General features: G+C 44.8%; 12 protein-coding genes, 1 non-coding gene and 2 pseudogenes across 25 annotated transcripts in view; 10 read left to right on the forward strand and 5 right to left on the reverse strand.

Annotated features, from left to right (window-relative positions):
* Positions 1–75,103, forward strand: part of Gas7 (growth arrest specific 7) — a 253,382-nt gene extending 178,279 nt beyond the window's left edge. For 4 of the 8 annotated variants that reach the window (XM_004663133.2, XM_045130725.1, XM_045130726.1 and 1 more), the window contains exons 3-14: positions 5,725–5,805; positions 19,597–19,682; positions 32,837–32,893; positions 43,949–44,038; positions 45,317–45,432; positions 48,010–48,084; positions 53,618–53,696; positions 60,949–61,077; positions 61,984–62,107; positions 67,132–67,211; positions 68,465–68,563; positions 69,459–75,103. In XM_004663133.2, the coding sequence (XP_004663190.1) occupies positions 5,725–5,805; positions 19,597–19,682; positions 32,837–32,893; positions 43,949–44,038; positions 45,317–45,432; positions 48,010–48,084; positions 53,618–53,696; positions 60,949–61,077; positions 61,984–62,107; positions 67,132–67,211; positions 68,465–68,563; positions 69,459–69,572 (1,130 nt within the window). In that variant the 3' untranslated portion in view covers positions 69,573–75,103. The remainder of the gene's footprint in view (positions 1–5,724; positions 5,806–19,596; positions 19,683–32,836; positions 32,894–43,948; positions 44,039–45,316; positions 45,433–48,009; positions 48,085–53,617; positions 53,697–60,948; positions 61,078–61,983; positions 62,108–67,131; positions 67,212–68,464; positions 68,564–69,458) is intronic. The other 4 variants (XM_045130728.1, XM_004663134.2, XM_045130729.1 and 1 more) reach the window with 1 other exon arrangement.
* Positions 75,104–79,286: 4,183 nt separating this feature from the next.
* Positions 79,287–93,400, forward strand: Rcvrn (recoverin). Its single transcript, XM_004663135.2, has 3 exons — positions 79,287–79,667; positions 89,434–89,545; positions 93,180–93,400. Exons 1-3 carry the CDS (start codon positions 79,287–79,289, stop codon positions 93,293–93,295), a joined length of 609 nt encoding a protein of 202 aa, XP_004663192.1. The 3' UTR covers positions 93,296–93,400.
* A 7,438-nt stretch (positions 93,401–100,838) lies between these two features.
* On the reverse strand, positions 100,839–168,609 carry Glp2r (glucagon like peptide 2 receptor). Its single transcript, XM_004663136.2, has 13 exons — positions 168,421–168,609; positions 158,304–158,391; positions 156,409–156,513; positions 153,092–153,213; positions 136,226–136,332; positions 133,830–133,983; positions 132,500–132,659; positions 130,902–130,962; positions 129,974–130,043; positions 121,425–121,513; positions 113,855–113,993; positions 101,626–101,667; positions 100,839–101,165 (listed from the first exon to the last, which is right to left on the reverse strand). The coding sequence occupies exons 1-13, from the start codon at positions 168,607–168,609 to the stop codon at positions 100,839–100,841; spliced, it is 1,653 nt and encodes a 550-aa protein (XP_004663193.1).
* Positions 168,610–172,092: 3,483 nt separating this feature from the next.
* Gsg1l2 (GSG1 like 2) lies at positions 172,093–189,454 on the forward strand. Its single transcript, XM_045130661.1, has 5 exons — positions 172,093–172,402; positions 179,708–179,755; positions 181,677–181,829; positions 183,091–183,202; positions 189,196–189,454. Exons 1-5 carry the CDS (start codon positions 172,093–172,095, stop codon positions 189,452–189,454), a joined length of 882 nt encoding a protein of 293 aa, XP_044986596.1.
* Positions 189,455–197,301: 7,847 nt separating this feature from the next.
* Positions 197,302–214,121, forward strand: Dhrs7c (dehydrogenase/reductase 7C). The gene is made up of 7 exons (XM_004663137.2): positions 197,302–197,342; positions 197,556–197,715; positions 205,147–205,259; positions 207,080–207,293; positions 210,289–210,381; positions 212,758–212,913; positions 213,913–214,121. The coding sequence occupies exons 2-7, from the start codon at positions 197,562–197,564 to the stop codon at positions 214,119–214,121; spliced, it is 939 nt and encodes a 312-aa protein (XP_004663194.1). The 5' UTR covers positions 197,302–197,342; positions 197,556–197,561.
* A 12,358-nt stretch (positions 214,122–226,479) lies between these two features.
* On the forward strand, positions 226,480–234,066 carry LOC123453575 (annotated as a pseudogene).
* Positions 234,067–250,740: 16,674 nt separating this feature from the next.
* Positions 250,741–330,596, reverse strand: Usp43 (ubiquitin specific peptidase 43). 2 transcript variants are annotated; one of them, XM_004663140.2, is made up of 15 exons: positions 330,084–330,596; positions 321,545–321,676; positions 311,487–311,590; positions 303,772–303,864; positions 300,309–300,444; positions 292,060–292,195; positions 290,007–290,142; positions 286,310–286,421; positions 279,762–279,865; positions 275,189–275,266; positions 274,324–274,450; positions 273,894–274,227; positions 267,755–267,913; positions 265,549–265,716; positions 250,741–251,984 (listed from the first exon to the last, which is right to left on the reverse strand). In XM_004663140.2, exons 1-15 carry the CDS (start codon positions 330,594–330,596, stop codon positions 250,921–250,923), a joined length of 3,396 nt encoding a protein of 1,131 aa, XP_004663197.2. In that variant the 3' UTR covers positions 250,741–250,920. The 2 variants fall into 2 exon arrangements, with proteins under 2 accessions (XP_004663197.2, XP_004663196.2); XM_004663139.2 differs by having other exon boundaries at positions 273,879–274,227.
* A 4,692-nt stretch (positions 330,597–335,288) lies between these two features.
* On the reverse strand, positions 335,289–400,453 carry Cfap52 (cilia and flagella associated protein 52). Of its 2 annotated transcripts, XM_004663141.2 has the most exons (14): positions 400,232–400,453; positions 387,037–387,236; positions 386,574–386,710; positions 383,194–383,322; positions 379,410–379,509; positions 378,123–378,239; positions 374,292–374,392; positions 369,390–369,560; positions 356,050–356,198; positions 347,326–347,471; positions 342,873–343,024; positions 339,449–339,551; positions 337,748–337,859; positions 335,289–335,524 (listed from the first exon to the last, which is right to left on the reverse strand). In XM_004663141.2, exons 1-14 carry the CDS (start codon positions 400,299–400,301, stop codon positions 335,349–335,351), a joined length of 1,863 nt encoding a protein of 620 aa, XP_004663198.2. In that variant the 5' UTR covers positions 400,302–400,453; the 3' UTR covers positions 335,289–335,348. The 2 variants fall into 2 exon arrangements, with proteins under 2 accessions (XP_004663198.2, XP_044987561.1); XM_045131626.1 differs by lacking the exon at positions 369,390–369,560.
* Positions 400,454–401,029: 576 nt separating this feature from the next.
* Positions 401,030–688,748, forward strand: Stx8 (syntaxin 8). Its single transcript, XM_004663142.2, has 8 exons — positions 401,030–401,171; positions 403,883–403,982; positions 412,011–412,105; positions 424,570–424,680; positions 444,367–444,488; positions 457,445–457,537; positions 577,023–577,124; positions 688,578–688,748. Exons 1-8 carry the CDS (start codon positions 401,155–401,157, stop codon positions 688,646–688,648), a joined length of 711 nt encoding a protein of 236 aa, XP_004663199.2. The 5' UTR covers positions 401,030–401,154; the 3' UTR covers positions 688,649–688,748.
* Positions 447,212–447,326, reverse strand: LOC123453911 (annotated as a pseudogene).
* An 8,850-nt stretch (positions 688,749–697,598) lies between the features above and the next one.
* Ntn1 (netrin 1) lies at positions 697,599–890,433 on the reverse strand. The gene is made up of 7 exons (XM_004663143.2): positions 890,297–890,433; positions 888,756–889,837; positions 766,105–766,293; positions 750,627–750,776; positions 747,054–747,107; positions 714,164–714,238; positions 697,599–698,006 (listed from the first exon to the last, which is right to left on the reverse strand). The coding sequence occupies exons 2-7, from the start codon at positions 889,771–889,773 to the stop codon at positions 697,678–697,680; spliced, it is 1,815 nt and encodes a 604-aa protein (XP_004663200.2). The 5' UTR covers positions 889,774–889,837; positions 890,297–890,433; the 3' UTR covers positions 697,599–697,677.
* LOC123453943 lies at positions 832,425–832,561 on the forward strand. Its single transcript, XR_006633108.1, has one exon. It is a non-coding gene; the product is annotated as a small nucleolar RNA SNORA76 (small nucleolar RNA).
* Positions 890,434–950,309: 59,876 nt separating the features above from the next.
* Positions 950,310–1,044,497, forward strand: Pik3r5 (phosphoinositide-3-kinase regulatory subunit 5). 4 transcript variants are annotated; one of them, XM_012949787.2, is made up of 19 exons: positions 950,310–950,440; positions 1,008,612–1,008,727; positions 1,011,062–1,011,162; positions 1,013,280–1,013,348; positions 1,014,088–1,014,226; positions 1,035,223–1,035,292; positions 1,036,566–1,036,740; positions 1,037,302–1,037,455; positions 1,038,348–1,038,431; positions 1,038,660–1,039,374; positions 1,039,502–1,039,664; positions 1,039,844–1,039,969; positions 1,040,438–1,040,566; positions 1,041,028–1,041,121; positions 1,041,316–1,041,392; positions 1,041,624–1,041,717; positions 1,041,793–1,041,875; positions 1,042,550–1,042,662; positions 1,042,797–1,044,497. In XM_012949787.2, exons 2-19 carry the CDS (start codon positions 1,008,625–1,008,627, stop codon positions 1,042,936–1,042,938), a joined length of 2,631 nt encoding a protein of 876 aa, XP_012805241.1. In that variant the 5' UTR covers positions 950,310–950,440; positions 1,008,612–1,008,624; the 3' UTR covers positions 1,042,939–1,044,497. The 4 variants fall into 4 exon arrangements, with proteins under 4 accessions (XP_012805241.1, XP_044987871.1, XP_044987872.1 ...); XM_045131936.1 differs by having other exon boundaries at positions 1,040,441–1,040,566; XM_045131937.1 differs by having other exon boundaries at positions 1,039,502–1,039,661.
* An 8,408-nt stretch (positions 1,044,498–1,052,905) lies between these two features.
* Pik3r6 (phosphoinositide-3-kinase regulatory subunit 6) lies at positions 1,052,906–1,121,238 on the forward strand. The gene is made up of 20 exons (XM_045131925.1): positions 1,052,906–1,053,044; positions 1,064,974–1,065,073; positions 1,082,199–1,082,282; positions 1,082,543–1,082,634; positions 1,083,279–1,083,347; positions 1,084,409–1,084,541; positions 1,084,709–1,084,778; positions 1,085,537–1,085,720; positions 1,087,612–1,087,774; positions 1,089,912–1,089,998; positions 1,090,803–1,091,226; positions 1,091,912–1,091,990; positions 1,095,832–1,095,954; positions 1,100,617–1,100,727; positions 1,104,198–1,104,285; positions 1,104,597–1,104,667; positions 1,105,245–1,105,335; positions 1,108,759–1,108,874; positions 1,119,729–1,119,841; positions 1,120,351–1,121,238. The coding sequence occupies exons 2-20, from the start codon at positions 1,065,061–1,065,063 to the stop codon at positions 1,120,502–1,120,504; spliced, it is 2,265 nt and encodes a 754-aa protein (XP_044987860.1). The 5' UTR covers positions 1,052,906–1,053,044; positions 1,064,974–1,065,060; the 3' UTR covers positions 1,120,505–1,121,238.
* A 216-nt stretch (positions 1,121,239–1,121,454) lies between these two features.
* Mfsd6l (major facilitator superfamily domain containing 6 like) lies at positions 1,121,455–1,123,664 on the forward strand. The gene has a single exon (XM_004663145.2). It carries the CDS (start codon positions 1,121,695–1,121,697, stop codon positions 1,123,438–1,123,440), a length of 1,746 nt encoding a protein of 581 aa, XP_004663202.2. The 5' UTR covers positions 1,121,455–1,121,694; the 3' UTR covers positions 1,123,441–1,123,664.
* The last annotated feature ends 29,769 nt before the right edge of the window (positions 1,123,665–1,153,433 follow it).

Genomic DNA, 1,153,433 nt, shown 5'->3' on the forward strand with positions numbered 1-1,153,433 from the left:
AATTCACACGTTGTGAAAGTATCAGGAGCCATGTGTGCTCTCTCTGATCCTGTCTTGTTCTTTCTTCATTACACACATGTGCGTGCACACATGCGCATGCACACACACACACACACACACACACACACACACACAGGTGTATTGTTGTTAAGTCATTGATCAGCAGTGTTATTGAGCTTAGTTCTAATAGTTGAGTAGAGCTGTGTCTTCATTCATTCAGCAGATACCTGCCTGGTGCCTGCTTTGTTCACAGGTTGCACTAATTGACAGTTTCAGCTGTCAAAGGAAAGCAGGTGCGATAGCTGAGGTAGGAAGGGATTCTTCATCTAGCTGCCCTGTCAGCTCCCTGTGCCCCTGTCCAAGGCTCAGCAAATCTGTATGACTGGCAGAGAGCACAAAAACTGGACCATCTGGTCACTTGGACTCTCCCTAGTTGGGGTGAGAATGTCCCACTGTCTCATCCATCTGCCTTATGGATCCAGCTCTGTCTGCAACATACACCTGGGAACACAACTGCTTGAAGCTCACCTGTCCCATCATCCTCTCAACCTTAAGATTTCAGGGGTGGAGAGGTGGCTTAGCGGTTAAGTGTTTGCCTGTGAAGCCTAAGAACCCCGGTTCGAGGCTCAATTCCCCAGGATCCATGTTAGCCAGATGCACAAGGGGATGCACGCATCTGGAGTTTGCAGTGGCTGGTGGCCCTGGAGAACCCATTCTCTCTCTCTCTGCCTCTTTCTGTCTGTCGCTCTCAAATAAATAATTAAAAATAAACGACAACAAAAGATTTCACTGCCAGGAGAAATAGCCCAGCTGGATCCCATGTCCCTCTCCAGTGATGTGAGCCTGCTTTCTGGAACCTCCTCTCTCCCCACAGGACTTAACACCTCTTCCACCTTCTCTCTTTATCCTCACCTATTCTAGGAAAAGTTCCTGTCAGGTGATCTGTGTGTGGGTTCTTGGCAATTTAATTCTTGTCGTGTCCTCTGGAACTAAAATAGACAACAAACCCTTATGTAGGCTTTCTGGGGACAGATGCTGTGAACCTGGTGTTTTTAGATGGTTGGAACGGAGATAATCTGCATTGGGGGGGGGAGTCTTTAAACTATATTGTTAGCATGAACTTTGTTCTAACATCAGACCCATCTTTGGGGGGCTTTCCATGGTCTAGACCCCTCCCAGCCAGTGATGGAATTCCATGCTAATTTTACTATGGACTATGTCACCTTTTCCTATACATAGCTCATTGCTGAGATTGCCTAGTGAAGAGAATCTCTGGGTTTCAGCTGAGTTCCCTAAACCCAAATCTGCAGAGCAGGTCTGCAGGTCTATGTTGCTAACAAATGGCCTCAGTGCTTCCGGTGCTGACCCAAGTTCCAGAAATGAGCCCAGAGGTTGCCGGGCTCCCGCTGTTGGGCTCTGAACCAGGACCTCCAGGCTCTGAAGTAGATCAGGTTTCCTTCTTGGCACCTACCTACAGTTTTCTCAACCATAAGACAGGGCATAATGTCTGTCAGCTGCCAGTTGGCTGTACACACTTGTTGGCGCGATGGTACTAACCATTTTTTTGTCCTACGCTGGAGTCCACCCTCATTACTGCAACATTCAAGCAGAGCAGGTGACCTTTCTTTAAATGCTCAGGGATTGTGTAGGTCTGCAGGTCCCACCCAGGCATCCCTGGTCCTGCCCATCTGCAGGGGAATGACCCACGAGCTCCTTGGGTGTCTTGGAGAGGGCCTGAACTAGGTTTGTGTCAAAGCACTAGGGCACCGAAAAAGTCAGTGGGTCATCCCCTGGGAGTCCTTAGCCTCTAGTATCTGTGAAATGAGCGCAAGCCTCCCCCACCAGGGTTAATTGCATCCCAGGATTATTTTGAGCTGTTATTGAGTGAGAAGTCGGCTACCATTAAAGGATGTTTCCTCAACCACTAAGGGGCATCTCAATCGCTCAGCCGTGCCAATGAAAGTGTCCTAACTTCCCTTCATCCCTAGCATAGTTAAGAGGAAGCCTTTCCCCACCTCTCTGGGAGATGTTCTCCATGAAAGGAGGGATGAGGGAGGAGGTGGAGGGCTTGGCACCTGGGAGAAAGTACGGAGCAGAGGAGGGGACAGTGAGCTGGGAGGATCTTGTTTTACACCTGTATTATTCCTCAGAGTCCACGAGTCTCACTGTAGGTCAGAAATTGCACAAAGCTGTGTGTGCCCCATGGGCATATTTAGAGGAAACAGAACGCTGATTGGCGGGAAATCACACATTTCTCTTGAATATCTGCCCCCCAGGCTCCTGCCAAGACTGGGACCACTGTCATCCCACTACCCAACAAAGAAAGTTAGGGGATGTGGTCACTGAGTTGTCAGAAATTTGCCTGGGATTTTAAGGGTCGGAATGCTTGTCAGTGAGAATCAGGGTCTCACTTCCTTTAATGCCAATGTCAGGTCTTCATTTCTTTCCCTCCTTAGAGCCACAAAATCAATGCCTTGTACCCAAGCTCTTTCTTGGAGCATAAGGGGTCGCGCTAATCCCCTATCCTCACCACTAATCCCACTGGGGCTCTCCTCAGTGGGGTCAGTAATCACTGTGCGGTCATGAATGCACCAGTTTTCTGAAGCTAGAGATCCCTAACTAAAGACTTGGTATGGGTACCTAGGCTGAGACTGCCCACACACAGGTGCAGGGGAGGAGGCCCTGGTTGGCTTCTGAGCTTCCTAGGGAGACGTGAGCAGGGCTGCATACCTAAAGACCACAGTTCGTATCCTGGGAGGTTGCCAGTGGCAAACCCGGCATCTGCTACCCAGGAGATGGAAGCTGACCTGGGGCAGGGCACTGTGGCTCTTGTCTTCTCCTGGGTGACTCACCTTGCTGTCTCGGGCAGGGGACACAGCCGAAGAGCTGAGCAAGGACCTGAGAAAAACCACTTCTGATAGGGAAGGGGACAGTGGAGCTGCCGGATGCCTTAAGCCTGACTGTAGTCCTGGCAGACCCTCCTTGGAAGAAAGAGTCATGATTGAGACTGAGATGAAGCAGAGGGAAAAGAAAGAATGCAAGAGGCATCAAAGGAAGAAAAGAAAGAGGCAGAGAAGAGAAGACCATAGAAATCCCAGACAGCCCACACAGCCCAGGGCAGAGCTTACTCCCTTCAGACTGGTGTCTGTTATTTCTCCTGAAGGCCACTGGGGGCAGCACAGAGCACACAGTCTCCCTCCTCCCCTCCACCCCCCCCCATAGAAGAAAGTGAGAGAGAGAGAGAGAAGGGAGGGAGGGAGGAAGGGAAGGAGGGAGGAAGGAAGGAAAGTCTGTGCCTTGGGAAGGGGAGTACACTGGAACCAAAGTTTATAGTTGGGCCCATAGTAAATTCCCATGACTGGTGACTGAGATTCAGGAGTGCTTATGGATTTTCCAGTGGAGGCTCTGACCTCTGAGCAGGCAGAATTAGTAAGGGACACTGACATTTGAAAGTTATTGCTCATATTTAGTACTTAGTGCCTTGCTCACTTCAATTTTTGGTCATCATTATTATCATTTCAAAGAGGGGGCTTCTGTGCTTTCCTTATATGTGTATGTGTGGTATGTATTTGTGTGTGTAAGCATGTTCACATAGGGTGCAAGGGTGCGTGCAGGTGTGTGTGTGTGCACATTGTGTATGTGTGTGCACATTGTGTAAGCATGTTCACATAGTGAGGGTCCAAGGGTATGTGCAGGGGTATGTGTGTGCACATTGTGTGTGTAAGCATGTTCACATAGTGAGGGTGCAGGGGTGTGTGCAGGTGCATGCACATGTGTGTGCATATTTTTGGGAGGCCAGAGGTCAAGGGTCTTGTATCACTCACCACCTTATTCTTTGAGACAGGGTCTCTCACTGAACGTAGAGCTCATCAGTTTGGCCAGACTCGCTGGTCAGTGAGCCCCAGGAATTCCTTATCTCTGCATCTCTCGGACTGAGGTTGCAGGTGCATTTTTAGTGGATGCTGCCGATCCACATTCAGATGCCTATACATGCGTGGCAGGCACTATAACCACTGAGCAATCTCCCCAGCCCCGTAATAGAATTTTTGATAATGTTATATCCATCCATATACGGGTTTAATTTTAAAAATAACATTATACCTGAAACCTGTGACATTGATACCTGCCTCAGGTATTCATACTTTTGTCAAACCCATCTTACAGAAGAGTAGTGGCACCTGGAGAAGGAGAAGAGCTTGGCCGTGTTATATTGGTCATGAGAGGCACAGCTGGGGTGCAGAGCCCCTGAACTGATTTGCAAAGATAGTCACAAAGGCTGTTTTGTGAAAAGAAAGGGCAACATGACTTGGTTTTGTTTTAAAGATACATGTTCATCTGGCTCCGTTGCTAGGGGCGGTGACACATGCCTGGAGCATTCAGAAGGTAAAGGCAGGAGAATTGCTTCAAATTTGAGACCAGTCTGAGCTACACAGTAAGACCCTATTTCAAAATAGCAAACAACAACAAAACCCACAAAACAACCAAACTCTACTCAATTAAAAAAAATGGGCATATAGGTATGGAAGTGTTGGTAGAACAGACCTACCAAGGTGGTATAATAACCGTTAAGTATTTTCTGAAGTGTGTGCAGTGAGAAAGGGGCTCTGTCTGATTGTCCGTCTGGCTATAAGGACTTTTAAAATTGCCCAGTTGGCCTTGAACTCACTCTGGAGCCCAGACTGTCCTCAGACTTTCCATCCTGTCTCTCCTCCTGATTGTTGGAATTACAGATGAGCGCCATCATGCCTGACTAGAGAAAGTTAAGAAGTCTGTCCATGGCTGTATACTGGGTGAAGTGGTTCTCAGGGACAGGAACAGAGCTGCAGTATTGCTTTATTTCTGATCAGGCTCTATAGCTGAGCCTCAGGAGAGGTCACCAGGCAGACAAAGCACTTGTAGCTCAAACAACACATAGATCAGGCTGGGCATGGTAACACACACTGGTCACCCCAACACTAAGAAAACTGAGGCAGGAGGGGTCACAAGTTTGAAGTGACCCTGGGCTACGTAGTGTGAGCATGAGTCAACAAACAGGTGAAAGACAGACAACAGTCTGAAGGTGTGTGTTGATCACCCATTAGCAGAGGACCCAATCTCTTCATAGACCCCATCCAAGGTACCTGAACCCCATCTCTTTGTAATTCCCTTGCCTGCACCCCATCTCTTCATAGACCCCCATCTCTTCATAGACCCCTTGAAAGGTGCCTGCACCCCATCTCTTCATAGATGCTATCTCTTCATAGACACCATCTCTTCATAGACATCATCTCTTCATAGATCCCATCTCTTCATAGACGCCATCTCTTCCTAGACCCCATCTCTTCCTAGACCCCTTCCAAGGTGCATTGCCATGTGCTTTGCAATTTCAGGTCACCACAGGCATTGGAGAAGAAATCCCATCTGCAACCAAGGTTTTAGGACTAGAGTTTGGAAAACTGGTTGTGTGTGGGGGCGGGGGGGGGTGGAGAGATACAGGTCCTGGGGACATTTCTGAGGATCCCAACTGGAAGCCATCTCCTCTGGTCCACAATGTGGAGAAGGGTCCCATTGAGCAGAGAATGCGTTGCTGTGGGGGTGAGTGGGCACGAGCAGAAGCAGATTCCCGTGTGGCTCTTGAGGTAAGGATGGAAGATGACATGCCACCTCTGACCATGTCACTCTGCTCTGTGGCACTTGGGTTTCATTGTGGAATTCTCAAAGTGATTTTGTTTTTCTTTTATCCAGAGACCACCTGGGAACGGCCCAGCAGTTCTCCTGGGATTTCAGCCAGCCCTGGCCCTCACAGGGGCTCTCTGCCTCCAGCAGGTACAGTCCACTCGTTAACACTAGATACCTGGGAGGGCACATACCCACTTGCCCAGCAAGTGGGCCATGCCCATGCCATGTGGGCTGTAGCTCTGGGGACCTCATGCCCTCATGCTTAACCAGCAAGGCTTGGCTGAGGGAGGCCAGGCATCACAGCTCTTCCCTGAAATGGAACAGAACTGTCTATGTGAGTCCTGTAGGCCCCAAGGTGTAGATGGTAGAAGGAGGTGGTATTTGTCGGAGAAGCATTGAAGGCTCTGGCAAGGGAAATGGGATTTTGTGTGGGTTGTGAGGTCTCTGTCTGCTTGGAGCATTTGAGTATACATTCTCATAAGTAGGTTGCATGAGTTATTCTTAGGAGATCGCTGGTTCTTAAATGCCAGGAAGAAGGTTGCAGGACCCCCCAGTGGTCCTTCTGATTTCCTCTGGTTTGGCTTTTTAAAAATGTCCCTTCCTCCAGGAAGCCTTCATGATTATTCCATGTAAGAGTCCTCACCCAGTCTAGATCAGCGTGTACTGCTGTGCTGGGCTCAGAGTCCCTCCTCCTGCTGGTCATCGTTCTATGCCCCAAGTGGGGACTGAGTCCCCCCCCCTTTCTCTCTCTCTGTCTTTTTCTTTGTTTTTTGTTTGTTTGAGGTAGGGTCTCACTCTTGCCCAAGCTGGCCTGGAATTCACTATGTAGTCTCAGTCCCCACATAGAACCGGCCTTCAGTGTTGAATGTAGAGTGTCTCTACCATCACAGAATGCATGCATCACATTTGTGGGGCTTCTCCATTAGGACTTGCTGAGGACAGGTGGCTGAGGATTTAAATGTGAATGTCTTGAGAAAATGGGGCAGAAAGTCTAGCTTGAAATAGTGATCCGCTGCCCCCCCCCACAGCAGATGGAAGGCATACCCCCCACCCCAGTATCTCAGGAGGGGAGAGCAGAGTACTGGCAAAGTTCTTGAATAAAAGGGAATCTGCGGTCCAGAGAGATGTCTTGGTGGTTGAGGACCTTGCCTGGGAAGCCGAAGAGCTCCTGTTGGATTCCTCCAGATCCCATGTATAGCCAGACCCAACAGTGATGCACGCATGCAATGCCATGCATGCCCACAAGGGGGTGCACGTGTCTGGAGTTTGTTCACAGTGGAAGAAAGGCCCTGGCACACCCAATCTCATTCGCTCTCTGTCTCCCTCCCTCCCTCCCTCCTTCCCTCCCTCCCTCCCTCCCTCTCTCTCTCTTTCTCTCTCTTTCTTTCTCTCTCCTTCCCCCTTCCAAAGGGAATGTAAGGTCTGAGTAGGTTCCTAAAGCCATGCAGGCAAACCACAGTAAGAATGAAGCAGGCTGACTGTTGATGGGCAGTCTCAGATAGTGGAGAGTCCTTGGATAGTGTCTCCCATTAATACAGGAGGAAATGAAGTTCAGACGTGTCATTCATGGACAGGAGAAATGCCAACAAAAGAGCTCAGAGCCACAAGTGGCAGGAATGCATCACTCAGGCATCCATGAGTTGTCTGAGAGGTGACTCCAAGGATGGGTGTTTCCTGTTGACGGTTCTTTGAGATTTTGAAAAAATTGTTAAAATATGCACATATATATACACTTTTTCTTGCTGAAATCAAATAATTTTTCAGAAAGGAACTCACTGAGCAGGAGGGAAATAGGTCACTTGCTTCTGGCTTCTACAGGCTAGCTCTCCAGAAACATGTCCCAGCAACGTTCACAGAGGGGACTGCAGGCTTCCTGCCATCTCTTTCGCTCTTGTTCCTGGAGCTTTTTGACACACGGAAATGTCAGCAGGGTGTTAGGAGGTGTGGCCCTACTTTCAGGCTGGCTCCAGGCCAGTGGGGCACTGAAGAGAAACCCCGGCTTGTGGCATAGGACAGAGCAGTGACATGGGCAGAGAGGGGCATGGCCTCAGGAAATGAGAGGTGCGATGTGAGGGTCACAGCCGGCCGTGGTGGTGGAGCCCGTCCAGTCTAGTTGGGGTCACATGGGCTGCCCCCCCAGGAGCTCTACACATCCATGCCACGGGTGGGGCTGTCCTCAGAAGGAATGCTGAGGGGACCCAGTTTGGACCCCTGCACAGGCCTGAGGTGTACAGGCCCTCCTGACCTCAGAGCACATCAGGAAGGCCCTGCCCTCTGGTGCCTCGTATAATGGGACTGTAAGGGCCTAAGAACAGGCAGTAGGTGGGTGACAGGCTCAGAAAACTTGTGTGGCTAGGGGCTGTCCTCTGTGCGCCCGTCCCAGGAGCCCAGGGCAGCCCTGCATCTTCACGGAGAAGCCCACAGACTCCTGCGTCATCAGTGCTCTGGAAGAGGGTTTCACTGATCAGGTTCGCTGGAGATTTGGTGACCACTCCTGTTCTGTAAGGAAGGCCTGGAGTGTGTCTCACAAAGATTGTTGCCATGTTTGTTTGTTCGTAACTTGTGCCGTGTGGTTGCCAAGCTCTCTGATCTCAGCTGGAGAGGTTCCGCCTTCCAGAAGACATTAGACAATACCTGGAGGTACTTTTGACTGCCACCATTGGGGCAAGGGCACAGGCATCTTCCGGAGAGGGACCAGGGTTCTGTTTAACATTTCATGACAAAGTCACAAGGCCTTAAAAAACAGTAGTGCGTAGGGAGGTTAAGAAACAGCTCTAGGTGACTGAGGATCTAGTCAACAATGTTCACAGCACTGCTCAAGGGTCCTGGCCCGTGGCCCATGGGAAGAGGAGACACTAGTGCCCGCAGGAAACCTTGTCTTGGAGTCGAAGACCCGCCACTTTTTGTTTGCTTGTTTGTATGTTTGTTTATTTGTTTGTTTTTCAAGGTAGGTTCTCCACTTTAACCCAGGCTGACCTGGAATTCCCTACATGGTTTCAGGCTGGCCTTGAACTCACAGCGATGTTCCTACCTTGGCCTCTCAAGTATTGGGATTAAAAACATGTGCCATCACACCTGGCAAGACCCACCTTTTGATCCTGCCTCTCAATCATGGTATCTTGAACATCAGATACCTGGCATGCTCTCTAGTTGAGTTGTGGTTCTCCCCCGCCCCATGTGTGTGGGTGCACATTTAAAATCTATGTAGTCTCTACAACGATGGCAGGTTTGACTTGTGAGATTCTAACGTGTTTACTGGGACCCTCAGGCGGGCTTCACCTCCCTTTCCTCATTCACGAGCCAAGAGACCAGAGGTGATTCCGAGCACGGGCCTGACCAGCCCTCTCACTTCATGGCACTTAGCTGTTCACTCAGGGCATGAAGCCCTCCATCCTCCCTTCAAATAGCCTTCATCTCTCATATAGCCTTAATCCACCCTCACCGTCCATCCTCCCTTTAGCCTCCCTCCACCTTCCATCCATCCAACAGCTGCCCTCTACCCCAGTATAGCCTCTGCCTTCATTGACTTCCCTATCTCCCCATTCTCCCTCCATCTGCTCTACACCTCCATCTCTCCTCCCTCTGTCCTCTCTCCATCCTGTGCCCATCCTATATCTCCATCTCTCCTCATCCACCCTCCCCATACCCATCCTCTTTCTGCCTTCTCTCGGTCCTCCGCCTGCCCTCTCCCTCTATTTGTCTTCACCCTTCTACTCTCCATTCTCCATACATCTCCTACCAACCTCCACCTCCACCCGTCTTCCCGCTGCCCTGTCTTCAGCCTCTCTGCCTATATTCATCTCCCATCCATCTGCTCTCCTCATCCCCTCATCCTCCATCTACCCTCCGCCTCTGTTCATCCTTCCTCTGCCCTACTCATCCTTCATACATCTTCCATCCTCTCTCTCACTTCCATCACCCATGCTCCTCCCATCTCCCTTCATTCCCCTCCATCCTCCCTTGACCTCCATCTCCCTTCCATCCTTCATCTCTACTCCATCCTCAACTCTCCCCTCTTTACCCTCCATCTTTCATCCTCTATCCACTCCTCATTCATTCCCCTTCACCCTCTTTCCAGCCTCCATGTTCTATCCACCATTCCCTGCCCTCTGGGGTAGAAGGGAGGAGAACCCAGCCTTTGGGCAATAAGGGGGTCCAGTGTATTTTGATATCTCTTTTGAAACCGAAATCTCATAACTAAAGGAGAAGGCAGTAGCCATAGTGTATTCCGTTCTGCACAGGAAAGCTAGTTTTTTCTTAGTATTTTTTCTCATTCAGTTTTACAAACAGCTTTCAAGAGATTATGTTTTATTTGGGGAAGAGAAACTGGCACAGCAAGGCTTTGAGTTTGTTCTAGAACTGGACTGCCACCCTCAGCTCCTGGGGCTGTGGCCTCCTGTCCCGAATCTCCGCACTTTCTGTTTTGTTTCTCTTCCTGTGAATGCCACAGTGGTGGAGTTTCAGTCCCTCTTATCTCCTAATATGCCACTGCTTCTGGCTCCCAGAGAACCAACGTCCTAGGGGAGTTGGGACACACAAGCACACACAAAATAGGTCGTGTTCCTTGTACTATCTACCACAAGCAGTGAAAGTGGGGCAGTGTGACAGGGAATTGAAAGACCTCAATGAAGAAGTGACATCTAGGACAAGATTTAAGGACAGTGCAAGAACGGGGGCAGTTGGGGGAGAGGCAACGATTGTAGGCCAGGAATAGCCAGGCCAGATGTCCAGAGAGAGACTCAGTAGGTCTGAGTGGGCCATTGTGTGCAGAGGGCAGCAGACAATCTGGGGAGTGGTAGAAGGTGAGAGGGAAGTCGGGGGGTACAGTCTACCAAGCTAGTCAACTGGAGAAGGAAGGTGCTGGGGTTTCATCCTGAATTTGGTGATTGTAGTGGGGGGGGCAACTAAGGAGTGGTTCGACCTCACAGGAAGACCCCCCCCACTTCCAGGCAGTGCTGGTCCTTGCTGGATCTGCTCTTACTGGGAGTGGTGGAGGTTTGCCTGTAAAGGGCGTCGGGAGTAGGGTAAGGGCAATGTAGAAAACCAAGTCCCATGTTCTGACCACAAACATGGAGCACAGGTCACTGGAGCATGGTCACTTACCAGTCCTGCTCGAGAGACAGGAGAAGCTCCTGGATTCAGCCTCACTTCCGGGGAAGGGGTGCCTGCATCTTCTGAGAAGGTCTTTGGGTTCCACTGACAGGGCTGGTTTGTTTTCAGTGTTTATTGGATGCTGACTAGCAAAGCCAGCCTGAGCAAGGAGGAGAAATCTTGGACGATACCCTGAGCCCCCAGAATCGCATTCCTCTCTTTGAATGATGAGTGATACGGCGGGCGGGCGGGCGGGCGAGCCAGGGCTGGGGATGGCCTACAGTCGTCTCTTAATGTCGCCTGAGTTGTGGAGCCCTGTGGAGCCAGTGGTTTCACCGGGCTGTCTGCTGCCAGACATTCTGAATGAGAAGTTGTTTCAAACCACAACAGAGCTCCTGAGAGCCTTTCAGTAACCGTGGCTAATATGAAAGCTCCTCTCTAGGCTGGTATAGCTCACAGTGTGGGAGTATTGATTTGTGGAGAGAGAAATAGTATCAAGCACAGGGGAGAAAATGGAGTGAGAAACAGTGTTCTTGAGTATCATGTGTGAGCCACGTACAGGACGGGGGGCAGCGCAGAGCGGGATTGGCTCTTAGGTCTTTCTGTGACCACTGTCCAACATGGCAGCCACTGGCCTCATGTGGTCACTGGATAATTGAAACACGGCTAGAGTGCCCAAGTAACTGAATTTTTCAAGTAAGTTAATGCCTTTAGATTTTAATAATGCTTTTCTTGCAGAAAAGTGGAAAGACAGTTGTCTTCAAATGTTTTGGGAGAGAGTTGTACTGGGAACGGAGCACGGGTCTAGACAAATCCTTACCACTGAGCGACACCCAAGACCTCACTGTGATCGCTTTCCTCTGCTTCCCCTGTGAATGTCTCACACGAGCACAGTCCCTTTTGTCAGAACTATGAATTAACATCATGTGTTACTATTATTAGCTATTTGGATTCCCTAAGTTTTTCCATTGATGTGCTTTTTCTAGTTGGTGATCCAGTCCTGGAAACTACATTGCATTTAGCTTTTATTTATTTATTATTTATTATTAGATAGTCACTTGGGGCTGGTGGAGGCTGTATCTTGCAGAGCAAACTTTTCCTGAGCTTCCAGGCCTGGGATAGTAAACTCATGCTTTTCTTAAAAATGGAAGAAATATAAAATAAATAAATAAACAAAAAAATGATAGGGCTGGAGAGATGGCTTAGCAGTTAAGTGCTTGCCTGTGAAGCCTAAGGACCCCAGTTTGAGGCTCACTACCCCAGGACCCACGTTAGCCAGATGCACAAGGGGATGCACACATCCGGAGTTCGTTTGCAGTGGCTGGAGGCCCTGGCACACCCATTCTCTCTCTATCTGCCTCTTTCCCTGTCTATCTGTCACTCTTAAATAACTAACTAACTAACTAAATAAATAAATAAACAAACAAAAAATGGAAGAAATCATCCAGGTACAGTGGCACACGCCTTTTAATCCCAGCACTTGGGAGGCAGAAGTAAGAGGATTGCTGTGAGTTTGAGGCCAGCCTGAGACTACATTCTGAATTCTAAGTCAGTCTGGGCGAGAAAAAGACCCTACCTCAAAGAAACAGAGGAAATTTGTTATCTGTTATTTGCTGAGATAGCCCTGGTGGAAGTTAGGCAAGGGTGGTTTTGGAAAGTAGGTTTAGGATTCAGATTTGTCTGCCTTGGGTATTGGGCCCAGCTGGGAGCTATTCTTGGGCCTCCAGCAGCCCCAAGGAACAATGGAAGGAGACAAGGCAAGTGCCTTTGCAGTGGCCCAGGGCTAGGGAGACCCACTGTGGAACTCAAGGGGCAAGCAGACAGCTGTGTCTCACCAGAGCAGAGGCTCCCAGAGAAGGACCTCCAAAATTGTACCCGCACCCTCACCCCTGCCTTCTCTGAGTCAGGAAGCTCTGGTTACCTCACCTCTGCCACCTGACACCAAGCAGGACCGCTCCTGCCTTGTAAATGAGCAAAGAGCCAGGCCAGACCAGCCTCCGCAGCTCTAAATGAGACCTCCCTGTGCACTTCAGGGGAGGCCCTGCTGCTTCCCAGTGGAACCTGCGATCCTGCGAGGCTCCCAGGAGCTTATAGATCCCGTGTTCTACCTTAACAGCCTGGAGAAGAGCACTAGGTCTTCAGCCATTCACGACCGTAGGTGAAAATGTCTCATGAGCTCCATCTTTGGGAACCAAGTTTGCATGTGAGACAGGGCAGACAGTGAGGACTAACTGGCCAGAAAGAAACTTTCTAGAACTGAAGGCAAATCCTATAACATGACTTCCCCGAATGGCCAAGGGTGGGTGGTGAATTCTCTGAAAAATCCAGGTGCCACTGAAGAGGCGTCTGTGAGGCCTTACCGAGTGTGGCAGACCTGGAAGGAGGCAGCATAGGGTCCTCTACACCGCCAAGGTGCTGTCCTCAGAACTGACTCTGGAGTTTTCCTGGTGTGAAAACTTGGGTCTTCTTTAATTCTAGCATTCAGAAATCAGAGGTAGGAGGAGTGCAAAGTCAGCCCGAGACGACACAGTGAATTCCAGGTCAGCTTGGGCTAGAACAAGACCATACCTCAAAATAAACAAACATACCTACCTTAGATTTCAATAGCTACAGGTGTGTTTTTAAAGTGGGGCTCAAAGGCAATCCTGGTTCATTGCCCCAGTCAAGAGTGTGCAGGGTGGGGGGGACTTACTGCCTATGAGGTTCATAGCACATATCAGCATATTTTCAAAGGCCTGCCCTAAATAATCACATGAAATTTAAATGGGAGCATCCATCGCCAGCTCTCTTGACCACATGACTAGGTTGCTGCTTCTGCTGCTTGACACTCACACAATAAAATGAACTCCCTGAAGCGGACCTGTTCTTTACATCACAGCCAGGAAACATGGTGTTCCACCATGTTGAAATGTGGGAAGGACGGCAGATAGGTGGATGGATGAATACATAGAAGGAAGGGAAGACAGAGGAGAAGGGAAAGAGGGAGAAAGGAAGGAAGAGTACATGGATGGATTTCAACAACCCTAAGTTCAGAGCTCCAAGATTCTAAACCTGAGGAAGAATTTACTGTGCCTTATGCCAGAGAGACAGAGAGAGAGAGCGCAGAAATGGGATCAGAGCCAAAGGTATATGGAGTACCAAGGCTGACTCACATGCATTCTTTTGTATTCTTCATGCAACACAAATCTGAATAGTCAGGCTTGGGGAATTGGGGATGAAGAGAAGCGGAGCTTAGAGGTGGACCCTTGTGTCTTAGTCCCCTTCCATTGTAAGCCTTGTATGGTCTTCCTTGCTTTCACCCGCAGCCCCCAGCTCCTTCTCCTTCTCCTCCTCCTTTTCTACTCAAGCATCTGGCCTCTCCTCTTGCTGATCGTCTTCCAAGCCTCTCTTCCGTCTGACTGACCATAAGCTGGAGTTCAGTGCATAAATGTCTGTGTTTGTTTATTTTTGAAGTTACCACTGTTACTGACCAGCTAGAGCTTTTTGTTATCCCCTTTCTCAGTCATAGAAACCCCTAGGATTGGCATTTTATATCCCCAACTTGAATTATGTTCCTTATGGTTGAGTGATTGTTGACCAATTTTTACTTATGCCTCAGCAACTGGAGATCACAAAAGCCCCTTTACTGGGCCTTGTTTGCTTTGTGGCCAGTGCTTAATAGGTCAGGAGCCCAGAAGACAGGGATTTTAACAAAGAATACCTGTGGTCAAGGCCCTGGGGTCTTGTGGACCATCATTGTTCCCATCTCCACTGATAAGTTTCCCGAATGTGCCTCCAAGTCATAGACAGACATGCAACACCCAAGGTGCCCGAGGAGAACTGCTGTGTGGGTAGAAATGGTTGAGTGAAAAATTAGTTTTTATTTCCCAGTAATTGTTTTGACATGAATAGTAATTAGCCCACAGCTGACAGACCAGAACTGAAATGAGAACAAGGGCCTGGATTAGAGGCAGGATACCTAGGCATTAGCTTGCTCCCAGCCGCCCTCAGCATTGGGATGAGCTGGGGAGCCAGGGCAGATGACAGGGCACAGCGTACGGAATGTGCTGGGTGCACTCCTGGGACAGAATAAGTGGAGTCAGGGCAGCCTCTGCCCTCAGGTACTTGGAGAACAGTATGGGCTTAAGGGACCTGGTGCTGTCAAAAATAGTGCCATCACTTCCTGCTCAGGTAAAATGCATGTTTTACTGTCGCCAGACTGAGCTGTGGTTCGGCTTCATGTTGTCTTTGTTTTCCATTTTTATCAGGATGAAATTGTCTAGATGCAGAGATGGGGGGGTTCTGCCTATGTGTTCCTGGACCCCAGGACATCTTGCCCCTGGGCATTTCTTTCCTGAGAATTTGTACAAATTCTACCCATACAACCACCTGGATCTGATGCCATTGGTGGAGAGAGACGTTTTCGAAGGTTGTTTTTTGTTTTGTTTTTTTTTTTTTGTTTTTACATTTTATTTCCGGTGTTCCTTGAAACAGTGTTGATCATTTGAGCTTCATAGAAGGTTTGGTTTTTGTGAGCCTAGAATAGAAGACATGGTGCTCTTGTATTTATAAGTTCTTGGGCTGGAGAGATGGCTTAGCGTTTAAGGCGTTTGCCTGTGAAGCCTAAGGACTCGTGTTCACCTCTCTGAGTTTGGGGTGGGGGTCTCAGGTACGCCAGAGTGACACAAGTATGCAAGGTCGCACATGCGCACAAGGGGCCGCACACTCTGGAGTTCGACCGCGGTGGCTTGGAGGCCCTGGCATGCCAATTGTCCCCCCCCCCCCATCCTCCCTTCCTTTCTCTCTCTCATATAAAAAAAAGGCCAATCTGTTGGGCTTGCCTCAAAAAATTTTTTTTAAATTCTTATCCATATTTGCTGTGCTTAAGTGTCCCCATTCCTAACTCTGAGCATTTGTGGTCACTCTCGAGTTAAACTGGTTCATCTCGTGTATTATCACCCTGTTTCCTACCCGCACCCCAAACTCAGAACTACCCTCTCTCCTAACCTGGGAACTTCTGTTGATGGTCCTTCCTCTTGTTTTACCTGGATGGGTTTCATAGGTCTTTAAATTTTTTTAAAAAAATGAAAATCTTGGGGCTGGAGAGATGGCTTACTGGTTAAGACACTTGCCTACGAAGCCTAAGAATTACAGATCAATTCCCCAGAACAACCACATAAGCCAGAAGCACAAGGTGGCACATGCATCTGGAGTTTGTTTGTGGTGACTGGAGGCCCTGGTGCACCCATTCTCTCTCTCTCTCTCTCTCTCTCTCTCTCTCTCTCTCTCTCTCTCTTTTGACTCCCTCTCAAATAAATAAATAAAAATAAAAATATTTAAAACTGAAAATCCTAAAAGGAATATTTAGTCCATTTGTTTTGTTCCTTTGGGCTTGATAATAAAATAATTAAAGCTATGGGTTCTTTTCCAAGTATAATTCAGGCTTTATCCAACTTATCTTTTAATATCTTCTTTCTTACTGTTTTCTAAATGTTCTTATAGTTAGAGTCATAGCTTCTCTTTGGAACAGACATTCTCTAAGAGGGCATTTTCTTAAGTTCAAAGTATTTGGAAATTGGGAAGTTAAGAGTTTGGTGTATTTACTTATTCTTTCATTATTAATATCTACTTTTATTGCTTTCTGATCAAAGAACATGACCTGTGCTTTTTATGCTTTTTGCCTTTACCTGACAGTTTATATGTGGCTTAAGTACGGTTAAATTTTAAATGTCCCACAGCTTCGGTGTCGTCTTTGTTTACAGGGTAAGATGTTTAATACATGCATTTCAATCAACCTTGTAAACCGCCTTATTTGAATTTCATTTTTCTTAAGGTCATCTGCTAGTCAGACACCGCATAAAAGCAGTACGCTAGGATATCCACCGTCTTTATACTTGACAGCATTTGCTGTGGTAAGGTCTTTCCTGTGGAGCCCTCTGCACCCAGGCTTACAGTCTTCCTGCCTCAGCTGCCAAGCTGTGGGACGACAGCCGTGCACAATCACGCTCGGTCTCCGTGCGTAACCTGTCCATTTCAGCACCGTGTCCCTGGATAAGTAAGAATTTCCAAGGGCCCTCCCCTCACTGTACGCTGTCCCATCGCAAGCCTGATGTGCCACGGCTGTACAGTGCCAGTTTGAACAGGTTGTGCCCCCCTTCCAGCTACCCTTTCTCACTGAGTTGGGGTGTGTGTGTGTGTGTGTGTGTGTGTGTGTGTGTGTGTGTGTGTTACAAAAGCCTGGCTATTGAGTGCGGTCTTGCGTGCAGACGGCCCTGGGTTGGTGCAGGCAGTGGAGGATGGGGTCCACCCCGCAGCATGAAACACCTCCACCTGAAACTGTCCTCACAGCCCCACTGCCCACTGATTGCTTCCGGTCAGCGACCCTCCACCACATGCACGGGAACGGAAGCACTTCCGATTTCGGAATATCTACATATACACAGTGAGCTATTTTGGGCTTGACACTCAAGTCTAAACAGATCTTAGTCGGCAGGTAACCTTAAACAGTATTTTAAATCTTGTTCATGGTGTGGAATTTTCCGCCCATGGTGTCAATGTCAGGATTCAAGAAAGTTTTGGATTTTTGTGTCATTTTTGTGACAAAAATGCCTGTCAGAAACAACTTGAGACTGGAAGGGTTTATTTTGGCTCACCGTTTCCAAAGAGGTGTAGTCCGTCACAGCGGGGAAGGCACGGGGAGTTCCTGGCTGAGGGAGCGGAGGTGATCAGCAACCCTGAAGCTCCGCCCCTGCAGCCCTGTGTCTACCAGGTAGGGCCCCCTGTCCGAAGGTCCCATAGGCTCCCCAGTGCCATCGGCTGGGGATCAGTGTCCCAGCGCCTCTGGGGGAAAGTGCAGGGGATTTGTAAATATTTTTCCCCGTGCTTCCTACCATGCTGCAAAGCTTTCACCAGGAGAATTGTGAGGAAGACATCAGTTCTCTGGCTTCCTCCAGTCTGACAGCCCTGTGTGTCTATCCATCCACAGCTCTGCCCAGCCGTGGGTATGAAGACGGCTTGCTCTCCTTTTTTGTAGAAACTGTGCAAACTGGTGGTTCACAGAGGCTAAATTCATAAGCAAAAGGAGCAGCCTGCCTGCTCCCCCCCTTCTTTCTGCGTGAAGTACTGTGTTCCACAGTCTGGCACTCACTGTCTCAAGGGGTTGTGGCACCTGCAGAGCGGGTGGGAACAGGCGGGACTGTACTCACTCTACAGAAGCCAAGGAGAAGCAGCTCTTCCGAGCTCACGTGTCTGGGTAAGAGCGTGAGTTCCGGTGTGAACCCATGATGTCAGGAGCGTGCAGCAGGGTTGAGGGCATGAAGCTGGCCATGGTGGGCATACTGATGCCCCGGAGAAAGTCAGAGGTTACAAATCAAGGCCCTCCCTGCCCATTGAAAGCTTCCATTAAGGACACGACTGAGTATTCCTCAAGAGGCATGTATTCTAGAGGGACAGGATTTTAGTACTTTTTAATAATTGTTTTGCAGTATTAGGGAATAAACCCAGGGGCTCATACGTGCTAGGCAGATGCTCTACTACTGAGTTCTATCTCCAGCCCTTTCTAACATTTTAAATTTTAGGACAGCATCTCATTAAGTTTCCTAAGTTGGCCCGAAGCTCACTCTGAAGCACAGGCAAGCCTTGAGCTCCTGATTCTCCTGCCTCAGGTCACCGTCCCAGCTACAGCCTCTGATTATTATTATTTTGCTAGTTTTAGGAAAACTGAAGTTCAAGAATCTTGAGTATATAACCACTGGTTATTAATTACCAGAGTAAAATTTTACAACCAATCTTCCCCGTTCTTTTCTCATCACATGGGTCGAGCATCTCAGACCCCCAAAGTCAAACTCTAAAAATTTTTGAGCAGTAAAATGAAGTCATGATATCAAAAATACTGTGGATTTTGGAGCATGTCTCAGTTACTTTTCTCGGTGTTGTGACAAAGCACCGAACAAATGCAACTTAAAAAGGCCGGGCGTGGTGGTGCCCACCTTTCATCCCAGCACTCGAGGGGCAGGGGTGGGAGGATCACAGTGAATTTGAGGCCAGCCTCAAAGTAAGACCCCCCCAAAAAAAAAAAAATAAAGGCAAGAGAAGAAAGGATGGTCTTAGAAGGTTCAGGCCATCAAGGTGCCAGGAAGGAAGTGTGAAGCCACTGGCGTCCACAGTCCGGAAGCAGAGACATGAACACTGCTGTTCATTTGGCTTTTGGGCCCCTTTTCTGCTTCTCGTCATCTTTGCACCCAACCCATGCTAGGGCAGGTCTGGCTTCAGATAAACCTCCCCGGAAGCGTCCTCGAAAGCACGCCCAGAGCTGTGACTCCACTATGATTCCTCCAGTCAAGTTGGCAGTGAAAATTATCATCACAGAAAATTTCAAATTTTGGAACTTTGAGTTAGAGATGCTCAACTGCTATTCACAAATGATATAACTTCCAAAAACTCTGAAACACTTTTGATACTAAGCACATGGAAAACGGATACTCAGCCCTCACGTACATGACACTGTTCTGAGGTTAAGGCTGGAGTTCCTCACAGTGAGAGTAAGGGGACTTACAGGGCAGTGGTGGAAGGGCCACCTGCCTCTAGAGTCAGGGACAGGGCCCTTGACTGGCACCTGCAATGACAGTTAAACAAATTCCTGAAAACAAAGTCAGACCCTCAAGAGCTCAGTACCTTAGGTGCTAGGGATAATTCAAATACTTCCAACCATTCCTAGCTGTGCAGCTGCTGGCCAGATCCTGAGAAATGGCCCCCACCACTTTAAGACCTCCCACAACCCTGGGAGGATATGGGAGAAGGGGCTTCCAGAAGTCAAGGGTACCTGTCTGTGGCCCACGCAGCATCTGAGCTGTGTCTCTGTCCCCGCAGTGAATGGATACCACGCATCAGGGACCCCAGCGCACCCGCCAGAGCCTGCCCACATGAGTCTCCGAAAGTCTACTGGTGATTCCCAGGTAAGGGGCCCCATCAAGGGAGGCAGGGGTTAGCTGCGCACATAGATTCAGGCATGCTTCACGAAGGAAGGGAGTGTCCATGGGAATCCTGATTCTGTCCCTGAGCAGAAAGTGGTTGTTATTCCCAGGGTGTCTGATATGTCCTGATGGAAGATGAGTTGCTGAACTGCAGTGTGTTGGTTTGCTAGAAGTTGAGGAAGATCTGGATCAGAAGCCAATGCACTGGTACCATCCAGGCCAAGGGTCCTCTCTGCCATGACATTCCATATAGAGTGAGGTTTCCCGCCACCTTAGGAATGTGGGCAAGCCAGGCCTTTGTTCTTTTCCTGATTTTTTTTTCCTTCATTCTATTTTTTTTTCTTTCATGTGTGTGTGTGTGTGTGTGTGTGTGTGTGTGTCATATGCATCATGTGGTGTTTGATGCATGTGTGATACATGCATGTGTACAGGCACACGTGTGTGTGTGTATGTATGTGTGTGTGTAGCATATTGTGGTGTGGTGTGTGATGTGATCTGTGTGGCATATGCATATATGCAAGCACGTGTGCCTATGTGTAGCGTATGTGTGGTACGGTGAGTGGTATACTATGTGTGTGTGACATGCATGTGTGTGGTGCTGTGTGCGGATTCCAGAGAACACTGGGCGTCCTCTATTACTTATCTAATTGTTCCTTTAGAGTCTCTCACTCAACCCAGACCTTCTCTTTTCAGTCAGTGAGCCCCAGGGATGCTCTGGAACCCACACCTAGACTGGGGTTACAAACATGAGTGAATTCCCATATTTTTACATGGGTGCTGGGGGATCAGACTTGGGCAGCCTCAGCCCTGTGCTTGTAGGCCAAGTTCTCTTACCACTGAGCCATCTCCCCAGACCCCTCACCCCATTCTCCTTTTTGATCACCTGCTCCACCCACACCCAGTCTCAAACCAGAACAGAATTGAGGAAAACATCACTATCTGACTTGCTAAGCTAACTTAAAGATAGAGCTGCAGGATGAAAAGTACTGGAAGGTTGGTTTGCTTGTTGGTGACAGATCTTAAGGAGCCCAGGTAGCACTCAAACTTCTGATCCTCCTCCTTCTACCTCCCTAGTGTTGGGAATAGGAGAGTACAGAGATATTCTACCATACCTGTATGGGAGAAGGTTTTAAGAATCCCAAACTGCTGTACCACTTACCATCTCAGTTGTCATTGGTGTGAGGTCACAATAAGAATGTCGGTATCATTTCCAGGAGAGACTTGCACAAGCTCATGTGGTGACTCAGGGTCGGTGTGGACCTGGTGCCAGACCCACGGTTTCCTACTTTACAGGAAGCTGCCTTGAAGAAGCTGAGGGTTAGTTTTATCTAGTATTCACAAACTGTCAAAAAGTAATTCTTTTTTGAAATTTATTTATTTATTTGCAAGCAGAGAGAGAGAGAGAGAGAGAGAGAGAGAGAGAGAGAGAGCATGCCAGGGCCGTCAGGCACTGTAAACAAACTTCAGATGCATAAGTCACGTTGTGCTTCTGGCTTTACCTGGGCACTGGGAAATCAAACCCCAGTTGTTAGGCTTTGCAGGGAAGTCCCTTAACCACTGGGCAATCTTTCCAGCCCCAAGAAGAGATTCTTAATGAATCCTCTAACCCCATCAGCCTTCCTCTGGAACCAACATCCCAGACCTCAGGAGTTATGGTGAGGATGATGATAATAATTGAACATCATGGTGCTATTAATGCTGATGAGAATAATAGCTGCTTATGCACTGGCTTCCATAAGCCAACTGGGAAAAAAAAAAGTCCTTGTACCCTGTTAGTACCATCAGCTAAAATGTGACACTCAGGTTCAAAGCAGGAAAGAGTTTTGAGTTTTGGAAACATACTACATTGTCTTTTTATTTAGAAGTCAAAGCCTTGACGGTGTTTAGGTCCAGGTGTCTCTGGTGAGAACTTAGACATCAATGTGGACCAGAACTCCCGGACTCTTATTAAAGTGCAGGTTCTGATTCAGTGGGTCTAGAGCAGGATGCTTATTTCCAGCCAGGTGCTGCTGAGGACCAAGCCAGAGTTGTGGGGGTCCAGGCTCAGTGAACAGTATAAAGTGATATGTCTGATTTCTTATCCCTATGGCTCACATGACCTATCCTAAATTAGCTCTGGCTTTTAGGGTTTCCTGCTAAGACCCCCAAATAGCCTTCTCCACTTAGCTTGTCAGACAGGGAAGCTTGTCATGGGGCTAGCAGGCACCCTTCCGTTCTGCTGTGCTTGAGCAGCCACAGAAAACATGCTGCTACCCCAAGCATCAAAGGAGAGAGATTGGAAACGGTTCCCCATTTTTCCTTCCCTAGTGAAACACGACTCCCTCCACCATGAGAAGTACTATGGAGTTGTTACTCCACTGTTTAAAAATGCATGCTGCTGGGCTGGAGAGATGGCTTAGCGGTTAAGCGCTTGCCTGTGAAGCCTAAGGATCCCAGTTCGAGGCTCGGTTCCCCAGGTCCCACGTTAGCCAGATGCACAAGGGGGCGCACGCATCTGGAGTTCGTTTGCAGTGGCTGGAAGCCCTGGCGCGCCCATTCTCTCTCTCTCCCTCTATCTGTCTTTCTCTCTATGTCTGTCGCTCTCAAATAAATAAATAAAAAATGAACCAAAAAAAAAGTTTAAAAAAAATGCATGCTGCTATAACTCACAACCCAGAAGTTGGTTTCATACAGTGAGTGCATCATAAGCCTTTGTCAGGAATTTCTCTTCCTGCATCTGCTCTTCAAATATGTTCAAGGATTCTTAGTTGTGTGTAAGGCTGTTCACACAAGCATTATTTATAGCTCCGTAGCATTGGACCCAACCAAAATGTCCAGAAACGGGGTGGGTAAAATGGGTTGTGACATTATACAGCCATTAAAAAACATCCTTCTGTGCTGGAGAGATGGCATAGCAGTTAAGACATTTGCCTATGAAGCCTAAGGACCCAGATTCAATTCCCCCGATCTCACATAAGCCAGAAGCACATGGTGATGCATGCAATTGGAGTTCCTTTGCAATGGCTAGAGGCCCTGGCATGCCCATTCTCCCATTCTTCCCCTGCCCCCCCCCCTCGCTCTCTCTCATAAAACTAACATTTTAAAATTTATTTTTGGAGAGAAAGAAAGAGGGAATGAATGGGCATGCCAGTGCCTTCAGCCACTTCAAACGAACTCCAGTTATGTGCACCCCTCTAACCCATGTGTGACACATTGCATGCTTGTGTCACTGTGCGTCTGGCTACTTGGCAACTGGAGGTTCGAACATGAGTGCTTAAGCTTCGCAGGCAAGCATCTTAACTGCTAAGCCATATCTCCAGCAAAAATAGAATATTTTAAAGCAGCATCCTTCTGTAGCTGGAGGGATGCTCAGCAGTTAAAGGCACTTACTTGCTTGCAGAGCCTGATGACCTGGATTCCATTCTGCAGTACCCACGTAAAGCCAGATGCACAAAGTGTTATGTGCATCTGGAGTTCATATGCAGTAGCAGGAAGCCCATATTCAATTATCTTCCCCACTTACCCTGCCTGTCTCTGTCTGTCTGTCTGTCTCTCTCTCTCTTAAATAATTAAATGATTTTTTTAAAGAAAAGTATCCTTCTGAAAAAAGTCTAATAATTTTTGAAAATGTTCCCAACTGAAAATTGAGTAGGAAAAAAAGAATACATGTCTTGAGGGGGAGAGAATGTTGTTTAGCAGACAGTAAAGGATGCTGCATTTGTGATGTCCCAGCTTGTTAGGATGGGCACAGCATCTCAGACGTCACTCTCCTCCAGAAGCACTTGATATCATCCAGAAGCATTTGATTATCACCACTAGAGAGGGAGTGTCAGTAGCATCCAGTGAGGAGATGTCAGGACGATTGCTACATGTCTTACGGTGTTCAGGGCAGCTCCCCCCATGAGGAGGTACCCGGTATTTCAGTCAGGTGTGCATGGCTGGCAGAAATCACCCAACCAAGAGTAGCCTTTCAAGGTTAAAAAAAAAAAAAAAGGTTTATTTAGGCTTACAGACTTGATGGGAAGCTCCACGATGGCAGGGGAAAGTGATGGCATGAGCAGAGGGTGGACATCACCCCCTGGCCAACGTAAGGTAGACAAGAACAACAGGAGAGTGTGACAAACACTGGCAAGGGGAAACTGGCTATAACACCCACAAGCCCACCCCCAACAATACACTGCTTCCAGGAGATGTTAATTCCCAAATTTCCATCAGCTGGGAACCTAGCATTCAGAACACCTAAGTTTATGGCGACCTGAATCAAACCACCACACCCATCTTGAATGTGTGAATCAGGGATAATTTTCATTCCCTTTACACTTTTCTCCAAACTTCCTAAAGTGAACACATTTCACTTTTATAGAAGACAAATATATATTTTTTATTTAAGAAAATAAAGTTGGAAAAGAGGTACTGATGCTGGAGATTTGGGGAAGGTCATCTCTGGGTCAGAGGCATGGACAGAGAAGCTGTCTGTAGACAGGCAGGTTCACAAAATTCAGGGGTTTAGCGGCCTCATCAGACTAACCAAAACAACCAAGGTATTACTGCAAAGGGTTAATTATGCATTCCCAAGGGTTCCAGGGCTATAAAGTAGACGCTTAAAAATTATTTCAGTGGGCTGGGGAGATGGCTCAGCAGTTAAAGGCGCTTGCTTACAAAGCCACGGGCCTGGGTTCAGTTCCCCAGTACCCATGCAAAGCCAGACGCACCAAGTAGCATGCTGGCACATATATCAAGTGTTCACAGCCAGTCAGTCAGCCTCTCTCAAATAAGTAAATAAAACTAAATATTTAGGCTGGAGTAATGGTTCAGAAGTTAAGATGCTTGCCTGCAAAGCCAAAGGACCCAAGTTCAACTCCCCAGTACCCATGTAGAGCCAGAGGCACAAAGTGGCACAAACATCTGGAGTTCATTTGCAGTGGCTAGATGCCCTGGCACTCCCATTTTCTCTCTCTCAATCTTCCCCTCGCTCATTCTCTCTCTTACAAATAAATATGAAAATAAGCAACATTTGGACCCAAAACCTGCTATGTTTTAATCACTGTCTGTGACACTATGGAACTTGTCATCGAAGGCACCACAAGCCACACGCCAGGCTCAACAAGTCTGCTATTTCCATACAGTAGGGCCCATAAAGATGACTAGGTACATCCACCATTCTTCAGCATGTCGAGAATTTACTGACCATTCCAGGCTGTCAGTCATACCTCATAATTACCGTTGATAGTAACTGAGGACTAGGAATGTGGCTCAGTGGTAGAGTGGTTGCCTAGCATCTGTAAGGCCCTTGGTTCAGTCCCCAGCAAATATGCCTGTGCACACGCACAACAGTTTGAAACATGAGTGAACCAAGAAGGGTGAGGGCTGCTGGAGATGGTGTGCTTCAAGTCACAATGACCAAGCCTAGATCTAGGAAGTACCTCCTGGCTATCCTGTCATTGAGCAAGCTAATCGGGAAGTCTTTAATTTTGATGAGGAGAAAGCCACAGCTAATTTTCATGAAAACCAGAAGAGTGTCCCAGTGGTTCTGTGTCAGGATGGGAACCAATGGCCTGGTGCTGAGAAGCTCCTGAGTGTCCTGCCTCCTCCTTAGCCCAGTCTTGAAATAATGGGAGAGATGGGTACAGGCAGTGGTAGTCTGGTGCCATCCAGTGGAGGGTTTATGTACTGCAACTCTTACTTAGGTACAGAGTAAGAAGGTGCCTTCTCCTCCTCCTCATTATTATTATTATTGTTGTTGTTGTTGTTGTTAAGAGAAAGAGAATGGGCGCTCCAGGGCCATCAGCCTCTGCGAACTAGCTCAAGACCTGTGCACCCCTTGTGGCACATGTGCGACATTGCGCCACTGTGCATCTGGCTATGTGGGACCTGGAGATTTGAATATGAGTTCTTAGGCTTCACAGGCAAGCACCTTAACAGCTAAGCCATCTCTCCAGCCCAGATGGTGCCCTCTTGATTGAGGGAAGACCAGAGGATCAAAGACTAATAGTCCCTTAGCAGAAGCAAGACCTGGCTGGTCCCTTTCTTGCTGTCCATCAGCCCCCAGGCTCCTCTTTGCGCTGTTCTGGCATCTTGTGAACTACCCTGAAGACAGGGAGAGTGGGTGTCCTGAAGAACGGAGTTCAGGGCAGAGAAAGAGCTGAGATGTCGCCTCCCTGACATCCTTCCCGCGGCCCCTTGCTTCCATAACTTGGGCTCCATTGTGCATTTTACAGCGTTGCCAGGCGCCATCCCTTGGCTTCATAGAAGGGTGTAGCTGGTGCGGGAGAAGGACTCTGGGTCAATGGTTGTGCAGTTTGGGCAGTGATAAGGGCTAGAAGTGTGTGCTATGGGACACCAACGTAGTAGTGCTGGAATTATTAGGACCGGGCTTCTTAGAAAAGATGCTTGGTTGAAGGCTGGAGGGAGGAGAAAAGACTTAGCTGGGCAAAAAGGAATAGCATTCCAGAAAGGAGGAACCTGCATGCTTAGATACAAGAAGGCGAGTGATGCTTTCAAGTGCCGGGACGGTGCTGTGGCTGCTAAGCGAGAAGGTGGAGGAGGGCGGAGATGAGGCAGAAGAGATCTCCACGGGACCCTTCCTGCCAGAGACACGGCCCCTAGCGAATTCTTTGTGAGGAGGACATGAGCTGAAAAACACCTGGAAGAGGGGATATAGAGTGAGTCACTTATGGAGTCCCGTGCTATTGAGCAAGTTCTTACATGCCACACCCTGTGCCAGTGCTGTGGTAACAACAGAACCGCCCCACTGGAGGCAGACCGCTAGGCTACAGAGGGGCTTAAAGACAGCGTGGAGGAGGGCCAGGCACGGGAGGCACTCCTCTAACCCCAGGGCTCAGCAGCTTGAGGCAGGAAAATCACAAGATCATAATTCATGGCCAGCCTGGACTTCGTGGCAAACACCTGACTCTAAAGAGAACAGGGAGGAGCCTCTGGAATCAAAGGCAAAGGCAAATAAATTGTTCATTATGGGAGGTTTCAAACTTCTACACAAGCTGAAGGAACCCTAGGATAAAGTGCCATGGGCCTGTCGTTCAACCTCAGTGACCATGGGCATTGGGCCAAATGTGCTTCCTTGTGCTCTTGGCCCTACCTTCTACTCCCTGCTAAGTTGCTCACACCCTGCTTCAATGCAAGGAATTCCCAGTATTTATCAAAGGAAGAAGACTGCAATGCTATTATCACACTTTAGGAAAACATAATTCAATGAGATCACCATATATAATGCGTTTTCAGATTCACTAATGGTTCCTAAAATGCCTTTGGTATCTGTTTCTCTCTCTTTTTTTTAAAGAATTTTATTTGTATTTATTTATTTGAGAGAGAGAGAGGGAGACAAATAGAGAGAATGAGTGTGCCACAGCCTCCAGCCACTGCAAACGAACTCCAGACACATGTGCCACCTTGTGCATCTAGCTTTATGTGGGTATTGAGGAATCGAACTAAGGTCATTAGGCATTACAGGCAAGTGCCTTAACCACTGAGCAATCTCCACAGCCCTGTTTTTCTCCTTAATCCAGGATATATTTTAGTTTTAAACATGAAAGCATTGATTACGGCATCTCTTTAGCCTCTCTCTCTCTCTCTCTGTTCTCTCACTCGAAACAATTTTGTTGAGTTGCAACTACATATATAACTCATGCATTGAGAATGAACAGTCTAAGGTCTTGGGATATAGCACAGCGGCAGAGAGTAAGGCTCCTTGGTTCTAGTCCTATTCCATCTGAATAAACTAAGGAAAGGAAGAAAGAGAAAGGAGGGAGGAAGGGAGAGGAATGAAGGAAGGAAAGGAGAGAGGGAAAAAGGCAAGGAAGGAGGGAGGAAGGGAAATTTGATGGATTTACTAAGCATACTCAAAGTTGTACAGCCATCATCACAATGAATTTAAGAACATTCCTTCACTCCTTTTAAAAGGACTTCCCTGAGCTGGAGGGATGACTTAGCTGTTAAGGCATTTGCCTGCAAAGTCAAAGGACCCAGGTTCAATTCCCCAGGACCCACGTTAGCCAGATACAAAAGGGGGCACAAGCGTCTGGAGTTCGTTTGCAGTGGCTGGAGGCCCTGGTGCACCCATTTTCTCCCTCCCCCCGCCCCCCTCCTCTTTCTCTGTCAAATAAATAAATAAAATATATTTTTCAAAGGACTCCCCCAAACTACAGTCCATCACAGGTCTACTTTCTGTCTCTAGGGGTTTTCCCATTCTGGAAATTTTATCTAAAGGAAACTGCTATACATGGGCTTTTGCAGCTGACTGCTCTAACATTGGTGGGGGAGGGGGGGTTGCTTGCTTGCTTGCTTGTTTTGGTAAGTTTTTATGAGAGAGAGAGAATTGGTGCACCAGAGCCTCCAGCCACTGCAGTCGAACTCCAGACATGTGCGCCACCCCGAGTGCACATGCAACCTTGCGCGTGTCACCTTGTATGTCTGGTTTACGTGGGACCTGGAGAGTCGAATATGGGTCCTTAGGCTTCACAGGCAAAAGCCTTAGCTGCTAAGCCATCTCTCCAGCCCTAACCCTGTTTTTTTTTTTTTTGATTGACAATTTTCATACATGTACATAATATATTTTGATCATAATTCTTCCCATTACTTTCACTGCACTGCTCCTCCTACGCTGAACCCCTTCTTCTTTTTTTTTTTTAATTTGAGAGCAACAGACACAGAGAGAAAGAGAGATAGGGGGAGAGAGAGAGAATGGGTGCGCCAGGGCTTCCAGCCTCTGCAAACGAACTCCAGACGCGTGCGCCCCCTTGTGCATCTGGCTAACGTGGGACCTGGGGAACCGAGCCTCGAACCGGGGTCCTTAGGCTTCACAGGCAAGTGCTTAACTGCTAAGCCATCTCTCCAGCCCTGAACCCCTTCTTCTTTCCAACTACTCATTCCTTTATTCTGATGTCTTTGTTTTGTTTTGTTTTGTTTTGTTTTGCTTTGCCCTCCTCCATCATCCATGACAACATGCTGATGGGCCCGTTACTATACAGTCATGAATGCAGCAGCCACTTTGTGTTCAAAAGACACCATGCCAAGCATTCCTCCCCATCTTTCAGCTCTTTATTCTTTCCACCACCTCTTCTGCAATGTTTGTTGAACCCTGGTGAGTGTGATAGAGATGTCTCCTTTGTGCTGAGCATTTAACTGTCACGTCTTGACACTGGGATGAGTCTTGTCCCTCAGACTGTTTTTGATGTCTGAGTTGAAGCATGGAAACGGCTCCCATTCCTGCGGTGGAACACTGTTCCATTATTCAGACAGACAGTTTCGTCTGCGTGATCACTTTAATTTTTCTTCACCTACGTTGAGCTCATGTAATTTTTCTTTTGCATTTCCTCACATCAGCCTTTTAAGTTGTTATTGGCAGTTTTCATATATGTACATAATGCATTTTGCCTATATTTCCGTTCCAATACCTGCTTTTGTCCCCCTGCTTTGGCCACCACAGGCTTTTCAGTACCAGGTATGGTCTTTGGTGTGGGCCTCAAGCTCAATCAGAAAAGATTGTTTACCCCCGTGACAGTCATGTCACTGTTGCACCAGTGGGCACGCCGTGCCTGGCTGGTCCTTGTGTAGCACGGAGTCCGCTGCTGGGTTAGACTGCTAATGACTTTTCTTTCCTGGCCACCTTTATGGCACTTCCAGCGCTGTGATTGCTAGCCAGCAGACCAGAGGCTTCCAGCTCAGTTCCAGCTTGATTTCATAGTCCTGCACTGACATGTGTGATGTCTTCATCAGTAGGGTCTCACCATCCAGTTCTGACGGGTAACCAAGATTACCGGCAGTAACCTGTATTGTTTTAGGGGCTTCAAGGCCTCTCTGACCAACAACTTGCTTAGAGGCATTTAAGTTTCAACGATATAGGTCAATTGTCTGTCAAGTGACCTACATTTTTAAAATATACATTTTATTTTTATTTATTTATTTGAGAAAGAAAGGAAAAGAGGCAGATAGAGAGAGAATGGGCACACCAGGGCCTCTAGCCATTGCAGACAAACTCCAGATACGTGCACTACCATGTGCATCTGGCTTTTGTGGGTACTGGGAAATCGAACCTGTGTCCTTAGGCTTCACAGGCAAACGCCTTAACCACTAAGCCATCTCTCCAGCCCCTGACCTCCACTTTTTATTTACTTGCTTTCTTGTGCTCAGACTAATGTTGAGCAGTTTGGCAAGAACCCTGCGCCGAGCACGTTGACCCTGCCTGGTCTGTCTTTCAGGGAGACGAACTCTCATAGGTCTGTGCTCTACTAGGGAAGCTGCATTTGAGCGTTGTGGTTACTGCAAAAACTGCCAGACTTCATCTTTACAGGGATTCAGCTTCCTGTTCTGATTTGTCAGGAACCTATGAGCTGTCCGTGTGGCACTCTCCCTGTTCCTGACCTTCCCTTCCCTTTGTGCTTCGAACATCCCCAGTGATCTCAGTCTGAATCCCTTTGACTCTGGGATTTCCAAGGGTGGATTTCTAACTCCCAGCATGTTTTCAGTGCGTTCTTCTGAGATAGTCATTATTCCTAGGGTTCCATGGGAGCCCCTTTGCCCTTTTGTTTTGTGTTCATCATTCTTTGGGAGGGGAGCTTCATGCCTCCTGGAACAGTAAGACGTTCTGTCTGCTGTGTGTCTGGAACTAGGCATGTTTCTAGGGCCCTGCATTCCTTTCAGTTGAGGGCGATATTTAGAATCCAGTTTGTGGCTAATAAGTGTTGTCACTGTGAGGCGGTGTTGTGCCTTCTGGGCCCTTTGATTGGAGTGCCATGAGATGGGTAGGTGTTGTGCACATACATACCTCACATATATGATGTGTTCACATGTATATGAAGTTGGGGTGTGAGGCATAGACCATCAGCAGCAAATACAGAGCCAAAGGTTACCCCTGCTTTCCCCATCACCACTATTTACATAGTGCAGAGCTAACAGGGCAGAGATGCGGGGCAGTACTGCCGCCCACACACACAGTCCCCGCCCGGGCCTGGCTTCAAACTCCCACCCCTCCATTTTCTGGCATTCTTGGCACGAAAGCCTCCTCCTGATGGCGAGCCCCCCAGGACTTCTACTGTACAGCCTCTGCCTGCCTTCTTCCCTGGGCATTCAGGCAAGTGTCCCAGAAGAGAACTGAGGGCTTGGGAGGGCATAACGCAAGCCACGTAGAGGCATCGGCGCCTTAAAAATGTGGACAGACACTGATTGGCCACTAGGTTGACGTTGCCCCCGAGCCCGTCAGAGTGACTGGAAGAGTTGTTATATACGTAGAGACCCCCGGATGAAATGATCAGAGACCCGTTAGACCAGTGTGCCTTCTGTTCTATAGATGGGGAAACTGAGGCTCCCAGAGTCAGATTTTATTTTATGGCCAGGGTCTCAGAGCTAATAAGGGGTTTCTCATCTGTGAAATGGGTACTCTTTTTTCCATTTTTAACTTTTACTAGCATATAAAGTTTTCATTACAGCTTCTTTCAAAGGAAATTTGTTCTTGTTTTCCTTCTCCCCCTCCTCTGCCTTCCCCCTCGGCGGCCTCCTTCCTGCTTTTATGTCATATGTGTCCTTTTCCCCCTCTTCCCAACACTTCTTTTCCCCGTCTGTGGATTCATAGCTGTATCCACTCTCATGTCTCTTTACTTACAGACATGCAAACATTAAATCTGCGTATTAGAACATGTGATATTTGTCTTTTTCTACCTCACTTAGTATAATATTTGCCAATTCCATCCATTTTCCTGCAAGTTTCATAATTCCATATTCTTTATAGCTGAATAAAATTCCATTTTGTGTGCATTCACCGCGCTTTCATTATCCACCCATCATGTGATGGGGTGTTTAGATTGATTCCGTTTCCTCGCATTGTGAAGAGAGCAGCGATGTCCTTGGGCTGTAGACCCAGGAGTGGCACAGCCATGTTGTGTGGTGTGGAATTAGAGTTTTGAGAACCCTCCACAATGATCTCCATGGTGGCTGCACTGGTTTCTGAAATAGAAACTCTTTAAGGTTCCTTTGCACCGAGCACTCCAGGGATGTTAGTATTCACAAGCTATCAGCCAGAGGAGGACTGTGAAGCAGTTGGGAGGGAGGATGCGGGCAGGGCCTTGGTCAAGTCCACTTGCCCTGGTTCACAGATGGGTTCTGGAGGCGAGTGCCTGCCCTGCCAGGGCGTCCAGAGTGGAGCTGAGCCTTGAGTCAGGACCGACTGGCTTTCCAGTGGCTCATTGGTACTTTTTTTGGCTTTTAGGTGCAAAGTGTTAGCTGCCTCCTTAACTCCACAAGAACAGAACAAGAGCTGTGTCCACCTCATACCTACATAGGGTGGCCACCCACCATGCCTTAAAGGCGCTACTCTCCACGTTACTGTGTGACTCAGGCCCTGCTGGGGAGCTGTGCTTGAACCCTGAGTTTACACCAAAGGCCAAGATGGAACATTCTAGGTAGAAGGCTGTCATCCCAATTGTGACTGTAATAGCTGTAGACCCTTGATTTTTCTCCACCAGCATGGTCCCAGGACTCTGCCAGCAGCTGAGGACCTGTGGACCCAGAGGTACTTGGAGCTCAAGTTCTCTTGCTGGCAACAGGGCTAACATAAAAAGGGGATCCAGACTAATGATCAATTTGGCTGAGAAATTGCAGTGGCTCCAGGGCAGAGAGTGACAGGTCACAGAGCAGCGCCCCTGTGAACATTACATATATTTACCATTTGACATTTTGGACTCGCTGGGGCAAGGGGGGCAGTTTAGAATAAGATGTCATGTACTGAGTCCTCAGTGCCAGGAGGTGGTGGCCTACACTCTGCCTTAACTCTCTGCTCCCCTGAGAGTCTGCTGCTCAGACAGCTAACAACGTGGACCAGTTACCAGCAGAGGGCAGCGGAGGGGTTAACTCCCCAAATCCCAAATGGAGCGGAGAGGAGGGGAGACCTGGTTTGAAGCAGCTTCCTCCTAGCCTGTGCTCAGCCTTCCTCGTGTGTGTGCGCTGGGCGCAGCGCGGGCTCCGAGATGCACCTGCTGGTCCTGGCCCAGAATATGGTGACTCTGGAGTTAACGGCAGGCTGACATCCCTGAACTTGCCCAGCGGAGGGCTCTTTAACCAACCCCTCCACCCTCAGGGACCCGGAATGGGGAGAAAAAATGTCCAACATGGAGAATAGCTTTGATGATGTTTCGTGTCTCTCTCCCCAGAACCTGGGATCCTCCTCGTCACCAGGCAAAAAGCAGAGCAAGGAAAACACCATCACAGTAAGTGCTTCGTGGAAGTGGGGGGGGGGTGCGGGGGAAGCTCTCGGGTTGGGTGACCAGCTGGGGCTTTTGGCCACGGCTGGGCTGTTGCCATGACAATGTGGGCTGCCAAGCAGAAGGGATGCCCAGCTTGGAAACAGAGAAGTTCCAGAGCTTGGATTTAGCTAAGTTCCCCAGCCGCACCCTCCTCCTCCCTCTGTCAGGTACCCACTTCACTTTCTCTTCCCTGGGGAAGGAGGGAAGGGCTGGCTGGTGGCTGCAAGGTGGCAGGAGCCATATTTGTGGGGCAGGCAGGGGAAGGTGCATGTGAGGCAGTGGGTTGAAGGGTGACTGTGGTGCGCAGTGAAGTGACGTGGAAATTACAGTCACAGCAGGGAGGCTTTGTGCAAGGAAACTTCTGGAAGATATCAAAGTTAAAAGCAAGTGAAAGTGCCCTAAGAATAGAGTTTCTAGGAGTTTTTGATGAGAAGCAGCCTGCTTCCCAGGGCGGTCCCCAGAGCCGGGCGAATGCTGGAGCAGGAGCTGAGGAGATGTTCCCGCTGCCTCCCAACTCTGTGCTGGGCCGGGGCCGGGACATCGGTGCCCCCCACTCCACCAGACGGAAGAAGGAGCTGCTCGAACAACAACTTGGGCACTTGAGAAGAGTGCTGTAGGCTTGCTGCTCTGGCACAAGTCTGGCAAGGTCAGGAATGACCACCTCTGCCGAGATAAAACCAAGAGTGATTGTACTGCTGTGGTCACCCAGGGCAACCATTCTATTTTGCTGGGATGAGAGAAAGAGGCACACACCCAGCAGCAGTGGCACCTGCTGCCACCTAGGCACACATTCACTGCACACCAGCAGTGCTCCGAGTGGCACATCCCCCCCTCCCTGGCTATGTGAAGTGTGAATCACTTCATAGAATCAGTACGGTAGCGTAGTGATGTGCCAGGACTCTGAAACCCGAGTGCCACTTATGTCACTTACGAGCTATGCAAAAGCCGGGACAAGTTCCTCAGCCTCTTCCTATCTCAGTGTTCCTGTCTGCAAGGCAAGGGAATGGCTTCTGTGCTGTGGGAACGGTGTCAGGACTCAACAGATCCGTATTTGTAAAGCACCAGACAGAGCCCGGCACATAGTCAGTGCTCAGTCCCCACAGCTGTGATCATCACCCTGTTGAAAGAGGAGGAAACTGAGGCACAGAGTGGTACCAATCAGGATTCAAAACCTAAGTTCTTGCCCCTGGTAGTACACTGAGATGGTTTGGACCCATCAGGTCATCAGCCTTTCTTTTTTTTTTTTAATTTTTTGTTTTTATTTTTTGAGAGCGAGAGTGAGAGAAAGAGAGAGAGAGGGGGGAGAGAGAGAGAGAGAGAATGGGCGTGCCAGGGCTTCCAGCCTCTGCAAACGAACTCCAGATGTGTGCGCCCCCTTGTGCATCTGGCTAACGTGGGTCCTGGGGAATCGAGCCTCGAACCAGGGTCCTTAGGCTTCACAGGCAAGCGCTTAACCGCTAAGCCATCTCTCCAGCCCTCATCAGCCTTTCTTGACCTCCCCATGCCACTTGAAGGCTGGGCAGGGCCACTCTCAGAGCGCAGCTGCAGCCTGCCTCATACGAGAGCAGCTGATGGAGCCAGGCAGAGCATGGCAGGCTCCAGGCGCAGGCTCCTGACAAGCATAGTCCCTAGCTTCACGTGGCCACCAAATGCCCCATGCTGAGGCAAAGAAGGGGCTCCCCCAACAACTCCTGAAATGGGGAGAAGGGAAAGAAAGCAATGGGGAGATGTGCTTACACGTTTACATTCTGGGGGGGAAAAAAAGGACAAGTGAGGGATCGACAGCAGTGTGTCATGCTGGTTGGACTTGTCTGGAGGGCCTGTAGCTGTGGCACTCATGAGGTGGGGCCCTTCCAGCATCTGTCCTTCAGGCGGCCCTTCCCAGTGTGGCCCTGGGCTTCCCTGGGATGGCCCACGTTGTCTATCCCTGCTCTCAAGGCCTTTCTAGTTCCTTTCCACTGGCCTACATCAGCACATGGTGAGAGGTGGTCTGTAACATGTCATCAGCATTTAAGGCCTGAGGTCCCTGTTTAAAATGCAGAATCCTGAAAGGTATCTACAGTTGGTTTTTCTGCTCTTTCTGGAGCCAGGGAAGAAAACTTCATTTTTGTTCACCCACTGTTCTGGAGGCTTGAAATAAAGACTGGTGCCTTGGGGGACTGTTGCTGAGGAAACAGCCAAAGGAGAAATTGTCACAGGTCACAGAGCAAGTGAGAATGAGAACCGGGGACTTGAACCCATGTCTCCCGGGCACTTCCTGTTGCACTACCTGGCCACCAAAGTCCCACGTGACTCCAGGCTAAAGACTTCTGTTCCACAATTCTCTTTGCCAGTGCTCCATCCCAGCCCCTTGCTCTGGTATCAGATCCCACAGAGCTTGGCACTTCCTCAAAGGGAAGAAGGGAGAGCCCCGTTCTCAGGAGGCCAGGATGGGGGCTTCCCATTCCCTTGGGTGTGTGGATGACGTGAGCAGCTTCCCCAGCTGTCTGGTCCAGGAAGCGCACAATTCCATATACCCAGGCAGCAAAAGGAGTGTTTCCCCTGCAAGGGAGTGGAGATGGAGCTGGTTTGGAAGGGCAGAACACACGGGCACCCTGGAAGCAATGGTAGGGCTGGCAGCCATGCCCAGCTCTCATCTCTGCTGTCAACAGTGTAGGGCTAGGTGGAGGGGCTGCATGATTCAGAGTGACAGGCACTAGTGGCCGTTTGCAGACCTTGGCACAATCATAACACGTCAACATCTAGAGGATTCTAGGAAAGATGACAAGGAAGGCACCCAGACACACTCCCCTGGAGAGAGGAATGAGGGGCCATTGTGGTCCTCAGCTCAGCTCAGCTCAGCTGCCCACTATAGCCGTCTGAAGCCATGGTGCCAAGGAGGGCTGGAGGAGCCCCTGGGGTTCTGTCTTCTCTGCTCAGCCAGCTCAGGCTTCTTTTTTCCCGCTCTTTTAGGTCAGGGGAAAGATTAGGGACTGTCTGGCTGAAGCTTAGGTTGTCAAACTATGACCCCTTGGTGCTGTAGTCTCTGAAGAAGACTGTGCCCACTTTCCTGGCATAGCCCATACTGTATTGGTACTGGGGTCGGTGCCCCAACCTCCAACATCAGCCCCTCAGGTGGATTGCCCTCAGCTCTGATGCCATAGCTAGGAGTATTACCAGCTGCTGCTGCCCCTGGGTACCCTCATGGAGTTCTGGGGACTACTCTCATGGTTGCAGTGCCCCTGTGTAGAAAGGCCCAGCCAGATGCTGGGGCATGGGTCCTTCCCCGCATGTCTGAGGGCAGGAGAGAGCAGCATGGGCCAGCTGGGTGAGGCCAAGACGCTCAGGGGAGGAGCGGGGGGGAGCGGCCACCCCGTACACGCTGCCAGGCACACCCTCCCCTGCTTTCTGCTGACCACTTGCCTTACGCAGGGGCAGAACAGAGCTACGCTTTGCCTCGGCCTCTTGGACAGATAGCATGACAGGTTGGGGGCTCAGTCTACAGCCAAGTTCAGCCAGGGTTCAGACCCCGGTTCCATTATTCCATACAGGCTGTGTGACCTGTATAAGTTTCCTAACCTCTCTATGCATTAGCTTTCTGGTCTGTAAAATGGGGATAAAACAGCACGTGCCTTCCAGGGCCATTATGAGGATTGCCTGAGGTCAGCTATTAGCTCTTGCCGAAGGGAAAGTGGCTCTCCATTCTGTCTCCTGTGAGGACAGGTGACTGAGGCTTTTCCTTCACCCCGGGGGCTGTGGGAGGAGACACACCTTTTTCTCAAAGGTGAGCTGCATTCTTGTGTCAAGTGCCTGAATTGGGAAGTGGTGGTGATAGTGGAGAGGAGGAGGGCACTAGAGCCTGGACCTGAGGTGCAGAGGTCACAGAGGGACAAGGCAGAGTGACTTGCTAGCGCTTGGGAGGCTGGCCGTGGACCCTGCTGTGTCGGCAAGCTGCATCACAGTGAGCTGGTGCACTAGCCTCTGAGCCTCCGTTTCTTCCAACCCGGTGCGTTGGCACTGCAGATGGGTATGTCAGGAGATTGCTTCCTGGGCATGACCACTGCGCAGAGCCTTCGCCATGCCCTCTGCTCCCACCACTTTCTGCTCTCCAGAACCCAGTGCCCTTCCCATTTCCTGCCTTAGTACGTGGGGGCACTTCTCCACTCAGGCCAGCCGCTGCACTGCCTCGGCCCCTGTGCCGGCTGGTGTTTGGGGGCAGTCTGTGCCTCACTGCGTCCACAGTCGTGGCTCTCCAGCCTTCACACTGTGGGTATGCAGAAGGCTCCCCTCAGAGGGCACCCTCCTGCCCACAATGCTCTGCTGCTAGACACCTCCCTGGCTCCTCCTGCCTTCGGCACAGATGCCAGGACACACCTGCCAGGCCCTCTCTTGCCTCTGAGCCAAGCTGAGCAGTGTATTCCAGGACTGAGGGCCCACACATGCATGTGTGCACACAGTATTCCTTGCCCCTTCCCAGCCCACTTGCCCAGCTCCGTCTCAACTCTCACTTCCTCTAAGATTCCTCTCCTGAATCCCTGACCCTTCCCGTAGCCTCAGCACCCTGTGCCAACCCTCGTGGGAGATTTATTGCCACAGACTGCTGCACTTTATGTATCAAACTCTTGATGACAAATGTGCTTTATACCTCCAGTTCCCAGTCATTGCAGTAAGATACCTTTACTGAGCACCCTCTGTATGCATAACAGTGTGTCAGGCGTTAGGAAAGCCCTGGGAAAAGATGGTCTCGCTTCCCAGCTCTGCTCGTGGACAGGTTGTTGTCAAAGAAGAGGATACAAACTAGCCAGCAGCAGAAGTAGCAGCCCCAGTGCGCGTGTACTGGTGCTGAGAGACCAGGTGTAACAGGCGCCACCGAGGAGCCCTTCGGCCGACGTTTAGTTGGAAAGGGGACCTATCCCTCCAGTGATACTGTGACTAAGGGATGGAGCTCTGCTCTCAGCATGGCCTGATTTGAATACTTCTTAAGTCCTCGGTTTCTTCATATGAAAAGAGCTGGCAGTTCCGTGCCCATGAGCTCCTGGCACGAGGATATGAGCATGCCCGCAGAGTCCTAGGAGATGAGGCTGAGTCAGAGCCCCCACCTTCCATCTCAGTAAGGGGCAGTTCTCCGGGTGCCCACTGGGGCACGCAGAGACGGAAGTCCCCGTGTACTACTAGAGAGAAATCCCCAAACTGAAGGTGACAGTCTGTGATAGGCACTCTGGTGCCCCTGACCAGACCACCTGAAAGTCGGAAGCCCTGATGGAGTGGCAGGCTGGCAAGAGGCAGTGGAGGATGAATGCCCCCCACCCCACCCCAGCCAGGCTGCCTTCTCCCCTGTCAAGACGGGGCTCCTTCCATGGCTCATGCAGGGTCCCTTGAGGAGCCCTGTCTGTCAAGGCCATCACCTTCTTGTCCCTGACCCAGGCATCTCTCCATGAGGTCCTTTAGGATCCAAAGAAGAGAGCCGTGGACTTGTCTTTGCGTTTTCCACTGTGGTGGATACCAGGCCTTCTCCTCCCTCCAGTGGTGCCAACGAATGCTATTGCTCATGTGATCTGGGCTCGCCACGTCACCTGGCCCCAGGTTCCTATGTAACCCAGGGTGGCCTCGAACTCACTGTGTAGCCAAGGATGACCATGAACTACAGACCCTCTCGTTTCTACCTTGTGTGCTGGGTTTAGAGACGTAGCCCATCATGCAGTGCTGGAGATTGAACCTGGGGCTCTATGATTCTAGGCAAGAAGTTTGTATGCCCCCTGCTAGGGCTGTGTCTCATCAAACCCTCCAGGTGAGTCAAGGCATGTTCTGCCTTGGTTCTAGGGCAAAAGAGGGAGTAAGTGAGACTTAGTTGGTCCCAGGTCTCCTGCATACCTCCAGTAGCCTTTCAGATGGCCTTAGACCCAGGTGGGATTTGCCATTGAATGGAATGCCCGAGAATCAACTCCCCCTCTGGCTAATGGGGTCTGTCTTCGTGAGTCCCTGGGGTGCACAGTAACACCATTTCTCTGGTCAGCTCAGAAAGAGTGCTGGAGAAGAAGGCTAGGCAAGATCTGCTTCCTCTCTTGCCTGGACCCACCAAGGGCCAAGCCACCTCCTTTCGTGTTAAGCTTCTTCCTTTGTGGCCAAGGCCAAGGGCAGTTTGGTAGAGGAAAGATGAACAGGTAAGGGAAGAGCACGCGGTGCCTTTGGAGGCATTCATGCTGCCTTTGAGTTCAGTCAGTCACTAGCTATGGGCTCTGACAGCAGATTCGGTCAGCTGAGAATTCAGCCATCCACAGATTGAAAATATTTTTAATAATTTTATCTGTTCCAAACATGTACAGCCTATTTTCTTGTGATTACTGAAACACAACAGAACAACTATTACATCTAAAAACAATGACGAGATCATGTAGGTTACATGCAAATGCTGTGCTATTTTATATACAAGCCCTAAGCATCTGAGAATTTTTCCATCCATACACAGCAGTGCTGGAAACCCTCCCCCCCCACCACCATCACCACACACACAGATATCAGAGGGCAATTGTATTTTCAGCCTGCTGGTACTATGGTCCTTGATGCCTGGCTCACTTCAGTCAGAGCTCCTATATCACTGAATTGGGTTAAAGTTCCGTGAGCTCCCTTAGAAGCAAAACACACAGGGAACTGTGGTCGCTGATGCTTCTGTAATGAGGATGACCAGACACAAAATACGTGAAGGTTCTAATCCACCTTTTGTTCTCATTATGCCTCTGAGCAACACCAGCTTAGCAGGGACTCACCTAGGGACAGACCTTGGGGATGAGGAGCTCAGCATAAAGTAAGAGTCTCCTTTCCTAAAGCTGGGCATGAGACGCTGGTTTCCTCACCTCCAGCAGGCCAGTGTCACCTTGCCCCATGAAACCCTAGACCCCACCTTGACCGAATTGGAATTCAGTACTGCGCCTGCCCCAGGAACTCTGTGACATTGACATTCCTACCCCTACCCCACGGGGCTATGTGTAGCAAAGGAACCCCAGCCCCCACCTTATCTCACTGGATGTGGGGTCTAGGAACAGGGCCTCTCTCTTAGCATTGCAGGGGCTCTTCCTGCAGGCAGCTGAGGTTGGTGAGGGGACTTCCAGCCTCCCTCCTGCCCCTAGGCCATAGGCCCGTGTCTGTACATCCCTGGACCTGGCTTGGCTGACAAAAAAAGTTTGCTGGGCTTGCATGGTATTGTTTTAATTTATTACTTCATTTATTTTTTAATTTTATTCATTTATTTTTATTTTCAAGAGAGATGATAGAGATTGAGCATGCCAGGGCCTCCAGTCACCACAAATGAACTCCAGACACATGTGCCCCTTGTGCATCTGGCTTACGTGGGTCCTGGGGAATCAAACCTGGGTCCTTTGGCTTTGCAGGCAAATGCCTTAACCACTAAGCCATCTCTGCAGCCCTACTTCATTTATTTTAAACCTTGAGTTAATTGCCATCACTGAAAAACTGAGGCAATTCACAGCCTCACCCTGATTTCCCGCTGATCTAAATCATTGCATAATCTGGTAACGGGGACTACTGGGCTGGTTAATGGACTTCAATCGGCCCTGGAGACATGTCTCCACAGCCCAGGGCAGGGGCTGCTTCCCTCCGGTTCTAGTTAGAGATTCCTTCCGTGTCACAAGGGCACCTTACTGTTTGCGTGCCCCTCCTGTGACCGGTCTCCCAAGCTCGGGCATTTTCTGCTCAGCTCTTCTGTTTAACATTAGAATCTCCCACTTCATCGGATGTGTGGCCCGTGAGGAGAGGCTGGAGGCGGATGTGAGTCGTGCAGCCACGTGAGCCTGAGCAGGGGCAACGCCGCTTCCACAGAGCAGTGACAGCCGGGGACACCTCAAGCACACATGGGCAGAAAAGTGGCCGGGACAAGCCAGAGGCGCCTGTGGCACATTTTGCATGGCGTATGGCCTTGGGTTATAATTCTAAGCTGTAGATGTTCTTATAACGTGGATTGTAAGACAACCTTTCACCTCTTACCCTACCCTTGCCTGCTTCTGAGTCATTCCTGTCCTTGGCCCTACTATAGCTTGGATTCCAGAATTGTTCTATACAGGAAGTTCCAATATATGGTATGTTCCCCTGCTTTTCCATATGTGCAGGACATACTGTAATACTTACTAGTCTACTTGCGTTCTCTGCTCCCCCCCACACTTGAGAATATGGCCTACTACATTTCCTTAACAGTGTATATGAATTTTATCACTGTATCTTTTATTATGGATACAACTTCCACTGAGCCTCTCCCTCTCTTTCACTCTCCTGTCTCTCTCTCTCTCCTCTCTCACTCTGTGTGTGGGGGAAGGGGAGGTTTTATGTAGCTAGATTAGTTACTTTTCTCGTTTCTGGAACAAATTTCCTAACAAATGCAACTTAAGGAAGGAAGGGTTTATTTTCGCTTACGGAAGAGGATACAGTTTGTCTTGGCAGAGAAGGTGTAGCAGCAGGAGCATGAGGCAGCTGGTCACATCGCATCTATAATCAGGAAGCAGAGAGAGATGAATACTGATGGTCAGTTTGCTCTTTCCTACTTGTTAAGTCTAGGACCCTCACCCATGGAATGGCGCTGGCCACAGTTAGGTGAATTTTCCCATCTCAATTAACCTACTATAGATACTGTCTCATAGACATGCTCAGAAACTGTCTCCTAGGTGGTTTTAGAGCCTGTCAAGTTAGTCATTAGTCATCACGAGTTGAACAACTTGACAGACACAGCACTTTTAAGTCAAAATCCTCCAACCCTTATTGCTGTACCCACAGGCTCAAAGCCATCTCATAATGCAAACGACATGCGATCCAATTTTAAAACCCCCCTTATCTTTAACAGTTCCAATAATGTTCAAAAGTCTAAGTTCAGAGTCTCTTCTGAGACATGGGCAATTTCTAAACTGTGAGCCCCTGTAATGCCAAAAACCAAAATAAACACTTCTAGGAGGATAAGAAGTAAACGGTTCCATTTCCAATGGGAGTAATAAGGGCATAGTGAGGAGAGATCAGACAGAACAAGACCAAATACCCTGCAGACCAAATCCTGCAGCTCTACGTCTGGCCTCTGGGGCTCCTGGTGGAATCTTCTGTGCTCCAGAGGGCTTGGGTAGGCCACCTTTCCAGCTCTGCCATCTCTGTCTTGGGCCAGCCGTGCTCCATGCCTACAGCTTTCCTTAGCACTGTCCCATGATTCTAACATCTCCAACATCCTGCACCTTCACAGCTTGACACAGTGGCCTCTCAGAGCCTCTTTGTAGAGACTTTGTCCCTGCCACTCAGTGCCGGAGTTCAGATACTTCCTGGAGCTGTGGTGAAGGCTCCATGGCCCCTTCAATCTTGCATCATTTGTGCTTATAAAAATAGTACCCTATAGATGAAGCTGCTAAGTTTATTTGGCAGCTCAAGATATAGCCTGGCCCTCTTAGACCACAGTCGCATCAGTTTGTCTGTGTACCAGGCTGACCTTGGCAGAACACTTCCCTAGAAGGTTGTGTTCGAGCAGGGAAACCCTTCACCAGCATTTTCAGTTTAGGCTCCTTTCAGATGAATTTGCGTTTTTGTAGTGAGAGGTGTCTTAACCCTCAGGGCACTTTGCCTATTGTTATAACAAAAAAGAATAAACTTTCTCTTTAATAGTGCTACACTCTTTAGCAATTTTAAATGTATTATCCCAGGCACTGTCTTCATCTGGAGCTTCAAGCATCTTCACACACCTTTTCTTACCCAGCCTCACATTTTTATATATGTTTGTTCTCTTGCTAGAGATTTAAATGTCATAGCTTGAATGCTACCTTAAAGTTTCCTCTATCAAAGAAATTAGTCCAGTTTTAAAAATTCAGCCTCATTCCAGTTCTCAGGACATGGGCAGATTGCAGTTAGATTCTTTGCTGCATTATAATTAAAATGGTCTCTAGTCCACTTGGTGATAGAATCCTTGTTTCTTCCTGAAACTCAAGAGCTGCGCTCCCACTAACCTCATTTTTGTCAACTTTGTGATCCATACTTCCTCTAGAATAGCCCATTATTCTACGGCTTCATTTGTGCCATATTCTATGGCTTTTCTAGTTCCAAACTTGTCCATATTCTCTTGCTAACCAGTTCCAAAGGTCTATGAAACTCCTTGATCATGTTTTATCACAGCAACAGCCTCACTTCTCAGGACCAATTTTCTGTATTAGTTCTTTGTTCTTTGCTGTGAAAAAAAAATGCCTGAGAAAGGCAACTTAAGGAAGGAAAGGCTTATTCTGACTTATAGTTCCAAGGGACATAGTCTGCCATGGTGGCAAAGGCAGGGTGGCAGGAAAATGAAATGGCTAGTTACACACTGCATTCAGTCAAGAAGCAAAGGGATATACATGCTGATGCTCAGCTCACTTTTTCCCTTTTTGTTCAGTTCTGGAGCCCAGCCCATGGGATGGTGCCACCCACAGTTAGGATGGGTCACACCTCGGATGACCTAATCTAGAAACCCTCTCACAAACAAACTCAGAATTCTAGGTCTAGATAATTCAAGATCCTGCCCAGTTGACAGTATTAACCATCAAGATAGCCCAGGGTGGTCTTGAATGTGTGATCCTTCTGCCTGCCGCTGGCTCCTGAGTGCTGGGATTATAAGTGCTGCCATCAATCCTGACTTGTGCATTCTTAATTTACCCATTCCCCTCCTGTTGAACCATTCTGGTCCAGCCATTTGCTACTATAAGTTGTGCTATGATGGAAACCATGCACAAACATCCCTGTACACACAGGGAAATGTATCTGTAACGTCAGCTCTTAGAAGTACAAGATCAAATGCTGGATCAAAGGATGTAGGTGTTTACAAAATGGGATACATCCCATCAAACTCCCCTCAAAGAGATTTTCACTGGGTTCCTGCTCCTGGGGTGGGTGTAAGTGCCCCTCTTTTGAAGTCCCAGCCACTGGTCATCAGAATATCACTGACCCTCTGCCATCAAGGTGGTTTTAAGGGAGACCTCCTTCATTCCCTGCCCACTTCCAGCAACCATATTTTCTTTCTCATCCTGTGCCCTACAGATAAACTGTGTGACATTCCCTCATCCGGACTCGATGCCTGAACAGCAGCTGCTGAAGCCAACAGACTGGAGCTACTGTGACTACTTCTGGGTAGGTGCTGCCTCAGTTTCCCCTCACTGGAGTTCCTCACCAGGAGTGCACACCTGGGAGGGGTGGGAGAGACCTTTCATGTTGTGGCCACTTTGACATCTGGGACAAGAATTTAGACTCCCAGAGTCTAGATCATCCCTGGTGTCTCAGGGCACCTGGGAGGTTTTCATTGACAGTAACATGGGAAGTACAGCTGGAATGTAAGCAGGCTGGAGGGCCATTTCTCCTGATGCTCGAGGAAGGCAAGAGACTAGAATTAGGTTCAGCACAGAAATCTGAGTTCTAGACCTGCTCCATCACTGGCATGAACAGCCTCAGACAAGTACTCTACCTCCTTGAGCATCACTGTTACCAATACAGTCACAAGACAGTTGGGTGCTGGGATCTGTAACGTGTCTGCTTTCAGTGTCCATGGCTCCGAAACCTTTGCGTGTTGATGATGGACACAGAATTGCTGTGTTGGGAGATGAAACGTTCCACAGGATGTAGAGGACTGGGGGAGGTCAGTGGAAGCAAGGCCCTGTTCAAGGAACTTGTGGAACTGGACAGAGCATGCCACCTTGCCCTCTGGTCAGCAGCATCCCAAGAAGTCATGCTTGGGCACCCCCATTTTTCATTTATTTGTAAGGGTTTTTTTTGTTTTTTGTTTTTTGTTTTTTTTTGTTTACCAGGCTGGCCTTGAATTCACCTTTCTCCTGCACCTATTCCTGAGTGCTGGGATTACAGGAGTAAGCTAGCTGTGCCCAGAGTTCTCATCTTAATCCCAACTCTGGGGACTGACAATTAACCTGGTGCATTTTTTAAATCTCCAGGTCACCAAAGCCTTTCCCCCTCTAATAGGGATTTCCCCCTGATGACGGTCATTGAGACCTGTTTTTATTGCTGGTTTTCCCCAAAGCAAGTGAATCATTCAGCAAGTTCATTCTAGAAGGGCTTAGTCTGTTTGAGTGACTTTGCCTTGCCTTTTCATCAAGACGTGACATTCATGTGAAGTGTGCAGTGGAGAAGTGACGCCATGACACGGCTCATCTGCATGGCAGTGATCTTCCTTTTGCTAGAGATGTCACCAGTGCTGCCAGAGGAGGGTCTTGGGGCAGTGCAGATGAGCAAAGGAAACAGCCTCGATCAGGACCGATAAGGTCCCTCATGAAATCCTTCATGTCTCTGCAAGCCTCAGCAGTGCCTCTTGTGTCCCGAGTTCTCACTGTTTGATCTGGAAGGGGTCCTGGAGAGGTCGCTTCTCCCTGAATGAATGCTGAGCTTCTCTTTCCTTCCTAGGCAGATAAGAAGGACCCGCAAGGCAATGGCACTGTGGCTGGGTTTGAGCTGCTGCTGCAGAAGCAGCTGAAAGGGAAACAGATGCAGAAGGAGATGTCAGAGTTCATCCGGGAAAGGTGAGGCAGGGCTGCCCAGCTCCCAGCTCACTGGGGCCCCGCTCCAGCCCTTGGTCCAAGGGGAGCCAACCATTGCACTCAGTGACACACTTGACCCTGGGTGCATTACACTAAGGGACTCTTAAGACCAGAGTCTCGAATGCCTGGTTTCTGAAATAGATCTGGTGAGCAGATAGATGGGTGGCATGGGACTAAGTATTTCTAAAGATTTGAGTCGACTTGTAAAAAGGTTGGTAGATTCAATGTTAAATTCCGAAAGCCAAACATCTCCTGAGGATGTCTCCATACCCCTACATAATAACTGACTGGAGCTTGATAGCTGCTACCTGTGGCAGGAGCATGTGTCATGTTTCTCTGCAGTCTCCCCTTCTCCCATCTGTCCCCAAAGACTACTTTGCTCCTTTACTTACCTCCCTGCCCTCATGTGAAGTACTGTCCCTGCCGTAAGCCACAAGGAGAATGGTACTTTCCAAGTCATTTTTGGATCACAACCAACAGATATAGAGCCATCCTCCCACTACATCCTGGTCTGCAGAGCTTGAGACAGAATGAAGAACCCAGAACTCCAGCCCCGTAGAAATAAGAAGAGCTGCAGAGAAAACTAGGGGTTCCCTCTCTGTCTCTTTCATTCTGCCTTTCCAGGTTCACACACCTGCACATCAATAGACCCACACACATGTGTACCTGCACACCTACCCACACCCGTAGTCCGACACAACACACCTGTGTATCTGCACATTCATGGATCCATACCACACACCCACGCCTCTACACGCCTCTACACATGTGTACCCATATGCACATGCTGCGGCACATTCATGCGCCTGTGCACTTGCATAGCCACATCCCCACATACCCACATCTGCAAGCCCAGGCAACTGCAATCCACACACCTGCACCCTCCACACCTATGTGCACACATGAATGCAACTTTCCACGTCAAGTTTCCAAGGCTTACTGGAAATATATAGCAACCATCTTTTAAACATATGTCTTTATTAGAACAACAATAATGAGGTAATAATGTTTTGGCATTTTTAAAGCCCCCTTGTTCTTTAGGAGGCCTATTTTCTCTTCGTATAATCAAATCTTTATTTTATGACCCATTAAACTGGTAGGAAATTTGAAGGTTTCTTGGCTAAAATGCAAGAAAACAGAAGTATAAACAGGCAAAGAAGAAGAGGGTTGTCGAGCCTGGACATGCAGATGGTTTATACTCATAGTGACATCACATTTAAAAAGAAGTAGGTTCTGCCACTTTGGGACACTATAGTCCTCCCTGAGGAAAAGTGAATCCCTGTAGTCTTTCTCAGTATACCGTGGGAACCCATACAGAGACTTCCAGAGGCAGGAAGTGTGAGAGCCTGGCTTCAGAGGTGGGTGTATGCCTAGCCAACAATCACAGCCAGTTTGCTGGGCTTGGGGGGAGTAGGCAGGGCATGTGGGTGATGTAGGCTGACTGGGGCAGCAGATGGCATCTGAACTGCCTATGTCTGACATGCAATTGGCATCGTGACTGATGAGATCTGCTTGCTGGAGATCTTGGCCACGGTGTGGAGGTGCAGGCTGGAGGGCTGCAGAGTCCTGAGCAGGGCTGGAAGCAAAGGTTGGGGTGATGGGGAAAAAGCACCAGACAGAAAATGACACCCGTGAAACTCGGGAGGATGAGAGACCACCTGGAGCTGGAGCTGGAGCTGGAGACAAGGGCAAAGCAGCGAGATCAGGAGTCTCCACAGAAGTCCTGCCGCAGCTCTCCAGATGAAGCCACTCAGCACCCGCCCCAGGCTCCTGCGTCCCGTGGGTGCTGGCACCTGAGCAGCCAGGAAGCAAAGTGCTACCTTCCCTCCTCCCCGGTCGCTGGGGCTCTCAGCCCCTGCCCTCTCACTACCTCTGCTTGTAGACGCTCATCCTCCTGCTATCCAGCTGGCCCGCTGGCCGGAAGGAGCTCTCGGGAGATGAGCAATGCCTTTTATGGCTCCCTTGACACAGATGTGCCCAGTTGTACAGCGCACACCCTGGAGAGTTGTCTCAGAAGTACCAGGGCTTTCCTACGCAGGGAAATTGAATGGAGCTGCAGCTCTGGACACTGCGTGGTTTCCATGGCAATACTCCTGCCCTTGACAATACCTGGCAATTAGAGGCACTGGGGATGGGAGAGCCCGGAGATGTTCTCTTGTGGTTTCCATGGGCCAAGGCCCTGAAGGGAGATAGGAACATGGAGGCAGGGGCTCAAAAGGAAAGGGGGAAACGTGCTGGGCATGGAGGTCCGCAGCAAGCGGCATCTGTGGGTGGAAGGGCTCTCATGTGTCCAGACTGACGACAGTTCTCATGCTCTCAGCCTGAGGACAGGCGGAAGCATCCCACTGTGCAGATGAGGAAGCAGTGTCCATACTGTTTCGTTCCGTAACTGTCAGGTACCCCCGAGTGTCAAGCAGCGATGTGAAAGCCACGCGTTCTTGTAGCGCGTGGTCTGTTAGGTCAGGTGGGTTCTTTCTACCGATGATGCCTGGCCGGGTGGCAGTTCGGATCCACAGCCTACGCTGGGGGGCTGACATGCTGGGCTTTCTCTCTTTGCAGGATAAAGATTGAAGAAGAATATGCAAAGAACCTGGCTAAGCTCTCTCAGAACTCTTTGGCTGCTCAGGAAGAAGGGTGAGTTGGGAGGAGTGTTGATGGGGGTGAGGAGGATGAGGGATCACCAAGACACGCATCATTCGTTACTGCCCAGTTGGAATGAGGAGACGGCTGTAGGCCCGGTTCACAGTGGGGTCTCTGCCCCAGTCACTCATAGCTCACAGCTCCAGGTAGGCCTCCATGATTTAACGTGGGCATCCACGTGACACACACTGGGGACATATAACTCAAAGTAGGCACCTACAGCTCAAGGTGGGTGCTCATAGCTCAAGACGACCACTCGTGGTTCTCAGAGCCAGGTCTGGTAGCCTGTCATCCCAGCACTCTGGAGGCTGAAGCAGAAGGAACTTGAGTTCAAGGCCAGCTTCAAACAAGCAAATAAAACTACAGGTGCTTACAGCTCAAGGAAGGTGGATGGTGGCCAAACCCCCAGGAGAGCCTTTCTGCATTGTTCTCTCTCTAGGACCCAGGGCTGCCTGCCCAGTGCTAGAGTATGACGGGTCCCCGTGTTGCTCTTCAGCTGAGCCTCAGCCCACTCCCCTTGCTGAGGGCAGGCAGGAAGGAACCCACATCTGAGAGCATTCCGCATCCAGCCCTGTGGCCTGAGGCACTGCCACTGTCGCTGTGGCAGATCAAGCATGGGCTAGGGACACTCAACCCAGCTCTCCCAGCCATTCAAGGATCCCTGGTCAGAGAAATCCTTCCTTTGGGGACAGAAGCCCTCTCTGCTGTCTGTTTGCAAAGGACCTCAGCCCTGTCACCACTAGCAGACATGCCAGATGTCACAGCTGCAGGAAACAGCTTGACAGCTCCTCACAGAACTCAGCATGGGGGTTGTAGATGTCCCACCACTCCTTCCTGGGGTGTCACCTGAAAGAATTGAAGCAGGGACTCAAATACGTCCTGCTCAAGTATAGAGCGGCGCTAGTCGCAATGGGTGAAAGGTGGAAATGGCTCGAGTTCCACCCAGGGATGAATGGATACGGAAACTGTGCTCTGTGTACAATGGATGCAGTGGAATAACTTCAACTGCAAGAGCGGATGGAACACGGAGACGTGCTACGATGTGGAGGCGCCCCAGGAACACTGTGCCAAGAGAAAGAAGGCAGGCACAAAAGGTCACAGAATAGCGCATCATTCAGTTCACATGGAATGCCCAGAACAAGCGAAGCCTTAGAGGCAGGAGGCAGACAAATGGTTATTAGGCACTGGGGGAAGAGGAAATGGAGAGGGGTGGTGGTTCATAGGTATGGCTTTCCCTGTGGGGTGTGTATTTGCTGTAGCTGCTGCAGTAAAATACCACAGATTAGGTGGCTTACACTATAGAAATTTGGTTGAGCATGGTGGTACACATCTGTACTTGCAGCACTGGGAAGGCAGAGGCAGGAAGATCATGAGTTCAAGGCCAGCCTAAGCTACATAGTAAGAACCTCTGCCAAGGTAAAAGAAAAGAAAAAGAAAAACCTTCATAATTTTATTTTCACACAGGACTAGAAGATAGAAGTGCAAGGTCAAGTGTCTAGTGAGCGCCGTCCTTGGGACTGTAGAGAGCTCCAACTCACTGTGTGCCCCATCCGCATCCCCTGTGTGCCAAGATGGGGGAGTAAGAGAGCTTTCTGGTACCTCTAACCTGTGTGTCCTTAGCAACGAGGTAGTCTCATCTAGCCTTAACTACTGTGGCATCTCACATCAGTGATCAGAACTTCAGCATCTGAACGGGAGGAAGGGGACAGGGTGGGGAGGGACACAGACTTTTATTTCATGACAAGACATGGAGAATGCTGGAGAACTAGGTACAGGGGTGTTGCTTTACACTGTGGGTGCTGGACTGTTACTTTAGATTGGTTAGTTTTACGTTACACAATTTTCACCTCCATAAAAAAGTAACAAGGCTCTCAGGAGGCTAGTGTGGAAAGGGTCCTCAGAGGCCCCCTCTCTCTTCCTACCTCCCTCCTGAGCAAGTTTGAAGTCCTTCTAGTCAGGTGGTGAGCCATTAGGAAGGAAGACTTCCTGTCGCTGCTTGGATGTGGTTGTCAGGGAGCTGGAAAGTTGCACAAATCAAAATCGGCCTCGTGGCTTGAAATCCTACAGGGGACAGAATTTGCCAACTACATGTGGCTTTGATTAAGGCCTCCACATGGGCTGGCTGCAGCTAAGTGGCCTCCTCCGGATGGTTTTCATTGACCCAGCCATCCACAAGCCATAGGGCAACCTAGGAGGGCCCATGTCGCCCCTCCAACCAGAAAGGATTAGCTGGTCCCTGGTCCCTTACTCTTCAGTGAGCATGTGACTGGGGCAGGAAGAACATGCAGGAATTGTTCTCTGCAACCAGGGAACAGGGCTTCCATGGGTCCCAGTGCCTGGCACTCCAGAACCTTCTTGCTTTCACCTCATCACCCTGGGCTACTGCCAGGGACATTGTGCCCTGCCAATGCTTCACAGCATATGCTCCCACACCAAGGACCCCACTCCTCATGCCAGGCCTGTGCCACTGTGCCCTACCCAGGCACAAATACAAGCCGCACACACATGCTCAGGTGTACCCATCAGTGCCCCACTTACATGTATGCACGCAGCCGCTCAGTCACACCACGCTCATGACGCCCTGCCCTGTTACAGGCGCACACACACAAACTACACACACTAGGGTACAGACATCAGCGCAGGTGACCTGTTCATGTGTGTGCCCCCTGGCACTATTGCACACACAAGCTGTGGGGGCCCCCCCATACAAAATTCAGCAGCACTATTTTGCACTTACACACAGATCTGGACATTTGGCCAGAACAACTAGAAAGCTGTCAGTGGGGTGCATAGCTCAGAAATATGGGGCTGGCTTGGCGGACAGTGATGGGAGGTGAGCTATTTGGCAATCCCCGGTGCTGTGTGCAGGCTGATTTCATGGCAAGAGTGCATGCCAGCAAATGAGCAGACTGGATGATTTATTCTGCCTTCCGTTCGCTCAGTGTGGGGAGGCAGTGCGATTTTGGACTTTCCTGGCTGGAAGTTTTGACAGGAGCCTGCATTTTTATTCCATGTGCCTCAAATTGCCTATTTGTTTTCCTTATCATATACTGTCTTTAAATGAGGCAATTTCTAAATGCCTTTTTAACATTTTTATTCATTTATTTGCAAGGAGAGGGAGAGAGAGAATGGGCATGCCAGGGCCTCCTGCCACTGCAAACCCACTCCAGATGCATGTGCCACTTTGTACATCTGACTCTATCTGGGTACTAGGAATTTGAACCTAGGCAGCCAGGCTTTGCAAGCAGTGCCTTTAATCACTGAGCCCTAAATGCCTTTTAAAACAAAAATTTTAATTATTTCATTTTTTGTTAACATATTAGTCGTGCATAGTAATGGGTTTAAGTATGGTAGTCCCACACATTTGAAGCACCTTGATATATTGAGGAGGGGGTGCACATGCATGGGGTGTGGCTCAGGTGGGCTGATCTGAATGTGTGAAAAGGTGACCCTCCTGCCAGAACCTACTCGGCCTGGAGATGGGGCTGAGGACACTGTCTGTGGTAGAAATGGTATTTCTTTCTCTCCTCCCAGAATCCCTCAGCTGACATTCCAGGTCACCATCCCTATCTCTGGCCAATATCCATGTACCCTGCTGACAGTGGGGAAACTTGCCTTCCCTGTGGCCTTTGCTTGCCTCTTATGGCTCTATTTATACCTCCCACAGCCTACTGTGTTAGCACTCAGCTATCAGGGAAGAAACCCCATCACCCACCACCGATCACATGCCTGCCCATGATAGGATGGTTTCTGTAGGCCCTGTGACCCATTGGCTTTCCCCCTTGGAGCTAGGATTCACTGGAAGATCAGTTATGTATGCAACATGGGATGAAGGTCAGGACTCCTTCCTGTGGTATGGATCTACAGTTGTCTCCATACCTTCTACTATTGTTGTTGGAGGGCTGGGAACATATCCCCATGGTGAAGCACTTGCCTGGTCTTGGGTTCTGTCCTCAGCACCTCAAGAAAGAAAAATCCCTCGGTCCATTCCCTAGCGAAAGTTCCACCTTCATCTTGACTGCCCATCATTTTGCCGTTTCTGTGTCTTAGACCGTTTTGTATCGCTATGACAGTATACCACAGACCGGGTCATTTATAAAGGAAAGAAATTTGCTATTCTGCAGGCGGGGAGGCCAAAGATCCAAGGCTATTATCTGGAGAGAAGTTCTTGCTGCCCTAGAGCATGACAGAAGGCTCACATGGAGCGAGGTCCAGCATGTAGCCCCATGCCCTTTGATCACTGTCACTGATCATGGCTCAGAGGTCCTGCCTCTCAGCACGGCTACACTGAGATGAATTCTGCAGTAAATGCTTTGAGTTGACACCCTGTCTACTCTGCTCCCCTGATCTATGTGACTGCCATGACAGCTTCCATCGGAGGAAGGAAGGGACTCCTCGGGCACTCAGGCAAAGATGAACGACCACTGCATGGGTCACCCCAAATTCTCTCACTTCTTCTCTGATTACCTCCTCAGGAGACCTTTCTCTACTGCCCAGAATCCTAGCTACACATCAGCCAGCGGGTTCCTATAAACACCCACAGGGCCAAGCCAAGCCTGCCACCAGGCAAGGACCACGATCAGAGGGGCGGTTCTGCTGTGTTGAGTAATTCTTAGCTGCAGCCTGGTTTCTGGGCTTGGAATCTGGAAGCGCCCTACCGGGCTATCTTTCAATCAGCTTTGACACATTTCATGAAGTTTCTTGGGGCAAGTGCCTTTTTTGATGAGCCAAAGTCAACAGGATTTATAGGCTGGGTGAGGAGGTGGGGAGTGCGGAGGCAATAGGAGTGTCATTCAGAAGGATCCGCAGAAATAATGACTGCCGATAGTGAAACCTGTCACCTGGGATCTGCCTTTGGAAGGAAGTCTTGGGGACTTCAAGAATTGCTTCCATTTGAGGCATCTCCTTGGAGTGGAAAGATGGCAACATGCCAAGGCAGGGCACATGATCCAGTGGGCTATAGGGAAAAGCCACAACTGCACAGTTGCAAAGGGAGATCCCACTCTTCGCGTGGCCATTTTAGGATGCCCCAAACCCAGATGGACCATTTGCACTTCTCCGTGAGCACGGTTAGGCTAGCGAGACCTTCCTGTTAATAATCTGGTTTTCTTCCTTGTGTTACCAGCTTACCCTTGTCCCCTCAGCAGCAAATCAGGGAGGGGAAGTGGAAAGGCACTGGGGACAGTGGTGACCAGGGATCAATTTGCACTATAGCTGAGGATGTTGAATGGCACCGACCTCCTAGTAATTCCCTTGTCCTTGGGAATTTCTGGGTTCTGGGTGTTTCCTTAGCCACGCAGATGTCTGTTCTCTTAGTTCCAGAGACTAGGCGAGCTTACTTGGACCATGGTGGCTCAGTAGGGCCCTGTCTCTTTCCCATCCAAGCCCACAGTCTCGGGTGGTCTGTCCCCACCCAGGACATGGAGCTGAGAGTCACTGTCTAGCTCGGGAAGGCCTGTGGCTTTGGATCTAAGCATGGCACAGCCCTCTATGAGCTCCTCAGCTGACAGCCTCCTTTTCTCTGCAGGTCGCTGGGAGAGGCATGGGCCCAGGTGAAGAAGAGTCTGGCAGATGAGGCAGAAGTCCATCTCAAGTTCTCCGCCAAGGTAAAACCCGCCGTCCAGGGCTAAACCTGGGCATGCTCCTAACCGCTTAACAGCTCTCTAGCTTATAGAGTTTGCCAATTTCTGTGGTGTAAATTTCAAGGTAAGTACTAAATCACTGAATATGGTGGGCACTTAGTCTACAGTAGATGCTTAATGAGACTCAGAGCACGTAATTATGTGATGTTTCCATTGTGCAGACAGTAGCAGAAGGGTGTGCATAACAGTACATTACTGGTGTGGAGAACGTAGTGCCTTCTTTGAGTGTGACCAAGTTCATAATAATCTAAGCTTAGTGTAGGTTTGTATAATTTAATTTTCCTAGTGGCTGTTTTCACAAGCAGCATTCCTAAAAATCAAACTCTTGGGGCCATGGGAACAGGCTTGAGTGTCCGTCTGTGTGGCAAGAATGGACATCCCTCTTTTCTCATGTGAACCCCCAAGTGATGGAACCCTAGTCTCTCTTTGCCAAGCTTTCACAGGAACAGAATTGCATGCTCTGTCTGTTCATAGTGTCTGGAAATATGCCCAAGGGAAGCTTTGTTTTTAATTTGATTTGTTCTTGCAAAATTTCACAATGTGCCCTCTTTTCATTTGGTTCTAAAGATACTAGGACCAGGACCTTTTGAGGATGGGAGTCTTTCTGTCCTGTTCATGTCACCCTTAATGACTAAGAGGGTACCTAGCTTATAGCCAGTCTTATTAAGTATTTTCTGAAGTAATGAATGGAGCCTTCTGGGTTTCTCTTCCCCATGCCCAGTCTTTTCAGATCTGTTCTTTACGCAGGGCATCTGTTTCCAAATGACCCTGTCATCTCTTCTCCCTGGTGTATCTCCACATGTCCTCTTGGGCTCTCCACTACTTTTGAAGTGAAAATAAACTAAGTGTCTCCATGAGATAATATGAGATAATCCACACTAAAGTATGTGTAACTAATGTATGCCTGCTTTTTAAAAGAAGAGAGACCCTTGAGATTGGCATCATCCTGGGGATCCTCTCTTCCCTTGCCCTCTCACCACCAACAGTTGTACACAGAAACCCTTAGGGATACCCCAGGAAATTGGTTGAACACTCTAAGTGCCCTATTTAAATTGTAACCTTATTATGTGAAGATACCATTCCTCTGAGACACTGCTCCTTTCTGGGACTTCTAAAATCAGCTCTCTCCCTCTCCCTCTCCCTCTCCCTCTCCCTCTCCCTCTCCCTCTCCCTCTCCCTCTCCCTCTCCCTCTCCCTCTCCCTCTCCCTCTCCCTCTCTCTCTCTCTCTCTCTCTCTCTCTCTCTCTCTCTCTGTCTCTTCCTGTTTTTCTCTCTTCCTGCACTCTTACCATTTGCTACTGCAATTTCCTGTTGAGGTCCCATGTAATGTGCATGACAGGCACTCTTGGAGGACAGGAGTATATCATTGTCCCCAGATCTTCTGTGACAGTGCTCTGCGCACAAAAGGGCAGAATGAGTGACTCAACCAGTTGAGACTGTGGGAGAAGTTTGTAGAGAACTATGTTGTTTCAGCCCCTGGCTCCTGAAGAGTATGAGGACCCGAGATTGAATTGGCACCCAGATGGGAGACTTCCCAGATGCCACGAGCATGCTCACCTCATGTCACCAAGCTCTTCGCTAGCAGTGTGGTACTCAAGCCCAGGGCGAGACAGGAGCTCCATGAATTGGTACCTGCCGAGCAGCATATGAATCAACAGGCTATTTTTAACCCACAGTTCATGAGTAACTTCCCTCCATCATGGCCTCTCTCCTCCCGTCTTGCCCCCCCCCACACACACACACGCACAAGCAGCATTGTTTCCTGCTGAGATAAAGGCTTTCATTGACGAGGAGGTGAGTGGGAAGCTAGCTGCCATGGTTGTAGGATGGCTCAGAAAGAGCTGGATCTGTGAGCTTCTGAAAGGTTTGCCTGATGAATCCCTAGGCATCTTAGTGGCATCTGCTCGCTTCCAGCAGGACCTCTGTTCTTAATAGTTTAGTCATTCAGCAGGTAGCAAAAGGCAGCAGGAGTGACAGAAGTGTACAGGTTGTATCCTGTACCCCATGCAAGACTGCATTTCCATCCTACAGCTAAGAGGGGACAGAGGTGCCATCACAGCCATGGTCACACAACTAAGTAGTTAACCCAGCCATGGGAGAAGCGAATGAGAAACACAATTGCTAGACCTTTGTTTGATAGCGCCTGCTCTCTAGAAGACGTAGTGATTAAAGCACAGGACACTAGAGCTGGTCAGTGGCAAACCACTTGCCTGACACGCACAAGGCCTGGCTCAGTCTCCAGCTCTACAAATGAGCAAAACCACAGGAGCCTGGTCTTGAAGAACATTCTGCCCAAGGAGGGAGTGCCAAAAGCAGGGTATAAGTTGGTCTTCCAAGTGCTGGGCCGTTTTGAGTCAGGTCCACAGGACAGGATAGATCTCAGCACTCAGGGAGGCTTAGGAAAAGGGCAAACACATTTTTGGGGCTTCTCGCCTGGCTGTATTGGTGGCCCTGGGCCATCCCATTTACCACTAGTGGTTCCTTAAGAGGAAGGAGACTTGAAGGGATGATTTGTCATCCCTCCTAAGAAACGCAATTTTGTTATGGCCAGCTCTGTTACTTTTCCAGTCTCCCTGTTCAAGCCAGTGTTGACAGCAACAGATTGCTTGGGAAAGAAGATTTCTGTATTCAAAGGAAGTTATACTTGGCTCTATTGAAATGTCTAGTAACATTCCCATTGCTGGGAGAATGTCCAGTCATGTAATAAAGGCCATGCATACAGTTACATGGGGAGGGGAAGAATAATAACTCTAAGGCCAGCACTGTCACTAAGAAGCTTTATGACTATGAGTGCGTCATGTAGCAGCCCTAGGACTCCATCTTGTCATATGTGAAAGACATAAACATTGTCCCCATATCCACTCATAGATGGGAGCACCCATACATTGCCAAAACAAGTGCTTCAGGGTATGTTACTTATTCTGCCCAAAATGCACTCATATATTTTCCATCCAGGTCTGGTCAATTATCTCTCAGCACCTGGTCCTGACCCACTAAATTGATTTCACAACTCAGAGTCACTTGCCGTTTGGAAGTCTCTGGACCACACAGTCTGTGAAATTGCTTGCAACTTGGAATTCCTCTGATCCACTTCTCACGTGTGAAGTGGAAAGAAGAGACGGGTGGAGCCGGGCTCCACAGATTCGCTCCAGTGGCCTGACCCATGTGGTTATAGGCCATGCCAGCCCAAAATCCCAAGACCACACTTTCAGAACTGTTGACACCCCATGAGGCAGAATGCTTCAGAGCTATACACAAACATTAAAAGATCCTGAGTTAGACTTTTAAAGGAAAAAAAAAAGTCTTTAAAAAGTACTGCATATAGAGATACCACATGCTGGGATCTTCATATACGCAGCTGGTAGCATCATGCTTCTTGAATTGTATTTCAAATTTGGTCAGTGCTTTTGGCGTAGTGGTGGTTTCTGGGTTCTTCCACACACCACAGAAACTGGGACTCGATCCCAGGAGTCCGGAATGGAGAGCAGTCTCTCTAAGTCATTCCAGACTCATGAAGATCTAGCAGTCATCTGCTGTCCTGTTGTCTCAGAGACCCAGAGGTTCGGAACCAAGGCTGAGCTGACACTGAGACCCCCCCCCTTAGGAGCCATTCTCATAGCAGCTGGGTTAGGCATGCACCTGATTCTGTGTTGCTGTCTCAATTCATTATTTTTGTCAATAACTGAACACCAGAGGCTGGGTGGTTTAGAAAGGAAGCAGATTTGTTTAGATCACAGTTCTGGATACTGAGCAGTCCAAAATCGAAGGACTGGCATCTGATGAGGACCCTCCTACTGTGTCATATGCCAGAGGTTGTCTCAACTTGGGTCTCTCCTTTTAAATCCACCTGTCCCATCATGAGGTCGTCAACCTCATCTAATCCCTATCACCAAACACCTTCAGTGCATGAGATCTGGGGACACATTAAATGCTAGCAACAGGACGGAGGTGTGTTTATGCTCATGAACTCTCAAGTTTGTAGCATTTATAAACTGCCACCAGATGAGGATGTTTTTCTACATTAAAACTTCTAGGGACTGAGGAAATCGTGCGGTCAGTCAGTCAAGTACTTTTCGCATAAGCATGAGGACCTGATTTCGGATCTACAGCACCTACATAAAAGTTCAATGTCGGAGGCTAGGGAGATGGCTTAGTAGCTAAAGACACTTACATGCAAAGCTTGCTGGCCCCAGGTTCAGTTCCTCTGCCACCCATGTAAAGCTGGACCCAAGGGTGGCACAAGTGTTTCATGTTCAGTGTGCAGTGGCAAGACACCCTGGCACACCCAGACACATGTATGGGTATTCACACACAAAAAAATAAATAAATACATAAACAAATAAATAAAGCCCAGTGTGGTAGTGTGTGCCTGTGCTCCCAGGGCAAGGAAGGTGAAGGCAGGAGGATCTGCAGGGTTTGCTGACCATCTCGTTTAGCTGAATTGATGAGCTGCGGGTTCAGCGAGAGAAGTGTTCTCAAAAGATAAGCTAGAGGGCTGGAGAGATGGCTTAGTAGTTAAGTACTTGCCTGTGAAGTGTAAGGACCCCGGTTCGCTCGATTCCCCAGGACCCACATTAGCCAGGAACACAGGGGGGCGCACATGTCTGGAGGTCCTGGCATGCCCATTCTCTCCCATTCTCTCTTTCTCTCTCTCTCTCAAATAAATAATTTTAGTCTGGGGCTGGAGAGATGGCTTAGCGGTTAAGCGCTTGCCTGTGAAGCCTAAGGACCCCGGTTCGAGGCTTGGTTCCCCAGGTCCCACGTTAGCCAGATGCACAAGGGGGCGCACGCGTCTGGAGTTCGTTTGCAGAGGCTGGAAGCCCTGGTGCGCCCATTCTCTCTCTCTCCCTCTGTCTTTCTCCCTGTGTCTGTCACTCTCAAATAAATAAATAAATAAAATTTAAAAAAAAATAATTTTAGTCCGTTGGGCTTACCTCAAAAGGGGGGAGGCAGCAGATTTGCATTCTGTTGATGTTTACATAAATAATGAATCTTAGCTGAATGCTACGTCCTGAAAGACATAACCTCTTTAGCATTTTGCAGAGTTGACTGATACTTTGATTTTTATAACCGCAAGGCTGACCATGCTGCTGTACATAAGTATGTGGTCCAAAATGACAGAATATGTGCAGTATGTTTCAGAAATTGTTGGAGATTCTGCCTTAATCCCAAGCCAAGATTGATTTATTGGCATACTTTTTTTAAGGAAACTCAAAACAGCAACTCACACAGCAGTTTTTAAAGTGAAGCATTCTGGATGCTAGGGAGACAACTCAGTTAGGGAAGTGCTTTCCTACACATATGAGGGTCTGAATCTGATCTCCAGGACTCGTGAGCAAGGCCCAGCATGGCGGCTGGGTGCCCATGTGCTTGGTGCTGGGAAGGCAGACTCAGCCAGGGCCCTGGAGCATGCTGGCCAGCTTGTTTAGCCTAATTAGTGAACTTCAGGCCAGTGAGAGACCTTGTCTCAAAAAGAGGCAGACAATACCCAAGGTTATCTTTTGGCCTCCACATATATATATATATACACACACACACACACACACACACTTGAAAAAATAATTAAAAATCAAACATTCGAACAAAATACAAAGATAAATTTAATACTTACATGCAATGGAATGGTGGTAGGAAAATATTAAAAGTTTTAGATTTCGTGTGTATAGTAAGAACAGTGCATGAAGTTCACACCATACAAGCTTTGAGTCTGATATGGGCTGTTTCAGGCAGCCTTTGCTGGCGTTGCATGCTGTGACAGCATACACAGTGGAAAACGTGCCTCCTCTGTCTGGGACACTGAGCAATGCTGTCTCCCTATCAGGGATGCCATTAGTCTGGGATGTTGAACAGTGCTGTCCACAGATACCCCTAGGACAAGTGAAGGCTGATCTCCAGGGTGCTGGCCCAGTGGGGTCCAAGCTGTCTTGCAGGATTGAGTGGGGGGCTCCCTCTTGAGTGCAGGCAGCAGATATTGGGCTCTGGGAGGGCTCAGAGAGAACGTGAGACTGCCCTCCTGATTCTTTTTTCTTTTTCTTTAATGTCATGTTCACAAGCCCGAACAATTTTTTAAGATAACAATATCAAAAAAGAAAAAAAAAAAACAGGTGGGAAAGAGGAGTAAGAATGGAGAGAGCTTGAGCCTGATACCATCAAGTCCTCTTGAAGTAGAAGATGACTGCTCTGGCCTGCTGAGTAGGGAAATGAGGACGATTCCCTGGGTTGAGGACCGAAAGTTTGCCTGTACCCTCCACCTTTGGGTTTTAAGAACACATCATGAAAATAAAATATTATAAAGAAAGAAAGAGAGAGAGAGAAATGGATTGAAGGGATGGCTTTAGCAGTTAAGGTGTTTGCCTGCAAAGCCAAAGGACCCACATTCGATTCCCCAGAACCCACATTAGCCAGATGGGGTGCATGCATCTGGAGTTTGTTTGCAGTGGCTGGAGGCCCTGGTGCACCTATTCTCTGTCTGTGTCTCTCTCTTTCTTTCCCTCTTTCACGGTCAAATAAATAAACAAAAATAAAAATATATTATTTTACAAAAAGAACAAACCACTGTTTCCGTGAAAGTTGGGCCAAGTCCAGGTCATCATTGGATCCCAAGGACCTGGCACGTGGCACATGGTCAATGAGTAGAAGCAATCCAAGATCACCTGAGCCATCAGAAACCTTTTCATATTTCTCTGCTGTCACTGTGCTGAGGGCTTAGAAACAGGCAGGTGATCCAGTCTGTTCCCAGTGTAGAACATCAAAGGGGACACCCAGGCAAAGCCACAGAAGCAGAGGCCAGGCACAAACAAGCAGGCAGGCAGCGGTGTGGATGGCCCTTCGCTTGATTTGGCCACTGCACAATGTGTGTATGTGCAAGCATGTTGTGTACCTTAAGTGCGTGCAGCAAAGAGTTGACAACAGAAGACTGAAAAGAGGAAGAAGCTGTCATAGAGGCTTAGAGGACAAAGGAATGGGCTGATAGAGGGATTAGAAAGTTCCAGACTAATCCTTTCACCCCATTGAGTGAGGGTAATTGTGAAAACTGAGACTTGATTGGCACCTATTTGTCTCTAGCCTTCCCCACCTGGACCGTCCAGGCCACTGTCCCAGCACCCCCTCCCACACCACCTTCTGCAGGAGGAAGGTGGGAGAGTGTCCTTCCTCCTCCCGCGCTTGGCCCCAGCTCATGCCGTGGACCCGAGCATGCTCTCTCCACCCTCCACAGCTCCATAGCGAGGTGGAGAAGCCCCTGATGAACTTCCGCGAGAACTTCAAGAAGGACATGAAGAAGTGTGACCACCACATCGCTGACCTCCGCAAGCAGCTAGCCAGCCGCTATGCCTCCGTGGAGAAGGTGAGAGACCAAGGTGCCAGGGAGGTGGGAACCAAGGGTTCTTCTGAGACAGTGTGGGTCAGAATACAGAGGCAGTTCTGGGTGTCATGGTGGAAACCATTGTCCTTGTATGGTATGCTGGGGTATTGTGTGTGTGGCAGTGGGAGAGGGGTTCCAAGGAACCCCTATCCATCCAAAGAGCAAGTGGAAACCACTTTCCTGAGGCCCTTAGATGACTCCCATGGGGCCGTGAGAGCAAAGAGAAGCTGGGGGTGCAGTGGTGGCTGTAGTGGGCACACGAAACTAGGCAGTCCCTGTTTTTGTGGACACCAAGTCTGTTGTGGCTAATACCTCTGAGCCTGCAGATCCTCCCTAGACCAGCATCCCTCCCCTGTGTGTGGCAGCCCACCTTCCTACAGGTGGTCACACTTTGGGTGGCTAGAGCTGGAGTTAGCCAGCCCTGGAGGAACAGATGATCTCACCAATGGGCTGATTTGGTGCCCTAGAGTACAGAGGGCATCATACCACCACAGATACCTAAGGCCAGCTGGCTCCACCAGCGAGTGTGAGGACCAGGAGGCAATAGGCACAGTGAGGGTCAAGGCTGTGGGATGGGGCAGTTGGTACTGACTACCTATCCTGCACTGCTGGAAGGTGGGTGAGGTGACCCCTGTGCCCTCCCCTCCAATCCTGAGAGGCAGTGGGATTTTAGGACAAATCCCCAGTACAGGCATATGCTCTGGTGGAAGCGAGGTCTGAGAGACTCACAGGACAAATGCAAGAACAAGGGATGAGAGGAGCTCTAGCGGGGTGCCATCCCTTTGGCCCCTCGGTGGCAACATCCACACCAGCTGGGAAAGTGAGAAGAGGGAGAGTCAGCTCCAGTGTGATGAGCAGCTTCCATTGTATGCCCTCCTCCATGCTCAGGCCCGCAAAGCGCTCACGGAGAGGCAGAAAGACCTGGAGATCAAGACCCAGCAGCTAGAGATCAAGCTGAGCAACAAGACAGAGGAGGACATCAAGAAGGCTCGGAGGAAGTCCACGCAGGCTGGTGAGTATGGCCGCTGCTGCCTGGGCACACAAGCCCGGGGGTGGTGGGCAGGTGGCTAGGGAGGTCACATTTCTCCTTGGCAGGTGTGCAGCAGGAATGGTGTTTCCTGTCCTACTCCTTGGTTTAAGGGAAGCAGGCCAGGCTATTTCCAGTAAAAGCTGAAGAGCTCATGCTTTTGCCACCTTGGCCTTTGGATTTTCCCAAGCCCTGGATCTTAGTGCAGGAAATAGACAGATTCCTCCCTGTACCCAGTGCTCAGTGCCCTGTCCCTGCTTAGAGCCCACAGAAGCGCATTACCCTCATCCAAAGTGTCCCGCCACCCCAAGGAGTACGAGCACCTATGGGAGTGAGAACCTGTGCCAGAACAGAGGCCAGGATTTTGTTTTAAAAATAACCAGAGTTCAGATTGCTTCACATTGCCCCAGGCAACAGGTTTCTGCTGCCACCTAGTGGTAACAAGTGGCTGATACAGAAAAGGGGGAGGAAAGGACCTTTAGAGCCCATAAAAACAGTCCGTTGACTATTTCTCAATGATGCTAACTTTAGGACATACAGGGACACCTGCCTCTGGAATTAGACCATGTGCTGTGTATCTGGAATTTGAACAGTCTTTAGGTCCCCTTCTTTTATTTTTTACATGTCTGTGGGTGTACGTGCAGGTGCACGCATGAGTGTGGGTATGCATGCTGTTGGTGTTACCTCCTCATTCCTGGCACAAAGCACCTGACAGAAAGCAGCTGATGAAAGGAGAGTTGTTCATTTTGGCTTTACAGACTCAGGGGGAAACTTGGTGATAGCAGGGGAGAATGGAGCATGAGCAGAGGCTGGACATCACCTCGGCCACAGCAGGCGGAACACCATAGCACAAGGCTGAGCCCAACCGGGGAACTGGCTATAACACCCGTAAGCCCAGCCTTAACAACACAACGCCTCCAGCAAAGCTCCAATTGCCACCAGCCACAGACCTAGCATTCAGATCACATGTTTATAGGGAACACCTAATTCAAAATGCCATACATGCATATGAGGCATGGAGACCAGAGGACAAGCTCAAGTGTCATTCTTCAGGAACAGCATCCACTTTTTTTGAGACAAGATTTTTCACTGGCCTAGAGCTTTCCAATTAGGCTACACTGACTGGCCAGGGAATCCCAGTGTTGGAATGAAGAGTGCACACCATTGAGCCTAGTATTTTTGCATGGATGCTAGGGGTCAAACTGAGGTCCTCATATGCACATGGAAAGCACTTCAGCACATGAGCTGTCTTCCCAGCCCTAGACCCCTTCTTAATGTCTGGTTCTTAATTGCATCCTAGAATAAAGCAGGACAGAAATAAATTAGCCAAAAATACTGCAATGCAAGTTAAGCATTTAATATAGAGATCTTATAATACATAATAACTAATTCCTAGATGCAGAAGAATTATTATAAATTCTCAATATATTTATTGGGAGTGGGAAGAGGGACTCTGAAAAGACTGTGTTCACATTGGTTTAATTTGTTGAGTTATGAAACTTAATTATACTACAAAAGTAATGTTAGTACATGGCAAATGGTTTAATCAGCATATGAGAATATAAAATATTACCAGAAATAATCACCAATACTTTCTGATGTTTTAATTTTTAAAGTAATTCTTAAACCTATGTAAATTAACTGTGTTATATTCTGTCTTTGGAACTGTTTTTATAAATCAGTGTATCTTAGACATCACCCTATTTACTTCAAACCTATTTATGCATCCCTTCATGCGCATGAGACACTTTTCTTTATAGCTATTGGTTTATTTCATGCAGTGGTGCTGGTGAAGAAACCCAGAGCCTTATACTCGGGAGCCAGTGCTCTTCCACTGAGCTATACCCCGACCCCCAGGGTTAACCAGTACATAAGCATATGATTATATCCAAATTTATTTCAGCATTCCCATAATAGAAATTGAGTACTTTCAGATTGCCTGGGTGTTTTCCAATGTCAGGGATACTGTGTTACCATACCAATAACTTTTGTGCATTCAGGATGCCAGATCTGCATATAAGATACTGGGTCAAAAGGTTTGATTCATCTTGATGGATATTTCCAAATTGCTTTCTGGGGAGGACACCCACCACTGGATCTATGAATATGTCTCCCTCAAAGGTTTTATAAGCATGGCCTCTTAATAAGATTTGAAGTCATTGGTGTGCTGATAGAAAAAATAATAATATTTTTCTGTTAACTTGCATTATACTACAAGTAGGATTGAACATTAAAAAAGTATACTTATCATTTTTGACTTTTTTCCCCCTGAACTCATATCCCTTCCCCATTTTCTTTTTGGGTGGTTGGTCTTGTTCTTGACTGATACAAAGATTCTGTACATGTCAGAGAGATTCTCCCTTTCATTCTGAATTGCAAATATTTTTATTTTGTTTTTTAAATATTTTTATTTATGGGCTGGAGAGGTGGCTTAGCAGTTAAGGCACTTGCCTGCAAAGCCAAAGGACCCAGGTTCAACTGCCCAGGACCCACAGAAGCCAGATGCACAAGGTGGCACATGAGTCTGGAGTTCGTTTGCAGTGGCTAGATGCCCTGGCATGCCCATTCTCACTCTCTCCTTCTCTTTTCCTCTCTCTGCCTCTCTCTCTCTAGTAAATAAATAAAAACAAAAAAGATTTTTATTTATTTACTTGCAAGTAGAGAGAATGGACGCACCAGGGCCTCTAGCAAATGAATTCTAAATGCAGGTACCACTTTGCATCTGGCTTTCTGTGGGTCTGGGGAATCAAACCCAGGTTATTAGGCTTTTGGGAGCAAGTGCCTTAATCACTGAGCCATCCCTCCAGCCCTGCACATACTCTCCAATGTAGTCATTTATCTTGTACTCTTGTTCATTATCAAAAAAAAAAATAGTTTTTGTTGCTGTTTGTTTGTTTGTTTGTTTAGAAGTATTTTCCCATGCTATTCAAATTTGTGGAATGACTTGGAAAGACCTTCCAGCTCAGGAAGTGTCCACACTTCTTCCTTTCCTTTCCCTCCCTTGTCTTTCACAAGGCTACTAGGAGGAAGGACATCGGTATCCTCCCAGGCCTTGGCTTTAAATTGCCTTCGTAGTGATCATCGTGGTTCATCTGACTATCTTGCAGCTTGAGATATTCTTCATTCCAAGTGCTCTACACATACCTACTTATTTCATCTTTACAGTAACCCAAAAAAATCTAAAGTATTATACCCATTTCAGAGATGAAGAAACTGAGGCATGGGCAGATTAGTTGATGTGTTCCAGGTCATAGAGTTAATACGTGGTGAATCTAGGGCTGATAGCCCAGGCATTCGGGTTCAAGAATCCACGCCCCCAACTGGTGTTGTGATTCCATTTCACACTCTGTGAGATGCCTTGGAGAGGAAACGTCCTCCCTCGCCTGCTCCATCTCTGGTCCCACAGGCATTCCTAAAGTATGTTCTCAACAGGTGGGGCACCGGGAGCTAGCTCCATGCTGCATATTCATAGTGTGACACACTGGCCTGGTCCTCAAGCAGAAGCGAGGTCATGCATAGTCCAAACTATCCCTGTGTCCCCTCTGGCCAGTGCCTCTTGGAAGCAAAGGTCCAGACATTGGCCTTGGACTTAGAACAAAATACAGATAATCTCCTCCACTCGGCTCAGCAATTACAGTGCAGTCATGGGTGGGAGAGCAAGGGGACTGACCTGGCCTTGGGGTTCTGTGGGTATAAGTCTCCCTGTCTCCTTCCACCTGAAGAGAAAAAGACACATGAGCAAGAGTGATGTCAGGGCAGTGGCTCTGAATCTTACTCCAGGAACTAGATTCTCCTTGATGTGTGACTTCTAGTATGCACAGAGCCTCCTCTCGAGTCACTAGAGTAAGCCAGGGGATTTCAGTTTGGGGCGTGAACAAAGACCCCAACACTTTCCTCTCCCTGGAGCCCCGAGACTTCCAAGAAGCCACAGTGCGACGGTGCTGGGTACCCTTTTGGCTGCAGGTGCCCGTGCCTCACTACAGACACTGAACACGTACGGCTTCCTGTTCCACAGGTCTGGGGCTATCCTGGGTTCCTGTATTTCTCACCAGCTTCCCCCACACACACACCCCTGGAGGGTCACTGACATTGCTGGTCAGAGGAGTTTTTGTGTATCAAGCTTACGGGGTGCTAGTATTCCTTCTAATGTTTCTGGTTACGTCGTAGTTTGTTCTCATTGTAATTACGAAACCATTTCAGACATACTTCATTATGGAAAGTAACACAGTCACCATGGAGACTTAGTAGTTAAGCTTGTTCCGATTGCTGTTATGAAATGAAATGCTACAGAAGGAGCACTTCCCTCTCCCTCAGCCTGTCTGCTCCCTGAGGAACCCACTGGGTGTACTGGCTCTGCTGCTTGGCTCGGCACCAATGCTGCACAGTGCATGAGCCCTAACCACCAGGCCTGCTGCGCGGGGAATCGGAATGCTCTCCTGTTGCATCCTGGGACATGTGCTCACATTGACTTGCATACTCCTCTCCTTTTGTCAGGGAGGTACCAGAAACTAGACCTAGCACCTTGAATATGCTAGGCAAGCATTCATACCACTGAGCTGGACATCTCTAGCCCCTTTTCATTTTTGACACAGGGTCTTGCTAAGTTATCCAGGCTAAGCTGCAAACGCTCTATATAGCCCAAGCTGGCTGGCCTCAAACTTAGTCTTCCCATGTCAGCCTCCCAAGTGCTAGGATTACAAGGGGGTGTCACCACTCCTGGGGTCACACATATTCTCTGCATGAAAACCACCGCCCCCCATCCTAAACTCTTGGTACCTGAGGTTGAGTTTGGCTGGGTTCTAGAAGCTAGTTTTCCATTGCTTGCCTCCTTCATTCACTCCCTCCTCTCTCCTCTTCTTCCCACCTCATTGCCTGACTTTGTAATGATGGCCAAGACTCAGAGAGAGGGACAGGCATGAATGACCATGGGTGCAGGTGGGGGAAAGCAGCCATAACGGGGACAGGGTAAAATGTGACAGGACTTGATGGTGGCTGTTGGCTTTTTCCAGGAGATGACCTCATGCGCTGCGTGGACCTATACAACCAGGCCCAGTCCAAGTGGTTTGAAGAGATGGTGACTACCACACTGGTATGTGAACAGAGATGGGGATTGTCGATGCAGAACTGCCATATGAGCAGGAGGCAGTGGCAGTCATTAGAACTGTCTCACCTTGGGGTCCTGACCTCTGTGTGACCTATTGGTTCACTCAAACCCCTGCCCAGGTGTTCCTGGTTGTTTGAACTTGACAAGGGTCAAGTCTTTCTCAGTCCCTTGTCTACTAAGGGGTCAGGGACTTCGTCATCCGAGTGGATGGTGTCCCTTTTAGGATAAACAGCCAAGCAGTGAAAAGAGTGACAGTGGTGTGCCCTCCCCCACAACAAGTCCACTCAGAGCAGCCGCAGGTCCCTGATAGATCCTTATGACGCATATCAACAGGGCACATGGGGAGCTATGTAAGAGATACACAGAGGCCTCTGACCAAGGTGGCTGACCCAATATTGCTATCCTGAGTGTTCCTTATAAAGGTACAGCCTCTCCTTCTTAGCTGCCCTGCCTGGGTAGGCTGGTGAAGTATGGCTGTCACTTGGGCCAGATGGGGGAGAGCAGACATTGAGCCCTTGCTTGTCCCATCATTCCACTGCCAAAAGCCATCTGTGGCCCTCCCTCACAAGTACGATGGACACCTCCCATGGGTGCCAGCTCACCTGGGCAGATTAGCAGTCTCCTAAAAGGCCAGTGGCCTGGTTTCCTCCCTGTTAATCTCCCAATTAAGCCCCTTTCTTTACTCCCCTTCTGGGTTAATCACCTGAGTCGTGACCCAGTTACTCACAGCCTAATCCCCTAAATTCCAAAGACATGGCGCCATCTAAAAACCAAAGACAAGCCCTCTCTCCCCTTTGACAGTGGCCATAACAGTCACAGCCCACTGTGCTCCCCTCCCCGGGCTGCTCTGGGCACAATCCCATTGCTCACCAGGGTGCTGGGCGGCAGCCACACTGCTGCAGAATCATGGTGGACAGCGTGACAGACCTTGTTTAAATTCAGCTCTTCCCATACAGTCCCGTGCCACTTTGGGCATTAGTATTAGTTCCCGGCAAGGAGAATAGGGATGGTTGCAGAATGTGTCTTTAAATTATCGTGAGGGCACAGCCCGTTTAACAGCCAGTTTATCTGATCCCATAAACTTCACTTTCTTCCTGTTCGTTCTTCATGAGGACCTAGAGGATCAGATAGGGCTGGGGACCCACAACCGGGGCTTTCTGTATGAAGCCCATGGTGGTCTGAGGAAGGTTCCCAAGTTTGGGGACGTGTTTAGTTTCTGGTCCTTTCTTCCATGGCAGGAGCTGGAGCGGCTGGAGGTGGAGAGGGTGGAGATGATCCGACAGCATCTGTGCCAATACACACAACTGAGGCACGAGACAGACATGTTCAACCAAAGTGTGAGTTCCCCACTCTGGTGCTAAGGCCAGCAGCACTCCTAGGAATCAAGGAGCTGAATAGAGTCACGTGGCCCTGTGCCATGGCAAGTTAAGTGGTCACTGCAGATGAATCTATTGTGAGGTGGGCAGTGGACAGTTACTCCTGCTTGAGTGACCTCTTTGGATGGGCTTGTCAAGATGGCCTCAGACATCCATGTGATCCATCTCTAGCACAGGAAATAGATGTTCCTGTGAGCCGTTACCCTGAGGAGAAAGAAGCTGTGATAGTGTTTTGTTTTTGAACATGAGCTTGCTGTGTAGCCCGGGCTGGCCTTGTACTCTTTCCTGTTACCATCAGGTACTTCCTCCAGCCTTGCAATAATTGAAATAGCTTAAGACAGTGTTACCTCCCATGTGAATTTCTTATAAAACAAAACAAAAACACAGCTTCCGAAAATATGAAGAGAATATAGAGATGGCTCAGTGATTGGATGTGCTTGCTTCCAAAACCTGCGAGGCTGGGTTCAGTTTCCCAGTACCCATGTAAAACCAGACCCAGAACATGGTGCATCTGTCTGATAACTCATTTGCAGGTACAAAAAGCCATGGAGTGCCCATATACATGCACACACATAAATAGACAAAAATATATTTTAAAAAATTAAAATATGAACCATACCTAAGGTTCGCAGGCCCGAAGCCCTTGGCACGACCTGCCCTTTTGTCCAAGGACGAGGCCTGCAGAGCAGCTCTGGCCCTTACGGTCCTCTGCACATTCTGACCCTTGGTCCTCCCATGAGGTGCTGGAACTTTCTAGAGAAGCTGTACTGAGGGGCAGCAGCAACACGGGGCACAGGAGACCTCTCCAGCTCAACTGCCACCTCTGACTGTGTTCCCTCTTCTGTGTCCCTTGCAGACAGTCGAGCCTGTGGACCAACTTCTTCGAAAAGTGGACCCAGCCAAAGACAGGGAGCTGTGGGTCAGAGAGCACAAAACGGGCAACATTCGCCCTGTGGACATGGAGATCTAGAAGCGTGCACAGCCCTGGGGGTCCCACAAAGGAGAGGGGCTGGGGGTACTCCGGAGTGGGGTTCGTAGCTCCCTCATGGTGGAGCTGCCCTGCTTCCTGTTGTCCTGTCCACTGAAGAGAGGGGAAAGAGCTGGTGACTCCAGAAGAGTGGCCTGAGCAGCCCTGCAGGGGGAGCTCCCCAATATTTCCAGACCATGAAGACGGACCCACCACGCCCTTGTCTCTGAGACTGAACTCCCCAGCCCCCCGTGCTGTATCACAACTCTGAGAACAAACTGAGCTCCATCGGGGCAGCTGTCACACACGTATGCCCTTGGTTGCCCAAGACCTGCCCTCCAGCTGGGCTCTTGTCCCCAGGGCTTTAGAAGATGAGGGGAGGGAGGTCTTTGTCTCCGACCAATGTCAGGATCAGAGTCACGGAAAGGAGGCATAGTTCAGCTCATGGCCTGTACTCGGGATCTTTTGCAACCTTCCTTGTCTGTTTTTCCCCCATTGCATTCTGGAAGCCCATTTCTGGCTTTTTTCATGGCCACTCTTCACCCCTGGGGAGTCCCGGGAAGAAAGCCTGGCTTTTGTCCTCCCAGCCCCATGCCGCCCGTAGAGGTGAGGATGGAGCTACCACAGTTGGCAAATTAGCCCCCATCTGAGCAGGAGCATCGGATCATGATATCTGACAGAGCAAGCTGCGTCTGCAAGGTCTTCCCAGAATTCCTCAGCCTCCCATCCTTTCCTTCGGCTGCTCTCTCACGGCAGTCACCCTTGTCTCCATAGATAGTCTTTCCAGAGTCCTCAGCCAACAAGAGTGTGGCCAGCTGCGTACACACCCAAAAGCTTTGGGGGCTGGGGGTGGAATCTCAGAAAGCAGTAGGCAGAGAGCCAGCTGGGGTCTCTGTCACCATGCCCTCTGTACCATGGTGGCCCTGCACCACTCTCCAAGGCTCCCCACTTGAGGGATTCATGGAAATGGGCCAATTCTGTATGGGAAAGACATCCGGGCAAGTCTTGTCATGCTCCAGGTGGTTCCTGCTGTGCATGATGGGTTTGGGACTTCTGCCCTCCAAATGAGTACCAGGCAGTGCAGGTTCTCTCTCAGCCTCGATAGGTTGCTACCACCCGGGAAAAGGGGGCTCTGTGATGAGCATGGACCAGATTCTAGCTGGAAACTCATTTCCCTACAATCCTCTCTTCATCCTTCTCACTGGTGACCTTGTATTCGACCTGTCCATCTCCCACAAGCACAGAATTCTACAAGCACAACTCTGACCTTCCAGTCTTATATGCTGATAGCAAATGACTTTCTGACCTTGCACCTTGCTACCCCTCTCTCCCTGAATCAGAATCTTCTTGTAGTTTCATTGGAAAGATGCCTGTGACACTAAAGTAAAGTATTGCATCCCAACCACAGAGGCCAACGTGAACGTGTCGCCACTACTGATAGATTCTGCCTACAGGCTACTGAGCCACTCACTCCTGGGTCTAGGGATGGGCAGGACATCAGCTACCCGTTTGAGGATATTATTTCTTGGTTTCTTTATTAAAATGGGTGCTAGTGGTAATTGCTTTGTGGTTTAAGTAAACAAACTAATTTGTGGGTGATCTTCAAACACCCAAACCAATAGCCTTGTCACCATCCTAGCAGTTACGAGAGTGCAATACGGCTCATTGGCTGTGTCTCCTCATTTGCACCTGAAGGGTCCCAAGTCCTCTGAACTGTCACTTCTTCCAAGTTGCCTGTGTGGGCCAATGCATTCATTCCAGGTCACCCCTTCCCTTTGTCTCCTCACCTGTTCCTGTTTACCCTGTTCACATGCACCTTACTTTCTATTCCTTCATCAAGCATTTAGCTAAGGCCAGTGCGTAGGCTCTGTTCTGAGGACAGGCAAGACTGTACACTCTTGTTTTATGTAGACTCGTCTCTTCCTGCAATGCCTGATGACCTTGGCTGTCACATTCAGGTACTCTTCCAGGACGCTGGCTGCTAGGGGTTAAGCTGCATTCATTCATTGTCTCGGTAAACGCTTGGAGCTGAGTGCTGAGTGCCAGAATTGTACTTTCATCTAAGACAGGCACACACCCCAACACCTCTGTTCCCCAAATAGACAAATAGATGGAGGAATGCTTGTGCATTACTGGAGGGGAGGAACACTGTACTTTTCACCCCCTGCCCACTGGAGTTCTTTACTTACAAACTACGTCCACTGTGGACAGCCGAAGGATTCGAGTCACCAGATGCTCTTGCTTACCTATCCAGCTCCAACTTCAGAGATGGCTTTGGTTGGTTTTAAATCATTTTCCTTGTTCCACAGATAGGAACAGTGAAGGCAAGGGTAGCCAAACATGGTGTGAAATGACATGGGGAATCCAGAGCAGAACTAGAGTCAAGAGTCCTGAATAACAGGGAGCCCCTGTGGGTAAAATCAAGGTTACGGTGAAGCCTTGTCTAAAAGTGCACCCTGGAGTACAAGCGGGCTGTCAGGGTTGTGTGCTTGGGATTGCGTCTGGTTGCAGTTTTGTGGGTCCAGCCAGGGTTCTAGTGCGTGCTCGGTGAGCGCTCTGCCAGTGAGGTCTTCCCCAGCCTTGTCTTCTTTGCGAAGGTACTGCCACTCCAGTTCTTAGAGGATTTGGCTGGGTTTATTCATAGTGGGCAAATGTCTTTTGTTAGGCTCTGAGAACAGCTCAGCCCCTTCTACCTGCCCCATCCGGGAGCATTAATGCACTTGTTTAGTCTGCAAAAGCTTGATTAAGAAAAAAAAAAAAAAAAACCTCAAAGATGAATGATGTTCAAAGTGGGTCAGTTGCCATGACAACCTCCAGGGAAAGATACTTGTTACCCTCATTATTTTCTAGTGCTCTTGCGCAGTACACAGTGCACAGGCCGTTTGTACTGTATGGACAGCAGCTCTAGACTCTGTTGTCGGGACCCCCATGGGCCTCCTTTCTACCTCCACACAATACCCTGGTGACCAAGGAGGATTTCTGCAATGGTTGGTTAATAGCTGGGTCAAACTGAACACATTCATAACCAAGGGTTTGTTTCTATCCCCTCTGTAAAAAAAAAAAAAAAAATCAATTAACAGATTAGTGGGTGGGTGCATAAAAATGTTGGCTGAGCCAAAGCCCCGTCTTGGAAATACAAGCCATAAAATTCAGTAGATGTCAAAGACCTTGGCTTGTTTAGATGCCTTTGTTCCCAGCTGTGAGTAGCCTTAAAGAGGAGTTTAAACAGGAGTCTGGAGAGCTGCTGGGTATTATGTAGGTAGGGAAAGCACTTTACAGATACTAACTGGGGGCAGGTGAGCTGCCGGCTTAACCTGGACACCACTCCATTCCCATAGTTCATAGAGTGGGACTCCTGCACAGCCCCCTTTCCACCTCCTCTTTCCAGTATCAGGTGTAACTGAGGTATAATAAAAATCCACCCTTTCAAAAAATACAGCTCTTTGACTTTTGACAAACTTGCGTGGCCTTGTGACCACCACTGAAGTCAGCATGGTATGCCCGTCATTCCAAGAACTCCTTTTCCCAACCCCTGCCCCAGCAACCCTGTCAATCCTTTTCAGAATGCCATATAAGTGGAGTTACTGGAGCAGCTCTCAGGCAGCCATGGTGTGTGTGAGAGAGAGAGAGAGAAAATGAGAGACGGAGGGAGGGAGCGCCTGGGTCCCTTTGCATTGAGGAGTAGCTTCCCATGCATGGGTAGACCACAACTGCCCCCTTAGTTTTAAAATGTGTCTTTCGCCCTGGAAGTGGCAGCCTCCGGCCTTCAGCTTATTCCCCTTGTTTGCATGACCGGCCCCCAGCCTACTGCTTCCCTTGTCCTGGAGTGGTTCTTGAGGTTCACACTGACCGCTGACCCTGTTGGTTCCTACTAAATTCCGGCCCCTTGCAGGCAGGGAGGGGCGAGGAGAGGCAGGAGGGTCCTGGCTGCCTTGTAGCGGTGCAGCGACCTGCAGCTCGCATTGCGGCCACCGGAGCCTCTCCCCTCCATCGGGCTGTGGTCTCGGCCCCCAGCCAGTGGTGTTTGTGCAGAGAGGCTGAGAGAAGAGTGAGAGACGCATGTGGGAGAAAGCCGGAGCCGATCCTTGCGCCCGGCGTTACCCTCCCCGGGATCTGTCACTTTACCTGCCAACTGAGGGTACCTGTTCTGGAAGGTCTCTCGGGCCTTCTGTGCCCCCCCCACCCCTCCTCATTGCACATTTATACCCTATGTATGTGGTCATAGCTAGCCTGATGTCACCTACACAGCTGTACAGAATTGGTTAAAATCATTGTAACATGAGCTTCTCCAGTTGGATCCAAATGGAGCTAAAAGGATGTCATGAGCTGAGTTGAGGATAAGGTAGTTTCTCCCAGAACCCCCAAAGAAGTGATAAGCTGGTACCTTTTTGGATCTATCTGCAGGAGGCACAACAGGTGCAAAGAAACAGCCACCTGGTCAAGTTCTTGTTGTTGGATCTTTTTAGCCGGTGGTCACATTGAGCCTGGCCTGTACCCGCCTCCCACTAGGTGGTGACAGATGGTGGCCGATATAGTGCCAAGCCCAGCCAAGGCCAGGCCAGGCTCTGGGTGTGTCTTCATGGTCCCCACTCCTCCAAGCTGTCTTGACCACGTCCTGCTGAGTGAGAGATGAGCCCTGCAAGGCTCCTGAGAAGCTGGGAACATCCGTGGACTCGGGCCAGACAAAGGTCAGGGTGGGAAAATTGCAGCCTCAGGGTCAAGGCAGGAGGCAAAGGCACGCAAGGGACCATTCTCCCAGTCTGCCCCTCAGGAGCATCATTCCCATGGGGGTCTTCCTGAGGGGAAAGAGCAGCTAGCGATGGTTAGTTAGTCTTGGAATAAGAGATAGTAGCCAAAGACCCAGGCTCTGGGCCTCTAACCCCTTAGTGGGCGTGGCTCTTGGAAGCTTTGTTGGGGAGGAGATGAGGTCCTCTGAACTCTCACTGGGTGGTGTTTGGGGTGCATCAGTCATTTGCACTTGAAGAGAATTTCCAATGGAGCTGCAGTGGTAGCATGTGAAGGGCCAGGACCCACAGGTGCTCTCGTGGGGACATTGTGACATTGGAACAGAGACAAAGAGCCATGAGTGGCCCTGCCCTGCTGCCCTATTTGTCCTATAACCCAAGGTGGGACTTCTGTGTGTTCATTTGTCTAGTCGGGGCTCCTTCCCTGAAGCTCTCTCATCACACAGGCTCTAAGACCCAGGGACAGACGTTCCGAGGGACACCAGCGATGCCCGAATCTGTGTCCCTCCCTGCCCCAGGAAGGAGAGGGCCAGGGGCGCATCCTTCACAGACACTGAGCACATCAGCAAACCCCCGAAAGTGGAATTTTCTAACAAAATAAACCTGCTTGTTTGGTCTGTTTTCTGTAACTTTTGCTAAATACTTTATACATTTTTAATGTTGAAAATCTGTGTCTCCTGCCGGCATCCCTCACCCGGTATGAATGTGTTTACTCCGCACTGTATATTTTCCCATGCTCCGGCTGCCTAGACCAGTAAATAAAATGGATGTAATATAAGTTATAAGTAACATTGTTGAAACTCTGATCCCAATGGAGGCTGAGCCCTCCCCCTCCGTAACAGCCTTTGTGTGTATTAATGCTGAAGAGTTAAATGTTTTAAGAGTTTAAATTTTGAAAGCGTTTGCTATATATGATAGTCCCACATTGTTATGGAGCATTTCAGGAAGCTTAATGCTATCATTTTTCCCTCTTCGGCTCTGTGTGTGCACTTGAGATGCTTAGATTCTCTCCATGTAAAATAAACCGTCCAGAGACGCTGCTGCCACGGTGTCTCTGCGCGACCCGCTTTCCTAGAAGGCCGCACACTGCTTTATATGGACGGTCTTGGCTTTCCTGCCGGACTCCCAGCACTGGTGAGCATTTTACTCCCGAAGACTTCGCAGGGGGACAACGGACACCTGGATATTGATGCATCAATGCCAGTCCCAGCCCTGTGACTTCCCTTCTCGGCCCTCTGCCTTCCGCCTCTGGGGCAGCTGCTCTTGCTTCTTTCTCCATTGCCCATTCATTCATTTATTCGCTCAACAAACGTTGAGCATGAGTTACACGCCAGGCGCTGCTCAGGGCGCTGGGAACACCTCCGTGAACAGGACAAAGCTCTGCCCTCGTGCCTCCTGCGTACCAGAGACGGGCAGCCAAACCCAGACGGCCAGTGAGGGCACCCTACTCAGCAGGTGCAGCATGCTGTCGCGAAAAAAGGAAGGAAAGGGCTGAAAAGGCATAGTATTAACCAGGGGGCTGGCGTGGCTTTGTGGAGACGGTGGCACTTGATTAAACAGACCCGGGAGGGAGCCTGGCCAGTCTCTGGGGGAAGAGGAGTGCAGAGTAAATGTTTGAGGTAGCCCCTGGGGGACAGAGCTGCTCCAGCAGTCACAGGCCTTTGATGTTCACTCTGGGGGCCCTGGGCATTTACATGTACAGCCCCCCATCCCTAGGTTCCAGCAGGAGCAAAGAGACCTGCTGGGAAAGTGAATCAATGCTCCTTGTAGGAGGTGTTGTCCATAGCCGTGGGCTTTGGGGGGGGTAGGGTCATAGGTATACTTCAGAAGTAGAGGTGAGAGGTCTTGTTGACAGGTGAAAGTAGGGTGTGGCAGAAAGAGCAGTTCTGAGGGTGATGCTGGGAGCTGGGCCCTGGCAGCCAAAAGGTGGGAGTCACTTCCCTCCATGGGGAGGGCTGTGGCCCACCTTCTTCCCATGTGGGGGCCCCGCTGCCTTCTCTCTCGGCAGTGCACACGTTCCGAAGGCCCAGGCTCCAGGCTAGATGGCACAAAGGTCTCCCTATCCTTATTCAGAGCAGGGGAGGTGGAGGGATTCGATGAAGCCTGGGGTCTGAAGCTAGCGAATAGGCAAGTCTGAGCTCCTGCTGGGGACCAGGCCTCTAGAGAGCATGTGCTGCTTTCAGCCCCAGCAAGGCCAGGAGGGGTGGTGACACAAATTTCCTTCTTTCCTGCGGTGACAGCCAGCAATCCTTGGGGGTACTGGGCAAGTTTATGGGTCCAGCTCAGACTTAACAAATCCGTTCCCAATACATCATCCCCAACAACTTGTTTGGCTAAAGAGCCTGAGTCCTCCTTCTGATAGAAGATGTTTACTCAGGTTTTCAAACAAACCTCCAAGTCATGACCCCCTCACTCTTAGCAGCATCAACACAGCTGCCTGTGGTCCCTTCCCGGGATCCCCTCGGGCGGGCGAGGGGTCCCTCCAGGGCATAGCCACTTGAAGACAGACTGTGCCCAGCCGCTTCCTCCCCACCTGCATCTAACTCCCACCTCCATGACTCTGGAAAGGACAGAAAAGCCCCGGATGGCTCTGGCAGACTTTCCTCACCCAGGGCCACATGCCTCCTCACTATGACCTCTTCTATTGCCCTAGCACCCCTCCTCGCCCACAGAAGTGGGGAGTCTAGTCTCTTCGATTCAACCTCTGAGAGGCAGATGTGGAGTACTGAGCCCAGAGCTGACAGGCCTGGGCTGTCTTTCCAGCCGTGCCATTCGGCAGCCATGTGACCCGTGGTCAGAGACAGGTCTTGGGAGGCTCCATCTCTCACCTGCGACATTGCCCTTGCCCACGAGCCTTAAGCACTTCCAACTGCCTGCATTTGGGCACGTTCCCCCCCATGGCCAGGGAGTGGTCAGACTACACTGATACTGCAGTAGGACACCCTGCGTGTGACTCCAGAGCTCCTGGGGTGGGTGGGTGAGGTCACTTTCAAGTGTGGCTGCCCTGTTTGGAGGACGCATGCCTCCTACAGGACAGTGAGATTCAGGAGAAAGGACTGCTGCTAAGAGATAATAATCGTTCATAAACCTATGGGAAAAGAAAATACGCACACTACCCAAGCCTAACTTTAATTTTTCCTGAGAAATCACCTGGAACCACTTGGGGTGGGGTATGCAGGAGGGACGAGTCAGTACGTTGGTACTTGACCTTCTAGCTCCTTCCTGAACAACATCAAGGTGAGTACTGTGGTTTGGATAGGTGTGTCCCAAAGGCCCATGCATAGAAGGCTTGGTCTCCAGCTCACCACTAGGAGGTGGTGAAGCCTTTATGTCTGGGGCCTAGTGGAAGGAAGCCAGGTCCTTGGGGTACACCCTCGAAGGTGAATGTTTTCCTCCACCCACACTCCCACCACAATGGACTCCTCAGCATAGACCCCAAAACAATGGGCCAATTGACCTGGAGCTAAAACCTCCCAAACTGGAAACCAAGATAAACTTACCTTTTTCACATGGACTGGTCTCAGGTATTTTGTCACAGTGAGGGAAAGCTAAGACAGTGAGCCTAGCAGGTTGATTTCTTCCAGTAGCAAAGCTCTGCTTCCCACCAATAGCCCATCAGAAAGTAGGGGTACAAATTTCACTTCCCAGCCTGGTGACTTTGGGGTTTCGTCTTCATATTCTCCACCCCTAGCCAAGAGACAACCGACCCCTCATGCTGGAGGGCAATGCCGGGGTTCCAAGTGTGAGCCTCTCCAGCACTGTGCTCTGCTAATCCAGGGACACTGCTCACCTTCCCCCTGGGGGACAGGATTCGGGTGCAGCATGTCCATGGTTGTTGGTGTTTATGCTCTGGGGGCAAAAACCGGGGTAGGGGGGTCCCAGGTCTTTCTTTGCATAGCTGCCTACTTCTAGCCAATTCTTTCTCACTCAGTAAGCAAACTGTTGCTTCCTAGTCCCCAGCACCCCACTGGGCCACAAACAAACTACAGGCTGAAACTGAGCCATGGCACATGGTATTTGGCTCAGACTGTGAGATTTCTTTTTCTTTCTTTTTTTTTTTTTAACGATAGTCCAAGTTTAAAAGTTTTACATTACATTTTAAAATCTGATTTTGGTATTTCTCTGGAGTAACTAAAACATCTTGCAACACTGGTCTGATTCTGGAGTGGGAAAAAAAATGACTCAGACTCAGTTTCTCCTCCTATGCCCTCACAGTAAAGGTCACCTCTAGAACCTCAAGGTGTCCAGGACTTCCCACTGGCAAGAAGCAGCCATTCTGCAGTGGATATTCTCTGGTGCAATTCGGTTCTGACATTGTCTACAGCACTGGATTGCACGAGGTGAAGACCCCATCTGCAAGAAGACCTCTGCTTCAGACACCAAACCCAAGTCCAGGTTTCCAGAATGGGACAGAACCCCTTCTGAAATGAGCATTTTACCCTCTCTTACCCAGGGTAGGGCAGAGATCTGTGTGTGCCAACAGAGATGGGGATAAGGGGCAATCGTAGACAAACTGATCAGTAGAGGCCTGGGTGAGTTGGTGACATTTAAGCCAAGATGTGACAAAGGACCAGAAAAGCAGCGAGAGGTTAAGAAGCATGGCTTGGGTCCCACAGTTAGTTAAGTGGCATGGTGCAGTGACACCCTGCTCCTGAGATGGGAAAGACAAAGCAAGAACTATCCTGGTGCTTAGAAGGCAAGAGCCCGCCTGGAGGTACTTGGTCCAAGGGTCCAACTCCAGTGCTTTCCTCCCAGGAGGGCAAGAAGAAGTGATCTCCTGCTCTCAGCTCTTTATTTTAATCTCAAGAGGGTTGTGCACACCCCTCCCTCCAAGGACTGGGAAGAACTGTCTGTAAATCCCCCTAATCCACCAGCACCTGGGTCTCTATCCCACAACCGAGCACAGCGCCGGCAGCCAGGCCACCACACACGTACCTCCCAGCGGCCCAGGGGCGCCCACTCTCCCTCACCCATGGGGAACAGCAAGAGCGGGGCCCTGTCCAAGGAGATCCTGGAGGAGCTGCAACTGAACACCAAGTTCACCGAGGAGGAGCTATCCGCCTGGTACCAGTCCTTCCTGAAGGAGTGCCCTAGCGGCCGCATCACAAGGCAGGAGTTCGAGAGCATCTATGCCAAGTTCTTCCCAGACGCCGACCCCAAAGCCTATGCACAGCACGTGTTCCGGAGCTTCGACGCCAACAGCGATGGCACGCTGGACTTCAAGGAGTACGTGATCGCGCTGCACATGACCACCGCGGGCAAGCCCACGCAGAAGCTCGAGTGGGCCTTCTCGCTCTACGATGTGGACGGCAATGGGGCCATCAGCAAGAACGAAGTGCTGGAGATCGTCATGGTCAGTGCGCCCCCTCCCCTGACACCTGCGCCGGATGGGCAGAGCCCATTGCTGCCGCCGAGGGCGGAGCGGGGCCCAGTGGCTGGGACGGCTGGGAAAGGAAGGGCCTTCAACTACTGACGGGAACAGAGGAGCTGGACATCCTCCCCGCAGCTCCATCTGCTTCCCGAAGCAGAGTTGCGGCTTCCTAGTGCATTTGGAAAGTGTCCCTTCTTTCCATCTGTACTCCCAAGCTCCCCGTTCTTTTCTTCCTGCCTGACCTCTCTCCTGCTTTTCTTCCCTCCTTCTTTAATTCCTTCCTTCCCTCTTCTCTTCCCTTCTTCTCCCTCCTTTCTTCCTGCAGTGTTCTTCTTCGCTTCTTTCTCCTTTCTGCCATTTCCTTCCTTCCTTCCTGCTTGTGTTTTCTTTTCCATCCTCCTCCTCCTTCCTACTCTGCTTTCCTTTCTTCATTAAAAGCCCCTTCAAATTCTTTTCAGCAATACACATTCAAATGCTATCACAGTGAAATGGAAGCACACATGATTCATATACAGCTTAGGAAGAAGTCACAGCCGGGGATGGGGATGGAGTCTGGGCTCTAGCCATGATAAGTGCTCTCCCTGACACGGGCAGTGTGCGCCCCAGGCCGGGCTCCTCATGGCACCTCCAGGGTCCTGCCTCAGCATGCTCCCCACAAGGGCTCCTTCGTCTACCACCCTATGTCCATCATTTGTTCTGAATACTTCAGTTGTCTCAAAATAATTTTTAAAATATTTTTCTTTACTTATTTATTTAAGAGAGCGAGAAGGAAGGAAGGAAGGAAGAAAGGAAGAGAGGAAAGGGGGGGGGAGAAGGAGTATGAGTGCACCAGGGTCTCTTGCCACTGCAAACAAACTCCAAGACACATGTGCCACATGGGAGAAATGAGCCCAGACCAACAGGCTTTGCAAGCAAGCACCTTTGACGGCTGAGCCATCTCCCCAGACTTCAAAATGATTTTATTTAATATGTAAGCAATCTGTGAAATTTAGAACATATGCAAAAGATTGTAGACTGAAATCTACATCCACATAAAAGCACTGTTGACATATTGCTGCATATCCTTTCAGTCTTTTGACTACATAATTTAAACAATTCTAGAATTAGCATCATTTTTAGTATAATTTTTTCAATTACTGTCTTATCATGAGTATTATTTTCCATATATCACGCATTTCTAAAAAGACATTTTGTCTTTTTTTATTATTTTATTTTTGAGAGAGAGAAATAAAGGGGTGGGGGTAGAGAATGGGCCCACCAGGACCTTCAGCCTGCTGCGAACAAACGCCAGACGCGTGCGCCCCCTTGTGGCACATGTACCACATTGCGTGCTTGCGCCACTGTGCCTCTGGCTACATGAAACCTGGAGATTTGAACATGAATTCTTAAGCTTCTCAGGCAAGCGCCTTAACTGCTAAGCCATTTCTCCAACCCTTGACTGTTTTGGCTTTTTTTTTAATGTTTATTCTATTTATTTGCTTGAGAGTGGGGCACCAGGACTTTTTGCCACTGCAAAGAAACACTGGACACTTGTACCAACTTTTTGTCCAGCTTATGTGGGTGGTTTGGGACCTGAGCCAATTGGACCCTGGGCCAATAGGCTTTGCCAACAAGTACCTTTAACAACTGATCCATCTTCCCAGGCCCTTTATTTTTTTTTTAATTTGAGAGAGAAAAGCAGATAAGGAGAGATTATAAGGGAGCGCCAGGGCTTCCTGCCACTGCAAAGAAACCCAACACACATACACCACGTCATTCATCTGGCCTTACATAGGTACTGGGGAATCAAATCTGGGCTGTCATGCTTTGCACAAGTGCCTTTAATCGCAGAGCCATCTCTCCAACCCCCTTGTTTTGTTTGTTAAGTGGTTCTCTCTATGTAGCCCAGGCTGAAAATTCTTGGTCCTCTTGCTCACAACTCCAGTAGCTAGGATTACAGGTGTACACCTCCATACTCAAGTTACAAACATTTCTAAAAGGGACACCCTTAGCCTTAGAATATCATTTTGATTTCCTGTTTCTTCTATCCACTTCATTGAAAGGTTTTGATTCATTTTCATTCTCTATGCATACACTTGTGTGTTTATTATTATTGTTTAACAGCAGGGTGTCATGTAGCCCAGACTGACCTAAGACTCAGCCAAAAAATAACCTTGAGCTTCTGATCCTCCTGCCTCTATCTCACAAGTCCTTGGTTTACAGGTTTGTGCTACCATAACCAATTTTGTTATTGCTAGATTTGGGGGTTCACAATGGAGGACTGAAATAGAATTTATTGTTACAGGGGAAAGGGCAAAGGCGGGAAGAAGAGAGAGAAAAATAAGAGAAATACTTTTTTCAGTTTTTCAAGGTAGGGTCTTGCTTGAGCCTAGGATATCTGGAATTCACTATGTAGTCTCAGGGTAGTTTCAAAGTCATAGCAATCCTCCTATCTCTGCCTCCCAAGCGCTGGGATTAAAGGTATATACCACCATGCCTGGATAAGAACCACCCTTTTGTTTTTTGTTTTGCGAGGCAGGGTCTCACTCTAGCCCAGACTGACCTAAAATAAACTATGTAAACTTCGGATGGCCTTGAACTAACAGTAATCTTCCTACCTCTGCCTCTCAAGGGCTGGGATTAAAGGCATGCAACACCATGCCCAGCATTTTAAAATTTTTTTGTTGTTTCAAATAACTTTTAATCCCAGCACTCAGGAGGCAGAGGTTGGAGGATCGCCATAAGTTTGAAGCCAACTTGAGACTACATAGTAAATTCAAGATCAGACTGGGCTAGAGGGAAACCCTACCTCAAAAAAAAAAAAAAAAAACTGGAAAAAAAGAGAAGGGAGAGAAAAGGGGGTGCATGCATAAGAGATTGGGGAGAAAGGCAACAGAAAAAAACATTTTAAAGGGATGATTAAAATTTCATCCTATGGAAATACCATAAAGCTATTTAAACATTTCTATATCTTTAGATATTAGAGGGGTTCCACTTTTCCTATTATATCACTTATAGTTCTTTCTTTTAATTCCTTCATATCCATTTTAAATTCCCCTGTCCCATACCACTTCCTTTATTTTTCTAATTCCATTCCTGTTAGAAGGAGAATATTCTTCATATTTTATGTGATTTTTGGTGCATGTGTAGTGATGCTCTTATTTCAGAATTCTTGCACCCTTATTAGGAGAAGCCACAAGTATAACAGCAAAGCACGCAATGTGTGGTCAGCCCTGGAGCTAAGGGAAGTGTGTATCACCCTCACTGTCTGAGCAGGCTCCTCTGGATTGGCTGTAGGGTCTCTGGGTGGTATGGGGTAGGGACCAAGTCTTAAGAGTCGCCTAACGGGTGCTAGCTTGGTGTTATTCTAGAGAAAAGGAAGGGAAAGGGGAGAGAGGGGAAGCTGAGACTGTATAAAGTGGCCCAAGACCCCGCCATGCACCAGGTCACAAGGTTGTTGTTGGCACATTTGTCTGAAGTCAGAAGCTATGAGCAGTACCAGCTTGGACACCAAGTCACTATGTGGCCATGGGAAAGGCATGTGACCTCCCTGGGCCCAGGGTGAGACTTTGATGGATTCTGGGACCATTTCCAGGGCCCTAAAGGCCCGCCTCCTCACCCCACCCCTGCCAGCACTTAACCCTCCAGCCAGGACATAGGGCCCAAAGCTCGGGACAGGCTGAGTTCTGAGAGTCACCTGTATTTCTGTCCACTCCAGGGGCTTTACATGCTGTCTGTCCATAAGACTGTCTGCCCATAAGGCTGCTGGGGCTGATCTCTTCCTCTCATCCTATCCCTAGTCAGGAAGCAACTTCTCATACCTGTCGATCTTCCTGGACTCCAGGCTAACTTCGCGGACATTCCTGCCCTTGTGTAATACGCTTGCATCTCCAGGGAGACAGAGGCTCTGGCAGAGACAGCAAACCTGCCCACCCTGAGCTTTCCTAACGCCAAGGGTCTGCATCCTTGAGTGTCCTTGAGTGTCCTGTGTCAGCTTGGTCAGGCCTGGGCTTACTGAGCAAGTAAAATCCTAGACATAGGGAATTGGAAGGACAGGTAGAGGTCACCTTGTCCCCTCTCTGATCTCCCAAGCCTGGGACACTTTGGGCTTTGCCCTTGATTAGGAAGGGGAGAGGAAGCTAAGAATGATCCAGAAATTGGGTGTTATTTTGTTTAAGAGTCTATCCCCTTGTGTGAGAGGGATCCAAAGAGGGCCTGCTTTTTGCTTTAAAGCATACATTCCTGACCCATTCTCAACCCGGTTGCTTTTTTTTTTTTTTTTTTTTGACACAAGCCCAACAGACTGGCCTTTTTATATGCAAGAGAGTGGGCGGGGGAGGGATAGAAATGGCACACCAGGGCCTTCAGCCACTGAAATTGAACTCCAGATGTGTGTGTCTCCTTGTGCATATGTGCAGCCTTGAATGCTTGGGTCACTGTGTGTCTGGCTTATGTGGGACCCGGAGATTAGAACCTCCTTAGGCTTCACAGGCAAGCACCTTAACCACTGAGCCATCTCTCCAGCCCCCGGCTGCTTTTACTGTGTGGTTAGAAAGTATCAATACAGACCTATGACAGCTTCATACACTTTCCATAGCTACTTCTTTTCCCCAGAAATATATCTACAAGGTAAGGGTGTGGCAATAACCCTCTCGAAATCAGCCCACATCCTCATGGCTATTTTGCAGCTGTGTTAACTAGAATTACCAAAAAATCAGTTTTGTCTTTGTGTGTCTGTGGGGAGGGGGGAGTCTTCCCTGCAAAGAAGTTTCCTCCCCCACCCGCTTTTCCTCTTTTAAGAAATACATATATTTTTGTCTAAAATGATACAGAATTAATTTTGTATATTTTTTTAAATGCTTGGAAGCAGTGTGTGTGTGTGTATATGTATATTATATATATATATATATAATTATATGTGCATATGCATGCCATGACAAAAGCATTATGAGGGCTGTGTATTCTACTGTGTTCAATATTGCATTAGGCTGCGCCGTCTATGCATTCTTAAGGCACTTGCCCTTTCTTTCTAAGTAAGGTATTTTTGTTAGTTAACATTTTCTAAAAGGTTTGTTTTCCTCCCGCCCCCCTCCTTTTCCTTCAGTCTTCCTTCTTCACCCCTCTCTTGTTTTTCCTTCTCTCTGTACTTTTGTGTTTTTCGAAACGAGATGATCTAGTTTCAGACAGTGTAACCCCATGGCTGTCCCGTCTTTTGACCCTACACTGAGTGACGAGACTCTCCCGTGCTGTTCGGTCCTGCGCCATAGAATTGATCTCACAAGAGCCTCATGTGTTTCGACGGGAACAAGCGAGGCAGGATCCGAGGACTGCCGACAAGTGCTGCCTCCTCAAGCACACTCGCCTGCAGCCTTGGTTCCCACCTCTTTCTCGTGGTCACCTTTTTCCAGAACTTGGCTCTTACCAAAGCAGCAGAAGGCCCCAGCTTTCCCTGCAGCACTGGGACAGGCAAGTAAGTCTCTCCCCAGGCAGGAGCGGGAGAGTCAGGGGCGCGCTTACAGTTAGTTGTTGAATCACCTGCAGGGGTTAAGCGAAGAGGAAGCCACCCGCCGGGCTCCGCGGGCCTGTGTTTTCCTCTTGAAAATGGAGAAGCCACAGGTGTGCCTACACATGTGTGCACAGCAATGCACACACACACACGCACGCACGCACGCACGCACGCACGCACGCACGCACGTGAGTTCGGTACTGACTTCCTCTCAGACACTTTGATGCCATCTAAAGGCTTTTAGCCAAAAACTTTAAAAATTTGCTTATTTCTTCAGAGAAAGAGAATCCTGGGGGGGGGGGGACATATTGCTCCTTATGTATATCTCAAACCATTTGAAATACAATACTCTTTCATATTGTTTTCTCTTAAATTGTATCATTTTTTTCTACAAGCATTCTGAATTTAATCAAATTAAAGACTCCTTACACTTTAACCTTAAAAAAAAAAAAAAAAAAGGATGATCCAGGAGCCCAGAGCTCAGCCTTCCTCTGGATTCCTGTGTAAGAGGGAAGATATTGAGGGCTTCCTGTGCTCTGGGAAGACCTTTGGAAAAGTCTTGCTGGTACCATCCTTTCCCTGCCCAGCTTCGTCCAGTGCTCTCCAGCAAGGACAAACAAGTCCAGGTGTGACGTAAAGATGCGACCTCTGCAATCAAGCTGCCTGGTTGGAATCTCCTCTCCGCAGGCTGACTTTAGGCAAATTAGTTGTGTCAGTTTCTTCATCTGTAAAATGGGACCAATAACCCACCACTCTGTCAAGTTGCTAAGAGCATCAGGTGTAAAAATTCTGAGAACACTGGGTCACCAGCATTCCATACACATTAGGTGTCATGAACCTATGCCATGCCTCTGCGGAACTGGGATGCCTGGGAGAAGCTACTGATGCTCTGCAACCTGTGCGGCGTGGGCCCCCAATCCCAACCTTCTGCTGTGGGATTATCATTAGGAAGTTTTGACTTTTGAACTTTGTTTTGTCAAATGGAACTACTGTATCTACTCAGGAAATGCAAACAATACATAAGAACACATGATACGTAAAACTTTTTCTACCCCTCTACCGTATTCTGTTCCTCTCATGAAGGTCTAACAGATGCAGATGTCTGGGTCCACCCTGCGTAATTTTGATTTAGCAGAGCATGTGGGTTCTGAGCATCTGTGTTGTAACCTTATTGCCCTAGAAGGTACCTGGGCCCCAAGGCTATTTGGGCAGTGAAAGAGGGAACCCATGCTGGGGTATCCCAAGTGTCACTAGGTTTCCCTTTTCTACATACCCTTACCAACACTTGTCTTTTGTCTCTGTGTATGTTTGGTTTTTGTTTGGGGAAATTATTTTTTCTTATTATTATTACTAACAACATATTTTTCATACGGATACATCATGTGTTGGTACCCTTTGTTTTTGTTTTTGTTTTTGAGGTAGGGTCTCACTCTAACCCAGGCTGACCTGGAATTCACTATGTAGTCTCAGGCTGGCCTTGAACTCACAGCTATCCACGTCCTTTGGGCCCCTGATTGCTAGGATTAAAGGCATGCCCGGCTTAGGGGGAATGTTTTATTGTTATTAGGGTAGCTGCTGTTTTGTGGTGCTATGTTCCAGGCAAGCACTCTACACTGAGCTACAAGCCCCAACCCAGTCTCTTAAAAGACACAAGAATAAAACAAGACAACTTCTTCACAGAAGCAAGTCTCACTGCTATGAGGAGTTGATTAGGTTTTTTTTTACATGTGTGTGCATGTTCATGTGTGTGCGGGCACTTGTGCACACGTGTGCATGTACATAGAGTTGACATCACGTGTCTTTCTCAGTTGCTTTCCACCTTATTCTTTGAGACAGGATCTCTCACTGAACAGAGTGCTCACAGAGTTGGCCAGACAAGCCAGCCAGCCCCAGGGAATCCGTGCCTCGAGCTCTACACACTGTGGTTACAGGAATGTTCCACCATGCTCAGCATTTTATATGGGTTCTGGGGGACCCAAACTCAGGTCCTTGTGCTTGAATACCACGTGCTTTTACCCACCAAGCCATTTCCCCAGCCTCGTTGTGGTTTTGATTTGTTTCCCTAGTGATTAGTGAATCTGAACACCTTTTCTTATACCTGTTGGCCATTCATACCTTTTCTTTGTAAAAAGATCTCTTCAAGTCCTTTGCCCATTTCTTTCATTTATTATTTTGTTAATTATTCACTTTACTATATGAACATATTGTATATTGTTCATATTCCCATTGGGTTTTACTCATCTCCCCTCTTCCCCACCCTCATTCCACTTAGAGCCCTCCTCATTGGGGTTATTTGTATTCACTCTGGGGTCATGAATGCATCAATCAGTCTCTATGTGGGGGAAGACAGTGCATCAGGGTACTCCTTCTCACCCTGTGGCTCTTAGAATCTTTCTGCCCCCTCTTCTACATTTTCCCTGAGCCTTGGTTGGTGTGTTATAAGTCTCCTTTAGTGTCTAGAGCTTTGAGGAGTTTTGAGTGTCCTCAGTGTCTGTTGCCATTTCCATTGGTGTAGGTTGTCCATCTAGCAAGGAGAGAAGCACTAATGTTTAAATTGCCATTACTCTGTAGCATCTCCTGGGCCCTAGCAAATGTTCTAGGTGGAGGTTACTAGTCTTGCGCTAGGCAGCCAGCTATCTTTTCTTGTATTGATAGATTGAGTTCTCCCCAGAAAATATTGCATCTGTTAAAAAATTAAAAAGCAGATTCTCCAGCCAAGAATGAAAGCAGCGTGAATTAAAGGAGATAAGTGTAGTTACTTGAGAGTTTTTGATGCGTATGCCCACTCTTCTTAGCCAAAGAACAGTAGGGACTTCTCTTTGGAGTCTATGACCTTCCTATCCATAGGATTCTGACTTGGTTCTTAGTACCAGGTGTGATTTCTCTCCACGGAACAGACTTCATATACAACCTGAGAGTAGTTGATTGCTTGCATAGGTGTGTACATCTGCCCAGCTGGTTGATGTCATAGCTTGCAAAGCCTCTTACTTAGTCATACTGTTGGTGGCCATTGTGCCACAGCTGCCCACATAGCACCTGCCAGCACTACGAGCTGCCCATTTTTAACTGGGTATATGTTCTTTTGCTATTAACTTGTAGGAGTTTTTTATATACTCTATATATTAATGCTTTATCAAATATATGATTTGCAAATAGTTTCTCCCATTCCATAAGTTACCTTTTTTGTAGCCATAGATTTTTTTTATTTTAACTTTCTAATGGACAATTTCCACACATGTACATAGTGTATTTTGATCATCATCCCCTCTCATTACTTTCTTCTGTCCCTCTCCCCCATACATCTTCCACTGAACCCCTTCTTATTTCTGACTGTTCCCTTTTCTATTTTGATGGAGTTTTTGTTTTGCTTTGTTTTTATTTCTCCATCATCCATGCTGACATATTTATGGTCCCACTGTTTCAGGTAATGACAGTCACTATGGGGCCATGAATGCAAAGACCACTTTGGGGCTGGAGGGATGGCTTAGTGGTTAAGGAGCTTGCCTGCAAAGCCAAAGGACCCAGGTTAGATTCCTCAGGACCCGTGTAAGCCAGATGTACAAAGTGGTGCATGCATCTGGAGTTCATTTGCAGTGGCTGAAGGCCCCAATGCACCCATTCTGTCTGTCTATCTGTCTCTCTCTCCCTCTCTCTCATAAATAAATAAATAAATAAATAAATAAATAAATAAATAAATAAATAAATAAATATTGAATACAAAAGAAAAAAATATTTTTAAAAAGACCACTTTTTATCCTGAAGCAAACATTCTAAAACATTCCTCTACATCTGCTGATTCTTATATTCTTTCGGCCACCTTTTCCACAGTGGCCCCTGAGCCTTGGTAGGTGTGATAGACTTGTCTCATTTGGTGCTGAACTCTTAACTGCCACTTTTCTCGGCACTTTGAAGAGTCTTGAATCTCCCCAGTGGTTATTCACCTCCGTCCCACTTCGGTGCCCATCACAGTGTTACATTCCGTAGGTTACCTTTTTATTTTGTTGTTTCCCTTGCTGTGTAGAAAAGAGCTTTTTAAATTTAGATATATGCCGACTTGTTCAAAAATCACGGTCGTGACCAGTGTCACAAGCCCCTTCCAGGAGTTGTACACTTTGGGTATAAGTTTAAATCCTTAATTAGAAGTTTAAGTCCTTAATTTATCCTAGGTAGGTTTTTGTGAGTGTGGAATGAGACATGGGTTTGCCAGGATTTCCAGGCCCTTGCTATTCCTTCTAACAGGTTCTTTTTCTTGGTCTGGTACAGGCTATTTTCAAAATGATCAATCCCGAGGATGTGAAGAATCTTCCAGATGATGAAAACACACCAGAGAAACGGGCTGAGAAGATCTGGACATTCTTTGGAAAGAAAGACGATGGTGAATTCCTTTTGTGTTCATTGCCATTGAATTTACAGCCTCAGGCAATTTCATAGAGAGCCCTAGGAATATTTTTTCCTTCTGAGCCACAGCACCCAGGCAACGCTGGGGACACTGTGTCTCCGTGCTTTGTCTACGCTGTCTTCGGAGGCCAGGGGTAGGCGAAGTGACAGAAGAGTCAGCAAAGGCCAGGGCTGTGCCACCCTGGAGCTGATGCTAATGATGGAAGGTATCACCACACTCCCATCACTCACATAACTCGCCTGCTGTCTGGTATTCTTTGGGGATGAAGGAAAGCCCTAAATTGAGGAGAGCTTTTGCAGACAAGCAACTTCTGCTATAGAAGAGTTGGTCTGGTTTTTGTTTTTGACACAAACTCTTGCCCAGGCTGAATTCAAACTACTGATCCTTCTGCCTCAGCTTCCTGAGTGCATGTGACACACCACACCCAGCTTTCTTTTTAATGTTTTTTTTTTCTGTTATGTGTATGCTTCTGTTCATGTGTGTGAATACAAACATACATGTGAAATGCACGTGTGGCATCAGTTGCTGCCTTCCACGTTGTTTTTTCAGGAAGGCCTTTGATTCTTTATTCCCAGGGCAGCTGGCTCCTGAGTTTAGGGATTCTCTTGTCTCCGCCTCCCTTCTCTCTGTAAGGACACTAGGATTACAGACATTTACACTATGCATCTGGCTTTATGTGAGTCCTGGAGATATGAACATGTGCTGTCAGGTTTGCATAGCAAGCACTTTACCCACTGAAACATTATCCCAGACTTATACTCAGTTTTTTGTTGTTGGTATTTTGTTTTTTTGTTTTTCAAGGTAGGGTTTCACTGTAGCTCAGGCTGACCTGGAATTGACTGTGTAGTCTCAGGGTGGCTTCAAATTCACAGCGATCCTCCTACCTGTGCCTCTTGAGTGTTGAGATTAAAGGTGGGTGCCACCGTGCCTAGTTCAGCTTTTTTCTTATTTAATTTTTTTTTTTCCAGTTCTGAAGACTAAAGCCAGGGCTTTATGTACAAGTGCTCATCCACTGAGCTAAAATTCCCCACCCCTTGGCTTTAGATTTAAGGAATATAAAAGTGCAAAATCAACAAGCTCACTTGCCATTTCTATACCATGTATTTTGCAAAAAGTTCCCCGCACAGTTAAAACAAGGGCAACTTCAGCTTACTTAGCTTTAACCTAAACACAAGTTTTAATAACCTGAAAGTTCATTTGGATGCCCCAAGGCACCAACAAAATACAATTAAATTCAAATTTGATGACTAGAGATTAATTGGGATATAGCCACTGAGATAAACAGGGTCTGGAGGAAGCTGGTAGCCTTGAACTCTTGGCAATTCTCCTACCTCTGCCTCCCAAATGCTGGGATTAAAGGTGTGAGCCACCACGTGTGGCTTATTGTTTGTTTGTTTTTAAGAGATGCCAGCAATTGGGTTGTCTAAAATCTGAAGTTCCAGGACTAGGGAGATAACTCAGTAGTTCAAAGAGCTTGTTGCACAAGCCTAATGACCAGAGCTTGGATCCCCAGGACCCACTTAGAGCTGGGAGCAATGTTCCCTGTGTCTGTAGCCTCATTCCCCTAGGTGCAAAATGGCAATGAGAGGCAGGGTCATAAGATTCTCAAAGCTCATGAGCCAGATAGTCTGATAGTCACAGAAACAAACAAGAGAAGCCCTGCCTCAAACCAGGTGGAAGGCGAGTGCCAACCTCCCAAGGTTGCCTCTGACCACCACATGTGCACCGTGGCATGTGACTACTGGTAGATCCACACCCAACCCCCAACACCACCCCCACACACTAAAATGGCAGCATAAATAAAACACAGCATGGCCCAAAGAGAGAGTGACCGCTGAAACAATCTATCGAAGATTCAAGGAAAAAAAAAAAAAAAAGCCTAACGACACAGAACAAAGGCAGCTAGAGATGATCAGCCCTCCAACTGAAATCACACAACAAAGTCAGAGGGAGTCACTGAGGTGGGAGCTACTGGGAGGCAAGCAGCTACGGGGCCATAGAGTTTAAGTGCATGCTCAGCCTCCCATGCCAGTCTGGCACCCACATTGCTTGCGTATTTCTCTTGCCTTGTCCTAATCCTACCCCTGGTGGCACCTCTCCTCCAAGCACCTGCTCCATTTCACTTGCAGGGACACTGGCTTGTGTAAGACAGCTTCATCTCTTACTGACTCTTTAAGCTATTTAATCCCTTTTTTATGCCCATCTCTGCTGGTGTTGAGCTCCCTGACCTACTGTGCACTAATCTGAAAACTTCCCATGTGAACACTGCAGGTAGATAAGGAAATTCTGTGACTCATCCCGTTGGAACCTATACAAGTGAAAAGAAAGGATAAAGGAAAAGGAACAGTGATGCCAGGGCTGGAGCTGACCGTGACTCCTGCTGGGTGACAAGCATGTGTGTGTATGTGTGTGTGTGTGTGTGCGTGTGTGTGTGTGTGTGTGTGTGTGTGTGTGTTTTCTCATAGTCCACCTGAAGACACAGCCTCAGCCTCACCAAGGCAGCAGGCTCTTTGGGTGGGAGTTTTAAGCTTCGAATGAGGAGTGAGGCTGGTGGGGGCAGCAGAAACTATAATATCTAAATTTCCCCATCCAGGCATAGACAGAGAAGTTTCCTGAATCATAATCACAACATGGATGAAGGGTATCCAAAAGGTCCTGAACGTAAGGCAATGGCACTAGAGTTGAGCTCAGCAATCCTTGGTTGGCACAGTGTGCTGGGCACTGTGAGCGCTCAGCCGCGCTCGTGAAGGAGCGGCGACCTCCCTCTAAATGTACCTTCCACATGGGGTCATCTTCGACGCCACACCCAGATTCCTGGAGAGGGCCTTTACCCTTCTCTCTTCTCTGTCGCACCCCACCCTTCACCTCCCGCAATGGCTATGAACCCCCAGCACAGTGGCAGGGGGCATACAGAGAAGGGGTGCAGTGACATGCTAAGCCCAGTACACTGGGAAGCTAGGCTGCCTTGGAGGTATGAGGCTCTCTCCATCCTCGTCCCAAATACCAAAGCTAATAAGATCAGGGAACACGGGAATGGAAGCTTAGCAGGAATACGTGGAGGTGGCGGCAGCTGGTACTCACGGTGCCGCCGTGTACAGTGGGCACACAAGAGAATTCTCTGCAGGTCAGGCTGGCCTTAGTATACCACTGCCCTCTCATCTCTCACCCCTTACTACATAGGGGACACGGCTCCTGCTTCTGCACAGAGACTCTGGGTCTGCCATCGGGGCCACTTTGCTCAGCCCCCTAGAACCACATCTATAATTGTAGGCTTGAGACTTGAGGTGATTTTGAAAGCATACAAACAGAGACAGTTACAATTATTGGGGGTGGCGCAGTGGAATAACCAGCAAAATGAGGAGCCGCCCAGTCAAGAGACACGGAGTACAGGAGCCTCAGGGCCCTGTGGTGCCAATCTTTGGTGTTTAGTGACTGATCAAAGGGGGAAGCCCAAAAGTCTTGGGTGGGGGGGAGGCTGGGTATCTTGGGAGTATCTTTCAGGGGCACTGAATAGTTAATATTTTCACAGTGGCACTGGACATACTAGTTGGGTATCAGAGTCTTTGCAGCTTGAAACAGTCCTGATCGGTGTTTTTTTCCTCAACCACAGATAAACTTACAGAGGAAGAATTTATCGAGGGGACCCTGGCCAATAAGGAAATTCTGCGACTCATCCAGTTTGAGCCTCAAAAAGTGAAAGAAAGGATAAAGGAAAAGAAACAGTGATGCCAACTGCTCTGTTCTTCCCTCCTTGCCCCGCTTTAAACACCTGCAGTGCACACGGGCACTCACACACCCAGGGCCAAGAGAGGCTCCCACCCCCAGCGCCGCTCCCTGCCAAAAGGCTTTAACGGGGCGCAGTTCCTGCTTCCTTGTGTTGTCCGCATCCCTCCCATCACACCCCAACTTAGTCCCCTCCCTTTGTTCAGCGAGCCCAGTAGCTTGTCATAATCGCAGGATTAGGTCATAAGAGTCCCAAGTTTGAGCCCTGCTTAAGCTCCTTTGGGGATTGCTGAGCAAGCAGGTTCCAATAAATGCGAAGGGAAATGGACACACGGCTGTGGTCATTCTCGGCCTGGAAAGGGAAACGATTGCTCCCAGCTTGGCCTCAAAGGCAAGGCTGTATGGTGATTCCAGCTCTAGGCCAGCTGGGGTACTGACGAAGACTGAATGGCCCTGGGTCCTGCTCTCATGAGCATTCAGAATCCAAAGGGAAAGATGGTGGATTGTCAATTGTTTGTGTGTGTGTGTGTGTGTGTGTGTGTGTGTGTGTGTGTGTGTGTGTTTGTCTGCAGTAGTCCTCACACCGCAGCCCAGGATGGCCTTGAACTCACCTGCCTCACCCTCCTCAGTGCTGAGATTACAAGTGTGAGTCTCCAAACTGAGCTGATAGATCTTAAAGATGCCAGGACCAGGGGCCAAGGTTACCATGGTGATATGCAGAGCACTAGGGGAAGATGTAGTATGAGAGAGGCTGAGTTGTCAGGAAGGATCAGAGAAGATGCTCTCAGTGAAGTGACGCTTACATTCAGAACCACTCACAATGGGCTATAGCAGGAGATGGGTGGAGGAAGGGAAGCTTGCATGTCATATAGAGTGGCTGTGCCAGCCACTGAGGCAGGAATGAGTGTCTGTGGTTCCAGGATGTGAGCTGGCTAGGGTGATGAGTAGCCTGAAAGGTAGGTGGCCAGACCTGTAAGACCTCCTTATAGTCTTTGTCATCACAGAGCTTGAAGTATGAGGAGTTTGTTTTTGTAATTGAAGTTTTAATCAGAGTGGAAATGAGCCATGGGAAAGACTGGGGACAGGAGGTGACATGGAGCTTTTATAGTTTCCTGGTGGCCAGGTCTCAGAGCAGGATGGAAAGAATAATACCTTGTAAGCACATAGGCAGGACGTAGCTTCCACCTGACTTGCCTCAGGTGAGAAGGAATGAGGAAAAAGGATGGAAGCCGCGTAGGTCTGTGACTTTGGACACTGAGTGAATGGGGATGTCATCCACCAAGATGGGAGCCCCAGGGAAAACCTTCAATTTCAGCAGATGAGGAGCCTGTTGTGATTTGGTGAGTGGTGAAGACTGAAGCCCCAGATGATGGATCCAGGGAAGGAGGCCCAGTGACAAGAGAGCAGTTTGCCCAAGCTCAGCCAGCTGACAAGCAGAAGCTGGGCCAGAACTGCTCCAGTGCACCCAGCCTGCTCAGGGTTCCAGGGCCGGAGACATCCACAGGCTCAAGCAGCTGCTCTAAGATTAGTGGATCCATTGTGTGGAAGACATGATGAGTCTCCAGCCTTAAATTCCAAGATGAGGTTTGGAAATAGACAGATAGCCTGGACTCATGACCAACCAGTACGTACCCTCCTGACTCTGAGCTGTGTCCTGTTGCAGAGGTTTGGGGATCCTCCCACCTCCTAAGATGAAGCCACAGCCATGACCCAGTCACTATCGCAGAAAGAGAGAGAACAAGAGAATAATCACTTGGATGCAGAGCATCTGCTATGGGCCAGGCATTGTGCAAGGCTCCCTGCCAGCATTATGGTGGACATGGAAACATAACCCCATCCACAATATAGATGAGGACACTGAGGCTAAGGAGTGAGAGTAGGACTTGACTCTTAAATTGGAGTCCCTTTGATAACACCTGAGTACCCCAATAGTTTGGGCTTGGGCATGAACAGGTTAATAAACTCTGGGATTGTATAGCATCCATGGTAGAAGAGAGAAGGGCAATGTGTAGCATGTGGCCAGCAGTTTGGGGAAGAGGGATTGTCTACCCAAGATACTTCTCCAGTGTAAACAGAGTGGGCTGACCAGGAACCAGAGCAGGAAGGGGAAGAGAAAATGAATTCAGCCCAGGCTGGTGTAAGAACACAGCCAGAGGCCTCAACACCTTCTTCCAGTACTCTTCCCATCCCCTCTTTGAATGAATCTGCTCATGTATTTTGAAGTTGGGGCCTCTCATAGCTCTCTGATATCATTGTCACTTGGCTCTAAAAGAACAGACTTCATGAGTATAATTAAGTCTTGATTCTGTGGTTCAGTGGAAGACATAAAGGCTCACTGGAGCCTCACTGGCCAGGGAAGAATGAAAGAATGGGCACCTAATTTGGGCCTCCTCTGTTAGCTTGGAGTAAAAGGGCCCACTTGAACCAGGGCTCTGCATGGCTCTGTGACAGTCTATGGGAAATGAGCTAGGAGAAGAGTGAGCAGTATGAAGACAAATTTGGCTAAGGGAAGTAAAGAGGTGCTGATGAACTGTATCATTAAGATTCTTCCAGATGCAAAAGACAGAAGACCCTTCACAGAATGTTGTGCCTCAAAGATGAATTTACTCATACTTGCAACTGAAACCCCATAGGTAGTATTGGGTCAGGTCTGATTTAACCCTCAGGGTTATTGTCAGGATCCGTTTTCCATCTCTTGGCTTCCTTTCTGGTGTCACCATCCTTTTCAGGCAGATTCCAGCTGTGCTGGCAGGCAGATCCAGGCTGACTTCTTCATGGTTCCCATTGTGGTGGAAATCTCTTGAAAGTGTCAGCAAAGTCTCAGGATTGCATCTCCCATCTCTGATCCATTGAGTGCCTTCTCTGACAGGTACATCTGAATGGAATGTCCTGATTTGGCCAAGGAGATTTTAATACCTGTGTCATTGAAAATGGATGGAGCCAGGAAGACTCAAAATTCATGGGCAGAGAGTAGGAAATGTAGGTTTCCAAATGGAAAAGTGTGATTCTATAAATATCAGAATGGAGGACTGTAAAAGTAGATGCTCACTTTCGAGACCTTGGAGAAGCTGTTCCATAGCTCTAATTCCCTGCTTCCTTGTGTATATGTCAAAGGGAGAAACAGACAACTTCCTGGCTAGTAACAATAATTCAGCTCTCTATGGGGCTGTATTATGTGCATTTCTTATCACCCTTAAAAGGTGACTCCATAGATTTACCAATAAGTTGATCCATGCCTAATGCCATTGCTGCACCCCATGCATCACATTTCCCACCACAGATATGACTCTGTGCCTCTGACATGCCCAAGATGTGTGCTGATGTTCTGGGGAGCCCTCTGCAATAAAGTCCATTAGATGGGGCCAGTGGGAATGACATACATCAAGAAATGGCTCCTGTCATTGTCACCTAGAAGTAGTTCTTACAGGTATGTTTGTAGTGTCTCTTTTCTCACCAAGTGCAAAAACTATCCGTGGAGCCAGGTGGTGGGGAACAGCATAATTCTGCCTACTCCATCCCCATTTCTGTCTCTGGTGGTTAAACTGTCTGTTATAGTCAGCTTTGAATTTCGGGATAAATGCCAACCAAAAGCAGCTTATAGGAGGAAAGGTTTAGTTCACGTTTATAAATTTCAAGGGAACACTATCCATGGTGAAAGAAGCTGGCTCATTTCCATAGATTTAAGCATAGAAGCATCATCTGATAACCAGTAACCACAAAAAAGCAGGAACAGCCAGAGTTTCAAATTGCTCTCCACATACCTTAGAGTTGGACTTAAGTTCTATCCCAAGTGAGATATTTTTTCCCCAGTCTGGTTCTGCCCACTACAGATTCAAGTTCCAAGTCTGAGTCTATGGGGCCATACTTTCAAACCATAACAATCCACCTTCCATAGACACATGATCATATCACACTATAAATTGTATTTAGTCCAACTTTAATATTGTTCAAAAGTCCCAAATCTCATATGAGACATACACGGTCTCTTAAGTGTGAGTCCTATAATACCAAAACAAAGTTACACTGTTTCTAACACATAATGGCACAGAGTACATATTCCATTGTAACAAGGAGATACTGGACCTAACAAACCAATAACCAGCAGGTATACACAAAACAACAACAGTTCTCAGTTCAACATCCACAACCAGTGATGAAAGTCTCTGGATTTCAATTCTGCCTCTCCTGCTAAGCAGGTCACACCCAGGGAACCATCCCGTCCTGAGCCACCATCTCTTCATGGCAATTGAATCCTAGTATATCTAAAACATCTTCAAGTCTCCATTGTAAACCACAGTCCATCTTGACAGCTCCATACAATGGTCTTGTTTGCCCTCTAAACAGGGATGTCTGCCCTGTTTCACCTACCATATTTTAGCAGCAGCTCCTAGAATTGGTTCTCTTCACATAATGGCCTTACTGGGCCTCTACAAAGAGACCTGCATCACCTTGCCACTAATGTGACTCTTGGAACCACATGTATTTCATGGCCCAGTTTGATGTACTTATGTTTCCAAAACCATTACTAGGCATGAAGAATCACAGCCAACTTTGTAAATCCAGAGGGGAATAAACCCGGATCTGAAGAGCAGCACGTGCCTTCAGAAACAAATGCCAAAGAATGAACAAAGTGTAATCAACTTAAATAAACTTGTTTTAATCATTAGCAGAGCAAGAACAAAGCAGTGTGTATTGATGACCCCATTTATGGAAGAAGGTGGGGGACGTGTGCAGATGCTTAAGGAAAAAATAAATCCTCTATTAGTGGTGAGATCTTGGATAAGATCTTACTCAGCAGCATCCAATGCTCCTGAGAGGCAATTTAACCTTCTTTCAACTTAAGGCTGCATCCTGAGCAACTGCTCCATACCAGCCCTGTCCTGAGTGTGTGCAAGGAAAACAAGGAGGCCCTCACGTTCTAGGAGCTGACTGGCTAATGAGTCAAGGCAAGGATACTTGCAGAAAAAAAAAAAAATATAAGAGGATATATATTTTAATGATTGTACTCTAGTAATCTAGATACACACACACACACACACACACACACACACACACAACACAAAACATGATGCACTTCCTTGATGCCTTTGCTTCTGTCCCCATCCTGTAAACATGGAGTAAAAGAGACATAAAATTTAAAGGATCACCCAAAAGCTCCATAGTTGAGATAAATATTTTAATAAAATCACTTAGACATCAAAGTTAGTGTTAAAAAGTCTTCAAAAGTGTTGGAGATGTAGCTCAGTTGGTAGAGTCCCTGCCTAGCATGCAGGAAGCCTTTGATTCTATCCCGGGCACCACATAAACCAGGTATGGTGGTGCATACCTGTAGCTCTAGCACTTAGTAGATGGAGGGAGAAGGATCAGACGTTTAAGGTCATCCTCAGCTACATAGTGAGCTTAAGGCCAGAGATACATGAGACCCTATTCCCCACCAATATATATATTCTAAGATGTCTCCAATGAATACACTACCAATATTTTAGACATGGTCTGGGCCATAGCCTACATGGGCATGTGCTGGATTCACTTGATATATGCTGATCCAGGTCCTGGTGCCAATAAAACTTTATCTTTATAAATGACCTATCAGAGATAGTTTGTGGGTTTATTTTTTTATATCGTTGCGTTAAAGTACAATTTATTGTGCTTGATGTGCTTTTCAGAAGCAATTGCCTCACCCTTGCTCTGGCCCTGCTACAAAACATCCTTTAAACAAAGAGAGTGGTCAGATCAAAGAGGATCTGCAATTAAACTCAATTTTCAGATCTATTTATATAAGAAGATGATTCATTTCTTTGAAATTCACATGTAATGGCAGATTGTGGGTTTTCATTTACCAAATGAAAAGTCTGGCAGCCCTCCTTGAGAAGTATCAAAATGAGACAGTATTGATTTCCATAATAGCATACCCTACCAATGTACACACACACTTTTGCACACTATAAAAGCTACACTCCTGTCCATTCATACAATGTTTCCAAAAGCTATTTCTCCCTTGGTCTTCCTGCCGCCTCTTGCCTGGTGGCCCTAGTCACTGAGCCTGACCTGAGTGGCCTGGCTTTCTCCAACCTCTGTAGGTTAGGTTCTGGCCCCACAGGCCTGGCTAATGTAGAGCCCTGGGCTTCTCATGTCACACTCAGTATGTTCACATTCAGCCAGAGTCTTTTCTATTGCCTTACCTGGGCTTTCAGCATCTATCTGAGGAACAGAATTTTTATCAGTGGGGCCTTGGGTCAGGAAAGCAGTAGATAAGTCTCCTGGAGCATGAGGTGTAGTTGTGAGAGGATCAATGCTGAGCCAAATATGGAGGGACATTCCTACCCCCCCCCCCAAAGCATGTAGAGCAAATAGGCTAGAAGAGGTCTAGTCCAGAAGGACAGATTGCTCTGGGAAGAAGAGAAAAGCATCAATGACAACATTCAGAAGGTTCTCAACTGAGGCTAAAAGGAGGACATGATAGTTAATCTTGTCAACTTGGCTGGACTGGGAATACCCTAATGGACACACTTCTGGGTGCGTCTGTGACTCTGTGTTTCAAGAGTGGTTTGAGTGAGGAGGGAAGATCCACCCCGGATGTGTGCTGCACCATCCCATGGGCTAGGGTCTTGGACTGAATGAAAAGAAGAGGAGGGAAGCTGAGCACCAGTATTCATCTTTCCCCACTTCTTGACTGTGGACACAATGTGCCTACTGTCACATCTAGACACACTCTCTCCACTCTGCCAAAAGAAATTCAGCCTCCCTTTAGCTTTAGCTCCTTGTCAGGTAATCTGACCACACAGCAACAAGAAAAAGCAGCTAATACACTTGGCATCATAACAGTTCAAACTTCTGCATTGAAACGAAGACAAGGAGGCAAGACAGTGTGGAAAGGAAGAGAAGACGAGCAAGGAAGTAGGTCTGGTGGCATTATGGGGTCCCACTTTATAAAGGAGTTCAGGGACATCAGAGATGAACTATGGATGCAGCACACCTCTCCCTTCTCCTGCCCTAAGCCAGACCTGGGGTCTTTAGCTCTCCTAGGACCTGCCCAGGGTCGTCCGAGGGTGGACTTGAATTCCCTCAGATGACTGTTAGGCAGCTCCAGTTCCTGACCATTGTCCCAGACTCGTTCTCTTAGGATCTCAGCTATGAGCCTAGGATTTGGTATATTAAAAAAAAAAGAGAGAGAGAGAGACTTCCTAAGGGTTATTGTACAGAAAGAAATCCCATACCATCAGGAGGAAGGAAGGTATACCAGCTAGACTCTATTTAACAAGAGACCTCCCTTTATGGCTTCTTTCACTTGAATTCAAGGCCAGCCCCAGGGACCGGTGTTGATTCCAGAAAATAAGCCTGGTGAAAGGCATAGTACGGTGACCCACCCAGGCACTGCCTTATTTACACAGAGCTTAGAAAGCCTGGACAAACTTCACATCGAAGCACACATGGTGAACAGGAAAAGGACAGCTCTGCACTCCGCAGTACCCATCCCGCCTGGCCTCCAGCTCTCCAGCTCTCAGGAGTCCAACAGTTGCAGAGCTGGAGCAATGGGCCCCATACCCTAGATCTCACTCTCTTCCAGAATCTCCTCCATGGTGTTGGCCAGGGTGAAGTCTCCCTCACTGCTCTCAGAGAGGCTGCTGCCCCGGGGCCACACTCCATGGCCTCGGTGAGGTCGGGCGCCAACCTGCCCCTGGGCCCCCGTGGCCAGCTGTGAGCCATCAGGCGAGGATTGCAGCTGCCGATGGGTCTCAGCACCATCTCCCTCTGTCAGCTTCTTGGGACATGTCCCCAGGAACTGGAAGGTCTTCCCCAGGACACAGGCTCGACAGCCCCAGTGGCGAGCTAGCAAGAAGCGGCCCCAGGACTTTCGCAGCTCTGCCTTTACCTAGCAAGAAGACAAGGAAGGGTGACCATCTTGGGAGTAGACTTCTCACGTGACCATTCAGCAAATGTTTATTGGGTAGCTACTTGGGGCTACCCTCAGCAAATGTACACATCAGATGACAATGATACTATACTGTGTGACTAAACTCACAGAGCACCTAACGGTCAGCCAAAGTTTGGCTACAGGTTTCTGGACTCCAAAGGCCATGCTTATCTTTTTCATCGCACCTTAATCCTAGCATGGCTTCAATAGTTCAAGGGCTATTCTGAGCTGCTCGCTCCCATCCTGACATCTTTCCCCAAGTTGCTAAGCCGCCTTCTGTTCTCTCTAATGGGTGTTAACAATAAAAATTTCTCCCAATTGGTCACAGTTGTACCATCACAAGAACAGAAACCACCAGGAGATTAGGATTCCAGCGCCAGTCCCAGCACAAGCTGGGGTGGCAGCGTAGAAAACGTACCTCTCCATTGGCAAAGCCATACTGTAAGGCCACCAGGAATCCCTAGAATGAAAGGGAGATGTGATGTGAATTTTGACTCAGCGTAGGACATGCTTGAGAGTCACCATCAATGTTCAAGGAACCTTGCATAGAGACGTTTGCTTCTAACCTTGACATCCACCACCCAAATCAGCCCTGGCTCATGATGCACATATGCCAGTGATTATTCATCCCCCAAGACCCTGTGTTATTCAGTCAAGGGTACAAATACCAGGCTAGGCCATTGTCCCATTGCTAGTTGTCCATAGTGGTCATTGACTAATATATTTTGCTCCACTCGCACTCTTTACTTTTGGAAACTGACCTTTCCTTACTCCCGGGCTTTTGGTATGGCTGTCAATCATAGGGCTCTACGTTTTAGGATGGTCATCACCATAATAATTGACCAAACCTGGTTCTATAACCCAGGCAAGGCCGATCAGAACTCTTCCTGGGAATGGAGAGAGGACTGTATTCCCTTCCATGTTTGACATAATAATTATAATTATAAATGATGTATGCTTGAAGATATGTCTGGAATCTTTGCAGTGCCTGAGAGGGACTCTTCTGGGCATGAAGCCAACACAGAGACAGAAAGATATGGTCAGAAACAGACTTCCTATGAAACTGAGGATCGGCATCCAGCTCTGCCTGGTCCTGAAATTTTCATCTCTGTGACTTAATACCCTTTTCTCCTGTCAGAATACTTCTTTTGAAATGATAGATTATTTCCCAGCAGCATTTTAATTATGCTTAGATTAAAATAAACACTCTTAACTCTAGGTTCCAGGTGATCTGAACGTTGTGTCTCCATGGTGTTGACCTCACCTCATGGGCCTCTGGGTTGCTACAGCATGTCAAGCTTGTGTGTGAGGAGACTATGGTATAGTAGATTTAGCATCTCACCTCAGGCCAAGGTGCATAACTAGATGTCCTGTCTCAGGATCAGTCTTATTTTATTTAATTTTTTAAGACAAGGTCTCACTTCCAACCCCAGCCTCCTGAGTGCTGCGATTGTACTACGAACCACCGCATTTAGCTCAGGGTTACTCTCAAGTGGCAATCAAGATGTTGATTGGAGTGTCAGTGGTCTGAGGGCTTGATTTGTTTCTCAGGTAGTTTATGAGACTGGCTGCTCTAATTGTACTGTAGTTAGAAATGCACTCAGATGAGTCTTTTAAAAATTGGGGGCTGGAGAGATGGCTTAGCGGTTAAGCGCTTGCCTGTGAAGCCTAAGGACCCCGGTTCGAGGCTCGGTTCCCCAGGTCCCACGTTAGCCAGATGCACAAGGGGGCGCACGCGTCTGGAGTTCGTTTGCAGAGGCTGGAAGCCCTGGCGCGCCCATTCTCTCTCTCTCCCTCTATCTGTCTTTCTCTCTGTGTCTGTCGCTCTCAAATAAATAAATTTAAAAAAAAATTGGCCCACATGTCTTTGAGAATTTCTGGTTGCAAATAAAATATAACCATAGTCATCAGTACAAAGAGGTAGGAAGACCCTCTCACATAATAATGGTGGTCTATCAATAGCCAACCTCACACAGGCTGCGTTATGCCCCTGGCTTCAGAATTTAAGCTAGCGCATTCAGGCTCTGTGTAATACTTAGCCAGAAGACAGTGGGCCTCAGTGTCTGTCCACAGAGCTGTTGGAGTGATTTGATTTGGCAGCTGTCTCCCCAGAGTGGATGGGTAAGGCAGAGACCGCAACCCTTTCATGACCCAGCTGCTGAGGCCACATGCCATTGTGTGTGCGCACAATGCCGTATGCTCACACAAGTCAATCCTATTCAGTGTGGCAGGAGACCAAACAAAGACGTGGACATCGTGGGCCATCTGGGAGGCCACCGACTACAGCTCACTTCTTCCTCACAGCCACTCACACGTTCTATTTTCTTATGCTTTCTTTCCTCAAATTTATGCTGCACTGGCTTCTCAAAAGTCAGATCTTAGCTCAGCCACAAAGAACTCTTTGCAGGTCATTAAACTTTTTATGGCTGTTATTGTCAGATCACAACACTACTTTGTGCTTTCAGGGCACCAGTGCTCTGTGTTGCTTATTTTTCATTTTTCTGTTGGATTATTATCTGCCCCTCTCTATGCCACCCACAGCCAGAATAACAGCCTTATCTAGTCTTCTCACTACCAGGTTTGCAGCACCTGAAATCCCTAGCACATAATAGAAGTACCCTGAACATTTGATTGAGTGAATAAATGACTTGTTTTTCTGTCACAATGAAAAGTTTTTACCTTACTGGGCATAGTAGTGCATGTCTTTAATCCCAGCAAATGGGATGCAGAGGTAGGAGGATCATCATGAGTTCAAGGCCAGTCTGAGACTACATAGTGAATTCCAGATCAGCCTGTGCTAGAGCAAGATCCTACCTAAAAAAAAAAAAATGTTTTTAAACTTTTTGCCTTGTCTGATGTCTGTCTTCTAAACTATGACAGTATGTTTATTTTCTGTTTGTTTCTTAGCTATTTATGTGAACATAAGGATTATAATAAAACAACAGGCCTCATATAATATGTTCTTTAAAAGCATTTTGTTGTAGATATATCAACAAGGAGATAATCTCAAAGTTGGAATTTTTTCTGGATTCACTATTTAACTGTCAGAGGTCTGGAATGCAAGACACTTTATGTTTATTTCCATGGCTTCTCTAAGTGTATCTGCTTCCTGACTTGTCAAAGAGACACCTGTGATAAGCTGTATGTCCTGGCTTCCTCTAATACACGTGCAATTTATGCTGTCTGACATGCAAGAATGGAGATGTGGGGGGGACCTCAATCCTTGAGTGTTTATGGGAAGAATCTCATAATGTGTCAGAACTCATTTTATAAAAGGACACAGGCTGGAGAGATGGCTAAGCAGTTAAGGTAATTGCCTGCAAAGCCAAAGGACCCAGGTTTGATGCCACAGAACGCACATAAGCCATATGCACAATGGTGCTCATGCATCTGGAGTTTGTTTGCAGTGCTGGAGGCTCTGGTATGCCCATATTCTCTCTCTCTCTCTCAAATAAATAAATATGAATAAAATATTTTTTAAAAAGGAGAAGATATTTCCAACTAAGAGTGAAAGACTCAACAACAGGCTTACTCTTTCCATAGCTTTCTTATTCATTTAGTTAATTAGTTATTCTTAAAGAAGGGTCTCATTGTGTAACTTAGGCTGGCCTCAATCTCTTAAATCCTGGAATTGCAGGCATGCACCACCATGTTCAGCTTTTCCATATCTTTTAATAATAATCAAATATGACCCTGGAAGAAAAAAATTTTTTTCTACTCTTTCTTATGTAAGCCTTTGTTACATGTTCCTTCTGAAGTCAGGCCAGGAATATCTAGGCCAGCTATGAGGACATCAATCAAATATTGGGTTCTACTGGCAAGTGTGGAATTTCCCTTTCTTATGCACCCAAATAGCCCCTGGCCAAACCTTCTGAATGGAGGCTTAGTGGTACCAATTAGTCTCTTTCATTCACGAACCTTGTTAAAGGTTCACAGCTTCCCTGTGTGGCATGGCAGGAAAGATAGTATTCCTTCTCTGGCCATGTTATATAAGAAGAGCAGGCTTTCAGTGTGCTGGAATTCTCACCAACCTGTTGGCTAAAATAGAATTCCCCATGATAAATGCATTTTCATTGTGGGGGTTCTTGCTTCACTGTTTTAGGAACATCCTGGAGTCCGGCTCCCAGTCCACATGAAGCAAGTGTGCAGGGAACAAGTCCTAAAGAACACATGTTTCGTCCTTCGCATACCACCATCATACAGAAGTCTCTCCAACCACCGGTGGGCGGAAGGGGGCTGGTGGAACCCCAAGAAACAAACGCTTGGAAGAGGGAAGGATCCTCCAAAGCAGCCAGGAAGGAAGCTGTGAAGACTCATGCCTGCTCTTACTGATTGCCAGCATGGGGTCACTCAGATATGAGGCAGCAGATGTGCCTCTGCTCATCAGACCACCCATGGGCTCACCTCTGCCTGGCGGGAGGGAGGGGAGCTGGAGGCAGGAGGCCTATGTCTATGGACAGTCTCCCTGCTGTGCTTTCTGGCTTCATCCTGGAACAGAATGTCCTGCAGGGTCACTCGGACTGGCAGCAGTGCAGGGTGGTAAGCAGGGCTTCCACTGGCTGCAGAGCTGTGAGCCACTGTGGCAGCTGCTTTGCCGAAGAGGTGCCAATGTCTCCTCTGGGCATATGCTCAGCCTGCCCCTCACGTCAAAAACTGCTCCTTGTTTTTTCTCCTCTTGAGTCTGGCATGTGATGGAAGTGACGTTCTGGGTAGGTATGGATTTGTGAGGCTCGGCCTTGACCAGTGGTTTCCATTTGCTTCTTCTTAGAACGTTTGATCTTGGGGTGCTCCAAGGGCACAGTGCCATACTGTGAGATACCCAAGACACATGAAGAAAACTGAGGGTCTCTGATCTATTGTCTTAGCTGAGCTTCTGGCCAATATTTAGCATCACTATGTCTTCGTGTGAATGAGTTATTAAGGACACTCTGGAATGGTCAAGCTTCCAGATGTTTGCAGGTCCAGCCTACAACTGTGTGTATGGAAAATACCACACCTCTGCCGGGGTGGGCCCATTGTTCCAGGATGGCTGTGAAGTGTTATATTGTCCTTTCCCACTGCCCTGAGCAAGTGTTTCCAACAACCTCAGTGTAGCTCAACTCTGTAGCCAGAAAGGGATGCTTGGTCTCAAACATTATATCCCTGGTATTGCTCTGTCAGCATGACTACTTATTTACCTCTCTCATAAGATTCTCGTGCTCCAATGACTAAGCTAGCAGGGTGTACTTTAACCCTCTTTTAATGTCAGTGTTGCTTTCTGCTGCAATGCTAATCAATATGTTGGAATTTATCAAGAAGATCATGACAGAACAATGTCAGACTGACAAAGAAGGAAAGGCCAACCCTTGAAAGAATCAATGTTTACAGTCATTTTGAAAGAAAGTAATGATTTTTCTCGTTGATGTGTGTCAAATCAATAGCCAGGGCTTTTGTTTTTTGTTGTTGTTCTCCTTCCTTTAGTTCTAGGTTCTGTTGCAGAAACTAATATCACATCTTCATACTTGCAAGAGTAGCAGAGAAAACACAAGAATAAAAACTAAACAACTGGGGCTGGAGAGATGGCTTAGCAGTTAAGGCGCTTGCCTGCAAAGTCTAAGGATCCAGGTTCTATTCTCCAGGTCCCGCATAAGCCAGAGGCACAAGGTGGTGCATGCATCTGGAGTTCAGTTGCAGTGGCTGGAGACCCTGGGCGTCCATTCTCTCTCTCCCTCCCTCTCTCTCTCCCCCACCTCTCTCTCTCATAAATAAATAAAAATAAATCTTAAAAAAAAAAACTTTAAAAAATACCATACCTGCTAAGTGTGGTGGCACATGCCTTTAATCATAGCACTTGAGAGGCAGAGGTAGGAAAATCACTATGAGTTCAATGCTAGCCTGAGACCACAAAGTGAATTCCATCCAGGTCAGCCTGGAATAGAGTGAGACCCTACCTTGAAAAAATTAAAAAAATAAAAACACCTTCTGAATCCAGATAGCCCAGTCCAAAGACCCATTAAAAATAACAAAATTATTACTGTTTTAATCCCTGGAGGTTCTGAGTGTTTATTTTTTTGTACATGGTAGACGACCAGAACATCTTACATCCATATAAACTGATGAGGTTTCTTTCTTATAAATATTCCCCTGGCCTCCACATGTATGTTTGGTCTTCACCTTGCTTTGGTGTGTGAGAGCAGATGATCCAGGACTCACATTGATCAATCATGTTCTCAGAGGAAGAAATAAATGCCACCAAATGCTACTGACAGAGCAACTGGAGGATTTTGCTTTGTTTTTCTATTTTGAGATTACCTTTTACAGATTAAAGTCAAGGAACATAGGAAATTCAAATGACTAACTCTTAGCTTTTGAAATCTCCTAAAGGATTAAAATAAACATGTTTTCATAATGGAAAATAAAGTTACCAGTGGGTCCACTGTCTCAGTTCAAAGTCGCAAAGAATGCAGATCCAATAAAAGGGAAAGGAATTTTTGATCTCCCTTATCGCACCCCAGGCTCTCCTGGGTATTTTTTTAAGTTTTCTTTTAATTACTATTTTTATTTTGAGAGAAAGATTAAAAAAAAAAAAGAGGCAGAGAGAGAGAGAATGGGCATGCCGGGACCGTCAGCTTGCTGTGAACAAGCTCCAAACACTTGTGCCCCTTTGTGGGCAAGTACAGTATCACACACTTGTGTCACTGCATCTCACTCCGTGGGACCTGGAGATTTGAACATGAGTTCTTAGGCTTTGCAAGTGAGCACCTTAACTGCTCAGCCATCTCTCCAGCCCTCTCCTTGGTTTTTGATGAGCATGAAATGGCAAGTACATCTTCTCTGCCCTCTGCACAGAATCTCACTACCTGATATTTTCTGTGGCAGAGGCCTAAAGACTGATCTAAGGAATTCTTGGTGTGCCCCACTCATAATCCTTATAGGGCACCTGAAAGGCTCTATGTGGCATGGTAGGTATAGACAGAGGTTTAACCTCCAGGCAAAAAAAATATACATTTCTCATTTAGGGGCTAAGGAGATGGCTTAGTTGGTACAGTGTTTGCTTCACAAGCATGAGTACCTGAATTCAATTCCCCAATACCCACATAAAAATGCCGAATGGATATGGTAGTACATGTGTGTAATTTTCAGCACTGAAGGCAGAGAGAGGAGAACCCCTGGAGCTTGCTGGCTGGTCAGTCTAGCCTCATTGATGAACCCCAAGTCAAAGGAAAACCCTTGTCTCCAAATAAAAGCCAGATGGCCTTCTTGAGGAATGACATTCAGGGTTGTTCTCTGGCCTCCACATGTGTGTGTACATACACACACACAGTAACAATTCTCATCTTGGGCTGGGGAGACTGTTCAGTGATTAGAGGCACTTGCTTACAAATTCTGCTGGCCCGGGCCTCGATTCCCCAGAACGTATGTAAAGCCAGATGCACAAAGTGGCACATGTGTCTGGAGTTCATTTGCAGTGGCAAGAAGGCCCTGACATGTCCATACTCTTAACTCTAGCTTGCTCTTCTTCTCTTGCTCTTTCTCATCACAAATAAATAAATAAAAATATTTTTTTTAATTCCCATCTTTGTCCTTTTTAGCATGTGAAAATTCTCTGAGTCTCAGTTCTTCTATTTCTCAAATGGGAATAATAATTTCTCCTTTGCAAGGGCATCATGAAAATTCAGTGAAATTTGATTTCATGTTAAATAACTTTTTTAGTGTACCATGTACCATTTCAATACCTTTGATGGTTTTCTTGCTATCTTTTAGTTCTTTGCTTTGTATACATTTGGAGATTATAGCATGCATCTTCACTCGTCTCAATCTGTATCACAGTAATACAACTTCATTCTGGTATAATATAGACATTTTCTCAAATATATCCCAATTTATTCCTCTTATGTTATTGTTTTATATATTAAATTTTATATAGTATAAACCCATTAGCATAGTTTGTAAGTAAATCAATCAAGAAAAAGAAAAAATAAACAAATGACATACCACATAGTCTTTAATATTTAACAGACCATGTGTATACTTTTAACTGTTTTTTTTATTTCTTCTTATGGATTTGAATTACTATATATTGTTCTTTTCTTCTAGCCTGAAGGACTTCCTATAAAACTACTTGTGACAGTTTCTGCAAATTCTCTGTGTTTGTTTATTGATGAGTATATTCTACCTTCATCCTGAAACAGTTTTGCTAGACACAGGATTCTTGATTGATACTTCTTTTATTTTCAGCACATCCAGTCTCACTTCTCTGCCTTCCTGTGTTTGTTATTCTGAGGAATAGTCAGCTATTAGGTGTCAGTTTCATTCTGTAATGAGTCATTAGTTTCTTATTACTTTTAAGATTTTTTTGTTTATTTGTTTGTTTGTTTGTTTTTCAAGGTAGGGTCTTACTCTCTTACTCTAGCCCTGGCCAACCTGAAATTCACTATGTAGTCTCAGAGTGGCCTAGAACTCACAGCAATCCTCCTACCTCTACCCCCCAAGTGCTGGGATTAAAGGCGTGCGACAGAGTCTTGCTAGGCTATTCAGGCTGGCCTTGGATTTACGATTCTCCCACTTACGCCTTCTGAGTGCTAGGAGTTCAGGCGTATGCCCACTGGCTTTGAACAGCTAGACTATCTAGATGTGAATTTCTTTGTTTGATGCTACCTGGATTCTATTAAACTTCCTGGATATGTAGATTCGGTTTTTTTTTTTTCATCAAATCTAGGGACGTTTTTAATCTTTATTTCTCTAAATGTTTTTCTATCCCTTTCTATCTCTTCTCCCCTTCTGAAACTCGCATATATAGAAATGTCTGGAGAATTCTACTAAAGCTCTGTTATTTTTATTCCTTCTGCTTTCCATCTATATATATCAAGACAAGATAATTATAGCTAACCTATCTACAAGTTCATTAATTTCTTCTACCATCAAAATTAGGAAGTACATTTTCTTAGTAAAATTTTCATTTGTTATTAACTGTTCAACCTCAGAATGTACACTTGGTTCTTATAATGGCTCTCTTTGAATTGAAATTCTCTGATAGGTTGTCATTACATTCTGCCTTCATTATTAAGTAGTTTCTTTTCATTCTTTGAATATATTTATATAACACCTATTAAGTTGTTGACTGTAACTCCAACATTTGAATCTTCAGAGAATTTCCACAGATACTTTTGCTTTGAGCATATGTTACACATTCCTGTTTCTTTGCATATCACATAACTTTTACACAAAAAATGTACACTTTTCGACCCAGATGCCCATCACTGCATGAATGAACAACAAGACTGTGGTACATTTACACAATGGAATTCAACTCAGCAGTAAGAAAAAAATAACACAGTGAAATTTGCAGAAAAATGGACAGACTTGGAACAGATCATACTCAGTGAACTCACACAATCACAGAAAGACAAACACCACATGCTGTCACTGAGCTGCAGTTCCTAACCTGGACCTGTTCAAGTTGTCATCCCTGATAGACAATCAAGGTCCAGACAATAGAGATGGAGGGCTTGAGGGGAGGGGAAGAGGCAGGGAGGAAAACAAGCATAAAACTAAATCCAAAATGAACTGATACCATAGGAACCTTTATCTTTGGAGATAGCCTTAAAGCTATAACCCTCAAAATGAGTAAGGGGGACGCACCTGAAAAGTAGAGCTCTGGTGAGAGTGGGATGAAGCCTGCACTTAAAAGAAAAAAAAAATTCTGTCTCTGGCCTATAGCTCCCAGTACCAGAAATTAGTTGCCACCCACATTAAGCTGTTGATTGGAGAGGCCTATGAGGTCCCCAAATCAAGACAGCTTTCTGTCAAAGCACTTGATCACCTGCCTGAGGCAAAAGCTAAGACCCTATTAGTGAAGACACCATATGCTCCTGACACAGAGCATGGACAGACCTGGCTAAAATTCAATAGAAATCCAGTCCCCAGACAGTTAGCCTGTCTAGTGCTGGAAAGCATTAGATGAGCTACTGGGGGAAAATGGCCAACAATGGTCTGAGCAAGCAGAGGTCTCAGCTACTCAGAAGCAAACACTCTGACAGGATGTACACACCAGTGCAATAGTGGCACACAGCCTTGGTGGCTAATCAATAACTTTCTGATTGACTAAGAGATCCACTCAGTGTAAAGGAACCCATATCTGGAATTGGGAACCAGACCAGAATCCTATGGAGACAAAGATTATGTTCTCCAGTGTCAAGATGTCACTAGTCTTTGGCTAAAAGAGAAGTTACATATATCAAATTCTCCCCAAATTAATAATGTTTATCCCATTTAAACTATGCTAACTTCACTCTCCATTGGAGAATCTGTTCTTTTTTTGTGGAAGGTAGCAAGACCAGAGGAGATAAACTACCCCTTGCACTTCAGCTGAAACCACAGAGGAATGGGGAGATGAGCAAGAGTCCTGCTTCCATTCTGAACCTGATAATCAGCACCAGGGTACAGGAGACAGACCCTAAGGACACTCAATACCTACCAAAGCAGAGATCCAGAGGCTCCTAAGAGCTCATCACTGAAGCAGACTTAAAACTCACCCACCATGGCCCAGAGAATTTTGTGGAAGAGGAGGCAGAAAAATTGTAAGAGCCATGTTGAGACAACATACCCAAAGGCATTCCCTCACCCCCAAAAAAGCAACTGACTACTGCTCCCACAATGCATAAACCACAACCCCATGGGGAATACCTGCAACCCCACTGAGAAGCGTCCCCAACAAAATGGGTACAGGGATAAGAGAAAAGAGGGTACCAACACATGACGCATCCATATGAAATATGTTGTTAATAATAATTTTAAAAAGAGCTGGGCATGATGGTGTTTGCCTTTAATCCCAGCACTTGGGAGGCAGAGGTAAGAGGATCTCCATGAGTTCAAGACCACCCTGAGACTCCATAGTGAATTCAAGGTCAGCCTGGACCAGGGTGAAACCCTACCTCAAAAAACCAAAATAATAATAATAATAATAATTAAAAAAGAAAAATATCCACTTTGGTTCTGTGTGTGTGTGTGTGTGTGTGTGTGTGTGTGTGTGTGTGTGTGTGTGTTCTTAGAGGTTGACACAGCATATAACTTTATAATCTACAGTGGTCTAGAACTCATTATGTAGATTAGACTGGCTTCAAACTCAGGGCAGTTTTAGGGTGTTGGGGTGATAGAAATGAGCCACTACCTTTGGGTATAGTTTTAGGCAATATATGATCTTACAACCCACCCCTATCCTGAGAGCTGGTGATTATTGGTTCAGTCACTTTTGTGGAATACTAGTTCCATAGTGTCTGTGTCCCTGTGGTATACAGTCACTGGCAGCTGTGTTCATCTTTAAAATTTGTGGTTTCGTCTGTAAATCTACTCTCCTACTCCTGTTTAAAACAGCTTCATGGAGCTGGTCATGGTCGCACATGCCTTTCATCCTAGCACCCGGGAGGCTGCACTTTAGAGACAGAGATAGGAGGATCACTGTGACTTCAAGGCCTGTCTTGGGCTGCAGAGTGAGTTCCAGGTCAGCCTGGCCTAGAGTGAGACCCTACTTTGAAAATCAACAGCAACAATAGCTCAACAGTCAGTCAACAACTGATCAGAAATCACTCTTAACCACATGAAGCCAGTAAGGGTCCTTTGCCAATGGATCTGTGCGCCACTTAGACAACGCATTCAAAGTTCAGACAGTATACAGGTCTTCTCTAGCTTTTACTTTTATGACTGCTGGAACGTGTATTCAACCAGGGAGATATGGATAGCCATTGTGATCTCTCTTGAGGACGTGTGCAACCTTGGGCATGCACACAACCTACAGCCCACCAGAGAGATGTGGGTGAGCTTCTGCAGGCCCACGCTGGCAGCCTTTGCCCCCACGTCTCCTCATTACCCTTCTAGGTAGTCTGCCAAGCCTATTTCTTGCCTACCTAGGATTGTCCCATTTGTGATTGCCTGTTCTTTGCCAACCTGGGCTCTGAGCTGCCAGGCAGGAGGTTTAATCACCCTGTGTAGAAACCACAGAAAAGAACGTGGGGGAAGTCAAGGCTCTTAGAGCAAATGGGAGTAAGGAACATAGATGATAGTGGAAGATGAGGCCCCAGAAATGAACCCAGCTTGTGTGTGTGTGTGTGACAGTGCTTAGCAATCCCTATGTCCTGCCTGCCAAATTAATAATAATAAAATTGATACCCATTTAAGCTATTAAGTCAGAGATCATCGAGCAGTGGATAAGCAAGATATTCAGAAACCACAACTGACCTCTTGTTTCTAGTTCCAGCCCACACATTTCCTGGCCTGGACTCCCTATTCCCTACCAAGTTGTATTGTGTTCTATGTACATGTCACCTGAAGCAAAAAAAAAGAGGTTCACTTTGCACAGTGCTCTACAGAAAACACAGCAAAAATAGGTCCTAAATAAGTGGCTTCATATTGACACTCACAGTTAATATGACCATGAGTCACCCCACCTATTACAGCCCAAAGGCAAGAGCATTTCTCTTAGTCACTGAGTCATGCTGGCAGGATCACGGCAACACTTCCCCATCTGCACACCCTTCTTATGTCAAGGAATCTCACCAATAAAAGTGGTTGAGGCTAAAATTGTATTCTTGTCCTCAGGACCTCTCAGTTCTGGGCCTGATTAGACCACATGCTTTTGTCTTCTCCAAGGCCAAAGTAAGACTTCTACTTACATGGAAGGAGCTCAGTGTCAACTGGATGAAGAGTCGAATGAGCCTCGAAAATCCTTGTACTTGGTCATCAGTGATGAACGAGAAGATGATTTCGTGAACGCCCAGTAACGGAATGAGGACCAGTGTTGATTTTGCCAATCTGCAAACAATCAAATAACAGTTATGAGGGTCATATTGGGACTGGGCATGTCTTTGTTACAGATCTTTTCATATGGATAAAGGGTTGGTTTTCCACCTGGTCTCTTTGAGTGTCCACTTTCACGCTTATGGGCCATTGTAGTCTTAGTCACCATTGTATAGCTGTACATGGAGCTCAGGACATGTGAACAAATGAATGAATGAATGAATCAAGTAATCATCCCACATATGTTATTGCTTACATATTGTTGTCATTACCGTCTAGTTGCTGGGACAAAACACCCAACCAGCAGCAGCTTACGGGAGGGAAGGGTTTATTTCAGGTCTTCAGTTTCAAGGGGAAGCTTCATGAAGGTGGAGGAAGCTGACTCACTTCAGACATCCACAGCAGCAAAGAACAGCTGGCTCTGCACACAGTGGGACTGCACTCAGCAACCCCCAGGTCCGCCCCAACAACACACCTCCTCCAGCAAGGCTGCAACCCCCAAAGACTCCACCAGCTGGACACTATGTAAGAAGCTTAGTCACAAACACTGGAGGGTGTGGGGGACGTTCACATTTGAACCACCACACAGATTCAATGTATTATCTGCTAGTTAATTCATGCAAGTGGTTGCCACCATAAGGCCCACCCTCCTCCTAGCCTTGACCAGCTTCCTGTGGTCTGGCTAGCAGGGGCCTCTATGAGTTGCTCAGGGTCACACTGATACGAAATGGCAAATCCCAGCCTTTCACTTTACACCAGGCCCTGCTGCTCAACCTTGTGACTGAGAGAGCTGCAGGAAGTGGAAAAGTGATCCCCCTCATAAAACAGGCCTCGAGGAGGTTGGTGGTTGTTTACAGTCTACACAAAAATGACAAACATTCCTTTGTACCACCCACATGAAAAGTACACAGCTGGAACCCAAGTGCTCCTAACTGGGGGATCCCAGTGTGACTATTAAAATTCTTTCAGAGCCCTCAAACCATATACTGTGTGTCCTCTGAGTTCATGGGCTCTGCCTAGGAGCATTCAACCAACTGTGGATTGACCCTACTCCTTAGCAATTGTGCCTATACTGAACACATACAGACGATCTTGTCATTGGTCTCTAAACAATACGGTATAGCAACTATATGCATAGTTTACACTGATTTACGTACTGAGGTAATCTAGAGGTTTGAAGTGTATGGAAGATGTGCATAGGCTATAAACAAATCCTGTATCATTTTATTTAAAGGACTCACGACTCACACATCTATGGATTTCAGTATCTCTAGTGGGTCAGGAACCCATCCATCCGGTCCACCAAGGACAACTCTGGAAAGCTTCTTGGGCTCTGGTGTGGATGCCCTAAACCCAAACTGCAGGACAGTGTGGAGTCTTACAGACTCCCCATGGGATTCTGATAAGCAGCCTAGTTTGGGAATTGTGGTAGTTTACTATTGAGCTGTTTCTTGATTTGAAACTACATTAGCAAAAGTGACTCATATTCAGGAACCAAACAAAGCTACTGTCTAATACACACTTAGTTGATCACAATGTATTTTTAACCCAAGTTGCTCCTTAAAGAACCAGAACAGGAGAAAGCTCCCCAACAACAGGCCATTAGGGGAGAAATGATGGGACCCAGCTGGGCCAGCATCCCACGAAAAGGAGAACTGAAGAACTACTTCAAGAAGGTCGAACTCTGCCCTGTGTAAGCGGGACCCACTCAAACACATTGTCCATCATAAAACAAGTCACCCTCCACTTTTGTGTCCCAAGCGTACACAAAGCCTAGGAGAACAGCAGAAGCCACCATGCAGGAGAGACTCCACTGGCCATGTGGGCTGTGTGTCCCAGAGCCTTGACTCTCAGGACAGCCCATAAATGGGGAAATGAAAAACAGGTCCTGGTCATGTGCCTTTCCTGAAGGAAAGCTCAAGTCTACAGCTGCCCCTGATCTACCCACAAGGTCTCTTAGGCAGGCAACAGGGACCTGCTCCCAAGGGAAGAATATCTCTAGTGAGATTTTGTTTTTCCTTTAGCTTAGGATTGAACCTAGGGATTCATGCATGCTAAATCCATGCTGTACCACCAAGCTACCCCCATGACCCCTTAGGGTTGTTTGAGTTTATAGAAGCATTTTTAAAATCCTTTGGCTGAAGGTTACAAAATGATAGCATGGATTGGGATGTGACCTGAAGACTACTTTTGCTTAGGACATAGGGTGACTATTTTTTCCCCATTACTGGAGCTATCTTTAAATTGTAGGGAGATTTTAAGCAAAGGTGCCCAGATTTGTATCTCTTGCAATCTGGTGACATGGGCCCAAACTCCTGCTTGGCAACTGGCTGTAGCCAGGTGGAAGCTTTCAATTTTGAGAGGAACTGCGATTCCAGCCTCCATCCACCCTGTACTTCTTCATCACTGTGTTACTTTCCTGGTCCTGGCAAGAGTTTGAATCCATGGCCCTTGCTCTGGGTTTTAACAGCATGCTAAGTTGCAAGTCCATATCCACTGTAATTTATTCTGAGGCCATGTTATGGCAGTATGAGATTTTTTAATAAACTTTTTTTTTTATTTTGGAATAGCTTCACATTTCTAGAAAAGTAGAATGGAAGGCACAGAGCACTCCCACAGAAACTTCTCTCAGTTTCCCCTAATGTTATCACATCATATGGCCATGGCATGTTTGTCAAAACCAGCAAGCCAACACCAGAACCAGATTAATAACTAAATTCCAGGGCTGAGAGATGGCTTAGCAGTTAACATGCTTGCCTGCGAAATCTAAGAACCCACATTCAATAGGACCCAGGTTCAATTCCCTAGAAGTCGCATAAGCCAGATGAACATGGTGGCACCTGCATCTGGAGTTCATTTGCAGTGGTAGAGGTCCTGGTGTGCCCATTCCCTCTTCCTGCCCCCTCTTTCTCTCTTTAATAGATAAATAATAAAAATAAAACTTTTTTAAAAGTATGAGCTAAATTCCAGACTTCATTTGAATTTCACCTGTTTTTCCAATAACATCCTTTTCACATTCCAGGATCTATACTGCACACGGTATGAGATACTTTTGTAAAGAATGGTCAGTTGATGGAGACTTTAGCCACTTTGGTCACTGCCACCTCTCTAGGTGGACGAAGGGCAGGATTCTCCACTGCTCGGGCTGTCCTAACTTCTCTGCAGACAAAAGTACCACGTGTGTTCCCAGCCCAGAAGAAAACCATGACTAGCTGTGGCAGTTTACCCTTATGGTGTGCATACCTCGTCTTCAGCCACAACCACCCGTTTATTTAAATGGTACAGTTTGTTTCAGTCACTTAAGTATCCAGCAAATATTTATCGAGCATCTGTTCTGGGTACATAGCTGGTACAGTGGGAGGGGAAGAGCTGAAGTCAAAGACAGTGGGCCACAAGGATAGTGCCAGAGTCTGGGTTCCAATCAGCGGTGCCACCAACTACTGACAAAGTAACCTTGGGCAAATTCATTAACAAATATTTTTATTTCTTTATTCTAGAGAGTGTGTATGGGCACTCAGGGCCTCTTGCCAATGCAAACAAACTCCAGACGTGTGCCACTTTGTGCCCTTCGAGTTTGCCTCAGTTCCCCATGTCCAAACCAGAGAGTCGGGCATTTACTCTTTCCTTTGCCTGGTGGTAGAAGCCGGGGGATGAAAGTTAAGAAAGCAGAAGGTTCTCTAGCTTTTAGCAACTTGCCTCTTTGGCAGGGTCTAAATGTGTTTTATTTAAACCTTCCCAAAAATACACTCCTGGGGGTGCAATCCTGGAGTATCACATTTTGCAGTTCTCAAAATCTCAGCGAGCTGAAGGCAGCCTGCGCCTACTGGATTTTGCATGAGATGCGCTGGGTGCCATGACCCCCTCCTTACCCAGCAGACAACAAATATGGAGGGGCATGGAAGAGGTGCCACTTCCAGTGGAGGGGAGCACTGTGAGATGAGTCTCTTGATGGCTCACTGAAGTGACAGTAGGCAGCCCTCCCAGAACCTGGTAATGTGGGAATTAGCATTACTTCCAAAGAGAAAAAAATTGGGCCAATGTATTCATAGATCCTCAGGGATCTCTATCCCAGTGAGTAGAATAAGGTGACATGACTGTGTTTCAGAGATAAGCTGTATATCATATTCTCTATGGAAAAAACAGTGGGGTGACAAACATTAAATAACCAACCCAAATTGTGTTGGAAAGTACAGAGAAAGAGAAAATTCTCCGTACTTATCCACACTACCTCCATGGCGGGCTGGCTGGCTGGGGAAACGAACCAGCTGCAGATGGTGCTATGAACCAGCGGCCGGTTCTCAGGGACGTTTCATCACCAACCACTCTGTTTTGATGGTGTGCTCACCAAGTAACATCCTGCTGACCTGTGGACTTCAGGGTCTTCCGAGGTTCTGGCTAGGAAACCTCGTGAGACATGCAAGCACTTAGGAAGGAATGTCTGCTCCTACCCCCCAACTTCCATGGCCTTTGAGAATAAACAGTCCACTGTATGTCCTTGAGCTTCTTTGTAAGTTCTCTAGACATCACTCAGCCACTCTGGAGCACAGAGGGCCTCCAGAAGCAGCAAACTCTCCGAGGTGAGGACTCTTTCCCTGGGAATGCTTTGGATAGATTTGCACCCATGTTCTCACTTTTTCCTTAACCAAGGATGAGAAGGGGGGCAAAGGTATTTCCAAGAAGAGCTTCTGTGACAAGCAGGGTTACGCTTTCTTTCTTCTACTCTGGATCATTGCTTAGACATGTGGGTCTCCCCAGTGTCTTAATTTATCCTTCTCTAAGCAATGTCACCCAAATAAGTTTGCACACTCCAAGGCTGTGCAAGTCAGTCTATTTGTTACTGGAATGCATATAATAATAGAAGCTCTGTGTATATTAATTTTTACATATTTAAATTTATGTTATATCTTATAATATAAGTTCATAAGTTCATTAGGCTATGTATATGAATGATGATGGTCATGCCCAAAATTTGTCTACTTATCAAGATGCATGATCAGATTAAGCTTAGCATTTTTTGGTAACTCTGGAGAGGACACTGGAAAAGAGGATAATGAAGTTGTATAAAACCTCATTTACTAGGATCCAATCAGAAAATTCCATGTGCTAGTTCACTAGAGCATCTATCTGGTTACTGGTCCTCCACTCTGGCTGTGTGACCTCTTGATGGACAACTCTAAGAAACCCATGTGGAGGAGCTACATTCCACACCTCCTCAGTAGAATACCTAGTAAAGGGCTCATAAGGGTGTGTTTTCTGCTCTGGAGATGCTTACAAGCATTAAGGGCAGAAAACTATTATAGGGGTCACTGAGGGTCTAAAAAAGGGGGAAGGTCCCTGGGGGGGGGCACAAAGCAGAAGGGGTTAGGCTCTGAGTTCCTTGGGATTGACTTGCTCCTTGTTTCTGTTTACAGAAGTGTTTGCCTCTGTGATGTTTGTAGAGGTACCTTTGATGTCTTGGTTCTTGTTTATCCAGGAGACTGCCCTCTCTGAATGGGCCCAGGCAACTCTGCTTGGCCTTGGAGCTCCTCTCTCAGAGAATGGTGAGAGGCCAAGCCTTGGGAAAGGGGCTAAAGAGGCTGTTTGGCCACTTGGAGATTGGACAAGAGACGCCAGAAAAGAGAGCATGATTCCCTAGGGGTCTGGACGAGGCCAGTTCCCCAGAGTAAGGGGTTCCTACAATTTTGGGGGTCAAAACCCTAACTAGTGATTAGAATATATATCTGCCTATTTCTGAACAGGGAGTATTTATTCATCTAGACCTTCTGGAGGGAGAGTCAGGAAGGTAGGATTGGGGTCTAGATATTGAGTAAATTCTGCTCTCCACATATGATTAGGCTGGCTACCCATATCTGCAGTCTCCTTCAAGCCTAATAATGTCACAATAATCAAGATATGGGAGCTAGAGAGATAGCTCAATGGTTAAGGTGCTTGCCTGTAAGCCTAAGGACCCATGTTTGACTCTCCAGATCCCATGTAAGATGCACAAAGGTGAAGCAAACACAAAATCACACATGTACACTAGATGACTCAAGCATCTGGAGTTCAATTACAGTGGATGAGGCCTTGGCATGCCAATTCTCTCTCTCTCTCTCTCTAAAATAAAAAAGAAAAGAAGATGGGTCTTCCATTACACTAGTTTCATACATCAGAAAACAGGCTAGTAGGGGCCACACCTCTTGCCTAAGAGCAGTGAGGGAGCCCGGAGTTATGGCTGGCCCCTCCAACCTGCCTTTCCTCCACCAACTCCCTGGTCCTTAGTGAAGTAGCATGAATGTTCCTTGGAGCTTTGGATGAAGTCCTCCTCACATTCACCTGTTGTCACAACACAGTGGCACACACTGAAGGCATTTACTGAGTGTCAGGTAAATGAAAAAACAGTTATCCTAGAACTGGGGAAAGCCTTAGAAACTGAGAAATGAGGCTAGAGCTGCCTTCATTTACACCCTCTGCCACGGGCTCCCTCCCCACTATTTCTAATGAAAGGCACCTGCCATACAGAAGAGGGATCTCACCTCCCATCCATCCATCCATCCATTCATCTATTCGTTTGTATACTTTTATAGCAATGCAGATCTTAGTATATGCTTATCACCTGATTTGCTGTGAACAGGGATTGCTGTCACCAAAGAAGACTAATGGTGACACATAGCAAAGACAAGATACAAAGAAGTGGTGACCATGCAGAGAATGTATTTCTCTGGAACTCTAGACATTTGTGGTCTTATTTCTGAAAGTATAAAATGTACAAAATACTCTCTTTGGACTTATGTTCTTTAATCTGTTGCCTCAAGTCCTTCTTCAAGAAAGTCGTCACTATCTTCCCTTCATACATGTCTTTTCCATGTCCCATATGCCTTTCCTTTCAGCAATCTTCTTCCAGGGTGATTAGTGTGCCCTTGACTGATCACCATTTATGTCACTGTCATGGGGTTAAAAGGTCATAATCACTGACAAAAGTCTCACATATTCCCCAACACTGTTTTCAGAAGGGATCTCTTTTACCCCCTTCCTGTAGGAGACAAATCTACCAGTGCAACGTGCTTGCTCTGCTTTGAATGTAAAATGTCTCCTGCAGGCCCATCTGTGAACACTTGGTCCCCAGCTGGCAGACATAGAGCTGTAAGAGAAGGTACTTGAGGATTACTAGCCTGCCTCGTTCTGACCCAGTATCTCTGATTCCTGGCCCACTGAGATGTGAGCAAGCCAGGCCACAGAGTCACTGCCATGGCTACAAGCTGCTCCCATCACCACATCCTCTCAGCTATGGTGGATTAGAGCCTTGCAAACCATGAGCCTAAGTAAGTCCTTCCTCCTGGAAGTAGCTTCTGATCAGATATTCGTTCACAGGAATAAGAAAAGCCATTAATACCATGCTCTTCCCTTCCCAAGACATCGACAACAGCATGTCCAAGGTAATCTGCTGAGCACTGACCTCAGGTCACTCACCTGTATTTATAGTCTCTAAAGCACATTTGATGGGCTTTGAGCTTAGAAATGAGGAGCTTGAGAATTTTCAGGAAGATGAAGAAATTCACCTTTGAAAACAAAAAACCAGATACAGCTAAGTCAAGGATGAATGTAATACTACTATAAAGATGAAAATCCCCTGGGCTTGGCTGTCAGCCTCACTAATGAAAATGAAAACCCCCTGGTGCTTAGCTGGTCACAGAGTGAATGCTTACGGCGATCCCCACAGCCCCTAGGACATTCTGAACCAAGACTCTGGAAGAGCTTGGAACATCGTTTAATTCATTCTTATGCTTTAGGAAGGATTACCACTCAGCCATCTGAGAAAGGCAGACAGACATCATTATGATGACAATTATTAAGTAACATTTATTAGTTGTCATGACAAGCTTTAGGCTAAGGACTTTATCATTTCATTTAATGTACAAAACAACCCCCTGAGGTAGCCATAGCTTCACATCAAGGAAATGCAGGCACCGAGATGAGTGTAATTCTGAAGCATACAAAGATAGGTGTTGACTGAGCTGGTGATTAAGTCCAGAGAGTTAGCAACCTTACCTTCCTTTAAAAAGAACACCACACTCCCTCTTTCTGCAGAGAACTCAGCCCCCCTTGGTGTCTACTTTGAGGTCCTGTGGCCAACACTAAATTCACTGGGCAGCATGCTCTGCACCTCCCAGAATACTTCTATAATCGCTTCAGACTGGGCAAATCCAGCCTTTCATTGCCAGCTTTCACAGAAATCATAACACATATCTACAAACTCCTTAACACTTCTTCCAAAGGCTTTCTCCCCTCCTCTCCTCACTCCACTCTAGATGTAGACTAAATTTAGTTGTTTGCATCTAATAAATAAGAATATGATGTGCTGGGCATGGTGGTGCACGCCTTTAATCTCAGCAGAGGTAGGAGGATTGCCGTGAGTTCGAGGCCACCTTGAGACTACATAGTGAGTTCCAGGTCACCCTGGGCTAGAGCAAGACCCTTTAACTTATTTTTTTTAAGATTAGTTTTGTTTATTTTTATTTATTTACTTGAGAGCGACAGAGAGAGAGAACGGGGACACCAGGGCCTCCAGCCACTGCAAAGGAACTCCAGATGCATGTACCACCTTGTGCATTTGACTTACATGGGTCCTGGAGAATCAAGCCTCGAACTGGGGTCCTTAGGCTTCACAGGCAAGTGCTTAACCACTAAGCCACCTCTCCAGCCCCAAGACCCTTTAACTTTAAGAAGGTTTAAAGGCTATGGAGAATTGTAAGCAAAATTGACTGCAGTTACCAACAAGAGGCAGCTGACAGAAGCTGCAGCATGGTGAGGGAGCCCAAGCCAGATTTCAGGGAGTTCAACGATGAAGTGTGAGGAAGAGACAGTGTAAGACACGCAGGGCCTGTCAACGAGAGGGACAAACAGGAGGCACACAGCATGCACAGGAAGAAACTGTCACTCCCCTTTTCTTCACGGGGCTGCAAGAGGGTTTTGGTAGCAAATGTTTTCTAAGATTGCAAAGATTTTAAAAATGCCTCCATAGAGCCAGGAGTGGTGGCGCACGCCTTTAATCCCAGCACTTGGGAGGCAGAGGTAGGAGGATCGCCGTGAGTTCAAGGCCACCCTGAGACTACAGAGTTAACTCCAGGTCAGCCAGGACCAGGGTGAGACCCTACCTCAAAAAAAAAAAAGCCTCCAGCCAATGGAGAAAGAGCTGATAGAAGAGCCATCGGGTGACAATTAATGGACTAACACCTCCACAGACATTGACCCAGCACAGCACCAATGTCTGTGTAGAAAGAACATCCATTAGCTGCATATCGAAACATAAGCTATGGAATGCAGTATATCCAAGGTACTACGTGCTTCATTGGTCTCAGGGACTCGGTGCCCAGTGCTAAAAGGCTGGCGTTTCAGGCAAGGATAATGGAGGTTTCCAGCCAAAGGGTATTTACTACCAGAAAAATTTAAATACACGCTAAATGTAACCAAGTAGTTTATCCCTTTTAATGGGATACCTGTTTTTCATCATAAAGAGAAAAACACTGCGTGCTTGGCTTAGTAACTTGTTGAACATACAAATTTTTCTTACGAAGTGAGCTTAACAGGCGAGGGAGGAGGAGGAATGACAAGGAGTTTCAGCCATAGCTGTCTCCTAGGAAATGAGGGGCTGGGATGAGGAGCCTGTGAATCCAGAGACCAGGCAGGAGAAAATGGGCATGCACCACTGGCCACACAGAGGAAGCACAGAGGAAGAGTTAACCAGGGAGCTGTGGCTCCTCTAAGCTTCCAGCAGGGAAAGGGATAAATGAGGGCATTTTCCGAGAACCAGTCCAACTCCTATAGGATTCTGTGTCCAGGCGAGGTACTCTCAGAACTCCAAAATACAAGGCAATCTTCCAGGTCCTAAAGGAAGTAACTGCCTTCTCAAGTGTTGCATTCTTGGTGACAGGTGTTGTAAAACCGAACTTCAATATACACCGATCTAGACCTTCAGGCTTGCAGAGGTATTGCTAGCATTGGCAGGAGCTCAGGAGCATATACCTGAACTCTTCTACCTCTCCTACACCCAGCTCCTTCGGCCTGCCATGTGAACAAAAAATTAAATAAATAAAAGCCTACCTTTAAAGTTCCTCCTTTAGGACCAAAGCACTCTTTCTCCAGAGCTCTGCTGATAAGCATGAGCTCCCTGGAAAATCAGACATGGCTAGGAGAAGACAGAGGACGGTTTCCCCCCTTTCATTCAAATTCAATCATTTTCCACAGCAATGACAACTGCAGTCTGTGATCTGATTACTATCTCCATGGAAAGCAGAAGCTAGGATGCCGCCAAGGTAAGCAGAAGATGGGGCAGGGCAGACAAAGCTTGCCCACTTTAACTCTTTACAAGCGATTGGTGTGTTAGTGAGGAGATGCCTCAGGAGACCTAGAGCTACAGGGAGACCCCTAGTTCCTGGTGGAGCAGAAGACCTAAAAAGAGATGAAGAAAATGAAAATGGATTTTACCCGTTTCTCAGTGTTCCCGTGTTCTTAGATTGCTGGAGAAAATTGAACTAGAGGGATTGAGTGTTTTTTCTTTTTTTTTTTTTTTGCATTTTTTAAAATTTAATGTATTAGTTTTCTTTTCAGCAAATACAGGCAGTTTGGTACCATTGTTTAGGCTCATCCATGATCTACCCCCTCCCATCGGACCCTCCTTGTTAATGTAAATGGGTCGTGCATTGTGGAGTTAGCCCACAGTTATTAGTATGATAAATGTCTCTTTTTACTTCATACTTTTATAAAGTTGACAGACAGTTCATTTGATTCATTGACTCAAAAAATCCACCCACATGGGCATTCATTCCAGCAAGTCTGTTAACTCCACTGAAGAGAATATGAATTGAATGGCCTGTGTAATCATCTAGTGAGGCTGCACTACGGAGGCTGGATTTCCAGGAATAAGAACAAAGGCACAGGAGGCAAAGAGGTTTTTGTAGAGGTCTGCCCAAGAGGACTAGACAGGAGCAGTAAGTGTGGCATTAAGGAGGGGACTTGAAGGCTCTTCAGAGGACATGACCGTGTGGATGTTCCAGAAAGGAAGAAGGTAGAAGCTGGAAGACACCAAGATCTGTGGCTTGGGGGGGCTGGAGAAATGGCTTAGCAGTTAAGTGCTTGCCTGTGAACCCTAAGGACCCCGGTTTGAGGCTCAGTTCCCCAGGGCCCACATTAGTCAGATGCACAAGGGAATGTACGCATCTGGAGTTCATTTGCCGTAGCTGCAGGCCCTGGCATGCCCATTTTCTCTCTCTATCTGCCTGTCAATGAAAATAAAAAATTTAGAAAAAAAAGATCTGTGGCTTGGGTGCCTACTGATAAGTGATGGCATCATTTGCTGGGTGGAACGAGCAGGAGAAAGAGAAGGATTGGATAGGATGATAAGGAGCCCCTGCCGAGCCAAGGTCAAGACAACCATACCTGATGCTGTGAAAACAGTAAATGTAAAAGTCATTCCAACATGAGAAGACAAAGGACATTCTCTGTCCTGGTAGAAGTGATTTGCACTCCAGGAACTAAGAAGAAAAGATAGAAACTAGTCTGCTGAGCAGCCAGCCATGGAGGACTGAGCAGCCATGTCTACAGCAGGGGATTCCAGCCCTGGTCATGCATAAGTCATTGGAGAGCTTTTAAAATAATAGCTGTGGGGATGGAGAGATGGCTTAGCAGTTAAGGCATTAGCCTGCAAAGCCAAATGATCCTGGTTCGATTCTCCAGGACCTACGTACGCCAGATGCACAAGGGGCACATGTGTCTGGAGTTTGTTTGCAGTGGCTGGATACCCTGGCATGCTCATTCTCTCTCTCTCTCTCTCTCTCTCTCTCTCTCTCTCTCTCTCTTTCTCTCTCTTAAATAAGTAAAATATAATTAATAAAATAACAGCTTCCTGGGTCCCAGCATTTCTGTTGTCACTAGTCTAATCCATCATGGTGCTTCTAAGGCACAGAAAGTTTTGAGAGCCACAGTAGTAGACAGAGTTTCATTTCTTTTCTTCTTTTATTAATTTTTACTCTTTTGTCAACCTCCACACTGTGTATACACACAGTGCACCCTGGTCTCTATGATTTTGAAGTCATTCTTCTCTCTGTCCATCCTCCATGACAACATGTTGAGGGGTTCAGAGTTCCACATATTTTCCTAAGCGTCCAAGCCTGGGCGTCTTATCACAATTCAGATTCTGATCCAGGTGGGGGTGGGAATGAGGAGAATCTGAATTTGATAACAAGCACATCAGATACTGATGCCAGTGCTGCTCTTTAAAGAACAAAGGCATAGCAAAATGCTTTTCAACTCCAGCAGCAAATTAGGCTCTCTAGGCCATGTCTGCAATCAATGAAACATGAGTGTGAGACTCATTACCCCCAAAATTATTAAAGACAGCCAGAGGATTCCAGGAGCAATGTGTTTGAAAATAATGACATATAGCTTCTAGAAAATTGCCCAGTAAACATTGGAGATCCAAATGGACCACGCCTAATCTCCATCTAAAAGAAAGGTTGTATCTTCTCTCCCAATTTATTCTGCCTGGTTAGCAAGAACCCCCATGGACCTTGGAATGGGTCCCAAATGTTCATTAAATACGTCTACCAAGGACCTACCTATGGCTGCCTAATTGAATAGAATGTATCACTTATAGTAGCAGCAAGAGGGTTTTGAACAAATACTTGAAGTGTGTTGGAGCTGGAGCAGAAGCCAGGAAGTATGGAATCCCGAGGAATGCAAAGGCGGGTGTGAACATTTCTACTTGCGAGGTGGGTGTCCAGGGGCAGCAAGCACAGACAAGCTGGCCTTGACCGAATGCTCAAAGGAGGAGTTCCGCGCTACCAATGGAAAAGATGGTGGACAAAAGCAGCTGAGGGTCAGGGAGAGTGTGAAGCAAGGAAATGATGCGCAAAAGAGCCTGCAGCTATCAGTACTCAGGCGCAGGACCCAGTGGCAATAAGTATATTTTGAGCAGCAGCACAGGGACATAGTTACAGGTGCCAGCTGTCACCCAGCTAGACCATTTGGGCTGAAATCCAGCTCCCACTTAACTGATTCTGCAACTGTAGGCAAATAATTTCTCATCTTTTCAGGTTCGCACAATAACATAAATATAAAATTGCACCTCAACCTCCTAGGTTGTTGGGAGAATTGAGTTCATTGACTCAAGGTACTTAGAGCTGGTGCTGGAATGTAGGCTGTGCTCAGTAACTGTTACCAGGCAATGATGGAGCTGACTGGGGAGGTAGATGCTGGCGAGGTAGTGTGGCCAGAGGGGAGAGGATTGAGGACGAGGAAGCGACGGCAGTGGTGAGGCAGGGCTCACAGACGGAGCGGGACGTGTGTGGTTGACCTCACTTGGAACATTCACTCTCAGCCAATTGTCCAGTGACCACAGGGAAAAGATTCCAGCGCACACATGCCACTTCCCATGCCAAAGGTGAAGCAGCCCTTTCAGTCAGGGCTCTTCCATACCTTCAGTGTTCTTGACATTTCTATGCACATCCTTCCTTACAGGTTATAGGCAGGTCGGAACAGAGCACTGCCTTGCATTATTGATAAATACTGACAGTCTTCCATGAAAACTAGCTGTTCTTCTGTCATGAAACCATGGTATCTACCCAAAAGAGAAAAATAGGCCACCCAGCAATCCCTTGGAGAAGGAATGGAATACAGTGCCGGGTATCCAGAAAGCATTCAGAAATTACCCTCCCCATTGTTGGCTAACTCCCTGAACCTCCCCTCAAGATTTTTTTTTTTTTTTTGACAAATTTCATTCTCATGCCCCCAGCTTTGTAAACTGTTGGTCACAACACCATAGAGGGTCATAAAACTGAATGCGGGAGTCATGAAAAATTAGGCAACAGTACAAGGTTTCTGAAATGCAGCGACCAGATCTTAGCTCAAAATCAAGCACGTGAGTAATCGGCTGGAAGCCCTGGCTCAGGTCAGTCACAACATGCAGTTCCTCTGGGGCCCTGGTTCGGAACACACAGCAGCTGCTCTCTGCACACACACACCATCAGGCCAAAATGCCAATGAAGGGCCGAAATAGCTCAGATTCAAGACTATTGTATGTTATGAACTATAGTGTTTGCACTTCACCTCACAAAACTTTTCTGCACTTACAGAAACATCATGGTTCAATACCAGAAAGCAAAGGCTTGAAACATTTTCCTACAATCATTACTCAGCATGTAAATATCAAATTAACTCATCTTAGCCACGCATGGGGGCACATGCCTTTAATCCCAGCACTCGGGAGGCAGAGGTAGGAGGATCGTCATGAGTTTGAGGCCACCCTGAGACTACATAGTGAATTCCAGGTCAGCCTGGACTAGAGTGAGACCCTACCTCGAAAAAAAAAAAATTAGCTCAACTTTGGATTGCATTGTGTTAAAATGTTTGATTTTTAAAATTGCCATTTGAGTTGCTGACTTGAGTATCATTAGAAATTCACTAAATAAATTTTGATTTAGGATTGGGATATAATTTCTGAAATAGCCCTAAATATACTCCTGGAATACAAGTTTATGGAAAGCATCATCCCAATCATTATTTTTTATAAAATCAAACTACTTATCAATTCTGAACACTGAAGAAACTTTGTACCCTATAATATCAAATATTCAGCCAAGATTTAATTCTTAACATAAAAATAAGCAGGCATGAGGCTGGAGAGATGGCTTAGCGGTCAGGGTGTTTGCGTGCAGAGCCAAAGGATCCTGGTTCGATTTTCCAGGTCCTATGTAAGCCACATGCACAAGGGGACATATGCATCTGGAGTTCGTTTGCAGGGGCTGGAGGCCCTGGAGCACCCATTCTCTCTCTCTCTTCCTTTTTCTCTCTCTCTGCCTCTTTCTCTCTTTCAAATAAATAAATAATTAAAAATTAAATTAAAAAATACAGGCTGGAGGGATGGCTAAGCGGTTAAGGCATTTGCTTGCAAAGCCAAAGGACCCAGGTTTGATTCCCCAGGACCCACATTAGCCAGATGCACAAGGGGGCACACACATCTGGAGTTCGTTTACAGTGGCTGGAGGCCCTGGCACACCCATTAATTCTCTCTCTTTCTCTGTCAAATAAATAAATAAATAAATATAAAAATAAAAATATTTTTACAAATAGGTAAGCATATCTACCTCATTAGTATGAAAATTTGCTTTTGTTTTTAATAAATAGTAAAAATATGTGCATACCAAAAATTACCTTCAAATAAATTTCATTATGACTTACTGTTAGAAGATGCTTGATTTGTATGCTTATTTTATATGCCTTTACACCCAGGATCACATAAAATTTTCTTGGGCACAAACGAAGTTGCAAATGGAAACAGTTTAAGAAGCATTGACCTGAATGGGTCTATGACTCTAGATCAGCCATCTCTTTTCATCAAAAATATCCTGGGCAAATCAAAACTCTTCCTTCTCAAGGTCGCAGAGCAGCAACCATTTTATCACCCACGACTGCTTTGTACTAATATTGATTGTAAGTTTTTCTCCTCTGAAAGTAGCTTCTTTGATTTCTTTCTCCCACCTACTAATGGCACTAAGATACAAAGTGAACCAGGCATGGTGGTTCAAATCTATAATCTCAGGAGGTGGAGGCAGAAGGATTGCCATGAGTTTGAGGTACATAGCAAGTACCAAGCCAGCAAAGGCTACATAGCAAGATCCTTTCTCAAGCAAACAAAAAATAAAAGCAGATAGTTTGCTATTGTTTGGCTTGTCCATGACCAGAGGCACCCTTGTCATCACTATAGCCATTTAGTATAAAATTCCAGGGCTGAGTTCAGGTGCCCACGTGGGTCTGAAGGCCCAGACAAAAGGAAGCTTAGAGTGCGACCCTACAGGTGGGTCTTGAACCAGAACAAGAGGGTTTTGATCTCTCCTTCAACAGAAACTGCTCATACTTTAGCTTCTCCTTCTCATGGACCAGAGAATTTGGGGGCAGGAATGGGATAAAGGGAAGGTCCCCGCAGCTGCTGAGCGCAGATCAGAGGTGGGTGTGGTGGTCCTTACTGTTACACAAAGCAGCATGGGTCCTCGGATGATCCACCAGATTTTCTTATTCCCATTCGTTGCCCAGCACCTTAAGACAAGAGCAGACGGGGGAGAGAAAAATGAGATGAGGCTGATGTCAGCCTCACTCCCTATGGAAGAAGCATGCTTGCCTTCAGGACCTCTTGTCTCCCAGTCATCCCCCTGAGAGGTGGGGACGAAAACCCTTTGCACCATGACTGGTACTATTAACACTGATCTTCAGTGTTAGCTGCTCAGTGCCTGGAGCCTTCCACACTTTTCTCCATGTAAACATGAACTTTAGTCCTTAACTACAGATTTTTATCTATTTCATCAACAAAAGCAGTTTGTTTCCTTTCTAATTTCACATATCATTTACACATAACGTGTGTGTATATGTGTGTGTGTGTGTGTGTGTGTGTGTGTGTGTGTGTGTGTGGTGTATGTAGTTTGGGTGGTGATTATTAAGATAAATAAATAAGATCACACAACACACATTATTCAGCCACAGGTTTAAAATATTTCCGGAGATTCAGTTCCTAAAAATCAAATGATAAAATTTAACTTGGGTTTGTCTATATTTGTTAATATTCACACAATGTGCCACAACTTGTTTAACGATTTTTATATTGATTAGCATTCAGACTTGCTTGTTTTTATGCTTGTTTTTCTCATGTGAACAATGCTGTGATAATTATTTCCGTGCTCTGTCCTTACATACTCAGCATCACGGCTGATCTATACAACTAATCTAAACAAATAAATTAATCAACTACTGTAAGACCTTTGCTTATTTGCCTGTATTTTTAGTTATACTCCAGAAGGACAAAGTAGGAGGAGATGGATAATCTCTTTGGGAAAATGGTGTGATGACTTATACTTGGGAATTCCCGGTTCATGGAAGACTAAAGCAAGGTGAATGACCTACCCTGTGTTCTCCAGGTGTGCACGTGCAAAACCCCAAGGGACAACAAACAGCACGGGGAATGCTGCGGAGAAAACAGAAAAGGTAACTGGTTGGCTAAAACTGTCTGCCTCCCACCCTAGCCCCATGAGCACAGCAGGTTAAATGAACGCCAGCCAAGCCCCGAATGGTGGACTGTGCTGGCCCACCCACTATCCCGCATTCAGAGAAGCCAGGCCCGAGCGAGGAGGGCTTTTCCAGCTGTCACAAAGCAGTTTAGAATAAATACGACAGCCTTGGCCAAAATTTCCTTCAGGCTCAGGCTATTTTCTCTGAATCCTGAAGCATCCAATTAACCAAGTGCTTATGGAGATAACAGGTCCAGATTGGAATACTTTCACTCATGTTTTTAAGATTCAAAAAAAAAAAAAAAAAACCCTCATCTTGGGCTGAAGAGATGGCTCAGCAGCAGTTACAAAGCTTGCTGGATCCAGATTCAGTTTTCCAGTACCCATGTAAAACTAAATGTGCAAAATGGTGCAAGCATCTGGAGGTTGTTTGTAGCGGCAAGAGGCCCTGGCACATGGCCATTCTCGTTCTCTCTCTCTCTCCTTGCAAACGTGTGTGTGTGTGTGTGTGTGTGTGTGTGTGTGTGTGTGTGTATATATATATAAAATACAATTTTAGAAAAGGCAAAAAACTCATCTTGATGACCTGGTGATATAGACTAACTGTGTCCTCCCAAAATCCCTATGTTGAAAGCATTCTCCCAATGTGGTGATATTTGGTGATGGGGATTTGGGAAGTCAGCTAGGCTTTGGTGAGGTCTTCATGAGGGATCAATGCCCTTATAAAAAGACACTAGAAGTCTTGCTTTCTGTCTTGCCCAGAAAGCAACTCTCTGAACACCATCCGAACCCAACCATGTTTGACTTCCCAGCCTTCAGAAGCATGAGAAATCAACGTCTGTTGTTTAAGACACACCGGTATTTTGTTATAAGCGCTTGAGCTGACTAATGCAATTGGAAACAGTAAAAAGTTGTTATCTGATTTCATCAAAGATCTTTCCACTTTTTAATGTGTACATTTGGCATACAAAATCTGTGTATGAGCATATATGTATGAATGTGTGCAGTACAGACATTCTCCCCTCTCCCTCCCCAACACACACTTCTATTCTGGGACTCTAGTTGCTGAGAAATTATCTGATCCAGAAATTGTTTTTCAATTTGGATTTATAGCTATAAACAAAACCAAAGGCTCTGCCAGGTCACCCACCCACACCGTGTGTGTGTGTGTGTGTGTGTGTATGTTGGCCACAGATTGATGTAAAGCATTTTCTTCAGTAGCTCTCCACTAAATTTACTGAGGCAGGCTCTATTAGTTCAACCCAGAGCACACTGATTTAACTAGTCTAGCTGGCCAACTAGCCAAGGGATTTCCTGTCTCCATCTCTCAGGATTACAGGCAGCAGCCCACTGAACATTTATACAAGGCCTGGGGATCCACACTCAGGTCCTCATGCTTCCACAGCAAGTGCTTTACTACTGAGCCATCACACCAGCCCCATCTCATGCTTTCATAGGTCCCTAGCAAAGGAGGCTGGGAATCATGTCACTCACCCCAACCCACCACCAGGTATCTGGGCCACAGCCGCCTCTCAGGAAGCACAGTGGGCTCCAGCAGTGCATGGAGGTAAAGTCCTTCAACCAGCAGCCACAGATGATTGGCACCCACGAAATAGTGCAGGAGGACTTGGACGGAGCGGCAAGAAGTGGACATCTGCAGGATGCAGAAGGCATGGTGAGTCCTGGCATTGCTAGTACTTGGATGCCAAGTGGGCCTACCAGGGCCTTCCCAGTCACCACCCTCCCCCTGTTCTACCTCTCTTGAATCCTTCTGGCCACCCAGAGAGGTTGGCAAGAAGGTTCCATGCAGCTTTAAAAGACCAGCCTAGTCCTTAACATTCTAGACATTTTAGAGAAACAAAAGCAGAGAGAATTCACCATCAGCAAAGCCCTTATGGAAACACTAAAGGATCTGTTCACTTATCTCAATTAACTAAGCTAGAAGCCGATAACTAGAAATCTCCTTTATCACTGGAAATCACACAACTGATTTATACTCACGGGCCAAAGAAGAAATTACAAGAGAAATTAGAAATTTTTCCTTTAATGAATGTAAGAAAAATGCTGTATGTTAAGACTCACATTGTGTGTCTAAGACCAAACCTGGAATAAAACTTACAGCCTTTACATGCAATTATTTAAAAATGAAAAGGCTGAAAGTCAAGTATCATAAGATAGTAGAAGAGACAAAACAATAGCAAATTCAACCCAAAGTATATGGAAGAAAATAATACCAATAAAAGTAGAAATAAGTGAAAATGAAAACACAAACTAAAAAAGACCAACATGGCCAAAGGTTTATTTCTTGAAAAGTCCAATAAAGTTGAGAAAGTTCTTGTATTGAAGACCAAGTACTGAAATACAGCACATATACAAGCAACTAAGGCCAAAAATGGATGACATTGAGTCAGAAATGTGAAGACATTGTATACTCAATTTTTTTTTTTATTTGCAAGGCGAGACAGAGAGAGAAGGAGAGGGAGAAAGAGACAGAGAGAATGAGAGTGCCAAAGCCTCTTGCACTGCATATGGACCCCAGACATGTGCACTACTTTGTGCATCTGGCTTTCTGTGGGTACTAGGGAAATGAACCCTTCTGTCAGGTTTTGCAAGCAAACACCTTGACTGCTGACCCATCTTTCCAACCCTTAAATGTCTTTTATTAGATCAAATGCCATCAACAATATTGTGCCAACAAATTTGAAAAGGTGATGAACTATATGAACAAATCCCAGGAAAGCCATTACTACTGAAGACACAAGGAAAAAAACACCCATCTGCCCTCTAACCCCCACTTCTGCCCCATCAGGTGGGAAGGGATTACCTCCGACACGTAGGACATCCACCCTCTCTCATTGTCAGGTCGCCTGGAGTAGGAGTTGTAGAAGACAACGTCCTTTACCAGGACGGCCACAGCTCGCAGGATGAAGGAGGCAAACAAGTTCATGTGGATGTAATTGCGGGTGCAGTGCAGTTTCCTGTGCACAGAACAAAACCAAGCATGAACCCTCAGGAACAAATAGCTGGGAGCCACAGGTCCGCACCTAACCACCCATGGCTCTGTCACTAGGAATGGGTGTGTGTGGCAGAGACTCCAGAGCCAGACTGCTGGATTATGTATTCTTTCTTCTCTCCTATAAAATGGGAAAATACTAATTATCCCCTAAATAACATTGTTTTCAGGTGGAGCAGAAGGAGATTGTTTTATTTTGGCCTTCTTTTTAAATACTTTTTTTGTTCATTTTTTTTTATTATTTATTTATTTGACAGCGACAGACACAGAGAGAAAGACAGATAGAGGGAGAGAGAGAATGGGCGCGCCAGGGCTTCCAGCCTCTGCAAACGAACTCCAGACGCGTGCGCCCCCTTGTGCATCTGGCTAACGTGGGACCTGGGGAACCGAGCCTTGAACCGGGGTCCTTAGGCTTCACAGGCAAGCGCTTAACCGCTAAGCCATCTCTCCAGCCCTTGGCCTTCTTTTTGAGGTAAGGTCTCAGTCTATCTCAGGCCGACCTGGCACTCATTCTGCAGTCCCAGGCTGCCCCCAAACTCATGGTGATCCTCCTACCTCTGCCTCCTGAGTGCTGGGATTAAAGGTGTGTGTCATCCTGCCAAGTCATGCCCTGTCCATTCACCTGTCGAGGGACTTGTGTCATACTCACTCTTGTCACCACTGGAAGAGTGGGCACCCTTTGTTACCTTGATTTTATAAATGGCAAAGCTGAGGATCAGACCCAGAAGCTCTAAGGCCAAGGTCTGGCTCTCCAAGGCTCTGCTACCTCTGAGAAGCAGTTATCTCTCACGGGCTTGCTGGGGAGGAGTTGTTACACCCATTATTTCATATAGAATGCACGTTATAAGTCTCCAGAAAAGCGTCAGCTCTCTTTCCTTCTCCCTGGGGTCTCCTGCTAGCTCTTTGCCACACAGGCTGATGTGACACCATCACTTTAGACAGAAGCATCTTTTCTACCGCTGTGCTCGCTCTCTGTGTGGCACCTACCACATCCTACTTGCTTTGGATCTATTATTAATTTTTTTAACTTCTGAAAAGGACTTGCAATGGTTCCTTGTTTGTGTTTTGTGATATATGACTCCTCCTTAACTATACTGGGGGATATTTGAGGGCAGAAGGCTCAGACAAAAGAGACACCTGGTCAAGCCAGGCTCTGCTGAAGCTACTTCCCACTGAGCTGGCAGTTATTTCCTCCTGGGCTGGACTTGGCACTTGGGGAAGGTGTGTGGAAGCAGGAGCTTGTGTGTAGTCAGCAGACGTGAGCAAGAACTCTGCCATGGCTTACGAATCGTTCTCCAGTGAGGCAGATGCCATGCCTCTGCTCCTGGAGCCATGGAAGAATCTTGAATCGGGTAAAGAAATGAGATCAAACCTGGGTCCAGCACAGCCCAAATGGAGATTAGTTCTGGAATGGGCACCTAGGTTCCCACATCTCCATTCAGGACCCCAGCATCAGTGCTGAGTGTCCTTTTCTCCATGTTACAGTCACAGATGTTACTGAATGAGCTGCAACTGCAGGGCAGCCTTGGAAGGATCCCCGGTGGGTCCTTAAATATCTTCCTTGATGCCTAAAAATATGATCTAGTAAAATGCACTGGTGTTTTGGTTGTGAAAGAGGGCATTGAAATGGAAATGCTCAGACCCTACACTGCTTGGTTTGGACCATGGCGCTGTGTCCCACCAGCTATGTGGTCTTAGGCAAGTTGTTTAATCATGCCATCTTTCAGCAAACTCACTTATAAAATGGCAACAAATCTATAATTAGAATTAATCTTAAGTCAAATTAAGAGAACTGAATGACTTCATGCATGTGATGTGCTAGGAGGAAGAACTTCAACGACTGACAGCTAACGACTGGTCAAAGGCACTGCACTAAAATCCTAGGTCTGCCACTCGCTTGCTGGAGAAGTTCTCTCTTCTATGAAGATAATGTATGCCTCCGGTGGAGCTGGGGTGAGACTGTGCTACTGTGCTAATGTATGTGAACTCTAGGAACACAGAGGCAGTGCCCAAAGCCCTGCATGCAAGCTCTGTCTGTACCTCAACTGGCTTTCCAATGCCCCACACAGGAAGTCACAATTCTATGAGGCGGGTATACTTGAGAATCTCAAGCTTCCAGCTCTGATTATCCAAATCTTCTACTGCCTTCTAGAAGTAGCCATTGAGAAAATTACATGGTACACACCTGATCGCGTCATTCTACTTACCGAAGAAACAAGAGGAGGGTGAGAGCCAGGAAGAGGGAGATAAGGGAGAGGGAGTATCCCACCGTGTACATCAGCTGCAAAGTGGACAGCAAGGCATAGTGATCCACCTGGACACAGAGGAAGAGCAGATGTGACTACCAACATATAGCCTGTAACCCTCAGCTCCATGCCCAGGGCCACCTGGGCTATAGGTACTGACTGAGACATTGAGACATGCCCTGAGCCTCCAGCCTGTTTGCAGACCTGTCCTTCCCTATCTTTGCTGACAACCAGGGAAGGCAGTTTAGACTACCTTGGCACACCTCAGGGGTCATAAGCCCACCTGAATCTCACCTCATGGCTGGACCCACAGCCCAGCACTCATTCACCAGTAGTTACAATATTATAAAGAACTGAGCCCTAGATAAAAGGGTGCTATGAGTCCTTCTAGTTGGAGGATGGAGAGTAGATTTCCATCTGCAAGATTCCTTCCTAAGCTAACTTTTTACAGATGACTTCTTAGAAGAAAGCTAAGTGGAACACTGCAATGTCTTCTAGTCCCAGGATTATGTGGCAGGAACAAAGGATCATTTATTAGAAATCTGTGATACTAAGCATGATTTCCCAGTGGATTCCCATCTTCTGGCTCAATCCATCACACATATCATTACTAAATTCATGATACTTGGTAGATTTTTGCATTAGAATCCATAGTAAGTACTAACCTGCTAACCTGCTCACTTGAACTTCTCTATATAACTCTTCCATCATTTTTACTGAAGTATAGTTGATGTACAATAAACTACGCATATGTAAAGTATAAAATTTATTGAATTTGGATTTTATCTCCACAATCAAAATGATGAACATGAGCTGGGTGTGGTGGCATATGTCTTTAATCCCAGCATTCAGGTGGCAGAGGTAGAAGGATCTCTGCTAGTTCAAGGCAACCCTCAGACTACATGATGAATTCCAGGTCAGCCTGGGCTAGAACGAAACCCTACCTTGAAAATAATAATAATAATAATAATAATAATAATAATAATAATAAACATTTACATCACCTGCCAAAAGTTTATGACCTTTCATAATATATACCCTTGCCCCATCACACCATGCTCACACAGGCACATGTCTGCTTTCTGTCACTAGAGATTAGTTTGCATTCTCTTAAATTTTGTATAGATGGAGTATTATGATATATACTCTTTTTTCAGGCTTGTCTCATTCATAATACTTATCTTTTATTTTTATTTATTTATGTATTTATTCAAGAGAGAGAATGTGTGCACCAGGGCCTCTAGCCACTGCAAATAAACTCCAGATACATGTGTCACCTTATGCATCTGGCTTACATGGGTACTGGGAAATTGAACTTGGGTCCATTGGCTTTGCAGGCAAGTGCCTTAACCAAAATGTCATCTCTTCAGCCTTCACTCATAATACTTGTTTTGAGATTAGTACATGTTATAACATATATAAGCAGTATATTTTTATTGCTAAGTGATATTACATTGTGGCTATCCCACAATTTCTCCACTCATCTGTGGATGGACATTTAGACTGTTTTCCAGCTTTGGGTTTTCATGACTAAAGTAACTATGAGCATTTCTGTATGAGTATCTGTATGGACACAGGTTTTCAGTTCTCTTGGATGAGTACCTAGAGATGGAAACGTGGCATGCTACCACTCTATGGTATGCTGTATCTTTTGACTTCTTAAGAATCTGCCAAACATTTCTAAGAAATTGTACCAATTTATGCATGACAGTTCAAGCTCCCCTGTCTTCTACCAACATAGCAGGCAACCAGCTTTTTATATTTAAATATATATGTAAATAGCACTTCCATAATAACTAATGGTTTTGAGAATCTTCTCATTGATGACTTCTCCATCTTGTAGATATCTCACTTGGCAATGTTTCTATTCAAATATCTAGCCATTTTAAAAAGAATCCTCCATGCTGAAGAAAAAGAAAAGCACACGTATAAAGAACCAGGAAAAAACAAACAATATTCAAATACTAGTTAACACAGCGAGCAAAGGTAAAACCGGAAGAGCTACAAAAAAATGGCAAAAATGAATATACACCTTTCAATAATATCTCTTAATATCAACGGCCTCAATGCCCCAAACAAAAGACATAGGTTTGTAGACTGGGTTATAAAGCAGGATCCTTCAATTTGTTGCCTCCAAGAAACCCACCTTTCTACAAACGATGGATACTATCTTAGGGTGAAAGGTTGGAAAATGGTGTTTCAAGCAAATGGACCTAGAAAACAAGCAAGGGTTGCTATCCTAATATCTGACAAGGTAGACTTCAATCCAACATTAGTTAAGAAAAATAAGGAAGGCCAATTTATATTGATTAAGGGCACCCTCCAACAGAAGGACATTTCAATCCTAAATATATTCACCTAACATGGGGGTCCCCAAATTCATCAAACAAACACTATTAGAACTAAGGTCACAGATAACACCAAACACAGTGGTGGTGGGTGACTTCAACACCCCACTCTCATCAATTGACAGGTCATCCCTAGAAAAAATAAACAAAGAGGCATCTGGGCTAAATGAGGTAATAGAATGAATGGACCTAACAGATATCTACAGGACATTTCATCCAAATGCTGCAGAATATACATTCTTTTCAGCAGCACATGGAACATTCTCTAAAATAGACCATATATTAGGACATAAAGCAAATCTTAACAAATACAGGAAAATTTAAATAATTCCTTGCATTCTATCTGACCACAATGGAATCAAACTGAAAATCAATAGCAAGAAAGGCCATAGAGCATACACAAAATCATGGAAATTAAACAACACATTACTAAATGATGAATGGGTCAATGAAGAAATCAAGAAGGAAATCAAAAAATTTATAGAGTCAAATGATAATGAGAATACAACATACCAAAATCTCTGGGACACAATGAAGGCAGTCCTAAGAGGTAAATTTATAGCTTTAAGTGCCTACATTAAGAAATTAGAAAGGTCACAAATAAACGACCTAATGCTTCACCTTAAAGCCTTGGTAAAAGAAGAACAAGGAAAACCCAAAATCAGCAGATGGGAAGAAATAATAAAGATTAGGGAAGAGGAGCCAGGCATGGTGGTACACGTCTTCAATCCCAGCACTTGGGAGGCAGAGGTAGGAGGATCATCATGAGTTCAAGGTCACCCTGAGACTCCATAGTGAATTCCAGGTCAGCCTGGGCTAGAGTGAGACGCTACCTCAAAAAAAAAAAAAAAGAAAAGAAAGAAAAGAAAAAGAGAGAGAGAGAGAGAGAGATTAGGGCAGAAATTAATGAAATAGAAACTAAAAAAGACAATCCAAAGAATCAATGAAACAAAGAATTGGTTCTTTGAAAAGATAAACAAGATTTATAAACCTTTAGCATATCTGACCAAAAGAAAGAGAGAAGAGACACAAATTAATAAAATTAGAGATGAAAAAGATAACATCACAACAGATGCCAGAGAAATTCAAAACAGCATAGGGACATACTATAAAAGCATATACTCCACAATCTAGAAGAGATGGATGATTTCCTTGATTGATATGACCTACCTAAATTAAATCAAGATGAGATTAATCTCTTAAATAGACCTATAACAAGCATGGAGATCCAAACAGTTATCAAAAATATCCCACCTAAACAAAGCCCAGGCCCAGTTGGATTCACTGCTGAATTTTACCAGACCTTCAAGGAAGAGCTAACACCATTGCTTCTTAAGCTTTTCCATAAAATAGAAAAAGAAGGAATTCTACCAAACTCTTTCTATGAAGCCAGCATCCCCCTGATACCAAAACCAGGCAAAGATAGAACAAAAAAAGAAAATTATAGATCAATCTCCATCATGAACATAGATGCAAAAATTCTCAACAAAATATTGGCAAACAGAATACAAGAATATATCAGAAAGATCATTCACCCTGACCAAGTAGGCTTTATCCCAGAGATGCAGGGATGGTTCAATATACACAAAATCCAACATCCCTTCATGATAAAAGTACTACAGAGACTGGGAATAGAAGGAATATATCTCAATATAATAAAGGCTATTTATGACAAGCCTACAGCCAACATATTACTAAATGGGTAAAAACTGGAAGCTTTTCCATTAAAATCAGGAACAAGATAAGGGTGTCCACTGTCCCCACTTTTATTTAATATAGTTCTGGAAGTCTTAGCCATAGCAATAAGGCAAGAGACACACATAAAAGAGATAAAAATTAGAAAAGAAGAAATCAAGTTATTATTTGCAGATGACATGATTCTATATATAAAGGACCCTAAAGACTCTACTAGCAAACTATTAGAGCTAATAAAAACCTGCAGCCATGTAGCAGGATACACAGAAATCAGTAGCCTTCCTATATGCTAACAACAAATGCACAGAGGATGAAATCAGAGAATCACTCCCATTCACAATTGCATCAAAGAAAATAAAGTACCTTGGAATAAACCTAACCAAGGAAGTAAAGGATCTCTACAATGAAAACTTTAAAACACTCAAGTGAGAAATTACAGAAGAAACTAGGAAGTGGAAAAACATCCCTTGTTCCTGGATTGGAAGAATCAATATTGTGAAAATGGCAATCTTACCAAAAGCAATCTACACATTTAATGCAATCTCCATCAAAATTCCAAAGGCATTCTTCACGGAAATGATCATAAATGCTGGCGGGGATGTGGAAAAAGAGGAACCCTTCTACACTGCTGGTGGGAATGCAATCTGGTCCAGCCATTGTAGAAAACAGTGTGGAGGTTCCTAAAACAGCTGAAGATTGATCTACCATATGACCCAGCTATAGCACTCCTAGGCATATATCCAAAGGACTCATCTTATTTCCTTAGAAGTATGTGCTCAACCATGTTTGTTGCTGCTCAATTTATAATAGCTGGAAAATGGAACCAGCCTAGATGTCCCTCAACTGATGAGTAGATAATGAAGATATGGCACATTTATACAATAGAGTTCTACTCAGCGGTAAAGAAAAATGTAGTTATGAAATTTACAGAAAAATGGATGGATCTGGAAAGGATTATACTACGTGAGGTAACCCAGGCCCAGAAATCCAAGCACCACATGTTCTCCCTCATATGTGGATCCTAGCTACAGATGATTGGGCTTCTGTGTGAGAAGGAAAAACCTCAGTTGAAGAGGCCAGTAAGCTAAAAAAGAGGGAAGAGAAGGGAAGGGAGGAGGGTACTTAATAGGTTGGTATTGTATATATGTAAGTAGAAGAACAGATTAATGGGGATGAAAAGGCCCAAAGTGATGTCAGGGGAGGAGATTGAGTAAAGGAAAGGTGGAAGGAGGGCTAATCAAAATCTGAGAAGATATAAATAAATCAAGTGGAATCCTTCCGTTTTGGACAATGGAACACTCAGGAGCCATAGATCATTGCTAGAAAATTTTCAGTGCCAGGGACGGGATACCTTCCAATGAGTTGTTGGCCAGGGAGGTCCCTGATGCCCCAAAAACATTATAGGCCATTGCCAAGGCCCTTGGTTTCCCACCAGGAATAGATGGTAAGACCCTATTGTTGAAGATTCCACATACTTGGGCTGCTAGGCCACTGAGAAATCCTGCTGGAACTGAGCTGATAACCTCCTCCATGAAGACCAGCTGACAGAAAGCTGGAAGAAGCCATTCTACATGCAGTTCAATGGGAGAAAGATTCACCACCAGGGAAGATACTCAACAGTGGACACTGCAAGCCTTATAATTGGCCAGCCAGGCCAAATGAGCCAACGGGTGCGATTAGTGGCACATCTGTCATGGTGGAAACCAACTGCCCTCCAATTGGACTGGAGGCCCATTCCAAAGGAGGGAATACATCCCTAATACTGAAAACTTAAAACAGGGGTAGTCATGAGCCCTAGGGTTGTAACATCTGCTGATGTCTGGATAAGTGAATATTCTATGCTTATCAAACTTCCCAGTAAGCACTTCTCTTAATATTCATACCCTTATATTAATGCTACTCTCACTTTGGATAGAGAATCTTCTATTTTGAGATGGAAGTGACCTTGGGACAACTCAGAAGGTATCATGGTGCTGGAAAGAAGTAACTAGAGGGCTGGAGAGATGGCTTAGCAGTTAAGCGCTTGCCTGTGAAACCTAAGGACCCCGGTTCGAGGCTCGATTCCCCAGGACCCACATTAGCCAGATGCACAAGGGGGCGCACGCATCTGGAGTTCGTTTGCAGTGGCTGGAAGCCCTGGCACGCCCATTCTCTCTCTATTCGTCTCTCTCTCTCCCTCTCTCTCTCTGTCACTCTCAAATAAATAATTAAAAATGAACAAAAGACATTAAAATAAAATAAAATAAAATCTTAAATTAAAAAAAAAAAGAAGTAACTAGAGTACCAAGTAACATCTCGATCACACCTTCCACGGCTCAGGGTCTAATGTGGAAGAAGTAGCAGAAAGAATGTAAGAGCCAAAGGAAGGGTTGGACTCCTTACAACGTGCTCCCTCAAGACAAAAAATTGGCCTCAATATCCATGACCTCATAGTGCCTGACACTACCTACACAAGACCATCATAAGAGGAGGGAAGGATCATAAATAGAGGAGAGACTTAATGAGATGGGGAGTGGATGTGATGGATAATGGAATTTCAAAGGGGAAAAGGAGGGGAGGGAAGTTATTACCATGGGATATTTTTTATAATCATGGAAATTATTTAATAAAATTGAGGAAAAAAATTCAATCATTTAACCACTTTTGGGTTGCAAATGTTCTTTATATATCCTAGATATAAATCTTTTGCCAAATATTAGTTTTTAAACATGGTCTTGCAATCTATAGATTTCCTCTTATTTTCTTTAGTTTTTTAAAAACTGCATCTCCCTATGTAACCCAGACTGATCAGGAAATCATAATTCTCCTGCCTCTACCTCCCAAGTACTGTAACCATAAAGATCATGCCTGATGCTTTTATTTATTTATTTATTTTAGTTATTTTCAAGGAGAGAGACAGTGAAAGAATATGAATGAGTACTCCAGGGCCTCTAGCCACTGTAAATGAACTCCAAATGCATGCACCACTTTGTGAATATGTCTTTATGTGAGTACTGGGGAATCAAAACTAAGTCACTAGACATTGCGGCAAATGCCTTAACTGCTGAGCCATCTCTCTAGTTCCCTAGTTCTTTTAATTTTCTTGATGACATCTTTAGAATAACAGAAACTTTTAATTATGGTGAAGGTAACTATATCAACTTACTCTTCCCCCACCCATGCTTCCACACCCCCCATTTGACTCCATAGAAACCTTTCCACTATGCTTGCCTTTTCCTCACTCACTTTACTACTGAGTGTGAGACCATGTGACCTCCAGATGGGTCAACCCCAATGTAAAACAAGTAACACATAAAACTGAGGCAGTATGACTCTTCCTAAAAGACCATTCCCCTAATAGGGGCCTCCTATAAAAACTGCTTACAGGAAACTTCCAAGTAATGCAAAAGCATGATTATGATAAATACGTTCAGAGAACTTAAACAGGACATGAATTAATGCCTGAATGAACTCCAAGACAATACAGACAGCTGATAAAGTCAAACCAGTATAAGAAAATAGAACTCAAATAAAGAGATAGAAATTCTGAAGAAAAACCAAGGTGAAATGAAAATTGCAATAAATCAAATAAAAAGCTCTGTGAAAAGCCTTGCCAATAGAAAAAAAACATGTAGAGGAATGATTATTAGGGTTAGAAGAAAAGTATAAGAAATAGACCAGGCAGATGAAAACTAGTAACAAGTTCCAAAAAACAATATGAGCAGAAGACAAGAGACATTTGAGACACCATAGAAAAATAACATCTACAAATAGTAGGCATAGAAATCTATAAATATTGAGCATAGAAGAAACACTTCAAGCCAAAGGAATAGAAAATATTTTCAATAAAATTATAGAAGAAAATTCCCAAACCTAGGAAAAGAGGTGTCCATTCAGGTATAGAAAGCATACAGAACACCAAATAGACATGATTAGAAAAAGAAAAACCATGTCATATTATAGTCAAAACATTAAATACACAAACAAATCAATATTTAAAGCCCTAAGAGAAAAATAGTAAGTAATATATAAAGACAAGTTCATCAGATAAACAGCCAATTTTTTAATGGAAATGCTAAAAAACCATACTGAATTGGGATAAAGTATTTCAAATATTGGAAAAAATCACAGCTGTCATTCCAAACTATTATACCCAGCAAAATTATCTCTCATTGTAGCAAAAGAATATTTTTTCCATTATAAAAACAGATTAAAGAAATTTCTGACCAATAAGAGAGCTCTACAGAGGATAGTAGCAGAAATACCTTGGACTGAAAAGAAGGATAAATACATGCAAGAGGTTAGAGGGAAAAATAATTAACAATGCTAGGTTAATTTATAAGCAAATGAAGACCAAGAAAACACCAAATATTACAAATTCATCAACATGACAGGAATTAACTTATTCCTTTCAATAATAATTATGTTTTTAAAAATTAGAGAGAGAAAGAGAGAGAAACAGACAGAGTGAGGGAGAGAATTGGGGTGCCAGGGCCCCAGTCATTGCAATCAAGCATGTGTGACCTTGTACTAGCCTCACCTTTGTGCATCTGGCTGTTGTGGAATCTTGAGAGTTGAACATAGGTCCCTAGGCTTCACATGTAAGCACCTTAACTGCTAAGCCAGCTCTCCAGCCCCAACAATAATTCTTTGTTTTAAAATTTTTATTAGCATTTTCCATGATTATAAAAAAAATCCCATGGTAATTCCCTCCCTCCCCCCCCCAATAATTCTTAACATTAATGGACTCAATTCCACAATAAAAAAGAATAGACTTGGTTGGAGAGATGCTTAGAAGTTAAGGCACTTGCCTGTATAACCTTGCAACCTGGGTTTGATTCCCCAGTACCCACGTAAAGCCAGATATACGTAGTGACCCATGTTTCTGGAGTTTGTTTGCAGTAGCTGGAGGCCTTGGTGTGCCTATTCTCACTGCCTGTCTCTCTTTTCTCTATCTGTCTATGCTTGCAAATAAATAAATAAAGTTGTTTTTTAAAAAAAAAAATAAGAAGAATAGACTAACAGGCTGTAGCAGAAAACAAGATCCATTCTTTTGCTATCTTCAAGAAACTCCTAACACTATCAAAGACAGATACTACCTTGGAGTGAAAGAATGAAAAGGCATTCCAAGCAAATGGAATCAGAAAACAAGCAGTTGCTACTATTCTAATATATAACAAATAGACTTCTATATATGCACAGAACACAGGGGACCCAACTTCATAAAACAACACTAAGGATTGAGTCACAAATTAACCCCAGATGACTTTTTAGCACACAATTCTCTCCAATAGACACATCATCCAGGAAAAAAAATAGAGAAACACTGGAGTTAAGTGATATTATACAGCAAATTAACCCAACAGATGTATACAGAACCTTCCACCAAAAAACTATTGAGTATACATTCTTCTCAGCAATTCACAGAGCTTACTCTAAAATATATCATACATGAGGACACAAAGTAAATATCAACAAATTTGGTAAACTTGAACAAACTCCTTGTTTTTTATCCAACCACAATGCAATAGAACTAGAAATTAACAAAAAATACTATAGAAAATATACACTCTTGAAGCTTAACTAATATACTATTTGATAATGGATGGGCAATGGAACAAATCAAGCAGGAAATAAAAAAATATCCTATAATTTAATGAAAATGAGAACGAGAACACAGTATACCAAAATCTATGGGATACAATGATGAAGGAAGTCCTAAGAAGGAAGTCTATATCTCAAAGTGACATTAAAAATACATAGAAACTCAAGTAATTTATTGATGTACTTTAAGAACTTAGAAAATCAAAAACAAAACAAACCCCAAAACTGCAGATGAGAAGGAATAATTAAGACAAGAGTAGATAAATTAATGAAAAAACAATACAAAGAGTCAATGAATCTATAGCAAGTAACAAGCTTAAAGCAATAATAATAATAACTCTGAACTGAAATAAAGAGTCAAGGTCCAGATGAATGTACAACAGAATTCTATCAGATCTTTAAAGAACTTAAACCAATGTTTTTCCAACTATTCTATGAAATACAAAAGGAGGGAGTATTTCTAAACTTTTTCTAGGAACCCAGTATTATTCTGACACTAAAATCAGATAAAGACACACACACACACACACACAAAAGATTATAGAGCTATCTCCCTGGTGAACAAACATGCAAAAATTCTAAATAAAACACATGCAACCAAATTCAAGAACACATCAAACACTAGGAAATGGAAAGACATCCCACATTCATGGATTGGAAGAAGCAATATTTTGAAAATGACTATCCTACCAAAAGAAATCTACAGATTTAATGCAATTCCCATCAAAAAAATCCAGTGATATTTTTCACTGAAATAAAAAAGCAGTCCTAAAATTCATTTGAAAGCACAAAAAAAGCACGGTTAGCCAAAGCAATCCCAAGCAACAAAAATACAGCTGGTGGCATCACCATGTTACAGAGTCATAGTAAACAAAATGGCCTGGTACTGGCACTAAAACAGATACGTGTATCAATGGAACAGAATAGAGGACCCAGATAAAAATCTAGGCAGCTACAGCCATGTATTTTTTGACAAAAAGGTCAAAGATCAGGCTGGAGAGATAGCTTAGAGGTTAAGGCACTTGCCTGAAAAGCCTAAGGACCCATGTTCGACTCTCCAGATCCCATATAAGCCACATGCACAAAGGTGAGGCCAGTGCAACGCTGCACATGCCCACTAGGTGGCTCAAAAGTCTGGAGTTCAATTGCAGTGGCTGAGGCCCTGATGTGTCAATTCTGTCTCTCTCTCTCTCACAAAAAAAAAAAAAAAATGCCAAAAATTTTACTGGAGAGAAAATAACCTCTTTAACAAATGGTGCCAAGAAACCTGGATATCTATATGTAGAAGGATGAAAACAGATCCTTATTTCTCTCCATGCCCAAGAATCAACTCCAAGTGGATCAAAGACCTTAACATCTCCTGAAACTCTAAAACTAGAGGAAAAGCTATAGGCAAAAAGCAGTAGAAACTCTTCAACATATTGGCATAGGCAAAAACTTTCTGAATAGAACTCTGGTTGCTTAGGAACTAAGACCACTAATCAACCATTGGGACCTCATATAACTAAAAAGCTTTGTAGGGTGGAGATGGCTAACTGGTTAGAGGCACTGGCTTGCAAAGCCTATTCACCCAGGTTTTATTCCTTACTACTCACATAATGCCAGATGCACCAAGTGGAACATGTATCTGAAGTTCAATGGTAGTGGCAAGAGGCCCTGGTACAGGCCCATTCATTCTCTCTCTCCTTACAAATAACTTTTTAATATTTATTTATTTATTTATTTGATAGAGAAAGAGGGAGAGAGAGAAAGAATGGGCATGGCAGGGCCTCCAGCCACTGCAAACAAACTCCAGACACATGCACCCCCATGTGCATCTGGCTAACGTGGGTCCTGGGGAATCAAACGTGGGTCCTTTGGCTTTGCAGGCAAATGCCTTACCCACTAAACCATCCCTCCAGCCCTATTTAAAAAAAATAAAGAAGAAGAAGCTTTTATATAGCACAGGAGACAGCCAAGTAAAGGGAAAAAATCTTTGCCACCTATACATTTTACAGATGATTAATATCCAGGATATAAAAAGAACTCACCTTAAACAATAAGAATCCAACAAGCTAATAAAATGGGCCATGGAACTAAATAGATAATTCTCAAAAGAAGAAATACAACATCTAATAATATTTTTCAAAGTGTTAAACATGTTTGGCTGTCAAGAAAATGCAAATTAAAGCTACTGTGAGATTTCATCTCACTCTGGTAAGAATGGCTAGCATCAAAAATAAAAATAAGAGCCGGGCATGGTGGCGAGCCGGGCATGGTGGCACATGCATTGATCCCAGCACTTGGAAGGCAGAGGTAGGAGGATCACCAAGTTCAAAGCCACCCTGAGACTCCATAATGAATTCCAGGTCAGCTTGGACTAGAGCAAGACCCTACCTTGAAAAACAAAAAGCCAAAAACAAAATAAAAAATAAAAATAAGGACAACAAATGCTGGCAAGGATGTGGGAGTAAGAAGAATCCTTATTCACTATTGGTAGGAATGGAACATGACATAGCCATTTTGGAAATTAATGTGGAGGTTTCTCAAAAAAACTAGAACTAAGAACTTCCTTATGACTATGCTAGACCACTCCTGGGCACATACCCTAAAGACTCTACACTCTATTTCAGATAGACTTTCTCACCCATATTCATTGTTGCTCTATTCACTACAGCTAGGGAAATGGAATCTACCTAGATGCCCATCTAACAATGAATGGTATATGACGATCTGATGTGCAATGGACTTTTATTCAGCTTTAAAGAAAATGAAATCATGAAAATTGCAGGAAAATGGATAGAACTGGAAAAGATCATGTTGCGGTAACTCAGGCATTAAGTTCATATTGTAAATAAAGTCTATTTTGCACACCATTTTGCTAAGTTAAGGGTTTGTGGTGGTGTTTAATATGCCTGACTTTTAGATTGTTCTTAAGCAGCTTCCTATACAAGAGGAAAGATAAGAAATAGACATGGCCTTCCTCTCCCTCTCCCTCTCTCTCTCTCTCTCTCTCTCTCTCTCTCTCTCCTTATAAATAAAAATAAAAATATTAGAGCTGGAGAGATGGCTTAATGGTTAAGCGCTTGCCTGTGGAGCCTAAGAACCCTGGTTCGAGGCTTGATTCCCCAGGACCCACGTAAGCTAGATGCACAAGGTGGTGCATGCATCTGGAGTTTGTTTGCCATTGCTAGAGACCCTGATGTGTCCATTCTCTCCCTCTCTCTCTTTCTCTCTCTCTCTCTCTCTCTCTCTCTCTCTCTCTCTCTCTCACTAATAAATAAAATAAAAACAAAAATAAAAATATTTTTTGAGGCAAGCCCAGCAGACTGGCCTTCTTATGAGAGATAGTAAGAACAAGAGAGAAAGAGAGAATTGACACACCAGGACCTCCAGCCACTGAAATCAAATGCCAGATGAATGTGCCACATTGTGCATATGTGTGACCTTGCACATGCATCACTTTGTGCATCTGGCTTATGTGGGATCTGGAGAGTCAAAAATAATATATATTTCTTTTAAAAAAAATGTTGGAGAGATTGCTCAGGGGTTAAGGCACTTGCCCGCAGAGGCTACTGACCCAGGTTCAATTCCCAGTACCCACAAAAATCTGTATGCACAAAGTGGCATGTGCAACTGGAGTTTGTTTGCAAAGGATAGAGGCCCTGGTGTGTCCATTATCTCTCTCTCTCTTTCTCATAAATAAATAAAAATAAAAATATTTTTAAATAATAAATATTTTAGAAAAAGAAATAGGCATGATTTGCTTAATTCAAGGTATACAATTAGCATGATGTTGGTGGAGATTTGGAAATTAAAGCCTCCTGGAGGGAGTGTATTGTTGGGGGCAGGCTTACGAGTGTTATAGCCAGCTTCCCCTTGCCAGTGTTTGGCACACTCTCCTGTTGTTATTGTCCACCTTATGTTGGCCAGGGGTGATCTCCACCCTCTGCTTGTGCCATTGTTTCCCCTGACATCATGGAGCTTCCCCCTCAAGCCTGTTAACCGAAATAAACCTCTTTTTTTCCCACAAGCTGCTCTTGGTTGGGTGATTTCTACCAGCAATGCAAACCTGACTGCAACACTAGGAAAGAAAAATTTCTTCTAAAGGATGTGGATTTTGAGTTCAACATAGGAGTAAGAAAGAAACAGTTGCCTTGATAGATCTCCTAGTGTGGAGGTCATACCAGCTTTTGAGAGCCTCTTGGTGAAGCTACAATGAGGCAGTTGAAAATTACAAGTATTAAAAAGTGAACTATCTGACTGGAGGGATGACTTAGCAGTTAAGGCATTTGCCTGCAAAGCCAAAGGACCCAGGTTCAATTTCCCAGGACCCACATTAGCCAAATGCACAAGGGGGTGCCCACGTCTGGAATTCGTTTGCAGTGGCCCTAGCATGCCCATGCCCATGCCCATGCTCTCTCTCTCTCCCTCTTTCTCTGTCAAATGAATAAATAAATAAAGTATTTTTTAAAAAACGTAACTATGGCTGGGTGTGGTGGCCCATGCCTTTAATCTCAGCACTCGGAAAGCAGAGATAGGAGGATCACCATGAGTTCAAGGTCAACCTTAAACTACATAGTAAATTCCAGGTCAGCCTGGGCCAGAGCAAGACCCTACCTCAAAAAAAAAACAAAATGAAAAAATAAAATTTTTTAAAGTAAACTATGAAAATCTGCAATGAAATAAAAATAAAAGCATGAAATACTGAAAACTTAACAGCTCCATTTTCTTTTACTATTTCTTTTACTAATTTTTTAAGCATATTCAATACTATTGGAATGATCTGTGCAGTTATATTTTCCAGATGGAAACTCTAGCCAGTGGCACTGAACACCCCTCCCCCCATTCTCTGCACTCCATGATGTCACATGGCAGAAGATTGGCCTTAGTGGAATGTTCACACCACAGGGATGGGCAAGTGTTACAAGCCAGAGTCTTTTTTTTTTTTTTCCAGATGTGCAAGCCACAAGCTACTTGTTAAACATTCACTATCACACCCACAGCACCAGTACTGATAACCAAACCAAGCACATCTTTGCTCTGTAGGCAGTCATGGCCTTTGAGATGGAAACTTTGAGGGCTAATTTATTTCCTTACTGTGACAGTTTGCATCTTTGTCTCAACCATGGCAAGGCTTAACTGTTAAATCTATTAATACTTTTGTACTAAATCAGGCTTTTCCTTCCTTGATATTTACTATGCAAAATTTCAAACATCCAGCAAATTTGGAATTTGGATAGAACACCTAGATTCCCAATAGTCAGCTTCTACCATTAAACTTGGCATAATCATAACATCTTCTATCTGTCACTCATATAGAGATTTCAAAATTACATAAACTGTTATTATTGCTATTACTGTTTAGAGAATGTGGGATATTAGAATATCCAATAGATTAGTAGTTGTGCTTCCAATATATCAATAAGCATTATTTTCGTCCACACTTCAACCTGAAAAGTCCTAAATCCTTTAAAGAGCCCAGGCAACCTCTAGCCTCTCACCTCTCCAATGGTGCCCAACCTGGGTCTTCCTGGGACGACTTCACTACATGGAAACACTCAATGTCACCTCTTGGAAGGAGACAAGGAGCTGGAACCTGCATGATGAGGGGCATTGAGCCACTTTGGGAGATGGGGAAAGTGACTAGGAAGAGCAGCAGGTAAGACCAGTGCTAGAAGACCGACTTCCCTTGGGATTTCACATCCCACCCTAGTAGTGGAAGAAGCCCATCTACTCTCTGACCTGGGGTGTATCTTTGACTTCTGCCAAAAACATTCTTGTTTTCATCATTCTCATGGCCAATGCCTTCCAACCTTCAGGCTCAACATGGGCAGCCTTCCCTGACCCCAATCTGTATCAGTGTCCCCTCTCCTGTGACCCTGGGAATTCAGTAGTTAACATCCTTCCTCCATGTTCCACAAGACTCGAAGCTCCTTAATATCAGTGTGTGTGTGTGTGTGTGTGTGTGTATATTTATGTATAAATATTGTGGTCACTGTTTACTCCTTGCGTTTGGTACACAACCCTAGCCTAGTAATGCTTCATTAATGTCTGTGGGCATGGCTGTTTAAAAGCAAGATGTGGCCCTTGACCACTATCTAATCTCCATCACCTCTTCCTCCTCTCTCCCTTGTTCCTTCTTTGCACTTGACCTTGAAGGAAAGTGGGCAGGATTTGAAAGAGCAAGTTGCTTAGGAAGAGAACAGGAGTCCAACAAGAAAAGCTGTGCCCAAGAGGTTGGAAGACTCGAATCCTGGAAGAAGAACGTATGGGCCAGGCATGATGGTGCATGCGCATAACCTCAGCAGTCTGGAGGCTGAGGCAAGAGGTTCACAAGTTTGAGGCCAGGCTGGACTACAAAGTGAGGTCCTGTCAAGTAGGACAAGGGAAGAGAGGACAATAAAGGACAAGATGAGAAAATGTTTAGAGAGAAGTCTGGGGGATGTGTTCATTCATACTGCATTTGCTGAGCTGCCAAGGGGTGACTGAGCAGTTGCTCCTCTGGGTCCTGGGTCCCCAGTCCTGGTGATAGCACACAGACTCCTATTTAGAGCGTGCTAACTCCATGCCAGAATTTCTTCTAAGAAATTTATGTCTCTTGACTGTTTGAAGCCACACAATGATCCCATGCAGCAAATATGATCCCCATGGGAGAGGCCAGGAAGCAGAGGCACAGAGAGGAGAAATAACTTACACCAAGTTCACAGCCAAGAAGTCTGGATACATGGCCAGACTATCTGATCCTAGAACCCATGCTGTGCTGTCTTGCCTCAGACACACACACACACACAGGTCCCCACTACCACTGGAGCTACATCTCGGAGAGCAAGGCTGGGTAATACGACAGATGCAATAAAGAAAATCAACCAGAAAATGAGCACACACCACTTTGGATTAGGTGGCCATGAAAGATTGTACCTTCAAAGAGACTGCTGAATTGAAACCTGGCTAATGTAGAACTGTTGGGAGAGATATTCCAGACACAGCACACAGCAAATAAAATGCTAGGAAAATTCTAGAAGTACTCCATTATGATTTCATATTCACCTTATAAAGCAGGCTGCTGTGAGGGCTGTTTTACATCCTGGTCCAGCCTAGGACAGATAAGCTGTGAGAGGCCTTTTGTGTGATCCCCTAAAACTGGTTTGTCTCTGGAGTGCCCTGGAGAGGAAGGGTGGCTCCTCCCTAAGTACCTTATCACCAAGCCGGGCAGACTCACGTTTTGTTTGAAGCTGTGGTTCTCGGAGCATTCAGAGTCATCTTGCCAAATATCTGTGGCGTTCTCTAGCGTCTGCCAAGTCCCCCGCGCCAAGCAGTATCTGTAGGCCCTTCCTGAGCTCTCTGCAAGTAAACAAGGCTCTGGAGGAAAGGTCAGATCACACAGCCCATTCCCTGAGCACACTGGAAGGTCCTCACCCTGGCTACAAAGCTGTGGAAAATCCCAGAGAAAAGGGGCTTTCATTTTCTCCATTTGGGGGTCTCATTAGCATTCCGGCTGTTTATTTAGAATGGAAAGGAAAACTCGGAAGCCTCGAGGTTTCATAACAAACCATGATCCGCTAATGGATGCTGTGTTTATGCTTGACTCTGGAGTTAGAACAGTCCCCAGTGACTCAGAGATGTTATAATCCTGTAAGGTACAGCCCAGCTGGACGCTGCCAACCTGTTCTCCTGCGCTGGTTCAGTGGGGCATCTCTTCCTGATGTATCAGAGTTGGTGCCATGGAGAAGAGGAAGCGATGGGCACAAGGCAGCTGTTCCCGCTGAGATGTGATGCGCCACCTACGGGTGAGCTGGTGTCCTGGGCCCACGCTCCCCACTCCCCAAGCCTCTTGCTTTCTTCCTCTGAAACTTGGGACAATGCTGGCGCCTGCCCTCTGTGACTTGAGGGAGGAGTAAATGAGGGAATGTGTACAGAGACAAAGGTATGTCACTGTCCACCCGGAGGGCTGTTGTGAGTCACCTCTGTCCCAGAAGCCCCTATTCAAATGTCCTCTGAGTAGGAAGACTTGGTAGGATATGCAGATGAGAAGTGGAAATTTACTGGAACTTCGGGTCTAGCCTTTTCTGCACTTCACAGACCAACTGTAGCCACGGGCTGCATTTACTGATGAGTACCCACTCTCTATAATAGGCACCTGCCCAGGCAACAGCTTTGCTAGAGTGTCTAAATGACTTCTAAACAAAATGGTCCAAACCAAGCTCTTCACTTTCTCCAAATGTTCTCCACCCACACATGACCCCCTCAGCGGATGACCAGACCAGCCTGCAGTCCTCTGGCCCAAACCTTACAGCCACCTGCACCTTCTCTCTGTCTCTCATAGCCCCCGTCTGTTCAGTGATGTTTACTCTCACACGCACCCCAAATCTAGACCCTGCTTTCACCTCTTGTTTCCTTCCTGATGAGAACCCACATCTCTGCCCTGGATTATGGCAAACTCCTCTGATGGTCTTGCCCTCACCCAGCTGTCAATAAGCTGAACAAAGTATTCGTTGCATTGTGTCATGCTTCTGCTCAGCGTCCTCCCAGAGCTTTCGGAGGATAAGTGAGAGTCCATCCATGGCCTCCCTCAAAGTCTTATGAGACTTGGCCCCTAAATCTCTGTGCGCAGCTCGTACCTCTTCTCTTCCCACTTAGCTCTATCCACAGTTGCCTCCTCCCCTTCTCAGGCACGCTCTCAACTGAAGGCCATGGGACTGCTCAGCGTGCGTTCTCATCTGAACAAACGTCATCTGTTGGTAGAAACCTGGGCCTCATTGACTGGGTCTTCACCGAAACATCAGCTTGTCATTGAAGCCTTCCCCAAATACCCAGTTTATAACCACCACTCACTGCCTCCACTCCAACTTCCCATCCCTCCTTTGGCTTTGTTTTGTTTAAATTATATCACATCTATACTTACAAGTGATGTTTATGATTATTGTGTCTTTCTTGCTAGAATGTGAGCCCCAGAGGGACAGGAGTTTTATTCTATTTTAGTCACTAATAGATCCCAAGCACTTAAAAATAATGCCTGGCACAGAGTTGCTGCTTAGTAAATATTAGCTGGGTGAGTGAATGACAATAAAGCCACTTGACCCTGTGTCGATCATGCTGGTTGTAATACTGTATGCAGAGGGCACAGCTCAAAGCCCAGCTGGGAGAGCGCACATAAAAATGCCATAAACTGTTACAAATGCTGAGACAGAGACTGCACAGGTATAGAGGAGGGCTCAGAAAAGCAGAGGCCCATTGTATTCTGGGGAGAAGCTGAAAGATTTTCTAGAAGACTGGAAAGTTTGGGATGAGAACTGAAGTCAGGTTTGTAGACAGAACTTTGAAGAGACATCCTGGACAGAAAAGGGAGCAGAGGCATGGCATGGGAACAGTGTAGCCAGTATTGGGTAGAGACAGTATAGCCAGATCTCATGCTGAGAGAATAAGCTGGAGTCCTCGTGGGGCAGAAAGAGAGCTGAAGTCCCTCACTTCTGTTGTCAGATTATTACCTTTTTACCACTTGCAAAATTGGTGTGTTTAACAGACATGCAAGGAGTCTAAGCTTGAAGCTGGTCTTCAAAGAAAAACACAAAAGGCTTCTGCCCTCTATCCTTCAAAGGGGTTAGATCCACAGACAAAGGACTCTGCCAGGCTGAAAGTGGAGGAATCTCATATCCATCATCCCATAAAACCCATGAGACTATTTTCTTTCAGAATATGGAGTATTTTGAGTTTTAAGACAGAATGTATACCCCACTTTCCTCAGGTCTGGGACTGAGTAAAAAAATATTTTTTCTGTAACTGAGAACAAAGACAATGGAAGGAACTCGGAGCCAAATCACCCTCCTCCTAGAAAAGGATGCTAACCTGTCTCAGCTAAATGGGCATAAAATCTGGCCTTTGTCTCATGATTGTCTATAAATTTTAAGTTGGTGTTAGATTGTATGGATGTGTTCTGTTCTCTCTGTCTCTCTCTCATCCCTTTTTCTTCTCTATGACCAAAACTGACACCCTTGGACTCATTTTCACTAGTCAGTTCGGAGGACTTAGAGAGCGACTATATACACAGAACAGCTAGGAGCCTAAGAATTACAGGAAGACGGGGCTGGAGAGATGGCTTAGAGGTTAAGGTGTTTGCCTGCAAAGCCAAAGGACCCAGGTTCAATTCCCCAGGACACACGTTAGCCAGAAGCACAAGGGGGCACATGTATCTGGAGTTCATTTGAAGTGGCTGGAGGCCCTAGTGCACTCATTCATTCTCTCTCTCTCTCTCTCTCTCTTTCTCTCTCTCTTTCTCTCCCTCTTTCTCTGTCAAATAAATAAATATAAATTAATTTTTAAAAAAGATAAAAGAATTACAGGAAGATGAGAAGAAGGGGGCTGGAGATACAGCTCAATGGTAGAACCCTTGCCTGATAGCTTAATAGATCTTTGTTGAGGAAGAGGACTTGGGAAGCACTGTTGGTTAGAGAGCCCTCCCCAACTGGAGGTCTACCAGAAGGAAAGGTCCTTGAGAGGAAGTGAGTGTTAGATATTGGAAGGATCAGACTTATTTATTACCTTCACTCCACCAAGGTAAGTATGAAGGGCAGGGAACAGAGACATTTCCAGGAGAAGAATGAGGCCAGCAGATATACTGATCGAATGTTCCATTACAAAACACACCTGTGGGTAGAAGAAGGCCCACAATAAACAGCAGTGCTGTGTACAGGGTGCTCTGATAGGAGGTTCAGGACTCGGGAACTCGGAGCCCACCTTGCTGCCACTGGAAGCTAGTATGACCTTGGCAGGAGCCAACATGGATCTCCTTCTCTCTAAATGGGACAAGGAGCATGGTGGGGGAGCACAGGAATCCTGAGACTAGTCCCAAACATGGTGACTTTGTCTCCCCAACTTGACCTCCAGTCAGCGAGCGCAATGTACATATTATGCTGATAGTGCTTTGTTTTATGTGATCTGAACACTCACAGAAGGTCAAGGTCAGGAGGAGGATGTCTGGAGATCCAGTTAGAGCCTTGAGTTCTCTAATTAACTGAATAATTGTCAACCCTCCACTAATTTGAGTCTTGAGCACATTTCTTATGAAATGTGTAAGGTGGCCAGTGGATCTAAGGGGAACTGCGTAATATCTCTCCATTCTCATTTCAAGCTAAGGGTATGGCTTATATATCCCAGGGTTTAGTAAGGGAATGCAACTCAGCCTGGTGGGCCTCCTGAAATGAAATGGAGATGCTCCTAGGAGGCAAGGTCTCAAAGTTCCAAATCACAGTTCCTGGATTCTAGAAGCCAAGCATCATTACATCTGCTCCTAATGAGGCTGTAATACGGGGTCTGCTCAAGGCGAGTAGCCAGCTTCTGGCACGGGAACCCTACAGACACACGTCTGCTGGTTACAGGTGGCTCTGGACTCCACTGACCTGGCTGCCTGGTGTCAGCATCTGGTCTGTACAAGGCTCTGCTCACCTGGCAAGATCCAAAGAAAACATGCCTGCCCTACTTTGACGTCTGAAGCAGTATTCCCCAAAGTGAGGCGAGGTCCTTGAGACCTGTGCCAAAGGGGTCTTGCAGTGGAACTGGGGATAGCTTCAAAGGCTTTGAATCAAGAAAAATACGGGGGAAAAATTGACAGCTTCTGTCACCTCCAGATAGCTGAAAGAGATGATCCAAAAGTTGTCAGGATAAGGAGGGCCCAGCCTTTGCCATCCTACCCAGAACCCAGAAGCAATGAGTCAAAGTACTTTGCTTTTTCTTCTTAGGGTAGATGTAGTGTTCACCCAACATGTCAGTAGGTGAGCAGGTGAGGTTGCAGACTGACCAAACTATTGCACATTTGCTAGAATGCTCTAAATCTAGAGGAAACACAATGAGAGAAGTGTTACTCCTCAGCTCTAGATAATGGTCTGACAGATGGAGAACCCCACTCAATAGCTTCCCAGGACTGCCTTCAAGTAGCTCTTGTCGGATAGCAAGGCATGGTGCTATGGCAGCTAGCCTTTGTCAGAGATGGCTTCGCCCATATGTCTTATCTTACATTGTCTTCCAATGAGAAGTAGAGCTCTATGTTCCCCTCCCAATTGAACATGGCAGAGGTGGCATGTGACAAGACCAGGTCACAAGAGGCAAAATGGCCTTGGTCAGGATAACCCTTAAGAAGCCAGCCACATGCTGGGAGGAAGCCAGTCCATATGGAGAGGCCAGGTAGAGGAGTGGTGGCCACCAGTGAGCCCTTCACATCAACAAGCAGACATGGCGTGCAAACGCCTTGAACAGTCTGCAACCTTTGAGTCTCCTGGCTAAGCCCCAGGCATTGTAGAATGGTAACATGCCACACCCAGAGTAGCCTGAAGTCCTAAGACAAAGGAGATGGGAGATAGGATAATAACTGTCACTCCTTCAAGCCAGTAAGCTTAGGGACAACCTTTTATACAGATACAGATCATAAGATATGTGCTTACCTGAAGGCTTATTGAGTAAGTCTCTCAGACACTTCTCCTTGTACTGAGCCCACTTCTGAGTCGTCTCTTTAAGGAGGGATCCAGTAACCTAAGCAGAAAAGAAAGAAAAAAAAAAAAAAAACATGGTCACCACCAGGTATGTCCTGAACACCTGCAATCCCAGCACTCAGGAGCATGAGGCAGGAGTTCACTAGTTCTAGACCAACCTGAGCTACATGGTAAGACTATCCCAGAAATGAAACAAATCAACAACAACCAAAAAAAAAAAAAAAAAAAAAAAAAAAACATAGTCACATCCAAGATAGCTATAAGCTCAGATGTAACTTTCTCACACTCTGATCCTCAGGATTTTCTCTAACGTGCTGACACCAAGAAATGGAATTTCTTTGGCATCTTGGGGCTGGAGAGATGGCTCAGGGCTAAAGGCACTTGTGTATAAGCCTAACATCCAGGGTTTGATTCCCCAGTACCTACATAAAGCCAGCTACACAGGGGCACATGCACCGTTTGCAGTGGCAGGAGGCGCTGGTGCGCCCGTGCTCCCCCCCCCACACTCTCTCTCCAAATTAATTACTTCATTAACAAAAATATTTCCTAAAAGGAATTTCTTTGGCACCCTAAATTTTATCTTAAAATTACATGTGAGGGCTGAGAGGACGGTTTAGCAGTTAAAGGCACTTGCTTTCAAAGCCTGCTGACCTGGGTTTGATTGCCCAGTACCCACATACAGCCAGACACACAAAGTGGCGCATGCATCTGCAATTCGTTTGCAGTGGCAAATGGTCCTGGCACACCCATACTCTCTCACTCTCTCAACAAAATTAATAAAAAGAAAAATATGTGAATTCTACTACTCCATAATCTAATCGTTTTCATTTTGATTAAGAAAAATTTCAAAATCTTTCAAGTTGACATTTCAAGGGGATACAATACATGTGTCCTGAACTTTCATACCCTCACAAAGAACGGTTGCTTGTTCCTGAGACCATGCAGATCCCAAAGAAGAAAACACCACACAAAAGAGGCCTGAGAGTATACCTGAGAGAGGTCCACACGGTCTGGGTACTTGTATAAGTCAAAAACCACTGTGTAGGGCTGGAGAGATGGCTCAGCCATTATGGGGCTTTCCTGCAAAGCCTAACGACCAGAGTTCAATTCACCAGTACCAAGACAGCCAGATTCACAAAGTGGCATCTGAGTCCATTTGTAGTGGCTGGAGAAACTGACACACTCATTCTATCATTTTACATACACACACACACACACACACACACACACACATATGACATATACATACATCTATATACCATATATATGATACATATACTTAATATAAATACAGTATATGTGTGGAGAGAGAGGAGAGAGACACATGCCACTGTACTGAGGCCTTGGAACATTTTTCTTTCTGAAATTGACTGTCCTCTTCCATAGAACCTTAGAAATACAACTCATGCTTTTGTTTTTTTGGGGTTTTTTTCCACCAGATAACTGAATTGTCTACCAACTTCTCACTGTGCTCCTGTGTTACTTCTTTTGTTTTTGGCAGGGCCTGCCTTTCCCTTCCACTGTTCGATCTTTCCAGTACAAGCATTGCATGCTTGGAGGAACTGAAGGGGAGCCACGAAAGCAGCGTGTCTCCACTGAGAGAGGACTGAGATCTGCTCCAGGTGACGCCATGACCCTGAGAGCCAGCCTGCGAGCCGAGCAGCTCCTGCGGCTCCTCTGCCGTGCCTTTGCCCTGGGCTTCGAAGGCTCATTTTTTCTGTCAGGGATCAGCAAACCCAAATGTTGTCTTGGGCCAGGTAGAAAACCCAGAAGAATGTGAAAAGGCACGTATAACAATAAGGAATGAAATAGCCTATAAAAAGCTGGTGAAATGTCCCCCTTAAAGAAATTCAATTTTACTTAAACATGCACAATCAGCCCCTGCCCCTCAAAATAGGCACAGGAAAGAGAGGTAGATTGGACTAATTACTCAGGATGCAAAATTATGCCACCCATATCTAGAGCCCCTTCCTCTGCCTAATATGCCCCTCCCCCGATTCCATACCAGTCAAGATGGCCTGTGGGTTTTCTTTGCATCTGTCTCAGAGAATCAGCGAGACTTTTTTTTTAAACTTTTTTTGTTGTTGTTGTTTATTCTTATTTATTTGAGAGTGACAGACAGAGAGAAAAACAGGCAGAGAGAAAGAGAATGGACGCGCCAGGGCTTCCAGCCACTGCAAATGAACTCCAGATGCGTGCGCCCCCTTGTGCATCTGGCTAACGTGGGTCCCGGGGAATCGAGCCTCGAACTGGGGTCCTTAGGCTTCACAGGCAAGCGCTTAACCGCTAAGCCATCTCTCCAGCCCCAGCATGACTTTTTGAAGAAGAGCTTGTGTGGTCTTTATGAGTCCAGTGGTTCCCAACATTTCTCAATTCACCATACCCTTATGATCTCAGTAGTTTTCCAAGGTACTCTTAGACCAAAGGGATATATTTGAAGTCCTATTTATTAAGTAAATAAGTCCAAACAGTTCATAAATATTTATATCTTAACAACTTAATGTCTATAGGGCATTGCACAACTTCTCAAACTTGAGCATCAGGTTGAACACCGCCGCCTTCATTTCCTCCTTCTGTTCAGCACTGGCTTTTTATTATGGTGGCTGCAGACCACCCGGCTTTATATGATCTAACATCAAAACCATGAATTCAGGGCTGCAGAGATGGCTCAGCAATGAAGGCACTTGCCTGCAAAGCCAAAGAATCCAGGTTCAGTTCTCCGGGACCCATGTAAGCCAGATGCACAAGGGGGCGCACGCATCTGGATTTTGTTTGCAATGGCTGGAGGCCCTGGCACGCCTATATTCTCTCTCTCTCTCTCTCTCTCTCTCTCTCTCTCAAATAAATAAATAAATAAAAATAAAAATCATGAATTCAGGACTGGAGAGATGGCTTAGCAGTTAAGGCGCTTGCCTGTGAAGCCTAAAGACCCAAGTTCAATTCTTCAGATCCCACATAAGCCAGATGCACAAGGGGGCACAGCACAGAAGGCCACACATGCACACAAGGTGGCAGAGGCATGTGGAGTTCAATTCCAGTGGCTGGAGGTCCTGGACACCAATTCTCTCTCTCTCTCTCTTTCTCTCTCCCTCTCTCTCTCATTAAAAAAAAAAAAAGGCAGTCTGTTGGGCTTCCCTCAAAAAAAAAAAAAGAGAGAGAGAGAGAGAGAGAGAGGGAAAAAACATGAATTCAAGCCAAATGTGACCTGGTGGCGCGTACTTACACCCTAGCACTTGGGAAGTAGGCAGAGTATCAGGAGTTCAACTACCATGACTACGTAGTGAGGTCTAGGCCAGCCTGGGCTACATGAAACCCTGTCAAAAAAAAATAAAAATGAAATGGGCTGAAGAACTAAACAAAAGGGCTGGAGAGATAACTCGATGGCTAAAGGTGCTTACTTGTAAAGCCTGAAGACCTGGGTTCGATTCCCTAGTACCTATGCAAAGCCAGATGCAGAAAGTGGCACATGTGTCTAGAGTTCGTCTGCAGTGGCAGGAGGCCCTGGCACACCCATACTTTCTCTGTGTGCCTCTCTCAAACAAATCAAAATATTAAAAAAGCCCACGAAAGGGGAAAAAATGTGGCTTCAAAGGAGAAGGGTAGGGAAGGTAGCAGATCTTAAAACTTCTGAAAGCTGAAGGAGGAATGCTGAGGATGGAAGGGTGGAAGCACAGTAGATAGAGGAGCGTTGATCAAAACAGTGCATGTTTCAATAGAGAATGTAAAACTTTTTAAATTACCTGTAGTGGTATATTATACAGTCACCAAGAAGAACAGAGTTGCCATGTGATACAACATGGATGACCTTGTAAACATCATGCTAAATGAAAAAGCAAGGGCCAGGGAGATGCATTAGCTGTTTAAGGCACTGGCTTGCAAAGCCTACAGGCCAGGGTTTGGTTCTCTCGTGCCCATGTAAAGCCAGATGTACAACGTGCCTGGCGTATGCATCTGGAGTTTGTTTGCAGCAGCAAGAGGCCCTGGCATACCCCTCTCTCCCTCTCTCAAATAAATAGATAAGAACAAAAGTAAAGGTTCTCTTAGAAAAAGAAAAGGCAACCACAAAAGACTACATTGTATGATTTCTTACCCAAAACATAAAACATTCAGTGTAGACAAAGCAAAAAAAAAAAAAAAAACATAAATTTGGGGCTGGGAATATAGCTCAGTGGTCAAGTGCTTGCCCAGCATGTGCAAGATCTTGGGTTCTATCCTTAGCACCACAAAACTGGAAATGAAAAGAACGTTTTGATCTTGAGTTAGCATTTGCATGGTATCTTGAAAACACCAAGTATAAATCACTGTGTCTTCAAGACATTAAAATAGTTCCTGCTTCCTCCTAAGTTTGCAGCAATGTCTCTGCACCTTTGCACACAGTTTGTGAGCCATGGGAAGAGAGAATGGGAAACAATGATGATATAATAATTGGCAGTTATCCCTTAGTTTCACTTTGTAATGAGCTTTAAATCTCTGAAAATAATCTCTCTCACTGAGTTAGGGCCTAAGTGGCAAGTACTAAGTTTATTAATACTGTTTAATGAAATAAACATCGTAATGGGACCATAACTGATTCGTATGAGTTATTTTTTGTAAGAATATTCAGAGGCGGGGGAAATGACTCACCAGCTAGAGACACTTGCAAGCACCCAACGCCACAAAAAACCCAGGCACAAAGTGGTGCGTGCATGTGACGGCTATGGAAGGTGAAGTCAGAAGACCCTGGAAGTTTGAGGCCAGCTAGACTGACACACATGTAGCAGCAAAAACAAGGGAAGGCTGGAGAGATGGCTTAGCGGTTAAGGCGCTTGCCTGCAAAGCCAAAGGACCTGGGTTCGATTCCCCAGGACCCACGTAAGCCAGATACACAAGGTGGTGCATGCATGTGGAGTTCATTTGCAGTGGCTGGAGGCCCTGTGGTACCCATTCTCTCTCTCAAATAAATAAATAAAAATAAAATAAAAGGGCTGGAGAGATGGCTTTAGCCATTAAGCACTTGCCTGTGAAGCCTAAGGACCCTGCTTTGAGGCTCAATTCCCCAGGACCTACGTAAGCCAGATGCACAAGGGGGCGCACACATCTGGAGTTTGTTTGCAGTGGCTAGAGGCCCTGGCGCACCCATTCTGTCTCTCTCTCTCTCCCTCCCTCGCTTCTGCTCTCTTTCTGTCACTCTCAAATAAAATAAAAATAAACAAAAAATAAATTAAAAAATAAGATACAAAAACAAGAGAGACCCCCATGTCTAGCAAGGTGGATAGGTGAGCAAACATCTTCAGTTTGTCCTCTGCTCTCCACAGTGCACCATGAAAAACATGGTCCCACACGTGCACATGTATACACACACACACACACACACACACACACTTGAACAAAACTCAGCAGATGAATTAATAACCAAACATCAAGTTTCCAGAATCCTCTGTCATTAGGGTAAGACCCTCCCTAGCATAAGGTGCTTCTTATGTCCCCAGGGACCAGCCTAAAGACAGTGAAATTGGTTTCTGAACTAGCATTCCCTGTCCCCCTTGCCCTTTGCCATGGTAAACGGTCATGGTCAAAGGCAGCAAAACAAACTAGAGCTGAAAACTCCTTCTTAACTTCGGCCAACCTTGGGAAGGTGGGCAAACTGAGGCTGTCTTCCCCAGGTGTTTGTCCAAAAGACATCCAAACTACAGAAGTTGGCACCTATATTCAGTCACAGCCAAACAAACTGTGGAACAGGGAAAGGAGAAGCTTGAATGTTTTCTTCTCAAGCTTGACCTTGATTCCTCTTTCTCCCACATAGGAACCAGAATCCATGAGCAACTGGCTGAGAAGGAAACAGGAAAGGGGGCAGAAATCTATTGACTCTGCTTACGTGGATATTGCTTTGTGAGGGAATGAGCCCATTTCACTGTAGGAAGAGACAGAGATCACAGATAGCCAAAAGCAGGATAAAGGGAATTGCAATCTTATTATTCAGAAATCACCGTTAACTTCCACATCCTTATCGCCACATATGCATCATCTTACCTCTTTTTCTTTGTGGTTTAAAGGTTTTGGGGGTGTGCACGTGCATGTTTGTGTGAGTATGGGCATACATGTTCCATGGTGTGTGCGTGGAGGTCAGAAAACACCTTTTGGGTTGGTGTTCCCTGTCCAGCCCCTCTCTGGCTTCTTTTTTTTTTTTTTTAATTTTATTTATTTATTTGAGAGCGACAGACACAGAGAGAAAGACAGAGAGAGGGAGAGAGAGAGAATGGGCACGCCAGGGCTTCCAGCCTCTGCAAACGAACTCCAGACGCGTGCGCCCCCTTGTGCATCTGGCTAACATGGGACCTGGGGAACCGAGCCTTCAACCGGGGTCCTTAGGCTTCACAGGCAAGCGCTTAACTGCTAAGCCATATCTCCAGCCCCCTCTCTGGCTTCTTACTCCCCTGTTCTTTGCTGCACTCACCACGAACTTCGTCTCTGCCTCCCATCCACAGGTCATCAGCGTGCTGGGATTCTAGAATCTGCCACAGCTTCTGGCTTTCTAGCTAGGTTCTGGGTGTTGAACTCAATTACTCTGGCTTGAGTAGTGAGTGCTTTATCCTCAGCCCCATCTTCAAAGTTTTTTGATAATGTATTGCCTAACTGTCCCCGCCAATTTTTTTTAAATTTAAAGCTATGCAGCTTTTATGATCCAACCAGCAATATATAAACTCTACTGCCAGAACCTTGAATAGTTTATGTTTGCAATGCCAAAATTCTGCTTAAATAGTGTAAATGAGGGAGTGGGTGTATGTGAGCTAGTGCTAGAAACCAAACTACTCCTGAGAATTCCTCATTAAGTGGATGTTATAAGGACTTCCCACCAGCAAACACGCCAGGGCCATTTACGCTCCCCGCAGGGTAAGTGTGTGCCCACAAACCGCGTAGACGTCTATGCTAAGCCTCGGAAATAAACATCTGGGCAAAGTCTCAGGCTGCGGAATCAGAGGACAGACATCTGACTCTGTCACACACCAGAGGACAAAGTGTCGCTGCCAAGAGCTCTGCACACATAGAGCAGGTGACTGGGACAAGAAGACCCCACCACCACCATCGCCACTGTCAGCAGCATCACCACCCCCATCATCAAGCAGGTTCATGATTCATTATGAAAACACCAAAGCATTCACTCTGAGGCCGAGGTGTGGCCTCGCCAGCATCATTAGCCTGCCTGAGGTACTGCAGATGCCGCTGTTATTACATATAAATAGTCGAATGTCAACAGCTCCCAAGAGCGCTAGAGAAGACAGAACCCAGGGCGTCAGCGCGCTGGGCAGACACGATGGCTCCCAGCTCACAGGCTACGTGATGGAAGGCAGTCGTTGCACTCCTTTAGCGCATCTATCTTCCCCTTCCTTCTATGAAATGGGTTCAGTAGAAATGCTCTTCTAACACACTGACTTTAAGCATTACTGAAGCTGATGCATGAGGAAGCATTTAATAACAAAAAGACCAGGGCTGTGGTCGTTCTTGGTGTGTGACAGGCAGCCTGGACATTTGTAAATAGAAGGTGAAAGAAAATGAGGCAATCAGTCAGACCCATTTGGTTTTCATCAATAGACACAGAGACCAAAAGAAAGCATGAGTGTCTCATCAGTTCCTAACAGTGGACATCCTTGGGCCAGAGCCAGTGCCAACCTGTCTCTGGGGTTGTTCTGGTTGCCCAGTGAGAGCCGGCCACCATGTTATGAATTCCACAAAACCACATTTGGACTCACATTTGCTATCCGTGAGGGAGGAAAGCAGACTGGGGAGAACTGGGATAAAGAGAATGGGTAGGGGGTTGTGCTTGCCTAACCTAGGCAGAAAGCCTGATAAAGAGGACATTTATGAGGTCTGGTACCTCAACCTTCCCTGGATGGGATCAGGCCTGTGTGAATTCTGAGACTCTAAATGAGGACCAAGGAGCAAAGGGGGGAGGGCCATTTCATAGGGTACATTCTATCTTCAGACAAGTGGCACCAGGGTCCCTTCGTGTCACAGACCTGTATGAAAATGGGACCTTAGATAGGAAAGGAGTGGGCAAAGGACTAATCTCCTTGGATAAGAGTCAGGCAACTGAAGACTGCGCATACTTGGGCTGCAAGATCACTGAGAAATCCGGCTGGAGCTGACCTGAAAACCTCCTCAATGTTTCTGCGTGCAGTTCAATAGCAGAGAGAAAAAAATCACCAGTGAAGATACTCCACAGTGGACACTAAAAGCCTTATATTTGGCCAAAAAGGCCAAATGAGCCAATGGGTGCAATAATGGCATGTCTGTTATGGGGGGAAAACAACTGCTCTCTAATTTGACTGGAGGTCTGCTCTATGGGAGGGAATACATCCCTGCTACTGAAAACCTACAACAGGGGTAGTCATGAGCCCTAGGGATGTAACATCTGCTGCTGTCTGGCTAAATGCGTATACTATACTCATCAAACTGCCCAGTAGGCACTTCTCTTAATGTTCATATCCATATATTAATGCTACTCTCACTTTTTCATTAGAGAACTTTCTCTTTTCAGATGGCAGTGACCTTGGAATGACTCAAAAGGCACCACAGTGCTGAGAAGAAGTGACAGAGGAGTGTTCTGCAGTGCAATATCTCTATCACACCTTCCAAGGCTCAGGGTCTATTGCAGAAGAGGTGGCAGAAAGAATGTAAGAGCCAAAGGAAGTATAGGGCTCCTTACAACATGCTCCCTCCAGACATAAAATGGCCTGGATATATATGACCTCACAGTGCCTGACACTACCTACACAAGACCACTGCAATAGGAAGAAAAGATGATGACGTCAAAATCAAACAGAGACTAATCAATAGGGGGAGGGGTCATGATGGAGAGTGGAGTTTCAAAGGGGAAAGTGGTGGAGGGAGGGAATTACCATGGGATATTGTTTACAATCATGGAAGTTGTTAATTATAAAAAAATTAAACATTAAAAAAAGAACCAGGCAAGCCACTGGGCATGATGGCACATACCTTTAATCCCAGCACTTGGGAGGCAGAGATAGGAGGATCTCTGTGAGTTCAAAGCCACCCTGAGACCCTGAGACTACATAGTGAATTCCTGGTCAGCCTGAGCTACAGTGAAACCCTACCTCAAAAAACAAACAAACAAAAAAATCAGGCAGGCCAACAGAAAGCCCAACGAAAGGGAGCAGTAACATCCATTCTGACAGATCCAGAGAGCCCTTCAGTATCTGCCAAGGGTCTATACTGATGGGTACAGGATGGTGTTGCCTGCCCTCCCCAGGCTCCATGTCCTCCCTGTAAAATGGGGTTAATGAGAGAACCTCCTCCACAGGGTTGCTGAAAGCATCAGGTGAGATCATCAAAGTAGAGGACACCTGGCGTCAAACCCAGTGCCAACTGTGATGAGTGAATTTGTGTTATCTGTGTGCCGGGTCGTTAAAATCAGATTACAAATCAATGCTGATTGTATAAAAATGTATTGTCTTAAATGAAATGTAAATGAAAGGGGGGAAATTTTTCTGAAAGCATATCCCCCAAATTGTGAATGAAGATGTGATCTCTGTCAGGTGAGAACACTGTGATTTGGAGCTTATACAAATAATTCTTTAGATTTGATGCATCTTTTTAATGTTGCAGAATACAGAATAGAACATGGAAAAAATTATCTATTTTTACTGTTGGAAGGAAGGAAGGAAGGAAGAAAGGGAGGGAGGGAAAGGGATAAAAACTTCATTTGGTGAAGCCACTCAAAGCTGAGAGAACGCTAGCAGCATACCAGATGCAAGCAGTGATTTTTAAAGGCTAAGTAGAGTTTCTACGAATATGGGAAAATGCTTATAATAAGATGTGAAAGGAAAAATCAGGATATACAATACGTTATGCTTCATCGTGTCAGCTGTGTAAAATAATGCATTTAGAAAGATTTTTTTTAAATATGCCAAAATATGAAACAGTCACCTCTGGACACCAGGGTTGTAGTTGATCACTGCGTTAAGACCATTTTTCACATTGCCCGAGAAGGGCCTACATTGCTTCTATAATCAGAAAATATGCACAACTGATATATTAACAAGAAGAATAAGGAATAGAAAGCTGCTCTTACTTGTTTGATGGAAGCCACCAGCACCAGGGCGAGGAAAGGCCTGCCAGGGGCCCAGAGCAGGCGCATCCTGTGGGAGGGGAGAGGGGTGGTCCCCAGAGCCTCAGGGGTGCCCACCAGCCGAGTCTGCACCCCGAGCAGAGGCCCCTCACTGCTCCTCCTGGGCACCGCTGGGCTCGAGGGGAGTCTCATCCTCCTGGCGCCCCTTCACAAGTGCCGGCACACCCCTCCAGCAGCCCAAGATGTACCGCAGGCGGCCTCCCGCATTCCTCCTTGTCCAGAGAGGGAGTGTTTGCACAACACCCCTGCACGCCGCGCGGAGTGTCTGGGCCACTCTAGAGCCTTCCACTGCATCTCCAAGTTTCTCTTCCCCCATCTGCCCCTCCCAAAGTCTAGGAACTTTTTCCCAGATCTTCCCCAAGCTGCCTGTGCTCCCTGGAACTTCTTTAGCAGACCCAGGAGAGGAAAGTAAGGCATGGTTTTCCACCTCGAGAATCCTGCTTGCTACAGAGTTGGCTGGAAAGGACAGGACTGAAGCTAATTGCCAGGTGGTCTTCTTGTAAGCATGTATTTCTTCCTAGAGCATTAAGCTTGTCTGGGCTGAGCTGGGCTGGACTGGAGCCAGCCACAAAGACAGGGCCATCTCTGAGCCTTGATTATGCCAATAGAACAGAAGGGACAGCTGCCCGTCTCAGAGACAGCATCTTCTGACCCAAGGCCTGCAGCGAAAACCCAATCAGTAACTGAGGTTAGATCTAGGCAACAGCAGAACAATGGCTGGAAAGCTCCAGTGTGCATTGCTCTTGAATGCCCACTTGTTCCGAGCAGGTATTGTGTTCTGAACACAATGCTGCTCAGCTCACCTGGCAGATCCATTTATGGAATTCACAACCCATGACTTACTAGCCAGCATAGCCCTGCCTCCTCACCCTAATTCACATTTGCAAAACCTCTTTATCTGCCGTCTATTTCATCTGTCCTCAGAAGAACCCCCTGAGGCTACCATTACTTTATTTGTTGGCTGAGAAATATTGAGGTTCAGAGGGGTAAGCTTTCTTTCCCAAGACCACAAAAGCAAGTAAATGGTAAAGCCAGGACAGCCAGGTTTCAAGCCCTAGCTACCCGGCTACTGTCCCCTGCCTCTCCCCTCTGGGTGCAAGCTCCTATTCTCTAACAGGCTCATTTCTTACACACACACACACACACACACACACACACATACATGCACGCACGCACGCATACACACACACACACACAAAACCTGTCCCTGGCCTGGCCGCAGGATCCTCTTCCAACTTTTCGCAGCCTCCCATACTGGAGGCCCAGATGGAAGGTGTCCTGATGAGATGAAATGTCAGGCCCAAAGAGGCAAGAAAAACGTGCTTCCATTTCATTACTTCCCTACCCTTCCTTCCTGCATCCTTCCCTCTCTCTCTCTTCTTCCCTGTTTTCACATGTAAGTCAACCCATAGCTCATCTTGGTTAACTTACAAAATGGAGTGGATTCTGAACATTTGGGGAAAGGGAGTGAACACTACTTAATAGAAAATATATATTTAAAAAAACCCACAGTTTTAAAGGTTTTAATTTTCAAACCTTAGTAGTAAAATGTTCAATCAGTCAAAGAGCTCCCAAGTACTTTTTTAGGGCGTTGCGATCTCTGGAATTGAGGTGGTCATTGCCTTGGGGTGACAAGGATGGTGAGTGGAAAGTCCCCATGGGATGGGCTGTGATCTCCTGGATATAGCTGTAAAGCTACTCTGTAACTTGCACATTAAAGATGGGTCTCCAGGTTGCATTCTTGAAAAGAAAACTGCCTGCTTTATGAAATATTATATCTTACTGCTTTGAATGCTTTTCAAAACTATTTTGTCTTTCTGAAGGGCCATGTGTTGGTCTGCACATGACTTCCCTAACCATTGGATGGATGCCATCTAGTGACAAGATAGGATAAAGCCTATTTCCCTGACAGCAGCCAATATGACAGAGAAGCATGCGATCACCAAGGCTATTGGAATACAGAACACAGGCCCTCAGTTTACCCAGCAGGAATGTGCAGATGGTGTGAAATGAACCAAAATGATGTGGCTGCCCTGTGATGTCTGGTGGGGGGGGGGGAGAGGAATCTTTGGAGCTATGCAGCATGTAATCGAGAGCCACACCTCAGTCTTCCATCCTCCGTTCTTTCCTGACCTCAGGCCTATTATGTTTCTTGTATACCTTTTTACTTTTCATGGAGTTTCCAATCACCTTTTCTTCCCCATAGTCATGGTGTTTGGGTTTTTTTTGTTGCCATTTTATTCCTGAGATCTAAGTAAAGAAGCAGCAAGTTTCTCTGTGATCCTCCATACCCTCCGAACCACATCCCAAGTCTGACCAACAAGGGACAGTGCTCAACCTTACCCTCCCACACATCCAGGGAACTCCTGGAGGACCTTCAACACACTGCTCTTTCCAGTGACCCCATCAGTGAGGTGAGGGCCTGAGTGTTGGGGTGGCGCCGAGAGCTCTGTCTGCTGTCTTGTGTGCCCCCAAGACGGTGCTGCTTTCGGTGCCTAATTGTTGCACATGTCCCAGTCCATTCTGAACAACTCACAGACCCTGAGGCACATGACCTGTGGCTTGAGGCCCTGACAGTACCAGGACCAAGCATCTCTCCTCTATAGTCTCTCTTTCCTAAGCCTGGGCAAGAAACCTACCTACACAGGGTTCATGTTTCTGGAATCCAACAGTGAGGACCCTACCTAATGCCATAGGCAAGAGTGAGTCAGGCTGAGGCAGACACACTGCTAAATAGCCCCCAGCCTTTCGTCAAAACCAATGCCCCCCACAATAGTCAAGCAGGAAATAATCCACGTGCCCAGCATGAAATAGATAAACAAAATGTGATATAATAAACGCAATGGAATATTATTCTGTCTTAAAAAGTTTTGACACATGCTATAACATGATGAAGTGTGAGGACATTATGTGTAAAAAGCCAGACATGAAAGGACAAATGCTGTATGGTTGCACTTTCTCAAGGCCTTTGGTGGAAATTCAGAGAGAAAGCCAGTCACAGTGACATGCACCTTTAATCCCAGAACTTGGGAGGCAGAGGTAGGAGGATTGCCATGAGTTCGAGGCTGCCCTGAGACTACATAGTGAATTCCAGGTCAGCCTGGGCTAGAGTGAGACCCTACCTCAAAAAGAAAAAGAAAGAAAGAAAAAGAAATTCAGAGAGAGAGAGGAGGAGAATGGTGGCTGCCAGGACCTGGAAGAAGACGGAATGGGAGTTGTTGAAGGCTGATGGAGGACCATTTCTTCAAAATGATCTCAAAAGGAAAGGAGTTGTGGAGGTGGATGGTGGAAATGGTGAATAGTAGTGTGATTGTATCCGACGCCACCAAACTGTACACTTGATGGTTAAGATGCTCAGTTTTATGTTATAGATATTTTACCAAATTTAGAAAACATACTGACGACCCCTGCACATATTCTGCGCATACATCTCCACGCCTCGTGACATGCGAACCGGGCTCACTCAGATACCAAGTGCTGGAGCTCACTCAGAGTCCCCAGGGGACATGAGAAGCTGGGTCAGGATGCCAGATGGCGAGGCTGGGAAGTGGGCACCGGGACGCAGCAGGGAAGAGAGGGCCCCTGGCTCATGCTGCCGCAGCGCCTCATTCGGCTATGGACAGGGCCAGGTGGCAGCAGGCGCTGACCCTCCTCTCCATCTGCCTGGCCCTCGCCTTCACCCTCGCCGCTGTGGGCAGCAGCCACTGGTGTGAAGGGACCCGGCGGATGACCAAACCTCTGTGCCAGGACCCCCTGGGCGGGCTGAACTGCATTCACTTCAGCCGAGCCAGCGGCAGCGGTGACAGACAGCGCGATGACAGCCAGGCTGTCCAGTACATTTGGGAGACTGGGGACGACAAGTTCATCCAGCGCAGGTTCCATGCAGGGCTCTGGCTGTCCTGTGAAGAAAACCTCAACAGCACAGGTGAGTGCAGCCAGCCACCGATCCCCAGGGGAGCAGGTACAAGATGGTGGACATGAGCAGGAGCTCTGGAACCAAACTGCCCGGGTTTGAATCCTAGCTCTGCCACAGACTGTCCACATCTTCTTGAGCAAATCCTTCTCCTCTGTTCCTCAGTTTCCTCGTCTCTAAGGTGGGAGCATAGACACGCCTATCTCCAGGAGTTAGTGTACAGATTGTTAACTAGATTCACTTAATATCTGCACCAGTGACTGACCTGTGCTTTTTGACATTTCCTCTTAATATTTGTCACTGTCACCAAATCCCTGAGGAATCAGAGGTGGCCCCACCAACTCTAAACTACATACCACTGTTTCTCTTGCACTTTTAAGGACTCATGAAATGGAAGGTTCTCTTTAAAAACACACTATACTGGGCTGGAGAGATAGCTGAGTGGTTAAGGTGCTTGCCTGCAAAGCCTAAGGACTAGGTTTGATTCTCCAGATCCTGCAAAAACCAGATGCACAAGGTGGCACATGCCTCTGGAGTTCATTTGCAGTGGCTAGAGGCCCTGGCATGTCCATTCTCTCTCTCCCTTTCTCTCTCTCTCTCTGTCTGTCTCTAATAAATAAATAATAAAATAAAATATTTTTAAAACACTATATTATCATTAGATCACCTGCCATATATGTCACAAGGATGACCCGGGACAAGTTAGCTCTTATCTGAAGCAATCCCTGAAACACCTTACAAAGTAGATAACACTTCCTTAGCCCGGAAGCATAGACACCAATGCTCAGTGAGCTTTAACTCATATGGCATCTAAGCCTGTTCCCTTTCTCACTACACCATTCATCCCCAGTTCATCAACATCTTCTCTACTTCTTTTTTTTTTAATTTTTATTTATTTATTTGAGAGCGACAGACACAGAGAGAAAGTCAGATAGAGGGACAGAGAGAATGGGTGCGCCAGGGCTTCCAGCCTCTGCAAACGAACTCCAGACGCGTGCGCCCCCTTGTGCATCTGGCTAACGTGGGACCTGGGGAACCGAGCCTCGAACCGGTGTCCTTAGGCTTCTCAGGCAAGCTCTTAACCGCTAAGCCATCTCTCCAGCCCTTCTCTACTTCTTTTGATTGACATGCAGGGAGTTGAGAAGCAAATGGCGAAGGAAGAAGACAGAAAAGACAGAAGGGGGTAATATTTGGTGCACATTTTCCAGCAGAGTCTTTTTTACCTCATAGGGAACTGAAGAGGGAGCATAAGCCCTCAATATTAGTAGACAGTCTGTAAGTCCAAGCTCAGGGTCAAGCTATGTTCTCCTTGCTTTCAAAGCAAATCCCCCAAAGGGATGGGTGATCCGAAAGATCACTCCACAGAGATGTCTTTTCAAGTGCATTCTGTAGAAAATAAGCAAAAAAAGTTTGGATACTCAGACAAATTTGAGAACTATTGCACATTACATTTTCATCTTGGAACTCACAATGCACATTAGCATATAAAAAGTCTCTAGGAAGTCCCATAATAAAAAAAAACCTGACTGATTTGATGCGTCTTAGTGCTCCCAAAATTCATTAACCGTAAAAGAGATAGATAGATGATGGGTACATAGATAATATATGGATAGATAGAAAATTTAGTTATGGTGGGTGCAGGAAACGAGTGCCTTGTTGAGGATTGCATAGATAGATACTGGTGAAGCTGAATGTGGATCTTGAATATCTGAACTGCTCACCTTGACCTTTCCTTGTCCCCACAGTGCATATAACTTGACTGGAGGGCAGCCACTCTAATAGGTGTTGATGAAATTTGTGGTTTTATGTAATTCTTCATATAAGGTGGGGGTATTTAAGTATCATCACATTGCTATCTCTTTATTAGGATGGAAGGAAGACATCTTCCCCAGCCTGCCTTCCCACCCCAAAGAGCAAGTACCACCTCCCAGGGTTGCAGAATGCACCTGAAGCAAAAACTTCAGAACTGAATTGTACTTAATAGGAATGAATTGATCCAAAACATACTAGGAGATGAATCAATGCTATGTCTCAGATGTTACAGACTTGGGCTGGAGAGATGGTTCAGCAGCTAAAGGTGCTTGCTTGCAAAGCCTGACTGCCCAGGTTTAATTTCCCAGTACTCACGTTAACCCAAGTGCACAGATAGGCACATGTGTCTACAGTTTGTTTGCAGTAATAGGAGGCCCTGGTATACCCATTTTCCCTCTCTCTCTCTCTCTCTCTCTGTGTGTGTGTGTGTGTGTGTGTGTATGTGTGTTGTTTTCTTTTTTTTTTTTCTTTTTTTTTGGGTTTTTGAGGCAGGGTCTCACTCTAGCCCAGGCTGACCTGGAATTCACTATGTAGTCTCAGGGTGGCCTCGAACTCACGGCGATCCTCCTACCTCTGCCTCCCAAGTGCTGGGATTAAAGGTGTGCCCCACCACACCTGGCTTGCTTTTTGTTTTCTGAGGTAGGGTCTCACTCTAGCTCAGGCTGACCTGGAATTCACTGAGTCTCAGGGTGGCCTCGAACTCATGGCAATCCTTCTACCTCTGCCTCCCAAGTGCTATGATTAAAGGCATGCGCCACTATGCCTGGCTCTCTGTCTCTCTCTGAAATAAATAATATTTTAAAACAACTGGGTGTAATGATGCACACCTTTAATCCCTGCACTAAGGAGGCAGAGGTAGAAAGATTGCTGAGTTGCTTTTCTCCAGCCTGGGACTACAGAGTGAATTCCAGGTCAACCTAGGCTAGAGGAAGACCCTACCTTGAAAAAAAACAAGGTGTGTGTGGTGTGTGGTGTGTGTGTGTGTGAAGTTACAAATAGAAATGGCTCATAGGAGGTGGTGGTAACAAAGGTGAGTGAAACAGCTGGGATTGGCGTGAACCTGAGCTCCGTGCTTCGGCTAGAAGCGTCATCCCTTAGCGCTCAACCCAGCTTTGTGGTCATGTTTTCTTGGAACCCAAAATGATCAGATCCTCTGCCTTTGCAAAGAAAGTAAGATGTTTGGATTTAATCTTTTAGTAAAATCTCCCAACTAAAAATCTCTTTAGAATTTTATATGCCCCCCGCAAAACATCATATTTGCAACAGAGTGGAAAATGCTCCATGCAAACTTCTGCTGTTTAGGCTAACTTATCACAAGTGCCTGGGAGGCTTGGGGCACAAGAAAGAAAGGGCTAGAAGCAGAAGTAGGGGGAAATGCGTGTCAACAAACGTAGAGAGGTCAGGAGGGACAGGGTGGGCTCGGTGGAGCTGGCAGTAAGGAGTCTGATCCGGGCAGGATGTTCCTACCCAAGTCCTGAGAAGGAGTCTGTGGATGTCCCAACTCCCACTCCATGGGACCTCACTGAGCAACCATTTCCCTTTGATTTAGCCTTATCTTCCTACAAGTTGACCCTCCCTGGAAGCCCTTACCTAGGGCTATTTCACGACACCTTCCAGCAGTGGTTCTGATCTTCCTCTCTAAACCCTAAAGTGCCTTTAAAGAGAGGCACATCTTTCCTTCCCCATTCAAAACGTAAGGTTTGACATGAAAATACCTGGTAGACGCACTGCTCAATGCTCTTTTCCTGAATGCATGATTCAATGGAAACGTGTTGATTGAAAATTTGACGCTGTCCTGCTACACTCAGTCAGTTAAGAGTGACTGGGGACAATGGTCAGGATGGCAGAGTCAAGCACCAAGGGCTTGGGTGCATTCTCTTAGGCCTGGCTTGCTGTGCCACTTGGCCTCCGAAGCCTTGCCAAGCTATGTAACACCCGCCTCTCTGGCTTCATGGGATTTGTAAAGATTTTTCCCCTTAATCCTGCTGGCTTTATTCAAAAGGAACACAATTTCTGAGGATTCACATTCATCAAGGGGTCACTATGGTCTGACTCTCTGAGCCCAAGCTAAACTTGCCTTCTAAGCTGCTGCAAATTCTCTTAACCAGCTCTGCCGGCCTCCATGCTCCACCCCTGGCTCTATTCCTGCCTTCTCCTTTATTCCTGCTGGAAAAGGCAGCTCTTCTCAGAAGCCGGAGACCCGCACTCCTTGTTGTGATTGGATGTGGTCTGAGGGTGTCCTCCAGAGCTCCACGTGCTGGAAAGCTGGGCCTAGTGTGGTGGTGTTGAGGCAGTAGAACTGTTAAGAGGTAGGGCCCAATGAAGGACGGTTTAGGGCATTGGATGCATGTCATTCTCTTGGGACCCTTGTTGGCTTCTGAGAGAGTGAGCCCCCTGTGCCCCCTGTTTCACCGTGACTGCTCTCTACCTCTTGAACCCGTTCCCACCACGATGCCATCTGTCACTTGTGACGGGGCCAAGCAAGGCAACCCCGAGACTACATAGTGAATTTCAGCCTGGGCTAGAGCAAGTCTCTACCTTGCAAAAAAGAAAAACGAAAAGCTCCAGAATTATGAAGTAAATAAACCTCTTTTCTTTATGAAGCATCCAATCTGTCGTTTTCTTATGGTAAAACAACAAAATCAGACTAATACACTCCTCCAAGCATTAGGCAGAGATAACAGGTCGTGATGTGGGAAAAGGTACTTAGTCTGAAACAGGAAACCTTCTCTTTCCTTCCCTCCTTTCTTCTTTCCTTTTATCTTCCTTTCGTTTTCAGTATTGGGGATCAAACCAAGGGCCCTGTAAATGCTAGGCAAGCATTCACAGTATCCCAACAGAGTCCAGGCAGGATGATCCTACCCAAGTATAAACAGTATCCCAGGGCTGGAGAGATGGCTTAGCAGTTAAGGCACTTGTCTGCAAAGCCTAAGGATCCATGTTCCACTCTTCAGATCCTACGTAAGCCAGACACACAAAGGTGAGGCAAGTGCAAGGTCACACATGCCCACTAGGTGGCACAAGAGTCTGGTGTTTGATTGCAGTGGCTGAGACCCTGGAGCACCAATCTCTCCCTCTCTCTGTCACTCTCTCTCTCTCACCCACACACTCTCTCTAAAATAAAAAATAAAGGGCTAGAGAGATGGCTTAGCAGTTGACCACTTGCCTGTGAAGGCTAAGGACCTCAGTTCGAGGCTCGATTCTCCAGGACTCACATTAGCCAGATGCACAAGAGGGTGCACGCATCTGGTGTGCACGCATCTGGTGTGCACGCATCTGGTGTGCACGCATCTGGTGTGCATGCATCTGGTGTTCGTTTGCAGTGGCTGGAGGTCCTGGCGTGCCCATGCTCTCTCTCTCTTTCTCTCTCTCTCTCTCTCTCTCTCTCTCTCTCTCTCTCTCTCTCTCTCTTTCTCTCTCTGTCTGTCACTCTCAAATAAATAAATAAATAATTTTTTAAAAGTATCCCAACAAAGGAGATCAACGCAGAGAAAAATCAACTCCTACCAAATCAGAGAGCCAGAGCCTCAGAGGCCCCCAACACCTCAGCACTGAAGCAGACCAAAAATGAACCCAACATACTCAGGGAAATTTTGTGGAAGAGGGGGCAGAAAGAATGTCAGAGTCACATGTTGGGTCATGATATGCAGAGACATTTATCATACCAATAACTGGGGGCTAACTCCACAATTCACGACCCATTTTCATTAACAAGGAGGGTCTAATGGGAGGGGGTAGATCACAGATGAGCCTAAATAATGGTACCAAACTGCCTGTATTTACTGAAAAGAAAACTAATAAATTAAATTTTTAAAAAAAATATCCCAACAGAGCTACCTCTTCCTATTGCTCATCAGAGGACTAATGCAGAAGTGGGAAAGAATGAGACCCAAGGGTAACTGAGGCTTTATTAGAATAACATGGCAAATCTCAAGGATTATAGCCATCAGATATGTAGCATGAAAAGTGTGTGCCAGCTCAGAAAAAGTATCTTTCCCATACATTATGGAAAAGTCATTATGTGAACTTGCCATCCTGATATGAGAGTATTGAAGGTGAAGTCTCGGATGGTAACTAAATCATGACAGCCAAGCCTTCAAGAATGGGATTGGTGGCCTTACAAAAACATGTCAAAGAGATAGCCAGTTCTTTGTGCTATGTAATGCATCAACAAGGACATATTCTGAAAGACAGCCCTCATCGGAATGTGAACATATGTAGTGACTCATACCAACAGCGTGTAAAAATGCCCTAAGGCAATTCATCCTATCCCAGCAAGGTTAGCTGAGAGGCAGTTTTGCCATGTGCTACCTCAGCAGATGCTCAGTGCAAGGTGAATGTAGGGAGCACCAACTTTGCTTAGGGATGAGAAAGCCATTCTCATGGAGAGTAAGTATTATATGTCTTGAAGTTCTATAGTTTGAGCTCTGTACTAAATCAGACCAGAGTAGTTTCCTGGGTGCCAGGCACCTTCCTTACCCCCAGTTTGAATGAGCTGGAATGTAGCGCGATAACCTTGGCCAGGCTTCTGCACATCTGGGTTTTGATATTAAAATTACCTCTACTGTGTTGTTCTGTGCAATAATTTTCAATCAGACCCTCACCCTCAATCCAGAATTTGGTTCATCTGTACACAGTGTGGACATCCATGGACTTTGGCCTTTCTAGGGAACCTGAACATCTGAGGCAGTGACTCAAGCTCTCCCATCCAAATGTGCAAGATGGCTACAGAGCCCCAACCCGGGAGCACACCGCTGAGTCTTTGGTGAACTCTGCTCACATCTTCTCGCTGTACACATCATAACTGACTTTTCTTCCATGTCTGAAAAATACAATGGACCACAAGAGACAGGGTCACTAGCATACTGAGGTTTGTAATAGCAGAGATGGTTACTGATCTGCTCAAATTTTCTGAAAATTAAAAAATAAGTCATTTCAAATCTGAAAGCTTTCTCTTTAAGTGAAGCAAACTTTGGAGACTCATATAATCACTACTATTTCACAAGCTAAAAATTCTTAGCCTAAAGCTCATAAGATAGGTCTGTAGAAGCAACATTGCCATAACAAGCAGCCCCTCAGAAGTCCAGTGATTTAAATTACATTCTTTCTAGTTCGTTCTGTACTTTTTTTCAGACAAGCCAGGGGTCTCTCTTCATTGTAACTATTCAGGGATCCAGCTTGATGGAGATACCATCTTGACAAGTTTTTCTGTGATCGCGGAGGCAAGAAAATGAGAAGTGGGTGAACACACACGAGCTGGCTCTTAAAGCTCTGTAGAGAAGTGACCCACCTCATTTCTGTTCCCAGTTCATTGCCATAGAAGCTTATATGGCCAAGCCTGGTTCAATAGGACATATGTATCGTGCTCCACGGAGAGCACTGCACATCTGTGAACAAACTCCTCACTCGTAGTGAACTATAGCACAGTTAAGGGGTGGGAAGTGCCACCTACCACCTAAGTGTCAAAGGTAACCCTACTTGGGCTGCGTTCTCTCTCTCTTTTAGGTGAACAGTGTAGGAGTTTCCTGAGTATAATACCAGCGGAAGAACAAGGTAACTATGCCCCCTACTCTTGCTCTGCCCGCCAGGGTTTCTCATAACTTGACAAATTTTATTATTTGATTAGCAGTAAGGGGGAGATACGAGATGGCTATATAACATAGAAAGCCCTGACTGGTGGATCCTGCAGTTCTCCATGCTGTAAATGAGTCACATGGCCCCATTTAAAGCTACCTCTGTAAGGTGACAGCAGAACTGGGAAGAGATGAGCTCTGGAATACCACTGGCTACAGAGCATTTCCTTCTCTGTATCACTCATTAAACTGATACTTGCTTTCTTAATATTTGTTCTCCCCACTGGGAAAAGAGAGGGTTTATGGAGGTGTAAAATCTATTAAATAGGTCACATTCATTGCTCCATCTCATTACCTAACTGGTCTGATAGTGGAACTTCAACACATTGAAGACCCCTCTTTTTTTTGTCCCCTTTGCCCATTGCATTCATTACTACAACAAAATACCTGACCAAAAGGAACTTAAGTGAGGAGAGGTTTATTTTGGCGCCCAGTATGCAGAAATGTACTCTATGTTGGTGGCAGGAGCTTGAGGCAGCCAGTCACAGGGCCTCTGCAGTCAGGAAGCAGTGATGGATGCTGCTACTCAGCTGGCCTTCTCCTTTTTGTTCAGTGGAGGGCGCCAGGCAACCGAGTGGGACCATTCACAGTAGGGTGGGTCTTCCCAGTTCAAGTAAGCTAATCTAGAAACTCCCTCAGAGACATGCCAGAGAGTTTTCACCTTGGTGATTCTATATCCTGTCAAGTTGACAATATTAGTGATCACATCCATTGTCCTGCTCTCCACATCATGAGCAGCTTGGTTTTGGTACAGCTAAGCCTGAGACAAGGCTCTTCAACACTCAAGTTCTTTTACCCTCATAGGCAGTTTGTATGTCATCTTTTTTAAAAGGCAGGCACAGTGTTTTCTGTTGAAATCAAAATGACACACTAATTTCACACTGAGAGGTGGGGTTCCCTAGGCTGTCTCACATTCTCAAACCATGGTTTTGCTCAGTTTTGCCTTCTAACCCTAAAGAATCTTCACATACATCTCCTTCGAGGCCCAAGAAGTCCCTTGATCTGCCAACTTTCCAAACCTCTGCAAGGCAACGAAGGTCTGCTCTGAAGGATGTGTGCCACTAGTCAGTATGGTTTGGATGTGGTGAGTTTGTCCATGGGGAGATCATGAGCTAGAAATTTGGTCCCCAAAGAAGAAAAGCTAAGAGATGAAAAGGAACTTTTAGTGATAGGGATTCGTAGAGGTATGAAGGTCATCAGGGTGCTGCTCTCAAAGACAGGAGTCACTTCCTGTGAGAGTGTTATAAAAGAGCAAATCCAGCCTCTCCCCATCTTCCTCTGGCTTCTTGTCTCACCATGTCATCTCTCCTCATATGTACTTCCACCATGATGCCATCACCAAGAAGTAACATAGTCAAGGAGGCTTTCATAAGAGCCAGGGCCATGGTTTTGGACTTTTCATCATTCAAAACTATGAGCTGAGTAGATATTTATTTATTTATGAGATATTCAGCTTCCAGCCAGCACATTGTGGTGCACGCCTTTAATCCCAGCACTCAGGAGGCAGAGGTAGGAGGATTGCCATAGGTTCAAGGCTATTCTGAGACTACATAGTGAATTCCAGGTCAGCCTGGCCTAGAGTGAGACCCTACATCAAAATAAACAAACAAATATATATATGTGTGTGTGTGTGTGTGTGTGTGTGTGTGTGTGTGTGTGTGTATGTATATATACATATGTGTATATATATATATATGTGTGTGTGTGTGTGTGTGTGTGTGTGTGTGTGTGTGTGTGTGTGTATTTGGCCTCCAGTATTTTATTTTAGTAATAGAGGATGGGTTCACACAGAGTGGATGAAATATTGATGTTGAACATTCCTGTTCCTCTCTCATCTGCAGGTATTTTGTGGCTCTCCATTGGGGCCGAGGTCTTGGATGTCTTTCTGATACTGGCAAGTGCCATCCTCATGGGCTCCAGAGTGACTTTCCACAGCTCTCGGTGCAACTGGCTGAAGGTGGATGCCTCAGTGGCCCTCCTTATGGTGCTTGCAGGTATTTTCCCAGCATCACCATCAGATGAGGTTCCTCGACCTGCCCCGAAGGGGACACAATCAGTAGGCCACTGGCCAGTTCAATAGGGCAGCTGGTCCTCTGGATAAGCCACTGAATTGATCCCACTGGGTGGAAGTGACGTTGCTTTGGGTGACTGGTGAAAAAAGAAGAGGACAGACATAGGTAGAGTGCAAAATTTACCAGCACATCTATGTCATAAGTCAGTAAAGTGTCACACTGGTTCTGAGAACAACAATGACCCCACTTAGTGGAGTGGTTAAGCTCAAGTCCCTGGATGAATCCTGCCAAGTTCTGATTTTTGCTGCTTAACAGCCGTATGGTCCCAGGCCAGTCAATGAACTTCTCTAAGTTTACTATCACAGCTGGGCTACGGCAATGAATAAATATGAGTGTGCCTAGTATATAATGGATGCTCAGTAAGTTTCAGTGTTTTAAAAAGCATTGCCCAAGTTTAATGTAAATATTCCATATCATATTCCAGCTTTTACTTCTGCCTCTGTTCTCTGAGCAACTTTTAAAAAATATTTTATGCATTTATTTATTTGACACATAGAAAAAGAGGCAGAGAGAGAGAGAGAGAGACAGAGACAGAATGAGCACACCAGAGCATCCAGCCACTGCAAATAAACTCCAGATGCATGTGCCATGTGCATCTGGCTTACATGAGTTCTGGGGAATTGAACTTGGATCCTTTGGCTTTGCTAAGCCATCTCTCCAGCCCTTCAAGAAACGTTTAAAGCAACTGGCCTTGTCTCCTAAGATCCTTAAGTGAGTGTTTCCTCCAAGAAAAAAAAAAAAAAAGCCTGAACACATGACTTCCTTCAATGCTCCAGCTGGGCTCACAAAGCTCTGTGCAGTTCAACATTTATCAGCTCATTTTACACAACAATGCATCCATGTTTGATAAGCATAGCACATATAACCCAAGTCAACATCAGTGAATAGGAGGAAAAAATATCCAATTTCCATATTGTCATAACCAAGAGCCAGACCATGAGAACTTCGACCCAGGTCCTGGCATCACATAATCCATTATGATTAGCCCTCTTTCTGGATACTTCCCTGGGGTTCAACTGCAGTAACAAGTTACTGGAGGAGGGGCATTTCAGTGTACATAAGTTCTGATAAGGATCCCAAGGACCCTGTGGGTGCTAGAACACTCCTAACTCCCAAGACATGAGGGGTAGAGAGGCTCATCCACTATGGTGTGTGCTTAGCTCACAAAGCTTTTCTTGTGCAGGGCTCCTAGGCATGGTGGCCCATATGATGTACACAACTATTTTTCAAATCACTGTGAACCTTGGGCCAGAGGATTGGAGACCTCAGACGTGGGACTATGGCTGGTCCTATTGGTAAGTTGCTTAGTCATCATGCTCAAGTCCTGGAGGATGAACAGAGATGGACATAGTTTCTGTAGGACGGTCGATGTTGGTCACAGTGCTGATACTTGCTACTCTTGTGACCTTAGGTTATTTTTAGAACTTTTCTATAGCCTGGTTTCCTCCCGTTTAAAGTGATGTTAACTGTCTCAATGTTTCTGCAGGGATTTAAAGAGGTTATATTTACAAAATACTTGGCAGATAGTAAACTCTTCAAGAAATGGAGACATTGTGGTCATTGTGTTCTTAAACACAGATTGGGGAAACTGTCCTGAGCTAGACTTCTTAACAAATTCTTGGAGGAGGGGAGACCCTGCCCCTATTTTTATTGGAAAAATAAAGCCATACCATACCAGTTCTGTCTCTAACAGAAAGATAGCCATGTCACACAAGACCTCAATGGTTCTCTTGGTAACTTCTTGCTTTGCTTGAGATCAAACCAAGGGCTCACTTATGCTAGGCAAGTGCCCTACCACAGAGCTATAGCTCCAGCACAGGGCTTCTCTTTGACATGGACCTCCAAAGCATACTGTACTTAAAAACAGATATACAGAGCTGAGCACGGTGGCACACGCCTTTAATCCCAGCACTCAGGAGGCAGAGGTAGGAGGATCGCCGTGAGTTCAAGGCCACCCTGAGACTACATAGTTAATTCCAAATCAGCCTGGAACAGAGTGAGACCCTACCTTGAAAAACAAAACAAACAACAACAACAACAAAAAAAAAAAAGATATACAGGACAAGGGAGATGGCTAGTGGCCAAAGGTGCTTACCTACAAAGCTTGCCAGAATGGGCTCAGTCTTCCAGCACCCATGTAAAGCTACACACACACAATGTGGCACATGTGTGTGATATTCCTTTGAAGTATTGGGAGACCCTGGCATGCCCATATGCATGTGCAAGTGCACACATGCACACACACAAAAAAATACATAAACTGAAAAACTAGATGTACATGTACACACATTTTCTCCTTCCATAATAGCTCCTTCTGCCATGTGAAGGTTGTCAGAGTCAAAATGGAGTCATTCGTGTCAAACACTGGCAAAATGGGGCCAAACACAGCCTTGAAGGGAGAGATTTCATTCATAGTTTGCCTGATGACTGGAACTATCAAAGTAAAGCGTCTGGGGCTGGGAAGATGATTAGAGACACTTGTTTGCAAGGCGAGGCGGCCTAGGATTCAATTCCTCAGTCACCCATGCATGCTAGACACAAAAAGTGGAGCAAGCATCTGGTGTTTGTTTGCAGTGGCAAGAAGCTCTAGCACACATACACGCCCATGCACGCACACACAAATAAACACATAATTAGAAAAATAAACCTGGCGTGGTGGCACATGCCTTTAATCCCTGCACTCGGGAGGCAGAAGTAGGAGGATCCCCATGAGTTTGAGGCCTCCCTGAGACTATATAGTGAATTTCAAGTAAGCCTGGCCTAGAGTGAGACCCTACCTTGAAAAAATCAAAAAAAAAGAAAGAAAGAAAAGAAAAAGAAAGAGACAGAGAGGGAAAGGAAGGAAGGAAGGAAGGAGAGAAAGAAAAAAGAAAAAGAGAGAGAGAAAGAAGGAAGGGACGAAGGAACGAAGAAAGAAGTTTCCAGACAGCAGTTTACTAAAAGCGACACCAGGACAACTAGAAACGTAAGACTAGCTAGCCATGTAAACAAGAACCCTTGCTGGACACACTGTCTCACAAGCTTGATCCAAAACCAAAGCAGTTAGACTGTAATTTCAAGATGACAAATCTTACCTAGCAACTACTGGCTGTAGCCAATCACAGCTCACCAGTTCCTGACAGACACAGCCAGAACCAATAAACTTGCTTCAGAGCAACTTACTACTTTTTTTTTTCTTTTCTTTTCTCATTAAAACCCCAACCAACCTTTTCTTTTGTTCTCCTGACACCAAAGGCCAACAGTCTGCGCACGTGTCCCACACTGCAGTCTCCTACTTTATCCCAAATAAAACCCTCTGCCTAGAGAGTTGCCTTTCTTATTTTCATTTGGCACAGTTCCTTTCCTGTTTGTAAATCCCAAGCACTGCCAGCTCTCTCCCTTATCTGCAAGTTCATCTTAGAGCTTGCAGAACATGTTCATGCCTCTGTGACCCCTATGCTGCAGGATTTACTAGATTTTAAACTCTTCTTAGTTTTGGTACCCCCATCTGAAGATGCTAAGTTTTCCAGTGGCTTCTCTGTCCACCCTCCCTCCACCTGGCAGTCACCTAGGTGGCTTCCCTCCGCCCCGTGTCCTGGTCTCTAAGGAGGCATCTCTAGTACTGTGCATGGTTGAAGACCAGCCGAGAGAGAGCAACTATTTTACTCGGTGTGTATGCGGACAGGTCCTTGTTAATTGCTCTATACTTGATCACTTGGCAGAGTGAAGAAGTCTACTGGAAATCCTTTGTCCTTGGACTTTCTGTTTTCTTCTAGCTTGTATTGTTATCAAGGGTCTAACAGCATTCTGATTCATGTGTCTTGGGGGTGGACTATTGCTATCTTTTAAAATGTCAGAATGATGTTTCTTGGTGGGGAATTTCTTTCTATCAAATTCATTCTTCTTTCATGTGCTTGCTAAACCCCTTAATCTGAATATTTGCCCTGGAATTCTGGGGATTTTCTTGTGTTGTTTCTTTGATTATTTCCTCTGCTCAGCTTTTTGTTCTCTTAGAAATCTTAGTAGCTACGTGTGAGGCCCCCTGGGTTAATTATCCAGAGGTTTCATTGCTGTCCTCATCTTTTCTTTCTGCTTGGTTTTATATATATATATATCTTCTGGAAAATTGCCCTATGTTTATGTTCCAACCTGCTTCTTTTGGATCTTGTTTTAATTCCCAAGAGCTCATCTTAGTCTGTAGTTTTTCCCTCTTCAGAGCAGCCTAGTCTTGTTTATCGGTGCAGCATCTTCTGTAGCCTCTGGGTTTCCTCATCGTGCTGTTTTCTTAGTTCTTTAGTCATCCCTTTCCTTTTTCTCTGCTTATTATTGGAACTGTCCCCTGGATTTTGGTGTGCTTGATGGTCAAGTCAGATTTAAGGATAGCTGAAAGCTCTTTGTTTTAAACCATTTCCTGACTTTTTATTCAGCAAACTTTCAATTATTCCTGTCAGGTTTCTTTTTTAAAAAATTTTTCTTCTTATTTTTATTCTTAACATGTTTTGTTCGGATACCTCATGTGTTGGTACCCTCTCTTCCCTCGCCCCTGCCCCCATTCCGCTGGGCACCATTCTCAGTGGGGTTGCAGGTATTCCTCATGGGGTTGTGGTTTATGCAGTATGGGAGCAGCAGTCAGTTATTCTGAGGGGGAGGGAATGCCTCTGAGCATGATGTCTCAACCTGTGGCTCTTACAACCTTTCTGCCCCCTTTTCCCAAAAATTCCCTGAGCTGTGGTGGGTGAGTTGTAAGTCTACTTCAGTGATGAGGTCTTAGGAGCCTCTGGATCTCTGCTTTGGTAGGTATTGAGTATCCTCAGGGTCTGTCTCCTGCACCCTGCCACTGATTATCAGGAACAGCATAGAAATAGTAAGTTTGCTCATCTCCCCACTTCCTCTGTGGTTTCAGCTGTGGCTTGGTTGAAGTGCGAGGGGTACTTTATTTCCTCCTGTCTCTCTACCTTCTGAAAAAGAAGAACAGATTCTCTAATGGAGAGTGAAGTCAGCATAGTTTAAATGGGATATACATTAGTAATTTAGGGAGAATTTGATGTATTTAACCCCTCTTTTAGCCAAAAACTAGTGACATCTTGACACTGGAGAACATAATCTTTGTCTCCATAGGATTCTGATCTGGTTCTCAATTCCAGATATTGGTTCCTTTACACTGAGCAAATCTCTTAGCCAATCTGAGAGTTATTGGTTACCCAGTGAGGCTGTGTGCCACTATTGCACTGGCATGTACTTCCTGTCAGGGTGTTTGCTTCTGAGGAGCTTAGACCTCTGGTTGCCCAGCCCAATGCTGGTCACTTTCCCACAGTAGCTCATGTAGCGCTTTCCAGCACTAGACAGGCTAACTGCCTGGGGACGGGCTCTCTTCCAGATTCCAGCCACATCTCTCCATGCTCTGGGTCAGCAGCATATGGTGTCTTCAGCAACAGGGTCTTACCTTTTGCCTCAGGCAAGTAATCAAGTTGAAAGCTCTTTTGAAAGATTAAAATTTATTTACTGGTGGGCCCTTTTACCATGTATTTTATCTTGGAATTAACCATAAACACACACACACGTAGAGCACGTAGAGGTTCTTATCCTTCAACCACTCAATGTCTTCAAGGTTGAATCACCCAATAGCTGCAGGAAGTGGAATGATTTTGTATGCTCACAGACAACTTCTTATGAGTTAGGTATGAGAAAAGGTCAGAATAGCTCCCCACTCCCTGTTTTCAGACCAGCTTTTTCCTGTGCCTTCCGCGTGTTCTTCTAAGTCTAAACATGGACCTTTGTGCCTGAGTATCCACAGAGAATAAACTTATGTTCTCCTACACTCAGGGGAGAATGTTTGTGGTGTAGAGGACATGTGAGAGCCAGTCACCCACATACAGACATGTATCCAATTTCCTAACTTTTTGGTGGTGAGTTTGTATCTTCCAAGGAGCCAGTGGGGCTAATCCAACAGACTTCTTTCTGGTCTTCTCAGGGCTCTGCTCTATGTTCCCTTTGTATGACATATCTGCACCCCAGAAATTAATTCATCCCTCTCCCAACTGCTTGCCATCCCATGTCCCCTCTCCATTTCTCTTTCTCTTGGTGTTCACATGTCTGCCCCAATACTCTCACCTCCCTGCAATGAGCTCCTGAGGTCATGCTTCCCAGAAGTCTCTGTCCTTTGCCATTTTTCATCATGTGCAGAATTATATCAGATTTGGGGGCTCAATAGAAAATTTGCTTCACGTTATCACAAAACAAAATTCTCTTCCTCTTATCCTAAATTGTACCTAACAGCGCAAAACACACTGTTCCCCATGGATAATGGGAAGTTCCTCCCCCAGTAATATAATTCCCATCAGGATTTGCCTCCAACCATGTCTTTTTCATGCCCCCATTAAATGATAATAATAATAATGTAAACCTACCAAGAAAGGTCAGTCCTTACCCAGAGCCCTGAGTGGCATCCCTGGTTAACAAGTCCTCAGCATCAGAGGGCAGTGAATGAACCAGTACAGGTGATGGGGTCAGGATGATTGTAGACAAGATGGTTCACTGTGCCTCCCCATCTGTGAGGTGGAGAGGCTACTGTGAGGCTCCACTAGGGAACCTGGCATGCATCACAGCATGTGGCAAGGAGTAAGTTATTATTGTCCACCAGAAGTAAGCCTGTGGAGCTCTGCATGTTGGTTGTCTCCTCTAAGATTCACTAAGAAACCTCTTGTCCATCACACAGCCATTCTATCTTATAATAATGTGAACATTAGACAGCCATTGGCATGAATCAGATACTAATGACCATAACCCCACACAGTGCTGAGTTCTATGAAAGATGAAAGTAGACCATCATTTTAGAAGATAACCAGCTTCCAACCTGGAAGGGAATATAAAAATAGCCAAGTTCAATGCCAGTCTCCAGGGTTAGAGCCAGTAGTGGCAATAAGGACATTTAGACCTAACAGGCACTGTGCTAATTTTCCACACACATTAGCGCATCCAATTCCTCAAATTCCTTGAAACAGCCTGGTGTGACAGAGATGATGTTATTCCAGTCTTGCAAACAAGGAAGCTGATGCAAACAGGTGAAGGAATCAGCTGCAGGAAGCAGAGACAACAAGAGGAGAGCCTTGGTGCAAACCCAGCACGATGGCTCCACACTCAGTTCTCATAAGCACTGGGCTAAATCACACTGACTGTCTCTGGGACTCGTGATGGGAAATGCAAGTCCACATTAGGGGATCAAGCAGGTGAATTTTTACAAGACTGATCCCACCAGAAAGCCCTGGAATCAGCCCCTTAGGCCTCGCCTAACTGTGACTTTCGTTAGCAGCTTTGCCTGGGGATCTTTCGCTCTCTGCATGGCTGTGTCAGTCATGACCACGAGCAGATACACAGCAGCCCACGTGAAGTGCCCAGAGAAGCAGAGAGTGCAGACAGACAGTGGCAACCCTCCGTACAATGTCTCCCGACCTGAAGCTTCCCAGTGTGCTTGGCAAGTAGGAGCTACACCCAGTACTGCTGGCCATGACCTTGTGAACATTTCTGGACACCCTCCACCAGGTGCTACAGGCAAAATGTCGGTGTGCTAGCCAGTGGCCAGTGGCTGCCAGAGCTGCATATGGAGATAAGACAGGAGCTTGGAACCACAGAGGATATTTCTGGGGTGGAATACAGACGACTACGGGGCTGGAAACCTTCCACTACCCATCTCAACCTTCACCAGACATCTTTGGCTTCAGCCTCACATTCCTCTTAAAATATTAGGGTCTGGAGCAGGAGAGATGGCTTAGCGGTTAAGGAGTTTGCCTGCAAAGCCAAAGGATCCTGGTTCAATTCTCCAGGACCCATGTAAGCCAGATGCATCTGGAGTTCGTTTGCAGTGACTAGCGGCCCTGGCATGCCCATTCTCTCCCTCCCTCCCTCCCTCCCTCTCGCTTTGCCTCTTTCTCCCTCTCAAATGAATAAATAATAAAATATATTTTTTAAATGTTAGGATTTAAGTGAGATAGCTCTACTGACAGCCTAGTATAAATGAGCTTTTTCAGCTCTTCTAATGGTGAAAGAAAGAAGGAAAGAGGAAAAGATGGTGAAATTAGTCAAGGAAAGAGAAGATGGAGAATGAGTGTAGCCAGTCTTTATAATGGGTACAAAATGTGTTGCCCACACAGATTTATGGACAGACCATCCCAGAGTGGTTTTTTCTTTAACTGACACAGAAAAGGAAGCTTTGGCAGCTCTCTCATCCTCTCTTTTTAATTTTCATTAAGAAAATACAAATTTTAAAATACATTTTATTTAAAATATTTTTCTCTGAAATTTCATATCGACTTACATTTTTTAAAAAAAGTTTCAGAGGATGGTGAAATGCTAGAACTGAAAACACAGTAAAACGGAATGACATCTTATCACAGTTAAGGGGAACAAATGTTTAGATTGCCCTGCTTAAATTTAATCACCAGGCTTTTTTTTACTTCTAAAAATAAACTGCAGAGCATGGAGGCCTATGTGAGGCAGCTGTGCTGTGGCTTCCTGCCACCAACTTCATCTCATGTTGGAAGCTCACACGTGATGTGGCATGCTTGTGGTTGCTATAGTGCATGCATCCATGTCGTGTTGTGAAGTCGTATGTGATCGAGGCCACAGCTTGTCAGACACAGAGGTTTATGTTTTTTTTGTTTTTTTTGTTTTTTTTTTAAATTTTTTATTTTATTTATTTGAGAGCGACAGACAGAGAGAAAGACAGATAGAGGGAGAGAGAGAGAATGGGCGCGCCAGGGCTTCCAGCCTCTGCAAACGAACTCCAGACGCGTGCGCCCCCTTGTGCATCTGGCTAACGTGGGACCTGGGGAACCGAGCCTCGAACCGGGGTCCTTAGGCTTCACAGGCAAGCACTTAACTGCTAAGCCATCTCTCCAGCCCGGTTTATGTTTTTTTTAATACTTTATTTATTTATTATTTATTTGAGAGAGAGGATGGGCACACCAGGGCCTCCAGCTACTGCAAACAAACTCCAGACACATGTGACACCTTGTGCATTTGGCTTATGTGGGTCCTGGGGAATTGAACCAAGGTCTTTTAGCTTTGCAGGAACTGCTAAGCCATGTCTTCAGCCCAGACACAGAGGTTTTTGGGGAAAAAAAAGTTGTCAAACACTACCATGTCCTAGGGCAGGTTCATTTTCAAAAACTGTACTGGTGTGCTTAGTTGAACATATTCCTCAGAGTGGGGGGAATCTGTATATTTCCAATAAAACAATCATTTGTGCTGAAATTAATTTCTCATTAAAGAACAAAGGGGAAATGTTCTTCATGTTTGAGACTTAAGTATCTGTCCAACAAATCATTGGTCCCATGGAAGTGTGTATTTCACCACATCACACTTGCTTGAAAAGATACAAAGTGGCTTGTACTGAAATGAGCCCCATCTCAGCAAATATGTATCGGGGTTCCCTGCTTTTGCTTTGCTCTCTCCTACAGCAGAAGGACTGATTCCCAGCAATCATTTCCCTTTGCAAAGTGTGACTCTTTCACAGTGTCCATCAATCACCCTGCCTATGTGTGTAGGTAGGTCCTATGTGACTCTCTACAGCATCAGCATGATCTCGTCCTAGAAAAAGGAAACCCCCAGAAATGTCCCCAAAGAGACACTTCTCCCTTGGGAAAATATATATATACATGGGGAGACTGAAGCTGAAGGTACCCAGGTACCCACGTCTGGAGCCACATGCTCAGACATGGCCTCATTAAATGAAGAAAGGAACCAGTGGCTGGAGTGGACATCAGGGCAGAAGGCCACCCGTCTCCAACGCTTAAGTCAAGGGTGATTCTTGAGTTCTAAAGTCATTTCGCTTTCTTTTCAAGAAAAATGTAAAATGTCGGCTGTGCATCATCGTGCATGGAGGACCTGTAATTTTAGGTAGGAGGATCACTGTGAGTTTGAGGCCAGTCTAGAACTACAAAGGGACTTCCAGGTCATCCTGGGCTATAGTGAAACCCCGCCAGGACAAAACAACAACAACAAAAGAAAGTGGGGATGGTTATAGGATGTAGCTCACAAGGAGAATGATTTTGAATGGTGTATCCTACTCCTGGCGCCTCCCTGTCTCTCAGTTTATGTTTCCTGGCTGCACGAAGCAGGCAACTTTCCCCTACCATGCCCTTCAACCACAGTGTTCCGCCTCCACACCACTCAGAAACAGTGGAACCAGCCAACCATAAAAAAGCCAAAGTATGTCCCTCACCCTTTAAGTTGTCTTGATCAGGTATTTTATCAACAACAACAACAAAACATAAATAAATAAAAAACTGGCTCCTCACTTTGACCTGGTATAAGTAACTTAATTTTTCTATGTCTCACCTTCCTTATCTAGAAAATGAAAACAATAATCCTACCTCTTGGAAAGACTGTGAGGACCAAGTGTATTAGTACACAGAGAAAGGTTTGGCACTTGTTAAATACAATAAAAGGATTAACTGTTTGTATCTGCCAAGGTAAATGCCCACTGTGGGCATACAAGGACACACTAGAGGCTGGTCCCTTGAAGATAAGTTGGTGGAAGGATAGTGAAAAGTCCGTTGACACTGCCCCAAAGAGAGCCAGCCCAAGGACGAACGATCAGCAGCAATTTAGTCCAAGGTTCTTGGTTCATCAGTGAATTTTATCAGGTGTCTATAGGGTCCTAGTCACAACACCATTTCTCCTAAATGAAAGAAGTTAGTATTAGCAAAATGCCTGTTGGGCATATCCAGTATCTACTTATTACACCAGACAAGCTGGCGCCCAGGGTGTCAACTGTTATGCACAATGAACCCATCATTCCTCCAAACCAGCTCTGGCCCACAGTGGCCTTCCTTCCCCTGGCAGGCCAAGAAATGCAGGAGAAAGAGTCCTGTGTCCCTCATGCCCAGGTGGCAAAGAATGACAGGTGTCACAACATGGTTGGGCAAGGATGAACAAGGCTCACAGATGAAAAACTGGGTGTTAGGAATCAACCATTTTTCTAGAACTGGTGAATTCATCCCTAAAGTCATTCAACCAGCTCTGATCCATGTTTCCAGAGGAACCATCCGCTATGCTGCAGGTGAGCTCCCCGGGGGAAGCACAGTGGGAAGTTCTCCTGAGAGGCCTTCAGAGCCAGCGTAAGGCTAGCAGGACCGGACGATGAGGCTGGAGCCGGGTTGCTCACGTAAGCATTCTTGCCTCACTTAACACCATATTCGAGCTAAGCCCTGGGTGGGACACAGAAGTTTCTGAGAGCTGCCTGCCTCTGGGACAACTATAGAAACATGGCAGTGTGGTGTGGAGTGTGGAGGAAAGGGAAGATTGGAAAATCACTCCGTTTTATGAAGATTAAAGGACAATTGAGTCACTTAAAGTTGACCAAAAATGGGCTGGAGAGATGGCTTAGTGGTTAAGTGCTTGCCCGTGACGCCTAAGGACCCCGGTTCGAGGCTCGGTTCCCCAGGTCCCACGTTAGCCAGATGCACAAGGGGGCGCACGCGTCTGGAGTTCGTTTGCAGTGGCTGGAAGCCCTGGCGCGCCCATTCTCTCTCTCTCTCTCTATCTGTCTTTCTCTCTATGTCTGTCGCTCTCAAATAAATAAATAAAAAATGAACAAAAAAAAATTAAAAAAAAAAAAGTTGACCAAAAATATCTTCCACTCATGGTAACACCATTGTCTCAGCGAGATAGGCTGTTTGTAAGTTGTCACACGAAGCAGAAAGAGTGACGCCTTCCACCCCATGGGAACAAGAGAATTTGAGAGGACAGATAAGGGAGTAAGAATATCAGATAGAATCCATCTGATTCTTTCTCATCAGCTGGACTGTTTTGTTTCTCTTTTCAATTAGAAACTTTTGATATAAATAAAATAAATGGGACAATCATGTGTCCACCACTCAAAATAAACAGAAGAAAAGGTTTTGTAATGGTTGCCACTGACCTCCCTTTTTGGAAAAAAATAAAAATAAGAGAAATAAAATGTAAGATGTACAATGTCCCTCTCTCTCACACCTCTTTCTTTTGCTTTCCCAGGAACTAAGAAGCCCCTCTACACATTTACCACCTGTAGATGTTTCCGTAAAATGTAGGAAATTGTCTTTCATGGTGTGGTAGTTTGAATGGACGGCCCCAAAATAGTCAGGATTTTATTAAAGTTTGTAATTTAGATCTGCAGCCACCTGGTTGGAGGAGGTGTCACTGGGTGGTTTCTTAGGGTCCAGCCCTAAGATGTGGATTTGGAACTCCGGTCTAAAGATAGGCAGAGTGGCTGAATTCTGTTTTGTATTTTGTAGTATGCTTGCTTGCTTTTTGGTGATGGCTTTTTTCTCTCTCTGCTTGGGCCAGTGAAAGCAGACCAGCTTCTTCTGCCGTTATAGAATTTTCTCTCTATCTTCACTAAATCCCTTCCTTCCTTACTGTGCCTGTTCTGGAAGTTCATCTCAGTGATCCAAAACTGTCTGCTACACATGGTTTTAAATTTCATAAGTTTACTATCACCTTATACTGGTATCATCTCTCAAAGAAGGTCAAACCATTCTCTCCACTTTTTAAATTTTATTTTTAAATATTCTCATTTATGTATTTGCAAAGAGAGAGCACACTAGAGCCTCTTTCCACTGCAAGCGAATTGCAGGCTGATCTGGAATTCACTATGTTGTAGCCTCAGGCTGTCCTGGCACTCACAGAAACCCTCTGCTTCCCAAGTTCAGGGATGGATGAAAAGCATGTACCACCGTGCTCAGCTTCTGCCATCTTTTCGAACAAGGTTTTTCTCATTGTTTTGCCCCTGTTCCTTGCAAGCTTCTGCATTCTCCTGGCTCTGCCTGCCACTGTGGCAGACACACTGGGATTACAGACCCCTATGTCTCTGTGTCCGGTGCTAAAGAGTATCCAACTTGGGCCAGTAGGCTTGCTTGCAAGCAAGGGCCTTTAACCACTGAGCGGTCTACTCAGCCCCATCTGATCATAATTTTACACAACATTTTAACTCATTATATGCATGGAACCGAGCTTCCTATTATGGACTTTTCTACTTGTGGAGTCAGGCCAACACACAAAAAAGTTTTGAGTGGCGTAAGTTTAGGTGTCAAATCTTTGGATTAGGGCTGCGCTACCCGTGTTAGCTTCTCCATTCCAGATGAAGCCCTTGAAATTCAGAAGGCTGAAGTGTGTGCCAAGGGCCCTACATTCCTGCCCTTCTTCTTACCACCAGGGCTACCTGGGAAAATTAAAGGGGCTTAGTGTCACGCAACCATTTAATAACGACTTTGCAGGCTAGTGGATCCAGCCATCTTTTAGTCTTGCAGCAGCTTCCTTCCAAATACCAAGGAAGACTGCTTTCAAAGTATAAAGCCTAGGGCATTTTGGTTCAGGGACCACCTTCCCGGGCTGATACTCGACCGAACCACTGATGGTAGGTCTACTGGAGAGCTGAAAACGCAAAGCACTCTCCATCACTTAAGACATAGCCCTTCCTCAGACTTGATCAAACAGCAACATCAAGCATATTGATGGTCAGAAAGGCAGAACTCCAGACAAATAAAGCTGAACAGAGCTTATCTGAGTGGAGAATAATTTAAGAATCAGAAATAATCAGAACTAAGCTCTTTCCAGTCATGTGAGCAACACGCTTTTATAGGTACCTGTGGTGGTTCAATTCAGATGCCCCCATAAACTTAGGTATTCTGAATATTAGTCTTCCCAGCTGATGACAGTTGGAAATTAAAGCCTCCTGGAGGCAGTGTATTGTTGGGGGCAGGCTTATGGGTGTTCTAGACAGTGTCCCCTTGCCAGTGTTTGGCACAGTCTCATGTTCCTATGGTCCACCTTGTGTTGGCCAGGGGGTGATGTCCACCCTCTGCTCATGCCATCATTTTTCCCTGCCATTGTAGAGCTTCCCCTTGAGTCTGTAAGTTAAAAATAAACCTTTTTTTTCCCACAAGCTGCTCTTGGTCGGGTGATTTCTACCAGCAATGTGAACCTGACTGCAGCTGTGCCCATGGAAGTCACAGAGGAAAATCATCTAATTAACTTCAGCTGAGAGGGCCTCCTTTAGGCATGGTCTGATCAACTGACTACCCGAAATTAGCTGAAGCTTGGTTGTGATTGCTGAAACTTGTGTGTAGAAAGCAGTAAATATATACTTATATATATACTTATACGTTACAGATCTATCTATATCATGATATAGATATGTCTGTATTCAATTCTGCTTTGTTACTTAGAAACTCGAGGTATGAAGACAGCCTCATACCACTGGCCTCCTGATTATTTAATTTAACAATCTCGCCAAGGCTCTTTTCATTTGCTGATGAGACACGGGCTCCTGGGTCTCCTTCAGCAAACACACATATCAAAAGTGCCAGCTTTGTAAATCTATTGAAATAAATACACACAAACAAAACAACAAATATATGCATTTAGAAGATGGAAGGCAGCTCCCCATCAGGCCTAGAAAAAGACATGACAAGAGTGTATATGTTGTCAGAGCTGTGCATGCCAGTCTGGGTGTTAGTCATCTAAATGTATTCACTTTTAATTTATCAAGCTCCACACTGGTAAGAGATGCAATTTTTAATGCATTAAAAGTCAATGAAAGTCAATGAGAGACAGGTTTTTAATGCTCTTGGTTATTCCTAGTTTCCGGGGAAGAAAAGTAGTTTCCTTCACCTTTACCCTCACATGCTGTTTTTTCCCCACTTCTGGTCAGCTCCATGGTCTTTACAGCCCAAAATGGGATGCTCTTGTGATGGGTCTTCTGGTTTGAGCACTTGCATTGGATGTATGCATCTCCATTTTTAACCATACACAGTTCCCTTTTATAATTAAGATAGTTAACATTTGGGATACATACTTAGTATATTTAATCATAAAGGATATTTTGACCTCCAAGAGGCCTTCAAAGTAAGGCTATTTTATTCTGACTTTACAGATGATTAATGCTCAGCACATGAAGAAAGACTCCCTGAATAGTGCTGTTTTCAGTATTTAATGTCACACCTCCAAGAAATTCATTCCATCCTGTTGACCAAGTTTGCTCTGTTTTTCATCCCCAGTCAGGGAGGGAAGGTCAGATGGCTCCCTGCCGTGTGAGTCTGCATAGCCTATAAAGTATGTGATACAGAAGAGAAGGCAAGGATGTTTCTGCTGAAAATCCCAAGGACTGATCCCTAATGCTCAGCCCAAACTGCAGAGGAAACTCTAATCATCCTGCAAGCCAGCAGAGCTTTAAAAGTGCTGGCAAGAGCTCTGAAATCAGACCCGGCCAGCATGTGTCCCCAAGTATCAGAATAGACACTATATTTACCCTGAAAAGCCCTTTAGTGCAACTGAGAGTTATAAATAACCATTAAGGTCCAAGCAAGTGGCCTTAACACACGGCATTTCATTCCAACAATGCAGACCGATTTTAATTACATTTGTAATTAACCCTAGGAGAGGGCAGGCCCCTGGACTCAATTTGCTTTCGGAGACACTGTGAGTAATTTCCTATTTGTTGAACATTTGGGGATTGCTCACTGTTCAGAGTTCAACCTCCCTGGGAGCTTGCGTAGAGCCAGGCTCCTTGGAAAAGAGGCTCTTGGCTTGGAGGGAATGTATCCTGCAGTCTAGGCATTCCCCTACCCTGGGTGCCACAATCAGAGTGCCCGAAAAGCCAATCTTTTGTCCTCCTGTTGACCCCCACCCCAGAGCAAGATGGGGATCATGGCTGTCCTGATACTGCCCCTGCTGCTGCTGGGAATCAGCGGCCTCCTTTTCATCTACCAGGAGGTGTCCAGGCTGTGGTCCAAGTCCACCGTGCAGAACAAAGTGGTGGTCATCACTGATGCCATTTCGGGACTGGGCAGGGGTAAGCTGATTTCGCCCTGATGCATGCCCCCATCTGGGTCCTGAGGGACCAGTGGAGGCAGGGTGGCCCTGAGGAGGGGTCAATCCTGTATTCCCTCCTAGCTTCAGCTCCTGCCGGATGAATGATAGCACTGAAGGTCTGGGGTTGCAAACTTGGTTATTTCTAGAAATGCAGAGCCCTTAGCTGGGGCTGCATACTGGTTGTGAGTCCCCATTAATGACACAGTTCCTGGCTCTGGCACATACTAGCTGAGAACTTTACATGCATGCCTTGGATTTCTTGTTGTAGAGAGGGGGTGAGAGCAGCCAGTTTCAGAACATAGTTATGAACAATAAATGAATTCATACATGCGTGTGTAAGGTCGGATTCAAGAGGAGGCACTGACGTGAACTGTGACTTGAGGCCATGAGATCTCTTGTCATGCCAAGCAGAGGGTGAATTTAGGATCTAAAAAGAGACTTTGGACTTCCCAGAAGGAGAAAAGATGTCCATGTGAAGGCTTCTGTGGGAGAGGAAGGTACCCTGATAATGCGTCACCTGTAGGGAGCAGGAGATGGGAGGGTCATGGGGAAGCTGAGCACAGAGAGCCCAGGCTTTCATGGGGCAGTCACCCTGTCTCTCAGTAGGGGTTATGGGCTTATTGATGTACATGCCTGTGACGGGTCACCTGTAGCCCCTAGTTTCTTAAGGTCTGGTTATTTGGGGAATCTGATAACCTCTTTTGGAGAAGCGAGAATTACAGAATCCCAGGAGGATGCTAGTCGATTTCCTGTAGCCGTGAGCATTACAGAGTAAAGGACAAAGTCGGCCTGTGGCGATAGAGAGGTGCTCGTGCGCCTTGCCTGTGATCTAACAGCAGAGCACATGGAAACGCACCTGGAAGTCTAACCGTGGGTGCCACTCAAGGGTCACTAGTGATAACGGCCTAAACGAATTCAGACAGATCATGCCAACTCCTGTGTACCCACCACCCCTGTGTGCCACATGCAGCTGCTTCTGCCAGTCTTAAAGGCACTTACACTCACAACCCTTCGGAGGCCCTTCTGAGGTGGCTTGTGTAATATGAATGCCCCTTGGTTTTGTAAGGCTTTTTGTTGGCGGTTTGTTGTTTTTTGTTTTGTTTTGTTTTTCTAGTTTCTCGAGGTAGGGTCTCACTCTGATCCAAGCTGACCTGGAATTCACTATGTAGTCTCAAGGTGGCCTCAAACTCATGGTGATCCTCCTACCTCTGCCTCCCAAGTGCAGGGATTAAAGGTGTGCGCCACCACCCCCAGCCACCATGAGAACTTTTGTAGCTTCCTCTTAGGTTTCCCTCAGAACCTGCTGTTCAATCTCTTGGCTGTGCCCGAGGGAGCCAACCTCCATGCCATGAGGATGGGTGAAATCCCAGTGGGCAGTCACCACATAAAGCAGGCCTCTGGGATACACCTTGCAACAGGGTCTATGGGAGTTCAGGAAGAGGGCTCAAACTCCAAGCCCTGAGTTCGCGTCTGCTTTACCAAATAATTTGGATAAAACATGACCAACGAGGGTAAGTTATGAACCATTACAGTTTTATTCAGGAATACATGAGGGAGCGGAAGGGTCCATGAAGCCAGGAAGGGAAATGGATACACCTACGTGCTCCGAGAGCCCACGTGGAAAGTGAGCACGGGCCTGAAACACAAAAAGGGATTTCGAGAGGAAAGAGAAGAAAGAGCAGAGATCTCTTGCCATGGGGGTAAGAAGGGGTAGAGAGCCCGTGTTGGAGTAGGGGTCCCCCCTCCTCTCAATTCAGCAGGGCTTATCAGGGGAGGCTTACCAGGACAGGAACCTAGAAGTCCGGGGGAGAGCAACAGCCACCCAAAAGAGGGCTTGCCCACCTGGTGAGGCTCTGTATATAATCTTATTGAGGTGGGCTTCACCCTCAGATGCCAGAGGGGCTGATTGGTCTGGGCTCGGGGGGGGGGGGGTGCGGTGCTAGATCAGGAGGAGATCAGCACACCTGAGCAGGAGGTGAGAGAGCTGATTGGATGAGATTGGATCAGACACTGGATTCTGGTACCACCGCAGCAGACGGCAGGCCTGTGCAACATAAGAACTCACTTGTGTACCAGGCGGTCAGCAGACATCCATTTAACATTTCTCTTATGAGCTCTTTTCTAACTATCTACCTAATAATTAACTAACTAGTTCTTCTTAACCTCAGAGGATGGCAGTCAGCCATGCCTGTGGTCGGTGTTGTTTTTTACTATGTTTCGTTTATACCCCCAGCCTCCCCTCCCAGCTAGAAATGCAAAGCTAAAAGGGATGAAGTCTCAGTATTCAGAAGTAACTTGAGAAACTGGGTGAGTGTGTGTGTGTGTGTGTGTGTGTGTGTGTGTGTGTGTGTGTGTGTGACCTTAGGAAATGCCTTTCCTGATGTGCCACTGATGATAGCGGTTCTGATTCCAACTGCTTCATTTCAAGCTCTAGGCAAGAAAAACGAAAAGGGCATGGAGTGTATGACTTGGGCTACACATGGCCCGTAGTGCACCGTAGAACAGGAATGAACTCTGTGGGTAACCCTGAGCTGTAGCAAGCAGCCAGCTCAGGTTCGGATGCTTGAGAAATCAAACGCACAGACCAAGCCAGGCCCCAAACCCTTCAAGCCGGCCAAGTCTGGCATTATGTTACCTTGTACACTCTTTGCCTATCATAAAAATTACAATCAAAATCTCTCACCACTGTACTTGATCAAGGAGAACAAAGCAAACATCAGCGCTGCCTTGTTCTGACAACTCCTAAGATGAAAAGTCCTCTCCTTTAAACGCTGCTGAAATCAGACCGCCTTTCAGTCAAGAGCCTCTTACAGTCCCTCCAGGCGATCCTGTCTCACTTGGCTATCTCTGAAATTAGGAAGCATCTTACATACTCCCTGGCAGCTTAGGTTTGATGAAATGTAAAAGGAAGGACTCAATGTATGTTTATTAGTTGAAAAAGACAAGGCCAGTGTAAAAGTGTTTGACAAGAGATAAATGTTGAGCTGAGCTCATAAACACATAGGTAAAAATAAAGCCAACACAGAGGTACCTGCCTGTAATATCCGTACCTGGGAGATGGAAGCAGGGCAGTAAGGAGTCAACCATCCTCAACTACAAAGCTAGTTTAAGGCCATCTTGGGCCTTGACTCAAAAAAAAAAAAAAAAATGGACAGAACATACTGCTTTTTTTTTTTTTTTTTTTTTTAGTTTTTGAGGGAGGGTCTCCTCACTCTAGCCTCTAGCACAGGCTGACCTGGAATTCTCTCTGGATTCTCAGGGCGGCCTCGAACTCACGGCAATCCTCCTACCTCTGTCTCCTGAGCGAGGGCTGGGATGAAAGGCGTGTGCCACCAAGCCGGGCTCAACATATTACTTTTGCTGTGACACAATTACCAGACAGGAGGAATTTAAAGGAGTGAGGATTTATTTAGGCTCATTGTTATAGCAGGTTTGGTCCATTGTGACAGGGAAGGCGTGATGAGCAGCTCAGTTCACATCCTGGCAGACAGAGCAAAGAGACAAGGGATCCTGGCACTTGGCTGGCTTTCTTCTTTTTCCCTTCTATTATGCCCGGGACCCCACCCATGGTGTAGTGCCACCTACATTCAGTATTCATGGCGGGGATTCTCCCACTGTTGATCCTCTTTAAAATGCCCTCCCAGACACACCAAGAGTTTGCCTCAGTGGCAGATCTAGTCAGACTGACGAAGAAGAGGAGATATCACCCGACAGTCCCAGCACTCAGGTAGCTGACGCAGGAAGATAACTGAGTTGAAGGCCAATCAAGGCTACATAGTGAAACCCTGTGTCAAGAATAAGAATAACAATCAAAACAACAATAAAACGAATAACACCAGGCTGAGCCTTGTCGTATAGGCCTGTAATACCTGGTACTCATGAGGCTGAGGCAGGAAGACTTCAGGTCCAAAGCCATCCTTGGGCAACTTAGTGAGACCTTGGAGATATGTGCCACCATTATGAGAGGTAGTATGTGAATGGGTCGTAGACAGTGGCCCTGCCGTGCTCCCTCTCGCCAGTATGGATTGGCCAAGAGAGCCTAGTATAGAGAGAAATTCCCCCCAAAATGGACATCAGGCTTCTTGGCTCATGTCCTGGTTTCCCCACTTACCTGCTCTGTTGTTAGTTATTTCTCATTTTGCAGAGCTGAGGGCCTCCTGCATAGTAGGCAAGTGTTCTGTCACTGAGCCACACCTCCAGGCCTGTACGCCTGTTCTAGACCCCACCAAGCTCCCCGCCGCACAGCAATCTCCTTCTCTTCCTCACAGTCCTTTGTCACTTCGCTTCTGCTCTTACAACTTACTATTATTTCAGCAGAAGGGTGTGTAGCTTTTTAAAATAATGTATTTTTAATAAAGTTTTAAGTTTTATTTATTTATTTGACAGAGAAAGGGAGAGAGAGAGAGAATGGGCACACCAGGGCCTCCAGCCACTGCAGACGAACTCCAGATGCATGTGCCCCCTTGTGCATCTGGCTAACATGGGTCCTGGGGAATTGAACCTGGGTCCTTTGGCTTTGCAACCAAGTGCCTCAACCACTATGCCATCTCTCCAGCTCTAAAATATTTTATTTTTATTTATTTATTTGAGAGAGAGAATGAGGCAGAGGAAGAGAATAAGAGAGTGTGAGAGAAAGAATGAGCACGCCAGGGCCTCCAGCCACTGCAAACCAACTCCAGATGCATGAACCACCTTGTGCATCTGGATTACGTGGGTCCTGGGTCCTTGCTTTGCAGGCAATTGCCTTAACCACTGAGCAATCTCTCCAGCCTGGGTGTGTAGCTTTTGACAAAGTTCTGGCAAGCAAGCAGAACAGCATGTGGTCTGCTGGCATTTTGATATTTCCTCGTGCAGGCAGGAACCTGGTGTTACTCGGAGTCAGAGTTTGGCCTCACAATCTCACGTGGTTGGCTAAAATATAAAAACAACAGTTTCTAGGGTAAAGGAAGGGAAGGTTTAAGACCAGTTTACCAGATGCAGAAACAGAAGCACTGCTTCCAAGGCGTGCTTGGCCTCTCTTTCTCTGCACGGTGGCTGGCTCAGGACTTCCCCCAAAATGCTGTCCTTCAAGAGCTGGGTTTCTCTATCTTGTTAACCCTTTGGCAGAAAAGTCAGCATGTCTCTCTGTTTCTAACAGTTTGAATACTGTGTACCTACCAGCTATTGCCCATTTGAGAAAGTCCTATTTTTAAGTGTTTCAGAAATTAGGTCAAAATATATTAAGTTTTAGAACCTAGCCAAGGTGCCTCAATCTCCCTCTCTGCATCTTATTGTGACTCCATCTGTAACTCTGTCATTCCCACTAGGAAACTGATTAGCATGCTACTGTGTGTCTATAATTCTCACTGACTCCAAGGCAGGCTAGCCAGACACTCAACCCTAAGCGGTCAAAGGTCACACAAGCCTGAGCCATGTGTGTGTAGCAGCTGCGCTGTTCCTCGGAGCTCCTGCATTCCCTGAGTCACACAATTAAAAGGCCTTCCTCACAGTGCAAGAATCCTCCCCTCCACAGAAGCCTTTGAAAAACATCACCCCTCTCTTTCTGGGCTGTACAAAGCTTCTTTCCTCTACCTTGAATCCCCCAATTTTTCTCTCCTGATATTAAACAAAGCTTGTGACCTTAAGGAACAAGCCACTTCAGTGTCTTCTTGTTCCTTTCTTTCTTTCTTTTTTCCTTTTCCTTTTTTTTTTTAGAGAAAGTAAAAGAGAGAGAGAGAGCTGGTGCACAAGGGCCTCAGCCACTGAAATCAAACTCCAGACACTTATACCACCTAGTGGGCATGTGCAACCTTGCAGTTGCCTCACCTAGTACATCTGGCTTATGTGGGATCTGGAGGCTTGAACATGTGTCCTTAGGCTTCACAGGCAAGCACCTTAACTGCTAAGCAATCTCTCCAGCCTTCAGTGTCCTCTTGAATCCAATCTTACAATAAATAAAAAGGAAAATCCCTTAAAAATAAAAGGACCTGGTGGAGATATCTATTCACAGAGAAAATGTAGAGGAAAGGAGGGCATTTGGTTTTGTAATTGGGTGCTCGGGGCCCAGGAAAGTCCTTGAACCCCAAACCCTAGGTTCATTTCTAATTTTAAGCAAAGAATTGGATAAGGACTGGAGAGATGGCTTAGCAGTCAAGACGCTTGCCTGCAAAGCCAACGGACCCAGGTTTGATTCCCAAGGACCCATGCAAACCAGATGCACATGGTGGCGCTTGCATCTGGAGTTCATTTGCAGCAGCTGAAGGCCCTGGCATGCTCATTTTCTCGCTCTCTCTCAAATATAATAAAATAAAGTTTTTTAAAAAGCACTGGATAAAAAAAGACCAAGAAGGATAATTATTACATTGTTATATTTATTGAGGGACATACAGAGCCATGGAAAGGCACCCACATGGCTAGAGATCCCACGTGGAGGGCCTGGGAAACCCATGGAAAGAAAAAAGAGAAAAGAAAGTTCAAGGAGTTCCTGCTATGTCGGGAGCTGGAGGAGATAAAGAACTTGTGTGGAGAGTAAGGGCTAGGGGCCTCCCCTGTGCTTAACCCGGCTGGGCGAGCCAAGGAGAAAACTTACCCACAGATGGAAGTTGCCAGGTGATCAGACAACTCAGAAAGCATGCCCTCCCCTCACAAAGGGATTTACAACCTTACAGTGGGTTGTTTAGCAGCTCTGGTGAACCCGGAGACAGCTGGTTGGTTAGGGCTAGGGACTGTCTCAGGAAGAGGCTAGCCCTGACACCAAGTTCCAGGGTCTGAACTTGACCAACCACAATGTTTAAATTCAATGAAAGCCCTCCCTCCCAGGAGGGGTCCTGGTTGTTTGTAGAGAAACAGGTCTAGGAAACTCGGCAAGAGATAAGAAGTCAGATTGTCTTGATTTCTTGCAAGTGTAGAGTTTCCTGCCTTTTTTACTTCCAGGGATCCAGTCACCTTAACTGCATTCCCTCTCAGTTTGGACAAACATGGTAGCTTTGTCATTATCTTTCTGTGGAGGTGTCTCTGGGCTGTGGTCCTAAAAGCTAAGTGGACAGGGTTGGCTGTCTTTCAACTCAATAGAAGGAAGTATTTCGGGTGATCCAGCTACCCCACTATGAGCTGTCCTTCACAAGAAGAAACCAAGCTGAGGCTGGACACAGCAATAAACTCAAACAAACAAACAGAAAACCTAGCCTGGGGGTGGGGGTTGTTCAGAGCCAGAGTACTTGCTTAACATGCACAAGGCCTCAGGTTCAATCCTTAGTACCCCAGAAAGGTCTACCTCGGGGAGTCAGGTTGAATGAAATGACCACTGGAAAGGACCTCACTGTGGTAAGACTTATGAATTCTTTGAATTCATGAGTTCCTAAGAGGGGGTCTCCCTGCCAGTGGCTCTGTCACATCGAAGACCCCCGCCCTCCTCCCCACTTCTCTTCTACAGAGTGCGCTCGGGTGTTCCATGCAGGTGGGGCGAGACTGGTGCTGTGCGGGAAGAACTGGGAGAGGCTGGAGAGCCTGTACAATGCCTTGACCAGTGTGGCTGACCCCAGCAAGGTAAGGCATTCAGGAGTTCACAGAGGTAACCCCAGCCTCCACTGGTTCCAAACGAGCAGCTCTAAGAAAATGTACTTTGGGGAAATGGGAGAATGGGAGGTGATGGTCCCACTGACCTCCACATAGACCTGCCCCCCCCCATCCTAAGGGGATGACTTATTTGATCACTCACCTTGACAAAGCTTTGTTACTGACTCCCCGACTATGTAAGTCAGACTGAGCAAGAATGCAGAGGGTAGGGGATGTCCCTGTTTTGAGTTGTTATTATAAATAGCTGATTTTAAGACAAACAACAAGACCCTCAAGCGTTATCTCCATCAAAGAAATCAGGGACATAAGTCCCCTCCCTCCTAAACAGTCATCCTGACATGAATGCTTATGTCAACGTGACTGCAGCTTTCTCAGCTCTTCGGGAAAATGGTTTAAGGAACTCTGCAGGATTTCAGTCTTCTCTTGAGCTTTGAGTTAGAGGTTGGAAACACCAAAAGGGATTCAGAGCTCAGTCTAGCATTTGAGGAGCTGAGTTAGCTAGAACAACACAGAATTCCCACAAAGTGTGTTTTGTAGGATGTTATTAGATCTGGGGTTAAAAACAGGGTTGTGTGGTCAATCGTGTGAAGAAAATATTGACTTTAGCCAAGTTTGCCTGGTTTCTTCCCATCAGGATTTTTCAGAACCTTGGTATCCTGTTGTACATCAGGTATCTCCAAAAAGAACTCGGAGAACAATATGCCCTTCCCAAACAACTTTGGCTCATAATGGGAAACTTCTTTTAAAGGACACAGATCAGAAGTAGTATTTTGCCCAAAATATAATTGTATTGACTCTGATTTGGGGGTTGGAGAGATGGTTCAGTGATTAAGGCACTGGCCTGCAAAGCATAAGGAGCTGAGTTCGATTCCACAGTACCCATGTAAAGCCACACATACAAGGTGGTGCATGTGTTTGGAGTTTGTCTTCAGTGGCTAGAGGCCCCTGGTGCACTCATTCTCTCTCTCTCTCTCTCTCCCTCTCTCTCTCTCTCTCTCTCTCTCTCTGTGTGTGTGTGTGTGTGTGTGTGTGTGTGTGTGTGTGTCTGTGTGTATCTGCCTCTCTCTCAAATACATATATTTTTAAAAATTTATAATAAAGGGCTGGAGAGATGGCTTAGCAGTTAAAGAGCTTGCCTGCAAAGCTAAAGGACCTTGGTTCAATTCCCCAGGACCCATGTAAGCCAGATGCATAAGGTGGCACACGTGTCTGGAGTTCGTTGGCAGTGGTTGGAAACCCTGGATCGCCCATTCTCTCTATCTATCTATCTATCTATCTATCTATCTATCTATCTATCTATCTATCTATCTTTCCCTCTCTCAAATAAATAAGTAAAAAAAATTTTAATTTATAATAAAAATAAATAAATACTGATTTGGTTCAGTCAAAAATGCAGTCACTGACTGCTGTACCCACTGGAGTTTTTGATAGCTAGTAAACCAATTTGGGAAGCACTTTCTACAAAGGGCTGTGGTGTCACCACCAGAACAGAACATGGCCTCCAAAGGGAACCACTGGCTGTCCAAGATGATAATTACCCATTCTGGAAGTCTGGCCTCCTCCAATTCAGATTTATTGCTGCACATTCTTGTTTCTATTTACTGTTGCCCTTGTCTTCAAGAATAGCAACCTCCCTCATCCCGGGGTCATTCCTGCATCTGCCTTTTTGTCTCATTTTGTTCTTATAGTATTTATAAGCTCTGAATGATAAACTCTGAATGTCCAGAGCAATGGCTATGAGATTGAGGCCCCCAAGGTCTACTGTGTCCTGACTCTCTTCCTTGATTCAGCAGACATTCACCCCAAAGCTGGTCCTCCTGGATCTTGCTGACATCAGCTGTGTCCAAGATGTGGCCAAAGAGGTCCTGGATTGCTATGGCTGTGTGGACATCCTCATCAACAATGCCAGTGTGAAGGTGAAGGGGCCTGCCCACAAGATTTCTCTGGAGCTCGACAAAAAGATTATGGATGCCAATTACTTCGGACCCATCACCTTGACCAAAGGTCTCATGAGTTTCATTTTCTCCTGGGTCTCTCAGTCATTAGATGCTAGGAAGGAATCTGTGGTGCAGCCAGGCAGCCATCTAATTATGGACAAGACTCTGAACCGCATCAAAAACTCTCTAGGTAGCAAAAGCTTTCAATGCTCCCACTGTAAACGCTGGTCACAGAAATGGCATTTTGGGGCTGGAGAGATGGGTTAGTGGTTAAGGCACTTGCCTGAAAAGCCTAAGGACCCATGTTCAACTCTCCAGACCCCACATAAGCCAGATGCGACACAAGCATGCAAGCATGCAAGGTCGCACATGCACACAAGATGGTGCAGCATCTGGAGATCAACTGCAGTGGCTGGAGGCCCTGGTGCACTGATTCTCTCTCATTAAAAAAAAAAAAATCTCCCAAAAATTGCATTTTAGAAGTGTTACTTGCATATTCTCACCTCTCCCTTTGAAATGCTACCCCCCCCACCCATGCTGTGCCCGATATTCCTGTCTTTAGGCCCGCATCCATCACTTCCCTCCAATTCAACCTCTTTGGAACACTCACTTCGTGTCTTTGTCCCTGTTTTGTTACCAACACTTTCTCTTTCTGGATGTTTCCAAGTTCTGGGTATCTCACTCAAATAATTGCACACACAAGCAGTTAAGAAGCAAAGAGCTTTATTAAGAACAAAGTGGGACTGGGGAAATGGCTTAGCAGTTAAGGCGTTTGCCTGCAAAGCCTAGGGACCCGATTCAATTCCCCAGGACCCACATAAACCAGATGCACAAGGGGGCATATGCATCTGGAGTTCACTTGCAATAGCTAGAGGCCCTGGCATGCCCATTCTCTCTTTCTCTCTATCTGCCTCTTTCTCTCTCTCTCAAATAAATAAATACAATATTTTAAAAAAAGAGCAGAGTGTTAGTAAAGGTTTAACATATGCCAAAGGAGTAGAAGGTCATTTTAGTGGAGACAACTCAAGGACCCTGGTTATTGTCTGGACTTCTTTTTGTGGGACTTTTGGGGGAGGATAGTTGCTAAGGGCATCATTTAAGCGGTGCTATGGTTTGACTCACAAGTTTGGCTTATGTAACTTTGTTCTACTGCACATGGTCCTCCCCATGGCACACCTGAGCTTAATCTATATATGCCCCATTATACATAAGCACATGATGGGAAACGGGGGGGGGTCCCTTAAAGTTCACTTAGAGGGCAGTTTGCTTTACTGTGCATTCACCCCAATCCAGGCTAGGTTGATGGCCCTGCTCTTCTGATCCCAGTTCTCATTAAGAACGTATCTAAATAGATACTAATTACAATTAATAGGTGCTGGGGGAGGAGAACACGAACTGATTGTTTGGAGCAGGGTGTTTGAGCAGCTCAGTACAGGTGGAGGTCCCAGTTTGCCAGCAAGTTGTTAATTACGTTGTTTAGGAGAAAGGTGCATTCGTGGCTCAAGCCAGGTGGCTGAACTCCATTCCTTACATTTGCCTGTCCAAAAGGTTCTGTCTTTATTTATTTATTTTTACTTTTTTGGTTATTCGAGGTAGGGTCTCACTCTGGTTCAGGCTGACCTGGAATTAACTCTGTAGTCTCAGGGTGGCCTTGAACTCATGGCAATCTTCCTACCTCTGCCTCCCGAGTGCTGGGATTAAAGGCGTGCGCCACCACGCCCGGCTAGGTTCTGTCTTTAGAAATGAAGAAGGGCTGAGCTCTAGCTCAGTTGGTGGAGTGCTGGCCTGGCATACATGAAGCCCTGGGCTTGAACCCTAACATTGCAGGTGTGTGCTGGTACACGGCTGTAATCCCAGTAATCAGAAGGTGGTGGTGGAAGAATAAGAAGTTCAAGGTCTTGCTTGGCTACATGTTGAGATTGAGACCTGCGTGGAATGCAAGAGAACTAGAGAGAAAGAGAGATGAAGACAAAGGGTCTATTACCAAACTGCAAGAGATCCAGTATTCTTTTCACCTATTCAAAAAAAAAAAAAAGGAAGGTAGGAATGTGTGACCCTTTAGAGAGGAACTAGTGATTCCCTAGGGGACCTTTTTGAGGGACTAGAAGACATCCAAGTAGAGATTTCTTGTGGCTGGGCTCAGATGCACGTTTTTAGTCTGAAAGATTAGAGCTAGTGAAGCTGTGGGAGAGAATCACAAATTGAAGTCCCCTCTCCTTGTCAAAACACGAATGTGCATTTCAACAAGACAGAGGGCGAATGCAATCATGGAGCATGGCCCCATGCAGGCGGCAGCATGCCCTGGCAGAGGCAGGGAGAGCTCACGCTCATCACCTGCCCAGTAGCCAGCTCCATTCTGAGGTAAGCGTGGGGAAGAGGCACCTGGGACAGAAAGATGTTTTCTGGTGTTTCTACAATGGCACTCCAGAAACAAGTTTTCAGCCAGGTACAAAGGCATAGAACTTGGGAGGCTAAAGCAAGAGGGTTGTGAGTTTGAGACCAGCCTGGGTCACATAGTGAGACCCTGTCTCAAAATGAAAGGAAGGACTGGAAGGTTTGCTTAATGATTAAGGCATTTGGCTAAAAGCCAAAGAACCTAGGTTCAATTCTCCAGGACCCACGTAAGTCTGGTGCACAAGCTAGCACATATATCTGGAGTTCGTTTGCAGTGGCTGCAGGCCCTGCACATTCTCTCTCTCTCTCTCTCTCTCTCAAATAATTAAAAAGGAAGGAAGAGAGGTAGAGAGGTAAGGAGGGATGGAGGAGGGAGAAAGGGAGGGAGGGAGGGAGGGAGAAGGGAGGGAAGAAGGCAAGCAAGGCTTACCTACCTACTGTTGAATTCTCAGTCATTTACCTAGTGTACACTGTGGGTCATTTCAAATCACCCAGCTATGCACCAGTTGGAAACAGAATCAGTGACTTCCAGGACCCCTCCACGTCTGGCCCCGCAGTCAAATTGCCTTGGAGATAGCAGAAGCGAGTGATGATAAAGGGGCTGTGGGGAAGGGTCCACATCTGCTGCCTGCCTCTCTCAGATGTCTTGGGATCCTTGTGTTTTTCAGTCCTGCTTCCCAACATGATCTCCCGGAGGACAGGCCAGATCGTGTTAGTGAACAACATCCAAGCAAAGTTTGGGATTCCGTTTCGCACAGCTTGTAAGTTGCCAAGAACAAAAAGACAAAAGAAGAACAGGAGTGTTTCCTGTTGACGTCGTATGTATGTGTTAAGATGAGCCCTGTTAGGCCTACACTGGGCACATGGCACACGGGTGGGGCATGTGGCGTGTCTCTCTCCTACAGAGATGAGGTCCATCTGATGGGTTTTCTTTCATGCCTCAGTTCCCATCTTTTGAGCACCTGCGGCCTGCTGGTACCCCAGGGAAATGCTGGGGGAGATGCTGAGATATAACAGATAAGGTTCCTCAACATGGCACTGCCAAAGGAAGGTCACATTCGTACACAAGTGCACGGCCCTGGCTGAAATGCCCCTGCCTCTGTGAAGTTGCCCCTTGGAGGACAGGAAAGGTTAGAACTGGGAACAGGAAGGATGGGGACACATCACGAAATGGAATCACAGAGATGCTCTGAGGAAGGAAGCAGGAGAAGAGCAAAGGGGGAGGATCCCAGGAGATGGGAAACTCCAGAGGTGAGATGTGTGGGAAGGAGATTCCACGTGTTTGTTCCCAGGATCTGTTGGGAAATTTCTCACCTCTCAAGAAGGCAGAAACCATACTACTTCCATTTCTTTATGTCCCTGTTGTGTTAATCTTTCCTGGGAAATATGAATACTTGTCTGTTTGCCTTAAATAGGATGCCAACAACAGACCAAAGAAATAATTCCTCTCAAATCTAGTTTGGTGAACCAATGAGTTTAATTGAAGCTACTTACAGGAAGTTGGATAAGAACTTTCTTTCAGGGCTGGAGGGATGGCTTAGCAGTTAAGGCATTTGCCTGCAAAGCCAAAGGACCCAGGACCCACGTTAGCCAGATGCACAAGGGGGTGCACGTGTCTGGAGTTTGTTTGCAGTGGCTGGAGGCCCTGGTGCACCCATTCTCTCTGTGTGTGTCTCTCTTTGTCTCTCTTTCCTTCTTTCTCTGTCAAATAAATAAATAAAAATAAAATATTTTTAAAAAGAAGTTACTTTGAGAAGTATGGGCAATGTGTGAATGGCTACACCACAAAAGGAAATCCCTGACTGCCCCCCCCCCCGCAGCAGCCATTTGTATATCCTTGGAGAGAAAGAGAGAGAGAGAGGGAGAAAATGGGCACACCAGGGCCTCTAGCTACTGCAAATGTACTCCAGATGCATGTACCACTTTGCGTATCTAGATTTACATGGGTCCTGGAGAATCAAACCTGGGTCCTTAAGCTTTGCAGGCAACTACCTTAACCACTGAGTCATCTCTCCAGCCCATGGATTTTGTTTTACTTAGCACAATGTTACACATGTGTCAGTTTTTCTCCATCATGTGGATACACCATATTATGTTTATCGATTCACCTGTTGGTGGACATCTGTATTATTTCTACTTTTTGGCTACTTTAAATAATGTTTCTGTGGTCATGCACATAGTTCCTATAAGGACAGGATATGTTGAGTCACCTGTTGGGTAATATTGACATATTTGAGACTTCCCAGCTAGTTCCAAGGCAGCCACACCATCTTACAGGCCCCCTAGCAATGCCCGGGGGTTCTAATTTCTCGGCTCCTTTCTAGCACTTGTGGTTCTCCATCTTATTTTAGTGCTCTTAGTGGTGTGAAGAAGTAGCTTGTGGTAGTACTGGTTTGCACTTCCATAATGACTATGATAACTAATTTTACTCAAGCAGGATTGAGTTCAGAGTGAGCCCAAGAGTGGTAGAAATGAGACACAGGAGACAGGAAGCCTCAGTTCTAGTCCTCATTCTTCCACCTTTGGCTGTGGAACCTGGTGCCATTCACACGATCCCTCAGCTTCTCCTTCACACTTCACAAAGTTGGCATGATGGCTCCTCTCCCTCTTCACTCAGTGTCCTTCCATCTCTCAGTACCCACAGGGAGACTGGTTCTAGAACCTCCACAGATACCAGAATCAAAGGAGACTCAAGTTCCTACATACAACATAGTATCTGCCTAGAATCGATGGGTCGCTTCTCATGGATTTTTAAACCATCTCTTAATTACTTACAGTACCTAGTGCAATGTAAATGCTAAGTAAACACAATGTAAAATCTAAGTTAAAAGGTGTCAGTATTGTACTGTTAGACAATGATGGCAAGGAAAAGGTCTGCATGTATGTCTCCTGAATACCCCATAGTTGGTAAATCCTTGGCTCTAGAGGACCATTAAGGAGACAAGTGGAACACAGGAACAGGCTCAAATGGATGGTGTGTGTCACTTAATTGTAGTTGTGTAAACCAGGGGGGTTGCGGGTCCTGTCCAGCTCTGAGCATGGACACATACGCATGTCTGCCTTCTGGTCCCGAGTGGAACCCTGAGATGCAGGGTTAGGTCCTTCCTACACCCACCTTTGGCTGGTCTTTCCTCCAGATGCGGCCTCCAAGCACGCTGCCCTGGGCTTCTTTGATTGCCTCAGAGCTGAGGTTGAGGAATACGACGTTGTGGTGAGCACAGTGAGCCCAACTTTTATCCGCTCCTATCACCTTTATCCAGAGCAAGGAAACTGGGAAGCCTCCATTTGGAAATGTAAGAGTTCAGAGGGGAGCTGAAGGCTTTGAGGGTGGGGGCAGGGAGGAGGAGACCTGTGGTTTCATTGGTCCCGAGGCTATTCCTGAAGTACCAGTCTGGGAGAAGTAAGGCCAAAGCTTTAGGCACGAGGCATAGAGGTACCCACGCTGCAGACTGCAGACACTCACCCGCTGTTAGGCTTTGCCAGCCTCTGCACCTCTGGTCCTGTTTCCCATGCAGAGTAGTCAGGACTTGGTCTTTAAAGGCCACCCACCTTCTGAGGAGGCAGGCAAGAGGAAGGGAAGCTTCTCCTGGCAGACCATCTGCATGGCAAGTTTGTCTCTGCCCAGACCAGAAGCAAATTCCTTTACTGCTCTGTGTCTGTTTCTCCTTTAGAAAATGAGGGGTAAAAGAGTTTCAGAGAGGAGTTAAAGTTCTGGCTTGGCAGCCCACAGTGAATGTACGTTATTATCCTAGAACAGACCAACTGTAGGCACTCTACACCTTGCTTCAGGCAAGGTCTACACTGAGGGGCCAACAGGAGCCAAGGTGGGGCGCAGATCAAGTGGCTCCCGGATGCTCACATGGACACAGCTTCACCACTGCCAATGACAGCTCCATTCACTCTGCCTAAGCTCCTCCCGCCCCTCCCACTGCCAATACCAAAGCAGGACCAAGGCAGATAAAGATGCAGGCCTGATGCCGGGCGTGATGGCGCACTCCTTTAATCCCAGCACTCGGGAGGCAAAGGTAGGAGGATCGCCATGAGTTCAAGGCCACCCTGAGACTACAGAGTTAATTCCAGGTCAGCCTGGACCAGAGTGAGACCCTACCTCAAACAAACAAAAAAAAAAAAAGATGCAGGTCTGGAGGGTGATGTGCCTTCCTCAGGGTCAAGGCCAGTAGATGGTTGAGTATCCCGGAAACCCTGACACCAGGGACGCTTGCGCCTGTGGGTGACCTTGCATCGGACCACCTGCTCCTTGCCCAAACCATAACCCTGTCCTGGGCTCTCAGTCCTTTTCAGGAAGCTGACCTATGGCGTACACCCAACGGAGGTGGCGGAGGAGGTGATGCGCACTGTGCGGAGGAAGAAACAAGAGGTGTTCATGGCCAACCCCATCCCCAAGGCGGCTGTGTTCATCCGTACCTTCTTCCCCGAGTTCTTTTTTGCTGTGGTGGCCTGTGGGGTGAAGGAGAAGCTTAATGTCCCAGAAGAGGGTTAACCATTCGGGGCCAAAGGGGTCAACCAATGGGAATAAAAGCTTTCCTAGAAGGTTCCTGGTTGTCTGTCCTTTCTGTCCACTGAGTTCCCTCACAAGCCAGTCCCTAACCCACCCCTCCCCCGTGCAAGGCACTCACTTGCCATCCAGCTCCGGGACCTCTCCGTGTCTCCCACACAACATCCCCAGGGCCCACTTCCAGAAGGTTCTCTATTCTGTAAGGCGACAACTGAGCAGAGACACAGGAGCTTCAGTGTATCAAAGCTAGCTACGCATTACATCCACATGCTGTGGCTGCTGGCCTGCCCAGAAAAACCTCCTTCACCTCCTCCAGTGGGGCCACGCACACCAACCTCCAACAGCCAGACAGCACCCCAAGACCCAGGGCAGAGCTGTGATAGCCATCAACAACATGTGGCCACCCAGCACTTGAGAAAACAAATTCTGTATTTTTGTTAGTATTTACTTATTTATTTATTTAAGAGAGAGAAAAAGACAGACAGAGGGAGAGAATGGGCATGCCAGGGCCTTCAACTGCTGTAAATGAACTCTAGACATATGCACCACCTTGTGCATCTGGCTTACGTGGGACCTTGGGGATAGAACCTGGGTCTTTTGGCTTTGCAGCTAAACGACTTAACTGCTAGGCCATCTCTCCTACCCCAAATTCTGCATTTTATTTGTGATTTATTAAAATTTTAATTGTTATTTAAGCATGATGTTATAGTCTTTGTCATATACTGATTATTAGTATTAACCATTAGTTTATATTAATACTTTATATGTTATGTGAATAAATATATCACACAAAATATATAAATTACATCAACATTATCATATAAACTAAATTATTCCAATAATACATCAGTGATAGATATTAATGTAACTAATGAGTATTAATGTATCATAATATTGTATCTTATGATGTGATATATAATAATTGCATGGTAAGACGGATATTACATATACTAGGAACATAAATTCTTATATACAAATATTATAAGCATATATTCCATAATACACTTACATGTATAGTACTACATAGTGATATACTTCTTACTAGTATTGTTTGGCTAAGAAATTATTAAGTAATAGCAGCCCTCATGGTAGCACATTGGGCCATTCCCCAGGGAGGCACACAGGCACAAAAAGCTGGTTTTTAGAGTTCCACTGTGCAACAGCTTCTTAGATCCTCTTCCCTAGGCCTAGGGTGTGTCCCATCATTCCAGACTTTCTCAAAACAAAACTCTTGTGGAACTGCTGCCATGATTCTTAGCTTTGCTTAGCGAAGTCGTTCTTGTACAAACAATAAATGATTTCTGGACTCTTGGGAAGTGTGGGGAATGTAGTTTCTTTGCAAGAATATTCTGACTGCTAAATCAAACTTTTCTATTGTTTATTATTTATAGAAAGAGGGCAGTACTGTATTGTCTGAACCTAAAGCTACACAGATGCATATATGTATTTAAGAAGTAAATGGGGCTGAGGAGATAGCTCAGCAGTTAAAAGATCCTTCTTGTAAAGCCTGCAGACCCAGGTTCAATTACCCCAGTACCCAGATACACAAAGTGGCACATGTGTCTGGAGTTCATTTGCAGCAAGCAGTAAGAGGCCCTGGCATGCCCAGACTGTGGTGGTTTGACTCAGGTGTTCCCCATAAACTTAGGTGGTCTGAATGCTAGAGTCCCAGCTGATGGAGATTTGGGAATTAAGGCCTCCTGGAGGGAGTGTATTGTTGGGAGCGGGCTTATGGGTGTTATAGCCAGTTTCCCCTTGCCAGTGTTTGGCACACTCTCCTGTTGCTATTGTCCACCTTATGTTGGCCAGGAGATGATATCCACCCTCTGCTCATGCCATCGTTTTCCCCTGCCATCATGGAGCTTTCCCTCAAGCTTGTAAGCCAAAATAAACCTCTTTTTCCCAGAAGCTGCTCTTGGTTGGGTGACTTCTACCTGCAATGCGAACCTGACTGCAACACATACTTTCTCTCTTTCTTTCACTCTCTTTATCTCTCACACACACCACAAGTAAATAATATTTTTAATAAATTTGAATAAAAATTTAATTTTTAATAAAAAAGATATTTTTAATGGCTAGAAAGATGGCTTAGTATTTAAGGCACATTCCTGCAAAGCCAAAGAACCCAGGTTTGATTCCCCAGGACCCACATAAGCCAAATGCACACGGTGGTGCATGAATCTGGAGTTCCTTTGTAGCAGCTGAAGGCCCTGACTCACCCATTCTTTCTATCTGCCTCTCTCTCAAATAAATAAAATTTGAAAAATTAAAATAAATTTCAAAATTTTTAAAATAATTTTTATAAAGCAAAATGCAAGATAGACATGATGGTTCAGACTCAGGAGGCTGAGGTAGGAGCATTTTCATGAGCCCAAGGCTAGCCTGGGCTACAGAGTGAGTTCTAGGTCAGCAAGGGTTAGAGTGAGACCCTGATCTAAAAGCAATGAAAGTGTCCAAGTTGCAATGATCACTCAGGAACCCAGGTCGTCTACCCACAGGAGGAAAGTGTGGGGTCAGAATGAAGGAGGGTGTCAGCAAGGTAACTTTCTTTTGAAAGAATTGATTGTTGAGGTGATGGGGTGGAGAGGGGGTATGCTGGTGTGCATACAGGCCCACAGTGGGCCACAGAGGCTCAGTCAGGAAGACCCAGGATGTCGAGTCTACCTGATTGCAGGAGTTTCTGGACCAAGAGTGTGTCATTAGGCAAAGCCCAGCCCCACAAGTCCCTCCAGACCTAGTAAGACTGATGGGTTCACACCATAAGTGACCACAAATTCCATGTCCATGTTGATTTTCCTCAGAATGCTCCCTGTTGCTTTCAGATGTCCCTGTGTCTATTGAGGCCTGCCACCCTGTCAGAGTGGGGTAACTTACCAGCCTGGTAAATGAAACCGCCCCCCCAACCTTTATATCAAAACATAAAGGAAAAACAAACTGGGCTGGAGACATAGCTTAGCGGTTAAGGCACTTGTTTGCAAAGCCTAAGGACCCAGGTTCAATTCCCCAGTACCCATGTAAGTCAGATGCACAAGGTGGTGCTTGTGTTTGGAGTTCATTTTCAGTGGCTAGAGGCCCTGGCATGCCCATTCTCTCTATTTCTCTCTCTATCAGCCTCTCTCTCTTTCACTCAAATAAATAAACTTTTATAAAAACTTTTTAAAGTGGGGCTGGAGAGATTGCTCAGCAGTTAAGGCACTTGCCTGCAAAGCCTAATGACGGGTTTTGATTCCCCAGTACCCACGTAAAGCCAGATGCACAAAGTGGCACATGTGTCTGGAGTTCGTTTACAGTGGCTGGAGGCCCTGGCGCGCCCATTCTTTCTGCCTCTTCCTCTGTATCTCTCTCAAATAACTAAATAATGAAATATTTTTAAGATGAAAAAATTCAGTCTTTTACCAAGACCTGTCGACATAGGCCATGTTCACACTAAAACCGTGAAGAAGCTTTCTGGGTGGTCACTGAGAAGTACTGTGCACACCTGGACAATGACTCCCACGCCAACAAGTTCATGCTGGAGGAGACTGCTGTTATTCCTAGCAAGAAGCTCTGTAAGCACAGAGCAGACGTTGTCTCACATGTGACGAAGCAGATGCAGAGAGGTCCTGTGAGGGGCCTCCATCAGGGTGCAGGAGGAGGAGAGAGAGGGGAGACCATTAGGTTCCTGAGGTCTCAGCCCTTTGGGAGTTTGGGTGGCCTCTCCAGCCTTGCAGCCCACTCAGCCTACAGGTGGGATGGATTTTCAAACGCCATGTGGATTATTTTGAAATTTTTTCTGTTTTTTTCTGTAATATCTTCAATAAGTCTGGGAATAACACACACACAAAAATTAAACGTGCTAGTGGGACAGAAACGGGGCAGGGCTGGGTGGACGTGTTGTGCAATATGAGTAATGACCACCAGGTGACACTGTCGCTCCAAACCAATTTTATTGGGAAGGATTCGCTCCATACAAACCTTGCAAAGGATCGCAGTCAGAACCCGGCACATGCTCGCAATCTCCCTTTGGAGATCTTATTTTCAAGGTCAAAGTGTGTATATATAAGTATGTGAAAGTCTAATAATGAAATCCATTAGGTACACTTAATATATGCTAATAAGTAATTACTAGTTGAAAAGAGATCCCATTTGATCCTCGTATCCGCCCCAATGCAGTGAAAGGCTGACAGACAGTCCACGCCACAGATGAGAAAACCGAGGGTGGCCCTTCTCTAGGTGCTACTACTGCTCTGGGCAGAACAAGGACAGCCTGGAGGTGCTTAGCCCCAGACACATAGAAGGACTGGACTCTATACGGGGACCAGAGGCCGCTGGCTATCCCAGACCATGGAGCATTGAGGCCAAGACCCTGCAGAGCTTGGAGCAACCTTCAACTCCATTCTGGAAAAGATGGAGGTGATTTTTCTTGTCATCATCCCCTCACTACCAAAAAAAAAAAAAAAAAAAAAAAGTATAAAATCTTTTAAAAGTCCATTAAGTAGGAAGGAATAAACAAATAAAAAAATCAAACACATTCCCTATCTATCCTCGGACCCTTCTCTGAGAAGGTCAGAATTTTATATATATATCTTTTAATTTATTTATTTATTACAGATAAAGAAGGAGAGAGAGAGAATGGGCACACCTGGGCCTTTAGCCACTGAAGGTGAACTCCAGACGTAGGTGCCACACATGCATCTGGCTTCCGTGGGTACTGGGAAGTCGAGCCTGGGTCCTTAGGCTTTGCAGGTCAGTGCCTGAACTACTAAGCCTTCCCTCAGCCTGAAGTGCAGGTGATTATACAGTTGCAGACAACTTGGCTGTGAGGGCAGAGCTCATGGGACAGGAGAGTTTTCTGCAGAGAAAGTCAGAAGTACTGAGAGAAAACTTTAAAGGAGGATGGTCCAAACAGACAGTGGGCCAGACCTGTGCCCAAGGATGGACTCCGCGTACTTGGCACCAACAGCAAGAAGTGCAGTGCTCCACTAAGAAAGGCTGCCCGTTGCGATCCATGCCTTGGGCTACTCTCAGCATTCCTCACAACCATGCGTCACCAGGCTGTTGGAGGCACACATGAACCAGCCTGAGTGGACCATGAGCCATCCTGGTTGTCCTCGGCCTTTCACACTCACTTGTCATTTCACAACCAGAGATGACCTTTGTCATATGTACACCTGGAGGGTTACAGGCAAGCACACATTTATTTCCCCTAAGGGGAAAGTATTATTCCAGGCAAAGTTACATCCAGCTTACCAAATGCCAAATGCTGCATCTTTCTCCCCCAGTGGCAATAATCTCTTGGTAGCATATCCCACTGTGATGACGTCCCCCATGGCAGCTCTCCCCAATGTCAGGATATCAATGGCTCTGGGGTCGTGTCCTATCTGTTTAGAAGCCAATTATAAAAGAGACTCTCTTTCTCCGCAGTTCAAGAAGCTAAAGTACCAACACCCATAGGGTAGGTGGCCAGCTTGTAACAGGCCACCTGTGTTTGGCTGTCAAAACCCGGGCCATATGCCTACTCTAGGGCAGATGATGTAGGACAGCTCTACTTGAACAAGAGCAGAGGGGAGGAAAGAAAATTTTCCCAAGAGAAAGCCACCTCCTGTCTCACCCACCATTCAGCTTCAGCTATGGTGGAAAACTGAGCATGCCAACTGTGTTCTCGCTCGCTTCTTCTGTCCAGGGTATCCTCTAAAGCATGAGTCTCTTCATCTTGCAGTTGTATCCAGAACTGCAACAGAATTTATGCCACAGGAGAGCGGGGGCTCTCCAAGACACCAGGAATTGGTGGCAGGGTCCCAACGTCTCCCATTTGGGAGATATGTTCTATATGACTTCTCACGGGGTCTGCAGCAGGATTGAGCCTGGGTCAGTAGCACACCTGGTTGGATTGTCTATGCCTGTCTCATTCTACTGCCTCCCTGGCTCCTGCTTCCTGGGGCCCACCTGTATCGCTACCTGTTCAAGTCCTTGCCTCGGAGTCTGCTTTCAAGTAAGCACCAACGAAGACTCAAGACTTTTTAGAGGTGGCATAATCTAAGGTGGACCAACAGCATGTTAAGGATTAGTAATGGAAAGTTGGTTCAGAGTCATTCATGAAAGAAGGGAGAATAAATTCAAAGCATTTAAGACTCAGAAATAAACAAATTGCATCAAAGCTCTGTTTAGGCATAAGCATGTGTGTGAGGAATGCTAAAGAGAAGTAGGGCAATCAGGAGAGTGGTTGGGAGTGGAGACATGAAGGGGAGAGGTGCTGTGGCTTCAGAGAGCTGGTAGCTTGGTTCTTCCTAAGCCTGTGATCAGTTAACAAAAGCATTTGTCATTCTCTTTAGACCATTTGCATGTGTGATTTACTGTCAGGCACAGGGAGGGCCACGGGTTAAAGCAAGCCTAAGCTATCAGACAGGGATAGGACCCCAGGCTACGAAGAGATCTCAGCAGCCTGAACCACCCGGACTGAAAGGAAGGATCCTCAACCAATTCTTGGGGGTCGCAGTGAGCTTGGACCCCCAGAAAAATCCTGGGCAGAGATCAGCAGGAAATAGGGCCACTCCCTTCCCCAAGCCATGGGTGCCTGGACGTCCTGATAAGACTTAGGCTTCTCTTGTAGCCCTGTGACCTTTGGCCAGTTGCCTAGGAAATTCCTTATGTGGTATCAGCCAGCAGCCTTCACGCAGCCCACCCCCCTGTGGCCCGTACCCCGTACCTCTTCCCGCCACTAAATACATCACCTGACTCTCTCCTCACATGTTGAAATGAACATCCCTATATGCCACCTACACAGTGGCAAGCAACCTTTGCACCCACCAATCCCCTTAGGACCCTCTTTCTGCTCTCTTTCTCAACTGCTTATAAACACTCAGTCCCCTGACAAATAAATGAGCTGTGTGATAGGTGTACTTAGAGCCCTTTGATAGGATGGAATCTAAGAGAGGTTGAAATTCAACTCAAGACTACATACAACATTATGATTCTGTTTTAAACTATAAAGGTTTGTAGGGTAGTGGCCAGAACTGCAAAGAGCTGTACCTCTACAACTGAGTGGAATATTCTTAAAATGAGGACAAAGCAGGACTTTATTTTGCAGCACTGTTTTGGGGATAAATGAAATGCATTGTTCATATAAAGATAAAGGGTACTCATGATAAGAGCTCAGCTCCTAGTCTTTGAGCACCTGCCAGTCTCTTAGCATCCTGCAAGTGGGAAGCCTCTCCTGGAGGAGGCTGTGCAGATAAGGACCAGAAAGAGCTCTGAGCAAACAGACCACTGACTGGAGGGGTGCCATCCAACACCCCACTGACCTGCAATCCCTGGCTCTGCAGTCTTGTTAAATCTGCTTCTGAGGGACATGAAGCACAATGCATTAGTGAAAAAAAAAAGAAAATCTACAGGAAAATAGAGAGCAATGAGTCAACACAACGATATCAGCTTGAAACTTTTCTAAACATAACTTTACCATTTTATTTTGAGTATCAGTGACCCAAAGATATCCCAAAGAGAACAACTGTCTTCACATTGCTCTAAATGACTATGTGAGTGTGTCCATTTATTTTACATTATAACCAACATTCCCTTTTGTGTACATGTGGTGTGAGTGCATGTGTGTATATGCACATTTGTATGTGTGAGCACACATGTGTGTACATGCACATGGAAGCCCAAGGCTGGCATCAAGTGTCTTCCTCTGTTGCTTTCTACCTTGCTCTCTTGAGACAAGGTCTCTCTCAGAACCCAACACTCACCCATTTGGCTAGACAAGCTAACCAGCAAGCCCTGGGGGATTCCTCTGTCTCTACCTTCCCAGTTCTGGGATTACAGGCAAGCACTACCCTGCCTGGCATCTCACATGGGTACTGAGGACCTGAACTTGGGTCTTCATGTTTTCACATCAAGTTATGTCCCCACTAAGCCATCTCCTCGACCTTCTATTTCGTCATTGTTCCTTATAGTTGTCAAAATCATGTTTTATTGGCTTGGGTTTGGGTTTTTGTTTTGTGGTTGTTGTTGCTGTTTTGTTATGTATTCTGTTTTGTTTCATTTGGTTTTGGACTTATTTTATGTCGCGCAGGCTAGCCTGAAACTCACAATTATCCTGCCTCAGGCTCTTGAGAGCTGAGATTACAGGGGTGGTTTATACCTGATTTATATGTATTCATCACTGAAAGGCCCATACAGGAAATAATGATTCTCTGTTGTAGTTACCTTCTCATTACCGGGACAAAACACCCAACTAGAAGCAGGTTATGGAAGGAAAGGGTTTATTTTGGGTTTACAGATTTCAGGGGAAGCTTCGTCATGGCATAAGAAGCTGGCTCACTTCATCAGACATCCATAGCAGAGAGAGAGAGAACAGCTAGAGCTTCAGCTGGCTCTAACACAGTAAGTGGGGCTGGACTAAAGATAAGAGGAAGCTTCATCAAAAACACCCAAGGTTATGGGGCTTAAAATCCAAACCATCACAATTTTGAAGACAAAATTCCAACTCCCTACCAACATTCCTTAGGGATACCACTAAGATTTTTAAAAATGTTTTCAAATCATTTGGTATGTGGCTTTCCAATCTTTTCTTTTATAAGCAGCATACTATGCCAGACTGCTTTATGACTAGTTTCTCCTCCAAGGAGTATTTTTGAGTATCTTTCTCAAGCATACACATAAAAGCCCACTTTTTGTTATACTTGATCTGCTGAAAAATCCCTTGAAATATTTTTGAAGGCAACACATCAAAACATGGAGGGAAGGAAGGGCTGGAGGGATGGCTTAGTGATTAAGGCATTTGCCTACAAAGCCAAAGGACCCAGGTTCAATTCCCCAGGACCCACATTAGCCAGATGCTGGGGGAACATACATCTGGAGTTTGTCTGCAGTAGCTGGAGGCCCTGGCATGCCCAAAAGGAAGCTCCATGATGACAGGGGGAAATGATGGCATGAGCAGAGGATAGGAATCATCTCCTGGCCAACATTAGGTGGACAACAGCAGCAGAAGAGTGTGCCAAACACTGACAAGGGGAAGCTGGATATAACACCCTTAAGTCCACCCCCAACTTTATGGAGGACATCTGAACCAAACCACCACACCCACATAAAGCCACATGCAAAAAGTGGCACATGCATCTCTCTATCTCTGTCTGTTTCTCTTCTCTCTCTCCTTGCAAATAAATACATAAAAAAATAATTAAAAAGTATCACTAACTCAAGATCTGAATAGCACCCTTGCTACTCTTCTGATTGTCATGTCACAGCTCACTCTGGACTCTTGGAAATATCATTAGAACTTTGATTTTCAGCATGCATACCCAGCCCACATCCACATTTCTCATCACATTGCATATGCCAAATGCCATTAATAGAACAATGCTGGCTTAAAGCCAAAGTGAGCCACCTATTTTCATTAAGACTGTGTTCAGTTAGTGAAAGGGAGAGACAAATGCAAGAATAGAACAGCATAGACTCCAAAAATACCTTGGGGAAAATTCATTTTTAAAGGTGTAAAAATAATTCAGTGGTGGGAAGGAGTGGTCTTTATTATAAATGTTGCTGGAATATTTGAGCTCCATATGCAAAACAGAATCTCAGCCTAAATACTGTGCTATTCAAAATTAGTTCAAAAGGGACCATCGATCTAAATGTAGATGGTAAACTTTAAAATGCTCAGTTAGAAGAGAACATAGAAGGAAGCCTGCGGGACTTCCTAGGATTAGTCAGCAAATTTTAAATATACCCAAAGAGCCATATAATGGAGGAAAATGGTAACTTAGCCTTCCAAGTTAAAAACATTTCCTCTCTGAAGAACATGTTTAAGAAGGTAAAAAAGAAACTACAGCCTGGGAAAAATTATTTGCAAATCATATGTCACACAAAGTAGTAGAGCATGGGCTGGAGAGATGGCTTAGCAGTTAATGCACTTGCCTGCAAAGCCTAAGGACCCAGGTCTGATTCCCAGTGTCCGGTTGAAAGGATAAAAGTTGCCCTGTTTTCTAGTTGCTCCGCTAACCTGCCTTTTTAAGCTTCTGTAATAAGGCTTGCTTGCTGCTGCATTGAACCGCAGAACTGCCATTTTACAACCGCCTCCATTTTGTAAAAAGCATACCATGAGGAACCTGACCTTTTGTGCGCCTTATACAATGCCTAAATTCCAGGAACTCGAGCTGAACAAACAACTCCTAGTTCCTCACTAAGATAACTCCCCACCTGGACACAACCAATCAACGGTCAACACATATCTGAAGCCCCCAGACTCGAGCCCGCCCCGTGGGCCCCACCCCATCAAAGGGACCCACGGCTGGAAAGCCCCTATGAATATGTATACCTATGGTTTTAGCCTTTATAAGCTGACCAAACCCGTTGCTAGGGGCTCTCCACCCCCTCCTGCGAGAGGAATCTGTGTTGAGCCCCGATGCATCGGATTCAATAAACCTCGTGCGGTTTGCATTGAGAGCGTCCTGCGTGAGTGTTCTTGGGGTCCCGTAGACCGCCCTGAGCGGGGATCCCTCCGGGGAACCCCACACGGTAAGCCAGATGCACAAGGTGGCACCTGTGTCTGGAATTCATTTGCAATGGCTAGAGGCCCTGGTGGGTCCACTCTCTCTATATATATATCCGCTTCTTTTTCTCTCTTTCAATTAAATAAATAAATAAAATATTTTTTAAACATAGTAGAAGATTAAAAATGTGTGGAGGTGGGCTGGAGAGATGGCTTAGCAGTTAAGCGCTTGCCTGTGAAGCCTAAGGACCCCGGTTCGAGGCTCGGTTCCCCAGGTCCCACGTTAGCCAGATGCACAAGGGGGCGCACGCGTCTGGAGTTCGTTTGCAGAGGCTGGAAGCCCTGGCGCTCCCGTTCTCTCTCTCCCTCTATCTGTCTTTCTCTCTGTGTCTGTTGCTCTCAAATAATTAAATTAAAAAAAATACTAAAAAAAAAAAAATACTAAAAAAAATGTGTGGAGGTGCATGCCTTTGAAAATGCTAAGTGCAGAGAGAATTGTATTTGGAGATTTTGCTTATGAGCTTTCTAAGGGGAAGGAAAGACCACAGAAAACTTTGTTGGAACTGGACTACTGGTGTAACGACTGTTTGTACTCAGCTCTCCATGCCCAGAGAGTTTGATCAAAGTTAAATTTGTAATGGACTAGTGTGCTTCGCTAACGATATGGGACTGAGAAAGTTAAAAGTTAAAGTTTGGAAAACTCAAGCAAATTTAAAATTACAGGCACTGAGACTGGTTGCTGAAGCTGCCATTGGCAAATACGTTAGCATTTGGGAGGAAGATGGCCCAAGTACTTTACACGGAAACAATGGAAAGGATGCCGGAGGAATGACTGAATGGTAGAAATGCAAACTCTTTTGAAAGGAGTTTAAGGAAAGGAAGAAACCTGCTCTTCAAGGTCACGGTTTCTTTTGTCTGTGAGTTAAGAACATGGCTGTGTCCTGCACACTTGGTACTAGTTTGGGAAGCATGAAAAATACCTGGGATGGGGCGTGCACTGCATTTGGTTCCAGAATCTGCTGCTAAAACACAGCAAGTGAGGTAGGGCATGATTCCCCTGACAGGCCAGTGAAGCTATTGGAAGATGGACCATGGTTTGCAGCAGAGACCCAGGGATGTTTAGATATGCTGGGAATGCGAAAGGGCTATCATGGAGCATTGTTGGGTTGGGATAGAAGTTTTCCCTGGTGATTCAGCCAAGTTTGAGGGGCAAAATTGGAAAATCCAGAAATGGTCAGTCACTGGCCATGATACTGAACATGAATTGCAGATGTTTGACGTTTGCTTGATGGTTATTGAGTTTACAATGGTCCACTCTCCTTGTTATGTCTTACAGCATTTGGAAATGTTTACTTTGTGCCTGTATTTGTTAAAAGTATATAACTTGTTTTGATTTTATGGGACTCACAGCTAAGTCACAATCTTAAATCTCAGATGAGACTTGGGACTTTGGAACTATTTTAAGTTGGTAAAGACTGCGGAGACCTTTGAAGTTGGGCTGAATACAATTTACTGTGTGAGATGGTTGTGAATCTAATGGGGGTCAGGGGTGAAATGTGGTCATTTGAATGGATTGTTCCCAATAGATTTAAAAGTTTATTAAAACATATCTCTAGCCACCTGGCTGGAGGAAGTGTCATTGTGAGCCGACCCTAGGGTCCAGCCCTAAGGTGTGTTTGGGAGTGGATACGGAATTCCATTCTAAAGGTATACAGAGTGCTTGAACTCTGCCTGGGGTTCTTGGACTGAACTTGCTTGTGGTGCTGATGGTGGTGTCTCTCTCTCTCTCTATCTCTCTCTCTATCTCTATCTCTATCTCTATCTCTATCTCTATCTCTCTCCCCATGGACCTACAAAAGGAGGCCAGCTTCTTCCATCATTATGGAATTTGCCCTGGTCCGTAAGCTTCAGTAAATTCCCTTCCTCCCATATCTGTCTGATCTGGAGGTTCATCCCAGCAACATGAAGCTGACTACTTCAGGCTTGGTGTCACACTATAAAGAGAGCAAAATGTTGTGTTTCTCTACATTTCTTTATACCTAGCCTAGAGAAAAATAGAAGTCACTTCCTTGTAGGAGCTCATAAATGAATGGAATGAAACACTTTAAGCAGATGGAGATGGTTGATAAACAGGAGGCTCTGCATTACCCCCACCCCCACCCTCACCGCCTGCATTGTTGAGCAAACTCCTTAAGGGCAGATAAGCTGCATATTGGGAGATTCCTGGTCTCAAGTCTACCTCAACCCCCCCCCCCCCCCAGGTGCTTCCTGTAAGTGACCAACAGCTCACTCCCAGTACTTTGTGAGTCAGTGGTCTTGTTTGTGCAACACCAACTATAGTGTCTTGCCATAGCAATTGGGAGAAAGAAGCAAGAATGAGCTGATCTCTGGTAAGGGGACAGCTGGGCTATAACACCCCAGAGTCCTCTCCCAGGAACTCACCATCTCCAGCAAAACTCCATCTTCCAAACTGCCACCAACTGGGGACCAGTCATTCAAAACACATGAGGCAGGTTGGAGGGATGGCTTAGTGGTTAAGGCATTTGCCTGAAAAGCCAAGGGACCTAGGTTCAATTCTCCAGGACCCACGTTGGCCAGATGCACAAGGGGGCACACGCATCTGGAGTTCATTTGCAGTCTCTCTCTGTGTCAAATAAATAAATAAATACAAAAATATATTTTAAAAAAACCACACATGAGGGAGCTCCTGAGTTCGGAGATTCCATTTGGCACTGGAAAGAAGCTCCGATGGCGACGCTGCTGCAGCGAATCCACCAGCTCCAGGCTGAGTGCGCACGGCCGGTACCTACGCAGTGGTCCGCACTATGACTTTCCCCGCTACCGGACCGCCTGCCACGAGGTGACCCAGGCCTCTGCCGCCGCCTCGTGGGAGCTGCTGGTGGTAGAAGCGGAGCTGGCCGGGCAGCGGGAGCATCCTGCAGCAGCTGGAGCCGACCTGCCTGGCCATGGTGGCGCTGCTGCAGCTAATGGTAATGCCAGAGGTGACAGACCAGGCGTGTCCCACAGAGACGCTCCAGCTGAAAACAAAGGTAAAAAAAAAAAAAAAAAAAAAAAACATGGAGGCGATCAGCGGGGTTCTCCAGGAACTCAGGTTGGATGCTGAATCTGCTGAGTGAGGGAGGCTCCCCAGAGATGCCGAGAAAGGAAGGTTGGAAAAGAGGCTGGTGGCTTCCAGCCCAGCCCTGACCGCCAGCTGGTCGAGGTCATACCCTTCTGGGCTGCCCACCTATGTACCTCCCACAATAAAGGAAACTCAGTCTGCAGCCCTTCCACCAAAAATAAATAAATAAAGAGGCTATGGGGGACAGTGTGGTGTTCAAACCACCACGGTGATAATATATGTAATATTTCCCTAAAGGGTTCCTAAAAGGAAGAAAGCTCTGTGTGACACATACCCAATGTGTATTCCCTGTGAACTTGCACAAAGGCAATGCACCAGCAAAACCGAAGGAACAGGAGTGGAAGGGGAAAGAAAGAAGGCTCAAACATCAAATCTTCACAGCTAAGAGCATCTCAAGTTCTCTAAACCCTAACCTTACATTTGGAACCCTATATGACATGCATAGTTCAAGATAGTGAAAGGCCCGAGAATTCAGAAGCCCAGAAATACTATCACGCTCCAAAGGGAGCTTAAGCGGGCCCCTGCATACCTCAAACTCCAGGCTTTACTCTCTGTTGAAAGCAAGTAAAGAATCCCTCTTCTCATTATATCAGAGCCCCCTCCTAATATAAAACTAGGTAAAAAGGGCATGAGATAGCCCTCAAGGATGGGAAATGAGTAATGAAGTAAACCACTTATTTGGTTTCTGTAAATAGCCTGCACCATAAGCCTTAATAGCCCACACTGTAAGCCTTAGAAGCCTGCACCATAAGCTGTAACAGCCTGCCTCAGACCACCAAGGTCATAGGAGACTGATACCACACTCTGCTACCCCCACCCAAGGACCTGCACAAATGCTGACCACCAAGGTCATAGGAGACTGATACCACACTCTGCTACTCCCACCCAAGGACCTGTGCAAATACTGACCACCAAGGCCATAAGAGACTGATTGGTCCACGAGGGGCTTGAACAAATTAAACTAATTGGCTTAGAAACTATGGAGTGGCACAAACTGACTGGCTTGCACCCCGCGGGCTCCTGATATTAAAAAAATGATTGGTCTAATGCACAGGCTTTGTTAGAAACCCTATAAAAACTGTCCCGTTCCTGCATTCGGGGCTCTGCAGTCCTCTACCCCTGTGCGGTGTACGACTCTGGGCCCCAGCGCGCTTGGAATAAAATCCTCTTGCAGTTTGCATCAAGACCGCTTCTCATGAGTGATTTGGGGTGTCACCATATCCGGGCAGAGCGTGGGGTCCCCATCTTGGGGTTCCTTCAGTATAATCCGAGGCAACTCAGAAGAAATGGAACCCTCTGCAGCATGGTGTCCTTTCAGCATGTGGACACTGTGATTTTCAATTCTTGTCTCTGTTTAGCAGGCTTCACTTAAAGTTCCCAATTTCTTCTTATCCTTTCCCTGTACAGCATGGCTTCTACCTCACCTTTTGGATATGGCAGGCAACTAGTTGCTAATGTCCCAACTTTGAAAATATAACCTAAATTGAAATGATCAGAAGTCAAACTATTTTGTGGATTATGCTCAAAGAGATGACCTACTGTAATGCAAGGAACATTGAGCCTGGATTAAGAGATCCTTCTGTAAGCCTACGTGGGTGTCCCGTGCACGGTAGGAAGGTTAGCAACATACTTCACCTATCTAACCGCTAGAGGCAAATACTACCATTCTCCTGGCCCTGCTCCCCCAAGTTTGGACCATCAACAATGTCTCAGGATATTGTCAAGTGTCCATGAGGGAGCAAATTCATCCCATCCCACCACTGCTGAATAACTTTTACGTGGAAGCACGCAGAACTGGGCTTTGAAGCACTGAAAGACATCTCACCCTTCGGGTGTGAGCTTCCCTAAAAACACATCTTGAGAAAAAGAAAGCATGGACATTAGAGTCATTTGCCATTTTAAGAGAATGAACAGGGAGCTGGAGTGAAACCGTGGCTGATCTGAACTCTTCCTTCCTCCCTCTAAGCCCAACCAGATGCTATCTGCCTCCTAAAGCTTCCCTTAAGCCTGCCTTCTGCTCTAGTACCCCAGAACTGAAAAGTATCACAAATGTTAGAGAGGAAGAAGCTTCCAGAAAAAACTGGAGAGCTCCACTATGAAATGCTATGGAGCAGCAGAGCAGGATGAGATAAAAGGGGAGCTGGTACACTTGGCACAAGAATCCAATGGTTGCACCACTAAGGACGTCACTGTCAGCAAGGGCAGCCCCACAGCCCAGAACAGATGGTTCACTGCCATGGGTTAAAGCAAAAGAAAGATGAGGGAAGAGGAGAGACATCCAAGAGAAATGACCAGGTCAAAATTATAGCTTTCAATGTATTCACCTCACCCCTTCTGGCACTGGTACCCACTAGGGTCCTAGGTCCAAAGCTGACCATATTGTAAGTGAGAGCTTGTCTGTCCTCCTGTCAGCAACAGCAATATGTGTGGGGTAACATGCTATTGAGCCTCAGAATGTGTCTGTACGCTCCCTCCGGAGGCAGATAAGAACCTGGAGTCTTTCCCTGTCTTAACCAAACATAGGCTTAATAAATACTCATTGATTTATGTATGGTCTCTGGAGCTCTAAAGAGCTGTAAAGTAAATTCCATCTCAGCTCTCCTCCTCTGGAATTCCACACACTTCTTTATCTGGAGGGTTTCCTTCCTGTATATTTCTCCAGGAAGACTTTGCACACAAACATCTCTGTTACTTGAATAAGCACAATAAATCCTGTTTGCCCACCACAATTTACCCAACCAAACAAAAGTCTCATAAAGAGAACCAACACAAATATTTACTACAGAAGAAATTATATGAGGAAAAAAAAATTACTGGGGAAAGGTCTATAGTAAAAGGAGCTTGATCTAGAATCCACAGAAACTGCTAAGCAACCCCCAGTTGTTTTTGAATATTCATCTGTTGGAAGGGACCAAGCTGACACCATGACAGGGTGCAGTGAGGTGCCATTCTAACTAGGCCTAAGTTTCAGTTTCCCAGAAAGGCAGGCAGGACTTCTGGACAGGGTCTGCCCTGACATGTGCCAGGGAAGATAGCGGCCCAATGGCTGAGTCAGTTTCTGGACATGCCCAGACCTGTCCCTTTCATTCCTTCTGCTCCAACCAATCAGAGATGCACAATTGTAACCACTGCTTACCTAGCCAATCATTTTAAAAATTACCTAGCCTGCAAAAACCTTAGGACAAATCCAAAAGAATACAAGGACAGTTACTGTTCAAATTAGCCAATCTTGTTAGAAAAGACTAAGCCCGCCAAAATTCCACTAGCTGTGCTTAAAAGGCACCTGCCAGCTCTTCTCATGGTCGCCATTTTGCATAAATGGTTGACCCCCACATGCTGGCTGATTCTGCAGAATAAAGGCTCTTTGCTTTTACATACTGTTTGAGTCTGAGGTCTTTCTTCAGCAATTCTCAGACCCTTACACTGTCATGGTTTCTTCCTAACATGCCACTATGAGAAGATGTTTACTTGTTTTGTTTGTTATCTGTCTCCCCAACCAGAAATGTAGGCTTCGTGAGAGAAAGCGCTGACCAGCAGAATACCCCAAACCCTCCAACAGTGTGTGGTACATGGTACGTAGTAAATGTTGATTGAGTAGTAGGTTGGTAGGTAGGATTGGGTTGGTGGATAGCTGAAAGAGTAGATGGATTGATAGTTTAGTCAATCTTTTGATACCTCTGAGTGTGCAACCTTACCCAAATAAAGGCCCAACAAGTCTCTGGTTATAATTGAATTCCATCCTATTTAAGCTGCAAATGAACTCCAAATGTACGTGCCACCTTATACATCTGGCTTTACATGGGTACTGGGAAATCAAACTCTGGTCCTTAGGCTTTGCATGCAAGCACCTTAACCGCTGAACCATCTCTCCAGCCCAAAAGTACTTTATTAATGGGCCCAATGGGACTGTGCTATAGCTTTAAGAAAGGAGTGGGGAATAGAGAGGGAGGCTGCCATGCAGGTGTGCAATGCCAGCCCAGTGGGGCCACAGGCACCTGGGGGAGTCTACATATGCAGTGAGATGTTCATGGCTGGCCCAAAAGGTGCAGTTGCAGAGCTCAGGCTGGCAGGACATAGATGGACCTCCCAGGACCCTCTCAGCAGAGCAGGAAGTGGGTGAGTCCAGGACTCTTGGATAGAGAAGAGAAAGAAAAGGGAAAGAAAAGAGACAGATGGGGAAGGGGAGGGGAGGAGAACAAGGAAAAGGGAGAGAAGAAGAGGGAGAGGGGGAGAGGGAGGGAGATGAGAATAGAGACCATCAGCCACATTGAGCTCATTGATAATTTGGACTAAATAAAATTTTTAAAAATTGAATTTTGAGTTTACCAGCGACTTTTCAGGCACCCGAGAACCACATGTAGCTAGACGATACCATGTTGAAGCATCTATAGAGACACTGCTATCATCACAGAAAGTTCTAGTTGGCAATTCTTTGCTAAGATGAAGGGAAAACAAAACTAAATAAGAATTATTGTAGCAGCCTGTGCAACAGACTAGGGTCAGTTAGCTAATTTAGTCTGCCAAAATTTAGCCCCTTTGCAATTTGCAGCAGTGACTTACTGTGAAAATATAAAATTTTTCTTAGGAAAAGACACAAACTTTTATTATGTATTATGTGGCTCTGTAGAGAAAAAATATGAGAAAATTAAAGTGCCTAAGAAAAAAATTAATTCCACTAGCCTACCTACCCATCTTTAACGTTTTATTTATTTATTTGTTTATTTGTCTTTGAGTTAGGGTCTCACTCCAGCCCCAGCTGACCTGGAATTCACGATGTAGTGTCAGGTTGGCCATGAACTCATGGTGATCCTCCTATCTCTGCCTCCCAAAGGCATGTGTCGCGAGCACTCTCAAAGATGATTGGTTGAGAGGATTCTGCCGGCGAAGGTCAATGATACTCAAGACACTGGTGTACTTGCAAAGGAGTTTACTGGGATGAAAGTCACACACAAGCAAGTCCAAACTATCACAAATAATATTATAGCTAATATAATATTCATCGCTACATTACTAACACAAGAATATTTCTAACGAGTCTAACATATATACGACCTGACAACGCGAGATTTGAGTTGCGACATTTACGACGTTTTACGACCTGACCAACGTGGGGTTCGAGCTGCGACGTTGTTTACTTTCGGTTCGCGGCGCTCTAAGCTGAGTCTTGGTCCGCTGGCGTAAGCTAGTGCTACTGGCTTACGGATGATCGTTCGGACAGCGTTCGGACAGAGTGTCAGGCTGATGAATTCGGATCGGTGATGTTTCTCACGGGGGTCTCAGTCAGGACTGCTGAGTAACCTTTCAGTCAGTCATAGTGTCGGGGAGACTGAGACAATGGTTGCTGAGCAGCTGGGGTTTTTATGCCTTCCAATGCTTATCTAATAGTTTCACACACACATCTGCTAATCTTTACTACGTCACTGCACACAGAGTTTTGCTTACAAGCTTTGACTTTGCATTTTTTACTCTCACAACAAACTTGTTTATCCTAAACTGGCCCTGGACCATATGCTGGTCCTTACATGCTCATAACAGCATGTGACACCATGCCCACCTCACCTTTACCTTTTTTAAAAACTTTTTTTTTTTTTTTGTTTGTTTTCCAAGGTAGGGTCTCATTCTAACTCAGGCTAACTTGGAATTCACTATGTAGTCTCAGGGTGGCCTAGAACTCACAGCAATCCTCCTACCTCTGACTCCCAAGTGCTGGGATTAAAGGTGTGTTTCAGCACACCCCACTCATCTTTAATTTTTTAAAAACATTTTTTACTGACAACTTCCATAATTAGAGACAATAAACCATGATAATTCCCTCCCTCACTTTTCCCTTCAAAAACCACTCTCCATCATATCCCTCCTCTCAATTATTATCTCATTTATTTTGATGTCATCATCTTTTCCTCTTATTATGAGGGTCTTGTGAAGGTAGTGCTAGGTGTGGTGAGGTCATGGTTATAGTGGATAATTTATGTCTGAATGATTATATTGTAAACAGTCCTACCCTTCCTTTGGCTCTTACATTCTTTTCACCACCTCTTCTGCAATGGACCCTGAGCTGTGATAGAGATGTTTCCATGCTGAATACTCCTCTGTCACTTCTTCTCAGCCCTATGGTGCCTTTGGGTCATCCCAGTGGTCACTGCCATCTAAAAAGAGAAGCTTCTCTAACCAAAAGTGGAAATATCATTAATATATGGGTATGAACATTAAGAAAAGTGCTTGCTTACAGGGCAGTTTGGTGAGCATAATATATGCCTCTAGCCAAACAAGAGCAGGTATTACACTCCTAAGGCCCATGACCTCCCCCTCCATAGGCTTTTGACTAGGTTTTCAGTACCAGGCCTGTATTCCTTCCCATGGGGCAGTCCTCCAGTCCAATTAGAGAGCAGTTGGTTCCCCATAATAAAATACCACTATTGCACCTGTTCAGTCATTTGGTCTGTCTGATCAAACTTAAGGCTTGCAGTGTCCACTGTTGCTTATCATCGCTGATGACTTCTTTCTCCCCATAGGGCTATATGCAGCATAGCTTTTTACAGCTTTTTGTCAGCTTGTTGCAGTCTGAGTCGCATTGCTGGTAGAAATCACCCAACCAAGAGCAGCTTCTGGGAAAAAGAGGTTTACTTGGCTTACAGGCTCAAGGGGAAGCTCCACGATGGCAGGGAAAAATGATGGCATGAGCAGAGGGTGGACATCACCCCCTGGCCAACATAAGATGGACCACAGCAACAGGAGGGTGTGCCAAACACTGGCATGGGGAAACTGGCTATAAAGCCCTTAAGCCCGCCCCCAACAATACACTCCCTCCAGGAGGCATTAATTCCCAAATATCCATCAGCTGGGAACCTAGCATTCAGAACACCTAAGTTTATGGGGGACACCTGAATCAAACCACCACATTCCGCCCCTGGCCCCCATAAACTGATATCCATACATGATGTAAAATACAATACATTCAGTCTGACTTTAAGAGTCCCCATAGTTTTTATCAATCCCAATGATGTTCATACATCCCCATAGTTCGAGATCTTTTAACTGAGCCATAATACCAAAATATAACCTCACAAAACCCAGAATGGCACAGAATAAATATTCACACTGCAAAAGATGGCATTGAGCATAGCAAAGAAACATTCAACCAATACAAGATTTAAAACAACCAGGGAAAACATCAAACTCTGTAGCTTCAAGTGCAGCAACTCTAGCCAGTGACAAATCTTCAAGTCCGATAATTCTAACCAGCAACAAGTCTCTGGCATTCCAATTCCGCCCCTCCAGCTAGGCTACTCACAGTCCTGGGAAACTTCATCGGGCCGGCAGCTCCTCGGCAGCCATCTCATGGTCCCGGCATCTCCACTGGGTCTCCACTGCAAGCCACAGTTCATCTTCATGGCCCCATGGGGTCTCTATGCAGGCAACCAGCAAACCTGCTTCACACTGCCCATGGCCATTTCCAAAACACAAGACCGTGTTGCAAACTCAATGACCCTCTTTCCAGCATTTCTTATACTCCACAATACCAGGTAGGGTGCCAATTTGTTAATCCAGGGGGGAATTAAGCAGACTTTGAAGAACAGGACTCCTTGAGCACTCAGGCCCCTTCAAGAGAGTCTACATTCTTCTTGTTGCCCCAGCACAGGTCAGCTAGCCCAGTCTCAAAGGTTGTAATCTTTCAGTTGCAGCTGAACGGGCCATAGTTCACCCAAAGATTTTTCTTTCTGTGCCATATCCCTCTGCACACACCAGTTCATTTCTACGCAAAGCAACCCTGCACAACTTCTCAGGACATGGGCATAAGAGCAAGCTTCTCACACAAACTGCTAGCCCAGTCCAGGCACAGCTCTTTCTCACCCTCATAAGCCAAACCTCACAGTCCATAGTTCTTACTGCCTTCAGGTCTTTCAGCTCTGACCAGGATAGACCATCAAGCTGTACTTACAGCACTGCAAGGCATCTCTTAGGCCAAGGTTTCAACTCCTTCCACATTCCTCTTGAAAATCAGCTTCAAAAGGCCGAAGCCACACAGTCAGGTGTCTATCAGCAACCCCACTTCTGGTACCACTTTACTGTTGCAGTCTGAGTCGCATTGCTGGTAGAAATCACCCAACCAAGAGCAGCTTCTGGGAAAAAGAGGTTTATTTGGCTTACAGGCTCGAGGGGAAGCTCCACGATGGCAGGGAAAAATGATGGCATGAGCAGAGGGTGGACATCACCACCTGGCCAACATAAGATGGACCACAGCAACAGGAGGGTGTGCCAAACACTGGCATGGGGATACTGGCTATAAAGCCCTTAAGCCCGCCCCCAACAATACACTCCCTCCAGGAGGCATTAATTCCCAAATATCCATCAGCTGGGAACCTAGCATTCAGAACACCTAAGTTTATGGGGGACACCTGAATCAAACCACCACACAGCTGGTCTACAGGGAGGAGGTTTTCAGCTCAGCCCCAGCTTGATTTCTCAGTGACCTTGTAGCCACAGCATGTGGAGTCTTCAGCAATATGGTCTTGTCAGCTCTTTCTGGTGAGAAACCAGAGCCTTGGCCATGGCCTATGATGTTTGCAGGGCATCAAGGACCTCCTTGGCCAATAACTCACTGGAAGGTATCCCATCCCTGACACTGAAATTTTTCTAGTAACAGTCTATGGCTTCTGGGTACACCATTATCCAAAAAAATGTAGGTTTCCACATGGTTTATTCAGCCCTCCCACCAGCCTTTTACTCAGTCTCTTCCTATGACCACATGTGGGGCATTGCATCCCCAATAATCTGTTCATCTACTTAAATATATGGAATACCATCTCCTTGAATCCTCTCTTTTCCTCCCTCCCTTATAGCCCCTTTCTAGATTACTGGCCTCTGCTACTGAATTTTATTACAATGCATGTAAAAGTCTAAATATTTGTAGCTAGGATCCACACATGAGAGAGAGAATATACAGCATTTGGCTTTCTCAGCCTGGGTTACCTCACTTAGTATAAACCTTTCCAGATCCATCCAGTGCCCTGAAGATTTCTTAATTTCATTTTTCTTTCTGATGATTAGAACTCAATTGCATAAATGTACCATATCTTCATTATCCACTCATCACTTAAGGGACATCTAGGCTGATTCCATTTTCTAGCTATTGTGAATAGAGCAGCAATAAACATGGTTGTGCAAGTATCTCTAAGGTAGTGAGAAGAGTCCTTAGGATAGTAAATCTATTTTTAGCTGTCACAAGAACCTCCACACTTATTTCCACAATGGCTATACCAGTTCCTCTTTTTCTACATCCTCACCAGCATTTATTGTCATTTGTTTTCTTAATGATAACCATTCTGACTGCCATGAGATGGAATCTCAAAGTAGTTTTATTTTGCGTTTCCCTAATTGCTAAGGGCATTTTTAACTTTTTAACTAAGTCTTTTCAATATGGTCTTCAAAATAATTCTATTTTAGTAATACTAGAAATCATAGTGTATATACACTATTTTATAGCCTACTTCTATTCATCAGAAAGTATGTCATAAACATTTGCATAATCATAGCTCATCTCTGTCCCACATAAATTCCTAGAAGTATAAATTGTAAGCCATGAACATTTTTAAATCTTTTGTTATGTAGGTAATGTTATTTTATAGAAAGTTTCATCAATTTTCACTCCTACCACAAATGTGTGGGAATAAAACAGTCCTAACCCACATTTTCCCATTAGATAACTTACTTTCTTTTACTTATAATGGATTTGAAGTGTATTGCTTGTTTAAAATTGTTTATAGATCAATTATATTTATTTTATGAATTTTCTGTTCATGACCTTGACTTTGTCTACTTTACTGTTTGCCTATTACCTGCATAATTCTACCTCACATGTCAACTGATTATTAGCTACATGTGTTATACATTTTTTCTTAACTTGCTTCTGATGTAGAGATCCTTTAAAATTTATATAAATCAAATATTTGTCTTTTTCTATTGTGAGCCTTCCTTTGTTTTGTTTACTTTACCAGGCATCAGTTATTATCTTTTTTCCGGTCCCTTTAGGAATTCAATTTTGAAAAGTAGTGTCTCAATGTAAGTTTCTGCTCTAATCATCTTAGCATGCTGTTATAATGAATTGATTTGTGGAAAATCACATGAAAACATTATGTGTCCAAGCCATCTTGGAATACTGATACACATGCAAATAAAGGTGCTTGGAATTTGTGGCTGTAGATTGACAATAATCTACTGACTAAGGATTCGAAGATATATAAAGAAGAAAAAAGGGGGCTGCTGATGTAGCTCAGCTATCACATCTCTATCGCACCTTACAAGGCTCAAGGAACACTGTGGAAGAGGTGGAGAGAAGAATGTACAAGAGCCAGAGGATGGGGAGGAAAGCTTTGGAATGCCATCTTCTGGATACCAACTGCAAGCAAGTGCCTATAACTGCTGAGCCATCTTTCTCCAGCCCCAATACGTTTTTAATTTTAACTAATATGTGACCATAGAAAAATTGTTAATTAGTACATAGGAGGAAAACAGATCCCTTAACTTTTTATTATTAAATATTTCAAGGGCTAGAGGGATGGTTTAGTGGTTAAGGTACTTGCCTGCAAAGCCAAAGGACCTAGGTTCGATTCCACAGGTCCCAAGTAAGCCAGATACACAAGGTGGCACATGCATCTGGAGTTCATTTGCATAGCTGGAAACCCTGGTGTGCCCATTCTCTCTGCCTTGCTCGCTCAGTCTCTCTCTCTGTTTGTGTGTGTGACTTTGCCTCTCCCAAATAAATAAAAATATTTAATTTAAAATAATATTTAATATTAATAATATTTAAAATAATAGTTACAATAATATCTTTAAAAATTCAAACATTTTGGAAAAGTTGAAAGATTAAAAGGATGCCATGAATAAGATATAACAAACACACCCATATTCATCAGCTGATAACATTATGATTATGCCTTATATCTGTCTGTCTCCAGAATGAATTAAATGAAGGGTCCTAGATGAATGAACAAAAGTAAGAGATATTTGTAAGAAAATGACAGGAGAATGGTGGACATGGAGATCACGCCAATAATACCAGCACTCTGGAGGTGAAGGCAGGAGGATTGCCATGACTTTGAGTGCAGCCTGGGTTGTGGTGAGACCCTACCTAGAAAAATAAATAAATAAATAAATAAATAAATAAATGTAGAAATATTAGCACAGGTACAAAACTAAACAGAATAAGGTTGAATAATGTCTGCTGGGCTGCAATATCAGAGCTTTCCCCATGTTCTGGGAAGAGCACCTGCCTTGAACCTGGGGAACTGACTTTCATTCTCTGGCCAAAGAGTTTAAGCTGGTTGTATCCTCTGGCTCCAAAGATAGCACCGTGGCCCAGGCAGCACTGATACTCATGCCCACGGGTTAGTCAATCCAAACAAAGCCAGTCACTGGGCACTCTGGAGCTTGGGCTAGCACTATTTGGATATGTATCTGGAACTTCTTTGCCCCTACAGAGGGAATCTGCTTTATAAACAAATCCAACAAAAGGCAAAGTAGAGGCAAGATGTAGAAGAAAATTGAATCCTGATATAATCATGTGAAGAGTCAGTCTATACTATCCCTCAGTTTTTCCATTACATAAGCCAATAAATTCACTTTGTGGTTAAAATTGATTTGCGTTTGATACATCTGTAGTAGTCAGCTTCATGTTGCTGGGATGAACATCCAAACTCGGCACAGTTTATGGGAGGAATAGGATTTAGTTGAAGTTTATAGATCAAGGAGAAGTTCCATGATGGCAGAAGAAGGGGGCCCCCTTTCATAGGTCCATGGGGAGAGAAATAACCACCAGCAGCACCATGAGCAAGCATACTCCAGGAACCCCAGGCAGAGCTCAGACTACTCTGCATACCTTAGACTGGAACATAGATCCACTGTCAAACACATCTTAGGGCTAGACCCTAGGATCCACCCACAGTGACACCTCCTTTATCCAGGTATCTAATCAATCTAATAAGTTACAAACTTTAATAAACTCTAGAAACTATTGGGAGGTCATCCATTCAAACTGCCCCAGAATCTAAGAGGAAAGTTTACATAGAGCAAAAAAGCAAGAAAGGGGGGCTGGAGAGATGGCTTAGTGGTTTAGGCACTTGCTTGCAAAGCTAAGGACCCATGTTCAATTCCCCAGGTCCCACATAAACCAGACACACAAGGTGATAGAAGTACACAAGGTCATACAAAGTGGTGCATACATCTGCAGTTCAACTGCAGTGGCTGGAGGCCCTGGCATGCCAATTCTTCCTCTCTCTCTCTTACACACACATACTCTTTCTCATAAAAAATTATATATAAAAAAAGCAAGAAAGGGGCTGAAGAAGTGGCTCAGTGGTTAAAAGTACTTGCTTGCTTGCAAAGCCTAATAGCCTGTGTTGGATTCCCCAGTACTCACATAAAACCAGATACACAAAGTGGTGTATGTGTCTGGAGTTCATTTGCAGTTGTGGGTGGCCCTGGCATACCCATAATTTCTCTCTCTCTCTCTTTGTTTTATACTGTCTCTTTCTCTCAAGATAATAAATATTTTTTAAAAATGCAAGAAAAGGAAACAAGAGGGACAAAAACAGGAAAGGAAGAAGTCAAAGCACTGCTATTTTCAGATGATATTTTTCTATACAATGAATCTTAAAGATCCCAACAACAGCAACAAAATCGAGAGCTTATAAATACTTTCAGCAAACTGGCAGGACATAAAATTAACATATATACAAAAATCAATAGCCCAGCCAGGCACAGTGGTGCACACCTTTAATCCCAGCACTCAGGAGACAGAGGAAGGAGGATCACTATAAATTGGAGGCCAGCCTGGAAGTTCAGAGTGAGTTCCAGGTCATCCTGGGCTACAGAAAGACCTTACCTCAGAAAACAAAACAAAACAACAACAACAACAAAAAACCCAATAGCCCTCCTGTATGCTAATAAAAAGCACAATGACAATGAGAAAGAAATGAGGGAATAATCACACTTAAAATACTCTAAAATAAAATGAATGAATTTGGTATAAACCTAACCAAGAAAGTTAAAAAGCTTATCAATGAAAACTTTAAAACATTGAGGAAATAAGTTGAGAAAGACACTGAAACTAGAAAAGACATCTCATACTCATAGATTGGAAAAATTAATATTGTGGAAACGACCATCCTAACAAAAGCAATCTACAGTTTTGACACAGTTTCAATCAAAATTGCCAAGCCAGTCTTCACAGACATAGAAAAAGATCTTAAAATTCCTATGGAAGCACACAAGACCTTGGAAAGCCAAAGAAATCCTTAGCAAGATAATACTGCCTCTGATTTCAAGTTGTACTATAGAGCCACAGGAATAAAAACAGCACAGCATCAGAACAAAAAGAGAAACACAGATCAATGGTATAGAAGAGAGGACCCAGACATAAACACATGCAACTGCATTCACCTGAATTTTGACCAAAATGCCAATCATACACATTGAAGAACATCTTCAACAAACAATACTGAAAAAAAAGCTAGATATCTGCATGTAGAAGGATAAAACTAGATCTGTACCTCTCACCCTGACAAAGAACGCATGCTCTCTCTTATATGCACATAGGAACGAACTACAAGGACAAACTTTGGGAATACTTCTTATGCTCCTTACAAATAACTTTTCTGAGATTATTGCTGTGAGGTGCTAAATTCCTTATTGCATAACTTTCCCTGAAGTTAATCTTACAACTATACGATCCACATGCTTAAAGGCAATGTGTGACTGGGTTTCCTCTGCCTTGGTGTACTTTTGCCCTGAAAAGCACAGATGACCAATATTGACAAGCAATGTTCAGAGGTGCTGATTTTAAGTTATGCTCTTTAAGCAATTTCCTTAGTGACCTGGTTGGACTCTTGACAGGAACAAACATGCGTTCATCAAAAGAGCTGAACATAGTGTTGAAGACAACAATGTCAGTAACTAAGTGTCTATAGAACTACCACAGATCTGTTGAGGACAACCAGTGGGCATAATGTGATCACATTTATGAATGTATGGGTGTTTTGGATCAGCAAAGCCTAACAGATCATACCCCTAAATCTCTTCATTTAAGAAATGTTTAAGGATTATCCAAAGTCAGAGGTCCTTTCCCTTTGCTCATGCAATGTTCTACTTGTTCACATATTACTGGATTTTTTTTGACTCTTCAATAAAAATACCAATGAGTGTCTATATGTTGAAAGCTATAGGGCTGGAGAGATGGCTTAGCGGTTGAGCGCTTGCCTGTGAAGCCTAAGGATCCCGGTTCGAGGCTCGGTTCCCCAGGTCCCACGTTAGCCAGATGCACAAGGGGGCGCACGCGTCTGGAGTTCGTTTGCAGAGGCTGGAAGCCCTGGCGCGCCCATTCTCTCTCTCCCTCTATCTGTCTTTCTCTCTGTGTCTCTCGCTCTCAAATAAATAAATAAATAAAAATTAAAAATATATATATATTATGAAAGCTATAGCCATAGTAACATAATCACAGTGGTGATAGCAGATGCAACAGGTTTGCTCTCCGGCTCATACTTCAAGGGCCAGTGTTTTGTTCCTCAGGCTGCTGCTAAAGGCAGTTAGCCCACTCAGGTAACTTCAAGAGCTAGTTCTCTTATTTCTCAGGCTCTGCTCCTAGAAGAATTTGCTCACTCTTAGATAAAACTCCAAGGGTTAGTTTCTATCATTTCAGAGCTGGGCTTCCCAATAGGACATGTTCAGATCCTAGCTTTGAATTTTTATTTATTTATTTATTTTTTTTAGATGTGTGTGTTTAACTTGGAGTGTCCATAGAGGCCAGGAAGCTAGAAGGGTGGGAAGAAGGCAGCTTAAAAGGGAGGGATAGTAGAACACATGGATATCACAGAAGAGGGGGAGTACCAGTGATGGAAAGGATTAAGTGGAGTTGGTGGAAAAGAGGACATGAGGGGGGTTGACTAAACTAAGATGTATGAAAAAGTCATATAAAAACCTGCCACTTTATAAGCTAATTAATATTCATATATATATATATTATATATATTTATATATATATATAAAATATATATAATATATATATATATTTTAAAAGAGTTTAAATGGAGTTACCCTGCATAGATGTATAATGCTACTCCAGAAGCCATTGGAGTTACTAGGGGAAAATCCCAGTGCCAAGGAAGTCACACGGGCCCCCAAACAATATAGGCTGTTCCCATTGCTTTTGTCTGTCCAACAGAACTCGATGGTAAGACTCTATTGCTAAAGACAATGAACATTTTGGCTACATAACATAGAAAAATCAAACTGGAACTGAGCTGGAAGTTTCCTCCCCACTTGCTAAATTTTATAGTCCAAGAAGGTATGAGGCAGGCTGGTAGAGAGAAAAGACATCAGTGGTCTTACTCAGCTGTGGACCCCTCATGCAACAATATTCATCTGCTGGGCAAGGTGTGCCCATTGGTACCATAGTGACATGTCTGCTATTGGGATAACCAACTACTTTCTGATTAGATTTGAGGCCAACTCCACAAGAGGGAATACATGCCTGGTACTATAAACCTGGCCAAAAGCCCATGGGTAGAAAGATCATAGACCCTACCTGGTGAGAACTTATTACTGTTGTTTTACTGAATGGATATGCTATCAGATGCCTTCTAAATACTTGTACATATACCCATAGATTAGAGCTGCTCTCAGCCTTGGTTGGAGAAGCTTCTTTAAGCAGAGTCTCATAACTGGTCAAAGTGCTGAGAACAAGCAACTGTTGAGTGCTCAGCCCTAAATGGGACATCTGTATCACACACTCCAATGTTCAGGGAACATCACAGAAGAGGGAGTGGAAAGTGTATAAGAACCAGAAAGTGGGGAAGGGTACTGTGAAGTACTGTTTTCTGGACTGGCATGACTGTTGCACCCATGAACACATAACAGCTACGGTTACCTGAACAAGATTGGGCCAATCAACATTCCATTACGAATGGGGGAGGAGCTCATCAGGCCCTTATCCTCTCTGAGGAGTTATTGGCAGTTAATGTTTGCTGGGGGAGATGGAGTCATGTTGCTCAGTGAAGGAGCCCCTGGGAGGTTGTCCTTGCTCCAGTAAGTAACCTCCATCCATGCTCATGCCAGCAATCCTAATTTAACTCACCAGGACTCACACATTGCACATATGTACACACACACACACACACACACACACACACACACCAAAATATGAAAATAAGAAGGGAACTTGTTAGGAATAATGGTTCAGCAAGTAGGGAGACATGCATGAGAAGGTAGTGGGAGTAGATATAATCAAAATACAAAATACATTATATGTACTTACAAAGTTGCCAAACAGTAAATACTTCTTTAACTTTTAAAATATTGAATTTGTATTTAAAAGCTTTTCTACAGGGCTGGAGAGATGGCTTAGCAGTTAAGGCACTTGCACTTGCCTGAGAAACCTAAGGACCCATGTTCAATTCCCCAGCAGCCACGTAAGCCAGGTGCACATGGTAGCACATGTGTCTGAAATTTGTTTGCAGTGGTCAGAGGCCCCAGTGTAGCCATTCTCTCTCTCACTCTCTCTCCCCTCTCCTCTCCTCTCCTTAATAAATAATAAGAAGAAGAAAAGCTTTCCTACAAAGAAAACTCCAGGCCCAGATTCTACCAAATATTCATGACATATAATCCTAATTCTATACAAATTCTTCTATAAGACTGAGTAGAATGAATATTTTACTACTCATTCCACGAAGGTACAACACCCTAATAATAAAACCAGCCAGACATTGCAAGCAAGGAAGAAGACTAATAGCTTTCATGAGTTTAGACACAAAAATAAAATATTCTAAATGAAAATTTAGAGACTCAAATCCAACAATATAAAAAGAAACAGTATACCATGGCCAAATGGAGTTTATTCCAGGAATGTGAGGCTAGTTCAATACTCAAAAATAAACCCTTATAACTCACTAGAATAACAAGCTAAAAAAGAAAAGTTATGATCATCTCAAAAGATGTAGAAAAAAATATCTGCCCAAATCCAAATCCATTACTGGTTGAAAAAAGAACAAAGCTGTTGGGGTATATAGCAGACAGCTTCAGGCTGCTGAGATGAACTTCCAAACCAGGCACACTTATGGAGGAAGGGATTTATTAAAAATTAAGTTTAAGGATATTTGACAAAATATGTGGAACATAAAGACACACACTTTGTCCAGTTTCCCCAGTGTCTTATATACTTAATGGAGTCCCAAGTAAAATCTAGGGAAGTTTTTTGTTGCTGTTGAAATTGAAGCAGATTCTACATTTTAAGTAAAAATGCAAAGAACCTAAAACAACCAAAACAACTTTGAAAAAGAACAATAAAATTGCATAACTTACACTACCTGCCTTCAATGCTTTTGTAAAGTAAAAATGAAATCAAAGATTCCAAGGGAATTCAATGAAACTAAGGACCCAGGTTCTATTCCCAAAGACCTACATAAGCCAGATACACAAAGTGGTGCATGCATCTGGAGTTCATTTGCAGTGGCTGGAGGCCCTGGCATGCCCATTCTATCTGCCTTTCTCCCTCCCCCTCTCTCTCTCCAATAAATAAATAAATAATTTAAAAATATTTTAAAAAATGAGACATGAGCCATCAGAATCAACAAATTTCTAGCTGGTCAATACAGGTTAGTATTTCTGAAAAAAAAAATGAATTAAGACCTAAGTATGAAAAAAAGAGTGAGAAAAGAAATGGATCCAAAAAGACACAAAGAAAAAAATGGGAAACAGCCAGAGACTTCAGCACTCAGGAAGGGAGACATGACCCACATAACACTTTACACATCATCCACCTTTCAGAGTTGCCATGAACGAAAGGTGAGTGAGATAAGCAACAAGGTCTTTAAAAATAAACTTTATTGACAATTTTCATATATGTACATAATGTATTGTGATCACAATCCCTTTCAAAATCTTTTGTTTCCCCTCCTCATCTCCCTTCCACTAAACCTCCTGTTCTTTCTAGCCCTTCTTCTATATTTTGACGCCTTCCTCCCCCACCCCATCATCCATGGCAGCGTGTTGATGAGCCCAGTATTGCACAGGTCATATGCAGGAAATGATAGCTGCTGTGAGCTCATGAATGCAATGGCCACCTCATGTCCAGAACACAGCACTCCAAAGCACTCCTCCCCATTCTCTGTCTTACATTCTTTTCATACCTTCTGCAACTATAGCTTGGCACTGCAAATGTGAAATTGACGGGAAAGCTATTCCACTGTGATTTACTTCAAATCCCCAAAAATTCTCAGGGAGGGAAAAATAAAAACCTGATTAGAATTGTGGAGTCTTGACTTTTTATTTATCTTAATTCCTTTAAATGACAGGATGATGTCTGGCATAGAAGCACACTCCTGTAATCCCAGCCACTGGTGGGGGGAGGGTTGTGTGGAGGCAGGAGGATCACAAGTTCATCATGTTCAAATACATAAAAAGTTCAAGGCCAGCCTGAGCTACGTGAGACCTTGTCTCAAAAGAAATTACGATGTAAATACACACGTACGCAAATGATAGAATGGCTGGGAATCATTGTATTCATTCACATTTGCTGCATAAACTCTCCCAGCCATTCCCAGAAGAAGCTGTGGCCACTTACCTGAGCTGATACTTGCAGGTATATAGAACCCACCAGGAGCTGCTGTGTGAGTGGGACTTGCAGTAACCAGGTTGTTGATGGGACATTGGGACTTCAGGAATAGGGTTCTTGAACTCCAACCCCTGAGTTTGTATTTGTATTTAACCAAAGAATTGGGCAGACCAAACTGAGAAGGATAATTATTAAATTATTATATTTATTTAGGGACGTATAAAACCAGGGGAAGGGAAAGGAACTTGATACTCCATGTGGTCCGACAGCCCAGGTGATGGGCCTGGAAGAAACGTGAAGAGAGATTTAGAGAGGAAAGTACAGAGAGCTCCTGCCACGTGGAGGGCAGAAGAGGATAGAGAGGGGTCAGGGGAGACTTACCAGAACCTGGAGGTTCGGGAGCCAGCCAAGAGAGCCCTTGCTCCTGGTAAGGGTCTGCTTATAACCTTACTGTAGTGGGCCTCACCTTTAGGCTCAGGTGAGCCTCGGAGATGGGTCTGGGCTATGAGCTGGCTCAGGAAGAGGGCAGCCGTGATGCCACTTTCTGGGGACTGGACTTGACCAACCAGTGTCAGGATTAGACTTAAATTCTAGGAAAGAGGAACTCCCTCCCATGAGGGGCTCAGGATGTTTGTGGAAAAACAGATCTAGGGAACTCCTTCCATCAAGAAGAGATAAGGGGAGGAAAGATCCGTTACCGATCTCTAATAAAGCGGAGATTGCAGGAACAGACTTAAGGACATTCCTGCCTTCACTTTTGGGGGCCCACTCACCCTAACTGCCTGAAGATGACAGGTGGAGATCTGGCCACATGTGCTTTTCAACTGCCTGGGTGGGAATTGAGTCTCTGCTGAGGATATTTCAGTATTCTGAGTGCTTTACTGGCTATCCTCAGCAAGTGCCAGAATGTTGCATTGGCTCTCCTTGTCCATGTCCTGTGGGACCCACATACTTATACTACTTGAAATTTATTTGTACTTAACTGCCTAAAATTACCTTAGTTAATATCACTACTTAACTGGTCTCCACCAGCTACAGTGTAAGTTACTTAAGCTTAGGCAAGAACTTGTCTGTTTTGTTACAGCATTATTACATTGATAGAGCCTGGAATAAAATTAAATAACTGGTGGACCCTCAAAATGTTTAGAGCCAGTTGTATGGCACTCAGGCCAAGGACCCTGAATCAATCCCTCACAAAAAAAAATACAGTGGGTCAAAACCAAAACGGGTTGATCATGGTGGTTCACGCCTTCAGCTCCAGCACTTGGGAGGCTGAGGAAGGAGGAGCCCTATGAGTTTGAGACAAGCCTGAGACTACACGGTAAATTCCAGGTTAGCCTGGGATAGAGCAAGACTCAAAAAAAGCAAAGCTGCATCTCTGAAGAACCAACCAGAAGTCAAGGCCACAGAGACACAGAGTCAACCTACTGTGTGCTAACAATTCCTGCCCCCCCCCACCCCAGTTTGGTACATAAAGTTAATGGGATTTGAAGGGAAACTTCATCAAGACTTCATGAAGTTGTAACTCAGGACAAGGACTTCCCCAGACGTAGTCTTCTTGCTGGGATAATAAGAGCTGACACATGGGAACGAGTATTGATCTAGCTCGTGCACTGGTCTCTATTTTGATGAATAGGAAATACCAGAAAACGTTTGGAACTGACAAAGTTAGTTTGGAGGGCAACACTGCTATTTCCGGTCATTGTTCATTATTTATTTATTTATTTATGGGGGAATGGAGAATGGGCATGCCAGGGCCTCTAGCCACTGCAAATGAACTCCAGACACAGCATGCGTCACCATGTGCATCTGGCTTATGTGGGCTCTGGGGAGTCAATCCTGTGTCCTTAGACTTTGCTAGCAAGCGCCTTAACCACTAAACCATCTCTCCAGCCTAGTAGTGCTATTCCTAATGACTCAGAGAAGGAGCCCCAGAGCCAGGATGACCTGGGTTCAAATCCAGACTCTGCTACTTACTGGCTGTGTTACCTTAAATGAACAACTTACCTCTATGCCTTAGCTTCTGCATCTGTAAAACAGAGATAATGGTACCTACTGCCTCAAAGGATCTTGATGAATTAAATGAGTTAGCCACTAGTGGAAGGATAAAGGAGGTACCCAAACCTAGAGACCACCTCAGGAGTAAGGGTGAGCTACCAGACAGCAAGGCTAGACCCAGGCAGAGCATGGGACTTCCACGGGGAGATGGGGCGGCCTCTCTGCAGTGAGAACTGCACTTCTACCTATGCTCCTATCTGCTTTCTAGCTTACCAACTTACAGATTCTCAGGGTACTGTGAGTATAGTGATTTTTTTTTTAAAGGCATCCAGAGTGTTTGGCTCTGTTTCCTAGTCAAGCTAAGCTTGACCAGATGCCTGTCACCCATTCGATGGCAAGGCTGGGATGGGGTCCTACTATTCCAATCTGGGCAGAAATCATACTTGGCTATTCCATGGGATGTCTGCTCATACAAACTCCACATCCCCACCCCCGCCAAGCTTCTTCTAGAAGTCTCAGGGAAGGGCATACAAAGGAACCTCGGGCATCCTTGTCAAAGCACCTGTCAGGGTCCATGATCGCTATCTTCCTAAACTTCCAAAAAGGAGCTTGGAGTAGATGGTCCAATGTGTGTGCATCAGATAGCATTACCAACAACTGGGGCCTTCTCATGATCCCGAGACCGAGTGCTTAGACGACAGAAGCCTGGAGGGCAGGCCTGAGCTATGGCCCTTAAGAGAATGAAGAAAGTAAGCCTGAGTTCAGAGGCCTGAAATGAACTGCCCTGGAACCCAACCAAGGAGAAAAGTAGGTGTGGCTGGAAAACCCCTAAACTATCACCCAGGCACAAGTGAAAAACCACACCCTCCCTGCCCATCGCCCCAGAGCAGTGTGGATGCCCTTTGGAATGTAAACACAGGGGCTGCTGGTAGGCATACCACACTCCCGGGGTCTGCTGGCTGGGTCTGCTGGCTTTCACAGTTCTTTCTGCCAACTGGCTGCTCAGATCCCAAGTAACGTGTCTTTCTCACTGGGGTAAAGAAGAGATCCTATTTTGCTTAAGGAAAAATAAAAGTTGCAAGAGACATGCAACATGTCATGCTGTGTGTCTGAGGGAAGACTTAGTTCCTGGCATCAGGTATCTCAAATCAAACAGGAAGGGAGAAAATGTTTACATGCATAGCTGTCAGTGACCGCGCCCCCATAACCCCTGGGCCCAGGCTTCCCAGCTGCTTATTGGAAATAACAGGCTATGTGGAAGAACAGACTCTGAAGCACACACCAAGCCTCAGGAAACTCACAGTCCACTGAGGCAGGCTCAGACTCTCAGCTCTGCAAAGAAGAAAAGAGGTCAGACACCTCTTTAGAACTAATAAAAAGAGCCAGGCGTGATGGCACATGCCTTTAATCCCAGGGGAGGCAGAAGTAGGAGGATTGCCATGAGTTCGAGACCATCCTGAGATTTTGTAGTGAATTCCAGGTCAGCCTGGGCTAGAGGAAGACCCTACCTTGAAAAACAAAAAAAAAAAAAAAAAAAAAAAGAAAAAAAAACTAATAAAAAGCCAGGTGAGAGGTAGGTATGGCAGCTCATACTTGTAAACCAAGCTTTTGGGAGGATGAACTGAAAGGACTGTCAAGTTTGAGGCCAGCTTGGGATAGAGTGTGAGACCCTGGGAAGGGCAAGAGGCTGTATCAAAGCACCCAACAACACAGTGGGAAAGGGGGGAGAGAGAAGGGGTAGAAGCAATTCATTTTATTTAGCAGCACTTTTAAATTTCAGAGGAAAAAAAAAATAGGCAACTACCTTCTCATAGACAACAATGAGCCACATTTATAAAACAGGAATGGAACAAGGTCAGTTATCAAACTTCAGTAATTCAGACAGCCACTTGCAAGTTATATTTACACAAGTTTCTTAAAATTGTACATAGATCTCATACTTACATTTGAAAAAAAAAAGCTTTCTTTATTCTGGTAGCAAAATAGTTATCTTTTTAAAATACCCTGAAAAACTTTAATACAATTATTTTGTTATATATTAAATACTCTCCTAAAATATCAATCATTTCTCTTCCATCTCTCATAGAATCTTACCACCACTACCACTTTTTCTTTTCTTTTAGTATGTTTGACACTCATCCCAGATATGCATGAAAAAGATGATTTTCTTATAAGTCCATTATTTTTTTAAAAAAAAAAAGGTTGAAGGGGAGAAAAGAAAGGAAGAGAAGGAAGAAGGGCGGGAGGGAGGAGCCAATGACAGTATTTGGCATGACACTGTAGATTGTTTTTAGTACAGTACACAGGCACCGCAATTACATAAACCAGTTCTGGTTTGAAATTATGTTGGCCCAGTAGCACTCTCTAGTGGCCAGACTGTATCAAAGCACCCAATAATAAATAGTGGGGCATTTGGAAAGTTAAATGCTGGAAATTCAGTTTTGTTTTTTTTTTTTTCTTTTCCCCCAGGGGTCACAAGTCAACCAGCTTCTAGAAAATCCACTTCTGGATACAGGTTGCCTGCAACTGGTCAGTTCACAGCCCCGTGAATGCCAGCTTCACATAATACTGAAATGTCCCTTCAAAAGCTAGACTCGGGTAAGGTTTTCTTCCGTCCTAGAGAAAGAGTGTGGTATTTCACTCTTTGCAAGGTGCCGTAAGAAGTCTGGTCCCCAGGAATGCTCCTTTGGGAGATGGCACTGGCCCTGGGGGGCCTGCTGGCTTTCCGGGGGAGGTGGAGAGAGCTGGGCGCAGATCGGACGTCCCTCTCCATGTGGCTGCCCAGGGCCCTGGCTGGGCTCTCTCGACCCCTGAGGGCAGGAGATGAGCCTCGGGCCTGCTTGTCCACGGTGGGGCTCAGCCTGCCACTCACAAAGGAGACTGGGGGTGTTGGTGGGGAGTCCTCAGTTCTCACAGCTCTCCTGTGTTCTTTCTTCCAAAACACTGACCTCAGAAGAGTGAATGTGCCCTGTCCCCTGTCCTTCTCAGGGGCCCTTGCCTCTGCAGCAGCCCTCATCTTAGGTAAGGTGCCTCGGCCACTGTCCTTGCTGGTTCTGAGCAAGCCCTCAGATGGAGAGGGAGGGCTGCTCTGGCTTCCCACCTGGTCACTTCCCTTCCAGGTGGCTGCCTTCTGGCCCTCAGGGCGGAGCGGTCTCTCAGCCCTCACAGAGGGCATCACAGTGAGAGGCAAGTCAAACCTTTTGGGGAGCCTGATATCCTGACTTGAGTTTCCTGTTCGTGGCCTGGCTATGTTCAGACCATCTAAGGACCCAGGAGCCAGATGGTTGTTGGGGTGGCCTGAAGGACAGGACATCCCAGCTGGTCCTTGCCTGCTGACTTGACCACTGTCTTCGCCCGTAGCAGGAAGAGTGACATCTGACCTTGGCGATGCTGACTTCTCGTCCCCACCAGCAGCACCCGTCAGCAGCGGCACGATGGACTGGCTGGTGGAGCGAGGTCTTCGCCTGGACTCCAGGTACTCCACCAACTCAACAGAGGCTTCGGGTCGTTTCTCCCTGAGTCCGAAGGACCACCGGAGGGGCATGGTCTTGAAGGGGCCATGCCCAGATCGAGAAGTGGTGGGAGCCTTCATGCTGATGCTTCGGCCACCAATGCCCCGGACCAAAGGCCTGGACTCCACCCCTCCTGAAAGAAACACCAAAGCCATGAGCATCGGACAGGGTCCATGCAATGCCAGATACTGAACAGCAATGTGCTACGTGCTGGGCTAAGCAGATTCATTCCTTTTTTAAAAAATTATTTTATTTTATTTTTACTTATTTGAAAGAGAGAGAGAGAGAGAGAGAGGGAGAGAATGGGCGTGCCAAGGCCTCCAGCTGCTGCAAATGAACTGCAGATGCACACACTACCTTTTGCATCTGGCTTAAGTGGGTCCTGGGGGATGGAACCTGGGTCTTTTGGCTTTCCAGGCCAGTGCCTTAACCCTTAAGCCATCCCTTCAGCCCAGGAGGTTCATTCTTAGAGTAAGCTGGCCCTAGCATTTAACATCATCATCACCCATCTTTCACTACATCCGTGAACAGAATGCTCAGCAAGTCTCTCCTCTTCTTTGTCAAATTGGATATTAATACCCTGTTTCAAATACAAGAATGTCAAACGCAGGCTGGGGAGATGGCTCATCTGCTAAAGTTATTGCCTTGCAAGCATGAAGACCTGAGTTAAGTGAGAAACACAATCTAAAAAGGCATCATGACACAACTTACAAAACAGACCCACATGTGCATGCATGTGAAGACCAACCAGGATGGAGAAATGGAAACCCAGAATGACAAGATATGGGGGAGGGGGCTGTGAGGTGTTATGCATGGCTGTCACTGAGAAGGAAGTCATCAACAGAGAGACACTGCCCACATGGTACAAGGATAGTCACGCGTCTTTGGAGAAAGGCTGCCAGTCAGCTACATAAGCACGGTACCGGTACCCACAGTTGGCTGTTGAGAACATGCCACTTCAATGCAGAGTATATTATGGACTGACGGTTTACACGCCCTCAGATTCGTATGTTGACTTGCCAAGGTGAAGATGCAAGAAGGAGGGGGGGCACTGAAAGAGTGCCCTTATTGTACGACAGAAGAAAGAGCGAGCTAGGGTCTTTCTGCCTCTACACCATGGAAGAGGCCTGTGGTGGCTTGATTCAGGTGTCCCCCACAAACTTAGGTGTTCTGGATGCTAGGTTCCCAGCTGATGGAGATTTGGGGATTATCGTCACTTGGAGGCAGTGTATGGTTGGGGCAGGCTTATGGGTATTATAGCCAGTGTCCCCTTGCCAGTGTTTGGCATGCTCTACTGTTGCAATTGTCCACCTTATGATGGCCAGGGGGTGATGTCCACCCTCTGCTTATGCCATCATATCCCCTGGCCATTATGGAGCTTCCCTTCAAGTCTACAAACCAAAATACCCACCCCCAAAAAAAGAGCTGCTCTTGGTCAGGTGATTTTTGCCAGCAATGAGAACCTGACAGCAACAAGGCCCTTCTAACAACCTGGCATCTGGCACCTGATTCGAAACATCTATCCTGCAGAACTGTGAGGAAGGAACTTGTGTTGCTGACTCCCCAGTCTATAGCATTCTGTTGCAGTGACCCCGATGGACCACAACAGAACTATTCAAAAGTGAGCAAGGGTCACTGCCACAAAATGCCCCATCAGCTGCCCAACCAGCTTGACGGGACAGGTAGGGAAGGACCCGAGATTTTCAAATACAAGATCAGAGAAAGCAAAAGGTTATGGGGCACACTGATGGAAGAATCCGACTGCACGTGAGCCAAGCAAGCGACAGAAAGGACCGCGGGAGAAGAGGGACAGCGCTCATGACCAGCCATGGGGGGAAGGCAGGAGCAGCTCAGGTTCTGTAGGGATTTTGCATGTCAGGTTTTTCACAGGTAATTTCTAATATCTTTTTCTTTAGCACATTTCTGTTAGACTGGCCAGAAATAGATACAATTTCACCCAAAATACTTTGTCACTTCAGCTTGTATTGACCCTACGGCTCTACCGTTCAATTCCCCACACTGGGGGAAGATAAAACGTGGCTCTGGAGTGTGTTGTGCATGTGAAGTTGCCTTTCTTCTTTTTCCACGGCCCTGGGAAGGGCAACGAGAGAGGAGCTTTGTATTAGGACAAAGCTATGACTTTGAGCCTTTCGCAGGTGGAGTGGCCTGGAGCCCTGGCAGGTGGCTAGAGGACTTGGCTGCTACCCTAAATAGTCATCACCCCCTTGTTCCTGGTAAGAATGGGTCCCAGGCCAGGGATGACGTCAACACCCGCACTACATTGTGTGGGATGCATAGGCACCCACAGGCCCCCTCAGTTCTCCTCTTTCTTGAGGAAGAAAAAAAAAAAAAACCCAAAAAACCAAAAACAGCCTTCCTTTATCTTCTTTCGCCATTTATTTTCCTCTGATAATGTGACCTGAGAGAAGGAAGGAGAACCTTAGGTAATTATGAAGTCACCAGCATCAGGAAGGAAGAAAATGAGCAGCACACATAACCTGCCCATAGCTACCGCGCATCCCACCTCTTTCAAGGCGGATGGAAATTCTAAGGTCCTGTGTGGGGGAGATGGCCCTCTGAGACACTAGAAAGAGGGTAGGATTCAGAAAGACCTGAGGATTAATTCTGACTGACCCTAGCCCCGTCCCCAGAGGGGTCTAGACCCTTCCTTATTCAGCAGGTCTGCCTAAGAACCAGCAAGGACCCAGAATCTGAAGATAAAAAGACTGAGGTGAAATCTTCCTGGAGGGTGCACAGCCCCACGACAGACATAATGAGCTTGCAGGTGCCAGCAGCACCCTCAGATGGGCACATCTTCCCACCGACATGGAAGCGCTGGAACTGGCAGAGGATGGTGAGACATCACCTCTATTCATGTGGAAGTGTGGCCACCTTGACTCCTAAGTGACTTCAGATCCTCGGCCGGTGAAGGGAGGCATCACCCTGACTCACACCGCGCTGTGAGAGATACGTTATGAACGCTTCTTCCGTCATGAGCTGTCTGCAGTAGCTCAAGACCTTCCAGCCTCTATGGACTTCCACTGAGCTTCATCATCTAGCCCGCAATTCATCCAAAAAACATTTAATGAACCTACTGGGTGCCAAGGACTACTTTCAGAGCTCAGGAAAAGGCATGTGAGACCAAAGCTACAGAAATGCACTAAGTGCTAACGTGAAGGACAAGGCAGGGTAAGGGGCCCAAGGTCAGCGAGTGAGTGATGAGAAATACTTGAAAAGAGACCGAAACGAGGGAGGTAAGATGAGGAGGGAGGCACGTGAGGCTTTGAGGAAAACAAACGCGAGGAAGTGACAGCAGCAAGTGCAAAGGCCCCAAGGAAGGACGACCTCAGCGGGGCAGGACGCAGCAGAGACACCGTGCTTGAACAGAGGCAGAGGGCGCACTGGCCGCCTCGCCGCCGGGCCCTCTATATCTGGAGACAGCTCTGCCTTTGACCTCCCACATTAAAACCATTATAGCACCTCTCTCTCTGGGCGTGCTGTTTTTTGTTTTTGTTTTGTTTTTTCATTTTGTTTTTAAGCCTCTTTGGTGTGTACAATTTCTTCCAAGCCTGGGAGCCATTCTGCATGGAAGGCAGAGGCAGCCCAGGGGCAAGCCTGACCCCAAACACCCCCACGTCCTCAGGTGAGGTGAAGCTACACAGAGAAGCCGAGGCCTCGCTTCCTCTAAGACTGGCCAGCAGGATGAGGCTGGGGACGAGAAAGGCTGTCACACCACCAGCTCCTGGGAACCCACACCACTTTCTCCCTCGCCTTCATTCCAGAGACAGTGGGGCAGAGCTCTCTAGGCAGAAGCCAAGAAAACTGCAAAACAAGAGGGTCCAGCTAGGTGTCATAGCCAACACTTGGGAGGCTAAAGCAAGAGGATTATGAATTTCAAGCCAATCAGAGCTCCACAGAAAGACCCTGTCCCCAAATACCAGTAATAGTAAAATGATGATAATAATAATGATAATGACAACATCAGCACAGACAGCCTAGCAGTAGAGTATGAAAAACCAGGATGAGAGCAACTGTGAACGAAACAAAGCACCCATAGGAAACAGAGAGCAATGTAATCAAGAAACTTGAGTCTCCAAGAGATGCAAATAGCACATCAGAGACTGAAAACTGCGATCTGTGGAAATTAAAGTTCAATAAATTAATCGGAGGCATGTAGGATCTCTCACATGACACACATGAATAAGGATAAAGAGAAAGAAATATCTCACATCCTAGAACAAAATGGCCAATGATAACCACAAGGTAGGAAAGCAAGAAGACAGATCCAGACCACTATGGGAATCTGAAAGGAAGAGAGACAATAACTCAGTGAGAAGACCATTTTCCCAAAGAAAGCTTAAATTTGCAGAAGGCAGGCACGTGGGGGCTGGGCAGGCTGGATCGCAAGTACACACACCCAGGGGCAGGCTGGTAAAATTTCTGAGCTCCAAAGTCAAAGAGAATCCTGAAAGCTTCCAGCCAGAGAGAACAAATGACACTCATGTGAAAAGGAACATTCCAGGCTTCTCACCTTCCACCCTGGGGCCAAGAAAAGCATGGGAAAATAGGAAAGAAAAAAGAAAAAAAAAGATGCCTGAAAGAAAGACTGCAGCTGAGAGCTGGGGCCAGCCAGGCTCCCCCCAGCCCTGGGTGAAAGTGAATGTGTGCTGCTAAGCAAGCGAAAGGGGTGCTGACTAGCACCAGCAAGCAGAATGGAGACCTCAAGGCAGGGGCAGTGACGAGTAGAGAACCACGCCGCGCCCTCCACGCCGCACCCGGGCCCCTGCATTCCGCGAGCTGTCCATCCCGCCTGGGGAAGACCAGAAGGTCCCCTCAAGACAAGTCAGGGTATTCAGGAAAGGAGTTCTAACCATAGAAAGGGCAAAATCTAAGAGTGGGGGTAGGGAGGTAATGCAGAGTGTCTTCCCAAAGCAGACCAGAGACAGCAAGTGAAAGCACTTCGATTCTCCCATCTGAGGGGATGGCAGGGAAAGCATGAGAACGGAGGTGAATGCCTCACTTTATTGGGAGTGAAGAGAGACGATGACACGTAGTGCCTTGCAGGAAAACATGATTCACTATAAATACTGAGAAAGAGGACACAGACAGTAATCAGATGAAAAAAGGGGGGCTAGGCTTAGTGGTTAAGGCACTTGCCTGCAAAGCCTTACGACCAGGGTTCAGTTCCCCAGTGCCTACGTAAAGCACGGATGCATAGTGGCGCATGCATCTAGAGTTCGTCTGCAGCAGCTGGAGGACCTGGTGTGCCCCATTCTCTCTCTGTCTCTCTTTTATTTCTCTATGCCTCACAGAAATAAAAAATATTTTTTAAAAAGGGTTGAAGAGATTGTTCAGTGGTTAAGGCGCTTTTCTGTAAAGCCTAACATCCCAAGTTCAATTCCCTAGTACTCATGTAAAACTGGCTGCACAGGGGCGCATGCATCTGGAGTTCGTTTGCAGTGGCTAGAGACCCTGGTGTGCCCATTGTCTCTGTCCATCTCTCTTCTCTCTATATCTCACTACTTAGAAATAAATAAATAAGTAAAAAGAAAGGCAGAGATTCCAAATTGAAGAGGGGAAATGGGAACAAACAGCAACATGAACAAGTCAACAAAAAGAAGAGAAAGGGAAAAGAAGAAACAAAACAACATGAAAAGTTTCAAATTAAATCAAATTGGGCAGTTGTTGCATTAAGTCCAAGAGAACTGAATTCTCTAACAATGCTCCAAGGCCAGGGATAAGGCTCGGTGATACAGCATATGCCTTGTTTGTAGACATGAGACCCCCAGCTTCCATCCCTAGTACTGGAAGAGTGGAGGAGTGGGAGATGGGCCCTGAATTTTTGACATTAAAAAAAAGAAAGGTCCGGAGAGATGGCTTAGTGATTAGGGCGCTTGCCTGTGAAGCCTAAGGACCTAGATTCGATTCCTCAGTACCCACGTAAACCAGATGCACAAGCTACACATGCGCCTGGAATTTGTTTGCAGTGGCTAGAGGCCATGGCATGCCCATTTTCTCTCTTTCCCTATCTTCTCACTCTCTCTCAAATAAATAAGAGTAAATTGAAAAAATTTTAAAAATCAAAACCTAGCAAGGTGTGTTAGCACACACCTTTAATCCCAGCACCCGGGAGGCAGAGGTAGGAGGATCACCATGAGTTCAAGGCCATCCTGAGACTACATGGTAAATTCTAGGTCAACCTGGACCACAGTGAAACCCTACCTCAAAAAAAAAAAAAAAAAAAAAAGTCAAAATATAGTATTTCCAGAAACCACTTAAAAAGAAAGCCAGAAAAAGGGATGAAAAAGCAAAATGACACCAGGCAAGTGCAAACAGAAAGAAGGATGAAGAAGAATTATCAATAAGAATAAAATAGAATTTAAGCTTTGTTGCAAGATCACATGACAGAAAATATCTAAGAGCAGCTTGTGGGACAAAAAAGGTTTATTTTGGCTTACAGACCCGAGGGGAAGCTCCATGATGGCTTGGAAAAACAATAGCATGAGCAGAGAGTGGACATCACCTCCTGGCCAACATCAGATGAACAACAGCAACAGGAGAGTGTTCCAAACTCTGGCAGGGGGACATGGGCTATAACACCCATAAGCCTGCCCCAACAATACACTGCCTCCGGGAGGCTTTAATTCCCAAATCGCCATCAGCTGGGAACCTAGCATTCAGAATGCCTAAGTTTATGAGGGACACCTGAATCAAACCACTACACGCTTAGAAAAATAAAGCAAGATAAAGAGAACCACTAAAGTGATAGAAGGCACAATTTACTAAAGAAAAAAGACCCAACAATCCCAAACTCTCAGACTGAACAATATAAGTGAAAATTATTAAAATACATGAAGCACCAGGGACCTTGTGGAAGAGGTGGCAGAAAGAATGTAAGAGCCAAGGGAAGTGAAGGAGTGCTTTGGAATACTCTTTTCCAGATACACAGTACCATGGCATGACCTCAGAGCAGCTGACCCACTACATATACAAGACATGAATTACAGGAGGAAAAAAATGACATCAAAATATACTAGTTGGGATGAAGGGATTCAGTGGGGGCGGGATAGAGAAGGGGGAACACAGGAGGGTGGTCTGAAGGGCTTATAATCATGGTATATTGTACATATGTATGGAAGTTGTCAAATACAACATGTTTAAAAATGCATGGAGCATATGGTTAAAATGTGGCTTCATGGGCAGGTTTCAATGTATGTTGTCAAGAAGTCAGAAAAAATCTAAGTTGGAGCCAGGCTCAAAAGTACACATCTATAATCCCAGCACTTGGGTTATAGGCAGGAGGTAGGCAGATCATCAGTTCATGGTCATTCTTGGCTACATAGCAAGTTCAAGGCCAGCTTGGGATACATGAGACCCTGTTTCAAAAAAGTAAATGACAGTGTGTGTGCCCCCCCACACACACAGAGAAATTAAGGGCACAGAACTGAATTAAAACCACTACCTAATCTACTTTTATAGCTATGATAAAAAATGCAAAGCTCACAGAAACTCAGATTCTACATTGTTTTATGTGCATATGGAACATTTATAAAATAATAATCATAGGCTTCACTTCAACAGGATAGCTTGTGAAACTCACATGCTTGGATCATAATTCACCCAGTAGAAATCAAGAATAAAAAGGCAAACAAGCTTGAATACTTGAAACTCCCAGATAACATCTAGATCAAAGAGGAAACATAAACTGAAGTGAAATACTATCTGGAAAGCACTGAAAAGGAAAAATAAAATAAAATAAAACCTTTGATGCCCAGTAGAAAAGCTACAGAGGCGATTTATCAGCAGAAGTACCTAGTCCTGGCAGGTTGAGGACACCTAAGTCCAGAGTCTTTACCAGCAGGGAATTCTGGCAGGAAAACCATGTAGGTTTCCACATGGTCAACTTTCCCTACAGTTGCAGAAATAAGGTGCTTTTATATTCTTTTCTGCCTTTATAGCATACCTATCTCCTTTGCACTGCAGACATCTGGCATACTTACCTCTGGAAAATAAAGGCTAGGACTCACCTCACTTAATTCTAACAATAAAAAAAAACACCTCTCCCATATAATTCTAACCCTACAAGGGGTTGGATCCCTCGAAAAACCTTTGTGCCAGATTTTGATCTTGTCCAGATGTAACAATACGGTGAGCTTGCAACCATCTCAGAACTTCTAACAGGAGTTAAATCTGTCTCTTTTTTTATTCAGACTCTGACAGGAAGGCTCCCTGAGAAAGCAAGGCTCTTACAACCACCAAACAGAAGAACCTGGAGGATGAACCCGGCAGCTAAGAGCCCCAGAGGACACTTAGTTGGAGGAGCCTAAAGGACAGCTGTCACTTCTGCCTCAGCCCTGTCTGTCTCTGTGGAGTCTTTCCAGGGCTGTGTCTGACACTCCTCTGAAGACCACGTTTCAAAGCTAGGCCATTCTTTGAGGCTGTCTCCTCAGGGGAGGGTGTCCTTGGGAGCAATGACAAGTGGCCTGTGGTACAATACCTGTAGACAGAGCAGGGACGAATTTATGACCTTACCACCGGCAGCACAGATAGGGATGAACAAGCCTAAAGAGGACACTCCTAGACTGTAACCACGCAAATGGAAGGGAAAAGCAGGCAGGCAGGCAGGCAGGGCAAGTCAGAGCACACCACATTTCACTCAGCTCCGCAGAGATGCGTTCTAAGAACATACTCCTGTCGACATTAGGTCTCAGTGAAATGATGGCAGCCAAAATGCTGAACACTAGGCAGCAATTAACTGAACTATGATGCATGACCCACTACCAACCAGAAAGTTGACTCACTGGTCATGTAAAACCACTGTCTCTACTATCACACACAAAGATGTATGTACCAAGATTCCGCTACATGCTAGGAATTGTGCCAGCCCTCAGACACGATGATGACAATGCAATGGGGAATGAACATATACACCATGCCCCAGCAATTCCACTCCTTGGCGCATGTCCAACAGAAGCACAGGCATATGGACACCAGAAGACATACAGAAAATATTACAACAGCAAAGGTTGGTACCCTCTAGCCAAAATTATTGAGACTAGAAATATGTAAGGCTTCAGATTTCTTCAGATTTTGGATTAGTTTTTTTTTTTCCCCCAAATTTGTTTGTTTATTTGAGAGAGAGAGTTAGTATAGGCACACCAGGGCTTCCAGCCTTATCAAACAAACTCAGGGCACATGCACCACTTTGTGCATCTATCTTTACGGGGCTACTGGGGAATGAAAACCAGACCATTAGGCTTTTCAAGCAAGCGCCTTTAAATGCCAAGCCATCTCTCCAGCCTGTTTTGTTTTGAGGCAAGGTCAACTCTAGCCCAGGCTTACTTGGAAATCATTCTGTAGCCCTAACTGGCCTCAAACTCACAGCGACCCTCCTATCTCAGTCTCCCAAGTGCTGGGACTGTGGACATGAGCCTAGCTTTTGATTTTGAAATATTTGGAATCATGTGATATCTTAGAGATGAGGTCCAAATCTAAACATGAAATTCTTTTAGGCATCATGTATACCTTAGCCTGAAGGTAATTTTATATGATGTTTGCAACTATTTTGTACATGAAATAAAATTTCATAATGAAACATTTTCTACTTTTGATAGTATCATATTGATAAGAAATTTCAGATGCGGGGGCATTTGAAATTTTTATGTTGTATGTACAACCTGTAGAACATGTAATAAACTCCAAACTGGAAACAGCCTGCAAGTCTAACCACAACCAAATAAATACAGTGTGAACTGTTCTCACAACATGAGAAATACTTAAGAGGAAAGAGGAAAATGGCATAGTCAGGCAAGCAGATACACTGTCAAAGCTGACCCATAATGGGGCTCCACGCAGAAACTGCATCCATTTTCAGAGAATCTGCCAATATTTCACAAGTCTGTACACCTGTATTAACTCAAGGCACTTCCTTTGCTGAGCAGACCTCGAGGGCAGACCACCGTGCCAGGTTCTGCTGCAATGGCTTCCAGCTCACCCTTAATGTATGGAAAGCAGAAATTCCCTCACCTTACCTTTCACACTCATTTCCAAACCCCCTGTCTTTGCTTTTATGCAAATTATCAGAAAACAACTGTTTTCTCTCCCTCCCTTCCCCTCCCTCCCTTCTTCCCTCCCTCCCTCTCTCTCTCTCTCTCTGTCTCTGTCTCATATACAAGTTCACCTCTGTGCACAGAACTATACATCCCCAGTTGGTTTGCTTACAAACAAATGCACCTCACAAGTACAATGGTAAACAGAAGAAGCTGAACATAAAAGGTTGCATGCCATATGGCTCTACAGGTAAAATCTAATCTATGTAAACATACTGGAAACATATAAACCCGATCGACTACTGCCGTGCGCTACCGTCTCAGTGCACTTGGACCAAAGTCCAAGAGGCATGTCACGATCCGCCCTGTGCGCCTTGTTTGACTTAACACAGGAGGGACTCATCGATGGTGGTGAAGTCCATGAAAGTGGGAAGCCAATGAGTGAGGCAGGATTCCAGCACTAACTAGCTTTCCTCCCCCTTCCCTCCCTTCCTTTTGCAGTGCTGGGGGTTGAACCCAGGCTCTTGTGCATGCTGGAGAAGTGCTCAACCTCTGAGCTACACCCCAGCCAAGAACTCTCTATTTCTGAGATCAGACAAGATCAGGCATGTCCAGGGTGATATGGCTGTAGACAAGAACTCTCAATTTCTTAATCTGGACATGAATATGTGCATTTTAAGATAATTCATCAGATGTATACTTGTGGTTAATACATTTCACTGAATATAAGCACAGCAGAAACACTTGTATATTTTTGCATATGATACAGCATATTCATAACTACAATCTATCTGTCTATATACAATGTGCAGTAAAGTGCATCACAAGTATACATTTTAAAAATATTTTTCTTTATTTATTTGCAAGGAGAGGGAGAGAGAAAGAGAGAAAGAATGAGTACGATTGGGCATGCCAGGGTCTCTTGCTGCTGCAAATGAACTCCAGACACAGGCTACACTTTGTGCATCTGAATTTACATGGGTACTGGGTAACTGAACCCGGGGCAATCAGGCTTTCCAAGCAAGTGCCTATAACCACTAAGCCATCTCCTCAGTCCATCAGTGCACATTGCTTTAAATTTTTTTTGTTTATTTTTATTGATTTATTTGAAAGAGATGGACAGAGAAAGAGAAAGAGGCAGATAGAGAGAGAGAATGGGCATTCCAGGGCCTCCAGCCACTGCAAACAAACTCTAGACGCATGTGCCCCCTTGTGCATCTGACTAATGTGGGTCCTGGAGAATTGAGCCTTGAACCGGGGTCCTTAGACTTCACAGGCAAGCACTTAACCGCTAAGCCATCTCCCAGCCCATCAGTATACATTTTGATTTGCACACGTGCAGACAGGATTCTTGTCTCTAAGCTCAATCCCTTGCTGCCCTATATGACCTCAATCCTTCCAGACCAGGTCTTCTGGATGCTGCCATGCCCTATCGTTTCTCTTTCAGGAAGGGAACAACAACCACCATGAGCCCGCCTTCCTGTGCCTGTGCCTCTGACCATGCTGCATGATGTCATGTGCACACACCATCACTTCTTGTACGCAAAGTTCTTCTCCACCTGTTGCAGTCAGGTTTCCACTCCCTCCAAACCACAGCAGATATTCCTGGCAAGTCACTGGTGGCCCTCCAACCTCATGTCACTTTCCCATCCTCCTGTTACTCAGCCTCCCTCAGCATGATAGACTTCTTTCTGACAGATGCTTTATGGCACCTGGAAATAACCCTTGCCTGGCTTGTTCTCGGTCTCCCCAGGTGCTTCTCTCAGCTTTTTCTTGGCCCCTCCACCTCCGCTCAATCCCTAGACATTACAGAATCCCCAGGCTTGGTCTTTGGTGTTCACCCTCCTATCTTTATGATCTTCCAGGAGGGCTCGGCCAGCCTATGGCTTTCAGTTCTATCTGTGTGCTAACAGCTCTCAAGTATCCATCTCTACTTCCTCCTCATCACACCAACATGGATATCTTACAGAAATCTCAAAATCGCCACAGCAAACTTTCTTGTCTTCCTCCCAAACCTGACCTTGTACCTACCCAGTGGTTCCCCATCTCGTGGACTGCACAACTGCCCACCTTGTTAGCTAGATCTTAAGCAGGGAGACATGGATGGTGATTTTCCTTCTTTCATATCCTCATCTAACACAGCAACACCTTCTAGATCTATCTTCAAAATACATTCACAATTGTCCATTTCCTCCCTAACACACACATCAAAGCCATCATGTTCCACATCCCTATATATCACCAAAAGAGGGCCTTTAACGACCACTTAGGACCACCTTCTCCCTCCTCATAATGAATTTGTCATGTAGCAAAGGAGATTGAAAAAATATAAACCAGGGCTGGAGAGATGGCTTAGTGGTTAAGGTGCTCGCCTGTGAAGCCTAAGGGCCCAGGTTTGATTCCCCAGTACCCACATAAGCCAGATGCACAAGGTGACATATGCATCTGGAGGTCATTTGCAGTGGCTGGAGGCTCTGGCTTGCCCATTGTCTCTCTATCTGCCTCTTCCTCCCTCTCACTCCAATAAATAAATTAATAAATAAAATATTTTATTTTATTTATTTGACAGAGAGGGAGGGAGGAAGGGAGGGAGAGAAAAGGGCACGTCAGAGCCACCAACCAGTGCAAATGAACTCCAGGCACATGCGCCACCTTGTGCATCTGGCTAACGTGGGTCCTGGGGAATCAAACCTGGGTCCTTTGGCTTTGCAGGCAAAAGCCTTAATTGCCAAGCCATCCCTCCAGCCCAAATAAAATATTTTTAAATAAACATGAAGCAAACCCTCCACTCACTATAGCCCCCATCCACCTCCTGTTACCCTAACTCCTCGCTCACTCTGCTGTCACCACACCTCTGGTTTCTTCTGCCCCTCACGCCATCATCCCCTGCTCACGTTTGAGAGCTTCTGTTCTGAACACACTCTCCAGCCTTCCAGACATGTTCCCTTCTCCCTCACTCATGTCTCTGCTCACTGTCACCTCACCCATCCTAATAAATAGCTCTCAGTAGCTCCCTCTCTCTCTCTGCATTTTCTTCCCTGATTAGTTCCCTCTTTGCCCTTTTCTTTGACTTAAACCACACGTTTGCCTCAGTTTACTTGTCTACCCCATGAGATAGGAAGCTCCAGGGAAACATAGGAAGAATGTAGGGACATCCCTGGTAAGCCACAGGGTATTGGCTCCAGGACCCCATGCACAGGCTGAGCTCCAGTGATGTTCAAGTCCCTTATATAAAATAGCACAGCATTTGTATGCAGCCCATGAACATCCTCTTACATCTTTAAATCATCTCTAGATTACCCACAATGCCTAATGCAATGGAAAAGCTGTGTAAGCAGTGGTTAGGAATGGCAAGAAAAAGCCTTCATCCACTTATACATATGTAACTTTTTCTAATATTTTTTCATCCATGGCTAGTTGAATCTACCATGCAACTCGTGGATACGGAGGGTCCGCTGTGCCTGTGGATGGAACACTGTGGGAGGGAGGCGAGGCAGGTGAGGGCAGGTCATGAAGAGAAATGAACGAACCTCTTGTCAGGAGTGGTTCTTTATATCAAGGCTGTGAACAGCCAACGCTCACCTAAAGAGGAGGAGCAGCAGTCATCATGCAAAGAGAAAAGAAAACCAGACTACTGAACCAACATACCCTTTTCCTGGTGGCAGAAGCTGTTGGCGAAGACTGGAGAGTCTGGCACCCGGGCCAGGGAAGGGCAGGGGGCGGAGCTCCAGGACAACAGGCTTCCCCTCGTGCTGTTGCCATTGTGGCTCCCAAGCCTCATGAGCCAGTGATCAGACAAGGAGGAGCTGGTGGAACCTGCAGGGGGAGCAAAGGGGAGGCCTGGACCCAACCCAGCCCTGAGGGTTCTGGAGGAGGGTCCCACGACCAGGTTCCCATGCCCATCCCAACCTCTAAGCCCCGGAGCTGTAGAATGTGAAACAAAAAAGGATGACAAGAAGAGACATCTGCAATGGTGTACCATGCTTACAAATATAGTCAGTGGCACTGGGGCACTGAAGAGACAGCACCCTAACCGGTATTAAAATGCTTTCCGTGAAATTACCTGTAACCAACTCGAGCTTCCTAAATATGGTTTTGGATTATCTTTCCAAAGGCACAGGACTTTAGTGACCATAACAAGAGCCATCGTTAGAGTAATAATTGTGGCTTATCCCCAGTGAGCAATGTGACAGGAGCACGTTCCAAGGTTAGCAAAGCGGAGTCTTTATAATGGGCATTAAGGATCTGTACCCTTTGGCAATAAGAAAATCTGTCCTCTAATATGGTAAGTGGTTTGCTACTGTCCTTTGCTTCTCTGCTCATTTGTTGTTTGAGATGGTCTTCCTGTGTAGCCTAGCCTAGGCTGACTTAGAACGCATGGTCTTCCTGCCTCAGCCTCCGCAGTGCTGAGGTTACAGGCAGGTGCTCCAGTGCCTGGTCCTAAGTATTTTATTCTTCTTCTACTGTCTACCTTCTACAAACGGAAGCCAGGCTTAAGTTAGGCATGACTTAGATCTGCTGAGGACTGTCAGTTTTATTTGGCATTTCCCAATAGTGGTCAGAAATTGTAATTAGTGTTCTTCTTGGGTTTTTGAGGTAGGGTCTCACTCTAGCTCAGGCTGACCTGGAATTCACTCAGTAGTCTCAGGGTGGCCTTGTCAAGGTGATCACCTTACCTCAGTCTCCCAAATGGTGGGATTAAAGGCGTGCGCCAACACACCTGACTTACAATTAATTTTTTTAAGTGTTCTATTTGTCCCAAAGATAAAGGATAACCGCTTTTCAATGTGGAATGAATCACATGAAAGGGTAACACTTTTTTTTTACTTTTTAGCCCTAGACTTCTAAGCAAATTGAAGTCACATAAACAAATTGCTGAGGTGCCATTTTTTTTGAAAGGCCCTGTGCCCTTCATACCTACCTCTCTCTTTTCATCATCGTGTGTGTGTGTGTGTGTGTGTGTGTGTGTGTGCGCGCGTGCGCGCCCCAGTGCACATGGGGCGGTCAGAGGAGAACGTCAGGTGTCAGTCTTTGGCTCCCACCTAATTTGTACACCTTCTGTGTGAACCAGGCTAAGTGGCCCATGAGTTTGGGGAGATTCTTCTGTCTTTCCCTCCTTTCTTGCCATAGTCACCCTGGGACTGCAGGTGAACTCACCCATTTCAGCATCCAGCTTTACGTGAGAACTGGGGATCCGAACCCAGGCAAACGAGCTTGAATGGGAAATACTTTAACCACTAAGCCACCTTCTCAGACCCTGGCTCACCCTTTCTTTTTTATAAAATTTTATTCACTTATTTGTGTGTGTACATGCACACACACACACACACACACCAGGCTCTCTTGCCACATCAAACAAATATCCATCTGGTTTTACATGGGTAGCTGGCAAATTAACCAGGCCAGCAGGCTTTGAAGCAAGTGCCTTTAACCACTGAGCCATCTCCCCAGCCCTGCCACCCCCACCCCCACCTCTCCCTTTCCAACAGTACTAACACAGGTCTACATGGTCCATGCTTAATCATATCTGACTCAATCTGAGGGATACCGGGGACAGGGAATTTCATACCACACATTAGCTGCCCCAGACACACACACACACAAATGATCCTTTTCCTATTTCTTGAAGTATTGTTTACCCATCTCCAATTCTGACAGATGGGCTGTCTGACTGGCTGCCATTCTGACAGACTGGCTGGGTGAGGGAGCGGAAGGTGGCACTTATATTTTTCCAGCAGCAGCCAGGGCTTCCTCTTTTTGATCCTTGTTCACCTTCCTGAATGTTCAACTGAGCATGGTCCCCATCCTCAACGTTACTTCCAACCCCACATTCCTCATGAGCGGTAGCACCCACCTCTCATGGAGCTGCTGGCTGACCAGGGCGGAATGCTGTTTCGCTTCTGATAGAACAGGATGTACGCCCCCCTGGTGCTGACCTCATCTTCTTGCAGAGGCTCCACAGTGCTGTCGTCGAAGCTGTACCATTGGCCATCCAGGGAGTTCCGGCAATAAGCTGGGAAGGTACAAACCCCAAGCGCAACATTTTAGAGCCCCATGGGTAAGAGGACACTTCCCTCTCGCAGAGCTCAAAAATGGACATGCTATGCACAAATGAGAAAAAAGGTCTGTTTTTAGTTAGGGCTGAATGCTGTGGAATCAGAAAGGGTCAATTGTTTAAGAATCGATAGGATGGAATGTGGTTACTCTAAACTGAATCCTTATGCTATGGTCTTTATTCAGGCAAAATCTCCTCATGTTATACATGTTATACAACCAGACAGTCATGTATTGTTCATCCATTTCTCCAAAGGTGTGTCAAACTGCACATCTAGTAAGCATGCAAAAAAATGTGACATGAGGATCACAGTTGGGACTTGGGGTTACTTCTTCCTACCTTAGAACTGGAGTTCTTGTTACCTCCCAAACACCTATGACCACATATGCTTCTCTTGGTCCCCCGATCTCAGTGAGCAATACCAAAACACAGTGAGCTGGAAGTTGGCAAATTCTGTGGTGGACCAGTCAGCAAATAACACAGGCTTTTCAGGTTACACATGGCCACATATACTTCCTACCTGCTTCTTTTTGCCATCTTCAAAATGTTGAAAAACCTCATGGGCTTCACAAACGCAAGCTCTGGACTAGACTCGATGAGGTCAACAATGGGCGCCCTAGTTGGCTGCCCATGCACTAACCCTAACCCACCACCCAGGAGTTCTGTCTTACTCTTCTCACACAATCCATCCAAAAGCTGTTTTAAGGTTAAGTCTGCTTCTAAACTGTGCTTGCAATTCTTTGTCAATACCCAGCCAGGACTGTTTCACTTGAGTCTGAAGGACTCAGGAACCAGATGGACGCCATGACAGGCCTCAGAGTCCTCAGTAGGCCTAAGTTTCTGTTTCCCGGCAAGATCTAAGTTTTTATTTTCTGGTAAGGGTGGGTTTAACACTTACTGGAAACTGATTACGCCATACATTCCTATAGTCATAGATAAGTTCAATTCCCCTAGCCCCAGCCGGCCAACTTTGTCCGCCAAAATCCCAAGCCAACCAGAAGAGTACACTGTTTAAATCAACCAATCATGTTCCCATCCCCTTCTTCTATGTTCAAATCCCTATAAAAGCCCTACCCTCCCACTACTCGGGGCTCTTGTAAGGATCCACTGTGTTGGTGAAGTCAAGAGACCAAGCTTAAGCCTGAAATAAAGCTCCTTGCCCTTGCATACATGTTTGGTTCTCCTTGGTGGTCACTGGGGATGCCGAGAACTGGCCATAACAAGTCCCAGAAACATTCTTCTGCTACTACTTATTTTCCACAAAATGCCTATTTCGAAATGTACACCAGAAGTCCGGTGTGGTGGCACATACCTTAAATCTCAGCACTCGGGAGGCAGAACTAGGAGGATCGCTATGAGTTTGAGGCCAGCTTGAAACTACATAATGAATTCCAGGTCAGTCTGGATTAGAGTGAGACCCTACTTCAAAGAACCAAAAACAAAAATAAATAAATAAATAATAAAAATGGATATCAGGTAATATCTTCACTCCTTCCCTTACAAGTGTAAATGGTTACCATGATATTGTAAAATATGTTTGCTAAAATCTTAAGATCTTCAAAGAAACAGCACCATTTTCTGTGCTCATGAGCTGGGTGGTGGCTGACAGCCTAGGAAGCTTCAGGGTGGGGCCAGTCACCAGAAAATCCAAGGCCAAATTCATAGGTTGGTACTGTTAGCCAATGAGACATAAAAAAGGAAAAAGTCCAAATACAGACTCAAACCCAAACACTGAAGTATCTGATATATACTATCACATGGAATTCTCCATTAGTGGTGGTCATCTTGGGGCAAACTGATATGTTCTGGGGGAAAAAAAATTGGACACTCTTAGGAGCATTAAGAAACTCCAAATCAGTTGGGCGTGGTGGCACACACCTTTAGTCCCAGCACTTGGGAGACAGTGGTAGGAGGATCACTGTGAGTTCAAGGCCAGCCTGAGACCACATGGTGAATTCCAGGTCAGCTTGGACTAGAGTAAAACTTTCAAAAAAAAAAAAAAAAAAGGAAGGAAGGAAGGAAGGAAGGAAAGAAGGAAGGAAGGAAAGGAAGGAAGGAAAGAAATCCAAATTACAGATTCAAATGTGAAAATCTACACATCAAAAGTGCTAGCAGAAAACATAGGAGGCCAGGCATGATGGCACATGCCTTTAATCTCACACTCAGGAGGCAGAGGTAAGAGGTTCACTGCAAGTACAAGGTTAGCTTGGGACTACAGAGTGAGTTCCAGGCCAGTCTGAGCTACAGTGAGACTCTACCTACTTTAAAACAAACAAACAAAACATAGGAAAAATACTTCTCAGTCTTACAGTGAAAAGGTTTTCTAATCATGCCTCAAAATCTAGAAGTCATAGAAGAAATGACTGACACTTTGCTACCTGAAATAAAAATGAAAGCTTTCTGTACAACCAGTGAGCTCAGGAACAGTCAGACAGATATTGCAGCAACTGTTACAACAGCCTTGCACAGAACAGTCACAGGCCATGGACAGGAAGTTCACAGGCTAGTACCACCATTCATTTAAACATGAAAAGAGGCTCAAACTGAGATGCCGTGGCCCCCTGGCAAAAATTCACACGTTTCCTGGCAGACTCTTCACTGAGCTCTGCCATAGAGAAACAGGCACCCTCTTACTCACACTAAGAATGCACACTCTACAACCCTTTTGTTCAGGGCAAGTTGATGGTTATTTGTCAAAATGCAGGTTCAGGACTGGGAATATCACTCATTGGCAAAGTGCTTGCAGACTATGCCTTGACTCCAGTAAGAAAGACACACATACACACAACCAAGCTATTCCAATTATGAGAACTCAACACACCCTACCCATAAACTTGTACATGAAGGAGATAACATAAATGGTTATGGCAGCAATGTTTTTAATAGCAGAAGAATGAAGGAGCCCAAAACCCATTTACTGGGCAGTTATTTAATAAGCTGATATATCTACTCAGTGTATTTCTAGAAGAGGGAGGTTTCTATAAGTCTATGAAGATTTCAGAGGCAGATTTTAAGACTGGCAGGGAGGCAAGGAAGCAAGGTAAAAAAAAAAAACAAAAAATCAGAAAATAGTACTTTTGCTTAAAATAGGAAAAGAAGAGGACATATACCAAACTGAATAATTATGTATGAAAATAGATTCATAATTGCTTCTATGTGCCTAAACACAGTACGGAAGAAAAGACAAGAAACTATTCAAAGTGGTTGCAGCCAGGCATGGTGGTCCATGCCTGTACTCGGGAGGGAGAGGCAGGAAGATTGCTGTAAGTTTGAGACCATATATGTGTGTGTGTGTGTGTGTGTGTGTGTGTGTGTGTGTGTGTGTGTGTGTATAAAATTGTCAAAAAGTAAATAAATAAAATTCTGGGGTGCTATTGCATAGTAAAGTAGCCACAGACAATAATGACTTATTGCATTTGAGAAATGAAGATTTCAAGAAGGGTTTTTTGAATGTTTTAATGATTGAAAAAATGATGTGAGGATGGGCATGGTGGCACACGTCTTTAATCCCAACACTATGGGAGGTAGAAATAGGAGCGTCGCCGTGAGTTTGAGGCCGCCCTGAGACTAGATAGTGAATTCTCGGTTAACCTGAGCTAGAACGAAACCCTGTGTCAAAAAGCCAAAAATAAATAAACAAATGTGTTTGAGGGGATGAATATGCTTAGACTGATTGAACATTACACAATATATTATTTTTTAAAAATAAACACAAGGCAATTTCCAGACCTGAAAGCAATCACAGGGCCTCTTGAGTCCTGGCTTAGATAAAGGCATATCTTGTAAAATTCCAGAGCACCAGTAATAAAGAACTTCAAAAAGAAAAACAGATCCCTGACAAAGAAAGAAAAAGAGAACTGGCCTGACCCATCTCCAGTGCTAGAGCCTATTCCTGACTCCCATTCTTCAAAGATCCCACTCCAAAGTCTGAGTGACAATGCCCATCAATCTAGAATTCCATGTCCAGACAGGCTGCCAATAAAGGGTGGGAATAAAGGCATGTTAGCACATGCGAACTGAGAATGTCTATCGCCCTTTCTTAGGAAACTACAAGATGTGCTTCCCTAAATGAAAAAGTCAGGGCTCGCTGGGCATGGTGGTGCACGCCTTTAATCCCAGCACTTGGGAGGCAGAGGTAAGAGGATCGCTGTGAGTTCGAGGCCACCCTGAGACCCTGAGACTCCATAGTGAATTCCAGGTCAGCCTGGGCTAGAGTGAGACCCTACCTCAAAAAAAACAAAAAAGGGCTGGAGAGATGGCTTAGTGGTTAAGCACTTGCCTGTGAAGCCTAGGGACCCTGGTTCAAGGCTTGATTCCCCAAAACCCACGTTAGTCAGATGCACAAGGGGCTGCATACGTCTGGAGTTCATTTGCAGTGGCTGGAGGCCCTGGCACGCCCATTCTCTCTTATCTCTCTCTCTCTCCCTCTCTCCCTCTTTCTCTGCCTGTCTCTCTCAAATATATATATGTGTGTGTGTGTGTGTGTGTGTGTGTATGTACACACACACACTATATATAATATATATACATATATATTTGATATATATATGTGTGCATAATATATATACACACAAAGAAGTCAGTGCTCATCTATAATAGCACCCTATGTGGTCTGGGGACTTATTCATGCCAGGTGTCATTCACCTCTGCAAGACAAAAGCTGGCCATCCTGAAGCCTAATGGCTCAATGGCTGACTCTGTCCACGTACCCAGCGATACAGGGTTGGGGCGGCGCCTGGCCCAGACCTCACCGGGGAGGACTGCCCTGGCTGCAGATACTGTCCTTCTACCCCGCCAGCCTCCTCCTAAAACTCTTTTCACTTTGGTTTTAAGCAGACCTTTCACAGGCAGGGGGAGGCACAGAGTCGGGAAACACAGACCTTGGGAACGCTGCAGCAAGTGCACACTCTTCTCTTTAATGTCCACCCCTCAGAGGGGCACAGAGTTGATCAGGTGGGCTGAGAGTGCACCCCCCCACCCTCCCTGTGCTAGACTCCTGCTAAGTCCCCTATGATTTTATACCAGTGTTCTTAATTTACACTGGGGCTACCTCATGAGTCTACACAGAGGTGACAAGCCCCAAGTTCCAGTTGTCCTTATTTCCATCATTGATGTGTGCACAGGGTCTAAATTAGCTACAGTGCTCTTCATTAAAACATTTCAGGTTAATATAGCAAGGGAGATATCTCCCAAGTTATACACTTGAGGGATTTCTGCTAAGTTATTTTTAGCCCAGAGAAGGAAGACCAGGGGAGTGGCTGAACAGAATAGTCCTTGAGGCTATGAAGCCTTCAGCCCTCCCATCCAGAACAGGATAGCAACGGGACAAGAGGCATATCAGAAGAGCACAGGAGTATCCTGGAGTCTATCCCAGTAATCCTCAGTGTGATGGGACTGGCCCTGTTCACCAAACCCCACAGCCTAAACCTGAAGCTCATGGCAATCAGCCTTCACTACTCTCCAGACACTAAACTGCTGTGGCCAGCAGCTTTCTGCAGGCTCTATGCTCACTGACATGTCCTGATGGGACACAAGCAAAAAATGACAAGATCAAAAAGTGACCGTAGGCCACTGAGACGGCTGCCCGGCAATTTGTCTCTGCCTATCTCTTCGTCTAATGCTTCTAAATTCCCCAGATAAAGAGAAACTCAAAATATCTCATAGACAAAAACGAAGGTAAGCAAGATGCCCTGTGTTGACTGAAAACAAGACACACATCAGGCTCTTGGTTCCAGCAGTTGCCCTCCTATATTTGACATGCTAAAAATTGTAATAACTTTATACTCCAACCAGCAACCTAAGTCCACAACAGCGTGACAGAAGGGAGCAGGCCCTCTCCCGTTTCTCTACGTGAGGAGGATCTTGCCATAGTCAAGACACACGGTCCTGGCTGCTGTGCAAAGAGAGGCGTGGCAAGGCTCACCTGTGTAATGCCCACCTTGCAGACTGCCGTGGTGGTTGCAGACAGCGTACAAGTCATAAAGGAAGTCCAGCGGGTAAGCAGTGGGCAGGCAGGTTGGTGGCTTCCAGGAGGGCCAGGGGCCCGGCCCGGCCTTGGAGCTGGTGCTCCTCTGCGCCACGTGGGGGGCCATGTTGAGTCCAGAGAGCGGGAACTTCACCAGAGTGGAGAGCTTGTTCCTCCTCTCCCCCACCTGACAGAACCGCTTCAGGTGGATGATGAGGATGTCGGGCAGGGTCCACAGACTCAGCTTCACCACGCCCTGCTGGAGGACCTGGCAGTGAGGGCACCTCCACGCATCATCCTGGGCCAGCTGCAGAGGAAGCCATGGCGCTGTGAGGCCACCCACAGCACACAACCAACCCAGCCCGGCCCCCTGCCCGGCCGCAGAGGGACCCCGGGGCAGGACCTGCTCCTCCTTGGTGTAAGACTGAAAACATTCGTCCAGGGTACAGCTGGGCTGCTGATGTGCCTGCTGCTGCCTCCACACGCTGTCTGCGTCCTCGACCCGCTCTTCCTGGAGGCTCCCGAACAGACTGAGTAGAGAGAGAGGACACAGGGACATTCAGGACGCTTCCCTCTTAGAGAGGTCCCACCTGTCTCCTCATAGCATATCTGGTCAGGGCATGGGTAGGCAAAGCTACTACACCCTTCCTATGGGTTCCAGAGAACCCCTTGCACCCCTGACTTCACACTCTCTCTTAAAGAGTCACCTACCTTCCCTACCAGCTCCACCAGGGACCAAGTCCTGGGCTGACTCATTCTAGCTTGCCCACCACCAGACCTAGTGCCTGTGACATAAATATAAGTGCCCCTGGATTGAAACGTGTCCTTTTGACAAAGCAAGAGCAGCCAAGTAAGAATGGTGACTTTGACTTGAGTCCAAAGGCCCGGGTTCAAATCCCAGCTCTGCAGGCACAGGATGTAGGACTTAAATCAGTTAGTTGTTTTACTTCTCTGTATCTCAGCTTCCACCTCTGGAGAATGGCAGTGCCGACCTCATATTTCTCACACATAAGAGTGTGCGTGAGACGATTAAACCAATTGCTCATAGCAAACAAAGTGTTCTGAGCAGCAACGGGCCCAGGGTGGAGGTTACATAAGCATCTGTGACTCCTAACTGCCCACCCCCACCGATCACAATGACCGGGCTCATCACGGTTATCTACACACAGCTCTCCTTACTGTCTCTCACAATGCAGTCCAGCATATGAAGGATATGCCACACTAGAGGAAACTGGGTCCTTCGTGGGAGGCAAATTCCACTAACTCACCGCTCCTTGACAGAGCTATCCCACTCCACCGCCAGCTTGACATGAGCAGGGCCTCCAGGCCTCCTGAGGTGCAAAGCCCTAAGGAATGAATGAGGAAGACATCAGGAAACGGAGCCTCAGAAAACACAGCACTGCAAGACTTAGCAACTGACTCCCATCACCAACCCCAGGGATGTTGCAAACAGAAATCCCCAAACTGACCAGAAACTGAACCAGGTTCTAAGTCAGCTGAAGGAGCAATCCGCTCCCCCCCCCCCACTTCTTAATGCTTTCTCCTCCATTCCCTGGAAGGTGGGAGCTCTACCACATTTTGGTTACTATAAGGACATAAATCAAAGGTCCCAACTACCTCCTCAGTGTCCATAGGGAAGTTACACAGTCATGGCTTAAAAATGAAGTGTCTCTCCCCCACCAGACCTATTCCCCCAGCTGGTAATCCTATTTTGGGAAGTTCTGGAAACTTGAGGAGGTAGAGCTTAGCTAGAGAAAGTAGGTCTCTGGGGGCAGGTCCTTGGGACATCCTGTCTTTCTCACTGACCCCTCCCTCTCCGCTCCCTGTCCAGCATTAGGTACAGAGGCCCATCTAACACGTGATCCGGCTGCTGGGGTGTTCTGCCTCACTGCCGGTCCAGAAACAACAGAGCTGCCACAACGGACTGAAACCTCTAAAACCATGAGCCCAAATCAATCTTCCCTCCCCTTATGTTGTTTTTGTCTTGATCCTAAGTCAGGCTGATGGAACGAATAACCCATGCAAACAACCACTGCTGATGAAGTCCTAGAAGATCCAGCTTCTCCCTACCCCAGTGCGGATGGAGCACCCCCAAGCCGGCCACAACCTACACTTCTAAACCTCAACATGTCACACCACTCCCTTCAGCAAAGGCTGCTGTTGCAGTCACCTTCCTCTTCTCCTTGCTGGCGAAAAGCACCCAACCAAGAGCAGCTTGTGGAAGGAAAGGGTTTATTCTGCCTTACAGACGTGACAGGGAGCCACGATGGCCGGGGAAACGATGGCATGAGCAGAGGCTGGACATCACATCCTGGCCAATGTAAAGTAGACCACAGTGGCAAGAGAGTATGCCAAACACTGGCAAGGGGAAGCTGGTTATAACACCAAAAAGCCCAGCCCCCTAAAACACACCTTCATCAAGGCTCCAATTCCCAAATTATCATTAGCTGGGGACCTATCATTCAGAACACATGACTTTATGGGGACACCTAATTCAAACCACCATAGTGGGTCAGCCATAAGGCAGAAGGAAGAGACAAGAAGGAGATAGAGGCAGGTTTTACCGTGAATCTGTAAGGGCTAAAGGAAGTGTTAGCCATGTACAAACACACACACACACACACACACAAAATAAGTATTTGTGGGCTGGGTCAACTGAGTCCCAAACTGTCACGAAAGTGATTTAATAGGAGGTTCAGTGGTCACAGAAAGCACAAAGTGTTTTGGACTGACATTGGTGAGGCTGGGGTGGACTTGTAATATCTTTCTGCATGACTGAGAACCAGGGAAGCCAGGATCGAAGCCAGGATCAAAGCCAGAGATTCTCCCAGCTCAGTGAACCACACTGATTTGGGACAGAAACTGATCATCCATCCATGTCACTCTATAAATATGGGGGGGGGGGAGGAAGCAAGCTATGCTCACATGCTGCTTCCTCTTGCTCCCCCTCAGTCCTCCCCAAAGAGAAAGCCCTTTTCAAGTGGGTGGGATTCAGAGAAGCTGGCCACCACCCCCGATGCCCCTCTCTCTGTTCCTCTGCTCCCTGTCCTAAGCATCAGCAGGTTGGCAGCTTCTCTGCCTCCTGCCTTGAGCTCCCTGGAAGCAGCTCTGCCTCTGCAGGTACAACTGAGTTACGGGACAAATGTTCAATGCAGAGGAGACACTGAGAGAGCTCCACATCTATACTTTCTTTAAGACCATCAACTTCTCATTTTCACCATGATAGAGGTCCACAACTGGGAAGCTCTGCCTTGAAGGGGGAAGAAGGAAATCTAGAGAGATATTCTAAAAAACCCAAGTTGTATTCATATGTAAGCCACAAGCTTTTACTGTCTTACCAACACTGCTAAAACTTCAATTCCTTCCTCATCAATCTACTTGTCAAATGGACTCTAACCCTGGGGTAGCAGAGGAGAACAGAGGCATGTGTGCCGCTGCAGCTTCATTGCACAAAGCTTCCCCGGCATAGGGATAGCTGAAGACCAAAACATTTGTTCTTTACATGGGAATAATCATTGGCCAGGTGGTGTAACCATGTCTTCTCACAGTCAAGTATGAGATAAGAAAGGGAAAATTATTTGATAATGGGGAGAGATGGTGTCCTAAGCACTACAGACATTTCTACCACTAGGGAGCTCAGAGTCTAACACAGGAGGCATACAAAAATAATAATGGGAGAGCTGGAGAAATGGCTCAACAGTCAAGGTGCTTTCCTGTAAAGCCTAACAACCCTGGTTCAATTCCCCAGTACCCATGTAAAGATGGATGCACAGTGGTGCATGTGTTTGAAGTTCGTTTGCAGCAACTGGAGGTCCTGGCACGCCCATATTCTCTCTCTCTCTCTCTCTCTCTCTCCTTACAAATAAATAAGAATATAATATAAAATAAAATAAAATAAAATAAAATAAAATAAAATAAAATAAAATAAAATAAAATAAAATAGAAAGGAAGTCCTAATGGGCTGGGCATGGTGTCACACACCTTTAATCCCAAGCACTTGGGAGGCAGATGTAGGAGGACTACTGTGAGTTTGAGGCCAGCCTAGGAGTACTTGATTGAATTAAATCAAGTGAGCAGCCTTGGACTATAATGTGAATTCCAGGTCAGCCTGAGTGAGAGTGAGACACAACCTAGAAAAGAAATCAAACAAACACAAAACGGGATTGTAGTGAACCCAGCCTCTCGAGGGCAGGATTGCCAACTGAATGGAGAGGGAGAAGGCTGATACTGGTAGAGGGCATACCAGAAGCAAGGCATGTGGGCTGGAGATATATCTTAGTGGTTAAAGGCACATTCTTGTAAAGCTTGACAACCCAGATTTAACTCCCCAGTACCCATGTAAAGCCAGATGCACAGAGTGGCACATGTGTCTGGAGTTTGTGTGGCTAGAGGCCCTGGTGCGCCCAGTCTCTCTCCCTTCTACCCCCCCCCCCTCTCTGCTTACAAATAAAAAACAATTTTTTTAATTAAAAAAAGAACAAGATAGCTGGATTGATGGCACATGCCTTTGATCCCAGCACCCAGGAGGCAGAGGTACTAGGATTTCTGTGAGTTTGAGGCCAGCCTGGGACTACAGAGTAAGTTCCAGGTCAGCCTCTGCTTGCAAATAAAAAATACAAGTAAATAAAATCTCTTTTTTAAAAAATTCAGTTTCAGAGTGAGAGTACATATAAAAGTGCAAGTTCTTTCTGAAAAAGATTTTTATATTCAACAGATTTTTCTATCATTCACCTCTTGTTGTCACATTCCTGGGGGCTACCTGTCCAATTCTTGTCATAAGCCTGTGACAATGGCAGGCTGGCATCTGCCTGTGAAGAGCCCTTTGAAGAATGTGGCTATTGTCTTCAGGACTGGGGCCCTTTCCTCCAGGGCTCCCTTTCCCCGTCAGACCCAAGCAGGCCCTGCCTTACAGGGCTCCTGCCTTCCTAACTCTGCAGAACTCTGGCAAACCTTCCAGATGCCTCCTATCTATCTTAGTTACAGACTCTTTGCAAAGGGAAAGGCCCACCTCTACATTATGAACTGAGTCAGCTCTGGATGACCAAGTCAGGAAATCAGAGAGCCTTATTAAAAACCATGGGTTGAGCTGGAGAGATGCCTTAGCAGTTAATGTACTTGCTTGCAAAGCCAAAGGACCCAGAGATTCAATGCCCCAGGACCCACGTAAGCCAGATGCACAGGTGGTGCATGTGTCTGGAGCTCATTTGCAGTGGCTGGAGGCCCTGGTGTACCCATTCCCTGTCTATCTGCCCCCCCCTTAAAGTAAATAAATAAAATATTTTAAAAAACCATGGGTCCATGGGAACATGAACAGAAGTACCAGACAATGAATGCATGCTGCGTAATCACCTCAGACGTCATGCCAGCCCTGTGGAAGGCTGTGTGAGGCTGCATATGTGCCAGGCGACAAAGCAGGCGTGTGAAGCATCAGGAAGCAGGCACAGGAGGCTCAGCCATGCTGGCTTTCATAGTCCACAGGCTTTTCTAGTCTGGGCACAACAATTCAGTAGAGGCATTCTCACCCACCCCAGAGGAGAAATTCAAAGTCACTCCAGGTGTATTCTACAGCATGACTCCACTGGATACCTGTGGGCATGTTAGATCAATCTGTGTTCAAAATTTGGGCCTGATCATTAACTAGCTCTCAGTGTCTCCTCATCTTTGAAGTGGTCACGAGGAAACCTCTCTAGGTACAGGGGCTAAAAAGAGCAGTGCACATCTATGGCTGGCCCTGGAGAGGAAAGGGAGAAAGAACAGCTCGTCTTGCGAGCAATTTTACTCACAAAGAGCCTAGTTTGGTTAGTCCAGTCCAGTAAGAGCACATACATTCTCTTCCCTTACCTGTCCACTGCCCAGTGACAGAGGGGCCGGCTGTCCTGTGGGGATAAGTAGCTGCAGGCCAGTGAAAGCCCCACAACCCGGATGGAGAATAGAGATGCTAAATTCTGCCAAGACAAAACCGGAGCAAATGGTAAGTGCACAGTCCCTGTGCTGACCTAGATTGATTCGCAGGGCTGGGGAAGATAGGTCATTTGTTACAGCACCTGGCTAGCACACACAAGACCATCAGTTCAATCCCCAGCCCCACTTAAACCGAGAGTGGTGGCACATGCCTGCAGATGCCTGCGATCTGGCACTTGGGAGGTGAAGGTGGGAGGATCAGAAGTATAAGGTCATCCTCAACTACCTGAAGAGACTTTCCCCAATTCCCCCACAAAAATGATAATTAAACTGAAAATATAAAATGCATAAATGGATTCTTAAATGGCACATGAATTAATCAAAAATGCAATTGTTGGGCTGGAGAGATGGCTTAGCGGTTAAGCTAAGGAACCTGGTTCGAGGCTAGATTCCCCAAGACCCATGTAAGCCAGATGTACAAGGGGGTACATGCATCTGGAGTTTGTTTTCAGTGGCTGGAAGCCCTGGTGTGCCCATTCTCTCTCTCTCTCTGCCTCTCTCTCTCTCTCTCTCTCTCTCTGTCACTCTCAGATAAATAAATAAAAATGAACTAAAAAATGCAATTGTTTTCTGTAGTATTTTCAGCATTCCTTTAGTAACTGGTATTTAAAAAAATCAAGCAATACACGGGCTGGAGAGATGGCTTAGCGGTTAAGCGCTTGCCTACGAAGCCTAAGGACCCCGGTTCGAGGCTCGGTTCCCCAGGTCCCACGTTAGCCAGATGCACAAGGGGGTGCACACGTCTGGAGTTCGTTTGCAGAGGCTGGAAGCCCTGGCGTGCCCATTCTCTCTCTCTCTCTCCCTCTATCTGTCTTTCTCTCTGTGTCTGTTGCTCTCAAATAAATAAATAAATAATTTTAAAAATCAAGCAATACAAAGGCTTCATTTTAAAGATTCACCTTCTTTTATAATAGCAATCTAATACTACGTTTGATATAATGAATCTGCCCCCTCACTGAGAAATTAACACAGTATATTTAAAAGTAAGTATTTAACTAGAACAGATAATGGTATAGTAAATGGAAAATAAAATCAACTACTTATCAGTTATTAACAGGCAGCTTAAACTACTTAAGATAATTTTAATCCCAATAATTAGGCAGTTATACAAAAACAAGTTCATGCATTCAGATATTATCACATTCTACCATATCTGAAATTGGAGTGAGTCTTAAAATCAGAGATCTGTTTAAACTGAAGGTGCCTCAAAAAAATTCAGTGAAACAAATGGCACAGTTAAAAATATGATCAGAGGACTTCAATATGTACTTCAAATACATATAGACCAAGGCTGGAGAGATGGCTTAGAGGTTAAGGCACTTGCCCGCAAACTCCAATGACCGGGGTTTGATTCTCCACTACCCACTTAAGCCAGACACACTAAGTAGCTTGTGTGTCAGGAGTTCATTTGCAGTGGCAGGAAGCCCTGGGGTTCCCCTATTCATTCTCTCTGTCAGCCTCTTTCTGTGTCACTCTCTCAGATGAACGATGAATAAATGTACAAAAGAAAACGTAGAAGAGAAAAAAGATATGCAGACCAGCAAGAAGCACATGAAAAGATGGTCAGTTCCACTTATACTTGGAAAATGTAAATCAAGGCCACAGTGAAGTGCTACTCCCTACTAAGACTATAATCTTAAAAGATAGTTTACTTTTGAAAAAGGAAAGGAAGTATTAGCTCCTTTTCCTTTTTAAATGAAGAAAACTGGAACCCTGTGCACTGCTGGCGGGAATGTAAAATGGCAGTGTGGGAAAAAATTTGCAGTTTCTCAAAAGGCTATACATACAAGTACCACATCACCCATTAATCTCTCTCCTAAGTATACACCCAAAGGTACACCTACAACTACCATATCACCCATTAATCTCACCCCTAAGTATACACCCAAAGGTAACACCTACAACTACCATATCACCCATTAATCTCTCTCCTAAGTATACACCCAAAGGTAACACCTACAACAACGATATCACCCATTAATCTCACTCCTAAGTATACACCCAAAGGCTACACCTACAACTACCATATCACCCATTTATCTCACTCCTAAGGATACACCCAAAGGTAACACCTACAACTACCATATCACCCATTAATCTCACTCCTAAGTATACACCCAAAGGCTACACCTACAATACCATATCACCCATTAATCTCACTCCTAAGCATACACCCAAAGGTTACACCTACAGCTACCATATCACCCATTTATCTCACTCCTAAGGATACACCCAAAGGTAACACCTACAACTACCATATCACCCATTAATCTCACTCCTAAGTATACACCCAAAGGTAACACCTACAGCTACCATATCACCCATTAATCTCACTCCTAAGTATACACCCAATGGCACCGTGAGCAGCAACTTGCAGAGAGCCTTGTACACCAATGTTCACAGCAGCACTTGTTACAGTCAAAAGACAAGGACACTCCAGATACCCATCAACACCTAAATAGACACAATGTGGCAGATACATACAATAGAATGGGTATTAAATGTTATATATGTTTTACTAAAAACATCAATGAAGTCTTCATTCAAAAAAAAAGGAAACGTAGCTGGGCATGGTGGTGCACGCCTTTAATCCCAGCACTTGGGAGGCAGAGGTAGAAGGATCACCGTGAGTTCGAGGCCACCCTGAAACTACATAGTGAATTCCAGGTCAGCCTGGGCTAGTGCAAGACCCTACCTCAAAAAAATAAATAAATAAAAAAATAAAAGAAAGGCAATATAGATCTTAAAGTTGTCACTTGTAGACTCAGCTATAAACAGAATAAAACTAAAATTTTCTTCTAACTTAAAATTAGTGGCAGATATCTTTACGTAACGAAGCAGTGGTGAGTGCTAGGGAGATGGCTCAATGGTTAAAGGTGCTTGCTTACAAAGCTTGCTAACCAAGGTTCAAGCTTCTTCAGCATACATGTAAAAGCTGGACACAAAATGGCACAGATGTGTGTGTGTGATCACAACACGCCTGTGACAGTAGGAGGCGGGGCCAAGAGACCCCGTTTCAGAGCCAGTGAAAGAAGAGCACAGACGTTCATCACAGACCCTCATGGTTGTTCTCTGGCATCTGCACAGGTACGCGGTGTGTGAACAGAGCAGAGCCATCACATCACACATACCACGTACACACAACTACATACACACCCAGAGAAAAACGCATACACAGGAAAAACAGTGATAGGGCTGGAGAGATGGCTTAGCAGCTAAGGCATTTGCCTGCAAATGCAAAGGATTCAGGTTCAATTCTCCAGGGCCCACGTAAGCCAGATGCACAAGGTGGTGCACGCGTCTGGAGTTCGTTTACAGTGGCTGATGGCTCTGGAAATCCCATTCTCTCTCTCTCTCTCTCTCTCTCTCTCTCTCTCTCTCTCTCCTCCCTCTTTCTCTCTCAAATAAACAAATAACTATTAAAAAAAAAAAACAGTAATACACAGATTGAATTATGGCAAGGGAAGAAGAGACAAGCCTTAGAAGTCCAAGAAAGGGGGAGAGCCAGCACTAAGGAAGACAGATGATCCAAAGCAGACTCAGGAAGTTGTGAGGAGGTCTTTGGCGTGGCGGCCGACACGTGCGGGGAGTAGCAGGAGATGAGGTCAGTGGGTAAGTCAGGTCCTGCTGTAGTAGAGGTTGCTCCGTTTCAGTGTCACGTCTTCAAAGGATCCACTGTAACGGAAGGCTTGGTCCTCAGCGTGGGGCACTACTGGGAATGCAGGGCCTTGTGGAGGCCTTTAGGTTACTGAAGCGTTCTTCCCATGGGACTAGGGAACCCCAACCTGCCTTCTCTCTCTTTTTGCTCCACTTGGACAGGTGATGGTGTTGCTCCATGCACATTCCCATCACAATATGCCACCACTTTCCACCCACATCAGAAATGAGTCCCTGAAGGTGCCATATGAACCTTTCAAACTGTAAGCTAAATGAGCCTTTCCTCTTCACAAGCCCATTTACTGGGGCATAGCATTACAGTGATGTGATACTAACCAGCGTACGGGCCTGGAGGGTGAAGTTCGGAGAGCATAAACACTTCTACCTGGATTATAATTGCATCCTTGACTAGGATCAAAAGATAGGAACAACCATGTATCCACCACCAGACAATGGATAAACAAAATGTGGCTGATCTGTGGCTTTGACACATAGCAAGTGAATGGCCAGACACCAGCTGACCTCAGAGTTGAATGGATGACAAGTTTTGACTCAGGGTTAGCCACAGAATGGTGTCTTTCCTAAGAAGACTGCTAATCCAATCTGGAAGAGAAGACATTTCCCTCTGCCACTCCTATCTGAGCATTTCTGTTGCTATGGCAAGGCGCCCTCCCCCCAATCAACAAAAGCCCAAGGTTGCATGGAGGCGGCTGACCCTGCCTACACACAAAGAAACAGGGCTGGCCTCACATGCCCAGGTTTAAATGGTGACCATAAATGTTTCTGCAGTGATGGTTTTTCTTCATAATTCATGCAAATGAATTCTCCCCAGCAAATGGTTCTTTTTTGTAAGAGATATTTTCCTGTCCTCTATTCTTGGCTATGCAGATTCACTTTAGAACCTCGGTATGTGTTCATCATGCTTAATCTCTTTGGTTCAGTATTGAGAAATCTGACTGTATTCTTCTCAGCTTACCACCATGAGAAGCCCATCTTTGATTTAGCATTAAAACGATTACGGATCAAGTAGGTGGGCTAACCTGAGACCTTCATAACCATCTAGAACATCTGATTTCTACAGAACATCATGGCCAACAACCCATTTAACAAATAATCCAGGGGAAAGACTCAAGGGCCAAACTGGAGGAGTCTTGTATTTGAATACTTCTCAACCCGCCAATGGCTTGATCAGTTCCTAAGCCTGAAATGACTCCAGGGCTACAGTAGCAAAAGTAGATGTATGTGACCAGGTAAAGAGCAAGGACAGTTGAGGAAGGAAGGGATCTTGAGAAGGAAGGGACAGCTGAGATAAATTGTCCACATGAAAGTGGTTTCATCTCCTTTCAACAATCACTAGCACGCAGTGTGGGAGATGCTAACGCTATTACTGGATAGCCTGACCTACTTGGAGAGAAGCTAGCTTCTAATTCGGGCACTGTGGCAGATCTGCTCTACGGTACAATGAACAAAATCCTTTAGAGATAAAGGTTGGTACAAATGTAGTGAAGGTCTTTAACACAGTGGTATTTGGCATAAACCCTAAATCAAATGTATGCTTCTTTTTCTGAATAGGAAGAAACATCAATTATAAGGAATTATCTCTGAAGTAAGTTTGGTTTATCTCTCAAATGAAAGGCTCTTACTCAGAGAATAGTTTGAGAGAAATGAGATCTGAGGTGGCTGACCTAAAAATTCAACACTTTCTGTGCCAGGCAGTCAATACCAGAATGGCTTCTGATATAGGAGCTAAAAACCAATGGGTTTATAGGTACTAAAAGCCAATGACTTTTTAATTTTTCTTTTAAGTTTGGGAACTATCAGTTTGAGAATAAATAAGGCAAGAAGGTATCCTTGAGTTTTAATGATTTTCAAAAAAATAAGTTATTTTAATATCTGGGCTTTCACTTGTAGATATTATCAATCATGAATTTTCCACAGAAACTGTATCTTGAGCTGGGTGTGGCTCATGCCTGTAATCCTAGCACTTGGGAGGCTGAGGCAGGAGGATGGCTACAACTCTGAGGCCAGTCTAGGCTACAGAGACTGACCCTGTTTTTTTTTTTTTGAGGGTGGGGAATAAAAGGAAAGAAAATAAGGAAAGAGAGAAAGAAAAATTGTCTCAAGTCCTTGAAAAAATTTTTAAAATTTTTGATCATTTATTTTATTTATTAGTTCCAGAAGGACAGAGGGAGAAAGAGAAGGAAAAAATATAGGCAAGCCAGGGTCTCTAGCCACTGCAAATGAACTCCAGATGTATGTGTTACCATGTGCATCTGGCTAACCTGGGACCTGGAGAATTGAACCTGGGTCCTTAAGCTTCGCAGGCAAGTGCCTTAACTGCTAAGCCATCTCTCCACCCCATCCTTGAAAATTTTGATCTAAATGTATAACTTATTTGTCATCCTCCAGAGAAAAATATGGAAAGTCATGAAAACACAAACTTGAGAAATGTGAATGCTGTTCTTTATTTCAATGACATTCCGAAAGACTTACAAAAGGTGTCTTATAGTATCATGAAGAAGAAAACATCACAAGCCATAAAAATGGCTGCTTTCTTGCAGAGAAATGAAATCACTGTTGTTTAACAAAGTAATGTGAGCACTCATTACAGTGAATTCTTCTCTCCTAAGCTGCCCCAGATTCTGCATTCTGCCCACCCTGTTCTCAGCTCTCTCTCTCTTTCTAACACTCTCTGCCTATCTCTCTCTGTCTTACACACACACACACACACACACACACACACACACACACACACACACACACACACTGACCTGTGCAGGGACCTCACTCCTCATGAGACAGCGGACTTTACTGAGAACACTTTGCTGGAGCTGGGCCCAGGAAATTGTTCTGTCTTCCTGTATCAGGAATGGTGGCCCAAACCTGAAAATCCAAGGAGACAACATTATTTCAGCAAAAGAAAATCCAGTCATGAGTGTTTGCTCTACTCAACCTCTTCTCCATCACAGTTAAGTGAAGAGTTAAGAGCCAAGCATAATATAAAATTGCCCCAAAACTTCATTACCTAGGACATAGTGCCATGCAGACAGCAGAGAGGCTAAGGCAGGGACTCCTTACAACACAGACTTCCCTAGCCATGAGCTCACACAGCCGAGAGCAAGGTAGGGGTCAGTCCAGATCACACACTGTCAATTCATGTATCAGGATATTCTCATTACTGGAATGTTTTCCACGACCTGAACTCTTGAGCTCACAGCAGTGACCTTGTCGTACAAAGTCTATTGGCCCCAGCACCGCCCTGGGCACCACTTAGTAACGTGAAACTGTCAAGTCAGCCTTGCTAAACCACGTGAGGCCATATGTCTGGGTGGGGAAGGGCCCTTTACTCCAAGTGAATAGACAGATCAGTTTATTTCACTAATCCTGTATTGTCAAGCACACAAGTTGCTTCCAATGTTTTAATGCAGCCTATAACAGGAACTAACTACATAGTTCTTGGACAGAAACCTTTGGCTACACATGACCAATTGTTCCTTTGGGGTAAAAGTTCCAGAAATAGAAAGGCTATTTATCCACAAACTGCTTTACAGAACAGCCACATCAGCGTGCCAGGGAGGCAAGTGCCCAATGCTCTGGGAAAAAAAAAAAAAAAAAAAAAAAAAGAGCATATTTGGCCTTGCCCTAAACAAGCCATCCTGAGTTCCTTAGAAATGCGAAAGGCTGAGAACAGTGACTTACTGTGCTGAACGCTGCTCTCACTACGAACTCCGCGAACGCTTTCTCCTGGGCTCACTCGTCCCACACGCCCGTCTCCCCGTACTGAGGGAGCAGGGCTCCTTTCCCTCTCACATGACAGTAATACTTCTCCCCATTCCTTCTTTGCCTTTGAAGTTTGGCTTTAGTTGAAAATGTTGAATCTACTTAAAAAAATAAGTTTCCTCCTTTGTAGCCCCTGCTTTTAAGTGTTAAAATAGCTTCCTTTACCAGAGACATGTACTCCCCCGTCGGTTGTTTGAGACGGGGTCTCAAGCTATAGCCCTACTGCCCAGACTGGCCTGGAACTTGCTATGTAGCCTAGGCAGGTCCCAAGCTAAAATTTGCCTGCCTCAGTTTCTCCGCTGCTGGGATACAGCTGTGTGCCACCATGTCCCACCTATATTGACTATAAGATATTGTATGTATTTAAGATATTTTGTGGGTTTCCTTTTCTACTTTTTGTTCCATCTTCCCAGCCCCCTTTTCAGTTACTGAGTTAACAGTGTAACAGAGACTCTTAAAAAAAAAAAAAAAAAAAAAAAGGATCCTAAAGAATTCAAAGTTCCCTTTATAATTAATCTGAGATTTACAGACAGAAGTTATAGCAGAAATAAAAATGTCATTTAAAATAAAAAAGGAATAATTAGCATCACTGAATAATTCATTCACACCTAGTAATATGAAATAGATACTCTTTTGTCATAAATACTTAAGAGAGTGTTACCTATTTGGGTCTGCTGATTTGCTTATATATTCTTTTGCCTGTATCACAGTATTTTAATAATTTAAACCTTATTCTGAACTGTAAGTGACAACGCATACCTGTAACCCCAGCAGCTTAGAGGTTGAGGCAGGAAAACTACGAGTTTTAAGTGTCAAGTCAGCCTGGGCTATATAAGGAGTTCCAGGCCAACCTGGGCTAGAGAGTAAAGCTCTTTCCTCAAAAAAAATTAATTTAGGGCTGGAGAGATGGCTTAGTGGTTAAGTGCTTGCCTGTGAAGCCTAAGGACCCTGGTTCGAGGCTCGATCCCCCAGGACCCACATTAGCCAGATGCACAGGGGGCGCTTGCGTCTGGAGTTCGTTTGCAGTGGCTGGAGGCCCTGGCATGCCCATTTTCTCTCTCTCTCTCTCTCTGTCTCTTTCTCTTTCTAAGTCTGTTGCTCACAAATAAATAAATAAAAATTTAAAAAAATAATTTACACTGACATATATATAGATCACTGTAAATTAATCATATATATATTATTTATTATATATCATAATTTATCTTCTTCCTTTCCTCCTCTCCCAATATCTTTTGGCAATTCTTAGCATCTTATTATCACAGATGATAAGTTTTAGAAATATTATCAATGGGAGCGTCTCTTCCTGAATCCTGCCATGTTTTGCTTTGCGCTGCTTTTCTCGGGCTGGGGGTTGAAGCTGGGGCTTTATGCATGCTGAGCACATATACTACCTTTGTTTCATTTCCGGACTAGAATTCTTTTAGAGATGTTATTTGCATTTTTAAAGCGTGCCTTCCCTTTTAGTTGCAATATAATATATAACTATCCATATCTACATGATGTTTTAATTCCTATAATCAGCGAGGATGGATCAAACCAGATGTGGTGGTTTGATATAGGTGTCCCCCATAAACTTAGGTGTTCTGACTGCTAGGTTTCCGGCTGATGGAGATTTGGGAATTAACGCCTCCTGGAGGGAATGTATTGTTGGGGGTGGGCTTATGGGCAGTATAGCCAGTGACCCTCGCCAGTGTTTGGCAGTCTCCTGTTCCCGTTGTCTACCTTATGTAGGCCAGGGGATGATGTCCAGCCTCTGCTCATGCCATTGTTTTCCCCTGCCATCATGGAGCTTCCCCTTGAGCCTGTGAGCCAAAATGACCTCTTCTTCCCACAGCTGCTCTTGGTTGGGTGATTTCTACCAGCAATGTGAACCTGCCTGCAACACCAGGGTAATGGCCATCACTCCTACTGCTCCAAGTTTCTCTATTGGGAATGCATATTTGTAATTTTCCCGAGTCCTTTAATTAGTTCTAATCATGTTCCAGTTTGTTTCTTGTAGCATAACAGGCTATCATACCACAAACGGTAGTTTCATTTCCTTCCTTTTTCTCCCTACCCCTACCTACTTTTTCTGATAATGGACCTTACTGTGCAGTCCATGCTAGCCTGGAACTCGCTATGTAGTTCAGGCTGGCTTCATGATACTCCTGCTTCAGCCTCCCCACTACCTGGTTGTACAGACATGCATCACCATGCCTGGCTTGTCTCTTCTAGTCATTTCTTTGCACAGGGCTCCTCTGCACTCCTGGTCCTCCCAACAATTTAAAATGTGGTGAGAGCAATAATTGTTGTTTCTGCAATTAATAGGAAAGTTCTGATGTTTAATTAAGAATGATGCTAGCCATCTGCTCAAGACAATTATATCTAATTCTCTTGCTCATTAAGTACCCTATTCCCTTCTCCTACTTTATTAACCTTGGGAATAGATATTTAATTTTACAAGTTAAAATTATTCTAGACAGAATCCCAAGTACAAAGCCAGGCAAGGGGGAAAATGCTTGTAACCCGAGCACTTGGGAGGTACCGGCAGGAGAACCTGAAGTTCAAAGCCAGCCTTGGCTACATAGTGAGATTAAGGCCCGCCTAGGTTACATAAGACCCCGTCTCAAAATAACAAGAAAATCCCAAGTACAAAGGTACTAATTTAAGCCATCATGTGAAAGAAAAGGATGTAGATAAACATACCTGCTGGCCTTCTGCCCTGATCCCACTAGGTTACAGAAGAGGATGGGAACCCTGCTCTCACTGTAGAGAGGCAGGGAGACTCGCTGGCTCTCACGGGCTGCCAAGCGTGGGGACATAGACAGACCTGGTGGATGAGCTGGAGGACAGAAAACAACACTCATAGCATTGATTCATCACCACTGAGAAGACCCCATGGGGCTTTGGTGGGAAATGGTGAGGTTTCTAGCACTAATGCCATCTTGAACCTGGCACATAAAGTTCATAAGCCTGGTAGCAAACTTGTAGTTGCGAATGGCCAATAATTTTACAAGAAGGCCCTGAGTTTGATTAGAAATTTCCACAGCAATCTTCGAAATATGCCAGAATGATTTGGGTTGCTTTTCTGCCTTTGTCCAAGAGCTCTCAGAGCACTGACTGTCTTGGAAAGCCAGCGTCAGAAGCACACTGAGGAAGGAGGGGGATCTGACTAAACTCCAGTTCCAAAGTTGAGAAACATTGATGTTCAAGGGAAATATGTGTCACCTGTGATTGATTTATTTCACTAGGTTATAGTACAGTCAAGGTCAGCCAAGGCTTTATTTCAGATTCCTACACCTAGAGTCTTTCTGTTTGTTGAGTAGGAGAACATCAAACACTGAGTTCCACAGCTCATGATCTAGTCTGCCTAAGGGTGGAAGGTTAGAGCACAGGGTTCACCCAAGGTCCAGCAGTCACCACTTCTCAGGGAACACATTCCAAAATGGCACAGAGATGCTTAAAAAAATCACCAATCTTACATAGACTATGATTTTTCCTATAGGCCTGTACCTATGAAAAATTTTAACTTATAATTTAAGGCACAGTAAGAGAGTAACAATGATAAATAATAAATAAATTATAATAATATGGTTTAATAAGTTATTTAAAACTACTTAATTGTGGGGTTGGGGGGCATAATCTAGCATGCAAGTGGCCTTGGGTTGGATCCCCAGTAGCACAAATGAAAAACACCTTCTGAATTGTTGTGTTTGAAATTTGTTTTATTTTATTTCTTTATTTGCAAGCAGAGAGAGAGAGAGAGAAGAAAGGCAGACAGAGAGAGAACGGGCACATCAGGGCCTGTAGCCACTGTAAACAAACTCTAGATGCATGTGACCCTTGTGCATCTGGCTTACATGGGTCCTAGAGAATCAAACCTGGGTCCTTTGGCTTCTCAGGCAAATGCCTTAACCACTAAGCCATTTCTCCAGTCCGTTTCTGAAACTTTTGATTTAATACTTTTAGAGCATGGTTGGACATGGTGACAGAAACTGCCAAGGGGGAAGCTGCAGGTAAGTGGGGGTTGATGAATCTGCAATACAACAATGAGATCCTTTCATACAGCCTTCCAAAACTGGCTAGTTGAGCCCAAATGTACTCTGATGTACAATGAAAGTCAAAAAACTACCACATGAACCAGTCAGAGTTTTAGGAGAAACAAGCATCAGGAAGTGGAACTATTATCTACAGCAAGAATTTGTACAAGCCGGGCATGGTGGAGCACACCTTTAATCCCAGCACTTGGGAGGCAGAGGTAGGAGGATTGCCATGAGTTCAAGGCTACCGTGAGAATATAGAGTGAATTCCAGGTCAGCATGGACTACAGTGAAACCCTACCTGAAATGACAACAACAACAAAAATTTGTACAAATTTTACTTCCAGTATGGACCATAAATAGTAACAGTCCTCAGAACATAGATGATACAGGAGCCTCCACTAAAAAGTTACTTGCAGAGTGTGGGACCTGGACCAGCATCAGTAGCACAGTCTGAGGAGGGGCCCAGAAATTTACCTTAAAAAGCCCTCCAGGTAATTCAGTAATTCACTGAGGTTTTTAAAAATTTTTTTGAACTCTGATATTAGCTAAATAAATAATTCTTTAATATCAACCGTCTGTAGATCAAATTACAGAGAAGATACACTAGGCAGTTCCAAGTATTAAAGCTAAATTCTTTATGCTTTAGCACCCAAAGAAAAACTTCTCAAAACCATTAACTCATAACCCCAATAAAACTACATAAAGAAAAGCTGTACCTGAGAGTATTCCCTGACTGGGTACGGAAGGGGCTTGGAAAGCATATATGTTATCTCCCTCTGCAATGGTATTCAGGTCCTCTTCATCAAAGAAGGACCGCTGGAATCCATTGGGATACAATTCAACTAGGATCACCTGAAATGAGAAGGATCATTTTCTCAAAGAGAATCTAATAGATAAGGAATGAAAATGTGACTTAGCGGGTTTGGGAGAGAGCTCAGCAGGTAAGAGTGTTTGCTGTGCAAGTACAAAAACGTGAGTTCAATTCCCAGTACCTACATAAAAAGCTGGACATGGCTACACATGCCTGTAACGCCAGCACTGAAAGGGGTGGAGACAGGAAGATCACTGGAGCTACCCAGCCAGCCAGTCTTAACTGAAAAATGAGAAGTTCCAGGTTCAGTGAAAGAGACTGTCTCACGAAAGCAAAGTGGAAGAGAGACAGAGGACATCCAACATCTTCTTCTAGTTTCCACATGGATATAGACAGGGTAAATGCATCTATAAACACACATGAATGTGCTACACACACCACTCATACTACACACATAGACACACACTGAGAGTCCTAAAACTACCCTTCTCTGCCTTATAAGTAGCTAGACATTTTAAGTCATAAAATAACACACATAATAATTAAGTTGGCCAGGCATCTCAATTGAAATCACACAAAAAATTGAAAAGCTAAGCTTTATACCCAGCTAAAATATCATAGTATAATTTGAATGAAATAAAACTCTCTTCGGGTAAATTTTAAAAAATGTTTTCCATTAACAAAACTCCATTGAGACATTCTAAGTTGTGTTTATAACATTTCTCACATTATGTCATACATAAAAATATGTTCACCAGGCTGGAGAAATGGCCAGTGGTTAAGGCACTTGCCTTTGCAGCCTAAACACCCAGGTTTGATTTGCCAGTACCCATGTAAGCCAGATGCACAAGGTGGTACATGCATGTGGAGTTTGCAGGCCCTGGTATGCCCATTCTCTTTCTTTATCTGCCCTTTCTCTCTCTCAGATAAATATGGAAAATATTTTTTTAAAAATATGTTCACCAAGGGGCTAGAGAGACAGCTTAGTGGTTAAGTGCTTGCCTGTGAAGCCTAAGGACCCTGGTTCAAGGCTCAATTCCCCAGGACCCATGTAAGCCATATGTACAAGGTGGTGCATGCATCTGGAGTTTGTTTGCAGTGGCTGGAGGCCCTGGTGCACCCATTCTCTCTCTCTCTCTTTCTCTCTCTCTCTCTCTCTCTCTCTTTCACTCTCAAGTAAATAAATAAAAATAAACAAAAAAATTTTTTAAAGTATATGTTCACCCAACACAATAAGTTGAAAAAAATAGTTTTATACTGGAGGAAAGAGTCCTGGATGCCCTACAATCCAACTCAATTTCTCAATACACATTTCTCATATAGTTCATTCAAGGCACTATCTGGAAAGTTCGGTTTTTTGTTTGTTTGATTTTTGTTTTTTCAAGGTAGGTTTTCACTCTATCCCAGGCTGACCTGGAATTCACTATGTAGTCTCAGGGTTCCCAAACTCACTGTAATCCTCCTACCTCTGCCTCCCAAGTGCTGAGATTAAAGGTGTGAGCCACCACACATGGATCTGGAAAGTTGTCTTTTAAAAGACAGATTTCAGGGCTGGAGAGATGGCTTAGCGGTTAAGCGCTTGCCTGTGAAGCCTAAGGACCCCGGTTTGAGGCTCGGTTCCCCAGGTCCCACGTTAGCCAGATGAACAAGGGGGTGCACACGTCTGGAGTTCATTTGCAGAGGTTGGAAGCCCTGGCGCGCCCATTCTCTCTCTCCCTCTATCTGTCTTTCTGTCTGTGTCTGTCACTCTCAAATAAATAAATAAATTTTTAAAAAAAAGACAGATTTCAGGGTTAAAAGAGTTGTAAAGAGAAATATATCAAAGAAAATGGTACATAACAGCAAACGTTAATTAATTGTATGTGTAACTACAAGTGGAGGGGGAGGATTTAGAGCATACAGTAATTTACTAGATAGCAACAATAATTGCTATAATAAGTTTTATTTGTGTTTTTCTTTTTGAGGTAGGATTTCATTCTAGCCCAGGATGACCTGAAATTCACTATGCAATCTCAGACTGGCCTCAAACTCACAGTGGTCCTCCTACCTCTGCCTCCCAAGTGCTGAGATTAAAGGCATGCATCACCACATCTGGCAAGTTTGTGTTGTTTTTTTGAGACAGGCTCTGACTATGTAGTGCTGGCTGGCCTGGCCTAGAACTCACAGCAATCCTCCTGCCTTATCCTCCGAAGTGATGGGACAAGTTTATGCCATAATGCTTAACTATTATTTATATTAATATCTAAATTAAAAAAGTATGATTGGGCTAGAGAAATGGAACAATGGTTAAGGCACTTGCCTCAAAGCCTAAAAACCTGGGTTCAATTCCCCACTACCTACATAAAAAGCCAGATGCACCAAGTACTACATGTGTCTGGAGTTCATTTGCAGTAGCTGGAGGCCCTGGTGCACCAAGTCTCTCTGTGTCTGTCTCTCTTCTCTCTCTCTCTGATTGCAAATAAATTTAAAAAAAAAAAGTATAACGGAGCCAGGTGTGGTAGTGCATGCCTTTAATCCCAGCATTCTGGAGGCAGAGGTAGGAGGATCATCATGAGTTCGAGGCCACCCTGAGACTCCATAGTGAATTCCAGGTCAGCATGAGCTAGAGTGAGACCGTACCTTGGAAAAAAAAAAAAAAAACAGAAATATTTTTAAAAATATTTTTACTGGGCTGGAGAGATGGCTTAGCGGTTAAGCGCTTGCCTGTGAAGCCTAAGGACCCCGGCTCGAGGCTCGATTCCCCAGGACCCACATTAGCCAGATGCACAAGGGGTCGCATGCGTCTGGAGTTCATTTGCAGAGGCTGGAAGCCCTGGCGCGCCCATTCTCTCTCTCTCCCTCTATCTGTCTTTCTCTCTGTGTCTGTCGCTCGCAAATAAATAAATTAAAATTAAAAAAAAAATTTTATTTGTGCACTGAAGAGATGGCTTAGTGGTTAAGGCACTTGCCTACAAAGCCTATGGACCTAGGTTGGATTCCCCAGGACCCACTTAAGCCAGATGCATAGGTGGCACATGTGTTTGGCATTCATTTGCAGTGGCTGAAGGCCCTAGCATGCCTCACCTCTCTTCTCTTCTCTTCTCCTCTCCTCTCCTCTCCTCCCCTCCTTTTCCCTCCCCTCTGCTTCTCTCTCTCTCAAATAAATATAAAAAAAAAATTAAAGTTTGCAGAGAGACAGAGGAGAGAATGAGCATGCCAGGACTTCCAGCCCCTGCAAATGAGCTCCAGATGCATGTGCCATCCTGTGCATCTGGCTTCACATGGGTACTGGGGAATTCAACTTGGGTCATTAGGCTTTGCAGGCAAATGCCTTAAACACTGAGCCATCTCTCTATCCTCCATGAAAGATTTTAAGTTCCAGTTAGACTGTTCATCCTGTGTACCATCAAGTGATCTCCATCTCCCTGAACAAAACACAGCTGCTTTCATTTCTTTAACTATATTTTATTTCTTTATTTGAGAGAGAGAAAGAGGCAGAGGGAAAGAAGAGGTTCACTGGAGAAGGAAGAGCCACTTGAATGGGATGACACTATTCTAGGAGAAAACAAGCGGAGCATGAGCATTCGTCTCTCTCTCTCTCTCCTTCCTGGCTGCAGGCACAACGTGGCCAACCACTGCACACTCCACCACCACGCCTTCTCTTCCATAGTGGGCTAGATCCCATAAGGCTGTGAGCCAAAATAAGCCCACTCTTCCCAGTTGCTTCAGGTACTTGGTCACAACCATGAAAAAGCAATGAATACACCCTCTCATCCTGCCGTGCGGTTTGTCACCATGTCACCTTCATCCCACCATGCCATAGAGGGTTCCTTTTAGTCCTTCACCAAGATCCTTAAAAAAAAAAATGGGGCTGGGGGGGGTGGCTTAGCAGTTAAGGCATTTGCCTGCAAAGCCAAAGAACCCAGGTTCAGTTCCCCAGGACCCACGTTAGCCAGATGCACAAGGCGGTTCGTCTGGAGTTCATTTGCAGTGGCTGGAGACCCTGGTGTACCCAGTCTCTCTTTTTCTCTCCCTCTTTCTCTGTCAAATAATAATAATAATAAAATGTCTGATATGAATGAGGTTGTATCCAGCTATTTAAAAAAAAATGAAGAGGCTGGATAGATGGCTTAGTGGTTAAGGCACTTGCCTGCAAAGCCAAAGGACCCAGGTTCAATTCTCCAGGATGCATGTAAACCAGATGCACAAGACGACACATGCATCACAAGTTGTTTTGCAGCTGGAGGCCCTGGTGCACCCATTCTCTCTCTCTCTCTCTCTCTCTCTCTGTCTCTGTCTCTGCTTCTTTCTCTCTGAAATAAACTTTAAAAAATGAAATTCACAGAAAAATGTATGGATCTAAAAAATATACTAAGTGGGGCTGGAGCAATGGCTTAGCAGTTAAGGCATTTGTCTGCAAAGCAAAAGGACCCAGCCCATGTAAGCCAGATGCACAAGAGGGTACATGTGTCTGGAGTTTGTTTGCAGTGGCTGGAGCCCTGGCATGCCTATTCTCTCCCTCTCTCTGCCTTTCTCTCTGTCAAATAAATACATTTAAAAATATACTAAGTGAAGTAACCCAGGTGCAGAAAGACAAACACCACATGTTCTCACTCATATGTGGATCCTAGTTTGAAATTCTTAGATTTGTATATAATTTGGAGTAAGAGTTGGTATAGGCCAGGAAGCTAGAAAGGAGTTATGAGGGGAGACAAGTGGGAAGGGCTTCGAGACACAAGTGGGATCATGGGCTGGGGATAGAGGAGAGGAGGAAATGGGGTGTAGGGCTAACTGATTCTAGATGTGAAGAAAAAGCCATATGGAAATCCTACTTCTTTGTTAGCTAATTGAGATATATAATTTTAAAAGAGAATAAAAATAATAAGTAGAAAAGTATCTTGGGCTGGAGAGATGGCTTAGCAGTTAAAGCACTTGCCTGCAAAGCCTAAGGACCCAGGTTCAATTCCCCAGGACCCATGTAAGCCAGATGTGCAAGGGCGCACATGCATCTGGAATTTGTTTGTACAAGCCGAAGGCCTTGGCACTCCTATTCTCTCCCTCCTCTCCCTCTCTCTCTTTCTTCTCTCTCTCTCTCAAATAAATAAAAAAAAAAAATAAGAAAGAAAGAGAGAGAGAAAAGGAAGGGAGGGAGGAAGGAGGGAGGGAGGAAGGAGGGAGGGAGGGAGAGTCTGGGCCTGCAGGAATGGATAATGCTGTGCCCAGAAGCCATAGGTTATTACAAGAAATTCCCAGTGCCAGGAGTGGGAACCTCCCAGTGAACTGTTGGTGAAGGAAGCCCCTGAGGCCCCTAAAACAATGTGGGCTATTGCTAGTGTTCTTGGTTGCACACTAGAACTAGAATGTAAGGCCTTATTCCTGAAGACACTGCATGCTTCAGTTGCAGGACACTGAGAAATCAAGCTGTCACAGTGCTGCCAAGTGCTTTGCATTCTGCTGGGGGACAAGAGCTATTAATAGTCTTAATTAACAATGAACCCTGCAAGCTACACAACTGGCCAGTGCAGTAACATGTGCCCACTAGTAAAACAGTGATTGGATTTGAGACCCACTCCACAGGAGGGAATTCATGCCAGATACTGAAAACCTAGTCATAAACCTTAGGGATGAAGCTACTACTGTTGCTTGGCTAAATGGATATGTTATACCCACCAAATTGCCCTCTAAATATTTATGTTTATGTCCACATATTAATGCTACTCTCACTTTTGATAAGAAAAACTTTTCAGATTCAAAACTCAAACTTGTCAAAGGGGTGAGAAGTGACAGCTGAGTGTTCAGCACTAAATGAGGCATCCTTATCACACTCTGTGAGGTGCTACTGAATGCGTCAACAGTTATAACTGAGACATAGACAGCCCAGGATCTCAGAGCAGATGGAGAGGAAAATGCCAGGAAAGGCTTGATGGCCACTGCCAGAAAGGTGGCAGAAAGAACGTAAGAGCCAAAAGGTGGGGAGGAGTGCTTTGGAATGCTGTCTTCTAGACACAAAGTGGCAATTGCTTTTATGACCTCACAGCAACTGTTGTTTCCTGTACAAGATATGCATGATATTGGACCCATCAACACATTCTCATGGAGGATGGAGAAGGGGTGAAAATAACATTAAACTGGGGGGGGGGGAGAGGCTGGAGAGATGGCTTAGCACTTTGCCTGTGAAGCCTTAGGACCCATGTTCTATTCTCTAGATCCCACATTAGTCAGATGCACAAAGGTGAGGCAAGCACTAGGTGGCATAGGCGTCTGGAGTTCAATTACAGTGGCTGAGGTCCTGGGAACCAAGTCTCTCTCTCAAATAAATAAATAACAGAGGGACAAGTTGGAAGGCACACGTTCAGTGGAGAGGTGACAGGAAAGGTGAGGGCAGGAGAGGTACTTTGTGTATGTGTATGAAGGTTATCAATAATTTTTTGCTTTGTTTTGTTTTGGTTTTCAAACAAACTCTTACTCTAGCCCAGGCTGACCTGAAATTCACTCATTAGTCTCAGGGTGGCCTTGAACTCACACAATCTTTCTACCTCTACCTCCCAAATTCTGGGATTAAAGGTGTGTTCCACTACGCCCAGCATTTAATGTTTTTTTTTTGTTGTTGTTGTTGTTTTGTTTGTTTATTTGTTTGTTTCAAGGTAGGATCTCACTCTAGCCCAGGCTGACCTAGAATTCACTATGTAGTCTCAGGGTGGCCTCGAACTCTCAACCATCCTCCTACCTCTGCCTCCCCAGTGCTGGGATTAAAGGCGTATGCTACCACGTCTGCCTCTTTTTTTTTTTTTTTAATCCTGTTATGGTGGATCACATCTGTAAACCTAGCACTCAGAAAGGCTAAGGCACAGGGACTGCCATGAGTTTTAGTCCAGCCTGGCTACAGAGTGAGGCTCTGTCTTAACAGCCATTTTTTAAAAAGCAAGATGTGATGGCACATGCCTTGTAATCCCAGTATTCTGGAGGATAAGGTGGGTAGACAAGGAGGTTAAGGCCCGGACTACACAGGAAGACACTGTCAAACATGCAAACAACATGCAGCCACCCACCGCTCCTATTCTCCTTTCATGTCACACATCTCAAGTTCCCTTAGCATCTCCTTATTCCACTGACCATCCACCTGGCAGGTATTTCCAGAAATGGAAATGCGGGAACAGGAGTTCTGACATCAAACAAGCTACATTCACATCCCTTCTCAGCCACGTCCTTGGCATGTGACCTTGGGCAATTCACCTAACCCGTAAGACTTCTTTCTGACTAGCTATCAAAATGAGGATCACTGTAATATCTACTTTACAGTGTGGTTCTGATTAAACCAGTTCTAGGGACAAATGAATATAAAGTTCATAAGGTAATGCAGGTATGTAGTGCCTTCCTGTAATCCCTGCATGTGATATACTGAGGCAGGGGGAGTGCCATGAGTTCAAGGCCACTTTGAGCTACATAGCAAGTACCAGGCCAACCAGGGATATAGAATGAGACCCTATCTCAGAAAACAGAGAAACAGAGAGAGAAGAGGAAGAGGAAGGAAACAGGGGAGTGGCTGTCAGTAAGTAAGCATGACTACAGTTAGCTACTGTTGGATCACAATCACCTTCTTGAAAGACCAAGAGTCCTTTTTAAAAAATAGTCTTTAGGACTGGAGAGATGGCTTAGCAGCTAAGGCATTTGCCTGCAAAGCCTAAGGACCCAAGTTTGATTCCCCAGGACCCACGTAAGCCGGATGCACAAAGTGGTCCATGCATCTGGAGTTTGTTTGCAGCAGCTGGAGGCCCTGGTGTGTCCATATTCATTATGTCTCCACTAAATAAATAATACTTGAAAGAGTATGCACACACCAGGGAGTTCCAAAGAACTCCAGGCACATGTACCACTTCGTGCATCTGGCTTTATGTGGGTACTGGAGAATTGAACTTGGGCTGGCAGGCTTTGTAAGCAAGGGTATTCAACTGTTGAGCCATCTCCCCAGCCTTCAAAGTGTCCTTTTGTGGTCACCCTGTGTAATGCAGGGAGCAGTCAAAGCCCAGTCACCACAGACACCAGGGACTACTAACCAAACAGAAGCCCATGAGGCACGCTGGAGTCACTTGGGAACCACACATCACATTAGCCCAGACAGCCAGCTCACTCAGCACTCTGTCAGCCAGTGACGAGGTCCCCACAATTACATCATACCTCATCTGCCAGGACGCCTCCTTCCTCTGCAACCATTTTCCTGAGAGCAGCCACTGTGCTGAGGATGGGCACGGCCAAGCCAATCCGCAGGAACCGCTGGCTCTTAGAGGGGAAGACCAAGGTGACGCTCAGGAATCTGGAAAACAGGAAGGGAGCTACATCCTTAAAGGAATGACAAGAATGGCAACCCAGCAGCAAGGACAATGGGTCAAGCTTAGTGCTTAAATCTCTGTTTCCGGGTTGGGTCCCTGCACGTTAGGTACTCTGACACCAGGTGGCAGTGAAGAGCCAAATCTCCTGAACCACTTTTCCCCGGGGTTGAAAATGTGGCTTCACCATAGACACTCTGCTCTGCTCTCAAGGCTCTAATTGTTAAATAGATAATTTTAAACAAAAATTAAAAATACCCCAAGGTTTGAAAATGGAGCCAGTCAAGATGTTGTTTCTCATACAAATCAATCTTATTTATACTTTTTTTTTCCTTTTATTTTTTATTTTTATTTTTTGTTTTTTCCAGGTAGGGTCTCACTCTAGCCCAGGCTGACTTGGAATTAACTGTGTAGTCTCAGGGTGGCCTCGAACTCATGGCAATCCACCTACCTCTGCCTCCTAAGTGCTGGGATTAAAGGCATGTACCAGTATGCCCCTGGTTTTCCTTTTATTTTTTTAAATATTTATTTATTTCAGAGAGTACACACCAGGCTTCCAGCCATTGCAAATGAACTCCAGATGCATGGACCACTTTGTGTATCTGGCTTTGCCTGGGTACTGGGGAGTCAAACCCAGGCCATCAGGCTTTGCAAGCAAGTACTTTTAACCCTTGAGCCATCTACCCAGCCCCATTTTTCTCCTTTTCTTAATCAAACTTTCCCTTGCATATCTCAACTTCCGCTTTCCATTTCCACTAATAGCCCCACAGCCCACTTCTAGAGGAGACTGTTGACTCTCTTGTTAAGTACTTATTGTAATCACCAAGTCACAGGACTAATTAGTAGAGCTGAGACTAACTTGGGCAATCTGTCTCAGTCTTTCATCTTTTTTAATACATTTTCTCATATTTATTTATTTGAGAGAGAAAGAGAGGAAGAGGCAGGTAGAGAAAGAGAGAATGAGTACACCAGGGCCTCCAGCCATTGCAAACAAACTCCAAATGCTTGCATCATCTTGTGCATCTGGCTTATGTGGGTACTGGGGAATCAAACCTGGGTCCTTAGGCTTCTTAGGCAAGTGCCTTAACTGCTAATCCATCCCTCAGAGTCTTTCTTGAGCAGTGTTATCAAGAGTCTTAGTAGCCTTATCTGTGTTACTGAATAAGCCAACAGTTAAGATTTGACGTCGACAGCACAGGACTCCAGAGCAGAGAATTTGACAGGAAAGACTTTATGAGGATGTCTTCTCTGCATCTTAAAGATGCAGATGTCAACAAGAAGGGGAAAGGAGAGATGGGACTTAAGGAGGTGGGGCACCCAATGAGGAAACACCCAGGCTCCATGCCAGTGATGACTCCCCACACTGGAGCTCACTAATGTTCTATGACAGACATCAGGCAGCTGCCTTACTGGCCACGGCCACCATGGGCATCTGGGAAGCGGGCTGTACTATCTGCTTCTTGCTTTTAAAATATTTTGCAGTTCATTTTTGCATGTTCATATATGTGTGCGTGCAATGTGGGGGGACAGAACACATATGGAGGTCAGAGGGTAGTCTTGGGGTGCTTTTCCTCTCCTTCTACCTTCTTCCGAGTTAGGATTCCTCTCTTGCTAATGCTTCTTGCGAGCTTCCAGACTCTTCTGGCTCCACTTCCCACTGCTGTAGGCACATCGGAATCACAGGCACATGTGCTATTTTGCATCTGGCTTTATGTGAGCATTGAAGAGGGTCAAACTCAGGTGGGAAGGCTTTCAAGCAAAGAGCCTTTAACCACTGAACTGTCTTCCCAGGCCTGCTTCTCACTTTCATACTGCCCAGCCCACTGCTTCTGTCCTCACCTCCAGTACCACTTTCCTTCCATCTGTCTCAAACAAGCCTTTTCCTCTGTCTTTACTCCTCCAGGAAATCATTTCCCTACAGCCAGGAATGTTTGCTCATGCCTATAATGCAGCACTTGGGAGGCTGAAGCAGAAAGATCACCATGAGTTCAAGGCCATCACAGACTACAGTATAAGTAAAAATAAAAGGGGGGGGGAGAGGAAATCATTGTTCTATACCTTCACAAAGAAGAAAGGGGATTTTGAAGTTTGGTGGTAGCAGCAGGGCTAAAGAGATAGCTCACTCACTCGTGAAGCTTGGAACCCATGTAAGGCCAGATGCACAACGTGGAGCATGTATGTGTAGTAGTTGGTTTGTAGCTGCACCCATACACTCTTTCTCTCTCTCTCAAAATAAGTTGAAAATTTTTTTCTTAAAAAAAAAAAGAAATGTGGGGCTGGAAAGATAGCTTGGCAGTTTAGGCACTTGCCTGTGAAGCCTAAGGACTCAAGCTCAATTCTCCAGGTCCCATATAAGTCAGATGCACATGGTGGCATATGTGTCTGATGTTCATTTGCAGTAGCTAGAGGCCATAGCACTCCCATTCTCTCTCTCTCTCTCTCTCTCTCTCTCCCTTCCCCCCTCCCTTCCTCTCCCTGTCTGTAATACATAAAATAAAAATAAAGAGGGCTGGGGCTGGAGAGATGGCTTAGTGGTTAAACGCTTGCCTGTGAAGCCTAAGGACCCATGTTAGCTAGATGCACAAGAGGATGCACATGTCTGGAGTTTGTCTGCAGTGGCTAGAGGCCCTGGTGCGCCCATTCTCTCTCTCTCTATCTGTCTCTTTCTCTCTCTGTCTGTTGCTCTCATATAAATAAATAAATAAATTTTTTTTAAAAAAGAAAAAAAAATAAAGAGGGCTGGAGGGATGACTTAGTGGTTAAGGTGGTTTCTTGCAAAGCCAAAGGACCCAGGTTTGATTTCCTAGGACCCACGTAAGCCAGATGCACAAGGTGGCACAAGGTGGTCTGGAGTTTGTTTGCAGCAGCTAGAGGCCCTGATGCACCCATTCTCTCCCCCCGCCCTTCCTTCCTTCCCTCCTTCCCTCTCTCTTTCTCTCTGTCAAATAAATAAATAAAAATAAAATAAAGAAAGAAATGTGACAGGAAAAAGCAGCGGCAGTAATGTGTTCCGGACTGTCCCGTCTGATTCAACACGACCCTGTGCCAACTCCTGAACAGGCCAGAGACCCAAGCCTGGCCACAGTGGGGTCACACCAGGGTGTTCCGTTTATGTTCCTTCCTCAGCTAACGAAGGGACAGGGTTCCTTTCACTTTAACTGTCCATTCAATTACTGAGTGTCACCTGGCTACAGACTGGTTTCTGGAGAAATATTGAGTGAAAAACAAAAAAGAAGGAAAAATCAGCTGCAGGGTCACAGGGTCCCCAGGAAAGAGGAGGCAGGGGAGTTAGGGATACTGCGACACTCACGTACCTCGTCTGGCGCAAGGGGATGGGAAGGGACACACACAGGAAAGGATCAAAGGTGTTGCTTTGTTTCAGGCAGTGGGGACAAGTCAGGGAAGATCTGTGAGGACAAAGAACAGAGGTGAATGTGTAATCACACTTAAATAGTTTGATAACTGCCTCAAAAGGCTAAAATAGAATTACCCTTGCATTTCTATTCCACTCAGAAGAACTGAAAATGGGGTTTCAACTGACACATATGTATAAGTGTTCCCAGAAGCCCGGTTCATAAGAGCCAGAAGGGAGAAATGATTCGACTGTCCATCGACAGGTAAGTGGGTAAACAATACACGACACATCCACGTGGCCAAATACGACCTCCGCAGTAAAAATGAACGGAGTGCTCATGCAATGGGGACAAACCTCAAAAGACACAAAAGGCCACTTATTCTATTCTTCTACTTTGGGAAGTCTCTAGAATAAAGAAGGCCAAAGAGGCAAAACACAAGCCTGTGGTTTCCAAAGGCTGAAGGAAGAATGTATGGAGAGTGACTGCTCACTGGGCACCTTTCTAAGCAATAAAAATGCTTAGGAACCAGAGAGAATTGGTGGCTGCTTAGCACTGTGAACATGCATACCACCAAACTACAGTTTTAGTGGGTCACTTTAGCTGGATACAAACCTGCTAGTGGCAAAAACCTGTAGTCCCAGCCACTGAGGCAGAAGAAACACTGAGTCCTCAAGCCTGAGACCAGCCTGGAAACATAGCAAAACTTCACCCCCCCCCACAAAAAAAAAAAAATAGGGTTGGAGAGATGGTGCAGCAGTTAGGATGCTTGCCTATAAAGCCTAACAACTGGGTTTGATTCCCCAGGACCCAAGTAAGATAGATGCACAAGATGGCACATGCATCTGGAGTTCTTTTGCAGTGGCTAGAGGGCCTAGCATGCCCATACTCTCCCTCTCCCTCTCTCTCTCTGTTCTCTCTCTCCTCTCCTCTCTCTGTATCTCTCTGCTGACAAATAAATAAATAATTAAACATTAAAATAAAATAGGCCCGACATGAGGGTGCATGCCTTTAATCCCAGTACTTAGGATGCGAAGTAGGAGGATCACTGTGAGTTCCATGTCAGCCTCGGCTAGGGTGACACCCTACCTTGAAAAAAACAAACAACCACAAAAATAGTAGGTAGGGAGATGGTTTAGCAGGTAAGAGTGTTTGCTTTGCAAGCACTAGATCTTGAGCTCAATTCTCAGCATCCTCATAAAAAATTGCGTGTGACCACACATGCCCACAACCCCCATGCTAAAGAGGACATAGACAAGAAAATCGCTGGGGCTTTCTGGTCAGCCAGTCTGACAGGAAAACCATGAGCTCCAGGTTCAGAGCAAGATCATATCTTAAAATAAATAAGATTAAAAAAAAAATCAAAGTTGATAGAGGAAGACACTTGAAGTTCTCCTCTGGCCTCTATATGTGTGGGCACTTGGCAAGTACACACACACACACATACACACACACACACACAGAGAGAGAGAGAGAGCATACAATAACAAAATAAAATGGTTAACTCTATACATTATAGTATTTCACCTTTGGACGGGGTGGAAAGAGGACAGTTATGTCATATCTCCAGGCACCGAAGAAACACAGCACCCCACAACGTTCAACCTAAAGGAGTCTCAGGACCTCTGTTCTCTGGTTCTTGGCCTCTCTGTACCCCAGAAAGGATGGGGAGTATATCTGTTCCTATGAAGATGATGAGGAGCATATCTGCTCTCAAAAGGTGAGAAATGAGGACAGCCTGAATGTGACCAATAGGTCCAAAAAAGAGGACAGAGAGGCTCTGGGTTTAATCCTCAGAACCTCAAAAGAAAAAAGGAGTTGAAGGACTGAAGGGAAGACAGAAGAGGGAGAGCCTCAGCGTGCAGAAGCCTGTAAATTAGCTCCTAATTACACATGGTCCCCAGTCACAAAGAAGTCCGATACCATCCCAGGGAGCCCACCCATGGAAGTGGACAGGGATAGCAGGTCCCATTGCTCAGTGACCCCAGCTTGAAGCCATCCCTCATGCCTACCACTATAGAAAATCATTTCTCAGACCTTGGAAACCTTCACCTCCATGGGATCCCTAGCAAAATGATCTCTGTACTATATGATCCCTGGTACAATGTGTATTTTTTAAACTGTCACCAGTCCATTTTCAATGAACACCTTATCTCTATCATTTATTGTTGTCTCCAGGAGAAACCTACTGGACGGGCACTTAAAATCCTTAATACTTAATGAGCTCAAACGTGAGTTTCTGAGAAACACCTCCAGCCAGCCCAATTCACCCCACACCAAGTCAGGTACTTATCACCATGACTTCAGGTCAACTCCAGTCCAAACCCACCCCACAGCCACAGCTCTCACCAGTAATGCTTACAGAAAAGCCCTCCATGGTTAGCCTAGATTCCTAACTCCCTCCACCTCACACCTGTAAAGCCTCCAGCAAGTCTTGGTGACATTCATCCAAAACATACTCCAAATTGGTCATTTCCCCCCCCCATCTCCATTGTTCTGGCCAACAGCATTCCCTACTACAATGATTCCTGCATCCTCTCCTGTCTCCCTTCACCACCTACAACAACCAGTGTCCTCTGTTAAACTGGTGAGCTTGGCTGCACCTTCCTTTAACCCCAGCAGCAGCTTCCTGTGCTCTTTCCACTGGAACTATGCTGGATCTGACCACCACCCCAGCCCTATCTCTTGCCTCTCACCACCTGGCAGCCACCTTGGCCTTTCTGCTCCTTTCTTTTGCTTCAGTCTGATTTGTCTTGTTTTTGAGGCAGGATCTGTTTCCTTAACCAAGGCCAGCCTGGTACTAGCTATATAGCTGGGGCTAGCCTTGAATTTGTGGCATTCCTCCTCCATACCTCATTCTCCCAAATTTGAGGATTATAGGCTTGTGTCACCATGCCCACCTCTTTCTGTTCCTTGAACTTGGCTTTTCCATTCCAAGAACTTGTCATGATGATGCCTACCTCGGGCACTTTGATTTGGCTATCTCCTCTGCCTGGAATATTGGGTCCCCAGTACTTTGAGTGATGGACTCCTCTCTTGGCTCAAATGTCCATCTGAGAATGTCCACTGGTCTTCCTGACCACCTTATCAAATGTCACCCCACCATCCTTACCATTCCCTGAGCACTAGCACAAGTTGCTAGCTGACTGGGTGTTGTCTAACATGCCCCTCCCCAAGAGAATGTGAATCCCATGAAAACTGGGGTTTGATGCTACTCACAACATCTAGAAGAGAACAGAGGATGAATGAAACACACACAGAACAAATGAGGAGACTCCTCCCACAGTAGCCTCAGACACTGGCAGACACCAAAATCCTAAAGTGCTCAAAATCCTCATAGGAAAATGGAGCCATATGCGCAGACAGCCTCCACATACCCTCCAGCATGCCTTAGAGCACCTCCACATTACTTATACTACTTAATGCCACGACAATCCTATGAGAAGAGCTATTATATTGTCCAGACAACACGAAGAGTCTATATGCTCAGTGCAGATGTGGTGTTTCCTAATACTTTCCATGTGTGGCTGGTTGAATAGACAGATGCAAAGCCCATGACTACAGAGGGCTGGCTGTACATCTACTAGTAATTCTTTTTTTTTTTTAATCTTTATTAGCATTTTCCATGATTATTAAAAAATCCCATGGTAATTCCCTCCCTCCTCCCCCACACTTTCCCATTTGAAATTCCATTGTCCATCATATTACCTCCCCATCACAATCATTGTACTTACATATATACAATATCAACCTATTAAGTACCCTCCTCCCTTCCTTTCTCTTCCCTTTATGTCTCCTTTTTAACTTACTGGTCTCTGCTACTAAGTATTTTTATTCTCACGCAGAAGCCCAATCATCTGTAGCTAGGATCCCCATAAGTAATTCTTTCTTATGGAGAAGGAGTTACGATCCTAGTGATAGCCACTAGGCCACCCACACTAGTAGCCACTTAAATACCTGAAGTAAGGAAAAGAGAACGGATGACTGTGACCTCTCCCCGCCAATAAGCCCTCCCCTTCGATCCCCTTTCCCTCTTCCAAGTTCATCCTCTAGTTTTTGTTCCTCCTCACCTGTGTTGCTGGCAGCCTCTGCTTCCACACCTGAGGATAACAGGTATCTACTAGCTTCGAGGTCAGTAGATGGGAAGTCTACCTGGCTTCTTCGCTTACTTCCTACAGTATCCACACACTTCCCAGGGAATGAGCCTTCAGACACAGCAAGTTTGACTCATTTTGGAGATATTTGCATTAATAAATATTCTCAACAACCAAAAGGAGGAGATACAGAGCCCCATGGCCACTCGGGCAGCTTCCTGAGAACCCTCACTCCCGGCGGGGGAGGGGGCAGTAAGAAGCAGTGAGGAAACCCCTGGGCTGCACCCCTACTCCAGTGGAAAGCAGCTTCAGACACCACCTGGCCCTCCTAACACATCGTCATGCCCAGAGACGGTGATCCCTACCCTGTGCATTTCTTCAATGATGGCTGAGTGCCAAGGCACTTTTTTTTAATTGAAAGAGAAAGAACGCATTGGTGCACCAGGGTCTTCAGCCACTGGAAATGAACTCCAGATGCATTCATCCTCTTATGAGCATGTGTGACATTGTGCACTCGTGACACTGTGCAGCTGGCTTACATGCGACCTGGAGACTCAAACATCAGTTCTTAGGCTTCACAAGCAAGCACCTTAACAGCTAAGCCATCTCTCCAGTCACGGCAGTTTTAAGTGGCCTCCGACTACTCCAAGAATTAAAGTCCCCAGAAAGTATGAAAGTACGGAAGTACATGGATGGAAGTTTAGGGATTCTAGCAGACATTCAGTCTTAATGCCCTTCAATACTTGAAGAGAAGTAATCAAGAAAAGAAGACCACTGGGAAACCTTAAAGACGAGGAAGTGCCATCCTGAAGACTTGAGAGGCAAAACTCCGAAGGGATTTACCACAACTCCAGGAGAAAAACTGTATCCACAAAAGACAGCAAGACAGCCTGGCTTCTGTGCAACTGAAAATCACAACGGACCAACAAAGTAAGATGGAAAAGCAATGGAAGGGGAAGAATCACAAAGAAAGCAAAGGCAAGGATCAAATTTGAGAGGACAAAGGCTGCATCTGCCACTTATCATGGGTCCTTGCAAAAATCCCCCATCTAGACTGGAGCTCTCGCCTCCTGGACTCTTATAAGAAATAATACTGACAAAATATACTTTGTGCATATATAATCATACTTACAGAAATGTAGTTAGGGGTGTTGCTCAATTATAAACACTTGTCTAGCATGTGGACACCATGGGGTTCAATTCTCAACATTTCAAAATAAGTAATAAATAAATTATGGAAATTTAAAATATATTATTTAATATAGTTTATATATTCTAAATGTGCATTTTTTCATATTTTATTTTTATTTATTTATTTGACAGAGAAAAAGGGGGGCAGGGAGGAAAGAAGGGGGAGAGAGAGAGAGAATAGACACGCCAGGGCCTCCAGCCACTGCAAACGAACTCCAGAAGCATGCGCCCACTTGTGCATCTGGCTAATGTGGGTCCTGGGGAATCGAACCTAGGTCCTTTGGCTTTGCAGGCAAATACCTTAGCCACTAAGCCATCTCTCCAACCCTAAATGTGCACTTTGTTGCGGGGGAGGGTCGAGGTAGGGTTCCACTCTATCCCAGGCTGACCTGGAAATCACGCTGTACTCTCAGGGTGGCCTCAAACTCATAGCCATCCTCCTACCTCTGCCTCCCCAGTGCTGGGATTAAAGGTGTGTGTCACCACGCCCAGCTAAAATGTGCACTTTCATTGCTACGTTATATATTGTAAAATATATTTCATACAAACATATAAATAAATATTTTGTATCTACTACATAAAGTGCTTGTTTAAAATTACATGTAAATAAATACATATGGAATCTAACAAATCTGATTTCACAGAAGTTGAGAACAGAATTGAAAAATAAAGAAGAATGGCAGCTACGAGAGGATTGGGAGAGGCAATAGATGGGGAAAACTTCATCAATGAGCACCAAGCCACAGACAGAAGAAAGAAGTTCTGTGTTCAATTGTACATGACTACAGATGATAATGTACTACACATTTAAAAGCTATAAGAGGGATCACCATGAGTTCGATGCCACAGTGAGAATACAGAGTGAATTCCAGGTCAGCCTGGGCTAAAGTGAAACCCTACCTCGAAAAACGAAAACAGAAACAAAAAAACAAACAAAAATAAAGACCCTACAAAAATGTATTTTGAAAGATTTACTCAAGGTAACAATAAATACTTGAGGAGACATTGTATAATGTTAGACATTAAATACATGTATCAAAACATCACATGGGACCCTATGAATATATATAACTTTTATGCTTTTGTTCTAGCTACAAAAAAAAAGTTGAAAAAGTTTAAATATGGATGTTCAAAATACACATGCCAGCATCTCACCTGGGGCAGGATTGTATGTTCCCAATGGTATCCCCTTAGGGCTCAATCCCACCTTAAGCTTATATTCATCCTTGTTCAATATGTCCCCACCTACTGGATTCTATTCTGCTTTCAGAGCCATCAGAAGACACACCTTGGGCCTGGGAAGATGGCTCAGCAGTTAAAGGCACTTGTTTGCAAAGACTGAGGGCCAGAGTTCAATTCCCAAGCAACCATGTAAACCAATGCAAAAAGTGATGCAAGCATTTGGTGACGAGAGGCCTTCGTGCATCCAACCCACGACCCCCCCCCACACACACACATGCACACATGCAGATATATTAATATTAAAAGAAACAGACACATCTCATTCAAAAGCCTGTGTCCTCTCCAGTCTCTCATGACTGTCAGTACTTTCCTTCACGAAACATTAGAGTTCTTCAAACATCTTGCCTTGTGTGTCTCTGTACTTCATACCGAAACACGCAAAGAGGCTGGCAAGATGGCCCAGTGGATAAAGCGCTTGCCATACACGCATGATCCACAGAAACCACAAAGAGCCAGGAGCAGAAGTGTCTGTAATCCCAGTGCAGCTACAGCGAGCCAGGAAGGGCAGACAGGAGAATCCCTAGCAGCTTCCAGGCCAGCTGGCCTGGTGAACAAGAGACCCTGCCTCAAATAAGGCCGAAGGTGAGGACCGACCCTTGAGGTTGTCCTCTGACCTCTGATATGCACCACGGTACTTACATGCCTGCATTCACACACACCAACACCTGCAACACACACACACACACACACACACACACAGATTAAAAAAAAAAAAAAAAAGAAATGCCCAAAGAGAGCACAGGCTTCCTGAAGTCAGAGACTATAATGATTTCTATATCCTCCACAAGATTTGAACTCAGGAAAACCTGTTCAGCTGGGCTCTCTGGCCATACAGAGCCAACAAGAAGTTTCCCGAGAGTTAGCTTGATGGCGCTGTGATAGCCTGGCCTCCACATCCATGTGGAACAGAACGACACTCTATCAGTCCTTCAAGGAGAAGCTGAAGGCCCAGAAGCCAAGAAGAAAAACTGTCCAGGTCAAAGACATCAGCAGTGAGTGATTAGCTGGAATTTATGAAAAAAGAGAGAGCACTTTTTGTTGTTGTTGTTTCGTTATCTCAGGGTCAAAGGGCAACAGGAGACGGTTGACTGGGCAATCAAGTATGAAGCACCCTTGGGAGCTTCATTCTCAGTCGTGCTTCCTTCTTACCTGTACTGTGCTTGGAAGTGGCTCTGCACAAAGCTCTGGCCTCCAGAAAGCGGAGCTGGTGATGGCAGGAGGCCCTCGGAGGCCTTGCCAGCTTCTGGGGGCAGCTGCAAAGACATAGAAAAGGAAGCATATGACATCGCGTCCGCATTACCCCGTCACACAGCTGCTTCCAGACCAAGCAGCACATCTTAAGCCCACGTCATCACTTCCTGAGCCTCAGTGGAGCAAGGGTCTTCAAAACACTCCCTTTACCTTCCCTCAATGCTCTCTCATTTTCCTATCTCCCAGAATCGCCGAGAGAATGCTGAAAGAGCAAAACTGAATGGTGAACCTTGGTGAGTCCTCCCAAAGCCTCAGCCTCTACTCTCCATGTTTTTATTTGTTTTTTTTTTTGGGGGGGGGGGTTCAAGGTAGGGTCTCACTCTAGCCCATTCTGGCCTGGAATTTACTATGTAGTCTCAGGCTAGCCTCAAACTCAAACCGTTCCTCCTACCTCTGTCTCCCAAGTGCTGGAATTAAAGGAGTGTGCCAACAACATCCAGCTCCCCCTGTTCTTAACGTATGTCCTGCTGGGGCCTCGGTGACAAGATGCTTCTGGTACATGGCACATGAGTGGGCATCTAGCAGCTCAAACAAGTCACACCAAATCTCTCCATGTCCACCTGCCAACCCTCCCATCCCTGCTCCCCGGGGGCTGCTTTCATGGAAACAAGTGCCTGCTGCCGTGGACCGAGCAGAGTATAAATTATACACCCTAAGCTTCCTTCACTCTGCACACGCCAGTCCTCCTGCACGCCTCTTCGCATTCTCGCGTGTGTCCATGTCCTGTGGCCACTGTAGCAAGTTATCAAAACGTGATGGCTTTAAGCTGGCCACTGTGGTACAATCCCAGCACGTGGGAGGTGGATGAAGGAGATCGGGAGTTTAAGGTCGTCCTCCCCTGCATTCCTCTCAATGCTGGGATTACAGGTGCGCTACCAGAAAAGGTAATTTATAAAGACCTGAGGAACGCTTGTTTAGATCATAGGACTGCAGGTTCGGAGTCCAACAGTCTGACAGCAGGCATCTTCCCAGCACCTAGAGCGGGCCTTCTGGCTGTACCACGACAGGGTGGCAGACATCTTGTCCTCTTTATAAAGCTAATGATGTCTGCATGGGGGCCCCACTTCATGAGCTCACATAATTCTATTACCTTCCAAAGGCCCTACTTCTAAATACTATTAACAAGGCTGAGGCTACTGCTCAGTGGTAGAGAGCTTGCCTAGCACGTGTGAGGAGGCCTGGGTTCAATTCCCAGTACTGCCAAATACCATTAATATGTGACTCTGTGAAGCACATTTCTAACACACGAATTTGTACATCATTCAAATCATAGCAGTTTTCCAACTCCAATAAGGTGCTCATGATTGTTCCTATTTGATAGGCATGGCTGGAGGGGCTACTGCAAGAAATGCTTACCTTGGTGAGCTGTGTATAGATGAGAGGTGTCCAACCTTTTGATACTGTGACACAATTTTGTCACTTACAAATGTGTTGGGCTGCATTCATTGCTATCCTGGGATGCATACAGCTCATGGGCCATAGGCTGGACATGCCGAATACGCGTGGTGGTTGTTACACAATGGGGCGGGGGCATGAATCTGACAGATTTTTTAAATTTTTTGTTTATTTTTATTTATTTATTTGAGAGTGACAGAGAGAGAGAGAGAGAGAGAGAGAGAGAGGCAGATAGAGAGAAAGGGAGAATGGGACATGCCAGGGCCTTCAGCCACTGCAAACAAACCCCAGATGCATGCACCCCCTTGTGCATCTGGCTAACGTGGGACCTGGGGAATCGAGCCTTGAACCGGGGTCCTTAGGCTTCACAGGCAAGCGCTTAACTGCTAAGCCATCTCTCCAGCCCAAATATTTTTTTAATTTTTTTTTTTTTTGGTTTATTCTGACAGATTTTTAACCATGGCAATAACTCCACACTCAAGGAAATTCTGGGACTTGAGCTATTCTCAGGTGAATAAAGATAAGTCTTGGGGGTTCAGGTAACAACTAAGTGACTTAGAAAAGAAGCCAGAAAGACACAAAGGGATGGATTCAAGACACCTTGTCTAATAGCTCCTAACTCAGCCGCTGGACAGGAGAAGGGAGGAGACAAACGTGACCAGCTCCTCAGCTCCGATCCAATGTGACTGGAAGAGTCAAAGGAGAAGGGGCGTGGGAAAAGCATATTGAGTTCAAGGGTAAGTCAAGGGCCAGGCAGAGAGGTCAAAAGGCAAACAGTTGTGGTGGTGTGGCAGCGTGAACTTGGATGCAGACTGAACACTGGGGATATTTTGGCGATGCAGGACTCAACCTTCTTGGGAGCCCAAATCCAGCACCTGTGTGGAGAGGTGCTGTAAGGAGCACTATCCTGTGAGTGAAACACAGAGCAGATTTCTCTTCCTAGGAGACAGTAGGAGGGAGTCATGAGACCCTCACCTGAGATTACAGCCACTCTCTCCTTACCTCCTACCAGCTGTAAGTGATTCCGCCCCTCACTAGCAAGTGTGCCCATCCCATAGCCAAGGATGGCTATGAATGGGGCCCAACACAAAATTATAAACTTACTTCAAACATAAGTGTATTTTTTTTAACTCGATTGTGCAAATCTTGAGCTGAACTTTGTGGGTGATAATACCATGCCACAATGTCAAAAAGTTGGGCACACTTACTAGAATATATAAAAGCTGGAAGGTTAACTGAAGGAGGAGTCCATCTATATAGCTTTAGGGAGCTACTTTCAGAGTGGTACTTTTCAGTGATATGGCCGTTTGGGGGTCAACCACACTCCTATAAGTAACCCTCACCTATGCTGCTGTAAGTAAACCCAGTACACATGCTGGTTTGCCTGCTTGGATGGATTTGTTCCTCTAGTCTGTCATCGATGTCATCGATGTCCTACCTGGCGTAAGTAGATATTCACTCGCATCTCCGCTATTAGACAAGCTGTCTTGAATCCACCCCTTTGTGTCTTTCTGGCTTCTTTTCTAAGTTGGGCTCTTAGAGTGCTGCCCAGCCCCACCAAGGTGCAGGTCTATAAACTCATCCTCACGGAGGAGACATCACTATTCAGGAAGTGAGTCATGAGCAGAGTGACTGGAGGCTGAAAACACTGGTTCTAGCAGCCATGACCAGGCAAGACGCCTGAGCAGTTCCCACCTCCAAGACCCTCTCTTTCCAGAGCTTCTGGTTCCAGACTGCTTCAAGCCTGTCCTCCAGGCTTTCCTCCACTCCTGTGGGCTCCTCCCTGGCCTCTGACATTCCCCTCCAAGGTTAGCACAACTTGCTTGCTATTGCTTGCAATCAAAGAACTCACAGTGGATTCGTCTACATGGAGGTGATAAGGTTAGACACAGAGTAGCTGGGGATGAGGTCACCCAGGAATGGGGTGTGGGGGTTAAAAAAGTCCTTAAGTAAGGCAGGGTGAGAGCAAAAACAGTCATTCACAAAGCATAGACTATGAGGTCAGCAGACTGTGACTCTAGACTGCTAGCCAAGTGACCTTGGGTACCTCTCAAAGCTTGCTACTATGCTTAACAGAACAGCATCCCTCAGCATGGGGCTGTGGTGAAAATCATAAGAGGAGGCATGAGTCAGGAGGTATGGAGGCTCGTATCTGTAAAACTAGCACTGAGGAGGCTGAGGCAGGAAGATCTTTGCAAGCTCAGAGCCAGCCTAGGGGTGTGTGTGTTACAGTGGGAGGGAGGGAGAGAGAGAGAGAGATAGGCAAGATATGAATGATGCTCTTGTTTGCCTTTTGCCTAGCACACAATAGGTATTTAATACATATTAAGCTGCTGGTCCTGTCTCCAACCTCATTCCCCTCCCTGACTTTGCAAAAGTGGCATTTTTCTGAAAAAAAAAAAAAAAAAAGAACTGTCGAAAAAATTGTTTATGTGTTACTGTTTATAGGGTAGTAAAAACATAGCCTTTTGCAGGATGGAAACATTTGAGAATTGTTAAAGTAATGGAAAAGAAAGTGGTCCTTATGTTTTCTATTGCAGTTACAAATAAATCTAGCTATATGGCTTTCCTCTGTCCTTCAGACAGAAATAACTTCAAAAGGAAAAAAATCATTCACTGACACAGCGGACAGGAGCTTTCTTTGCTGGAAGGGGAAAATCAAATTTCCTCCTAAATAATCCCAAGGGCTCTGCCTCCTGCCTTCAAGTGCACATGGCCAGGCCTCCGTGGGCATCCTGAACTTCTGAGGAAGCTTCAGGAGAATCTTTGACCTGCACTAGGACAGAGAAAAGGACGTTTTCCTCATTTCCTCAGGTCAAAGTGAAGGCTAAGTAAGTAAGCTCCTTGTCTTGGCCAACAGCCACTTCCTGGCCTGGCCTGGGGATAGCCTGCTCCAGACATGTCTGGCCCGCCAAGGGACAGAAAGCAGCTGGCTTGGCCAAGGGACAGCAAGTAAGCGAGGTGTGGGGTCTGAAGCAGGCTGAGTGGTTGGCAGGCCCAGGTGGGCAGGAACTTGCCAGCCATTAGGAGTCTAGGTTTAGTTCTAGTACAAGAGGAAACCACTGGAGCAAAGTAAGCAGATGATGTCATCACATCCCGTTCTGAGCATTATAGAGGCAAATACTAGAAGCTGAGGGCCAGGTGTAGAGCTCAGAGCAGATGCAGAGAGAGCTGAGTTGATAAAGTGCTTGCCTTGAAAGCATGAAGACTTGAGTTCAATCCTCAGAACCCACCAAAAAAAATAAAAAAAAGCTAGGCATGGTGTTATGTTCCTAAAATCCCAGCACTGGAGGTAGAGACAGGCAGACTTACTGGCCAGGCAGTCTAGCCAAGTTGGTGAGTTCTGGACCAATGAAAGACACTCACAAAAAATAAGGTGGACAAGCGCCACTAAGAAATGATGTTCTCAGAGGTTGTCCTCTGGCTTCCAAACCAATGGGTACACATGTGTACCCAAAGACATGTGAGAGGTACGGGGAGGGGGGGGAGGGAGAGAGAATGGGGGAAGAAAGAGCACCAATTATGACAGCTTTTCTTTTTGTCTAGAACTTATGGAAAAGAATGACTGTCAGGCCCTTTTGGTTTCAAAATATCAACGTTATCTCAAAGAAAGGTTTGGAAGTAGCACACACTCATTAAGAACAAAGTTTCTAGAACAGGGCTTCTCAACAAGAGAGTGATTTTTTTCCTTCCTGGGAACATTTGCCAATGTCTGCACAGACTTTTGGTTAACAAAACTGAGAACCTTCCCTGATACCTTAGAGGGACAGTACAAATGCTGCTACTAGCAATAAGGTGGCCCTGCCCAGAAAAGAATCATCTGTCCCCAAATGTCAAAAGTACTAAAGTTGCCCGGGCAGGGCATGGTGGTGCACACCATTAATCCTAGCACTCAGGAGGCCAAGGGAGGAGGATTGCTGTGAGATTGAGACCAGCCTGAGACTACTTAGTGAATTCCAGGTCAACCAGGGCTAGAAAGAGACTCTACCTCAAAATAAACAAAAGAAAAAAAGTGCTAAAGTTAAGAAACCTTGGTACACAGAGGTCTGGGAAAATGGCTTAGCAATTAAAGGCACTTGCTTGCAAAATCTGCCAACCCAAGTTCAATTCCCCAACCATTCCTGAGAAGACAAGCAGGCATTTATTTGCAGTGGCAAAAAAGACACTGGTGTGCCCAAATATATATACGTATACAAATAATAATTAAATAAATACTTTAAAAAGAAAGAAATCTTGGTATAGAGTGGCACTTTCTAGATTTGGGGTCTGGCTCTCCCACTTACTAGCTGTGTGACTTAAGCAAATGACTTACCCTATCTGTGACCTTAAACCAAATGACTTTTCCATCTACCAAGGGAAAGGGAAAAAAAAAAATGAAAGGTAATTTGGAAGATATTGCTATAGTTTGGACCTGAAATGTTCTCCAAAGGATCATATGTTAAGGTTTGATCCCTAGCCTGTCACCATTAGGAAGTGAGATGTGGTACTTTGAATAGAATATATTCAATGTTTTATTAGTTTGTAGTTTGCATCTACAGCTACCTGGCTGGAGGAGGTGTCACTGGGTGGATCTTAGGGTCCAGCCCTAAGGTGTAGTGATGGGTTTACAATTTCAATATAAAGACATGCAAAGTGCCTGGCTCCTCCTGGGGTTCCTGAAGTGTGCTGTGTGGTTTTTGGCTTTGGGCTTCTCTCTGTGTGTGTGGTCCTGTGAAGGCAGGCCAGCTTCTTCTGCCATTATGGAACTTCCTCTGGATCTGTAGGCTTCAATACATATCCCTTCATCCATAACTGTGCCTGGTCTGGAAGTTCATCTCAGTGGACCTGAAGCCATCTGCTACATGGGACTTTAAAAGCTACTCATAAGTCTTAAGTCACAGGAAACATGCCTGAAAGGGGACTGTAAGAGTCTAGCCTTTTCCCCTATCTCTTTTGTGTGTGAGTGGTATGTGTGCAAGTGTGTATATTTATGTATGGTCGCATTTGGGCGTGTGTAAGCAGATAAGTGTGCATGCCTATGGAGGCCAGAGGTGAACTTTGCTCTCTTTCTGTCATTCTCCACCTTATTTTCTGAAAGAACATCTCTCACTGAACTTGAAGTTCACTGCATACAGCTTGTTCCCCTGGGATCCACCTGTCTCAGCTAGGACTACAGGCACATGCCACCATGCCTGACCATCACATGGGCACTGCAATCCCCAAGCCAGGAGTCAAACCTGCCCTCTCTGTAAGTTCTTTGGGAAATGTTGCTACATCACAGGTAACTAACACGGCTGTCTACCCCATCTGCTTTCCAGGTAGGAAGAACTCCTTGGCATACAAGGGACGTGGGATGGAAAACAGGATACAAGGCCTTTCCTACACAGCAGCAGGAAGCGGGATCCCCAAGCGGGATCCTCTCTCGGTGGGTAATTGAGAAGACATGAGAACCCAGTAAGAAAGGTCCAGCACTCTGGACTTGGAACACATGGGTCCAAACGCAATTTTATTTCCACCAAGCAAGAAGATGGGTGCCCCTTGCTGGGCACAGCAAAGCACACCTGTCATCCCAGCACTTGGGAGGTGGAAGCAGGAGAAGAGGGTCAGGAGTTCAAGGCCTTTTGCTCCACCGTGAGCTCAAGGACAGCCTCTACTTTATTATGAGACCCTGTCTCAGACCAGGGGATGGGCTAGGGAGATGATACAGTGGTAAAAGGCACTTGCTCCACAAACCTATCAGCCAGAGTTCAGATCCCCAGCCCCCACATAGAGCTGAACCCAAAGTGATGCTTGTGTCTGTCATCCCAAAGCACCTCCAGCAATGAGGAGTGAGGTCAGGAAACCTCCAAAGCTTGCAGGCCAGCTACTAGCCTTCCCAGTGGCAGAACAAGGCGGAAAGAGAGAATCAACACCCTAAATTGCTTTCTGACCTCCATGTATGCAGTGGTACACACACATAAACTTTTAAAAAAGTCACCCTGGGCTGGAGAGATGGCTCAGCAGTTGAGGCGCTTGCCCAGAAAGCCAAACAACCTGAGTTCAATTCCCCAATACCCATGTAAAGCCAGATGCACAGATGCATGCATCTGGAGTTGCTTTGCAGTGGCTGGATGCACCAGTGTACCCATATATTTTCTTTCCTGCTCTTTTGCTCTTTCTTTCTTCCTTTCTCTCTGCAGGATGTGATAGCACACACCTTCAATCACAGCACTCGGGAGGCTGAGGTAGGAGGAATGCTGTGAGTTCAAGGCTAGCCTGAGACTAAATTTCAGGTCAGCCTGGGCAAGAATATGACCCTGCCTCAAAAAAACAAAAAACAAAAATGTCACCCTGGTGGGGCGTGGTGGTGCATGCCTTTAATCCCAGCACTCAGGAGGCAGAGGTAGGAAGATCACTGTGAGTTGGAGGCCACCCGAGACTCTATAGTAAATTCCAGGTCAGCCTGAGCTAGAGTGAGACCCTACCTCGAAAAACCAAAACTCACCCTGAAGCCACAGGACATTCAATAAACACCTTGTGTGTGCATACACTTTAAATTTCAAAATGTGTTCACTTAGAGAAGACAAAGTAGAGTAGACCTACATTGTTTATCTGCTCAGTGTTGTATTCTTTGGGTCAACAAATGGTTCTGACTCTATGAAAGCCTTCTTAGCCTATGTGCAACCCCAAAGGCATGTGAGCCATGGGTTTCCAGTCAGATGATTCTATTCTGCTCTTCACAGACCCAGAATGAACATACAAGCCATGCTGGAATAACGGGGCTTCGTGGAATGGCTCTAACACCTCAGGCTTCAGTGAGTCAAAGAACATTAAGATGGGTCTCTTAACTATCACATGGGCAGAGCCAGAGTAAGAATTAAGCCAGAGAGATGGAGACAGAGTCAAAGACCTTATGACACTGTCTGGGGCCTCGGATGCAGCGCTTGTAACTGCGGGCTTTAAAAACCTACAAATGTCCTGTCTGTAAGTTTGACCCAGCTAAATTTCTGTCACTTGCAACTAAAAGTATCTGAAAAGGACCAATTAAAAATAAAGGAAGGAAGGAAGGAAGGAAGGAAGGAAGGAAGGAAGGAAGGAAGGAAGGAAGGAAGGAAGGAAGGAAACAGCTGGGTATGGTGGCACATGCTTTTAATACCAGCACTTGGAAGGCAGAGGTAAGAGAAGCACTATGAGGTCAAAGCCAGCCTGAGACTACATAATGAATTCCAGGTCAGTTTCATCTAGAATGAGACCCTTCCTTGAAGAAGGAAGAAAAAAACACACTATATATAAAAGAACAACCTGGGGGAACCACTGCTATCTTGTAATGGGTGATCCTCCTAGGTTTTGTTGGAGTGAGCATTGGTTTGTTTCATTTGTGTCCTTTGGTAGCTATATGGTTGATGATTATTTTAAAATAATTTGAGAGAGAGAGAGAGAGAGAATGAATATGGGTATACCAGGACCACCTGCCACTCACTGTAAATGAACTCTAAATACATGTGCCACTTTGTGCATCTGGCTTTACAAGAGTATTGGATAATTGAACCCACGCCATCAGGTTTTTCAAACGAGCATCTTTAACTGCTGAGCCATCTCTCCAGCCCACAGGGTGATTTAAAAAGAAAGAAAGAATGAAAGAGAGAGATAGAGGAAGGAAGGAAGGAAGGAAGGAAGGAAGGAAGGAAGGAAGGAAGGAAGGAAGGAAGGAAGGAAGGAAGGAAATAAGCTTTGAAGCCAGAGCTCCTAAGCTAGAATCCTAACTCAGACCCTTCTTTAGCTGTGTGGCTTTGGGAAAGTTACCCAACCTCTGATATACGGTCACAGTCTCTTGTTCTTGAAGTTGCATGGTGGCATTTTAAAAGGGAAAGAACAGTTGTGTATGTCGAAAAGCTTCAAACAGAATAAAGGCTAGAGCTTCTTGAGACAGTCATTCTTTATTTCTCTGAATGTTAGGCTTCAAGCAAACCATGAAGGGCTGGGAAAGTAATGAATCAAAAACACAGAAAAACATTCCAAAGTTTCCCCAACCCGCTGGGGTTGTTTGTTTTGATTTTTCAGACAGAGTCTCACTATGTAGCTCAACCTCCAACTCATATGTAGCTTTGGCTGGTCTTGAACCCATGATCCTACTGCCTTAGTCTCCTAAGTGCTGGGGTTATAGGCATGTACCACCAAGCTTAGCTTTCCAAGGGTTCTTTTTCTTTTCTTAATGAATTTATGAGAGGGATAGGAATCAAGTGTTTCAACCGAAAGCAAAGTGAGAGGGGCGCAGATTGTATGTTAGCATAGCAGTACCCGGCAGGCCCAGCGCCTATAGCACATATAATACACGGAACAAAGTTTTAAAGGAAAGAATTTTTCAAACTATGAGCCATAATGAAACCCTACTCACTGTATCACTGGGATTAGAGAGGACAAGAATTACTTCAATAGAAGGAAACACTTTGTTTAAACAAACAAAAGCTGAAAGAAGGGAGTGAGACCAGCGCTGTGTATACGGTAGCCAGAATATAAAGGGATCTAAGAAGTTGAGTAAATATTCACAGAAAAAAAAGGAAAGAGACAGTCCAACGCGGTGTACTGTTTGGAGAGTGACTAACCTTCTCAGACACCAGCCCCCGGGCCGAGCCCTCCAAGTCCTCGTGGACACGGTCCAGCAACCAGAGCAGGAATTCCAGGGCATCATGCTGGGAATTGCCTTGGAACTGAGAGCCGTACTTAGAAACAGCATTCTGAAAGGAAATAAAAGCAGAGATTACTTTGGGCTTTGAAACGAATGAATAAAGGTGATATAAGCAACAAGCTACCATGTGGTTGTCATTCAGCCTGACCCGGGACGATAATGAGCAAATCTTGTGTAGAAGAAATGTCCTTTCCTGGGGTCTGGGGAGATGGCTTAGCAGTTAAAGGTGGTTGCTTGCAAAGTCTGCCAGGCAGAGTTCAATCCTTCCCAGCACCACATAAAGCTGGACATAGAGGTGTGCATACACCTGTGATCCAAGGCCATGTGACAATGAGAGGTGAAGCCCAGAGAACCCAAAATTCATAGTCTTATGTTCGTTTGCAGCAACAAGAAACAACCTGGTCTCACCGGGCATGGTGGCACATGCCTTTAATCCCAGTACTTAGGAGGCAAGAGGTAGGAGGATCGCTATAAGTTCGAAGCCACCTTGAGACTACATAGTGAATTCCAAGTCAGCCTGGGCTAGAGTGAGAACCTACCTTGAAAAACATAAATAAATAAATAAATAAATAAATAAATAAATAAATAAATAAAAAAAACCTGGTCTCAAAGAAGGTAGAAGACATAAACACTCTCCTCTGACCACCACATGCGCACACTATGGCACACATTCCCATAAATACACACACATGCAAATAAATCGATATATTTTTAATATAATTTATTTTTATTTGAGAGAGAGAGAGAATTGGTGCACCAGGGCTTCCAGCCACTGCAAACGAACTTCAGATGCATGCGGCACCTTATGCATCTGGCTTTATGTGGGTCCTGGGGAATATGAACCTCAAACCAGGGTCCTCAGGTTTCACAGGCAAGCGCTTAGCAGCTAAGCCATCTCTCCAGCCCCTGCTGAATGTTTTGACAGCGTCACCTATCTGTCCTTTCTTGGAGCCACGGTCCTTAACTGCTGGGATCCCACACTCCAGTGGCCTTCCCTCCATGGGTCACCACACAGGTGAACAGTCGTCTCACCTGCTCCCCCTCCCACCCGAATGCATCATTCCCATGGCCTCCGCTCTCTTTTTTGAGAATGGCCACACTGCCAGCAAAGCTGCCTCCCTAAAATATGATGTCACAGCTCCTTCCCTTCATTGAAATGCTGGATCTGGTTCTTTATTGTGAGCACTTTATTTTGGAGTCTTCCCTAAGCTTCCCTGCACATGGACCCCCATACAGGGATTGATTGCTTAATGCAGCAAAGAGAAACAGAAGACATAGGGAGGGACTGAGGAGTGGGGCCCAGTAGTGGGGCAACTTGCTTAACAGTGGTAGAGGACTTGCCCTGGGTTCAATTTTCAAAATTCACACATACAGGAGAGAGAGAGAGCAGATGGGCTGGAGAGATGGCTTAACGGTTAAGCGCTTTCCTGTGAATCCTAAGGACCCCGTTTGAGGCTCCGTTCCCCAGGTCCCATGTTAGCCAGATGCACAAGGGGGTGCACGCGTCTGGAGTTCGTTTGCAGAGGCTGGAAGCCCTGGCGCGCCCATTCTCTCTCTCTCCCTCTATCTGTCTTTCTCTCTGTGTCTGTCGCTCTCAAATAAATAAATAAATAATGAACAAAAAAAAAATTTAAAAAAAAAAGAGAGAGCAGATACCCAGCTTAATTTAAATTTCAAACAGGTAATGAGAAACTGTTTCAGTAGAAATATGTACCATATGATATTTGGAATATATATGTGTGTGTGTGTGTGTGTGTGTGTATTTACACTAAAAAGTTATGGTCTATCTGCATTTAAAATTAACCAGGTGCCCTATATTTTACCTGACAAACTTACCCCATACCACCCTCAAATCTTCCTCCTAATACTACTTTTTTTTTTCCTGTTGTGCAGCCAGCCCCCCCAATGCAGAATCTCTAACACCAGCCTTTTCTCTTCTCTCAGATTCTCCTCCTGTCAGCAGCTGCTAAGTCAGCATCAAGCGGTCTGGATTCTCCCCTCCCCCTATAGCAGATTGCCATTCCCACTGGCTGGTGAGTTCTTACTACCACTCACCCAGGTGAGGAGCCCTACAGAAGTCTAAGTAGGGGCCACACTCCACACATCTCCCCTGCCAGCCCATGAGACACATAGTGGACCAGGCCAATTTCCTTAACAGCCCAACAGGAGGTTCTAAAATTCCTTCCTTACTCCTCTACTCCTTACCTCATAGTCCAAGTTCCTCTGGTCTGTCCCCAGTTTACATCTCCCACTAGTCTCTGCCCTGTTTCTTGGATTTTATTTTTAAGGTAGAATTTCATGTAGCCATAGAGAACAATGAACTCCTGATCCTCCTGTCTCCACCTCCCATTTCCAGATTATAGGTACGCACCACCACCACTCAGGTGCCTCAAGCCTGCTTTCTACAATCTACACTTTGTTCTGCCTTCCAAGTGAGATCCACTCTTTCAGCTCATTGTTGGTCCTATAAGATTGATTCTCTTCCTCTTGGCCTGCTCATCACCATCAATCTCTGAGAAAAACCTGAAAACTTCAAGGCAGACGGCAGGACCTGGAAAACTGCCTGTCTGTGTAAACATTGTCATTCCACTCTGGGTGACTTAGTTTAAGGAAATGAGAGTCATAAGCAAGGATAACTCTATGAATCAAGATTATCTAGAAAGACAGCTATCTGTGGTGGTACACACCTCTAATTCCAGCACTGGAAAGGCTGAGGCAGGAGGATCTTACATTCCAGCCTAGCCTAGGCTACACAGCAAAACCTGGACTCAAGAAATCAAGGGCTAAATATGTAGCTCAATGGTAGAGAGCTTGCCTAGCCTACTGGGTTCCACCCCCAGCACCAGAAAAACAAACAACAAAACTTCCATTGCCAGGTGACAAGGAAATTAATATCCTGCAACAGTGTGGCTGTCTGTGTATGCACATGTGTGTATGCCCTCAAACGCTAATGACTTTCAATGTATTTCTTATTATTCCCAGTTATTTAATGGTTTTGGTTTATTTTATTTTACTTTTTATTTTTTTGGTTTTTCAATGTAGGGTCTCACTCTAGCCCAAGCTGACCCAGAATTCACTATGGAGTCTCAGGGTGGCCTCGAACTTGCGATGATCCTCCTACCTCTGCCTCCCAGGTTCTGGGATTAAAGGCATGCGCTACCAGGCCCGGCTGGTTTTGGTTGTTTTTAAATAATGAAAATGAAATCTAATATTAATATATTCTAAGTGGTTACTGCTTTTGACTTTCTGTTTTGCTTCTGACCTCATGAATGACAGCGAGAATTCTAAAATATGGATTTCTAGAACCATTTAGCAAGTTTCTTTCTGTCTGACAGTTTGTACTAAATCTCCATTTTATGTCTTACTGTTTTGTCAAGAACTTCCAAAACAAAAGTGTGATGGGGAAGCTGGAGATATGGAGACTTGGTATGGCACTTGCCTAGCATGTGCAAGGACCTGGGTTCAATTCTCAGTATGGAGAGAGAGAGAGACAGAGAGAGAGAAAAAAAAGAGGAAAAGTTATAAAGGAATCTTTATGTATTTATTTAATTTTACTGTTTTTATTTACTTACTTGAGAGCGAGCGAGCAGAGAGTATGGGCATACCACAGACTCTTGTCGCTGCAAACAAACTCCAGACACATGAGCTACATGGGTACCGAAGGATCGGACCTGGGTCTGCAGGCTTTGCAAGCACGCATTTAACTGCTGAGCCATCTCCTCAGACAAGAATCCTTATTTTTTAAAAGCTTCTGCAGGACAATCAAGGTCATGCTTAGCTACATAGCAAATTGGAGGCCAGTCTGGGCTACATGAAACCTTGTCTCCAAATTAAGTAAATAAAGTAAATAACAGAAAAATTAAAAGGTAAAAATAAGTGGTAGTGCTTCTAGTACATCAGTGTAGATCTAAATTTGAATTTAAGCACATAAGCTAAGAGATATTCCAGATGGCTGAAGTCCTTATTATAACCACAAAAAAGTAGAAAGTATATAAAATAAAATATATATATCACAAAAATGACATAGCTGAGTGTGTAGTGGTGCATACTTGTAATCCCAATACCCAAAAGACTGAAGCAAAAGGACTAAATTCTAGGCTAGCCTGGGTTGGACAGTGAGACTCTAGGTTTAAAAATATATAGATAGCTGGGTATGGTGGTGCACGTGCATTTAACCCCAGCACTAAGGAGGCAGAGGTAGGAGGGTCACTGGGACTACAGAGTGAGTTTCAGGTTAGCCTGGGCTAGAGTGAAATTTTACCTTAAAAGTAATAACTAAATAAATTAAAACAAATAAATAATTTAAAACCCCACCTTTAATCCCAGCACTTGGAACGCACACTTAGAATGCAGCCTAGGATAGAGTGACCCTGGTTCAAAACAAAAGGCCAAAAAAAAAAGGGTGTGTGTGTGTGTGTGTGTGTGTGTGTGTCTGTCTGTCTGTCTGTCTGTCTGTGTGTCTGTGTATGTGAGAGAGAGAGAAAAAACAATCAAATCTCAAACCTGTAGCATTGGGGTAAGAGGAAAAATGAGATAATCTGGGTAAAATATTTGTAGCAAATATGATAAAGGTAGAGAAACAAAAGGAACTTTAAGATAGAGCAGAAGGGTTACAGAAAGAGACAATCCCAAGGGCAGATAGATAAGGAACATGGGAGTGAGTCACTTCCATCTCACTCCTAATCAAAGAAATGAAAAGAAAAACAAATTTTTTTTCTTTTTACCCCTCGAGTAAATGTCATAGACATCTATTACAAAGAATGTAATACTAGAACAAATAATAAAGTATATACTGGGAAACTGCAAAGAAAATAGATCTTAAATGTTCTCACTGCCAAAAAATGTTAAGTATGTGCACTGATGGATATGCTACTGATTTTGAATTAATCACTTCATCATGTGCACACGTATCCAGATGCCATGCTATATACCACAAATATATACAGTTCTTACTTGTCAATTATAAGCTTCATAAAGCTGGAGGGATTAATCAAAGAAAATATATCTGAAATCTGACATAATTATTTAGAAAGAAATTTATCAATGTGGATGGGAAAATAATAAACCCAATGAAGTTAATTTAAAAAGAAAAAAGTGAGTAAACATTTAAAATGGATCAATATTACACAGGTACATGCACTTGTTCAAACACTAAATTCTACACTTAAAATGAGTATACTTGCCGGGTATGGTGGTGCACACCTTTAATCCCAACACTCAGAAGGTTGAGGTAGGAGGATTGCTGTGAGTTCCAGGCCACCCTGAGACTACATAGTGAATTCCTAGCCAGCCTGGGCTAGAGTGAAACCCTACTTCAAAAAACAAAAAAATAAAAATAAAATGGGTGTATTCACTACATATAATTTATACCTCAAAGATTTTTTTATTAAAAACATAAAAAAATTTAAAAGCAAAAGGCTATTCAAGAGTTATTCCTTTTCTTTAAATAAGTGATTCTACTTGTAGGAATTAAATGAATGGAAATGATGAAAGAGGAGGAAAATGATTTAAATAAAGGACTTGTAATATGGTGTGCTCAGTGGACACCTGGATAGTTCAGTAGCATTTCTATGGAAGAGTGGTTCTTTTGATAACATATACAATCATTAAAAGTTTTGTTGATTATTTTAATGATCAGAAGGTCATATGATAATACTTACATGATTTTAAAAGCCAGAATACAGAACCAGAATCTCCAATTGTTGGCATCTACTTTCAGACACTCCAGTAAATTTAAGATGGTTATCTCTAGGGATGGAGTTACAGATCTTCCGTATACACATTCCAATTATTTGAAATACACATATTCAACTACATCAATAGAAAAGTAAAGAATTATAGATAACAATATGAAGATTCTTAAAGTGTATTGAATTTGTTTTGTGAAAACAGTGTGGGAAGTTGAAGTGACTGTGGGTTCAAGAAAGGGAACAATCATCCCATCCCATTTGTAGGATTGGAGTAATGTCCACTATGCTGGCCCCTTCATGAGTAGGAGGCTAACAATCTATCGGAAAGCTTAATCTCCTTAATAATACCTTACATGGCTCATCCCCAACCAATGTTTCACCCTCTCAGCCCTAGACACATAAACTTTCAGCGGGGCATGGTGGCACACACCTTTAATCCCAGCCCTTGGGAGGCAGAGATAGGAGGATTGCTGTGAGTTCAAGCCCACCCTGAGACTACATAGTGAGTTCCAGGTCAGCCTGGGCTACAGTGAGACCCTACCTTGAAAAAACAAAAACAGACACATAAGCTTTCATGGATGCATATGACTGGTCTCTCAGCCTTGGCCCCACCCCCTCCACAGCAGTCATTTTCACTTCCTGGGCCAGGAATGCACTTTCTTTCCCACCTTCCATGTCCTTAGTTGACATCTCAGCTCAAATCCCAACTCAATGCTCAGTCCCTCTCCAAGGGAGCCCGCCCTGCTTCACACCTAAATCACATCCTCTGACCACACTGTCAGAACACCTTGTACTTTTTGCCTTTCTAGCTTGTCACTAGTTCTAATCTGCCTTTGTCACTACCATACTGACACCATTTCTCCACTAGGCAGTGAACTTCCAGAGAGCAGCCCCAAGATCTGGGATTGGACTTGTCAGTCATCACATAGCCCAGGTTCCCAGCAGTGTCTCCACATCCAAAATGTGCTGGGTAAATGAAAGTTTTTCATCATCCATTAAAAAGAAAGAAGATCCCCCAAGATTTCAATCCCTAACGTTTAACATTCTAGGAGTCTGAAATCCTCTGCACTGTCCTCCAAGGTTGACTACCTGAAAGTCCCAGGAAATTCCCAGACCATATCTCCCCCATTAACAACTTAATTTTTCAGTTTCCTCAAGGCACACAGGAGCTCCCAGACCCTGGGGATTTGACAGTAGAGAAAGATAGGAAACCCTGGTGAGTCATTGACAGTGATTACAAATTTGAGTGGTTTTTCCAAACTACTCATCTCTCTCATTGTGCTGTAGTAAGTGGGAGTGAATGCATCCGGCTAAAGAAAACTTACTCAAAGATCACCTCCCTTCCTCCTCTAGGTCTTTACAGATGTGGTGTAATTCTAGAATAACGAACACTTCCCTGGAGCCAGGCACCATCCTCAGCACTCTTACATGTCGCTGAGTTAATACAACCTTTTAATAAAGGAGTAGTCATTATGGTCCAATTGTACGAATGAGAAGAACTGAGGCACAGATTAGCTTGTTCAAAGTCACGGAGCCCCCGCGACCTTGCTCTTAATCGCTATACTACACTGCCTCTCAGATTTGAAAGGCTAATGTTGCCCAAAAATGTGCTTCTTCAGGAACAGAGGTAGGAGAGGAAGATGCAGGTTGGTCTCCTTGAAGGTGACCTAGCAAAGATGGCTTTCTCAGGCTGAAACTCAAGAAACATTGATGCTTACCGAATGAAGAATGACAGGCCTCCCACCGCCCCCCCCCACTTTAAAAAAATGTACTAATCACTAGTGGGGCAGAACTTTAGCTCTGCCCAGCAAAGCTGTGGTGTTGAAGCAAGAAGCAAGCCTTTGTGTATCAATGTTCAGGAGTATTTTCATCTCACTGGGACCCCATGTTAACCCAGAGTGAAGGGGTACACACAATTTAGTCTCATGACCTCATGGCATTCTCCACAAGGAGAACATGATCTTGCAGATGATAAAAGCCAATCTCATGCTCACAGGCTGTGGGGATTGAATCTGAATTAAAGGATGCCATCTGCAAAATAGTACACCCATTGACTCCCCTCTCCTGCTCACCACAGCACCTGGCCCACTGGTTCTCAGTGGTCGCTGGGGTGAGAATAATCCATAGCCTTTTCCCACTGCTTCCATGCCTCCAAGGTCAGACATGACCTGGTGGCCCGCGTCTGTCTCCAGAACTCCAGCAACACTACTTCGATTCCGTCTGCAATACACATCTCCTTTAGGCCTAGGCCCTTGGTATCTAACTGATCCCTCTGCCTGCCTGATTCCTAGATGTGGGCATGGCTGCGGTCTCTCCCAGCATTCAGATCTCCACGCAAGCACCCACCACCTTACACTGAGCAGGGCCCTTCAAAGACCACTTCCAGTTGTGGAACTCGCCCTGGCCTTGGCAATGCTGGCCACAGTAAGCCTCCTCCCGACACTTCAACAACTGTTGAATGCAAAACTGCTGCGTCCCCTAAGGACTGCCAGCGCTCCCTGTCTCTCTCTCACTCTCTCCACCTCCGCTCAAAATACCTGGGAGAAATTAATTCATAAAGAAAACACATATATGCAAGCCGTAGCGTAACACATCGCCTTGAAACAAAGGCGGTAACCGGAGACTGGACTGGTTAAGTGACATCTACAGAGGCCCCGCGAAAATCCTTTCCTGGTGGTGGTCCACGAGCTTTTCTGGAAGCCAGATCGGAAGGGTCCGGAGGAGGGTGCCGCGGGCTGCCGGGGGTGGCTGCGGGGCGCTGCCTACCTTGAACTCGGCAGAAAGTTGGGGCGTGTATTCGCGCGTCCAGAGCGCGCGCACCAGCGCCGCCAGCTGCTCGGTGACCTCGGCGCGGCCGGGCGCCGCCCGGTAGCGCCCAAGCGCCAGGAACTCGGCCAGCAGGTCGGTGTTGCTGAGACACTGCACCACGGCGTTCATGAAACAGGTGTTGCCGTGGTTCTTCAAGCCCTGCGCGCCGGGCGGCCGCGCCCCGTCGCCGGCGGGGAGTTGGGGTTGGGGTCCCGGAGGAGGAGGAGGGCGCTCCGGTCCGGGGCTCCCGGAGATGGATGGACCCGGGCCCGGGACGCAGGCAAAACCCCCATCGCCATCGTCCGGCCCAGGCTGGGGTGGGGGTCGGGGTCGGGGCGGTGACTCTCCCGGCCGGGAGCGGCTGCCCAGCGCCAGCAGGAAGCGGCTGAACAGGCGGCGCAGGGAGCGGCGGCGGCGGGGCCGGGGCGCGGGCGGTACCTCTGCGGCCGCGTCCTCCGGGCCCGGGTCCATGGTTCCCGCCCGACAGAGAGCGCAGCCTCCGGGCCCGGGGCGGACCAGCAGCTCGCCGGTCTAGGCAGCCTCCCGACGGACGGATCGGCACCGGCTACCTGCCCGCCAGGTGTGCGGGCACGGAGCGGAGGCGGAGCCGAGGGCGGGGCCGCCCCGCCCGGCGCGGGAATCCGGCTACAGGGCCGGCCCCGGGGCTGTGCCCCGTCACCCAGGCGGCTCCAGGGCCCGCCCCCTCCCCTCCTCCCCGAGGCCTCGGCGGGGAATGAAAGCCCTGGGAGCTCCCCACCCTTCCTTCCCCAAAGAACCAACAGTCCTGCGCTTCACCTCTGCTCGCCTTCCACGCCCATCCCACCGGCTGTGAAGATCACAGAGGGCTGGAAAATTCGAAAACGCCTAGGAAATGTCAAAGCCGTGGCCGTTGCTGGGTTTTCCTGTCATTGCTGAAGGAGAGCGTCTCCCTAACAGTCGCAGGTGGAGCGATGGGGTGCGGTGCGCTTTTGTGCAGGCTCAGGTGTGTGCGGTCAGGTGGCGCCACCCTTAGGGGCAGCCACAGCCTTTTGCCTGAACCCTTCACCCCAGGATCTGAACTGGGAGGTGAGGGTTATCCAGTGAAGAAACGCCCAGAGGTTTGTGGATCGTTGGGTGTTGGGGTTTTGTTCGTTTCTTTTTAATTACAGACTAAGATAATCGTCAAATTCCCCCTCCCCCAAAATGTGTCAACTTGTGAGACTTGATTGTCCTGATTTTAATTGGAGAAGTGGAGACGGATTTAACACTGAGAAATCAGAACTCGACCGTATTCGGTGCACCAGTGGAGCTCAGGCCCTTTGCAATCTCAGAATTTACTCGCTGGAAGTTTTCCGGCTCTCAGGGGCGCCCCCTACGTGGTTGCCGGTTTGCTCCTTTACGCAAAATCCTAGCAGAGTTATCCCCCAATCAAAATTAGTTTGGCTTTGCCCCGCCCATGATTCCCAGTGTGACTTTAGGGGCCTCTGCTCGCTTTATACCATAACTGTCAGGTTTATAGCTAATCAGGCAAGTTCTTGCAAAATGAATTTCTTATCAGTTTCTAGCTCAAAAAGAGATTAGCAGCGTTGAGGAGTCAGTATTACATCAGTAATCTGAAATGTTATTTGCTGTTTAATAAATAAGTGGTCATCATTTACTAAAAACCCTCCTTGATCCTTTAAATAGGATTGTAGCAGCTACCTGATGCCAAAAAGCAGCCTAGATTCAGGATAAAAAAAAAAAAAATGCTTAGCGGGCTGGAGAGATGACTCAGCTGTTAAAAGCCAGTACTCAAGTAAAACCAGATGTACAAAGTGGCACATGTGTCTGGAGTTCATTTTCAGTGGCAGTAGGCCCTGGTGCACCCATCTCTGTTTGTCTGCCTCTTTCAAATTATTTAAACATAAATATTAAAGAATATGCTCAGTTGCGTTTGATTCCCCAGTACCCACGTAAAGCCAGATGCACAAAGTAGCTCGTGTGTCTAGAGTTCATTTAATGGCTAGAGGTCCTGGTGTGTTGATTCATTCTTCCTCCCTTTCTCTCTCTCTCCTCCCCACCCCCCCCCAATTCCCTCTGTCTCTCCCACTCCCTCTGCCCAATATGATGGTTCATGCATTTAATCCGGGCACTCACTGAGGTAGGAGTAATGCTGTGAGTTCCAGGTCAGCCTGGGCTAGAGTGAGACTGGACCACAAAAAACCATAAGATCCCACTGTGACCTGGAAACCTAAAGTTATTTCTGGAAAATACCATTATTTATCATTTCTCTAAAAAGCTACCTGGTTGGATGATTAATTCATCAGGTCCATTCCATTACCTTTCTGAATGACAAATACTGGAAAAAGATTTTGTGACCACTCCCAGAAAACATCTCTGAAATTTCACCTTGAAGTCACCTCAAGATCCCAAATAAAGCTGCAGAATTTTGTTTGTTTGTTTGTGTTGGTGGACTTTTGGTATATGTGTGGGAGGGTGTAAAGACAGGGTCTCACTATGTAGCCCAGCTGGCCTAGAACTCTGGATCCTTCCACCTCAGTCCCCCGCATTCTGGAACACAGGTGTGTGCACGCGCTAGCTAACAGTTCTTAGTGGAAGCCGTTCACTCTGCCTCTGCAATTTTGCCAATGCTCTGCCACATTACTTAACTCAAGTCTCACAATGATCTGAGCAGGAATTTATTTTCACTTGACAAAGGAGAAAACTAAGGTTGAACGTGTTCAGAAAGCCTGCTCAGAAGCTTAACTTTAATTAAGAATAACCTAGGAGGGGCTGGGGTGATGGCTCAGCCTTGAACAGTACCTGTTGGCAAAGCCTGTCAGCCCAGGTTTAACTCCCCAGAACCCATCTAAAGCCAGACACAAAAGTGCCTTTTTTTTTTTTTTTTTTTTTTTTTGGTTTTTTGAGATAGGGTCTCATTCTGATCCAGGCTGACCTGCAATTAACTATGTAGACTCAGGGTGGCCTCGAACTCACAACAGTCCTCCTACCTCTGCCAAGAATGCCATTTTTGTCTGGAATGCATTCACAGTGGCAAGAGACCCTGGTGTGTACACATATACCCACACACACACAAACATAAATAAAAAGAATAAACTAGGTGACTGAGGTATGCCTCTGGGTGAGTCTGTGAGGACATTCCCAGAGAGAGGGCTAATTAAAATTGGAAAGACCCACCCTAAATATGGGTGACTCCATCACATGGGGGCATGTGATGAGGGGCATGAATGAAATAAGAGGGAATAAAGAGAGCATTCCAGCATTCCTCCCTCTCTATTTCCAGTCTGCAGTGATTGAATAGCTGTCCACCACAGGCCAATATGATCCTCTGTTCATATGCAAGAGTCTAAGCCACCATCTAAAACTGAACCAGAAGAAAGCATTCCTCCTAAAGTGGTTTCTCTTACGGATTTGGTGAGAGCTACACAAAATTAACTAATAGCCCTGTCCAAAATCTGGGTTCAAACCTAACTTCCCATTTAGTTAGACCAATGAACTTAAGGCAGCCAAGCATAGGGAAAGGTTTATCCACCTGGGACCCTGCCTGGCTTTCCTAAACAATGCAACTAGCAACCTATTGGGAACCTGAGACACCTCCCCCCACCCATACTGAGCTATACATACACCCTGCGCACCCTGCTCCAAACTGAACTAGCTTTCTCCTCCCCTTGGGAGCCATTATTAATGATCAGCTCCTTTCCAAATATGTACTTAGGTAGATCTAGTTTTGGAACAGCAGGGGGCTATCTAGCCTCAACTGGCTTGGGGTGAAGAAAACTAAGGCAAACTGTCCTGTACTTTTAGGGAGAAACTCCTACCTATCATCTTATGCCTGTCTATAACTGGATATGTATATATATAATATATGTAATATTATATATATAATGTGTATATATATGTATAATATATACATATATGTATATATAATACATATAATAATGCATATTATATATATATACACATTTATATAATATATATGTGAGTGTGTAAAGTTAGATACATCTTGGGTAGGGCATGCTCAGTAGCGGAAAATGTTATATAATACAAATTGGTCAATCAAACCAGAGCACCACCCAAATGATGACCCTAGCAACTGACCCTTCCTTCTTGTGGACTACTTAAAAAACTCTGGGCAAGGGCTGGAGAGATGGCTTAGCGGTTAAAGCGTTTGCCTGCAAAGCCAAAGTCACAGGTTTGATCCCCCAGCCAGATGCACAAGAGGGTGCACACGTCTTGAGTTCGTTGGCAGTGGCTGGAGGCCCTGGCATGCTCATTCTCTCCCTCTCCCTCTTTCTCTGTCAAATAAATAAATAAAAATAAACAACCCCAGGCAATAATCAGGATCTCAGAGTATTTTCAACTCAGTTGGCCCTCCAACCCCGTTGGCAGTGAATTCAAGCCTTCACTATCACTTTGTTCTTAATAAAGTCTCCTGCTGCTTCCACGCCCAATGCACCTTCATTCAGCTCTTTGAGTAAGACACCCAGAGCCCAGTAAACCCAGATAGAGACCACAAGTAACAAACCTATGTTTTAAAAGGTATATTTGGAGCTGGAGAGATGGCTTAGTGGTAAGTGCTTACCTGTGAAGCCTAAGGACCCCGGTTCGAGGCTATATTCCCCAGGATCCACGTTAGCCAAATGCATCAGGGGGTGCACGCATTGGCAGTGGCTGGAGGCCCTAGCGCACCAATTCTATCTCCCCCCCACCCTCTCTCTCTCTCTCTCTCTCTCTCTCTGCCTCTTTCTCTCTCTGTTGCTCTCAAATAAATAAAAATAAACAAAAAAAATTTTAAAGGTATATTTAGCTAAGGATGTAGCTCAGAAGCACAGTACCGGCCTATATGTGCGAGGTACTGGATTCCATCCCCAGCACCACACACACAGAAAATAAATTCACCTCACCTATTGCTAGAAGAAAATAGCAGTGCTCTCAGAGTGTGGATGGAACATGAGGAATGTCTGTGGCTTAAGAAGAGTCACAAAAAAAAGAAAAGATTATGACCAGAAAACAGAAACTGAGAATTTATTAATAAAAAGTCAAAACATTTCACACAGGACAAATTATTTCAATTTTAATGTACAATTTAAGAATGTAAAATATATTCTATAAAAGGAAGAAAAAAACTTTGAGATAAAATATTTTTAGCAAGGAAGAAAAAAAGAAATCAAGACTACTGTTGGAGTTACCCAGCTTGGACTTGCACAGGACGGTTCGGCGGGGGCTCGGGAGTTGCGGCTGGTTTCAGGAGGTAAAGGGGTACTTCCACCGCAAAATGGCTCCGTCCGCGCTCACGCTGATGATGTACTGATTTCCAGGACTTATCCTGATGCGCATGATGTTGCCGCTGTGTCCCACCCCAACGTGAGTCACCTCACCCTCGTTATAATCCCAAACTTTGACCAGATGGTCATGTCCACCTGAAAAATAGTTACACTTTTCTGTCACTGTGTAGAAAGAAACTGTCTGCTTTCACATCTTTCCCAACACATTGTCCATGTACCAACTTGAAGAAAAATCCATATTTTTAATGCTCTCTCTTTTTTGTGTGTATGGTTTTTCGAGGTACGGTCTTGCTCTAGCTCAGGCTGAACTGGAATTCACTATGGAGTCTCAGGCTGGCCTCGAACTCACAGTGATCTTCCTACCTCTCTGTCTTCCAAATGTTGGGATTAGAGGAGTGTGCCATCACTTTTACTTGACCATAAAAATGTATGTTGTAAGTTTGAACAATGCAGGGATCTAGGGAAAAATCACCATCCCACTGCAGAAATAACTACTAAAGGCAGTTTAGTTCCTCCCAGTCTTCTCTAAATAGGTACACACGTATACACATGCATGATTGGAGACAGCTTCCTTTAAGTCAATATATCTGTAGGACGTTTTTGTTTTTGCAAGTCAGGGCTCAGTCTAACTCAGACTAACCTGAAATTCACTCTGTACCCATAGGCTGGCCTCAACTGCATGCTGCTCCTCCTTCCTCACCCTCCTGAGTGCCCAGACTAAAGGCACACACCACCAAGCCCAGCTTATTTGTGGACCTTTAATTCATGTACTTTTTTATTTGTTTGATTGTTTTTGAGGTAGGGTCTCACTCTAACCCAGGCTGACCTGGAATTCACTATGGAGTCTCAGGGTGGCCTCGAACTCACGGTGATCCTCCTACCTCTGCCTCCTGAGTGCTGGGATTAAAGGCGTGCGCCACCACACCTGGCTTCGTGTACATTTTTTAATATCCTGGAGAATCAAAGAGCCTTGCTGGAAATTATATTGATGTTTCATTCATTATGTTGTTTGGTAAATGCTCTCACAGAATGTCCATTAAGGGCTAGAAATATGACTTAGTGGTTAAGGCACTTGCCTGAAAAGCTAGAGGATCCAGGTTCAGTTCCCCATGACCCACATAAGCCAGATTCACAGGGTTGTACATGCATCTTGAGTTTGTTTGTAGTGGATGCCCATTCTCCCTTTCTGTCTTTCTCTTTCTCTCTCTGCCACTTTCTCTCTTTCTCAAATAAATAAAATAAAAATAAAATATATTTTAAAATATTAATTCATTTGTGGGGTAGGAGGAGGGTAAGACATCACATCATTCAGTTGAGAAAAGAAAAAAACTACCATTATGACTGGAGTGTAAAATAGCAGAGGAGCTGGAATGGTGGCCCCTCTGTCTTCTCAGCACTCAGGTGACTCAGGTGAGAGATAACAAGTTCAAGGCCAACCTAAGCTACATAGCAAGACTTTATCTCAAAATAAGACAAAGAAACAAAAGAAAAAAATGCAAAGCTGGACATATATATACCTGTGCACCTCTGGACTGAGAGGAATTACACTGTCTCTAGTGGTTGGTTCTGGGATGGAATGGTGATTTTTCTTTATGTTGCCCCCCCCCTTCAAATTTACCACAGACATAATTTTTTTGTCTATTTATTTATTTGAGAGCAACAGACAGAGAAATAGGCAGAGAGAGAGAGACAGAGAGAAAGAGAGAGAGAATGGGCACGCCAGAGCCTCCAGCCATTGCAAACGAACTCCAGATGCGTGCGCCCCCTTGTGCATCTGACTAATGTGGGTCCTGAGGAATCGAGCCTCGAACAGGGGTCCTTAGGCTTCACAGGCAAGCGCTTAACCAATAAGCCATCTCTCTAGCCCAACATACATAAATTTTTATTGTCAAGTAAAACTGGTGTCACATGCCTTTAATCCCAGCACTAGGGTGGCAGAAGTAGGTGGATCACTGTGAGTTTGAGGCCACCCTGAGATTATATAGTGAATTCCAGGTCAATCTGGGCTAGAGAGCAAGATTCTACCTTGGGAAAGAAAAAAAAAAAATTGCAGAAGAAAGTAACTAGAAGACCTAAGACATTTAAAGGCTCATTTCTAACTTTGGCGCTCACTCCATTTTCTAGCAATATAAATTCTAGCTTTTACTAAAGCCTTTTAAGGGTTCTGGGCAAAGCTTTCCTCTCAATGAAATGTTATTTTTGGACTGTTCTAGCCATGCAAGTTGTGTTCAGGGATGAATCTAATCAAGGTGTCCTTAAGACCTTTTTACCAGCTCCTCTACATGCTTCCCGCCTAAGAGTTCTATGTTTCCCTAGTAATAAGCCAACTTTGGTTTCTTTTCTTATCCCAGGACTAACCTGTGACAAAGTGCACTCCTTCCTCTGTGATATCCATACCATTTATTGACCCAGACAAGGAACCTTCCAGTTCTCTGATGACTGTCCCATCAAATACTTCCCAGTAAGCAATCTGGAATTCAGGAGAGGGGCGTTAGGCAAGATTCATTTCAGTAGAATCACCCATAATCATGCTAACAAAAGATGTTTCCCCTTTATAGAGATGACAGCAAAAATACACCACCACAGGAGGGTATTGGCTAGAATTATAAATAGGCCATGGCAGGAGGTGGAGAAACCATTTTAATATTTTTAGTATTGGTTTTTAAATCTGCATGCTATTTAAGGAACTGTTGATGTGCTGATAAGCCTGCATTGTGACAGAAAGAGCTTTTGGTAAGTCAAAGCAGACTGGGTGTGTAGAAAATATGAAATAAGAGAACACAACAGCCTTTGATGTGCTTAGAGGGAGACAGCAAAGCAAGGGCCCGGGGTGGGGAGTGAGGAGCAATGGGCCCTGCCAGCCAGTTCTGGAGACCAAGTGGTCCGCGGACTCCGCCCCAGTCTCCCTTCTTCACCTCACCCCTCCCCACCCTCCCCAACACACCTACATACTTGCCTTTCTGGTGCAAAGCAACACCATATTCCAAAGGGTAGGATTTAAAGGCAAACTGATAATCGTGGTCCCCTCTTGGGAGAAATGAGGGACAGGTGCTGAAAAGGGAAGACTCTTGTCTACACTGTCACTGTAGTCCCTGGGTACCATCCATTAGGACTGGTTCCAAGACACCCCTTTCCCTATGGGTATCAAAACTCAAGGATGCTCAAGTCCCTTCTTAAAAAAATGGCATAGTAAGCTTCTCTTTTCAGATGGCAGTAAACATTGGGATGACCCAAAAGGCAACACAGTGCTGAGAAGAATGGAAGGAGGAGTGTCCAGCACTCAAACATTCTATCACACCCTCCAAGGCTCAGCATCCATTGTGGAAGAGGTGGCGGAAAGAATGTAAGAGCCAAAGGAAGGGTACCACTCCTTACAATGCAACTGTCCAGACAGAAATTGGCCTCAATATCCATGACCTCAAAGTGCCTAGCAGTATGTACACAAGACTATCATAATAGGAGAAAAAGATGATGACATTAATTAAAAGAGAGACTAATGGAGAAAGCCGGGCTTGGTGGCACACACCTTTAATCCCAGTAGTCGGGAGGCAGAGGTAGGAGGATCGCCTTGAGTTCGGGGCCACCCTGAGACTACATAGTTAATTCCAGGTCAGCCTGGCTAGAGTGAGACCCTACCTTGAAAAACAAAACAAAACAAAAAAAAAAAAAAAAGGAGAGAGAGAGAGAGAGAGACTAATGGAGAGAGGAAGGGGATATGCTGAAGAGCAGAGTTGTGAAGGGGAAGGGAGGGAAATATTATGGTTATTGTCTGTAAGTACAGAAGTTGTCAATAAAAAATAAAAATTTTAAAAATGGCATAGTATTTGCATATAGCCTATTTATATCCTCCTATGTGCCTTAAACCATTATTTGTTATACCGAATATAACATAAATGCTATATGAAGAGTTGTTATACTCTGTTGTTTAGGAAACAGTGACAAGGAAACAGTCTGTACATGTTCAGTACAGAAACAATTTTCCCCAACCTGTGCAGTTGTTCACAGCTGACTGACTCTGCAGACTCGGGGCTCTGGGATGGGAAGGCCAGCGGTGCTTACCTTTCTGTCTGTGCCACTGGTGATGATCTGGAATTCCTCGGGGTGATAACAAACACACTGGAACAAGGTGTTGGCCAGGATCATCTGATTCCTCCTGAGACGCCTAGAAAGTAGATTGAAATGCTTTCTTGCCTAGAAAATGAATTTGGTATGCAATCTACATTTGGTGCAAGCCTGAAGAGGGCTGGTTTATTTATCTGAAGCTTCTCACAGTGCTCAGCGCTCTTCAGCGTGAATTTCTTCAAAACAGACTTCTGGCTTACTGCACTCCTCTGCTCCTGTGTCCTCCTACCTCATCTGCCAGTGGCAGTCAGAAGACACGGGCAGATGTTGGAGCCCCCTTTTAAAGACAAACCATTAAAATTAAGAATTTTAAGCCGGGCGTGGTGGCACACGCCTTTAATCCCAGCACTCAGGAGGCAGAGGTAGGAGGATCACCATGAGTTCAGGGCCGCCCTGAGACTCCATAGTGAATTCCATGTCAGCCTGGGCAAGAGTAAGACCCTACCTCAAAAAACCAAAAAAAAAAAAAAAAAAAAAAAAAAAAAGAATTTTAAGTTCCAGTGAGAAGGAAGTAGGAGAAGCTGACCTCAGAACCAACCTACAGCCTCCTACACAATGTATTTGATTCTCAAGGCTTCCATTTGGAGCCAAATATCACTCTCTGTAAACTAAATGGAAAAGTATAGGGAAGAATTTTTTAATGGACTTTACCCCCACACACACACACACAAAAAAATCTGGATTCAGAAGGTTTAGATGAAGCGCAAAGATCTGCATTTGAATCCAGCCTTCCAGCACAGTGTTGTGTGCAAGAGTTTGAGAGTTTCTGTCTTAGATACGAAGATAGGTTGAGTGTCCCTTAGCCAAAATTCTTGTGCCTAGAAGACTTTAATACTTCAGAATTTGGGAAGTTTAAAAGTATAATATAGCCTAGGTAAATATTTCTAATCTTAAAATCTGAAATGCTCTAAAATGTGAAACTTTTTGAGTGTTAACATGGTGCTAAAAATAAATAAATAAAACAATAAACCAACTTGTAGCTAGGTGTGGTAGTGCACTCAGGAAGCAGAGGTAGGAGGATTACTATGAGTTCCAGGCCAGCCTGAGACAACAGAGTGAGTTCCAGATCAGCCCGGACTAGAGTGAGGCCCTGCCTAGAAAAAAAAAAGAAAAGAAAAGAAATAAAAGTTTCAGATTTTATAGAATTTGGGATTTTTAGTTTAGGTACATTGAACCTGGGCCAAAAAATATATAGATGATGTGCTGATCATCATCGTAGAGGCCAGATTCCTGGCTAAAAACTGCAATCTCTTCTCATAATGGAAGCTTTCAAACATGATATCCGAGCTGAGAACTTTTGAAGATTTTTGGCACAAATTAAATATTCCAGCTACACAACAGAAGGTCATTAAAGCTTTGAGTCAGTCACAAACCATCCACTGAAAGAAGTTTAGACACCTCTTCTAAGCGTTACACATGATCTCTATGGGAAGGTCATGCATAGACAAATCCCTTCTACAGGAATGTGCCTTGGACCAGAAGCATAGTTTGTGAGCGTGTTAGAAATGCAGGAACAGGGCTGGAGAGATGTCTCAGTGGTTGAAGGCATGTGCTTACAAAGGCTGCTGGCCCAGTTCAACTCCCTAATGTCCATATAAAGCCAGATACACAAGCACTCCAAAGTGAAGCATGCATCTGGAGTTTGTTTGCAGTGGCAAGAGGCCTTAGTGTACCCACACATTCCCCCCAATAAATATAATTTTAAAAATAAATATTTTTTAAAAAAATTAAAAAGAAATACAGAAGCAGAGATGCTTCTTTAAACCTGCTGGATTGAAGTCTACACTTAATCTCTAGGGTCCTCCTGTCCAAGTTGGCGACGGGCTGAGCTGGACACCAGGAGCTTGCTTTGTCTTTGCTTTAATGTATGAAATAAGGAAATGTTCTTTCAGTGCCTTCAGTCCTCATTTCCTTCCCATACTTGTATCCTAGCTATTGGAGGCTGACAGTGGACTGTGGGACTCCACAAGTTCAAGGCTAGCCTAAGCAACACAGTGATACCCCATCTCAAAGGAAAAAAGTGGGCTGGGAAGACTGTTCAGTGGTTAAAGGCACTTGCTTACAAAGCCTGGTGTCCTGAGTTCAGTTTCCCAGTACCCATGTAAAGCCAAATGCACAAAATGGCACCTGTGTCTGGAGTTCATTTGCAGATACACCCATTTCCTTTCTTTCATATTCTCTCTCTCCTCTCCTTGCAAATAAATAATTTTTTTAAAGTCATGTTCTTTGGCCAAGCATAGCTACCTTTGTCCCATCTTTGTACTTATTCTAGCCTCTCTTAGACAGTTATACAGTGGTGAAGGGGTGATACATGGGAGGAAAGGCTAGGGTCTGATTCCACAATAAAAACACAGCTTATAAATTGGAAAAAATAAATCACCTTTGAAAATTCATTGAATTACTCCCACAAGGATGTTCATAGTTACTCTTTGATCTACATAGTTTGGTGTTGATCTATGGGGCTGTGAAATGCCACAGTGTAAAAGGTCCCTGGGGATGTTGCCAACCAGGAGGACATATTTGTGCCCTTCCCATTCATTTCTCCCATGGCAGGCTCATCCATGGCTGAACAGGATGATGTGAGGAGCTGCCAGCATTATCTACTTTCACTGCCCCTTTTAATTTGTGACATCTAAGTTGTGTTGGTGTGTGTTAAGTCACCTTCAGTGCGTACACTCAGAAAACTCTCCCATTGGCCAGGTGATACACACCTCTTACTGGAAACTATCCCTTTTTCATAGTCACCTGTAAGCCCTGGACAGCCAGTGCAGCCAAGGATTGCCAAGGAGCATCATCTTATTGTTGCCTTAAATAAATTTTCCACCCTTGATTGCCAATTTGAACAGGCTTTAGAATCACCTAGAAGTTCAACCTCATGCCTGTGAGGGCATTTCCAGAGAGGTGGAACTGAGAAGGGAAGACCCACCCTGAATGTGAATAGTACCCTTCCACGGGCTGGAGTTGCAGACTGAGTACAAACAGGAGAGAAAAGGATTCATCTCTGCTTCCCGACTAATCGCAATGTGCCCAGATGGCTCACACCCTTGCCACCATGACCCCCTCCCTGCTGCCATGCCTCCTGCCCACAGCCTCACCATGTCATGTCTCTGCCAATGCCTACCCCTAATCCTCACACCACACCACCCCCGCAGCCATGATGGACTGTTTCTCCTCAAACCATGAGCCCAAAAGAAACCATCCCCTTCTTAAGCTGCTCTGGCCAGGTTTTCATCACAGCAGTGAGAAAAGTAACCAACCCAATCCTTCCTGGGGATCTCTGCTCATGTTCAATAAAATTATGGCCTGGTTCATTGTTTTTCCAAGTGTCCTTCCAACCTCAAGAAACAGTCCAGGTACCTACACAAGGTCCCAAATGATGCATGTCCCATCGGTGCTGGCGGTGACGAACTCCTCGTTGTTCTTCTTGACCCTGATGCAGGACACTGACGACTTGTGCTCCTTCAGGGCCTCCTCCAGCTTCTGGGTCTGGCAGCCTATCTGCCATACCCTCACCTGCAGGCCCCAGAGCAATGCAAACTTGGGACTTGGGAGGGGTCAAGAGAGACCCCACCTCTACTGAGTGGGACTTGTTTGATTGGGAGTCCTCATCTCAATGGGGTGAGGTAGGAAAGCAGCAGTGGGGGACAGGGACATGTGCAAGATGGGATCAAGAGGCCACCAATGATCTCATGCCGGCTTCGACATTCAGGCTGAGAACACGGTCAGACACCCACTATAAGAATCAGCGCCGCCAGGGCCTCTGCTAAAATGAGCGGAAAACCTGAGTCCTTATTTCTGCTGAGCGCTGCTCTCAAATTTCTCATGCCATCAGGAAGTTTCTTGGGTACCCAGAGCCATATTTAAACTTTCACATCAGCTGTTCAGTTTTAACTGTTTGAAACCAATGGTTTATATCCTCACAGAACTCAATACTGATTTCTTCCTCTCTATCTCTTTCTCTGTCTCTGTCTCTCTCTCTTTCCCCTGTTTTGAAACAAGATTTCACTAGGTAGCTCAGACTGTCCTTGAACTTGTGGTAATCCTCTTACCCCTGCTTCCTGAGTGCTAGGAATTACAAATGCATGCCACCACACCTGGCCCACTTTCTATGGCAAATCTTTTCTAATTCCTGTTTATTTTCCTGAAATTAAATTTATAGGTAATACAGCTACCTACAAACAGAATTCAAAATGTGCTCAGTGTGATGCTCTATTGTAGGAAAAGAAAAAGATTAATAAAAGGAGAGTTAGTTCCTATGGTATGACCTTTCATGGATAAAGGGGGTGTTTCAGACACACCAGAAGACACAGTAATGTGATCAGATGCTTCTGATGAATAAGTTAGGTTTGTGATCAACAAAAAAAGCAAAAACTATTGTATGCAAGTGTTCTAGGACCATGATGGATCTGTGACCCAGTACCAAGATTAAAAATTAGAGTTAGGGGGCTGGAGAGATGGCTCAACGGTTAAAGCACTTGCTTTGAAAGCCCGGTGGCTCAGTGCCCACATAAAGCCAGTTGCACAAAGGGGTACATGTGTCTGGAGTTCATATGCAGTGGGAGGAAGCCCTGGCACACCCATTCTTTTTCTCTCACACACAAATAAATAAATATTTTTTAAAAATAGAGTTAGGATAAGTAACAATAGGCTGAACTCATTTGAACCTGCTAAGAGGGACATAAACTCAGAGAAGAGAATTCAAGACTTTCTACATCATCAAATAAGCAAAGCAGCATGAGGGCACCCCAAATCATTTCTATGCTATCAAAATAATTCCCTTTATTATGAGATTGGCCAGGATAATGGTTAGATTCAAGGGTCTTGCATAAATTACCACTAAGTTATGACCCCAACCAACTCTATCCTGATATCCCCATTCAGTGTAGATGTTTGCATTTAGTCATTGGCAAAGGTGGTCTTCAAAATCTTTAAAGCCGGGCATGGTGGTGCATGCCTTTAATCCCAGCACTGGGAGGCAGAGGAAGGAGGATCACTGCAAGTTCGAAGCCACCCTGATACTCCAAAGTGAATTCCAGGTCAGCCTGGGCTAGAATGAAACCCTACCTCAAAAAACAAAAACAAACGAAAAAAAAAAAAAATCTTTAAATGTGTGTGGGTGTTCAACAAACAGTCCCAGAATTGGAACCAGGATCTGGGAAGCACTTTGGTTGTGCTGGGCACTAATCCTTTAGTTGTGGGATTGTAAGGAATTTGGGGTACACTTAGCAGGAGGGAGTAGAGTTGTAGGGCTTGGGGATTCTCAGACAATGGAAATTCCAGAGGATTTTAGTAACTACTGCATTTATTTTAGTGCACACCTGCTGAGTGCAACTCGGGGCTCTAAAACCTGGAAGACTGAGGATTGTCTCTAGGAGGGAGATGGCTGTGATTGCTGAGTGAGGAAGAGAGAAGGAGGAGTTGAGGAGGGATTGTTAGAAAGATTGCCAAGGGCTGGAGAGATGGCTTAGCGGTTAAGCACTTGCCTGTGAAGCCTAAGGACCCCGGTTCGAGGCTCAGTTCCCCAGGTCCCACGTTAGCCAGATGCACAAGGGGGCGCACGCATCTGGAGTTCGTTTGCAGAGGCTGGAAGCCCTGGCGTGCCCATTCTCTCTCTCTCCCTCTATCTGTCTTTCTGTGTCTGTTGCTCTCAAATAAATAAATAAATAAAAAAGAAAGATTGCCAAGCAGGCAAAGAGTAATGCAGGTGTGGAATATGATTTCTTTCTCTCAAAGTGTGACAAGAAGCCTACAATTCATATTATCGGGCCCAGGCCAATCTTGGGCATCAGCAAGACAGATGTCCCTGAAGTACGAGGGAGCGAGCAGAGATACTAAGCGTAAGACAGGAGTGTGGCAGAAGTGATGGGGACTTGAGTAAGAACATGAGGGCAACGGTAAGCAGAGAGCAGAGACACACGGCCAAGCGCTGCTTGTGGCTGGTCAGACAGAGAGGACCCCTGATGTTAAATGCACACATGGATTTGAAAGATTCAGCACAAATAAAGAGTATAAAATGCGGGGCTGGAGAGATGGCTTAGCGGTTAAGCGCTTGCCTGTGAAGCCTAAGGACCCCGGTTCGAAGCTCGGTTCCCCAGGACCCACGTAAGCCAGATGCACAAGGTGGCACATGCATCTGGAGTTCGTCTGCAGTGGCTGGAGGCCTGGTGCACCCATTCTTTCTCTGCCTGTCACTGTCAAATAAATGAGTAAAAATAAAACCAAAAAAGTTTAAAGTATATAAAATATGTCATTCATTCCTTGAGACCTCAGGAAGAAGAAACCCACAGAGGTGAGCATGTGTTGCAGGTCATCAGGGAAATCCCGTCCCAGGCATGACCTGGGTTGTCTGAACTCACAATGCTGGGCCATTCCCCTCCCTCACAAGTCATTCCAATGATATGACTTGTCATAACAATAATTTTTAATAACAGAGAAACAAGAGGATAAGAAAGTACCCTGTGTAGACATAAACAAGGCTTTGGGATTTAAAAAAAAAAAACACAAAATTGGAGTAGGAGGGAGTGAATGAAAAGTGTTTCAGGCATTTCAACGTGATGAAAGGAGAAGGTTGAATGTAACAGCATTAAAATAATGGCCCAAACACCTGATGTATTAAAGAATTCATTCTGCCCACATGCCTTTGATCCTAGCATTGAGGAGGCAGAGGCAGGAGGATTGTTGTGAGTTCGAGGCCATCCTGAGACTATAGAGTGAATTCTAGGTCAGACTGGGCTAGGTTGAGACCCTACCTCCAAAAACCAAAAATAAATAAATAAATAATAAAAATATTTTTAAAAATCATTCTAAAAGTATCATCTGGCAGGACATAGTGGCGCAGGTCTTTAATCCTAGTACTTGGGAGGCTGAGATAGGAGGATTGCCCTCAGTTTGAGGCCAGCCTGGGCCACAGAGGGAGTTTTAGGTCACTGTGGGCTATGGTGAGACTCTGCTTTAACAAAAAAAAAAAAAAAAAAAAAAAGTATCATCTGCTTTACAAGATAAGATAAGACAATTGGTCCAGCTATGGTCCTTGGAGGAAAAGAAAAGGCATGTCAAAACTCTGGAAAAATGCCAAGTTGCACTCATTGCTCGATTCCATACAAGGTGTTTTCATGTCTGTATCCTATAAGTCCTCCGTGTGAACATATAGATTTACATGACTATTTATAGCATTAGAACATTAATTCATGATGTACTTTAGGGTTTCATCAAAATCTTAATTTGATGACTGGAGGGATGGCTTAGCAGTTAAGGCCTGTGAAGCCTAAGGACTCAGATTCAATTCCCCAGAACTCATATAAGCCAAATGTACAAGGAGGCACATGAGTCTGGAGTTCATTTACAGTAGCTGAAGGCCCTGGCACACCCATTCATTCTCTCTCTCTTTCTCTTTGCTTGCAAATAAAGAAATAAAAATATTTTTTTAAAAATCTTAATTTGACCCTGCCTGAACCCTAGTATTTAAAAATGAAATGTGGGCTGGAGAGATGGCTTAGCAGTTAAGCGCTTGCCTGTGAAGCCTACGGACCCGGTTCGAGGCTCGATTCCCCAGGACCCACGTTAGCCAGATGCATAAGGGGGCGCATGCATGCATAAGGGGGCGCATGCGTCTGGAGTTCCTTTGCAGTGGCTGGAGGCCCTAGTGCACCCATCCTCTCTTTCTCTCTCTATCTGCCTCTTTCTCTGTCTGTCACTCTCAAATAAATAAATAAAAAGTAACAAAATATTTTAAAAAATAAAAATAAAAATGAAATGTTAGTTGTTCTAAATCAAAGAGTTGCTTTTTTTTTTAAGTTCTGCTTCAAGAGCCATACCTCCCCTTCCCCGCCGCCACTGATGACCCTTTTACAGTCACTGGTGGTAGCAATGGCGGTCACTCCAATCCTGTGAGCACTGTTGATGACATACATCAGTCGGCCTGTCTCAGGGGCGAAGGCTCGAATTTTGCCATCATTCCACGCTGGCGAGAGACAAAAGGCAGGCAGCAGTGTCAGTATACTCACCCCAGTCTACAGACTGATGCTTTCCTAAGCCAAGGTAAGTGTGAGGTCTGGGAGAGGTGGAGGTGATAGTCATGGAAGGGAGAGGCCAGCCCCTGGGGCAACCAGTATTCATGTGACCTCTGTCCTGTTGGTCACACAGTTGGTCACACCTGGAAATGGGAAAGGCTGTCACAGGTGCCTCTATCTCATGGCAGGTGAAGGAGACCAGCTCCCACCATGAGCTGCAGACCTGCACTCACACCTGGTCGTTGACGCCATACAACGATGCATCGTCTAACAATTCCAAATAGCCACTGGCCTCTCACCCACCTTCCTTGTGTTGTTGTCTTATTGGTGGCTTGTTTTCTTTGGGTCTGTGTAGCCCAGACAAGCCTCGGACTCTCGATCTTCCTGCCGCAGCCTCCTGGATGCTGGGCTTATGGGCATTGCCACCACACTCAGCTTACCCAGGCCTTTAAGTCTGATTCTTCCTCCCCCATTCTCACTATCTTTCCTATCTCTGGCAAAGTTGCCACCATCCCTTCAGTAGCTTAAGCCAAGGACTTGAGAGTCAGACTCAATTCCTCTCTATTCCACACGTGAATCCCAACCCGACATCCAATCTGTCAACAAGTCCCATCAGCTCTGTTGTTTAAAATACCCAGAATCTGGGCTGGAGACATGGCTTAGTAGTTAAGGCGTTTGCCTGAAAAGCCTAAGGACCCAAGTTTGATTCTCTAGTACCCACATAAAACCAGATGTAGCCAGGCGTGGTGGCGCCTGCCTTTAATCCCAGCACTCGGGAGACAGAGGTAGGAGGATTGCCATGAGTTCAAGGCCACCCTGAGACTACATAGTGAATTCCAGGTCAGCCTGGGCTAGAGTGAGACCCTACCTCAAAAAAAATAAAAATAAAAAAATAAAGCCAGATGTACAAAGTGGCATGTGTGTCTCGAGTTTGTTTGCATGCCCATTCTATCTGTCTATCATCTGCCCCCCTCAAATCAATAAATAAAATATTTCTAAAACTTTCCAGAATCTGACCATTGGCACCACTTGATCCAAGCCACAGCCTCTTCTCTCCTAGGTAATCAGTTCCTTCCCAGGCCTTCCATGCATACAATCATCTATACAGGGGTTGGAATGACCTTTTTAAAACCAAATTAAGACCTTCCTGATCAAGACCTCTCCAAAAGTTTTCCAACTGTTTTAGAATTAAAACGCAGCGGTTTGTTCTGCATAGTAACTAGCATCCGCCCCTTACCTACCTCTGCAGCCTCCCCTGCCACCACTCTCCCTCGACTTCCACCTCACCTGTCAGCGCTAAGCTGCAGGCACAAGGACCCTCTTGCTATTCTTCACATGTACCAAGTGATGTCCACCTTATGGCCGTGGCACCTGCTATTCCCCCTGTCTGGAAAGCTTGACCCTTGGGTCTTAGCATGGCTGGCATCTTTAGTGCTGCCTCTTAGGATTTCAGACAGATGCCATTTCAGCAAAGAGTTGAGGAAGAAGAAGAGAATGAAGGGGCGAGCCAGGGAGGTGCTAGGGGAACAACACAGCATGCAGATCAAGCAGACAAAACCTACAGCCCTGTGCCTCGTGTGTTTGAGGAGCGGCAGAGAAACAAGCATGGCAGAAGGGGTGAGCGGGGAGGGGGTCTGAGTGCGAAGGCAGAGGTAGGGAGAGAGCCACACAGGGCCTGGCAGCTGATTGCTGGGACTTTCTCTTGTGGATGGTAAGGGACGTTTGAGTGCGAAGGCAGAGGTAGGGAGAGAGCCACACAGGGCCTGGCAGCTGATTGCTGGGACTTTCTCTTGTGGATGGTAAGGGACGTTTGAGCGCTGTCAATGTTATGTCATGACTTGAAATTCTACAAGAGATTTCTGGCTGCTAGATGGAGAAAAGAAAAAAAAGAATGATGAGCAAGAATAGCTGACAGCCATGGTAGGAATATACTGGAGTGACCTGATAACGGTCAGGACCAGGGTGCAGATGATGAAGAGTGACAGGTCTTTAACTGTCCTTCAACATGACAGACATTTGGGCATGCGGGGGGATAAGAGAAACATCATCATCATCATCATCATCATAATAATAATAATAATAAACATAATGCTGAGATTTACCCCTTAGGCTCTGTCAGCAATATATCTTATGTAAGTCTCTGGAGAAGACAGGCCTAGGAAAGAGGTGGAGACCACGAGGAGGAAACAGTCAAGAAAAGAGGATGGGGTGGACTTTTGACGTCATCATTTTAACAGGCACTCACAAATCTTTTCACTGATGTGAACCAGTAAATTTGTTTTTGACTACTGGGGAAATCTGATATAGATTAGCCATAAAATGATACTAAGAAACTATTTTTGGGCTGGGGAGATGGTTCTGAGGGTGATGTGTTCGCTATGTAAGCATGAGGACCTGAGTTTGGATCCGCAGCACCCCCGCGACAGCAGAGTGCGGGGGTGCACATCTACAAGCCTTTTTTAATACAAATTAACTTCTTTATTTATTTCCAGTTTTTCGAGGTAGGGTCTCACTCTAGTCCAGGCTAACTTAGAATTCACTATGGAGTCTCAGGGTGGCCCCCAACTCACAGTGATCCTCCTACCTCTGCCTCCTGAGCGCTGGGATTGAAGGCGAGCGCCACCACACCGGTTTGTAATTTTTACAGTGAGAGAGGCAGAGACTGGAAGATCCAAGTTAGCCTGGCCAAATGTGTGAGCACCAGGGTCAGTGTGAGACCTTGTCTCAAAAACTAATCTCCTGGGCTGGAGAGATGGCTTAGTGGTTAAGGCGCTTGCCTGAGAAACCTAAGGACCCAGGTTCAACTTGCCAGGACCCACATAAGCCAGACGCACAAGGTGATGCATGCCACAAGGTCACGCACATGTTTGGAGTTTGATTGCAGTGCCTAGAGGTCCTGGCATGCCAATTCTCTCTCTCTCTCTTGCTCTCATTAAAAAAATAAATAAGCGCTGGAGAGATGGCTTAGTGGTTAAGCGCTTGCCTGTGAAGCCTAAGGACCCTGGTTCGAGGCTCGATTCCCCAGGACCCACGTTAGCCAGATGCACAAGGGGGCGCATGCATCAGGAGTTCTTTTGCAGTGGCTGGAAGCCATGGTGCACCCATTCTCTCTCTCTCTGCCTCTTTCACTCTCTCTCTCTCATATAAATAAATAAATAAACAAAAAATTAAAAAATAAATAAATAAATAAATAATCCACGGCGGCTGGAGGCATAAACTAGTGATGTCTGCAGAGCATCCACTAGCCTTGCCCCCCCCCCAATCGGAGGGTCGGAGGGTCTAACACAGGGTCGGGAGGGTCTAACATGGTCTGGCCGTGCACGCCTGCAGTCCCTGGAGCCCTGCCTCGGGCGCACACCAGATCACATACCCTGGATGCCCCTCTCTGCCCCTTGTCAGCTTCTCTGTGTGGGTGTCACCTTGACTTCTCGGTTCCAGGGTCCTCATACTCTTCCGTGCTCACCCTAGCACATCCTACCTGTCCCCTCTTCATTGCTGCCCTGTCCCCTCGGCCTTCCTGCCAGGCCCAGTCCTGTCTTAGCTGTCCCCTCTCACAAATATTGCATTTTCTTTTTCTAGTTATCCACAAGGCTTGCTGGTCTTTCCTCCGGTTTTATTTATTTATTTTTTATGCTCCACCTTGTGCATCTGGCTTTACACAGGTGCTGAGGAATCCAAGCCCAGTTGATAGACGTTGCAGGCAAGCACCATAACTGTTAAGCTGTCTCTCCAGCCACCACCACCACCCTAGGGTTTTGATTCACATGTTACCTTCTTAATCAGGTTTACTCTGATCACACTTACAAATTACACCCACGGGCTGGGGGCATGGCTTAGCAGTTAAGGCATTTGCCTGCAAAGGCAAAGGACCCAGGTTCAATTCCCCAGGACCCACATTAGCCAGATGCACAAGGGGCGCAAGTGTCTGGAGTTCATTTGCAGTGGCCAGAGGCCCTGGTGCACCCATTCTCTGTGTGTGTTTGTATGTGTGTCTGTCGGTCTCTCTCTCCCTCTTTCTCTGTCAAATAAATAAATAAAATATTTGAAAAATGGACATTTTAAGAAAGAAAAAAAATTCACCCACTCCTCTACCCCACCCTAATTACCCTTATCTTTCCTTCCCCCTTGCCCACACACACGCACCTTAGAAGATACTATGCAGATGTTGCTTATTTCATTCACTCACTCTGTGGAGGATAAACATCCCCACCTTTCTGGAGCTTAAGTTGAGGGGAGAGTGCAGATCACCAGCAGACATGTAGGGGAAAGAGCATGTCAGTATGTCAGACCTTAGGCTAGTGCCCTTCCAGTGAACTGTATCCCAGACCTCTTTTCACTTTGTACTTTGAGATAGGGTATCACTAAGTTGCCTGGGCTGGCCTTGAACTCACTCTGCAACCAAGGCTGGTCTTAAAAAAAAATTAAAAATAAATAAAAAAATAAAAAGACTTTGCAAAACTAATCTCTAGCCTCCACGCACACATACACATACATATGAACACTTACATACACATACCAAAAAAGTACTTTTTTATAGGAAAATATTTTCAGAGATGTATATTAAAGTACTAAGAGGTAGAATCACATGTTATCTGTAATGTTTTGTTTGTTTCTTGGGATAGGGTCCCATATAGCTCATACTGGCTTTGAAACTTGCTATGGAGCTAAGGATGACCCTGAACTCCTGATCCTTCTGCTGCCACATCCCAAGGACTAAAATTACAGGCATTTATCACCACACTCAGCTGATGATATCTATAATTTATGCTGAAATACTCTGGCATAAATTAGCTTTTCAAAACTTCCCTTTTACAATACTGTGGAGGGTAGAAGTAGAATAATCAAGAATTCAGGGTCATTCGGAGCTACATGAGGCCCTATATCAGCAAAAGCACACACACATATACATACCTTTTTTTTTTGAGGTAGGGACTTACTCTAGCCCAGGCAGACCTGGAATTCACTATGTAGTCTCAGGATGGCTTCAAACTCACAGTGATCCTCCTACCTCTGCCTCCCTAGTGCTGGAATTAAAGGTGTGTACCACCACGCCTGGCTATACATATCCTTTTAAAGTATATCTTAGTTTGAGTCAGGTTTTTACCTTCCATAAAACAAAATGTGTTCTAACACAGGGTCCTATACAGAGTAATTCCTCCAATTCATTTCAGAATTGAATTACAGACTCCCTACTATAATACTGGTCAGGAAGCTAGAATGAGGCTTGCAAAGAAGAGAAGTGGGGAGAGGGAGAGGGAGAGGTTAGGTTAAGGTTAGGCTGGTCTTAAAAAAAAAAAATTAAAAATGAATAAAAAAATAAAAAGACTTTACAAAACTAATCTCTGGCCTCCACGCACACATACAGTAGACAGGCAAGTGGAGGGATAGAATATAGGGGTAAAAAGGTCTAATAGGGGACAGAGGAAAGTCAGGAGAGGAGAGAGAGATGCACAAAACTAAAGATGGTATGAATGAGTACTAAAGAAAGCTACCTCTTTGTTAGCTAATTAAAAGATGTACCTTTCTTGAGAGGAGGGAGAGTTTGGGTGGAAGTACACTGCTGAGGTAGAGATAGCATTACCCTAAAGTCATAGGTTGTTGCTTGTAAATGCCAATGCCCCAACACACACACACACACACACACACACACACACACACACACACAGTGAGATGTTGGTCAAGAAGGCCCATGAGGTCCCCAAAATAATGCAGGCTATTACCACTTGGCTACCTACCAAAACTAGATGTTAAGACCCTGTTATTAAAGACACTACAGGCTGCAGCCACAGGACATTGAGAGATGATGCTAGAACTGAGATGGAAGCCATCTCCCTCATGACTAGCTTTCATAGTGGTGGAAAGTACTATGCAAGCTGCTTGGGGGTAAAAGTCAACATTATCTGTGTGTGTATCATATAAACATAATAGAATTATTTTAAAAGGGCTTGTGAGAAGGCTCAGAATCAAAAGCCCTTGCTTTCAAAGCCTATTGGCCTCAATTCTGTTCCTCAGTCCCCAGATAAAGCCAGATGCACAAAATGGCACATGGATCTGGAGTTCATTTATGGCATCAAGAGCCCTGGTATGCCCACTCATTCTCTCATTCTCTCTCCCTCTATCTCTCTCAAACCAACAGTGTGAATTAACAGTGGATTCTGCAAACTACAAAATCACCAAGCCAGGCAAGATGCATCCATGGGTGTAATGGTGCCAGATAAGTTATGGGAACAACCACCTGCTCTCTGACTGGATATGAGTCCTGCTCAGTGGCAGGGAATTCATGCCTGGTACTGAGAAATGAGTCAACAGCCTATGTATTTGAAGGTCATAGACCCAAGAGGGAAGCTTCCACAGTTCTTTGGTTAAATGGAGAGGTTATGCACACCACAAACCCTCCTAAATATGTATGTTTATCCACTTTGGTCAATGCTGCTCTCACTTTTGGTTAGACAACTTGCTTTTTACAAATGACACTGAATACCTGGGAGACTCAAGACTCACCAGAATGATAAGAAGAGAAAGCCCAGTGTCTAACACTGGATGAGTCATCTCTATCACACACCCCCAGGGCGCAGGAAGAACTGCAGAGTCGGTCACAGATTAAATAGCTGCTCTTACTGCTAGCCAGAGAACCTTCTCTATGGAGATGGCAGTATATACCAAGGAGCCTCAAAACTCATCCAGGCAGAAAAAAGATGCTTCTAAGAGCTCTACATTAAAGAGGACTTTTTTTTTGTTTTGTTTTGTTTTCTTTTTGAGGAAGCGTCACACACTCAGCCCAGGCTGACCTGGAATTCACTTAGTCTCAGGGAGATGATCCTCCTACTTCTGCCTCCCGAGTGCTGGAATTAAAGGCGTGTGCCACTATGCCTAGCTAAAGATTTCTTTTTAAAAAATATTTTATATTTACTTATTTGACCAAGAAAGATGGAGAGAAAAAGAATGGGGGTGCCAGGACCTCCAGCCACTGCAAATGAACTCCAGACACATACGCCCCTTTGTTCATCTGGCAAACATGGGTCCTGGGGAATCGAAGCTGGGTCCTTTGGCTTTGCAGGCAAACGCCTTAACTGCTAAGCCATCCCTCCAGCCCTTAAAGAGGACTTCTAACATGCCCTCTGAAGCTCAGAGAACACTGTGGAAGAGGGAGCAGAAAGAATGTAAGAGCCACAGAGTGAGAAGGTGTACTGTGGGACACTGACCCAATGTGAACCCAGTGGCACATTCATAACCCCATAGTGATGACCAATATCTCCACTGAGGAGAGCCCTCTGTGGAATGGGGTGGGGAATAGGAGTCAAAGAGGATAACCTGAAGGAAATGTGACTGATTATTCACAGTATGTAATACATTAAAAGATCCAAATCAAAATTATTTTAAATGTTTCCCTACTAAGAAAAATATCTATGCTATGTGAAACAATTTATTATTATTATTTAAGATTTTATTTATTTATTTTAGAGAGCGGGAGAGAGAGATGGAGGCAAATAGAGAATGGGTATGTCAGGACCTCTAGCCACTGCAAACAAACTCCAGACACATGTGCCATCTTGTGCATCTGGCTTATGTGGGTACTGGGGGATTGAACCTGGATCCCTAGACTGCACAGGCAACTGTTAATCCATCTCTCTGAAGCAATTGTTTAAAATATTTATGTATTTGCATGGGTGTATGTGTATACTCAAACACACACACACACACACACATGCACACACACACACACACATGCACACACACACACACACGCACACCAGGGTTTCTTAAACCCATGGATACATCTCGCCTGGCTTTATGATTTTGTAGCTTGCATAACTCCTGCCTTGCTTTACATAGGTGACTGGGGAATCAAACCTGTGCCAGCATGCTCTGTAAGCAAGCACCTCTAACTGCTAAGCCATTTCCTCAACCCTAAAATGAATATTTTTTGCTGTTTTTTTTTAATCGTTTGAAATCTATTTATTTGTGTGTGTGTGTGTGTTTATCTGTAGACACACATGGGCATGCATATATAACAGGGTTTCTTACCATTGGAAATGAATGTCACACAATGGACCATTTCTCATGTTTGGCTTACACAGGCAACTTGGGAATCGAACCAGGGCCAGTGGGCCTTGCAAGCAAGTGCCTTTAACCACTGAATCAGCCAGCTTTCTGGTTTTATGTGAAGCACTTTGTTAGATGTAGGTCTTCCTACCTCAGAACATCTCCCAGTAGAATAGATTGCTGGGGGGGGGGGTAGAGCAGAAGGAGGTAGGAAGCTTGAAGCTGTCATCTACATGTAGGTGCCACTGGAAAACGAGAGTAGCAAGGAGCAAAACCACAGCCAGAGCCTGGGGCTAAACCTCCGCCAGCAGCCATCACCTGATTTCTTTGCTTGATGTTTGCTGCTGCTGCTGTTATTGTTGACACAGAGCACCAGTTGACTCAGATTGGTCTCGGACTCATTACATACCCCAGGATGGCCTAAACTCCTGATCCTCCCAAGTGTTGGGGGTATCAGCATGTGCCACTATACCCAGCTCCTGTTACCTGAGATGATGCTCTTGCCATCTCTCATGAAGTCGATGCCATGGCAGGTCATGTTGGGCACGGTGATGCGCAGCAGCTCACGGCTGGACATCGTGTGCCACACCCGGATGTCTTTCTTGGCACATGTGGCAAATAGCTCGGCAGTGCCACTGCAAAGAAACGATTGAGGGACAAGACGTGCAGTCATGACAGATGCGCAGGGCTAGATGCAGATGTGACATCAAACGCACTTCATCCAGACATGGGGACAGTGTCTTTTACATACTGATTACCTAAAGGTTGGATCTGGAGATGTCTTGGATGAAGTGGCACTTGGTGCTTCCAAATCTCTCTGGCAAATTTCTTATGATCTTATGATTTTGTTGTTGTTGTGTTTTTGTTTCTTGGGGTAGGCTCTCACTCTGGCCCAGGCTGGCCTGGAATTCACTATGGAGTCTCAGGGTGGCCTCGAATTCATGGTGATCCTCCTACCTCTGCCTCCCAAGTGCTGGGATTAAAGGCGTGTGCCACCATGCCTGGCTTTCTTACAATCTTTTGCTTTAGGAAGGGTTGGGAGAAACTTGCTCATAAAGAAAAAAGTCAATTTGAAATCTAAGTATTGGTAAACTGGAAGGATAATCACATGAAATTATTTTATTTTATTTGTTTGAGAGATAGATAGAAAGGGGAGAGAAGAGAGTGAATAGGTGCACCAGGGTCTCAATCACTGTAAACAAACTCCAGATACATATGCCACCTTGTGCCTATGACTTACATGGGTCCTGAGGAATTGAACTTGGGTCTTTTGGCTTCACAGGCAAATGCCTTGACCACTAAGCAATCTCTCTAGCCTACATTTCATTATTCTAAACTCTTTTGCATATGTCTTTGTGCCTGGATGTGCATATGCATTTGTATGTTTGTAAGTGCTTGTGTGCGTATATGGAGGCCAGAGGCTGACCCTGGATGTCTTCCTCAGTTGCTCTCCACCTTAATTTTTGAGACAAGGTCTCTTACTGAACCAAGAGCTCACAGATTAGGCTGGACTAACTCACCAGCAAGCAGCAAGCAGCAAGCGGCAAGCAGCAAGAGGCAAGGCTCCCCTCTTTCTAGCTCCCCTGTGATGGGATGTTCAGCATGCACCACCACACCTGGCTTTAACATGGGTGCTCAGGATCTGAACTCAAGTCCTCCTACTTAAGCAGCAAGCACTTTACCAACTTGGCCATCCTCCCAGCCCTAAACCACTTAAAAAAAAAATTATATTTATTGAGGGAAATACAGAGCCAAGGAAAGGCACCCATGTGGCTAGAGATCCCATGTGGAGAGCCTGAGAGAAACTACTAAACCACTTTTTTAAAGGTATGATTATCACTAAAAATTCTATATGTAAGGTATATAGCTAGATAAGTCTAGAGACCAGTATGCAATTGGTAAAGTAGAATTCTTGTGATAAATGCATCCATGAAATTATTAAAAAAGGAAACTAGATGTAGCACAATTTCAATCAAAATTACAATGATATTTCTCATACAACTCGGGGAAAAAATTCAGTGGGCTAACTAGATGGCTCAGCTGTTAAGAGTGCTTATTGCTTTAGCATGAGGGCATTTGGACCATAAACCTCCATTTAAAAAAAAAAAGAAGCTAGGCATGGCCATGAATGCCTGCAGCCACAGTAAGAGAGTGGGGGACAGGGGTATGTAGAATCTCTGGAGATCACCAACCGACAGCAGCTCCAGGTTGAGCCCATCTCAAGGAAATATGCATATGAGCAATAAGAGAAGGACATCAATCTCGTGAGCATCTACACACACACACACACACACACACACACACACCATCACAAACCATAGCACACAATACTCTACACACATATGCAAAAGAAAATCAAACAATACAAGATTGTTATGGAAATACAAAAGGCCATGAATAGCCATAGCCATCCTAAAGAGAAAGAACACATCTGGAGGCATTACAATATCTGATCTCAAATTATTCCACATTAGGATGGTTACAAAGATACCCTAGGATTGCCACAAAACAGATATACAGACCCCTGGGAAAGAAAAGAGAACCCAGAAATAAACCTTCATAGCTTTAGCCACCTATTTTTTAAAAACATTAACAAAAATGTCTTTTAAGATGGCTTAGTGGTTAAGGTTAATTTTTTAAAAAAGATTTATTTATGTGAAAGAGTGGCAGATACATATGTATGTATATATAATGTGGGGGGGGAGAGAGAGAGAGAGAGAGAGAGAGAGAGAGAGAGAGAGAGAGAGAATGGGCATGCCAGGGCCTTTAGCCACTGCAAACAAATTCTAGATGCATACGCCACCTTGTGCATCTGGCTTACATGGCCCTGGAGAATCAAGGCTTCATGGCAAGCACCTTAAGGGCTAAGCCATCTCTCCAACCCAGCTACCTATATTTCTTTTAATATTTTATTTTTATTTATTTGAGAGAGAGGGAGAGAGAGAATGGATGCACCAGGGCTTCCAGCCACTGCAAACCAACTCTAGATGCATGCACCACCTTTGCATCTGGCTTATGTGGCTACTGGGGAATTGAATGAAGGTCCTTTGGCTTTGCAGGCAGTTGCCTTAACCACTAAGCCATCTCTCCAGCCCCAGCCACCTAAACTTTGACAAAGGTGGCAAAAAACATTCAGTGGGAAATAAGACAGCCTGTTCATAAATGGTGCTGGCAAAACTGGATATTCACCTGCAGAAGTATGAAATTAGATCTATCTTTTACCTTCTATAAAAATTGATTCAGGAGTAAGGAGATGTCTCAGCAGTTAAAGGCACTTATTTGCAAAGTCTGCTGGTCTGGATTCAGTTCAGGTTCAAATCCCTAGCAACCATGTAAAAGTCAGATGCACAAAGTGACACATGCATCTGGAATGTGTTTGCAGTGGCAAGAGACCCTGGCATGTCCTTCTTTCTTCCCTTCCTTCCTCCCTCCCTCCTTTCCTTCCCTCCCTCCCTCCTTCCTTCCTTCCTTCCTTCCTTCCTTCCTTCCTTCCTTCCTTCCTTCCTTCCTTCCTTCCTTCCTCTCTCTTCTTGCAAAGAAATAAAATATTTTTTAAATAAGTGCATCTTTCAATTAATTTCTTAAAAAGAGGAGTCGGATGACCAAAAACCAATTCAAAGTGGATCAAAGTGGATCAGAAATTTAATTTAAAACCTGAAATGCTGAAACTGCTAGAGCAAAACACAGATACTACACTTCAATCGGCACAGGAAAAATCTTTTTGAACAGGAAACAGCCCCAAGAATTAACAAATGGAACTACACAAATTGAAAAAGTTTCTGCACAGCAAAGGAAACTCTCAGCAAAGCAAACAGCCATCAGAATGAGAGAAAATCCTTGCCAGCTATACTTCAGACAGGGAAATCTACAAAATTAAAACATAAAAATCCAGTCACTCGCCAAATGGGCTAATGAAATGAGTAGACAGTTTTCAAAGGAAGAAACACAAATGGCCAATGAGTATTTTAAAGATGTTCAACATCTCTAGCCATCTGGGAAATGCAAATTAAAAGTACTTTGAGATATGACTTCACCCTAGTCCAAGTGGCTATCAGGAAAACTGACAACAGAAGCCGGCCAGGATGGAGGGAAAGAGGAACCCTTACTTACTCTGGTGGAAATGTAAAACTAGAATGGACATTATGGAAATCAATATAGATATTTCTAAAAAAATAATAGAAATAGAACTGCCATATGACCTAGCTATGTATCCCTCTTGGCATATACTCAAAGGAGTTCATATCCTACTATAAAGATATTTGCAAAACCATGTTCATTGCTCTATTCACAATAGCCAGAAAATAGAACCAGCTTAGATGTTCATCGACAGGTGAATGGATGATGGAAATGTGATACTTGATGGAATTTTTCTCTGAAATAATGAAACTGAAATTATGAAATTTGCAGAAAGACAAATGAGTCTGGAAAAGATGATATTATGGTGATATAAACTCAGAAAGATCCGAACTGTATGTTCTCTCTCATGTATGGATCAGAGCTTGTGATATTGATATGAATATATGTGTATAAATGAGAGAAAACATGGATTAAGCCTAAAAAGCTAGAAAGGAGACCAAGAGAGGGTATAAAGAGATGCTGGGGTATTATACTGTCTATAATCATATAATATATATATTATATCTTGTCTATAATTATGGAAGTTGCCAATAAAAAGTTAAAAGAAAACAAATGGTGTTTTGTTAATGCTAATGATGATACCTAATGTGTTATATGCTAATTTAAAAATATATAAGTAAAAGAGATTTAAAGAGGAAACTACTATAAAGTAGAAACTCATAAAATATCAAGGAAAATGACAACAGTGGTAGAATTCATGTTTGCAGACAGTCTGATACCCTCATTTTGCTGATCCCTGAATAATTGATCTGTCAGTCTACAAGGGGGTAGGGGATGAGGAAGACAACTTATAACAGAATATAAATTGCTGATATGTCAAATGATAACTACTCCAGTTTTGACAAGAAAAGCGAATAGCACTGTGGTAAAATAGATCACCTGCTATATTAGTAAGTTTTTACTTGGCCTGAGAAGACTAAAACTAAACTAAGCAACTTCCCCATTGCATCATGAATATATTTTTTAAAAATATTTTATGTGTTTATTTGAGAAAAAGAGAAGGAGAAGGAGAGAGAGAGAGAGAATGTGCAAAAGAGAGTATGGGTGTACCAGGGCCTTTTGCCAGTGCAATTGAACCTGATGCATGCACCATGTGGCTTTTCATGGGTACTGGGAAAGGAACCTGGCTCCTTTAACAGCTAAGCCATCTCCCCAGCCAGTTTTGTAAAAAAAGAAAAAGATGTTTCTTCCATTTTAAGATATAAAACACTTAACAAACTCCAAGCATGATAAATACAAAAAGGAAGAAACTTCATAGACTGATAAAAGACAACTGTAGAGGTAATCTTGAAAGAAGACAAAAATGATAGATTACAAAGAATGATAGAAGGAATCCAGAAGACAGTGAAATGATATATTTGGACCAATAAATGGATAAAAAACTACCAGAAGAAAAACTACTAGTAGAACTATAAAACTATAAACTATTCTTCAAAAATGAAGGCTAAAAACAATATTTGTTAGCCGAGTTCTTGCTTGAAAATGCTGTTGCCCCAGATTTGATTCCATGGCACCCACCTAAAGCCAGATGCACAAAGTAACACATGCATCTGGAGATCATGTGCAGGGGCAAGAGGCCCTGGTACACTCATAATGCCACTCTAATAAATAAGTAAAAATAATTTAAAAGGAGAAATGCTCAAGTGTGTAGGTAAGCACAATGGTTTTAAATTTTCTTTTTGATTTCTTAAAAAGAATTTGATTACTTAAAGGAAACACTAAATTTTCTTCCAGTAGTATTCGAGTTTCTGGTCTTATATTGAGGTCTTTGATCCTGAACAAAACCCCAGTAGCTCACAATCTTAAACAGTCACTCAACCAATGGGATCACATGAAGCTGAAGAGTTTCTTTACAGACAAGCATACAATAAGCAAAGCCAATAGATTACCCACAGAATGGGAGAAAATATTTGCGGGTTATCCAACTGATAGAGGCCTAATCTCTAGAATATACAAAGAACTCAAAAATCTAAACAGTAAGAAGTCAAACACCCCACTCACAAAATGGTGCAAAGAGCTGAACAGGCAGTTCACAGAGGAAGAAATACAAATGGCAAACACACACTTAAGAAAATGTTCATCATCCCTAATCATCAGAGAAATGCAAATTAAAACAACAATGAGAATCCACCTTACCCCAATAAGGATAGCAAACATCATAAAATCAAACGAAAATAAATCCTGGTGAGGATGTGGAGAAGTAGGAACACTCATCCACTGTTGGTGGGAATGTAGGATGGTACAACCACTTTGGAAAGCAATATGGAGACTCCTGAAAAAGCTGACTATAGAGATACCAACAGACCCAGTTATTCCCTTACTGGGCATCTACCCTAAAACCTTCAAACCACAGGCCAGAGAGATTTGCTCAACCATGTTTGTAGCGGCTCAATTCACAATAGCTAAGAGCTAGAAGAATGGATAACTAAATGTGATATATCTACACAATGGAATTCTAAACAGCAGTAAGAAAAAATGACACAAAGAAATTTGAGGAAAAATGGTTGAGCCTGGAACAGATCATTCTCAGTGAACTTACCCAATCACAGAAAAAAAAATTGCCACGTAGTCTCACTCATCTACAGTGCCTAACCAAAATCTACCCAAGATAACTTACATACCCAGCAAGCATCTCATGGACTAGGCACTAGGAGGGATGGGGAGGGAGGGGAGTGCATCGAAGGTGTGGGAAACACCAATCTAGACCCAAACAGCAATGGTACCATAAAATTCTACTTCCTAAAAGGCAGAGCAAATGGCTGTACCTTCACCAGGCCCTTACAGGAAACACCTGAACCACAAGACACTGGAAAGGGTAGGATCAAGTCTAACCTAAATCTTCTACATCTTCCCTCCCTCCCTCTCCCTCTCCCTCTCTCTCTCTCTCTCCTCTCTAACGTCTATATATTAGTTACCTTTTTTCCTCATTTTCTTAGGGGACACTGACCTATAACTCCCAGTACCAGCATGGGGCTTTCACCCACAATGAGCTTTTGATCAGAGAAACCTACAAGGTTTTCTAAAAGAATGACAGATTTCTGTCAGAGTACTTGATGACCCACCAAAGGTTAGTGGTAAGACCCTATTGCTGAAGACACCATATGCAGCTGACACATAAAATGGAATGGCATGGCTGAAAGCCAGGAGAGAGTCAGTTCCCAGACAGTCAGTGTGTCTAGTGCCAGAAGGTGCTACATGGGCAACTGGGAGAAATGACCAATATCTGTCCAAGCAACTCATGGTCCAACCTACTTAGCAGCAAATAACCTGGTGTGATGCCCACATAAGTGCAATAGTGGCACACAGCCATGGTGGGGAACCAGCTGCTCTTGATTCGGCTAACTGATCCCCTCAGTGGTATGGGACCTATAGCTGGAGCTGGGAAACAAGTCAGAACCATATCCAAACATAAGCCCACTCTCCAATATCAAGCTACCATCAATCATGGGCTACAAGAGGGCCTACACCTATTAGACTCTCTATAAAAAAAGTAAGGGCTATCTCATTTGTCCTGGTGCTAACTTACTCTCCGTTGGAGAATCTGCTTCTCTTTTTCAGATAGATGCAGATCCTAAGGAGAGAGCCACCCCACCATACCTCAAAAGGGCCCTGGCTGAAACTAAGGAAAATTGGTGAAACAAGAAAAGCTGTTGTTTTCCTGATGAACCAGATATCAGCACAAGGGGGAAGGAGACCAACACAGAGAATAATCAACACCTACTAAATCAGAGAGCCAGAGCCCCAGAGGCCCCCAACACCTCATCACTGAAGCAGACCAAAAATGAACCCAACATGGCTCAGGGAAATTTTGCAGAAGAGGGGGCAGAAAGAATGTCAGAGCCACATGTTGGGTCATGATATACAGAGACATTTATAGTACCAATAACTGTGGGATAACTCCACAACGCACAACCCATTTACCTCAACAAGGAGGGGCCAATGGGGAAGGGGTAGGTCACAGATGAGCCTAATAATGGTACCAAACTGCCTGTACTTGCAGAATAGAAAACTAATAAAACAAAAAAAAAAAAAAGAGGGGCAGAAAGATGGAAGAGCCTCAGAGTAAGTTTTCCTCCATCCCTGCAGATCTTTGTGTGCAACCTTTTAAAAAAAATCAATAAATTTAAAAAAATTCTGTATAATTATAATGTTCAATCTTTTGGAAATTGATATCCATAAGTATTTTAATTATGTAATAATTCTGTTGTGCTAATGTGTACTACAAATAAAATTTTTCTTGAGTGACCATAGAAAATAAATAAATAAATAAAGGAAACACTAAGGGCTGAGGAGATAGCCCAGTCAGTCAAGTGCTTGCCTTGCAAGCATACAGATCTGAGTTGGATCCTCAGTATCTATGTAAAAATGCCAGATGTGGTGTGTGCACCTGAAATCCCACTGCTGGGGGAGCAGAGACAGGAGGATCCTAGGGGCTCACTAGCCAATCAATCTTACCTATTTGACGAGCCAATGAGAGATCTTGTCTCAAAAGAAAATAATAGTGGGTAGACGACATTCCTGAGAATGACACTCTGTCCTCGACATGCACCCTCCACACACATGCACAAAAAAAAAAAATCATCGTGACAATATTGTACTGACAGGTCTGCAACATTAACACGTACATATGAGAACAACGCCACTAAGGATGGGGGTGGGACATGGAGGAAATATGCTCGTACAAATTCTTGCCCTGTAATTTATGTGAAACAATTAAATATTAACCAAGTAAGCAAATGCATTAAAGATGCATATTGCCATCTCTAGAGTAACCATTAAAAATTAATGCAGATACATAACTAAAAAACCAATAAAGTAAGTAAGATGCTGAAGATAATGGAATAGAACGAAAGGAAGCAGCAAAGAAGTAACATAAGAACAATGAACAGATAAAGAGAAAACAAATTAGGGTTGGGGAGAGGGCTCGGCAGTCAAAGGCACTTGCCTCAAGGCCTGCTGGCCCGGGTTCAACCCCCGGTGCCCATGTCATGCCAGCAGCACACGTATCTGGGATCATCTACAGCTGCACTGGACCCTGGCATGCTCATACTCTCCTTTTTCTTTTCGTGAGGTAGAGTTTCACTCTAGCCCAGGCTTATCTGAACTCATTCTGTAGTCCCAGACTAGCCTCAAACTCACAGCAACCCTCTGACCTTTTCCTGCCAAGTGCTGGGATTAAAGGCATGTGTCACTATACCCAGCTTTATTTCTTGAAATTAGAAAATTTTTTAAAGAGGCAGAGGTAGGAGGGTCTCCATGAGTTCAAGGCCAGCCTGAGACTATATAGTGAATTCAAGACCGGCCTGGGCTAGAGTGAAACTCTACCTTAAAAAAACAAACAAACAAAAATAAGTTTTAAAGAAAAAACAAATTACATTATACATAAATGGACTAAATATTTCAAGTGAAAATCAGAGATTTTTCTAACCGGAGAAGTGACTCAACATTAAAGGCTCTTGCCTACAAAGCCTGACACTCTGGGTTTGATGAACAGTACCCACATAAATTCAGGCACATAGAGCAGCAGATGCATTGGAGTTTGTCTGTAGCACCAAGAGGCTCTGGCTTACCCATCCTCACAATTTCTCTCTCTCAGATAAGTAACTAAATATTTTTTTAAAAAAAGAGAGCTAGAGAGATGGCTTAGAAGTTAAGGCACATTTCTGCAAAGCCAAAGGACCCAGGTTCAATTTGCCAAGACCCACATAAGCCAGATGCACACAGTGGCACATGCATCTGGAGTTTGTTTGCAGTGGCTGGATGCCCTGGTGCGCCCACTCTTTCTTTCTCTCTCTCTTTCCCCCTCTTTCTCTGTCAAATAAATAAATAAATTTTTTTTAAAAGTCAGAGATTTTCTGACTGAATGTAACAGCAAGAATCAATTACATGTTGATATATGAAATTTACATGTCAAAATGAAAGGATAAATATGAAAGAGCCAGCATAAGAAATCTGAAATTCATGTCATGTAAAAGACACTCAAAAATCAAAGGAAATGTGTAAAAATGAAAAGGACTACAATAGTGGTAAAATGTCAAGATAGGAGGAGGGTATAACAAACAATAGCACTTAAAGGAGCTTCAAGAGACATGAAACAAAAGCAGAAAACAACGGGGGAAATCTGCATTCAATGCTTGAGCTGTGAGCACTTCCCTCAGTGACTCCTGATACAGACTGACTCTGTATGACTCTATCAACATTGACCGCTTCCAAGGAGAAGATGAAAAGGACCACCAAGGCATGTATGGAATTATGCAATCTACATGAAGTTCAAAAGTAGAAAAATCTAATGAAAGTGAATCTAATCTCAGGTAGAAGAGTGAGGGTAATAATGAGAAGAAGTGTTTGGAGATGATAAAAATGTTTTATCACTGGGCCATCATGGGAGTCATATAGGTGTGATAACTCAGTGAGATGCACATTATTTAGTATCTATTCACTTTCTGCATATGTAATACTTCAAATTTCATTAGACTTCCTTTTATACCTTGACAAACTAACATGAGGCTCTGGTGGTTTAAAAAAAAACCTTTCAGATAAGGACCAAATTTTCTTTACAAAGACTTTCTGAAATTTTAAAAAGAAGAAGAGCCCAAGGATTGATACATAAAAACATGAGCTAAATTTAAGACAGCTGAGCTAGCAAGTAAAGTAAAAATGCATTCTCCCACAATATCCTCATTTATTCTATTTTAAATTTTTTTTTAAATTTTTTATTTATTTGAGAGCAGGAGACAGAGAGAGAGAGACAATGGGCATGCCAGGGCCTCCAGTGACTGCAAATGAATTCCAGATGTGTGTGCCCTCTTGTGCATCTGGCTTACGTGGGTCCTGGGGAATCGAGCCTTGAACCAGGGTCCTTAGGCTTCACAGGCAAGTGCTTAACTGCTAAGCCATCTCTCCAGCCCACATTTATTCTATTTTGATTCTTGGTTCATCTTCACAACTCAGTAGCAGCTTCAAGGTTTTTTTGTTTGTTTGTTTGTTTGTTTGTTTGTTTGTTTTTGAGGTGGGGGTCTTACTCTAGTTCAGGCTGACCTGGAATTCACTATGTAGTCTCAGGCTGACCTCAGTGATCCTTCTACCTCTGTCTCCCAAGTATTGAGATTAAAGGTGTGCACCACCATGCCCAGTCCTAGAAGTCTTAATTATTTTTAGAAAAGTCATCTTTAGAAAAGTGTGTGTACACATGCACCAGTGTCCCTTGCCACTGCAAATAGACTAGACACTAACCACTTTGCATCCAGCTTTCTATGTGTGGCCGGGGAATTGAACCCAGGCCAGTAGGCTTTGCAAGCAAGCACTTTTAATTGCTGAGCCATCTCCCAGCTTCTACTCTCACTTCAAAAAGGCCAACAGAATAATAGAACCAGACATGGTAGTCCCAACACTCAGGAGGCTGAGGCAGGAGAACGACAGGTGTGACCTACCCTGAGTTACACATAGAGACCCTGGCTCAAAAAGAAAAGAAGGAAGGAAGAGAGGTAGGCCTCGAGGGGAGAGAGAAAGAAGAGGAGAAGAGAAGAAGAAAAGAAAAGAAAATGTCAGTAGTGCTCCCTTAAGGAACTGGGATTACAAATGCACATGGCCATGCCAGCTGTTGATGTGGGTCCTAAGGATTGAGTTCAAGCTGTCTCTCAGGCCTCCTTTGGCCCTCACGTTTGCACAGAGTGCTCTTACCTGTAAAGTCATCTTCCCAACCTTCAGTAAAGCTTTGGTGAGTATTGTTCATTTCTTTCTTTCTAGTTTTTCCAGACAGGTCTTCTCCTCCTTACTCTACCTCCCAAGAGCCATGATTACAGGCATGTTCAACCATGCCCCACTTGTGGGGTAACTGGGATCAAACCCAGGGTATCACACATGCTCAGCAAGCACTCTACCAACTGAGCTACATCCCCAGACCCCAATAAGGCTCAAATTTAAAAAGGGAGGCTAGTCGCGCGTGGTGGCACATGCCTTTAGCCCAGCACTTTGGAGGCAGAGGTAGGAGGGTCATTGTAAGTTCGAGACCACCCTGAGACTACAGAGTGAATTCCAAGTCATCCTGGGCTAGTGAGAGGCCCCACCTTGCAAAACCAAAAATAAACAAATAAAATGTTAAAAGAAAAACAGAGAAAAGAAGTCATAAACATTCTGGATAAATTGACAACCATATAAAATTTTGAAAAGATAATTTAAAAAAATATGCACTAGTAAAAAAAACACTAGGACCAAAAAATGTATTGACTGATTCTACTGAGTTCCAAGGAAAAAAAGAAAAAAAAACCTGAGACAAAAGGGAATAACCCACTTTCAAAAAAAGATTTACTTCATTGAGAAGCACTGGCTTGTCCTCATTAGACATACTTGGAAAAACCAAATCTGAAGGACTCGCGGAACCAAAGCTGCACCTCATTGTCTCAGGGACTGTGTTCTGTACTCACATCTTACATCTGTAGTACAATGATTCTAGGTCTTTGAAGCTTAAGCTAACCATTGAGGAAGTTCAGAGAATCACACTGACTAACCTCAAGGAACAGATCTTACCAAAGACAAAAGTGTATGAAGTAGCACCTAACAACCTAAGCTGTTTGTATAATATCAAAACTACTGGTTCTTCTACTTGTCTGGCATGGGATTCACCAAGAAAAGCTGCCATTGGGTCCAAGAGACCCCTTGTCTACCACCAAAAATGTCTGCCATATCTGCAAGACCCCACAGCTACCAAAAACGTCTAGAATGAAGTTGGGGGGGGGACACAAAACAAAACAACAACAACAAAATAAAAGCAAGAGTTGCTCAATATAGTAGTACATGTCTGTAATTCCAGCACTTAGGCAGCAGTGAGGAGGATCAGGAATTCAAGGGTTGAGAGCAGCCTGGGCTACATAAGGTCCTGTCTCAAAAAAAAAAATTGTAAAAAGGGCTGAGTGTAGCCGGCGTGGTGGCACAAACCTTTAATCCCAGCACTTGGGAGGCAGAGGTAGGTAGGAGGATCACTGTGAGTTCAAAGCCGCCCTGAGACTACATAGTAAAATCTAGGTCAGCCTGAGCTAGAGTGAGACCCTACCTCAAAAGAGAGAGAGAGAGAGAGAGAGAGAGAGGTGGAGAAACCAATGTGGCTGTACAGGAAGGGCAACATAAAATCTCTTAAAAATACTTTAGCAGGACTGGAGAGATGGCTTAGCGGTTAAGCGCTTGCCTGTGAAGCCTAAGGACCCCGGTTCGAGGCTCGATTCTCCAGGTCCCACGTTAGCCAGATGCACAAGGGGGCGCACGCGTCTGGAGTTCGTTTGCAGTGGCTGGAGGCCCTGGCACGCCCATTCTCTCTCTCTCTCTCTCTGCCTCTTTCTCTCTCTGTCTGTTGCTTTCAAATAAATAAATAAAAATGAACAAAAAAAAAATACTTTCGCAAACTGGGTTGTAGGGGTGCACGCCTTTATTCTCAGCACTTGGGAGGCAGAGGTAGGAGAATTGCAGAGAGTTCGAGGCCACCCTGAGACTACATAGTGAATTCCAGGTCAGCCTGGCCTAGAGTGAGACCTTACCTCAAAAAAATAAAAAAAAAAAAACAAAAATCTTTAGCACATAGAAAGATTTTAGGAGGAAAAAATGATTTTTTCTATGAATGGATTTTAAAAGTATGTGGATAAAATTAAATTCCCTTGCACACAGTATCCAATCTCCAACTCTTAACATTCTCTACTTACAATGGAAAGACAATGTCCTGGACAGCTTCAAAATGACAGGTTGCAATGAGTGTCTCTTTAAAATCTGTGAAGTTGACACGATAGATGTGTGATTCTTCTGTTCCTACAAAAAACTGGTGTCCTTCTCCTCGAAGGGTGATAGAAGTGATGCCACCTTGTAACTGAATTTTCCTTTAGGGAGAGGACGAAGGTAAAGCAGAGTCACTCAGGTGTCAAGCATTAGTCTCCATGTGAAGCATTACAGAGGACACAAAGCAGGCTTGTGACTTGGGACAGCTCTCAAGGAAGTGACACAGTTGGGAAGGCATGAGTTATTCACAATATGTCCACACACGATTAGTAAGGGAGTGGTCAGTGGAGGTTAAAACAGTCAGGGAAGATCCATCGGTGTGATATGGTCTGAAATGGGTTGTACAAGGCAGGCAGGATTTAGATAGTGAGTACATTCCAGGCAGGCTTATGGGAGTATAAATATTTAGGGCAATCATTTGTAAATTCCATTTCTGAAAGATAACCTTAAAATTGGGGGAGGTCCTTTATGATAAAGTATGCTATTATAACCTTATCTAAAGAGTTAGAAGTGGGAAATGTTGACAATTTAAAAATTTTTTGTTTATTTTTATTTATTTGAGAGTGACAGATAGAGAGAGAAAGAGGCAAAAAGAGAAAGAGAGAGAGAAAGAGAGAGAGAGAGAGAGAGAGAGAGAGAATGGGCATGCCAGGGCCTTCATCCACACAAATGAACTCCAGACACATTTGCCACCTTGTGCATCTGGCTTACGTGGGTCCTGAGGAATCGAGCCTCCAACCAGGGTCATTATGCTTCACAGGCAAGTGCTCAACCACTAAACCATCTCTCCAGCCCCTTTTTATTTTTTTAAATTTTTTTTGTTTATTTGATGTTGACAATTTTTATGCATGTACAAATAGTTGCCTTGCCTCTCTCTACATCTTTTCCCTCCCCCCTGCTTCTTCCTCTGCCCCCTTCCTCCCACCAACTAGTTCCTCTATGATTATTTTTAACTGCTTATGAATTTTATTGTCTGACCCTATCGGGTGCTGGTCACATTTCCATCAGGTTACACTCTTATATTCTCTCTCCCCACCCTCAATCCACTAAGGGCCTTCCTCGGTGGGGTTATTGGTGTTCCCTGTGGGGTCATGAATGCGTCAGTCAGTCTCAGTGCATGGGTGGGGGAGGGTGGCAAACAATGCTACAGGATACTTCTTCCCACCCTTACAATTGTCAATAAAAAATCTAGAAGAAGGACCAGCTGGAAAGAAGCAACTCAATGGAGTGAGCAAACGAGAGGAGGAAAAGAGAGCATGGTGGGAGAGGACTATGATCATGGTAATATTGTATATAGGTATGGCTGTTGTCTCCTTGTGCATCTGGCTAGCCTCGAACTGGGGTCCTCAGGCTTCACAGGCAAATGCTTAACCACTAAGCCATGTCTCTAGCCTCAAATATGAATTCTTTTGTTTATTTTTATTTATTTATTTATTTGAGAACAAAAGACAGAGAAAGAGGCAGATAGATAGAGAGAGAATGAGTGCACCAGGGCCTCCAGCCACTGCAAATGCACTGCAGACGCATGTGCTCCCTTGTGCATCTGGGCAAACGTGGGACCCGGGGAATCGAGCCTCAAACTGGGGTCCTTAGGCTTCACAGGCAAGCGCTTAACCGCTAACCATCTCTCCAGCCCCAAAATATATTTTTTTTAAAGCATGTATAAATTAATGATGTCCATGATCCCAACATTGTTCTATAAGTAATTTATAGTTATAGACAATAAAGATTCAATAAGGGTTTTCTCCCTTCCTTCCTTCCTTCCTTCCTTCCTTCCTTCCTTCCTTCCTTCCTTCCTTCCTTCCTTCCTTCCTTCCTTCCTTCCTTCCTTCCTTCCTTCCTTCCTTTCTTTCTTTTTTAAAGGGTAGGGTTTCACTCTAGCCAAAACTGACCTGGAAACTCACTCTGTAGACTAAACGGGCCTCAGACTTACAGTGGTACTCCCACCTCAGCCTCCTGAGGGCTGGGACCAAAGATGTGGCATCACCAAGCCCGGATTTCAATGGAGATTCTTGTGCAAAGAGCAAGCATGAACAATGCAATATTCTAGAAAGATCCATGTGTTAGTGGGACACAGACCGCTAGTGCAGAAAGGAAAATCATAAGTCATATCCCAGCTCCTTCACAAACTAGAGGCCAGTTTCTTTGACCATGGAATCATTCCTCCTTTCCAGGGCTATGGAGAAAATCAGAGGTGGTGGGTGCTAGCCCTCGGAGGGCAGCCAAGGAATGCTGGCTGTGGGCATCTGCCATTCCCAGAAGGCAAGTCCAGGCATGAAGGGGAAGGCCAGAGATCTACCTTCAGCAGTCTACCTGGATCTTATAACTTTGCTTTCTGGTTTTTGTGATTTTTCATGTGAGTAGCTCTATCTACTAAACCCTGCAAAGGCAGAAAATATTGCATCCAAATTGAGCCTCCATGATCACACAGGAAACATTCCATGCATTGCTTTGAATCTAATTATCTTCATTCACTGGAAACAGTTGCATATTAAAAATGAGGGGCAAGACTGACAGCTCACACTGCAATCCCAGCACTCAGGAGGTTGAGGCAGAAGATGTTGAGTTTGAAGCCAACCTGAGCTAACCAGGGCTATATACCAAGATCTTATCTCAAAAGAGGGGATGGGTTAAAAAAAAAAAAACAAAACTTGGGGGTTAAGGGCTGGGGACTTAGCTTAATGGTAGAGCACTTGCCAAAGTGCAAGGCTCTGGTTCTGTCCCGACAGTGAGGGTGGGCATGAGGATGACAACAACGTGCCTAGATGACACCAGTTGGTTCATTTCCTATATTTACTCTATGTATCCAGAATCTATTCGACATCGTTAAATTGCCTCCCTCCCTTACTCTTTTACATACACAGAAACATAATACTTGTCGAGATATGATCCTTATGAGACCTATTTTGACCTCTGAATTTAATATTGCAAACTATTCCCTCCCTCCTTCAATACCTAATTCTCCTTACTTCTAGATTCCACTTTCTTTTTCTCCATTATAATGTCCCCCTTTAATATTACCATAGTTATTCCTTATCCTGAGTGGTTTGTTATTCATGGTCGGCTGCAGCCTAAGCATAGCAATGCTGTATACTGTGTTTACTAAGAACAAATCTTTGTCCATGAAATTGTAAGGAAGGAAAAAGAAATATGCTAGTTTTGCTGTTAATTTATCTCTTCTTGGGTCTAGTTTACAAATTAAATTTTATCATAAATGTGTTTGTAGGAAAACATAGTATAAACAGGGTTCAACTTATCTGTATCTTCAGGCATCCACTGGGGTCTTGAAAAGAGAGCCCTCAGTGATAAGAAGGGAATACTGTATGCTCTTTATTTACTAGTTACTGTCCTTTCCCTCCTGCTACAATATAAGGTCCAAAAGAGCAGGGATCTTTTTATTTTTTCCTTCTCTTTTGTTTGCTTTATTCCTTGAGATATCCACAGCGTGTAGAATAATGCCTGGCACGCAGTGTGTGTTCCATACAGATTCACTCCAATGAAGACAGCTGATGATCATTGCCGCAGCTCGCATGCCGCTCTCCCTGGGAGCTAGCAGAGGCCATCTGGGGCACGACGGGTTGTGTTTGGCTTTTGTTGAAGCTGAGTTCAAGTTTGACCTCCAGCCCTCTGTCAAGTGTCTTCTCTATTCTCTCCATCCTGTAAAGTTATTCTCTTCTCTGATCTTCTCCAAATATCCCAAGATATATTCAACCTTACCTGGACCATGAGGTTTGTGTTTATATGTTGTCTTGTCACATAGTGACTTTTCCCACAAATGTGTATGTGTATATATGTGTATCGTATATATCATATATATGATTTATACATATGTATTCCTCAAACAGGGCTGTAACTTCTAGGAGGACAAGACTATCTGATTTTTCTTTATTTTTTAATATGATCTGTCACACTGGTTTGCATGGAGAAGGTACTGGATGAGTAGTCATTCATGACAATATAATTTTTTTGTATTTATCTTAATTAAATGATCTACGCTCTGGCTTCTCTCCAGATTGTATAAATCTTGGGTCTTTCAATTAAATAAGACCTAAAAAGTATATCACACGGTATATGGCACATAAAAATAGCTGGTGAAGACTAGCTATTTAAATTAACCTTTTTTTTTTATTTTTTGGTTTTTCAAAGTATGGTTTTACTCTAGGCCAGGCTGACCTGGAATTCACTGGGTAGTCTCAGGGTGGCCTCGAACTCACAGAAATTCTCCTAGCTCTGCCTCCTGAGGGCTGGGATTAAAGGCATGTGCCTTGCTTCAGGTGCATTAACTATTAGTATAGTTCCCTGAACAAGACAGGAACTATTGAATACTAAATTCCATTGAATAAGCCAATTTTGAAAGTTAAATTTTGAGGGGTCAGAGAATATATCATCCTATTTCCCTTACAATGTCTCAATGTGTCAAGCAAAAATGCATGTATTTATTAAAAGGTAGTGTCCTTTTGGGTCATAGTGGACTACTTTGGTTTGATATAAGTTTTTTTTTTTTTTCCTAACTGGCAAAGAAAGTACTATATCCTATTGCTACTTTAATAGTAAGATCATATAATAATTTTTTGTTTTTCAAAATAGGGTCTCACCCTGGCCCAGCTGACCTGGAATTCACCATGTAGTGTCAGAGTGACCTCAAACTCATGATGATACTCTTACCTCTGCCTCCTGGGTGCTGGGATTAAAGGTGTGCACCACCACACCTGGTTGAGATGACATTCTTTAACCAGATATGATTCTGCAATATCACTTAGTTGCTGGCTTTAGGTTAACCTCCCCCTCTAGTGGGTCTCCACCTACCCAACTCTGTGGGGCCCAGAACTTACTTGATGGGTTTGTAGCTGGGGCTTTTACAGAAGACCAGCAATCCTACTCCAGAGCCCACCAACAAACCCCCCATCTTCAGGCACTTGATAGCTGACACTCCCTAGGGAGAGAAACAGTGCTGTGACAGAGCCAAAGGATCTGATTGTTCGGAAATGATGCAGTAACCGACAAGGGAAGCGTGGCCAAGGCCACATGAACGTCACATAGACATTGCTTGATGAAGTTCATAAAGGTACTGCCCACAATGTATCCTAAGGTTAGGTAAGAGCACTCAATGTCACGAACAAGTTCATGTCATAGGAAGTCGCCCTTCGGCCCTACACGAAGCAGGCAGGCTTTACCTGCCCTTCCTCTCGGACAATACCTGTGAGTTCTGAACATACTACGGGTGTTTGCATGTCCACGTGTGTTCAGTCTCAGCAGGATACATACACACAGCTGCAGAAAGGCTAGTCCTTCAGCTGCCACTGTTTCCAACAGAACCTAATACTTATTAATGCAGAGTCCTGGGTTGGACATCAAAGGCAGCACAGAAAGCTTCTTACTGTTTGACAGATATGTTTTCTGAACAAAAGCCTGTGGTATATAATCTTACCAGTAGTTGGAAACACAATTAAAATCCTAAACAATCCTCAAAGATTACTGCACAATGGTGGCAGGTTCAGAATATCCACTATGATTTAAATGTGTGTGGCTGCCATGATTTAAATGCATCTGGCTTATGTGGGTCCTCAGGAAATCAAACCTGGGTCCTTTGGCTTTGCAGACAAGCACCTTAACCGATAAGCCATCTCTCCAGCCCAAACTTGTATTGTTTATAAATTATGTAGCCTCCAGAATTCTGCTATAGCTACACAAAACAGACTGAGACAATGACCAACTTTTGATTTTAAAATATTCAATAATAATATAGCTATTAACATGATAGGCTTGTGTCTTAATGAGTTTGAGGGCTGGGGATGAAATTCAATGATGGAGTGCTTGCCCAATGAGCACAAGACCATGGGTTTTATCCACAGCACCACAACAAAAACAAAGACCACAAAATTTGAACATTTAAAAACAAATGTATCCTTTCAAGTTACTTAAAACTAAATTTACCTGTTCTCACTTAAAAGGCTTTCCTTATGTCTGAGAAAAGAAATTAAGGCTTAAGATAGAAATATCAAATTGGTCCAGTGCCTTTTGCAGAACTCAATTTCATTTTGATGAGGCCCCGCTTATGAATTCTTTCATGGACTATGTGTTGGGTGATGTGTTTAAAACATCACCACTAGGGCTGGGGCGATAGGTAGTCAGTAATATATCTGCTTCACAAACATGAGGATCTGAGTCTAATCCCTAGGACCCACCTAAAATGTGGGGCATTGTGGTGCAGCCCTGTAATCCCAGCTCTGGGGTAGTAGAAACAAGAAGATGCCTGGGGCTTGCTGTTCAGCCAGCCTAACCTCACTGGTGAGTTCCAAACTAATGAGATTCTGTCTCAAAGGATGGATAGTATTTTCAAGGATGATGCCTGATATTTTCCTGTGGCCTTCTCATGCATGTGAATACATGCACATACCACTGCACACACAAGTGCACCTCTACAAACACACATGTACACACATAAAAACATCTCCAAGTAGCCATGCACAATGGTGCATGCCTTTAATCCCAGCACTTGAGAGGCAGAGGTAGGAGGATCACTGTGAGTTTGAGGCCACCCTAGGACTACAGAATGAGTTCTAGGTTAGCCTTGGCTAGAGTGAGACCTTGAAAAAAAAAAAGTAAAACAAAAAAATGTCATGATTAAACTTCGGGTTACATATATTTTCTCCCATTTTACATTTTATCTTCCAGGGGGTGTTTTATGTTTAGATCTGTGATCCACTATGAGTTCTCTCTCTCTCTCTCTCTTTTTTTTTTTTTTTTTTTTTTTTGGTTTTCGAGGTAGGGTCTCACTCTGGCCCAGGGTGACCTGGAATTCACTATGCAGTGTCAGGGTGGCCTTGAACTCATGGCAATCCTCCTACCTCTGCCTCCTGAGTGCTGGGATTAAAGGTGTGTGCCACCATGCCCGGCTCTACTGTGAATTCATTTGTATGACGGGTTTAAGGTCTGTGTCTAGATTCTCCGGTGGTTTTTGTTTTGTTTTGGGCCATATGTATGTGCGTTTGCTTGTGTGTGTTTTGGATGTATAGTGTCTGTTCATTATGCTAGCATCATTTGCTAAAAAAATCTGTCTTTTCTCCATTGCAATACCTTTGGTCCTGTGTCAAAGCATACTCGAGAATATTCATGCAGGTATGTTTGGGGTTATTTTGTTCTGTTGATCTATTTGTCTGTTCTCTCAACCAAACCACACTGTCTTGATTACTGTAAATTAATGGTTTGAATGGCCAATGACAGCCAGCATCTGCTTTTGAGGGACTCTTGAGTGTTGGGCAGCCACAAAGCAAAAATCCCCAAGCAGACCAGCAGCTTTCAAGTAGTGAGTTGGGTGCTCTTTGGAGGTCTGTGGGGAGGAGGACATGGCAAGGCCCTAGGCTTCATCTTCCTCCCATCAGATCTGCTTTGCTTTCAGCTTCTCACTCTAAGAATCCATTGTCCCACATCATTGGAAAAACACTGATCTAGGCCATAGTGACTTCCTACGGAATTATTTCTGACTTTTTCCTCTATCCAAACCATGAGTTTTTCTCATTTTTATGGTTTTTCTTAAGAACATGAATATTAAATGATTATATGATTAAGGAAATTGACATTTTCCCAAGGACTGTGCAATATTTCAAGGTTTCTTGAGAATGTCTGCTAAATAGAAAAGTGTCTATACTTAGTGAGGACCATCTGCTCTGCTATCAGAAATGAGACAGGCAGGTGCAGTACAAACTTTCAAAGTTTAGTAGAAACAGCTCTAGGAACTTTGGGGGCTTCTGGAAATAGTGGCAACTTACATAAAAATTACCATTTGATGGTGGGTCTTTTTATTTGGGTTTAAATGTCAATGTTGTTTACTAGACTTTTAATCAGAATTGTTAGGAATTCTACAACTATGAACTGTCAACTATTTCTTAGTCTCATGAATGACTTACAATATCAGCTGAAGCTAAAACCCAAGACCTACTTAGTAGATTTGTTTAAAAAAAAGAGAGAGAGAGAAAGATGTGCACATACATTCTTTTGTTTTGTTTTGTTTTGTTTTGCTTTTGAGCAGGGTTTCCACTCAGGCACAAGCTTCCCTTGAACTCATGGCAAACCGCCAGCCTCAGCCTCCTGAGTTCTGGGAGTAAAGGCATGTACTACCACACCCGACTTTTAAACACATTCCTGCTTTAAAAATATGTTTATTTATTTATTTGTGAGTAGAGAGTGTGGGTGCACCATGGCCTCTTGCCACTGTAAACAAATTTCAGATGCATGAGCCGTTTTGTGGTCTAGTTTTACCTGGGTACTAGGGAATTCAACTAGGGCTGGCAGGCTTTGAAAGCACATGCTCTTAACCATGAGCCTTCTCCCCACCCACACATTCCTAGAGATTAAAAAGTGCATCTCTCATATGAATGGCAACTGGACTGAGACCAATGTGCTTCCAGTCTTAAAGCAACAGGTCTTGTGCTTTAAGGAGCTGGAAGGGCAAGTGCCCCTGACTCCTTGAGGAGATGTCTACGAATGCCTTTGCCCTGAAAAGAGCAAGAGAACTAGAGCCAGTGTCCTTTGCAGATTTGGGTACGTCGATGGTGTACCATTCCCCTCCCCACTTACAGATTCTTCCTTGGTGGAAGTCGGTGTGGCAGTGAAGGAAGGAAAAGCAGCACAGAGCCGGTCAGACCATGATGAGCTCTACTCACCAAGCTGTACTTGTCCTTCACAGGCCCATTGTCTGTCAGCAGCTTGGTCCTGGGGTTCATTTTCAGAATATCTCCGGTTGTGGTGCCAAGATAGAAAAAGCTGTCATCGTCAGCCATCTAGAAGGACAGAAGCAGGAACCCAAAGACCGAGGTTTCTTCAGTGGCCCATGAGGGCCCGAGTATAGAAGGGATGAACCCCTGTGAAGATTTACAAAGATGCTCATGGCCACACCTATTTCCCCAGACTCCAAGATGAGTGGGCACTGCTTGAAAAGGAACAGCATCAGGGCACACAGGCCTGGAGGAAGTGTTAGACTGCAAATGGTCTGTGTATTTCCCTTAATGTCTACATGGGTCTGATGTTAACATGCATAGCATGGTGGTTTGGTTCAGGTGTCCCCCATAAACTTATGTGTTCTGAATGCTTGATTCCAAGCTGATGGCAATTTGGGAATTGGAGCCTTGCTGGAGGAAGTGTGTGGTTTGGGATGGGCTTATGGGTATTATAGCCAGCTTCCCCTTGCCATTTTTGGCACACTCCTGCTGCTGTTGTCCACCTGATTTTGGCCAGGAGGTGATATCCAGCCTGTGCTCATGCCATTGTTTACTCTGGATCATAGGGCTTCTCTTATCATGGAGTCAGTAAGCCCAAATCAACCTTTTCTATCATAAGCTGCTTGTGATCAGTGGTTTGTGCCAACAATGTGAAGGTAACTGCAACATGTAGCCAGGGTCAGTTGCTGAGACACCACCTAAGATGAAGGTGTGCTTCTTCTACGAGGATATGCACTGGCTTTATCTCACAGTTTCTGAAAGCTATAGTCGTAAAAGGGCTATGCATCAGCCAGAAGAAATAGGTCAAGAGAGGAGGGGGGGGTCCCATGTATGAATTATGAATCCACTTTCAAGGCATAGCAAGTTCTCTTGAAAGAGTCTGCATGTCAACAGTGACTTTTACTATCAGAGACTTTATTTCTAGTGGGACAAATAACATTGGTGGTAGAGGGAGATGTGTGGGCTCTGTGTGTCACCTGACTACCCTGCTTCCTTCCAGCCTTGGGTGTCTGATGATAACTGCTCCCAGTTAAAATGGGAGTACCCAAGGGGACAGCAAGTGGCTCCTGACAAGAGCCCCTAAATGACACGCCCTCTCACTTGTGTCTTCTTACCGACATTTCACACACCCATATTTCCCACCCCAGCTCAGTGTACACACACCCCTTGGTCAGGACTTAGCAGCAACTTGTGCTAATACATAATTAAAGCAATAGTTGAAGTAATACTTACTGTAGTACTCATGACTATTCGTTTCGTCTGTCCTGTCTGGCACTCAGTTGGCCAGATCTTTCTATTTCGAAGATCCAGTTCCCATACTCGGATTGTCCCACTATAAAGAAAAATCACAACCAAATAGATATCCATTTAATATTCTTTTACATCTTCTCTTGTGTCCCCTTGAAGAAGAAATGGAAAGGGAGATGATTCAACACTTTTGAGGTTTTGTTTTAATGGACTAGTGCTGTATTTGAGAATTTTCAACTCAATCTTCATGACAACCCTAGGAGGTAGATGTTATAATCACCAAGGTTTATGACCTCCCAGTAAGATGCCTCAGAACTTGGACACAGCACAGCAGGATTCACACCCAGCTCTTACACTGTGAAGTGTATACTCTGCCTATTATGATAAAAGAAACCTTCACAGACACAAATATATGCAGAATAAGCCAAGGCTCTTTGTCTTCCTTCTTCCCCTTCTTGCTTACTATTGACAAGTAAAAATTACATATACTTACAGTATACAATATGAGATTTGATACATGTACACATTGTGGAATGGTTGCATCAAACTACTAAACATATTATTCCATATACTTTTTGTTGGTGAAAACCCTTTAAAACTACTCTTGGAATTTTTCAATATATTTATTTATATGTATTGTGTATATAGTTCTTGACTGTAGTCATCATATTGTATATAAACTGAGTGTCCATGGATAGGTGATTGGGTAAAGAAAATATACACAGATGCAAAGGATTCAGCCTTAAGAAAGGAGGAAATCCTGGGTTAACCCAGAGGATGTCATGCTTAGTGAAATTAGCTCAGCATAGAAAGATAAATACTGCATGATCTCACTCCTGTGGAATTTAAATGATGTGCATGTACCAGAGGCTGGGGGAAAGAGAATGGAAGTTATTTGTTTGGGCCATCAAATTTCAGGCAGGAGGACTAAGTCAAAGTATTATGTTATGTGGAAAATTTTTAAAGGAAGCTGCTATTTTTTTTCTTCCTTATTCCTTCCTTCATTTCCTGCCTTACTTTGTCTCTCTCTCCTCTCCCTTTCCTTCTTTCTCTTCTCTTCTCTGTCCTCTTCTTCCGCCTCCTTCTTTTCTTGCTCTCTCTCTCTGTCTTTCTCATTGTCTTTATTATACAGAGTCTTGCTCTCTCTCTCTGTCTTTCTCATTGTCTTTATTATACAGAGTCTCATGAAGTACAAATTCAAATTCACTGTGTGACTGAGTCTGGCCTTAACCTCCAGATCCTCCTGCCTCCACCTACCATGACAGTTATGTGCCACCACACTTAGCTTAATGGGAGAAACTTTGGGATGAAGTCTTTCCTTCAAGGGAGAAGAAATGAAACCAAGCAACTAAAAGTTTTAAGTTAGTACCTAGTATAGTACTTGACATATGATTTGTAGTTATCACTGGTCATCTGAATAATAATTGTATAAAAATATCAAGAGAGGGCTGGAGAAATGGCTTAGTGGTTACGGCGATTGCCTGAGAAGCCTGGGCCATATTCTACTCTCCAGATCCCACATAAGACAGATACACAAAGGTGAAGCAAGCACAAGGTTGCACATGCCACTAGGTGGCGCAAGCATTTGGATTCAATAGCAGTAACTGAGGCTCTGGTGCACCAATTCTCTCTCTCCCTCTCTAAAAAACAAACAAAAAAAAAAAAAAAAAGCAAGAGAATGCCACAGAGTTCATCCTGCTGTTTCCTAAGGGAGAAAACTATCAATTAGAATGTATAAAGTTTAGTTTTTATTTTTAATCCCCCGAATTATAAACAAAGAACATGTTCAAGAAATATTTTAAATGGGGGCCAGGCATGGTGGTGCATGCCTTTAATCCCTGCACTTGGAAGGCAGAGGTAGTAGGATCGCCATGAGTTCGAGGCCACCCTGAGCCTACATAGTGAATTCCAGGTCAGCCTGGGCTATAGTGATACCCTACCTCAAAAAATATATATATACATATATATTTTAAGTGAGGTTGGAAACTAGAGAGATAGCTTAGTGGGTAAGGTGCTTACCTGCGAAGACTCAGGATTCAGGCTCAATTCCCCAGTGCCCATGCAAGCCATATGCACAAGTTGACACATGTGTCTGGAGTTTGTTTGCAGTAGCTAGAGGCCCTGGCACACCCATTTTCTTTCTCTCTCTCTCTCAAACAAAATATATGCTTCTTACTCTCTTTCACCCCCTCTCTCTAAAATAAAATAAACAAATAAATTTTAAAAATATTTTAAGTGTATTTTTAAAATTACAGAAAGAACTTTTCTATAGCCTTAATTGTGTATGTCATGCAGATGCTGAAATGCTAGGATTTATAGGGCATCTCATACAGACAATGGACTACATGCGATTGGACTTGCGATAGAAAAATCAGGGTATTCAGGTACCATATTAGAAACCTTAGTTAAGAATGTTCAAAAAAAATAAATAAATAAGGGGGTGGAGAGATGGCTTAGTGGTTAAGACGCTTTAGGACTCATGTTCGACTCTCCAGGTCCCACATAAGCCAGACTCACAGTGACACAAGCGCACAAGGTTGCACGTGTGCATACGGGGGTGCACACATCTGGAGTTTGATTGCAGTGGCTGAAGGCTCTGAAGTGTCAATTCTCTCTCTCATAAAAAAAAGGCAGTCTGTTGGGCTTCCCTCAAAAAAACAAAACAATAAAAAAAGAACAAAAAAATAATTCCTAATATTAGTGTCACATGAAGTTGAAGTAGACTTGGAATGTAGATATCCCTAAAAGAATTGTTTGGGGTATAAAATTTCACTCCACAGTCATTAGATGCCTTCAGCACCAGCAGCTGTTGAGGAACAAAGAACCACGTGAAACAACCGGTTAGTGGAGCCACTCTACAGTCCTGAAAGGTCTTCCGCCTTGGCACACAAAGCAAAGCAGGGAAAGGTCCTAACATGCTTAGGCTGACAGAGGCTGGCTTTCATGGTACCAAGGACTTTCACAGCCTCTTAGTGAATCCTTCCTCATACCCAGCCACGGAATAAATGTGCCTATGCCACAAGGTACAGGTGGGAAATACACGATACATTCTTTACTCTGGCTAAGCAAGGAATGAACAGTATAGACCTTTCACAGGTGCAAGATGACAGAGGAATTGGAAAAACAGTCCCATTCAACTATGTCTTTCTACCTTTTTCAGATTTCTTACTTGTAAGCTTGGTGTGCCATGTGAAAAAACAAGAATGTCTTTATGCATGCTTAACCTTTCCTTCAAAATCCAACCAGTGCTTTGATTGCCAATCTATAAATTAACTTATTCTGTGAGACAGATAAAGGCCTCTGTTCAGACATTCAGCTTACTGGCTATTGCCCAATGAAGTTGACCCTACCAGAAATTATGACCTATGGCTAATAGCTTGAACATTTAAAACTTCCTGGTAGAGTCCATTTGCAAAATATCTTCTGAGGAGACCTAATTTGATGGCAGGTTGTAAGAAATATCAGCCAATAAGTGGATCTGTGCCATTGTGGGGATTATTTGGTGAGCACAGATTGGAAATTGTGTCCTTTCCTTAACAAAAAAAATGAAAGGACAGGAATCTAAACTGCGTTGAGCATGTCAGCAGAATTTTTCCAGTAGGAAGGGCAGCATTTTCAAAGAACCTTATGTAAAATACTTTCAGCTGAAAGGATTTTCAGTGACGACAGATCTGTTATAAGGTGTTGGTCCATGTTCCCCACGTTTGGCCATGTGCTCTGCATGGGCCATGGTGATAGGTGAGGGCACACACTCACAGCAGTGACTTACTTTCCAGCGGTGACAAACATCTCATCCTGGCACCTGGAGAAGACCACGGTGGTGGCATTGCCCACATTGAGACCTGCGGCAGGGCTGCCACATATAGCATCCCTCTTGGCTATACTCCATACCACCACACTGCCAGGCAGGGCAAAAAGAACAATAGGGAAATAGGCTTTCAAACTAGCAGACAACTATTTTAGTGCTCTAGAAATAAAAACAAAACAAAGCAGATTGCTAACGAGGGAACAAGAACAACAAAAAGAATTGTACTGGTCCCTACCCAACCCCGAGACACCTCCTCAATCACACCAGTTATTAGAAGACACATGTGTGACATTTTAAAAGCTTTGAAGGAAATGATTCTGAGGCTAGAAGCCAGGGAGCCCATCAATCAAGCCTGCTGCTCAAATAAAGACATTTTCCTGACATGTAGCATTAAAATGTACCATCCATTCATATATTAAAATTTTCCTGGAGGAAGTGATCCAGAAACAAAAAATGTTTTTAAAGATGACTGCAATTAAACTTGAACATACATCAGGACCAGGATCAATTATTAACATAGATAACCATCTGATCTGATCATTAGACTGTTTACATATATCAAATTATCACACTGTACCTCATAAATTTATATTATTTTTTAAATGATTTTTAATGATTTTATTTATTAGATACAGAGGGACAGAGGATGAGAGAGAGAGAGAGAGAGAGAGAGAGAGAGAGAGAGAGAATGGGCACGTCAGGGCCTCTAGCCACTGCAAACGAACTCTAGATGAATGTACCATGATGTGCATCTGGTTAACGTGGGACCAGGAGAATTGAACCTGGGTCCTTAGGCTTTGTAGATAATTGCCTTAACCTCTAAGCCGTCTCCCCACCCCAAATTTATGCTATTAAAATAATAACTAGGGCTGGAGCAATGGCTCAGCCATTGAGGTACTTGCTTATAAAACTTGATGGCCTCAGTTTGATTCCCCAGTGGCCACATGAAGCCACATGCACAGAGTGGCGCATGCATCTGGAGTTTGCTCATAGTGATAAGAGGCGCTGACGTGCCCATTCTCTCTCTCCTCCCCCCGTTTCCCTGACTCTCTTCTTGCAAATAAATAAAAATATTTCAAAACATTTAGACGTAATAACTAATTTTAAAAAGCATTATTAACCCAACAAGATTTTACATTCCTCACATGTCCCAGGTGATATGGCCACTGCTGTTCTGTGAAACACATTTGAGAAGTAATCCTTTAGAGTGACATTTACCTTCCTGGGTACAATCATACAAATTAGTCCTAAATTGGACGGTATTGAAATAAGAATACCAAGACTGTCCAGGAAGGAGAGTTATGTCAAGTCTTTGGATCAAAACATTTAAAGAAAAAGAAAGCAAATGTCACAAACTTTCTTAATGTAAAAACACACCTACCTATATATCCTACTTTTTTCACATAGAATATATGACTTCATGTAATTTAAAATCAAGATATAATCAAGATAATGAGGAAGTGGTATAAATTCTTTCCTCATAGGGGAAAACTGATAGCATGTTATGTGGAAATTTTGAGAGGTAAGTCACTTTAAAGATTAAGATAATAATCAGATGATGAACCAAACAAAATGAAGACTCCTCAAGACAAAGTGCCTCCACTAATAATGCCAGCACTGGGAGGTGGAAGCCGGCAAGGTCATGCTTTGGGGCTGGAGAGACTGCCCTGTTGGTAAGGGTTTGTCATGCAAGCATGAGGGGCTAAATTTGGGATCCTTAGCACCTAGCTAAAAGTTGTGTGTCTGTAATGCCAGTGCTGAGGAGGCATAGACCAGAGGGGGGTTTGCTAGCTGGCTAATCTAGCTGACTCAATGAGTTTCAGGTTCAGTGAGAGACCCTGTCTCAAAAAAAAAAAAAAAAAAAGAACCAAAAATCCAGAAAGGAATTAAGGGAAACACTCAGTGTTGGCCTCTACATGCACATACACCCACACACATATAAACACACCTACACACATGCATGCATCATATACCCGCAAAAACATAAAGGGAATCTTTAGCTACATAGAGAGCTTGAGGCCAGTCTCCTCTGCATAATGACCAATCAAGGATGGGCATAATACATTTTCTTTTTTTAAATTTTTAAAAAAACTTTTTTGTTCATTTTTATTTATTTATTTGAAAGTGGCAGAGAGAGAGGGAGAGAAAGAGACAGATAGAGAGGGAATGGGCACACCAGGGCTTCTAGCCACTGCAAACGAATTCCAGACGCATGCGCCCCCTTGTGCATCTGGCTAACGTGGGTCCTGGGGAAACTAGCCTCAAACCAGGGTCCCTAGGCTTCACAGGCAAGCGCTTAACTGCTAAGCCATCTCTCCAGCCTGATAATACATTTTCTTGACACAACAAAGCTTATGCTTTTTCCATTGGTTTATGAAACATTCACCAATTTTCTGCAAGCAAAATTTAAATAGCTTTGAGTCAAATTTAAAATAACAAAGATTAATAGTTTTTTTCACATTGACTATGGTTAAGGGGGCATTTTGTTCCCCAAGATCTAGTCCAGAGGGGCAGAAGGTGGAGGTAGGGTTCGCTAATGGCCAAGCTCCAATACTCCATAGCAAAACCTAAGTTTCTAAGAACCTAAGACAGGCACCAGAATTTAAAAATCTCTCTAGGTGATTCCAAGGCTAAGGAAACTGCTTTATATTAAGGTAAGAATATTAATGGAAATTTCTCGATATATCCTTCATGAAAAATAGTCAAATGAGGTATGACCCAGGAATCACAGGAACCCTTACAAATGCCTTCTAAACAAGTACAAATTATGGAAATTTTGTGGACTGTATTTTAGGAGAACTGTAAGCATATAACCACACATAATTGTAGGTTTTCTTTGCAACAGGCCTGTGAGGCTCAAACAAGAAAAATATTATGTATGCAAAAGTGTAACAGAGTATTACATCCTTTATGAATCAGGTGGGTTTATTTTTTATCAAAGACTACACATTTTATATTTAAAAAGGAATGTGTACTTTATTGATTGTTCTTCCTAATGCTATCGTTTTATTTTATTACTTTATTTTATTGGAACAGGGTCTGCCTATATATCCCAGGCTGACATGGAAATAATGTATTCGAATCTGCATATACTTTTTCCCTCCATTTCATTTCTATATGTTCCCTGCTTGCCAAACTTGGTTAAGTTTATCAAAGAAAGATCATACGTTATAAAGCAAGGTAAAAATGCATCCCATAGATACTTTCCTCATAGACTTATCATGCATAGTGAACTCAAATATAGGCAGGCCACTAGAGGACCTGGGTGGGAGTGGGACTGGGGGAAACAAGATACTTGACAATTGAAACAAGTCAGTAGGTACCCTAGGTTGAGCCATTACCTTCCATCATCTGGGCCTCCTAACGATACCAAGTATAAATCATTTGGAGAAAAGGCCAGAGCTTCAATTTTGCCCTTGTGCAGTGTCAGCCGAGCAATCAGCTTCCTTTTGTAATAATCCCATAGAATGATATCTGCCTGTGGGCAAGAATACATGGTTAGGCCATAGACAGACTTTACCAGATCTCACCTCTTGGTGAGAAATGATTTGTAAAGTCACTTTCCTAGATTTAGGCCATGTGCTATAAACACGGCAGAAACAAAATCGAAGCAGTTGAGCAGGGACTCTTGTCCCTGAGCCGCTGTCAGTCACAAGCTGCAAAGACATCGGGATCCTCCACATTCAGCTTGACAAAATGAAAAGGGGCCAAGCAGAGGCCCCTGTAGCAGAGAAATAACCAAGGGCCTGAAGCGGGGGCAACTTTCCTCAATAAACAAATTTACAGCAAATTCCTTTCACTCACCTTGAACCCCATGAATGTGACTTGTCCAGAGGCGAGGTAATCTCCCTTCTTGGAGATGGACAAGCAGGAGACATTGTTAGTGTGGCCATGCAGGAAATTTTGCTCATTGGTATTTATTGCCTGAATGAGGACTGTGCAACCCAGGGGATAGATCAGATGCTCCTGGTCAGGATGGCATCTGAGACCACTGGGAACGTGTCCTAAAAGACAGAAATTAAAAACAGTTATAACAAGGGCTGGAAGGAGATGGCTTAGTGATTAAGGTGTTTGCCTGCAAACACAAAGGACCCAGGTTCAATTCCTCAGGACCAATGTAAGCCAGATGCACAAGGTGGTGCATGTGTCTGGAGTTTGTTTCCAGTGGCTAGAGGCCCTGGTGCACCCATTCTTTCTCTCTCTCCCTCTCTCTCCATATCACTCTCAAATAAATAATTTTTTTTAAAAAAAGGTTTAACCAAATGCTGATATAGAGGGTAACTTTTTTTTTTTTAATACAGAAGACAACACTTTTGAAATAAGCCTTAGTTCAGTTAAAACAAATAAGGGGTAGCAGATAATTTTATTCCAGGGATAAGAAAATTGGTGTAGTAAATCCCTTCTTAAACTTTGATGTGCATAAAATTCCCTAGGGAGCTTATTAAAATGTAAATTCTTATTTCAGGGCTGGGGTGGGCTGCAATTCTACATTTCCAACTAGCTCCCAAGGGCTGCTGCTGCTGCTCCAGAAACCTCACTTTGGACAGCAAGGTCCTTGGGCCAGTTTTCACAATCACAGGAAGGACGGGTACATGGAGAACAGGCAGCTTGCCTTGTGGACAGAATCGGCAAAGGAGAATGTGAATCCTATACCTCAACAGACATCTGTTGAAGACCAAAATTTCTCTTATTTCAAGTAGCACAAAGTCCTCCAGGCTCATTTATGTTTTTGCAAATGGCACAATATCCTTCTTTCTTTAAAGGTGGAAAACTATAGTATGCCTATGGATGTCTCATATTTTCCTTATGGGTTCATCTGTTGATGGCACTTAGGCTGTTCCCACATCTTGGCTCTCACAAGTAACCCTGCAACTGGCATGGTGGTACAGGTATTGCTTCAAATGTCATTTCCTCTAGATATTAATCCAGCAGTAGAACTGCTAGATCATATGGCAGTTCTAGTTCTGCTTTTGATTTTTTTGTTTTATTTATTTATTTTTAATTGAGACCAAGAGAAAGGGAGAACAGGCATGTCATTGTTTCTAACCACTGCAGTAAACTCCACATGCATGCACTACCTTGTGCATCTGGCTTACGTGGGGTCTGTAGAAGTGAACCTGGGTCCTTAGGCTTTGCAGGCAAATACCTTAACTGCTAAGCCATCTCTCCAGCCCCTGCTTTTGGGTTTTTTTTTTTAAATTAATTTTAATTTATTTATTTGAGAGCAACAGAGAGAGAAAGAGGCAGAGACAGAGAGAGAGAGAGAGAGAGAGAGAGAGAGAGAGAATGGGCATGTCAGGGTCTCCAGCCACTGCAAATGAACTCCAGATGTGTGTGCCCCCTTGTGAATCTGGCTAATTTGGGTCCTGAGGAATTGAGCCTCGAACTGGGGTCCTTAGGCTTCACAGGCAAGCACTTAACCACTAAGCCATTTCTCCAGCCCTACTTTTGGTTTTTTGAGGACCTATCATACTGTTTTCCATAATGGCTGGGCCAGTTTACATTCATGCAACAGTGTACAGAGGTTCTTTTTTCTTCATATTCTTACCAATATTTGACACATTTTGTCTTTTTTACAGTGGCCATTTGTAACAGACAGCTTCAGGTTCACTGATATGAAATTCCAGACCAGGTACAGTTATGGAGGAAGGGATTTATTGAAGCATATAGATCCAGGGGAAGTTTCATAATGGCAGAAGAAGCTGACCTGCCTTCACAGGCCCAAGCAGACAGAGAGAAGCACAAGCCTAAAGGCCAAAAGCCCCACAGCATAGCAGGCTTCAGGAACTCCAGCTAGGCACACTTTGTATATCTTCAGATTGTAATCTGAAACCCACCACCACACCTTAAGATCTGCCCAGTGACACTGCCTCCAGCCAGGTGGCTGCAGATGCAAACTACAAAGTAATAAAATACTGAATATACTGGAGGCCATCTATTAAAACTATCATATACCGCCCCTGGCCCCCAACAGATTCATAACCATCACACATTGTAAATTGTACTCAGTTCAATTTCAAAGGTCCCCACAGTCTTGACCAATTTAAGATAGTAAGTCCTATAAAATCAAACAAGTTAAATACTTCCAACATATAAAGGCATGGAGTAAACATTTTCAACTGGTATAATACATGGCAAGGAGAGACTAAAACATTGCAAACTCAACCACCATCAAGCAATCATCCAACTTCTGCAGTTCAAGTTCAATATAACCAGAGACTGACAGTCTCCAGATTTTCCAATTTCACCCCTCCATCTGGGCAGAGTAGTCAGGGAACACTTCCATCCTAGGCCAACAGTATACTCCATGGTAGCCCTTGCATAGTCCTGGTATATCCAAAACATCTTCAGGTCTTCATGCAAACCACAGTCCATCTTCCAAAGGTTCTTTCAGCCTATCAGAGCATCAGGCCCTGCCTCATGCCACATCTCAACAGCAGCTTCTGGAACCCTATGCAATTCACGACCACTTCTCACATTTTTCACATTTCCAAAACCAATACCAGGTGTGCAGGACACAGCCATATTCTTAATTCGGGGACCAAATAAATTGTAACCTTGAAAAGCAGGTTCCTTCTCCAGTCAATTCTTTCCAAGAGAGTTTGCACTTCTACGATTGTCCTTCCTCAGGCAGCATTTCCATTGTTTTAATGTAAAGCAGTTGGACCATCTTCCTTAAGATTGCTAATGTGTTTGACAATAACAGGTTCAGTAACCTAAGACCAATCTCAGTGCCTGTAATTTTAATTTGCCTGAGGTTTTCCAACTTAAAATCTTAAAATTCTCAGTCTAATATCTTTAGCCAAGCACATCAGTCCATTACAAATTTAACCTTGATCAAATTCTCTGGGCCTGGGCAGCAGGACATAGCCAGCCCTTACGTCAGTAGCTCAGTTCCAACAAAGTCCTCTGCAGTATTGCCTTTCCCTTACAAAGCTCATAAGCCAAGCCTCGAAAAGTTCAATACTGTCTGCACTTAGCATTCTCAGACTCTCATCATAATAGTCCATAAAATTTGGCTTACCACTCCAAAAGGCATCTTCACTTGCAAGCACCAAGTCCATGCCCATTCCTCCAAAACAAAGGTTCTGAAAGATCATCATCCACATAATCAGGTTCATCTAACACCATTCTAGGTACCAACTTCTGTAGCAGACAGCTTCAGGTTCATTGAGATGAATACCCAGACCGGGCACAGTTATGGAGGAAGGAATTTATTGAAGCTTACAGATCCAAGGGAAGTTCGACAATGGCAGAAGAAGCTGGCCTGCCTCCACAGGTCCAAGGAGAAAGAGAGAGAGAGAGAGAGAGAGAGAGAGGGAGAGATAGAGGGAAAGAGGGAAGCACAAGCCTAAAAGCAAAAAGCCACAAAGCACAGCACGCTTCAGGAACTCCAGCTAGGTACATTTGGTATATCTTTAGATTACAATCTGGAACCCATCACCACACCTTAAGATCTGCCCAGTGACACTGCCTCCAGCCAGGTAGCTGAAAATGCAAACCACAAAGTAATAAAACATATTGGGGGCCATCTATTAAAACTACCACACCATTTTACCAGATGCGAAATAGAAACTCACTGTGGCTTTCATTTTCATTTCCCTGATGAGTAGTGATGTTAATTACCTTATAATATACCTACCCATCTGTATGTCTTTTGGGGAATGTCTGTTCAGATCCTTAGCTTATGGGTTTTTGTGTTGGTATATTGTTTGTTTTGTTTTTTCAAGATAGAGTCTCACTGTAGTTCAGACTGACTTGGAATTTACTCTGTAGTCCCAGACTGGCCTTGAACTCAAAGCAATCATCCTACCTCTGCCTCCTGAGTGCTGGGTGTGTGCGACTATGCCTGGCTCTTAACCTATGTTTTGATGACAGTAAAGAACATTGTGTTAAGTAAAATAAGTCTAACACAGAAAGACAAATAAGAAATAACCTCATTCACTTATGAGACCTAAATAACTTGAATTCATAGAAGCTAACACTAGAGATGATTGACTAAGAGGGTTGATCTTCAGTGTTCTCGGCACATCCAAAAAAATGTTAACTACACAAGGTGGATATGCTAATTAGCTTGATTCTGGGAATCATTTCACAATGTATACATACATCAAAATGTCAGCCCAGTGTGGTGGCGCACATCTTTAATCCCAGCACTCAGTAGGCAGAGGTAGGAGGATTGCTGTGAATTTGAGGCCAGCCTGAGACTACATGGTAAATTCCAGGTCAGCCTGGGCTAGAGTAAGACCCTACCTCAGAAAGCCAAAAGAAAAGAAAACATCAAATTGTTGGGTTGAGGAGATAGTTTAGCAGTTAGAGGCACTTGTTTGCAAATCCTGCCAGTCCAGGTTGGATTCTCCCTAGCACCCATGTAAATGTGGTAGAACGCATCTGGAGTTTGTTTGCAGCAGCAAGAGACATGAAGTACCAGTACTGTTTGTTCTGTTTGTCTGTCTATGTCTCTCTCTCTCTCTCAAATAAAATACTTTTAAGAACCATCACATTGTATGTACATCTTAAAGTTACATAGTTTCACTAGTCAAGTATATTTAAGAAAACTAAAAAAAGATTGATACTGTTTCCATTCTATGTGATGCATTGTGCCTGAAGATGCTAGGATCTTCTATAGTGAGACCTCCTTTTCCAGGCAGCACCTCCTTCCAAATACTTGCCAAGAATTCACTCAACAATGAAAAAAATAGATATATATTTAATAGGAAATAGACATAAGTCCTCTGTAGTTACTTATTCTACATGAGAAATTTTGTTAACTCCTTTTTTTTTTTTTCAGTTCAGTGCTAGTGATCAAACCCAGGGTCTTTCACATGTGAAGCAAATGAGCCTACCACTGAGCTACACCCCAGCCTTGGCTGCTCTTGACACCTACAATATAAACTTTAAAGGCAGCTTGACTAGTTAAAAATCGTGAGTATAGGGGAAAGATGGTTCAGTGGTTAAGGCACTTGCCTGCAAAGCCTAACAACCTAGGTTTTATTCCCCAGTACCCACGTAAAGCCAGATACACAAAGTGGCACATGCATCCAGAATTCATTTGCTGCAGCTGGAAGCCCTGGTGTGCCCATTCTCTCTGTCTCTCTTCTCTTTATCTCTCTCTGCTTGCAAATAAATAAAAATATTTTTTTTAATTATTTATTTATTTATTTGAGAGCGACAGACACAGAGAGAAAGACAGATAGAGGGAGAGAGAGAGAATGGGCGTGCCAGGGCTTCCAGCCTCTGCAAACGAACTCCAGACGCGTGCGCCCCCTTGTGCATCTGGCTAACGTGGGACCTGGGGAACCGAGCCTTGAACCGGGGTCCTTAGGCTTCACAGGCAAGCGCTTAACCGCTAAGCCATCTCTCCAGCCCAATAAAAATATTTTTAAATCATGATTGTAATTGTAGTGACAAGTTATTAAATGTAAAGAGTAACTTAGGGAAAATAATTTTTGCAATACCACATTGCACCTCCTTTAAAATCAGGGTATGTCTCTCTTTGAAATCCTTTCGTTTAAGTTCATTACTAGTATTTTCAATATTTCTTCATACAGATCCCAGTTACTTCTCATTACATTTATTACCAAGGATTTAAAATCTTTTTTTTTGGTTGTGATGTCCTTCCTCATTAAAAAAAAAAATAAAAGCATATATTTGTTAGTATAGTCTTTTGGGTCTTAGCAAATCTTTGACACGGAGCAATTGTAAGGATTTATGGGATCTTTCAGCATATGTACAGAACACATAATTATCAGATTAGAGTAAGTGGCATATGTATTATCTCAGAGGCACATCACTGCTTTGTGCTGTGAACATTCATGCCAGCCATCATGAATCATTCAATCAACTGTTGCCTACCATAGCTATCCTCCTGTACTGCAGAACATGAGAAGACATTTCTCCTACTCAACTCCACCCTGTACCCATTACAAATCCCTCTCTTCTCCCACATCCTCCCCAAACTCTGTTAACCATTATTCTAGTCTCTGCTTCAAAATCAACCTTTTGGTTTCCACATATGTGAGAACATGTGGTATTTATCTTTTTGTGCCTGATTTATTTCACTTGACATAATGTCCTCCAGCATTCTTGTTTTGAAAATTATTTCTTCTTTCATATTTAATTCCCCCTGGAATTCATTTTGGTACATTATATGATTCCCATATCTAAAAAGATTTTTTTTTGTTCAAATGTACTTTTGAAATAAGGAATTTCTTGCATTCCTTATTTGGGCAATCCTTACTTATGAAGTAAGTTATTCTAAAACTAAGGTTTATGCCTTTCAGTGTAATCTATTCCTACTAAAACTTTTTTTTTTTTATAATTGCAAGAGCCTTATAAATAATCATATGGCTACTCATATGGAAAAAGTAAAATAAGATTTTTACTTCACACCACACACAAATAACATCTTCTAGTGGATCAAATACCTAAATGTGAAAAACAAAAGTTAATGTTTACATAGATATAGGAAATTACCTTTTGTATTAAAAAAATTTTTTTGATGCAAGCCCAACAGAGGCCTTTTGTCTTATAAAAGAGGGAAAATGACAGACAGAGAGAGAGAGAGAGAGAGAGAGAGAGAGAGAGAGAGAGAGAGAGAATTGGTAACATCAGGACCCCCAGTCATTGTAATTGAGTTCCAAATGTGTGTGCCTCCTTGTGTGAATATGTGTCATCTTGTGTGTCTGACTTATGTGGATCTAGGGAGTTGAACATGGGTCCTTAGGCTTTGCAGTCAAGCACCTTAATCACTAAGCTATCTCTCCAGCCCCAGGAAATGACTTTTTAATCATGTAAAAAAAAAGCAAAGGCTGATTATTTACCCAGGTTTTACTTATTTATTTATTTGAGTGTGACAGAGAGAGAAAGAGGCAGATAGATGGAGAGAAAGAGAATGGGCACACCAGGGCTTCCAGCCACTGCAAATGAACTCCAGATGCGTGCGCCCCCTTGTGCATCTGGCTAACGTGGGTCCTGGAGAATCGAGCCTCAAACCGGTGTCCTTAGGCTTCACAGGCAAGCGCTTAACTGCTAAGCCATCCTTTCAGCCCCCCAGTTTTTTTTTAAATTTTTATTTATTTATTTGAGAGCGACAGACACAGAGAGAAAGACAGATAGAGGGAGGGAGAGAGAATGGGCGCGCCAGGGCTTCCAGCCTCTAAACGAACTCCAGACGCGTGCGCCCCCTTGTGCATCTGGCTAACGTGGGACCTGGGGACCCGAGCCTCGAACCGGGGTCCTTAGGCTTCACAGGCAAGCGCTTAACCACCAAGCCATCTCTCCAGCCCAGTTTTTTTTAACTTTTAACTTTCTAGTTATAAAAGACAAAATGGAATACCCAAATTAGAAGATATTTTCATTGTACACAGTAGGCAAATTATTACCTGGTATAATAAGAACTTCTACAACAGTAATAAACAATAAACTTCCCATCAGAAAACTGAGCAAAGACTTTGATTAGAGAATTATAATGAAGAAAATTCAAAATCCAGTAAACATATGAAAAGATATTTAATTTCAGCAGTAACAAAGGATGTATAAATTTCATCCAAAATATGTCATATGTACCATGATAACTACAGTATGAAAGGACAATTCTGAGCACTGGTGACAGTATGGAATAAAAAAGAGGTGCTCATACACTGCTTGGTGAAAGGATACATTGGTTGGACCACTTTGCAAAGCAGTGTGCCTCAAGTGATGACGACTGACTATGCAGCCTGCTCAGATATGACCTTCTGAACTACAATGGTACTTTTTTCAGAGTTATATCTTTTTAGGTTTAATAGCTATGATTCTTACTTGATTGTAAACAAGAGTCAAGAAGACCAAGCCATACAAACTAAGAAAGGGATCCCATGTGTTCCATGAGAATTGGTGTGCCAGGGTCTCCACCATGAACTCCAGATGCTTTTGCCACCTAGTGGGCATGGACAACCTTGCACTTGCTTTATCTTTGTGCATCTGGTTTATGTGGGATCTAGAGAGTCAAACATGGGTCCTTAGGCTTTGCAGGCAAGTGTCTTAACCGCTAAGCCATCTCTCCAGCCCCACATCACTCTCTTAAGAGCAGTTCTGAGTGGGGGCATTTGATTGGCTGAGCCTACCAAACACACACCAAGGGCAAAAGTACTGGCTGCTACCTATCTTGAGATTCTCCTCACATAGGAGAATGATCAGATACTAAGTAAGCAAAAGTACACATCCTGCAATGAATATCTTATGTTCTCTTCTCCACACATAGTCCTTCACACTGTTCTCCTGCCAATGGCCTCATACCATACACAGTTTGGAAATTTGCATTTCATACTTAACATATGTCTTAAAATTTTCCTTTATTCCTTATAGTTCTTATTTTTCTCAAGTACTTAATTAAATATTATGATTAAAATCCATTGGATGAATTTTGCCTAATGTGAAAGTAATCCTTAACTCTGAGCAATTCCATGATGTTAGCATGTGTGCAATGTTGTAAAGCGGCCACCTTTATCTGGTTCCAAAGAATTTCTGGATTATGCTGTTTTATATTTAACTTACTTATTTGCACATATGAAAAACTTGAAAAAGTAATTCAAATTCTTAAAAGATTATCTTCATTAAAATTGTAATAAAATGAGGCTGGAGAGGTTAATTAACAGTTAAGGTGCTTGCCTGCAAAGCTTAAGGACTCAGGTTCAATTTCCCAATACCCATGTAAGCCAGATGCACAAGATGGTTCATGTGTATGGAGTTCTTTTGCAGTGGTTAGAGGCCCCTGTGCACCCAATTCACTCTGTACCTGCCTCTCTCTCTCTCTCATAAACCAATCAATCAATCAATAAATAAAATTTTAAAACAGTAGGGCTGGAGGGATGGATTAGCAATTAAGATGCTAACCTGTGAAGCCAAAGGACCCAGGTTCAACTCCCCAGGACCCATGTAAGCCAGATGCTCAAGGTGGAACATGCTTCTAGAATTCGTTTGCAGAGGGCTGAAGGTCCTGGCATGCCTATTTTGTTTCTCTCTACTTGCCTCTTTTTCTCTCAACTACAAAAACAAACAAACAAACAAACAAAAACCAGTAATAAGAACCAGGCATGGAACTGGGGAAATGGCTTAGTGGTTAAGACATTTGGCTGTGAAGCCTAAGGACCCTGGTTTGATTCCCCAGGACCCATGTAAGCCAGATGCATAAGAGGCACATGCGTTTGGAGTTCCTCTGCAGTGGCTGGAGGCCCTGGTGTGCCCATTCTTCTCTTTCTCTCTACCTCTTCCTCACTCTCAAATAAAAATATTAAAAAGCCAGGCATGGTAGTGCATGCCTTAATCCCCAGCACTCGGAGCCTAAGGCGGGAAGATCACTGTGACTTTAAGACCAGCCTGGTGCTATAGAGTTAATTCCAAGCCATCTTGGGCTAGAGTAAGACCATGCTGTGAATTCCAGGTTAGCCTGGGTTAGTATGAGACCTTGTTTCCAAAGGGAAAACATATGTAAAAGATAAAACTGTCTTGGCAGAGCAATTTGAGACAGAGTTTCACTTTGTAGAACTCACTGTGTGGCCCAGGCTGGCCTTGAACTTGCAGAAGTCTTCCTGAATCAGCATCCCTATCGCTGGCAGTGAAGTCATGAGCCATCACATGCCCCCAAACTGTCCTTCTTAAAGGTTATAAGGTTTGTACTTCTAGCCATCATAGAATTATTTATTCTCACATTACCATATATTTAGCCTTTGCCAACTTGAAAAGTAAAAACTAATACTATTGCTTTAATAACATAATTAACTTTTTGAGTAAATAGCCATTTATTTTTTTATTTATATTTCTTTGCCCATTATCTTTTTTTGGACTTAGTCTTTTTTTCTAAAGGCTAAAACAGCACATATTTTAAGCTCTTGGGACATATGGTTTCTGTTGGAGCCATCATCTCAGCTAGTATAATGTAGAAACAGCCATAGACAACATCTAAGCACGAGTACCTGGCTGCGTCCAATAAAAGCTTATTTGGTTTCCTGACGCTAGTGAGATGTGCCATGGTCTTCTGGCTCTGGGCTCCAATGCCTTTCCTGCCATGATGAAGCTTCCCCTAGAAACTGTCAAACCCAAACACATCCTGAAAGTCTTTTCTGTGGTACAGTCAAGAATCCTGGCTTGGTCATCTCTGGGACTGCTATGTAAACTTACAGCAGCCTGATTCCTCTAAGAACCTTGTCCCCTTCGCCACAAGGTACCCAGGACCTGTCATCTTCTCTGGGATATTGTGGGTCAGCTGCAGAAGCCAGAACCCTCTATCAACCCCCACTCTTTCACCTCGCAGAAATACCTTAACAAAGGGCTATCTCTAGAGGGTGAAGCCTCAACATAGCATGAAAAACCAAGACAACATATCTCATGCAAGAAATACCCAACCCATAGCAGAGGTCACACATGAGAGCTGCCAAGAGAAAACTCCAGACAATGATCTCAAAAGAATGACTATAAATATGTACAAAGAACTCAAGGAAGACACAGATAAATGCATGAATGAAATGCTGAACGAGGTCAAAGAGCATGCAAACAGCTAGAGGGAATGAGGAAGTCTAGCCAGGATATAAAGGTGGAACTCAATAAAGAGATAAAAATCCTGAAGAAAAATGAAGCTGAAATAAAGCTGTATATGGAAAGTAGATCATTCTCACCAAGAGAATGATCGAGGCAGAGGTAAGAGGATTGCCTTGAGTTCAAGGTCAGCCTGAGACTACATAGTGTATTCCAGGCCAGCTTGGGCTAGACCAAGACCCTACCTTAAAAAACCAAAAAAGAAAGAAAGAAAAGCAAAAAATTAAATGTAAGTGTATATTTAAAAGACTAACAGAAATTATCTTTGGGACATTAATGATATTAATGATGGCTGATTTTTCTTTCAGTTGCACTACATTTTTTCACTTTTCTAAATTCTTCTTAAGCAAGGCTGTGCTTAGCCATGTATTATCAGCTCAAAGCATACCATTTGCCAAGCTGTGCTTCTAAATAGGTGTATAGTTGAGTATTCATCTACATGGAGCATCTGGAAGGCAAAGATCCTTAGTAATCACTAGAGAAGACATGTGCTATAATTTACATGTATTTGCTTTTAGAGCTCCACAACACAGCATGAATTGAGTGAGCTCTGTGTGGCTCTGCACAGGATACCAGTCTTTGAACATACTGGAGGGCACTCCAATCCTTCACCAATGGTCCTGTAGAGTTTCTAAAGATGGTCCTATTTCAGATGAAGTGCCCATTTCTTTCTGTCACACGAAGATACAAGAACTAAGTCTAAGCAGGGGTGCCTGTCCTTTTGACATTCCCACTTGATGTTATCATCTACAAAAGTGTTGGGCTGAATTCACAGCTGTCCTGGGATACATGTGGCCCGTGGGCTGCAGTTGAAGCCACCTGTTTGCATGTGCATATGGCTTTAGTCAGTCATTGTTTTCCATCACATATTTTTTTGAGGCAGGGTCTCATTCTAGTCCAGGCTAAGCTAGAAGTTATTCTGTAGCCCAGGTTAGCCTCAAACTCATAGGAATCCCCCTACCTCAGCCTCTCAAGAGCTGGTATTAAAAGAGTGCACCACCACACCTAGCTGCATTACATTAAAAATCATTTATTTGCACACATGCAGGTACTCACATGTGTGCATATGTGTGTGTGTGCACACACCTGCCAGGGCCTCTTGGCCCTGCACATAAACTCCAGACACTTGAGCCACCTGTTGTATCTTGCTTGGGAATTGAACCCAGGCCACAAGGCTTTATAAGCAAACGTGTTTGTGCATTTTATTCTTAGAATTTTAAAATTTTCAGGCATCACAACATGTTTTTAAATTAATTAATTTATTTATTACTGAGAGGAAGGGAGGGAAAGGGGGGGAGAGAATGGTTATGTCAGAACCTCTAGCCACTGCAAATGAATTCCAGATGCATATGCCACCATGTGTATCTGACTTATGTGGGTTCTGGGGCGTTGAACCTAGGTCCTTAGGCTTCACAGGCAAGTGCCCTAACTGCTAAGCCATCTCTCCAGCCCCACAACATGTTTTTTTAAATTTTTAAATATTTTATTTCTATTTATTTATTATAGAGAGATACAGAAATAGAAATAGGCAGGTTCGGAGACAGGGAGAGAAAGGACATACCAGGGCCTCTAGCCCCTGCAAATGAACTCCAGATGCGTGCGCCCCCTTGTGCATCTGGCTAACATGAGAATTAAACCTAAGTCCTTTGGCTTTGCAGACAAACACCTTAACTGCTAAGCCATCCCTCCAGCTGCACAACATGTTTTTTAGAAGAAACATTGATTTTTTTTTTCCTAAAATTTAATTCACTGCCTTTTCTCATCAAAAATCCCGTTTCTCTCCTCCCCTTTCCTTTTCTTTCCCCTCCCCCATGTTTCTTTGCAGCAGGGTCTCACTCTATCACCACCCATATTAACCTGGAACTCTTTGTAGCCCAGGCTGGCCTCGAACTCATGACATTACTGGTGTTTCTCCTATAAAAGAGCGGCCAGCCCTCCTCCCCCGCCACCCCCCGCCCCGCAGTCAGAGACTCCTTTCCCCTGCCCCTTCTTCCAGAACTATCTTGTCTAACATCTTCAGTTTTTAGATTCCTTTCTTTGGGCTAGAGGATCCAGAACATCCTCTACACGGCTTTGCTCCGGGCTCTTTCTCAACCTCACCTCAGCTAGGCGTTTGGAAAGGTTGTTAATTATTCCAGGAAAGGACACAGCAAGTACCTGAGTTCCGAGGTGTACGTGGAGCCCAGAACCAAGGACAGCTTGTGTGTGTGTGTTTGGGGGAGGGGTGGTGTCCACGTGTCTAATACCTTTTACTCATCAGTCCTGCCCTTTTCTCTTAAAATCACCCCACTTCCTGAAGCTTGGAAAGAAGCCGATTCTCCAAGACTCTAGGAGGGGCTCAGTCTCTGTCCCCACTGCCTTCCAGGAGGCCGTCGGGTCGGTGTCTCCTTAGGCTAGCTTAACCCATGGGCGCTCGAGGCCTCACCATTGAAGCCGATCACAGCTTCAAGCTCCAGCTCCGCCACGTCGGTCTCGGTTGAAATTGGGTTTTCCATCCCGAGAGCCTCAGCTCATTCTCCAATCTGCTCCAGCGTGCAGCGTCTCCTTGTCGTTATGGAAACGGGCTCACGCGTGCGCATTAAGTCCACGCCCCGCATTTAAACTCGGGTCTGCGGAACTCAAGTTAGATGTACTTTCTTGCCACTGTAGGGAAGGCTTCCTTATTATTATTTTTTCTTGCATTTCTCTAGAAACTCAGGGAGTTTCTAAATGCACAGACATAATTTCCTTCTCCCATGCGTGAAGTCTGTGGTTTTTAAGCACTTAATGGCCTTTAAAAAATATAATTGGACATAGACAATTGCCTCTGATGGGTATGCTGCTCTAAAATAGCACGCAATTGATATTACGTGAATTCCTTGTTTGAAGTAGGGTAAAACGATTTTTTAAAAAGGCTTATTAAGGTCTAACTTCTAGCTCATAAAATTTACTTATAACGTGAGATTTAGAAAAATATACAAAAACCTATATGCAAACCAGCTTTGTTTCGTCGCTAAAAGAGGATTTAAAAGAAATTAGGATTAAATTTTAAGGAACGCGAGATCAGTCTTGGAGCGCTCACGACCCTTGGAAAATGTTTTGATTTTGTCCATGAACAATTTTACTTGCGTCCAGCAGCTCTTGTGTCTCCGTAGGAACCGACTGTTGCAGCCTACGGTCACCAGAGGTGCGCTTTGGGGCTGGGGCGTGGGTTGGGGTCTCGGTTCTGAAATCCCAGCGTAGGCTTCCACCTCGCAAACTCCGAGCTTCGGTCGCGCATCGGCGGAACCACGGGGATTGAGCTGCGCGGGCCGCCGTAGTCAGCTGCTGTAAGCAGGAAGTGTCCGAGCAGCCGGCGGAGACTGCACCATGGCCCCGGACCCCTGGTGAGCCTAGGATCCTAGAGGGTGGCCGGGCTGTAAGGGACTCTCCAGGACCCTAGACAGTTGCTTAGCATCGAGGCTTGAGGGCTTTCGGGGTGAGGAAAACGGCAGCGGGGACCCTCCCCCTGCTGAAGAGAAGTCAGCCTCACCCTGGGTCCTAACCCAGGGGCATCGGGATAGAGACCGGTGGACTTCCGGGAAGCCGAGGACTTGAATGGGATTACTCAGTGTTCCTCCTGCCTTGTGCACCAGGGACTGTCGCCACGGGGACCTCCCGCCCATCCTGGGTGTGGGGCTGGCTGTTGTAGTCGTCCTTGGTCTCCTGTAAAAGTGAGGTAGAAATAACATTTTATTTTATTTTATCTTATTTTATTTTATTTGAGAGAGAGAAAGAAAGAGAAACAGGGCACGACAGAGCCTCCAGCCACTGCAAAGGAACTCCAGACCACCTGCCCCCTTGTGCATCTATCTGGCTTACTTGGGTCCTAGGGAATTGAACCTGAGTCCTTTGGCTTTGTAGGCAAGTGCCTTAAGTACTAAGCCATTTCTCCAGCCCATCTCCCATCTAGTTTTGACACCTGTATACACACACCTCTGGTAGAAGTTCAGGGAATACTGAATATTTTCAAGGAAGAAAATAGTACTTTCACCTTTGAAAGTAGCTTTAAATTTTTTTTTAAATAATAAAAGTGTTCTAATCTATATACTGTTTGTTTTACAAAACAGGGAGCTATCTCCATGTCATTAAATCTTCTTGGGAAACATGATTTTTGTTGTGTATATCATCTGAATGATCATAATTTTAGGTTTTAGCTCAGTGATAGAGTGCTTGTTCCAAAATTCTGGATTTGCTTCCCAGCACTAAAAGAAAACTTCAGCTGTCAAATGAGAAAACCAGCTAGTCAAAGAAGTTCTAATGCTTCAGGCTTTCCCACAAACTCCCCAGGGCCTCTCTGTATAAAAGTGTCCCCTTTGGCTCTAAAATTCTCAAGTAAATCTAGTCTGATTAGACTGCCTTACTAGGCTCTCCAGAAACTTACTGCTCCCTCCCATTTAAATGTCACCCTGCCAGGGCCACCACCTTGTGGAACATGCTAGGAATGTTTTCTCCATTTAATTTTTGCTTATGTCAAAGCCTATCATGGTTTTTAAAATCTGCTTTTCCTTCTCATCTGAATAAGAGCTCTTCTTTAATCTCAAAGTAGGCTGGAGATGTCCATTTGTGGCTCAGCCTATCTTAGTACTTTGATCAACAGTGATTTCTTTGGCCCCTAACTCCTGAAAATACTTGATTTAGGTCTCATACCTGACCTAATTTTGTTATAAGATTTTTAAGTTTGGTCTGGGACCATAGACTGAAGCTTCTGTCTTCATAGATAACAGTGTCGAAGAAAACAGGTAAAATGTGGAGTTCAAACCCAGAGTCTTGCACATACTAGACAAGTGTCTCCCACTGAGTCACAATCCTAGCTTAAATTAGAAGATTTTATTTAATTTTTAGTTTGTGTGTGTGTGTACACGTGTGTGAGTGTGCACAGGGGATTGAACCCAGGGACTTGGCAAGTTCTTTACTACTGACCTACATCTTTAGCCTTTTTTATTTATTATTATTTTATCTGTTTGTTTACTTTTTGTTTCTCAAGGTAGGGTCTCACACTAGCCCAGTTTGACCTGGAATTCACTATGTAGTCTCAGGCTGACCTCTAACTAACAGTGATTCTCCTACCTCAGTCTCCTGAGTGCTGGGATTAAAAGTATGTGCCACCATGTCCTGTCCTTTTTAAATTTTACTTTGAGATAGAGTCTTGCTGAGTTGCCCATGCTGTCTTGAACTTGGTGGTGTAGCAAAGACTGGCCCTGAAATTGCAGTCCACTTACTTAAGCCTCACAAGTAGTGGGGATTGTAGGCATGTGCCCACCATGCTTTGGCACTGGAAGATGTTTAATAAGTAGATTGAGCTGGGCATGCAGAGCCCAGCCTGATGTTGCACACCTATAAATACCAACACTTAGGATGCTAAGGCAGGAAAATCATGAGTTCAAGACAGCCTGGATAATATTGCGGATTCTAGGTAAGCCTGGACTGTATAGCGAGATAATGTCTCAAAAACATGCAACAAACCCAAGGAATGAATGCTAATTCTTTATTATCTGAACTGTAACAGGTAATTAAGAGCACACACTTGGGCCAGACAGCCTTGGTTTGCAGTTGGCTGTCCCCTTTGAGCATGTGAGTTCTGCCTAGACAGGTTTCCTCCTGTCTGTATGGGAGTGATGATGGTAGCCAGCCCATATTGCTCTTGCGTGGATAATGTGAGTTGTTACAAGTGAAGCATTCACATTGGTGCCTGGAACAGTAAGCACTGTTCAGTACATATCACAGGCCCAATTTAGTACCCTTTTCTCTCTGGACTTAATGGCTCGAATTAAAAACTCAACTTGGGGGCTGGAGGGATGACTTAGCAGTTAAGGCACTTGCCTGCAAAAACAAAGGACCCAGGTTCAATCCCCCAGGATCACAAGGTGGCACATGTGTCTGGAGTTCATTTGCAGCAGCTGGAGGCCCTGGTGCTCCCATTTTCTCTCTCTCTCTTTCTCTTTTTCTTTCTGTTAAATAAATAAATATTTTAAAAAACTCAGTCAGTATAGAATTTCTTTTAAAAGAGTCTTAAGCTTTTTTTATTTTTATTTTTCCTGGTATGACTTGGATGCAGGTTCTCCACATATGATTCTACTTGTCAAATTGCCCAGGAAATTGCTGAGAAAATTCAACAAAGAAATCAGTATGAAAGAAGAGGTGAAAACACATCCAAGGTAACACCAAGAAAGAATTACTACTTTAAATGAGTTGTTTGAGCTGTGAGGTCCGAAAACCTTTCTATATCTGAGGCTGTGTGTGCATAATTTTGAATTATTTAAATTAAGGTTTATTTTGGCATGTTACAGGTATCTGTCACAGGAAACTTTTTCCCTGGGGAGATGTGAATGCATGTTTTCACTTTAGATAGTGCTTAGATGGCAGACACAAGTATGATTGCACCAATACCAGTTTGCTGAACCAGTGAGTGTTGGGGTTACTTAGAGAGCAAGGGGAGTGGTTATTTATGGACTGTGGACCTCCAAAGCAGCTGCAAGCGTCATCCCATCCTGGATGAGGACCTCCTCATGACCACTTCAAGGAACTCCCCCTCCTTGTTGCTCCTCCCTCATTCTCAGGGTGCGGGCTTACTTACGGAGCATGGGACCCATGCTGGACCACCTGGAAGTCTCATCCCATCCTGGATGTTGACCTCCCCATAGCTGCTTAGGTGGGTGGACCTCATTATTTCGGGATTACTGCTTCAGATGCTGTTCCCTCACTCTAGGATGAGGGCTTACTTCCAGAGCATGAGAAGAACCCCGGTACATCAGTGGGGCTCCCTTTGTCAGTGTTATCCCCGTGGATGCTTCTCCCTCAATTTTGCGGTGAGGCTTACTTATAGAGCTACTTTATTTACTTTTTGTTTGTTTGTTTTTGCTTTTTTGAGGTTGGGTCTCGCTCTAGCCCAGGGATTCACTATGTAGTCTCAGGGTGGCCTCGAACTCATGGCAGTCCTCCTACCTCTGCCTCCTGAGTGCTGGGATTAAAGGTGTGTGCCACAACACCTGGCTAAAGCAGCAATTTTATTTTATTTTATTTTTTAAATTTTTATTAACATTTTCCATGATTATAAAAAAAAAATCCTGTGCTAATTCCCACCCTCCCCAACCCCACACTTTCCCCTTTGAAATTCCATTCTCCATCATATTACCTCCCCATTACAATCATTGTACTTACATATATACAATGTCGACCTATTAAGTATTCTCCTCCCTTCCTTTCTCTTCCCTTTACGTCTCCTTTTTAACTTACTGGCCTCTGCTACCAAGTGTTTTCCTTCTCACGCAGAAGCCCAATCATTTGTAGCTAGTATCCACATATGAGAGAGAACATGTGGCGCTTGGCTTTCTGGGCCTGGGTTACCTCACTTCGTATAATCCTTTCCAGGTCCATCCATTTTTCTGCAAATTTCATAACTTCATTTTTCTTTACCCCTGAGTAGAACTCCATTGTATAAATGTGCCACATCTTCATTATCCACTCGTCTGTTGAGGGACATCTAGGCTGGTTCCATTTCCCAGCTATTATAAATTGAGCAGCAATAAACATGGTAGAGCATGTACTTCTAAGGAAATGAGATGAGTCCTTAGGATATATGCCTAGGAGCGCTATAGCTGGGTCATATGGTAGATCAATCTTTAGCTGTTTTAGGAACCTCCACACTGTTTTCCACAATGGCTGGACCAGATTGCATTCCCACCAGCAGTGTAGAAGGGTTCCTCTTTTTCCACATCCCCGCCAACATTTATGATCATTTGTTTTCATGATGGTGGCCAATCTGACAGGAGTGAGATGGAATCTCAATGTAGTTTTAATTTGCATTTCCCTGATGACTAGTGATGTAGAACATTTTTTTAGATGCTTATATGCCATTCGTATTTCTTCCTTTGAGAACTCTCTATTTAGCTCCATAGCCCATTTTTTGATTGGCTTGTTTGATTCCTTATTATTTAACTTTTTGAGTTCTTTGTATATCCTAGATATTAATCCTCTATCAGATATATAGCTGGCAAAGATTTTTTCCCATTCTGTAGATTGCCTCTTTGCTTTTTTCACTGTGTCCTTTGCAGTGCAAAATCTTTTAATTTCATGAGGTCCCAATGATTAATCTGTGGTTTTATTGCCTGAGCAATTGGGGTTATACTCAGAAAGTCTTTGTCAAGACCAGCATGTTGAAGGGTTTCCCCTACTTTTTCCTCTAGCAGTTTCAGAGTTTCAGGTCTGATGTTAAGGTCTTTAATCCATTTGGACTTAATTCTTGTGCATGGCGAGAGAGAAGAATCTATTTTCATCCTTCTACAGATATATATCCAGTTTTCAAAACACCATTTGTTGAAGAGGCTGTCTCTTCTCCAATGAGCATTTTTGGCATTTTTATCGAATATCAGGTGGCTATAGCTACTTGGTAAAGCAGCAATTTTAATGGGCTCATTGTCCCTTGATCTTTTACCCTCTCCCCCTGAGGCCATGAGACCTCATGTCCCATGGCATACAGCTGGCACAGGGGGTGCCTGAGGTTTCAGGTGGGGGTCTGATGACCATCTCCACAAACTTTTTTTTTTTTGAGGTAGGGTGTCGCTCTAGCCCAGGCTAACTTGGAACTCACTATGTAGTCTCAGGCTGGCCTTAAACTCACAGTGATCCTCCTACCTCTGCCTCCCGAGTGCTGGGATTAAAGACATGTACCGCTCCTGGTTTCCCACACCCTTATCTTGTGAGTTGTTACTGCTGCTTTTGATAAAGCTGGCAATAGTTACTTATTGCTTTGAATATGGAGGAATTTGCCATTCAACAGTATCTTATTTCCCCATTTACTAAATTACAAATCTCCCCAAGATATGAAATGTTCACTGGATTTTCAAACAATACAGTGGTGGTTTCCTGCTCTGTGAACACTGTTGGCAACCACGAGCATCAGACTCTTAGCTTTTAAAAAATTCTTTCTTCCTTCCCTCCTTTCCTTCCTTCCTGTCTTAATTTGAAAGAGAGTGAGAGGAGGAGGCAGATAGAGCAAATGGACATGCCAGGACCTCTAGCAACTGCAAATGAACTATAGACATGTGCACCACCCTATGCATCTGGTTTTATGTGGGTACTGGGGGTATGGACTAGGGTCCTTAGGCTTTGCAGGCAAGCACCTTTACTGCTTAGCCATCTCTCCAACCCACCCTTCTTATAACATTACATCCAGTTGGTTTAGGCCTCTTTTATTACACGTTTTTCTTTATTCTTTTTAGAGTAAATTATTATTTTATTTTATTTATTTATTTAAGAGAGAGGAGAAAAAAAGATGGATAGGAGTCACAGGGAGTGTGAATATGGACGTGCGAGGACTTCCTCCCACTGCAAATGAACTTCAAAGGCATGTACCACTTAGTGCATCTGGCTTTACATGGGTACTGGGGAATCGAACTCTGGTCCTTAGACTTTGCTGGCAAGCCCCTTAACTGCTGAGTCATCTCTCCAGCTGTGTGTGTGTGTGTGTGTGTAGTTTGGTCTTGCTATGTAGCCCTGAATGGAATTTGCTATGTAGCCCAGGCTGGTCTTGAACTCATGATCCTCTAGCTCATCTGAGTGTTGGAATTACAGGTATTTGCCACCATACCTGGAGTTTCAAAGTAACTATGAAACATCATTACGCTTTTTTGTTCTGTGCCTCAATTACCACTGCCTCGCTAATAAATGAATTCTGAGTGGGACTTTGAATAGATGTGCAGTGTGTTTATATTTTAAATTTGGAGAAATTTACATTTTTATAATGCGTCTTGTTTCCTTTTTTTCATTTCTTCAGCAGTATTTACTGCACTTAACTGTGCAGGGACCCGAGGCCACACATTTTTAAAATTTTGTTGATGTCATCATTATTACATTTTTCCTTTTTAAATATATATTTGAAATATTTTTATTTATTTATTTTCAAGGGGCAAATGAGAGAGAAATCACAAGAGAGAATGGGTGTGCCAGGGCTTCTTGTCACTGCAAACAAACTCCAGCTGCATGCATCACTTTGAGTACCTGGCTGTATGTGGGAACAGGGGAATCAAGCCCAGGCTTTCTGGCTTGGCAAGCAAGCACCTTTAACTTCTGAGGCATTTCCCCAATCCTGAAGATATTTTTATTTATTTATTTGTGTGTGTTGGGTGGGGGGAAGCAAGGAAGGGAGGGAAAGAGAATGGATGTGTTAGGGCTTTCTGCCTTTGCAAACAAACTCCAGACACATGCACCACTTAGTGCATCTGGCTTTACATAGGTACTAGGGGAATTAAACCAGGGCCATCAGGCTTTGCAAACAAGTGACTTTAACCACTGAGTCATCTCCCCTGCCTTTCCTTTTTTTTTTTTTTTTAAATCTTTATTTTTGGAAACAGGGTCTCAGGGAGCTCAGGCTGGTCTCAAACTCACTGTATAACTCAGAATGAATATGAACTCCTGATCTTCCTGCTTCTACCTCCCAAGTGCTGAGATTACGTTATGTACCACCCCTCCAAGATGGTATATTGTTAAATGAAAATTAAAAATTATAATGTAGGGCGGAAGAAGTGGATCACCAGAACCCACATAAAGCTGGATACAGTAGAGCCAATGACTGCAATACCAAAGTGCCTACAGTGAGATGGAAGGTGGTGACAGGTGAATTCCTAAAAGCTCCTAGGGCCAACTAGCCTGGCATATGCACTGGTGAATAACAAGAGACCCTGCCTCAAACAAGATGGAAGGCAAACTCTTGACATCTGAGGTTGTCCCCTGACCTCCATACATGTGCCCCAGCATGCATGAATCCACACTCATACACACAATGTAATATTAATAATTTTAAATCCTTTCTAGCTGTTAAAATTAGGAATGATCTTAATGTTTTCATTTTAAGCTTGATTACTTTGCTAAATTCCTCTTTCACGTAATCTTTTGGTTGATTCTCTTCTCTGCCATGTAGATTATTCTCAATTTGCAAATAATACTTTCATTTCTTTGCTAGTTCTTAAGTATTTCTTCAGTTGGTCTTATTCTTTTAGTTAGAATACACACACACACACACACACACACACACACACACATATGTATGTATGCATATTTATTTATTTATTGGTTTTTGGAGTTAGGGTTTCACTCTAGTCTAGGCTGACCTGGAATTTACTATGTAGTCTCAGGGTAGCCTCAGACTCCTGGCTGTCCTCTTACCTCTGCTTCCTGAGTTCTGGGATTAAAGTTGTGAGTCACCATGCCCAGCATAGTTAGAACTTCTTGCAGAAAGTTAACTCATACTACAGTTTAGATGGTAATGTCCTATTCTTAGTTTTTCTTTCTTTGTTTTGTTTTTAATTTTCCCTATACTGTATTAATTATGTTTAGTTTATTTTTGATCATCAACACCATGAGAATTATTTTTAGGCTTTGTAGCATCAAACTATTCTTAAACAGCTAGAGGAAATTCTGCTTGGTGGTGGCATACTGTCTTTTTAAATGTAATTCTGATGTTTCTAATTTTTTGAAAGTGTTTTATCTTTATAATCCCTTCCCCCCACTCCACCCCCAAGGTAGGGTTTCACTGCAGCTCAGGCTGACCTGGAATTCACTATGTAGTCTCAGGGTAACCTCAAACTCACAGTGATCCTCTTACCTCTGCCTCCCAAGTGCGCACCATACCTGGTTCTTTATAATCCTTAAATGGGATGCTGTGTGGTTTGCTTTTCTTCTTTTATCTCAGCTTGTACTTAAGACTACATTAATGCTATTTAACTGCAGTGCGAATTATGTTCTCCATCTTTTTCTGCACTCTGGAAGCTTCTGTTTAAATTATGGTAATAGAACTTTTTTAATTACAGAAAATGATTTTCTTATAAAATATTAAGAAATCTTACTACTTAGAAATAATCACCTTTTGCATTTTAGTATATTTTAGTCCCTAGACTATTTTTTCTTCATTTGGGTAAAATATCATTTTTATGACTTAAAAAAATAAGGTTCTTTCTCTGCTAACAAATTGAATTCTGAGTAATATTCCCTCCCCCCCCCCCCTCTTTTTTTGTTTCAGGCAGGGTCTTGCTCTCACCCAGGCTGACCTACCTGGAGTTCACTATGTAGTCGCAGGGTAGCTTTGAACTCATGGTGATCCTCTTAACTCTACCTCCTGAGTGTGCCACCAAGCCTGCCTTGAGTAATACTTTTTTTTTTTTTTTTTGAGGTAGGGTCTCACTGTAGCCCAGGCTGACCTGGAATTCACTATGTAGTCGCAGGGTGGCCTCGAACTCACAGTGATCCTCCTACCTCTGGGTGCTGGGATTAAAGGCATGTCCCACCACACCTGGCTTTGAGTAATACTTTTTAATGGCTATATACTTTGATTGTTTTTTTTTTTTTCTTTTTTTTTGAGGTAGGGTCTTGCTCTAGCTCAGGCTGACCTGGAATTCACTATGTAGTCGCAGGGTGGCCTCAAACTCATGGCAGTCCTCCCAGCTCTGCCTCCCAAGTGCTAGGATTAAAGGCATGTGCCACTTCGCCCAGCTTATACTTTAATTTCTTCCATGCTTTGGTGTTTAATTTCTTAAACTCTTCATAGGCCTGTGTGTATGTGTGGTGCTTTTTTTGCATATGTCTGTGTGTGATATGTGTGTTATATATGTATGTGTATATATGTGTCTGTGGAGGCCAGAGGTTGATATCCTTCTACCTTGTTTTTGAGGCATGGTCTCTCACTGAACCCAGAGCTTACCAATTCAGCTAGGTAAGGTAGCCAGCAAGTGCTGGGGATCCTACTATCTCCATCTCCACAGTGCCGGGATCACAGGCTTTTGCCATAACACTCAGCCTTTTATGTGGATGTCTTGAGTAGCCAAATTCTGGTTCTCATGCTTGCAAAGTAAGCACTCTACTGACTGAACTATCAGTCAGTCCTATTTTATTTTATTTTTGTACTATAGATGGGATCTTGCTATGTTGTCCACGCTATCCTTGAGTTCTTGGGCACAAGCGGTCCTCCTGTCTCAACTTCCTGAGTAGGACACTCAGCCTGTGCTTATTCTGTTTCTAGTTTTTGAATGCATGGAGACTTGCTTCCCTTTGGCTCCCCATCAGCCCTATGATTGGCTGTCCTTTGCTTTCCAGAGCCTTTAGAACAAAGTTAGGCTTTTCTTGGCGGCTGACCTTTTGGACAATTGCTTACTACATGTGACCCTGCTCATGAAAGGAGAGGCCCTGTTTCCACCTAAATTATGTAACTGCCACTTTTAACAAGGCAGCAATGAAACCTGTGGTAGTCTACCTTCTTAATATACCTCTGATTAAGACCCTCTGATGTCTTGTACTGTTGAATATGTTTTCATTTAAGTGAGAATTTTTATTCACATTTCCAAATTCCAGAAAGGGTTTCGCCCCACCCATTCTCTTTAGAATCACAAACAGACATATTTCCTCTGGGTTTTTAAAATGGTTGAAGAAAATTCACAGTCTTGGAGAAATGTCATGTGTGGTTATATAAGACCTCAAATGTTCACATGAGTTATAAATAAAGTAGAGTGTTTAGAGACTGGTTGGGATGTTAATGGGACTTGACGCCTTGTCATTTGAAGCACAGTTGAGGGAACCATGGGGTTTTGCTGTTGAGTGAAGGACTGGGGACACAATTTCCTGCAAGACTTCAGGGTAGATAAATAACATCAATGGCTAGAAGCTCAGAGGACAGAATCCAGCCCAGTATGAGGGTACTTTTTTGTTGTTAAATATATACATACACATGTATATATTTAATTTATTTGAGAGAGAGAGAGAATGAAGAATGAGAATGAGATTGAGTACTCCAGAGCCTGTTGCTGCTACAAACAAACTCCAGATGCATGCATTACTTTGTGCATCCGGCTTTATGTGGATACTGGGGAATTGAACCAGGGTGTGAGGCTTTGCAAGCAAGCACTTTTAACTGCTGAGCCATCTCCCCAGCACCCAAACTGACAGTTTCTAATCAATGTCTGTGTTCTGGTGTGGGCCAGATTGCTATGTGCAGGTGTAGTATGGGGACAGGCTCTAGGTGGGTGGCTGGACCACAAGACCCTTGAGAACTTACAACTCCTTGTTGCCATGGGGAGGCTAAGCCTTTCTTCTGGCCTTGCTTGGTCAGATCATAGTCTAGAAAGCCACAGTTATATGGTTTAATTTCATATTCTACACTCCTGGACTAGCATACTTAGGATTTGTTCTTTTCTTTTCAGCTTACGGTGACAATCAGAACTTTGTTGCAGAATCTGAAGGAAAAGATCGCCCTTTTGAAGGACTTATTGCTAAGATCTGTGTCAACACATCAGATGTATCCATGTAAACATTTCCACCTCTTTCTAGAGTGGGAGGAAAAGCAGTCATTTTAAGAAAGGAAGGAATCTGGGCCACCCAGATCTTTCCACAACTTGAGGACTTGGTTTCCACACTATTGCCTATAATTTTGGTTTCTATTTTAAGTGTCCGTTACATGTTTTACAGTGAATCTGCTGGCAAGGCAAGACCTACCAAAGGAATTAACTTGTTTGGGTGTAACCTTTGCCGGGCAGGAAGCTAATGCTGTATTTATATAGCTTCACATTTCTGCCTGTCTCCTACCCTGAGGATGGTCAGCCACTGTTAGCACCAGTACAGCTTCCAGGATATTCCTGACCAGTGATTCCTACTTGTGGACTTTCGATGCTTGTAGGGATCTTTTTGTTTCTGGAGAGGCCAGTACCAGTAGTAGCTATATATCTTTTAAAAAATAGTTTCTCTAGAGTATCGAGATGTACCTTGCTGGACTTACTTAAAGCAAGCTAGGCTATCATCTTAACCTCCTGACACTTTTCAAGTATTGAAGCATTTTTAAGCTGGATGTGGTGGCATACACCTATAATCCAAGCACTTAGGCTGATGCAGAAGTGTCCAGTGTTAAGGTCACCCTGGACTATATAGGAGAATGTATTGAGATAGGGTTTTGGGGTTTAAGAGGGTTCCCCTAGAATTTATGAACCGTAAGTTTTGGGTTCTGTCCTACCTTTAATAAAGAATAAAGACAGACTCAAGAAGGATAAATTATGAATTATTAAGTTTATTTTGGGGGAAATCACAAGTTATGGGGTTTATTTAAGGGAGATTTGGATTTAAGAGAAATTGAGGCTTTTAAAGAGAGATTAGAGTAATGCCACAAACGTGTGGGGGGTAAGAGGAGCTGAGGTATAGAGAGTAGAGTAAAGCTCCAGGCACATGGAAAGTTCATGAAGAGGAACTGAGGTCTTTAGAGAGACACTAGAGTAAAGATACAAGCATGTGGAAGATAGAACTTAGGTGTGTATGTAGGGAGACTTCGAAGGAACACACATGGCATCTGTCCTGTGCTTTCCTATGGAGGGAAGCTAAGAGGGCAAACAGTGAGGTTCAAGGAAGAATAAGAGGGAAAATATTAAAGCAGAGACAAAGAAATTCAGAGGAGAAATGATTAATGAAGAGAGTTATACTCATGGTTACACCGAGGTTAAGAAAATCACACAGGTAGGCCTGGAGTTAATGAGAGCACCCATATGGAATATCTAGAGTGTTAGGGAAACGTGCACATGGTAGTTGAAGAGACCAGAGGAAAAGCATGCATATAGTCAAAGTGAGAAGTTACCCCAAACTGTAAGACAGAGGCAAAGAGAAGAGTTGCCCCAGACCAAGAAATAATGTTATGCTGTCTCACGTGTATCCAAGCAGAGATGAGGTGGATTCGAGAGAGAGCTCTGCAAAGAGGAAAAAGGCCAAGACAGGAAGAAGACAGGAGCCTTTATATGCAAGGGGAAGACCCACGTGGTTTGTAGACTTGCCAGTTATTCATGCCAAAGACCCAGCTTTTACTATCAGAGGAAATGGTTATATTCAAGCTTTAGATATGGGAAAATGTAGAAATACAGCTTTTTAGATAAAACAATTGAAGGTGTTTTGTGTTTTGTGTTTGGTTTTTTTTTTTTTTTTCCAAGGTAGGGTCTCACTGTAACCCATGCTAATCTGGAACTCACTTTGTAGTTCTAAGCTGGCCTCAAACTCAGCTGGCCTCATACCTTTGCCCCCTGAGTACTGGGATTAAAGGCATGTGCCACCACACCTGCTTTGATGGTATTTTAAAAGCTAATTTCTCCCAAGTTAAAATCCTAAATTACTGTAATGTTGGCATAGATTCATTGCATGATGTTCCAAATGTTCAATTATTAATCCACTAAGGCTTCAAATAAAAGTTTAATTTTAGCAAATGATTGAGCCTTCTTTTCAGCACAATTAGAATATTCTGGTATTCTTTACTCTCTATTAGATATAATTTGTTACTGGCCCAATAGTCTGTTGTAAAGAGCTGTTATTTGGCCCAAATCTACAAGATCTCACATAGTTTCAGTGGGTAGGGCTAGGTTCCTTTTAGGAGTAAGTGCTGGAAGTTTGTGTGAGGTCAAGCTGTACAAACTCTGTTAAAGTGAATACATTAGAGAGGTAGCTAAATATAGTTTCATGGTCTAATATTAGTACCATCTATTTACTAACTTCCTTTGAGATAACTGGTTCTACTTCATTGTATCTATATGCTAAGTTATAGGCAAGAGGAACATACTCTTTGTTTTTTAAGAGAGAGAAAAAATGCAAACAAACTCCAGACCCACACTACTCTGTGCATCTCTTGGGAATCAAACCTGGACCATCAGGCTTTGCAAGTAAACACCTTTAACTGCTGAGCCACCTTTATAGCCCATGAACTTTTTCCTGTTATTTCTTCTAGTAATTAAAGAGAGAATACTATGTCACAGTCATAATTGACTTTGTTCTTCTAAACACTTATAGTCTGACCATCTGTTAAAATCTTCTGGAGCAGGGTGAGATGTTGCATGCCTTTAATCCCAGCGCTTGGGAGGCAGAGGTAGGAGGATTGCCTGAGATTATATAGTGAATTCCTGGTCAGCCTGGGCTACAGAAAGACCCTACCTTGAAAAATAAAAAAAATAAAAAAAAAAAAAAAAAAAATCTTCTGGAATTTTGGTTTTGTGGAGATCTCAGAATTACTTTGCAAATTACTGAATTAAGCACTAAGTCTTTAATACACTGAACAAAGTTATTTAAAACATTACAGAATATATAAGGATTGTTCAGAATTTTCTAGGAGAAATGGAAAAAAAAACCTCAACTGGATTGTAATAAACTTAAAAAAATCCCATTTATATATTTCTTTCTTTTTTTTAAATTATGGACATACTTAGTATGGATACATCATGTGTTGGTACCATCCTTTCCCTTGTCCCTGCTCCCATTCTGCCCTGGCTTTCCTTTTTGAGGTTGCAGGTTTCTTCATGGGGTTGTGCCTTGTGGGTTTGCATTGTGAGAGCAGCAGTCAGTTACTGGGGGGCTGGTGGGGGGCGGCAATGCCTGTGGGCATGAAGTCCTACCTGTGGCTCTTACAATCTTTCCACTCCCTCTTCCGCAAAATTCCCTGAGCTGTGATGGGTTTGTTTTAAATCGTGTTTTTCAAATAATTGATTTGAGAGAGGTGGCATGCAGATGATTCACCACATGAGGGCACTCTAAACTTGTTTTCAGGGCGGTCATTTTCTCTTGATAGAATAAAATGATAGCTTCCATAATATGATAACCTCGTTTGGTGCTGGGAATTGAGCCCAGGACCTTGGACATGCTAAGTACTTCCTTCATCACTAAATTCCACCTCCAAACTAGACAGCCTGTTTTTAATTCTTCTATTCCCCCATCTTTCCTTTCTCTGGCCTTCCTCTTCCCAAACTTTTTTTCTTCCTTCCCTCCCTCTATTCCTCCTTCCTTTCTTCCCTCCATCCCTCCCTCCCTCCCTCCCTTCTTTCTTTCTTTCTCACATTTTTGCCCCAGCTGACCTGGAACTTGCTCTGGAGCTAAGGTGGTTGAGGGTAGTTTTATCTCGTGGTGAACTATGTACTTAAGCTATACCAAATAGAAATGTGTCGTTTTATTTACTTATCTTAATGTGAGTGTGTGTGAGAGACAGAGAGAAAGAGAGAGGGAGAAAGAAAGGGGGGGGGGAGTGAGAGAGAATGGGTGTGCTAGGGTCTCTTGTAGCTGTAAATGAATTTCAGATGTGCGTACTACTTTGGGTCCAGCTTTATGTGAGATCTGGGGAATTGAACCCAGACCAGCAGGCTTTGCATGCAAGTACCTTTAACTGCTGAGCCATCTCCCCAGCCCCAGCATATTATTGGTCTTGATGTTTCTTTTTTTATTTTCTTTACAAAAAAGGTAACTAGGCCAGGTCAAACTTTGTCCCTTACTCACTAATATAATTGGAAAGAAGGTCCAAATTCGAGCAGAGTGTTTCACACTGTAGAGAGTGATCATTGAGAACTTTATTAACTCATCCAGCACCTGATGGCTGGGAGTAAAAGAGTCAAATTCAGACATAGGACTGCCGGGCCCCCAAGTCAGTTGTTTAAAGCAGCATTCTGCATTAGTAGAAATAATAGTCAGCCGTCACTGGCATGTCTTCAACTAGGATGCTCTGTTAACTGTTTGTTGCTGTAGTGCCAAGACAAAGCCTGTTTGTAATGCAGGTCTTCAAGAACCTTGTTAGTTATCAGAAAGATTAAGAAATGTTTACTCTGGCTTATTAGAGCTTATAATGTTGTAACTTTTAGAAAATGTTTTGGCCATACATCATCCATACAATTTTTAATCCTGGTTTAGTGGAATAATAAATGTTGGGTGACTTTCTTAGTTGTGAGTATTTCAATACCACATTGCCTTAGTGTACTAGGTAGTTGAGTATTTGTGGTACTTAACACATTAGTACCTTTCTGTATTCATGGAGTTTCCTTAAGAATATTGGTAGGCTCAAGAAAGCTAATGCCTGTAAAAATGCTTTCTAAGCAGTTAAATTAAGGAAATTGAGGCATGATGTTATGCTGTTTCCTAAAAATCTATTTTTCTTTTTTGAAATTTTTATTTATTTATTTGCAAGAAGAAAGAGAAGGGGAGAGAAAGAGAGTAAGAATGAATGGGCGTGCCATTGCCTCTTGCCACTGCAGACTAACTCCAGATGCATGCATCACTTTGTGCATCTAGTTTTATGTGGCTATCGGGGAATTGAACCTATGCCAGTAGGTTTTGCAAGCAAGCACCTTTAATTCTTGGGCCATCTCCTGGCCAGGAAAGGTATTTTTCTCCTGGCCAAGGATGAATGTGAAATAAAAATGAAAGCTTTTTACTTTTAAATCCATTAATTTGCCATTAATAAGTTGAAGCCCTGTAGCTAGAGTGTTAAAATTACTGGAAAACATTATTTGTTGACTTATCTATTTGTTTTTGGTTTTGAGACAAGTTTTGTCTCTATAGTCTAGGCAGGCCTGGAACTCATTATATCTTCTAAGCTGGCCTACTTAGAACTACTGATCATCCTGCCTGTCTCCTTAGCACTAGGATTCTAGGCTTGAGCCATCATGCCCAGCAAAACATTCACTTCTTTTCATAGCTTTCTTTTGTTTGCTGCTGTTAAATATTTTTATATGTTTGCACATGTGTACGTATGGGTATGCCAGTCTCACTTGCCTGCAAATGAATGCCAGACATACATGCCAGTTTTTCCTTGTGTTCTTATGTGGGTGTTGGGGAATCAAACCCAGGTCAGCAGGCCTTCCAAATGTCTTGAACCACTAAGCCAGCTCTCCAGGCCTTTCACAGCTTTCTTGAGATAGGAATTATAATTGCTGTGCTGGTTGAAAATTGTGTGCTACATGTAGAATTTCAGGTAGCACTAAGAATATTTTCAGAACTGGCTTTATGTGAAGCTTGTTGTGTGTTAGCTCTTCAAAGTCAGCACCTTTACCTGTTTGAAGAGAGAGAAAACAATTTCTTTCCAAGGCTGTTCTTTCAATAGCAAAAGATATTTTGGTGACTTAGGAAAAGGCCTATACAAATAATTTTTTTTTAATCTGTTAGTGGGCTGGGGAGATGGATCAGTGAATAAAGTGCTTGCCACGTAAGTGTGAGGATCTGGGGTTGGATCCCTAGCACCCACAGAAATGCTACTGGGTATGGCAACCTGCCAGTAACCCCAGTGCTGGTTGGGGTGGGGGAGATAGATACAAGATCCCCAGGCAAGTTGGTTAGTCAGACTTGCTGAATTGGCAAGCTCCAGGTTCAAGTGAGAGATCTTTCTTCAGTACAGAAAGTTGAGAGTGATCAAGGAAGACACCTACATCAACCTCTGGGCTCCACGTGTGTGCGTACATGTGCCTGCACATATGTGAATATACATGCATGCCACACAGATGCACACAAAAATAATTTTTTAAAAACTTATTAACATTCCTTGAGAGGATCGATAGGTAGATAGACGTGGTAGTCACTGAATGTAGAGGCTGAGTAGATTCTAGAAGGAGGAGGCCTGGGTGGAGGTGAAGTGGTTCATCCCACTGATCCTATCTATGGCAGAGTTTACAGTGTCATCTAGGAGCATGAGAAAAATAAGATGGCATTTATTTAAATCTAGTGAAATTTTCTGATTTATAATTGTCATTTCATTCTTGGTATTAAAGTTTTTCCTCTCCATGATAATAGGTAGGTTTGTGTAGTACTAATTTTATTTTAATTTAGTCCTGATTTTATTTGAATATCCAATTCATACCTGGCAAATTGTATACTTTTTAGTTGTATTTATTTTTTTATAATTATTTTCTTTATTTATTTATGAAAGAGAGAAAGAGAATGGGTAGCCCAGGACCTCTAGCCATTGCAGACAAACTCCAGATGTATACATCACCTTGTGCATCTGTCTTTATGTGGGTACTGGGGAATTGAACCTTTAGGCTTTGTAGGCAAGTGCTTTAACTGCCGAGCCATCTCTCTAGCTCCCTCCCCCCCAATGTATAATTTTTAATTCTAAATAACTACTCCCTCTATTCCTAACTTGTTTAAGGATATTACTGGCCCAAGGACTCTGGACATCTGGCATCATTGGTGGGAATGACACTGGCTTTGGAAGTACACAAAACTGAGATTCTAGATCAACTCTGCCACCTACTTGAGGCCAAATAGAGTTCAGTCTTCTTGGGCATTCATTTGATTATGTTTAAAGTGGGACTAACTCTGCTTTGTGATATTTTTAAAGCACCTTTCAGGATTACCATTCTATCTTGTTGGGTGTTGAATAAAAGGTCATTATGCTACTTAGTAACCGAGCACCCTGAACCACCTCCTGCTTTTCTGTATTTGTTAACTAAATTTAATAAAAGTAAGGCAGGAAAAGCTCCTGGCTTCTACTGCTTAATCTGTCTCCTAGCAGCTCTTCTGTTAAGTAAGGTGTGGTGAAGCAGTTGTCTGCATACTTCTTCTATAGCTCAGTTTATTCACAAAGTAAAGACCAAATTCTTTTGAAAATTAATTTATGTGTGTGTGTGTGTGTGTCTGTCTGTCTCTGTATTTCTCTGTGTGTATGGTCACAATAGGGCGTCTTGCTACTGCAGATGAACACCAGATACTTGCATCACTTTTTGCATCTGGCTTATATGGGTAGCTTGGGAATTGAACCTGGGCCAGCAGGCTATGCAAACAAGCATCTTTACCTGCTGAGCCATCTTCCCAGCCACAAGACTAAATTCTTAAGCCCTTCACCAAGAAAGGAGAAAACCTAGGAGTTGGAGCAGGACTGGGGGTCCTACAGATGTAGCAGTATACCCACTTCACTATCTGCATTCATTGAGGTTACCAGTGACTATTAGCAGTTTCTAGAAAGATAAGTTCTTTGCTTCTTTGTTCTCTGACTTTCCCTGGTCAGAAAACAAATAGTGAGTAGAAGATGAACTCCCCAGTGCCAGCCACCAGCTGTGGGCCCTATTTCCTATTTATCGTTCTTAGCCTTGGGCATAGACTGTCCACTGTCACACACATATCCACATATACGCTGTATGGGTCATTGACTGGAAGGCTTTTGGACTTACCAGCAACCTGTATGTTGTCAGTATTTTATGCAGATGGCATGTTAATTCACTCTCCTTCCACCTCCCCTCTTCCCTTCTCCTTGAGTTCAGTTCTGTCAATATATTAAAATATAAAACAAAGAGAATGTCCCTAACAGAGTAGTTTTAAGTTTTCCCAGGTTTATAGAGAGGCTCTGGAGATACTCTGAATTAGTCTTACAGGCTGAGTGTCCCTTATTGAAAATGCATGGGGCCAGCAGTGTTTCCAATTTTGTAATATTTCCATATACATGATGACATATCTTGGGATGAGATTTAATTCCAAGCATAGAATCTGTATTTCTTTTCTACATAGCATGAAGGTAATTTTGCAGACTATTTTAAATAATTATATGCATGAAACAAAGTTTCACACTATGAAGTTCACATATGGCATCATGAAAATGTAAAAAAAAGTTAGAAATTTCGGAGCACCTCAGGTTTCTGGTTAAGGATGTTCACCTTGTACCAGTATTGTTTTAGCAGGATCCCAAAAAGACACCATGCAGAGAGCAGTGCTGGCGGCCCCAGGGTGGAGAAAGCAAGCCTAGGGTGTTCACTGGGTAATCCCCGCTGAGAGTAGAAAGAGCTCAGCTAGTCTTGCTCTCCACCAGCAGAGCAACTCCGGCATGCCAAGACTCAATTTCCTGTCAGAAAAGTGAGACCTGGATTAGGGGATCCCTAAAGCCTCTTCTAGCATCAAATGTTGAATGACTACTCTTCATTTACTAATCTACTGCGTGGAATCACCAAGTTTTATGCCTTTCAAAGTGATCTTTTGTTGGTTCATTCTTAATATTTGTTTAAATCTGTAACTAGCATTTGCTGAATTTTCAAAACATTTCTCTTTTTATTAAAAAAATAGTTTTCAGCAATACAGTTTTTAGTTTTTGACCAAGGACTCTTCTCTCTCACACACCCTCATTCTGTCCCATCTCATTCTTAGTTAATTTACTGATGGTTGGTGCTTTTCAATCTAGACCTTTCTAGTCAGGAAATACGTATACGTAAATATGAAATTCTAGGAGTTGGGGGTATGGCTCAGTTGTTGAAGTTCTTGTGGCATAAGTGTGAAGAGCTGCAATGAGATTCCCAGTGGGCATGATGGCCCCTGTAATCACAGTGCTCACACAGTGGAGGAGAAATCCCCAGGGCAAGCTGGTTAGCTGAATCAGCAAGTTCTGGGTTCAGTAAGAGACTTTGTCTCAATAAATAAGGTGGAGAGCAATTGAGGAAAATGCCCTGCATCAACCTCTAGCTTTTGCATGCCATGCACACACATGTACACCCACATGTGTTTGTGCATATACACGTATACATACTACCAACTCATGCTATAGTACCATTCTAAAATAAATATAAAATTATTGTTTGGGTAAAAGACTCATTCTATAATATGGTTCTGGAACTTTTGTTTCTTTTTATCAAATGGGAGAATTAAACAGTACAAAGCAATACTTTGATACCTCACACCCTGAATCATCAGTTCCCCTTCCTTAGAGGCAGATATTCATACAGACTTCCAGAAATTTTCTGTGTGTATAAAAATCTGCATTTGTCTGATCATTGAACACTACTGGAGCATGCTGTTCACCCTTCATTGGTTAGCAGCTTGCTGCTGCTGCTCAGTTCCTCTCTGTGTGGTTTAACGGTGCATTGTAGAGCTAAGTACCTAGAGATGTATGTAAATTACCATTGTCATTAATACAAAAGCCACTTTCCTATTCCTTTTTCAATCTGCCAAACACCCCCTTGCATGCATGCATTAGCATTATTGATGGGTATTTAGAATGCTTCTTGACTGCAGTGAACATCTTGCTCCAAAGTCCTTGTAGGATGTATCTGCAGGAGAAATTACTGCTAAGAGAATGCCCCCTTTAAGTTTTATTAGATATATAGAAGGCTTTGGTTGAATCTGTTTACATCCCACCAGGAATGTAGAATAGTGCCAGGTGCTTCAACTCTTTCCAGGCTGTGGAAGTTGTGTCTTATTTTAGTTTACATTTTAAAAGTAAAAACTAACACGAAACTGAATGTCTTTTCATTTGATTAGTGATATTAGTGTTCCTTTTTTCTTTGTTCTGTTATGACCTCACTTTTTATTTGTCACCATTTTATTTTGCAGATCATTAAAGTTTTATATAATCACAGCATCTAGGTTTCCTTTCAACATTTTTATATTTTCAGTTTTTGTTGGGAAGATTTTTCCTACTCAGACTTTTAAAAAAGTTTTCTTATATGTTCTTCTAAATCCTGTTACAATTTTATTTTTTAATGTTTAAATTCCAGAAATGTTTGAACCTATGCTTGGTTCTAATATTAGATTTTAGTTTAACATATGTTTTTAATTTTTTAAAAAATATTTTATTTTTATTTATTTATTTGAGAGAGAGAGATTCAGAAATAGGCAGGGAGAGAGAGTGGGGGGGGGGAGGGAGGGAGAATGGATGTGCCAGGGCCACCTTGTCAACAAACTTCAGATGCATGCGTCCCCTTGTGCATCTGGCTTGCGTGGATTCTGGGGAATTGAACCGAGGTCCTTTGGCTTTGCAGTCAAGTGCCTTAACTGCTAAGCCATCTGTCCAGCCCCATAGCTTAGCATGTGTTTCCTTGAGTGGTTACATACTGAAATCTCGACAAAAGCAATGGTTTCCAGGATAGATTGAGTTTAGCATGTAAGACAAGGCTAGCTAATATTGGGACATAACTAATATGTTGCACATATTAGTTGTACAATTGAAAATTTTCACTTCCTGTCACAGTTTCTGGGGTTTCTGAGGAGCTTTTTAAAGACTGAATAAAAGACTTCTGCTTTATTGACAATTTATAATTAATTTGGAAGATAAATATTTATTCTTGATTTGTATTGATCAAAAGGCTACTATTTGGCCTATTACTGCAGAGGAACATGTGAGGTCACTGTTTCTTAGTTACAATTGCTACTTCATGGTTTTCCAGATGGCACTTACTGACTGTCATCAGCAGGAAATGAAAGAGTGACAGTAGTGATTTGATTCAAGAAAGTATGTCATTCTGGAATGTTGAGAGAATTGATTTATTGTTAACATTTTTAATATGTAAAGTAACCAACATTGCTGAAAGATAGTATTTTGAGAGATTTATAGTTTTTCTAATAACTCAGCTCCTGGGGAAATTTTGTTGCCTGAAATTGTTTGCTATTTTACTAGCTAACCAGCTCTTTTTTTTTTTTTTTTCTACAAAATTAGCAGCAAAAGTTGTAGATTCCCTGAGCTATAATTTCCCATTCAGGTCATAGTGCTGCTATCCTTGGTTCTGCCAATTTCTCAGAAGCTTTTTGAGCTTGCATACAGTGTTTTTAACCTCTGTTCAAAAGGACAAGTATCTATAAATCCATAGCAGTCAACACTAATCCTGCACTATTATCACTAGGACCAAGCATTGGTGGCTGGTTTACTTCATGCCACCAGTCCTTGAGTAGAATAAAACTAAGGTCCTTTGATTAAAGACAAGTCAAAGCCAGATAAAACTGATTTGAGCTGATTTATTTTCTGTTTAGTTTTTGTGCCTGATATATCCTTTTAAAAGTGTTTGTTAGCTTCCTCTCTGCACTTTCTCCATGGTGGAAGTTTCTTCTTCAACATTTCCTTTACTTTTTTTAAACGCACATTACCCCCCCACACACGTTAAATTCAGCATAGCATAGTTTGTTTCAAGAAAGCTAGTATGTAAAACTTGGCTGCTCATAGTCCCACCTGCCTGTAATCCCAGCACTCACAAAGATGATTTGTAGTTTGAGGCCAGCCTGGGCTATATATAGCAAAATTCTTGTTTTAGGAAAACAAGCAAACAAAAAATATACTGGATTGAGGGGCTGGGAGTGTAACTCAGCAGTGATCCCATGGCCTTGGAGTCAGTTCCTAGTACCAAACAACAGTGACCAAAACCTTTTAGATTAGATTCGGATTTACTTTTTTAATGATTATTTTGAAATGTGCTCGAAACAGTGTAAAGGGTGGTCTGGTGCCACAGATAAAGAAACTGCCACCTGCAAAGGTGAAGCCTCTGGTTCAAGATAGTAGATAGTAGACAAAATAGGACTAACAATCTGTCCTTGGACCTCCTGGTCTACTACATTTACTAGAACAGCATATTAAAATTTGACTATTTCTTTGCAATTTTCTATGAAGATCTTGAGGTACATTTAAACTGAATTGATGGTAATGTTTTTTATAGCAGACTGTTACATAAAGCAGTACTGTACAAAATTTGTGTGAGGTTTATTAATAGGTATTAAAAATGGAAGGCAGCAGCAATATAGAGAAGTTCTCATCCCCACTTTTCCAAAATGGGACCTTAGGACTTTTTATTTGGGGGAGGGATTGTTTTTGTTTGACAGTAATCAAACTCAGGCCTTACAATACACTACACAAGCAATTTCCTCAGTCCTGTCTTAGGGTATTAACATATATGAAAACACTCTTGAATGCCAACATCTGTAACTTAAGCCTAAGGAATCATGGAGCCAGATTGCCCCATTGTCTGCTTCCTGGCAAGAAAATATTACTTACCTAGTATATTTTTCAGTGAAAAGACTTATATAATGATCTATGTCATGTATCCTTTAGTTGTATAGCCAAGGGCATTTAACCACAGGATTAGTGAACTTGAAGGTCAGCGAGAAAAGCTGAAGAACAGCTCAGAATTCTGGGCAATTATGATTAAAGTCTGTAAGAACTGCAAAAGACTTGGATAGTTAAATTACAAAAATAATGGGTAAAGTGAAGTGATCCACCCATCACTGGACCTTAACAACTGTCTGCAGAACACAACTGGAAGGGGATCGAAGACAGAACCTGCTGGATGATCTTGTCACTCGAGAGAGACTACTTCTGGCCTCCTTTAAGAATGAGGGCGCAGAGCCAGATCTAATCAGGTATGATATTTTCACTTACAAGGATCACCTGGCCTGAGAGGGGTTCCTTGCAGTTATTACAGCTGTTTCCTGCATGGTTTCCATTCCTTATTAAATCTGGTCATTTATAGTGTTTGACTATAATTTCCCATTCAGCTTAGTTTTTATTAATGTCCTAGATTTAGTAATCCTGCTGTGTGCAGCTGAAGTCCAGCATAGGTCTAGTGTACTTAATAAGAATACAGAACCAATAATTTTCTTTGACATCATTTTTTTTTGGGGGGGGGGGTTTCGAGATAGAGTCTCACTCTAGCCCAGACTGACCTGGAATTCCCTATGTAGTCTCAGGGTGGCCTCGAACTCATGGCGATCCTCCTACCTCTGCCTCCCGAGTGCTGGGATTAAAGGCATGCACCACCACGCCCAGCATTGACATCTTTTTTTAAAAAATATATTTTGTTTTTGTTTTTGGAGGTAGGGTCTTACTCTAGCACAGGCTGACCTGGAATTCACTATGTAGTCTCAGGGTGGCCTTGAACCATGACCATCCTCCTACCTCTGCCTCCTGAGTGCTGGGATTAAAGGTGTGCACCACCATACCCGACCCCCATTTTTTTATTTTATAGATATATTTTTATTCATTTATTTATTAGAGACAGAGAGAGAATGGATGCGCCAGAGCCTCTAGCCACTGCAGACGAAGTCCAGGTACATGCACCACCATGTGCATCTGGCTTACGTTGGGACCTGGAGAATCGAACTTGGGTCCTTAGGCTTTGTAGGCATGTGCCTTAACTGCTAAGCCATCTCTCCAGTTCCCCCCACACACACCCCTTGGTTTTTATTTGTGAGGGGAGAGTGTGTGCATGAGTGAGCATGACATCACTTGCTATTGCAAACAAACTCCAGACACACACTACTTTGTGTATCTGGTTTTATGTGGGTACTGGGGAATCTAACCTCGTCCAGCAGGCTTTGCAAGCAAGAGCCTTTAATTGCTGATCCATCTCTCTAGCCATTTTTGGTATTTTTAAGTTGAGCTTGCTAGATTGTGTGCTGCCTCATACACTTTGTGGGGAAAAGCGAGTTTTAATTGACTTGCTACAAACTGTCCTAATAAGACTAGTACAGGGTTCACTGAGAGGAGTCCAGAAACTGGGATCTTCTGGTTCTTTGCCAGCAAGTGACAACTACCCTGAACTCAGCCTTGGAGAAGGGGTCCAGCTGTCTGCTGCTGAAGCTAATGCCCCAACTTCTAGAACTCTCTTAAGTTGCCGGTGGGAGACATCCCAGAAGGAAATGAGCTTACCAGGGATGCTCTGCTGCTCTACTAGGAATGGTGGAATGCATTCATGATGAAGTTAGCTTCCCAGGGGCAGTGAGTGTTGACTCAGCTGAGCACTCCCAGACTCTCCTCAGATTGTACAGTCCACGTGAGGTACACTTCACGTGATCCTCATAAGCACTCAGGATTGCAAGATGCTGTCCTGAGATGAACTGGAGAGGATGCAACAGTTTCATTCCTGTTGGTACCAGTCCTCTCAGGAGCAGGTAAGACAAGGTCTTCAGAAATACAAGAAGCTGGATAAAATAGTATGTCATTTTTGTGAAGAAAATTGGAGTTAGGAAGGGAATAATCATGATTCCTTTCAGTAGTGTCCTAGACAGAGGCTTTTTTTTTATTATCAACTTCCATAAATATAAGCAATGTACCATGATCATAATTCCCTCCCACCACCCTCCCCTTTCCTCCTCCCAAGCCCCTCCTCTAAATCCCTTCTCTTTCCAGCTAGTCTCTTTTCTATTTTGATATCATCATATTTTTTTCCTTCTACTATGCAGGTCTTTTGTTAGTAGCATCAGCCCCTGTGAGATCGTGAATGTCAAGGCCACTTTGTGTCTGAAGACAGTATTATAACCACTCCTTGACTTCCTTTCACTCTTACATTCTTTCTGACCTCTGTTGCACAATGGTTCCTGAGCCTTGGAGAGTGTAATACAAATATCTCAGTGTTTCTCCTCAGCTCTTTGGTGAGTTTTGAGTCACCCCAGTGGTCACTACCATCTGTAAAGAGAAGCTTCTCTAACCAAAAGTAAGGGAAGCGTTAATATATGGGCATGAACATAAGTAATTAGAGGGCAATTTGGTTGGCATAATATGTCAATTTAGCCAGACAGTAGTAGTAGTTCCCTCCCACCCCCGGGACTTATGACCTCTTTAGACATAGGTTTCTTTATAAGGTTTTGAGTACCAGACAGGAATTCTCTCCTGTGGAGTGGGCCTTAATTCCAGTCAGAAAGTAGTTGGCTTCCTCCATAATAGATGTGCCACCATTGCACCAGTTGGTACATTTGGCCTGGCTGGCCAGCCATAAAGGATCCACTGCTGGTTAAAGTGGAACTTTCACCTCACCGACGTAGCTCTTTCCAGCATCCTGATAGCTAGTCACCAGGGTGGAGGCTTCCAATTCAGCTCCAGCTTGATTTCTCAGTGTCTGCAGCCCAAACATGTGGAATCTTCAGTCACAGGGTCTTACCATCTAGTTCTGGGGCCAACCAAAAACCTTGGCAATGGCTTGTAATGTTTTGAGGGCATCAGGGGTCTCCCTCGCCAACAACTTACTAGAAGGTATGCCACCCCTGGTACTGAAATTTTTCTAATAACAATCTGTGGCTTCTGGTATAACATCTACCACCACAAGATACTTCTGCCCAAACTTTCTCTGTTTTAGCATATAAATTATTAGCTAGCAAAGAAGTAGGTTTCCATATGGCTTGTTTATAATGCCTTAAATTTTGATTAATCCTCCTCTTTCCCATCTCCTCTTCTGATCCTCCTTAGACCATTACTGCCTCTCTACTTACATATCTACTATATTCTATCCTGAAGTCCTCCCTTTCTTCCCTCCCTTATAGCTTCTTTCTACCTTTCTGGCCTCTACTACTGACTTTTATTCCAATTCACATACAATCTAAATATTTGGAGCTAGGACATATGAGAGAGAACATGTAGTGTTTGACTTACTGAGCCTGGGTTACCTCATTTAGTGTAAGCTTTCTAGAGCCATCCATTTCTCTAGGCAAGGTTTTTTTTTTTTAAATTTTTATTTATTTATTTATTTGAGAGCGACAGACACAGAGAGAAAGACAGATAGAGGGAGAGAGAGAGAATGGGCGCGCCAGGGCTTCCAGCCTCTGCAAACGAACTCCAGACGCGTGCGCCCCCTTGTGCATCTGGCTAACGTGGGACCTGGGGAACCAAGCCTCGAACCGGGGTCCTTAGGCTTCACAGGCAAGCGCTTAACCGCTAAGCCATCTCTCCAGCCCAGGGCAAGGTTTTTAAATGCAGGCAGAAGCCTATGGTGGGGCTGACATACTGTTACTGTTTATAGCTCCCTGGCAGTATTCAGTTCTTTGGATACAAGAAATGAAGTAAGTGCTAAGAATGGTGATCCAGGCTGGTGAACTAGAGCAGCTAAACAAAGGACTCCACAAAGTGAAGAGAAATTACCATCTTTTAGTAAGGCTGTTCACATGGAAGGAACAGACTTTTTTAGGCAAGAAATTACTAGAGCCAGGAATGGTGGCTCATACCTGTAATTAAAGCTTGGAGAGGCTGAGTCTGGAGGCTTGCTGTTAGGTTGAGGCCAGCCTGGAGTATAGAGTGAGATTGTTTCAAAAAATGAACAAAAAGAAAGAACAAGAAATAAAGGCATGGGTAGTGGGTACATGTTACAAAGGAGGATGGGAGTCAAGTAGAAAGAGGGTGTCAGAAACTGAGGAAACATTTAAATTCCCTCCGGTCTGGTGGAGGTGGTCATGAACAATAGTGATTGTTATCATTTGGTGAGAGCCTTTGGCACCAGACTCCAATGATTGCTCTTCACTAACATATGTATAGTGATGGCAAAGGAGCCAACTTGAGAATTATAGTTTATGGGTTCAATTGGTTGTTCATTTTTAAAAATATTTTTATTTATGTATTTGAGAGAGAGAGAGAATGGGCACGACAGGGCCTCCAGCGACCTGCAAATGAACTCCAGATACATGTGTCACCTTGTGCATCTGGCTTACATCGGTTCTGGGGAATTGAACCTAGGTCCTTTGGTTTTGCAGGCAAGTGCCTTAACCACTAAGCCATCTCTCCAGCCCGGTTCATTTTGGATCACTCTGGCCTGCCATCTATCTCTTTTTCTCAGTAGTTTCTGTATCATGCTCTTTCAAGCACGGCCTCCAGCTGAGCATCACCAACCTTACCTGGAAGCATGTGAATGTGTGCATTTTGCCCAGGCGGGCAGGTGGTGCGGAGGTGCTCTATTTTGTGCATTGCTTGCATAATATGTTCATAGCTGTGGGACTTGGCATCAGAACCATCAAAAGAAGGAACAAAGATACAGAAAAGAAAAAAAAAATGCAAGTGTTTAGACTGTGTACTTGCAGAGTGTGGTTAGTAGTCTGGAGTAGGGTCTGGGTGACAGTGAGGCTAAGGGAAGCTCCAGGGGTATTCTAGTAGGTGATGGGGGGAGACCGTCTGCTTCATGTCATGGTGTAGTGAGAATGATACTGATAGCATGCATCTGCTGTTCTCGGTTTTCCATGTGTGGCACTGGGCTAAGCTCTGGAGCTGTTTATAGTATTTCCTTAGAAGAGTAACAGGTTCTAAAGTCCGTCTCAGAGGTTGCATTTTAGATAAAAATCTTACCTGGTACACAATACAAAGAGCTAGACCAGTCTTTCGAAGGACTTAGTGCTGTAGCTCACTAGTCCTTCAATCATCTGGGTTCAAAGTCATTAACCTTAAACTGAGGTTTGTGTTCCACCCATTTTTCATTGTTAGGACCAGATGAGGGTTTTTTTTTCTCTTCTCAGTTGTGGCCTTATTAAGGAGAGAAGAGTATTGTCAAATGTCAGTTTGGATTAGCATTTCCCTTAAGCAGACATTAATGTGCCGATCACATAATTGAATGTGTAGCTGTCATGTGACATAATCTTCGTGTTGCTCTTGTGGATTAACCATCATTATTTAGCCTAAGTCTAAATAAGCAATGGTTGGCTAATTTACGGCATTTGGAAAGTTGTTAAAGAAGTCTGTGTGCAACAGTGTCTCTTGGAAGAAGATCAGCCCTCACTATAGAGCCATGACACAGCTGATTAAAAGCCTGCTGTCCTTTATACTTGTGAGCATTGCTGAGTCTTGCAATTAGCTAAATCTTTGTCTGTAAAGAGAAAGAAAAATCACTGCATACTCCACTGCCCTGTGAGTCTCAAAGATTATGTGATTAACTCAGCTATAGTGGGTGGCTAATTGGCTAAGCTTTAATCTTCACACCGCCAACTATATGGAGGATTATAGGGAACAGGAAGTTATTTGGAGTTTGTGATGGTAGTTAACATGTCAGGAAGGATATGCTAACAAGGTGACTAGCTGCCAAAATCACGATGATAATGTCCTCATTTTGTTATAGTACAAATTCTTTCATTTTAGACAAATACTTTTCCTTTGAGCTATTGAAAAGAAGTTTGATATATCCAATGTCTATTTTGTATCACTATATGGGTAGCCCACATAGGCAAAAGTAAAGGTTACATTAAATCTTAAAACTACCCACTCTCTCATTTTAAACCATTGAATATTTTATTTCAGTTTAGCACTTAGTTTGTAAGAAGGCCCATTTTCACTGCATAGTACTTAAATTTCCAAGAGAACCACTGGCTTATCCTTAGTGTTACTGAAAGGTATTAATGCATAACCCACAAACCTTTCTAAAAGCAGGATGTTGCTAAGGAATATATGCTCAACTCATTAACCAGCTCCTGCTGGGCAGTGGGAAAGTAGTAAATATTTATCCTTTTCATTTATGCCCCAGAAATATGCTAACCCCTGAGCTTTCCTAGTAGGATGTGCTGAAATCAGTGGAGTTTTACTTTCCTTTACATTTTAGTATACTTGAGACAAGGAAGTACTAAAGACAGCCAAGAATATTAAATTACCTGCCAACATAATAAAAGGTAGGTAAGAATGCAAGAATGTTATAATAAAGCAAACCTTATTTTATTAAATAGGTGCTTGATGAGTGTCTGCTGTCATGCTCTGGTTCTAGGAATGTGGTGGCAAAAGGCCAAAACTGACAAAAATATACACTTATTTTTTTGTAGCTCAACTGAGTTTGAATGTTTAGCAGGTACATTTTTAACTCAGCGACTTTTTGTTAATTAAAAAGCCGATTCAGGATATGATAGACTGTATCCAGCATTTCACACATGGAAGCTTCTTTCCTGAGGCACGTCAGGTTTGGGCCTGTTGTATTGTTTCCTTCAGATGGCAGCAGGTTCAGCCTGTCTACATCATGGGGCTGTGACATCATACCACAGGCTTACATGTGTCCCATAAATGGAGTAGAGAGGGAGTGTGGAGTTTACACCCTCTTAGAATGCTTGCAGATTTTTTACAGTATGCCCATTGGCTGCAGCCAGTCACATGCCTCTAAAATAACTGTGTAAGAGGCTGGGGATTGCAATCTCTTTGTACTCAAGAAGGTGCTAAAATAGGACTGGGGAAAGTACACAACTTTTGTTTCTGCCTCACTGATTATTTTACGTAATGTCATGGAAAGATAAGTGACTGGTATACAGTCTTGCATGTAGAATCAGAAATTGATAGAGATGTCCTATCAGACCTCAGATTATACTACAGAGCCATAGTAACAAAAACTGCATAGTACCAGCATATAAATGGACACATAGACCAACGGAATAGAATAAAGGACCCAGAAGTAAATGCGCACAGCTACAGCCATCCAGTACTCCACAGAATTGCCAAACACATGAGAAAAGACAACTTATTTGGCAAGTAGTGCCAGGAACACTGGATATCTACATGTTGAAAATTGAAATTAGATCCCTGTCTTACTCAGTATATAAGTCAATTCAAAACTGTATGAAAGATACTAGTGTAAGACACAAAACTCTGAAACTGCTAGAAGAAGGTACCATAGCACATGTGTGGAGGTCAAAAGATAAACTCAGGCACGTTCCTCACCTTCCACCTTGTTTGAGGCAGGGTCTGTGGTTTGCCTCTGTGTATGCCACGTTAGCTGGCCCATATGCTTCTGGGGGTTCTTCTGTCTGTTTCCCATCTTTCTGTATGTGTGCTCAGATTACAGATATGAGCTACCATATAGGGCTTCCCTTGTGTTCTGAGTGCCTGTGCTCTGGCCTTCACACTGTGCAGGAAGCACTTTTCTTAATGGTTAGATTTTGTAGAATGCTAACCATAAAAAGGGTGCTCTCTTGCCTTAGTTTTCACCCCTGCTCTGCCCCCCCCCACCATTCACTAAACCTGAAATATGTAAGAATAAGTCAAGTGAAATCCATAACACTGGAAAACTATGAAACAGAGACTGCGGCATACCATGTTAAGGGACTAGTAAACTCAATATTGTAAAGATGTCATTTCCCTTCAAATTGATTTGTAGATCCATAGCAAATCCATTTACAGTCTCCAGCTGTTTGCTTGTATTTTTCTTTTTGTTTCCATGTAGTCACTTGAGAAGCTGATTACAGCTGCATTCTGTGTGGCAGTGCAAAGAGCCAAGCAGAAGCCAGCCCCACAGTTTGGTTATTGAGATAGGGCTGCAGTGTGGCATTGGCACAAGGGTGGACATGAACCAGTAGAACAAAATAAGGAGTTTAGAATTTCCTCCACCTAGTATCCCCTGATTTATGACAAAAGTGACACAATGCAGTGGAAAGAAAATAGTCTTTTCAATGAGAGGTGTTGGATCTACTGGATGTCATTGTAGGGAAAAAGTGAATCTTCTGTTATCACCCTTGATTAAAAAAAAACAAAACAAAACAAAAAAACCCATGCCAAAGAGATCATAGATCTAAATAAATGTGGTAATACAAGATCATTTAGTAGAAATCAGAAGAAAGTGTTACTGTGACCTTGTTATAAGCAAAAATTTCTTAGGCCACCAAAATTGCTAAACACAAAGGAAATACCTGAAGAGTTGAATTTTTTTTGAATAAGAAATCTTGTTAACAAAGCTATCACATTGCAAAGAAACTACAGAACAGTATTGATATGTCTAAAGAACCCTCTAAATCAGGAAAAGACAGACAATACAAAGACCCAAAATAGACAGAGGGTTTAAAGTTGGGTTTTCCAAAGAGATTGTACATGGTGGTATGTTCAAAAGTGCTTGCCTTCCTAGTAATCAGGAACTTGAAGCTGAAGCCATGATTTCAGATAAGGTGAAGACACATCAGGTATGGCTAGATGTAAAGTGAGATTCTCATAAGCTACAGGTTGGGGTCACATACTGTACATCTTCTTTGGAAAACTTTACATCCACTGAATCAACTGTACAAAGGACACACTCAAGAATGCTTACAGTAGTGCTGTTTGTAACAGTGCCATCTGGAAACAACCCAGTGACCTCTGCTCATGCATACTTATGAAGGAGACTACAAATAAGAATGAACCACCTACAACTTCATAGCATGCTGTGGGTGGTCTTACAGATACCATGCCGAGTGAAGTGGGCCAGGTGTAGTAGTCCATGCTCTGGGCTTCAGTACACACTGTCTGCTTTAGAAGAAGAGCACACACTGTTTGCCATAGGAGTACACACGCATGTCTTAGGAGCATATACCATGTGCCTTTGGAGTTCACATCGTATGCTGTAGGAGTGCATACAATATGCTGCCATTCCATAAACAAAAGTTGAGTTTACTGTTAGTAATTATAAAAGTGATTCCCTTTGTGGGAAGGAGTGAATGGAAATGGAGACATAAACAGAGCTTCTTGGAGTTAGTTAAAGGTCCATTTCTTGCCTTGATATGGTTAATTGGTGGTATTCACTAAATTACCTTTGAGCCATATACTTATAATTTTTCTTCTAGTTGAATTAAATAGATATGAAAGTACAAAAATATATACATACACACTTATTTACATACTACGGCATTTTGTATAGATGTATAATAGGTATATAACTATGTATTTGTACAGATTTTGTACATGTGTATAATAGGTATGTAACTATGTACAAATATATGCATACATAGACCTGCTCTAAGAGCTACGTCCCAAACTGACCACAAGGTGGGGATGTAAGTCAGTAGAAGAGAAAACTTACTCAACTTCCCATTTGCAAAATTTGGAAAAGCTAGGTTTTTTTTCCTTCTAAAATTTTGGTTTTCGTTTTGTGTGTATGTGTGCTCATGTATGTAAGTGTGGGTGCGCATGTGCAGGATATGGGAGAGTTATTTCCTAACACGTTAGCAATCAGTGGGTGTCACATAAGCTGGTGGGTTTTGTTTATCTATGGATAAAAGTAATAATGTGTTTTAAATTGCAGCCTTTGTTGTAGTACTGGTATAGTGGTGATTTGGGGTATGGAAAAAATAGTTCTCAGGCAAGCGCTATCTCCTACATGTCTTCATTTTAGATTATTAAGGTCATTTCGGGTTTGAGAAGGAGGAAAATTGCAACTTACTAATAAGCAGAAAGAAGAGGAGTTACCTCTGTACACAGTACTTTATTTTATTATCTTGACTTTTTTTAAAAAAAACTTTATTTATTTACTTGAGAGACAGAGGCAGAGAGAGGGTGAGAGAGACAGGGAGGGAGAGAATGGCCATGCTAGGGCCTCTAGCCACTTCAAACGAACTCCAGACACATGTGCCCCCTTGTGCATCTGGCTTATGTGGGTTCTGGGGAATCGAACTGAGGTCCTTTGGCTTTGTAGGCAAATGCCTTAACTGCTAAGCCATCTCTCTAGTCCCCATTATGTTGAATTTTAAAGAAAAATTACATTTAGAATTTTCCATGTGGTGTTTTTTTATAAATAAAAATTAAGACATATTCTCGTTTTCCATAAAAGTTTTACATTTCTCATTACCTTTCTTCTCTATTTACTGTGTGTGTGTGTGTGTGTGAGTGATTTCATTTTACCTTCTTAATCTCTGCAGGTAAGCAGAAAGAGGATTACTTTTTTGGTTTTTGGGTAAGGATACTGATTCTTAGGTCATCTTGTTAAGTAGAATCAGTGGCCAAGAGAGATCTAGTATTCAAGTCTGTTCATCCTGTACCTTAGGTTTCATCTCTTTGATTTTTTTGTTTTCTTTCTTTTTTTCTCAATTTTTATTAACATTATCCATGATTATAAAAAATATCCCATGGTAATACCCTCCCCCCCCTCTTTCCCCTTTGAAATCCCATTCTCCATCATATCTCCTCCCCATCTCAGTCCTATCTCTTTGATTTTGACTTATTTGCATGATTTCTTGTGAGTGAGCTCTCTCATGGTCCTTCTTCCTTGTTGGCTCTGAGAACTTCGCACTTTTTTCTGTTCTTTGCACCCACTGACAGTAGAATGCCCCACCAGATGTTCAAGTAGCATATTGCCAACCTTGCATTGTACTGAGTTAGTGGAAGGAACAAAGGATTTAGTATCAGAAAACTTGGGTTTGAATTTTGACTCCATTTCATTTTCTATGAAATGAAGATAACCATGGCTCTTTAAACTTTGAAATTAAAATGAGAGGAATATACGTGAAGTCCCTTTGTAATTGCAAAGTGCTCTGTAAATGGAATGAGTGCTTGCTCTCACTGACTTGAGCAGAAGGGAAGACAGTTTGCATGCCATTTGAAGAGATTTTTCTGTCTTTCACAAACCTATGACAGGATAATGCATGATAGTAAATAATGAAGTGAAAAATTGTATGGTGTGGACCATAAAACAGGCTATGAGATTTAAAATGGGAGAGATCACTTTGTGGGGAAGGAGGTTGAAAAACCTTAGAAGAAGTGAGACTTCAGAAGCCCATGGAGTTAGTTGCATTTGTATGCCATAAACCTCTTTTTCTCACTAGTATGCTTCTTACTTATTTAATTGCTTTGCTTTTTTTTTTTTTTAAAGTTGGAGATTGAGAGAGAGAGAGAGAGAAAGAGAGAGAGAGAGAGAGAGAAACAATGGGCCCACTAGGGCCTCTAGCCAGTGCAAATGAACTCCAGACGTGTGTGCCCCCTTGTGCATCTGGCTAACATGGGTCCTGGGGAACTGAACCTGGGTTCTTTGGCTTTGCAGACAAGCGCTTTAACTGCTAAGCCATACCTCCAGCCCATTTGCTTTGCTTTTAGTCAGAATCTCACTCTGTAGTCCTGCGTGGCCTGGTACTCACTATGTAGTCCAAGATGGTCTTGGACTTGAGGCAGTCCTCTTGCCTTAGTTCCCAAGTGCTGGGCTTATATGTGTGAACCACTATACTTGGCTCTACTTTGTCCTTTTCTTGAATCCTACTTTTCCTAGAGCAGTAGCTTGCATTCCAGTCTGCAGATTGCTATCCAACTAGTTCCATAAAAGTCACCTGAGGGAAGTTCCATATTCCTAGGCCCTGTCCCTAAAGATCACCATCGTTAAAAATGCGAATCTCTGCCAGAGAGATGGCTTAGTGTTTACGGTGCTTGTCTGCAAAACCAAAGGGTCTGTGTTCGATTAATCCAGTACCCATGTGAGTCAGATGCACAGAGTGGTACATGTGTCTGGAGTTTGTTTGCAGTGGCTGGAGGTTCTGGTACATCCATTCTCTCTCTCTTTAATAAGTAAATAAATAAAATAAAATTTAAAAACATGTGGATGTCTGTCTTAGCAATTTGGGTGTTTAGATATGGCTTGGATGAGTAATAAAATCAAGGTACTGAGGTGAAACAATAGCTGTCTAAATGGTCCTTAGCTTTCTGCATCTTAAATAGATACATGTTATTCAGTGACACCCTTAAATGGTATTTAGTGCCAAACTTGGAGTTTTTATATATCATTTGTCAAGCACATTCTTTACCACTGTAGGTGCTGCTGCCCGTCAGCCAGTATATCTTGTTTTCATCTTTCTCTGTAGATCACAACTAATCTGCACAATTAATCATTACTTTTAAAGCAATGGAGTGGAAACAAACAGATCAAATGAAAAACAAAACAAAAACAAGTATTGAGACAAAGCTGGCAATTATTAGACATGCCAAATACCTCGATACAAAATCCATACTGTGCACCTCGAAGGACCCTCCCTAGGTCTGCTTGCTTGCGAAGAACCCAGCGGGAGAAGAGCTGAGTTGTCACTGAGCGGTGGCCAGAGGTCTACCTCCAGGGGCACACTCCCTCACAATGCATGAGCACCTTGGTGAGCATTGCATACTCTGTTGCTAAGTGTGTTTGCAAGTTTCTGTAATGATCTATGGAGATGCTGACGATAAATGCTGGCCACTAGGCTGGTATAGTCAACTTATGCCAGCAGAGGGTGCTCAGTCACCATGACACTGGCCATGCAGTCAGTTCCACCCACACTCGGCGTGCCTAGGCTTTGTGTATGACCCTTTCTACCCCTCTTCTACTTTTAAGGTACCCAGGACAATCAAATGCTTAGGTAAAGAACACTTCCTTTGGGTTTTACTTGATTTTAAATCACCGAGATAACTCTTCCTTAGAAGTAGTACTCTGGGATTTCTGAAATTTGGGTTGGAGGCCAAAATAATTCTCTCTGATGGCCTTTTCAACACTCTACATATCTCTTCCTCTGTGAACTGTTTTAAGATTGTAGTTAATATTAAAACATTTTATTAACATTAAACAGACAGATGGATAGGATTAAAAAAAAAGAATTGGGTGGACTCTGGGCTGAAAGAAGCTGACAGTCTAGCAAATATGACTACCAGCATCCACACTTCCCTAGAATGTGATCTTGAAGCAACAGTTATCAGCTATTATTGCTGAGTTTGTAAACTAATGAAAAATCCCTTTGTCTAAATTGTGTCAGTTGCCTCAAGTCATTCAAGCAAAATTGTCTAGCAATGCATAGGGGAGAATTGGGATTGATTTAAAATGAGAAACGTAGCTCGGGGACATAGCACAGTGGTAGAAGGCTTATCGAGCACTCTTAAAGCCCTGGGTTTGAGCTTTAGCATTGTACCAAAAGACATCAAAACTTGGGGCTGGGGAGATGGCATAGCAGTTAAGGTGCTTGCCTACAAAGCCAAAGGACTGAGGTTCAATTCCCTCGGAACCACATAAACCAGATGAACATGGTGGCACATGTGTCTGGAATTCATTTGCAGTGGCTGGAGGTCCTGGCATGCCTATTTTCTTCCTATATCTGCCTTTTTCTCTTTCTCAAATACATAAATAAATATTTTTAAAAAATCAAAACTTAGCCAGGTGTGGTGGTGCATGCCTTTAATCCCAGCACTTGGGAGACTAAAAAGGATTGCCGAGAGTTCCAGGTCACCCTGAGACTACATAGTGAATTCCAGGTCAGCCTGAGCCAGAGTAGACCCTACCTCGAAAAACAAAAGCAAAAACATAAACAAACAAACAAAAAAAAAATCAAAAGTTAGAAAAAATATTTCATTACAGTAGGTTTGAAGATACTGTGGTAAGAAACAATTTTCCATGTCTGAGTTCTTTACTAATATTTAACGGGGCTTGTTTATTCAAATCAACAATGAAAATGTTTTAAGATTTTTTTTTTTTTTTTTTTGATAGCATTTGACACAGTGTCAGGCATTCTTTGCCCTCAAAGCACCAGCTTTGTGAGATTAGGTATTTGTATCTTTTGTTTATTTCCCAGGCCCTTGATTGGTCCTTGATGCACAGGACCTCTTCAGTATGTATTGGATGGATGGGAAAAAGGATGTGTCAATGGGTGATGGAAGGATAGATGAGATACAAAAAGAGGATAGAATGGAGTATTGGATTAAAAGAAGTTAACAGTCTATAAATAAGACTCTAGGTATTTTCATATATATGATAGGAGTTCTTATTATGGATGATCATCAAAATCTTATCAATATTGTCATAGTGATAATCTTGGATGAGCGCTGGTACGTTGGGTTATTATTAGAAATGATATTGTTCAAATGCAAATGAGAAATTGCCTTTTTCCTAAGCTATGTCATTCCCCCAACCCAACCAGGTTTGGAAATTTTGATTCCTTATATCCAGTCTAATCACCCATACTTTAGAATTTCCCTTAATCAGTCTGTTAATTGTTTCTTTTTCCTCAGTGTCATTTTTCTCATTCCCTGATTCTTCACCCCCCTCCATACCACCCACCTCAATTACTGCCCTGGCCTTTTGGCCTGCCTCCCTCCCACAGCCTCTTTTCAGTCTGATCCAGTCTACATATTGTTGCCAGACTTTGTCTCTAAAGAATTTATGTCAGAGATCTATTTTTGATTGAAATATGAGCCTCTGTTCATCTTTATATCCACAGAACCAAACTATACAAAAGTTCTGAAAAAAAGGAATTATTCTTTCATACCATAGCAATGTTTTTGTATAAGTCCAATTATGAAATAGCTTCCCTGGTCCTAACTGCAAGCCTCCCTATGGTCTGTGGATACTCAGACACTGATATTTTTATGAAATAGCTTCCCTGGTCCTAACTGCAAGCCTCCCTATGGTCTGTGGATACTCAGACACTGATATTTTTATGAAATAGCTTCCCTGGTCCTAACTGCAAGCCTCCCTATGGTCTGTGGATACTCAGACACTGATATTTTTATGAAATAGCTTCCCTAGTCCTAACTGCAAGCCTCCATATGGTCTGTGGGTACTTAAACACTGATATTTTTCCCAGACAAAACAAACATTTTCTATAGTCACTTTGACATCTTTTTGAAATGCTAAAAAAAGCTACTTCTTAGAACTCACTGCCTTTTCAATTCTCTGTTCAGTTGATAAGAATGCCCTCCCTATGAACTCTAACAAGCTCCAACTTCATTTGTCAACAGAAAGATGGATTATCTGTGCCCCTTTCATATTATTATATTTCAGTAATGTACACTGTTTTCTTTGGAGGTTGAAAATGAAATAGTTTTATACCTATAGAGGTGACTGTGAAATCTTTTGAAAAAAGTCCTAGATACCAACATATTAATGCAACATATTATTTGATAAATTCTATTTATTTGGTAAGTTCTGTTTTCAAAGAATATGGACAAAAATTGCTGATTTATTTAGAATACTATATAAGTCAGCCACTGGGGATGCTGAGGCAGAAGGATTGTTTGAGTCTAGGAATTCAAGATAGCTTGGCAATATAGGCAGACCTTCAACTTGAAAAAAAAAGAGGGTATGTATGCTATAGTTATAGCTAAAGTTCAGTTCAGTGGTAGAATAATTGACTAACATATGCTCAAGCCTGGGTTTGATCACAGAATGATTTAAAAAATTAAGTCTATTATAAACTCAAGAGCATAGTAATTAGCATTTTCTTTAACTTACTTTGCAAAGGAGACATACTCCTTATTTGTCATTCCAAAAGTAAGGTTGGATGAGGTGTTTTGCTAACAGGATTCCCTTTCACAGCAATTCTTTCTATCTGCTTGCACAATATTAGCCTTTGCTGCTCAATCTTCAAGGCAGGTAGCAGTTGATTAAGTTATTTATTTTTAAGCTCTCAAGATAACAATGTTAAATTCTTCTCCCATTGTGTCTCTTTGTGGTTTCAAAACCCTCAGTGCTTTTCCCAGTATTATTTCACAAACATTTACTGAATGCTGCTGATGCTGCTTCTCTAACATATTTTGAAGGTATGCTTTTTTGGGGGGGGTACTGGAGATATAAACATGACTGTCATGTGGCCTCTTTCCTCACAGAGCTCATAATTTAGGAAGGGAAGACAGATGAGTAAATAACTAGCTACAATCCTGCTTGATAAATGCCACGTTGGAGGTTGTGAACAAAGTGCCATGGGAGCACCAGTGAATGATTGATTTGAAGAAAGGGGGATGGGGTGGGGATCAGGAAGGACTAAGCAGCAGAAGTGACATTTGAGTTAGGCCTTAGGGGATGAATAGAATTTTGCCAGATGGACAAAAGGGTGGGGGTGGGAACACTCCAGACTCATGCAAAAACATGAGAGTGTGAAAGTTTGTGCCTTTGTCTGAGTGGTAGTGAGCAGTACGTAGAGCTGGGAAATGGGGTGTGGAAGCCAGATATGTTGGGAAATGATATTGCAGAGCTCATGGGCCATCTTATAAGACCTATGGCTTCGGGGAAGTTATAGAAGTTTTCAAATAGGGAATGCTTCTGTTTTAGAAAGTTAACATAAGATGATTTGGGTGAGGGTAACTGGGAACAAGGAGACCACTCAGAAGGCCATGACCCTCTTGTGAGCCACAGGAGAGAGGAGGAGGGTCTGAACCAAGGCTGCACCACTGAACCAAGGCTGCACCAAGGATAGAAATAAGGACAGGGCCCATCTTTGAGGGAGGCCTTGTTTACTGATGAGCTATGGAAGACAGGGACAACAACAGCAACAACAAAATGCCTTGGATGACTTGCTAATTACAGTAGCTTAGGAGAAGAAAAGCTTATTGGCTGAAAGTAATAAATTTGACTTTGCATATATTGAGTTCAGAGGAATAGCAGTTGGAGATTCTTAATTGACAAGGGCACTAATGCAAACAAGGTCACCTGGAGGAAAATGCCATGGGTAGAACTAAGTTGGAAAGTCTTTAACAGTGACTTCCAGTCAATGTTAGGGAAGGGAAGATAGGTCTTGCTGGTTTTATTATTTGTAGGGTTTCTTTTTAACTATTCATGTGTCATTTTCCCTCTACCTCCAGATTCTTGTATGTCCTGCTAAGGGCCACTGAAGTACTGAGTAGGCATTGCCCAAATGTTACGTGGATCTTAAAAGCTAATGAAAAGGAAAACCAAGAGATACAGCTTAGTACACTATTTCCCTAGCATGCAAGAAGCCCTGGGTTGGATCCCCAACACCACATAAGCCAGGCATAATGGTGCACACCTGTAATTTTAGTTCTTTGGAGGTGAAAGCAGGAAGTTCAAGTTCAGCTACATTCATTTTCGAGGCCAGCCTGAGGTAAGACCCTATCTCATAAAACAGAAAGTTTAGTCTGCATCTAAGAATACCCACAGTTGGACTGGAGAGATGGCTTAGTGGTTAAGGTGTTTGCCTGCAATGCCCGAGGATCCCCGTCTGATTTTCCAGGACCCATGTAAGCCAGATGCACAAGGGGACGCATGCGTCTGGAGTTCATTTGCAGTGGCTGGAGGCCCTGGTACGCCATTCTCTCTCTGTCTCTCCTCCCCCTTTCTCTCTCTCAAATAAATAAATTAAATATTAAAAATAATTATAAGAAAAGAATACCCACAATTTTAGTACAGTACTTACATGCTCTTATTTTGTAATAATGAAGGCACATTCCTGGTAGGCTTGGGGCATCAGCAAAATAGAAATACCAAGCAGAGATGGGAGGGGAGATTGTGGGAATTGGATCATCCTTGAAAATCTTTCTTTCATGTGGTATAGTGTACTTATATTAATATTAGGTTGTACCCAATTTTTTAACTTGTATTCTCTACAAGGTGTTTAAAGCACAACACACACATGCATGCATGTGCACATGCATGCACACACACAGTAGTCTTAATTTGACATTTTTAGGTTGCTAAAGTTTTATCTGTTGTTTTTCATCATTCGATGTGTGTGTGTGTGTGTGTGTGTGTGTGTGTGTGTGTGTGTGTGTAGGGTTGAACCCACACCCTCACTCATGCTGAGCACACACAGTACCATTTCACTCCACATCCAGCTCTTGATTATTACATTGCAAAAGCATGCCATGGGTGTCACAGATCCAGAAATGAGACATTCCAGCGTTAACTTTGGAGGAGCAAAGTCAACCACTTGTAGTGTACTCCTTTGAGTGACTGCTCAGAGCTGGTCACAGGTGCACTTTTGGTTGTGAGGTGATTGGTGAGCTTCTGGCCCACACTTGTACAGTAAGCCATGCACAGCATCACGTGTGATTCTTATTTTGACACTTATAAGGTGGCTTAGTGGAAGATAAGGGGTATGTTTTGATTGCAAATTTTCTTCTTTCCTTCCTTTTTTCCTTGCTTTCTTCCCTGTCTTCAAAGCTAGGTGACATTGAATGATTAATATATGGAATAAATCTGAAATCTGACATCTTGAGTTCTTGGGGCCTTAAAGAACATGTCTGTTTTTTGATAGAGGAGGAAAGTATATACTTTTCTGGCATGGTAAGTGGTACATTTGAATAAGAATCCAGATCTATGTGTAAAATCTTAGTCCAAAAAATCAAAAGTTTTCTTCTAAGCTGGGCATGGTGGTGCATGCCTTTAATCCCAGCACTGGGAGGCAGAGGATCACTGCGAGTTCAAGGCTACCCTGAGACTCCATAGTGAATTCCAGGTCAACCTGGGCTAAAGTGAGACCCTACCTTGAAAAACCAAAAAAAAAAAAAAAAAAGTTTTCTTCTAGTTTAGTATGGTTCCCCCCCCCAAAATGTATTCTTTTTCAAGTAACCTTAAACAAGAAATGAATTAGTGTAGCTCTTTGAAATACACTTATTTAAAATAATTTTAGTATTTTAGTGTCTCCTGTGTGTTTGATGAGTAATTGGTATCATGAAAATAGTTCATTTAGCAGGTGATTATTATTTTTCCAAGCACATGTTTTCCACGCCTGTGTTTCATTAGAGCAGATATTTGGTCTGTTTTGTGTATAGTTTCTTTTTCTTTAACACTGTTGGTTAAAAAACACCTACCACTTAATAAGTACTGAGTCCATTTTTGATAACTTACTCTATTTAATCCTTGCTGTATACTCCTAAAGTAGATATTACCGCCCATGTAGTGCCGGCAGGGGGTGGGTGGATAATTTTCACTTCATCCCTTCTGTAGTGGACACAGGCTTATCTATATCACAGGCAAAACAATAGCTCAGAAGCTATTTCTAGACAATACAAGAGGTGCTGTCAGGGCCTGAAGCCTATAAATAATGGAGAAATATACAAATACATGGAAACTACTTGGCACTATGCTTGTACATAGCAGTTACTCTTCTGCTGCTATGACATTATTATTGCTATCATTCTTTCCTCTGAATCCTGTGAGAGCTCTAATGTTAATGCCATCTCTAGGTTGGAGTAGTCAAAGAGGTTTTCATGGACAAGATGACCCTCACAGCTTTGAAAGGATGTGGGCAGGAAAAGAGTGACCCTAGATAAAGAAAGCAGAGGTAGAAATGGTGTGTTTGCCATTCCTCAGACAGTGAGACCACCGTGTCTTGTGAAGAGCTGCATATGGGTGACTAGATTGAGTGCAGTCACAGTGGGTAATTCAGAATGTGGTGGCTGAAATTGCTACCACATATTCATCACATTGGATTTGAAATTACATGTGTTTCTCTAAGCAGCCAACCCTTTAATGGGAAGTTATACTACCCTTTCTCAGGATATAATTTGTAACCACAGCATTGTATTTGCTTGAGAAATAATATCCGTACCTTTTGTGTCACATAGCTTGTCAAACTTTGTTCTACTAAGAAAGTCACTTAAAATTGACTTTGTATTTTTGAAAGTTAGGAACCCCATGTCAGTGGTTTTTGAGTTAACTGTATCTGGATTACTAGAGTGTAATGTCCTTCCATCTTGTCAACATGCTGTAATTCCCTAGGATCAGTGTTTGTGCTTTGTTCTTTCTGATATCTCTTACAGCACGAACATGGTTCCTGGTATAAACTGAGGACACAAGAAATTGTTCAAATTGAATTTTCAAAGCTTGCCGAGCTGACCACCTCTGTACTTGTGGGAGTAATTTGTAGCTGAGCTGTAGTTTTTGAGAAATGTAATGTATTTACTCTTGGTCTTAGGTCCAGCCTGATGAGTGAAGAAGCTAAGCGAGGAGCACCCAACCCTTGGCTCTTTGAGGAGCCGGAGGAGACCAGAGGTTTGGGTTTTGATGCAATCTGGCAGCAGCAGCAGATTATCCAAGGTACTGAATGCCCAGGGAGTATGAGCTTGGAAACCTTGCCAGACTGTGACTCTTGTCTTGAATCTGCCTTATCCCAGTTAGATGAGCACTGTTGGTCCTTTAAAGACTTGACAGTTTTGTGCCACAGGATACCTGAGGAATACATGGTTGCTATCACTTGTCTTGGTAACTCAAAAGTAGTGACCAGTTTGGCTTTTTGTCTTCAATTTCATCTTTCCTTAGCTTTTTGCTTTACTTTTCGGTTTTGTAGGATTTTTTTTTTTTTGCTTTTAAGCCTTTGTAACTTTCTCACTTTTCTTTTTGGTTCAGTTTTATTTATTTGAGAGCAACAGACAGAGAAAGAGGCAGAGAGAGAGAGACACAGAGGGGGGGGGGAGGGAGGGAGAGAGGGAGGGAGGGAGGATGGGTGCGCCAGGGCTTCCAGCTACTCCAAACGAACTCCAGATGCATGCGCCCCTTGTGCATCTTGCTAACTTGGGTCCTGGGGAATCAAGCCTCAAACTGGGATCCTTAGGCTTCACAGGCAAGTGCTTAACCACTAAGCCATCTCTCCAGCCCACTTTCCCAGGTTTTAAATATCAAAAGTAATACCTGCTTGCTGAGAGTTCAAGCAATATTAGGGACAGATAAGATGGAAGATTCTCTATCTAACTTCTCCAGTATACTTTTGGATTTAAATGCATATATTTTACGTAAATGGGGTCATGGGCTAGATAGCTATCTCACTGTGTATTTTTCATGCCACAGGGGTTTTGGTACTTAATATTACTTTTTTTTTTCTCATCCCAGTATACATGCTTTTCTTATCCCGTTTTCTGAAGGCAGCTGTGTTGAGGTATAATTGGCATTATCAGCAGCAGCACATATTTAACATGTATGATTTGATAAGCTTTGGCATATACATACATTTGTGAAGTCATCACTGAAATCAGCATGATGACTATAATTAGTGTCTTCTGAAGTCTGTGTGTCTCTCAGTAATCTTCCTTTTGTCCCTCCCCGTGCCTAGACAACTGCTGCTCTGCTTTCTATCACTATAAGTGAGTTTCTAGTTCTGTAATTTTACACAAGTAGACTCCTATTTATTCATTTTAGGGACATGGAGATCTGGATTTTTTTTTCTAAGCATAATTTTAAAATGCATCCATGTTATCAAGTACATCAGTATTTCATTCATTTATGTTGTACGATAGTATCCTGTTGTTTGAATTTACCCAATCTGTGTGTCCACTTATTTATTGATGGATATTTGGGTTTTGGGGACTGCTATCCATTCATGTATAACTTTCTGTATGGACATCGATTTCTATGTTTCTTAGGTACTTACAATTATAATAACTGAGTCTTATAATAGATTTTATTTTCTTTTTCTTCTTTTCTTTCTTCCTTTCTTTCTTTGGATCAAGTTCAGGAAAAAAAATTGACAAAAATTAAAAGTGTAGCATGGTGGCACATGTCTTCAATGCCAGCACTCAGGCGTTTGAGGCCAGCCTGGGACTATGAAGAAGTAGTTCCAGGTCAGTCTGGGCTAGAGTAAGACTGTAACTCAACTGCACCAACTGACAAAACATATATATTTGTTGTATACAATATGATGTTTTTAAATATATAGCTAAAGCAGGCTAACATATGTATTATCTCACATATTTTTGATGAAAATGTTTAATCTGTTTAGCAGTTTTCAATAATATTATAGGTGTGTCTAGTAGAGCACTTAAAGTCACCCTTTGGATCAGACTGAAACTTTGATCCTTTATATCTGCACACCTTCCCCTCATCCAGGCCTTGGTGACCACTTTCTTTACTTCTGTGAGTTTGGTGTTTTTAGATTTCACGTGAGATCGTGTTGTATTTGCTTTCAGTGCCTGGCTTATTTCACATAATATGATGTCCTAGGCTTATCCATATTGGTGCACATAGAATTTCCTTCTTTTTATGACTACATATATTTTCCTTATCCATTCTTCCACTGATAGACACTTATGTTGCTTTGTCTTGGCTATGGGAGTAGTGTTGTATCTCTTTGAAATATAATCTTATTTCCTTTGGATATATGCCTAGTAGTGGATTGCTAGATCGTATAGTACTTGTTACTAAGTGTGTGTGTGTGTGTGTGTGTGTGTGTGTGTGTGTGTGTGGTGTTTTAGCATATGTGTGTGTGTGTGTGTGTGTGTGTGTGTAGGTGTACGTGCATGTGTCTTATGGAGACCAGAGGTTGACATTGAGTATCTTTTTCAGTTGCTCTCTACCTTAGTTTTTTAAATATTTATTTATTTGCAAGCAGAGAGAAATAGGAGACAGATAGACAGAATAGTCACACCATGGCCTCGAGCTGCTGTAAATGAACTCCAGACACATGCACCACTTTGTGCATCTGGCTGTATGTGGGTACTGGGGAATAGAACCTGGGTCATTAGGTTTTACAGTCAGGTACCTTAACTGCTGAGCCATCCTGCCAGCCCTCTACTTTATTATTTTTTTTTCTGAAAAGTACTTCCTAGTATTTAATGAACCTCCTTGTGTCAAGCCACCATGACACAGGCGCCCCCAACACCCTTTATCTTCTCCTTAGCTCTTCTGCCGAAAATTTTGGCCTTCACACTGACAGACTGCTTAGGGAGCTTTCCTTTTGCCAGAACTTTGTCTTAGAAGAAAAAAAAAATTACAACATACCACAGCCTGGGTAAAGAGGCCCATCAACCCAAACTCGGATCTAGGTGGGGGCATGTTTCTGGTCTGGGCACTAAGAGGGACACCGACTGCCCCTACCAGCAGATCATCTCTGAGGTCGAGCACACCAGGACAAGTGCCATGTCAGGATGTGACTCTAGTCTCGGCTCCACCTTGTTTCTTGAGACAGGTTCTTTCACTGAACCTGGAGCTCACCAGTTTGGCTGGACTGGCTGGACTAGCTGCCAACAAGGCGTACATACTGTGCTGGCGCCACCTTCCCAATGATAGGATTAGAGGTGCACACTGACATGCCCAGCTTTCTTTTCTTTTCCTCTTCTGATCCTCCTCTCCTTTCTTCCCTCTCCTCTTCCTTTTCCTCTCCCCTCCTCTCTGTTTCTCACCTCTCCCCTTCCCTCTTATCTCTCCTTTTCTATCCTTTCCTCTCTCTTCTTCCTTCCTCTCTATTGCTCCCCCTCTCCTCCCCTCCCCTTCCTCTTCTCCCTTCTCCTCTCCTCTTCTCTCCCTTCTCTTTCCCCTTTTCTTCAGTCCCATCCCCTCTTCTGCCTTGCTTTTGGTCTCGCTAAGGGAAACACTTATTTGAATATGAATTATTATGCTTTTTTCTTCAGTATTGGACATGTTTTATTTTTTAGACATATTGTGAGTTGCTGTAGGATGCAGTTGTTATTTGGCCCTAGCTTTCTAAGACAGATTAAAGGGGTGTATTTGAGAGTATGAATCAGCAAAGCATTATCTAGGAACCAGATCTGGCCTAATATCTTATTTTTATATGGTGTGCAAATTAAAATGGTTTTGAAATATTTTAAATGGTGAAAAATAATCAAAAGTAGGATATTTTGTGACTTGTAAAAATTATATGAGATTTAAAGTTTAAGACTCATAAATAGAGTTTTCTGGGAACACAGCCATGCTCATTCATTTATACATTATCCATAGATGCTTTTCTACTTGCAATGGCAGAGTTGAGTAATTACTTTAGGGACCATAAGAACCACAAAGCCTAAAACACTTCCTATGTGGCCCTTTACAAAAAACATTTGTGACTCCAGACTGTCAGTAATTTACTGCACCACTGAGCCAAAACCATTCTGAGTACTCCACATGATGGTCCATGAGTAACACGGTGACCTGGTTTCTGAGACTGGGTACTATGTCCGACCCTGGTTTTGTGTAGGCCATCACTTTTTCTGTCCTTTGGCGTGGTTTTCCCCAGCCTTGGGTCCTTCCTGACTACTCCTGTGAGCTCTGAACAGCACCCAGCGAAGACCCTATGCAGATGCCTTGCAGGTCTCCAGCGCACTTTCTGGGCATTTCTCCTCTCTCCAGCACTGTGCCAGCATGCTATAGCCATCTGGATCTATGTGGACTCATCTGCTGGGCCACCCCTGGTTCTCCAGCACCTCATGGGATTTTTGTAAGGCACCAATCTGTGTAGCCTCCAAGCTCACCTCCTTTGGTTCTGTTCTTTTAGAGATAATTGTCTTGGTTCTGGATACATGTTTCTTAAAACAGTGGTTTTGAAGATTTTTCTTATTTTGTTCCAGGCCAGAAGGGAATCTGGTCCCTGCCATTCCATCTTGACCAGAAACAGGAGTCAGATTCTACTTTGAACTGTCTTTTCACAATGAAATAATCTGAATGTAAATGAGACCCTGACTCTGTCTCTTTTTCTTGTTTTTACGTATGTATGTAATGTGGTGTGTGGTGTATTCACATGGATGTGCGCTATGGGCTTTGCAGTGCTCCTTGCCTGTGGGACAGTGCTGGGAGGAGGTTGGGACTTGCATGCAGTGGCTGAGAACATTAGGTTTTCTGCCTGCTTCATTGCTCTTCCATTCGTTCTTATTTTGGGCTTGAATCTCTCGGTGACACCTGAGGTTTCTGTTTGTTGTGAGCCTGGGTGATTACCTGGTCTTTCTTTCTTTTGTGGGACTGGGGTTTCAGGTGTATGTAGCCATGCCATCTGTTTTATGTGGATTCTGGATATTTGATACTTGTGTGGTGTGGTAGTTTGAATGTGTGGCCCCACACATTCACTTGGGTGTTTTATTAAAGTTGAGCTTGCAATATGAGCTCCTAACAGGCAGATTCTTACTATGGAGGGTATGTCATTGGGGGGAGGTGTAGATATTGGTGTCTAGCCCTAAAGTGTGTTTGGGGGTGGATCTTAAGTCCAGCCCTAAGGTATGCTGGAGAACAGTTTGGAGCTCTGGCTGTTCCTGCTTGTTGGTGTGCGGCTGCCTGTTGTTGCTTGGATGTATAGACCTGAGCCAGTTTCTTCTGCCATTGATGGTATTCCCCTGGGACTTGTAAGCCTGAAATAAACCCTTTTCTTCCATATAAGCTGCTTCTGGTTAGATGTTTGTCCCAGCAATGAAAAACTAACGGGAACATGCAGAAAGCACACTTTCTGGCCGAGCCATCTCTCCATCCCTGTGTCTATAATTGTATAAACCTCACCAATTTACTCTTTGAAGGCAAGTGACAAAATGAAAAGCAGCTTAGCCTGACATGTAGTGCAGTGACTCGCGTGCGTGCGGTGCTTTGTTCTGTAAGGGGTTGGTTCTACACCACTAGTATGAGTGACGGTTTCTGGCATTGTTGCTCTTGCCAAAGAAAGCTGTTTTCAGCCAGGAAAAGTATTTTCTGTCCCTGAGAAGGGGCTCTCCTGTGGGATTGCTACAGATTGGGTATGACATGGTGTCTCCAAAACAGCATCTGTATTGAGATTTTCACACTTGACAAGCCTGTTGCCTTTGGGCTGGGTAGGGGGTTGCGGGGCATGAAGGAGTTAGGGAGAGGAAAAGTTCATGTTGCTGGTCACTTTGTTTCCCTATTCTTACCTTTATGTTGCAAAATGCTAGGGTCCCTTACTTGCTTTGCTAGCAAGCTATTTTATAAGAATAAACACAAACATGGAAATGATCTTTATTTATGTGAGTGTGCACATGCACACTTGCCAGCATGCATGTGCCAAGGTCTATGGCTGCTACAAGTGAAGTGCCACCTTGCATCTGGCTTTACATGGATGCTGGAGAATTGAACCCAGAGCCGCAGGCTTTGCACGCAAACACCTTTACCAGTTAGCCATGTCCCCAGCCCTGGAAGCACTCTTTACCCCACGCACTGACTGGATGTTTATCTGCTGTGGGCGTCTGTGGTGTGCTGAGCTTGCTGTGGGCTCTGTGTTGTTGCTGCATTCTGTGCTACTTAAGAATGGGCCATAAAGGAGATTTCTGGCTTCCTTTTTGCCCATGGAATCTGTCAACCATTCTGTACTTAGGTAGATTCTTAGAAACACTTTGGAAATCCTCCAAGACTAACAAATTTATCAGTAGAACTTGGACTTGAGAGCAGTGAGTACCTTCCTTCCCTAACCTAGAACCTTGTCACTGTTAGCCAAAGCCAGCTTCTGGGCCCCTAAAGCAGTAGCTTGGGCCAGGGCAGAAGATGACTATGGTAATGACGGTAGCTTAGCACCTCAGAATGCCCAAGGTGGAGCCAAGGAAGGAGACTGGTTAGTGCAAACTCTTGTCCCAGAGTTGGAAGCAGATCCCGGAGATGTGTGGAGTTCTCCACTTTACTCAGGGAGTCTCTGTTGATGAGCTTTCTAAATTAGTGCACATCCAGTCTTCTCGTTATTTCCTAGATGTTATTTGTAAATTTGAGCAGAGAGTTGTGCATTGACTTGAGCTCTTAAGGTCTTTAAATATTTTCATATGAAATGTGGGTGGGAAAGGCTGCCAGCCAAGCTCCTTGTTGCAATGAGAACTCTGGGATAATCTTTGAATCCTTGTAACCACTAACAGTCTTGACATCTCACTTGGAGGATACTCTTTCCTATAGCTGTCACATACACTATGAGGATTCTTTCCTAAAAATTTAAGGCTGAATAACAATAAAAATGTCTGTTCTTGTAACTTCTTGTAAGGAGCTTTAATTTCTTCCTTTAGCTTGCTTAGTCTTTCCTCAGTCTGCTAACTTTTCCTTCTCCAGGGAGAGCCTGCCATACATCAAGTATGAGAAATTCTGTTGCTTCTCTGAGCATTGAACATCACAACATCAACCGCTGTTTTTGCTTCCTAAATTTAGAAGGCCATGTAGTGTTGGCCAGTGCCTTTCCATCTGGTAAAGACTCTTTCTTCCTTCTAAAAATCTGAGGTCATTTGCTGGTGTAAAACAGCATGGGCTGCATTTGTAAGGTCTTGGCTAACATGGTAGTGCTCTGTACCACGAACTTGGCTCCCGTTTCGGCAAGGATAGGAAAAGAAGACACCTTCTCAGCTCTTAGGGTCCTTGTTATGTGCTCTGACAGGCCTTGAGTTCTAGAGACTGTCCCTCACCCCTGTTTGTGGGGCTGCGGCTTTGTACATGTTAGGCAAGTGCTCTATCACTGAGCCATGTTCCTAGCTGCTTCTGTTTTATTTACTTGTTAAAATGTTGATTACTTTTTGCTGTGGAAAAATTTCAAAGACATAAAAGTAGAGCAAGGTATAACTCAATTTCTCCCCTGTCCTGCTTCAATAATCATCTCTACCCATAGCCACTCTGGTTTCATCTGTATGTCCATCTGCCTACCTGTCCCTGAGGTTGCTTTTGAAGTGAATCCCATACATTGTGCCATTTCATTGGTGAATATGTCAGAATATCCCTGTGTTATTTTAAAAAAAAGCCGCAATGTGATTACTACCTCTATTTAATTAAAAGTAATTCCTTAATCAAACATATAGTCAACATTCTAATTTTCTTGATTTTTCTGTTTTGTTTTAGATTATCCAGTTCAGGGTCTGAATATAGGCCATGCATTGTGACTTATGTATCTTAACAAAATATGAGATCCTTTTCAAATGCTTTTTTTCCCCCCTCTCTCTCTGCAGTTTCTTGGCTAAAGAAACAGGATCATTTACCCTATAATTTTCCATTATCTAGCTTTTGTAACTTGCAGCCTCATATGTAGTTTAACATATTTTTTGGTACCAGATATTTTCTTTAAATTGAGAGTTAGATTTAGTGTCTTGATCAGAATCAGGTTTGTTATTTTTTACACAATACAGTCTTATGATTGTCCCTTTGTTTTTTTCTCTATAGCCATCAGACTGTCCTCCCACAATTGAGTGATATTTATTTAACGGATGGTTTTTCCTAAATGTCTAAATATAGGAAGTATCTATTCACCTAATTGTTCCAAAGGGATTTTCAAAAATGGATTACATTAGTGCTGCCTTAATAAATTAATACACACTTAGTGACTTAAACATATATTATGTATAGTTCTCTTGGGAGCTCAGATCAAGGTGTCAGCTAGCTGTCTTCCTTTCTGGAGGCCTAGGACAGAATCAGTTCTCTTGCCTTGTCTGCTTCTAGAAGCTACCCATACCCCTTGGCTATAGTCCTTTAATCTTCCTTCATGTCTCCCTCTCAAATTTCTTAACCTTAACCACATCTGTGGAATCCCTTTTGCCATAGAAAGTAACATATTCACAGTCTCCGGCGATTAGGACATGGACATTATTCGGGGCTGGGGTGCATTATTCTTCACAGTGACCATTCATGTTAAAATCCATGTCACGGGCTGGAGAGGTGGCTTAGTGGTCAAGGCACTTGCCTGCAAAGCCAAAGGACCCAACTGGGTTTGATCCCCCAGGACCCACATAAAGCCAGATGTACAAGGTGGCACATGCGCCTGGAGTTTGTTTGAGGTGGTTAGAGGCTTTAGCATGCTCATTCTCTGTCTCTTTGTCTGCCTCTCTCTCTCTTAAATAATAAGTAACTTTTTTTTTAATGCACACCATTATAAAGGTGAAGGATGATTCAGTATGTGGTAGATTGCAAATAATTTATTGTGATACTGTAATGCCTTGGATTCTGTGATTGAGTAAAGCAGATTGTGGAAAGTGATCTGACATTATGCCATCCGAGGTGTGCTGCTTACAATGGATTGTGTGCAGTGAGTCTTGATTGCTGATGTTTTTGTAGATAGCTGTATTTTAGGTTGATAATTATTAAGTGGCCAAGCCACCTCCCTTAGAAGTAGTGTTTTAGAACTCACAGAAGCTCAGGTCATTGATGTAATCATTTTTGCCTACTCAGCATCTAGATAATTGTATCTTCTTTGGATTAAGGGATGAAAATTTTATGCAACAGTGACACATGCTTAGAAGGTGCTGTGGTTGTAGGGAAATGGACTGAGTGAAGTAGAATTTCTAGTCTTCTTTCTGTTGTGCTTTAGTGAGGTAACCTCTAGGTAGCCAAGCCAGTCACATTTGAGACAAGTGTTTTCCATTGACAGTCTGCATCCGTACTAGATAAGACAACCCCTGACTTCAGTGACTCTTTTCCTTATGGAAGACTGTAGAGGAAGCTCTTTTACTTCACACTGACACTCCATCTCTGGATTATCCTTCGATGCATTTAGACGGACTGACTGTAACATAGACACCCTTCAGCAGCGCTAGCTTGATGATAGATTGATCTTGGAGGCCATCCAGGAGCCTGTTACTAAGGACCTAAAGGACCTCATTATAAAGTGATTTTGCTATAAAATGGTCCCTTGGAATGGTCCCTAGTGACAACAGGTCATTTATAGTTTTAAGAAGTACATAGTGTCAGAAAGTGTCACTAAGGGGGTTCTACCTCACACCTTTTAGTTTAAATAAATTCCAGATGAATCAAAGAAGTGTAATGGTTTAATTCCATAAAATTACTTGGATAAAATATAAGTAGATGTTAGTGTGATCCCGAGTAAAAAGACCTTTGTGGTTTTTGCTTTCATAGATAAGCCCTTTTGTGGAATAGCCATTAAAAACCCATAAAGAAATGAAGGTGCAACTGGCATGTTACTGCCTTTAGCTGGAATATTGCTTAGGTGAAAAGCCAATACACTGTGCTTCATAGTCTCTTTTTAATGTACCTGAAGGTAAAGGAACAAAGCTCTTACAAAGACATCACTGAGACTGCCTTGTTTGTCAAAGTTTAAAGAAAGGACCTTGAGAAGCCAGGTGTGGTAGCATACCCTTTAATCCCAGTACTTGAGAGGCTAAGGTAGGAGGAGTGCTGTGAGTTCAAGGCCTGCTTCGGGCTACAGAGTGAGTTTCAGACCACTCTTGGCTAGAGTGAGACCCTGCCTTGAAAAAAATGAAACAAATAGCACTTTAAATAACTTGAGTTTATCTCATTTTTCTCTTTAAATTTTCAAAAATGAAAAAAATTAAACTACTTAAAATTAAAAGTTTTAAAACAAAGATACTATTTTCTGCATACCTTGCTTTGTATCTTGCTTTTTAATAGCACATGGATCTTTAATATTAAAATATATGTGAACAATATGATTTTTCATGGTTATATGGATATGCTACAAAATTTAAGCAAATCCTTGTGCTTGAGCATTTTGGTAGTTTCTAAAATTTAGCACTCTGGGTCCAGTCAGTAGGGAGAAATGTCATAGGCAGAGTTTTGTTCATGAACTGTAATGGGGTTAGTTGTAAGGGAATAGCCAACAGCAAGTTAGGGGAACTGGGAAGAAGACAGAAATAGCAGGTGTGAGGTACATTCCCAACTCACAGGCTGAGAGCAACTGTCAATGAAAAGCCTCAACCCAAACGCTGAGCCTGGGAAGTCACAGACTGTTACAATGAAGCTACTTTCTGTTTCTTCTTGTGAAGCACCCACGGGGGCTCATGTAGGGTGCCATTGTACTCTGAAGAAGCTGTAAATACTGAAGGAATCTGTTAGGCTGGAGGGTTGGCATGCAGTGCAGTGGTAAAATGCTTACTTAGTATTCCAAGCTCTGGGTTTAATGCTAGTACCTGCACCAAAAAAAAGAAAAGAAAAAGGGAAAGGAGAAGTATGAATGGAACAAGTGAGCTAGAGTCAGGAAGCAGTACTCTGGTTTTGGGAAAAAAATAATGGGTTCCAGAAAAAGTCTCAGAGTAGTCAGAAGGTAGACCTGTAGCTAAGAGGCAGTAAGTTGATACCCGGCACAAAAAACAAGCAAGCAAACAAACACACACAAACAACAACAACAAAACCCCAGAGCTTCAGGGAGAAGCCTTGTAAAAGCATTTTTGGGTATGATCTGAAGTTTCTCTCTTTTCTTTCCTTTTGTTTTTTGTTTTTTTTGAGGTAAGGTCTTGCTCTAGATCAGGCTGACCTGGAATTTACTATATAACTTAGGGTGGTCTTGAACTCATAGTGATCCTCCTACCTCTGCCTCCCAAGATCCTCTTACCTCTGCCTCCCGATTAGTGGGATTAAAGTTGTGCACCACCACACCCAGCTGAAGTTTCTTATATCCATCCCTAGATTTAGAATGGAGAGATTAAGGTGGACACAGTTTGCTCTGGAGAAAGACTTATGTCAATTTGTTGAACTTCTTTCTCTATTACATAGTACTTGGGAACTACAAGTTCTTCACACTACACTTATGTGTCATTGCTCTTTTTAATATTTAAAATTATGATAAGCCCCCTAAATTTCATTATTGCTCTTCATTTGATTTTTTATTAATTAGCTTTGTACTCAGTGAATACAGTCAATTTGGTACCATTATTAGGCTCATCCATTACCTACCCCCTCCCCGTTGGCTCCTCCTTGTTGAGGTATATGGGTCATGCATTCTGGAGTAAGCCCACAGTTATGGGTAGGATAAATGTCTGCATATCTTGACCCAACATGTGGCTCTGACATTCTTTCCACTCCCTCTTCTGCAAAATTTCCCTGAGCCATGTCAGGTGCATTTTTGGTCTGTTTCAGTGATGAGGTGTTGGGGGCCTCTGGGTCTCTGGATCTCTGATTTGGTAGGAGTTGATTTTTCACTGTGTTGATCTCCTTCACCCTTGTACTGGTACCCGGTATACCAAGAAAACAGCACTCTTGCTTATTTTGCCAATTGTCCTTAGTTTCAGCCAGGGCCCTTTTGAGGTATGATGGGGTGGCTCTGTCTCCTTAGGATCTACATCTATCTGAAAAAGAGAAGCAGATTCTCCAATGGAGAGTAAGTTATCACCAGACAAATGAGATAACCCTTACATTTTTATAGAGAATTTAATAGGTGTAGACCCTCTTGTAGCCCATGATTGGTGGTAGCTTGATAGTGGAGAGCAGGCTTATGTTTGGATATGGTCTGACTTGTTTCCCAGCTCCAGCTATGGGTCCAGTACCACTGAGGGGATCAGCTAGCCGAATCAAGAGCAGTTGGTTTCCCACCATGGCTGTGTGCCACTTGTTTGTTTTCGTTTTTCTGAGGTAGGGTCTCACTCTAGCCCAGGCTGACCTGAAATTCACTGTGTAGTCTCAGAGTGGCCTCGAACTCATGATGATCCTCCTACCTCTGCCTTCTGAGTGCTGGGATTAAAGGTGCGTGCTACCATTCCTGGCTTTATTTGCATTTTTAATTAATAATGTTAAAGCTATTACGTGTTTACTTTCCCTTGGGGCAAGAGCCTGGGGATAGAGCTCAATTGGTGAAGTGCTTGACTCACAAGCATGAGGATTTGAGTTCAGTTCCTAATATGCACGTAAAATTCTGGCCTGTAATCCCAGCTTTGAGGAGGTAGAGACAGAAGGATTCCCTGGGTCTCATTGGTGAGCTCTAGGGCAATGACTGCTGGAATACCTGATGAACGACACCTGGGGTGGTCCCCTGACCTCCACATTATCCATCACACACAAATATACCTGCACACCTGTGTTTCACTCCCACCCCCGATGCTTTGGTACATTTTCTCTATTTTTAAAAAATATTTTATTTTATTATTTATTTATTAGAGACAGGCATAAGGAGAGAAAGAGAGAGAAAGGGCAAGCCAGGGCTTATAGCTACTGCAAACAAACTCCAGATGCATGTGCCACCATGTGCGTCTGGCTTACGCGGGACCTGAAGAATTTAACCTGGGTCCTTAGGCTTCGCAGGCAAGTGCCTTAAGTACAAAGCCATCTCTCTAGCCCTCTTTCTCTATTCTTTATCCATTTTAAAACTTGAGACATTGCCCTTTGATTATTGATTTGTAGGTGTTATTTATGTATTATATACCAGAAAACGTAAATGTTTGTGTAGCCAAATCTCATTTCGTTTTTCCTATTTAAAACTTCTTCAGGAAATGTTTTTACTATGAGGTGTAAGTTAGGTATTTTAGTCTTTGTTCCAGTAATGTTAACTATTCTGTCTCTTGTATTATATATTGAATTGCATTACTTTCCCATGTGTTTGTGTTCTATCTATATAGATATCGGTAGCTATATATAGTTTTTCTTTTTTCTTTCAGAACAGGATGCAGGCCTTGATGCCCTTTCCTCTATTATCAGTCGCCAAAAACAAATGGGGCAGGAAATTGGGAATGAACTGGATGAACAAAATGGTAAGGACAAATCTAAACTTGATCAGATCTTCCATTTATTATAAAAACTACAGACTCAAATATTTGTTGGATAATTGTAATAGTATATGTATGGCATGTGACTTGGTTTGATATCAGTAGATTGTGATTTTTTTTTAAAGGATTTTATTTGTCAGAGTAGAGGTAATATGGGTGTGATGCAAGGCCTCTTGCCACTACAAATGAGCTCTAGACACATGCACCACTTTGCGAGTCTAGCTTTATGTGGGTACTAGGGTATTAAACCTGGGCCTGCAGGCTCTGCAAGCAAGAGCCTTTAACTGCTGAGTTATTAATGTACTTGATGGTGGTTTGTGGCCAATTTAGACTGTAGTTATCAAATGTTGCATAAATAAATGTGACTAAAAGATTTCCAGTTCTCAATGGTTTCTTAAATTTAACTAATTATATTTGGCTTTCTTGAGAGAGGGCTTCACTATGTACCCCTGTCCAGCCTAGATCTCTTTCTTTCTCTGTCCACACATACACACACGTACATATGTACATACTTACATACATGCATATATACATACATACATACATATATACCAGGCTGGCCTTAAACTTGGAACAATCTTATGTCTGCCTCCCAAGTAATGATATTACAGGTGTGTGCCACTACTCTTGGCCTGACTGCTTTTAAAAATACTTTGGGTCTGGGAGATAGCCCCACAAACCTGCAGACCAGAGTTCAAATCCCCATCACCCAGTAAATCTGGATGCAAAAATGGCACATACACCTGTAATCCCTACACACCTGTGGCAGTGAGAGATGGAATCAGGAGTTGCTAAACAACAAGGGAGACCCTTTCTCAAACAAGGTCAAGATTAAGAGCAACATCCTGAGGTTGTCCCCTGCACACATGATGTGGCATGTATGTGCTCACACACAGTCATGCACACTCATAGGTATCCATACACACAAACAAATGAAACAAGTACCTTGTGTATGAACTGTTTATCTTCAGAGCTTTTCTTTTGTGTTGGTGTGAAATTTCTCAATGCTTTGTATCCATATCTATATTGTCCATATAGACATATCTATATTGTCCATATAGACATATCTATATTGTCCATATAGATATGGTATCCATAGCTACATAGATAGTTGTCTGTCTCTCTCTCTCACACACACATTGGTACAAAACATGATGAGGCTGTGGGGCCTTGTAATATCTCTACACCCAGGGGAGTTTTCTCTCTTTCCATCATAAATCGCAGGCTGCAGGACAAAAACTGTTCGAAGATGTTTGTTTGGGGCATGATGTGACAAGCGTGGTTTGAGACAGATAAACCTGCACACCACTGCAGTCTGGAACCTTGAGAAGAGACTCCTTGAAAGACTCTTGTGCTTGAGTGTGGGTTGAGGTTAAGAGCTTGGATAAGAATTGTAGTAGTAGACATAGAGAAGAATCAGGATGCATTCAGGAGACTGCCAGTGCCGGAACATGTCAGGCAAATTGAGAGGAGTTAACTGGTTTCTGAGCAGAGTGTAAGTCTAGATTAGACATATCCAGTCAGAGGCGCCAGTGAGATACGTACGGTACCAGAGCCTGGTGAGACAGGACAAGGAGAGATTGGAGAAGCCCTGCATGGAGGTGGTACGTGAAAGCCCCTGACAGGTGGGTTCCACCAAGCTAGCATTTGTGGGGCGCCCGCTGCTTGTTCAGTGCTGTCAGCTACTTTGTCTCCTCACAAGATCGCAGAGGCCGCGTTGTCCTCATTGTTAAGAGACAAAGCTCAAAGCAGCTGTGAGGCCTCCTAGTGCCTTGTATTTTATAGGAGACAAGGCTGCTTTTTCTATTACGCCATCACTTTTGCTGAGGAAGACAACAGAGGGAGAGGAAAGTGCAAAGCAAAGGTTTTGAGGTTTTACTTTGGTGACAGTTTTTTTTTTTTTTAATTTTTTATTTATTTGAGAGCGACAGACACAGAAAGAAAGACAGATAGAGGGAGAGAGAGAGAACGGGCGCGCCAGGGCTTCCAGCCTCTGCAAACGAACTCCAGACGCGTGCGCCCCCTTGTGCATCTGGCTAACGTGGGACCTGGGGAACCGAGCCTCGAACCGGGGTCGTTAGGCTTCACAGGCAAGCGCTTAACCGCTAAGCCATCTCTCCAGCCCAACAGTTTTTTTTTTTTAATTTTAATTTTTAATTTTTTTGAGATAGAGTTTTATATTCCACACTGGCCTCAAACTCACTGTGTAGCCTGAGAATGAACTTAAGCTTCTGATTCTCCTGTCTCCACCTCCCAAGTGCTGGATTTACACACCTGGTGTAGGTGGTGCTGGGGGTTAAACCCAGGGTGTTGTCCATGTGACAGAAGCACTCTACCACCTAAGCCACATCCCCAGCTCGGATGGCTTTTGAGACAAGTTAGCCTCACATGTGAGCAAGCAGGGTCATCCTGGTCGTGGGTACGGGCTCTCTGTGCAGGGAGGGTGCATTAGCCAAAGTCGTACAGCATGCACTTCTTTGTTGGATCCCAAGGAGGAGTGTGCTAATTTGTTCCCATGGTTTTATTCCATTTGCCTCTCATAAATAAATAAATCCAGCTGTTGATCATCTATCACACATGGATTTCTGAGCCAGTGGAGAAACCCTGCCTCAATAGTCTTACTGGCGGCTTTCACTAGCGTCAGCACAGGAAGGGCCACGTCCCGCTTTTCCCAGTGGTTAACATGAACAGGCCAGCTCATACATTTGCATATAGTTGGTCAGGTATTGTGACCAATTATGGATGTTGGTCAGTTTCTTCTTTGTAACACAGTATTAGTATGAAAACAAGCTTTATGGGAAAATCCGCCTATTTGTTATTTAGTTGTTCTTTATCTTAGGAAAATTTAGCCTAGTTAGTGGACTTGGCCTCAAACTGGTGAACATGTCCCATGATGTGTGTAGTCACAGTACCTGTGGGTAGATAGCCAAGTACTGAAGATGTATAATTTATTTGGTAATTACCTTTCCAGGTGAAATCACCATGTATTTTCCAAACATAAGTAATCACACCAGCATGTCTTGTCTCTGGTTTATTGATTATTGAACTTGGCTGCAAATTAGAATTTCCTGTAGAGCTTTTATCACCCACTCTTGCTTCCCATCCCAGACAGAATTCCTAAGCTGTATTTGTGTTGATTTTTTTATGGCTCTCATAACACTAGTATGAAAGTCATGGCTTAGAGCAACGCAAACTTTCACAGGCTTGGGCCCACACTGGTAGATGGTGGCCTTTGATATCATGTCCCTCCTGCTGCTTGCACGGCTTCCCTTTGAATTACCTGGGGGTCACTTTGCATCCATCCACAGAATCCAAGATAATCTTTTAAGGTGTGGTGGTTTAAATATGAAATGCCCTCCATACCCTTATGTGTTTCAATACTTAATCTCCAGAAGATGGAGCTTTCTGGAAAGTTGTGGAACCCTTTGGAGATAGAGCCTTTCTGGAGGAAGTGTATCACTAGAGGGTTTACCTTGAGGTGTCAGAGCTGAGCCCCACAAACTGCTTTCTCTGCTTCTTTCCTGCCTATGTAATAGTGTGACAAGTTGGTGCCTTCCTTGCCCTGATGGACTGTCCTTCAGGAACTATAAGCCGAATTAAAACCTTTCCTTCCCTAAGTTTCTTCTGTTCAGGTATTTTGTGCCAGCAATGTGAAAGTAGCGTATACATAAGGCCATCTAGGAACTAGGAACTTTCACCTCACTTCAACCTCACGTCTAGAGAGTACAAGGACTAAAACTTTTTATCTTTACAGCCATTACTCTGTCTACCATAGAGTTTTAGCTTGCCACCAGCAACTCAGTGCCCAAGCAATGACTGTACTGAGAGGAAGTAGTTACCTTCACATTGCTTCTCATGAGTTCATGTGACACATGCAGACCCCACACATACACAGAATATTACATAGCTATACACAGTTACAGAGCTCATGGTTACAGGCAGAACATTTTGTTCTCATCACATATTTTCCCAATCTTTTTGCATCTTCCCACCACATCTCTTCAGTCTTCATCTGCAACCCAGACCCTGATTGATATGTGTGTATGTAGACAACTACAGGGTATTTTTCCATGAGCTGCCAACATAAACTGGGTTTCTCTGTGGTAGCCTCCCAGGGAGGTAGCAATTGTTAAGTGTTTTTTTGATGTGCATGTTTTCTCCTCAGAGATAGGGCAGATTTGGCCATTTTCTCTCACAAGAACTGAGAGAGAGTCTGAGGATTTAAAAGAAGAAAAGAAAAACAGAAAAACAAAAAACCTTATCCTTTGCAGTACTATAACCAGCCTCCATTCCTTTCATTGAGATGAACCTGGGCTGGTATATGTAGGTGGGTCTTCATTGTGATATGCATGTGTCATGAGAAGTTGGGAGCACTGTCAGTGACTTACTGAGCTACTAAATTATTCTTTTGGTTTTCATTAAAGAAACAATAAACCAGAATAATGGCCAGCCACACCATTTAGGAAGCAAGTTTTTAACCACTGAGCCAGCCAGACCATTTTTGAATATGTGTCAAGACTTGCAAAACTTATTGTGCTAGAACCTAACCACATAGCCGAAGGGTCTGATTATTGTCAATCATTCAGCTTTAGTCTCCTCACAGAGAGCTAGGAGTCCAGAAAACACCACACTGGTTACTAGTTCATGTGCTAATAACCAGGCCTAGTAGGAGAAAGAGAAGTAGAGAAGAGGAAATTCCAGTGGTCGGAGCCTGCTTGCTGCTGCTTTGTTAGCGATGGGTGTAGGAGAACCGCTGAGTCGGCTCTTCAGGTGAATTGAGTGGCTACGAAGGGCTTGTACCCAAAGGCTGTTCCAAAACCAGTTATGACACCAATTTATTGAAAAGTTCTTTACACTTCATGTTCAATAAGATAGCCTTTAAAAAAAACCACTGTAACAGAAAATGAATGGGGTTGTCTTGACATGATACATGTAGATACTTGGAGGACAAGCCTTAACAACTGTAGAGGCACATGAGATGAAGGTACGTGACCTTCATCCTTCTCACTGAGGGTGGGACGTGTGTGACCTTCATCCTTCTCACTGAGGGTGGGATGTGTGTGACCTTCATCCTTCTCACTGAGGGTGGGATGTGTGTGACTTTCATCCTTCTCACTGAGGGTGGGATGTGTGTGACCTTCATCCTTCTCACTGAGGGTGGGATGTGTGTGACCTTCATCCTTCTCACTGTGGGCAGCATGTGTGTGACCTTCATCCTTCTCACTGAGGGCAGGACATGTGTGACCTTCCTCCTTCTCACTGAGGGCGGCATGTATGTGACCTTCATCCTTCTCACTGAGGGTGGGATGTGTGTGACTTTCATCCTTCACACTGAGGGCGGGATGTGTGTGACCTTTATCCTTCATACTGAGGGCGGGATGTGTGTGACCTTCACCTTCTCACTGAGGGTGGGATGTGTGTGACCTTCACCTTCTCACTGAGGGTGGGACGTGTGTGACTTTCATCCCTCTCACTGAGGGCGGGACCTGTGTGACCTTCATCCCTCTCACTGAGGGCGGGACCTGTGTGACCTTCATCCCTCTCACTGAGGGCGGGACCTGTGTGACCTTCATCCCTCTCACTGAGGGTGGGACATATGTGACCGTCATCCTTCTCACTGAGGGCAGGACATGTGTGACCTTCACCTACTCACTGAGGGCAGGACATGTGTGACCTTCATCCTTCTCACTGAGGGCGGCATGTGTGTGACCTTCATCCATCTCACTGAGGGTGGGACATGTGTGACCTTCATCCTTCTTGCTGAGGGAGGGATGTGTGTGACCTTCATCCTTCTCACTGAGGGTGGGATGTATGTGACCTTCATCCTTCACACTGAGGGCAGGACATGTGTGACCTTCATCCTTCTCACTGAGGGCAGGACGTGTGTGACCTTCATCCTTCTCACTGAGGGTGGTATGTGCATGATCTTCATCCTTGCTGCTAAGGATGTGATGCCCTCAGTTCGCTATGACTTCTGATATTTGCCTGTGTGTGAACAGATTTTTACTTTCTTGTAAGAATACGATTTTTAAGGCTCATCTTTTTCATAGATGCCCTAGTGTCCAAATCTTCTGTTTTTGAGGCTCCCTTGTTCCTTTTACTGGGGAATGGTGTGTAGAAACCACAATCTCAGTGCAGACTATGCTTATTGCCACTGGGTGTCACTGCCTTGACACCTTTTGTCTTTGTATCATTATGATTTTGCTTTTATATCTTTCATGATTCTTGGTCCTTTACGGGTAACCCGTTTTCCTTTAGGATTTTTTTTTTTAATTAACTACTGATGTCTTGAAACTTTATCTACACACCTTTGATATAGAATATATTTTGATTCATTATGTTGGGTGTGTACTTGAGGTGCCTTATAATTTAGTTACTTCTCTTCTAGAAAATTCTCTTGTAATTTTCTTCTTCCTGTATTTCTTCATTGTCTGCTTCTGTAACTCTTATTGGTCAGCTTTAGACTGCCGGAGTCATTCCTGTAAGTCTTTTGTTTTCCTCTCTGGGTTACTATCTGTCCTACTGTTTGTTGTACTTTCTGATCGCAATAGCAAAGGACCACACACATATTTTTTAACTGTTGAGAGTTATTTCTGTGACTAACTTATTTTTCTTTCTTGTGGTGCTAGGGACCGAACTCAGGTCCTGGCACATGGTAGTCAAGTGTTTTACTGCCCCTGTGGTGAACTTTTTATTTATTTATGAGACAGAATATGTGCATTAATTTAGGCCTTGTACCCTCTTATCCATGAATGCTCTCTTCGTCTTCCCAGTTAAACTCCCTCCTCAGTCATTTGGTGAATCACCAAATCTCTGTTTGTAAAATCCCTGTGTCCTAAAGATCACAAGCATATATCCACTTCTGTCCATCAGCACCACCCTTGTCTGGGCCACTGTCACCTTCTACCTGAATTACTGCAAGTCTTACCTCATGTCTTATTTCCTTCTCAGCTTTCCTTCACTTTATATTAAGAACAATATTTTTAGAGCATGTTACCAGCATTGAGTGGTTCCCTCATTGCCATCCTGAAAGAGTCCATACATGTTCACCGTGATCTAGTCGTCTTATTCCCTGTCATGATCACAATATACCCTAACCACAGTGACCCACCCAAGCTGGGTCTGGCCCTTCATACTATGCTGAATCTTTTCCCGTTGTTTAGAATTGTCATGTTCCCTGACCCCTCCTACCCCATTGCATGTACACACACACACACACACACACACACACACACACACACACATGCCCAGAGCCTTCCCTTTTGCTATTGCCCCCCTCCCAATAATACACATCATGCTGACTCATTCAGTTTCAACATAGGTTGGAATGTCATTTTCTCTGGGGAGTCTTCCTCTTGTGCATGCCCCCTATGAACTGTGTTTTCCTGGCCATAGCTTTTACCATTCCCTTATGGTTATGTGTGTACATTCAGACTGCTCTAGAGCCTCCAGGAGGGCAGGTGCTCCCTTTTGAGCATGCAGTTCAGTGGTAGAGCACTCCTGTAGCTTGTTCAAGGTCTTAAGCTTCACCTCTACCACTGCTGAAATTTAAAAAAAGGTAGGGGTTAGAGACATGGAGGATTTGACAGAGAAGGTGGCGGTGCTGTGACTGGCAGGTTCTTTCCTCTGGCTTTGAAGAGAGTTGGTGAAGGAGCCACTGACCAAGGAGAGCAGAGAAGAAGGGAAGGTATGCAAGGCAAGGAAAGGCAGAAAATGGATCCCCCTTTAGCATCTCTGAAGGAACACCTTGATTTCAGTCCAATGAAACTGATTTTAGACTTCTTTCTCTACTACTGTAAAGGAATAAATGAAGGAATGTTGCTTTAAACTACTATAGATATTGCTGTAGCGGAATATTACTTTAAGCGACTAGGTATATGGTAATTTATTAGCAACAGAAAACTAATATGAATAATTACTGTGTCATTTTTTTTCAATTGCTAGAGAATTCAGATACCTGCCTTTATGCTTAAAAAATGTGCCTTATATGTGTATCCATACCTCTTTTAAATCTTGAAGTGATTTCCTTAAAGCATAGTTCCTAGGAAGAAACATCTGTTGATGGTGCCCATATCAGCTTCATGAGGACTCCTGAGCTATCTGTTTGGCTCTTTGAGGACAGAATTAGTCTCATACTATAAAACACAAGAAGAGAGGGAAACTCTTTCTGTATTTCCAGTACCAGAATTTCTCAAAGTGTGTTAGGCAAACTTATTTTTTGTCAAATATAGAGAAACGACTTATATTTGAGTAGTTGTATACTTTATTATGTTAGAGATAAAAAGTGACTAGCATTTGAAACCTGTGACTTCACAGCAGTGAAGAAGTTTCTGATTATGTTAACTTAAAGAGCTAGTCCAAGAAGAGCAACTTTATATAAAGACAAAGATCTGCATACACAGCTCAAGTGAAATGTGAATGCAACAGAAACAGATTATGTACAGCTCAGGTGAAATAGAAACATGACATAAACTTCTGAAGGAGATATTAGATGTGCTGAGTTTTGGGAAACACAGCTGTAGGAAAATTCACTTTGTTAAAGCCCAAGTTGCTATAAAGTACTTAGTTTGGTTTTAGCCTTGTCAATGTTGGGGCCACATGATTTAATTCTTGCACCTTTCCACTTGACCTTCCTATTGCTGTGATCCCATATTAGATGGGTGGAGGAGTTGGAGGATCTGCTGCCACAGTACCTTCCAACCCTAATGCTTACACATATTTGCTGAGTTAAATTTGAAAATATATGTGTGTGTGTAAAGAGGTAGTCCCAACAGGAGTCATGGTTCCTAATACTACACTCTCAGAGCTTAAACACACTTAACTCTGGAAGGAAGCAAGACAGGTAGGAAATGGCTTTCCATGCAAAGAGATGTACGTGGATTTGAAGTGGAGGGAGTTCTTGTTGCTGCTTGGCAGATGGGATGTGAGCAGGGAGTCCATTACCTGTAGCTTTAGCCTAAAGAGAGCAATGATGAGTTTAGCATCCCTCTATGGGATTAGGCAGATTAAAATTCAAGCACACTTTTATGAATTCAACACAGGAACCTAGCAATCTCCCCACCCATCCACTCAACGAAATTTGGTATATAAGCAAACATCATCGTCAGGAAGGAAGGAAAGGGTTTTCTCTAATAGGCTATGCTGGCCTGACTTATGATTTCCTTTTTCATTCAGTGGATGTTGGCGTGTTCCAGGCATTAGTGGGGTAGCTTCTCAAGCCTGCCTTTTATTTATAAACACATTTGCTACTTTCTTAATCTCTGAGAATCTTGGCTAGGAAGGAGATTATGGATTATGGATTATCCTTTTGTCCTACCCCTGCCATCTTCCAGGAGAATGTCCACCTAGTCATCTCTCACCAGAGTCAACTGTTATTTCTTCTGGAATCTTCCCAGAAGGTGTTATACAGTGGCAGCTTACCTTCCCCCATTTGAACATTTTTCTTGAAGGGTTTCATGTGTAGCTGTTTTTCAGAATTAATAAACTTTTTCTAGTGAGGTCCTTTTTTCTAGATCCAAAGTTACATTTTCATTTCTTATTATACCTTCTAAATTATGTACTTAATCAAGCAGATATGGAGTGCCTGCCATGTGCTAAGCACGGGACTAGAATCCACATCTACAACTATGGCAGAAGACCTGGCTCCTACCCTCATGAGCTCTGATTCTTCTGGTGGTTGGGAGATGGCTACTGCACACGTACAGTATGATGGCAGTACTAGATTGTAGTAGGTCATGTTCCACAAGAATCTTGCATGGTTAGAAGGCAAGGAAAACCTTCTGTGGTGGTTTGAGTGTAAAATGTCCCCCATAGCCTCAAGTGTTTGTAATTAAGTTGCCTACTTAGTCCAGGTGGTGGAACTTTGGGAGATGGGGCCATCATGGAGGAGGTGTGTTGCTAGGGGCAGACTCGGGGTTGATTAGTCCAGCCTTACTGTGTGTTGAGAACTTGCTTACTCAGATGACTTTCCTCCTGCCATGTGTTGGAGATGTGATGCCCCAGCTGCCTCCTCTGCCATGTGGAAGCTTCCCCTCGAAACTGTAGCTTGAATTAAATCCTTTCTTTCCATAATCTGCTTCTGGTGTTTTGTCACAGCAAAACATAACTGCTATATCTTCCTTGAGAAAATAATGTTCCAGTGGATATTAAAGGTATAAATGATAGAAGAGAGCATGTACTTAGCATGCACAAAGAATGGGTTTAATCTCCAGCACACCAGTATAAATAAGCAAATAAAGAAATGGAGAAGCAGGACTTAGTTGTTTAAAAAGCAAAAGGGAGATCATTTCAAATAGAAGGAACTGCATATGTAAAGGCCCTTTGTCTGCAAAGGAACCAGTGTGATTGAGAAGCTTGGAAGAGGCCCTTTCAGTGTTCCCAGAGTCCAGAGAACAGGGAAGGAGTTGGGAAAGAAGAGAGGGCTGAGACGAGAAGCAGGGCTCAGTGCACATGTGATCATCAGCTTGGAGCTAGTAGCTTGTGTAAAAGTGCTCAATTTGCTACTAGTTAATTTGTGGTTTCTGTCTATGTAACTTTCTTAAAATAAGTGAGACAAATAATTCTCCCATACATTTTTATACATATACATATACACACACACACACACACACATACACACAGACATATATATAACTATATGAATACATATGTTAAATATGTATTTTATTATGTTTATTAAATATGGTATCTTTAAAAAAAATTATTTATTTGAAAGTGACGGACAGAGAGAGAGAAAGAGGCAGAGAGAGAGAGAGAGAATGGGTGCACCAGGGCCTCCAGCCACTGCAAACAATCTCCAGACACGTGCACCCCCTTGTGCATTTGGCTAACGTGGGTCCTGGAGAATTGAGCCTCGAACCGGGGTCCTTAGGCATCACAAGCAAACACTTAACCACTAAGCCATCTCTCCGGCCCTGGTATCTTTATTTTTATTGTCCCGCAGCAGTTAGTACATCTAAGCTAAGAATTTAGCCATTTTGAGGGAGAAGAAGTAACCATGTTAGACAGGACACATTCACTTGAGAAGTATTTACTGAGTTGTTCATGTGTCTGGCTCTTAGTATAGTGAAAAACAGAATAACAACAACAAAAAAAAGAAGATTGTTTCTTTTAATGCTATTACAATCTAGGTGAGTAAGATAGATGTTAAGCAGACTCATCCCCAAACAAAAATATTTTATGAAATTGTGCTAAGTGCTGTCAAGAAAAAGGTAGTATGGGAGGGGATGACAGGGAGTCTAATTTTGAGTGGCAGGAGGAGGCTGAGGCTTCAGGAATGAGTCAGCATTGGTCAATGCAGAGGTAGCGGTCCAGGGAGAGGAGCCCTCTCACAAGGAGTGTGTGGACCTGAAGAGAGCCATGTAAGTTGCAGAAACCAAAAGGCTCTGTATCTGGAAGGTAGTAAGCAATGAGACTACCAAAACTGGGTTGTAGAGGTCTGCTGCAGGGCATGGAGGGCTATGCAGTTGTGAAAACCTTGTGGGCTCTGAAAACTGCAGAGCATTTATAGTTTCCTGGGAAGGACTTTGGGTATTTTTGCCACAATCAATAGCCTCAGTCAGAAAACAGCTACATTAGCCATAATACTGAGCAGAAATAATACATCCTCTTTCAAATAGAGCTTCTACACTCCATAAACATTGTTATTTAGTGATTTTGCTATATTTCCATTAAGGTTATAATTGCCACTGGTTTTTCTTTTTACCTATTGCTTCTATGCATTGTTAAACGATCTGATAGTTAGCTTATGGTGACTATCACCAACTACCCATCGTCAGGTTCACATTGCTGACAGAAGTCACCCAACCAAGAGAAGCTTGTGGGAGAAAAAACAAACAAAAAAATAAACAAAACATTTACTTTGCCTTACAGACTCACGGGGGAAGTTCCATAATGGCAGGGAAAACAATGGCATGAACGTAGGGTGGACATCATATCCTGGCCAGTATCAGGAGGACAATAGCAACAGGAGAGTGTGCTAAACACTGGCAAGGGGAAACTGGTTATAATAAGCCCACCCCCAATAATACATTACCTCCAGGAGGCTTTAATTCCCAAATTGCTATCAGCTGGGGACCTAGCATTCAGAACACCGAAGTTTATGGGGGACACCTGAATCAAACCACCACATAAAATGGCCCCCATAAAATGATAACCATACATGATATAAAATAAAATGCATTCAGTCCAACTTTAAAAATCCCCATAGTTTTATCAATCCCAATGATGTTCAAACATTCCCATAAGCCAAGGTCTTTTAACTGAGTCATAATACCAAAAAAATCCCCCCAAAACACATAATGGCACAGAATAAACATTCACACAGCAAAAGATGGCATTGGGAATGGCAAAGAAGCATTCAACCAATACAACATTTAAACAGGGCAACCATCAAACTCTGTAGCTCCAAGTCCAACAACTCCAGTTGGTGACAAGTCTCCAAGTCCGATAATTCTAAGCAGCAGCAAGTCTCTGGAGTTTCAATTCTGCACCTCCAGTTAGGCTACTCACAGTCCTTGGGAACTTCATCGAGGCCAGCCATCTCGTGGTCCCAGCATCTCCACTGCAACCCATGGTATATCCTCATGGCTCCATCAGGTCTCCATGCAGGCAATCCTGCTTCACACTGCCCATGGCCATTTCCACAACACAAGACCATGTTGCAAACTCAATGACCCTCTCTTTCCTACATTTTTTATACTCTACAATACCAGATAGGATGCCAATTTGTTAATCCAGGGGGTAATAAAGCACACTTGAAGAACAGGGTACTCTTTGAGCACTCAGACCCCATCAAAAGATTGCATTCTTTCTGTTATCCCAATGTAGGTCAGCTGGTCCAATCTCAAAGGTTGGATTCTCTCATACAATTGCAGTTGAACAGGTAGCAGTGTCAGCCCAAAGATTTCTTTTTTTTTTTATTTTCTTTTCCTGTACCATATATCCCTCTACTCACACCAATCCATTTCTATGCAATGCAACCCTGCACAAATTCTTAGGACATGGGCATAACAGCAAGCCTGTCACACAAACTGTTTCTAGGCCCAGTCCAGACAAAGCTCCTTTTTATCCTCATAAGCCAAACCTCACAGTCCATAGTTCTTACTGCATTCAGGTCTTCCACTCTGATCAAAATAATCCATCAAGCTGTATTTATAGTACTGGAAGATGTCTCTTAAGCCAAGATTTCAAATTCATCTGCATTGTTCTTGAAAATCAGCTCTGAAAGGCCAAAGCCACACAGTCAGGTGTCCAGTAGCAATCTCACTCCTTGGTACCAACTTTACTGTTGCAGTCAGTTTCACATTGCTGGCAGAAATCACTCAACCAAGAGCAGCTTGTGGGAAAAAAGGTTTGTTTTGGCTTGCAGTCTAGAGGGGAAGCTCCATGATGGCAGGGAAAATGATGGCATGAGCAGATGGTGGACATCACCTCCTGGGCAACATCAGGTAGACAATAACAACAAGAGAGTGTGCCAAACACTGGCAAGGGGAAACTGGCTATAATACCCATAAACCTGCCCCCAACAGTACAATGCCTCCAAGAGGCTTTAATTCCCAAATTGCCATCAGCTGGGGACCTAGCATTCAGAACACCTAAGTTTATGGGGGACACCTGAATCAAACCACCACACTACCTTATAAAAGGAAAATGTTATTTTGGTTCACAGTTCTGGAGGTATCAGTTTATGATCAATTGGCCCCATTGCTTTAGGCCTACAGTGGGGCAATATGTCCTAATTGGAGTATATGAGCAGCAAAGCCACTTACTTCACAATGTGGAAGGAAGAGAACACACCTCAGTGACCTCCCAGTAAATCACACCTCTTAAGGGTTCCACCATCTTCCAAAAGTCCCATCCAAAAGGAATCAGAGGACTTTGGGGGCATTCAAGAACCAAACCATAGTGCCAACTTTTTATTGTTTTTTTCATTGAGTTGCAAAAGGATCAGAGAATTGTTCTACGCTAGCGATGCCTGTTCTTCAGAAGTTAATTTGTAACTACTGCATCTGTGGCCAAAGAGGGTGTGTATCCCTAGTCTGGGGGAGACAAAATTTTTTTTTAATATTTTATTTATTTTTTTTAAATTTATTTATTTGAGAGCAACAGACACAGAGAGAAGGAAGATAGAGGGAGAGAGAGAGAATGGGCGCGCCAGGGCTTCCAGCCTCTGCAAATGAACTCCAGACACGTGCGCCCCCTTGTGCATCTGGCTAACGTGGGACCTGGGGAACCGAGCCTCGAACCGGGTCGTTAGGCTTCACAGGCAAGCGCTTAACCGCTAAGCCATCTCTCCAGCCCTGGGGGAGACAAAATTTTATTTATATTTATTTGATCAAGTTTCTTAATTATTCACATTTTGCATGTCTTCATAAAACATGTTTCCTCTTTCTCAGAAAAAGATGTGGTGATATATCCTTCAGTGTTTGTGAGCATTATGATTGCCCATGTGACTGAATCAATTTTTATTTTATGAAGTTTAAGGAAAAATGATCAGATATGTATGTATGATTTAATTTTTATTAGTTATATTTCTATGATATAAATATCGGTCTCTAGTACATTTAAGTCTTAGGTCTATTCAACTAATAATATCACTGCATAGACTGATTTTTGGATACTTTTACCTGGTATAAAGTTCTCAGAATTTTTGGTCTAGGCCCTCTATTGTCCTTAAAAGTTAGGAAGAAGCCCTAAAAAGTGATGGATTATGTCTGTCAAAAATGCATTTGAAAATACAAGAGACAAGTAAAAGAATTATTTATTAAATAGTTTAAAAATAATAACCTATTATATGTTAATATAAATTTATGAAAGATCCCTTTTTTTCAAAAAATTAGAGGAATCACATTGTTTTGCTGTTCATGGGCATCATTTGTGTTTGACTTAATAATGAAAGCTGGATTCTTGTGTCTGTTTCTATATTCAATTGGTTGTAATATGTCATCTTGGCTGATGTAGATAAAATATATGACATACAGATAATATAGGTGAAAAATGAAGCATTTTAATAACTTTTCCAGATAATGTAGCTTTTCTTTTTTGACATCACACCAAATTTAATGAGTAGTTTCTTAAAGGTTAGTTGCAATATGGAACTTGAAATTTTATCACTTCAATTTCATACTGTGTTCACTGTGAAAACCTACCATTTAAAAATTACTGGACACTTTGCTAGAAAAGAAAGGTCTAGGGTTTGTCCCTGTGATTACATGCTGTGGCCCAGAAGTGACAAGTCAATTTGTTTCTTACCTACCACTAATTAGGTGTTCCTTCCAACCACCTGCATATGTGTAATGGGGAAATTGGGGTTCTGAGGTGCTTCCAGGAACCCCAAACCCTGAGTTCATATCTGCAAACTAACCAAAGAATTGGCAATACCAGATTCAAGACTATGATTTTTAAAGTACCACATTTTATTCAAGATTTTACAAAGGAGTGCAGAAAGGGGAAGGCTGAGAGGTAAGGGGAGACAAAGTGGGGAGAAGAGAAGTACACCACACGGAGCCCAAAAGCCCATGTGGGCCACGTGCAGCTGAGGCCAGATACAGATCTTATGAAACTTAGAATAAAATGTGAAGGGAATTTTAAAAACAAAGTGAGCTTTCAAGAAGGACCAAAAGTGAAGATAGTAATAAAAGAAAAAGAAGGATCTCTTCCTGTCCCGGCATGGCTGCCAGGGTGGGAAAGATCAGAAAAATGCTGCTGCCAGCTCCAGAGAGGAAAAAAGTGAGTCCAGGTTTTGTGTAGTCCCACCAGTACACGCCAAACCAGGTGTGCCAGCCAGTCGGCCTGAGCTTAAAAGGAGAAGTCCATCCATACTTGGGCAGGGTGTGCACTTGAGGTGGATCTAACTGGGTAGGATGGATAAATACTAAATCCCAGGATTGGCATAGGTGGGGCAGGCTGAGATAGGTGTGGGGTCCTAAGGCCCCACCCTTTAAGAGCTGTCTTGAACCTGCCTAATTAATCTAAGTGCCTATTTGCCATCTGCCACCCCCATGTAATCCTGCCAGTACATTTGGTTGGTGAGCATGCTTGTTGAATGGTGAGAATGAATATCACAGGGGTGATATTTCATGATTGTGAGCCTCTGATGCCTACTAGCATATGGCCTTGAGAAGTTAACCAATCCTTCTATATCCTTTCAGGTTATCATATGGGGATTCATAAAACCTATTTTATGGTGTTAGGAACTTGAAAGAAGCTAATGTGTGGCACCCATTGTAAGCAGTCTGAAAGTGTCCTCCTTTACTCACTCTAATACATATGTGTCTATATACACTCTCTTCTCTATCATTCATCCATCCATCTGTCTGTCTGTCTGTCTATCTATCTAATCAATCATCTGTCTATCTGTCTGTCTGTCTACCTACTTACCTATTTTTTATAAAAATGGTAGCCTGAACCAATGTGTGAGCCTATCCACTTTCTTTTCTAAATATTTGCCAATATAGAATCACAAAGTTCTAAATTAGCTTTAATTGATGATTCAGGTTAACCAGAACTGGGACTAACATGGGGCTAGACAGCACTTATGGATAGAAAACAGAGAGCAAGAGAGAGAGACAGGCAGACAGACAGAGAGGCAGACAGACAGGAGTGAGGTATAAGAATTTACTTGATTTACTTTATTTGATGTAGGTGGTTACTTAGGAGTGAGTAAAACTCAGTTGCTGTAACTAACCAACATTTGTTACTGTGTTTACTCCTTGGTTTCATTTGGCATGAATGACTTCATATTCATTTGGTGTGTTGGGCCCTGTAGGAGCCTGGTCCAAATCAGTGGCATCCTACAAATTGTATTTAACACATAGAAATGTTAGATAAAATATTTCTGAAAGCTGCTTCCAATTCTTAGCTAGGGAAGGACAGAGGACGGAGGATGTTTTCCAGGTGCCAGAGCTGAAGACACTAACCCATGTCCATGAATGGAAGGAAGCTTTGTTCGTGGCCCTGAGATACCGGATCCAGACCACAGACTTTAGGGCCTGGTGTGCATGCACCCATGTGGGGGTGAGGAGTGAGTTGTGAGCAGCTGAGAGTGGACTTTCTAGATAGACTGGAAGCTGGAAATGACAGTTTTATGGAAAACCGATTCCTCCCATCCCTACACAAGAGTGGGATACTCACTCAGGCCACCCACCTTGGGCCACAACATTTTAACTTGCATACCCAACTTTATATTTTTCTAAAAAAAAAAGTCTAAAGCAAATAAGTATCTCTGAATAAATCAAGTTTAGAATTCTTAAACTTCCTTTCAAACTCATCTTTCATGTTACTTTAAATGGAAGCCCTTTTTTTCCCCTAGTCTGTGTTTTACTTAGATTTACCAACACTTTACTAACTTCTGCTGCAATTGTTCTATTTCTCAGCTCCTGATTTTCTTTTAATTTGGGGAATTGTAGTTTAAACATCAAGAAGCTTTAATACTCGTGATTGCTTTTTTCCACAGAAGTATGTTTTTTTTATAGTTATGGGATATTTTAAACCTTTGAATGGTACTAATTAGAACCTTAACATTTTTCGTCTGCTGCTTGTATTACTTCTGCTTTCTTTTGGCATGTTTTGGTGTGCCCATCTTCGTCTTTCTCTTCTATGCTGCTATGGGCTGAATTACACCTCCTTCTCCAATTCATATGCTCTACTCCTTACCCGCCCCTCTTGCTACCACGAGTACTTCAGAATGTGACTGTGTGTAAGAGCCTTTACAGAGTCTTTAACTTTATTAAGTTAAAATGAGGTCGTTAGGGTGGGCCCTAATCCAGTAAGAGGAAAGTCCCTTATAAGAAGAAGAAATCAGAAGACATGGGGAAGACCAGCCCAGGAGAAGGGCCTAAGAAGAAATCAGCCCTGCTGACATCTTAATCTTGGACTTCTAGTGTCTGGAATTATGAGGAAATGAAGGTTTTTTTAGCCACCCAGTCTTTGGTAGTTTTCTATGGCAGCCATTGCAAACCCAATGTTCCTATAGTGACTGCAGACACCCTGTTGATTAGTATAGATAACTAAGGTAGTAGATTTGTTGCAGCTGTTTTTTTTTTTTTTTTTTTGTTTTATCCAAAAGGCTTCTGTCTTGCCTGGGAGGACTCACCATGCACCTGTAAGTGGACAGGATATGAAATACAGTATGTGAGATTCTATTCAGAGGGTGTGCTTAGGAAATAAAAAAGGGCATAAGCAGATTCAAGACCCTTTGCTATAATTCTTACCACAAAATTAACAAAGTTAGGAGAGCTTTGTAACTGGGGGATGACATGACTTCTTTGATATATTGGACTTCTTCCCCTTGTGGTTATGCTAGAGACTGACTCATTTCCTACCCTGGACACCAACTCCATAGGTCTCCTTTGGCAGTCCTTCCTCTCCAGGGAGAGATGTCCAAGAAGTCCAGCTGGAATCAAACCCTGCAGGCTACAGCCCACACAGGGCAGGGCTCAGGGCAGTTGGGCCCAGCTGCTCCATAGACAACTCTCTGCTCAGAGGCCCCGATTCTGCTTTACAGCCACTTCTTTGTAGACCCTTCAGTGGCTGCCAGTAGTCATTGACTCCAAGCTTGGCACCTCTCCAGGGCTCCATCAGGAAGAAAGAGCTCCTCTCTGTTGCCACATGTATTTCAAGATGCACTTTCCCCCCAGTTGTGGTTTGTTAGTACAGTCCCAGGTCTCTTCTTTAAGCAAGTGTTTCCTAAATGACTTATTCACTGATAGTACTCCTTCATGTTTTAGTTGGCACCATGGAGTCATTCTTACAAACAATATCCACTGCTATGTCATCGTGCTCTCAGGAAGGAAGGAGGTAACCATGCATGCTTAACTCTACTTTCTTGAGCTCAAAGTAATTTTTTACGAGGTCACACTAGCTTTAGAAAGAGAATGTTTTACTGAAACAGCTAGTTTTCTAGAGGTTTCACTAAAATAACTGTTTCATATAGTGTCTATGGAAGTTGTTGCCTAGGGTCTGTGTGGATTGTACACCAAGTTATCACCTGATGTGTTGATAGATGAATTTCCCTAAATTAAGGAAATCATTGGAGATATGGAAGAACTAATTCTTTTCCTTGCACTTGCTGTTTGAAGTACTTGAGGGTGTATAATCAGTTCTTTATCAGAACACATTGTCAATAGGAAGAGGTGGTTTGTAGTGATGAATGGCACCTACTGAATGTCTGGCAATTTCTGACACTACCTAGAGCTAGTACCAAGCTACATAGGTCTACAGGCTCAGTCCCACAAGATGGTCCCACTTTAGATTCCAGCCATTAAGTCCTTTCACTTCTGTCAGAATTTGGTAATTTTTGGGACTGTTCAAAGAATTCAGGGAGGTGCTGTATTGTACTTATGATTACAGTTTTATTGTAATAAAACTCCAGGAGAGGGCTGGAGAGATGGCTTAGGAGTTAAGGCACTTGCCTGCAAAGCCTAAAGACCAAGGTTCGGTGCCCCAGAACCCACATAAGCCAGATTCAAGATGTCCAAGGTGCCCTCTCTCTCCATCTTTCTCCCTCTCTCTTAATTAAATAAATGAATAAAATATCTGGAAAAAAAAAAGCAGGAGAGCGAATGGAGCAATGCATAGACAAGGGTGGGGATAGAAAGGCGCAGAGTCCCCATGCCCTTCGTGTGTGCCATCTCACAGTAGTTCCGTGTGGTGCCTGACCCACAGCTCCCTGAACCTTGTTGATTGCTTCTATGGAGGCTTCATTACATAAGCATGATTAAGCACAGCATTAGGCCCATGTGTTGGCCTTGTCTCCAGTCTGTATACTCTCCATGGAAGGTAGAGTTAGTCCCAAAATTTTCAATCATTTGTAGGTCCAGGCCTCCTCTCAAAATAATTTAAGGGTCTATGAAGAATTACCTCTTTATCACAAATCTAAGAGGACTCATTACAGATATCAAAAGACACTCCTGTCAGGAAATTCCAAGAGTTTTTGAAGCTCTTGCCAGAAACCAAGGATAAAGACAAAATCTGTCTCTTTTTTATTACTCCCAAGCAAGGAACCCAGGGTTTGTGAATGCGTAGACTATGCAAAAGCAATTCTCAGACACATGCACAGTGCTTGTCATATGGCTTTAGCACTAGATTTAGCTCTGGTGAACAACTCAGCTTCCTTTGAGTTACAAGGACTTCTGCCTTTTCTGGACTAATGTTTTGTTTACTTCCTCTAGGCACACGTGTTGGTCTTGATCCTGGCACTGTAGCCAGTCTGAGGGGCAGTCTAATTACAGGGGAAAGGGTTTTGCTAAGGCAAAGCTATGGGAATACTTGTCAAGGGAAAGGACATTTATACTCAAGCCCTGGGACAGTTGGGGTGGGTGACTCATCAGGCTTCCTTTCTCCAGGGCTTCAACACAGTTTCTATTTGGCCTCCAAGAGGGAGGTGACCACAGACCTGTCCACTTGTTGCAGCTGAATTGAAGAATGCACCTCAGAGAGAATCTTAGAGGATTACCTACAGTGACCACAGATGCAAACAGCAAGTCACCCTGACAGCCCAGCTCCTGCTCCTCTGGCACAATAGTATCCTCCCTCCCCTCTGTGCCTCTGCAGGAAGAGGATCTTGAAGATTTCTTGCAGGCTGTAGTGAGGATCACCAAGGCCACCCCCAGGTTTGGTCACTTGCAGAGAGCACTCACAGAAGTCTGTGTGTCTATTAAATTTCTAAGATGCATTTGCAACTCCCAAATTAGATGTATGGTACATTTGCAATTCATAGATATGTATAAGGTGACAAAAATTTGAATCACCGTGCAAGCATAGTCCAAGCTGAGGTCAGACAAGGTGTTGCTCTGTGTGTCTGTTTCAGCTGTCTACAGAGAGGACTGGAGGATGAAGGCTCTGGTCCTAGAGATAGTTGGATAGCTTTGAATCCTAGCCTAGGTTTTTCTTGATTGGCCAGACTTAAGGCAAGTCATATGACATTTCAGAATCTCTTTTTTTTTTTTGAAATACAAGTAGAATAGAATCTATTGGAGTGAATTGCTTTTAGGATGTAAGACTATGATCTGTGTGAGATATGAGTATAAATGACATATATATGCTTCCTTTAGGAGCAGGGGTTCAGTACTTACTAATGTAGACTGTGTGGTGACTTTGTAGAACACAACTATGACAAATGGGAACAGAGTGGCTATACTTATAGGTATGAGTTATTACAGCAAAAGGATACTAAACAGAGTCAGTGGGCTGGAGGGATGGCTTAGTGGTTGAGGCGCTTGTCTGTGAAGCCTGAGGACCCATGTTCTACTCTCCAGATCCTATGTTAGCCAGACGCACAAAAGTGAGGCAAGCACAAGGTCACACATGCCCACTAGGTGGCGGATGTATCAGGAGTTCAGTTGCAGTGGTTGAGTCTCTAGCGTGCCAATTATTTCTTTCTCCCCCCCCCCTCTAAAACAAACAAACAGAGTCAGCACAGGGAAAGGCTCCTCATGGCTGAATGCCATGGACAACCAGGTATAGCCTTCCAAGGGTCCTGCCCCAGCAAATCACACAGGTTGTGTGTAATACCTCCCAAAATGAGTTATGACAACATGTGCTAAATGTTGCCAAGCAGGGGATCTCACTGGATTTTGAAGGTACTGGTCACATAGGTGGGTTACCACCTCCCTGGCAGATTCCCAAATTCCAGACACCCAGAAGGAAAGCAGATGTGCAGCATAAGCCACTGTTTATGTAGCTCAGGCATCATGAGTCATACTTATCAGTTAAGTGAGGCCCTCCCCATATCCAAGATCCCAGACTGCCATGGGGCAGCCTTGGCACAGCGCATAGGCATGCAGGCATCATGGCATGTAGTGCAGACTTCTGCATGGAGGCCCAAGCCACATGTGATTGTCTTTTGTCTGCAGTAAGGGAGGATCTACAAATGAGGACACCTTTTCCTGAGGAAGGTGGAAGTGTGCTCTTCAGAAGGTGATAACTGCTGAAGATGAATTGTGGCCCTTAAAGAATACATGAAAAGGCCATTTCCATTATTAAAATGATGGCCTTTGGTCGAGTTTGGCTCCTTTGTATGGTTCTCAGAGAATGTGCTTCTAAAAGTACATTTAGCATATGGGGTGGTGAAAAGGATTGAAGAACTTGAGCAATAAAAAGCAAAGCAGCAGGAAGGAAGCGGTCTGATTAGAACCAAGTGCTTAAGCTGGGAAAGACGGCCTAACAAGGGACTAAAGCTGCTGAGGAGTCGTTTCAATTGACTCGCAGTCCTTCAGGGAGCTTGAGCTGGGAGGTAATGCTGTGGTCTTGGCAGTTAGCTTCAGACAGGACTAAGACAGTGTTCTCTTCCATCTGGACAGTCCTGCCCGGAGAATGAAATCTTAGCAGAAATCGTGTGAATGCAGTGATAAAGACTCTTTGTTTTGTTATTTTAACTATTTCAAACAGTAGTTTGGGAACTGGATTGACTTCACAGCTGAATAGTCCTGTCAACTATTTTTTTGTTAGGAAATATAAAAACATAACTTTTTTAATGTGTGCTTGTCCATGTGTTTGTGGGCATATGTGCACATGTGTATGAGTGTGTGTATATGCATGCACATGTGGAAACCAGAGGATAACTTCAGGGGTCAGTTCCTTGGGAACACTAGCCTGTTTTTTTTTTTTTTTTTGGAGACAGGTTTCTATCATTGGCCTGGAACTTGTCCACTAGGCTAGGATGGCCAGCAGGCACCAGGGATCTGCCAGTCTCTTCCTCCACAGTGTTAGGGTTGCAAGCACATGCCACTATGGTTGGCATTGTTAAAAAAATATTTATTTGAGAAAGAGAGAAAGGGGAGTGGGGATGGGTGTGACACTACAAACTGACTCCAGATGTTTATACCACTTTGCATCTGGATGGGTACTAGAGAATCAAACCCAGGCCATCAGGCTTTGCAAACAAGTACCTTTAACCACTAAACTATCTCTGTAGCCCCTATAGTCAGCATTTTAATGTGAGTTCTGGGGACCAAACTCAGGTACTCATGCTTGCGAGGCAAGTGCTTTACTAACTAAGCTATCTCCCCAGCTCTATAAACACAACTTTTTAAAAGGTTTATTATATACTAAAGAGTCAGCAACTAGTGATTTAGTATTCGTGCATGACACGCAGCTGTGATGGGTTGCATGATTAGGACTAAGTGATCTCACGGGGGTCCCACTGTGTCTTTGTGCCCCTTGAAGTCATTTGGATAGGATAAATTGAGGAGAGAGAAATAATTCTCACTTCTGCTTCTGGCCTCATTCCTAATTCACATAGGGTTTGTGCTGCTAAATTCCTTCCAAATGTAGAATCTCTGGGGATGGAGAGGGGTTCATACCTTACCATTTATGTTGGTCATCTAATCAAAGAGCCTAAGAGTAAACATTTTTGTTTTGTTTTTATTTAAAATAAGACTTTCTCTGATACTTCTTTCTTGCCAGAAATGGGCAAATCATATAATAATAGGTAATACTGTTTATGTAATAGTAAGTTTTGTTTGTGGGAGATGTTTAGGATGGACCCATAGAGAGTGAAGAATTGAAGTAATGGTTTGGGATAGAAATGCAGGTGGCAACCCTGTCCTTTTCATCTTATATCACTTATGTACAATGTAGCCTCATACCACTAAACAGTTATGGGCCTCAGTCTTCATGTGAAGGATGAGAGAAAGAAAGACATGAGACATCTCTGAGAGTGGACAGGAGTGGTGGTAGGGGAGACAGACAGATGTGGATTTGACTTGGATTTAAATGGAATGTGTCTGGTCCCACAGGAGTTCACAATACATTAACAGAATTTGCCATACTCAGGGAGGACTGAGGGCTGATCAGGTATCTCAGCTTGCCTTAGGGAGTTCTCTTGTCTCTTTATATGATTGGAAGAATGCACCAGACCAATCCAGGCTGCACTGCCCAACCTTCTCCTAGGTTGAATTTTAAAGGTCACTGGAGTATAGATTGTATGGGAAGGAAAGGTAGCAATGAAGTGGAACAGGCTTCTATTTCATAGGGATAAGAGACAGATTCTGGAGCTTATCTTAATTCAGGTGTTGTAAAAATAAAAATATGTCTCTTCCCTCCCTTGTTGACAATGTATGGAATGTGCCTTTCCTCATCTTGCTCTTATCTTAAAGACAGAAATCTGTCAGGTGTATGGTCATGCCATAATATGTCCAAAAAAATGAACTGGCCAGTGATCTTTATCTTACATGGGAAAAAGCTTCTTCCAACACGAGGAGAGGCTTCTTTAAAAACACCATCCTCATGAGTAATGGGCAGTTATTAGGCCCAGAACCACTCCAGCAGCCCTATGGAGAAAAACATGTTCCTTCCTTTATCTGAAGGTGTACTGATCTCAGCTTCTAAGGATCTCTCTGTCTCTTTCTGTCTGTATGTCTCTCCTCACTCTATTCTCTCTCTGCTGTTATCCACAAACCTTCCTTACATTTCTTCTCCCTCATCCTCCCAGCCTTCTTAAGGAAAATGAAAAAACAAACTGCCAACACAGCTCTGCCTGAGAATTTGTCCTTTCTCCATCTTAATGCTTTTGAAAAACATTTTTAGGTCTGGAAAAATGGCTTAGCAGTTAAGGCACTTACCTGTAGAGCCTAAGGACTCATGTTTGACTCTCCAGGTCCCATGTAAGCCAGATGCACAGTGACACAAGTGCGCAAGGTTGCACATGTGCACAAGGGGCCGCACATGTCTAGATTTCGATTCGGTGGCTGGAAGCCCTGGTATGCCAAGTCTCCCCTCCCCCCATTCTCACATAAAAAAGGCAGTCTGTTGGGCTTGCCTCAAAAAAAAAAATTAATATATTTGTAAGGAGAGAGAAAGAGTTGAAGAGAGGAGAGAGAGAGAGAATGGGTGAGACAGGGCCTCTTGCCACTGCAAATGAACTCCATATGTACGCACCACTTTGCACATCTTGCTTTATGTGGGCACTGGGGAATCAATCCCAGGCTGTCAGGCTTTGCAAGTAAGTCTATTAACCACAGCCATCTCCCCAGCTCCTGGTTTTTATTTCTATTAGTATGGGCACTGAAGTCCTTCATAACCTGTGTTCTGAGAGCTTGTTGTTCAGCTACTTTGCTAGCTTGCACTGTTTACTTTGAAACTTGTCTTTCCTTTGCCTATCCATGGGGACATCGAGTCTCTGGTTGGGTTCCTGTGGGGCCAACTCTGGAGGGACTCAAGTGTTCTAATGTTGTGTGGGAACATCGGGGTCTGAGGAAGAGTCTGACCTTGAGGACAGGCTTCTCTAACCCCATGGGGCATTTGGGAACCACAATGGCCAACCAGAGTCACCTTCTGTTGAATTCATGTGGCTAGGTCTTTGTAGACCCTCCTTGAAAGTCATTGAACATGAAATGTGTCCTTGAGAATGTCCTTAAAGGCTGATAACTGGAGGTTCTCCATTAACAGAGCAGTACTCCCAGTAGCAGGCCTTCCTCTGAAGGGAGGACTGGGTAGCACTCCTCTATACTTAGTGCATGTGAGAAAATGATCTGCCTATTTAAAATAATTATTTTATTTGTTTTGTCATTTAGGGGAGAGAGAATATGAGTGAGTGAGTGAATGAATGAATGAGTGGGCCAGAGCCTCTAGCCACTGCAAACAAACTCCAGATACATGAGCCACCTTGTGTAACTGGCTCACCACCCCATCAGCCAGACAGAAAGGTTCTCTGCAGGAACGTGGGAAGTAAGAATTCAAAGCCCAGCTCAGGCGAAATGATTATTGCTGTATTTTCTATGATTTAACATTCTAACCATTACCTTTAGCATCTCAGCCCTGTAACTAAAAAGCAGGGGCTGGAGATATGGCTCAGTGGATAAGGTGCTTGTTGAGCAAGCATGGATACCTGGGTTCAGGTCCCTAGCACCCACTTACAGCTGGACTGACTAACACAGGTGTCTGCAGTCCGAGTGTACCTATGGCAGGATGGGAAGCAGAGGTAGGGCATTCCCTAGCTAGCCTGGCCAATTCGGTGGTGAGCAGCATGTGAGAGCTCGCTCCACACACGGTAGAAGGGGAGGACGAGCAACACTCAAGATTGTGACGTGATCTGTGTGTTGTGCACCATGTGCCCACACTCATACACGTGAACACACACACTCACACGTTCATGACAAAGGATGAAAGAGAAAAAGAAAGTTCTTACTCTTCCAGTGTTATTTTGTGTCATAAATATAAGATATTCTCTCTCTCCCCCTCTTTCTCTGTAAAGTAAATTTTAAAAATTGCCCCTCATTAATAATTCTAACACTAATTAATTAAAAAAAAAGATGGGTGGATTTTGAATTAGAGACTGGTGCACTTGACCACAAGAAAGCTCTTAAAAAGCCTAATTCTCTCAGTTTACTTAGAAATAAGCTGGTTTCTGTTAGAGGCTGGCTTGTCTATTCAATTTACCTCTTGTGTATCTATGTATGTTTGTGCATGTGTGCATGCATGTGCTTGCCTGGGCCTACGGAGGTCAGAGGGCAGTTTGGGTGTTGGTGCTACCTTGTCTTCATCAGGGTTTCTCATTGTTCTTCAGCACTGTCCCATGTGCTTCTAGGAGATTCTTTTGTCTCTACCTTCCTTCTAACTGCAGGTGTGTTGGGGTTGCTGACACATGCCACAGCATATGGATTTTATGTGGGGTATGGGGATCCAAACTTGGGTACTTACACTTGTAAACAGCAAGCGCTTTATTCACGGAGCCATCTCCATATCCACAGCCCCTCTTAGGAGCTAGGAAAGCTCTTCCTTGCTGAGTCCTCAGGGTGTGGCGTGAGGAAGGGAGAGTGAATGGATATTTCCTCTGCTTCTTAGGCAATAGAGTAGGATCTCAATTTCACTTGCAGATTTCTGTAGCTAGGCCCTGACTTCACTCCAGAATACCTTGCAGCAAACCTTAGGGAGTAGGAGCAAGGACTCTGGAAGCTTCGGGGATTCAAGCAAACCACCTAATTTCTGGTTTCTGTGGTTCAGCTATCTCATTTGAACAGTAGGAAAAATAGATCAGTGGTAGAGCACTTGCCAAGCAAGGTTAAAGCCTGTGGTTCAATTCCCAGAACTGCCAAAAACAAAGAAAGAAAATGTAGGGATAACAATACTTACCTCAGAGGATTCACTGTGAAGATGAATGAGGTGGTACTTTGGAACTGCTGCACTTAGTGAGCACTTAACAAGTATTCCCTGTGATTGGCACCATGACACCTCATGTTTCAGAGGTGTTTCCTGAAGTTGAGATTATTCTCATAGAACACTGGGCCACACTGCTGTTTTGGTTAGCCATCAGGCCCAGGTAGTTCTAGATAAAAGACTTTGTCACTTTCATTATTGGAAACCGTGTAGGGGATTTAATATCAGTATACATTTGAGGATGAAACTGGAAATTGTAATACCTTTCTTTTTCTTTTTTGCTGTGTGTGTGTGTGTGTGTGTGTGTGTGTGTGTGTGTGTGTGTGTTTAAGGGTATGGTGTTCTGTGTGTGTACAGTATATAATGGACGTGGGTATACCGTGCCCACATGTGCAGAGGCCAGAGGAGAATGTCCACAGGACTTTTCTGCTCTTCTGCAGTGTTTCCTTGAGGCAGAGTCACTGAAGGAGCTGCTGTTTCCAGTCACATTAGCTGACCAGTGATTTTGTGTCTCTACACTCAACAAGACTGGGCTTACAGGTATGCATGGCCATGCCCAGCTTTTTATGTAGGTGTTGGGATTCAATTCAGGCTCTCTTGGGTCTGCATACTTGTGAGGCATGTGCTTTTAACCATGAGTTGTCTCTCAGCCCTCTAATACCTTTCTTGAGCTTGTGGAAGAGTTAGTAGTCTCTTCAGTGCTTTTCCCCATGCCTTATGTTGACATTTGTTATCCAGAATTGTCCTTTGTCTGGAAAGTCTGGCTTGACTATCCCTTATTTGAAATGCCTAGAATTTTGGGGACCCTTATGTGCTGAGAGGATTAAATTAAGTACACTAGTCGAGATGTAGGCTTGATGTACAACTGCCCAGGTCCAGTCTGGGAGTTCCAAGTAGCTGCCATTGCTGCTGTTAGAGGCATCAGATGTGGCCCAGCACTGTTGGGCACTCCGACTCTATGATGACAGGCATGGTGCTGCAAGAAATGTTTGAACTGGCCTTTGTTGAAGTTTACTCCCTCCAGGTGATCCTGCACACCTGTGACATGCTGATCTTGGGGTATAAATTTCCCTAGCACACAGCATTTCCTTTTGACCATGCACAGTTCATTCCTATTAGTCATTGAACTTGGAACCTTCTGGTTTTGATTGGCCAGCCAGGGTTCACTGAGGCAAATTCTTTCCTGGGGTTGCTCCATATGTTCAGGGGAGGAGATGTTTGTGAGCCGCACCGACAGCACTGTAGACCCAAGGCCAGAGCCAGCCGAGTGCTGCCGTGTTCAGTGACTCCCAGGGGCCAGCCGGGCAGGGTGGTTAATATTTTAGCGTCTTTGTTCTTTCTGCTTAGTTACAACACTGTAGCTGTTTAAGTCATGCTGAAAATAACATGCCTGACATTTCTCCACTTTTAACAAAAACACACAAAGAAACTCAAGTCACAATCCTCTGCCTACTACCATGGAAGTATTTTTGGTGAGAAAGGAGGAACACAGGCATTGCTTGGAGAGAAGGAAAATTCTAGATAACTTCATGGTGGAGAATACATTAAAACATGAAAAGCTGCAAGGCATGTCTGATGTGTGTACATAAGAGGATGAGAGGGCACTTATGCTCTGTAGCTAGTCCTGGCTTTGGTTCCAGCACTTGTTTTGAACATTTATTATGTGTCCACTTCTGACACTCTTCGTTTAAGATACATACTTAAGATTTTTCCACACATACAGCCCTCTAGGAACTTTAGTGTGTAAGTATGACTTACTAGCAGCCAAGGATCAGAGATCATGGCTTGATTTCATATTTAATTACTTTCCTATACTTGTGCTATTTTAAGCCCCAAATTGTTCAGCAGTGATTTATTCAGCTTACTCTGTATGAGGCATGGAGCTAAGACGCCAAAGATTGGCCCTTACAGTAGATTTATAGTACGTATGTAAACGTTTGTCTTGGGTTCTCACTTTATTCCTAATGTAACTGCATGTCATACTTGAAAGGCTGTACTCTGAAGCCAGCACATGCTTTTCTTTAGGCTGCCTAAGGAACCTTTTTCTAAGGTAACTGACACCTTTGCAGTTGTCTTGGTGGCAGTCTCTTCCCCCCTAAGTAAAGGAGCAGTTCACTACCTGTAGGGTCCAAGTAGAGTGGGTGTTTCCTGTTTGGACTTCACAGGGCTCTATTCTCATCTTCTGCTGCATGGTCAGGATGGCCAGACTCTAAGCTGGTACATACTTCTGGAGGACGCTCTGATCATCTCAGCTCCTCCTGCTCCCATGTAAAGGAATCCAGAACATGTCTCCAGCAGGCCCTGTCTGTACAGATTCATGCTATTCAAAAGAACTCTTTTCCCAAGTGATTGTTACATGTAATTTTACTACTTTTTTTTTTTTTCCTGATGGGAATTCTTAAAAGGGAAAAGGACTTGGGTTGAAACGAAGTTCTGTTTTTAGTTTAATCACAGACTGTCTCCCTTGATGTGATAGGCAACTTTCTATAAGTACAACAAAATACCCAGGGTGAGGGAGATACCACAGTGGCTCAAAACACTAGCTCAATAAACCTGATGACTGTAGTTTGGGTCCCCAGCACCCATACCAAGCTGGCTTTATATGAATCTGCAATCCCAATATGCATATAGCATTTAGAGGTAAAGACAGAATCCCAAACCTTGTGGGTCAGTTAATCTAGCCTTCAGTGGCAAAACCACATGAGATACTCTATCCAAACAAGGTGGAGGGAAAGGACCAATACCTTGAGGTTGTCATCCTGCCATCACACATGTAGTGTGGCATGCACATGTACACACACACACACACACACACACACACACACACACACGAGAGTATCAGTTTATAAAGAGAAAAGGTTTGTTTTGGCTCTCAGTGTTTAGAGGTTCCAGACCATGTAGGATTGAGCTTTGTTGTTTGGGCTTGTGGCAAGGAAGCACAGCATCGTAGGAGCACATTTGAGATCAAACCAGTCACCTGATAAGACAATCAACAGTGAGGATGAAAGAGAAAAGCAATGGGGTCCTACAATTCCTTTTGAAGGCCTGTCACCATTGATCTCAAGGCTTCCCTCTGTAAAGGCTGCACCACTTTCCATCAATACCACCCTGGGGACCAAGCCTTTTCCATATAGAACTGGGGGAATCTTATCCAAACCACATCACTTAGTGAGTTTAAGACTTTGCTACACTGCCACACTGGTTTGTCTTCACTGGCTCGCTCTTCTTGCCTTTTCTCTATAGCAGGTTTCTTTATATGAAGGCTTTGCTTGTTGGTTGTGTATAACTAAGCCAGAGACCTCCTTGATGCTTTTTCTCTGGTACAACCAGCCACTGTGGTATTTGTTCCCCTGGGTTCGGGAGCCCATGTGGCACAGACTGGGGTTTCCTACAGATTCACTTTTTCTCCTTGTACTTGAGCTCATATAGCTCAGCTTCCCTCCGGGCTTGTTGTGAATCCAGACTTCTGGGGAAAGCATGGCTTTCTTTTCGAATTGAACTTGGTTTCTCTGTCCTTCCAAAGGATCTGTGTCTCAATGCCTGCCTGAGGCACCTCAGCCAGAGCCCAAGGGTGGTGCTAGATGGAGAGTGAAAGGTGCCCTAGGACAAGGCTTCAGGTACTTGGGGTACACATGACCCCCACCCTGCTCACCACTGGAAGCACTTTTCTCCTCAGTACTCTCCACCTCCTTCAGCTTGGGTTGGGGTCATTGTTTCAGTCTGTCAGGGAAGATAGAGTATTTTTCAGGAGTTGTGTCTGTGCCAAAATGCCTGCTGTGTTTGGAGGGCTTTTGTGAAGCTTCTAGCAGGGTTGTGCAACTACTTGTATACCCTTGACCAAAGACTGGTCCTCCTTTATTTGGTGAGAACCGTCCTCTTTGACGGAGCTCCTGGCTTCAGGAAGAACAGCATGGAGTGGTGAGAGAGAAAGCAGACAGACACTTGCCCTACCCAGGCAGATCAGCCAAATCAACCCTGGCGATCAGTGGGTGTCAGGTGTCGTAGCCAGATCACCTTCACACCCCTATTGTATGTTGAAGTGCCTCAAGTTTAGTTGGGAAGATGATTACTCATAAGAACTAATTATAATACATTGAGATAGGGATGTCATTAAGGTGGGATGCTAGGGATAAATGACATTTTTCTTCAAAGCAGAGATAGGAAGTGTTTATCTCTACTAGGCTGTTGAGTCACAGACAATGACAAACCACATTTGGTGGTTAACAATGATTTTTATGATGGCAAATTAAGCTTCTCATTGATTGACCTAATGAAGTTAGTACAATGGTTATCCACATGTAATAGCTGGGGAGAGTGAGGCTGAAGACAGTTAAGTAACTCAGCTACTGTGTGTTAGAACTCATGTTTGAGCCCACATTTGCCCTTGAACTCACTGTCAAGGATAACCTTCAACTCCTGATTCTTGTGGCTCTGCCTCTCATATAGGTTTGTACCTTTGTACCATGCTTAATGCAGCATTGATTGTGTGTGTGTGTGTGTGTGTGTGTTTTATATTTCTGAGGTAGGGTCTCACTCTAGCCCAAGCAGGCCTGGAACTCACTCTGAGGATGGGCTCAAACTCTCAGAAATCCTCCTACCTCTGTCTCCCAAGTGCTGGGATTAAAGGCATACACCACCACACCTGGCTAATATATTTAATAAACAAATATAACTATATTTTCATCCACTCCACCACCATATGACAAATGAGTAACTGTAACATCTAGGAATTAGTGATGATTATTGTGATTGTAGGTAGGAGGATCACTGTGAGTGTGAGGCCACCCTGAAACTATATAGTGAATTCCAGGTCAGCTTGGGCTAGAGCAAGACCCTACCTCAAAAAAACAAAACAAGGGGCTGGAGAAATGGTTTAGTGGTTAAGCACTTGCCTGTGAAGCCTAAGGACCCTGGTTCAAGGCTCTATTCCCCAGGACCCACGTTAGCCAGATGCACAAGGGGCACACTCGTCTGGAGTTCGTTTGCAGTGGCTGGAAGCCCTGGCATACCTATTCTCTCTTTTGCTCTCTGCCTCTTTGTCAATCTCTCTCTGTCTGTCACTCTCAAGTAAATAAAAATAAACAAACAAAAAAATTAAACCAAACCAAAACAAAACAAGAAAGTGCACTCTGTAACCCGTGTGTCTCTTTTGGATGGACTACTGATCCGAAAGGAGGCTGTACCATTGACCTTGCATGACAGTGGCCTGTGCATCTTTGTTTAAGCGATAGTATCTCTACTCCAAATCTACCCTTTTCTGTCCCCTTTGTGATGTCAGAGCAGGCTGCTGGTCTGCATTGCTTACATTAAGTTCAGCTACTAGTGACTGGTAGACCAAGGGGATGCCATGTAGGTAGAGGACAAAGGAGCACTGTATAGCTGCCCTGACTTCCCTAGCTTCCTGTGTGCATCTCAGCAGTGCAGTTTCACCTGTAGCAGCAGCTCTTTCCTGATGCAGCAGTTGAGTTCAGTCAGTTTCCTTAACAGAATCAGCTCTTCACGCTTCTGGAGGCCTTCCAGCAGGAAGCATCTCCTTCTCAGAAGCTTCCCAGGAGCCTCCTTCAGGCTCCTAATTTTGATAATCCTAAACCCTCCTTTCATCTTTCAAACCTTTACTGCTCCCATGATATGTGGGCATTCTGTTTTTACCCTCTCAGTTGCCTAGTTAACAGCTTCTGTATTTTGTAAACAATTCTCTGTATTAACTTCTCTCTTAAAGAACAGGTATGAGTTTTGCCTCCTGATTTGACCCTGACTGGAGCAGCTGTAACCTCATTCTGATGCTCTGCCTCAGCTTCATCGTCAGCGTCTCATCTCAGAGAGCTGCTCCTCTAGCAGCCTAGTAAGCTGGACAGCATTGGGAATTCTGGCCTTCTAACAATCCTCAAGGACAATCTCAACCTTCTGACCTCTGCTATGTTTTCTGAAAACCAAGGGGTGGGTTTCCCAAAGTTTTGATTACATCTTACAGCACTGTCATAGTATTGGAGAATCTTCTTTTGTTAGAGACAATGGATTTCAATTCAGTTCTCATGCCCTCAGTAGCTGCCATGTCTCCATCTCCATATATAGCAAGGCAGTTATCCATCTTTCAGTGGCCATGAGGAATTGGCTCCAGGAGTCCTACAGATATGGAAATCTGGAAATGCTCAAGTCCCTTGTATAAAATGGTGGAGCATTTGTATATGGCCTGTACATATCTTCCTGTATATTTTAAATGGTTTTTAGACTACCTAAAACACCTAGTACAATGTAAATACTATAAGATTTACGTATTTTTTCTGATTTTTTTTAAACCTGAGATTGGTTGAATCCATGAATAAAGACCTAATGATACTGAGGGCTGACTAATAATGTATACAGAAACATTGACAAGTGGAAAGTACAGTAAGATTCCAGCTAAGCCTTTGTTTTCTTGATAAAGTTGGGTTAATACCTCCATCCCAGCATTGCTGTGAGATTGAGGTGACATGTAAGAATATAGCATAGTCCTCTACCTTTCATAGTGAGTAGCCTGTGCACAGTGTCTGCCTTTTCTTCATGCTATTTGTTGCTCTGTGGTGAATAGAGAGGCTTTCACTCTGATGGTCATTCCAAATTATGAGTTTATTCCAATTATAGTGACCTAACAGTAAAAATCTGGATTTGTTAAAGGAACTGACCCATCTCAAATGATAGAAATCAGCTTTAGACCTCTAGTAAAGGTTTTCTTTTTTTCTCGTTTTTTGTTGTTGTTGTTGTTTTTGCTTTTCAAGGTAGGGTCTTGCTCTAGCCCAGGCTGACCTGGAATTCACTATGTCGTCTCAAACTCATGGTGATCCTTCCACCTCTGCCTCCCAAGTGGTGGGACTAAAAGTGTGCTGCACCACTCCTGGCTGGTTTACTTATTTCTATGATAGAGGTGTAGGAGTTGATTTACTCTGAGGTTCTTCTGGTAGATATGTCTATGTGAGTAAAAAGCCAAATGGACCAGAAGTAACCATCCTGAGGGCAAAGCCCTCACTCATTGAGGCTGAGGGAGCCCAGAGATGATAGCTGTATTAGTCAGGGTTCTCTAGAGGAACAGAATTACTAGAATGAATTATTTTATAAAGGGAATTTATTGGATTAGTTTACAGTAGTCCAATAGCAGTTGCAGGCCTGAGAATCACCGAACTTGGTAGCTTCTCAGTCCACGTGGCCAGATGCCTCAGCAGTCCCGACTGGCACTGCAGATGGTGCCGGAAAGCCTGGAGGCCTCCTGAGAAGCCGGAAAGCCTGGAGGCTTCCTGAGGAGCCACTGGGTTTCGATCCACGTGGGTCTTCAGTTGATGTTGGTCTTTAGTCCGTACTGGTCTTCAATCCACGCTAGAAGGTAGGGAGCAGCTCCGGCAGCCAAGTGGAAGGAAGGAAGGAAGGAAAAAAGGGAACTCTTCTACCCAGAGCTTCCTTATATCAAGTCCCTCTCAGAGCGGGGCCGCCCACTCTGGGGGAAGGGCTCACCCTGGGAGAAAGACCTCCTCCTTTAGTTGATCCTTCCTAGAAGCAGCCTGTGGATTACTAAACAGATCAAGTTGACAACACCTTAACTATCACAAGTCCACCCCTTGTCAACTTGGCATCAAATCATGTCTCCTTACATCATACTTAATTTCCAAATGAAAACAGTAACAAGCTCATAATTCTGCCTAACATCGCATAACTATCCCACGTACAACCGGAACCGCAAAATCTTCCCCCCAACACAAGCTTAGTCTCTAATACAATGGGTCTAATATAAATTCAACAGTTTAGCTAATGATACAATCTTAATATTGGTGTAGATACAACACTGTTATCAAGGCAGGACAGAAACATTGCAATCACAGTCCTCGTTTCTGTAACTGATCACGTGGCCTTAGCTGATATTTGTAACTGCCTTCTTCTACTACCCATTCTGTATTCCCTCCACCTTCAGCAAGCACCTCGGCAGGTCTTGGTTCTTTACCTGGAGGGGTAACCCATACCTTCATTCCTGAAGGATCTGGGCCATGTATCACACTACTTCTATTGGGTTGTTGTAGTCGTCCATTGACTTTGACAACAGGACATGGTAACACTAACAGACGCCCTAAAGGATCTCCTGCACTCCAGGCATACTCTTCCTTACCGCCATTGTGGAGGAGCAGCCCAATTTCCCCCTGGTAATCAGGATCAGTCACCCCTGCAATCACTGTAACTCCTTTCTCAGCCTGTTCACTCAAGGGCATTAGGAGCCCAAAGTGACCAGGGGGAAGTCTTAGCTTCCAGTTCAATAGAATGTTCTTTGTGTCTCCTAGCAAAAGCACTCCCCCCTCTGGGACCAAGACTTGTTGTCCAGCAGAGCGTAAGGTTGCGGGAACAGGAAGCAAAAATCTAGCTAACGGGTCACTTGGGGTGATGGCAAGTGGGACCATTCCCATTTCCACCCCTTGATTCCTGGACCCGTGAATCCAGGCTATAGGAGAAACGGTACCATATATAGGATGCTGATTCAGAGCATATACAGCCTGCTGGAGGACACTCCCCCAGCCCTCCAAGCTGTTGCCACCTAGTTGGCGCTGTAGCTGTTTCTTCAAAAGGCCATTCCACCGTTCTATCAAGCCAGCTGCTTCAGGATGGTGGGGCACATGGTAAGACCAGTGAATTCCATGATCATGAGCCCACTGCCGTACTTCCTTGGCGGTGAAGTGAGTTCCTTGGTCAGAAGCAATGCTGTGTGGAATGCCATGACGGTGGATAAGGCATTCTGTAAGTCCACGGATGGTAGTTTTGGCAGAAGCGCTACGTGCAGGAAAGGCAAATGCATACCCAGAATAAGTGTCTATTCCAGTAATGTGGTGGTTTGATTCAGGTGTCCCCCATAAACTTAGGTGTTGTGAATGCTAGCTCCCCAGCTGATGGATATTTGGGAATTAATGCCTCCTGGAGGGAGTGTATTGTTGGGGGCAGGCTTATGGGCTTTATAGCCAGTTTCCCCATGCCAGTGTTGGGCACACCCTTCTGTTGCTGTGGTCCATCTTACGTTGGCCAGGGGGTGATGTCCACCCTCTGCTCATGCCATCGTTTTCGCTTGCCATCGTGAAGCTTCCCCTCAAGCCTGTAAGCCAAAATAAACCTCTTTTTCCCAGAAGCTACTCTTGGTTGGGTGATTTCTACCAGCAATGCGAACCGGACTGCAACAGTAAAGTGGTACCAAGGAGTGGGATTGCTGCTAGACACCTGACTATGTGGCTTCAGCCTTTTGTAGCTGATTTTCAAGAGGAAAGTGGAAGGAGTAGAAACCTTGGCCTAAGAGATGCCTTGCAGTGCTGTAAGTACAGCTTAATGGACTATTCTGGTCTGAGCTCTAAGACCTGAATGCAGTAAGAACTATGGACTGTGAGGTTTGGCTTATGAGGGTGAGAGAGAGCTGTGCCTGGACTGCCTAGCAGTTTGTGTGAGAAGCTTGCTCTTGTGCCCATGTCCTGAGAAGTTGTGCAGGGTTGCTTAGCGTAGAAATGAACTGGTGTGTGCAGAGGGATATGGCACAGAAAGGAAAATCTTTGGGTGAACTGCTGCCCGTTCAGCTGCAACTGAGAGATAACAACCTTTGAGACTGGGCTAGCTGACCTGCGCTGGGACAACAGGAAGAATGTCAGCTCTTTTGAAGGGGTCTGGGTGCTCAAGGAGTGCCCTGTTCTTCAAAGTCTACTTTATTCCCCCCTGGATTAACAAATTGGCACCTACCTGGTATTGTGGAGTATAAAATGCTGGAAAGAGGGTCATTGAGTTTGCAACACGGTCTTGTGTTTTGGAAATGGCCATGGGCAGTGTGAAGGTGCTGGTGGAGACCCCATGGAGCCATGATGATGAACCGTGGATTGCAGTAGAGACCCAGTGGAGATGCCGGGACCATGAGATGGCTGCCGAGGAACTGCTGGCCCCGATGAAGTTTTCCAAGACTGTGAGTAGCCTAGCTGGAGGGGCGGAATTGGAATGCCAGAGACTTGTTGCTGGTTAGAATTATCAGACTTGAAGATTTGTCACTGGCTAGAGTTGCCGGATTTGAAGCTACAGAGTTTGATATTTGCCCTGGTTGTTTTAAATCTTGTATTGGTTGAATGTTTCTTTGCTATGCCCAATGCCATCTTTTGCAGTGTGAATATTTACTCTGTGCCATTATGGGTTTTTTGAGGTTATATTTTGGTATTATGGCTCAGTTAAAAGATCTTGAACTATAGGGATGTATGAATATCATTGGGATTGATAAAAATCTATGGGGACTTTTAAAGTCAGACTGAATGCATTGTATTTTACATCATGCATGGATATCAGTTTATGGGGGCCAGGGGCGGAATGTGGTGGTTTGATTCAGGTGTCCCCCATAAACTTAGGTGTTGTGAATGCTAGTTCCCCAGCTGATGGATATTTGGGAATTAATGCCTCCTGGAGGGAATGTATTGTTGGGGGCGAGCTTATGGGCTTTATAGCCAGTTTCCCCATGCCAGTGTTGGGCACACCCTCCTGTTGCTGTTGTCCATCTTATGTTGGCCAGGGGGTAATGTCCACCTTCTGCTCATGCCATCGTTTTCCCCTGCCATCGTGAAGCTTCCCCTCGAGCCTGTAAGCCAAAATAAATCTCTTTTTCCCAGAAGCTACTCTTGTTGGGTGATTTCTACCAGCAATGTGAACCGGACTGCAACAATAGCATACAGAATTATGCCTTCAAAGATGTCCATGTCCTTAGCCCTGGAACCTGTGAATATGCTATTTCAGAAGGCAAAAGAAGCTTTTTATCCAGCTGTGGCATAGTGTGCCTATAATTTCAGGTCTTGGGAAGCTGAAGTAGGAGGATGGTGAGTTGAAGGCCCAGTCTACATAGACTGTTTCAAAAACTAGAAAGAGAAGAAGGGAGAGAGGGAAGTAAGAAAGGGAGGAAAGGATGGAAGAAGGAAGGAAGGAAGGAAGGAATGAAGGAAGGAAGAGAAGGGCTTTGCATGTGGGGCAGAGTATGGGTCTTGAGGTGGGATGTTATGTGGGGTTATTTAGTGGCCCATTATTGCCTCAGCGTCCTTAAAAGTGGAACCAGAAGTGTCAGTGTCAGTATGACATACGAGAGAGTGATCCAGCCATTGGCTTGAGATGAATGGGGCACAGAAACCAGGCTGTGCAAGTGGCTTTTAGTGCTGGCACAGACAAGGTAATAGCTTGTCTCTTAGAACATGCAGAAAGCAATAGGGCCTTACTATCCCATCAATGCTCACCCAGTGTGACCACATCACTCTTCTGACCTCCAGGTCCGTGACATGATAAATATGCATGGCTTTAAGGCACTAAGTCAGTGGTAATTTGTTGCCACAGCAGGAGGAACTGAATGGAGATGAAGAGACCCTCACCCTCAAATTGGCCATCCCTGGAGCTGCCCCCGTGCTTCTGACCATGTGCTACGTTTGCCACGTTGTCCAGTTTTAGTCAGATTTTTGTCTACCTCAGCCTAAGTTGCACTAACACATGATTTCTGTGTGCTTAGCAGAGTTCTGTGTATTTGGTAGATTCTATTTGTTGAGTAGTGAAACAGAGGTTGGTGGAAAAAGTTCCCAGAATCCACATCTAAAGAAACAGAGCTGTTTTTTTCTTCAGACTAAGTGTAATAACTCAGAAGTTTTTTTTAATAAAAGACACGAAAGATGTTTGGAAGGATGGATGAATTATTTGAATGCTGAGATGGCTGGAATTTCAGCAGGTGCACTTTCGAATTGCCAGATTCATTTCCTATTGTGACCTCCAGGCTTCCAAATTTTCTATTCCGAAATAACATTTCAGCAGACTCTGTGAACATGCCAAGAAGTGATTATTTTTACAAATCCAGATGATTTCCTAATTTAGGATTGCTCAGGCAAAAGTAGAAATAAAGGAAGCTTAGAGTGTTTTTCCATGTCCACAGAGTAGGAACAGCCCAGTACTGGCTTTAAACAAATGTTGCTGACAGCCCCAAACTTGGTTATCATCAGACAGCTGTGCAGTGGCCTCTGTGAACTCAGCTGGAGGCCAGCCCAGCTTAAGATCAGAGAGGACAGAGGGCAAATGCTATTTCAGTTGGTTTCCAAGGCTTTCCTCCACTGCTTTTGGGTTCAAATTAATTTTTGTGGTTTCTGTTCCAAAAACCATCTTGAGACCCATAGCCACCTTTCTGCACTTACCCTATCCGCCACTCCCAGACACAGGTACTCATTCTTGCCTCCTTCCTCTCCTCCCCTTCACTGGAGATCTGTTTGTCTAAAGTGGAGTTCATGTCCGTAGAAAAGCTGCTGGTGCCTCTCTCTGACCCTCTGTGAGGGTCTTCTCTGGTGGCCTCCTGTATAAATGCTTTTCAGCCTTGATCAGGAGTGTACCCCTTAGTGTCTGAATCTGGCATGCTACATGGCTGCAATGCTAGGGTCACGGGGACAAAGAAGGGAATAGTAGACTGTGCCCACTTCCCAGATGGGGGATGGCTTCAGTCCACTGGTGAGTTGATCTGGGTTTTTTCATGAGAAATGGGTAAAACCTTATTTTGAGGTTGCAATTTTTTCTTCTAATAGTAAGTTAGAAATTTCTACAAATAATTTTGAAAGAGACATGGATGGAAGACTGTGTATGTAGTCAGTCCACTTTGTGAATAATGCTGTCGCATATTGTTAGCCTTCATTTGCAAAGCATGTTACTTTATAGCTGGTGTTGCTGTATCCCTTCGTGTATCTGAAGTACCACCTTCTTCCTTCTCTTTCCTTCCCAATGCCATAGTCAAAATCCTAATAGATTTTAGTCAACTGCTCTGTTAATTACCTATGATATTGTAGTCTTTTCACTGTAGTGCTTTTGTGCTTTGCACTGTCCAGCCAAAAACTTATAATAATGTATACCTGGGGGCTCTTGACAGTAGAGTGAAGCCCTGGGTTTGGTTTCTAGCTCCACAGAAGAAAGCAGACTGTACCTCCTTCCCTTCCTGTTACATACTGGATATGTGTCTGAGTATAAGATATACAACTCTTCCCCTTCCCCCCAAATATTTTCTTTTCTAGGGCTACAGCTGAGATAATCAGAGAGCTGAGGTCAGCGGTAATCAGTAACGGACCATGAGGTCCTTAGTTTAATACCCAGCACTAAAGAAAAACCGGAGACAATAAAAGAAATAGTTAAGATGGTTGGTGGGGCAAGCCTTTAATCTCAGCATATGGAAGGCTGAGGCAACAGGATCCTGAGTTCATGGCCAACCTGGGCTACAATAGTAAGTTCCAGGCCAGCTTGGGCTATATAATGAGACTTTGCTTAGTTGTAACATTCAACTTATTTAATGATTGTATATTTAAAATAACTTTAAAAACACATTTAGAAATATATCTTTATGTTGATTAGTTTCTCAATGCTTGACTAAATAATCTGACACAAGTTACTGAAGGAGAAGAAGATTTATTTTGGCTCATGGTTTCAGTCTATCTCAGTCCTTTTCCACATTTACCTCATGAAATGAGTCTTTTCAGGTATCTCCTTTGTATCAGTGTTCCTGTCACTGAACATCAGACTGGAGCAGTGTCCCACAGGCTGCTTTCCCTCTTCCCAATTATAACTCATGAGTCCCTATAACCACTCAGTAGGACCAAATGCTGTTACAGTAGGTCATCAAACAAGAGTTTTACAACATACTTTATTGATTCAACAGTTATGTATCCAATATCTACTTGTTTCCCTGTGCTAAGGGCAAAGATGTTTTCCTGGCCTTACCTCTGATCCCAAAGGAATGTACACATTAATGGAAAATATCATTATGGACAGATAATTATAGTAGTTCACAAAAGAAACAAGTAACAGGAGATGTAAAGGGTTCTTTGGAGTTCTACCCAGTTTCTATCTTCCTGTTCAATGCAGATCTGAGCATATATGCTTTTTGCAATGCCTAGCAATTAGAGCATAGTGTTTTCTTCATGGAGTCAAGTGCTGATGGTAACAGTACTATAGCAGTGTCAACTATGTGGTTAATAAAGGGATAGCTTAGTTTTCCTGGAGTTTAACAATTAATTGGGTGAACCTGCCTGTTGCAGTCAGGTTCATATTATTGCTGGCAGAAATCACCCAACCAAGAGCAGCTTTTGAGAAAAAAGGGTTTATTTTATTTTGGCTTATAGACTCAAGGGGAAGCTCTGTGATGGCAGGGGAAAACGATGGCATGAGCAGAGGGTGGACATCACCCCCTGACCAACATAAGGTGGACAATAGAACACGAGAGTGTACCAAACACTGGCAAGGGAAGACTGGCTATAACACCCATAAGCCTGCCCCCAACAGTATACTGCCTCCAGGAGGTGAGAATTCCAAATCTCCATCAGCTGGGAGCCTAGCATTCAGAACATGTAAGTTTGTGGGAAATGCCTGAATCAAACCACCACATTGCCCTATGAGCCAGAAGCAGTGAGCCTCAGGTCCCTGTAGGAAATTAAACTTTTGGATCCCCACACTGATTCCTAGTAATGTTGGGCCTTCCAGATGAGAAAGGGCTGAAAGAAGACACAATTCGAGCCCATCCTGCTGGGACATGTAGTTACCTGGAGTTCCCAGGTGGATAATGACCTTGAAGCCTTTTAGCTGATACGGAAATTCAGTTGCTGAACATTCTCTTTGTATAACTGAATCTCCTCCATCTTTTATGTGCTCACCTGTGTCCAAGACGTCCCTGTTCTGCTACTGTCACCCAGAGAGCCAGAGCCACTCTCATCTGGGAAGGCCATTGGTTCATGTGGTCATTCCTTGCTTCCACTGTATGAGGCTTGGCATCAGCCCCCAATCAGTCACTTCCTATCACTCCTCTAAACTTTTCAGAGCTGCAATTAGTTTTAACAGTCAAATTACTTTTTGGAATATGTCATTATTGAGTAATTCAGAACTAATGTTTAGATGTAAGAACATACTTATATTTAATTTCTAATTGAGGAAATATTTGCTTTTTATATTTAGTAACTGAATATTATTGAAGATAGGGTTCCTCCCTCCCGTCTTTTTGTGGCATCAGTTTTCTTTTCTACAAACATTCTTGGGTTTAAAAATGGGAAAAATAGAGCTATGTTGGGTGCTTGTAGATAAGACTCCACCCCAAAGTGCTCAGGTACTAGGAGCATCCTGAGTGAAAAATGAGATTGGAGTAAAATGTCAAGGAACATATCATATCAAAGTTGTAATTACTAACCTGCAGCAAGTCACATTCTAGCATAATCATAAGATGATCAAACTTCCATTGGAACATAGCTTATAGTTACACGTTACTATTGGACCCGATAGGACAATTCATGCAGTCAATATTAAGAGAAAATACAGTAAACATGTCTACATGTTAAGTGTAAATGACCAAAGTACAAAAATTAAATTGGTTTAAGAGAAAACATAAAGCCAGATACTGTTTTAGTTAAGAAAAAAAGAACCAAAATATGAAAGCCAAATTTGCTAAGTAATGAAACTTTTGCTTAGTTTCCTAAGAATCTTGCATCAGTCAGTTGATTGGGCCTGTCTGTCTCTATTTTCCTGTATTTGTTTGTCTCCCCTTTTCTTTCTCCTCCTCCTTTCATATGTATGTATACATATAATACATGTAAACACATATACACACATATATAGCCATGTATATTAGATTTATACATGTTTCTTTGAAGCACTGCAAAATAGCACTTTTTGAAAAAAAATAGTGCTTTAGATCTTTTTTTCATTTTTCCTTAAATGCACATTTTTTTGTGGAAAGGAAAACTTAGAGATGTGCTTATTTATAAAGTTATAAAAATAATTTGGGCATATGTGTATTATTGCTCTTGGAATAATAATGTATGCTAGCTTTTCATTATTGTAACAAGATACGTAGTTATCAATAAAAAGGAAGAAAGGTGAATTTTATTTGTGGTTTTTAGAGGTTTCAGTTAGCAGCATTTGCTTTTGGGCCAATAGCAAGGCAGTCATGGTAGAAGTGTGTGGCAGAGGGAGAACACTTCTTAACAAAATGGCAACTGGGAGGGAAAGGGAGGGGCAGGAAGGAGCCAGGTTCCCAACATCTCCAAGGGCACAAACCCAATGACTTAACTCCTATCAGGTCCCATGGCTTAAGGGTCCCACCATCCCCAGTCGTGTTATGGGTACATAGACCTTTGGGGAAATTTCAGATCCAAACCATAGTACAGGAACTATAGGAACTTTTACCTGATGCAGAGTAGATTGTAAGTCATGGGATACCAAGCTCTCTCTGGCACGAAGCATGTCAGAGGTACCATTTCCCTTAGAAAAAGTATGAAATGTATCTGGTAGATTGCTCTGGTGTTGCATTGTACTTGGAAATGATTCCTTGTGTGGTTTCCAGGTGAAAATGAGTTTTCTCTGTACATCACACACTGAGTGACAAAGTGTGAGATAAAAAGACATTGGCTAGTGTCACCCTGTGTTTTCACTACAGTGGAATAGTGGGACCAAGTTACACTACTCTAAACCAAGCATAAAGAAGTCAGTTCAGAAGACAAGTGCTAAAAGGGAGGGATGATCTGAACAAGGGAGGATTTTTAAATATAACACATGGCAGAGCTTTTGGGGATTGAGTTGGCTAGGGTGCCATTGCTTAAAGATTGGGTGTGGACTGACTTTAAGCCAGGCAGTCTTATTCCTCGTGTATTCCTGGTGCTGAGCACAGGGCTTGGTAAATGCTCCATGCTGCTCACTTGTTTGTTGGGTGGCTGGTAAAGGGCAGGAGGAGATAGCTTCTCTCATGGAAGAAGGCCACAAATGAGGCCTTGTTTGTTAGGTGGACTTCCATCGTTGGAGAGTTAGAAAGTATGTCGACAAAGACTGACAATACCACCACGAAGTTGCTTCATGAGAAGAGCCATCACACAGATGGAAAGAAGATTCTAATTGAGTCAGTAGGTTCTACCTTGCCTTATTATTAAGCTGTGCTTGAATGACAAAACAAACCAAAATTTCAGAAATAAAAGGAAATCATCAATTTATGTGTTATCTAAATAAAAAGTACCTGTGAGCATTAGTACTCAATGGACATTATGAAAGTGGGTATATTATTAAAATAATATATCCTTTTTTATCAGTTTTCATGTTAGGTCTGTTGCATTATAATTTACATGTAACAAATTTCTTCCTTTTATGAACAGTTTTATGTGCTTGATAAACATGTCACCAAGACATAGAACAGCTTAACCATGCCAGGAAGTGTTTTTGTAGTCACACCCTGTCCCAGCTCCAGTTCCTGGGTATCACTGTTCTTTTGTCATGCACATGCATGTGGTGTACAGGTATACATAAATATGGTATGTGTTTGTGTGTGTGCACATGCATGTGTAGGCCAGATAGCCTCAGGGGTCATCTGCAGGAATGCCAGACCCTGTCATTAGCCCAGGCTCACTAATTAGTAACCTTGGTGGCCCGTGAGCCCCGGGACTCCTCCTTCCTCTGCCTCCCTAGTGTTGGGATTGCAGGGCTGTAGCAGCCTGCCCAACACTTTCATATAGGTTCTGGAGAAGGAAGGGACTTATATCAATCATTTGGTCCTTTTTTATGTGCAAGGAATATTGCCATGGCATGGTCATACCACAGGTTGTTTCCTCATCCACCATTGAAGTGACAGTAGGTTTTAGCTAGTATGTGCAGTTTTCACTGAAAAGGTTGTTTCCTCATCCACCATTGAAGTGACAGTAGGTTTTAGCTAGTATGTGCAGTTTTCACTGAAGCCATTACAAATTTGTGTTGGCATTTTCTTGCTACTTTTTCTAAAATTTCTCTTGGATAAATAACTAGTAGAGATGTTTTTATGGGAAGCATAGGTGCAATCTGAGGAGGTAGGACACTTTTCTAATGCTGTGGGCCAGCATACCTGCCTGCACTGTGTTCCAGTTGCACTCGCTATTTTTGTTTGTTTTATCCATTCCTCATGTATCTTCAAAAATTGGTTGCATTAATATATTTTATAATATGAAAAGGGTGTTCTTTCCTTTTAATGCAAAGTTTTTGCATGTAGTGGAAATTTGGATTATGATCATTTTGGGAAAAAAAAAAGTTCTTATGTGTGGTCTTATGTTTTATAAAGCCTCCAGGACCACTCAGTTAGTGAAAACTGTTCCATTGTTCTTTGGGGAAATGGACAGTTAGGTTCATAGAGCTCACGTTCTGCTCTATCAACTCCTATGTAACCTAGCTGTCACTGCATTTCTGCTTAAAGATGCCTTGTGGGGGTAGAGTAAGGACATAGTGTTTAGTATATAATGCTGACTCATTGACATTGGACTTTTGCTGAGCAACAAAGACAGCACTTTACCACTGTACCTGCGGGCCATTTTTGACAAGCACAATCACCAACAAAAAGCACAGGATTATGAAACATGACAATAAATAGAACACCAAAGGACACTTGTTTATGGTATTAGACCTGGAACCACAAGAGTGAGCCTTCCTTTGTGACACATTTGTTGGGAACTGAGGATTGGGTGACTTGAAACTTTTTACAGCTTTCTACAGAACCATAAAGGGAGGATGAAAGTGCTTGTTGTAGTATTTGGGGATTATAAAAACTTCTCAGCGAGTAGGCAAAGTTCATGACCATGGAATCCATGAGTAAAGACCAACTGCATTATTATACTTTAGAAACAACTTAAGTGTATTGCATTTTAAGTGAACAGTAGTGATTTGGCTTAATGTCACACATAAATATTTTTTTCTCATTAAATTAGCTTGCCAAGTTAAGACCATTCACTGTGAAGGATGCTTTCAAAGTACCTACCTCACATCCTTCTTTAGATTTTTCTCCCCTTGTTTGTGCAAATCTGCACATTTGCTTTTATGTTAGACGATCTTGTGTACCAGTGAGGCACATCAGTGAGCACATACTTAATTTTTGGAAAGTAATTCAAATGCGGAACTCTGGATTTTGTAGAACTCTGGCTGCAGTGTGTGTTTAATATTCAGAGACAGATTCATGCACTTACCAAACCTCCATTGCCTGCGTAATGATAAGTTTTCTAGATTGACTGCCAATATGATATAGGCCCCAAAGAAAAATCCCTCTTTACTGAGACAGGACAATAAATTGGTTTTCCTGAATATAGTGGGCAAAGAATCCAAGTTCTTGACCTTAAATATTTCACTGGTAGTGTTCTGTGCAGTGGGGAACAATCAGGATGACACTCGTTGAAATGTCTGAGATTTATAACATAATAGCTTGAGCATATGTGCCAAAAAATAAAAAATCTTAAACCCTATTAAATCAAGATTAATTGCCTATTAAAATGCTAACAAATAGTATAGTACAGGTGTGTAACAAGCCTTCTCTTTTCATATATTGTTACAAAACAAACTAGTTTGGCTGCTACGTGAAACACCATGTATCTTCTATCTCACTCTCAGTGGGAAAGGGGAAAAATAAAACTGCTACTCAGTCATCTTGGTGTGGATTTTGGCATTTCATTAGGAAGTGCTATCTCAAACCTTTTTACTGAAAAGTACATACAACTCAGTGGAAACTGCTAAATTTCCTGGCTTTGTACTACTGCCAAAAACCTGTTGCTTCTCTCCATCATTAACTACTACATATTTATTTCCTCCTATCTTGGTGGACAGTAACCCACATAGCACTCCCATGAAAAGGAAAACAGTGGTTTGCTTCCTCCCCCTCACTAGCCTTGAAGCAATTAATCCCAAGGGCTTCTTGCTATTCTGTTTTCCTCTATGTTAATTGCTTCAGTGGCTGACCAGGTGGCAATAGCAGAAATGATGCAGCTGATTATGTTCTTTCATTAAGATGACTTCTAAACTTGTGGAGAAATTGCTGTTGAAATTTTATTATTAAGCCCTCTAGTAGGCTAGAAAATAAGTCATGGTGTTGCTAAGTTGGCTTCCAGTAAATAGATTAGTCAGCAAATATTTAGCAAGAATCTATTATGTGCCAAACTTTCTTCCAGGCTTAGTGACACTAGGAATGGTATATAATATTATCCCTGACCCCATGTGATTATTCTGTTTTCATATGCTAAATGGCTTTAGTGTAAATGTCCTATATTGAAACGTGATAGAAAATAAATGTTAAAACAGTTACTGAGAACAAGGCATGGTGGTGTGTGATTCAATCCTAGCATTTGGGAAGCTGAAGCAGTAGGATTACCAAGGCCAGCCTGGGGCTGCAGAGTAAGTTTTAGGTCAGCCTGGGCTAGCGTGAGATCCTGCCTTCAAACACACAGCCCAACTACTGAGAGAGCAGTATACTTATAATATCTTCATTGCTTTAAAAGTAGGTAATTGGTTTGGAAGGGCATTTTGTTTTTTTAAGGACATCATTTTGAAAATTTAATAATTCAACTTATACATAGTTTTTCAAATGTATAATTTGCATGCCAGTTTCCCCAAACAAGTGACTATGCCTTGTTTGCTTGCACGGTGTGCAGAACTCTTCATTCTGTGGGTCTTTGCCCTGCTCTGTATTCTGAAGGAAGCCCAGCAACACAGCGTCCTCTTTTGAGAGCCAGGACCATCTAGCTACGAGTAACAAGCTGTACCTCTTCTTTAGTTTCTACAAAACAAACTCTGTAGCAGTGACATGAAATATCATGTCTCTTCTTTCTCACTCGTAGTGGGAAAAGAAAAAGAAAATCTTTCTTGGTCATTCTCTGTGTGGATTTTGGCTTTCATTGGAAAGTGCCAACAAGTATCCATTTTTTATGTTGTTCTGGAAGCTGTATGTACCCTTCCTAGTCACAAAACAAATTTAGCCCTTAACGGTTCTCCAAGTGCAGGTCAGAAAGGTGGGAAGCTTTATTTTTTTTAGGCAGAGAGTGCATGAATAATACACTTACAACCTGCTTAGCTTCCCCAAGTTCTCTTCTTGGGCCAGCTTCTCTGCTCAGAGAACTCCACATCAATCTGTCACTGATGGTCAGCAGTGCAGCAGAGAGCCAATGTTATTGTGAACCTACAGTGGAATGACTTGCTTCCCAGCTGGTGATCAATCTGTGTTAGACAGCAACATGTTTGCCTCTACAAATGAGCTGGACCCCTCTGCCACATATCTCTGCCAAATTTTGAAAGAAAGAGTCTGTTTCAATTCTTTTTGGGGTAAAGACAAAAGATCTGTCTCTCTCTGTACAACCAGCTATTGAACAATCTTTGCAAAGATTCACAGCTGGTATCTGAAGAAAGTTGTTGTCAAGAAGTCTGTAAGTTGCAATAAGAAAAGAGGAAGAAAATAACTTATATAGTATTTATTTATGCACATGTACTCATACAAAGTAAATATCTATTGTTTTTCTTTAATAACGGTAATATACTTATGATACTAGACATGCCATCTCTGGAAACTTCTCACATAAGTAAAGAGATTCTTGAATTAGGGATGTTGACTTCTCTAAGCTCTAGGTAAAGCCAGAATTATAATACTGCTGTGAAAAATGCTATGAAACTTTACTCATGTGTTATATGGATATCAATTATAGAATGACTAGGTATATGCTAGAATTAATGTCACTGAGTCAGTGATAATAGAACACACACACACACATGCATACAAATCATCTTCAAACTTTGAAGAGTGATCTTTATTAAGGATCATTGTGTCAGAACAGGGTCAGTATAGTCTAGCAAGCATGGTCTAGTAGACAGACTTGGATTTGATAGTGCTGAAGGAGTAAGAGAAGAATGTGGAAAAGGCTGTGTTAATAAAGAACAGAGCTAGGATTCATGGATGGAAAGCAGACGTGCAAGGAGGTTTCCAGTGTCTGACAAGCTATGGTTCAATACTGGGGGCCTTCGGGGAAGTATGAATGAATGGCAGCAGAAAAGGAGAGATTATTCATGGGTAGGGGGAGGCAAAGTGGAAAAGTTTGAAAAGGTGTCAAAAAAGAAGGGTGTATATTTGATGGAAATTTAGTAACAACTGTTGGTCCTTCTTGTGATTATGGTAGCCCACTGGCTAGCAGGTCTGTTTAGCTGTGATTTAGTAGAGAAGTATAAAAGAACAATGTAATTTTTGCCTCCTAATATCAAGAGTAGGGATATCCAGACCCATGAAGGAGCCAGTGGATATAACACAAGTAAAGTGGGAAGCAGGAACTTATTTTGGCCTCAAATTGCTGCCCAGCTGGACCATTCCTCTTGAGCTATGGGATTAATTTCTAGGCTAGTAAGCACTTCCATTAGATAAGCTTGATGATACCGTCCAAGGTCATACACCATGGAACATTGCTGAGTTTGAAGTTTTTTTGGGACAGGGACTAGATAGGTGGTGTAGAAGACAGCTTCAGGTTCGCTGAGATGAACTTCCAGACCAAGCACAGTTATGGAGAAAGGGATTTATTGAAGCTTATGGATCCAGGGGAAGTTCCATAAATGGCAGAAGAAGTTGGCCTGCCTTCACAGGTCCAAGCAGAGAGGGAGAAGCACAAGCCACAAGCCAAAAGCCACACAGCACACTTTAGGAACTCCAGCTAGGCACACTTTGCATATCTTTAGATTGAAATCTGAAACTCACCACCACACCTTAAGACCCATTCAGTGACACTGCCTCCAGCCAGGTGGCTTCAGATGCAAACTACAAACAGTAAAAAACTGAATATATTGGGGGCCATCTATTCAAACTACCACAGATGGCAACCCATTTTTCTGCTTTGTACCTACTTATACTAAACAAAACAGTAGATTGTGGATGGATGAATCAAGTTCTGTACACCATGCCCTGCCATCTTAGTGCCTGTGGTTGACAGTGAGAAGGCACAGAGAAGATACAATGGGAAAACAGATATTGAATAGCACAGACACAGGAGACCTAGTCTAACAGGTACTATTTTAATCTATTTGTCTCTCTTAAGTGGCATAATAGTTGGCTTATTTTTATAACAGCAATAATAAGCTATTGAGACCAACATTAAATAAATTCATAAAGAATAAATTTCAAGACTGGAGAGATGGCTAGCAGTTAAGACACTTGCCTGTAAACCCTAAGGGCCTAGGTTCAGTTCTCCAAGTCCCACGTAAGCCAGATGCGCATAGTGGAACATGTGTCTGGAGTTCATTTGCAGTCATTAGAGGCCCTGGTGTGCCCGTGCCATTCATTCATTCATTCCCTCTCTCTCTCCGTCTCTTTCCCTAATAAATAATAAAAAGGAATAAATGTTCAGCTGTGAACTTTTTAAACTTCTTATTGATAGTTCATAAATATAAACAATATATCATGATCATAATTCTCTCCTACTACCCCCTCATTTCCTCCTCTTAAATCCCATCTCACTGAATGCCTTCTTTCCAATTAGTCTCTCTTCTATTTTGATGTCATCTTTTATTTTCCTCCTATTATGCAGGTCTTACATAGGTAGCATCAGCCACCATGAGATCATGATGTCAAGGCCATTTAGTATCTGAAGGACAGCATTGTAAGCATTCCTCCCCTTTCTTTGGCTCTTAAATTTTTTTTCCACCACCTCTTCTGCAATGGTCCCTGAGCACTGGAAGGTGTGATAGAGATGTGTAATTTATTGCTGAACACTTCACTGTCCCTTCTCAGCATTTTGGTGAGTTTTGAGTGACCCCACTAATGTCTCTATCCAAAAATGAGAGTAGCATTAATATATGTGCATAAACATAAGTACTTTGAGGACAGTTTGGTAGGTATAATACATGCACTTAGCCAAACAACAGTAGTATTTTCCTCCCGTGGGACTTATGACTTCCCCAGCCATAGACTTTTAACTAGGTTTTTAATATCAGGCAGGAATCCCCTCCCCCTGTGGATCTGGCCTCAAGTCCAACCAAAGAGCAGTTGGTTTCCCCCATAACAGACATGCCACCATTGCACCAGTTGGCACATTTGATCTGGCTGATAAGCCATAAAGCTTGCAGAGTCCACTGCTGATTAAGACTGTTGAGGACTTTTCTCCCCCAACAGGCTACATAGGTCTTTCTAGCATCCTGTCAGCTAGTCAACAGGGTGAATGCTTCCAACTTAGCTCCAGCTTGATTTCTCAAATGACCTGCAGCCCAGGCATGTGGAGTCTTCAGCAATAGGGTCTTACCATCTAGTAGCAATAAGGTCTTACCATCTAGCTGTGGTGGACAACCAAGAGCCTTGGCCATAGCCTGTAATGTTTTAGGGGCATCAGAGGCCTCCTTGACCAACAACTCACTTAAAGGTTTCCCACCCCTGACACTGCAGTTTTTCTGATGACAATCTATGGCTTCTGAGCACAACATTATCTGCCTCCACAAGATACTTCTGCCTAAGCTGTCTCCTCTATGCCCATGCCTTAGACCATTCCGTCCCCCCAGTATTCTGCTCCTTTACTTACATATCTACTACACCGTCCCTGTAAAGCCCCACTGATTCTTTCTAGCTTCCTGCTCTCTTCTGTTGACTTCTACTCCAGCTCACATACAAATCTAAACATTGGAAGCTAGGATCCACATATGACAGAGAACATGTGGGGTTTAACTTTTAGCCTGGGTTACCTCACTGAGTTTAATCTTTTTTCCAGATCCATCCACTTCTCAGTAAATTTCATAATTTTAATTTTCTGTACAACAGCTGTGAACTTTTAATTCAACTTGTATTTATTATTACTGTTGTACATTGAAAGAGCTGTAGTTGTCAAACTTACAGAACTTCATTGTTCACTATAAACCAGTAAAAGATAATCCCTGCCCTTGTTTTTTTCTCCCTTGGCTTTCTTTCTCTGGCATACCTTCCCTGAAATCTGAATAGATGTACGTTTGTAGTCGGATCTCCCAGCTGCAAGTCATTTCAGGCCCTGACGAGTGAATCCTCTGGTTGATAGCTCCTTTAAGAAGTACTTTGGGGTGAGGGGACTAGAAGGAGGAAAGAAACTGACCATCTTGAGCAAGCTGATGAATGTTGGAGGCTATAACACATTTAGACAAATGAGTGAGTCATCAGGATTTAAACAACCTGATATTTAGCCATTGATGAATTTCTAAACCATAAAACTCATTAAGTCAATAGCACAGCTATCTGCTCATAATCCGGTGAGTGTTGTAGCAGTGGTCTCATTGTATGTTTCTGCTTTGAACTCTTTTCGTTTCAGCTTGTCAGGGGCTTTTAAAGACATGATTTATGCTTCTTAATACCCTTGGGAAGTTAAGTATTTTCATATTTATTGCACGAGAGAGCATTCTGTGATTGCTTGCCTGCCCTAAAATCAGCTTGGCTAGAAAAGGACATGTGAATTCTGACCTCAGCTTTATATCCAAAGCAGGAGTCAGCACTTAAAAAATGTGAATCCATATCTAACACAGAAAATTTGTTTCATTCTACCCACTCTGGGGAAGAACAGATGGTAGAAGGCAGCATACAAACAATGCTGCTTTTTCTTTTGTAAATCAGCCTGGGTCCCTCTGTCCCAGCTCTCAGCCTGGTGACTCAGCCAAGTATCTTTCAGCTCCTTCAGACTTTTGAGACAGTTCTTCAATATCCACCCTATCATGTTGGTCATTATCCTAACTGCAGGCCTGGCTTGAAAACCTGAGCAGTTCTGAGTCTGGGTTCTGTCCTAAACATGTTAGTAGTCTTACTTTCAACCATTTAAAAAATATTTTATTTATTCATTAGAGAGAGCCAGAGGAAGAGAGAAAGAGTGTGTGTGAGAGAGAATGGGTGTGCCAGGGTCTCCTAGCTGCTGCAAATGAACTCCAGATACATGTGCCACCTTGTGCATCTGGCTTTACATGGGTACTGGGGAATGAAACCTGGGTCCTTCAGCCGTCAACCATTATGTGTGTATCGACAGTTTTCAAAATCATTGTCATTTTAGATGCCAAGATATCATTGTCTACTCTTCTCAGTATACTAATCTATTTCTAATTGACCTTTCTTGCAGTTCATGGGCTATCATATCACACTTGACTGTCTTTTGATAAGTCAAAGGGGGTATACTGTAAGAAAAACATCTTTTGGGGCTGGAGAGATGGCTTAGTGGTTAAGGCACTTGCTTGTGAAGCCTGAGGACTCATGTATGACTCTCCACGTCCCATGTAGGCCAGACTCAAAAAGTGATGCAAGTATATAAGGTTGCATATTGCACAAGGCAGTGTACACATTTAGAGTTCATTGCAGTGGCTGGAGACCCTGGCACACCAGTTCTGTCTCTCGAAGTCAAAAAAAAAGGTCAGTTTGTTGGGTTTTCTTCAAACAAAATCATAATCTTCCTTTATTAAAAATAATGTATCACAGGGGTCAGGATGTGTGTAGTTCAGTGGTCGAATGCTTGTTGGTTGTAAGTGAGGGACTTAGTTCAGTCCTCCACGCTGTGAAATAATAACAGTAGCACATCACGTAGTTCAAGGTAGCTAAAAGAGAACTAAATGCCAAACAAAGGTCTAGGTGACAGATATGTTAATATCCTTGACTTTATTCCTAGCCAATGTTTACAAGAATTGGAGCATCACATTGTACCCCACAAGTATTTACAAATACTATGTGTCAATCAAAATATTAGTGTTTCACCTTTAAGTAAAACAGTTTAGTATCCATGCCATTCCCTTATCTACATGAATTTTATTCTCTGGTTTGACTGGTCCCAAGGCTAAAAATGTGACTCCCACAGTTTACTTCTAATGGTTCCTTCCCTACAGAATCTTCCTTATGAGTATTTTTGTTGTTGTTGTTCTTGCATTTGTTTATTTATTTTTGTTTCCTTTAAATCCAGCCCTAATTTTCTTCTAGTTTACCTAAGCTTTTAATTCAATTCCACATATGTCATTTTCATACCTATCTCTGGTGTGCTTTAAGCATAGGTGTAAAGACAGGTAACACTGATAACAATCCATTCCGTAGCTCTTCATCCTTGTGTAGATTTGTGTTGGGGAAACAGGTGTGCTTTCACAATGCAGAGGGGTGACCACTCAAAGCAGTATGTGGTCCACTGAGTGTAACTTGGTTCAGAAGGGTATGCATCTTCACATGTGGTCTCTGTGGAATGCTGTTCCTGGCTCTCCCTTACTCCATTTAGTCTCATTGGGGTTCTCTACTATGGCTATTGTATAGCACATATCCTAAGCCATTCCTGAGGCTACAGCCTTATGTAGATAGTAATGATGTTTCAAGCTATGTTTTTCACAATCCCAGATCTGCATTTCCAACTGTACTCAGCAACTTTACCTAGAGACCCTAAGTACAATGTGTGTAAAATGCAGTTTGTCGCCTTTCCTCACAACCTGTTCAGTTCAGTGCATGTCTATCCTGGATCTTGGTTATTGCTTCAAGGTTAGGCATCTATAGATCCCCTACTCTGGAGTTGATGTCTCTGAAACTCTCACATGCTCCCTTTTTCTGAAGAGAACTTTGATCTGAGACCCCTTTTCTCTTTTTGGAGACTAGCTGCTTTTCCTGCCACCAATCATTCGGTGTTCCAGATGTCTCCCTCCTTTCTGTAGAAAATTAGCTTCATAATAGTGTTACTGTACATTGACTGTATTATTTTTCATGCTAAAAACCTCTAGTGGGTTTTTCTCATGTGTAGCACAGTCCATCTCATGCCCTGGAAGCCCCATGTACTATGTAGCCAAACTGATGGCATCTGCCTACTTTGCCCTCTTGTAAACTTGTCCCTCTGCTGACCACATTCTTCTTGCATTTTCTAAAAGACACCACCATAGTCTAGATGTCATCCTCCCCATGAACTCTTACACACCTTCCCAAGAAAAGTTGGCTCCTCCCTTGCTTACCCATGATGCAGCAATGAAAGCATCCGCTACATTGAATGGTCCTGTTTTAATATCCAGGAACCCCAGAAGTACTTTGCATGTTCCTCAGGAGAAGGGATTGGATTTTTAAAAATTATTTATTCTTTTTTCATATATAAAAAGCTTAACAAATTTGATACATACAATTTCAGTTTGGAGATAATTATGCACCTTTGAAACCATCACCACCATCTAGTAAAGATAAACTAAATTGATTCATTTTTTAAAAAATCTCCAGTAGAGCTAGTATGGTTTTTGAAGGACTGAATGAGTATTTAACAAGTGACATTATGGGTTGAAGATCCTGAGGGAGGCTTGGTGATTGAGAATTTTTATTTGTATATTTGTGCTGCAGGATTGCACCCAAGGCCTTGTGCATGCTAAGCAAGCACTCTGCCACTGGTCTGTCTCCCCAGCCATGAGAGAATCCTTGACTTCATCTGAAACTACTTACCAAGCATCTGTTCAGTGCAAATGCTCACAATAAGGCTGCGGGGTGGACTCTATGACTCTAGTTAAAGTGTTCATGTGAGGTTACATGGCCAGTAAGTGGAGTCATATTTGAACCCAGTTTGGTCTGAAGTCCAAGCTCATGCCTTTTTTTCCAAGTCAAAATGCCCAAGTCAAGTAATCTATTTCCCAGAGTTCCTTGGGAGGAGGACAGTGCTGTGGTGACTGTAAGGCACTTGGGAACTCAGAAAAGAAACCTGTGGTCTTGTAGAAAACGAGAGCTATTTTCATAACTGGTTTTCTGACTGCATCTGTATCTGTGTGGCCTTGACATTGTTTTATTCAGAAAGGAGAGCTCTTGATCCGGAGTGAACTAGTTCAACTTTTTGCTCCTCAATCTAAAGGCCATTTCGTGGAGGAACATGTTTTATACCACACCTGAGCTATAAACAATTTACTCTGAAGGTAACAGTATTAGCATTGCAGTGTGTAAACCTTTAGCTAATAAAAATCAAAGTAGCCTAATTTGGAAAGTACACAGAAGGTTAGAGGGAAAGCTTGTAAATGTTTTCAAAGACTCTGTATTTAATTCTATCACCAGCTAGCAAAATAAATAGTCCAGCTGCTAGCTCCGAAGCAGACACGTGTTGGAAACGAAATGTTAATAGTTTAAATGTATGGGTCATTAGGAATCAAAAGGAACGTGAAGTACACTTTCTAGTTTATGAGAAACAAGGTGAAAGTTCCCAAAACACATTTATGGTAACTACATTCAAAATTGCTTCCTTGGCTTTTTATTTTAGTACCTAATAGCACTGTATATGTGCGACTATGGGGGCTTTATTTTAAACCCATTTAAATGCAAAGTTTGGAAATGAGTAGAGAGTGCAAATGAGGAGATGTTAAATTTCACTTCCATGTGTCTAGCTGTTTGTAGTAGACTACAAGCTGCATGCCAGACTTTTTCTGAGGAATGGGAGGTTACTTTCAATAATGTGCTAAGATTGACCTGAACTATTTAGCCAGCACATCTGCTTGCAAGCACTGGCCTTATGTGAGGAAGTTCTACTGGAATTAATTAACTCTGTTTGGTACTCTGAAGTGTTTGCAACATGTCTTATTTTACCATAATAAAACTTAAAATGAATTGGAGCTTCTCTATTTTTCTTTGCAAACTTAAGAAAGGCTAAGTGAAGAAGGGAGAATCTGCACAGTTTTCTTGCTTAAAAGAAGCCTCAAGAATAGTAAGCATTAGGGTTAGAATTTATTCCTTCAGTTGTATCTTTTTAACTTAACATTATGATAAAGTTGCATATATTTTATTCATTATGGAAGTACCATTTTAAAAACATTTAGCTTAATTGTTGGAAAATGAAGAGTACAGAGAGGCATACTGTGTGCTAAAGTATTTAGAGCATTACAGAATGTTTTGTGAACCCAGCTGTTATCCTGGGAACACTCACACTTTAGAAATGAGAAGAAAAGGAGCTTTGGGAAAAACTTGGGCAAACATTGTATGTTAGTTGGTTTTCCCATTGCTGTTAAAAAAATAACTTACAAGAAGCAACTCAAGGAAGGGTTTGTATGAGTTCACAGCTTTGAGGGGATGCAGTCCAGCAGGTGAAGGTATGGTGGTAGACCATGAGGCAGCAGTCAACAACAGAGTGATAAATACCCATGCTCTTCTTGCTTTCTCCTTTTTTCTTTTTCATTCAGCTCAGATGTGCTCCCCCTCTCCCCATTCAGGATGAGTCTTCCCTCCTCAGTTAAATCTCTCTGGAACACCCTTACTGATATGCCCAGAAGCGTGTGTCCTAAACACATGCAAGTTGACAATGGAGAGTGACTATCATACATGGCCTCAATTAGTTTCTGGAGAAAGTTTAGCACTAATGGTCCCACAGCTGTGAGTTAATGCCTAGTCAGTTGGGACACTGTATTGTGTGGACTTGTTAAGTCAACTGTCTTGCTTTTCTTAGCTAATAAAATTCGGAGTAGCCTACCTTCTAGGATTCTGCCACAGTGTCAACATCATGTTTATTTTCTCCCTGCCTTCAAACCTGCCATCCTCTGAAATGCCAAACAACGTATTATTTATTAAAATAAACAAAAGTCATGCAGTACAAATATCCACTTTCAGATAAATATGTAAACAAAATGTGATATGTACATACAATAAATAATACTGAACTGTAAAAATGAATACAGTTCTAATATATGCTATAATGGAGCTCAACCTTGAAGACATTAACTGAAATAAAGCCGGTCACAAAATGGCATGCATATATGATTACATTCATATGCAATATGTAGGAGAGACATATTTATAAAGTATATTAGTGGTTACTAGAAGCTAGGATCAGGAGTATATAAAAAATTAGAAAGGAAACAGTTGGAGTTTCTGTTTTAGGGGATGAAAAGTTTTAGAAAGATATTGGTTGATGGTCATGTAACAACATGAATTTAATTAATTCTACTAAAATTTTTACTTAAAATGGATAAAATGGAAAATTTTGTTATATAATCACAATTAAAAGAATTAATCATTTAATAACATACTGAAGCCATTCAGTTGTATACTTGCGTTAAGCTGTAACATGTGAATTATATCTCCATACACATGTATGTAAAAGAGTACACTGAGTATAGTTAGGGAGCAGAATATTCGGGCTAACTTATGTTCTGGATAATTAAGGATTAATAGGTTTGCACTGAACCAAGTCAAAGGTGAAATCTCATGGAAGTAAGATTATGAACATATTTCTGTTCGGCATTTGTTGCATATTCTGAGGTGTGTGTCTTTGGTTTATGCCACTTGGTTGTCTGCAGAACCTCTGTCGTAGCTGTGCTCTACACAAGCCATTGGCCATTCCTGCTAGTGAGTACTGAAATGTGCTAGCCTGAACTGGGATGTAATATAAATACACGATGAAGGCTTGGTATAAAAATAAAATGATTCATAATTCATAATTTATAGTTTTCCTCTTGACAGATATAGCTCAATAGTAGAGTACCACTTAGTATGCACAAGACATGGATTTAGATTCAATGCTGATTAAATGTTCTCTCATGGATTTGTTACTGGATTTTTATTTGTATGTGTATATGTGGTGTGTATGTGTATGTGTGTGGTCATGTGTGTGGGGGCACATATGTGCATGCAGGTGTATGCATGGAGGACAGAAGTGGATATCAGGTGTCTCCTGCTATTGCTCTTCACATTATTTTTTGCAACAAGGTCTCCCAGAGCCCAGAGTTCACTAATTTGACTAGTCTAACTGGCCAGCTTTTCCCTGGGATTTGCCTATCTTCATCTCCTGAGCTCTGGGATTATAGATGTGCACCACCATGCCTGGCATTCATGTTGGTGCTAAGAAGCTGAGCACAGGTCCTTATACATGTGCAGCAAGCACTTTACTGACTGAGCCATCATCCTAGCTTGGTTACATGTTGAACTAATAATGTTTTAGCATCGCGTGTGGTAGTTCATGCCTTTAATCCCAGCACTTGGGAGGCAGAGGTAGGAGGATTGCTATGAGTTTGAGGCTACCCTGAGACTACATAGTGAATTACAGGTCATCCTGAGGCAGAGTGAGATCCTAACTTGAAAAAAATATATTTTAGATATATATTGGGTCAAAGAAAGTATGCTACTAAAAATGTATGGTGGTTTGAATCAGAACACATAAACGTGTTCTGAATGCTTAATCCCCAAATGGTGGCAATTTAGGAGGTAGAGCCTTGCTAGAGGAAGTGTGTTGTTGTGGGTGAAATTTGGTGTCCTATAGTCAGCTCCCCCTTGCCAGAACTTGGCTTAGTCTCCTGCTGCTGTTGTCCACTTGATGTTGGCAAGGAAGTGATGTCCAGTTTCTGCTCTACCATCTCTTTTCTGCCATCATAAAGCTTCCCTTTGAGATTGTAAGCCTGTGCAAATCAGCTTTACATGGCTGGGGTGAACTTCCAAGCCAGGCACAAATTATGTGAGGAAGGAATTTATTGATGCTTACAGATTCAGGGGAAGTTCCATAATGATGGAAGAAGCTGTCCTCCTTTTACAGGTCCATGCAGGGGGGGGGGGGGGAGACAGAGACAGACAGACAGACAGACCACCGTCAGCACCACAAGCAAGTACAGTCCAAGAACACCAGGCAGAACTCAGGCACTTTGCTTTAGATTGGAATTCTAGATCTGCCCTAACTACCACATTTCAGCCCTGACTCCCAGTAGATTCATAGCCATGTCACATTGTATATTGTTTTCAGTCCAAACTCAAAGGTCCCATAGTCCTTACCAACTTAAAATAGTTCCAAAGTCCCAAGTCTCATCTGAGATTTAAGATGGTCTCTTAGCTGTGAGTCCTATAAAATGAAGACAAGTTATATACTTTCAACATATACAGGAACCACATAACCATTTACAACTGCTATAAGACAAAAATAAGGAGGGAAAGTGGACCATTGTCAACTTAGTAACCATCAAACATCTGCAGTTCAAGTTCATTATCATAACTAGTGACTGACAGTCTCTAAATTTTGCAATTCAGCTGGTCTGAATAGCCAAGGCAAACTTCCATCCTGAGCCAAGAGCAGTCCATGGTAGCCCTTGCACAATCTTGGTATATCCAAAAACGTCTTTGGGTCTCCATGGAAACCATGTTCCATCTCCCCATGGGTCCACTGGCCTATCAGGGTCATCATGCCCTGCCTCATCCTGTACCTCAGCAGTGGCTCCTGTAACTTTGTGCACATCTTGACTTACTCCATGCATTTTTCATGCTTCTGAAACCAATACCAGGTGTGCAGGATACAGCCATATTCCTAATTCAGGGGTGAAATAAATTATGATTTTGAGCCTTCCTTTCAGTCAACTCCTACCATTTAGTCTTTGTGGAATGGAATCACCTCAGGAATTCTCTCCAGTGTTTTAATGCAAAGCATTGGGCTATCTTCCGTAAGGTTGCTGATGTTTGACAACAGCTTCAGCAACCTAAAACCAGTTTCTGTGCCAGTAAATTTTAAACTTGAGTTTTTCCAACTTTAAATCTTGAATTTCTCCATTACAAATTAACCTTAATCAAACTCTTTGGGCATTGGCAGCAGAATGCAGCAAGCCCTTATGCCAGTAGCTCAGTTCCAATAAAGTTCTCTCCAGTCTTTCCTTCCCCTTAGAAAGTTTATAAGCAAGCCTCTGAATACTATTCTCTCTGTACCTAGCATTTTCAGTTCTCATCAGAATAGTCCATAATACTTGGCTTACTGATTTGGAAGGCATCTTCAGTTGCAAGCACCAAGTCCATGCTCATTCATCCAAAACAAAAGTTCCCAAAGACCAAAATTCACATGGTCAGATGCATGTCAGCAACTCTACTTTACTCCTCAGTTTCAATTCTGCACCAGTCAGCTTCATGTTGCTGAGATGAACTTCCAAACCAGGCACAAGTTATGAGAAGAGGGGATTTGTTGATGCTTACAGATGCAGGGGAAGTTCCATAATGGCAGAAAAGCTGTCCCCCTTTGACAGCTCTACACTCAGAGAGAAAAGCAACTACCACCACAAAAACCATAGGCAAGGAACCCTAGGCAGAACTCAGTCACTTTGCATACCTTTAGACTGGAATTCCAGGTCTGACCCCACACCTTAGGGGTGGACCTTAGGATCTGCCCACAGTGATACCAACTTACAAGCTTGAATAAACCTCCTGAATTTGTTGGGGGACATCCATTCAAACTACCCCAAAGCCAAAATAAACTTTCATATCAAATTGGTTTTGGTCAGCTGCTTGGTCCCAGCAAAGAGAAGGTAACTGTGGCAATACAGCCATGCAGTTTTTTTTCTTCCATATGTGCCTTATATCACTGCTATTGAAGTGGTTTCATCTAGAACTCAGACCCATTATCAGAGTTGACACACTTGGACAGAGGTGAGAAATGGTTTCTAATGGCTAAGTAGATCACAAGGGATTCCCTGGGTTGATATGGATGTTGAGAAAATTACTTCCCTGAGGATGGCTGCCCTTCTCTAACTCAGAGTTCTTTGACAAGGCAAGCTTAGCAAAAGGCCTGCTATAGTGAGTGGATAGGTCCAAGGAGTCTGCAAACCACTATCTCCAGATAACCTTGTGATCTACCACTTGGTACTGTAACACAAGTTAAAGTTGGCTCAACTATGAAGCACGGTGCGGGTAGGTGATATCAGTTATCTCTGGGCGGTCTGATGGAGTTGGGGATATGATGTCAGTAATCTTGATTAGTGCAGAGGAGAAAAAATGTTCGTAAGGCTTTAGCAAGGAAGGACAGAGCCTTCATAGCTGCACAACCCTTTCAACTCCATCTTAAGGAAATAAAAAAAATAGGCCCAGTATCTAGGGTTGTCTCCTCAGAGTATGAACCTTCTCCTACTCTGGTATCCTGGCAGTGGTCCCCCTTGTATATCCACCTTAATTCCACCCTTCTGTCTTGGAACTTCACTGTGTCTGCAAGCCACTATAGGTACTCTGTTGTCGTTTCCATGTTTAATATCCCTTGTGGCAGCCTCCATCAAGCTGCTTGTCCAGGATGTCCAAGTCATCTTCCGGGGTGTAAATTAAACTTTGGTTAGCACTCTGTTTACAAAATTACATGGAGCTTGAGCAGTCTACCCAGTGATGTTTTCTACAAGGAACTCTGTTATTTTCAGAGTGTAATTTTACAAGATATAAGATTCTTCAAGTAGTGTATATATCATGTTATAAAAGAAATGCCAGGTGAACTTTGTCCATATCTCAGGCTGCCCAAGGTGACTATCTGGCACACTGGGCGGTGTTCCCAGCATGATGCAGTACATGGTGTACATGCTGGTAAGGTTTGGGGAATTGAATTGTTACTGTTAAAATGTGATGTAAGAGTCCTGGTTGCCACTGAGGAACTGGGCTGCCATATACACCAGTCCTCCATGTCCACAGGTTCTGTTTCTGTAGATGCAACCTACCTTGGATTCCACTAACCTTGGACTGAAAATAATTAGACAGATGGTTTAAATGTTGGCTGAACATGTTAATGGACTTTTCTCTCTTCCCATGCTTCCCTAAAGAATATATTGCAGCAACTCCTGATGTGGCATTTACATTGTTCTGGGGTTATAAGTAATCCAAAGATGATTTAAAGTATAAAGGAGGCAGTGCATAGGCTACATGCAAGTGTATCATTCTTATAAGAGACTTGAGTGCCTTTGAATTTTGTTATGAGGAGTTCCTCTGCAGATAGCATGGGTGACTACAATGTTATTTCTTCAGGAAAATGAATTTGGCATTTTGTTGTTGTAAACTACTCACTAGTCCACTTTGGTAATTCATTCTGTTTTAGATATTGGTGAATGTGTATAAACCTTAGATAATTCTATTACTTCCACTACCAGATACTAAGTGAACTGGGTGTGTGAACTTTGAAATGCTGAAAGTAGTTACATAAATCAGAAATTCCAAGATAATTACAGCTGGGAAGATGGCTTAGCCTGACTGCTTAAGCATGAAGACCTAGGAGAGTCTTAAACTTCTCCAAAACCCACATTAAAATGACAAAAATCTAGAAGTGGCTGTGCGCATCTGTAGCCCCATCTGTAGGGAGCTGGGCAGAGACCTGAGAATCTCTGGGGCTCACTGACTGAAAATGGCAGCTTTGAGTTGAGGGATAGCCCCCATCTAACGGAACACACGGATGCACAATAGAGAAAGTGACATGAAGTTCTGCTGTGTCCTCAGCATGCACATGCATTATGTATGCACATTGGCATACACTCACGTGCATACACCACACATAATATAGCACACCACACATAGTCTACACATACACATACATACACACACACTAAATAAACAAAGGTAATTAGTGGTAAAATAAGAATTCTAGACTACCTCTTTTCCTCCTGTAAATATATGTATAATTTATAAAAATATAAACTGTAAATTCTCAATAAAAATTAAAATACTGTCAGGGGTCAGATGATGACTCCCTAAATTTTTTTTTCTTTGCCCTGTGTTAGATGATACAGGCAGTATTGTGTTTCAGATGGAAAACCAACTCATTAGAAGGAGCATATTAACAAGATTTCAGATTTGCTCATTATTTAATAATTAAGATTTGCAATATATACTTTCTCCTACTAAGAAGCTGTAACCTGCATCCCACTCCTTAGAAATCTTGATCATTCATCTGTGTTAGACACAGCTGCTGTACCCTTCATGAGGCTTTTCCTGTGAGACCCCAATTGGAGATGCTGTTTTACACTGTGAGCCCCTCTTGTGACATCTGCTATCCCATTCTTTGGGGGATTTAGTTATTTTTGAATTCGTCTTTTTCTCAGCTAAATTCCAGATCCCTTACTGGAAGAGGACTGGGATATTGTTGCACCCTTAAATCACGTACAAAGTGTTTTGAATATAAACAAGACCAAAAAAGGTTATTTTAATTTGGCTTGGTTCCCCAGTTTATTTGTAACTTTGAATATGCCCATATCTACCTCAGATCCCAGTGACCTGTTGAGAAATCTGACACTGTTCCCAGGTGCCTGATCTATGATGGACTGGGCCTGACCTAGAGGGAGGGGAGGAAGGATCTGGAAACAGAGTTGCATACTGGGAGAACCCAGGGTTTGGGGCCTAGAGAGTCTAGATACAGACAAAAGAAAGAAGCCAGGCACTGCACAGCATTGACAGAGACCCACGGAGCAGGGACACCACAGTGTCTAGGCATGTATTGTGAGTTGATAGCCAGTCTGCCTTTGGATGGGAAGTTGTAGCAATAAGTTATAGGTACCCAGGGAGCAGAGTTCAGGGACCTATTGGTCGAGAAAGTCATCAGGACCTAATCTTGATCCAGAACAAAGCAGAAACTTAAGTTCCTAGGCTACAAGAGATAGTCCCATTCCTGGCAATGGAGTACAAAGAGTGAGGCCTAAGCAGGAGTGAAAATGTCCTGTCACTGAGCTACCCTTCTGTTATTCTGTTGTCCAGGCCCACGTCTGGCAACCAACTCAGGGCACCAAGCTTCAGAATGTAAATAGCCACCCAGCCAGCATCTTGCTAGAGTTGAGGAGTTAGAGCAGTCCATTCACAGCCTGTGGGTGTCTTATGAAGTCAACACATCTGGAAAACATTTGCAAGACCATCAGGATGTGTAGATAAACCCAGTAGACCAACCTGCTACGGCTGACTTGTGTGCTGAGGCCTAAGTCACTGGTGTACTGAACTCTGTGGCAGATTTGCAGCGTCCTGTGGCTGACAGGTGTGATATGCTTTTTAATAATAATCAAAGGAAAGCCAGAGCCGAAACCCAGCCCAGGGTGCACATGGACAAGCATCTCAAAAGGCCATTGGGTGCAGTGTCTATTTTGGCAGAAGAAACTTTAACTTGAGGTAGGGTTGGAGAGATCACTCAGTGATTGTTTTATTATTATTTTTCTTTGCCATTTTCACAATATTAGTTCTATCTATCTAGGAACATGGGAGGTGTTTCCATCTGCTCAAGTCCTCCTCAATTTCTTTCTTTAGTGTTTTTATGTTTTCATTGTATAGGTCTTTCACATCCTTGGTTAGTGTTATTCTGAGGTATTTAAATTTTTTTGTTGCTGTTGAAAATATAACAGCCTTGCTGATTTCTTTCTCTCTATATTTGTCCTTTGCATATAGAAAGGCTACTGATTTTTTAAAAAAACTTTTGCTTTATTTTTATTTATTTATTTGACAGCGACAGACAGAGAAAGAGGCAGAGAGAAAGAGAGAGAAAATGGGTGCGCCAGGGCTTCCAGCCACCACAGACGAATTCCAGATGCATGCACCCCCTTGTGCATCTGGCTAACGTGGGACTTGGGGAATCAAGCCTTGAACCAGGGTCCTTAGACTACACAGGCAAGTGGTTAACCGCTAAGCCATCTCTCCAGCCCAGGCTACTGATTTTTATGTGCTGATTTTGTATCTTGCCACTTTACTGAAGGAATTAATCACCTTTAGAAGTTTTGAGATGGAGACTTTCAGGTCACTTATGTATAGGATCATGTCATCTGTAAATAGAGATAACATGGTTTCTTCCTTTCTAGTTTGTTTCCCTTTTATCTCTTTTCTTGGCTTATTGCTTAAGCTAGGACTTCTAGTACTATGTTAAAGAGCAGGAGTGGGCACCCCTGTCTTGTTCCTGATCTCAATGGGAACTCCTTGAGTCTTTCCCCATTAAGTATTATTTGGGCTTTGGGTGCTTTATATCTAGCCTTAATTGTGTTGAGATATAAATGCTCCATGCCTATTCACTTCAGCATTGTGATTGTGAAATGGTATTATATTTTGTCAAAGGCCTTCTCTGCATCAATTGAGATGATCATGTGGTACTTGTGATTAAGTTTATTTATGTGGTTTATTACATTGCTATCCATATGTTGAACCATCCCTGCATCCCTGGGATGAAGCCAACTTGATTAAGGTGAATAGTGCTTTTAATATGTTGTTGAATTTGGTTTACGAGGATTTTGTTCATGATCTTTGTATCTCAATTCATCAAGGACCTACCTAGGCCTATAGCTTTCTTGTATCTCTGTCTGGTTTTGGTATTAGAGTGATGCTAGCCTAATAAATGGAATTGGAGAGGATTCCTTGCTCTCCAATTATGTGAAACAGTTTGAGAAGAATTGGTTTCAGTTCTTTAATGAAGGTTTGATAGAATTCAGCTAAGAAGCCATCTGGTTAAAGACTTTTCTTTTGGGGGAGGTTTATGATTTACCTTCTCAATCTTCATGGATATGATAGGTTTGTTTAGGAGACTAATCTTCTCTGAGTTTAGTTATGGTAGGTGGTATGTGGCTAGGAATTCATCTATTTCTTCTAGATTATCCAATTTTGTGGAGTAGATATTTTGGAAGTATTTCCTGACAATTCTTCCAATTTCATTGATGTCTTTTGTGACCTATCCTTTTTCATTTCTGATTTTGTTAATTTGAGACTTCTCTGGGGTTTTTGTTGTTATTGTTGTTTGTTTCGTTTTGTGTTTTGCTAGATCAAGGTGGCCAGAGATTTATCTATCTTGTTTATTTTTTCAAAGAACCAGTTCTTCAGTTCATCAAATATTTACTTTTTAAAAATTATTTTTATTTTGAGTTAGGGTTTCACTAAATTGATGGCTTTCAACTCACTGTGTGTCCCAGGCAGGCCTTGAACTCATAATTCTCAGCTTCTCAAGTAACTGGGAATAGAATCTTGTGTTGCCATGTCCAGCTTTGTTCCCAGATTTTTAATTAATTAATTAATTTATAAGCACAGAGAGACAGAAGGATGCACAGAGAGAGAGAGAGAGAGAGAGAGAGAGCATGTGCGAGAGAGAGCGAAAAGGATAGGGAGAAAGACAGGGAGAGAGAGAAAGAATAGGCATATCAGGGCCTCCAGCTGCTGCAAATGAACTCCAGATACACATGCCCCTTTTGTGCATCTGGTTTTACATGGGTACTGGGGATTTGAACACTGGTTGTTAGGTTTTGAAGGCAAGCACCATAAAAGCTGAGCCATCTCTCCAGCCCCTCATCAATTTTTAAAATTGTTTTCTAAGTTTCCAATTCATTAATTTCTACTCTGATCGTGATTATTTCTTTCTGTCTGGAGCTTTTAGGGCTGGATTCTTGTTTTTCCAATACCTTTAAGAAGACAGTTAGGTTATCAATTTGTGCTCTCTCTGTCTTTGTTATGAAGGCATTTAGCACTATGAATTTTCCCCTTATGACTGCCTTCATTGTGTCCCATAAGTTTTGGTAAGTTGTATTTTTATTATCATTCAATTATAGGAATTTTGCATTTTCTTTCTTTATTTCTTTCATAATGCATTCATTGTTTAAAAGTGTGTTATTCAGTCTCCAGGATCTGGTGGAGTTCCTGATGTGTCTGTTGTTAATTTCTAGCTTTAAAGCATTGTGATCTGATATGATGCAGGAAGTTAGTTCAATTTTTCTGAATTTATGGAGGCATGCTTTATGCCCTAACATATGGTCAATTTTGGAGAAGGTTCTGTGGGCTGCTGAGAAGAACATGTATTCTGTAGAACTGGGGTGGAAAGTTTGGTACATGTCCATTAGGTGTAGTTGGTCTTTGGTGGTGTTGAGCTGTATTATTTCCCTGTTGATTTTCTGCTTGGATAATCTGTGTATTGATGGTAGTGGTAGAGTATTAAAGTCCTCAACTATGATGGTGTTGGTGTTTATTTCTGTATTGTTGTCAAGTAGGGTTTGTTTTATAAACTGTGGTGCACCTATGTTTGGCACATATAGATTTATGATTGTGATGACCTCATGTTAGATCATTCTCTTGATAAGTAAGAAGTAGCATTCTTTGTCCTTTTTGATTACCTTGGGTTTGAAGTCTATTTTATTAGATATTAATATAGCAACACCTGCTTGATTCTCATTTCCATTTTCTTGGAATATCATTTTCCATCCTTTCACCCTAAGGAGGTGTCTGTCTTTAGTGGTGAGGTAGGTTTCTTAAAGATAGCAGAAGGGTCTATTTTTCTGATCCACCTTGTTAACTTGTGTATTTTGATGAATTAAGACCATTATTGTTTAAGGTTGTAACTGTGAGGTTCAATTCAATAATCCCTGCCATCATGGAGTGCTTTATGGGGCTTGATGCATTCTTAAACTTTGTAAGTTTTTGAACCTTACCTAGTTTTGGTTATTGTGATCTTCTTGTTGGCTCTTGAGATTGGTTGTTTGACTCTTCTGTGTGAAGTATTCTATGAAATATTTTCTGTAGGTTTGGCTTTGTGTTCTTATAATCACAGAGTTGACTTTTTTTCATGGAAAGTGTTCCTTTCACCATCTATTATAAGGGATACTTTCACTGGGCACAGAAGCTTGGGTTGGAAGTCAAGATTTTAGGCTTGGAAGTGTTCCATTCCAGGCCCTTCTGGCTTTCAGGATTTCCGTTGAGAAATCTGGGGTACTGATGGCATTGCCTTTGTATGCAGTGTGTTGTTTCTCTCTTGCTGCTTTTAGCACTCTCTCGTTGTTTTCCTTCTTAAGAGTTTTCACTATGATGTGCCTTGGAGAGTTTCTACTTTGACCTTGTCTCGTTGGTGTTCTATGATCATCTTGTAGGAACAAGAGGCCAGCTCCTACAGTGGCCCATGCACCCTCTGGCTCAGGGGAATAAGAATTTGGGTATCCAGGGGCCAGTCATTCCGGAAACCTCAGCAAAAGGCATGCTGCTACCACCCACATGGAGAGACCAGGCTGTCCTAAGCCAGCAGTGGGGGTACCAGGACCAGGGAACTAGGAGGTGGGGAATGAACTAAGAGCTCAGGCCTATGCACTCTGTATTACCATCCTTTGGAGCAGGGGATCTGGGAGTTGGGGAACCAGGGGCCATGCAATCAGGAAGGTAGAGCAAGTGGCCTGCTTCTGCAACAAGCTTGCAGGGTCCAGGCAGCCCCAAGCCAGCAGCAGTGGAACCAGGACTTCCAATGACTACTTCAAAAAATATTTTTATTTTTGAGAGACATAGAGAAAATGGGCACAACAGGGCTTCCTGCTACTGCAAATGACCTCCAGACATATGCACCAGCTTGTGCATCTGACTTTACATGGGTACTGGGGGAAGTGAACCTAGGCCATCAGGCTTTAAAAGTAAGTGTCTTTAACCACAGAGATCTCTCTCCAGCCCCCAGTGACTTTTTAATTTGAGAGAGAGATAGAGGATAAGAAAGCAAGTGAGAATGAATGGGTAGACCAGGGCCTCTTGCCACTGCAAAAAACACCAGATGCATGTGCTACTTTGTGCATCTGCCTTTTTGTGGGTACTGGTGATTTGAACCTGGGCTGTCAGGCTTGCAAGTAAGTGCCTTAACTACTAAGCCATCTCTCCAGCCCCCAGGGACTTTTAATGCATGCTGAGTCTCAGAACCATTACTTGTGAAGATACGGTTGTAGTACAATCCAGAGGCCAACAAACTTCTTTTTAGCAAAAGGTCAAATAGTGGGCAGTCCAGGCTGTGTGATTTCTGGCTCAACTGTTCACCATTGCAGTTATAACAACAAAGCAAGGTTATATAAGCAGAGTGCTGTCACCTCATACAATGAAATATGCAACAGGTAGGAGTCGTAGCATAGTGAACATGAGAACATGGTGTCAAGTAGAAGAATTATAGAATTCCATTTGTTTGAGATATATAGATTAGGTAAATGCAGAAATGTAAAATTCAGATTGGTAATGGTTGCGGACTTGAATGGGGAACAACTGCTTAGTGGATAAAGGTTGCTCTGGGGAAGGAGGAAAATGAGACTAGATGGAGGTGTGATTATTGAGCCAAATAAATATGCTAAGTGCTAGCTCCCATGCCCCATGTTCACACATCAACTTACTCCTTACCCCTTTCTAATCCAGCATAACAGTCACTAGGCTCTTCTCTGCTCCCTTCAATCTTACTTTTATATGTGCTCTTAAATTTAGCCTCTACAAAGGCAGTGCACAATTCCAAGTGAAGAGACTCTTTCTTTAGAGTAGGAGCTCAAGTTCACGGGAGAATAGTAGTGAGGAAGAAGGGCATCTAGGGTTCTGGGACATGTACAATACTGTAGGAACATCAAGTGAATGGACATTGAAAGCAAGACACTGGGCTTGTCAGTTAGGCTATCATTTCCCTCACCTGGAGCAGTACCACCCAAAAAGTGGCATCTCATGTAGTTACAATCATTTGAGAGTGAAAGAGCAGTCATTTTGTAGACACAGAACTGTAGACTAGTCTCTTAAAAGAGATGGCATTGGAGGAAAGATGGAAGCTTAAAACACATGGATAACCACTAGTTTTTAATAGGAAGAGAAAGAGTTAAGTATGTTTATTAAAACAAGTTACCTGTCCTAAGGGACAGTGCCTGCCTTGTGGCATCATGTACTGTAAAAAGCCTATTGTTACCTTCTCCTTGTTAGGACAAAGCAACTGACCATAAGCAGCTCATGGGAGGAAAGTTGTTTATTTTGGCTTGCAGTCTCAAGGGGAAACTCCATAACTGCAAGGGAAACCAGGCATGAGCAGAAGCTGGACATCATCTCTGTCACAGCAGGTGGACAACAGTAGCAGGAGAATGAGTCCAACACTGGCAAAAGGGAGTTGGCTATAACACACCCCTAAGCCTGCTCCCCCCAAACTCACCTCCTCCAGCAAGGCTCCAAATCCCAAATTGCCACTAGCTAGTAAATAAACATTCAGAACACATGAATTTATGGGGAACACAAAATTCAAACCACCACAAAGACCTTGGAATTTTCTTCTTCTCAATCCTCTTCCCACAGCATGGCTTTTGAAACAGATTGTCCACCTACCTCATCTTTGAAACTTTCTTAAAAATTCCATGGAATATACTAACCTGTTTCTGTCTTATCCCATCTACCTCCCTCTACCGTCTATGCCACCCCCTGTTCTGCCTTTGTTTCCCTGAGCCCTTGTCCATGGCCTCTCCTGTGTGTAACAGTAATAAGTCCTCCCACATTTCAAGGCAACTTTCTAGTGTCCCCCAATACACAACTCCAGACAGTCCTTCCTTTTGAGTTGTATGTCTCCAGATAATATTGAGAATCCTGTCACTGGGAAGGTTTGATGCTCATTTTATATGTGCTCCTCAGCCCTGAGTGTACCTGGGCTTTATGCTCAGAAATTCTGACTTAGCAGGACTGCACATGGGGCTGAAACTTTGTGGGGGGGCTGTTGTTTTTCTGTTATTCTAAGCATTTGAAACCAATGCCTAATAGTAATATTACTCGACTTGACTATACATTGGAATGATCAAGGAAGCTTTAAAAATATGGGTATCTATGTTCTGCTCCCGGAATTCTGGTTTATTTGTTTGTGGTATAATAAAATCTACTTTTTGATTTTGCTGTGTCACAGAGGTCTTTAACTTTGAGAATTATCTTAATTATAAAAGGGTCTTTATTTCTACCAATTCCCTTTAACCATACCTCAGTTTAAGTTAGTGACCCCTGGGTACCCTGAACATAGCTTCAGATGGGTACTAGCTCCACCCATGTGATAGAGAGTTGGAATTTAGAGAAGAGAAGTGAGCAGAAGATTAAATTGAATCATGACAGGCCAGTGATTTGATAAACCATGCCTAAATAATGGAGCTGCAATGAAACCTCTAAGTGATGTGGCCTAGAGGATGTGTCCATACCTCCATAGAGACAGAAGCTCCTGAGTTGAGGTCACTTCTGGACATTGCCTTAACCTCTTCATCTGGCTTCTCACAATAATGAACTGCATTAGTCAGTATAGCGTTTTCCTAAGTTCTGTAGCTATTAATTGTCTCCATTCAGGACTTCACTAACTTTTCTATTGTGGTTGGGATGGATGTGTGTAATAGATGATTAGGTGGTTAAATAGATTGATGGGTAGGTGGGTAGATGAACAGAAGTATGTATGTGTGCATAGATGGGTGGATGGATGGGCATGTGGATGCATAGGTAGGTGAATGGATACAGGAATGAGTGGATGGATAAGTAGATGAATACATATATTCATGGCCATTCTTGCAAATTCTTTCTGCAGTCCCCTTTCCCGCAGCTATGCTTAGCGCCCCCATCCCCTTCACTAGGTATTTCTCCTCATGCTCTGCTTTTATTCTGTTTACTTAGTACCTACTCCATGGATAAATGTGATATTGAGATAGCTTAAAATATTGGAAACAGCCACAGATGTAGGTTGGTTTCTTTAGAGCCTAGGAATGCCTCACCTGATGTAGGTAAGACTAGAAAACAACAAACACAGCAATGGAAAGATATAAAAGCACTTGCTTGCAAAGCCTGATGACTTGGGTTCAATTCCCTAGTACCTATGTGTAGCCAAATGCACAAAGTGGCACATGTGTCTGGAGTTCATTTGCACTGGCTAGAGGCCCTGGTATGCTTTCTGTTTCTCTCTCATAAATAAAAAGTTTTTAAAAGAGCTCAAAACCCTGAGCTCTTTCTGTGGAATTACACTTTGATGCTCTGGAACCTTCTTTCTGGATGTGTGGATACCTAGCTGTGGACAGCCCCTGCTAGTTCTTGTGCAGTGACTACGAAGAGGGTTGCACTGCCAGTTTCTGCCTCACGTAGAAAGATCACTTACTGCTGAACAGTTTGCTTCTGAGCAAGGAATGTTCTGTTCTGACACACTAGGTGAAATCTGCTTTATTAGTTACTTTTCTCATCACTGTGACCAAGTACCTGACACAAAGCAACTTAAAGGGAGAAGGATTTATTTTGGTTTGCTGATGCTCAACTGGATTCCCCCTTTTTTCCCTTTTTTATTCAGTTTGGGATTATATCTCATGGGATTGTACCACCACCATTCAGTGGGGCTTTCTTTCCTAGTTAACACTCTGTGGAAAAGCCCTCACAGCTGTACCCAAAGATGTACTTCATTAAATGTCCTGGATGCTTCTTTTTATTTTTTAAATTTATTTTTATTATTTGTGAGAGCGAAGAAAGAGAGAATGAGAATGAAAATGGCCCTCCAGGGCTTCTTGCTCCTGCACATGAACTCCAGGCATATGTACCACTGGTGTCCTAGGTGCCTGGGAGTCAAACCTGGTCCAGCAGCTTTGCAGGTACCTTTAACTGCTAAGCCACATCTCCAGACCGAGGAGCTTCTCAATACAATCAGGTTGCCATCTGTTTTCCTAGTCCTTCTGTCACTAAACAAGTTTAGATCCTTGTTCCCTATCAATACCATCACACAGCCCCCTCCCTGGAGTATTTTCTGTAGTATAGACAGTAAGCTTCTTGGACATAGAAGTTTTGTCTACATTAGTCAAACCCCCCTCCCTCCTCCACAGTTTTTAGAGGTAGGATTTCACTCTAGCCCAGACTGATCTGAAACTCACTATGTAGTCTCAGGGTGGCCTGGAACTCATGACAATCCTCCTACCTCTGCCTCACAAGTGCTGGGATTAAAGGCGTGCGCCACCGTGCCTGGCCCTTGCGTTAATCTGACACATAGGCTCCTTTGTCTTAGTGCCATTTCCTTTCTAAAGCATACATCCAACCATGTTTTCAAAATCTATATTTTTCCTTTGGTTATGCTCTTTCTCCACTTCATCCTCAATCCTTTATCTTTTGTTGAGCTGTTCTTAACCAAATTTTGTCATCTAGTACAACTCCAAACTTTACATGCAAAGAGCACTCTCTGCACAAGCATGTATTCTGACAGAAGTTCTCCAGATTCTACAGAGAGAGGAAGCTTTGAGGTGATTCTTAGATGCTCCATTTAAGAGTGAGTTCATTAGTTCTAGTGATTTGTGGCATGGAAGAGAGACTGGATGTGCTGTTGTCGGGGTAGCATCCAGTCTGCTTTAATGGAAGTCGTTTTAAAACTTTGTTGCTATTACTAGTCATGAACCATTCCTAAGTGTTATTTCATCTAATTTTAGATTGATATAAAAGTCTCAAAAATAGAAAATCTCTTATATCTTTCCCCACATCCTTTAGCAGTAACATCTTGCCACTATATTCCTTAGGCTGAACATCTGGGCCTTTTACAACCCTCCTCAACTCAAGTTGACTAACCATTGTTAAAATAAGGACTTTAATGTTTTCTTGAGTAATGACAAAGATGCTTAACTTTCAGACTTTGTTGTGTGCATATATGTTCTTTCATAGATAACCTTCACCACTTAATACTGTGGCCTCCAATTCTTTTTCTTCTTCTTCTCTCCCCGTCCTGCTCCCCAACTCTCTTGTGTTGAGGATAGAACTCTGAGCCTTGAAAATGGTAGACAAGCATACCATTAAGCTACATCTCTAGATTTTTTTTTCCCAAGAAAAATTTAAATCATGCATCCCATTAGTAAAAGTTTTGAGCTGTGGCTGGGGACATAGCAGCTCAGTGATAGTGTACTTTCTCAGTACAGACCCTGACTTTAGCTTTCATCACTAAAAAAGCAAAAACAGAAATACTATGAGCAAACTTCTAAAACATTTTTATAATTGCTTGTATAAAATTATATATACTACTGACCTATTATTATGTGGCTTCTAAAAGTAGAAATTAGAAGAGGTTGAGATTAAGATGTCAAAACAGCATGTCAGTAAAAATGCTAGTATTTTCTTTCTACATTTCAGTGAATCATCCTAAACATCTTCTTGGTTTAAATTTCTCCCTCTTTTCCCAGCAGAAGCAGATCCTAGTGAGGAAATGGTGCTGTATCATGTGTATTGTTTTAATAGTGTAATGTGGAATTTTATGATGTGTGATGTGGAAACAGCTGAACTGATTCTGAGATTCTCACAAACCAAAGTGACTTGAAAACTTAGTAATTAGTAAGGTAAAACTGTTTCTCTTCAGGCAAAGCTATGGATTAGGTTTTTCTTGGGGTTAAAAGAAAATTAGTCTTATAACCTGGGATTTTGCTGTCTTTATAATGGAATCAGTGCTTTTTTCAGATCTAATCCCAGTCTGAAAAATCTCTGTGCAAGGTGCTTGGGAAAATTCTAAGCAGCTCCCAAGTGGCTTTATTCTGGAGGAAGATGCCTAAACTCAAGGTTAATGAGAGGAACATCATTCACGGGCACTATAGGTCAGAGAAAAAAGTTCACATCTGGGCATTACCAACCACTGTACCCTCCTATGTATTTTTTTTTTTTTTTTTTTGAGGTAGGGTTTCACTGTAGCCCAGGCTGACCTGGAATTCACTATGTAGTCTCAGGGTGGCCTTGAACTCACGGTGAGGTGATCCTCCTACCTCTGCCTCCCAAGTGCTAGGATTAAAGGCGTGAGCCACCACGCCCGGCTCCTCCCATGTATTTCTTTCCACAGGGATACATTTTTAAGCATCTGTACAGTGCAAGTCTGCAAGGTAGATTTACTGGAGCAAAAGTTTCTCATCCATGTCATAAAGGTATGTATTTATTTGCTTTGAAATGCAGAGAGCCAACAATGAAGGACTTTGTGGTAGCTGTTGCTTGCCAAGGGTTCAGCTCATGCCTGACACTTCACCAGGCATAGTGTCAGTGTTTGTTGGTTGCTTATTGCTGAGTGAATTTAGAGTTTTATGGCCCATTGGTTTTGTGTCACAAGTTGGGCAACCATTTGAAGATTATACAAGTTTTGCTTTGTAACTACTTGTTAAGCTACTCAGAAATCTTTTGCTTTTTCTCTTTTCATTCGTCCTTTCCTTCCTTCCTTCCTCCCTCCCTCCCTCCCTCTCTCTCTCTCTTTCTTTCTTTCTTTCTTTTGGTTTTTCGAGGTAAGGTCTCACTCTGGCCCAGGCTGACCTGGAATTCACTCTGTAGTCTCAGGGTGGCCTTGAACTCACGGCGATCTTCCTACCTCTGTCTCTTGAGTGCTGGGATTAAAGGCGTGTACCACCACGCCTGGCTTCTTTTCATTTCTTGGTAAAAGTATAAGAATTTTAAGGGGAATATAATTAAGTAAATTCTAACATGGAGCTTGTTCCAGTAGAGTTTTAAGAGTAAGATGGCTAAATTTCTTTTATCAAATTGAAGCATAAACATGGAATTTGGTAATTAATTTATATTTTGAAAACCTGTTCCAATTTTGAGCATTTTAGGCAACAAGATTTCTGAGTGTATGTTGCTAACAACCAAGAACCACTGTGGTACACATAGTTTTTCCAATGGCTTCCCTGACATCTGTGAGAATAGACAGTGTCTGTCACTGAATGTGCCTGACTGTGTGGCATGCTGCAGCATTTGATGATAATATGGGGTTGGGGTTTCCCTTGCAACAGAGCAGTGTGCTGGCCTTTATAAAAATACTCACTTGGCTTTAATTCTGGTTTTGTTCAATAATAAATGGTAAGGACAAAACCCCCAATGTTAGCAAAAAGTGTGTGGTATATTATGTGAGATTATATGTATGCACACATGTATATGCACTAAAGTTCAAGAATCAAAAGGAGATTCCTCTTTAATGGATTTAATTTGGAATGTGACTTACAAAATCAGTGATAAGTTAAGATGACTTTTCCTGGCAGTTGTGTGATGACCATTATCTGTTAAAAATAAAAGGAAACTTTAGAATCTGTGCCCCTTATACAAGCATGAAACACAATTGAAGATACTGGGGTGGTGGGGGAAGGGTCACACCTGCACACCCCTCACTTTTGTCTGTTCTCTTGCCAGAGTGGGTTTGGATCTCTCACTTGCATTCCATTTCTCCCTGCCTCCACCAGTCCTTCTTTCTTAGGATTTGTAGGAAAAGACAAGATCAGTCTTTCACAAATCATCTAGTTAATTAAAGGTTACCACAAGGCAGATTCTAAGTTTATCAATGTTCCAATGATTAACTGTGGCCAAGATTTCTCCTATTGTACAAACTGTCTTAGTTTTCATTAATAAATATAATCCCAAGGAAGAACCACTGGCCTGACTACCCCTCCCCCATGCTTCCAATTAGGAATCTATTATCTCATCCCAGGTAATTGGAAAAGGATATCCAAAATACTGCTTCGTGTAAATATGATTTTTGCCTGCATTATATTACTAGTAGTTCTGAAAACATCTGGAGTGAAGGCAGCCCTGGGGACATGAAAGCACGCTGTTTTGGTTGGCACAGTGACATTATAGTATATGCCAATTTGTAATGGCTTTTGGAAACAGTCAGTTTTAAACTCTCCCTGAACTATTCCCCTGAGAAATTATTCAATTAAGTTCAACTAAAATTAATGTTTGGCATTATTTTGTTTAACTAAAATAGGCAGCTATGGAGGGAAGTCCTGATGTGTGCTGTGTTCCATCTTTCTTTAGAAGTGAGCTCCTAGGAAGTAACTTGCTCCTCTGGAGTCAGTGCATTTTCTAGAAGATACGTAGTTGCCAGACTCTGCTTAGCACTTTCACAGGACATAAATGACTCAGTTGCTGTCTAGGCAGCTTTGAATTGCTGGCGCTCATCAAGTTTCTACACCTGCAGAGAATAGGGGCTGGGGTGCAAAATCTGAAACTACTTCTGTCTCTGTCTCCTAAGTTAGTGATTCCCTAACTTTAATGGGCATAGGAATCACCTGGGATCTTATTAAAATGAAGGTCCTGATTCATTAGACTGGAGGTGGGGCCTGAGATTCTGCATGTCTAACAAGTTCCCAGGGGCTGCTGCTCCTGCTGGCCAAGAACTTTTGGAGGAGGGAGGTTCTAAGCAGTGGGATGGAAGTGGGGAGGGGCTGATCAACTTTGATTTTCAATTTGTGGCTTGGCTCTTAGTGCACTTGGGTCTGTCCATCTTACATTTTTCCCTAGTGCATGTCCTCACTTATTTCTTGGAATCACTGATTCTTTTGGATCGTCATCGGTACCTCTGGAGGATGACACATTTTTGGTTGATCACAGGAAATAGCATCATTCTTTTGTCAATAAGCTTTCCTAAAATCCAGATACGTGGTCTGCCTCAATTTCTCATACCCATTTTTTTTTATTTAAAAATATTTTATTTGTTTGTTTATTTAAGAGGGAAGGAGAGAGAGAGAGAGGGAGAAAAAAGGTAGATAGAGAATAGGTGCACCAGGGCCCCCAACTACTGCAAACAAACTCCAGATGTACATACCATATTATGCATTTAGGTTCTGTGGGTACTGGGGGATTAAACCTGAGACCTTAGGGTTTGTAGGCAAGTACCTTAACCACTAAGTTATCTCTCTAGTCCTTATATCCTTTTTTTTTTTTTTTTTTTTGGTAGCCATATTATAAAGAATGAAAAAGTTAACCTGGTATTCCTTCTTCTGTTTTATATAAAACATCAGCCAGAGCCCTGGTGAGTGGATGGATAGATGCATGATTAAGTGTGGCTTTGTGGCTTTTATCTAAGCATCAGTACTTCCAAGGTTTAGCTGTTCAACTTTTAGGTCCAGGACTTTCATGGTCAGTTTATTTGAGGGTGGTCTAACTGAAACATGGTTAAAATTTACACTTGACCAAAAAAAAAAAAAGCCTTAAAAGACTTGATTCATAACCCATACAGTTCTTTAGCAACAATGGAGAGGATGTTCCACAAGGAAATGTACAGTGTTTACATCTGCTGACTGACTGTCTCCTTCCTCACACTGAAAACTGATTTATAGTTGGAGAATTATTACCTGGATGGAGATTAGCATTTACCGCTGCTGATATTCCCATCACAAATGGAGTCCAGGGCTGGGTGTGTAGGTCAGTGGTCAAGCTCGAGTCTATGGGTTCCTTCATCAACCTTGAACACTAAAACAAATAGCCCAGAGTACTCTTTACTTAATTCATTATGGTATCTGCTAGAAAGTTCAAGATTTCTTTCCTTTTTTGGGGGTGGGGGGGAATCTTCAAGCTCTCTCTCTCTTTCAGTCTATTTTATTGGGTGGTGGTGTATGATGTATGTGTATGTATATGCTCATGTGTGTACAGATGTGCATGATTGTGTGCACAGTGCAGAGGTTGACATGGGGAGTCTTCTTCAACTGCTTTTCACCTTCTTTTTTGAGACAACGTCTGTCACTGAACATGGAGCTCACTCATTTGTCTAGACTAGCTAGCTAGGAATGTTTCCAGCCTTACCTTGCCAGTGCTAGAATTTCAGGCATGTCGTGCCATGCCCAGCTCCTCATGTAGGTGCTGAGTATCTGCACTCACTTTACCTACTGAGTCATCTTCCTAACCCCCATCTTTATATATATGTATATATTTTTTTCTATAATGTTGCTCTAACTTTATCATTACTTGCTAAAAGTCTTTAGGGGTCTGAGCAGTACTTCTGAGATCTTCACAGTTTTCATATTAACCAATAGAATCACTCACTTAACGTTTTTTGGACTTAATCTTTCAAATTTTCATTTTCATTTTTATCAAAATAGGGCCTCTTCATAGTTTGAAAAACAGATTTAGACATCTTAAGAGAAACAGAAATTTGTTCCATCAGCCCTCCTTGACTCAAAGTCCTACTGTCTAGAAACAATGTTTTTAATATTTTTCACCTTAGATATGCTGACTTCTTAAGGAAGATGTTAATGTAACTTACGGTAAGCTAGTACACACACGTCCCTTTCCTGTATCCTACGCATGCTTGTATTAAACCCGTGTTCATTCTATTATGACTATGGAAATGTTGTTTGTGGCTGCACTGTGATTAGATTTGTATTTCATTAGTTAAGCTTTTCCCTCTAAGGTCAGTGATTACCTCTTATTTTTAGATTTGCTTAGTTACCTGTGTTGACATTCATCAACAGCCCCATCCTTAAGCAAGGGCTATAGGATCCTTGCTATGTAGAGACAGTATTTGTGAGCTGCATCTTTTGATTAGAGACTCCACTTTCCCCTGGGTCCATCAATCCACTCATCTAGTCTGGACAGACTAGTCAGGTTCCTGCCTGACTGTTCTGGAACTTTCCTTCACCATACAGTGCTCTGTGACTCTTTTTTTTTAAAACTTGTATGTATGTGTACAATATGATGTGTTGTTGAGGGATCTGTGCACATATATGTGTCCTTGTGGCACCCATGGACTTGCTTGCAGCAGGTGGGTGCTGAGATCCATTGTCCCTCTACCAGTTCCTATTTGAGCTGGATTCTTTTACTGATCCCAGCTTGCTTAGAGTAATTGTTTTGTGTTATCCCATGAGCTCTGCTCAAATGATTCCAGGTTTCTGTTCCCCAATTTGGGACTGAGAGACAAGACAGGGGTTACAGGCACATGTAGCCATGCCCAGTTGTTTAACATGGTTTCTGGAGATTTCCAATTCAGTGATCTCAAGTACCCTCTTGCTTACTCAGAAAGTGCACTTAAACTCTGATCCAACTCTCCAGCCCCATTTGAGTTTTGTTTTTTTTTTAATGTCCATTCACTATTTTCTGGATCTTAAATTTTCCCGTATTCATCCTATTTCTGCTTTTGGTAGAACACATTCTCTAGAAACTTCTGAGGAAAGGATATATTGAAGATAAACATTTTAAGACTTTACGTTTCAAATCACCATATTCTCCTGTCGTGCTTGATTAAAAGAATGATCGCATTCTAGGTTGGAAGTTTTGGTGTGTGGTTGGTTGGTTTTTTGTTTGTTTTGTCAGAATTGTGAAAGCATTGCTGTTATCTTCCAGGTTTCCATGTGGCTTTCAAAAGTTTGCAGTTGGGATCTCCATTGTATGAGAGCCATTTCCCCTGTTCTCTCTGAAAGCTTTGAAATATTCCATTCTCTGAAATTCAACTTGCAGTGCCTCACTTAAAATGTTAGTTTTGGGGGCTAGAGAAATGGCTTAGCAGTTATGGGATTTGCCTATAAAGCCTAAGGATCCAGGTTCAATTACCCAGTACCCATGTAAGCCAGCTGTACAAGGCACCTGTGTCTGGAGTTTGTTTGCAGTGGCTGGAGGCCCTGGTGCACCCATTCATTCTCTCTCCTTTCTTCCCCTCTTTCTCTCTCAAATAAATAAATAAAATAAAAAGTTTAAAAAATGTTAGCATTTGGCCACAAATCAACAGATACCTTAGAAAATTTACTAACATTAAATCTAGGGGCAGTAGAGAGGGGAGAAACTTAAGAGGAAAAAGCTAGCTTGGACAAACAAAAGAAACACATGCACATCTCAGAGATACCGAGGACATCACAAGATTATAATAGAAGGGCATGAAAAGGAACTAAAAGGAACTTTTAGGAAACCAGAGAAGAGTCCTTAGAAAGTTTTTTTTAAAGAGTATCTTTCTGACTGGCAGATGCTCTGGTGCAGAATCCCAGGGCTTACCCAACTACCTGAGCTTCTTTGAAATCTGTGAAGAAAGGAAATGTGGAAAAACTAAGGTGATGTTTCTAAGGAATGGGAAAAATTCAGACTATGTTTAGTCTGGAGCTAGACATAGACTGAAATTTGAGACATGCACAGCATGATTTCCTGAGCAAAGCACTTGTATTGAAACCCAGAGACCCCATCTTCTCATATCTTACCACATACTAGTGATGTAATGTGGACAGGTCACATATTTTGTATGTGCCTGTTTCAACATCTGTAAAATACACCAATGACTTCCCTATCTACTTTTCAGCATGGGCATGAGGTCCAGATGAGGTAATGCAAAGTTACAATGCTTTAAACCTCTGGGAGCAACATTGTGTATTTTAAAAGCTCCTTATTTATTCACATAAATCAAATGAAAATAGGAAGTATAAAGCTAACTTAGAAGTAATGCAGTTTTATGAATTTCATGAAAAGGTAGTGTTTTTAATGGAGATCTAACGAACCCAGAAATAACATTCAAGATGTTCTGAATCTCTAATGTTATCTTTGGGGCTTGCCATATTATGTTCCAACCATGTTGTAAAGATATGATCCTTTTATAAATACTCAGTAGCAAGGGTGGATACAGAAATGGGTAGTGTAGCTAAGTCCTAGAGGAAGGGAATCTCTCCAGCAGACAGACGTTATTGAATTTGAAGTGTAGGCTCCTCGTTGAAGGGAACACAACTCTTGTAGTTTGCGTCTTGGTGAGAAACACTCTAGAAGTTTAAGTGATAAAATTTAGTGGTATAAAAAGTGTCCAAGAAATGTTAGCAAATAACCTAAGCTCACAGTTAGGTATGTTTTCTCACCTAAGGCTTGATGTCCAATTCTTATAATTATGACTGATAAGAACACAACACAACAAATTAATATTTGTGTATTTTAGAACAATTAATATTGTCATTCTGCATTCATAGTATGAAGTAATTCTGCTGGCTATGTAAAAGTCACCAAGTTACTATAAAATATATACACAGCATGTAGAAACACTCAACTGCATCATATGTTTGATCTAGTAAGCTAAACTGTTCATTTAGTAAAAACAAGTATTTCCTAATTGAAGACCTTTATAGGAGAAACTTAAATGATTTCATCTTTCAAACCAAAAACAAAAAAAAAGAACAAACAAGGCAACTTGAGAATGTATGAGCTGATAATCTGTTTTTCTTTCTGCCTATTATGCAAAAGCCCTATAGACTCAAGGAGCCCCTGCTTTGCCATTTAACCAGCTGTGTAGCTTTAGGCAGATAAGTTAACCATCCAGTATAGCATATTGTATTATATTGCCATGACTCCTTGGGTCCCTCCTACCTGTGAGAGTTTCTCAGACTCTCCTTGGTTTTCTGATAGTGATAGTTTTGCGGTATCCTTTATGGGATATTACAAAGCTAGAATTATGCTGATGTTCCTTATAACACTGGACTAGGAGTTACTGGGAAGAGAACCACAGAGAAATAACCATTTTTAGCTTATATAAAGGCTGATTGCCTCTATCAACATGACTTTTGCTTGATTTTGACATTGACCACATGGCCAAAGTCGTGTTTTTCAGACTACTCTACTGTAAAGTCACTAATATTCATTTCCCCATTCCTTGTCTTCTAACTGTATTTGTAAAAGGCAATCATTCTATGCAGCCACACCTGAGTGGGAAATTATGCTTCCCTTCTGCAAGAGCAATGTCTGTGTAAACTGTCTGGAATTCCACATGAGAGAGTTGTTTCTTCTCCGTCAGTTACGAATGTGTTCAGTCATCTGTTTATATCAGCATGGGCTCATGGATATTTATTTTCTTCTTTGGGGTTTAATCCCAAACTACTGACTGTGTTATTTGGAGTCCTCTACCTTTGACTATTGTGGATCTTGAAGTTGGCATTTATGCTCTTTCATTAGGCTTTTTGAGCACTTCCTATCCTATGTATTTTCTGCCTAAATCTTAGTACCAATCATTGGTTCCTTTTACTGGAGGATGGCCATTAGAAACCATGACTGGCTGTTAGGTGCACTTGTTATTGTGGGGAAGATGGGTTTTCTTAAGCATTCTCAGTAGACAATGCACAGAACCATATGTGCATTTTCTAACTTGTTTGTAGGCCTGTATCCATACATGATATCTATGTTAAGCTAAGCATGGGCTCATACTAATGTCTGTCATCTAATGTATTGTCATATGTTTGTCATATGTATTGTTCTGGCTTCATTCCTGACCACCCATTCCTGACCTATAAACTTCCATCCTGCCAATGAGAATTGAGTTCCCATCATCAGCCATCCATTTGGGTAGTGATTCAGTTCCCGTGGGAGTACTAGCCCATCCCCCAAGCAGAACTGACTGTTATCACCTGGAGTTTGGGACTTCTATGCAGTTCATTTCACCTTTCATCTTACAAACTTCACGCTTTTCTAAAGCTATGTAGATCAGCACATTTTATCCACACCTTTTCAGTGATGTGTTTCATACTTTTGTAAGACACCAGTTACAAGTTTTTTCTTTTCTTTTGAGACATGGTTTCATATAGCCCAAATTGGCCTCAAACTTGCTGTCCAGCTGAGGATGACCTTGAACATCCACCTCCCTCCCCAGTGCTGAATTGTATGCTACCACCTGCTTTTATGCAGTGATGGGGATTGAACCCAGGACTGTGTGCATGCACTCCATCAACTGAGTTGCATTCCTAGCTCTTTTAACTATGTATTGTTTGCTCAAAGCCCCAGCCCCTCAGCCACCTAAATGCATTTTTAAAGACATTATACATTAAAGTTTACTTTGCACTGTTAACATTCTGTGAGTTTTGACAAATACCTAATACCAACTCTTCACCATCACAATTGCATGCAAAAGATTTCCACTGGCTGGAAAAATCCCTGTATGTCACATCTTCAACCCCCTTTTTAAACTCCTGGCAGCCATGAGTCTTTTTTACTCTGATTTTGTCTTCTCTGCGATGTCATATAATAGGAATCATACAGTATATCATAGCTATTTATGCATGCACGTTGCTAAGAAACACATGTTGGTTATCTGTAAATCATTCCAGTCAGAGCTGAGTATATTATAATCAGGATTCCAGTCTTCTCAAATAATGGAAGGTGGTTTTTTGTTTGCTTTGGTTTTGGTTTTTGCATGCCTTATTTAGCAAAGATTCTGATGTGATTATAGTTTTTAAAGTAAACTTTTCACTGCAGGGCCGGAAAACTGGCGAAGTCTACTTCGTGAACCTGACCTGAGACTTTTTAATGGCTAGACAACTCATGTGATGCTTTTAGCACTGTGTATTCTCTGAGCTCTACCTATGATATTTTAAAAATAGTTTTATTTATTTATTTATTACATACAGAGGGACTGAGGGAGAGACAGAGAGAATGGGCATGCCAGGGCCTCTAGCTGCTGAAAACGAACTCCAGATGCATGTGCCATGATGTGCATCTGGCTAATGTGGGGCCTGGAGAATCAAACCTGGGTCCTCAGGCTTCTCAGGCAAGTGCCTTAAATGCAAAGCCATCTTTCCAGCATGATTTTATTTTTAATGAATGTTTAAAAAATAGGTGTTTCTCCACTGGTCTATTTACAAATCAAGAGAGGAAAAATATATAAATAAAAATTAAGAGAATTTTCTGGATCATCTGAATTGTATCTTGTTGTACAGTTCTGGCCCATAGAGGTATTTATGTGTGTAACTATCTTGGCTGATAAGGGAAGAAGGTATATTTAATATATAATCATTTTCTTCCAAGAGACAACCAAAACCTATCACTAAGCAGTGTGGAAAGGATGTTTCTGCAGGTACTCTGCTACTGAGCTACACCCCCAAACCTATAGTTTGTTTTTTTTTTTTACTACTATAAAGACCAATGCACATAAATAATATACTTACTTTTCATTTTATATCTAATTAGAAAAAGTAAACATAATGTCTTACCAATAGTATAGTATGTAGAAGAATATCTTTAAACTTCATAACTAACTATATACTTCAAGATTGGGATACCATGCCTTGGCTCATGGCATGTTTTCAGTAAATATTAGTAGTTGTTGTTATGGTTTTAAATACTATGAGCTTTTAGTAATGCACTAGTCTGGTCTGGCTGTCATCCCTTCCCCACGTCTTGGCCTGTACTCAGTGCTGCAAGTTAGCACGTTGCTCCCTCCCGCCCTCCTGTATGTCCCCACCCCCTTGCAGCGTGGACCGAATGAGCTGCCTGGGGCCAGTCCAGTGCGCATACTCTGCACACTTGAGTCTCTTGTGCACTTAGGGAGTTGTTTTGCTTTGCCTCCTTCCTTGCTTCTCTTGTTCTGGTGTTCTCTGGAACTGTATTCATCCTTCCCTAAGGTCATTTTAAAATTTTTTTAACTTTTAAATTAATATACAATAAGATTGACTCTGTATGTATAGTTCAGAGAATTTTTACACATTTGGATTTGTGTAACCACAGCTACAACAGGACCCATAGCAATTCCATTTTGCCCAAAACTTCCTTGTGTTATTCCTTTGTGCATCTGTTATTACATGGGTACTGGGGAATTGAACATAGATTGTTAGGCTTTGCAGGCAAGCACCTTAATTAACCCAGGTCATTGGGCTTTGTAGGCAAGCTATCTCTCCAGCCTTAGCTGCTATAATTTCTGTCTTTGAATCTTTGTTCTCCTTACATGACATGTCCTATTGTTGTTGTTTTCAAGATTTTTTTTTTTTACTTTGTCTTTCATGTTCCCTATTTTAGTTATGAACTTACTTTGGTCTGGTCTGGCTTTGCTTGGTAAAATCCAATAGACATGTATAAGGGTTATAGATATACTTGTTCCCATCAATCCTTCATCCAGTGCTTTTAATATCAGTTGATTCATCCCTTAGTTATTGCATAATTGATTGTAAAATAACTTGAGTTGTTTGCTTTTTTTGGGTGTCAAAACTATGCAAAAAGCATGTAAGTGATTTTTAAAAGTCACAATGGTAGCAACTTTGCTGGGAAAAAGACAAGGTAGTAATTAAAGTGGGATATGATGAGTGTGATGGTATTAAAGTTTTTCCAGCCTCTTTTTCTTGACCTAAGTAGTAGGCGGAATGGGTAGTCACTTTACAATAACTGGGGTTGGGTGTGTACCTCAGTGGTAGAGTACTTGCCTAACATGCATCAGGTCCTAGGTCCAGTCCTCAGCGCCACACACACAAAAGGTATAAACAATTTGTGATAATTAACTGTGGGTAAGTTTTTTGTTTTAACTTTTCTATATGTGAATTATATTTCACAACAAAAACTTTCACATTAAATTTCACATAGTATCATATTTATGTTGCTATTGTAAGGTTCAGGAGTGACCAAGAGCACGGAGACCACTCTGAGGCAAAGATGGAAGCTTTTACTTGGGAAAAACAGGAGCTGGCCAGGTCTGACTCTCAAGAGCTGAGCACAGTCCACTTTGAGATCCCAGATAGTGGGCTGTACAGAATTCCTCAGTTGGGGGAAGGTGAGGAAGGGAAATAGCTAGGGTGTGAGACCAGGTGGGAGATAAAAAACCAAGACCTGGAGCATTGTTAGGCAAGGAAGAGATAATGGCAGGGCGCTTCCCGCTTCCCTCGATGACCCACTTCCTTATGTCTCTGTCAGCCTCCTGCTGTCCTCGGTAACTCCATTTTGTCCTGAACTAACAGCTATCTTATGGGTTCATTGATAATGATTTATAGTTTCTATTATTACAATCTTTTTTTTTAAATTTTTATTTATTTATTTGAGAGCAACAGACACAGAGAGAAAGACAGATAGAGGGAGAGAGAGAGAATGGGCGCGCCAGGGCTTCCAGCCTCTGCAAACGAACTCCAGACGCATGCGCCCCCTTGTGCATCTGGCTAACGTGGGACCTGGGGAACCGAGCCTCGAACCGGGGTCCTTAGGCTTCACAGGCAAGCGCTTAACCGCCAAGCCATCTCTCCAGCCCACAATCTTAATTTCCTACTTTTGTTCTAATTTCTTCGTCATCTGAAAATATTTTTTGTTTTTGTTTTTGAGATAGCATCTCATCATGTGTATCCAAGTGTATCCAAGGCTGGCCTGGAACTTACTCTGTAGTCCAGGATGGCCTCCAATTTATGGTAATCCTGTCTCAGCCTCCCAAGCGCTGGTATTATAGGTGTGAGCCACTATACCTGACTAAAATTACTTCTTAATTTTTTTTTCAAGATTGGCTTTTGAGTGGCATAGACACATATTTCATTTTTGGGGGCGGGATTATAATATATATATATATATGTATCTGTATATGTCAAAAAATAAATGTATACCTACTTCTAACATATAAAGTAGTTGTATAGATATATATAGAGAGAAACATATAGAAGAGTATTTGAATATATGTACACAACATAACAGTTCATTTTGTCATAGTGTTCACTTATGACTTTCTCTGTGTCTTCGTACTTACACGCGTGAATCTCAGCTAGCAGCAGATCTCATCCTCAGGCAGTGGGTATAGTGCAGCATAGGGCAAATGCTCTCAGCCATTCAGCTCTGCTAAACCGCATGTGTTTAGCATGTGTTACTTATTCTGTTTGGTCTTTCTGCCACTTATTTTGTGTTCTGACTGTTTGGACCTCTAATGATTGACAAAAGGGTGCATGTGATACTGCTCTATCTGTGACAGGGTGATTTTGCTCAAGTTTAAAAATGTTTATTTTGTGACTGCTTCAGGTAATTTTTTAAACTTTTCTGTGTGTGAATTATGTTTCACAATGTGGGAATTAAAGGTGGGAAGGCAGTCATGAATTTGGATAACCCCTTGGTACTGTGAAGAACGTCATAAAGCTCTTTGCAACATGAGTAAACCAAGAAGTGACTGAATGGTGGCTAAGGGGACTGTGGTCAACAGCGGCCTGCCATGGCCACAGAAAGAGATGGGAGTGATTGCTGTTCTGTAATGCTCTAAGCACTTCAACAAACTTACATAGCTTGATCTCACATGGTGCTGTTTCCATGACCTCATCCCCTACATTCCTGAGATGGGTGAGTGTTCTGATTCTTTAAGTTAAAACTTTTTGTGTGTGTGTGTCTGTGAACATATTCCATAGCCTGGCTAGATCTTTTTTTGCATATGTGTGTGTGTGGTATGTAGGCATGTGTTATATGCACATGTACATGTCCTATACCCCTTGTTTCCCTGAAACAGTCTCTCTCTGAACTTAGGGTTCCCCGCTTGTCCTTTAGACTTGCTGACAAGGGAGCTTCTGTCTTCCAGGAACCTTCTGTCTATTCCCTGTTCAGTCCTAAGGTTACAGGCATGAGAGACCAGGCTCAGCTTTTAATGTAGGTGGTGGGGATCCACCTCAGGCCTTGCCTGACTAGTAAGTGCTCTTGCCAGCTTTGCCATCTCCCTAGCCCAAATACTTGGTTTGTATTTTCTTTTTAAATGCAGATTCTGACCAGGTTGCCCAGACTGACTTCCAGCTCTGGGGTCTCCCAGGTAGGTGGGACGGTCAAGTCACATCAGCGGCTGGACTTGAGTCATAGTTTTGTACTCACGCCTCTGCTATCACATCGTTTCCTGGGAGTTACTTGTTTTCTGTCTGTCAGCTTAATCTTCCTTTGTGGGAGAGCTTCCTCCCCTGCCTCCCATTTGAATACTTGCTCTATTTATTTCATTCTGAAGTTTAGAAATTGCACGAGAAATAATCTAAATACTTCATTAATGTGGCACAGAACTTAGGTTTTTGTTATTCTTGTAGACTCAATTGCTTTATCATCACACAGAAAATTTCTTACTTTTTCATTTTGTTATTATGTCTCCTGCTGTTTTCCAGGATCGTTAGCCCACCTCTCAGATATTCTTGTGTATTTTGTCCTCTAAACTGTCTTCCTGTCTTCTGGAACATATTTTCTAAAAGCTTATTTTCTGTCTTCTCTAGTTGACAGTTGTTTAACTGCCTTCATTATGATGTTTCCTTAAACAATTATGCTTCTGTCTTAGTGTTCATAATCTAAAATTATTCCCTTATTGGGGCTCTCTGTTCTTGTTGCAGTGATTTAGTGTCCTTGAATCTTGTTTTGAAAATGAAGCCAGACAGACAGCTTTTCAAAGCTGCATCTTTTCAGAAGGAATTTTATTTCCCAGAGCCAAAGGAGATGAGAACATTCTTTTGAATACTCCTCAGATGGTCCTTTTGAGCTCTTTATTGCACCTGCTTGCTATCTTTGCACACAGAAGTCCAAATCTGTCTGTTTAGAAGTTGGAAAGGATGCTGTCTTAGCATAGACCTCTGTTACACATTTCAGTCCTATATAAATAGCTTTGGTTTAAGGGTAGGAGGAAATAAAAGGGAAGCTTGTGCTTTCTGCCTAGCCCTAGCCTAGCCCTCCTGGCCTTGTGTAAGATTCAAGCAGATGTGGCCATGGGGAATTTCTCCTAGGCAAGGGAGCATCCTTTATGGGAGACTGGTCTGCTCCTGGAGTCTTGACCAGAGTCTGTGAGAGTTCCACCCAGTTGCCCTGCCATAGGGAGTGATAGGCAGGAAGTGGAGAGAGTAAAGCTAATGCCCTTAAGGAGAGCTCATTTTTCCCTTTCTTTTTTAAACTTGTCTTCAACTATTATTAGCAGTCTTAAAGAAAGACATAATAACATAATGACTTTACAACTTCAGGAGTTCATGAGGACTGTAAAAGGCCTCAGATTCATCTGAAAATATTAGTGCATGCTCGGCCTTTATGTAGAATTCAACACTGTTGTAAACTGAGACCAGAAGAAATTAGAATGTATTTGGGTCTGCTAGTTGATACCATCCAGTGTTTCTTACTGCTTTGGGTTGTTGTGCTACCTTTACATAGTTCATTTTTCCTCTCAGTACTGGAATGGCACTTGGGACCGCAAATCAGCATGTGATAGAAATGCAAGCTCCTTCTTGGAACCAAATGCAAATACTGACCTGGATCAGTTTCGCTTTGGAGGTTCGACCATCAGGAATTTGAAATAATCAGCTGGTTGTTTCCCAACCTGAACTCTGAAACCTGTATTTAATTTGCTTTTAATAGACTGTGGTTAGGGGAATTCCCACCTTTGGAGCTGTGGTCTGCAGGGTAGGAATTGCCCTAGGCTCCCTGGCCCAGGAAATCTTCTGAGGTCATTGTAACTGACAAGTAGAATCAATTCTATCAAACCAACCAACATTGGCAATACAACCCTTTAAAAACATAATTTGGTGGGCTGTTTCAAAGTCCATAAAGCAGCTATAATCATACTTTGTTAAGAAAATGATACGAAAGAATGACATTGATATTTATGGAGGAAAAATTCATTGACTAAGATTTAGAAATAGAGAAGCATTCTAAATACTCAACAATGGGCTACTATTTAATGAGTGGTTATTTAGTGGAATGCATGTTTTGTAGCCATTAGAAATTATCACTGTGAGCCAGATGTTTCGGAGCATGCCCGAACCCAGCACTTGGAGGCTTAGACATGAGAATCCTAAGTTTGAGGGAAAGAAAAGAGAGGAGTGAAAAAGAGAAGAAGAAAGAGAAAGTGTTGACTCAAAACAGCTCTGTTCTCAAAGGGAATAATAAATAGCTTCTGCTTGAACCAAATGTGAGTGACCATGGCCCAGAAACTCACATATTTCTCCAAATAACATGTTCCAATGTGGTAATGTTTCTATTAAGTTTTCTTAGATACAGATATAGAAAGTCAAGGCACTCTTGAAATGTGATGATGGGAATGCCAGGTAAGACAGGTTACAGCAAAGCAGGAAGTCTCTGCTATCAATTTTAGAGACTATATCATGACATTCTTGGCTTTCTGATAGTGGAAGCTATTGGCTTGTTAATACACTCCAGAAAGTTTCACTGGGTAGTCACAAGGATGTGGTCAGACTCAGAGGTGGGCAGTGAATGGCTACTTAACAAGCTAGCTTAAGATAATGTTACTCTAGATCTACAACATTCCAATTCTGCACGAAGTTCTAACCAGCCAGTCAGCCTTGTAGAATCCTTAACAGAAGTGTGGTCTTTTTCTGAGAACTTCAGCTCACAATTTCTCCTTAGCCAAGAATCACATGTTGTGCATATGAAGGCCAAATGTTATTTTATGTCCCACTGTGCTACAAGGGATCATTCCTAAGATCTGATAAAGATGAGACTGGATCAGCAGAAGAGCAGTTTTCAAGGGGGAGAAACAATTGGGAAATCTATTTAAAAATACACACCTGAATCATACCAACTTTACTAGCCATTATGATTTGGATCTGATTTTTTCCTGCCCTCTGTATCTGATATAACATTAACATGTGACATACACTAGGACTGTTATACTCAAACACAGTGTAGCCTGAAGAAGAAAGGTACCAGATGAGGAAAACATATTTTAACCAATCCAAATTCTTATTTTTAACTAATTTGACTATGTTGCCCCTGTATGTCTATAGCCATTTGTACTCAGTGTGATTTTATTTGATATTTTGAGCATTTGAAATAATAATTATCTTCTAATTGCATATGACTTTTCATACCTTTCTTTTTTCTTTTTTTTCTTTGAGGTAGTATCTCCCACTAGCCAAGGCTGACCTGGAATTCACTATGTCGTTTCAGCCTGACCTGGACCTCACAGTGATCCTCCTACCTCTGCTTCCCAAGTGCATATATGTACCACTATGCCCATCCATACCTATTCTTTATAATTACTGTGAATAATAACTTTTATTTTTCCTGTTACGTGGGCAGTCGCATTGCAGAGAAAATGAAATGGCCATACAGTGCTATGTTGAATTTCTTCCCAATAGAACCATCCTTTCTCCATGTACCAAATATTATTAGTGACAGGAACAGAAACAAGAGGCAAGACTTCTGAGGTGTCAGAGTAGACAGTTTTTTGTGGGTATGGTCAAATCTCATTTATTATTTCATAATCAAAGAGGGAAATGAGACTTTAGCTGGAGCCTTTATAATATTGCCTATTTATTTCTCACTGGCAAAATATGAATATTTTCATTGTTTTTTAAAGACTTAAAAATTATTTATTTATTTATTTGCAAGGAGAGAGAGGGCAGAAGGGAGGGAGGGAATGGGTGCAACAGGGCCTCTTGAACTATATACGTATCACTTTGTACATCTAGTTTTATGTGTGTACTGGGAAATTGAACCCCAACTGTCAGATTTTACAAGCAAATGCCTTATTTTCTAAGCCATCTCTCCAGCCCTTCATTGCTTTGTGTTTTTTAAAGCCTACATAACTCTACTATGGGACACCTTGATGACTGATTGCATCTGAAACATGGGTGGTTTTGGTATAAAAGCCATGAATATTGTGTTTTTAGAATGCTGATTTTTTTTTCTTTTTTGTATAATTTGGATAAGAGCCCACCCAAACTCTTGGGTATCCATAGCAAGAATCAGCCAGGCCAATGCTGGAGATGGTCAGAATCTAAATCTGAGTGTGTCACAGGCTCCCCAGAATCTTTCACATGTTGTTTCCTAATATTTTCATATCAGTAGTAACATAATCTAATTGATTGGATCCAGTTAATTATTCTTCCCTTTTTCTTAGTAGGAGAATGTTTTACTATTTTGGGCTTTAGAAATGGAATGTGGGTTTCTTCTTCTTCTTTTTACTTTTTTTTAAGATTTAAAATTTTTCTCAGTTTAAAAACTTGATTTTTTTTATCCCAATTGTACTGAATAATGGGAGAATTCTTTTATGAAAGTAGTGAATCTTAAACATGAAGACTTGATTTAAGTAAAGTATAAGGTCTCAGCAAGCAAGCAGTGATAAGAAAACTATGGTTAATGAGTGGACATAATATTCTTATTTGTAGTCTCATTATAGATACATGGTTGGCATTATTGTTACCATTTGGGAAAATATACCAAGGAAAATTCTAAATATTTTAAACAATTTTTAAAAATATTTAAATATGAAAGGATTTCAGGAATATACTATGAGAGCATGAGATTTAGTAGAAATATTTCCATTGTGGCCTGGAGTTCAGTTGCTTGGGCTGCTCAATTGTTGACATGATTGAAGATGAGTATCTCCCAGGTTCTCTGACACATGGTTGTGTCCTCAGAAGGAACTGGCATATGATTGAGGTGGGAAGTATGGATTCAAGAGTGTATCTCTTGAAGTCTTACAGGAGATAAAAGAAGAACCTGATGGGGTCCTTTTCCCTCCAAACCAAAAGGAGTATCTGATATGGTATATTCTTAAGTTGATGAAATCACCTGATTTTAGTTCTTGTTTAGTTCTTCATCTCCTAGGAGCTCACTATGGACTCTGTAACCAATCCTAAAATTTTAGCAATTCTTGAAAATATTTTATTTATTTGTAAGCAGAGAGAGACAGATGATAGATAGAAAGAATGGGCACTCCAGGGCCTCCAGCCACTGCAAACAAACTCCATGCATGTGCCACTTTGTGCATCTGGCTTTTCATGGGCTGAGGAATTAAACCCAGGTTATAAGCCTTTGCAGGCAAGCACCTTAACCACTGAGCAATCTCTCCAGCTCAAGTTTTAGTAAATTTTTGTGTTTTTTATTGACAACTTCCATAATTATAGATAATATCCCATGATAATTCCCTCTCCCTCCCCCCACTTTCCCCTTTGAAATTCCACTCTCCATCATATCCCCTCCCCCTCTCAATTTGTCTTTCTTATTTTAATGTCATGATCTTTTCCTCTTATTATGATGGTCTTGTGTAGGTAGTGTCAGGCACTGTGAGGTTATGGATATCCAGGCCATGTTGTGTCTGGAGGAGCACATTGTAAGGAGTCTTTGGCTCTTATGTTCTTTCTACCACCTCTTCTGCAGTGGACCCTGAGCCTTGGAAGGTGTGATAGAGACGGTTCCGTGCTGGACACTCCTCTGTCACTTCTTCTCAGCACCATGGTGCCTTCTGTCATTCCAAGGTCACTGCCATCTGAAAAGAGAAGCTTCTCTAACCAAAAGTGAGAGTAGCATTAATATATGTGTATGAACATTAAGAGAAGTGCTTACTGGGCAGTTTGGTGAGCATAGTATATACATTAAGCCAGACACCAGCAGACGTTATGCCCCTTGGGCTCATGACTACCTCTGTTGTAGGTTTTCAATATCATGGATGTATTCCCTTCCATGGAGCAGGCCTCCATTCCAATTAGAGAGCGGTTCATTTCCCCTGTAACAGACATGCCACTATTGCACCTGTTGGCTCATTTGGTCTGGCTGGCCAAATTTAGGGCTTGAGTGTCTACTGCTAAGTATCTCCACTGGTGATTTCTGTCTCTCCCACTGAACTGCATGCAGTGTGGCTTTTTCCAGCTTTTTGTCAGCTGGTTTACATGGAGGAGGTTTTTAGCTCCACTCCAGCAGGATTTCTCAGTGACCTTACAGCCCAGATATGTGGAGTCTTCAGCAATAGGGTCTTACCATCTAGTCCTGGTAGGAAACCAAGGGCGTTGGCAATGGCCTGTAATGTTTTGCAGTTATCAGGGACCTCCCTGGCCAACAACTCACTGGAAGGTATCCCATCCCTGGCACTGAAAATTTTCTAGTAACAATCTATGGCTTCTGAGTGTTCCATTGTTTAGAAAAGTAGGTTTCCATATGACTTATTTATATCCTTTTAGATTTTGATTAGCCCTTCCTCCACCTTTCCTTTTTTAACTTTCTTTTTGTTTTTGGTGTTTCAAGGTAGCGTCTCACTCTAGCCCAGGCTGATATGGAATTCACCATGTAGTCTCAGGGTGGCCTTAATCCCAGCACTCAGGGGGCAGAAGTAGGAGGGTCACCATCAGTTCTTGGCCACCCTGAGACTACATGGTGAATTCCAGGTCAGCCTGGGCTAGAGTGAGACGCTACCTTGAACCACCAAAAAAAAAAGGGGGGTTGCACAGTATGTTATGGAAATACTGTTTTAATATTTTATTTATATATTTATTCCTTATTTATAGTTGTGAGAGAAAGGGGCAGAGAGAGAGAAAAAAAAAATGGGCATGCCAGGGCCTTTATCTGCTGCAAACGAACTTCAAAAGCATGAGCCACCTTGTGCATCCGGCTTATGTGGGTCCTGTGGAATCGAACCTGGGTCCTTTAGCTTTGCTAGTGCCTTAACTACTAAACCATTCCTCCAGCCAGAAAATTTTTTTCCTTAGTTTTTCAAGTTAGGGTCTCACTCTGATCCAGGCCGACCTAGAATTTACTGGAATTTAGTCTCAGGGTAGCCTCAAACTCATGGAGATCCTCCTACCTCTGCCTCCCAAGTGCTGAGATTAAAGGTGTGTGCCACTACACCTGGTAATATTGTTTTAAATAGAGAATCAAGCTCCATTTTTATACTTGAGTTTAGGCTTTTTTCAAATTATATATATAATTTTATTTTTATTTATTTATTAGAGACAGAGAGGTGGGAGAAAGAATGAACATGCCGACTTCCGGTTAAGATGGCGGCGTAGGTACCACGCCAAAACAGCCTGGGGGGGGAAAGACCAAAATAAACTCAGCAAAATACACACTTTTACTAAAAAGTGAGGTGTATAGGAAGTTGAGGCGGCAGCGGAGAAGTGGAAGAGTTATAGAGCATCCAGAGCCTGCACAGCCGGGAACAGCGGCTCCGGGGCGGCTCAGCTACCCGCCGCAACCGCGGAGCGGCAGAAAACCGCCGGTCTCTCGACTCGAGCCGCAGGACAAGCCAGGTGCGGGATTTTCCCCTCACACCGCGCTCTCCGCAACTCGGGAAACGTGAGGGGAGAGCGGCAGCGAGCAACGGAGGGAGGAGCAGACCGCGAGGTAAAAGCACACGATACAACCAGAACAGCCGCGGCTCCCTCCCCTCCCCTGCCGCCTGAACCCAGCTCCAGCGAACACAGCAGCGGCCCGGGACCCGGCCACGCCAACTTGGGCTGACGGCGGGACCCAAGCAGGAGCAGAATTTGGCAGCAACTTCAGCGGCTCCAGCACCGGTACCAGTGGCCCCAGCAGCAGCGGACCCAGGACAGCAGCGGCTTCGGGGTGAGCAGCAGCGGTGGACACGACAACGGCAGCTTCAGCAGTGGTGGGGGCTCCGGCGGAGGCACCTACAACAGCTGCAGAGGCGGCAGCAGCTCAGTTTGCCCCGTAGGAAAAGCAAGTGCCCAGCTCCAGAAATCAGAACAGCAGCCCGACAACCCAGGCAGCAACTTGACTGAGACCACAATCACCCAAGGTAACTGGGATTGCACCAGGGAAGGGTCTCACCTGGTCACAAGCTGACTTGGATACCTCAACAGACCAGAAATCTAAACCTCTTTGTTGATAGAGGATCTGGTCATTATAATAACTACTCTTGCATACATACTCGGGGCTGTTGTTGATGGAATGGGTACAGTGTTTAGCTAAATTTTAGAATCTACCAGTATATTATTCCACTCAGCCTGCTTGAATACTCCTATAGCAGGGAAACTCAACCCCTAAGAACATCTTTGTAGATACTCTGAGAGTCTTAAGAGCCACACCTAATACCTTAAGGTCCTACCCTGAAAATATTTTACACCAAATCAATTGATACAGCTAAGAATACACAGCTAGCTAGAAAATCCAAGCATTAACTTAATCCAAGATGCAAAAATATATACATTATAACACAAGAAACACTAAAAAGCAAGACGATATAAATCCACCTAAAAGTATTAATGCATCAGAAATGTCCTCCAGTGAGAAAGAGTTAGAGGAAATGCCTGAGAAAGAGTTCAAAAGAATAATTATAAATATGTTCAAAGAGGTCAAAGAACACATGAATACAACCAAAGAAGAAATCAAAGAGGAAATCAAAGAGGAAATCAAAGGAATCAAAGAAGAGGCAGGACACCAATTTAATGAAATAAAGAAGGCAATACAAGACATAAATAGAGAAATAGAAATAATAAAGAAAAACCAGTCAGAATTATTAGCAATGAAGAACACAGTTAATGAAATAAAAAACTCTGTAGAAAATCTCACCAGTAGGATGGATGAGGGAGAGGACAGAATATCTAAGCTAGAAGATCAGGTGGCAGACCTAATGCAGTCCAACAAAGAGAAAGACAAACTTATAGAAAAGTACGAGTGGGAATTTCAAGATATTCGGGACACTATGAAAAGATCCAATATAAGAATTCAGGGCATAGTAGAAGGAGAAGAATTCCACTCCAGAGGCATAGTAGGCATCTTCAACAAAATCATAGAGGAAAATTTTCCCCAAATTGGGAAAGAGGTGCCAATACAGATACAGGAAGCCTTTAGAACCCCAGCCAGACAAAACCCAGAAAGAAACTCTCCTCGCCACATTATACTCAAACTTCCAAACACACAAACCAAAGAAAAAATATTGAAAGCAGTTAGAGAGAAAAATCAAGTTACCTACAAAAGCAAGCCCATCAGGATTACAGCAGATTATTCAACACAAACTTTTAAAGCCAGAAGGGCCTGGAGTGATATATTCCAAGTTCTGAAAGATAACAACTGTCAACCAAGGTTACTTTATCCTGCAAAGTTATCCATCCAAATAGATGGAGAAATAAAGACATTCCATGACAAAAGCAGGTTAAAGGAATATCTGAAGACAAAACCAGCTCTACAGAAAATACTTGATAGAATCCTCCATGCTGAACAAAAGGAAAAGCACACATATAAGGAACCTAGAAAAAACCAGCCATACTCAAATACCAGTTAACAGAAGAGAGCACAGGTAGAACAAGTAACACACACACACACACACAAATGGCAAACATAAATACACACCTTTCAATAATATCTCTTAATATCAACGGTCTCAATGCCCCAACGAAAAGACATAGATTTGCAGACTGGGTTAAAAAGCAGGATCCTACAATTTGTTGTCTTCAAGAAACTCACCTTTCTACAAAGGATAGACATTATCTTAGGGTGAAAGGTTGGAAGACGGTGTTTCAAGCAAATGGGCCTAGAAAACAAGCAGGGGTTGCTATCCTAATATCAGACAGGGTGGACTTTAGTCCGAAGTTAGTCAAAAAAGATAAGGAAGGTCACTTTATATTGATTAAGGGCACACTCCAACAGGAGGACATTACAATCCGAAACATATATGCACCTAACATGGGGGCTCCCAAATTCGTCAAACAAACACTATTAGAACTAAGGTCACAGATAACACCAAACACGGTGGTGGTGGGTGACTTTAACACCCCACTCTCATCAATTGACAGGTCATCCAGGGAAAGAATAAACAGAGAGGCATCTGGACTAAATGAGGTCATAGAAGATATGGACCTAACAGATATATACAGGACATTTCATCCAAAGGCTGCAGAATATACATTCTTTTCAGCAGCACATGGAACATTCTCTAAAATAGACCATATATTAGGACACAAAGCAAATCTTAACAAATTCAGGAAAATTGAAATAATTCCTTGCATTCTATCTGACCACAATGGAATTAAACTACAAATCAGTAGCAAGAAAGGCTATAGAGCATACACAAAATCATGGAAGCTAAACAATACACTACTAAATGATGAGTGGGTCAATGAAGAAATCAAAAAGGAAATCAAAAAATTTATAGAGTCAAATGATAATGAGAACACAACATACCAAAATCTCTGGGACACAATGAAGGCAGTTCTAAGAGGTAAATTTATAGCCTTAAGTGCCTATATTAAGAAATTAGAAAGGTCGCAAGTAAACGACCTAATGCTTCGCCTTAAAGCCTTGGAAAAAGAAGAACAAGGCAAACCAAAAAGTAGTAGACGGGAAGAAATAATAAAGATTAGGGCAGAAATTAATGAAATAGAAACAAAAAGAACAATCCAAAGAATTAATGAAACAAAGAGTTGGTTCTTTGAAAGGATAAACAAGATTGATAAACCCTTAGCAAATCTGACCAAAAGAAAGAGAGAAGAGACACAAATTAATAAAATCAGAGATGAACAAGGTAACATCACAACAGATTCCAGAGAAATTCAAAAAATTATAGGGACATACTATAAAAGCATATACTCCACAAAGTATGAAAATCTGAAAGAAATGGATGATTTCCTTGATCTATATGACCTACCTAAATTAAATCAAAATGAGATTAATCACTTAAATAGACCTATAACAAACATGGAGATCCGAGCAGTTATCAATAATCTCCCAACTAAAAAAAGCCCAGGCCCGGATGGATTCACTGCTGAATTTTACCAGACTTTTAAGGAAGAGCTAACACCATTGCTTCTTAAGCTTTTCCAGGAAATAGAAAAAGAAGGAATCCTACCAAACTCCTTCTATGAGGCCAGCATCACCCTGATACCAAAACCAGGCAAAGATAGAACAAAAAAAGAAAATTACAGACCAATCTCCCTCATGAACATAGATGCAAAAATTCTCAACAAAATATTGGCAAACAGAATACAAGAGTATATCAAAAAGATCATTCACCCTGACCAAGTAGGCTTTATCCCAGAGATGCAGGGATGGTTCAACATACGCAAATCTATAAATGTAATACATTACATAAATGGGTTGAAGGACAAAAATCACATGATCATCTCATTAGATGCAGAGAAAGCATTTGACAAAATCCAACATCCCTTCATGATAAAAGTCCTACAGAGACTGGGAATAGAAGGAACATATCTCAATATAATAAAGGCTATTTATGACAAGCCTACAGCCAACATATTACTAAATGGGGAAAAACTGGAAGCTTTTCCACTAAAATCAGGAACAAGACAAGGGTGTCCACTGTCTCCACTTCTATTTAATATAGTTTTGGAAGTCTTAGCCATAGCAATAAGGCAAGAGACACACATAAAAGGGATACAAATTGGAAAGGAAGAAATCAAGTTATCACTATTTGCAGATGACATGATTCTATACATAAAGGACCCTAAAGACTCTACTAGCAAGCTGTTAGAGCTAATCAAAACCTACAGCAATGTAGCAGGATACAAAATAAATACACAGAAATCAGTAGCCTTCATATATGCTAACAACAAACACACAGAGGATGAAATCAGAGAATCACTCCCATTCACAATTGCATCAAAAAAAATAAAATACCTTGGAATAAACCTAACTAAGGAAGTAAAGAATCTATACAATGAGAACTTTAAGACACTCAAGCGAGAAATTGCAGAAGACACTAGAAAGTGGAGAAACATCCCTTGTTCCTGGCTTGGGAGAATCAATATCGTGAAAATGGCAATCTTACCTAAAGCAATCTACACATTTAATGCAATCCCTATCAAAATTCCAAAGGCTTTCTTCATGGAAATAGAAAAAACAATCCAAAAATTCATTTGGAATCATAAAAAACCTCGAATATCTAAAATAATACTGAGCAACAAAAAAGAGGCTGGTGGTATCACCATACCTGATTTTAACCTATACTACAGAGCCATAGTAACAAAAACAGCATGGTACTGGCACAAAAACAGACATGTAGATCAGTGGAACAGAATAGAGGACCCAGATGTAAGCCCAAGTAGCTATAGCCACCTGATATTCGATAAAAATGCCAAAAATACTCATTGGAGAAGAGACAGCCTCTTCAACAAATGGTGTTTTGAAAACTGGATAAATATCTGCAGAAGGATGAAAATAGATTCTTCTCTCTCGCCATGCACAAGAATTAAGTCCAAATGGATTAAAGACCTTAACATCAGACCGGAAACTTTGAAACTGCTAGAGGAAAAAGTAGGGGAAACCCTCCAACATATTGGTCTTGGCAAAGACTTTCTAAATACAACCCCAATTGCTCAGGCAATAAAACCACAGATTAACCACTGGGACCTAATGAAATTACAAAGATTTTGCACCGCAAAGGACACAGTGAAAAAAGCAAAGAGGCAACCTACAGAATGGGAAAAAATCTTCGCCAGCTATATATCTGATAAAGGATTAATATCTAGGATATACAAAGAACTCAAAAAGTTAACTAATAAGGAATCAAACAGGCCAATCAAAAAATGGGCTAAGGAGCTAAATAGAGAGTTCTCAAAGGAAGAAATACGAATGGCATATAAGCACCTAAAAAAATGTTCTACGTCACTAGTCATCAGGGAAATGCAGATTAAAACTACATTGAGATTCCATCTCACTCCTGTCAGATTGGCCACCATCATGAAAACAAATGATCATAAATGTTGGCGGGGATGTGGAAAAAAAGGAACCCTTCTGCACTGCTGGTGGGAATGCAATCTGGTCCAGCCATTGTGGAAATCAGTGTGGAGGTTCCTAAAGCAGCTAGAGATTGATCTACCATATGACCCAGCTATAGCACTCCTAGGCATATATCCAAAGGACTCATCTCATTTCCTTAGAAGTACATGCTCAACCATGTTTATTGCTGCTCAATTTATAATAGCTGGGAAATGGAACCAGCCTAGATGTCCCTCAACAGATGAGTGGATAATGAAGATGTGGTACATTTATACAATGGAGTTCTACTCAGCGGTAAAGAAAAATGAAGTTATGAAATTTGCAGAAAAATGGATGGACCTGGAAAGTATTATACTAAGTCAGGTAACCCAGGCCCAGAAAGCCAAGCGCCACATGTTCTCCCTCATATGGGGATCCTAGCTACAGATGACTGGGCTTCTGTGTGAGAATGAAAATACTTAGTAGCAGAGGCCAGTAAGTTGAAAAGGAGACATAAAGGGTGGAGAAAGGAAGGGAGGAGGATACTTAATAGGTTGATATTGTATATATGTAATTACAATGATTGTAATGGGGAGGTAATACGATTGAGAACGGAATTTCAAACGGGAAAGTGTGGGGGTGGGGAGGGAGGGAATTACCATGGGATATATTTTATAATCATGGAAAATGTTAATAAAAATTAAAAAAAAAAAAAAAAAAAGAATGAACATGCCAGGGCCTGTAGCCACTTCAAACAAACTCCAAATGCATGTGCCACCATGTGCATCTGGCTTATGTGGGACTTGGAGAATCAAACCTGGGTCCTTAGGCTCCACAGGCATGTACCTGAACTGCTAAGCCATTTCTCCTGCCATATATATATATATATATACATACATACATGTATGTATGAGGTAGTGGGAGATCATGGATTTGGGTATTCCTAACTACTCTGTGGTGCTTATAATCTTTCTGCCCTCCTTCTGCAATGTTCCCTGAGCCATAGCAGGTTGATTTAGTGCTGAGTTCTTTGTAGGCTCTGGATTTCTGCTTATTGATCACTGTGTCTGTCACCATCACCCTGGAGCTGATTGTCATGCTAGAAGTAACATGTTGCTTCCTCTGAAATTTTTCCTAGGCTCTGACAGATGTGGTAGAGGTGAGAAGTATATTGATAGGCAGTCAGATATATACTTGTCTTATTACTGGATTTGGACTCTCTTCCATTTTTTTCTATCATCTGTAAAATAAAACAGATTCTCCAACCAAGAGTGAGAACTGTTTGGGTTAAGTCATTTGAGAGACTTTGGTATGCAAGCCATTCTTTTTCTCTAGAGAACAGTGGGGGCTTCTCTCTGAAGTTTATGTGTTTCCTGACCATGGAATTCTGACTTGGTTCCCAGTACCAGGTATGAGTTCTATCCCACTGAGTGGGCCTTATATCCAATCAGAGAACTGTTGGTTACTTGCAGAGGCTGTGTGCCACTGTTGCACAAGTGTGTGTTTCTTGTTTGGCTGGTTGATTCCATAGTCTGCAGAAGCCCCTGCTTATTCATGCTGTTGGTGGCCATTGTCCTCCAGCAGCTCACGTAGGGGTCTCCAGCATTATGGGGTTAACTAGGAGGGAGCTAGTTTCCCTTTTGGTTCCAGCATGGTATTATGATGTCCTGTGGCTTTAGCCTGTGGTGGCTTTAGCCTGTGGTATCTTAAGCAATAGGGTCTTACCTTTTAGCTCTGGAAGGTAATGAGGTATTTTGGCAATGGCCTCCAGTGTTTTGAGGATCTCATAGGTCTCCCTGGTCAACAGCTCACAGTGGGAACAACCTAATTCTAGACTGGGATTTACTGGCCAGAGTCCATAGCTTTATAGTTAAGCTTTTCTGCCTTCTGTCTGGACTGCCCCATACCCCCCTTTCTTGGTGGTTATAATCTTGTAGAATGATAGTCAGAATTAGGATTCCTATGGAACTGATTCATGTTGTTTTAACTTTCGTGTTGTTCTCTCCCACCCTCCCTACCCACTACCTTCTCCAAGCCCTCCTACTCCTGATATTCTGTCTGTTGCCTAACCTGTCAGGTGACTCCTCTTCTCCTTTCTCCCTATATCTTCTCTCTTCTGGTCTCATTCTAGTTTTATGTCCATAGTCCTATTGCTTACTACCATTTGCACTCGTCTGCAGTGATCCCAGTTAGGAACCAAACATGAGAGAATATATGTGTTGTTTGTCTTTCTGTGTCTGCATGACCTCACTTAGAATGTTTGTTTCCAACTCCATATGTTTTCCTGCAAATTTAATTACCACTGAGTAGAATTAATATGTGTATATGTATCACATCTTCGTTATCCATTCATCAGTTGATGGGCAACTGGGCTGATTCCAGTACCTAGTTATTGGGAATAGAGCAGAAACAAATGGCTAAGCAAGTCTCTCTGTAGTAAAAAGTGGAGTCTTCAGGGTATTTACCATGGAGGGGAATGGATAGTTGGCTCAAATGGTAGATCTATGTTCATCTTTTTCAGGAGTCTCCATACTGACTTGTGGTTATACAAGTTTGTACTTCTATCAGCAATGGGTATGGGTTTCTCTTTCCCCACAGCCTTGCCAGCATTTTGCCTTTATTTCTTTCCCATCCTATATGCAATGATCTGAATATTTCATCTTTTTAAGGTGTCTCAAAGTTCCTCATATTCTGTTTGCACATTTTTTTTTTAAACTTGACAATGTTTTCGGAGTCCTGGTCTAATTCTTCTGTTTTGTCCTTGAGTTCCAAAATTCTGTTCTCCATGTGGTCTATTCTGTTGGTGAGGCTTTCTTGGGAGCATTCCAAGAGGGTTATTGCATTTCTGTTTACTGTTATGCTTTCTTTATTTTTCTTTAAATTCATTATGCTGTTTAATGTGAAGTAAAAACATCTCTCCAGCATGTCACCCAGAGATGATGTTAAGAGTGCAGACATCTCTAACCTGTCTCCTAGAGACCATTTCACCCACTGCTCTGTTTGGCTGTCAGTCCCTTGCCTCTCTCTTCAGCAGTGGTGAGGCAGATTCCTTTTCCTAAAGATATGGAATGCTAATCTTCTCTGTATTGTTCCAATTTTTAGTATATGTGCTGCTGAAGTGAGCACTACTGTTATGTTTTTATCTAGCATTTCTATCTCTTGCTTGAATTCCATTTTTGATTTGACTGTTTTTTTTGTTTTTTTTTTTGAGGTAGGGTCTCACCCTGGTCCAGGCTGAACTGGAATTAACTATGTAGTCTCAGGGTGGCCTCACACTCAAGGTGATCCTCCTACCTCTGCCTCCCGAGTGCTGGGATTAAAGGCGTGCACCACCACACCCAGCTATGTTGATCTCTTTTTGATTGTCTTTGATTTTATCAAGCCATTTATGGAGTACTGGTTCCTGATTGTCTTTGGTTTCCTACAGCTATTGATTGAGTTCCAGTTGATCATCTTCCATTTCCTTTATCCATCCTTTGCATTCTTTTTGTTGCCTTTTATCCAATTCATTGAACCAACCTTTGATCTATAGTTTGAATTCTTTGTGCTGACTTTCTTCCATTTCCTTCAGATATTCTTAGAGTTCCTGTTTGATTACTCGTTGTCCAGTTTCTTCCCCATTCAACCAGCCATTTCTTCATGTTCATTACATCCATTTAACATTCTTGTTGAGATTTCATTTTGGTTTCTGTGTCTTAGATTTCCTCTAGACTTGCATTGGAGGCTTTCATTATGGGACTGGGTAATCTTGTTGGGGTTTCTTTACTGGGTGTCATGTGCTTTGCATTGACATCTACCCATCTCATCAGTTGTCTCACTGAGGATGCAGCAGTAGCAGCTCTTGTATAGCCATGTTGGGTGGCCTGTTCTAAACTGATCAAGGTGGGTATGGGATTGAAGACTATCCACTGGGTTGGGGGGTGTGTACTTGAGCCTGTGCAGGACTTACTTTGTGTGGCACTGCCTGGAAAATCTGGGTAAGACCTTGGGTGGCCTGTGTTTCCTGGTGTCCAAGTTGGGTACTTTTCTTCCAGTCTCTTCACTGTCTAGCTTTTTTAGAGAATAAGATTAGCAAAAAGCTTCTCCTGGGGGATGTGGCCGGTACACATTTGCCCTCTGCATCAACCCGTCATTGGATAATTTTTTTTTGGGGGGGGGGGGACTTGCAAGGATGGTGTGAGAAGTAGAATTCAAGTTGGTTGACTGCTCACCGCTGGCCTTCCACTGCTTTGTTCCCTCCCCTGCAGCTGCCCTGGAATGGTTTCTAGCCTTGACATGTAACCCCCATTCTCAGCCCAGTCTCACACTGCTCCACAGCCCTGCTTGCATCTGACCTTCCACTTGTTTGTCTCCTCTAAGGCAGCCTAACCCTGGCAAGGTTTTTTTTTTTTTTTTTTTAAATGTTTATTTATTAGAAAGGGGCCAGGGAGAGTAAGTATTGGTGTCCCTGGACCTCCTGCCACTGCAGATGAACTCCAAACAAATGTGCCACTTTGTATGTCTGGCTTCACCTGGTACAGAGGAATTGAACCCTGGGATGGCAGGCCTTGCAAGCAAGTATCTTTCATCACCGAGTCATCTCCCCAGCCCCATCCTTAGGATTTTTGTTTTGTTTTGTTTTTCGAGGTATGGTCTTACTCTAGCCCAGGCTGACCTGGAATTCATAATGTCATCTCAGGGTGGCCCTGAACTCACAGTGATCCTCCTACCTCTGCCTCCCGAGTGCTGGGATTAAAGGTGTGCACCACCACACCCGGCTTTCCTTAGGAATTTTTAATAACCTGTAATTATAGCAAACTTAGTCATATGCATGTCATCTTACAGTTTTAACTTTCACAGATCTTGCAGTGTATTTAGATGTCTAGTTTTCTCCACATTTTTCCTTTTCCATTTTGGAAAAAATTTAGGACAAAATCTCATTTACCATATGTTGTTAGTTTTCATTGCTGGGACAAATACCTGACCAGAAGTAGCTTATGGGAGGAAAGAGTTTATTTCAGCCTTAAGAATACAGTGGGAATACCATCAATGGTGGAAGAAGCTGGCTCATATCCATAGATCATAGCAGAGAGACAACACCAAACAGCCAGCGCCACAAAACAGCCAGAACTCCAAATAACTATGAACCCACCTTATGGCTGGACCATAAGATCCACTTCCAGTGGCTCCTCCAGCAAACTGCTGGAGACATAAGTAGGAAGTGTAACCTTAATCAAAAATCCCTGAGTCTATTGGGGCATACTTTCAAACCATCACACTTTATAAAATCATTTCTCAGCCGGGCGTGGTGGCGCACGCCTTTAATTCCAGCACTCAGGAGGCAGAGGTAGGAGGATCACCTTGAGTTTGAGGCCACCCTGAGACTACATAGTTAATTCCAGATCAGCCTGGACCAAAGTGAAACCCTACCTTGAACCCCCCCAAATAATAATAATAATAATGATAATAATAATAATAATAATAATTTCTCATCTAAAAGTATCTTCTTTTTCCTTTAACTTCCTTTTGAAAAATATTTTTCATATCTATATTTTTTTGTTTGTTTGTTTGGAGACAGGGTCTCACCCTGTTGCCCAGGTTGGCTGCAAACTCAGTAATTATTCTCAGTGATTCAGTTACAGTAAGCTATCATGCCTGGCTCATACTTAGAACTCAGACATTTCTTTTCCTTGCTTCATGGTTTCTTTCTGTTTTGTTTTTTCTTACAGAATTTCTGAATGTAGAAATATCATTTTTGAAATATGTTTAACAAAATTAAATAATTTTATGCTTTAATGAAAACTCAAGAGATTGTATTTGGAACACTTGGCAAGTCACTTTTAACAATAATTGACACATTTCTATCAGCACGTTTAAATTAATAGTTTGTTAAAGTCATTTAAGTCTTATTATAACAGAAACTATTTTTGCCAAAAAGCATGGACCTCTCATTTGGACCCACAAGGCAACCAAAACATATGATGAAAGTCTGGAATTTCTGGCTCTGCCTTGTATCTATCTCCTTTACTTCTGGGTCACCTGTTTATTGTAAACGTGTTACTAAATTAAGGACTTTCTATCTCAATTGTTTTATCCTCCTTCAAACCTGAAGATACATGGATAAGGTATTATCCCAGATATATCCCAGAGAACTGAGTGTAAATTATATTCATGATGGAATGAAACAGACTAAGATCATGTGTCCACATATGGCCTTTTGTAAGCTTCTCATCAGGCAACAACTTAGTTTTTAAATTTTTTGTTTTTTATTTATTTATTTGAGAGCGACAGCACAGAGAGAAAGAGGCCGATAGATACATAGAGAATGGGCGCGCCAGGGCCTCTAGCCACTGCAAAGGACCTTCAGACACGTGCGCCCCTTGTGCATATGGCTAATGTGGGTCCTGGGGAAATGAGCCTCAAACAGGGGTCCTTAGGCTTGACAGGCAAGTGCTTAACCGCTAAGCCATCTCTCCAGCCCAACAACTTAGTTTTGAAATGACCAGTTGTTTTAGAGTTGAATTTTAAATGTTTGTATTTTAGCTAGGCTTGGATAAGATAAGGACATGAAATAACTTGGTTTTCAAAAGCAGCGGGTGGGGAGTGCACTGGCAAAGAGGCAATAGCCCCTATAGATTATTGTTATAATTGTAAGTTTAAAAGTTACCCTAAAATGTTTATATTCACAACATATGCACAAGCACACATCTTAAATTAGGCATGCCTAGAATAATAATTTAGTTTGTAGTAAGTTAAAAAAAATTAATGAAATGGCCAAATGTCTCTTACTCAGTTATTTTTAGGAATTCGAGGGGCAGTCTGAGTTTGCCTCATGCTGTTTTAGATACTAAAAACATTTATATTAATTCAGATTGCACTCAGTAGAATTGAGGTAAAAAAAAGTTCACATTTCTTAATTAGAACACCTTTAAATGAAAGCAAAAGATAGAAAAGTTAGATTCCTGACTTTATCTTGAGTGGTGACAAAGTCTCTTAACTTTTCTTATTAATTTTTTTTTACAATTTTTTTATTGGTTATGTACACAGTGCATACAGTCATATTGGTCCCATCGTTAGTCTCCTTGCTGTCCTCCCCCCTCTTCAGGACATTGTGGGTCTTGCATTGTGGGGTTAGCCATCAGTTATGGGTAAGAGGCAATGTCTCTATGCATAATGACCCAATGTGTGTCTCTAACAATCTTTCCGCCCCTTCTTCCACAAATTTCCTTGAGACATGTTGGGTTCCTTTTAGGTCTGCTTCAGTAATGAGGTCTTGGGAGCCTCTGTGTCTCTGGACCTCTGGTTTGGTAGGGGTTGAGTGTTCTCTGTCTCTATGTCCTTCACCCTTGTGCTGGTAGCAGATTCACCAAGGAAGCAGCACTCTTGCTCATTTCTCCAATTACTCTTAGTTTCAGCTGAGGCCCTGTTGAGGTGTGATGGGCTGATTCTCTCCTTAGAATCTGCTTCCATCTGAAAAAGAGAAGCAAATTCTTCAACAGGGAGTGAAGTTAACACCAGATAAATGGGATAACCTTTTTTTTTTTTAAGAAAGTATTTAATAGGTATAGGCCTCTTGCAGCCCACTATTGGTGGGAGCTTGATAATGGAGAGAAGGCTCTTTGTTGGATAATTTTGGATCCCCAGCTGCAACTGTGTGTTCTGTTCCACTGAACAGAGCAGTTATCCAAATCAAGAGCAGTTGGTTACCCACCATGGCTGTGTATTACTATTGCATTTGTGTGAGCATCACATCAGTTTGTTTGCTGCTGAGTAGCTTAGACTACAAGTTGCTTGGACAGATGTTGGTCATTTTCCCCCAGTTGCTCATGTAGCACCTTCTGGCACTAGACATGTTAACTGCCTGGGGATGGACACTCTTCCAGATTCCAGCCATGTCACTCTATGTTACATACCAACAGCATATGGTGTCTTTGGCAGTAGGGGCTTACCACTAGCCTTTAGTGGTTCATCAAGTACTCTGACAGAAATCTGTCTGTTTTGGAGGGAAACCTTGAAGGTCTTTCTGATCAACAGGTCATTATGGATGTTAGCCACATGCTGATACTGGGAGTTAGTTACAGGTCAGCAACCAAGGAGAGAAGGAAGAAAAAGATAAGTAATATAAAAGAGACAGAGAGAAGAGGGAGAGAGAGAGAAACAGGAGAAGATTAAGGTCAGTCTTCATCATTGTTTCCAGGTCCTTGTGATTCAAGTGTTCCCTCTTGAGGGCCTGATAAAGGTTCAGCCATTTAGTCTGTCTTTTCAGATGTAGAATTTTATGGTACTATTGCCATTTGGGTCCAGTTTTGTGTCCCTCACCCTCACCTTTACCCTTCACTCCTGCTCCACCCACCCTCTTGTCCAGTCCTCAAGATGCTTATTGGGTATGTCAGCATCTTGGGTAGATTCAGATTAGGAGCTGTGTGAGACTATGTGACGATTATCTTTCTGTGACAGGGTGAGTTCGCTGAGAATGATCTGTTCCCTGTTTGACCATTTTTCTTTAAATTTCATTGTGCCGTTTTTCCTTAATGCTGTGTAGAATTACATCATGTAGATATACCACATCTTAGATATCCATTTGTCTAATGGTAGACATCTGGGTTGATTCCAGCTCTTAGCTATTATGAATTAAGCATCTATAAACTTGGTTGAGTATATCTGTCTGAACTGAGGTGTGGGGCTTTTAGAATAAATGCCCAGTAAGGGAATAACTGGATCTGGGTCTGTTGGTAACTCTATAGTCAACCTTTTTTTTTTTTTTCAAGGTAGGGTCTCACTCTAGCCCAGGCTGACCTGGAATTCACTATGGAGTCTCAGGGTGGCCTTGAACTCACGGTGATCCTCCTACCTCTGCCTCCTGAGTGCTGGGATTAAAGGCATGCGCCACCATGCCTGGCTATAGTCAACCTTTATAGGAGTTTCCATATTGTTTTCCATAGTGGTTGTACCATCTTACATTCCCTCCAGCAGTGGATGAAGGTTCCTATTTCTCCACATCCTCGACAGCATTTATTTTCATTTGATTTTTTTTAATGTTTGCTATCCTTACTGGGGTAAGATGGAATCTCATGGTTGTTTTAATTTGCATTTCTCTGATGATTAGGGATGATGAACAGTTTCTTAAGAGTGTGTTTGCCATTTGTATTTCTTTCTCTGAGAACTGCCTGTCCAGTTGTTTGCCCCTTTTTATGAGTAGGTTGTTTGACTTTTTACTGTTTAGGTTTTTGAGTTCTTTGTAGATTCTAGAAATTAGGCCTCTGTCAGTTGGATAGCCAGCAAATTTTTTTCCCATTCTGTGGGTAATCTTTTGGCTCTGTTTATTGTATGCTTGTCTGTGAAGAAGCTCTTCAGCTTCATGTGATCCCATTGGTTGAGTCATTGTTTAAGATCCTGTGCTACTGGGGTTTTGTTCAAGAAGTATTTTCCCATTCTTGTATCATGGAAAGTCCTTCCTATTTTTTCTTCCAGTAGTAACTGAGTTTCCAGTCTTATATTGAGGTTTTGAGCCAGTTGGACTTGATTGTTGTGCATGGCGAGATGTGTGGATCAATTTTAAATGTCCTGCATATGGATATCCAGTCTGTCCAGCACCATTTATGAAGATGCTGACTTTCTTCCAGCCTATATTGTTAGGGCCTTTGTCAAATATCAAGCAGCTGTAGTTAATTGATTCACATTCTGGGTCCTTGATTCTGTTCCATTGGTCTATACTCCTCTTTTTATGTCAGTACCATGCTGTTTTTATTATTATGACTTTGTAATATAGCTTTAGATCAGGTTTGTTGATGCCTCCAGAGGTGTTTCTTTTGCTGAGGATATGCTTGGATATCCAAGGCCTTCTGCCTTTCCATATGAATTTTAAGATCATTTTTTTCTATCTCTGTAAAGAACAATATTGGGATTTTAATTGGTATTGCATTAAATTTGTGCATTGCCTTTTGTAAGATTACCATTTTCACAATGCTAATTCTGCCTATCCAGGAGCAGCAGAGGTCTTTTCATTTTCTCAAGTCCTCCTCAATTTCCTTTTTGAGTTTTTTTTCTATTTTCACTGTACAGATCTTTTACATCCTTGGTTAATGTTATCCCAAGGTATTTTATTTTGTTGTTGCTATTGAAAATGGGACACTGTTACTTATTTCTTTCTCTGTATCTTTGTTAATTGCATATAGAAAGGCTACTGATTTTTAGGCATTGATTTTGTATCCTGCTACTTTACTGAAGGAGTTAATCATCTTTAAAGGTTTTGAGATGGAGGCTCTCAGGTCTCTTAAGTACAGAATCATATCATCTGCAAATAGAGCTAACTTAACTTCTTCCTGCCCAAATTTTATCCCTTTTATTTCTTTTTCCTGTCTTATTGCTTGAGCTAGGACTTCCAGTATTATGTTGAAAAGTAGAGGTGAGACTGTACACCCCTTTCTTATCCCTGATCTTAATGGGAATTCATTTAGACTCTTTCCATTAAGTATTATTTGGGCTTTAGGAGCTTTACATATAGCCTTTATTATGTTGAGATATAAACCATCCATGCCTGTTCTCTTCAGTGTTTTGATCATAAAGTGATGTTATATTTTGTCAAAGACCTTTTCTACATTTATTGACATGATCATGTGTTTTTTGTGTTTAAACTTATTTATGTGGTGTATTACATTAACAGATTTCCATATGCTGAACCACTCCTGTATTATTGGGATGAAGCCTACTTGATCAAGGTGGATAATGCTTTTGATGCGTTGCTGGATTGGGTTTGTGAGGATTTTGTTCAGGATCGTTGCATCTAAGTTCATCAGGGAAGTAGGCCTATAGTTTCTTTTTTTGTGGCAGATCTGCCTGGTTTGGGTATTGGGATGATCATAGTTTCATAGAAGTTGGCGAGCTTTCCCTATTCTCCAATTGTGTGGCACAGTTTGAGAAAGATTGGTTTGAGTTCTTCCATGAAGGTTTGACAGAATTCAGCTGAGAAGCCATTTGGTCCTGGACTCTTCTTCGGGAGGTTTGATTACCTTTTCAGTCTTGATGGGAGTGATATGTTTGTTTAGGACATTAGTCTGCCCTGAGTTTAGCTTTGGTAGGTGGTATGTACGGCATAGGTGGAGCTACGCTGGCCTGGGTCCCCTGGCCTGCAGTTAGTACAGGAGGAACCTGAAGCTGGGACTATGGCTGGGAAGGCTGTTTGAGGGTATGAGGACTGGTGGGCTACCTCAGAGTCTGGGAATCAGCCGATTCCCTCTTTTGCCCCTCTGTGCCCTCCCACTGGAGGTCTGTTAGAGACTGCTCCCCCTAGAAGACCTACTGAACCCTTAATGTCTTGCCTTTCCTTCCCTGGGAGGTGCAGAGTGGTGCAGCTAGGTGGACGCCATCTTGACCGGAAGTCTTCCTATTAATTTTTTTTTTCTTTTGGTTTTTCGAGGTAGGGTCTCACTGTGGCCCAGGCCAACGTGGAATCCACTCTGTACTCTCAGGGTGGCCTTGAACTCATGGTGATCCTCCTACCTCTGCCTCCCAAGTGTTGGAATTAGAGGCATGTGCCACCATGCCCAGCCTCTATTTATTTCTTATTCTTTAACATTATTCTTTAATTTTGATAGCCCTTGAAACTTTTATAACTGTATTTAACAATTTAAGTAGTATTTATAATGAAATTATAATTTTCAATTTCATCATTTCTATTCCTAGATGCTTTTAAATTCCAATTAAAGTAACCTGTCTGCTTATCATTTTTAGTTCTTGTTGCCTGGGACTTCTCATTTAGTACACAAAAGTAAACAATGTGGAAATATCAAATATTCCCTATTTTCTAAAAGACTATACATACCAAATACAAAACCAGCTAGAGTACCAAATACTGGTCTATATCCAAACATTTTCTTCTTTTTTGACTCTTTCCCACTTCCTCCTGAAGACATAAGCATCTGTATGCTAACTAATGGGACTTGTGTTTCATGTCAGATTTATATACTGCTTCTAGGAATAGTTCCCTCAGCTCTCACCCTAAGGTTGGTTCCCTACCCTGCCCCCATTGAAATAGCACGTGCCTCTTATTCATTGTCGTTTTCCAGTGCTCATAGAATGTCTACACTGATGGGGCAAGTTGAAATAATCAAGAGAGATGACAGAAAAACACAGAATTAGATATTGAAGGACGAGCAGGAGAAAAGGGCCAAGTATTAGCAAAAAAAAAGAAAAAAAATGCTCTGAAGACAGACAAAGAAAGCAAATGATCTTACAACAAAACATGAGAATATAAAAAGAAACATGCTTTCAAAACAAAAGAGGGTGCTAGAGAGATGGCTTAGCGGTTATGATGCTTGCCTGTAAAGCCTAACAGCCTCAGTTCAGATCTCCAGTGCCCACATAAAGCCAGATGCACAAGGTGGTACATGCATCCAGAGTTCATTTACAGCAGCTTGAGCACTGGAACACCCATTCTGTCTCTCCTCCCTTTCTCTCTCTCTCTCTCTCTCTCCCTTTCTCTCTTTCTCTTTCTCTCTCTACTTGCAAATAAATAAATGTTTTTAAAAAACACAGAAGAGGATATCCAATCAAACAGTATTCAGAAAACAAAACAAGAGAATATCCAAACAGCCAACCTAGAATAAACTAATCATTGACCAAATCAAAGACATTCATAATCTGAAGAGGTCCAATAGGCTAAAATGGAGGGTTGAGGTTGAGGATTTAGCTCAGTGGTAGAGTGCTTGCTTAGCACGTGCAAGACCCTGGGTTCAGTCCCCAGTACCAGAAAGGGGAAAAATGGGGAGGGGTCGTCTAGCTTTGCTAACATAAATGCAAACTGGGAAAAGGGCATTAAATATTAAACCTGGGAAGCAATCTTCTTTGACTCCATGCCCTGTGTCCTAGGTATACTAGGGTGCTGGATATGCCTCTAACACCCCAAGGGAACCCACTGCCATGGTGTTGTTGGGTACTAGCCCTCACATTTTGGGGTGTCATGCCAACAGTTCTCCTGGGCTGTGGTTGCACTCTGGCAAATATGTGGCTCTGAGGTCTGGCAGAGGGTAGTAGGAGAGTAGAAATGGGTAAGTCTGCTTAGCACAGTCCAAACAGATGTTTTCTACACTACCTCCACATCTGTGGCAAACTCAGCCGGCCCTGAGATATACTGTTATGTCATTGGTAATCTATGTAGAGGCACCCATGCACTCAAAGTTCTTGAACTGGGAGGCCTACAGATTTACTGCCATGGGATTGCCACCAGTGCTTGCTGCTTGTATCTTCCATAGCAACAGATCCAGCATCATTGGGTGTACTTCCATGGCAAGGTTTGGGAACACTGTGCTGGAATGTAGGAAGCCCTGGGCAGTGAGCATGAGTTGTCTTGTGCCTGGACCCTGAACTTCTTCTGCCCTTCTAGAACTCTGTAGAACTCTGAGCTAGTGATAGGAAGACAGCCTTAAAGATCTGAATTGGCTTTCTCCTGTTGTATTGATGACTAGCACCTGACCCCCCACTTGACCATTAATATTCTCCTGAACATGCTCCTTCATTCTTTCTCTGATTTTAATTATAAATTCTGTCTTTCAGTCTTCATTTTATTATCCAGTCTTACTGTATGTGGTTGAAAGTAGCAGCCTGAATGCTTGATGCTTTCTTCTGCCAGATGTCCTAGTTCATCCCTCTGAAGTTCTGCATTCCATAATGGCCCAAGACACGAACACAATTTTACCATGGTTGTTGAAAGTATATATATCATAAGAATGACCTTGAATCTGGTTTTCAGTACTTATTTTCATCCGAGATATCATCAGAATGGGCTTAATATCCATATTTCGTTCTTTCTTTCTTTCCCTTCCCTTCCCTCTCCTCTATTCCCTCTTCTTCCCTTCTCTTCTCCTCCCCATTTTCTTTTCTTTTCTCTTTTCACCTCAGAGTGCCATGTAACTTAGGCTGGCCTGGCAATCACTGTGTAGCTGTGGATGGACTTGAAGTCTTGATCCTCTTGCCTCTGTCTTCTGAGTGCTGGGATTACAAGCATGTGCCTCCACACCTGGTTAATGCCCAGCATTCTGATCTGACAACATAAATAATCATAAAAAGACTTTTCTACAGATATCCTCTTCTGAGCCTTCCCCAGAGTTGCCCACAGTGTCTCCTTCATAGTAGTCTAACATCTTTCTAGCTTTCTGCATTCTTTTAGTCTTACTTATCACTTAGTTCCAGACCTGTCTCCATATCTTTAAGTATTCATAACCTTCTATTAAAAATGTTTGTATTGGGCTGGAGAGATGGCTTTGCAGTTAAGGCTCTTCCCTGAGAAGCCAAAGGACCCATGTTCTACTCTCCAGATCCCACGTTAGCCAGATGCACAAAGGTGAGGCAAGCACAAGTCCACTAGGTGGCGCAAGCATCTGGAATTTGATTGCAATGGCTGAGGCCCTGGCATGCCAATTCTCTCTCTCTCTCTCTCTCTCTCTCTCTCTCTCTCTCTCTTTCTCTCTCTAAAATTAAAATGCTTATATTAAGGAGGGGAGAGATGGCTTAGTGGTTAAGGCACTTGCTTGCAAAGCCTAAAGACCTAGGTTTGATTCTTCAGTGCCCTTGTAAACCAGATGCACAAGATGGCACATGTTTCTAGAGTTTGTTTACAGTGGCTTGAGACCCTGGCATCCCCATTCTCTCTGTCTGCTTCTACTCTCAAGTAAATAAATATTTTAAAAACGTTTGTATTAAAATTTCAATTGTTTTTTTTTTTAAAAAAAAAAAAACAAACAAATACGAATCATGGGGCCAGGGAGATAGTTAAAGACTCCTGTTGTAAACGTGCCATCCCAGGTTTGGTTCATCAGCACCCGTGTAAAGCCAGATAGGAATTTATGTGCCATGGCAAAAGACCCTGTAATACACACGTGCAAATAATTTTGAAACTAAAGAAAAAGGTTAATATGATTAACTATGATTAGATACTTACTTTTTCTTCTAAAGCATTTGTTATAGAGTTTACAGTTATGCCTAGGAACCATCTCAAATCAAGTTTTGTGTGTGAGGGAGAAAAGTCTTTCTGCTTCTCCATACACATGTCCAGGTGTTCCAGCAGTATTTATTGAAAAGCACTTTTCTTTCCCTTTTTAATGTATTTTTTAGAGAGACAGAGATAGAGAGAGGGAGGGAGGGAGAAAACTGGCATGCCAGGGCCTCAGCCACTGCAATTGTCCAGCTCCAGATACTTGTGCTACCTAGTGGGCATGTGCAACCTTGCCCTTGACTCACCTTTGTGCATCTGGCTAATATAGGATCTAAAGAGTAGAACATGGGTCCTTTGGCTTCACAGGCAAGCACCTTAACCACTAAGCCATCTCTCCAGCCCCTCCTCTCCCTTTTTAGATTGCCTTTGCTGTTGATACCTGTGTTGTGAATTGGCTGTTCTTGCATGTGCACATCCAACAACACGAGGGCCTGTGCCTGGCCTTTGTTCTGTACCACTAGTCTGCTCCTGTTCTACTCCCACACTGTCTTGGTTACATATATTCATAATCTTCAATTTTTGTAGTCTGTTACCTCCAACTTTTTTGAAGCACAATTTTTGGGGCAATTTTAAATCATTTCCATTTCCAGGTGAACTTCATGCTCATACACACACACATGCACACATGTACAGGTCCTGAGAATTGAACTCAGGACCTTGAACATGCTAAGCATGTGCTCTACCACTGAGCTATACCATACTCTAGCCACGAGACTTTTGGAAGGACCTCTCTAGTTTCATTTTAAAAGACTTCTAAGGTTTTTGATTTGGATTACATTGAACATGAACATCACTGACAAAAGTGAATAAGGTATCTTTAAAATACTGAGTCTTTTAATCTATGAACATGGAATAGTTTTCCATTTACTTAAATCTTCTTTAACTTTCCACACTGTTTCTTAGTTTTCAGTATAAAGGTCTTGAAGATCTTCTTTTAGATTTATTTCAGGTATTTGGATAGTTTTGGATACTATGACAATTGATACCATTTTAAACTTCCATTTTCTATTGATAATGTTAAATTCACCTATTCTTTTTAATATTTATTTATTGTTTGAGCAAGAAAGAGAGGGAGAGGGGCAGAGAGAAAGAATGGGGTTATTGAGGCCTTCAGCCACTGCAAACAAACTCCAGCCACATGTGCCACCTTGTGCATCTGGCTTATATGTATTCCAGAGAATCGAACTGGGGTCCTTTGGCTTTCCAGGAAAGCACCTTTACCGCTAAGTCATCTCTCCAGCCCCTCACCTATTCTTACAGGCTTTCTCTTGCCTGTCCTTATTGAACAGTTTGGACCTTTTACTAAAATCTTCAACTCAAGTAATCAAAGCAGATTACTTTGCTTCTGATCTTCAATGAGTATTCAATGTTTCACCATTAAATCTGAACTTAGCTGCAAGTTCTCTCGGATATCCTTCACCAATCTAAGAAAGTTCCCCTTCAGGCCTATTGTGCTGAGAATTCGTAGTAATATTGGACACTGAATGTTTGCCGCATTCCTTTTTTTTCCTTATTGACATGACTGTATGATTATATTCTCTAGTCTGATCATGGATTGTATGTACTTTTTTTTTTCACTAATTGATTTTTTTTTACATATATTGTACTATAACCCCTTTCCTTTGTCCCCATTTCCTTGCGGGCCCTCCTCTGTAGGGTTATTGGTATTCACTGTGGGGTAAGTAGGGCCTCTGTCTCTAGGGAAGCAGAGGCTTGTGGCTCTTACAATCTTCCTGCCATTCTTGAGCCTTGGTGGGTGTTGACATCTCTGTAGCCTCTGTATTTCTGTGATGATGTGTTTGGTTCACCACAGTGTTTGTTGCTCTTTGCCTGGAGGTGGTTGTTGGGCTAGCATTGGGAGCACTACTCTTGCTGCTGCTACTTCTGCAATTTCCTTTGGACCCCAGTAAATGTGGTTGAGATTATGTAGTAAGTTCCAAGTCAGCTTGGGCTAGAGTGAGACCCTACCTCAAACACCAAAAAAAAAAAGAAAGAAAAGAAAAGAAAAGAAAAGGAAGGAAGGAAGGAAGGAAGGAAGGAAGAAAGAAGTATATATATAAATAACATGGAGAGTGTATGTGTTTGTATAAAACATATTTCTGCTTTATCACCAAACTAACCCAGACATCATTCTGGAAATTTTCTTTCACTTTCTCATTTGCTTGAATTAATGTTTTAAGAAAAACTGTTGTCAGGCATGGTGGTGCACGCTTTTAATCTCAGCACTTGGGAGGCAGAGGTAGGAGGATTGCTGTGAGTTCAAGGCCACCCTGAGACTGCATAGTGAATTCCAGGTCAGCCTGAGTTAGAGTGAGACCCTACTTAAAAAAAAAAATAGAAAAGAAAAATAGTGACTCATAGCAGACATGTACTTCTAAAGCAGTGCCTAAAAACTTGGAGGAAGGAGAAAAGGAATATAAATTGAAGAAATAATATATATATTACTCAATATAAGAAACTTGAATGGTATAGAAAGAAACATAAGGAAAAAGATAATCACAAAAGATCCAACCACCTAGTAATAGTCATCATTAGCATTGTGTTACCATCATTGCTTATATCCCTATAGATATGCAAATATAAAAAGATGGATAGAAATAATTTCACATAATTAAGATCACAGTATATATGCTATTTTAGATGTCATTTAGAATAAATTTAAAGGTGCTTAATTTCGCATTTAAAAGATTAGCATCCAAAAGAACCTTATAGAAAGGCTCTTCAGAAAGGTAGTAATTACTTAAAAAATAAGAATTACTGAATGTTCACAAAATTGACATAAAACATTAAGGTTTTGATGATTTTTAAAAGCTGTACATTTCTACATATTCAACTTTTTCAGCAGCTTAATATGACTTGCTGTAAGGAATTAGCTTTTAACTTCTTTTTACCTTTCTCCCAATTGCTCCATAACTAGGATTACGTTGTCACATGTTGCTTGTGACATTTATATACTTTCTGTTACTAATCCATGTATTTGCTTTTTCTCGGTTCAGTATTTAAATGTGGTCACTTCTAACTCTCATCTCTTATTTCAGGATCTCTGATTTCTTTATTCATCTCTTAACTAATTTTTTATGAGAGAGAGAGAGACAGAGAATTGGTGTGCCAGGGCCTTTAGCCTTCTCTCTGGCTGTTGGCTGACCTTATCAAGTAGTAGTTTTTTCAAGGATGACTGAGGTCATTCCTCAACTTGTGTACATTTCTGACTTCTAGAATCGTGTTAAGTCAGGTTTTTACTTCACTACCTCTCCCCCTGTTTTTGTTTTGCCTGTTGGAATCAGAATTGCAGCTTTCAGGGCACAATTATGAGTCCTGAACCTTGTCACTAACTATACATGTGACAGCATTACCAGAAGAACCTCCACGGTTTTGAAGCTGGGATGTCAACAGAACTCTCTGAAGAGTATTAACCATGCCTCTCTTACTTGCCTTCCTAGAGATCATCGATGACCTTGCCAACCTTGTGGAGAACACAGATGAGAAACTGCGCACCGAAACGAGGCGTGTAACCCTGGTGGATAGAAAGTCAACTTCATGTGGTAAGAGATGCAGTCTCCAGCTCAGCTGATCTCCTGGCTTTGGTTCATTGCTCTTTGAGTGTGCCACCCTTGTTCTTGCAGGCCTGGAGATCTAGCTGCTCTCCTAAAACAGGCAGAGCCATTTGATGAAGTATGGCTAAAAGATGCTTATCTTTTGCTTTTTGTTTTTAGTTAGCTTAGAATGTATTCAGCTCATTATACCATTTTCAAATGAATTTTTTTATTCTTTTCCATCTCTCCTCTTCTACAAACAAAATACATTTCTCAGGGTTTAGAAGGCATATAATTCAAGAAACCTTTCTGTTTATTTATAGAAATGAATGGTATGGGAAACTGTAACTATGGTTTGGTGGAGGGAGACCTAGTAGATTTTAAAGACAATTTTGTTTGCTTTAGTTTTTTTCTTCTTTAAACCATAGCTTAATTAAAGAACCTGCTTTAGAGCAATTAAGAACTTCTTGGGTCTTGAAGTGTGACCAAGTTAAAAATTCCATATTTGGTGATGTTATCTTTGCCAAGGCACTTTACCTCCTGATGCCTTGTATGTAAAATGGGGATTCATTTGTAAGTATAAGGATTGCTTCGCGTTTGTAAGGTAGTGATTCCCAGGCCCTGGGGTAGGAGTTCTCATGGAGTGGTCTCGTAGCGAGGAGTTTGGGATGCTCATGGTTCATTAAGAATGCCAAGCAACACTAAGGTGGCCACTTACTCAGCAGTAGTTCTGGTCCAGCTTTTCATGGTTGCATTGATACTGCCTGTACCTGGTGCTGTGCCCAAAGCTAAGTGACAGTGAGTGGCGGTGATGGTGGTAGTGGTCACCTGGTTGTTATTTGATTGATACTGCCTGTACCTGGTGCTGCACCCAAAGCTAAGTGACAGTGAGTGGTGGTGACAGGGTAGTGGTCACCTGGTTGGTATTTGGTGCTTCATCTCACCAAGGTGCTCATGTTTATATAGCTCATATGTTCATTAAAAATAGAAGTACAGGGCTGGAGAGATGGCTTAGCGGTTAAGCGCTTGCCTGTGAAGCCTAAGGACCCCGGTTCGAGGCTCGGTTCTCCAGGTCCCACGTTAGCCAGATGCACAAGGGGGCACACGCGTCTGGAGTTCGTTTGCAGAGGCTGGAAGCCCTGGCGCGCCCATTCTCTCTCTCCCTCTATCTGTCTTTCTCCCTGTGTCTGTCACTCTCAAATAAATAAATTAAAAAAAAATTTAAAAAAAATAGAAGTACAGCCCAGCATTGTGGTGTATGCCTGTAATCCCGGCATTCTGGAGGCTGAGATAGGAGAATTACTAAATTTGAGGCCAGCCTGATCAATCTGAACTAGAGTGAAACCCTGCCTCAAAAAAAAAAAAGAAAAAGAAAAGGTACAATGAAAATTTAGTGACCTGAATACACTTTACCTAAGTTAACTTGTAGCTTTGTTTGTTTGGGTGGGTAGTACTAGTGATAAAGCCATGTTAGGCAAGTGCTGTCTATGTGTCCATCCCTCTTTTTACTGTTTTACTTTGAGGCAAGGTCTCACTAAGTTGCCCAGTGTGGCCTTGAACTCAGTCCAGTTCAGGCAGGCTTCACACTTGTTTGTGATCCTCTTCCCCCAGACTCCTGAGTAACGTGGATTACAGTCCAGAGCCACCAGGCCCAGCTAACTTGTAATCTTTTTAGTATGAAAAATATAACAGATGTACCTGGAGCCTGTTACAGAATAATGTTCTATTTGTGAAGAAGTCCCCTTAGATGTGCAGCTTGAGAAAGTTACTGTCCTAGCCTGACTTTGCTGGTAGAAAGTCTGGAACAAAAGGGCAAGAGATCAGGCAGGTGGGGATTCCAGAACTATGGAAGTAGTAGAGCTCTGTGGGCCCACTTGTGTTGGTTTAGCACTGTTGGTCCTATGCCGCCCTCTCCTGCAGCTCTCACCCATCAGGTGCACCCTGCCTGTGCTGCTTCCTTCCATGTCCACAGGGGTGGAGCCTCCCCTCTGCTTTGCTACTCCTCTCACAAAGATTTTGTCTTCCACACTAGATCTTGACACTTTGAAGATGAAAGATGTGGGTTCCCTCCAACCCCATCTCTTATTGTCTAATACTTATATAGATCTAAATTTGCAAGCCTCAGTTTCTGTATAAAACAGTGGAGAACCCAGTTATCAATATACATTAGTATAAGCTTGGGGATATAGCTTCACTCAGCAGAGAGCATATTTCCAGTATACCGTGGCCCAGAGTAAACATTCCTATTCTAAAAGGGAATAGGAGCATAGCAAGAAAGTATACCAAGGTCAGACCAACACCCAGCGGTGTTGGCTCCCTGTCTAGTCATAGCATCATCTGTTCCAATGGGCTTGAGCAGGCCTGCTTCTTCAGTTCTGCCACCTATAGAACATGTACCCCCTGCAGTTTTCATAGTTCTGGCCTCTCTAACCTCCTGAAATTTCCATTGCAACTTGGACTTCATCTTTACAGCATCTTCTAATGGCTTCTCAGATCCTTCTTGAAGGGACTCAGAACATGTCACACATTGCCTGGCTTCTACCATGTAGAACCTCCATGACTCCTTAACACTTGCATTTCAAAATGCCTGCTAGGCCAGCATCTGGTAGACACTACTGCCAAGTTGTACTGTTACAGCCTGATCCTTTCAGACCACAGTTGTAGGAGCCTCTGTGTGTCTTCCTGGCTGAACACTTCCCTGGCAATTGGTTTTGTTTGCTTGTGAGTAGGGAACCCCTACAGTGAATTCTCAGGTAAGGCTTTCTCTTTTAAAATGCATTTACATTTGTATAAGCTAAAGCCTTCAGTGGTGGGGTCTTGCTTTCAGGGCGTATTTTCTGTTGTCTCAGAATGTGAAGTTTCTTTTTAATGGCACTAATCTCTGTTCACATTTCAGCTGCTTCATCTGTACCACCTTGTCTGCAACTGTTCCTTCCCTTGACAAACTGCATATTTTTCACATCTTTCTACTGCTTTGTCACTATAAATCTGACTAAGAACAGTGAGCACTAGTCATGCCACAGCCCAAATGTTATACTGTTTTGAAATGTTGTCCTCCTAAGTATGTTACTTTAGAATTCAGCCTCGCTCAACCTCAGGACATGGGCACAATGCAACTCTTTGCAAAATCTCATACAAATGGCCACTAGCCCAGTTCCTGAAAAAGCACTTGTTCCTTTCTAAAACCTCATGAGCCTGGCTTTCACAGTTTATATTTCTACCAATGTTCTATTCTTCCAAACTCACCCCAAGAATGGCCCATTAGGCTCAACGTACAACATTACAAGGATTCCTTAGCCTGTAGTTACAAACACTTCCACATTCATCCTCCAAACCAGTTCCAAGGCCTAAAAACCATATGGTCAGGTTTATCACAGTAACAACCCCACTTCTCAGTACCAATTTTCTGCTTTGGTTGTTTCTTACATCTCTGTGACAAAATATGCAACAAGAAGCAACTTAATGATGGAATGGTATTTTATGAGGAAGGCATGATGGCAGCGTGGCTCTTCACTCTGGTATCAGGACCATGATATTGCTTGCTTATACCTGTGCAGATCAGGACACAGAGAGGGGAGAAAGTTCAGCTCTCTTGCTCTTTTTTCTCCTTTTTATTCAGTACCTCCCCGCCCGCCCCCACACCTATGGAAAGAACAAGTATTTATGTCTCTGTTTGTTTCCTGGTCTGCTAATGGAAGCAGATGTTACCATACCTTCCCCAGTGTGATGGACTAGCCTTTTCTTTTTGTTCAGTACCTCCTTCGCTCCCCCCAGCACGCACGCACGCACACACACACACACACACACACACACACACACTTGGAGAGAGCAAGCATTTGTCTCTCTGCTTCCTGATCTGCTGATGGATAAGAGCTGGTCCTGCTACCTTACCTCCCCCACTGTGATGGCTTCTATCTTTTTATTTAGTGCATCTCCAAACACAGACAGACAGACAGACACAGACACACACACACACACACACACACAGAGAGAGAGAGAGAGAGAGCAAGTCTTTACCTCTGCTTCCTGATCTGAATGTACAGGAGCTGGTCCTGTTGCCATACCTTCTCCACTGTGATCAACTGTATCTCCTCCAGCATGAATCAGAATAAGCCTTTCTTTCCTTAGGTTGCTTATTGTCAGGTTATTTGGTCACAGCAGCAAGAAAAGTTAAACCTCTTGAAAGAAAAGCACATTTATTTTAGGTCTCTAGGAATAAACAAAAAATATATTACTAAGGGCAATGACCAGCACACAGCCAAAGATAAGCTAATATACATGGGAACAACATAGCATGAGAAAGAATTGGCAGTGGACTGTGGAAATTTATCTGCACAGATTTTCAGATTCAGATGATCAGACGTGGATTCTAAAATCAATTTTGGTTTATAAATTTTCAAATAAGCTTGTGAACACATCTTGATGGATCAGAAAACTATAAAAGTAAAACTGACAGAAATTAAAAGTAAATGAAACTCAAAATGGAATGTACATACTGGCAGAAGTGAGAGCCAACCTGGGAACTAATCAGAAAAAAGAAAATAAACTTTCTTCTTTTTTCATAAATGCTAAAAAAGTTAAAGAGGATATCCAAATGCTATGGAAATTAAGTTGTGATCTTAGGAAAGTCATTAGAGGAGAAAGATAGTGAATCACCCACTCTTCTGAGTGGACTGTTTCCTGTGTGGACATGTACACATATATACAAGACACTCTGCAGCCAGTGTATGGGGGAGGGCGGGGGACTAAGCAGCTCATTCAAGTAAACTTAACTGCTGTTCACATGCTACTTTATTACTTTATAGCAAAGAAAACTTGAATGAGGTATGGTGAGCAGCAGGCTCATCATCATTTTCCTCAGAAGAGTGTAAAAATAGGTTGTGCACCATGAAATGGCCTTTTGTTTCTCTGGCTTGAACCTATCTTCCATGATGGTCTGACATATAAATCATACGTAGATGCTCAAGCAGGGAGGGCATTTCTAGTTACAAATACAGACCAAATTGCAAGGGGCCACACAGGAGAAGGGCCTGGTGATGAATTTGTTTGTTCAGTTGTTAACAAAGGATTCAAGCACCTCTTTGTGGACCTTTCACTCCAGAGCCTGGGCTTTAAATTTTTTACTGAGATCTTTGTGTGGTTTTTCCTCCCTTTTCTTCTTCTAGCCACACCCCCTGATGGCATCAGTAGAAAATAATGCTGGTTTTCCTAGAGTGTAAAGGCAAATTAGACTGATAGGTTCCTCTGGCTCCTCCAATGTATTTTCAGATTTGTTTCTTATATTAAGGGTATTTACATAAAAGTGAGATCTTTGTAACTGCAGTTTAAATATTCAGTGTCCCTGATCCTCATTAGAATTCAAAATAGAGCCTTGTCTGAGTCTGAGGGAGGGGACCAATTGTAAAAACCCAGACTGAGAATTCTGAAGGACTGGGGTTGAGGGACAGCCTTGCTTCTCAGCATATTGACTATTACGTAATGTTGTCCAAGCACACCCATTGTGATTTTAGCAGCATTCTGGTGCTGTGGTTTAAAATCAGCCCAGCTGACCTTACAGGGACACTGTCTCCACTGGGGCCATGTGACCTGCCCCTAGCTCTCCCAGAGGGGCAGCAGAGCAATGGGCAAAAGTAGTGTAGTCTAGCATGGGTCGGTGTCCGGCTGACCTGTGTTCTGTTGGTCTCTGCCACTTGAAGCCTGGGTGACTTGGAGAGCTGCTTGTCCTCTGTAAGTCTGTTTCCTTCTTTATAAAATGAAGATAGCAATGACAGAGCTCCCTAATCTGAAAGTTCAAAATAGAAAATGCTCTAAACTCCAAAACTTTTGGAGTGCTAACATGTTGCCACAAGTAGAAAATGTCATACCTGACCTCTGGTGACGGCTTTAGTGGGGAGGCACACATTCAATAAATGGCCTAAGGGGCTCCCTTAATCTTTTATGGACTTCAACTCAGACCATCCCAAGGTTCATGGCTTTGATACAGAAAAGAATTTCAGGACTAGCCAGTATGAAGCAAAGTTGTTTTATTAAGGATTTTTTAGTATAGATTTTTCAGCACAAGAGCTAGGAGAAAAAGAAGTGCTCATGGAAAGAATTAGACATAAGCTTAAGGGAAAGTCACAAAAAGGGAGATGTGCCCATGTGCAGGTGTGGGCTTCACAAGAGCGAGCAGCAATTAACCATTTATATAATTTTGGTGACTCTCATATACATTTCAGGAAGCTGCTAAGAGAACCTTTCCCACATCCTTTTCTCTTCTTATTAATGAGATTATAGAGTGGCTCCAGAGGCACCTTGGATGGAATTGTAATCTTATAAGGAGCCACTAAGATTGCAAAATTCTGGTGAGTTTTTTTTGAAAAATTGTAGGGTAATAGCTGGGAACTGAGAAAGGCCTTAAATAAGTGTTAATTGGGCTGAAGTTATTGCTCCTCAGGAGGTGCTTCAACCATACTCTGGTGAGGGGCTCCTTCCTTTCTGTGCCCTCAAAATTTATTCTGTCTTCTATTCTGCCTCAGTCAGTCACAGTAAAAGTGCAGGTATAGGGCAACCCGGATAGCTCAGTGGTTAAAGCACTTGCCAGCAGAGCCTAAAACCTGGGTCCTATTCCCCTAGTACCCATGTAAAGCCAGATGCACAAAGTGGCACTGTGGTGGTTTGATTCAGGTGTCCCCCATAAATTTAGGTGTCCTGAATGCTAGGTTCCCAGCTGATGGATATTTGGGAATTAACACCTCCAGGAGGCAGTGTGTTGTTGGGGGCAGGCTTATGGGTGTTATAGCCAGTTTCCCCATGCCAGTGTTTGGCACACTCTCCTGTTGCTATTGTCCACCTTACGTTGGTCAGGGGATGATGTCCACCCTCTGCTCATGCCTTCATTTTCCCTATCATCGTGGAGCTTCCCCTCAAGTCTGTAAGCAAAAATAAACCTCTTTTTCCCAGAAGCTGCTCTTGATTGGGTGATTTCTACCAGCAATGCGAGCCAGACTGCAACAGGCGCATGTGTATGGAGTTACATGTTTACATTTACAGCAGCTTGAGGCCCTGGTGTGCTCATTCTCTCTACCTCTCTTCACTCTCTCTCTCTCTCTTTCTCTGCTTGTAAATAAAATATTTTGAAAGATGCAGGCACACTCAAAATGTACAAAATTACTTTCAGGTAATACACATAGATGTATATGAAACCTAAATGAATTTCACGTTTAGACTTGCAACCTTTCCTCAGGAGATCTCATTAGGTATATACAAATATCTCAAAATCTAGAAATATCTAGTCTGCCACTGGTCTGAAGCCTTTTGGATACAAGGTGTTCACCCTGTATTAATACCTGTGGTTATTCTTTTGATTAGACAGGAACAAGTCAGGCTACACAGTGGTTGGTGGTAGTGGGTCGTCAGTAAGCAGCAGTTGTGTTAGCATCCTCACTGGGTAGGGCTTGTAGACTCCTGGGCCTGACTGAAGCCAGCAGAGTGGGGCCTTTGAGAGGAACAAAAGCCACGTTAGTATTTTAAAATTGAGAAGTTACCATCCTCATTTGATTGGAAATGGGAGTTTTAAAAATAAACGTTTGAAATTTTGTGGCTGAAGTATTTATCAGTCCTGAAATTAGTTGGTTCCGCATCCAGTGATCATGCTGATGGGGGCACTATGGCCTTTTACTATTGTATATCCCTGCTTTCTTATAGTCTTTTGAACCTTATAAAACTTAGGTAAGAAACTGAGTTCTCCATTGTGCCTTTGTAGAGTTTATTCAACAGACATCAGAACTATCTTTTTCTCTAAAGAATTGTTTTTAAAAATCCTACCACAAGGGGCTGGGAAGATTGCTCAGTGGTTAAATATACTGCTTGAAAAGCCTTCTGCCCAAAGTTTGACTCCCTGGCACTCACGTAAATCCAGACTCAAAAAGTGATACAACCAACTGACATTTGTTTGCAGTGGCAAGAGACCCTGGGGCAACCACACACACACACAGACAGACAGACAGACAGACACACAGACACACACACACACACACACGCAAATAAATAAATGAAGCTTTTTTAACCCACCATAAACATAGGCAATGAATTTGGAGCAAGAGATAATTACACAGTTTCTTTTAGTATACTAATGTAGCCATCTACCCTACAATTGGAATTACAAAATAAATAAAATGGATTCTAGCCCTTAAGGAGTTCTTTTTGTTTTTTGAGGGTCTTGAGACCTAGAATTCACTATATAGTCTCAGGCTGGCCTTGAACTCACAGCGATCCTCCTACCTTTGCCTCCCAAGTGCTAGGATTTTAAAGGTGAACACAACCACACCCAGCTGGAGTTCGTTCGTTTGTGTGTTTATTTATTTATTTATTTGTTTGTTTTATTTATTTATTTATTTTTGGGTTTTTTGAGGCAAGGTTTCACTCTAGTCCAGGCTGGAGTTCTTATTTTTTTACATATCTTTTTCATTTATTTAAAACCTGCTCCTCCCACACATATCTATAATATTCTAGAATATTCATGGTGGTGTTAAATAATAAGTTGTGCAGTTATATAGCAAAGACATTTGGACATCTGCTTTTATAACTCAGTACCATGTCACTCTGATGTGCTCATAGTACTAATAGACATTGCAGGAGCTTAAATATGAGCTCACAGAAATTTCCTTTACCTGGCCCTCACTCGCCTCCTTCTCCCCTCCCCCATGTGCTTCCTGCTCATGAAGTTTGTGTCCTACACAGTAGTTGGTTTTGGTCAGAAAGCCCTTTATGTGTAGTTACCTCCCTGATTTTAAGTTCTGACTGTGGAGAAGCTGTTTGTGTACAATCAGCAGTGGTTTAGGCGAAGCTGCTTGTCTACGATCAGCATTGGTTTAGGGAGTGCAAATGGGACTAAGATCAAAAGCTGATGCTTCAGCTGCATCCAGGCGAAAATAAGCCTTTGAAAGAAGCACAAAATTGGAAAACCTTTGCTTAATAGAAGGTGACTGATAGGGGCTGACAACCTCAAAACTGTTGGCATGACCATCTCCAAGGCCTCTGCGCCTCTCCAGATCTGCAGCGAGGAGACAATGACTTTTGCTCTCAAGGGGTCAGAAATGATCACAAAGTGCAATCATTTTTTTCCATGTTATTTTTGCTTGGTATGGTATGGTATGATTTCTGAAAGCAATTTCTTTTCTTATTGAGTAATAATTATATAATATGGGCCTTGACAGATGATATTACCAAGACATTGTTTATGCATGTTTTCTGGTAATGTTTGTTCACCAGTTAATTCATCTGCTTTTTCCTATGGACCAGTACCTATTGTGTAGGTTTAGAAGACCCATCAGCAGGGTGGGTGTGGAGTGTGCTTTTCACACCCAAATTATGATTACTGATATTATAAACCACTCATGGGAGAAGAGATCCCACTACTTTAACGTGTTTTGCTACCTAGCCCAACCCTTCAGGAATTCATTCTATCAAAGTATTCCTTATTCACATATTGATCTATTTTATATTTGTAAATTAAACTGAGATAGAGAATTGGATTCTAGTTGTGGCTGGAATTACCTAAACTGATCACAGCTTTAGGGAGCTGGGAATAGCTTTGTCTTTTCATATGTAAAATCAATGGCTTAGACTAGACAATTAGGAGACCATCCAGTTCTGTGATTTTCTTTCCATCACTGAAGAGAATTAAGCACTCCACTCCACTCACCACCTCACCTCACCCCAACAAGGGCTAGGGCTCTTAGCATGACCCTGGTGAATATTTCATACCAGGTGGCCGGTGCCAGGTTAGGAGTCTGTGAAATCATAGCTGGACAGGTACTGCCATCTTCCGCATTATGTGCTGTTTTATCAATCCAAATTTTTAATTACACACCTAACAAGAAAGATAGGAAAATGATGGAATGGAATAAGAAAGCTTGGTGGGCTTAATATATTTTTAGGACAGGAAAATAAAGGAATAGAGTACTGCTAACTGCCACCCCAGGGTTCTATGTTCATAAGTAGTTGATAAAATTCCTTCTGTTTGTCTCTCAAGTTGTCATGATGGCCCAAGAGTACTAATGTTAGTTATTTGTTTACAACTGAGCTAGTAGAAATTCCATAAAATGGAAGTTTTTGATACAAATTCTCAAGTCTCTCCTCCTTTAATATTTATAACTATAAAATGAATTAAATGATGTGTGAGTGGTGCATGGGTTTATTGAAGTCACAATTACTCACAACATATCTTCTTTGTGTATTACTACAAGGAGATTCAAATATGAGTGAGCTTCCTGCCTGCCACTTTGTTTAAGAGGTATCAGAGCCCCCAGCCAGTTACTGACATGCTCAGAGAATGAAATACGGGTTTCTTTTAACATGAGCTGTGATCTCTACCACTGTTTATGTTAAACCAAAGCAAACAAAATTAAAGAAGGTACAGAAGCAACCAACAACTTTAAAATTTTTATATTTTTAGAAATTATAATAATTAATACATGGCTATGTTCATTTGCAACTGTACAGAGTATCTCTGTCTGCCACAGTCATTGTTCTGTTCACAAATTAATCCCTGTTCTTCTTGCTGTGGAGCCTGCCTCCAGTCATGCCCTCAAGGAAGCAGCTACATGGCAAAGCAATGCCTATAGTCCTGAGAATGGGTCCCTGGTATTCATTTTGGCCACAGTGAAATAGATGCCCACTTCAGACTGTACATTTTTTTTAGTTATATATATCGTATGTATACAGCCATGATGGTACCATCATTAGCCTTTTCCCTGTTGTCCTCCCATGAGGATTGTGGGTCTTGCATTATTGGGGTGGCCACCAGTATTGGGGGAGAGGCAGTGTCTCTGTGCATAATGACCCAACTTATGGCTCTACCAGTTTTTCCGCCCCCTCTTCCACGAATTCCCCTGAGCCATCTTGGGTTCGTTTTAGGCTGTACATTTTTTTTGTTTATTTTTATTTATTTATTTGAGAGCAACAGACAGAGAGAAAGAGGCAGAGAGAGAAAGAGAGAATGGGCACACCAGAGCTACCAGCCACTGCAAACGAACTCCAGATGTGTGCGCCCCCTTGTGCATCTGGCTAACATGGGTCCTGGGGAAACGAGCCTTGAACCGGGATCCTTAGGCTTCACAGGCAAGCACTTAACCACTAAGCCACCTCTTCAGCTGTGGGCTGTACATTTTTTAATGAACTATGGGGAAATGGGTACTCTAGGAATTTGTGCTGGTTAGAAAATAAATAGAGGCTAGCTCAGTGATAAGAGTACTTATCTAGTTTGTGTGAGGCCTAGTCTTCATCTCTAGCACTAGAAAGAAATGGTGAATGGAGGGCAGAGAGAGACAGAAAGAAAGACACAGAGAGACAGACAGATATGCAGGCAGATACATGTAATTTACCTGAAACTCTTGGAAATGCAGTCTTATAAGCCATGGTATTAGTTTTAAATAACTTGACTCTAGATGTTGTATTAATGAAGATTTTTATCAGCTTCAGGGGTCATTAATTAGCTCCAACAGACCCTCACCAATGACTTACCATTCATTTTCTGGCTTACCTTTCTTTTCTGCATCAGAACCAGGCAATAATAACAATTTCCAGGCAGTGAACCATGTCAAATTCCTTAGAATAACTGATTTGTGGTTCATTTCAAAATCACTATTGGTTTTCTCTGCTCATGAATCTGAACACTAAGGTCAATTTCTCCGGATTAGGAGCAAATTGATCTTTGTATCAGACTTGGCGGTCAGCTGGGTCTGTGGCCCAGGCACCGTGGGTCTCCTGGTACTTCTCTGTGGCTCCGTCTGTGGCTCCAGGGCTGGCTGCTGAGCACTGCTGCAGTCACACGTGCCTCTTCATTGTCTTTGGGAAAGCGTATGTGGTGGTTTGATTCAGGTATCCCCCATAAACTTAGGTGTTCTGGATGCTAGATTTCCCAGCTGATGGAGATTTGGGAATGAATGCCTCCTGGGGGCATTATATTGTTGGGGGCGGCTTATGAGTGTTATAGCTTCTTTCCCCTTGCCAGTGTTTGGCACACTGTCCTGCTCCTGTTATCTACCTGATGTTGTTCAGGAGGTGATGTTCACCCTCTGCTCATGTCATAGTTTTTCCTGCCATCATGGAGTGTCCCCTTGAGCCTATAAGCCAAAATAAACCTTTTTTCCCAAAGACTTCTCTTGGTTGGGTGATTTCTGCCAGCAATGTGAACCTGACTGTAACAGCATCTCTGGGCCCTGAACACAGTGATGCCTTTTTTTTTTTTTAATTATTTATTTATTTATTTGAGAGTGACAGACACAGAGAGAAAGACAGATAGAGGGAAAGAGAGAGAATGAGTGCGCCAGGGCTTCCAGCCTCTGCAAACAAACTCCAGACGTGTGCGCCCCCTTGTGCATCTGGCTAACGTGGGACCTGGGGAACCGAGCCTCGAACCGGGGTCCTTAGGCTTCACAGGCAAGCACTTAACCGCTAAGCCATCTCTCCAGCCCAGAGTGATGCCTTTTAAACTGATCTTTGGATTTTTGCAGTCTACTTTTTAAAAACAACAAATAGTATTATTTCTAGCAAATATGACATATAAGACTTTTCATTCTTTTGTTGGCATTTTGTTTGAGAGAAGGAAAATTGAAAATGGCCATTTTATAAAATGAGCCAACATGGTGGAGAAGGAATGTACAATGGTGTGAATGCACTTACTGCTACTGAGCTGTACTTTTGGAAATGGTGGCAGTTGCAAATTTTATGTCATATCAGTTGACCACAATTAAAGTTTTAAATTTTGAAAATGAGTAAATATTTGATGTTACTCATTCTATAAAATTATGGCAAAGCTGGAATAATAGTTCTGAAATTCTGTGCCATATTTCTGCATATACCCATTTTTATGTGGTGAAATAGAATCTAAATTATATCATATAGATTTGCCTCAACAAAATAGAAATAGGACCAAAGGCAGTTTCAGAAACCTAAAGGTCATCTCCAAAATAACAAAGTGAAGTAAACATCACTTATGTTGTTCTAGCTTATTCTCACCATTTCTAATAGTGTTTACAAAGCACAGTTAACTTGTTGCACATACATACGTAGGTTCAAGATGCTGGCAATTTAATTTAGAGACCTAGAACAGAAGTTTTATGCCTGAGATGTTTGGTTTGCAGAGTGACTTTCTATTCTTATTATCAGTCCTCTACATTATACTTTTAGTGTAGTTTCAGTAACATCTACTCATTTGGGCATATTTTGTGTATCCTTGATAACTTAGGAATGCTTTCATTTATTTATTTGCAAGGAGAGAGAGAATAAGAATGGGCCTGCCAGTGCAAACGAACTCTAGATACATATGCCATCTTGTGCATCTGGCTTTGCATGAGTACTGTGGAATTGCATCTGGGCTGCGAGGCTTTGCAAGCAAGTGCTTTTAACTGCTTAGCTATCTCTCTAGTTCGAGGAATGCTTTTAAGCCTTTTTGTTACTCTAGCTTCCCTCATGATTATCAATAATTGAGCAACAAAGAGTTACGGGAGTGCTTTTTATTCTTGCAAGGCAGTGTAACTAGGCTTGTCTAACTGTGGCATTTAATTTGTTGTTTTGGTTTGGTTTGGTTTTGGGTTTCTTTTTGCTTTTTTTCTTTGTCTTTTTCAAGGTAGTCTTGCTATGGCCCAGGTTGGCCTTGAACTCACTGTGTAGCTACAGGCTGGCCTTAAATTTATGGCGATTCTCCTACCTCAGCCTTTCACATGCTGGGATTAGAAGCATGCACTATCACATCCAGCTGGCTCAAAAACAGGATCTCACATAGTCCAGGATGGTCTCAAATTCACTTTGTAGGCAAGGCTGGCCTTGAACTCTGAACCTCCTGACTCTGGGATTTATAGGTCTGCCTTACCCACCAGGCCTGGCTTAAATTTATTGTTTTATAGACTGTTCCTCAGGCTAAACTTATAATTCTTCCAGAACATGACTGTCTTTGTAATCCATACTTTTTAAAAAATTTATTTATTTGAGAGATGGGGTGGGGAGGGGAGAAAGAGAAAGAATGGGTATGCCAGAGCCTCCTACTGCTACAAACAAACTCCAGGCACATGTACCACTTTGTGTGTCTGGTTTTATATGGATACTGGTTACTCAAACCTGGGCCATCATGATTTGCAGGCAAGTGCCTTTAAGCACTGAGCCATCTTTGCAGCCCCATAATCCATACATCTGTGTTGTTTGTTTAACAACATGCCTGCAATTCTAGTTCTGTTTTTCTTGCTTTAGAAAATGTGACTTGCAACTGCCTCCTATGGCTTTTCTTGTACATTAGTTCTTAAACTGCGTCTTATATTTTTGGTGGAACGTGATGACTTCAGTCAGCTTAATGGTCATAATGGACTTAAATTTAAATATTCCTCCCTCCCCTTATAAAAGTGCCTTTTTACTGTGATGTGAATTCCATGTCTCAGGTTAATTTTCCAGTGGGGCGGGGAGACACTTTTAAGCTGTTAATACTACAAAAACATGTTCTCAAAGTGGAGACTATGCCTGTGATAGATAATATATATAATGTTATATCTGAAGGGAGGAGAGATGGCGAACCAGCAGCAAGACACTCTCTTCCTCATGTAGCCACTTTCTCTGACTCTAATTAAGATAAATATCACTTGTATTTAGCATGTAGAGTCAACTATGTAAATGCATATATAGAATCTTAAAGGGAGGGAGGGATTAAAATTAAAGATTATGCCAGACCTTCCATTTAAAATGGTCCCAATAGCTTTACCACTTAGTTTTACTATTAGTACTTCCTACAGCACAGAAGCCCAGCCAAGTGTCTTTGGCATTGCTGGCTGTTGGAAACCTGCTCAGTTCCTAGGGGACAAAAGGAAAGAAGGAATCTTTGATGACTTTCTATTTGGGGATTTGAGACTGTCTCTCCAACCTTCCTTCCCAGGGCCAGCGTGTTTATTTTGAGGGTTGTGATTTCCATGGACAGTAGGACCTCTTTTTCTCTGTTAATGGTCAGTGTCAGGCTCAGGAGCCCTAGGTCCTGTGAAAGGATGCTGGACACAATCGTAGCCAGGTTTCTCTGAGCAACAGCCGTGTAACACTAAGCAACTCCCAAGGGCTAGTTTGGTAGGCTCTGCCGTTTGTCCCAGAAGCCAATCCAGTATTCAGAGTCACAACCATCAAGTCACATCTCCAGCTCAGGGGGTCTGGGCCCTTGCCTGAATTCTCTGTGCTCTTCCTGGCTTCACTCTCCCTAGCTCCCCAGCCCCCTCCTGTTCAGTCTTCACTGTTTCTTTCTTTTCATCTTAATCATGGTTATACATGTGAAAAGTCTTTGCACCTGAGCCCCATCCCACCCTCTCAACCACTACCCTAAAATCCTGTCATCTTCTGGTTTGTTTTGTCTGCCCTAGCCAGCCACTTTCACACCTGGATGTGCTGCAGAGCATGGAGCCATCAGCAAGTGTGTTACAGACTGTAGTAAGGCGTAGGAACAGTCCCAAGAAGTGCATTAAAATCTATATGGTATATGCTGTAGATTCCCTTTGAAAAGATCTTCTCTACCTTCTTTCTTCCATTTCCATCACACATTTCTGTGGGGGAGGGGCGTGCCATGGAGAGCATGTGGAGATCAGAGGACAACCTCAGGAGTTGGTCCTTGTCATCTACCTTATTTGAGAGTTTCTTGTTTGCCACATTTGCCCAGACTAGCTGGCCTGTGTGCTTCCAGGGAGTCTCTTGTTTCCACTTCCCATTTCCCATAGGAAGGCTGGGATTACACACTGTCAGTACTCACCCAGCCTTTTGAGAATTCTGGGGATCCAAACTCATGTCCTCACATGTAGCAGGCATTTTTCTCCATTGAGCCATCCTCCCAGCCCACTATATTTTGTATGTGTGTGGGGGGGGGGAGGGAGATTTTCTTGACAGGAGGTCTCACTAGCCTTGAATTCAAGGCCCTCCTGTCTGGGATCCCTCCCCGCCCCTGCCCCAGTTCTGGGGTTGCAGGCATGCACTACTATACTTAACTTCCATTATGAATTTTCAAGTGTGTTCCAGTGAGTTAATGCCCAGCGATGTGGCATAGCTGTGCTGATTTTCAAAGCTGAAGACCTAAGCAGCCCCGTGCCAACTCAGCTTCATCTCATTGACAGGTGGTTTTGCTTTTGGTAATTCTAGCAGCATGAAAGCCACTTTCTTTATGTTTGTATCGGCCTCACTTTATGCAGAGAAGCCTGTCACATGTGTAATTATTTATTTTGGAAACTAGTGGTTATCTAACTTAGGAGTTCATGTTTAAAGTAAGGCTAACATCTTTATTACTTTGTTAACAAAATGGCTAGAATCAGTATGAACCTATGCGGTTATAACCATGAATGAAGCATTATGCCCTGTGCTCTTTCTTTTACTAAGGATTTCTGGGGAGGTGTTTTTTGTTTCTCAAATTACACTTTTTCTTTATTATTATTATTGCTATTAACAACATACAGATACATTATGTGTTGGCCCCTTCTTTAACCTTGTCCCTGCCCCCATTCCACTAAGGACCCTACACAGTGGGGTTGCAGGTATTCCCCATGGGTTGTGGGTTATGCATTGTGGGAGCAGCAGACAGTTACTTTGGGAGGGGGAGGGAATGCCTCTGGGCATGATATCTCAACCTGGGGCTCTTACAATCTTTCCTCCTCCTCTTCTGCAAAATTTCCTGACCTGTGGTGTGTGAGTTGAAAGTCTACTTCAGTGATGAGCTCTGAGGAGCCTCTGGATCTCTGCTTTGGTAGGTGTTCAGTATCCTCAAGGTCTGTCTCCTTCACCCTAACGCTGATTATCAGATTCAGCATGGAAGCAGCACTCTTGCTCAACTCTCCAATTCCTCTTTGGTTTTAGCTGTGGCTTGGCTGAAGTGTGAGGGGCAGTTTATGTCCTCTGGTCTTGCTACCTTCTAAAAAAGAACAACAGATTCTCCAATGGAGAGTGAAGTCAGCATGGTTTAAATGGGATAAGCATTATTAATTTAGGAAGAATTTCTTTTTTCTAATGATTAATTTTATTTATTAGAGTCAAAGAGAGAGAGAGGTTACGAATAGGCATGCTAGGGCCTCTGTCCACTGCAAACGAACTCCAGATGCATGTGCCACCTTGTGCATCTGGCTTATGTGGGACCTGGATCGGCTTTGCAGGCAAGTGCCTTAACCACTAAGCCATCTCCCAGCCCTAGGGAGAAGTTGATGTGTGTAAGCCCTCTTTTAACCAAACAGCAGTGAAAGCTTGATACTGCAGAGCATACTCTGTCTCCAGAGGATTCTGACCTGATTCCCAGTTCCCGATATGGGTTCCTTTACTGTGAGCAGATCTGTTAGCCAATCTGAGAGCTATTGGTTACCCACCAAGGTTGCGTGCCACTTTTGTACTGTTGTGTACATCCTGCCAGAGTGTCTGTTTCTGAGTAACTTAAAAACTGGTTGCTCAGACTGTTTTTGGCCACTTTCCCCTCAGTAGCTCATGTAGTGCTTTCCAGCTCTAGACAGGCTGTCTAGGGACTGGCTCTCTTCTGGATTCCAGCCAGGTATTTCCATGCTCTGTGTCAGCAGCATATGGTTTCTTTAGCAATAGGGTCTTAGCTTTTGCCTCAGACGGGTAATCAAGTGCTTTCACAGAAAGCTGTCTTGATTTGGGGACCTCGTAGGTCTCTCTGATCAACAGCTCAATGTTGGTAACAACCAATTTCTGGTACTGAGAGTTACAGGCCAGAGACCAAAAAAAATTAATCTTAGGCTTCATCCCACCCTCTGCAGAGCCCTACTTTTCAGGTGTTCCCCCCTTACTCCTTTTGAGGGTAATATCTTTTAGGCTGTTTCCAAGGATAAAGGTTTCTGTGGTACCAGTACCATTTTGCATTTGGTTTTGTGTTTGTTTCATGTTTTTCTGTTTGTTTGAAATCCTTGTGAAGGTGTTAGCAGTCAGGAAAAGAAATAACGATATGAGGAATTTCACCCAGAGGAGGTTTAATCGAGAGAATATGTTACGGTGCTACAAGAAGGACTAAGAGAATGAAGAGAAGGAGGTGAGGTTTCCAAACGTGAGCTTACTGTGCGAAGCACCTGCCACCCTGAGAAAGAAGGTTCATGTTGCAGGGCACAGGGGCCTGACTCTGTGATGTGATGCTCTTGAGGCTCCTAGGACGACTGCTCAGCTAATGCGGCAGCCACCTGGGAACTACTGAAGAGGGGTTGTCATCTTTTCAGCGGGGCTTCCAGGGGAACTGTAAACAACTTGAAGAAACACTGCTGAAACCAGATGGAGGAGAAAAGAAGAAAGATGGCTTCATCCCTCTTCTATCTTTTAATTCCTGCCAGTATTTTATATTGTCAGAACTTAACAGAGAGCTAGCTAAGTAGAGAAGGGCAGGTGTCAGGCTGAAACATCAGGCAATACCTGGCACATAGGGTCCTTTCCTGATGTCCATGTTCTACTGAACTCACTGGTTACTAGTCTTGATATTTCTTTCACCATTATTAGGTTCTTCATGTCCACTGAACTGGACAAAGAATATATGTGGTATTCTAAGGGATCTTTGGGTTTAGAACCAATCATAAAGTCATGCCAAACCCCAAAATGTATGTATGTTCTGTAATCCAACAAGAAGTACTGTCACCCTTAGCTAATTAAAGGAATTGATGTAGAATTTTGGGATTCATGGATCCACCAGGCCTATAAAGCCCAAAGTTTGGATTCTTGCTGATTTTAATAAAGAAGTGAGGAAGCAGGCTCTAAGAAGGGTCAGTTATGAATTAAGTTTATTTAGGGAAAATTATGAATTATGAGATTAATTATAGGGAGAATTAAAATCCAGGAAAGAAGCTAGCTGAAAGACTGAAGCCAGAAAAGAATTTGTAACAGGGTGTTAGGGGTCCAGGAAAGTCCTTGAACCCCAAACCCTAGGTTTGTTTCTAATTTTAGTCAAAGAATTGAATAAAAAAGACTGAGAAGGATAATTATTATATTTATTGTGGAAAGTACAGAGCCAAGAAAAGGCCATGCACATGGCCAAAGATCCCACATGGAAGTCCTGGGGGGTAGGGGAGGGCAGGCAAGCATAGAAAGAAAAGAGAAGAGAAAGTTCAAGGATCTCCTGCCATGTGGGGAGCTGGAGGGCCAAAGGAGCCCATGTAGAGAAGGGCTAGGATCCTGCCCAGGTCGAGCCCCTCCCCAGAGGAAAACTCACCCACAGCTGGAAGTTCCCAAGTGATCAGAGAGCCTGCCCTCTCCTTGGAAAGGTATTTAGAACCTTTTAATGGAGGTGGGCTGTCTTCCGGCTCAGGTGAACCAGAGGAACAGCTGGTTGATTAGGGCTAGGGGCTGTCTCAGGAAGGGGTTAGCCCTGGCACCAAGTTCCAAGGACTGGACTTGACCAACCACAGTGTTGAAATCCTATGAAAGACCTCCCTCCAAGAAGGGGTCCTGGCTTTTTTGTGGAAAAACAGGTCTGAGGAACTAGGCAAGAGAGATAAGAAATCAGATCATCTTTTATTTCTAGCAAGTCCCGACTTTCTGCGCTTTTCACCTTCAGCAGTCCAGTAACCCTAACTCTACCCCCTCTCAAATTCTCCTCCATGTGCCTGGCTGGAAAAGGAGAGGGGAGATGGAGAGAATTCCTACCACAGAGAAATTTGGGGGAGTCAGAGGGCTCAGGAGGAGGCACATGCATCCACACCTGGAAGGCAAAGAAAGCAAAAGAACCAAAAGATGCCCCTCACATAAAAGAGCAGAGAGGAATAAAACACAGTGAGGGACTCAGTGATAAAAAAAAAAAAAATCATGCAGGTAATCAAAGTGAGGAAGCACCCCAAAACAAGATACATGTAGAAGCAAGTAGGGAAATACCCAGGCCCAAAGAAGTCTGGCTGGGAAGGGAGAGACAGACTTACATATGTATTCAGGTGAGACCACAGGAAGGAAAAAGAGGGCTGTCCCATAGTTAACCTCCTTTAAATGGATCCGACATCCAGTTAGGGTGAGCCTTGTTATCAGACTCAGGTGTATAAGAAGAGACTTGATTGGTTCATGGGTTCAAAGGGCTACCAGGAGGGGCCAAGACCTAATTGGTTTGTGGACTCAGAGGGCTGACCTGGAGAAACTGAGCTCAGGAAAAAGCAGGAAGTTCCTGCTAGGGAGTGTCACTGACAGCCATACTGGATGAAAGGATCAGACTTGAGTTCCATTTTCCTAAGGCAGGAAGAATGGCATCTCCGTGTTCCCTCTTTGGGCTTCTGTCCCTTACTAACTGCCTGTGAAAAAGCTATCTTACTCCTGTTTCTACATTATGATGCCATTTTTATTGGTTGGCAAGTAGGCCCATCACCTACATTTTAAATAACTGCAGATATCAGCAAAGGTGCAGCAGCTGGACTTAATGTCTAATGAATTAGATAGCTTATATAACTCAGCTCTTTGTGAAAAAAATAGCTATATGAAGTAGTCTATGAAAAAAAAGCAATGGAAGACCAAGTGTTGGTTTAAACATTAGAAAGTAAACCTTTAGAAATGATCCAGAAAATAGAATTAAAAGACAAGAAAGCTTATAAGACAATTAGAGAATCAATACAGATCCAAACAATAACAATATCACAGTAAGAAAAAGGAGTAAGAAAATTGGCAAGGAACCTAATGCAAGAAATTTCTCTAGAACTGAAGGTTAAGAGCTAAGGTAAAGAGTCCATTTGAGAGACAGTTTAAGAAATGGAAAACAAAGGGTTTTCTTGAGCTAGGTACAGTGGTGCACATGTTTTCCAGTGACTTGGAAGGCTAAGGCAAGAGGATGAAGTTTGAGGTCAGCCTGGGAAACATGGAGAGACCCTATCTCAAAAAGAAAATAAACTAAACAACAGCAACAAAGCCCTTGTACTTCAGAGCCTAATGACTTTGAAAACAATCAGATAAAGGAAATTCCTTCAAGCTTCCTGGGTGGGGCTTGGGAGACATTTCGATCAAAGGATCCACTATACGAATGATAACCAGAATCTCAACAAAAACACTAGATCTCAGGAAGCAACAGAGGGTTGCACTTTCACTGAATAAAAAAGTAACTCTAGAAAAATTCGTGTGTGAGCAAGAAATCAGCAGACCTCCCAAGATGATAGCAATAGAAAACTGCAGTAGGCCAAGAGAACAGACACTCAAGAATAGAGCTAAGAGAGTCTTGCATAGCGGTGCATACCTGTTATCCTAGCACTTCTAAGGTGGAGGCTGGAGGATCAGGAATTAAAGACCAGCTCGGGATACATGATATCCTATCACAGAAAAACAAAAAAAGAATAGAGCTAAATGTAAAGTTGAAAATAGAATGTATTAGTACACAAAAAAATTGTTCTGACCTCAGTGGCTCCTGGAAATTTAATAGGAGAGAATACAAGTTGAAAAAGTGAGGCAGTTATTAAGTCCAGGTAATATAAAAGGTAATACAAAATAGGAAATATAGCTGAGCATGGTAGTGCATGCTTTTAATCCCAGCACTCAGAAGGCAGATGTAGGAGGATGAACGTGAGTTCAAGGCCACCCTGAGACTACATAGTGAATTCTAGGTCAGTCTGGGTTGGAGTGAGACCCTACCTTGAAAAAAACGCAAGCAAAAAAAAAAAAAAAGAAAGAAAGAAATAGTATTGTAGTATATTACCTAAAATGAATATAAGCATGACCATGAAGTGCACATTAGATTTTTTTAATTAAAATTTAAGATTTAACCTCAAGAAAATGGGAAAGTTGAGATGGAGTTTCAGAGAGATAAATTCTGTCATGAAGGAGGGATTGACTATATAATTTCAAAATCTAATAGGACTAGGCAGATGGATCAGGGTTAAAGGCTCTTGCTTGCAAAGCCTACCAGTCTGGTTTTAATTCCCAAGCCATTCACGTAAGACAGACAAAAAGTGATGCCAGTATCTGGTGTTCATTTGCAGTGGCAAGAGGCCCTGGTACACATGTTGTATATGCATGCATATGTTGTATACGCACATGTTCAAATAAACTTTAAAACTGATAAAATTGACTACCAGGTAAGATGGAGGCATAGTAGCCACACCAAAGCAGCCTGGTGGGGGGTGTGAAATAAGCAGAAAACAGCAAAATACACTCTTCTACCAAAAAGTAAAGGTGTATAAGGAATTATCATTCTCAGTAGAGAAGCAGGAGAGACCCAGAGCTTCTAGCAAGCAGACAACCAGCCAGAATCGGCTCCTGCCACAGCACCAGTCCGCACAGCCTCCCAGCTCTGCCTGCACTACAGGAGAAGCAGATGAAAAGGTTTTCCATTCACACAAACATCCTTGCCAAGTCAAGAAACCTAAAGGAGAAGACAGCAGGGACCAGCTGAGGAGCTCCAGTGTAACTCCAGAAACCTGGCACAACCTCCCTTCCCTCAACTGCCAGTGCCGGGAACCACCCCCCAACCACACAGCATCCAGCACAGCCAATCAGAACACCAGATCCACTGACCCAAGCAGCCTGAGTCCACAGGTTAACAGAGAGGGACCAAGGTGGGCACTCAGTTTAATTGAGATTGGAAGCCATCCCGAAAGGTAACAAGGCCTACATACACAAAGCCAGATAACCGGAAGCCAGCACCGGAAGTGCTAATCTCACCTTCCATGTCAGGGTAGGTTATGTGTCAGATTTGATTGATGTATTCTTTACCACTGTCAAATAAGCTATATTTTGGTGTTGACTATTTTTGCTTTTGATGTTTCCTGATTTTTAGAGTCTTTATCTTTTTTTTTGGTCATTATTGGGGGCAGGGTCTCACTCAACCACAGGCTGACCTGAAACCCATTTCAGATCAGAAATCTCAGCCTCCCAGTTGACAGTATTAAAGGTGTGGGGCAACACACACCTTTAGAGACCTTGACTTTATTAGGTTATCTGTTTGTTTTAATCCCCACTCTTACATAAATATTCCCTGCTGGATTTGACTCAATGTGCATATTACTCAGTTGAATTAAAGTAAAATTTGCCAGTAATTTGCTCCACCAAGCCGACTAGAATACTTGAATAGCAGGCAAACTCAACTCCTAGGGTCACTTGTGCTGTTACTCTGGGAGTAATATAAGAGCCACACCTGGCACCTTAAACTCCTACCCTGAAGATACATAAAGTTAGATTTACATGCCTAAGAATACTGCACATAATTAGAAAACCCAAGCATCAAAGTAACTCAGAATGCAAAATTCTCTACATTATAATATAAAAAGCACAAAAAGCCAAGACAATGCAATTTCACCAAAAATTCTAAATCCATCAGAAATGCCCACCATGAGACTGATTTAGATGAAATAACCTGACAAAGAATTTTTAAAAAATGATTATATGTAGCCTCAAAGAAATCAAATGAGAAAACAAACTTCTGAAGGAATCAGAAGAGGAGAACACAGGAAACCAGTTAATGAAATAAGGAGGTCATTACTAGAAGTTTAGCTATAGCAGTAAGGTAAGATAGACACATAAAAGGGATAAAAATTGGGTTGGAGAGATGGCTTAGTGGTTAAGCGCTTGCCTGTGAAGCCTAAGGACCCCGGTTGAGGCTCGGTTCCCCAGGTCCCACGTTAGCCAGATGCACAAGGGGGCGCCTGCGTCTGGAGTTCGTTTGCAGAGGCTGGAAGCCCTGGCATGCCCATTCTCTCTCTTTCCCTCTATCTGTCTTTCTCTCTGTGTCTGTCATTCTCAAATAAATAAATAAAATATTTTTAAAAAAAGGGATAAAAGTTGGAAAGAAAGAGCTCAAATTATTATTATTTGCATATGATATGATTCTAAACATAAAGGACCCTAAAGACTCTACCAGCAAACTGTTAGAGCTGATAAATACTTTAACAACATAGCAGGATGCAAAATAAATACAGAGAAATCAGTAGCCTTCCTATATACTAATGATAAACATGCTGACGATGAAATCAAGGAATCATTCCCATTCACAATTGCCTCAAAAAAAAAAAAAAATCAAATACCTTGGAATAAAACCAAGGAAATGAAAGATCTCTCTATGACGAAAACTTTAAAACACTTGAGAAATTACAGAAGAACACTAGGAAATGGAAAGATATCCCATGTTCTTGAACTGGAAGAATCAATATTGTGAAAATGTTAAACTTAGCAAAAGCAATCTACTCATTTAATGCAACCCCCATCAAATTTTCAATGGCATTCTTCACAGAAATACAAAATACAATCCTAAATTTTATTTGAAAGCACAAAAATCTTTCAGTAGCCAAAATAGTTTTGAACGACAAAAATAAGGCTGGCAATATGACCCAGCTGTAGTACTCCTAGGCATATATCCGAAGGACTCATCTCATTTCCTTAGAAGTACGTGCTCAACCATGTTTATTGCTGCTCAATTTATAATAACTGGGAAATGGAAGCAGCCTAGATGTCCCTCAACTGATGAGTGGATAATGAAGATGTGGCACATTTATACAATGGAGTTCTACTCAGCAGTAAAGAAAAATGAATTTATGAAATTTGCAGAAAAATGGATGGACCTGGAAAGGATTATACTAAGTGAGGTAACCCAGGCCCAGAAAGCCAAGCACCATATGTTCCCTCTCATATATGGATCCTAGCTACAGATGATTGGGCTTCTGCATGAGAATGAAAATACTTAGTAGCAGAGGCCAGTAAGTTAACAAGGAGACATAAAGGGAAGAGAAAGGAAGGGAGGAGGGTACTTAATAGGTTGATATTGTATATATGTAAGTACAATGATTCAGATGGGGAGGTAATACGATGGAGAATGGAATTTCAAAGGGGAAAGTGTGCGGGGGGAGGGAATTACCATGGGATTTTTTTTTTTATAATCATGGAAAATGATAATAAAAATAAAAAAAATAAGGCTGGCAGTATCACTATACCTGATTTTAAGCCATAGTAACAAAAACAGCATGGTACTGGCACAATAATAGATACATAGATCAATGGACCAGAATAAAGGACCCAGGTTTAAGTCCAGGCAGCTACAGTCATCTGATTATTTGACAGAAAAACCAAAAATATTAATTGGAGAAAAGACAGCCTCTTTAACAAGTGATGCTGGGAAAACTGGCAATCTTTATATAGAAAAATGAAAATAGATCCTTATCTCTCCCTTTGCACAAGAATCAAGTCCAAATGGATGAAAGACCTTAATATCAGACTTAAAACTCTAAAACTACTAGAGGAAAAAGTAGGGAAAACCCTTAAACTTGTTGGCACAGGCATTGACTTTCTCAATTTAACCCCAGTTGCTCAGGAAGTAAAACCATTCATGAAATTACAAAGCTTTTGTACAACAAAGGACACTGAGAATAGAGCAAAGACAACCCACAGAATGAGAGAAAATCTTCGCCAGATATACTTCTGACCTAGGATTAATATCTAGGATATACAAAGAACTCAAAAAACTAAATCAAAAAAAAAAAAAATCAAACAACCCAATTAAAAATGGCTATGGAATTAGAGACTTCTCAAAAGAAGAAATACAGATATAAGCATCTAAAAAAAAAATCTACATCCTTAGCTCTCAGGGAAATGCAAATTAAAACTACTTTGAGATTCCATCTTCTGTCAGAATATCAAGAAAACAAATGACAGCAAATGCTGGTGAACATGTGGAAAAAGCAGAACCCTTCTACACTGCTAGTGGGAATGGAAACTGTACAGCTATTGTGGAAATCAGTGTGAAGTTTCATGATACAGCTAATAATAGTTTTGCCATATGATCCAGCTATACCACTCGTAGGCATATATCCAAAGGGCTTTTCTCACTACGTTAGAGATACTTGCACATCCATGTTTATTGCTGCTCTGTTCACAAAAGCTAGGAAATGGAACCATCCTAGATGTCCCTCCACTAATGAATAGATAATGAAGATGTGATACATTTATACAATGAAGTTCTATATAGTGGTAATGAACAGTGAAAATATGAAATTTGCAGGGAAATGGATAAATCTGGAAAGGATTATAGTAAGTAAAGTAACTCAGGCATCAGTAGCCAAATGCCACATGTTCTCTCTCATATGTGGATCTTAGCTTCAGAAGTTTAGATTTGTTTGTGAGTTGTAGTAAAAACCAGTAACATAGGCCAGTATGCTAGAAAGGGACTATGAGTAAGGGAAGAAAGGGGAGGATTTAAGGTGATGGTATTATCTATATATAAGTAGATGAACAGATTACTTGAGGGTGCAATGGCCTAAATGAGGCTGGGGGAGTGACTGAGTAAAGGAAGCAGGATAGGTGGGGGTTAGTTAAGCAAAATTTAAGATGGTATGAATAAGCCATATGGAAACCTACTTTTTTGGACAGTGTTGTACCCAGAAGCCATAGATTGTTACTAGAAAAATTCAGTGCCAGGAATGAGATACTTTCTAGTGAATTGTTGGTCAGAGACATCCTTAATGCCCCCAAAACATTACAAGCCATTGTGAAGGCTCTTGGTTTCCCACCAGGAATAGATAGTAACACCCTATACTGAAGACTCCACATGCTTGGCCTACAAGGTCACTGAGAGATCTTGTTGGAGCTGAGCTGAAAACCTCCTCCCCATCCACTAGCTGACAGAAAGCTGGAAGAAGCTGTGCTGCATGCAGCTCCATGGGAGAGAGAAGTCACTAGTGAAGATAAACAACAATGGACACTACAATCCTTAAGTTTGTCTAGCCAGACCAAATGAGCCACTGGTGCAATAGTGGCATGTCTGTCATGGGAGAAACCAACCACTCTAATTGGACTGGAGGCCTGCTTCATGGGAGGGAGTACATGCCTGATACTTAAAACCTAATCAAAAGCCTATGACAGGGGAGGTCATGAGCCCTGGGGGTGTAAACCTGCTGTTGCCTGGTTAAATGCATATATTATGCTCATCAAACAACTCTGTAAGTACTTTTCTCAACATTCATACCCATATATTAATGTGCTCAATTTTGGTTAAATGAGCTTCTCTTTTCAGATGGTGGTGACCTCTGGGATGACTCAAAAGGCACCACAGTGCTGAGAAGAAGTGATAGAGGAGTGTTTAGCACTGAATCATCTCTATCTCACTTATCAAGGCTTTGGGTTCATTGCGAAGAGGTGGCGGAAAGAATGTAAGAGCCAGAGGAAGGGTAGAACTGCTTACGATGCACTCTTCCAGACACAAAACGGCCTGGATATCCTGACCTTGCTGTGCCTGGTACTACCTTCACAAGACCCTCATAATAGGAGGAAAAGATGATGACATCAAAATAAAAGACTAATTGAGAGGGGGAGGGGATATGATGGAGAGTGGATTTATGAAGGGAAACATGGAATGGGGGAGGGGACTATCATGGTTTTTTGTCTGTAGTTATGGAAGTTGTTAATGAAAAAAGTTTAAAAACTGATAAAATTCAGAGATTATAATATAAATGATTTGTTGAAAAGTATGGAGGTAAACATCAAAAAGAAGAAAGTACATGTAAAGTGATAGTGAAACCACAGGTAAGATTGCTGGAGTTTATTGTCAGCCTTTGTAGAATTTTTGGAGTTTTTTTTAGTTGTGTATCAATCATTTTAAAAAATAGATAGAGTGAATGGGTACATTAGGGCCTCCAGCCACTGTAAACAAACTCCAGATGCATGTGCCACCTTGTGCATCTGGCTTATGTGGGTATTGGGGAATAGAACCTGGGTCCTTAGGCTTCACAGGCAAGTGCCTTAACGTCTAAGTCAGTCATCTCTCCAGCCTGTATTAATCATTTTAACAAAATAATTTTCTAATATTGAAGTTCTTTAAGTTTGTAGTTTCTAAAGTAATTTGGAGAATAAATAAAATAGTAAATACACATAGAAAACTAATCAAAATAAAAATATAGAGAATTTACAGAATTTAAGTGACTTAAATTGATTACATATGTCCTTAGATGGATATATTTAAAACCACCAAGCTTGCAGAAATCTCAGACTCTGCTTTGTTAAAGAAAGACTATTTTAATATTGGAATTCAACTGTGTGTAATAGAAAATAAGAGAGCGAATGATGGGGGCTTCTTGGAATTAGGGAGAAACAAGCAGAGAAGGGGAAAAGTAAAAATCATTCGCATTTGCTTTAAATTTGAAATATCATTATGGGCTCCTGATAAAAATAAATGTCCTACCTTTAAGCACTGAAAAAGTCTAGTACAGTGAACGTGAGCACAAAACCACTCAGAGTGCAAGACATTATTCGTCTCGCAAAGCAATGAAGACTTCTTGCAGAAATAACTGATTCCTGACCTGGACAGGGAATATGAAGCTCATTTAGACTACCTACCTCAGAAACCAAGGGTACTTTGACAATACTGAGAGCATAGCAAAAGGTTTCAGGAACTGGCTTCAGAGGAAGCCCACTGGTCAGATTTGGGGCAACTGAAGCATAAAAAGGATAATGATGTTAATTTATTATAAATAAAAATGCATCCAAGAGTTTGCATATCCATCATGAAACTAAAAGTTGGGTAAGGATAGAGAGGGACGTTTGTCCTCAGCTAAGAAAGGTAGAAGAATGATAATACTAGAAATGACTTTTTACCAGATATATCACATGCACTTATAGCTCTGGTTGAGGCAGAAAGATCACTTGAGCTAGGAAATTGAGGCCAGCCTGTGTAACATAGCAAGACTCTGTCTCAAAAGAGAGAAAGAGGCAGAGAGAGAAAACTTAAGCAAAAAGTTGTAGGAAGTCTCAGAGTATCACCCCAGGGATTATAATTTACAAAGGGGGAAGAAGCTTGAACAGTGTGATCAAATTAGCATCCCCAGGAGGGTTTCAGGATTGGCAGTACAAGGCTCCAAATGGAATACGCTGTGAATTAAGGCAAAATCATCTCCATGTTTTTATGTCAATCAAGAGATTCCATAAGAGTAGTAAAGATTGAGGGACAGTCCATGAGACAAGGAAAATGTCGGTGTCATGAAAGAAAGGACACATTTTTAGATTTTGATTGGAATCTAGCTTTTAAAAACATACACAGTACCAGCTGGGGTGATCATACCTATAATCCCATCACTTGGGAAGATAGACTATTGAAGTTTAAGACTAGACCTTGTTTCAATAAACCAAGTGCTAGGGGTATGGCTCAGTGATCTAGTGTGCTCAAGGCCCAGGCTTTGAAACCCAACACTGCAAGTAATAATAACGACAATTATTATTAATGCTAATGTAAAAATACAGAGGACACTACTGGGTGAATGAGGAGCATGTGAATAGGAATTATATATTGGGTAATGTATCAATACTAAAATTTTTGGATGGGTAAAGCAATGATACCATTGTGATCATTGATTGTGATTTTAGAGATACATGCTAAAGGTTTTATATGTTTTCACTTTGCTTTCCAAAATTTTAGCATACTGAATGCAGAGAAAATAAAATAATTATTTAATTATTAACTATAACTAAATTAGGTAACTCATTATATATCATTGTATATTGGTGTATATGAAGGTCTATAGGTGTTCCTTCTACTATCTTCTATGTCATTCTGAAATCTTTCCAAATAAAGAGTTGGAGAGGAAAAGGTAAAAACGTAGACAGAGAAATTTAATACAGGTTAGTGTCCATTTTAATGTGTTGCCTAAGGAAAGCATGAATGCCTAATTACATTTCTAGGCACAATGCTAATAAGCTCTTTCATGTCTAGTCTGCATCCATAGGAAGTCTTTAAAGACAAGTGCATGTGGTGTGAGCAGAGCTAGGAAAGCATGATGAACGCTCCACATGCACAACCATCAGGCCACAGCTGCTGAGGAAAGCAACACTGACTGGTGTTATCTCTGGCTTTTCTCAAATGCTCAAGAATGTAAGAAGCCAAATGAAAGCATTGCCTGCACACATATTGAGCTTACATAAGCATTCTCAGCTGGAATTCTTGGTGAACTCAAGTCCTTAAATTTAGATTTTCATCCTTAATGTTGTCATGTTGTGGGAAATAGTTTGGATGTTTATCTTCTTACTAGACCAGGCTTCCCAAGTGCAGAGATTGTGCACTGGGATTCCAATTCCCAGAAACTATCACAATGACTAGGTTTGAATTAGATTTATTTGAAAGGCAACCGAAGTAATGTGGAACAGGATCTTCTGAGTCTCATCTTTTTAAAAGAAATTTGTCAGTCTAGAAAGATTAAGTCTGAATGGGATAGAGAGTTTATGATAATGGAATGGCTAGGCTATACTTGGATTTGGTCCCCTTGCTCAGCACTCAAATGTCTGGGACCATCAATAGAAATACCGTTTATCACATAGGATAAATTGCTTCTTTGGGTAGCTTATAGCCCTATATTACCTAGCCACCATTATTCATTTTGCAAGATCTTCCACATATAATGTATTAGAATATTATTCAACCATAAAAAAGGAATGACATGGTTATATATGCTAAATACAGATGCTTAAATAGTAGCCTTCAAATTTTGGGCTAAGAAAGAGAAGCCACATATTGTATGTCTCCATTTTGACATGTCTAGAATTGGAATATCTATAGAGACACAATACTGATTGGTGATGAGCCGAACTTAGGAGTTGGGAGGCTTGAGAAGAGACTTCCTAGTGGGCAGGAGGCTTCTCTGGGGGGTGGTGAAGCAGCTCTGGAGTAGCAGTGCCAGTCATATATACAGCACAGTGGGTGTACCCAGTGCCAGCAAATGTAAACTCTAAAATGGTTAATTTTTTGTTATTTGTATTTTATCACAATTAAAAGGCAAGAAAAGAACAGGGAGAGAAAATCCACCTGTGGTGGCACATGCCTTTAATCCCAGCACTCAAGAGGCAGAGGTAGGAGGGTCACTGTGAGTTTGAGGCCAGCTGGAGACTACATAGTGAATTCCAGGTCAGCCTGGGCCACAGTGACACCCTACCTCAAAAAAATAAAATAAAATAAAATAAAATAAGAACAGGGAGAAAAAAACTTTTCATATCATACAGTTTATCTATAAAAACAAAAGCTGATTTTTATGAAAAAATGTTTCTAGGCTTCTGTGGTACCAAGTAGCACAGGCAGTTAAAACTGAGGGTTCCCTTGTTTAAAAGATGAAAAACAATTTCACATAGGATGACAGTGGGTTATTAAAGTAAGGGAGCTGAGGATAAAGCTCAGTGGTAGAGTGTGAGCTTAGCACAGATAGGCGCTTGGTACAATCCCTAGCACCAAAATAAGTTAAGTGGGTGGGTGGGTAGGTGGGTGGGTGGATGGATGGATAGATAAGACAGACAGACAGAGAGCACATAGAGATAATGGATAGATCATAGATAGATAGACATGAAGAGGCATATCTAACTTTGAAGCTACCAACAAGGAGGGACGTTTTTCTGAGTGTGATCTCTGTATCACTATTTAAACCAACCAAGCTAGTGTACTGCCTATGATTCTGTGGTCATTCCTATGGTATTGCTATGGCTAGTCAGCACATTGGAAGCTGTAGGGGGCCCTGCTCACATCCTGACCTCCTGGTTTCTGAGTTTGTTTTCTTTTTCCTAAAATGCTTTATTTGGATGCATGTGAAATTGTTCATCAGACCTTCATATGCTAGAAGGCCCCCCATTGAGTGTTCAATGAAGTTTTACAGTGTTGTCAAGAACTGACCAGATGTGGCCAGGGTTAGTGGTTTGTGGTCTTGCTTGCTAAACTTTTTCTTTCCATAGTCTCTCTCAAAAGTTCTTAATTTTCCATGACACACCAGTATTGAGGATTGAGGTAAAGTGGGATGGACAAGAGGACCAGTTTGTGTTCCTGTGGTAGTCCATGGTTAAGTCAAGGGCAGAGATGGGGAGGGCCATGGGGATGGAGGTGCGAGAAAGAAGATTCAAAAGATGAGAGTGGTGGTGTGCTTGCCTAGGTGTGGAAGAGGGACGAAGACAGGGAAGGGAAGCAGGGGAGAGTTGAGGGAAAAGGAGAAAGAATGGCACTGAAAGACAAAGAAATCTTCTAAGATTGTCCCATGCTCCTGCGTGAAACCTGTTGTCCTATACATAACCACTTATTTCACCTCTCAAGGGGCAACAATGACTGATTTCCAGGTTTCTCCTAAATCAGTTTAAGTGTAAAAAGGAATCGAAGGGCTGAGGAGATGGCTCAGTAGATAAGATGCTTGCTGGCAAAGCCTAACGACATGAGTTCAATTCCCCAGTATTCACGTAAAGCCAGATGCACAAAGAGGTGCACACATCTGGAGTTTGTTTACACCAGCTGGAGGCCCTGGTGTGCCCATTTTCTTTCTCTCTTTCTCTCCTTATAAATAAATAAATAAAAATAGTTGATAGTTTTTTAAAAGGGGATTGCAAATGGCTAATTCTGAAGCAAGAATCTAGGAACATTAATACTTCAAAATAATTCTTCTAAAATGTTGGTGAAAATGTGGGGAAAAAGCACCTCAGGTACCCAGTTGGTAGGAACGTGTACTGGGACAGTTTCTTAAAAAAAAAAAAAAAAAAAAGGAAACCCCAACAGTGTCACTACTAAGATGAAGAGTATACTGTCATGGCCAGGCGTGGTGACACAGGCCTTTAATCCCAGCACTCGGGAGGCAGAGGTAGGAGGATCGCCATGAGTTTGAGGCCACCCTGAGACTCCATAGTGAATTCCAGATCAGCCTGGGCTAGAGTGAGACCCTACCTCGGAAAAAAAAAAAAAAAAAAAAAAAAAGGATACCGTCATGGTTATTGCAACGTTGCTTATAGGAGCCAAGCTAGGGTGTCAACGTAGTATGCGTTAATAGATGAAGGAAACAAGGTAAACGTGGAGTATTAGGCAGACTAGAGTACTATTCAGCCTTAAAAAATAAGGGGATTTAAAGCCTGGCATGGTAGCACATGCCTCTAATACCAGTACTTGGGAGGCTCAAATAGGAGGGTTGCTGTGAGTTTGAGGCTAGCCTTACTACATAGTGAATTCAGCCTGGGCTAGAGTAAGACTGTACCTCAAAAAAACCAAACTAAATAATAATAAGAAGGAGGAGGAGGAGAAAAAATTAAAGAGATCTTGCCGCTTATGACAACATACATAAACCTGGAAATTATCATAGATGAAATAAGTCAAACATTGGCAAATACTGGCAGGTCTTACTTAGATACAAAGTTTAAAGAAGTTTAACCTAAGAAGTAGAGAGTTGAATGGCCATTGACAGAGGCTGGGAGGATGAGAATGGAGAGACAGTATTTAGTAACAAGAAAAAAAAAGTTTCAGTTTGGCAGAAGATAAATTTTCAAGATCTATAGCAGGATAACTATTGAGTAAAAATAGTATATATTTCAAATTGCTGAAAGAATAGATATTTAAAAATGTTCTAGGTATTATTAATTGTAGTCAGTTTTCTGTGCAGCAAAACACCAGAACTTATTCATCCTCTGGAACTATTAACTTTTTACCCATTGATAAACACCTCCCTAGGCCCTGCTCACCCAAGGACCTTAATTTATTTAGTTTTTAGTATCAAGATTCTCACTGGGGATGTGGCTTAGTTGGTAAAATGCTTGTCTAGCATTAATGGAACGTCATTCTCAGCTACATAGTGAGTCTGAGGTCAGCCTAAGCTACATGAGACTGAGTGACTCACTATCTCTCTCTCTCTCTATATATATATATATGTGTGTATATATAGGTATGTGTGTATATATATATGTATATATATATGTATATGTATGTGCATATATATATGTATGTATATATATATATATATATATATATATATATATATATATATATATATATATATACATACACCTTGCTGGTGGGGAGGACGAGGAACAGAGGGGAGCTTGGAGAGTCCTCTAACAGCAGTCTGAAAAGCCTGCTTGCAACCCTTGCTAGAATGTGAGCTTCTGTACCCAGCTGGCATCTGCAGTTCACCTTCTCCACTGCTGCTGTGACATCTGTCACCACCATGCCTGCCACCCCTGACCTGATGGCAGAATTTATAGCAGAGTTCTGAAAAAGTGGAAGGGGCACGAGAAGGGAGTGCTTGAGAACCAGTTGTGAGACGATAAATCTTTCACTTTTAGACTCTTTACGGAAGAGACTTTGGGAAGTATGGATACGCCTAAAAGTGTGCATGCTGGATGTTTCAGAAGAAAGTCATCACAGCAGCTGGTTTATCATGTCTCCTTGTAGCTGTTTTTACCTTGCGGTAGAAAGAATAGCTATAATTAACCCTTTGATCTGATTGTGCTGCTCCTGCATAAATAGAGCCACATTGATCATTTACACTGCTCAGTAAAAACTTGGAATTGTTAGAGGCACCTGGAGAAGCAGTGTGGTTTGGTTCCTATGGCTACACATTGAGGAACTGCCTCTCCCCTGGAATCCCAGGGTCTGTTGAGTGCTAGGCAAGTACTGTTCTACCGGGCCACACCCCAGATTCCACCATTTCCTGAACAGGGTTTCTGGGTTTTATGGGCCATAACATCCTTAGGCGTCTGGACTTTTGTCTCAGAAATCCTCTCCATCCCTAGCCTTCAGCTATCCTTGCCACCTAGTCCAGCCATTTGTACCTTTCATCTACTTCTCAGTCTCTTGATCACCCTGTAGTTTCCCGGCACTCAGCAAGAATGAGGTAAATTTACTATCCGCAGCCCCTCACCTCACTACCTTAAGCACATACCTTGAAAACAAAACCAAACACCACCCGCTCCAGTTATTGCATTGGGCACTGCCATGCTCCCCAGGACTCCGGTCCGCCTTTACATTCGCTGTCACCATCCTTATGTGGGCTGGATTGCTGTACCTTTTAAAATGAATCCCTAGTCTCATTTTGCACCCTGCATCTTAGATACAGCCACTTATGTAATCATCCTGAAACATAGGGCTTATTTTGACCACTATTGACAGTAAATCTTTCAAAGTTCCACCATGCCCCAGACATACACTCACAGACCTTTCAGGTATCCATACCCTTTGTGACATCTGCTACCTTGCTCCTGTGCCCCTTGGGAACCTTCAACTCCAGCCAGCCCAGTTATTTCCACTCATTCCTCCAAACAGTGCTTGGCCACTTCTTTCTGTCAGCATTTGTTCACAGTTGTGGCCTCCCCAAAGGCCTGTTTAACATCAGATCTTCAACTCCATTGAAGTTATGTCTTCTGGATAATACTCTGTTTTCCTGATGTGTCAAGCATGTATTATGGATGAGTTGTTTTTTTTAAGAAAGCTCTCACTATGTAGCCTAGGCTGGCCTTTCCAGTACTGGGATTACAGCCTTGTGCCTGACTCTTTACTTTTCTGAAGTCACATTAATATAAGGGTCTTGGAAGCAGAGCCATACCTTCTTGTCTACATTCACTGAGGTAGACAGAGAAACAAGCAAGATTTGTGGAAGCATCTAGATTGAGACCTGCCTCTCCCAAGGTACCTGTTACCAGGAGTCAACATAGGACCAATAGTGAAGCTCTTCAGATTTTTTAGGAGACAGAAACCTCAAGTTCCATGGGAAGTTGCTTACTGTTTAGATTTTCACATCATTAATGGCAGTGACTACCACAACAACAGACTCCTGTAACATTATAGCTGAAAGTCCATTTCATGTGCATTGTGACTATGAAATAGTAGTACAGCCAGGGTGTAAAGATGAATAGAGTAGAAATCCTACTGTGAGGATGAGAGTAGGTTTTCTGGAAAATTAGAACTTTAACATTCATTCTGTAGTAAGACAACAGAAGAAATATACTACTGTTTATCACATTTTCCTTTCACAGATAAAATTAGTAATATTACATCCCCACTAAATAATGTGGCCGGACGTCTTTAGTATTTTATTTTCATTTTATGAAAATGGTCAATGTAATAAAATTGGAAATGGAATTTTACCAGACTGACATTAAAGGGCAAGTCTGTTTGGTATGGCTATTAAATATCGAGAAAGTCTGCCTGTTGGGGAAATCACGGGTCTTTCCTAGGTGGATGAATGCAAGAAGGTCACGGGTGGGAATGAAGTGGCTGCCCTTTGATGGGCTGAGAAAACAGGAGGAACTGGCCTCAGCAGGTGTGCTGCACGCTCCTGCACAGGTGCAGATTCCAAATGAGCAATTATTTATTGCATCTGGGTTTCTGTGACATAGTCATCTTTCATCCACTCATCACATTTCTACTGAGTCCCTTCAACAAGGCTGTGCTGCAGGGCAGGATCCTGAGGGGCGGTAGCCAAAAGGTACCACCTTCAGCATGCAGGAGAGAAAGAATCACAGGGACACAGGGGTAAACTATGATTAGTGTTTCTAAATTCCTTGGTGACCAATATACTAACGATGGTAAGAGGAGAAGCCAGTTTCCAAGAAAGCTTTCAGAGGATATATAGTGTCTCTCTGAGTCTTTACCTCAACTCTGATGTAAAGAGTTTGAGTCTAGTCTTACCTAATATTCAGGACGAGAAAAAGCAGGAGGGCCTGTAGAGCTACAAGGCTTTTCTGAACACAGATTAGTGACTGAGGCACTATCCAGAGTGAATGAGGATACCTGCTCTACTCTGTTTTAAAAGGTGTCTGTGCATTTTCCTGACTTTCTTGGTTTTGGTAGCATTTTGATTTTTTATTTGATTATAGATGTCCAGAAAGCAGAATTTTTTTTTTTTTGAGATCATATCTCATGTAGCTCAACCTGGCCTAGAAATTACTATGTAGCCAAGGCTAGCCTTGAATTCCTGATCCTCCTTGCATCTGCCACGCAAATGCTGGGATGACAGGCAGGCGCTGCCACAATTGACAGAAAGAGGGATTTCAGGCATCTTATTTATGGTGTGCTGGGGGTACATGTGGTGGTACAGTGTCACATCCAGGATTTATGAGACAGTTGCAGTCTCTGGAGACTTCGTTGTCTTGTATGTGACTCTGGTTTGGTACTCATAAGCCTTGCCTGGAATGCTTTTGAAAATGCATCTGGGCCACTCATGCACAAAACCAATGCATGGGGTCTTGGACCATAAAATTTGATTTTAATAAGTATCCTCAGGTGACCTTGGACTAGGTGGTCTTTGGAAACTCTTTGTAAAGCTGTGGTCTCATAGGTGAGAAGACAGTATGTCATAGGGGACAAAGGCACAACTCCATACTGTTACCCTCAGCAGACTGAGGAGTTCCCTTAACATTTTAGGGACCTCAATTCAGGCAACCCCATAATTCATTAAAAAATTTCAGCACTAGCCATTATGACACAGAGTTGAGGTTTTATTAAAAATTAGGAAGAAAGACAGTTGAGAATAAAGGCACACTCAAGAGCATAGATATGGGCTTCTCAAGTGACTCTCAAAGTCAAGTTTCTTAGTATTAGCCATATGTACCATTTTGGTGAGTCTCTACATCTATAAAGCTGCTAAGAACCACCCCCTCCAATCTCTCTTTTCAATAAATAAGATTATATAGAGTGGCTCCAAAGATGACTTGGATAGGAATATAATCTGTTAAAGTAAAACCAATAGCCACTAGTGTTGCACAAGGGGTTCAGAACATGTCCTACCATAAGGGGGTTTCTGGTGAGATTCCTAGAAAATTACAGGTTTACAGCTGAGGAGGAAGAAAGACCTTAAGCAGATAGATAGATGTTGTTTTAGAATTCTCGCTTCTCAGCTGTCAAGAGGCTTCAGCCAATCACTGGGCCCCTTTTCATGGCCCTGTAATTTCCCTTTTATTCTTGCTTCACTTAGATGCAATGTGAGTGCAGAATAGATTGGCCATACTAAATGGACATTTGGTTCATCCAAAATGTTGCAGTAGTTCGGGGCTGAAAGAATTTATTTCCAGTCACTACAACCAGAAGGTAAGTGAGGTAGTAGAGAAGAAGTGGGTAGGATTTTAATAATTTGAAATTAGTAAAGAATGTCAGGCTAAGGGAATGGAATGAAGTGAAACACTGAGCAGGAGAGGATAGTGTGTCTTTGGGACTTTTAGATCAAGTCACTTCCGAGTTTGAAAACCTTTGAGGACATTCCAAGACCCAGAAGATAATGTCTGAACTCCTTAGCACAGTTTCCATGCCTAAACATAATCTAGTCCCAGAGAAAACCTCTACTTTCCTACCTCAATTTTCCTTCCCCCAACATTCCTTCCCTTCCCCCTCTCAGGGATGATGATCTGGCTCTGGGACCAGTCACTATACTACCTTCCTGTGCTTCTAGGGGTTTTGCACATATCCCAACTTCCACCCAGAAGAGCCACTCTGCTATTGCTCATTCCCCATGGCTGACACTCTAGTTCTCAATCTTCCTGACCAGCCCACACATAGCCTGAGGAGACTTTTTTGTAGTACAGGCTCTGGTTTTTTAAGTGTGGGAAGGGCTGGAGATCCTAAGTAGCCCCTAGCTGACATGGGGTAGGTTCTGCCCTTCAGATTGGAAAGAGTCTGAAATAGCAGTTCTCTCAGTGGGCTGCACATTGGAATCACCGGGAGAGCTTACTGGGTTACTAGTCTGGATTCCTCTATGTTAGATACTTTCTCATTGCTGGGACAAAATGCCCAACCAGAAGCAGCTTGTGCAAGAAAAGGTTTATATCAGCTTATAGTTCCAGAGCGCAGAGTCTCTCCTGGCAGGAGCATAAAGCGGGCCTCACATCAGCAGGGAGAAGTGAATGAAGAGAGAGCACAGCAATTAGATGCTATAAAGCCCAGGCCCATCTCCAGTGACATACTTCCTCCAGCAAGTGTACCTCCTAGAGGTTCCAAACCTTCAGAACAGTGCCACGCAGCTATGGGGGTGGTCATCTCCCCTTTGCTTAAAATGCTGATTTATTCACTCTGGGGGATAGTAAATGGGGGTTTTAGAATTTGCCATGGGGATTTTATGTTCAAGTCTGCATTAAGTAATCACCTTTCTTTGAAACTCTGATGGAGTACGGTTTTATATGCTTAGGAACAGCATTTTCACTTTAGTTTTTAAATTTGTGTGTGTGTGTGCACGCGCACACACGCACACACGCGCACGCACCCAGTGTGCCTGCTACTACAAATGAACACCAGACACTTGAGCAACTTTTGTCTGTGTGTGAGTGTATGTTTGTTTTTTTGTTTTTCGAGGTAAGGTCTCACTCGAGCCAAGGCTAACCTGGAATTCACTATGGAGTCTCAGGGTGGCCTCGAACTCATGGTGATCCTCCTACCTCTACCTCCAGAGTGCTGGGATTAAAGGCGTGCACCACCATGCCCAGTTTGAGTGACTTTTTGCATCTGATTTATGTCGATGGTTTGGGAATTGAACCCAGGCCAGCAGGCTTTGCAAGCAGGTGCCTTTAACCATTGAACTATATTTCCAGCCCCTTGCTTAAATTTTATTTTTTTTATTTATTTTGTTTTTTATTTTTTATTTTATTTTTTGGTTTTTTGAGGTAGGGTCTCACTCTGGTCCAGGCTGACCTAGAATTAACTCTATAGTCTCAGGGTGGCCTTGAACTCATGGCGATCCTCCTACCTCTGCCTCCCGAGTGCTGGGATTAAAGGCGTGCGCCACCACTCCCGGCTTCCTTGCTTAAATTTTATATATTAGAGTTGCTTTTTCAAAATGGGTATATATTTTATTTTCCTCTGGAATTTTAAATTTTCTTTTCATGTGTTTGTGAAAATTATATATGCCTTAGGAATATGTTTTCAATTATTATTTTCTTCTTTTTTGGATTTTCAAGGTAAAGTCTCACTCTAGCCCAGGCTGACCTGGAATTTACTATGTAGTCTCAGAGTGACCTCAAACTCATGGCAATCCTCCTACCTCTGCCTCCCAAGTGCTGGGAGAGACTGATTAAGAGGGGGAAGGGATATGATGGAAAGTAGAGTTTCAAAGGATAAACTGAGGGGAAGGAGGGAATTACCATGGGATATTGTTTACAATTATGGAAGTTGTCAATAAAAAAAATAGGGGCTGGAGAGGTGGGTTAGTGGTTAAGGTGCTTGCTTGCAATGCCAAAGAACCCAGGTTCAATCCCCCTGGATCCACATAAGCCAGATGTATGAGGTGGCACAAGCATCTGGAGTTTGTTTACAGGGCTAGAGGCCCTGGTGCTGGAGAGATGGCTCAGCAGTTAAGAGTACTTTTTGTTTTGTTTTGTTTTGTTTTGTTTTGTTTTGTTTTGTTTTGTTTTGTTTTTGGAGGTAGTGTCTCACTCTAGCTCAGGCTGACCTGGAATTCACTATGTAGTCTCAGGGTGGCCTAGAACTCACGGAGATCCTCCTACCTCTGCCTCCCAAGTCCTAGAATTAAAAGGGTACTTTTTTTTTTTTTTACAAAGCCTGATGACCAGGGTTTGATTCCCTAATACTCACAAAAAGCCAGATGCACAAAGTAGTGCACACATCTGGAGTTCATTTGCAGTGGCAAGAGCCCTGTCATGGCTATAGTCTCTCCCTCTCTTAAAAAAAATAAAATAAAAAAGAAGGAAGGAAAAAGGGAAGGAGGGAGGGAGGGAGGGGGGAGTGCGCTACCATGCCTTGCTGTTTTCAATTCTTTTAGCCATTACCTAGGCATTTTTTTTTCCTGATAGGTAAAGTTCTCATCCCCTTTTATTGATTCCTGAGCAATTTGGACTCCTTAATTCCATTTTATGTTAAAGTTACTCTTTCAGGGCTGGGGAGAAGGTTTAGTGATTAAAGGCATTTGCATGCAAAGCCTGTTGGCCCAGGATCATCCCTCTGTACCCAGGTAAACTCATATGTATAAAATGTTACATGTATCTTGCAGCACCAAGAAGCCCTGGCAGGGGGCTTGTGTTCTTTCTCTCTCCTTCCCCCCTCCTCTCTGTCTGTCTCTATTTATGCAAATATATATGTATTTATTAAATGTTACATTTTCACTGGGCATAGTGGTGCATGCCTTTAATCCCAAGCCCTCAGGAGGATCACCATGATTTCTAGGCCATCCTGAGACTATGTAATGAATTCCAGGTCAGCTCAGCCTGGGCTAAAATGAGACCCTTACCTCAAAAAAAATTTTTTTTTAAATAAAAAGTCACATTTTCATAGGGACATTTCGAGTTGGAATAGATATTTATTTAAATACACTGAAAGTGATTTCTCCCCCATCCTTTCTGGCTATGGCCCTATAGAAATGCCCCAAAAGGGGAAACCCGAGGTGAGTACTAAATCTTCCCTTTCACTCTGTAGTCCCCTCAGACATATTTAGCACTCCTGTAGGTACCCAATTAAAAATTGAAAGCAATGCTTACATTCCTAATTCCTGGCATGGTGATTTTGCACCTCTAGGTGTGTGAAGCTGTCTTTCTGCAGCTGACTCTGTCACATTCTTGTTGGTGGCTGCACCCTACCAAAAGAGGGTAGCCACTCTGGTATGCATTCAACATTTGCTTTTCTGCAAGGTGCCAGGAAGCCTCATATGGAACAAGTTCATAAGTCACTTTAGAAGAGGTTTGAAATGCTAATTCACAGCTGTCGACAGGTATGAATACCCATCAGCTTGGAATGTCACACCTATTCAAAGAAACTGAGCATCTTTGAATATAATCTCTTCCTCTTCCAAAACCAGAAATGTGAAACCTGGCTGCTTGGAGTTAAGAAAGAAAGAAAATTTCTTTGAGGTTCCCACAGTAATTTTGTCTCAAGAAACAAATAAATAAACAAATAGCCTGAACCCTCTCCCTAAGAATGTTTCCATAAGTGTAGCTTTAGGCATGTATTCCTATGCGCTTATGTTTCATGTGTGTGTATATGAAACACACATACCTTGGGAGCTTACTGTATTAATGTAATGTAATAAGGTCTACCTCATTTGCTAATATATTTTCTTTTTAAAGAAAACTTGTTGAAGGTTTTCTCAAATATAAAAGCAGCCAGGCTTGGTGGTGCATGCCTTTAATCCTCCCAGCACTTGGGAGGCAGAGGTAGGAGGATCACCATGAGTTCCAGTTCACTCTGAGACTACACAGTGAATTCCAGGACTGCCTGGGCTAGAGTGAGACCCTACCTTGAAAACCCCAAAATTAAAAATAAGAAAATAAAAACAATTATTGTCAAAAATAAAATAGATAAAATAAAAAGTCTACATTCTACAAATAATGGCTGTGCATGTTTGGATATATTGATCTAGTCCTTTTTCTACATAAACATTAAACTATATCTACAGGAATCATCATTTCTACTTATTTTTATGTATCTTCTAAAAAAGTAAATATATAACTGAACATTTTGAAAATGTGTATATTATCTCTATGTACATGACTTCCTACTTGAAGCAAGAGTAATCTTTTCTAGTACTTATAAGTTATTTTAATTTGAAATGGGCAACTTGGAACTTATATCCACTTTAATGGACCATGGTCCTACCACTTTAGGAAGTATAATTGGCCCTCCACATCATGGGTTTCATATCTGTGGAATTAACCAACCACAGATAGAAAATATTTGAGACACAAATTGCATCTGTACTAAACATGAAAGAGCCTGTTTCCCTTGTTGTTTTTCTATTACAGTGCAGTGCAGTGGGTATGTCTATTTACATTTGCATCATATTAGGTATTATAAGTCATCTGGAGGGAATCCAGGCCCTGAGGTTGATCCCTAGCACCACAGAAGATGAAGATTTGAAAGGATGCACAGAGGTGATTTGCAAATAGTGTGCCATTTGATTTAAGAAATTTGGTCATGCACGGATTTCGGCATCCCAAGGACTCTGGGGGTGGGGTTCTGAAACATTTTTCCCATGGATATTGAGAGACTAAGGTGATGTGTCACCTTTTCATTTGTACATTACAACTTGAAGCTTTTGAAGACAGGGCACATTTTCCAGAAGCAGCCAAAACCCATCATCAGCACCCTTGGGAAATATGTCTTGGGCTCTCAGTACTGTACTGGGTGAGGGAGAGGGGATCCAGTTTTGGTTGTTGCCCTCATGGAGCTTATGTCGCAATGGAAGGAGGAAGGAGAGTTAGTAAGCCGACACGTGGGGGAAAAATCATGGCAAATTGTGATACGGTAGACAGCCAGAAGGCCTTCTGGATCTTCATTCTAAAATGACTCCATTCTACACTGCTGATTTTATTACCTTATTAAGATCAGATGTCATCACCAGGGAATGGTTTGGATAACATAAGAGCATTTAAGTAATTATGACAGGTGAGTGGAATCTAATACCATTAGTTCTGTTTGAATAGATTATGACCATCTTTGGTAGCTTGTAAACTTAGAATAAGAGAAATGTCATGGAAGGTCCCCATCCTAGAAGGAGAAAGTCAGTATTTTTGCTGCTTCCTTTCATGAGCCCTGTCTGCTTGGCTGATGTTGGCTAAGTTAACCAAAGCAGCACATTGGTTTGATGGTTTGTAAATGCTGTCTTCATTGTTCATTGGTGTTTCAGTGAGGGGGAAAGGATGGATGGAGATCTTTGCTTCTTAGTCATTCTCCCTGACTCCAGCTCAACCTTCATTCTCTTCACCCACCCAGTTCCCATTATGGAGCAGAAAAGGCTGCTTAAAGGCCTGGTTTATTTACCTAATAAACTGGCTCTTGTATTGCCTGGGAAATGCTAAAATTTTTCAGTCAAGAAATCCTAGTAACAAGCAAACAGAGGTCCAGCAGTCAGGTCTAAAAAAACAACAAAATGAAGGTCAGCTAATATCGCCATTATTCTCCTTCCTGGTGGCCATGACAGCACTGGGGTTTATTTGAAGATCCCAGACTGCGAATCATTGCTCGCATTGTGAGCTGCCCAAGTATTTCAGGCTGTGCCAACAGTTTCAGATATTAATGTATTCTAGAGATCAGTGAATGAAGAATTCCTCCGCACTTTTTTCCTTTTTAATTTTTTTTTTTCCTTTCCATACAATTTGTTGGCAGTGTCTTTGTCTGCCGGACGTTGCTGGGCATTCTTAATGAGAGCAAAGAATTGTAGAAGGAAAAAGGCAACAGGGGAGGGAGAGAGGAAACAGGCGAGAAAAACCGGGCGTGTTTAGCACTTTAACTGTAAGGTGATATTTTTACAAGCTAGTCAGGTGCTCGAGGGACTCAGTGAGGAAAGAAGCCACCGAGTAGCATCGCGGGCCATGCAAATTCAGAGCGGAAAGTGCATTTTGGAGGATGCCTAACTCATTGATGAGCTGCTCACGAGGAGCAGGCACTTTTATTTCTGAACGTCACTTTCCCCGCAGGACACCGGCCTCAGTGCTGCTTTGGTATTCATCCCAGCTTCATTATTGCAGCCACCTCACAACCTACCCTGGGCAGCTGCTAAAAGGGGGAAAAATTAAAGCAATTCATACTCGCAGTGACTTACTGCTGCAGAATAATTGGTTTCTGTTTGCAAAGAACATTATCACAGCAAAGCCCAGAAAACAGAAAGGCCTGTCTAAGAGGGGGTTTGTGGTACTAGGGTAGAAGGTGGCTATAGGGGGAGGGAATGAGGGATGTGAAAAATCACATTTCCAAGAAAGCAATTACCTAATAATTAATTTTTTAATATCATTCCATGCTCGGGTTTGTCCTTCTGTGACATATATATGGTGATGCTGGTTTTGAGGCATATCCTTTGATACCTCCTGGAAATGTTAATGAGACTAAACCAGTTAAAGAGCTCTTTAGACAGTGCAATGCTTTGGGAAGGCCGGAATGAAATGCAGACCCTCTGAGGGCTTCTCTGACACACAAGAAGTCCCTTTGTTTCCTGTTTTATAAACCAGAGGCATGTCTAAAATTGCAGGGAAAGTGAGAGGGGGCTGAGGAGTTGGCGCTGGGGCCCGGCTTTCTATATTTAAAAAGAGGAAAAACTGTACACTAGTTATCCATGCCTGGATTTGATAGGCAGTCTAGGGCGTTTTGAAGTTCTGAAGGAAGGGTCTCTGAAGATGTAAGCGGGATCTGTCTTTCACTTAGACTTAATTAAGAAACTTGCTGGCTTTGTCTGTAGGGGGCCCATTACGCAAAAGCTGCAGCCCCCTCTGAATAGGGGCTCAGCCTGGAAAGTGTATACAAGCCAGGCCGCCTTTGTGTCGTGTTGCCAAACTGGAGGCAGGAGCAAGTGCAAGCTCAGCTCTGCCAGAGGCCAGCCTGTTGTTCATACATGTGAACCCGCATCGCAAACAGCGCTGCAGCAAGTGCACAGCCATTCCCAAGGGACCTAGAACTAATGAACCTTTTAGAAAATGAAGATAGTAAACAAAAAAGGGGTGTGGTTGGGAGGAGAGAATTTGTCTTGTTCTCCAGAGCTCAGTTCTTAGGTCACGAGGATGGACTGCAGAGGTAGCCAGTGTCCCTAGCTCATATTTTGTATGTGAACCAGGGATTAGTAGAGCCTGGTGCAGGCACAGCCTCACCCCCACCTTGATCCTCTCCAGCCCAGGACACAATTTTGCCTGGTCACTGTTCGGGTAACCCTGAGAATAATTTCCCCCCGGTGTGCTACTGTGGCCTACCCTATTTAGAACAAAGTTGCTGAATGCCAGAGAATAAAGAACAGTTGGAAGGCTGTGAGCAGTGGTTAATCAGCTAATTCGCATTTCAAAAGGCACTAATAAGAGGCGATAAATTCAAATAAAGCCTTGGATATGAGTACTTTACTCACTCTGGAAATCCTTTCCTTCTGTGTTTCTCCCTACCCATCTCTGTCTTTCCCTTTGAAGCTGTTAGGACCTCCCAGGGTACCCACACCTCTATCCGCCACCCCCCTCTGAGCATAGACCCTCAAACCTTTACCTTCCTCTTGGGTGAGACCAGCTGCAGGCACTGCTGGGGTCTGCTGTTCCACTTAAGCTTCACCCCAGCTCGGTCTACCTTGAACCTCTGAGCCTCTCCCTGCCCCACCCCTGTCACACCCCTCCCCCCATACACCTTGTTGGCTTTGCAGGATCTAACGGTTTCCCTCTCAAATAAATGACAGCTTGATCATTGTCTCATCACAGCCTATTCTATGACATCTGGCAACCCTTAGCCAAACCTGTGCAGTTGCCATTTGTTTGTGTATGAGTTTGGCATTGAATACCCTACCCTGTGGCTTGCAGTGAGAACCCAACTTTGCGACTGTCTCACTGGTCTCCCAGTGGTACTCCATCTCTGCCACTCCCCACAGGGGGTTTCCCACCTCTCTGCTCACATGTGTTTCCTATTCACACAGAATTGGATGAGCTATATCTTGGGCTTTCCAGTGTGCTCCTCAGAAATTGGGTCTTTCTGTACTTAAGACCAGTAGTCCTGTCCTAGACCCACTGATTAGAAGTCACCTAGCCAACTAAGTTAGACTGTAGAAATAAACATGAGATGCTAAACACCAAGTGATTTTGTTTCAGCCAGGAGTTCAGTTCAAATATTGGAAATTGAGCTTGCTAGACTCTTCTCACCTCTTCCCCAGCCACTGGCCAAATGTAGAATGTGGTTGCTGTTATTAGAACATGCCTACTAATTTAAAAGAAAAAAAAAAAGAGGAAACAATTTTCTGGAGCATCCTTAATCCAGGTACCAGAGGCAGCATAACTGCATTCAGCATCTTCAGTTGTTCTTGTTTTTCTTTCCCTGTGGAGTGTATGCTAAGTGACTCCCAGGTTTTCTGAATCCCAGAACACATCAGCCACATCATGCTCTGAAAATCAGTTGGGAATATCCTTTATGAGCCCTACAGTGGCTCCAAACTCTAAACAGTACCTTTGGGAGCTGACCAGCCTGGAAGTTTGTGACTCATGATGAAGACTCTGTTTAGGATAACCCTTTTTGATTATTATTATTATTATTTAGATGCCTAATTAATCTTGAAGGATTGAATTAATCTTGAAGGATTCCTATCTTCAGAAGGACCTTTGGGGCCACTTCTGTATGGGAATGAATGCACAAGCACCTGTGCACAGGGAGGAGGAGGTATATGTTCAGTAGTGGAAAAGAAATCATGAAGAAGGCTGGATGTTCAGGCTAGAAAATGGGGAGAAACAAAAAGTAGTTAGAACCATCTGGTTGTGCTTTGAATGTGAAGTGTCCTTGCAGGCCACGTATGCTTGAACATTTGGTCCCCAATTGATGCCCTTGTTTAGGACAGTTGTGGAACCGTTAGGAGGTGGACTCTCACCTGAGGAAGTGGATCATTGGTAGAGGGTCTTGAGATTTTATAGCCTGCCCACTTCCTGTCCACTCTCTGCTTCTTGGTCTGCCAAGGTGTAGGCCAGTAGAGTCTCAGCTGTGCACTCCTAACCATGGAGCTGCCTGTCGCCATTTTTTCCCTCCATGATGGACCATTTCTCCCAAAACTGTAAGCCAAAACAAACCATTTTACTCTCAAATTACTTCCTGTTAGGTATCACAGCAAGAAGAACAGAACTAATGTACATTTCATTGTCATAACAGCTGTTCCTGCTCTCATAACTATCTGCTACTAGTGTTGGTCACCAAAGGCCATGGGTGAGGGGACTGCCACTGGTGTGCCTTGGGATTTGATTCTGTTGCCAGAATTCATCAAAATGAATGCTCTCGTCTTGCCTCCACGCATTCCACACTGCAGAGTCCCAGCTTCTGCCTGGCTTGTACTAGCTTGTAGAGAGGCATGAGCCATACTGACCTTTGGCCTTTTTGGTCACCCTGACTTCTCCCTAGACTCCTAAGCAAACTACCTTCCTTAGATGTTAGAAATGGTGGCTGGAGGGATTATGGCACTTGCCTGCAAAGCCAAAGGACCCAGCCTAGATTCCCCAGGACCCATGTAAACCAGATGCACAAGGCAGCCCACGCATCTGGTGTTCGTTTGCAATGGCTGGGTGCCCTGGCATACCCATTCTCTCTCTTCTCTCTACCTGCCTCCCCCACCCCATCTAATAAATAATAAAAAATTTTTTAAAAAAAAAAGAAATGGACTACAAAAGCACTGTGCCTCAGCTTGCAGCTTCACTGAGAGTTATTTGCCAGAGATGAAGGATAGTTCTTTCTCAAGTGCCTCTTCTTGAGCCTTGCACTTCTATCCAGAATCCCGTGCAAAGTGAAAATGCAAGTCCCTTTGTTCAGAAATTGTAATAACTGTCAAGATGGCAACACTATTTTGGTGCTTTTCTTAGCATGGGTCTCTATGTGACTGCAGAGGCCACCACTCATGAAGCTAGTCCTGGATCTAGGTTCATATTGGTGAACAGTTGGGTCTGATGGTCTTTATAAGTTCATAATCACAGGTTGGTGTGTCTGGATTACTTCACTATATTTCCTACTCATGACTGGAGTTTAATTACAATTATCCCTATGCTACAGTTAGACCAACTGAGGCTAGATAACCATGGAGCTGTCATTCCAACTCAGCTCTTCTGACTCTCAGATTTCTCTGTCCTTGTGCACACTGTGAGCACACACTACCAGGAGCTCGGGGTGGAGAGCTGTGTTGTGTACTCAGCTTGTGGGTGACCTTCTCTGAGCTGTTGATGATGTGCAAAAATATACCACTCACTTAGCTGAAAAAGAGACTTAGCTTTTCACTTCTAAGAACCACAGTCAGGAGAAAAGTGGCCATTAGCTCACTAACTGGACAACTGGTGACAATTAAAAATATGTACAACTCTGTGACCTTGAGCAAGTCATTGACTCAGCTGCCCAATGTTTCAGTTTTTTCTTCTTTCGAAATGCCTGAACACCACAGCACAACCCCCATGCCTCTCTTCCCCACTGGACCCTGTTCCCAAAAATCTCACCTCCAGAGCCGACATACACTCCCATTCTGCCAGACTCCTTCCTGCCATCTGCCATGGCCTTCAGTGTCCCTTCATGTTGAATATCCAGCCTATTGTAACCACCAATACCTACCACCCACCCCTTATATCAGGAGATCACATCATCCAGGCTTTCTTTCTTGTTTAAAAAATTTTGTTTTATTTTTATTTATTGATTTGAGAGCGACAGACAGAGAGAAGGAGGGAGGGAGGGAGGAAGTGGGGGAGAGAGAGAGAATGGGCGCGCCAGAGTTTCCAGCCACTGCAAACAAACTCCAGACACGTGTGCCCCCTTGTGCTTCTGGCTAACATGGGTCTTGGCAAATTGAGCCTCGAACCGGGGTCCTTAGGCTTCACAGGCAAGCGCTTAACCGCTACAGCCTTGCTTTCTTTATAGTGAGAGGCCAGTGCATCCTGGAGGAATGTGTTCTCTGCCTCCTGCCAGTCTTCCTTCTCCACCAGAGCTATATGTATGGATCTCTTTCTTCCCTCTGGTTCCCTGAGCCTAGCCTACCTCAGTGCCTTGTTCATACAGTGCTCAGGGAACCACATCCCTATCCATTACTGTCAGCTGTTTCAATCTATGCCTCCCCACCCCCATCATTTCTAACTCCCGTCCCCTTGATTGGATATGAGATTAAGGCATAATCTAAGAATATTTATGATGTCTATTAGATACACGGTTATTTGATATGTTTTTAATGTAAAAATCATAGCTCTTGAACAAAGTACTACTCTCTTTAGAAAGCTATAATGAACGTAATTGTTTTTTATTACTATGTAGTCCTTAATTGATTTTTTCCCCTCTAAGGTTTTTAATGTTTTCCTCCCTATTTTAAGCCTAGGAAAGGAGAAATTTTGAAAGGTTATTAGTTCATTAGCTGTTAGAAGGAATAATTGATCTGTCAACTCAAAGGATTTATAAGGATTTGGCTCACAGGATTCATGAAGGCAGCAGCATATGTTTAAATTCTGCTTCAAAAGAAAACATTTCAGAAGGGGCTTCCCTTACTTCTTGCAAGATAAAAATTAGCATCTTTCTGGTGATAGAAGACACCCTAATTTTCAAGGTCTTGCTAATCTCAAGGAGTCACCGATAAGTATTTATACCCACACCTGTAACATCTGGCTGAGTATTTCTACAAGAAGAATGAATCATAAATACTACAAAAATTTTAGTTTTTCTCAAGGTTTTTTTTTTTTTTTTTTTTTTAACCCCTTGAAAGGAATGGAACACATTTCTTCAACCTCAAATGAGTGGTTGTTTTTTGTTTTTTGGGTTTTTGTTTTTACTTTTTTTTTTTGAAGCAAATGCACCCAAATTGGGTTTGGTTCACAAAGGAAAGACTGACTGCACAGCTAACAGACCCATCATTAGCCATCCCTGCCCTCTCGAATGGCCTGTCCATTGCACTGCTCACAATATAGGACTAAGGCAGTAAACAAGGGATCCAAGAGAACTCTGGACAAGAAACGTACAATGGAGTGGGATAAATTTCTTTAGCATAAATAGCAGTCTCCAAGGGTGACTAGTGTGAATGGATCCCTGCTGTGAGGGTCTCTGTGCCCACAGAGGAGATCTGTGGCTTTAAGAGCTGTGGTCCCACCCCCTGGGCTGTGGAAGTGCTCAGTCTCCCCTGCTGGGCTTGGTCCTCAGGCCCCCTGTGGGCCTCCTCTTTCCTTTCAAGCTGTGAGTCCTAAGGAACTCGGTGACAGCTCCTCTTTCATTCTGCTGTGCAAATCCTTGAGCTGTTCCTAGTGCTTTCAAAAGAAAAATATAAGACATTTTACTTATTCTGTCCAGCAGGACCATGGATGTCTGGTGAGACCCAGGGTTGCTCTGGCAGTCAGCCTGGGGGAGAGTTTCCTCTCAGTGGTGACCTGTAACCCACAGTGTGTACTCGCCACATCCTTTACCTCATGCCCTGTGGAACGCCATCTCATCTTACTACTCCACCTAGAACCAGGTACTGCTGGCTCTTGTCTGGATGACCCATGGACAGACTATATTGGCGAAAAAAGCTGTCCACTAGTACATGCCAAAGGTTAGTCTACAGATCTCAAGTCCCTTCCATAAAATGACATGATATTTGCATATAACCCAGTAAGTACAGCCCCCTATATGCTTTAAATCATTTCTGACTTCTAATACCTAATAAAGCATAAATACTATGTAAATAGTTGTTATAATATATTGTTTAGGGAATAATGACAAGAAAAATGTCTGTATGTGTTCAGCACATTTGTAGATTTTTCCTAAATATTTTCAATGCTTATTTGAACTCTTGGAGATAATATTTTTTGAAATTTCTAAACTTATTAATTTTGTGGCATAATATATAAGGTTTCACTCACACTTTGTACATAATTCTCCTTTTTCTGTTATTTTTTTAGATGTTGTTTTATTTATTTGAGAGAGAGAATGGATGGGTGTGCCAGGGCTTCCTGCCACTGCAAAGGAACTCCAGATGCATGTGCCAGTTTGTGCATCTGGCTTTATGTGGGTACTGGGAATTTGAACCAGGGCCTGCAGGCTTTGCAAGTGAGTACCTTTAATTGTTGAGCCATCTCCCTAGCCCAAATAGTATCATTTTTTAAATTCTTCTGTGTCTTAGTGTTGCTACCTTAACACTTAAACTTTTTTCCTATTCCGTTGACTATAGATAACATATTTGCATAACCTTTCTGTCCTTTTGCCTTGCACTTTTATCAGCTGTTGATGTTTATGCATTTCATTTTAACCACAATAAGAATTTCTATATTGTAATTTTACCATTTTGATATTTTCATACATGTATGTAATTTATTTTGATCTTATTTCCCCTGGTTACATACTTATTCCCCTTCTCCTCCCATTAACATCCTTCTTCTTTCCCATTAATCCCCATTTTTTGTGCTTAAAAAAAAAGGATTAAGTTAAATTAGGGTAGCTTGTATGATCATGAATGGAAGGGTATTTACCATGGAATGAGCAACTTGCCCATGGCTATACTACCAGTGAACCTGACACTCCCCTGTCTCAGCAACCAGAAGCTGCCATTAGGTAGTCTGGAGGGTCTGGGGTCTTATGAACCTTTTCCCACCAATAGGAAAGTATTAACAGGCTCAATCTTCTGCAGGAAGCCACAGCTACTATGCGTTCATGAGTGTAATGGCCATGTCTTATCCAGAAAACAGCATTTCACAGCCCTCCTCTTCATCCTCCTGCTCATGTATTCTGTTTGTTCCTCCTTCCATCAGGATCCCTGAGCCTTGGAGGGCTGGTTTAGCTGTTCTGTTTGAGGCTGAGTCACTTATTCTTCCAATTTTGTCAGCTATGCCTTTGCATTTACCACTGCCCATTGCAGTAAGGAACTTCTGGATCAAAGCTTCCAGCAGTACTAACCTGTGGACACAAATAATAGACATTTGGAAGGCAGTTTGATGTGCTGTGTGTGTACTATGATTATAGTAGAACCCCTTACCCACTAGGGTCTATGTTCCTAGCCTTAGCTTTTGGGCATGTGTATAGTACCAGACATGGAATCCTTCCTATGGAGTGAGCCCCAAATCTAATAATAAAGCAGTTGGTTACTCCATAATATTCATGCCACCATTGTACCAGTGGGCATATCTTGCCTAGCGAGTAGGCTTTGGAATGCTCAGAGTCCACAACTACGCAGGACTATTGCTGGCTTTTCTCCCTTAGCAGCTCGCCTAGTGCTTTGTAGCACAAAGAAAGGTAGCTGGCAGTGCAGAAACTTCCAGCTCAGTTCTAGCATAGTTTCTCTATGTCCTGCAACTGAAATATTTGTTTCTTCATCAAGAGGGACTTACTGTCTAGTTTTCTATTTTTCTGCTATTGTTTTAGGAGCCTCTGTAGCCTCCCTAGGCAGTAACTCATTGAGAGATATCTCATCCTTGGCACTGGACTTTACAATTATTTACCTATGGCTTCTGAGAACAGCTTTATCTATCCATGTAGGGAACCTTTATTCCATTTTGTTTTTCTCAAGGTAAGGGTTTCACTCTAGCCCAGGCTGACCTGGAACTCTGTATTTCTAGGCTGGCCTCAAACTCACAGTGATCCTCCTACCTCTGCCTCCCAAGTGCTGGGATTAAAGGCAGGTACCATCATGTCTAACCTAATATTTTTATTTAATTCTATTTTAATTGACTTACCAAATAGTAGATTTCTGTATGGCTTATTTATATATCTGTAGTTTTAATTTATCTTCCTACCATCCCCTCCTTTCACCCATACTATGGCCCCTATCCCTGCGTAAGCCCTTTCCTCCCAGTATTGTTCCTCTCTACTTCCACATCCCATGTGTTTTGCTAGTGCCTTTACTAGCCAAAGTTTTCCCACTACCCCTTTCTAGCTTCTTAGCCTCTAAAGGCATACCAATATAATTTAGTGATATAGCCAACAATCTAGAACTTCAAAGCTAGGGCCCACATATATGAGAGAATATGCAATGTTTGTTTCTTGGTTTGTGTTACCTTACTTAGTATGGCTTTTTCAAGTCCATCTATTTTCCTTAAAAATTCATTTTTCTTTACAGTTGAATAAAACTTCATTATGTATATGTATGACATCATCATAATTCATCAGGTAAACATCTAGGCTGAATAGAGCAGCAATAAACATGACTGAACAAGTATTTCTAAAGTAAAGTAGCTGTTAGGGTATATGCACAGGAGTGATATAGCTGGGTCATAAGGTAGCTTTATTATTAGCTTTTTGAGAACCCTCCACACCATTTTCTATAATGGCTGTGCCAGATTGCATTCCCACCAATAGTGAATCAGGGTTCCTCTTTCCCCACATCTTTATCAATAGTTATCACTTGGTTTTTGATGCTAGCCATCTGACCATAGTGAGATGGAATCTCAAAGTACTTGCATTTGCTGGTGGTTAAGATTGTTGAACACTTCTTAAAATATTTATTAGCCATTTTTATTTCTTCTTTTGCAAATTCTCTGCTCAATTTCATCATCTTTTTTTAACTTTTATTTTTATTTATTTTTTGAGAGGGAGAGAGGAAAAGAGAGAGAATGGGCACTGCAGGGCCTCCAGCCACTGCAAATTAACTCCAGATGCATGTACTCCCTGTACATCTGGCTTACCTGGGTCCTAGGGAATCAAACCGGGGTCCTTTGGCTTGGCATGCAAATGCCTTAACTGCTAAGCCATCTCTTCAGCCCACATGACCCCTTTTTGATTGGGTTGTTTGCTTAATGGTTAGTTTTTTTCTTTGGAGTTCTTTGTATATTCTAGATATTAATCTTCTGTCACATGCATAACTGGCAAAGATTTTCTCCCATTCTATAGGCTTCCTTTTCACCTAAATGACCATTCCCTTTGCTGTACAAGAACGTTTTAATTTCATGTGATTTAGTTTGGCAATTGTTGATCTTATTTCTTGAGCAACTGGAGACCTATTCAGAAATTCATCAACTATGCCTATATCTTGTAGTTTATTCCCTAACTTTTTCTTTAGAAGTTTTATGTCTTACATTGAGATCTTTGAGCATTCTATACTGTGCTTTTTGAATTGATTCCATGGGCTGAAAGCCAACTTAAGCAGTTTTCATGTCATATGTATTTGAATATTATACTGAAAGAAAAGATTTATGGGGTTGCAGAGATAGCTTAGCAGTTAAGGCATTTTCCTGCAAAGCCAAAGGACCCAGGTTCAGTTCCCCAGAACCCACATAAGCCAGATGCACAAGGTGACACATGCGTCTGGAATTTGTTTGCAGTGGCTGGAGGCCCTGGCACACCCATGCTCTCTCTCTCTCTCTCTCTCTCTCCCCCAAATAAATAAATAAATTAAATAAAATTATATTTGATTATATTTCTCTCTGTGTAATTTCTAAGTCATAATACCTATCTTAATCAAATCTATTTTCTTAACTTCATGCCATATTTTTACTTGCTAAAGGTTTTTAATTTTTACTCATTTAATTATATTGTGTGTGTATGCATGTGGAGGTCAGAGGACAACGTTTAGGTAGTTCCTCTCCTTTCACCTTATTTTGAGGCAGGATCTCATTGTTTGTTCCTTTTGTAAGTTTCTAGAAAATTCTCCTGTTTACACCTCCCTTTTCACCTTAGGTGGACTGGGATTTCAGAAGACCACCACAGCTTCTGGCTTTTATGCGGATCTGAGGATCTCAACTCATACACTGAGTTACAGCCTGCTTTATCTAGTGAGCCATCTCCCTAGATCTTAATTTATTATTTATTTATTTATTTGTCATTCTTTTCTCCTGGGAAAAAAGCAGGTGCTTTTTTATAATGCCCTTGATATCTTCAGACTTTCCTTATTACTTAAAAGCCAATCTATTCTTCTAGAAGTCCACTGAGTAATTTTTTAGCAAAATTTGCTTCTTCTGAGTTGCTAACTACTTACACCAAAAATGCTATATTGCCTTTTATATTTCCTGGACTATTCAATTGCTTTGCTTTTTTTTGTTTGTTTGTTTATTAGTTTGTTTTAGTTCTTTATTCTTGGAGACCTAGATCACCAAGCTTTTAAGTTCCAATCTGGATGGAATAATGACTATAAATACTGTTTTCTACTAAATCAAGTGGTGTCTTAATTTTCTATCTTGTAAAATTTTGATTTTCTAGGTATTGATAATTCTTTTTTTTAAGACTTTCAGTTATTTCAATATACTTGTGGAATTTCTACCTGGGAAGAAAATGATCTGATATTGCCTCAGGGTGTTTATTATTTATTCATTCATGCTCTAGTTTGTTTGCTAGTTTGTTGTTTACTTCTTTTTTTCTTTTTTCTTTTTTTTTTTTTGCAGGGCACTCTTGTAGAACTTTCTAATACAATCTGAAAGTGTCCTTACCCTAGGCTTCTTAAGAGTTATTTATTCTCTTGCATTTCTTGTCATTGTTATCCTGTGTGCTCTTCTGTTTATATGTTCTTGTGTCTTTATTTTTTTCTTCAATTTTTTAATCCTAATTTCATTGAACTATGTTCTCAATATCCTGAAACAAGGTATAAGAGTGGCTTACCTATATATTCTTACATGAAGAGTTGCTTACTTATGTAGTCTCAAATGTGTAAAAACTATTTCCATCCTTATGTGTGATTAAGCTCTAGATCATTTTTCTTTTTTTAATTTTTGTTTATTTTTATTTATTTATTTGAGAGCAATAGACACAGAGAGAAAGGCAGATAGAGAGGGAGAGAGAGAGAATGGGCGTACCAGGGTCTCTAGCCACTACAAACGAACTCCAGACATATGCGCCCCCTTGTGCGTCTGGCTATTGTCAGTCCTGGAGAATTGAGCCTTGAACCATAGTCCTTAGGCTTCACAGGCAAACGCTTAGCCTCTAAGCCATCTCTTCAGCCCTGTAAATCATTTTTCTTTAGACGTATTTTCCTTCACAACTTGCTTTAATGTTGAATAATACAATGTAACTGATGAGAAGTCTGATGCTATTTCAGTTTGTTCACACCTTGCTTTAAAATTTTTTTATTATTTATTCATTAGACACTGTTGCAGTCCAGTTCGCATTGCTGTTAGAAATCACCCAACCAAGAGTAGCTTCTGGGAAAAAGAGGTTTATTTTAGCTTACAGGCTCGAGGGGAAGCTCCACGATGGCAGGGGAAAACGATGGCATGAGCAGAGGGTGGACATCACCCCCTGGCCAACATAAGATGGACCACAGCAACAGGAGGGTGTGCCAAACACTGGCATGGGGAAACTGGCTATAAAGCCCATAAACCCGCCCCCAAGAATATACTCCCTCCAGGAGGCATTAATTCCCAAATCTCCATCAGCTGGGGAGCTAGCATTCAGAACACCTAAGTTTATGGGGGACACCTGAATCAAACCACCACAGACACATAGAAAGAAAGAGAGAATTGGGCAAGCCAGGGCCTCTAGCCACTGCAAACAAATTCTAGATGCATGTGCCACCTTGTTCATCTGGCTTACATGGGATATGGAGAATCATACCTGGGTCCTTAGGCTTCACAGGCAAGTGTCTTAACTGCTAAGCCATCTCTCCAGCCCTCACACTCTGCTTTTAATTTGGTTTACTATTTTTTTCTAGAAGATTTTAACCTCTTTTATTATTTTTTTTTATTATCCATAAATGTCAGTACATAAGTGAAGGTATTTTAGTTTATAGGAGTTTTGTTTTTTTTTTTTTTTTTGCTATCTTTCTTGTTTCATTAGATTTATTTCATTTTATTTCTTCAAGATAGGATCTTGCTGTAGCCTGAGCAGACCTGGAATTCACTATTTAGTCTCAGGGTAGCCTTGAACTCACAGCAATCCTCCTACCACTATCTCCCAAGTGCAGAGATTAATGACATGTATCATTATGCCCAGCTTCATTTGATTTTTGGTGCTGAGGACTGAGCCAAGGGCCTCACATATACTAAGCATGCACTGTATCCAGGACACATACCCCCCAGCCACAGAGCTGTTTTTCAGAATTATTGCAGTAGAGTCTGTTACTGCTTTTATGAGTGCCTGTTCTTTCCACATTGCTTTAAGAATGATAGCTATAGAGTACTGTATGTTGTATTGTTTTCAAGTTTTCTTCTGTTGCTGGAATTAGTTCTGTGTCCTCTAGAGTCAGTTTTTCCATGTGTGTGTTTGTGTGTTCTTTACCATACTACAGGCTTTGTTTAATGCTAGAAATGTCTTGAGGGAAGGCTAGAGAAATGGCTCAGTGATTAAAGGTCTTGCATGAAAAGCCTGCTGGCCTGGGTTTGATTTCCCTGTACCCACATAAAGTCAGATGCACAAAGTGACACATGCATCTATAGTTTGTTTGCAGCAAAAGGCCCAGGTGTGTTCATTTTCTTCCTCCCTGTCTCTGTCTCTTTCCCTCTTTCCCTTTGCTGACAAATGAATAAATAAAATTATTTTTAAAAAGAAAGAATAAAAAGAAATGTCTTGGGTGTTCATAAATAATAATGTAAAAGTAGGCTGCCTGATTAGAACTTAACTGGTTGGCTGATGGGTCTTAAATCCTTGATTCTGGGGAGCCCCATCTGCCCTGCCCACTGTAGTACTGCTCTAGGATTATACCTACATGAGCAGCTCTAGGGTCCAGAGATACCTTGTTCATTTTTTTTTAGCTTTTTATTGACAACTTCCATAAATATAGATAATATGCTATGATCATAATCCCCTCCCAACACTTTCCCTTTCCCCCTCCCAAATCACCCCTCCACCGAATTCCTTCTTTTTTCCAATTAGTCTCCTCTTTTGATGCCATCATTTTTTTTTTTTTTCTTTTGGTGTTTCGAGGTAGGGTCTCACTCTAGCCCCAGCTGACCTGGAATTCACTATGGAGTCTCAGGGTGGCCTCAAACTCACAGTGATCCTCCTACCTCAGCCTCCCGAGTGCTAGGAATAAAGGCATGCACCACCACGCCTGGCGCCATCACTTTTTTTTCTCCAGTCATGCAAGTCTTGTGCAGGTAGCATCAGCCACTATGAGGTCATGAATATCAAGGCAACTGTGTGTCTGGAAGACAGTATTGTAAGCATTCCTTCTCTTCCTTTGGCTCTTACATTGTTTCCACCACCTCTTTTACAATTGTCCCTGAGCCTTGGAGAGCATGATAGAGATGTCTTACTTAGTGCTGAACAGTTTACTGTCACTTCTTCTCAGCACTTTGTTGAGTTTTGTGTCATTCCATTGGTCCTTGCCATCTGAAAAGAGAAGCTTATTTAACCAAAAGTGAGAACAGCATTAATATACAGGCATAAACATAAGTGTTTTAAGGGTAGTTTGGTAGGCATAATATAACTATTTAGCCAGACAACAGTGATAGTTTTCCCCTAAGGCTCATGACCTTCTCAGCCATAAGTTTTTGATTAGGTTTTCAGTACCAAGCAGGAATTACCTCCTGTGGAGTGGGTCTCAGATCCAATTAGACAGTGATTGGTTTCCCCCAGACAGACATGCCCCTAATTTTACCAGTTGGTAGATTTGGCCTGGCTGGCCAGTTGTAAAGCTTGCAGAGCCCACTGCTTGTTACCACTGTTGATGGCTTTTCTCCTCCCCAAAGCTGTGTGTGGCGTAGTTCTTCCCAGTATCCAGACAGCTAGTTAATAAGGAGGAGACTTCCATCTCAGATCCAGCTTGATTTCTCAGTGATCTGCAGCCCAGGAAAGAAATGTACTTTTCTCTTGCTATTATATTTTCAACATTCTGAACAATTTACTTCTGACAATATACATGTATGGAGTTTCCCTATACATCAGTTCTCTGGTAGTTACAGCTTGGTGTCCTAGAATGTAATTCAATTTTGGTACCATCTTCCTGGAGTGAGAAGCAGGTCTTGGGGTGAGTCCACACGACTGGCCTCACTCGAGACTACAATGGCCTTCATGTCTGTCTTCTTTTATGACCTCTCTGTGTTGTTACCACTTAGAACATTCATGAGTTCAGCACCCACAAATCAGAAGCTCTCCAAACCTGTCCTTTGGGTTTTTATGGAGGTATCATGGTGTAGGCATGACTGATTGATGCATTAGCCATTGATGATCAACTCAACCTTCAGCCCTTTTTCCTCCCAAAGTCATAAGGTCACATCCTGCTAATCAGTGTATTCAGTTACCCTGGGAAGCAGCCTCCATCCCAAGAGCATCCAAAGTTACCTAGCCACCAGTAGTCACAAGTATCAAAAGATAACACTGTGGAAATTCCAAGGGCTTTAAGATCCACTGCCAGGAGGTTGGATGAAGGCCAAAATGTGTTTTTTTCTGTTACAAACCACAGTATCACACTTAGTAACACACAGTTCAGGGCCTGTTCTCTTATCCCAGATAACATCTGGACTTCAGCAGCAGGCATGCTTTGAATGTGTCCTGTGGCAAGCAATACAGAGTATATACAGATGTGAAAGATCTATTTGTATCTCATCATCCAATGGAAAGCCCGTGGTATGAGTAGAACAGGCTGAGGACAGTGAGCAGTTTTAGAGGTTTAGAATTTGGGTTAAATAAACTTCAAACATGACAAACCTTCCCTTACAAACATTAGAAATCACCAAATAAGTGCATGGAAAGCATATAATAATTCATTCCCTATTTGTCAAACAGATTTAGAGTTCAGGGTACTTTATTAGTTGCTGAAAAGAACAAAGAAGTCATCCAGAACTATACATTGCCTCCAGAACTCAGTGCAGTGGGGGAGTTCATTCAGATATATAAATAACTCTTCACCCAAAGACAAAATCAGATCAGTGATATAAGAGGAATATAGGTGAAATGATAATGAAAATGTAAAGGAAAGGAAAGATTGCTTCTTGCAGGTGTACACGACATAGGGAAATTAAAAGAGCTCATTGAAAAATGGTTCATTGAGAAGATTGCTCAGGTGAAGGTGAATAAAAAGAGGAGGTTCCTGGAAGAGTGCAGACCATGAACAAATACCCATTTTGCCTAGAGCCAAAGGTGTTCAGACTGTGTCATGATCAACCAGATCTCATTCTTTGAGCATAGCTTCTAGTGCTGGCTTAACTGAAGCCTCCAATAACCTCCAAGAGCACTCTGCTTAGTTGAGACACTTTCTTCCCCATAGCTCTACTTGCTTAGAACCAGCAATGCCACCTCCTTCTTGCCTCTGGCATCCTGTTCTAGTGCTGTGTGCTGTGCTGTGCAGTGCAGGGAAGTCCGTGCCTTGTAGAGCTAATGTCCTACCATGCTCTTCATTTCCACTGTTTGACTTTTCATTTCCAGCAGGTGGTTTTGATTGATCCCCTCCCAACTTGCTCAAACTATCTCTCAGCTTTCCTTCCTGAACAGTAGAGGATGGAAAACTGAAAGAAAGGTCCATTTCTGACTCCTTGTTACAAGGATTCCACAGGTGGCTTTGCTTTATCTACAGGATATGGATTAGGTGTGACCAGTGTGGGGTTCGTGATCAGGAGTACTTAGCTGTCTGTGAGTAGTGTGGCAAACTGGCATCTAATCCCATTGTTCTATGTACGTCTCAGGTGCTGAGCCCGTGGTGGATCTGTTGCACTGGTACTGTCTGTCCTCAAGATTTCATAAGCCCAGTACCCTATCTTTTTTTTTTTTCTGACAAGCTAGAATGGGCATTTTACTCCTTAACTGAAAACTTTCACTGGTAGATATTGTGATTTTCTAGTCCCTTACCTGTGCCCTTGAGGGTTTTGACACTCATCCATACACATGATTTTTCCTGGAGGATCTGTCCAATACTGTAGGTTGTCATTTTTCCATTTCCATGGCTACATATGGCCCATAGTTATATTTGTCTTGGGAATCATTCTACTCATGACTGAAAATTCCTGTCTGACCTAACCTGTCATTCCACTTCTTCACTTCAGTCATCCTTGCTCTTTGACCTCAGGGTGACCTTCATCTCATAGTCCCTATCTTTCTCAGTTGATCAGCCCTGCTCATTTGCTTTTGATGTGAGCTCCAGCCTACTGAGTATTCACTTCCGCTCCACCCACTCTCACCCTCCTCCTCCTTCTGACTATGTGTATATTTCATCTCTCTTCCGATATCCCTCGTGATGTCCTGTGCTGGTATAAGTTTCTCCACATATTTAATCACGGATGTAGCACTGGCTAATACTTTTAAGATACTCAATGTGTAGCAGGCAATATCCAAAGCACTGATATATTAACAAATCGAATCCTCACAACATTCAGTAAGACTTGTGATGTCCATATTTTTGTTGTTATTATTGTTGTTTTCATGGTATGGTCTCACGGTAGAGTAGCTGACCTGGAACTCGCTCTAGCTCCAGGCTGGCTTGAACTCACAGCAATCCTCCTACCCCTGCCTTCCAAGTGCTGGGATTAAAGGCGTGCACCCATGCCTGGTTTAATGTCCATATCTTAGATGTGAAGAAGCAGAAACAAAAAGGTGAATTAACTTGTCCAAGGCCACAAGTAAGTGCTTGAGCTGAGATTCAAATTGTCTGCATTCTATTTTTTTTATTTTTATGTTTTAGCAAGAGGAAGAGGAAGAGAGAGAGAAAGGATTGGCACACCATGGCCTCAGTTACTGCAATCGACATCCAGATGCTTTTGCAACCTAGTGGGCTTGTGTGGCCTTGCACTTGCCTCACCTTTGTGTATCTGGCTTACGTGGGTTCTGGAGAGAGATAGAACATGGGTCCTTAGACTTTGCAGGCAAGTACCTTAACTGCTACATCATTTCTCCAGCTCTTAAATGCATTCTTAATATCAATATTCTATTTGGGTTCTTTAGTTGCTTATAATTAAAATCCAACTTGGCATGCCAAAATATCTATGCTTCATTACATGGATATTAGAAATATTTTTGCAAGGGTCCAAAAAGACAGCTCAGTGGGTACTTTCCACACAAGCATGAAGGCCTAAGAGAACCTGATTTTCCCTGAGTTCAATCCCTAGCACCCACATAAACAGTTGGGTCTGGCCATACATGTCTGTAACAAGTCTATGGGCAATGGATATGGGAGAATTACTTGGGCTCACTGGTCAGCTAGTCTGACCAAAAATAAACTGGCAGCTCCAGGTTCAATGAAAGACTCCATCTCAAGGAAATATGACCTCCATATGCATTCATACAGGACATATACATCTGCAGATATACAAGCAGACACCCACCCCCCAACACGCACACACATGCGTGCATGCACACACACACACACACACACACACACATACTTACACACTTCCCTTCGCTGGGCAGATGGCTTAGTAGGTAAAGTGCTTGGCAATAAGTATAAAGACCTGAGTCCAAATCCCCAGAACCTACATAAAATGCTATACATGGTGGTTTGTGCCTGTAATCCCAGAGCTGAGGAGATAGAGAAGGAGAATCCTGGGGCTCACTGACCCTAGAGCTCATAGATTTAGATAGACTAAAAGAGTAGGCTGGAGAGATGGCATAGCAGTTAAGGTGTCTGCCTGCAAAGCTTAAGGACTCATGTTCAAATCTTCAGGTTCCACATCAGTCAGATGCACAGTGATGCAAATACACGAGGTCCCACATGTGTATAAGAGGACACATGCATCTGGAGTTGTACTGCAGTGGCTGGAGGCCCCTAGCATGCCAAGTCTCTCTCTCTCACCAAACAAGCAAACAAGTAATAAAAAAGCAGTCTGTTGTGCTTGCCTCAAAAAGAAAAAAATTAAAAGATTTACTACTAGCCAGACATGGTGGTACAAACCTGTAACTCCATTTCTTGGGAGGATGAGGCACTAAGATTGTCAGTTCAAGACTACCTATCTCACAGAGAGAAGGAGAGATTGGAAGTTGTGGAGGGAAGGAGGAATGCAGGAAAAGAGAGTCATGCCTTCTCTTGTCCCAGCAGCTGCCTTCAGAACCCCTCTAACCAGGCTGCCTTGGCTCAGGCCACAGTCTAGTTCCTTTGTTTTCACATACAGACAGACAGGGAAAATGAACTTCCTGAGTCAGAGAACAGACCATGTATTCAAGAGAAGGAGCAGAAGGTTTCACTCCATCACTGAAGCACAGCTTTCTCGGGAAGACTGATGACTCACTAAGCATTCCAAGGGTGACTGGTAAGCACTCAGCTGTAGTGTGGGATGTCTGGGCTCGTTGCTAGGTCCACACGTGGATGACCCTGGCTGGGCTATTCATGATCTAGAAGTTGGAAGTTATAATGTCAACAATGATAACAACAGCTTCCACATGGAATCATCTTATTTAGATTCTGTCAGAATTTCCGACTTGTTCCTGGGGTTTGGTTTGTTCTTTATTTGCTCCTCTTGCCAGAAGATGAGGGCTCATTTTCTGTTTCCAGCTCATGGCTGTGTTTAAAGTCTGTCTCTCTATCTCTCTTCCTCCCTTTCCTCCTTCATCTTTTGATGTTTTTGCCTTATGTATGTGTGTGTCATATGGTGTGTGCATGTCTATGTGCCCACTCCATGTGGACCTGTGGCAGGATGCACTCACTCACCACCCATTCTTATTTGAGCTGAAGTGTCTTACTGATCCTGGAGCTTGCTGACTTTTGATGAGTTCAGGTGATTTTCGGGCCTCTGGCCCCTACAGGACTGGGGTAATAAGTGTACATGTCCATGCCCAGCTATTTAATGTGAGTTCTGGACATTCAGGTGATCTCAGGCCCATGTGCTTGCAGAGAAAATACACTTAACCACTGAGACATTTCTCCATCTCCTTCCCCTTCCACACTTCTTTTGAGATATGGTCTCATTCTAGCCCAGGTTAATTTAGAACTCACCCTGTTGCTCAAGCTGGCCTTGAACTCATGGAGTTCATCATACCTCAGCTTCCTGAGTGCTGGGATAAAAGACCTGTGCTGCCACAACAGGCGTTGAGTCACTTTCTTTCTAAAATATCATTTCAGGCTGTTCAGCAAATTGACTATTAGTACTCAACCTGACTAGTACTGGCTATAAGGAAGTAGTTCTTAAGGAAAGATTTATTTTGTCACAATAGATTTGAACATTGCATTATTCTGATATTAAATTGATGCCATTGATTTGGAATTTATGAAGTAAATTCAAGGAAGCCAACAAGATCATTTTCTCCTAGAGTTATATACCATTTGTTGGCTTTAATGCTTATGCTTTACATGTTTCAGGAACTTTTAACAATCTTGTAATTCTGATGGTCTCCTCTTTAACTTGCCTCACATATAACCACTCACTCATCAAAATGGAAGAACTCAGTGTTTGAAAAGTTAAATGAAAATTCAGCAGAGTGGGAGGAGTCCTTACTGCTTCCAAAGAAGGTACTTCATTGTTGATACCCAGGGTCCAGTAATGAATGTGTATACTATCAGGGGCCAGGGATTCAGGGGGATGAATTTCCCAGGGTTTAATCATTTCATAAGGCCTCTGAGTGTGACTTTTTCTCCAATAATCTACTTATCTCAGTAATTTACCCCTCCTACTGCATTGCAGGGAAAATGAGTCTCCCAGGTTGTTTGCATGATAAGTAGCTGGGAATTGTGTGAGCCTTCAAGAAGAAGCCCTGAGTTAATTGTAGCAGCCTGAGCTAATGGTTTCCCATGTGAGTTGTCAGGTTAAGTGAAGAAGGGGCCTTGAAAACTCCCTTTATCACAAGTACCAAGCATTTGAAAAGCTAAAATCTTAAAAACGTTTGCTTCCTAGAAGATATTTTCCCTCGCATGTAAACGGTAAGAAATCTTCTTGTTGAGATGGGACTTGGAGTTGGAAAATGGCTGGGCATATTGTTGACTTGGAAGAGTTTGGAAGGCTTTTATTTTTGTGTTTCAGAGAATCACACTAATTTCCTGCCTCCCCTCTTTTTGGTTAAATCGGAACTTAAAGAATAAACTGTTTGTTTCAGGCAAGCAGCTATAATAATCACTTCCAGAAAATTAAGTAGGCTTCCTAAAAGGTCCTTCTTGTATTTAAAAAGAAACTATTTCTTTTATATTTATTCTTGGAGTTTGAAAAATCTGTCCACCATTAAGTTGGTTTTTTTTTTCTTTTTCTTTTCCCTTCCTCATCCCCTCCCCCCCCCCCAGTACAAGCCATCAAACCCAGGGTCTTGCACATGTTAGTGAAGGGTCCCTCTCACCAATCTATACCCCAGGCAGTAGATTTTCTATATAAGAAAAGCTACAGGTTTTTCAGAAAGTAACTAGTCTAGCATGCATAGTGTCATCAGAGGACATCTTTAAGTAGAAATGAAAGCATGAGATCAAAGCTAGGAAGGAGGTAGTATATGGTCAGAACTGTGACCTATCTACTAGGTAGAATGAGAAAGCTTTTGTAGTGAAGAACAAGTTTCTGTAGGACAGCAGGTGTGGACAGGAAGACCTGAAGCTCCTCCTCTCTGGCCTCTCTGCTCTGCCAGTGCCTTGCCAGCCATCAGATCTCAGCTCACTCACCTCCTTCTCAAGGAGAGCTCTCTGTCCCCACAGTAGAGTCAGTGTGTCTGACATCCTTCTTTCATTGCATTTGCATGCTTGTAATTTCACATATCTTAATGCTTAAACCACCAACTCCCCCCACAAGAAGTGAACCTCCTGTGAGCGTGTCATGGTCATGCCTGCTTTGACATCCCTTTGCCTCTCCAGTAAATGACAGGTTTTCAGAAAGTTCTGTGGAATGTAGAGAGCAGTGAGAGTTGAGTGATTAGCAAGGCATAGCGAGTTCTTGGATAAGCTGATGGCTACACAGAAAGAATCTGGAGGCATGTGATGTAGAGAAAGGAAGAAAGCTAACATGAAACTGGGGAGTATGGAGATGGTAGAGCCAGGATGCAGGTGTGTACCACGTTGTCTGGCCTAGAACTATATGTCTGCTTCCTGTAACAGCCCTGAAGTGAATAGTCTGGTTTGGAAGGGGATGTCTTTGCTCCACAAGGTTATTATTTTCCCCTCTTTTTATTTAAGGTAAATATATTATACATGTAATAAGGTTCATCATTTTTAGGTGACCAATTCTGAGTAGTGAATAGTGAATATGTCCACCTTCCAGATAGTTCCCTTACACAAATCTTGGCACTCAGTGTCACCTCCTCACCTTCTAGCTACTACCATCCATAGGTCCTGAAAACCATGGTTCTGATTTCTGGCCTAACTGTTTTGTATTTCTGTTGTGTCATTCTCAGCTCACTTTCTTTCTGTCTCTCCCTCCTCACCCACTTGGTTAAAGGTGGGCCCCGGGCATGTCATTGCTCTACTTCAAGAAGGAGAAAGCATGAAGCACACACACTGTTGCTTTCAGGCTGGAAGTAGCCCCAGCACATCTGCATTTTCCCATCTGCCTTTCTCACTAGGAAATGTATTCTCTTTCTGTTGAAGAAAGAAATGGGGCTTCTGATGGACGTAGCTGCCTTCCCAGGGCCTAGCCACTATTAACCTAGGCTGAGCGCATACCCACTCCTTCAGTTGCTGTATGTGATGTGAGGCCAGGATTCCTCTGTGGAGGAAAATCTTCACCAGTGGGTTCCAGACTGATTTCTTGTGTTTTGGTGAACCTGAACTAAAACAAGCTGTTTGTGTCTCCACCTCCTATCCTTCACATGGACTCTGGTTCCTTTTGAAATGTATGCGACTTCTGTCCTGTGTACCAGGAGCCACAGCCAAATTTCATTTCAGTAGATGGTTTTGGCTGTTTTCTGGCTTCAGCAGGCATTCATACTGCCTCCTCACTTTAAAAGCAACAACGTGGGGCTACATGAAACAATGGACTCAGCAGGGACTTAAGGTTACCTGCTCACCAAACCCCTTCCTGTGGCTCACAGAAGGCCTTTGAAGGCCCTGTGCCCCACAGTCTTACCACCTGAAAGCAGTTTCTCAACCTGAGAAGCCCCAGTTTTCTAGACCTTTCCTTGTTCCCTTCCATCTCTGCTCACAAACAAGTCAGTTTTTGCATGAGGTCATCTCTTTCCTCTAACGACTTGCTGGAAGTTAACACAGTCATAACCAGGAACCATCCTGGAACCTGTTGGAGAAAACTTTCCATTACCTGAGAATCCAGGCCTTTGCATCAGACATGCAATCCTGTTTGCATGTATTTTCTTAAAAGACCACTACAATGTGCTTTATCTTTAAATACATATAGTTTTGGTTTGTTTTTTCAGCCTTAGGGTTTGACCCCAGTGCCCCCTATATGCTAGGCAAGCACTATACCATTGAGCTACATCCTAAACCCCTATGCCAGTTATTTGAATAGAAAATGTTTTGTTAAACAATCTCTTACCACCATATTTCAGAATCAAGTTCAGTATCTATGAATAAACTCCTCAATCAGACCTCTAAAGCAATGGTGTTAAAGCAGAGAAAGCAGCTTTGCCAGCACTGCTGGTAAAGCCCAGAGGCTAATGGGATCAGGAGCGTGTGGTGTCAGTGCACCACAGAAGTGGCCGGGATTGAGCATGCCCAATACTCCCCATGTCTTTATGTTTAGAGATTTGCTGTTAGAGCAGATGAGACCTTACAACAAGGAAAAAGCAAATGTTACCACCCTCAATCAAGAAGAAAGAAAGAAAGAGGCTAACGTGGGGCTGGAGAGATGACAGCGGTTAAAGGTGCTTGCATGTAAAGCCTGGCAGCATGGGCTTGATTCCCCAGTACCCACAAAAAGCCAGATGCACAAAGTGGCACATGCACCTTGAGTTTGTTTGCAGTGGCAGGAGGCCTTGGCATGCCCATTCATATTCTCTCTCTCTCAAATAAATAAAAATATTTTAAAAGGCTAACATGTGGCTTCTAGAGGAAGAAAGCAATGAATTCAAATCATGCTAGGAAGATGAAGTTATAAGTCAGAGGAAACTTGAGTGGTAGCTTAAGGATTCCATTTAAGAGCATAAATGAAACCAACTTAAGGAATGGCAGGAATTAGGACTGAAGGGAGTGAGGGAAAGAGAAAGAGAAGAGTAAAAACCGTTTTAATAAATATAAATAATAAATAAATAAATAAGCTGTTATTGGGGCCAAGGAGATGCTGAGTTTGTCAGTGCTTGATCCACAAGCATGAAGACTTGAGTTCTGATTCCCAATGCCCACGTAAAAAAAAAAAATTGGCTGAATAATATGCACCTATAACCCCAGTGCTGAGAAGGTAGAAACTGGGGCTATGTGATAGCCAAATTGGTGAGCTCCAGGTTCAGTGAGAAACTTTGTCTCATTAATAAGATTGAATGCAATTAAAGAAAGACACTCAAGTGCCAGGCGTGGTGGCGCATGCCTTTAATCGCAGCACTCGGGAGGCAGCCGTAGGAGGATCACTGTGAGCTTGAGGCCACCCTGAGACTACATAGTGAATTCCAGGTCAGCCTGAGCTAGAGTGAGACCCTACCTAGAGGAAGAACAAAAAAGAAAGACCCTCAAGGTCAATCTCTGACCTCCACGTGCATATATACACATATGTGCATACACACAGAAGAACATTTACATATATACACTACACACAAAATAAATGTGTGAAAAGTTGTTTTTAATATTTTCTATTCTTGTTTTTATTTATTTGAAGGAGGAAGAGAGAGAAAAAGAGATTGGGTGCACCAGGCTTTCTAGTTGCTGGAAATGAACTCCAGATGAATGTGCCATTTTATGCTTCTGCCTTACATGGGTCCTTTGGCTTTGCAGGCAAGTGCTTTAACTGCTAAGCTATCTCTCCATCCCAAAAAGTCTTTTTTTGTTTTTGTTTTTGTTTTTCAAGATAGGGTCTCACTCTGGCCCAGGCTGACCTAGAATTCACTATGTAATCTCAGAGTGGCCTTGAACCGGCAATCCTTGTACCTCTGCCTCCCAAGTGCTGGGATTAAAGGTGTGCGCCACCTCGCTGGCAACCAAAAAGTCCATGTTAAAACTATTAATGGGATGAGGAGAATGTTTGGTGGTTAGAGGCACTTGCTTTCAAAACTTGCAGGCCCCAGATTCATTTCCCCAATATCCATATAAAGCCAGATACACAAAATAGCTTGTGTATCTGGAGTTGGTTTGCAATGGCAAAATGCCTTGGTGTGCCCATACACTTTCTTGCCCTACCTTTCATAAATTAAAATGTTTTTAAAGTTATTAAATATGAATTATATCAAGCATAATGACAAAAAGGGGAAAAAGTATTATATTGAAAACTAGAAAGAGGATACCAACCACAGATGGCAAGCTCAAAATACAAGGAGAGCTGAGAGTGGAGTTAAGTGGGTAGAGCACTTGCCTAGCGTGTGTGAGGGTGTGTCTCCAACACTGAAAAATAAATAAGAGGGTATTATTTATAGCTATATTCCAATTGAGCAAATGCCTAGTGAAGATAGGTTCTAGAAAACTATAAATAAATGGGAGAGTAACCAAGAATTGGGAGTAGCATATGAAGAATTATCTTCCCCAAATACTGTTGTACTAGGTAATTTTGTAGGCAAATTATTCCAGGCATATAGGGAAAAATAATGTCCATGTTCTGTAAATTGTTTCAGAATATAGAAAGGAAGGAAAACTTCCTATTATACTTTATGAAGTTAGAAGAGCTCTGATATCAAAACTCAACAAAGATGGGCTGGAGAGATGGCTTAGTGGTTAAGCGCTTTCCTGTGAAGCCTGAGGACCCTGCTCGAGGCTCAATTCCCCAGGACTCACGTTAGCCAGATGCACAAGGGGGCGCATGCATCTGGAGTTCGTTTGCAGTGGGTGGAAGCCCTGGTGCGCCCATTCTCTCTCTCTCTCTCTCTCTCTCTCTCTCTCTCTCTCTCTCTCTCTCTGTCTCCCTCTCTCTCTCTCTCTCTCTCTCTCTCTTTTTCTCTCTCTCTCTGCCTCTTTCTCTGCCTGTTGCTCTCAAATAAATAAAGGTAAAAAATTTTTAAAAAACTCAACAAAGATAACATACTCCCAAATCTATAGGCCACTATCACTCATGAATATAATTATCCTAAAAACTCTGAAATCAAATATGAGCAAATTAAATCCAGTTCTCTATTACAAGAATAACGCACTATGCCCCAACCAAATTAATCTTAAGAATGTGAAGAGAAGTCAGTATTTGGAAATATATTAGCATAATCAACTCATTAATAAGTAGAGAAAGCCTTGTGATCGCCCAGCTATATACTCAGAAGGCATTTAATAGAGCTCACTGTCTGATCTTAGGTCTTTCCTTTTTTAAAGCAACCTTTCAAAACTACAAATTAAAGGTTATTCATTATCATGCTAAATGATAATTATCACAAACTAAATGCTGCCATTTTGCTTAATGATGAAAAATTAGAAGATCAAATCAGGGACAAAATAAGAATATCCCCTCTCACTTGGAAAACCAAGTTTTTGCAGTATGCATAATATTAATCAATAAAAGGAGAGAAACCAGGTTTATCATAGTTGGAGAGATTTACTGTTGTGCCTATAAGAGAACTACAAAGAAAGTCCTTTTGCCAGATATAGGATAAATATACAGAAACTATTTTCTCCTACAGCACCTATAACCAATTAGAGAAATTTCACCAAGAACATGTCACATTGATGACAGCTATAAGAATTCAGCAAATGATAAGATCTTTGATAGTAACTATAAGACATCCCTATGGTTCAAAACCTAACTCCAACAATCTGAAGCAAAGTAAAGGGGTAGCAGTTGTCATCATTATAGTTGTGGGTGGAATCTGGGTTAGAATATAGTGGCTAAAGCACCCAGGACTCTATGTTAAGGAACCAGAGATAGTTTTTGAGAGATTGCACTGAGAAAGTATACCCATGAAAATGCCTCTGCTGCCACATAATCATTGTAGATCTATGTATCTAGGACAATCTTACAGTTTCATTTTACTTCATGCGCAAACACCATTTGGGGTAGTGGAGTAGCATATCCACTCTGTCTCTTCTGTGGTCTCACTCTTCCTGCAGCTGACTGTGTTTCTCATTGGACTACAGAACATCACAGCTATACATGCAAGCTAGTGTCCTTTCCTTCCATAAAAGAATGAGACAAGGGCTGGAGAGATAGCTTAGCAGTCAAGTGCTTGCTGACAAAGCCAAAGGACCCAGATTGACCTCCCCAGTACCTGCATAAAGCCAGATGCACAAGATGGCACATGTGTCTGCAGTTCATTTGCAGTGGCTAGAGGCCCTGGCATGCCCATTCTCTCCCTCTCTCTCTCTCTCTCTCTCTTTCTCTCTCTCTCTCTTTCTTTTCTTTCTCTCTCTCTGCTCCCCCCCTCAAATAAATAAATAAAATGTTTAAAAAAAAAAAGGAATGAGGCAAGTCCTTGGAACTCCCTGGGTGTCACTGGGACTTTGGGTCTAGCTGGGAAACAAGTGAGATGAGGTACTGTTTTGCTGAGCCATGGCTAAAAGTGCAGGCAGAATATCTTGTGGGAGAGGTGTGCAGCATGGTTAGTGTGACACTTGTTAGGCAGGAGAAATGATACTTGTAGACAGAGAAGATTTGTCCATGCTTCCAGATAAGCTGGCTCAATTTGGAGAGTGAAAGGTTTTTCTCATTGCATAAATTTCCCATAATCTGCTTCAAAACTGCAAAGAGTTTGGGGCTACTTGGTATTCTTAAGCTCATCTGGAAAACCCACATATTATGTGAATACCTCAGAAATATTTTCCCAGCATAAAAGAACCAGTATCACTTGTATATTTTATCTGGGTATGATTTTAGCACTTATCTTAAGCTAAACTATAGATTCTTTGTCACTCTAATATTAACTCCTAATTTTTCAATCATTTGTCTCCAAATAATTTTATCTACCCGAGTACTTTCTGAACTAGGTGTTCCGAGAGACCTAACACCTGAACTCTTCCATATCTCAAACTGTTTGCATGCTCACCAAATACTAGATTGCATGAGAATTTGGGCAAGTACAGAATAGAAAAGGGTCTCTCTTCTCACTCATTAATTAAGTATATTTGGCTTTCTATCTGAAGGTGGATATTAGATGTTATAAGTTTGTCGTTCTTACAACTAAGGTTTCAAAAGTGAAAAGAGCAAAAGAAGATACAAAAGATGATCTGAAATTACAAATATATAGAAAAATGGAGGGAAGAACATTTGCAGTTATAGCATATTATCAAGGGCACTGGCAAATGTCTTGGGTTTTAAATGTAAGAATGTTTGTGGAATAGTAGCAATAACCTGAAGTTACAGAACATTTTCCAGTGCCAGAGATGACTTATGCATAAGAGTTCATACTACTTACATCAGCCAAAGGAGGAATAAATAGATGGAGAGGAAATGTCTGTTAAGACAAAAAGAAATGTCTACATGGGGAAAGAAAAGCTAGCATTTGTGATTTTTGTTTTGTGTTGGCAAATGGCACTTTGTTGGGAAAGTAAACGTGTGCCTGAAAAGGAATGAGAATGTGTAATGCCGAATAATGCCTTTGTAAATATGTGCCCTGTCTAATGTCTTTGGTCTTAAAACACTTGAAGAATTCTCAACTCTGAAAATTTGTCAAATAGGCATGATCAATATGTGTCTGATATGCTTTGTGCTCATGCCATGCCTAGGTTTGAAGACTTCAAATAGACAACCACCTCATGTTCTTTTCCTCTCTTAGTATTGAAGGGATGGCATCTAGGAACAGCTGTGACCCTGCTCCACTGATAGGAAGCAGGGAAGGAAAAATAGAGACTAGAAACAGGCAGCCTTTTGCCTCCCAAATCATAGGGCTTTCTCACTGAGACTCAGCCCTGGCTTCTGTTGCAGGTGCACTAGACTCAGCACTCAGTAGAGCATATGTTCAGAATTAATCACATGACCACATTTAGAGCTCACGTGTCTGTGGAAAATCATGGTGAGATAAGGATCTAAGAGAAAAGGTCATTGTTCCTTTGTTAAATGCATGTTGGAGAAGGTGGGTCCTGGCCACCAATGACTTCTGAAGACAAGGCACACATGTGACCCTAAGTTGACCCTCAGACTATGACTGCCCATCCTCAGGGCAGAGGGAAATGACCTTCTTCAAGAAGGAACAGAGAGTGAAAGTGAGGAGGGACACATAGCCCCAACAAGAGAAAAAACAGGTGGTAAGGTTAGTGCATCTGGCTAATTGGTCACAGACTGTAAATTCCCTCAAGTATATTTCATTCCAGCCACATCTACCTTGCTGCTTAGAAGGACTTGGACCTGCCGAGTAGCTGCAGAGGAATGTTTGTGGGCCTCAGTGCCACTCAGGGCTAGTTGGTTTTGAAACTGGAACAACAGAAGCATGTTTGCGTAGTTACTTGGAAGAGGGAAAGCTGAGACACTAGTGTGGTGAGAGGAAGAGGCAGGAGAGGCACTGGAGAAAACCTGGGCTCATTTCCTTCCATTACCTGTATCTCTGTCCTGTGCCCAGCTCCAGGGCTAGTCCTAAGCGAGCATGCAGGGGTCAGAAAATTCTCTCTCTGCCACCTCACAAGCTCTACTTCCATGTACTCTTTCTACAGTCCTTGGGGACATTAGGTTCCTAGCATCTTCTCAAAAGCATAGGACCTCTGGAGTCCATTCCTGCCCAGATGCTGGGGATGGTAATCTGGCCTCATTTCAGTTTTACATAGAAACTGAGGAAGGGGATGACCTTGACCCAAACAGGAATCACCAATGGAGGGATCTCACATGCACTGATTCTGTGCTGGGAAGAACCATAGGAGTAGAAAGGGCTTCTTTACATTGTGAGTTTATGAAGTTACCCTCAGTTAGGTAACTGCTTTTCTGGCTTTGTCTATAGGCATGCTGCTTAATATACAGGGGGATCCCACATTGTCATTGTTATTTCTCTCTTTTTCTCTTCCCAACCGCAACCCCGCACACACACACAGCATCTCACCATATATAGTCCTGGCTAGAAGTCCTAAATCAGGGTACCAGCATGGTTGGTTTCTGGTGAGAGCTCTCTCCTTGAGTTGCATACAGCTGCCTTCTTTCTGTCTTCACATGGCATTTCTTTTGTGCATGTACATAGAGAGCCTTCTGTGTCTCCTCTTATAAGAACGTCAGTTCTATTGCATTAGTGTCCTTATGATCTCATTTATAGCCTTCTTCCCTTCCTTAATAATGCCCCACTGATGGAAAGCACTTCAACATGCACATTTTGAAAGGACAGTCTATAACACCCATTCATCTTGATTTCTCTTCACTGATGTATCTTGTGTTTCCTCCTGCTTTCTTATTCACCTGGCATTTTCTGTGCCCCAGGAAGTCTTTAGAAAGTAGTGATTGAATGTTTCTAGTCAGTCTCTTGATGTCTGTTCTAAAGTGTAGAAGACTGCCAGAATTCTTTCTAAAACAACTGCCTTAGATGTTGTAGCTTCATCCATAATGATCATTATGGAGAAGCAGCAGTAAGCTTCCATGCCAGAATCTCCTCTTTCGGTGATTGTGTTCAGTTCCTAGCTCTCCTGAGACAGTACCTTCCATCCTAGGATTCTTCCCTCACTAATAGTTCACTCCTCATGCTGATAGCCTTTTTCTGACCCCAGGGCCAAATTAGCAAGATGAGGTGGCAAACAATACTGCAGTACATGTCAGAAGATCCAAACACATGACCACCTATGGTCCAGAACACTAATCTTCATAACTCGCTTTATCTGTAAAGTGCAGAAAATAAGAATGTGGCTATACATTGTGACCCATTAAAGAAGTTAAACTTAATATCCTGGGCTACTGCAAAGTGAATAGTATACAAAAAATTCTTTTATAATTTACAAAGTACAGTACTCATTTCAAAATTAATAAACATTTTATACCAGTGTTTCCTGTTACCTCATTGGACCATATCACATCTCCTGTCTCTCTATGCATATGTACCCAAAGGACCTTAAGAAGGTATTTGAGAATCACCAAAGCCTCCCCATGAAACTGAACTACCCTTTTCCTGTGTCTGCATTACTATTTAAAAACATAGTCCTAGGCAGGAGAGATGGTTTAGTGGTTAAGGCACATGTCTGCAAAGCCCAAGGACCCAAGTTTGTTTCCCCAGTATCCACTTAAGCCAGATGCACAAGGTGACATATTCCCTTTCTCTCTCTCTCTCTTAAATAAATAAATATAAATAAAATATTTTTTCTCCCCCCCAAACAAAATATTGTTTAAAAACATGGTCTCTAAAATTCCAGACCTTCTTTAAAGCCTTCCCATACTGATTAAAAGTAGCAAATGGTTGGGCGTGGTGGCTCACACTTTTAATCCCAGCACTCAGGAGACAGAGGTAAGAGGATGGCCGTAAGTTCAAGGCCATTCTGAGACTATAAAGTCCAGGTTAGCCTGGGCTAGAGAGAGAGAGAGAGAGAGACCCTACCTGGAAAAAAAAAAAGAGTAGCAAATGACTTCCATGTAGTGGTCACAGTGAGGCATGTATAGTCTGACTTTCTGAGCTGGAATCCAGTTCCATTGCTTCCTAACTGTGTGGCCCTAAACATCCCTTTGTTCTGTCTTTTTGCCCAGAAGCCAATCAGATTTGTGAGGTGTAAGCAAGTTATAACACATATAGAACAATGTGTGGTATATAGTAAACGCTCAGTATTTGTCATTATTTTTTTAACCTGCCCCATGACACTCCCATTTTCTAAGCATTATTTAGTGGGGTAGAAAGAATGCATGTGTTTTTGAACAGAGAAACCCTTCAGTGGCATTCTCAGTTCAGGCTCTACCTTTTCAAATTAATTTGCATTTTCACAAGTAGGAGTCTTCAGTGAGTGGCCTCAGGGCACTTTTCTATTCTCCCAGTGCAGAATGCCACATTTCTCTTTAGTGGCATTAATTTCTTTAACAATTATAGCTGCTTTTTCTGTACCTTCCTTTTCTCTGTACCTTGAAACTTACTCCTCTTGCTCCTTGTCTTGACAAACTGCATTTTTTTTTCAAATATTTCTATATTGTCTCACTGTACATCTGACTGAGACTAGTAAGTAGTAACCATGTTACCCCTGGATCTTAATGCTTTCTTGAAATTTCCTCTACCAAAAACTTGATCTATTACTTTTGAATTCAACCTCATTCAAAGTTTTAGGATAGGAAGAGATCTTAGCCAGAATATGACATGAATGGCCTATAATCCAGTTCTCAAGATTCCTGTCTCCTCTGAAACCCCACCATCTGCATTTCTCTTGGCATTCTTGTCTTACAGACCCCAGCTAGAATTGCCACTACATTCTCCTTTCAGCCTTCCAGGGCTTTTCTAGCCCATAGCTCTAAACTCTTCCTATCTTCTGCCATAAACCAGTTTCAAAGGCCTATGAACCTCATGGCCAGGTTTATCATAGCAACAACCCCACTCCTAGTACCAATTTTATAATGTCAATTACTTTTCTCATTATAGTGGAAAAAATACCCGATAAAAGCAATTCAAAGAGGAAAGAGTTTATTTGGGTTCACAGTTTGAAGAGATAAATCCATCATGGAAGGGAAAGCATGGCAACAGGCGTGTGAAGCAGCTGGTCACATTACATCATGGTCAGAAAACAGAGAGAGTGACAGATACTGGTGTTCAGCTGTCTTCCTTCTTTATTGCCTTTTTACTAATTTTACAACCCCAGCACATGGGATGTTGCTTTCCTCATTAAGGGTGTCTTTCTTCCTCGGTCAGACCTCTTCACAGATATACTCAAAAATGTATCTCCTAGGTTAAGGTGCTTGCCTGTGAAGCCTAAGGATCCAGGTTCAATTCTCCAGGTCCCATGTAAATCAGATGCACATGGTGGCGCCAGCATCTGGAGTTCATTTACAATGGCTGGAAGCCCTGGCACACCCATTCTCACTCTTTCTATCTCTTCTTCTCCCTCTCTGTCTCTAATAAATAAATAATAATTTTTTAATAAATTTTTAAAAAGATGAGCAACGAAAACAAAACAAAAGTATCAACTAGGTAATTTAAAATCCATTCCATCTGACAATGATGATTAGCCATCATACAACCCAATTTCATGTTAGTAAATTGAACTTAAATTTGCTTAACCAGCCTATACCCATGATAAAACCTATCCTACATTCACACCGTGTTCTACTTTTAGGTTTCTTGAATTTATCTTTCAAGAAGCCTCCAATGAGTCTTCTTGTGGGCCATATGTGAGACCATGGGTTTAGGAGGTCAATAAGCCTCTGATATTTAACATTGATATTAGGAACTGAGGAATAAGTTCTGGAAATGGGCCAGGATAGTCATTGAGGAGAAATTGTGTTGGCTCAATAGAAAAGTCTGTCAGTTTTAGATCAGCCTGGGGGTAGTTAAGGGAGATGATTTGACAAGACTGAAGCCATAGCCAAGGGCTATGCTACTGCAGTGGTCCATGCCCACGTTCAGAAAGGCCTTCTTTTTAGCTAGAGATAAGAAAAGGATACTTCCTCCTATAAACCTCTAAAGAAAGCATGCTGAAGATTAGCCTTTAGCAGGTAGCTAGAGGGAAATACATGAATGCTTTCTCTTAGTTTGACTTTGTGAAGTCTGTTTTCTGTTATAAAAGAGACATGTTTAATAAACAGAATCTATTTTTGTTCCAGGCTGTGTGGCTTGAAAAAGCATTCTAAATCTGTGAACCAGGAACCCAGTTGGTTCTGTGTGCTTGTTACACCCTCTTCCACCACATGGTGGTGGTAACCTTAAGCTACAGGAGTAGGTCTCCACAGCCAGTGAACACTGAAGCCCCACTGGCTGACAACTTAATTGGGATTTTGTTACCAACTTCTTTTTTTGTTTGTTTGTTTTTTGTTTTTCGACATATGGTCTTACTGTAGCCCAGGCTGACCGGGGATTCACTATGGAGTCTCAGGGTGGCCTTGAAGACAAGGCGATCATCCTACCTCTGCCTCCTGAGTGCTGGGATTAAAGGCGTGCACCACCATGCCCAGCTAGTTACCAACTTTTAAGATGCCATGATAGAACTCATGCAATTTCTTTGGCTGATGTTCTTCTCTGACCATGTAGTAGATGTGTCCAACCTTTAGCCCATGGGTAGCATGCGTCCCAGGATAGCTGTGATTTAGCCCAACATAATTGTAAATGACAACATCAAGTCACAATATCAAAAGGTTTTACAGGTGGAGAGATAACTGAGGGGCTAAAGGTGCTTTTAATGAAAGCCTGCTGACTAGAGCTTGGATCCCTAGAACCCACATAAAGCTGGACAGGTGGTACATGCATCTGAAATCCCAACTCACTTGCAGCAATGGGAGTGGAGCCAGGAGAGTCCCAAGGCTCTTAGGCCAGCTCTTCAGGCTTTTTACAGTAGCAAAGCAGTGACATCTTGTCTTAGACAAGTCGGAAGGAGAGAATCAATACTCTGAAGTTGTCTTTTGACCACCACACATTCACTGTGGCACACACTAATATCTTCATCTCTCTCTCACACACACAAAACACATATACATAATTTTTTTAAAGGTATTTAAGAGAAAAGGTTTTTAACCCACGGAAAGGATTTGCCCTGGACACGGTGCCTCTGCCCCCAACTTGGATGGCTCATTTCTGAATTTTAGTTCTGGACTGGTTAGCTGGCAATATCACACTCAGCACTCAGGAACACAGAGACACATGCTAAGAAACAGCCACATTTCTCCTTAGTTCACCTAAGGCAATGTTGGAGAGATTCAAAAAGGACTTTTCCTTGGAGACAGCAGCAAAATACACAACAGCATAAATAATGGATAAGTTGGCCTGTGGACCAAGACTTAGGGTAGAATAGCAAGCAGTGAAGACTGGTAGCAAGGTCTGCAGACTAGCCAAAGCCGAATTTCTTCCACACCTTAGCTCCTAAAATTCTTGTAGAACAAGGTTTTATAAAGATATCCCAGCTTTTATGCCTAGATTAGATTTGGTTTATAAAATATACTTGTGTATTGCAAATAGAACATGGGGAGGATTTTATATATCTGTATGTGAAATCTCAAAGGTACTGTTAAAGAAGAGACAAAAGAAACACGTAAACCGGGCTGGAGAGATGGCTTAGTGGTTAAGCGCTTGCCTGTGAAGCCTAAGGACCCCGGTTCAAGGCTCGATTCCCCAGGACCCACGATAGCCAGATGCACAAGGGGGCACACGTGTCTGGAATTCGTTTGCAGTGGCTGGAGGCCCTGGCACGCCTATTCTCTCTCTCTCTCTCCCCCTCTTTCTCTCTCTGTCTCAAATAAATAAATAAAAATGCCAGAAAACATTTTTTTAAAAAAGAAACATGTAAATGTGGAAAAGAACATAAATAGAATGTATCAAATCTTTAACTAACTTCATGTTTGAGCAACTTTATAGCACACATAGGAACTCTCTCCATTTAGTTATAGTCATGTTTGTTTGAGTTGACCCTGGTTTTAAATTAATAGTATCACTATTTTTTCCCAGAATTTTTTTCCATATGTCCCATGGCTGTGCTACATTCCTTTTTTGAAACTGACCTTAGGTAAAAAGGAGACCTCTCCCCCACCCCCAGGTTTACATCCACATCAGCAGAGAGTACTGGGCCATAGTGAACCAGTCTCTCAGGGATCAGAGTAATCCTAGCCTTGTAAGAAGGGTTCATGATATGGAACCATTAGCAATGTTTGCTATTTCCATTTTCTCAAATTTTTCAGGGTTTTTCATGGATGGATATACGTCAGCTATATTGGACATAACTAAATGATTTAAGATGGTTGAAAAGTGTGCTCACCAACCAGAGATGCAGGATTTGTAGAACAGAGCCATATTAAACTGGAATAAATTGGCCCAAACCAGCCTCTAGTATTTGAACAAATGGGTTTGTCACTCAGAGGAGCTTATTAAAACCGAACTTGATATATAAGCTTGTAACCCACCCTAGGAATTTTCATGTAACTAAGCAACTAAATTTAGTCCAATTCTAGTGGTTGGCCCCTCTGTCAATTCTAGGCTAGGGCTACCAGATTATGCTCAAATAATATGCCATTTCCTTTTCTCTGGTTACAAAAGTAGTCACCATATTAGTATTCAGGACTATTTATAGTCTAGAATGTATCAAGTTCTAGAACTTTGCGCACGTAAACTTTATTAAATTGATCTTGTCTCAGATTTTTTTTGTTTTGCTTTTTTGAACAAGCCCAACAGACTGCCGCTCTCCTCCTCCTCCTTCTTATTATTTTTGTTGTTGTTGTTGTTTTTCAAGGTAGGGTCTCCCTCTAGCCCAGGCTGACCTGGAATTCACTAGGTAATCTCAGGGTGGCTTCAAACTCATGGCAATCCTCCTACCACTGCCTCCCGAGTGCTGGGATTAAAGGCGTGCACCACCACACCCAGCTGCCTTTCTTTTTTTAATGCAAGGGGAGGGGGAGTTGGCACACCAAGGCCTCCAGCCACTGCAATCAAACTCCAGACGTGTGGGTGCCCTTGTCCACGTGTGCAACTTTGCACACTTGTGTACTGCACATCTGGCTTACGTGGGACCTGGAGAGTTGAACGTGAGTCCTTAGACCCCACTGATAAGCACCTTGACCACTAAGTCATCTCTTCAGCCCCATCCGAGTTTGTTCTTTTGTTTGTTTATTTGTTTCTTTGTTTGTTTTTTCTTCATTACTTTCCCTTCTGATTTTTAACACAGTAGCAAGATGTGGCTTGACATTTTTCTCCCTTTGCATAAGAAGTGAATGCAGTTTTTGTTTCACTTGAGAAAGGTGTAGTATAATAAATTCACCATTAATTAACTTGGATTTTATATGTTTTAAATGAGATTCTATGCACACGTGCACATGCGTGTACACACATACTTGCTGGGCACCAAGAGGGGACTGAACTGACTCGTCTCTGTCTTACTGTACTTCTCTTCTACGATGGCCCTGTACTGTCTGTCTTCTGGTGGAGCCCTTCATTCTTAAATCGCTTTCTTCTTTTTTGACTTGCCTCTTGTGATGGAGCACATCCTGCTTATGTTTCGGGGAAAGAACACCAGAAAAGTAGATATCTTGAGATGCAGCATGCCCCAAAACACCTTGAGCCTACCCTTTTGGCTAACTGATTAACGTCCCGTAGAATTGTTGGTGGGAAATAATTTGTATTAAGAACTTTTATTTGTTGTTTTGGAGCAAATCCTCACTCTTGTGTTCAGAATTTTGAAGGCATAATTTATTGTCTAATAGCTTCCAGCACTGGTATTCAGTCATTCTGATTTCTAACCTGTTTTATATACTGTTTTGCATTTAAAAGAACCTCTTCTTGCCCCAGCATGCAAAACTTCACACAGAATACATTAATTTCTTCCTTCACTACCTATTACTTTGTGGGTACTTGTAAACCCTTCAGTCTGGAAATTCAAATACTTTTAGTACTAAAATTTTTGTTTGTTACAGTTTTGTTAATTCCCTCCTCTTTTTTTTCTCTCTTTTTGAAATTTTCCTTTATTTTTTGCAGTGTATCTTTTAATTGAAATTTTCTGTTTTATTTTTGTTTGACTATCATTATTTTAGGCTAGTCTCATTTTGTAGTCTAGGCTAGACTCAAACTTGTGGTCTTCTGCCCCAGCCTCCCAAGTGCTGGGATTGCAGATATATGCCACCACACTAGGCCCTTTTCTGACATTTAAGGTATATGTATGTTTGCATATGTTTGTGTATTCATATGTGCGGGGTGCACATGTATGTATTGGCCAGACGTCAATATCAAGTGTCTCTCTCTCAATTGTACTCTGCTTCATTTTTCTGAGATGAGTCCCTTATTGAACCTGGAGCTCACACATTTGGCTAACCAAGCTAGCCAGCAAACCTAGGAGTCCTCCTGTCTCCATCTCCCCAGAACTGGGATTATAGTCATGTGCCACCAAAACCACCTTTTAAATGGGTACTGGGGATCCAAACCTAGATTCTCATGTTGCATAGCAAGCACTTTACCACCTGAGGAATTCCACAGTCCTATTTGTTGTTGTTATTGTTGTTTATTTCCCCTTCTTCTGAGTCGAATGTCTGGTGATGCATGGCTACCCATTAATGTTTCTGAGAGACACATTGAAAAGCCATGTGAGTCTATGGTCATATCACCCTGAACATACCAGATCTCATCTGAAAGGCCTTGTGAGAATTCTGTTGGCATAGATGAGATCTGTTGAGTTGAGGATTGTACACACAGATTTATCAGACAGGGAAGGACTTATTAGGAATCCCAAGTACTAATATGTGTAGGTCTTTTCAGTTAGTCCATTTCTGCTGCGAGGAAGCCTGTGGTCTCTGTCTCGAGTGTGCAAGCTTAGCCCTTCCTGTCTGGAGACTAGATGGCAGAACAGCAGCAAGTTCCCTGTTGTCTAGCAAGCTGGTATTCTCTCCTCTGATTCTTGTCTAATCCCTCCCTTGTGTGCTCCCATGTTTTGCCCCTCTGTGGTCCAATGTTCCGTATGAGCCTCTCTGAGTATGTTGTGCAGAAGTGTTTGCCTGTTGTGAGAGATGGCAGAAAAAGGTAATCTGGGGTGATTCTTTAACATGTCCCCTGGGTTTTAGCCTCTTCATCATCCCATCCTGAGCTTTTACAGGCAACTAGTATACAAGTCACTTCCTGATTTGAATTTCCAGCCTCATCCCCAATCTCATCATGATCTGAAAGTCATTTGCCCCTCATCCACTTACTGTTTATTTTTCTATATCTGGTTGGGTATAATTTTCTCTCCTATTTTGGCTTACATATTTATACCATTTCTCCCCTTCAATCTTTAGGTAGAGTTTGGGGACTAGAAGCAGTTTGCCGTGTTTAATGAAATAAATACATGACATGTTGCATGCCCCATTCAGCCCCATTAGGTGGGTGTCCTTGGCCCTATTGCAGATGAGAAGTGAAGGTCCTATCTCTAAATCACTAGCAAGGCCACAGTTTGAACCCAGGCGTGTCTCTGAAGCACGTCACACTTTTTCAGATTCTTTAGGATTGTTCAGGGATTCCTTCTTGCCACACCAAACAATATTAATCAGTAATACATACCACACACAGTCCCATGGGGCCACATAGTTCAGCTAGCTGGGCTTTCTTTCTTGCCTTTGTTCCCTGAAGCAATTATTTCTTTATTTCATTTAAAGACTCACCACCCTCTGCAGCTGCTGTGGGCCTCTTAGAGTTGTCTGAAGTTTGAAGACGAGAACCATAGCCTTGAGCTTTACAAGCTATCAAACGTGAAAGATGTGTTGGGATGAAATACCACTGCCAATGCTTCCCCCCCCCCAATAAAAAGAAACTTTTTAGAGTGCTATTTCTTTCCAAAATGAAAAGGAAACTGCAAAACCTGGCATGTTCGAGGCAGTATGTGTTCCTAACTGCCCACCCCACGATAGCAGACAGTGTAGTCTTCCAAAACCAAAATAACTGTTGTGCACTGATATTTAGAAGTCAAAGACCAATGTATGTGTGTGGGCCAGTGCATGTGCCTTTCTTCCTAGCTTTTGGAGAAGAATTCTGTGTTAACAGTTAAATAGCTTTGTTTTCATGCAGAATATGTGACTTGCAAATTTGAGCCATGTGGGCAGGGATTTGAAATCAAGACAGCTGAACTCCTGAAGTGCTCTTGAAGTTCAACCTACACTGACTTTGTAGAGAAGAATTCAAGTACAGATTTTCATCCCTTTATGGCCTTGCTAGGGCACGCACGCGCGCGCTCTCTCCCTCTCTCTCTCTCTCTCTCTCTCTCTTTAAACTCTACATGTCTTATTGTTTCCCTTGGGTTTTGCAGAGAGGTCCATATAGTCATTGGCAAGTGGGAAGTGCCTTAATATGGGAGTTCCATGAGTCTTTTACAGCGTTTCAAAAGTATTTAAATTAGTCACTTTCGAAGGGAAAATATGAAGGTATTGTTTATCTTTGAAGTGTTTGTTTTCCTAAGCACAAATGCCTTAGCAACTGTATGTGAGTGAAGACAGGTTTATTTCAGCAGAATTTGGAGTAAACATTGCGTTCACTTAGGACTAGCAATGGACCCTACATTTACTATTTTACTTAGGATTTTCAGGCATGATATAGGCAAACGGTAACTATTACAACAGATGTGTTGCCTTTAACTAAGGGGATCACTGCTTTGGAGTACTACGATTGCAACCGTAGGTACTTTGGGTCTGCCCCATATACATACTGTGAATGTCTTGTTGCAAATAACACCCAGGGCTTGACCCTACTTCTCAAGACAGGAAAAAAATGGTCAGTTTAGCTCAGATCAGGAACATCTAAGATAGCAAGTTATTTGGGACCACGGGTGCAGGCAAATGCCCTAGATTATCTTTTCCTTTTGAATTGTGACTTCAGACCTCTCTATTTCTTTCTCCAGATACTCTGACCTTTCTATTCAGCACCTGCAGAGTAGACCTTGGGAGCTCATCAGCACCAAACATGTTTCTGCAAACCACATACTGCTGAGAGGTTGATTACAAAAGTACATTCCCGAACTTTCTGCCCCTGCTTCTGCAGGCCCTGGGTCCCAAGAACCAGCTCTTAACTTCCAAGCACTACCCTAACTCATGATTAATAGGGGTGACGCGTTATCCAGGTCCATATTTTCACAATTTGCTTGAGAGGATGAAGCACATGATGCTCCTGTTAAAGACACAAGTTTCCTGGCCTGTCCCGAAGTCATGAGTCAGCATCTCCAGGGTTGGGGCCTGGGAAGTTGGGAAAATGTAACCTCAGATTCCAGAAAACTTAAGATCCTAAGGCCAAGGCAGCCTGCTGGAGGCCATCAGAGGAAGCAAACCAAGCTTCACCACCCATGACTTGTATGTGCTGATTAAGACAAAACTAAGCTGGGTGTGGTGGCTCACACCTGTTATCCCAGCACAGGGAGGCTGAGGTCAGGGGAGATACATGAATTCAAGGCCAACTGGTCTGTGGAGTAAGTTGTAGGTCAGCCTGGGCTCCAGAATAAGATAATGCCCCTCCCCCCAAAGAAAACACATAAAACTGGAGGAGAGACAGACAACTTCCAGAGCTTTCTGATTTCACTAAGTTGAGGTCCAGGTATAACATCTGTTATTCTGTTGACTCAAAGATCTGGAGAAAACATTACATTATCTTCAAAAAGCCGTTTTCAGAGGCTTGGGGATGGCACAGTGGTGTAGCATTTGCCTAGCACTTGTCAGGCCCTGTGTTTGGTCCCTAGCACTGAAAAAAATTTGTCTTGACTTTTCAAAAGCAACAGTAATATGTGTGTGTGTGTGTGTGTGTGTTGTGTGTGTGTGTGTGTGTGTATACACACACATATATATATATTTAAATAACTAATTTCTCATAACTTCTGATATCTATCATCGATATGTAGGATCCAGAAATAAATAAATATATATATATATGTATATATAAATATATACACACACGTACATACATACATACACATACCCCAAGGTGCATCTTATTATATGGCCCATTACATAGATGTGGTGTGCGTTGTGAGGAACATATTTTGCCTCTGGATTTCTTTTCTTTTTAGCTAAGGTTATGAGAATCAAACTTAACCTTTTTGTTTGCTTATTTATTTTGGTGAGTCAATGTGTGCTTGGGCATTGATTTAATAATTTGGAGATTTATGCAAGGTAAAATGCTGATTTATATTTAAAAAAAACAGCATAAACCTCAGAGACAAACCATGCAATTGTACATCCCTGAAAAGAGCTGTCCAGATCCCCTATATCCTGCTGAGGAAATTTCATTGCATAAATGGGTTACTATTAGTTGATGGAAAAATTAAGTTAACTGGAATCCCCAGTTCACTGATCGTGCCAGTTAACGGAGGTATTAGTGTCCTGTTTAAACTCTCAGAGCTATTAAATTAAATGGTCATGACATGCAACCTCAGAAAAGTCTTATTGTTGTCTCGAAAGATTGTGTACAGGTGTTGCTAGCCTGCTTTAGAATAAAAAAGGCTTCAGTATTCTCAAAAATAATTTCCTCTCCTGAGGAAATGCACCATAGTAAAATAGCCTTTTCCAGTACTGTAATTGCTGGCTTTCAGCTTCAAAAGAAAATCCTTAAATATTATTCAAGGTATAGTTTCCATCAGACTTTTCTGAACAGACTAATAAATTTGTGTTTGATTAAAATAATCCGCAGAAGCAAAAGAATTATAGCTCATAGACACTCAAGTTTTTGGAAATATATAGGTTTTAAAAAATGTTTTCAATTTTAAAAGATGTGTGCAGTTTTAAGCCTGTGAGAAGAATGTTTACATCCACTACAAAAGCTGCATATTGCAAGTTGTCACAGACACGCTTCTTCTAAGTTTCTACTTTAACCTAGTGATATAAGAACTCTAAGGATTCGACCTTACGTATGGAAGGTGCTTGAATATTTTTGGAAAGAAAGGTAGTGTCTTTCTGCATGTGTGTGGGGGATGAGTCGTACCGCTAGACATGTGCTGTACACTGAGCTACATTCTCAGCCAGGAAAAGCAGTTTCCAATTTTTTTACAACTTTTGTCAGAATAAAGATATTACTCAATATCAAGAGATTCAGAGCAGTGAGCAGTGCTGAGAACTTCATTTGGTGAGTTCTGGTGAACATTAGTCACTTGGGGGTCACCTCATTCTGGGTCTATAATTGTGAGTGTTCTCTTTCCTATTTGGATACCTTTTAGGTTTCACAGAGTTGCTAGCCTTCTCCCTGCTAACACCCTATCTAGATTCTACAAGTATATAAACCCCCTTGCCTTCTGACCTTCCCCCAAACTGTGCTGTTGTCTTGGGTGTCTGGAGGACAGATAACTGCAGTCTTTATTTAGTTTGTGTAAGGGGAGAGAGAACAAGATTTCTCTCTGTTGTTGCAGTCAGCTTCACATTGCTGGCATAAAACACCCAACTAAGAGCAGCTTGTGGGGAAAAGAGTTTATTTTGGTTTATAGACTTAAGGGGAAGCTCCACGATGGCAGGGGAAAACGATGGCATGAGCAGAGGGTTGACATCATCTCCTCAGTACAGTCAGGTGGACAACAGCAACAGGAGCATGTGCCAAACAGTGGTGAGGGAAAGCTGATTATAGCATCCATAAGCCACCCCCACCAGTACACTGCCTGCAGTAGGGTTTACTTTCCAAACTGACACAATGGGGGGTCACGCATTCAGAACACCTAAGTTTATGGGGATACCTGGCTCAAACCAATGACATCTATAATGCTTACTTCTCGTGTATTCAAGTTTGCAAGTTTATTTCTTGCCTGAATTTTTCTTACTCCTTCCCTTCCTGCAAGCAGAAGGAGATAGAGAGAAGAGGCACACCAGGTCCTCCAGCCGCTGCAAATGAACTCAAGATGCATGTGCCGTTTGTGCATCTGGCTTTATGTGGATACTGGAGAATCGAACCTGAGTCATTAGGCTTTGTAGGCAAGTGCCTAATTCACTGAATTATCTTTCCATCCCAATTTTATTTATTTATTTTGGTTTTTCGAGGTAGGGTCTTGTTCTAGCCCAGGCTGACCTGGAATTCACTCTGTATTCTCAGGCTGGTCTCAAACTCATGGCGATCCTCCTACCTCTGCCTCCCAAGTGTTGGGATTAAAGGCATACACCACCACACCAGGCTCCAATTTTATTTTTTTAAATATTTATATATTTATTATTTGTGTGTATGTTATAAGTGCACATGTAGAAATCATAGAGTTGACTATGGTCTACCTTCTTTGAGACAGGGTCTCTTGCCACTGCAAACAATTCTGGCCTGCAAGTGACTTTATGTTAGGTACTAAGGAATTGAACCCAGGCCATAAGGTTTTGAACCCCAGTACCCTTAACCATTCAGCTATCTCCCAAGCTCCAAGTTTTAATTTTTTTTTTTTTTTGGTAGTATATGTTAGCTAGAAGAATGTATAGTAGAGAAAAAGTACCTTTTCTTTAAATGACACTATGATAAATAGTTAAGTCTTAAGTTATAAGGGGGTTATGGAAGTGAAGAAATCAGATAGCCAGACATATACCTTGTGTTAGCTTTTAGTCCCTCTGACAAAATGCCTGAGAATATCAGTTTAAAGGAGGAAAGATTTATTTTGCCTTACAGTTTCAGTCCATGATTGGTTGGTTCATTGTGGAGCTTGTGGCAAGACAAAACTTCATGGTGAGGTTTTCATGGTGGAGCAGAGCAGGTCTCCTCAAGGCAGCAAAGAAGAAAAGAGAGAAAAGAAGGGGTCAGGATCACAATATCCCCTTCAAGGTGACATCCTCCAGTGGCTTGACTCCCTTACACCAGGTTCCAGCTCCCCAGTGTTGTAGCACCTCCCAAGAGTGCCATGAGCTGGGGACCTGGCCTTCAACATAGGCCTTTGGGGGACATCTAAGATCCAGACAATGACACCAGTGTAGGTTTCAGTTATATACTTTTCTATTCAAAACTGTTACCATCCTTTGAAGCCTTCTGATTCAAAGGATAATGTGTCAAAGAAAGATGGATTATAGTTAGAAAATACCAATACCACAGAAAAAAAATCAAGTGTATAAAAAATGTACATCTGGGAATCTCAGGGTAGAGAGAAAATTATACAGGAATGCCATCTGATGGGGCACTGACAGAAAGGAAAGAAGACACCAAGAAGGTCTTTCTGGGGAGGGGGAGCTCTGCCTGCTGTACCTGAGCCTTTCAACACCTCTGTGATCACTCCCCATGCTGAATGTGCTTCACATTTAGGGTGCTCACAGTAGGGGTAGGTCTGCATCTCAGCCCCACTAAGAGGGTAATCCCACCTCCCTCCCAGTGCCTTGATACCCCAAAACAAGTTTTCTGTAGTCCTGGTACAGGAAAAGCAAATACTGTATTGTTAAACCTGGCCAGCAGTAATACTAAGACATCCAGAAATGGGTTTGTGATCTCCAGCGCAGTGGAGTTTTCTTTGTGTCTTTTTCCATTTTGATGAGTAAAACCCCCAACCCCTCAGGGTTTTGAGCCAGATTCTCAGACATCATCTCTGATTCTGCTCAGCCCCCACATGATGGCAGTTTATGTTGATTTCTCTGTATTGTCTGTGGGATCAATATATTTCCTTCTCCTTCTCCCAGCCCCTTCTCAGCCTCCCCTCCGTCTCCTGTCCTCTGGACCATTCCTGTCATGTCCCAACTCATCTCCTGGCTCTGCTTCTGCTTCTTCCCTTCTCTTCCAGCAGCAAAGCTTTGGGGAGCTCTGGAAACTGCACATTTGCCTCATTCTCCTTACCCTCCACTATCTTCATGCTTTCAGATATTCTCCATTACCCAAATTCATCATGACAGTGCTCAGGACCTCGGGAGACCACTCTGCTCCTAATCTTGGGCCCGCACACATAGACACACAGCCCTGCATCCAACATCCATGCCACTGTTACTGTGTTGTGCCTTACTCTGCATGGACTCTGATCTCTTAGAATGGAGTCTGTACTCACAAACTTCAGTTTCCTTATCTGCAAAATGTGAATCGTCCCAGCTGCATCAGAGCAATGTAGCAAGTTCCTAAGAGGGCTTGCTACTATTTTTATTATAAGTATATTGAATGATTTTGTTGTTGTTTCACCTTATTTACATATATTTTGTGCTGAATTTTGTTTTGTTTTGTTTTGTTTTTTGAGGTAGGGTCCCACTGTAGCCCAGGCTGACCTGGAATTCACTATGTAGTCTCAGGGTGGCCTTGAACTCATGGCGATCCTCCTACCTGTGCCTCCCAAGGGCTGGGATTAAGGGCATCCGCCACCACCCCCAGATTTATGCTAATTTTTTTCCTGGACCATAAATTTTTCTTTTTTCTGTGTCTTGAGGGATAATCTTTTTCTTTTGTGTGATTGATACTTTTGCTTCTAACCCAGGGAGAATTTGTTCCTTTTCTGTTAGGGTCATGGTGACAGGAAGGTCATGTGTGTACAAGCTCTGTGCGTGTGCGGTGCTTCTTGGGTGCTTTGTTTAGTGTCCAGAGAACCTTCACCAGAGCCCGCAGGCCCAGCATTGCTCCACCTTTGTAAGTAAGGCAACATGTCTTCCTCTTACTCACATCTTCCTTTGTGTTTCTCAGTAAAGTGGAATTTTCAAACTTTCAGCTCTGTCCACTTATATGAATTCCTTTGCTCTCAGTTAGTTGTTGGTACTTTTTCTTTGTATTGTCTAATTGAGTGTGACTTGTTTATTAGAATGGGAAAACTGTTAATGTATTTGTATAGGAAGCTGTCGGAAGAAGCTGTTAATGTATTTTAATTAATCCCTTTAGTTAAACAGTTTTCTGTTGAATACATTTTATTACTTCTAGGTTAATTATTCTTATCTACAAATAATAATATGCCCTCTAGCTGTTGTAGGAAACCAAAGAAATAGGTGTGGTTAAGCTTTTAAGTTCACAGTTAAAAAGACATTTGACTTGGGCAACAAAAAGAAGACCTGCTAACTCTGGGGTTGTTGTGTGGTCAGGAACACAGGGAGAAGTCTCTAACAAACAGAGAAGATGTTTTGAGGGTTGTGTTACTGGCATTTGTCTCAGTGAAGATGCTGTCGCTTAAATAAGTGCCACAGGCTGGGTACTTTTGTAAAGAATAAAGGTTTATTCAACTAACACTTCTGGAGTCTGAGAGGGTTCAAGCTTAAGGGGCTGCATGTAATGTGGATTTCCTCACTGGTGGGAACTAATAGAGTCCTGAGACAACACAGGGCATTGTGTGAAAAGATAGTTATATCTAAGAGAGAAAGACAAACTGGCTTTTAGAACAGAACCCCTCTTCAGCACAACCTACTAATCAAGGTAGAACCTTCATGACTTAATCACTCCTTAAAAGTCCCACCTTTTAATACCTCACACGGTGGGTTAAATTTGAACATGAGAGTTAGAGAGATGGCTCAGCTGTTAAAGGTGCTTGCTTACAAAGCCTGATGGCCTGGTTCAATTCCCCCTTGCTCATGCAAAGCCAGATGGAGTTTGTTTTCAGTTGCAGGAGGCCCTGACATACCCATTCATTTTTCTCTCCGCCTCTCTCTTTTTTCCTCAAATAAATAAATAAAATATTTTTTAAAAATTGAACACAAGTTTGGGTAGGAACATTCCAAGCATTATAGTAGTGTTAGTTCTATTTTCTATATCATCTTTATTGTAAACGTTGCTTGTCCCTTAGTGTTAGTCAATCCTGGCTTCAAATCCCAGGCCCAACACTGAAGAGAAATTGCTTCTGAGCTTCAGATTACATAGTAATGATCACAGTGATGGTAGTGGTGCTAGTAATGTCCGTTGGCAGTGAACCAAGAGACCAGAGACAGGACATGCATGATTCCGAGCATGGTACTTGGTTCACAGCAGCCCTCGGTCTGTACTGTTACTCAACTGGGGCCAAGCCAAACATGCCCTGTCAGTCACCAGCCTTTGGCCCTAGTCATAGATATTCATAGATATTGGAACTCCCACCCTCTTGTGAGCTCCTACTGCTGCTGCTCCTCTCCTCTCCCGTCCTTAGTGCTCTGTACCTCTGGTGGTCCCACCCCCTCAAGACCTGTCTTCTGAGCTGTATTGTACTGCGCATCAACACTTGGTGATAGCCCCGAACCTCCATAGCACATCCAGAACCGCTCAGGATTCCCATTAAATGGCATGCTTCTGACCCACTTTTCCAAGGCAGAACCCTAGTTTCTTCATCTCTCACTATGACCCCCTTTCTTATCCAAAAGAAGACCCTGCTAATTCAATTCTTAGCTGTCTCGGATCTTTGCATCTCTACTGCTACCATCCCATGCCACATTACCCTCTTACCTGGGTACTATGACTGTTCTTTCAAGCAGTTCTTTGAGGCTGTTTTATCAAACAGGTCTCAGTAGTTTGTACTACAAATGACTACACAACATAAATAAGATGCTTCCACTCCTGACCTAAACTTACCAATGGCTTTCCTTATCCTGAGGACCAAATCTAATTTCTTGTCGTGGTCACCAGGGTCCTCAAGGACTTGGTTCTGACTCTCCAGATTCACCTGGCCTTCTCTCCTCACAAGCCATTTCCAGGCAAGTGGCTTTTTCATTTGTGGCATGGAGCGTGCTCAGTGCTTACTGCCCCCTGCTGCTGGAATACTCTTTGTCCAGCTTCTCTTGATGGCATCAACTGATCACTTCCTCAGAAGGTCATCTCTGACCACCTCATTGACATAGTTCTTCTCATAGCACCTTGTTTGTTTCCTGTCTACTACTTATCCGTGATTGGTAATTGCCTCACTGTCAATGTCTGTTTCCCTCCAAAGTCATGGCATCGCCTCTGTCTTGAGCCTTGTTCATTCTCAGCATCTAGCCTGGCCCTTGGTACAGTGTAGGTTTAGTACTAGATGGAGGAATGGCTGGCTACTTCTTTCTCTGCCTGAATCCCATCATGAGCCATTAGTCCTTCCTTCACAAACCTTCGCCTGCTGGAACAGGGCTGTTTCTGCCTACACGCCATGCTCCAGAGAGCACTAGGTGTTAATTTTTTAATTTGAGAAATTGTGCTAAGGACAGTCTCCAGAAGACAGAGGAGTTAACCAGAAAAGAGTGCACTCTGTACTCAACTTCGGTTGTGACCATGTTCACCCTAACGGAACCTTGGCTCCAGGGTCCAGACTGGAAGTGGGAATGGACGGGATAGGGGGCTCTGTCTACAACTAATGCTATCATGTCTTAAATCTCATCAGTGGCCTAAAAGTATTAATATCTGAAGCGAGGGAAAGCGTTTCAACCATCCAACTGATGCCGCAAAATCTTACAGGTAGAAAGGTATCCTTTGTCATTTGATCAGAGTCTATATGTATGTATAGATGAGATGGAAAGTAACTAAACATTTGTCCTTTGGGTAAGGATGCATATTCACATTGAATGCAGCCAAATCTGAGCCAGCCTGGTTTCCTTATATCCCAGCTAAAGTCCAGAGAAAGGAACCCATTTACCTGTTCAGCACCCTGCTGGGCTATGGGCTGCCTGACTTCACTTTGTATGCCCAACCCATTGTCCCTCAGTTTGGGTCAGAACGGATTCCCATTTGAAGCGCTACAGACGTTGCCTACATTTTATAGGGGAGGCCAGGATTTGAACAGGGCAGTTTGCTCTAAATCCATACCTAACCACTTCCTATGTGAGCAGAGAAATGATGCACATGTAAATGGCAAGGGTGGTAAATGGAGAAATGTCATGTGCCAAGAGAGGGCACTAAAGGCGGCAGTGGGGGGCAGTGATGGTACCTCTGCATTGGCCAAGCCAGCCCTCTGAGTACAGGTGATGGGGACAGAAGAGTGCCACCCAGGAGGTCATGGCTAAGGTAAAGAAGTTCTCACTGGATGGAGCAAGAGTGGAAATAGACTGAGGAAGGGATCCAAGAGGTTGGGGGAAATGCTCAGCGCTGATAGGCTAGAGCAAAAGAAATGGACATTTAAACAGGCTTTGTCAAGTAATGAAGATTTTGCTGGCATCTGTTACTTAAGGGACAGCATTAAGAAATTGTGGTTTTGAAGGCTTTGTTTAAACATCACATTTGTTTCTTTGAACATGTATTGGTTGAAGTGATGAACAGAAGCAAAGCTGGTTGCCTCACCCAAGCCAGCAAGTCAGTGAAGAATCAGAACAGAGGCATTATTGTTTCTAAGAGCAAGACCAGGGAGGCTAGGACGCCTAACAGCAGAGGGGTGAAGCTAGACTAAGTGGCAAATTTGGTGGTTAGGATAAGCAAAGTTATCTTCTTGTCTGACATTTTGGTAGAGAGTTCTCATGACCAATGGATGGTAACAGTCACTCCCCCAAAACAACATTAGATTCTCTTAATAAATGCATGGGCTGTGATTCAGTGATTTCCAACAAGACCAGAAGAGAAGCAGCACTATATATATACCCTGGAAACCGACAAAAGGGCCCCGTGTCATGGTACTTAGACTATACACTGGTGAAGCCTTTGACTTGTGGTCTAGCCAGGTAATCACATGCCTGCTCCGTGGCAAGGCTGAGCAGCTTGGATTTCCAGTGTGAAACTTGGGAATCGCCAAAGCATCAGGGCCTCAGGCCAGTTGTGCAGCCAGCCAATAGCCTGTGCTGGCTTCTGTACTCTATCAGATAAGTTTTGAGCTCGTTAGGGAGCTCTTGAGCCCTATCCTTTTATCATGAGGAGTGAGTGAGACTGTATAAACCTGCATAGCACCATGCAGCAAGACCGTGGGACAAGCTCTGCACCCCACCCCCTGCAGGAGCAGAGTCCTGGGCAGAGAGCCCTCCAGCTGTGGGTGGCCTAGCATGGCCCTCACCAGCAGTGGGGGAAGGGTCTTCACTCAGGGTGGGTACTGGAGCCAGGACCTGGGGACCTGATTGTCCTAATGATACTGTGTGCCCCAGTACACCCTCCCTCTTCCTTGTTGAAAGTAGAGGGACATTAATGAGCAGTGACGGCAGCTCTGCGTGTGGAGCCCCCTCCATTTGGAGATGACCTTTGGGACTCAGAAAGCAGAACTGGGCTCAGTTGCTTTTTATTCAGGCACTCAGAGTGCTTCCCACGTATCTCATTTACCCTCATGACACCCCGAAAGGTAAGCTTGTGTGAGATCTATACAAAGTTATGATTATGCTTATAGACTTGAGTTCCTGAATCCATGTCATTCTAAACCCCAGTCTCATCTCCATCTTGCTTTTCCAAGCATAACGAAACCCTTTGGGGAATGTAATGTCTCAGGCTCAAGCCTTGCCAAAGGGTGATTTTCCCCTTTCCTTTTTTGTTGTTGTTAAGTTTGATTTATTACTTAGCATTCTAGCCAGGCTCAATGGATGTTCAGAATATTATAAATAATGTGGATTGAAAAGATCGTGCTGAAATGTTTATTGCATTCTTAGAAAGAGAACAAGGCATGGTGCAAAGAGTGTGGCAGTGGGAAGGAGGGGTGCATGGAGGGAGGAAAAATGAAGCTTGCTCCTAGGATAGTTTAGTTTGTCCATAACGACAGAACTCAGAAGGGAAAGAACTTATACTGCAATCCTTCTATCAAGAATGCAGAAGTGTTCCAGCGGCGTAAAGAATAGACTTGAAGAATGTAGGAACCATGAGGAACTAATCACTGGACACTCCCTCTCCTGTTTCCTCACCCACACTGTTGGAAGGCTTCTCAGCTCTAAGAGGGGCTGTCTGTACCTTCAAACTAGCTCTCCAGAGGTTAGCTTGGAGTGGATTCTGGGGTGGCTGGCTCCATGGAAGTGAGAATGGCACTGAGAATGTGCCCTGTTAAAATCGAGGGTCTGTTCTTCAGGCACTCAAGAAATAGACATTCCCCAAGATAGGCTCCTGCATAGAATTAACCATCACCCTGGCACATACTTAACCACATTTGGCCCTTTGGCACATAGTGGTCACCTTTGAAGCTGACACCATCCTGTCATATTCCTGTGGGCGATCCTCATCTCAGTCCTTCATCCTCTCTCAGGCCCTGTCTTCCGCTCTGTGAGGGTGAGGAAGGTGAAGCACAGCTCTAGGCAGTCAGAAACATCTGTGTCACCCGAAGCTCCATGGGAAAAGTCTAGCAATGTGGTGGAGATCCTATCTTGAGTCTCTTTGTACTAAGAAGAAACAGTCCTTTGGCCTCACCAGCTGCTGCCCTGAGCCCCAAAGACCTCCTTAGCGCAAAACTATCTTTGTCAAGAGGAAATGAGGCTGAGGGAATGCTGGAGTGGGGTGAATGGTGACAGTTTTATGTGAACAGACGTGTTCCAGGCTGCCCCACTGCTTAGGAGTCTGTGTGTCATCAGCAGTGATAGTCATTGGGTGCCTACCTCACCCCCAGGACAGTGGCTAGATTCCCCATCTTGTTAACTTTTAGTGCCCAGAGAAGCCTTAGTTCTTCCTTTTTAAATATTTTATTTATTTGTTTATATATTTATGAGAGAGAGAGAGGCAGATAGACAGAGAAAGAGAGAGAGAGAGAATGGGTGTGCCAGGCCCTCTAGCCACTGCAAATGAACTCCAGATGCATATGCCACCTTGTGCATCTGGCTTACGTGGGTCCTGGGGAATGGAGCTGAGGTCCTTTGGCTTTGCAGGCAAGAGCTTAACCGCTAAGCCATCTCTCAAGCCCATTTCTTCCTTTTATGTGAATAAATAGGTTGTTGTACTGCTTCCAACCTAACCTCTAAGGCAGTGGTTCTCAAACTACAGCACCAAAAGAATTTTGTCAAAACACAGATTTCTGACTGTGACCATTTTAGTTACATAAAAACATGCTTAGGTGAGCTACTGTGCCTGTTCCCCATTATACTCTGAGTAGAGGTACTGTCAAGTTAAACTTATTGGATAAGTTTTTTAATTAAAAATCATTTTTATTTATTTGTAAGGAGACAAAGAATGAGAGCAAATGTACTAGGGCCTCCTGCTGCTACAAATGAATTCCATTTGCCTGTGCCACTTTATGCACCTGGCTTTATGTGGGTACTGAGGAATCACACCCAGGCCAGCAGGCTTTGCAAACAACCACTGCACAGTAATATTTTAGTCAATAATGGGACAAATGTACAATGTGGTCCCAAAAAACTCACATAGTGATATGGCCATCTTAATCTGTGTAAGGAGACTCTACAATGTTTACTCAGTGACCCAGTGGTGAAATCACAGAATGATGACATTCTCAGTGCATATCCCTGTCATTAAGTATTATGTGATCTCTGTGTACAAGTGACAACATGCAGGACATAGACACAGAAACACATGTCCTGTTGTCTCAAAGACTTTACAGACCATGAAGAATAGTTATTCGCTAGCCCCAATTACTTGTTCATTAAATGAAGTGATACACTGCTTTCTCTAATACATGTGTTCTGTATGCAAAAGAAGCCAAGGAAATGCAGACCTAAGATGCCATGGTCATTAGGAGAGCTGTGTGTAGGGAGGGAATGTTCTTTAGCTGAGGCTGTGTGTTGGCAGGTATGGAAGCTGGCAGAGGCTTTGAGCACTGTTAACAATCCCTGCCATAGCCCAGAGATATGAGCAAGCATGGCATGTTGAGAGCAGGAAGCCAGAGTGGGAAACCAGGATCGTTTCATTGAAGTGTCATAACTCACTCTTTGGTATTGCTGTGAAAGGACTTCTGAAATATCTGAAAGATTAGGTATAACACAAGCTGGCGAACATATTCCAAAGCTAAGTCTGACATTCTGTATCATCTATCCTACTTTTCTTTCAGAAGGACAGATAAGCAGGAGTTGATGATATCATTTTAATATTAACCACAACAAACACCTGAAAGTGGACACTCTGTGTTCTTCCTATAGCACATGATAGATATATCTCAGGCTAATATGAAACCACAGACTCACAGTCATGGTCATCAACATGCCTTTTGCTGTGATTGTACTTTTCTGGTTGATCTTTGGCCTCTTGCACATGGGACATCTTCATTTATTTGTTTAGTTAGTTAATGTTAAGGACTAAACCTAGGATTTCATGCATGCCATGCATATGTGCTACCAGGAACTACAGAGCCAGCCCAACACATTGAACTCTTAAGAGGAAGACAGCAAAAAGACTTCTGTTTGGATGTCCTATTCCCAGAAGTGATTTGAGGAGCACTCTGCTGGTTCCCCAGATGTGGCTGTTTCCCAGCCTTCCAGCTCTGCTCCTGTGCATCCTTGGGCCTTAAATATTTCTGTTCATTCTCCTTGCCAGGAGAGTCTCTGCTCAAGTTGTTAGGCTAACTATATCAAGAATGTGATGCCTGTGTGAAGGCCAAGTTTTAGGACTTCTAGAAGATATGCCATTCATAGGAGAATACCTTGAGGGGTGGTTAAAAGTAAGGGTAGTGGCCGGGCGTGGTGGCGAATTCCTTTAATCCCAGCACTTGGGAGGTGGAGGTAGGAGGATTGCTGTGAGTTCGAGGCCACCCTGAGACTACATAGTGAATCCCAGGTCAGCCTGGGCTACAGCAAGACCCTACCTCGAAAAACCAAAAAAAAGTGAGGATAGTAATGAGTTGAGTGAACAACAGTGCAGGTCCTTTGCTCTGCAGTTAGGCTTGCATTTCTGTCATGTGCTCAGTGTGAGAGCCCTACAGCCAGACTGCCCCTGGTCTGTGATTTCCTAGCTCTAGTGATGCCTGGAGAAAGTAAGAGGCCCGCTTCCAATGATCTGTATAAAACAGCTTTGAAAAATCTTTTGTTTATCTACTTATTTGCAAGCAGAAAGAGATAAGAGAGAGAAAAAAGGAAGAAGAGAGAGTGTGAGCACATCAGGGCCACTTGCCACTACAAATAAATTTGAGACATATGTGACACTTTATGCATCTGGCTTTACATGGGCACTGGGGAATCAAACCTGGGCTGTCAAGCTTTGCAAGCAAATAGATTTAACGGCTGAGCCATCTCTCTAATCCTGAAAAGTTCTTCTCTTGTTTTCAGCTAACAGTGTATGTGCTGTAATCCTACATTTTCACTCCGTTCCTGCCCTTAAGCATCCCCCTGCAGTAAGAGCATTCTTGTCCCAAGGCCTAGCGAGAAGAGTACTCAGGCACTCTGTACAGAACATATATCTTCTTTTATTGTCTACTTTTCTCATTACTGTGATGAAATACATAACAGAAAGCAAATTAAGAGGGGTTAGGGAGATGGCACCATGGTTAAAGGTGCTTGCTTGCAAAGCTTGCCAGTTTGGGTTCAGTTCCCCAGTACACATGTAAAACCAGACACACAAGTGGCACATGGATTTGTTGTTTGTTTGCACTGGAAAACCCTGCTGTGCCCATTTTCTCTGTCTCCCCCCTCACTACTAGTAAATAATAAATGGAATGCAGCTTAAGGAAGGAATGAGTTATTATGGCTTACAGTCTGTGAAGCAGTAGTCCACACTGGTGGAGAGGCTGAGTACATCTTGAAGGGTCAGGAAGCAGAGAAAAGAGAATACCCATGCTTATCTGGCTTTTTCCTTTTGACTCTTTTATACAGCCTGAGGCCCTGCCCATGGCATGGTGCCACCTACCTCAGAGTAGATATTCCCTCCTCACTTAATCATTTCCAGAAATGACTCTCACAGATTTACCCAGAGGTCTCTACCCTGGTGATTAAATCCAATAAAGTTGATAATGAAGATTATCATACTTCCCATAGAGCAAAATGAATTTTACACTGTATGTACAAGTTGTTCATTTAGGAACTTTATACAGATGCATGTGCATGTGCAAACACACACACACACACACACACACACACACACACACGCACGCATGCACGCACATGCACACACTGTTGAAGGATTTTGTGAGCATTAATTTCAAAATCAATTTTCATGCCAGAGTCTTAGACAAGATGATTGTCAAGAGGTCTGGCAGCCATCCCTGGTTTTGCTAAGCGTCGTCAGACCTGAGGGCAGAGCTGATCCATCACTCTACAGAGGTCCCTATCCTGCTGCTGTGGTGCACAGTGGGGAAGGATATGGCTGGCACTGGAGATTTAAGCTGACCATAGATGTGGATGAGAAAAGTGTCTTCCTTTCAAGAATCCACAACAGCGGACGTCACCACTGTAGCTGGAAGGACTAGGAAGCCATTGTGTCAGCACCAAACATTTTCTCTTACACTGTATCCATGACAACCCTGTTCCAGTTATTATTCTTCCAAATATAAGTTTAGAATATTGGGTCCTGAACCCAAATTACAGGTTTGAGATTTGAATGTAAGCAGTATGACTTCTCAGCTCATGGTACAACTTTGGGGCCATATGGCCTCCCAAAAAAAGGAAATCTTGCATTCATGTGCATGTCTGCATGTCACTGGCCTCTCTTGTTTTGCTGCACACATAGGAATTGACACACATGCTGAAAGTTAATGGGCCAGAGAGCTTACTTACGACCATGTCATGGTGACTACTTGAAACACAGTAGAATCCATTTTTCTGCCTCAGCAATCGCGGCAGGTTTCACAGCCACACTGAATAATTATGACTTATGGCTTTCCATCCAAAGCACCAGAAATGGTTCAGGCAATCCTCGCTTTATTGGGAATATATTTACCTTCATTCTTGCAAGCTTTCTTTGGGTGACATTATACATCTATTATTTCATCTTACTTGCATCAATACAACCTGGCTTCCACCCTACTTCAGCAAGCAGCTGGTGACTAACATTTTGCAGCTCTTAGCCAGCACTGTGACGAAGTGAAATGGTCCCTTAAAAAGCAGTGGCCATCAGTTTTAGAAGTATACTTTTCATTTAGGTATGGAACAGTCAAAACAGGTCATTTGATGAACAGCAGCTCGATAAAAGGCAGCATACTGCTTTTCTCTTAACATGAGATCCCATGTCCCCCACAGTTGAAGCAGGAACCAGTTCACTGCCTCACTATTCCTGTCCTGGAAAGTGCTGGAAACCATTGACAAATTCTTCTTCTCCAGCTCTCCGTTTTCTGTACTCCATAATGAGTTCCCTGTCTGCTTCCAGTTGTCATTACATCACCCTTCATTCCAACAACCTCTCGTAATGTGCCATTTCTAAGCTTACATATTACTAACATTTAGGGATGGCAGTCTTCTGATGCCATGTAGGAAAGCATCCTACTCTTACCTATAATGTTTCCAGGTCCCATTGTTGATTTCTGGAAAATATTATCACTTCCTCCCCATATGTGCCTTGAACCTTTGAGTTATGGGGATAATACATCAGGCAGAGAGAAGCTGTGTTTTTCTTCATGGCACTTAGCATCACATGCATTACATTATTTATTTATTTTCATGTGTTGGCTTTCTCTAACCCCCCCCCAATTGATTAATTCAGTAAAGTAGAAATTTTTTTTGTATGTTTTGTTCATTGCTATAGTGCAAGATGCACTAGATGCATAGAATAGCAGTTGTTTTTGCTTTCATAACCATATCGGGAGTGAAGACCTCCTATTTTATTTGTTGCTTAAACATTTATTGATCAGCTCAGTATGTAACATGCATAACATACAAAATACATATAAAGTGCCTAGTGCCAGTATTGTTGATGGACATGGTTTTTGCTAGAAGCAGTGATGGAAGGAACCTCAGATTTGTGAGGACCCACCTGACCCAGACACTCAGGAGGATGCATGCATGGGTGCCCTGGAAAAGAGAAGTCTAAGCAACTGGTTTCTCCATCCAGCATTTTCTTGTTAGCTTTGTTTACATTGTGAACATCGAGGTTGAAGTCTCCTGCCATGCTGATTGCTCCAAGTGTCTCTTACCACAGATCTGCAGTCCATCTTTTCTACACTCTGACTGGTCTGTAGCATTAACTACAGAATACTTATAAAATAGTAGGATACGTGAGTGTGAAAGAGAAAGTTTTATATCTAAGAAGGCCCCACTGAACTGGTAACTGTTCTTATTGGAACCTGAACTCATTCAGTTAGGAAATGCACCCTAGGACCACATGCTGCATGAGCAATGCCCCCAGACTTTCCTTCCAAGGTGAAGCTGATGGCATGAACTCATTCACATGGTGCTCTTACAGTTTTCCCAATGCCTGAAGGCAGACAGTTATTCTTGTTGATCATCTCTCTCCTGAAAGAGCTTAAAGCAGGAGGAAATAGCTTTGGTACATTTAGATTAAAAAAAAAAAAACTTGAAAAACATGAAGTTTATTTGAGTTACTTGCAAGAATCTAAGGAATGATTGGGCCAATCAAATTTAAGGAAAATTCAGAACCAAGGCAAGTGCTGGGGCCTTCAGAGATTAAGTCTGTGGCCATTGTGGTTTGAGTGTAGCATTACTGTAACTGAGCCCCACCTCTGTTCCGTTCAAAGCCCAGAGGACCCAGTGCCTCCTCTGGGTTCCATAATGTCAACTGGGTCAAAGTGAACAACCAGAGCCAACTGGCCATGCATTTCACATGCTGCTGTGAAACTCAGTGACTGTTCAGGTGGACCACTTAGTAGCTCTTCGCATCCTGGTCAGATGGTTTGCTGTTCATAAATTTGATGGGTTGACAAAGCTCTGCCTCTTTGCCCTGAGTTAGAACTTCAGCAGCAGTGCCCTCAGGTCACCTTCCCAGGTGTGCCTAATTGATGCCAGGTGACATAGCCCAGTCTAAGCAGGACAAATGAAGGGGTTTGTCATGGTGAATCCATAGCCTGGCTGGAACCATCCAGAAATCTTTTGACGCTTGGTCCAGAGGGAATTGTCAAAACAAGATATCCATAACAGAGTTCCTGACTGGCTTTTCCAAGACACTTGAATTGCTGCCAGACTCCAGATAGATTCGCATTCCCAGGGGTAACACACGGCACAGCCAGGGGATGCTTCTTAGCAAGTATTGATGCGCCAGAGCATTGACATTAAATTACTGCCTTGACAACTCACGATATGCTGCTTTTGATTGCTGATACGAAGGATTATCTGTTTGCAATTGGATTCTGCTGTTGAATCGCAGTGAGTGCTGAGCCGAACTTATTTCAGAGACGGGAAATGAATAGCACTAAGAACACAGATGGGGCCTAGAAGCTACTCAGCACTTTCTGTGCAGGAAGCAGCTCTGACGGCCAGATTTTGTACTCGTTCCCTCCAAGGAGCGTTATCACGTTATCATATGCTAAGCTTGCTTTCATTTCGGGGCAGGTAGAATTGGGGTTGATTTCTCTGCCCTTTCACAAGACTGACAAACTGGCCGAGCCAGGTACGCGGGTTTGCACACAATGGGCACTCAATAAGCATTTGTTGGATTGGATGTTGGTATAAATGACCGTTGCTGTCCTGATGCCCTGGTTAAATCCTTTACTTTTTTTTTTTTTTTTTTTTTTTTTGAGACAAAGTCTGTCTGTGTAACCCAGCCTGGCCTCAAAATGGTGATCCTCCTGCCTCAGCCTCCCAAGTGCTGGCACTGCAAATATGTGCCACCGTGTCTGGATTCAGGGCAGTCCTCTTATTTTACATCAGAACAGCTTGACTAAGGCTGACCTTCCTGTTGCCACCTCTCACACAAGGCCTCCTGTGACAAAGTGTTGGCCTGACCATGGCTCCTGCTGTTCCACAGCCACCTGAGGCTCAGCCAGGTTCCTTGGGTCCCTGTGCCCAGACTCCTGAGCCCGCCTTGCACTAGGCTGCCCTCCAGCTCCGCTGCCCCAGCTCTCTCTCACACAGTCTCAGTTCCTTTTAATTTCCTGTTTCTTAGCCAGTTCTCTTTTCCATGCTTCCCACCCCCACTCCTTTCAGGTCATCTCCCCTGTTTCCCACTTCCTGCCCAGTGCTCTTGCTCCCTCTGGCCCCCAGATGTCTCTGTCTGTCCCAGCACTGCCTTCTCCTCCTACTACCTCTGTGTTGTTACTGTGCTTTTCAGCATTGGCACAAGAATTGCCAGCACAGGGGTTACCAGGTGGCTTTTCTCCAAGTGGGGCTTGGCCTTGAGAGACCTCAGGACAGATCCAGCCCAGACCCCCTGGGTGGCACTGACATAGCTGCTCCCGAGAACCACCTCAGGAAAAACAGTTGTTGCCTTCAGGAAGCTGATACTTTCCACATGAGTACAGCCCCAGCTGGTCAGCACCAGCCAGGCCCCAGATCATGACAGAAACCACACCCAGTACCTTCACAGCCATGGGAAACGTGCTGGCCTATGCAACCCCAAGGAATCTGGGTACAAAGGTGGTGGGCAACTTGCCTACAGAGGCTGGAGAGGAGCCAGGCTGGCAATTACAGGCCCCACTGCATTGTGTTCCTAGACCAAGGAGTTGTTATGTAAAGACAAGCACAGTTAATCGTATCCAGTTGATGTGACACAGCATTGAGATAAAGGGAAGATCTGTTTAATTCCCGTGTTTTTCTGGTTTCAGTTGGAACCACAACATAGACCAATCCTATATTGTAGCCTGATTATTGCCTTGCCGTGTTCCTTCAAGGAACCACACTGTCATCAGTGTCACCAACTCGAGTTTGCTACCTTCATCCTGCAGGTCTCTGTGGCCCGCCCAGGCTGCCTGCTCCTATGGTGACTTCCCTGCTCCCTGAGCTGAGCTCCATGATGCTTCCGTCTAGAGACTGTGGCCTGCCACTCCTGTTCCTGACTGGGTGCCGGCCTGCTGCCATCACAGCACTTCCTTAGAGAGCATGGCTGGGCTTAGGGAGTAGGAGTCTCCATTTTTTACAAAAATATTTATTTATTTATTTATTTATGTATTTATTTATTTGGCAGAAAGGGAGAGAATGGGCGCATCAGGGCCTCCAGCTGCTGCAAACGAACTCCAGACATGTGTGCCTCCTTGTGCATCTGGCTTAACATGGGTCCTGGGGAATCGAACCTGGGTCCTTTGGCTTTGCAGGCAAATGCCTTTACTGCTAGGCCATTCCTCCAGCCCAAGTCGCCACTCTTCTTGTGGCCTCTGACCCTGCTTTCTTACCTATAGATTGGGGAAAGTGAGATTTGAATACTGGGAAACTTCATGCACATGTGTACTTAATGACAAAGCAGCATTCTTGACAGGTGATGACTGTCTTAAGCAGCTACTGTCATCCTCGCTGTCCTCATCACTACTGCTATTTGTGCAGCAGATCCGCATGCCCGGCTCCTCAGTCCCCAGGTTCCTCCCGGTCCCTCCCCTGCCCAGCTGGTCCTGTAAGAACTCTGGGTTTCCCTTTTGGTCTGCCTTAACCTTCTCCTGCTCTTGCCTGTGACCCTGTATTCCACTTCTGACCCTCTCCTGACCCCCATTTCCTGCACAGCCTTTACATTCCGACTTTTCACAGCTTCTCTCACCTGGGGTCCACTTGGCTGTGTTCTGCCTGCCTTCTGACTCCAGCCAGAACTGCCCGGCACAGCTGCCCTTCCTGTAGCTCATACCAGAGTGAGTTCTGCCAGATATTCCACTGTGACCTTCCAGCCTTTCCTGGACTCTCATCATCACATCCAGGCCCAGCTAGAATTGGTCTCTGCTTCTACCAGATGCCACCCAGGTGTTCCTCTTGCTTCATTCCTCTTTTTCCTCTTTGGCATGAACAACATGTTCCTGCTGTTGTTACCTGAGATGGGCTCCCTTAGGACATTGGCAGGGCATCTGCCATACACAAGGCACTGTCCTTAGCAGTGGGTAGGCAAGAGTGATCATTATTTGCAACAGAGCTGCCATTTATGGAGAGCTAGTTATGTTCCAGAAATTTTTTAAAGACTTTTTATTGAAAGTGACAGACAGAGAGAGAAAGGGGTTCACAGGCAAGCACTTAACCACTAAGCCATCTCTCCAGCCCTGTTCTAGAAATTTTATGTACTTTTTCTTAATCAGAATCTTCTCAGTGAGAGGACCCCTAACGGAATGGGGGCAGGAGCGAGAGAAAGGATGGTAACAACACCTGATGTATCTATACTAAGTATGTCCATAAAATACACTTCTCAGTGAGCCTGTGATGTAGGTGTATTTTAGCCTTGCTTTACAAATGTTGGAGGCAAACTCAGAGCACAGAAACTTTCCCAAGGTGTCTGAGCTAGTCAGTGGCAAATTTGAAGTTCTGTATCTCTGTTTATAAAACCTGTGTCCCTCCATCACATCAGACAATGTATGTGATCTTTCATTTCTGGAGATCCTATGGCCCAAGGAAAGAAGTATTAACAATTTAATAATTTAAAGATGAAATACTGTCATTTATGAGCAGTGTAGCTGTTTCTTAGTCTCCAGGGGAGGCAGAATGTATAGGGCTGAGCAGCCTATATGGAAGACATAGAGTCTGAGCTGAAATTTGAGCCTGTGGTCCTGAGGTTCGCTGAGAGTAGGACAAATCTATTGGCAGAGGGAACGGGAAGAGAGGGTGGGTCTACGAAGAAGATAGAAGGTACCACCTCCCCACCCTGATCTACAAATCAAAAAAGAAAGCTTGCATTGATGGTTTGGAGGCCAGGCTAAGAAGGAAAATGAAACTCAAAGACCATTGCATTTTTGCATGGTGTATTAATAAAAGCATTATTAGGGGAAATTATCCTGTAGACCTGTGGGGTAAAATAGCTTTAAGCGAGTTGAGACCAAAGGCAGTTCAAAGTGCCCCTCTGCCACTAGTGTCTTGGCCTACTGAACTACAAGGCCTGAGCTGTGACTGGCTGCAGGAAAGCTGTGCTGTGCACGCTGAGGCAGCTGAGCAGCTCAGACCACTCGAGAGTCTGCATGGAGAGCTGCAGGGAGTGGGCCAGTCTGCATGGGGAGCTCCAGGCTGCTTTCCGTAGCCCCTGATCAATCTGAAAATCAGTATGTAAGCACATTAACCTTCCCCCATGGTCTACTCTTTTCTTGGTTTATTTGCCCAGAAAAGGAATTAGAGGGGACATTTACATGAACTTTTGAAAACAAATATTTCAGTTATCTCTTCTGCTCAATCCCTACCTTGGCTGAGTAGTTGGCTCCAAAAGCTCCATGTTTGATCAGCAAGAATGAACTGCTTAATACATAAGTAAATGTCACCTTTCAATAGTCCAGTTATGAGGGAAAACCCTCCCTCCGCAGGAGTCACACACCAGGGCACTCAGCTGTGTGGAGCTTGCTTGTAGGCCTTGACTCCTCCAGTATGGCCTTCAGGGCAGACAATGAGATGTGAATTTAGGTTCAAAACGAACAACCATAGTGAGCAACCTAGAGGGCATTCCTAGTGGGGAAAAAAAAACAGATAAAAAGACTTACATATAACAGTGCCCCCCCCCACCATTTTCTGTCCTGCTTCTCTTCCACACCTCTTGCAGCTTTGTGATCAAAGTGGCCTATTCAGAGACTTATCCTCATACTCCCAGGGAAAGCTAGACTCCATATTTACTGTTTCATTGCCTTGTCCAACTGCACCAAGAGCTGTCACCTGTCCTCTGCTGGGGCAAAGGTATTGGCAACCCAGGCCCTGCTACTTACTGGTTTCCAGTGTTCCACTGGAAAGAAAAAATATTGATCATTAACCCTGATGAACAATCTTCATAAAACAGCCCTGTTCCTGAGTGAATGTCTGTGCCCAGTTTGAAAGGCAATTTGTTTTCTTACATCTCTTTCTAGTTGCCATGAGCTTGACAGTAAATACTGTAAGTGGTTGAGTAATACTCATCTGGTAAACTAACCAAAGGAAATGGACCTTTTTTTTCCGCACTTGTAACCCTGGCACCCTATGCCCGCCCATGTGAGAGACTCTTGAATCCTGGGAGGGAACATCTGCCCAGCCAGGTGCTCACAGTGCTGGGCAGGAGCTGAAACTCAGAGGAAGCGACCCCAGAGCGAGGAGCCTCCCAGGTGTGCTGTGCTCGGCCTCGGCCAAGAGTGCTCATTGTTTAGACGTTGGCAGTCTCCCAGAAGTTCCACAGTTCCACTGTCTTTTTTGTTCCAAATGTCAAACATTTTCTTAGTTCAGGGTTGGATGGTAAGATCCTCCGTCTCCCCAGCCCCAGGCTTGAGCACTGTTGGGAGGCCAAAAACAAAACAAATAATAACATGTTCTGTCTTTGACACTCATGACTCAGTATGGCTCAGATTGTTCTAGGAGCCACCGGCAGGATGGCCATCTGAACCTGGAATGGCTTTCCCATGTTGGGAAGGCTGAAGCTGCGCCTGTGCCCTGCTGCTGTAGCACAGCGTTTCTTCCTCGGTGACTTCCCGAGGTGGCTGTAAGAGCAAGATGCCCAGGAGCTGCTTCCAGATAGCGTATTGGCAACAGGTAGGGGAGGCTACAGATAAGACCAGACTGGCCACATACTGGTTCTTCTTTCAGCTAAGAGATAAATTTATCACAATCAGTATACTCTTCTGCTTTTGCTTACATGCATGTATGTTTAAAACTTTTTACCATTAAAAGTGTATGGAGGCTGAAAAGAGAAGCTAGGAAAATAAGAAGTTGCATCTCAGTTTCTCATCCCCATGGAGTTTGGGTCTCTGTGCCTGATGAATTGCATGTTGCATTAGGTGTCAAGAACCATGGGTGGGCTCAGTGATGCAGGGAGAGTTTAAGAGCATGGTCTGGATTCCAGTGCAGCCTACCAGAACCTCCATTTCCTCGAGGATAAAAGAGAGAAGAAAGTAAGAACTTACTGTGGAGGGAGAGGTGAGCCAAGCTCTCTACCTACAGCACAGAACACCAACCTGATGTACTGGAATATTTAATGGCAGTGGGGACAAGCTTTGCTGGCTTTGAAAAGATCCCCACTCTTTCCAAAACAGCTGTCTATGACTGTGTTTGCAGAGGAGCCTGAGCTGTGCTCACACGGGTCGCTGTGGTCACACACAAGTATGTCTGTTTGGCCCAAGCAATCCCAAAGTTGCCGTTGGCTTCTGCTCATCACAGTTGCCTGACATCTTGAAATGACCTCTTCTGTTGACCAGTGGCACACAGTCCTTTACTTAAGCCTTTCAAAAAATCTTCCAAAGGCCCTGTGTTTTCTCTGAAAGGGTTTGAAGTGCAAAAATCTTATTTGTCTTAAAGCCCCCTTCCATCATTTTTGGACAAGCACCTGTTTATCACATTGTCAACTTACCAAAGTGTCCAAGGGAGAACACTGTCATTCCCATGGGCGGGGTATACCCCGTCATGCTGTTTGTCTAATTCATTTTTTTAATACAGTCCCAACAGTAATTTTAAAGGCATCATTATATTAATAGTCATTCCTATGGGCTCACCCATCCTTGAGCTGAACCTGGGAGCCTTTCCTTGCCTTAGTATGTTAGTGTAGTGTACTGTTTCTGGTTGGTATTGAGCCCTTTTCAGTTTCCTCCTTAACTCATTGTCCCAGCTTCTGCATCCCTATTCACTACTCCTTTTGTGTCTTTCCTATTGTCTCTTCCTTCAGGCCCTTCCAAACTCTCAGTGCCCATCTTCATTTGTCATATTTATAGTACATCTGTGCACAGCTCAGTGTTAGGTCCTGTGACATAGGACAGGGGGACTAAGAAGGCATTGTCCCTGGTGTAGACTCCCACCTATCAGAGAAGGAGGCAGACAGTACCTGACACCTAAGTAGCGTTGATAAGGGCTACCCTGGAGATGTAGAGGGGCAAAATGACCATTATTAACTGGACGTCACAAAGGAGATCTTCAAGGAATGACACAAGTGCTGGGGTTTGGAGGATCCCCTAGTCCAAGAGGGGACACCTCCAAGCAGAAAGTTCAGTATGTATGAAAGTCAGGGGACAGGAGTATGGCACGTTGGAGAAGTAAAGTCAAATGGCTGGAGCCCAGAGCCCAGAGGTGCTGTAGGAGCAGTGGGCTCAGATCATGCATGACCTTCTAGGCGTCCATAGAATCTAGATCTCAGTTTAAGCCACTGGAAGGCTTTAAGCAAAGAGGAACCTGATGAAGTTCACATTAGCTAAAGCTTGTTCCAGCAGTACTGTGGAGGATAGGCTGAGTCAGAAGCAAGGCAGGTTAACCCGGTACTGCAGTGTGGTCCACGCCAGAGCGGGGGGAGGCGGGGATTGTCTAGGGCTCAAGGCATATGCTGGGCTTTATATATATAAACTAAAACCACATGGATGTTTTTGTCTTCACAACCAGTTGTTGCTTTGGACTTTTCATCATTACTTATCCCACTGTTTTCATCATCACCATGGTGTAAAATTTCATGAAGACTTGTATGAGTCTCGATCCCTGGCTGTCCCAGCCTCAGTAGAGAAGCCTTGCTACACACTCAGCTTTTCAGCTGAAGTGCTCACTATTGGGAGCTTGCCTAAGCTGCAATAGTCATGACCTTGGCTCATCCCCCTATTTCCCAAACACCCACCCCTTCCTCCCAGAGGGACTCCCAGTCCTTGGAGTGCCAGGAATTACCTCCTACATGCCACCTCGGTCCATCATCCCCATGCCCATTTTCCTCTCCCTCTCCTGAACCTGCATAGCATAAACCTTTCATCACAGCCAAGAACAAGTTTTCAACCAAATGCCACACTCCTGGCAGAATAACCAAGTAATAGGACTCATTCCTGACCACAGGGAGCTTTTAGTCAACTGGTAGTGTTTCCCAAGACAGAAATAAATGAAACAAAATGTTCTTCCTACATCTGTCTCCCGAGTATTGAGATTAAAGGCATGGGCCACCATGCCTGGCTTTTATATAAATAATTTTTAAAAAGATGATCTTTGGGGCTGGAGTGATAGTTCAATGGTTAAGGCACTTGCCTGCAAAGCCTAATGACCTAGGTTCAATTCTCCAGTACCCAGGTAAAGCCAGATGTACAAAGTGGCATGTGCATCTGGAATTCATTTGCAGTAGCTAGAGGCCCTGGCATACCCATTCTCTTTGTCTCCTCTGTGTCTCTGTCTATTTGCAAATAAATAAAATCCTTTACAGAGCTGAGTGTGGTATTGCACACCTTTAATCCTGGAACTTGGGAGACAGAGGTGGTAGGCTCACCATGAGTTCCAGGCCAGCCTGGAACTACAGAAAGTTTCAGTTCTGCCTGGTCTAGAGCAAGATGCTACCTTGGGAACCCCCCCCCCAAAAAAAAAGCCAAACCCCAATTCTGTGACATTTGGTTTAAAACTTGCTCCTGGATGGGGTGAAGAGTTTATGCCCACATTATTAGGCATAGGAGAAGACAGTGGGCATGGGTACAATGCCTTGATGGAAATATTATCATTTCTATCCAACAGGGCAGCCATCAGCCACATCTGAATATTACATACTTGGAGAAACGGAGCAGAATTTTTAAACTTGACTTTAGTTGATTTCCATGTAAATGGCCAGCTGTGGAGAGTAGTTTCCTGAAGTAGGGCTGTATTGTAACCATGCAGTGCATGTCTTCCTGTAGGAGAACAAGGACATGATCTCCACCTTCTCTGAACCAGCTCCCTAGTCTTCTGTGTGGCATCCTCGTGGCCAAGCAACCCTGCGGGCTTGGCTAACCCTGTTACTTACTACGTGTTTTCATGTACTTTTCCTCATTAGCTCCCTACTTGTCCCTAGGGGCCTCAGTGGGCCAGGTGAGCAAGCTTTCCCTTTACTTACTTTGTGGGCGCCCCATGCAGCTCTGTGGCGACTGTGTTGCCTGTGGCACCTGGCATGTGGTGACAAATCAGTGTTAAATACAGTGTCAGCAAATGAGTGAAGGGTTGTGGGAGGCCAGTGGCCATCTCCCAATCTCCCAGTGTTGGGTAAGAGAATGGTCAGTACTGACTCTGGACACATTGCCCTGGGGACTTGGGGCAAGGCTGGCACATAGAGTTGCACTTGAGGCCACTGGTTAGGCCCTTCATGGCCTCCAGCCCAAAATATTAGCAAGTAAAATTAGAAACTACTAATCTAGAAAACAGACCAAGTGCCTGTAGTGGGGGCTGTTTTTACAGGCAAATGACAGAAGCTTCTTGCTCCCAGGAAGCAGTGTGAAGCCCTGTAGGTAGTAGGGGAATGGAGTCTAGAGTTACCATTTCTTCATAAACACCGAAGCACTTTGCTTGGTTGGTATTTCATCAACGTGAAATCAAATTGGGTAGCAGCTTCTCCTTGCCTTGCGTGTCAAGATGCCATTCTCAAACCGGACCTGGGCACTTAGTGTGCGTCCAAGTGCTGAATGGTGAGCTACAGTCCTGACCCTAGCCTCTCCCAGGGCTCAGTTGTTCAAATAGAGCCTTGGCATCACACTGGAGGTGGCAATGGCTGTTTGCTGGCTCCCTGGAGCCCCTGGCTGCTGAACCCACTAGCCTGTAAAGTCAGAACCGTGTCTGATGTCCCCTGCAGATACTTCCTAGAGTGTGCAATGCCTCTCTGGTCTGAGTCATTGAAAGAAGTGTTCTTCTCTTTTGCAGGGATGATAATGGTGATTTTACTACTTCTCGTGGCTATTGTGGTTGTTGCAGTCTGGCCAACCAATGGATAGCAATAAAAGGACCACCCGCCATGACACCTGCCAGTGAGAATGAAAGCCCAACACCCTTTTGGTATGCAACACCTGCTCTCAATAAATTCCTCAAAGCCCAGATTCTTGATGTGCATTACTTCAGTAGAGTTGCAGAGCTGAGCAGCTCTGCAGAGCTACCTAGAGCACTGGCCCACTGGTTTCAACCTCAATTTGGTGCTAGCCAGAGGACCCTCAAGTGATCACTGTCCTGTGGTTGTTAGTGGATTTCAGCCAGAGGGTCCTGAACATCACAGGAGCTGCTAAGCTAATATGCAGCTTGTACCCACGATGTCTGGCCAGCTTGAGCTAGTCAGGTGCCTATGTGGACAGTCATGTGTCTAGGCAGTAGGGCAAGAATGATGCAAGGGCCATGCAGAAGGGGTGACCATGTAGACATGTGCCTGTCACCATGCTCTACTTAGTCACCCAAAGGGTTGAGCACTCCCCATGGTGCTGCCTGCTCCTGCTGTGAAGAATATTGGGGATCTATTTTGGGAACTGCCTTCAGACCTGGACCCACATTCTCTTCTGTTTTCTCAGCAATAGTGAACTCATTCTTCAAGGTTGAAGCATGTAAGCTGTGTAAGCAGTCTGTTGCCTGAGGCGTTGAGATAGAGAGTGCTCAGATGGTGAAGGACTGTTTAGGGGCAGAGAAAGGTGTGATTTTGAAGGGCAAACAATGTCTTTGGCTCCTCTATGAGCTTTGACCCCCATGTATGTGTGTCCAGAGCATGAGGGTGCACATGCACATGTATGTGTGCATGAGAGAGAGAGAGAAGGGACTGCAAGGAATAAGAGGGCCACTGAATAAGTGGCTTTGGAATCTGAGGGTACAGAGAGGCCCAAGCAGCATGCCCACTCTCCTCTCTGTGGAGAAAGCATCTGGGCAGCTGGCCTTGTTTGGTCCTCTATGACAGAAGAGTTGGTTAAGTAGCAGAGGTTGCAAGAGTGCTGGTTTCACTGAGGAGGATGGAATAGGCCTGTGGAAGGGGACTCTGGGTGGAGCTTTCCTCAGGAGAATGTGACCCAAGACCCTCTCAGGTAAGCTGTGGCACAGCCTAGAATTGTGTCCTTTCCCGGTACCATAAGACCAAAGATTCCAGGTAATCTGGGGAAGTCTGGGATCCATGAGGCCAGACACCTGCTCAGCTCTGACTATATCCCTTACTCTAGAGCTCAGGCCAGTGGGACAGCCACCGGGCTTACTGTGGCAGAGGACATGGGGCTCTGGAAACTCACAGGCCCACAGGGAGAAAGGTTCAGCCCAGGAGCAAGCCAGGATCTCAGAAGGCCACCATCTGCTGGCCAGTTACTAGTGACCTGACTGCTTAACCATCAGGAACTGGACAAAACACCCAGTCAGGAAGGCAGAGAGTCTGAAATATACAGCTAAGCCCCAAGGACAATCATGCCACTTACCCTCTCTGTGACCATAAACAAGTTACCTATCTGTCCCTATGTTCTCATCTAGAAAATGGAGTTGAGACAAGGCTCGTCTGTGAAGACCAGGCGAGGTACTTGAGGCAAGCACTTGGCTCAGCTGAGAAAGGACTCTTCCTCTAAGCCAAAACTAATCCTGGGCAGCTAGTGGTTTCCCAGTCCAGAGCTCAGGATTCCATCCCCTGCTTTCTACTGAGTGCTACAGGCTGTGACAGGGAGCTGGACCAAGAACAAAGCTCTCCTGTCAGTTTGGTCCGATACCTACCCACTGAGCTCCCAAGTTCACAAGGACAGTAAGGACCCAGAGACTGACTTAGCTGAATGATGGGGTCCATGTTCTGTTAGGAGGTGGCAAGGGGCAGAGAGAGTATGGAACAGGACAACCATGAGGCTCAGCCATGCTGTCCCAGAGCAGACTGTGGAAGGACAGAGAGAAGAGCGGGCTTCTTGTCAGGAGCATATGGTGATGAGAGGGGCTGTGTTGGACCAGGGACTGGGACTTTGGGATGCCATTTTGGCCTGGGACACATTTGTCAGGGTGGGGTGGTTGCTAATGGATCATCCAAGGAAAGACCAAGAATCTACAGAGCCATATCTTCCAATCCTGTGTCAAACCCCAAATCTGTACAAACACTGTCTCCTTGGATCCCCCGACTTTGGAGCTCAGAGGAGGGAGCATTGACGGTCTGTTTGACTTTCTCACCTACTCTTGACTTGCTCAGCACGGAGTCCCGGCAACTCGTGGGGAGTCTCTGAACCAGAGCCATGGAGGCCTGGCTTAGTGGCACTGAAAGGCCTTTTCAGGAAGACACTGGGCCGATGTCTGCACACAGCAGCTTCTGTTCTTCAGGCTGAATGGGCTGTAGGCCCAGCCCCAGCATTGCTAGCTGTGTGGCCCTCAACAAGTTACTTTACATCTCTGCATCCATGGGCAGGGGAGGGTGGAGGGAAAGCTGCCAGGGGGGTTGAAGTAGAATACCCACCTCCCAGGCCCCTTCCCCAGCTTGGTCTTTCCCAAAAGGTAGTTTTCTTACTGCATCAAGCCAGCAGTGGCAAGGCATGCCCAGGTTGAGATGGACTGTTTTGGGAACCTCCTGCCTTGAGACCCTGACTCTCAAAACATGGAAGATAGCTTAGGGAGAAATGGCACTTGCCAGCATGGTTTTCAGGGTCTGGCTTCCCTGGGGGCTGCACTCTGGGTGACGTGCAGGGAACACTCTGGAACTGGCCAGCTGTGCCTTGCAATCTCAGAGTTTGAAGGAGAGTGGCGAGACAGGGCCGCAGCACTGCTCTCTGAAGTGCTTTTCAGTGAAAATAAACCTTACTAAAGTAACAGCAGAAGAATTGTTTAACTCAACCAATTATTAATTATAAGCATTTTAAGGCTGGATACCATATAAAGAAATCCAGATACGTGGGTACAGCTGGTACTTTGTGACATTTAAACTTTATAATTATTAATAACTGCACTAAACCCGAGCTGTCATTAGCCCCAAGACACTGCTCCTGTCGATACCTGCAAGGCCTCAGCCTGGATACAGTATCCACCAGACCTCTGTGGCTTTGACACAAGAAATCCTTGAGCTTCTTTTCTCTGCTCTCTGTAGCCAGCCTACTGGGATTAGGTGCCCAGGACTGTCCAACCACAGGGTTGCTGCAGAATTCCTGATTGTTCCTCGCCTTTAAGAACCGTCTGGCCTGACTAGTCAGATCTACTGGAAGCCAGCCAAATAGCTGAATTTCCCCCTCCTTCAGGTTTAGAGTTATACTGGCAGCTTTTTGCACTGACCCTAAAGTGAAAGAGCATCCATGCTCCAGTTAAGTGGGTATATATCCCCTCCCTCATTTTAAAAGGTGGGACCGAACTCTTTAATTGCACCATAGGATTTTACAGGCTTCCTCCCAAGTACATGTTGACAACAAAGGGCATTGACCTCCTAGAATGTTTTGCTATCCCTGCAGAGTCTCCAATTCGATAAAGCAATGAACTAATCCATCGACGTACTTTATTTCTCACTGGGTGTTCTTCCTTTCACTCCCAGTTTTCTTGGCACATTTATTTTATGACTTTATTTAGTCATAGAAAGGGTATGGAAAGAGATGTCTGTTCAGTGAAGTCTGAGACCAAGGGGTGTGTCCACCCAGGTAGACATCTCCATACCAGGAACTGTCCTTGGGACATGCAGGAGTGACTGGGTAGTGTCTCCCAGGTCTTTGGAGTGAACTGGCTCCTGGGTCTCTGATGAGGATGGCTCAGCTTCCTTGAGCTTAGGCAGTCCGATCTATAAATCAGGCTGTTCACACTGCCATGGGCCAGTGTTTGTTGGAGATCTGTCTTATTCCCTATATACTTTGGGTTGGGCAGATGTAAAATTTTGTGTCTCCAGTCAGTGGAAGACCCTAAGAGGCAGTGAGCTATTCAGTCTGTAATCAACAGTCTCCTTCCAGCACAGGGCCTGGCCATGGTGGAGCCGCCTCACTCCCAGACACAGACACCTTTATGGAGAGAACAAGCCATACCATGAAAGTCCTTTAGAACTGGACCCCTGACCTTAAAATGACCAAAGACGAGAATCAAACTACCAAGTGCATCACAGAATTTAGCCCCAGTCTCAGTCAGCGGGACATATATCCCACAAATATTCAAGCTGGTGCTGCAAGTGCCTGAAACTTCAGACAAAGCTTGTTTTCTGCTTGGCCTGTCCAGCCAACAAGACCTTATTCTGGTCCCCACCCACCCACTGTCACACATTGTCATTCAACAGGGATTTCCGAGATGGACTGGGACACCGTCCCTATGTGTACCTACTTGCCCTAGCTTGGAGCCCCGGTTCTTAAAGCCAGTCCCAGAGAGGGTAGCAGCACCTCCAGCCTGCCTGCTGCATGGCAGATGAAGGCATTCTGTGCCTCTGGAGGCAGGGTCCCGGGAGTGCGTGTTGCTGAGGGACTGGCCTAGGCCAGCGACTGCACCTTGTTTTTAGAACCGCTGGTGCAGAAACATGACCCGCTTCACGCAGCATGCCAGCACATGCTCCTGGGGGCTGGCTTGTTTGTCTAGTAAAGAAATCACAGCCATTCAGAGGCTTAAACATAGCCTTAAACCCAGTGTGCTCAGCTCTTGGAGGCTGTGTGGTGCTGGCATGGGCCCAGTCTCTGGCCTGCACAAAACCCTCAGCAATGGCTTCAAAAACGCATTTTGCGAGATCTCTGAAGTTTCACCAGCCTGCTTTATTTTCTCATTAATCCCTACTTGGCTTTGAGTAGAAGAAATAGGTAGTATAAAAGTCAAAAAGGACTTTCAGGGCTGGAGAGATGGCTTAGCGCTTGCCTGCAAAGCCTAAGGACCCAGGTTCTATTCGCCAGGCCCACATAAGCCAGAAGCACATGGTGACACATATGTCTGAAGTTCATTTGCAGTGGCTAAAGGCCCTGGTGTACCCATTCTCGTTATTACTTTCTATCCGCCTCTTTCTCCCTGTTTTTAATATATTTTTTTAAAAAGGGACTTGCAGGTTCTGAATCTATGAAAAGGCCAAATGTTGCCCCACTCTGCTGTGGCCAGTGGAATAAGTGGCATGGAACCCCCTTTTCCTTATCCCAAGCCCACCCTGTCTGAGAGCTCACAAAGATCTATCCCAGGAGTAGTGACTGAATTTCAGATTGTCCCATTTGAGAGCCTGTTAGCTCAAAAATAGCAGTCAGAGCCAGCAAGCCCCCAGGACTTTCCAGGCAAGGCTGCTCTTTCCCTGCCTTTTTTGGGTAGTTAGGGCTCTTTGTTTAAAATACACACACAGGAGTCTGTCTGTGGGCTGTTTTAGGGCAAGACGCCATATTCCTTAAGTTGCTAGAAGACTCCACCCTTTTACCTCCTCACATGCCACCATCATAGCTCAGGCCACCAAGAAAGACTGGGACACAGAACAGTATACGAGAGTTTATTTAATGATATCTGGATTTAGTTCTATCCTGTGGGGCCCACGTTACAAGTTCCATCTGGGTCCATTACAACTCTAACATCAACAACAAAAACAAAAAAAAAAACTTTAAAAAAGGAAAATCCACAACTTTCTCCATGTCATTAAATATATTCATATATAATAACCATAATATATTAGTATGCATTGGAAAGGAACACTGACCCAAACAATATGTCATGGTCACAACTAAACATTTACAATTCTGAGTGGCAACGCAGGAGGGAGTCCAGGGAGGCCGGTAGGCGCATCCAGAGCAGGAAATGGGAAGGAATGTCCAATGACACAAGAAGTGAGGTTGCTTGGTTTTGGGCAGGGGATGGCCCCACGACAACAATGTTGAGACTCCTGGGGTACGGGCATGGGCTGTGGTCCACAGGAATGCCTGCCCACAGTTTGCCTACACTCTAGGCTCTGCATATAGAGGGATCCTTTATGTGTTGAGACCCTAATGGCACCACCTTGTAGTCTCTAAGGGTCTTATTTCAGCTTGGGACAACTCTTAAGACAAACCTGTCCCCACTGCCTGCATGTTGCTACTGAGGCAGAGTTCTAGGAAGTCTCCCACGTGACCTGGGCTGCTCCCAGCCTCCCTGGGCTTTGCCCCAGGTATCCCTCCCCAGCTGAGGCTGCTGCCTTCCACTCTACTTTCAAACATAGAAGCTATGGACAGAGACTGTCGCCTGCAAGCGCATGGGAGGGTGGCCGGTTATTCCCATCCTCTACCTACACTTTGTGTGACTGTGTCAGGGCAGCAAGCACTAGCTTGCAGGGGCATCAGACCTCCCAGTTGGTAAGAAACAGGACAGCTAGGGGATCTGACTGGAAAAGGACACCTAACCTGGGATGGTTTTCTTCAAAGACCTACATAGCACAACTCTGGTTAATACACTCTCAAACCTGAAGCCTACTTCCATTTTGCGTCCCTTCCTAACTGTACAAACAGGAGGCCTCCTCTCCCCTTTCCGTCGCCCCCCTGGAGAGGACTATGGGCAGAGTGGTAGAGGGCTGCCTTCCCAAGACTGACCCTCAGGTGAGCTGGCTTCTGGCTGGGTCCGGGACATGGAGGCAGCAGCTGTGACAAACTGCAGTCCCAGCAATGACCTCATCTGCAGCCTGGCTCATCTGGCCATTCAGCATAGTCCTCAAGGGCCAGGCCCCTAGGTGGCTGCCCTTGCCCTGGAGGGCAGGGGCAGGGGTGCTGAGCAACAGTGCAAGGCTAAAGGCTGGCGGGATTTCCAGCAAGACACCTTGGTGCTTACCTGGCCCCTAGCTCTAGCCAAGAGGCCTCGGAGACCACCAGCAATGGCTCTCACTGGACACCAGGTGCAACTGGGACCCAGGGCACTTGGGGCAGGTGAAAAACTACGCTGATACAGACAGAAAAAGTGCAGCTGCCACACAGCAAGCTGCCCTCTGTTGTTGATGGTGCCCACCAAACCACACTGGGCATCAGGGCCCAGACAGAGAGGCTCTTTCCCTCTAAACTTGGCTTGGGCCAGCAAAGCTGCACACCCCTTCCCAGGGTATGTCTGCCATTGCCAGCCCCTTCCAGAAGCCCTCCTTCCTGTGTGAAGCAGCCAAGCCACCTTTCCACTCTGCACCCTTCTACTCTTGATGCCTTCTCTGAAGATGTCACTGTGCCTGTCCCAACCCCAGTATAGACCACATCCAAAGTCCTCCAGAGGACCGGATCTCAGGTGACAGCTTGCCCACGGCCACCTCTCCTAACTTCCCAGGGCATGGACGAATGAATGGGTGACAGAGCTATGTGCAGCCAGGGACAGTGCTGGATGGGGTCCGAAAGCTAGAGTGTGAGTCCCACTGTTTCCGTGTACTTGTGTGAACTTGGGCATGTGTATGCCAGGATTTTTGTGGTTTTTCTTTTTTTTGCTGGTGACAGTGAGGGTGACAATCCCTGTCATAGGAGGTTGTGATGAGGACAGGCTGGGAATGTGCAGGTAAAGTGCCTGGCACAAAGCAGGTGCTCAGTAAATGGCAGTGATAATGTGGGCAGAAATGAGAGGAGCAAAGGAAGTGGCCAAAGGGCCAACCAAGCTTCATTCCTTGTATAGCCCTTCTGGGCAGCCAAATGGCAGGGGAAATGAAACCAATTTCCTGACTGAGAGGGGAGCCAGGCCTCTCATCTACTGCAGGGGGTGTGAGGGTAGAGCCAGAGGCCCCAATATAGGGAGGCAGGGAAGACGAAGGAGGCCTGTGAGGCAAGTGGATAGGAAGGCCCTGCAGTTACCTGCCTAAGGATAATCTCTAGGAAACTTACCAGGGGGCTGGACACACCAAACACAAAGCATGGTGACCTCCACAAAGAGGACATCCAGAAAGGAGTGGGTACAGCCGCCCAGGCTAGACCTGTGGGCCGCAGTGGGCTTCTTGGCTTAGTAGCCGTGTGGACCCTTTCCTTGGGAGCCACCAGTGACGGCAGCAACAGGAAGTGGTCATGGCTTCCCTGGCTCCCAGGAACCTGGCTACTCCCAGCCCTGCCTGCTTGTGGCTTGGGCACTTGGGCACCTCGCTGAGCCAGCAACCCTGTCCTGACTCAAGCAAACCTTCCCCCAAGCCCGGCCCAACTGCCTATACAGCCGGCATTCCATGCCCATGCCCTACCAGGCCCTTTCCAGCTGTTGACACTGCTGAGAGGCCTTGTGGGAGCTGATGTCATTACACAAATAGTGTCACTGCCCTAAACCCAACCAGTACCCCCTTCCCCGCCCCTGGAAAATGTCATAAAAGGGGCTGTTTCCAAGTTTCCAAAAAGGAAACTCTCTGGGAGGTTTGGTTTGCAATGCCTCCTCCAACAGGCGCTCCGGCAGTGGCACTGACCACCCGGCTTGGGCTTCTGGAGGTGGGGGGTGGGTATCCTTGGGCCCTCAGCCCTCTGGATGGTCCAGAAGCCTGGATCAGCCCCACTGGGGCAGGGCAGGGGCCTCCTCTCCCCACAGATGGTGAATTCCCACCCAGAAGGATCAGCCCAGCAGGTGGCGGTGGAGACCGGATGCTGACTGCCCCAATGCCATCTGGCCCCTTTAACGTGGGCACTAGGTTGTCACAGTCAGGGGACCTGTGGGAATTCCTCGACAGCAGGGTCAGGGAGAAAGGAGGGGCTTGTCTTGTGTGTGTGTGGGGGGGGTGGTGGTGATTTAGTCGCCCCTGCCCAGGATGCAAGCTGAAAATTCACAGTTCTCACATGCCCTTCTCCATGACCACCAATCCCGCGGCTGCTGCCCACTGTGCCATTCTGTGCCCAATCCTTGGGTCCCAGGGTGGACTACCCTCAGCCCCTCCACGGCGACCCCAACTAGCCCTAGGGAAGCGCATCTCTGCTCTGGAAGGAGCGCCGTGAGGTAGCTATGTCTCGTCCTCATTTCTCCAGGGCCTGGCCTGTTGGGGGCACCGTGCTCTGTGCACGCGGCTGCCGCCAGGGGCGAGGGACGGGGTGGAGCCGCCGAGGGCCCCGCCCCCGCGCAGACTGTGCCCCGCTCCCGCCCTCCCCCCACCTGGGAAAGTCCTAGTGGGCCAAGTCCACTGGCCTGACACGGCCCGCTCGCTGGGGGCCCGGCGCGCCACGCCTCCGCGCTAGGCCTTCTTGCACTTGCCCTTCTTCTCGCGCTGCTGGAACTTGCGAAGCCTCCGCGCCCACGTGTCCCGCCACTGGATCACCAGGCTGCTCTTGTCCGCCACGATGCCGCTCTGGTCTGGCGAGTCCTCGGCGTTGCCCAGCAGCAAGTACTTCTTGGGGGACTTGATTTTGGGACACTTGCAGGCGATGTCTCTCGAGCGGATCCATAAGCTCTGGTCACCACGGCGGATGCGACTCGTGCCCTGCTTGTACACGGAGATGATGTTCACTGTGAACTTCCACCAGTCCCCTGCCTTGTCCGCCTTCAGAATGTGGATCTGGACAGCTGCAAGGAAGCACAGACAGGGATGATGGGCCGTGGTCCGGGAAGAGCAAGCAGGCCTGCCTCCGGGACCAGGTGGCCCCTATATCCATCTGCTTCTCCATGGACCTGGAAAAAGGGAATGGGGCCGGGGCTGCGCTCCCACAAGGGGCAAATGGGTGGGCTGAGGCTAAACTGACCCTGGAACCCCAGCTGCTAATGCCTGAGCCAAGGTCACCGCCTTTTTGCAACAAACTCTCTCCTGGCAGATGTGAAGAGATTAATGGGGGCGTGGTTGCTGGAATTAGCCACACCCCTAGCACTCCCAGTAAGTCACCTGCCCTGGGCAGGTGGTCTCTGACAGCTGTGCTGAATCACTCCTCACAGCTGGAGGAAGGGTATGGCTCACGTGAATGCCCCTCTAAAGGCCCCCATCCTTCACCCAAGCCTCACGATAACCCAGACACACAATCTCGGCAGGCTACCATGGGGCCTGAGCTCCCAGGTACCCAGAGCTCCCTTTCCACGGTCCTGAGTCTTTGTACTGCTGCCTCAAGAGCCTGAACCTTCCCAGCTAGACTGCCTTCCTCTCCACTTCTCCAGGGGCCTCTCTGATTGCTGGGGCCCTACCTCTTCCAATCTTCTGCCAGTATATTCCTAGTATAGAGGTTCTAAAACCGGCATGCCTTTCAGACTCCCTTGGAGAGCTTTTAGAAACCCACTGCTGGGTTGGTTCCAGAGGTTCAGATTCAACAGAACTGGGTGGGGCCCAGGGGCACTCATGCTGCTGGTCCATGACACATAGGATCAGTGCCCAAGTACATGCAACAGGTGTTACTGAGTCTTTCAGTGCAATCTGGAAAAGGAGGGGGGACATTTTTCAAGTTGTGAAGCACCAGGTTAAAGTCAAGAGATTTCCTTGCTACAGCCTTTTGAAAGTTGATGAGTCATGCACATGCATGCTCGTTTCCCAAATGCCACACTGACTCTTAAGACCCCTGTTTCCCAAATGTCACTGCCTTTAAGAGCCCTGTTTCCCAAATGCCACTGACTCTAAGACCCCCGTTTCCCAAATGCCACCAACTGTAAGACCCCCATTTCCCAAATGCCACCAATTGTAAGACCCCCGTTTCCCAAATGCCACCGACTGTAAGACCCCTGTTTCCCAAATGCCACTGACTGTAAGACCTTCCTGTTGGCCCATCTCAGGTCACCAGAGTCTCATGGAGCTTACATGGGGAACTGCCATGGGTGGAGGGACACATGACTTCTCCAACAGTCTAGGAGATTCTAGAGAAGGCCTCCACTGTGCTCATCTCTATTCAAGGGAAACAGCCATCATTCTCATCCCCACAGTCAGCCTCTGTCCCATGGTGACCCCACGCCAAGGCATTGTCCCCTGGACTGGCTAAAGATTCTCTGGTCACTGATTGTATATGAGCCCTCCTGGGAAAGGACAGAATCTCCTGTCTCCAAGAGCCACGAAGTCATGTCCCCAGGGAAGGCCCAGTGCTCATATCCCCAACTTCCACCCCAGGCAGTGGGCCCACCTGGAGATCCACCATCCTCCTGCACTGGCTGACCCCCTTCTCCAGGTCTCAGGGGAGGGGGTCATCCTGCTGCTTTCACTCTCAGGGTACCTCCTGCACCCACACTGGCTGGTCTAGTGATGGAGAAGAGCAAATAGATGGGAGCAGGGAAGCCCCAGATGCTGTCGGACCCATATTCCTGAGGGGTGGGAAGTGGTGGATTTCCCCATATTTTCATTTCAGCTGTTTCTGGGCATCCTGAACTTTGCACTGCTGTCTGAGGGTGCCAAAGAATGGCTGCCATGGCAACCGTTTCCATGTTTTTGTCACCAAGGGACTCAACACTCAGTGTGAACTCTGACAGTGGGGGTGGGGAAGCCCTCCAGCCCAGAGAAGTGAGTAGGCTGTGTGTATCTGACTATGCAGAGGGAGGTCACCGTGGCAACTGAGTGTCCCTCAGCTAAGTGATGGGGGAGCTATTGCCAGGCTCCCATTTCCTCTCCCTAGGACTGAGCTGAATACAAAATGAACCACCCTGGAGATATGGCTGGCTCCCTGTGTGACACCACTGGGCTAGATGTGTGGAGGCCCCTCCGGCTGCAGCCCTTGAAGGCAGCTTAATCACCAGGCTCTGACCATAGAGCCCCGAAGTCTCATATTGGAGCCCTAACTCTCTATGCTTCAGAGAGTGACTGTATTTGGAGACAGGGTCTTTAAGAGGCAATTAAGATGAAGTCATGAGGGTGGGCCCTAATCCAATATAACCAATGCTCCTATAAGAGGACACAGGGACATAGACATAGGGACAGAGGGAAGACCATGTGAGGACACAGTGAGAAGGCAGCCATTCACAAGCCAAAGGGTGGAACCTCTGAAGAAATGAGTTCTATTGGCACCTTGACCTTAGACTTCTGGTCTCCAGAACTGTGAAAAATGAACTGCTGCTTTTTAAGACACGGTCTGCAGTACTTCGCTCTGGCAGCCCTAGAAATCAGTAAAAACTGAAACTCATTTCAAGGACTTGGAGTCTTGGGCCTCAGCCCACGGCCAAGTAGGAGGGCAGGGGTCTCAATTCTGCTGAAAAGAACCCAGGGCTTCTTAAGGTGGCTGGGCAATGTCTAGCCATGAACTGGATCCCCAAATGACATTTCTCCTCCTTGGCAGTCCTGCAAGAACACAGCTCTCTGCACATCAAGAGGGCTGGCGCCTCCTACCCCAACCTCCTTCACCTGAAAACTCCTCTCCCTACCTCCACCCCTAAGGCACAGACCTGAAGAGGGCCTACTTTGCCTGAGCCTGGAAGGTGCTTTGTCTGCTGTAGAATCCAGGAAAAAGCAATGAGCACTGGTCAGTAGGGACAATGCAAGTGCCCCTTGTCCTTCTGTCCCTAACAGATCCAGCTACTAATGGGGTGGGAACCATCTTGGCTGAAGGCAGAGATGACACAGGCTCAGGGGTAGGGTAGGGTGGCGGTAGGATTCATGTGATTATGCTGGAAAAAAATCCACATTTCCGCTGCCCTTGGCAATGCCTCTGCACATTACATAGCCCACCAAGAATGAGCCGCACACGCAGTGCACGGGCCAAGGCCCCGCAGTGCTCATACTGCTGCAAATATTCAAAACACACAGTGCGAGGGGAACGTCACACAGACCTGCTCTGCACACTCGGGGAAGGAGTGTGCTGGCCGCCACGTGGCGCACCCCAGGGCTGCTTCACCTCTGACCAGCTGCTGCCTCCTGCTCCAAGTGGGGAATGACAAGGGCCTCCGGGCCAGGTGACTGGGCACAGGAAGCATCAACAGCCATGGACAGGGCTCTTATGTGTTCACTGTTCTGGTCTTCATGCTGATGTCATTCCCGATTCTCATGTTAGAACCCGGTGCCCAGAATGACAATATTTGGAATTGCAGTCCTTGGAAAGCAAGTGAAGGTTCCACCCTCATGGGCAGGATCAGTGCTATTATGTGAGACCTAACGAAGCCCAGTACAGTGGCTCACACCTATAATCCCAGGGCCCACAACTGGGGTAGGAAGATTGCCTAGAGTTTGAGGCTAGCCTGGGCTACTAGTGAGTTCCAAGTTAGCCTGGGTTAGAGTGAAACCCTACAGGCTCTCCCTTCTACCATGCAAGACTACAGCTACAAGGTGACATCTTGGATGAAGAGAAAAGCCCTCGCCAGATGCCAGGTGTTCACAGTTTTTCTTCTCAGCCTCCAAAACCATTACATGCTTTATATGGCCCAGTCAACTGCGAACAGACCAAGATACGCGCACACACAGTGAAACTCACCCGCATCAATCTCCGTCCTCAGGGAACTTGAATTCCTTGTCTTTACTCTGATATCCTGGCATCCTTACCAAAGCCAGAACATGGGACTCTAGTGAGACCCCCCACATTCAGAAAGAAAGGGATTGAGATGGCCCCACATAGAGGAGGGCAGTGCTTAGAGCCCTTACAGGCTGGTAGTGGAACAAAAGAGGGTCTCAGCTGACAGCCAGTGGTCCTTCTTTTACGTGAGGTCTGGAGAGCACACGAGGCAGACGCTAGCAGGCCCCTCCCAGCTGGTGCTCCAGGCCCACTAAGGGGAAAGGGCTCCATTCTGGAGTCCAGACCACAAGCCCGCACTCTCTCGCTGGGCTCTGCTCATCTCCCAAAATTTTGCCGTCAGTCTGGCTGCAGGGAAGCTGGTGCGCTTGTTCCCCAGGCTGTGCTGGGAAGGTGCTCTGTGCAATCAGGGCTGGAACGTGGGGTTCACAACCCTCCTGGCTGTCCAAGTCCCACTGAGCTTCATGAGGGGGAGAAGGGTTTTGGGATGGCCCAGATCTTCATGAAAATGTGAGGGGAGAGGGCACAGGAGTCTTCGTGTCCGGGAGCCACCTGACCCCTGGGCAGGAAACCCCTTCCTAGAGCCATCTCCGGAACTCAGCACCCTGCAGGAAGGCCGGAGTACCCGCAGCCCGTCAGCAATGTCCTGCGATCCACAGGAGGGACTTTTCTATAAATAATGTTCTTCAGCCACAAGAGCAGAGTAAGCCACAGACTGCCTGCTATCCCTGGCCCTAATTCCTACCAGTGTCCCCAGCTGACAGGGGCACCCTGTCTCTTCCCTTTGGCTGAGGCCAATGAACAGGCCCACAGGAGTCTGACTTGGCAAGGGCACTGGTTTTGCTTCTGGCACAGGGGCTGAGATGCAGTTCCAGGGTGAGAGGGGGTGCCTACAAGGTAGGCCCAGGGAAGCCTGGGTATCCGTTGGGCAGAATTCAACCTGATGCCTACTGCATCCTCGGCTGCACATGAAGGAGGCACCAGTGTGCCCTCGCATGGGAACAGGTGTCTGGCTATCCTTCCCAAGGGCCTCAACTTCCCCAGAGTGCTGGTACTAGGGAGATTCCCAGATTGTCTAAAGCAACCTGAAGAGTGAGAAGCCTCAGCGGCATGCTGTGCTTGGATCCCCACAGGGATACTTGCTGTTCTGTCCTCCCCAGAGCACCAGCTAATCCAAAACCCAGAGAATGTCAGGGCCTTCCAAAAACCTGGCATGGGCAGGAGGGAGTTGATGGTTGTGCACACAACGCTTCCCACTGGGCCAGATCCTAGGCAAGACATGTTTCCCATGAAGACAACACAGGGGTTGGAGAGATGGCTCAGTGGTTAAGGCACTTGCCTGCAAAGCCTAAGGACCAAGGTTCAATTCTCCAGGACCCAAGTAAGCCAAATACACATGCGTCTGGAGTTTGTTTGCAGTGGCTAGAGGCCCTGGCGTGCCCATTCTCATGTATTCTCTCTCTCTCCCTCTCTCTCAAATAAATAAAAGAGTTTCTCTTAAAAAAAAAAAAAAAAAAGCATAGACCTCTCCTTGCTCATTCATGTCCTACTTGGAGTCCACAAGCAGAAAGAAGTCCCAGCACTGAACAAGCCACCTGCTGGAGCCCTGGGGGAGTTGATAGAGCAGGCTGTGCACTATTACCTTTCCCCAGCAAGGCCTGAGCACATGGGCCACTTCTGTGGGAGGCTTCCCGCCTCCTGGAGCGCTCCTAGATTTATGGGCCGCTCAGCGGGCGTCCCTAGGGACCTTCCCACAGCTGTCCCTCCCAAGGAAGCCGGGTGGTCTCTTTTGCTCTCCCTCCCCTCCCCGCCAACCTATACCTTCCTGCCGGGTTAGGGAAGGCTCGTCACCCATCTGCCTCAGAGAGGGATGAGGGAGGACACCAATCCCACAGAAACCATTAAAAGCATGAAGCCCCATAAATCTCCGGGTAGAGAGCTTGTCATGAGCCTCAGCCGCTTTCATGAGTTGCAACCCAGACCACATGTTTCCAAGGCTAGAGCCAAGCGCTGCTCCCAGGGCTGCTAATCTGCCTGGAGATCATGGCGCCCCTACGGGGAGTGCAGAGTGGGGCTGACACATGTAGGCCAGCTAGGACAGCAGTGAGGTGGGGGCTTGCTGTGAGCAGACTCATCAGCCAGTGACACAGTGACAGCCTCGAAATCCTAACTGCCCCCTCCCCTGCTCTCCAAGGCTCTACCTCCGACCTTCCATAAGATGCACTCACCCAACTGAGGACTCGCTGAAGGGCTTTCCTCTCAACAGCCAACTGCCAGGGTGCCTCCTTCCTCTCAGAAGCAACGATTACACAGAGGCTGCCTCAGTTTCCCCTTCCAGGTCCTGGTGTTAGGGCTCTTAGCAAAGATGAGGGGCTAGATGGCTAGGACCATTTCCTGAGCATCCCCAGGAGGGAGGGACATAGAAAACCATCTAGAAGAAAGGTATTGGCCCCATCTCTGATAGATGGAACAATCTGGCTGATCCATGTTAGCCAGTGCTGTGACAGAGTATCTAAGAATCCAACTTAAAGGGGGAAAAAAAAAAAGATGTGTCTGGCCCACACTTTCAGAAGCTTCAGCCCAAGTTTTGGGCTTGTGATGAGGCCAAAAGTCATGGCAGCGAGAAGCCAGGAAGCAGAGAATGAACAAGGGGCTGGGGACAAGGTAGTTCCTATGGGCATAGCCCCAGGACCCACTTGAGCCCGGTCACAAGGGTTTACCACTTCCTGCTAACATTCAAGTCGTGATTTCATCAGTGGGTCGAATCCCTTGCTGAGGTCGGAGCCCTCATGATCCCAACACTCCTCCAAGGCTCCATCTCTGAGTGTTGCTCTATGTGGGGCCAAGCTTTCGACACAGGAGCCTTTGGGAGGCATATCAGATCCCAACTGTAACACCCAGAGCAGCCCAGGCTCAGAGGTGAGGGGACAGCAGGCCACCAGCTCCCTGTTATATAAGATGCTCATGGAGAAATAGGCATCTGAGCCCTGCCTGGCCCCAGCTAGGATGGCCTCATCTGGTTGGCTGCCCAACAGTAGCTGGGGACCACCTCCCTCTCTCCTGCTTGTCCCTCATGTTCTCCCCAGGGGCTGGGTCTATCACAAGCACAGATGGAATGTGCTGCCAGACGGACATTCTAGAGCAGACAAGACTCCCCACCTCAGAGCACCTTCCATGCCTCCCATACTGACCAGACCCAGCCACATCCACAAAGGGCAATGGGAAGGGTAGAGCCTGCTCAAGGAGCACCCAGAACCTTCCTTTGGAATAGTGAGTGATGAATGATCCGCAGGCCACAGGCAGGTGCTGGCAGCAGTGGGGACCTGGCCTCTGGTGGGGTGGAAGGTGGGAAACGGCCTCCCCTGAAGTCTTGGTCCTGGCTGCCATCACCTTCTTGGGTTCCTCTTGGGTTCACAGAAAGCCTAATGCCAAGAGGGTTTCTGGCCAGATCCAGTAGGATGGCAGACTGGTTATTCATCTGGTGGAGAATGGAGACGAACAGTGCACTCGGGACCCCACGAATGGCAGACCTGCCAGCAACTGTTTTCCCCTTGAGGTTTGAGCCCAACAAGCTACACGAAAGCCAAGAGCAGCTCGGTCCTGGCAGTGCCCTGGCTGGGCTGGCGTTTCTAAGTTGCACAGAGACGACTGTGTAAAGCAGACATCATATACCTTCCATACGAGACTCAGCTGGGAACACTTGCCAGCTCCTCAATGTCAAATCACTCTCTGAATTTGCTTCCCCAGTGAGACTGCAAGGAAGGGCCACAGGCCCCGAACAGGAGCCAGGAGCAGGATGAAGTGCTGTGAACTGCTCCCTGCTGACAAATCGGCTCTGGGGTGGCCAGCAGCAGAGCCACATCTACCTGGATGGAGTGACTGAGGTGTGAATTTGAGAGGTGCTATATCCTCAGGCTAGGCCTCCTGAAGCCCTGCAGGCTGTGGGGACGCAGGGGGTGCCCACAGTTATGTCAGCCAGTACCTGGTGCACCGTGTGTCCTCCGTCTCCACAGGTGCGGTAGAACTGGTAGGTCTGGGGGCTAGAAAGACGACTTAACAGTGAAGGCACTTGCCTGCAAAGCCAAAGGACCCAAGTCCCATTCGCCAGGACCTACGTACAAAGTGGCACATGCATCTGGAATTCATTTGCAGTGGCTGAAGGCTCTGGCGTGGCCATTCTCTTTTTTTTTTTAATTAATTAATTTATTTATTTGAGAGCGACAGACACAGAGAGAAAGACAGATAGAGGGAGAGAGAGAGAATGGGCGCGCCAGGGCTTCCAGCCACTGCAAATGAACTCCAGACACGTGCGCCCCCTTGTGCATCTGGCTAACGTGGGTCCTGGGGAACCAAGCCTCGAACCGGGGTCCTTAGGCTTCATAGGCAAGCGCTTAACTGCCAAGCCATCTCTCCAGCCCCCATTCTCTTTCTCTTTACCTCTCCCTCTCTTCAAAAGAGAAAAAGAAAAGAAGACGAAATGGTAGGTCTGTGAAGACCACAGAAAGCGGGTCAAGAAACTGCAAGGCATAGCGAATGGCATTCCAGGGTCCTTTGTACCCATGACAGCAATCCCAGGGAACCTGGCCTGGAGCACGTCCCTGGGGGAAATCTTCCATGTCCACCCAACACTGGTGGGACAGGTGCTCTGTGACGGTGGAAGCATAGGTCAGGACAAGCAGGAAGACAGGTGTGGCCTGGCTGGCATTCCCAGGCCAATTCTGCACTAGATCTATAGACACATGAGCTAGACTGCCTATCCCAAGCCTCTGGGTCCCAATCTGTGAAATGGGAAGATACGAGTCACCAGATGGCCTTTGTGGTCCCTTCGAGCCACTCCTAACAATGTCACCTCCTAAAATACACAGGAGACACCGAGGAGAGAAAAAGAAGGTAAAACTCGGGCACTGCCCAGACCATGGTAAGACTCCCCCTGTTCTGGAGTGGCTGGAGGGACAGTGGCAGGAGGCCAGGCTCTGTGGGATAGGGAGTCATGGTGCTGGGAAGGGCCGCAGTGCCACCTGCTCTCCCCGACACAGCACCCATCCTGTCTCTCCAGTAGGGCACTTTATTGTGGTTGCGGTCGCGGGGGCTGCCTGGCCCTCCCTGCCCAACCTGGTGGTCACCCGCATTCCACCCCTTCAGGCTGACTCATGCAAACCCAGCTCCACATCTGGCATCCATATGGGGCTGGCACTCTTGGGGGGTAGAGGGGAAGAAGGTCACATCTGGCTGGGGAAATCAGAGGATCCCCAGGAGACCAGTGACCCCAGGGAGGGTCAGCAGGCCTCTGAAACACCAAGCCACGTGCTACCAGCTGGTCTGGGTCCCATTCTCTAAACCCAAGGGTGGTGCCCAGAGGATGTGGCCCTTTCCAGCTGTCACTAGAGGCTTCCAGCCCTCACATTCAGGGCCTTTGCCTTTGGTGGACAGTGCTCCGGCCTCTGCTCTAATACTCACGCTCACACACAAGCCTCCAAGAACACTGGAGGCAGTAGCTTCATCTCTATTACAAAGCCAATAACAGGTCCAGCTCTCTGCACTCGGACGGACTAAGCCTGTAGGGATGACTGTCAACGAAAAGAAGGCGAGGGGATGCTCACAAGGGGGAGAGGCCAGCCAGAGGCCTCATGTCCCTGGTCTGGAGACCCCACAACCCTTATTCCTAGTCTGAGGTAAGAACAAGAGGACTGGGCCCTGCCTGCCATTCTCGCCAGCACCTTCACCGCCATGACCTTGCTGTCAAGGCCAGGCTGATCTGCATCAACAGCCTGCATGCAGGTCGCTGCCATCAGCAGCTTCTTCCCCTTGGCCACTCCACTGCCCGCTGAATCCCTCACCCAAATCATGGATCCATCTTTCCATAGCCTTCCTCCATGACCTGGCCACACCCACCGCTGAACTAACCCTGCCAATCTTTTTTTTTTTAAATAATTTTTTAAATCAGACACAGAAAGACAGAGAGAATGGGCATGCCAGGGCTTCCAGCCTCTGCAAACAAACTCCAGACGCGTGCGCCCCCTTGTGCATCTGGCTAACGTGGGACCTGGGGAACTGAGCCTCGAACCGGGGTCCTTAGGCTTCACAGGCAAGCGCTCAACCACTAAGCCATCTCTCCAGCCCATCCTGCCAATCTTACCTCTGCCACCATCACTGCTATTTCTGTCACCATGCCATTATCACCGCCCCACCACCTCAGGTGACCCCACACCACGGGGATACTTCTTGCTTGCCCATGAAGATGTCTTTTGTGACTTCTCAGAGCCTGATCAGGAGATGAGAGCCAGCGTCTTACTGAGGTAGGGGTTTTGGGGTGACATTGCACCTATTGTGTGCTGCCAAAGGCTCAACTGGTTGGAGCTGAGAAGGAGAAAGAGCTCAGGCCCTGGATCCTATAGTACAGACACTGGCTGTTTTCCTTGGTCTTGTTGCGTCTCGGTGAACTAGCGACAGTGGTAGACCTTTTCGCTCCCTCCCGTGGTAGCTGTGAGCACGAAGGATGAGCCCAGCGTCCCCATGGGTCCACAAGAGAAGGGCCCAGTTGCCGGCTCAGCAAACCTCTCCACTGGTTTTGAGGGCCTCTGGACGTTCCTAGGCACATGAGTGTGCTGAAATATACCGTCCAGGCCACCCGGGCTACAGGTGACAACAGGAAGCACAGCAGCACACATACCCACACAGGGCTTCACGATGCCAACTTCTCAAGCTGCACCCTCAGAAAGCATTCTCGTGGGATGTCGGGAGCAACACTCAAGACACATCATCGTGTGAAGAGCATCTTGGGTTTTCCATCTGGTGGTGCCAAAGCGTCTTTCAACAAGGGGGTGACTAATAAACGTTTCTGGGAATGAAGCACTTTTCCAAGAATTGGCAGGAGGGAGATGATCTCACCTTTCACAATGTTCGCTGTCTGTCTCACCAGTCTGTATCCCTGGGAGAAGGACGAGATGGCTACCCAGTCCCCTTAAGGCAGATGCTAGGGGAACAGAAGTTACACTCCCTTGGTAGGATCATGGAAGTTTCTGCACACAAGTGTATGTGGCCCAGTAAGTCAATGGACACTGGCCTCTTTCACTAGCCCCCATCCCATATCATTTTTCACCCATTAACCCCAACGCTCGTGGTTCTTCAACCTCACCAACCTGCATGAAGATTCTGGGCATCAAGACTCCTCCCTCTGCCTGGAATCCCTGCTTTGCCCCACAAGCATGGGCTACTGAATGCCAGGCCAGGTTCTATGCAGAACCACACAGGCTGGCACAGGCTGCAGGTCCTCCTGCTGTCCTCCCATCTGTCTGTCTCCACGCCAATCGTGTGCTCCCCAAGGGGCTACCTTGTGTGAGCACAGCACCAAGGACAGAGCCTAGAGCTCCTGAGGGTTCTCGGTGACTGCGTGCAGAGGGAACGGCTCCGGCTCAGGAACGGAAATAAGGATAAGGGTTTCTCGGGAGGTGTTATCACTGTGATAGGACTGTATGCACGCGTGCACTGTATGCGAGGGGCTGTGTGACGTGTGGAGTGTTGTGAGTTGCTGAAGGGGTGAGTGGGAACAAGACAGTGGTGCCCTTGTCCAGGGAGCAGAGGGACAAGATGGCAAATGGAAGAAGGAGGGAGGAAGGGAAGGAGACAGTCAGGAATTTGAGGTGTCCCTCAGCCAAGGATACCCTTGTGGCTTGGCTGGGCCAAAGCACTCAACCACATAGGCCGAGGCCTGGGCCTCCAGGCGAAGGAGTCCCGGGGCAGGAAGCTCCAGCTGCATATACTCTGCTTATTTCTGAGCTGGTCCAGAGGGCTGCAGGCTGGACGGGGACATGCATGTCGCATGCATGCACTCACACGAGCGTGCACGTGTACACACACGCACACACACTCCACTTGCCCACAGTGCCCTGCAGAGGAAGGATACCCCCAGGGTAAAGGTTTCTTGAGCCCCTATTATAGAGAATAAAACCTGTCCCTCATAGAGCAGGGTTCCACACTTGGCTTGGCCTTGGCTTCTGCAAGCATTTGCAAGGTGAGCAGAAGTCCCCTAGAGGGCAACAGAGGACTGAGGTGGCCCAAGAGAGGTGGGGACAGGTGACTGGTGACACAGTCTCTCATGCCTCAGAAATGGTGCCTGGCATGACAGGGACCATGCTCCATGTGTCACTTAGGATGTCATGTCCCTTCAATCGTACTTCATCTGAAATATGAAGAAACCAAAGCCCAGATTGGTGACGCTCACTGTCCAGTCACCCAGCGAATCAGAACGCAAGAAGAGAAGGGGGTTGTGCAGCCTGGCAAGGCCTTGGTACTAGGCCCAAAGCCTTCTTCATACCCATCCTTCTATTTTGCTTGTTTTGGCATGTGTGTGTGTGGTCTGTATAGGCATGTTCACATGTGTAAAGGTGCACATGGTATGTGCATGCATGTGGAGGACAGAAGTCAACATTGCTCTCTACTTTGAGTTTTGAGGTAAGTTTCCCACTGACCTTAGAGCTAGCTCACTGGAGAAGCTAGCCCGTGTGGCCAGCAAGCCCTGGTCATCCTGCTGTCTCCCTCTCCCCCAGCTCTGGGAGTACAAGCATGCATCAGCATACCCCGAGTTGATGTGGGTACTCGCGCCTCCGTCCATTCTTGCCTTTCTTAGTGTCTACCCTCCCAAGCTGGGCCCCAGCTCACTGCCAAGCACGTTTGAGGGAGCAGGGGGCAGGGCTGGCATAATTCGGGTCTCTTCCCACAGACCTTGTCCTGCAGCTCTCTGCTCTGGTCACCACCCAGGGTCAGGAGTTCTTCTGCAGCCTTGGCTCAAATCTGTCTCCTGGTGGGGCTGGAGGCAGGGGCTCTTCTCTCAGCAGGAGTAGCAAACCCTAGGTTCTAATTAGCAGCTTCTAGAACATCCCAGTGCCCTGGATGGGAAGGAAATGTGTCTCCTAATTGGCCTCCTGCTGGAGCGTCAGCGAGTGAGAAGGGATTAGGCAGCCTCAAGCCAGCTCCCTTCCACAGCCTGCTCTGATGTGGCCTCCCTGGATCCCAGGCTGGCTCCCATCTGTCCTTCTCCAGCCCATTTTCTCCGCAGGCTGCCCAGGTCTTCCTGATTGTGAGAAGGCCACCCTAGCACACCTTTCTGGGTTCCAGAGGACCAACCAAGGATGACGGCCCAGCAGAGCTTAATGGGAGACCTGCCCTTAGCCTCAGAGCCGGGAGCACAGTGATGCTGGACCACAGCTGTGACACCCACCGTCCTGCATCTCTGCAATACCCTGCCCAGACCCTGCAGAATGTCACTTCCGCCTCCCTCCCCAAGCCAGACTCCCTGAGGCTCTGCCCACCCCAAACTACCCAGCTCATCTGCACCTTCTACCGAAGCTTATGAGCCTCCCTTCCAGACACTGTGGACACTGAGCCTCGTCAACTTTAATTGACTACATTGCAAGAAGAGACCTAAAATCAGAAACTTCCCACTGTAGGTAAAACGTGGTGTGTCCCCACCACAGAGCATGTGGAGTCTTGGTCCCCAGTGCGACAGCACTGAGAAGTGGTGGGGGCTCCCTGAAGCACGCTGGGGCAGGAGGGGTTCACCCTCATGAATGGCCCCCAAAGAGGGGCTTGTAAGAGCACGCGGACACGAGGTAACCTGACTCACTTTGCTGCCGCTCTCAACCAGGGGTGGACGCAGCACAAGGGCCTCACCAAAAGCGACGCAGATGCTGGCGTCAGGCTCTGGTACTCACAGAGCTTCAAACAGCCTCTCTTATTTATAATTACCCCTTATCAGGAATTGGCCTAAAGAAACAGAAAGCAGACTAAGCCAGAACCTGCCAGGGGTGCTAGAGAAAGAAAAGGTGGTGCCAGGCAGCGGCCGAGGCATGGTTGGGGTGATAGAGCTCTGGTAAGCATAGCAGGTCCAGGCCTCATCAGCCCCCCCGCCCCCCCCCCATGAGTGGACATGCCCATCTCCGGCAGTCTGCTGCTCAATATGATGTCTGGGCCATGTACCTGGGCAGAAGGGGTTGGGGGTTGCGGGCAGGGCATGACGCCAGAGAAGGTGATCTTGGCCCTGCTCCTTACAGGCCCGTTGAAAGGTGGGCTCCTGGGGCTGATTGTAACAGGGGAGGAAGAACCCGGGGAAGAAGGCTGGGTCACCACTGGCCACGTGATTAAGGAATCCACCACCAACTGGCCAGTTCCCAACTGTGGCCTGAGGAAACCAAAGCCCACAGTCTCTAACAGTGTCTAACGCCTGCCTCACTCACAACGAGTCCCCTTGTGGAGATGAGGGGAGGGCCCGCTCAGAATGCACAGGACCACGCAAAACCCAGAGGCCGAGACCCACCCTTCTGCGCCCAAGAGGAATGCGGCTCGCTTCCCCCAGGAGCACCACCCACAGGTGGGGTCAGGTGACCATGGCTCCTCAGTCCATAAAGACAGGTGCAGCTCTCAGAAGATAGAGGTCAGCCCACTGGGTCAAAGGCACCAGAGAAGCACTGAGGGAGGATAAGGAATATCAGCAGAAGAAGAGAACAAAACCAGACTGAGTTGAAAGGATCAGGTAGAATGTGGGATCCCTAAGTACAATGTCAACAATGGCAATAAAGTCGAAGATTCCCTGTTTCCACCTGAGGACTAGACTGGAAGCTGCGGGTTAGTACCTTCCAAAGAGAATGCTCACTCTCCCTTTCCTGCCCTCCTTCAGGGGCTACTTACAAGCTCCTTCCAGACTTAACCCCACACAAATATAATCCTTTCCAAGCAAGCCAAGCTATCTGCCTCCTGGGGCCTGGTGCAGGGGAGGGAGGGGCAGAGGCAGCGGCCCTTCCAGCCCCGTCCCAACTGTCTGAGGCCGGCTGCTTTGCCAGGAGCTGCCGTAGGCTCCAAGAGCCAAAGCTTTGGGAAACACAAAGCCACAAAGTCCTTGGTGCACGGAGGCTGGGAGGAGTCATGTGGCAAAGGGCCTGTGTTGGTCTCCAGCGGAGGCCAGGGAACTAAGGCCAGGAGGTTACAAGCCCTGCAGGCTGGGACCCGGAGACTTCTCCCAAAACCACTTGGAGCCCTTCCTCGTGGCTGTTGCCCTGCTTGGAACCAGCAGCGCTTTTCTTCTCTTTCAGGATCGCAACTACGTAGAAACCAGCGTGTGTCTACGTGTGTGGGAAGGCTGGTTCTCAGTGAAGCTGCAGGTTCTCAACTATCCTGAGACAACTATACTTTAAAGGGGCTTTGTAGAGTTGACCATGGCTACTAGTAGGAGGGAGGGGGGCTTATGCATGGATGCCCACGGGCTGACAACTTCTGAGCTGACACATCAAATCTGCCAGTTACTCTTGCTTTGTCCTGGGGGAAGGCCAGGTGGCCTGGAACTGGCTTCTTGGGGTCTTTTCTGACTTCAGTACGTGTGCACACTCACCTTTGCTTCCTCCCCTGCCCTACAATAAAAGGAGAAATTAAAAGTTCTCAAAATTCCTCTGGGCCTCACCCTTCATTCATTTCATCACACTAAAAGGCTGTCCTTACCATTGTCATTATTTATTAAAGAAAAACAAACTCAATCTAGGTCAAGCAGCTGGCCCAGCATGGACCCCCATGTGGCTGTTGGTCCCCTCCAGGTCAAGGAACAGGTGGATCCATTTACAATGTAGATGGCCAGCCTGCTGCAGTGCAGGGGAGGGTTCTAAACGCCAATCAGTGCCCATCTCCTCCTGACTGCCGCAGGACCTTGCTTGAGTAACACCAGTTCTGAATGCCAGGGCATGACCGGGTCACAGAAGACCATAAAGGCAAATGGGTGCTCTGCAGCCACACAGCCCTCCAGGGCAGAGTCACAGCTCAGCCTAGAAATTCCAGCCTTGGGCTGGAGGGATGGCTTAGCGATTAAGGCACTTGCCTGCAAAGCCAAAGGACCTCGGCTCAATTCCCCAGGACCCACTTAAGCCAGATGCACAAGGTGGCACATGCATCTGGAGTTCAGTTGCAGTGGCTGAAGGCCCTGTCATGCCCATTCTTTCTCCCTACCAACCTCTCTCCCTCTCTCTCTCTCTCTCTCTCTCTCTCTCTCTCTCAAATAAGAAACAAAATTAAAAAGAATGGTAGGAATATTATAAAAGAAAGAAAGAAGGTGGGGGGGGGAAGGAAGGTAGGAAAGAAAGAAGAGAGAGAAAGAAATTCCAGCCTCAGGAGTCCTCACTCGCCTTGCTGTCACTCTGCGGGGCAATGGTGAGAGCCCAGGTCCTTGGGGCCCCTCATAGCACATCCCTCAGGTCCTGCTTGGCACAGGATTCCTGGGTCCCAGGGGCTCGAGGGCAGTGTGCCCCGGGGCCCCTACAAGCCCCCGCCCGCCCGCCCGGCACTCACCATAGTCCTTCTTGCAGTACTTCTTCATGTTGATCTTCAGCTTCCCTTTGGAGGCCTTGCAGTAGGAGTCACAGTCTGCAGGGAGGACATGAACAGAAACTCATCAGGCTGCTGAGGAACAGGCTGGTGGCTGAGCAGAGGCGACCTCTCTCAACACCCAGAGGCCTGCAGCACCCATGGACCGGGCCAAACAGCCAGCCATTCAGGGCAGGCTGGTTTTCTACAGAGGCCAGGGGGGACAAAGAGTCCCCGTGCCACCTCCCCTTCTCCTCAAGCCCAAGGAATGCTCGAGCCGCCGTGGTCTCTGTGAGAGCCTCTAGGCTCCCGTGTCGTGCCACCCAGGGCTTCTGAGCACCACACCAAATCCTTCTGTCCTAAGACCTAACTAGGGCCTGATTAAAGCGGGTAGAGGCCTCATTGTCACCCTCCGCTCCGGGTCTGTGTCGGGCGCTGGCGTGGAGCCTCTGGCTAGGGTCAGTCCCCATCAAAAGAGGTCACAGGGAAAATTAGCAACCCATGAAGCATTCGAAAACCCCTTTGGTGTCCACTCCACTGGAGTGTGCAAATAAAATGCCCCCAAGAAGAATTCAATTCTAATGGGCCTGACTGCTGAGAGGCAGGCCCGCCGCCTGCGCCTGCCAGACTTCTCTTCAGGGCTTCAGGCCCTGCACAAGAGCTGGGCAGGAGGTGCAGGGCATGGGCTTGCCAGCCCTCAGACTTCCCCAAACCAGCCCTGTCTTCTCGCTATTAATGACTTCTGCTCTTTGGACAAGGGGATGTGATTTCTGCATGAGATCTATGTGCCGATGGCTCCCTGCAACACAGACGCCCACGAAATATCCTGCCACATGCCCTGCCCCACCAATGTATCCACTGGCTCTCACTCATTTCTCACAATTCCTCTGATGTTACAGACATTCCACCCTGCACACAAGGAAACCAAGGTTGAATGAAGTTAACCACCTGCCAAGGACAATACGAGACAAAGGAGCAATGCGTGTGGGAGTATGGGGTGGGAAGTCGGGCCTCTCAGTGCCACCTGCCAACCTGCGGCTAAGATCTACAGAGGGTATTTACAGGTCATCTCCTCAGGGACATCACTGATCCCCAGGAGGCAGCTGCCTTCTCTGAGGGACTGGACTGGGACACTGTAAGTGAGGCCTCTATCAGCACATCCCCATCCCAGCGCTTGGCAGCCATGGTCTGGCAGCTCCCGGCTACTTCTGGAGCCAGCCTCCTGGGGCCGCAAATCAGGATCCAGTTTCAAGACATGGAAGAAAATCAGTCCCACTTCCTACTCTTATGGTCTGTCCCCTGGGAGCCCTGTCGGGATAGCCCTGCCTGGGGTCACTGAAGACTGCAGCATCAGTCTTTCTTGGCAGCTGGATAGGGAGTGGGTATCTGGAGTAGGGAACTTTTGGGGTGCAGGAGCCAGGCTGTCCAGAGTGTGTGGCCTTCACTCTGGTCAAACCCAAGGTTAAGATGGGAGAGGTGGCAGCCTCAACACACAAGCCAATGATAGCCCGTCCCTGCTGCCCTTTGGGTGGGAACAGCCATGCCGGAGGATGTCTCTGTGCCATGGCAACATGGGCAACAAGGCCTGTGTGGCTGAAGCCAGCTTGTGCATAAGTCCTGGCCATTCTGAGCAAGCTGGCCAGCCTCCCTCACGGTCTCTCCACCTATGGAGGTGAGCTGGGGTGCAAGTGACGTGGAGTGACGCTGCTGTGCACACATCTCTGAGTCCATTCAGAGGTCTTGTGTTATTTGGAGGAAGGTGTTGGCCTAAGTGGGAACTTTTGTTTCTAGTCAAGAGGAAATCAGTTACACTTGCCTCATATACACAGCCAGGTAGAGAGGGCACTGATGGGTGTGTCAGCTTTGCAGGAGGGAAGCACAGTGTTCAGCTAAAAGACAAGGAAAGCTGAGTTCCTCCCTGCCCAGGGGGAGCCCCATTATGTGGGGCAGAAGGAAGAGAATCAATTCCCAGGACAACCTACCCCTTGACCTTCAGCAGCACCATTCCCAGGCCAAGAACGGCCAAAGCTCTTCTCCTACAGTCAGACGTCCACCTGGGACAGAGATCGTCTGAGAGTGGGCAGCCTCCATCATCACCCAGTGAGATGGCGCTCCAGAGCCCATGGCCAGGTCGCAGTCACCACTGTGCATCCAGAAGGTGGCACACACCATGGTGGCACACCTGGCAGTCAAGAGACCTCAGTGATACCTGATGTTTGCCACGCTCCTTCCACCGTTGAAAATCTGCAGGACCTGGATAAGTGGACCTGCTCAAATATGATCTCAGGCCTCGCTCGGCAGCGAGCCTAACCCCTGCTTCTCAGTCCCAGACTAAAACACAGTTGTTCCAAATAACACTGAGGTCTGGGTACGTTCCACAGGATAATCCACTTTCTGTGGCTGAGGAAGTGGCCTGAGCGTCTGGCTTTTCTTTCTTTTCTTTTCCATGTGTACGTGTGTGTGTGCATGTGCACACTTGTGCATGTGTGTGGCTGAACATGTATATTCGTATGCTTGGGCTCATGTGTGTGTGCTTTGGGCACGCACATGTGTGTGCATGTGGAGGCCAGAGGACAACTTCGGTGTCATTCCTCAGGTATATCCCCCACTTCTTTTAAGACCATTTCTCTAATTGGTCTGGAGCTCCCCAATCAGGCTAGACCACCTAGCCAATGAGCTCCAGGAACCCCTATCTCCACCTCCCCAGTGCTGGTATTGTAGGAGTGCGCCACCATGCTTTCAGGATCTTATGTGGGTCCCCAGGTCCTTACGTTGGCAAGGCAAGCACTCTACCAACTGAGCTACCTCCCTAGGGAGGATCGTCTGGATTTTTAATTCTCTGGCGGTTCTAGTGTGGGAGGAAAGCCCATCTCTGGCCCCGTGATGATCGACAGAAGAAAGACCCAAGCAAGTGGTTCTTAACTCATATTCAGAAAATTATGTCCATCTCATGTACAAGATGTCTCCTGATCCCTTCTAATTCCAGTTCAGTCCTGAGTTAAGAAAACAGAGTCATTAACTCTGTTAGAACTGTGTGTGAACTATAGGTAAGTGGGCGGGAGCATTCTCCTTGGTGCAAGTGGATGACTGACGGAACACGGACACCATGGTAACTCCTTGGATGACTGTGGACTACCTTTGGGTGATATTCCAGATCATTAAGGTCATTGGACAAGTGATCCCTGAGTAAGGAAACAGCCCTTGTATTTGCTTCCTTTCCCCCATAAACACAACGCTACAGAGACTGCTTCAAGACGGACAATCCCCCCTGCTTGAAAGCCCAGCTCAGACTCCTTCGGTAACATGGCATCTGCTTGGCAGTCCCTCTCGAGGCTTCTCCTCGTTTTCTCCCACAATAGCTAGAAAGATGACTTTAAAAAATGAAAATTCGCACTAATGCCAAGAACAAAACTGATAGATGACCCAATGCAGGAATCTGGGAGCAATCTCTATTAATTAAAGGCAGATGGTGTTGAAGGAGCAAAACCTATCTGGATTTTGCTTCCGGACACAGTTCTTTGTCTGATGAGCAGAAAGATCCTGAAAAAAAGAAGGATGACAGAAAGACAATGACCAGAAAACAAATGGGCAGGAAGTGGCCAGGGTGACAGGGACGACCCCTCATCCAGGGAGGGAAAGTTTGAGAAAGGGTGTAGGGATGGAAACCATTTGCAATGATTCTCGGAACTGTTGTTTTTGTTTAAATCACTGGTGCGCAGAATCAGAAAGCTGGGCAGTGGAAATAGGCGAAGGTTACCAGCTCCGCAGAGCAGAAACAAAGCTAAGTAAAGGCCTGGTAGAAAATGGGAACCGGAGCCACCCATGGTGGTGCACACTTTGATCCCAGCACTTGGGAAGCTGAGGTAGTAAAATAGTCATGAGTTTGAGGCCAGCCTGGGCTACAGAGTGAGTTTCAGGTCAGCAAAGCCTGCCTCAAAAAAAAAAAAAAAAAAAAGTAGAGGAAAGGAAGGGAGAGAGGGATGAAGGGAGGGAGAAAAAATGGAAATTGGAGTGGCACCTCCACCTTAGATCTAAGATGGAAATCCAGTCATCAGGCCAGTACAGCAATCTGCAGGGTTTTTTTCTTTTATTATTATTTTTTTTTTTCTCTGCAAAGGGCCAAGCCTAAGTGTTTGAGGCTTTCAGGGCCATGTGCGCTTTATGCTGTCTATCACAACTATTCAACTCTGTCACCATAGCTCAAAGACAGCTATTAACAATATGAAACTAACTGGCATGGCAAGCTAAAATAAGTCTGAAAAGACACAGTCTCTACGAAATAGGAGAACTGATGAGTCTGAGCTCAAAGTGCCATGCAATTGATACCAAAAAAAAAAAAAAAAGAGTTGGAAAAACAAAAACTAGGGCTGGGTGATGCTTAGTGGTTAAAGGTTATTTCTTGCAAAGATTGCTGGCTTGGGTTCAGTTCCCCAGGACACATGTAAAGCCAGATGCACAAATTGGAAAATGTATCTAGAGTTTGTTTGCAGAGTCAAGAGGCCCTGTTATGCCAATACTCTCTCCTCTCTGAAAGAAAGGAAAAAAGGAAAGAAGGAAGGGGGGAGGGACAGAGAGAGGGAAGAAGAGACAGAAAGGGGGAGGGAAGGAGGGAAAGAGAAAAGAAAGGAGGGAGGGAGGAAGGAAGAAAAAAAGACCCAAAAACTAAAGGAAACCTCCTAAACCCAGTGACACAATTAAAATCAATCACACAAAGTAATGCTACTCTCACTTTTGGTTAGAGAAGTTTCTCTTTTCAAATGGCAGTGATCACTAGGAAGCTTCAAAATTCACCAAAGTGCTGACAAAAGTGACAATGGAGAGTGTTCAGCACTAAGTGAGACATCTTTATCACACCCTCCAAGGCTCAGGGACCATGTGAAAGAGGTAACAGAAAGAATGTAAGAGCCAAAGGAAAGGGAGGAGTGCTTTGCAATACTGTCTTCCAGACACAAAGTGGCTGTGGTATTCATGACCTTACAGTGGCTGATGCTACCTACATAAGACCTGCATAACAGAAGGGAAAAGGATAACATCAAATTAGAAGAGAAGAGAAAATAGTTGGAAAGAAGGTATTCAGTGGAGGGGGGATTCAGGAGAGGGAGAAGGGAGAGTGGTTAGAGGGGCTTATGATCATGGCATGTTATCTATATCTACATAGGCTGTCAATAAAATGTTTAAAAAATCAACTTTGGAAGCAGCAAAGACAAATGATACTCGAGACTTTGATTAGGAGCACAGAGAATAGATTGTAGAAACTATCCAAATTTAGAGGCAAAGGATAAAAACATGGAAACTAGAGAGAAGATAAAGATCTACAAAAAAGTAGAATTGACATGATTAAGCAAGAGTTTCAGCAGAGGCAGAACAGAATAAAAGTAAGGATCAAAGAAAGGATTCCTGAGTTTAAGGCAGAGAAACATATGCAAAATGGAAAGGGGTCACTAATTTTTTTTTCAACAATTAAAAATACAAATCAACACTCAGATACATCTTTGCAATGCACAGGAAATACTAGTGCGCTCTCTCTCTCTCTCTCTCTCTCTCTCTTTCAAAACAACGATGACAAACAGGGTCACACAATCACAGAATAATGAATATAACTTCTTTCGGGGAAAATTTAAACTCAAGAATTTTATACCTAGCTAGACTGTTTTGTATATACATAGGCCACATTAAATGATATATTCTTGTGTGTGAGTGCTCAAAAATATTCTTATATATTTCTTTTGAAAAAAGTACTTAAAATGTTTGTTTTCCAACAAACTATGAAATGGATAAAGAATAAGGGCCTTAATAGGGGAAAGTAATCATAAAAGCACATTGGTAAGGAATATCAAAATGTATATATTTTTTCAAATTTGGTCCTAAAACAAGACAAATATCAAAATAATTTTAAAATGTTTGAAAAGTAACATTAAGAATATATGACTACAAAACTACAAATTTAGTGGAAATTTTGGATCAGATTGCCAAAAAGAAGTAGAATAAGGCAAGGAACCAAACTATCTTAAAAGTCAAAGATGTTATTTCATGCTTGACTCCAGCAAATAAGATACCACTTTTGAAAAACCACAAAACACTGAGAACATAAGCAATACATTTTAAGTAAACTTACGATGAAATATAAGCCACAATAAAAAGGGAAATATAGAAAAGCCTGTATGATATATTAGGATCACAGAACAATTATTATCTGATCCAACTCTCCCACTGAACTGATCCCAAATACTAACTTCTGATTAACAAGTTTGCGGTAGTTAATCTTCATTATCAACCTGACTACATTTAATCACTGAGACACATAGTTAGGTATGGTGTGAGCTCATCGCCCAAGGATTCATGAAGGGGAGAATGTGAGTGGCACCATCCAGGGGCCTAAACAGGACACAAAAGGGAAAGGAGGAAGACGCTGTTGAGTACAGCACTCTCCTTGCCTGAGCTCCTAACCCACCAAAACCTGAACAGCTCAGCTCCGCTCCACCATACCCTCCCACCACCATGTACTGACACATCCGAGACCATGAACCAAACAAATCCTTCTTCCTTTGTTTTGTCAGATAGCTTGTCACAATAACAAGAAAAGTAACTAAGACACAGAGATACGAGGCAAATAATTTTTAAAGTAATTTGAGCAGTGACAAGGGTACCACCAGCAAATGCAGACCAAAAGAAAAAAAAAAAGACACAAACAAGAAGTAGAATTACTCATATTAGAAAAAGTAGAATTCAAGGCAAGTATGTTATGTTCAAAATGCACAAAGAAAATCACTGAGTAATTATAAAAGTGAATTATTTTATGAGTGTAGAATAAGATCTCAATGAAATATATTTAGCAAAAAGGGGAAAAAAAAAAAAAACCAGACGCACATAAGTAGTGAAAGAATGTTAAATTAATTCCAAGAAGCTGAACTTGTACTGGCCACATTTCCTGACCACATTTAATAAACAGGACTTGTTATTAAGGAAGAAAGGATGAAAATAAGCAAACCATTTTCAGTTCTAGAAGTGTAGAAAACGAGTAAGACAAAACCAAAAGAAAGAGGGAGGAAAGAATGAACAACAAATGAAGTAGAAATGAAGTAGGAAGGGGTGGACCTTAAAAATCATAAATACATCTAAAGTTTGAATCTTTGAAATGCCTCCAAACTTGAAAAAAAGACCAGACAAAACAATGTCATGTCTAATTATGAATAAAATAAAGAAACACACAGAACGCAAAGAAGTGATGAGAAAAGGGATAAGGACCTTAAGATAAAGAGATGTTGTGAATTAGAAAGCTATTGTACACAACTTCAGGCTAAAATCTTGGCAATTTGAATGAAATGTATGATTTTTAGAACACAAGTGGCCAAAGTGAAACATAAACAGAGTTGAGAGATAGCTAGATGGAACCAGATTCAGAGGCGGAGCCACGTTAGTGTGTAAAAGACACAGCTAACACATGCCAACTGATCTGTTTAGAGACAGAAAAAGATGGGAAATTATCAAATAAATAACTTCACGCAATGCTGAAAACCAACCATTTCATAACATGGAAAGACAAAAAGGTTCATATGGCTCAACACTGATGTGAAGTTGCCAGACGTGGTATTTTCAATTTGTCACATTTGTCCTCAGGCTGCACGTGGCTCACCATGCCAGGGACCCACGGTTATAAGGAGAAGCTACTAAGAGGAGCTCTAGTGAAAGCCCCTATTACTGGTAAAGAGGGATCCCCACTGAACACCTTCTGGTCCGGGGCCCTTGCCCATCCGGAGCCTCCATGACTCCACCAGTGAAGTAAGGCAGCAGCATTGCCTACTAAGAGGATCTAGGCGGAGATGAGCAGCGCAGAGGGAGGAGGCAGAGGACCATTCTGTTGCCTGCCAATGGGTCAACCTCACTTCCACAGACTCAGCATCTTATGCCCAACAGGTTTACATCCTACCCTGCCCAGTGCTGCCACTACTTTCGCAGCCACCTCATTCTCCCCAACACTTTGGGACTTGGGTTAAGAGGCCAGATATAGGTGATCAGATCTGCAGGGGTGCCTGCCTCAAGGGCATCTTTCCACTTCCCTCTCCTCCCCTGCCAGAGTCACAGACTGCCAGGGCTAGCTCTGGGTGCCTTCTGGTCCTCCCTTGGATATGCTCCATCCGGGGGAGGGTCACTCAAACCCAGAGGCGGCCATCTGCTTGGCCCACAGAGGCTCGTCTTGGCTGGCTGGTATCCTGACCCCTCCAGAGAGCAGCCTACCTCCCTTTCATTCTTCCCACCTGCTCCCCTGACTGACCCACAGCCAAAAGCCAAGAGGTGCTTTGTAAACTCAATCCCAGCAACCACACCCCTCCAGCCCCCTCCTGCACCTTGGGTAGCTGGCCCCTCTGCTCTGTCTCCTGTGCCCAGGTGCCAAAACCCTGCTGGGCCAGGCTGCTCAATGGCTTCAGGCTCATCTCCCAGCATATGGTAGGCAGAGACTGGCAAGACCATGGTGGGAGCCAGGGGCACCGCAGCTGGCACCTCCCCTGGGAGCAGGGCGGGGAGCTGGCGAAGGTCTCGCTCTCTCGCAGCCCTGGCCCACTCTCCGGCACACCTCTGTCCCTGCTTCTGGACTGCTGCTGCACCGGGAACCTGAGCGGCGGGTGCCATGGGCATGTTCAGCCAGACACGATTTGCCTCCCGTAGGACAAGTCTAGGGAGTTGGGTGTGCTTCAGCCCCAACAGCTGGGCACTGGGGAGGGGTTCCAGGTTCTCCCTGGCCCTGGCTCAAGGGCAGAGGGGCTGGTGCTAGGAGAGTACCCAGTTAGCTGTGTCTGTCTCAGCCAGGCCACTCTATTCCCTAGCAGGTGATGAAAGGAAGCCGGAGTTAGTTTGAATGACCTGGAGCTGGGGGCAGAATGGCTTCCACAGAAGCCAGCGAGTTCAACTTTCAATCTATGCAACATCAGGGCACTCCAGAACCTGCCTGTAGGTTCCTTGATGGCTATCATGGGCATGGTGAGGAAGGCACTCCTCATGAGCTCTTGCTCCTGGTCACGGGTGACTTAATGATTCCTTCCTCCCAGGTTAAGACCATCTTCTCAGCTTTCTCATCAACAAGCACACATCTGAGCATCCAGCCTTTTCCATGCAACTTTCTACCAATCGATCACTCTCAAGACCTGCTGCCTCAATAGCAAAATTCCCATTGCAGGATCTGAGCAAAAATAGGCAGCCTCTGGGGCTGGAGAGATAGATGGCTTAGCGGTTAAGCGCTTGCCTGTGAAGCCTGAGGACCCTGGTTCAAGGCTCGGTTCCCCAGGTCCCACGTTAGCCAGATGCACAAGGGGGCGCACGCGTCTGGAGTTCGTTTGCAGAGGCTGGAAGCTGTGGCGCGCCCATTCTCTCTCTCCCTCTATCTGTCTTTCTCTCTGTGTCTGTCACTCTCAAATAAATAAATAAAAATTAAAAAAAAATAGGCAGCCTCTAATGATGGGCTGGCAGAGGAGCTAGGTGTGGGTTTTGTGACTTCTGGGACAACCAAATGAAAGGAAGCTCAAAATGTTGACAACATAGAGAAAAAGGGGTTGCTTTCCTTAATAAAAAATGAATTCTTATGAATTAATAAGAAAATGACAAACTGACCGAACCTTTAAGGGGAGAAATAGGAGATCCATAAGAAAGGAAGTAAACTCAAGGGCAACCCCTCTGGACCCCTCCCATAGCAGGGAGCCTTTTACTTCAATAAAACTGCTTGCTTGCTTTCTCAAAAAAAAAAAAAAAAAGAAAGAAAGAAAAAATCAAGGAGATGCAAATATTGCAATCTCACATTGTTTGAAGAAATACACCTCCAACCAATGGTAAGAGTGTACTTCTGCCCAACAAGCTGGCCAAAGCAAGCAAGCGCACACACACACACACACACACACACACACACACACACACACATGCCATGTGGCTAGGGCATAACTTACAGGAAATTTCCCAGCACTGATTGTCAAAATCCTGAGAACACACCCTCTGCTACAGCAACCCCATGCCTGTGATTTTGTCATTTGTTTAAAGAGGTCTACAGAGGCCCCTGACACAGCTCACTCTGCAAGGTGTCGGGTGACCACGAAGCAAAGCAGAACGGCTGACTGTCACGATGGCAGGAACGGGCAGACAAATCACGGGAGTCCTATCATGAATGTCATGAGAAAATGACATCAATAAGCTGGACACATTGGTAGAGAAGGAAAGGAGGCACAGTGGCGACCCACAAAGATAGATACAAAAGCCATTCTTAGGCGGTGACACTGAAGATGACCAGTGTAGCATTGCCGGCCCCAGCAGGTGAAAAGACCTCCGGGCACAACCATGTCAGGAAGGTGTGAGGAACTTAAAGTCAATGTCAACAGTGACATTGAAATGCTGTATGGTGGGGCCCTGACTGATTTATATATGTGTGTATACATACATACATACATACATACATACATACATACATACATATGTTCATACATATGATAAAAAGATATATGTAATTTATGAGAGAGAGAATGGGCACACCAGGACTCATGCCACTGCCAACAAACTCCAGATGCATGCACCATGTTGTACTTTACCTGGGTACTGGGGAATTGAACATGGACCATCAAGTAAGTGCTTTTAACCACTGAGCAATCTCTTCCTCCTTTTGGCTGCTTTTTTTATAAGTGTTATTTCACTACCTCATCTCTATGTGAAATATTACTACAAAAATAAAATTCTCGTGTTAAAAAGAAAAAAATGGGGGGAGGAGGGATTGCTTAGCTGTTAAGGCATTTGCCTGCAAAGCCAAAGGACACAGGTTCAATTCTCCAAAACCCACGTTAGTCAGATGCACAAGGGGTCACACACATCTGGAGTTTGTTTGCAGTGGCTAGAGGCCCTGGTGTGCTCATTCTCTTTCTCTCTCTCTCTCTGTCTTTTTCTGTCAAATAAATAAATAAATAAATAGAAAATAAAAGAAAAAAATACCCTTGGCCCAATGATGCAGGCCTGTAATCTTAGCTACTCATGAGACTGAGGCAAGAGAATCACAAGTTCAAAACCAGCCTGAGCAACAAAGTGAGACCCTATCTCAAAACAGAAAAATGTAAAAGGAGACAGGGAATGTGGCTCAGTGGTACAGCGATATTCTAACAGACATGAAGTACTGGATTCAATCAGTACTACAAAAAAATAAAAACTAAACAAACAGAAAATAACCCTAAAATGTTCTGGGGTATTTGTTTTGTTAGCAACAGTGGAAACACTACATATGGGATGCAAATCCTGTATTAAGATAATGTCAATATTTAGCCTGATAATACTTATATTTCCAACTTGCAAAGCTGGCAGGTGCCTGTGTGTGCTAAGTTCACCCAACTCCATAGATGTTAAGACTTTTCTTATGAGAGAGAGAGAGAGAGAGAATTGGCATGCTAGGGCCTCGAGCCATTGCAATCAAAATCCAGACTCATATGGTACCATATGCATCTGGTTTATGTGAGTTCTGGGGAGTTGAACATGGGTCTTTAGACTTTGCAGGTAGGTGCCTTAGCTGCTAAGCCATCTCCCTAGCCACCCCCCACCCCCACCATAGATGTTAATACTGAGGAACAATGGAAAGTGAGTCATCAATCCGTGGGCCCTTGCCGAACACCCACTGTGGACACAGTGACTCAGCTGTACTGCTGGGAGTGAAGCTACTGCTGGAACTAGGGTCACTGGGAAAAGCTTCTTGGGGACATCACACATGTGAGATCAGTAAAGGAGGCAGGGCAAGAAGATCCGTGGGAATAGAGTGCCAAGTGGAAAGGACTATATATGCTAAGGTCTTAAGGCAGGACCCAGCCTGACATAGGCCATTGGGTGTCCTGCAGACTGAACGAGAGGGGAGCAGAGAGCTGACTTGCAAGACCTATGGTGGCATGTGGAGCTGGAAAAGGTTTGCCTTTTTTTTTTTTTTTTTTTTTGCTTGTATGTATGTGTCCATGTAATGTGATGATGATGGTGTGTGTGTGCGTGTGTGTGTGTGTGTGTGTGTGTGTGTGTGTAATGTGCTGTATGCCCATATATATATAGCATCTTTGTGATGTCCCATGCGCTCGCCTGTGGTGGCCAGAGCAGATTATCAGGAGACCTGCTCCGCTGCTCCCCTGCCTCTCGTTTCGGCTGGAGTCTCTTACTGATACAGGCGCTTGCTGCTTTGTGCAGGCCCAGGGCGCAGGGATGTGTGGGGGAGGGGGGAGCTCCCTGGTCTTCACTCCCCTCTGCAGGACTGGGGATACAGGCACACATGGCTATGCACAGCTGTTTATGTGGAAATTCAAACCCAGGCAGTTTCAGGCACCTCGGGCCCTCATGCTTGCGCAGGAAGCATACTTAACTGCTCAGTCATCTCTCCAACCTACGAATTTTCATTCTTGCTTTTTGGGTTTTTTTCAGTGCTAGGAATCAAATACAGGGCCTTGCATATGCTAGACAAGCACTTAACCACTCAGCTACATCCCCAACCCACAAGTTCGGCTTCTATTTCATCTGTGATGTAAAGCCAGAACATGGCTGTAGTCTGGTCTGTGTCACTCAGGTCTTTAGTCACAGGGAGCCGAGACGGGCTCTGGTCTTTTTCCTCCTGGCGGTGAGTCCGAAGCTGGCTAGGCACTCCCCCTACTCTTTCTGTAGACTCAAAGAGGACCTTTGTTGCCTGAGCCTCTTGCTTCCTCCAGAGCAGCAGATAAGCATGTGCTGGGTCTGAGCTCTTTGCACGTGTGTGAGAACTCATGCCCTGCGTCTGTTGGGCACCAAACTGGGGGCTTTGGGGCTCAGCTGGCTATAGCTGGGGCTGGCCCTCCAGCTCGCACCGGGTGCCCCCAGGAAAACCTTTCTTTCTCCCCTTTCCCTAAGGGAGACCACTGTCCCACACGTCTCCCCTCACGATGCCAGGAGGCAGTCCCCGAAAGGCACATACAACTGTGCAAGGCCTAGTCTCTGGGTTTCCTTCCTTGTACTTCTCGTGGACGGCCACCTGCTATAACAGCCTCTGATGTTGGGCCAGGATCCAACCGACCTGTCACAGTCCCTCCAAATATCCAAACCCCTTTCTTTCTAAAAGCAGTTTGCCCCCGTATTTTCAATTTGTCACATTTGTCCTCAGGCTGCACGTGGCTCACCATGCCAGGGACCCACGGTTATAAGGAGAAGCTACTAAGAGGAGCTCTAGTGAAAGCCCCTATTACTGGTAAAGAGGGATCCCCACTGAACACCTTCTGGTCTGGGGCCCTTGCCCATTCGGAGCCTCCATGGCTCCACCAGTGAAGTAAGGCAGCAGCATTGCCTACTAAGAGGTTCTAGGCGGACATGAGCAGTGCAGAGGGAGGAGGCAGAGGACCATTCTGTTGGATATGATGGTTCAGCTCAAGGCAACCTGGGAAGTCACACCTGAGAGTGACAGGTGAACGATGCCCCTTGGGGGGGGGGGTCAAAAACTACACAGCAGGCCATTCTCAAGATCAGCAGCCTCCAACATCTTTCCCCGTGACACTGGCTTGAGACATGTTCCTGGTCAAGTCAGTGTTTCCTTCTCCTGAAACTGCAAGCTCAACACAGTCCCTCTAAGTTCTTAGAACCCATGTCATGGTCTAGCACTGGAACCTGGTGTGAGGTTCCTCACCACCCACAGCTGGATGATCTCAAAGGCAGATAAAGCCCAAGTACCCCAGGAGCCTTGGTAATGTAAAATAAGCTGGCCCTGGTGACCATGACTTGCGAGACCAAGGAAACACACAAACGCAGGTGCCACAACAGTGACAGTGGCTGGCTACTCTGGAGGAGCCCAGGCACCTTGGAAACATTCTAAGCTCTGACCGCCAAAGGTGCACACTGGTGCAGGGCTGGAGGCAGGGAGAGGTATAGGCTGCCATTTGGAAGGAGTGGCATGGTAGCTGGACAGATCACATCTTCCTGGACCTCAGGACACAATCCATCTCGTTGGTGAATCTCAGACACTGAGGAGCCCGTGGGGAGCAGGAGGCTGGGAAGCAGAAAGGACTTGATGGGCCAGGGTAGGGGTGAGCCTACCAAGACTTGAGATGCTGGCTCTGGGGCCCACCCCAGTCATATGTCCTTGGACCCGTGCTATGCCTCCCAGCGTCGCATTCCTCAGAGTCCTATCCTATTCCTAATGAAGGCTTGAGGGTAGTCCTTTATCATTTCTCACCCAGATACAGTCTTGATTCATTGAATGACTGACTTTAGAGTGTACTCCCTGTACTCTTCAGATTTTTCTATTGATCCTCTTTCTTTCTGAAGTGAGGACACCAGTGCTGTGAGCCTAGGCCTCAGGATATACAGCAAGCCCTCGGCAAATGCATATTAAGTGAGTTGAGTAAAACTAAACCCAGGCCAGACCACCACACCGCTACCACCATCATGTGCTGGGCAAAGTGACCCTGGGCCCTAGCACTCCACTTAAGTCCAAGAGCAGAAGTCACCAGACTCAGGGACAGAACCCACGGGAAGCAGCCCGTTTAGGTCAGCAGTAGAAAACTAAGGGCTGGAAGCAAGATCCCGAAAGACAGAAAAAGGCAATTTGGAAAATGCCGCAAAAAACACAAGAAGTGAAGCTTGGAGCACGGAGTCTTGCCTGAGGAGGAGAACAGGAGCCGATAAATCCTCCCTCTCCTGGGAGCTTGGGTGGGCTTTGGTGTTTTATTTGGACTTTAATAACACAGATCTAAAATCCACTGACTTATTATGAAAATATATTTGCAGATTTTAAATGCCAGACTTTGGATTCTACCAGCAGCTCTCCATGCCTGAGCCAGAAGGTTCTGCACAGGGGAAACCCCTGGGAATGAGCAGTCCCTTTCCAAAGTCCAATCTGTCCAGTGCACTGGGAGCCCCCAAAAGAACGAGGATTGCTGTGCTCCAGAAAGGGGGACATTCAGCCAGACCTTTCTTCCCTTGGCTGATGACAGCCTAGAGTGGCCCCGAGGCTCCTCTCAACAGAGCTGAGCTGACAGGGTGGGGGGTGGGGCGCCCAGGCTACTGGAAGTGGTCGGGCTGGGCTGACCACAGGAGGGAGCAGCCCCTCTTCTCCCCTTGGAACAAGAGGGTGCAAATGAGTCCTCAGCATGCTCTTTCTTCTTACTGAACAAGATGGATTGGAAAACAAATTGGCTCAAATAAAGCATGTAATTAGATTAAAGCCTCTTGCCCTGGGCCTCTGGAGCAGCAGAACACCTCCTGACTACAGCCCGGACACCTTGGCAGGCTGAACCAGATTCTGGACATCCAAGTTTTTCTTTCAACCCTCGGCTGCCCACCCATAGGTCCTCCAGCCGGTGTCAACTCTGTGGGAAAGACAGCATGAAGACCACCTCAAACCCAGGGTCAGACCTTGAGAGTCACCCCACTCCCTGCCTACATATACACCCTCAGCCTCAGGGCAGCAGTGTCTCATCCAAAGTAGAGACTCCGGGAATGGGGCATGCTCGACCCTCCAGCCCATGTGACCTGTACCACCAAGAAGGAAGCAGAACAAGCAGGATTAGGGCTGCCCTGACCACTACCCAGGAGAAAATGGAAGCCTGGAATGTTCCATGTCCAGGGTCATGAGTGAATAGGGATATGTTCCTTAACTCCAGCCACCACTAGCCCTGGTACAAGGCCCCTCCAGATGAGTCTCTATATTCAAAACCATAGCCAACCTGAGAACTGACCTCCAGCCACCCCAATCCCCAGTACAGAGACTCCCCTCCTCAAAGGTTCTCAGGAAGAATCTCTATCTGGCTGCTCTCATGCCATCCAAATCTGCCACCTCATCCCTGCCCAAACAGTGTCTCCCCTCCCCCATGGTACCTCCAATCCCTTCCTGCCACCAACCAAGCCTTTGAGAAATAAAACCATGCTCAAGCATGGCGTCTTAGAAACACTGCTGGGTTCCAGGAGGAAATCTTCCCTCACCATTTCTGCAGTTCAACATCAAAATGACAGATGCGTTCTGGCACTTAGTGCTGCCTGAGAGAGAACTCAGACATGGAAGAGAGCAAGAGAAAAGAGTAAAATGTGGAAATTGGGGTTCCTAGCTTGATGGACAGAGGAGGCGCCAACAGCCCGCAAGTCCAGAAGCAGCACCCAGGCCATGGCCTCCCGTGACCCTGGCCAACCGCATGACAGACATCACTCACCAACCAGGGCACCTTCAGGGCTCAGAACTCACCAAGGTGCTCCTGGCTGCAGAGTGGACAAACTGAATCATTCTTGCCACCCAAACTCCATTCTGTCACTTGCTGCTAATAGCCAGAATGGACACAGGCTCCAAGAACTGACCCTTTCAGAGACAGGAGGGTTCTCTTAATACCAGAGCCAGATCCACACTTGCATGCCTGTGGCCATTCACATTGTCTGAAGTGTCCTCACCACCAGCCCGGAGGTGGGACAGACATTGGATTGCCTTCTGTTGAGTCTCACCTGACTTTTCCTATGACACCTCTGCCCCAACTCCCAGGGGATCTTAGGTCCACTTTTTGGAATAGTTTGGCACCAACAGAATAACCCTCCCAGGGTTCTTGAGGAAGCGTCCCCAGCTTCTTTCAACTCAGAAGGTGTGGTGTTCAGACTCCTCATCCTGCTGGCCTGTCCCCATCCACCTCCCTGTTTCTCGGCTGTGGATATGAGAATGGACTGAACCAGTCCCATTGTCTCTTCACCACTTTATGGACAGCTATGTTCAGAGGTGAACCAGCTTCAGATTCTCTGGAAGTATAATGCAAGGCCAAAGTGATGATCGTGACTGAAATCTGACTTGTCCTGAAGGCCACTTAATTGGTTTTCTCCATTCTCTGGAGATGAATAGAGTTGTAAGCAGTGAAACTGATGACCAACAAGGAACTCCTCCTCGTCTTTATCTATAGCTTAATTATTCTCTGTTTATGAACACTGAAAATAAACGTCACCACCATGCCAGGGACAAAGTATATTAGGTTTATGTACAGTTATCCCTCTGTATATGTGAGGGTTTGGAAGGTTCCAAGACTATCAACCTAATCCACAGATGGCTCAGGTTAAAGATGCTTCCTTGCAAAACCTGTTGGCCCAGGTTTGATTCTCCAGTACCCACATAAAGCTGAATTCATTCCCCCCCCTCCCTCCCTCCTTCTGTCACAAGTAAATAACAAATATATTTTAAAAATAGATTAGTATTTTCTCTTTCAAGTAAGTGCCTTTACCTCATGAGCTATCTTCCCAGCCTGTATTTGTTCTTTCTTTTTGTGTAGCACTAGGGATCAAACCCTGTTGGGTGGCAAATTTCCTCTGCATTCAAGTGTAAACAACTATTGCTAGGTCAATTTACAAGAGCCAGTGTGGGGAGGGGCATCAACCCCCTACCTGAGATTTAGGCACCCCTGTGCCAGCCGTCTACATTAACCCTCAAGATGTCCTGACCTCAGGGAGGGAGAGAATGTATAGAAAGTGAACCGTCTAAGAACAATGAGCTCCACCTACGTGGTTTCTTCGGAGTCTCCATGCTCTGCAAGCCCTCGCCCCGAGGCTGAGGGAACAATCCCAATATAGTGAACCCCATAAAGTGTTGCTTTGGGGTCTCATTCTCCTGGACAGGGACAAGGAACTTCCAGAAGTGGTCACAGGGAAGTGATCATTCAGGGTAGCATGAGACTTCTTGGTGGTATGGTTGTTCTGGGGTCCCCATTCTCTGTAAGTGAGCCTTCACCCTGAGGCTGAGGGAGGAGCATCCAAGGAGTAATTCTGACACGGGAAGCCCCATCAAACAGGCTGCTTTGGGGGCTCCACATTCCTATAAATAACCCCTCTCCATGCTCTGTAAGTGACCCCCCCCCCAATAAACACTGGTTCACAGAACTGGCATTGGAGTAATGATACTTCAGTCTTCCATCTGCTCTCTGTTTGGGGTGAAGACATGTGTTTGCGTCTCTCCAGGGGAAATGTTTCCCACGACAAACCCAGAACTTCACTTGCACTAGGCAAGAGCTCTACCACCACACTACACCTCCAACCCTTTTATATTTTGAGACACAATCTCACTAAGTTGCTGAAACTGGCCTTGAATTTGTGATCTCATGAGCCACACTTCAGTAACTGCTAGAAAGTTCCCAAACAGGCCTCCGAGAAAGACTTCCAGAGCATTTTGGGTGGATGGAGTATTATCCAGCTTTCTTTCACCTGGGGTGGAGGGCACTATGTGTGAGAGACTCCATTTAGTTGTATGCCAGTGAGAAGCTTGGGGACAGCAGCCTGGGTCCCTTGGGATAAGTTTGCAGGGCTCACTCAGAGCTGTCTGGCCTCAGCTGCCTGGCCCCTTGGCAGTCAGGCTTTCTCATAGACTTGGGGACCAATCCACCTACCCCATTCTCTCACGTTGACACTCTCACCAAAGCCTGGACTCACAGAACAAACTGCACCCTGGAGAGTGTAGACAGAGCTTTCTGCCTGCTTACAATGAGCTACCCAGCGGGCGAGGAGCGTTGGACTGGGGCCCCTGGGGAGAAGTCCCTATCTAAGAAGAAAAGATGGGGAAAAAGAAAAAGTCTGTATCAAGCCCTGAGGAACTTGCAGCAGTCTCCTGAGGCTTTTCAAGGAAAGAATTCAGCCTCATAAGATGAATCTTGTAGAGTTTTTGCTAGAGGAGCCTGAATTTCTAGCTATTCCACCGGTTCTAAGCCCAGTGGGCCCTCTAAGGATCCAAAATATTTTAGAAAAAAGTCAAGATGTATACTAGTGTGTATAGACTTTTATCATTCTCTTAAACATATGGTATAATTACGTGTTGAGCACTGACATCGCTTTAAGAGCAAGTCAGCTGCAGCTGACTTAGGTATATAAGAGGATATGCAAAGGGGACATGTGAATGCATGCCAGAAGGGACTTGAACATCTACAGATTTTGGTACCCTGGGGGGTCCTAGAACCAATCCCCCGTGGATATGTATGGATCACTTCATTGTGCTCGCTTATCTACCATCTGTGCCATAAGCAATCAGCAGCCCATCTGGGGGACAACGAGCTACCTTGAAATTGAAGCTCCATTCATTAAGCAGAGAAGGACGAGGCAGCCTCTGCCACTGGTCAGGCCTCAGAAGACAGCATGGATGTCTGCTCATCTGCATGGACTTGGTGAATAGCTGACAAGAGGAACTAGAATAGTCCACTGTACTTCCATGTCTTTCTCATACAGTGCATCATGGGTCCCTTGAAGGCAAAGCACCATGTTTACTCAGCTCTATAAGCCCAGCACCTAGGACAGGCCCTAAAAATGCATGATGGATGAATGAACGAATAGAAAAGGAGTAAGAGGACCAATGCATAGACCTCTGATGAGAATTCCCAAGGAATTCTGGGAGTTGGTAAGGGGACAGGGGAAAATATGAAAAGCTACTCTCAAGCCTGACTGAACAAGAAATCCCCTACTTTCAGCCTATGGCCCAAATGAGGCCAAGAGAAGGATTTATAGAGCACAGGGTCTGTATTTCCTAAGCCCTTCCAAATTGCAGAAAAAGCCGCACCTGCCTCCATCCGTCTGCGGCTGCTAATCCGCTGTAACAGCTCTGTGCCCCATTCTATCTCCCACTCGGTGGGCAGAGTTATCCCATGTATTCGCCTTTAATAAGCTGAAGCCATTCGGGCACTGTATTCACTGGTATCTGCTCCCACCAGGCCCGCCCCACAGGGTCTCCTTGTCGGTTCTCCCAGTGAACAGGGGATTTTGTGTTCAGCAGGGAAAACAAAGCTGTCCCAACAGGGATCCAGTTGGCTCTCTACACGCTTCTCCAGCAAAAGCCAACAGTGGATACAAACCGGTACTGCTGTCAACAGTAGAGAAGGATTCAGATGAGCCAGGCCGGCCTGACTGGGAAGGCCGGGAAAGAAAAGAGAGCTTGCAGCGCTGGTTAAGCCAGTGATGAGGCCATGCAGGAAACCTGGTGGCACCCTTATCCAGTTTGCCTATAGCCCAAACTTAGACAGCTCTCCCGCAGCACCCTCCTCGCCAAGACTGGCTCAATTGCTTCCTACATAGAGAAACAGCTTAAAGATTCAACATTGCTTTCTGATGCCAACTGCTGTGGCACTGTAGTAACAGGTGGCCACAGATGCCCCAGAAGTCAGCACAGTGGTCCCAAAAGATCTATGTGAGAACTGCATGTGGATATTAGCCATCACTTCATTTTCCTCCTATGCACAGACCGCATGACCCAGCACCTCTTGTAGTTATGTGACACACACACAATGACACCAAACACTTTCAGACCCAGCCTGTAAGTCTTCCCTAAGATTCCCCAAATGACTCTGAGGCCCTGGAGGGTGGCACGTCACAGGGAGTGATGGACTAGTGGCCAAAAAGAAAGCTACCCAGCCAGGAACACCTATGAGTGACAGCTACAGGGTGAGCAAGAAAAGAGCGGACTGTTAGAGGTGTCGGTTGTAGCTCGTCGCCTGACCGATTCAAGGTCATGAGAATACAGATTCTGAGTAACAGCAACAGCACTGTGTGTAGCAGAGAACAGGTGAGAGATAGTAAACTATGTGAGTGACTAGTCAAGGGGAGATGGGACCCCAGAGAACTCTCAAGTATTTCTACAATAGAGATTTGTTGGAAAGTAGACAAAATAGAAACTCACCCAGGGTTCCAGTCCTAAAAAGGCCTCCTAAATTACTTACTTACCAAGTACCACTACCCCTCAGTACTGGAGGAATACTGGTTCCAAGATGCTCAACAGATAATCTAAATTTAAGAATGCTAAATTTCCTTACATAAATTGCTTCAGAACTTATCCACATAGACCTTATCCATATCCTCCCACATACTTTAAATCATCTCTGGATTACTTATAGTATGTAATATAATAAAACGCTGAACAGTTACTAGACTATTCTTCATGGGATAAGGACAAGAAAGAATTTGTACAAATACAACACACATATATATTTTTGATCCATGGTTGGCTGAACCCACAGACTCCAAACCCCTCGATACAGAGGGACGACAGCAGCCGTGTGGTAGGTAACTTGTCCCCGGCCCCTTTACTGGTCCAGCAGACCAACGCAGCAACTAACAGTGCACATTCGCAGCCTGATGGACGATGCTTTGCTTAGTGCTGTTTGAGATGTTACAAGTGTCATGCCCCACTGAAGAGTTCACATCCAACAGTCCATTGATAAGGGTAAGTACAATGTCTCAGGTTTTCTCCCTTATGTAAAATAACTTCTGTGGCATGATTGCTTCTCCAGAGTTCCAGAGGGATTTGGCTGAGTCTACTCTGGAAGCCACATGCTTTCCTAGGGTCCTGCACTCTTCTCAGTTGCCTCTAGGAGCACCCCTCAATAAACCACTTCCATAACAATACCTGTCCGAGTCTCCCTAAATTTCTACGGAACCTAATCCAAGATACTGTGGTCCCAATATCCTGAGTGAATGACTGGCATTTTACTGCCTCATCTACCTTCAGCAGTAAACTGGCCATGACACAGGACAAAGGGCAGGAGTGAAGTCCAGAGCCAAGACAATGCTGGATGTCAGGCCCCCAAAGGGCACCACCTTCTCATAGGCTTCTCTGCCTGGTGAAGATGGAGACGAAGGAATTGGCCTCTGGAAGCAGAACCAATGTTTGATCAGAAAAGTATAGGTGGTCCCACCTTCTCAAGTTGAGGAGAGAAAGAAGCCTAGCCAAGCTTGGGATTTTAAGGAAATATTGAGGCAGTTTTCTCGAAGGCTCATTGCCCCCAGATATTCGATGAAATTCTGATCTCCCTGTGGTGGAAGCAATCTTTCCAAGCCCCCGAGTCTGATTTTTCACCATCACTTACTGCCAGAAGGCAAGCTTGCTTGAGGCACTGTGGTAACGTGGGAATCTCAGTTCTGCTGTCAAATCCCCTGTGACCTAGGGCAGATCACTGTCCTCTGGGCTTCAATTTCCTATCTGCCAAATGTGGATGCCTTTTGGACAACACTATGCTGAGAGGGTTTAGCAACTGGCTCTTTGGGGACCAAAAATAAAATCCTTGATCTGTATGATTTCCAAGGTGTGAATAATCCCAGCATAGCAAATTCCAGGCTACCAATGTGACATCCTAAAGGCAGAGTTATGAAGGGAGGTGTACAACTGACTCTGGAGGCAAGCGTGAGCAGGTGCACGCCAGCTGCCACACCCATTCTCAGACACCTGTTTGTGCAAATCAGGTTCATTGCCTACCCCTGATGGCTTCTGATCTCCACACACACAAAAGGTGATCTTTCTTCTTTGATCTTTTGCACTTTTTTTGGTTATTTGTTTTGTTTTGTTTTGAAAATAGAGTCTTACTATGTAGCCCAAACTGGCCTAGAATTCCTTTTTTTTTTTTTTTTTTTTTTTTTTTTTAATTTTGCAAGGTAGGGTTTTGCTCTAGCTTAGGCTGACCTGGAATTCATTATGCAGTCTCAGGATGGCTTTGAACTCATGGCGATCCTCCTACCTCTGCCTTCCAAGTGCTGGGATTAAAGGCATGCGCCACCATGCCCGGCTTAACTCTTTTTTCTTTTTTTTTTTAAGATTTATTTCTATGTATTTATTTCTTAGAGACAGAAGGAGAGAGAGATAGAGAATGGGTACGCCAAGGCCTCCAGTCATTGCAAATGAACTCGACACATGCGCCACCATGAGCATCTGGCTTACATGGGACCTGGAGAATTGAACCTGGGTCCTTAGGCTTAGCAGGCATGTGCCTTAACCACTAAACCATCTCTCCATCCCTGGCCTAGAACTCTTGATCCTCCCACCTCAGCCCCCTGAGTACTGGGGTCACAGGCATGCGTTACCATGACAGATAGTACTTTTTACTCTGTAGTGTCCTGACATTTGTCCAGGAATTTAAGGAATCAAAGAAACCATCATGGGTGCTACACCACTGACCTTAGTGTTGAAGAAAGCTTTATTCACCCTAGTTCATTGACTGTTGGGGTTCTGAAGGGCAACCCCACCAGTAACAAGGGGGATAAGAGGAACTATGGCCTCAGGCAGGGGCATATGGCCACTGTCACCACAGCCCAGTCTAAGGCTCCCCAGGAATACCAAGGGCTTCAGGCAGAGGTGTGGTTAGAACAACCCAGAAGTGCCCTGCAGCCTGTGCTCCTGCTATTCCCCACGTCACCAGTAAGGTGCCTGGGACAGCTGTGCAACTTGGGCCACGGTATGGGGTTCCTATCCTTATTATTTGTCCCATCAGCCAGGCCCCTGGGGTCCCAGTGAGAAAAAGTTCCAAGAAGTGTTCCATGTTCAGCCACCACTCGCTCCTTGGGCCTCCCTCCCCTCCCCTCCCCCCCAGCATCCCTCTGACCTCCTCCTGGCTAGGAACAGCTCCACCTGCAAAAACCCACAGACAGTTCCGAATCCTGCAATGCAAGAGGCTCGCTTTGTGCAAGTGACAGGGGACCCCTGGTAGCAGGGTTAGGGCCAGGCACTCACTACCCCTACTCTTGCCCCATCCTGACCTCTGCCCCTACCCTTTTTACAGGACTGAAAAGCAAGCAAAGCTTGAGGAAGGGAGAGCAGAGGAGGAAGCCAGGGACAGCCAAGGGAACAAGGAAGGTGGTAGAGGGGGTGGAGGAGAGAGGTGGAGACAGGAAAGACCAAGCAAAACAAACCCTAGAAAGAAAGAAGCAAACAAAAGAGATGGAGCAAGAAGAAGGAAAAAGAAACAATTCAGGCTTCTGAGCAGCAGTCTGTACCACATCAAATTGCCATCCACTGCTGGCAGGTTACAAACGTGGGCAGTTCTGGACAGTTCCACCCAATATATCCCATAATACATATGGAATCAGTCTGGTCTCAAGCCAGGAGATAGGGAACAGTTCCCCTTGGCTCCACCACAGGCTATGTGTTGTCCAAAGGGGACTTCGGATTGTTATCCCTGGCTAGAGGGTGGCGCTGGCACCTAGCATGCGGAAGCCAGGGTGGCTGCTTCCTACCTATGTGTGAGACAGCCTCTGTCCATCACAGATCCCAACCTGACAATAGCGGGTGCCAAGGGCAAACCCCTGGTATACCAGGCTAGAGTCCTAGCTCAGAGCTAAAGAGCCTGCCTAGGGTCCTGGGATCAATCCCCAGTACCACAAAAAAAAGGAGAGGAGAGGAGAGGAGAGGAGAGGAGAGGGGAGGGGAGGGGAGGGGAGGGGAGGGGAGGGGAGGGGAGGGGAGGGGAGGGGAGGGGAGGGGAGCGGAGAGGAGAGGAGCGGAGAGGAGAGGAGAGGAGAGGAGAGGAGAGGAGAGGAGTTGGGAGGGAAGAGAAGAGAAAAAAAGGAAGAAAGGAGAAGAAATGAAATGAAAAGAAGAAGAGAGTGACAAGGCAGAGGGGAGGAGGGAGGGAGGAAAACAGATTTTGGTTGGAGCAGCTTACATCAGCATTCGGGGCAATCTGCTTTGGGGCTTCTCTCACTACGGAATCTTACTCTTTCCGGCTCTTTTCTTGGTAACTTGCTTTTGCTTGCTCGAGGGTTGTATTGCTTAGCACCATTCATCTTCTATGCCCGCTACACCCACCAGGGAGATATAAAATGGTCCCTGGTCTTTCTCTCTAGTCTCTTCTGTTGGAGGGGGCCCTTCCTCAAGGATGTTTCTCTGAGGGAAGTTCAGAACTCACATGTCCACCAAGCAGGGGCTGGCTACTGCCTCCTTCTTGAGGGCACATGGGCTAATGGTGACAGCAGGGACAATGTGGACAGCCCTCTCATTTCACAGGACACTTCACATTCATTGCATCCACAAAAACAGCCTAAACATCGCATCATTGCAGGCTGGCATGATATTAGACCATTGAGTAACCCCGCTTGGTGGGGAGGGACATCTTACAAGGAACCAAGAAATTTTTGAATGTGGACTGTATGCCAGATGATGTTTTTCTAAAATATTCAGGGGTGGGCTGGAGAGATGCCTTAGCAGTTAAGGCGTTTGCCTGCAAAGCCAAAGGAACCAGGTTCAATTCCCTAGGACCCACGTTAGCCAGATGCACAACGTGGCACATGCGTCTGGAGTCCATTTGCAGTGGCTGGAGGCCCTGACATGCCCATTCTCTCCCTCCCTCTCTCTCTCTCCCCATCAAATAAATAAACAAACAAAAATAAAATATTTAAAATATTCAGGGGTTAAATGTCATAATGTCTAAACGTTTCTCTAAAGACATTTTAGCAGAGCTTGTATTGCTTAGTGGTAGCTTGCCTGGCATGTCCAGGGTTCCATATCTGATCCTCAACACTAAAAATATATTAATGAAACAATTTTCAATGGTAGCATTTCAGCAAAAAAAAAAAAGAAGTTGAAGGAAACATGGCAAAATGTGTTGGAATGATGGCTCAGCAGTTAAAGGCATTTGTTTGCAAGGCCTGACAACCTGGGTTTGGTTTCCCAGTACCCACATACAGCCAGATGCACAAAGTGGTGCATGCATCTGGAATGTGTTTGCAGGGGCAGGAGGCCCTGGTGCATCCATAGTTACTCTCTGTCTACCTCTTTTTCTCTCAGTCTCTCTCAAATAAATACAAATATTTTAAAAAATATCAAAACATCATGAATGGTTAACTCTAGGTATGAGAACATCGGTATTCACTATACTCATTACATCTATGAAACTCCTCATAATAAAAAACTTAGTGATTAGGCTGTCTCAGCATTTGAAGTACTTGTCTGCAAAGCCTAAGTACTCAGGTTTGATTCCCCAATAAGGCTAAATGCACAAGGTGACGCATGCATCTAGAGTTTATTTGCAGTGGCTAGAGGCCCTGGCATGCCCAGTCTCTCTCTATCTGCCTATTTCTCTCTCACACACACAAATAAATTGATTCCAATTTTAAAAAAACAGTTCAATCAGACACTAGTTCAAGATATACTAATTTATAGTAAAACTTGAAATTGGGGACGACTTTCACTGTCGGTGCAGTTGAATTGTAGCATGGAAGCACTTGCTGGCTTGAAGATACGTGGCTTTCTAAGTCCTTAGCAACATCCACGCACTGTACCGTGAGGCTAGTGAGTGAGCAAGCGAGCAGTCCATCCGTAGAGGCTGTGACATCTCAATGTGTCTACAGAGAACACATGAGTTCCGTCCTGTTTGAATATGCCAGACTTCCTCAAGCTGGCACTGTCAGCCTTGGTTAAGGGTTGTGAATGATGTGGGGCTGTCTTGTGCAATGTGGAGTGTTTGGCAACGTCCCTGGCCTTTGCCCACAAGATGCCTGTAGCATCCTCCTTCTAGTTGTGACGACTGAAAATATTTCCAGACAGTGCCAAATATACCCTGGGGACAGAATAGCCTGTGGTTGAGAACCACTGAAATATTGGACATGATGAAGCAATTTAATTGAAATGCTCTGTCAACCAGCCTGAACGCCAGAGTTGACGCTTCACATGTCACTCACTGGTGTGTAGCCTGGCTATGTCACTTGGCAACATACAATATCTTTCCACTATTATCCTACAACCAAACTGTATTGAAGAACCTGTAGACTGCTTCAGGCTGGTATAGTGGTACATGCCCGTAACCCCAGCACCGAGGAGGCAGAGGCAGGAGGATCACTGCAAGCTCAAGGCCATCCTGGTCTACACAGTGAGATCCAGGTCAGCTATATATAAACATATATAGCAAGACCCAGTCTCAAAAAAGGGGTGAGGGGCTGGAGAGATGGTTTAGCAGTTAAGGCACTTGCTTGCAAAGCCTAAGGTCCTAGGTTCACTTCCCCAGTACCCACATGAGCCAGATGCACAAGGTGGCACATGTATCTGGAATTCATTTGCAGTGGCTGGAGGCTCTGGCATGACCATTCTCTTTCTATCTGCCTCTTCCTCTCTCTTCCTCCATCCCTCTCTCAAATAAATAACTAAAATGAAATAAAATAACCAGACAAGTAGGATAGTTCTGTCTTTGGTTACTACTAACAATGTGGTAATGATCATCTTTGTAGCCAAAGCCTATTGCACTTCATTGCTTCCTTAGGCTAAATTCCTAGAAGTGAACAATAGGGTCACAGGCATGTTTAGAGACAAAGTATCAAACTACCCTTCCTACCAGGGCACTAAGCAGCTCTCCCACCAGAACTGACCAGTGCTCCCCGCCCCAACCCCTTTTCAACTCTAGGAATTGTGTTTTATTTTCTACTGGCCAGTCTGCCAGGCTCAGTGGCTCAGGACCATTATGTTAGCTATTCAGGTGGCTGAGGTGAGGCAAGAGAACTGAAAGTTCAAGGGCAGCCTGGTAAGATCTTGTCTCAAAATGAAAAGTGGCTGGGCATGGTGGCGCATGCCTTTAATGCCAGCACTTGGGAGGCCGAGGTAGGAGGCTCACTGTGAGTTTGAGGCTACATAGTAAATCCCAGGTCAGCCTGGGTTAGAGCGAGCTCCTACCTTGAAAACTCCCCCCTGAGGGGAAAAAAAATGGAAAGAAGGCTGAGGATATAGTTCAGTGGTGGACTGCTTGGCTACCACATGCAAGGCCTTGGTTTCAATCTCCAGTAGCACAAAATAAATAAATATATAATTAATAAATAAATAAGAATCAAATTCGATACACTTTAAAATAGTACTCTTGCCAATGTTATGTCACGATTACCAGTGAGTATGTTTCCTATTCCTTCTGCCATTTTTACAGATTCTCAGTTTCTAGTTACCTTCCTCAAGACAATTTTCTAAACTATTTATTTATTTACTTATTGTTATTAGAGAGACAGGGAGAGAGTGGCCTCTATCCACTGCAAAGGTGAACTCCAGACACAAGTACCATTTTGTGGATCTGGCTTGTGTGGGTCCTGGGGAATCGAACCTGGGTCCTTTGGCTTTACAGACAAACGCCTTAACCACTGAGACATCTCTCCAGTCCCAATGTTTTTTTAAGACAGGGTCTTACTCTGGCCCAGGCTGACCTGAAACTCACTCTGCAGGCCAAGCATTCCTCTTACTTCAGCCTCTCGAGAGCTGAGACTAAAGGTGTGCGCCGCCACTCCCAGCTCAAGACAATTTTGTATTAGGATCTCTTACTGAAGTGTAAATAATTATTTGCTTAAGACTTGCAACATTATTCAGCCATATCACAAATATTTTTCTCAGCTTTTAGTTTGTCTTTTATTTTGCCTAGAGAGATTTTTAAAATACATGAACTTTCCATTTATATCTACCAGTTATTTCCCTGCACAATTCCTGGCAGTGTTAGCCTGTCTAGAAAGCCTTCTTTGTCCCGAGAGTACATGGATATGCATGTTCTCTATCCTAGAACATCAAGGGTTAATTAAACATCTACAGATTCTTGACCCATTGCTGACCACTGGGGACCTACAGCATGCAGCACGGCTCTGGGCTTGTTATTTTTTAAAAAGAGAAATTAGAGTAAAGCTGTAAACACGTGGACTTCAGAGAAACTAAGGTTTTAAAATTTTTTTTAATTTAGTTTTATTTGAGACAGAGAGGGAGAAATGGAAACACCAGGGCCTCTAGCTGCTGCAAATGAACTCCAGATGCATGCTCCACCTTGCGTATATGGCTTACATGGGACCTGAAGAATTGAACCTGTGTCTTTAGGCTTTGCGAGCAAATGCCTTAACTGCGAAGCCATCTCTCTAGCCCTGAGATTTTTTTTTTTTTTTTTTTCGTTTGTTGAGGTAGGGTCTAGGTTCTTGCTCTAGCTCAGGCTGACCTGGAGTTCACTATGTAGTCTCAGGGTGGCCTCAAACTCTCGGCGATACTCCTACTTCTGCCTCCCAAGTGCTGGGATTAGATGTGTGCGCCACCACGCCCGGCTTAAGCTTGTTATTATTATTTTTTTAAATTTTATTTATTTGAGAGAGACAGACACAGAGAGAAAGACAGATAGAGGGAGAGAGAGAGAATGGGCGCGCCAGGGCTTCCAGCCTCTGCAAACAAACTCCAGATGCGTGTGCCCCCTGGTGCATCTGGCTAACGTGGGACCTGGGGAACCGAGCCTCGAACCGGGGTCCTTAGGCTTCACAGGCAAGTGCTTAACCGCTAAGCCATCTCTCCAGTCCAAGCTTGTTATTTTTAAGCAGGCTGTTTTCCAGCAGTATCTATCTCCTTCCCTTCCCTCATCAGCAATCACACAGTGACTGGACACTAAGTGACTATGTTTACACTGAGTCTGCTACTGACCTGCTCAAATTTGGGGATCTACTCCTGTGACATTGCCACACTTGTTTAAATAACCTGTTTATCATGCTTCTAAGTATCTGGTAGAGCTAATCACCCTTTACTAGTCACCTTTTAAAACTCCTGGCTATTCTTACTATACATTTATTTTTATAGCTGAACTTTAGAATCTTGTCATATCCAATGGAGACTGTGACCAGAATTATGCTAAATGTATGGGTCACTTCTGAGAAAATTAACATTTTGATAGTCTGATTCTTGCTCTTCAAGAACATGGTAAGACCTTCTAGTTTCTTCAGTGTTTTCTGATCTTCTGTTGGAAAAAAATTTTGTCCTTTTCTTTATAGACATACTGTATTTCTATTGTTTCACTCATTTCTGTATATTTGATAGCTTATTGTCACTCTAACTAAGAATTGGTCCTAGCACTGTAAAAATGGTACAACGCCCCCTCCTCAGTCCCACCACCCTAGAAACTACGCCAGCCTCGATGAGCCCCACCCCACTGCACTGGGCCGAGGCTTTGCTGGGTCGCCTGTGATGCTGGGTCTTCCTTCTTCTTAGGGCTCCAACCCAGGGCCTTGCACATGCTAGATAAGCACTTTACCACTGACCTAGATACATCCCTGGCTCTCTTTGTACTTTTCACTTTTGACACGGAGTCTTCCTATGTTGCCCAGCTGGGACTCAAACTTGTGAATCCTACCTTGGCTCCCAAGAAGCTTGAATGAACAAAATTTTCACTGAAGAAAAAAAGAAATCTGTAGAGCAAACTACCAGCTGCCATCCCTCAGGACAAGGGAGGGCGCTGCTCATAGTGCTGGCCCAGACCTTCGTGCTCTACATCTCGGCTCTGGCGTGCAGCGCACTCTCATGGGCTTCCCCAGCCCCGCTCACACCCCTTCTCTTACAAGGGACTCAACTAGGGTACTGGAGGCCTGGGTCAGCTCTGGCTCTCCCTTGTATGATTCCAGCACTGCTGATGTCCGCTCCTGGTCTTCCTGTTTGGCTATACATGCCCAAGTACTGGTTTTGTTTTCCCTGGATCTCCAACAGCATAGAAGATCCTTCCCCAAGTCCACATAGTTGGGTGACCACATGAGTGCACAAGCTCCCCAGCCAGCACTGGCATGCACTGTCACTCTGTCTATACCTTATCACCTCTCCTGTTCCACGTAACAAGGCATAGACCCTCAGTAACCCTGGGACCTGACCTATAGGTGCAGCCCTGTATAGATCTCAACAGGGTACCCCCATCCTGTGGGGGCTCTGTGCTCTCTGAGTACCCAGAACCTCTCTGGTACCAAGGAACTATGTGGATCCTATTTTAGAATAGTAAATCATTTTTGAAAGTTCACTGTCTTTAGTATTGTACAAAAAAAGGTACAGGTAAAACCAAAAGTTAATAAACATTATCACATTTGTTTACAATACAAACTAGTTTGTATTGTAACAACAGAGGAAGGTGGCAGTTTAGGGAATGGGAAGAGGCAACCAAAACCTTTCTGTGGACAATGGTATTCTTTTAATATTTTGCTTAGTTGAGAGAGAGAGAGAGAGAGAGAGAGAGAGAGAGTGAGAGAGAATGGGCATGCCAGGACTTCCAGCCATTGCAAACAAAATCCAGACACATGCTCCACCTTGTGCATCTGGCTTATGTGAGTACTGGAGAATTGAACCTGTGTCCTTAGGCTTTGCAGGCAAGCACTTTAACCACTAGGCCATCCAGCTCCAGAATAGTTTTTTGGGTTTGTTGTTGTTGTTGTTGTTCTTTCAAGGTAGGGTCTCACTCTAGCTCAGGCTGACCTGGAACTCAGTATGTAGTCTCAGGGTAGCCTTGAACTCATGGGGATCCTCCTACCTCTGCCTCCTGAGTTCTGGGATTAAAGGCGTGTGCCACCACACCCAGCTTCAGGATAGTATTTTTTTTTAAATTATTTATTTATTTATTTGAGAGCGACAGACACAGAGAGAAAGACAGATAGAGGGAGAGAGAGAGAATGGGCGTGCCAGGGCTTCCAGCCTCTGCAAACGAACTCCAGACGCGTGCGCCCCCTTGTGCATCTGGCTAACGTGGGACCTGGGGAACCGAGCCTCGAACCGGGGTCCTTAGGCTTCACAGGCAGGCGCCTAACCGCTAAGCCATCTCTCCAGCCCCAGGATAGTATTTTTGATGCTAAAATAAAACAGTAAAACAAAATCAAATGCTTTTCAACTTTACCATGGTGTGAAAGCAATAAGCCTTCAGTAGAACCCATACTTTAAATTTTGTATTTGGATATTTTTTTCCTGTGCTGGCAACAGTGCTGGATCCTCACTCAGGATGCTGGGAAGCAGCAGGGAGCCACAGTCCCCAGTTAGCCCATGATGGAGGGACAATAACTCACCCTCTCCAGTGTGGGCCAGGATGTGCTGCTGGGGATTAGGTGGCTTCCGGCCTGCCAGGAAGTCATCCCATCCTGAGTCAAGGAGCAGCCATACATAAGGAAATAATGCTGCCAAAGCAGTTATCCAAATTCCTCCAAATTAACAGTCCAGCTACGTTACATGGACCTTTCTGATGACTGTAATTTGGCACTAGCAGTGGGACTGGTAACTTGCGTAATTTGTGTGTGTCTAATATAAATGGTGATAGTGTATGTGTGCATGTGTAGTGCATGCACATGTGTGTGCAGATACACGTGCCCCATGCACATGTGCAGGGAGGCCAGAGGTGAACATGGGTGTCCTCCTTTATTGTCCTTCCACTTTATTACCTGAGATGGAGTCTCTCACAGAACCTGGAGCTGCCATTTTCAGTCAAATTGGCTGACCACTGAGCTGCTGTTATTTGGCAAGCTCTTCCTAGTCCCACATGACTAGGCCTGCATGGCCATGCCCAGCTTTGTATGTGGGCGTTGAGGGTCAAACTCAGTCTGTCTCAGGTTCTCATGTTTGCATGCTCAGGTCCTCTTACCTGCTGAGCCATTTCTGTAGCTCCAACTTGTATGATTTTTAAATTTTATTTATTTATTTATTTGCAAGGAGACAGAGAGAGAAGAGAGACAGAGAGAATAGGTGTGCCAGGACCACCAGCTGCTGCAAATGAACTCCAAATGCATGTACCACTTTGTGCATTTGGCTTTACATAGGTACTGGGGAATCAAACTTGGGTCATCGGGCATGGTAGGCCAGCTCCCGAACTGCTCAGCCATTTCTGCAGCCCCAACTTGTATGATTTTGCAGCAGTAAAGGGCATCAACAGTATTCCATGACATTGACACCCACAACAATGCAGTGTGAGCACAGCTGTGGTTGCTACTGGCGGCCACATCACAGACACTGCTGGCAGCTGACTTTGTCACGGAGGAAACGCCAGCCTCGGTTAGAGGTAAAGGATATGAAAATGGCATTCCTTTCCCATCCCAGCTCTATAAGCCCCTGAATTCCAACTGTGGAACTGCACCCAGTTATTCCCTCTCCTGCCCCCGGGAAGGAGAGATGTTTGCTGGGGGTTTGGGCTGCATCTTAACTTCCACGGGCAGGTGAGAGAAGCTCCGTTTTGGGGGTTCCTGACATTTGGAGCTATTAAAATGCCCTCTACTCTTAGAGGCGGAGTCATAAGGAAGTGCCCAGTGGCCCCATCCCCACCAGAGTAGCTGAGCAGAGCTCAAAGGGGAGCCACAGAGGGGTCTGGACCTTGTGGCCCCCTTTCACATCTCTCCTCATGCCCCAACACCAAGCCCACACAACAGACGAGAAGCTCGGAGGACGGCTTACCTTCAGGCTCTTCCACGCTGCTAGCTGCAGTGGGTGGAGGTGCTACAGGGATCTCTGTGAGGTTCAGGACAAGGTGGAAAAGCGAACAGAGTAAGAAAACATTATTCTTGACCATGGAATGAGAAAGAACTCAGCCTCCCCGAATCTTCTAGAACTCCCCCCCCCCCCCCCGCAGCCCTCTCCACACGTCAAAAGACAGAAAGTCATGGAGGAGGGAGATGAATGCGTGGAGTTTTAAGGTCCTGTGCACACTTGTTTTTGTCCCTTCACCTGTCAGGAATGTTACTACCACGGCTGTGGGATCAGCGGGAGGGCGCTGGCAGCACGGTGGGTTCATCTGTACCCAGGCTCTCACATGCATGCCCTCCTCAGTCCCACCGAGTCCTAGTGACTTAAGTGTCATTAACTTGGCTCTTGCCAGGGGTGGCTGAGCCAGCTTTCCCTGGGATCTCTGCTCATCACGTGGCATCTGTCTGTGCCTGGCTCACCTGCAACCTGGGTGGGGAAGGATCTCACAGCAAGGATTGCATATGGGGGTTGGGGGTTGACCTATGGGGAGGTTTCTCACAGGGACAGATGTCTCTGCAGCCTGGTCTCAGTTCCTTTGAGCTTCTATCACATAAGCTGAGGCCATTTTGTAAGTGGGCAGAATGGGGCATGAATGAAGATGGAAAGGCCTGGAAAAACCACAGCTTTGTTCTGATTACTCTCTTCTTCCTAGAGTAACAATTAGTTCCTACTAGTTCCCTGGATGCAGACTATGAGTGTTCCCAGAAGGTGAGGACGTTCAGCCAATCAAGTGCCAACAATTCATCCCCCAGGTGTTGTATAGCAGGCTTCATCTAACTTGATAAGACCAAATAATGGACCAAAAGTGCCTCTGGGAAAATTAAAAAAAGTCACTTCCCGTGGTGAGTGACCACGAATCGCAATGTGGAGCCAGATCTGCTGCCTGTGATTTTATCAACAGCAACTTTCAGGAGCCTGCCACAGAGCTCCTTAGGAACCTGGACTTGAACCAGGCCCTTTGCAGGACCTATGTAGTCACAACAGAAACTTTCTGGGGCAGCATCTGAATGGCCTGGTTTAATCAAATGGAGATTCAAGCCAATGGCCCTGAAGTCGCACAGCCATCCAACCTCGTTGCCTTAGTTAGGTCCAGCTCTTAGAGGCACACAAGGCCGATGACTCCTCAAGCTGTGATGAAACAGGCCAAAAGGTCCCTAGGCACTGGCTGAGCACCCAGGACATCCCCGGATGGAAGCCCTGGTCTGCAGACCGTTGAGTGGGAATGCGTACACCCACCATCAGCCCTTGTTTTTCAGGAGCAAACACAAAAGATACAGAGCATGGGGGGGGGGTGCTTAGTCTGACTCTGAAGGCCATTTCACAGTAGCTTTTCCACTTGGGAATTGGAAATGTTGCTTTCTGCCACCTCTGAACCGTCTGATATCTCCTCACTCATTTCCAAAGGAAGACCTGGGCCTGGAAGTGCGAGCACACATCCTCACAGGCCCAGACATCCTCCTAAAAATGCTCACTTTGGGCTGGAGAGATGGCTTAGCGGTTAAGCGCTTGCCTATGAAGCCTAAGTACCCCAGTTCGAGGCTCGGTTCCCCAGGTCCCACGTTAGCCAGATGCACAAGGGGGCGCACGCGTCTGGAGTTCATTTGCAGAGGCTGGAAGCCCTGGCGCGCCCATTCTCTCTCTCTCCCTCTATCTGTCTTTCTCTCTGTGTCTGTCGCTCTCAAATAAATAAATAAAAATTTAAAAATTAAAAAAAATGTTCACTTCACGGTTTCTGGGATGCACACAGAAAAGAGTTTCTGAAGGTTTAGAGACCTCCATAGGATTTTGTTGTGGGAAGGCATTCTTTCTCTCCCTTCTTCCCTCTCTCCCTCCCTCTCAATGCTGGGGATTTACTTAGGACCTTGGACAAGTTCCACCCAACCCTGACCAAACTCTAAAACCTGCTGCCTTGGAGGGACACCCGGCTCCAGTTCTTCGCTTGGACTTGATCCTTTGCTGTCAGCGGGCCCATGCAGATGCCTGGGCAGATGCTCTCAGTTAGTCTCTGGCAGAATGGTTACTGGAACCAACACAGCTTACTTGTTCAGCAGTGAAAGCTCTGCCCTCATAAGACAGGCGAGGGTGAACTCTCTAAGGTTCCCACCTGCTGGGGGAGGGAATGACTACGTTCTGTGGGGAAACACTCAAGGACTCTAGTTGCTACTGGCAAGAAGTAATCCCAGGCCCTGAACACATGACTCTCAGGTCATTCCAAGTCCCTGGAACTGACTATTGTCACTGGAGCCCACTGAGAGCTAAGAGACCTGGGAATCTCAGAAGCAGGGGTTGAGTAACTTCTGAAAAAGGCCAAGTGGTAAATACTTCAGGCCTCAGGGCCACATGGGCTCTGCAGCAGCTATACCGTTCCACAAAAGCTGCGACAGCTTTTCAACAGGGCTTGTAGCTATAGTCTTTAAAAAAAAACAACAACTTTATTTATGGACACCAAACTTGGAATATCACATAACTTAAAATTTTGGGTTGTTTCTGAGACAGAGTCACGCTATGTACTCCAAACTGGCCTTCCGCCTTAACTCCTGAGTTATGGGATCACAGGCTCATGCCACCAAGCCTGGCAATTTCACATGCCTTTTATGTGTCAGGAAATATTATTCTGCCTTTGATTTTTGTTTCAATCATTAAAAAAAAGAAAGAAACAAGGCACCGAGCCATGTAGAAGCCGGCAGCAGCCAGCGCCCTGAGCGGATTTGCCAGGCTCGCTCTCTAGAGAATTGCAGTCGCTCCCGGGACTCTGCCTTGCTCACGGGGACTGGCTCCCACTGCTGCCCTCCCTTCTTGGCTTGGTCAGACCTACCCAAGGAGCCACCAGGCTAAGGATGGAGGTGGCTGAGCCATTCCCAGTTTGGCTCAGCTTTCCAGACAGAGCTTACATTCTGCCCATGGTCACACCAATGTGACCCTATCAGATATAAATACAAGACCCATTAGAGACAAGTCCAAGTGATTCTGGACTGGATCCCACTCACCCCAGTCCGTGTTCCAGAAACTCAGGGGATAACAACTGGCTGAAAAGGACCCTGGGTCCCTTACGGGAGCTATTGTCCTTTATAGGGCTAAAAGTGCCATATACCAAAGCTCTGAGCTTTTCCTGAAGGCCCTGCTCTCAGTTCTGAATCCAGTGAGGCAGGGAAGTACTGTAAAAGCCCCTTCTCCCCCACTGGGGGTGGGGTCCTGTGGGGTTCAGGCAGAAGTGGTGAAGTGGACCCCTGCTGAGGAGAGGGGCTTATTCCCCAGCAGGAACTAGTGACTGACTCAGTGGACGTCAGGACTGAGGGCCACAGTCAGGCGGGTTCTGCTGAGCCTCTAGCTGCTTCTGAAGGAACTGCCAGGCCTGGGGCCTCCCACAGGGTCTCACTGAACACCAGGGATTAAAAACAGAGCTGCCCATTGGTGATGGCTAAATCCACGAGATACTAGCGACCAGACAACCCTTGAGTTCCCCCCACCACCACCACCTCCCAAGCAGAGGAGGGCTTCACGTACTGATGCAGGGGGCGATGGGAGAGCGGCTCTGCTGGTAGCCTTTGGCACAGCGGTTGCAGGTGATGCCTGTCACACCGTCCTTGCAGGGACACTGACCAGTGGTTTGGTTGCAGGTTTTTCCAGCAGCACCCACAGGGTGACAATCACAGGCTGTGGAAAATATAAAACAGAAGTGTCAGAGGGGCAAGAAGGAGCCCTTTCCCAACCAGGGATGCCCCATGGACTCCACCCCAGGGGAAAAGAAGGGATGGGGGAAAGAATAGGCCAAGCTACATGCCTACCAGGAAATGAGGAAACAGATTCAAAATGGACCTAATTAAGAGAGTTGAAGCCCAGGAGCAGGAGGAGGGAGGGCTGTCATCAAATATGCTGTCAATGGAGGAGGGTGGAGGCGAAGGGTTGAAGCTGTGACTTCTCTCCCCAACACCGAGAAGGAAGAGGAGGAGGGGCCGGAGAGATGGCATAGTGGTTAAGGCATTTGTCTGCAAAGCCAAAGGACCCAGGACCCACGTAAGCCAGATGCCCAAGGTGGTCCATGCATCTGGAGTTCGTTTGCAGTGGCTGGAAGCCCTGATGTGCCCATTCTCTCTTTCTCTCTCTCCCTCTTCCTCTCTCTCAACTAAATAAATAAATTTGTTTTTCAAAACAAAGAGAAAAGAGATGAGAAAATGAGGACGAAGAAGAAGAGGTGCCATCGAAGTAATGTGCCCTCAGCTTGGTAGAACCAAAAACTTGATCACCCTTGAGTAGGGGAGGAAGAACTTGGAGGGGCTAGCTTCCCCTGACAAGTAAGGGTGAGGTAAGTTTCCTTATTTTCCTTTCATATACTTCTGCCCACTGCTCCCTCTCATTCTTTCTCTCTCTCTCTCTCTTTCTCCCCATTGTGTGTGTGGTTTGGTTTTCAGCTTCCGCAATTTTTACCGCCTCCTCCACGTTTCCCTGTGCACTCTCTAGGTACAGGAGCGGGACTGGAGCCTGTTGAAGGCCCGGGCTGCGGGTCAGATGGAGGCACAGGAGAAAGCTTCCTAGCTGCTGCCCTCGTGTGCCCAGAGTGCAAGGTTCTGGGTGACAGCACACACACACACAAACACACACACGCTTACTGTCACAATGGGGTCACAATGAGGCAAAGACTAGAGGGAAAGGAACCTCTTAGAGGCCACCGAGGAACAGAATGGCCAGGCTGGGAGCGAAGCAAGACCCCTGATTCTAAGTCCAGACGCTGTCGTGTGGAAGAGCGGGCTCTATGGTGATACATTCTCCTGGCTTGGAAAAGGGTGAGTGCTGGGCGCACCCCTCCCCATCCTGATGCATCCCAAGGCTCCCTCACTGTGTTCTAAGGACTCCTCTCCAGACACGACACCAACATAGAACTTAGGGATTATCTCCTCCAGCACTATGCAGCTCGAGGCAAGAACAGCTACCCCAGAAGGCAGGGGCCACCAAGATGTCGTGCTAAGTCCTGCCCACCTGCCCCTGTGATGGGGGCAGGAACAAGGAGGACATCGGGACTGTTGCTACCAGCATAGCTTCTGGGGGGGGGCATTTCATTTCATGCCCCATGCTGCTGTGCTTTTGTTCCTAGAGAGGACAAAAACATCCAGGAAAATAAGTGAGAATTGAGAGTCCAAAATGGCAAAGGCAGAACTCAGTAAGAGCACAATTCTAGGAGGGCATATGGGAGTGTGAGTCCGTCAGCCATGCAAACATGGCCTCGCCCAAGGCCTCCAGTAGCTAGTGAGGAGAATAAGAAAGGTGAGAGAGGGAAGGAGGAAGCAGAAAAAAACCTGTGAGCAACTGTTTTGTCAGTGGTGCTCAGAAATGCAAAATGTTCTGGAAGCACCTAAGTTAAGGGCCTGAGCCTGTGAAGATGGGAGGAGGGGCCAGAGGGCCTCCTTCCTGCTGATCTCTTACAATGCAGCATCCTGGGAGGGATAGGACTATTCTGATCATCTCTTTCTTACGGTTTGGATCTGAAATGTTCCCCACAGGCTCAGGTTTTGAGCATTTATTCTCTGGCCTGTAGTGCTATTTTGAAGGCTATGAAGCCTTTAGGGATGGGACGTAGCTGGCAGAAGTAGGTCACTAGGGGTGGACCTCTGAGGGCCATGCCCACCTCTGGTTCTAGCCAGCATTCTGTTTCCTGGTCTACTCCGTGTACAAAAGCCATCAAAATAAATAAATAAAAAGCTCACACCACCGTGGATGGAGCCGTTATGGTTTGCCTTCTCTGCCAGGGACCGAAACCCTGTAAACTATGAGTCAAAGTTAATCCTCCTCCCCACCCTTAGGTTGCCTTAGTCACAGTAATGAGAAAAGTAACTGATACATGCTTATAGTTAGGAAAAATGCCTTTGTCAGAATGTCAAATATACCTACCCAAATTCAGGTTCATACCCTATGGTTAACTTTTTAACTCAGTAATACAAAAAGACCTGCCCAGGCTGGAGATGGCTTAGAGGTTAAGGTGCTTGCCTAAAAAGCCTAAGGATCCAAGTTTGATTCCCAGGACCCACATAAGCCATATATATGCACAAGGTGGCACATGCATCTGGAGTTCATTTGCAGTGACCACAGTCCCTGGCACATCCATATTCTCTCTCTCTCTCTCTACACATACATACATATATTCCGCTTCTTTCTCTCAAGCAAATAAATATTTATTTTTTTAAAAAAGACCTGCCCTTAATGGCTCATAGGGGCACAATGAAGATAATGATGGTGAGGAAGGAATGACTGAAAAGAACCTCGGACCTTTCCCGATGACTTTCTAAATCTGTCTCCATGGTGGGAAGGGTGATTGCATGTGAGCACAGCACCTCAGTAGTCTATATGAAGGCAGAGGGCCACAGCCCAGGATGCTACTGACATGGGCCTGGGCTCCAGGTTGACATCTCTCAGCCTGCTCTGCAAGCCCACTGACAATCCTAAGACCTGTGCGAGACTTTCTTCCTCAGGTCCTGAGAAAATAAAGCTGTATGCTGGTAATTTCAGGATCCTCAGACTTGGTCAGAGGGAGGTTTCAGATGCCTCCTTGGTCACTGAAGGTTCCAGGTCTTGTCCCGACACCACCACACTGGCCGAGGTCATCTTTACCTTGGCAAGAGCTGGTCTCACTCACAGGCTCCGGGTGGAGCAGGAGGAGGACCCTTGAGTTGTTCCGACTTGGAGCTACACAGCCTGTGACCTCAGCTATCTGGGCTCGCCCGCTGCTGAGAGAGGTCAGGCTCCAGCTGAGGTCTGTGGCAGCCGAGGCCCATCTTTAGCATCTGCTCTGCACAGCCAGCTCTTCTTAAGGGTCCATCTTTAGATTGGGAACCAGCTGGTGCTGGCTGTTGCCTTTCCCAATCTGTCTTCCACAATCCTCCAGGAATCCAGCCCATGTGTCTGGTTTACCTGAAGCAGCAGTGTACTGTATGCTTCCATACCAACCAGTCATTATTCCAGGCAGAGAAGTCGTCAGGCTCCAACGTTCACTTAGGTCACCAGGCCAGTGTGACCATCACCAGGCTGTATTCGGTCCCTGGCAGAACACCCACGGCAGAGCCACATCCACGCTAACAGCTGCAGACCATGTCATCACACTATAGTCTCACATGTTGTCTCCTCAGTTCCCACACCACCACCTCTGCGCAACCAACATGACTGTTCAGGGAATGAGGCGGCAGGCTGGGGAGCAGTCCCAGTAGAAATGGGGTTGAACTGACACAGAAAGGGCCTGGAGCTCTGGAGAAACTTCCTGGATCCCTCACTCCCTCTGGGTGCCTGCTCTGTACCTCAGGGAACACGAGCTTTGGTCTGTTTCAGCCACTGTGAGGCAGCTTTGCTGCTACTTGCAGCCAAATGTAATCCTGCATTACACCCAGTCCCAATGACCTTTTTCCAGTTCCACTAGAATAAGAACAGCTGACACTGTGCAAAAAAGGGTGAGTTAAGGTACGAGAAGAGCCAGCAAAGGCCAATGTTCCTATGGCAAGGTCCTCTATAGCTAGAAAAGAGAACCCAGCTCTCATTGTCAAAGGAAGAGAGGCAGCATCCAGGGAAGCTTCCAGGCTTGGCCTTGGAAACAGAAAACCAGGTGGTCTCTCAGTGTGCAAACACACAGACACACATACACACTCACACACACCTATGCCCAGAAACACCCAGAGATGAAAACACACACGCATACATACACGTGTGTGTGCACATGCAGACCAACAAGCCTATAGGAGGGTGATGAGAGCCAGGGAAATGAGGGGAGTAGAGGTCTTTTCCTTTGTAGGAGCTCTGATAAGAGGATGACCACACAGCCTCTTCTGAGAATATGACCCAAGCTGGGACATCCTCCACCACAGGAAGTGCTCCTGGCCATTCCCATTTCCCTGGAAGCTGGCCACAGTTTTCAGAGGGAAGTCATCCTCTTTCACAGCAGGTCGCCTGTCTGTGCAGGGCAGGCAGCACCTGCTCATGGGAAACAAGCTTTACCCAAGGATTTTCCATGGAGCGAGACACAAGACCAGAAGGAAGCCCAGGTCCATGAGAACATGGCAGAATTGAGTTTCCCACGAATGTGTCAGCTGCCGAGAACTTGGTCCGTGCTTGCGCTGGGTCACCAGACAGGGACAGATCCAGGGACCCCAAGTGGTCTGACCAGCGACAAGAGACTCAGGCCTTGCCTCGCCCTGCTAATGACCCTAGACTAGTGCTTCCTTCTCTCGGGCCCACAGGCAGCTCCTCTGTAAGGAAAAAGGTCGACACTAAAGGGCTCATCTCCATCTGGGCTCCAAAGGAACCAATATGGTGGCCAGAGCCCTTTGTCCTTTGAGTCATTATCATGGCTGCTGTTCATCACAGCATCCTGGGCTGGGCAAGGGAGAGGGGCTTACATTCAGGGCATGCGTCTTCTGTTGGCCACGCCCTCCCCAGACCCGCCTGCACCGTGCTCAGACCTTATTAACGAAAAGAACCTCAGAAGCAGAGCGCTCGTGCTGTTTCCTGGCTTCCCACACCTGACTCCCCTTTGGTGCTGTACCCTGAAACCACAAAGTACGACAGCTTCCATTAGGTGGATGTGCAGACCTAGTCCAGGCCCTTCTACGCAGCTCACACAGGAAGTCCTTTGGGTCGCCTGTCAAGAGATCTGACTAGTTTTCCTGAGCACCCTGGCTCCAGGAGTGGAAATCAGGCAGGATCCTCAAGAGGTAGCAATCTAGGGCACAGGCTTGTACAGGAGAGGGGTACTGGCTGGGCATCGGCTGGTCAGTCCTTTTGGAACTTGGAGACAGAACAAGTGTAGATCTTGTCTTCAGTTCAGATACCATTCTGCCTATCCCCCAGACTCCCTGAAAGTGCTTCTTGGTTCACCTCATGTTAGGAGCTGAATCATATCTCCAGCCCCCCGTAGGCTTGTGCTGAAGTCCTAACCTCAAGTACCCAAGACGGGTACAGAGGGCCATTAAAGAGGTGATTAAAGTAAATAGGTCATTAGAGTGGGTCCTAATCCAACAAACAGTGTCCTTGCCCAAGGAGAAGGTGAGACACAAGGCAGCTACAGCGGGAAGACCATGTGGGCATACAGGACAAAGGTGGCCATCTGTGAGCCCAGGAAACAGGCTTGGAGCAGATCCTTTCCTACTGGCCCTCACAAGGAGTCAGTCCAGCTGGCACCTTGACCTTAGACTTCCGGCCTCCAGAACTGGGAAAGAACAAAGGCCTGTTGTCTGCGTCACCAGGTGTAAGGAGCTTTGCCCAGGCAGCCCTGACTGACGAGCACACTGTGCTGCACTCAGACAAGCTCCTTGCTACGGGCTCTCCCGGCCAGCCCTGGGACTCCAAGGAGACTGGCCTGCCATTCACCCTATCAGCCTGAGGGCTTCTCATGGTGCAGCTCCCCAGGGAAGTCACCAGCCACCTTAGCTTGGGGAGGGAAAACTCCTCTGCGTCAGGCTACAACTCTGAGTGACCAGAGACCCTAGCAAGCTAGCAGAGCACCAGTCAGGGCTTCTGTGATCTTTAGGGTCCCTCTCGACTCTGATTCCCACCAGGTCGCAGGATACTGACAGCCACTCCCAGAAGGGTGGTCAGCAGAGGCCTCGACAGGGAATGCTGCTGGCTCCCAAAGCCCACTAGAGGCTGACTAGGAATCAGGAAGTGAGGCCTTGAGAAAGATCTTCTGCCAGGGCCTGACCCAGAAGGGGTCCCATCTCTGCCTGCCTAGTTAATGTTCAAGGAAACCCTCTATTCCAGTCCTTAAAAAGCATATTCTGGCAGCACTCGTCACCAGTTCAGTGGAAGGCTCACTTTCTAAGACTCTTGAGGCCTCCAAGGCCCAGAGGAATGTGTGACCCCCAATACGGGGGACTGCTCCATTAATGAACACAGGAAGCTTTCCAGGCCCAGCCAGGAACCACGGTCTGAAGCTCTTGCCCAACTACTGCACCTGCCCATGGTCCTCCCACATAAAGCAACACATTCTTCTGTGCTTTGAGTGCGCATGGACAGGCCCCCATGGTCAAACCCTTCTGGCTGCTAAGAGGTCAGGGAGGAGAATTAGGGTGAGCTTTGAAAAGTGGGAAGGGTCTGTGAAAGAAGAATCGGTGTCTTCAGAGAAATCCAAGGTTTTTCATGCCCGCAGGCCTCTGGCCGGTTTCCAGCCTGATGGGACATCCTTCAGAGGTCGTACAAGGGAGAGAGCCGATGTTAGGCACAGGGAGTGTTCAAGCGCTTATTCTTTCTCTACTTCTTTGTGAAGGTGTGAAGAAATGAACAGCCAGGCAAAGAAACATTCAAGAGCTGGCCAAGGTTAGGGTATCTACAATGGGGGGGGGGGGGAGCTAATAGAAGATGGAGACACCAGAGAGGCAGAGCAAGAGGATGGAGACTCAGAAAGACCAGGGGAAAGGGAGGGGGCATGGACTTGGATGGCTGTCTGCTGAGCCTGCTCTTTTTTTTTTTTTTTTTTTTTTTTTTTGGTTTTTCAAGGTAGGGTCTCACTCTAGCCCAGGCTGACCTGGAATTCACTATGGAGTCTCAGGGTGGCCTCGAACTCACGACGATCCTCCTACCTCTGCCTCCTGAGAGCTGGGATTAAAGGCGTGCGCCACCACGCCCCGGCTTGCCGGATCTTTTTCACTTGGCCAAATGACTTCAGATTCACCTGGAGTTCATCCGTTTTTCATGGCTGAGAAGTCTTCTGTGTAGGGATACATCCCACTTTGTGATCCATTCTTCCATTGAAGCACGGGTGGGTCGCCTCTAGTTTGGGGCAGTTATGAATAATGCTATTAAAAATATTGGTCTACAGATTTTTATGAGAACACAAGCTTTCGTTTCTCTTGGAGAAATTCCTTCGAGTGGGATCACTGGCATTACGGCAGGTCTGTGTTTCTCTTTTCAAGAAACTGCTGAGCTAGTTTCCAGAGTGCTGGGCACTACGGAATCCCCAACCACAGTGTGCACTGCTCCAGCTGGTGCTGGTCCTCACCAAGCGCTTGCAACTGTCAATGTTTCTTTATTTTCACTGACGGGTTATTTCACTGTGATTTTAATTTGCATTCGCCTAATGACCGCTGATGTTTCATGGATTTATTTGCCATATGTCTGTCCTTGAGGAAGTGTCTATTAAAATATTTTGCTCACTTCAAAAATACTTCTCTGTGTGCGCGCATGTGTTTGTGCACTTACTGTTGCAAATGAAATGGCAGATGCTTGTACCACTTTATTTTGCATTTGGTTCATGTGGGTGGCTTGGAAATTGAATCCCTAGTCACTGAGCCTTGTAAGCAAGTGTCTTTAACCACTGAGCAATCTCCCTAGCTCCTATTTAACTCCTCCCTGACCCCCCAAGGCAGGATTTTTGCTCTAGCCCAGGCTGACCTCGAATTCACTATGTAGTCTAAGGGTGGCCTTGAACTCACAGCAATCCTCCCATCTCTGCCTCCAAAGTGCTAGGATTAAAGGAGTGCGCCATCACACCTGGCTTAAACCCATTTTTAACTGGCTGGTTTGCCTTCTTGTTAATACAACTTGGATCCACATCCTTTGTCAGATACAGGACATGACAGAATTTTCTCTACATTACAGCTTGTCTCACAGAAAGGGATTCTTGTGAGGAAAATCAGATATATCCCTCTGGTAGCCTCTTCCTTAGTTTTCCACTGGCCTTGCATGCTCTTGTAATGGGACCCACCTCCTCTCTTATTCTGACCAAAGGCCCATCAAACCCATTGCTGCTTCCAGTCTTGTTGTGCCCGGAATTCCCTTGGCCTTCTTGTGGTCATAGATATCTGGTCTCAAACATTCACTCTTCCTTCCAAGAGCCCTCCCAAAGACTAATAGAGCAGCTTCCCTTTTGTGATTTGCCCTTCACTCTGTTGATTTAGAACTCATCACATTCTATAATTGGCTTCTTTATCCCCCTTTGGTTAGCCAGCAGGCTCCAAGGGGAATATACCGTCTTGTTCAGCCCTCCTACAGCACCGGGCGCACACTAGGGATTTAACCACCTCTTGCAGAACCCATGGGGAAATGGCCTCACTGCCAATCAGAACGTAACTGGCAGCCAATCTGCCACCTTGTCCTCCAGGGAAAGACTGTTTGTCTACCCTGCCCACCTGGATGAAAGAACGAGGAAGTGGGCAAAAATGACAATACCCCCACATTCTGGGCCATGACAACCTCAAGGCCACGCTCTCCACTCTGAATTCTCCTGTGTCGATGAGGGAGGGGAGCCTATCACAGACATGCACAGATAATCCCCGGCCGTCACTTCAGCTGTCTGTGTCAACCTCCTCCAAGCCAGACTTTCCTCTCCCCCAGCAGTTGCTAACAAGGCATAAATGAATAAATGTTTCCAGTTGCATGGCCTCGCCTTTCCCCTACCACTTTCAGATCAAGGTGTAGACAGCAGGAAGTGCAGGGGGAGGGGAATCCAATAATCCCAAACTGGGCTGGTTGACCCATTGTGATCCAGTGAACTGCGGTCTTCCTGCACCTGTTCTACAGCTGAGGAGAAAAGCACAGGTCCTTAGCACACTTCCCACAGTGTGAATCTATTTCCGTGTGTGTGTGTGTGTGTGTGTGTGTGTGTGTGTGTGCGCGCGCGCGCATATATACATAGGTGTGGAGTGGGAGGAACCGGAGCCTCAGCCCCGTGCAGCAAGGCAGTGACGGCCGGCCCAGGCTTGGAAAGCTACACGCAGCAATGTGGTCAGGCAGCTCTCCGATGTCGCCTGGTCTTTCAGAGTGGCACTTGCAGAACTGTATTTGGCCATGCACAGCTGCCCCCACCTTCAGCGCTGAGCTGAGCCTCCACAAGCAGCTGCCGGACACATCTCTGCCATTGAACTCATTTGTCATTTTGGCCCCCAGAGCATGAAAATTCCTTAAGGAGTGTGCAACAGTTTGAGGGCAACTCCATGGGGCCCTGTCCAGTCCTATGGGATTCAGCCGCAAAGTCTGCATTAAACGAGCAGTGAACCAACAGAGAGGTATCTGACTGGTGAATCCGTTGATGACTGAGGGGAGGAGGTGGCATTCTGGTGTCTCTCCTTTCCTTGACTTGAATAAATGATCACAGCAGCTAGCATGTACAGAGCACATGCTATGTGCCGGGCTAACATGCCCCACTTAATCTGCACCATGACCCTGGGAGGGAGGAGGGAGTGGTATCTCTATTTCCAGACAGAAAAGCAGCGTCTCTGACAAGCGGCACTTAAACCCTGGTCTAAATGACTCCAATTCCATGCTTCTGCAAACTAGTCATCTGTGCCTGGGTGCTGAGCCCACCTGGTGTTCTGGCAGCAGAAGCCCCACAGAAAGATGATCCCCTGTCAAATGTCCTCAGTACTCTAAGCGCCATGCCCAGAGGCATACAAACTTGGGGAGCTCAATGACCAGGGGGTCTTTTCTGCAAGAGACTGGGGGTATCTGGGAATGTCCTTCAGGGATGTCTGTGAGACCTGGGGATAAGAACACACTAGAAGAACACAGACACTCATACCCAGGGAGGTGAGGCCAGCAAAGATGCCAGGGAATGAACTCCAGCGCTGGGCTGGAGAACTTCCAGTTCGGCAGCACCATGTACTGCATGGGTTGGGTCCCAAGACCAGGGACACTCTTCATCTGTAAAACTTCGGAGCAAAACTAGCTCACCTTATTTCTTGTCTCTTCCAAGTCACTCAGTCACAAACACCACTGCTATAAGGAATGATCCCTCTTGCATCAGAATCCGATCAGATTTTAACTTTCAGAAGAGCAGCAGGTGGAATGTGGAATGTCAAAGCTAAAAGAGACTCAGTGACCTGAAGATAATCCCACAGTAAGAAAACTGAAGGCCAAGGAGGTCCAATGACTAGACCATTGTCCTACAGATGGAATGTGAACCAAATCTGTGGGCAGAACTTGGACTCCCACATACTCCAGGGTGCAGGGAAGAGCTGGGGCATCACAGATCACAACTGGAGGTGACCTCTCCCAAGTGAACCCCTAGGAGTTTTCATTCCTGGCTTCAGGATACAAGGTGTCGCCTCCTCGGACCTCGTGCGTGCTGGCTGGCCTTATCCTGCAAAAAGACGGCCCCCGCTCTCATTGGGATCTCCACGCACGGAACAGGAGCTGCTCTAGCTACGGTCTCAGATAGCCAGCCCTGCTGCCTGTGCTCGGAATACAGCAGGAAACGGAAAGGTGATCTTGAGGCTTTCTGTGGGGTGAATGGATAATGCCTTAGAGTCAGAAAAAGGGGTGTGGGAGGGACTGAGCTATATGGAGACTCAACTCTCAGACGAGCAGATCCGAACACACATGCACAAAAGTGCACGCGCGCGCACACACACACACACACACACACACGTGCACCACATGCCTTGACCTGCACATTTCACATCAGCTCTATCAGCTTTGCCCAGCAAGTTTAAAATGAAAAAAAGTTTTCAAGTCTTCATCAAGAGAGTCACAAAAATATTTAAATTCATTGATTATCAACCTCTCTCCTGCAAGGAATAAATCCTGTGGCCTAAACCACCCACGCACACGCCTTTCCTGAATCCACACTGCCATGGACAACCCACCATCTTTATTTCCTATTCATCAATTCTTATTGTCTGTGCTTCTCAGCCTTGGCTGCCCATTAAATCACCTGGGAGGCTTTTCTGAGCCCCATGTCCAATTCTCACCTGGACCCATTAATTAAGAATTAATTACTTAAACCAGAATCTCTGGTGGGTCTTGGGCAGCAGCATTTTGTAATCTTCCCAGAAGACTCTCACCTGGGTGAGATCCACATGCAAGTTGGAAGAAAAACTGCTGATGATGCCGGGAGGGAAAGTCAAAATTCTAAAAGGAATGGGAACGTGGGGAGCCATGACAGTGGTCCAGAGAGGCAGAGGGAGCCGGACTGGGGTGCTCACTGCCTCCCCACCTCTCAACTCTCAGCAGAGCTGCAAGAAGAAACAGAGGGCGGGAGCTGCGGGAGGGCACTGCAAAGACAGTGAGGGCTGTCTCATTCTTCTGGCCTGCTAATGATTGCATCTTCCTGGGGCTCGGGGCACCTTCTTAGCAGCCTTCTTTCAGCCACATTCAGTGCAGGCGTGAAGGGGGCAGGGCAGTGAGTGAGCAGACCAGACTGCTGCTCAGTGAAATGGAACGCAAGCCCTTTGTACGGGGAAGCTAGATGTGGTGGTTAATTTCTTAATTCTCATTGCAATTCGGTTCACAGGAGGCTCATGGAATGTCTTTATCCATCACAGATGGTTTAGGAAGATGATAAATTCATATTGTTATCAATGGCGACATGGCTGAAATGGATAAATAGCAGCGTCTTCTTTGCAGGCTCTAGAAAGAAAAGAGCCTCCAAAGTCCATAAAGAAGACAAATGGTAAACAAAACCTCCTATCTTCTGACAGTTTCCAGGATGAGTATCATTCACAAACCATTTTGTGGAGAAAGGGGAGAAATTCATCTCATCTGACTTTGTATAGGACAACAGCCCACACCATAATGAGGCCGGCCCAGCGCTGTGAAATCGCGCTGAATAGCCGAGAGTGCAGCAGCCTGTTCCCTGGGCATGTTTATTACAGCCCTTTGTATGCACCAACCCTGCCAGTCCCAGTTTGCTTCTAAGCTAGGGGAGGGGAGAAAGAACCCAACAAATTTGTTGCTATGAAACTTCCCAAATGAGAAGCCTGCATAATAATGTTTGGAATCAAATGCTCTTGCTCCAAGCTATTCTTGTCTGGGTCCACCCCTGCTCAACACTGAACAAGGTTCTGAGTCAGCCAATCACCAGCAGTGTATGGGTGGCCTCAGGACCCCTGCCCGGGGGCCCCTCCCAGGCCCTGAGGAGTCAGGGGGGTACAGAGGGCCTCATGGCCATTCTCAAGCCAACCTGGGAGTCCACAGGCAGTTGTCCCAATGCCTCTGTGAAATTTGTGCGAAACAAAGCAAAGAGATGCAGCCTTCACGTGAGGGCCGAAGGACAGGACTCCTTGAGGTCAATCTCAAGCTGAAACTGTGGCCAGAGTCACACCTACAAGATGGGGAAGCCTCTGAGCGGCCAGTGAGCGTCCATGCAAGGAAGCACAGCTAAGCGTGTGGCCCTTAAAGACAAGGCCAACAGACACCTGCCTCCTGTGGTAGTGATGGAAAATGTAAGATGTGTAGGACTGATCGAGAAACCTCTCTGTGAAGATCCAGGGGTACACATCTCCCACCACTAGCATCTGAAAATCTCTTAAAGCTACTTCCCACCAAGATCTCCAAATTTCTTTTTTGTTAAGAAATGCCCCTTGGAGAAACTGAGTCTTCAACATTTTTTGCATTCCCTTACGAGGTGGCACTGGGAAAGGAAAAGCGCAGAGGAAAGATCTGGAACTTTCAAGAGCTGCCTTTCTTCACCCATCAGATAACTGGATCTTTCAGGTCACATTTTTGCTTCTCAATCTGACAGCTTTCACCAATCACAAAGCAAGGTCATTCATTTCAGGGTCTGCTTTTCCTTATAGATCAGGAGGCAGATCAATGAAGCATTCTCTTTCCTCACCAATCAGGTCGCAGGTTTCTCAAAACATTGTCTTTCCTCACCAATCAGGTAGGAGGTTCCTTGGATCATTGTCACCTTCCATGGAGAGACACTGATTACCCTTTCCTGCCTCAGTTCCTCACTAGGACATGTTAGTGTCTCTCCTAGCAGAATCCATCATCAGCTTTGCCTCTCCTCCAAGTTCTTCTCTGCCGGTTCCCACCCAAACTGGGGCTGGTGTGGGGGGGGGGGGGGCGGGGCTGTTGCTGATGCTCAGAACTGAAAAGCACCTGGGCCGGCCCCTGCATTTGAAATCATAGAACAGAACTCCCTCCTCCCCCCCCCCCCACACCACCATCTGCCTGTTCCAGCAAAGGAAGCTGAGCATCTCAGCTCCAAGTGCAGAAACTGGCAGGGCAGGAACTGACCAGTGTCCTTTCTCATAGAGCCCAGACCTTCTTACTAAGGACACAAGACTGCCCACCTTAGCGGCGGATGTGAAGTAAAACATATTTTTTAAAAAATTTTTTATTTATTTATTTGAGAGTGACAGACACAGAGAGAAAGACAGATAGAGGGAGAGAGAGAGAATGGGCGCGCCAGGGCTTCCAGCCTCTGCAAACGAACTCCAGACGCGTGCGCCCCCTTGTGCATCTGGCTAACGTGGGACCTGGGGAACCGAGCCTCGAACCGGGGTCCTTAGGCTTCACAGGCAAGCGCTTAACCGCTAAGCCATCTCTCCAGCCCTGAAGTAAAACATTTTGACTGAATCTCCAAGAAGTCTATGTGTCAAGCAGCTGTTCCCAGGATCCTCGCCTTCACGTCTACACGAGAGATGACAGACGCTTTGGGCACAGGCAAGCTGGCTGGGAACCTTCCAGCTATGTTCTCCGAAAAGCCAGAGCCATCTCCCTGGCCTCGCCCTGCTCACACCTCCCTAAGAGTGTAGAGCTCTCCTGCGTCTTGTTGCCTGGGCCTCCTGCCCATTCTCAACGTCTCCTGGAGGATGCTCACCGGAAACTGTTGTCTTTTTTTTGACGTGGGAACAGGCCAGCTACCTTTATGATCAAATTTCTTTCAGCACCCAGTAGAGTGGTAAGCCCACAGACATGGAAGACGAACAGAGAGTTTCTCACTTGCAGCTTGGAAGCCACCCTGTTCGGCTCTGCATGGGAAATCAGAAGGTTCTCTTCCAGAGGGAATAGTCCGCAGACTTGGGGTGAGGTTGGAGGTCGGGGGTTGCTGGTGTTTGCTTTTTAGAAAAGTGTCCTGAACAAACATAACCATCTCCATGCTCAGAAAGACACTCACTTGGTCGAAATTCTGCCGTGGCCGGTTTGAAATTCTTTATCACTTTTGCAAACGAAGCTCTGTGATTTCACTCTGCGCTGGGCACTGTGAATTGTGCCCTCCGTCCTGCACACAAGTGCCCAACATCTGGTGGATTTCCGGTATGCAGATGACACTTCTGCTTCATTCAGAGGCTGGGCAGCAGCTCAGAAGAGTTTCTCTACTGTAGCCCGTCACCTAGGCTATGTCTGCCACAGCTTAGGACCCTCCTGTGGGGTCAGGGTCTCCGCCGGCTCATGCTAGGACGCAGCGTATGCTCGGTTGCCCTCAGGAAGCCTTCTGAGGGTAGCCATGTTGCAAAGCTATGCTCAGGGCAGACTCTTGCCTTGGGCCCTAAATTTTGTTTCCTGTAATGCAAAAAGGCTAAACTAGGTGGGGAGAGGGGGCATTTTTCACCCTTTACCATCACTCAGTTCCCTGGCGTTTCATCAGCTCCTGAGTCATCTAACCATTGCTTCATTTTTGTTGGTGGGAGAAAAACAAACAACAGAAAGTTAAAACATTAGTGCTTGCTTCAGTGAACGAAAATAGAGTCTCCCGTCTCCTTTTAATTTTTTTTTTTTTTTTTTTTTTGTCCTGAGAAGTAAAGCTATTTGCAGATGGATTAAATGTTCCTTCTGAGACCCTGATCCTGAAACCGCCAACCTCACTGCGACTGTATGTGTCTGTGTGAGAGAGAGAGAGAGAGATGGGGGCAGAGGGGGGCGGTGCGCACACATCCAGAGTCTGCAGGGGTTGGAGAAAAAGAGGGTCCTTTGTCCCACCAGTAAGCCTAGCGAACATGACTCGAGTCCCTCTGGTATGCAGCACACCTGTGCAGAGGAGAAGCCAGGGAGGGGGACAAAGGGGGAGGTGTCGAGAGCCAGGCCGGCACCCTCTTAGGAGATCACACCTTCTCCTTTCTTCTCCTTTGAGCCATGTCTCCATCGCTCCTTTGTTTTGACTTACACGTCCAAATACGGGGGCGCGGGGGTGGGGGGTGTGAGTGTGTGTGTGTTTTTTGATCTCAAGCTATGTTGCTTTGTGTAGAAACGAGCAAAAAGAAGTACAAATAGGCTGGGGGCGGGGGCAGAGGGCGGCAAAGGCTGGTGTCCTGAGCACCCCTGCTCCCTGTCCTCCGGGGCATCCTACCTTTACAGGCCTTCCGGTGGGTGATAGGCTTGCCCATGTCACGGTAGAAGCCCTCTTTGCAGTAGTGGCAGTGGCGGCCGGCAGTGTTGTGGCGACAGTTGAGACAGACGCCCCCACTCTTACGCCCAGACAGCTTGTAGAGCTCCATGTTGAACCGGCAGCGCCTAGCGTGGAGGTTGCAGTTACAGGCTGCAAGGAGACAGGGAGAGACTGTCAGCGCAAGGTGCTGGGGGGAAAGGCACTCTGGGGGGACAGCCTCCGGCCCTACTTCCTTTTTCATCTTGCTGGGCAGCCCTGTTGTCCGAGCGCTTTTTCTTGACTCCCTCTCTCGCAGCCATAAATACTGACCGAGCACCCCACAGTGCTATGATTGAACTCCCATTCCCCAGACTGTTGTATTGAAGCCCTAGCCCTGCACCCATACCACAGATCGTGTTTGGAGACTGTATCTTTAACCAAGTGACCGAGTTAAGAGGAGGCCCTTGGGTTGGGTCCTACTTCAAAGTGTCTCTATGAGTGAGAATCTGGACATCGAAAGCAACTCCAAAGATTTGTGCTCACAGAGGAAAACCAGAGGACAATGAGGGGAAGCCATCCACAGGCCATAGGGAGAGACCTCGGGAGAAACCAACCCTGTCCACACCACAACCTTGCACTTACAGTCTTTAGAACAAAGAGAAACAGATAGATGTGTTCAAGACTATACACGACTGCCCAAGCTTCCCCCTCTACCAATCTACCACTAGCCTGCACCTCCCTTCTCCCACTTCTCCTCACACCACTGAGCACTCCGGGGCCAGCTGACCCAGGCCTGTCCAGCCCTGGCCTCAGGTCTCTCTGTGGAGGCCCATCAGCTTCCTTCTGCCTGGTTCTTCTCCCCACCAGGACCACTCCCCTCTGCCTGCTCCCTGCCTGTGCAGAGTCTGGCTCAGGACTCAGCACCTTTCTGCACCTGCCACACCTGCATCTCTTACCAGCCCTGTACTCCCTACCTGCAAGTCATTATTTCCAGCTTCAAGTCTGGGGTCTACTCCCAGAAGCACCTCTCCAATACCCCCCCCCAATCAATCACCTGTGGATCCAAAATATTTGGGGAGAAATTGCATCTGTATGGAAACAAACTCTTTCCCTTGTCATTATTCCCTAAACAACACAGTGTGACACCTTGTACTGGGTATTATAAGCATCCAGAGATGAAGTACACAGGAGAGTATTGTGCAGGCTATATGCAAATACGACGCTACTTCATAGAAGGAACTTGAACATCTAGGACTTGGGTTTCCACAGGCTGCTCTGGGACGGCATCTCTCCGGATGCTGAGGGAAGACTAGAACAGGGTTCCGAAGCACCAAGCTGAGGGTGTCCATGGGGATAAAGTGAAAATCATTTAGCCCAGCCTTAGAGCCACGCTCCTCCTCCAGCCTCTGTTCTGACCACCCCCTTCTTCCTTCTGCTTCAGTTGTTTCAAATTTTGGGCAGTTTCTAGAGCATGTCATGTGTGAAGACAACCACCTCCTCCACAGCCTGTGCACAATGTTCCTTCCTCCGTGAGGCGTCCCTTTTCATCTGGCCGCAGCCTCTCATCCTGTAGCTGATGCAGCTTCCGGGTCATTCCCAAGCCCACCTCTACCCTTCCTCACCCCACATGATGATCACATTCCGCCTGCTGTGTTGGGCTTCAATCTCAAGGGTACCTTCAGCTGAGATCCAATCATGTCTGCTCACCCTCTGACACACTTTACCCTGCCTTTTTTTAAAAGCATATATTAATGCCAGCACTCAGGAGACAGAGGTAGGTGGATCTCCGTGAGTTTGAGGGCACCCTGAGACTACATAGTGAGTTACAGGTCAGCCTGGGCTAGAGTGAGACCCTACCTCAAAAAACCAAATATATATATATGGTACAAACAGGGCTGGAGATATGACTTAGTGGTTAAGGGACTTGTCATCAAAGCCAAAGGACCCAGGTTCTATTCCCCAGTATCCACATAAAGCCAAATGCACAAAGTGGCACATAACTCTAGATGCACAAGGTGTTTGGAATTCATTTGCAGTGTCTAGAGACCCTGGTGTGCCCATTCTCCCTCTCAAATAAAAAGAATATATAAAAAAAATTAAAGCTAATTGTACAAGATAATGGACTTCAGGCTCGGGAATTGGCTCAGCACTTAAAGGCACTTGCTTGCGGAGCTGGAGAAATGGCTTAACAGTTAAGGTGCTTGCCAGCAAAGCCCAATTACCTAGGTTCAATTCCCCAGGACCTACATAAGCCAGATGCACAAGGTGGCACATGCATCTGGAGTTTGTTTGAAGTGTCTGGAAGCCCTGGTATGCCCATTCTCTATATGCCTTTCCCTCCCTCTCTCTCTTTCTCAAATAAATAAATATATATATATATATATATATTTGAAAAGGCACTTGCTTGCAAAGCCTGCTGGCCTGGGTTTGATCCCCTAGTACCCACATAAAGCCAGATGCACAAAGTGTTGCATGCATCCAGCGTTCATTTGCAGCAGCTGGAAGCCCTGGCATGCCCAGTCTCTCGTTCTCTCTCTCTTCCTCTTTCTCAAATATGTGTGTGTGTGTGTGTGTGTGTACATATGCACACATACATATAAAATGCTGTTTAATGCCAGATGCTTGAAAACCAGAAAAAATGGACTCCTATTTCCACCAACCACTGTGACTAGAGAGACTTTTCCTTTGGGGCTTTCACTGGCATTGCTCAGCAATGGCACTATTTAATTCTTTCCTGTAAATATGGATTGTATCTGTTCATCTCTAGTTTTTAGCCTCTTATTTTCAGAATGAACAATTTTTAGTGTCAAACATAATTTTGAAAGGCTGACTGGTACTGTGAGTATATACATCATGGGTTCCTTATAGCCTAAAATGGGTGCTTACAGAGTCCGGATTCCCCAAGGACAGACAACGAGGCTGTTGTCACAATGGTGACAGCTGACACAGTGGCAATCAGCTTGAGCTACCTTTGAACATGCACATTTGTGCTCTGTTCTGATCATTATTGGACAGCACATTCCTCAAGGCAGAATTCTGGGTTAAATTTTAGATCTCCATGTCTTTCGCTCTGGATCCATATTCTCCATGTTGCCCTCAAAGAAAACTTAAGGTTCCCACTGGCAGGAAGTGACAGCTCCTATTTCCACACAGCCTTGAGAAGAGTAACATCACACACGTGGCGTCAGCATTCTTCTACTTCTCTTCTACCTCCTCCTCCTCCTTTGCTTCTTCTAATCTTTGCCAGTTTAGAAAAAAAAAAAATACGCTCATGATTTCCATCTGCATGTCTCTGGTTACTAGGGAGGTGGGCGTATCTACATGCAGTCAGGCTATTTCCATCTCTGTGCATTGACTGTTCAGGCCATTGCCCTGTCTTCTTCAAACAAGGTGGGTTTTGTCATACTGTCTAGTGCTCTTTATAGTTGGCTAAAAAACTATTGCCTTTTCTTTTCTTTTCTTTTACTTTTCTTTTTGCTATGCAAGCTGCAAATATTTTTACCAGTTTCTTTTTTAGATTCTATTTTTTACTTGCAATTTTTAATTGCCACTTTAATTTTGCTCCCTGACATTATAATAAGCTTCTTTAAGTGTTCTTCCTAGAGTCTCCCCCAAGTCGCTCAACCCATTAGTGACTAAGTTGACAAGTGGAGGAGGATGGCTCTCCAGGAGTTGCGAAGATAGCCCTGCTCTGAAGTCCAAAAGCAGCTAAGAGCTGATGCAGACTGAAAGACAAATGTGACTCCCAAGAGCCTTCCTGAGTGTCCTTGAGCAGGGGTCCCAAGTGCCAAGCTCGACCAGGCACGGAGAAGCAGCAGTTCTGCTCTGCCCTCTTGAAGGACTGTTACACTGTCCCTTGTCCTCGCTCGGCTAGATAAAGGATGACTTAGAGGAGTGGAATGACCAACCAACCAGTCTAGGACCAAGGAGCCAGTAAGTGGAGGGCTCTGTCTGTAACAGGGCCTCCCAGCTGCTGATCCACTGCCCCAGAGGAAAGGACCTTGTCACCAGAGCTTGGCCTGAACAATGGCCCAGAACCTGAGTCTTTTCTTTTTTTTTTTTTTTTTTTTTGGTTTTTCGAGGTAGGGTCTCACTCTGGTCCAGGCTGACCTGGAATTCACTCTGTCATCTCAGGGTGGCCTCGAACTCTCGGCGATCCTCCTACCTCTGCCTCCCGAGTGCTGGGATTAAAGGCGTGCGCCACCACGCCCGGCTGAGTCTTTCCTACAAGCACAGACACCTCAGGACCTGGCACACCTGCCCAGGGCCAAGGATCTGGAAGGACCATAAGGTCTCACTTCCTCCAGGCTCCTCTGGGTCTGAAAGACCTGCAGAGGCACCTTTTGGTTCTTCGTAGAAACAGACACTCAACCTCTCTGAAAATGAGTCTCCGGCTGTCCTGTGTCCCCAACGGGCCTCTAGGCCTTCCTGGGAGCTCCAGGTTGCCTTCCCCACCCCACAGGAAGCTGCAATTGGAATCTCCCTACATACAAACCTCACACCAACAAAAGGTTCTTCCCAAACAACTGGTCATACAAAAGAAAACTCTGAGGCCAACATCAAAAAGCACCCCCCCCCCTCCCATCTTGAGGCTGGCTGTCAGGGGATGTCAAATGACAATTGCCCATGCTCAGACTTCTGCGAAGTATTTTACAGCTTGTTTTCTTTTCTCTTTGTTTTATTTTCTCTACACAAATGGGGGGAAAAATGCATCAGGCAAAGCGGCTCACATCTGGATTCCTTGGCTCCACACAGCGGTGTCACCAAACTCCTGGCCGGTGGGCCCCAGCCCGAGCCTCTGAGAGACACCTTAATCCCTCATGCCTTCCTGTTTATCTCCTGCTTCTCTCCCAGGCAAAAATATTGGGTATTAGTTTCATTATCAGATTTCAAGGCGAGAAGGAAAGGGCACTTTGTGAGAACAGAGGTCAGCCTGGGTGGGAGGGAACAGAGACCCTCCTGAGGGACCAGCCTGAGCCAGGACAGCGTGGTTCTTTGGCTTACTCGGGGTCACCAGCCTCCTGGAGAGACCCTCCACTCTATACTCCCTCTAACCACCCTGTGGGAATTGCCCAGATATATCTCCTATGGCTGTGTGTCTCAGACATGTGAGGGGCATGTGGTAGGAGAAATAGGGGCTCTCCAACTCCATCCCCCTCAACTAGAAACCTGGCAGAGCTAGAGAGGACCAAGATCCATCCAGTTCCTGGTTTCCTCTCATCTACACATCCTCTGAGTCCCACTGTAACACAGGTCTGTGACCGCTTCTTAGTACCTTTAACTACTCCAAGTCATTCTCCATCCCTCCTACCTACCTGGAATTGCTCAGCTCCTCACAGCCGCCAGGTTATATTCAACACATGTATATACAGTGCTATCCCTATGTTCCAGCCTCTGCACTGACCATGTGAGAAAGGGAGGTAGGTGATGCATTTCCAACTGCCCAAGGAGCTCCTCCCCAAGAGAAGGAAGAGGAAGGCAGATAAGCATACACATCAGCATACTATCAACTGTGTTGGCTCATGGAAAACAGGGATGGTGTTTGATCTTGCATCTGCTAGCCCAAAGTAAGCCTGGATACATGTGTGTTGTCCAATTGAGAGAGAACTCAAGAGAAAATGTGTGTGTGTGTGTGTATGGCTGGGGCTGATTGATAGATGGATGGATGGGAACAGGTGGATGGGTACGAGGGTGGGTGGAGTGGATGAATGGATGGATGGATAGATGGATGGACAGGCAGTAGGGTCAGCAAATAGATAAGACAGGTAGATAGTACAGAGAAGACTTGCTGCCTGTCGTAGTCACAAGTCATGGCCTTGTAATTTTCCTGTATTATTGTTTTTAAGTACTTAAAGCTCATCTTTGTGCTTCCATTTAGCAAACTGACTCTCTCTGTTTAAATAGACTTCAGTACTTTAGTGAGAAGAAGCTACGTCTAGGTCATAGACCCCTCCCATAGCTCTAAGTATGTCTTTGCCCTCAGAGACCGAGTCTTAGCCATTCAATGAATTTCCCACAACTTAAGATGTGTTCATTCTGCCCCCTAAGACCCTGATAAATTAACCCTCGAGCCCACCAGGACTATCCCAGGTCTAAAAAGCATCCATCAGCATTGTTAAGTCACATCTTCATATTGACTCTCAAGACTCTGTCCCTGGCTGCCCAAACTGCATGTGGCTCTGGGCTGTCAGTGAAAAAGAAAGGCCATCAGGGTTCAGAGGCTCGGGTCTTGCCAGGCTCCAGGGACTCCTCAATGTGGCCTCCTAGTACACGAGACCATAGGATGAGATAAATGGGTGGATGAATCTATTTCTTCACTTCCCCTTCTTTTTGGTTTTTTCGAGGTAGGCTCTCACTCTAGCCCAGGCTGACCTAGAATTCACTATGTAGTCTCAGGGTGGCCTTGAGCTCATGGCAATCCTCCTACCTCTGTCTCCCAAGTGCTGGGACTAAAGGCATGAGCCACCATGGCTAGATCAGAACAGTTCTTTTGAGAAACTTCCTTAAGTTCTTTATGAAATATAGGAGGGAATTTGGACTTATTATAGTCAGTAATAACACACTCATACAAGCACAGTCTGCAGGCTAAGTGTCTCATATTAAAGAAACTGGTCTCAGGATAGGGAGATGGCTCAGCCATTAAAGGTGTTTGTTCACAAAGCTCGCCAGGTTGGGTCAGGTTCAAATCCCCGGCACCCACATGAAGCCAGATGCAAAGATGCATGCATCTGGTGCTCATCTGCAGTATCAAAAGCCTGGTGCATGCATGTATGCATGTGCACACACACATGCAAATAAATAACTTCTAATTTATTTTTCAAAAGTGTTGTGTTATATACATTCATTATTGTTTTATTTCCTGCTGTCAATTTGTTTCCTTATATATTTTATGTTTTAATTTTTGTTTCTTTGTCTAGTTTTTTTGAGTTACATTTATTTATTTTTTTTTAATTTTTATTAACATTTTCCATGATTATAAAATATATCCCATGGTAATTCTTTGTCTAGTTTTTTAAGGGGTGTGTGTGTGTGTATGTGTGGTGGTACCAGGGCATCTTGCCACGACATTTTGTGCCACTTTTTGCATCTGGCTTATGTGGATGGCTTGGGAACTGCACTCAACAAGCTTTGCAAGAAAGCACTTTTAACTACTGAGCCATCTCTCCAAGCCCCTCAAAACAAAGAAATAAAAATAAAAATAAAAAAACCTGGTCTGTGCTCTGGGCACCTGTGCACCTGACTTAACACTCCTTTCAGACGTCTCACGTACAGAGGCAGATCTCAGCGCATCCAGGTCCCATAGGCAGGCCCTCTGGTTTCTGGGGCTGCTGGGTAAAAGGACCAGGAGACCTACTGTGACATGAATTGAGGGGACCCAGCAGCAAGTCAGAGTCCTGCCTCAGGCTGCTTCTGATCTTAGAAAGGAGACAGGTCTGTGAAAGATCTGGAATCTCCAGTAGTGTGCAGATGTCAAGACGGAAAGTTTCCGAAACCATCCTGCTGGGTGCATTTGGGACACTATGGAGAGAACGGAAGCTAGAAATAGGATCAGAGCCCAGTGAGGATCATGCCAATCCTCCTGCCTCAGCCTCTCAGGTGCTTGAGTCACTATACCCAGCTCCAAATGCATTGCTCTTACTTTTACTCTTCTTTCTTCCTCTCTCTCTCCCCACTTCCCCTCTCTCTTTTAAGACATGTGCTAGTCTTGAACTCACTGTGGAGCCAAAGATGACCTTGAGCTTCTGATTTGCATGCTGCCACTTACCAAATGCTGAGATTACCTCCGTTTTATGCAGTACTGGGGGCTGAACCCAGGGCTCTGTGCATACTAGACAAGTACTTTATCAACTGTGCTACATAACAAGCCCCTCCAGACGCATTTCTGGTAAATTCTCATGTGATGCTACTGCTACTGACCAGCAGACCCATACTGAGCCAAGTGACAACCAGCTGGATTATAACCCACTGAGTGGAGAGAGCCTTGCAGTGAGGTAAGGGGGAGTGCTTGCCATGGGAAGCCGAGGAGGGGCCATGGACAAAGGTCTGGTTTCATCAGAAACTTTTCAAACAATTGGTTCAGAGTCATAAAAGTATTTGAGAGCTAGTTTTAAGAGTTTGAGGCCGTTCTTTTATTTATGACTTTGCTACTCTATTTGGTACACTATTTATTTAGAAATTGTCTGTCTCTTCTTTGTAATTTATAAACGTTCCTCCTCCCCCTACTAAGTGCCTTCTAAATTCAGCTTTTGGCATCTCCTGAAAAGGCCTAGCTGAGCAAGCCCGTTTCTCACACACCTGGCTCCTGTCAGCACTTGGGAATCATGCTGAGCTGGACTCTCCACTGGTCTCTTTGGAGGAAAAGGCTAATGTAGGATGGGCCCATGCATTCCTGACACCTGCAGGGGTTTGTGTTTAAGGTGAGCAAAGCCTAAGAGAGATCTATCTGACTGCTGCTCAACTGTAAATCAAAGCCCAGAAAGTAGGTCTTGCTTCACTATTGGGAATCCGGTGGCAGGTGAACTGACTTATCAACAAATATTTACTGTGCATCTACAATATTTCCAGAACTATGGACACATTGAGCAAGACAGAGCCTTTGGAGATGCCTAGATATGGCTAGTCAATGCTGCTGTCACTAATAGACTACTTAAAGCAGTGTAGGAGGGAAGAGCAAATTGAGCCCAAGGGCACCGGCAACTGCGAGGAGACCAACACGGGAGGAGCCTGGCTCCAGTCAGGACTCTGGGGTGTATAATTAGCAGGACTTCTTTGTTTCAATTTTAGTTTAATAAAGCCATTGGCAAACTTGGTCCCCAGATAGGCCAGGAGAACTGGACTACTTGCTTGCCTGAAAGAATCAGCAAGCAATACATACCTTCTACCCTGGGCAGGACAGAGCCCAGGCAACAAGAGAATGCTCTGTTTCATTAGCGTCTCCACTAATGAAAGGGAAGAGACACGGCACCTTGAGACAGGAGAAAGGGCCATGAATGAGACGCCTACTTGACCTCCCTCTGTGTGGCTCATCATAAACTTCTTCATTCAGCAAACTGAGCTCCTTGGGGGTGGGGGGGGGTCGGCCTGGAGACAGCAACTGCTGTTGAGTTAACGCACCACAGCACTTGCCCCTCAAAACTATGGCGCCCTCTTCCACCTCTCTCGGGACTGCGGTCCCCTCTTCATCCTTTCCAGCTGTGGTTTTCAATTCAAGTAGCCCAGAAGACCATCCTAGGGGATGTCTCTAGCCAACGCACAGGACTCCCTTCAAAATGGAAACTGCAGTGCCCATCTCAGGGACAAGGGATGTATACATCTGATAGGATCCCAGGTCATAGAAAAGCTGCCCATGCAAGGCCCACACTCTGAGAGCCACTACTCTTGACAGTGTAGAGGAGTAAAAAGGGTTGCCCGAGACCTTAGGATCTGGGACCATAAAGAAGTAGGCCAAAAAGCCTGTAACTGTTATAGAAAAATTCACACTGCACAACAGCCATCCACCATCACTAGGAAAGAGCTGGGCCCCATTTGGAAGGTCTGGGCTCCATTCCACTTGTCCCCTCTGAGCCTCCATACTCTCATCTGAAAAAATGAATTCATCTGGTATGAACTTCTGTATCTTTTTCCTACCCCTAAATGCCTCTAACTAGACAACACTGAAATTCCCAGGAGCCTAAGGGAACAGACTTGAAGACTGACATCAGTAAACATGCCTTGAGGAGGCATCTGTGAGATCAGGAGACAGGAGGACCCTGGGGAAGGGTGCAGGCTGGGACTGAGCAGGGCAAGTCACAGGGAGGTGGAAGCGTAGGTGGATTGTGAATGGAACGATGGCTTTCAGAAGGGGTCCTGCAGGTGGATGCGACAGGTCTTGACAGGATGACACCACCAGAAACTCCCTCGTCCTGACAGGACTAGAGAAAGAAGGCATGATGGAATTTCTCCGGGGTTCCAGGCAGAGAAAACCATTTTGAGCAAAGCTCAAAGAGCAAAAAAAGCAAAAGAGCAAAGCTAGTGATCTCCTTCCTGGAGGGTCCACGCTTCTCAAGTTGTAGTTCCCTGAGGACAGCCGTCATCAGTGGTTCCACAGCGGCATCTAATAGCAGCTGCACCATCCACCCAGGCTAGTAAGGGGAGAGGTGGGAAATAGCCGGGAGTGTTTGGAACCCAGTGCCCCCAGTGAGTGGTTCGAGGAGGGCAGCTTGCTAAAGACAGGCTTTAGATGATTTCCGATAAAGTCCCTCTGATAAGTGGCCTGTGTTTGTCGAGGGCTTACAGAGCTTGAGCCAAGACTGATCACAAAGCCGGCTTCTGTCATCAGAAAGCCTTGTCCTGGACCAGTGATTTGGGATCGGCCAAGCGGATGATGTTCTTCCTGACTCGTCAACAGTAGTCCAACTAGACATCACCACCCTGCATCAGGCAGCTCTGTTCAGCTCATCACCTCAGCGCCGAGGAGCTGTGACACCTTGTCCCATCACAAGACCATGAGTGCACCGACTGCCCGGAGACAGATGCTGAGCGAACATTCACGTGGCTTTCCCCCCATGTACTGCTGTAGCTGCTCTACTTTGCTTTGTTACTGAAAATCTCTCACTGCACCTTAGCTCTAAGCATAACTTCATCATAGTATTTAAAAAGACTGGGAGCAAGATAGCCGCCTTTTGCAGGTAACTAGGTAGGGACACAGGCCCAGAATAGCAACTGTCGTCAGAACCTAAACCTACTTACAACGATGGTGATTGGAGGCAGCCTTCTATTTCTCCATACTTGCTGGATAGTCCTCCTTCTAGGAACTTTTGGCAGGCTTTTCCCCCATGGGTGGGCTCTTTCTGAGTCTGTGCTCTTCTCCCTGACCATCGACCAACCCCTATATGCATTTCAACTTAACCAGCAACACTCATCCCAGCTCATGCCTAATTCACACATAGGCACAGATTAGTCAAACTCCTCGGTACAGAAAAACCCTTTCCAGAATTCTGGCCACTATCCGTTTCTCCGGGACCCTCTCCATTGTGAGGAGCTTTCCTTTCACTTTCAATAAAGCCTTGCTTGCGCCCTTCAATTGTCCTCACTCGTCATTCACCCTGATGGGGAGACAATGAGCTGGACCCTAAAAACCTGTAACAGCATTGTCTATAGGGAAGACATTGTATCCAGATCTATAGGGCTCAGAAAGCTGTGTGGTTTCAGGCATCCATTGAGATCTTGGAATACCCAGTGCCCCCAGATGAGGGGGAACTACTGTAGTCTGCTTTGCGCAGGCTCGAGAATCTGACCAGAGGATTTTACAGCGGGCTCCTGAAGACAAATTCTCCCAGAAGAACCCTTCTTCTGCGTGTTCTCTTGGGACCCAGGCCTGCACAGCAGCAGCATTTTATCCTAACTAAGGCTTCGATATGAAAATAAAACCTCCAATTCCCCTCCCCCCCCCCCACAGCAGTATCTCTAATAGCAGCCGCCCCATCCACCCAGGCTGGATTAAAGTGGTAAGGAGAAAGAGGCGGGAAAAAGCCGGGAGCGCTTTGGAACCCCTGTGCCCCCAGTGAGTGGGTCAAGGAGGCCAGCTTGCCAAAGACAGGCTTTAGATGGTTTCCGATAAAGTCCCCCTGATAAGTGGCCTGTGTTTGTAGAGGGCTTACAGAGCTTGAGCCAAGTCTGATCACAAAGCCGGCTTCTGTCAACAGTCCTTCAGGCCACTAACAGGACTGAGCAAACACTACAGTAACAAGTTCTTCACACCTGTGAGGCTTGGGAAAGGTCTGGCCCCTTTGTTCAGGGGCAGACAAAAGAGCTGCTCCAGAGAGTGAACAGGGGTCCCCAACCAGCTAAGCCTCGGGGCATGTGAAGAGAGGTCCTGGGCTGGCACGGACAGCCTGAACTCTAGCCAGCTCTGTCTTTCTCTTCCAGAAGTAACAACTCCCATCGGGCAAGGGAGCCACCGATGAACAGGGTTCCTGGGAATAAGTGGCAACGGGTATTTCTGGGGCTGAGCCCAAGCCCAGGTACGAAGGCCCTGCAGCTCATTCCCCCCCCCCCAGAAGAGGCCACTATCCCCTCCCCCGGTTGACTGTGGGGCCATCTCCCAAATCTACTTGACCTCACCGTCATTTTTTCCACTGACTTTTTTTTTTCTCTGTAAACATCTTAGCCTTTTCTTTCCCCTGCCCTTTTTTGGCTGCTCCACCTCCCCCTAAGGCTTTGAAACGATCCCCTCCTAACATCTCCCAGGCCTTCACTGTGCACTGCACAAACACCCTCCTCCCAGCAGCCCTGCAGCCCTCTGTGGAGGAAATGCCGAGGAAGCTTTGGTAAGCCCCAGCAGCCATCAATTCTTTGTCTGCTCTGCAGCCTTCCTGGGATACTCCCTCACCCTCCCTCACTAGAGCCTGGCCCCAGGCAGCCAGTTGGAGGGTGGGCCTCGCCCTGCCCCATCACCTCCCTCAGGGAGGTCAGCCCCAGCTCACTCCGTACCCTTCCCAACTCTACGCCTTCCCTAGCTCCAAGCAGCCCTTCACCTCAAATATTTCTCTTCAAGCATTCCTCTCAACATGTCACCTCCCTGTTCTAGAACCTTCTGTGGCTGTCCAGTACTGACGTGATTCAACCCTCTTGTCCTCAAGGACAAAAAATGGTTCCAGGGGCTGGAGAGATGGCTTAGCAGTTAAACGCTTGCCTGTGAAGCCTAAGGACCTCGGTTCAAGGCTCGACTCCCCAAGACCCACGTTAGCCAGATGCACAAGGGGGCGCACGCATCTGGAGTTCGTTTGCAGTGGCTGGAGGCCCTGGCGCGCCCATTCTCTCTCTCTCTCTCCCCCTCTTTCTCTGTCACTTTCAAATAAATAAATAAATAAACAAAAAAAAATTTAAAAATGGTTTCAAAGTAAAGATCCAGACACTAGAGGTATTACTTCTTCCTTAAAATAGGCCTAGCGACCCAAAAGGGAAGGGTATGTTGTTCACCAAGAGCAAGCACACAACCTGTGGAGCGGAGGACTTGCAAGGGGAACCTCTTGTTGAAGAGATGGGAAACATGTGCCCATTTGGGCAGAGACTTTGCCAACAACCTGGCAACAGTAATGGTACTCAACTTCACCTAACTAATTAGTTGAGGGCTCTCCAGACTTTCTGCATGGGGAGTTTTGCATGGTCCCGGGAAGAAAGCTTGATAACTCCTAGCCCCGACAGCTGCTGAAATTCCTTCCTAAAGGCAGAGAATTTTCAAAGTGAAGGAGGTTGTCTGGGCAAAGCTCCCTCACTACCCGTCCCCATCCCAACCACATGGCTTTTGTTGCTAGGCAGTCCCCTTTGCCTTGTAACTTGTCTGCCATACCAGATGCCTGGCTGTGTGCTGGGGGTGCCTTCCAGTTGTGTCTGCCGGGGTGGTGCACACTCTCCGCGTGCTTTCTTCAACCCAGGTATGAGAGGTGACTTGCCAGGGGAAGCTGGCCAAGCCTGGCTCCCTGCTCCTTGGAGACATTTCCCATCTGTAACGTGTCCCATCACTGGGGCTGGCACATACAGGATGCCAGCAGTGTGGGGAGGCTGGCGTCAAGGGCTTAATGACTTGCAGCCAGCCATTCTTGTCATTCATCAGGCACGAGAACTTGAAATGAGAAAGCCTTTGCAGCCCCTGTTCAACCATGTCATCCAGAGGCTGCAATCCCCTTGGCCTAACCAGATATCTGATTCGACTCTCTAGCTAACTGTGATTTGGGTCCTACCCTCTAGAGACCAAACTATAGTGGCCCATGGATGTCATGCTGTTCAGCACCCTGCGGATCTCGCTGATGAAGGTCCCTGCTCATGCGAGGGACAGGATGAAATCAAGGTCTTAGTGCACCATCCCAGGTCAACAACAACATGCCTTCTCGTTTTCCTAACCCATTTTCCACCTAGAGTTCCCAGATTTCACAAATCAAAACACAGGACGCCCCGTTCAACATGAGCCTCCACGAGTACCTTTTAGTATCATATACCCCAAACTTGCATAGCAATCCTTTATCTCCAGTGTATCCCTCATCCCTAGCAAACCTACACTTTGCCTAATGTGTGATTTCACATGAGGCCCTTCAGTTCAAAAGGAGTAAAAGGATAGAGACTTGGTGGGCTTTGCTGAACTCAAAGAATTGTCTGATTCTGCAGTTCTTTACTCAGTGCCTGGTCCCGCCCTACTTGACTCCCTCTCTCCAGCTGCTAAAGGACAACTGGAATCCTGTTCCTGTGGCCATGGAGAGATGCCCAAGCAGGAGAGTGACAATGCTCAGCTGGTGACACCACTGTCACTGCTGAGTACACAGCCACCTCTCTGCCCCACCCAGGTTCCCAAGGGGCCCCACTACATCCTAGAATGCCCCAACTTCACATCCAAACATCCCCATATTGTGGAGGCAGGGAGAAGGACGCAAGCATGATCCAAGTGGCCCAGAATCTTTGACAAAAATCTTTGCACCAGGACGTGCTTTATGATGGAATTTCCCAAAACCCAAGCCACAATTCTGAATCCAGCTAATCAAACCAGTTGGCACCATGTATTTAGCGATCAATAAAGGGTCTGTGAGCTTAGAATTAAAGACTGATTAAAAATCATGTTACAGAAGAATGTAGGTGACCTTCCAGATGACAGAGGAAATGACAGGGGAAAGCAGATTTTAGCTTCTCAAGGGAATTGAAGTGGATCACCGATGAAGAGAGCAACCTTACCATCCCAGAGGCATTCAAGCTGCAATTCCAGATCTGGAAAGGAAGCAGAACCTTCCAACTCACACAGCCTTCAAAAAGATACCAGCCCCTACCACCACTGCCCAGTCTTCCCAGTGTTGCAGGGACAAGTGGTGTGCCCAGAGAAGCGCTTTGCAGGCTGCAGCCATTTACTCTTCACAGTCTCTTTGTGAGGCTGATTCTAGAGTACTGACTCTGCACCTTAGAAGGCTGCCTGCCCCCCTACTGGCTCCTCACTATCAACACACATACCACGTCCTGAAGGGGTGCATGAAGATCAGTAAGGGATACAGTAGGAGAGTTCAGAGCTTCTGCGGACTCTCCCAAGCCTTGAGGGGCTCAAGTGAAGCGATTCATGTCTTTGAAAACAAGTTTCCCTGCTCCTGGCTCCTAGGAGACTGGGATTGAAAACTGGTTCTAAACACTTACAGCGGTCCTTTGGTGTCCATGGGGAATAAGTTCCAGATCTCTTTGTGGATACCAAAATCTGGAGATGCTCAAGTGCCTTGTAGAAAATGGTATCATGGGCTGGAGAGGTGGCTTAGCGGTTAAGGCACTTGCCTGCGAAGCCTAAGGACCCAGGTTTGATTCTCCAGGTCCCATGTACGACAGAAACACATGGTGGCACACGCATCTGGAGTTCGTTTGCAGTGGCTAGAGGCCCTGGCGCTCCCATTCATTCTCTCTCTCTCTCTCTTTCTCTCTGTCTCTAATAAATAAATTAATTAATTAATTAATTAAATTAGATAAAAAGAAGATGGTATCATATTTGCATAACACCTATCCCATATTTCTGGGTACCTTAAATCACCTCTAGATGGCTTCCAATTCTTATTATAAGGTAAATATGATAGAAACAGAGTATAAATAGTGGTTACATTACTTAATTAAGGAAATACTGAATGAAAATTTGTGGATTTTTATTGCAGTTGCAAATGTTTTTCAATTACTCCTTTTCTTTTAAATCCAAAGTTGGTTGAATCTTTGGATGTAGAACCCAGTGGTATAAGGGCCCAGCTAGACTGCAGCTACTACATGGAGCCATAAAATCAACAAGATGGAGGTGCTGGGCTGTAACTTTACATACCTTGTCCACCAAACATGCTCATGGACACCTGATGGAGAGAGTCCAACTTTCCCCATTTCAAACAGAAGGATGTCGAATTCCCCCACAGCTCACGGGAGCAACACGAACTGGAAGCCACTCAGCTCCACCTCCAATTCCTAGCAAATGGTGAGGCTGAGCCATCCCCATGAGACCTCAACCCACTGACTTGTTTCTATACCCAAAATAGGACGATGGAAGGCAGGAGCTGGGCCAGGCAGGGTTATCTTCCGCCTCCCCTCAGGTAGTCTTTGGAAATGTTCTTCTGACATTTGGAAACCAGACAGGTTGCTCGGACAAGTTAGTGAGGAAGGGGAGACACATGTGATTGCCCCACATTTCTTGGCCCTAGTGTTTCTGGCTGCTTTGGATGTGGCTAATTCCCCCGGCGTCCTCTGTAATTCCACAGTAATGTGGTTTTAATTGTCCCCAAAGCGGGCCATTCTTCCTTTATTGTGCAGTAAATTTCCCTCTAGAGTTCAGATTTCATGTGCCAGCACCAGCCGAGAAGCAGGCCAGCTGAGGGGGAGGCAGTGCTGGCCTCACTGTTGGCCCCTGGCCCTGGCCAGCCCAGCCCTCCTTGCTTTGGCCCTCGCTTAGCCTCTGGCCATGGGGGCAGACATTAGGACCCCCGAGGGAGGGGCACACTTGAGGAGGCAGGGACACTGGTCTGTGGTTCTGTCTGGAAAGCAAATTAACTCAAATGCAAACAAGCTGCATGGGCTGGGGTTTCCGGAGGCCGGTGGACTGCTGCCCTGCCGCATGTTCATTTGTGCCACTGGCAAACACCACTGAGGCAGGACAGCAGGTGCAGGGAAGGCACGGGGGGGGGGGGTGCTGTGCTGCCCTTCCACCTGTGCCGCTGGACCGGTCTCCTCAGCTGTCTGCTCCTCTTTGCTGGTCCAGAAAAGAGAAGTAATTACAGGTTCTCCATTCAGATAAGGGAAGGCCTTTAGCCTCAGCTTAATCCCAGCAAGGTGGGGAAGAGAAGAGGATAAATCCGTCACAGGCTAGCACCGCACCCTTGACCTTGGCTGGGTTGGTTTCTCTCTCATGCCTCAACTTCCTTGTCTAGGAATTAGAACAAGGCATTACTGTGAACTCGGTGACAACCCCGTTCCAGGCGTCCCCAGCAAATCTGCTCGATGTTGGAAATACCTGGCTCAGGTATGGTCTGTGTACTGGAGGAGCTCAGCATGGAAAGACAGACACATTCAGACAGCAGCGTGCGCAGACCACTACCAGGGGCTGTGCAAAAGAGGCCTCCAGTGGAGCTCCAAGGCCTCTGGAGCCTCAGCTGCTGATGAACTGAGACTGGCTGGTCCCCAAGAAGCTCCTGGTATAAGATGTGACCATTCTTGCACTGGCCTGGTGAGGTTTGTGCCATATCCACAAATTTAAGGGCTTGCCAGTGTCACGACCTCTCCTTTCCAAAACCCAAAGCACCAGGAATGCAGTGAAGAGCGCCACTGAAGGCAACCCCTCTCCAGCACGCAGGAGAGCTCCGTCCCTGACGGTCTACTAGGCACTGGCACACAAGTTTCATGCCATGGAGGGGACTGCCGTGATGTGACAACCAGGAGTAAGAGAACAAATAAGCCAGATCCTGAAAGGCACGCGGTTCTGTGAGGAGCCAGAGAAGGGTCAGACTGGTAAGCATACCTCGGTGTAGTCTTACAGGAAAATGACGGGCACCTGAGTGGCGGGCTGACCGAGGCCTCAGAGACAGTGAGTGCTGTGTGCCCTCCCCACGCTAGCCAAGGAAGACATTTCTTTGAACTCTCCGAAAGCGTCTCTTCCTGAATCAGCCTGTTTCCTCCCATAGGCACTTCTCAGCCTCTCGACCATGCCCTGGCTTCTCTCTACTCAGGAGTGCCACTGCCATCCTGGGCCACACCAGCACCCAATTAAGCAAACAAGTCAAGACCCTTGGTCTTCCAGCAAATCATTGCCATGACTTCCTCTACTCTCCTCCATTCCCATGTCCTGCCAGCCCTTCTGCGCAAGGAAACATGGACACATCCGTGGGTCACTGACCACCACCTCGCCACTCAGCCTCACTTTACTCCCTTATGGTCTCAAATCTTAGTTCAGCTTGTCCCTTCTCAGCAGCGTGCCCTTAAAACCCCAAGCCTACCACCCCTGTTCTCCAAGCCCTTCCCTTTCTCCAAGGCACATATCACCTTAGAGCCATGTGCTTTGCATGTCGGTCTAAAATCATCTAGGAGCAGGCATGCACTTTACATGTTGATTTTACTATATCTGCTTACAGCACTGATGACTTTGTCCTCAGCATGCACAGTCTCCCCTCAGGGTCCATGGGGATGATGCCAGGGCCCTTAAGACAACCAAACCTGAGGGTGTTCTAGTCAAGGTCACACATATAAAATGACACAGGATTTGCACAGAACTTATGCACAGCCACCTCATTCTTTGAATCATCTCCAGATTACTTATAATACCTAATACAACATAAATAGTTGTGACACGGTGGATCAGTTACCTCTTCATTGCTGGGAAAAAAACACTCAACCAGAAGCAGCTTAAGGGAAGAAAGGAGTTTATTTCAGCTTACAGTTCCACAGGGTGGGGTCCATTGTGGCCAGGAAAGCATGGGGGAAGCAGGAAACCAGCACGGTCATATATTCAGGGAAGAAAGCAAGGAAAGAAGAGCAAGCAAGTGAGAGAGAGAGAGAGAGAACGAACACAGCAGGGCCAAACTATAACATCTCAAGTTCTGCCTCCAGCGACACACTTCCTCCAGCAAGGCTCTACCTCCTAAAGGTTCCACAACCTTCCCAATAGAGCTACTTTGCAGTGGACTAAAAAGATCAAATATATCAACCTATGGGAGCTGGAGAAATGACTTAGTGGTTAAGGTGCTTGCTTGCAAAGCCAAAGGACCCCGGTTCGATTCCCCAGGACCCACATAAGCCACATGCACAAGGTGCATGTGTCTGGAATTCATTTGCAATGGCTGGAGGCCCTATGCTATCTGTCTCTATCTCTCTCTAATAAATAAAAATTAAGAAAAATTTAAACACCCACCACATACTGCATCCTGGAAATACATGGTCTTACTTTTTATTCTACTGGGAAACTAGAGGCCTAGAATAGCAGGTAGTTGATCCCAAACTTGCCTCCATGAGGAATAACACCCTCCTTCTTCTCCCTATGTAGGACTAGTTCACCAATTGTTCTTTGGATCTTTCTCTTCCCCTTCATCCCAGCTCTCATCCTACTGGCATGCTCACATCTCCCCCCTCTTTGCAAACCCTCCTTCTACACGACACCTCTCCTTACTGGCATGTTCAGATCTATCCCCTCATTACAAACCCTCCTTCTACGCTACACCTCTACTTCCTGGCCCCGCTCAGCCTTCACCACTTCACCCTTCTCCACAGCACCCCATCTTCCTTGCTCCCACCAAAACACCGATGTTCAGGCCACCCATATCCACCACACTGCACCTCCAACAGACAGCTCCATCTCTCTTATTAGACCCCTTGGAAGCTTAGGCAGCAGTTGCCTCATCTCTCTGTAATATAGTTGACCAGATTCAAATGCCTTGAACTGAAAGTATTTGGGGAAAAAAAAATTGCACTTGTACTTTATATGGACACACAACTTCTTACATAGTTGTATTAGGTATTATAAATCTTCTAGAGTTTACATAAAATATATAGGAGGATGTGCAGAGTTGTATGTATACATAGCACCATTTTATTTAATAGACCTGAGCATCTGAGGATTTTGGTGTCCATTGGGGGCCTGGATCCAATCCCCAAAATCCCCCAGGGAAAATTCTCTTCCTTTGACTTTTTCTAGCAGCATGCCAGCCTTGTCATCTCCCATGATGCTGACTCCTTTCTGGTTTAACCTTTTCCACCCTATGATTAATGCTGGTTTTCTTCTAGGAGAAATGAGGCTTCCTCTTTCCTCACTCCACTATCTTACTTGGTAATCTCACCCAACTCAATTAATATTTTCTTGAGGAGATGATACCCAAGTTCTTTTAAAAAAATATTTTTTGTTTATTTTTTATTTATTGATTTGAGAGCAACAGACAAAGAGGCAGAGAGAGAGAGAGAGAGAGAGAGAGAGAATGGACGTGCGAGGGCCTCTAGCTACTGCCAACAAACTCCAGACGCGTGCGCCCCCTTGTGCATCTGACTAACGTGCGTCCTGGAGAATCGAGCCTCAAACCAGGATCCTTAGGCTTCACAGGCAAGCACTTAACCACTAAGCCATCTCTCCAGCCCGACTCACAAGTTTTTAATCTCCTGTTCAGAAATCTCTGCTGTCTGATATTGTTTATCCAACTGCCTGTCCCAAATACACTTCCAACTCTACATGGTACAAGAGCAAAGTCATAATATTCCCTCCCAAATCCAGTGTTCTCCTAGGAAACAGTGTTTCTGCCCACACAAGCGAGTTGGGAATCTGGGAGTCACCTTTGGCGCCTCCTGCCCCGACCTCATTAGCTGACCCTTCACTAAGTCTTGTTTGCCTGTGACTCACAAATCTCCCCCAGACCTCTATCCTTCTTTCCATAGTTCATGTCACCTTCATCCCTGACTGCCACCGGGACACAAATGTGGTCTTTTGACCATCCTGAGGGCTGGTCATTATGAATTACTTTCTGTGCAGTGCAAAGATTAAAATAGGGCTGTAAGCTCCCCTCTGCAGCAGGTTTGTTTCTCAAGGACCCTGACACTGGAAAAAAAAATTTTTTTTAAGTCCCGTAGGGTGTAAGCTTCAGGTGGTAGTCTCCTGTTAGACTTCCTACCTGAGGGATTGTGCCTTTATCTCTAGTCCTCCAAGTCCCACACACACAGCTGGCCAACCAATTCTCAAACGAGTGCTTAACTGACATCCTCACATGCAAATTTGGCTCAGGTATATTTGATGGCCTCTATGAGCTTCATTTCGAATTTGGGGACCATAATACCTGCCCATAGAGTGGTGCATTTTGTTAAATTTTATTTTATTTATTTGCAAGCAGAGAGAGAGAAAGAGAAGATAAACAGAGGAAGAATGGGTGCAAGCATAGACCGGTCCTTTCCTGGGACCCAGGGCATAAATAGCCCATGTCACCCAGCAGTCTTTCATAAGCATACAGCCCTCCTAAACCGCTAGCTAGTTAGCTGGTGTCAGTATATTAAGCTTCAACTGTCCAAAGTGCAGACAACATCCCATTAGTAATGAGAGCAACTCAGTAAGTTGTATAGGGTGTTTTTAAAAGCAGGAGCAAATACCAAGTATCAGGGTAGCTGGGCATGGTGGTGCACGCCTTTAATCCCAGCACTTGGGAGGCAGAGGTAGGAAGATTGCTGTGAGTTCGAGGCCACCCTGAAACTACATAGTGAATTCCAGGTCAGCCTGGGCTAGAGTGAGACCCTACCTTGAAAAAAAGGAAAAAAAAGTATATACATATATATGTCATTTGAATACTACAACATACAGTTGTATTTGGCCCCTGAGGATGAGGACCCAGAAGGACACTGGGCTCACACTGGCAATCACCAGGAGCTGCTGGACTTACTTAGTCTGGACCACGGAGGGAGTCACTGGAAAGCTGAAGGCCTCTGACACTGTGCCTAGCAAGGAAGTTGGTTAGGACTTGGCATGTACTCCTCTCAGCCTGCCAACCAACAGCTGACTCTGTCCTTGCCCAGCCTCACTTGTGACCTGAAAGCCAGGACTCGTGAAGAACAGTCCAATGTGGACTATATCTGAGGGCTTAGGCTGCTAGCTGGGGTATCTTTTTTCTCCCCCTCAATTGCCCATTTTCTGTGCAAAGACTCATGTCTGGGTTCCTGGCCCACTTCTTCCTTCGGTACTCCTCTAACTGACCACATTTCTGAGGCCCCTGAACTAATAAACAACCTACCCTGGCCGCAGAGCCTAAAGCATATGGTCACATTCCTCAGCTTGGTACTTGAGAGGCCTACGACTTCCCCAGTCTCTTGTGCTAGCAATGCCCCTGGCCCTCTCTCCACCACAGAAAGCTGGGCACCAAAAGCCTGACCCACAGAGTCGCTCAGACCCTTTTGGCCAAGCCCCTCCTCCAGTGTCCACAGATGTGTCCCAGCTCAGCCTTCCCAGTCTCCCCCACCACTTATCACCAAGAAACAGAAATATTCAAACCACTGAATCTGCCCAGGAGGAGACCTGAGCCCTTCAGGTACCTACGCACAGTCAGAGGCCAAGCCAGCCAGGCCATGCTCAGCAGCCCAGGGTTTATCTTGTGGACAGCTCGGCCGTAAGGGGGTCCTGAGCAGCCTCCATGACTAAGCCCTCATCTTCAGCCCACAATCCTCGAGTCACCCTACACACATGTGCACACGTACACACACACGCACACACACACACCAAACTCTGATGACCCGTCCCCTTGCCTAGTTACCAGCATAGCTGCTCTGAATGATCTCCTCAAGTCTATTGCTCTGGTTGGCCCAACCCTGCCCCACCTCAGCACCTCACTCGGCTGTCAATGTGCGGGGCCCTTGCCCAATGAGGAGGTGCAGATAGATTGACTGACAGCAGAAGATGCCAGAGCCCAGGTGGGAACAAGGGTCCATCTGGCCTCTGTCTCCTACCCACACGGGGCCGTTGGTGACAAGGTGCCGAGAGAGGGGGACAGGCTTAGGTCAGAAAGAGGCAGTGTCTGGGATGCAGTCATGGAGCCCCATCAGATGCTGGCCTTCTGGAACAGCACATTCTTGTCCCCCTCCAGAGCCCACTGAGCTCTTGCGGAGGACAAAGTCTAAGAAAATTGCAGGCGCGTGCTCGGGCGAGACTGCGCCCCCGCCACTGGTCTCCGCTGCCCCATTAACAGGTCTATTTAAGCTTCCTAAGCCTGGACCAGTATCTTACCACTAAAACTTATGCAAATGAAATAATGAGCAATTTGGGGAAAGGAATGAAATGTTGAGCAGTGATCCAAACCACCCCAGACACCCGCCTGGAGGAGATTTCAAGTTGAGCAACCATTTAAAGACAGTTTAAAATCACTCAGTGGAAAAAACACACTGGGTTCACGTAGGCCAGAGGGCCCTGTGACTTCACGAGGTCTCCCTGGACTGGTGGGGGGGGGGGGGAAGCGGAGGGGAATGAGGAGGCAGGACCAGAGAGGGGAATGGAGCAAGTCTAGCTGCTCATGCTCCCTAAGCGACCAGTGTGACATCAACAGAACCTGTGGGACTCACTGCAGGGATGTGGCTCCTCGTCTGAGCATCCAGAAACATCTATCTTACTCCCTGAATGAGACTCTGGGAAAACCAGCGAGAAATACTCCCCAACTCTGACTGATTGAGACATGCACTCTGTGCGTCTGTGTTCATTCGCGCATTCATTCATTCATTCATTCATTCATTCATTCATTCCATTGAAAAATCTTCACCAGTTCTGCCACAGGTACTGGGGACAGCTGGAGACATTTCCTCATCCGAAGCTATTGCTCACTGGCTTCACTTAGGAAGGCACAAAAATGAACAGGATCTAGGTGTGGTGGTCGGTGTATGCCTTCAATCCCAGCACGCAGGAAGCTGAGGTAGGAGAGTGGCCATGAGTTCGAGGCCAACCTAGACTACACAGTAAGTTCTGAATCAACCTGGACTAGAATGAGACCCTGCCTCAGAACAAACAAAATGAACTGTGATGCTGCCATTGGAGCTCCAGGGCTTAGAGTATGGTGGGAGAAGGGACAATGCATGAGCAAAATTCAGATTCCAGCCCCTGGCCACGTGGGAGAATACACTGAGGCTATTCTAAGTGGTGTTTCAGACATCTTCCCGGAGGTGCCAGGCCTAGAACAGATGGGAGCTGGGAGGAAGAGGTCCACTGAAAACACCTGGGGTCTAGGCAGAGAAAGTGGAGCAGGAAAAACAGACAGTGGGGAATTGTGGGCCACTGCCCTCTCCCCAGACCCAAAGGCAGGGTGAGAGCAACATGAACGGCTTTGTTTTCCTGCCATCCTTGTGCACTGCAGTGATGGCAGGTGACTATCCACAGCCTCCCTTGCTGCCACAGGGAGGAGCAGAGTGGAGGTGACAGGCTAGGTTAGAGAGGGAGACTTAAGCTTTGTGAAAGGCATGCCCCTGTCTGTGTCCTAGCCCTCCAAGTTGTGCTCCCGATCTGCAATACTAGGGTGGAGGGGCATCAAGACTAATTTTTTAAAAAACCAGTAACGCCAGGTATGATGGTGTGTGCCTGTAAACTCAACCCTTAGGAGGCTGAGGCAGAAGGATTGCTGTAAATTTGAGGCCACTGAACTGAACTGCAGTGTGAGACCTGCACGAGAGAATGTGAAAGGAAAAGGCAAGGGGAAAGAAAGCACGTGAGGGTCCCATCTGGCAAAACTAGGCTGTGGCCCGGAGGCATCTGTTGCAGGGAGCTCATCCTGTGCCTTCAGCCTTGACTCTTCACCACTTCAGAGTAAAACAGTGTCGTGTTGGTTTGGTTTTCCGAAGGCTGGAAAGTGCAGAAGAACGCTGGTCCCGCTGAACCCAACCGCTAGCCTAGTGTTAGAAATGTTTCTGCCTACTCCTTCAGAAGTTGGGGAACATCAGGCCATATGGGGTCCCCACTCTCTAGGTAGAGAAGAGATTTCAGATTGTCTAGTTCATGCTTTGGGGGTTAGAGGTACGAGGACATGCAGGAGGCAGTGCCCCCAAAGCCTTACTCTGAAGAGGGTCTCCTGGCTAGGTTCATGTCAGCTCTGCAAATCCCTAACAGCCATTACGAAACAGACCCCAGACCTCAGCTGCACCTCTGTGGGCTCCATGCTGCAGCAAGCACCTCCGAATGTGTTTGCCTTGTACTTGCATGGTCCCCAAAGGGCTTTATGGAGTAAGTGTCTGTACCCTAAAAACACGAGAGCACAAAGCCATGCAAGTGTCTGGGCACTTGGAACACTGAGTACGCGGGGCTCTGTGCACAAGCATCTGTGCACCTGGAGCACTGAGCACACAGGGGTTTTATGCAGCAAGTGTCTGTGCCCTAAAAACGCCGAGAGCACGGAGCTGTGCAGGTGTCTGTGCGCTTGGAACACTGAGCACGCGGGACCGCGCAAGAGGAAGAGCGGTTTTCAAGTGAGCGGTCGCCTGTTCTGATGATTCTCACCCTGCTGCACAGGACGCTCACCCAGAAAGCTTTGGAGACTGAAATTAGTCTCTAAAGAAAACTTGACACAGGTAGTTCTTTAAAGTTACAGGAGATTAGAACATAAAAAGACCAGGCCTCTCCCCACCCCAATCTAGCCAACTCCTATCATTTGGATATTAAGTTTCCCCTAAAGACCCATGCATTAAAATCTTGGTTCTAAACTTGGCATAACTGGGAGGTTCCGGAAACTTTAAAAGGAAGGGACTTCTGGATATCTTCAGGTTACCCAGGGCATACTCTTGAAAGGGATTGTGGGGCGCTGGTCGCTTCTCTCACTGCCCAGCCACGCGGTGAGTACTTTTACCCCACCATGCATTCCCCACAGTGTATTATCACAGGCTCAAGGCAATGGGACCAGCCAGTTGGGAACTGAAACCTCAAAAACTACCAGCCAAACCAATCTTGTGTCTACACATTCATCATCTGAGGTATCTGCTGTGACAACAGAAAGCCGACACACCAAGCTTCATCTTTTGGATGAGATCCATAGAGCCCTGTCTGAGCCACAGGCTCTGCCCCAGTAGCGCAAAGGGAGAAGGGAGGTGGGTGCACCAGGAGAAGGATGAACACTTGGTCCTCACTGAGGAGAGATTAACAAGAAGCCACTCACTTGGTGCCAGAGGAAAGCTACTAGAGGCCCCAGGAATCAAGGAGGGCCCCAAAAGCATTTTAAGGGTTTTTAGAATTTTTTATTGAGAGAGAGAATGGGTGTGTCAAGGCCTCTAGCCACTGCAAATGAGGTCCAGATGCATGTGCCACCATGTGCATCTGGCTTACGTGGGTACTGGGGAACTGAACCTAGGTCCTTAGGCTTCACAGGCAAGCGCCTTAACTGCTAAGCCATCTCTCCAGCCCCACATTAAAGGCTTAACAACTTCAATGGGAAGGGTTGTCCTTGTACAGAATGGAAGGCCACAGCCCATTCACTTTCCTACCATGGCAAAAAGGAGTGAGGGCCCCAGTGCATAGACACCTATGTGTCTGTAGTAACTCCCACAAGTTATGACAGGTTTGGCACAGCTGAGCAAACCTAAGGACTGGGTCAGTGGCAGCAAGTCACCCGGAGAACAAGGAGAAGTGGCTGTGTGCCTGCTCTTCTGCCTTCAGGTGGGCAGCTGACCTCCTGTCCCTGGCTTGACAGGTTCAGTGAGAGAATCACAGCCAAGCCACCTCTCCAGAAAGGTGAGGTGGGACGGATGTGGAGCTGCCTTTCTGGAGGTCTCCAGGAGTTTCTTAGCATACTCAGGCTTCCCTCTAGAAGAAGCTGACCTTCCTGCTGGACATGAGTGTCTGGGGCTTGGGAGAAGTTGGCATAGAGGCTCATGCTGTGAATGGGTTGGGAAGACCTCATTTCAGGCTAGGAGTATGTACCATCTGTGTGTGCACAAGCTGGGCCAGAACTCTAAGAAGTAACACTTAAAACACTCCAGAGAGGTTGGATGTACTAGAAGTAGTAGAACATACCTGTAACCCTGGCTCTTGGAAGGCTGAACAGGATGATTCATTTGAGGCCAGCCTGTGCTACAAAGTGAGTTCCAGGCTAGCCAGGGGTACTCAGCTACCTCAAAAAGGAAGAAAGAAACACTCCAGGGATCAGACTGGGCCACAGTCATCTGATCCTCAGTCAGACAGAGATTTGTATTATCAGGGTGAACACATCCCTTACTGTCTTGCTGGTTTACCTAATCAAAGTCCTGGATAGCCTGGTACAAAACGTGTCAGTATGAGGCGTGGGCTCAGAGATAAACAGGGTATGGTTGTTTTCTTGAAAACCTCATCTTCTAACAAAGGAGCTGGGCACAATAGAGGAAGAAGGCCCCTCCAGGTGGACAAACATAGCATGTGCACTGGGAAGAATGGTTCCAAACAGGTGAGTGACGCACAGGGGTTTTCCAGGAGGGCAAAGGCAAGGGCATTCCTGGCAAGTGGAACAGCTGGAACAGAGGGCGGGAGGAGGGAGGGCCTGATGATTATGAAAGTGCACAGCTGGCTAGCAGACAAAGGAAGACTAAGAAGGCACCCAGCACATGGGTAGCTGAGAAACCTAAGCCTGCAGGTGGTTCCTGTCAACAGGAGAAGGCAGGATGGCAGCCATCCACAACTCTGGCCTGGGAGTCACCTGGCTGCCACTGTGTGTGTCTGACATATATACCAAGACATGACTTCTCAGGGCACCAGCACCAGCGTGCCACCAGCCTTCCTGAACATAGAACACCTTCCAGATCCGAGGTCCAGGTGGCTGGATTGCTAGAAGAGGTCTGGGCATCACTGCTGGCCCTGTGAAGACACTGATTTCCAAATCTTATCACATCTAGCTTTTCTATATTTCACCAGTCCTGAGGTGCATATCCTCTCATGTTGTATCAACTGGTGCCCATGAATGTCCTACCGGCAGAGCAGGAGACAGTCGCCAAAGGACAGCAGCCAAAAGGTCTAGAGATAATGTACTCCAGATATCAAGGTAGTTAACAGTATGGGGAAGAGACATTGGTGACTCAGAGACAAAAAGATCTGAGGTAACAGAAAGGAAGGTGATGTGCTTTGCTGTGTGTGTATGGGTGTGTGTCTTGATTTTATTTATTTTCCTTGACACATGCAATAAGCTTTAGTGGCAACAGAATGAAACCCAGTACATCCCCTGAAATTCTGGAGCTGCCGAAGATATTCCTCCTGGAGATAAAGAGCAAATGAGAAAATGAGAGTGTCACAGTGCTCAGGCGCAAAGCCGGCCCAGCCTCACCATGCAGCACCTCTCACGTCAGACTCAAGTGGCTCAGGGGGGCCACAGGTGACTGCTTTTCCCTCTATGTGGGCTGGGCTCTCTCCAGCCTTAAGATTAATATGCCGAGGGCTCCCTTGCCACTCACCAGAGTGGGCTTTACAAGCCATGACCTCCAAACGCTCTGCTGTAAACCCACTTGCACCAGCTTTGTGTTTTCATGTTGCTCAGGTCCAAATTCTACAAAGATGCAGTGGAGATGAACGTCTCCACCCTCCCAGTACTGCACTGAGGAGAATTATCATGCAGAGGGATGTGGGGAACCACAGAACCTGGTCTTGCCAGCAGAGAGGGGCTGCCTTGCCCCACTTATACATGGTAGCTGTGCGATGGGACTGTAAACATCTTGGTTCATTCTTCACTCTTCTTTTTTCTGTTGCACAGAACCGGGGAAGAATGGACGGCAAATGGGTCTTTTGCCTAATTCCTAGAACCCCTTCCTTCTGTCTCATCAGTGGCCTGGAAATCCCAGGGTGATTCTGACTTTTGTTACCCTGTGTCACTGTGTTACCTTGAGAATAAGAGTGAGAGAGAACATGCTAGGTCCAACCCTGGAATGGGGAAGGTCTCCTTGGTGGGCCACTAAAGGAATCAGGCATTGCAAGACTGGAGATTTCCTCCTCCAAAGATTTGAAGCAAAAGAAAACATCCAGATAATAGCCTTAGAAGCTTAAATGGAGAAAAATCAGTCTAGAACAACAGTCCGAGACAAGGAGGATAGATAAGGAAGGCAGTGAGGCGACTTTCATTACTCTACACTGGGGACAAGAAGTTCATGGGCTAAAGACTGCCGCTATGGTGAGGCCGTCCTGTGTCTGTCATCCCAGGTGGATCCTAGGCCCAGGGCCATCACAAGTACCATCATCATCACCTCCCCCTCCCCCTGGCATCTTCCACACTTCCATGGTAAGCCACAGACATAGCAGAGGCTAGGCAGCTGGGGATGCCTTTAGATGAACTTGAGTTCTCTCCTCCTGGGTCCTAGAAGACATGTGGACCCATCCAAGCCACTCATGCTCAGTCTGCAGTGAAGACACTGGCAGTGGCCTGTGTTTTCTCAAATCCCAGGCCAAATGCAGAACTCAGTACTGGACCCTTGTTCCCAGTGTCCAGAGAGGTCTCCAAGACCAAGAGTGCCCAGGGGAGGCTGAGGTGATCCAGGGATCCAAACCTCAGAGCCCGATCCTATCTTCATCTCTGTTATTACCGGTGCCATGATCACCTGTGCCACTAAGGAGGGATTTAAAAAAAAAGCCCTCATCCTCACCCCACACTTCTCTGTTCTCTTTCCCGTCACTCCCGCACACAACCCACCAAATCCTGGAGATACCACTTCCCATGCAGATGTACATTGTGTCTGGTGCGCACCACGGTCCATGACAATCCTTCATTTCTCACAAATCCCACAGCCTGCCTCCTATACAGCAACCAGGACAATCTTATCAAAACACATTTGCTGTCATCCACTTTTCTCTCTAGCTTCCCTTCTCACAAACAGCCTCTCTTATCTCCCATGGTTTAGCTCCTATCTACTGTATGGATTCTGTCTCCCCCAGGCCTCCCTCTGCCCACCCTTCTCCAGGTAGGATATGGAACACAAGAGAGACTGCACACATCTCCTTTCCCTGAGGAAAGGAAATCATGAGTCCCCCCTTCAAAATAGCTCCTTCTGGCTCCCCATGGCCTAGTCCAACAGGACCCCTTCCCCACTGTCAGCTGTGACCCTCGATCCGCACTGTTTCCTTCTCTTCCTTGACTCACATGCGCTTGCCGTGGCCCCACCTGTTTGCCTCTGTTCCGCTCTGCCCTCAGGTCTCCTACAAGTCACCTGAGCTGAATTCCAGGGACATCCTAACCACACCAGCCAAGGTGAAAGAGGCAGGACAAGAACACCAGCCTGGGGGAGTCCACCCAGAACATGTCAGGCCCTTCCTTGAGGCCAGCCACACTTCCCTAACCAAAGAAATGATTCTAAGCTGACTCTATGTCAGCCACATCATGGATCCTAGTCAGTTCACAGAAAGCTGTATTGTCCTCTCGTTCTTTCAGAAGGTTCTCTTCTCTCCACCCCATCCAACACCCACCCATTCACCTGGACTTTTCCTTGCAAGCAGGCTGCCTGGGGCTGACTCCTGACCCAGTCACCTGGTGGCCACACAGCCTCGCCAGTCTCTTTTGCTCCTTGTAAAATGGAACTAATTTAAAGGCTTTGTGTGGATGACATCTGGTAATGGGGTAAAGAGATAATAACTCCCATTATCTCTATTGCCGAGGAGAGATGTGCCAAACATCCATTCTGTGAAAGGCTGTGTGACGATGAGCACAGGATAAAAGGCAGGCTGGGGAGAGGGATGAGTGGTAAAGCGTTTGCCCAGCAAGCCGGCTGCAGCATACCTGTAATCCCAGGGCTGGAGAAGCACGCGCTGGGGTTTCTCGGGGCCTGTCTGGCCAGTTAGTCTGGCCAAATTTGTGAGTTCCACATTCAGCAAGACTGTCAAAAATACGGTGGAGAGTGACTGAAGAAGACACCTGGCGTCAATCTCTGGCCTCCACACACACACCACACATGTATATACACACACAAATTTTACAGAGAAGCTACAAATCTCTCACGGAGCTTCCAATATGCTGCAAGAAGAAAACGTGCATACAGGTGGTCAGGCATGATGGTGCACACACCTGTACCCCCAGCTCTCAGGACCGCGAGGTCCAAGGCCAGTCTGAGCTATACTAGATTATATGATGAGACCCTGTCTCAAAAAAAAAAAAAAAATCAGGCACGCAAAGTAGTGCATACCTGTATTCCTGCGACTTGGGAAGCTGAAGCAGAAAAATCACAAATTCAAGGCCAGCCTGGATTATGTAGCAAGACGTTGACAAAAAACAATACATGAAAAAAATGACAAAAATACACATGACAGCCACAGTTAACTGTGAACACATAGTGAGTGTGTGCCAAGCACTATAAGACACACACATATACTCACATACTCATTGACTCTTCACATTGGCCCCATGAAATATAATCCCCAGCTTACAGGTGAGAAAACAAGCACCAAAAAAAGTGCAGTCATATGCAGTTGGGACAGCAACAGGGTAATCCGGTTCTGGACGTGGGAGCTGAACCACTTGCTGACATGACCAACAGAATGAAACAACCGTGGAAAAACCAGGTGCCCACACATGTGCAGTCCATTCCCTCTTGGCAAGAAGTAGGTAGGTGCCCAGTCATGGAAGGCTTACATAGATCTCTTGCTCATCAGCCAGCTGCCGTCTAGTCATGATGGGAGATGCTCAGCATCGTCGGAAAAGGAGGTACAGCCAACTGTGGTCAGAGAATGGCCCAGGCCCGTATTAGGCCAGGCACAAGGTGTGGCCACCGATCTCCTGGAAATCTGGGCAGACCACCCAGTCGGCTTCCCACCCACAACTTGTTCAAAGGGCAGGAAGTAGAATCTAGAGTGAAGCTGGAGGAAGGAGGGGGTGCACACAGGATGTGTCTGTCCACTGGACTGCCATAGCAACTACCTAGGGATGCCGTGAGGAAAGGGCTGGGTCACATTAATTCTGTTCCTTCAAGAGAGAAAAGAGTACTCCCACAAAATGCAATACTATACAGCCCTTCAAAACTGCAGATGATTCAACAATATGGGAAGACAGTAACTATGTTGGGAAGCAGAATGGCACAGGCTAGCACCTCACACTCACAGAGACAGGTCTTTAAGATAAGCCATAGCACTGACAAAGTCAGGTTGGCTGGATAAACTGCTGCCTCCATTGTCTTGTGTCCTAGCCTTGATCTTCTAATTTTTCTACACCAAATAGTCATTGCCTTTGCAATATGAGATCCAATCACAACAGTTTAATCAAAAGCAAAAGCGTAAGTGAGAGGGTCTAGAGTTAGATAAACCCTGACAATCTACTTACACCTGGATATCTAATGATCCCAGTCCCTCTAGATCAAACTTCACACCATCCTTTCTGTCTGTTCAGAAGTGTCACAGAAATAAAAGCTATTGGCCAGCCCCCCAAGACTCAAACCCAAGTCATCCTTTGCTAGTTATGAACCAAACTATGGAGGACTTCAGTGGGGGGGGGGGGGAATGTTGCAGCTTTAAAAAAATAATAATTCTGAAGAAAAGACTAGAACCCCAAACATATCAAGACAGAGAAAGATACTAGCTCCCCACACCCCAGCTTGATCATATTCCATCTCTCTTACATCAAAAGGGCCACTGAAATTGAAGGGCGTCAGTGGAGGTGACTGAAACAATGAGAAATGCTCACAAGAGGACTGATCTGAGAAAGCTGATGTGAGCTGGCCTGGGAAGAAAGGATGTTCGGGGGCGGCTCAGTAGAATTGGAAGGGTAGCTCTTTTCTAGTGTCCAGGGAGCCAAGGCTGCCAGGGAAAAATGAGTTACTGACCAGAACTTCCACCCCTGGGTTGAGGCCTTGGTGTGGCTGACCAACTGGCCAGCTGGAGTACATCGTGGACCACATTCCTATGGAGTACGGTAGGAGTGGATGCAGACACAGAAAGGGGGCACATGGAGGCAGTGAGCCCCGAGCAGAGTGCGTGTGAGCAAGCACAGATTATCTCAGTGCCAGAAGAACAATCCAGGTATGCGAGGAGCTGCGGCAAGGTCCCAGGGAGAAAACGAATGCAGGACCGAGTGGGGAAAGTCACAGAGGGCGCATGCCTGGACCTACACAGATGAACCCAGAAGAAGGGAGAGGAATCAAAGAGAGAATGAGGCACAATTACCAGATACTCTCCTGCGGCACACCAGGTGAGGGAAAGGGAATGTGTCACCCCTGGGAGGGTTTCATGAACAAGTTAGCTGTGGGTGCAAAGATTAAGATTAAGCCAGACCTAAGTAAGCACAATCACAGAAGACTGAATCCACTCTTGAAAAAACTAGAGTATCTTTAAAGAGAGAGAGAAAAAAAAAAAAAAAGCAGATGGAAACACAAGCTCAAATCCAGCCCAAGCTCCACCTGAGCAGTAAGCAGCTGGTAGCAACCGACATGGGGTGGTGACGCAGGCACAGCACCCAGGCCACCTCTATGATGTCCCAGAATGGGGGCTGAGAGGGTGTAGGCTGGGCATCACCAACACTCTACTCTCACCAATAGCCTCTTAGGCATATCTGTGGATGCCTGGAATCCAAACCCAGTCTGTGGGGAAATTAATTACATTTTAGTCAATAGACACACACACACACACATACACACAGAAGCAATCTCACAAGAGTATAATGGAATTGCAATTTTTTTTTTTTTTTTTGGTTTTTTTCGAGGTAGGGTCTCACTCTAGTCCAGGCTGACCTGGGATTAACTCTGTCATCTCAGGGTGGCCTTCAACTCATGGCAATCCTCCTACCTCTGCCTCCCGAGTGCTGGGATTAAAGGTGTGCACCACCACACCCGGCTGGAATTGCAATTTTTATATTGCCTATTGACATTGTAGCTGTCAAAGAGACAGAATATTGAGTGACAAATTACTCATATGTTTGTGGGGACACTGGTATCAACAAGCCTACTGCACTTTCAGTTGAATAAAGTAGAGCACATACGATATATGTGTAATATGTGATATTTGATAATGACATGCATAATGTTGCTAGTATATAATTTCACTTAACTATAGCTTTTATTTTTTTAGAGTATGCTCCTACCTATTAAAAAATAGCTTACTATAAAGCACCATAAAGTTCTGTATGAAGCCTACAGCCACCTCATGCATCTAGGGTTTATTAGCTCTTGACCATCAAGTGTTAACCTATGATGTCCCTCTTAGTGCAAATACAGTCCTCATAATTACTGAATGCCTGGTTCAGGCACATGGTGGGACATGCCTATAATCCTAGCACTTGAGAGGTGGAAACAGGAGGATCAGGAGTTCAAGGTCATCCTCAACTACATAGTAAATTGAAATCTAGGTTGGGTGATATGAGACTCTCTCAAAAAAAAGTATGTACCTATGAAATATTAGAACTGACAAATGCATAAAGACAAAAAGATTAGCGGTTGCCAGGGACTGAGAAAGAGGCAGTGTTTGGGGGTAGAGAAGATGACTGTTCACAGATAAAAGGCTTGTTTGGGGGTGATGGAAATTGTGCTGATGGTTGCACAACTCAGAATATACTAAAAACCACTGAATTGTACACTTAACAGGGGTGAATTATAGTGTACGGCTTATTTCTCAAGAAAGCTATTTTTAACAGAAAAGCAAGTGATTCCTCATTTTTTTATTTATTTATTTATTTTTTTTTTTTTTTGAGGTAGGTCTCACTCTGGTCCAGGCTGATGATTCCTCATTTTAAAGTAGGTACTAAATCTTTCCCCCTTTTATAGATAAGAAAAACTGAGGCACAGAGGAATCCAGCAGCTTGCCCAAGAGCACATACAAACCCAGAGAATATAGGGGCCAGGTGCCATCATGGACCAGGACCATGTTGTCCAGCATACTGGAAACTGTGTGGCCCCTTCCCCTGTAAGCACCAAGTCCCTCTTGGCTTTCACTGTGACATAAAGGGAGAAAAGATCCCAGCCCTCTTCAACAGAGGATTTAGGAAATATGGTTCCCTTCCTTCTGCTACAGACTCGGGGACAGAGGCGGTGGGCCACAGTCCTGCATAGCTGAAGCTTCACAAGGCAACAGTTCACTAGGTCCATCTGGCCTGACCAGAGACCAGTGATTCAAAGACTCGCCTCCCACTATCAGTGACTGTCCTGCCACCTCCACCCTCCCTGCAATGCAGAGCATCCTTCATCATCTTCCCTCCCACCAGCGGCCCCTTCCGGGCAGCTCCTTTGCCTGGCTCCTGATGACAATCTGCTTCATGTCCTCTCCGCCGCCCTGCCCCATCCCTCAGCTTTCTCTCTATTCACACACTGTTGCCTCAGACGCTGCATTTTTTCCTATAACATCATGTCTGATCCAGACAGTCCTAAAAGCACCCTTTCATGCTGTTGGGCTTCCCTGGGTGTCCCCTCCACAGAGCCCCTGTTCAGCTGAGCCACTCCAGCCCCTTTCCAACTCCGCATTCAGAGGATCACAATGTACATTTTCATATCAAAGGCACCCCTTATACCTCAGCCACAAATCCTTCCTGACAGCAGACAAGATATCCCCAATTGGGGACAGACGGGATGTGCTCGCTCTCAAAACAGTCTCGCATATCCACACCTGAACACAGAATGGGCCGCCTCCTCCTACTTGGTGGCTACTTGCAGAATACCTTTCTGAGCACATTTTCAGGGGGGAAGGGAGGTATTTTCCCACCAGCTCGGGCAAAAAGCAGCAAGTCTGCAAGCAGCACAAACCAGACTTGTGTTGCAAGGCCATTGGAAACTGACCTTTGGGGACCTTCCAATGTGACAATGAGGACGTGATGGATGGGAGGGGTTCTCTGGCCCCAGCTTCTGAGCGGAGGCATGCACTGCCGTTGGCAGCCCTGCTCTTTCCAGCAAGCTTACAAAGCTTTGTCATGAAGTCGGGGGCAGTCAGGAAGATGTAAGAAAAAAATAGAGGACTGAATGAGAAGGGGACCTCGGCAGGAGGCCCTGACCAGCGATTCCTTCATCAGTTTATGGCACAGCCAGGAGAGTCCCCAGAACCCACTCAGCATGTCCCTCTGGTGCCAAAGATGGGGAAAATAAAGCTCAGGTACGCAGAAGTCTTGGCTGAGGCCACAAGGCGAGCTGGAGGCAAGGCAGGGCAAAACTGTACTCCACGGCAGTGCTCCCTGGGAAGCACCCATCCCCTCGGGTGTTCTGAAGAGCCACCCACCTCACGGATGAAGATCTAGATGGTTCTCTGCCTCTTCCACAACAACAAAGCCCTGGCCAGCACCAAGAAGTGATATGTTTAGTTAACTAAACGAGATGACTAGACTCACAGGCAACTTTCTGAGCCTCTCAGAAGCTTCCGTGGAGAAACAAATGCAGAGTTGAAGGAAAGGGCCACCCAGCCTGCCCCAGGGCCTCCACCCCTCTAGCTCATGTTTGTTTTGTTTATGAGAGGAAAATTGTCCAACTGTTCACAGAGATGGGGACATGCAGTCCTTCTTCCTAGGTTTGAGAGACCATGAGCAGTCGGCTCTGATCGCCTTGCAGGCTCCCTGTGTGCACCGGGACCTGCCAAGAGCAGCAAGCTCCAGGCAGAGCGCAGGCACCCCAGGGACCTCAGCCTCATCTTGTTCGTTTTTATTTCTGGAGGATGTGGCCATGGGCAATGTCAGAGCTTTATGTCACCAGCCTGGGTGGATGAGTCAGAGCCCAGACCTCACCTTCCGTCTACCCTCGGCTTTCCTTCTGAGGAGGCAGAAGTATGTGAAGCTGACTTTTAAATGAGTGCCAGCAGGGCACACAAGGGTGGCAACAGCAGCAGCGCTGATCAGATCCCTCTCCAAAGTTCAGAGCAGATCTGTCCAGCTCCAGGGGCCTCATGTGGACAAGGCAGCTGTTTCATCAGGAACAAGCTTTCTCTTCCCGACAATGAACTCTGAGAAGAAAAGCAGCTCACTGCTCTATGGGATGCTCGTATACCCTAGGGACCTTGGAGATTGTGTGCTATGCATTGTGAGTTCTGGAAAACGCCTTAGGAACTACCTTCATTTCCAACCCATGGGTCCTGAACTCTAGTCTTGATGAATAGCCTTGAACTTGCTGAATCAGTCTCAAGGTGCTTTCTGGCCTCCGTAACGCATGTGCACAAGTTCCTTAGTTATGCCTTTCTCCGCACTCAGAGTGCCCTCCAGTGCCTCCTAGCATTGCCCTCAAAGAGCCCAGGTTAGGAGAGTGAAAAGGGGGCTCCAGCATACAAGGGTGCAGAGCATAGGCAGAGCTCCAAAACTCATGCTGCATCCATGGCTAATCCACCTGAGAAAAATGCAAGGAGCATCTCTCACACACTTCGCTTGGTGTCAGGTTCTAGAAACACACAGACTACCCTTTACTGGCACAGTCCAGAGTGTTCTGCAACTGGAAGAGAGACACAAGTCACTTGAAACCAAAACCTCTGAAAGCCAAGGAGAAAGAAGGCAACTTGATATTATCTTTTGTTTCTACTTTTATTTTTCTTTAACTTAAGTAAAACATTAAACACTACTAAAATACATGCATTCTATGTATTTAAAAGTAACTTTCAGGCCAGGCGTGGTAGCACACGCCTTTAATCCCAGCACATGGGAGGCAGAAGTAGGAGGATCGCCATGAGTTCGAGGCCACCCTGAGACTACATAGTGAATTCTAGATCAGCCTGAGCTAAAGTGAAACCCTACCTTGAAAAACCAAAAAAAAAAAAGAAAAAAAAAGTAATTTTCTGGGGCTGGGGAGAAGGCTCATTCAGTCAAGTGCTTTCCAAGCAAGCATGAGGGCCTGAGTTGAGATCCCCAGCATGTGTGTACACACACACACACACACACACACACACACACACACACACACGCATCCCAGGCACAGCCATGCATGCCTGTAATCCCAGCACTGGGGAGGTAGAGACAGGCAGATACTTGGGGCTTGCTGGTTTAGCAAATCTAGCTGAATGGGTGACCTCCACGTTCAGTGACAGGTCCTTCTCAAAACATACAGTGGAGAACCAATGAAAAAGACACCAGACATTGCCCTCTGGCCTCCACGTCACACACATTCATGCACAAGTGCACGCATACATGGGAACACATTCATACATATACCACAAATGTACATACAAAAATATATAAAGTAACTGCCCCCTTGTTTTTCTCCCTGCAGTGGCGGGCCTCTCAAATGCTAGGCAAGTGGTCTACCAGAGAGCCACATCCCCAGCTCTTAAAGTAACTTTCATTCCACCTCACAATGCTATAGTATAGTTACACAAACCTTTTCTAAATAAGCACATATGCATTTTTTAAAAAAGAAATAAAAATACTATTTTTAATCCTATTTTTCCAACTCATTCCTTTTAAGTCAAGGAATAATACAGAACATCTGAATAGCTGACTCATACATATTTCATTTTATGACTATATTAGTCTTTATGTAACTACTCTCCCATTGTTGGACACTTTCTACCATGCTGTAATAAATCTTATTTCTTCTTCTTTTTCTCTTTATGTCTTTTTTTTTTAAGCAGCACTGGGGATTGAGTCCAAGATCTTGTGCTTGCTAGGCAAGCACTTTGCCATTGAGTTATATCCCCAGCCAACAGTCCTGAGCAAAGTCTTCCTGTGGTAGGTACTCTATGGATTTTGAGTGGGCATTTAACATCTCAGTTTTTCTGTAGTCTGCCCATAGCCCCTCTCGGCTTTCAGCTTGCCGCACTGCCTTTCAGTCTCAGATGGTCCTCTACCAGCAATGTCTATTTCTGTTGCACAAAGAAAGTTTCTTCTCCCAATGTGAGGCTGCCAATCTCTAACATTTTCTCCCCAATCCGGCTATGTAATCATTTTCAGAAGTGGGCTCTTTCAAAGACAGCTGATTCTCATTATTTCTGGTAGTTACATTCTATAAAGATACTGTGAACACAGTTATTGAATATTGAACCATTGCTCCTAGGAGAACCAGAGGGGCAAGTTCCTGCAAGTCTCCAGTTGCAACATTCTTGCAAACAGATTGATACACAACCTTAATTTATGTGTGCCTCTGTTAAAAGACACCTACCTTACATGACATTCACTCCTCTGAACTCATGACCAGCAGCATGATCAGTTACACCTAGTGCAAAGCTTATCTTTCTCTAAAAGGCACACCGCCCAGCCTTCTTACACTTGGGAACACTAGACAGCATGTCAGTACCATGCGTGAATACCATTTAAAAAGCAAAACCACCAAAAAAGGTGCCAAATGTGAAAATCTAGCACCAAGTAGACTTGTCTACAGTGTGAGAACTAGAACTTGTTCATGGGCTGAAACAAGAACGTCTCCTGGTCTGATCTCAGCTGGGATCATGTACATGGGATGATTCAAAAATTTCACCTAGTGGTACGTTTTGTAAGTGACCATGGGCTGCAGAGATGGCTTAGTGGTTAAGGCATTTACCTGCAAAGCCTAAGGACCCAGGTTTGATTCCCCAGTACCCAAGTAAGCCAGATGTACAAAGTGGCCCATGCATCTGGAGTCTGTTTGCAATGGCTAGAGGCCCTGGCACACCCGTTCTCCCTGTCTATCTGCCTCATTCTCTAATAAATAAACTAAATTAAAATATTAAAAAACAAATAATCATGAAAAGGTTACAAATACTTATTTTGGAGTTAAAAATAATTATAGCAAGTAGGTGGGTTTGCTACTATAGAACCCCAAATAAATGAGGTCTTTGATTCTGCTGGTTTTCTATAGGCCTTACAAGCTGACTGCTCCCTAACAGAGAAACCTGCCTATGGACCCATGGAGGTTACCTTCTCTGAGGGATAATGACCTGACTAGCTCCACAGCAGGGGACAGGCTGATGAACACAGGCTGTGTCTGACATGTAAGGAAGCAACGGTTTTTAATCCCTGCTTCCAGTTTCTTTGGGATGCTGACTATATGGAAAGGTAAAGAACTACAATGCCCCACATGTATTACCTCTTACCTCTGGAGGCCTGCACCACACAGAACACACTTTGCCTCTGTGATATCTCCACTCCTCCTTCCCAACAGACACACACACACACACACACACAGAGAGAGAGAGAGAGAGAGAGAGAGAGAGAGAGAGAGAGAGAGAGAGAGAGCTTTCAGTCCAGTGGCCTCTGAGGTTTGTAGTATCCTGTGTAGCAGTGAAAGAGAACAGAAACAGAATAAGCTGTTTTAATAGGCAGTCACCCGGAGACAGAGGCCAAGGACATGCCACCTTGCCTGCCCCGGCAGAACTAGGTCCAACCTGACCCAGTCTCATTCAAGAGCAAGCAACACTCCCCAACAGCAGCTTGATTCTTCGAGTTTCCCAGGTTAGCAGATCTGTGGGCTGACCTCCTCTTGAGTCCACCAACCAATGAGGTCTCTCCCTTACACACCTGAGTTGGATGATGAGGCTCAGCCTAATTGCATATAACAGAGCTGAACCACATATCTAAATCCTCTCTTGGCTTCTTCTCCTCTGGATCTACACATGTATAAGTCTCTCTCAGTCTCCTCTTTTCCTTTTCTCTGTGTGCAAAATTTCTTTTTGTCTGTGTACCTTCCTGCCATCCCTCTTTAATCTCTGGGTCCTTTATTATCTCTTAATCTTATGTGAGGGGCAGTTTGTTGGCCTCTCATTCTGCTTTCCGTGTGTGTGTGTGTGTGTGTGTGTGTGTGTGTATGGTATACGGATGTGCATGCCCATCTTCTGAGGTTTCTTCCCCAGAGATGTAAAAGAGATTTTCTCCATCTCTCCTCCTACTTCCCAACCAGACTGGGAAGTGAAAGAACTGTTTTTGGCTTGGTCTTCCCTTCTAGCCTTCCTTCTGGATCTTAATTCACCCTAAAATAAGCCTTATAATTTATAATTTACCCCTCCGTGAGTGCATGTTTTCAGTTCTTTGCTAACTTGGATAAGGACCCAAAAGTTGAAGTTCATGAGTGTGGGATCTCCTGCATCTTTATGAAATTTAATCCCTCCCTGGACCCAAAACCCTGTATCAGTAGTGTCCCCTCCCTGCTCCCCCCAAAAAAAACTTGGTCTATAACCTAAAACCCAGTTCCTGCAAATGTGATCTTTGGAAATAACATCTTTGCAAAAGTAATTAAAGATTTTGATTAAAGATCATCTTGGAGCCCAGCATGGTGGCACACACCTTTAGTCCCAGCACTTGAGAGGCAGAAGTAAAAGGATTGCCTTGAGTTTGAGACCAGCCCGAGACTACGTCGTAAATTCTAGGTCATCCTGGGCCTGAGCAAGACCCTACCTTGGCAGAAAAAAAGAAGAAGAAGAAGAAAGGAGGAAGAAGAAGAAGGAGGAGAAAGAGGAGGAGAAGGAGAAGAAACTATCATCTTGGGTTGGAATGACAAAAGAGGAGGAGACACAACATGCAAATAGAGGCAGAGTCCTGGATGGCCTTCAAGCCAAGGCAACCAGCAGCTGGGAAAGAGGATATTCTCCCTCAGAGCCTCCCAAGGAAACTGGACCTGCTGACCCCCTCGATTTTGAACCTTGGGACTCCTGACTGAAAAGCAAGTCTCCGTGATTTAGAAGCTCAGGGGGATAGGGAGATGAGGGCTCAGTGGGTAAGAGCACATACTGTACAGTCATGAGAACCCGAGTCCCATCCTCCACACCCGCATAAAAAGCTTGAGTACGTCCACCTGAAAGGCCGGGCATGGCCGCCCAGACCTACGACAACAGCAACGTAAAGGGAGGAGACAGAAGGATCACTAAGGCTCTGGGGCCAGCCAGCCTAACCAAAAAACAGAGGACACCTGAGGTCCTCCTCTGGTCTCTATGCGTGCATGCTCACACATGTGCATACATACACATACACTATTATGCACATCCACACACGAAAAATGCCACCCAACTTTTGGTAAATTTCCTGCCATTACCCTGGGAAATGAATACATTTCGACAGTGGAGAAGTAAGAGTTGGGGAGGAGATGGAATTATGCTGCCCCCCTGGCATGGCAGCACCTACAAGGATTTCAGAATTTTCACTAGTATGAAACTTGGCAATCTAAGTCAGGCTGCACTAGAAGGAGAAGCGTCATTCAAAGTCCCTTAAACTTTCTTATAAAGCAAAAACCAGGTCTGAGGATGAGAGTAACAGAAGGGGGAAGGACCGAGACCCACTGGGAAAAAAATGACACCACATTTAACAAAGGATTTGTTGCCAGAATATCCAAAGAACTGCAACAAATAAGAAACAGAATCCAATAGAACACACACACACACACACACACACAATAGCTCTACATATGCAAGTAACACAAAAAGCCAATAAACATATGAAAAGATGCTTAACCTCACTATTAGGCTGTCATATGTAAATTAAACCTACAATACAAATGCAAATCTAAACAAAGTACCCATCAGACTAGCAAAAATCCAGAAGTCTGACAATACCAACTGTTAGCTAATGAAAACTTCTCCATAGAGCTGGAGGGAGGGGAATGACGCAACCTTCAACAGCAAATGACAGTGTCCAGTAGGGCTGCAAACAACCACACTATTAAGTTTTTAGTGTGTACCCCTGAGAAATCTCTCCTCTCTCTCTCTCTCTCTCCTCTCTCTCTCTCTCTCTCTCTCTCTCTCTCTCTTTCTCTCTCTCTCTCTCTCTGTCATGCACACGCGCGCGCACGCGCGTGCGGAGAGACATGGACAAGGTAGCTTTCTATAACAATATTTTAAATAAGAAAAAAATAAACTGAAGAAAAGGCCGAAGAGCCAAGTAGGCAGTAGATGAATTATATCTTATTCATACTGTGGCTTAGCCTAAAACCTTTAAAAGAAAGAGACAGGGCTGGGGAGGTAGCTCAGTCAGTCAAGTACTTACCTCACAAACATGAAGCCTTGAGTTTGAGTTTTATTCGTGTAAAAATGCTGGATGTTGTGGTGCACCTGTAATTTCAGTGCTGGGGAGGAAGAGAAAGGAGGACTGTTGGGGCTCACTACCTAGCCCAACCAGCAAACTCCAGCCTATTGAAAGACCCTGACTCAAAATAGTTTGGGGGGGATTGGACAGCATTACTGAGAAACAGCACCTGAGATTGTTCTCTGATCTCTGCATGCACATACACATGTGCACACACAAACAAACATCCTCATATACATACATGCACACATTTAAAAAATAGAACTTGGGCTGGAGTGATGGCTTAGTGGTTAAGGCACATGCCTGTGAAGCCTAAGGACCCAAGTTCAATTCTCCAGGTGCCATGTAAACAAGATGCACATGGTGGCACTTGCAAATGGAATTCGTATGCAGTGACTAGAGGCCCTGGCATGCCCATTCTCTCTCTCTCCCTGTGTCTAGTAAATAAAAATAAATTTTAAAACAGAAAACAAATATTTAAAAAATAGAACTCTATGTGACAACATAGTTCCATCTCAAAATCACAAAAATCTTCAGAATAAATCATCTAATAAGAGAACAGATAAATTCATTCACTTATCAAATAGCACTTCATAATGTACATGAATACATACATGTCATAAAAGCAGGAAAAATGTGGGAAAAGAAACTGACTATATCATCTGTCTCTAACAGAAAAAGAACTAAATGGAACTAAACTGAATAAAACATATATAAAATTTATTATAAATATTTTCTTATTTGAAAAAAAAGAAAGAAAGAAGTAGAAGATAAAATGTCTAAGATGTAATCACCATATGAAGAATGTCTTTACTTCTTGGACAGCACATGCAGAAGGTAGGTCAATGAATACCAGCCCACCTCCCCTGAAGAGGTGGCACTGTGACCTTTAAAGGATGATGGACAGATCTTGGAGATGAGTCTGGGAATGACTTCTATACTACTATAGAGCTGCTTACTTGGGCATTCAGGGCTAGCCTCATTGGCTACATTTATAGAATAATGTTTAAGGCTCTAAGTATTATTATAAAAAAGTAAATGAATTGAACATTCTATATCTTTCAAGAGAAAACATGGTGGTGGCTGTGAATTATCTGCTGAATAGAGTGGAAGATGGAAAACCATTCCCAGACTCCCTTGCAGCTAGGCTCTATGTGGTTTTGTGTCTGATAACTATGCTTCAATATCGCTCAATGCAGAGAGTGCCAGGGTGTGAGGTATCCCTTTATTGGGATGAATGGTATGCCAGGAGCCAGGATTCTGGAAATGGAAGTCATGACCCCATTGCCTGCAACCTCCTGACTTTTGGCAGTCTTTGGTTTGGAAAGTCTGTTTCTGAAAGCTCAGCCTATTCTTTTTCAGCCCTCCAAGCAATTCTGAATAATGCAGCCTTTCTACTTGAATAGTGAATTCTATTATTTGCAACCAAGAACCCTGACCTATGTTAGTTCACTACATGTTTGTTTGTACCAAACCTACAATCTTCTATTAAATTTTTTCCTTGTGAGCCCACAGCCCCTGAGCTAAGATTCCTTACCACAATGATCAAACCACATTTGATGAGTGAGTGTGCCAGTAAATTAATGAGTTCCAAGCATTTACAACATGTAGCAGAAAGAAAATTTAGGGAACATTATCCAAAGAGATATTGGGCCATGGTTTGGCAAACTCTTTCTTAACAAAGGACCAGATAGTAAATGTTTTCAGCTTTATGGGACACACAAGTTTTGTTACAACATTGCCAGTGCAGTGTGTAATGGGTGTGGCTGTGTAAGAAAATTTTAATTACAAAACTCAGGTCATTGTCTTGATTCTGCTCATGGACCAGAGTTTGCCATCCTCTGCCCAGTAGAGGCTAACAATATAAGAAACTAATGATCAAATGACTCCAACCTATGTCACATCCTGGGCACTGAGTTGGACTCCAACCCAGTGACTTGTTCTTGCTCTTAAAATTGTATAGTCTAAAGCCATGGCATGATGGTGCACACCTTTAATCCCAACACTCAGGAGGTAGAGAAAGGAGGCTCACCATGAGGTCGAGGCCACCCTGAGACAACATAGTGAATTCCAGGTCAGCCTTGGCTGGCGTGAAACCCTACCTCAAAACAAACAAAACAACAAAACAACAAAAACTGTATAGTCTAGAAATAGTCGCAACTGGGGAGTGAGCATCCACATGTCTTTCTCACATTTTGCAACAGCATAAATCACATTTTATCTGAGCATCTAACATTCTTTTCTCTCAACTGACTGAGACACACAAAATTTCCATTTCGGTCTTTAATTAAAATACAATTAAAATGCATATGGAAAACTAAACTGACACAGACTCTGGTGTTTGTATTATAAAATGTCTTGAAACACTTTAACATATGGTAATAACTAAACAAATTTGGTACTTAGAGGATAACTTCTGCCTTAGGATCACAGAATTTGGATAGTGTCTAGAATTTTACCCAGCATCCTGAGTGCACGTTTATGGGAGGCTAGAGTCACGGCGCCGCTCTCCTAAACTCCGTCTCTCCACCCATGCAGGGAAGTGATCAGTACTCTACTCATCTCAGAGCCTCCGTTTCCTCAGCTTTAAGTGTGGTCGGTTGATGGCAGCATGACAAATGTGATAACTAAAGTGTTTCGCACGGGGCGTGAAATCCTGCAGAAACTCCGCAAAGGATCAGTGCAATGATGATGGTAGTGGTGATTCAAATGAAGGATCAGGGACCAGAGAATAAAGCTCAGAAAATACCAAACCCACAGCATTTAGTCTATTCAGCTCACAGCACAAACTCGGAGGCAGGGCTACTTCCCAATTCTACCATTATTCTATGATAATGGCTCATGCAGACAATCTGTTCCCAAGATTCACCCAGGCACAAATTCCCAGGGCAGACTGAGATAATGTGCCAGAAGTCTCCCCTAGGCACAGTAGAAGGAACCAAAGACAAGGCACCTCCCAGCTCTGGACCAAGAAGTGTGGAGCATTTGGGGCTTTTCTGACTTCAATGTGCATATGGACTGCCTGGAAAATCTTGTTGAAACTCAGAATCGAATTCAGCTGGAGTGGGGCCCAAGAATTTGCATAGTGAACAGGCACCAGTGACCCTGGTCCTGTTGGACCTGGGATCACACTTGGGGAACAACTAGTGGAAGTGGTCTGCTAGGCCCCCTCCTCCCCTCCTCTCCCCTCTCCTCAGACCAAGGGTATGTCAGCTCATGGGCACTTCTTCCTTCACCCACTGACTAGAAAAGGGGAAGAACCCCAGAGAACCAAAAGAATCAGTGAAATATTGGCAGTTTTCTACCAACAGCGTGGGGAGAGAGCTAGAATGAGTATGAAAAGAAAAGAAAAAGAGGAACCAGGTTCCTTTTAGGAGCAAATCCAATTCCTAGTGTAGTGCCCTCATCCCACCCAGCTCCCCCCACAGAAGCCAGGGATACTTCCATGAGCACTGAGGAGCTCTACGCCTCAACAGATTTATAACAAAGGCATATAAACAGGGAAGATGACTTGGGATTTGACGAATGCCTCCTACCATATCCAACTGCTGGCTAGGAGTGAGCATCTTTCCCTTAGCTCCCAAATGTTCCTGAGCCTCCATGGTCACCATTCACACACACCAGCTCTAGATGCCTTCAGAAAAGTCCTGCAGAGATGTCTCCTTGCCTAAAGGAACAAGCTGGGGGTGGGGGTAATGACATAAAGGAAGCCAGACTTCCTGGGACTGAGCAGCCAGTGTCCAGAACTGACTGGTGGCTAGTCCTGGAATCCTAAGTCCTGGTACACTGCTGTCCTTCAGGCTCTCCCTAAAGGTCAAGTGCCCAGGGCAGCTCTTCTTGGCATGTCTGTGCCACACAGAGAATGAACCACAGCCCCCCTGTCTAGTGTGGTTTCTCTCTAGCTCCACAAAGTCTGCAGAGCCTCTGTTTCCATATTGAAAACCAGCCATGGGTCACCAAGGCCCTCCCCACCAAGTTGCCTGGCATAGTCATGCCCTCTTGGTGTGGAGGAATTTGATTCTGCAATGTCCAGCGGGCAGCAAGCCCTGGCAGTCAGCTCAGGTCTGTGGGCCCAGCACCTCACATTGCAGGATAAAGTCCACAAGGGAAGTCTTGCCTTTCTACCAGGCAAGCCACCTCCTTAGCTCCAGAAGTTGGCATGAGATGCTGGGCAAGTTCAGAACATGGGCACAGCAGGGTGTTGTAGTGTTAGCATTCAGTTAGCCAGAGAGGCCAGTCTCCTGGCAGAAGCATCCTCCAAAACACCAGGCTCTCTGCAAGTCAGCCCGCTGGCCTGGCAGGTCTGACCCCATGGCTACCTCCAAAGGCACACTGGGTCCTCTCCATGTCTCCCCGAGCCCCTGTGCCTCCAAGCTCCTGGATTGGGCTGCACAGCAGCACTCCCGGTTGAACCAGCGTTGCACTGTCCATCACTCCTCTGTGGGTTGTTATTCCCCATCATTAAGTTATTATTATGGTAAAATGACACGAAACAAAATTCACCGTTTGAAGCATTTCCAAGTGTCTCACTTCACTGACACTTGATTCACTGATGCCTAAGTACAACCATCCATCCACAGGACTTTTTCATCTCCCCACAACAGCAACTCTGTCCCCATGAAATACTAACTCCCCATTTCCCCAATCCCATCACCCAGTCCCTGGCAACCACCTTTCCTTTGTTTCTGTAAAACCTCATGTACATGAAATCACACGGTAATTGTTCACTTGTGACTGGCTTATGTCAATTAGCAGAATGTCATCACGGTTCATTCATGTTGTGGCAAGTGTCAGAATTTCCTCCTTTTAAAGCCTGATCTATATCCCACTGTGCCTCCACCCCACACTTTATCTATTCATGTGTCCATCCATGGACTCTGGGTTGCTTCCACCCTTAGTTATTGTGAATAGGGCTACTATGGAAATGAGTGTACATGCATCTATTCGAGTTCATGCTTTAATTTTTGGGAGTATAGACCCTGTCAGTTACCTTTCAGCATTTTTCTAAGTATTTTATTTATTTATTGAATAGATAGAGAAGCCACGTGTGGTTGGCGCATGCCTTTAATCCCAGCATTCAGGAGGCAGAGGTAGGAGGATCGCAGTGAGCTGGAGGCCACCCTGAGACGACAGAATGGATGAACACGCCAGGGCCTCTAGCCACTGCAAACAAACTCCAGATACATGCACCACCTTGTGCATCTAGCTTATGTAGATACTGGGGAAATGAACCTGGGTCCTCAAGCTTTGCAGGCAAGTGCCTTAATCACTAAGCCATTTCTCCAGCCCCCTTTCAACATTTTTATGGCATATAAAATTTATCAAAAAAATTCTCATGGGCTGGAGAGATAGCCGTAGTGGATAAGGCGCTTGCCTGGGAAGCCTGAGAACACTTGTTCATATCTCCAGGTCCCACATATAGCCAGATTCAAAAGTGATGCAAGCGTGCAATGTTGCACGGGCACATGCACCTGGAGTTTGTTCACAGCAGCTGAAAGGCCCTGGCGCGCCCATTCTCTCTCTCTCCCTCTCTCTCTCTCTCTCTACCTCTCTATCTCTGCCTTTTTCTCCCCCCCTCCTCCCTCTCTCTCTCTCTCAAAAATAAAATAAAAAATTATAAAAATTGCTCATGCCATTCATGGAACTTTCATGAATAGAGTACATCTGTGTGGATTGACATCCAGGTCAAGCCAGAACCACAGGCTGGTGTAAAAGTGCAGCTCAGTGGCACAGCATTGACCTGGCATGTGTGAGGCTCTAGGTTGAACCTTGAACACTGAAAACAACTGTTTTCAAACCACAACCTTATGCCCACTACCAGTCCCTCCCACCCCCATGCCACCACAGCCATTACCCTCCTCCAACCAGGGAAACCGCCACCCTGACTTCCAACAGCACACATGCGCTTTGCCTGTTTTCACACTTTACATAAATCAAAACACACAGCCTGTGTCTGGCTTTTTTTTACTTCACACGGTGAAGTTCAGCCAAATGTTGCATGTCCTCATAGGTTACACAGACTCACTTGGATGGCATCTACTGTGTTGACATACTTACTACCTCTTGTTTTCCTATTCATGATGGAGGCCTTTATGGTTCATGTCACATATGGTGTTGCTATAAACACATATTTCTAGAAAGCCTATGTCTACATTTCTGATGGGTACTATCTTATGGCTTGAATTGGCATTTCCCAGATGACTAAGGTAGTTCAACACCTAGTCAGGTTTATTATTTCCCTCTATGTTTGCGGCATAGATTGTAAAATTTCAGCAAGAAGGCAAAACACAGGGGACTCAACATGTCTCACAGCTGGATCTCCCCAAGACTCCTGCCAGCTAAGGCTCACTATGGAATCAGGACTGGACTGTGCTATTTGAGACAAGGCTAATTCGCCCATCACCTGGCCAGGCCGCTGGCATGGACCCTAGACTGGATCAAACACAGCTGGCTTGCTCCTTACAGTGTTTGCTTATAACAGAGTCACAAGGACCAGGCCTTTTGCCAAGAGTGTCAGATGTCACTGTGTTGGCAATGACTGATGTAAAAAGCCAACAATGCCATAAATACAAGTGTGCAATTCTTTAGAACAAGTTCCTCTTCGGGACACACACCACAAACAATTCAGAGAATTCTGAAGTCAGTAAAGGAGCTAATAATCACTCACGTCGGGTCTTCCTTCTGAAGATCCTCAAGCGACTGTCTGAATGAGACCCAATCCTTCGGTCCAATTCAGGTTAACTCCATTCTGTCCAGCAAATATATATTTAGGCCTACTTAGTGCCAAGCATAGATGAGGCTAGGATTCAGACATGGAAGGTAGTCACAGTCTTCAAACAACTTACATTGTTTACATTCACATAAGACAAAATGTGACAAGAATCTTAAGTAGGTCTGATCATAATGCAGATAGGACATAATACACTTCATGGAATGAAAAGGTATAGTTTATGGAGAATCCAGGAGGGCTGTGGAGGATAAGGAGGCTTGAAACTATACCTAGAAGACCATGATAGTCCACCAAGTTCAAAGTCCTCCACAAAGAACAGCAGTATGAGTCGTGGTGACACACACCTTTAATCCCAGTGCTTGGGATGCTAAGATAGGAAGACGGCCGTGAGTTTGAGGATAGCCTGGGCTATTGTGTGAGTTCCAGGTCATGGTCTAGAGTAAGACCCTGCCTCAAAAAGACAGCATCCACCCCAGCCTCCACAAAAAAAAAGAACAGCAATAAGAACTAGAGGGATGGCTGGAAAAAGCTGCAGCCTTGTAGACAAATGACAAACAAAGCCTAAGACAAAAGACACTAATTTGTAAAATAACATAAAAATTAATCCTCTGGACTTTAAAAACAAACAGCAACAGTAACAAAAAGAAAGTTAGATTTAGCACTTGGGAGGCAGAGGTGGGAGGACTGCTGTAAATTTGAGGCCACCCTGAGATTACATAGTGAATTCCAGGTCAGCCTGGGCTCAAGTGAAACCCTACCTGGAAGGGGGGCAGGGAGAGGAGGGGACTGGAGAGATGGCTTAGCGGTTTAAGTTATGTGCCTACAAAGCCAAAGGACCTTCAGTTCCCCAGGACCCAAGTAAGCCATATGCACAAGGGGGCATATGAGTCTGGAGTTCATTTGCAGTGGCTGGAGGCCCTGGCACACCCATTCCCTCCCTCCCTTACTCCCTCCCTCTCTCTCTCTTTCTCTCTCTCTCTCTCAGTGTGTGTGTGTGTGTGTGTGTGTGTGTGTGTGCATGCGTGCGTTTGCTTCTTTTGCTCTCGCACTCTCTCAAATGAATAAATTTTTTTTAAAAAGCCACGATGGCTCACACCTGTAATCTTAGCACTAGGAGGTAAAAGTATGAGGATCAGGAGTTCAAGGCCATCCTCAGGTACATAGCAAGTTCAAGGCCAGCCTGAGCTACATGAGACCATGTCTCAAAAATAAAAATAAATACATACATAAAAACCCCAAACCCAGGGCTGGAAAGATTGTTTGGTAGTTAAGCACTTGCCTGTGAAGCCTAAGGACCCCAGTTCCAGGCTCAATTCCCCAGGCCCCTGTAAGCCAGATGCATAAGGGGGCGCAAGCATCTGAAGTTCGTTTGCAGTGGCTGCAGACCCTGGCGTGCCCATTCTCTCTCTCTCTCTCTCTCTCTCTCTCCTTTTGCCTGCTTCTCTGTCTGTCTGTCACTCTCAAATAAATAAATAAATAAATAAGCAAAATAATTTAAAAAAAAACAGGCTGAAAGATTGCTCAGTGGTTAAGGTGCTTGCCCTGCAAAGCCTAATGATCCAGGCTCAATGTCCCAGGACCCATGTAAAACATGCACAAATTGGCACATGCACCTGGAAGTCATTCTCAATGGCTGGAGGCCCTGGTGTGCACATTTTTTTCTCTCTCTCTGCTTATAAATTAATTGATTAACTAATTAAAATTTTAAAAGCTGGGTATGGAGGTACACACCTTTAACCCCAGCACTCAGGAGATAGAGGTAGGTGGATCACCATGAGTTCAAGGCCAACCTGAGACTACATGGTGACTTCTAGGTCAGCCGTGTGTGTGTGTGTGTGTGTGTGTGTGTGTGTGTGTGTGTGTGTGTATCAAACCCACAAATAGAATTCAAGGAAAATACCAGATGGGGGAGATCGCTCAGTGGCTAAAAGCACTTGCTGCACAAGCCTGCCCACCAGAATTCAGATCCCATGAAGCTATGTAAAGCCAGACCCAGGGAGCATGTAAATCTGTAATCCCAATGAGCCTACAACAAGGGAGAAAGAGAAGCTTCTGGGCTGCTGGCCTGGCACTCACAGTGGCAAGCAACAATACATGCTGCCCCAAGGTGGAAGGCGAGGACCAACCCCTGAGGTTGTCCTCTGACCTACACATATATGCTGTGGCACACATGTGCCCATAAGCACGCATACACTGACACACACATCAAAAAGAAACAGAGGCAAGCTCTACCACCTGATCCAGCTACACCACTCCTGGGCGTATGCGCCAGATTCTCCTCTTTACGACCGAGACACTTGCTCAACCATGTGCGTTGCTGCTCCACCCAAAACAGGAGCAGAAATCAGCCCAGGTGCCCATCAGGTGGAAGCTGTGGTACATAAATACAAGGGAATTCTACTTAGTAATAAGGAAAAATGAAATAACGCAATGTGTAGGAAAATGGATGGACTTGGGGGAAAAAATCATTCTAACTGAGGTCACACCGGCTCAGAAAGACAAATGCTGCATCTTCTATCTCCTATGTGATTCCTGACTTGGACCAGCTTGAGCTGACTGTACGTGGTAGTGTCAGAAGCACTGGCATGAAACCTGATTGAGGATAGAAGGAAGTGGAAATAGGGAGGGATGAGTGGAAGGGACTGAATACGGGGGGGTGGAGAGTCTTGGGGGGCGGTAGAAGAAAGGGTGGGAGAAAATTACACAAACGAATGAAAGCATGATTCAATACCACAGAATCCTTCCTGCTAGACAGCAAACTAAAAAATATAACCATTAATAAGGGGTGAGGAACTGCCTGGGCAGAAGTGCCCTGTATAGAGGGTGGAGAAAGCTTAAGCTTAAAATCATAGGATAGGCTTTGGCTGATGAATCCCAGTGCCAGAACTGGGTTACCCCCACCACCACAGTGACCTATTGGTCCAGAGGACCCATGAGGTCCTCAAAACAATGCAGACCATTGCCAAAGCACTTGATTACCAGATAGGACTAAAGGACAAGACCCTACCGCTGAAGACACCACAGGCTGTAGTCACAGGTCATGGAGAGATCACACTGGAACTTAGAAGGAAGCCAGCTACTGGCTGACTAGCCTTCATAGTGCTGGGAAGTGCTGTGTGAGTCGTGGGGGTGGGGGGTGTCAATGGTCAACAACAGTGTGAATTAGTAGGGGATCCTACAAGCTACACAAATCAATTAACTGGGCAAGTTGTAGACACCTGTGCAAGAGTGGAGTACAGCTTATGAAGAGAATCAACTGCTTTCTGATTGGATATGAGGCCTGCTCAGTGATGAGAACTCATGACTGGTACCGAGAAGCTATCAGAATTCTATGGATAATAAGGTATTAGAGAGCTAGAGAGATGGCTCCATGGTTAAAGGCACTTGTTTGCAAATCCTGATGGCCCAGGTTTGATTCCCCAGTACCCATGTAAAGCCAGATGCACAAAGTGACACATGTGCATGGAGTTCATCTGTAATGACAGGAGACCTGGTTGGTATGCACACAGTTACTCTCTCTGTCTCTCTCTCTCTCAAATAAATAAATTAAATTTTTTTTCTTAAACAAAGAAGGTAATGGATTCTAGAGAAGTCCACCACTGCTCTTTGGCTGCAAATAGTAGGTATGCCCAACAAAAAGTCTCTTATAAAACTATGCTTATTCCTTTTAATCCACACTGCTCTCACTCTTGGTCGGAGAATCTGCTCTTTTAACTGATGGTATTGAATTCTGGGGAGAGCTAAGATCTATTAATATGACAAAAAGGAGAGAACTGACTGCTCAGCATAAGGTAAGTCACCTCTATCACATCTGCCAGGATCCAGGAGACAAAACAGAGGAAGTGACAAATTAAACATGAGTGCTGCTCTTACTACCAACCTGACAACCTACTCTAGGGAGATGACCAAAGAGACTGAGGACACTCAAAACTTACCAAAGTTGAAATTAGAGGTTGTAGAGAGCTTAACACTAAAGGAAACTTATAACACACTGGCCAAGGCTCAGGGAACATTGTGGAAGAGGGGGCAGGAAGAGTAACAGTCACAGGTAAGAAGGAGTATCCTGAGGCACTGCCTCTCCCCTTCAGAGATTGATTGGTGCATTCATGACCCCACAGTGAATAATAACAACCCCACTGGAGAGGGACCTTAATGGAATAGGGATGAGGGAGGGAGGATATAAGAGTATAACCAGATGGGAACATGACTAACATGTAATATATTTGCACAAATACATAACTAATAAAATTAAATATTGTTAAAGGCAGATGCCACAGTGCAAAACAATTATAAAATCACACACAGAACACTGCAAAACAATTATAAAATTACACACAGTACCACACTGCAAAACAATTACAAAATTACCCATAGTATGCCATAGTGCAAACTATTACACACAGTGCCCAACTTACAATGAAATGAATTTGGACTTTTCAGCTTTATTGTGAAGTGAAAGTGATATACGTTCAGGAGAAATGCTTTGAACTTGAATCTGGATTTTTACCCAGGCTGCCAATGATATGTACAAAACAATATGATTAATTCCATTTCATCTCAGAGCTCATGTACAAAGAAAAGGGGGAAAAAAATCACAAAATTCATGCCAAAATGTTATCAACATTTTCTATAAATAGAAGATTTAATTTTTTTCTTACTCTTCTCTGTATTTTCTTCAATTTCTAAAATTAACACACACTGAGTTTAGAACCAGAAAGAAAATGAATATTAAGCTGAGCACAGAGATGCATACATTTAATCCCAGTACTCAGGAGGCTGAGGTCAGAGGAGCCCTGTGAATTCAAGGTCAGCCTGGGCTACAAAGTGAATTCCAGGTCAAGTCAGCTTGGGCTAGAGTGAGATCCTACTTCAGAAAAGAAAGGAAGAAGGGAAGAAAGAAAGAATAGAGGGAGGTAAGAAAGGAAGGCAGGCAGAGAGGGGAAAATTTAATATTAAAGGTGAAAAGCAAAGGCAGCCTGGCTAAGGGGAAAAATGAGGGGGAAAAATTGCTCACATTGAAAATGCCAAACTCCCAATGACTTACTCTCCAAGCACCATCGTACTGGCCTCCTTTGTCCGCATCCCAATTACTCAGGATGCAGGTTAACTAATGATGCACAAGTGAGGCAGCATAGGCAGAGGAATGTGGGCCCATGAGAAGGAAAGTAACCCCTTACTCTGGAGTCTCACTGGAGCCTCTCACCAGCTGAGAGGCAAGAATTCCAGCACAGCTAAGACCTTCTTAAGGTATTTCTCCTTTCCCGGCTATAAACCTACAATTTTGTAGGAATCTCACCAGAAATCCCTTGTGCAACCCTACTGGCTCCTCCTTTTCTTTTGCCTTTTTTTAAGCTTTTCAATTATAATCATATCAAGGTACATTAGGAGCCACCTTACAATTTCACTTATCAAAAATGGGGGAGGGGAAAGAAAAAAAGAGGGTTTCTTAGCAACCTTTTAAGATGTCGCTTGAGAGCCACCAAAATGGTATAGAGAGCTAATGCTAAGCCAATGAATTGTTAGCCTACCTTGAGAAGTCCGTGCCCACATTTGGGAATGTCTTACTTTCTGCGAGGATCTCTTAGAGAAGCCCATCCCCATGCTTTGGGGCGTGTCTTACATTCCTTCCGAGCACTGTTCTTTTCCTTAACCCCCATGCTTAAAATCTATGTTTAAAATGCCTTTTAGGGACCAGGAGAGATGGCTTGGCAGGTAAAAGCACTTGCTGTTCAAGCCTATGGTCTGAGAGGACAGAGTTTACCTTGAAGTCAATTCCTCAGCACAGCTGGGTATGGCCAGACATGCTTGTTGCCCCAATCCTATGAGGACAGGAAACCAGAGAATCATTGGGGCTCACTGGTCAGATAGTCTGACTGAAAAAAAACATAGCAGCTCCCCTCCCCCAAAAAAAAGAATAGAAGAAAAGAAAAATAGCAGTTTCTCTATCTTAAGGAAACGTCAAGCTGAGTGAAAAGACAAGGGCAGCTGGTATTCTCCTCTGGTCTCCACACATACACACGGGCACATGCACCCACATGCATACATGTAAAGCAGACCACATATACTACACACACAGAAAAACAATCTTTTAATAACTTGTGACTACTCTCTTAAATTAGCCTATATCCATACTCCAGAATATGTCTTATTTAGCTGACTTCTGAGTGGCTTTCTCTTAACTCTTGTGCTTAAAATCTGTAGTAAAACATCTTTAAAATCTGGAGAGATAGCTTAGTGGTTAAGGCACTTGCCTGTGAAGCCTACAGACCCAGGTTTGATTCCCCAGTGCCCACACAAGCCAGATGCACAAGGTAGTGCATGTGTCTGGGGTTCGTTTGCAGTGGCTAGAGGCCCTGGTGTGCCCATTCTCTCTCTCTCTCTCTATCCCTCCCTCCCTCCCTTTTACTCGCTCTAAGTAAATAAATTAAAATAAATGCTGTTTAAAAATTCTTTAATAAACCCTCAACTCTGCTTCACACTGGGAAATTCTTTAGTGCATCAAAGTCACAAATCTGGAGGCTGCTGACGCAAGTGTGGAGCTGGGCCTTGCCTGTCACCTCACCACCGACACAAGAGCGATTACAAACATTTGGCATCCTAAGTTCCTCCCACATAGTCCAGGTCCTCCGAAGACAGTTGCTGGCTAAGTATCCTGCCACAGAACCTCCAGGCAAGGGTGTGCGTGGAGACCGCGCTCGGCAGCCTCAGCTTGCACCCGTGGCGCTGGGCCTCCCGCTGCAGGCTCTTCCTGGCCAGCCTGCACGGACTCCTCCGTTAGCCACTCACCTATTCCCTGCCTTCTCATCCTCCAAACCCTTTGGCTCAGCTCACGACGATGAACTTCCCCAAGTACACACTTGTCTCCTGGGATCCTGCACTGCCCAGCAAGGTTCAGCAAACCTCTATAGGACAATGGGGAGATAGGTGAGAAGATGAAGTGGCCGTGGTGACCACAAGGCACAAAGGCAGGCGCAGTAGACCTCGTCTCTGAGAACAGCAGTGCAGGGATCAGCAAACAATCTATTTAATCTTAGTTTACATTCGGTTTTAGAAAGATCATGCGTTTTCGGGCTGGAGAGATGGCTTAGCGGTTAAGCGCTTGCCTGTGAAGCCTAAAGACCCCTGGTTCGAGGCTCGATTCCCCAGGACCCACGTTAGCCAGATGCACAAGGGGGTGCACGCGTCTGGAGTTCGTTTGCAGTGGCTGGGATCCCTGGTGCGTCTATTCTCTCTCTCTCTCTTTCTTTCACTCTTTCTCTCTCTGTCGCTCTCAAATAAATAAAAATTAACAAAAAACATTTTTTTTAGAAAGATCATGTGTTTTCTTTTCTAGTTTTTTGAGGTAGGGTCACACTCTAGACCAGGCTGACCTGGAATTCATTATGTAGTTTCAGACTGGCCTTGAACTCACAACGATCCTCCTACCTTAGCCTCCTTAGTGCTGGGATTAAAGGCATGTGCCACCACACGCGACAGAGAGAGAGAGAGAGAGAGAGAGAGAGAGAGAGAGAGAGAGAGAGAGAGAGAGGGAGGGAGAGGGAGAGAGGGAGGGAGGGAGAGAGAATGGAAGTGTCAGGCCTCCAGCTGCTGCAAACGAACTCCAGGTGCATGTGCTACTTTGTGCATCTGGCTTTACGTGGGTACTGGAGAAACGAATCCAGTCGTTGGGCTTTGTAGGCAAGTGCCTAAACCACTGACCCATCTTTCCAGCCCGATTTTCCTTTCTTGAGGATGTGAAAGCAAGTAGATTAAGAGCAGAAAGCTTGAATTTATACAGTTCTCTTTAAGCTATTTTGTTAAAGCAAAAGGTGGGAAAAACCAAGGTACATATGGGGACTGATGAGATAAATGTTGTAACATGTATTCAGTGGCACAGGAAGGAAGCACTAGGTGGAAAAGAGGCAGTTAGTTACTTACCTGTGTAAGTAAGTGTGCTTCTATTCATGCAAAAAAAGAAAGAAAAGATGCATGACTTCCGTCTGTCTTGCCTATGCAGTGAGCATACTGAAGGAATACGAAGCGTCGCCTTCCCCACGGCGCACAAGCACTCGTACAGGAAGAAGACTTGCATTTTACAGCAGCATTTGGAGTTTTGGCTTCTGCATTTTCACTTCTGTCATGTTTGAAATGTTTTTCCACGTCTGTGAATTATGGCTTCAATTAACACAATAGTTTAAAAAAAGAAAAAAGGGAGAAGAATAACTCTTGGAAGCAAAAATAATTGATAACAGACAGCTTGGGAATGAGCAGAGATACAAGGAAGTCTCAGTAAGTGCAAAATGCAAATCAAGCAGAATGAAGATAAAACAAAAACGGAAGTGTGGGAGCCGCAGGTCTACTAGACACGGACGACCCACTGATTCCTGATCATATGGCTGTATGGCAGAACTAAATTATGTACTAATGTTATTTCTTGAATATCAAAATAAAATTAACTTTCAGTCAAAAGATTTGTTTATGCAGAAGAATCTGAAGCACTAGAGATATTCCCATTAAAGTAAAAATTAAGATAAGAACGACTGGTAACACATTCTATTACTTAAGATTGGACTAGCCAATGCAAGACAAGAAGAGGCAAGCACGGTAGAAAGGCTGGAAAGGAAGAGACAGAATTATCATTACTGAAGATAAAACTCAGAAAGACGGCCCTCCTGTTCAAAGAGCAGGCAGGTTACTAAATAAACACATACAGAGCAACTTCTTTCCTACATACCAGCAGTAAAATTTAACAAAAATCGCTGGGCAATGATACCATTCTTCATGGCCATAAACAATTCAAGCGCACATGTATCAACTCGAGAAGCACACATGAACCGACCCATAAGCCCCATCATTCCTAAAGCTCTCCGCGAGAAGATCTGGTATCCTAAGTGTCCCGATTCCTTCAACATTCTTCTGTAAACTTAATGCAGCTTTAATTAGAATCACAAAGAGTTATTTTTTTAAGTTAACCAAATCATTCTGAAGTTCATTTGGAAACAAAACGCAAGAGATCAGCCAAGAAATTTTGTAATCGTGGGATTCATGCCCTAAAATAATTATAATATTAAAATAGTGTGGTACTGGCAAAAGAACAAAGATTTGTATCATTGGACATAAAGAACTCTAAAAACAGACCCAAGAGTATATAAGAATTGATATATAGGAAGCATTGTGAACCAGTAGGGAAGGGCAGATAAGGAAAGGGAAATGTCAGGTGAATTCCCTACCTTTGAGTAGGCTTTATTTATTTCATCTTAAAACTGGATTCAAGATGGAAACGTGATATGGGGTTGCTGGAATAAACTAAAGTGTAGATGCATATCTGTAATATCACAAAGAAGTATGCTAAGAATGACACCCAAGGCATAAATGTAAAAGAAGCACTCCGAGGCTAAGAGCATAGCTCAGCTGCGAGAGCGTTTATCTAGCATGCACAAAGCCCTGGGTTCCACCCTTAGCACCACATACCCCAGTGGTTTAGAGGCTATCCTCAACTACATAGGGAGTTGGCCAATCTGTGCTACAGAACCTGACAAAAGGAAAAGAGAAGAAAGAGAGAAAACACTAGAGCTGACTATGTAAAAATAAAAATGTATGGGTTGGGGAGATGGCTCAATGGTTAAAGGCACTTGCTCCTCAAGTCTGCCTACTAGAGGTCAAACCTCTAGCACCCATGTAAAGCCAGATGCAAAGTGGTGCCCATGTCTGCAATTCCAATGCACCTATGGCAACAGGAGATGGAATCAGGAGACTCTAGAAGCTCGTGGGCCAGCTCGTCTGGCCTTACCAGTCACAAAAACAAAAAAGGGAAACCCTGTCTCAAACAAGTGGAAAGCGAGGACCAATACCGTGAGGTTGTCCTCTAACCTCTACACGTGCCCACTGGCACATGTGTGCCCAAACAGGCGCACACATACACAAATGAAATTTTTAAAATTATTGTTTATTTATTTATTTATTTATTTGCAAACAGAAAGAGAGAGAATGGCACATCCGGGCCTCCAGCAAACAAACTCCAGATGCACATGCTGCCACTTTGTGCATTTGCTTTTTCATGAGAACTGGGAAACTGAACCCAGGTCGTTAGGCTTTACAGGCGTGCATCTCAACTGCTAAGCCATCTCTCCAGCCATAAAAAAGTAAATTTTAAGGGCCGGGAAGATGCCTCACTGTTTAAAGGCACTTGCTTGCAGAGCCTGTCAGCCTGGGTTGTATTCCCCAATACCCACAAAAAGCCAGATGCACAAAGTGGTGCATGCATCTGGGGTTTGTTTGCAGTATCAAAAGGCCCTAATACACCCTTTCTCTCCCTCTTCTTGCTCTCCTCACAATAAAAATATTTTTAATAAACAATCTTTTAAAAAACAATTTTCTTTAAGGATGAAATATTTTTGGAAACAGTCTTAGATAAGCCAGGCTGGCCTCCAAATCATTATGTAACTGCGGCTGTCTCTCAACTCCATCTGTCTTTGCCTCACAAGTGCCAGGTTTACAGGCATGCGCCAACACACCTGGCTAACAAAGTACATTTTTATTTATTTGAGAGAAAGAGAGAGAATGGGAGTGTCTCGGCCTCCAGCCACTGCAAATGAATTCCAGATGTACGTGCTACCTTGTGCATCTGGCTTACATGGGTCCTGGGGAATCAAACCTGGGTCCTTTGGCTTTGCAGGCAAGTGCCTTAACCACTAAGCCATCTCTCCAGCCCACACTTTTATATCAACAAGCACAAGAAGCTGGGGAGTGACTTCTAACCTCACCAGGCAGAGAATTCTCACAAATGAACAACAAAATATCAATTCCTCAATGGACAAAATACCCAAAGGTTATGAGCAAGCAATTCCCGAAAGAAGGAAAGACGGGCACAAATAGCTAAGAGGCACTTCTACAAGTTCAATGAAAGAAACACATACTTTTAAATCTACGGCACTGTTCCTTACCATCCAAATTAGCAAAGATTTTTCAAGAAGGTAACACACAGCATTTAGTGAGGTTAGAAGGAAACTGCTACTCGCTAGTGTTCCTGACAAAACTACAAAAAGTAAAACTTGCTCAGCCAGCAAACTACCTACACATATAAAAGAGTCAAGAGATTTTGCCCAGTGTGACGGCTCACGCCTTTAATACCAGCGCTTTGGAGGCTGAGGCAGAAGGATTGCTGAGAGTTTGAGACCAGCCTATAATACATAGTGAGTTCTAGGCTAGCCTGAGATACAGAGTGAGACCCTGTCTCCCAATTTTTTTTTAAACAGCAGAAAGGAAATTCTGACACATGCCATAACACGGATGAGTCACAAAGACGTCCTGCTAAGTGACATACACCAACCACAAAGAGCACGTGCTGTGACAGCTAGGACAAAGAGAGCAAAAAGAAAGGAGTTTGCTGGGGACTGGAAAATAGGGAGCAAGTGTTTAATGGGAAAGATGGAAAGCTCCAGGGGCGGAGGGTGGTGATGGTGGCACAATGTGTAGTGCTATTGAATGTACTCCTAAGAATGGATAATGAGGCCGGGCGTGGTGGTGCATGCCTTTAATCCCAGCACTCAGGAGGCAGAGGTAGGAGATTCACAGTGAGTTCAAGGCCACCCTGAGACTACATAGTGAAATGCAGCCTGGGTTAGAGCAAGACCCTACCTTGAAAAACCAAAAATTAAGAATGAATAATGGCAAATTTTATGTGCATTTACCACAATTAAAAATAATAGGGGCTGGAAAGATTCCTTAGGAGTTAAGGCACTTGCCTGCAAAGGCAAAGACCCCAGGTTCAATTCCCCAGGATACATGTGAGCCAAGATACACAAGATGGCACATGTGTTTAGAATTCATTTGCAGCAGCTGGAAGCCCTGGTGTGCCCATTCCCCCTCTCAGTATCTGCCTCTCTCACTCTCTCTCTCTCAATCTCTCTCTCTCTCGAAACAAAATAAATTTTTTAAAAATAACAATAGCTGGGCGCCATGGCACATGCTTTTAATCCCAGCACTCGGGAGGCAGAGGTAGGAGGATTGCCGTGAGTTCGAGGCCACCCCGAGACTACATAGTGAATTCCATGTCAGCCTGGGCTAGAGTGAGCCCCTACCTCAAAAACCAAATAAATAAGTAAGTAACAATAACTCTGAAGGCTAGACGCATAGTACTTCCATTTTACAGGTGTGGGGGAATAGCTTCGGGTCTCGGGAGCCACTTAGGAGGAAAAGCTCATTGTCTAAAGATGTCGAATAAACAAAGCAGATTACTGTTGAAAGTGAGACATACCCAACGCTCCAGAGACCTTTCATTTGGCAAGCCATGTCCTCTGCCTGGCATCCAGGGTCCTTCTCAGACTGGTGCTCTATCAGATGAGCTACACACACTGCAGGCTCTCTGCCCAGCCAGGGCAGAGGGTTCCCACTAGAGAAGCAAGAAGGGGCACCAGAGCTACCTGGCTCCCAATCACTCTTGTGGCCCACAGTATTCTCAGGACAGACAGACAAGTGTCCAGCCTGCAGCAGAACCTCCTCGAGGTCCTCCGGCCTCCCTATCCTGGTCCAGAGCAGAATTTGACTTTCCTCTTCTCCCACTCCTCACAACAAAAAGTGAAATATTCCCCAAGCACTTGGCCTGGTTCGCAAAGGCAGGCAGCAGGAATCCAGCCATAAGCAAGTCCCCTGAACAGCTGCCTTAGGCACAATGAGACACAGATGTTCCCATCTTTCTATTCACCAATGACCAGAAACATTACATGACTTTTTTGCTCCCTGTCACACTGTTTCCTTACCTGTTGTTGCAGACAGGTTCACATTACTGGCAGAAATACCCAACCAAGAGCAACTTTTGGGGAAAAAAAGGGTTTATTTTGGCTTACAGACTCGAGGGGAAGCTCCATGATGGCCGGGGAAATAATGGCATGAACAGAGGGTGGACATCACCCCCTGGCCAACATAAGGTTGGACAACAGCAACTGGAGAGTGTCCCCAACACTGGCAAGGGGACACTGGTTATATAATACCCATTAGCCTGTCCTCAACAATGCACTGCCTTCAGGAGGTGTTAATTCCCAAATCTCCATTAGCTCGGAACCCAGCATTCAGAACTAAGTTTCTGGGAGACACCTGAATCAAACCACCACACCTGTTTTGCATGGTAACGAAAATTGCATGGATGGCCTGGTCCCTACAGAAAGGTCAGTGCTGTTAGGTGGGAAGACAGGCGCTCACACTACCTCTGCTAACACAGCCCAGGCCCGCCCTAAGGGCTCAGCATCCCCGTCTGAGAACCCAGGTCTGAGGAGGGGATGCTCTGCACATGGGCTTCAGGGCATCTAGGGCACAGAAGGGAGTAGTCTGTCTCAGTAGCTACTGTGGCCAGGCAGCTGTTGGCACTAGTGAGATATTCTGCCCCATCACTCATTTACGTTCTTCCTGGAACCTGCAGGACTCTAGCGGTGGGTTCAGGGTGTAAAAGGGTGATGAAAACTCTGCTTGGACAAACATAATTTCAGATGTGTGGCTGCAGCTAAGAACACAAGGCCCACCTCCAGTACTTCAGGATTCAGAAGGGGAAGGGAGGTAGAAAGTTCTGGAGAGTCCAAGAATGCTAGCCACATGCAAGGTGATCTCTGCAGAACGTGGAGGAGCACAGTAGTCCTCAGAGTGACATTTAACACATAATCAGCCCAGCAATTAGAAACTCACTAGGGACTAGGCATGGGGACATCTAAGAACCTCTTTGGCAAAGCCTGTTTAGATATAAAGAGTAGACATTGGACAGTAGCCCCCCCACCCAAAAAAAGAAAGCATGCTGATAAATTAATAATAAAAGTAGAAGTGTGGGCTCCTCTGCCTGGTCTCTCAGCTCTCCACCATAGACTGTCATCCCCCAGGCTGGGAAGAGATACCACATCAGTCACTCCCCACTCCGATGGTGACCATCCAAAGTCCAGCATGAGGCTTGGAGAAATTAATCGGTAAAGGCAAAACCATTTCAATGACTCTGACACATCACACTTCCCAGGGTGAGCAGGTGCCTGGCCGTAAGGAACTCCGAGAGAGCCTGTCTCTCTGTACTTGGACTCATTCAAGCTCTGGATACTGGAAGCAAAGGAACAGGTTTTCAACCCCGAGCTCCTCCACTCATGCCTCCAGCCCACTTGGAAACGGTTACTGTGACTTAGCCAAGCTGCCAACCCTGTCTGAAAACCCACCACCTACAAAGAAGATAACTGAAGCAGAAAAATCCTCCATCTGCGACATCTGAACATGTTCCAGGCTCCCGGGTCTGCCCGAAGGTCCCAGTCTTCAGCTGTGCAAGCCCACCTGGGAGTGAAGCGGAGGTCAGACACACAGCCCATCCACCCAGCTGCCCGGGGCATCTACTTAGTGCAGGCTGCCGGGGCGCTACGAGGCCCAGAGAACTGTACAGCAACTTAGGTAGAAGGGACCTCAGGGGATACTGAAGGCCAATCATATAAAAGAGATGAGACCCCCAGATGGGAAGGGATTGGCCTAGTGTTACCCAGCGAGTCGGTGCTACTGCACCAGTCCCTGAGCCTAGTATTCCTGGCCTCAACTCATTATGAATCCTTCAAAACTATCAAGAGCAGGACAATGGCAAATTTCAAGTTGATAGAAGAGGTGACCAAGAGACCCTGGAGGCTGACCTACAGATGCCCACCCACAGACCAACCCATAGACACGTTCCCCAACGTCTCCTGCCCTTCCTCGAAGTGGCCTGCTCCCTACCACGGCCAGCCTGGGGAAGCTAGAGCCCTGGCCTACTCCCTGCAACACAGGGATGTGGCCCTCAGCCCTGGATGTGGCAGCCTCTCACTGAGAGCCCTTCGGTAGCTGCTTCCTACTGTCATCAACATGGGCCCACTTGTCACACAAGGCGAACCAGGCTTGCAGGGAAGTCTAGCCGTAGCCTCTGGGAGACAGATATCAGCAGGATCAGCCGGGGGTGGGGGGGGGGGGGGCTTCACGTGGCCTCCTGATGGATTTTGGGATTCAGCATCAGATTCTGAGTAGCACGGAAGACCCCTAGAGGCGGAATGCCCAAGGAACCATCTCCTCCACCCTGGGGCCTCAGGACCTTCAGAGGAACTTCTCAGATCCTCTGTGCCATTACTGGACCTTAGGCCTGGGTTTGAGGATCAAGTGGCCTTGGCCCAGAAGCACTCAAGGATCTCAACCCTTTTTATTTATAGACCCAAACACCTACAGGGAGCATGGTGTATAGGTTTAGGGAGCACCCTTCCTCTCTCAGCACTGCCCAGAATCTGACACGTGGGAGGCCATGGAGGCTTCAGACTCCCCAAATGCTGCGACTGACACGGCTCACCTCAGCTTTCCCATCTTTAGCTCCACTGACTACTGGGCAGCCAGGCTGCCCCTCCCGTGGCCCAAAGCAGTCGCAGCACCCCTCTCACTGAGAGCCCTTCGGTAGCTGCTTCCTATTGTCATCAACATGGGTCCACTTCTCACACAACGTAAACCAGGCTTGCAGGGCCAGGCCCTTAGCCACCCTTCAGCCTCATCTTTTACCCCTCACTCCAGCGCCTGCCTCTTTTCCCTCCAAAGTTCCCGTCACCCTGCCCAACCTCAGCCCACTGGCCAACCTGTCACCTATCCTAGTGTGGTGGCTAAACTAAGGCTGTGGACCAGACAAGCTGGGCTGGAATCCTGATTCTGAAACTAAGATCAGTAGGAGACCTTGGTCAAGCTACTGAACCTTCATGAGCCTCACGGTCCTCACTTCCAACCTGACATGACTACCTGCCTTCCCAGGGCCACCCATGGTGAGAATTAAAGAAGACGCCACTTACAAAGCGCTCTACAGTGCCCGGCATCTAGAAGGTGCTCACTGAACACTGGCTTAGTGACGATGGTGACAAGGGTAATCATGATAACAGGGATGATGACAAGTGACAATGATGATACTCGTGACAGTAACGGTGGTGGTAAAGGTGACAATTTGATAATAATGTTGCTGCCAAAAAGCCTTCCTTCATTGTACCCCATGACTGGTTCAGGAACCTCCTCCTCCAGCTCCCAGCACCTGTTCTGGACGCCCATCCCCCTATGCTGTGAGCACCGATACACATTTCCCACTATATTGGGAATCCTCTGAGCACATATGTCTATGCTGGTCTCTACTGTATTTCTATCATGTAACATGGACACTAACATGAATCATATGCTTAAGAATTGGTCATGTATTACCTAACAGAAGGATACCTTTTGAGAAATACATCGGCAGGATTTCATCATTGCACAAACATCAGAGGGCCCTTCCACACGCTAAGATGGCCATGACATTACCATATAATATAATCCGAGATTATCATAATATCCATGGTCCATCAGTGATCAAAACATCACTAGGATGGTCAGACTACTTGGATGCACCTAGTATTTGTTAATTCTTTTTTGTTAATTTAATTTTATTTATTTGAGAGCAACAAACAGAGAAAGAGGCAGAGAGAGAATGGGCGCACCAGGGCCTCCAGCCACTACAAACAAACTCCAGATGCATGCACCACCTCATGCATCTGGCTTACGTGGGCACTGGGGAATCAAGCCTGAACTGGGGTCCTTAGGCTTCACAGGCAAGTGCTTAACCGCTAAACCATCTCTCCAGCCCTGTTAATTCTTTTAATATTTTATTTTTATTTATTTGAGAAAGGGAGAGAGAGAATGGGTGTGCCAGGGCCTCTAGCCACTGCAAATGAACTACAGATGCATGTGCCACCTTGTGCATCTGGTTTACATGGGTCTTGGGGAATCAGACCTGGGTCCTTTGGCTTTGAAGACAAGCACCTTAACCACTAAGCCATCTCTCCAGCCCAACTTTTAAAAATATATTTATTTATTTGCAAGCAGAGAGAGAACACACATATCAGTGCCTCTAGCTACTGCAAACAAACTCCAGATGCACATACCACTTTGAGCATCTGGCTTTATGTGGGTACTGGGGAATCAAACCCTGGCCATCAGGCTTTGCAAGCAAGTACCTTAACTGCTGAGCCAACTCTCCAGCCCTTTGTTTTTATTTATAACATGACAAACTGTCTCCCCATACTTACTTTCATTTGATATGGATTAAAAACTATGGGCCGGAGAGATGGCTTAGCTGTTACAGTGCTTGCCTGTGAAGCCTAAGGACCCAGGTTCAACTCCCCAGACCCCATGTAAGTCAGACGCACAAGATGACACATTTTCACAAAGTGGGACATGTGTCTGGAGTTTGAGGCCTGGTGCTAGCGGCCCTGGTGCCCAGTTCTTCTATCTATCTATCTATCTATCTATCTATCTATCTATCACCTATCTATCTATCTATCTATCTATCTATCTATCTACATATATTGTCTGTGCTGCCTTTTAGCCCTAGCTACGCCTGCATGTTGGGGGGGGATGCAGGGGAGGGCTTGTCAAGCTGCTGCACCAGAGTACATGCCTGTGCATAACTGGGGCCTGGGGTCACTTGCCCCACTCAGGAGCAACACTGCAATTTCGGGGCCTGGTGGAGGCAGGTGGTTTGCCGGAAGGGCTGCAATGCCCTGGGGGTGCCATAGACTCAGCTGTGCTCAGCACCACGCACCACACACACATCACATGCTTTACCCTCCACAGTGATGGTCGCAGCCCTTGATGCTTTTTTAAAAAATTTTATTTATCTATTTGAGAGCAACAGGCAGAGAGAGAGAGAGAGAGAGAGATAAAATGGGTGCACTAGGGCTTCTAGCCTGAGTATGTGCTGTTGTGCCCTCAGTGCTGAGAGACTCGGGTAGGTTGGCAGCTGGAGTTGACAGAAGCTGGCCTGGGCTTGGGGCTGCATAAAGTTAACCTATTTAATAAAACCAAATGAGTATTAGTAATAATAATTGTCACTGGACATGGTGACACACGCCTTTAATCCTAGCACTCAGGAGACAGAGGTGGGAGGATCACTGTGAGTTCGATGCCAACCTGAGACTACATAGTGAATTCCAGGTCAGCCTGAGTTACAGCTAGACTATGCCTCAAAAATGACCTCAGTTCGATTCCCCAAGACCCACATAAGCCAGATGCACAAGGTGGTGCATGCATCTGGAGTTCATTTGCAGTGGCTGGAGGCCCTGGCACACACAATCTCTCTCCCTGTCTGCCTCTTTCCCTCTCCCTCTCTCTCAAATAAATAAATAAATAGTTTAAAAAGTCATGGCTAAAGAGATGGCTTAGTGGTTAAGGCACTTGCCGGCAAAGCCAAAGGACCCATGTTTGATTACCCAGGACCCACATAAGATGCACAAGGTGGCACATGCATCCGGAGTTTATTTGCAGCGGCTGAAGCACCTAGCATACCCATTCTCTCCCTCTCCCCTTTCTCCCTCCCTTTCTCTCTCTGTTTCAAATAAACAAATATTAATTTTTAAAAAGAAATAACTGCTTTTAAAAGTCACAAAAAGAACAAAGAAAATGTGATTCTTTTAAGTGAGTTGCAAATGGGGTGCTACCTGGTTTTTACTCAGTGGCTTTAAATAATTATCAATTAAGGAAGGAATGAAGGTCTCTAGGGCCCTCATGCTTCCTGCAGAGAGTGACTTAAAAGCCCCATGGGCAGCACTTGACAACCAGGGAAGAGGGGAGGTGGGAGGGGAAGGGTTCAATCTGAATTCACCCCCATCGATCTCCCCAGTAGGACATGGGCTTCCAGGACTGAGGCTTGTGTTGGCTTGTTCACTGCCCAGTCCTCTGGCATCTCGGCCATCACTTGCACACAATAAGCACTCAAAATCTATTCACTGACTGGATGAATGGCAGCGACCATTTGAGTACCCACCTCTATGTGGGCACTGTGTAGAGCCCTTCCCTGTGTGCCACTGAGTCAGTACTTTGACTTCTTATTTTTTTCAGACAAGATCTAGCATAGCCCAGGCTGGCCTTGAACTCAATATGTAGCTGAGGATGGTCTTGAATTCCTGATTCCCCTGCCTCCACCTCCCAAGTGCTGAGATGACGGGTATGCTCCGGCACCATACCTGCTTTATGCGGTGCTGGGAACTGAACCCACGGCTTTGTGTATGTCAGGCTGGTACTCTACCAACTGAGCTACAACCTCAGCCCCTATAACTCTTCTTCTTGGCCTTTTTTGATGTGTGTAGTACCTGTGGTGTATGCACGTGTGTAATGTGTGAGCCCTATGCGCACACACGGGGGGGGGGGCAGAGGAAGATGTCGAGGCTCCTCTTCTATCCATGGCTCTCCTACCTTGCTTCCCTGAGACGCTGACTCTCACTGAATGTGGAGCTCCCCTTCTTCAACTAGACGAACATCCTCAGGGCTTTCAGTATTTCCATCTCACTCACAGACGGAAGCCCTGAGTCTTGACTAGCGGCAGGGTGTGGCTGGAAAATCTGTTAGGGCTCCTGGGAACCTTATTCCCTAGAAGCAGGAACCAAGACTGCATAACAGAGAATACTGTCCCCAGCACCTGCTGCCCCTTTTCTTTCAGTTATTGGGACATATGGCCATGCACGTATGGGCCAGGGTACCCTACAGCTAGGTGCAGCAGTGTGATGACGTTTGAGGTGATGGCAAGTGAGTGGAAATGACATGTGCCACGGCCACATCACTTCCTTAAGGGAACCCACTCTCCCTTCCCTTCCTCATGGTAGGCTAGAGTGAAGACAGACTGACAGACGACCAGCTTCTGCCGGGAAAAAGAAAACCCTACTGCAAACCCTGCTCCACAGGCACAAGACGAGCAAGCATTTCTATCCATTGCCCCTATACTTGAGCACATCCACAAATTAAAATTATTTTTCCTTAAGATTTTGGCACGGCACTGAAGACTGAACCCGTGACCTTGGGCGTATTAAGCATGCGCTCTACCACTGAGCCACACCCCAGCCCCACAGCCTCAATAGCACTGTCCTGCTCACGGTCACCCATGCCTTCCTTGATCCGGAGAACAGTGTGACCACACTCCCTTATAGACCCAAAAGCTGGTCCAGAGACAGGAGTGTAAGGATGCCAAAACAGCCTCTTTGTCCGTCCTTGTGGCACTTAAAGTCATATCAGGAGAAAGAGGGCTAGAGAGATGGCTTAGCAGTTAAGCGCTTGCCTGTGAAGCCTAAGGACCCCGGTTCGAGGCTCGGTTCCCCAGGTCCCACGTTAGCCAGATGCACAAGGGGGCGCACGCGTCTGGAGTTCGTTTGCAGAGGCTGGAAGCCCTGGCGCGCCCATTCTCTCTCTCTCTCCCTCTATCTGTCTTTCTCTCTGTGTCTGTCGCGCTCAAATAAATAAATAAATAATTTAAAAAAACAGAAAATATCCGGGGAATGACATTTGATAACTGAACAGATATACAAACAAGACAGTTTCAAATCATGAAATCAGAAGAGTATGGACAGGGATGTGAGGGGTCAGAGAAGGCCTTCAGTCTTGCCCTGGAGGACATCATGCAACACAGCAGCCTACCGACACCTTCCCGCCATGAGTGAGAGACATTAGCATATACCCGCTGGAGCCTGTGTGTAGAGAGAGCCCTGGGTCACAGTGATCAAGCCTGTAGCTGACTGGGAGGCCTTTGCCCAAGGCACGTGGCTCATTCCTTGCATTTGTTTCTGTCTGGTCCTTGTCCAGGCTGGGAAGCTGTGGGCTTCATTATCCTGTCTCCTTGAGCATCAATCAGAAGCTACACAGAGCAAAACTGAGGCTACAAGTGTCCAGGGGTCTCCTCAGAGTGTGGCAGGACAAATAAGCCAACACTCTCTGCATACTGCTCCCCAGACAGAAACCTTCTGTGACACGTCATCCCATACACCCCCAAGAGCCACCCCAGGACGGCATCTTGGGAAAACAACACCAGTGGCTGTTTCTACAGTAGAATGATGAGTGTTTGGGGTTTGGGTTTCTCTCCCACAAAATGACTAGACGAAACAACCCAGGGTCTGTTGCTTTGTTTTGTTTTTCAACCCATCTCATGCCTTTGTGAAAATATTCTCTATCCCCAGCACGTCTGTGAAGGCTGTAAGTGTATTTTATCTCATATAGTATACATAGTCCCAAAAAGTTCACAATTCATTTCCATAACTCCTTATCCTTTTAGGCACGTGAGGAGTTTTCTGCTTAAAGGAGGGCTACCATGAAAAATCTGTCATCTTCATTATAGGCGCTCTTTTTAACCCTGATTCCATATCCCTTCCCAGGCCCAGCAGGTTTTTATCTGCAACCCTTCAGGGGCTCACTTACAGGGCCCAGGAGCAAATGCAGCATTTCAAGCAGATCTGTCTGTCCCCAAGGAAGCGAGGGTTTCCATCTCTGGGACAAGTAACTGAAAACTCAACATGTCTTAAGGGAATTATATGGGGGTGGGTTTGGATAAGTGGACATCCACAAGTAGAGCTAGTTTTCTTCAGAACATCATCAGGAAATTAGTTTCTTCCACCTTCCTCCCAGGCATGTCCGACCTTCGGACCCTGTGATAGGACATTAGGGCACATCCGTCTACAAAGTGCATGCTCGAGAAGCGCAAAATCTCACAATGTTTGAAACAAGTTTACAATTTTGAGTTGGGCCACATTCAGAGCTATTCTTGGCTACCTCAGGCCACAGCGTGGACATGTCTGCAGGCCTTTGTGGCATCAGTACCATCCTGAGCTGGGCATCCTTCACAGTGACAGAAAGGCTCTGAGCCCACACACAAAGAAAGACAGAGAGCTGGTTCCAGAATCCTCCATATCCAGAAGAGTAAGGAGCCTGATGTTACAAAAGCCTTCAGCCAGTGTCCTTATATGCCTCATTAGACCAAACTGGGCCACATGCCCATTTCTGCACCAGTTCCGGTAGGCAGGAAAGGGCTACATTGATCCATCACATCACAGGGGAAATGGATAATATTCCCTAGGCCAATGGCAGGACACAGAGGAAGAGGGGCAGAATGGGTACTGGGGAGATGATCAGCATCTCCTACCACATGCTGTCTCTTGATAGTAGGCAACTAGGCCAGTGAAGAATACATTAGTTTCATTGACAGCCACACCCCGTGGATAACTCAAATAAATCCTCCCTTCGCTGCGCCCCTTCGTTCTCACTCCGGTAAGTGTCCGTTACATCATAATGGTACAATTCAGGTTTCAGTCCTGTAGAAAGGACTTCAAAATGATGAAAATGATGCCCCCCACACACACACACAGTTTCATCTGATCAGATTTCTTTTTGTCATTTCATCCAGTCATTTATAAAATTATTCTATCATCCAATAGTGAAAGTAAAAGAACACGCCATCACCAATCTCTGCTCAATACACTCACTAAGCCAATGATACGTCTCATCCCCACCATGGCTACTGCAAGCTGAGCGCTGTTTGTGGCTAACTACAGGGTCTCTGTACTGTGCCTGGGCACAGCTGCTCTTCCCAGGCAGCTGTTGTATGTGTCCCCAGCCCATTTAAACCGTGAGGTTGAGCACGGTGGTGGTATGCTACTATAATCAAATATCCCAGCATTTGGGAGAGGGAAGCAAGAGGATCTTAAATCCAAGGCCAGCCTGGGCTACACAGCAGTTCAAAGCCAGTCTTGTCTGCATAATGAGACTTTGTCTCACAAAAACAAGAGTAGGGAATTTAGCTTAGTGGTAGTGTTGCCTAATAGGTACAAGGATATAAGTTCCATCCTCAGAACCAACACATACACATACACATACACACACACACACACAGAGAGAGAGAGAGAGAGAGAGAGAGAGAGAGAGAGAAGGAGAAAGCACCTTTGTTAACTCAAATGGAAAGGCAAAAAAAAAAAAAAAAACAGACCCAACATTCACACAGAAGTGCTGGTAGGGGGGTGAGAAGATATAGGGGCAGGGGAACATTATAAAAATGGATACACAGAAGATTCTAGACTCAGAACCTTCATGAACTTCTCTGAAGGATTATGTTGTTTTAATGAAGTAAACTAGAAATGGGAGACAGACAACATAGAACTGAAGCACCAGATCCAATGTAAAAAAAAAAGGGTTGGCCCTGCATCATAAGCTTGGCAGACAAGAGAACATTTCCAGGTCTGAGGTCAAAAGTGAATACTTAAATATTTACCTGACTTATTTGATTATCTAGCCAACTATTGCCTTCAACTGCAGGACATTAAAGAGCTTCCTTTATGGCCAACCCAGTCCCTCCATGCCCCAGCTTCCTGCCATTCATAGCTCTACCTGGCAATGGGCCACTCAAAGGGGTAAAATGTTGGGAAAGGAAGGCCTGAGATTAAACCCTGTATTAGCAGGTCTGCCCCTGGTTGACATGTGCCATGGTTTGAATGCATTTCCCAAAAGCTTATGTGTTGGAAACTTAATCCTAAAATTCATTATGTTGATGGTATATGGGGTACAGACTTTCAGAGGAAATTAGAATTAAAGGGCACCCAAGATCATTAGTGGCTTTATAGGAAAGGGTAAAGAGATCTGAGTGCATGCTTGCTTGGTCTTGCCATGGCTGCCGGCCTTCCTTCATGTTACAATGCAGCAGCAAGAAGGTCCTCAGCAGATGCTGAACAGATGTGGCATCAAGTTCTTAGACTTCAGCTCCAGAACTATAAGCTAAGAATCTCCTGTTCTTTATAAATTACCTAGTCCCGGGCATTTTTGTTGTAGCAACAGAAAACAACACATTATAACAGCACCTATGACAAGTGTGGACCTATAGGACAGGTGAGTCTGGGGCCGTGGGTGTGCAGGGTGGACATGTGAGACGACTACTTAGAAGGGAATCTGATCGTTGGGTGAACAGTGCTTGGGTATTGGTAAGTGAAGTGGAAAGGAACAGGCTGGGCATCACAAATGGGTGAACAACTAGATCGAATGGTGGGCTGAAATGTGAACTCAGAACAAGGTGGGTATTGTATATATGTAAGTAGAAGAACAGATAAATGGGGGTGAAAGGCCCAAAGTGAGGTCAGGGGAAGAGATTGAGTAAAGGAAAGGTGGAGGGAGGGCTAATCAAAATCTAAGAGGATGCAAAAAATCATATGGAATCCTCCGGGTTCAGACAATGGAACACTCAGGAGCCATAGATCGTTGTTAGAAAATTTTCAGTGCCAGGGATGGGATACCTCCAGTGAATTGTTGGCCAGGGAGGTCTCTGATGTCCCCAAAACATTATAGGCCACTGCCAAGGCCCTTGGTTTCCCACCAGGAATAGATGGTAAGACCCTATTGCTAAAGACTCCACATACTTGGGCTGCAAAGCCACTGAGAAATCCTGCTGGAACTGAGCTGATAACCTCCTCCATGTAGACCAGCTGACAGAAAACTGGAAGAAGCCATTCTACATGTAGTTCAATGGGAGAAAGAGATCCCACCAGTGAAGATACTCAACAGTGGATACTGCAAGCCTTATAATTGGCCAGCCAGCCCAAATAAGCCAACAGGTGCAATAGTGGTAGGTCTGTCATGGTGGAAACCAACTGCCCTCCAATTGGACTGGAGGCTTGCTCCATGGGGGTGGGGGGGGGAACACATCCCTGATACTGAAAACTTAAAACAGGGGTAGTCATGAGCCTGAGGGGTGTAACATCTGCTGATGTCTGGAAAAATGTATATACTATGCTTATCAAACTGCCCAGTAAGCACTTCTCTTAATATTTATACCCTTATATTAATGCTACTCTCACTTTGGGTAGAGAATCTTCTCTTTTCAGATGGCAGTGACCTTGGAATGACTCAGAAGGTATCATAGTGCTGGAAAGAAGTGACTGGAGTACTGAGTAACATCTCGATCACACCTTCCAAGGCTCAGGGTCTAATGCAGAAGAGGTGGCGGAAAGAATGTAAGAACCAAAGGAAGGGTAGGACTCCTTAAAACATGCTCTCTCCAGACATAAAATGGCCTGGATATCCATGACCTCATAGTGCCTGACACTACCTACACAAGACCATCATAAGAGGAGGAAAAGATCATGACATCAAAATAAAAGAGAGACTGATTGAGATGGGGAGGGGATATGATGGAGACTGGAATTTCAAATGGGAAAGTTGGGGAGGAAGGTATTACCATGGGATATTTTTTATAATCATGGAAAATGTTAATAAAAATTGAGAAAAAATAAATAAATAAAGTTAGGAAAGTGGACCTACACTTGTCATTTGAGCAAACCCAGGACTTTTTCTGCTTGATTCACTGTTGTCTCCTAAACACCCAGCATATTTAAGAATTCTCTTTGGGTTGGAGAGATGGCTTAGCAGCTAAGCACTTGCCTGTGAAGCCTAAGGACCACAGTTCGAGGCTCAGTTCCCCAAGACCCACATTAGCCAGATGCACAAGGGGGTGCATGCGTCTGGAGTTCGTTTGTAGTGGCTGGAAGCCCTGGCGCGCCCATTCTCTCTGTCTCTCTGTCTGCCTCTTTCTCTCTGTCTGTGGCTCTCAAATAATTAAATTTAAGAAAATATTAGAAAAAAAGAATTCTCTTTGCCACAGTTTCTCCATTTGCAAAAGGTGGCATCCTGGTACATGGTCCCTAAGTTCTCTCCTAACCCTAAACCTCAACCTATGTTCTGTGTGCTCAGGATGGGGGGATGACAGTGATGCAGAGTGGACGATATGCTAGGTCCACATCCCAGCTCAGCTCTTGTTCCTTGTACATGGCTAAGGAGGACTGGCTCCCTCCTCCAGCTACATTTTATTCTGATGATAATGACTCCCGATAGCTCTCTGAAGCGTTTATCTTGGGCAGTGGAGGCCCAGTTGCAACAATGAGTGGTCCTCGCCCTGCCTTCCCAACACTCAAGGATTCTCACTTAAAGGCGCTCTGGTTTACTAAGCCAGCTTTGCACTGGGGGTAGAGTGCTAGTCTAACACGCAAGTTCTAAAAAGTCAGCCTCGCCATGCTGTCTGAAGTCAAGCCTAGTGATTGTATTTGTCACCGGGTCTCCTTGAGAAGCAGTCTAACACAATGGCTGGGGATGTGAACTTTGTCCAACAGTCAAGTCTCGTTTTTCTTTCACAGTGACCTTGTGAGCGAGCTAGGGTGATTATCTCCACTTCCCAGGCAAGAACACTGAAGCTCTCAAAGCTGACCCCGGATCTGCTCCCAGTGCTTAAACGAGCTGATGGTACAGTGTGAATGGAGACTGTGGCTTTTGATTCTCTGCCCACTGCTCCACCTCCACTATCCTGTTGCCTCTGGATGCCCTCCTTCTCACCTCTCATTTATCTGAACTCCTGTTCTCCTGGGTCAGATCCTCAAACAACATGCAGCTCCATTCTTCTTCTTTCCGGCCAAAATCTACATCATTGCTTCCATTTCTTTTCTGTCTTTTGAATCTTTCCATTTCCAAGTGGAAAGCTGGGACTGGCTGTCTGTGTTTTGGAGACGCTGTATCTCCTGCTGTTGTCAGTTCTTTCCTCTTTCCTTCTCTGCTAATTCCAAGGTGCTCCAAACAGGAAAGAACAGGAAAACATAACCAGACTGATATTCACCCAACTGTCCAACCACGACCCTTCAGCAGAACAAAGCAGGGTGCATTCCAGGAATGAAAGGGACAAGGGGCTGTTTGGTCCAGGCCTCAGGTTCTAACTATCTGACTGCTACACAGTGTGGATGACATGCTCACACTCACACTTCTAACTGGGGCCAAGACACTCGAAATAAATTACCATGATTCAAGAAGATCAATGATGGTCTACAGTATCCTTAGAATAAGTGCAAGGAAGCCCCATATTAAGAGAGCATTACTGACCTTGTGGGACCCAGACACATGAGTTTCATTTAGAGACACCCTATCCTGGGTGGTGGCAAATATGTTGCACAGGAGGCAATTTATCAAATTAGCCTAGAAAATCAGTTTGTCACCAATAATAGTACAAGGTGTGTAGTTCTGTGGATTCATGCTGGGTCCATAAGGTGACTAGGCCTGACCAGAGCACAGTAAGGTTGACTTTCTTGATTTTTTTAAAATTTAAAAAAAAATTGTCAAGGTAGGGTCTCACTCTAGCTCAGGCTGACCTGGAATTCACTATGTAATCTCAGGGTGGCCTCGAACTCATGGCAATACTCCTACATCTGCCTCCCTAGTGCTGGGATTAAAGGTATGCACCACCATGCCTGGCTGACTTTCTTGATTTTTATTTATTTGTTATTTCTTTGTAAGCAGAGAGAGATAGAGAGAATGGGCAGACCAGGGCCTCCGGCTGCTGCAAACGAACTCCAGACACATGCACCACTTTGTCCATCTGACTTAACATGGCTACTGGGAAATCGAATCCTGGTCCATAGGCTTTGCAGGCAAGTGCCTTAACCGCTGAGCTGTCCAATGTCCCCAGGCTAAGGTTGACTTTTTAATAAGCCAGACTATCCCACATCCACATCTACATGTTCCTTTGGGGAAGACCCTTGGGTGTTAGGAAGGCAAGGTGAGGACTGCTCATTTATCCCAACAGGGCCACCTCTGCCCAACAAATTTCCAAGGCTTGTTTTGGGGAGCTTCCCTTAGGGATTTCTGAATGTTCCAGATGGTGGCAGCTTCTCTGCCCTGGACCTGAATAGGACTTTTACATCCAGCCCAACCCTTGGGTGTCAAATCTGGAGAACAGGCTCAGAGATCAGGCTTGGGTGATGTTGTTTTTGGATAAAAATGAACTGTGGCTGTAAAGTAACAAGACCGTCTTTCCCCAGGGGACCGGTAAAATGGCTCTCCAGGCCAAGGAAGAAGTGTTTTGCCTCCCAAGGTGGCTACTAAATGTGGATAGGGCTCTCATCTGGATCTATCCATTAGGGTCCATTTGGTGAAAAAAAAAAAAATACACACAAAAAAAAATCAGCTCTATCCTTTACAGTCACACCTCTGAAGCCAGCAAGTCATGAACTTGGAGTTGTTTTTCCAATGGCGAAGATGAATTTCCACGGATGTGCACACTCGCTCACCAGCTCCACAGCTCTGCCTTGCAAGGAATGACACACATTTTCAAGAAAGCTGGCCAGGTGAGGAGTTCAGCCCAAGGTCAAGTGCAGAAAGATGCCTGGTGACCCTTGATGAGAATGAGTCATAGCACAGTGCTCCCAGGCAGCGCTGGCCAGGTCCCATCCCCTCAGAAAAATGCATTTGCTGCACATTGAACAATGTCAAGTCTACTCAACAAGTGATCCACCCCGCAGCCTTCCATGCCTACGTGGTGACCAATTCCCGCAGTCTTCACTCATGTTGACTGCTGGGCATCCGAGGCTGATCACTGCCCCCAAAGGGCTCAGAGGGCTGGGACAGCAGCAAGGCAAATCAAGCATCTTTCTGGTCCTGTTTCCCAATGGCTTCCCTCCTTCCTGTTCTTGCAAAACTGATTAAAAAAAAAATGGTAGGAAACAGATAAGAAAAATACTGAGCGGGGATGCTGGGCCCACTGCAGGAAGCCCCCACACACTGCGCACATCGAAGACAGAGCCATGTTCATAGCCAGCACTTCCCAAGTCAGACTCTGCCCAAGCCAGACCACTGTCCTCTTGGTGTCCAGACTCTCTCCAAGAAATGGTCTTGTGAGAGAGTGGGAGCTCTCACCAAGTGAATCCTGGGTGTTCTCTGTCAGGGCTAAGCTTGCGGAAGATTCTTGTGCTGAGTAACAGGTCTGATGCCGGATGAGCAGTAGAGTTTTCTAGACCTCTAAAATGTAATGAGTCCCAGAAATCCAAGGCAAGGGAAGATACCTGAGTGTACCCCCAGCCTACCTCTGCAGCTAGTGCCTTGCCTGTAAAGGCTGAGATTCCACCCCAGGCTCTTCTAGCGGAAAAGCTATCCTTAAATTTGTTCTGTGGCCCCATGAGCTCCCAGGGTGGGGGTGATGATGAAGAATCCCCCTAGGTCTTGTTCAGAGAGTTCAATTCCTTCACTTGAAGGCTCATCTCCCTGACCCACTTTGTATCCACATTCACCTCCAGCTCTCTTCGCACCTTCCATACCCAAGACCCTGCACTCAGGAGACAGGTGCCTGGTATGCAGGTGGGCAACCAGAGGCCTCTGAGCCACTGTTGGCAAACCCTGACCCCTGTGCGTGGCTCTTCCCCACTTGCCGGCCTCCGCCGTGTGAGCTCTGTGCAGCTGCCAGCCTGCTTTCAATATCCGCTCTTCCCTCTCTGGCCTACCAGCCAGACAGTCCCCTCCCCAACCCCTTTCTCTTTGAAGAAAAGTGATTTAATTTCATGCGACTTTGGGGTAATCATGTTATGATCTTCAACATTAACCAGAACCAACTCCCTGCTACAGAAGGGTGGGGAAGGAAAGGGGAAGGAAAAAGTAAACAGTCACATTTGGGATTGCCAGAAAGAGGGAGGAAAAAGAAAATCACAGCAGCTGCTTTGCTGGTTCCCCTGATGAGGACGGACCTCTGCCAGAGAGGGAGCCCCTGTGCCAAGGTTTCTGGGAACAAGGAAGTTGGGCTTGGCAGGGCCTCCATTCTACAGGTTAATCCACTCTCTTCTAGGGGAGAGGTGCTGGTTTTGGTTCGTTAGTCTACCCTCCCTTCCCTCTTAATCCCACCCCAGGCTGCCTCCCATTCAACTTCCCATTGGGCCACACCACCCACCACTGGGTGCCTACCCATTCTCTTCCATCCCAGCTCTGGGACCTCTCTGCCTCTTCTCCGAGGCCCAAATGCAAGGCTGCTTTGGAGACCTGGTCAAGCAGCCACTTTGATTACAGCTCAGCCTCTACATCCCTGCCCACCTCTCAAAGCTTCTTGAATGATAAAATGAAATTTAGTGAGATAGGTGGGTTGAGAGAAGGCAAGAGTAAGGTAGGGGTGGTTGGAAGACTTAAAAAGAGAGAGAGGGAGAGAGAATAATTCAGGACCATAAATCCAGAACAGTACATCTAAGGGTTAGCTGGAGCTGGGAGGAATTCTCACGAACAATGGTCCTTCTTGGCAGACAGTCCAAGGGTGTGGTGTACACTCGAAAAAAACAGCAAATAACCCAGGCTCCAGGGCCACCAGGGCTGGGGCTGCCATGAAGCTGGAAAGATGGGGTGAGGTACTTCACGGAGTTGCCCAGGGAATGTGCTCCCCTTGAGCCTCTTGCCCCCGGAAGCATCTTCCCAGCCCTCAGCTACGTGAAGAGCAGAGCTCTTTCTCAGCCTGGCTTGCTTGCAGTCTCTCCAGTCTGTCTGTCTGTCTGCTTGGGCCTCCTGAAGACCTGTGGCTCCTCTCACCCCTTGGCAGGGTGCTGACTCTACAGCACGTGCAGGGTTTGGGGTAACGTGGGTACCACAGTCTCATACTGCTGATTCCTGGACGGACCCAAAGATCCACTCAGATTTCAAGCTGGAACTAAGAATATCTTAAGAATTCTAGAGGGAAACAGATTCTGAACATGACTTTAGTCCCTGTCTAGGGTGCAGGAAAAACAATCCTCATGGCATCAAGCCATGCATGACCTTATTCTTCCCTCAACCCCAGCCTCCATTCAATGCTGTGACTAAAAGGCTTGTGAGTGGAACCACCGCTACTCTGGGAAAGCAGGGCCCATTCATGACCTGCAGCTAGCTCTACAACCTGCCCCAGGGTCCAGTATGAGCCAGTCAGGGACTTAGAAAATATAATTTCTTTGAAGGCACTATTTTTCTCAGTAAACACATTTTTGTGTGTTTCTTAAAGTTATATTTTTAAATTTTTAATTTAAGGTAAAGGTCAAACAGCGTTGAATGGAGGGATTACAGAGCCTAATTACTGAGAATGGGAAGAAATATCACTATATTAGAAAAGTGATCAAAACAGGCTTAGAGCAAGCCTTGAAGCATGTCAGAAGCTTAATATGATGGTTCCAGAGACTGCCTTCAAATGCCTAAGAAATTTATTTCGGTCCCAGGGTATCAGTGTTCAGTTCACCCATGGCATATTGAAAATAGATCTGTGTCTCTGGCAATCTCCAGCAAGCTCCGCTAACAGCTGGTAGAAGTGAGGCAGAGTTGGGCCCCTCAGTATACCAGCCTGGATGGTTTGCAGCTCTTCTCTCAATGTGAGAGTGCCAAGAGGCTGGAGAAGTGAGGACCATGAATGAGGAGAGCTGGGGTCACATCAGGGCCCAGACAGACACTATGAAGCAGAGTAGCTACTCCAGAAATCTCCACCAGGTCAAAGTGGGTATCCAGCCACAACAAAATGACAGTTTTGTAACATGAAGCACATGCCTCTCAAAGTTGAGATCCAGGGGGTGTGGGGTGTCACTCAGTTGGGCACAGCATTTGCCTTGCATGCTCAAGGTCCTAGGTTCAATGCCTACTACCATTAAAAAAAAAAATGCTTCTGGGGCTGGAGAGATGACTTAGCAGTTAAAGCATCTACCTGCAAAGCCAAAGGACCTCGGTTCAATTCCCCAGGACCCACGTAAGCCAGATGCACAGGTGGCGCATGTATCTAGAGTTCATTTGCAGTGGCTGGAGGCCCCGGCACACCCATTCTGTCTCTTTCTCTCTGTCTGTGTCTCTATGTGTCTGCCTCTCCCTCTCTCGTTCTCTCAAATAAATAAATAATTTTTTTAAAAAATGCTTCTAACATCAAAATAGAAGACAGACTAAATTGAAAGAAGAAGGGATTCCATGGAAGAGGGATTCAGAAAGGGAGGAAAGTATAATGATGGGAGGGGATTATAGTATCTATATGTACAAAGGTAGTGGTGAGTGCCATTAACCCTGGCGCTTGGGAGGCTGAAGTAGGAAGATTGTCATGCATTTGAGGCTGGCCTAAAACTACAGCATGAGCTCCAGGTCAGCCTGGGCTACAGTGAGACCCTGTCTCAAAAAAGAACTCAAACAACAACAACAATAAAGAATGCTTCTAAACTGAACTCCAAATCAGTAGCAGCTAAGCTCAGCGGTAAGAGTGGGGCTAGGGGACAGGGGACAGAGGTCTTAATGTCTTCTTTCCATCATTCTTTATATGAAACCCACCCCTGAAGGTTTGTAGTTAATATCTGTCCCACTTAGACAGCATTTGCTGTGAGCAGACTTGGCTTGTGAGCCAAGCATGTGAATAAATTCACTAGCAATCACAGAAGGGGGCATGGCAACAACATGATGATAATGATAATCATTATGCCCAGTCAACAAAAGGAGAAACTGAGTCACAGAGTGGCTGAGACACTTGCTCAGAGTCACAGGGTTAAGATGGGGTAGGACTAGGGTTTGAACACAGACACTCTGGCCCCACCAGAATACTGAGCTTCCAAGGAAAAAGGGTATACAATAGATCTGAGTTTCCATCAAACTCTCTGAGAGATGGATGGTTTCCATTTGATTCCTAGGTGGCTTGTCTAGCCCGTGGGTCTTGGTAAGTTCACAGAGGGAGGCCAAAGCAGGGCATATCAAGGCTGAAAATAAGATGTTAAAACTTCAATAGACTAGAGAGATGGCTTAGCGGTTAAGGCGCATGCCTGCAAAGCCTAAGGACCCAGGTTCAATTCTCCAGGTACCACGTAAGCCAGATGCATATGGTGGTGCAAGCATCTGGAGTTCGTTTGCAGTGGCTGAAGGCTCTGACATTCCCATTCTCTCCCTCTCTCTCTCTCTCTCTCTCTCTCTCTCTCCCTCTCTCCCTCTCTGTCTCTAATAAATAGATAAATAAATCTTTTTTTAAAAAATGGGGCTGGACCAGGCCTGGAGGGATGGCTTAGTGGCTAAGGCATTTGCCTGCAAAGCCGAAGGACCCAGGTTCGATTCCCCAGGACCCACCTTAGCCACATGCACAAGGAGGCGCATGCATCTGGAGTTCATTTGCAGTGGCTGGAGGCCCTGGTGTGCCCATTCTCTCTCTCTCTCTCTGTCTCTCTCTCTCTCCCTCTTTCTCTGTCAAGTAAATAAATAAAAATAAAATACTTAAAAAAATAAAAAATAAAAATGGGGCTGGACCAGATGCACAAGAGGGCGCATGCATCTGGAGTTCGGTTTGCAGTGGCTGGAGGCCCTGACACGCCCATTCTCTCTCTCTATCTGCCTCTCTCTCTCTCTCTCTCTCTCTCTCTCTCTCTCTCTCTCTCTCTTTCGCTCTCAAATAAATAAAAATAAACAAATTTTTTTTAAAAAAAATGGGGCTGGAGAGATGGCTTAGCAGTTAAGACACTTGCCTGGAAAGCCAAAGGACCCAGGTTCGATTCCCCAGGACCCACATAAGCCAAATATGCACAAGGTGGTGCATGCATCTGGAGCTCATTTGCAGTGGCTGAAGGCCCTGGTGCACTATTTCTCTCCCTCCCTCCCTCCCTCTCTCCTTCCCTCCCTTCCCCCCATCCCTGCCTCTCTCTCAAATAAATAAAGTAAATAATTTTTTAAATTTTTTTTAATTTTTTTTTCTGTTTTATTTATTTGAGAGGGACAGACAGAGAGAGAATGAGGCCGATAGAGAGAGAGTGAGAATGGGCACGCCAAGGCCTCCAGCCACTGCAAATGAACTCCAGACGCGTGCACCCCCTTGTGCATCTGGCTAACGTGGGTCCTGGGGAATCGAGCCTCGAACCAAGGTCCTTAAGCTTCACAAGCAAGTGCTTAACTGCTAAGCCATCTCTCCAGCCCAAATAATTTTTTTTAAACTTCAAACATTTTTTTCATGGGAGGCCCACCTCACCAGACTTCCTTGGGAGCAGCTAGGAGCCCCAACAACTCTTCTCCAGGTCTTCATATTCATACTTTAAGCTGCTCCTGCTTTTTGGCCAGATTCTGTCCCCAAAGCCCAGTTGGGGACAAAAACAAACTGGATCCACAAGATGTAGACAAGGCCAGGCCTCCAAGGTGAAGAATGTGAGAGGTCTGAGGGAGGGTGCTGCTCAGAACACTGCGACGCCTCTTGAGAAGGAAATGACCTTGTTGGCTCTGTCACTTTGTTTGTAACACAGTGAAAGTGATTAATACACAGTCACCAAAATAGCTTATGCACAGAGGCTGTAGAGGTTTCCTAATTACGAAATAGGAAGGGAAAAAAAAAAGTTTTCCTCTGGCGTTGGAATAACAAAAAGCCAATAAAGTGGAAATTAAACTGATCATTAAAGAAGACCAAAAAGAAATGTCCCTAAAACTTAATTTCCACCCAAAAAAATTTCCCATAACTATAAACTGGTGGAAGAGACCTTTCAAATGTTTTAATAGGAAAATTCCGAGGAAGGGAAGTGAGATCTTGATGTCTAAGACATTCCAATTCAGCAGTTGAGAAAAGCACTTTAGCAGCCCCTTGCTCCCACAGGATTGTGAAACCCATCGCACGTCCTCCTGAGACGGAGTATCCACGCATGCTGGAGGAAGCCCGGCTGGAAGGCCAAAGATTATTTGTGAGGAGAGGAAAATTGAGCTTCCGATTTTGGAGCACAGATGAACTTATTCCTATAGTCATGGAAAAGTGTCCAGAGTCAAGGCCCAGCCAGAGAGGGCAGGGGTCATCTGTTCTACCACCATGTGGTTTGGAGACTAGCCAGCTCCCTTCCTGTGTCTTCTGTTCCCTCTGGAAATTTGAGGGCAACACATGGTTTCCTTCCAATGGTCTAAAATGAGACAAGGCCTATAAAAACAGAACATAATCTGACCTCCTCTATTCACACCAGAGAAGTACATCCCTAACCTCATCAAACCCTTTGCAGCTCTACCCATTTACTCACTCATGCAGTCAATAAACATTTATGAAGTGTCTTCAATGAGCTGGAAATCCTGGGAGTCACTGAGGCATTGTGACACAATCTAAGCTCTGTGGGGTCAGGAGCAACTGAGAGATGAGTAATGGCTTGGCACTGGTCCCTAAGCCTGGAGCCCCTACCCACATCTCACCTGGTTAGGAGTCTGACAAGCAGAGATGCTGGGAAAACCTGGCTGCAAGAGGATAAGCACAAATTTAAAGGGCATGGGAAGTGCCTGGTAAGGTTTGGGGCATGTGTGGTTGAGGAGATAGCCCAAGAAGGGGAGGGACTTCCAGGCCAAGAAACTTGGGCTTGATCATGTAACAGATGGGGAGAAGTCAGAATCATAAAGAAAGGTGCTTCTAGTCACACTGTGCCAGATGTATAATGGGATTGTGGATGGATGCCTCCAGAGTGCATTTTAATAAGATGTACCTTACCCTACAGATTCAAACTGTTATCCAATGGTAAGAAGAGACCAAAGAAAGTAAGACCAAGATATTCAGTATCTTCCGTGTCTCAATCTAAAACTCAGAACACATATTCCTTCCTTACACTCAATTTCACACCATCTTATGAGTCACTATCAACCATGCCATTTTGAACACGGTGACGCGTGCGTGTGTTCGATACTACTACTTTGTACACCTGCTATTGAAATCCCTGATTAGCCCACATAGAAGAGCAATCAATGCATGTTTATGTCTTTAATACTGCTAGTACTGATTTTCCTAACCAGACAATATACAGTGTTATGTTTTGATGTCTTATTAACAAACCACATTTAGGGTTTACTCTTCTGAATTTCCCTACATGTTTTTTTTCTAGATACCCAAGTGTCTTGTAATCTTGGCTGAAGGTGCATATTCTATAAGAATAGCAAAATAATTAATGAAGAGTTTGTGCAATTATAGTCAACTTTGTTGATGATAACCATTTGTACAAATTAAGCTTTCCTAGCTATGCATGGGGGCCCACACTGTAACTCCAGCACTTGGGAGGCTGAGGCAGGAGAACTGCCATGAGTTCAAGACCAGCCTGGGCTACATAGCGAGTTCCAGGCTTGCATGGGGCCCTATCACAAATAAATAAGTAAATAAAAATACTTTGCTGCTTTTCTTGAAAATGGTCAATAAACAGTAAAATGGTGGCATTTCTGCCCACTGCTCTTATACTTGAGCACATCCACAAATGGGAAGGTCAAAGCCCAGTAGTGTCCTTTTTTTTTTTTTTTTTTTTTTTTTTTGGTTTTTCCAGGTAGGGCTTCCCTCTAGTCCGAGCTGACTTTAATCCCAGTGCTGGGATTAAAGGCATGCGCCACCATGCCCGGCTGGTTATTTTTGTTTTTTGAGGTAGGGTTTCACTCTAGCTCAGACTGACCTGGAATTATGTAGTATCAGGGTGGCCTCGAACTCACAGTGATCCTCCTACCTCTGCCTCCTGAGTGCTGGGATTAAAGACATGCAACCCCACGCCCGGCCCAGCAGTGTCCTTCTTACGGCCATCCATGCTTTCCTCAATCCAGAGCAGAGTGTGACTATGCTCATGGACCCAAAAGCTGGTCCAAAAACAAGGATTTAAGGATGTCAAAAGCAGCCTTGTTGCCTGCCCTCCTGGCATTGGTATGTGTCAGGAGATGGACATTTGGTAAGGGAGCAAACACATAAACAAGACAATGGACAGAAGACTATGGGCAGGTCGGGGGAGGCAGAGGGCAGGGAAAGCCTGCCTGAGCATGGCATTCTACCTGAAATCTAAGAAACCACAAAGAACCAGCCCAAGGAAGAGAGAAGACTGGCAAATAAGGATTGGGGAGATGGCTCGGTGGATAAGGCGTTTGCCAGGCAAGCGATGAGGACCTGAATCTCAGAACCTACATAAAGCTACACACTGTGATCCTACAGCAAGATGGGAGGTGGAGAGAGAAGAATCGCCTAGAAGCTCGTGCACCAGCTACTCTGGCAAATACAACATTGAACACCAAGAGACCCTGCCTCAAACAAGGACCAACACCCAAGGATCACCTGAAACTGTCCTCTGACTTCCATGAGCATACCGTGGCATATGCATACACACACACATCAAAAAAAGAGGATTTAAAAAAAAAAAAAAAAAGCTCAGCATGGGAAGAATAGGGCCAAAAAAATGTGGTCAAAGCGTGGTAGGAGGGTGGGATAAAGCACAGCAGAGCCTGCTGCATTTTAATCCCACCACCTCGCTATCCTCTGGAAATGGACCAATGTACGAGACTAGGGAGGAGGCCTCCACAGCTATCCAAGTGGAGAGCAATGATGGCAGTTTGAAATAAAATGAAACAGGCTGAGTAGGTGATAGTACTAGTCAGACCCTGGAATGAACTGATTCAGGGAGGAATTAAGAATGAGTCTCCTGGGCTGGAGAGAAGGCTTAGCGGTTAAGCGCTTGCCTGTGAAGCCTAAGGACCCCGGTTCAAGGCTCGGTTCCCCAGGTCCCACGTTAGCCAGATGCACAAGGGGGCGCATGTGTCTGGAGTTCGTTTGCAGAGGCTGGAAGCCCTGGCGTGCCCATTCTCTCTCTCTCCCTCTCTCTGTCTTTCTCTCTGTGTCTATCGCTCTCAAATAAATAAATAAAAATTTAAAAAAAAAAAAAAAAAGAATGAGTCTCCTAACAAAAGTGCTTAGGGCCTGAGGGACCCACTAGACATGCAAGAGGAGATTGAGACATGGGGAACGGCAGGGTCTGAAGCCCACATGAGAGGCCAGGACCAGAGGTGAAGCTTAACATGGCTTTGTGTACAGCCAACAGAGTGGATGAGATGGTCTGCAGGAGGAACATATAGAGAGAGAACCAGGAGGACCCGGGATGGCGGATGAAAGAGGAAGACTAGACAACAGAGAAGGCTTCCAAGGAGGCAGATAGATGGATGGAAGGAAGGAAGCAAGGAAGGAAGGAAGGACAGAAGGAAGGAAGGGAGGGAAGGAGGAAAGGAAGGATGATGTGGGCAGGTGGAATGGCGAAAGGATGGGTACCCATACACGAGAATGCTAAATTTGCATGCGACAGCCCTAACAAGATGCTATAATGAACAAGGTAAACAGAGCTATACTCCATACACACACGTGGTCCACACTGACTGGTTTCTATATACCTATAATGCAACACAGACAGTCCTCCTTCCCACCGCTCCAAGGAAAACAGTCACTACAACTGACCTTGAGCAGGCTACAGTCAAATGCGATCCCAAAATGATTAAGATGCTCTGAAACCTTACTCAGTGAGGAGACAAAGCGCTAGTGGCGGCGTGCTCAGGACAGGCCATGCTCCTTCCCCTGAGTAGCGGGCTGGCAGTGTTGGCTTCCTTGTGGTGGTGGTGTGCATGCATCAGCCTTGGCTGCAGGAGGCTCTTGGTGCCGCTCTTCACCAGTTCCAACTAACCTCTCATAGCTGTGTGTGGAAGCTCCGTGGTGTGGACTAAATCCTGCCTGCGTGCTTGGCCCACATAAACACATTTCATGCTTATTGTCGCAAAACGACAAAGCTTTACAAATCATTAATGCATGCTTAGAAGAAGCCATAAGAAAAGCTAGGGGCATAGTTCGGTGGTACAACACTTCAAATTCAGGCAAGTACAAAAGCACTAGGTTCAATCCTCCTCACTGAAAGAAAAAATGACAATCTTCTCTCCAGAGCAGAATTTCCTAGTGGAAGATGGGGAAAAGTAGCTTAAGAAGTGTACTTGCAGATTTCAGATAGGCATATAAAAAAAAAAATCCAAACTTTTTGTTAACCTGAGGACAAGCTGGTGACTGCTATTAAATTTTTACTATCAGTTAGCGCTGCCGCACCTACATGTCAGATCACCCCATCACATGATACATGAAATGTAAGTAATCCTGGAGCATAATTTCATGTGCTATTTTTCTGAGCTTTCTCTTGAAAAGCAGGGTGACTTCTTGGGTAGCAGCAATTTACCTTTCACACTTGGTAATAATCAAGGTGCCTGATTGCCCTGAATAACATTCCCAGCTGTCAGAATATTTCAAGGCTGAGAATTAGCATTTCAAAACCTTTTCAAAGGAGGGTAGGAGGGCTCTTTTCCTTAGCTGAAGGTTCCACTGGCTGAAAAGAAGTGTTAAATGCACACCTGGGGAAACCACTTCTCTTTATCTGAATATTGGACAGGGGTCTCAGAAAAAAAAAAAAAAAAGTGCCTGAAAGCTTGAGAACCATTCTGATTCAGTAATCGCACAGTCTGAATTTTTTTCAGGAAGGGTCTAAGTTCAAACATTTTGCTCAGTGTCCCTAAACTCATTAAAGGATCTGGGAGCTCCCAGTACGTTGGGTTCGGCACTGAAACAACATTCTTCTAGATTGTTTCTCCAGCCAAGAAAGAGCATAAAAATCCTTTGTTAGGCCATGACCTCTCATCTGGAGTTGAGACTTCATTCCAAGAAAAGCCTGGGGCCATCAAAATACCAGGACGACCTTAAAGAGTCTTTGTTTGCAGTCAGCACCAGGGCCTAAAACGTCTACAGAAATACAAGGCTGTCTGAGGAACAGCTGGCCTCACCAGGCTTCTCTCCCACTGAAAACAAGTTCGGGATCCCCGCTGCATTGCAGTGAGGTCTATGCCAGCAGCACTGGGCAAGCGGGGAGCCCGCGAGGCATACAAATTCTGGGGTTCTACTTAAGACTCCAAAGAAGGTCTCAGCAATTGGTGCCCCAGATAAGGTCAAAAAGTGACAACCACTTGCCTAGACCTTAGACACAACTATCGTGTCCCAGTCCACCTGTCATCTTACGTATATCACTTCTGCCCTGTCTCCCACGAGATGCCCAAGTTCTAGTCATGACTATGTCTCCTAGCCGGATGTTCCCTGGAAAGGCCAGCCCCAACCTCCCGCTTTAGGCAATCATCACTTATTTCATCACACACCCAGAATCAGACCCCCTTCTCACGTATTCTCCTATTACTCCCGTCCTGAACTTTTAGGAACGGTCTTGAGACGGAGCCTTCCCCTACCCACTCTACCAGTTCCAGTTTCTTCCTGGAACTGGGGGCTCTGCAGGCTACACAGGCGTGTTCTACCACAACACAACACCAGGGAAGGCTTTCCCCGGTGCAAAATAAGTAGCCTAAGTGGGTTCGGTTGAGATCATTGTGGTAGTGCCATTTTTCTCAATTTTATCCTTTTCAAATTAGTTTATTTCCCCCCCTAAGCCTTTGTTTTGTGTCCTTGCTATCCTTTGGAGCATTAACTGTCTACTTACAACACAGATAAAGAATCTAATGATCTGCGGAAAGCAGACTTCCTGAATTGCCTGCGGCCCCTGCTCCGAAGCTCATGGCTAGTACCATGCAAGTAGCAATTAACACAGCCACCCTGGACCACTGGTTTCCTTCTGTCATAATACATCTTTTGATTGGTTATAGCCTACTCTAATCAAAAATGGCCATTTTGGAGCTGGAGAGATGGCTCAGCAGTGAAGGCACTTGCCTGCAAAGTTAAAGGACCCAGGTTCCATTCCCCAGTACCCATGTAGAGCTAGATGCACAAGGTGACACATGTGTCTCAAGTTCATTTGCAGGGGCTAGAGGCCCTGGAGTGCCTATTCTCACTCTTTTTGTTTCTTTCTGTCTCTCAAATACATAAATATTTTTAAATGGTTGCTTTGTATAAACATGCCCATTTACACTGTGTGCAGTAAGATGTCATTCTTGCTACCTTAACAATCCCTCCTCAGCCTACAGTGCCCACAGACTTGCTTACTTCACTGAACATGGCCCTTGTGGTTAGACTTGCCCTCTTGGATATTCACAGATGCACAAGTCTTTTTGAATGACATAAAGCTTACCATTTACGACATAAAATTCACTGGCATTTGCCGGGCGTGGTGGCACATGCCTTGAATCCCAGCACTCAGGAGGTAGAGGTAGAAGGATCACTGTGAGTTCAAGGCCACCCTGGAACTACATAGTGAAATTCAGGTCAACCTGGGCCAGAGTGAGACCCTTCCTCAAAAAAATAAAAATAAAAAAATCATTGGCATTTTGTACTTTCACAATGTTATGCAATGATCTCCCATATCTAAAATATCTTCATCAACCCCAGTGAATACCTTTGTATCTATTCCCTTCTTCCTGCAGTCTCTGGTTAATCCCTACTCACCTTTGCCAACTTGGGCATTTCATATGCATACATACGCTCTCTGACCTGTCACGTCAGCTTCATTTGTTTGGCACAACGCTTGCATGGCTCAGTCGTATCGAAGCATGCCTCAGTACATCATTCCTTGTGCCTGGATGGCTTGCTGGTGGATATATTGAATCTTGCTTTTCCATTCATTTACTGGTAGATTTAGGTTGTTTCCACCTTTTGGCTACTATGAATAGTCATGCTATGAACATTCTTGGATATTATTTAACATACCAGTTTTCAGTTCCTTTGAGTATGAACCTAGGGTTGCAATCCCAGGGTCATGTGGCAATTCTATGTTTAGCTTTGGTCTTTCTTTAACATGTCTATTGTACGAAATAGTTTTCATTAGGCATTTTAATACGTGCATATGCTTTGACTCCATTTAGGTTGTTGAGAGCCTTTCTAAGTTCCTCATTCATACTCTCTTTTCCCCAGTGTTATTTGTGGACAGAACCACATCTCAGACACCTACCTAAGCACACCAGACCCCAGGACTGTGCCTGCGGCTAGTCAATGAGTGTGACCATAGAGAACAGTATAGAGGGCATTCTGCATGCCAGACACTATTCCCAGTGCTTTGTGTATATTAACTTATTTAATGCTCAAAAGAGGCCTCTGAAGTAGGTACTATTCCTGTCTCCACTTTTCACAAAAGGACACTGAAATGCACTGAATTTAAAGAACTTATATATTCCAGGGAAATGGTAGAGCCGGGACTAGAACTCAGGCAGTCTGCCTTCAAGATGTGAGATCTTAAGAGGCTACACCATCAATCTCAACTCCTTAGCAACAAACTCTGGACCAAGGGATTCACTAATACCTGAAAGCCTCCCACAATAAAAGCAGTCAAAGCCAGCAAAAGAGCTCATGATAGATAGCATCCAGTCTTCTTAGCATCCACTGCCATTTTTCATGTTTTTCCCTAAGGTTACTTCTCATTTTCAGTGTCTTCCATGGGCCAAGTATCCTTTGGAGGTTTTGATGCTCACAAAAACCTGGTAAGGCAGATGGCACATACCTTAATCCTAGCACTAGGGTCCAGAGGTAGGATTGTTGTGAGTTCAAGGCTAGCCTGGGACTACAGAGTGAGTTCCAGATCACCCTGAGCTGGAATGAGTCCCTGCCTTGAAAAAAAGAAAGATGTAACTATTCCCATTGTATAGATAAGATAGAGCTGTTCCTTTCAGGCATAATGGCATAAGCCTTTACTCCTAGCAGTAGGGTGGCAGAGAAAGAAGGATCTCTATGAATCTGAGGCCAGCCTGGAGCCACAATGTGAGTTCCAGGTCAGCCTGGGCTAAAGTGAGACACTGTCTCAAAAATAAATAAATAAATAAAATATGTAACTACTTCCACTAAATGGATAAGATGACTGTATGGATAAAATATAACTAAGGCCACTGTATGGATAAGATATAATTAAGCTGACTATATGGATAAGATACAACTATTCTCATTGTATGGGAAAGAAAAGTAAGGGTTTTGTCAGACTCTGAAGACACCAGAAAGAGTTCAAAGCCAGCCTTGGGTATGTAGTAAGTTTGAGGCCAGCCTGGGCTATGGAAGAAAGGAAGGAAGGAAGGAAGGAAGGAAGGAAGGAAGGAAGGAAGGAAGGAAGGAAGGAAGGAAGGGAGGAAGGGAGGGAAGAAGGGAGGGAGGAAGGGAGGGAAGGAGAAAGAAAAAGAAGGAAGGAAGGGAGGAAAAGAGGAAGGGAAGACGGGGAGGAGGGAGGAAGGGAGGGAAAGGGAAGGAAGAAAAATGAAAGAGAGAAAGGCTAAGATGAAATAAAAGTGCTGTATTTAGAGGGCTGGAAGTATATCTCAATAGTAAGTACATGCCCAGCATGCTTGAAGCTCTGGGTTCTATCCTCAGCACCAAAAGAAGAAAAGTGTGTTTCAAAGAGCCAGATATGACTTTCTGGAGAATTTATTTCCTTACACGGAACCTCTCAAACATGATCATGAAATTCGTCAGTGAGGATCCCCTGTGCAGCAGCCACACTACCTTTCCACCTGACGTCTCATGGAGATGCTTAGTAAACAAAAGCCCACGATGTGCTGTAAAAACAAGGAAGAAACGGCCGCCAAAGCATTGCAAAATGGAAAATACCTGAGACGTCACTGAAAACAGGGAAGTACAGGTGTTCTGACAAGACAGCAAAGAACAGGACCAGGAAGCAGATGGGTCATGGCACTGCCCTGAAAGCAGACCTCCAGGAAGAGCAGAAAGCAAAGGACAACATGCTATCCTTGGCGATCACTGGCCGTACAAGATCAGCAGGGCCATGGGAACTATAGGCCATCAATCTCATGTAAAAATTGAGCATTAAGGAATGAAATTATTTCAGCTAATACTTCCATTGCCTACTGTGTATGTGGTCAATTCACTGTGTTCAAAACTTTGGCTGGGGCTGAGAGATGGCTTAGCAGTTAAGGTGATTGCCTACATAGCCAAAGAACCCAGGTTTGATTCCCCAGGACCCATGTAAGCCAGGTGCACAAGGTGGCACATACATCTGCAGTTCATTTGCAGTGGCTAGATGCCCTGGCATGCCCATTCTCTGTCTCTCTCTCTCTCTCTCTCTCTCTCTCTCAAATAAATAAATTATACATATATATGTGTGTGTGTATGTATGTATGTGTGTGTGTGTGTGTGTGTGTGTGTGTGTATTTTTTTTTAAACTTACACCAAGCGTGGTGGTGCATGCCTTTAATCCCAGCACTCAGGAGTTAGAGGTAGGAGGATTGCCATGAGTTCAAGACCACCATTATACAGTGAACTCCAGGTCAACCTGGGCTAGAGTAAGACCCAATCTTGAAAAACGAAACAAAACAAAAACTTGGGCTGCAGAAGTGGACCTTTTAACACTTGGATAGTGTTTGGGTTCTTCGATGGTGTTAGGGGTGGAATGAAGGAAAAAAGTAAATGACAGGGCCCCGGGGAGTAGGACAAGTCTGGCATACTTCAGGCCCCTCCCACTTCAACATCACCTTCTTCTGTATGTATGCTACAAATTCTGCAGCTAAAAGGCATTGGAGGGATGAGGGGATGGCTTAGCCATTAAGATGCTTGCCCACAAAGCCAAAGGACCCAGGTTCAATTCCCCAGGATCTACATAAACCAGAGGCACAAGGTGGCACATGCATCTAGTTTGTTTGCAGCGGCTAAAGGTCCTGGTGTGCCCATTGCCTCTCTCTTTCTCTCTCTCTCTCTCTCTTTCTCTCTCTCTCTCAAATAAATAAACAAATATTTTTGAAAGGCATTGGAAAATTACATGGGGCCAGAAGGCAGCCCCCTCACTATTCTAGAGAGGTCTCTGCTTGGCTGGCCACAGGGTAGAGCTTGCAGCCACCCTAGAAAGCACTCCAGGCATTCCCTTCATTTTCTCTGAGTCTCTTCGTCCTTTCACTTGGACCAGTCTCCAAGCCCCTTCAAGTCCTCTTCTGAAGACCACCCACCCCTCTCCTGGAATTCAGCAATACCCTCCTCTAACCGGCTTCCCAGAGGCCCATCCACCCTCCACAGGTCTCAAGTACCCTGGGGCACACTTGCCTGAGGTCACCGTAGTCTAAAAGGTAAAAACATCCTTGCTGGTCTCAGCATCTCAGGGCATTCTGACTCCGCTCTTACCCATTAACAGCCATGTATGAGTCTATTTTATGTTACTGTAATGAAATACCTGAGCTAAATACTTTATAAAGAAAAGTAGTTGGGCTGAGGAGTTAGCTCAGTGGTTAAAGATGCTTACTTGCAAAACCTCACAGCCTGGGTCCAGATCCCCAGTACCCGTGTAAAGCCAGTTGTACAAAGTGGTGGGTGTGTGCATCTGGAGTTCATGCACATGTTCTCGTCTCTTTCTTCTCTCACAAATAAATAAATATAAATATTTCTGAACAGGAAGGAAAGTTGTTTATTTAGCTCATAGTGCTAGAGGTTCAAAGTCCAAAATTGTCCCATTGGCTTGGCCTCTGATGAGGGACTTATGGGGGCAGCATCACAATGGCAGAGCATGTGAGGAAGAGATCACGTCTCAGATCTGGAAGCCAGAGAGAAACAGGAGTCCTATAATTACTTAAAGGCATAGCTCTACAAGACCTAAGGACTTCCCATTAGGCCCCACCTCTTAAAGGTATCACCTCCCAAACTGCCAAACAAGGACCAAACTTCTGACACGTGAACCTCTGGGGGGCACGCAAACCATAAACCTAAGCCATAGCACACCCTCCCTGGGCTTCCGGAGAAGAGGTGCTTCCAGGTCTCTCCACGTCTCAATGCCCGCATCATTCCATTTCTCCCTGCTCCCGCGGCTGTATCTGGTTCTGTGTCCAAGTTACCTTGCCAGATGCCATTGAGTGCTCCTAAGCCACTCCCAACTATTAGGTCAGGCCAAAATGGAGTCACCGAGGACAGCAGGGGGGTGACAGAGACATTCCTGAGGGAACCACACAGCCATTATCCCTTCCTTGCCTAACAATGCCCAGGTCTAGGTTTCCTGCCTCCTTATCTCCCACCTGGTCACTGTTCTGGTCTCACACCCTAGCTATTTCCCTTCCTCACCTTCCCCCAACTGAAGAACTCTGTACAGCCCACTATCTGTGATCTCAAAGTGGACAGTGCTCAGCTCTTGACAGTCAGTCCTGGCAGCTTGTGTTTTTCCCGAATAAAAGCTCCCATCTTTGCCTCAGAGTGGTCTCCGTGCTCTTGGTCACTCCTGAACCTTACATCTGGTGCCCTGACTCGGATAGAAAGGCTCCTGCCTGGTTGCTCTCTTGGATGGCCAGACCTCCTTTCCCCTGACCAAACCACCAAGCTGCTATTGGGCCACTTTATACCAACCATACAAGAAGTCCAACAGGCAGCAGATGACTGATAAAACTAGCTGCTGGGGTGTGGACACACCCCACAGAAAGGCAAGGCATGGGGTACAACTAGCCCCTGTGGTATAAACACCCTTCCTTTTACTTTTAGCAAGAGTTCTTTCCATTGATGGTTCAGAACCTATTTACCAAATCCCACACAAGGGTTCTGGCCACCCTGTCCTTGGCTCGTCTCACAAGGCAGAAATCCTATTTCTGGACTCCAAGTAGAGTGTAGACAAACTACGCCAAACACTCATGTGTCACATTCTGGGACCATGAGCCTGTCCCCAATGAGCTAGGCTAATAGCCATGCTTGCTCCCTCTGGACAGTGCCCCACACCACAGCAGTGCCCACTTAAACACCTGCGGTGGCCAGCCTCCAGATCAGAGCCAGGGGCTTTGGGCTACAGCTTCAGAGAGTGGTCTCTAACTGAGATTACCCAGCCCTGTCCCTTCCCTGCTCTCCCTTGGTCCCCAACCACCAGCACCCAGGTTACTATCTGACCTGAAAACCTCCAACATTTGGTTTTCCACAATCATCATAACCAAGTCTTGACTTCCTAGTGCCCACAGATGGTGGTCCTCCAGTCTCCCTCTCTTCTCCTTTCTACCCCACTCTCTGTTCCTCAAAGAGAGCAAGCCCCTTCTCAACTCAGGACTTACGCCCAGTCTCTGTGGGGCTGGCACCTTGTCTTTCAGGGCTCTGCTCAATAGGTGCCCCATGGCAAGGTTACCTTGTGCTTTGTCTAATGCTACCCTCTAATCACAACTCAACATGACCTCCCATCACTCCTTTAATATCCGCCCTATCCACAGAATGCCGGCTCATGCGCGTGGATTCCCTGCTTGTCCACTGTGGTGTTTGGAGCTTTGGGAACTCTCCTTGGATGTATATACCGTGTGTCAATAACTGATAGCTGGTTGAGTGGGTGAATGGCTAAGTGAGTTAGTCAGTAGAAGTGAATGAACCCCTGCATGAATGAGTGCAGCAAAGGGTGCAGAAGTGCCTCAGGCCACATGAGACTCAGCAGTTGGCCCACGGGTCTTGAACCCCAGCAGATTCCAGTGCAGCCTCAATGAACCACCCTGGCATCCATTTAACCCCACCAAGATGTTGCCAAGCCGGCATGTGCCCTGTTCCTCTTTTTCCTAACAGATAAAACTTTTACACTGTCCATTTAAGCCACCATTGTCCAGTCCTCCCCTAAGGAAACCTCGAGACTGAAATTCCTTTCAGCCCTCATTTTGCCCCTTTGTTGGACACAAATGCTCCATTTAGCCTTGCTAAAGGTCCATTAGCATCCCAAAGCCCTTGTTGTGCTGCTGCGGCGGGCTTGTGCTCCTGATGGACGGCTGGGCTCTGGCGGAGATGCTCGAGCTGAGCCCATCCCCTCAATGCCCCTGCAACTTGGCAGGATTGCCCTCCTCGCTGGCCAAACCCGAGCTGCCCCCTAACTTCGGATATTTAGCATGTATTCTCTTTCTCCAACTCTTGTTCTTACAAATTTTCCTTTTCCCCTCTTTATTTCTGTCTCCTAAGGGAACTTTTTGATGAACGCTGCATGAGGGGAACTTTTTCATTCCGAAGAAAGACCCCCCCACACACAAAGCAAGATGAATATCTCCATTACAGAACAAACAGGGAGGTTAATCCTGCCCTCATATCCCCTGGCCTCCACCCACCATCTCCGCTTAAAGAAAAAGCAGAAGCCATTTCTCCCCATGAGGCAGGTCTGGCAAACCTGGGCAGGTGACAGCCCACTACATGTGCCCTCCTATCCCAAGCTTTGGAAATGCCTAAGTGATTCCCCAAAAGATAACATCTCAGCCACTCTGTGTGGCACCTTGCTCTAGACAACCACCCTACTGCTGACATTAGCCTGCAGTTACATATTAAAACTCCCTTCTAGAAACACTAACACCGTTGCTAGGTTCTTCTGCTGGGACAGACAATCCTGTTCACTGTCTACTCTTCATTCCCAACACGCTGTGGTTCTCTTTTCTCACGGCAGCTTCACATTTCCTACATACGGCCTAAAATTTCAGATGCCACTGGGTAAGGGGATCACTTCAAGCCAAGCCAACATGAAGCCACCCAGTCCCTGGGAAAGGCATTTGTCCCTGAGTGACAAGGATGAATGTACCTGCTTGGGGCAAGGGGCATCACAGCAAGATGAGCCTTTCAAGAATCCCGTTAAAGGAGACAAAAAAAACACTCATAAAACCACAAGCCCATGAGCCATTCGTTGGCTCTTGGTACACCTGGTTATTTTATCTGTTAATAGGTTTCCTACACATCTAGTGAATGTTCTCCAAACAGGCTACCCAGAGGCAAGAGAAAGATAGTCTCTACTTCCTTCTTTTCAGTGATGCATTTAACAGTTGCATATGTACTGAGCGATGTGCCAACATTCCCTAGGCCATTAGGACACAAAGATAATAGCTAGTCTCTATCCTTAAGGTAACTTATGTCCACTGGGGTGGAGCCCATACTTAGGACAGAAAGTATTTCTGAAGTTCTAGCTAGTGCCCACAGGGGACCTGGGTCATACAGGCCTTCTGCTTATTTGTATGTTGCAGAGGTATAATAGCTTCAAGTGCTGAGATGAACTTCCAAACCAGACACAGTTATGGAAGAAGGGAATTTATTTGAAGCTTACAGACCCAGGGGAGTTCCATAATGGCAGAATAAATTGGCCCCTTTTCACAGGTCCAAGCAGGGAGAGAGAGAGAAAAGCCAAAAGCAACCACTACCACCAACACAGGCAAGCACACTTCAGGAACTCCAAGCTTAGCTCAAGCACTTTGCGTATCTTTAGACTGGAATCCCAAATCTGCCCCCACACCTTAAGGCTGGACCCTAGGATCCACCTACAGTGACATCTCCTCCAGCCAGGTGGCCACAGATTCAATTACAAACTTTAATAAAATCCTGAATATATTGGGGGCCATCCATTCAAACTACCACACAAGAGAATGTGTGAGCATCAGTAACTGGTTAATTTGCAATAAAATAACCATCAGTCCAGGCTTTTACAAGCAGTTTTCCCAAACGTCACGGATTCATACAAGAAGGGCTCATTCATTCGCTTATCTCCCAGGGATTGTACAAAATGGGCTGACCTGAGAGAAGGGTATCGGAAAACAGCCAACAAACCTATATGAAAACATGGGCTGAGAAGATGGCTTAGCAGTTAAGGCACTTGCCTATGAAGCCTAAGGACCCATGTTCGACTCTCCAAATCCCATTAAGCCATGCACACAAGGTAACTCAAGCACACAAGGCTGCACATGTGCACAAGATGGCACACACATCTGGAGTTCAACTGCAGCATGCCACTTCTCTCTCACACACACTCATTCTTTCATTAAAAAAAAAATAAAAATCAGCATAAACTTTTAATCCCAGAACTTGGGAAGCAGAGGTAGGAGGACTGCCATGAATTCAAGGTCACCCTGAGACTACACAGTGAATTCCAGGTCAACCTGGACTACAGTGTGACCCTACCTTGAAAAAAGAAAACAAACAAAAAAAATTGAAAAGCATTAATAATTATTTTTATTTAAAAAATACCCAAGAGGGTTGGGGAAATAGAAGATGGAGGTCAAAGTGTACAATGTCACCTATCAGCTAGATAGAATAAATAAATTAAGGATCTCTATTGTGCACAGATGGTAATTAGAGTTAATACTACTAATCACATAGTAAGGGCTAATGATACAGCTCAGTGGTACAGTACTTGCTTAGTGTGAGGGCCTCAGTTTAGCTACCAGTAGTGTAAGAATAATAAGATTTTGTGTATTTTAGTATTGCTATGAAGGTAGACCTTAGATGCTCTCACCACATGCAAAAAAAAAAAAAAATTATGTAAGAGAATGGATATGTTAATTAGCTTGGTCATGGTAATAATCATTCTACAATGTATTTTATGTATGCCAAAATATGTTGCATATCTTCAATGCATACAGTTTTTTGTCAATTATCCCTCAGTACACTGAGGAAAATAAGATAGGACATTTCCTTGGTAGTCAAGATGAATTGGCTCTCAGGATCCCCGTAGGTACCCAAACCCTCAGATGGTCATGTGCCTTATGTAAAATGGCTTGGTATTTGCAGAGACCCTACACAACCCTCCATCTTTACCACATCTCTAGATTACATACAATGCCTAATATAATGTAAGAACTACATTAAAATACCTGTTAAGCTATATTGTTTAGGGGATGATAAGAAAAGAAGTATGTATACATTCAGTACATTCTGTTCAACATTTTCAACCTTCAACTGGTAGATGTTTACATTCAGAGCCTCAGACACAAAGGCAAATGTATACATGCCAAAACATCATGCTGTACTTGGCTATGGTAATTTGAATGTATGTCCCCCACAGACTCAGGTGTCTAGAGGAAGTGTCACTGAGGCAGATCCTGGGGTCCAGCCCCAAGGTGTGTTTGGGTGCAGATCTGAAATTCCAGTTCAAAGGTACGCAGAGGTCTGAGCCCTGGTGGATTTTTGGATCTCTGTGCTTGTTGCTTTTTGGGTGTTTTCTGACTGATGGTGGTTTCTCTCTCTGCTTCAATTTATGAATCAGAGCCAGCTTCTTCTGCCACAGACAGAACTTCCTCTGGATCTATAAGCTGAAATAAATTCCATTCCTCCCATAAACTGGGTCTGTTTAGAAGTTCATCCCAGCAACATGGAGCTGACTACAACAATGGCAAATATATATAATTTTGTCAATTATATTTCAATAAAGCTAGGGAGAAAAACAGTTAAGAAAATACCCCTAGCCCATCCACCCACATATAGGTGTCGGGACCACCACCCCGACCTGTAACCCAGTCTCCAGTGGTCAGCAGAATACGCCTGGGTCCTGGCTCTGATCAATGACTGACAAAAAGGACCTGGGTGAGCAATGGAGCAGGCCAGAGCTCTCACACAGGCTCTTGGCATTCCTGGAGTGGGGGCAGGAGAGCTCCCAGAATGGCCTGGCCTGTCTTCAGGCTCTGAGGAATTGGATTTCTGAACTGAAATGCCAAGCTGGGCCTGGCAGTGGCCAGGTTGAGCCTTCCTTTGTGTCTGAAAACCCTTTTTGTTTGAAAGCTGGTGTAACTTTAAGCAGCCTGCCAACCAGAGCCTGTGAGAAAGCTCCTAGGCTAAGCCACTTTCCAGGGCCCCCACAGTGCTCTCTGCTCTTACCAGGGCCACTTCTCCATCTCAACCCTGGGCAAAAATCCTGCCTCTCCCAAGAATGCATGTTTTCTAAGATACCAGGGAGGGTGCTAGGATGACTACCTGCCAGAAGGAAACAGCACAGACGACAGGATTCACTCTCTGAGCAGGACCCCGAGCTGAAGCAGTCCTTCTCTGAAGTCATCCAGGGTTCCTGGACTTCTGCAGAAGGCTGCCGTCTACTTCCTGAGCACCTGTGATGCGGGCATTTTCCACTCCCACTTCTTCCTTTGCCCTCCAACCCAGGGATCATCGGACACAGACCCGAGGACCCAGTTCACAGAGGAGCAAACTGAGGCTCAGAGGCTGCAATTCTAGCTGGTATATGATGGGGTTGGGAGTTCAGCAGAGTCCCAAACCCAAGCTTTCCACTAAACCTTTCGAACTGAAACTGTGACCCTCAAGGACAATGAATTTTTTTTAATTTTTTTTCAAGTTGAAATAATTTTAGACTTAACAAAAGGTTGCAAAATGGTATAAATAAGTGCTGTGTGCCCTTTATTCAATTTCCCCAAGCATTATCTTACTCATCCTACAATGGCCGAGACCAAGAAAACTAAGATCAATACAATACTAACATCTAATCTGCAAACTTTCAAATCTCACTCACTGTCCCTTTCATGTAATTTTCTGTTCGAGGCTGCATCCAACCCAGCCTCACACTCATGCAGGGTTCCCATTTCCTTAGTCTCCTTAGGCTGAGGCACTCAGCCTTTAATGACTTTGATAAAACTAGCCACTTATCTTCTAGGACTATCTGATACTTCTTCATGATTAAATTCAAATAATGTGTTTTTAGCCAGCATCCCACAGAAGTGATGTATTCTCAGTGCTCTGTGTCCAAAGGTAGGCACAGCAAACCAAGTAACCCATCACCTGTGATTTTAATTCCGACCATTTGGTTAGGCGGCCTCCACTAGGCTTTGTCACCATAAAATTATGCTCTTTTTTCCTTTTCTTAACTGTGGGAAGATGTTCTATCACTGTGCAAATATCCTCTTTTGTGTTTGCTTTTGACCCACTGATGCCTGAATCTAAAATTACCAGAAACTTTTGGACAAATGGTGCTTTCCTATTTTCATTATTCTGCCTACATTTGTTATTTGAAATTATTTTTAAGATAGTTTTATTTGTGTGTGTGTGTGTGTTTGGTGTGTATGGGTGGGCCAGAACCTCTCACCACAACAAATGAACTCCATGTAAATGCACCACTTTTTTGCATCTGGCTTTACATGGGTACTGGGCAATCAAACCCAGGCCAGCAAGCTTTACAAGTAACCATGAGCCATCAACTCAGCACTGTTATTTGGAATTCTGCTGGAAGGAAAAGTAGGCAGTGATTCCTAAACCTCGGTGTGCATTTGTTTCATCTAAAGCACTCATCACAGTGCAGATTTCGAGGCCCCACACTCAGAGATTTGACCTCATTAAGCCAGGAAAGGGCTCCAAAATACACTTTTCATTTGTTTGTTTTGTTTTGTTTTTGTTTTTGTTTTTCGAGATGAGGTCTCACTCTAGCTCAAGTTGACCTGGATCTCACTATGTAGTCTCAGAGTGGCCTCGAACTCATGTGATCCTCCTACCTCCTGAGTGCTGGGATTAAAGGAGTGTACCACCACACCCGGCTCAAAAAATACACATTTTTATAGGCATTTTCCATTCTCCCACAAGATTTGTTTTGTTTTGTTTTTCGACGTAGGGTTTCACTCTAGTCCAGGCTGACCTGGAACTCACTATGTAGTCTCAGGGTGGGCTTGAACTCGTGCTGGGATTAAAGTCGTGTGCCACCACGCCCAGCTTTTCCCACAAGACTTTAACTGACACGCTTTTCAAATACAACTCACTCATTTATAATGTACAATTCTATGTTCAATTCGGCAGCACATATAATGTTCCCTGTTTAGCATCACATGGTTGTCAAACACCATCACCACCTCTAGACCATCTTCCTCACCCCAGAAAGGAAACCCACAGCCACTAGCAATCACTCCCCACTCCCTTCAGGCTTTGTCAACCATTAATCTGTTTTCTGTCTCTATGGGTTTGCCTACTCTGGTCACTTCATATAAGTACATGTATAGAGTATGATGTCGTATGACTGTGGTTGGCTTCTTTCAGTCGGCAGTATGTTTCCAAGGTATATCCTTCCTTGTCTTAGCATGTATCAGTACTTCATTCCTTTACAGGGCTGAGTAATTTTTTTACTGTATGCTGTATTTTGTTTATTTACTCATCAGTTGATGGATATTAAGACTATATCCACTTTTGAACTACTACTGCTATGAACATTTGTAGACAGGTTTGCATATGATATGCAATTTGTTTTTCTTAGGCATATACCTAATAATTTTGAAACAGCTGGGTCATATAATGGCTACATTTAATTCCCTTTGAGGAATTATTTTGCTAAGTGGCAATACCATTTTCCATTCCTACCATCAGTGTGTGAGCATCTCAAACCCCTGACCCCAATTCTTGTGTTGTAGTTTAAATGTAAAGCGTTCCCCAGAGGCTCAGGCATTTGAACACTTGGTCCCCAGCTTTCAGCACTGTTTTGGAAAGCTGTGGCACTTTTACAGGGTGGTATCTCGCTGGAGAAAATGGATCGACTGAGGGAAGGCTTTAAGATTTTTATAGTCTGGCCCCACTTCCTGTCTGCTCTGCTTCTGGATTGCCGGAAGCAGTGTGACCTGCCACCTCACACTCCTGGTCTTCTCCCCACCATGATGGCACTACATCCCTTCTTAAAACATGAGCCAAAGCAAGTCAGGCATGGTGGCACATGCCTTTCGGGAGGCATAGGTAGGAGGATTGCATGAGTTTGAGACCACCCTGAGGCTCCATAGTGAATTCCAGGTCAGCCTGGACTAGAGTGAAACTCTACCTCAGAAAACCAAAATAAATTAAATAAATAAATAAACCATGAGCCAGAATAAGCCCTTCCTTCCTAAGATCATTTTGTCAGGTACTCTGTACTGCAACCAGAAAAGTAACAGACACATTACTGACTCTTTGGGATTTCATCTATGAATAAAACCTTGTTATAACTGTCCTTTTGATTACGCCCGCCCTTGTGGGTGAGAAGCAGCTTCTTGTAGATTTGCTTAGCATTTCTCTGGTGGTGACTGTGTTGAACAGCATTTCCCATGCTTACTGACCATCTGTATATCTAGAAAGATCTATTCAAATTTTTGCCTGCTTTTTTTTTTTTAGTATTTTTATTTATTTGAGAGAAACAGAGAAAGAGAGACAGACAGAGAGTAAATATGGACATACCAGAGCCTCCCACTGCAAACAAACTCCAGATGCATGCACCACTTTGTGTATCTGGCTTTAGATGGGCACTGGGGGACTGAACTCAGGTCCTTAGGCTTCGCAGGCAGCTGCAACACTGACCAGCATTTACTCGAGTGCTGGAGATCTGAACTCAGCTCCTCACGCTTGCATGCTAAGTGTTTTATCTGCTAAGCCATCACCTCAGCCCCTTAAATTTTTTTCATTCTGTGCTATTTACTTGTGCCGCTTCTTTTTTGCTTCTCTAGCCTTCCCAGATATTTGTTTATTTTTATTAGTCTTTCCACACCACCCTCTCTTGGCTTTGGTTGATCCTCTGTTGAGTATTTGTTTTCTAGTTCATTGACTTCTGCTCTTATTTTTATCTCTTCCTTTTCTTTTTTTTCTGGCTCATTCTGTTAACTTTTTTCTAATTTCTTAAATTAGATGCTTAGCTCATTAATTTTCAAATGTTCTCATGCTCCTGGCATTCTGTAAAACACACTCCTCTCTTTAGCATCCTGTCTTTCTTCCATGAATTAATCATCCCTTGGCAGGAGGATAGGGGAAACAGAGGCAGGCACTGAACTGGGTAGCCTGCTGGTTCCACAGGAAGTTGTCTCTTCCATACTCTTCCACAGAGCAGAGAGCTCCAGGGCTGCCAATGCCAAACCAAGCCATTTGGGGTCATATTTCAGCCCGGGAGGTGGCATCCCATGACAGTGAGTCCTTGTGGATTTACCATCTTGCCCTTGCAAACTGATTTCTATTTCAGCAAATGTCCTTTGCCAGGCCAAAGGCAAAGAGGCAGATGCTCACATAAAGACGGGAAGAGCCAAAGTAATGAGCTCAGCCCCAGCTGTCAGCTCAAACTGTCCCAGCTTCTTGTTCTCTTCTTCCCTCTTAGTCCCACCCCCAGTTCACTGTGGCCCTGGAACCAGTTAGAACCCCAAAACAGTTATAGAATATGAACGCTACAGTCACGTGTTCAACTCCTTTGCACCAAGGAGGAGCCTGAGGCCAGGCTCCATTCAAGGATATGACAGTGTACACTTCCGGCCGTGTCAGTAGTAAATGACCACCTTTGGCCTAGAGATATAGCTCCATTGTATAGGGTCGCCCCCAGGTTAATGCCCAGTACCAAAACCCAGCTCCATGCATAGTGCACTCTGCTGTGAACTCTATGTTCTAGATACTAGAGTCTGTGGCACCTTCTCTGTACCTTGTATGCTTTTGCTTAGCTCTAAATTCTCCAAAAGTTGCATAGCTCTGTCACCTAATATGTGAAAGACTGAAAGTTAGGGAGTCTTCCACTGGAAGTATTTTGGCCCTAGACTAGCTAAAATAAACAGAATATAGAGTTAGCATATATAATGACTACAATCCCAATAAGACTGATTTTATCAACATATTGAATGGTGTACAGTCAATACAGTGATTTTTCATGCACATGAGATTATGCAAAAAACAAACAAACAAAAACTCCTTTGGGCCTGGTGGCATGTGCTTGTAAAGATCATAAATTTAAGGCTAGCCTGGACAATTTAGTGAGACACGGTCTCAAAATAAAAAGTACAAAGTGTACTAGAGATGTAGCTCAGTGGTTGAATGTTTGCCTAGCATGTGTAAAACACTGGGTTCAATCCCCAGTACCACAAAAATAAAACAATAACTCTATGAACTATAGTAAAATAAACTGGAGCCAGGTGTGGTGGCACATACCTATAATCCCAACACTTAGGCAGAGACAGGTGGAGTGATAGTTCAAGTCCAGTATGGATTAACCTGAGGCCATATCTCAAAAAGAAAAAAAAAATTGAATTGGACTATTATCTTTTAAAAATATTTTTAAGGACCTAACCCCTAAAGTGAAAATCAAAATCATAAATAATTCCAGGAAGAAAGAAGAGAATCAAAACAACACTATCATCACTGTAAAACAGTGACCACGAGAACTATAATAGCAAAATGTAGTCAAAGCTACTCCAGAGAAGAAAAGCCATTGCTTTAAATAGGAATAAGACAACAGTATCAGTTGAGCTGAGCACTGAAACTCAAAAAATGAGAAAGATCACAGAAAAATAAAAAGCCTAAGAAATTATCAAAGATAAAAATCTAGAGAATCTAAAACAGTAAATGTGTTCAAAAGCTAAGCATGACCCTAGAACGGTGAGCAGTGCATGTCTGGGAAACCTAAGGACCCTGGTTGATTCTCCAGGTCCCACGTAAGCCAGATGCACAAGGTGGCACATGTGTCTGGAGTTCATTAGCAGTGGCCAGAGGCACTGGCTTGCCCATTCATTCTCTCTCTCTCTTCTCCTCCCTCCCTCCCCCACCCTCTCTATGTTTCTACTAAATAAATAAATAAATAAAATTTTTTTTAAATAAAAAAATAAAAAATACTGCCTGTAAGAGCACACAGATCCCACTTGCCCTACAGATCTGGGCTTGTAGCTGTGTGACTTCTGACAAGTTACATGTCTTAGCTACTCAGCCATCTACAAAATGGAAAAATGCGACTAAGTCATAATTATAAAGAATTTTAAACTCAGTGTATTGGAAGCACTTACTTACGTAGCACAGGGCCCGGCGTACTGGCCATGCTTCATAAATATGACCAGTTCTTGCTGTTACCATATTCATAAATGTCAAAGAAGCAAACAAATGCAGGCAGAGAATAAGAATTAATGTTCTCTATTAGCAGTTACAGAGATGGCATGGCCACATATGGAAATTTTTAATATATTGCCATGATGACTATATATAACTATGCTGAACGATGAAGATCTGGGTAAGGATTATTTTCATGGAAAATAAATGATCCGATTTGACCAAAAAGGCTGTTGAAAATTCCTGAATCAACATTTAAGTATGGGATGCATTGAAATGGTTATCAAATAACTACTCCCAAAAATGAACAGCACAGATGGGGTAATTCTACCAAACCTACAAGGCCCAGTTCTCCGTGCTATTAGACTGTTCAGAGCACACTTTGTTTCATACTATTAGAATAGCTTTGGTACATACAGAAGAAACTTCAGACAAAACTTACTCTTGAGCATAGATTAAAAAATCCAAAATAAAAATATTAGCTAAGAATAACACATCACCAAATAAACTGTATCCCAAGGACACTGGACTAACTTGAACTTCAGCAATCACAAAACCTCAGTAAGACACCACTGTCACACTCACCAGAATGGCTACAATAAAAAAGACACCTAGTAAATGCTGGTGAACATATGGGGAAAGTCGAATCTTCACATGTTTCTGGAAAGAATATGAAATGGTGCAGCTGTGGGGAAACTGGTTTGGCAGTTCTTCAAAAAGTTAAACACAGTTTTATATAACCCAAAAATATCACTCTTAGGTACAAATCCAAGAGAAATAAACACACATGTCAATACAAAAATCTGTATATCAAAGTGCATATCATGGCCACAGTACTCATGATAACTAAAATCTGAAAGCAACTCAAATACTCATTAATTGATAAATGAATAAAATCTTGTATGTAATACCATTTATTAAACATGGAATATTATTCAGCCATAAAAATGAATGAAGCATTGCGTCATGAAGATATCATGCTAACTGAAAGAAGTCAGCTACAAAACCCACATTTTAATGCAATTCCTTATAAAATGGTCAAAGTAGAAAACTCAAGGATTAAGAGTCTAGCTAAATAGCCAGGGACTCCTGGACTCCGGTAAATTTACAAACAAACTAGTGTTAAAAAGACACAAGAGAAAGGATGGGACAGTTAATAAACACAGTAACTGAATAAATTGAACAGGATGTTAGAAGGGGACAGAAGTGTTTTGGAGAAGAGGAGTAAGTAGGGTAGGGCAGGCTGGGGGTCAGATCAGGCAGGGTCCTGCAACCACTAGGAGGCTCCATTGCCCCTGAGGCCCGAGTGGATCAGCTAGCTGATAAGCAGGTCAGTAGCTACCTCTAGCTGCTGGCTGGGGACAGACTGGGATGATGGGGGAGGGGGGCGGGGCGAGTGACCACTGCCGCAATAATCCAGGTGACAAACACCTGGACCTTCCAAGCGCACTCCGTGACTACAAAAGGAAGTAAAAGTCTGTCCATCAGCTTAAGCTAGCAGCACAGTTTGTTCCACCAAAGCTCCGAGGAAAAGAAGAAAGACCTCAACAATGAGGAAGAAAATGAAATGCCAAGCCTGGGAAGGCTTGGAGGCCAGATGCATATTCTTTCTCAATTTATAAAAGAATTTCCAAGGTAAGCCAGGCATGGTGGTACACTTGGGCGGCAGAGGTAGGAGGATTGCTGTAAGTTTGAGGCCACCCTGAGACTACAGAGTGAATTCTAGGTCAGCCTGGGCTCAAGCGAGACCCTACCTTGAAAAAAAAAAAAGGAGTTTCCAAGGTGATTAATTGACTGATTAATGGAAAAACTGGCCCAAATCCAATTTTTGGCAGAATCAATATAAAAGCATTGGACCATTTTCATAACTGAGACCAAAGGGATTTCCACCAAAACAGAAATAAAAATAAACTCAGGGTCAGGAAGCACAAAACACATAAGGAAGTCGCTCGCCATGAGCAAAGGTCAGCAGACAGAGCAAGCAGAAAGGATCAGTAACTCCCGGACTTGAGATCATCCTTCACATTATCCTGGAACATAGGAGAAGCCATATTGAAGACATCTGCAGGGGGAAATGCTGTGCAAAAGACATAGATATTGAAGAGAAGACGCATTATGATTTCATTTATATAATGTTCAAAAACAGGGGCTGGGGAGATAGCTCAATGTATAAAAGCACTTGCCGCTCCAGCCTGAGCACCCTAGTTCAGATCCCTCGGCCCCCACATAAAAGCCAGAAGCCATGATGGGCTTCTGTAATCCCAACAGGCTGACTGCAAGATGGGCGACGGAGACAGGAGAATTTCCTGGCAGCTCACAGACCAGCAAGATTGGCAAGCAGCGAGCACAGCAGTGAAAAACCACTGTAACCAGTGAGAAAGACCCTGCCTCAGAGAGGTGGTCCTCTAATCTGCACACACTTGCCGTGGCCAGCACACAGACAGAGAGAGAAAAGAGAGAGAGAAAGATTTTTAAAAAAAAAAGTTCAAAAATAAGCAAAACCTCAAGCTAGGCCTTATGGTGTGTACCTACAATCCCAGCACCTGCAAGACTAAGGCAGGAGGATCTCCAGTTCTAGGCCAGTCTGGGCTACATAGGAAAACCCGTCTCCAGCACAAAAGCATAAAGAGAGCTCTATGGTTCAAGAAGTCAGAGTGATAGACAGGGGTGCTGGTAGTTGGGAGGGGCTTGAGGGGGCCTTCTGGAGATATATTATTTCTTGATTTCAGCACTACATACCCAGGTGAGTTCACTTGAGGAAAATTCATCCAGCTGAACACACAAATCTGGAGAGAAGACCATCTAGCCAACAAGAGGGAGGGCAAAGTAGGAAGAGGCCCCATGTCATTCCCACACAGCGAGGCAAGACCCTAGTGGGGGTGAATGGTGGAGAAGGAAACAGCTGGTAGCCTTGGAGGGCAGGACCAATGAGGTCCTCCCATTAAAGTCTGAGCAGTCTCTTTTTTATTATTATGCATGTGTACATCTATATGAATGTGTGGATGTTAGGGGTGTGTGTGTGTGTGTGTGTGTGTGTGTGTGTGACGCACACGCCAGGGCACGTGTGGAGGTCTGAGGAAATCCTCAAAGGGATTGTCTTCTCCCTCCACTGCTTGAATAAACAGGGTACCCCTTGTTACTTTGTTTTGGCAGCTTCACTTTGTATATGCTGGTCTAACTAGTCAAGGGCTTCCAGCATCTCCTGGTACCACCTCCCTTGAGATCACAGGTATATGTCTGGGCATTGAAAAGTCAAACATGGGCAGGCAAGCTTGCAAACAAGCGTCTTTAACTACTGAGCCATCTCTCCAGCACCAAGAGTGGTCTTTTATTTTTATTTATCACTTATTTATTTATTTATTTATTTGAGAGTGTGGGAGATACCCACAGAGAGAATGGATATGCCAGTGATCCCAGCCACTACAGACAAACTCCAGACGCATGTGCCACCATGTTCATGTGGCTTACATGGATTCTAGGGAATCGAACCTGGGTCCTTTGGCTTTGCAGGCAAGTGCCTTTACCACTAAGCCATCTCTCCAGCCCAGTGAGTAGTCTTTTAAGGGAACTTTTGTGGAAAGTCAGGGGTGGAAAATACATCAGGTTGCAGAGCTGCGTGCAGGTGGGGTGGGTGAAGCAGGCGGAAAGCCCTGTGGAAGGAGGCACACTGCAGAGCTAAACATGGCATCTGTAGTCGAACCACTCACTTCACAGAGCAGAGGAGGGAGGCCCAGAAGCACAGGGACTTGTGCCAAGGCCCTTCAGTTCCCTTCCCACTGTGAATACTTTCTGTTGGTAGGGTGAACACAGATTAGAGATGAAGAGCAACGAGGCACAGTGGGGAAAACAAGGCACCATGGCCGTGCCACATGGATTCTAACTGCAGCTCCACCACCTACTGGCCTTATGACCCTGGACAAGTTGCCTCACCTCAGCCTCTCACCTGGGAACTGGCTGTAGGAATGTAAATCTGCTCAGCTGCTTTCTACTAAATGTCTGACCACCATCCATTCAAGCTGAACAGACACTCGTTCCTTAGGGCCCAGTAATGCAACCTCTTTATGCATTCCTAGCAGAAGGTCATTCATCTGTGTATCAAAAGTGATCACAGGCCTGGGCGTGGTGGTGCACACCTTCAATCCCAGCACTCGGAAGGCAGAGGTAGGAGGATCACCATGAGTTCGGGGCCATCCTGAGACTACATAGTGAATTCCAGGTCAGCCTGAGCTAGAGTGAAACCCTTCCTCAAAAAAACAACAACAAAAACAAAAACAAAACAGTGATCACAGCTGCTGTGCCATTTGTAATAGCCTTATCTTTTTTTTTTTTTTTTTTTTTGAGACAGGGCGTTTGGCATCCCAGGCTATCACTTTCTACAGAGCTGAGAATAACCTTCAACTTCTAACCTCTCTGCTTCCACCTCCTGACTACTGAGATTACAGCTGTGTACCATCATGCCTGGCTTATGCAATGCTGGGGATCCAACTTATAGCAACAAAAACTGGAACATATATATATGTATGATTGTATAAATTTTCCACTTTCCTATACAGAATAGAGAAATACTCTGTGATACATTCATATTACAATAGTGCATCAAGAAAACAAATAAAGTATTACTGCACATGGATAAATACCACAAAGTTACCATCGAAATAAAGAATCTAGAATGCAATTCCATGCACACAATGTTAGGACAAAAAAAAAAGTGGGGGACATGATAGCTTGCAAGGAGTCCTGGGCAGCTTCCAGGGTACTAGAATGTTCCTGAGAGTGCTGGCCATGCAGGTGTGAGCAATGTGTCAGGTCACTGAACTGAACACTGGGAAGTCATGTGTTTTGTTCCCATAAAGAAGTTTACTCATTAATAACAGAAACTACCTCAAGATTGTTACCGGATTTACTGAAGTGGTAATTAAAAGGTGCTTAGACTACACTATGGCAATTGTCCTAAGTCTAGGATAAGCATCTAGCTCTTCCACTCCTCCGAGCCCTTCTAAAGGTTCAACATGAGGAGGTCCTGAGCTGGGCCTCCATGCCACCAGGCCATCAAAGGTGGTGGGGGTGGGATCCAAAGCTAAGCATCAAAAGCCAGAAATGGGTTCCCTTATCACAATTCCTAATGTATCTATCTTGGGACCTTAAAATATTACCAAGTAGAATGCTGTGTTCTTTGACCCTGGTTCAGAACAAGAACTCTCTATGGATCAGAAAACAGGGAACTTGCTTTGCAGTTACAAGTAGGTCATACTTTCCTACAGACATCTTTGCTTTAAAACAAAATCAGCCTCTACCCTTGGCTAAAGTCAGAAACTGGGGAGAGAAATCCAGAGGAATGCTCCACCTCATTCTTCCCCAGCATTTCTGGGTACCATGATGGCCAATCTGCCCGAAAACATGGTTTGTGAAGGGCTGGTTTCTGTGGCTTGGAAGGAGAGGCGATTTCCTTCCTCGTGGCAGCTCACAAAGCCAAGCGCTTTCTCACAGTGAATGCTCTCCAGGTCTGAGCCACAAAGTGAGAGACAGGGCTGGGTCTGGGAAGAAAGAGTTGGCTAAGAGTGACCTGCCCACCTCTGAGGTCTGGCTTTGGGAAGAGGAAAACAAGTTGGCCACAGGGCTGCGGGCAAGGGGCCGGGTGTCCAACAAACAATCCTACCCAGAGGCCACCCAGCCCCAAGGTACTTTCAGGCTTCCGATGCCAAAGTCTGTATCTGTAAACACAATGTGTTTCCTTTTTCATGCTGGGTTTGGAACTGTTATTGTTCGGCCTTTTTTGCACAGGCCCAAATGTAAGCAGAGGGCTGAGGGCCATGGCCTCTGAAGAGTCTCGTCCCTCAGCACCATGCAGGCTTGACTTTGAATAGAGAGAGCCACCTTCAGTGAGAGAGGCCCCGAGGAGCCCAGGCAGGAGGGTCTAATGCAAGCTGGGACAGTGAGAAGCTTTTGTCTAAAAACTCTAGGCAGCCTGGGAGCACCTGCTTGGGAACTTCCAAGCTAACATTCTGGGAAGAGTGTGCTTTTCAGGGAACTGTGGTTTCTCAAATTCTTGGCATGGTGAAACACACACACACACACACACACACACACACTATAACAGAACAAGTTCAGGGTGAAAATGTGACATGGAACAACATGCAATCCTTCAACTGCACAGGAGCCAGACCAGAAACCTGCTCCCCTCAAGACCCCTGGCACCTGCCCCATGTCCTGGACAACCATGTGCACAAGTGTTCGTGTGCCATGTACACAGCCTCCGCAATGAAAAGGGCATCTACTTGAGCCTTCTTGACAAAGTCCCCAGACCCAACAGACAAACCACAACAGAAATGTCAGCTTACAAGGTGCTTTTTCATCTGCAGGGGTCGAGGCAGGCATCCTAACATGAAAAATGACAAATCACTTTCATCTCATGGGTTCCAATATTGTAAGATCATTTCTGGACTTGGAAGGAAAGCTTGTTGTGATTAATTGGCAATGTCGGCCCTGGCTCCAGATTGAGGATGTGGTAATATATTCGCTGGGTATAGTAGTCTCTCTCTATCCACGGTTTTGCTTTCTATGGCTTGTTACCCACAGTCAACCGCAGACCAAAAATATTAAAGGGGAAGATTCCAAAAATAAACAAATCTTACTTTTAAACTAGGTGCCATTCAGAGTCACGTGATGAAACCTCAAGCTGTTCTGGTCTATCCTGCCTAGCATGTGAACCCTGCCTTTATGCAGCACGCCCATGCTGTATTCGCCCACCTGGGAGTCAGTAGGTAGCCATATTTCAGTTTTTGGGTTAACTGTCTGTCAAATACCACAGTACTTGTATTCAAGTGGCCCTTGTTTCACTTACTGAGGGCCCAATAGCACAGAAGTGATACTGCCACATCTGGATATATCAGAGAGAGAAGTCATGAAGCACTTCCTTTTTTTTTTTTTTTTTTTTTTTTTTTTTTTGGTTTTTCAAGGTAGAGTCTGACTCTAGGCCAGGCTGACCCAGAATTCACTCTATAGTCCCAGGCTGGCTTCAAACTCACACCGATCCTCCTACCTTTGTCTCCCGAGTGAGTGCCGGGATTAAAAGCATGCACCATCACACCTGGCATGAAGCACTTCCTTTAAGGGATAGGTACTGAGGTTGATGAAATTCATAGTATAATATTTTGAGAGGAAGAAGGTATATTCATTTCACTTTTATTATATTGTCATGGTATTCTATTTTTAGTTATTATTATTGATTGCTTACTGTGGCCTAATTTATAAACTGAACTTTACCAGAGGTATGGTATATAGGAAAAAATTACATATAGGGTTTAGTATTACCCACAATTCCAACTGAAGACTTCCAGTCGAGGGTCTTGGAACATGTGTCCTATGGATAAGAGGGCACGAGTGTACTCACACTCCACTCCAAACAGGAACAGATGAAACCAGAAGGCTGACAATAGCAATCTAACAAGCAGGAAGTGTCCAGCACTTTGGGACTTCAAACATGGAATGCAGCACAACACACAGACACCCAGGAAACTACCAGATCTATCTCATTTCCTTTTTTAGAACTCAGTTATTCAAAGTCAGCCCCTTCAAAGATCTCTGTGGTCCTACAGATTGTCTAAGTTAAGTGTGGAGCCTCTGGAATGTGTGAAAATTGGACATGACAACTAATAATCTCTCTTATCTATAGGCATAAAAGGATCCCAGGGAAAAATCTAGAAACTCCAGAGACAGAACCAGCCAGGAAGGGGCATGGACAAAGCCCTAACTTAAAATGTGACCACATGCACAGGGAACTGAGACTTCACATAGGCCGGTCCTGAACCCTCCAGGGAGACAGCAGCCTTCTTCTCACATCCCATGTGTTGGGTTCGGTATTAAACCACTTGGACCTCTAAAAAATCACTCCTAAAAGTTCCCCCAGATACACAGCCGTCTTGCCCCTGGGTTCTCCTCACACGCATATGTGCACTACCTCATAGGTCTTAGCAGAGTACCCTTTTCTATTTCTTGGCAGTACTCCTGACCCAATGCTATACCTGTTCCCTCAGATGGCATCTTCTCTTATACTCACAGGGCCAGAAGCTGCCTTCTAATAGCCATCATAATGGAGGCTAAGGTCAGGAGCTTAGGTGTTAAGAGAAAAAGGTCCCAATAGATGGACAGCAAAGCCTGCCAACCCAGGTTCAATTCCCTAACACGTAAAAAAGTGGTGCAGGCATTTGGTGTTTGAAGTGGCAAGAGACCCTGGCAAGACACACACACACACACACACACACACAAACAATTTTATTTATTTATGAGAGAGAGAGAGAAGCACAGAGAATTGCGGACCAGAGCCTCTAGTTACTGCAAACAAACTACAGACACATACACCACCTGGTGCATCTGGCTTATGTGGGTACTGGGGAATCGAACCTGGATCCTTAGGCTTTGCAGACAAGTGCTTTAACCACTATGCCATCTCTCCAGCTCAAAATAAAATATATGCTTTAAGTATGCTGACAAGAGATGGTCCACATGGCCAAAGCTCCTTTACTCCATCAGGGGGTAGAACTGGCACAAAGTAATATAAGCAGGTCTGAGGCCGCAACCAGCCAGTGCCTCCAAGGGGCTGCATTTGGAAAGGGATCAACAGTTCTACAAACAAGTGCTGACCATTGGGGCTAAGGATGCTGTTCAGTGATAAAGCACTTGCCTTGCATGCTGAAGGCCAAAGGTTTTGTCAGAGCTGAGCTGAAAACTGAAAAAAAAAAAAAAAAAAAAAAAAAAAATTAGGGACTGGGGAAATGGCTTGGTAGGTAAAGTGTTAAGGACCTGAGTTTGGATCCCAGCACCCATGTAAAATGCCAAACATGGTGGCTCACATCTGTAATCCCAGCTCTGAAGAAATAGACACAGGAGGATCTCCAAGGTTCACTGACTAGCTGAACTGGTGCACTCCAGGTTCACTAGGAGACATTGTCTCAAAAAGTAAGGTGGAGAGATACAAAGGAAAATATATGAAGTCAACCTCCAGCTTCCACATGCCACCCATACCCACATGCATAGGAACACACATAGACATGCAAATAAATAAATAAAATCAGGTGTGGTGGTACATGCTTTTAATCCCAGCATTTGGGAGAAAGAGGTAAGAGGACTGCCATGGGTTCGAGGCCAGTCTGAGACTACACAGTGAGTTCCAGGCCAGTCGGTGCTAGAACAAGGCCCTACCTTGAAAACCAAAAATAAAATAAATAAATAAATAAAAGCACTGGCCATCGGGATGGACATTTGCCTTTAGATATGGGGGAAAATAAAGCACATACTTTCCTTCCTACCTTCCTTCTTTTTTGCAACCCGAGGGCCTTGTGTATACTGGGCAAATGCTTTACCACTAAACTACATCCCCAAGCATAAACATTTTAAAGGCAAATTAAAGTCTATTTCTGAGCCAAGTGTGGTGTCTCATGCCTGCAGTCCCTCCACAGAGGCAGGGCTAGGAGGATTTCTATAAATTTAAGACTAACCTGGGCTACATAGACAGACTTCGTCTCAAAACAACAAAAGTAAAATAACTAAATCTGCCTTTGAGTTCACAATAAAGATACCTTTTGGAATAAGAAGATAGGAATCTAATAACGAACTCACCGCAAGCCACCAGCCCAAGCTCATGGCAACAGATAGTGTTGAGGCAAATGTCCTTGTCTAGCGGACTGGCTTGGGCAGCTCACTTATTCCAAGCTCCATTCAGCACCAGGGTCCCTGGGAGTCAGTTATAATAGGACACGGCTTTTATGTGATCAGCCTTGGAAACAAATGCTGCTGATACCCCCTGCTCTCTCCGATGTGCCCCGCAGACGTGTCCACACTGGGTCCCTGTGTGTACAAACTGCCCTTTGGTGGCAGCGACATCTGTTTTTGAAAGGCTTCCGTTCCTTGTGGCAATGTGATTGATTGAACAAAGCACACAGAAAGTACGTCTTACAATGCCTGGCTCTCGGCAGGGGCTTGTGGTCTGTCTTCAGGACACAACCTGACAACCACCTGTGATGAAGGACGTTCTAACTCTGCAGTGCCCTGGCCACCCAAACCAACGTTCACTTTCCTGAGGCTGCAGAGACCTAAAGGGCTTCCAGAAGATAAGCAAAGTGCTGTGTGCCGCTCTACAAGTATTAGGTTTAAGTCCTGGGCATTTCAAACATCCTCCAAAGCCTCCTGTCTCCCCATAACGAAAGGCGCCACAGAAATCCAAGGTACGATGGTCGCTTCTGAAAGGAAGGAAAAAATACTGGCTCACAAAACATTCATCCTTACGCATCTCAGATAAGGTTGTTTTAGAATCCACTTCTCCAGAGAGCCATTTATTTTGGAGCCGCCAGCGTGCATAGCAGACACTGTGGAAGCCATCAAGATAACACGAATAACAACCCAGTGGGCTTTTGAAGTGTAAACATAAAAGTCTATTAAGAATACAATGTTGGTTTAATCCCAAGACAAAAAATTTACTTAATGAAAAGCACAACTCATCTCAAGAAGGAAATATCGATACCAGCTGTGAGCAGAAAATGAGGGGATTCCTTCCAGGGAACATCTGAGTTGCAACCCACTGCCTCTCCAATATTTACTCTGGACATAAAGTCTCAAATACTTTTCCAAGGATCTCATTTTTCTCCAGAAGGAGGTCAGAAAGGAGACTGGGCAGGGCTAAAGGAGAATTTGGCAGAGCCTAAAAATGCAGGCCTGCCCACCCCCAGAGGGTTGACGCTGAGTAACTTGTCTCCAGTCCCATCCCTGGGGAGAGCTGGGAGTAGCCTCCTAACCCGCCAGGTGCCAACGAGGACCCCAGAGAGACTACCCCTCTGCTGCCACTAGCCTGGAGAGATCCGAGTGGCGCAGCCCCGTGCCACAGCTCTCCCGAACTGCACCTAAGCAGCACCAGGCCAGCAACAGGCGCATTTCATTCTCATCAGACTCCTGTCTTCAGCAGACCTCTCCACCACTTGCCACGGCCCATCTTTTCAATATATTCTGCTGAAGCAATGGGAGGGTGAGTACCAGGAGGAGAAGAGAAATCCTTTTCATGTGGGTTTTTGGACTACCTGCTCTGCTTGACCACTTTTGAGAACCACCACAGGCCCTGAAATCAAGACTTGGCCATCTGTGGGTCTAGCAGTACACCTAGTGGCATTCCAGCTATCCAGGGAGCTGAGGCAGGTGGATCAAAAGTTCAAGACTAGGGCTCGGGAAATGTCTCAATGGTAAAGGCACTTACTTGCAAGTGGCACTGGTGTACCCATTCATTCTTTCTCTCCATATCAATAAATAAAATACTTTTTTTAAAAAAAGTTTAAGATGCTGGGTGTGGTGACACACATCTTTAATCCCAGCACTTGGGAGGCAGAGGTAGGAGGATCGCCAAGAGTTTGAGGTCACCCTGAGACTACACAGTGAATTCCAGGTCAACCTGGGCTACAGTGAAACCCTACCTCAAAAAAAAAAAAAAAAAATTCAAGACGGGCTGGAGAGATGGCTTAGCTGTTAAAGTGTTTGCTGGCAAAGCCAGAGGACCCAGGTTCAATTCCCCAGTACCCATGTAAAGCCAGATGCACAGAGTGGCGCATGCATCTGGAGTTCATTTATAGTGGCTAAGATGACCTGGCACACCCATTCTCTCTATAAATATAGATAGATAGATAGATAGATAGATAGATAGATAGATAGATAGATAGATAGTCTGCCTCTCTTTCCCCCCGCCTCTCAAATAACTAAATAAAGTATATTTTTTAAAAAGTTCAAGACTTAAGCCGGGCATGGTGGCGAACGCCTTTAATCCCAGCACTTGGGAGGCAGAGGTAGGAGGATCTCCATGAGTTCGAGGCCTCCCTGAGATTACATAGTAAATTCCAGGTCAGCCTGAGCTACAGTGAAACCCTACCTTGAAAAACCAAAAAAAAAAAAAAAAAGTTCAAGAGTAGACTTGGCAATTTAGTATGACTTTTTCTCAAAATATAAAAGATTTTAAAGATTAGGGCTATAGCTTAATTGTAGAGTACTTACCTAGCATATGCCAAGCCTTGGGTTCAATTCCCATTACAAGAAAAGAAAAAAACTGGGCATGATGTCATACACTTTTAATCCCAGCACTCTGGAGGCAGAGGTAGGAGGATCGCCATGAGTTCAAGGCCACCCTGAGACTACATAATGAGTTCCAGGTCAGCCTGGACTAGAGTGAAACCCTACCTCAAAAAACAAACAAACAAAAAATGATTTAGTGAATACTAAAAACCCAAAACAAAGCTTTTTAAAACCTCTTAGCTTACAGTTTTATCTATTCCAGCTTCCACTAAGCTAGCTGGCTAAGATAGAGGAAAACATTTTGTGTGTGTGTGTGTAGTGTATGCATGTGTATGTGCAGATGCATGAACTTCATGTACCTACATGCAGAGGCCAGAGAAGAACAGAGAGCATCAAGTGTCCTCCTCGATCACTCTTACACACTGTTTCCTTGACAAGGAGTCTTTCACTGATTCTGGAGCTGCTGTTTTGGGGCAGACTGGCCAACCAGTAAGTCCCAGACATTAGCTTGCCTCCACCTCCCAACAGGACTGCAATTATAGGGGATCATGGCTCTTTATATGGGTGCTGGGGATTAAACTCAGGCCCTCTAGACCCTCATATTTGCATGGCAAGTATGCTAACTCACACCTCTCAGCCTTGGAAAACTTCTTACAATGTCAGTCATGAACATAATAATGTGATATATCTAACACAATACAACGTAACTGTGGGACTACCTCCAGTGCTAGCAAGAAGTAACAGGTTATTCCAACTTTCCTCCTTACATGAATTAACAGCCATTTACTCCTTTGTTTGCTCACTCATCCACTCCAAGCAGAGGTAGCACAGCAAATGCAATGAACTGAAATGTAAACAGCAGGCTGGAGTCCCAGCTTCCCCACCTACTAGCTCTGTAGCTTTGGGCAAAGTGTGTCATGACTCCAGGCCATGGTTTCCTCATCTCTAAAATAAGGACAATAATAGTGCCCATTATTAGCGTAGTCACAACGATTAAATAACTAAATTAATATAAGTGTTTGGCAAAGAATAAGCCCTCAAGAGTTAATCATCATAATGACAGTAATTATGATAATTACTATGAGTATTAAAAACATACACTTATCCACAGCTAAGTGCCAGGCTCTAGACTGGGCAGCAAATAATTTTAGCCTTCTGATTTTGCAAGGGTCTTTAGCAGGGCATTGGATTTTTCATGGCAACACCTCCAACATGACCTCTCTCCCTCACCAGGGATAAGCGTGCACCCCAGCACCTAAGCACCAGAACCTTTTGCAGCATACAGTCTGCCCCCTCCTCAAAGCCATGTTTAAACAATTATGAGCATTATGTTGCAGGTACCCATGACCATAGGAGGCCAACCCAGCACGGTGCTCATCTTGCAGAGGCGTCTTTTGTGTGGGTTTTGGGTTACAGCTGGGCAATGCAAAGCCATAGAGTGAGTCGCAAAACGAGTTTTCATAAGCTCAACCTGTCACAAAACCAGGCAGGGGCTCATGCTGACATCCCCACAGTAAGATTAAACAGCATGCTTCGTCAGGCACTAAATACTAACACAGCTCCCACGTCTGGGGGACACTGATTAAAACTGATGTCAATAATTTATGAAACACAATATGGTCTTCAGATGCTCTTTTGAAAAAAAAAAAAAAAAAGGAAGGCGCAAGGGTTGGGGGGAGCCCAGCATCCAGGTGGTTTACAATTGGTCATGCATTTTCACTTGAACATACAGATTCTCACACACACACTATGCATGGGTGCTTCCTTACACAGTGAATGTAAATGCACAGGGGTATAAAAGCATGTGAACACTGCTGACATACATGGACGGAAGAAAGTATTTAGGTATTCCACTGAGAGCCACCAAGGCTGTAAGGTTACACATCGTCTTGTCTTTTACACTATTTTAAGAGTTCTTTTTCTTTTTCTCTAGAAGAAATATAAAATTGCATTTAAAATAAGACTGGCCTTTACAACATTTAATTTGTAGAGAAACTGACCTTGAAACAACGCCAAAATGAAAGTTGGACCAAAGAATGCATATAAGATATATGCATTGTTTAGTAATCCATAAGTGCCTCCGCCTCTGTAAGGACGATTCAGTCAAATAACATCAACATAGTTTAAATTTTTAGGAACGGTTTTTTTGCGGGAGGAACAGTGGGAGTTAACCTAGGGAAGTACTCCATTTAGGTCTATTATAAATCATGTCCCATTACTTGATAAAGGCCAAGTCAGAATAGCACAGTGACAACGCCTTATTTTCATCAAGACTAATTATTTTTGGATTGTAAAAGACACAGTTCTTTGGTTTGGCTGTAAACAGTGTGGGCAGCTTGACTTTAGGTGTCAACAATGTGAAATTCACAAGTTAGGAGTATATTGGGGGGGGATCTGAGTGGCTGTTAGTACAAAGTTAGTGCTTGAAGGATTTATTAATGCTTTTTCCTAGCACCGTGCCCTTTAGTATCTCAAAACACCTGTCTAGTACTAATTCATTCACATATCTCCACTACAGGGCCTTTTCATAAAAGCTCGACCTTTAATTGTAAATCACTCCTAAATTGTCCTTGCTGCCTTCCTCTTTTACAGAATGATAAAAAAAAAATCACTAAGACTTCAATTAAGGCTTTATGGGAGCTTGAGTCTGATGTTCCCTGCTATATCTACAAGGTATCAGAACATCTATTCAAAAAGGAAACTATAAATAACTTAACAGAGTGGAATTGGCTTTGCTTTTATGAAATGACTGAATAATTGGCAAGATTTAAAGATACTTTAACTACTGGGAATTAAAATAAGTTCAGTAAAACCCAGAAAAATATTGTTAGCCAATCATTTGTCATGTAGATTATGTACTTATTAGGCCTAATTAAACTTTTTGAACAAAAACCACTTGCTAATTACATTAGTTAATATGTTGATTGCTCAACTTGGCCAAAAAAAAAAAGGTCAATCCAATTTGTGCATAGTTAGTGCTTTGGTGGAGGCAAAATCCTAAACTGTAGAGATTATTTCAAGCCTATGACCACCACTATAACAAATGCAAGTTACGTTCAAACTGACAGGGAGAGATGGGGCTGGGTGGCGAATAAATCTGAACAATACCAGCGCTAGGAGGGGCCTTCAAGCCACTAACATTTTACCGAATACCAGTGTATTAGTCTCAATGTATTCACTTGCATTTGTCCAATTAAACCCTGCTGGTGACCATACAAAGTCATCTTTCATATGCATATACAAACTAAAACTGATAGCTAAGCCCTGGGAACCTTTTAAATGTCAATAAAGGGGTTTTATGCACAAAAGGAAGAAAAGAGGAAGGAGAAAAGAGAAGAGATGGGAAAAACCAACATTTCTCAGGGAATGAGCAGATCAAAGGCACTTTATTCTCCAAGACCACTAAGTTGAAGTGTGACTACTCTGCGGAATCCTGAAAACAATCTGTTCACACTGCAAGCTAGTTCTTCTGTTCCTTGAAGGAAGGGATGTACAATTAGGTCTGCAAAAGCCAGGACATACTCAGTGTAAAAATGGAGGGCACGCCATGTGATAGGAGGCGCAGGCGTCTGCAGACCAGGAGCCTGCCTGGGCCTCTGTGCACGGACCCTCCAAGACATGTTTTCCATTCGCTTGCTCAAAAGTCTGCATCCACAGTCATAAGGCACAAACTATTCAACAACAACATGACACAATTAATCAGAACCAGACCTCAAAACGTGTGTCTGTGGGGACCAGCAAACTCTGCAATGTGCCTCAGAGGGTGAAGCAATTTGAAGAGACTCACACTGGCTCTTTGGGGCTGGGAGGGAGGAGGGAGGAAAATCTGTACGTTCACAAAAGATGCACACCAAATGGCACATGTGCAGACTAAATGATTTTCATTACAATCGATTTAAATTTTCACATCTAATACTGCAAACTAACTAACTCTCTCACTGATGCTGGTAAGTTTCTGCACCAACCAAATTGTAGAATTTCAAAAGTAGAACGTGGTGGGTGTTTTTGTTGTTGTTTGTTTTCTTTTGTTTTTGCCACCTTTCTGACCTAGGCGTATTCACCAGTATCCGGGGTTTGTCAGATTTCTCTTTCAGGAATTGAAACCCATTAAAAATCGAGATGCTGGGCCCTTAGTTAATTCAAAACTGTTCAATTTCACCAAACCCTGAAGCTAACAAAAAAAAATCTGGTAGACTTCTTTTTTAGACCAGGATTGAATTAAACTGAACCCTCCTTCGTAATCTATAGATACTAATTAATTGAAATCACACAGTTCTCCAATTGCTAACACAAACACGCTGTTCGAAGGAGAAGAATTGTTTTTTTCCAAGCCATAAAAAGACAAATGGAGGGTACAGGAGTGACATTTGTCGGGTACCGAACTGGTTCCAAACTGCAAAGAGCTTTCTGCCATCTCCCAAGGGATTTGTGGTTGTGTCTCTGGAACTTCCCGGGTCCCCGACCGCGCGCCCAGCTGCAGCCCTAGGAAAGGGGGTGGGGGGGATGGGGCGGAGGTGAATCCCAGGGACCAGCCAAATTGAGAGGAAGGCAGCGAATGTGTTTCCGTTTGGATCCAGGATTAGAAAGACCTGTTGGCTAATTTTCTCCAAAGTAATCCCCCTTCCCACCTCACCCCAGACCTCCAGAAGCATTTCTCCAGAGGCCCGATGGCTTCACAGAGGGAACCGGACGCACACACCCGGGCGTCCACATCCAGCGCCACCGGAGCCCTCTGGGGTTCCCTGGACATCCTCGAACGCGCCTCCCGGGGCTCCTGCGACGTTCCGGTCACCCGCAATCCGGCGCCCCGGTGAGGCCGCCGCTGCGAGACTCGGGGGTGGCACCGCCCGCCGTCCCCACCCACCGCCAGCATCGCCGCGGCGCCCCAACTCACCCACACACTCGTTGGCCTCGCGGGCCGTGGCGCGCTGCCAGGGCCGGTCGTAGTGGAAGGGTTTGCAGCGGTCGCACTCGGGGCCCGCCGTGTTGTGCCTGCAGTCGCACACCAGGCTGTCGTCGCGGTCGCGCACGCAGCGCGCCGCGTGGCCGTTGCACTTGCAGCGGCCGCCAACCTGCAGGTCGGACACGGCGTAGAAGTACGAGTCGCGCGCCAGCTCCGAGTCGTCCTCATTCTCGTCGCCAAACGTGTGCAGGCGGCTGAAGGCCACGCGGATGTCGGTGGCCGTGACCCAGTCCTGCAGCACCGGCGAGTTGTCGAAGTCGTGCGCCGAGGGCCGCCCGTCCAGCGTGCTGAAGGCGATCAGGCCGCCCGAGAGCGGACGCATGTCGGTGTGCGAGTCGGTGCACACGGCCTCCTGCTCGTTCTGCTTGGTGATGGGCGCGCGGTGCGGCCGGTTGTACATCTTGCGGCACTGCGTGGAGTAGAACTGGAAGGGCACCCACGTGCGCCCGTAGTCCATGGACTTGTAGATGGCCATGGACTCGGGCCGCGGCGAGCAGAACTGCAAGCTCACGTAGGTCACCTCGAACTTCTTGCCGAGCGACAGCGTGAGCGTGACGTTGTGCGGGAACTGCAGGTAGTTCTCCGACTGCCAGCACGTCAGGTTGTGCGGGTTGTTGAGGTCGGTGAGGAAGGCGGGCGGGTGCGCTTTCTTGGGGTCCGACGCGTTGCAGAGGTGGCAGGAGCGCAGTCGCTCCTCGCCACGCTCGCTCACCACGCAGTAGCGCGCCGGGGGCCGGCCGCAGGTGCTGGACACGCGCACGTCCTTGCCGAAGGCCGCGTTGACAAAGTCCGGGATGCAACGGCGCGGGTGGCCGTTCTCATCCGAGCAGGGGTCGGGCTGCGCTGCCTGGCCGGCGAACATGCTGAGCCCCGGCCCACCGCGCACCGCGCCCACCAGGCACGCCACAGCCGCCAGCGCCGCCAGCGCCTCCCACACTGCGCGCATCATGCTGCGTCCAGCTTGCCCCGGCCCCGCCGCGCCGAGGAGTCGGTCCGCCCGCCGCAAAAGGCGCCTAGGGAGAGAGGGGAGCCGCACTCAGCCAGCCTGCCCCGCGCCCTCCAGCCCTCGGAGGGGTGGTGGGCGAACGCCGGGCTCCCAGGGCACCGACCCCGCCTCGTCCCCCCAACCCCCCACCCCGAAGGTCCTGGATATCGGCGGAGTCCTGGGACCTCCAAGACTGCACTGCCCGCGCGCCCCTTTTCGGCGGGCGAGTTGAGGAGCGATGGACAAACGCCGGGCTTCCATGCCACCGCCGCCTCCACGCCGCCCGGGGGTGGGGGAGGACGTGCCTGCGCCCGTCTGGCATCCGCAGCCAACCCTCCTCGTACCCCAAGTTCCCGGGTGCAGGAGAGCTCGGGGACCCCGATCTCACACGGCCTGAGCCCCGTCCTCCCGCTACCTGGGAGTCCCCTTCTGCTGCACCCCACCCCCGATCGCATCCCCGCCAGGGAGTCCGCGTTGGGGACTTTACCTCTATTGAGGGCAAAAGAGAAAGAAAAGTTTGCCTGGCCCCCGCCGGGAAGCCCGCGCGCCGGACAGAGGAGAGGCTCTGGCTGACTGCTGGCAGGCGCGTCCGGCTTCAGCGCGGGCTTGCCAGCTCCATGCCCGGCGCTGCCCCGGCCGCCGCCACCGCCGCCGCCGCCGCCTCTCTCGCTGGAGTGACGACGCGGCCGCCCGGCTCCCGCCGCGGTCGGAGTGCTGCCCTGCCCGCGCCCGGGGCGCACACACACTCACGCTCGCTGGCGCGCACTCACACACGCACGCACGCCCCCGAAGGCTCCGCCGCCACCGCCGCCGCCGCCGCCGCCGCCGCTGCTCGCGCTCCGAGTGGGGGGCGGGGGAGCGGGGGCGGGGCCGCCGGGCGGGGCGCCGGCCAATAACGTCGGCGAGCTGCCGCCCGCTCGCGAGCAAAGTTTGAACCCCGGGAAAGAAGAAAGTTCAAGCGAACCGGCTCGGGACGCAGGAGTGGGCAAGAGCGAGCGGGTGGGAATTCGGGATCCCGAGAAAGAGCAGCAGAGACAAAGAGAAAGCGAGAGGAGCGCCCGGGGAAACCCCGGAGTGGGGGCAGGGCTCGCGTGCGCCCCGTGGGCGGTGGGGCGCGGGGGGGGGGGGGAGGAGGTTTTTCTCCCTCCTGGTTCCAGTCAAACACATCTGTGTTTGTTTTCTTTGCTGCGCCGAGGTCGGGCCTTCCTCTAACCCAGCCTGTCGGGCCCCCGGTGGCACCGCGCACAGGGCAGTGCCCCTCTGGGCACGCAGTCCCGCGGGCGTGAGGAAGAAGAGGAGGCTGGGACCTCGCTCTGCTCCTTACTCCTGCCCCCCAGGCCCTGGGGTCTGGCGAAAAGGTGCTACCTGCCTGAGGCCTATCTATATGGAACGCGGTTCCCTTTCATGCCAGGAAGCTGTGATGGGATGGGTAGGAGGCTGAAGGGCCAAGAGGCAGCCCCCCTGGACACTGGCCAACACCGCTCCCAGGTCTTCTGCCAAGCTTCAGACGTGGGGCTAGGTCAGTTCTCCTGAGGTTTCCCGAAGGCAGGCTTACTGGCCTTGCAGAGTTTTTAAGTGTGCTAGAGATCCCTCTGGTTTCTCCTGGGATCCACACAACAGCGTTGCAAATCGTGGTGGAGGAAACTTGCCCCAGCTAGTAAACATCAAATCAGGAAATGGAAAGCTGGGCTCCTAGTCTGGAGCAGTGTGGCATGTTCTTGTAATCCCAGCTACCAGGGAGACTGAGGCAGGATTGCCTGAGCCCCTGGATTCCTGGCCAGCTTGGGCTGCAAAGCCTCCCCCGCCCCGTTACAAAAGAAAAATGTGGACCCCTTTCTCTCCACCACACTTTTCAAATGGATAATCCACCTAAGTGTAGTCTCATGAAGCATCCTCAGGCCACCCAGCTTCTTCTCTCACCTTAACAACAGCACTGAGGACAGGGACAGTATCATTTGACCATCTCACAGCTTCACCCGAAGATCTTGGGGGTGTGGGGGAGGGGCGGATGTCCAGGACAGAGAGGTTGGAACAGAATTTCGGTTGTCCTGCCCCCTTGCGTGAGCTCCACTGCATGCCTCGTTTTGTCTTACTGTCATCTTCATAAACCCCAAGAATCTAGGAAAAGGCCTCAGGGCTCATCTGGCCCAGCTCAGTCTCTTTGGAAGAAGGCCTTCCCCAGCCTTCCTGAGAGGTGGCCACCCAAGCCAGCTCTTCCAGGGAGGGGAGCTCACCACAGCCCAAGGAAATAAATCCACATCGCTGCAGGACAGCCTGTACTCACCCTCAGTCCCCCGGCAGCGCTTTAGCTATGCCTGCTTGTATCACTGACCACTCTCTGCTGTTTATTTATGCCTTGCCTTGCTGCTGGAAGGATTGCAGGTGACTTACAAGGGTACTTAAAATACGGCAAAATAACATAAATTAGAAGTCAAAGTGAAAGGAAATAAAAGAAATGCTTAACCATTGTGGACTTAGAAATCCCAGTGGTATCCTGAAAGGTGACAGAGTACTTGGGAGGACATGCTTTGGAGCCAGAGTGCCTGCGTTCAACCATCATCTCTGCTGGGGCAAGTCTTTGGATCTTTCTGAGCTGGGGTTTCCTCATCTGCAGAGGGAGGGTACAGATACAGTGTGTATGAATACATAGCGTAGTTATACAATAGGCTCATGTATAATGTCAAATGTATGCCTGTGTACACAACATAAAGCCCACGGTAGGGAAACAGCTCCATAATAGAGTGCTTGTCTTGCATGCAAGAGACCCCAAGTTCAATCCCTAGTACTGAAAATAAATGAAAAGAAAATCTACATAAAGCTAGACACATGAGTGGATATAGAAGTATGAGTTATCAGCATTAAATTGCTAGGGCTATACAGGAAATTTTTAATTATTCAAAGAATACTTAAGTATAAGGAAAGATGTTCATGGCATTGAAAAAAGCAAATTAGCCAGACATGGTGGTACACCTTTTAGTGCCAGCACTCAGGAGGATTACTGTAAATTCAAGGTCAGCCTGAGCTAAATTATGAGTAGTTCCAGATCATCCTGGGATAGAATGAGATCTTGCCCCCCCCCAAAAAAAAACCTCAAAGAAAAACAATGGAAATACATGCGCAGTATGATGGCATTTGTTAAAATATGCATAAAGACATTGTTGGTCGTGGTCATATCTAGAAAGAAGATGACTGGTGATTAAAAAAATTGTACTCAATTTTGTAGAATAAAATAAGGAAAACTAAGAACAGAAAGAAAAAGCAAAGGGAAGACAAAGTAGACATGGGAATAATGCCAAAATGCACCCTGGAGTGGCTTGTTCGCCTCCTGTGGGTGGGCTACCAATTTGTCCCTCAGCTTTCCTGCAGCCCAAATGAAAAGGAGACCATGTCCTGTACATAATTCCCAGTGTCCATGAGATAAAAAAACAAACCTATTGCTCAAGAGAATTACAACTATTCTTGGTACTAAAATCAGACAGGAATTTCTCCTGGGGGGCCTCATAAAGGGAGCACAGTGTGAGGTAATGAGCAAACATCCCCAGCAACATCCCCATAATAGTCACAACAGAAAGCTCCATGGGGCGGTTGCTGTGATCAGCCCTCAATATAAGCTGATGGCATCGCACCAAAACACAAGTCAGAAAAAGACATTCTGGCAAGGAGGGGTCTGAAAGAGACAAATTGGGGTGCTTAGCTCGCTGACCACTGGACCTGAGGACATTCTGGAGTATCTACAAGGCTGGACTGCAGAGTTCATTCCAAGCCTCCCTCGTGCACCGCTGTTTCCTAAAGCTTCTGATGGATCTTGTGTGACAGCAAGTTTGGAGGTTCTCTGCTAATAGAGCGGCTCTCCTGCATTGGTAGCTGTCCCTTGACCGGTGGTCTTCAGTATAAAATGGGGGGACACTTTCTACTGTGCCTGTGGTTGCCTAGGTCTACCTTGATCTGCTTTAGTTCTTCCTGTTGACCAGGACTGTGTCACATTGCAATACAAGAGGCACAGAATCTTCTGGAATATACTAGCACCTCTCTACCTGCATTCATAACCTACCTCTTTGTTACTTCTACCACTGGTTCAACGCCACCCCTGAACAATGGTACAAATCATGCCTGTTCCCCTTCAGATGTTTTAAATTAGTCCTGTTTTCTCTCTTCAAAGCACAATATTCCCAGTTCTTCTGGTGATTTCTTACACGATGAGTTTCTGATCACTCTGCAGCTTCTCCAAATGCACTCTAATTTGTCAGTGTCCCTTCCTAATGCATGCTGCCTTTTGAGGGGACAAATGAAAAAAACAGATGTCCAAGTGTTGTGAGAGTTTCCCAAAGTGGGGCTTATAAATACAAACCTGAAAAGGCATGTCAGGACTGAGCAGCAGGATCCAGGGTACAAGCTGGAGTTCAAAACAACCGTGGGGTTCTTGGGTAATAAAGCAAATTCCCAGGTGTTTTTGGCAAGGAATGCATTTGGAGTGGGGAGCCATCACTCTTGGCACACATCCCTTCTTACCTGTGAAGCCCAATGCCACAGCACCTAAGGGAGACTGGGCCAGCTGACAAGTAGCCAGAGGAGGAGAATCAGACGTCCTAGGGACCAGATGGGCAAGAGAGTTTCGGGGAGGGAGGGGCAGTGAGCTGTGTCACACATCTTAAAGGTCAAGATAAGATCTGAGAGGAGTGCTTTGCATTAAGGTACCAGGAAGCCATTGGTGACCTTGAATCGCAGGAGCGGAGTGCTGAGGACACAAAGCAGTCTGCTCAGTTGTACAGTGGAAACCAGGCGAGAAAGTGAAGATAGCAAGTGTAGACAACTTCCAAGAAGGGTGACAACAAGTGGTAGGAAAGAGAGAAGGCATGGCAGGAAGGTGACATGAGAGGGAGGGCAGGCAGGGGCTCTCCATTGTTTAGAAGATAAGGCTATTTGAACGTGCCTAAAAAGCGATAGGAAGGAGCCAGCAGGGGAGAGAAGTGGAAACCAGGCCAGTCAAGGTGGTCTGAAAGCTTCTCTGGTTTCAATGAAATGGGAAGTGACACTTGTCCACTCAGGGTGGGGGAAGGGCTGTACACTGGAGGTTTGAGTACAGAGGGTCTTGCTATGTCCTTGTCATTCCTGAGAGAAGGACATTGCTTACTGGGAAGAATGAGAGCTCAACTGAGTTTGGTGACCACGTATGAGGCAGAATTGCAGCCCAAAAAGTAATGGGACACACACACACACACACACACACACACACAGAGGAGCCCCTGGTGGTCTACAGAAGGAGAACTGTGCCACACAATATGGTGGCCAGTAGCCACGTGTAGCTATTTCAATTACAGCTTCGACAACTTCAAGCTAGTGACAGATGTGTAGCTAACCCCGCTTTGGACAGTGTTGTGATGATGGACCGTCTTTCCATCGTCACAGAAAGTTCTGTGGGACAGAACTGCTCTAGAGGATTCCGTGAGACAGAAGCAATGTCGTGAGGGATTACTGAGGAAGCTGTAGTCCAAACCTGGATGCCTGGTTGGGGGATCTGCGGGTGGAATCATCCTGGAGGTGATCAGGTCCACAGAGGAGCATGGAGGTCCCCTGCTATGAAGCAGAGGGAACAATGACCTGAGACAATGAGGTCAAGGTGCTGGGTGGGCTGTCGTCTTGGTGTTAAAGACACTTGGGATGAGCACATGGAGTGAGGGAGATATGAAGATCACGCAGGTGCTGGTGTCTGCCTGGAGTGAAATAGCCTGGGAGGTGACTCTAACCAGATACAGAAGGCCAAGTAGTCAGTAGTCATGTGGTTCTGGTCTTAAAGAAACAGCACTCTTTGTTGTACTGTTGCCTTAATAAAGGTGGAAGGAACCTCTGGAATTGGGGAGGGCAGTGAGTACCTGCCCTGAGCAATGGGCATGTGTGGTGGGGAGTAGAAAGTCTTGCCGAAAAAGAGCTACAGTGTGAGTAGGGTCCCTGGGGAGGGCAGGTGTGGGATAGCATGAGGGTAGGGAAAGCAATCAATGAGAACGGTGAAGATCCCGGGGAGGGTGTGTCCCAGGGATGGTAGTTGGAAGGCCCAGGCGAAGGGTTTGCTAGGAACAAGACTGTAAAAGCTTAGAGTGGCTCGCACCTTGTGAATGACCACGGGCTTTATCATTAATTGATTAATTGAATAGCATCTCATTGCATAGCCCAAGATGGCCTCAAACTTGAGATCCTACTGTCTCAGCCTCCTGAATGCTGGGATTGTAGGTTCATGCCAGCACTCCCTGCCTGGGTTTCACTTTTGAAATCAAGCATGCGTGAAGCCTACTATGTCCACAGCCCTCTTGTGAGCGCTTTTACAACCTCTGCTTTGTCATCTTTGTAATGACTTTGTGGGTAGGTATTTCATTATCTCCATTTACGGGAGGTAATTTATGAGGGGCCCCATACTGTGAGAGGAGCAGGTGTTTGAACCTGCTTCACACTGATGTCTGATGCAGGGTGTAGAGTTCTTAGTCAGCACCTATAAGCAAAATGTGTGTGGCTAGGCCTTCTCATCCCAGAAGGGAGAGAGGGGCTTCAGGACTACCAGAAGTGTGGGTATCTCAGTGCAGTTAAGAAGATATATCCTAGATGCTTTGGTTCCCAGGACCCCAATATGAACTGAAAATTGCAGCCACAGGTGATCTGGGGGGTATCTGGCCTCTCTAGAAGGGTCGGCTTTGCCCGAATAGATCATATGCTCCCTTCAGAAAAAGAAGAAGTTGACTGCAACAAGCCTTGATGCCTGTTGTTATGCCTTTGAAAAATTGCTTTAGTCATCAAAGCACCACTTTTCTCTTGAAGAAATGAGATTAGCCACGCCCACTTTTAGGCCTGTTCTGGAGATTTAGAAAGACAGGATGCTGCTACAGAACGGGTTTTGTGTTTGTGTGATGCTGAGGATCGAACTTAGGGATTCATAGATGGCAGACAAGTGCTCTAGCACTCAGCTATATCCTCAGCCTCCAGCCTTTTTTGTTTGTTTGTTTGTTTGTTTGTTTGTTTGTTTGTTTGTTTGTTTTTATTTGATAGAGAATGGGCACGCCAGGGTCTCCAGCCACTGCAAATGAACTCCAGACACATGCGCCACCTTGTGCATCTGGCTTAACCGGGGTTCTGGGAATCGAATCTGGGTCCTTTAGCTTTGCAGGCAAGTGCTTTAACTGCTAAGCCATCTCTCTGGCCATTTTTTGTTTTTAATGGTTAGCAATCCTCAGATCTACCTGCCCAGTCCTTCAGCCTGGAAGGAACTAGGGTATTCCTTTCATTTCAAGCCTTCTGGAGTCCAGCTCTCCTGATTGGCCACATGGAGTATTGCTCAAGGGACCTTAGGTCCCTGGCCAGGATGAAAAGCTTTATGAGGGCTCTGAAAAGAGGGGTTACCCATGAGGAACAAACCTGTACAGTGTGCACAGTGTGGGTGGGGGATTTACCCCTTTCCTCAAGGCTGTTTAACTGCATCTTCAGGTCAGGCCTTCCCTGGTGCAGGTTTCTTGATGGAGGACGCTGGAGTTGGGCATAGAAGTCCAGATAAACCTCAATCCACCAAATCCTTTCATCTACCAAGACTCTTTGAAAGGGTGAAAATGCAAGTGAATAAGGGGAACCAGCAGATGTAATTTATTTTCATTTGCAAAAAACTTTTGACAAGGTCCCACCCAAATGCTATTAAAATAAAGAAAATGGGTCACAGTGGGGGAGGCTTTGTCATGGATGGAAGATCTGCCTGGAGGAAGGAAACAAAGGGTGCAAATGAAAGGATGGCTCTGGGTGGAGAGACTTGGGGTGGGAGGGGGTCTGAGCTAGGAGCTAGAAAGCAGTTCATTAGCATTTATACTGAAGGAGAAGGAGACATCCACTCACAGAGCCCTACAGGCTTAGAGATGACCCTGTAGTGAGGCCAAGAGGGAGAAGAACCTTGTATGGTCAGTTAACATACACAGGTTTATAAGAGTTATATCTGTGCAGAAATGTTAATAAGATTGGAAAATTATTCTGTGGGGACTCGATATATACTGTTTCCTTAAGAATATCCCTCCAAGAGCTGGGCATAGTGGCTCATGCCTTTAATCCCAGCATTTGGGAAGCAGAGATTGGAGGATCTCCATGAGTTTGAGGCCGCCCTGAGACTACATAGCAAATAACAGGTCAGCCAGGGCTGGAGCAAGACGCTACCCTGAAAACCAAACAAACAAAAAAATTCTCCAAAGTGCCCATGACAGAACATTTAACATCCCTGATCTCAGACCTCTAAATGAAAATAGATTTCCTTCCATACACATATGCGCATGCGCGTGTACACACGCACGCACACACACACACACACACACACACACACACACACACGCACTACATGGATACTCACATTTATAATTCATCTTAGAAGAGTCGCCCAGTGTGACTCAAAAAGCAAGTTTGGGGTAAATGAAAGGAACAAAAGAGGAACCACTGGTACTTTGGTCTTAGACCATTCCTCAGGTCTTCCTTTGGGTCCTCTGTACAGGCAGCCACACCCTCTGACTGTTCTTGACCTCCCCACAGCGCTGAGCTTTGAGCCTTAGGCAGAAGCTTACAGAGCTTTGCCATCTATTCCAAGACCTTGTAACCAACCCTCTAAGAGAGAGTACAGTTCACAGTACTCTTCATGAGCCAAACACAGTCCAAAATAAATGAATAGTGCCCTGGGCATTGTGGAGAACAGAGGCCATCATGTCAGAGGACTCCAACCCACAGGGACCCCAGGAGTTCTTTACTCAGAAGTGTTTAGGAAATGAGGTCAGAAATCCTCCATTCTTCCAGGAGGGCAGAGACCCCCGGTTCAGATTCCTTTGGGGGATCTGGTAACTATTGAATTACACTAAGTGAATACACTAAGTAGCCAGTAGAATGTATCCCCAGCTCATCCTGGGGATAAAGGACAAAATTTCTTTTTCTTTTTCTTTCTTTCTTTCTTTCTTTTTTTTTTTTTTTTTTTTTTGAGGTAGGGTCTCACTCTGGCCCAGGCTGACTAGTATTCACTATGTAGTCTCAGGGTGGCCTTGAACTCACGGCAATCCTCCTACCTCTGCCTCCTGAGTGCTGGAATTAAAGGTTTGTGCCACCACGTCCAGCCTAAAAAAGAAATTTTGAACCCAGCACTCAGGAGGCAAAGGTAGGAGTATTGCCACCACCCTGGTCATAATCCAGGTCAGTCTGGATTATAGTGAGACCCTACCTTGAAAAACCAATGTGTGTGTGTGTGTGTGTGTGTGTGTGTGTGTGTGTGTGTGTTGTTTATTTGAGAGAGAGATAGAGAGAATGGGCATGCCAGTACCTCCAGCTGCTGCAAACGAACTCGAGACACATGCACCACCTTGTGCATCTGGCTTATGTGGGTCCTGGAGAATCAAACCTAGGTCCTATGGCTTTGCAGGCAAGCGCCTTAACCGCTAAGCCATCCTTCCAGCCCACAGGACAGAATTTCTAAGGACATTACTAATTAAGTTAGAGAAGACTAGGGGCAGTTTTTAGATTGTGCCCTGGCTGGTGCCTCCTAGATTACAAGTGAGAAAATTGAGGCCAGGGTGGCTGAGCAAAGAGCTCCAATGCTGATGTTTCCAAAGATGGCTGTGAGTCATTAAACAAGTTGTGAGGAACCCATCCAACTCCACCCAGAGAACACCTGCTATATTCCATTCTGCTAACTTAGGAGGGGGAAAATTTCATGATTTTGATGGAAAATGAATTTTTAAAAGAAAAAATGATTGCGTAGTTTCTATGCCTAAAGGAGTTAGCTTCTGTTAACCACAAAAAAATCCATTATGTGGAACAGCTTACTTTGCCCAAATGTCAGTAAAATGTGGTATTACTGGCTTATATGTCATACAGGGAGAAAAGTTAAGAGACTTGACTCCAAGAGGTAGTATAGGAGAATAGGCATGGATCATTGATTCCAAACACATTGGGCAAGTGCATAGATTATCCAACCATAATAAGGTGCCAAAGGAAACTAGGAATTGGGAGCAGGAGGGGCCCCTTCCTCACCATGGAAGCTGACATCAGGCAGGAAGGCCACCATGTCAGTCCCAGAATGATGCCACAGACTGCACACAGCTGATGGACAATTCTCAGCCTAGAAAGCCACTTCCATGCCTAGAGCTGAGCACCTGGTTTATGGGGTCTCCTGGGGAGCTCCGTGGGTGGTCAATAGTTCCAAGACTGCTTGGATTGTGCGCCAGTCATATACAGCCCCCTGCAGTAACCGCCTGGTGATGTGGAGCAAGGCATTTCACTTCTCTGAACACTAACTTCCTCTATTAAAAAAGTGAATAGTTACCCTTTTTCCCTCCCTATCTTCCTTCCTTCCTTTGCTTCCTTCCTTGCTCCCTCCTTCCTTCCTTCCTTTCTTGTTTCCTTCCTTTTTCCTTCCTTCTTTTCTTCCTTTCCTAGCTTCCTCCCTTTCTTTCTTCTATGGATACCAAAAGTGGAGCTAGAGAGATGGTTACCTGCCTATTTCTCTACCTCTCAAATACAAAAATTAAATTAAATTGTTAAAAAGTAATGAGTAAAAAAATCATATTTAGGGCTGGAGAGATGGCTTAGCATATCAAGTGCTTGCCTATGGAACCTAAGGATTCAGGTTCGATTCCCCAGTACCCACATAAAGTAGATGCACATGGTGTTGCATGCGTCTAGAGTTCATTTTCAGTGGCTAGAGGCCCTGGTGAGCCCATTCTCTCTCTCTCTCTCTCAAATAAAATAAAAATTAAAATGTACAGCCTGGTGTGGTGGCACACATTTTTAATCCCAGCACTCAGGAGGCAGAGGTAGGAGGATTGACATGAGTTCAAGGCCACCCAAAAACTATGTAGTGAATTTCAGGTCAGCCTGGGATAGAGCAAGACCCTACCTTGAAAAACCAAAATAAATAAATAAATAAAATAAAAAATAAAGCAATCATATTCAAGGGGCTGGGGATGAAGCTCATTGGTATAGTGCTTGCCTAGCAAGCCCAAGGTCCTGTGCTTGCTCCCCAACCCTACAAAACAAAACCAAGGAAACAAACATGATATTAATATCCAAAAGATCCTGAAGTATCCAAGACTATAAACAATTTTTGTCAAACTATAAAGAGCCAGCTAACTCAGCACTACTTTCACCAAAGGAACCACAAACTTGAGAGGGAGAATAATCACCCTGGACAACTGAATATTGTGTATGGGAGTGGATGGCAGGCACTATAGAAGTGCTAGGCTTTATTCTAATGGCAATAATATTTCATTAATCCATCATTAATCATTAGTAAGACAATGAGTCTGCTTGGTAAATAACAATAAAACATCTCCACTTCCACTGGGGGTTAGTGAAGTCATTAGTCACACAATCATTAACCAGAATGACAGCTAATGCTTTTAAAAAAAATATATTTTATTTATTTATTCGAAAGAAAGAAAAGGGGAAGTAGGGAGAGAGAGAGGATAGGCATGCCAGGGCCTCTAACCACTGCAAATGATCTCCCCATGCATGCACCACCCTTGTACATCTGGCTTACGTGCATACTGTGGAATCAAACCTGGATCCTTAGGTTTTGCAGTCAAGTGTCTTAACCAATAAGCTATCTCTCCAGCCTGACAGGCAACACTTTTTGAGCACTTTGCTCAGTCACTATTTTGTGGGACTTGTTATGTTGGGTCTTGGCCTGTGGACTTGGAAAGAGGTGGTGGTAGCAGCGGTGGTGGTGGTAGTGAAAGAGGAAGAGGAGGAGGAGGAAGGGAGGCTGCCTGTGAAAGTTCAGTTATTCTACTATGTAGGGGAAATAGGGAGGAGAGAATAAACTGGCTATGGACCCCATGATTGATCATTATTGTGTCCCCAACACCTAACACAAAGTCTCACAAGTAGTGGGCAGTAGGGGAAAAATATGCTAAGTAAACTCAGAAATACCAAGAAATGGGGCTGAAGAGATGGCTTAGCTGTTAAGGGGCTTGCCTACAAAGCCTAAGGACTCATGTTCAACTCCCTACATCCCACGTAAGCCAGACGCAGACACACAGTGACACAAGTGCAAGGTCGCACATGAGCACAAGGGGGCGCACACTTCTGGAATTTGATTGCAGAGGCTGGAGGCCCTGGCATGACAATTCTCTCTCTTTCTCTCTCTCTCTCTCTCTTCCATTAAAAAACAAAAACAAAAACACAGAAATACCCAGAAATGTCTAAATGGAAGGAACATGGATTCCTTGGTTCCTGATGGTTTATCTGGGATTGAGTTTAATGGGCCTATTTTGGTTCTTCCTCCAGAAACCATTTCTCATCCATTCTCATCAGAATCAAGATTCGCATTGTGAGTCTTGTCAGCCTGGCCCTTGAATGTGGGTGATCTTTGGCATCAATAAGATTCAACCATCTGTGATGTGCGCAGACACACCCCCATGCCTCCTGCCTCCAGAGTGGGAGCCGGCCCTTTTCCCCAGGGGACTAGGCCCCTTCCTTGTTCTAGGCAGCATCACCCAGCATGCCAAGGGCTCAGAAGACCACTGCCTCCCACTTGGGCCCCCTCGGTTAAGATCTGATTTTCTCATCATCTGGATAGTCTCAGTGACTCACAGCAAAGGGATGAACCAAGCTGACCTTTCTTGAGGTTTGTTTAAAGCAGAACAATGTTTGTCTTGTCCAAACACTATGAATTACTCCAGAGGATCCTGCCCAGTTTTACAATCCACAGCTACAAATGGCTTACATAAATAGGGACTTGTCCCTCCCCTGCCCCCTCTCTGTCCTCACAGTTTCTCCTCCCACTTTCTTCCACTCTCTAGGCCTTCTCTCTATCCCCCTCCCATGTCTTCCCACCTTCTCTCTTCCTGGCCCAGTGTGGTAAAAGGGCAGGTGCTAGATCTCCTGGGCCACAGCTCACACCTGAGTTATTGCTGGCACAGGTCCCTTATGGCTGGTGGCTGAGGCCCTGATGTGGACAAGTTTGCCCTGCAAAGGGGGGCCCTGGGCACAGCTGTGCTGTCTGTGTGGTACTGGCAGTGTACGGAGTTAGGCCCAGCTGTGGAAGTACATTGGTAAGAGAAGGCTCATAGGTTTGGGAGCTCAATGTCCAATCAATCTATGGCTCTCTTAAGCTTTTTCTCATCAGGTTAGATGCTTAGCTTACTCCTTGCTGCTATCATTATGGGGTCCCCAACATCTCCTAGAAGTAGACCCCACTCATTATGCTATCAGTCTGGTTTTGCTTATCAAATAAGAGCCAAGGGTAACAACCATAGGTTTGGAGAGATGGGTCTTTGGGGGAAAGAGCCCAACTTGGGCTGCATCTCTTAAACATGGTCCCTGCACCACCTTGCATCAATGTTTTGGGAAGTTTGTTGGGCAGGAGAGATGGATTAGTGGTTAAGGTGCTTGCCTTGGAAACCTAAGGACCAGGTCTGATCCCTCAATACCCGCATAAGCCAGATGCACAAGGTGGCACATGCATTCTGAGTTCATGCCTTGCAGTGGCAAGAGGACCCGGTGTGCTTATTCTTTCTATTTGCCTCTTACTCTCTTTCTCTCTTCCTCTTTCTCTCTCAAATAAAATATTTTAAAAGGCAATGTCCTGGCTGAGCCCATACCTCAAGATAGGCTCTCTGAGGTTGGGAAGTTTGTTTAAAAATACACTGTTCTGGCTGGGCCCTTCCCCATACTTAGAAACACTTTCTTTCTCTCTCTCTGGCTGGGGAGCAGTGGTATGTGATTCACTTAAGCTATCATAAAATCTACTCTAATAACACTTTAACTAGCTGGCTTGACACCATCCAGTCACTTCTGATCTCACTACTGCCCCCTACACAATGATTCTAGACTCTCAAGATTGCCACCTGACAAGGGGTTCTAGAACTTCAGCATGGCCATGTGAACAATGGCTCTAGAATCTCAGTATATCCTTCTGTTTAATGGCTGTGGAATCCTTGAAAGGTAGATTCCAACTCTTAGCATTTTCAAGGGCAGATGGATACTCCAGCGCCCAGTTGCAGCAGAAGGTGGGTGTAGCTATCCTGAGAGAAAATGTAGGGTTGCTAACACTCCAAGGAGGTGTTGGTGAAGACTTGGAGAGATGCCAGAGGTGTGTGCCTGCAGGACTGGTGACTAGAGGTGTGAATAGTGTGTGGGATCCTTCTACCAAGGGTCTCTGGCCAAACATGATCTCATTTTATCCTTGTTTTGCAAACGAGGAAACTGAGCCTCAGAAGGGAGGACTGATTTCCTCTGAGAAGTTGGTGAGTGGCATGGAATTCCATTTCCCTGACACACCCTGGAATCCCCATCTGGCATTTCCAGAAATACCCCTTCCTCCCTGTGCTTTCTTTGCCAGCCTTGCCTCTGGAGGAACCAACACCTTTTTCTCTACCCTGAAGAGTCACCCTGGACAGAAGGACACAGAGCCAAATCTACATGGTGAGGTGAACACAGTGAGCCCTGCCTGCAGGAAAGTTCCAGTAACCTCACTGTGAATTAAGCCAGGCCAGTCCTACCCACTCAGTTGCATCAAAGCCCTACTGAGGGAGTTAAAGTTGCAACAGGAGTGCAAGATCCTGGTCCTCTGTGAGGAAAAGCTTGCAGCACCGCCTCCCCCACCCCAACCATGGACCTTTGGGTCCAACAATGGGGGAGATCCCAGGCCAAGAAGCAGCCCAAAAAAGGAAAGCCTTTGTCTCACAACCCACTTCCCCCACCCTGCTAGTGTGATAAGCAGGACAATGTCACCTCCTAGGCCTGGAGCAAAGGAAAGTTCATGACACAGAACTCAGAATAAAAAGTCTAAGGGGCTGGAGAGATGGCTTAGTGGTTAAGGCACTTGCTTGCAAAGCCTAAGAATCCAGGTTCGATTCCCCAGTACCCACATAAAGTAGATGCACAAAGTGGCTCATGCGTCTGGAGTTTGTTTGCAGTGGCTAGAGGCCCTGGTGCACCTATTCTCCCCTCCACCTCTTTCTTACTCAAATACTTTTTTAAAGGACTGGTACTAGCCGGGGGTGATGGCGCCCACCTTTAATCCCAGCATTTAGGAGGCTGAGGTAGGAAATCATTGTGAGGTTGAGGCCAGCCTAGGGCTACAGAGAAAGTTCCAGGTCCAGTTCCAGGCTAAACAAACACAAAGTCTGGGGCTCATCAGGGTGGTAGTCTGGCTCAGTTTCTACAGTCAATGCATATACGCCGCATACCATTCACGACTGAGGACATCCAGGATTCTGGGGTGTGACATGGCAAGCTACGGTTTCGCTCGTCATGCTACACACCGGGCCGCAGTGTTCTTTCTTTGGCGAACCGCAGGGTTTTTGCACGGGTGTCTCCCGGGGTCCCAGCTCCAATATCCGAGCCTTAAATTAGCTGCGCCTCTTTTCAGCTCTGCACTTGATTTTTTAATCAATCCCTTTGTCCCCCGGTGCCCTTCACCCGAGCTTCATGTGGTCGGGTTTGCCTCGATTGCAGCCTGGGTCTCCCCTTCGCCCGACTTTCCCGTCGAAGGGCCTCGGGTGAGTTGATTCTCGGCTTGCGCAGGCGGAGGCCGGCGGGTCCACGGTGCGGCCCGGGGCTGTATGGAAATGGCCAGAGGAGCCGGCGGGCGATTTATTCTGGGAGTGACAGCCCCTTTGAGTGCTCGGCGAATGGCATTTTCTGTCTGTGAAAGCCTTTCTTCCCACCTCTGTTCAGATTAGCCCTAGGGATGAATGCGCCCATTATCCAGCCCGCTGACCATTCTGAAACGCCAAATTAATTACTAAGCACTGAATCAGGCTCCGGGGCCAGGGCACCGGGAGGTGTGAAAATAGCAAGCGGCTGGGGATGGGGACCGCAAGGGGCGCAAGCACCGAGAGTCCCGGGGAGGGCTTGGCTGGCCGCTGAGCGCGACCTGCCGGTGTGACCGTGAGCGATCCCGGGGCGCGCGGGCTGCAAGCGACCCCGCGGCCGGGCGGGCGAGGGGAAGGATGGAGCCGGCGCCGCGGCCCGGAGCAGCCTGGGACTCGTGGGGACCGTTGCCAGAGCATGCCCACTGGACCCCGCTCCGCTCCCTGCCTCCTGTCGTCTGTGTCTCGCCGCCGGGGGCGGGGGTGGGGGTAGAGGCGCCCAGACGGCTCTCCAGCTAGCGGGCACTCTCCACATCCCTGCGCTGGCCTTGCAAAAACTTGGGCGCCACCCATTGATCGCAATCCTAGACAAAGCTATCGGAATGCTCAGTATCCCCCGGGCTGCCTCCACCCGGCGGTGTCACTTACCCCACCCCCCTCCACGCCCCGGAGACGCCCGGCAGCCGAGGGAAGCGAGCTCTGGGCGGATCCCCCAGGATTGCGCCCGGTGCGGAGGAGCGCACGGCTGTTAAGACTCTTCCCGCCGCCCCAGCGATTCGCTCCCACCCTGCGCCCTTTTGGGTCAGCTCCAGTGGAATGCTGTGTGTGCGGAGAGGGGATGGGTGGGGGGGGCACTCAGGGATGCAATTTAGAACACACGAAAAACCAAAAGTAAGCCACGCGCCCTAGCTGGCCTAGGAGTTGGGAGTTGAGGGAATCTGGGTTTTGGGCAGGTGCTGAGGATGTTGAAGGAGAGCAAGGGGTTGAGAAATCGTATCTAAGGACACACGATTATGTCCTCTGCCATAACCTCAGGAAACACCCCAAGTCCACGCTAATTGGTCCTGTCATCCTTGATGCAAAATGACTAGCTGACTTGCCTCCACAGCTGCCATTAAAATGATTGAAGAGATGAAATAGAGAACGGTCACCACTTAACTCTAGGGACATGGGACGGTTACACCCCTGAAAGAAGTCTTAAAAGGATCAGATGGAAGGCCAAGTGACGTCCACATTCAGCAAGCCAGGGCAACATCTCTCCTGTGTGCCCTCTTCCAAACTGGATAAACTGTGCCAGTTCACGTGGACACTGGCACCTGGGAAACCCCTATACAAGCAAAGGTTGCCACAGGGCACAGGACTCCAGCTCTGGGCCATTATGAAAAGTTTACATCACTAGTGTTGATGATCTAGAATTATTTTAAGGGATGGAGAGATGGTTCAGTGGTTAATGACACTTGCTTATAAAGCTTGACTGCTTTGGTTCAATTCCACAGTACCCAGGTAAAGCCCAATGCACAGAGTGGTGCATGCTTCTAGAATTCGTTCACAGTGATAGAAGCCCTGGCATGCCCCTACCCACATCCATTCTCTCTCTTTCTGTCTGCCTCTTTCTCTCTCTCAAATAAATGGATTTTTAAAATTTTTTTGGGGGGGTCTGGAGAGATGGCTTAGCCATTAAGGTGCTTTCCTGCAAAGTCAAAGGACCCAAGTTCAACTCCCTAGGACCCATATAAGCCATATGTGCAAGGTGGCACATGTGTCTGGAGTTCATTTCCAGCGGCTGGAGGCCCTGGTGTGCCCATTCATTCTCTCTCTCTCTCTCTCCCTACTTCCCTCTTTCAAGTAAATAAATTAGTTAATATTTTTTTAAAAAAATTGGGGGCTGGATAGATGGCTTCATAGTTAAGGCACTTGCCTGCAAAGCCTAAAGACCCAGGTTCAATTCCCCAGTACCCACATAAGCCAGATGAAAGAGGTGACACATGTGTCTGGAGTTTGTTTGCAGTGGCTAGAGATCCCGGTGTGCCCATTCTCTTTCTCTCTCAACAAATAAAAAAAATGTTTTGACATTTTATTTCAAACTGCATTAATTCATTTTTTCTGACTTCTTTGTTTATTGACATTTCTTTTATTTAGATGCCTTTCTTGTTCTCAAGTTCTGTATTTTGATTAGTTTCCCAAACCCTGGAAATGCTACATAAAGGGTTTTATTTTTATTTATCCATTTTGAGAGAGGAAGAGGGGAGAAAGAGAGAGAATGGGTGCACCAGGGCATCCAGACACTGCAAATGAACTCCACTGCCACCTTAGGCATCTGGCTTACGTGGGTCCTGGCAAATCAAACCTAGGTTCTTTGGATTTGCAGGCAAGCACCTTAACCACTAAGCCATGTCTCCAGCCCTGGAAACACTACTTTGAGTAGCCCTTGGGGGAAGAACATTTGGATAGTGGAGTTTTTTTGAGATGGGAGTCTTTGTATGTAGCTCAACTGGTGTGGATCTCAGGTTCTTGTCCTGTTTCAGTCTCCTTTAGGCATTTATCATCACAACTTTGCCAATTTCTTGAGTATTTACACATCTCAAAATGTTAGATATAGGATTCCAGAGCTACAAGTCTTTTGTTATACTTACAACAGTGAAATAAGGATGTTGTTATCATTAAGCTGCAAAGAGAAGGTAAAGTGCTGCTTTCTGCTATGCTAAGCCATAGCAGAGGACCTGTAAATGAACACTGCATGGTCGCCCGTAACAGAACACTGGAGGATAATCTGTAAACAGAACACTGGAGGATCATCTGTAAACAGAACACTGAAGGGTCACCTGTAAACAGAACACTGGAGGATAATCTGTAAACAGAACACTGGAGGATCATCTGTAAACAGAACACTGAAGGGTCATCTGTAAACAGAACACTGCATGGCCACCTGTAAACAGAACACTGCATGGTCACCTGTAAACAGAACACTGGAGGATAATCTGTAAACAGAACACTGCATGGTCACCTGTAAACAGAACACTGGACAATCATCTGTAAACAGAACACTGCATGGTCACCTGTAAACAGAACACTGGAGGATAATCTGTAAACAGAACACTGCATGGTCACCTGTAAACAGAACACTGCATGGTCACCTGTAAACAGAACACTGGACAATCATCTGTAAACAGAACACTGCATGGTCACCTGTAAACAGAACACTGGAGGATCATCTGTAAACAGAACACTGCATGGTCACCTGTAAACAGAACACTGGAGGATCATCTGTAAACAGAACACTGCATGGTCACCTGTAAATGAATCACTGCAGTGTCATCTGTAAATGGATCACAGCAGGGTCATCTGTAAATGGATCACTGCATGGTCATCTGTAAATGGATCACTGCAGGGTCATCTGTAAATGGATCATCTGTAAATGGATCACTGCATGGTTGTCTGTAAATGGATCACAGCAGGGTCATCTGTAAATGCATCACTGCACGGTCATCTGTAAATGGATCTCTGCAGGGTCATCTATAAATGGATCATCTGTAAATGGATCACTGCAGGGTCATCTGTAAATGGATCATCTGTAAATGGATCATCTGTAAATGGATCACTGCATGGTCGTCTGTAAATGGATCTCTGCAGGGTCATCTATAAATGGATCATCTGTAAATGGATCACTGCAGGGTCATCTGTAAATGGATCATCTGTAAATGGATCATCTGTAAATGGAATACTGCCTGGTCATCTGTAAATGGATCACTGCAGGGTCATCTATAAATGGATCACTGCAGGGCTGTCTGTAAATGGAAAATGGTATGATCATCTTTAGTAGCTATTGAATCGCTGTCTTCTGGTTTTGTAGTTGGAAAACTATTTTTCAGATTCTAGATTTGCTTCTTTTTGTTTTTTTGTGGCAGAGTCTCACTAAGCAGCCCTAGGTGACCTGTAATTTGCTATGTAGACCAGGCCAGGCTGGCATTGAGCTCACAGGGATCCTCATGACTCTGGTTGAGTGTCCTGATTGCAGGGGTGTGCTGCCATGCTCAGTTGGCTAGCCTCTCTTCCTTTTCTTTTCTTCCTACATGTTTCTTTTTTGAATGCTGGGGATTGAACACAGGTCCTTCAGTAATACAGGACTTGAAGGTGACCACTGAGCTACACTCCTAGCTCCCTAGTTTATTCCCTTTCTCACTCTGTGATTTGAGACAGGGTCTCACCATGTGGCCTTTAATGTGCAATCCTCCTGTCTCAGGCTCCTGAGTGCTAGGATTACAGAGGTGTGCCACCAGGTCCAGCTTGTTTACTTTCTCCTTGCTTCCCCCCCTCGCCCCTCATCTAAGGTCTCACCCTAGTACAGGCTGACCTGAAACTCTGTAGTCTCAGGCTGGCCTCAAACTCAAGGTGATCCTCCCACTTCAACTTCCTGAGTGTTGGGATTAAAGGCATATACCACCTCACCTTGGCTTCTGCCTTTTGCTCATGAGAGAGTATCTCACGCTGTAGCCCAGCCCTTCATATGCTCTATTGCTGCCTCCACAGCCCCCAGTAATGAACACAGCCTTTATTCTGTTTTCATTGTCACCCCTGCTCTATGTTTCCTATGGTCTCACTCTGCTTCAATAGTTTGAGAATCTATTCATTTGTAATGAAATAGTAACAAGCAGTGGGAAGGAGGGTTGGCTCAGTGGATAAAGTACTTACCCCGCAAGCATGAGGATTGGAGTTCAAATCTCTGGTGTCTACATAAAAGACAAGTGTGATGGTACACATCTGTTATCCCAGCACTGGGGATGTAGAGGAAGGAGAATCTCCAGGGCTTGCTGACCCAGTGGATAAGCCCAATGAGTTTAGTTCAGTTAGTGGACTTCAGCTTCAGTGGGAGATACTGTATAAAAAAAATCAGGTGGGGCTGGAGAGATGGCTTAGCCATTAATGCACTTGCCTACAAAGCTTAAGGACCCTGGTTCAATTTCCCAGTACCCATGTAAGCCAGATGCACAGGGTGGCACATACATCTGGAGTTCATTTGGAGTGGCTGGAGGCCTTGGTTCACCCATCTCTCTCTCTCTCTCTTTACCTCTTTCTCTCTTTCTCCAATAAATAAATAAAATATTTTTTTTAAAAAATCATGTGGGGCTGGAGAGATGGCTTAGCAGTTAAGCATTTGCCTGTGAAGCCTGAGGACCCTGGTTAAAGGCTCGATTCCCCAGGACCCACGTAAGCCAGATGCACAAGGGTGCGCATGTGTCTGGAGTTCGTTTGCAGTGGCTGGAGGCCCTGGAGTGCCCATTCTCTCTCTCTCTATCTCTCTCTGCCTCTTTCTCTCTCTGTCGCTCTTAAATAAATAAATAAAAATAAACAAAATAAAAAAATCATGTGGATAGTGATTGAGGAAAACACTGGATTGTCCACACTTGGTCTTCGTATCCATTTACATACATGAGCATACATGTGCATCCATACACACACATAAACACACACATGCACATTCAGAAACAAAAACTCCCACCACAAGTTTTAGAAACCACTTAACAATGCTTTGAATGGATACAATAACAAAGGCAGTAAGTGTTGAGGATGTGGAGCAATGAGGCCTCTCAAACATTAGTGCTGGGAGTGCTAGGAAAAGTACAGTCATTGAAAAATAGTCTAGCCAGCAGTAGTGACACATGCCTTTAAGCCCAGCACTTTAAGGCAGAGGTAGGAGGATCGCCATGAGTCGAGGCCACCTTGAGACTGAATTCCAGGTCAGCCTGGACTAGTGTGAGACCCTACCTCAAAAAACAACAACAACAAAAATAAATAAATAAAAAACAAAGAAAGAAGAATAGTCTTATAGTTCTTCAAAAGTTCTTTTAGACTAACAAACCAGAATTTCATGTGACTAAACAAATTCACTCTTAGGAATATACCCAAGAGACATTGAAGCAGATATCTGCATAAGAACTTGTACACAAATGTTTATAACAGCATTATTCATCATAGCCAGGTGGACACAATCCAAATGTCCATTAACTAAATTAAAGCTTGCAGAAAACAGGGCTGGAGGGATGGCTTAGCTGTTAAGGCACTTGCCTGCAAAGCCAAAGGACCCAGGTTCGATTCTCCAGGACCCATATTAGCCAGATGCATAAGGGGGCACACGCATCTGGAGTTCTTTTGCAGTGGTTGGAGGCCCTGACATACCCATTCTCTCTCTCTTTCTCCCACTTTCTCTGTCAAATAAATAAATAAAAGCAAAAACTTTAAAGTTTGGAGAAAACATGTGGCCTAGCCAATATAGTGGAATAGTATTCAGCTATGAAAAGACATGGTAAGTGCTGTAACTTAGATGAAACTTGAAAATGTTACTCTAAGGACGAAGCCAGTCGCAGAAGGCCATATATTGTATGACTCTATTTATAATGAAAAGTCCAGAATAGGCAACTCAGTAGAGTAATAGTAGGTTAGTAGAGCCTTGGGCTGAGGAAAGGAGTGACTGACTGCTAATGGGTGTGAGGTGTTCTTTGGAACAACGACGGGCAATTTTTTGTGACTGTTACACAGTTCTATGAATTAATAAGAGCCAGTCAATGGTACACTTTAAGCGGATGAATTGGGTGGTATATGAATTATATCACAATGCAATTGCTGAGTCCCTTTTAATACATACCAAGTCCTAGGGCAAGCACAGGCTATTCAAAAGTGAACAAGACAAGCCAAGCCGGGTGTGGTGGCTCAAGCCATTATTCCAGCACAGCACTCAGGCTGCTGAAATAGGAGGATCACCAAGAGTTCCAAGTCATCCTGGGCTAGACTGAGACCCTGCCTCAAAACAGACAGACAAACAAACAAACAAACAAACAAACAAAATAAAACTAAGTGAACAGGGAGGTGGGGACTTTGCACCCGTGATTCTTACAGCATAACCTGGAGATCTTGTCATTCCAGGGTCCTGTGATCTGGCAAAAGAATGAATCCCCATCCCCCACCCCATCAACACAAAGATTTCTGTGGTCCACACAATGGCAAAACTGTACCTAACTGCTCCTTGTCTTAATCCCTAGGTATGACGTTTCTGTTATTTTTCTCTATCTTTGCCAGACTACTGCATCGACATAAATGACTAAGACAGCTCTACAGACTCGGTATAGTCTCTAAAGAACAGGCGCTGGGAGCAGTGGAGCCAGGTCACCAGATTTCAAATGCCAGCCCTTCTCACTAGGTACCGTGAACCTATTCAAGCCACTGGATTTCTCTGTGCCTCCGTTTCTTCACATACAATACGGTGACAACAGTGTCTATGTTATAAGGGTTTTGTATTATGCCAATGAATACACATGTAAAGTGAGGGCAATTCACGTACCTATGCAAAAGGTGCAACTTCTCTCCCATCTGCTATTTCCCTCTCGTCCACTAGGTGGCGGAGGCGCACCACTTCGGGCAACAAATATGGCCCTGGACTCTGGCATTGTAAACTCTGAACGCTGATAAATTGCGCACGTGGTTTGCTAGTTCTGTGGTTGTGGTTCCATTGGTGAGTTACATATAGTAATATCACTTATAATACGTCGAGTTTCTCTCACTAGTGACCTCCACTGGGAAACATTTTCTTCAACCCAAAGAAACCAGTGTACCAGTGTATCAAGGGCATAGCCTGGGCAATCAGCCCTATTGAGGCTTCTGGACTGTCACAAGAACAAGGTGCGTCTGAGATTTCCCACAGCTCTAATCTCCGTCCTACAAATAGGTTGTAACACCCCCTTATTGTCCTGAAGTGAAATTTATAGATGCTACAGCCTTCTGTCACCTTACTTCCCCATGTCAACATAATGCCTTTCTATAAAGAAAAAGCCACATATAGTGAAGTGGAGATGGAAGGCGACGTGGACTAATGTTTTCTTCTATGTGTGAGGTGACCAGGGTAACCATGGTAACAAATGAAGGCTGGCAGAAGTGTGTTACACGGTTTTAAGCACCTTGAGTGGGGCTGTCCCAGGCAACAAGATTTTCCAAAGTGGTCAACAGTTTTTGGTCAGGTTGCCTTCTTGGAAATGTTAGTGTATGTTAACAATGTGCAAAACAAAACAAGAGCCGTGTTCACAGAAAAAATCAAATTGGGAGCTGGGCATGATGGCACAAGCCTTTAATACCAGCACTTGAGAGGCAGAGGTAGGAGGATCACAGCGAGTTCAAGACCATCCTGAGACTCTGCACTGTGAATTCCAGATCAGCTTGAGCTCCAGTGAGACCCTACCATGAAGAAAAAAGAAAGAAAGAAAGAAAAAGAAAAAATCAAGTTGGACTGAGTACCCATGATTCCTCATCTACATGGATGTCCAGTGGGACATTTAAAATGAAAAGGACAGGGCTGGAGAGATGGCTTAGCAGTTAAGGCATTTGCCTGCGAAGCCAAAAGACCCAGGTTCGATTCCCCAGAACCCACATAAGTCAGATACACAAGGGGTACATGCATCTGGAGTTCTTTTGCAGTGGCTACAGCGGCCCTGGTGCACCCACTCTGTCTGTCTGTCTGTCTTCTCTCTGTGTTTGCAAATAAATTTCAAAAAATGAAAAATACAACTCTTTTGTGCATGATTGTCCCTTACATGCTACTGCAGGTATCTGGTACTTGTGGCCCCTGACTACTTACTAAATAATAGTGGTGATCCGCAATCACCATAGCAGCCAAAATTACTTCCCCATGGATTTCCAGTTAAATAAAATCAGGATCAAAAAGGTTTTGAACATTTCTAGCAAAGCTAGCATTTGCTCTGCTTGAGGCTTGACTTGTAAAAGGCATTTAATTTTCTCTAACCCGCACAAATACACTTAGACTGTCTAGGGCTAAAGTGGGGACTCAAGGGGGGTTCCAGAAATAGGGAGATCTTTTCCTCTGAATATCTCCTTTTGCATTGGCCTTTTGTCCAGAAAGGGATCTCGAGGGAGGCTGGCCTCTTTTGCCAATCTCAGACACGATCTGGTGGTCTTTTTGAGGCTTTTCCCGAAACCCAGCTGGGAAAGAAATCAGCGGAGACATAATCCTGATTTTAGCCACAGGAGCCAAGGCCTCTAACCAAGCCCCAGTCAAGGAGAATTTCCTCTGGTATTGTTGCTCAGTATGTCAATCACATGCTATTCTTGCTCTGTTTTCTCAGGGGCAAAGCTAAAAGCCAGTGAGCCCAGAGCTCCTTGGGATGAAGCTCTGACAAGTTGGCATGCACAGGCTTGTGCACGGGGCTCCATTCATTATGTCTACCTCCACCTGCATTGGGGTTTTTCCAGTCTGTACATCTGGCTCTTCCTTTTTTTTTTTTCAGTTATGGAATTCCCCACCCCTCTCAACCTGTGACTTGTTTGTCTTGCAAGGCAGGTATGACATGGCCTGACTCCCTCGCTGGTATTCCTGGAATTTAAATGTGTTAGCAAACCCAGACTGGAGAATAGCAGCACCCTTCTTACACATACCATCACTTCTGCCAGTGACATCTCTGGGCCAACTGGTCATCCACAGCAAGGAGTGTGGTGCCTCAAGAATTCTCTCCCAGGCTCTCTGATCTACAAGGGGGCAGCTGAGGGGCCCAGAACCCATCATCAAGGGAAAGAGGCAGAAACCTGTGAATTTGTGCATTGTTGTCATGCAGCCCTCAGTCCAGATGGCCTCACCCAGGCATCCATGCACCTGCACCTGGGAGTGTGCATAGTTCATCTAGTGCACAGACATTTGTTGACCATTTCTGGTATGCCAAGCTCGAAGAGCACCGTGGAAACTAGGCAGACATAATTCTGCACTCATAAGGCTGGGGAAGAGAAATATTTAATAAATAATAACACAAGCAGCTGTGTGATTATGACTCAAATGAGCAACACAGAACGTGGAGAGGTTACAGGGGCCGAGACTCTGAGCACCAAGGAACAAATGGCATTTAAGTTAAAACCTGAGCCACGAGAAGGTATTAGCCAGATAACAGGTTAGCAGGGCTGGAGGGATGGCTCAGTGGTTAAGATGCTTGTTTGCTAAGCCTAACAACTGATTCCCTAGTACCCACATAAAGCCAGATGCCCAAAGTGGCACATGAATCTAGAATCTGTTTGCAGTGGCTGGAGGCCCCGTCATGCCCGTTCTCTCTGTGTCAGGTGTGGTGGCTTGCACCTTTAATCCCAGCATTGAGGAGGCAAGGCAGGAGGATCACTGTGAGTTCAAAGCCAGCCTGAGACTACATAGTTAATTCCAGGTTAGCCTGAGCTAGAGTGAGACCCTACCTCAAAAAACTAAAAAATAAAATAAGGGCTGGAGAGATGGCTTAGCGGTTAAGCGCTTGCCTGTGAAGCCTAAGAACCCCAGTTCAAGGCTCAATTCCCCAGGACCCACGTTAGCCAGATGCACAAGGGGGCGCACGCATCTGGAATTCGTCTGCAGTGGCTGGAAGCCCTGGCACTCCCATTCTCTCTCTCTCTCTGCCTCTTTCTCTGTCTGTTGTTCTCAAATAAATAAATAAAAATAAACCAAAAATAAAATAAAATAAAATCAGTAAATAGAGTATAGTCTCCCCAGTGACAAGGACAACACAAGTAAGTGTTGATGCCAGAAGCAGCGTGGCCCAGACGTCATAGCGGCTGTTGACATTTATTGGTCACTAGCTGTGTGTCCAGGACATTTTTGTTTTGTTTTGTTGTTATTTGAGGGCAAGTTTTATTTATTTATTTATTTATTTTTAGTTTTTTTTTTTTTTTTTTGAGGTAGGGTCTCAGTCTAGCCCACGCTGACCTGGAATTCACTCTGTAGTCTCAGGGTGGTCCCGAACTCATGGTGATCCTCCAGCCTCTTCCTCCTGAGTGCTGGGATTAAAGGAGAGTGCCACCACACCTAGCCGAAGGAAGGTTTTATGTAGCCCAAGCTGGCCTCAAACTTGCTATGTGCCAAGAATGATCTCGGACTCCTGATCTTCCTATCTCTACTTCCCAGATTCTGGGGTTACAGGAGTGTACCCCCACACTGATCTACAACAATGCTAGAGGTCGAACCCAGGACTTTGTGTATGTTAGGCAAGCGTTCTACCAACTGAGTTATGTTCCCAGTCTCTCAGCTTGTTCTAAGAGCATGATAAGTACAAAGCTTCTAATGTCCACTGGCCTTTTTTATTAAAATATATCATTAAACTAAGGTACACAGTAACAAAGTCCCACCGCTACAAATAGCCAAGTCAGCTTTTGTAGACCCAGGGAGTCTGACTGCATAGACTATATCCTTAAGCCCTATGGCAGAACCCCTGTGAAAAAGTCATGGTGTCACAGTGGTGATATTGTGGTGGACACATGTAATGAGACAACGAAGCCACATTTCCATTTCTGAGTCTGGGAGAGCAGAGGTGGTCAAGAGAAGGACAGTTACTATATTTTGTTTTTAATTTTTGTCATTCTGCTGAGGCTGAAACACAGGGCTTCATGAATACTAGGCAAGTACTATACCACCGAGCTATACCCTTAGTTCAAGAATAAATGCTTAGAAAAAAGAGAAAAGAAGGCTGGAGAGATGGTTCAGCAGTTAAGTGCACTTCCTGTGTAAGCATAAGGGCCTGAGGAGACCTGAAACTGGTTGAGTTCAAATCACCAGAATCCATACAAACAGCTGGCAGTAGCCACACATGACTGTAACGCCAGTCCTGCAAATGGGTTGCAGAGGGGCTGGAGAGATGACTTAGTAGTTAAGGCACTTGCCTGCAAAGTCTGAAGACCCAGGTTCAATTCCCCTGTACCAGTGTAAGCCAAATGCACAAGGTGGAGCATGCATCTGGAGTTTGCAGTAGCTAGAGGCCTTAGCATGCCCATTCTCTCTCTCTCTAGTTCCTTTTCTCTCTCAAATAAATAAATAAATAAACATATTTTTTAAAAGGTTGCAGAGGGCTGGAGAGATGGCTTAGTGGTTAAGTGCTTGCCTGTGAAGCCTAAGGACCCCGGTTCGAGGCTTGGTTCCCCAGGACCCAGATGCCAGATGCACAAGGGGGCGCATGCATCTGGAGTTCGTTTGCAGTGGCTGGAGGCCCTGGCGCAACCATTCTCAATCTCTCTCTCTCTCTCTGTTTCATTCTCTCTCTCTCTCTCTCTGTCACTCTCAAATAAATAAATTTTTTTTTTTTAAAAAAAGGTTGCAGAGACAAGGGTTTGTGAAAAACAGCAAGGTCAGTCTCAAAAAGAGTGTCTGGCTCAAATAAGAATGTCTGGAAGAGCGGGAGCAGGGCACCCAGTGTTCTGCTCCAGCCACTGCAGGCAGGTGCCTGCCCTGGGAGTGCCCCGCAACCCCCAGATAAGTGCCTGGACCCTGCAGGCGAGCATGGGGTTTGCCACAAGGGCACATTGGCATGCATACACCATCACACACACACACACACACACACACACACACACACACACACACACACACGACCCACAATTCATATCTACAAGTGAGAGAGAGAGAGAGAAACTAATTTCTCGATAAAAACAAATAAGATCATGATGTGAGGAGTGTGGAGGAGGTGTCTAGGAAAGTAGAAGCAAGAAGGGTAAAAATAGAGAACATATTTTGCTCATTTTGTGAAGTTTATGACAATGATTAATGACAGCACATTTTCACTTGTCACTTCCTGTAGGCTAGGTGTTCTTTTAAATGTGTTCGGTGACATTTCCACATAACTACCTGGTAAGGTCAGGGATGCCCACCTTTCCATTTTGGACATGGGGAAACTGAGGAACAGAGGTGATGGGGCTGGGGTTTCACACAGATTGTCAGGGGTGTGCTTTTCTATGTGCAGGAAGAGGATGCTAGGGACCACCTCCCAGGCTCATGTCCAACGGGCACCAGGCGCTGTATTCATAGCTCCTCTATACCACTGTCCCTCAGGTGCTTTCAAAGCCACTCCTTTGCTTCAGGGGGCAGGGGTGACCCCAGAGTACCAGGCATGTGAAGGGTGCACATCAGCTCTGTGACGCTCTCTCCCAGAAGGTTATTTCCACTCCCCCTGAGAAGACGGGATTCTGCCAATAGTAACAGCTCTGTCACATTGCCTCACTCAAGATGGAGCAACTTGCCGAGCACTGTCTTGAATGGCGGGTCACCCAAATGTGAAGGAGAGAACTTTCCAGAAGGCTAGTGGCCTCAGATTTCATGAGAACTCACTCCTGTGAGACCAGGCTGCCCATCATTTACAAAAGAAGGTGTGGCATTGTCTGGGCTCAGAAGCAGAGCCTGGGTTCTGGTTGACCCACCTGGCCTATGGATAGGACTGCCATTCCAATAGAGCTGTGCCTCCACAGTCACACGGGGTGCACAGAGACAAGCCCTGAGATAGGTGGAAGGGATGAGATGCTCGGAGGCTTGAGGTTTGAGGTTGTCCAGAGACACTCCTCTTTCTAAAATACCAGCACCTCTTCATGGGAGCCAGTCTCCATTCACACTTAGGGTTCTAACCACACCCGGGTCCTATAGTTTTCCTTATGGACCATCGTAATCTATGAATAATGGCTACTTTTGTTCCTTTACAATGTCCTTAAATTGTGCTGCTGCTGTCTGAATGCTCTGGCTGGTATCACTAATGTAGCGGTGAATGTAAGTGGCTCTATTGCACAATCTCACCTTATGCTCAATTGCTTTTATTCCAAATTCACTGCTCTTGGAAGCACTTCAGCCCTTCTCTTGCTTTTCCAAGAACACTTTTATTCAGATAACACTCCCTGCTAGGCTTGATGGTATATTCCTTTAATCCCAGCACTGGGAGGCTGAAGTAGGAGGATCACTGTGAGTTCAAGGCCAGCCTGGAGCTATTGAATGAGTTCCAGGTCAGCCTGGGCTAGAGTGAGACTCTGGCCAGGGGTGGGATGGGAAGTGAAAAAAAAAAAAAAAAGCAAAGAACGTCCTTTTTTTTTTTTTTTTTTGGCCAGAGGCATTGTGGCACATGCCTTTAATCCCAGCACTGTGGAGGCAGAGATAGAAGGGTTCCTGAGAGTTTGAGGCCAGCTTGGGACTACAGAGTAAATTCCAGGTTAGTCTGTGCTAGAGTAAGACCCTACCTCAACAAACAAAAACTCTCATCTCAGACAACTCACCCACTTGAATCATGCGTTTCAATGGTTCTTATTATTTATTATATATATTTATTATTTATTATATATATATATGTATATATATATACATATATATATATATATATACATATATATATATATATATATATAATTTTGTAGCTTTTTTTTTCTGAGACAGTTTCGTGTAGCTCAAGCTGGCCTTTAACTCATTATGTAGCTGAAGTTGACTTTGAATTCCAATGCTGTTGTTTCTACTTCCTGAACACTGGAATTGCCACATGCCTGGTTTCTATGGTGCAGGGGATCAGACCAGAACTTTGTGCATGCTAGGGGCGAACCTTACCTTTTTTTATTATAGAGGTGTGCAGCATTTTCAGTAGCCTAAGAAGAAATCTTGGGTTGCAGAAATGGCTTAGCAGTTAAGGCGCTTGCCTGCAAAGCCTAAGGACCCTGGTTTGATTCTCCAGGTCCCACATAAGCCAGATGCGCAAGGGGCCGCATGCGCCTGGAGTTCATTTGCAGTGGCTGGAGGCCCATGTGAGCCCATTTTTTTCTCTTTTTCTCTCCCTCTCCCTGTCTCAAATTTAAAAAGAAGACAAAAAAAAAGAAGACAAAAAAAAAAATCCCATATCCATCATCAGTCACTTCCCATCTCCCCCCAACCACTCCATCTTTAAGCAACCACCATTTGACTTTAGGCATCTGTCTATTCTGAACTTTTTGTGCCCGATTTTAAAAAGAATGCTTCTAATTTTTTTTTTTTTGACAGAATCTCATGTGTACCAACCTCCAACTTGCTATGCAGCCAATGATGACCTTGAAGTCCTTGTGTCTCCACCTCCTCTGCCGAGGTTACAGAGGTGCGAGTACTGCACCCCTGGTTTATGTGGTACTGGGGATCAAAGCCAGGGCTTTGTGCAGACTAGACACACTCTCTAGTATTCTGCCAACCGAGCTGAGCCCCGCCCTCGGCCTTAATGTCTTCTGCTTAAAACAGCTTATTACGGGTATTTCTGGATACCTTGCTTTGGGCTAAGGGTGTCCTATTCCTTATTTTCTAATAGGAATTTTCTTTCATAAGTTGATAATTTCCTTAGCAGCCAGCCAGATAATGACATGATGCTTCCTCTGCCCTGTGGGTGGGTGTGCGCTCTTGAGGGTGATGGAAGGTGCTTGCGCCATGGGACAACTAGGGAAGTCAGTGGACAACTTCACGGTTGGTCCTCACCTTTCATCTCACTTGAAGTAGGGTTTCTCTGGATCAGCGGTTTGCTCTTTGCTGAGCTGCCACCAGCTTCTCCTGTCTTGAACTTGAGCACTCGGGCTGGGACGGCGAGCGCTTTGTCCATTGAACCATCTCCCCGGGCCCGCGTTCCCCCTTGTACGTTGTTAATATGATGAATGAGAGTGACACGGTGGAATTCTCTACTGTCGAATGACCCTTGCATTCCTAAGATAAAGCCAAGGGGTCATAATGTGTAATCACTTTGGTTTTCCTAATATCTTTGCATCTTGATTGACAAATAAGATTAGCCGGCAACTTCCTTTTCTTCCACTGTTGGGGATATTGAGGTTAGGGTGCTCTCAACAAAGAGCTGGGACTTTTCCTTTTTTTTCATTATCTGAAAGTCTGTAATAATTGGAATGATCTGCTCCTTGGAAGTTTGATAGAAATCATCTGGGGAAAAAAATGGTCTAGGCCTGAAGTTCTCTTTTAGAATAGGTTTTATATCACCCTGAAAAAAATAATTTTTTTTTTTTTTGGTTTTGTGAGGTAGGGTCTCACTCTATCCCAGGCTGACCTGGAATTCACTATGGAATCTCAGGGTGGCCTCAAACTCATGGCAATCCTCCTACCTCTGCCTCCCGAGTGCTGGGATTAAAGGCATGCGCCACCACACCCAGCTCATCACTCTGAAATTTTATCTTACTCATTTCCCAGACAGGGTCACCTACCCAGAATGGCCTCCACCTCTGTAGACCTTGGACTTCTGATCTTCCTGCCTCCACCTCTAGAGTGCACCCCTTGCCTTGTTCATGTGGAGCTGGGGATCAAACCCAGGGTTTCAGGCATGCTTGGCAAAGTAAAGATCTCTTCCAAATAAGGTATATCCCCTGCCCTATCCTCCGAAGTCTAAAATGCCACACTTAGGCACATTCTATTTCTTCTTGAAAAAAAATTATTACCTTTTATTTATTTTTACTAAGTGGAAAATTTGTATGGGCATATCATATGGTGGTACCATTATTTCCCTCCTCCCTGGCCCCATCCACTGAAGGTCCGCCTTACTGGGATTGCTGCTATTCACCATGGAGTTGTGGGTTAGGAGTAGTGAGAGCAACAGTCAGTCATGGTGTGTGGGTGTGTGTGTGGGGGGGGTGGAGAGCAGAGCCTCTGGATATTCCCTCCCACCCTGTGGCTCTTACAATCTTCCCAAACCCTCTTCCACAAAACTCCCTGAGCCTTGGTGGGTGTGCTTTAAGCCGACTTTAGGATTGAGCTCTCAGCAGCTTCTGGATTTCTGCGTTGCTGCATTTTGAGTGTCCTCAGTGTCTTTCTCCATCCCCTGGTGCGGGCTGTCTGCAGGACACGGGCCATAGCATGCCTGTGGAGGTCAGAGGACAGTATTGAGTTGTCTGTGCTCCACCTTCTCTGAGGCAGGGTCTTGTGACACTACACAACTGCCAGGCTGCACAGGAACATCAGACTAGCTGGTCTGGGCCCTTCGGCTTCTCTTCGCTCCACCTGCATTGTAAGCATGTCAGATGCGCGCACACTCTGTGTCCTGCTTTGTGAGTGTAGGTACTGGGGAGCTGAGCCGGGGCCAGGAGGCTTGCAAGTAAGCACCTTTAACTGCCCGACCATTTCCACAGCCCCTTGGTTTGCTTTACTGTCTTTTTGTCCTAGGAGAAAAACAAACATTTCATTTAACCTTTTTTGTTGTTGTTTTGTTTTGTTTTTCTTTTTTTTTTTTTTTTTTGGTTTTTCGAGGTAGGGTCTCACTCTGGTCCAGGCTGACCTGGAATTAACTCTGTAGTCTCAGGGTGGCCTTGAACTCTCGGCAATCCTCCTACCTCTGCCTCCCGAGTGCTGGGATTAAAGGTTGTTTTGTTTTTCAATGTAAGGTCTCACTGTAGCTCAGGCTAGCCTGGATTTCACTATGTACTCTCAAGATAACCTCAAACTCCTGATGATCCTCCTACCTCTGCCTCCCAAGTGCTGGGTGGGATTAAAGGTGTGAGGCACCCCCCCACCAGCTTGACTTTTTTTTAAAAAAAGATTTTATTTCTATTTATTTATTAAAGAGAGAGAGAGAGAGAGAATGGGCATGCCAGCGACACTAGCCACTGCAAATGAAACTCTAGATGCATGTGCCACCTTGTGCATCTGGCTTACATGAGACCTGGAGAATTGAACCTGGGTCCTTAGGCTTCACAGGCAAGTGCCTTAACTGCTAAGCCCCTCATTTAACTTTTAAAATGTACTACTTAACTCCAGCCCCTCATTTAACTTTTAAAATGTACTACTGTAAAGTTATTCAGAGTGCTGTTATTATTTCCATCCTCTTCACTGCGTCTTTTTCACCTGTTATTTCCATGTGCTATTTATTATCTACAGAGCAGAACCATCCTGGTCTCACACAATCCTCGCCCAACTTTATCTGGTTTTCTGGTTGAATATTGTTTCACTGACTTGGACTTTCACTATCTTTGAAAATGTCTTTATTGTTTATTTGTATATACATCTGTGTACACATGTGTTTTTATTGTTTATGTGCATATACATGTGTTCATGTGTGTCAGAGTGTGGGTGTGTGCATGCCACAGTGTGCATGTGCGGGTCAGAGGACAGGTCCATCCTCACCAGTCCACTTTACTTAAGGCCACGTTTCTCTCAATCTCACTGTGCTTTGCTTTTTTCTTTTCTTTTCTTTTTCTTTCTTTTTTTTTAGGTAGGGTTTCACTGTAGCCCAGGCTGACCTGGAATTCACTATGTAGTCTCAGGGTGGCCTTGAACCCATATGATCCTAGTACCTCTGCCTCCCGAGTGCTGAGATTAAAGGTGTGCACCACCATGCCCGGCCTCACTGTTGTTTGCTTGTTTGTTTGCTTTTTTGGTTTTGGTTTTTTGAGGGAGGGTCTCACTCTAGCCCAGGAGTTCACTATGGAATCTCAGAGTGGCCTCAAACTCATGGTGATCCTCCTACCTCTGCCTCCTGAGTGCTGGGATTAAAGGCGTGCGCCACCACACCTGGCTTCACTGTTCTTTTTACTGTGTTTGCTGAGAGCTTCTGGGAAATTCTCCTTCCTTTGCTTCCCATCTCACCATCAGAGTGCTGGAATTACTGGAGCCCACCACAGATTTTGGCTTTTTAAATGGGGTCTGGGGATTGAACATGGCAAGCCATCTCCTCAAGCCCCTATTATATTTTTCTTTCTTTTTAAAATGTAGGTTCTGGAGATTGAATCTAGAGGGTCTTGGGCATGCTACATATGTGTTGTGTTAAAGAGCATAGCTTAACCCTATCATCTCCTTTTTTTAAAAAAAATTTTATTTATTTATTTGACAGAGAAAGAGGGAGGGAGGGAGAGAGAGAGAGAGAATGGGTGCGACAGGGACTCCAGCCACTGCAAACGAACTCCAGACATATGTGCCTCCTTGTGCATCTGGCTACCATGGGTCCTGGGGAATTGAACCTGGGTCCTTGGGCATTGTAAGCAAGTGCCTTAACTGCTAAGCCATCCCTCCAGCCCTCATCTCCTTTGCTTGTGGATGGGGACTTCTACTACATCCATAATTTTTATGGGGAATATTTTCATTATCATTCAGTTAAAAGTAATTGAACATTTTTTCCACATGGATTTTTTTTCTTTGATCTGGGGCTATCTAGAAGTGTCCACATTTATGATATTTTGAAACCTTTTGTTTTTGTTTTTGTTTCTGACAACTAATTGAACAGCTCTGTGGTGAGAAAATGTATACATGACATCAGTTCTTTGGAACTTTTTGAGGGTAGCTTTGTGGCCTTACACATGACTCATTTCAGTAAAAGTTCTGGATATACTTGAGAAGAATATGAGGTTATTTTGTTTTCAGTTATCGAGTGCAGGGTTGTATATATGCTCATCAAATACAGTTTAATTTTATTAAATCAAACATGTCATTCTACCATAGTTAATCTTTTGAATAATTACTAATTCAGGGAAGTTTGTTGAAACTACCCACAGTGATGATAGACTGTAATTTCTCCATGTAGTGCTATTTGTTATTGTTTATGCAAGTTTTAGATGTTTTTCTTTTTCTTTCTAGCCTAGGCTGACCTGGAACACACTCTTGCTCAGGCTGACCTTGAGACCTCCCAGTGATATGACCTCAAACTCTTGAGTGCTAGAAAAATAGCTGTAAGCCACCAAACCTGGCTATATTTTACATTTTTAAAAAAATAGTCTTGGTAGAAGTTTAGATTCCTCTGCTGGTGAATTGTGTGTGTACTGTTGTATAATATTATGTCTCTGTGTGAGAGGGACACTTTTATTTTGGGTAATTTTTTTTTTTTTTTGAGGTACTGTCTCACTCTAGCCCAGGCTGACCTGGAATTCACTGTGGAGCCTCAGGGTGGCCTTGAACTAAGGGCGATTCTCCTACCTCTGCCTCCCGAGTGCTGGGATTAAAGGCGTGCGCCACGCCTGGCAGGGTAAGTAATTTTTTTAAAATTTTTATATATTTATTTGAGAGCGACAGACACAGAGAGAAAGACGGATAGAGGGGGAGAGGGAGAATGGGCGCGCCAGGGCTTCCAGCCTCTGCAAACGAACTCCAGACGCGTGCGCCCCCTTGTGCATCTGGCTGACGTGGGACCTGGGGAACCGAGCCTCGAACCGGGGTCCTTAGGCTTCACAGGCAAGCGCTTAACTGCTACGCCATCTCTCCAGCCTAGGGTAAGTAATTTTTAATGTTAAATGCTAACATTGAATTCACTTTAATTTCCCTCCTCAGCCTCCCAAGTGCTGGGATTTAATGCGCGTACCACCACACCATATTATTAAATATATTTTATATTAGGGATGACATTCTTTGTTACTTATTGCAAACATTTTGTTCAAGAATATGACTTGTCTATTTGTGTGCGGGAGGTGTGACTCATGTGTACGAATCACAGTGCACACACGTCACGAGGCACGTGTGGAGACCAGAAGATGTCAGTATTTGTCTTCCATCTAATTCGAAGCAGTATCTCATTGTTTACCACTGCATTCCCCAGGCTGGCTGGCCCGCCTGCAAGCGGTGCAGGATTCTCCGGACTTTGTCTCCTTTCTCACTGCAGACATGCTGGCATTACAGACACCTTCCTGCCACAGCGCCTGACCCTGGCTTTGACCTGGGTCCTGGAAATCTCAAGTGCGACCAGTGCTGTATCCCTGAGCCGTCTCCCCAGGCCAGTTGTTTGCTTTTTATCACAGAATATATAGCGATTTCTATTTTTACTTTTCATTTTTGTTATTTGTGAGGCAGGGTTTCTCACTCTACCCCAGGCTGACCTGGAGCAGACTTTGTAGCCCAGGCTGGCCTTGAGCTCACAGTGATCCTCTTACGTCAGGTTCCCAAGTGCTGGGATTATAGGAATCAGGTATCACACCCAGCTTTGTGCACACACCCACATAAATGTGAATACAAATGGAATATCTGCTCAGATCGATCTTTTCCTTCATAATTCCTGATTTTGATGGCAGCAACCTTTCAACATTGTATATGTGCTTGCTATTTTTCTTCTGGATTTTGCTGCTTTTAGTTTAACTTTAATGTATGGCTCTTTTGTAGCATAAGATGTGAAGTACAATCCATGCTTGTTTTTTCCCCTCCTGGTAGTTTGTTAGTTGTTGGCCTGAACCATTTATTGAGTAATGGGTCCCATATTTTTTAACATATGTTGAATTCATTCAGGCATTCATATTTGCTTCTCACAAATAAATTTAGTTCCACTGATCTATTATACTTCTGACATCAAAACTATAGCATTTATTTATGTCCTTACTTTTAAAATTTTTGTTTTTGAGATAGCTTGTTCTGTAGCCCCAGACTGGCAGCAAACTTGGGATCCTCCTTCTTCAGCCTTGGCTTGTTGGGATTTATAGGAATGGGTCACCATGCTGGGTGACAATAGCACTGAAATTTTGAGGCTTTCTAGAATACTGCTAGGGAATGAGCCCAGACTTCATGTATAGTAGGCAAACACTCTATCAGCTTGGCTACATCCCAAGCCCACATTTATAGTTTTTATGACAGCTTTATGGATCTGTAGGTCACATGTCACACAACTCTTCCATTTAAAGTGTACAATTTAAAGCCGAGCCTGGTGGTATAGGACTGTAATCCCAGCTACTGAGGAGACTGAACAGGAGAATCCTAAGTTCAAGTCTTGCTTTGGATACTGGGCAACTAAGTGGCAGAGCCCTTGCCTGGCATGCATCAGGCTTTAGGTTCAATCTCCAGTACCATAAACAACAACAACAATAACAACAACATAGTGCAATGCTTCTAAGTATAGTCAGAATCACAGACAACTTTTGAACATTTTCAGCTCCCCCAAAATAAATCTCACACACATTAGTATTTACTTCCCATTTTTCACAAACCATCCCACTCCTAGGTAACCATAAATCTCCTTTGTCTTACTGGAGCTGCCTCTTCTGGGACATTTCAAAGAAATGGCATGGTACAATATGGTCCTCTCTAACCGGCTGCTTTCACTTAGCACCATTTTCAAGGTTCATCCACAGTGCAGCATGTATTGCCATTTCTTTTCTTTTTAAAGGACAAATCACCTCCATTGTATTACTACAAAACATTCTATTTTTCCATTCATCAGTTAATGGACATTAGTGTTATTTCTGTTTGGGGACTATTATGAACAATACTGCTATGAATATTCATGTGCAAGTTTTTGTGTGGACATGTTTTCATTTCTCCTGGGCATATACCAAAGAATGGAATTAATAGATCCTAGGGTAACTTTTAGTTGATATTTTGAGGGACTGCCAGACTGTTTTCCAATTTGCTATGCCATTTTATATTCCCATCTGCAAGTTAGGAAAATGGTTTCAACCCCCCACCCCCTTGTCAACACTTATCAGTATCTGTCTTTTTGATAATAGTGTGCAATATTTCATTGTGATTTTCTTTTGTAATTTTTTTGTGCATGTAGTTTTCCAAGGTAGCCCAGACTGACCTAGAATTCACTATGTAGTCTCAGGGTGGCTTTGAGCTCACAGCAATCCTCCTACCTCTGCCTCCTGACTGCTGGGATTAAAGGTGTGCCCCACCATGCCTGGCTTCTTTAATATTTATTTATTTGTATATGTGTGTATGGGTGCACTATGCCTCTTTACCTTGCAAATTAATCCCAGACACTTGTGCCACTGTGTCCAGTTTTATGTAGGTGCTTGGGGAATCGAACTCAGGCTGGCAGGCTTTGCAAGAAATGCCTTTAACCACTAAGCCATCTATCTCCCCAGCCCTTCATTGTGGGTTTTTGTTGTTGTTGTTGTTGTTGCTGTTGTTTGTTTGTTTTTTTGAAGATTTTATTTTTATTTATTATTTATGAGAGACAGAGAGAGGGAGAGAGAGAGAGAGAGAGAGAGAGAGAGAGAGAGAGAAAGTGGGAATGGGCACACCAGGGCCTCTAGACACTGCAAATGAACTCCAGACACATGTGCCACGATGTGCATCTGGCTTATGTGGGATCTGGAGAAGTGAACCTAGGTCCTTAGGCTTTGAGTCATGCATCTTAACCATTATGCCATCTCTCCAGCCCTGTTGCTTCTTTTTGAGATAGGATCTCACTTTAGCCCAGCCTGACCTGGAATTCACTATGTAGTCTCACTATATAGCTGGCCTCCAGCTCACAGCAATCCTACCTGTGCTGAGAGTAAAGGAGTGAGCTACCATGCCTGGCCTCTCAGTGTGGTTTTGATCTGCAATTTTCTAATGCTTTTGAGAACTTTTTCACCTGCTCATTGGACATTTATATATCTTCTTTGTATAAATGTCTATTCAGATCCTTTGCCTATTAAAACTTTTTATGAGTGTATACGTGTGCATGTGTCCGCACATACATGTGAAGGCCAGAGGCAGAGGTCTGGCTTGCTCTCCTCTATTGCACACCACCTTATTTATTGACACAGGATCTTTCACTAGACCTCACAGGGATTCCTTGTCTCCGCCTCCTGAACACCTGTGTGCCGGAATTTACAAGGGCTATGGAGATCTGAACTCAAACCTTCAAGCTTTTATGCTTCGCTTCTACCAACTGAGCCAGCCCCCTCTGCCCATTTTTAGAAAAATATTTTATTTTTATTTATTAGAGAGAGAAAGAACAAGAATGGGCACAGCACAGCCTCTAACCACTGCAAATGAACTCTAGATGCATGCACCACGATACATATCTGGATTATGTGGGTTCTGGGGCATTGAACCAGGGTTGTTAGTCTTTGTGGGCAAGTGCCTTAACTGCTGAGCCATCTCCCCAACCATGCTCATTAAAAAAAAAAAAAACTTTATTTATTTATTTGAGAGAGAGAGAGAGAGAGAGAGAGAGAGAAAGAATGGACATGCCAGGGCCTCTAGCCCCTGCAAATGATCTCCAGATGCATGTGCCCCCTTGTGCATCTGGCTTATGTGGGTCCTGGAGAATGAAACTGGGATCCTTTGGCATTGTAGGCAAAGGCCTTAACTGCTAAGCCATCTCTCCAGCCCTATGCTTCTTTTTCTTCTTCACTTCCCCTCCTCTTGGCAAGCCTGTTCATATGCTCTCTCTCTCTCTCTAATAAATAAATAAAAATAAAATTAAAACAATCTTTAGAAAGTGCCAGAAATGGGTGGTACACATCCTTTTTAAAATTTAATTTTCTTTTTTAATTTATTTATTTGAGAGAGAGAGAGAATATGGGTGTGCCAGGGCCTCTAGCTGCTGCAAACAAACTCCGGATGCATGTGCCACTTTGCACATCTGGCTTATGTGGGACCTGGGGAATTGAACCTGAGTACTTAGGCTTTGCAGGCAATCTCCTTAGCTGCTAAGCCATCTCTCCAGCCCTGGCACACTTCTTTAATCCCAGCACTCTGCAGGCAGAGGTAGGAGGATTGCTGTGAGTTTGAATCCACCACATAGTGAATTCCAGGTCAACTTGGGCTAGAGCAAGACCCTGCTTAGTAAACCAACAACCACAAGAAAAAGTGACTGGGGCTGGAGAGATGCCTTAGCAGTTAGGGTGCTTGCTCCTGCCCATTTTTTAATTGAGTACTTATTTCCGAGTTGAAGGAGCTTGTGATGTATTGTAGCTTAAAAATCCCTTATGGCCTGCAAAAGTCTTCTCCCTTTCTATGTGCTGTCGTTTGGTTTCTTATGATGTTCTGAAGGACACAAGGTTTTACTTTCCATGCTTTCTGCTTAGTTTTCTCAGTTGTGGACTATGCTCTTGAGAACATCTCAGAAACCATTGCCCAGTCCAAGGTCACCGAGATTTATTCCTATATTCTCTTCTATAATTTTTGTGGTTTTAGCACTGTAGTTTAGGTCTTTGATGCATTTTGGATAAGACTTTTTTTTTTTTTGAGTTAGTTCTCACTCACTCCAGCCCAGGTTGACCTGGCATTCACTATGGAGTCTTGGGATGGCCTTGAACTCATGGTGATCCTCTTACCTCTGCCTCCTAAGTGCTGGAATTAAAGGCATGTACCACCATGCCCGGCTTTTTTTTTTTTTTTTTTCTTTCTAGGTAGGGTCTCGATCTATCCCAGGCTGACCTGGTATTCACTAAGTAGTCTCAGGCTGGCCTCCAACTCACATGGATCCTCCTCCCTCTGCCTCCTCAGTGGCAGGATTAAAGGTTTGCACCACCATGGGCGGCTATTTTGGGTAAATTTATTTTTTATTTTTTTATTTTGGGTAAATTTTTATGTGATATGAAAAGGACCCCATTTCCCTGTTTTACATTATGGATACCCAGTAGTGGCGGCAAGATTTGTGGGAAACACAATTCTTTCCCCTCTTTAACCTACCTTAGCAGCATGGTTAAATTAATAATAATAATTGGCTCTCTAGTAAGGTTTTAAATGCTGGCTGTCAGTTTTATTCTTCTTATCTGTGTCACCCCATGCTATACCTCAGCCTCTTGATTATTGTCATTTTCTGGTAAGACTCCAAATCAGGAAATGTGAGTCCTCCGACCTCTCACCCTTTCAAGCTTGTTTTGGCTACTCTGGGTCCTTTGACTTTTTATTCCCAGGCTCTTTTGTTGTTGGAGTGAATAAGCATTATTTTTTCTATTATACTTTCCATTTGGTCATTCCTGGTGCATAGAAAATTACTGAATCCCATATATTTATTTTGTGTGCAGCTACTTTACTGAATTCTCTTGCTAGTCTTAACGTTTCTCTATCCATTAACTATAGTTTCTCGGGTAGACAATCATTTATATGTAGCAATAAGATAGACTTTTCTGTCTCAAATTTACACCACTCACTGTTTTCTTCTCACATTGTTTTCCTTTAAATTTTAGAAATTCGTAAATCCATAGTCATAAGGGCTTTTGTTTCTTTCCTTGTTTTCATGAGAATGTCTTCATCATTAAAGGCTGTGTCTGTTCTTCATTCCAGCCCATCATTAGGTATCATATTGTATATTTGATAGAGATAGATTATCATTTATCATGTAGCCAAAGTCACCTTGCATTCCTAGCCACTAAGAATTTCCATCAGGGGACATCTTATCAGGGCAATTATACTGTTTTGTCTCCTGTGCCCTATTCATGTGATGAACAACATTAATAAACTTTTACATTGATTCCTCCTTTTTTAAACTAATTGTCTCCCATCCAGTGGGAACAAATTAGCTCACAGGAACAGCAACAGCTCAGGTTTCGGTGACACATAGTCCCACCTGTATAATGTAGAACAGATGTCACAAACTGAAAAGGCCAGTGGTTCATACCTAAAATACTGTTTTGAATTAGTCACCAAAATTTAAAGATTAGGAAATTTCAGATAAGAATTTCAATTTCCTTTTTCTCTCTAATACTCCTAAGACCCAATCATATGGTTTCTCATTTCCACATTGCCACCAAGGCTAAGACTGCACCCCGGGGACCCTCTTTAGAGGTCTCTTCATTTGCCTCATTAGCATTCTCTCTGTATCCTATTGTCTCCAAAGCCTATTATTTCCTAGACGTCAAGGTTAAAGGTCAGTTGCCAGTTTTTGTATTTGTGCAATTGCTTTTTCTTATAATGGAATTAGGTGAAAGTGAAATATTTCTTGTAATCATGTTTCTAGAAAAGAAAAAAGAAAGAAAGAAAAGAAAGAGACCAAGAGAGTTGGGTATGTGTTTCAAGAGAAACAGGACAAGCTTGCTTCTTGGTGGATGCAAAGAATATTCCTATAGGTTTAACATACAAAGAGTATTTGCTGAAAGAATTAGATTTAAGATGATACCAGAAAAACACCACAAGAAGAATATGGAAAAGCTGTAACAGAAAGAAAACCTTACTAATCTGGTAAATACATACATAGGCTGCAGTTTCACGAAGGTTCACTTGGGGGGCACTGACGATTAAACAGAGCTGTTAGGGAAATGTCCTGATGTTGCAAGGGAATACCACATCCCAGTCGTCTGTCTCTGAGTTAGACGTGCCTAGCTTGTGGATACTGTGTTCTGATCTATGCTCACGTTCTCCAACCTCCTTGCAGACCTTCTTGGTTATTTCTGGGGAGTCTCCCAGCAGTGACTACACTGGGGTCAGTCTCCCCAAGAAGTAACCTAGAGTACAAATCCTTGTGATTTCAAAGGAATATTTTTCTTTTTTTTCTTAATTTTATTAAACATTTTCCATGATTATAAAAAATATCCCATGGTAATACCTCCCCCCCCCACCTTTTCCCCTTTGAAATTCCATTCTCCATCACATCCACTCCCCATCTCAATAAGTCTTTCCTCTATTTGGATGCCATGATCCTTCCCTCCTCTTATGATGGTCTTGTGTAGGTAGTGTCAGGCACTATGAGGTCATGGATATTGAGGCCAATTTTTTGTCTGGAGGGAGCATGTTTTAAGGAGTCCAACCCTTCCTTTGGCTCTTATATTCTTTCCACCCTCTCTTCTGCATTAGACCCTGAGCCATGGAAGGTGTGATCGAGATGTTACTCCATACTCTAGTTACTTCTTTCCAGCACCATGGTACCTTCTGAGTTGTCCCAATGTCACTGCCATCTGAAAAGAGAAGATTCTCAAGAGAAGTGCTTACTGGGCAGTTTGATAAGCATAGAATATACACTTATCCAGACATCAGCAGGTGTTACAACTCTAGGGCTCATGACTACCCCTATTTTAGGTTTTCAGTATCAGAGATGAATTCCCTCTCTTGGAGAAGGCCTCCAATCCAATTGGAGGGTAGTTGGTTTCCACAAACTATTGCACCTGTTGGCTCATTTGGTCTGGCGGGCGAATTATAAGGCTTGCAGTGTCCACTGTTGAGTATATTCCCTGGTGGTGTATCTTTCTCCCATTGAACTACATGTAGAATGGCTTCTTCCAGCTTTCTGTCAGCTGGTCTACATGGAGGAGGTTATCAGCTCAGTTCCAGCAGGATTTCTCAGGGGCCTTGCAGCCTAAGTATATGGAGTCTCCAGCAGTAGGGTCTTACCATCTATTATTCTTGGTGGGAAACCAAGGGCCTCTGCAATGGCCTATAATGTTTATGGGGCATAAGGGACCTCCCTGGCCAACAACTCACTGGAAGATATCCCATCCCTGGCACTGAAAATTTTCTAGCAATGATCTATGGCTTCTGAGTGTTCTATTGTCCAAAACTGAAGGATTCCACTTGATTTATTTATATCCTCTCAGATTTTGATTAGCCCTCCCTCCACCTTTCCTTTACTCAATCTCCTCCCTTGGCCTCTGCTACTGAATTCTTTCCTTCTCACACAGAAGCCCAATCATCTGTAGCTAGGATCCACATATAAGAGAGAACATGCAGCACCTGGATTTTTGGGCCTGGGTTACCTCACTTAGTATAGTCCTTTCCAGATTCATCCATTTTTCTGCAAATTTCATATCTTCATTTTTCTTTGCCGCTGAGTAGGACTCCATTGTATAAATGTGCCATATCTTCATTATCCACTCATGAGTTGAGGGACATCTAGGCTGGTTCCATTTCCCAGCTATTATAAATTGAGCAGCAATAAACATGGTTGAGCATGTACTTCTAAGGAAATGAGATGATTCCTTCGCATATATGCCTAGGAGTGCTATAGCTGGGTCATATGGTAGATGAAGCTCTAGCTGTTTTAGGAACCTCCACACTGATTTCCACAATGGCTGGACCAGACTGCATTCCCACCAGCAGTGTAGAAGGGTTCCTCTTTTTCCACATCCCCACCAACATTTATGATCATTTGTTTTCATGATGGTGGCCAATATGACAGGAGTGAGATGGAATCTCAATGTAGTTTTAATCTGCATTTCCCTGATGACTAGCGATGTAGAACAATTTTTTAGATGCTTATATGCCATTCGTATTTCTTCCTTTAAGAATGCTCTATTCAGCTCCATAGCCCATTTTTTGATTGGCTTATTTGATTCCTTATTATTTAACTTTTTGAGTTCTGTGTATATCCTAGATATTAATCCTCTATCAGATATTTAGCTGGCAAAGATTTTTTCCCATTCTGTAGGTTGCCTGTTTGCTTTTTTTCACTGTGTCCTTTGCAGTGCAAAATCTTTGTAATTTCATGAGGTCCCAGTGATTAATCTGTGGTTTTATTGCCTAAGCAATTGGGCTTGTATTCAGAAAGTTTTTGCCAAGACCAATATGTTGAAGAGTTTCCTCTCCTTTTTTTTTTTTTTTTCTTCTTTAAGCAGTTTATTCAGGAACCTTGAACCATCTTCTGACCCCGGGGAGAGCTGACCCACAAGCTAAGTAGTCCTGCGCTAGCCAACCCTAGTGAGCCACGTGGCCCATGCAGATAGGTCCACGATTAAGGAAGCAGAATTAGTCAAGCAGCCTCAGCCAAATAAGGACTTGTTTATCCCCGAGAGCGCTTGCTATCGGGCTAGCGGAAGGTGGAGGCCGACGCCATCTTTAGGGCGCAGCACATCGCAGCTCTCCACAGTTCCCCCTTTTTGTTTTAAATGAAACAGGTGAGAGTAGAGGTCTGAGCTCTGTAGTGAAATCCAGTACCTATTTTTCCAGAGGCGGGAGTGAGGATGGATATTATGGGGAAAGGACGGCACTAACCCGCTTTCTCTCAGACATGCTCTCCTCTAGGCTGCTAACTGCAGGCGGCATACCTAGAGTGCAGTGCTTTGCCTCGCAACCTGAACGTGCTGAGTATTCTAGCTCTTCATGACAGCAAGCCATGCATAAGGGGACTGTCCTGCCTCAATGGCTGTAAAGGCCTGAATAATCATAGCTGCATTCCTTTGCTGTGTGACCCTCATCTTGCATAGACACCACAGGCCCACCAAGAAGGCCAGCACAAGGAGACCAGCCATCGCTCCCAATAGCACCATGACAAAAGGGAGCCCACCTAGGCTGAGGGGGAACATCCATGCCATCTCCATAACTCCGAGGCCATTGACCACTAATCCAGGAGGCATTAACTGAAAATTGGCCTGGGCTCCAAGGGGCTTCCATCCAGGCAGCAGACTGATTATAAAGCATCACACATGGGCTTATTTGACTAATATTACTTACCAGCAAAAAGCACAAACTTCCCACTAGTGGTACACTAACATTGCCTTCAACGGGACTAATTTCCCCATCCAAGGGCAAATAGGAGAGACCTAAACTTTTATTGCTAGCAAAAAAGCGAGGGAAAACTTGGGCATTATATTGAACCGGAAGAGGCTTTGGAAACACCGACAAGATCCCCCATTGAGGTTCCGCCTGAGTCAGACTCCACCTCAGGCCTATCAGCATCCATAGCGGAAGGATCTTCATGTTGGACTTTTCTGGTCAGTCTCTCAGGCACCCACACTGGATCCTGATGATCCTGCAGAAAAACACAAACAGACCCTCTTGTCCACGTCAATACAGGATCAGGACCATGCCACGTTCCAGTGAGCACATCTTTCCATTTAACATATCCTTTCAGGGATCCATCTTGACGTTGATGACGATCTGCCGCGGAAAGGCCATCCACATCCAAATTTTAAAAATTAAGAGTAAAAAGAGCTAGAGATATTCTTTCCTTGGGGGTGCAGCCTTGGCCTATTCCCCCTTTTTGTTTTTGTAAGCATTCTTTTAAGGTGCGATAAGCATGTTCTACAATTCCTTGTCCTTGAGGATTATAGGGTAATCCATGATTAAGCTGTACCTCCATCTGTTTGCAGAAGGAGGTAAAAGTCTGAGTCGTGTAGGCTGGTCCATTATCTGTTTTTAGTTGTTGCAGCTTCCCCCATGCCGCCCAGGCTCCCAAGCAATGTTCTATGACATTGCGAGCTTTCTCTCCACTCAAGGGGTAGCATAAATGACACCTGAACAGGTGTCCACAGAAACATGAACATATCTTAAAGTTCCAAATTCTGAAATATGTGTTACATCCATCTGCCAGGTCTTAAGCGGCATCAACCCTCTAGGATTTACCCCTACACTGGGAGGATGATGGTGAATCACACATTGAGGGCAATCTAGAACTACCTGTCTGGCATCCGCTCGAGACAGATGAAATTTCATTTTTAAGGTCTTAGCGTTGACATGGAAAGTCTGATGAAATTGTTTGGCTTGATCTAAAGATGAACTCAAAAAAATACATTCCATCCTGGTCCATTGGTCAACAACATCATTTCCTTTACTTAATGGTCCAGGCAATCCTGTATGTGCTCTAATATGTTGAATATAAAAGCAATGTTTTCTATGCCAAATCAAATTTTGTAACTCTTGTAATAAGGCATATACAGTACTGTTATTCTTTATAGGGCCTGCTATTTCTAAAATTTTTACTGCATTAACTACATATGCTGAATCTGAAATCAAATTAAATTCAAATTGACAATTTTTAAACATTTCTAACACGATTTTCAATTCCACAATTTGAGGAGAGCCTGGTTGAAACTGGCATAACACAGGTTCCTGCTTCTCTACCATATAAGCCCCACAACCTGTGTTTGAACCATCAGTAAATACATTTGGTGCTCCCTTAAGGGGAGATATGGAGGTGATTTTAGGAAAGATTACAGGATGTTCCTTGAAAAATGATAATAAAGGATGTTTTGGATAATGATTATCTATCACTCCATCAAAACTACCACTCATTCAAAAATCTCTCTAGGGTACTTTTCTTAACTTTTAAATTCTTTGACAAAAGCAGCTCCTGAAGAGTCAAAAAAATTGGGTGCGAGTGAGAAGCGCCCATAGTTAATTTTACCTTTAACTCTGCTCACTGGTCCGCAGTGACTTTACTTTCGGTTCGCTATCACCGCGAACTCTTCTTCTCTCTCTTTTTATCTACAGAGTAGAGCACAAGTTGTTGCTTCCCTGCGATCTTTATTGTCCCACCTTACCTTAGGGAACTTACCAGCGCTGCCCTGACTGCAAAAAGTTCTGAACCTCCTTTGAGAGAGAGGTTCCTGGTACGGGCCACCACTTGTTGCAACCACCTCGACCAGCAAGAATGATGCGACCTGAGAGCTCTTCTTTAAGCAGTTTATTCAGGAACCTTGAACAATCTTCTGACTACTCTACTTTTTCCTCTAGCAGTTTCAGAATTTCAGGTCTGATGTTAAGGTCTTTAATCCATTTGGACTTAATTCTTGTGCATGGAGAGAGAGAAGAATCTATTTTCATCCTTCTACAGATATATATCCAGTTTTCCCAACACCATTTGCTGAAGAGGCTGTCTTTTCTCCAATGAGTATTTTGGGCATTTTTATCGAATATCAGGTGGCTATAGCTACTTGGGCTTACATCTGGGTCCTCTATTCTGTTCCACTGATCTACATGTCTGTTTTTGTGCCAGTACCACGCTGTTTTTATTACTATGCCTCTGTGGTATAGGTTAAAATCAGGTATGGTGATACCACCAGCCTTATTTTTGTTGTTCAGTATTATTTTAGATATTCGAGGTTTTTTTTTTTTTGTGATTCCAAATGAACTTTTGGATTGTTTTTTCTATTTCCATGAAGAATGCCTTTGGAATTTTGATGTGGATTGCATTAAATGTGTAGATTGCTTTAGGTAAGATTGCCATTTTCACAATATTGATTCTTCCAATCCAGGAACAAGGGATGTATCTCCACTCCCTAGTGTTTTCTGCAATTTCTCGCTTGAGTGTTTTAAAGTTCTCATTGTAGAGATTCTTTACTTCCTTGGTTAGGTTTATTCCAAGGTACTTTATTTTCTTTGATGCAATTGTGAATGGGAGTGATTCTCTGATTTCATCCTCTGTGTGTTTGTTGTTAGCATATATGAAGGCTACTGATTTCTGTGTATTTATTTTGTATCCTGCTACATTGCTGTAGGTTTTGATCAGCTCTAATAGTTTGCTAGTAGAGTCTTTAGGGTCCTTTATGTATAGAATCATGTCATCTGCAAACAATGATAACTTGATTTCTTACTTTCCAATTTGTATCCCTTTTATGTGTGTCTCTTGCCTTAATGCTATGGCTAAGACTTCCAAAACTATATTAAATAAAAGTGGGGACAGTGGACACCCTGTCTTGTTCCTGATTTTAGTGGAAAAGCTTCCAGTTTTTCCCCATTCAGTAATATGTTGGCTGTAGGCTTGTCAAAAATAGCTTTTATTATATTGAGATATGTCCCTTCTATTCCCAGTCTCTGTAGGACTTTTATCATGAAGGGATGTTGGATTTTGTCAAACGCTTTCTCTGCATCCAATGAGAGGATCATGTGATTTTTGTCCTTCAACCTGTTTATATAATGTATTACATTTATAGATTTGTGTATATTGAACCATCCCTGCATCTCTGGGATAAAGCCTACTTGGTCAGGGTGAATGATCTTTTTGATATACTCTTGTATTCTGTTTGCCAATATTTTTTGAGAATTTTTGCATCTATGTTCATGAGGGAAATTGGTCTGTAATTTTCTTTTTTTGTTCTATCTTTGCCTGGTTTTGGTATCAGGGTGATGCTGGCCTCATAGAAGGAGTTTGGTAGAATTCCTTCTTTTTCTATTTCCTGAAAAAGCTTAAGAAGCAATGATGTTAGCTCTTCCTTAAAGGTCTGGTAAAATTCAGCAGTGAATCCATCTGGGTCTGGGCTTTTTTTAGTTGGGAGATTATTAATAACTGTTCAGATCTCCATGCTTGTTATAGGTCTATTTAAGTGATTAATCTCATCTTGATTTAATTTAGGTAGGTCATATAAATCAAGGAAAGCATCCATTTCTTTCAGATTTTCATATTTTGTGGAGTATATGCTTTTACAGTATGTCCCTATGATTTTTTGAATTTCTCTGTAATCTGGTGTGATGTTACCTTTTTCATCTCAGATTTTAATAATTTGTGTCTCTTCTCTCTTTCTTTTAGTCAGATTTACTAAGGGTTTATCAATCTTGTTTATCCTTTCAAGGAACCAACTCTTTGTTGCATTCATTCTTTGGATTTCTTTTTTTGTTTGTTTGTATTTCATTAATTTCTGTCCTGATCTTTATTATTCCTTCCCGCCTACTGATTTTTGGTTTGCCTTGTTCTTCTCTTTCCAAGGCTTTAAGGTGAAGCATTAGGTCATTTACTTGAGACCTTTCTAATTTCTTAATATAGGGACTTAAAGCTATAAATTTACCTCTTAGGACTACCTTCATTGTGTCTCAGAGATTTTGGTATGTTGTGTTCTCATTATCGTTTGACTCTATAAATTTTTTGATTTCCCTCTTGATTTCTTCATTGACCCATTTATCATTTGGTAATTTATTGTTTAATTTCCATGATTTTGTGGATGCTCTATGGCCTTTCTTGCTATTGATTTACAGTTTGATTCCATTGTGGTCAGATAGAATGCAAGGAATTATTTCAATTTTCCTGAATTTGTTAAGATTTGCTTTGTGTCCTAATATATGGTCTATTTTAGAGAATGTTCCATGTGCTGCTGAAAAGAATGTATATTCTGCAGCCTTTGGATGAAATGTCTTGTATATATCTGTTAGGTCCATTCCTTCTATGACCTCATTTAGTCCAGATGTCTCTCTGTTTATTTTTTCCCAGGATGACCAGTCAATTGATGAGAGGGGGGTGTTGAAGTCACCCACTACCACTGTGTTTGGTGTTATCTGTGACCTTAGTTCTAATAGCATTTGTTTGATGAATTTGGGGGCCCCCATGTTAGATGCATATATGCTTAGGATTGTAATGTCCTCCTGTTGGAGGGTGCCTTTAATCAATATAAAGTGGCCTTCCTTAACTTTCTTAACTAATGTTGGGCTGGTGTCTACCTTGTCAGATATTAGGATAGCAACCCCTGCTTGTTTTCTAGGTCCATTTGCTTGAGACACTGTTTTCCAACCTTTCATGTAAGATAGTGTCCATCCTTTGTAGACAGGTGGGTTTCTTGGAGGCAACAAATTGAAGGATCCTGCTTTTTAACCCAGACTGCAAATCTATGTCTTTTGATTGGGCCATTGAGGCCATTGATATTAAGAGATATTATTGAAAGGTGTGTATTCATTTTTGCAATTTTTTTTGTAGTTCTTCCGGGCTTACCTTTGCTCACTTGTGTTAACTAGTTATTTGAGTATTGTTTGTGTTTTCCTGGTTTCTTATATGTGTGCTTTTCTTTTTCTTCAGCATGGAGGATTCTATCAAGTATTTTCTATAGAATTGGTTTTGTCTTCAAATAGTCCTTTAGCCTGCTTTTGTCATGGAATGTCCTTATTTCTCCGTCTATTTGAATGGATAGCTTTGCAGGATAAAGTAACCTTATTTGACAGCTGTTATCTTTCAGAACTTGGAATACATCCCTCCAAGCCCTCTGGCTTTTAAAGTTTGTGTTAAATAATCTACTGTAATCCTGATGGGTTTGCCTTTGTAGGTAACTTGATTTTTTTCTCTAACTGCTTTCAATATTTTTTCTGTGGTTTGTGTGTTTGGTAGTTTGATTATAATATGGCGGGGGGAGGTTCTGTCCAGGTTTTGTCTGGCTGGTGTTCTAAAGGCTTCCTGTATCTGCATTGATACCTCTTTTCCAATTTGGGGGAAGTTTTCTTCTATGATTTTGTTGAAGACGCCAACTATGCCTTTGGAGTGAAATTCTTCTCCTTCTACTATGCCCTGAATTCTTATGTTTGATCTTTTCCTAGTGTCCCAAATATCTTGAAATTCCCACTCATACTTTTCTGTTAGTTTGTCTTTCTCTTTGTTGGACTGTATTAGATCTGCCACCTGGTCTTCTAGCTTAGATATTCTGTCCTCTCCTTCATCCATTCTACTGTTGAGATTTTCTACAGAATTTTTTATTTCATTAACTGTGTTCTTTTTTGCTAGTAATTCTAACTGGTTTTTCTATATTATTTCTATTTCCATATTTATGTCTAGTATTTACCTCTTTATTTCATTAAATTGGCATCCTGTGTCTTCTTTGCTTCCTTTGAATTCCTCTGAGTTCTTTGAGCATATTTATAATCACTCTTTTGAAATATTTCTCAGGCATTTCCTCTAACTCGTTCTCACTGGAGGTCATTTCTGATGCATTAATAATTTTTGGTGGATTTATATTGTCTTGATTTTTGGTGTATCTTGTGTTATAATGTATATATTTTTGTGTCTTGGATTATTTAATGATTGGATTTTCCAGTTATCTGGGTATTATGAGATGTATCAATGAATCTGTTGTCATGTATCTTCAGGGTCAGAGTTTAAGGTACTAGGTGTTGTCTGAAGACTCCCAGATTATGTACAAAAGTGACTCTAGGTGTTGGGTGTGCCTGCTCCAAGAGTATTCAAGTAGGCTAAGAGGAACAAAATACAGACAGATTCTAAAATTTAACTAAACAATGTACACTGTCAAGGAAAGACAGCTCAGAGTATTTATCCAAGAGTAAGTATTATGACAACCAGATCCTCTATCTGTCCCTTAGGTTGTGTGGTGCCTCACCCACTCCCTTAATCCTACAACAAGATTTCTGTAGAGGGTTCCAAGTCAGCTTGTGACCAGGTGAGACCTTTCCCTAATGTAAAACGGTAGAGTAAACAAAGCCACTATAGTTCAGGAAGCAACAAATAACAAGCCCAAAATACAGCTTATTTAAGAATGGCAAATTTGACCATCCATCCAATTTAACATATAATTTATCCTGATATGGAAGGTGCAATTAGCACTTCTGGTTCAGGCATATATACCAGGTTTATTAGGCCTTTTGGGATGATTTCAGTCTCAGCTGCACTCTTGATTGGGTCCCTCTTTGGTGCTCTGTCAGTTCAGTAGGCGCGGCCGGGTCCCTGGATTGAAGCTCCCTAGGGCTGGGCACAGGCAGTGGGCAAGGGGAGGGAGCCGATGCTGCTCTAGTTCTCTCGCTGTTCCCCGTGTTCTTCTACCCTGTGGTCTGCTCCTCCATTGTTCACTGCCGCTCTCCCGTCACATTTCTTGAGTTTGCGGGGAGCTCCGGTGTGAGTGGAAAATCCCCGCACCTGGCTTTTCCTGCGACTCAAGCCAAGCGCTGCTCAGTCTGGCATGTGGACCAGCCCCGCCGGAGGTGCTTCTGCTGGTCCGTGTGGGCTCTGGATGCTCTGGATCTCTCCTACTTCTCCGCTGCTATTTCAATTTCCTATACACCTCACTTTTTAGTAAAAGTGTGTTTTTTGCTGGGTTGTTTTTTTTTTTTTTTTTTTTTTTTGGCTTTCCCCCCATGCTGCTTTGGTGTGGTACCTACGCCGCCATCTTAACCAGAAGTCCCCTCAAAGGAATATTTTTCTTCATCTCTGAAAGGCCAGAACCAAGGTGTGCTCTTCCCCAACTACCTCAGGCCATTGCTCTATTGCTTAGCCCCTTTTCTCTCTTCATTATATTCTACATATTTATTCATTTAGGTTTTCAAGGTAGGGTCTATCTCTAGCCCAGGCTGACCTAGAATTCACTATATGGTCTCAGGGTGGCCTCAAACTCTCAGTGATCCTCCTATCTCTGCTTTCCAAGTACTGGGATTAAAGGCATGTGCCACCACGCCTGGCCTTTTCTTTATTTTTTTTATTAATTTTTTTTTATGGCTGGAGATATGGCTTAGTGGTTAAGGTGCTTGCCTGCCAAGCCTAAGGACCTATCTACTCTCCAAATCCTACATAAGCCAGATGCACACAGGCAAACGCCAGGTTGCACATGCCCACTAGGTGGTGCAAGTATCTGGAGTTCAATTTCAGTAGCTAAGGTCCTGGTGTGCCAATTCTTTCTCCCTCTCTCTCTGAAAAACAAAAACAAACTTTTTTTTTCTTAGGGCTGAAGAGATGGCTTAGAAGTTAAGGCACTTGCTTGTGAAGCCTACGGACTCGTGCTTGACTCTCCAGGTCTCACATAAGCCAAATGCACAGGGACGCAAGTGCGCAATGTTGCATGCGTGCACAAAGGGACACACACAGTTGGAGTTCAATTGAGGTGGCTGCAGGCCCTTGCACATGGATTCCCTCTCTCTCTCTCTCTCACATTAAAAAAAGGCCAGTGTGTTGGGCTTCCCTCAAAAATATTTTTTAAAATTTATTTGCAAGGAGAGAGAGAGAAAGAGAATGTATGGGTGCACCAAAGCCCCTTCCCACTGCAAACTCTAGATGGACTGGGGAATGCAACCCAGGATGACAGGCTTTGCAAGCAGGTGCCTTTAATGGCTGAGCCATTTCCCCAGTCCAGGCCTCTTTTAATTATGTTTTGTTTTTTTTTTTTTTTTCTTTTTGGCACACTCCTTTAAAAACAGCACTTGGGAAGCATTGGTAGTAGGATCACTATGAGTTTGAGGCCAGCCTGAGACTACAGAGTGAGTGCCAACTCAGCCTGGGCTAGTGTAAAGCTCTATGACTCTACCTCTAAAAAAGTTAAAAATAAAAATAAAATAAATAAATAAAATATTTACGAGAGAGAAAGAGGGAAGGAGAGAGAGAGAGAGAGGGAGAAAGCATGGGTATGCCAGTGACTCTTGCTGCTGCAAATAAACTCCATACACATGCACCACTTATTTTGTTTGTTTGTTTTCTAAGGTAGGGTCTCCCTCCATCCCAGGCTGACCTGGAATTCACTATTAAGTCTCAGGGTGGCCTTGAACTCACAGTGATCCTGCTACCTCTCTCTGTCAAGTGCTGGGATTAAAGGTGTACCACCATGCCTACATGCACCACTTCGTACATCTGGCTTTATATGGGTACTAAGGAATCAAACCCAGGATGGCAAGCTTTGCAAGTAAGCATCTTTAATCACTGAGCTGTCTCCCCAGTCCTAAGAATCTGTTTTTGGTGACCTTATATCAGTTACTTTCACATTGCTGAGACAAAATAACTGACCAGAAGCAGTTTAGGAAAGAAAAGGTTAATTTTGGCTTATACTTTTGAGGTGAAATGTCTATCAGGGTGGGGAAAGCATGGCAGGAGCAGGAAACTGGAGTCATATCTTCACATTGGCAAGGAGGAAGGAGTAGCAGTAGTGGTAGAAAGAGAGGGAACAGCAAGCTGGAATGAACTTTTTTTTTTTTAAACAATACCCCAAATAGGAGCAATTTTTAAAAAAAAATTTGGTTTATTTTTATTTATTTATTTGAGAGTGACAGAGAGAGAGAGAGAGAGAGAGAGAGACCGATGAGAGACAGAGAAAGAATGGGTGCACCAGGGCTTCCAGCCACCACAAACAAACTCCAGACTCCTGCGCCCCCTTGTGCATCTGGCTAACGTGGGTCCTGGGGAATTGAGCCTCAAACCAGGGTCCTTAGGCTTCACAGGCAAGTGCTTAACTGCTAAGCCATCTCTCCAGCCCCTGGAATGAACTTTTATAAAACCTCAAGGGCACCACACAGCACATTTCATCCAATAAGGCTCCACCTTCTAAAGGTTCCTCAACAGTGCTACCAACTGGGAATTAGGCATTCAAACACATGAGCCTATATGAGACACTTTACATTCAACCCACCACAGAGCCTAATGGAATCTTTAATCTTCTTGTGAGGGAGCACTGAGGCAGGTTCTCACTCTACTTCAGCCTGACCTAGAACTCACTCTAGCCCAGGCTGGCCTCAAAATCATGATGATTCTCTTATTTCAGCCTCCTGAGTACTGGGATTATAGGCATAATCCACCATGCCTGACTTCTGTTTGTAATTTCTTTTTTTTTAATTTGTTTTAAAATATTTATTTTATTAGTGAGAGACAGAGCAAGAGCGAGAAAGAGAGAGAGGCAGATAGAGAGAGTGTGAGAGAGAGAATAGTGTGCCAGGGGCCTCTAACCATTGCAAAAGAACTCCAGACACATGTACCATTTGTGCATCTGGCTTATGTGGGTACTGGGGAATCAAACCTGAGTCCTTAGGCTTCACAGGCAAGCTTCTTAACTGCTAGGCAATCTCTTCAGCCTGTGCTAGTAATTTCTTACACTTCCATTTGCAATATACTCCCAGCTATTGAAAATTCAGGTGAGAAATATTTTTTTTTCATTTTTGTGGAAACGAAGCTTAAAGGGCTACTAATTATCTCTCATTACATTCCTCTTGAATGTCTAGGTCTTTTTTTCTTTTTGAATGTCTAGATCTTTTGTGTGTTCACATTTTTAGTTTCTTTGTTTACTCAGCCTGGCCAGGAGGCAATGTTTATCCAGGATTCACACCTGAGGAGTTCTATGCCCATTATAAATACATCGTAAGTTCAGATAGATAAATGGAGAGAGGCAGCCTAAGCAGAGGTGTCAGAATAAGGAAGGTACAGAGGTATGAAACCCCATCAAGGACTTTCTTTTCCTCACATTTTATGTACTAAAGTTTGAGTTTAAAAGAACAGAATATGCAACTTTAAAAATATTTACTTATTATGCAAGGAGAGAGAGAAAGAGAGAGAGAGGGAAGAGAATTTTAGTGTGTTAGGGCCTCCAGCTGCTACAAAAGAATTCCAAATGCATGTGCCACCTTGTGCATCTGGCTTTGTGTGGGTCCTGGGGAATCGAACCCAGATTGTTAAGTTTTGCAGACAAGTGCCTTAACTGCTGAGCCATCTTTACAGCCCATACAGCTTTTCTTTTGCAAGTGGAGAGGGAGAGATAGAAAGAAGAGAGAGAGAGAAAGAAAGAGAATGAATGGTGGGTGCACCAGAGCTTCCTGCTACTACAAAGGAACTCCAGATGCATGTGCCACTTTGTGTATCTGGCTTTTCATGGGTACTGGGGAACCAAACCCAGGCCATCAGGCTTTGCAAGCAAGAGCCTTTAACACACTGAGCCATCTCTCCACCCCCAGAATATGCAAGTTTTTATTGTTGTTGCTGCTTTTTTTCCCCTTTGGTTTGTCTTGGTAGCGTCTCACTCCAGCCCAGGCTGACCTGGAATTCAGTATGTAGCCTCAGGGTGACCTCGAACTCACAGCAATCCTCCTATCTCTGCCTCCTGAGTGCTGGGATCAAAGGCCTGCGCTACCATGTCTGGCTGAGAATATGCAACTTTTAAGAGAACATCTGCTGCAGTTTAGATGTGGGCTATCTTTCCAGGGTCATATGTTGGAAGTGTCCTCCTGATGTGGTACTGTTAAGAGGTGAAGCCTAGTGGGAAGAAATTAAGTCATGAGGTGCCTTCGTAGTGACCTCTGTGGTACAGATGTGCAGTAGCACTGGGATTTATCTATCTACAGCCCAAGTGAGAAGTCTGAGCTACATATCTGAGTGGGATCAATGAACAGAAGAAACTGTCCTTAAAGAAAACAGGCAGCCTTGTGTAAAATCTCAGTCACTCCAATGATAAAGAGATGGTGAAGACAATGAAAAGAGAGAAGTCAGAAATAGTGGTCAGAGGTGAAGGAGGGTTAGTAGCCAAGGTGTGTGTGGGGTGGGGTTTCTCAGAAAGGTGGCAGTGAGGTAAGAAAATGAGCACATTGGATTTGACATTTGAGGTTTTCCTGGTGACCTTCTCTCAGAGCACTGAGGAATAAACTAAGACGAGGAAGTGAAGACAGGGGAGGCTCCTCTTTAAAAACATCAGGCAGCGAAAGGAAAAATGATTACAAATAGACTTTTATTTTTCAATGAACCAACAAACAATTGTACAAAGTAGTGTGCAATCTGGTGCCAATGAGTGACCAGGGCACCCTTCAGGGTCCTCTCATTTGCTTTGGTGACAGTTTCTGGTGGCTGTTCTAGATTCTGCTCCCAAAGGTCAGGGTGCTCTTGACAGCCCTGCAGGGACAGGGACACAACTCAGAGTTGAAAGGGGAATAACTTCAGCTGAACATCTGGGTCACAGCTGTCAGTGGAAAAGCAAGAGCCTTCTCCAAGGTGATGCAGGAAGGGCTGAGTGGACTTCCTGAGGCCCTCGGCTCCCTGGGAGCTTGCTGTAGGTAGCCACTCTGTTTTCTTCCACCTTCAGTTTTAGCAGCACCAGGGACAGAGAATAAGCCAAGCATCCCACTTCTCCAGCCCTTCCTTTACTGTTAAAAGTGCTCTCCTCGGGCTGGAGAGATGGCTTAGCGGTTAAGCACTTGCCTGTGAAGCCTAAGGACCCCGGTTTGAGGCTCGGTTCCCCAGGTCCCACGTTAGCCAGATGCACAAGGGGGCGCACGCGTCTGGAGTTTGTTTGCAGAGGCTGGAAGCCCTGGCACACCCATTCTCTCTCTCTCCTTCTATCTGTCTTTCTCTCTGTGTCTGTCAATCTCAAATAAATAAATAAATTTTTTTTTAATTTTTATTAACATTTTCCATGATTATAAAATATATCTCATGGTAATTCCCTCCCTCCCCATCTCCACACTTTCCCATTTGAAATTCCATTCTCCATCATATTACCTCCCCATTACATTCATTGTAATTACATATGTACAATATCAACCTATTAAGTATCCTCCTCCCTTCCTTTCTTTACCCTTTATGTCTCCTTTTTAACTTACTGGCCTCTGCTACTAAGTATTTTCATTCTCATGCAGAAGTCCAATCATCTGTAGCTAGGATCCACATATGAGAGAGAACATGTGGCACTTGGCTTTCTGGGCCTGGGTTACCTCACTTAGTATAGTCCTTTCCAGATTCATCCATTTTTCTGCAAATTTCATATCTTCATTTTTCTTTGCCGCTGAGTAGGACTCCATTGTATAAATGTGCCATATCTTCATTATCCACTCATGAGTTGAGGGACATCTAGGTTGGTTCCATTTCCCAGCTATTATAAATTGAGCAGCAATAAACATGGTTGAGCATGTACTTCTAAGGAAATGAGATGATTCCTTCGCATATATGCCTAGGAGTGCTATAGCTGGGTCATATGGTAGATGAAGCTCTAGCTGTTTTAGGAACCTCCACACTGATTTCCACAATGGCTGGACCAGACTGCATTCCCACCAGCAGTGTAGAAGGGTTCCTCTTTTTCCACATCCCCACCAACATTTATGATCATTTGTTTTCATGATGGTGGCCAATCTGACAGGAGTGAGATGGAATCTCAATGTAGTTTTAATCTGCATTTCCCTGATGACTAGTGACGTAGAACATTTTTTTAGATGCTTATATGCCATTCATATTTCTTCCTTTGAGAACTCTCTATTTAGCTTCATAGCCCATTTTTTGATTGGCTTGTTTGATTCCTTATTATTTAACTTTTTGAGTTCTTTGTATATCCTAGATATTAATCCTCTATCAGATATATAGCTGGCGAAGATTTTTTCCCATTCTGTAGGTTGCCTCTTTGCTTTTATCACTGTGTCCTTTGCAGTGCAAAATCTTTGTAATTTCATTAGGTCCCAGTGGTTAATCTGTGGTTTTATTACCTGAGCAATTGGGGTTGTATTCAGAAAATCTTTGCCAAGACCAATATGTTGAAGGGTTTCCCCTACTTTTTCCTCTAGCAGTTTCAGAGTTTCCGGTCTGATGTTAAGGTCTTTAATCCATTTGGACTTAATTCTTGTGCATGGCGAGAGAGAAGAATCTATTTTCATCCTTCTGCAGATATATATCCAGTTTTCAAAACACCATTTGCTGAAGAGGCTGTCTCTTCTCCAATGAGTATTTTTGGCATTTTTATCGAATATCAGGTGGCTATAGCTACTTGGGCTTACATCTGGGTCCTCTATTCTGTTCCACTGATCTACATGTCTGTTTTTGTGCCAGTACCATGCTGTTTTTGTTACTATGGCTCTGTAGTATAGGTTAAAATCAGGTATGGTGATACCAGCAGCCTCTTTTTTGTTGCTCAGTATTATTTTAGATATTCGAGGTTTTTTGTGATTCCAAATGAATTTTTGGATTGTTTTTTCTATTTCAATGAAGAAGGCCTTTGGAATTTTGATAGGGATTGCATTAAATGTGTAGATTGCTTGCCTGTGAAGCCTAAGGACCCCGGTTCGAGGCTGGGTTCCGCAGGTCCCACGTTAGCCAGATGCACAAGGGGGCGCACGCGTCTGGAGTTCATTTGCAGAGGCTGGAAGCCCTGTCGCGCCCATTCTCTCTCTCTCCTTCTATCTTTCTCTCTGTGTCTGTCGCTCTCAAATAAATAAATAAAAAATTTTAAAAAAGTGCTCTCCTTGTCCAACGTTTCCATCTGGCACTCATGGTTATTCTGCGCCCTCCTTTCCTGATTCCAGAGCAGTTCCACCCTTTGTCGACCGTGGACACCCCAGGTTGTTTCCTCAGTCTCTCGCCTCTTCTTCTTCCAAGTGTCAGCGTTTTTGTGGTGGACAAAGTAGGAACTAGGGAGATTGAAGATGGAGACTGTGTCCACCCTTCCATAACTGTGTGAACCACAATTTCTGGGGCTAGGGAATCTATAAACGTGTGTGTGTGTGTGTGTGTGTGTGTGTGTGTGCACGCAAGGCTATGGCATGGTGCACCCCTTTGCATCTTCTAACTACAGGCTGGAGCTCCGTGTCTGCCCAAAGGTACTTTCTGTTTCTGCCCATTTGGGGAAGTTAATTTTTCTTGGTATTGAGGGGAGCCAGGAAAAGAAATGTCATTGTCATTCTCACTGCTCAGAGCCTCAGGTAAGGCTGCGGCTTTTGACCAACATTAACATATGAGCTTGTGGTCAGTACTGTCTGCCTATCGCCTACCCCCTGGGAAACGGGTCCCAGCTAAAATGGAATGCCACGCTGACGCAGTAGGACCAAGATGCTAAGTCAGACCATGGTCTAGAGAAGCAGAGCTGAAAGTCTGGCAATTTCTAGGAACCGTTCCTGCAGAAGAGAGGTGGTGGGTGGGGAGGGGTTCCAAGCGCTAGTCAGCAGAGCACGGGAATCCGGGTCTTTTAAGGGTTAAGAGCGCCCGAAGAAAATAGAAGTAGGAGGAGGAAGTGAGGCGCTGGGTCGCAATAAGAGAAGGAAGCAGCACGTCCGAGCTTCCTCTTTCTCCTCGTTCCCCGAAGCCCCCACCCAAAGCCGCCCCTGGCCCCACCCACCCCTTCTGCGCAGGCAAAACGCTCTTCCGCCCCCTTTCGACCTTACTCCCCGGTTAGGGGGCGGATCATGGTGCTGGGTGCTGGTTCTGGCGCCCCTGTAGCCGCCGCGGTCCACCCGCCAGGGCTAGCATCTTCGCTGGTGCAGCCGCGGCTTCTCCCACGTTGCACCTGCTTGGCGCGCTGAATCCTAGGATGCCTGGACCGGTGCGCGGCCCGCCTGCCTGCGGGACACGGCCCGACCACTAGGGGGCGGAAGAGGCCAACCGGCCGGTAAGTCCCGGGCCCCGCCCTCGACAGCCCCGCCCCCGCCCCCGCCCCCAGCCCCCCTCCCCGGGAAGACTCCAGGCAGGGCAGATGCTGGCACTCGCCGCCCGGCTGCAGCCGCCGTGGGGTGATCCCAGGGCTCACCTGAACTTCAGGGTGTCGCCGCTGGAGAGGGGCTCGGCGCCCGGCGGGGACTGCAGGTGTGTGGCTGGGCATAGGGCGGGTGCCAAGGGCACACGTGGGAGCTCTAGGCACAGCCAGAGCAATTTGGACACCGTCGGAGGGCGGTGTGCTCCGAGAGCCGCCAGTGCAGCGGATAGGCTGGACACTCGGCTGCCTTTTGGTTCCGTGGATATAGTCCACCCTAGGGTCCCCAGTCCGCAAACCCATGCTGCTGACAATCTTGGAGACCGCGAGCGCATCCCGGAACTGTCCATCTTAACCTAGGCGGCTAGTGTGGACCGCCCCGACGTGGCCGCGTGCGCCCGCAGCCTCCTGCTGTCTCAGAGGCGATCTATCCTGTGCCCTGGGAAAAGGGACCTGCCACCTTTGGGCCTCGGAACTTTCTGGGAGTCCTTTGCAATCAGGACCTGGGCATTTTCCTCTTCCAAGCCTCAGGCTGTGCCTTGCTAAAGAGTGTGAGTCTGTAGACGGTGGCTACTGCTGTAAATTGCTAGTTTTGCCCTGTCAGAGAACCGGTGCTTAAATGCTGGTGTTGGCACATTACTACACGTGGGCTTGTGCCTGGGGGTGTGCTGGCCCGTCCCAGGGCAGGAATAAACATCCAAGTAAGTTCAGGACCGTATGGGGAAAGATATTGTTCACAGGGTAAAAGAAGGTGAGATGAAAGCCGCAGGATGTGGTGTGAGGTGAGTTAAGAGAGGAGGGTGGGGTTTTCGGCATAATGAAGGCTAAAAGTAGGCCAAGTCTCTTGAAGGTCTTTTCTGGCCATCCTTTCCTCTGTGTGTGTGTGTGTGTATGTATATATTATGTATATATGTGTATATATGTGTGTGTGTGTGTGTGTGTGTGTGTGTGTGTGTGTGTGTGTATGGTGTGGGTGTGCGTACGCCAAGTCCCCCTGCAACTGCAAGTGAACATCAGATGCATGCACTGCTTTTTGCATCTGACTTTATGTGGGTATTGGGAAGTCAAACCCCAGGCCAGCAGGCTTGTAAGCAAGTGGCTTTAACTGCTGAGCCATCTCTCCTGCCCTGCTCTATCTTCTTATCTATGCTTTCCCTTTGTGGTGCTGTGGACCACTTAGTAAGGCCTGGTTCCCAGAATTGAGCTGCGGTCCTGGAGTGTTCTTTAAAACAGATTCTGGGATGAAGCAATGGCTTGCTGGGTAAATGCAAGGATGAGTGCTGGGTTTGGACCCCTAGAGCCGGTGTACAGCCAGACACTGTAGCAAGAGCATCAAGGACTGGCACCTGAAGTTGTCTTCTGACCATACGCATGCTGTGGCCTGTGCATACACAACACACACCACAAAACAAAACACCCCACAGATTCTCTGGGCCCCAGCCATCCAGTGTGGTTTTCCAGGGATGATGTATAGACTACGTATTTTTCAGTTTATTTAAATGAGTTCCACAAGTGATAATGCTGGAGCCATTACCTGGGAACAATGTGTGATGTGCGAAAGAGACCTCCTTAGTTCCACTCATGGTATGTGCCGGCGGGCTTCTTACTCCGCCTGCCTGCTTCAGGCTTCTTATCTAATACGACTGACCCACAGGGCTGTGAGCAAATGAAAGGCCATTATGTGTGATCAGAATGGCTGCACACATGAAATATTCCACTCATGTTTGTTACAAGGGTGGGCATGAAGGACTTCTTGCCTTCTCAGAGCAGGCTCAGTGGTGCGGGGTTTCACCTAGAAGCTCATAGAAGACAATGAAGATGACTTTGGAGAGTCAAGCTGTCTCTGCTTTAGGATACCTTACTTTTTTTTGGTGGTCTTGAACTCATCAAGTGTTGGGATTAAAGGCATGCACCACCATGCCCGGCCCGCCCTTGCCTTTTGAAGCCTAATCAGCTAAGGCTGTAGGGGCAGGAAGGCTCCAGGTCTCTGTATGCGGGCTCTTCTTGGGCTTTCAAGGATCCCGCTCCCTCGTCTTTAGCTTAGATAGGAGAGATCCATTATTTCCCCTTCCCAAGCTGCACTGGAAAGAAATTATGTCTGCCTCCCTCTTTTTCTTTCCTCCTCCTTGCACATGGTATTTGTTTATTTATTGGATATTTTTGTTTGTGGTACTAGGGATTGAACCTAGGCCCTTACATGCTTGGAAAGTGTTTTACTACTCTACTACTGAACTGCTTCCCCAGCTCCCCACCTTTTAACTTAAAATTTTTATTGTTTTGAGGTAAGGTCATGGTCTTGCTTTAGCCCAGGCTGACGTGGAATTCACTATGCAGTCTTTACCTCTGCTGTCCGAGGGCTGGGATTAAAGGCACATGCCACCACACCCAACCCAGATATATTTTTTTATTTTATTGGTGTGTGTGAGAGAGGGAGGGAGAGAAGAGAGAATATGGGTGCACCAGGGCCTCTACAAACAAACTCAATATGTGTGTGCAACTTGAGACAGTGTCTCTTGCTCTGATTGGCCTTGAACTTTTCTCTGTAGGCCAGGAAGGCTTTTAATTTGTAATCCTCTTGCCTCAGGTTTCTGAGGACCTGGGATTACAGACATCTGCACCACCAAGTCTGGCTTGGATAGTTTTTGGTTTGTGTTTTGAGATAAGGTCTTTTTTTTTTTTTATTGTTGTTTGTTTGCTTGTTGTTTTGAGGTAGGGTCTCACTCTAACTCAGGCTGACCTGGAATTCACTAGTCTCAGGGTGGTCTTGAGCTCTTAGTGATCTTTCTACCTCTGCTTCTTGAGTGCTGGGATTAAAGGCGTGCGCCACCACACCTGGCAAATAAAATAATTTTTAAAAGACGTCTCACCAGGCATGGTGGCGCACCCCTTTAATCCCAGCACTCGGGAGGCAGAGGTAGGAGGATTACTATGAGTTCGAAGCCACCCTGCGAGGCCACCCTGAGACTACATAGTGAATTCCAGGTCAGCCTGGGCTAGAGTGAGACCCTACCTTGAAAAACCAAAACAAAAAAATTATTTTATTTATTTGAGAGAGTGAGAGAGAGAATGGACACACCAAGAGCCTTCTGTCATTGCAAATGAATTTGGCGCATGTGCCACTTTATGCATCTGGCTTTACATGGGTTACTAGAGAATTGAACTCAAGCCATCAGACTTTACATGTAAGTACTTAAAAAATATTTTATATTTATTTGACAGAGAGAGAGAGAGAGAGAGAGAGAGAATGAATGGGCATGCCAGGGCCTACAGCTACTGCAAATGAACTCCATACGCTTGCGCCCCCTTGTGCATCTGGCTAATGTGGGTCCTGGGGAATTGAACTTGAGTCCTTTGGCTTTGCAGGCAAATGCCTTACCCATTCAGCCATCCCTCCAGCCCTACATGCAAGTACTTTTAACTGTTGAGCCATCTCTCCAGCCCTGAAACAATGTCTTATTATATAACCCAGGCTAGCCTTGAATTCACAATCGACTATCTTAGCTTCCAAAGATTAAGATTGTAAGTGTGTATAACTGATCCCAGCTTCCACACATTGCTTTTTGTTTCTCTCAAAAATGATGGAGCAGAAAGTCTTTGGTTGGCAATGGTCAACAAATGTGTTTGGGTTGTCGGCAGTGTGAAGATGAGAGCCAGGGATGGAGGCTGCGGAGGACACAGACTAGTGGAGGCTGTTCCTGCACGCTGGGTTATTGTAAGTCGAGTCCCTGCTGTTAGCTGGGAGGTGGAAGAGAAGAGCCTGTTGCCTTTCCACCTGTAGTTTGGAAGTTCCAGTTCAGCTGAGTAATCAAGCTGGTTGACTTGACCCAAAGAGGCTCACCCCAACCAAGAGACTGAGCTGGCCTACTGAATGGAACCTCTGTGACCCAGATGACCTTCTTGGCCTCAACTGGCAGGCTGAGATCTGGAGTTAATTTACAAAGAGATGACACTTCTAGAGAGAGATTAGAAAATGGTTATGGAGAAGAGGTTTCTTTTCTTTGCCTTTCTTGTCTTTTTGTAGGGCTAAAAATCAAACCCAGGGCCTGTGTATGCTAGATCAAGTCCTCCACCCCTGAGCTCTGTCCTGACCGCTGTTCCTTAATGTGTGTGGCCAATGGTCAATTGCTTACCTACTTTGATTTTTTTAAAAATATGTTTTATTTATTTGAGAGATAGAAAGAGAGAGAGAGAGAAATAGATAATGAGCATGCCAGGTCCTTTAGCCACTGCAAACAAACTCCTGATTGCATGTGCCACCTTGTGCATCTGGTTTTATGTGGGTACTGGGGAATTGAACCTGGGTCCTAAGGCTTTGCAGGCAAGTGTCTTAACCACTAACTCATCTCCCCAGGCCCCTACTTTGATGGGTTTTGAGCCTCTGCTATAAATGAGAGGAGCAGAGGAAGGACTGTAACTGGCTTCTGCTTATTGAGAACACAATACACTACCTACCACGGGCAGCTGTGGGACATGGGAGGGTAATTCCTCAACTTGGAGATGTGCTGCATGTTTTCACCTTTCTCTCTCCTTTCCATTTTCTTCCTTTCTTTCTTTTCTTCCTTCCTTCCTCCCTCCTTCTTTCTCTATGTTTGTTTCTCTCTCTCCCTTCCCTGTCTCCCTGTCTCTTTCTTCTTTCTTTTATTTTCTTTTCTTTCTTTCTTTCTATTTACTTGGGTTCCATGTACCCCAGGCTGTACTCCAACTCCATATATAGGTGAGGCTAGCCTGAACCTCTTGACCCTCCTGCCTCTAACTTCCAAATGTCAGAATTACCAGAAGTAATGAATGAATGTGAGCAGTTTGCTTTCACATTTTAGCAATGTTGAAGTCAAGGTGGCTCTTACTGTCTGTGGCACTATGGTTGCAATAAGCAGCAATATTTCTTTGTTAGCATACAAAATAACAGCTCATCTTAGAATCCATGTGTGGTGGTTTGATTCAGGTGTCCCCCATAAACTTAGGGGTTGTGAATGTTAGCTCCCCAGATGATGGATATTTGGGAATTAATGACTCCTGGAGGGAGTGTATTGTTGGGGGCAGGCTTATGGGCTTTATAGTCAGTTTTCCCATGCCAGTGTTTGGCACACCCTCCTGTTGCTGTGGCCCACCTTATGTTGGCCAGGGGGTGATGTCCACCCTCTGCTCATGCCATCGTTTTCCGCTGCCGTCGTAGAGCTTCCCCTCAAGCCTGTAAGCCAAAATAAATCTCTTCCCAGAAGCTGCTCTTGGTTGGGTGATTTCTACCAGCAATGAGAACTGGGCTGTAACACCATGGCATTGTACATTCTGTTAAACGCAGGGCATATGTTACAGGTTTGGAGTATGCTGTAGCTGTATGAGAACACATAGAATTATGTCACACGTTAATTTTTCAGAATCAGTATCTCCTAAGTACCCTAAATTTCATCGTATCCAGTTTTAAGGAAAATCTTTCCAAAAAATATTGCCTGTCTTAAATATATAGCACATAGGGTCTAATTTCGTTACTTCTTGAGAATTTGATCAAATGTGTTTTAGTTGCCATTGATTTCTTTTTCTGTCTGTCTCTCTCTCTCTCTCTCTTTTTTGTTTGTCTTTTTTAAGGTAGAGTCTTGGGCCCAGGCTGGTCTGGAATTCACTATGTAGCCTTAGGCTGGCCTTGAACTCACCATGATCCTCCTACCTTGGTCTCTCAAGTGCTTGGATTAAAGGTGTGTGGCACCATGCCTGGCCTTTCTTTTTTTTCATTCTCTTTTATTTGATTTTCTTTCTTTAAAATTTATTTGACAGAGAGAGAGAGAGAGAGAGAGAGAGAGAGAGAGAGAGACATGGTGGAGGGAGGCCTCCTGCCCCTGCAATTAACTTCAGACACATGTGCCACTTTGTGCATCTGGATTTACATGGGTACTGGGGAATGGAACTTGAGCCTTCAGGTTTTGAAAGCAAGTGCCTTTAAGGGCTGAGCCATCTCTTCAGCCCCCTTTATACCATCTTTCATCCTTCTTGGTGACCGTTCCCTTTGGCTACGATTTTGTGGTTTTGGGCACTGTGTTAGGCACTTTAGGTCTTTTCACCTTTATGGCCACACCATGAGACAGTTGCAACTATTGTCCCCATTTTACAGATGAGGAGCTGGGGGGGGGGGAACCAAGGCCACTCAGCCAGAAAGGTGCCGAAGCTGGGCTGACTGGCATCTCCTTTTGACGGGAGATGAGCAAGCTCGAGTGTAGCCTGAGTGTAGAGAGCGTGCCGTGCGTTCCTGGGCATGGGTGGTGGCCATCTGCGGATTGTTTTCTTTAGTTGCCTGTGGGCTGGCAGCCAGGCCCTGGATTCTGAGCTTATTTATTAGGTGACCTCTGCAGGAGAAAGCTGTCAGTGTCACAGGGGGGTGATGAATGGGAAAAAGTCAATGAAGTCCATGTCATAGAACAGATAACTGGTCCTCTGTGAGTATGCTAAGTACGTCAGTTGGTCCCAGATATTGGCTGTTAGAGCATGGCCCCAATGAGCCGTGGCCTCTGTACTGTTCCCATGGTGATGGAACATCACAAATCTGAGCAAGTTCCTTTTTAGCTGAATGCTTGCAGAGCTGTCCTTGTCCTCCACTGAGGCTCAAGGTCTCCTGCCACCCAGCCTAGGTCCCCCTGCCTGTTTCCTCTTATGAAGCTTGGGCAAGACCTCTGTGGCTTTGCAGGTGTTGTCCCGTCTCCCTAGATTGCCCTTCCCTTCCTCCACCTGCCTGGTGAACTGCAAATTCTTTTCTCAATGCACAGTTTAAGTTTCATCCTCTCAATTCTTCTTCCCCAACCTGCACCCTTCTCCCATAGCACAAGATGACTGCCCTGCTGCGTCCTGGAATACAGGAGCTGACCAAGGACCCGACACAGTGATGACCCACTCATGCCCAGCGTGGCTTCAAGCCATCACCTGAATCTGCCTGGGATCTCACAGGCAATAACCCTCCATGCCCCCATCCCCTGTAGAAGCTGCCTAGATGGGGGACAGTGTGGGGTTACAATAGGGTGGAGTCCCCAGAGACCGTTGTGCTTTTCATTTTCATTCTTCTAGAATCTTGTTGTTATTGATCTAGGCAAATGAGTTTGTGTGGTTTCTTCATGTGTGGTGCGGGGCGGGGGAAACAAGGCTGGGGTGTGAGGAACAGAGGTGGCTTCCAGCCTCTTTATGCTGTTTGTAACCTCATTCTTCTACTCCTAGCCATGTGACCTGTCTGGGTGTCATTTTCCCTAGCTGTACGATGACAGTGGGGCTGCATAACCTTCCACACTTAGCGCATGAGCTCATGTGCTCAGCACTTCGGTGTGGAGCACCTTCGGTGTGCAGGCATGGGCCCGGTCTGAGGACACTGACCAGTGAAGCATCGTTCTTATCTTCGTGAGGACACCAACACACAGATCATTTAATTATAACCATGAGAAGAATTATGGGATACTGAGATATTATGGAAAGGGAGCCTGATACACTTTGGGGTTAAGTAAAAAATTCATATTTGACTTGAGAGCTATGAAGTAATGCTTAAAAGTTTTAAATTCCAGATACTTGCTTAAGGCTCTGGAGTGCCTTCTCCCATGTATTCTTTGCAACAACCCCGGGAGGCATCATCTCCTGTGAGATTAGGTACCATAGCTGCTAGCAATGACTTAATTCCATGTCTGGCATAGAACAGAGACTCATTCTAATAATCTTTTTTTTTAATTTTTAAATTTTTATTAACATTTTCCATGATTATAATCGTTCTAATAATCTTTCCCCTATCCATACACCAAGATCTAGCTTATGGGCATTAAGGTCCTAACTGTCATTATTAGGGCTCCCTTTTCTTTTTCACTGCTCATTACCAGAGATCTGTCTCACTCAGGACACGCAGTATTCATGCTTCTCCATCAACAGCTCAGGGAGTCTCCGTCCATCCAACACTCCACTCACAGTCAGCCTTGCCTTTGCCCTGTCCCACTTGGGAGCTGCTGTTCTTATCAGGCTCAGCAACCCAGCACTTGATTCCCCTATTGTGTAAGAAGTCTCTTGGTCAGCTTCCACATCCTTCTCAAGTTGAGCTCCCATGGCCTAAAGTCCATGCAGATACATAAGTTGGGTGTCTGGTTGATTATTTGTTCCTGTGTGGCTCCGTGGTGTGGCTTCTTGTCAGGAAAATCTTCACACAACCACTTCCCACCCAACCTAGCCAACACGGCCAACCTCCTTCTAGACATTTTAGTTAGATCATATCTAAACCTACAGCTCTTCCAGGAGTCTCAAACTCTGGCTTGTGGGCCCCCTTGGAAAACTGATGGAAGTGATAGGTCCATAAGAACATGTGGACATGCGAACACACTCATGCTTTTGTTTGCATAAAATTACGTGATCTTAGATGTCAACCACTGGCTTCCATACATGCATACACATGCAGGTGCACCCATGCCACATATACGCACATGCACGTACATGCCCCCACACACATGCAAAAAGCAAACACAGATATTCCAGGGTCTTCTCATATCTCAGATCAAGGAGTCTAAAAAAACCCCTGTGTTCTAGAAAACATGATTGTCTCTACACATCTGTTATAAAAGGCAAACTGGGTGTGGTGGTGGATAATGAAAACTTTAGGGGACATCCCTAGTGACCATCCCTGTGACTCACTGGTGAGCCTTTGGGGTGGTATGGTGGGGGACTAAGCTTTGTGATCATACACTGAGCTACCAGCGTGCACATTTTCTGGATTTTGCTTTTTGAGGCAGTGTCTCGCTATGTAGACCAGATTGGTCTATACTCACAATGCTCCTGCCTCAGCCTTCTGAGCGCTCAGATTATAGGTATGTGGTACCATGTCTGACTGCCATTTTCTGGATTTCTTATAGCTTGGAATCCAACTCATTTCTAAGATGGTGGATGAGCATTGCCTTTGCAATAGCATCCTGACAAGAATGGTTGCTTCCCAACCAGAGAGCTGGATTTATGGCCAGGACCAAAGGACAGAAAATGTGGGCACTGCTGGTTCTTTGTCACACATATGTAGGACCTCCTTTGTTCCTAGAGACTGACTTGACCTTAGGACTTTATTCCTTTGATGTGGTCATGATTCATTAGAAGCAAAGTAATGTGGCTGAAGGATGCTTTCTTCGGTCCCTCATTTGTAAGGAATTTTAAAGCATGAGTGAATCATTAAAAGTTTTTGAATTCATTTCTAAACATCTGTTAAGAACTGCTTGGATGGATTTGTGATTCATCATGTTATTAACTTCCTCACATTGAGCCTTCCTCACCTTTCTGAAATGAACTCAGTTCAGTCAAGATATTTTATCCTTTTAAATACAATGCTAGGTTTGGTTGGCTGAAGTCTTCTTTTGGACTTTTGCATCTATAGTCACACGTTACCTTACCATCATTATCACAAACAGCTGAAATAACTGATTTGTAAAGGAAAAAGGTTGGTTTATTTTGACTTCCAGTTTTGGAGGCTTCGGTCCATAATTGGTTTATTTCATTGCTTTGAGTCTGTGGGGAGAGGGAAGGTCATGTTAAATCCCCTGGTAGACAGAACTGCTCACTTCATGGCTGGGAAGCACAGAGAGAGAGAGGAAAAGTTTGAGTTCCTACAGTCCCCTACAAAGGGGCATCCCCAGTGATTTAAAGATTTCCCACTAGCCCCACCTCTTAAAGGTTCCATCATCTCTCAAGACAAAGCCTTTAGCATATATACCTTTGGGGGCATTTAAGGTCTAAATTATTTTAACTTCAAGTGATTTTGCCCTCTGCTTGCTTGTTTCCTTCCTTCCTCATTCCCTCCTTCCTTCCTTCCTTCCTTTCTCTCTTTCTTTCCTTCTTTCTTTCTTTCTTTCTCTTCTTCTTTCTTTCTTTCTTTCTTTCTTTCTTTCTTTCTTTCTTTCTTTCTTTCTTTCTTTCTTTCTTTCTTCTTTTTGGTTTTTTAAAATAGAGTCTTGCTGTAGCTCAGGCTGACCTGAAATTCACTATGTAGTCTCAGGGTCATGGTGATCCTCCTACTTCTGCTTACCAAGTGCTGGGATTAAAGGCATGTGCCACCATGCCCGGCTTTAAAAAAATATTTTATTGATTTATTTTCAAGGAGAGAGAGGTGTGGAGGGGGGGAGGAAACAGAGAGAATGGGTGTGCCAGGGCCTTGAGCTTTTGTAAACAACTCCAGATGCATGTGCCACTGTGCATCTGGCTTTACATAGGCACTGGAGAATTGAACCCAAATCATCAGGCTTTCTTTTTCTGTACTGCATCAATGCCTGGTATGTTGGCTTTGCAAAGCGAATTTGCAGGCAGTTGTTTTCTCCTGAGCCTGAGGACAGCTTACAGAATAGGGTCGTGGTCTGTCCTTTGAAAGTCAGGAGGACCAATCCCAACGGTTCTTTGGTCCTCTGCTGGCTTCCCATTCCCCAAGCTCTTCTCTTCCCCAGTCCTCCTGGGTATACATCCTACCCATCTATAGTCTTCAGTGCCCTTCAGCTGACACCTAAGAGCCATCTTTATTCTTGGTTCCAGCAGTTAGCCTCTGAGTCTCCATTTTACATACTACTTACCTTATGGGAAGACCATTTTCACACAGAGTTGGGTGAATCTCTTCATTCCTTTTGGAAACTGATCAATAGCCCACTTTATGCCCAGAGAAAGGGGATAGATGACATAATATGAAATGATTAAAACGACAGAAGTCTTTTTCTAAGAAGAGACACATAATATTTGTTTTCATGTTTGAAGGGCAGCATCCTTTGAAAAAAGTGAAGGTCATTTCCCAGGATGGAAAAAGAATCACGGTGGGGAAATGGAAATGAAATAGACTTCAGCCCACTTCTAGGAAGGTCTTAAAGAAATTCAGAGCAGCTTACATGGTGCCAGGAGTTCCCCATCAGTGGAAGCATTCAGGGAAAATATGTGTTGGTGGCAATGATAGCTGTGAAAACGGAGTCTCAGATAGCTCTGGATCTCTAATTCATAGTACCGTGTCTGATTAATTGTGTGAAAGATTGTTCTAGGGCTGGAGAAGTGGTTTCGTGGTTAAGGCACTTGGACTACATGGGAAGTACCAAGTCAGCTGGAGTTACATAACAAGACCTTGTCTTGAAAAAAGTTGATTTTGGCTGGAGAGATGGCTCAGCAGTTAAGTGCTTGCCTGTGAAGCCTGAAGACCCTGGTTCGAGACTTGATTCCCCAGGACCCACATAAGCCAGATGCATAAGGTGGTGCATGCATCTGGAGTTCATTTGCAGTGGCTGGAGGCCCTGATGTACCCATTCCCCCCCCCCCCGTTGCTCTCAAATAAATAAATAAAAATAAACAAAATAATTTGAAAAAAAGAAAGAAAAAAAACCTGATTGTTCTGAAAACATAACTTAAATGTAAGAAGCTTAGTGGCCTCGAATGAACAAATCCTAAAGCTGGGCAGTTCCCTGAAAATCCTGCAGCCTGCTGGGCATGGTGGCACACACCTTTAATCCCAGAACCCAGGAGGCAGGAGGATTGCTATGAATTCAGGGCCAGCCTGGGACCACAAAGTGAGTTCTAGGTCAGTTTGGGCCACTTTGAAAAACAAACAAAAAAAATCCTCCAGCCCTGCTTCATGGTGTACCCCAGAGCAGAAGTACCCTGGATATTAGAAGACACCACCATGTATGGCAATTCCCCCACTGGTCACATCCCAAGCTGGAAGTATGGGCTCTATTTTTTTTTCTTTTTTTTGGTTTTTCGAGGTAGGGTCTCACTCTGTTCCAGGCTGACCTGGAATTAACTATGTAGTCTCAGGGTGGCCTTGAACTCTCAGTGATCCTCCTACCTCTGCCTCCCCAGTGCTGGGATTAAAGGCGTGCGCCACCACGCCCGGCCCTCTATTTGTTTTTGTTTTTGTTTTTTCTTAGCTTCCTCTAACATCTGGCGAAATGAACTCATTGGACCCTACTTAAAGTCACCTTCTTCTGGGCTGTGCTTCCATGGCCCAGCTATCGAACCACATTAACCTGGGGTTGGACAGCCTTCTATTTGTGGAGCCTTGGAGTCAGTGTTTCATTAACCTGGGAACTTTATATTCACTTCTGTACCAACATCCTAGGAGATTCATTTTGAGAAAACTAGAAGCTCAGAGTTCTCCTTGGTCTTTTACTATTCTTGAGAGAGCTCTGGGGGCTATGGGTGATATTCAGGCTGCAGGAGGAAATATAGATGTGATCTCTCATCTTTTTCCATAACTCTTCTCTATCTGAGTCAGGCCTCCTGGACCAGTGGCCACTAGGATTCTGACCTGGGAGTTTCTAAAGACTGCTGTTGGGAGTAGCTTATGGAGAGGAGCTGCTCTTCCCCTTCTGGTGTCCCCTTATGGCAGTACGCCCTGAGACTACAATCTCTCTTCAGATCACAATGGTGGCAGTCCCTACCTTCAACCTACCCTCCTCAATTGAATGACTTCCTCTAAGGTCTGGTTGGCAAATTCCAATGGCCTTTTCCTAATCTGGATCTTTCTGGGCTCTCTTTTTTTCCTTTTAATTTTTGTTTTGTTTTTTTTGAGACAGCCTCACTATGTAATCCAGATTGGTCATCAATCCTAGGACATGTACCCTGAGCCCCGCTTCCTAAGAGCTTCAAAGAATCTGATGCCCACTGCGCTGACCTGGCACTTTCCCCTTCCACTCATTCCTCTAGCCAGTCTTCTGCTGACTTCTCCCCTCTCCCTCTCCCCAGATAAGCTTTTCCCTCTCACCCCAACCCTTGTCTCCAAGGACACGGTGGTGGTTTCCTCAGACACTGTTTGAGTGTAAACACACATCAGCAGCCTGGCATGCTTCCTCTGCAGACTTCCCCGTTTCTGTCTGTGCTGCATCCAACTCTAGTCTTCAGAGTTTGCCATTGTCTCTGAGGCTGCCTGCATCTCCCTAGTTCTCTACTCTCCAGCCAGTTTCGATGATGTCCCTGAGCCTGGGGCTCTTTGCATCTCTCACTTCCCTATGCTCTTCTTTGCTTTCTTCACTGGACACCCATGGGGGCCTTCAGCCTAGGCTCTTCCTTGCTCTACCAGGAGAGTCCTCCCCTGAGAACACCTCCGTCACCATTCCAAAAGCCTGCGATGGCATCCCACTGCACAGGGAAAGTCTTGAGTCCTCAGTCTTCTGCTCAGGGTTCAAAGTTGAATCCCACTTGGTTCTACACAAATTGTCATCCTCGCCTCTGGCCAGCTGCTTGACTCAATTTCCCCAAGGCTAATGTATTTTACCTGTCATCTCCTCCTGATAAAGAAATGTTCCCAAGAATTTTTTTTCCACTGATGCCCACTCCAGTGCTTATCCGGGCCAGCACTTGGCTACGTCAGTCAACAGTTGCTGACTGCCCTGTGGAGCTGCCAGTACAAGGCAGGGCTGGGATTTAGCCATGGGTGACTGGTGCTGGGCACCTTAAGTTGCCGCCATCTGAGATCTTTGTGGGATTCACTGAAACCCCTCAGGGGCCAGCATCTCACCAGCTTCCCTAGGGCAGCTGACAGGCTTCAAACACCTGTGTAGCGCTTTCCAGTAACAAGACAAGGCAGATGTCCTCTGAGGACTGCTTCACACCCCAAGATCCCTGGCCGGCCCCAGGTGTTGAGACCCTTTGGGGATCTTCTCACCACCGTCCAGTTCATTCAGCATTAGGACAGCACTTCACCATGTCCTTGAGCCGTACAGGCCTCATGAGTGAGCAGAGTGACAAGCCACTCCCAGTCCGGTGACAGTTTGTGCACAGGAGCCTGGGGAAGTGTCTTTTTGCAACACAGTGTTTACAAGGCTCAGGGACTTCCTGTCCCGCCTACCCGGCAGGCTGTGGTGCAATCCAAGAAGTGTTTTCAGGGGAGGGAAGCAAAGCCATGGTTGAGGGGATTTCTAATTTTTCAGACATCTCCAGGAGTGCCTAGCCCACTTCACCCCAGAGGGGGTCAAGGGAGATGCCAAATGCAGAGGTTTAAATTGGGAGGGAAGAAAGCGTTTTTTGTTGTTGTTTTTATCTTGGCCTTTATAGCTTGTAAAACCACAAAGCGTTTTTCACAGATACAGCTTGGGGAACCCTTCAGAACAAGAGCAAAAAAGACTTCCTTCTCCAACTCCAGGCATCATAAACAAGGGCAAGGTTCTCTTGCCTTTTTCTTTTTTCGTCTCCCTCCCTTCCTCACTCCCTCTTCTATCACTATATTTTCTTTTTCTTCCTTTTCATGTCACAGCAGACTTCTTTACACACAGGAGTGTTTTCACATGGTGACCCACAGGGCACAGGGTCTCCCTTCCTCCCTCCCTCCAGCAGTCTCCTTTCTTGTCCTGAGGGAGAGGAGAGTTGTGTTTTGGAGAGGAAGGGGAGCTCCCTGGGGGAACAAGTGAACTGTGGAAAGTATTCTGTCTGACATATCCCGCCCCCTCCTGATTCAGGGCTCATGGGGATGGAGAGTGCCACACCCCTGTTCACACCTGCCACATGGCCAGCAGGGGGTGTGTGTGTGGGGGGGGTACTGTTGATACTTACCTCCCTGCTTCCTTAAATGGCATGGCAGTCCTGAGCAACTACTCCTTTACCTGGACCTATTGTTGTGTCCCCAGTAAGAACATGAAGTTGTCTCCCAGCTCTGATGTAAATACCTGGAAAAATCTTGGAAGGTGCCTTGGAATCTCTTGGCCTTGTGGATAGGAATGACCTCCATGTTCCTACAAGTGAGGGAACGAATGGATGATCAAAAGAGGGGTCCCACCTGCCCAGCTCACTTCAGAAGATCTGAGAGTGATTTCCAGGGTGCATTCTTTCTCTGAACTCACTAGAGCAAGGATGGCATGTATGAGCTGCCTGGCCACAGGGCTGAGGTGTGAAGGCTTGTGGCTCTCTGACACACTGGCCTGAGGGTCATCCTGCAAAAATATTGTTTGTGTAAAGAGGTTGTCTGTAAAGTATAAAGGAAGGAAGGAAGAAATTAGAGATAAGGGTATATTTTTTTCAAAAAACTTTATAGTAAAAATGTATTTGATGGGCTGGAGAGATGGCTTAGCAGTTAAGCGCTTGCCTGTGAAGCCTAAGGACCCGGGTTTGAGGCTTGATTCCCCAGGACCCATGTTAGCCAAATGCACAAGGAGGCGCACGCATCTGTAGTTCATTTGCAGCGGCTGGAGGCCCTGGTGTGCCCATTCTCTCTCTCTCACTTTCTCTCTAGCTGCCTTTCTCTCTGTGTGTCGTTCTCAAATAAATAAGTAAAAAAAAAAAAAAAAAAAAAAACAACAAAAAACAAAAAAAGTATTTGGTTATTGGGCATTATGATGCATACATGTAATCCCTGTGAAGGAAGAACTGGAGTAAGATAGCTTTTTAGAGGCAATTAGTCAGAAGTCCAAAGACAGAACTAGGAGCTGCCGCTCTGCTCATCCTGGCAAAACTGGATTGTGCATCTGATCATGTCTCATCGAAGATGGCTGCCAGTGGCCCTCCCCAGTAGCCTTTTTTTCCTCAGCTTAGCTTCTCTGAATCAGCCCCCTGAGTTCATGAACCGATCAAGTCATGGCCCCTGGGTCAGCCCTTTGAGTCCACAAACCAATCAGGCATCTCTTTACACACCTGCATGTGATAGCAAGGCTCTCTCTAATTGGGCATCTGTTCCACATAAAGGAGGTTAACCAGGTGGGCCAGGCCTCTGTTTTTCCTCCCTGTACTCTTCCTTGACATGTGTGTAAGTGTGTCACTCCCCAGCTGGGAGGGGGAGAGCACGTCTTTCCCCTTGGGTATTTTCCTGCTTGCCTTCTACTTGCTTTGGGGTACTTTCTCACTTTGAGTACATGTATGATTTTTCTGAGTCCTTTACTAATTTTTCATCCTCCCTGTCTTTTATAGGACAAGATCTTTTGCTTCTTTTGCTTTGCCTTCCACAGGGAGGGGGGGTAGTGTGCATGTGCCTCCTCCAGAGCCCTTTAGCTCCCAGAGATTTCTCTGTGATAGAAATTTTCTCAGTCTCTTCCCGTTCCCTTTCCAGGTGGGCAAGGACGAGAACTCTCCTCTGACTTAAGTCTTTCAGCTAGCCTAGCCACTTCCCTGGATCTTAATTCCCCTTACAATGAACCTCATAATTCATGATTTCTCCCTAAATAAACTTACTATTCATAACTTACTCTCTTCTGTCTGTTTTAGCAATTCTAAGGACCAAGAGTTTGGGTTCACAGCCTCTCCCTGAACCCCCAAATCCTGCCTAACCAGCACTTTGTAGACTGAAGCAGAAGGAGGGATTGCCATAGTCTGAGTCTATGTAGACATTTTCTCAAAAACAAACAGATGGACTGACCCACAGAAAGACAGATAATCTACTTGAGAAAGGCAGAGGTTTCCCGGAGGGGTTTGTGGAGGAGGGAGTGAATAGAGTAGAACTAGCCTATTGGTATCCCGAAAGTACGTTTCTGAACTTGTAGGCAAAAGATCTCATGCCCAGAGCATGTGAGATATTTGGCATTAGGTCAAGAGGTTGTTCCAGAAGGTACTGAGTCAAAACAAGGTGATAGAGATTAGCACAGTACTGGGCTGAATACTGTTGCAACAGACAAGGACGGGTGTCACCAACTGCCCCCCCCCACCCACCGCTTCACTCATCCTTGGTCCAAGGCTCTTGAGATGGATGTAGCTGGTGGATAAGGCCCTTTAGGCCAAGGCTGAGCTCCATTGGCCTCCCAGCAGGCTTCCTGAGGGGCCTTGTGGGGGCTGTGGTCAGGACGGGATGATGGGTACAGGGCCCCCTTGGTCTGAATCTCAGTCTCCTAGGCCCATCTTCCTTCTCCACCCATCTAGTGTCTTCAAAGATGGGGATCATTTCTTGCTGGCTATAGTGCTCCTAACACCATCTCTGAAAATGATGGTGGGAACATTAATTTCCCTAAAGCATCTACTATTATTTGAGGCAGAAAAGTTTTGAGATGCCCACCAGTTATTCTCACAGATAGGAATTAATGAGGTTACTGAAACGAGAACCCTCTCACCTTGAATTGTTTTAGCATTACTTGGCTGACCCTGTGTGCACCAAAAAAATGCCTGGCCTGAAAACCACTGAGTCTCTGCTGCCGCCTCTGGAATACATGACGTAACAGAGGCCATCCATGAGAAAGTTCTGCCATCTCTCTGGAGAATTACTTCTCTCTCTCTCTCTCTTTCTTTGTGTGTGTGTGCATACGCATGCCACAGCTCACATGGGGAGATAAGAGGACAACCTTGGGTGTTGGTCCTCTGCTTCTACCTTGGCTAAGACAGAGTCTCTCTTGTTATTTGCTGCTGGGAAGGCCACACTAGCTGTCTTATTAGTTTCAGAATTCTGACACTGCCTTCCATTGCCATAAGCTCATTAGGATATTATGAACTCATGCCCCACTGCCTGGCTTGATCTGGGTACTGGGGATCCAAAATCTAGTCATCAGGCTTGCCAAACAAGTACCTTTAACCACTGAACAATCTCCCTAGTCCGTGACTCTTCTTTTTGGTGTGTGTATATAGTCAGTGTGTGTGTGTGTGGTATATGTGATGTATACACGTGTGTGTACATACACACCCCATGATCCCATGCACATGAGTACAGATACCAAAGGTATCCTCTCTCTCTCTCAATCTCTCTTTTTTGGGGGAGGGGGTTTGAGGTAGGGTCTCACTCTAGTTCATGCTAACCTGAAATTCACTATGTAGTATCAGGGTGGCCTTGAACTCACAGCGATCCTCCTGCCTCGGCCTCCCAAGTACTGGGGTTAAAGGTGTGCACCACCACACCTGGCTCAGGTATCCTTCCCTTATTGCTCATTCGAATATTTCCTAGACATAGGGGTCTATCCCTCAACCTGTGGCTGCTGTCAGTTAGCCCCAGAGATTTTCCAGTTCCATCTCCCGTGTACTGGCACTCTCATTCTTTCTGCTGTGGAATAAGCCCTATTACAAACATGAAGAGTTATGGAGAGATGGCTTAGTGGTTAAGGCGCATGTCTGCGAGGCCTAAGGACCCAGGTTCGATTCTCCAGGTCCCACGTAAGCCAGATGCACATGGTGGCACATGCATCTGGAGTTCGTTTACAGTGGCTAGAGACCCTGGAACACCCATTCTCTCTCTTTCTCTCCCCCTCCCATGCCTCTAATAAATAAATAAATAAAAATAAATCTTAAAAAAAACATGAATAAAAGCTGGGTGTGGTGGCGCATGCCTTTAATCCCAGCCCTCAGGAGGCGGATCGCCATGAGTTTGAGGACACCCTGAGATGACATAGTTAATTCCAGGTCAGCCTGGACCAGAGTGAGACCCTAACCAAAAACAAAAACAACAAAAAAATAAAGAGTAAAAGAGTACAAATAACATGAGAGGCTGGGGAGATGGCTCAGTGGTTAAAGTGCTTGCTTGCAAAGCCTTCTGTCCAGGGTTCAATTCCTCCCACACAAACCTGGATGCAAAAAGCTGGTACATGAATCTGGAGTTTGTTTTCAGTGGAAAACTGGTGTGCACATGAACACACAAATATATACATACATTTAAAAAAGGATATGCTATACCAAAAGATGGAATTAACTCAAGTATCTAATGCTGGACACATGGAAAACTAAAACGTAGCCTGGCATGATGATGCATACCTTTAATCACAGCATTTGGGAGGAAAGGGTAGGAGGATCACTGTGAGTTTGAGGCCACCCTGAGACTACATAATGAATTCCAGGTCAGCCTAGACTAAAGTGAGACTCTACCTTGGAAAACTGAAAAAAAAAAAAAAGAAAAGAAAAGAAAAGTGTATATTTATACCATTATATGTTCCTTAACCCTAGAAAGGAATGGTACAATGTAGATGAACCTTGAAGGCATTCAAGTGTGTCAAACCATTTGATTTTGTAACACAATATAATTGATAAAATTCATGCTCAAGAACAGCACAATTGAGATACAGTGTGTGTGTGTGTGTGTGTGTGTGTGTGTGTGTGTGTGTGTGTGTCTGTCTGTCTGTCTGTCTGCCTGCCTGCATTCATAGCAATCCATGGCTGCATATGGCCTGCAAACCACATTTTGTCAGGCCTGAAAGTGAAATAAGCCAAACACAAAAGGACGGATACTGTTTAGTTCCATTTATGTAAGCTAGTTAGAGCAGTCAAACTCACGGGGAAGGAGAGGATATGAGAGAGACAGACAGGGGTGAGGGAAGTGGGAAATGGGGTTCCTTGCCACTGATGTTGTAAGAAATGTGGGAAGGTGAAAAAAAAAACTGGGGATGGAGGACGGGAGGCTGTACGTAATTGTGAATATGCTCCATGCCACTGAACTGAAAAGCGCATACATGAAATAATGAAGTTTCAAAAATTGTGTTTATCTTACCACAGGCTTTCTTTCTTTCTTTCTTTTCTTTTCTTTTTTCTTTTTTTGGTATTTTGAGTTAGGGTCTCACTGTAGCCCAGGCTGACCTGGAATTCAGTATGTAGTCTCAGGGTGGCCTCGAACTCACAGTGATCCTCCTACCTCTGCCTCCCGAGTGCCGGGATTAAAGGTGTGTGCCAACATGCCCGGCTTACCACAGCTTTTATTTTTTAATTTATTTTTTTAGTGACATGCTGAATGGGTCCAATAGCAGAGATTTCTGCTAAGGATAAACATAGGCCACTCCCTTTTGAATGCATTTACTAAGTCAGCAATGAAGTCATCTGTCTGTGCGACCGTCCAGCTCACGTATTTTTATATTGTCAGAAAACTATGGCAAGAATTGCTAAAATTCGGGTATGTTGCTTTTGTGGCATTTTGTCCTGTCGCTTGTTTAATTGTGACTCCACGGATCCCTTGTCTCCACTGGCAGTCCCGGGGTCCCCTCCTTCATGTTTGGACTCTCTTCAGGTACACAGAGAGCACTGCTCTTTTTCTGTTCCCCAAAATGAGGACGGCCTTTTCTAATCCGTGTCTGTCTCTGACTTTCATTTGCTCCAATTTTACACTGTCAGAAGTGGCTTCTTTCACAGCCTTCAGTTTCTTTATGTGTCTGAGATGTTTTTATCTGCCCCAAGTAACCCCAAACTCAGGTTAAGCACCAGGGGCTGGGGCATAGCTCTGTGCTAGAGAGCTTGCCTAGCATGTGCAAGATCCAAGGCCTCGGAATTCATCCCTAGCAACACACACACACACACACACACACACACACACACACACACACACACACAGAAAACTCAATGAGACTCTATTTGACTGCAGGTCCTTTAACATCAGAACCTTTCCCCCTGACAGTCTACCTCTACTCTATGGTTGTGTAATGTTCTAAATCTCAAGACTAGTGTGTCATTCACCAGGTCAAAATTTAGTGATGGCTCCACGTAGTCCTTGGGTAAGCTCTTCTGCACCCACCTTGGCATACAAACCCATCTACAGTCTACCTCCAGCCATGGCAACTTAATATTCCAGCATGCACCATGTCGCACATCATCCTGTCATAGGGCTGCATGACTGACAGCGACCCAAGAGAACTGTGCTGTCTCATGTCCCTTGTTAGATGTCACTAGGGCAGCTCTTCCTTCTGAAGATTTTTCTAGAAGCCACCCTTCTGAAGAAACTTCACACTCTAGTCTTGATCACACCTGCCCCATAATCACCTCCACGGGCACAGACACCTAATCTCTGGGGTCATTTCTAGTTGGCTGAGTTATAGGGCCATCATGGAATGATCTGTAGTGAGACCAGTGCGCGGGTTTTCATCATATTGGCTTTCATTGCCATGAGTAGCTGTGAGTGTTCTCCTTGCTTTGCAACTCCACAGACGCTCCGTGTTTGCCAGCTTCTTCATTCCAGCCATGTTGCCAGGGATGTAGTGGTATTGAAGAGTGGTTGGAATTTGCATTTCCTTTCTGACTAATGAAATTGAGCACCCTGTATGTTTAGAGGCCAGTTGGATTTGGATATCTGCTTTTGCGAAGTGTCTATTCAGGTCTCTTGCACATTTTTTATAGCCTTCCTCCTGTTTTACAGTTTTGTTGCTGTTCCTCCCATGATGTTGTACGGTGATTGCTCAGGGTCCATCCTCCTCCCTGACCGTGAGATCTATGAGATTTCTGAACTCCAGTGTCTAGGGCAGTTCCTCAGGTCTGAGACCTTCAATACACATTTCCTGTGGGCAGAACAAATCATCTTTCATCCACACTTTGGGCCCAGCAGCTGTTCTCCTTGAGGGAAAATGAGGAGGGCAAATGAGAGTGGAGTCCTTCTTTCTGTCAGGCATCTGTGACTGTCCAGGCTGACAGTCCCAGATTCGGAAAGGCCCTTCCTGTGTCTGTACCGCTCCTCTCAAGCCTTGCTCATGTTCTGTATGCTGCTCATGTCAGGGTCCTTACTTCTATCTCTGTCTCTCTCTTTCTATACATACACATACACACACATATATATACCAGAAACTTCCACTGGCCTCTTTTCAGTCCTGCCTTCCTCCCCCACAACAATCAATGCCTGTACCTTCAAGTTTTAATGTTCAGTTTTCTTTTCCCATAAGCCATCCTCTAATTCCGGACCTCTTCAGATCTGCTTCCTCAAACTCTGTTGACTTATGACTGGCATGTTTTTTTTTTTATAATGACTATAAAGTTTGACGTGATATGGTCATTTTGCTCCTCGTTTTCTCCTTATTTCTAGTTTATGAATCTTGCATTGTGGTTAGAATTAAAGATAGTGTCTGTGACTTTCCAAGAGATGAGAGAACCAGGGAGCATGCATTTGTCAACCTAGTGGACCTTCCAGCTGCTCATGTTTGGACCTTGGTTCTGGGTCACTTTTTTGCCCCAGCTGAGAAGGCAACATCTTGACCTATGTTCCTGTGTGCTTGTCTCCTCTTTTATCTTCATTTAGACCTCCTTGTCATTGACCCAGCCAGCCAGCAGATATGTCAGGCATCTCTCTGTGTGCTTACAGAATTTCCATTCTAGTAGGGCCAAGTGAGAAGCAGATAGAAAGCATGAAGAAAAAGTCAAACATACAGTGAGTCAGTTGGTGATGGAGATGTGGAAAGAAGTATGGTAGGTGGTGCTAGATATAGAACTTGAGAACATAATATAAACACCAGAGAAAGGAGAGGGAGTAATCCAGTAGATATCTGGGGAAAGAACCTTCCAGGCAGATGGAATAGCAGGTGCAAAGGTCCCAAGGCAGGAGCATGTCTGCTGTGCTGCTGTGATCACTGTAGTCCTCAGAATGTGGTGACTTCCATACCAGCAGCAGTACAGCTCAGTGTTCGAAATGAAGGATGGTGTGGTGAATTATTTATCTTTGTATCTACCATAGTACCCAAAAGTTTCTTATGGTCATACTCACTAGAGAAGAAAGATTTTTATAAAAGCTGGGCGTGATGGTACACACCTTTAATCCCAGCACTCAGGAGGTAGAGGTAGGTGGGTTGCTGTGAGTTCAAGGCCACCCTCTGACTAAATAGTGAATTCCAAGTCAGCCTGGGCTAGAGTGAGACACTACCTCAAAAAAAAAAAAAAAAAGAAAGTTTTTTTTGAGTAAGTGAACTTAGGTTGGACAGCCTCTATGGGACCTTCCACCTCTGAATAGCTCTGATTATCTTGGATGCTGGCTACATGGCACCATCTCTGGATAGCTTGTTTTCTAGGATTTCCTCCTGGGCTCTTCTGATCACAGGGTACAGCGGCTTCCATTCATTTGGCCTGGTTGTGGGCCTACCAAGGCACCAGGGGTGTATGTTCCACACACTATGGTTGCAAAGTGAACTACCCCATAATGTAGTACAAAAAGATGTCAGCCATTTCATTCTGTCCTGGAGTCCATTGGTCAGGGACTTGGGCCTGGTGCAATGGGAGTGGCTCCTGTGTTACCTCAGATGAGAAGACACAAACATCCGGGCACCGTAACTGTGGGTCAGGGGGTCTGTAGATGTTGCTCCCCTGACTTGGGCTTCCTCGCTTCATGGCAAGCTCCAGGTGTAGTCTTCTTCCATGACTCCAAGCTCCAAGCACAAGTTGTCCAGCATACGAGACAGTCACAGCTTCGCCATTCATGACGCAGCCTTGAAAGCCACATCATGTCACTTCTACTGTCATCTGTCGTCTGAGGCAGTCATCAGCCCACTACAGTTTCAGGGCAGACAAATTAGATTCCACTTCCCAAGGCGTGGCAGTGCTGGATTGTAGAAGGGACAAGAGGCGTGAGATACTATAGTAGCTTCTTTGAGGAACCAAAATCTTATTATGTACCTTCTATTTTCTTGTTTTATTTTTTTAAAAATCTTTTTAGAGAGAGCAAGAGAGAGACTTGGTTGTCAAGGCCCTCAGCCACTGAAATTGAACTCCAGACACTTGTGCCACATAGTGGGCATGTGCAACCTTGCACTTGCCTCACTTTTGTGCATCTGGCTTAAGTGGGATCTGGAGAGTTGAACATGGGTCCTTAGGCTTCGCAGGCAAGCACCTTAACTGTTAAGCTATCTCTCGAGACTTCTTGTTCTTTCTTGTTTTGTTTTGTTTTGTTTTGTTGTTGTTGTTCTTGTTTTCTGAGGTAGGGTCTCACTCTAGCTCAGGCTGTGCTGGAATTCACTATGTAGTCTCAGGGTGGCCTCGAACTGATGGCAATCCTCCTACCTCTGCCTCCTCATTGCTGGGATTAAAGGCATGAGTCACCACGCCTGGCTTCTCTCTCTCCTTCTCTCTCTCCCTCTCTCTCTTTTAAACAGAGTCTTACTACACAGCCTGCTATGTAAGCTTTCTGAGTTCTAGGCTCTGGGCATGTACAACACCTTGCTATACCTTCTGTTTCCCTAGAGAGGAATTCTCACTGGGCTATGATTGGCTTTCAGGGACCATTCCCTTTCCTTTGATGCCAACAAAGGTCTCTTGTGCTCTCTCTGGGTCAGCCATGGAGCCTCCTGGATGAAGGAGGACATTTGAGGAGACTGGTATTATAAAAACAAAAAAACAAAAAAACTGGTGTTTTTTTGTGTCCCATCCCCTGAGGACCAGGACTATGTGTGAGTCAGGGGTGGGGAAAGACCAATTGGTTTAAGACACAGCCCTAAGGAGACGGAGTCTGACCAAGTGCTGTACCCAGTGACTGGTTCTTGGTAGATCTGTGCCACCAGAGTGGGTGGAAACCAGTGCCTGCGAGGAGGATAGTGTGGGTTTCAATTCTCCCTTCAAAGTGGGAGGAGGGAACCACGCCAAGCATTGGGAGTGAGAAAAACCTGGGGACCCTCTGGATTGTTCCACAGTGTGGTGACTTGCACATCCTGCCTGTTTGTCTTACTCATTTGCTGCGGTGTTGCTGGATGTTCATCTGGTAACCTGAGAGCAGGATGCGTAAAGGAACAGGTTAGATCTACTTCCTCCACTAGAAGCCTAGTGCCTTGGTGAGGTCCCTGGATATAATGATGTATGTGCTGCTGTGACTGGGCACAGCAGATTTTCAGGAGTTGTGTTGGAGCAGACGGGAAGCTGTTGAGGTGCTTTTAGGATCACACATGTTCCTGCAGTGGCCAGGTGCCTCTGAGGCCTGGAGATATGGATGAGAGTGGGCTTGGGCAAGAGTCATGTTCCCATATCACTGGAGGCATCCATTTCTCAGGAATGAAACAGGACCCCCTTGCCATTCCAAAGCCACATCTTGGAATGTTCGATGCCTGGGGGACTTTATCCATAAAGTCATCCAGCATGCTTCCTTTCCAGAAGAGGTTCCTAAGAAGTGGAGCTAGTGTGGAGCCAGGCATGGAACAAGACTGCATTTCTTGGGGCTTAGCTAATGACGTCATGGAGTTGTTAATTTATAGGTGTGAATACCACATGACCAAGTGAGAGAATGTCCTTGGCCTTAAGAGATGTGTACTCACTCACAGCTGGTTATGTTACATTTGGGTAATCCAATGCAGTTATGTACCCAATAATATTTCCTTGATAATAAAATGCCTTTACCGTGGTGGCCCAACTGAAAAATTCTTATTGCCTAGTGACATTGTAGTTGTCATAACATTGTAACATACCACATTACTCACATGTTTGTGATGATGGTGGTATAAACAGACCTTCTGGGCTGCCAGTCATTTAAAGGACTGCATGCATACGCATACACGGTAATAATACTTGATAATACTATACATGGTATTTGTTTGTTTGTTTTCTGAGCTATGGTCTCACTGTAGGCCAGACTGATCTAGAACTCACCCTGTAGGTGAGCTTGAACTCACACTGATTCTCTTACCTCAGGATTAGGAGCACCAGGATTAAAGGCGTTCACTATGCCCTGCTAACTATACTTTAAATTATTTGAGAAAGAGAGGGAGGGAGAGAGAATAGGTACACGAGGGCCTCCAGCCACTGCAAATGAACTCCAGACACATGTGCCACCTTGTGCATCTGGCTTAGGTGGGTTCTGGGGAATAGAACTGGGTCCTTAGGTTTTGCAGGCAAGTACCTTAACCACTAAGCTATCTCTCCAGCCCCCTAACTATACTTGTTATTATTATTTTGGAGTATCTTCCTTTTACTTATGAAACAAGTTTACTGTTGGGCAGCATGTCATGTTAGAACAAATAAAATGTTTTTTTTAAAAAAATGAATGAAGCAAAAGGGTGAAGGCTTCAAAGTGTCCTTCTCTCCCTTCCTTCCTTTCTTCCTTCCTTCTTTCCTTCCTTCCTTCTACCCACTCAAGGCTTTCCCACATCCTGCCTCTGCTGTACCTCTGTGGGGTGCAGGAGGCCCAAGCAGGGAGGTGGGCATGATTTGCTCAGACCTGAATTGCCTATAGCCTGAGTGAGTGAAGTGAAGTCCCCAGCTTGGTAGGGCTGACAGGGATGATGGTGTTTCTCCAGGACTTCAGATAGCCAAGTGAGGGTGAAAGGGTGCTGTGGGGACTCTGGGTGTAGTAGGGAAAGAAAGCCTGGGATGGGAGCAGGTGGACTCTCCAGGGGGTGGTGGTGACTTTTGGAATGGGGTCAGGCAGATGGGGGCAGGGGTTTTTTCCTAGAGAGGCTGAGAAATGAGAAGGTTAGAAGTCATGGGATCATGAAGTTAATCTTCAGTATGGGTTCTGGGCCTGTCCATCCTGTTGGGGGCTTTTTTAAAAAATTTATTTTTGTTCATTCTTATTTATTTATTTGAGTGACAGAGAGAAAGAGGCAGACGGAGAGAGAAAGAGAGAATGGGTGCGCCAGGGCATCCAGCCACTGCAAACGAACCCCAGATGCATGCGTCCCCTTGTGGATCTGGCTAACATGGGTCCTGGGGAACTGAGCCTCGAACCCAGGTCCTTTAAGCTTCACAGGCAAGCGCTTAACTGCTAAACCATCTCCCCAGCCCCTGTCGGGGGCTTTTGGACAGCACTCAAGACCCTGGGAGGCCCTCTGCAACAGAAAGTTGTGAGGATGGGGACTAGTTGGGATGGAGACCCTGTGTGGAGCTTGCATGGTGCCCTTTCCTGTACTTGAGCTATTAGCACTCCATCCTACTGGTCCACCCTGGGGCGCCTATGCCCCTCTTACTGGAAATTCTCAAGGAATTCACATAGAGCTGGGGAAACTCCCATAGCTAACCCCTCCCCACGGGCTCTCTAAGGTTAGTTAGGGGGGATCTTTTCATTTCCCTTATCTGACTGCTGGCACACTGATGCACATTAATGCATCGAGATGGATTTGAGGTAGCCTTAGGATGAATCAGCTAGAAGATAGGCGCGTGTTACTACTGCCTCCTGGGCTGACTATAGTAGCTGGTTCCTGGGGACCATAGGTGGTGCTTGTCAGGATCCTCGAGCTGCAGAGCCTCGAGCCCCGTGGTACTCTGCCACATCCTGTGCCCCAGTGTACCATGGGCTGCTCTCGAAGCACAGACCAGATGTGCAAATTCTGCGGCTGTGCCCTGGGTGAGTGTGGCACAGCTTGCTTTTCTTGGAAATCATCAGTGATTTGTTAGAAAAACAGGAAACATCAGTGCTGCTAGGGTGCATCTTGACTTTTCTGTTTTTGTTTTTGAGTTCCTTTCATCTGTGTTAGGCATAGGCTGTTTGAGGGGCATTGCCTTCCAGCCATCCCTCTTTGGTCCAGCCTCCTCTTTCCTCCCTTTCCTATTCTGCTCCATGGCTCTCTCCCTCAGCTCCAGGCACTGGATAGGGCGGGGCAAGAGGAGGTAATCATGGGAACATGGTGATGGACATTCCCCACCCTTTAAGGGGACCTCCTACAGCAGAGATGCTAGAGGGCTTGACCTTTATGGAAAGCCCTTCATCCCTGTTGGGCCCCTTGATGTCACTTCTTTGTCTATAGGGACACTGAGGCTGAGAGAGGAGGGAGACTGTCTCTACGAGTCCTGAATAAAAAGGAGGGACATAAAGGACAGAAGGTAGTTTAGGTCCACATGCCAGTTCTGTCCCCAACATCCCCTTCCTGTATATGTCACAGCAGGCCGGAAGTGCAAATTGTGATAATTTTGTGTACTGAATCTGTAAAAGAAGTGCTTCTGCATTTTGGAGTAACTTGTGGAGTAGTCCTGAGTCCCAGGAGTGAGCCTTAAGGATGTCTGGTGGCTGGCTTACTCAAGCCACCTTGCTGTGGCTATGCACTTCATAATATTCTAGTATTGAGAGACACATTTCATTGTATGGCTGAAGGAAATGTGGTCCAGGGATTATGTGGCTTGTGCCATTGTCCTCTCCTCCCCATGGGGGCTATGGAAGATGAGATGAGCCCCGGCTCCCAACACGAGAGGTCTTGTTCTGTCAAGCGCCTTCCTGCTGAGCTCTGCCCTTGAGTTTTCATTTCTTTCTTTGCTGCAGGCTTGGTACTCCTCCTTCATCAGGGGCGTGAGGGGGGGGTCTCAGAGAGCTGGGTTCAGGGGATGACCTTCTACCATCATACAAGAAGTCTGTTATGAGAGATTAGAAACTCCCCACCTTTCCCTGGGTGTGTTGATTTGCAGAGGAATTAGTCAATCCAGAAAGAGATAGGCTGAGAAAAGCTAAGATGGGGTACTCATGTGAGAATTGAAACAAATGTGTTTAAGGAGCTGTCCCCAAAAGAAGCAGAATGGGGAAGCTCAGGAATAGGGAAGGAGAGGTGCAAGAAAGTATCCCTCTGCCACATCAGGACTTTTGGACAGTGAATATCAACAGGTGGCAGTGGACCCCAGTTCCATGTCTCCATAGCTTTCAGGGGAGCAGAGACTCTTACCCAGGAGCCTGGGAATGTAAATGGGTGACTCATGACATTATTTTCACTCACTTCTAACTGAAATTTAGCATTTCCTTCCATCATGAACATAGATAGCAAGCCATAGTCATACCGGTAATACCTGTGACTTTATCACCAACAGAAATCCAGATGTGTTTGTATCACTTTTCAGTGGTTGCAAATCCTTTAGATGGCACTTATGTTTTTTAATATTTCAGAGCAATGATAGTAATCAGAGTTGCTGCTGAGTTCTTAATGTGTTTATTGCAAGGGTTATGTTACCACGTTGAAAGTCCGATTATTTTAAGAATAATTTCCATGGGACTTGGTTCCTTTGCAATATTAAAGATTTTATTTCATGCATTTAAAAAACTTTATTTCATTTATTTATTTATTTGAAAGAGAGAGAAAGAGGCAGAGAGAGGGAGAGAGAGAATGGGTGTGCCAGGGCCTCCAGCCACCACAAACAAACTCCAGATGCATGTGTTCCCTTGTGCATCTGGCTAACGTGGGTCCTGGGGAATCAAACTGAGGTCTTTTGGCTTTGCAGGCAAACATCTTAACAGCTAAGCCACCCCTCCAGCCCTATTTCATGCATTTAAAACATTATCTGAAGAGGGATCTGTAGACTCATCCAGAATTCCAGATGGGCTCATGACATAAAAAACTATCAAGAATATTTGTTACTAGAGCAGTTGGATCAAGAACTCTAGGTGTTCCCTGACAGCAGAGGAGAGCTTTGCATTAGGCAGTCCTGGGAAAGCGGCTTCATCTCTCAGGGCTGTGGTTTCCTCACATGTCAAATGGAGACAAATAATGCCTACTCTGAAGGATCACTCCATGAGCAAGTAGCTGTGTTGGATGGCACTTGGCACATAGGGGCATCCATCACAGGTATAGGAGGCAGCTGTGGCTGTAGCGGTAGTTTATTTAAGCCCATGAAACAAAAGAAGGGCTTCTCTCAATTACAGAGGAATCTCTAGGCTCATTTCATTTTTTGTGGTGGAGAGGTTGTGGGAAGGGATGTTCTTATATTCCAGGGAATTCTAATGGTTGCCAGCAAACCACCAGATGTTAGATGAGAAGCATGAACCCCCCTTTTATCTTTTCTACCCTCCCCCATGTGTGTGGCGAATGCCTACGTATGTGCACATGTGGCACCCTGGGTTCTCACCTGCAGCCTTCATTCTTCGTACTTGAACTGGAGTCCCTTACTTAACCTGGATCTTGCTGGGGTTCTTTTGGGATGGGGTGCACATGTTCTGGGAATTCTCTGACTTCTGCTCCCTTACAGGACTGGAGTTCCAGACATGTGTGGCCAAACCCAGCTGTTTATGTGGGTCCTGGGAATTAAACTCAAGTCATCTCTTGGCCCTCCTCAGACCCACCTGCTTGTACAGGAAGTTCTCCTAACCACCAAGCCTTTCCAGGCCTAAAACCCTTTCTTCTTCATAGCTTTCAATAAAGACCCAATTTTCTGACACTTCCATCTTGGCCTTCTTCCCCTCACGATTCTCACAGCATGGCTAACTGCTGAGCTGTCTTAGTAGAGTGTTTGTTATAGAGACTCTTCAACTTGCATTGGGGATGTGTACTGGTAAACCTATCCAGTGGCCACACCACTGTAGCAAATGTCTCCCACTCCTGCAGCAGCCATTAACTGCCAATAACTCCTCAGAGAGGGATGGAGAACCCATGCCCTTCTCCATCATCCATGATAGAATGTTGTATAGGAATTGTGCAAGACAATTGGTGTGAGGTCATGAATACAATAGCCGTGTCTTTGTAGGCTGAACTCCACAGCACTCCTCCCCATCCTCTGGCTCTTACATCCTTTCTTTAGTATTCCCTGAGCCTTGAAGGGAGAGATATAGGTGTCTCATTTAGTTCTGGACTTGTTAGAACAGTCACTTGTTATATGTTAAGTGAAAAAGCCAGATGCAAAAGATCACATATTGCATGATTCTCTTTCTATGACATATTCAGGACAAGCAAACCCATAAAGATAAAAAGTAGATTGTTGGTTACTAGAGAATGGGGAATAAGGAGAATTCAGAGTGATGCTAACATATACAGGGCTTCTTCATGGTGATGGAAATGTTCCAGGACTAGATAGTGATGATGTATCTACAGTCCACTGAGTGTACTGAAAACTACTGAAGTGTGCACTTTACAATGTTTAATTTTGTCTATATAAAAATCAAGAATTGCCAGGCATGGAGGGGCACACATTTAATCCCAGCACTCGGGGGACAGAGGTGGGATGATACCCGTGAGTTCAAGGCCACCCTGAGACTACATAGTTAATTCCAGATAAGCTTGGATCAGAGTGAGACCCTACCTTGGAAAACCAAAAAGAAAAAAATCAAAAGTCTGTATTGGTCCTCTGATCAGTGAAAATGTTATAATGGAAGATTGTCATGTACAACTGTATGCACACAATTTGAAACCATAGGTGAAATGGACCAACTCCTATTTCTACTAATACTCACATTGAGTATAATAAAAACTACACTGTAGATTAAAACAATTGAATTTTATCTTATATGATAATTCAGTAAAAAAGCAACAATTCTGGCCTGGGAAGACAGCTCAGTGGTTAAAGGTACTTGCAAAGCCAATGGGTTTGATTCCTCAGTACCCACATAAAGCCAGATGCAGTAAGTGGTGCAAGCATCTGGAGTTCATATGCCTCTGCAAGAGTCCTATTAGTGCTCTCATGTACAATTTCTCTCTCAAATGAAGAAGAGTAAAAAAGCCAAATTTCATCTCAGTCTCATGGACATTTAAAATATCATAAAAATATTATGAACAGCTATGCATGCAACTTTGATAGCTTAGATGAAATGGACCAATTTTTCTTTTTATTTCTACTAACACTCACACATAGAAGAGGCCTATAGCTATTACATAACATGAATTGATAATGAGGAACCTTCCAAAAGAGAAAGCTTCTGACCCAGGTGATTTCACTGATGAATCCTAGCAAACACTTAAGGAAAAAATCTGTGGCGCTAAACTAAAATCTATTTCCAGCAACCTTGGGAATGCTCCCTAGCTCATTGTCAAAACCAGAAAGAGAAACTACACATCAGTATTTCTCAGGCACAGAGATGTTAAAAATCCATTAAAAAATAAGAGTAAACTGAATCCAACAATTCATAAAGAGAACTATATACCATAATCCAAGGAACTATATACAGGATGGATTTATTTCAAAGATACAGGGTTTATTTAACATTTGAAAGTCAGTTGTTAGTATCGTCAATGACATCAATAGGTCCCAGAAGAAAAAAAGTCATATGATCATATCAATAGATGAAGAAAAAACAACCAAATCCAACACCTAGTCATTGTAAAAATTCACAACAAACTAGAAATAGAGAGGAACTTCCACTTGAAAATTAATATCTATGAAAAACCTACAGCTAATACTATACTTAACAGCAAGAAACAAGATATTTTCCCAAGATATTTTTATGATAAGGAGCAAGCTTAAGAATCTTTGCTCATGGGCTTGAGAGATGGCTTAGCAGGTAAGGTGCTTGCCTGCAAAGCCAAAGGACCCAGGTTTAATTTCCCAGGACCCATCCATGTAACCCAGATGCACAAGGTGGTACATGTTTCTGGAGTTCATTTGTAGTGGCTGGAGGCCTTGGTGCTCCCATTCTGCCTCTCTCTCTCTCTTTCTTTCTCTATGCCTTTTTTTTTCTCTCTCTTACTCTTTCTCTCTCAAATAAATAATAAAAATAAAAATAGTTTAAAAAAAAGAATCTTTTCTCTTAACCACTCCTATTCAGCATCATCATAGAAATCCTAGCTAATGCAAACCCCACGACAAGGGGAAAAATGGTATGCAGAATGGGAAGGAAGACATCAAACTTTTTGGTTCATAAGTGAGATTATTATTTAAAGAATTTACAGCATGGGCTGGAGAGATGGCTTAGCGGTTAAGCGCTTGCCTGTGAAGCCTAAGGACCCCGGTTCGAGGCTCGGTTCCCCAGGTCCCACGTTAGCCAGATGCACAAGGGGGCGCACGTGTCTGGAGTTCGTTTGCAGAGGCTGGAAGCCCTGGCGTGCCCATTCTCTTTCTCCCCCTCTATCTGTCTTTCTCTCTGTGTCTGTCTCTCTCAAATAAATAAAATAAAAAATTAAAAAAATAATAGAAAAAAAATTTACAGCAATATCAAAATTTCTTCAATTAATAATCATTTATAGTAAGGTTTCAGGATATAATATTAATACATAAAAGTCAATTGCTTTCCTGTATATCAGCAATGAGTAATTGGAGTTTGATATTAAATATACAAATCCAAGGTAGGTGTGGTGGCACACACCTTTAATCCTAGCACTTGGGAGTTTGAGGTCACCCTGAGACTACATAGTGAATTCCAGGTCAGACTGAGCTAGAAGCGACACCGTACCTAAAAACACAACAAAAACAAATCATGGGGACTGGGAAAATGTCTTAGCAATTACAGCATTGGCCCACGAAGCCTAAGGACCCAGGTTCGATTCCCAAGGACCTACTTAAGCCAGATGCTCAAGGGGCACATGAGTCTGGAGTTCGTATGCAGTGGCTAGAGGCCCTGGTATGCCCATTCTCTCTTTCTTTCTATCTGTCTCTTTCTCTCTCATAAATAAATAAATGAAAGATTAAAAAAATACAAATCCATTTATGTGTACACCCAAAATGAAATATTTGGATATAATCTAGCCTATAATGAAGAACTTTGTATATCAAGATCTATATGTGAAGCCTCCCAAAACTGATGAAAATGGATCACAGACCTAAAAGTAAAATGAAGAAGAAAATGTCTAGGCAATAACATAGAAAATTTAGATGACTTTGGGTTTGGCAATGCATTTTATTGATTTTTTTATGAAGCCTCTAATTTGAGACATGATAGAAAGATCTCACAGGTATACATGGAAAAGACAGACATGATCACAGCTGACTGAAAATCTAATCAGCAAACTTCACCACCTGTCAGCTAACATTGAAGCTGAAATTCAAGGAGGATGGCTGGTGTGCTACAGAGCTGAAGGGCATGGGTGATGAGTATTCCTCTCTTCCCTCACTCTCCTTCAACAGAATCTATACCAACCATCCTTCCCTAGCACAGCCATGTCTTCATGGACCTCAGAAAACTACCTTCTTCCATCCCTTCACCCACACCAGTGAACAAAGGCATGTTTAACATACTTCAAGGTCAAAACTGGAAAATCAGCACATTTAAAGTGCTGAACATCATATATCCTTAGGGAATTGCCAAGAAATTGGGGCTGGGAAAGTAACTCCGTTGCTAGAGTGTTCATCTGGCATTCATGAAGGCCTGGCACAGCATTCCATTCCATCCCTAGCACTGTATGAACCAGGCAGGTGACACGCCCTGTAATCCCAGCACTGAGGAAGTGGAAGCAAGAAGATCAATTTAAGGTCATCCTCAGCTACATAGGGATGTGAGGCCAGCCAGGACTAAAGACGCTGTTATTCATACAACAGCAACAATGAGAAACCACGGAGTCCCTACCAGAATGGCTAAAGTCCAAAACACTGACATCAACTGCTGGGAGGATTTAAGGCAACAAAAACTTCCATTTGTTGTTGTTGAGAATATAAAATGGAACTGCCACTTTGGAAGACAGTCTGACAATTTCGTAACTAAACATACTCTTACCATCTGTTCTAACTATTACCCGCCTAGGGACTTACTTGAATCAAAAATGTGTATCCACACAGAAACTTACACTAAAAGTTTATAGAGAACCAGGTGTGGTGATGCATGCCTTTAATCCTACCACTTGGGAAGCTTAGGTAGGAGGATAGTTCAGAGTTCAAGGCCAGCTTGGACTACAGAGTGAGTTCCAGGTTTGCCTGGACTAGAGGGAGACCTTGCTTCAAAAACAAGAGCAACAATAACATCATCTCAAGGGTTATAGCAGTTTTATTTGTAATTGCTCAAATTGGAAGCAACCAAGACATTCAATGGGTGACTGGGTGAACAAGCTAACTCATTCATACAATAGAATATTATTCTACAATAAGAATAAATGAGCTATTCAGCTATGAAAAGAGACAGCAAGGAGACTTTAATATATGTTGCTGAGAAAAGCAAATCTGCAAAGGCTTCTCATTGCATACTTTCAACTACATGACACCCTGGAAAAGGCTAAACTGTGGAGACAGTAAAAAATATAGTGGCTGGCAGAATATATAAAGGATATTTACAGCCATAAAAAAGCTCTGAGACTGTTACAGTGTATCGTAGTAATATTATACATTTGGCAAAATAGGGTTGGAACTATGTAATACAAAGAGTGAACCTTGAAGTACACTGGGCTTCAGTTAATACAGATGAATCAACTCCATTCTGTCAGTGGTAACAAATGGGCCACACTGACGGGCATTACTAATCATAGGGGGTCTGTGGGCGGAAGGGGAGGAGGAAGTCTATGGGAACTGTACTTTCTGTTCAGCATTTCTGAAAACGTAAAACTGATTTAAGAAATAAGGTCCATGAACAGAAAAGGTAAAGAAATGACCACTTGTCTTTTTATAGTAACTGAATTTCCACCGGGGCTGCATCCCGGGAGGAGCTTAGACTTGTTCACCTGCTGCCAGACAGACCTTCCCCGGGGTGGTTTAGCATGGTATCATGGACATAGGGTGAGGGAAGAGGCCAGCACAGGACGAAATCAACAGTGCCTATCCTGTTTTAGTACTCTGATACTAAGAGCAGTTCCCGGAAAGATGGGGCTCTGACCTGAACCCCTTCCTTTGGCCTCTGGCAGAGGGCATATAGGAGGAAGCTGGTCTCCAGGCAACATGCACACATTGTGGGCAAAACTGACTCGATCAACACCACCTCTTCACCCTGACTCACTGGGGCATTACAGTAGTGTGATTTCCCCTTAATAGCCTGAGGAATATCCCCTGTTGCTCACATGGTCATAGCATCATTGGCATAGATTAGGGTGGAGCTTTGGTTTGCACGCTCATGAAACTGTCCAAGGAGAATCTGCCCATGCCCCATGCCTGGCCCTGGAATCAGAGCCGTTAGCATGGTGGATAGGCTATCGTGGGTTAAGCTGAAAGGTCAGTAGAAGAAATGGGCAGTTGCAGTGTAGGCAATGGAGAAGCAGAGGTTGTGAGAGCTGGGAGAGTCAGGTGGACATCCAGCCCAGCCTGGGGGCCAGACAACCTTCCTTGAATAAGTGGGATAGAAACAAGATGGAAGAATGCTTTTTCTTATCAGATAGGAAGTAGGGAGAAGTGGTGGAAATGTTTCAGCAGGGGAGAGGAGGTGAAGGTGTGGCAACAGCTTGGGAGGAAAGGCCTAGATCTCTTGGGATCTTGGTAGGAAGTTGAACTTTGTCCCAAGACCACAGGGAAGTTTTAAGGGGGCTGGGAGTTATACCATGGAGTACTTCCAGTACCAGGATGCCCCATGACTATCCCAGATGGATGCTTTGCATAAAGGATACTCAAGTCCCTTAAATCACAGCATATTTGCATGTAACCTGTATAGTCCTATGATATCCTTTAGATATCTAGATATTTTGTAATCCCCAATACATTGTGAATGTTACGTGTGTAGTTGTTGTACTGAATTGTTTTGAGGATAATGACAAGGAAAGAGGTCTGTGCATGTTCTGTACAGCTGCAGGGTTTTTTTTTTTTTTTTTCTGAATATACTTGACTTGCAGTTAGTTGAATCTTGAAAATAGCATTACAAGCTGGGGGCCAAGCTTTCAAATACGAGCCTGGAAGGGACATTTCAGATTCAAACCATAGCATCCCCTCATGCCCATTCCTTGTCATTTCTCTCTGGACCTTCCAGAGATAACCACCATTTTGATTTATTTCTCCGCAGATTAATTTTGTCTGTTCTCAAACGTCTTCATTTACACACCTTCCTTTTGGTCTTTATCCATGCTATCACAAGTGCTAACGGTTCTTTTATACGCCTTGCATTGCTCAGTAATGACACACTGTGTGCTGTGCTACAAATTTTTAATTACTCTTCTGTTGATGGGTATCAGGTTGATTGTAGTGGGAGGTTATTATGAACAAAACCTCTACAAACAATATTGCACAAGTCTTTGGTCAACATATGGTTTCCCTTATTTTGTGCAAGAGAATGGAATAATGGGGTCAAAAGGCTAGATAATTGTTTAATTTTGTGAAATTGCCAAACCAGATTTCAACTTGGTACCATTTCATAATTCCATCCACAATGTATACTCTATATTACCAACTTGGTACTGTTAATATGTTGAACTGTAGATATTCTAATGCCAGGTCCTCTTGTTGCAGTTTTAAGTCTGCGGTTTTCTAACAATGATAAAATGTCAGTGTGTTGATTGGCCACTTGTATGTCTTTCATTAATTCTGGGATAGGCATCATGTGTCAGACGTGTTTGTATGTATGTGCGTATTGGTAGGTGGATAGATATAATATTTCCACCTAGCTTCTAGCTTGCCTTTTCATTTTCTTTATGGTATGTTTCAAAGAGATAAAATTTGAAATTTTGATGAAGTCCAACTTGTCAGTGTTTTCTGTCATGTTATATCCCTTTTCTCTTGTAAGAAATCTTTGCCTCACAAAAAATCATAAAGCTATTTTCTTATGTCTCTTTCAGACGTTGTTCATTTTATCCTTGTAGCAGTTTCCCCCTCCTTCTCCTCCTTTTTTTTAGGTTTTCAAGGTAGGGTTTCACTCTAATCCACACTGACCTGGAATTCACGATGTATTCTCAGGGTGGCCTCCAACTCATATTGCTCCTCCTACCCCTGCCCCCTGAGGGCTGGGATTAAAGGTGTGTGCCTCCACACTTGGCTTACAGTTACCTTCTTGTTGCTAGGACAACACACCCAACCAAACACAGCATATGAGAGGGAGGGGTTTACTTCAGCCTACAACTTTTAAAAATATTTTATTTATTTATGAGAGAGAAAGAGACAGAGAGATTAGGCATGCCAGGGTCGCTAGCCACTGCATATGGACTGCAGACACATGTGCCCCTTTGTGCATCTGGCTTACGTGGGTCCTGGGGAATCTAATCCAAGTCCTTAGGCTTCACAGGCAAATGCTCTAACCACTAAGTCATTTCCCCAGTCCCCTCAGCTTACAGTTTTGAGGGGATACTTCATCATGGAAAGCACGATAGAAGCATTCAGCAGGGCATCATGTCTTTTGTAACATCATCTGGGTGGACGCAGTCTGAGTGAGCTAGCTCTGACACTCAGTGGGCGGGACTCATAAACCCCAGGGTCCACCCCAGTGATACACCTCCTCCAACAAGGTCTACCTCCCACAGGCCCTACACCTTTCCAAAAGTGCCACCAGCTGGGGCACATGTACTCAAAACATGTGAACCTATAGGGGACATTTCACTCAAGCCACCACAAGCTCTATTTATTTATTATCTCTTTATTTCTCTCTCCCTCTGTGTGTGTGTGTGTGTGTGTGTTTTCACGTATGAGTCGCACATGTGGAGGTCAGAGGACAACTTTTGGGTAGGTTGTCTTATGCCTCATTTGAGGCAGGCTCGCTCACTGTTCATGGCTCTGTTCAGGATCTTCTGGGAAATTCCCCTGCCTCAGCTTATGGCTTTTGTGTGGGGTCTAGAGATCCCAACTCATGTTGTGTGGCAAGTGCTTATCCACTGAGCCATTTCCCCACACCTTAAAAATCTTAAAAAAAATTATTTATGTATGTGTGTATGGACATGCCAGGGCCTCTTGCCTCTACAGTCAGAATGCCAGACACTTATACTACTTTTGGGGTCTGTCTTTACATGGATGGCTAGGGAATTAAACTCAGAACACAGGCTTTGCAAGCAAATGTCTTTAGCTGCTGAGTCATCTCCTGAGCCCCTCAAAGATTTTATCTCCTAATACCTATACACCTTGCATCTTTGCATTTATTTCTGTTGAGTTATTTACTTAGTAATAAGTTGCATTTTTTCCCTTTATTTTCATCTGTCCAGTCATTTTTTAAGATTCTATTCTAGACATAATGGTTGCCATGTTTTGTTGACAGTCTGGATTTTGTTGTCTCCCATAAAAGAATATTGATTTTTATTCTGGCATGTAGTTAATTTACGGGTGGAGTGCATGGCTTTCAAGTGTTTCCCAAAGCTGAGTGTGATAGTTAATTTTCATTGTCAGTTTAATGGGATTTGGATTTGCCTAGAACACACACCTCTGAGTACATCAGTGAGGGCGTTTCCAGAGAGGATTAAGGGAGGACGGAAGACCTACCCTGAATGCAGGCTGCACCATCCCAAAGACAGGGTCCTGGACTGAATCAAAAGGGTTAAAGGAGAAAGCAAGCCATCCTCAGTTTCCTGGTGCAGAGATATTAGCAAGCAGCTCTGCAAGCCCACTGCCGGATCAGCGCATCAGTCCCACTTCCCTCTCCACCGTGCTGGACCGACCGTCTCTCCTCGAGCGGTGGACCACGATGAACTCTTCCTCCCTCAAGTTGCTTCTTGCCAGGTATTTGGTCTCACTGATGCACAAAGTGCCTTCTACAGTTAGGATGTGTGTAAAGTTACCCCACTGAGGAGCTAGAGCTGCCTTCCTAGGGTGTCAGTGAATGTCCAAGTGTTCAGTGACATTGCCTCACTCTGTCAGACTGGAAATACAAAGGCTCCCAACATTCTGCGTTTTTTCAAAACTCTGTTTAATCAAGGCTCCTAGAAACTGCTTTTGCCAGGCTTCACCAGGTGTTGTCCACACATTTACCTTAATATTCAGCCAGTCTTTTTTTTGGTTTTTCGAGGTAGGGTTTCACTCTGGCCCCGACTGACCTGGAATTAACTGTGTAGTCTCAGAGTGGCCTCAAACTCATGTCAATCCTCCTACCTCTGCCTCCCAAGTGCTGGGACTAAAGGCATGTGCCACTACGCCCGGCTTAGTCTTAATATATTCTATGAAAATTTCCTTTTTTAATACTTTACCTATTTATTTATTTGAGAGAGAAAGAATGGGCATGCCATGGCCTCTAGCTACTGCAAATGAGCTCCAGACTCATGCACCACCTTGTGCATTTGCTTTTAGTAGGTACTGGGGAATCAAACTCGGGAACTTGGGGTTTGCAGGCAAGTGTCTTAACCACTGGGCAATCTCTCTAGCCCCTGAAAATTTATTTGATTATTTTTTTCTTGTTGATAGTTTTACAAAATGTCTTTTATTATTCTTGCTTAACCCCTAGTTATTCTTCAGTTATTTATTTTTACAAGTTTTATACAAATATTTACATGTTGAACATATCCCCTCATTTCCTCTGCCCTCCATTTTTGCCTCTCCCTTTCCACATATCCTTTGTTCCTCTCAATAATTTCACTTCTACTTTCATTTTATATATGCACACATGATTTTATGTGATTGTAAATCTCAAAACACAAATGAAAGAAAACATACAATTATTTGTCTTTCTGTGATTGGCTTAATATAGTTATCTCCAGCTGTATCCATTTTTCCTGAAAATAATGTAACTTCATACTTTGTAGCTGAAAACGATTCAATATTGTATGTAAACTGCATTTCCCTTATCCACTCCTCTGTATTAGTATGCCTAGGTTGGTTGCATAACTTAGCTATTGTGAACAGTGTTGCACACACAAGTATCTCTGTTGCAGGGTTGTGTTGATTTGAAGTCCGTAGGGAGTCATGGGAGTGGTAGAGCTGGGTCATGTGGTAGATCTCATTTTCATTTTTCGAGAAACCTCCATGCTGATTTCCATAGAGACTGGACTAATTTGCATTCTTTCCAGTAGTATATAAAGATTCTATTTTGTCCACATCCCTTCTCTGCATGCTTTCTTCATTGCTGACATTCTGACGGGGGAAGGTGGAATCTTAGTGTAGCTTTGATATACCTTTCTCTGATGACTAGTTTCTCATGCTCGTTGGCCATTTGTATTTCGTTATTTGAAATTACTGTTTAGTCATTTCATTAGCCCTTTTCTTGGATTGGGTTGTTTGGTGTTGGTTTTTATTGTTGTTAATTTTTTGTGTGCTTTGTATATTCTAATGTCAGTCTTCTGTCAAATGTATAGCTGGTTCCTATGTCTGTTTTTTTTTAAAAAAAAAAACTTTATAGCCATACAGATTTCTTGAACTCTTCTTTTTCATATTCCCCTCTTTTCCAGTTCCCTGACCCACAAAATCATAGCACTCTCAGGCACTTTAACCTCAGACTTCGGTGTCCCTGTTTCAGAAAGACCTCTGTACTTGGTGCTCTTCCTCTAGGCAGAGCCTTCCAGAAGGAACTCAGGGATCCTCTTGCTTCCACCTCCACAGCTTTGGGATTACAGGTGTTTGCCACCACACCTGGTGTTTTTACATGGGTACTGAGAGTCAAACTCAAGTCCGCATGCATGTGAGACATTTAACTGACTGAGCTACCTCGTAACCAGCCCATTAATACATGTATTTAGGCTACAAATCCATCTCTCAGAACTGTTAGCTATGCCCTCACTTAAAAACTTTCTGTTATGGATTTCTAATTTGATTTTGTGTGGTCAAACAATGCACTCTGCATGATTTCAATTATTTTAAAATACATGAAGTTGGAGCCATGTGTTGTGGCGTATGCCTTTAATCCCAGTACTTGGGAGGCAGGGGTAGGAGGATTGACGTGAGTTCGAGGACACCCTGAGACTATATAGTAAATTCCAGGTCAGCGTGGGCTAGAGCAAGACCCTACCTCACAAAACCAAAATAAATAAATAAATAAAGTTAGGACTGGCGTTAAGTCCCAGGGTATTGTCTCTCTTTGTATATGTCACGTGACTACTTGGGAAGAAAGTGTATTCTGCTGTCATTGGGTGGGATGATCTAAAAATGTCTTGTGTTTTCCCTTGTTTTTTTGGTCATGTTAGGGATTTAATCCAGGGCCACACATATGCTAGGTAAAACTTCTACCACTGAGCCACAACCTTAGCCCACTTTTTCCTTTTTATTTCAGGACAGGGTCTCACTAAGTTGCTTAGGTAGGCCTTAAACTTTCAATTCTCCTGCCTTGGTTTCCCAAATAGCTGGGATTCCAGGCCTTTGCCACCAGGCTCAGCAAGTTTTCTGTCTAGTTGTCAAGAGGAAGGTAGACATCTCCGACTATAGTTATGAATTTGTCTGTTTGTCCTTTCTGTACTGACAGGTCTTGTTTCACACATTTTGCAGCTCTGGTGTAAATGTATTTCGGACTGCTCTGGGTTTTCAGTAACGTGACAGTTTTGTCATTATATAATGTCCATCTCTGTTTATGGAAATTTTCTTTGCTCTGAAGTCCACTGTCTCTGATAGTAATAAAGCCATTTCTGTTTTATTTTGGTTAATGTTTGCATGATATGTATTTTCCCATCCTTTCATTTTCAACTTTCCCATATCACCATATTTAAAGTGAGGTTCTTATCAATAAAAGATAGGAGACCGGGTGTGGTGGTGCACACCTTTAATCCCAGCACTTGGGAGGCAGAAGTAGGAGGATCACCATGAGTTCAAGGCCACCCTGAGACTGCATACTAAATTCCAGGTCAGCCTGAGCTAGAGTGAAAACCTACTCGAAAAACAAAACAAAACAAAAAATATATTAACAAATGATAGGTCATGTTTGTAAATCACTACCAATCATTCATTGAACTGATGTATTTAATTTAAGTAAATGTAATTAATACACCAGGACTTGATTCTGCTAGAGTTATTTTTAAATTGATTTCTGTTGGGGGATGTTTTTGTAGTTTGTTTTCTCTGCATTATGTATTATATGAACATTGTTAGAATTCATTCATAATGTTTTTGCATGTTTCTTTGCATGGGTTTCTGAGGAGTTGCTTGGAGATGCCTCTGTGTGTGCATAACTTCAAACAGTGCATTGATGTCACTTCTAGTGAAGTGTAGAAATTTCACCCTCCTTCCCCCATTTCTAATTGTCTTTCTCTGTATACATTTAGGTCCACATGAGACACTTAGAATTTTTGGTTCAACCAGGCGTGGTGGTGCATGCCTTTAATCCCAGCACTTGGGGGACTGAGGTACGAGGGTCACTGTGCATTCAGGGCCAGCCTGAGATTACATAGTGAAATTCATGTCAGCCTTGGCTAGAGTAAGACCCTACCTTGAAAAAAAAATTTTTTTTTTTTTGGTTCCACCATCAAACACAATTTGGAAGACCCAAGAAGAGGATAGTCTGTTGTAATTTCCTAAATGTTTTTTTTTTTTTTCTACTATCATCTTATTTGTGTGTAGATGTTCTTTTAGGGTTGGGATGCTGATCATAGTATTATTTTTCCTTCATTTGGAATGCCTTGATTCCCTTTTGTTCCTGAGAGATATTTCTGCTGGTTGTGGCATTCTGGATATGCAGTTCCTTTGCTTTCAGCATTTGAAAAACATCCTACTTTTTCACAGCCTTTGTGCTTTCTGATGACAAATCCATTGGCATTCACATGGCTTTTCCCCTAAGAGAAGGTGTCATATCTCTCGTGCTACCTGGATTTTTTTGTCTTAAGTTTCTTTCTTTTTTTTTTTTTAATTTTTTATTTATTTATTTGAGAGCAACAGACACAGAGAGAACGACAGATAGAGGGAGAGAGAGAGAATGGGCGCGCCAGGGCTTCCAGCCTCTGCAAACAAACTCCAGACGCGTGCGCCCCCTTGTGCATCTGGCTAATGTGGGACCTGGGGAACCGAGCCTCGAACCGGGGTCCTTTGGCTTCACAGGCAGGCGCTTAACCACTAAGCCATCTCTCCAGCCCTTGTCTTAAGTTTCTATGTTTGTCTAAAACAATATCTTGCTGTGTCTTTCTTGGTTTTGTGTTCTTTATGCTTTACAGTTTCTTGACTCTGTACTTTCATGTGTTTTGCCAAGTTTTTTTTTTTGTGTGTGTGTGTGTATGTGTATGTGTTTATGCATGTACATGTGTGTGTGAAGGCAAGAAAATGATGATGGTTGTCTTTCTCACTCACTGCCTACCTTATAACTGTATTTCTTAAAAACAAATGGGAGCAGGGGTGGCTGGAGAGATGGCTCAGTGGGTAGACGTACTTGCTTTAAATCCTGCCTACCCAGGTTCAAACTCAGGACCCACATAAAGCCAGATGCACATTTACAGTGGCGGGAGGCCCGGGCATGAGTGCTCTCCCTCTTTCTCTCACCTTGCAAATTAACAAAATATTTTAAAAAGAAGTGTGTGTGTGTGTGTTCACATGTGTGAGTGCAGACATGCGTGTGGAGGTCAGGATGAGCTGTGTGTTCATGTGTGTGAGTGCAGACGTGCATGTGGAGGTCAGAGGATGACGTGTGTGTTCACGTGTGTGAGTGCAGACGTGCATGTGGAGGTCAGAGGATGATGTGTGTGTTCACGTGTGTGAGTGCAGACATGCATGTGGAGGTCAGAGGACAAGCTGTGTGTTCACGTGTGTGAGTGCAGACGTGCATGTGGAGGTCAGAGGATGACGTGTGTGTTCACGTGTGTGAGTGCAGACGTGCATGTGGAGGTCAGAGGATGATGTGTGTGTTCACGTGTGTGAGTGCAGACATGCATGTGGAGGTCAGAGGACAAGCTGTGTGTTCACGTGTGTGAGTGCAGACGTGCATGTGGAGGTCAGAGGATGATGTGTGTGTTCACGTGTGTGAGTGCAGACATGCATGTGGAGGTCAGAGGACAAGCTGTGTGTTCACGTGTGTGAGTGCAGACGTGCATGTGGAGGTCAGAGGATGACGTGTGTGTTCACGTGTGTGAGTGCAGACATGCGTGTGGAGGTCAGTGGATAAGCTGTATGTTCACGTGTGTGAGTGCAGACGCGCATGTGGAGGTCAGAGGATGACGTGTGTGTTCACGTGTGTGAGTGCAGACGTGCATGTGGAGGTCAGGGACAGCTTTCAGCTGTTAGTCCTCACCTTCTCCCTGTTTTGAGGCACATGTCTCTTGTTTTTGTTTTCATTGTTCATTGCTGTGTCTGCCCAGCTGGCGAGGCCACGGGTTTCTTGGAAATTATCCTGACTCCCCCTCCCTTCTTGCTGTTTGCCTGCTGCGGTTACAGAAGCTCGCCATGGCCAGGTGTCCACTGAACGTGGAGCTCACCAGTTTGGCTGGATTCGTGGTCCAGCAAGTCCCGGGGATCCTCTTGTCTCTGCTCCCCAGTGCTGGTACTTTCCTGTCTGAAGTATCTCCCCAGGGCCCTTGGTCTTTGAGTACTTTTCCAGCCCTGCTTTTTTTCTTCCTCTTCTCCTACTAGGACCCCAGTGATAAAATATTAGATCTTTTGTTAAGTCCTTCAAATGCATTTTCAGTTTATTCTCTCTGTTACTGGGAATACATAATCTTGTCATTCGTTGTTCAGGCTCATTGATTTCTCCCCTCTGCCCTGACATTCTGCTATTGAACACATCCATTGAAATGTTTATTTCAGTTATTTTGTTTCTCAACTGTAAAATTGCTGCTACTACTACTAAAACTATTGTATGTTTATCTCCTATTTCTTTGTGGTACTGTTCTTGTTTTTTGTTTGTGCCCAGGGCACTTATAATTCCTCTGAAGCACTTTCACTGATGGCTCCTTTACAGTTTTAGCACCTGTCATCTTGGCATCTGTTGACTTGTAAAATTTAGTTTGAAGTCTTCCTTGTTCTTCTTTTAAAAAAATATTTTATTTATTTATTTGCAAGCAGAGAGAGATAGAAAGAAGAGAGATAGAGAATGGATACACCAGTTGCTGCAAACACCAGATGCGTGTGCCACTTTGTGCATCTGGCTTTACGTGGTTACTAAGGAATCAAACCTGGGTCATTAGGCTTTGAAGACAAGTACCTTAACTGATGAGCTATCTCTCAAGCCCCATCTTCCTCATTCTTGATGTGATGATTTTTCAAAAAAATTTTTTTTATCTGAGAGAGAGAGAAAAAAAAAGAAGTAGGCAGAGAAAGAAAGAGAGAGGGAAAATGTACATGCCAGGGCTTCTAGCCACTGCAAACAAACCCCAGACACATGTGCCACCTTGGGCATCTGACTTACGTGGGTACTGGAGAATCGAACCTGGGTCCTTAGGCTTCACAGGCAAGTGCCTTAAATGCTAAGCCATCTCTCCAACCTGGCATGATGAATTTTTAAAGTGAAACTTGGACAGTTTGAGTATTATGAGAGCTCTGAGGATCTAAATTTGATGTCCTCCTTATGTTTAAGCTGCTTTCTCAGACACTTGTCCAGCAGCAATATGAAGGGCATTGTCTCGTTACTACATTCCAGGTTCTATTGGTGTTTATAGACTGGGAGTCCAGCTTCCTCTTACGCCTCCACCAATACCTTTCTGGCTGGAAAAGGTACACCATTGTAACAGCAGCCACCGTAGCGCCAGGGGTGCTGATGACCTCATTGTTTCAGGCAGCAGTGAGAGTCCTGACTTTGCATCAGGTGTCACCTAATGCCACCCACGGGGAATGAGGAGTTCCTTATTGCCCAGGTCCCACAGTGTGCTGACTCCATGGGGTGGGAGAACTCATCACCACCAGTGGGCATGAAAGGTAGTCTTGGCTCTCTGAAGCAGTCCGCAGAGCAAGTGTGGGGGAGCCTCACTGTGGGCTGGCCAGACTGGAAGTCTAGGCATTGCCCTCACCTTCACTGGTTGAAGTGACAGCAAGCTTTCCCTGTAGAGGTTGGCTATAATAGAGATGTCTACCTTGTGGAACTGCCTCTTTCCTTATCCTTAGGTTAGTGAAAATTGGCTTTTTTGCCTGTATCTATTGTTAGCTCATCATTGCCAAGTCTGGAATATAGGAGGCCAAAGGAATCCCAAGGGTAGTGCCATCCTTGTTTCTCCCAAGGTTCCCAGATATTCAGCCCTCCAGAGTTTTTCATGTTAGGATTCATTAGAACATCCAGGAAATGTCAACTAACTGTACAGGAGAATTAAACAAAGAACCTATCTTCTAATTTCTGTATATGAAGCACCTATTCTTTGTGTGAAAAAATAAAGCATAAAGTTTGAGTTATTATGAAAAGATTTACAAAAAAATCGAATTTTGTCTCTTAGAGATAATTGCCATTATCATTTTGGCCATCACCATGTAGGGTTGTTTTGTTTAGACGGAGATGCAGACTTTAATAAAAGGATAATTGACATCACATTAGGGTTCTTTTGATGACAATTACTAGAAATTGCACCAAGTAAAGCAAAACAAAAAGGTATGCCTCAAAATTCATGAGATGCTAGCGTATCATAAGCCCAACCCTTCCAAGCAAAACTTCCCAAACGAGTTGCCTGTCCCTTTCCTTTCTCTTCTCAGCCTATTGTGCTGGCTCTTTTCCACTGTACTTAATTCTGTGGTCATTTGCCTACTCCAGTGTCACCCACCCAGTGACCACTTCTTCACCCTCATGCTGGATTTTGTCATCAGTGTCCACATCCCTAGAAACATTTCTACCCTAAGTTTCTGTGACATCAAACTCTTCTCCTACTCCATGGGAGCCCTCTTCTCAGTGTCCCTGTGACCTTGACTGTGCCACTTTGGAGCACAGCATGTCCTGGGCTTCTTGCGCCTCTGTTCTCAGGACACGCAGCCTCACTGGGCACTGAACTCTATGAACACCCAGGCGTGGCACTGCAACCCAGACCTCTCCACTGGGGTCACTGGTGGAGACAACTGGGACACAGCACAACTTTTGTTTCCGCTCCCAAATTATCCTCCTCCCAAACTGTTTCCATCTCAGCAAATGTAACCCATCAGTCAGTCTTCATTAAAGCAAACCAAAAGGGGACCAAGAGGCAAATCCCCATGAATATATACACCCACTTGAGGGCCAAATCTTTATCAGCCATGACTCAAACTCTACCCAACTTCTTTTTCTTAAAAAAAAAAAAAAAATTATTTAGTTAGTTGAGAGAAAGAAGCCAGGTATGTGGTGCACACCTTTAATCTCAGCACTTAGAAAGACAGAGGTACGAGGATTGTTGTGAGTTCAAGGCCAGCTTGAGTCTACATAGTGAATTCCAGGTCAGCCTAAGCTAGAGTGAGACCCTACCGTGAAAAATCCAAAGAGAGAGCGAGAAGCAGACAGTGGACAGAGAGAGAATGGGTGCACCAGAGCCTCTTGCTGCTGCAAATGAACTCCGGACACTTTTGCCACTTTGTGCATCTTGCTTTACTTGGGTAGTGGAGAATCAAACCTGAGCCACCAGGCTTTGCAAGAAAGTGCCTTTACCTGCTGAGCCATCTCTCCAGCCTTCTACCCAACTTCTATGGAGATTAAAAGTATATATATTATTTATTTATTTATTTATTTATTTATTTATTTATTTTTGAGGGAGTGAGAAAAGCAGAGAGAGAGAGAATGGGCACAACAGGGCCTCCAGCCACTGTAAACGAATTCCAGATGCATGAGCCACCTTGTACATCTGGCTTGGATAGGTCCTGGGGAATTGAACCTAGGTCCTTTGGGCTTGCAGTCAAGCACCTTATCCATGAAGCCATTTCCCCAGCCCATTTTTAAATTTATTTTTATTTATTTATTTGAGAGAGAGAGAAGAGATTTTGGCCAGAGCTGAAGTCTGGATTTCTTCAATCTCCCTCTTTTAAACACAATGTCATACTGCCCCTGACCTGTTGTATTGGTTTCTTTTTCTCATTTAGATTGCATCTATAGGTTAGCTTTTTTCCTATCTTTATAGAAATATATTTTCCCTTCTCCATACACAGGCCATATTTAGAGAGTTGGTATCAGTGTCTTGTGCCTTAATAGTGTAATAAAAGATCCCTTGGAGTTACCAAGAGTTCTAAATTGAGCTAAACAAGACTCTTGAATCAGAAGTCACTTCATAAAATGTTGTAAAGGACACACCTGCCCACGTATTGGGAAGAGTGGCTGTCTCAGTTTGGTTCACAAGCCTTGCCATCTCCTTTTCTTGTCAGAGAGGCTCTGCTCACACTGCTAAGCCATATTCCTGAGATGGAGAGGGAGAAGGTGAGAGAGAGATTTTTCTTCTATAATTGGACAGGAGCTTAAGGAGAGTGGGGAAGGCGAGGAAGGAAGATGGATGTACTGATGATGGAGAGCAATTTTCTGCTGCTGTCAGGTTAATGGGGAGCAGCGAGGGTGGTAAATGGTTTCTCACTCCAGGAGGGGACAAATGCCATGAGAGGGAAGAGATAATGGATTAGACCTGGTGCTATCCTGATGGCAAAGCATATGGAAGCCACAGTGTGCACTGTGAGAAGCAAACTCCCCTTTGCCCAAATCTGAACTATTCACATCTGTCTGACGTATCAAGCACGAGTCAAAGTGAGCAGCCCGCGATGGCTGCAATTTGTCACAACTACAGTCTTTCTTCACGTCCGGAAAAATTCAGAAAGCTTTCAATAGGCATGTAATTAGTCTCTGTTGAATATTTGCATCTATTCACCGCTGTATAACTGCCCAAGTGTTTGCTAAAGGATAAAAGACAGGCTCTAAATTTGGAAAGTAGCAGAGTTGAAGATTCAGTACGAGGTACCTGTGGCTTAGCTCAGGGACTCATAGGACTTGGTGACAACTTGGTATTGATCCCCTCTGCTTTGGCACCATACCAGGAACTTCACTTTGCCCATCGTTAGCTACATTAGGGCTTCCTTTACATGCACAGAGACTTCACATGGCCCCGTGCCTTGCTATCTGCTATCTTCATCTGCAAAATGAAGAAGGGAGGTTGTGCCCCTCAGGTGGAATTAACTCATAGGCAATACTTGGACTGTTACCCAGCATGCAGTCAGCCAGTTCACATTAACTGCTCTGATGGCAACATCGTGCATCCTGTTTTCTTTGCAGCACTTTACCTGCAAAGAGGGCACTCTGGTAAGCCTGGGTCCAAGCTCTCCCTGTGCTGCCTGCTAATTATTGTCTCTGGGAAGTTATTTTTGGTTAGGGACATCTTGTCGCCATCCTTGAATGTTTAGTGAATTCTAGGATTGTTCAGAATCAGTGAGATCATGAGCCTCGAACCCTGCACACAGCGTACAGACTGGAGCTGGTCCAGAATGCAAATGTCTCTCTCCTTCCCCTCCATCTTCAGCCCATTATTCTTGGCCTTCACCACAATGTTGGCTATCCTGAGCCTTCCTGCCCCCTTTGTTAGTAAAGAACTTGAGCAAAAAAGTCAGGAAGTGGGTAGGGGCTTCCTTCTGCTCTCTGTTTTCTCAAATTTTATTTTATGTATAATATAACGGGTCATATATTCTTTTATCCCCCCCGTTCTGGCTCCTGTTACAGTGGGAGCCCTCCTCAGTGGTGTTATGGTATTCACTGTATCTTTCCTTTTTTTTTTAAATTTTTTATTTATTTATTTGAGAGTGACAGACATAGAGAGAAAGACAGATAGAGGGAGAGAGAGAGAATGGGCGCGCCAGGGCTTCCAGCCTCTGCAAACGAACTCCAGACGTGTGCGCCCCCTTGTGCATCTGGCTAACGTGGGACCTGGGGAACCGAGCCTCGAACCGGGGTCCTTAGGCTTCACAGGCAAGCGCTTAACCGCTAAGCCATCTCTCCAGCCCTGTATCTTTCCTTTTTGAGACAAGGTCTCGTGTACTCTAGGCTGGCCTGTAATTGAGGATTACCTTGAACTTCTGATCCTCCTGCCTCCACCTCTCAAGTCCTGGGATTTCAAGGCACCATCACACCTGGTCTACACAGTGCTGAGGACAGAGTCAGGGCGACTTACATGCTAGGCATGCATTTTACCAACTGAGCTACATCCTTGACCTTGTTCAGTAGTCTCAGGTCCATTCACATTGTAGTGCAACCAGTCTCCAGAAGACTTCTCATCTTGCAAAATTATTTTTCTAGCCCATTGCAGAAATCCCCATCTCTTCCTCTCAGCTCCTGGAAACCATAATCCTATTTTGTGTCTCTTTGATGTTGACTTCTCTGGGCACCTCCTGTAAGTGGAGCCCCACCTTGGTCTATTTGTGACAAGCTTATTTAATTCAGCATGATTTGCTCAAGGTAGTGTGTATCAGAATTCCCTTCCTTTTAATTCCGAATACTGTTCCACTGTGCGTGGGTGTCACTTTGTTCATCCATTCGCCATCAATAGATACTTGAGTTCCCCCCACTCTTGGGCCACTGTAAATAATGCTGCTGTGAACATAAATGTTCAAATCCCTGTTTTCAGTTATTTTTTGGTGTATACGAAGAAGTGGAGTTGCAGAATTATTCTACAGCTAATTGTTCTGAGGAACCATTGCGCGGTTTTCCATAGCTGCTATTCTATTTCTCATTCTTATCAGCATTTCATAAGGGTTTCCACTTTTTACATGCTAATACTTCATTCTTATGCTTTTTGTTTCTAGTAATAGCTACCCTAATGGATGTGGAGTAGTGTCTTGTAGATTCATATTTCTATAGTGATTAATAATGAAAAGCATTCTTTCAGGTGTTTATTGGCTATGTATACAATTTTGTCTTTTGAGACAAACTCTCACTCTAGCCCAAGCTGATCTGAAACTCAGCCTAGGCTAGCCTTATACTCATAGTTATCTTTCTACCTCAGCCTTGAGTGCTGGGATTACAGACATGAGTCACCATACCCAACTCTGCTCATCTTCTTTAGAGAAATATTTTTTCAAGTCCTTTGCTTATTTTGAAATGAAGTATGGTACCCTTGTTGACTTGTAGGAGTTCTTTGTATAGTTTGGATATTAGCCCTTTATCAATTAAGTGAAATGGAAGTCTTTTCTTCTATTCAACAGCTTGTCTTTTACTCTGTTGATTGTAGCCTTTGATGGGGAGTTATAAATTCTGATGTCTAGTTGTGTTTTTCTTCGTCTTTTTAATTTTTATTTATTTATTTGAGAGAACAATAGAGGAAAAGGGGCATACAGAGAGAGAAAAAGAGAGGATGGCATGGCAGGGCCTCCAGCCACTGCAAACAAACTCCAGACGCATGTGCCACCCTTGTGCATCTGGCTTACGTGGGTCCTGGGGAATTGAATCAAGGTCCTTTGGCTTTGCAGGCAAATGCTTTGACTGCTAAGCCATCTCTCCAGCCCATAATTGTGTGCCACCACACTTGGCCATCACTTGATTCTTTATGCTTAGGCTGCTATCATTTTAAACCTAACTTAGTATGATTTAAAATTTTCCTATCAATCATTCTTATGAGAGGATATATTTTTCCATTTACTTTTCCTGTCTTTTCTATAAGGTTTTCTTGGGGCTAGGGAGATGGCTCAGTAGTTAATGGCACTTGCTTGCAAAGCCTGTTGGCCTGGGTTTGATTCACCAGCACTTGGGTAAAGCCAGATACAAAGTGGCACATGGATCTGTGACCCCCAAGGTACCTATGACAGCAGGAGGTGGAGCCAGGAGATGCTGATACAAACTCTTAAGGCCCAACTAGTTTGGCATTCCTTTGCACTAGAGACCCTGTCTCAAAGAAGGTGAAACGACCCCCTCAAGATTGTCCTCAGACTTGCACATGTGTGCTGTGGCATACGTGCATCCATACACACACACAGATAAATGTTTTGAAAAGTTTTCCTCATAAATAGTGCATATCTTAAAAGTTTATTTTTCTTTTGAATCTATTCTAAGTGGAGCCTTTTTCCAATGCCTATTTTATTTTTATGATTGGGTAGTATTAATTTTCATATTTATTTTCATCCTGTCACATCATCTAATTCTATTCTTTGTTATATCCGTTTTTTTAGTTGATTGTGGTTTTTATAAGCACTCCAGGGGAATTATGAATTACATCAGTTCTATAATTGGCAAGCTTGTAATCCATGAGTCCTCATGAATGACCTATGACATAAACTCTCATACACCACCCACACACCCATAATGAAATTGCTCAAAATAAGCCAGCTGAGAAAAAAACAAAAAAAACTGAACCAAATAAGTGCTGCTAGCGAGGACCACAGGGTACAAAAGCAAACAAGATGAACAGAGAAATGAATCCAACTTAAAGCCACTGTCCAAACTGTTGTTCTAGAAGTTGTTACAGTGTAGATGTCAGAAATTCTTATTTCAGTGACTGTGACTGGTATAAAATAGTTAACACAAATTTGAATGTGTACTTACATAGAAAACACAATGCTACAACATGGAGATATTGCCTAAGACCTTACATTCAGAACTCATTGTAGTTCCTGATACTTGCTAATACATTTGGATAAAAATGAATGATGTCAGACAACCAGAATTGACAAATGGACATGTGAGAAAGTGCAGTACCTAAACAGGCCAATCAAAGCAATTCCAAAAGTCACCTTGAAAAGAGCTGAGGTGTCTTGCTGCCAGCCAGAGAGTGTGGCCCCATCTGAGTAAGAGGCTGCCCAGACTTGCTGGGGTCTAGGCTCAGACTCTAGTCATAGACTTTCCACATTCCTACTGGGTAAGCTTTTCTGTTCCATTCAGGGTCCCCAGAAGGACAGTGAATCCTCTATGTGGCTCAGAAGAGGAACTTGGAGGTGAGGCAGCCACTGTTTAATGAACATCTGGCTTTATGTAGATGCTGGGGAATTGAACCCAGGCCATCAGGCTCTACAAGCAAGTACCTTGAACTGCTGAGCCATCTCTCCAGGCCCCCACTGCTTAATGTTTCAACACTATCTCATGGGGAGAGCATTCAGGGCAACAGCTGCAATTTCACAATGCTCTTCTCTTACTTAATCTGGGATGTCCAAGGTTGGGAATGGAATGCTGAAAAGGACAGGCTTTTCTTCTCAAGCTTTTGAAGGAAACATCATCCTAAAGAGAGGAGATCCCACTGTCTTGCCCATTACCCCCTCCTCAGAGGAAGGGGTTCTGCCCACAAGTCACAAGGAGTGGCTGATGGCCTCTGAGTCATCAGGCAGAAATGAGCTACCAAATGCTGGGTTGCCCCGCTGTACTCTGGATGACTTCCACCCTCACCCCTATCTCCACAGCTCAGCTGAGAGACTCCTCCACCAGACTTCCCTCCCAGCTCCCCTCAGGGCCCCCAGTTTCCATGCTCAGCAAGTCCTGACTTTAAGAAGAGCTGGAGCCAAGCCCTAGATGACTGTAGGGCTCCATGGAGCCCGGCACACCAGGAACTGCCCAGGGCTCTGAGAATGTCTAACTCTTCCATGGAGAAGACTTTGATCATCTCCACTGAACCAGAGGGCATTGAGGTCAGGGGGAAGAAGGGTGGAGAGGCCACCAGCCAGTGGCATTGGAGAGTGTAGGGGTGCTTGTCGGACCTGTGGAAAGGCTGATAATAGCAGCCCTAGAACACTACGCCCTTTAGGGGCAGGGCGTGGCAGGCTCGGTGTCCACTGAGAAGGCTGGGTTGTGCCTCACGCTTGCATCGTGACCCTGTGGACATACAGGTGGCTCATGTGGACCTACGCGCAAGGCCAGCTTGTCCATCACAGCCCAGGCTGGACAGAGGTGTGGCTTAACACCCAGTTTACACAGTTCTGCTGGGGCTCCACACGAGGGAAGTCAGTCCCTGTGAGCCATTGAGGGTGTGGTCAGGTGGCTCACAAGAGTCTTGTCCTGGAGGAGGCAGGCGAGGCGAGGCAGACTGGTGTAGGAGGCAGACATGGTGAGGGTCAAGCTCACCAGCAACTGGAAGGGTAAGCCATTTCAAACAAGATCTTTGTAATTGTATCTTCAGTTGCTGGGGTAGAAACACGTGTTGACTTTCTCCACTAGTGACTGCATCTGACCTGTTGAGGGACAGTGTACTACAGTGTTAAGAACCCAGACTTAGGGCTGGGGGACAGCTGAGTCAGTAAAGTGCTTGTCTCACAAGCATGAGGACCTGAGTTCTAACCCCAGCACCCATGTTAAATGCTGGGCCTAACAGCATGCACCTGCAATCGCAGTGCTAGGGAGGTGGAGAAGGTCGATCCCCAGGGCTCAGTAGCCAGCCCAAAAAGAAAGCATGTCTCAAAAGATGCCAACTGACGTTGTCCTCCTGCCTCCACACACACGCACATGTGCCTCCCCATGCATGTGCGTGCATATACAGCTGCACAAGTGAACACTCCTGTACACCCACACACATATATACCTGCATGTGTGAACGTGTATATACACCCACACACGAGCACACATATATACCCACATGCATGAGCACGCATATACACATGTACATGTGAACACATACATATACCCAAGCATGTACATGTGCACATATGAACACACACATACACCTGCATGCATATATACCTGAACACATGAACATATATCTATACCCGCACACATGCATACCACACACAAAAGCAGGGAGAGGAAAAGAACCCGGATTCCCTGAATTTGCATTCTGACTTTTCCTCCTCCTAGCTGTGTGACCTAGGGCAATTTATTCAACTTCTCTGGGCCACCGATTGCCCATCTGTTGCTCCCAGCCCACTAGTGTCCCATGGAGGTCTCCGTGTCTCTGCTAGGTTTCTCAGCCCTGCTGGAGGTTGCAACAAACTGCTTATTCCCAGCTGTGTTTCTGGTCTGCACCCCATAACCCCACAGTGGGCCTGCAGCTATCCCATCAGCCCCTTTCCTGGGCCCTGTCAGGACTCCCCAGCAGCACAGGAGCCAAGGAGAATGGGTGGCGCCCTCACCTGGGAGGTGGTCCAGTCTATATCAGGACTCCTCTTAAAGCCCTCCAGGACCTTGGCTTTGGGGAGCTAGAGGAGGGCCTCACAGAACGGTAAACAGCCTTTTTCCTCTTTGTAGTCCTACGATGACATTGGGTGAGCTGCTGTGTCAGGTCTGGTCAAACAGCACCCCATAAGCCCACTAAGGTGGTGGCAGCCTTGTCCCCAGTGGCTCATGGAACTTAGGCACTGGTTCTTGGAGTTGCAGCCCAGCCACATGTAGGGAGGCAAAAGGTCCTGTTTGGAGCTGGGTATGGTGGCGCACGCCTTTAATTCCAGCACTTGGGAGACAGAGGTAGGAGGATTACCTTGAGTTCGAGGCTGCCCTGAGACTACATAGTGAATTCCAGGTCAGCCTGAGCTACAGCGAGACCCTACCTCAGAAAAGAAACAAACAAACAAACAAACAAAAAGTCCTGCATTGCTACTGTGGCCTGTTATTTCCTTATAGCCCTTCCCAGCCTCTGGCAGCCTGGGGCAAGCCTCTGGCCCTCTCTGGTGTCAGTATCCCCCTCTGGAAAGTGAAGAGCCTGTCAGGAATACCTCCCATCACCCTCTAAGAACTTGGCTAGGCAAGATGGAGGAAAGAGCAGCTTTGAGGACAAGGTTTGGGGGGTGACATGAGACCAGCCGTTAATGCCAAGGTCATCAGTATGAAGGTGCCTAATGTTTGGGGCTCTTCCAAAACATGTTTCAGCCCTGGGATAATGGACGGACTGGACAAGATGGACAAGGGTCTAGTGCTCGGGCTGCTACATAGGTCAGGAGGACAAGTCTCATCACAGGACTTAATCCCCCAGGGTGCTTAGGCACCCCCCCAAGAGAAGGAGGGGCTACACACTGGAAATCATCCCATCTAGCTGGGGGCAGTGGACTCCGTACTGGGTTCAAAGACAAATATGACAGTTGCTATGAAAGGGCCCATAGATGCCTTGGGGCAACCAAGGTCTTTGTTCCCCAGTCATCAGTCAAACATTTTTCTCATGTAAATTCACCTTTCTTGCATCCAGAACCATGGAACCTGGGTCATTTGGGTCCTGGGCTAGACCTGTGCTCTGGGGTCTTGGTCCTTAGTAAGTTCATTCCTACACACAGACCGTGACAGTTTTCTCTCTTCTTTCTGGAATACTCTTCCCCTCACTCTTCTTTAGGCTTCCTTATCTGGCTTAAAATCCCTTCTGTGGAGACCACCCCCCCCAACAAGGGAGTGTGAGCTCCCCGACTGTCCCCGTCTCCCAGTAACATCCTGTCTTCATAAACACTCCTCCTGGTGTTCTCCTTTGTGCGGCTGTTGTGGTCTCCCAGACAGGAGCATGCATGCTGTATTTGTTGCTCTGTCCCCAGCACATAGTAGGTGGTCAGCATGGATGCATGTGTGACTACTTTCTGGGTCCCAGCACCCTCCAGAAGCATCAGTGTAGCTCATGAAGGGCTTCTTTTTCCAGGGCACATGTCACTCCCAGGCTGGGGAAGTAGGAGGATTTGCCTAGCTGGAGGCTGTGATCTGAAAGCTCCAGTGGCCCAGCTGGATGTGGGTTAGTGAGTTCATCCCTCTTTGCATGTTATTTGCGTGGCCCTGATCTGAGCTTCTGCTTCCTCCTCTGGTTTCCTTGTCCATCCCCAGGTCCACAGAGCTGGTTCGCCACTTCCTTGTCCTCAGTGATCTATTCTCACAGGGACAGTGGCTGCCTGGAAGGGATGACTTCAACAAAATTCTTGAACACAGAGCATGTGGCAGCAATGGCATGATAGTGATGTTGAGTGAATGCTTAGAGCACACACTGCCCGCTGATCCTTCCTACAGGCCAGTGGGTCAGCACCATTGCCATCTCGGCTTCACAGATGAGCAAACTGGGGTTCATTAAAGTCCAAGGAGGGCTGGAGATAGCTTAGCAGTTAAGGCATGGCTAAGGTCCTTGAATTCGGTTCCCCAGGACCCATGTAAAGCCAGATGCACAAAGTGGTACATGCATCTGGGGTTCATTTGTAGTGGCTGGAGGCCCTGATGTGCCTATTCTCTCTATTTCTCTCCTCTCTCTCCCTGCTTGCAAATAAATAAAACTTTAAAAATATATTTAAATGGGTGGGTGGGGGGCTGGAGAGATGGCTCAGTAGTAAAGGAACTGCCTGCAAAGCCAAAGGACTCAGGTTTAATTCCCCAGGACCCACATAAGCCAGATGCACAAGATGGCACAGATATCTGTAGTTCGTTTGCAGTGGCTAGAGGCCTGGTGTGCCCATGTTCTCTCCTCCTCTCTCTCTTTCTCTCAAATAAATAATATTTTAAAAAGAAATAAAACTAAGAAAGAATTTTAAGAAATATTCAAGGGAAGCTTTGTGACTAGTGAAAATTAGAGTCTAGATCTGAGGAGATGACTCAGTAATTTAAAGCACTTTCTGAGCAAGCCTCATAAGCCTCATTTTAAATCCCCAGAACCGATGAAAAAAAAAAACCAGATAAAGTACACACACACACACACACACACACACACACACACCACGTGCACACACACAGCAAATTCCAAACACACCTGGCAATGGGAAGCAGAGTCAGGAGACCTGGAAGCTCACAGTGGTAAACAACAAAAGAGACCTTGTCTCCAACAGGTGGACGGTGGAGACTACCACCCTGAAGTTGTCCTCCACATGTGCACCATAGTACATGTGTATACACACACACACACACAGAGAGAGAGAGAGAGAGAGAGAGAGAGAGAGAGAGAGGCAGTCTATGTTTGCTGGATGCCACAGGCAGGCTTCATCACTGTACCAAAACATGTAGGGAGCCCTCCCCCCAAACCAAGAAGCCAGGCTGGCCCTTCTGATATTCCCACCTCATGGTCTTCCAGCTGGGCCACAGGCCCCGTGTTTCTACTCGGGACAACAAGGAAGGGGCGTAGGTCAGGGCTTTGGATAGTTGGCAACATCAAACCTCAGAGGAGGGAAAAGGAACAGCACGGGACTAGGCTAAGGTGGAAAGGGCCGGGGCACACGAGCAGAGGGTGTACGAGACGGCAGTGGAGGGAGTATGGGGACACTACCCCTTTCTATGCCCAGCACCATATGTTGGGGTGCTCAGCATATAGAAGGAGGTCCTGTCACCCCATTGCTGGAGGATGGTGCTAGGGAGCACAGGTCTGGAAATTCAGAAAAAAAAATCCAAGTGGTTTTGATTTCCCCCAGAGGTCCCCTGTCCAGCTACCTGGCGTCTGGCCATTCTTGAGGCATTCCCTGGACATTTGGCAACACTTCCTGCTCCCTGGTTGAACAGGCATGTCCCATGCCTCCCTCTGCTCCCACCCCTGACACCTCTTTTCTCCATCTCCATGCTGTTCTACCTCAGGGGTGCTGTGTCCTACACCTCAAAGGCACCTGCTAGAAGGTGTTTGTGTGCAGCCAGAGGGCCCCTCGAGCGGCCCCCACGGCACCTGAGAATAGACGGCTGTGAGCGCTGGATTGTGAGTGCCTTCTGCCCTATTGGCTAAAGTGCTCCCAAATATGGGAGCTCGGCAGGCCAACCAGTGTCTTGTCTCCACATAGGCGATGACTCAGGATGCAGCCAGGGGCCACGACGTGCACGGAAGACCGCATCCAGCATGCCCTGGAGCGCTGCTTGCACGGGCTGAGCCTCGGCCGTCGCTCTGCTTCCTGGTCAGGTAGGTCTGGGGAGCTGGAGGGTCAGGGGCCATGGTATCAGCCAGCAGCATCTGGTTCCAACCTTGTGTATGTGAGCAAGTCCCAAGACCTCTCCTGGGCAGGCACCAAACACAGCCCCTGCTTCAGAATCTTCCCTCCATATGCGGCTCTTTCTGGTTCTCCCATAGTATTGCCTTATCTTCCCCGGAGCTGTATATTGCATTGCTGGACATATAACTCCCTGAAGAAGGCATTGAACTGACTTGGAAAGACAGACACTGTTTCCAAAAGAGCAGCCAAGAATTCAGACAGCTCTCCCCAGATATCCCCTTCTCATTCTCTCCACAGTCCCACCCTGCCCTAAGTAGCACAGAGAGGGAATCACAGCAGAGCTTCTGGGGTCTGCAGGCTGGGACAGGTGTGCACCCAGAGGTGCACCCAGTTGTAAGAATTCTTTATGCTGTTGAAGAGTTTTCACATCCCCTGTCATGCCTTGTTCTGAGGTAGCTACCCACTGTCTCTCCCTGCCCCGGCACCTTTGTGCTTCCAGCCTGGAACTGCTCTCTGGAAACTGGGTCCTTAGGCTTGTCTCAGCTTGAGTCACCTCTGCGGACAGCTTTCCCTGCCCTATGGAATTGGACATCTGGACCCAGCTCTCATTGATTGGACAGCCTTGCCTATGGCGGTTGTCCTCGCAGGATCCCGTTTTCCTTATCTGGAAAATGTGAATAATAAGAATCACCTTTCTGGGCTGGAGAGATGGCTTAGTGGTTAAGTGCTTGCCTGTGAAGCCTAAGGACCCCGGTTCGAGGCTCTGTTCCCCAGGTCCCACGTTAGCCAGATGCACAAGGGGTAGCATGCGTCTGGAGTTCGTTTGCAGAGGCTGGAAGCCCTGGCGCGCCCATTCTCTCTCTCTCCCTCTACCTGTCTTTCTCTTTGTGTCTGTCACTCTCAAATAAATAAATAAAAATTTTTAAAAAAAATAAGAATCACCTTTCTGATGAGAGATGGGAGACAAAGCAGAGACAATGTGTGCAAAGGCCCCATACCATGCTGGCACATAGTAGGTGGTCAATAAAGAGTACTTTTCCTCCTTGCTTCCCACCCAGGTTCTCATGGAGGCTTGGCTTGTAGAGTCAGGGAGGCATCATTAAGTAAGAAATATGGAAATATCTGATTCTTCAAGGTCTTTTGTTGTTGTGTTTTTGAGGTAGGGTCTCATATTTTTTAGCCCAGGATGACCTGGAATTGACTGTGTAGTCTCAGGCTGGCCTCAAACTCACAGTGATCCTCCTACCTCTGCCTCCCAAGTGCTGGGATTAAAGGTGTGCGCCACCACGCCTGGCTTCAAGGTCTTGTACAAAACAAAACTATGACTCTATGAACACACCGCTGAGGGGTCTCCAGGAAGTTGGAAGTTACCCATGTGCATGAGCAGTCATAGAGCCCAGACTGCATGAAATTCAGGATTGATCCTACTCCTACCGTGCTCATCCCACCGACACAGCTTCCCCCATGCCTGTGACCACCCCTTTAATTTTTTAGGGGTCCGCCCTTGCTGACTTCAGGGAATCAGGGTGACAAACTAAGAATGTCTGGGGAAGTTACAGTGACAAAGTGCACTTTGTAGTTTTTCAACAGTGAATGAATTTAGCTTCCCCTTCCAGATCTCCACTGCGATGCAGTCCCAGGAAATCCTGTGACTATCACAGGCTCTCTGCTTCTGAGCCTGGGCTGAGGCTCACCATGGCTCTTGTATTTATTCTGCCATCAATTTTTGCCTCTGGCCTAACTTCCTTGCATCTCGTAAGAATTAGCACCCACTGCAGAAGTAGGGCATGGGAGGCTGTGGGAGCAGTGGTGGACCCGTAGGTATAGGAGCAAAGTCTGTGCCAGCTCACTGGTCTCTGTGGGGATCATAGCTCAAATCTTCAAACTCTGTGGCTAAGGAGCCTTCTATAAATGCAGAAATAGGAAATGGACCATTGCCTCTTGTTTGCTTATTTATTTGTTTTTGAGATAGTCTTACTATATAGCTCCAAGTAGTCTTGACCTATGTAGTCCAGGGTAACATCAGACTCGAGCCTCCGGCCTCAGCCTCCCAATTGCTAGAGTCACAGGCCTGAACCACCAGGCCTGGCATCACTATGTCTTGATGGAGCTTGGTGGAGTTGAGTGATGGACCAGCAATTTCTCCAAGACTCCCTTACTTTAGAAAGGAATACTTTAGAGAGGAATTTAGAAAGGCCATTCCCCAAAGTAGTGTTCCAGCATAGATCCCCTTTCTCTACACCCCTGCCTGAGGCTGGCCAGACTGCTGAACTAACCACTGGCCTCTCTTGCTCTCTGTCCAGCTGGGCTGTGTCTGAACTGCTGGAGCCTGCAGGAGCTGGTCAGCAGGGACCCGGGCCACTTCCTCATCCTCCTGGAGCAGATCCTACAGAAGACCCGAGAGGTGAGGGCAGCAGGAACAGCTGCACCAGGCCCTATACCGTCGAGCTCTCTAAGTCACCGCTGGTGTCTCTGACCACCAGGGAACATGCCTAAGGCTCTGGGCACCTGTGAGCTTTGCGTTTCAACCTTGCTTGTATACTGAAGACTTCTAGAACAACATATGAATGTGTTTGGGCCCCTTGAGTTCTTTCTATTGGGAGAGTGATCCGTAATACCGCTGTGCAGATTCATTCGCCATGGACAACTTAATTTTCATGATCTTATTTCAGCAGAATTTAAATTTCCAGCAAAAAATTATTCACTAATATTGTCTCAAAGTCTCAATAAAATTTTATACTTGAAGACATAGTATATCTGTTGGTGCAAAAAACACACCAGTAGTCGAAGGAAATGGTAATTTATGAGTCAGATGATTAAGAAAAGTTTTTTATTTATAAACATTTAAAGACCCATATTCCCAGCCTCCTTTAATATGAAAAAAAATGATAAAAATCCATAGATTTTGTTAAAATCACAAATATAACCAACATATCATCTGGAATAAAGTCATCAAAATTTTGAATAAATAAATAACATGAAAAATGATACAATTTCCACACAAAAAAAAAAAGACTTCTAGAAAGAGATATCTTCTTTCTAGTGTGAGCAGGTGACAAATGCTTCAGGGTCCACTTTTTAGGACAGACATTCTCTGTAAGTCATTGACTAAAAAGGAAGGAGGGAGCTTTACTAAATTCCTTTCTTTAAAAAGGTCTGTGAGGGCTGGAGAGATGGCTCAGTGGTTAAGTGTACTTACATGCAAAGCCTGACGGTCCAGGTCTGATTCCCCAGTTCCCACATAAAGCCAGATGCACTAAGTGGTGCATGTGTTTGCAGTGGCAGAAGGCTCTGGCAATCCCATCCTTTCTCTCACAAAAAAATAAATAATTTTTAAAGTACTGATTAAAAAATTAAATAACCACAGGGCTGGGGAGATGGCTCTGTGAATGAGAGCTGTAGCTGCTCAAACGTGAGGACCTGAGTTTGAGCCCCAGCACCCACAATAAAAGCCAGGCACGGCCACACATGCCTGTGGCCCTATTGCTGGGGGCCACAGAGATAGGAGGATTGCCGCAGCTCCCCTGGCCAGCCAGTCAGTACAAAAACTGGCGAGTTCCAATGTCAGTGAGAAACTGTCTCAGGGAAATAAGGTAGAAGAGCAATAGAGAAGGACATCCATTGTTTTCTTCAGGCCTTCACATGAGGGGGCACATCCAAACTCAAATGTGCATACATGGGTTCGTACTCTACATGCGTAACACACACACACACACCAGAAATAAAAACATTTATAGCGACAGAGGCATGGAAGATAAAACCCATCAGACAGGTAAATCAAGGCCTACTCTTGAAAACTCATACATAGGCTTTCATGACTAAAGTGTGCATCAAAGGCTGAGCTTGCCTGAGGGTCTAGAATGGGCTGAGTCCCCCCAGACATATTTTGGCTCTTTTACAAAAAATTCTCTTTTTTAAGTTTTTATTTATTTATTTTATTGTATTTTATTTTGGTTTTTCAGGGTAGGGTCTCACTTTACCCCAGCTGACCTGCAATTCACTATCTAGTCCCAGGGTGGCCTCGAACTCTGCCTTCTGAGTGCTGGGATTAAAGATGTGTGCCACCATGCTCAGCAAGTTTTTGTCTTTTTAAATGCACAGTTGAGTTGGAAAAGTGATTTTCTCTCTCAGTTGGCTAACCTCCTAAGAAGGAAGCCCAGGTTAGTTATCAAGATGTCCAAGATCATTGCCCTGGTGTCGAGTCTACCTGGTGCTTCTAATCACTGATGGAGGCAAACCAGCTCAAGAGCCACGCCCCTCTAGAGTGGTGATCTCAGAAACCCAAATATAAAGAGCTTGTTGCCATCGACTGCAGGAGAGGGCTTTATAGAAAGGATCAGACAGCAGTTGTGATAGAAATAGTATCTTTTCAGGAGGAAAGAAGGAAAATTCTAAACTGGAGCCTCCTGAGGTCATCTAGCACATAAGAAATGGTAGGGCTTTCTCTGTGCCTCCAGCCCCCATGAGTTGCACAGTGGCCCACGAATCCTGCAGCGCTTTAATCTCTCTTCCTCTCCACAGGTCCAAGAGAAAGGAACCTATGACCTCCTCACCCCACTGGCTCTGCTGTTCTATTCCACTGTCCTGTGTGTAAGTCCAGGTGGGCCAGAGCAGGAGAGGGAGAGGAGGGAAGAGCAGTCTCCACCAGGAACCCGGGCTGCACACCTCTGGTGATAAACACAGAGAGAAAGTTTGACATGCAATGACACTTGAGATGGGTTTCTACCTTCTGACGCCTTTAGAGCCCCCAGATTCTTGGGGAGCCCTCTAGTAACTTCCTGTGGCAGCCATGGTGCCTGGCATCTCAAGGTTTCCATGGAGGAATGGTGTCTTAAAATGTTTGCAAGAGATTCTATGGGAAGATTTTATGTTCACCTCATCTCCCCCCTAAGTGGTCAGCTTTGCTTCGTGTGATCCGCTGGTTTCCACCAGACTGCTGGTGTCCAATGACTCTGCTTGCATTGGACTTGGTCTACTCAAATAATAAAGACATTTGCCTCTAATGAGGATGTTTACGTACACATCGGAGATTGTTCCTCAAAATGAGTGACAACAGTGGTCCCATTTAGAATAACCTCTGAGTTTCTCAGAAAGGCTCTCTCAAGTATTGGATAAGCATATCTGTCTGGTTACCACAGAAACACCCTGGGCACTATCTTGCCCATCTGCAATTAACTGTCTGTAGTCCCATTTCTTCTTGACCTTGTCCTGAGACATACTGCTCCTTCTCCTAGGAAATGTATATCCTTTGTAGAACACTCCAGAAAGGGAACAGAAGCTATCCTGGAATATTAGTAAGCTCTTTCTCACTTAGACCTCTCCGTCCTAGACACCACACTTCCCACCAGACTCAGATCTCCTTCTGAAGGCATCCAGAACCTACCACCCATTCCTGACCTGGCCTGTTCCTTACTGCAGCATCTGCCAGGAACTGCTCACATTCATCGATGCTGAACTCAAGGCACCAGGTGAGTATTGAGGAGGCCAGTGCAAAGGGCTGGAATCACATGGCCAGGACGGTCCTAGCTCCTCTGAAACAGTTATTCTTGCCTTGCCTCAGCTCTGCCCGTGCTCTGGTCACAGCCTTGGAGTCTCCTCTTCATGGTGCATGCACAGTCAGACGGCTGAGCTTGCACAGGCTAAAACAGGAAACATGGCAGGAACAAATAAGGAACAAATTTTCAGGGAAGCTACAAAAGGCATTCAGGCCAGGAAACCCCACCACTTGGCCTATGCCTCTGCTCTGCTGAACCACAAGGTCTCCAAGACTATGCAGGTCACTCATAGAAGCCTTTGGAGTACTGAAAAGAGACCCTGGAGCAAATAGGCAGTTGCATTAGTGGATTGACCAGGGAAGGTGACTGTCCTGAGTGGTCAAGTTGACAGTTGCTTTGGTAGATGTGGATGAGGACTTTGAACTCATATGGTTTCATATATGGGAAAAGAAAAGTAGGAGTTCTTGAGAAATTACAGGTCTTGTTATTAGATGGGAAGGAAACTTAAGACAACTGTGATTGAACAAGAGGAAAAATAGCTATGATTAATTGAGAGACTGTCCCACACTAGTAATTTATCATGGTACTGTTCGTAGGAATAAAGTCACATAACATCTCAATAGATGCCTCTAAACATTTGATTAAATACAGCACTCTTTCCTGATATTCAAAACTCCTCAACATATGGAAAATATTGCCATAAAATATTTTAAATATGGCACCAGCCCAAAGTGAAATGCTAGAGACATTTCCATTAAACTCAAGTACCTTTCTGTTTTTGCTTATAAGTATTTTGCCTATGCAAAAAGACAAAAATAAAGACTGTTTCCTCATCTGGAACAGACATCATTTTAATTGCTTAGCACACAACCATTTGTTCATCTAAGTCTAAAAGAATCATTTGAATGAAGTAAGAACTAGAAGAGCCATACTTTAAGCTATTCCATATACTAGCACCAACCAGAAGAAAACAATTCAGGGGAAACAAACAGCTTGTGGTAGCAACTAAAATTATAAAGTGGTGGCTGGGGAGAGACGGCTGCACTGTTATGTGTACTTCCTGCCCAAGCACGAGGGCCTGAGGCCCACAAGCATGAAACCACTCAAGTTGGATGCTCTAGATCCCACATAAACAGCCAATGCCTATAACCCCAGTCCTGCAAAGGGTAACAGAGACCCGAGGATTGTAAACAGCAAGCTCTAGAATCAGTGAAAGACACTGGCTCAAAATGAGACAGGGCAGAAGAGCAATGGATATCTGAGATTCTTCTCCAGCCCCCACACGAGTGCCCCTCTCCTACCCTTATCCCACTCCTGCTTCAGGGAAGGGCATGGGATGTCACAAGGACACATAACATGTGTGTACATCACACCACACACATACATCACATAACACATACACACAAGCTACATGTATGTATGTATGTGTGTATATATATACATATATATACACACACACACACACATACATATATTAACGATAGAAGACCAAGACAAACAAGTTTCTTGGGCCAATTTTTTTAATCTAATGCACAGAGAAAATGGCAGGATCTGTAGAGAAAGGGAGGGAAGCTTTGGAGCCCTGGGTAAGGGGAAGGAGGAGGTTTTTAGGGTTTTCCTCTAGGGGAAGAGGGAAACTGCTCTTCCCTGGGGGAGAGGCCCTGCACGGGATGCAGGGGACCTGGACAGGGAGGAGTTGAGTACCTGTGACTCAAACCTAGCTGATCAGGTGCTTGTCTGGACCATCTATTGAACTCCTTTGGAGCAACCTACTTCCCTAGAAGTCCTGTTTACTCAGGCACACAGTGGGTAGGGCGTTCTTGAATTCTACTATTAAAGGAATGTGAATAACCAACATAAAAAAGATAGACTTTACTGAAAGACAAAATTGAAGCCAGTCATAGTGGCGCATGCCTTTAATCTCAGCACTTGGGAGGCAGAGGTAAGAGGATCACCATAAATTCAAGGCTAGCTTGGGACTACAGAGTGAATTCCAGGTCATCCTCAGCTAGAATGAGACCCTACCTTGAAAAAAAAAAATGAAGTGACATATTGCTAGGTTGGATCAATATCCTAATACTATCAAGTGATAAGAAAATAAATGTAGCCATAAGTAAAATACCAAATTAAAACTTAAAAATTTGAAAAATAACTAAAGCTTATAGGAAAAAAAATAAAGCTTTTATTTATGCACCTACTCTGTTTATTCTTGAAGAAGAGTAAGAATGAGATATTTCCCATACTATGTCCTTGAAAGTACTATAGTACTATGCTCTTAAAATAGCACATATCAGTATAAGAATAGGTAGGTAAATGGAACAAAAGGTAACCTCTAGAAATAAATTAGAAACATAATAGTTTTACATGACAAAGAGATATCTTGAGGCTGGAGAGCTGCTCAGCAGTTCAGGGCACTTGCCTGCAAAGCCTAATGACCAGGGTTTAATTTCCCAGTACCCATGTAAACCCAGATGCATAAAATGGCACATGCATCTGGTATTCTTTTTCAGTGGCTGGAGGCCCTGGCATGCACATTCTCTCTGTCTGCCTGTCTCTTCTCTGTCTCTCTCTGCTTCTAAATAAATAAATTAAAAGTATTTTTTAAAAAAGAGGTGTCATTGGGGCTGGAGAGATGGCTCAGCAATTAAGGTATTTGCCTGCAAAATCTAATGACCAGAGTTCAATTCCTCAGTACCACATTAAGCCAGATGCACAAAGTAGCACATGCTTCTAGAGTTCGTCTATAGCAGCTAGAGGTCCTGGTGTGCCCATTCTCCCTCTCCTTGCAAATAAATAAAGAGGTATCTTTAAATCATTGATAATAAAAGTCATTTAAGAAATGATATCAAAATAATAAAAATAGGAAAAAGAAATGACAATTGGAAGATTATTAAAAATTGAGAAATATTTTTTTCTTTTTCTTTTTGGTTTTCGAGGTGGGGTCTCAGTCTAGCCCAGGCTTACCTGGAAATCACTATGGAGTCTCAGGGTGACCTTGAACTCACAGCAATCCTCCTACCTCTGCCTCCCAAGTGCTGGGATTAAAGGCATGCGCCACCACACCCGGCAAAATTGAGAAATTTTGATCTTTAAAAAAATCCAAAAATGAAGTCCCATCTCAAACATAAAACAATTTATAGATAGGTGAAAGGCGTAAGTGTGGAAGCAAGACCATAGAAGCAGTTCTATGGAATTAAGGTGGGTAAAAGTTGTCAAACACGACCTGGAGGCAAATGTGTCAAATTGCAAAAACCTGAAAGCAGAAAATTTAAGCTTGAGTAGAATGTAAATGACAAACTAAAAATACTGTGACAAAAACTTCAGGCTGGAGAGATGGCTCAGCAGTTAAGGAGTTTGCCAGCAAAGCCTGACAGCCTGAGTTCAATTCGTCAGTATCCACGTAAAGCCAGATGCACAAAACAGTGCATGGCTCTGGAGTTCATTTGTAGTGGGAAGATGCCCTGGAACACCCATTCATTCTCCTCTCTCTCTCTCTTTCTCTCTCTCTCTCTTTCACTCTCTCCTCTCTTTCTCTCTCTCTCTCTTTCCCATTGCAAATAAATAAAAATTTAAAAATATTTTTTAAATCAAACTCATGGAGAGTTCTTTTGAGTCAATTAAAAAATAAGCTGAGGAGCTGGTGAGATGGCTTAGTCGTTAAGGCACTTGCCTCTAAAGCCAAAAGACCTCTGTTTGATTCCCCAAATGTACAAGGTGGCACATGCATCTGGAGTTCGTTTGCAGTGCTTGAAGGACCTGGTGTGCCCATTCTCCCTCTCTCTGTCTCTCTCTGCCTCTCTTAAATAAATAAATAAAAATAAAATTGAAAAAACTAAGATGAAGCCAGGCGTGGTGGCACAAGCCTTTAATTTCAGCACTTTAATCCCAGGCAGAGGTAGGAGGATCGCCAAGAGTTCAAGGCCACCCTGAGACTACATAGTGAACTCCAGGTCAACCGGGACTAGAGTGAAACCCTACCTCGAAAAAATCAAACAACAAACAAACAAATATAAGCTGACACACAAGTGGAAATATATATAAGGACTGAGCAATGACCACCCCAGAAAATAGTCACCTTTTCTAGTAGTGAAGCAATACAAAACCAAAGAGTGAGATACTTCTCCCCTTCCAACTCCATGAAAGTACCAGTGTTGACAAGGGAAAGGGGGCTGGACTGGCTTTTCACCTAGCAATTCCATGGATCTTTATGTGTAACGATGGCTGTGCAAAGATACAGCTGCAAGATGGTTCATCAAATGCATTCTTTCTAATCAGCAATGAATGCCAAAAACCTGAAGATTAATCATGGTTAGTAGATGGTAGCAAAGTCATTTGGTCAAATGACATTCAATGATCAAAAATGACATTAGAGAAGCAATTGCTTAGGTCAAAAGATGTTGACTAGGTGACTAAGAAGCACATACCCCAATACTATGCCCATGGCAATCCCGTTTTGTTTTTCCATCAAAATGTATACTTGGGCTGCAGAGATGGCTTAGCGGTTAAGGTACTTGCATGCAAAGCCAAAGAACCCAGTTTCAATTCCCCAGGACCCAGATGAAGCTAGATGCACAAGGTGGCCCATGTGTCTGGAGTTTGTTGGCAGTGGCTGGAGTCCCTGTTGAACCCATTTTCACTCGCTCTCTCTTTCTCTCTGACTATTTCTCTCTCTCTCTCTTAAATAAATAAATAAATTTAATTTAAAAAAAAACTATACTTGCTCCAGTTCTTGTTTAGTATTGGCAGCTGGTCATTACACACAAGTGAACACAAGTATTGTATCTCATCTCCTAACTCAGGGGCCCTAACCAGCTCAAGACTGAAGTTTTGCTTATAAATTCCTTTGGAGTAGTCTGTGACTTTGTTTCCCAACCAATCAGTTCACCTATTTTTTCCTGAACCAATTAGCCATCTTTTTTTTTTTTTTTAACCAACCATCTGTCTGTCTCTTAACCAATCATCTATATGTTTCCTCCAACCTATCAGCTTATCTGTCTGCCTCCTCCAACAAGTCAGTCACTTGCCTTTTCCTTAACCAATCAGTGGCCTGATACAAATAGGAAAGCAGGTAGGAGGTAAGCTTGGCTAACCCCAGTCTTTATATAGTTGAGAGATCAAGCAGTCCCTGAGGAGAAAGTGTTAAACACTGAAAATACTCAGGCACACATTAGTAGACAATCTGCCAACCTAACTGTCCACTGAACTGACCAAACAAGTCAGGTTTTGTTTTTTTTTTTATGGACCCCTGTTGGCTTCTTGCTTTTGATAGGAGGTCCCTTTCCAGGAGGCAGAGCTTTTCTTTCCATCTACAATTTCAAGAGAGAGGCTGCAAAAGGCAGAGGCTTCGGCAGGACCTTCCATGATACCAAAGAATGCAGTGACTCCTTTTCTGTGAAGCGGATGAGGGAAATGATGGATGGGGGAGGGTGTCACCTGTGAGGAGGCCACTTCCCAATTTCAGATAGAACCAGCTGGCCGACCCTAGTTGAGTACATGTTGTGTCTTGAGATAATTTTGTGGGTTCTTGGGCAGATGCACTATTCTCATCAGCCCATCAAGCAGACATGGAGTGGCCCAGACCTTAGGATGATGGGTGCTGAGCCTGGGCAAAGAGAGCCAGCCATAGATGGTAGAACTGGAATGAGGGTCCTTTGTCCCAAAGCAGAGAGGGCCTGGGAGCCATTGCTCACTGCTGAGAACCCTCTCCTTGGTGTTGCCCCTGAGATTATGTAAGGCCTCAGATGCTTAGAGAGGGAAGCACTCACCAAATTACTCATGTTAGAAACTTCTCTTCTTCAAAGGAAAGCAGAACTGAAATAGGAAACCATTAACTCTCCCTTACGTCACAGCATCGTTTTCAGAGTTTAAAAACTCCTGAGCCAGGCAGGGTGGTACACACTGTTAATCCCAGTGCTCTGGAGGCCATGAGTTTGAGGCCAGTCTGGGACTACATAGTGAATTCCATCCAGATCAGCCTGTGCTACAGCGAGACCCTACCTCAAACAAACAAACAAACAAAATTCCTACAGATACATAGTGAGCTCATGTCAGAGGTGTATTCCATTTGTTGTTAAGGCAAGGGCAAAATGGTAGATTTATTAAAGAAAGATGAGAGGGAATGCCATACGCTTTTCATATAAGCTAGTATAAAATGTTAATATCACATATAAAATTAGCTGCTGTCATTTATAGGATAGGGCCAGAACCTTGTGTGTTATCTTTTGTATGGAACAAAAATTGTTAGTAGCTTTTCTCTTTTCTTTTTCTTTTGGCTGACCTGAAATTCACTATGTAGTCTCAGGGGGCCGTGAACTCATGGCAATCCTCCTACCTCTGTCTGCTTGTAGGTTTTCTTGCTTCTACAAGTTAACATCAAAGTTCACAGTTGAGCCCTAATCCATAGTAATTAGCAAGTTAATTAAAATTACCTTCTTCTGGGTTGGAGGGATTGCTTAGTGATTAAGGCGATTGCCTACAAAGTCAAAAGACCCAGGTTCAGTTCCCCAGGACCCATGTAAGCCAGATGCACAAGGTGGTGTGTGCATCTTGAATTTGTTTACAGTGGCTGGAGGCCCTGGCGTGCCCATTCTCTCCCTCTCTCCCTCTCTCTCTCTCTCTCTCAAATAAATGAATAAAAATTTAAAAACATTTAAAATTAACTTCTTCTACATGACCCGAATGTAGGTTTGTTTAAAAGTGTGAAGTTTGAAAATATTTTTGCTTATTTATTTACCTGCAAGGAGAGAGAGAGAGAAGAGGTGCACAATAAACTTAGTGGTTATCTCGGCTTAATACCAGATTGCTGTGGTTTCAGATCCTGAATCTGGATCTGCTACTCACTAGCGATGGGGCCTCAGGCAGGACGCTGAGCTTACATCAAGTTCGGTCTGTCCATCTGCACAGCGGGGGCCCAGCCCTGCTTCCTTCAGAGCAGACTGCAGGGGTAGATGCACCCTGCTGGGGGCAGCAAGCATGGGGATGGAGAGAACTTAAGAGGGGTCACAGGCAGAAGATGACAAGGGAGCTGAGGAGCTGAGACCTCTACCCATGGAGTCTCAGGGTCTGGTTGCTGTGTTGATTGTGGCTGGTAACAGAGGAAGTGGGCTGGTTATCAAGGCTGCCCCCACTTTCTTCCTGACTCCACTCCTAGTGGGGCAATCTCCAGCCTGCACTTGGGTGGCAGAAAATCTCATATCAGTGCCATCAGTTCTTTTCAGCACAGCCCTCTTGGGGTTAGCCCACATGTTTATTAAGTATTGATTAAGCCCCTGTTCACACTGGTATTGTAACTGCCTATAAAGGTGTCTGGAATTCTGAGTGATGCATGGGCACTTCGTGTATTCATTCATTCATTCAGGCATTTTGTTTTGTTTTGTTTTTCGAATTAGGGTCTCACTCCAGGCCCAGGCTGACGTGGAATTCACTCTGTTGTCTTAGGGTGGCCTCAAACTCACGGTGATCCTCCTACCTCAGCCTTCCAAGCTCTGGGATTAAAGGGATGCGCCACTGTGCCAGCTTGAATTGAGGCGTTTTTGAGGCAGAGTCTCACTTTAGCACAGTCTGAACCTAGAACTCACTCCATTACCCAGACTGGCCTTGAACTATAATGGGATGCTTGGGATCCATGAAAATCCTTGAACCCCAAACCCTAGGTTTGTTTCTAAGTTTAATCAAAGAATTGAATTTAAAAAGATTAAGAAGGATAATTATTAAATTATTATATTTACTGAGGGAAGTACAAAGCCAAAGAAAGGCACCCGGGTGGCTAGAAATCTCACATGGAGGTCCTGGGAAAACCATGGAAAAGAAAAAGAGAGAATAGAAAGTTTAAAGAGCTCCTGCCCTCTGGGAAGCTGGAGGGAGATAAAGAGCCTATGTGGAGAGTAAGGCCTACTTAACTGTCCTCTCAGCTCAGCCCAGTTGGGTCTGGGCAAACCCAGGCCCAGCAGAGGGAAAATTCATTAACAACTGAAAGTTCCCAAGTGGTCAGGCAGCTCAGAGAGTGTGCCCTCCACTTGCAAAGGTATTTATAACCTTATAGTGATGGTCCCTGTCTTCCAGCTCAGGTGAACCAGAGGGACACCTGGTTGGTTAGGGCTAGGGGCTGTCTCAGGAAGAGGCTAGCCCTGATACCAAATTTTGGGGGCTGAATTTGACCCACTACAATGTTTAAATCCTATGAAAGACCTTTCTCCCAGGAGGGGTTCAGGATGTATGTGGAAAAACAGGCCTAGGGGACCAGGCAAGAGATAAGAAGTCAGATCATCTTTGATTTCTAGCAAGAGCAGACTTCCCTGTCTTTGCTTACTCCCTCTCAGATCTCATGGCAATCCTCCTACCTCAGCCTCCCGAGCACAGGGATTAAAGGTGTGAGCCACCACACTTAGTGATATGGGCACTTTGTGTGTGTGGTACTCAGCAATTTTCAAAGCACACAAACCTCAAGGATTGCTTCTCACCCAGACCACTGACCTAGAGGGTAGGAGGGAGATGTGATAACATCCCCACTGTGTACTGAGTAAGAAAGCTCACAGATACTCAGCTTTTCCTTATAGTAGCTATAAAGTCAGTATAAGAGAAGGAACACAGACTTCAGTATGACAAAGACCTATATTTTGTCACTTGCTAGTTAATGACTTTGGACAAGTTGTTTAAGCTCTCTGAGCCTGTGGGTCAAGAAGAGGACTATCATTGTTAATAATGAAGAGAGATAGATGGCTACATGTACTGTATGCTGACAGTGTAGTCAACACGGCCAAGTGTTGGACCCATGTATTTTCAGAAGAGCTCTTGGCGTGGTGACTATTACACCTGTTTTTTTTTTTTTCAGATGATGAAACAGGAGCCTGATGGCATGCAGCTTGCTCACAGTCACACAGTTAATTAGCAACCCTCCCTCAGGAGCCTTTCTGTTTGTGACCAAACAAACTAAGTATAATTCTTTCCAGAGCCATCCGTATCCCTGCAAATTTCATAATTTTGTTTGTCTTTCCTGCTAAATAGAACTTCATTGTATAAATGTACCACATCTTCATTATCCACTCATCAGTTGAGGGACATCTAGACTGGTTCCATTTCCTAGCTATTGTGAACAGAGTGGCAATAAACATGGATGTGCAAGTATCCCTAAGGTAGTGAGACGAGTCCTTAGGATATATGCCTACGAGTGGTATAGCTGGGCTATATGGTATATTTATTTTTAGCTGTCTCAGGAACCTCCACACTTATCTCCACAATGACCGAACCAGTTTACATTCCCAGCAACAGTGTAGAAGGTTTCCTCTTTTTCTGCATCCTTGCTAGCATTTATTGTCATTTGTTTTCTTGATGATAGCTATTTTGGTGGGAGTGAGATGGGCTCTCAAAGTAGTTTTAAGTTGCATTTCCCTGATGGCTAAGGATGTAGAGCAGTTTTGAGATGTTTATAGGCCATCTGTATTTCTTCTTTTGAGAACTGTCTATTTAGTTCCATAGCCCATTTCTTAATTGGGTTGTTTGATTTCTTATTTAGTTTTTTGAGTTCTTTTATATCCTGGATATTAATCCTCTGTCAGATATATAACTGGCAAAGATTTTCTCCCATTCTGTAGGTTGACTCTTTGCTCTATTCCCAGTGCCCTTTGCAATATAAAAGCTTTGTAATTTCATGAGGTCCAAGTGGTCAATTACTGGTCTTATTTCCTGAGCAAGTGGGGTTATATTCAGAAAGTCATTGCCTATGGCAATATGTTGAAGGGTTTCCCCTAATTTTTCCTGTAGCAGTTTCAGAGTTTCAAGTGTGATATTAAGGTCTTTGATCCATTTGGACTTGATTTTTGTGCATGGGGAAAGATAAGGATCTATTTTCATCCTTCTACATATAGATACCCAGTTTTCCCAGCACCATTTCTTGAAGAGGCTGTCATTTCTCTTCAACGAGCATTTTGTTGAAAATCAGGCGGCTGTAGCTTCCTGGACTTACATCTGGGTCCTGTATTCTGTTCTATTGATATATGTGTCTGGTTTTGTACCAGTACCATGCTGTTTTTGTTACTATGGCTCTGTAATATAGCATAACATCAGGTATTCTGATACTGCCAGCCTCATTTTTATTGCTCAAAATTGTTTTGGCTATTTGAGGGTTTGTTTTTGTTGTTGTTGTTGTTTTTGTGCTTCCAAATGAATTTTTTCTATTTATGTGAAGAATGCCATTGGAATTTTAATGGGGATTGCATTAAAAGTGTAGATTGCTTTTGGTAAGATTAACATTTGCACAACATTGCTTCTTCCAGTCTAAGAACAAGGGATGTCTTTCCATGTCCTAGTGTCTTCTGAAATTACTATCTTGAGTGTTTTAAAGTTTTCATTGTAGAGATCCTTCATTTCCTTGGTTAGGTTTATTCCAAGGTACCTTATTTATTTATTTATTTTTTGAGGCAGTTGTGTGTGGGAGTGATTCCCTGATTTCATCCTCAGCATGTGTGTTGTTAGTATATAGGAAAGCTACTGATTTATGTGTGTTTATTTTATATCCTGCTACATTGCTAAAAGTGTTTATCAGCTCTAACAGTTTGCTGGTAGAGTCTTTAGTGTCCTTTATGATTAGAATCATATCATCTGCAAATGATAATTTGATCTCTTCCTTTCTAATTTGTATCCTTTTTTGAGTGTCTTTTGCCTTATTGCTATAGTTAAGACTTCCAGTACTATACTAAATAAAAGTGGGATAGTGGACACCCTTATCATATTCCTGACTTTAGTGGAAAAGCTTCAAGTTTTTCCCCATTTAGTATTATGTTGGCTGCAGGTTTGTCATAAATAGCTTTTATTATGTTGAGATATGTTCCTTCTAGTCCCAGTTTTTATAGGACTTTTACCATGAAGAGATGTTGGATTTTGTCAAATGCCTTTTCTGCATTTATTGAGATGATCATGTGATTTTTGTCCTTTTATCCATTTATATAGTGTGTTACATTTATCGATTTGTGTATGTTGAACCATCCCTGCCTCTCTGGGATAAAGCCTACTTGGTCGGGGTGAATGATCTTTTTGATATAATATTGTATTCTGTATGCCAACATTTTGTTGAGAATTTTTGCATCTGTGATCATGAAAGGGATTGGTCTGTAATTTTCTTTCTTTCTTTCTTTCTTTCTTTCTTTTTTTTTTTTTTTTTTTTGTTCTATCTTTGTCTGGTTATGGTATCAGAGTGGTGCTGGCTTTATAGGTGCTTGGTAGAATTCCTTCCTTTTCTATTTTATGGAAAAGTTTGAGAAGCATTGGTTTTAGCTCTTCCATAAAGGTCTGGTAAAATTCCCCAGTGAATTCATCTGGGCCTGAACTTTTTTTAGTTGGGAGATTTTTTTTTTATAACTGCTTCGATCTTTGTACCCATTACAGGTCTGTTTAAATAGCTTATTTCATCTTGATTTAATTTTGGTAGGTAATGTAAATCTTGAAAATCATGCATTTCTTTTAGATTTTCAAACTCAGTGGAGTATATGTTCTTAAAGTATGTCCTTATGATTTTCTGAATTTCTTTGGTATCTGTTGTAATGGTGCCTTTTTCATCTCTAATTTTATTGATTTGTGTCTTTTCTCTCTTTCTTTTGGTTAGATTTGCTAAGGGTTTATTAATCTTGTTTATCCTTTAAAGAACCAACTATTTCATTGATTCATTGTACTATTGTTTTGGTTTACATTTCATTCATTTCTGCCCTAATCTTTATTATTTCTTCCCATCTACTGATTATTGGTTTGCCTTGTTCCTCTTCTCTAAGACCTTAAAGTGAAGAATTAAGTTGTTTACTTGTGACTTTTCTAATTTCTTAATAAAGGCACTTAAAGCTATAAATTTCCCTCTTAGGATTGCCTTTGTTGTGTCCCAAAGGTTTTGGTGTGTTGTGTTCTCATTATCATTTGATTTTATGAATTTTTTTATGTCCTTTTTGATTTCTTCATTGACTCATTCATCATTTAGTAGTGTCCTGTTTAGTTTCCATGATTTTGTATATGCTCTATAGCTTTTCTTGTTGTTAATTTGTACTTTAATCCCATTGTGATCAGATAGAGTACAAGAAGTTATTTCAACTTTCCTTTATTTGTTATGATATGCTTTATGTCATAATATGTGGTCTATTTAGAGAATGTTCCATGTGCTGCTGAAAAGCATGTATATTCTGCAGCATTTGAATGAAATGTCCTGTAGATATCTGTTAGGTCCATTTGTTCGATGACCTCATTTTATCCAGATGCTTTCTTTTTAATTTTTGCCAGGATGAGAGTGGGGTATTGAAGTCATCCACTATAGTTATCTGTGACCTGAATTCTAATAGTGTTGATGAAATTGGGAGCCCCTGTGTTAGGTGCATATATGTTTAGAATTGTAATGTCCTCCTGTTAGTGTTAATTTTTTTTTTTTAAATTTTTATTAACATTTTTCATGATTATAAAATATATCCCATGGTAATTCCCTCCCTCCCCACCCCACACTTTCCCGTTTGAAATTCCATTCTCAATCATATTACCTCCCCATTACAATCGTTGTAATTGCATATATACAATATCAACCTATTAAGTATCCTCCTCCCTTCCTTTCTCCACCCTTTATGTCTCCTTTTCAACTTACTGGCCTCTGCTACTAAGTATTTTCATTCTCACACAGAAGCCCAGTCATCTGTAGCTAGGATCCCCATATGAGGGAGAACATGTGGCGCTTGGCTTTCTGGGCCTGGGTTACCTGACTTAGTATAATACTTTCCAGGTCCATCCATTTTTCTGCAAATTTCATAACTTCATTTTTCTTTACCGCTGAGTAGAACTCCATTGTATAAATGTACCACATCTTCATTATCCACTCATCTGTTGAGGGACATCTAGGCTGGTTCCATTTCCCAGCTATTATAAATTGAGCAGCAATAAACATGGTTGAGCATGTACTTCTAAGGAAATGAGATGAGTCCTTTGGATATATGCCTAGGAGTGCTATAGCTGGGTCATATGGTAGATCAATCTCTAGCTGCTTTAGGAACCTCCACACTGTTTTCCACAATGGCTGGACCAGATTGCATTCCCACCAGCAGTGCAGAAGGGTTCCTTTTTTTCCACATCCCCACCAACATTTATGATCATTTGTTTTCATGATGGTGGCCAATCTGACAGGAGTGAGATGGAATCTCAATGTAGTTTTAATCTGCATTTCCCTGATGACTAGTGACGTAGAACATTTTTTTAGGTGCTTATATGCCATTCGTATTTCTTCCTTTGAGAACTCTCTATTTAGCTCCTTAGCCCATTTTTTGATTGGCTTGTTTGATTCCTTATTAGTTAACTTTTTGAGTTCTTTGTATATCCTAGATATTAATCCTCTATCAGATATATAGCTGGCGAAGATTTTTTCCCATTCTGTAGGTTGCCTCTTTGCTTTTTTCACTGTGTCCTTTGCGGTGCAAAATCTTTGTAATTTCATTAGGTCCCAGTGATTAATCTGTGGTTTTATTGCCTGAGCAATTGGGGTTGTATTCAGAAAGTCTTTGCCAAGACCAATATGTTGAAGGGTTTCCCCTACTTTTTCCTCTAGCAGTTTCAAAGTTTCCGGTCTGATGTTAAGGTCTTTAATCCATTTGGACTTAATTCTTGTGCATGGCGAGAGAGAAGAATCTATTTTCATCCTTCTGCAGATATTTATCCAGTTTTCAAAACACCATTTGCTGAAGAGGCTGTCTCTTCTCCAATGAGTATTTTTGGCATTTTTATCGAATATCAGGTGGCTATAGCTACTTGGGCTTACATCTGGGTCCTCTATTCTGTTCCACTGATCTACATGTCTGTTTTTGTGCCAGTACCATGCTGTTTTTGTTACTATGGCTCTGTAGTATAGGTTAAAATCAGGTATGGTGATACCACCAGCCTCTTTTTTGTTGCTCAGTATTATTTTAGATATTCGAGGTTTTTTATGATTCCAAATGAATTTTTGGATTGTTTTTTCTATTTCCATGAAGAAAGCCTTTGGAATTTTGATAGGGATTGCATTAAATGTGTAGATTGCTTTAGGTAAGATTACCATTTTCACGATATTGATTCTTCCAAGCCAGGAACAAGGGATGTTTCTCCACTTTCTAGTGTCTTCTGCAATTTCTCGTTTGAGTGTCTTAAAGTTCTCATTGTATAGATTCTTTACTTCCTTAGTTAGGTTTATTCCAAGGTATTTTATTTTTTTTGATGCAATTGTGAATGGGAGTGATTCTCTGATTTCATCCTCTGTGTGTTTGTTGTTAGCATATACGAAGGCTACTGATTTCTGTGTATTTATTTTGTATCCTGCTACATTGCTGTAGGTTTTGATCAGCTCTAACAGCTTGCTAGTAGAGTCTTTAGGGTCCTTTATGTATAGAATCATGTCATCTGCAAATAATGATAACTTGATTTCTTCCTTTCCAATTTGTATCCCTTTTATGTGTGTCTCTTGCCTTATTGCTATGGCTAAGACTTCCAAAACTATATTAAATAGAAGTGGAGACAGTGGACACCCTTGTCTTGTTCCTGATTTTAGTGGAAAAGCTTCCAGTTTTTCCCCATTTAGTAATATGTTGGCTGTAGGCTTGTCATAAATAGCCTTTATTATATTGAGATATGTTCCTTCTATTCCCAGTCTCTGTAGGACTTTTATCATGAAGGGATGTTGGATTTTGTCAAATGCTTTCTCTGCATCTAATGAGATGATCATGTGATTTTTGTCCTTCAACCCATTTATGTAATGTATTACATTTATAGATTTGCGTATGTTGAACCATCCCTGCATCTCTGGGATAAAGCCTACTTGGTCAGGGTGAATGATCTTTTTGATATACTCTTGTATTCTGTTTGCCAATATTTTGTTGAGAATTTTTGCATCTATGTTCATGAGGGAGATTGGTCTGTAATTTTCTTTTTTTGTTCTATCTTTGCCTGGTTTTGGTATCAGGGTGATGCTGGCCTCATAGAAGGAGTTTGGTAGGATTCCTTCTTTTTCTATTTCCTGGAAAAGCTTAAGAAGCAATGGTGTTAGCTCTTCCTTAAAAGTCTGGTAAAATTCAGCAGTGAATCCATCCGGGCCTGGGCTTTTTTTAGTTGGGAGATTATTGATAACTGCTCGGATCTCCATGTTTGTTATAGGTCTATTTAAGTGATTAATCTCATTTTGATTTAATTTAGGTAGGTCATATAGATCAAGGAAATCATCCATTTCTTTCAGATTTTCATACTTTGTGGAGTATATGCTTTTATAGTATGTCCCTATAATTTTTTGAATTTCTCTGGAATCTGTTGTGATGTTACCTTGTTCATCTCTGATTTTATTAATTTGTGTCTCTTCTCTCTTTCTTTTGGTCAGATTTGCTAAGGGTTTATCAATCTTGTTTATCCTTTCAAAGAACCAACTCTTTGTTTCATTAATTCTTTGGATTGTTCTTTTTGTTTCTATTTCATTAATTTCTGCCCTAATCTTTATTATTTCTTCCCGTCTACTACTTTTTGGTTTGCCTTGTTCTTCTTTTTCCAAGGCTTTAAGGCGAAGCATTAGGTCGTTTACTTGCGACCTTTCTAATTTCTTAATATAGGCACTTAAGGCTATAAATTTACCTCTTAGAACTGCCTTCATTGTGTCCCAGAGATTTTGGTATGTTGTGTTCTCATTATCATTTGACTCTATAAATTTTTTGATTTCCTTTTTGATTTCTTCATTGACCCACTCATCATTTAGTAGTGTATTGTTTAGTTTCCATGATTTTGTGTATGCTCTATAGCCTTTCTTGCTACTGATTTGTAGTTTAATTCCATTGTGGTCAGATAGAATGCAAGCAATTATTTCAATTTTCCTGAATTTGTTAAGATTTGCTTTGTGTCCTAATATATGGTCTATTTTAGAGAATGTTCCATGTGCTGCTGAAAAGAATGTATATTCTGCAGCCTTTGGATGAAATGTCCTGTATATATCTGTTAGGTCCATTCCTTCTATGACCTCATTTAGTCCAGATGCCTCTCTGTTTATTCTTTCCCTGGATGACCTGTCAATTGATGAGAGTGGGGTGTTAAAGTCACCCACCACCACCGTGTTTGGTGTTATCTGTGACCTTAGTTCTAATAGTGTTTGTTTGACGAATTTGGGAGCCCCCATGTTAGGTGCATATATGTTTAGGATTGTAATGTCCTCCTGTTGTAGTGTGCCCTTAATCAATATAAAGTGACCTTCCTTATCTTTTTTGACTAACTTCGGACTAAAGTCCACCCTGTCTGATATTAAGATAGCAACCCCTGCTTGTTTTCTAGGCCCATTTGCTTGAAACACCGTCTTCCAACCTTTCACCCTAAGATAATGTCTATCCTTTGTAGAAAGGTGAGTTTCTTGAAGACAACAAATTGTAGGATCCTGCTTTTTAACCTAGTCTGCAAATCTATGTCTTTTCGTTGGGGCATTGAGACCGTTGATATTAAGAGATATTATTGAAAGGTGTGTATTTATGTTTGCCATTTGTGTGTGTGTGTGTGTGTTACTTGTTCTACCTGTGCTCTCTTCTGTTAACTGGTATTTGAGTATGGCTGGTTTTTTCTAGGTTCCTTATATGTGTGCTTTTCCTTTTGTTCAGCATGGAGGATTCTATCAAGTATTTTCTGTAGAGCTGGTTTTGTCTTCAGATATTCCTTTAACCTGCTTTTGTCATGGAATGTCTTTATTTCTCCATCTATTTGGATGGATAACTTTGCAGGATAAAGTAACCTTGGTTGACAGTTGTTATCTTTCAGAACTTGGAATATATCACTCCAGGCCCTTCTGGCTTTAAAAGTTTGTGTTGAATAATCTGCTGTAATCCTGATGGGCTTGCTTTTGTAGGTAACTTGATTTTTCTCTCTAACTGCTTTCAATATTTTTTCTTTGGTTTGTGTGTTTGGAAGTTTGAGTATAATGTGGCGAGGAGAGTTTCTTTCTGGGTTTTGTCTGGCTGGGGTTCTAAAGGCTTCCTGTATCTGTATTGGCACCTCTTTCCCAATTTGGGGAAAATTTTCCTCTATGATTTTGTTGAAGATGCCTACTATGCCTCTGGAGTGGAGTTCTTCTCCTTCTACTATGCCCTGAATTCTTATATTGGATCTTTTCATAGTGTCCCGAATATCTTGAAATTCCCACTCATACTTTTCTATAAGTTTGTCTTTCTCTTTGTTGGACTGCATTAGGTCTGCCACCTGATCTTCTAGCTTAGATATTCTGTCCTCTCCCTCATCCATCCTACTGGTGAGATTTTCTACAGAGTTTTTTATTTCATTAACTGTGTTCTTCATTGCTAGTAATTCTGACTGGTTTTTCTTTATTATTTCTATTTCTCTATTTATGTCTTGTATTGCCTTCTTTATTTCATTAAATTGGTGTCCTGCCTCTTCTTTGATTCCTTGATTTCCTCTTTGATTTCCTCTTTGATTTCTTCTTTGATTGTTTTCATGTGTTCTTTGACCTCTTTGAACATATTTATAATTATTCTTTTGAACTCTTTCTCAGGCATTTCCTCTAACTCTTTCTCACTGGATGACATTTCTGATTCATTAATACTTTTAGGTGGATTTATATCATCTTGCTTTTTAGTGTTTCTTGTGTTATAATGTATATATTTTTGCATCTTGGATTAAGTTAATGCTTGGATTTTCTAGCTAGCTGTGTATTCTTAGCTGTATCAATTGATTTGATGTAATATATTTTCAGGGTAGGACCTTAAGGTATTAGGTGTGGCTCTTAAGACTCTCAGAGTATCTACAAAGATGTTCTTAGGGGTTGAGTTTCCCTGCTATAGGAGTATTCAAGCAGGCTGAGTGGAATAATATACTGGTAGATTCTAAAATTTAACTAAACACTGTACCCATTCCATCAAAAACAGCCCCGAGTATGTATGCAAGAGTAGTTATTATAATGACCAGGTCCTCTATCAACAAAGAGGTTTAGATTTCTGGTCTGTTGAGGTATCCAAGTCAGCTTGTGACCAAGTGAGACCCTTCCCTGGTGCAATCCCAGTTACCTTGGGTGATTGTGGTCTCAGTCAAGTTGCTGCCTGGGTCGTCGGGCTGCTGTTCTGATTTCTGGAGCTGGGCACTTGCTTTTCCTACGGGGCAAACTGAGCCGCTGCTGCCGCCTCTGCAGCTGTTGTAGCTGCCACCCCCGGAGCCACCACCGCTGCTGAAGCTGCCGTTGCCGTGTCCACCGCTGCTGCTCACCCCGAAGCCGCTGCTGCGGGATCTGCCACCGCTGCTGCTCCTGGGTCCGCTGCTGCTGGGGCCACTGGTACCGGTGCTGGAGCCGCTGAAGTTGCTGCCGAATTCTGCTCCTGCTTGGGTCCCGCCGTCAGCCCAAGTTGGCGTGGCCGGGTCCCGGGCCGCTGCTGTGTTCGCTGGAGCTGGGTTCAGGCGGCGGGGGAGGGGAGGGAGCCGCGGCTGCTCTGGTTGTATCGTTTCTCCACGTGTGCTTTTACCTCGCGGTCTGCTCCTCCCTCCGTTGCTCGCTGCCGCTCTCCCCTCACGTTTCCCGAGTTGCGGAGAGCGCGGTGTGAGGGGAAAATCCCGCACCTGGCTTGTCCTGCAGCTCGAGCCGAGAGTCCGGCGGTTTTCTGCTGCTCCGCGGTTGCGGCGGGTAGCCGATAGAGTGTTAATTTAATAAAGTGATCTTTTCTATCTTTCCTCACTAATATTGATTTGAAATCTACCCTGTCAGATATTAGGATAGAAACACCTGCTGGTTTTCTAGATTCATTTTCTTGAAATACCATTTTCCATCCTTTCACCCTAAGACAGTATCCATCTTTTATGGAAAGATGAGTTTCTTGGAGGCAACAAATAGAAGGACCCTGATTTTTTGTTTTGTTTTGTTTTTCAAGGTAGGGTCTCACTCTAGTCTAGGCTGACCTGAAACTCACTATGCAGTCTCAGGGTGGCCTCAAACTCATGGCAACCCACCTACCTCTGCCTCCAAATGCTGGGATTAAAGGCGTGCACCACCATGCCCGGCAAGGACACTGATTTTTAACCCAGTCTACAAGCCTGTGTCTTTTGGTTGGAGCATTGAGGCCATTGATATTAAGAGTTATTATTGGAAGGTGTGCATTTAATCTTGCCATACTTCTTCTTTTGTAGCTCTTCCTGTTTTCCCTTTACTCTCTTGTATTAACTATTATTTGAGTATGTTTCATTCTTTTTCCTATTACCTTATGTGTGTGCTTTTCTTTCTCTTTAGCATGAAGGATCCTTTCGAGTGCTTCCTGTAGAGATGGCTTATTGGCTTACAGATTGGGAAGTGCCTATTCATGATCAATTAATTGTGTGCTTATCCCTCCTGCCACACCCCACCCTACCACATTGCTCTGGGCCGATGACAGGGAGGTACATTATGACAGAAACATGTGGTGAAACAAAACTGTTTATGTCACTACCAAAATCAGAAGATAGGAAGAAGAGCTGACATCTCAGTCAGCTTTGAGGACACCCCGCCCCCAGTGACCTGAAGATCTCCCACCAGGTCCCAACTACTAATGTTTCCATTGCCACTTCCCGTTAGTGTCACTATGGGCCAAGCCTTAGCATATGTGGAACACTTAACACACACACACACACACACACACACACACACACACACACACACACCAGTAACTAAGAGAAAGGACGAGAGCTGGGAATGGTGGCACATACCTTTAATCCTAGTACTCTGGAGGCCAAGGTAGGAGGCTTTCTGAGTTCCAGGAAGCCTGGGATAGACTGAGACCATTCCTTGAAAAAAGCAAAGAGAGTGAAGTAAGATCAAGAGAAGATATGTTTCTCTGGATGTATTTCAGTCAGGTAGTAGATGTACATTTGTCTCCACAGCTTATAAGAAGGAAGGCTTCAAGGTGAGCTCTTTTTTGCAATGTATATTATTGGCCACTAGATGGCAACCCAAGTCCTGAGAGTAGTAGCCACTGTTTTATGGACTGTGCTACCAAAAAAAAAAAAAAAAAAAAAAAAAAAGGTAATAAGCTCCCATTGGCTTTTCATCATGTGACAAGTGACAATTACAGAAACCAAACATCACACATGGGCCAATAATTAAAGCAGTGAGATTCCAAATTAAAAGAGCATGAAGTGGTAATTTTCTGTCATTTACTAAACAAAATTAATTTCCAATCTTTGTTACTTCTCTGAAGTCACAGGAGAGGGAGAGATGCAGGTGGCTGGGAAGGGGACTAGGCTGTAGACAATTCAGAGAAAGTAGGCTCCAGGTAAGACCAAAGCAGAGAAGAGGCGATCAGAGGCTCACTGCCTGACTGGGCTAAAACTGAATGAGGAGGTTGAGGCGTGCCTGACCTACAATACTGTCCACCCCTGACCTCTGCAGGAAGGCACCAGGCCATAGGGGCATAGCGCCAGGACCAGGAATGACTGGGCCTGGGTCCTCCCTCCAGCAAGGCTGCGTCACCAGCTCTAAAGAGGGAGGCCAGGGTGGTGGATTCCAGGAGGGCCTGGGATAAGCTGGGAAGCCAAAGAGGCTCTTCCTTCAGGAAGAACTGAACACCAGGGTAAAGTGACCTACCTGCTCAGGACCATGAAACAAGGCCGAAATCAAACACAAAGGCACCGCCGTGCACTGTTTTCTGTCCTACTGGGCTGTTCAGACAGGGTCTGGGCAGTGTAGCCCAGATGGCAGTGGGCAGCCTGTTGAGGAGAGGATAGCCACACAGGCTGGGGGACTGCCAAGGACAGTGAGGTTCAAAATGGCTTTCGGGCGGAGGCTAAGGTTACAGGGTGGGTGTTATAGGTGAACAGTGACCCGTCCTGGGAGCAAAGCACCAGGCACCCAAGGGTCCAAATACCATCGTCGCAGGGCTCTTCTGAGCTTTGATGGCATGCCCGGCCTGATTGTCCAGAGCCTGGCTTGTGACGAGACCCAGGATTTGACTGCTACAGACCTACGCTCACAAACCTCTGCTTTATGTATTGGCCCACAGGGATCTCCTACCAGCGGCTGGTGAGGGCAGAGCAGGGTCTACCCATCAGGAGCCACCGCAGTTCTACCATGTGAGTGTCCTTGGGGGAGGAGGAGCCACCCTTCCCATAACCTTCACCCAGAATTCTCCTGTCACTGTACCCCGTACCCAGAATTCTCCTGTCACTGAACCCCTCACCCAGAATTCTCCTGTCACTGAACCCCTCACCCAGAATTCTCCTGTCACTGAACCCCTCACCCAGAATTCTCCTGTCACTGAACCGCTCACCCAGAATTCTCCTGTCACTGAACCCCTCACCCAGAATTCTCCTGTCACTGAACCCCTCACCCAGAATTCTCCTGTCACTGCACTCCCTTCAACCTCAGCCATCAAAAACCCCCAGGAATTGCTGGTGACGCTTTATGACCACGTTCAGTTTTCTGGGTTGAGGGTCTTCCCTCATAAAGGGGTTCCACATAAAAGGATGCTGGTCACACATTAGCTCACTTCATTCCTGCTTTTCTGAAGACAGAAACTGGATGCCAGAGAGGCCAGGTAACTTCCCCAGGGCCACAGCTAGTGTCTGAGCTGTGATCCAAACTCCACTCTTTCTCTAGGGAGCATGCTCTTTCCACTGTGTCTCTCTTGTTTCTAAAATGGTGCTTTTAAAAATTCTTTTGACTAAGACTTACAATGCTCAGAAAAATACATTTTAACCTGGCATAGTGGCACCCACCTGTATTCCCAACTGGGACAGGAGGACTATGAATTCAAGGCTAGCCTGAACTCATGTGTGTGTGTGTCAGCCTGGCACAGAAAAAGAGAAAGAGTAAGCTGAAATAAGTTTTGTTTCATGAGTCTACCTCTACCACATAGGATGAGCTATGTCAAGTTCTAGGAAAGGCCAGGCATGGTGGCGCACACCTTTAATCCCAGCACTTGGGAGGCAGAGGTAGGAGGATCGCCATGAGTTCGAGGCCACCCTGAGACTGCATAGTGAATTCCAGGTCAGACTTGACTAGTGTGAGACCCTACCTCAAAAAACTAAAAGCAAAAACAAAACAAACAAACAAACAAAAAAACCAAAAACACACACAAAAAAAGTAAAACATAAACAAACAAACAAAAAAAGGAAAGTTCAGATTTGAAAGGTGTTTGAAAGCTCCGCCTGAGAAATTCTCCAGTGTGGAGGGTAGACAGCAAGCATTCTGCGTGGAAGCGTGACGCCCGAGCCCTCAGCCTTCTCAGCCGGCTGCTGTTACTCGGCCAGTCGTTTGGGCTGTGAGGAGGCCCAGGCGTCATGGAGCAGAGCCGCATGGACGCCAGGGCACAGGCTCACCTTCGCTGCTCTTCTGTGTCCTCAGCACTGTGCTGTTGCTGAACCCGGTAGAGGTACAAGCCGAGTTCCTTGCTGTGGCCAACAAGCTGAGCACGCCCGGCCACTCGCCCCACAGCGCGTACATCACCTTGCTCCTGCATGCCTTCCAGGCCACTTTTGGGACCCACTGTGACCTTCTCAGCCTGCACCACAGGCTGCAGGTATGGACTGGGGACCCTGAGGCTGAAGCACTTGTCAGAGACACGGCCTGCATTCAGACCACCGTCTCGATGCACGCTGTCCTTCCTCACCCTAAGTGCCGCTGCTGAGCTGCAGGGCTGGCCTCAGTGCACTGGGCTCTCGCTGTAATTGGACATTGGGCTAGGTGCCGCTGCCTGGTGCTCCAGGAGAAGGCAGTGCCATGGGAAGTGAGAGTGAGCTTTGGGCAAGTGCCTGACCTTTTATTCTGGCTCTGTGACTGGTCAGCTGTGTCACCATGGACAGTCCTTCCCTTCTCTGCAGTGCAGTGAGGGGTCTGTAGTTCCCTCATACTTTGCAGTGTTTTTTTTTTTTTCTGGGCCTTTATCCTCTGCCTTTGTCTTGGGGGTGTAGGGGAGGTGTGTGGAGGGAATGCTCAGCTCCCCGGCCACTCTGGGCGAGGTGGGCAAGGAGCAGCTTGCTCACTGCTGTCTCTGGTCAGATCCTGGGAGCTGGGAAAGGTGGGGAGGGGGCAGGTCACAGGTCAGGATATCAGGGGCACACCTAGTCTCCTGGGCTTTCAGTCGAAGACCTTGGAAGAGCTTGAGGATATCTTCACGGAGATCACGGAGGCCCAAGAGTGGGCATCTGGCCTCAGGGATGCAGCAGAGGCCCGGCAGTGGCTCCGAAGCAAGCTGCAGGCAGTTGGAGAAAAAGCCGGCTTCCCTGGGGTCTTAGGTGAGACTGGGGGATGACTCTTCCCATTTCCCTGTCATCTGTTCTGGCCCCCAAGTTGTGCCTGGTGGTTCCATTCCACATAGCCTACCAGTGGCTGTACCTTTTGTCATCTGGGTGCCCCACCGTCACTGGGCAGCAATCTTGTCTGCAGGGACAGGGCTGGGCTGCCGTCATGTTGGCAGAAGACAGGGCTCAGCAAGGGCCTGGAGCTGTGCGCTATGTTGACAAGCTGCCGAGGCTGCGGCTGCGCACGCCCCTTCTGCCCTATCCCCTCCGGCTCACCTGCATCACATGATCAGATCTTGCTCCTAAGGAGCCTGGGATACTCCTCTGCAACTCTTATTGTAGAAGAGGAGCATACATTCTGAACATTAGTTAGCAATTCTGGTTGTAGTATTCCTCATTTAACTTTCCGGCATGGTGGAACACACAGCACTGGGAGGCTGAGGCAGGAGGATCGTAAGGTTGAGGCCAGCCTGGGCTATCTAGCAAGACTTTGCGTCAAACAAACAAATATGGCAAACAAGCCTTTTAAGGTTTTCTAATTATTTCCCCATTTGGTCACAGTAAAATGAGACTCAGAGGTTGTGCGTTGGACGCACACACGCACAAGCACATGTACATGCACATGCGCGCGCGCACACACACACACACACACACACGGCTAGTATAGGACTTGAAATCCACTTGGCAGGTTTCAGAGAAAGGCTCTCTGGCTGGCAGCGATGCACACCATTCCTTTCACTCTCACTCAGCCTTGGTCCAACCAACTGTGTGTTCTCCTGACCATTCCCTACTGACTCTGGCCTCTCCTCTAAGGCCAGGGGACTAAGCTGGAAATTGTGCATGGCCCCTGCCTAGCTCCCTTTTCCTGCTCCCCTTGCTCTTACAGACACTGCAAAACCTGGGAAGCTCCACACGATCCCCATCCCAGTGGCCAGATGCTACACCTACAACTGGAGCCAGGACAGCTTCGGTAAGGAATCACCGGTCCCTAGGGCACTGCCAGAGCCAGCTGTCCGACCCTGGGTCTGTGCCACAGCCCACCCTTGGGGCCCTCCAACCACACAGGCCCTAAGCCTCACGGGTGGCAGTGCTGCAGTCCTGGTCCAACTTCCCCTGGTTCTTCCTGTGTCAGAGCCTGTCGCCCTCTGCAGGGACTCAAGGATGACTGGCTCAGACTGCTGCCATTGCCTCCCTGCAGACATCCTACAGGAGATCCTACTCAAAGAACAGGAGCTGCTGCAGCCAGAGGATCTGGGGGATGATGACGAGGAAGAGGAAGAGGAGGAGGAGGACTTGGAGATCACTAGGAGTTTTGCTGAGAGGGACTCTGTGGTCTCCACCAGCTCTCTGGCATCCCACGACTCCACCCTGTCGCTGGCCTCCTCCCAGGCCTCAGGGCCAGTGCTGTCCCGCCAGGCGCTGACCACTTTCGTCTCCGGCCTCTCAGATGGCATGGACAGTGGCTACGTGGAGGACAATGAGGAAAGCTCCTCCGAGAGCCCCAGGCGGCCTGGAGGCCAGGAACGCCGGGGCCACCACCGCAAGCCCAAGCAGAAGCTCAACAGAATCTATAAACTCTTAAAGAACACCAGCCATCTGGTCCTGCGGAGGGAATCTCGGGGCCTGGAGGGCAGCCCGGAATCAACTGTGCCCCTGCGGAGGGCAGGGAGCCTCTGCAGCCCCCTAGACTGTCCCCTTCAGCCCGCGTCCCGGGCGCAGCGCTCACGCTCTCTGCCCCAGCCCAAGCTCAGCACCCAGCTGCCCACATGGCTTCTGGCCCCCGCCTCCCACCACCAGCGCCGCCGCCCCTTCCTGAGCGGGGACGAGGACCCCAAGGCTTCCACTCTACGCGTTGTAGTCTTTGGCTCTGATCGGATTTCAGGGAAAGTGGCTCGGGCATACAGCAACCTCCGGTAAGAGCTGAAACAGGGTGCGTTCACATCTGTCCTGTGCAGCAGGATTGTCATGCTGGTGGAATCTGGGACCTGCTCAGGGACCCAGAGCCACCGTGGGATAAGCCTATCACCATCTTCTCCCCAGGAGGCTGGAGAACAGTCATCCACTCCTCACACGGTTCTTCAAGCTTCAGTTCTTCTATGTGCCTGTGAAGCGAAGCCATGGGACCAGCTCTAGTGCCTGTCTTTCCCCTCTGAGCCAGACATCTCCACTCCCCGCAGACTCCCCAAGGCACCCTAGCCCGGTAGTATGTCCCCAGCCCTGGGCCCAATGGGGTGGATAAGTGGAGTAAACATGAGCAGTGAAGTAATCCCAAACAATCACCTAGGTCGGGTCCCTGCGCAGTGGCTCAGCTGGGGGCTGGCAGGCGTGGTCTTGGGCTGTCCTCCCGGGGTGGCTGGGAATAATTCTTGTCCCTTACCCCAGGAGTTGGGCACAGCCCTGTGGGAGGATAGCACCAATGACATCTCCCACTACCTCGGTATGCTTGACCCCTGGTATGAACGCAATGTGCTGGGCCTCATGCACCTGCCCCCTGAAGTCTTGTGCCAGGTAAGTGCCTGCGGGCTGAGGCTGGCGTCACTCGGCCTTACTTCCATGGCTCTGGGCTCAGGGAATCTGCTGAGGACCAGGGTGGGGTTGGAAAGGGGGAGGGAGACTGAGTGAGAAGAGGAACGGAGCCCGAACCCAGGGCACTGGGGACAAGAGCTGCGGGTCACTGTGGTGACCAGGAAGGATCCTCAGAAGGGTGCAAGAGGACCTTAGACTTCAGCTCCCTTCCTCAACCCATAGCTTGATCAGGGGCCTCCATGAAAGTCAGGGGGCCACGAAGGCTACCCAGAGTGGGTTCCCCACCCCGTGGCCCGTCCAGGCTCCGCCTCCTCTCTCCCCCAGCCCCGGCTTTGATTATCTCTGCAGTCTTCTTTCTGCCTATGTCCCTACCTCTCTTCCTCTGGTGACCTCCTTCTCTCCGGCTCTGTGTCCCCTGTCCCTGGGGCTTGGCTCTCTCGTGGACCACAGCAGTCCCTGAAAGCTGAGTCTCGGCCCCTGGAGAGCTCCACGGCCCAGCTGCCCATCCTGGCCGACATGCTGCTCTACTACTGCCGCTTCGCAGCCCGGCCCGTGCTGCTGCAAGTCTACCAGACGGAGGTGAGGCCCCGCTCCCAGGCCGCCGCCGTCGGTGGTGCGTCAGGTTCGCATTGCTGGTGGACATCACCCAGCCCAGAGCAGCTTGTGGGAAAAAGAGGTTCATATGATGGCATGAGCAGAGGGTGAACATCACCCCCCGGCCAACATCAGGTGGACCACAGCGACAGGAGAGTGTGCCAAACACTGGCAAGGGCACACTGGCTATAACACCCATAAGCCCGCCCCCCAACAATACACTGCCTCCAGGAGGCGTTAATTCCCAAATCTCCATCAGCTGGGAACCCAGCATTCAGAACACCTAGGTTTATGGGGGACACCTGAATCAAACCACCACAGTCGGCATGGTTGGGTCTCAGCCTGTGCCCTGCAGAACCGGCAGTGATGCCCCCCCGCAGCCGCATCCCCAGCATCCACTGTGCCTAAGTGGTCCTCACGGGTGCTGTGTATTCCCACCCCACCAGCTGACCTTCAGCACCGGGGAGAAGACAACGGAGATCTTCATCCACTCACTGGAGCTGGGTCACTCTGCTGCCACACGGGCGATCAAGGCCTCGGGTGGGTACTGTCTGAGCCCTGTTAGAGATGTCGGGGGAGGAGGAAGGAGAGGCTGCAGGGGGGTGGAGAGACTAGGGTTGAGGGAGTATTAGTTCTGGGGAGCCGGAGCCCTGAGGAGGCTGAGCCAGCGGGAAGGGGGCTCACCCAGTCTGTGGGAATGACCGGAAGTGCCAAGTGGGGCTGTGTGTGCACAGGTCCTGGCAGAAAGCGGCTGGGCATTGATGATGACCGGGAGGCCGTCCCTCTGACACTACAGATCATTTACAACAAAGTAAGTAAGAGCAGTGCAGAGCCCTCCCCACCCCCACCCCCCAAGGTCTGCTGCTGGCCCTTCCTCTAGCAGAGACAGGGCCCAGAACTGGTTCCAGTGTTCCCAGGCTGGCAGCAGCCCCCCAGGTCCCCTAGGTGCTGAGAGAAGGTGGCCCTTTAGCCTCTAGACCCTCTCAAGGCAGCAGGAGCAGGGTCCCCGGGCTGATGGGTCTAGAGAGGTGCTACTTTCCAGGGGGCCATCAGTGGACGAAGCCGCTGGAGCAACCTTGACAAGACCTGTACCTCCGTCAACCTCAACAAGGCATGCCAGAAGCCCGAGGAGCTAGGTGAGTCTGGGGGGTGGCAGGTGCGTGTGCCCAGGAAGAGTCCCCAGTCTGACCTGAGCCCCCCTTGACCTTCAGACTCCAGCATGGAGGCCCTGACACTAACCTTGACAGAAGTAGTGAAAAGGCAGAACCCCAAGTCCAAGAAAGGCTTTAACCAGGTAAGGGCTCCCCGCTCCTTCCAGCCACATCCCAAGTGACAGTGTGTGTTTGTGGGGGCGGGGGCTTGTGGCCAAGAGGAGAGGCAGCTCTGGGGTGTGGTCCGGGGTGTGCATAGGTATGGCATGTACAGCTTGTCAGGGAGGGAAGGGTGTCCTGTGGAGGATGTGTGTGTGGAAGGGTGGTGTGGTACTGAATCTGAGGCATAGTGGGCTCCACATCAGATAACCCCAGAGGCAGCCCCGGGCATGGTGGCACACTGCGCTCCTTTAATCCCAGCACTCAGGAGGCAGAGGTAAGAGTATCACTTTGAATTCGAGGTGACCCTGAGACGACATAGTGAATTCCAGGGCAGCCTGGACTAGAGTGAGACTCTACCTCAAAAAGCCAAAATAAATAAATAACCCCAGTGGCGGGTAAGCAATGCAGTCTCTTCTGGAGTGCTTGCTTCTTCCAGACAGCGGAAGTAGAAGAGGCCACAGCAGAGCCGGGCCTAACAGCAAGCCTCAGGACCCCACCTCTGAACTGGCCGTTAGCCCCGGGGAGCCGCCAACCAGACTCCTGTCATTCCCTCCCCCAGATCTCGTGCAGGGGTAGTCCTAGGTGAATGCAGCACCCAAGCTTGGCAATATGGAGGGGCCAGGGCTTCGGGGCCTGACTAAGGTCTCCCTTCCAGATTAGCACGTCTCAGATCAAAGTGAACAAGGTGCAGATCATTGGCTCCGGTGGCTGCTCCTTTGGCGTGTGTCTGGACCAGGATGAGAGAAAGATCCTACAGAGCGTGGTCAGGTGAGAAAGGGGGCCTGGAAAGGAAGATCCCAGGGAAGGGGCCCGTTTCTGCTCTCCCTGCAAGCCCTGGAAGGAGCTGTGGGGATGGTGGCCTGCCCTTACTGGTCCCTGCCCTGCTGTGCCCCGCACCACAGGTGTGAAGTCTCACCCTGCTACAAGCCAGAGAAGAGCAGCCTGTCACCCCAGAAGCCCCTCAACCCGCCGGCACATAGCGGGCCTGACCTGTGCTCCCTTCTCTGCCTTCCTATCATGACTTTCAGCGGAGCTCTGCCCTAGCACATCCAGGTACCAGGCTGCACAGGAAACCCCAGCAGCTTCCTCTGGACCGCTCTGCAGAGTAATGACCCTGCAGAGAACTGAATGGCACTGGACTGGCTGAGGGTCCCTTGCGGGCCCTGCCATGAGCTAAGGACCTGCTGGCCAGTGGTTTCTGGAGCCTCGGGGATCTGGCAAGGAAACAGGTGTTAGGAAGAGAGAGGCCTGGACACCTAGCCCTTCAAATGCTTCCAGCAGAGGGAAAATGTTAGGTCAGTTGATCGCTGAATGCAGATCCAAGGCTTTGGTGCTTGGTTGTAGTTTGGACCTCCTCTCTCAGCTCTGGGTTGGGCCCCATTTACCTTGTCAAAGACTCAGATCCTCTAGTGGTCAGTCTCTCTATTCTGGGGAATGAGTAGAAGATACGTGGCTGAGAAGTTTCTTTCTAATATCATCTCCTGACCTCCCCTCACCCCCCCCCCCACACAAGCACATTCACACGGTCTATCTCAAGTTCCCTGGGTTCTCAACAAAAACAAAACAACAGCACTAACACTTGACCTGTTGCCAAGACCTGGTACAGATTCTCCCCTAAGCCCCTTTGGGGGATCTGACAGGACAGGCTCACATCTATTTGAGGCTCAGGTCCCTTCTAGCTGAATGACCAGAGGAAGTTAGTGAACTTCTTTGAGTCTCCATTTCCTCAGCACTAAACTGGGAGGGAAATAAGTTTTCAAAGGGTTGAAAAGGAAGTGTTCACAAGATACTTTGCCCGGTGCCTGGCTCCCAGCAGGTGCCTGGGATAGACTGGGGCCTTGCTTTCCGATACTGATCTGCCAGGTACTCCCATTGCCTCGGACCCCCCCGCCCCCATTTGCCCCTTTCCTTGTCCATGAATGATGGAGAACCCATGGTGAGGATAAGAAACAGTCAGGGTGGGGCTGATGAGATGCCCACTCCGCATCCCAATATCCTCACTTTCTGCCACTCAGTGGACTGGTCCACACATATACAGAACCTTCCATCTCCACAAGATCCCACACAGGTACTAGCCCCATGAGCTAAGGGCCTGTTTGTGGGGACATGGCACTCACATGGGAAGTGATCAGCAAACAAGAGAATACAAGAACCTAAAATTTAAATTCACCAGACTGAAGAGGTTTGAGGAGCACACACAAATGTGATTCGAATGGTAGGGCTGGACAAAGACTTGGCCTGGCACAGGTGAGGAAGGGACCTTGGGAGCATCTAGTGTCCCACATATAACCACCTCTTTTGTGTCATCCTAAATTACATTATTGCAAAGGCTCTGGGCTTATAGGAGCCTATGAAATCCCAGCCCGGAGAACTCATAAGTGGAATGTAGACAGAGCCACTACATTGTTATTCCCTCACCCTGGCATCTGTATCTCCTCCACATTCTGGAAGATGACCAGCCTCCGTGGCAGATATACAGTGTGGCACACTTCAGCGTACTTCAGCTTGCTGTGTGAGCAAGCTGTTCTACTATGTGATGAACATGGCATGAACCAATGTGTGAAATTTAATATTCTTCTAAAATAAAATGTATTTGTCCTGAATTTGATGACCTCTAGTTATTTTGGTACCTGGCAAGGAACTGCTATTTGGATACTGCATGCATACATTTCATACATAGCAGAGATCAGACCCTTGCGGGGTTGGCGTTGTCTTCTTTCTTTTAGTGATTTTTCCACTCTGTGTCAAATATAATTGTGCTAACTTTTCCCCAACACTCTTCTGTTTTAGACTCCCACATACTGACTGTGGTGGTTTGATTCAGGTGTCCCCCATAAACTTAGGTGTTCTGAATGCTAGGTTCCCAGCTGGTGGATATTTGCGAATTAATGCCTCCTGGAGGGAGTGTATTGTTGGGGGCGGGCTTATGGGCCTTATAGCCAGTTTCCCCATGTCAGTGTTTGGCACACCCTCCTGTTGCTGTGGTCCACCTTATGTTGGCAAGGGGGTGATGTCCACCCTCTGCTCATGCCATCGTTTTCCCCTGCCATCGTGGAGCTTCCCCTCAAGCCTGTAAGCCAAAATAAAACTCTTTTTCCCAGAAGTTGCTCTTGGTTGGGTGATTTCTACCAGCAATGCGATCCGGACTGCAACACTGACCCACAGAACAATGATCCTGTACAACTTCTGACACTTCACTTAGGAAATATAAGCCAGTGTGCCCACTGTTCTGCGCTCCATGCCCCAGGGAGGGGCGGGACCTGAGGCTGTCATCACAGCTGGAGGACCCAAAGGACCCTGGACCACCATGCAAGGGAGAGAAAGAGAAGAGGGACCAGTAGTAGCCCTTCAGATCTGAGACTACCTTTGGACTTGGGTTCCAGAGGGGAAGGGAGGAAGAAGAGGCGCTGGCCCCTGTGATCTGGGAGAGGTAGGTAGACCCTAGCCTCCCAAAACAGCTCCTTGGGATGGAGGGAGAAAGCTCTGTGGATGTTGCAGCTCAGCACCAGCTGGCCATCCCCAATAATGAAGCACACCAATAACTGTGAGTTAAAATTAGAAGCATTCAAGCTGGGTGTGGTGGCTCATCTTGGTAGGTGGAGGTAGGAGGCTCACTGTAAGATCAAGGACACAGTGAACCCCTGTCTCAAAAAAAAAAAAAGAACATAGGGACTGGAGAGATGGCTTAGCAGTTAAGGCACTTGGCTGCAAAGCCTAAGGACCCAAATTTGATTCTCCAGTACCCACGTGAGTCAGATGCACAAGATGGCTCATTTGTAGTGGCTAGAGGCACTGGTGCACCCATTCTCTCTCTCTCTCCTCCCCCTTTCTCTCTCTCAAATAAGTAAAATATTAAAATAAAAATAAATTAAAAATAGGAACATTAATTCTTGTTCATGCAGCCATGGACATTAATATAGGCTATACTTAGTGTGGCTTGGCTCCGACCTGTAGGCTGGGCCCTGGCCACCTCAGTGCATCTCCAAGCTTCTGCTTCCTACCTGAGAAAGGGATTGGAGGTCTTTTCTGGGGGCGGTGGGGTAGGGGGTTATGAGAGAAAGTATATATAAAAGAGGATTATGCTGCTGAGACTGTCTTCCAGGAAACCTGTCTGGCCCCAGGGTTCCCATGATCTGAAATCCAAAAGGCCGTTAGCCTGCTGAGCAGGGCCTTGAAGCCTTCCTGAGGGGCGGTGCCTCCAGAAACAATGGCTGAGGCTCATTCATTCTCCTCAGTAAACTGGATGCTTCCTGCAGAGACTTGAACCAAGTGGTCTCTCAGCACACCCCAGCTCCCCCTGAGGTCCAAACAGCACCTCTTCCAGGGCCTAGGGCTCTGCAAAGCTCCTGGGGCAGAAACCCAGACTCTCTGCCTGCAGAGGGAGCAAAGAAATTTCTGTCTCTCTCTCTCTCTCTCTCTCTCTCTCTCTTTTAATGGTTTTTCAAGGTAGGGTCTTGCTCTAGCCCAAGCTAACCTGGAATTCACTATGTAGTCTAAGGGTAGCCTTGAACTCAGGGCAATCCTCCTCTGCCTCCCAAGTGCTGTGCTTAAAGGCGTGCGCCACCACACCTGGCTTTCAAGGAGTTTCTGCTCCAGCATCTTCACACACAGGAGATGTCCATGGACCAGAAGGTACACAGCTTCCCTGGAAAGAGACCTTCCTATCTCCATAAGAAAGGACCAGCTTTCTCCAGTCTCCATTCTTCTGAATCCCTTTCCAATAAAACCAGCACAGGAAACCAGCTCTCTAGAGACAAGATGTCCTCTATTTCCTTCTGGGGGCAAAATAAGCAGGTGGCACTCTCCCCAGGCATACCAGTTTGTTCCTCTCTGTCCCACATGCAGGTACACCTGAGTGCCACCGAGGCTGGGTGTTTTCTGGAAGGCAGCTGGGGTCACAGCAGCTCCATGTGCTCCTGTGAGGGACCAGGGTGGAAGGTTTGGCCTCTTAGTTATAACCCCCTAGCAGGAGATCCCAGTGAACGTTAGCCACGGTAAATTCCTCAGCAACACTTCCTAGCACTTTCTCTGCATTAGCCAGGTACCCTCCTGGACTTCCCATGCTATGTTAGACATCCTCCCCCACCAACCTGTGAGGTAGGCATTGTTATACCCATTCTACAGATGGAGAGACTTGAGACACAAGGAAGTTGTGTAACTTATCCAGGGTCACAGAGACAATAAAACAGAAGAAGCTGAGTTTAAGCCAGACCATGGGCTTCAGAGTGCCCGGACTTTAAACTTCATGGCCCTCTCACAGAGACCCTTCACAAGAGCTGTAGACAAACTGAGGCCCAGAAAAGCAATATTCACACACATCTGAGAAGCTTGGCTTCATGGTGGTGGCACTCAGGAGGAGATCTGGCTTCATAATGGGACACTGTGCGCGCTCAGGGATTGGTACGGTGGTGCAGGAGGGTGGACAGGGAGAGGCTGGCAGGAGGGTAAGCTGCCCGGGGTGGGCCAGCCCTGCTCTCAGTCAAGTCTGTGCCATCCACTAAGGAGATGGTGGTCAAGAAGGAAGCTTGCGTGTTGCTTTAGGCCGGGGGCGGGGGGGACGCTTGGCATTGTCTGAGACCCAGCAAGGATTGGTGGGGGTGGGGATGGTCCTTGTAGCCACTGGGCAAAACTGGAGCCATGTATCTCCAAGGCCAGAACCAGGACCCTCTGGGAGACTGATCATCCAAGGAGCCTTTACAAACACTATAGATAGAGAATAAGGCCCAAAGAGTGGTCTGCACCTAGAGGCCTGCTAGGAAGAGAGTCCAACCAAGAAGCTCTCTTTCTCTCTTTGGTGTGGTGGTGGTATAGGAATCTGGGGTGTCTTTGAAAGCTTTTCTCAGTTCTTGGACAGACAGTAAGTCAGGAGCTAGTATGCCAGATGCTCACAGTCACACAAAGCTTCCACTTGTCTGACGAATTTCAACAAATGAAACCCACAGACCAGAGAATAAAGTTTAAAAAGATTTTATTACAGAGTTTAAGAGAAGCAACAACTGCAGAGATCCTTCCCAAGAAAGGAAGCAAGAGGGCTGGAGAGATGGCTTAGTGGTTAAGCGCTTGCCTGTGAAGCCTAAGGACCCTGGTTCGAGGCTCAATTCCCCAGGACCCACATTAGCCAGATGCACAAGGGGACGCACGTGTCTGGAGTTCCTTAGCAGTGGCTAGAAGCACTGGCGCACCCATTCTCTCTCTCTCTCTCTTTCTCTGCCTCTTTCTCTCTCTGTCACTCTCAAATAAATAAATAAAATAAACAAAAAAATTTTAAAAAAAAAAGGAAGCAAGAGGGGGTTCCCCCAAAATGAGGAAGCCTACCTATGACCCATATTGGGGTCTTTTAAGGGAGTTTACTGCATGGGGGTGGGATTGAATTGGTTAGTCCAGCACCAATGCCAAATTGTAGGGGTCACCTGGAAAGGGTGTAATCCCTTTACATTTTGAGGACAGGGAATTGTTCTCTCAGAAGGGCATGATTATCTCTTCTAGGAAAGGAGAGCTTCTTTAGGGAAGAAGCTTTGGTCCTCCATGCAAGGAACTGTTCTGGGTTTGTTTGCAGTCATCAGCTGTCCCCTCTGTGAAGACATACTCACAACAGCTGCAAAGCAGCAGATGATAATAAGAGTGATACAGCCACAAGAAGCAGGCTTTGCTTGTGATTTCCGGTTCAGTTAGGCTGGACCTGATAAGCAGAGGGGTTGTGTGTGAAGGCCACTCTGGTCCACTGAGTCTTGAGCCTTTGGGGCTGAGCTCTGTGATCTTTATCCCATCCTGGGCTTATCCACTTCACTCATTCATGCCCCTACTCATTCTTGCATTTATTCTTCTCTCCATATGAGCTGAGCATTCTCAACATTATCAAATGATAGATGCATTGACAAAACCTAACTGTCACTGTACCAGAACCTACTGAAGGGAGAGAGGAAAGGAAAGCCCGTGACCCAAGAACACCAATAAAGAGATCCAAGATAGAAGCGATTCCGGTCACATGGGAGGGAGGCAGAGCCATCGAGTAAACGATCTACATTTCTGGACCGTGATATTCAAGTAACTTCCTCTGAAAAATGAGAGTCTGTACAGAACACAGTCAGGACTCTGCAAAAAGAGATTATTGGGGCATACTCTCCTCTTACTGTTGTCCACCTAATGTTAGCCAGGAGGTGATATCCAGCTTTTGCTCATACCACATTTCCCCTGCCATCATGGGGTCTCCCCACAAGTCTAAGCCAAAATAAACCCTTTCCTCCCGCCAGCTGCTTTTGGTTGAGTGCTTTGTGGAAGCAAGACAAAGGTAACTGCAACAGTAGCATTGGCACCAAGAAATGGGGTCGTTGCTACTAGAAACCTGACTGCGTGGCTTTGGGCCTTTTGGGACTGATTTATGGGAGGAATATGGAAGGGTTTGAAACTATTCTGGTCAGAGTTGAAAGACATAAGGGTAGTAAGAACTGTGGACTGTGAGATTTGGCTTATCAGGGGAAGAAAGAGCTTTATTGGTCGGGGCTAGAAGCAGTTTGTATGAGAGGCTTGCTGTGTGCTACCTGCCTGTGTCCTGAGAACTTGTGCATTGCATAGAAATGGGCTGGTATGAGCAGATGGATATGGCTAAGAAAGAAATCAAAACTTCAGGCTAAAGAAAATGGCTCAGTTCAGCTGCAGTTGTTTTAGAGATTACAACAAGTGAGATTGGGCCAACTGACCTGCATTACTGCAGCATGAAGAATGGAGGCTTCCAAAGTAAGGGGCCTAAATGCTGAAGGAGTGTCCTGCTCTTTATTTATTTCCTGTGGAAATAAATAAGTTGGTGGCCCATCTGGTACTCTGGAGTATATAAATGCAGGAGAGGGTCATTGGGTTTGCAGCACAGTTTTGTTGTTTGGAAATAGCCATGAGCAATGTTAAGCAGAATTGTTGGAAGTATATAGAGACCTGATGGGGGCCATGAAGATGAACTGTGTGTTTCACTGGAGAGCCTAGGACTTATTGAAATTCCAGCACTGTGAGACAGCCACCAAGGAGAGCTGACAGCTCAAGATGACTGTTCTCCAAGCCATGAGCAGCCCAGCCGGAAGGTGGAACTGGAACTGCAGACTTTGTCACTGCTTAGAGACATTGGACTTGGAGCTATGGAACTTGATGTTTGCCCTGTTTGTTTTAAAACTTGTATTGGTTCAATATTTCTTTGCTATGCCTAATTTGTAGTGTGAATTCTTATTCTGTGCCATTTAAAAAATACTTTATTTACTTATTTGACAGAGATAGAGAGAGAATGAACATACCAGGGCCTCTAGCCACTGCAAACAAACTCCAGATGCATATGCCACCTTGTGTATCTGACTTTACTTGGGTAATGAGGAATTGGATCTGGGTCCTTTGGCTTTGCTGAAAAGTGCATTAACCACTAAGCAATCTCTTCAGTCCCTCCCCCCCCCCCCGGTCTTTTTTTTTTTTTGTTTTTTAGAGGTAGGGTCTCACTCTGGCTCAGGCTGACCTGGAATTCACTATGTGGTCTCAGGGTGGCCTTGAACTCTTGGTGATCCTCCTACCTCTGCCTCCCAAGTGCTGGGATTAGAGGTGTGTGCCACCATGCCCAGCTCCCCTGCCCCCTATTTTTTTAGTTTTATAGCTAACAGGTAAGAGACCTTTGACTATGGGTATGTTTAAATAGTATTGAGATTTAAAGAGAGAGGGAGAGGGAGACCAATGACTTCATTGCCCCCAAACCACCTTTTGTTGTAAGTGACAGAAGCCTGGTTAGGACAGGCTTGATATAAAAATAAGGTGAGAAATATATTGGATCACATAATTAAACAGGTTAAGAATAAGGCACCATAGTTTCAAGTGTACCTGGATCCAGGTGCTTTAACCATGGTGCCAATATCCTGTCTCTCTCCAAAATCTTTTGTCCATTAGACCCAATAAGATAGGACTATAGAGTCTGAGTTTTTCAAAGGTCTAGAAATACGTTTTCAAAGGTCAAGAAATAAGCTGGAGCTGACCTGAAATCCTTCTCCCTGCTCAATAGTTGTCATGATGCTGGAAAGAGCTATTCAGCACATTGGGGGAGAAAAGTGGACCCTGAAAACTTTACAGCTAGCCATCCAAGCCAAATGTGCCAACTGGTATAATGTGGCATGTCTGCTCTCTGATTGAACTTGGGATCTATTCCATAGGAGGGAATTCCTGCATGGTTTTGAAAAGCTAATCCAAAGCCCATGGCTGGGGAGGTCATAAGCCCAAGGTGGGAAAACTACTACTATTTCTTGGCTAAATGGATATATTATGGCAACCAAATGTCCCTCTAAATACTGATTTTTATGCCCATTTTTAATGGTACTCTTACTTTTGGTTAGAAAATCTTCTCTTTTCAGATGGTGGCAACCATTTTGGACTTAAATCTCATCAAATGTTAAGAAGTGACAGTGGAGTTTTCAGCATGATATGCAATATCTCTATCACATTCTCCAAGGCTCAGAGACCATTGCAGAAGAGGTGACAGAAAGAATATAAGAGCCAAAGGAAGGGGATGAGCATTTTGTAAAACTGTCTTCCAGACACAAAGTGTCCATGGCACTCATGACCTCATAGTGGCTGAGGCCTGCATAATAGGGGCAAATATGCTAGTATCAAAATAGAAGAGAGACTAGCTAGAAAGACTAAGGGATTCAGTGGAGGAAGAATAAAGGGTGAGGAAAAGAAGGTGGTGGGAGGGGATAATTATGATCATGATTTATTGTCTATATGTATGGAGGTTGTCAATGAAAAGTTTTAAAAGGAGAGCTAAGAAAAAGAAAGGGCTCCCAGAACTTTAAAAAAAAAAAAAAAAGCTTGACTTCAAAATCTGAAAGAAAAAGGAGAGAGAGAGATTGATGAACTAGAAGATGTGTCATCTTGGAGTTGCCCATCCCTCAGCACCTCCACCGTCCTTCCCCAGCACTAATGATTGACAACTCGGGTCCTCATCTCCTTCCTAATTCCCCTGCTTTTCCTCTTGTCTCTGCTTTCATCTTCTGTTCTTCCCTGATAAATGAAAGGCAGCCCACTAAAAGGGTTGAGAAGAGAATGCCACAGCCAACAAAACAAACAAACAAAAAACTGTGACACTTCATAGAGGAGCTAGAGTAACTGACAGGGTGATGGTTAAGGAGCGAGCAGACCAACAAGGGTCTCACAGGCCGTACTGAGGAGCTTGCCCAATCTCTTGAAAGTAATAGAGCCATTGAAGGTTGTATCAGGAGCATACTGAGACCAGACTTGCATTTTACTATCAAAATGAGACCTTTGGCTGTGGAATGGACATGAAATTAGAGGGAAACCTCAGGCTGTCACACTGTTTCAGGAGAAAGGCCATGGTGGCCTCATGAGGCAGTGACAGCTGACAGGTGGGAGCAATTCATGAGATGTTGAGAGGACTTGGTACTATTTAGAGCCAACAGGTGGGGAGAAGAATTTCTGTTCTAAGATGAGAAATGTAAGTTTGGGGTGAATTTTTTTTTATTTTGTTTGTTATTTTAGAGAGAGAGAGAGAATCCGTGGGCCAGTGCCTCAGCCACTTCAATGGAACTCCAGACGCTTGCGCCATCTAGTGGACATGTGCAACCTTGCACTTGCCTCACCTTTGTGTCTCTGGCTAACATGGGATCTGGAGAGTAGAACATGGGTCCTTAGGCTTCACAGGCAAGCACCTTAACTGCTAAACCATCTCTCCAGCCCTTTATTTATTTATCTTATTTTAAGTTTTGAAGTGTGTGTGTGTAGGTGGGAGAGGTTTGAAGGACATCTGGACAATGATGTCCAGGATCCCCATGGAGACACTGGCTCCTCTGGACAGAAGGTTGCACCAGGTCAGAATGAAGAACCTGCAGAGACAGTGGGTGACCACAACCACTTCAGAAAACAGCCTCAGCAGGATGTGTCTGGGAGGGGCTTGGAGGGCCTCGAGGAAGGAGAAGGGGAAGGAAGGGGAGGGACAAAGCTAGCCTGTGAGACACAAGGTTTTCCTCTGCAGATCTACTGACCGTAGTCAGGGATAAAGGCTCTCCTTGGCTTCTCAGGGGCATCTGGTCCCCCGAGGCTTTCGGCTTCCTGGGCAGGACCTTGGAAGTGCATTGGTTGGAGGATCTGGGGAGCCAGACAGCCACAGCTGAGCCAAGGTAGGTGCTACCTGGGGCCGAGTCTCTGGGGAGGGAGTCCAGAGAGACAGAGCTGAGCCCAGAGACAGAGGACTGGAGAGGAGGGTAGGAGGAGGGAAACCCCTGAGGGCCTTGGCATACCCAACTCTTGAGCAACCCAGATCCCAAAAGGCTTATCCTGATGCAGCAGCTACTAAGACCCTCTGCCTGGCTGTGACTATTCATGTCGTGTTCAGACTAGGAAGGACTCAGTACCTAAAAAGAGATCTCCTTTTCTGTGCCTCAAACCCTGTGACTTCCAGAGACAATAGGGCTAACTACGCATGCCCACTGCTATAGAGTACTATCCTTGTCATATTTAATTCTCCTAGCAACCAAGGATGGCTGGATACGTGTTTTAATGCAGAAACTGAGGCTGAGGGGGTGAAGCAACTTCTGAAAGATGGCACGGTGGGTGGGTGAGCAGAGGGACTCTCTCAGAGCTTCCTTCAAGTGAGTCACTTGGGTTTGGGTCTCTGTCTATGCCTCCTTTAGGACATCATCCAACTGAGCTGGCCAATAGTGTGCATGTATGCATGCACATGAATAGAATATTTTCTGTGTGTGCAGCCAGCACTGACATCGGACTAAAACCACCTGTCCTTCAGGAGCTGAACACGTGCCCCAGGGTTTGTGGCAGGGTCTTAAGTGCCTGCCAGAGACAGTAAAAGGCACTAGGTCCCTAGGGAGACGAGGCTGAGGGGGGGAGTGAGGGTGACATCGGGTGCAGGACTTGGGACAGTGGGCCTGGATCTTGTTCAGGAAGAGAGCAGGCCTGGGGTACAGAGGGGCATGTCGGCTGAAGGCACGAAGTGTGCCCAGGGCAGAGATGGGAAAGTGAATACAGGAGCCAGGATCAGATAGCTGGGGGCTGCGTGTGTTGGCTGAAGCGGAGCTTGCGGAGGACTGATGTGCGTGAGGCTGTCCCTGTTTATTTATTGAGCTTTGGGCAGTTTTCGAATACCAGCTGTTTTTAGTCCTCATGACAATCCTACAAGGTAGGTGTAACTAAGTGGTGTAACTGAGGCACAGAGGTTTAAAACCATCTACACCAATGGCCCCAGTGACAGAATAGCTTGATCCCCAGACTATGGCTGTACCACACATAGGCCACTCATGGGCTGATGCAGGCCCTCATGCTGGTGTGCTTAGGGTTCATAAAAGCCAGGCCCTCAGTATCCAGGCCCCTCAGATTCTACCTAGTCTCCCTGGCCCTGGGAACAATGCTGTCAGCTCACTGCTTTTTCCCATTCAGGTGTTTCCTTCCAGCCAGGGACAGGCACATTTAAGAAACAGACCTACCTACTACCTTCCACAGGACCAGCAGAAAGTCCAATCTTTAAAACCTTGTAAAGGAAATCATTTAAAAATCGGGCTGAAGGCTAAGCGGGGAGTTCATAGAACTCAGAGTTGTGCCTCTCACTCTAATCACATCCACTAATCACATACTCTGGATCAGGACACAGAGAGACAGAGAGAGCAGGTCCTGAAACTCCCTCTTTACTCTCACTTGGATCTATAGATGGGTGGGTTCTTCTGGGCAAACAGCTTACTTCTAGGAGCGAACAATGCAATTGGGATCTAGTGGAGGGCAGGGCCTGTCAGACCTGCCTCTTCAAGAATTGCACTGATTCCAGCACCGCCTCTTCCAAATCCTCTTTTTGCAGGTCTTCCTTCAACTAGGCTGAGGACACAAGGGCTCCAGGGCTCCCATTAGTAGCAGTAGCTTTTTTTTTCCTTCTTAACATGTGTGTGTGGTGTGTGTGTATGTATGTATGTATTTGGCACATATGTGAATGCATGTAGGTATGGAGGCCAGAGATTGATGTACAGTGTTTCCTCAATTGCTCTTTGCCTTATTATTTGAGACAGAGTCTCTCATTGAATCTAGAACTTATCAATTTGGCTTAAGTTAGCTAACCAGTAAGCCCCACAGATTCTGTCTCTGCCTTCCCAGTGCTGACATTACAGGGGTTCATCACCAATGGGTCTGGCATTTCCATGGGAGAGCTGAAGTCAGGTCATCATGCTTACTTACATGGCAAACATTTTAACAAATGAGTCATTTCCCCAGCCCACCATTAACTTCTTCCCATTATTCTATGAGGGGGGTCCTTGGGCCTATTCTGCCCTCAAGGCAGTGTTCAGCTGGGGATGCACCTGCCCCAAGGGCTCTTTGTTGCTAGTGTTATGCATTTAAGGAAGAACACTCTCTGAGCCATATCCATCCTTCCTTCCTCCTTCCTTTCTTCCTTCCCTTCCTGCTTCATTCCTTCTTTCTATCCTTCCCTCCTTCCTTCTTTTATCCTTTTTTCCTCCTTTTTCTTTCCTTCCTTACTTCCATCCTTTCTTCATCCTTTGTCTCTGATCTCATCCTTTTGTTAAGAACCAAGGATCTCTTGGTCCTATTGTAAATACAAGTCAGCCTGCCCCTGTTTGGGATGCAGCAATAGGCTTGAGCTCCACAGGCAAAGACAGAGAATACTCAGCATGAGCATCCTGCTGCCCAAACACCATCGGGTCAGCATGGAAGCTGATCTAAGGGAACAGTGGACATCACAACTGAGGAACCCTGAGCTTGGAGACCCTGGGTTCTCACTGTGGGCCACAAGCAGCCCATCTAGACTTTGCCCTGAATGGAGACATTGTTAAGTTGGATAGCATATCTGTCGGTCTTGTGCCCTAGAGGGAAAAACTATATTGCAAGGCTGTCTGCTAAGAGAATAAATATCAAATATTTTCACTACAACAAATGTTAAGGCTGTGAGGGGTTAGAAATATTCATTTACTTGATTCCACCACTCCATACTGTACATAATATCATAGCCTCACTCTGCTGCAGACAACCAAAAAACAAACAGGTGTTGTGCAGTGCTCACACACACACCATCCATGTTGGTTAATAACTTATATGGGCACCATGGGCCAACTCTCCTGCCCAGCTCATAAGAGGCACTCTAATTAACTCTTTGATTCACAAACAACTTGAATTCCTAGATAGCTCATGGCTGGCCCATATGCCACTCTCAAGAGTCTGGCAGATAGCAGAAATGAGACACAGACAAGCTGGCAGTGCCAGTGTGGTGGCATTTTGCTGCCCAGGGCCTCTGTATTTGGGCATAGTGGGTGAGGGCTCTGAGACCTTGGAGAACACGAGGCCTTCAGCAGAGGCTGTTACATTTCAATGCCAACTGACTATTGGCATGCGGAGCTATGGGCCCGTGTTGTCAGATCTTTCTGCTCTCATTTAAAATAAGAGTTCATATGTAGTCAGGCGTGGTGGTGCACGCCTTTAATCCCAGAATTTGGGAGGCAGAGGTAGGAGGATCACATAAGTTTGAGGCCACCCTGAGACTACACAGTGAATTCCAGGTCAGCCTGGGCTACAGTGAGACACTACCTCAAAAAAGCAATATATATATATATATATATATATATATATATATATATATATATATATATGGTGTATGTATGTATGTATATATGTATATTTTTTCTTTCTTTATTTATTTGAGAAAGAGAGACAGAGAGAGAGAATGAGCACACCAGGGCCTCCAGCCACTGCAAACAAATTCCAGATGCATGTGCCACCTTGTGCGTCTGGTTTATGTGGGACCTGGGAGATCAAATCTGGGTCCTCAGGCTTCTCAGGCAAGGGCCTTAACCACTAAGCCATCTCTCCAGCCCTGAAATATGACTTTTCAGTGTTAGCCACAGATTGAGTATTCCAAAAATTGCAGGCTTCCTCTGGGAAAGGAAGTAATGGACCAGATGGGCGAGGATGCTTGCTTTGCAGCACAGAGCCAGATTCTGCCCACATGAGTGGATTTTAATGTGAAAAGTGAATGTTGACCACATACTAGGCAGAGTTTCATCTCTGGGGTTCTTCGATGTGAGTCTGTGAAATGAGAGGTCTTGTTAAGCACTGTAGAAATCAGAGTATTCCAGAAAAGCAGAGCCACTGGGATGTACACAAATGTATAGAGAGAATTATCTCACCAACTGGTGTGCTTGATTATAGAGGCTGAGAAGTGTCAACGACCTGCCAAAGGTTCAGCATAGCTCTTGGCGTAATTCTAGTCTGAGTCTAGAGGCTTGGAAACCAAGGGAGTCCAAGGTAGGAATTTCTATCCAGATCAGAAGGCTCAAAAGCTAGGGCACTGATCTCTGAGGACAGGAGAAGATGGATGTCCCTGCTCAAGCAGAGAGCCAGTTCACCCGACCCTGACTTCTTGCTCTGTCTGGGCAGCCAGAGGATTGGACGTTGTCCAGCCACATGAGTGAGGGTGGGTCTTCTGTACTGGGTCACTGAGTCAGTGCTGCTTGCTTCCAGAAATGCTGCTGGAGTTAGTTTAGACCTTGAATGTTCTCCAAAATCCTGTGTATCAAAGGTTTGGGCCACAGTGTGGTGCTTTTGGGAAGTGGCAGAACCTGTAAGAGATGGGGCCTGGTAGGAGAAAGTTAGGTCATAGAAGGTTTGACTTGAAGAGAATTGTGGGATCCCAGTTCCCTTCCTCTCACTTTCGCGTGGGTCTCTAAGTAGCTTAGGCTGACCTCAAACTTATGATCCTGAGTGTTGAAATTATAAGTGTGCACCACCACACCAGGCCCTTCCTCTTTCTCTGTTGCTTTCTGGTTGTGAAGTTAGTGCTTTGGCTCCAGCTATCATATGCTGTCTTATCACAGGACCAAAGCAACAGGGTAATTAATCATGGCCTGAAAGCTCCAGCACTGTAAGACAAACTTTTCCTCTTTGTAAATTAATTAGTTCTGGTTTTTTTTAATAGTAACAGAAGGTGGAATAATACCTATCCTCACAGATATACCAAAAGATAGACTTTTACCATTCATCCAGGCACCTCTTAGGCCAATTAAGTTGAGAAAGGACCCTCAAGCACCCAAAATATGTCCAGGAACTAGAAAGAAAGCCAGAGGGCCCCTTGCCCCACCCAAGTAGATGTTGTAAGTTCAAGAATGGAAATGTCATGCTCTGCACAGATCTGAGCCTTCAGAAAAGTTGCCCTTGGGTGAAAGAGCAAAGATCCCTAAAGGCTGGGCACCCAGCACAGAGGGCACTGTGCTTGAGTAAGAAAGGCACCCTTTGGAGTGGTCAGACAACAGTAACCATGTCATTGGATGGATGAACTAAAAACCTCACCTTCTCTGCTGGGTAAATAACCAAAAGGCCAGGGGAGCCCTGGGCTGGACAGGAGCCATTCACTCCCGGTGTGCGTGGCACAGTTGACGCTGCTAGCCGAGCAATCACGCAGGAGCAGTCAGAGAATGTAGGAGTAGAGGCTGCTGCCTTCCCTAACAGCTCCCACACTGTCCGCTGTTTGTGGCATGTGACACAAAGTTCAATCAGCTCGTATAGAGATTCTCTGAAGAACCACACAGAGGCAGGGCCTGGTATTAGGAACATGAACTTTACTTCCTAAGACATGTATGCCATTCCCGTGGACAATAAGCAAGACACTGATGTGCTTTGAGAATACACAGGGCTTGGTGTGCTTCCGTTTCCTGAGGACTGTCCCCACACTGCTGTGGTCCTCAACTCCAAGGACAGGAAGAAGATCACAGAATTCCATGGTGGGAGAGAAAGGGGGCGACACAGATTATCCCAGGGCTGCCATGCATATGTCTAAATGCTGGATAATGTTAAGGAATGAGCTGTCAGATGGACATATGGATGAATGAACAAAGATGATTTTCTGACAAGGATAATTAAAGCTTTTTAGATTGAAAATTGGTTCAGATTTCTTTTCCTTCAAGTTCACTTAACATGTTCATTATCAGATGATCCCAATGGGGCCAAAGTTTCTCTGTGTGTTCATGTTATGTTACTAGGGCAGAGGGGACTCTGCGAGGTTTGGAAGGGAGGGGTAAGGGGTATAGAAGGCAAAGGAGGTGACCACGACCTGCTGAGATCTCTCTCGTGTTCTCATTCATTGACCGTGAGACCTGCGACAGGTTTCTCCATCTTCATTCACTTGTTAAATGTGTAAAAGTTATATTTATTGTCTGCTGGGCATCAATGCCACCCAGGTGCTGGATGTGCTGTAAGAAACAAGACACCCAGGGACTCGGTATTGGTGTGGCTCAAATTCTAATCCTTAGCTAATAAGACATGGGACACAGCAACATTCCCAATACTGATCACCACTGTGACTACAATCAATGTGTGTGAGACCATGACTCCATATGTGGTTAGGAAAGGCCTCTCTTAGGAGGTGATATTTAAAATGAACCCTGACTATTGAGAAGGAGTCAGCTATAGGGAAGATGGTGTGGATGTGGATGGTGTGTGTGGGGGGGAGTGTTCCGGGCAGGGGTAGGGAGGCGTGTAAAGGCCTGAGTCAGGACTGCGCTTGGCCAAGTTGCAGCAGGCGGATGGAGAGAGCTTGGCGAAGTGAGTGGGTGAGCAAGGGGAGAGGAGCAGTGCGCTGGGCAGCTTGCAGGGAGGAAGAAGAAGGCTGTAAAATTTGCTGGAAAATCGAAGAGAAGGCACTGAGGAGGGATGGAATGGAAGCTGGGAGATCTGTAAGAGAAATGCCACAATCCAAGCCAGAGCTGATGAAGGTTAGGGCTAGACCCACGTGGCGGTGGGTTGGAATAAGGGACGGTCATTCTCCATACATGTAGTGGAGGCCAAGAAACCTGGCTTCCTGCTTCCCACCTAGGAAGCTTCTCTTGCCCTCTCCCACCACTGAATGTGGGGTCAGGGCCCAGCTGCCCAGCTACCTATGCCCCCTGGGCAGTGGCTCCAGTCATCTACGCTGCCATCTTCACTCCTGCCCTCAGCCTGGCACTGCCTCAGGCCTTTTGTTGCTGGTTGAGTTTTTTTTTTTTTTTGTTTTGTTTTTGTTTTTTTTTTATTTGAAAGAGAGAGAAAGAAAGACTTAGACAGAGAGAGAACGGGCACACCAGGGCCTCCTGCCACTGCAAATGAACTTCAGATGCATGTGCCACTTTCTGTATGTGGCTTTATATGTGTACTAGGGAATCAAACTCAGGCTGTCACGAGGACTTATCAACTGAGTTACAGCACCAGCCTTCACTGATATTTTTATTGGAATTATTTTCATGTATAAATCAGTTTTGGAAGCACTGATAGCTATTCTGGATCATCTAAACATATGTCAATGTTAATAAATGAAGATATAATTGATGTTGCTAGCTCAGCTTGTTGTGGACCTCTGCTTATGCCACTCACTAGTTCTAGGAGATTTTGGTGTTTTTTTTTTTTTTTTGTTATTATTTTTATTTATTTATTTGAGAGTGACAGACAGAGAGAGAAAGAGGCAGATAGAGAGAGAGGGAGAATGGGCGCACCAGGGCCTCCAGCCACTGCAGACAAACTCCAGATGCGTGCGCCCCCTTGTGCACCTGGCTAACATGGGTCCTGGGGAATTGAGCCTCGAATCAGGGTCCTTAGGCTTCACAGGCAAGCGCTTAACCACTAAGCCATCTCTCCAGCCCAGATTTTTGTTTTTATATAAACTCATTTTGTTCATTCTAGGACTTTCTATACTTGTAAATAGGAATCCTGCTGTCTGTATATAGGATCCTATTATTCACAGATAGTTTTATTTTTTGCTTTACAATATATTCTTTCACATCCTCTTATTACACCAGTGAAAATTTCCTATAGCACATTGAATAGCAACAGTGACAATGGACAGACGTCTTTGCAGTTTCTAATTTTTTTGTTTGTTTGTTTTTCAAGGTAGGGTCTCTCTCTGGCCCAGGCTGACCTGGAATTCACTATGGAGTCTCAGGGTGGCCTTGAACTCACAGTAATCCTCTTACTTCTACCTCCCGAGTGCTGGGATTAAAGGTGTGTGCCGGGCTGGAGAGATGGCTTAGCGGTTAAGCGCTTGCCTGTGAAGCCAAAGGACCCCGGTTTGAGGCTCAGTTCCCCAGGTCCCACGTTAGCCAGATGCACAAGGGGGCGCGCACGTCTGGAGTTCGTTTGCAGAGGCTGGAAGCCCTGGCACGCCCATTCTCTCTCTTTCCCTCTATCTGTCTTTCTCTCTGTGTCTGTCGCTCTCAAATAAATAAATAAATAAATAAATGAACAACAACAACAAAAATATTTAAAGGTGTGCGCCACCACACCCAGCAAGTTTCTAATTTTTGAGGGGAAAGACTTTCATCATTAAGTATGTTAGCTGTAGCATTTTTTGACAGATGTCCTTTATGAGATTAACAAAGCTCCCCCGTGTTCCTAATTTTCCTTAAGTTGATGACTGCGGAAGTTGTCGAATGCTTTTGCTGCACCAGTTGATACGACCCTGTGTTGTTATCTTTCCAGGCTTCACTGTGGTAGATCACACTGGATGACTTTCAGCGCACTAGCTGGTGCGTCCCTGGGAGGAGCCCATCTGGTCATTATACAGTACTTTTTACATATTGCTGGACTGGATTTGTTAATACCTTGTTGGGTTTTTTGTTTTGTTTTGTTTTGTTTTTTTCAAGGTAGAGTCTCACTCTAGCTCAGGCTGACCTGGAATTCACTATGTAGTCTCAGGGTGGCCTCGAACTCATGGCGATCCTCCTACCTCTGCCTCCTGAGTGCTGGGATTAAAGGCATGAGCCACCACTCCTGGCTGGATTTTTTTTCTCATATATGTTCATAAGAGGTAACACTCTGGTTTTTCTTTCTTTCCTCCCTGTTTTGCACATGTGTGCTATGCGTGTGCATATGTGTAGGCATGTTCACATGTATGTGCATAAGTGGAGAGGTCAGAGGTCAATCAAGTGTCTTCCTTGACCATTGTCCATTTTATTTATCAAAGCAGGGCCTCTCGGGACTCAGTGATTCAGCTAGTCTAGCCAAGCCAGCTTTCCCTGGGGAATGCCCTGAGCACTGGTATTACAGGCTGGTTACCACACCCACTTGGCTTTTATGTGGGTCCTGAAGAGCAAATTTGGTTCTCATGCTTGCATGGCAAGAACTTTGTCCAGAGTCATTTCTTTAGCCCTTCCTTCCTTTCTTTTTAAAATATTTTTTATTTTTTAAATTTTATTTATTAAAGAGAGAGAGAGAGAGAGAATGGACACACCAGGGCCTCTAGCCACTGCAAATGAACTCCAAATGCATGCATTACCTTGTGCATTCTGGGGAATTGAACCTGGGTCCTTAGGTTTAGGGTCTCATTCTAGCCCAGGTTGACCTGGAATTTACTTTGTATGCTTAGCGTGGCCTCAAACAGTGATCCTCCTATGTCTGCCTCCCAAGTGCTTGGGTTAAAGGTGGGTGCCACCACACCAGTCCTTTTTCATGGAGTTAAAAAAAAATTATTTGGAGGGGAGAGGGGCAGGAAAAGAGAATGGGCACGCCAGGGCCTCCAGCCACTGCAAATGAACTCCAGACACATGTGTCACCTTGTGCATCTGGCTTATATGAGTACTGGGGAATTGAACCTGGATCCTTTTTTACACAGGCAAGTGCCTTAACTGCTAAGCCATCTCTCCTGCCCTCTTTTTTTTTTAATTTTTAAAAATATTTTATTTATTTACTTGAGAGAGAGAGAGAGGCAGAGCGATAGCTACGCGGGGGTGGGGAGGGGAGAGCATGAACATTCCAGGGCCTCCAGCCACTGCAAACAAACTCTCTATGCATGTGCTTCCTTGTGCATCTGGCTTATGTGGGCACTGAGGAATCAAACCTGGGTCCTTTGGCTTTGCAGGCAAGTGCCTTAATTACTAAGCCACCTCTCCAGCCCTTCCATGGATTTTTTAAAGATAATTTCTTGTTCATTTTTATTTATTTATTTAAAAGTGACAGAGAGAGAGAGAGAGAGAGAGAGAGAAAGGCAGATATTAACAGAGAGAGAATGGGTGTGCCAGGGCTTCCAGCCACTGCAAACGAACTCCAGACGCGTGCGCCCCCTTGTGCACCTGGCTAACGTGGGTCCTGGGGAATCGAGCCTCAAACCGGGGTCCTTAGGCTTCACAGGCAAGTGCTTAACCACTAAGCAATCTCTCCAGCCCCTTTCATGGATTTTTAAGCCATGTTGTTAGATGCGTAATTGTTTAGAGTTGTTATTTCTTTCTCATGAACTGACTCTCTTATTACTAAGTAATGTCCCTCTTTGTCCTTTATAATTTTCCTTCCTCTGAAACTTAGTCTTTTATTAATATAGACACCTTAACTTTCCTTTGCGATCTTATGATGTATCCTTTCTTTTCCTTTTGTTTACAGCTGATTGTACACAGCATAGAATTAGCTTCACTTACCTTTACATTACCCAAGCTGTGCGTAGTGGCATACAACTATGATCTCAGCCCTTGGGAGACAGAGGCTGAAGCTGAACATCACAAGTTCAAAGCCAGCCTGGTCTACTTAGCTAGTTTCAGACAAATCAAAGCTACATATCAAGACCCCATCTCAAAACAAGCAAATCAACAAAATACCCAGAAACCTTTATATTACCCATTTCACACACTTTTCTTGATTTGTTTAGACTACTGGCATCTAATGATGTGCTACTCATTGCTAAACCCAAAGCCTGCCACTGTAGTACTTCTCATCCTGTTTGTTGTTTTTGTTCCTCCAAGAGAGGGAATGCGCAGTAAAGATTCTTTCAAACCCTTGGCAACAGTCCGTCCAGTTAGAGAGGATCTTTCCTCTTCCTCACACTCTTTGGCACTTGTCCAGCCATCACCTCCCTGACTGTGGCTACTATGAGTGTCCAAAGATACAGCCAAAAGGCGAAAGAAAAACCATCTCCCCAGGTTTGTGTGTGTGTGTGTGTGTGTGTGTGTTCCTGTGTGTGAGTGCAGGCAGGCACATGCCATGGCAAGTGTGTAGAGGTCAGAGGACAACACCAAGTGTCTCCTTGCCTTCTACCTTGTTTGAGGCAGGGTCTCTCATTGTTCGCTGCTACATTAGCCAGACTAGCTGGCCCATAAGCTTTCTTCTGTCTCTGTTTTCCATCTTACCATAGAAGTGCTGGGATTATAGATGCCAGCTACAGCATCAGATTTTATGTGGGTTCTTGGGACCTAAGCTCAGGTACTCACTTGAATGGTAAAGTGTTTCATCCACTAAGCCATTTCTCCAGCTCTCCAATCTTTAAATGATCTGTTCCTGCAGCTCAGATTAGAATGAGGGCTCTTCCTTTCATTTCTTTTATTTTATTTACTTTAGAGAGAGAGAAAATTGATGTGCCAGGGCCTCAGCCATTTGGTGTAATCAAACACCAGAGGCTTGCGCCACCTAGTGGGCACGTGCAAACTTGCACTTGCCTCACCTTTATGCATCTGGTTTATGTGGGATCTGGAGAGTTGAACATGGGTCCTTAGGCTTCACAGTCAAGCACCTTAATAGTTAAGCCATCTCTCAAGCACACCCCCTTTTTTTTTGAAATCCCTTTCATTTCTTTCTGCATGCTTTCAGTGTGCATTTCTGAGTTCTAGGCTGGCTTTGTGTCCAGGCTGGTATGTAACAATGAGAATGGTATTATTTAAGTAGACTTGGTCCTCAATAGCCTCAGGGCTTGTTTCCCTTCCACACATGCTCCATGGTTATGTTACATGGTACGGTAACTTACAATCCTACAATCTAAGCACATCCTCCTGTATATTATAAACCCTAACACAACATGAGTGCTAGGTGAATAGCTGCTATACTGTATTGTTTAAAGAGTAACAAGAAAAAAAAAAGTGTATGTCAGTTCAGAGGCAAGGAGATATATATATATATATATATATATTTTAGTATTTTCTATTTATACCTGGTTCAATCTACAGATGTAGAACCCACAGATATGGAGGGCTGATTTGACTGTTTCTTAAGAAAATTTAGACTTCCCTCCAGTGTACTCCAAGCCTCAGTCTCATGCCCCGAATGCACTTTCTGACCCTGCCCTGCACTCACACTAACAAAGTGCCTCTTATTTTGCAGAACCACCTCAGTGCAAAAAAACCACCACTCTGCTTTCCATTTTGCTGCCTGAGACAAACCACATCCTCCCCACCCCTGACAGGCTCCATGGAGAGCTCAGGTCAGTGTAAGCTGATGGGCTGGGTTAAGTGGCCTGGACACTTGATGGGGAAGGCCCTGCTCTGGTGAACACCGGTATCTAGCTAGGTTGACCCTGAGTGTGAAGATATGTTGAGGGATGGATACCCACATATCATGTAAGGCCTCAACTGCTTGCAGGTTGCTGAACTGGACAATGTGAATAATGACAAGAGTGACCAAGGTATATTACCAGATTCTTATAACTGAACCAGAAGCTGCAATGCTTCAAGAGTATCAAGGAGTGAGAAAAACACCCAACAAATACTGCCTCATCCAGTCTCCATAACAACCCCATTAGCTAGATAGCATTATTACTGTCAGTTGACAGGAGGTGAAACTGAGGCATGATAAAGATGGACATTTCTAGGAAGGCCATTCTACTTTCCTAAGTCTATCAATTTAAATGCTATACTCACTCAAAAGCACCCTAGTAGAAACACCTCAAATAATATCTAATCAAACAACTAGACACCCTGTGGTCCAGTTGAGTTGAATAGAAATAACCATCACATTGGTTATAGGGTAACTTCAAGAAGATAAAGATGGGTCTGCTTGAAAAAAAAAAAATTCTTGTGAAATTTTATTCACGTCAGGACTGCTCCAAGAGTCTGGATACTGCGGTCTGCTACAGGGGAACAAAGATTAGATCTTTGCAAAACAAACAAAAACAAAAATCAACTTTCTTCACCTCCTTGTGGTTTTTGTTGTTGTTTGTTTGTTTGTTTTTCGAGATAGGGTCTCACTCTAGCCAAGGCTGACCTGGATTTTACTATGTCGTCTCAGGCTGGTCTTGAACTCATGGCAATCCTCCTATGTCTGCCTCCCAAGTGCTGGGATTAAAGGCATGTGCCACCCCGCCCAGCTTAATTTGTATTCTTTTGACTCTCTTCCCACCACCAGAATAGCCACAGCATTCCAGGGAAGAGTATCTTGACACTGTGATCTCCTCCATAATTCAGATGCCTGTCCTCTGACCTCCAGGCATCTTGCCACTTGACTCTAACAGATCAGTTATCCAGAACTTTAAGCTGGTCCCCTAAAATGGTATCCTCTCTCTAGCTACCCATCAGAAGCTCCTGGGGAGCTATAAAACAACTAAGTGACATGGCCTAACCTTCAGAGACCTAATTTAATTGTAGGGGAGGGGTGAAAGCTCTACAGGTGACTGTAATGTGCAGCCAAGGTTGGGAACTAGGGGGAAAAGGCGGAATTACTCTTGGAGAGGAGTGTAGGGGAAGGATTTTCTGTCTAGAATCACAGAGGGAAAGTGAGTGGGATTGCAAAGGACAGATGTGTATAGCCTAACACTGAGAAGCAGACCTGGACTATGAGAGTCGCGCCATGGGTGAAATCTTGTTGGCCTTTCTTCTTTTTCTTCCCCATTATTTCTTTTGCTGTAGTAACACTAAGAACCCCTTTTCAGGCAGTCTTACCAGGAGTGTTCATCTCTGCATTTCAAGCCCTAGGTGCACTTAGACTGACATAGACACAAGGTCTATTGGATACAGCTTCTCTCTGTTTTCCTAGTAGGCAAATGATTCCATGAAGACTGGAACTTTCTTTTTTACAATTGAGTTTTTGGTTAGTACACAAAGAAATAGGTTTTATTACAATATCTTTATACATTTACCATTATTCTTTATTCTAATTTTCCCTACATTACTCTCCCTTCTCTACTCTTAAAGCCAAACATTTTTTTTTTAATCTTTCTATTGGTTTTCATTGTCAAAGAGAAAGAGAGTAAAAGAGAGAGAGGGAGAATTGGCATACCAGGACCTCCAGCTTCGGAAATTAAACTCCAGACACATATGCCATCTTGTGCACATGCGTGATCTTGTGTGCGTGCATCATCTTGTGCATGTGGCTTATGTGGGACCTGGAGAGTCAAACATGAGTCCTTATGCTTCACAGGCAAGCGTCTTAACTGCTAGACCATCACTCCAGCCCTCCCCTCTGCACTCTTGCTGGTCCCTTTTTATCCCTGAGTCCTCTCCTTCCACATTCATATCACATATGTTCCATTACCTCCTCCCCTCCCTTCAGATATTTTCCTTCCTGTCTATAGACTCCTTTCTACTTTCATGTCCTACACACACACACACACACACACACACACACACACACACACACACACGTCTATCTAGATTCCACATATGTTCCCCCTTTACACTGTTGGAACAAAACAACACATCTCCTCCTACAAGGTTCCACCTCCCAAATTGCCATCAACTGGGGACCAAGCATTCAAAACACATGAGTCTATGGGGAACAACTGACTCAAACTACCACAGCATATGACGGAAAACATGCAATAATAGTCTTCTCAAGTCTGGCTTATTTTGGAGACTACAAATTTCAGAGAAAAAAAAAGCATTTCACATAGCAAGGTCTGCTTCCAACAGTTCTGTGGCCTTCAGTAAATCAACTGTCTCTTTAAGATCCAAAAGGACGCTCTAGAGTCCCTTTAGGGGAGGCCTCTGGCAGTTGGAAATGCAATATGAGACAAGACCTGGAATCTAGAAAATGGAATAGTATTCATCCTGCAAGACTCTTGTCAGAATCATATGAGCTAAACATTGAAAAAACTTTGGGTGTCCATGAGTCAGTAAAGGAATGCCAGCTGTTATGACAAATGAACCCAAATATTACAGGAATAACCAACATACTCTCATTTCACACATCACAGTCCATTCTGGGCTCCAAGTTATTTGGGATCTTGTGGCATCATCTTCTCATGGATCCTCCATGGTCACTGCTGAATGGGGTCCATATGGAGGACAGTGAAGAGAATTTTGTTGCCTGCAAGTAACATACTTCACTTTCACCACATCCTGTTGCCCAGAACTGATTTCATGGCTTTTCTCTAACAGTGGGGAAGTCTGGGAAATGCAGTCTTCCTCCACCTCAGTTTGATGAACATATGGTATTGTCTTGTCACGCCCATGGAATATTCTCTTTTAAGTGCTATATAAATGTTCTTATTATTACCAAAAAATAGCATCCTACATTTCTAAGATCAGTATAAATTCCAAAGTCATCTTCTCAGGATGCATTCCTCCTTCTTGAGGGCTTGTGAGAAGCCCAGGGCTGAGGATGTGTGGTGACTGGAAAAATGCTGGGACATTTATCCGTTGGCTAGGGTTTTAAGAATGGGCTGCTCAAGCTTTCATGGGCCGGAGTGATATGGGAGCTCCTTTGTGGGGACATTTTTGTGCTCTGGCAGAGGTTTTTCAGGAGACCTAATTCTGTGGGCACAAGGCAAAGGCCTCAGTTCCTGCTTAGGTACCCTTACCTGATCTTTATCACCTCCACTAAGTTTTGTCTCATTCCCTATGCTCCCATAATGCTTGTTGTCTCATGGTCTTGAGATGTCCAGCCTCTCACCCTTTAACTAAAAGCGACACTTTTTACCCCACCCCTTCTGGGCAAGTCAGCTTGATGGAATCAGCCAACTGTGGCAGGGGCATTTCCAAGGACTAGGCAGAAGATGTAGGTGGTGAACTAGGAAAACAGGAGCTTGGAAGAGCCAAGAAGCTGGGCCACCCCCAGGAGCAGCTGCTCCCAACCATTTAATTGTCCCATGTCAGAGGAACACATGTCTAGTCTTAATAGGTTTTTGGATTTTCAAGAGATGCCAGGCATCCAAATTTTCATGCAAGACCTCCTGATTCTTCAATGTCAGTAGCTCATTCATTTTTTAAAAAAGATGCTACTCAAGCCCAAACAGATCACATCTGCAAACCAGCTGTGGACTAAAGCCCGAGGGATTGTTCCAGCTGCCCATACTTTTGAAAACAATGTTTGTTTGCGATTGTATCCTGTGGCTACAGGCAACTTCTCTAATTCTCTCTGAAACATAAAAATGGAAATCCCCTTGCAAAGCAGGGAAACCAAAGGCTCAGAGACAAAGACTTGGCTGGTTTATTCTTGTTTTGTTTTTTGGTTTTTCGAGGTAGGGTCTCACTCTGGTCCAGGCTGACCTGGAATTAACTATGTACTCTCAAGGTGGCCTCGAATTCACGGTGATCCTACTACCTCTGCCTCCGGAGTGCTGGGATTAAAGTTGTGTGCCTCCATGCCTGGCTGTTGGCTGTCTTTCTAACAAGAAGGAATGGAGGATATCACAATTGTCACTGTTTTAGGTCCATATCAAGAGGAGGAGAGGGAAAAGGAAAGAAGAAAGGAAGAAAGAGGAGGGAAAAGAGTGAGGGAGGGGAGGAAGGAAAAGAGGGGAGAAATGTGTGGGGGTTTGAATTAGGTGTCCCCCATAAACTTATGTGTTCTGAATGTTAGGTCCCCAGGTGGTGGAACTTTGGGAATTGTAGCCTTGCTGGGGGAATTGTGTTGTTGGGGCCAAGGTTATGGCTGTTAGAGGCAGCTTCACCCTGGCTGATGTTCTGCTTACTTTCATGCTGCAGTGTTCCACCTGCTGTGGCAGAGGTGATGTCCAGCCTCTGTTCATGCCATCCTTTCCCCTGCCATCATGGAGCTTCCCCTCAAGACTGTAAGCCAAAACAACATTCCTCCCATTAGCTGCTTCTGATCAGGTGCTTTGTGATAGCAATACAAAGGTAGCTGCAACAGAAAATTGCTACCAGTGGAGTGGGGTTGTTGATGCTAGAAACCCAATAGTCTGGTTTTTGATCTTTTGAAGCTGATTTGAGGAAGGAATGTAGAAGGATTTGTAACTTTGGCCTAAGATATGCCTGCCTTACAGTGCTGAACACAGACTTAGATGGACCATTCTGATCAGAAAGTTGAAAGATGTAAATGCAGTAAGAACTGTGGGCTTTGAGGTTTGGCTTATAGAGGGGAAGAGAACTCTGTTGAGACTAGTCTAGAAACTAGTCTAGACTAGTTTGTGTGAGAGGCTTACGGCCATGTCTTGAAAACTTGTGCAGGGTTGCATTGCATAGAAATGGACTAGCATTGAGCAAATGGATATGGCACAGAAATAAATGAAAATTTCAGGCTGGAGATAGTGCCCATTCACTGTAATTGTTTGAGAAATTACAACCATTGAACGTGAGCCAGCTGTTCTGCATTGAGACAGCAGAAAGAATGCTGACTAATGCTGACTATTTTGAAAGTAGGGTACCCAAATGTGGAAGGAGTGTCCTGCTTTTCAGAGTCAGTTTTATTCCCCTCCCCTGGATTAACAAATTGGTAGCCCACCTGGTAGTATGGGACTATAGAAAATGCAGGGAAGGTTTGCAACATGGTTTGGTTTTGGGAAATAGTCACTGGATGATGTGAAGCAGGCTTATTCCTTGCCTGGAGTCCCAATGAAGCCATGACAATGAACATGGATTGCAGTGTAGACCTGAGGATGTTTTGGATATACCAGGACTATGGGACAGCTGCCAAAGAGAGCTGACAGCTCAGGATGGACTATTCCTTGGGCTTTGAGCACCCTATAGGGAGGGATGGAATTGAATTCCAGAGGTTTCCTCACTTGTTAGATATGTTGGACTTAGAGTTAAAGACCTTGATGTTTGTTCTATTTGTTTTAAATCTTGTATTGGTTCAATCATTCCTTGTTATGCCTGTAAGGTTTGGGAGTGACCAAGATCACACAAACCACTCTGAGGCAAAGATGAAAGCTTTTATTCAGGAAAAGCATGGGCTGCCAGGGCTGACTCACAAGAGAGGAGCACAGCCAACCTGAGTTTTCAGGTAGTGGGCTTTACAGGAATTTTTCTGTTGGGGGAAGGTGAGGAAGGAAAGAAAAGTTCCTTTAGAGGAGAGCATTACATTAAAATAGCTAGGGTATGACATAAGAACAGTGACCATGTGACTTAAAAGATAAGGGTGCAGAAAACCATGACCTGGGGCATTGTTAGTCAAGGAGGGGCATATGACTGGGAGCTTTCTTGAAGAATGTGGGTAATCCACTTCCTTATGCCTCTGTCACCATTCTGCTGACCTTGGTGACTCCATCTTGGGAGACCATCCTGACCTAACAGTGCCCAGTGCTATCTTTTGCAGTATGAATGTTTATTCTGTGTCATTGTGTTATTTCTGGTTTCACAAGCTAACAGGTAAGAGATCTTGGACTATGGAGATATTTATTTATTTATTTATTTATTATTAGTTTTTGTTTTTGTTTTTCAAGGTAGGGAGGGTTTCACTCTAGTCCAGGCTGATCTGGAATTCACTATGTAATCTCAGGGTGGCCTCAAACTCATGGTGATCCTCCTACCTCTGCCTCCTGGGATTAAAGGCATGTGTCACTACGCCCGGCTTTATGGAGATATTTAAACAGTATTGGAATTGATTAAAAAAAAAAATGTGGACTTTCAAAGTTGGTCTGAATGCATTACATTTTACATCATGAATGGTTATCAGTTTAAAGGGGCCAGGGGTTGAATGTGGTGGTTTGAATTAGGTATCCCCCATAAACTCATGTATTCTGGAATGCTAGGCCCCAGTTGGTGGCAATTTGGGAATTGGAGGCTTACTGGAGACGTGTTGTTGGGGTCAGGTTTATGGGTGTTACAGCCAGCTTTCCTCTGTCATTGTTTGGTTCATTGTCCTGCTGCTGTTGTCCACCTGCTGTGACACAGGTGGCATCCAGGCTGTTCTCATGCCATCCTTTCCCTGCCACCATGGAGCTTTGTCTCAAGACTATAAGCCAAATTAAACAGCTCTCCTCCCATTAGCTGCTTTTGGTTGGGTGCTTTGTGCCAGCAATGAGAAGGTAACAACAGAAGGAGAGAAGGAAAGAGGCAGGGAGATAAGGGTGGAAAGAAGGGAAGAGGGAAGAAGACATATCACCAATTAATTTAGTAATAATTCACCCTGTACCAGCTCATTTAATCTTCATGCCCAGTGGAGATGGGTAGATGGGAGGATAGACTGGATGAGCCTCCATGCAAGGTGAAGTGATTTCCTGGCCAGTTTGGAGAGATGCAACCGTGCCCAGCACAGTGGCCATGTGGGGCAAATGTGGCTGTAATCCCCTGCCCACTTTCAGACTTGTGGCATCTCAGGATTAGATCTTGACAGTAACAAGTGTTTCACAGGGAGACAAATGAAAGCCAGGAGAAAAGTGAAATTCGGAGTTGCTGCTGGCCCCCATGTGCCCTCCCCAGAGCCATGGAGGGTTTGCTTCATGAATACCAGGACATCGGGTGCCTAAACAAAGTTTAACTCTTGGACTAAGAGAGTTTACATGTGACACCTCTATCTGATTCCTTCCAAAGGCACAGGAGGTAACTAAGACATACGTCCAATAGAAAGCAAAGCTGCGCACCAAAGAGGAAGCCAGAAGAGGGACCCCGCCTCCTGACACAGCTGATGGTTGAGACTGGACTCCAACTTGGCTGTAAATTTCCTGGCAGCCAAGTCAAAAAGGGAAGCCCTGAGGCATGTGGTTTTGTGTTGTTGGGTGACTGGAGAAGACACATTTGCCTGTGAAGACAAACTCTTGCTTGGAGCTCACAACAAAGGGAAATGTATTGTTCTGAGGAGTGATTCCCATACTTCCTCTCCTGGTCCAGATCCTCCAAGAAGCTGACACAAAGACAGCCTTAGAATATAAAGATGTAGTCAAGGAAACACCTGTGACTCCAAGTAGGCAGCAAGCAGGAGGGAGCCTAGAGGGAGGTGCCTGACTGTGAAGCAAATCCAGGCCTCTTGAAGAAGGGGAAGCCTGCTGGGTGGAGCTGCCTTGGACTGGGGGATCAAGAGAAAGGCGCCACAGGGAGGTGGGGGAGGGGGAAACCAGGTTAACCATCACAGTGGGGTCTCTCGGAGATCTTATGGATCCCAGTTGTGCACTGTGTTGGCCAGGACGCCCCTAGTAAACAAGCTCAATGAAAGACCCAGGAGTGAGGAGCAGTGGGGAGCATTCTCATGGCAAGAGGACTTCCTTATCCTGTGCCTTTTTGCAACAGCCATGCCAACATTCCCCTCCCTCTTAAGGAAAAAATTACTCTGAAACTTGTCAAAATGGCAGAGGGTGGAGTCTGGGTTCTGAGCTTCCCAAGAGAAAGGCTCAAGTGTGGGAGCTCTTAGCTGGGGTATGGTGGCGCACACTTTTTTTTTGTTGTTGTTTATTTTATTTATTTATTTATTTGAGAGCAACAGACACAGAGAGAGAAAGAGGCAGAGAGAGACAGAATGGGCTCGCCAGGGCTTCCAGCGACTGCAAACGAACTCCAGACGCGTGCGCCCCCTTGTGCATCTGGCTAACGTGGGTCCTGGGGAATTGAGCCTCGAACCGGGGTCCTTAGGCTTCACAGGCAAGCGCTTAACTGCTAAGCCGTCTCTCCAGCCCTGGCGCACACTTTTAATCCCAGCACTTGGGAGGCAGCGGTAGGAGGATTGCCATGAGTTCAAGGCCACCCTGAGACTACATAGTAAATTCCAAGTCAGCCTGGGTTAATGAGACCCTACCTTGAAAAACCATTTTTTAAAAAATAGCAGGATTCTTTTCTTCTGCTCTCTATTTTCTTTCTCTCCATTTTTTTTAAAAAAAATACTTTTTCTTTTTACTTATTCATTTAAAGAAAGAAAGATACAGGTAGAGAGAGATAGAGAGAATGGGTGTGCCAAGGCCTCCAGACACTGCAAACGAACTCCAGATGCATACGCCACCTTGTGCATCTGGCTTACATGGATCCTGGGGAATCAAACCTGTGTCCTTTGGCTTTGCAGGCAAGTGCCTTAACCGCTAAGCCATCTCTCCAGCCCTTCATTCGTTTTTTCTTTTTCTAAATTTTATTTATTTATTTATTTACTAGAGAGGGAGAAAAGGGGCACACCAGGGCTTCTGGCCACTGCAAACAAACTCCAGACACATATGTCACCATGTGCATCTGGTTTGCATGGTTTCTGGGGAATAGAATCTGGGTCCTTATTGGGGGGGGGTAGAGTTAGGGTGACTGGACCCCTGAAGGTAAAAAGGAAAGGAAAGTTTGCATTTGTTAGAAAATCAAAGATGATCTGATCTCTTATCTCTTGCCTAGTTCCACAGTCAGGACCCCTCCTGGAGGGATGTCTTTCATAGGACTTAAACACTGTGGTTGGTCAAGTTCAGCCCCTGGAAGTTGATGCCAGAGCTAATCTCTTCCTGAGACAGCCCCTAGCCCTAACCAACCAGCTGGTTCTCTGGTTCACCTGGGCCAAAAGACAGCCCACCACCCTAAGGTTATAAATACCTTTGCAAGGGGAGGGCAGTGGATCTCTCTGATTACTTGGGAACCTCCAGCTGTGGATGAGTTTTTCCCTCTGCTGGGCCTGGGCTGGCTCTGCCCAGGCTCAGGCCCAGGCCCAGTCCCAAGCCCAGCCAGGAGGGCCCCCTAGTCTGTGCTATCCACATGGGTTATTTATCCCCTCCAGCTCCCTACATGGCAGGAGCACCTTGAACTTTCTCTTTTCTTTCCATGCCTTTTTTTTTTTCCCCCTGAGGTAGGTTCTCACTCTTGCTCAGTCTGACCTGGAATTCATTATGTAGTCTCAGGGTGGCCTCAAACTCATGGCGATCCTCCTACCTCTGCCTCCTGAGTGCTGGGATTAAAGGCGTGTGCCACCATGCCCAGCTTCTTTCCATATTTTTTTCCCCTGGGTCTTCCACATAGGACCTTTAGCCACATGGGTGCCTGTCCTTGGCTCTACTTCTCTCAATAAATTTAATGATTATCCTTATCCTTCTTAGTTTTCTTTTTTATTAAATTCTTTGGCTAAAATTAGAAATGAACCTAAGGTTTGGGGTGCAAGGACTTTCCTGGACCCTTAGCACCCTATACTGTTAGGCTTCTAAACAAGTGCCTTAACCCCTAAGCTATCTCTCCAGAGTCTTTTTTTCTTCTTAAATTTGTTTATTTGAAAGAGACAGAGAGAGAGAGGGAGAGAGAGAAACAGACAAAGACAGAGAGAAAAAGAGAGATTGAGAGAGTGTGGGTTCACCAGAGCCTCCTGCTACTATAAGTAAACTCCAGATCCTTATGCCATATAGTGCATCTGGCTTTATGTGGGTATTAGGGAATCAAACCTAGGACATAAGGCTTTGCAAGCAAGGTCCCTCAACTGCTGAGCCACCTCTACAGCATTCCATTCTTTTTTTTTTCCAATGGCTTTATTCTGTTTATTTACATGAAAGAGTTCTATTATTAGTTCAAGTTGAAAGCTAACCTCAGGGCAGGGGAGATGGCTCAGTAATTGAAGGTGCTTGCTTGAAAAGGCTGGTGGCCTGGGTTCAATTCCCCAGCCACTTACATAATCTGGAACCAAAACGTGGTACAAGTATCTGGTGTTCATTGGCAGTGACAAGAGTCCCTGCTGGTGCCGTAACCCCTCACCACATACACGTGCAAATAACAAAACAATTTTTTAAATCAACCTCAAATGGTTATATTATATAAGCTGAGAGGTTTTTTTTTTAACATGTGACAAGGGACAGAAGGGAAATTCTACTCATGGCAAATTAACACCCATGACCTTCAGCTTATAATGGGGGGGAAATGGGATTCTGGTGTGTTTTCTGGAATCCCAAGCCCCGAGTTCATATCTGCAAACTAACCAAAGGATTGGCAATTCCAGATCCAAGAAAATGGTATTTAAAATGTCATATTTTATTCAGATCTTGCAAAGGAGTGGGGAAGGGAGAAAACTGGAAGGGAAGGGAAGATAAAGTGGGGAGAAGTACACCATGTGGAGCTCAGGAGTCCAAGTAGCCAAACATGGATTTTAGGAAAAAAAACATAAGAAGGGATTGTAAAAACTCATGCACTTCATAGCCGGGTGTGGTGGCACACGCCTTTAATCCCAGCACTCGGGAGGCAGAGGTAGGAGGATCACCGAGAATTCGAGGCCACCCTGAGACTACATAGTGAATTCCAGGTCAACCTGAGCTAGAATGAGACCCTACCTCGAAAAACCAAAACCAAACAAACAAACAAACAAAACTCATGCACTTCTAAGAAGGATCAAAAGTGAAGACAGGGCTGGAGAGATGGCTTAGTGGCCAATGCACTTGCCTGTGAAGCCTAAAGATCCAGGTTTGATTCTCCAGGTCCCATGTAAGCCAGAAACACAAGGGGGCGCACGTGTCTGGAGTTTGTTTGCAGCTACTAGAGGCCCTGGTATGCCCATTTTTTCTCTCTCTCTCTCTTTCTTTAATAAACAAATAAAATCTTAGAAAAAAAAATTAAATAAAGTGAAGACAGACCACCCTGAGATTACATAGTGAATTCTAGGTCAGCCTGGACTAAAGTGAGACCCTACCTCAAAACAAAACAAAACAAAACAAAAAACAGCTGGGTCATAGTGGCACACACCTTTAATCCCAGGGAGGCAGAGGTAGGAGGATCTTTGTGAGTTTGAGGCCACTCTGAGACTACACGATGAATTCCAGCCTGCCGGAGTGAGACCCTACCTTGAAAAACCAAAAAAAAAAAAAAAAATCAGAAAAAAAAGTGAAGACAGTAATATAATAAAAGGAAAAAAGTCTCTTTCCACCAGGCCTGGCTTCTGGGGAGGGAGAGAGTTCTTACTCATCCAAAGACCTAAAAAATGTTGTGGCCAGCTCCAGGGAGAGAAAGGGAACAAGGCCCATGGATCCAGGGGATATAGGATTTATACCATCCCACCTAGACATGCCTACACCTGATGTCCCAGCCAACTGGACTGGGCTTAGAGGAGAAAACCACCCGTACCTGGGCAGGGTGCGCCCTTGAGAGGGATCTAACTGGGTGAGACTAAACACTAAATCCCATGACGGGCACAGGTAAGGCAGGCTGAGATAAGTGTGACGAGGGGGTGACCTTCTAAGGCCCCTCCTTTTAAGAGCTACCCTGATCCTGCCTAACTAATCTCACTGCCTACCCACACAAGCTGACCTTCCCTGAGCAGTCCAGTCTCTATCGGGACCTGGCATGTGTTCTTGTGCTAGTCACCCTGAAGCTGAATCACTAATGCGTATTCTGGTTGCTCAATTACAGTACCATTGCAGGCAAATTTCTTCTTACATACCTTCATATTGCAATCATCAGCAACCTTGGATATTAGTAATGGTTATTGTGCTGTTTCTCTGTCGTCTCTGTTACTTGCATCACCAGAGGAGTCAGCAGAGTAGGAGATTTGGATAATGGACATACAGTAGGATTGCATTTCTTCTGTGGAAGTGGAAAATGCTTGCAGAAGGCACGCCGGGACTGTGGGTGAAGGTGTGTGTGTGGGGGGTGCTCAAGGAAGAGGCAGGCCAAGCTCTAGTGGAGAAGGCAGCTTAGAGGACCCTAGTAAGATTGAATCAAGGAAAATCACTGTTACATGTCTATGGTATTTATTTCTTATGTTTCTTGCAAGCCAACTTTAGAAAATAACTTTGCGCATAGATGGGGAACTACACACATACACAATATTCTAATTCATACTAAAATAACTACACTTCAAATCTTCACCCCAAGTAGTCCCAGGAGTATGCAGTTGTTTTCTTTATGCACAGGGTGTACATTCCAAGACACCTGCACCCCCATATTGGACGCCTGAAACTGATGCAGGATTCAGGAGCTCAGGGAGGGCCTGTGAACCGCAAGTTTGGGTCCTTATCTTATTTTAGCAAAGAATCGATAAAACTGACTCCAAGAAGGGTAAATGATAAATTATGAGACTTATTGTAGAAGGGATTAAGATCCAGGAAGGAGGCTAGCTAAAAGACTCAAGGAAGAGGAGAGAATGCCTCCTTGCCTGGCTGGGAAGGAAGAGGAGAGACGGAGATTGTCTCTATCACAGAGAAACCCCTGGAGTGAACAGGCTCTGGAAGATACACACACACACACGCACACACACACACACACACACACACACAAACCCATGGAAATCAAAGCTTAAGATCCTAAAGAGCCCCTTGTATGAAAGACCAGAGAGAGCCAGGCATGGTGGCGCACGCCTTTAATCCCAGCACTCAGGAGGCAGAGGTAAGAGGATCTCCATGAGTTTGAGGCCACCCTGAGACTGCATAGTGAATTCCAGGTCAGCCTGAGCTAGAGTGAGACCCTGCCCTGAAAAACCAAAATAATAATAATAATAATAATAATAATAAATTAAATAAAAAGACCAGAGAGGATTAAGAAATAGTGAAGGACTCAGTGATCAAGGAACCATCCTACATGTAACAAAATGAGAAAGCACCCCAAAGCATGGCACATGTAGGAGGCAAGCAGGAAAATACCCCAGCAGAAGGAAGTGTGCCCCCTTTCCTAGCCAGGCTGGTAAGGTGGGGGGTAGTGGTTATATACTAGGCAAAGCCACAGGAAGAAGGGCTCACACACGTGGTTGGGATCTTTTATACGATCAGATGTCCAATTAGGGTGAGCCTTGTAATTAGACTCAGGTGTGTAAAGAGACTTGATTAGCTCATAGACTCAAGGGGCTGACTCAGGGGGGCCAGCCCACTTGGCTGTGCTGAGCAGAGGGAGGAGCAGCAAGTTCCTGCTGGGGCGCGTTCCTTGTAGCCATCTTGGACGGGATGGAATCAGACGCTTGCCCCAGTCCTGCCAGGGCAGGGAAGGTAGCATCCTTGGGCCTTTGTCCCGAGCTGACTGCTATAATAAGCTCTCTTGGGCTGGAGAGATGGCTTAGCGATTAAGCGCTTGCCTGTGAAGCCTAAGGACCCCGGTTCAAGGCTCGGTTCCCCAGGACCCACGTTAGCAAGATGCACAAGGGGGCGCACGCGTCTGGAGTTCGTTTGCAGTGGCTGGAAGCCCTGGCGCGCCCATTCTCTCTCTCTCTCCCTCTGTCTTTCTCTCTGAGTCTGTCACTCTCAAATAAATAAATAAATAATAAACAAAAAATATTAAAAGAAAAATAAGCTATCTTTCTCCTGTCTCTCCTTCAAAACCACAGAGAAATAAAACCCTGATCTACTGTATTAGTTTTTTTTTTTTTCTTCCCTATATGCCATATAGTGTTGCTACGCTGTAAAAAGGTGCTAGGGGCTCAGGAAAGTCCTTGAACCCCAAATGCTAGGTTCTAATTTTAATCAAAGAGTTGAGGAAAATACCACTGAGAAGGAAAATTAGTATATTTATTTAGGGAAGTACAGAACCAAGGGAAGGAAGAGAAATACACCCGCTGGCACAGGAGCTACAGCATGTGGAGGACCTGGAAAAACCACGGGGAGGACAGAAAAGAAAGTTTGAGGAGCTCCTGGCATCAGGACAGCAGGAGGGTAGAGAGCCCACGTAGGAAGCAGGTCTAGAGGGTTCTCCCCTCGGCTCAGCAGAGGAGAAAATCACCAGAAGTGCTCAAGGCCACCAAGAATAAAGAGGCTTGTTCCCTCACGCGCTTCTATTTATAACCTTAGGGTGATGCTTCCTCCCTTCCAGCTCCTGTGAGCCAGCGAGACAGGCATTGGTCTGCGCTGTGGGCTGTCTGGGGGCTGTACTTGACCAACCGCAATGTGAGGGTTAGATTTAAATCCTAGGAGAGACCTCCGTCCCAGGAAGGGCTCAGGTTGTTTGTGGAAAAACAGATCTAGGGGAAGAGATAAGAAGTCAGCTCACACTTTGTTCTCTAGCAAAGTAGCACTCAGAGGCCCAGTTAGCCGAGCTGCTTAACCAAGCTGCCCAAGTCTCTCAACATAGTATCAGAGTTCACCTGTCCTTCCACGTTTTATGTGCTGGTGATACAGGAATTTGGTTGTGTCTTTGAGATCATCGGAGCCTTATCTTGGGTTTTGGGTGGGCAATAATTCAGGGTCTCAGAGATCGGCAATAAAATAAAGCTCTCAGAGTCAGTGGCCTTCTGGATCCTTGTCTTTATGACTTTCAGCGAATGAAATCCACAGACCAGGGATTTAGAATTTAGGTTTAGAAAGATTTTATTGTAGTTTAAGAGAGGGAGAGCTTAGGACTAAAAAAAAAGGAATGAAATGCAAGGCTTCTGCTCAATTGGCCAGGAATGGGGTTCCTGGAAAATGGGGAAACCCACTTAGGACTCAGTTGGGGTTTCTTACGGGAGTCTACTGGATGAGAATCTGAACTGGTCAATTCACTCCTGACCAGTTCACCTGACCCTGACAGTCAGGTGTCTGGGTGGTATGAGCTTCCCAGAAATCTCCATCTTCCAGGAAGGGGTACAAACCCAGAACCAGCAGCAAGCACATTGTACACACAGAAGAGAGCAGTTACCTCTTCTAGGAAAAGGGGAACTCCTTCAGGGGAGAAGAGCTGAGGACAGGCCAGACCCTTCTGACCTCTAGCATGAAGTGGACTGACTCGGACTCCTAGGGAGGAAAGTTAAAAAGGCGAACGGTGGTGAAGAAAGAATAGCACAGAAAATATTCAGATGATAAATGAGTAGCAAGTGTGTCATGCCCATGGTTACCCTGAGTTTATAGAAATTACACAGGTAACAAGCCTAGAGTTGGTGAGAGCACCATGTGGTAAATCTGGAGCTTAAGGAAAGTACATACGAGGTAGATTTGGAGACCGGAGGAAAATCGTACAAGTAATCTAAGTGGAAAATTATAATTTCAACTATGAAACAGGTAAGCAGGAATGTTCAGATCAAGAGCCAATGATGGGCTGGAGATATGGCTTAGTGGTTAAGGTGTTTGCCTGTGAAGCCAAAGGACCCAAGTTTGACTCCTCAGGACCCACATAAGCCAAATGCACAAGGGGCACATGCGTCTGGACATCGTTTGCAGTGGCTATAGGCCCTGGTGCACCCATTCTCTCTCTGTCTCTCTTCTCTCTCTCTCTGCTTGAAAATAAATAAATGCTAGTGGGGGTAGGGGCCACACTCATGTGTGACTGAACAGCAATGAGAGGAAATCCAGAGAGAGCTCCCCACCCCCGCCCACACACACACACACGCCCCAAGGATCACGAACTGGGGTGGGGTGGGGACCAGAAGGCCACTGCCTTTATAGCATCAGATTCAGGTATACAAGGGGAAGACCTGATTGGTGTGTAGATTTGGGTGGACCCCAGAGCCAGCCCACCTGGGTCATTTTATTTAGATAGCATGCTAGATTTCGCAGCAGGGGGCGCCATAGACCAGTCTCAATCAGAAACCAGTTCCATTTCTGCCAAGAGTTCCATTCTTGTGCCAGGGCGACGTGGCATGTGGGGTGGCATCTCCTGGTTCTTTTGGGGTCTCAGTCTCTAGCTGAAACTGCCTTAAAAAAAAAAGCTAGCTATCGACTCTCCTTCAGTCTCAGCACTGGGGAGGAAGAAACAATCAGAAACCTGCGGGTTGCTGGCCAGACAATTTAATCTACTTGGTGACTTACAGGATAATGAAAGACTCTGCCCCCCCCCCAAAAAAAAAGGTGGACAGCGCTGGAAAGATGGCCTAGCCGTTAAGGTGCTAGCCTGTGAAGCCTAAGAACATTTGTTCGAATTTCCAGGTCCCACGTAGTAGCCGGACATGCAATGTCACACATGCACACAAGAGGGCGCACGCATCACAGCCGGCTGAAAGACACCAGCCCGCCCATTCTCTCTCCTTCTCTGCCTCTCTCTCTGTCTGTCTCTCTCTCTCTCTCTCTGTCTCTCAAAAACAAAATAATTTTTTCAAAAGGTGAACAGTGCTTCAGGAATATACCTAAGATTGTCTTCTGGCCTCCACGTACATGCACACATATGTGCACATCCACTCACAAACATGTTTGCAACCACTCACAAAAGAGTTTTTTGAACGTAAGTCCTGCTACACTGAGATAATTTATCCAATAACTAGAATGGGGAGCCTGCGCCAGGTGGATATGCTGCGTAGAAAAAGAGAGCATGTGATTTCGTCATGCCCCTCAGAAAGACATGTCATTCAAAACTTAAATTTCCACTTAATATATTGGGACCATAACTGATCACAGCTAACTGAAGCTGTAAAAGGGAACACTCAGCTGAGGCACACTACTGTTTATTGCCCACACTTTGGGGAATGCTGGATTTACAGAGAACACAGGCATGCCAACAGAATTGCTATATTCCAGCATGGTGCAGTGTGCTGGCTGTCAGTTCTGGGTGTATTACTTCACGGTACCTCTTGAGGCTCATTGAAGGGTTAAGGACCTTCTCAGGAGGGAGTGGCAGCGGTGAGCCAGGTGCTCTAAGCTCTAGAGTTCCTGGCCTAAAAGACACCTTGGCCCCTTTCAGATGTGGAGCTGGACCTCCAAAGAAGCGTGCAGGCGGTGCTCAGGGAGCTCAGTGCCCAGGCCCCAGCCCTGCAGAGCAACCAGGGTAAGACCCAGAGGAGGAGACACCACTCCTTTGGCCTCCCCTACCCCATCCCACAAGCTCTGCCCAGACCTTTTGGAAAGGATCTCAGCCCACAGCTTGCAGGAAAAACCTGAAGCTTATCCCCACCTCCCCCACCCCATCCCCCAGCTTCTCTCTCCCCGGTTAAACCTGTGGGAGACATCAGGGAGAGAAGTCTGCCATGTGCATCTGAGGCGGCTGGGGCGGGCCAAATCGAGACGGGTCCCCTTTCTCCTGGCCAGGCATGTGGAGATGGTCCCTGCACAAGAAAGTGGAGCGTGATCCTGGGAAGAGCCTGGTGCTGGTGCGCATTCTCCTCAGAGAGCTGGAGAAGGTGGGTGCTTGGGGCTGAGAGAGGCAGGCAGCCACAAAGCAAGGAGGAGGTCCCATTGGGTGAGGGGATCTGTCCCAACAGTTCTGTACCCCCAACTTTGTGCTCCATCTGCTTGAATTTTACTAGACATATATCTCGTTCCTTGACATTTATTTCAGCAGTATTTTCTTTTCCTCCACTTTGCTTGTTACTTGAATTAGCACACTGGCCACATATGGCCCATATGTGGAAGGTATATATTCTACCCATATGTGTGTAACTTGAAGTTTATCTCTGCGCCACCCAAAATCACCCTCTGCACCACTCCACGTTCTTCATACCGGCTTGCCATTGTTTGGGAACCACTGCTTGAGGAACATTCCACGTTGGTGACTCGATAGTCATTTCGTGTTGGCTCCTGTGTGGAGTTGACCCTGCCTATCCCTCAGCAGAGAGTCCTCCATCCTCCCCACCCTACACTGAAGTCTCCACACCCGTGCTCCCTCCAGAGCAGGCTGCAGCCCCTTCACTCCCTCTGGCACAATACAATGCTGTCTTCCACTCCACCTCCTGCCACCCCCAGCCCAATCTGACCCTGAGGGGAAGATGCGGTGGTCCCAGGAGCATTACACCCAGGATATGTTGTGGGATCTCCTGTTTTCCAGGCAGAAAGCGAGGATGTCCGGCGTGTCATCATTCCCTTGCTGCTCACTCTAATGTACGTGCTCACCAAGGTGAGCTGGGGCTGGGGCCAAGGTGGTGGTGTCATCTGTATGAGGTTGGGGACCCTGTCTTCTATTCTTACGGACTCCTGGTGTCTGCCAGGTCAAGCTAGACTTGCACTGGGTGCTTCTGCCCAGGGGTAAAATTAGATAGACAGTGGGAAAGTCCAGGCTGTGTGGAAAACGCATGGAGGTCCTCTAAAGTTGGGAGAGGTACTCAGATTGTTTGTGTATGCAACATTGATGAACCCTCCATGGAGAAAAGGCATGAAGAAAATGGTGTTCTTAAAGTTGTGGTTAAAGTAATGGGGAGCAAAGGGTAGTCTCAGGGGCGGGAGTGGGTCAGGAGCAGGAAGACCAAGCCTGAGGTTACTGCAGCATCAAGGATCAGGAGAGGGGCTGAAGAGATGGCTTAGCAGTTAAGGCACTTGCCTGTGAAGCCTAAGGATCCATGTTTCACTCCCCAGATCCCACATTAGCCAGATGCACAAAGGTGAGGCAAGTGCAAGGTCCCACATGCCCACTAGGTGGTGCAAGCATCTGGAGTTCAATTTCAGTGGCTGAGGCTCTGACACCTCAATTTCCTCTCATCCCCTCCCCCCCCTTACTGTCTCTAAAATAAAAAAAATAAAGAAAGAATCGAGAGGGGGTTTGGCTCTGGCAAAGGAAGAACACATGCACAATGAGGAAGAAAGAAGGGGAAGAGGAGGGAAGGGCACCTCAGAAGTGTTATGGGACACGTTCCATGTAAGGAATGCATGGAGGTACAAAGGAGACGGGAGACGTAACTCCAAGGTTCTTAGCCAGGAAAGTTGCAGAACTGCATTGCCCAATCCCAGCAGCAGTATGGGGAGGGAAGTGATCTTCTGGATGAAAGCAGGGATAACTTTCCATCTTCTTGGTAAGGTAGAGAGGGTCTTTAAAGGGAGAACTCATGGGTGCTGGAAGAAGATACCAGAAGCCAGGGATTTGGAGAGAGCTGAGCCAGTGAGGCTGGCAGGTGTAAGCTCTCACCTCTCCAAGCAGCCAGGACCCTTCATGACCTGGAAGACTGACTCCTCCTTCTCACCCAGGCCACAGGCATCACAGAAGAGCTCTACCGGAGAGCCTACGCCTTCTGTATCAGGCTGCTGACCCTGCCCGCTCCCTACTGTACCATCGCCTTGGACTGTGCCATAAGGCTGAAAATGGAGACAGCTGTCCCAGGTGAGCGCTGCTGGGCATCCTGAACTCCCAGGGGGCAATGCAGCCCAACAAAAATGTCTAGCCCTTTTCTCCAGGATGCCGGGGAGCTCAACAGTCTCAGCTCCTTCCAAGGGAAGATGGAAAACGGAATTCAGAGAGCTGGCTGACTGGTGTGGTCTGGTTTGCAGGGACGCTGTACCAAAGGACAGTCATTGCTGAGCAGAACCTGATGAGTGAACTGTACCCCTACCAGGAAAGGTGAGAAGCCCCAAACTAGTTGCTCTCCCCAGCTCCTGCAAGGTGTTGGATGTTCTGCAATTGCTCACTGGCAAGAGGACAAAAGAGGAGGCTGGTATCAAGTTTTGCAGCCAAATTGGTCCAACAGTAGCGTACACTTACTGTTCAAGGGCGGCAGCCATGTCTGTTTCCTGGGCCCCTATTCTTAGGCTGAATATAGAGGTACCCTACTCACATGCAGAGGGAGCAGGAGGCCCTGAGTCCATCCTGCTATTCCAGTCCTGTGCCCCCACCCTGCTCTGGACCATAAGAAAGCGGCAGCCAGCCAGCCAGAGCAACCCCAGAACAGATACGCCGCAGGCTTGGAGCCCAGGGCTTTCCTTGGTGAGCACTCAACCCTTTAGACAAGGTGAAGGAGTGACTGTGGCTCAATGCTCAGGAGAGGGATGATACCATCCAGGGTGTGCTGAAAGCAAGATTCAGGCTGGAACTTCCCTGGTCACAGGTTTAGGCCTGCTTCCCAGCTGAAGCCAGCGGAGCATGTCCCAGAGGACCAGGGCCACCCCTTTGCGAAAGCTGTGTGCGTGTTTCCTACTTGCCATGGCCCCCACGCATCCCTACTGTTGTGAACTCCAGGCTCTCTTTCTTAGAGGAACTCACCACTATGCTACGATGGCTCTTGTTAGACTAATTAAATAATGAGGGGCTGTGAAGTTTTCAGGGTGCCCAGCCAGCGGTCCTTTCTCCGTGCCACCCTGCCCCTCCCGCTTCTGCCCCAGAGTGTTCCTGTTTGTGGATCCCGAGCTGGTATCTGCCGCCGTGTGCAGTGCCCTGCTGCTGGAGATCGAGGCTGCCCGGGAGCAGCGCACACCTGAGGCCTGCATGCGTCTCGTGGTCTCCCACGCCCTGCAGGCGGCTCTGGGGGAGGCCTGCCACACAGGCACCCTGCACAGGAAGCTGCAGGTAATTGACGTGGCCCACTCCACACTTCCGATCACTCACCCTACTATACTCTTCCTGCTTCAGGTGCATATAGCCTTCCCTCCACAAATCAGTAGCTAATACACATTTATTAAGGAAACCATGAAAAATGCAGATAAGCTAACGGGGAAAATACAGATCACTTATAACCTCTCTTCCCAGAAATCACAGCAATAAGTGTTTTGGTATATTTCTTTCTTTTTTTTTTTTTTTTTTTCTTTCGAGGTAGGGTCCCACTCTAGCCCAGGCTAACCTGGAATTCACTATGGAGTCTCAGGGTGGCCTTGAACTCACAGCAGTCCTCCTACCTCTGCCTCCTGAGTGCTGGGATTAAAGGCCTGCACCACCACACCAGGCTTTTTGGTATATTTCTTAATAATGAGGACCAGTGATAACACAGCCAGTGTTTTGTCTGTTGTTCCAGGCACTGTGCTAAACTTCATCATGTTTGGAAATTCTCTGCACAGCATTGTGAAATGGATGCAGTTGCCATTTATGTTTATAGATGGGGAAACTAAGGCCAGAGCAGTTGATAATCTAATTGTGGTCACACAGATACAAAGGGACTCAGCTAGGATTTCAACCTTGGTTTATCTGATGTCAAGCTTATGTTCTTGTGCCCTCTGGCTCTCATCTTCTCTCTCTTCTTCTCCTCCTTCTCCCCCTCTCCTTCTCCTTCTCCTTCTCCTTCTCCTTCTCCTCCTCCTCCTCTTCCTCCTCCTCCTCCTCCTCCTCCTCCTTCTTCTTCTTCTTCTTCTTTTTGAGGTAGGACTTCACTCTAGCCCAGGCTGGCCTTGAACTCACGGTGATCCTACTACCTCTGCCTCCCGAGTGCTGGGATTAAAGGCGTGCGCCACCACACCTTGCTAATATCTCTCTCTTTATTAGGTAGGGTCTCACTGCAGTCCAGGCTGACCTGGAATTCACTGTGTAGTCTCAGGCTGGCCTCGAACTCATGGTAATCCTCCTACCTCAGCCTTCCAAGAGCTGGGATTAAAGGTGTGCGCCACCATGCCTGGCTTCCAGACTCCTTTTGAATAATCTGAGTCGCCACACTCTGCAACTCTCCACTTTCTACGAGGCACATTTCCTTCGCCGTTGGAAACGTGCCACGTGAAAATGCATTCCTCGGGAAGCACGAACATCTTGGGGCTGCGCAGTATTCTCGCTGCCTGTGCTGTGTCCCTTTGCCGGTGCTTGGCTCCGGCTGTGCAGTGGGTGGGCTGTTCCCCAAGCTTCCTTCCTCCACAGCCTTTCTCTCTGATGCCGCCTGAGCCTATACACGGCCCAAGAAAGCATCCACGCTCCACGCTGAACTTGTTGGGTCAGAATACTGCCTAGTGGCAGGGGAGGCTGGGGGTGGTGGGGAGTAAAGTTAGAGCAGGGTTTGCTGCTGCTGCGGGAGGAGCCAGCACCCGAAAAGGAAGGTACTAAAGGTTTCAGCTGTCCCAGACTCCCTGCTTGTCTTGCCTGAGGAAGTGGGGAGAGTCGCCCCCTCCTCCGCCCCGTCCATATTGTTCAGACCCTGCTTTGCCCATCAAATGCCTCCGAGCATTACTCTTCCTTCTGTTGTTTTCCACCTGTAGTTCTCCAGGTTGAACCCCGTTATCATGGATCGTTCATGTTGGTGGGGCCATCCTTTTATACATTGCTGTGTCCCCTCCTTAACCCTTACGAGTTCCTCACTGTCTCGCCATCACAGGGTGCGCAGGGCAGCTTGACGTCCAGTTCTAGGGGCCCAGGGGAGGCGCCACACTGGACTGTCTGGTCGGTGGCCCTGCCCACTTGGCCTAGGAGCTGGGGAGTGGGTTCGGGGCTAGGGCTGGAGGACTGGAGAGGAGTACTGCTCAGGCTCTGATGTCCCTCCCCACAGGCCAGCTCCCGGCGCGTCCTGGAGCACTATTTCCACGCCGTGGTGGCGGCCGTGGAGCAGGTGGCAGGCGAGGCCAGCGCCAGCCGCGAGGGACACCTGCAGAGGCTGGAGGAGATTTACTGCTCGCTGCTGGGGCCGGCGGCCGCGAGGGGGCGCTGTGGCGGTAAGCGGCGGCCGGGGGGTGGGGACAGGCCTGGGGGGCCGCAGGGGACCCCAGAGAACTGCGATGTACAGGCTGAGAGCCTGCAAAGTCCGGGAGGACGAGACACCGTAGGTCCCAGGAGGTTGGGGGCCGAGAGAGGGACCGTGTTAGGCAAGCAGCTCAATTGATCACACCTACAACACTTGCTATATCCTAGTAACCATATGTTTACATCTGTGACGTGTGTTAAATCAACTCCTCTTCACAGTGAACTTAAGAGGTAGAAACTATTACTGTCCTTATTTTATTTTACAGAGGAGAAAACTGAGTTAGAAAGAGGTGGAAAGGTCTTATCTGTAATAACTAAGCTAGTGAGTGACAGAGTCAAGATTCCAAAAGAGGCAGACTAGGCCTTTCTTCCCAACTCTGCTGTGGTACCCAGCATCATTTACACCAGGGACCGTCGATTTGTATTCCGCTCGCTTCCTTTCTGTTTGCATGTTTATACGACAATGCCACAAACCGATGGAAGTAAGCCTCATGGGGGGCGCAGAGTCCCAGAGGAGCTCAGAGGAATAGCCCAGAATATGTAATGTGGCTGTGGCCGGGATGGTTCTGATGTGTGGCCTGCCGTGGGCTCCACCCCCAAAACATCCATAGAACATGCCAGGCTGTATGTGCCAATACATAGTATGACTGTGCCCCCATGTTCAGGGGGAAAGGCTGAAGCCACAGCTGAGGTCAGTGTCCCTCAAATCTGGGGTGTGAACTTGGGCTGCAGAAGCCAGGGCAAAGCAGGCAAGATAGCCCTGCCTAAAGTCCAAGTCATCCTCTTGGTTTTCTGGTGTTTTTTTTTTTTTTTCCTTTGCTTAAAAATTCTAAAGTGCAATCCGGGCGTGGTGGCACACACCTTTAATCCCAGCACTCAGGAGGCAGAGGTAGAGGATTGTCATGAATTGAAGGCCACCCAGAGACTGCATAGTGAATTCCTGGTCAGCCTGGGCTACAGCGAGACTCTACCTCAAAACAACAACAAAAACATTCTAAAATTCCTCTTTGGGGACCGCTTGCCAACACTCAGCAATGACTCTGCAGACTGGATTGTTAACAGCTGGGTCATCTCTACCATCCAACCCACATCTAGGTGTACCTGTCCCCCACCCATGCTTGCCCTGCACATGTTAGTGACAAGCCAGAACTGCTGTTGCCCCTGCAACTACAGGGTACAGACTGGGACAGTGGTTAATAAACACAGTGTGAGGGGTAAGAGCTGGGTTGCTGGGGCTCATTTGGACCTTGGACCAATTACTTAACCTCTCTGTGCCCTGGCACCTCCTGGCAAATTGTGGATGATGATGCTACCTGTCCCCAAAATCAAGGTCATGGTCCAGAGAGCTGATGACAATGTTTGTCGAAGGAGTAGGACAGTGCCTGCTAGATATAGATCCCTCAGTGAAGCTTGTCTGCTTTCCTCCGAGGAAGCTTGCAGTCGCCTACAGAGGGAGCCATGGCTGGGTAGAGTTCACAGGAATGAGAGGGCATGGCCCTGTGTTCACAAGTTAGGCACACTCTATGTTCAGACCATGCATCTGCTTGGAGGAGATAACCAGCTTGGGCCACTGAAGTGGCCAGGAAGCTTCTAGAATAAGAGGAAAGAGAAGCTGGCCCTGGTCTCTGCCCTGTACTGCTCAGTGTTCCTGTCACCTTCGGCACTTAGCCAAGGAGGCCTTGGCAGCATTGGTGACAGGAGCAGGTGAGTGCCAAAGACTGCAAAAGGACCTGAGCGGCACCAGAGTCTTTTCCGCCTCATCTGGATGGGGGCAGGGTGTTGGAAGAACAAACCCAAAATGCTGTGTGTCTGCAGCACAGCGCTGGGAAGAGACAACAGTAGGAGAAAAGGCTGGAGGGCTTTGGGACTGAGCTGGAAGATGTGTAGAAAACGAGGCTCCCAAGTATTTGCGGGCAGGGTGGTAATAGCGGTATGGTCGGATCCTGGGTGAGCTGACGGTGACAAAAATCTCTATAAGCCCAGGCCTGTGCTAGACAGGGTGCCTGCCACTCTTCTGCCTCCCTGCACAGGAACTGGGCAGGACAGCAAGGGCAGAGAGAAGCTCCCAACCATCCTCTCCATAGCCCACGTAACCTGCTCCATTCTTAGGTGACCCTCTCCAAGACCGGCAGCCAAGCATCCCCCTGCCCAGCCCCTACATCACCTTCCACCTGTGGACTGACCTGGAGCAGCTCTGTACGTACTGGGCCTCTAATCTCCTGTGGAGCTGGCAGGGAACAGCGTGCAGTGTGTGCATGCGTGTGTGCATGTGTGTGTCACGCCTCCTGGTTGGGATAGCTCAGTGTGTTAGACACTGATCTCTTATGCCCATGATTGTGCCAGCCCTGACCCAAGAGGGAGGCCAGCAGTACCCCTTAGAGTTCCAAGCTGGAGGGGTCTTCACAGAGAGATCTTGCTCACACTTCTCTCCATTCTGGTGTGCTGCCCCAGCTAGTCCTCCTGGCTCGCCTCAAGGGAGACAGAGCGTGGGCAAAGATGCAATGTGGTGGGGAAGCCCTGGGCTGAGGTCTGGAGTTGAGTCCTGGCACTGCCTTTTGCATGCCATGTGATCATGTGAGACACTTGGCATGCCTCCTGGACCTCGGTTTCCTTAGGTGTGACAAAAGAAAGGTGGGTTAGAAAAACCTGGAAGTCTTCCCTGGTGCTTCTGGTCTGGTAGCTGTGTCCCAGGGGAAGGCACAGGGAGTGGGAGGTTGGAAGGGCTCCAGGGACAGCTAAATGCGGGCTGTGCTGGGGTTAGCTGATTTCTTCTCAGAGCTTGAATATGGTTGCTGATTGGAATCAACAAGAGGTGGTGGGAGTGAGCCTGGCTCTGATCTTTTTCCCTCAGAGACCCTTGTCCCTTTGTGGAGGGGCTTGCAGGCTTTTGTTCAGGTGGACAGTGTTTGGAAAACATGGGGCCTAGGCTTTCCTGGGGAGGGGCCTGTTAGGCTCAGGTGTCCTTGCCACCCTGATGGTCCCCTTGCTTTCCTGTCCCAGGGAAGGAACTGGTACTCTTCCTCCGCCCACGTTCCCAGCTGCGCCTGAGTGCTGACTTGGAGGCCTTGGACCTGCAGGGCCTCAGGCGGGACCGGAACTCAGCCAGAGTGTCTGTGCTGTCCACTGACAGTGGTATCGAGCGTGACCTTCCCTTGGGGGCTGATGAGTTCCTGGCCCCTAGCAGCCCCGAGACGGAACCGGCTGTGCTGCAGCGCAAGGGGGGCATCAAGAAGCGTGCGTGGCCCCCGCACTGCTCCATGCTTGGCACCTGGGACGGGCCCCCGGGGCTGCATCGGAGGACTGGCAGACCCAGTGGGGACGGGGAACTGCTACCTGGTGTCTCCCGAGTACACACGGCGCACGTGCTGGTGCTGGGGGATGACAGGATGCTGGGACAACTGGCGCAGGCCTACCACAGACTCAGGTAGTGCCCTGGGGGGCCGGGGAGGGCTGGGGAGGGGCTGGTCAGAGGTGTGGGTGGCCCTAGAGAACGGGCTGGTGAAAGATTGAGAGGGCCAGCAGGGAAGGACACTGCCCAGTATCCCCATTGCTCATCTGTCACAGAAGTCCCATTGATCTCAGGCATCTTTGACATATTTCTCGGAGAAAGGGATATAGTCTGGGCAGGGAAGTCTTCGCAGTGACTTTTTGTCAGTAGTGCTGGAAATTCTTAGCCTCATCCTGACAGGAAGTGGCAACTGTACCCATGTCATAGATGGATAAACAGAGGCTCTGAGGAATGGCATAACAAAGTCAATACATAATAGATGGCAGAGCCAAGTCTGTTTGATGCCAAACCTCCATTGCATTCTTTTTTTTTTTAAATTTTTTTGTTTTTATTTACTTGAGAGCAACAGACAAGAGAGAGAGAGAGAGAGAGAGAGAGAGGGAGGGAGAGAGAGAGGGAGAGAGAATGGGCGCGCCAGAGCCTCCAGCCACTGCAAACGAACTCCAGATGCATGCGCCCTTTGTGCATCTGGCTAACGTGGGTCCTGGGGAATTGAGCCTCGAACCGGGGTCCTTAGGCTTCACAGGCAAGCGCTGAACCGCTAAGTCATCTCTCCAGCCCATTGCATTCTTGCCCAATGTGCTTTACTGCTCACCGGCAGGACACGGGAGACCAAGAAGTTCTGCCTCACTCCCAGACTCAGCCTGCAGCTCTACTACATCCCGCTGCTCACACCTCAGGTGGGTGACTGCAGGGGACGGCGGGGGACTGGGTGGGTGGGTGGAGTCAAGAAAAGCCCCAGTGGAGAAGGAGGGGCAGGAGCCCACCTGCAGCCTGGCTCTCTGGTTCAGGAAACACAATCACCATTCTGAGAATGTGGAGCCAGGAGAAGTTTGGGGATCTTCCAAGCCAGAAGCCAAGCCAGGACCCTAGTTTGGGCATGTAGGCCAAGACGGGATCTATCACTACAGCTTGTGTTCTTTCTCACTTTTTTTGGTGTGTGTATGTGGGGGGGGGGGTGGATTTCAAGGTAGGGTCTCACTCTAGCCCAGTGTGACCTGAAATTCACCATGGAGTCTCAGGGTGGCCTTGAACTCATGGCAATCCTCCTACCTCTGCCTCCCGAGTACTGGGATTAAAGGCGTGCGCCACCACACCCGGCCTTTCTCACTTTTTAATGGACCTGTCAGTGGTGGCCAGTATCCTGAGGGGTCTCAGGGACCTCCCACCCAGGAAACCCTAGATCCATTCTTAACTATGCTGTAGGAAAGAATTTTAGGAGCTGGAGGCGTGGCTGAGCAGCTAAGGCACCTGTCTACAAAGTCTAACAACCTGGGGTCAATTCCCCAGTACCCACATAAAGTGGCATGCACAAAGTGGTGCACACATCTGGAGTTCTTTTGCTGTGGCTGGAGGCCCTGGCACACCCATTCTCTCTGTCTCTATCTCTCTCTTCTTGTAAATAAGTAAATAAAAGAAAAAAAGCTTTTTAGGACAAGTCAGAGGAAAGCAATGTTATCAGAGTACAATGCAGTGAGGGGAGAGGCAGACTTAGGAAAAAAAGGCAATACACACCCCAAGAAATGGCTACTCAAAAGAAAATCGCCTTGTAACTATCTAATGATAACTTTATTATAATTTTGTTACATTGCTCAAAATATGTAATTTAAAACCAAATAAAAACATTAAGCAAGGTTTTAAATTTACATGGAGTTTAAAAGTTAAGTAAAGAAATATGAGGTAGTTCATTATTTCTCTTATCCTACAGAATTTCCCTTTATAAATGAAATGTCTAGCTGGTTTTCTCAGGTGCATTGTTTAGATGTAGGGATGACAGAGCAATGATGCAACATTTAGACTCAAATGTCACAAACATTCTGGCCTGAAGTCAGCACAGTGATGTTTTAACATTGTTGAGATATTTCTTTTTTTTTAATTTAATTTTTATTAGCATTTTTTATGATTATAAAAAAAATCCCATGGAAATTCCCTCCCTCCACCCCCACACTTTCCCCTTTGCAATTCCATTCTCCATCATATTACCTCCCCATCTCAATCATTGTACTTACATATATACAGTGTCAACCTATTAAGTACCCTCCTCCCTTCCTTTCTCTTCCCTTTATGTCTCCTTTTTAACTTATTGGCCTCTGATACTAAGTATTTTCATTCTCACACTGTTGAGATATTTCTTAGAGAAGGGAATATTGTCCCTGCAGATAATCCTCACAGTGAATTTTGCTAGCAGTGCTAAAATTATTGACTATCATCTGGCAAGAGAATTCAAGCACACTTTTGGATAACAAGCTCCTTTCCCTTCATGTCCCCTTAATTTTCCCTACCAATAGTTTAGGAAAAGGAGGAATAGTGGAAGAGCAGCAGGCTGGTGTGATGAGAGACAAATTACCCTTTTACAATTGACGTTTTATTGTTGTTTATTTCGTAACCTTTGTGAGAGAGGAAGGAGAGAATTGGTGCTCCAGGGCCTCCAGTCACTGCAATCGAACTCAAGACGTCTGTGCCACCTTGTCCGCATGTGCAGCCTTACACACTTGTGTCACCTTGTGTTTCTGGCTTATGTGGGACCTGGAGAGTCGAACATGGGTCCTTAGGTTTCACAGGCAAGTCCCTTAACTACCAGGCCATCTCTCCAGCCTCTACAATTAATGTTTAATTAGAAGAGTTACAGCTCCCTGCCAAGGCAGCATTGTAGGGTCCAAAGCCAGAGGAGGGAGCTCTGAAAACCCCAAAGACAAAGGAGAAAGTTTCACAGTGTAAAAGGGTGCTAGGGATACAGGAAAGTCCTTGAACCCTAAATCCTAAATTGGTGCCTAATTTTTTTTTCTTTTGGTTTTTCAAGGTAAGGCTTCACTCTAACCCAGGCTGGACTGGAATTGACTATGTAGCCTCAGGGTGGCCTCAAACTCATGGCGATCCTCCTATCTCTGCCTCCCAAGTGCTGGGATTAAAGGTGTGCGCCACCACGCCTGGCTAATTTATTTTTATTTTATTTATTTGAGTGAGAAAGAGACATATAGAGAGTGAATGGGCACATCAGGGCCTCCTGCCACTACAAACAAACTTCAGACACATGTGCCACCTTATGCATCTGGCTTATGTGGGTCCTGGGGAATTGAACATGGGTCCTTTGGCTTTGCAGGCAAGCACCTTAACTGCTAAGCCATCTCTCCAGCTCTCATGTCTAATTTTAAACAAAGAATTGAATAAAATAAGACTGAGAAGGATAATTACTAAGTTATCATATTTATGTATTTAGGAAAGTACAGTTAAAGAAGTATAGAACCAAGAAAAGACACCTATGTGTCTTGAGAGCCCACATGGTGGACCTGGAAAAACCATGGAAAGGACAGAAAAGAGAGTCCAAAGAACTCCTGCCATGTGGAGAAACAGCCATGTGGAAAGTAAAGGCTGAGTTGGGGGGGAGGTTCCCCTCAGCTCAGAAGCTCACCAGCAGCTGGAGGATTCCAGGTGATTAGGGAGCTCAGAGACCTTGCCTCCCCTTGCAATCATATTTATAACCTTATGGTGTGGGCCCCACCTTCTGGCTCAGGTGAACCACAATGAGGGGTGATTGGTCTGGGTTGGGAGCTGTCTCAAGAAGAGGTAGCCAGGGCACCAAATTTTGGGGTCTAAGCTTGACCAACCACAATGTGAGGATTAGATTTAAATCCTAGGAGAGACCTTCCTCCCAGGAGGGGTTCAGGTTGTTTGTGGACAAACAGGCCTAGGGAACCAGGTAAGAGGTCAGCAGCCTAGTCATTGTTGGATCTCTAGCAAGTGCAGACTGCAAGGATAGGCCCAAAAACATTCCTGTTTCCTACTTTTAGGGGCCCAGTCATCCTACCTGCCTAAAAAGAGCTACCTGACCCTCTCTTAATAGCACATAACCCAGCCTCCCACCTAGGAGCCACAGAGACAAGGGAGAGTGGGAGGTAAAGGAGGTTTCTGGTCCTCCAAGGTTTCTACGGGGAAGAGGCTGTTTTGTCCTTCCAAGCTGCTATTGCTCACAGCAGCGGTGCGGGTTGGGCTGGGGAAGATAGAAAGACACCAGATAAAAGAATAAATTAATTTGTAATTCAAGGTTGCCTCTGCTCAGGCAATAAGGCCTCTTATGTGACCACATCTTTGTTCTATTACCTGCCTGAGAATTAGTGGCAAGCTTCTTCTCAAACGGGGTGTCTGTCTGTCTCTGTCTGTCTCTTCCTCCTCTCTCCAGCTTCTCTCCCCTTCTCTCCCCCTTCACTTTCTAGAATCCCATGCAGCAGAAGCTCATTGATGGGTGAGAGCCATGAAGTGTGACTTCACGCTTCACTTTCTCTGGTTCTCAAAGCAATCCTTGTCTCTCCCCTTGTAAGGTCTATAGTCATTTTCAAGCAACCCTAAGAAAAAGCTGTCGCTACTTCACCTGTTTATGAAAACAGGACACTAATTTGTGTTCACATGGCGCAGAAACTGAGGCTTCCAGAGGTTAGATAACTTGAGCACATTAACAAACAATGGTACCTGGGGCCCTCAGACCAGGAGAGGGACTAATGGCTCCACCCATGTCTTTATCCCCAGGACCCTGCAGCATCCAAGAAGCCTGAGCTGGGAGAGTTGGCCTCCTTTCTGGGCCGTGCAGATCCTTGGTATGAAAGCACTGTCAACACCTTGTGTCCCGCCATCCTCAAGCTGGCTGAGATGGTATGGGCAGCATAGGAAAGGAGGGAAGGTAGGAGGGAGGGAGAGGGCAACATGGATGGGATGGGGGGATGGAAAGGTCCAGAAGGGAAGGAAGAAAGGGGTGGCACTTTTACATACTACACTCAGCCTCTGATCAGCTAGTCCCAAAGAATTTGTTCATTTACTACTCACAGAAAGTAGGCACTCTTGTCACCAGGTGCTATTGTGACCATACACACATATGTCTCCATTTTAGAGACCAGTCAGCTGAGGCACAAAGAGATTATACCTAACCCAAAGTTAAAAAAAAAAAAAAATGAACCGTACAGTCCTCCTTGGAACCAGGCAGCCTGGCTCTGAACCACCTCTGTCATGTCCTAATTGTGAGTTAGGGGAAGGGAGGCTTGGGACAAATTGGGATGGGGTTTGGGGGGATATGAGTGCCTTGAAAAAGCCTTTAATCAGAGTTATCACCCTTTCTGTCGTAAGTGTTGAAGATGGTTTTGTTTTCAACTTTGAAATTTACCACCTTTCTATCCTGTGGCCCTTATGTTCTTTCCACTCCCTCTTCCACAATGCTTCCTGAGCCTTGATCAGTGTGTTAGAAGTCTCCTTTAGTGTAGAGCTCTCAGCAGCTTCTGATTTTCTGATTTGATGAGTTTTGAACTTTCTCAGTATCTACAGCCATCTCCCTGGAGGAGGCTGTCAGGCTAGCAGAGAGAACAGCACTCATGTTTAATCCACCACTCCCTCTGTAAGGTCTCCTGGACCGTAGCAGATGTGATAGGGATGACTTGTCTCATGCCAGGCAGTCGGCTTTCTTTTCTTATTGTACTTATGGGTCTTGGGTCTCCTTGCCATCTGCAAAAACCTGATTTTTCTAGCCAACAGTAAGAGCAGCATGAATTAAAAGGGACAAACTTAGACATTTAGAAGACTTCGACCACAGAACTTTTAGACAAAGAGTGGAAGCTTTCCTCAAGGGTCTATGACCTTACAAGCCATAGGCTTCTGACTTACTCTGAATTTCCTCCCACTGATAGAGTTGGCCTCATATCCAATGAGAGAGCAGTGGGTTTCTCCCATAGTCTAGGTGCCACTATTATACCAATGTGTGCACCTTGCCTAGCTAGTTGATTGTGTAGCCTGGAGGATCTACTTCTTTTTGTTTTTTAAATGTTTTTGTTCATTTTTATTTATTTATTTGAGAGTGATAGAGAGAGAAAGCAGCAGAGAGAGAGAGAGAGAGAGAGTTCTGGACGCCAGGGCCTCCAGCCACTGCAAATGAAATCCAGATGCCTGTGCCCCTTGTGCATCTGGCTAACGTGGGACCTGGAGAATCAAGCCTCGAACCAGGGTCCTTGGGCTTCACAGGCAAGTGCTTAACCGCTAAGCCATCTCTCCAGCCCAGGATCTACTTCTTGTACATGTTGTTGGTGACTTTTATCCTCCAGCAGCTCCCACATAGTGCCTTCCAGTACTGTGAGAGCTAGCTGACAGGGAGCTGGTTCCCACCTCCATTCCAGCATGATCTCTTAGTGTCTGGTAATTACAGTCTATAGTGTCTTTAGTTCTGGTGGGAAACCAAGTGCTTTGGCGATGGTCTGCATTGTTTGAGAGCCTTGTGGGTCTCCCTGACCCAATATCTCACTGTGTTTTTCTGAGGGGGACCCAGTTTTTGTACTAGGATTTACCTGCAACAGCCTATGGTTTTAGGGTAAAGCTTTCTCCACCCCTGCATGGTGCTTCTGCCCAAATTCACTGTCTCTTTCTCTCTTTCTACCACTCCCTCTTTTTAAGAGAGTTATATCTTTAAATTAGCTAACCAAGAGGAAGGTTTCTTTGTACAGATTTATGCCACCATTAGTTTTGTGTATCTCCCACCTCCCCTCCTTCCTTACCCCAGTCATCCCCAGACCTTTCTACCACCTGAATTCTATCCCTTCACTTGCCTGTCTAGTATCTCCTTCTCTGACCTCTCCTGACTTCTCTTCTCTCCAAGCCTTAGTCTAGCTTCCTTACCAATATTACTGATCCTTACTAAAACTTATAAACAAATCAAATTACTCCCTGTTAGGATCTGCATATGAGAGAGAACGTGTGGTCTCTGTCTTTCTGAGCCCGTGTAACCTCATTTAGTTTGAATTTTTTTCCAGGACCATCAATTTTCTGCAAATATCTTGAGATATTTGAGAGTGATAGAGAGAGAAAGCAGCAGAGAGAGAGAGAGAGAGAGAGTTCTGGACGCCAGGGCCTCCAGCCACTGCAAATGAAATCCAGATGCCTGTGCCCCTTGTGCATCTGGCTAACGTGGGACCTGGAGAATCAAGCCTCGAACCAGGGTCCTTGGGCTTCACAGGCAAGTGCTTAACCGCTAAGCCATCTCTCCAGCCCAGGATCTACTTCTTGTACATGTTGTTGGTGACTTTTATCCTCCAGCAGCTCCCACATAGTGCCTTCCAGTACTGTGAGAGCTAGCTGACAGGGAGCTGGTTCCCACCTCCATTCCAGCATGATCTCTTAGTGTCTGGTAATTACAGTCTATAGTGTCTTTAGTTCTGGTGGGAAACCAAGTGCTTTGGCGATGGTCTGCATTGTTTGAGAGCCTTGTGGGTCTCCCTGACCCAATATCTCACTGTGTTTTTCTGAGGGGGACCCAGTTTTTGTACTAGGATTTACCTGCAACAGCCTATGGTTTTAGGGTAAAGCTTTCTCCACCCCTGCATGGTGCTTCTGCCCAAATTCACTGTCTCTTTCTCTCTTTCTACCACTCCCTCTTTTTAAGAGAGTTATATCTTTAAATTAGCTAACCAAGAGGAAGGTTTCTTTGTACAGATTTATGCCACCATTAGTTTTGTGTATCTCCCACCTCCCCTCCTTCCTTACCCCAGTCATCCCCAGACCTTTCTACCACCTGAATTCTATCCCTTCACTTGCCTGTCTAGTATCTCCTTCTCTGACCTCTCCTGACTTCTCTTCTCTCCAAGCCTTAGTCTAGCTTCCTTACCAATATTACTGATCCTTACTAAAACTTATAAACAAATCAAATTACTCCCTGTTAGGATCTGCATATGAGAGAGAACGTGTGGTCTCTGTCTTTCTGAGCCCGTGTAACCTCATTTAGTTTGAATTTTTTTCCAGGACCATCAATTTTCTGCAAATATCATAGTTTCATTTTCCCTTTCCACTGAGTAGAATTTCATCATATATACATATATACCACATCTTCATTATCCATCCATTCATCAGTTGATAGGCATCTGGGATGACTCTATTTCCTAGCTATTGTGAGAATTATAACTCTTCTGACAATGTCTTTGCATGTACATGGAGGACTGTTTGGCTGGGTATCAAAATATTTTTTCCTTAAATGTGATGGAGATTACAGGAGGACAGTGTGATACAGGCTTCATTGGTCCTCCTCAGTTCACAGCATTTCTTCCAACCAGGACACATGCAAGATATTTTTACCCCTCTCTTATAATTAATAATTTGCATGGCACTTCCAAAAGTAGCTTCCATGTGAAGAAACTGGAGACATTGTGAGCAATAACAATATTACCAGAATAAGTTCAGAGGTCAGCAGCATGAAACTTTTTTAAGAAAATACTATTTCCATAAACTGGATATGCTAGTCAAAGATATTTTATAAATCAGAGTTACCTAAGATTTCCTTCCAACTCTGATATTACAGGTTGAGCATCCATAGACTGAAAATCCAAAATTTGAAACACTCTAAAATCTAAAACTTTTTGAGCATCATCACAAGATCACATGTGACAGGTCATAGTTGAAACACGGGCACACTAAAAAGCATGAAATTCCATTCAGACTATAAGGATATGTGAAACAAAATTAATTTTACATTCAGACTTGAGCCCCATCACCAAGATATCTCATTATTTACATGCAAAAAAAAATTCAAAAATCTGAAAAAAGCATTTCCGATAATGTGTGTTCAAGCAGGGTATCATAGATGTTCTCTGTTTGCCTGAAAACCCCAGTTTTTATGCCTTCCAATCACTTGGGGCTGGGGAAGCCATGAAGGACAAGGCAAGAACTCCTTTCCTGATAGCATTTCCCAACAGCAATATCCCAGTACTATTAGGTTATTATTTATTTGTCTCATTGTACAGTTGAATTCATGCTCCTTTTACCTCAACTTCCCAAGGCACATGCCATCATAGCTTATTAGTTTATTAATAGATTCAGAGTTAGCTAGAGCTGAAAGAGATATCAGATATAGCTCAACCTCTTATTCTACCCTGAAGAAAACTCAGGCTATAAAAACTATGAATAAGTTTTTCTGCAAGCTTTCTGGTAGTAAATGGCCAATCCAATCCTAGACTCCTATCCAGGATCATCCATCATTAGTGACACTATCAAGCATCTTGCCTCCTTCAGGCATCCAGAACTGTCCTTTGTAGATATCCATGCTTAATATGTCTTTGTGCATCTGAAATGAATCTGATTCCCTGGGAAGATGGAGCTCTGGGAAGATATATTTTGATTGGGAGTAGAAATTAGGTGTTCAGGAAAGTTTGGAGTGTGTTGAAGGATCAGCTGGGTTTGTGCCTCACAGGTTGTGTGGGGGACTTTGGAGTTTCTTTCTTGAAAAAAAATGGGGCCCCCTTCAGCAGCCTAGAGGGAGATAGCTGAAGACATTCCTCATGTCCCTCATAGCCTCCCTGCCTGGACACATCCCGGACTGTGGATCCCTTCATCCTGGACGTTATCACCTACTATGTTCGCATGGGCACACAACCCATCTATTTCCAGCTCTACAGGGTCAAGGTAAGCCTCTCCCCAGGGCTTGCAAGTCTACCATACCAGCCTGCAGAACCCTGGGCCCCACACTCTAAATATCACGATTTGGGAGACACGGGTCAACAGGCTGCAAATCATGAAAGTGCTCAGCTGCTCTTGGTTCTGTGCTTTGTCTTCTTGGTGTCAGGCAAGCTCACTGTTAACTTGTAGGCAGAAGGCTGCTTGGAACTGTCTTCCAGCCTCTGGTCACAAATCCCCGAGGCTCTTGTTCTCTCTCCTGCAGTATCTCTCTTCAGCCTCGTGGAGACCTCCAGGTTCCTGCACTTTCTCACACCCTCTCGCACCTCCCACCTGCCCTCCTTTCCTGCTAGTCAGTCTGTCATCTGAGCTACTCTGTAACTTTGCTCATCATTTCCCCTTGCACTCTTTCTCTCCTGCGTACTGCCACTTCTCCCCCACTTCATACACTTCCTTCCCCCTCCCACCTGTCCTGTCTGCTGCCATTTCCCTTCCTTTCACTCCGGCTGGATTTGAGTGGCTCAGCTATCAACTCCATAGTGATCTGGGCATGTCTGCAGCATTTCATCTACCAGTTGGTCATATATGTGCAGATGTGTGCCACTACTCCACCAAAACCATGCATCCTTTGAAATCGGGACTGTATCTTACCTTTGAATCTCCTGCTCTTCAAACAGTAAGTGTGTGTGTGTGTGTGTGTGTGTGTGTGTGTGTGTGTGTGTGTACACATTAGAGAATGTGTCAGTGGCATCTTTAGGGACTGGATGGTGGTGAGCATATAGTTAGAGTCCATCTTTGCTAGTGAAACATCCATTGCTAAGCACCCCAGCTCCTCCACTTGCTAGCTGTCTCTAAACTTAACTTTCCTCATATTTCAAACAGGAAGAATAATCTTCACTGTACAGAGGGCCCTTGTGAGAATCCAGATGAGAATAACCATGCAGTAAAGGGATGAGGGGAAACACTTAGTTGCCTGTAGTCCAAGTGGAGTATCTGGGAAGACTCAGTTGCCTGTATTCTTCAGTAACATCAAGTGCTCAAAAATTCTTTGACCTTTTCAACTCGACTGTTGTGTTTGTCTTTAAAGTCTTCATTAACATCTAGTGTTAGGACAGGCATCTCCTGTAGAGAACCAAAGTTGGTTTTCAGGGTTCTGTGCAGGAGCCAGTTTTCATGTTTATAATGAGGTTTCTCTAAGTACTCAAGAGGAATGCACTGCTCCTCACTTCTTTCTCATAAATATATTCTATTTAAGCATTTCTCTGGAGTGGCTTATGTGGGACCTGGAGAATCAAACCTGGGTCCTTAGACTTTGCAGGCAAGTACCTTGCCTCCTAAGACATTTCTCCAGCCTTCTACATAGACATTTTATGCCAGACTTCATTTGAAATCACCCTGCTAATGAAGGCTACTTGGTACTTGCCTGACCCACGGGCCTGTCCTAGGGGAGGCCCAGTGCTGTTCCTTATCCCATCTAGCCGCTAGAGATTTCTGAAAGCACATGGAACTGGTTCCTCAGCGCCATCCTCCACACCCCCCCCCCAATTTCCTGTCTGGTCATCGTTTCCTCTTGCTCTCTATGCTGAGGTGGATCTTTTCTTGATCACCTTGATTCTGGCCCTTAACCCAAGTTCCAAAGTGCAAAATAAAATAACACACACACAAGGAAAATGAAAAATCTTTTCACTGTGCAAGAGGAGCAATCTCTTGTAAACAGATAACATGCGCTGGAGGGATGGCTTAGTGGTTAAGGCAGTTGCCTGCAAAACCAAAGAACCCAGATTTGATTTCCCAGGACCCATGTTAGTCATATGCACAAAGGGGGTGCACACACGTCTGGAGTTCGTTTGCAGTGGGTGGAGTCCCTGGCCCACCCGTTTTCTCTCTCTCTCTCTTTCCCTGTAAAACAAATAAATAAAACAACTTAAAATGAAAGGTTTGACAACTGCTGGCCCAGCCCCCAGGACAAACCCAGGGTGCTCTTGTCTTGTGTCAATGAGGAAGAATGGCCGCCAGGGGGAGCCACAAGGGTGTCTCAGTTAGGAGGCTGATGGAAAAGAAGTTGATCTGGGAATTAAACTTTGCTTTGGAGGTTTGGGGATTTGTGGAGGATTTCTGAAAGCAAGACTTGGCTTAGGATTGGATGCTGGCAGGAACTGGGAGTGATTCTATGATTGAGCACCTTCCTAATTTTTATGGGGGAGGCTGAGGGATTAACATCATGGTATTGCTGGGCTGGGAAGGCTGCAGTATGAATGGCTTTGGGCTGCTTACGGAATGGGCTGTTTTTTGTCTTGATTCATCATGATCACCCAGCGCTAACACTGGTAGCATCGGAGCAGGCCCAGCTGCCAGGGGCTGCATCTCTCTCGTGTCCAGGTCTCTCAAAGCTCTTTGCTTGCTCTTCCATGGTGTTCAGACACCCTCTTTCTTCTCCCAGCCACATCTGATCTCTCCTTAGGAGGTCCCCTAGGCTAACTAGCTCTTATCACCCAGCCCAGCCCAGGCTTCTCTGTGCGCAGCGAAAGAATAAGTTCTCCCTAACCCTCATGTCTGTAATGCAGCCTATTATTTTATTACTTCTCCCTGTCCTCTCTGGGGTGAATTTTGTTCCCTGTGTGCCTTACCAGGTAGCTTTTTTGTTTGTTTGTTTATTTGGTTGGTTTGGTTTTCAGTACTGGCAATGGGTCTAGTGCATACCGGGCAAGTACTCTACCCCTGAGCTTCAGCCTCAGCCCTTGGATTTTCAATAAACATTTCCTCCATTATTTATAAACAGTCATTAATTGTTTAATGGCAGGGACACATTCTGAGAATGTTATCAATTAGGTGATCTGTCATTGTGAAAACATAAGACTGTGTATTCACACAGCTCTAAATGGAACAAAAATCAACCATTTGATGAGACTCATGAATGCAACCAAGGGACCAGACAAATGCCAGATGTGTAAGGCTGCTGCTGACATAACGGGCATGCTGCCTTACAGTAAACTGTATATATGTGTAAGATTTCACTGTAAAATAACAATAAAAAGTATAGTGTTATAAATGCACAAACTAGTAGCATAGTCATGTGTTATTACCGAGTATTGTATCCCTATCTGTATTGGTTTTGCAACTTTAACTTACAGCACAGTAGGTTTATTTCTACCAGCACAAACACATGAGTAAAGATATTGTGCTAAGATCTTACAATGGTAAGAGATCACCAGGTAACGAGAATCTTCCAGCTCTGTTATAACCTTGGGGAACCACTATGGAATATGTGTTGTGTTGTTGAGTCACCTTATTATATATAACATCACTGTAGATTCAGACCCAAGTGGTCACTCCATGTCACTCAGAAGCGAGCTGGATGAATGGGGGACACTTACCCTGCTTCCAGACCGTCTCAAGCAGTAGGGTCAGTCTTCTTCAAACATCTTCCTTCCTTCCTTCTCTCTCTCCCTTTCTCCCTCCCTATCCTTTCCTCTCTCCAGATCTTCAATGACCTAAGCCAAGAACCCACAGAGGACATTTTCCTCACAGAATTGAAGGTGAAGATTCAAGACTCCAAGTCCCCCAAAGGTGAGCTTTTCTCCCTTCTGCCCAGAGCTCAACCTGGCTCAGCTTCCCGGGAGCCCTGCTTCCTGCCTCTTGCCAGACTGCACCCCCAGCATCACCCTGCTGCATCCTGCACCTCTGCTGAGTGTCATGTCTGTCCCTGCTCCCCACTCCAGAACTCCTCAAGCTGAAAGCCAGCCCCTCCCATATTCGAAATGCTACCTCTTCATTCAGGGACAGCTACTGGGTCCACCCAGCAGCTCAATTATGCCTTGGTGACATTGGGGGCTTGGGTACGGGTTTCACACCTCACCCTTTCTCTCATCTCCGCTCAGAGGGCTCTTCACCCCGGAGGAGAGGGGCAGCTGAGGGCCCTGGCGGGGAGCTGTCTATGTGCTACCGAAAGGTCAGTATCACGGTCATGGCCAGCAAGGGGGCCAGGTGGTACAGCTGATGAAAACCAGCTTCGGGGGCATGAGGGGTGTAGGTAGAGCTAAAGGAACCTCTCCCCCTTTCCTGAAGCTGCCTTCAGTCTCTCAAGTCTTTAACAAGTGCTGGCACTGTGGGGATGGGGTTGGGGGAGGTTAACGCTTTCCATGCAGACAAGAAGGCGATGTGATCTAAGAAACAAGAGGGCTGGCCCCTTGCTCAAAAACCTCTTCCTTAAGCGTTGACCATGGAAAATGTTAATAAAAATTGAGAAAAAAAAAAATAAACTCGCATCTCAAAAAATAAAAAACTTGAGCACAACAAAAATGAAGCCCCAATTAAAAAAAAAAAAAAAAAAAGCGTTGACCAGATAGAAACGTAAACTGATGTCATTGGAGAGCTGTTCTTTGGAACTGTGCTGTGTGGAATGTTCCAGGCCTCTGCAGGCTAGAGTCTTAGGGTAGAGCAGGAGCATGGAAGAGCTGAGATGTGAGGAAGTGGGGACAAGGGACACATCCTGAGGACCCTCCTCTGCTCTTCAATTCCCTCCCCAGGTCCCCCTCAGCCACAGGCCGCGGGAGGTCAGTGTTGCTGTGCGGGCTACCGGGCTGGTCCTGAAGGCCATTCCAACCAGTGACACTGGAGGTGAGGAGCTGGGGGTGTAAGTGCAAAGGGAGAAGGGGCAAGAAGGAGAAAGTCAGGCAGAGACAAAAGAGAGAAAAGGGGGATCCATGAGAGAGGGTCACCCATCCTCCTTTTCATCACCGAGCTCAGGCTGGGATGAACTAAGACCCGAAGTGTCCTGGGTAAAGCAGGGCCTCTGGGCTCAGACCCTCGCTCAGGCTTTGGGGCTGGGCCTCCGCAGCTGGAAGGCAGAGTGCCACCGAGAAGGGGAGACTCTCACCTTTGAATTGGACCATTAGAGCTGGTTGATTTCGGCTTGGAAATTTTGGATTTTGCATATATCTTTTTATAAAAAAATAACAAAATATTCTAGATAATAGTAAAAGAAGTTAACCTATAGGAGTATAGCACATTATAAATATTTGCTCTCACCATGAGACCTCTGCGCCCTTGTAAGGATGGAAAGGGTCGCAGCACGGACTACAGGTCATTGCATGCATTTGGCGGGGGCTGGGCGGTGTTCTGTGCTGACTGTGAACTCCTCTGAGCATAGTAGCCCTGTGAGCTCGGGATCAGCAGTATTTGTGACTTTTTCTTGGAGAAACTGAAGCAAAGCAAATTCACCACCCTGGATCATCTCTGGAAAAGACAGGATGGGTTCAGATCCAGGCATTCCCATGCTCCGTTCCTCACCACTGCCTTACACCGCCTCCCAAGCACCAAATTTTACAGCCCCGATATCAGGGGCATAATCCAAAGAGGCTTACAGAAATCATTTCTGATCAAACAAGGACGTTCATCCGGGCACCACTCTACCCTGAAGAGCCAGCACATGCCTGGCACAGAGTAGAAACTCAGTGAGCCAGTGTGGCGACCCTTCCTGTAACCCTAGCACTTTGGAGGACCATAAATTCCAAGCCAGCCTGGGCTATTTAAAGAGACTCTTTTTTATTTTATTTTATTTATTTTTGTTGTTGTTGTTGTTGTTTGAGGTAGGGTCTCACTCTACCCCAGGCTGACCTGGAATTTACTGTGTAGTCTCAGGGTGGCCAAGAACTCAGGGTGATTCTCCTACCTCTGCCTCCCGAGTGCTGGGATTAAAGGCGTGTGCCACCACACCCAGCTTGGAGACTCTTATTTTTAATTTTTTTGTTTATTTTTATTTATTTGAAAGCAATGGACACAAAGAGAGAGAGAGGCAGATAGAGAGAGAGAGAGAATGGGCATGCCAGGGCCTCTGGCCACTGCAACCAAGCTCCAGATGTGTTTGCCCCCTTGTGCATCTGGCTAACGTGGGTCCTGGAGAATCAAGCCTTGACCTGGGGTCCTTAGGCTTCACAGGCAAGCGCTTAACCACTAAGCCATCTCTATCTCTCCAGCCCGAGACTCTATTTTTAAAAAGCACCTCAACAAACATTTATTGATGAGAAACTTTATGTCTCCCAAATTATTTTATTTTGAATTTTCAAGTGAATGAATGCAATATTCCAGAATAAACACAGACTGGAAATATATGTGGCAGGCAGGAGTACTTAGGCAGAGCTGAATCTGACCTCTCCTCTCCTATCCAACTTCCAGTAATGGCTGCCTTAAAATTCCCTGTGGCTTTGGTCACCTTCCATTATCATCCTTCTATATCTATAATGCATGTGTGTTTTTCAGTTCATCTGCTGTGTACATTTTGTTAGGTAGACCAGCTTAGCCTCAAATTTGCCATCCTCTTAGCCTCCCACATCTGTGTTCTTATCGAGGGACTGGGTCCCCTCAACTTGGTATATGGCACAAAGAAGAAACTCATGCTTCCAGACATGTTAGCCTTGTAAGTGACATGTGAAACTCTTTCACAGGAAGATTTTTCTCCCCATGTAACCTATTAGCTCCATAAAGGAGACACATAATTTTGTCAGTGGCTCTTAACTTAGAGGTGGTTATGAAGCAGTGAATCTAGAGGCCAGACACAGAGCCCAAGTAGGCAGAGTTCACACCCCAGATTTGCCACGTGATATCTGTGTGACCTTGGGCAAGTAAATTGTGACCTCTGTACTTTACAGAGATAATAGGTACTAATTAATAGACTATAATAAACTACGTCAGTTAGCTCTTATAGTTAAAAGTCATATCCCTTGCCTGATATGGTGGCACATACATACTTTTAATACCAGTACTCAGAAGGTGGAGGCAGGAGGATCAGGAGTTCAAGGTCATTCTCAGCCACATAGTGACTTTGAGATCAGCTAGGGGCTACATAAGACCCTGTCCCAAACAAAACAAAAACAAAAAGAAGCTCACCACTTTCTCTACCCCAAACTTATCACAATAGATCTGGTGAGGCTAGAACCTTCCACAGAAACATAAACTCCTCCAAAAACCATCTTTAGTTGGCAGAGAGAGCTTAAGCCTGGCAGCAGTCATACCATTGTGACTTTTTGACACCATATAAACTATTAAGAAAACAGGGCTGGAGAGATGGCTTAGTGGTTAAGGCAGTTGCCTACAAAGCCAAAGGACCTGAGTTTGATTCCCTAGTACTACTGTAAAGCCAGATGCATAAGGTGAAGCCAAAAGACCCAGGTTTGATTTCCCAGTACCCACATAAAGCCAGAAGGTGGCACATGCAGTGGTAGAGGGCTGACATGCCCATTCTCTCTCTCTCTTTATGTCTGTCTCAAATAAATAAACAAAACACTTTTTTTAAAAAAAAAAAAGAAAAAAAAGAAAGCAGGGCTGAAGAGATTGCTTAGTGGTTAAGGTGCTTGCCTGTGAAGCCTAGGTTCACCTACCAGATCCCAGGTTAGGGCAGATGCACAAGGTGACACATACACAAGGTCACACCTGTGCACAAGGTAGTGCACGTGTCTGGAATTCGATTGCAGTGGCTGGAGGCCTTGGCGTGCCAATTTCCTTTCTCTCTCTCTCTTATTATAAAAAAAGGCCAGTCTATTGGGCTTGCCAAAAAAAAAAAGGAGTAAGAAACTAGAGTTGTGGTTTGGCTCTAGAGTGTTTGCCTAGTGCATTTGAGGCCCTAGGTTCAATTTCAAACTGAATGAATGAATCAATCAGTATTACCAAGAAAGAAAGGGAGGGAGGGAGGAATACCCTCTATGATCGGAATGGGCGTCTTCCTTCACTGGAGTCTCTGCTCTTCCTGACAGGCTTCTGACAGACTTACTGTGCCTAGGAGCTGCAGAGGAATTCAAAAGGATGTTCTCCCTTAAAGAGACGAGTGAAGGGAGATAAAGAAAGGGGGCAAGGAAGCTTAGTTCATTTTCCAGGGAAAGAAATGGGAGCAGAGAAAAGAAGTGAAACCTAGCTCAGACCAAGGTGGGACAGAAAGGGGGCTGGGAGGATGGGCAAGTTGCCGGGGAGGGTGTAAAATCAGTTCATGATGGTTTTCTTAGGACCCAGATTCCCCAGCTCCCTATTCACAGCCCCCATCTCATTCAGTTTCAGGGTTCTCTCCCTGCACCCCAGCTGCTGCTCCTGTTACGGACCACACATGTCTGCATGTCAGTGTGACAGAGGTTGTCAAGACCTCCAACCTGGCGGGAAGGTCATTCTCTGTAAGTTCTGCTGGACTGGGGGGGGGGGGGGCAGCAAACAGATGGAAACAGATATCTGGTGAGAAACCCAGAGAGCGAGGTTTTCAGGGAAGAGGGCTGGCTTCTGAGATTTCACCTTCACTCCTGCACATAGGGGGCTTCCGATGGCAAACAGTCTGCTTTCCAATCAGTCTGGGAAATGCTGAACCCCAGCTGATGTCAGTGACCTGAAGCGTCAAGACCCTGCCCTCCATCTGCTGGCCATTCAAGGCCTGAGACAGCTTCTGACACCCACAGACACCACACATCAGTCGTCTAGGCTCTGCCCAGCAGCCGGACCCCTACACAATAATAGCCTAACCTTTGACTGTTATGCCCAGTTCTCAGTGCCCCCAGTGACCACCAAGAAGAACTAAACACGTATGCAAAGGCAAGGAGCTTTATTTCGGGCTTAAGCTTGGACTCTCGACTTCACCAATGCAGTGGATCCCTATAAGAGCCCTGAATAGCAGGAGGGCAGGGTTTTTATAGGGATTTGAACAAGGAAGTAGGGGGCGGTTACGTGATTGGTTGGTTTAACTAGTAATTGTACTTGTATTCTTTTTGATTGGCTGGAACAGAGAGGCAGAAGGGACAAGTCTTGGGCATGCATGGACATGTCTAGGGGCTGACTCAGGTCCTCTGCTTAGGGGGGGAATTTGAAATTTAGGCCTAGCTGGGGCAGTGCCTTACTGAAGCCTGCCATGGTGCCAGTCTGGTTTCCGGGTCTTTCATGACCACATCCAAGCAGTTTTCTCATACTCATTGCCCTACAGCTACCCCTTGCCCTTGGCTTTGCCCAGGTTGATATTTAGTGGTCAAATTATGAGACTCATCCATTCTCTCGCTCTCCAACGGCCTCTCTGAACTTCACTTGCTGCTCAACTTGACCTTGATTGCACATGAGCTGTGTTCACGCTGACATCCATGCACCTCCCACCTGGCAGACACTGGCTCTAGACCAAGCCACCCAGGGCGGCTGTGTGCCAGCTGATCAAGCACTTCTGCAATAAATCCTGCACCGCGCTGAGCAAGCTGCAGCAAACTCTTGCCCTCCCAGCGCATCCAGAACCTTGAGGCCACTCAGCCACTTTCCTGTCTGTCTGTCCCTCTTCTCATCTGGTTGCAGTTCTTTCTCTGACCTTCCCACCACTCCCTTTTACCTGTTCATTTCCCTACAGACATGCTCAGGTCTTCTCTATCCTTTAAAAAAAAATAAATAAAGAACTGGGTCCTGGCTCCATTACCTCTCTCACCTGTGGTAGCTCTCTAGTATAGTTCCTTTCCCCTCCCCCAGTCAAACTCATTCAAAAATGCCTAGAAGATAGCCAGGCATGGTGGCACATACTTTTAATCCCATTTAATCCCAGCACCCAGGGAGGCAGAGGTAGGAGGATCGCCATGAATTCAAGACCACCCTGAGACCCACGCGTATTCCAGGTCAGCCTGAGCTACAGCAATACCCTACCTTGGAAAAAAAAAAAAAGGCTAGAAGTTTCCAGGCTCTTACCCATGACTCCTCTGCCCATAACCAGGTTTTCTCATCCCACCCCACTGTGGCATTCATGCCCATGTTTCCAAGACCAACAGTTCCTTTTTAGTCCTTCCATTTCTTCATCTTTTTTTGTAAGGTAATGTTTTATTCTATAAACAAACATCTAGTTGATTTTTAGAAAAGTCAAAAGGAGGCTGGAGAGATGGCTTAGTGGTTTAGGTGCTTATCTGCAAAGCTGAAGGACCCAGGTTCAATTCCCCAATGCCCAGGTAAGCCACAAGGTGAAACATGCATCTGGAGTTCCTTTACAGTGGCTAGAGGCCCTGGTGCATCTCTCTCCCTCTCTCTCTCTCTCTCTCTCTCTCTCTCTCTCTCTCTCTCTCTCATAAATAAAATTTAAAAACAAAAGGAAAGTCAAAAGGCACCAAAGGGATGGAGAGATGGCTTAGCAGTTAAGACATTTACCTGCAAAGCCAAAGGATCCAGGTTTGATTGCCCAGGACCCATGTAAGCCAGATAGATGCACAAGGTGGTATATGCATCTTGAGTTGTTTGCAGCAGCTGGAGATCCTGGTATACCCATTCTTTATTTCTCTCTCTCTGTCTCTCTTCCTTTCTTAAATAAATAAATAAGAATGTTTTCTTAAAAAGGCACCAAAAAGTAAGTTCACTAGTAGTCCCAATACCTATTTGCATAACTATTAACATTTTCAAGTATAAACGCCCAGCTTTCCCACCTCTATATTTTATGTAATAGTGCATAGTCAGTACAATGTTTTTACTCAAAAACTTACTATAGTTCTATGCATATGTCTTGTGGGACCTTGTTTATGCCACTAAATATGCTTTATACAATTAAATATTTTCATTAAATGTTAATTGCATATACCTAAGTAGTTTTTTAAATGGTTTCTTATAAGACGTTTAGTACCTGAATCTTTTCCACTATTATAAGCATACTGTGAGGAATATACTAGGATGAAACAGGTATTGAAAACATGATTGTGCCTCATAAAAACGTGCCTAGAAGTAAAATTACTGAATGAGATAGTATTCACATACCGGGAAACTTTACCACATTGCATTCCAAGGTCCACTTTCACTGTAGTGTGTGAATGTCAATTTCACAGCCCAATCAATAATTAACTGATTTGTTCTGTCTTTGAAAGTTTAATTGTCAAACTTTCCATTTTTTTAATTTGCCTCTGTCAGTATTAGTTAGTGAAGTTGGATTCTTTTCTTGCCATTTTTAAATTTGTTAAATTTATTTTATTTATGTGTATGTGTGTGTGTGAGAGAGAGAGAGAGACAAGAGAGAGAGAGCATTGACCCACCAGGGCCTCTAGCCGCTGCAGTCAAACTCCAGACACGTGCTCCATCTTATACGTATGTGCCACCTTGTGCACATGCGTCACCTTGTGCATCTGACTTATGTGGGATCTGGGGAACCAAACCTGGATCCTTAATCTTTGCAGGCAAGCACCTTAACCACTAAGCCAGCTCTCCAGTCCTTTTCTTACCATTTTTTTTTTGGGGGGGGTAACTTTTGTTTCTTCATTCATTGACTTCCTATTCATTTTCTCATCTCATATTAATTCTTTATATAAATTAATGTTTTATAACCTTTTATTTGTAGTATATTTGGAAAATACTTACCCCAGCTTTTCTTTTAATTTTTTGATTTTTTTTTTCAAGGTAGGATCTCACTGTAGTCTAGGCTGACCTGGAACTTACTCTGTAGTTCCAGACTGGCTTTAAAATCCAACCTCTATCTTCAAAGTGCTGGGATTAAAGGCATATGCCACCACGTCTGGCCTCTTTTAATTTCTTAACTTAAAATAGTTTCACACTTTGACTACATAGTGAGTTCATGGCCAGCACCTGAGCAACTTTGTGAAAACCTGACCAATTGTTTGTTGTTGTTGTTCTCCCCCCCGCCCTTAGGCAAGCCCAACAGTCTGGCATTTTCTTACAAGAGAGAAAGAGAATGAATTGGTGTGCCAGGGCTTCCAGCCACTGTAATAAAACTCCAGATGCATGTGCCCCCTTGTGTGTCTGGCTTACTTGGGATCTGGGGAGTGAATATGGGTCCTTGGGCTTTGCAGGCAAGCACCTTAACTGCTAAGCCATCTCTCCAACCCTGACCAATTGTTTTTTAAAGATTTAGAAATCTCCAGAGAAGCTAACTTCTGACACTGATGTTGATATTTCCCCAGTTTTATACTCCTTTGATCATCTTTGATCAGATCCACATGAGAACCACAATCCTCAGTTTTTACTACTGGCCTCCATATATGCTGGGATGGCACTCGTAGGCTTTCTTCTACATGAGTCAGAGGTCCCCCCATAAACTCATGTGTACTGAATGCTTAGTCCCTAGCTGATGGCAGTTTGGGAGGGGGAGTCTTGCTGGAGGAGGTGTGTTGTTGGTGGTGGGTTTAGGGATGTTATAGCCAGTTCCCCTTGCCAGAGCTCAGCTCATTCTCCTGCTGCTGGCTTTGTTTGTTTATTTTTACTTACTTTGGCCGAAGTGATGTTCAGACTCTGCTCATGTCATGCTTTCTCCTGCCATCATGAAGCTGTTCCTTGAGACTACAAGCCAAAACAAAAATTGTCCTCCCACCAGCTGCTTTTGGTCAGGTGCTTTATCCCAGCAACAAGAAGGTAATTGTAACACTGACGTCTTTAGTTTTTGAGCTCTTTTCCTGAACTCTTTCCGAAATAGCTACTGTTCTGCACTATAGTCCGCTTTTTCTCTTATTCCCTGTGTTGTTAAATTCGTAAGAACTTCAGCCAATTTGTTAAGGAAACTGTACTTCCCGCTGTGACCTTTACTGTGAGTTTCTGACTTTTCCGTTCAAGTAAGTTGGTATGATCTGGACATCCCAGAACATCACAACTCAAGATATTATAAACCAAAGCAAGTGTCTCTGAGCAGTCAAGAGCTGCCACGATTCAGACTTCCTAAGTACACATCTTGGCTGTGCCATTTACCAGCAATTTATCATTTAGGCAAGTCACTTGACCTCGGTACCTGTGCATCATGATGTAACCCTTGCCTCAGTGACCTGGTGGTGAGGATCAGGTGACTGGCACAGCTAGCTCATCAGAGCACATGGCTGAATAAGCACGGTGCGTGTGCAGTGGCGGTTTCCGTTTCATCTCTGGGTCCCTGCTCTTATTTAATGCTACCACTAGCCACCACCTACGCCCCAGAGCGCTCCAAATGCCTCCTCTTTTGTTTGTTGCTTTCTCTCTCAAACAATCCTCAGATCTTCCCCTTCCCATCTTCCCACCTTCTGCTCCAGCCAGGTTGAGCAGCTAATTGTCTGGTTTGCCTGGGATTGAAGGGGCTTGGGACATTGTACGCTAAAATCTGGAGGGCCACGGTTAAGTCAAGACAAGCTGGTCCCCCGAGAGCTGCAGACCTTCCTCCACCCCTTTTGCTGGACAGGTGCAGCAGCCTCCCAGCTGGTCACCCCAAACTACACTGATGCTTGTTAAGCCCACCTCTCACATCTCTGCCCAGCGGATCCCTCTAAAACAGAACTCTGTCATGTCACACCACACTTAAAGCTTTTTCACCATTTCCCATTCTCCAGGGGCAGAAAAACTTGGTCGTTACAGCTTGGCTCCTCCTCTCCACTCGCTCCAGCTGGCCCTTTCTGCCAGGGAGTTCAGAAGTGTTGGGAAAATCACACCTCTGCACACCACCTTCTTCCTAGCACCCCTCATCTTGCAAGAGGAGACTCAGGTGCTCTCTCCCTGGGAAGCCTTTCCTCAGGTTCTCCCCTCCTCTCCATATCTTCCCCCTTTTCCCTGCACATCCTCCTCTACCTCTGTTCTCTGGTGAGCTGGGCACAGCCAGGGAAACATTGCAACTTTGTAACTGGCATGGGGGGAGGGCTCTGGCTCAGAACTTCACCTCAGGCCTTGCTGCTGCTTCCAGCACTCAGCACGTTGGGCACATGTTATATCAGGAGCTGTGACCTCACAAATCAGGCCACGCTGCCCTGCAAACTCTTCCTCTCCCCATTCCCACAGTGACCAGTAGATACACATGCCCAAGGCTGGCAGGCTTACAGCCAACCAGGCAAGCCTAGCTCCCATTGCTGAGGCAATCTTGAATTATAGCTTTGCTCCTTTGTCTCGTGCTTAGGGGACTTTCAGCACATACTGTTAACTAAGCCTGCCTTCATGTGATGCAGAGGACCCCCTCCAAGAGAAAACTTATAAAAGCAAGAAACTCCCTTTGGTCTTCCAAAAAACCAAGGCTCCACTCTCTTTAGCCTCTGTGACTTTTCATGCTCTCCCGTGGTGTACTAACCCCACTTCTGGGAATGAAACCCCATCATGCTGCCTGTGGCGACATGCGGATGACCCTCCTGATGAAGCTCCAAGTCTAGAAGGGCATTTGTCTCAGTGCCTCTCCCAAACTAGCCTCTTCCACCTCTCTACTAGCTGTCCTCACAAGGCACGTCTCACCAGATGTTTGCTAGTTCGTCATCTAGAACTTCCTCCATCTCAACCAGGAATGGGAACCAGAGCTGGACCAGAAGCTCCCTTTGAGTGTAGGAGAGCTCTGATGGGCTCAGAGATGTACTGCCTTGAGCTGTGATCTTCCATGCCCTAGAGCCTCCTAGTGTTAGCCTGAAGCTCCAAGGTAGGCCCAATTGCTCTTACGTTGTAGTTCCTCTTTCAAAATCAGTTCTTTATATTGTTAAGGTTACTCTTTATTCTTCTTTATATGCATCAGATTATTCTATTTTAAATACTTTATTTATTTGAAAGGAGAGAGGACTGGGAAAGAATGGGTGTGCCAGGTCCTCCAGCCACTGCACATGAATTCCCGATGCATATGCCACTTTGTGCAGCCAGCTTTACATGGGTACTGGGGAATCAAACCAAGGTCGTTAGGCTTTGCCGGCAAATGCCTTAACCACTGAGCAATCTCTCCTGTCTGAAGTTATTCTTTCAATTGAATTATAACTTTTTAATTTTTGTTTTGTTTATCTTTATTTATTTATTTGAGAGTGACAAAGAGGCAGAGAAAGAGAGAGAATGGAAACACCAGGGCCACAAGCCACTGCAAACGAACGCCAGATGCGTGCGCCCCCTTGTGCATCTGGCTAACATGGCTCCTGGGGAAATGAGCCTTAAACCAGGGTCCTTAGGCTTCACAGGCAAGCGCTTAACCACTAAGCCACCTCTCCAGCCCAAATTATAACTTTTTAATCTAGTGTTTAGGGAACTTTTTACCCATAATATTAACTAAGCCTGCCTTCTTGTGATGCAGACCCCTCCCTTATAAAAGCAGGGGTTGTCTTTGTTGTTGTTGTTTGTTTGTTTTTGTTTTTCGAGGTAGTCTCACTCTAGCCCAGGCCGACCTGGAATTCACTATGTAATCACAGGGTGGCCTCGAACTCATGGTGATCCTCCTACCTCTGCCTCCCGAGGGCTGGGATTAAAGGCACATGCCATCACACCTCACCTAAAAGCAGGTTATTCTTGAAACAACCTGATGAATACCTTTAGCATCTAAATATCACTCCGTCAGGTTTCCTTTTATCCCTTACCTGCTTGTTAGTGTGTATATGTGAGGGGGGGAGCTGTGTGTGTGTGTGTGTGTGTGTGTGTGTGTGTGTGTGTGTGTATGTATTCCTGTATTTCTTCTCTTAGAACCCAAGAACCCAGGCAGGTCCTTATGTATGGATCAGATGGCAAACACTGAGCATCAGGGGTCAAGTTCACAGTGAGAAGAAACAAAGGTGCTCCCAGCTGGGAGAACAGTCTTGGCAATGGATCTGTGGCTGGCCTGGTGAAGGAGCTCTGGGCCTTGGCTGGGCTAGAAGCTAGATAAAGAGAAGCAATGTCAACAAGGCAGAACAGAAGAAATGTAGCTTTGGTCATGAAGACACCAACTGGGAACAGGAGGTAACTAGCAGCATTTTGCCTGTACCCTCAGAGCGGCATCTTTTGCAGAATCTGCAGCTGACCCTTGCCATTTGTCCACAGCTGCATTCATAGACCACAGTCCAAGATTCTGTGTTCCTCACCGGCCACAGGCCAACGGGTAGGATGTATCCAGGCATGTAGACCTCAGGAAACAAAAGGCATCCACTACACAGCAAGAATGTGGAAGGAAGCAGGCAGACTGCCTCTATGGTCTAGCGGCCCAGGCAGATGCTGGGCAGCAACAGGGAGCAAAGATCCTGTCAGGACACCTAGAGCACTAAGTCATGGAGCTGGGCCCCATGGCTTGGTGCTAGAGAGCTTTGAGTGTAACATGAAATCCTTCGGGTCTCAGTCTCTTCGCCTAAGGGACCCTATTCCCTCCCTAGCTCAGTCAACTCAGCTATAGTGTTAAGCCCAGTTCTCGGCACCCCCAGTGTCGCGAGCACTCTCAAAGATGATTGGTTGAGAGGATTCCGCCCACGAAGGTCAATGATACGGAGACACTGGTATACTTGCAAAGGAGTTTACTGGGATGAAAGTCACACACAAGCAAGTCCAAACTATCACAACTAATATTATAGCTAATATAATATATAACCAAATTATATTCATCACTACTAACACAAGAATATTTCTAACGAGTCTAACATGTATACAACCTGATAACGCGAGACTTGGGCTGCAGTAACGCGAGACTTGGGCTGTGACGTCTCGGACGCTTTACGACCTGGCAACGCGGAGTCCGAGCTGCGACTTTTCTCTCGGTTCGCGGTGTTTCTCGGTTCGCGGTGTTTCAAGCCGAGTCTTGATCGTTCGGACAGCGTGTCGGGCAGATGAATTCGGATCGGTGATGCGTCTCGCGGAGGTCTCGGTCCGGACTGCTGAGCAACCTTTCAGTCAGTCATAGTGTTGTGAAGACTGAGACAATGGTTGCTAAGCAGCTGGGGTTTTTATACTTTCCACTACTTATCTAGAGTTCCACACACACACCTGCTAATCTCCACTATGTCACCGCACACAGCTTAGTCTTAGTTTTTGCTTACAAGGTTTGACTTTGCATTTTTACTCTCACAAAAAAAAACTTATTTATCTAAACTGGCCCTGGACCATATGCTGGTCCTTACATGCTCATAACACCCAGTGACCACCAAGGAGAACCAAACACATATGCAAGGGCAAGGAGCTTTTAATTCGGGCTTAAGTTCAGTCTCTTGACTTCACCAACGCAGTGGGTGCATACAAGAGCCCCGAGTAGTGGGAGGGTAGGGTTTCTATAGGGATTTGAACATAGAAGAAGGGGATGGGAACATGATTGGTTGATTTAAACAGTGTTCTTCTGATTGGCTTGGGATTTCGGTGGGCAAAATTGGGGACAGGACAGAGACATGAAGAATTTGGCGGGCAAGGTTGGGGGCAGGACGGAAGGTGGGAGCTAGGGGAAACCCAGGCAGATGCGGTAGTATTCATTGTGATTGGCTGGGGCAGAAAGAGCAGAGAGGACAGGCCTCAGGCATGTCCTGGGCATGTCTAGGCTAGGGGTGACTCCAGCTTTTGGGTGGGCACCTTCCCTAACCATATGGCAGGGCAGTTGCCTTATGCCTAAACGGAAAACCTGAAAGTTAGGCCCAGCCAGGGCAGTACCTTACTGAATCCCTTCATGGTGTTAATTTAGTTTCTGGGTCTTTCATATTCCCATTAACCACCACAAACTGGCTTCCCGCAAACCCAATTCGTGCAGGATCTCAGCTCCCTGCAGCTTCCATAGGCATTTCCAGAAAGTCACCAGTGACTTCATGTGGGAGGGTGGGAGGGGGATTAGGCTGGGAGACAAATCAAAGAAAGGAAGACTCCATAGTGGTTCCCCTCTTCCTCTGACCACAAAGCTTTCATCACTGAGAATTCTACGCTTGGATCCTTCTAGGATAATTACAATCACTAATAGCAATAATAAGAGTTACGAGTACTCGATGCTAACACAGATCTTTCTGAATCCCAGGCACTGTTCCTAGCACTGAAACATGCTGTTCTACAAGGACAGTCCAGCAAGGCAGGCGCTCATCTTGCCATATTTCTTTTTTTTTTTTAATTTAATTTATTAGTTTTCTTTTCAGCACATATTTCTTACTAAATAGCACAGAGATCATGAAACGTACCCAAAGTCACACGGCTAATAATTAGCAGAGCCAAGACTGGAGCGTGGGCAGTGGAGCTTAGACTGGACCTTCCTCGACTGACTATCCCCACTGCACAGGAATTAGCTAGAATGCTCAGCCCTGCCTGTCCGATGTCCACCATCACCTCTGAGTTCACTGCTGCTATAAGATGAAACTGTGGGTTGGTTCCACCTTGGCTACACTGGGGGACTTTCAAAAATTCTCATTCCTAGGCTGAAAGCAAAATCTCTAATTCTGTGCAGTTTTTTTTTTAAAATGTTAAGGCTTTTTTTAAACATTTTTTTTTAATTTATTTATTTGAGAGCAACAGACACAGAGAGAAAGACAGATAGAGGGAGAGAGAGAGAATGGGCGCGCCAGGGCTTCCAGCCTCTGCAAACGAACTCCAGACGCGTGCGCCCCCTTGTGCATCTGGCTAATGTGGGACCTGGGGAACCGAGCCTCGAACCGGGGTCCTTAGGCTTCACAGGCAAGCGCTTAACCGCTAAGCCATCTCTCCAGCCCTCTGTGCAGTTTTTGTAAGTAGTCAGGGTTGAGAAAGCTCGAGAGAAATCGACTCTGAGGACTCTTGGGACTCCAGGGTCCAGCGGCTGGCTGGACATTACTCAAACCTCCCATCTGCTTGTGCAACAGGACCTCTGCGAGGCCCATCGCGCTCACAAGTCCTCTGCCCCGTGGGAAGGGCCTCTTTGAAGTAGCCTCCTCAGGTCTGAGGTCCGAAAGATGCCTGGAGGCTGCTTTCCTGTGGCTTGAGTATACTTGACTGCTTCCTAAACTCCCTGTATTCGCCCTAGGTGAAGAATGTTGTGTGTAACTGAATGCTAAAATTGGGGCGGGCACTTAGGAAGCCCCAGAATTGCCCCAACTTTCACACATAGCAACATGCCCATCATCTAGGAATTGCCCCGGGTACATGACACTCTCAGGAAACTTGGCAACCATTTCAATTTGGGTTCAACATAAAGAACAATAGGTTGGCAAAAGAACGGCAGAATCAATGTGGGATTCAAAGACAAGGACAACCAGGAGGCAGTTTCTTTCTTCTTTGTAGGAAGAGGACAGAGCCCCCTCACCCCACCCCGGGGCTAGAGAGAAGAAACCAGAGTCCAGGGTAGGAGTTGCTGACAGGGCTGTCTGCTAAGCAAAGGTGACATTCACGTGAGCTTCCTCTCTCTCTCTCTCTCTCTCTCTCTCAATTTCTCTCTGTCTCAGACAGTAACAAACACCTTCCGGACGTCCAACATCCAGGTCCAGAGCCAGGACCAGAGGCTGCTGACACTGTGGCTGGACAAGGACAACCGGCGGACTTTCAGGAATGTGGTCAGGTGAGCTGAGCCTGGCACTCTCGTGGGTCCAGCTTGCATACGGCAAAACTAAGCTCTTGCCAGTTCCTGCTTCCAGCGCAAGGCACCTTATCAGGAGCAGAGCCTGTGGTCAGGCAGGTGTCCTTGGTGGGCTTGGACTTAGGTCACTGCCGTCTTGCTTGATCCCGGGAGAAGAGGCAGGTAAACGACCAATCCTGGGAAGAACCTGGCGCCAAATGCCCCCAAGGTTTCTGTGGGCATCCTCAGCCCATAAACCTGCTCTGGCCCCTCTGCTCACTGACCGTCGCTCACAGGCTGCCATCAGTGCCTTGTGGTCCTTGTAGAGTTCCTCAGGCACAGCGAGTCTGATGCAGACATCCCCTCTGCCAGGGCGCCCAGGCTCACGATGGCCGTTCCACTCGTCCTCTTCTGTCTTTGTGGCCTCTCCTCCGTCAGTGTGCCTTTCAAATGTGCTGGGCGTATCCGATCCCTGAGATTGCTCCTCTGAGCTAGTCTCTCCCCCACTGCAGATTTGAAGCTGATCCGTGCCCAGAGCCATGTTCCAGGGCCCCAAAGTCCAAGATGTCGGGATTAAATTCTCATGGGCAGGAGACAGAAAGGACCACAGCAAGGCCTAAACCCCTCCTGATGCCCATCAACACATTTTCTGGCATCATCCAGTGAGCCTGTCGACAGCGGGAAGAGCTGGGTCCAAGGGCAGCAAGCCCAAGAGGAAGTACACACTACCCTGTACCGTGCTTGCGGGGGCAAACACACAGCCAGGACAAACATCCAACTTCCCTGGGCAGCCCAAGAACACCTGGGAGCCCAAAGAGTATGTGATGAAGGACCCACACCAAGGCCACTGAATTGCCAGCCGGGCTGGGATAGAATGAGCACTTGCACAAACAGCCCCGATTCTCCCAGGAGCATCAGCCTGCCCCCCGTCTCCATCTCCAACTGTCTTCACCCACTCAAGCTTCCTACCTAGCCCAGAAAACCAGTATAGAGAGCTGGGCAGCACAGTGATGGAACACTAGTGCTTCGTGTGTGAGGCCCTGGGTTTATTTTATTTTATTGGTTTTCAAAGGTGGTGTTTCACTCTAGCCTGGGCTGACCTGGAATTCGCTATGTAGTCTCAGGCTGGCCTTGAACTCACGGCGATCCTCGCACCTCTGCTTTCCGAGTGCTGGGATTAAAGGCGTGCGCCACCACACCAGGGCCTGAGACAAGATTTCCTACGAAGCCCTGTGGCCAAGGGGAAAGATGGAAGTAGGTCAGAAACACTGTGCCTACTTCTTCTGGGTCTCTTCCCTTGTAGTTCTTGGGTCACTGCTCGTCTCACCCATGCCCAGACGGGTCTCTCTCAGTGGAGAAGAGAATGACAGCATCAATAAAGTGTTTCTCCTTTCGTCTTACACCCAGCAATATTTGTTTTTAAGAGAAAACGAGATACACCTTTACTGGCCTGCAGCAGTCCAAGGATTTAGGGAGACACCAACCAGGCAGCCAGGGGCCAGGCAGAGCCTGTGGCTTAGCTCCAAACGCACCTCTCAAGCACCCAGAGGTCGTCCAGGCGGGAGAGGAAGCAGGATGTGGCAGGTGCAGGTGGAGCAGGAGGGTACCTGGAACAGGTGCGCGGGCTCCGCCTCCACGCGCCTCCCGGGCGGGGCTGCTTCCGGGTGGGTGGGCCGTTGACCGGGTGACCTCGGTGACCAGGGTGACGCCCGCCGGAGACTGGAAGCGCAGCCGGGCTCTGTTAACCGGGATCCTCCGAGCCTCTGTCCCGGGGACCTGGAGCCGCGCCTGCCCCGCGCCTGCCCCGCGCCCAGCTCTACCTTGCGCCCTTCCGGGACTGGAGGAGTCCAGCAGCCATGAGCCCCAACCCGCAGTGGAACATCCCCAGAGCGCTGAGGGTGGCCGGACTCTTCCAGCTGGTGTGCGGGATACGGGACGCCTGTGCGCTCCCCTTCCTCACCCTCTACCTGAGGCAGCTGGGCTTGGCCGCGCCCTGGGTGGGCATCCTCATGGGAACCAAGCATCTGATCTCAGCCTGCTGGGCTCCCTTCTGTGCTTTCGTGGCCAAAAGCTACCAGAAAAGGAGAGTGTTTCTGACAGGGTCGCTGCTGAGCTCGGCGGGGGCCAGCCTCCTGATGGTCTTCGTCCCACCGGTGGACAGACGTCTGGACAACGGTTCTTGTAATGGAAGCCGTAGCTTGACCAGCGCACTCCTGCCACTGGGGGTCACACTAACCACGACCACCACCTCCTCCCCTACAGGGGTGACCAGCTTCCCAGCCAGCACTGGACCCCTGGTGACCTCTGACTTCCCAAATGGACCTGGAGAAAGTCATCAGGAAACTTATAGTGCTTCACGGGGCGATTTAGTGCGTTCTGATGAGGGGTTCAGGACCACCCTGGGAGCCCTCTATCCTGGCACTTCAAGGGTGAAAAATAATTCCTGGGAAGGTGCTTTTGAGGTGGGCAGTGCTACCCTGAGTCGGCTTCCTAGGGGTGCAGCCCTCACAAGCCCAGCCAACCTGTCGGTGGGTCAAGGGAACGCCCTTGAAGGATTTCAGTGGACCTTCATCCTCTCCTTGGGGTTCATAATGTTGTGGGAGCTGCTGACAGCCCCGATGGAGCAGGTAGCAGATGACAGTCTCTATGAATACCTGGATTTTGTGGATGCCACTGACCGGAGCAGAGACCTGTGGATGTGGCGATTGCTAGGTATGTCAACAGGTGTGTGTGGCATCGCAGCCTTGGCAGGACAGCTGGACTGCTTCCTAATGACCAAAGGTCCTCAGGGTGTGATGCACTTCTACGGTTACTCCATGGTCAGCATCCTGGCCTCCGTGGTGAGCATTGGCTTTCCTGTCCCCATCTACCAACAGCAGGGACTGAGCTACAAACTGGCCAAAGCACTGTCCCTCATAAGGGGTGACCCCCGCCTCATTCTCCTAGCCCTTACTGTCTTTTGGATAGGAGTCATCACCAGTACTGTGCAGAACTTTCTGTTCTGGCACATGAAGGACCATGGCAGCAGCGAACTGGTGATGGGTTTCTCAGTGGCTCTGAGCTTGTTGGGAGAAATCCTGCTCCATCCATTCAGAACTCTGTTGCTTAGGAAACTGTCCAGGGTGGGCACTCTGGGACTAGGCCTGGGCTGCTTAGCTACACAGCTGATCTACTACTCTTTCCTCTGGAGCTGGTGGTCTGTCCTCCCTGTTCAGATACTGGGTGCCATCAGCAATGGGGCTCTGTGGTGGGCCGTGGAGGACTCCATAGAGGACCTGGCCACCCCTGGCATGGACAGATCTCTGAGTACCATGTTCCGATACTACTTTTATGAAGGCGGCTGCAGCTTGGGCAGCTTTGTGGGGGGCTTTGTGATGATGCAGGCCAGCCTGGACGCACTCTACCGAGCCTGCTGTGTGGTCCTGTTGCTCTGGCTGGCCTTGTTCCTGTCTGTACAGCCCAGGCTGCCCCAGGAGCGAAAGATCAATTACTCGAAACTGCTGGCCATCGAGGGGAGTGACACCAGCGATTCTGAGCAGGGTTCAGAGCAGGACTGGCTTGTGAAGGCCATGAGGGAGGAGCACTTGGACTGGAAGGGCTGAGAGTCCACAACACAGTGACCAGGAAAAGCACCCATGGATCAGACAGAACTGCCTAGAACGCAGGGAGTGTTGGAGCTCGTCTGTGCCAGTGACTCCACAAGATCATTTCATTGTATGATTTACTTTTATAGTAATAGGAGATTTCACTTTTTTTGACATGAAATATTTTTTAAATAATGGGAGAATACAGTTGCCACATATATGTATATATAGATAGATACATATATAATAGTTTCTTTGTGTCACTGCATTTTGACCTAAAAGGGTTTAATCGCACTGACTCGAGTGCAGAAGTGATCACATTAAGCTGGGGAAGACAATGGGACCTGCAGGATGTGGTAGGCAAGAGGACGGCTGATCTAGATGGGTCATGGGCATTCCTGAGGTTGTGGAAGCACTAGCCTGATCCCACAAAGCCATGCTGGAGGGATGAATATGAATGGCACCCAACACCGAACCCTGTACCTGAGAGCAGGAAGGACAAAAGAAAGATCTCCTTCTCACTTGTAAATATGTATTCCACCAAGAAAAAGATCTCGAGGCTCATCCCCCATGCTTACATCAGAGCAAGGCTAGGTTGTGGCCTTTAGACTCATCTTTTGCGTGCTCTGGCTGCATGAACACACAAAGGTTTTAACATCTGCTTTGATTGGGGTGCAGTATCTTCATAGGCAGGGTGTCTCTTGTGCTGTGCTTCTGCCCAGCCACTTCTGGGGTGGCTGCAGAGCCCTCCCCAACCCTCAGAGAAGGGTCCTTTATTTCACAGGCCAGTTCTTTTTTTTTTTTTTTTAATTTTTATTTATTTGAGAGCGACAGACACAGAGAGAAAGACAGATCGAGGGAGAGAGAATGGGCGCGCCAGGGCTTCCAGCCTCTGCAAACGAACTCCAGATGCGTGCGCCCCCTTGTGCATCTGGCTAACGTGGGACCTGGGGAACCGAGGTCCTTAGGCTTCACAGGCAAGCGCTTAACTGCTACGCCATCTCTCCAGCCCTCACAGGCCAGTTCTTAAAAGCCCACTTCTAACTTTTTAATCAAGCAATATTCTGCAGAAAATGATTCACAGCTGGAAGAAAGGGAAGAGACACATGAACATCCATGGAGTCAGACCTTCGTCTAGGCTTTTTTTCCCCTTTTAATTCTAATGATAAAAGTATTTTGTGTGCACACACACATGCATGTGTGCGGTGTGCTGTGGAGGATATGATGTGTGACATATGCATGTGAAGATGCCCGTGCCCCACACATGTGTATGTGGAGGCTAGAGGAAGACGCTGGACGTCCTTTTCTTATTACTCATCCATGTATTTTTCTTGAGTCGGGGGTCTCTCCCTCAACCTGGAGCTGCTTTTGGTCAGCTAGCCCCAGTGAATCCCTAGTCTCCACACCCCTCACCTGTGGACGGGGGACACAGGTGTGTGTGTTCATGCCCAGCTTCTTACGTGGCTTCAGGGGAGTCAAACTCAGCAGGCTCTAGCCTGGGAGAGGTTCTCATGCCTGAGAAGCAAGTACTCAACCACTGAGCCATTGCCCCAGGCCCTTTTAAAGCTTTTTAGTGCAAATAACCAACACAAAATTACCTCTGCCTTAAACAGTCATTTGTCTCACATAGGACATCGAGTACAGGCTGTTTTGAGCTGCTACAGCTGCTCAATGATATGGTGGCGGGGGGACTATAACCCTTTGCTGTCTCTGCTCTGTCACACCCAGCGTGTAGGCCTCCCTCCCATATTTGTACTCCATACATGACAGCTATTGCATCTCTGGGCTGCTTCTGCGTGCTCCAGGCAAGAAGAGGAAAAGACCCAGGCAAAGGGGAGAAGCAGGATCAAGGAAACAATATTCCTCATCTGACTTCTGTGTCACTTGGCTACCCCAATTGCAGGGAAGTCAGGAAATGGAGTGTTTTCATTTGGGTACAGTGACACCCCAAACAAAACCTGGGTGTGTTAGGAAGAAGGGGAGGTGGGCATCATGTCACCAGTATTTGCTAGAGACATCCAGCATTGGATCCCCACAACAAGTCAACAAACAGACCAAATTTTCAATCTGCATTGTTACAAACAAGATAATGAAATCTTTGTCCCCCATTGGGTCATGGCAGGGACATGCAAGATCAGATCCCTGCTCTCTCCCAAACTGGGAATTTTCTTCTGTGTCTATGGGCTCGCAGCCTGGACTATCCTGCTAAGTCTGAGAAGCATATACAAAAAGACCTCCATGTGTCCAAAGCACTTCTTAGGTGGGGCCCAGAAATCTATAATTTAATGGTCTCCAAGTGATTCTGATGTGGTTAATCAAGCTCTAGTCCACTTAGTTCCCCTTTCTAGAACTGTCTCCCTCCTCACATCTATACCAAATGCTTCTAAAGCACACTGAAAGAATAGCTGAATGGTTACTTCAGGACAAGCTGTCTTCAAACACATTACATGTGGCAGTTCATTTTATCTTCAAAACATCATGACTGTAGTCGTTATTACCACTTCCAATTCCCAGGTGACAAAGCTGAGGGGTGAGCTGCTGGAGGTCACATAGCTAGAAAGTGGCAGAATCAGGCTTCAGATCCAACTTGATAGCCCCAAAGCTTGAGTTTTCTTTTTCCTTTGAATGGTAAAAATGTGACTACATGTTTTTAGAGACCAACAGAAGCAAAGACCTTTCCTCTCCTCATTCTAGAAGTAAATGAGAGCATAAAATTTCGCTTTAAATATTGTGTAGAACTTTTCCTGGGGGAGATGAACAGACATCTGTTCACCTCAGATAAGGCATCAAATGACAAAAAATTTCAAGTGTAGCTTGATGAACCAATGAGTGTAGTTAGGGTTGCTTATGAGGAGCATGAGGGAATATTTATAGGAACATGGAAATCTTACAAGTGGCTAACAGCAGTAAAGAAACCGTCTCTCTCCCAGCAACCTTTAACTGCCCAAATAACCTGAGGCAGGGGTGGGGCCTTGTGAGCCCCTCCCCCCAGCTTCTGTTAACTGCCTATTCTTGGGGATCCAAGATGGGATGTGAATGGGCCCCATGTTATGCAGATCTAGTTTCAAGTAATCACAACTGCTGAGAGTTGAGATGGCAACAGCCATGCCATGCCTTAGGACAATATTCCACAACATTCATTACAACTAGTATCCAAACTAAGAAAGAAAAAAAAAAAAAGCATGACTATTTCAGATGCCTTTGGTTGGTCTCATGTATTATTATTTCTTCCTTCAATTCACATGACTGAAACGGTCAAAACCGGGGAAAAATATAAAGCTAGTAATTGCTGAAACTAGAAAGGATGCTTTCCTATGACGATCTGTACAGGCAGACCCACGATCACAGGCAACTGGGAAAACTTCACATTTTCCTTCTGCAGTTAAGTTTCTAAATGGTAGGAGACATTCTCTTCTCCAAAAAGTGGTTCCTTTTCCTTGTGGCTCAGGTGTGTTTCTTTGGTGGTGGTAAGGTCGTGGCGTACTCTTTTGCTTTCCTTAGGTCACCCGGCCGGTGGAGCAGGCGGGGGGTGGAGGAGGGTGTTCGGAGGCCGGAGCAAGGTGCTTGGTTGGTGCTTCCCTCGCCCGGGTCTCTGCGGCTTCAACGACCGCATCTGGCGACGCGATCCCCGGGGACCCCACCCTGGCCGGGACGCGGGCTGCCTGCCCACCTGCTTTCCTTCAGCCACGCTCATCTACAGAGCGCAGACGTGTCCCTGGAGCTGTATTTGTATTTGTAAGCCCCTATCCATTGCTGACGCGGAGCCATTAGGCAATGCTGAGGCCTAGGTAGCCAGAGGATGTTTCCCCGCGCCTAGCCTGCCAGGGGAAGGGGCTGCAGAGACCGGCTGGGCCGGGGCCACACCGCGCTTCACTCCCGCCCCTCTTCCTGCCCCTCGTCCCGCCCCTGCCCCTTAGCTCCACCCCCTCGCGCTACCTCTTCTGTATCTTAGCCCCGCCCCTCTCCCCCTCGCTCCGCCCCCTCCCAGCTCGGGGTGATGGGCCCGCTCTCTGGGTGAGCGCTCCAGTTTGGGCCCCTCGCTGAGTATTACTCCAGGCCTGAGCTTTTAATTATTGCTGTCTCCGACCAAGAATTGGGTAGGGGATAGGGGGGAAAAAAATAGTAAAGTTTAAGGTAGTTACTACTTGAAATTCACTGGATAGTAGCAGACACAACACACAATAATACCAAAATACAAAGAAACCTACAGATGGCCTCTTGAATGAGGAACAAGAATTGGGACAAGAAACAATCTGGTGTGGTGGTGCCCACGCCTGGAGGTGAGATAGGAGGATCAGTAGGAGTTTGAAGCCAGCCTTGGCTGTAGAGTGAGTTCCAAGTCTAACCCTGAGCTACAGTGAGAAACTGTCTTAAAAAAAAAAAAAAAGAACGAAAGAAAGAAAAAAGGTTCGAGAGATGGCTTAGCCCTTAAGGTGTTTGCCTGCAAAGCCAAAGGACCTCCGTTTGACTCCCCAGGAGCCACGTAAGCCAGATGCACAGGGTAGTGCATGCGTCTGGAGTTCATTTGCAGTGGCTGGAGGCCCTGTCTTGCCCACCCTCTCTCTCTGTCTCTGTTTGCTTCTTTGTCTCTCTCTAATATATAAATAATTTTTTTTTTTTTTTAAAAAAGGAGGAGGGTAGGGAGGGAAGGACGAATGGGGAGAAAGAGGAAAGGGAGGAGGGGGAGAGAAGAAGTGGCACAAGGAAAAAGCTAAGGTTGTAAGGTTAATTAGCCTGAAAAGGAAGAAAAGAAGGAAGGCCTGTTATTTGTACCTGACCACAAGGCTTTTATGGAATTAGGTTAATGCCTCTGACTCATAGGAATGCCCAACCATGTGTGGAGTTTTTGTTTTGTTTTGTTTTGTTTTTTGCCAAGATGACCTGTCAGTTGATGAGAGTGGGGTGTTAAAGTCACCCACCACCACTGTGTTTGATGTTATCTGTGACCTTAGTTCTAATAGGGTTTGTTTGATGAATTTGGGAGCCCCCATGTTAGGTGCATATATGTTTAGGATTGTAATGGCCTCCTGTTGGACTGTGCCTTTAATCAATATAAAGTGACCTTCCTTATCTTTCTTAACTAATGTAGGACTGAAGTCTACCTTGGCAGATATTAGGATAGCCACCCCTGCTTGTTTTCTGGGCCCATTTGCTTGAAACACCTTTTTACAACCTTTCACCGTAAGATAGTATCCATCTTTTGTAGAAAGGTGAGTTTCTTGGAGGCAACAAATTGAAGGATCCTGCTTTTTAACCCAGTCTGCAAACCTGTCTTTTGGTTGGAGCATTGAGGCCATTAATATTAAGAATTGTTATTGAGCTGGGCGTGGTGGCGCACGCCTTTAATCCCAGCACTTGGGAGGCAGAGGTAGGAGGATCGCCGTGAGTTCGAGGCCACCCTGAGACTACAGAGTTAATTCCAGGTCAGCCTGGACCAGAGAGAGACCCTACCTCGAAAAACCAAAAAAAAAAGAAAAAAAAAAAGAATTGTTATTGAAAGGTGTCTATTTATTTTTGCTGTTTGTTCTTGTTTTGTAGTTCTTCTGGTTTTACCTTTGCTCTCTTGTAGTAACTAGTATTTGAATATGGTTTGTTTTTTCCAGGTTCATTACATGTGTGCTTTTCTTTCTCTTCAGCATGGAGGATCCTTTCAAGTATTTTTTGTAGAGGTGGTTTTGTCTTCAAGCATTCCTTCAGCCTGTTTTTGTTGTGGAATGTCCTTATTTCTCCGTCTATTTGAATGGATAGCTTTGCAGGATAAAGTAACCTTGGTTGACAGTTGTTATCCTTCAGAACTTGGAATATATTATTCCAAGCCCCTCTGGCTTTCAAAGTTTGTGTTGAATAATCTGCTGTGATCCTGATGGGCTTGCCTTTTTTTCTCTCTAACTGCTTTCAATATATTTTCTTTGGTTTGTATGTTTGGTAGTTTAATTATAATATGGCGAGGAGAAGTTCTTTCCAGGTTTTGTCTGGTTGGTGTTCTAAAGGATTCCTGTATCTGCATTGGCACCTCCTTCCCAATTTGGGAGAAGTTTTCTTCTATGATTTTGTTGAAAATGCCTACTATGCTTTTGGAGTGAAATTCTCCTCCTTCTACTATGCCCTGAATTCTTATGTTTACTCTTTTCATAGTGCCCTGAATACTTTCCTATTAGTTTGTCTTTTTCTTTGTTGGACTGTATTAGACCTGACACCCGATCTTCTAGTTTAGATATTCTGTTCTCTCCTTCATCCATTCTACTGGTGCTATGTTCTACAGAGTATTTTATTTCATTGACTGTGTTCTTATTTCTAGTAATTCTGACTGGATTTTCTTTATTATTTTTATATTTATGTCTTTTATTGACCTCCTTATTTCAGCAAATTGGTTTCCTGTGTCTTCTTTCATTTCTTTGATTTCCTCTTTGATCTCTGAACATATTTATAATCATTCTTTTGAAATATTTCTCAGGTATTTCCTCTAAATCAGTCTCACTGGAGGTCATTTCTGATGTTTTAATACTTTTTGATGGATTTATATTATCTTGATTTTTGGTGTTTCTTGTGTTATAATGTATATATTTTTGCATCTTGGATTAATTTAATGCTTGGATTTTCTAATTATCTTCAGTATTATTATATGTATCAATCAATCTGATCTTATATATCTTCAGGGTAGGAGATTAAAGTGCAAGGTGTGGCTCTTAAGACTCTCAGAGTATCTCCCAAAGTAACCCTAGATGTTAGGTTGCCTGCTATGAGAGTATTCAAGTAGGCCGAATGGAGCAAACTATAGGCAGGTTCTAAAATTTAACTAAACAATGTACACATTCAATGAAAAACAGCACAGAGTATTTTGGAAGAGTAGGTATTATGACAACCAGATCCTTTAGCAAAGTCATAGTTCCTTAGGATGTGTGTTGCCCCATACCCTTAATCCTGTCAAGTAGGAGACTAAGATTTCTGGTTGAGGGTTCCAAGTCAGCTTGTGTCCAAGTGAGACCCTTCCCTAATGAACAACAGAAGAGGAAACAAAGACACCATAAATCAGGAAGCAACAAATGACAAGCCCCAAATATAGTTTATTTAAGAATGGCAGATCCAACCATCCATCAGATTTAACATATAATTTATCCTGACATGGAAGGTCCAATTAGCACTTCTGATTCAAGCCTATATACGAGGCTTATTCGGTGGGTACTGACCTGGTGTAATCCCATTTACCTTTTGGGATGGTTTTGATCTCAGTTATGCTGCGCTCCTGCTTGGGTCCCTCTTTGCTGTGCTGTGGACTCAGGTAGGCTGGCTGGGTCACTGGATCACTGCTCTGATTGCCAGTGCCAGGTGCTGGGTAGGTGTGCTCCCTTCCCCAGGTCTCTGGTACTTGCTGGTGCTTGCGCTGGTGGTGGGGGAGGGGAGGCTGTGGGTGGTGGCTCTAGTCCTCCCGCTGGTCTGCGTGATCCTCTGCCTCACAAACTGCTCCTCCGTTGGTCGTTGTGGTCCTCCCACCACGTTTCTTAAGTTTGCGTGGAGGCCAATATGAGTGGAGAATCCCCTCACCTGGCTTGTCCTGTGGCTCAGGCTGAGTCTTGTGGCTGTGCCACACCGACCTTCTCTGCCACTTCTGCCTGCTTCTGGGGGCTCTAGACACTCTGGATCTCTCCTACTTCTCTGCCACAGTTGATAATTTCTTATACACCTCACTTTTTAGTAGTGTATTTTGCTGTTTTGTTTTTGTTTTTGTTTTCTTTGGTTTTTTCACCCCCTAGGCTGCTTTGGTGTGGTTCCTGTGCTGCCATCTGCTTTGATTAGGATGAACTGAAGGAAGAGGAGGTAGGGAGGGAGGAAGACTTCTTGGACCTGGTGACTGAAGGATACAAAGATTTTATGGGAAGAATGCTGAGAAATTTGATTTGGGATATTTAGTCAACATCTGACTATCTTCCATCTCTAAGGAAATGTGCAACTTTCCGTTGGGAATGAGTAAGGATGAAGAAAATGCAAAGCCCTAGCCTCAAGAAGCCAACTGTCCAGTGGATTTAGTTAAGTACAAGCACACACACATAGGAAGACGCAGGCCAATATGTAAGCGCCAACCTAGAAGGATGGGGTGGGGGGGGATCCAAGGAAGGGACCGAGCAGTTCTCTCTGTCTTTTTCTAAATGGCTTGGGGTTTTATTTTGATAACTTTTGTACATGTATATTGTGTATTTTGATCATAATTCCCTTCCATTATCTTCTCTTGTCCCCATCCCCTTCCACTGAATCCTCTTTTTTAAAATCTTCTTGTTTATTTTTATTTATTTATTTATTTGAAAGTGACAGAGAAAAAGAGGCAGATAGAGAGAGAATGGGCACACCAGGGCCTCCAGCCACTGCAAATGAACTCCAGATGCATACACCCCTTTGTGCATCTGGCTAACGTGGATCTTGGGGAATCGAGTCTTGAACCAGGGCCCTTAGGCTTTACAGGCAAGCACCTAACCTCTAAGCCATCTCTCCAGCCCTGAATCCTCTTTCTATACAGTCCCTCTTCTACTTTGATGCCCTTTTTGTTCCTTGTGTGCAAACCACCGAGTTTAATTAGAGTTTTCTGTATGAGCATGGGAGGGGGATGATTTACCAGAGCATGTGAGACTTCTGACCAGTGGCTACACCACTAAAGACAGTGTCTTCCACCCCCCACCCATTAGCATCCCTACTCGGTACCACCTCGAAGAGGAGTAGGACTCATGCTCTCTTCCATCCGTGGGACATTTCTGATGACACAATGGTTTTATGAAAAAAAAATGCATTCAGGTCTAAGCCTCCAGGAAAGACAAGCTGTTAGCAGGTAGGAGCGTGGGGTAACACAGAAGATGGTTCCCTAAAACCCTGAGCAAAACTACAAAGGTGGAAACCACATGGAGAAATACTGTTTGGCTGTAGCAAAAGGATTTGTAGCAAAAGGACAGGGTTGAAAGGCAAGGTTGCAATGATAGCTTGGGACCAGATTAAAAAGGGCCTTGATAGTCATTGAAGACACAGGGGAAATTATGAAAGGTTCTAGACAGTTAACGTTTATACTGAGTTGTTAATATATATATATATGTAGCTTGATTGGCTGGGAGTGATGGCACACTCCTTTAATTCCAGCACTCAAGAGGCAAAGGTAAGAGAATCACTGTGAGTTTGAGAATAACTTGGAACTACAGAATAAATTCCAGGTCAGCTTGGTCTAGAGTGAGACATTACCTCAGAACACCAACAAACAAGCAAAAAAAGCTTGATTGGTATATTGTCAACTGCATAATCCAAATTGTACACATTTCATACATTTTGAGGCTGGGACTATGTATAATTGCAGAAACTCATGATATCAACTACCCAGAGTTAGGCGTAAGGCAAAAGGCCCAAGACTACCCTTGTAAATGGCAATGGGGCAGGGCAGGGGACAGAACCATGCTGCCACCAGCAGCAGCCAGAGGAGCTCATTTCAGAGACCTCCATTCTGGCAAAGATGGAACCAGGCTCTTTATTTAATTACCTTTTTGCATATGTATGTGTGATGTGTGTTATGCATGTTCACTTATGTGTTGGCTCATGTGTGTGTGTGTGTGTGTGTGTGCAGTCACGTATGGAGGCCAGGGGTTGATGTTGGATGTCTTCCTTGATTGCTCTTCACTTTACTTACTGAGGCAAGGTCTGCCACTTGAACCGAGAGTCATTCTTGCCAGCTTGCCCCGAGGACCCCATCTCTGCCTCCTATGCACTGGGATTACAGGCACGCCACCATGCCTTCTTGAACTTACATGAATGCTGGGGATCTGAACTCTACTCCTCACTCCACTGTCCCATTTCCCCCAGTCCTGAAGTTAACGATTCTTGGCTGTGCCACAGAAAAGAATTTCAGGGGCTGGAGAGATGGCTTAGCGGTTAAGCGCTTGCCTGTGAAGCCTAAGGACCCCAGTTCGAGGCCCGATTCCCCAGGACCCACGTTAGCCAGATGCACAAGGGGGCACACGCATCTGGAGTTCCTTTCCACTGGCTTGAAGCCCTGGCGTGACCATTCTCTCTCTCTCTACCTGCCTTTCTCGCTCTGTCTGTCACTGTCAAATAAATAAATAATGAACAAAAAAATTTTTTAAAAGAATTTCAGGATAAGTCAATATGAAACAGTTGGAGTTTATGAAGAAGACATCTTAACAGATTTAAACACAGACATTAATAGAGAGGTGCTTAGGAAAAGAATACTACACACATGTAGATATGGGCTTCTCAAGAGTCACACCTTGGGCTGGAGAGATGGCTTAGCTGTTAAGCGCTTGCCTGTGAAGCCTAAGGACCCTGATTTGAGGTTCACTTCCCCAGGACCCACATTAGCCAGATGCACAAGGGGCGCACATGTCTGGAGTTTGTTTGCAGTAGCTGGAGGCCCTGGCATGCCCATTCTCTCTCTCTCTCTCTGCCTCTTTCTCTCTCTGTCTGTCACTGTCAAAATAAATAAATAAAAATTAAAAAAAATTATAAAAGAATCACACCTTAAGTATCTTTGTAATAGCCATATAACCAACACATAGGTATGTTCATATATATAGCAAAGTTTACAAATAATAATAACTAAATAGCCACATATGTGATTTTGGTGGCTTTTGAACTTACAACTCAGGATTAATTCACTATGTAGTCTTAGGGTGATTCTCCTACCTCTCTCCCAAGTACTGGGATTAAAGGCCCTGTGCCACCACACCTGGTGCTCAGGATCTTTCTAAAGGAACTCTCTCTCTCTCTCTCACGTGTGTGTGTGTGTGTGTGTGTAAATGCAATCATAGGGTAGTGCCTGAGGTGTCTTGGATAGGATTACATCTGATAAAATGAAACCATGAGTCAAAAAGTAGTAAAGATATGTTTGTTTGTTTGTTTTACTATAAACTTCATTGTAGGATTCACAAAAACTTACAGCTTTATATCTGGGAAAGGAGTAAAGATTTATTGAAGAGCATATATGCTTTGGCCTTAAGCATGGTCATCACTAGTTTAATATTCTTTTTAAAAATATATTTATTTATTTATTTGAAAGAGAGAAAGAGAATGGCAGATGAGAGAGCAAGAGAGAAAGAGAGTGGACATGCCAGGGCCTCCAGCTGCTGCATACGAACTCCAGACACATGTGCCACATTGTGCATCTGGCCTGTGTGGGTCCTTGGGAATTGAACCTGGATCCTTTGGCTTTGCAGGCAAGCACCTTAACTACTAAGCAATTCCTCCAGCCCTATATTAAATAGTCTTAATTGAACTATTTCTCTATAAAAAGAATATGGTCACAAATTTTGTGAATTGGGCTTTTTAACAAAAGTATTTATTTACAAGCAGAGAGAGAGAGAGAATGGACACATTAGGGCATCTAGCCACTAGAAAGGAACTCCAGATGCATGTGCCACCCTTTGCATCTGGCTTTACGTAGATATAGGAGAATCGAACCCAGGTGGTCAGGTCCCATAGGTAAATGCTTGAATCACTAAACCATGTCTCCAGCCCCATGGGCTGGCAGTCTTGACTCAGCTGGTGACAGACTCGACTCTAGGGAGGTGAAGAGGCTCATTTCCCTTCCCATGTTCCTTTAATTTTCCCTGTTGTTCCTGCCTCACCTTCAATTCAGACACCAGCTGCTAGCTCTAGGTTCCAACTTCTAGCAGAGGTTTCTGGGTTTTTTTTTTTTGTTGTTTGTTTGTTTTGTTTTTGCAAGGTAGAGTCTCACTCTAGCCCAGGCTGACCTGGAATTCACTATGGAGTTTCAAGATGGCCTCGAACTCACAGCAATCCTCCTCCTTCTGCCTCCTGAGTGCTGAGATTAAATGTGTGTGCCACCACGCCCAGCTTTCCATGTATTTTTGATGCAGGATTTTGGGGCCCAGGGACGGGGGTTCCCCCAGGCCTGTGAGTCCCAATGTTTGGGTTCTTTATCTATTTAACAAAGAATTGAGAAAATAAACTCTGAGAAGGGTAAATTATGATTTTATAGTTTATCTAAGGAGAGATTATGAATTTAGAGGTTTATTTGGGGGAGACTGGAAGGCAAGAAAGACTCAGTCCAGAAGGCAGTTCCCCTCCTTGCCCAGCTGGAAGGGGAGATGAGGGAACCAAGAGTTAGGGAAATCCCCAAGAGATATCTCATGGAAAGGGAATGCGTGGGAGCCCAGACCAAACGAGTCAGAAGACGCACACACACACGTGGGAAGCAGAGCCTGAGAATGCAGGCCCTTCACCCTTCACCTTTATAATCACACAGAGATCAGCAAAGACTAAGAAATAGGACAGTGCGGGACTCTGGGCTTAAAGAGAGATCACGCATGTAGCAGAATGAGAAAGCCACAAAGCAGGGAACTCCAAGAGTTATTACACACATGGCAGACCCAGAGTTTAAAGGAAACTTACACATGTAACAAAGCAAGAAAATATCTGAAGTGTAAGAAGCAGAAAAATGCCCAGGCAGATAACAATAGCCCTCCCCTCTCCCAGCCAGGCTAGAAGAGGTGGGTGGGTAACTTACACCCTGGTCTCCAGGTGAAAAAGTCACAGGACATGGGACCAGAATGGGAGAGAGAGAGAGATCATACACTTGGAAGACCCCTTTTATGACCCAGGTATCCAATTAGGATGGCAACCAGACGCAGGTATGTAAAGGAGAGATCTGATTGGTTGGTAGACTGGGGGGGGGTGACTCAGGAAGGGCTAGCCCACCTAGATGTGCTAGACTGGGGAAGACGGAGGGCTGTTGTTGCTGAGGAATTGCTTGTAGCCATCTTGGATGAGACGGGTTTAAACTACGAGTTCTAGTTTTGCCAGGGCAGATGGGGTGGCATTTCATTGCTCTCTCCTTGAGCCTCTGCCCCTAACTGACTGCACTCCTGTTTTTCCTTTACTTTCACCTGGCGTCAGGATTTGTCACTCTCCCAGCATATCCATGTGTGACAATACACAGAGTATCACAAACCAAGGAGACTCACTCAAATTTCTATGTGCCTAATTTTTGCTAGGGCTTGCTTTTTTGTTTTTGTTTTTTCCAGGTAGTGTCTCACCGTAGCCCAGGCTGACCTGGAACTCACTATGGAGTCTCAGGGTGGCCTTGAACTCACGGTGATCCTCCTACCTCTGCCTCCCAAGTGCTGGGATTAAAGGCGTGCACCACCACACCTGGCTTTGCAAGGGCTTTCTTACATAGGTGTTTCTGTGGATCCATTGGCCTGGGATAATTTTCAGCCCCTTGCCTCTCCCCAGAAGTCAGGCTACTCACAGATGTTCAAAGTCCAAACCTTCTAATCACATGGTTGATCTTTATGACATGACTTGTCCCAAGCCATTAGCATAAATTAGTGGTGTCCAGTATGAGTCATCTCATCAACATAAATTCAAGATGTGGTATGAGGCCCCCACCATGAATAACAAAGGCCTCTTCTAACTCAGAAGATTCCAAGGATTTACAGATTTACCTTCTTAGGAACCAAGGACAAGGGCCAAATTTGTTATTACATGGGATAACTATTTTAAATTATATATCAGTAGTTAATGCCTTCTTGTTTCTGAATAGCATTCTGTTGTATGGATTTACCACAAAATATTTATTCATTCAAGTATTGGTGAATATTGGATAACTTTCAGTCTAGGCTACTAGAAATAATATTTCTATGACTATGTTGATGTCTTCATGTGGCCATATATGCTCATTTCTAGGGCTGGAGTAGCTGGTGGGATGGTAGGTGTTTACCTATGTTAAGAAACTACTTTCACAGGGTTTGCACCATTTCACAGTCCTGCCAACAGGGCACTAGAAGCCACTTCCCTTGCAGCTTCAGTGGTATCAGGATGACTGATCTTTCTAATTTTACCACCCTAATAGGTACTGTAGCTTCTCATTGTAGGTTTGTTGTTGCTGTTTGTTTTCTTTCTGTTTGAAACAAGGTCTCACGAGTAGCCCAGGCTGTTCTTGAGTTCATGGTGATCCTCCTGCCTCAGTCTTTTGAATACTACCACACCACCACACCTGGCTTTTCACTCTGGTGTGTTTTTTTTGTTGTTGTTGTTGTTGTTTTTGTTTGTTTGATTTGGTTTGGTTTTGTTTTTTTCAAGGTAGGGTCTTACTCTAGTCCAGGCTGACCTGGAATTCACTATGTAGTCTCAGGGTGGCCTCAAACTCATGGTGATCCTCCTACCTCTGCCTCCCAAGTGCTGGGATTAAAGGTGTGTGCCACCACGCCCGGCTCACTCTGGTTTTGATCCACATTTCCCCAATGTTGAGCACTTCATCATTGGGCTGCACATTTGAAAACTAATCAGCAGCAAAAAAAAAAAAAAAAAAAAAAAAACAACAAAAAAAAACGAAAGAAAGAAAGAAAGAAAAAAAGAAAGGAAGAAAGAGCAGAAATTAAAACCACCTCAGGTGACCATGTCAGAACAGTGTTCCTGGAGTGTTTTAAAGAAACCAATCTTACCTTGATGACTCTGTGTCTGGGATAGTTTTACAGACCCACAAGCCTCAAGATGTAGAATCAAGCCAGGTGATCTTGGGGCGCTGGAGTGAATTCTCTTCTATCCATTGGACATGGCCTTTGTGAGAAATGTTAAAATCACTGACTCCTTTCAGAGTTTCTAAAAGCCTACAGGGTGGGCAATAGTTCAAATTGCTTTGCTTAATCATGGGTATCTAGCAAGTGTGTGTAAATGCTGGTCTTTCTGACAGGCACACCTTGTAAGAATCCCAAGACTTTCCTGTCCACTATCCACTTTTTAAAATATATTTTATTTTTTATTAGCATACAAAGAATTAGGTTTGGTTATATTGTATTACCATTCATGTTTTGCTGTCCCCCAAAGTTGGTCTACCATTCCTGTAACCTTGTTCTAGAGAAGAGGTTTGCAACATTTGGGGTTTTAGAACCCCTTATAATAATTTGATGAATGTCATAAGTGCTCTGCACTGAAATTTGCATATCATATTTTCCATGCTAATCACATTTCAAAGATTAATAATAATAATAATAACAGCAACAAATCCCCAAACAAACAATAGAAAAACATTTACTGGCCTCAGATTCACTTGTTTGAAACAGACTGTTCTGCCTATGTTCCAAATTTTAAAAGTTTTTCTTTCTTTCTTTCTTTTTTTTTTTTTTTCTTGTTTTTTGAGGTAGGATCTCACTCTGGCCCAGGCTGACCTGGAATTCACTATGTAGTGTCCAGGTGGCCTTGAACTCACAGCAATCCTCTGACCTCTGTCTCCCAAGTGCTGGGATTAAAGGCATGTGCCACCACTCCCAGCAAAAGTTCTTTTTTTCTTTTCTTTTCTTTTCTTTTTTATTTTTTATTAACATTTTCCATGATTATAAAATATATCCCATGGTAATTCCCTCCCTCCCCACCCCCACACTTTCCCATTTGAAATTCCATTCTCCATCATATTCCCTCCCCATTACAATCATTGTAATTACATATATACAATATCAACCTATTAAGTATCCTCCTCCCTTCCTTTCTCTATCCTTTATGTCTCCTTTTTAACTTACTGGCCTCTGCTACTAAGTATTTGCCTTCTCACGCAAAAGTTCTTTTTTTAATTTTGTCTTCCTTTTACTCCAGGATCAGTCATTTTGCTCTCATAACCTCTTCCCAGAGATCTTGATTCTCTGCTGCCCCTTGTCTGGCCTTCAGGCCTCTATATTCTTGCCAGTGATGCACTGGAGTGAACCTGGCAGAGCAGCCTGGGGTAAAGATGTCAAGATGAAGGCACCATGCAGGGGGAGATCCCTCAGAACACATGGGAACTCTGAGGTCCAAGCCGGCAGCAGCGTCAGGTAGGGCAGAGCAGGTGAACTAAGCCGTGTATCAGAGTCACACCAATGGAAACACTTCCTGGAATATGGGGCCAATGATGTCCACTCTGTGCCAATAGCAAACCTGGAACAGGCTTTGCTACTATGGCAAAGGCTGGCTTGGAATACAGGTGACAATTTAGAAGAGAAGGCTGAGCCCAAAACAGGTGCACAAGCGGAGGTTGCAGAAACCGAATGTCACGTGCAAAGAAAAACACGGGGCAGCTGTGATGGATGAGTGCAGGCATGCTCTGAAAAAGCCTCACGGAGCTTGTGAAATAACCATGCCTGTCGAAGGCTGGGTCATAAAGACTTGGACTTCGACTTGTGATGCTTCTTTTTCTCGCTGTCAGCTACTCCAGGCAGTTGGTCAGGTAAGTGTCACAAAATCAAAGTCGATGAGATTCTTAGCTTCCAGCCCGGTGGCTCTCAGAGAGTGTAAGCCTGACATTCTGATATTTCTCGGTGCTGGCTAAGAGGAGAGTAAATATTGAATGAGCCAGGAGCTGTTGTGCTCATATTTACTTAGACCATTGTTTCCTGAGTGAGTTTTGTAGAATACTTATTACTGTGGGGTGGGGAAGGTTGGAGAGACCAGTCAAAAAGGATTCTGTGGAGCTGGAGGGATGGTTTAGCAGTTGGCACTAGCCTGCAAAGCCAAAGGACCCCGGTTCAATTCCCCAGGACCCACATAAGCCAGATGCACAAGATGGCACATATGTATGAAGTTTGTTTGCAATGCTTGAAGGCCCTGGTGCACCTATTCTCTTTCTATCTATCTCCCTCTTTCTCTCTCTCAAATAAATAAAAAGGATTCTTTGGCCAGACAACTATAGAAAATGATGATCACATTGCCACACCTTAGAAATTTACAATATGTATTTGCAACTGAATATTCTCAGAAGCCTTATAGCCAACAACCTTGTTTAGCTCAGTTTGGCCACAGAGTCCCTCATGTACTTGGAATCACAACCTCTTCCCATACAACACTTGCACAGCCAGTGCTCCTTAGGAGACATTTTGGAAAATCTCATTGTTAGCATGTCTCAGGTGACCTTTCCAATTCAGCATACTTGGTGCTCACACTGACAAGATCTTGGACATTATGCTAAGAACTCGACAAGACTTATCTCATTTAGTCAGGGCAGGATCTATATGAGATGAAGTGTGATTATGACCTCTTTTTTTATTTTAGAGAGAGACAGAGACAGAGAATTGGAGTACCAGGGCCTCAGCCACTGCAATCAAAACTTCAGATGCTTGCACCACTTCGGGGACATGTGCAACTTTGTGCTTACCTTACCTTTGTGTGTCTGGCTAACGTGGGATCTGGAGAGTAGAACACAGGTCCTTAGGCTTTGCAGGCAAGTGCCTTAACCACTAAGCCATCTTTCCAGCCCTATGGCCTCTTTTTTTTTTTTTTTTTGTAACAAGTGGCAGGACAAGATTCAGAAAGGTGAAAACTCAAAAACCACGTATGTCTGACCTAGGAGTCCATCCTTTCAACTGCTCTGCTATTCCAGTTCTGGTGAGAGGCTGTTCCTAGCAGGGATGTGGTGTAGGGACATTGGCCTTCCTCCAGCCCCTGTACTGAAGTGACGATTGTACCAGCCAGAGGAGAAGCCTTAAAATTTTTCTGCTCTCTCTTGCTGGTTGTATTGTGAATGAGTGTGAACTTCGTGAGGTGCTGGGGGCTGAGACATTCGTTTTGGACAGACCCTTGCAATTGTCCAGAAGAGAAGGGGCTGTATCCCAAAACAGGGTAAAGATTAAATAACAATAAAATTTATGCAAATAAAAGTTTCACAAGAAGCCGGGTGTGGTGGCGCACGCCTTTAACCCCAGCATTCTGGAGGCAGAGGTAGGAGGATCGCCATGAGCTCCAGGCCACCTGAGACTACATAGTGAATTCCAGGTCAGCCTGGGCCAGAGTGAGACCCTACCTTGAAGAAAAAAAAGGGGGGGAGGGAGAGTATTACCATGGTATATGTTTTTTATATATTTTTTATAATCATGGAAAATGTTCATAAAAATTTTAAAATAAATAAATAAAGAAAAGAAAAGAAAAAAGTTTCACAGGGACAATCAAAATGTAATGCTTGGTTATTGACTGGATTATGAAAACGAAGATTAAAAAATTAGAAGTCCAAGGGTCATGGACTATTTTACCTAGTGATGAAAAATGTGTACAAATGACAAATCCCAGGAACTATTGAAGCCATCAGTCCAAAATTTGAAACTAATGCATAGATCACAAGAATCAGAGATAGCACACTCAGTCCCCGCTAGCTTCTATTAACTTACTTCAATTGCTGACTGTCGCTGAGAACAAATCCTCAAAATTCTTATGATCTGGCAAAGCAGAAGGCGTTCCCAATGTCCAGAGTTTTTCCATGGCCATGTTTATGAATCCTTTATTGTTGCTCAAGCCTGTCTGTGAAATGACTTGGACACATGAGCTCACATGGACTGAAGATCTTTCTAGTCCCTGGAGCCTACCTGTGGTAGGAACATGATTTGTAAGATGTTTTCTGCCACAGAAGTAAGCCTTAAGATATGACCCTTGGGCTGGAGAGATTGCTTAGTGGTTAAAGGTGCTAGCTTGCAAAGCTTGCTGCCCAGGTTTGATTCCCTAGTACCCACGTTAAGCCAGATGCACAAAGTGGTGCATGCATTTGGAGTTTGGTTTGCAGGGGCAGGAGGTCCTAGTGAGCCCATTCTCCCCCCCACCCCCTCTCTCTCTCTCTCTCTCTCTCAATTTCTCTGTTTCTTTCGGTCTCACACTCTCAAATGAATAAACAAGCATATTTTAAAAGAAGACACGACCCTTGACCGAGTCATTCACCCCATTGGCTTCAGGTTTATGTCTGACAAGTGAGGGCCTTGGTCTCTGTGGCCTCCTACGCAGTGTTGCTTGACCTTGTCATGACTCCTTTCTTTGAGGCTAGGCCAGCCTGTCTCAGAACCTCTCACCCAGGAGAATAGCATGTCATTCTGGAACCTGGGGGGGGGGGAGGGAGGTCACTGCAAACATGGTCATTTCTCTTCCTTCAACTTGGTACTAAGTCCCTGATGTGTGCTATGGCCACATCGGACCCCAAGCACAGCCCATAAGTTGAGCCACCTGCCCTCAAAGCTGGGGCACACAGAGTGGCAGGGTGAGCCCGAGGGGCAACATGTGGGGGTTAGAACTTTGTGCCTGTGGGTAGGGTCCAAGCAGAGTGGCTATTATACGAGGGGAAGTGTAGGTAGGGACCCTCAGTGTGTGGACTGCTTCCTATAACATTCTGCCTTCCCTTAAGTTGCGCCTTGAACATCTACAGCCTTCTGCCCCTTTGCAAGGGGTGGAGAATCCTTTTGGGGCTGGGAAGCCATTTTCTACATATTCCAGAGGTGGGAGGGCCATCAAGTGGACTGAAGAGAGCTTCGGAAACAATCAGGGCAGGGAGAGGGGGCTGGACCAGTGATGTGGAGGATTTCCACCAGGGGGCACCAAACACTCTTGGATACTCATTGCGCCCAGGTTTTCCCAAAACTCTCCCAACATGGATAAGGGGGTCACAAGATAAAGAGTTACAAATAACCAACCAATTTCACAGATGCTCGCCTTCTGTTCCTTGTCACCCCCCAAACCCTTTTCATCTTGTCTGCCTGTCTCACCAGGCTGTTTGTGAATGACTATAGAGAGGTCCTCACAGTGTTAACAATGAATCTGATCTCAACCTGACCTCCCCCTCTTGTGATGGAACAGATGAGATTTATTGACAAAGAACACGAAGATAATCCTGAGAGCCTTTGCTACTACCATGTTAAAAGTCCCGTCTCTTTGTTAGGTAAACAGATAGCTTTACAGAGTGAGTTCCAGAACAGCATGGGCTAGAATGAGATCCCACCACAAAAAAAAAAAAAAAATTAAATAAAATAAGATAGGGCTGGAGAGATGGCTTACCCGTTAAGGCACTTGCCTGCAAAACGTAAGAACGCATGTTTGAAACTCTAGGTTCCATACAGCCAGATGCACAGTGACACAGACGTGCAATGTTGCACATGTATACAAGGGGACACACACAGCTGGAGTTTGTTCACAGTGGCTGAAAGGCCCTGGAATATCCATTCTCTCTCTCTCTCTCTCTCTCTCTCTCTCTCTCTCTCTCTCTCTCTCTCTGTCTCAAAATACAATACAATGCAATAATAAAATGAAAAAGGGACTGCGTTTCCAGGAAAGACAGACAAGTGTCTGCTTTGATGGAAAGCTCTTTTCTTGAAGGCTCTTCTAGTTTCTGTCTAAGGAGAGGCTGAGCCAGGCAGGGAATCAGCTAGGCGGGCTACCCTGGATGGCACCACCAAACCAGCCTGAGGAGAAAGCTGTGAGTGGTGCTGCCAGGGTCACAGCATTTTTAAGACAAGTTGTGAGAGAGATCTGAATGTCTTTCCCCTTGCCAACAACTGTCTCACGATGCCAGAATTTGGCTGCCTCCAGGTAATAACTATGTCTGACCCTGGGAATAGCAAACCAGACCAACTTGTGAACTCAGGATTGTAAACTAACATTCCTGAAATGAATCCACACCTGTGTTAAGCATTTAGGAAGTTGGAATGTTGCAGATTCAGAACCAAATTATCTTGGGCTGTCTTAGTCCCTTAGATAGTGTATGACCTAATGTCTTTGTGACTATTACGTAACCCCTATTGGAATGTATGGACAGATCCCTCAGCTTCCACCAACCCCAAGAAAGTCATCAGGTAGTATTGGAGGCGGAGCAGAGATTTCCCCACTTCACTATAACTTGCCTACCAATGTACTTGAAGAGTGTTTTGATTTATAACTTTCTTTGTTCTGTTACTATAAAAATTTCATGACTGTTAACACACTGAAACATGGAATTTGAGATAAACTGGGATGTGGTCACTCATATTTGACTCCAGAGAAAATTATCTCATTTCCTTTGAGCTGAGAGCTGTGTTTTGTTGTTTTAAATTTAATTAATTTGTTGCTTTCTTTGCACATGTGTATGTATGTATGGGCATGCCAGGGTCTCTTGCCAGTGCAAACCAGTGCCAGATGCTTGTGCCACTGTGGTGGTTTGAATCAGATGTACCCATAAACTCATATGTTCTGAATTCTTGAACCCCAGTTCATTTGGGGAGGTGGAGCCTTGCTGGAGGAGGTGTGCTGTTGAAGGTGGGCTTAGGGGTATTATAGGCAGCTCCTCCTTCCTACATTTGGATCACTCTCCTGCTGCTGTCCATCTGCTGTGGCAGAGGTGGTATCCAGCGTCTGCTCACGCCTTGCTGTCACCTGCCATCATGGAGTTTTTCCTCAAGACTGTAAGCCAAAATAAAAAATAAAAAAACCTCTTCCCATCAGCTGTTTTTGATTGGGTGCTTTGTTCTAGAAACGAAGGTAACAGCAGCAGCCACTTTTGCATCTGGCTTTACATGGGTGGCTGGGGAATTGCTTCCAGGCTTGTAAGCAAATGTCTTTAACCACTGAACCATCTCCCCACCTCTGACAGCTGTATGTTTTGTGTTGACAGAAATCTTGCCTCACATAGAAAGCCAGAGGCATATAGCTTAGCATTGTCTAGGACAAGGACCAGAGACACAAAACAGTGCTTCTTTGTCTTATTGCATATGAGTCACTTTCTCCTTGCTGTGACCAACTTCCTGACAAGAAGCAACTTAAAATAGGAAAGATTTATTTCAGCATATAGTTCAAGGTTATAGTCCATCCTGGCCATGAAGACAGCCCACAGTTAGAGTGGATTAGCCTAATCTAGAAAATCCCTCATAGACATTTCCAGCAATCTGTTTCCATGGTGATTCTAAATCCTACCAAATTGATGATCAGAGATTAACTAACACACATTGCAAGTAAGGAATCTAAGCAAGAGCATCTTCAGAAAGACAAGCTATCAGGTACCATCACTAACAATATTCATATAGGGGACCCTCTCCACACCACAACCACCACCAACATAAACAAGTGCTGGGGTAATAATACGTCAATGACAAACAGCAAAGAGGCAGGTCTGACATCAAAGGACATAATCAACAGAGTGATAGGGCAGCTTGCACAGCTGGAGAAAATGTCACAAAAACATACATGTGATAAGGAGCTCATGTTCCTCTCTGTTTTGGAAACCTCATGCCTCCTCCTGGACTCATTTCCCATGTTACTGGGGGTTTCTCCTTTCAAAGTGCTTTCAAGGGAGATATACCTCTGGAATAATGAAGTGAGAACATTTGTGAGCCCTTAGTCCCTAAAAACAACAAAAATACTGGCAAAATGAAACTATTTCAGGACCATGGAAATGTACCAGAGCTACGAATTGAACTGCAAATCATCTATCAAATAGAAAATGGCCTCAGTAGGTCGATAGTGGCTGTTGCATTGTAGCTTGGTAGCTGAGTAGCCATGGAAGCTAGCAATTTCAATACTAATGGAGAACAACATTTTTTTTTAAATTATTTATTTATTTATTTGAGAACAACAGACACAGAGAGAAAGACAGATAGAGGGAGAGAGAGAGAATGGGCGCGCCAGGGCCTCCAGCCTCTGCAAACGAACTCCAGACGCATGCGCCCCCTTGTGCATCTGGCTAACGTGGGACCTGGGGAACCGAGCCTCGAACCAGGGTCCTTAGGCTTCACAGGCAAGCGCTTAACCGCTAAGCCATCTCTCCAGCCCAAGAACAACTTTTCAAAAAATATATTTATTTATTTATTTTCAAGGAGAGAGAGTGAATGAATGAGAAAGAAAAAGAATGGGCATTGCAAACAGATTTCAGATGCATGTGCCACTTTGCATCTGGTTTTACGTGAATACTGAGAACTTGAACCCAGGCCGACAGGCTTTGCAAACAAGCACCTTTGACCACTGAACCATCTCTCTAGCCGCAGGAATGACATTTTTAGGGGCTGTATCAAAGACAGCATTCCAATAGCATAAGTAATACTTGGTTCAAAGTAGAAGCTACTGGAAAATCGCCATTCCTAGAGTGTAGTGGCTGTTTTATTGGACTCACAGATGAGCTGTTTGGGAGGGACATGTAGAAAACTAACCACAAAATTTCACCAAAAGCAATAGCCATTAGGCAACATCTCAACTACCTAAGGCTATGATTTGGTTGCAGCAAACAAAAGCAGAGCCAACAACAATAAAAGCTTAAAAGGAGATCTCTGAGAAATAGAAAACTGCAGGAAACTTTCTTCTTTTTTTGCATGTATGTGTGGTATGGTATGTTATGTGTGGTACATGCAGACACACACCCTGCGCACATGTGTGTAGAATCAGAAGAGGACTTTGGGTGCCCTTTTCAATCACTCAGCCACATACCTCTCTGAAGCTGGAGCTATTGTTTTTGGTCAGTGAGCCCCAGACATTCTCTGATCTCCACCTCCACTCCCAGACTGGAGTTATAGATGTGCATGATCATGCATAGCTTCTTATGTGGATTCAAAGGAATTAAACTCAAGTGGTCTCAGGCCCTTCCAGGACCTCATGCTTAAGCAGCCAGAACTCTTATAGCTGAGTTATCTTTCCAGCCCTGAAGGAAACTTTTAAAATCTCCAATGGATCTAGTGGTCTAGAAGGCTCTGTATAAAGAATGTTTAGGAAAGACATTAGAAAAAAAGATCTCAATCACTCACCTCTGCCTGACCTTGAGTTTTTTACACAATGAAAGTGAAAGCTCAGGCCATCTTGTGTACAGCCTGAACTTGGAAACTGTACCTTCAGATATATATCTCCTTGGTAAAGGATTGAATACACAGACAAGGCATTTAGAAAAATCTTCAGACCCACTATTGGCTGACTGCTAAACTATACTGACCTAGGAGTGAACTCTAAAAAACCATACTTAAAAATAAATATAAGAACTTCACTTTAAAAAATGATAACAGAAGCCAGGCGTGCACGCTTTTAATCCCAGAACTCGGGAGGCAGAGGTAGGAGCATCACCATGAGTTTGAGGCCACCCTGAGATCACATAGTAAATTCCAGGTCAGCCTGGACTAGAGTGAGACCCTACCTGGAAGAACAAAGAAAAAAAGATAACAGAGAACCCAAAGCCTGCATACTGCAGAGAATACAAAATGCACAGAAATAATCTAGATAAGTCAACACACAAACAAAAACAATAACAACTCAAGGAGAGAGATAAAAAGTTATCGCACTGTACATTAAATGCATAAAATGTCCAATTTTCAGCAAAAACTTACAATATTTGCAAAAAGGCAAAAAAGCATGCCACAGACAGTAACATCAATAAGCTAACTGAACATACCCTAAGGGCACATAAATCTATTTTGGTAGATAGACTTTAAATCAAATATTTTCTAAGAACTAAAGGATGCCATACCTAAGGTATCTGAGGAAAGTATGACCCAAATAATATCTCCTCCAATAGGCACTATCAACAAAGAAATAGAAATTATAAAAAAGAACCAGACAGAAATTTTAGAATTGAAAATACAAAAACTGAAATGAGAAATTTACTAAAGTCTATCAATACCAAATCTGATCAATCAGAATAAAGAATCAGCAAACTTGAAGACTGATCAGTAGACACTGTTCAATCTGAGAAACAAAATTTAAAAAAAAAAGAGTGAAGGAAAATAAACCCAGCCTCAGAGACCTATGGTATATCACCAAGCATGCCAGCGCACATGCAATGGGTTTCCCAAAAGGAAAAGAGATATATAAAGAGGAATTAAAAGTACTTGCAAGAAAAATTTAGTGAAAAGTAAGTATATGTTACAAAAAGCTTAGCAAATGAAGTAGAACAAGTCAAGGAGGCGTACACCTAGACACATCACAGGCAAACTGGTGAAAAGGAAGTCAGGGAAGAAATCTGGAAAACAGCAGGAGGAAGAGAACTTATCTCTATGAAGTCATCTCAAGAAGATTAACAGCTAACTTTTCACAAGAAAGCATGGAGATGGGAAGATAGTGGAATGACATCTTCAAAATGTTGAAAAAAAAAGTCTCAATCAAAAATTAGCCCAAGCCAGACATGGTGGTGCACCCCTTTAATCCCAGCACTTGGGAGGCAGAGATAGGAGGATCATCATGAGTTCGAGGCCACCCTGAGACTACATAGTGAATTCCAGGTCAGCCTGGGCTAGAGTGAGACCCTACCTTGAAAAACAACAACAACAAGAAATAGCACAAAAACTTCTGGTAAAAATGATGGTGTAGGAGCCATACTGAAGCAGACTGGGTGGGGAGAATAAGCAGAAAAACAGCACAATACACTCTTCTACCAAAACGTGAAGGTGGATAAGGAATGAACCACAGCAGGAGAGACTCGGAGCTTCCAGCAACCACACAAGTAGCCAGAATCGGCTCCTATTGCAGCACGGGTGGTCCAAGTCCATTGGGAAGAGCTGTCCGTGACCAGCTCTACCTGAATTGCTTGAGCAGAATCACAGGGAAGGGATTTACCACTCATACCAGCCCTGCAAAGTCAAGAAACCTGAAGGAAAAGACAACAGGGCCAGCTGAGCAGCCCAGGAACTTCTGGCCGTCTCCACAGCCACCCCTCCCCCAACCACCAGCACCAGCAACCAGTGGAGAACTCCAAGGGATCTTGGCCACACAGTATCCAGCACAGCTGATCCAAACAGCATAAAACCAACTGAATGAAATAAGGAGGTCAATATAAGGCATGAGTAAGAAAATATAGATACTGAAGAAATACCAATTAGAAATACTAGAAGTGCAAAACATAGTAAGTCAAATAGGAAACTCTATAGAAAGTCTCACCAGCAGAATGAATCAAGGAGAGGACAGAATTTCTAAACTAGAAGACATGGTGGAAGATCTAGTACAGTCCAATAAAGACAAAGACTAATAGGAACATATAAATGGGAATTTCAAGACATTCGGGACACTACAAAGAGATCAAACATAAAAATTCAGGGTATAATAGAAGGAGAAGAATTTCAATCCAAAGGCTTGGTTGGTATTTTCAACAAAATCATAAAAGAAAATTTCCCCCAAATAGAGAAAGAAATGCCAATGCAGATAGAGGAAGCCTTTAGAACACCAAACAGACAAAATCAGGAAAGAACCTCTCCTCTCCATATTATAATTAAACTACTAAACACACAAACCAAAGACAATATACTGAAAGCAGTTAGGAATATCTGGTCACATATAAAGGCAAGTCCACCAGAATAAGAGTAGATTACTCAACACAAACTTTAAAAGCCAGAAGGGCTTGGAATGATGCATTTCAAGTTCTGAAAGATAACAACTGTCAACCAAGATTACTTTATCCAGCAAACCTATCCACCCAAATTGGCAGAGAAAAAAGAAACAGATGAAAGGAATATATGACCACCAAGCCAGCTCTGCAGAAAATACTTGAAGGAATCCTTCGCACTGAAGAGAAAGAAAAGCACACCAATGAGGAAAAAAAAAATTCAAATAATAGCTAACACAGGCGAGTAAAGGAAGAACAGGAAGCACTGCAAAACAAGAAGAATGGCAAGAATAAATTCACACCTCAATATCAATGGCCTCAATGCCCCAACTAAAAGACACAGGCTTGCAGACTGGACTAAAAGGGAGGATCCTTTTGTTTGTTGCCTCCAAGAAACTCACCTTTCCATAAAAGACACTATCTTAGGGTAAAAGGATGGAAAATGATTTTTCAAGCAAATGGCCTAGGAAACAACCAGGTGTTGCTATCCTAATATCTGACCAAACAGACTTCAATATTAGTGAGGAAAGGTAAAGGTCACTTTATATTGATTAAGGGAAAAATCCAACAGGAGAACATTATAATTCTAAACATATATGCACCTAACTTGGGTGCTTCCGATTTCATCAAACAAATACTACTAGACTTAAGGTCACAGACAACACCAAAAACAATTGTAGTGGTTTTTTTAATAGCCCATTCTCATCACTTGACAAGTCATTTTGGCAAAAAATAAACAGAGAGACATCTGAATTAAATGAAGTCATAGAAAAACTGAACCTAACATATCTACAGAACATGCCATGCAAATGCTTCAGAATATACATTCTTTTCAGCAGCACATGGAACATCCTCTCAAACAGACCATATATTAGAACACAAAGCAAATCTTAACAAATACAGGAAAATTGAAATAATTCTTTGTAGTCTATCTGATCACAATGGGCTTAACAAATCAACAGCAAGATAAACTATAGGGCATACATAAAATCATGGAAACTAAAGAGTCCACAATGGATTAATGAATGGGTCATTGAAGAAATAAAAAAGGAAATAAAAAAATTCATAGAATCATTTTTAAAAATTCATAGAATCAAATTATGATAACAAAACATACCAAAACCTTTGGGACACAATGAAGGCAGTCCTAAGAGGGAAATTATAGCTTTAAGTGCCTATATTAGAAAATTAGAAAGGTCACAAGCAAACAACTTAATGCTTCAACTTAAAGCCTTGGAAGAAGAACGGGGCAAACAAAAATCAGTAGATGAGAAGGAATAATAAAGATTAGGGCAAAAATATAAATTAAAAAGTTCAAAGAATCAATGAAACAAAGACTTTGTTCTTTGAAAGGATAAACAATATTGATAAACCATTAGCGAATTTGACCAAAAGAAAGAGAGAAGTCACACAAATTTATAAAATTAGAGATGAAAAAGGCACCATTGCAACAGATAACAATGAAATTCAGAAAATTAAAAGGAAGTATATTAAGAGCATATATTCCACTAAGTTAAAAAATCTGAAAGAACTGGATCATTTCCTAGATTTATGTGACCTACCAAAATTAAATCAAGATGAGATAAACCATTTAAACAGACCTATAACATGCACGGAGATCAAAGCAGTTATAAAAAAATCTCCCAACTAAAAAATTTCCAGGCCCAGATGGATTCACAAGAGAATTTTATGAGACCTTCACAGACTAACATGAACTAGCACAAATGTTTCTCAAACTTTCCCATAAAATAGAAAAGGAAGGAATACTACCAAACTCCTTCTACAAAGCCAGCAGTATCCTAATACCAAAAATAGACAAAGACAGAACAAAAAAAAAGATAATTATAGACCAATCTCCCTCATGAACATAGATGCAAAAATTCTCAACAAAGCACTGGCAAACAGAATGCAAGAATATATCAAAAAGATCACTCATCCCGACCAAGTATGCTTTATCCCAGAGATGCAGGGATGGTTCAACATATGCAAATCAATAAATATAATACACTATATAAATGAACTGAAGCACAAAACTCACATGGTCATCTCAATAGATGCAGAAAAGGCATCTGACAAAATCCAACGTCCCTTCATGGAAAAAGTCCTAAAGAAATGGGGAATAAAAGGAAGGTATCTCAACATAATAAAGGCTACTTATGACAAATCTATAGCCAACATAATACTAAATGGAGAAAAACTTGAATCTTTTTCACTAAAATCAGGAGCAAGACAAGGGTGTCCACTGTCCACACTTTTATTTAACATAGTACTGGGAGTCTTAGCTATAGCAATAAGGCAAGCAACACACATAAAAGGGGTACAAATTGGAAAGGAAGAGATCAAATTATCATTATATGCAGATGATATGATTCTATACATAACATACCCTAAAGACTCTGACAGTAAACTGTTAGATCTGATAAACACTTTTTTTTTTTGAAGTAGGGTCTCACTCTAGCTAGGGGTGACCTGGAACACACCCTGTAGTCTTAGGCTGGCCTCGAACTCACAGAGATTCTCTTCCTCTGCTTCCCAAGAGCTGGGATTAAAGACATGTGCTACCATGCCCAACACTATTAAAGACTTTTAGCAACATAACAAGATACAAAATACACAGAAATCAATAGCCTTCCTATATACTAACAACAAACATGCGGAGGAGGAAATCATGGAATCTCTTCCATTTATAGTTGCCTCAGAAAAATAAATAAAGTATCTTGGAATAAACCTAACCAAGGAAGTGAAGGATCTCTACAATGAAAACTTTGAAACACTCACAAGAGAAATTGCAGAAGACACTAGGAAATGGGAAGACAGCTCATGTTCTTGAAATGGAAGAATCAGTATTGTGAAAATGTCAATTTACCAAAAGCAGTCTACAAATTTAATGCAATCCCCATCAAAATTCCAGTGTTCTTTACAGAAATATAAAAAAAGTCCTAAAATTCATTTGGAAGCACAAAAAACCTTGAATAGCCAAAACAATTGTGAGCAACAAAAATAAGACTGGAAGTTTTGCCATACCTGACTTTAAGCTATATTATAGTGCCATAGTTAAAAAAAAATATATCAGCATTGTACTGGCAAAAAGCAGACATGTAGATCAATGAAAGAGAATAGAGGACCCAGATTTAAACCCAGACAGCTACAGCCATCTTATTTTCAACAAAAATGTTTATTGGAGAAAAGATAGCCTCCTTAACAAATGGTACTGGAAAAACTGAGTATCTATATGTAGCTGGATGAAAACAGATCTCTCTCCATGCACAAGAATCAAATCCAAATGGATGAAAGATCTTATTATCAGACTTAAAATTCTTAAACTGCTAGAGGCAAAATCAGGAAAAACACCTTAACATATTGTCATAGGCAACAACTTTCTGAATATAACCCCAGTTGATCAGGAAATAAAATCACTAATTAACCACTGGAACCTCATGAAATTACAAAGCTTTTGTACAGCAAAGGACACTGTGGATAGAGCAAAGAGGCACCTACAGAAGAGAAAATCTTTGCCAATTATACATCTGACAGAGGATTAATATCCAGGATATACAAAGAACTCAAAAAACTAAACAATAAGATATCAAACCCAATTAAAAAGAAGGGCTATGAAGCTAAATAGAAAGTTCTCAGAGAAGAAACACAGATGGCCTATAAACATCTAAAATAATGTTTTACATCCTTAGCCATCAGGGGAATGCAAATTAAACTACTTTGAGATTTCTTCTCACTCCTGTCAGATGGTAAGGACGTGGAAAAAGAGGAAACTTTCTACACTGTTGGTGGGAATGTAAGCTGGTACAGCCATTGTGATAATCAGTGTAGAGGTTCCTGAGAGAGCTGAAAATAGATTTACCGTATGACTCAGCTATACCACTCCTAGGCATATATCCTAATGACTGTTCTCACTACCTTAGAAATACTTGCACATTCATGCTTACTGCTGCTCTATTCGCAATAGCTAGGAAAT

The sequence above is a fragment of the Jaculus jaculus genome, chromosome 12 (assembly GCF_020740685.1).
Source record: "Jaculus jaculus isolate mJacJac1 chromosome 12, mJacJac1.mat.Y.cur, whole genome shotgun sequence".
NCBI lineage: Eukaryota > Metazoa > Chordata > Mammalia > Rodentia > Dipodidae > Jaculus > Jaculus jaculus.

Coding starts and splice junctions, on each gene's coding strand:
- Rcvrn (XM_004663135.2), top strand. CDS start 79,287: ATGGGGAACAGCAAGAGCGGGGCCCTGTCCAAGGAGATCCTGGAGGAG. Junction 79,668..89,433: donor AAGTGCTGGAGATCGTCATG/GTCAGTGCGCCC, acceptor GGTCTGGTACAG/GCTATTTTCAAAATGATCAA. Junction 89,546..93,179: donor CTTTGGAAAGAAAGACGATG/GTGAATTCCTTT, acceptor CCTCAACCACAG/ATAAACTTACAGAGGAAGAA.
- Glp2r (XM_004663136.2), bottom strand. CDS start 168,609: ATGAGACTCCCCTCGAGCCCAGCGGTGCCCAGGAGGAGCAGTGAGGGG. Junction 133,984..136,225: donor ACCCTCCTCTTGTTTCTTCG/GTAAGTAGAATG, acceptor TTCTGTGCACAG/GAAACTGCACTGCACCCGCA. Junction 101,166..101,625: donor ATGGCTTTGCCAATGGAGAG/GTACGTTTTCTA, acceptor TCTTCTTGCTAG/GTAAAGGCAGAGCTGCGAAA.
- Gsg1l2 (XM_045130661.1), top strand. CDS start 172,093: ATGGACAGGGCCAGGTGGCAGCAGGCGCTGACCCTCCTCTCCATCTGC. Junction 172,403..179,707: donor AGAAAACCTCAACAGCACAG/GTGAGTGCAGCC, acceptor TCTCTCTTTTAG/GTGAACAGTGTAGGAGTTTC. Junction 183,203..189,195: donor GACTATGGCTGGTCCTATTG/GTAAGTTGCTTA, acceptor TTTCGTTAGCAG/CTTTGCCTGGGGATCTTTCG.
- Dhrs7c (XM_004663137.2), top strand. CDS start 197,562: ATGGGGATCATGGCTGTCCTGATACTGCCCCTGCTGCTGCTGGGAATC. Junction 197,716..205,146: donor CATTTCGGGACTGGGCAGGG/GTAAGCTGATTT, acceptor TCTCTTCTACAG/AGTGCGCTCGGGTGTTCCAT. Junction 205,260..207,079: donor GTGTGGCTGACCCCAGCAAG/GTAAGGCATTCA, acceptor TCCTTGATTCAG/CAGACATTCACCCCAAAGCT.
- Usp43 (XM_004663139.2), bottom strand. CDS start 330,596: ATGGACCCGGGCCCGGAGGACGCGGCCGCAGAGGTACCGCCCGCGCCC. Junction 311,591..321,544: donor GGGGGCTGGTGTCTGAGAAG/GTTAGTCACTCT, acceptor ATGTCTTTGCAG/CTGCCCCCAGAAGCTGGCAA. Junction 267,914..273,878: donor GCAAGGTGGGCATTACACAG/GTGAGCCTTGCC, acceptor GTACCTTCCCAG/CTTATTGCCGGAACTCCCTG.
- Cfap52 (XM_004663141.2), bottom strand. CDS start 400,301: ATGGAAAACCCAATTTCAACCGAGACCGACGTGGCGGAGCTGGAGCTT. Junction 379,510..383,193: donor ATGTTTGTCACCGCTGGAAA/GTAAGTCACTGC, acceptor TTTTCTTTATAG/TGGGACAATCCGAGTATGGG. Junction 374,393..378,122: donor TGAAGGACAAGTACAGCTTG/GTGAGTAGAGCT, acceptor TTCTCTCCCTAG/GGAGTGTCAGCTATCAAGTG.
- Stx8 (XM_004663142.2), top strand. Junction 424,681..444,366: donor GCAGAGCCAGATCTAATCAG/GTATGATATTTT, acceptor TCTTGGTCTTAG/GTCCAGCCTGATGAGTGAAG. Junction 457,538..577,022: donor TGAACTGGATGAACAAAATG/GTAAGGACAAAT, acceptor TTGCCTTCCTAG/AGATCATCGATGACCTTGCC.
- Ntn1 (XM_004663143.2), bottom strand. CDS start 889,773: ATGATGCGCGCAGTGTGGGAGGCGCTGGCGGCGCTGGCGGCTGTGGCG. Junction 750,777..766,104: donor CCACCGGAAGGCCTGTAAAG/GTAGGATGCCCC, acceptor TATTTTCCACAG/CCTGTGATTGTCACCCTGTG. Junction 698,007..714,163: donor GTACTGCAAGAAGGACTATG/GTGAGTGCCGGG, acceptor GCTTCCTTGCAG/CTGTCCAGATCCACATTCTG.
- Pik3r5 (XM_012949787.2), top strand. CDS start 1,008,625: ATGCAGCCAGGGGCCACGACGTGCACGGAAGACCGCATCCAGCATGCC. Junction 1,011,163..1,013,279: donor TCCTACAGAAGACCCGAGAG/GTGAGGGCAGCA, acceptor TCCTCTCCACAG/GTCCAAGAGAAAGGAACCTA. Junction 1,042,663..1,042,796: donor ATCCTACAGAGCGTGGTCAG/GTGAGAAAGGGG, acceptor CCCGCACCACAG/GTGTGAAGTCTCACCCTGCT.
- Pik3r6 (XM_045131925.1), top strand. Junction 1,082,635..1,083,278: donor TCCTCAGAGAGCTGGAGAAG/GTGGGTGCTTGG, acceptor CCTGTTTTCCAG/GCAGAAAGCGAGGATGTCCG. Junction 1,091,227..1,091,911: donor CAGGCCTACCACAGACTCAG/GTAGTGCCCTGG, acceptor GCTCACCGGCAG/GACACGGGAGACCAAGAAGT.
- Mfsd6l (XM_004663145.2), top strand. CDS start 1,121,695: ATGAGCCCCAACCCGCAGTGGAACATCCCCAGAGCGCTGAGGGTGGCC.